Raw genomic sequence first — 1,153,433 nt, forward strand, 5'->3', positions numbered from 1 at the left:
CAGGGGTCACTCCTGGCTTGCTGGCAAGAAATTTACTTTGAAAGGGCCAGAGGTATGGTGCAGCAAGTAGGGTGCTTGCCTTGCATGCAGCTAACACAGATTTGATCAGCTGCATCCCAGCAAACCTCAGACATTCCAGGACAGATCCCTGAATGCAGAGCTAGGAGTACTCCTGACACTGTTGGTTCTGGCTCAGACACACACACACGGAATATCTGACAGCAGAGATAGAAGTGTGCTCCTGCAGCATAGGTTTTAAGGACCCACTGTTTGACTCTTGAACTATTTTATGCTACAATTTGTCAGGGTACGTGGATTTATTTCCCTCTATTTGGATAGAGTTTACTGTTTGTCATTGCTGTATTTTGGGGTCACACACTACAGTACTCAGGCCTTATTCCTGCTCTGACCTCAGGGATCACAGCTGTCGGGGTCCCTCGACAATCGGGTGCCTGGCTAGAGGACTTGGTCAGGCAATTGCAAGCTGCTCATACCTGCTGTGTCATCACACAGTCCTCCAAGATAGGATATTTATTATAGGTAAAAGGTAGGCACAGCCAGGAGTGTTTCCTCAGCCCAGAGGTAGTAAAAAGCCCTATAGGTTGCTGTGTGGGGACTATGTGGTGTCTGGCCCTTTAAAACCCTGACCGGAAGTGTAGGTGAGGTCACAGAGCCCCGCCTTTCCCTGGGGTCTTTGTGGGCGGAGCAATCTCCACCCTGTTTGTTGCCTGGTGAGGAGCGGGGGTGGGGCGGGAAGGGGGCGGCCAGGGCGTGGGGGCGTCCCATAGGGCCAGTTTCCTCGCTGGCCTGGCCGCTGAGTGGTCCATCTGGGAGCTCTGAGCCTCCGCCGCCTGCCCAGCCCGGGATGCCCCCAGCGCCCGCCTTTTCGAGAGGTTTGTCTCTCCCTTCCGTCTATCTTAGCGCATCGCATCCAGGGAGGTTTTTATTTAGGAGGCGCGTGCGGGGAGGGGGGGGGTGAGGGAATGGGGGGGTCGGTGGTGCCTGGCAGGTGGGCTGACAAGTGAAGTGGAAGGTTCGGGAGCAAAAGTCGTTCGGAAAGGGTCAGGAACAACGGAAATCAGGACGACCAGAAGAGAGAGAGTTTTCTTTTCAGGTTTGTTTTTCATTGTGCGTCCTGGTAGCCCTGGCCAGGGCGGCCCCATGGGGTCGGGGACACGAGACCATCGCCCTCCCCTCCAACCCATCGCTCCGGCCCCCAACCGGAGAGGAACGTGTCGGAGCCCGAGGGAGCCCAAGCTTGCCCGCAAGTCTGAACACACTGCCTCATTCCTTTCTTTCCACAAATTCGTAGTCATCTGTTGCGTTTCATTGCATAACTCAAACTGCAGATTCAGGTTTTGGCATTGCAGCCATTTGATTTGAGAGTGGAGTCACTGGGTGTGAGTCGGCTGGTAAAATTTGCACGTTGGGGACAGATATTCTGCTGGCAGGGGATCAAGGATGTGATTTTGATGGTGGATGACAGGGCACTGCAGAGAGGAAATCGAGAGCCTAATGCTTGGCGTAGAGGCCCTTCCTGAGCTTCACTGGGTGGTGAAATCCCTGCTCAAAACCGAAAGAAATTTCTATTTTTTCCTTTGAACAAAATGTTTATTTCTATTTCTTCCATTTGATCGAAAGTGGTAATTGTTTGAAAACAACTAGTTTGGGCTTTGGGGGGGGAGCGATAGATCAGTGGGTGTAGACTTGCTTTTTACGCGACCGGCCCGGGTTTTATTCCTGGCGTCCCTTTTGGTCCCCTGAGGATCACCATGAGGAATTCCTCAGTGCAGAGACAGCAGTAACCCCTGTGCTTCACCAGGTGTGACCCAAAAAGCCAAAACTGAAAAAGAAAACCAGTTTGAGGGCACTAGTGTCAGCGCAGTGAGGAGGAGAAAGGTTTGCATCCATTTGCTCCCCTACAGACCCTCCAGGAGTGATCCCTGAGCACTGCCTGGTGTGTCTCTAAAGAAGACAAACTTCAAAATAAAAGGACCAAAAAAAGGATCGATCCTGAGAGCCATCCATTTTGGTGAGATGTTTTCAATGGCCCCCGTGGCTCGTCGTGTCTGCAGGGATGCAGGGTTGCCTTCACTCCATGCATCAGGCGCTCCACACTGAGCTCCACACTGAGCTTGAACTGAACCCTGACTGGAATCTATTTTCTTTTCTCTTGGAATGGTGTGTCAGCTTTCTGCTATCACTGTCGCTGTCCTCCCATGGTTCATCGATTTGCTCGAGCTGGTCTAGTAAGGTCCCCCGTTGGAGACTTGGTTGTTATTGTGTGTGGCATGTCGAATACATCAAGGGGAGCTTGCCAGGCTTCGCCGTGCGGGCGAGATACTCTCCGTAGCTTGCCGGGCTCTCCGAGAGGGGTGGAGGAATCGAACTCAGGTCGGCCATGTTGGCTGCGTGCAAGGCAAACGCCCTACCGCGGTGCTCTCTCTCTAACGCTTTCTGCAAAGGGAGATATTTCCACTCGTGTCTGTTTATTGAGTTTACAAAAAAATAAAACACCGAACATATGGGGCTTTCCTAGTGCATTATTTATGAGGGACAAGATCAGTAAAAAGTGGCGGCCCCTGGTAGAAGGGGTACTCTGAAGGCCAGATTTGTGGCAGGACACAAGCATCCTCCCGTTAGCATCCCAGAACTCTCAGTCTCCACATTGTTAGTAGCGGGACCATTCGGACCTGGGAGGTGCTTTCGTGCTTTCTTTCTCACTGAATTCCTGACATCCAGGCAGTTCCTGGGGTGCAGTAGAGGCTTCAGAGTGATGCGGAGCTTAGGGCGGTGCAGTGGGGTCTGTACACAGTACAGGGGTTGTGGGATTGAGTGTGCCCTTGTTGCATTTTGGCATGGGGCTGAGCACTGGGGCTACAGGCCTTGGGGTTGCGGAACCCACCCAAGGGCTAGGGGCTTGAGTGGCCAACACTCCCAACATGGGACTTGTCGGTACAAATCCTGAAGCCTTTAGCCTTGACGTAGATGCTATAGAATCTGCAGATTCACGTTCAGGGTCGGGGCTGCAGCCCCCTAAAGGCAAGAGACTCTGTTGCAGACCGTCCTATTCATTGGCGGTTGGGATGGGGAGGGGCCTTTTTGGAAGCGTGGTTCACGCAGGTGGGAGGTTTAGGCCAATGAAATTTTAATTTGGGGGTTTGTTTTAGTTGTTTTTTTATGTTTTGTGGGGGGAGTGAGAGAGGACATACCCTAAGATGCTCACTCCTGGCTCAGTGCTCAGGAATCATTCCTGGCGGTGCTCTGGGATCTGGGATGCTGAAGCTTGATTGGGGCGAGGAGGGCAAGCATCTTGCCTGCTTTACTGTCTGTCTAATTCCAACGCTGATGTTTTTTTCCAGATGAGGAATTTAGACTCATCTTCAGTTATGAAAAATCCTCTATGCTTCATCTCTTCCTGACTGGGCGATCCCTGGATACTGGCTCTTGGGGTGAGTATAGCAGGTCAAGGATTTAATTTTTCTTGCTCTTGCAGGAAGATGTTCTTATTGTCGCATGGGGGGGGGGAACATTGCTCAGGGGTCACTCCTGGCTTGCTGGCAAGAAATTTACTTTGAAAGGGCCAGAGGTATGGTGCAGCAAGTAGGGTGCTTGCCTTGCATGCAGCTAACACAGATTTGATCAGCTGCATCCCAGCAAACCTCAGACATTCCAGGACAGATCCCTGAATGCAGAGCTAGGAGTACTCCTGACACTGTTGGTTCTGGCTCAGACACACACACACACGGAATATCTGACAGCAGAGATAGAAGTGTGCTCCTGCAGCATAGGTTTTAAGGACCCACTGTTTGACTCTTGAACTACTTTATGATACAATTTGTCAGGGTACGTGGATTTATTTCCCTCTATTTGGATAGAGTTTACTGTTTGTTATTGCTGTATTTTGGGGTCACACACTACAGTACTCAGGCCTTATTCCTGCTCTGACCTCAGGGATCACAGCTGTCGGGGTCCCTCGACAATCGGGTGCCTGGCTAGAGGACTTGGTCAGGCAATTGCAAGCTGCTCATACCTGCTGTGTCATCACACAGTCCTCTAAGATAGGATATTTATTATAGGTAAAAGGTAGGCACAGCAAGGAGTGTTTCCTCAGCCCAGAGGTAGTAAAAAGCCCTATAGGTTGCTGTGTGGGGACTATGTGGTGTCTGGCCCTTTAAAACCCTGACCGGAAGTGTAGGTGAGGTCACAGAGCCTCGCCTTTCCCTGGGGTCTTTGTGGGCGGAGCAATCTCCACTCTGTTTGTTGCCTGGTGAGGAGCGGGGGTGGGGCGGGAAGGGGGCGGCCAGGGCGTGGGGGCGTCCCATAGGGCCAGTTTCCTCGCTGGCCTGGCCGCTGAGTGGTCCATCTGGGAGCTCTGAGCCTCCGCCGCCTGCCCAGCCCGGGATGCCCCCAGCGCCCGCCTTTTCGAGAGGTTTGTCTCTCCCTTCCGTCTATCTTAGCGCATCGCATCCAGGGAGGTTTATTTAGGAGGCGCGTGCGGGGAGGGGGGGGGTGAGGGAATGGGGGGGGTCGGTGGTGCCTGGCAGGTGGGCTGACAAGTGAAGTGGAAGGTTCGGGAGCAAAAGTCGTTCGGAAAGGGTCAGGAACAACGGAAATCAGGACGACCAGAAGAGAGAGAGTTTTCTTTTCAGGTTTGTTTTTCATTGTGCGTCCTGGTAGCCCTGGCCGGGGCGGCCCCATGGGGTCGGGGGCACGAGACCCTCGCCCTCCCCTCCAACCCATCGCTCCGGCCCCCAACCGGAGAGGAACGTGTCGGAGCCCGAGGGAGCCCCAGCTTGCCCGCAAGTCTGAACACACTGCCTCATTCCTTCCTTTCCACAAATTCGTAGTCATCTGTTGCGTTTCATTGCATAACTCAAACTGCAGATTCAGGTTTTGGCATTGCAGCCATTTGATTTGAGAGTGGAGTCACTGGGTGTGAGTCGGCTGGTAAAATTTGCACGTTGGGGACAGATATTCTGCTGGCAGGGGATCAAGGATGTGATTTTGATGGTGGATGACAGGGCACTGCAGAGAGGAAATCTAGAGCCTAATGCTTGGCGTAGAGGCCCTTCCTGAGCTTCACTGGGTGGTGAAATCCCTGCTCAAAACCGAAAGAAATTTCTATTTTTTCCTTTGAACAAAATGTTTATTTCTATTTCTTCCATTTGATCGAAAGTGGTAATTGTTTGAAAACAACTAGTTTGGGCTTTGGGGGGGGAGCGATAGATCAGTGGGTGTAGACTTGGTTTTTTCGCGACCGGCCCGGGTTTTATTCCTGGCGTCCGTTTTGGTCCCCTGAGGATCACCATGAGGAATTCCTCAGTGCAGAGACAGCAGTAACCCCTGTGCTTCACCAGGTGTGACCCAAAAAGCCAAAACTGAAAAAGAAAACCAGTTTGAGGGCACTAGTGTCAGCGCAGTGAGGAGGAGAAAGGTTTGCATCCATTTGCTCCCCTACAGACCCTCCAGGAGTGATCCCTGAGCACTGCCTGGTGTGTCTCTAAAGAAGACAAACTTCAAAATAAAAGGACCAAAAAAAGGATCGATCCTGAGAGCCATCCATTTTGGTGAGATGTTTTCAATGGCCCCCGTGGCTCGTCGTGTCTGCAGGGATGCAGGGTTGCCTTCACTCCATGCATCAGGCGCTCCACACTGAGCTCCACACTGAGCTTGAACTGAACCCTGACTGGAATCTATTTTCTTTTCTCTTGGAATGGTGTGTCAGCTTTCTGCTATCACTGTCGCTGTCCTCCCATGGTTCATCGATTTGCTCGAGCTGGTCTAGTAAGGTCCCCCGTTGGAGACTTGGTTGTTATTGTGTGTGGCATGTCGAATACATCACGGGGAGCTTGCCAGGCTTCGCCGTGCGGGCGAGATACTCTCCGTAGCTTGCCGGGCTCTCCGAGAGGGGTGGAGGAATCGAACTCAGGTCGGCCATGTTGGCTGCGTGCAAGGCAAACGCCCTACCGCGGTGCTCTCTCTCTAACGCTTTCTGCAAAGGGAGATATTTCCACTCGTGTCTGTTTATTGAGTTTACAAAAAAATAAAACACCGAACATATGGGGCTTTCCTAGTACATTATTTATGAGGGACAAGATCAGTAAAAAGTGGCGGCCCCTGGTAGAAGGGGTACTCTGAAGGCTAGATTTGTGGCAGGACACAAGCATCCTCCCGTTAGCATCCCAGAACTCTGTCTCCACATTGTTAGTAGCGGGACCATTCGGACCTGGGAGGTGCTTTCGTGCTTTCTTTCTCACTGAATTCCTGACATCCAGGCAGTTCCTGGGGTGCAGTAGAGGCTTCAGAGTGATGCGGAGCTTAGGGCGGTGCAGTGGGGTCTGTACACAGTACAGGGGTTGTGGGATTGAGTGTGCCCTTGTTGCATTTTGGCATGGGGCTGAGCACTGGGGCTACAGGCCTTGGGGTTGCGGAACCCACCCAAGGGCTAGGGGCTTGAGTGGCCAACACTCCCAACATGGGACTTGTCGGTACAAATCCTGAAGCCTTTAGCCTTGACGTAGATGCTATAGAATCTGCAGATTCATGTTCAGGGTCGGGGCTGCAGCCCCCTAAAGGCAAGAGACTCTGTTGCAGACCGTCCTATTCATTGGCGGTTGGGATGGGGAGGGGCCTTTTTGGAAGCGTGGTTCACGCAGGTGGGAGGTTTAGGCCAATGAAATTTTAATTTGGGGGTTTGTTTTAGTTGTTTTTTTATGTTTTGTGGGGGGAGTGAGAGAGGACATACCCTAAGATGCTCACTCCTGGCTCAGTGCTCAGGAATCATTCCTGGCGGTGCTCTGGGATCTGGGATGCTGAAGCTTGATTGGGGCGAGGAGGGCAAGCATCTTGCCTGCTTTACTGTCTGTCTAATTCCAACGCTGATGTTTTTTTCCAGATGAGGAATTTAGACTCATCTTCAGTTATGAAAAATCCTCTATGCTTCATCTCTTCCTGACTGGGCGATCCCTGGATACTGGCTCTTGGGGTGAGTATAGCAGGTCAAGGATTTAATTTTCCTTGCTCTTGAAGGAAGATGTTCTTATTGTCGCATTTGTGGGGGGTGAACTTTGCTCAGGGGTCACTCCTGGCTTGCTGGCATGAAATTTACTTTGAAAGGGCCAGAGGTATGGTGCAGCAAGTAGGGTGCTTGCCTTGCATGCAGCTAACACAGATTTGATCAGCTGCATCCCAGCAAACCTCAGACATTCCAGGACAGATCCCTGAATGCAGAGCTAGGAGTACTCCTGACACTGTTGGTTCTGGCTCAGACACACACACACGGAATATCTGACAGCAGAGATAGAAGTGTGCTCCTGCAGCATAGGTTTTAAGGACCCACTGTTTGACTCTTGAACTATTTTATGCTACAATTTGTCAGGGTACGTGGATTTATTTCCCTCTATTTGGATAGAGTTTACTGTTTGTCATTGCTGTATTTTGGGGTCACACACTACAGTACTCAGGCCTTATTCCTGCTCTGACCTCAGGGATCACAGCTGTCGGGGTCCCTCGACAATCGGGTGCCTGGCTAGAGGACTTGGTCAGGCAATTGCAAGCTGCTCATACCTGCTGTGTCATCACACAGTCCTCTAAGATAGGATATTTATTATAGGTAAAAGGTAGGCACAGCCAGGAGTGTTTCCTCAGCCCAGAGGTAGTAAAAAGCCCTATAGGTTGCTGTGTGGGGACTATGTGGTGTCTGGCCCTTTAAAACCCTGACCGGAAGTGTAGGTGAGGTCACAGAGCCCCGCCTTTCCCTGGGGTCTTTGTGGGCGGAGCAATCTCCACTCTTTGTTGCCTGGTGAGGAGCGGGGGTGGGGCGGGAAGGGGGCGGCCAGGGCGTGGGGGCGTCCCATAGGGCCAGTTTCCTCGCTGGCCTGGCCGCTGAGTGGTCCATCTGGGAGCTCTGAGCCTCCGCCGCCTGCCCAGCCCGGGATGCCCCCAGCGCCCGCCTTTTCGAGAGGTTTGTCTCTCCCTTCCGTCTATCTTAGCGCATCGCATACAGGGAGGTTTTTATTTAGGAGGCGCGTGCGGGGAGGGGGGGGTGAGGGAATGGGGGGGTCGGTGGTGCCTGGCAGGTGGGCTGACAAGTGAAGTGGAAGGTTCGGGAGCAAAAGTCGTTCGGAAAGGGTCAGGAACAACGGAAATCAGGACGACCAGAAGAGAGAGAGTTTTCTTTTCAGGTTTGTTTTTCATTGTGCGTCCTGGTAGCCCTGGCCGGGGCGGCCCCATGGGGTCGGGGGCACGAGACCCTCGCCCTCCCCTCCAACCCATCGCTCCGGCCCCCAACCGGAGAGGAACGTGTCGGAGCCCGAGGGAGCCCCAGCTTGCCCGCAAGTCTGAACACACTGCCTCATTCCTTCCTTTCCACAAATTCGTAGTCATCTGTTGCGTTTCATTGCATAACTCAAACTGCAGATTCAGGTTTTGGCATTGCAGCCATTTGATTTGAGAGTGGAGTCACTGGGTGTGAGTCGGCTGGTAAAATTTGCACGTTGGGGACAGATATTCTGCTGGCAGGGGATCAAGGATGTGATTTTGATGGTGGATGACAGGGCACTGCAGAGAGGAAATCGAGAGCCTAATGCTTGGCGTAGAGGCCCTTCCTGAGCTTCACTGGGTGGTGAAATCCCTGCTCAAAACCGAAAGAAATTTCTATTTTTTCCTTTGAACAAAATGTTTATTTCTATTTCTTCCATTTGATCGAAAGTGGTAATTGTTTGAAAACAACTAGTTTGGGCTTTGGGGGGGGAGCGATAGATCAGTGGGTGTAGACTTGGTTTTTACGCGACCGGCCCGGGTTTTATTCCTGGCGTCCGTTTTGGTCCCCTGAGGACCACCATGAGGAATTCCTCAGTGCAGAGACAGCAGTAACCCCTGTGCTTCACCAGGTGTGACCCAAAAAGCCAAAACTGAAAAAGAAAACCAGTTTGAGGGCACTAGTGTCAGCGCAGTGAGAAGGAGAAAGGTTTGCATCCATTTGCTCCCCTACAGACCCTCCAGGAGTGATCCCTGAGCACTGCCTGGTGTGTCTCTAAAGAAGACAAACTTCAAAATAAAAGGACCAAAAAAAGGATCGATCCTGAGAGCCATCCATTTTGGTGAGATGTTTTCAATGGCCCCCGTGGCTCGTCGTGTCTGCAGGGATGCAGGGTTGCCTTCACTCCATGCATCAGGCGCTCCACACTGAGCTCCACACTGAGCTTGAACTGAACCCTGACTGGAATCTATTTTCTTTTCTCTTGGAATGGTGTGTCAGCTTTCTGCTATCACTGTCGCTGTCCTCCCATGGTTCATCGATTTGCTCGAGCTGGTCTAGTAAGGTCCCCCGTTGGAGACTTGGTTGTTATTGTGTGTGGCATGTCGAATACATCACGGGGAGCTTGCCAGGCTTCGCCGTGCGGGCGAGATACTCTCCGTAGCTGCCGGGCTCTCCGAGAGGGGTGGAGGAATCGAACTCAGGTCGGCCATGTTGGCTGCGTGCAAGGCAAACGCCCTACCGCGGTGCTCTCTCTCTAACGCTTTCTGCAAAGGGAGATATTTCCACTCGTGTCTGTTTATTGAGTTTACAAAAAAATAAAACACCGAACATATGGGGCTTTCCTAGTGCATTATTTATGAGGGACAAGATCAGTAAAAAGTGGCGGCCCCTGGTAGAAGGGGTACTCTGAAGGCCAGATTTGTGGCAGGACACAAGCATCCTCCCGTTAGCATCCCAGAACTCTCAGTCTCCACATTGTTAGTAGCGGGACCATTCGGACCTGGGAGGTGCTTTCGTGCTTTCTTTCTCACTGAATTCCTGACATCCAGGCAGTTCCTGGGGTGCAGTAGAGGCTTCAGAGTGATGCGGAGCTTAGGGCGGTGCAGTGGGGTCTGTACACAGTACAGGGGTTGTGGGATTGAGTGTGCCCTTGTTGCATTTTGGCATGGGGCTGAGCACTGGGGCTACAGGCCTTGGGGTTGCGGAACCCACCCAAGGGCTAGGGGCTTGAGTGGCCAACACTCCCAACATGGGACTTGTCGGTACAAATCCTGAAGCCTTTAGCCTTGACGTAGATGCTATAGAATCTGCAGATTCATGTTCAGGGTCGGGGCTGCAGCCCCCTATAGGCAAGAGACTCTGTTGCAGACCGTCCTATTCATTGGCGGTTGGGATGGGGAGGGGCCTTTTTGGAAGCGTGGTTCACGCAGGTGGGAGGTTTAGGCCAATGAAATTTTAATTTGGGGGTTTGTTTTAGTTGTTTTTTTATGTTTTGTGGGGGGAGTGAGAGAGGACATACCCTAAGATGCTCACTCCTGGCTCAGTGCTCAGGAATCATTCCTGGCGGTGCTCTGGGATCTGGGATGCTGAAGCTTGATTGGGGCGAGGAGGGCAAGCATCTTGCCTGCTTTACTGTCTGTCTAATTCCAACGCTGATGTTTTTTTCCAGATGAGGAATTTAGACTCATCTTCAGTTATGAAAAATCCTCTATGCTTCATCTCTTCCTGACTGGGCGATCCCTGGATACTGGCTCTTGGGGTGAGTATAGCAGGTCAAGGATTTAATTTTCCTTGCTCTTGAAGGAAGATGTTCTTATTGTCGCATTGGGGGGGGGGGGGGAACTTTGCTCAGGGGTCACTCCTGGCTTGCTGGCAAGAAATTTACTTTGAAAGGGCCAGAGGTATGGTGCAGCAAGTAGGGTGCTTGCCTTGCATGCAGCTAACACAGATTTGATCAGCTGCATCCCAGCAAACCTCAGACATTCCAGGACAGATCCCTGAATGCAGAGCTAGGAGTACTCCTGACACTGTTGGTTCTGGCTCAGACACACACACACGGAATATCTGACAGCAGAGATAGAAGTGTGCTCCTGCAGCATAGGTTTTAAGGACCCACTGTTTGACTCTTGAACTATTTTATGCTACAATTTGTCAGGGTACGTGGATTTATTTCCCTCTATTTGGATAGAGTTTACTGTTTGTCATTGCTGTATTTTGGGGTCACACACTACAGTACTCAGGCCTTACTCCTGCTCTGACCTCAGGGATCACAGCTGTCGGGGTCCCTCGACAATCGGGTGCCTGGCTAGAGGACTTGGTCAGGCAATTGCAAGCTGCTCATACCTGCTGTGTCATCACACAGTCCTCCAAGATAGGATATTTATTATAGGTAAAAGGTAGGCACAGCCAGGAGTGTTTCCTCAGCCCAGAGGTAGTAAAAAGCCCTATAGGTTGCTGTGTGGGGACTATGTGGTGTCTGGCCCTTTAAAACCCTGACCGGAAGTGTAGGTGAGGTCACAGAGCCCCGCCTTTCCCTGGGGTCTTTGTGGGCGGAGCAATCTCCACCCTGTTTGTTGCCTGGTGAGGAGCGGGGGTGGGGCGGGAAGGGGGAGTCCAGGGCGTGGGGGCCAGGGCGTGGGGGCGTCCCATAGGGCCAGATTCCTCGCTGGCCTGGCCGCTGAGTGGTCCATCTGGGAGCTCTGAGCCTCCGCCGCCTGCCCAGTCCGGGATGCCCCCAGCGCCCGCCTTATCGAGAGGTTTGTCTCTCCCTTCCGTCTATCTTAGCGCATCGCATCCAGGGAGGTTTTTATTTAGGGGGGGGTGAGGGAATGGGGGGGTCGGTGGTGCCTGGCAGGTGGGCTGACAAGTGAAGTGGAAGGTTCGGGAGCAAAAGTCGTTCGGAAAGGGTCAGGAACAACGGAAATCAGGACGACCAGAAGAGAGAGAGTTTTCTTTTCAGGTTTGTTTTTCATTGTGCGTCCTGGTAGCCCTGGCCGGGGCGGCCCCATGGGGTCGGGGGCACGAGACCCTCGCCCTCCCCTCCAACCCATCGCTCCGGCCCCCAACCGGAGAGGAACGTGTCGGAGCCCGAGGGAGCCCCAGCTTGCCCGCAAGTCTGAACACACTGCCTCATTCCTTCCTTTCCACAAATTCGTAGTCATCTGTTGCGTTTCATTGCATAACTCAAACTGCAGATTCAGGTTTTGGCATTGCAGCCATTTGATTTGAGAGTGGAGTCACTGGGTGTGAGTCGGCTGGTAAAATTTGCACGTTGGGGACAGATATTCTGCTGGCAGGGGATCAAGGATGTGATTTTGATGGTGGATGACAGGGCACTGCAGAGAGGAAATCGAGAGCCTAATGCTTGGCGTAGAGGCCCTTCCTGAGCTTCACTGGGTGGTGAAATCCCTGCTCAAAACCGAAAGAAATTTCTATTTTTTCCTTTGAACAAAATGTTTATTTCTATTTCTTCCATTTGATCGAAACTGGTAATTGTTTGAAAACAACTAGTTTGGGCTTTGGGGGGGGAGCGATAGATCAGTGGGTGTAGACTTGGTTTTTACGCGACCGGCCCGGGTTTTATTCCTGGCGTCCCTTTTGGTCCCCTGAGGACCACCATGAGGAATTCCTCAGTGCAGAGACAGCAGTAACCCCTGTGCTTCACCAGGTGTGACCCAAAAAGCCAAAACTGAAAAAGAAAACCAGTTTGAGGGCACTAGTGTCAGCGCAGTGAGAAGGAGAAAGGTTTGCATCCATTTGCTCCCCTACAGACCCTCCAGGAGTGATCCCTGAGCACTGCCTGGTGTGTCTCTAAAGAAGACAAACTTCAAAATAAAAGGACCAAAAAAAGGATCGATCCTGAGAGCCATCCATTTTGGTGAGATGTTTTCAATGGCCCCCGTGGCTCGTCGTGTCTGCAGGGATGCAGGGTTGCCTTCACTCCATGCATCGGGCGCTCCACACTGAGCTCCACACTGAGCTTGAACTGAACCCTGGCTGGAATCTATTTTCTTTTCTCTTGGAATGGTGTGTCAGCTTTCTGCTATCACTGTCGCTGTCCTCCCATGGTTCATCGATTTGCTCGAGCTGGCCTAGTAAGGTCCCCCGTTGGAGACTTGGTTGTTATTGTGTGTGGCATGCCGAATACATCACGGGGAGCTTGCCAGGCTTCGCCGTGCGGGCGAGATACTCTCCGTAGCTTGCCGGGCTCTCCGAGAGGGGTGGAGGAATCGAACTCAGGTCGGCCATGTTGGCTGCGTGCAAGGCAAACGCCCTACCGCGGTGCTCTCTCTCTAACGCTTTCTGCAAAGGGAGATATTTCCACTCGTGTCTGCTTATTGAGTTTACAAAAAAATAAAACATGCATCAGGCGCTCCACACTGAGCTCCACACTGAGCTTGAACTGAACCCTGACTGGAATCTTATTTTCTTTTCTCTTGGAATGGCGTGTCAGCTTTCTGCTATCACTGTCACTGTCCTCATCATTGTTCATGGATTTGCTCGAGCGGGCCCAGTAACGTCTGCGTTGGTGACTTTGTTGTTACTGTGTATGGCGTATAGAATACATCACGGGGAGTTTGCCAGGCTATGCCGTGCGGTCAAGATACTCTCGGGAGCTTGCTGGGCTCTCTGAGAGGGGCGGAAGAATCGAACTCTGAAATTGTGCTTCCGAAACTGCCTCCTGCAGTTTTCCTTGTAGTCAGTGGTCCACTGGTTTGGTGTTTTCAAGGGGCAGTGCATTGACTGGACAGTGCTCCCCGATGTTCTTACCAGCCTCTACTCCTATTCCAGTGTCTGTCCAGCTCTCTGGGATGCTGCTTGGCCAGTTCCTCAGCATCTCCTGGGCTGGCTTGGCCGTCACTGGTTTCACCCCATCTTGATTCGTTCCTCAGGAAACTCAACATCCGATGAGTTGTACCAACCTTCCTGTTTTACCTTGAATCTACCCAGCTGCATATTTCCTTGTTGGACTGTGTGTGAAAGCATTAGGTCATTGTTTGACTGGTCAGTAGAAGATCAAAGTTCTTCTCCTTATCTACAGCACCCCCACTGTGTGACCCCAGAATCTGCCTCTCGGCACTTTTTTCCAGTCTATCCGCCCTTCAGCCAGATTCACCTGGGTGGGCAAAAAGGGTCTCTACCTCTGGTTCATGACACTTTAAGGCTATAGATCCTGGCAGAAGTGGAAGTGATGTCACAGGCTGGCAACCTTCAGATGTCCTTTCTATTCCAGTTGTGGTTGCCTGCATTAGGCCACCATTGGTGTCGTGGGCAGGGAAGAAAATGGAGGCCCTGGGTGGAAGGCGGACTACGAAGGCCGATTTTTTTATCAGGATGGGAGTGGTGGTCCATGAGCTCCCTGTGCCTCCACACTGTGAGCGGTGTGGGCTGTTCCAGTTTGGGGGCCCTTTCATGCTTGTTTTACTCTTGTTTCTGATAGCAGCTGGTTCTTGAGGCAAGGTGAATACTTTAGGGGAACCCAGAGGCTTTAGGGGGTGCAGGGTTCGAGCATGAGTGGGTGATCGTGAGGCACCCCTTTGCCCACCATTGCCTCTTGCTCCACGATCTGTCAGCGGCGGGTGGGCTTGGGGCTGAGGGGTGGCCTGAGTGCGGGGCCTGCGGGACTTGCAGAGAGCAGGACCTGGCTGTCCCGACCCTCCCTGCACGGGACTTCTCTCTGCCCTGATCCGGAGCCTTTGGCGTTGGCATCACATGTGTAAAACCTTCAGATTCACATCAAGGGGCAGGGCCTAAGACCCCTGCCTAGCAGATCCAGTTGTAGTCTCTCTTTTGATTGATTGCCGTGATGTGGTGGGGCCACATGGTGGTTTGTTCCCTGCCGGAGGGTGGGGTTTTAAATGAAACTTTTTCATTATTATTGTTTTGGTTTTCCTTGTGTACCACATCCGGAGATGCTTAGGGTTTACTTTTGGCTCTGAACTCAGGAATTCCTGATGGTGGTACTCAGTGACCATATGGGATGTGAGGAATGATCTGGGTTGGCTGCATGCAAGACAAGTTCCCTGCCTGCTTCACTGTCTCTGATTGCAACTTTTTTGGTTTTTGTCTACATCAAGAATTTTTGCTTCCTAAGGTCCAGTTGCAAAGCACCCCGCACTTATGATTTCTCAAGTCTTTGTATTCATTGCAGAATTCATACAGGAAAGAAGCCTTATTATATAAGTAAATAATGTGGGGACATCTTTATTGAATCCTCAGGCCTTACTAGGCATATGAGAATGAATAGTGGAGAGAAAATTTTATGTATGTAATGAATGTGAACAGGGCTTCATGGACCTTCAAGCTTTAGTAAACTTTGAAAATTTGTATTGGATGAGTTGATCCCGTATTAACCATCTATAAGGTCAGAACAGGCCCTATCATTTTAGCCAGATTCCTTTGGACAGGGGGTGGTCATAGGTGGTACAAAACTACAGCCAAGAAGGAAATCATCCTCGTATCATATGAAGAGCTACCTATGATGTCACTTCTGTAAGGAAAGTTTCTTGCTGAGTATCTCCCACACCGCAGCCATGCCAGTGCCCTGGAATTTTTCCATCACATGTATGTTTAACTTGTACATAGTGGTTCTTTGTGATGGAGGCCATGAGGAAGGTGACTAAATAAAAACAGGTACAAAAATAGGCGCTCTGTGGAACTGTCACAGCTCATCACTGTGTCATTGTTTACTCTCACTGCAACTTGGCCCAGAGGCCCTGGTTTTAGAGAATTATGACAGAGATGAATCACAATGCTGCAGTGAAAACTGCAAAGTAGAAGACCAGGAAATCCTTTATTCTTCCAGTCTTTCTGTGCTAGATTTTGGGGTGCCACACCCCCTGGACTCAGGCTTTACTGTTGGTTCTTAGCTCAGGATTCCAGACTGGGGGTCACATATATCCTTATGGGGCTCAGAATCCAGGTCAGCCATGTGCAAGCAAGTACTTTGTCTTCCGTATCATTTCTACACTCCTTGTATTCATATTTTTTAAAATTTTACATTACATTAAAGATTCCCAGTTGGTGGTCGTTCTGGGAGTTCTCTTTTTGAACTTTGCAGCCCTTTCTCCCCGCTCTGTGAAGTAGAATTTTGCATGAAGGAGACGGTGGTCCGATCCCGTTCGAAATTTTGGGACAACAGCGACATCAGTCAGGCAAAACCGTCGATTGAATATGATGTGGTCTATTTCATTGTGGAATCGTCCACCGGGAGACTCCCATGTCCATCGTTTAGATTCTGCCTTCTGGAACTGTGAGTTACCATGAATGGTCTTGGTCGACATGATGAACTCAGACAGTCTCTCACCCTGTTCGTTCCATTCTAGGCCATGGGTTCCGATGTGAAGTTCTTCAGCTGATCTTCTCGGTCCTATCTTGGCATTAAAATCACCCACAATGATCTTGTAGAAGGTGTGGTCTTCTTTATAGAACTTCTCTAGCTCCATGTGATTTCTCTTTCATCATAATGAGATGTTGGTGCGTAGACAACGAAGATAGAAACTGCAGGCAGTGAGCCACATCTATTCAAATGTAAACGTCCGATTCGGGTTGTTAGGCATTCGAATGAATCAATGCTCTTGGCCAAGTTTGTGTTGATAAGGACACCGACGCCTCCAACACCTCTTTTATCGCATGTTCCGAGGAACAATTCTTCTCCAGTGTCGAAAACGGCATGGTGAGATTCGTGTCTTCTTGTCTCGGTCAGACCAATGATGTCGTACTTGATCATTCGCGCTTGTACCATCAGGTCCTCGATGGATGCATCTGATGCTAGCGTACGTGCATTGAAAGTACAGACGATCATTTTTGTCTTCCTTCGTTGTGGCAGCCTAGGTCGGCCTTGAGATTTTGTCGGCCTCTCCTTTCTCATCCTTCTCAGTGCTGCCATGTCGGTGAAGCCTTCAGGGTCAGGTGAATGAGACCAGTTGTAGTTACTGGTTTTGGCATATCGAATACACAGCGGATAGCTTGCCAGGCTCTTCCGTGTGGGCGGAATACTCTCGGTAGCTTGCCAGTCTTTCCGAGAGGTATAGAGGCTTTTGGGGTGACCTCTAATCACCCTTGTAGGTGTTACCATATTTGAACCCTATCAAATATGGTACGACAATTCCAGAAGACGGGTATTTAGTGTCTTATGATGTGTCGCGCGGCCGCAAGCGGCCGCGCGGTTCCGGAAAGCGTCCTGGAGTGTGGGGACGGCTGGGTAGTGGAAGTAGTGTCGAGAGTGGAAGTCTGCCAGTGGGGTATTTATCTGGGTAGGGTGGGTCTCCTGTGCACAATTCGATCCCTGGGTGGTTGATGGAAGCAGACAGGGCAGGGTAGGGTGGGGCTCCTGATTAGAATCCCTTTGTCACCTGTGGTGGTGGGAGCAAGCAGAGAAGCTCTGTCCCTGGGTCCGCCGAGCCTGGAGTCCAAGGTCTCAGAGAGTTCCGCTTACCTTGTTCTGTGGGTCTTCAGTTGTGCGTGGGTCTCGGCCGGAGCTGCCGCGCGGTTCCGGAAAGCGTCCTGGAGTGTGGCGACGGCTGGGTAGTGGAAGTAGTACTATTTGGTACTATTGCGGCAACATGGGAAGATGCCATTGTTGACAACATTGACGAGGAATACGATCGACTGGTTCAGCACCTCCATGAATGTGCGAGGAACGCCAAGAGAGAGATAGCCACAAAAAGTCGCCTATCTTCGAAAACTCTTGAGCTAATTCGCCAGCGTGGTTTGGTGCATGCCTCAGGCAACCGCAAGCTAACGTCCGAGCTTGCAAAGCAGTGCAGAGATGCGATCAAGGAAGACCTCAAAGAGAGAAGAGCAGAAGTACTGGTAGATGCGGCAGAAGCCGGGAAAAGTATTCGTAACGCCCGCCTGTCCTTCGCCAACTATAAGACCAAGATGACTGCCCTCCGACGTCCTGATGGATCCATCACATCCTCCAGAACGGCAATGGAGAAGATTATCCATGACTTCTACTCAAATCTCTTCGATAGCCATGTCCACTTGCCGACATACCAAATTCCACAGGATGGGTATGTCGTTCCCAACGTTCTCCCTTCCAAAATCCGACACGCCATTTCGTCAGTAAAGAAGCAAACAGCACCCGGCCCAGACAAGGTCAGACCTGAACACCTGAAGAACCTGCCGTCAGTACTCATCAATACACTGGCTCGGCTCTTCACTCGCTACCTGTCTGAATGCAAGGTTCCATCTCAGTGGAAAACCAGCAGGACCGTACTACTGTTCAAGAAGGGAGACATCCATGACATTGGCAACTATCGCCCGATCTGCCTATTGTCTGTCATCTACAAGTTGTTCACTCGAGTCATCCTGAATAGGATTGGCAGAACACTAGATGAAGGACAACCATGTGAGCAAGCAGGGTTCCGCAAAGGATTCAGCACCATCGACCATATCCACACGATAACCAAACTCATTGAGGTTTCTCGGGAGTTCAAGATGCCGCTCTGCTTAACGTTCATTGATTTAAAGAAGGCCTTTGATTCTGTTGAGACGGAAGCGGTCATTGAAGCCCTAGCCAATCAGGGCATACAAGCCCAATACATCAGGATCCTCCGTGAGCTGTATTGCGGATTCACTACCAGGATCTCACCATTCTACAAAGAAGTGATCGTTGATGTCAAGAGAGGGGTGCGGCAGGGTGATACCATTTCACCAAAACTCTTCAGTGCCACCCTCGAGAACATCATGCGACGACTGGAATGGGAAGGAATGGGAGTGAAGATAGATGGTCGGCAACTACACCACCTCCGCTTTGCTGATGACATTGTTTTAATAACACCAAACATCAGCCAAGCGGCACAAATGCTGGCCGACTTTGACCGTGAGTGTGGAAAGGTAGGACTACAGCTGAATCTTACGAAGACAATGTTTATGAGAAATAGCCTTGTTCCTGACGCCCCATTCGCTCTCAATGGAACGACCATCTCCGAATGCAACAGCTATGTGTACCTAGGTCGAGAGGTCAACATGACAAATGACCTGGCACCCGAGCTGCGCAGGAGGAAGAGAGCGGCTTGGAACGCCTTCAAGAACGTCGAAGAAATAGCTAAGAGGACGAAGAACCTCCGGCTCCGGGCACATCTCTTTGATTCCACTGTTCTTCCTGCATTAACATATGCCTCAGAGACCTGGGCCCTACGCAAACAAGATGAGAACGCCATTCAGGTCTCCCAAAGAAGAATAGAAAGAGCTATGCTTGGAATATCACGTTTCACTCAAATGAGAGAACGAATCCGGAGTTCTGACATCCATCGACAATCAAGGATCAGGGACGCTGTCTCATTTGCCAAGGTGTCGAAAATCAGATGGGCTGGTCACGTAATGAGATTTAAAGACGACCGTTGGACTAGAGCTGTTACTGATTGGATTCCACGGGATGTCAAGAGACCGCGTGGCCGCCCACCTACCAGATGGTCAGACTTCTTTGTCAAGGTCATGAACGATCGGTTTGAGGCCCTCCATGTTCCCGGAGCGAAGAGATGCCATTGGGCTACACTAGCACGCGACAGGGACAAATGGAGACGTTACTGGCGCCCGCTCGAGCAAATCGACGACTAACGGGAAGTTAAGTGATTAAGTGAAGTGAAAGATTAATATTCACAAAAAGTTTTAACTTGTGAAAATATCCTGACAAGGATCTTCATAGTGAGGTTTGGAGACCATTGAAATGGACTTTGAAATTGTGGAATGGGCCCCTTGAATCAAATGTTTTCCAGGTGGTAGGAACATGGGAGAGCCCCCTGCTTCCCCATCTCAACATGCATTCAGCTTTGATGACTAATAAAGGGGGTCACATTCCAGGATCCCACCCACCTCATTTCAGTAGTACAGGCACTTACGCCCTCACATAGCTCTGAGTCAGTCACTCGCTGACATTGTCAGTCTCCGTCTCATCCCTAGAACATAGAACAGGGAATGTGGGATATGGCATTGGCGGAGAGGGGCGTCTGGAGTTTTGTTCCAACCCAGTGTTGCTTTTTGTGGTCCTGTTGGGTTTCTGCTCAGGTGTAACCCTGTGCCGTGCTCATTGGATTTATCCCTGGAATGGCTGCATGCAAGTCAAGAACCTGTCTCGAACCCGACCAGAACCTGCAGGAACTTTCTAGAATAATGCTGTTGTAGCAGATCTGGCTCCCTGTGAGGGACTCCTGGGATCATTATCAGAAATGGGGAAACAATGAACTTTCCCGACCCTATGTGGTGTCTGGCCCTTTAAGACTCTGACCAGAAGTGTTGGTGAGGTCACAGAGCCCCGCCTTTCCCTGGGGTCTTTGTGGGCGGAGCAATCTCCACCCTGTTTGTTGCCTGGTGAGGAGCAGGGGTGGGGCGGGAAGGGGGCGGCCAGGGCGCAGGGGCGTCGGATAGGGCCAGTTTCCTCGCTGGCCTCGGACTGAGAGTGAGTGGTCGTTCTGGGAGCAGCCCTGAGCCTCTGCCCTTTCCCCACCGAGGGTCGCCCCCAGCGCCCGCCTTTTCGAAAGGTTTGTCTGTCTACTCATTTCTATTTTAGCGCATCGCATCGAGGGGGGGGAGTTTTTTTTATTTTGGAGGCGCGTGAGGAGGGGGCGTCGGTCCCGGGCAGGTGGGCTGCCAAGTAAGGTGGAAGGTTGGAGAGAGAAAGTCGTTCGTTCGGAAAGTGTCAGGAACAACGGAAATCAGGACCACCAGAAGAGCAAGAGTTTCCTTCTCAGGTTTGTTTCTCATTGTGCGTCCTGGTGGCCCTGGCCAGGGCGGCCCCATGGGGTCGGGGGCACGAGACCCTCGCCCTCCCCCCCAACCCATCGCTCTGGCTGCCAACCGGAGAGGAACGTGCTGGAGCCCGAGGGAGCCCCAGCTTGCCCGCAAGTCTCATGGCCCTTGCTGGACCACTACAGCTTTGGCTCTGCGCCAGGGACCCTGGGAGCCCGGGGGCCTCACCAGGGGTGGGGCGTGGGGACATCTCGAGAATGGCCCCCGGCTGCCTACCTACATCCCCCACGTTCCAGGCCGACTTTCGTGTCTAGTCGGATTGAAAAGGAGTCAAGGGGGGTCACTCCTGGCTTGCTGGGAAGAAATTTTCTTTGCAAGTGCCAGTGGTAAGGTACAACAAGTAGGGTGTTTGCCTTGCATGCAGCTGACACAGATTTGATCAGCTGCATCCCTGTAAGCCTCAGACATTCCAGGACAGATCCCTGAATGCAGAGCAAGAGTAGTCCTGACACTGTTGGTTCTGGCTGAGACACACACACACACTCATACACACAGACACGAAATATCTGGCTCAGAACTCAGGAATTATTCCTGGTAGTCTTTGTTCACGTGGGTAAATGATAAAGTAGGGACCTGTGTGGGGGCAGGACTGTGAAGGCAGATTTTGTCTTGTTACTGGAGGGCTGACCTCCCTTGAGTACCGGCTCCTCCCAGTCTCCGCACTGTGAGATGCAGTCCCTACCACCTCGGGTGGGGCGCTTTTGTTCTTGATTTTCCTGTATTCCCCAATATCCAGATCGTTCCTGGGTTATGATGGGGGCGCTTCGGCCACTGTCCCTTTAAGTCCATGTTGGGGCAGCCGCAAGTGGGTGTAGGGCTGAGTGCGGTGGCTGTGGGCTTTGAGGTCTGGGTTCTGCTGAGGGCTCGGCCTTGGCCCTCTGGACCCTCCCAGCTGACCCAGGTTGGGACCTGACACAGTTTCCCTGCTGTAGAATCTCCAGATTCACTTCGAGGGGCAGAGCCTCAAGCCCATTCATAGCCTAGAGACCCTGTTGCCGTCCGGCTTTTTCATTGGCTGCCTCCGTGGATCAGCCCAGGCTGGTAGATCTGCAGGTGGCTGGGGTTTGCCAATGATAGTTTTCTTCGGCCTTTCAGCTATTTCATTTCGAAACTCAGTCACCAAGTATGAATGAGCTGGTAATATTTGCAAATTTTGAGTCAATATTATTATGCCAATGAAGAAGGTCAGTGGACCAGCACGTTATTTTCAAGGTGCTGGGCATGGCCAGGAAAAATCCAGAGTCTAATGCTTGGGGTAGTCCTTACCTTCACTGAATGATGACAGCACTGCTCAAAACCTGAAGACATTTGTAATATGTTTCACGGGAATGCCATGATTTTTTCATTTGATCGAAAGTATCTGCAAATGGTAATAATTGAAAAGAGCTGATCTTTAAACTGCTCTATCCCCAGAGCTCCATATGGTTCCCAGAGACCCACCGGGAGTAATCCCTGGGTAGTGTATGGTGTGCCCATGCCCAGAAATGAAAACAAACTCAAAAACAGAAAAAGCCATTTATCCTGCACGGAATCCACCTGTGGTGAGATGTTTTCAATGGCCCCTGTGGTCAGTCTCAGCAGTGTGGGATGCATCGTTGCCTTCACAAATGCATCGCAGGCACCTCGCTGAGCTAGAACCGAACCCACGGTTTGGTGTCTTTTATTTTCTCTTGAAACTGGTGTATCAGTTTTCCGCAGAGGGAGTTATTTGTTCATTGAGTTGAAAAAAAAATTTAAACAAATTAATTCCCCCTCGTTCATCAATTTTGCATGTGCATCTTACAGAAACATTAGTTTATTCCCTGGTAATGCAATTCACATTTCGGGAATTGCGTTTGTGTGGTGCAAATGTTAGGAACCAACCTGCAGTTCTGAATGTCTTTTTCCATGGAGACTCTAAAGTCATAGGTTGATAATTGGAATCCTCTGCTCTTTGACAGGGAAGCAGCCAGCCTGAGTGGAATGTCTCTGATCCTGCGCAGTGAAAATGTCTCGAGTGAGCATTTGTGCCCTCAGCCCCATGGGGATGCCAAAACAGGTAGGATGGCCCCTGAGGGTGATCCAAATGGAGAGAGCGACCTCACTCTGAAGAAGCCCTCCCCTGGGAAAAGGTCCATACAGTCTGTTGTTCTCAGACCACAGACACAAACTCCAATACTGGAGCAGTTCCTAGAATGTGGGAGAGGAGCACTATTTGTAGTGAGTTCCTCACACCGGAAAGCCCATAAGCAAAGTCACCATGGACTGACCCTGTCTAAGAGTAAGCAATGTGGGGGAGCTTCCTCGTGTTCCCAGGACTGTGATGTTTGTTCCCTTAGAAATCCACAGTGGACAGAATCCCCAGGAGTGTCGGCAGCAAGGGCGTGGCTTGAGTCCAGCGTCATCCAAATGTGCTGACATGAACATCCACACAGGAAGGAAACCCCATACACATAAGGACTGTGCAAATGCCTTCACTCGACCCTCTAACCCATTAAAACTTTGGAGAATTCATACGGGAGAGAAACCATATGTGTGTGAGCAATGTGGGAAGGTCTCTGCTTACTCCTCACACGTTTTTAGACACAGGAAAATTCACAGTGGAGAGAAACCTCATAAATATAAGGCATGTGAAAAGGCCTTCACTCGATCCTCGACCCCCACTGGGCATATGCAAACTCAAACTGAAGAAAAGCCTTATATGTGTAAGGAATGTGGGAATGCCTTTGGTATTCCTCCAGCCTTACTCGTCATGTGAGAATTCACACTGGAGAGAAACCTTATGTTTGTAAGGAATTTGGGAAGGCTTGCACTGTGTCCTCATGCCTTACTGATCATACGAGAATTCACTTTGAACAGAATCCTTATGTAAGAAATGTGGGAAGGCCTTTGCTATTTCTTCAAACCTAACTGTTCATATGAGAATTCACACTGGAGAGAAACCTTATGTTTGTAAGGCATGTGGAAAGTCCTTCATTCTATCCTCAGCCCTTACTCGGAATATGAAATCTCACAATGGAGAGAAATCTTATGTATGTAAGGTATGTGGGAAGGCCTTTGGTTATTCCTCAAGCCTTCCTAGTCATATGAGAAATCACACTGGAGAGAAACCTTATGTTCGTAAGGAATGTGGGAAGGCCTATGTTTTTGCCTCAAACCTTACTGGTCATATTAGAATTCACACTGGTGAGAGACATGTTTGTAAGGACTGTGGGAAGTCCTTCCGTCTGCCCTCAGGCCTTACTACACATAGAGCAGTTCACACTGGAGTGAAATCTCATGTATGTCAAGAATGTGGGAAGGCCTTTGTGTTTCTTTGTAGTCTTAGGAAACATAAAATTCACATTTGATAATTCAGTCCCCTAATAACAGTTTTAAATATCAAAACCGGCCCCTTCGATAAAGCCTGTTTTGTTTGGACCATGATATAAGGTGCTACAAAAGTGCAGCCAGGAAAGAAATGATCCTGGTGGTGTGTAACAAACTTTCTGTGATGTCAGATTTTCGTATCTTGTGAAAGTCAGTAGGAATGTGAATAAAAAAGGCAAAAAAATCCCCTAGGCTCAGGGCTGTGAAGGCTCACCACTTTCTGAATCTTTGCTCTGGTTCTGACTTATTTTTTTGTTTTGGTTCACATACAGCGATGCTCAGGGGTTACTCCTGCTTCTCCAGTCAGGAATTACTCCTCTTGGTGCATATGGGTTGGCGGGGATTGAACCAGTGTCGGCCCAGTGCAAGGTAAATGCCCTCCCTCTGGACTATTGCTCCAACTGCTGTGGCTTAAATTGGAGGCTCTGGGTTTGGGGTATTAAGACAGAGAAACAGCCATACTGTGGTTCTTCAACTACTCCTGATTCATGTTCTTTGGAACTTCACCCAGCTGAGCCCTACTCCTGCCTCTCAGCTCAGGCATCCATACCTGGGGGACTCAGGATTCTTATGGGCTGCTGTGGTTGGACTCCAGGTCTACCATGTGTGACCAGCTCCTTCCTCCATGTCATCTCTGCCTCCCTTGTATTCAGGTACTGGTTAGCATTGTGTAAGAATAAAGAATTGATATTTTTGAAAGTGTCATCTTAGGCAAATGGCCCCAGCAAGGTTTTTTAATGGAGTGCAATGAAGACAGTTTGTTTTTAATGTTTCAAACTTTGTTTTTCCTATCTTTTTGGTTCTTACCCAGAAAATTTAGGGATTACTCGGGGTGGTGCTCTGGGACCCTATTAAATATGGTGCAAGACAAAAGTCCTACCTGCCATCCTATCTCATTGACCCCTATTGGAAACAGTTTAAATGAATGTTACTGAGTGTAGAAAGACGTTTGAAAGGGTAGAAGGGGCCCTTGAATCAAATGTCTTACAAATGCTGGGAATATGGACCAGCTCCCCATATTCCAGCAGGCCGTTCTGTTTACCTGTGATTACTCACAAGGATGGTCATGTTCCTGAATACCCCCCAATCAGTTCAATAATACTTCAGAAAAAAGTAATTGTTGAATTTGGAATTAGCAAAGTCCCATCAATCTAGTAGTCACCAGAATGATCAAAAGGATTCTGATCTGCTTATTGGTCATACGAGGCTCCAAAGTGACCAATATGGTTTACTGCCCATTAACCTCCATTCTCAGGGTAGGAATATATGATATTGGTGGTGGTGCACAACTGGCAGTGCTCAGGGCCTACTCCTGGCTTTACAATTTGATGGTGTTCAGGGAACCGTTTGGAATTCTGAGGGTTGAGCCCAGATTGACCACATTTAAGGCAAGCACCCAAGCCTCTTGCCCCCTACTCTGGTTTTGAAATTGTGCTTCTGAAACTGCTTCCTGCAGTTTTCCTTGTAGTCAAGGGTCCACTGGTTTGGTGTTTCCAAGGGGTAGTGCATTGACTGGACAGTGTTTCCCGATGTTCTTACCAGCCTCTACTCCTGTTCCAGTGTCTGTCCAGCTCTCTGGGCTGCTGCTTGGCCAGTTCCTCTGCATCTCCTGGACTGGCTTGGCCGTCACTGGTTTCACCCCATCTTGATTCGTTCCTCAAGAAACTCAACATCCGGTGACTTGTACCAACCTTCCTGTTTTACCTTGAATCAACCCAGCTGCGTTTTTCCTTGTTGGACTGTGTGTGAAAGCATTGGGTCATTGTTTGACTGACCAGTAGAAGATCAAGGTTCTTCTCCTTATCTACAGCCCCCCAATGTGTGACCCCAGAATCTGCCTCTCGACACTTTTTTCCAGTCTATCCGCCCTTCAGCCAGATTCACCTGGATGGGCAAAAAGGGTCTCTGCCTCTGGTTCATGACACGTTAAGGCTCCAGGTCCTGGCAGAAGTGGAAGTGACGTCACAGGCCGGCAACCTTCAGATGTCCTTTCTATTCCAGTTGTGGTTGCCTGCTTTAGGCCACCATTGGTGTCGTGGACAGGGAAGGAAATGGAGGCCCTGGGTGGAAGGCGGACTACGAAGGCCGATTTTTTAGTCAGGATGGGAGTGGTGGTCCATGAGCTCCCGGTGCCTCCACACTGTGAGCGGTGTGGGCTGTTCCAGTTTGGGGGCCCTTTCATGCTTGTTTTTCTCTTGTTTCTGATAGCAGCTGATTCTTGAGGCAAGGTGAATGCTTTAGGGGAACCCAGAGGCTTTAGGGGGTGCAGGGTTTGAGTGTGAGTGGGTGATCGTGAGGCTCCCCTTTGCCCAACATTGCCTCTTGCTCCACGATCTGTCAGCGGCGGGTGGGCTTGGGGCTGAGGGGTGGCCTGAGTGCAGGGCCTGCGGGACTTGCAGAGAGCAGGACCTGGCTGTCCCGACCCTCCCTGCATGGGACTTCGCTCTTCCCTGATCCGGTGCCTTTGGCTCAGGCATCACATGTGTAAAACCTTCAGATTCACTTCAAGGGGCAGGGCCTAAGACCCCTGCCCTAGCAGATCCAGTTGTAGTCTCTCTTTTGATTGATTGCCATGATGTGGTGGGGCCACATGGTGGTTTGTTCCCTGCCGGAGGGTGGGGTTTTAAATGAAACTTTTTCATCATTATTGTTTTGGTTTGCCTTGTGTACCACATCCGGAGATGCTTGGGGTTTACTTTTGGCTCTGAACTCAGGAATTCCTGATGGTGGTACTCAGTGACCTTATGGGATGTGAGGAATGATCTGGGTTGGCTGCATGCAAGACAAGTTCCCTGCCTGCTTCACTGTCACTGATTGCAACTTTTTTGGTTTTTTTCTACATCAAGAATTTTTGCTTCCTAATCTCCAGTAGCAAAGCATCCCGCACTTATGATTTCTCAAGTCTTTGTATTCATTGCAGAATTCATACAGGAAAGAAGCCTTATATAAGTAAATAATGTGGGAACGTCTTTATTGAATCCTCAGGCCTTACTAGGCATATGAGAATGAATAGTGGAGAGAAAATTTTATGTGTGTAATGAATGTGAACAGGGCTTCATGGACCTTCAAGCTTTAGGAAACTTTGTAAAATTTATACTGGATGAGTTGATCCGTTATTAACCATCTATAAGGTCAGAACAGGCCCTATCGGTTTAGCCAGATTCCTTTGGACAGGGGGTGGTCATAGGTGGTACAAAACTACAGCCAAGAAGGAAATCATCCTCGTATCATAGGATGAGCTACCTATGATGTCACTTCTGTAAGGATAGTTTCTTGCTGAGTATCTCCCACACCACAGCTATGCCAGTGCCCTGGAATTTTTCCATCACATGTATGTTTAGCTTGTACATAGTGGGTCTTTGTGATGGAGGCCATGAGGAAGGTGACTAAATAAAAACAGGTACAAAAATAGGCCCTCTGTGGAACTGTCACAGCTCATCACTGTGTCATTGTTTACTCTCACTCCAACTTGGCCCAGAGGCCCTGGTTTTAGAGAATTATGACAGAGATGAATCACAAAGCTGCAGTGAAAACTGCAAAGTGGAAGATCAGGAAATCCTTTATTCTTCCAGTCTTTCTGTGCTAGGTTTTGGGGTGCCACACCCCCTGGACTCAGGCTGTACTGTTGGTTCTTAGCTCAGGAATCCAGACTGGGGGTCACTTATATCCTTATGGGGCTCAGAATCCAGGTCAGCCATGTGCAAGCAAGTACTTTGTCTTCGGTATCATTTCTACACTCCTTGTATTTATATTTTTTTAAATTTTACATTACATTAAAGATTAATATTCACAAAAAGTTTTAACTTGTGAAAATATCCTGACAAGGATCTTTATAGTGAGGATTGGAGACCATTGAAATGGACTTTGAAATTGTGGAAGGGGCGCCTTGACTCAATTGTTTTCCAGGTGGTAGGAACATGGGAGAGCCCCCTGCTTCCCCATCTCAACATGCATTCAGCTTTGATGACTGACTAATAAAGGGGGTCACATTCCAGGATCCCACCCACCTCATTTCAGTAGTGTTAGGACAAAACAAAACTTGCCTTTGGAAGGAGTTAAATCCCAACCATCATGTTTTCACCTGGCTGATGATAATGATTTCGATTGTCGGAGAGCCCGGCGAGCTACTGAGAGTATCTCGCCCACAGGGCAAAACCTGGCAAGCTACCCATGATATAATCGATCTGCCACAACAAGTCTCACAATGGAGATATTACTGGGCCCATTCAGGAGATGAACAACGGGAGGCCGGTGCTAGAGATTGTCTGAAAAGCCTAGTAGGGCTACAAATTTACCAGTATGCTTTGGTTCCTTTGGTTAAATATATGCCTCTATTCTTAGGAATGTTGGATATCATGGGATTTGTTTATTGAACTATACTTCTGGGGGGAGGGACATACCTGTCAGTTACTCCTGTTGCTCCTTGGGCCATGATTTGGCGTACAGGGATGGACTCCAGATGACCAGTTTCAATGCAAGTGTCAAGCTTCTGCACTCTCCCTCCTGGTTCATGCTCTGGGTTGAAATTGCGTTTCTGAAACGGCCTCCTTGGTTTTCCTTGTAGATGAGTGTTCACTGCTCGCCTGTTGTCAAGCATAGAACATTGACTTGAAAGTGCTCTCTGATGTTCTTACCTGCCTTTGCTCCTGTTGCAGTGTCTCTTCAACTCTCTGGGCTTGCTGCTAGGCCAGTTCCTCTCTGCATCTCCAGGGCTGGCTTGGGAGTCACTGCTTTCACCCGGTCTTGATTAATGACTTCCCGAAGAAACTCATTGTTCCATGCCACACCTGCTCCCTACCGGCCTGTTTGACTTTGAATGAACCCGCTGTTCATTTATTCTGATGGACTGTGTGTGAGAGCATTGGCTCATTGTTTGCCCAGTACAAAACCAGGGGACTTCTCCGTACTGCCTTCTAGCCCTCCACTGTGTGACCGGCCACTCCGGCAGCTGCCTCTCCACCCCTCTATGCGAGCCCATCCCTGTTGCTCACAGATTCACCTGGGTGGGCATAGTGGTTCTCTGCACTTCTGGATCCGGGCTCTTAAAGGCTGCTTGTGGGGATGGAAGTGATATCACAATGGGGCCTTCCTGGTGCTTCTATTCCTGAAAATTGGGTCAATGTCATTGTTCACGTGAGTAAAGGACAGTTAGGGCCCCTGTGAGGAAGCGGGATTCGGAAGGCCAATTTTGTGGCAGAACGGGTCTGATCTCCTGTGAGTGCCTGGCGATTCCCATCTCCATACTGAGCTGCGGCTCTCCACCAGGTTGGGCGGGGGGTGGGGGGGGGGTGCGCTTTCATGCTTGTTTTTGACTTCTTTCCTCATATCCAGACAGTTACTGATGTGGGGCAGATATTTCAGGGGGTACATTGGGACTGTTCCAGGGTGCAGGGGAGGAGGGTGTGAATGACTGATCCTGGGAGGCTTCTGGTACCACTATGCCTCCAGGTCTGCGATAGGACAGCGGTCGTTAGGTGTGGGGCTGAACGCAGGGCTGTGGACCTTTGGGAAGAGGGAACTACTGAGGGCCGGTCTTCACAGTGCTGACCCCCAGCTGACGTATGTTGAAACCTTGGCCCTAGTCTTGCTGCTGTAAAGTCTCCAGATACACTTTGAGGGGCAGAGCCGCAGCTCGCCCAAAGCCAAGAGACGCTGTTCCTGCCCGTCTTTTCTCATTGGCTTCCCTGGTGGGTCGAGGCCTTCCCGAGCAGTAGATCCATTGGTGATTGTTGTTTTAGTTTCCTTTGGGGGCTATATTTGGTGTGGGGGATGGGGGGCTCTTCTTGCGCGAAGATACAATGACATCTTACTCTGACTCCTGGCTCAGGGCTCAGATATTTTTCCTGGAGTACTCTGGGGGCCATAGGGATGCATGGGGATGCAGAGGATTGACTGCTATCAGCAAACAACGCACCCTACTAGCTTTACTGTCTGTCAGAACAGGAACTTCTGCTTCTTCACATCACGTTGCAAATCCCTGTCCTTGACCCCTGTTTATAGAGGTGAGTACTGGGGGTAAAGGGTGTGTGAGTTTGTTGGTAAGTGCATGTGTGTGTGTGTGTGTGTAGAAAGTGTGTTTTTTTTAGAGGAAAGGGGCTGCCCCATTCTCGGCTATGGTTGTGGGGGGCAGCCCTTTTGCCAGCGCAGGGGGAGCTAATGCACGGGATCTGGCCTCTGATTCAGCCCCTGGCTGTGGCTGTGAGAACCTTCTGTGGGACGCAGGGACGAGGCCCCAGGTCAAGGTAGGGCTGAATTTTCTCCCTTGTAGCCAAGCCCAGAGCTTGTGTCATGAAAGACAGCACAGATATCAACCCATTTTGCTTCTCTTGGGGTGACAGAAGCATCTGGTGTAATCCCCAAGGAGGGTCTGTGAGCCATTGCCCAAGTCTGTGGCTTCTCAGAGCTGGGGATTGTGCTCCTCTCCAATGCTCACCACTCTGACTTCTCCTCCAGGTCTCTGATCCTCAGGAAAAACAGAGGTAGGAGAAGATAGTGACATGTGAATAGAAACACCATCCATAGGTAGGAGAAGAGTGACCAGATAAGGTGATGCAGTGACCTTCTCACTTATCAAGGAGCGCTTAGTCTTCTTGTGCCAAATGTCTCTGAGTTGTTTCAGGAAGGATCCTGCATTGTGCCTCCTTGTTGGAGGGCCTGACTCTGTATGATGCCATGTTTGTTTCAGTTTTGTTGTGTTTCTTTTTGAACCATGCCCAGCTTAAAGAGCACTCATACCTTAGTTCTCAAGGATCACTCCTGACAGATCTCAGGGAGCATATCGGGTGCTGGGGTCAAAGCTGGCATCTGGATACTTTGCTTTGTTTGGAGGACTACATCCAGTGATTCTTGGGATTACTCTTGGCCCTGCACTCTGGCATTGAAACTGGCAGTGGTTGGGGGACCATATGGGAAGTTTGGGTTCACCATCCCGCCATTATCTTCTGTTACTCCATCCTGCTGCTTTGTTTTCTTTCATGTTTATTTTTGTGCCACAGTGGAGGTGCCCAGGCCTTCTTGGCTCTTTGTTCTGGATTCCCAGCTGATTCACATCAGAGGTGCCCCGAGGGCGCTGGCCCCATTTTCGCCCTGACCGCTATAGTGACTCAGGTCCCAGGACATGTGTTTTCCCTACTTTCTCCTTTCTGCTCTGGAGAGCCTTGCCTGCTCTGTCACATGGTCCCACATTCACTTGCTGCTCTGTTTGAAGTTCTGGGCATCACCGTCTTTTTGGGTCACACCCAGAAATACTCAGCGATTACTCCTGGTGTTGCTCTGGGACCCTGTTAAAGGTAATGCAAGAGAAATTTCCTACCTGCTGTCCTGTCTGTTTGGTCCCTTCTGTACATAGTTTAAATGAACTTTACTGTTCATAGAAAGACGTTTGAAAGGTTGGAAGGGGCCCCTGGAATCAAATATCTAAGAAATGTTGGGAATATGGGTCAGTTCCCAAAGCTTCCCAGATCTCAGCACTCCCCAGGTTCCCCCATCCCATCAGGCTGTTCCGTTTACCTAGGATTACTCAGAAGGTTGTGCACGTTCCTGGATCCCACCTATCAGTTCAATAATATCAGAAAAATAAAGTATTTATTTGGAATTAGCAATATCCCATCAATGTAGTAGTCATCAGAATGATGAAAAGGATTCGGATTTGATTAAAGACCAAAAAAGGCTCCAAGGTTTACTGCCCATTATCCTCCATTCTTAGTGTTGGAATATACTCTAGGTTTTTATATGTACATCACTATCACTATCATTCCATTGTTCATGGGTTTGCTCGAGCGGACACCTGTAACATCTCCATTCGTCCCTGTCACGTGCTAGTGTAGGCTGGTGACATATTGGGGGATCTTTCACGGTCAGGGAAATGGCGATCGTCTTTGTTACTGTTTTTGGCATATTGAGTACGTGGTAGTTTGCCAGGCTCTCCCGTGAGGGCAGGATACTCTCGGTAGCTTCCCGGGCTCTCCAAGAGGGATAGAGGCTTTTGGGGAAACCTCTGATCACATCTATAGCTGTTCCCAGTCAGGTATATACGTGGACAGGATACTCTCGATCGCCTGCCACCGGGTTCTCTGAGAGCCAGAACTTGACAATAAGAGGTTGCGTGGCCCCATGCTTCCGGGAGCTTAGTTTTATAGTCTCTGGATTTTGGCCGGTGATGGGCTTACATGGCAGTTGGTGGGTGTAACTGTCTAGCCACTGGAAGATGGGGGATCTGGGTGGAAGAGGCCCAGTCCCTAATCGAGCAATAGAGGTAAGAGTGGTGCCGGCCTTTTGAAAACACACAGCTCACCACTGTCGCATTCTTTGCTCTGACTCTGGCCTGACTTATTTTTTCTTTTTGTTTCACACCCAGCAGTGCTCATGGCTTACTCCTGCTTCTACTGTAAGGAAATACTCCTGGTGGTGCTTGAGGAACATATGGGATGGCAGGGATTGAGCCGGGTTCGGCGCCGTGCAAGGAAATTACCCTCCCCTTTGGACTATCGCTTCAGCCCCTGTGGCTTGGCTTGGATAGCCCTGTGTTTTGGGGGATTAGAAAAGAGAAACAGCCACAAAGCTACACCCAGCTGATCCCTACTCAGGCATCCAAACCTGGGAGACTCAGGATCATTATGGGGTATTGTGGTTGGAATCCAGGTCTACCGTGTGTGACCAGCTCCTTACCCCATGTGATTTATGCCACCCTTGTATTCAAGGGACTCTGCCTTAACTCTCTGCCCTGAATTCAGTGTTCGACCCCTCAAGCATTCGCCTCTCCTCTCCGTTATCCGAGCCCATCCCATCAGCACCGATTCACCTGGGCTGGCATAATGGTCTGTCTACACTTGAGACCTGGCACTTTAAGTCTCCTTGATAATGTATGATGTCACAGAAGGGAATCTTCCATGTGCACTTTTACTTCTTCATGATGTCAAGTGGATCAGTCCTCCTACAGGCACATGTTTAAAAGACAAAAAGATACTTCACTGTGGAGGGGGGACACTGAAGGCCAATTAGTGGCAAGATGTGAGGACCTCTCATCTCCAATTCCTGTACTGTGACTGATGGGGCTGTTCCAGCTTTGGGGGCACTATTTTGGTTGTTTTTCACTTCCCCCATCCATATCCAGTCAGTTTCAGGGGCAGCTCCATGCCCCACAATGGCGAGAGACACTGTTGAAGTTCATTGTGTTCATTGGCAACCTTCAGAAGGAATCCTGGGGGTCTGGTCGTAGCATGTGGCTGGGAGTTGTAAATGAATATTCACTTTTCTGACTATTTTAATTTTTTTTTGGTGGGGTGGGCATACTTGTAGTTCCCCAGAGATTATTCCATGCTCTACCATCAGAAATTGTTTCCATCAATGATCACTGTTTCATATGGGGGGCCGAGGTTTGTTCAGTCTCACAGAGGGATTCACTATATTCTCTTAAGTGTCTCTCCAGCCGCATTTTGGTGCCTTTTTTTTTTATAAAGAATTTCTGCAGCAGGTAGGGCATTTTCTTACACACATCCGATCCTAGTTTGATTCCTTCACCCCTCTCAGAGAGCCCAGCAAGCTACCAAGAGAATCTAGCCCCCAAGGCACAGCCTAGCAGGCTTCCTGTGATGTATTTGATATACCAAAAACAGTAACAAGAAGTCTCACAATTTGTTGTGAGATGTTATTGGTGCCTGCTCGAGCAAATTGATGAACAACGGGAGTACAGTGTAAGTTAGGTTGGAAAACATCTTTCAATTCTTCATCACCTCCCTGACCCTGACCATGTGACCCTGGCTGTTGGAGTGAATGTTGTGTGTAAAGGTGTTTTCTTAAACAAGGATTTATGTTCTATTTTTTCTATTTTATAAGGTAGTTCACTATATTTGATTACATTTCATATTGAAGCACAAATCCCAGCTAATTGGGCTTTTTGAGGAGGAAGAGATATTTGTTTAGGGATCACTCCTGCTGCATTAGAAAGAAATTTATTTAGAAAGAGCCAGAGTGGTACTACAGCAGGTAGGGGGCTCTTACCATGCACAAGACTAACCCAGGTTCAGTTTCTGTAATTCCAACGGTCCCCTAAGCCACACCAAGCATGATCCTTGAGTGCCAAGTTAATATAAGCCCTGAGTACTGCCTGTTTTGACCCAAAAATCAAAGCGCGCACACACACAGATACACACTCGTAATTTTGTGAGCAGAAAGAGGCTAAAGGTTTGTTCATGCTTATTCCCTGTGGCTACTCCCTGACAGAGCCACTTTGGGGGCCGTGGCTGCTGTGGGCATCCCTGAAGCGCAGGGGTGCTTGATCAGAGGGGTTCCTGGCCTAGGAGGCAGCCCTTGGCTGGGCCCATAAGGACCTTCCTTGGGATCCAGGAAGGAGTCCCGAATCTCAGGGCTGCAATATCCTCCCCTGTACAGTGAGCCCATCACTCCTATCCTGACAGACAGCCCAAATCCCAGCCTGCTCTGCATCCTCTGGAGAGTACGGAGCATCTGACAGTGTCTCCCAGCTTTCCCTGGTACCCCAGAGTCCCTGTCAGCAGGACATTTCCCGGTCCAAGGCAGGAGCTTTCCAGGTCAGGGCTAGAGGTTCATCCTCTCTCTGCTCACAGCTATGACTACTATCCCAGGTCTTTGTTTTGGAGTCTACTGCTGATCCTTGGGAATAACAGGCAGGATAAGATCATGCTGAGGCTTGCTACTGGAGGTTGTTTGCATGGAATCTGAGTGAATTTTATTGTTTTCATGAAAACAAAGACTTTGTGCTGCATGTGCCATCTGTTCAGTCCCTCGCTCTCCATTTGTCCTGGGCCTGGTGAACCCCAGATGTCCTGGTCACCTGACTGAAGTAACAGAAAATAAATTACAGTCCTAGCTCAGCAAGCCACGGAGAGTACCTCTCCCGCGCAGCAAAGACTGGCAAGCTACCTGCGGCGTGTTCAATATGCCAAACACAGTAACAACAAGTCTCACAATGGAGATGTTACTGGGCCCGCTCGAGCAAATCGATGAAAAACAGGACAGTGTCTGTGACCAAAAAATATGTGGTCAGGAATGCTTGGAGCCTGGCTCTTTAAGGCTAGGACCAGAAATGCAGGTGGCTTCACAGAATGCAGGTCTTTCCATCCCTGCCCTCCACCCAAGGTGGCTTCACTCTCTGGGCAACAGTTACAATCAGCCACCATTGTTGCTGAGGATGAGGCGCGGGGAAGGAGCAGGTATTGGGGTGCCCAGGGAGACTGCGAGCGTCCCTAAGGTCCTTTTGTTTCACCAGCCACCCTGTGGTCTCTCTGAGTGCCCTAAACTGCTGTGGTCTCTGCATAGTGAGTGGTGGGGTCACTCGATGATAGTGTACAGGAATGGTGGCCCCTCACCCAGGACACACCGAGTGCTCCTGACGAAAGCTGTATCTTACTTATTAATTGAATTTTAGGAAACAGTCACTGTCACTGTCCTCCCATTGTTCATTGATTTGCTCGAGCGGGCCCAGTAACATCTCCATTGTGACACTTGTTACTGTGTTTGGCATATGAAATATGTCACTGGTAACTTGCCGGGCTTTGCTTTTCAGGTGAGATACTCTTAGTAGCTTACCGGGTTCTCTAAGAATGGTGGAGGAATCGAACCTGGGTCGGCTGCATGCAAGTCAAATGTCCTACCCGCTGTGCTATTGATCAGAGGAGATTTTTCTGAAGAAAGCTTTTTTTGTGTGTAAGGAGGACAGTGGCCTTGCATGTAGCTAACCTGGGTTCGAACCCCATGACCACATATGATAACCGGAGCACGGCCAGATGTGATCACCCCAGAACCTGAAAAGGAAACTCCGAGTGGTCAGAAAAGCATGGAGTTAGGGAAGAAAATGAGCTTGGAGAGGAAAGGTGTGCTGGGAAAGTTTCTGAAACAAAATAATGGAACAAATGAGAAAGTAATTTCTTTTAAAATTATTGTTATTTCTTAGAAGGAATTAAGGAAATAGTGGGCTCAAATTTGAATTCTTGAGCGTGTGTTAAATGAGAATTAGTGAATACGCACTGTAAATCATTCTTTTAATGATGAAAATACTGGGCTATTAATGTCAGTGACTTCAATGGGCATAAGAAAATTTTAGCTCGAAAGTTCCAACTTAGCTTCTTAAAGACCTGGTTTCTATTTATAGACATAGTATAAGATTGCCCCCCACCCCACCCCGGACCCCTGTTTTCAATCACAGTGCACACAGTGCAGGATTTTCCCATTTTGGCTGCTTGGAGGTGGAGGCAGGGGATTATTTGGAGATTATGTCCAGGACAGCTTGTTGCCGGCCACCTTTCATTCCTTAGACTGAACCATTGGCTCCCTCGACTTGATCAATTTATTTCAGTTAATTCTGTTTTATTTATTTATTTATTTTTTAGTGGGGTATACACCTTGGTATACTTGGTTACACTTGATGGTGCTCAGGGAACAATATGGGATTCCAGTATTCAAATCTGGTTTTTCTGCTTTCAAGAGAAGCACTTCTCCCGCTGTACTATGTCTCCAGCCCCTTTGCACAGAAAAATTTTGATTTATTATTGTCATTTTGAATTGTAAATTTTGACTCACAGCACTCAGTGCTCTGTGCTAAGTTTAGCATTTGATCTTAACATTGTTCCTGGCACTGCTTGGGGACCCTATCTGCTTTAGAGAACTGAATGTGATTTAGCAGCTAGAATGGAAAGCATCCTATGTACTGTCTCTGCTTACCCTATTTAATTTTTCTACAGAAAATAATATTTTTTTATCTGCCAAGTTTCTTAGCAGAGCCCTACCCATTGACCATCTCTCCCAGACCAGGTGCAGGTACACCTAGTAGGGCGCTTGCCTTGCATGTAGTTTGCCTGATTTCAATCCCCATCATTTCATAGGGTCCAATGAACACAGCCAGGTGTGGCGCAAAGCCCCCCGCAGAAAAAAGTCTCACTCCAGAATTTGTCATGACAATGAGCATTCTTTGAACATCTTTTTGTGCTTTGTGAATATCTTTCCTGTCTGTTTTTTTTTTTTTTGCTTTTTTTTTTTTTGATTAGACCCAGCGATGCACAGGGGTTACTCCTGGCTCTGTACTCACAAATTAGTCCTCTTGGTGCTCGATGACCATATGGGATACTGGGAATTGAACCCGGGTTGGCCACGTGCAAGGCAAACACTCCATCTGCTGTGCTATCACTCCAGCTCCTTGCCTATTTTCTTGTTTTTCTTTTTGCTACAAACTTGACGATGGTCAGGGACTCTGCCCCTCTGTCCAGGTGTCCTTGAGATTCCATGTACCCCACCTTAAACCACATGATCCGCCGTTTGAGCTCCTTTTCCCGGGTCTATCTCACTACGAGGGGAGCAGATGAGGTGGGATTTGGGGCTACATCTGCCAGTGCTGGAGGACTGCAGCCTGTTCTCTGCTCACAGTACTGGTGGACAGTGGGTACCAGGAAAGGCCCCCCCGGGCTTTCAGCTGACTGACATCCACCCCAGCCTGGTGTGCTGTCTCCTGCCCTCAGTTGATATGTTCATTGTAAGTTCTTGGATGTGAACATTCTGGAATATTTCAACTATTAAGCCCGAAACTATGGGTTTCCAAATAACGAGACAGAAAGAGACACTAACTTGATAATGCGAAAGCAGTAGGAGTTGTAATCCAGTATACTGGCGCCAACTATCTCACGCACAGAGTGGCCTCTTGATAGGGACACCGATGTCAGGTAGTAGTTTATATAGGGTTTGATTACCTAAGCAGTAAATTTTGTATAGTTTCAGAAAAAAAAACTTAGCTAGTTACCAAACAAAATTGTTTTGGCAAGTGTCTAGGCTAACAGTGGTGAGGCAGTAGTTAAAAATTTGTTTTCCATAATCATTCACGGTTACATAAGCTCATTCTTTTAGGGTTAACAAAAGACAATTTCTGGGACATTTTGACTAGGGGCATAATGATTGATTGAGCCCACTGGCAGGGCCCAGGAACTTTCCCAGGTGGGTTCAGGTTGGCTAGTTGCACACTGTTCCATTTCTGGGAAGCCGAGACTGTTTCAATTCCAGGAACTTGGGGCCTCACTGATTGTGCTGATTTCTGCCACCATAACAGGTGTCAATTTTCCCCTTCCACAGCAAAACACTGTCTGTAGGGAAGTAGTTGGAGGCTCTGAGAAAAATTACAGACTTTTCACCATTAAGATTTCTTTTGGGCCAAGTGTAATATTTGTTCTCCTTTTCCTTACACAAAATCACATACCAAGGGAGAAAAATCATATAGTCTGTTAAAGCCTTGCCTGTAAGCTCTGAGTCCTGCCTAGTGTGGCCCCCAAGCAAAGACAAAGTAAAGAACTGACTCTTGAGAATATAATGCTGGATTCCAAACCTTTGCTGTTGGCACATAACAGCCTCTTTGCTTTTATTTGTGTGTAGGAAGGGTAGGGGATTTGGGATTTCTGCCAGACCCAGCAGTACTCCAAGATCACACCTTGGGAATTCAGGTTGTGACGTTAAGTCAGCCACAGGCATGAGAAGTGTCATGCCCACTGGTTTCTCTTTCTGTCCCCTGCAAACCTTTAAAAATTCTTTGGAACTGCAGACTGTGGTGCTTACTGGCATCATACTGGGATCCACCAGGCACCATCACCCTGCCATGGCCTTTTCCGGCTGGACCTCATCTCTGCGTACTACCCCACCCACCCCCATCATGCCCATCTGTGTCCATTTCACAAGGCTGACAGGATTTATATAGAATTTGAATTGCTGGGGTCAGAGGTAGGCCAGGAGTGCATGTCCTCGCCTTGTAAGCAGCCTGCCATGGGGAAACCTCTGTCAAAATGCAGGGTCCCCCAAACACCCTCATGAATAATCCCAAAGTTCTGCCACTTGTGGCCCTAAAACCCAAATCTGTCCTACAAAACTGGCTGGAGGGGGCTTTGACAAAATACATTTTTTTTCACTTTTGTTTTGTATTTTTTGCGTATGACACCCAGTGGGGTGCCAGGGATTGAACCCAGGTCAGCTGTAGGCCAACACCCTAGCAGACTGTAGCTCTAGTCTATAAATTCATCTATTTTGGGTTGGAGGCTATGTCAGTCGTTGCTCAGCAATTACTCCTTACTCTGTGTTCACTGATCCCCTCGTGCATGGCTTGGGAACTTGTGTGTTGTGGGCAATGAAGCTGGGTCGGTTGAATGCCAGGCAAGCACCCCGTGCTCTGTGCTATTTTTTGGCCATCATAAAAATGCTTTTACTCTGGGTAAAGTCGAGAAAGTTGTGAAATTGGATGTCTCTTTTTCTCATTTGAACACAACTTTCTCTTACATTTGTGTGTTTTGGGACCAGTCAGCAGTTCTATGGGCTTAGTCCTGAATGTGAGCTCAAGAATCACTCCTGGTGGGCTCAGGGAGACCTATGAGATGTTGGGGATCAAAGCAGAGACAGCCACTTGCACAATAAATGCCCTAACTGATGTGCTGTCACTGCTCAGACCTAATTTTCATCTGTAGCACTAGATTCCTGTTTAGATATTAGAGTATTTTCAGAGAATGGACCGAAGTCACCTACTTGCCTTATCTTCATCATGAGTACCCTGGGTGCAAACCCTCTCCTGAAGTTGATGGACCATATGACAGTGTCTGCCCTGTGTGGGTCTGTGACCATGTTTCTAACGGCGAGGCCAGTGAGGACATTTTCGTCGCCAGGACAGGGACTTCCGGCCTGTTAAGGCCCTGGGCTGTTCTCTTCTCTGATGCTCACAGCTCTGATTTGTCCTCCAGGTCGTTGGACATAACTCCCTGCTATTCTAGGGAATTAGAAGCTTGGGACAATGGCAGTGACCCACCTGGCAGACCATCCCCAGGTAGGAGGAGAGTGACAAGATGACAGAAATCAGTGACAGGAGGACACAGACTTCAGGGTCATCCATCTCTGATTTGGTTCTGGAAGGAGCCCTGGGTTGTCACTACTGATTGGAGTGCCCAATGCTCTGCTGTTTGACAACATTTTTGACCCTGTGTTTTTTTGTTGAATTTGGGTTTTGGGGCTATACCCCAAGATGCTGAAGTTGTACTCGCAGCTCAGTGCTCAAGGATCCCTCCTGCCAAGTCTTGGGAGCCCTTTGATGTGCCAGAATAAGAGTCTGATTTGTTCAGGTTTGTTTCGTGAAGTGAAGTGAGGTGATGTGAGGGGAACACCCAGCGATTCTCCAGGGTCACTTATGGTTCTGTATTCGATATTGCGCCTGGCATGGCTTGTTTGAGCAGATGGTATGGTGGGGATCGCCTGCCCCACTCACTGTCCCTGAGTGGACGTACCTGAACGGCCGCCTCTCAGAGGAAGCTCTACAGGAACATGATGCTGGAGACCTGCCAGCACCTGCAGGCTGTTTCTGAGGGCCCTGTGGGTTTAACTTGCCAGGAATCCAGAGAGGCACCTGCGAGTTCAGAAGAGACTGGATTCTTTTGGCCAAAATGTATGAGAACAGTGGGAACTGCTGTTTCTCTTGGTCCTCTATTTTTACCCTATTTTTGTTATTTGTTATTGGGCCACACCTGGAGATACGCAGGACTTGTACTCCGGGCTCTGTACTCAGGGAACACTTTTGGTGGACTCTGGACTCCAAATGGAATTCAGCAGATAGACTCCAGTTGGACACATGCAAAGCAAGCGCCCTCCGTCCTCTGCCCCGTATGGTCGCTCAGATTCCTCTCAACAGTTTCCTTCTATTGCCGAATTACTATGGTACCCTTCACTGGAGTGTGTTCATTTTTGGGTTTGATTGGGGGGCTGCATCCACATTTCTCTTGGCTCTGTCCTGAAGGATCACACCTGCCAGTGCTCAGGGGCCCATGAGGTTGCTGTCTGAGTCTGGTGCCTTTCTCACTGTAGTACTGCACCAGCACTTCAACTTCATTTATTATTTCGTTGTTTTATTTCTATTTGATTTGGGAACTACACCTGGTAGTACTCAGAACATTCGTGAATATTTAGGAATTTCTCCCTACAGTGCTCCGGAACGATATAGGATACAGGGATGTAATCCATATTTGTGTATCAGGTGTGTTGTGTGCCTGCCATGCTGTACTGTCACAGTGGTCACAGGTTCATTTTCTTTTCTATTTTTCCTTTTGGGTATTTTGCGTTATTTCTGGCTATGCTCATTGATTGTTCCTGCCTCTGTCCTTAGGAATTACGTCTTGTGTTTCTCAGGGGACCATATGGCATACCTAGGAGTGAACCCGGGTCAGCAACGTGCAAGGAAAACACCCTCCCTGCTGTATTATCACTCTGCGTCCAAGAAGTTCGTCATTTTGGGCCTCACCCTGTCAGACGGTGCACTATTTCACTGTGTGGATTTTCTTCTAATGATCCTTGGGTGTCTTCAGCATGACTCAATATGTCTCTTAAACCTTGGTATTATAACTCTGGATAGGCACCAATCTGGATATAAGGAAAATGGATATTTTGTTCATTCCTTTTCCGTATTTTTGAGGTTTTTATTAGGATCACAAGGGTGTTGACCTGTGTCCTTTCCTTCTAACTAATCTGGGCATTCATTTCTGTGGGGTCAGGACGTTCTGGGATGAAGCCTTTGTTAGTTGCTCAAACCTTTTGAATCACAGGGAAATTCCTCCTGGAAAAAGGCCCTGTATATGTGAGAATTCTCTATTGTCAGCCTTACTGTGCACAGGAAAAATTTTTCTGGAGAGAAGCATTATATATGTCAGGAGTGTGGGAAGGGCTTCATTCACACCATCAACCTTTACCAGTATAGGATATTCCATACTGTAGAGAAATCTTTTGTATGTCAGGCATGTGGGAAAGTGTTTGCTCTTTCTTCAAGTCTTTGTAGTCATACGAAAATACATACTGGAAAGAAACCTCATTTTTTTTTGCGTTTTGGGTCACACCCGGCAATGCACAGGGGTTGCTCCTAGATCTGCACTCAGGAATTATCCCTGGCAGTGCTCAGGTGACCATATGACATGCTGGGAATCGAACCCGGGTTGCCCACATACAAGGCAAGCACCCTACCTGATTTGCTATTGCTACAGCCCCAGAGAAACCCTTTTTTTTGTATGGAATGTGGGAATGTCTTCTCTTAATCTGGGGGCCTTACTAAATAGTGGAGAAAAAGTTCATCAATGTCTGTCATTTGGGAAGGCCTTCACTCTACCCTTAGTCCTTAAGACTAGTATGAGATTTTGTACTCAGAGAAGCCTTATATATGTAGTGAATGTGGGAAGGTCTTATTCATTCCTCAGCCTTCACTAGGCATATGAAAATGCATACTGGAGAGATCACTTAATCACTTAATCATTTAACTTCCCGTTAGTCGTCGACTAACACAGACACATAGACACACACCGGATGTGAGAGCAGAGAAAAAGAATAAGTATTCAGGATAAGTCCAAAAATGTGATTTAGCACACAGTGTTCAATCCTTTAAGTGTTTCTCTGTAGAATTTGTCTTTGCAGATGAATTTATTTTTGGTTTTGTTTACTTTGTTAGTTACCTTTTGTTGTTGCAGTATTTGTGGTCCACAACCTAAAGCGTTTATGTCTAACTCTTGGCTCTTAGCTTAGGGATCATTTATTCCAAGGTCAGGAGCCCATCTGGGGTGCTCAGGTATCGAACCTGGGTCAGCCACGTGCAAGGCAATATCACCTATATCTTTTTTCCTATATCACCACCTTGGCCACAAGGTATCATATTCATCTTTAAAAAGTAGAATCACTCCTGCGGCTACAACTTTGAGACACAGCTCACATTCTGGTGTATAGTAAACATCCTGGATATTGGGTTAATTTTCCTGTACAGCAAACTTTTTGCACTGTTTCAGATAAATTACTGCACAACAGGAGTGAGTGCTAGATGCAGGCTCATGAAGATGTGTCGGTGGGGTTTAGGACTTTCTGGGGGAGAAACCGGTCATGATCTGGCTGGAAGGTGGAGCTCTGAGGCCAGGGAAGAGAAGTGTATGAGCAAGTGAGTTATTTATGTTATAAAATAAATGAGTGTGGTTGAGTAGATGCATGAAGGAGGGAACAGGCTTGCCAGGCTGGTTGGAGACCATTTGCCACTTATTCCATTCTGTACACTCAACTGTTTCAGCCTCACTACACTCCCCATTCCAATCTCACCCTGCCCCTCAATCTTGTCTTCTTCTGTCCCCTATGGTGGTCTCTCCTCCCTCCATCTTGCAGCCTAAGTCTCCTGCCCACCCTGCAAGCATTCCTGGTAGCAGCTTCACCCAGGTGAGGTAGCACAATGAACATAGGAAAGCCCTTCCTTCCCAGGGTACCCTTCTAAGATAAGACAAAGACCTCCTCCCGAATAGTCAGTCTGTGTCGTTATCACAAGGTACACAGGATTTATCTAGAATTTGAATTTCTAGGGTCAGAGATAGGCCAGGAGTGCAGGCCCTGGCCATTGGAAGCAGCCTGCCACAGTCCAATCCCGGGAAAGCAGAGTCCCCTAGCACTGCCAACAGTTCTTTCCCTGCTGTCCCCCAAACCAAACCCTGACCCGACAAAGTTGCCTGGTGGGCTTTGACTAATATACAAGTTCTTCTTTTTATCCTTTGGCTTCTGGGTCATACCCTGTGGTTGCTGCTTCAAATACCCAGTTGGTGCTGGGGACTGACCCAGGTCAGCCATGTGTGAGGCTTATTAGCTATGAGACTTAGCTCCAGCCTCTAAATTTATTACTTTATTTTTTGTTGTTGGCCACTCCTGGTAATGCTAATGGGTTACTTGTGACTCTGCTCATTGATCCCCCATGAAGATGTGGGGACCCTTTGGTCTGATGGGGATTGAAACTTGGTTGAAGTGTGTGCCAGGCAGCCACCAAATGATCTGTGCTATCTCTGTTGCCATCAAAAAAAAGCTTTTACTCTGATTAAATTCCAGAAAGTTGTGATGGTAGAGGTTCTTATTTCTACTAAGTACCCAACTCACATTTCTTGAGCGTGTTCTTGTTTTGTTCTGGGACCCCATCAAACAGTAGTAAGAGTCTGGGCTTCCTTCACAGTCTGCATTCGGGAATCTCTTGGTGGGCTGTGGGGGCCCTATGGATGCAGGAAATCAAACCAGGATAGCTGTGCGCAAGGCCAGTGCCCTCTTTCCCTCTTTCCCTGTGTTCTGTTTTCCGGCTCCCACACTTAGTTTTCATCAATTCGGCTAGATATGTCTGTTCAAATAGTATAAAATTTTCAGTTAAAGAAAAAGGACAGCAGGTCAGCTGCTTGCTTTTCCTTCCCTGAAAGTGATGGGCAGCTTAGATCACAACCCACTTTTATGTCCCCTGGAGAGGAAGGAGCATCTGGCAACTCTGAGACGTACCTCGGGGTGGTCAGGGCCTTTCCAGCTTCAGTGCGGGGACTTCCGGTGACGGCTTTGGGTTGTGCTCCTCTCTGGTGTTCACGGCTATGACTTCTTTTCCAGGGGTTTCTACGGAGCCTCCTGCTGATCCTTGGGCACTACAGAAGCTGCAAACAATGGTGATGTATCATGTGTCGCACTGTCCCCAGGTGGGAGCAGAGTGATATGGTGACATGACACAGTGACAAGCACGTACTCGCGCTCGCCTCCACTCGCACCCCCCTGCTACTGACCTCTCACCATTGCAAGGTCCAGGTGGCAACCCAGGGACAGACTTAAAGAAAAAGGCAGTCGGGGTCACTCCTTAGGGCGGGGGCGCTAAGGTTCCGCGGGAAGAAACAATCCCCCTCCCCCCGCCCCCCAACTCCCCACTGATTTCAATTTTTTTCCGCAGAAGCCAGGAGGGCATTGCTACAACACACAGCTCAAAAGGGTTTTTAATAAAAATTTTTTTAAAAAATGAATAAAAGAAAAGGACTATCTTTTCATCAAAAGGACTATCTTTTCATCAAAGGACTATCTATCTTTTCATCAAAGGGAAAAGTAAGGATATTCAGTACTACCTGTCTGTTCAAATGTCACTGAAGATATTGTTTGCTTGATCCTATCAGAGGATACAGCCAAGTTGGCTTAAATTTATACCTTTCATTTCTGAGTTTGAATGTTGTTGTATTATAATTCTGTTGTTGAACAGTTTCAGTTTTTATCAGGACTGAGACTTTTCTCTAGATAGAACGTTTGCCCTTTCTGGCCTCAAGAGGGGATTTGTCCCAAATGAAACGAGTGTAGACGTTGTGCCAGATATCTTTTTTCTCAGAGCTTCATGGTCATTCTCCATCTGCTAAGAAGCAGCTGAGGCTACTCAGCAGCATCTAACATATTCAGGTCTCTACACAAACATAGCATGTCTGAGGCTCCCTGGATAACAGCTTGTGTTTGCAGGGGCTTGTTGGAGATGAAATCCAATATTCTCAGACACAACTAGACAGGGAGAGATGAGTGAGGGCACTTCAAATGAGCTCTTTAGAAAACCAAGGCATTTCTTTATTGAAAACTGTATGTGATGTCGTGGGTTTTTTCGTCTGCTACTGGGAGTAGAGAGGTCCTGATGATATTGCAGGTCTTGCACCCCTAGTCATCACTAAGGGGAAAATGAAAATAGACCCTGGGTCCTATCAAAAGGACTGCAGAAAGGTTGTAGAAATCAGTGCTGTTGGCTTTACAAAGGCAAAAAATTTAACCCCCTACAATCCCCCTCAGGAACCTGATTGGCATTAATACCCTGTCCTCTGTGTGTGTGTGTGTTTGTGTGTGTGTAGGAAGCATAGAAATAGCTTTATTCATTTAGCAATAGGAGGGATTTCTATTTTGTCTCCAAGGGCACTGAAAGGGATTATCAATTGTGGATTCATACTGGAAAACTGGCAGCACCATATCTTCTAGTAGGTAAGTTTCTGAAAATTTGATAAGATGGATATGTTTTCCTAACTCCTGAGAGCCAGAATTGGCCAGAAAGTTTAACTACTAAATATGAAGCATAAATACTAAATATTAAGCATTTCCAGAGTGGCAGTCTCAAGTACCTAATGGTAGAGTTGGGAAGAATAGTGTGGATTTTTCTCTTCAATTCCCAAAAGCAGAACTAGTTTACCAAACTTTAAAAAAAATCTGTCAGCAGTATGTATTATTTACTTTCGCCTACACATTTGTCTTTCCTATACAGATCTTGAATTCTTTTTCCTTATAAGATTAGGCTACCCATTAAGGTTTGCTAGTTTGACCCCCACATTGTAAGTAGGTAAGGTCTACTAAATCATAGATTGGAGATCGAGAGATCCCAAGAATTTTCTGAAGAGTTGATATAGCTTAACATCAAAGGAGAAACAGGACTGCCTGGAAATACTGTATTTCTATGCCAACACAGGAAACGTGCATTCCAAGCAACATTGTCTTTCTCTTTGCCCTTCTTTCCCTTGCCCACTTAAAATGGCTTTGGCGGAGTCCCTCTGTGAGTAGACCTAGGGATGGGTAGACAGAGGGCTAGGAATAGATCCTATCCCGTTGCAGTGTGCAGCACCAGCGCCAGGACCACTCAGCCTTAAGTCTCCATTGTGGTTTTTCTCTGTGTAGGTCACGAGATACCATACAATATCCAAATGAGCCATGTCAGAAGCAACCTTGGCATCGTGGTACCGACGACTGAGGACATAGCTTTCATCCAGCCACCACTCTTAACAAGAGCACACCTTCATCCAAGGTCAAGATGCCAGTTTATTCTGAAACCCACCCCCAGGACTCCTGCATTGACCAAAAATGGTGAGTAGCTGCTCCTCTGCACAGTCCTGCTGCGTTTTGATGCCAAAGGTTTCGTTCCTGAAAACAGTACCGAGATCCACACTTGCAGTCGGATGAGGTGGTTTTTGAATTATCCTAAAGCAAAGACCATTTTAGGAGGTGGTCATTACGGAAATTCTTGTCTTTCTACATTATTCATTGCTCTTAAACTGTAGGCACATTACGGCGTTGGAGGCTCCATTGAGCGATGCAGGTGTGCAATGCCTTTCTACCATGGGACATTGTACTGTGTGTTTCTCAAAATAGTCCCATATTCAAAAGAGGTAGTTTGGAAGGGTCATCACCTACCTGCATCCTGGGTCAGATGATTTCCATAGAACTCTCTTTTGGGTCCATTCATCTAACATGCATTCCCTAGAAACATAGCCATCTCCTACCTATGCCATCAAGAAAAAGAACTCTAGATGATAAAGTGACATTAAATGGAGGGGGTCCCAAGTGTGAGCTTTGAAGTCTTTAGTCTGAAAAGGAGATTGATCTGGTTTAACTTTCCTGTTATGAATACAAACCAGGTGTCTGTATTTGCAATAAAAACAAAAGAATCATTGGGATAGTGAAAAGTCCATGCTGAATTTCCATGGTTGTCTTTTGTCAATGTGAACCGACTGAGGGACCCAGAAGTAACTCTCTTATATATCTACTGCACACACCCTCACCCTATTTTCCTGATTTCTTTTGGCCACTCCTGACTCTGCCCTCAGGTACTGAATGTGGGTTGGCCATGTGTGTGCAAGACAAAAGCCCTACCTGCTGTACGATCTCTCCAGCCTCTAAAAAATTTGAGGTAACAGTGCTTTTCAGGAAACTTGAACATCACATGCCAAATGATACATACAAATAGACAGATATGCATATTAGGAAATGTCTCAGGAACTCTGCTGAGACCATCCATATTTCATTTGCTTTTTTTCCAACTGAGATTTATTCTGAGAAATCTTGTCTCACAGGTGGTTCAATACATAAATTACCACAAACAATACTCTTTTCCCCACTTCAAGGAAGTAGTCAAGACTTTGTGAAAACTTTCAGTCACGTCAGTCACAGTTTTAAAAGCAAGACAGCTTTATTTAGTATCTAGCAGCAAGACAGATGTTATTTGAATATATAAAATGAACTAGACAGACTGACCAACAGTTGAATTGGCAAAAACAAAAGGCTGATTACTCAACATTTTTTTCTGTGACTTAAGAAGGGAGAGTTGTAGTGGACTTTTTTATGTTTTCAATTTACTTTTCAATAAAGTTGTTTGGGATAATTTGTTACATTACATATTCTAACAACGATCCCACTGCTATTGTACCTTCCCACCACCATTCTTTCCAATTCTTCCAACCACCCCTGAAGCCTGCCCCTAGATCAGAGCCTGAGTTATTGATTTTCTATGGCTTGTTATCAATAATTTGCTACAAACAGTCAAAAGATGTTCCTGTAGAAGAAAGTGTGTGAAGATTATCATAGCTCATCATGGAGCCCTTAGGCCCTTGTAGAAGAGATTATTAACATGCTGTTACAGGTTAAGTCTTAAGTCATGATATCTTGTTCATAAAGATTGGTTGCCTTGTACTTTCCATCCCATCCAATGTGGTGTGCTCCTCCTTATTTATCAGTGATGTGAGTTTGAGAGGTTGCTCTAAGAATTCTAAAATTTTGAATGGGCTGATCCACCAGAACATATTCTAATTGGACTGAAATCACTTTTATTTTAAAGTGACTCTTTTTGGATCAGAACCCTGAGTTTTTTTTTTTCTTCAAACAAATCTGGAATTGAGCTGAGAGCTACCTGGAATGATCTAACGTAGCTTTGATGGAAGACTCTTCCCAAATAGAAGGACAATAGATAACCACATGCCTGCCAATATCATCATCAGTAACTTAAAGGATACAAAACTCAATTGACCTCTAGCAGAATTCTAGAAAGGTTTTGGTCATCTAGTCTACTAGTGTTAGGAAACATCACATAAGCCTGCTCAGATCAATTAGAATTTGCTTTTAAATAGAGAGTCCACAACTTCTCCACACCCTGTTCCTTGAACTCAAAAAGTATTCTGAAAGTCAGTTTCACGTTAGAAGCAGAGACTAGTTTGGAGAAGACTCTTTCATGGGCTTTATAAGTATTTTGATTCTTGGCACAATTGGTTACCATTCATCAATAGAGTAGCTCAGAAGATAGGCTCCAGTACTTGAGTTTCCTCCTTAGATGAATATGGTATGTGCCATTGCAATGTATGAAACACTAGTCGAGCCACTTTTTAGCACAGATTTAGGGAGTAGTTCTCGTCCTACTTTAGATTACAATGCTGGGGTTCCAGTATCAGGTATTGCCATAACTAGGTTCCAGAGTCCCATGGGTGCTTGTCTCTTCCTTCAAGCAGAGGACAGAGCAGGAAAGAGAAATACAAACGGTATTCCGAGGGAATGAAGTAGAGAAAGCTTCCACCAGAGGAGAGTGTTGAGCTTTTTGCAGCAGGAAGTAAACACACACTGTCTGTGGCACTGTGGCACTGTCCTCCCATTGTTCATCGATTTGCTCGAGCAGGCACGGCACAAGTGGAATGAAATATGAAACAGAAAAAAGAAAAGCAAGTGGAGAAATTTGGCAGAAATATTTTTATATTTGGAATCAGGGAGGAGAATGGGGAAGTCTGTGTTAGAAAGGAACAGGAAAATACTGAGGAGGAGAAAAGTTAGCAGAGAAATTTGGCTTTTAAGTGACTATTGGTTCGCCGAACAAACAGATGACACTTAAAACAAGCGTCTGTAGTAAAATGTCTTGGTGGGATGTTGACTATAATAGCATGAATATATAGAATGATGAACTACCAGAAAACACATGGGCTTTCGTCCACCTGGCAGTTCCCTAGTGATGCCCCGATATGAAGCACCATTCTGCTTTTCCTCCCTACAGAACATACTACGGCTCCTTTATGAGAGGGGGCCCTTGACAGAAGGCATATTTCATCAATCCGCAAGTGTGAAGGCGTACAGGGAATTAAAAGAAAAATTAAATGCCGGCACTGATGTACAGATTTATGGCGAGCCACTTTTTGTGGTGGCCTCCGTTTTCCAGGTACGAAAGGTTCTCCCTTAATTCACTATGTTCTGTGTTGCTCAGGAGAAATACAATGGGATTCCCTCGCGTAACAATGTCAGAATAAACTGTAAGCCTGAAGGGTTCTAGAAAAACATCAGGAGCTAGAGAGATAATACAACTATTAGGGCACTTGCCTTACACTCAGCCTAGGAGGATTCAATCCCAATCACATTTAGATGGTCTCCCACGTCCTGTCAAGTGTAAGCCCTGGGCAAGGCTGCATGTGGCCCAAAACCAAAAAGAAAAAAGAAAAAAAGAAAGAAATCACACTTTATCAGGTCAGCATTGAGTTTTTTTAAAGCCACCAGGAAGTCTAAGAGAGAACACAGCAGGGAAAGCATTTGCCTTGCACACAGCCCAAAAGCCTATAACAGAAGTATGCATAGCATGATTCTCAAAGCAAACATCCTGATACAAAAACTTTCACGCAGTCTACCTACCTTCTTAACGCTGGCAAGATTTTCTAAAGGAAGCTCATTAAACTTGAAAACTAAAGTTTGCCACAAGAAGCATTTGCCTAAGGAAGAGATATTGCTTGGGTGAGTGGGGTGGGCTGGGGTTGGGGAGCCACTGAAAACTCCACTCTTTTGAACCTTTACGATTCTTGCTGCGCCCCATTAATGCCATCCCATGCAGGACAATCCTGTGGTGCCAGTGATTGAAACTGAGGCTCCTGCGTACACAGCATCCTCTCTAGCCTGCTAACATCCCTTCTAATAGAGGCAAAGGTTGGGAAGGAAGAACCACAGAATCTGGACTGCCTTTCTCAAAGAACTCCCAACGTCGGCCTTGTTGGCGTTCCTCGCACTTAGACTTAGGGTACCAGAGTTTGATCCACAGTTGAGCTAGAGATGAAAAATGCAGAATCAGAGGCATCTTTTAGCAGTTTTGAACTTTTAGATTTGAACTCAGCAGGAGCTTCTGTAGACCTGCTTTACGTTCCCACCTCCCAGCAGGGTTGGAATGCACCAGAGCCAGGAGAGAGAAAGGTCCTGGAATAAACATATCCAACTCAGGAAGTATGGTGAAATGGCACACTCTGCCCATCCCTAGTGAGTGCAATTTAGGAATAGGAAGTGAGCCGGCTCTGCTCCTTGACAACTCTGAAGTAGAGGTTTGCAATGAAGCACCTCTCAAAAGAACTGAAGATTGGTATTAGGTTTTCTCATCTGGTTTGGCCAGAGTATATGATGACTTGTCAATCCTAAATATAATCCAAGGTATACATGCTGTGCTTACCCAGCTGTGATACTGTAAGGTTTTTTTTCTGTTTTGAGATGTCAGATTTTCTCTCATCTTTAAGGAATTTAAACCACATGTCTTGAAAGTTAATTTTACTGTTCTTCACCAGGTTTAGAATGTGAATTCTTAAATTTTGTACAAAATCCTAAGGTTATACACAACAAAACTTAAGAAGAGTTTAACTGCAAGTGATTTGTGCAAAAATAAAATAAAAAACTATCAGTATAGTGCAAAGTCTGTTCAAGTGAGTCCCAGCTATCTGTTTGCATGCAGTTACCAGAAACATCTTGGTTTCTAACCAGATTCTAACTTGATTCTAACCAGAAGTTAGAATCGATCAGAAAAAGGACCGAGTCAGTCATGTTCCTACATGTGAAATCAATTTATTAATAGGTAACATGACATCAAGGGGTTTTTGTAACAGTCATAAAAACATTCTAGCTTCCAGTTTATTTTTTAAAATTTTTAAGTTTTTTCATTTTTGGAGCATTACAGAGCCGTTCATAATTGAATTCCAGTCATACAATATTCTAGCACCCATCCCTCCAGCAGTGTACATTTCCAGCACCAGAGTCCCCAGGTTCCTGCCCAACACCCCTTACCCCCTCCCCTTGCTGCCTCTTTGGTAGGTGCTTTTCTGAACACTCTCTCTCTCTCTCTCTCTCTCTCTCTCTCTCTCTCTCTCTCTCGCCCTCTCTGGCTCTCTAACCTTTTGGATATTTTATATTTTCTGCTAAGTATATTTTGTGCTAAGATTGTCATAAACCAACAAGTCAGGCACAAGATTCTTGCCAAGAGAATGACTGTTCCTCGTGAGCATATTGAGCACTCGAAGAGACTAGCCAACTGTCTCTAACGGGAAGGAAAATTGTCCCAAAAAGAAGGAAGCCAGAGAGAAAGGGACTTGGGCTCAGCTGAAGTACCAGCCTGCTCCGCCCAGAGAACCAAAAAGCAAAGATTTCCCATCACTAAAGCTCCTCAAATACACAACCAATCTGGACAGTGGTTTTTGCCAGTTCAGTTCTAAGTAGCAGGCTGAAGAGGATGCTTCAAGGCTCTGTGTTCCCGTGCTATTAGAGATGTTGCCTCCTTTAGGTTGCCCATATTTGGATAGATCAGCTTCAGAGAAGTGAAAAGTATCTGAGAGCTACTCACTTAGGGCAGCTAGGCTCAGGCTGAAGCAATCTGACGCTTTGCTCTGAAGTATAAGTTGGAAACTCTTTAAGATGGATGTGGGCCCAAGAGCTAGTACAGGGCAAGATGCTTTCCTTGCACGTGGAGGGTTCGTACTTGGACCCCCAGCACCTGTATTTGGTCCTCTGAGGATCACGAGGAGTGACCCCTGAACACTGAAAACCAACCAAAAGAATGGGGGTTGGGATAGAGGAAAGCTTTATAGCCACAGAAAGTCAGGGCGAAGGATTGTAAACATAGTGCCACCCCTTTTCCAAGGTAGCAACTGCCTTTGTATATGCTTTCTTCTGTCTCTGTGTCTACAGCAGCCCAAGGTAGAATACATCCCCAAGAGCTCCCTTTGTGTGTGGTGTGTGTCTGTTGCCCCGAGGGGAGGCGAGCCTGGCCTGCTGCTTCGACCCCTACGCCTGACTGCTAGGGGCGACGAGCCTCTGGCCTGGCCGAGATGTGCCTGCAGCAGGAGACCCTGGCGGGGCTGCCCGAGGCCCCCTGGGGGGGAGGGAGTGAGGAGGGGCTTGAGCTCTTGCTAACCAGCCCCTGAGAGCTTTAAATCCGCGGAGTTCTGCCTCTCCGCGACCCCCGAACATTCCCGAACGTTCCCTCCTTCCCCACCCTCACGCCCCGCCGCGCCGCCCTCTCCGGGTCGCTCGGTCCCCGCTGTCCTCGCTGCTGCCTGACGCAGCTGCTGCCGACCGCGTCTTCTCTGCTCTTTCTCCCAGCCCGCTCGGCTCCTCCATTAGTCCGCCCGGGCGCCGGGAGTTCGACCGGGGGTGTGGGGGGGGGGCGGGGGGGGGACTTCGGGACCCCCCCCCCCCCGGCGCCCCTGGGCGCGGGTCCCCGCGGTGGTGGCCCAGGCCAGCGACAGGGCCCACAGAGGACGGGAGGCGACCACCGGATCCCCCCGCCTATGCTGCAGAATCCTGGGGGAGGCAGCCAGGGTCTAGGTCTGGGGATGCGGGAGGCTGCAGGCAAGGACCCTTGGGGGCGGGGCGGGGCAGGGCTGTCGAGGTGGGCGTGTGTGGCCTGTCACAGCAGCCCGCCAGCAGCTTGTGGGCTGGCCATGTGGCGGCGCCATCGACCAGCGGCTCCAGTGGCGCTAGCAAGTGCTTGTGGTTGTGGGGGGGGGGGGATGTTGCTATCTCTGCCCTGCCCAGTCCACACCCACAAGACGTAGTCACAGTTGCTTCCTGCCCTTTTCTTTCATTTTCTTTCTTTTTTCAAAAACCTTTTATTAAAAAGCCTTTTTTTAGGGCTGGAGCGGTAGCACAGCGGGTAGGGCGTCTGCCTTGCACGCAGCCAACATGGCCGACCCGAGTTCGATTCCTCCGCCCCTCTCGGAGAGCCAGGCAAGCTACCGAGAGTATTCGATATGCCAGACACAGTAACAGCAAAGTCTCCAATGGAGACGTTACTGGGCCCACTCGAGCAAATCGATGATCAACGGGAGGGCCTCTACTTTACTCAGAGTCCTAAAGCTGATTTTGTTTCATTAGTTCATCTGTGTTTACTTGCAATATCTTACACACTTAAGAGTCATATGATGTTTATCCTTTTCTCTCCGGCTTATATCACTTAGCATAAGGAACGAGAAAAGAAATGGTCTCTTAAATAGCTCACCTTAACACTATCCTCTCAAGCAGCATTCTGACCTTTTACATATGGCCTGTAGGTGGCAGCAACAGCATGCTATGGAATCTGCATTCTGCCCTTTCAGGGCGCGCATTTCATAGGAGGGTCTGAGTGTTAGGTCCTTCCTTCCTTCCTTCATCCTTTTTTCTTCCTTCCTTACCTCCCTCCCTCCATCCTTCCCTCATTCCCTTTTTTCTTTCTTTCGTTCTTTTTTCTTTCTTCCGCGCATTACCTGCTCCGGGCGCCCGCCCACACGCTCAGCGTCCAGCTGGTTCCCACGTGCTGGCAGGGACCCCCCCACGCCCGCCCCTCACCTGCTCCGAGCGCCCCCACACACGCTCAGCGTCCAGCTGGGCCCCACGCGCGGGCCAAGGAGCAGCAGCCTGGCATGGCGGTCGCAGCCCAGGGCCTCGGAGGTGGCGCTCAGGCTCCGGGCGGTCTCCAAGGAGCCATCGCCAGCGGTCGGCGGTCAACGCCCGTGACGTAGGCCGCACAGGCGCGCGGGACACCGAGTGCGCCACCAGCGCGAGATGCGGGAGGTGGGGAGCGCCAGCCCAAGGTCCCAGCCAGGCCTGCCCCTCCCGCCTTCCTGCTGACCTTTAAAGGCCAGAGCATTGCCCCGACGGGAGGCGAGCCGCGGGCCCGCTGCTCCAACCCCTGCGCCCGGACGCCAGTGGATCAGAGCGCCTGGGCCGCTCGGAGGCCGCGCTGCGTCGCGAGCCTCTAGCCTGGCCGCATTGTGCCCGTGGCAGGAGAGCCTGGCGGGAACGCGGGGAGCATCTGGGCCCGCCCGAGGCCCCCAGGGCAGGAGGACGCGGAGCACGGGCCGCGGGGGGAGGGGGCGGCTCGTGCCCTGCGCGCGCCTGCGGCTGCGGGGTTTAAATCCCCGGAGTTCGGCCGGCCGCGGCGCGAGCCCCGAACGTTCCCTCATTTCCCACCCTCACGCCCCGCCGCGCCGCCCTCTCCGGGTCGCTCGGTCCCCGTTGTCCTCGCCGCCGCTCGACGCAGCTGCTGCTACCGACTGTGACCGGGTCTTTTCTGATCTTCCGCCCAGCCCGCTCGGCTCCTCCCTCCGTCCGCCCGGGCACCCGTGCTCGGCCGGGGGGCCCCCCATTGGGGACCCCCCGGCGCTCGGCGCCCTTGGGCGCGGGTCCCCGTGGTGGTGGCCCAGGCCATTGGCCAGCGACAGGGGCCGCAGAGGACGGTAGGAGACCACCGGGTCCCCTCGCCTATTGCAGAATCCTGGGGGAGGCGGTGGGGGTCGAAGGTCCGGGAGTATGGGGGCTGCGGGCAGGTCCAGTTGGGGCCGGGGCGGGGCTGTCGAGGTGGGCATGGGTGGCCTGTCACAGCAGGCGGCCAGCAGCTTGTGGCTGGGCCACTTCGCAGCGCCGCTGCCCACCAGCAGATCCTGTTGCCCGAACAAGTGCTCGGGGTTGTGGGCGGGCCCAGGGGATGTGGCTCTCTCTGCTCTGCCCCTCCTCACCCCCAAGATGTAGTCACAGTTGCTCCCCGCCCTTTTCTTTTATTCTATTTTTTTTAATTAAAAAGCCTTTTGATTTGTGTGTCCTGCCAATGCCCTCCTGGTTTCTGCAGAAACAAATTGAAATCAGTGTGGAACAGGGGGAGGAGGGGGTCTGTTTCTTCCCGCGGGACCTTAGCGCCCCAGCCCTAAGGAGTGACCCCCACTGCCTCTTTCTGTAAGTCTGTACCAGGTTGCCACCGGGAGTGTGCAAGGGTGAGAGGTCAGTTGTAGGGGAGTGCGAGTGGAGGCGAGTGGGAAGGTGTTCACTGACTCCTGACCTTGGACCTCGACCTTGCCCCAGAGCCCACTGTGAGCATAGGTGAAGTGGGTGAGGAATGGACTCCAGTATATATTGAAAGCACCTAGGGTCCTTCCTGGTCACTTGTCAGGGAGAAAGGGAGGGAGAGGGAGATGGGGTAGAGGGAGATCACTAAGAGAAAAAGAGAGAGAGAGAGAGAGAGAGAGAGAGAGAGAGAGAGAGAGAGAGAGAGAGAGAGAGAGAGAATTTGAATCCAAGATGTGTCTCCTTGTTTCACTGGGTAATTCAGCATTCTAGCAAAAGGAAAAGCATCTAAGAGCTTGATCATTTCTCAATTGGTACTTAAACAGTAAATCAAGGGTTACTCTTTGCCCTCCCCCCAGATTCTTTGTAGTCATCACAACCATTGTCCTGAGATTCCACCCTTTGCCCTACCCATCACCCTAATGGATTTTCACTTGACCATTTCAGTCTTTTCCTTTTGAAAAGAGGAAGTAGGTTCTGTGAACTGGTCTTCCTACACTTTATTACCCACTTGGGGTTTATGAGAGTGAGGTTCTAGAACTTTTGCTTTTCACAATGTTTTTCCAACGAAGGTATCTTGGTTTTTAGTATGAATGGGCATACCTGTTGAATCACACACCCCCCATAGTCCCATGTCTAGCTGTGGGATTATTTCCAAACAAATCACATGACTATGGTTCACAATCTCCCTGTATCCCAAATACTCAACAGACTTGGTCTCCTTTAATGTTTCGTCATACGTTTTTTAATTTTATTTTGGGTCCCATCTAGAGATACTCAGTGACTACTTCCTGTTTGGTACGCGTAGAGAGGGAGTGAGAAGGGAGTATTGGGGGTGGTGGCACTCTGGGACTCATGTGGTGTCAATACCTACTCAGGTCCCCAGCATGCAAAGCATGAAGAATAGGCCTTGGAGCCAGCTTTCCTGTAAGAGCTTTACTTTTGGGTATGGGGTTGTATTGAGTCATGACATATACTTGGAAAAAACTCTACAAGAGTTAGAATGGTAATTACTCAGCACTAAGCCTTGTGTCATCATTGTTTACATTGCCAGTTGCAGCCAAATAAACTATTAGTCCATTAGTAAGGGTAAATTGTGTTTTATAACTTCTTTGGGTTTCATATATCTACAAGTATTTTGGGAAATGATGTATGATGTCTTTGGGGGCCACACCTTGTAGCTCCCAGGGCATACTCCGGACTCTGTGCTCAGGGATAACTCCTGGCAGTGTTCTGGGCACCCTCTGTGGTGCCAGGGATCGAAGCGGGCCACATGTGAGGCAAGTACCTAACCTCTCTAGCCCCCAAAATGTATTTCTTAATGAATGATTTCCACCAGAGGTGTACTGGCCAGACCACTCTAATCGATTAGTTTATTTGGATTTCAATGTTAGCTCTGTTACTCTGTAATCCTGAAAAGAACCTTTGGTCACAGTGTCTTCTGTTGTCAAATACTAAACTAAAATACAGTGCAGAACAAAGTGCACTGAAAAGCTACATTGACCACAATCACATCTTTTCTTCTATGACAAGGTAATTCTATAGAACTTCAAGAATCATTCAGTCAAACACTAATTGTATGAAAACCATCCTGTCTACTTGTCCAGTGGCATTGCCCATGCCTCCAATGTAGTTCACATTCCTAGAAACTCCTCTGTTCACTGACTTCTGAACTTCTGATTGGTTCCCTCCCTGTAAAATGGGGTCATAATCCGTAGATGATACATATCAAAAGTGATAGGAAGGAATAAATTATAAGAAAACTTTGTATAAAGTAGATCTTGCTAAGTGTAAGTAGATATAAAACAGTACAAAGGAATTTCCATTTGTTGAGTATAAGAACATTTACCTGATTATCCGTTGAATACTGTTTAATTTAGCTTCCCTTACCATGACGAAAACACCAAAAGTTGAGTGACTTTAGCAACAATTTTTTCTCTTAGTTCTAGTGATGGTGAAAAAGTATGGTTGGAATTCCAGCTAATTTCTAGTTCGAGCCATCCTCTTGCTGTTCTCTTCCATAGAAGAGAGTATGGGTGAAAGCAGAGTGGAGAGGAAGATGGAGGTGGTGGTAAGAGAGATATCATTGGGCTCTTTTGATGAGGCCACTGGTCTCCTCAGAGGATCCAACTCTTCAGAGTGCCTTATGCCAAGCTAATGCTAACGCTTTCTCAAAGGGTCCATATCTTCATACTGCCATCCAATGGGAAATGAAAGCTCTGTGAGCATGAAATGAAAGCATGTGAATTTGAGGTATTCTGAACATCAGTAAGTCAAGGTAAAAAGGCCCTCCCGTTGATCATCGATTTGCTCGAGCGGGCCCAGTAACGTCTCCATTGGAGACTTTGTTGTTACTGTGTCTGACATATCGAATACGTCATGAGGAGCTTGCCAGGCTCTGCCGTACAAACAAGATACTCTGGGGAGCTTGCCGGGCTCTCCGAGAGGGGCGGAGGAATCAAACTCGGGTCGGCCATGTTGGCTGCGTGCAAGGCAAACGCCCTACCGCTGTGCTATCGCTCCAGCCCATGAACATCAGTCCATAAGACTATGAACATCAGTCCATAAGACTATGAATATCCAGCCTATGAACATCAGTCCATAAGACTACTAATTAAAGCAGTCATTCTTAAGAAATACCAAATGTTACAAGGTTACAAAATGGGTCAAATAAAGATGAGTTTATTCACCGTGATCTTGGTAAAGGAAATCCGAAAAGTTCTTGAAGTGAATGTGGACAATACAAACCTGTTCCATGTGGTATAGGCAAGAACGTGCTCTTACACCGGAAGGAAATGAGCCAGTGTGGGGTGAACAGCAGAGCCCGAGTCTGAACCCAGATTTCTCAACTTCATTTCTTTTCCTAACCTAACTAGAGCTGATTTTGCTATGAAACATAAGATATCAAGAGAGACGATTCTGAATTTTGGATGTAACCATCTGAGAAAAGCACATTGGAGAGGTTTGACTCCAGAGAGCTAGTTTCCTTCCTTGGATGCAGAGACTTGATCCTCCGCATGCCACACTGAATTGATGTTTATTCGGTAAACAGTGCCTATCTGGATTCTCCCACAAACCAGACCCATAGGAATGCCAATATCTCACCTCTGCTGAGGGAGAGGTGTAATTCGGTGAAAGTTGCTCAGGCCTAAGAACCATGAAGCCTGTGGGCAAACACAATCATTGTTCCATGGCCTTCCAACCTATCCCTGGGTATCAGTCAGTTTCAACATTTTTTCTAAGGCACATGCATTTGAGGACGTTTTCAGTCAGACCTGCTTTCTTATGCTTAATGCAGTGCTTGTTGCTGGAAGGCTTGCGCTAGTTTCCAGACTCATAGGACTAGTTTCCCAAATTCTGTGTGGGTGGTCCTACACCACAGGTGAGTTCCTCATAGAAAACCATCCTCTGAAACTCAGTGGAACCCACTGGAAACACTCTCAATTCAGTCAACATTTGATTACATGACTTCAGTGTAAGGGGGAAATTAACGTTTCATAGTTATTTTTTTACTTAAAATGTGAACGCAACATTTCATTGAAACATAGCAATTGAGGGGGGCTGGAGCGATAGCACAGCAGGCAGGATGTTTGCCCTACACGCAGCCAACATGGCCGACACGGGTTCGATTCCCAGCATCCCATATAGTCCCCTGAACACTGCCAGGAGTAATTTCTGAGTTCATGAGCCAGGAGTAATTCCTGAGTATCACCGGGTGTGACCCAAAAAGCAAAATAAATAAATAAATAAAAGAAACATAGCAATTGAACTATCAGTTGGTGGCTCTAAAATTCATATAAGAACAATAATTTTTTGATTAAATGTGATGGCTCTCATTCATATTCAGCACAGTTGTCTTTTAGAAATGCCAATTTAGAAACTTCCTTTCTCCGAGTTTTTGTGGGTTGCGGGGGGGACAATTATATGTCTCAGATTGTAAAGACTCAAGTCACAGCTACCTGTATAGCACAGTTGTGCTTTTGGTTCTGAAGTGAAGCCTGCTGAGATACAGTTTTATCACTGATTAACATCTGCTGTGTCTCCTGTGTTGTGACTTGAAGAAAAGTCTGCAAGACCAAAGGTGAGATTCAGGAGAAGGCACAGAAGGGGATACTTGCAGGAAAGAAAACCTTCCACTTGAGTCATTTCCTTTCTAGCTGTCATTCAGGATGTGGTGGTTGCTCTTTCCCAAGTTCAGACATCCTGTGCCACACAGACCCAGCTGCAACTTAACAAAATACAGAAGATAAAAACTTTATCTTCCTAGAAAGTATCAGCAATTGAAAACTCTCAGTTTCACCTTACTGCCTCTTAAACTTTAATAGACTACTGTCAGAAAAAGAAACAGAAATGTCATATATGTTTACATATACACAAATAAGTGTGTATTTATAGATTTATTTGAAATATAGAATATGTAATTATATGGTATAAATATTCTTATGTAAAATATAATATATTATTTATAGTTCAATGTATAAGTAAATATGAACATTTAGAATATTATGTCATTTAAATATATATAAAATATGTATGTTTATATATAATTAATATATAAATAAATAATAGAAATGTGTACATTATGTGTCTATATATTATATATATGCAAATATTACATTTCATAATAAAACATAATAAATTCTATGTGTATAATTTATTTGTTATAAAATATCTATCATCTGTAAAATATAATTACATATCTTTTTATATATACACTTTTATGTGTGTCATATCCGCATATCCATATATATATAGACAGACATGTGTTTAAGTCTGTAGACATATATGTATGTATTTGTCTAAAACAATGCATTCCATATGTTATACCTATATACACACTTCTGTGTACATACACTTGATGAGTATGCAGTGACTTGAGTGCACATTTTCTTACTGTGCATAGTTCTCTGAGGAGAACATTTGGCATAAACCTGGTTGTAGAGTGAAGCTCTGATTCCCATTGTAGTGGTATTTGCAGATGGAATGGTTTGGGGAGAGATTTTAGTGAGATGAGATGTGACAGTGGCATTCTTGTGATGGTATTGATGTTTCAGCAAAAGGCTGGCTTCGCACTCTGTCAGCTCTTGAAGGTACCCAGGATGACACCTTCCTGGGAACCAAGAAGAGCCCTCACCAAGAACTGCATCCTCCAGCACCTTGTCCTGGGATTTCCCTGCCTCTAGACCCTGACGAACAAATGTCTAACAGCCTTTCTCTGTTAGTTTGCTATTATACTCCACACTGAGACTGCCTGAAAAATTACGTGGAGGGTAAGTTTTGTCTGGTTGTTAGTTTGAGTGTCTCAGTGGAGTTGATCGCAGGGGAGCTGCATGTCCCACACAAACTAGAAGCCTGCAGGATGACAGCTCAGCTTGGTCATGGCACCTGAGGCTACCTAGGATAGGGCTGATGTCCAGCCTTGGTTTCTTACCTCAAGACTCAGCCTCAGTGTGGGAGACAGGAAAGGGGGTGAGGAAACTGCCTTTGTCAGCGGCCAGTGAAGGGGCCTGAAGGCAATATAACTCAGATCATTGGATCATTTTGTTGCGGTCTCATTTTCCGTATTCAGGAGAAGTTTAGACGAGAAACTTCCAATGGGCAGCAGAAACAGCCCCATCAGGGCTGGTATATCAGTGCTGCACTTAGCAGCCCTGACCTAATTTCAATAGACACTGGCATGTGGCATGACTGAAAAGTAAACCCTGTTGGTGAATGTCTGGTCACTTAGAAAAGTGGATTCTAAATATGGAATATGTGTATGCTCACATCTGCTTACGTTTCAGAAACCCAGAAGCTTACTCTTTGGCTTTCCCTGTTTCTTTGGGCCCTATTTGCACCTCAGAGAGTGTTTTTCTATTCTGTTCCTCCTTGTACACCAGGAGTATCAGCTTCTTTCTAGCCCCTAGGAGAAGTTGGATAAACCTAAGCTCTTTTGCATTCTCATTTCATACACTATTTGGGGAAAATTCTTTTACCATCACGATTTGAGGGTTGATCATCATCTGCCCACCGCCACCCCTTAACCCCCTCCCCCCCACACACACACATACTTGAGAAATGAGGTAGGACTCTTGAGTCTGAGCTACTGGACCATTAGGTGAGTCAGCACTTTGTCCAGCAGGCAGCTGGATACAACTGGGGAGCCAGAGAGTATATAGTGTGCAAATACCAACTATGTGGGCAGCAATGTGGAAAACATAGTAAAGTTCAAAAATGGTGTGAGGATTATGAAGGACGAATCTGTGGGGCCTCACCTTGCCTACTTCAAGTCAATGTCCAAAGAGAATCGTGACCAGACAAACTCACCAAAGTACAAGTTCAATCAACTGGATGGCTCCAACACTCTCCAGAGTCCAACACTCTCCGGAAGCATGTTTGGTAGGTGGAGGCAGAGGCACAAAGAATCTTAAGGCACATTCTTGCCTCCTTGATTCATACCCAGAGGTTATGTTCTTCTTTCTAAAGCATTACTCTGCTGTTACACTAGCAAGGTGCTTTCTGTATCCAAGGACTTGTGTCATGATGGCACTTTATTGGATTCCTTCTTATAGGTTGAACACTTTTCATTTTACTGAAATGAAAGGATTTGGAGGAGTCAAGCTGGAGAACCAGAGTTCCGAATTCGGGACATGAGTCATCTGGCCTGGTGCCCACACTTCTCTAATATTATATAGATTCCTGTGTTTATTGTTGTGATTCTAAGTTGTTGTCTCATGGGAAAAGGGAAGCTTGTCAAATGTAAATATATTTCTGAACCTCAGAAAATAACATATTCTTTAGTCATCTGAAGATATTTGCTTGAATCAATGGCCCAAACCACTTCTGAATGACATGATTCTGAGTGAGTAGATCCTCCTTACGATAGAACAACTGACTATAGCAGAAATATCTGCTCATCTAGCAACCAAAACCCTCCTTGTGATGATAGAACCATAAAGCATGACACAAAGTTGCAAAGAATTTTCTCATTCCCTTGCGAAGACAGTGTCTTTAAGATTCAGTGGCTTGAGTATGTGCCCACATAGATACGCTTCAGGAGTGTAGGGAGACAAGAAAGAGTTTCTTAGTCACAGTGGGTGGAGTCAGTTTGAAGAAGTGAATTTGTAAATTCAACAGTTTCCTTATCCTTGAAACTTCTTTCAAGACTTTTCTCCAAGTCTTCGTTTCAATTCTATGATCATTTTAAGCATCTGAAAGTAACTTTCAAAAGATTTTTTTTTCAAAGTGACTTTAGCACCTTGTGACTCAAATGGGACTGGAATAAAACACTGAACAATTTGTAGATCATATGACTTGCAACTTCCATACTCCACTTTTGATACAGGTTTCTTTCCCTTTCACCTCTATGAGAACCAGAATCACCACCATCAGAGCCACTGACAGGTTTTCCAATTAGTGTCTCGTGATTAACATGAAGTTAAAAAATTCCAATGAGAGACTCCTTCCAGGGATTTATGGCAAGCATGTTTTCAGAATGCTAGGAAATAAAAGAAAGAAACTTTTCTGCTTTGGTCACCTGTTTACAACTTCCTATTCCGATCCAAGTGTCCTGGTTACCACCTTCAACTCTCAGATGCAGGAAGTGGATACCCAAATCTTGAGGATCTGCTCTTGGAAATGCTGAGTTAGACAGGTAGGCATGTGCCTCCCATTTTTGAGGGTTTCAGACTGAGAGCTGCTGAACCATTTGGTACAGAAATATGTTAGAAAAAAATGCAAAGAAACCATTTCCATTATCAGTTGATTGTTAGAAGGAGAAAGAAAATGATCACTTCCAGCCATGAACCAGTTTGGTGAGACAGCCTGGTGGTTTAGTAATTTAGTTCTTTATTTCGTCTGAAGAGCTCGACTGAGATAAAGTTCCTAGGACATAATATTCGTGGGTATCAAATATACAGGCTGTTGGCTTTAGTCTCTACACATAAACATGCCTCCATGATAGCAATTTCAGAACATTGTCATTATCCCAGAAGGCAACACCGTACTCTCGACCATCATCTCGGTTCCCTTCCCTGCCCAACCCCAACTCTAGGCACATGCTACCCTGCTCTTGAGTTTCTGTCGGTTTATGTCTTCTGGAAGTTTTGTAGAAATAATCATGCACCCATGTTGTTGCATGTCTTAATACTTTTCTTGCCAAGTCATATTTTATATAAAGCCAGGCACCCACTTGTTGCATCTATCAATGCAGTCTTGACTCAAATGGTATTAGATTTTGCGGGCATTTGCCACATTTCGGTAGGCATTCATAAGTGACATTTAAAATCCACAGGAAACCTCCCTACATCGAATAGATAAGTCTGTGCCAGGCACTGGGGGTACAAGGCAATGATAGGGCTACTAACAAATGGTTTATTAAATGAACTGTTTCTAAGGAAGGGAGAAAAAGTCTCTAAAGGACTGATGTCTGCTCTCTAAGAAGAAGGCCTAAAAGCTACATAATAGAAAGCGCTATCACACAGGCATCATAAATCAAGTAAGCACTGGACACAGGGAGTGAGTCTCTTTTGAAAGATAGAGTTCAACTGGTTGGAATAGACTTTGTCGATTAGCTGGCTTTATTACCATCATATGGAATTGTTGCTGAAGTATAAAAGAAAACAGTTTGAGTTTCATCTTTCATGGGGAGCTCTGTTCATTTACTCTTTGGCAGAATAGATGTTTTGTCTCTGAAACGGAATTCTGTTGTTCAGGAGACATCTGGTAAAACAGCTATTAAAGTATTCTTTTCTGGTAGAAATGACTGCTTAGTAGAACAGCAGCAGTTTGTAAATGGAATCATGATTCTCTCTTACCGCTTCTTCCAGTTTCCTCCTCCTTGTTCCCATGTGGCAGCAAAGGAGTAAATAGATTATGCTTTGTATTTCATTAGTTTTTAGCTCACCTCAAATTTCTGTTTCTTTTCCTGAGGAGTAGTTAAATGATGTGTTATCAAGAATTTACCTAAACCCTAATGCAATGGATGGTTTTGCCTACTATGGAATCGTATCTTTTTTTTTAAGTTCGGTTACCTTTTCTCCCCACTGTAATTTTATTTTAAAAACTTGACTTTAGAAATATTCAATAGGAGAGATAGTACATGGAAGTCATTTGCCTTGCATGCAGCTGAGCGGGGTTCGATAATTTGCATCACATGGCCCCCAGAGTACAGAGCCAGGAGTAAGAAAAGGCAGTCCGTGGGTAACTTAGAGGCCATGGGAACATCAGCAGCGTTGAGGTGAGGTGTTTGCCTGTATGTAAACCACAGAGCCAATAGTTTGATTGGCTTGGAAACCAAATTGGGATCAAACTTAAACGTGTCTGTAATGGATGCATGCCTGAGGAAGGGGTTGTGGGAACCTGGAGAAGGGAAGATGACACTGGTGGTAGAATTGGTGTTGGGATATTGGATGCCCGACACCCTAATATAGAAAGCTTTGTAAATCATGGTGCCTCAATTAAAATTTTGATAATAGAAAAAGCCCTCAATTTACAGACTAATTCTTTGGATAACTTCATCGGAAGGAAATACATTTATCACTAATGTTAATATTCTGTACAGCACTATGAACAGTGATTCCATTAAAGCCAAAATAAAAAGGAAGGAAGAATAATGTCAGAGAAGGTGGGATTTCCCAATATAAACATATGTACACTTAAAGGTCCCTTAAATCCCTTAAGAATACAGTCTCCATCTTTTAACTCTCTTCCTCCTTGACTTGATTTCTTCAAATTCTGTCCTTCCTGGAAGCCGGGATTGCAGCCTCTCAAGCCTGTGAAGTAGTATAGAGCCTGCCCTGAGGAATCTATGACTCAGGGGGAATTGTTCCTGCCCCTGCTCCAACAGGGGTCCAAACAAGTTTTATATCAGCTGACAACTGTTATGATGATGTTTGGTTCATGGAATGTAGCACTGGAGCACTGTCCTCCAGTTGTTCACCGCTTTGCTCGAGCGGGCACCAGTAACATCTCCATCGTGAGACTGCTGTTACTATTTTTGGCATATTGAATACGCCACAGCGAGCTTGACAGGCTCTGCTGTTCGGGCAGGATACTCTGAGTAATTTGCTGGGCTATCCGAGAGGGACGAAGGAATCGAACCCGGGCCTACCGCTATGCTATTGGGCCCGTCCTAGTGTACTCCACATACAATTCCTTGCTCTCTGACCCTAAACAACTATTACCTCTTTATAGTGACACTGTTTCAGATGTCACTGTTTCATCTACATAATGGGATCATAAGCTCCTTCAAAGGTAACACAAAAGTTGTGGAGCTGGGGACCTGATGATGGTACAGCAACTAGCACATTAGCCTTGCACATGCCCACACTGGGTTCGATACCCAGCATTTCATAGGTTTCCTGGAGCACCTCCAGGACTAGTTCCTGAGTGCAGAGCCAGGTGTAACTCCTTAGCACCGCCAGGTATGACCTCCAAAGTCAAAACAGTTTGAAAACCTTTATTTTGATGGGTTTTTTCCCTCTCAACAGGACGGAAAAATGCCAGAGACACCTGATACTGCAGCATCTCTCAATATTGGTGGGACACCCGAGGAACAGCCTGGTGTTCAGGAACAACCTAATGTGGAGGAACATCCTGGTGTTCAGGAACAACCTAATGTGGAGGAACATCCTGGTGTTCAGGAACAACCTAATGTGGAGGAACATCCTGGTGTTCAGGAACAACCTAATGTGGAGGAACATCCTGGTGTTCAGGAACAACCTAATGTGGAGGAACATCCTGGTGTTCAGGAACAACCTAATGTGGAGGAACATCCTGGTGTTCAGGAACAACCTAATGTGGAGGAACAGCCTGGTGTTCAGGAACAACCTAATGTGGAGGAACATCCTGGTGTTCAGGAACAACCTAATGTGGAGGAACAGCCTGGTGTTCAGGAACAACCTAATGTGGAGGAACATCCTGATGTAGAGGAAAATCCTGGTGTCCAGTAAGTGGAAGCTTTGAATCAACACTGGTTACTAGCCATGTTATTTCATGTATGTTTCCTGAACATTTCAGCACCTGAACTCTTCACCTGCTATTAGAAAATAGGACTCATGAAGTTGTCTAATAAGGCCTCTTCTTTTTTTTTTCTTTTTAATTTTTATTAGTGAGACACCATGAGGTACAGTTGTAGACTTACAAATTTTTGTGCTTGGGTTTCAATTATAAAATGATCCATCCTTCCACCAGTGCCCATTTCCCACCACCACGGATCCCAGTATCCCTCCCACCCCCCACCAGGGCATTCATTCACTTTTGTTCTCTCTCTCCTATAGGGTGTTGTGGTTTGCAAAAGATAAGGCCTCTTCTTTAGATGAGTTGTAAGGCCTTCCAGGTGATATTTGTGATCAGTTACTTTGAAATTGATTCAGAAGTGAATGTTCTATCACATTGGATACAAACACATAGGTCCCACTTTTTGATAAAATTTCTTTAGAGAGGGGCTGGAGAGAGCTCAGTGGACTGAGCACATTTTTGCATACAGGAGGCTTGGGATCAAACTCCAGCACAGCACCCCATTGTCCCCAAGCACCAGGAAGAGCAGCCTCTAAGAGTAGTCCCTGGGAGGTGGGAGTTGTCCTTTAGCATCACCTATCAAGCGCTGAACAAAAAAGAAGTTTATTTGTAAAGAAATTAGATAGGATAGCCCAAAGGTCGAGTGTACCTGTGGCCCCCAAACCTAAAAAAGACCCATTCTGGAAAGAGCAATCAAAAGATAGGAGGAAAAGTCATTTTAATGCTGCTCTACAGATTGGTTTCACACAAATCTTTTCTTATAATGCATGTTAAGATCTGATAGTTATGCATGATCCTAAGGCACTTTTATAAATTTCAGGCAAGAAGAACAACATGACTCTAACATCACAGTGGATGGTAAAGTTGGATTATCAATGAATATCATAAATTGTTTCCTTTAACTATGGTTAAGTCTGTCAGTAAATTTGTAAAAATGTGAAGTGAATAAGCTAAATCAGTTAAATATATTCTGAAATGGTCATGTAATCTACTGGGGCTCCATCCTATTTCAGTACACATTTCATTTTTAATCTTTTGTAATGTATAGGAACTGACTGGCTATTCGTTCCATTTATTTCTAACTGTGAAATGACATTTTAACTTAGTAGTTTGTATCTCCAAAGGACTCAGGTGATTTTCTTCAAGCTATGTATCCCTTTTGTAAAAGGAAGTCCATGTCAATGTTATTTACCCTTATTTGAAGTGAGCATACATTTGATACATGGTGAATGCTGTGCTGACTTAATATAAAATCTGTGCAAAGGCATGGCATTCTTCTACTTTGGCACCATGACTCACAAAGCTGTTAAAAATTGATCCTCTATGCATATTTCCATGTCATCTGAAAAGAGTGATAATTAGACTTCCAGGTGGATCTCTTTGATTTTTTTTTGCTAGCTTAAATACTACTGGGGCTTTCAATACTATGTTGAATAACAGTGGAGAAAGTGGCATCCTTGCATTGTGTATGATGTCAGAGGGAAGCCTTTTAGGTTTTCACCATTGTGTGAAATACTGGCTGTAGTTTATTGTCAATGGTTGTTACTATCTTAAGGAAGTTTGCTTCTATGCCTGCTGTGTTGAGAATTTTTATCATGAGTGGGTGTTGGATTCATCAAAAGCTTTTTTATCCAGTAGTATAATCATACAGATGTCTCTGTATCAAACAATACAATCAATGTTATACACAATATCATATAATCAATGGAAATTGTTAAAAAATTTATTTTATTGCATATGACATTACTTTGCTTCCATTGAACACTCTTTTCATTCCTTACATGAGACCCAGTTAATTGTGGTGTATTGGTACTTACAACTGGTATGTTGTTGAATTCAGTTTGCTAAGATTTGTTATGGATTTTTAAATTGATGATCAATTGTGATATTCATCTGAAAATTTTTCAGGTCATATTTCTATCTGCTTTCAGTATCCATGTAATTTTGCTTTCCTAGAGATTTGCCTAGTCCTCTTTATTTCACATTTGAGAAGTTTGAGGAATATTAAGTATTCAATCTTTTTGAAAGGTATGCTAGAACTTACCCATGAACCTATCTAGACGAGTCTCCTCCTGGGGAGATTTGGAATGACCGTTTTAATTTCCTTGCTTGGAATTGGTCTGTTCTGTTTTTATATTTCTTCAGTATTGCCATTTGAGAGGTTTTATGATTCTAAAAAGCCACGCCTTTCTCCCTGGTTCTCCTGCGTGGCGGCATCTTCTGTAACCTGTATTTTTGTAGTTAGATGCTGCTTATATTGCCAGCTCTTGATTGTCTGAAAATGTATTTATCCCTCCCTCAAGTCTGACAGTTTTGCAAGATAGAAGGCTCTAGACTGGAGAGTCATTCAATGCTTTGAATATGTCACTCCCTTCTCCTATGGTTTCAGAGGAGAGATCTGTTGTGAATTTTCTTGCCTGTCTCTCAGTTGCCTTTGTGATGAGGATGGGTAAATCAAATGCAGGAAAGTCGGGTGGTAAGGCACTAAATGGGGCATGGTTCCTGAATGACATAGGGAAATAAGTCCCAGCTTCCCTCCAGTCACCTATGGAAAGCCAAGGCATGACAGGTTTTAGTGCCAAAACTATATTGTGTAAACAAATTCCAAGGAGTGAAACTTAGTTCACTCTCTTCCTAAAGTTAGCAATTTCCGGCCAGCCATCCCTGCTTTCCCCAAAAGGTCATGTTTTATGTCACTGAAATAATCCATAAATGTAAATATAGATGTCAAATCAAAATGATTCATAGTGATTTTCGAGTGTTTGACGCCTCCAGGCAGGTGAAAATAGAATTCCTTCATGACCACTAAGGCAAAAATAAAAACTCTTTTTTTATAGTACTATTCCCTGTAGTTGGCTGCGTGCAAGGCAAACACCCTACTGCTATGCTATCTCCCTCCCCTCTTCACACCACCACCCTTCGCAAAGTCCCCTCCCATCCTCCACCACCCTTCCCGTCCCCCCCCACGCCCCCCACTCCAGCAACTCTCACCATCCGTCCCATCCGCGCCCCCACCCGGGACTCCGGCCCCGCTGCGTCCCGAGGTCGACCAGTTGAGCCACCCGGATCTTTTTATTTTAAAATATCAATTTACTTCTTGAATCACCGTGAGAAACAGTTACAAAGCTTTCGGGTTGAAATCTCAGTCCTACAACCAGTGCACCAGTGCCCATTTTCCTCCACCACCACTACCACCACTGAACACCGAAATCCCGTCTCTCTCTCTCTCTCCTCCCCCTCTTTCCTCTCTCCCTCTCTCCCTCCCCCTCTCCCTCTTCCTCCCTGGATCCCATTCTATATCGGCATCACTTTCGCATGTGCTCTCCTCCCGCTCGAGGTCCATCCCTGCGCAGACCTCGCCTCGCCTCGCCTGGGTCCGGTCGGGTCTGTCAGTCCCTCTGGCACTCGGATCTCCAGGCCGGCCGGCCGGTGACCCTGTCTTTCGAGCGACTGCCAACAACTGGCGCTCCCCTTCCCCCTTTCCTTCCTGAGCCTTTTTTTTTCTAGTTCTTCCTGCAGCCCTTCCCCCTCCCCCTTCCTGCACCTTTTTGCCCCCTCCTGGCCGCTTTTATATTTCTTCCCCACCCCCATCGGTGGGGGAGGGGGCGGCAGGGAGGCCGCCTGCAGGCAGTATTCCAGGAGGGGGAGGAGCGGGGACAGACCTGTCCGGTACTGAAGCACAGCGGGAAGGCGTTGGCCTTGCATGCAGTGGGCTCCGTAGAGCCAGGTTCCATTCCTCTGCCCCTCTCAGAGAGCCAGGCAAGCTCCCCGTGAGGTATTCTATATGCCAAACCCAATAACAACAAGTCTCATGATGGAGACGTTACTGGGCCCGCTCGAGCAAATTGATGAACAACGGGAGGACCGTGACCGTGACTATTCCCTGTACTAGTTTTTACATCTAATATAAAATGAAAGCCAGGTGTTAAGCAGCAGTAACATTTTCATAGACCAGCACCAGCTTGTGGATTAATGGTTGAAAACCACTACTCTAGAAGAAATCGAATAGACTGAGACATTTGAATATCTCCACCCATTGTGGGAAAGAGGAAAAAGCAAACCGGGATGCTAGACAGCAAATAAGACACAGGAATCCCTTCTAATAAATCACGGTATGTCCTGCACGTGGGACATATATCAAAAGGGAATTTTCTTTCTTAGATTGCCCTATCTAGAGTTTATATACTTCTTATAGTTCGAAGAACACTAAACTTTTCATATATTTAAGCATTAATTTTCATATCAAGAAATAATTGAACTTTGTGTTTTTTTAAACCATTTCAGAAGGTTCTTCTTGCTGTTCCTCATTCTGTTGCTTGAAATGGTAAGATCATCTACCTTCTCTAAAAGTTCGATATATTAACTCTTAGTAGGTATATCATCTAACCACCTTATCCTTTAACATAGCCTGAGTGTATACATATGAAATGTGTAATTGACGATGTGGTAACATTTTTTTCCCTTTGATACTGGTCATTTAAAAAAAATTCGCTTCAAATTTGATCTCTAGACCATATACTCCATAGATACAACCATTGGCAGTGGTTCTCAAAGCTGGTTGTAGTTACATAGAATATGCAGACCAGGTAAGATCTGCTTGTTTGGGCAATTTTAAAAAATCTCTAAAGATTTGTGTTTGGCAGTAGAAGACTTTTGAGCCAATACATCTCCACCTGCATTGAAAAGAGAACCCAGAAAAAGAACTCAGGAGCAATCCGTCTTCAATGATTTAGGTAGAACTGAAGCACTTTTCTCCCGTTGTTCATGGATTTGCTCGAGTGGGCACCAGTAACGTCTCCATTGTGAGACTTGTTGTTACTGTGTTTGGCATATCAAATACCCCACAGGTAGCTTGCCAGGCTCTGCTGTGTGGGCAGGATACTCTCGGTCGCTTTCTGAGCTCTCTGAGATGGACAGAAGGATCGAACCCAGTTGGTTGTGTGCAAGGCAAACGCCCTAGCCGCTGCGCTATCGCACCAGCCCAAGAGAGTTTAGGTAACACCTGAGAACATGTTGGCAGTGACTATATGCCATTCTGTGTACTGACCGGGTTCTGACTTCAAAGGTGAATGCATATGTTGAAACTCATTGTACACCTAAGATAAAACATTGGAGTGGTTGAATTTAAATTGGACTATACATGTCTTATAAAATTTCAACTTTGCTCTGTTTGAATTTTTTTTCTAATGAACTATTCAAAACTTCTGTGTGGCAGTTGACTAGAAATATTTAGTGCACTGAACCATTGTACTGGAAAACATAAAGACCCTTGAATATAGCCACTAGAAACTGTGATTTTGTTGAAACCCATTTAATTGTTTGACTAAAGATTGTGGTGCTTGATAATTACAGGCAGGGTGCTACTTTCCATGATGAACCTTATGGTTGTTCACCCACCTTGACCACTCAGAGAGAATTACTGCTGAGTAGTCCTGTTGAATTGAAGAGAGGCATCCAGAAACAGGACCGCCATTTATTTCTCTATGAGGATATACTTATTATCGCCAAAATCAAGTAAGTAGAATGCACAATGTAGTTCATATTATAAAACAGCATTACCACTAAACTGTTGTTCATATTATAAAACAGCATTACCATTACACTGGTTCTGAGCGATAGGAAGTCACATTTCTCTGGGCATTCTCTCCTCCTGCCTGTTTAAGTTTCAATTACTTTAGGAGTGTTCCTGACATAGCGAATTTGGTGACCTGACAAGGAGGTTTGACGACCGTGGTCCTAAGGAGTTGGAGTTGGGGAAGATGACGTAGATATTGTTAGAAATCTCTTCCATTGCTGACCTAAAGTAGATCATTTTCTCAGCCCCCGGAGACGATTCCTTGTGGTGACTCTACTTCAATCTAATTCTTTCTGACTTCTTTTCTCTTTCACTTTCATCTTGGGCTCTGCTTTTATGCTCTGTGAGTTTTTGTTTTTCATTATAGCCAAAATAGAAGAGAACACCATGTGAACCAAATCTCCAAAAAGAAACATGATTTTTCAATTTTATTTATTTAATTTTTATAATGTAGGAGCACTGCTATTTATCCAGCCATTGGTTAAGGTCACTGAATTGGGCATGAATTCCACATTACTTCTTTATTAAAAAAATTTTTTAATTGTACAAGTTAGTTCACAATGTTTGATTACATTCAATTTTCAAGCACCAATCCCACCACCATTCCACCTTCCCTCCACCAAATTCGGGATGTTTCCGTCCCAAACCCCAATCCCTGTCACAAAACATAACTGAAGTAATATATTTTGTATTGTCTGTTATGAAGAACTGCTGAACATGCTTACAAAAAAGTGCTCATATAGGAAACAGTGTGAAGATTGTTTTATTTTGGCAGGAGCCATTAAGATATTCTTAGGATATTATTAACATTAATATATTGTAAAAGTTTGGGTGGTGTGAGCTTTGGTATACATCTCTGAAAATATGTATATATGCAGATTGTCTGATCTGTGGATATATTTTTTTCACTCTATTATTTGCTGCCAACTATCTGAATCCCATCGACTGTGGTGTGGTAATTATGGAAAATGGGTAGGGAGTGTTTTATAATTTGCTTTGTGGCCGCTTTCATGGTGGCACAGTCCAGGGATATATTTAGTCATATGTGAGGTTCGCCTGAGCATGTGGGGAGCAGCCTTGAGCATGGCGTCGGATAGGTTGTGGAAGTTTTTGGCTGCCAGAGCTGGGTCTCGTGGGGCAGGGAGGGCTTCCACCCGCGCCCCCTCTGGGGGACCCTGAATGGAAAACAGCCTGGTGCAGAGTCCTGTGGCATGGTTATCGGGGGCGCATGTCATGCTCCCTTTAGGGAGAAGCAGCCATGTGATCTGGACGGTGGCCGGTGATGAGATTATCTGGCACCGGCAGGAGGTGGCTTATGGTTGTGACTCCTTGGTGGCCTGAGACTGGGGCAACCGGGCAGAGGATCTCTGCTCCTGTTCCCTCTGAGCCCAGAGACCAAGGTCACAAAGTTCCCCATTACCTGGGTTCTGTAGGACTTCACTCATGCGTGAGGCTCGGCCTGAGCTCTTGGAGAGGGGCCTTGAGTGTGGCACAGGTTCCTGCCTACCTCTGCGCTACAGGCCCTAATTGCCTCTTTGGATCTCGTTTGAGATTTATGGGCCTCTAAAATAAGGCCAATAAATGAGGTGGTTTGTGGGTATGTCTCCCACATACCTAACTTTTGGCCGTTGAATTTCTTGGTAAACTTGGCCCCAGGTTGTTGGGGTCTGGCCAAAGGCACAACAGCAGTTTTGGGGTATCTGGAAGCCTAAAGGAAGGCACCATCAGGCACCATCATGCACTTGCCAGACATTTACAGGTTGACCTGCTGGCAGCACCGTACCCCCCAAAAAAGGGACTTTAAATATGTTTTTCACCTACTTAATCATCTTGAAATGTAAGAATGTTAAAAATAAACTGATTTCCTTTCAAATCATACTTTCAAAACTGTTTTTGATCCAAATATATTGTTCAATATCTAGAAAAATCAAATTGCCATGTTACATCATTTCTCTACCATAATGTGCAAGCATGTGGGCTGATGCATCAACTATTTCAAGGATTACATTTGGCCTATGTTAAAATTTACTGTGCTTACTTCATGCTGGAGCGGTAGCACAGCAGGTAGGGCGTTCGCCTTACAAGCAGCCAACATGGCCGACCCAAGTTCGATTCCTCCGCCCCTCTCGGAGAGCCCGGCAAGCTACCGAGAGTATTCGATATGCCAGACACAGTAACAACAAAGTCTCCAATGGAGACGTTACTGGGCCCGCTCGAGCAAATCGACGATCAACGGGAGGGCCTTTACCTTTACCTTTTACTTCATGCTAATGAAAATAAGGATAAGGTTTTGGTTTGCCCCTAACATCTGGAAACTACGCTCTTATCACAAGTACAGAAACTCTCATCACATTGAAGAAATCACATAACAGGAAGTCCTATTTGGTTTTATCTTTTCAGGTACAATAACACTTATCAAATTAAATACAAAGTAAGACTGTCTGATCTGTGGATATCAACATGTACCGAAGAAGTTGAGGAGAGAAACTGTCATTCTGATAAAACATTTGTGTTAGGATGGCCCATAGTAAACTTCGTGGCAACATTTAGGTAAGAACTGTAGTTTCCCCTGTGTTTCCGTTCTTAGCTCCTAGGAATGTCCATTTTTCAGACCATTTTGAGGATAGACTAGAAGCAAATTTATTTTTTCAAAGATATTTTAATTGAATCACTATGAGATAGACCCTTACAAAGTTGTTCATGATTGAGTTGTAGTCATACAGCAACCCTCCACAGTGGGTCTCCATACAGACCCATCCCTCCATAGTGTACACTGGTCCCAGCACCAGTGTCCCCAGTTTCCCTCCCAACACCTCCCACCCACCCCACCCCATAGAGGCAGGCCTCTCTCCATCCCTCTCTCTTTCCCTGTCCCCCTTTCTCTTTCCTTCTCTTTCCCTTCCTCCCTCTCTCCCTGTCTCTCCCTCCCTCTCTCCTTTGGACATTGTGGATTACAACACACATACTGACAGGTGTATCCTGTTATCAGGTATCAGGTATATCCTGTTACCTACTTTGAGCACTCAGTTCTTGTCCAGCCTGCTCATTTCCAGCTATTCTTGCCATACTGGTCCCTTTGAAAAGCCTCATTCTACAAAGCACTTCATTCTGATAGTGCATGTAACCTGGAACAACTCTTTTGACACACTCTCATAGAATACTTGTATTCCTTTGATTCTCCTAAAGAGTTCTTACAATGTGAATTCAGGGGAGAATACGGGGAACTCTTGGAGTCATTTGTCTTCACCAGTGACTTTATAAGAGGACACAAGTGGTCACAAACCTGGCACTTTCCCACCAGCATGTCCTTCCCTTGAGTTTTGGATGTGGAACTTTCAAGTTGATCTTTTCAATGAACTGAGATAGAACTTCACTGAAGCATCTTAAAAAATAATTAGACTGGACAAACTGTACTGCTCAATGGACTAGAAGTCAGCTTTCGTAACAGGAACAAAAGTAATGCTACAAAATAATGGGTTACCCAAACTGTCTATCATGTTCTTCTTTGGGAACTAGGAAGATGTGAATATCAAAAGCAAGGTTCTTTCAGGGAATCAAGGTTACATTTACAGGACTCATTCCAATGCTGGGATGGGCTTGGAGAATTGATGTATAGAAAGTCTTGCTGCTTTCATGTTGAATGTGCTGAATGAGGGTTGTGGTTCATAAGTCAATGCAAATTCAAGCCTGTGTTCTTGATCAGTTGCACACCCCAACTCATTCCAGCATTTGTTTTAGTGTTTGTTATATGCATACTACATTTTTCTTCAGGTACGGCATCTTGGGCCATACTGAAGGAGCTCAGGGGCTATTCTTTTTTTTTTTTTTCCCCCTTTATTTTATTTTATTTTTTTTAAAGTTGTAGATTTACAATTTTTTGTGCTTTGGTTTCAATTATACAATGATCAGATACCCATCCCTCCACCAGTGCCCATTTTCCACCACCATGGATAATATCCCTCCCACCCCCATCCCCCCATCCCCCCGTCTCTGTGGCAGGGCAATCCCCTGTGTTCTCTCTCTCCTTTTGGGTGTTGTGGTCTGCAAAAGAGGCATTGAGTGGCAAACATGTTCAGTCCATAGTCTACTTTCGACATGCATCTCCCCTCCTGGGAGGATCCTCCAAACATCCTTTATTTGGTGCTCCCTTCTCTATCTGAATAGCCCTTTCCTCTAGGATACCCGGCTGGCCTCTAAGTTATGGAGTAATCCTCCTGGTGCTGATCTCAGCTATTCTTGGGTATTAATCTCATACTTCGTTACTTTATATCCCCCAGATGAATGCAATCTTTCTATGTCTATCCCTCTCTTTCTGACTCATTTCGCTTAGCATGATACTTTCCATATTGTACCACTTGTATGTAAATTTCATGACTTCATCTTTTCTAAGAGCTACATAGTACTCCATTGTGTAGATGTACCAAAGTTTCTTTAACCAGTCATCTGTTCTTGGGCATTCAGGTTTCTTCCAGTTCCTGGCTATTGAAAGAGGGCTGCAATGAACAAACAAGTGCAGATGTCACTTCGACTATACATTTTTGCCTCTCTGGGATATATTCCCAGGAGTGGTATTGCTGGGTCAAATGGGAGCTCAATTTCTAATTTTTTGAGAATCGTCCATACTGTTTTCCAGAAGGGCTGAACCAGTGGACATTCCCACCAACAGTGAAGGAGTGTCCCCTTCTCGCCACATCCACGCCAGCATCGGTTGCTTTTGTTCTTTTGAATGTGGGCCAGTCTCTGAGGTGTGAGATGGTATCTCATTGTGGTTTTGATCTGCATCTCCCTGATGATTAATGATGTAGAGCATTTTCTCATGTGCTTTTTTGCCATTCGGATTTCTTCTTTGAGAAAGTTTCTGTTCATTTCATTGCTCAGGGGCTATTCTTGACAAAAACCCAGTCTCATCTGGACGGAAGAACCATAATGCAGAGAGGTTCACTGCCACCACTGGGATGTGAGGGGGGAATCTTTCAAGGGAGAGTAGGGAAAGGGTAGCTCCAAAAAATTATCTATATACTAGACATTGTCCTCACAAGGTACACTCACAGTCCTTGGAAACAAAAGTCAAAGAACTAGACTGCTGCCTGCCAAGGTGAGAAAGGTTGATAGCAGTTGTTATTGCTAGTAGCTCCGTTGGTGAAAGCCAAATGAAATGAATTTAAAGATTAGAAATCTCAGCAAAAGTAGAAAACATTTATTTCAAAGATCCAAATGAGATTTTCAGAGTTGAAACTACAATGTCTTAGTTTTTGGTGGTTGGACTCCTAATCCTTGGGTCCTTTACAATATGTTTTGAGTTCTGTGTATTTAAAACCTCTTTCATCTGATAATATAAATGAATAAATAAATAAATAATATGTACTCTATCATTTTAAAAAGGAAAAAGTCATCTGTGTAGGCTGAGTGTAGAATGAAAATAAAAGAGGAAATACCCACTGAATTTAAAGATAACATCAAAACAAAGTGCCTAATAATAGAAAGAAATTTAAGTAACAGATACTTGTTGGAAACTGCCAAAAGACATAATAGACTTCTGGTTCAAACTCCTGAAAGATGAGAGGAAGGATAGGAGGCAATAAACATTTGAAGAAATAATGGTTAAAACCCTCCCAATTTTGGTAGAACTTAACCAGGTTGTTTCAGTTAGCTCTGTGAACTCCTAAAAGGAGAGTAAACATTTGACACACTGCTTTAGATCAAATATGACCAAAAAAAACGTACTCCATGGAAAGGAACACTCATTCCCATCACAATGAACTTGTCATCAGAATCTGTGGCCATCAGAATACTGTGGAATGCCCTCTCTAGAGTACTGAAAGAAAAATCTTTCACCCTGTAATACCACAGCCAGGAAAAATAACCTTCAAAACCGGATAGTAGAATATTTTTCTAAAGCTGCAAGAACTTTTTATCATTAAACCTATTTGACAAAAAAAAAAATACTGATGAAACTTTTCTTCCGGAAGTGAAATCCCAGAGGGAAAACTTGAGTGCACACGAAAAGGTGAAGAACATCAGAAATGGGATGGGGGAATCTGGCTGACAGCTGAAGAAGCAGCCTCTCCAACTAGTGGCACTCTATTGTCCAAATATAAAGAAACAAATCAGAAAAGACTAATGATGACTAACAAAGTTGGAAAAAAACTGACATATGGATGAGGAATTTCCTCTCCGTTGAATCTAATTTGGCAAGGAGTAAACGATCAATATGGACTTAGACTTGGGATAGAGATAAAAGATATCTCCTCTTTAGAAAAGGCTTTCAAGGTAGTTCTGATGGCTCTCACCACTTGTCCTCTTGATTCACAAACCTGAGACCTGTGCCTACAAGGAAAAAGGCACTGCACTTGCTTCATAGAGAAGGATAGTAAAAACGGGAGCACTGTTTGAGAGATATAGGAAATACATGAAATGATATATCTACAAAACTCATCAGAAATATTTCAATACCTAATAAGACCTTTATTCCACACACTCAGTAACACAAGAAAAACCTGTTCTTGTAGATCAGATTAAAATTGACTTTGAGCCTTCAGTTTGCCAAACTGGTAAATTTCTAATTCTCTTTTTTACCGGGGCACTTGTTTTCCTTGGGGTAGAATGACAGAGAAGTTGGGGATTGGGGCTGTAGAACTAGTACAGGAATTAAGGTGCTTACCTTGGATATACCCCAGTAGATCAAAGTATTGCATATGGCCCCCTAACTACTCTCAGAAGAGAAGGAGGAGCATGAGGAGAAGGAGGAGGAGGAAGTACAGCAGGAGGAGGAGAGGGAGTAGGTGGTGGAGGAGGAGGGAGCGGAGGAGGACGAGGGGAAGATGAATAAGTTGGTAATGTCTTCAAAGTATATCAAAATTTTCTGACAACTAGTCTATCTAGTCTGTGGCTGACAATATCTCCTTCTGCGCCCAGTTGTTTCTTCCCAGTTACTCTGGACACTGGCCACACATGGGTGCAGGTATATGCTGATAAAAATATGCACATATACATCTTTGGTACCTAGGAAGCAGCCTCTCCTAATATCTGAGAGAACCTTTTCTTGGGGGGATCTTTGTTCCTTAGACACTTCAACATATGACTACGTTCAGACCCCAGCACTGCATGATCCACTGACACTGCTGGGTGTCCCATTCCCTCCACTTTGCACCAAGAAAAATCAAAGGAAGTAACAGTGACTTCAGGAAAAAAAAAACAATAGTGATTTTAGTTTTCATTGAACTTAACCAGATGATTCAGATGAAGATTGTCTCCTTTGAGTGTAATTAAATCACAGATTTTTTATATGAAAAATCAGTTTGTTTTTCTAACAATAGATTTCAGATCCAATTTACTTGCCCCTCAGTGGGCCAAGTTTCACACAGGTTTTATTTGGGGAGGTGAGCCAGGGGCTGCTCGCAGTGATACTCAGCCAGACGGCCAAGTGACTGGGTGCTCAGCCCCAGCAGTTCTGGGAGACACCAGGGCTGACCCACCAGGCCGTGGTCACAGATGACATGTGGTGCCAGGAAACTGAACCGAGGGCCTTGCTAAGGCAATCATGAACCTCTGAACTGTCTTTCCAACCTGCTTTCATCTTTCGAAGTTTCAGTGAAGCGTACCTTTTCTTTTTTTTTTTTTTTTTTTTTGCTTTTTGGGTCACACCCGGCGATACTCAGGGGTTACCCCAGCGATACTCAGGGGTTACTCCTGGCTCATGCACTCAGGAATGACTACTGGCGGTGCCCGGGGACCATATGGGATGCTGGAAATCGAACCTGGGTCGGCCATGTTGGCTGCATGCAAGGCATGCCCTACCTGCTGTGCTATCGCTCCAGCTCTGAAGCATACATTTTATTTGGCACTTGATGCTACCAAACACTGAACTAAGTGGCCAGTTTGACAGCTAGCGGCATGAGGCTTCACGTTATTATGCCATTCTCACCATGATCATAAAGTTTGCAAAATTTTTAAATGACAAATCAAATTCTTACTCCACTATTAGAGCTATTTCCCATTGGGACAATGCCACTTGTCAAAGAGCAGCTAAGTCAAAAAAGTGGGCCTGGGGGCTGGAGCAATAGCACAGCGGGTAGGGCGTTTGCCTTGCCACGCAACCAAACGGGTTCGATTCCCAGCATCCCATATGGTTCCCCAAGCACCTCCGGGAGTGACTCCTGAGTGCAGAGCCAGGAGTAACTCCTGTGCAGTGCCGGTTGTGATCGCCCCCGCCCCCCCCCACACACAAAGTGGGCCTGTCTTGAATCTTCCCAAGAGGGGTGGAAAAACAGGACTGAAAAATTTTTCCTGAGAGGAAACTTCTCCAGACTGAGACCAAGATGGCAATAGGACACAGTCCATAAGGAGCTTCAAACTGTTAATAGCACATCTCCATTGATAATCTTCAGTATAGGTTTGTAGAAGGAGTTTATCGTTTCATTTGAATTCTTTTTATTTTCAAATTCAATAGGGGATTAACTGTTCTATCCCATTTTCATTGATTACAGATCTGCAGATGAGAAGGAAATTTGGCTTATCATGTTGCAAAGGTATTTTACAGTAGACATTTTAATCTTTAAGTGATAGTTAAATCATTGAATTATTTTCTACAGAGATCCATCCAAAATGTTTCCCCTTTCCTTCCTAAAAATGTTTCATTTGTCCTCCAAATGAGCGGTGGAGTCTGTAGACTACTACTTAGTGTAAATAATGTTCTCATGTTCCATGGATGTCTTACTTTCTTATTTTTATTTATTTTTTATTTGTTTATTTTTTGCTTTTTGGGTCACACCCTGCGATGCTCAGGATTTCTCCTGGCTTTGCACTCCGGAATGACTCCTGGCGGTGCTTGGGGGACTATATGGGATGCGGAGAATCGAACCCGGGTCGGACGCATGCAAGGCAAACGCCCTACCCGCTGTGCTCTCTCCAGCTCCAATGTCTTACTTTCTAGGGATGAGAACACTGAAGTTTGCTTAGATCATTTTAGACATAAATAGTACTCTCTGCCATCCATTTCCATACTTCCAACCTCCTCTTGGAGCGAAACTTTTCTGCAAAAGCTTGTGTTAAAGTTTCTTTTCCAAATATGGAAAGTTTCCTGCTGAGTACCTCAAAAAGAAAGAATGCTCTGTACCTTGGAGCAGACAGACTCAAAGGATTCTTTTTATGTCTTCGGCCCATAGCTCCTTGCTCCTCCTCCCCTCTCTCCCTTTCCAGTTATCTTGGGAGAATTGAGATTTAGACTCCAGTCAAGAAGGAAAAGGCCATTGTTTTGGTTCTGTCTTGTCAAGTATTGTATGGCTCACCTGTCTTTATAAGCCAGATTCTGGGCTTCTGAAAAAGATAGGCAGACAGGAAGGAGAAACCATCACCTGGAGCTGCCTTCACATGATTATGCTTCTCAGATTTCACTTGAATGAACGGATCTCCTGCTCTTGTTTTGTTCCCATGTCCGATGCCCTAAGAATTATCAAAAATTCTCTCAGCCCGTAATGTCATCTGACTTTGCTGAACCTTACCGTGAGTTTTTAATAGTAAATACATATACTGAAAACATTAGTCAAATAGATAAACTGATAATAAATTATTAGAAGAAAACTGACTCCGTGTTGAATTTGATTAGATATATCGACATTGAAAAGGAAAAAGATTTTCCGAAGGTTCTTTCATTGAAGTTAATCACCAAGAATATTGATAACTGCGCAAAAGTAAGTGTTTTCTAAGCCAGGAAACGCAATTCCAAGGGCCATAACGATCTAAAGAGAGACAGGCAGTGTATGCACTATGGCAGGCTGGGCATCCAGAACTAGTATTGTGGGAAAATGAGCTTCCTGGGGAGAAGGGTGTCACTGTCTATAGGAAATGTACACTGTAGAGCAAATGAAGGAAGCAAAAGTCCTGGTAAGCACAGAATTTCATATTGCCATGAGGAAAGAATATTGCTTGTCAGATATCCTTTTCCCCCCTCTGGCACTCACATTTCCCTGGATCCTTGGGAAAGCAGTTGCAGCAGTTGGAATATGGCCATTTGCACAATTTTTTTCCAACTTGTCCAAGCTTAAGTTCGAGATTTTTTGAACTGGTTGGTTTTCCGGTTTGGGGTGTTTTTGTTTGTTAGTTTGTTTATTCGTTTTTAAAATCTTGGTTTATTCATTATTTAAAAATAGATGGAGTGGGACAGACGACATTTTTAAGGGATTAGCGTGCTGCTACGTCACAATGACCAAATATAATTTTAGACTTTCATCCTCAGATATTATGGGTGATTTAAGAACTGAAATATAGTACAAGTGCCCAGGGGTTATGAACAGGACGCGTAATGAAAGATTAGGAATATTTTCTTGATATAAAGGCTGTAATAACACATCTCCAAGTCATATAGAATAGTTTGGTGTGAAAATAGATTAAAACAGTTAAGTTTTAGCCCAAAGGAGTAGTTATGCCACTGTTCAGGCTTAAATACTTGGCAGCACTGCTTATGAGAAATACTCAAATGTTTATGGCAAGAGACTACAGAGGTCTGTCCTGTAGCAAGCAAAAACTCACACCAAGAAAGCACATTTTTCTGTAGATTTTCATTCCATTTCTGTGGCTGCTGTTACATTCAGTCATTGGAGACCAGTCAGAGTTCTTGCACTTTTTGAATACTTCCATTTTTTTCCTCTCAGGCACCGCAATTTAAGACATTGCTAATGTCAGAGTTTCATACAGAAAACATTCTAACACTGTAGCCTCCACCATGTGTCCGTGCCCACCCACCAAGCCTATCTACCTTTTGCAGTGTGTGGAAAATGGTTGCTTTGGGGGTGGGGGGAGGATGAATGTCCCACTCTTATTTTGGAAGACAAGAAATGTGGTCCGGTTGACTGTACCATTGGTACCTGGTGAATTGAACGCAAGAACTAACACACATCTGAGTTGATTCTTGGTGAGAGTTTTCATTCAAGGATTCGTGCTTCCAGAAGTCGTCATTCCCATAAAGCAGGAATGCATGCAAAAGGAGCTTTATTCCTCCTGGCCTGTAGGTTTTCAGTCTGACAACTGGCTTCTACTGGATGGAAAAGAATAGAGATTTTCTCCTTAGTTTAACTTACTGACCAAAGAGCTCTGTCCACTGCTAAAATTTCCTTTGTTTTATCTACAGGAAAGCCATGCTGGGAAAAATCCACAGCTTCTAGTTACTCATTTGAATCTATGTGCTCAGTGTTAAGAAAGACATTACTTTAGAAATTATGAGATTCCAGGGGGGCAGGGATATGGACCGGGAGTCAGAATGTGTAAGCCTCTGGGTTCCAGAGGCCCGCACTGCAAAAATAAAAAGAAAGAAACCAGGCACTTTGTCAGTGATAACTAGAATTAGGGGATAGAATTGAGAGAATATAGGAGGGTTTCCTTGACATGGTTTTCAGACTTTAAAAAGGTGGAAGCATCTCATGAAATGAAAGCTCAAGTTGAGTCCAACTTAGAACTCGACTTTGCCATTCTGGGAAAACAAGCACTGGTTAGTTAGGTAAGTTTAGTCCTCTGTTGGGTACTGAGAAAATAAGAGTCTGTCTTAAGGCTAAAAGCATTTGAATTCAGTCATCTCCAAAGACAATATATCATAGCACGTAATTGGCTTCTAGAGAAATATTTTTTTCTTTTTTTTTCCCTTTTTTTATTAGTGAAACACCATGAGGTACAGTTATAGACTTACAAATTTTGTGCTTGGGTTTCAGTTATACAATGATCAAGTACCCATCCCTCCACCAGTGCCCATCATCCACCACCACGGGTCCCAGAATCCCCCCACCCCTTAAACCCCGTTCCACCCTGCCTCTGTGGCAGGTCATTCCCCCTTGTTCTCTCTCTCTTCTTTTGGGTACTGTGTTTTGCAAGAGAGGCATTGAGTGGCAATCATGTTTGGTTTATAGACTACTTTTAGCATGCTTCTCCCACCCTGGGAGGGTCCTCACAACACCCTTTATTTGGTGCTCTCTTCTCTTAATCAGTGATGGGAAAGTGAAGAATCATGAGTAGATTTCACTTAGCCTAAAGGCTCTTTTATTCTTTTGGCTCTTATACTTTGTTTCCATTGATGCTGCCTGTTTGCTTCCTTTCTACCAGCAGGGACAAGGCCCTAATTGCTCATTTATCTTACAATTATCTTTAAACACTGAGCATTTAGAAAGCCCTGCATTTGATTCCTAGCACTTTATGGCCACACAAGCCTGCCAGCTTTGGCTGCGATTAAAAAAAATTGTTTCTCATAGACAAGAAAGCTACGGCATAGGATAGATTTTTATGATAAATTTTTTATGAGAAAAATGATAGATTTTTATGATAAAAACATTGTAAAAGTCAATGTTTTATAATTGAGTCATCTCTATAAATATCCTAATCTCCTAATTTCTCAATACAGTTTAGCATAGACTATTTGTCTGTGCTCGGTGACATCGTTTGGAATGATTCTTAAGTCTCTAAAAGTTTCTTCTCAATTGCTAGACCTGAGATTTTGAGATGCCCCCCTCCGTAAGAAATTCAAATATGAAATTTTCAGTAGCCAACAGTGCCAGATATGTAGAAAGTGCCTAAAAACAAAAACCAGTGAGACCTAAAAGTTCTAACCTGAAGGTCTTTGTAGCCAGTTGTTATTCTTATCTTACCTAAGCTGAATTTCTACCAGGTGTAGAACCAACACCCGGTGGGAATAGTACTGAGAATACAGGGTTTTTTTTTTTTTGTTTGTTTTGTTCTTAAATTACACACTGCACTATGTAAATACAAATACAGTAATGATGCAGAGTACCAATGTCCCTGTGGTGCCGGGAGAGTGTGTTCCAGACACTCCCTCTGAAAATAATAGTTTTCTGCTTCTTAGAGCCTTATTGGGTTAGCCATATTGATACTGTATTATAGTGTATCATAGTCAATGGGCAAAAAATAATTTGTAGAAAAATTTGTTTTCTGTTTACCTGTTTTACCAGCAACTGAAGTCAACATATGCCTTTGAATAATCACTTGGCAATGATTTGTTCATCTGTGACAACGTCTTTATAGTTCTTTTCCTGTTTTTTTTTTCTGTAGTTCAAAATTTTGAATGTTAAGAACTCTGAGAATGTCATCGACGTCATCAAGACCTCCCTCTCAGAATTAGGATTAATAGTAAGTTTCTCTGCTAGGTACTTTGAATTAAGAACAAACTTTGACACCGTAGATTCTTGTTAAGATCATCTCTTCAAGAAGACTTACTAGAGATGCAAGTAATATCCCTCAAGATAAAGAAAAAGGGACATGAAGCTTTTAATATTACCTTAAGATTGTTTAATATTCTCTCATTGGGATTATGTGCAAATCAAAAAGAGATTAAGCTATCTATTATTTGAGTGATAATATATTGATATTGTATATGCTATAAACATGCACGGTTAGGTGCATTGATACAGGTTAGGTTTTCAGTCTAGTTTCAACCTCCTGTCTCCCTTGCTACTTGTTCAATACTTGCCGAATTCTTTCCCAGTCTCCTCCTCTGGTTGTTCTCACTCACCTACTCAATCAAGGGGATGTTTCTGGATTTGCTGTGTAGTAGAGCTGTAAGGACCAGATAGCTACTGGAGTCACTCGCTGCAGCGGGTGAAATGGCTGATGCCTATCATGAATTACTAAATGCAAAAGAAAAGCTTCCTGTGGTGAATTTAAGGAGCATTAGTATACACACCACATATTCCCCTGTGGCGTTTTTTGTTTCTTGTTTCTTGGGGTTGTTTTGTTGATTACTGGAAAAGATTGGAATGTTTGAGGATGGGTGACAGGAAAGAGCTGGGAAAATAGTCATCTCCAACCTACAAGTATAGAAATGCCACCACAGAGTTGATCCTTATGTTAGAGGCAGTGACTTTCAGAAGGATGCAAATAAAAGACAGCACTGCTCCACCACTAGTTCTTGAGTGAGTATCTTTCTAAGTGCCTAGACAGTGTTGTTACATGTTTAATAGACCCTCACCTGAAGTTTTCTTGTAGAACAAATGAAGAAGGAGGGGACAAACAAAATTTGGAATGGGACATTTCATTTATTACATTGAATATGAATATGTTTCATGTGTACAAAATGTAGCAATATGACCTGAGCATCTGGGCAAGCATCTAAACCACTGTGCTATCTCTCTGGCCCCTCTGCTTTGATTATTAGACAGATCATAATTACAGGTTGGAAGCACGTGAATGATTTAAGAGGAAACAAGGGAGATTCAACTATTCTCATGTTCTTAATTTTGCTTTCATTTTCACAGTTATCAATCTTTGACGTTAGAAACATCCTACTACATGTAATTCAGAAGATTGATGAATATTGCTTTAAAATTCATTTGAAATTTAGGCTATTTGGTTTTACTGTTCTTAGGCATTCTTGTTTTCAAACACTACAAGATAACAAAGGGGTTGATTAGCTGTTCTTCTTATTTGCAGTAATAATTTGGGGGGGGATAGATAGAAGCAAAAATTATATATTGGGAGGTGGAAAGGATGGAATTCTCCATAACCAATATCTTCTATCTTTTCATCAAAGGGAAAGGTAAGGATATTCAGTACTACCTGTCTGTTCAAATGTCACTGAAGATACTGTTTGCTTGATCCTATCAGAGGATACAGCCAAGTTGGCTTAAATTTATACCTTTCATTTCTGAGTTTGAATATTGTTGTATTATAATTCTGTTAGTGAATAGTTTCAGTTTTTATCAGGACTGAGCCTTTTCTCTATATAGAAGGTTTGCCCTTTCTGCGCTCAAGAGGGGATTTGTCCCAAATGAAACGAGTGTAGACATTGTGCCAGATATCTTTTTTCTCAGAGCTTCATGGTCATTCTCCATCTGCTAAGAAGCAGCTGAGGCTACTCAGCAGCATCTAACATATTCAGGTCTCTACACAAACATAGCATGTCTGAGGCTCCATGGATAAGAGCTTGTGTTTGCAGGGGCTTGTTGGAGATGAAATCCAATATTCTCAGACACAACTAGACAGGGACAGACAAGTGAGGGCACTACAAATGACCTCTTTAGAAAACCAAGGCATTTCTTTATTGAAAAATGTATGTGATGTCGTGGGTTTTTTCGTCTGCCACTGGGAGTAGAGAGGTCCTGATGATATTGCAGGTCATGCACCCCTAGTCATCACTAAGGGGAAAATGAAAATAGACCCTGGGTCCTAACAAAAGCACTGCATAAAGGTTGTAGAAATCAGTGCTGTTCGCTTTACAAAGGCAAAATCTTTAACCCCCTTCAGTCCCCCTCAGGAACCTAACTGGCATTAATACACTGTCCTCTGTGTGTGTGTGTGTGTGTAGGAAGCATATAAATAGCTTTATTCATTTAGCAATAGGAGGGGTTTCTATTTTGTCTCCAAGGGCACTGAAAGGGATTATCAATTGTGGATTCAAACTGGAAAACTGGCAGCACCATATCTTCTAGTAGGTGAGTTTCTGAAAATTTGATAAGATGGATATGTTTTCCTAACTTCTGAGAGCCAGAATTGGCCAGAAAGTTTAACTACTAAATATTAAGCATTTCCAGAGTGGCAGTCACAAGTACCTAATAGTAGAGTTGGGAAGAATAGTGTGGATTTTTCTCTTCAATTCTCAAAAGCAGAACTAGTTTACCAAACTTTAAAAAAAAATCTGTCAGCAGTATGTATTATTTAATTTCGCCTACACATTTGTCTTTCCTATACAGTTCTTGAATTCTTTTTCCTTATAAGATTAGGCTACCTATTAAGGTTTGCTAGTTTGACCCCCACATGGTAAGTAGGTAAGGTCTACTAAATCATAGATTGGAGATCGAGAGATCCCAAGAATTTTCTGAAGAGTTGGTATAGCTTAACATCAAAGGAGAAACAGGACTGCCTGGAAATACTGTATTTCTATGCCAACACAGGAAACGTGCATTCCAAGCAACATTGTCTCTTTCTTTGCCCTTCTTTCCCTTGCCCACTTAAAACGGCTTTGGCGGAGTCCCTCTGTGGGTAGACCGAGGGCCAGGAATAGATCCTAGCCCGTTGCAGTGTGCAGCACCAGCGCCAGGACCACTCAGCCGTAAGTCTCCATTGTGGTTTTTCTCTGTGTAGGTCATGAGATACCGTACAATATCCAAATGAGCCATGTCAGAAGCAACCTTGGCATCGTGGTACCGACGACTGAGGACATAACTTTCATCCAGCCACCACTCTTCACAAGAGCACACCTTCGTCCAAGGTCAAGATGCCAGTTTATTTTGAAACCCACCCCCAGGACTCCTGCATTGACCAGAAATGGTGAGTAGCTGCTCCTCTGCACAGTCCTGCTGCGTTTTGATGCCAAAGGTTTCGTTCCTGAAAACAGTACCGAGATCCACACTTGCAGTCGGATGAGATGGTTGTTGAATTTTCCTAAAGCAAAGACAGTTTTAGGAGGTGGTCATTACGGAAATTCTTGTCTTTCTACATTATTCATTGCTCTTAAACTGTAGGCACATTACAGCGTTGGAGGCTCCATTGAGCGATACAGGTGTGCAGTGCCTTCTTTCTAGCATGGGACATTGCACTGTGTGTTTCTCAAAATAGTCCCATCTTCACAAAAGGTAGTTTGAGAGGGTCATCCCCTACCTGCATTCTGGGTCAGATGATTTCCATAGAACTCTCTTTTGGGTCCATTCATCTAACATGCATTCCCTAGAAACATAGCCATCTCCTACCTATGCCATCAAGAAAAAGAACTCTAGATGATAAAGTGACATTAAATGGAGGGGGTCCCAAGTGTGAGCTTTGAAGTCTTTAGTCTGAAAAGGAGATTGATCTGGTTTAATTTTCCTGTTATGAATACAAACCAGGTGTCTGTATTTGCAATACAAACAAAAGAATCATTGGGATAGTGAAAAGTCCATGCTGAATTTCCATGGTTGTCTTTTGTCAATGTGAACCGACTGAGGGACCCAGAAGTAACTCTCTTATATATCTACTGCACACACCCTCACCCTATTTTCCTGATTTCTTTTGGCCACTCCTGACTCTGCCCTCAGGTACTGAATGTGGGTTGGCCATGTGTGTGCAAGACAAATGCCCTACCTGCTGTACTATCTCTCGAGCCTCTAAAAAATTTGAGGTAACAGTGCTTTTCAGGAAACTTGAACATCACATGCCAAATGATACATACAAATAGACAGATATGCATATTAGGAAATGTCTCAGGAACTCTGCTGAGACCATCCATATTTCATTTGCTTTTTTTCCAACTGAGATTTATTCTGAGAAACCTTGTCTCACAGGTGGTTGAATACATAAATTACCACAAACAATACTCTTTTCCCCACTTCAAGGAAGTAGTCAAGACTTTGTGAAAACTTTCAGTCACATCAGTCACAGTTTTAAAAGCAAGACAGCTTTATTTAGTATCTGGCAGCAAGACAGATAGGAGAAGTTATTTGAATATATAAAATGAACTAGACAGACTGACCAACAGTTGAACTGGCAAAAACAAAAGACTGATTACTCAACATTTTTATCTGTGACTTAAGTAGGGAGAGTTGTATTGGACTTTATTTATGTCTTTAATTTACTTTTCAATAAAGTGGTTTGGGATAATTTGTTACATTACATATTCTAGCACCGATCCCACCACTATTGTACCTTCCCACCACCATTCTTTCCAATTGTCCCAACCACCCCTCAAGCCTGCCCCTAGATCAGAGCCTGAGTTATTGATTTTCTATGGCTTGTTATCAATAATTTGCTACAAACCGTCAAAAGATGTTCCTGTAGAAGAAAGTATGTGAAGATTATTGTAGCTCATCATGGAGCCCTTAGGCCCTTGTAGAAATGGTTACTAACATGCTCTTACAGGTTAAGCCTTGAGGAAGTCATGATATCTTGTTCATAAGCATAGGTTGCCTTGTACTTTCCATCCCATCCAATGTGGTGTGCTCCTCCTTATTTATCAGTGATGTGAGTTTGAGATGTTGTTCTAAGAATTCTAAAATTCTGAATGGGCTGAACCATCAGAACATATCTTTTAACTGGGCTGAAGTCACTTTTATTTTAAAGTGACTCTTTTTGGATCAGAACCCTGAGGTGTTTTTTTTTTTCCCAGACAAATCTGGAATTGAGCTGAGAGCTACCTGGAATGGAATGATCTAATGTAGCTCTTGAGATTCTAACCTAAATTGAATTCCCAGTTTGAGGTTCACATTGACTCCTCTGTGTGAGCCTCAGGGATCAACAGGAACTGACCTACTTCGTTAGGTCGTGACATTTGTGATGAAGTTCTTCCCCTGCATGTTTGCGCTGACCTTGGCATCTCTTTTTTGATGGATTCAACTGTTTCTGTTACCTAAGGAAGCCTGTCCTTTACTTTGAGAAATGCAGTGCCAAAACTCTACACTTGGTTGATTTCTCCAAAATAGGGAAATACCCAAACTTTAGTTTCAGTGATGAAAAGGCTAGCAAACAAAGACTTGTATAGAACATTTTTTCTCTTTGAACATCACCTGGAATTGAAAGTGTCAATGAAGTGAAGTCAATTCAACTAACTCGTACTGATCTTCTTCCCTAAACTCAGGCCACAGAAATGTTCTGCGACAAAGATCTGTTCTAAACTGGTCATTTTGGAGAAGGCCTAACACACAGTTGGATGATGGATCAGATTCTACGACAGGAAAACTGTTTGGTATCTCTTTGCCAAACATCTGCGAAAATGGCAACTTACCAACACCGATTCTTGTGAGTTCTGTTTTGTCCTGTAACACTAACTGCCCCAGGCGCCATGGAATCTCATCAATGGCCAAGACACAGTGGCCATAAACTAAAGCTCCCAGGAGCGAACAAGACAGATTTTCCTGGACATTATTTTCTATTCATAACAAGCAATACAAAACAAATTGTCTAGCATTGCCTTTTCGGCAGGTTTCAGTGGTGGTGGGACTGGTGTCAAAATATTGAATGTAACCAAATTAGAGAGAGAGAGAGAGAGTGGAGGAAATTGTCTGCCACATTGGCTGGGGAAGGGGGTAGGGGAATATAGGATATTTTGGTGGTGAAAAAATGTGCACTGGTGAAAGGATGGGTGTTTGATGATTGTATTACCAAAGTTCAAACATGAAAGTTTTGTAACTATCTCATGGTGAATCAATAAAAAGGGAGAAAAAAATAAAATAATAAAATAAAATAAACATTCTGAATGCAAAAAAAGTAATGTGGACTTCATGCCCAATTCAATCAGCTTAATCAATGGCTGAGTAAATAGTCCTACTCCGATATTTAAAAAAAAAAAAAAACAAGAAGGGGAAGTCTGTCAAAGGAGAGCTTTGATGGAAAACTCTTCCCAAATAGAAGGACGATAGATAACCACATGCCTGCCAGTATCATCATCAGTAACTTAAAGGATACAAAACCCAATTGAACTCTATCAGAATTCTAGAAAGGTTTTGATCATCTGGTCTACTAGTGTTAGTAAACATCACATAAGCCTGCTCAGATCAATTAGAATTTGCCTTTTAGATAGAGAATCCACAACATCTCCACACCCTGTTCCTTGAACTCAAAAAGTATTCTGAAAGCCAGTTTCACATTAGAAGCAGAGAATAGTTTGGAGAAGACTCTTTCATGGGTTTTATAAGTATTTCGATTCTTGGCACATTTGGTTACCATTCATCAATGGAGTGGCTCAGAAGATAGGCTCCAGTTCATGAGTTTCCTCCTTACATGAATATGGTATGTGCCATTGCAACGTAGGAAATACTAGTCGAGCCACTTTTTAGCACAAATTTAGGGAGTAGTTCTCTTCCTACTTTAGATTACAATGCTGGGGTTCTAGTATCAGGTATTGCTATAACTAGGTTCCAGAGTCCCATGGGTGCTTGTCTCTTCCTTCAAGCAGAGGACAGAGCAGGAAAGAGAAATTAAACGGTATTCCGAGGGAATGTAGTAGAGAAAGCTTCCACCAGAGGAGAGTGTTGAGTTTTTTGCAGCAGGAAGTAAACACACACTGTCTGTGGCACTGTGGCACTGTCCTCCCATTGTTCATCGATTTGCTCGAGCAGGCACGACACAAGTGGAATGACATATGAAACGGAAAAAAGAAAAGCAAGTGGAGAAATTTGGCAGAAATATTTTTATATTTGGAATCAGGGAGGAGAATGGGGAAGTCTGTGTTAGAAAGGAACAGGAAAATACTGAGGAGGAGAAAGGTTAGCAGAGAAATTTGACTATTGGTTCGCCGAACAAACAGATGGCATTTAAAACAAGCGTCTGTAGTAAAATGTCTTGGTGGGATGTTGACTATAATAGCATGAATATATAGAATGATGAACCACCAGAAAACACATGGGCTTTCGTCCTCCTGGCAGTTCCCTAGTTGTGTAAACACACAAAAAAGAAAAAGGCCGGCGGTCAGGCCGCTTCCCCACTCCAGGGAGGTCGAAGGCGATGGTCAGGCGAAGGAAGGAAACGAGGGCCAGGCTGGTTGGTCTTAGCAGCGATTTATTACATGGAAGAGATGTATGTCACGGAGGCCTCAGGAATCCTCAAGCATGTGCACACTTGTTCTCTCCGCTTCTTTCCTCAGCCCCATCTTCCCAGGTTCTCTGGTGCACGTGTCCCCCCCCCCCCCCCCCCGCAGAGAGCCCTGAAATCTCCCTTATATAGATCATAGTACCTCTAAAGGGTGCAATATAATGATGTCATCAAAAGGAGTTACAGAAAGAACACTGAGGCAAAACATACATTGTTTCTTTACATCTGCTGGCCAGTAATCCTGGCCTCACCTTTTTATAAGCTATAAGCACTTAGATTAGCACAACAAAGACCAGTCTGCTAGAGTTTGGAATCTACATCTCCAAAATCAACCAGCCTGGAGCCAGGCATCTACATCCCAAAGACCAGGCCTGGCTTAGCACCTGGGATCTGTATACCTAAGGCCAGCTAGGTTCCTGTGAGATAAGAGAAACTACCTCAATATACTGAAATCATTCACTGAAGGCAGTTTGAAGGGGAGAAAGCAGTCTCATCCAAGCTAGTCAGGACACACAGGAAAATTGCTTCTAGGACGTGTTTCTCCTCTCCTTGTCCAACCAACATATAAGCATACATAATATTAATCATTTTGTATGGACACAGTAAGAAATACTTTGAGCTTATAGAATTGCTCTCCTAGGGCCATCTCGATCTCAGACTGCAGTGCTCAGGCCAGATATCTTTCCTATTCCTAGCAGCAGGGCCCTAGTCTCGTCATTACTTTTGGATCATGACATCATTTGCCTATGATCAACCTCTTAACTTATAGTTAAGAATCGTGGCACCTTGGCCTGGCCCATCGTGATGCCAGGGTAGCACATAACTTACCGACTTGCCCTGGTTCCATCCAGTCCCACGTCGGGACCCTGCCCTTGGGGTGCTAGGAAGTGAGGGCAACTGAGGCTTAAGTTGAGAAGGCAGATGCCCAGGAGTGAATAATATTCAAAGCCAATCAATTCCTAAGTTCAGAGCATATTAATTAATTGTCTTCCTGAATCTATACAAAAGGACATTGCATTAAAGTAAACTGCTCAAAAGACATAAGGAGAGGAGAAAGGAAATATTAACTTACAGTACAGCTTCAGTGTCTAAGCAGGATGAGACCTTACAAATTGGTTGGGGAAGAGAGCATAGAAGAGGTTACAGACAGACAAAGTAATGGGAGTGACTCAGGAGCACTGTGATGGGTGCAACCTGATAAACCTAAGCTCCGTGTACTCCAACAGGCTTTCGTCTTCCTGGCAATTCCCTAGTGATGCCCCGATATGAAGCACCATTCTGCTTTTCCTCCCTACAGAACATACTATGGCTCCTTTATGAGAGGGGGCCCTTGACAGAAGGCATATTTCGTCAATCCGCAAGTGTGAAGGCATGCAGAGAATTAAAAGAAAAATTAAATGCCGGCACTGATGTACAGATTTATTGCGAGCCACTTTTTGTAGTGGCCTCCGTTTTCCAGGTACGAAAGGTTCTCCCTTAATCCACTCTGTCCTGTGTTGCTCAGGAGAAATACAATGGGATTCCCTCGCGTAACATGCTCAGAATAAACTGTAAGCCTGAATGGTTCTTAGATAAACATCAGGAGCTAGAGAGATAATACAACTGTTAGGGCACTTGTCGTACACACAGTGTAGCAGGATTCAATCCCAAGCACGTTTAGCTGGTCCCCCAAGTCCTGTCAAGTGTAAGCCCTGGGCAAGGCTGCATGTGGCCCAAAACCAAAAAGAAAAAAGAAAGAAAGAAATCATACTTTATCAGGTCAGCATTGAGTTTTTTTTAAAGCCACCAGGAAGTCTAAGAGCGAACACAGCAGGGAAAGCATTTGCCTTGCACACAGCCCAAAAGCCTATAACAGAAGTATTCATAGCATGATTCTCAAAACAAACATCCTAATACAATAACTTTCATACAGTCTTCCTACCTTCTTAACACTGGCAAGATTTTCTAAAGGAAGCTCACTAAACTTGAAAACTAAAGTTTGCCACAAGAAGCATTTGCCTAAGGAAGAGATATTGCTTGGGTGAGTGGGGTGGGCTGGGGTTGGGGAGCCACTGAAAACTCCACTCTTTTGAGCCTTTACTGTTCTTGCTGCGCCCCACTAATGCCATCCCATGCAGGACAATCCTGTGGTGCCAGTGATTGAAACTGAGGCTCCTGCATACACAGCATCCTCTCTAGCCTGCTAACATCCCTTCTAATAGAGGCAAAGGTTGAGAAGGAAGAACCACAGAATCTGGACTGCCTTTCTCAAAGAACTCCCAACGTCGGCCTTGTTGGCGTTCCTCGCACTTAGACTTAGGGTACCAGAGTTTGATCCACAGTTGAGCTAGAGATAAAAAATGCAGAGTCAGAGCCATCTTTTAGCAGTTTTGAACTTTTAGGTTTGAACTCAGCAGGAGCTTCTGTAGACCTGTTTTACCTTCCCACCTCCCAGCAGGGTTGGAATGCACCAGAGCCAGGAGAGAGAAAGGTCCTGGAACAAACATCCAACTCAGGAAGTATGGTGAAATGGCACATTCTGCCCACCCCTAGCGAGTGCAATTTAGGAATAGGAAGTGAGCCGGCTCTGCTCCTTGACAACTCTGAAGTAGAGGTTTGCAATGAAGCACCTCTCAAAAGAACTGAAGATTGGTATTAGGTTCTCTCATCTGGTTTGGCCAGAGTATATGATGACTTGTCAATCCTAAATATAATCCAAGGTATACATGCTGTGCTTACCCAGCTCTGATACTGTAAGGTTTTTTTTCTGTTTTGAGATGTCAGATTTTCTCTCATCTTTAAGGAATTTAAACCACATGTCTTGAAAATTAATTTTACTGTTCTTCACCAGGTTTAGAATGTGAATTCTTAAATTTTGTACAAAATCCTAAGGTTATACACAACAAAACTTAAGAAGAGTTTAACTGCAAGTGATTTGTGCAAAAATAAAATAAAAAACTATCAGTATAGTAGAAAGTCTGTTCAAGTGAGTCCCAGCTATCTGTTTGCATGCAGTTACCAGAAACATCTTGGTTTCTAACCAGATTCTAACTTGATTCTAACCAGAAGTTAGAATCGATCAGAAAAAGGACCGAGTCAGTCATGTTCCTACTTGTGAAATCAATTTATTAATAGGTAACATGACATCAAGGGGTTTTTGTAACAGTCATAAATACATTCTAGCTTCCAGTTTATTTTTTAAAGTTTTTAAGTTTTTTTCATTTTTGGAGCATTACAGAGCCGTTCATAATTGAATTCCAGTCATACAATATTCCAACACCCATCCCTCCAGCAGTGTACATTTCCAGCACCAGAGTCCCCAGGTTCCTGCCCAACACCCCTTACCCCCTCCCCTTGCTGCCTCTTTGGCAGGTGCTTTTCTGAACTCACTCTCTCTCTCTCTCTCTCTCTCACCCTCTATCCTTTTGGGCATTGTGGTTTGCAATATTCATACTGAAAAGTTATCAAGAATATTTCTTACCTACTTTTAATCCTCAGATCTTGTCCAGAGTGATCATTACATTACCGGTTATTATTGTCATAGCAGTCACTTCTCTCTCTTACCTACCCTCAGCCCCACACACACTTGTGGCAAGTTCGAACAACTGACCAGTCCTCCGAACCCAAAGAGGCTTTCTAATGACCATAAGATCTCAGCTACAATTAGCTAAACTTCCCATATGTCCTTCATATCTATTTGACTATATGACAAATTGCAGCAGACCCATAATGACCCCTACTCTATATGAGAGGAGTAAAGAAATAAATAAACCATTATTTACTTTCAAAATAGTCCATCATTGCTCTGGGATCTGCTCATTAAACTAACAGGCACCCCAGCTCAAACATTAGCCCTGCAAACATGGCATCTAAATAATAAATTTTGAGTTGCCTGTGCTCAGGTAAGTAAAATCAATAATTTGGTTTCTCAGCAAGAGTTGAAACTGCCACGTCTAGAGTCGCATCTATCTTTCTCTTGTATCAACTTACAAAAAGGCAGCCTACTTCTCAGGCAGTGTTGGAGACCAGGATTGGAGATCAAGCTTTGCAAGCTCAACTTGATGAAGACTGTTGATTGGGATAACCTTTTGCTGGTGTCATACTCTGCTTCCATCAACCGCATCTATTTAGAGCCTGGAATGATTTCTCCCCCAAATCTATGAGAGCACTTATGTGGAGAACACTGGGAGAAACTGGAGTGTCTCCCCCAAGAATAGGAAGTAGCAGGGAGTTAGTATTCTTCACTAGACTAGCCTTCGCACCACAGCTAGTGCCTGTCCCATCTGAGGAAATAGGAGTACAATAAGTAGCGGGCTGGTTACCACATGCCTAACCTCAGAAAGACCATGTTAGTGCATCTATTTCTCTGAGCTACTGGTCTAAAGTTGTGTGTGTGGGCGGGATGGGGGTGGGGGTAAGCCACAGGGCAAGGGAAGGTGCTGTCTGCTTACTTACGGCCAGACTAGCCCGTTGTATACATTGCTACATGCACACAAAAGGAGGTGGAAGTTTCAATAGACTTCAGTCTTCAGTGACTCCTCTAGTTTTGGGGTACAAGAGAGTCAAAGTTAAACTAAAGCATGTGTTCGTAAAAGTGAATGTTAGTGCAGAGTTGACCAAGAACTCTGTTTCCCGGAGAAGGGAGAAAGAAATTTAACGAATCTTCCCACCCAAAGCTTTTCTTCTTTGCCCCATACTTAGGAGCCTGAATAATGACTTAAATATTTCAATTTCTTCTATATAAGGATTTTTTGAGGAGTATTCCAGGTAGTCTATTGTCATCAAACATGTTTGAAATTTGGCTTTCGATAATGGATGAAGCGAATCCTGAAGAGCGTATCCGTACTATCCAGTTGTAAGTGCGCTAGTTTTGTCATGTCTCAAAATCTTTCTGAAATGTATAACTTGCCTAGGAAAGTAATGATGACTATTAAAAGCACATTTGAGGGGGCTGGAGCAATAGCACAGCAGGTAGGGCGTTTGCCTTGCACGCAGCTGACCTGAGTTCGATTCCCATCATCCCATATGGTCCCCTGAGCACCGCCAGGAGTAATTCCTGAGTGGAGAGTCAGGAATGACCCCTGTGCATTGCCGGGTGTGACACCCCCCCAAAGAAAAAGCAAAAATAAAAAAAACACATTTGAAATAGTAGGCGCAAGAAAGATAGTGGAACAGGAGGGAGCTTGCCTTGCACACAGCTGATCCAGGTTCCATCCCTGCCATTCCATTTGGCATCCTCAAACACCATTGGATGTGACCCAAAAAAAACAGAACAAACCAGGAGAGTAGATTAGCTGCCGTCATTGGTATTTCAGACGTAATTCTACCACATGGAATTCTTTACCTTTCTAAGAATCTGATAAGAACTGAAACCAATAACATCCAGAGCTAATGCTCTAGACCAAATCTTATCATTGGCGGTCTTAATTTTGTTAAGTATTTCACCAAACAACTCCTTAAATGTCTAACTCAACATCTGGATTCTTCTCTCAAGGAACTCTAAAGTCTGAGCAGATAAACTAGGAATTATAGTACTGTCTCATCAATGCCAGAAAAGACATAACTAGGGGTGGGATCTTCTTGGAGAGGCACTGCAGAAGGCTGCTCACTATTAAGAGTCAAGGGAGAGGGGAGTTGCAAAGTCTCTCCATCTTAATCACAGAGAACACATGGTTCTGCTGCAAAGGGAAGTTCCTAGCAGAACTCTGCACCCCTGACCCTAAACATTTTCTGTATTATGAGAGAATAAGAAAGATATGTCTAGGGACTGGAGCGATAGCACAGTGGGTAGGGCATTTGGCTTGCACATGGCTGACCTGGGTTCAACTCTTCACATCCCATATGGTCACCCAAGCACTGCTAGGAGTAATTCCTGAATGCAGAGCCAGGAGTAACCCCTAAGCATTGTTGGTCTGACCCAAAAATCAAAAGAAAAAAAAAGAAAGAAAGATATGTCTACCCTAATAAAAAGCAACACTTCCTTCACCTGTGAAAATGCAATCACTTATTTTTGCAAACGCTAGTTTAGTAGTCCTTTCTGGAATAACATTTAAAAAAGTTTGTTTCATTTGAATGAATCAAAGTGAGATACAATTACAGACTTACAAACTTGCATGATTACTTATTGGTTATACAATTCTTGAATACACATCCCTCCACCTGTGCCCATTCTCCATCACCAATGTTTCCAGGATCCCTCCGACCACACCTACCCTTTTGCTCCCCTCTCCCCAACTCTGAGGCAGGCATATTCTCTCTTTCTCTCTCTTTCTGGGTATTGTTCTTTGCAATACAAGTACCAGGTGACCATCATGTTTGGGCGATGGTCTACTTTCAGCACGCATCTACCATCCCAAGCAAGCCCTCCAACCATCATTGATTTAGTGGTCCCTTCTCTATCCAGCTGCCTTCCCTCAGCACATGAGAACAGCTTCAAAAGCCTTCCCCGCAGAGATCCCCTTGGCTCCTATCTCTACTCTCCTTAGGTGTTGGTCTCCGATTATTTTACTTTATATTCTACAACTCAGTGCAGTCATTCTATGTCTGTCACTCTCTTTCTGACTCATTTGATGTGATACTCTCCATGTCCATAAAATTGTTTGAAGAAAACCGCCCTAAAGCCCTTCTGGAGTAACCTTGAACTTGTGAATTATCTAGACTGCTGTTGATAAACTATGTTCTTCTATTAACAAAAGAGGTCTATCTCCTAAGAGGGTCAGAAATCAAGGCCATGGAACAAAGAGGTTATTACTTTCATTATGATTTTGTGGGATGTTCAGACAGAATGAACATCAGATTATATGCTTTGTTGCTTGTCTTAAAGATCTTATCCTACAACCTCAAATAGTTCAAAGACTGATGACCTGAAAGTCAGAGAACCAAAAGAGAGTACCCTAGACAATAGCTGCCTTCTTACTGAACTTCCTCAGCAATCTTTAGATTCCTCGTCCGTGTCCTTTATACCCTTTCCCTACAGACTCTACCCATTAGACCACTGCACTGAGCCTAAGTGCCTCTGCTTCATTTGGCGCAGCACCACCCACCTGATTTTCCCACTGGCTGCAGATTCTGGCTAAAAATAACAAACTTTCAAGATTATCAATAATGTCTCTGTTTCTCTGGGTAACAGTTAAAATCATTTTTAGTGACTAATTGTTTGAAATCCCTTATGAGCTGCAGTCCAGACAGTGGGAAACATAGTGTGAGAGTGAAGGAGAATGCTAAGCTCTGGATGGAGCAAGGATGTGTCCCAAGCACACAGCTGAGGCCAAGTGCTTGGGACACCAAAAGATACACTGGCATTTCTGCATTGCTGGAGCAACTTGATATTTCAAGGAGCATGTTGGGAGCTGGAGTATTAGTAAAGCCAGTAGGACACTTGCACGTGGCCAACCCGGGTTCAATCCCCGCCACCCCATTTGATCCCACAAGCCTGCCAGAGTGATTCCTGAATGAAGAGCTACGAGGAATCGCTGAGTAACATCAGGTGCACTACCCCACTCCCGCCAAAAAAAAAACACATTAGTTGTTTAATTTCCTCAGAAAGTGTGTGGGATAGTTAGCTTGAGAGTGTTCGGAAATGTCTCTGGGTTTCAGGCAAATATTTTAGGCAGCGCTGTTTTACAAACCATTCAGTACCACTTTTACATCTTTCTAGACCCAATGCCCTATTCATTTGACCTCTCTACAGGCAGTGCTCACTCTGCACACCATCACACTCACTAAAACTCTGCATATCTGACTGTGCTCTTACTTTCTTTGGTTCCCTATGGACAGAAAAAGTGCCTACTCTATACAAGCTTTCTATGAAATGTCTTCTCTAAAGTGCCTTATTCTTTCTTTAGACTCTTACAGCATCTTCCAAGAGACAACATCACTGTCCTGAGGTATCTTTTTGGAGTGCTACACTGCATTGAGCAAAATTCCTCTTTAAATAAGATGAACGCTCTCAACTTAGCTATATGCATAGCCCCTAGCATCTTGGGGCCACCAAGAGATACCCCGAAGGTGGAAACAGAGATTTACGAAAAGGTAATGGCATTTCTTTTTTCTTTTGATGCCCCAGGGAACTGAGTTTTATTTCCTATAGCATTTGGGGTAGTTCTGGTGTCTTCTTTAAGTAACATAACATACCTTACAGACTACATTGAACATGTTATCCTAGCCTGTTCATCTATTCACACATGGATGGCAGTACCGTAATTTGTGTTAAGCCACATTCAAGTGTGAAACACTGATAGTACACGCCAGCATCAACATATTCAACAGAGAAGTACTCCCAATTGGGTCACTTCTCATTTCCCTTGAAGAAGGCAAGTCCTTATGTCTTCAAGTGATGAGAAAGCAACTGACTTATATGAAGGGAAGAAGAACTTTGAAGTGGGACAGGTCACGGTTCAATTCTCAGCCCATTATGTACAGAAAATATATATATATATCTGTATATGCTCTTAGAAAAATGATTTGCAGTGTCCACCATTGCCAAATCTAAAAATCTGAAGTAATGGTAATCTCAAACTCATATTCTAGTGACTGGGAGCCACACTCATGTACAGTGTTCTTGCTTCCACCATTCTTCCTGTTCCACTGTCTCAGACACTGGGGCAACAAACCAAAGATTCCAGTATCCATCTCCATAGGGGCTGGTGCCCCAGGTGAAACTTTACCTCCTCCCACATCAGGGAATTCAAGGGAATGAACTTCACTGGCAGAGGCTGTGAGACAGAAGACAAACTCCCTCCTCCTTAAGAGGCCCCATGAGCACAGCCTCTGCCCACACTCACACACGTCATCAATACTTATCAAAGAATGCTTTACCAATTTTCATGATGTATGATTTTGTCGCTTCAAATACTCTACACAGAGGATACTGAAAACAGTCCTCATTTTAAAGTCAGAGCCATTGGCAGAAAAGTGTTAGCATGAAATCCAGGTCACAAATAGTGATTCTTTAATGTATACGCCAAATAACATACTCAGATGGAGAGTTAAGACACTTGACTTGCATGTGGCAAACCCCACACCTAGCACTTCCTATGGTTGCCCAGATACCGCCTGGTGTGGCCCAAGTCCTACACCCTCCATCCCCAAAAATGCCTTGTGTTTTGTGACTTTGAAAGCAGACATTTCTCTTAGGATTCACGTATTACAGGTGACTCGAAGAAAGGCTGTATAAAAACAGGTGCTTCCTTTTTTGTCCTTTTTGAACAGATGTCCAAACTCATTCAATTCATGATAGAGAATTGTTTCCAAATTTTTGGAGAGGTAATCATTTGCCTCTTTGGAGAAGTTTCGAAACCATATGATAGGAAAAAGAATATTCCAGGTATTGTAAAGAAACAAGATCTCTAGGGGGTTGGGGGGTGGGAGAACATGGACACTTGACTGGAACAGGGGGTATTTCTTAGAAGGCAGGTCTTTCTTGTCAGCAAAGGTCAGGGCATGGGGACGTCCACAGATTCACTTGGTGAGGTCCCAGAATCCAAGTAACTCATCAGCAACATGAGATACTAGAGTCATTTTAGCCTCTATTCAAATAAAGTTACACTAGGACCAAATGTGTTTACGTTGCTATGGTTGAAGTTGTAGTCAATGTCCCAGTGGCAAAGTAAGGCTTGTCTTTGGCTGTGTGATTCCTGGCATAGAGTCCTTGAAACTAAAAAAATAGTATCATGGCTGGTGTCCATGACTGAGTGGTGCTTGCATGTTGGAGGCCCTGAGTTGGATTCCTGGCAATGCCTTCCTCACCCCAGCACAGCTAAAAGGGGCTGAGCAGCAAGTTTTCTCTCACCCTGATCACCTTTTCTAGTCCTTCAAGTACCTCTCCAATAGAGACGACTTTTCAGGCTCAAAGGATACCTGGGATTGCTCTTTGGGCTCGCACGCTGATAACCCTGATTTTGAAATGTCTGGTTTCTCAGACGGCAGGCCAGCACTGCTTGGCTTCTACAAAAAAAAGGACACGGTGGGATGGTATTCATAAAATAGACAAAAATCATTGCTGTTGTGGGGAAGGAGGTTTGGAATATGAAGTCCTGTTCTATCAATGACTAGTTCTATGGTCTTCAAGCTGCCATAGCTGCACCAAGAAAATACAGAGAAATCTAACTAATGGGGACTGAAGCAGTAGTACAACAGGTAAGGCACTTGCCTTGCACGTGGACGACCTGGGTTCAATTCTTGGAACCCCTTTGGGTCCCTGAGCCTGCCAGGAGTGATCACTGAACACTGCTCGGTATGGCCCAAAAACCGAATGGGTGTGTATGGGTGTGTGTGTGTGTGTGTGTATACAAAAGACATACAAAAGAGAAATAGTAGTTGTTAGAAAACAGTTTTCTGAGCCTAGAGTTGTAAGTCCCCACCAGCGATCCATGTTAAAAATCTGAACCCAGTTCAAGACGTTGGTGTATACCAGACATCAAGTCCTTACTTATCTTTACCATTTCTTGTTATTTTGGTATGTCCTCATGACAAGGATGTATGTAGCATGTGCTTGAGAAGTTCTTTCCCTACACTAACATTTGGGAAGATTGTGACAGAACCTATCCTCCTTGAGAGTAGGAGGCAAATGACAAGAAAATTCCATGGAAGATGTCTGTTTTTAAGGCACATGCACTGTGTTTGTGGTAAGAAAATACTAACAATAACTTGGATATTTTTTCCCACAGCTTGTTTGCAAAAGTCCTATGATAGTGTGGAAAATGAACACCCATATCTTATGCCATGGTATCATGGAGAAGAGGACACCCCTGATGGTGATCCTGTCTTACTCTCAAACCCTCCCCTGGAGAGCCACTCTAAGCTCCCATCGGGAAAATTCAAAATGAAAAGTCCAAACGGTGCCAGATGTCAGGGGCAGTCCTCGGAGCCCACACTCTCCACAGAACTCTGTCTCAAGGAGAGCGTTCCCCAGGAATCGTGGGTGGCCTCCGCAGCGGCTCATGCCGTGCCCTTTGCCAACGCACATCATGGTGATCACGCCAGGGATTCCTCAGGGGAAACCCTAGTCAGATCTTTGTCAAGCAGACTGAGCCTGTGCTCGGAACCAGTCCCTGAAACACACCACAACCTCCCCGAAGGCATTCGGGGGGCCCAGCCTTCAGAGCCCACCACACCAGGGGCTCCAAGCCCTATGAGGCAGCAGCGGAGCTTCTCCGAGCCCACTCTAAACAGCCTGAGGATAAAGTGGCCCTCTTGGAAGGAACTGTATCAAAAAAAGTTCTGCTGCCATAGCTGTGACTCAGCCCTTTCACCACCACAGAGAGACTGTTTGAACCAAAAGTCACCCGGAAATGCAGAAAAGCAATGCTTAGAGAGAGATGTTACAGGCCTGGTGGGACTGCCTAAGAACAAACCCCTCCGCCAGTTGAGGCGATTTTCAAAATCCAACACAGGTCTGCCATGCGAGTCCATTTCTTTTTTTATTTTATTTTATTTTTTTTGGTTGGGCATTATATATATATATTTTTTGTAGATTTACAATTTTTTGTGCTTGGGTTTGAATTATAAAATGATCAAATACCCATTCCTCCACCAGTGCCCATTTTCCACCACCATGGATAATATCCCTCCCACCCCCATCCCCCCCATTCCCCCCTGCCTCTGTGGCAGGGCAATCCCTTGTGTTCTCTCTCTCTCCTTTTGCTTGTTGTGGTCTGCAAAAGAGGCATTGAGAGGCAAACATGTTCAGTGCATAGTCTACTTTCGACATGCATCTCCCCTCCTGGGAGGATCCTCCAAACACCCTTTATTTGGTGCTCCCTTCTCTATCTGAGCTGCCCTTTCCCCTAGAATGCCCGGCTGGCCTCTAAGCTATGGAGTAATTCTCCTGGTGCTGATCTCAGCTATTCTTGGGTATTAATCTCATATTTTGTTACTTTATATCCCCCAGATGAATGCAATCTTTCTATGTCTATCCCTCTCTTTCTGACTCATTTCGCTTAGCATGATACTTTCCATGTAGTACCACTTCTATGTAAATTTCATGACTTCATCTTTTCTAACAGCTACATAGGACTCCATTGTGTAGATGTACCAAAGTTTCTTTAACCAGTATCTCCTCTCGGGCACTCAGGTTTTTTCCAGGTTCTGGTATTGTAAAGAGTGCTGCAATGAACAAACAAGTGCAGATGTCACTTCGACTATACTTTTTTGCCTCTCTGGGATATATTCCCAGGAGTGATTTTGCTGGGTCAAATGGGAACTCAATTTCTAATTTTTGGAGAATCATCCATACTGTTTTCCAAAAGGACTGAACCAATCTACATTCCCACCAGCAGTGAAGGAGGGTCCCTTTCTTGCCACATCCGCGCCAGCACCTGTTGCTTTTGTTTTTTTGGATGTGGGCCTGTCTCTGTCGTGTGAGGTGATATTTCATTGTGGTTTTGATCTGCATCTCTCTGATGAATAGTGATGTAGAGCATTTTCTCATGTGCCTTTTAGCCATTCAGATTTCTACTTTGAGTATATTTCTTTTCATTTCATCACCTCATTTTTTGATGGGGTTAGAGGATTTTTTCTTGTGAAATTCAACCAGTGACTTGTAGATTCTTGATATCAACCCCTTATTGGATGGGTATTGCGGGAATATACTTTTCCATTATGTAGACTGTATTTGTATTTTGGTCACTTTTTCTTTGGGGTGCAGAAGTTTCTTAGTTTAAGATAGTTCCATCTGTTTATCTCTGTTTCCACCTGCTTGCCTAGCAGTGTGTCATCTTTGAAGATACCTTTAGCTTTAATGTCTTGGAGGGTTTTGCCGACCTTGTCTTCAATGTACCTTATGGATTCTGCTCTGATGTTGAGGTCTTTAATCCATTTGGATCTGACTTTTGTGCATGGTGATAGGTAGAGGTCTGAGCCAATTTTTTTGCATGGGGCCATCCAGTTTTGCCAGCACCATTTGTTAAAGAGGCTTTCCTTGCTCCAACTCCCATTTCTTGCTCCCTTATCAAAGATTAGATGATTATAAAAGGGTGTTGAGAGGATCCTCCCAGGATGAGAGAAGCATGCTGAAAGTAGACCATAGACCAAACATGATTGTCACCCATCGCCTTTTTTGCAAACCACAACACGCAATAAGAGAGAGAACAAAAGGGAATGCCCTGCCACAGAGGTAGGGTGGGATTGGGGGGTGGGGGGTGGGAGGGGTCCTGGGATCCGTGGTGGTGGGAAATGGGAACTGGTGGAGGGATGGGTATTTGATCATTGTATAATTGAAACCCAAGCACAAAAATTTGTAAGTCTACAACTGTACCTCGTGATGTCTCACTCATACAAATTTTTTTAAAAAATTAGATGATTATATATTTGGGGGGGTCAGGATATTAAACCTTGTTCCATTGGTCTGCGGTTCTGCCTTTGTTCCAGTACCATGCCATTTTAATTATAACCACTTTGTAGTAGAGTTTAAGATTGGGGAGTGTGATTCCTCCCATTATCTTTGTCTGAAGAAATGCTTTAGTTATTCGTGGAGACTTATTGTTCCATATGAACATCAGGAGTGTTTGCTCCATTTCTTTGAAGAATTCATGGGTATCTTTATTGGGATCACATTGAATTTGTACAATGCTTTGGGGACAATTGCAATTCTGACCATGTTAATCCTCATCCTCCTGATCCGTGAAAAGGTGATATCTTTCCATTTCCTCATGTCCTCTTTTATTTCATGTCACTGTCATTGTCCTCCCGTTGTTCATCGATTTGCTCGAGCAGGCCCAGTAATGTCTCCATCAAGAGACTTGTTGTTACTGTGTTTGGCATATCGAATACGTCACGGGTAGCTTGCCAGGCTTTGCCATGTGGGCTAGATACTGCCACGCTCTCCGAGAGGAGCGGAGGAATTGAACTCGTGTCGGCCATGTTGGTCCCTTGCGAGGCATATGCCCTACCCGCTGTGCTATCGCTCCAGCCCATTTTATCTTATGAAGCAGTATTTTATAGTTTTCTTTGTACAGGTCCTTTACCTCCCACGTTAATTTGATTCCGAGGCACTTGACTTTCTGGGGCATAATTGTGAATGGGATTGATTTTTTCATGTCATTTTCCTCTGTTTCATTATTTGCATATAGGAGAGCCATGGATTTTGGGGTATTGATTTTATAAGCTGCAACTTTATTGGACAAGTCTATTGTCTCTAGGAGTTTCTTGGTGGAGGCTTTGGGGATCTCTTAATATAGTATCAAATCATCTGTGAGAGCTTGATTTCTTCCTTTCCTATATGGATGCCCTTAATATCTTTTTCTTGCCTAACCACAATTGCAAATACTTCCAGCACTAAATTGAACAGGATTGGTGAGAGTGGCCATCCTTGTCTTGTCCCTGATCTTAGAGGAAAGGCTCTTAGTTTTCCCCATTGAGGATTATGCTTGCCATAGGTTTGTGGTAGATGGCTTTGACTCTATTGAGGAAAGTTCCTTCAAAACCCATTTTGGTGAGAGTTTTCATCCTTAATGGGGGTTGGATCTTGCCAAATGCTTTCTCCACATCTACTGATATGACCATATGGTTTTTATGTTTTCTTTTGTTGACATGGTGGATTCTGTTGATTAATTTTCGAATATTAAACCATTCTTGCATCCCCGGAATAAATCCCACTTGGTCGTTGTGTATGATCTTATTGATGAGATGTTGGATTCTATGTGCTAATATTTTGTTGAGGATCTTCGCACCCATGTTCATCAGGAAAATTGGCCTTTAGTTTTCTTTTTTACTGGTATCTTTGTTTGCTTTAGCTATTAGAGAGACATGTGCCTCATAGAAACTGTTTGGGAGATTTCCTGTTTCTTCCATTTCCAGGAAAAGCTTGAGAAGAACTGGTAACAGGTCCTCTGTAAAAGTTTGGAAGAATTCACTAGTGAATCCATCTGGACCTGGGCTTTTGTTTTTAGGAAGACTTTTTTGTTTTGCTTTGTTCTGTTTTATTTTTATTTATCTATTTATTTTTGCTTTTTGAGTCACACCTGGCGATGCACAGGGGTTACTCCTGGCTCTGCACTCAGGCGTTATTCCTGGCGGTGCTCAGGGGACCATATGGGATTCTGGGAATCGAACCCAGGCTGGCTGCATTCAAGGCAAATACCCTACCCGTTGTGCTAGCTCTCCAGCCCCGTTTTTTTTTTAAAGAAGATTTTTGATCACTGTTTCAATTCCCTTGATACTAATAGGTTTATTGAGGTATTCCAAGTCTCCCTTGTTTAATCCTGGGAGAATATTGGAATCCAGGAATTTATCCATTTCTTCTAGGTTCTCTTGCTTCGTGTCATACAGACTTTCAAAGTCATCTCTGATGATCTTTTGTTTTTGTTGTGTTATCTCCCTTTTCATTTCTGATTCGTTTTATTAGGGTTCTTGCTCTCTTTTTCTTTGTGAGTCTTGCTAGTGGTTTATCAATCTTGTTTATTTTCTCAGAGAACCAGCTCTTGGTTTCATTGATCTTACGGATTGTTTCTTGGGTTTCCATGTCATTGATTTGTGCTCCAAGTTTTGTTATTTCTTTCCTTCTGCCTGACTTGGCCTCTTTCTGTTGGTCCTTTTCTAAGATCTTGAGTTGTGAAGTCAAGCTATTTATATAAGCCCTTTCTTCCTTCCTGAGAAATACTTGCAGAGCTTTAAGTTTCCCCCTTAAAACGGCTTTAGCTGCATCCCACAGGTTCTGGTAACTCGTGTCTTCAACCTCCTTTGTTTCCAGGTATCTTTTGATTTCTTCCTTCATGTCCTTCTTAACCACTTCATGTCCACTCGTTGTTCAAGACTGAGCTGTTCAATTTCCAGGTGTTTGATCTGCTTTTCCACTTCTGTGCATGATTAACTTCTGTCTTCAGTGCACTATGGTCTGAAAAAGATAGTTGACACAATTTCTATCTTCCTGATTCTGTTGAGGTATGTTCTGTGACCCAGCACAAGGACTCTTGTGAAAACTGTTCCGTGTTCACTGGGAAAAAATGTGTATTCTCTCTTTTGGGAATGTAAGAGCCTACATAGTCTATGAGCCCTCTCTCTTCTGTTTCTTCCTTCAAAGACAGTGTTTCCTTGGTGAGTTTTATTCTTGTTGATCTATCAAGGGGTGATAAGGTGGTAATGAAGTCTCCAACTACTATTGTGTTGCTAGCAATGTCCTCCTTAAAACCTATTAGTAGGTTTTACATATTTAGTGGGTCCCTCACTAGGTACAAATACATTTGGGAGTGTGATTTCTTTCTGTTGTGCATATCCCTCGATTCATAAAAAAAATTGCCAGCATCATTCATTGAAGAGGCTTTCCTTGCTCCACTTCATATCTCATGCTCGCTTATCAAAGATTAGACGATTCTATATGTGAGGATGTGTGTAAGGATATTCAACCCTGATCCAATGATCTGCAGCTCTGCCTTGTTCCAGTAGCATACTGTTCTAACTGCTCAAACATGAATTATTGGGAGGAAAAGTCAAAGAAGTAAGAAACCACACTGGGCAATAACTGTGCCAGGAAAAGACCTGATGGGCGCATTCCTGAGATGGTAGCAAGTGACGTGAAGTGACTCTCACCTGCCAAACGAGGGGCTGTGCTGGACTGATTAACTAGATTTTTGGAAGCTCCTATCCTTAGAAAACAACAAGTTTTTACTTTACTGTTATTACTACCATTACTTAGTACACAAAATCACGGTAGTGGTGAGAAGCAGGCTTCACACCTCTTGGCTCGTTTGGTGGGATTTGAAAACTGCTTTATAGCCCATTCGGTTTATTTTATATTCCAGGACATATCTACAGTCTTATCTGCCTGGATAGCAGATAGCCTCGTTCATTTGGTGTGAGGGTATACAATGTGGAACCATTTTTCCCCGCCGGGAGAACACTTCTCCCGTCAAGTCAATATAACTAAGTGGATCGCTCTGTGTCCTGACAACTTCACGGACCAGACCATCCTGGTCAAGGATGATACATTGACCTTAGAATCAACTGACCATACTGTGACTCCTCACCCTGCTTAAAAAAGAGCAGAGAGTTCACTGACCTGTGTGACTTAGACTGAAAAGAACGGATGCATCCAGTTCTAACTATCTCTCTTTACACTCACAGCAAGCCTAAACTAGAGACTATAGTAAACTCCCAATATACTACCCAAGTGTCTTCTTTATGACTGTCTGAAGGAGAAAACTGATGGACACTTTGGGAAGAAAAAGAAATGCCTCCCACAAAACATGGAAAGAGTTGTCAAGCCTCATCTCACCACTGCCGTGGGTTTGTGTACCATCAACAACACGCACTTCAAAAAAACCTGGCTATGGGCTGGAGCGATAGCACAGCGGGTAGGGTGCTTGCCTTCCATGCAGCCGAAACAGGTTGGATTCCCAGCATCCCATATGATCTTCCGAGCGCCATCTGGAGTAATTTCTGAATTCATGAGCCAGTAATAACCTCTCTGCATCGCCAGGTGTGAACTAAAAAGAAAAATAAAACCCGGCTAAATCAGTCCAACACTGTCCATCCTTCGGCAGGTGAGAGGAACTTAACATGCTCCCACGTGCGCTACCACCCCAGCGTCATGCCCATCAGGTCTTCTCCTGGAACCGTTATTGGCCATTGTGCTTTCTTACTTCTTTTATGGATTTCTCCTAAATTAGTCCCATTTGAAGACTGGCTTTTATATCCCATTTGGATTCTTTTAGGGTCAGCAGCATTTCTACAGTCTATAGACTTGTGATTAGACTTGTTTCGTTGGTGTGAGATGATAAACTTGGCAACCTACTCGAAATTATTTTCTCAGCCATCAAGTTTTACCAAGTTGCTCAGAATTTATCTCTAGAACAATCCATCAGAATTAGTTGCTTACAGTCTATCAAAAAATAAAGAAAAATAATAATAAAAAGAGTTTGTCTCTATAATCATCTACTAAATTGAGTGGCTCAGAATTTATTTCTATAATCAACAAATTTAGTTGCTCAGAATTTATCTCTAAATTCATCCATCAAATTTATATGGACTTGTAGACACCTACTTCGACTATTATGTTTCTTGGTCACTTGAAGATTTCCAAGTGTCACATAATATCTGAAATGTAACATAGTTGCTTCTTGGAACTAACTTCCAGTCCGCACTGGTTTCCATGGAATTCACTGACTCTAAATTATTTCTCTTGTGCACCAGAATATGTTGACAGTGTCAAGTTGCTCAAACACATATCTCCAGTCACCTGTCAAATGGACCTTTCTATACCTACAAACAATCTGTTTAAACTGTCTGCAGAAGTCAAATGGACTTTTTTCCTAATGACTCCCAATAAGTTACTTTTCATTTCTATTGGACAATTCCTCTTGTCAAACAACATCTACGTGTAAGGCAGTTGATTGCTGCAACAAACTATAGGAAAAACCTTTCTAAGAAAACACTTTAAACAGTTTTTCTCGGCTACCAGAAAATGCTGACCATATCAGCATGCTCAGAACTACTGTCTGGAGTCATCAGCAGTGCACTTTTCTCATTTCACTCTCAAGAAGTTATGGCTTAGTCATCATAAAACTTAGAAATATTCTTTCTCTATTGTCTGAAAACTTGTATTTCTCAATAACTAGGAGAAAAAATGTTTTCTGTAAGATAACAGAATTACCACACAGCAACAAACAAGAAAACCAGCTGGAGGGCACCACAGCTCCCGGAGAATGCTCCAGGCCCAAACAGAACCGATATCAGCTGGAGGTCCCAGATAGGCTAGGTGCTGCCGTCCTGCCTTCTCCAGATGGAATCCCAGTGACCATGAGCTCCTAAAAGTATAGCTCTGGCATACGGGTACCAGGACATTTTTTCCGAACTGAATGGGTCAGCCCCGGCTCCCAGACAACCTCTCATTCTGAAATCATGCCCACAACTCGCCCTCCAGCACCATCTTACACCACACACCAAGAGAGAAGAAATCCCGGTATAGGGACCCACAGCTGCCGGAGAATTCTCCAGGCCAAAAACAGAGCCGATATCACCAGGAGGTCCCAGATGGGGTAGGTGCTGCCGTTCCACCTTATCCAGATGGCATCACGGTGACCATGAGTTCCAAAATGCATGGCTCTGGCATGAGGGTACCAGGACTTTTGTTCCGAACTGCAAAGGGGCAGGCACGGCTCCCAGGCAACCTCTGTTTCTAAAAGTCACGCCCACAACTTGCCCCAGCGCCATCATAGAACTCACATCAACAAAGAAGAAAACCGGCTGGAAGGCTCAACAGCTCCCGGGGAATGCTCCAGGCCCAAACAGAACCGATATCACCGGGAGGCCCCAGATGAGGTAGTTATTGCCATCCGGCCTTCTCCAAATGGAATCCCAGTGACCATGAACTCCTAAAAGCATGGCTGTGGCATGCTGATACAAGGAGGTTTTTTCCACACTCCAAAGGGGCCGCCCCGGCTCCCAAGCAACCTCTGATTTTGGAACTCATGTCAACGATGCGACCGCCAGCGCTATTTACAGCACACAGCAACAAAGAAGAAAACCGGCTGGAGAGTTCCACAGCTCCCTGAGTATGCTCCAGGCCCCAAACAGAGCCGATATCACCGGTAGGTCCCAGATGGACTAGATGCTCCCATCCCACCTTCTCCAGAGAGTATCCAGTGACCATGACTTCGTACAAGCATGGGTCTGGCATGCGGGTCCCAAGATTTTTCTTCAGAACTGCAATGGGGCCGACCTGGCTCTGAGGCAACCTCTGATCCCTGAGTCAAACCCAAAAGTCGCCCCCCAGCACCATCTTACAACACACAGCAACAAACTAGAAAACCGGCTGGAGGGCCCCACAGCTGCAGGAGAATGCTCCAAGCCCCAAACAGAGCCGATATCACCGGGAGGTCCCAGATGGGCTAGATGCTCCCGTTCCACCTTCTCCAGAGGGTATCCAGTGACCATAGCTCGTACAAACATGGATATGGCATGCGGGTACCAGGACTTTTTTTTCCAAAATACGAAGGGGCCACCACAGCTCCCAGGCAACCTATGATTTTGGAACTCACGCCAACAACTCGCACTGAGCACCATGTTATACCACACAGCAACAAAGAAGAAAACCGGGTGGAGGAGCCCACATCTCCCAGAGAATCCTCCGGGCCTCAAACAGATTTGATAATACCAGGAGCTCCCAGATGGGGTTGATGCTGCCTTCCCGCCTTCTCCAGAGGGATTTCCGGTGACCATGAACTCATACAAGCATGGCTCTGGCATTCGGTACCAGGAAATTTTTTCCAAACTCAATGGGTTCGCCCCGATTCCTAGAAAACCTTTGATCTCGAAAGTCAGTACCACGAGGCGCCCCCCAGCGCCATCTTACACCACACAGCAATGAAGAAGCAACTGGCTGGAGGGACCCACACCTTCCAGACAATGCTCCGGGGCTCAAACATTCAATATCACCTATTCAATATCACCTGGAGGTCCCAGATGGTGTAGGTGCCGCCTTCTCCAGAGGGAGTTTCGGTGACCATGAGCTCATACAAGCATGTGTCTGACATGTGGGTACCAGGACATTTTATCCTAACTACAATGGGGCCGACCCAGCTCCCAGGCAACCTTTGATTGCATAGGTCACGCACACGATGTGCCACCCAGCGCCATCTTACACCAAAAAGCAACAAAGAAGAAAACCGGTGGGAGAGCCACACAACTCTCGGAAAATGTTCCGGGCCCACCTAGAGGCAATATCACCTGGAGGTCCCAGATGGGCTAGGTAATGCCATCCTGCCTTCTCCAGAGGGTATCCCAGTGACCATAAGCTCCTACAAGTATGGATCTGGAATACTGGTACCAGAATATTTTTTCCAAACTCAATGGGTCCGTCCCGGCAACCAGGCAACCACTGAATCCTGAGTCAAACCCACAACTCGCCCCGCAGCGCCATCTTACACTACACAGCAACAAAGAAGAAAACTGGCTGGAGGGACCCACAGCTCCCGGAGAATGCTTCCGGCCGAAAATGGAGCCGATATCACTGGAAGGTACCAGCAGGGTTAGGTGCTGCTGTCCACCTTCTCAGAGAAAATTCCGGTGAGCACAAGCTCCAAAAAGCAAAATTATGTGGGCATGATTTCAGAATCAGCGGTTGCCTGGGAGCTGGGGCAGACCCATTGAGTTTGGAAAAAAAGTCCTGGTACCCTCATGCCAGAGCCATGTGGGTACCAGGACTTTTTATCCGAACTGCAAAGGGGGCAGCCCGGCTCCCAGGGAACATCTGATTCCAGAAGTCATGCCCACAACTCGCACACAGCGCAAACTTACAACACACAGCAACAAAGAAGAAAACCGGCTGGAGGGCCCCACAGCTGCAGGAGAATGCTTGAGGCCGAAAATGGAGCTGATATCACTGGGAAGTCCCCGAAGAAGTAGGTGCTGCCGTCCCGCCTTCTCCAGAGAAAATCCCGGTGATTATGACCTCCAAAAAGTATGGCTCTGGCATGTGGGTACCAGAACTTTTTCCCCGAACTGCAAAAGGGCCGCCCTGGCTCCCAGGCAACCTCTGATTCCGGAAGTCATGCCCACAACTCACACACAGCGCCAATTTACAACACACAGCAACAAAGAAGAAAACCGGCTGGAGGGCCACACAGCTGCAGGAGAATGCTTCAGGCCAAAAATTGAGCTGATATCACTGGGAGGTCCCCGAAGAAGTAGGTGCTGCCGTCCCGCCTTCTCCAGAGAAAATCCCGGTGATTATGACCTCCAAAAAGCATGGCTCTGGCATGTGGGTACCAGGACTTTTTCCCCGAACTGCAAAAGGGCCGCCCTGGCTCCCAGGCAATCACTGATTCCAGAAGTCATGCCCACAACTCGCCCCCATACCATCTTACAACACACAGTAACAAAGTAGAAAACCGGCAGGAGGGCCCCACAGCTGCAGGAGAATGCTCCAGGCCCCAAACAGAGCCGCTATCACCGGGAGGTCCCAGATGGGCTAGATGTTCCCGTCCCATATTCTGCAGAGGGTATCCAGTGACCATGAGCTCGTATAAACATGGATATGGCATGCGGGTACCAGGACTTTTTTTCCAAACTGCGAAGGGGCTACCCCGGTTCTTAGGCAACCTCTGATTTTGGAACTCACGCCAACGACTCGCACCCAGCTCCATATTACACCACACATCAACAAAAAAGAAAACCGGGTGGAGGAGCACACAGCTCCCAGACAATGCTCTGGGCCTCAAATATTCAACATCACCTGGAGGTCCCCGATGGTGTAGGTGCTGCCATCCCGCCTTCTCCAGAGGGAGTTTCAGTGACCATGAGCTCACACAAGGATGTGTCAGACATATGGGTACCAGGACATTTTATCTGAACTACAATGGAGCCGACCCAGCTCCCAGGCAACCTTTGATTCCACAAGTCACGCACACGACGCGCCACTCAGCGCCAACTTACACCAAAAAGCAACAAAGAAGAAAACCTGTGGGAGGGCCACACAGCTCCCGGAAAATGCTCCGGGCCCACCTAGAGGCAATATCACCTGAAGGTCCCAGATGGGCTACGTACTGCCATCCTGCCTTCTCCAGAGGGTATGCCAGTGACCATAAGCTCCTACAAGTATGGCTCTGGCATACTGGTACCAGGACATTTTTTCCAAACTCAATGGGTCCGCCCCGGCAACCAGACAACCTCTGAGTCCTGAGTCAAACCCACAACTCGCCCCCCAGCGCCATCTTACACTACACAGCAACAAAGAAGAAAACTGGCTGGAGGGACCCACAGCTCCCGGAGAATGCTTCCGGCCGAAAATGGAGCCGATATCACTGGAAGGTCCCAGCAGGGGTAGGTGCTGCTGTCCACCTTCTCAGAGAAAATCCCAGTGAGCACAAGCTCCAAAAAGCAAAATCATATGGGCATGATTTCAGAATCAGAGGTTGCCTGGGAGCCGGACCGGACCCATTGAGTTCGGAAAAAATGTCCTGGTACCATCATGCCAGAGCCATGTGGGTACCAGGACTTTTTATCCGTACTGCAAAGGGGGCAGCCCGGCTACCAGGCAACCTGTGATTCCAGAAGTCATGCCCACAACTCGCACACAGCACCAATTTACAACACAGCAACAAAGAAGAAAACTGGCTGGAGGGCCCCACAACTGCAGGAAAATTCTTCAGGCCGAAAATGGAGCCGATATCACTGGGAGGTCCCCGAAGAACTAGGTGCTGCCGTCCCACCTTCTCCAGAGAAAATCCCAGGGATTAAGAGCTCCAAAAAGCATGGCTCTTTCATGGGGGTACCAGGAATTTTTTCCCGAACTGCAAAAGGGCCGCCCTTGTTACCAGGCAACCTCTGATTCCGGAAGTCATGCCCACAACTCGCCCCCATGCCATCTTACAACACACAGCAACAAACTAGAAAACTGGCTGGAGGAGAATGCTCCAGGCCCCAAACAGAGCCAATATCACCGGGAGGTCCCAGATGGGCTAGATGTTCCCGTCCCACCTTCTTCAGAGGGTATCCAGTGACCATGAGCTCGTACAAACATGGATATGGCATGCGGGTACCAGGACTTTTTTTCCAAACTGCGAAGGGGCTACCCCGGTTCCTAGGCAATCTCTGATTTTGGAACTCACGCCAACGACTCGCACCCAGCGCCATATTACACCCCACATCAACAAAAAAGAAAACCGGGTGGAGGAGCACACAGCTCCCAGAGAATGCTCTGGGCCTCAAATATTCAACATCACCTGGAGGTCCCAGATGGTGTAGGTGCTGCCGTCCCGCCTTCTCCAGAGGGAGTTTCAGTGACCATGAGCTCATACAAGGATGTGTCTGACATATGGGTACCGGGACATTTTATCTGAACTACAATGGAGCCGACCCAGCTCCCAGGCAACCTTTGATTCCATAAGTCACGCACACGACCTGCCACTCAGCGCCATCTTACACCAAAAAGCAACAAAGAAGAAAACCTGTGGGAGGGCCACACAGCTCCCGGAAAATGCTCCGGGCTCAACTAGAGGCGATATCACCTGAAGGTCCCAGATGGGCTACGTACTGCCATCCTGCCTTCTCCAGAGGGTATGCCAGTGACCATAAGCTCCTACAAGTATGGCTCTGGCATACTGGTACCAGGACATTTTTTCCAAACTCAATGGGTCTGCCCCGGCAACCAGACAACCTCTGAGTCCTGAGTCAAACCCACAACTCGCCCCCCAGCGCCATCTTACACTACACAGCAACAAAGAAGAAAACTGGCTGGAGGGACCCACAGCTCCCGGAGAATGCTTCCGGCCGAAAATGGAGCCAATATCACTGGAAGGTCCCAGCAGGGGTAGGTGCTGCTGTCCACCTTCTCAGAGAAAATCCCAGTGAGCACAAGCTCCAAAAAGCAAAATCATATGGGCATGATTTCAGAATCAGAGGTTGCCTGGGAGCCTGACCGGACCCATTGAGTTCGGAAAAAATGTCCTGGTACCATCATGCCAGAGCCATGTGGGTACCAGGACTTTTTATCCGTACTGCAAAGGGGGCAGCCCGGCTCCCAGGCAACCTCTGATTCCAGAAGTCATGCCCACAACTCCCACACAGCACCAATTTACAACACACAGCAACAAAGAAGAAAACTGGCTGGAGGGCCCCACAACTGCAGGAAAATTCTTCAGGCCGAAAATGGAGCCGATATCACTGGGAGGTCCCCGAAGAACTAGGTGCTGCCGTCCCACCTTCTCCAGAGAAAATCCCAGTGATTATGAGCTCCAAAAAGCATGGCTCTTTCATGGGGGTACCAGGACTTTTTTCCCGAACTGCAAAAGGGCCGCCCTGGCTTCCAGGCAACCTCTCATTCCGGAAGTCATGCCCACAACTCGCACACAGCACCAATTTACAACACACAGCAACAAAGAAGAAAACTGGCTGGAGGGCCCCACAACTGCAGGAAAATTCTTCAGGCCGAAAATGGAGCTGATATCACTGGGAGGTCCCCGAAGAACTAGGTGCTGCCGTCCCGCCTTCTCCAGAGAAAATCCCGGTGATTATGACCCCCAAAAAGCATGGCTCTTTCATGGGGGTACCAGGACTTTTTTCCCGAACTGCAAAAGGGCCGCCCTGGCTCCCAGGCAATCACTGATTCCGGAAGTCATGCCCACAACCCGCCCCCATACCACCTTACAACACACAGTAACAAAGTAGAAAACCGGCTGGAGAGCCTCACAGCTGCAGTAGAATGTTCCAGGCCCCAAACAGAGCCGCTATCACCGGGAGGTCCCAGATGGGCTAGATGTTCCCATCCCACCTTCTTCAGAGGGTATCCAGTGACCATGAGCTCGTACAAACATGGATATGGCATGTGGGTACCAGGACTTTTTTTCCAAACTGCGAAGGGGCCACCCCGGTTCCTAGGCAACCTCTGATTTTGGAACTCACGCCAACGACTCGCACCCGGCGCCATATTACACCACACAGCAACAAAGAAAAAAACCGGCTGGAGGAGCACATAGCTCCCAGACAATGCTCTGGGCCTCAAATATTCAACATCATCTGGAGGTCCCAGATGGTGTACGTGCTGCCGTCCCGCCTTCTCCAGAGGGAGTTTCAGTGACCATGAGCTCATACAAGGATGTGTCTGACATATGGGTACCAGGACATTTTATCTGAACTACAATGGAGCGGACCCAGCTCCCAGGCAACCTTTGATTCCATAAGTCACGCACACGACCCGCCACTCAGCGCCATCTTACACCAAAAAGCAACAAAGAAGAAAACCGGTGGGAGGGCCACACAGCTCCCGGAAAATGCTCCGGGCCCAACTAGAGGCAATATCACCTGGAGGTCCCAGATAGGCTAGGTACTGCCATCCTGCCTTCTCCAGAGTGTATCCCAGTGACCATAAGCTCCTACAAGTATGGATCTGGCATACTGGTACCAGAATATTTTTTCCAAACTCAATGGGTCCATCCCTGCAAGCAGGCAACCACTGAGTCCTGAGTCAAACCCACAACTCGCCCCCCAGCGCCATCTTACACTACACAGCAACAAAGAAGAAAACTGGCTGGAGGGACCCACAGCTCCCGGAGAATGCTTCCGGCCGAAAATGGAGCCGATATCACTGGAAGGTCCCAGCAGGGGTAGGTGCTGCTGTCCACCTTCTCAGAGAAAATCCCAGTGAGCACAAGCTCCAAAAAGCAAAATCATATGGGCATGATTTCAGAATCAGAGGTTGCCTGGGAGCCGGACCGGACCCATTGAGTTCGGAAAAAATGTCCTGGTACCATCATGCCAGAGCCATGTGGGTACCAGGACTTTTTATCCGAACTGCAAAGGGAGCAGCCCGGCTCCCAGGCAACCTCTGATTCCAGAAGTCATGCCCACAACTCGCACACAGCGCCAATATACAACACACAGCAACAAAGAAGAAAACCGGCTGGAGGGCCCCTCAGCTGCAGGAGAATGCTTCAGGCCGAAAATGGAGCTGATATCACTGGGAGGTCCCCGAAGAAGTAGGTGCTGCCGTCCTGCCTTCTCCAGTGAAAATCCCGGTGATTATGACCTCCAAAAAGCATGGCTCTGGCATGTGGGTACCAGGACATTTTCCCCGAACTGCAAAAGGGCCGCCCTGGCTCCCAGGCAATCACTGATTCCAGAAGTCATGCCAACAACTCGCCCCCATGCCATCTTACAACACACAGCAACAAACTAGAAAACCAGCTGGAGGGCCCCACAGCTGCAGGAGAATGCTCCAGGCCCCAAACAGAGCCGATATCACCGTGAGGGCCCAGATGGGATAGATGTTCCCATCCCACCTTTTCCAGAGCGTATCCAGTGACCATGAGCTCGTACAAACTTGGATATGGCATGCGGGTACCAGGACTTTTTTTCCAAACTGCGAAGGGGCCACCCCGGTTCCTAGGCAACCTCTGATTTTGGAACTCACGCCAACGACTCACAACCAGCGCCATATTACAGCACACAGCAACAAAGAAGAAAACCAGCTGGAGGAGCACACAGCTCCCAGACAATGCTCCGGGCCTCAAATATTCAACATCACCTGGAGGCCCCAGATGGTGTAGGGGCTCCCGTCCCGCCTTCTCCAGAGAAAGTTTCGGTGACCATGAGCTCATACTAGCATGTGTCTGGCATGTGGGTACCAGGACATTTTATCCGAACTACAATGGGGCCGACCCAGCTCCCAGGCAACTTTTGATTCCATACGTCATTCACACGACTCGCCACCCAGCGCCAGCTTACACAGAAAAGCAACAAACGAGAAAACCGGCAGGAGGGCCACACAGCTCCCAGAAAATGCTCCGGGCCCAACCAGAGTCGATATCACCTGGAGGTCCCAGATGGGCTAGGTCCTGCTGTCCTGCCTTCTCCAGAGGGCATCCCAGTGACCATAAGCTCCTACAAGTATGGTTCTGGAAAACTGGTACCAGGACATTTTTTCCAAACTCAATGGGTCCGCCCCGGCAAACAGGCTTCCTCTGAGTCCTGAGTCAAACCCACAACTTGCCCCCCAGCGCCATCTTACACTACACAGCAACAAAGAAGAAACCTAGCTGGATGGCCCCACAGTTCCCTTAGAATACTTCCGGCCAAAAATGGAGCCGATATCACTGGAAGGTCTCAGCTGGGGTAGGTGATGCTGTCCCTCCTTCTCAGAGAAAATCCCGGTGACCACAGCTCCAAAAAGCAAAATTATGTGGGCATGATTTCAGAATCAGAGATTGCCTGGGAGCTGGGGCAGACCCACTGAGTTCGGAAAAAATGTCCTGGTACCCTCATGTCAGAGTCATGTGGGTACCAGGACTTTTTATCCGAACTGCAGAGGGGGCAGCCAGCTCCCAGGCAACCTCTGATTCCAGAAGTCATGCCCACAACTCGCACACAGCGCAAACTTACAACACACAGCAACAAAGAAGAAAACCGGCTGGAGGGCCCCACAGCTGCAGGAGAATGCTTCAGGCCGAAAATGGAGCCGATATCACTGGGAGGTCTCCAAAGAAGTAAGTGCTGCCATCCCGCCTTCTATAGAGGGAGTTTTGGTGACCATGAGCTCATACAAGCATGTGTCTGGCATGTGGGTACGAGGACAGTTTATCCGAACTACAATGGAGCCGACCCAGCTCCCAGGCAACCTTTGATTCCATAAGTCACGCACACGACCCGCCACCCAGCGCCATCTTACACCAAAAAGCAACAAAGAAGAAAACCGGTGGGAGGGCCACACAGCTCCCGGAAAATGCTCCGGGCCCAACTAGAGGCGATGTCACCTGAAGGTCCCAGATGGGCTACGTACTGCCATCCTGCCTTCTCCAGAGTGTATCCCAGTGACCATAAGCTCCTTCAAGTATGGCTCTGGCATACTGGTACCAGGACATTTTTTCCAAACTCAATGGGTCCGCCCCGGCAACCAGGCAACCTCTGAGTCCTGAGTCAAACCCACAACTCGCCCCCCAGCGCCATCTTACACTACACAGCAACAAAGAAGAAAACTGGCTGGAGGGACCCACAGCTCCCGGAGAATTCTTCTGGCCGAAAATGGAGCCGATATCACTGGAAGGTCCCAGCAGGGTTAGGTGCTGCTGTCCACCTTCTCAGAGAAAATCCCGGTGCGCGCAAGCTCCATAAAGCAAAATCATGTGGGCATGATTTCAGAATCAGAGGTTGCCTGGAAGCCGGACCGGACCCATTGAGTTCGGAAAAAATGTCCTGGTACCATCATGCCAGAGCCATGTGGGTACCAGGGCTTTTTATCCGAACTGCAAAGGGGGCAGCCCAGCTCCCAGGCAACCTCTGATTCCAGAAGTCATGCCCACAACTCGCACACAGCGCCAATTTACAACACACAGCAACAAAGAAGAAAACCGGCTGGAGGGCCCCACAGCTGCAGGAGAATGCTTCTGGCCGAAAATGGAGCGGATATCACTGGGAGGTCCCCGAAGAAGTAGGTGCTGCCGTCCCGCCTTCTCCAGAGAATATCCTAGTGATTATGAGCTCCAAAAAGCATGGCTCTGGCATGTGGGTACCAGGACTTTTTTCCCGAACTGCAAAAGGGCCACCCTTGTTCCCAGGCAACCTCTGATTCCGGAAGTCATGCCCACAACTCGCCCCCATGCCATCTTACAACACACAGCAACAAAGTAGAAAACTGGCTGGAGGAGAATGCTCCAGGCCCCAAACAGAGCCAATATCACCAGGAGGTCCCAGATGGGCTAGATGCTCCCGCCCCACCTTCTCCAGAGGGTATCCAGTGACCATGAGCTCATATAAACATGGATATGGCATGCGGGTACCAGGACTTTTTTTCCAAACTGCGAAGGGGCCACCCCGGCTCCCAGGCAACCTCTGATTCTGGAACTCACGCCAACGACTCGCACCCAGCGCCATATTACACCACACAGCAACAAAGAAGAAAACCGGCTGGAGGAGCCCACATCTCCCGGAGAATCCTCCGGGCCTCAAACAGATTTGATAACACCGGGAGATCCCAGATGTGGTTGATGCTGCCTTCCCACCTTTTCCAGAGGGATTTCCGGTGACCATGAGCTCATAGAAGCATGGCTCTGGCATTCAGTACCAGGATATTTTTTCCAAACTCAATGGGTTCGCTCCGACTCCTAGAAAACCTCTGATCCCGAAAGTCAGTACCACGAGGCGCCCCCCAGCACCATCTTACACCACACAGCAACAAAGAAGAAAACCGGCTGGAGGGACCCAGAGCTCCCAGACAATTCTCTGGGGCTCAAACATTCTATATCACCTGGAGGTCCCAGATGGTGTAGTGCTGCTGTCCCACCGTCTCCAGAGGGAGTTTCGGTGACCATGAGCTCATACAAGCATGTGTCTGGCATGTGGGTACCAGGACATTTTATCCGAACTACAATGGGGCCGACCCAGCTCCCAGGAAACCTTTGATTCCATAAGTCACGCACAGGACTCTCCACCCAGCGCCAGCTTACACCAAAAAGCAACAAAGGAGAAAACCGGTGGGAGGGACACACAGCTCCAGGAAAATGCTCCGGGCCCAACCAGAGGCGATATCAACTGAAGGTCCCAGTTGGGCTAGGTACTGCCATCCTGCCTTCTCCAGAGGGTATCCCAGTGACCATAAGCTCCTACAAGTATGGTTCTGGAAAACTGGTACCAGGACATTTTTTCCAAACTCAATGGTTCTGCCCCGGCAACCAGGCAACCACTGAGTCCTGAGTCAAACCCACAACTCGCCCCCCAGCACCATATTACACTACAAAGAAACAAAGAAGAAAACTGGCTGGAGGGCCCCACAGCTCCCGTAGAATGCTTCTGGCCAAAAATGGAGCCGATATCACTGGAAGTTCCCAGCAGGGGTAGGTGCTGCTGTCCCGCCTTCTCAGAGAAAATCCCGGTGACCACGAGCTCCAAAAAGCAAAATCATGTGGGCATGACTTCAGAATCAGAGGTTGCCTGTTAGCCGGACTGGACCCATGGAGTTCGGAAAAACTGTCCTGGTACCCTCATGCCAGAGCCATGTGGGTACCAGGACTTTTTTGTCCGAATCTCAAAGGGGGCAGTCCGGCTCCCAGACAACCTCTGATTCCAGAAGTCATGCCCACAACTCGCTCACAGCGCAATCTTACAACACACAGCAACAAAGAAGAAAACTGGCTGGAGGTCCCTACAGCTCCCGGAGAATGCTCTAGGCCACAAACAGAGCCAGTGTCACTGGTAGTTCCCAGATGGGCTGTGTGCTCCCATCCTGCCTTCTCCAGAGGGTATCCCAGTGACCATGAGCTCATACAAGCATGGGTCTGTTATATGGGTACCAGGACTTTTATTCCCAACTGCAAAGGGCCGCCTTGGCTCACAGGCAACCTGATTCTGAAGTCGCGCCGACACCTAGTCCCCCAGTGCCATCTTACACCACACAGCAACAAAGAAGAAAACCGGCTCGAGGGTTCCACAGATCCCGTGAATGGTCCCGACCCAAACAGAGCCGATATCCCTGGGCGGTCCCAGATGCGCTAGGTGCTGCCGTCCCGCCTTTTCCAGAGGGAATCTCGGTGACCATGAGCTCCTACAAGCATGGGTCTGGCATGCAGGTACCAGGACATTTTTTCCGAATGGCAATATGGCCGCCCCGGCGCCAAGGCAACCTGTGATTCAAAAGTCATGCCACAACTCGCCCTCCAGCACCATCTTATGCACACAACAACAAAGAAGGAAACCGGTGGAGGGCCCCACAGCTCCCGGAGAATGCTCCAGGCAAAAACAGAGCCAATATCACCCGGAGGTCCCAGATGGGCTAGGTGCTTCCGTCACGCCTTCTCCATACGGAATCTCGGTGACCATGAGCTTCTACAGGCATAGCCTGGGCATGCTGGTACCAGGACATTTTTTCTGAACTGCAATGGGGCCGCCTTGGCTGCAGGCAACCTCTGATTATGAAGTCACACCCACATCTCGCCCCCCAGTGTCATCTTACAGCACACAGCAACAAAGAAGAAAACTGGCTGGAGGTCCCCAGAGCTCCAAGACAATGCTCCAGGGCCCAAACAAAGCTGATATCACTGGGAGGTCCCAGACGAGCTAGGTCCTACAGTCCCGCCTTCTCAAGAGGGAATCCCGGTGACCATGAGCTCCTACAGATATGGCTCTGGCATGCAGGTACCAGGACAATTTTTCCGAACTGCAATGATGCACCCCGGCTCCAGGGCAAGCTCTGATTTTGGATGCCCTGCCCACAACTCGCCCCCAGGGCCATATTACAGCACACACCAAGAAAGAAGAAAACTGGCTGGAGGGACCCATAACTCCCGGAGCATGCTCCAGGCACAAACAGAGCCAATATCACTCGGAGGTCCCCAATGCGGTAGGTGCTGCCGTCCCACTTCTCCAGAGGGAACCCGGTGAGCATGAGCTCCTACAAGCATAGCTCTGGCAACCTGGTACCAGGATATTTTTTCAGAACTTCAATGGGGCCACCCCAGTCACAGGCAACCTCTGATTCTGGAAGTTGTGCCCACAACTCGCCCCCCCAGCGCCATCTTACAGCACACAGTAAGAAAGAAGAAAACGGCGGTGGGCCTACAGCTCCCAGACAAAGAACCAGGCCCCAAACAGAGCCAACATCACCCTGAGGTACCAGATGGGGTAGGTGCTGCCGTCCCACATTCTCCAGAGGGAATCCCGGTGGCCATGAGCTCCTACAAGCATGGCTCTGGCATGCGGGTACCAGGACATTTTTTCCGAACTGCAATGGGGCTGCCCCGGTCACAGGCAACCTCTGCTTCCAGAAGTCACGCCCACAACTCGCCCCCCAGAGCCATCTTACACCACACAGCAAAAAAGAAGAAAACCCGGCATAGGGACCCACAGCTCCCAGAGAATGCTTCAAGCCCCAAACGGAGCAGATATCACTGGGAGGTCCCAGATGGAGTAGGTGCTGCCGTCCTGCCTTCTCCATAGGGAATCCCGGTGACCATGAGCTCCTACAGGCATGGGTCTGGCATGCGGGTACCAGGACTTTTTTTCCGAACTGCAAAGGGGCCGCCTCGGCTCCCAGGCAATCTCTGATTCCGGAAGTCATGCCCACGACTAGCCCCCAACGCCATCTTACAACACACAGCAACAAAGAAGAAAACCAGCTGGAGGGCCCCATAGCTCCCGGAGAATGCTCCAGGCCCCAAACAGAGCCGATATCACCAGGAGGTCCCAGATGGGCTAGGTGCTCCCGTCCAGCCTTTTCCAGAGAGTATCCCAGTGACCATGAGCTCATACAAGCATGGCTCTGGCATCCGGGTACCAGGGCATTTTTTCCGATCAGCAACGATGCACTGGGTTCCAGGGCATTCTCTTACTTTGAATGTCCCGCCCACAACTTGCCGCATTTTTAATCTATTTTAATTTATCTTTAATCCCGCCCACAACTTGCCCACATTTTTAATCGATGTTAAAAATGCGCACTGCATCCTAAATTTACACCTGTCCTTTTGGTTTATACATACTTCACTCCATATACAATGTGAAGTAAAATGAGGATTATTTTATTCTCCAATGAAGTCTACTGGCAGAGAGAAACAGAAACAAAGAAACAGCTGGTCATCAATGGGATGAGAGAGGACCTGGATGTTTTAAACAAGAAAAAGGGGTAAGAAACCCTATTTTATACGAGGGCGTTGGGAAAAGTGCCATGTCAAAAGGAGCATGTAAATTGAGACTAGAAAGATGAAAAGCAACACTTGCAGGATTTTCAGGTCAGAGAGAGAAAATGACCCAGGCAGAAAGAAATGTCAAATTGATGGAAAGTCCCAAAGGTGGAAATGTGGGTTGAATTCAATGCAGTGCTTGAGAAAAAGCAGGTGGCCAACGCGTGAATAAAGAATGAAGAGAGAAAGAGAGAGGCTGAGAGTAGTACAGAGGTGCAAGCACTTGCTTTGCACACAGTACTGGATTCCCCACACACTGCAGGGCAGGATCCCTGAGCACAGATCCAGGAGTAATCCTTGAATACTGCCAGGTGTGACACAAACCCCACCCCCTCCGCAATGGGGGACAGGGGAAGAGAGAAAGGAGAAAAGGAGAAGGGAGGAAGAGCAAAGGGAACCAAATCATGTGTCTTTTATCCTCAGGGAAGTAGGAAGCTACTTAGGGGATCAGGGACAATTGTGACTGATGATAGGACCAATCACCCTAATCACTAGGCTCAAGAGCAGAAGTGAATTAGCACAGCTCGGCGGTCACAGAGACAGGCCACTTCCATGCATTCAGGGCCAAAGGAAAGAAGAGTGAAATGAAGAGGTTTAAAAAGAGACAACCAATATCGAATGTTTGGAAACGACTCCTTCCAATATTTTTTTCAAGTCATCGGAAAAGCTGAAAGCAACTAAAAACATGGAATTTAAGTCACCATCCCCACCACCACAAGGACAGCCTCTCTCGGGTCACAGGAACCTTCCTTCCTATGCCCTGCACCCTTGGTAATCTCAGTTCTGTCATCAGAGTCTATGGGTCTATTTTCAGTGAACACTGTCTATTCCTTACCTTGGATGATCTACCGATGAGATCATCCAGGAAGACTTAGCCTTCAAGTTCTTTTTCTTTTCTTTAAATACACTTGAAAATAGGTAGCCTACTTACACTTGGAGAAAAATGTTAAAAAGTTTTACAAGAAAATCTCCCTCGTGTTCCCAGCCTACCTATGGATAACCACTGATACTTCTACTAAATACTCCTTAGAACAATAGTATAATGCTGTACGACTGAACTACATCAGTTCTCCATTGATGGGCACGTACTTGTTTCAAGTCCTTTGCTGTTACAAAGAGCTGTGGTGTAAAAAACATTGTTGATGTGTTGTTTTCTAAATGTGAGATTAAGTAGATCTAACTTTCTACATTTAATTACAGTTCATTAAGCTTGTATTACTATCATTCTTTATCAATGGAAATGTACTTGCACATCTTGAATTTTAATACTTTGCTTAGCATGTTGTCAGTTAAAATTCTTGGAAAAAAATTTGAACCCACTGCAATAGCTCACTTATAAAAGTTCAGGAATCTTCCAGACTCACCCAAATCATCAATCTTTAAATGATCTTCAGCCACAACATCCAGAAAGGAGTCACCAACTTTTCCTTTGACATTCATGTTTCCCCATCATGCTTTATAACGTAGACAATGTTACTTTATCTTCTGAACTGGAAAAGGAAGCAGACCTTTTACTCATTTGAAAAGGTTCTTTCAAATAATTGTTTTTAGAACTTGGGGAGTCAAAGAAATAGTGTTGGGGTGTGTGTGTGCAAAAATATGTTCTTTTAGAGTCATTTTTTTTCTTTCCAAAACTGAACTCAGAAGGAGACACCACAAATCAAAGGCACGTCTCCACTCCTAGAGGAAGGGAAACTCCCACCATACAGGAAATAGCAAGGACATCATTGTAAGGCCTCAGTATAACACCTGCCACAACTCCCTGAAGTCATGGTCACAGCCATGTGGGGACATTTAGCAATCACTGCCATTTGTGAAGTCTGTTTTACTTTCACACAGCTTGCTGATGAAAGCTCTCTGCTCCTGTTCCTAAAGGACTATCCCAGCGCTGTGAGGCACTTCAGGCAACTCAAGTGCTTGTTGTGGAGGTCTCTGACAGGGAGCTGTCATTGAGACAGCAATGCGATGTTTTTCAGAGCATTTGAACATGGGTCCATACCGTGAACTCATCTAACACGGTCCTCCTCCACTGCTGAATTAACCGAATCACAGGCTAGAACTTCTCTGGGCTGTCATCGGAACCGAGGACATCTCCCTTGTCAAGTTAAACCCTCTGAGAGCTCAGACATTTTTCAGATGAGGAAAGTCATCATCCTTAGACAAACACTGAATTTCAGGCCACCCGAAGACATTCTTAAGGGTGACCAAAGACCCACAAAAATTTGCTGAATAATGTTACCGTTATAACGCAACCTACCAGACGCCTTTTTCTGACCTTTACCAATTAAGACACCTGTTTGCTGGTGAGGGTCAAGCTTCTCAAATGAATCACCCTAAAAAGGGATCTACAGAAGCACACCCTTAACGTGTGGTAGACTCAAGTAGGCAAGCTTTACCAAGCCTTTCTACAGCAGGGCCTTTCAGAAACTTAACTAGAATAAAACTCGAGTATATAAAAGCCTGATGAAAATATCCTTGACTACAATTGACATCAGATTATTATTACTGCTGTTGTGGGGTTTTTTTTTGAGGGGGGGAAGGGGCACACCCAGCATTGCTCAGGTCTTACGGAGGAGGCAACTCAGAAACTCTGCCTCCAGAAAAGCACACAGACTATCTAGGCACTATTATTAACTGGCGGTGTTGAGTTCTGCAGATTATTCCAATTCTAAGAACTAGCAAACAGCTTTTTGCTCTGATTCCCAGAAGGAAACTGGGAAATACATAGGATCCTTTCAAATCCTCACCTGCTCAGCGCGCCTGCCCACACCGCCTGCCCACACGCTCAGCGTCCAGCTGGGCCCCATGGGCTGGCAAGGACCCCCACCCCCATGCCCGCCCCTCACCTGCTCTGAGCGCCCGCCCACACGCTCAGCATCCAGCTGGGCCCCAAGCACAGGCCACCTAGCAGCAGCTTGGCATGGCGGGCGCAGCCCAGGGCCTCGGAGGTGGCGTGCAGGAGCCGGGCAGTCTCCAAGGAGCCACCACCAGCGGTCGGCGGTCAACGCCCGTGACGCAGTCCGCACAGGCACGCAGGACACGGAGCCCGCCTCAGCGTGAGACCTGGGAGGTGGGGAGCGTGAGCCCGCAGTCCCAGCCAGGCCTGCCCCACCCGCCTTCCCGCTGACCTTTAAAGGCCAGAGCAACAGCGCTTTCCCCCTCCCGCCCCCACCAACTGGCCCCTAGCCACGCCCCCTAAGCGGGGGCATTATGACATACATTGTTTGATTATGTTCACAAGCCAGTTAGTTTCAGCCCTCAGGAAAGAAACACAGCCAAATGTTCTGGCCTGTTATTTACAACCTCAAGCATCTGGTGTCAAGTGGGTCTGGTGTCATCTGGTCTATGAGAAAAGACTGACTCTTCTGCTATACTAAGATTTAGGTTTTTTACTTAAGGCAGCTTAAAGAAAGAGATGTTGAGCCTCATTGAAACCAATCTGGACACACACGTCTTGTCTCGCCCATTTTCATGGTTCCCTGTATACCTGACCGTTAGTGGGATAGTCTACATGGACTCGTCTGTTTTTTTTTTTTTTTAAACAAACCTGGCCCAGTAAAATGAGGCTAGAATACCTGCAATGAGATGCTTTTTTCATTTAAGATTTCTTTTCCGTGGTTGAATTTTCTTTTTAGAACAACTACTTCTGGTCATTAGATTGAATCTGACAGTGTTCTGGATCAACGGTAATTATAGCAAAGCTATTGCATTTGTAAAAATTATTTATTCTCCTACATGTACTTCTTACCCTCTAAATGCTGATGACAGATGTCAAAGAGGCAAAAACCAGCTCAAATGGAAAGACCGTCAAAAAGAGTATCACCTTGTGCTTTCAAATACATTGAAGCATTTCGGTGTACAATAGTCCTTTCATTTGACATTTTTAACAAGATGCTGATACAGTGCAGCAAATATGCAAAGTCTTCTTTCACACAGTCTGTGAAGAAGACAGCTAATTTTTTTCAGTTCTGAGATACAAATGATTTAAAAAGAAATCAGGATGAACAAGTTTCAAAATGCAGAGTGTTCTGTGCATGAGTCCATTTTCTTTAATCTCTGAAAGAATAAAGTGGTAAGAAAACAAGACAAGATCTCCTGCTGCACTCTGATCTTCTCCACTGTGCTGGCCCAGACTCTATTCTGGCTTGGAAGGATGCAGGTGTTTCTTTACGGTGCCAACCTCCCAGTGGGTGAGCTGTTCCTCTGGCAGGTAGAGGCAGATGCTGCATAACTTGAAGATATTACCTTTATTTTTTGGAGTCTGCAAATGCTGTTGGTCGATAAAGAGAAACACTGACTGGTTGGGATTGTTGACAACAATTCCAGTCTTGTCCTTGTGGCTCAGTACATGCAGAAAGTGTTTTTCATAGTCACAGTGATGAAACTCAAATTTGGCATGAATGAGACGAAAAGGCTCATCAGATTCCTTCCAACTAGAAAACAGTAGACAGATAATTTTTTTCAATAACATTCTAAGGCCACAGAATGAAATACATCTCCTGAGTACAGTCAATGACATCCCTTCTCACAGACTGGTATCGAGGAGCAGGAAGCTGGACCACATCCTCCTTTAAAAGCTCTATGGAACTTTCCAAGGAATAGCTGGAATCCCGCACACCTTTTAGGATATTTTCTTATAATTATTCGTCATGACTGGTTTGACCTCAGACACTTCAAAACCTGCTGATTTTTTTCTTCTTCTCCTTGAATGCAAAGGTAATATACATCTTGAAGTCAAACTGGTCAGCTAGAGCTTCTTTTTCTTTCTAAGCTGAGCATGTAGTCTGTACAGAGCTTGTTTCTTCTACACGGACTCATCTTCACCATCTAGTCCGGCCCCAACAGAAAGAGACAGTGAGAGAGAAAGACAGAGAGAGACAGAGAGAAAGATACCGCCACTCCTCCAATAAGAAACTAGGAATAGTTCTCAAAAGCCAGAGTTTGAAAACAGGATTTGAAAACGGAAGTCCCTGGTTAGATGCTCAGTACCCTGTGGTCCCATGAACACTGCCAGCAACAACCTTTCACACCAAACCTGAAGTAGCTCCTGAGAACTAATAGGTGTGACCTCAAATCAAAAGCCAACGTTTGAAGTCATGGTTCCCACCACCAATTGAATGAATGTTCACAGCGCATTATATACTTAGGACCAAATCTTTGCTGGAATAAAAAACTAGCCACGATAACCCTGTGTGCATATTTCTGAGAATAAGACCTTCCTTGGGTCTAGAGTGATAGTGCAGTGGATAGAGCATTTGGTCCCCAAGGAACTGCTCAGAGTTGTTCCTGAGTTACAGAGCCAGGAGTAACCTCTGAGCATTTCCAGTCTGCTTCCCCGACGAAAATAGAAATGAAGAAAGCCCCCCAAAACACGGCTATAGAACGAAGAGCTGGAGTGCAGGCTTTGTGTCTGGGTTTAGTCTTGCACTGCATGGTTCACTCAGCACTGCCGGGAGTAATCCCAGACCACAGAGCTAGATTAGTCCGTGAACAATATGAGGTTCAATCCCTGGGGCAACCCATATGGTCTCATGAGCAGTACCAGGAGTAAATCTTGAGTGCGTAGCCAGGAGTAAGCCCTGAACATTGCCAGATGTGACTAAAAAAACAAAATCATAAGTACTTAGACCACCTGAAATAGAGCTGCGGGCAGGTCCTACAAGACACATTCCAGAGGAAGCTATTGCTGTCCCAAGGGATGGCAGATGACAACTCCATGTGAGATTCTTCCTCTGCAGCCACGCCAGTGAGAAGAACAGCTGTGAAGGTGGAAAACAATGAGATTGCTGGTTCTGACCCTGTCTAGGACTATGCGGATGGATGTGCTTATGCCTTACTTGATGCTGTTAATGTTCATTCATTTTCCCTTTCTCTTCCCTTTTCACTGTTGTAATGACCAGGATTTGCAGTGCTCCCACAGTTGGTTATGGTATTCACTGGGGTTACACGCATTTTGTTGTGGCATCTGCACACACTTGGATGCAGTGCACCACAGGTCATGTGGACTTGCTGAATCAAGCATCTTTCTAGTGTGGGAAGAACTACATCAGAGGAAGTGGGTGGGGGCTGGGGAAGGGACAAGGGACAGTCTGGAGTGAAGTGAGCGTGGGCAAGGAGGATCAGGGCACTCCTATGCCACTGTTCAGCAGCATAAGGACTCCATAAATTTCAAAGTGGATCCAGTCAATGGGTTTGCTGTGGTGCTATATCCAGGCTGGGGTGCCCACCTAATATAAAGGATCTTGAGTCAGGGTGTTTAGTGTGAATTCCCGGAGGTGACTGAAATGACTGGCAAGTTGGCTTCAAAGGGTCATTGAGAATAGAGAGCCGCAGGCCTGAGTCTGTTCTCAGTCATCGGGGTTCTAAGACACACGCCAAGAGAGGTGAAAAGACACAAGAAAGTACTGGCCGCTGGCCTCTGGCACTGAGTAAATCCCATCTCCTTCAAAGCCCGTGAACCAGCTGCCAGCATGGCTGGTGCATTCTCACTCTCCAGGCTGTAGGCCTTCCCTGACATCCCAGGCTGACACAGGGCCCTCCTGGGCATCGCCTCTTGATTTCCTGTGTGAATTCATCAGCATCTCCTTCATCATTTTGATTCCATGCTAATGATAAGCTTTCTCACAGAAGGTAAGCTCTGGAAGAGCAGGAATCGCACCTGCCTGTTCACCACAGCAACCTCAGAACCTACACAACCCAACACTCCGTTAACATGGAGAGGAGGGGGTAGCGGTCCCTCCTGGTTCTGTACTCGGGGGTCACTCCTGGTGATGAAGATATGCTGTGCTAAGGACAAAACTGTGTGCGAAGCAAACCTCTTCACCTCTCTCGAGCCACTCGTTGAACATGTAATAAATACTGTTGAATTAATCAAATTGTTATTCTGGGTTGTTTTTCCAATGGACTCGTTTCCATTTTGTATAGCCCCCATCATCAATATGTTGGCCCCTTGGTCTTACCATTTATGTTATTTTCATCTGAGGTCGGACCCTGACTGAGAAATGTTTTACTAGGCTAAGGATGTTTTTATAACTTTTTCTCCCCTCTGCTGGCCAAGGAGTTTTGATCATCATCTTTAAAAACATTTTGTGATGGGGGAGAATTGGGCTATACCCGAAGCTGCTCAGGGCCTACTCCTTATTCCTTCGCTCAGGGCTTCCTTCTAGAGGTACTCATGGGACCACATGTGGTGCCAGAAACCGAAGTGAGATTAGAAGCAGGTATGGCAAGTGCCTTGCCCCCTCCACATCTCTAATCCTAGATACATCTTCTCCATGAACACTCTAAGATATCTACTCTGTCACTGTCATCCTGTTGTTCATTGATTTGCTCGAGCGGGCCCCAGTAACGTCTCCATTCGTCCCAGCCCTGAGAGTGTATCAGCCTCTCCTTACTCGTCCTTCCCAACGGTGCCTTATGGGAGGCTCTTTCAGGGTCAGGGCAATGAGACCCACTATTAGAACATTTACTCTAGGTAAGTTAAAGTTGAATTTGGGCCTAAGAGAAAGAACACAGTGGCTAAGGCACTTGTCTTGCACACAGCCAATCGACTTCAATCCCCAGCATCCCATATGGTTCCCTGAGCCCCCGCCAGGAGTGATTCCTGAGTGCAGAGACAGGAGTAATCCCTGAGCACCACCGGGGGTGGACTCAAAGCAAAAATCAAACCAAGAAAAACCTGAAGGGGGTTATGCGATTTATCAAAGTCTGTAGCAAAGCTGAGTAAACTGAATTTTGTTAACTGAGCAGCAGTGCTCATGCTGCTAAGGGTTTTACAGGAAAGAGGAGAAGGTGAAAAAAAGAACTTAGAAGAAGAGGGGCTGTAACTCCGACTCTTTCTGGTGGCACTAAGGAGACATGAGGTTCTGGAGATCAAGTCTGGGGTTGCTGCATGCTGAGCTGAGCATCCACCCTGGAGAGCTCTCTCTCTCTCTCTCTCTCTCTCTCTCTCTCTCTCTCTCAATCTCTCTCTGCCCCTGGCACTTTTTAATGCTCTGACATCTGCTCTCATGCCAGCTGTTTTAGCATATTCAAAATTAACTGTTGCTTTCTGAAATTCTGATTTTTAAAAAATTTCTATTAGTAAAACACCATGAGGTACAGTTGTAGACTTACAAATGTTTGTGATTGAGTTTCAATTATACAGTGATCAAGTACCCATCCCTCCACCAGTGCCCAATTTCCACCACCATGGATCCCAGTATCCCTTCCCCCCCCCCCATTGCCCCTCCCCCCCACCCTGCCTCTGTGGCAGGGCATTTCCTTTTGTTCTCTCTCTCCTTTTCAGTGCTGTGGTTTTCAAAAGACGCATTGAGTGACAATCATGTTCGATCTATAGTCTACTTTCAGCATGCTTCTCCCATCCTGGGAGGATTCTCCTATCACTAATCTAATCATCTAATCTTTGATAAAGGAGCAAGAAATGTGAAGTGGAATAAGGAAAGCCTCTTTAACAAATAGTGCTGGCAAAACTGGATGGCTACATGCAAAAAAAATGGACTTAGATCCTGCCTAACACCGTGTACAAAATTAAGATCAAAATGGATTGAAGACTTCAACATCAGACCTGAATCCATAAGGTACATTGAAGACAAAGTTGCAAAACCCTCCATGACATTGAAGCTAATGGTATCTTCAAAGATGTCACATCACTGGCCAAGCAAGTGAAAACAGAGATAGACAAATGGGACTATTTTAAACTAAGAAGCTTCTGCACTTCAAAAGAAACAGTGACCAAAGTACAAAGACAGTCTACAGAAAGGGAAAGGATATTTGCCCAATACACATCCAACAAGGGGTTGATATCAAGGATATATAAAGTACTAGTTGAAGTCCACAAGTAGAAAACATCCAACACCATCAAAAAATGGGGAGATGAAATAAACAGACACTTTCTCAAAGAAGACATCGAATGGCAAAAAAGGTACATGAGAAAATGCTCTACATCATTAATCATCAGAGAGATGCAGATCAAAACCACAATGAGATATCATTGCACACCACAGAGACTGGCCCACATCCAAAAGAACAAAAGCAATCAGTGCTGGCGCGGATGTGGCGAGAAAGGGACCCTCCTTCACTGCTGGTTCAGCTGACTGGTTCAGCCCTTTTGGAAAACAGTATGGACGATTCTCAAAAAATTAGAAACTGAGCTCCCATTTGACCCAGCAATACCACTCCTGGGACTATATCTCAGAGAGGCAAAAAAGTATAGTCGAAGTGACATCTGCACCTGTTTGTTCATTGCAGCACTCTTTACAATAGCCAGAATCTGGAAAAAACCTGAGTGCCCCAAAACAGATGACTGAAATTCTGGTTTTAAAGAAGAAACAGGAATTATGACTTCTTTCTTTTCCCACAGCTTTCTTCCCGCACAGCTCAGACTTCCCTTTCATCCCTTCTCCCTTCTATGCCCTTTGTGTAAATTTCAAGCAAAAATTAGAATGTTCTTACAGGATTCTGGATGAGAATATCTGGTGCTGGGTGAGTATCAGATCATCCAAGAAAAGTTACTTCCAATAGATGAAAAGTAATGAAAGAGAAGTCACAAAAATTTAAATCTGTCCCTTCCAAAGGGAGCGCTTGAATTCCAGAGATGCATATGATTATGTCAGCAGAAGGGAGGACATTCAGAAATGGAGTAGAAAGCATCCAAATGATAGCAACCCCTATATAAAAAGAAACAGTGTTGGGAAATTGACAACCTCCCATCTTGGTACTTGAGGGAAAACTGTGATTTATGTTCTTGAGTTTTCAGGACCTATGGGAGAGCAGGCCTGCATGCTGACTCAGGTCCCAATCCCAGCACCCCGTATGATCCCCCAAGCACTGCCAGGAGTGCACCCTGAGCTCAGAGTCAAGAGTAAGCCCGAAGCACAGCAGGTATGGCCCAATCTCCCCTCCATCAAATCCCCCCGTTCTTGTAATAATATGAAGGTCACACTTAAGTCTAAAACCGGTCAGGATGTAGGTCAGCAACAGAGCATTTGCCTTGCACGTGTGAGAGCCTGAGTTTGATTTCCAGGAATACAAAAGTAACAAACAAAAAACATAAGCAAGAGACTATAGATAAAAGACTCAGCTTAAAATCTCAAGTTTTCAGAACTCATATTCTTCCAAGTGCATCTCCGAACCCCACTGCAAGACGTGACTCATACATACAAAGTCCACAAAGAAATGGGAAATTACCCTGGTTTCAAGCACAAACAATTCTTCTGACATACTAAAGTGTTCCCTAAGTGAAAGTGAAAAGAAGACTCCAGGAGAAAGCCTTCTTCAAAACTAACTCAGAAATCACCACAAAGGCCTCCGACTGCCTGCTTTGGGTCTGACAGAAGTAGGGGCACCACTTTCTCCTTTTTCCAAAATCGGTTTCAGGCTGGTCCCTGGAATGTCTAGTGCAGGACTGCTTTGTTTGCCTTCTTTGCGACAATACTTCAGAGGCTGGAAGCCCAGTTAGAATGGAAGGGAATCATTCCTACACCACACATTTCTCCCACTGTTGTCTGGGGGAGTAAGGGTGATTTGTGCCTGTAATGCTCTGTCTGTGCTTGAAAACTAGGGTGCCCATTAGAGCAGGAGTGACAGAGGAGAAGGATTTCTGGTTTTTCACGCAATATTGAGTGTGTAACTCGTGTTGTACAGAATTCAGAAAGCAAAGGAAATTCCCCCAAATTATACCCGTTTTGTAAATCTTTTCGTAAAATTTAAAATTTTTAATGACTGATGTTTTAGAAGTTTCATTCTGAAACAAATTCCCACTATAACAAGCTTTAAAGGTGAAAAAATATAAAGGTGCTAGGGACTTAAAAACAATGGGGAAAAAACCAGAGAAAAGACCATTATTAAATGTTATTAAATGCTCACCCTCTGCTATTTAAAATTCTTAGAGAAATGGGCCCAGGGAGAGATGGAAACGCCCACATCGCCATCACGTGGGGATTAGGTGGAACTACTGCAGCCCGACTTGTCCCAGGCTTCAGATTTCCTAACCCTCAGCTCAGATAGAGAAGGGAGCACCAAATAAAGGGTGTTGGGAGGATCCACCCAGGATGGGAGAAGCATGCAGAAAGTAGACTATAGACCAAACATGATTTCCACTCAATGCCTCTTTTAAAAACCACAGCACCCGAAAGGAGAGAGAGAACAAAAGGGAATGCCCTGCCAAAGAGGTGTGTGTGTGGGGGGGATGGTGGGGAGGGATGCAGGGATCCGTAATGGTGGAAAATGGGCACTGGTGGAGGGATGGGTACTTGATCAGGGTATAATCAAAACACAAGCACAAAAATTTGTAAGTCTACAACTGTACCTCATGGTGTTTCACTAATAAAAATTAAAAAGAAAAATGTTCTCAGCACAAGAAAAGAATTTAACTATATGTAGTGACATACATTAACTAGACTTACTCTCTAAATTATTTTAAAATGTACACAAATACTGAATCATTGTGTTATATACAGAAATCAATAGAAAAGTGTATGTGAGCCTTAATTATATTTTATAATGATATTTCACATTATAGCACAGTGGTAGGGCGTTTGCCTTGCACGCAGCAAACATGGCCAACCCACGTTCGATTCCTCCGCCCCTCTTGGAGAGCCCGGCAAGCTACCGAGAGTATCTCACCCACACGGCAGAGCCTGGCAAGCTCCCTGTGACGTATTCGATATGCCAAACACAGTAACAACAAAGTCTCCAATGGAGACGTTACTGGGCCCGCTCGAGCAAATCGACGAACAACGGGAGGGCCTTTACCTTTAAATGATATTTCAGTATATCCTACAATAAATGATACCTTGTTTTAGTTTCTGTAAAAAAAGAGACGTCGTGCCCTTTTCTTTGCTTCAAAGCTAGGTAGCATTGTAGCACTGTCCTCCCTTCACAGATTTTCTCCAACAGGCACCGGTAACGTCTCCATTGTGAGACTTGTTGTTTCTGTTTTTTGGTATATCAAATATGCTACGGGTAGCTTGCCAGGCTCGGCCGTGAAGGCGGGATACTCTCAGTAGCTTGCGGGGCTCTCCAAGAGGGACAGAGGAATCAAACCCGGGTCAGCCACGCGCAAGGCAAACGCCCTACCTGCTGTGCTATAGCTCCAGCCCAGTGGATCACAGCCAGTTACAGATTTCAGTGTTAGGTATAGGGTCATTAGGAAACAAGTAAGCAGTTTGGCCGTTGCAGCGGGAGCAGAGCGGTTAAGGGCTCTTTGTTTGCATGCATGGGACCCAGATCCTTTCGTACATTCCCCATACAGTTCTACAGCCATTCCGAAGTGATTCTTGAGTGCAGAGTCAGGAGAACCCCCTGAACATATCCATGTGTGGCCCCAACCATAAACAAACAAACAAGAAAATGAAAACAAAGCAGTCTCAGATGCTTGATGGCGAACTCCCTCATTCTGAGCTGGATCTTCCTCCATCCCCCACATCTTTATAGAAGAGGGTTGGGGCACCCTCACAATGTGGGTGGAGTGTGGGTTGTCCCTTGTAGGAAACATTCAAAGGGCACAGCCGCAGACATCGAAGGTGGGTTCAGAATTTTATTGCTCAGAGCGAAGAGAACAAAAAAAGAAAAGAGCCTTGCTTTGCTTCTTCCAGACCAGGTTCCAACCCCTGCAACCCTTCTTGTCCAGAGACCAAGCTGGGGCAACCCACCCGGGCACCCCGAGGAGATTCAGATATGTACCCCACAAAAGTCTGAAGGCGGGAATCGGACCTTGGTCACCCGCGGGAAAGACAAGCACCCGCGACACTCTCCTATCGCTGCACCTGTGGAAGCTGTGTGCTTAATGACCCCATACTTAACACTGAAGGAAACCCAAGGGAGGAAAATTCTTAAGAGAAAGGGGTCTGTGGAGGGGCAAAAACGCGGCACACCGCCATCTCGTGGCAGTTAGGCTGAACTACCGCGGCCCGACTTCTTCCATGCTTGATTTCCAGCCCTTTGCTTCAATATGGGGTCATCAAGCAGGCAGCTTGGGCGGCTGCAGCAGGAGCAGAGCGGTTAGGGCTCTGCCTTGCAGACACAAGGCCCTGGTTCTTTCTTTGGCTCCCCATACAGTCCCACCGTCATGATGGAGCGATTCCTGAGTGCAGAACCAGGAGAAGCCCTGAGCGTTTCTGGGTTTGTGACCCCCAAACTATGAACAAGTCAAATAACATGACACAGCCTCAGTTCGTGATGGTGGATTCCCTCACCCCAACTTGGGGGACTCTGAGCTGTATCTTGCTGTATCCCTGACCCTTATTCCTTGTAGAGGAGGGTTGGGACACCCTCAGAACATGGGGTGGTGGTGTGTGGGGTTGACTATAATTGGAAACCTTTCCAAAGGGCTGGATCAAAGGCAGAGCAAAGTGGGTATAGACCATTTTTTGTTCACCTCAATGAGTAAAGCAAAACACATAAAAAATAAACTTAATTAAAATAAGCAGAAGTTCATGGCTAACTTTAATAGCAAGCACTTATAAGGGTCCCCAGAACCCCGCGAACCCACATCAAACCCCCAAATAAAATAATTCTTGGAAGAGTGAGTGGTGTATTTAGAATTTCCAGGGAAGGAGGTTGCCTGGTCTTTGGCTCATTATCACTGTTTTAATCAAAATTCTTTTTAACCTACTCCCATTTCTCTGATGGTAGGCAATCTCACCCCAAACTTTTGGAGATCCTGAAGTTGAATCTAACCTCTGTCACCATCCTTCACAGACTTGGGACTTCTCATGTATATAGGAAGCCCCAAATTCTCTGCGATAGGGAAAGATGGCACCCTTGGAAAAGTGGAGCGTAGGGGTGTGGGGGTGATAGACTGGAGACCTGTAAAAATGGTTGATTTGGAGAGATCATACTATGGTATGGCACAATCGTCTACTGTGCTCACCCTGGGTTCTGTCTCAGCACCATATCATACCCCTGAGCCCACCAAGAAGCTGTTGGGGCCACCCACAGCCCACAGTAAATAAAGCCAGAGACTAGCTTGGCCAGTCAGTGCGGGGGACTAAGGAGAGGGACAAGGGTGCAACTCCACTGTGCAGAAATTCTTTTTTGTTTTATTAATCAGAAATTCTGAGGATCCTGGGAGGTCTAGTTCTGGAGGAAAGTCGGGACTAGGGTTGGACATTTCTTAGAGGAATGTCCCTGGGGAGGGGAGGAAACGCCCCACAGCGCCCTCTCGTGGTGCATCGGCGGAAGAGCCGTGGCCAGGCTTTCCTGCCTGAAGATTTCCAGCCCTTGGGTTTGCTTCCATATTAACCTGCGGGTCACAAAGAATCAAGAAGGCGGCCTCAGGCCGTGCAGCGGTAGCCGAACATTGAGGGCGTTTGACTCGCATGGGGCGATCCCTGTGTCAGGATGAACCCAGCAGCCTGGCCAGTGCTTTGCCCGAAGTAGAATCTCTCCCTCTAAGCCCGTTCGCAAACAGTTCCTGTCGCGGTCATCCCCACACCTCGCGGTTTTCCGTAGAGGAAGGAGCTGGAAGCAAGACTCAGCTCGGCACCCCCAAGTTCGGCGTGAAGGAATGCGCCGCGAAAGTCGCATTCTGTTTGCTTGTGTTTTGCGGACCACACGGGCGGTATTCGAGGGTTATTCCTGCCCCTGCACTCAGGAATCACTCCTGACTGTGCTGGGGGAACCTATGGGTTGATCGCCCCATACAAGACCAGCGCCTTCGTGGCTCACTGTTAGATCCTTGACCTTTGATCCTTCATGACCCCGTATTAACACTGAAGCAAAGAAAATTTTTTCTGTTTTTCCCTTTTTGGGTCACACCCGCAATGCACAGGGGTTCCTCACGGCTTTGCACTCAGGAGTTAAGTCCTGGCAGTGCTCCGGGGACCATATGGGATGCTGGGAATCGAAGCCGGTGGACCCAGGTACCGGGCAAACGCCTTACCCGGGTACTAGAGCTCCAACGCAGGAGCTGGAAATCTTAAACTTGGGAATAGCCGCCCCGGTAGTTCCGCCTAGCCGCCACGTGATGGCGCTAGGCGAGGGCGTTTCCGTCCCTCCTCAGGACCGTGTCTCTAAGAATTTTCCACCCTTGGGTTTGCTTCAGTGTTAAGTATGGGGTAATTAAGGGTCAAACGCAGCTTTGACAGGCAGCAGTTGGATAGCCATGCGGATACTTGTGTTTCATGCGGGTGAACAGGGTTCGATTCCCACCTTCAGACTTTTGTGGGGTACATAGCTGAATCTCCTGGGGAGGTTCAGGTGGGTTCCCCAGCTTGTTCTCTAGACAAAGAGGGGTGCAGGGGGTTGATCCTTGTCTGGAACGAGCAAGGCAAAGTTTTATATATATATATATTTTTTTTTTTCTTCGCTCTGAGCAAGAACAGTTCTGAACCCACTTTGTGATGTCTGTGAACGAGCCCTCTGGATGTTTCCTGCTATGAGCAACACACACTCCATCACCCCACAATCTGAGGGTTCCCCAACCCTCTTCTACAAGGACGTGGGCGATGGACGAAGATACAACTCAGAATCCCTCAAGGGAGGGAATTCGCCATCAAGGACTGCTTTGTTTTAATTTTCCTGTTTGATTGTTTATGGTTGGGGACACACCAAAAGATGCTCAGGGCACTCTCAGGAATGCCGCCGGGCACGACTCGAGGGCCATATGGGAAGCCAAGTGACAGACAACGGTTCTGTGAATGCAAGGAAAGTGTCCTAACCGCTAACCTACTGCTGCACCGCCCGAAGCTGCCTGCTTGATCCTAATTACCCCAGGCCTAACACTGAAGCAAGCCCAAGGGTGGAAAATTCTTAGAGAAAAGGGCCTGGGAGGGATGAAAACGCCCCACAGCGCCATCTCGTGACCCGGAACGAACTCCCAGCCTCCATTTTTCTTGCTTGAAGTCAAAAATTGGTTTGGTTTTGTTTGGGTTTTGGGAGTCACACCTGGTTATGCTCAAGGGTTACTCCTGGCTCTGCGCTCAAGAATTACACGTGGCAGTGCCACGCCCCAAAGTCACAGCAGCTGCCCTGCAGCAGCCAACCTAGGTTCACCCTCAGCATCCCATAGCGTTCCCCAAGCACCGCAAGGAGTGATCCCTGAGCACAGAGCGAGGAGTACCCCTGAACACTTCCTGGTGTGGTCGCCAAACAAAAGAAAACAAAGCAAAAACAGCTTACCAAATCCATTGACTTAGGAGGAAAATGCTGCTCAGATGTGGAAAACCAAGCATTCTGGCCATGATTGGTGGTGATTAGAAATCATTATTGGTAGGATAAATAGTAAGTTGCAGACAGAGAAGGAATTCTGATAACACGCTATTTGGTTTCGTGGTGAGAGTACTTTAAATGCTTATAATATTTCTGTAATGATCCAAATTCATGTTTCATTTAACTAGACATGTTATGTTTCTTGGAAAAGAAAGGGTTAGAACTGGATAAAAATTCAAAGGTCTCAGCAATTCAATTTTCCCTCATGGATTGTAGTGTACATTTTTTGTTTTGGGATTTTTTTAGTTTTATTTATTTATTTTTTGCTTTTTGGGTCACACCCAGCGATGCTCAGGGGTGACTCCTGGTTCTGCACTCAGGAATTACTCCTGGCGGTGCAGGGGAGACCAAATGTGATGCTGGGGATCAAACCCAGGTTGGCCGCCTGCAAGGCCAACTCCCTACCTGTTGTGCTATTGCTATTGCTCCGGCCCCTGTAGTCTATATTATTTTCTGATACATGTTCAAAGATTTATGTACCAAAAAAGTCACTACATCATTGAACAAGAACTGACAAAGAAAGACAACATAAGTCACCATCAGTTGGAAAGTGCTTAAACAGCTGGTTAAGTGAAGCATTGCTAAAGCATCAACAGTCAATCCAGCCCCCCGTCCCTCCCCCGGTGCGTGGCCCTGCGGAGCCAGCCAACTGGCCAGGCTCCCCTTCCTGGCCATAACGGGCGGGCGAGCTGCCCTGAGGAGGCGGGGAGGGGACGGCTGGGCTGGCGGGTGGGCAGGCGGGCACACGATAATAAAGAACTTCTGAGTGCCCCCCAACTGCATGCGCTTGAGCACGCAGTCCGACCTGGCCTTCTTCAGGTTCCCGCGGGACCAGGCCAGGTGCCAGAAATGGGTGGAGAATTGTAGAACAGCAGACTTAGATGGTAAAACACCAGATCAACTAAATAAACATTATCGATTATGTGCCAAACACTTTGAGACCTCTACGACCTGTAGAACTCTAAGTAATAGATACATTTTGCAAAAGTAGAAAATGAACGCTATGAAAATGGACGGAAGTGTCTCAAAGCTTACCTGAGCAACACTTTGAGAGACCAGGGGTCGAATAACTGGGCTTTGCTTAATATAAATTTTGATATAAAACATGATTTGGATTTAATGGTGAACACATATATCAAACTCTACACAACTAAGTCAGAGCTTCCTGCAGATAATTCAGAAACCATTGGAAACACCGAAGAGATTTTAAAATAGGTTTTATCTTCCATTTGAAAGCATCTTACAGAAAAGCTATGTTGTATGTAGGCCACCCAGTCACTGACTGTCTTGACCAGTAGGTCTCCCATTGAGTATGTTCATTTGTACTCCTATTTAAGTGGCTCCAGTTTGAATTCCTGCTTTGGAGACCGAACTGTTCTAAAATATAGCATTGAAAGTGTCACATCACATTTCAGTGTGAAGTCTGCTAGTGGCTCTAGAGTTGTTTTTAGTTATTTTAGACATAACATTATCACTGTGGATGCGATATGTGGGTATGGAGTTACCAGTTCCTTGAAGAAATAAATTGGAGGTTGTGTGGGAGGAATTCATTTTTAAAATGTTACGTTAAAGCTCACAACTGACCTTTGACTGATAAGAGTTCTAAGTGTTACTGCTCAAAACCTGTACTGGACAATTAAGAGTATTACCAGAGAAACTTGAGCTTGCCAAAGTGTAGATTTTAAGTGAAGATTTTGTCTTTAGCAAGTGAACTTAAAGAAACAGACGAGTCTGCCATTGTTGTTCCATAACTGGTTGTTGCTGTTTGCATTCCTTTGTTGAGCCTACAGAAGCTTTTAGCAAGTGTATCTTGAACTTGTGTTTCATGGTCAAGATAGGATCAGAGGCCATGGATACTGACAACTGATTTGTTTTGCTTTCAAGTCTGTTCTCCATGACTATTATCTACTGCCTCCTCTTGATTTATAAGTAAAACTAGGAGAAGACACAAGAATTATTGTTTTGTGGGCTTCTGGGAATTAAATGAAAATATTGCAGTTAATTTTGGTGAAGGAAATCAATTTTGTATAGTTTATTTCAACCTAAATAAAATGTGAATTTTGTTTTTAAAAAGTCAATCTAATAGATTCTAACATGAAGTCTCTTCACTTAAGAAACTGAAACAAAAGATGAACAAATTGAAGACTAGCACTAAATTGGAAAGTAAAATCAATTCAAATATCACCCTACAAACAGGTGAAAACATCAAATCTTGTGCGGGGACACAGACTCGAGGGGTATACTCAACGAATGGAGTTTTTGGATAAGAATTGGGATCATCAGGCTAGGGATAAGTTAGAGACTAAATCTGTACTACATACCATTTTGTCACTTGAAATATCATTCTAGAAGTAATATAAGAACTGTGGTGGAGGGTCCTGGACACTTTGACAGTGGTGAAGGTGCAGTGACTTTGGACAACAGTGCCATACAGTTAAATGCTATTAAGGTATTGAAACTATTTAGGTTTAACAATACAGGTGAAACTAAACTATAAAATGAGATGAAATGTTATGCTCAGCAATAATTACAATTTAAATGAATAACTTGAACATCTCAAAGAAATGGAAACATAAATAATACAGCTGTGAACCATGAAAGATCAGCACTCGTGTCCTCACTCCTTAGCCTATAGATTGAAAGATAAGCATTTACGTACATCACATCCAGTGTCAGCACAAGCAAGGTTATAGCTGGAATCATTAAGCCTTAGGTAATCTCCCTTGACCATCCTCATTTGAGTTACCCAAGTCTGCAGGGTGCTTTAGTGAGAGAATACATTTCAGGAACAGTAAATACACCTGAATCCTATCACACTTGGTTTAGAAAGATGTTATGCCCTGTTCACTTTCCAAGTCCCCTCTCCCCCAGGTGCAAAGCAGCCAAGCAGTTTTACAGAAAGCAATGTTGCAAGTTAGCTGAAGCACGCAAAAATTTGATGCCCTAATATGGATTCTTTCATATCCTTTTCTCTCTGGCTTGTATCACTTAGCACAAGGAACGGAAAAACGAATTAGTCTCTTAAATAGCTCACCTTAACACTATCATCTTAAGCAGCATTCTGTCATTTTAGCATATGGCCTGTAGGTGGCAGCAACAGCATTCTATGGAATCTCCATACTGCCCTTTCAGGGAGCGCATTTCATAGGAGGGTCCGAGTGTTCCTTCCTTCCTTCCTTCCCTCCCTTCCTCCTTCCCTCCCTCCCTCCCTCCCTTCCTTCCTTCCTTCCTTCCTTCCTTCTTTCCTCCTTCCCTTTTCTTTCCTCCTTCCCTTCTTTTCTTTCTTAATTTCTTCTTTCTTTTCTTTCTTTCACTCTTCCTTCATTTTTTAAAATTTGTTTCTGTTTTTGTTTGAGGTCCACACATGGTGATGCTCAGGTGTTACTCCTGACTCTGCACTCGGGGATTACTCCTAGCAGTGCTTGGGTAACCATATGGGATTTAGGGAGTCCAGGGTAAGTCACATGGAAGGAAAGTGCTCTGCCCACTCTACTATCTTTCCAGCCCCATATATTTCTTTTCATAAGAATATTTTCTTGAAATATCTACTTATAAATTTATACAAATTTATACTTGAGTGGACTCTAAGTACTCTTGAATATAGTTATGAAAAAAGAAGCTACAAATCTCAGGATGGAAACACTGAAAAAATCTTCAGCAGAATGTGAATGATTGCCCCTCTGCTGTAGAACAATTGGTTTTCAGTTGGTTTTCCTCTCTGTGCCTTTCCAGGTTTTTCTACAAAAATCCTGGCATGCTGACCTCATTCCCTGCCTATCCTGACCAGAGGAGCCTCCTTCAGAGGTCTGGAGCATGGAAGTTGGTGTCCTATGTTACCCAGCATCCAAACACTGGCGATCTCACCAAACACTTCCTTTTCCAAAGTTGGAATGCAAATAATGAAAATGGCATTCGTTTCATAATAGCGTTGTTGAGGCAGATATGGGGAAGGGGGGCGCTACAGGATCTCTTTAGTACTCTTCCAATCCAGAAGCTGATTTTTCATGATGTTAATAAAGCTTATGCTTCAAGACCCCTCGCCTCACTTGAAGTAGTCCCTCTCCAAACATTCAATTTCTGAATACACAGTACTGTGATTTCCTTAGAAGACCCATCACTCCTCTGGTTACAGAATGTACCAGACACTGAGACCCAGTCTAGCCAAAGCTCTGGACAACTTTAATAGCCTTGTATGAGGGCTGCAGTTTTGTACAGTGGGCAGGGCATTTGCCTTGCACACAGCCAAGCTGGACTTGACCCCCAGCATCCCATATGGCTTCCTGAGCCCCACCAGGAGCAATCCCTGAACACAGTGCTAGGAGTAAGCCCTGAACTCAGAACTGACAGAGCCAGGTAAAAGCCCTGAGCACTACAGAGTGTAGCCCCTAAATAAAACAAAAAGAATCTAAAACAAAAACAAAATCCAAAATCATCTTCTCACAAGTTTCTTCAAAAGATGGACAAAGTGCATTAAGCATATTTGCTTTTTATTGGTTGTTCTCTATCTCTGTTTCTCTCTGTCTCTCTCTGTCTCTGTCTCTTTCTGTCTGTCTCTCTCACCTACATTCATCCACAAATAGGTTCTTCCCATCAAAGTAACAGACAAGTCCCTTTTGGCCAGAACATCTTCCAGTAAATCACAAAAAAGATTAACACAAAGAGGAAGAGGAGGGGCACCCGCTCTATGTTCTCTAGACCTTTAAGAAAACATGAGGTTAAAAAAAACCCCAAAAACTTGAGGTTGTTCCTTTGGCCACATACATGCAGATCCACAAGAAAGGTAAACTCGTAGACATAAGGGGAATGGGCATTGTCCCAAAAAAGAATTACTCCAGAAAAGTTTTTTTTTTTTTTGTAGGAGTACTGCTATTTATTCAGCCACTGATTAGCTGATTGAATTGTGCATGAACTCCACCTTACTTTTTTTTCCATTTTGTATAATTTTATTTATTGAATCACCGTGAGAGCAGTTACAAAGCTTTTGGGTCTAAGTCTCAGTCATACAATGAAACACCCGTACCTTCACCAGTGCCCATTCTCCACCCCCAACAACCCCAGTATACCCCCATACCACACCCTCCCCCTGCCTGTGGGGCAGATGATTTCCACATTACTCTCTATGATCACATTCACTATTTCGATACCAGACCCACCATTATTTGAAATTTTACCCCAACACTCAGATCTGCTGAAAAGGCAACAATAGATAATTTGTTCTATTGCTGGTTATGAATAATATATGATGTCATGTGGCTGCAGTAGGCCCATGTGGTTTTGAAATTCCGAAATTTTAACACTTAAATCTGGAGTGATTTCTGACAAAAGCCACTGGGTTTAGAGATCTGCTCCTGAGTCTCTGGGATCAGGACCGTTGAGCAGCTTGATGAGGAGCCAGAGAGGCCGTTCGTGGGCGATGACTTGGGGTCTCGTTAGGGTGGGGAGGACAGGCCCGGTTTCCCCCCCCCCCCATCCCGTGAGGCCCAACAAGTTTTCTGCAGGCCCAAGCCTGACTGTCCAATGGCCTCTGGAGGATGACAGCCACAAAAGTTTTTAACTGAGAGCACCTACAATGTTACCTAGCATGCTACTGGAATTGTCATAAACCAACAAGTCAAGGGCCAAACATGACGGAAAGTTAAGGAAATAGTTCACATCCAAGAGAAAGTGACGTTACCAGTCTCTCAATTTTCACTGGAGAATACGATGTGTTTTGCAAATCAAGTCATTTGCAGCACTTACGTTACATTCTCTGTACTCTTCTTTGCTGACTTCCTTATAGTAGTGATATCGCTTGGAATATGAGAACTTAGTCCACAGCTCCCTCATTGTCGTTAATCGTATTTCTTGCCTTTGTCTGATTTTGCTTGAGCTCGAGCGGGCCCAGTAACGTCTCTACTGGAGACTTTGTTGTTACTGTGTTTGGCATATCGCATACGTCCCGGGGAGCTTGCCAGGCTCTGCCATGCGGGCGAGATACTCTCGGTAGCTTGCTGGGCTCTCCGAGAGGGGCAGAGGAATCGAACTTGTGTCGGCCATGTTGGCTGTGTGCAAGGCAAACACCCTACTCGCTGTGCTTTGTTTTGTCCTTTTTTCCATGATCCATTACATAGCCTTCTTGAGTCGAGAAGTCTATTTTGTGCTAAGATTGTAATAAACCAACAAGTCAGGGACAAGATTCTTGCCGAGAGAATGACTGTTCATCGTGAGCATATTAAGCACTCTAAGAGATGAGTCAGCTGTCTGAAACAGGGGCAGGAAAATGGTGCGAAAAACAAGGAAGCCAGAAAGAAAGAGACTCTGGCTCAGCTGACGTGCCAGCCTGCTCCACCCAGAGAAACAAAGAGCCAAGATTTCCCATCACTAAAGCTCCTCAAATACACAACCAATCTGGAAAGTGGTTTCCACCAATGCAGTTCTAAGGAGCAGGCTGAAGAGGATGTTTCGAGGCTCTATGCTCCCATGTCATTAGAAATGTTGCCTCTTTTAGGTTGCCCACATTTGGACAGATCAGCTCCTGAGAAGTGAAAATTATCTGTGAGATACTCACTTAGGGGCAGCTAGGATCAGGCTGAAGAAATCTGACACTTGTCTCTAAAGCATGAATTGGAAACTCTTTAAGACGGATGGGGGCCCAAGAGCTAGTCCAGGGCAAGATGCTTTCCTTGTGTGTGGAGGGTTCCTACTTGGATATGGTCCTCTGAGGATCTCCAGGAGTGACCCCTGAACACTGCAAACCAACCTAAAGAACGGGGGTTGGGATAAGGAAGAAAGCTTCACAGCCACAGAAAGGCAGGGCAAAGAATTCTAAAACTAGTGCCACCCCTTTTCAAAGGTAGCAACTGCCTTTGTATATGCTTCCTTCTGTCTCTTGTCTAGAGCAGCCCAACGTAGAACACATCCCAAGAGCTGCTGTGTGTGTGTGTGTGTGTGTGTCTGTTGCCCTGACGGGAGGCGAGCTGTGGGCCCGCTGCTTCGATCCCTGTGCCTGGACGCCCATGGGCTAGAGCACCTGGGCCGCTCGGAGGCGGCGCTGGACCGCGAGCCTCTAGCCTGGACGCGTTGTGCCCGCGGCAGGAGACCCTGGCGGGACCATGGGGGCATCTGGGCTTGCCTGAGGCCCTTAGGAGAGGAGGACACTGAGCATGGGCCGCGGGGGGAGGGGGCGACTCGCGCCCGGCAAGCACATGCAGCCGTGCGAGGGGTTTAAATCCACAGAGTTCTGCTGCTTCGCGACCCCGCCTTTCCCACCCTCACGCCCCGCCCCGCTGCGCCAAGCCACGCTGCCCTCTCAGGGTCGCTCAGTCCCCGCTGTCCTCGCCACCACCCGACGCAGCCGCTGCTCCCGACCCTATCTTCTCTGGTCTTGCTCCCAGCCCTCTCGGCTCCTCTGTACATCCACCTGGGCGACCAGGCTCTGCTCGGGGGAGGAGAGGAGGGAGGGGGATCTTGGGGTCCCCCCGGCGCTCTGCGCCCCATGGCACGGGTTCCCGCGGTGGTGGCCCAGTCAGTCGGCCAGCGACAGGGGCCGCACAGGACGGTAGGCGACCACCGGGTCCCCTCGCCTATGCTGCAGAATCCTGGGGGAGGCGGCGGGAGGGGGGGTCGAAGGTCCAGGGGTGCGGGGGCTGCAGGCAGGTCCTGTTGGGGATGGGGCGGGGCTGTCGAGGTGGGCGTGTGTGGCCTGTCACAGCAGGCAGCCAGCAGCTTGTGGCCAGGCCACTTCAGGCGCCGTCCACCAGCAGATCCTGTTGCCGGAACAAGTGCTCGGGTTTGTGGGCGGGCCCAGGGATGTGGCTCGTTGTGCCCTGCCCGGTCCTCACCTGCAAGACTTAGTCACTGTTGCTCCCCATCCTTTTCTTTTATTCTTTTTTAAAAAAAAATTATTAAAAACCCTTTTGAGCTGCATGTTGTAGCAATGCCCTCCTGGTTTCTGCGGAAACAAATTGAAATCAGTGAGGAGCGGTGGGCGGGGGGGAGGGGGCATTGTTTCTTCCCCGGGACCTTAGCCGACTGCCTTTTTCTTTAAGTCTGTCCCTGGGTTGCCACCTGGACCTTGCAATGGTGAGAGGTCAGTAGCAGGGGGGTGCGAGTGCAGGCGAGCACGAGTACGTGCTTGTCACTGTGTCATGTCACCATATCACTCTCCTCCCACCTGGGGATAGTGCGTCACATGATGCATCACCATTGTCTGCAGTTTCTGTAGTGCCCAAGGATCAGCAGGAGGCTCCGTAGAAACCCCTGGAAAAGAAGTCATAGCCGTGAACACCAGAGAGGAGCACAACCCAAAGCCGTCACCGGAAGTCCCCGCACTGAAGCTGGAAAGGCCCTGACCACCCCGAGGTACGTCTCAGAGTTGCCAGATGCTCCTTCCTCTCCAGGGGACATAAAAGTGGGTTGTGATCTAAGCTGCCCATCACTTTCAGGGAAGGAAAAGCAAGCAGCTGACCTGCTGTCCTTTTTCTTTAACTGAAAATTTTATACTATTTGAACAGACATATCTAGCCGAATTGATGAAAACTAAGTGTGGGAGCCGGAAAACAGAACACAGGGAAAGAGGGAAAGAGGGCACTGGCCTTGCGCACAGCTATCCTGGTTTGATTTCCTGCATCTATAGGGCCCCCACAGCCCACCAAGAGATTCCCGAATGCAGAATGTGAAGGAAGCCCAGACTCTTACTACTGTTGGATGGGGTCCCAGAACAAAACAAGAACACGCTCAAGAAATGTGAGTTGGGTACTTAGTAGAAATAAGAACCTCTACCATCACAACTTTCTGGAATTTAATCAGAGTAAAAGCTTTTTTTTGATGGCAACAGAGATAGCACAGATCATTTGGTGGCTGCCTGGCACACACTTCAACCAAGTTTCAATCCCCATCAGACCAAAGGGTCCCCACATCTTCATGGGGGATCAATGAGCAGAGTCACAAGTAACCCATTAGCATTACCAGGAGTGGCCAACAACAAAAAATAAAGCAATAAATTTAGAGGCTGGAGCTATAGTAGCATAGCTAATAAGCCTCACACATGGCTGACCTGGGTCAGTCCCCAGCACCAACTGGGTATTTGAAGCAGCAACCACAGGCTATGACCCAGAAGCCAAAGGATAAAAAGAAGAACTTGTATATTAGTCAAAGCCCACCAGGCAACTTTGTCGGGTCAGGGTTTGGTTTGGGGGACAGCAGGGAAAGAACTTTTGGCAGTGCTAGGGGACTCTGCTTTCCCGGGATTGGACTGTGGCAGGCTGCTTCCATGGCCAGGGCCTGCACTCCTGGCCTATCTCTGACCCTAGAAATTCAAATTCTAGATAAATCCTGTGTACCTTGTGATAACAACACAGACTGACTATTGGGGAGGAGGTCTTTGTCTTATCTTAGAAGGGTACCCTGGGAAGGAAGGGCTTTCCTATGTTCATTGTGCTACCTCACCTGGGTGAAACTGCTACCAGGAATGCTTGCAGGGTGGGCAGGAGACTTAGGCTTCAAGATGGAGGGAGGAGAGACCACCATAGGGGACAGAAGGAGACAAGATTGAGCGGCAGGGTGAGACTGGAATGGGGAGTATAGTGAGGCTGAAACAGTTGTGCGTGCAGAATGGAATAAGTGGCAAATGGTCTCCAACCAGCCTGGCAAGCCTGTTCCCTCCTTCATGCGTCTACTCAACCACACTCATTTATTTTATAACATAAATATCTCACTCGCATATACATGTCTCTTCCCTGGCCTCAGAGCTCCACCTTCCAGCCAGATCATGACCGGTTTCTCCCCCAGAAAGTCCTAAACCCCACAGACACATCTTCATGAGCCTGCATCTAGCACTCACTCCTGTTGTGCAGTAATTTATCTTAAAACAGTGCAAAAAGTTTGCTGTATAGGAAAATTAACCCAATATCCAGGACGTTTACTATACACCAGAATGTGAGCTGTGTCTCAAAGTTGTAGCAGCTGGAGTGATTCTACTTTTTAAAGATGAATATGATACCTTGTGGCCAAGGTGGTGATATAGGAGAAAAGGTGCTTGCCTTGCACTTGGCTGACCCAGGTTCTATACCTCAGCACCCCAGATGGGCTCCTGACCTTGGCAGAAATGATCCCTGAGTTAATAGCCAAGAGTTAGACATGAACCCTTTAGGTTGTGGACCTCAAATACTGCAACAACAAAAGGTAACTAACAAAGAAAACAAAACCAAAAATAAATTCATCTGCAAAGACAAATTCTACAGAGAAACACTTAAAGGATTGAACACTGGGTGCTAAAATCACATTTTTGGGACTTATTTTATGCTATAGAAGTTTTACACTCCATGTTTTATCCCGAATACTTATTCTTTTTCTCTGCTCTCACATCCGGTGTGTGTATGTGTGTGTCTCTGTGTGTGTGTGTGTTTCCTTCTGCGTATGGTGTATGGGCTTAGTTTTTGGGCAACAGCCAACAGTGCTCAGGGATTATTACAAGCTCTGGGATAAGAGATAAGTCTTGGTGGGGTCCGGGGACCATACGAGGTACCAGACATACATAGAACCTGGGTTGGCTGCTTGCAAGGCAACTCCCAGAATTGCTGTACTCTGGCCCTTTCTAAATAAATTATTTCTAGCACACCAGGAATGAGCCCTAGGCAAAGCTCCTACTCATCCCCAAGCCCTCTCAAACATCAAATATCTTCCTTCAAATATCTTAATTTATAGTACATCTCAAAACAACAGCATGGCTAGCATGGAAAAGGGAAAAATGAAATGAGGGGGGTACTTTGCTCCTTGTATTTAAGAAGCACACATTCCTACATATTCTTTTTTTTTCTTTTTGGATCATAACTGGCAATGCTCAGGGTTTCCTCCTGGCTCTGCACTCAAAATTACTCCTGCAGTTGCTCAGGGGACTATATCGGATGCCAGGGATCAAACCTGGGTTGGCCACGTGCATGAAAAATGCCTTCCTTATTATAGTATCACTACAGACCCAGAAGGAGATATTCTTTACTGGGAAAAAGAAAAAAGGAAAGAAAGATAGAGCAAGAGACAGTAAAGTGGGTAGGAAGCTGCTTGCATACTGTTAACCCGGGTAAATTCCTGGCATCCCATAGGGTCCACTAAGTCGGCCCACAGAAATTCCTGAGCACAGTGCCAGGAGGAAGCTTTGAGCATTTTCAATGTAGTACAGAAATTTAAAAACATGATAATTAAAAAAAAAGCGAGTTTCATTTTGAAACCCCACCCACCTGCCAGATAGCCGCCCTCATCATGGCAACCAATGAAAGCACAGGAGATAACTAAGTCTCATGCTTTAGGGTTGGGGTCCTGCCAATCAGAGTTTTGAGGTTCTACCCTTGTGAGGACCAAGCCAAAGGCTCCAGGTCAGGGAGCAGCACATCCTGTGTTGGGAGGGCAGGAATTCCAAGCCACCTATCCTTGGTAGGACCCACAAACCCAGGGTCTTGCGTGCTTAAAAAAAATAAAAACACAACCTTTACCTGCAATTATCACCCCAACAGCCTGGGACACCTGATCAGGGAGAGAGGAGAGATGCGGGAGGCTTCGTAAGTTGATGTGAGAGAGCAGAAATTCCTGATGTACAAAACCACCAACACTGGAATCAGACAGACTGTAAAGTTGTAGGGTGCTCGCCTCGCTGACACCAGAGAATCCTCTGCATCCCGATGGCCCCCAGAGCACCCAGAAACAATGCCTGAGTCCGTAGCTAAGCACTCGGGCTATCACAGGGCATAACAGCCCCCATGCCCCACAACAAAAATAGCCCCCAAAGGAAACTAACATTAGCAAACCCCAGTCACATAAGGATCCACTGCTAGGGATGGCCCCGTCCCACCAGGGCAGCCAATGTGAAAGTAGGACAGGAACAGGGTCTCTTGCCATTGGGGGAGCGGCCGCTCTGCCCCTCAAAGTGAATCTGGAGACTTGAAGGCAGCGAGAGAGGGGCCAAGGTCCCAACAGGGGTCAATAGGGAGGGGAGGGTCGGCCAAGGTCCCATACCCCCATGGCCCGAAGCCCGCAGCACCCTGCACTAAGCCCCACGAAAACCCGATGCTGCCCCATTGCAGATCTGGGGGCAATCGGGACCACAGGAGCCTCTCAGGATTACACACTCACACCCTTGACACCTGGACCCCAGTATAGGCCCCACTACACGCCACAAAGCTCCGCCACACCTCAGGAACCATCTGGATATGAGGGAATACGTGAAAAACAAGCACAAAAGCGCCCCCCACGCAGCTCAGTGTGGAGATTGGTAGGTGCCAGGTGATCACGGGATTCTGTCCCCAGCCTCCCACAAAATTGGCTTCAAAGTCCCGCCGCTTCTCAGGGGCCCTACTCTGTCCTTTACCCACACCACATTTCCAGAAACAGAAGCACCAGGAAGAGCCCACTGTGATGTCACACAGCATTAAAGGGCCAGAGCCCAGATGTGCAGAAAAGCACTATGCCCACCCAGACAAATAGGTGGCTCAAGGGGGATGGCCTCGCATAAAGGGGTGGAGAGGCAGCTGCTGGAGTGGCTTGTCATACATTGGGGGCTAGCGGGGAGTAAGGAGAAGTACCCTGGTCTTGTACTGAGCAGACAATGAACCAATGCTCTCACACACAGTCCGTCAGGAAAAAAGCAAAGGGGGTTCACTCCAAGTAAAACAGGCAGATAGGGAGCGGGTGGGGCACTGGACAGTGAGTTTCTCCAGGAAGTCATCAATCAAGATGGGGTGAAAGCAGTGACTCGAAGCCAGCACTGGAGATGCAGAGAGGAACTGGCCTAGCACCAGCCCAGACAGCTGGAGAGATACTGGTACAGGAGCAAAGGCTTGTAAGAACATCAGAGAGCACTTTCAGTCACCGCTCTAGCCCTGATAACGCATGAGTAGTGGACTCTCGCCTAGAAGAAAAACCCAGGGGGCAGTTTAAGAAAAATTAAAACACAGAGAGATAGTACAGTGCACTGGCACCTGCCATGAACTTGTGTCGACCTGAGTTCCATCCCTGGCATCCCAAATGGGACCCAGCACCACCAGGAGAGACCGTTAAGAATTACCAGTTGTGCCCACAAACAAAAATATATAAATAAATAAATGAAACGCAGCATGTGGAGACCAACCCTAGAATGGAGATATACATGAAGCTAACAGGCAGTAAACTAGACTGGCCATTGTGTGGCCTTGCTTGGCATTTTGGAGAGATCTCAATGATGTTGAGCATTCTGGTCAATATAAATTGTTGGAATTTTACTGCTTCCAAGCAAAAGTTTGATCTTTCTTTTTCTAGCCCTTACTACTGCTGAATTGAGGTCAGTGGATCCCAGGTATGTGACTGCCCTTTATTACTAGTAATCACAGTTAAGTCGAATTGCCTATTGAGATGGGTGCAGATGTTGGTGAATCTCTCATGTGCCCACCATTTATTTCAGGGTCCTCTGTACATTTCAAAGAACCAGCAAATATCTTTCTATGCCCAGTAAAGTCTGTATAACGTCTATATCCAACCTATTAAGGAAACTTGCCTAGGATGGTCTGCTAACTTGATACTTCCTGAAATGTTTTTAATGGTTTTACAAAACTAATGGAAATCTGAATATCGAGTGTGCAGACATGCTGGAGCAGGTAAGGTACTTCCTTGCACACAGCTGACATGACACCAACCCCAGGACCCCATAAGTTTCCCTGAGTCCCCCCAATCATGGACTACTGACCTTAGAGGCAGAATAAAGGCCTGAGCAGAGCTCAGTGAGTCTCCCAAGAACACAACAGGAGGGGCTAAAGAATGAATGCTTGCCAGTTTTTCTAATTTCAAAGGACTTGCTGAGGCATCATGGTTAAACTATCATTAGCCCAAGCAAACCAAACCAGGGCCTGTGAACCATGCCAGAGTTGGAGCAAAGAATCAAACAGTCTTGAAACTTGAAAGCCTGAAGTGCGAGAGGTTTTCGTACCTGTATATTTAGTTCTTATTTGATCATCTGCTTCCTGGCTTCTATCACCAAGACCCATTATTTACAGATTAACAGACACATCAAGTCCAATTTCTGGAACAGTGATATAGCTGCACCTGAATGATAACAAGGAAGTATTTTTCCCTTATGTGCTGACATCATGGGAATGGTATCCCGCACTATCAGGATAATTTCCCTCTTATCTCCACATTGGGAACCCCCACATCCTTATACAAACAAACCATGTAATACTGAATGGGTTTGCTATTAGGGCATCACTCATCCAGTATGAAATTAACGTTGTCTCCTAGGGCTTTCCTTGTTCCTTAAACCAATAAGGCTTCTCTCCAGTGTGAATTCTCAGATGCAAAGCAAAGCCTGAGTACAGATTGAAGGCCTTCCCTCATGCCTGACGCTGATGAGGTTTCTCTCCACTCTGAATTTTCATTCGCTTTACCGGATAAAACTGCATGGGTGGTCATGCGAGAGCGCCAGCTATCCTGAGGGAAACTTCGGAGGGAACCACCTACTGGATGGTTCGATTAGTCTTTCGCCCCAATACCCAGGTCGGACGACCGATTTGCACGTCAGGACCGCTCCGGACCTCCACCAGAGTTTCCTCTGGCTTAGCCCTGCCCAGGCATAGTTCACCATCTGGGCTGGAGCGATAGCACAGCGGGTAGGGCGTTCGCCTTACAAGCGGCCAACATGGCTGACCCGAGTTCGATTCCTCCGCCCCTCTCGGAGAGCCCGGCAAGCTACCAAGAGGCGGCTGTTCAGGCACGTCCACTCTTAGACATGGGGCTTATGGCCGTGTCAGGGAAAGTTCTGAGTCAGGTATACAGGTGGGCAATACTAAGGCCCCGTTGCCACCTTGCTCTAAGTAGTGAGAACGGGCCGATCAGGACCATACAGGGGCTCAGGGCAAAGAGCCTCAGATGAAACCACGTTATATGTATAGCTCGGGCGGATGGGACCAGAGATCACTCTAAGGCAGTTTGATCAGGTAAAATAGGAGGATGCTATTCTAGAAGGTTCCTGGGAGCGCGAGTCTTGCATACGAACACCCCAGAGTCAGTCCCAGCACCACTGTTCCAGTGAGAATTGCAGAGAGGAGAACTTGTGCACAGACTCAGAAGGACCCAAAAAGTGATGCTGGGTGAGGCCAAAAATACTAAACACACAAGCCCTGGACGTCACAGCCCATGATCACTACGGAGGAGAACAGGTCACTCAACGTCCAGTGAGTGATTCAAAGCTGTGCAAGGGGATGTGTGCCACAGGAGTCTGAACTTAAGGTTCAGGGCTGCCCTAAATCCCTCTCAAAACAGGTAGGTGTCTCAATGTGGAAGACCTCTGCTGGCCCCAGAGATCCTTGGCTCTGGCTCCCTGGGAGTGGCACATGCCCAGAACTGTGCACACAGCAGCGAGAGAACATGAGACTGTGTGACTGAGCAGGCGAGTCTCTCCAGAACGGGAAGGATGAAAAAGGGGAAATGCTTGTCCTAGGTTGTGAGTCACTGTAGCTACGGGGCGATTATGGGGCCAGCACATCCCAGAGGCCCCTAAAGCTGGGGAGGGTTCATCTGGAACACTGACCCAAGAGGAAGTCATGAGCACTTCCACTGTTGGACAAAAACAAATATGAAAAGAAACACAGGAGCAAGATGGAATAAAGGACAGTGGGCCCAGGGACAGTGAGTAGGGCAGGCGATCCCCACCATACCATCTGGTCAAACAAGCCATGCCAGGTGCAATATCGTATACAGAACCAGAAGTAGCCCTTGAGAATCACTGGGTGTGCCCCTCCCATCACCTCACTTCACAAAACAAAACAAACCGGAACAAATCAGACTCTTATTCTGGCACATCAAAGGGTTCCCAAGACTTGGCAGGAGGGATCCTTGAGCACTGAGCGGCGAGTACTCCTTCAGCATCTCTGGGTATGGCCCCCAAATCCAAATTCAACAAAAAAACACAGGGTCAAAAATGTTGTCAAACAGCAGAGCATTGGGCACTCCAAACAGTAGTGACAACCCAGGGCTCCTTCCAGAACCAAATCAGAGATGGATGGCCCTGAAGTCTGTGTCCTCCTGTCACTGCTTTCTGTCATCTTGTCACTCCTCCTACCTGGGGATGGTCTGCCAGATGGGTCACTGCCATTGTCCCAAGCTTCTAATTCCCTAGGATAGCAGGAAGTTGTGTCCAACGACCTGGAGGACAAATCAGAGCTGTGAGCATCAGAGAGGAGAACAGCCCAGGGCCGTAACAGGCCGGAAGTCCCTGTCCTGGTGCCAAAAATGTCCTCACTGGCCTCACCTTTTGATACATGGTCACAGACCCACACAGGGCAGACACTGTCATATGCTCCTTACACTTCAGGAGAGGGTTTGCACCCGGGGTACTCATGGCGAAGGTAAGGCAAGTAGGTGACTTGGGTCCATTCTCTGAAAATACTCTAATATCTAAACAGGAATCTAGTGCTACAGATTAAAATTAGGTCTGAGCAGCGACAGCATATCAGGGAGAGCATGTATTGTGCAAGTGGCTGACTCTGCTTTGATCCCCCGCATCTCATACGGTCTCCCTGAGTCCACCAGGAGTGATTCTTGAGCTCACATTCAGAACTAAGCCCATAGAACTGCTGACTGGTCCCAAAACACACAAATGTAAGAGAAAGTTGTGTTCTAATGAGAAAAAAGACATCCAATTTCACAACTTTATTGACTTTACCCAGAGTAAAAGCATTTTTATGATGGTCAAAAGATAGCACAGAGCACGGAGTGCTTGCCTGGCATGCAGCTGACCCAGGGTCTTTGCCCACGACACACAAGTTCCCAAGCCATGCACGAGGGAATCAGTGAACACAGAGTCAGGAGTAATTGCTGAGCAACGACTGACATAGCTTCCAACCAAAAATAGATGAATTTATAGACTAGAGCTACAGTCTGCTAGGGTGTTGGCCTACAGCTGACCGGGGTTCAATCCCTGGTACCCCACTGGGTATCATATGCATAAAATAAAAAACGAAAATGAAAAAAATGTATTTTCTCAAAGCCCCCTCCAGCCAGTTTTGTAGGACAGATTTGGGTTTTAGGGCCACAAGTGGCAGAACTTTGGGATTATTCATGAGGGTGTTTGGGGGACCCTGCATTGTGCCAGAGGTTGCCCCATGTCAGGCTGCTTACAAGGCGAGGACATGCACTCCTGGCCTACCTCTGACCCCAGCAATTCAAATTCTATATAAATCCTGTCAGCCTTGTGAAATGGACACAGATGGGCATGATGGGGGTGGGTGGGGTAGTACACAGAGGTGAGGTCCAGCCAGAAAAGGACATGGCAGGGTGATGGTGCCTGGTGGATCCCAGTATGATGCCAGTAAGCAGCACAGTCTGCAGTTCCAAAGAATTTTTAAAGATTTGCAGGGGACAGAAAGAGAAACCAGTGGGCATGACACTTCTCATGCATGTGGCTGACTTAATGTCACAACCTGAACTCCCAAGGAGTGATCTTGGAGCACTGCTGGGTCTGGCAGAAATCCCAAATCCCCTACCCTTCCTACACACAAATAAAAGCAAAGAGGCAGTTATGTGCCAACAGCAAAGGTTTGGAAATCAGCAGTATATTCTCGAGAGTCAGTTCTTTACTTTGTCTTTGCTTGGGGGCCACACCAGGCAGGACTCAGAGCTTACAGGCAAGGCTTTAACAGACTATATGATTTTACTCCCTTGGTATGTGATTTTGTGTAAGGAAAAGGAGAAGAAATATTACACTTGGCCCAAGAGAAATCTTAATGGTGAAAAGTCTGTAATTTTTCTCAGAGCCTCCAACTACTTCCCTACAGACAGTGTTTTGCTGTGGAAGGGAAGAACTTACACCTGTTATGGTGGCAGAAATCAGCACAATCAGTCTGGCCCCAGGTTCCTGGAATTGAAACAGTCTCGGCTTCCCAGAAATGGAACAATATGCAACTAGCCAACCTGAACCCACCTGGGAAAGTTCCTGTGCCCTGCCAGTGGGCTCAATCAATCATTATGCCCCTAGTCAAAATGTCCCAGAAATTGTCTTTTATTAACCCTAAAAGAATGAGCTTATGTAACCGTGAATGATTATGGAAAACAATTTTTTAACTACTGCCTCACCACTGTTAGCCTAGACACTTGCCAAAACAACTTTGTTTGGTAACTAGCTAAGTTTTTTCTGAAACTATACAAAATGTACTGCTTAGGTAATCCAACCCGTACTACCTGATGTCAGTGTCCCTATCAAGAGGCCACTCCGTGAGTGAGATAGTTGGCCCCAGTATACTGGATTACAACTCCTACTGCTTTCGCATTATCAAGTTAGTGGCTCTTTCTGTCTTGCTGCTTGGAAACCCATAGTTTCGTGCTTAATAGTTAAAATGTTCCAGAATGTTGACATCCAAGAACTTACAAAGAACATATCAACTGAGGGCAGGAGACAGCACACCAGGCTGGGGTGGATGTCAGCCAGCTGAAAGCCCGGGGGGGCCTTTCCTGGTACCCACTGTCCACCAGTACTGTGAGCAGAGAGCAGGCTGCAGCCCTCCAGCACTGGCAGATGTGGCCCCAAATCCCACCTCATCTGCTCCCCTCGTAGTGAGATAGACCCGGGAAGAGGAGCCCAAATGGCGGATCATCTGGTTAAGGTGGGGTACATGGAATCTTAAGGACATCTGGACAGAGGCCCAGAGGCCCTGACCATCCTCAAGTTTGTAGCAAAAAGAAAAACAAGAAAAGAATAGGCAGGGAGCTGGAGTGATAGCACAGGAGGTAGCGAGTTTGCCTTGCACGTGGCCAACCCGGGTTCAATTCCCAGTATCCCATATGGTCACCGAGCACCAACAGGACTAATTTGTGAGTACAGAGCCAGGAGTAACCCCTGTGCATCGCTGGGTCTAATCCAAAAAAAAAAAAGCAAAAAAAAAAAAAAAAGGAACAGACAGGAGAGATATTCACAAAGCCCAAAAAGATGGTCAAAGAACGGTCACTGTCATGACAAATTTTGGAGTGACACTTTTTTTTGGGGGGGCTTTGTGCCACACCTGGCTGTGTTCATTGGACCCTATGAAATGATGGGGATTGAAATCAGGCAAACTACATGCAAGGCAAGCGCCCTACTAGGTGTACCCACACCTGGTCTGGGAGAGATGGTCAATGGGTAGGGCTCTGCTAAGAAACTTGGTAGATACAAAAAATATCTTTTTCTGTAGAAAAATTAAATAGGGTAAGCAGAGACAGTACATAGGATGCTTTTCTTTCTAGCTGCTAAACCACATTCAGTTCTCCAAAGCAGATAGGGTCCGCAAGCAGTGCCAGGAACAATGTTGAGCTCAAATGCTAATCTTAGCACAGAGCACTGAGTGCTGTGAGTCAAAATTTACAATTCAAAAAGACAATAATAAATCAAAATTTTTCTGTGTAAAGGGTCTGGAGATATAGTACAGTGGGAGAAGTGCTTGTCTTGCAAGCAGAAAAACCAGATTTGACTACTGGCATCCCATATGGTTCCCTGAGCACCATCAGGTGTAACCAAGTATAGCAAGGTGTATCCTTGCTAAAAAATAGCAATTTTTTTTAGCAAGGATACACTAAAAAATAAATAAATAAATAAAACAACTAAAATGGAATTAACTGAAATAAACTGATCAAGTCGAGGGAGCCAATGGTTCAGTGTAAGGAATGAAAGGTGGCCAGCAACAAGCTGTCCTGGAGATAATCCCCAAAAAATCCCCTGCCTCCACCTCCAAGAAGCAAAATGGGAAAATCCTGCACTGTGTGCACTGTGATTGAAAACAGGAGTCGGGGGTCGGGCGTTGGCATCTTGTACTATGTCTATAAATAGGAACCAGGTCTTTGAGAAGCTAAGCTGGAACTTTCTAGCTAAAATGTTCTTATGCCCATTGAAGTCACTGACATTAATAGCCCAGTGTTTTCATCATTAAAAGAATGATTTACAGTGCGTATTCACTAATTCTCATTTAACACACGTTCGAGAATTCAAATTTGAGCCCACTATTTCCTTAATTCCTTCTTGCTAAGAAATAACAATAATTTTAAAAGAAATTACTTTCTTGTTTGTTCCGTTATTTTGTTTCAGAAACTCTCCCAGCAGACCTTTCCTCTCCAAGCTCATTTTATTCCCTAACTCCATGCTTTTCTGACCACTTGGGGTTTCCTTTTCAGGTTCTGGGGTGATCACATCTGGCCATGCTCCGGGTACCCTATGTGGTCATGGGGTTCGAACCCAGGTTGGCTACATGCAAGGCCACTGTCCTCCTTACACAAAAAAAGCTTTCTTCAGAAAAATCTCCTCTGATCAATAGCACAGCGGGTAGGACATTTGACTTGTATGCAGCCGACCCAGGTTTGATTCCTCCGCCATTCTCAGAGAACCCTGCAAGCAACTAAGAGTATCTCACCTGCACAGCAAAGCCAGACAAGCTACCCGTGATATATCTGATATGCCAAACACAGTAACAAGTGTCACAAAGGAGATGTTACTGGGCCCGCTCGAGCAAATCGATGAACAATGGGAGTACAGTGACAGTGACTGTTTCCTAAAAATCAATTATTAAGTAAGATACAGCTTTCGTCAGGAGCACTCTGTGTGTCCCGGGTGAGGGGCCGCCATTCCTGTACACTATCATCGAGTGACCCCACCACTCAAAATGTAGAGACCTCAGCAGTTTAGGGCACTCAGAGCGACCACAGGGTGGCTGGCAAAACAAAACCACCTTGGGGACGCTCGCTGTCTCCCTGGGCACCCCAATACCTGCTCCTTCCCCGCGCCTCATACTCAGCAACAATGGTGGTTGATTGTAACTGTTGCCCAGAGAGTGAAGCCACCTTGGGTGGAGGGCAGGGATGGAAAGACCTGCATTCTGTGAAGCCACCTGCATTTCTGGTCCTAGCCTTAAAGAGCCAGCCTCCAAGTATTCCTGACCACATATATTTTGGTCACTGAAGAATATGAGTACTCTTTACGATGGGCATGGTTCAAAAGGAAACACAACAAAACTGAAACAAACATGGCATCATACAGAGTCCGGCCCTCCAACAAGGAGGCACAATGCAGGATCCTTCCTGAAACAACTCAGAGACATTTGGCACAAGAAGGCTGAGCGCTCCTTGATAAGTGAGAAGGTCACTGCATCACCTTATCTTGTCACTCTCCTCCTACCTAGGGATGGTGTTTCTATTCGCATGTCACTATCTTCTTCTGCCTCTGTTTTTCATGAGGATCAGAGACCTGGAGGAGAAGTCAGAGTGGTGAGCACTGGAGAGTAGCACAACCCCCAGGCCTGAGAAGCCACAGTCTCGGGCAATGGCTCACAGACCCTCCTTGGGGATTACACCAGATGCTTCTGTCTCCCCAAGAGAAGCAAAATGGGTTGGTATCTGTGCTGTCTTTCATGACACAGGCTCTGGGCTTGGCTACAAGGGAGAAAACTCAGCCCTACCTTGACCTGGGGCCTCCTCCCTGGGTCCCACAGAAGGTTCTCACAGCCACAGCCAGGGGCTGAATCAGAGGCCAGATCCCGTGCATTAGCGCCCCCTGTGCTGGCAAAAGGGCTTCCCCCGACAAACATAGCCGAGAATGGGGCAGCCCCTTTCCTCTAAAAAAAAAAACACACTTTCTACACACACACATGCACTTACCAACAAACTCACACACCCTTTACCCCCAGTATTCACCTCTATAAACAGGGGTCAAGGACAGGGATTTGCAATGTGATGTGAAGAAGCAAAAGTTCCTGTTCTGACAGACAGTAAAGCTAGTAGGATGCGTTGTTTGCTGATACCAGTCAACCCTCTGCATCCCCATGCATCCCTATGGCCCCCAGAGTACTCCAGGAAAAATATCTGAGCCCTGAGCCAGGAGCCAGAGTAAGCTCTCATTGTATCTTCGTGCAAGCAGAGCCCCCCATTCCCCACACCAAGTATAGCCCCCAAAGGAAACTAAAACACCAATCACCAATGGATCTACTGCTCGGGAAGGCCTCGTCCCATCAGGGAAGCCAATGAGAAAGACGGACAGGAACAGCGTCTCTTGGAATTGGGCGAGCTGCGGCTCTGCCCCTCAAAGTGTATCTGGAGACTTTACAGCAGCAAGCCTAGGGCCAAGGTTCCAACATAGGTCAGCTGGGGGTCAGCACAGTCAAGACCCGCCCTCGGAAGTTCCCTCTTCCCAAAGGCCCTCAGCCCCGCGTTCAGCCCCACACCCAAGGGCCGCTGCCCTATCGCAGAGCTAGAGGCATAGTGGCCGCAGAAGCCTCCCAGTATCAGTCATTCACACCCTCCTCCCCTGCACCCTGGAACAGTCCCAATGTACCCCCTGAAATATCTGCCCCACATCAGTAACTGTCTGGATATGAGGGAACAAGTGAAAAACAAGCATGAAAGCGCCCCCCTGCGCCCAAGCTTGTGGAGACCCACAGCTCAGTATTGAGATGGGAATCGCCAGGCACTCACAGGAGATCAGCCCCGTTCTACCACAAAATTGGCCTTCCGAATCCCGCTTCCTCACAGGGGCCCTAACTGTCCTTTATCCATGTGAACAATGACGCTGACCCAATTTTCAGGAATAGAAGCACCAGGAAGGCCCCATTGTGATGTCACTTCCATCCCCACAAGCAGCCATAAAGAGCCCGGATCCAGAAGTGCAGAGAACCACTATGCCCACCCAGGTGAATCTCTGGCGCAACAGGGATGGGCTCGCATAGAGGGGTGGAAAGGCAGCTGTCGGAGTGGCCGGTCACAAAGTGGAGGGCTAGAAGGCAGTATGGAGAAGTCCCCTGGTTTTGTACTGGGCAAAAAATGAGCCAATGCTCTCACACAGTCCATCATAATAAATGAACAGCGGGTTCATTCAAAGTCAAACAGGCAGATAGGGAGCAGGTGCGGCACGGGACAGTGAGTTTCTCAGGGAAGTCATCAAACAAGATCGGGTGAAAGCAGTGACTCCCAAGCCAGCCCTGGAGATGCAGAGAGAAACTGGCCTAGCAGCAAGCCCAGAGAGTTGAAGAGACACTGCAACAGCAGCAAAGGCAGGTAAGAACATCAGAGAGCACTTTCAAGTCAATGTTCTATGCTTGACAACAGGTGAGCAGTGAACACTCATCTACAAGGAAAACCAAGGAGGCCGTTTCAGAAATGCAATTTCAACCCAGAGCATGAACCAGGAGGGAGAGTGCAGAAGCTTGACACTTGCATTGAAACTGGTCATCTGGAGTCCATCCCTGTACGCCAAATCATGGCCCAAGGAGCAACAGGAGTAACTGACAGGTATGTCCCTCCCCCCAGAAGTATAGTTCAATAAACAAATCCCATGATATCCAACATTCCTAAGAACAGAGGCATATATTTAGCCAAAGGTAACCAAAGCATACTGGTAAATTTGTAGCCCTACTAGGCCTTTCAGACAATCTATAGCACTGTCCTCCCGTTGTTCATCTCCTGAATGGGCCCAGTAATGTCTCCATTGTGAGGCTTGTTACTGTGTTTAGCGGATCGATTATAGGATGTGTAGCTTGCCAGGTTTTGCCGTGTGGGCAAGATACTCTCAGTAGCTCACCGGGCTCTCTGACAATCGAAATCATTATTATCAGCCAGGTGAAAACATCATGGTTGGGATTTAACTCCTTCCAAAGGCAAGTTTTGTTTTGTCCTAACACTACTGAAGTGAGGTGGGTGGGATCCTGGAATGTGACCCCCTTTATTAGTTAGTCATCAAAGCTGAATGCATGTTGAGATGGGGAAGCAGGGGGCTCTCCCATGTTCCTACCACCTGGAAAACATTTGAGTCAAGGGGACCCTTCCACAATTTCAAAGTCCATTTCAATGGTCTCCAATCCTCACTATAAAGATCTTTGTCAGGATATTTTCACAAGATAAAACTTTTTGTGAATATTAATCTTTAGTGCAATGTAAAATTTTAAAAAATATGAATACAAGGAGTGTACAAATGATACCGAAGACAAAGTACTTGCTTGCACATGGCTGACCTGGATTCTGAGCCCCATAAGGATATATGTGACCCCCAGTCTGGATCCCTGAGCTAAGAACCAACAGTAAAGCCTGAGTCCAGGGGGTGTGGCACCCCAAAACCTAGCACAGAAAGACTGGAAGAATAAAGGATTTCCTGGTCTTCCACTTTGCAGTTTTCACTGCAGCTTTGTGATTCATCTCTGTCATAATTCTCTAAAACCAGGGCCTCTGGGCCAAGTTGGAGTGAGAGTAAACAATGACACAGTGATGAGCTGTGACCATTCCACAGAGGGCCTATTTTTGTACCTGTTTTTATTTAGTCACCTTCCTCATGGCCTCCATCACAAAGACCCACTATGTACAAGTTAAACATTCATGTGATGGAAACATTCCAGGGCACTGGCATGGCTGTGGTGCGGCGGATACTCAGCAAGAAACTTTCCTTACAGAAGTGACATCATAGGTAGCTCATCATATGATACGAGGATGATTTCCTTCTTGGCTGCAGTTTTGTACCACCTATGACCGCCCCTGTCCAAAGGAATCTGGCTAAACTGATAGGGCCTGTTCTGACCTTATAGATGGTTTATAGGGGATCAACTCATCCAGTATAAATTTTACAAAGTTTACTAAAGTTTGAAGGTCCATGAAGCCCTGTTCACATTCATTACATAAAATTTTCTCTCCACTATTCATTCTCATATGCCTAGTAAGGCCTGCGGATCCAATAAAGACGGTCCCACATTATTTAGTTATATAGGGCTTCTTTCCTGTATGAATTCTGCAATGAATACAAAGACTTGAGAAATCGTAAGTACGGGATGCTTTGCAACTGGAACTTAGGAAGCAAAAATTCTTGATGTAGAAACAAAACCAAAAAGGTTGGGATCAGAGACAGTGAAGCAGGCAGGGAACTTGCCTTGCATGCAGCCAACCCAGATCAATCCTCACATCCCATATGGTCACTGAGTACCACCATCAGGAATTCCTGAGTTCAGAGCCAAAACTAAACCCTAAGCATCTCCAGATGTGGTACACAGGGCAAACCAAAACAATATTACTGAAAAAGTTTCATTTAAAACCCCACCCTCCGGCAGGGAACAAACCACCATGTGGCCCCACCACATCACGGCAATCAATCAAAGGAGAGACGATAACTGGATCTGCTAGTGCAGGGGTCTGAGGCCCTGCCCCTTGAAGTGAATCTGAAGGTTTTACACATGTGATGCCAGCGCCAAAGGCTCCGGATCAGGGCAGAGCGAAGTCCCGTGCAGGGAGGGTCGGGAAAGCCAGGCCGTGCTCTCTGCAAGTCCCGCAGGCCCCGCACTCAGGCCACCCCTCAGCCCCACGACCACCCGCCACTGACAGATCGTGGAGCAAGAGCCGATGGTGGGCAAAGGGGAGCCTCACGATCACCCACTCACACTCGAACCCTGCATCCCCTAAAGCCTCTGGGTTCCCCTAAAGCATTCACCTTGCCTCAAGAGCCACCTGGTATCAGAAACAAGAGAAAAACAAGCATGAAAGGGCCCCCAAACTGGAACAGCCCACACCGCTCACAGTGTGGAGGCACCGGGAGCTCATGGACCACCACTCCCATCCTGACAGAAAAATCGGCCTTCGTAGTCCCCCTTCCACGCAGGGCCTCCATTTCCTTCCCTGCCCACGACACCAATGGTGGCCTAACGCAGGCAACCACAACTGGAATAGAAAGGACATCTGAAGGTTGCTGGCCTGTGACGTCATTCCACTTCTGCCAGGATCCGGAGCCTTAACGTGTCATGAACCAGAGGCAGAGACCCTTTTTGCCCACCCAGGTGAATAGGGCTGAAGGGGGGATAGACTGGATAAAAGTGTCGAGAGGCAGATGATGGGGTCACACAGTGGGGAGCTGGAAATAAGGAGAAGAACCTTGATCTTCTACTGGTCAGTCACACAATGACCCAATGCTTTCACAAGCAGTTCAACAAGGAAAAACACAGCTGGGTTCATTCAAGGTAAAACAGGAAGGTTGGTACAAGTCACCAGATGTTGAGTTTTTTGAGGAACGAATCAAGATGGGGTGAAACCAGTGACTGCCAAGCCAACCCAGGAGATGCAGAGGAACTGGTCATGCAGCAGCCCAGAGAGCTGGACAGACACTGGAACAGGAGTAGAGGCTGGTAAGAACATCGGAGAGCACTGTCCAGTCAATGCACTACCCCTTGAAAACACCAAATCAGTGGACCCTTGACTACAAGGCAAACTGCAGGAGGCAGTTTCAGAAGCACAATTTCAAAACCAGAGTAGGGGGAAAGAGGCTTGGGTGCTTGCCTTAAATGTGGTCAATCTGGGTTCAACCCTCAGAATTCCAAACAGTCCCCTGAGCACCATCAAAGTGTAAAGCCAGGAGTAGGCCCTAAGCACTGCCAGGTGAGCACCACCACCAACATCATATATTCCTACCCTGAGAATGGAGGTTAATGGGCAGTAAACCATATTGGTCAGTTTGGAGCCTTTTATGACCTATAAGCAGATCAGAATCCTTTTGATCGTTCTGGTGACTACTAGATTGATGGGACTTTGCTAATTCCAAATTCAACACTTACTTTTTTCTGAAATATTATTGAACTGATTGGGGGGGATCCAGGAACATGACCATCCTTGTAAGTAATCACAGGTAAACAGAACGGCCTGCTGGAATGTGGGGAGCTGATCCATATTCCCAGCATTTGTCAGACATTTGATTCAAGGGCCCCTTCTACCCTTTCAAATGTCTTTCTACACTCAGTAACGTTCATTTAAACTGTTTCCAATAGGGGTCAATGAGATAGGATAGCAGGTAGGAATTTTGTCTTGCACCATATTTAACAGGGTCCTAGAGCACCACCCGGAGTAATCCCTAAGTTTTCTGGGTAAGAACCAAAAATATGGGAAAAACAAAGTTTTAAACATTAAAAATAAACTGTCTTCATTGCACTCCATTAAAGAACATTGCTGGGGCCATTTGCCTAAGATGACACTTTCAAAAATATCAATCCTTTATTCTTACACAATGCTAACCAGTACCTGAATACAAGGGAGGCAGAGATGACATGGAGGAAGGAGCTGGTCACACATGGCAGACCTGGATTCCAACCACAGCAGCCCATACGAATCCTGAGTTCCCCAGGTATGGATGCCTGAGCTGAGAGGCAGGAGTAGGGCTCAGCTGGGTGAAGTTCCAAAGAACATGAATCAGGAGTAGCTGAAGAACGAAGGTATGGCTGTTTCTCTGTGTTAATACCCCAAACCCAGAGCCTCCAAGTTAAGCCACAGGGGTTGGAGCAATAGTCCAGAGGGGAGGGCATTTTCCTTGCATGGGGCCGACCCTGGTTCAATCCCCGCCAACACATATGCACCACCAGGAGTAATTCCTGACTGGAGTAGCAGGAGTAACCCCTGAGCATCGCTGTGTGTGAACCAAAAAGAAAAATAAGTTAAGTCAGAATCAGAGCAAAGATTCAGAAAGTGGTGAGCCTTCACAGCCCTGAGCCTAGGGGATTTTTTTGCCTTTTTTATTCACATTCCTACTGACTTTCACAAGATACGAAAATCTGACATCACAGAAGGTTTGTTACACACCACCAAGATCATTTCTTTCCTGGCTGCACTTTTGTAGCACCTTATATCATGGTCCAAACAAAACAGACTTTATTGAAGGAGCCTGTTTTGATGTTAAAAATTGTTATTAGGGGACTGAATTATCTAATGTGAATTTTATGATGTTTCCTAAGACTACAAAGAAACACAAAGGCCTTCCCACATTCTTGACGCACATGAGATTTCACTCCAATATGAACTGCTCTATGTGTAGTAAGGCCTGAGGGCAGACGGAAGACCTTCCCACATTCCTTACAAATATAAGGTTTCTGTCCAGTGTGATTTCTCAAATGACTAGTAAGGCTTGAGGAATAACCAAAGGCCTTCCCACATACCTTACATACATAAGATTTCTCTCCATTATGAGATTTCATATTCCGAGTAAGGGCTGAGGATAGAATGAAGGACTTTCCACATGCCTTACAAACATGAGGTTTCTCTCCAGTGTGAATTCTCACATGACGAGTAAGGCTGGAGGAATACCAAAGGCATTCCCACATTCCTTACACATATAAGGCTTCTCTTCAGTTTGAGTTTGCATATGCCCAGTGGGGGTCGAGGATCGAGTGAAGGCCTTTTCACATGCCTTATATTTATGAGGTTTCTCTCCACTGTGAATTTTCCTGTGTCTAGAAAGGTGTGAGGAGTAAGCAGAGACCGTCCGACATTGCTCAGACACATATGGTTTCTCTCCCGTATGAATTCTCCAAAAGTTTTAAGGGGTCAGAGGGTCGCGTGAAGGCCTTTGCACAGTCCTTACATGTATTAGTTTTCCTTCCTGTGCGGATGTTCATGTCAGCACATTGGGATGACACTGGACTCAAGCCACGCCCTTGCTGCTGACACTCCTGGGGATTCTGTCCACTGTGGGTTTCTAAAGGAACATCACAGTCCTGGGAACACGAGGAAGCTCCCCCACATTGCTTACTCTTAGACAGGGTCAGTCCATGGTGACTTTGCTTATGGGCTTTCCGGTGTGAGGGACTCACTACAAACAGTGCTCCTCTCCCACATTCTAGGGTCTGCTACAGTATTGGAGTTTGTGTCTGTGGACTGAGAACAACAGACTGTATGGACCTTTTCCCAGGGGAGGGCTTCTTCAGAGTGAGGTTGCTCTCTCCATTTGGATCACCCTCAGGGGCCATCCTGTGTGTTTTGGCATCCCCATGGGGCTGAGGGCACAAATGCCCACTCGAGACATTTTCACAGTGTGCAGGATCAGAGACATTCCACTCAGGCTGGCTGCTTCCCTGTCGAACAGCAGAGGATTCCAATCATCGCCCTATGACTTTAGAGTCTCCATGGAAAAAGACATTCAGAACTGCAGGTTGGTTCCTAACATTTGCACCACACCAACGCAATGTGAATGGCATTACCAGGGAATAAACTAATGTTTCTGTAAGACACACATGCAAAATTGATGAACGAGGGGTCATTAAGTTGTTAAGAACGACAGGATGGTCGTGATCTTGATCTCATAGGGTTCCCTGAACAGCACCCACAGTGATCAGAGTGCAGAGCCAGAAATAACCCCAAGAGCATCACAGGGCGTGGACCTAAAAGCAAACAGAAACCAAAGGGGAAAAAAGAAAGGAAAAGGAAAAGGAAAAGCCTTCCGAGCCTGATGGCTGAACCAGGAACAAGTGAAAATCGAACGCTGGGCCCAATGTTCTTGAGCCCCAAGCACAGGAGAAACGCACCCAGCGCCCTCCTCCCCCCACCAGGTAGTGGGGCGCTGATGCGCCTTCACGCTGCTCACCAGGGTACGGGGTTACACCGAACACTGCCTGGGTCGTTTCCTGAGGGAAGGTTCAGGAGAGAGCCCTGAACAAGCCAGGAGAGGCCCCAGCCCTCTCCCACAAAAGGCCAAAGAATGGGCCCCCAGGTCCCCTTGCCGAGGGAAACCCCTGATCTCTGACTCCTTTTCAACCCGCCTAGATACGAAAGTCGGCCTGGAAAGAGGGGGATATAGGTAGGCAACCGGGGCGTAGCCATTCTCGAGATGTCCCCACGCCCCAATCCTGCTGAGGCCCCCGGGCTCCGAGGGTCCCTGCTGCAGAGCCAAAGCTGTGGTGGTCCCACAAGGGCCATGAGACTTGCGGGCAAGCTGGGGCTCCCTCGGGCTCTGGCACATTCCTCTCCGGTTGGGGGCCAGAGCGATGGGTTGGGGGGGAGGGCGAGGGTCTCGTGCCCGCGACCCCATGGGGTCGCCCGGGCCATAGCGACTAGGACACACAATGAAAAACAAACTTGAAAAGAAAACTCTTTCTCTTCTGGTCGTCCTCATTTCTGTTGTTCCTGACACTTTCCGAACGGACTTTGGCTCTCGAACCTTCCACCTCACTTGTCAGCCCACCTGCCCGGGACCGACGCCCCCTCCTCACTCGCCTCCGAAATAAAAAACTCCTGCCATGCGATGCGCTAAAATAGAAATGAGTAGACAGACAAAGCTCTCGAAAAGGCGGGCGCTGGGGGCGCCCCGCTGTGGGGAGACCGGCGGAGGCTCAGGGCTGCTCCCAGATACACCACTCACTCCATGGCCAGAGAGGAAACTGGCCCTATGGGACGTCCCCGCTCCCTGGCCGCCCCCTTCCCGCCCCCCACCTCCTCACAAGCCAACAAACAGGGTGGATATTGCTCCGCCCACAAAGACCCCAGGGAAAGGCGGGGCTCTGTGACCTCACCTACACTTCTGGTCGGAGTTTTAAAGGGCCAGACACCACACAGGGTTGGGAAAGTTAATTGTTTCCCCATTTCTGCTAGTGATCCCAGGAATCCCTCACACGGAGCCAGATCTGCTACAACAACATTATTCTAGAAAGTTCCTGCAGGTTCTGGACAGGTTCGCGACAGGTTCTGGACTTGCATGGAGCCATTCCAGGGATAAATCCAATGAGCACGGCACAGGGTAACACCTGAGCAGAAACCCAACAGGACCACAAAAAGCAACACTGGGTTGGAACAAAACACTAGCTGCCCCCTCTCCCCCAATGCCATATCCCACATTCCCCGTTCCATGTATTAGGGATGAGACGGAGACAGACAATGTCAGCGAGTGACTCAGAGCTATGTGAGGGCATAAGTGCCTGTAATTCCTGTATTGAAGCCGTCCCAAATTATCTCTGGGCAGGAAAAGTGACCCCAATGACATTGACGGCCCCAGGCATCCTTTTCTCCCAGGGACAGACACATGCTCAGAACTACACACACTGCAGTAAGTGAACATGAAACTCTGTTACTGAGCAGGCAACACTCTTCAGAGCGGGAAGGACAAAATAGGAGAAACACATGTCCTGGGGACAGAGTCACTGTAGTTGCCAAGGCCCATACAGAGCCTGCACACCCTGGGTCCTGATGTCCGTCAGGGGTGAATCCAGAGAACAGAGCCAAGAGGAAGCCATGAGCATCTACACTGTAGCACAGAAACAAATATGAAAAAAACAAAGCAGCAAGATGGAGTAACAGTACCGTGGGTCCAGGAAACCCGAGTAGGGCTGGCGATCTCTGCTGTTCATATGTTGCACCAAGAACTCTGAGGTGCAATGTTGGAGTGCAGAGCCAGGAATAATCCCAAGAATCATGGGGTGTGGCTACCTATCAGCTCCCAAAACAAAACAAAACAAAATCCAGGAGGTTATTCTTGAATCACCAGCATCGTATGCAATCTCAGAGCTCCCCAAGCCGATCCCCAAGGTCAAACTGGTGTGACCCCTGAGCACTGAGTTGGGAGTACTTCTTGAGCACCATTCAATGTAAATAGAACAAAACAAACAGGGACGGAAGTGGCCTGAAACAGCAGTCAGTCACCCCTGCCAGGAACCCTATCCCAGGGCTCCCTCCTAACATAGCTTGAAACAGATGGGCCTGGAAGCCTGTCTGTTCCTGTCACTGCATCATGCCATCCAGTCACTCTCCTCTGACATGGGGACAGTGAGTCAGACAGCGTGTCACTATCTTCCCCTGTCTCTAATTCCTGAGCATCTGAAATAAGCTCCATGCAAATCCTAAAGAAGTCAGAGCCGTGACCACCAGTGTGGAGCACAATCTCCCAACCTTGACCAGAAGTACCAACACTGGAGCAGGAAATGCTCTGATCGGTGGAAATTATCCAGCACCAGAACCCTGACCCATCTGGGAAAGACACTGTCAGAAGATCCTTCCTCTCCTGCAGATGCAAAGTGCGTTGGGATCCGGGCTGTCTGACCAGATTGGAGTACTGGGCTTAGGCTACAGGAGAGGAAACTGAGCCCTGGGAGTCTTCCCTACAGGAAGGTTCCTACAAGGCTGGCCAGGGACTGACTCTGAGCCCATGCGTGTAAGAGTATTAGTGGCCCCTGCAGGCCTCAACCAGGGCTGCCCCCACCACACCCAGTGAACAAAGCCCTGTAAGTGGCTATGCCATGGGGGCAGACAAAGGAATTCATCATGGACAAACCTTCAGCCACCCTCTCGCAGGGTAGATAGGGACACGAGCATGAGAGATCTCTCCTGGAGACCAGGGTCACTTCTGGGTCAAGGGAAGCACAAGGTAGAGCCTCAGGTCTGTCGACCTAGCCCCCGACTCTTCTGCGTGCTCTTTTACTCTAATCCCCAGTCAGCACATTTGCATGAGCTTCATCCAGCACTTGCTCTTGTCTTGCGTGTTGTATAGTATAATAATCCTATATTCACGCTCTTTACAGGACCACGATATGAACTGTTTCTATTTTTCAACTATTAATATTCTATTTGGGGGGACAGAGTGATAGTACAGCATATGTTATCAGCTTACCCAAGGCATATCTTAATGTCCTCTGACCTTGGCAGCAGTGATTCCTGAATTCAGAGTCTGGAGTAAGGCCCGAGCACTGTAGGGTGTAGCCCAGAAGTACAGCAACAACAAAATGGAAACAATCCAAGCAGGGAAAAAAATAAAGAAAAATTCTGAGAACAGAAAGGCAGAAGCAGATGCTGGGTGGCTGGTCAGGCACGGTAGTGCTGGAGGTAAGGACAAGTCCTCTGATGCTGTACCGGTCACTCAAACATTCAACCAAAGCTCTCACACACAAGCCATTAGGAAAAATTCAAGCAAGTTGATACAAGGTAAAACACGAAGGTAGGGAACAGGTGGGACATGGACAATGAGAGTCTCAGGAAAGTGATAAATCACGATGGGGTGAAAGCAGTGATTCCAAAGCCAGCCCTCCAGAGAACTGGGACAAATCAGAAAACAGCCACCAGAGAGGCAGAGAAAAACGCAAAAAGGAGTAAAAGGCTTCTACGAATACCTGAAAGTAATTTGGATCAACCCACTACCCCTGATAACACACAAGCATTGGGATTTCACCTACTTCAGAAACAAGTTTTCAAACCCAGAATGTTGGAGTATACGAAGCTTAGGTTTATCAGATTGTACCCATCACAGTGCTCCCGAGTCACTCCCATTACTTTATCAGTCTGTAACCACTTCTATGCTCTCTTCCCCAACCAATTCGTAAGGTCTCATCCTTCTTAGACACTGAAGCTGTACTGTAAGTTAATATTGCCTTTCTCCTCTCCTTATGTCCTTTGAGCAGTTTACCTTACTGCAATGTCCTTTTGTATGGATACAGGAAGACAATTAATTAATATTATGCTTTATAACTTAGAATTTAATTGGCTTCGAATATTATTTACTCAAACCAGTACAGTGGCTTAGCGCTTGCACTGAATTAGGTCAGCTTGAATTCCAGCTATGACATTCCAAATGATGACCCAAGCACCACCGGGAGTAACACTCAAGAAGTGCCAGATGTACCCCCAAATCAAAAATATTTTATGCAGGGACTGGAGAGAGAACACACTGTGTAGGGCATCTGTCTTGCACGCAGCTGACCCAAGTTCGATTCTCAGCACCCCATGTGATCCCCCAAGAACCGCCAGGAGTAATTCCGGAGGGCATGAGCCAGGGTTAACCCCTGTACAACACCAGGTGTGACCCAAAAATCAAAAAAACATATGTATATATACAAAAAATATATTTTAAAGAAGTAGAACCCAGCATAAGGATCAATTTTTAAATGGAGGGATAAACTGAATCAAAGTCAGCAGACCATACTGGTTTTTCGAAAGACTTGCTTAGCCTTTTCGACCTATCTAAATGATATTTAGCATTCTGATGACCACTGAGCAATTGTAGTATTCTGATTGGGATATTAATGTTTCCAAAAGCAAATGTTTCAGGTTTCCTTACCTCTAATACTGCTGAAATGAGAAAGAGGTGGGATCCAGGTGTGTGACCACCCTTACTGTTCAACAATCACAGCTGAATCTAATTGCCTGCTGACATGGGTGGGTTTGTGCTCTCCCCACCATTTGTAAAAGATTTGACTCAAGGAGACCCTCCAATTCTTTCAAAACACTGGTCCACGTTTCTCTACTCACAGTAAAGACAACTAACTGTCTCCCATCCACTCTACTGAAGAATATTTCCAGGGCCATTTTCCAAAGATGAACATTTTCAAAATATATATCTTTAACCCTTCTGAAAGTCTAATAAAAGATCCTGAATACTATGTATGCAGAGAGATGATAAAGAGGATAAAGTGCTTGTAAATACGGGCGACCTCGATTCCAACCACAGCATCTATAACGTGCCAGAATTCTCCAAGTCATGGAGCTCTGAGCTGAAAGTCAGGAGTATGGACTGACCACAGCTCCCTCAGGCAAACACAGGAAGGCCTGAAGAAACTTTTGCCTGATTTTAGAATTAAAATGATTCTCGACAACTTTATGGTTTGTCTCTGCCATAAACCCCTTCAAAACAGGGCCACTGGGCCAAGCCAGAATCAGAGCAATGACTGTAACAATGGCGAACTGTGGCTGTCCAGAGGTATGGGTGGTTTTGTATGTATGCATTTAATTTACCAAAGAGAAAAATCCCCAAACGCTAATAAAATTCTAGGATTAAAATTGATGAGACAACAAACTTGCAATACCAATAGATGTAGAAAATTTGAGTGAACATTGTTATATTTGATGGCAGGATTTTTAAGACTCTAAGAAATTTTGAAGCTTTTTGTTGCTTCAAGAACTTTTAACCTATTTATGTTTATTTATTTATTTATTTATTTTTTAATCACCTTCTTCCTGACTTCCATCACCAAGACCCATTATTTACAAGTTAACGTACAGGTGAAGTTCAAATGCTAAGACACTGCTAAAGCCGAAGCCCAGGTTATAAACAGGAAGTACTTTCCCTTATAGTACTGATGTCACTGGAAGCTTGTCTCATGCTACGTGGATTGCTTCCTTCTTGGCTGCACTTCTGCGGCCCCCAAAACTCCTGGTGCAAAAAAAAACACCTTGTTTTCCCGAGGGGCACTGCTCTGAACCTGGGGATACTTTGTAGGGATCAACTCATCTAGTGTGCATTTTAGGATGTCTAAAAGGCTTGAGAGGTATGCAAAGGCCTTGCCACATTTACAAACATAAGATTCTCTCAAGTATGCATTTTCATATGGCTAATAAGGGTTATGGATTGAGTGAATGTCTTGCACACTATTTACATATATAAGATTTTTCTCCACTTTGACTTCTCAAATGCATAATAAGGCTACAGGGTAGAGTGAAGACCTTCCCGCATGTCAGACATCTATGTGGTATCTTTATGGTATGATTTTTTTCTGTGCTTCGTAAAACACCAAGTTTGAGTGAAGGCCTTCCCACAGACCTTATATATGTAGTCTGTCTCCAAGATCAATGTTCCTGGGATTCTAAGGCTTGAGGCCATAATGTAGGGCTTCCTTCATTGCACACATATATGTTTTCCTTCCATTATGAATATTACTATGTGTAATAAGGAGGAGTAAGTGAACGCATACCCACAGTCCTTACATTTATAAGGGAGACCCCAAATTCATCTCAAGGATGGTAAAAGTGATTCAATCCTAAGGTTCTCTGCTCCAACTCCCTGGAACAGGCGCATGCCCAGAACTGGACATACAACATCATGTGAACATGGGACTATGTGACTGAGAAGGTGAGGCTCTCAGAGTGGGAAAGACAAAAAAGGAGAAACACAGGTCCTGGGCCCTGAGACATTTGTAGCCATCAGGGTACATACATAACCAGCACACCTGGGTTCCCCTGAAGCCTATCAGGGGTGAATCTGGAGCACAGAGCCAAGAGGAAGCCCAAGGCAACTCCGCTGTGGCACAAAAATAAACATGAAAGAAAACAAAGCAGCAGTTTGGAGTAACAGGACAGCGGGTCCGTACACAGCAGGTAGGGCTGGCGATCCCGTCATCCATTATGGTTCCTCAAGCACTGCCAGATGCGTACAGAGCCAGAAATAACCTGAGAATCACTGGTATGGGCCCTCCCCTTCAACACCTTCAAAAAAATTCTAATCAGCATTGGACCCCTGGCACCTCATATGGTCCCCCATTCCCGAAAACAGTGATATTTCAGCACCACTAATATGGCCCATTCAAATCAATAAAATAAACAAAACAGTGACCTCAAACAGAGAGCCATTTAATCAGGCCAGGAGTCACATCCCCTTCTCCTTACTGAAACAATCAGAAACTATCTGCCTGGGAAGCTTGTGCTTCCTGTCACTGTACTTGCGTCATTTTCACTCTCCTGCCTGAGGATGGTGTGTGGCAGAGGTCATGTCCCTATCTTCTGCTTTTGTTTTTCTTGAAGATCTGCAGGTGGCTCCATGCAAAGGCCTGAGCCATGAGCACTAGAGAGGAGCACAACCAGCCCTAACCCCACCTGACCAGAAGTCCCTGCATTAGAGCCAGAACTGTAGTGACCAGTCAGATGTTTGGACACAGTTTCATAGTACCATCCGCCGTGAGAAACTGCCAGATGTTCCTGCCTCTAAGGGGACAGAGTAGTGGGTTGTGACCCGGCTGCTTGCCAGGTCAGGAGCGCTTGAGGCCTACAGGGGAGGAAACCACAGCCCTGCCTGAGCCCCGGAACTCCACCCTGGACCTCACAGAAAGGTCGCTAAGGTCAGAGACTAACTCTGAGCACAGGAGCTCCCACGTAGAGGGGGCTCCTGCAGGCCCCAGTGACCACAGTCCCATTACTGGCTATGCCATGTGAACAGCCACAGGGGCTCAGGATGGAAAAAACTTCAGCTTCCCACTTGCTTACTGGACAGGGACATGGACCTGGGCACTCTCTTCCAGGGACCATGGTTAATTATGGGATCAGATGAGCCCCAGGCTGTCCCAGCTCTGACCCACTGGACCTGGACACATCCTGGTCATGATTTACTGTAATCCCAAATCAGCACATGAGTCTCATCCAGCACTCTTTCCTGTTGTGCAGGAATAGCTCTGAAAACCATGGAAAGGGCTGGAGCAATAGCACAGCGGCTAAGGCATGTGCCTTGCATATGGCTGACCAGGTTTGATCCTCCGGCATCCCATATGGTACCCTGAGCAATGCCAACAGTAGTTCCTGCCTGCAACGCCATGAGTAACTCCTGTGCATTGCGAGGTGTGACCCGAAAAGCCAAAAACCAAGAACAACAACACATCTAAACAGTGCTGTATCACAAAATTATCCAAATATCCAGGGTGTTTACTATGAACCATATTATGTGTGTCTGACATCCGGCATTTCTAGAGTGAGTCTACTTTTAAACCATGGATAATGAATAATATTGAGTTGGTAGGTCCCATGGTACATTGTGTTTGGTGCTCTGTCTCTCCAGAGAAACAAAGACATAGAGAACACAACAATTAATGGCCAATGGACAGTGAAAAGTGGACCTTTAATTCTGAACTGATTAGCAAAATTATAGAACATCTGAGGGGATTCGAGGTCCAGGACTGAATGTATTCTGATTTATCACTGACAGAGGTCAAGCATTTCAACAGAGGCATTTCTTTTGGGGGAATTATCTCAAGGAGACGTACTGCCTGAGACTACACTGAGAAATTCTCTCAGGGCGAATTCGCACAAGCATCCGTGTGGTTTGCTCATTCCCTGCTTGCACATATAAACAAGAAAATTTACTTTTTATTAATATTTGCAGTTATTTCGACATACACAGTAAGAAATAAACATTCCAAAACTTACTTCTCTGGGGTTCAGGAGCTACGGTTAAAAGCTGACTGGGATTTTATCATAAATTCCACATGGAGTGCTCAGGCCAGTTTCGCTTCCCACACCCCACTGCGTCAGGTCATTTTGGTTCTGATGGCTTGGAAACAAGCTGGTGCTTTATGACTTCTAGACCGTCCCATCTTGAAGCCAGGGTACCTTTGCTGCTTGCCCCAGGTCCATCCAGAGATTCTCGATGGGATCCAGCTTTCTGGAGTTAGAAACTATGGCAACTGAAGCCTGAGTCAAGTAATTATGATGAATGCCCAGCAGTAAATATATTTCAGAGTTAAATAACTCACAAAAATTAAGAGTTTACCATTAACTTTTTTTTGTTGTTTTGAACCAAAGAATATTGCTCTATAATGATAGATTATAGATTATATAGGTTATAGGGGGAATAGAAATGCAAATAAATGACTACATAGATAAAGTTTTGAATCACTGGAAGACTTGACCTTTTGAGTTAAATATAAACTCGGGGGATCGGAAGTGCTCATAAAACCACTTCTCAGGGCGGGGGGGGGGGGGAACACTTAAGGTAAATATCCAACACTCATGTAAAGACATATTTTAGAGCGAAATATTTAACAAGGATCCTTAAGTCCCCTTTTTCTTTTTTTTTCTTGTTTGTATGCTGCAGAAATCCATGTTTTTCTCCTGAATACAATGACTCTTTCATTGCCCTCACATCCTCTATGTGTGTTTATGTCTGTGTGTGTGTGTGTCTGTGTGTGTCTGTGTGCATGTGTTTCAATTTTGGACAACAACTGTCAGTGCTCAGTGAATATTGCAGCTCTGGTATCAGGGTTCAGTCCTAGGGGTCTCAGAGACAATATGGAATAGCAGACGTAGATCGAACCTGGGTTGTCCACTTGCAAGGCAAGCACCTGACTTGCTCTAGTATTGATCTGACCCTTTCTAAGTCAATTATTTCCTCCACATAAGCAAAGCTTCCCCAACACCATCACCCATCCCGGAAACCAACTATTTTCTTCAAAATAAAAACCCCAAAACTTTAGCCCCAGTACTCACCACAACAGCTGACGTTCGGCAAGTGAGGGTGGGATTCCATGTGTGGGGTGCTTTGCAGCTAGTCCTTAGGAAGCAGAAATACTTGATCTAGGAAAAAAACACAAAATTTGTGGCTAGAGACAGCAAAACAGGTAGGGAACTTTCCTTGCATGCAGCCAACCCATATCAATCCCTGGCATCCCATTTGGTCCCCGAGTACCACCAGCAGGAATCCCTGAGTACAGAGCCAAAAGTAAACCCTGCGTATCTCCATACATGGTACACAGCCCAACCAAAACAATAATAATGAAAAAGTTTCATTTGTAAACCCCACGGCAAGCTACCGAGAGTATTCGATATGCCAGACACAGTAACAACAAAGTCTCCAATGGAGACGTTACTGGGCCCGCTCGAGCAAATCGGGGGCTGGAGCGATAGCACAGCGGGTAGGGCGTTTGCCTTGCACGCAGCCAACATGGCCGACCCGAGTTCGATTCCTCCGCCCCTCTCGGAGAGCCCGGCAAGCTACCGAGAGTATTCAATATGCCAGACACAGTAACAACAAAGTCTCCAATGGAGACGTTACTGGGCCCGCTCGAGCAAATCGATGATCAACGGGAGGGCCTTTACTTTACTTTACTTTACCTACCCGCAGGTCCCAAGCCACTGGGTGGACCCGTGCCATCAAAGGACAGAGGACAACTTGGTCTCCTCTGTAGGGAGGCTGGGAACTGCCCTTCGAAGTGAATCTGAAGGTCTACATTAGTGATGCCAGGGCCAAAGGCTCCCGGGTAGGGCGTAGTGAAGTCTTTGATGACAAGTTCTGGGGGGCTGAGCCCCACCCTCGGCAGCTCCTGCAGTGCTTCACAAACCAGTCTCTGACCCTTTCCGCCTCTGAACCTTTCCCAAGTTGGACGCGATCTTGGCCAAGGTAACTCACTCACACCTGTGACCCCAGCACCACCGCACAGGCCCTACTGCAAGGCCCAACATCTCTGGGTCTCCCGAAAGCCTTTGTTGCACCTCAGAAACAGCCGGGTATGGGGAATGAGGAAAAAACAAGCGTGAAACCGACCAGAAAGATGGTGTGGCCCTACTGCTCACAGTGTGAATATACAGTGGTGCAAGGAGCTTCAGGGACGCAGCTCTTGTCATGTCATAAAATCAGCCACGGTCTAGATGCAGAGAGACAGTCTTTGCTCATCCAGGCGAATCCACGCTGCAAGGGGGATGGACTGATCAAGGACTGGAGAGGCAGCTGCTGGAGTGGTTGCTCAACAGTGGGGGGCTGGGGATAAAGAGAAGACCCCTGATCCTGTACTGGTCAGTCAAACATTGAACCGATCCCCTCACACAGTTCATCAGGCAAAGCACATGTGGGTAAATTCAAGGTAAATCAGGCAGGTTGGTTCAAAGCACCTGACCTTGTGCTTCCCGGGGAATTAATCAAGATGGGGCAAAAGCAGTGACTCCAAAGCCAGCCCTGGAAATGCAGAGTGGAAATGTCCTAGCAGAAGCTCAGAGAGCTGGACAGACACTGGAAAAGAGAAAAGTCTGGTTAGAACATCAGAGAGCACTGTCCAATAATACTGTCCAACCAGCCGACACACTACCTCTTGAAAACGCACGACCAGTGTAAACTTGCCTACTAGGAAAACCACAGAAGGCAGTTTCAGAAACACAATTCCAAAGCCAAAGTATGGAACAAGAGCAGGTGGACGCTTGTCTTGCATATGGTATATCTGGGTTCAATCCTCAGAATTCCAAATATACCCCTGAGCACCAAAGAAGTGAAAATCCATGAGTAAGCCCTCAGAAGTGCAGGTGTGCACCAACAACAAAGATATATAGAGTATTTGTGTGTTATACATCATAATATAATATATCATATAAATTACACATATATAAAATTTACTTATATTTATGTACATTTACTTATATTTATTATCTCATTCTTACTTTGGACAAACTGGCAGGGTACCAAATGTAACCTGCCCACAAGGCAGAGTATAGCAAACTCCCCGTGGTGTACCCAATATGCCAAATACCAGTAACAATGATGGGTCTCATTCTCCTAATCCTGAAAGGGCCTTGAATATGGCACTTTTTAAAAAATTATCTGGGCTAAGACGAAGGAGACGTTACTGGGGCCTGCTCGAGGCAATTGACGAACAACTGGATGGTTGTGATCATGATGTACACGGATGTACATATAAAAATCTAGAGTATATTCCAACACTAAGCATGGAGATTAATGGACAACAAAGCATTCCGGTCACCATGAAGCATTTTTTGGCCGTCAAAATTCTTTTCATCACTCTAGTGAAAACTAGATTAATTGGACTTTGCTAATTCCAATTTTAATACTTATTTTTTTCCTCTGATATTATTGAACTGATGGGTGGGATGCATGACTGTGATCAACCTTGCAAGTAATCACAGGTAAACGGAGCAGCCTGCTGGAATGTGGGGGGCTTGGGGAGTGCTGGGATGTGGGGAGCTTGGGGAACTAACCCATATTCCCAACACTGTCAGACCTTTGATACAAGGGGTCCCTTCCATCCTTTCAAATGTCTTTCTACGCACAATAAAGTTCATTTAAACTGTTTCCAATAGGTGCCAAAGAGATAGGACAGCAGGTAGGGTATTTGTCTTCCACAAGGTGTAACGGCGCCGGAGCACCACCAGGAGTGATCTCTTAGCATGTCTCAGTGTGACCCAAAATGACGAAAAGAAGTTTAAAAATTAAAATAACTCTTCATTTCACGCCAATAAAGAACCTTACCAGTACCAATTTGCTAAGATGAGTCTAAAAAATACTTATCCGTTATACTTCCACAACGCTAATCAGTACCTGAAACAAGGGAGGCAGAGATGACACAGGAGGGAGGGAGCTGGTCACACACGACAGACCTGGATTCTATAAGGTACCCCATAAGGATCCTGAGGTACAGATACCTAAACTCCTTAGAGCTAGGAATGGGCCCAGCTGGTTGTGGCTCCCCAGACAGAACATTATTCAGGAGGAATTGAAAAAAGATGGTATGTCTGTTTCTCTGCCATAATCCCCCAAAGCCCAGGGCCTCTAAGCCAAGCCACAGGGGCTGGAGAGATAGTCCAGTAGGGACAGTTTTTGCCTTGTACGAGGCCTGGCCTGGGTTCAATGCCACCTTCTCCTATGGTCCCCAAGGTAGGAGTAATTCCTCAGGAGGCGGGAGTAACACCTAAGCATGTCTGGGTGTGACCGAAAAGGAAAAAAAATAGTCAAGTCCGAGTCAGAGCAAACAATGGGACAGTGGAGAGCCTTCACAGCCCTAAGCGAGGAGCATCTCTTTTGCCTTTTTATTTATCCACATTCTTCCTGGCTTTCACCAGAAGATCCAGAAACTACACGTTAACATACGCGTGAAATCCAAATATCTGGACACTCACACAGACTTTCCCTTATTGACTGACATCACAGGAACTTGTCACACACTACCCGGATCATTTCCTTCCTGGCTGTACTTCTGAAGCACACCTAACACTCTGGTACAAACAAAACAGGCTTTACCAAGGGGGCCTGTTTTGACACTGTAAACTCTTATTAGGGAATCGAGTTATGTAGTATGAATTTTATGATGTTTCCAAGGCTTATGACTTGGGATATAACTAAAGCTGCAACAGTGGGCAGGAGGCAGGTTGGAGGAGGGATCAGGGAGGAATCCGAGCCAAGAACAGGGGAGAATACAGGAGGAAGAATCAAGAGGAGGAGGCTGGAAGAGCGGGCGAGGGGAAAGAACCAAGGATAATGTTCGAAGGAGAATACAAGGGGAGAGTAAGAGAGAATGGAGAAGAGTATCATGGAAAGTAGGGAAGAAAGAATCCAGGAGGAATCCAGGAGAATCAGGAGAGGAGGATAAAGGAGAAAAGAGAGAGAATAGTGGAAAATCAAAAGTGAATGGAGATGGGATTGGGATAAACTGTAACTGATACCAACCAGCCAGGCCCTTGTTTTCTCCTTTGTGAACCCATGGCCAGTGGCCATTCAGGGTGGGGAAAGCAGTGTGCGACCACTGAACACAGGTGGCGAGAGGTGCCGTGGTATTAGTATTTCTTTTTTGAATACACATTAAAGGTCCTCTACCTCCAAGAATTGGATTCTGGATTTCTTTCTGGCCATGGCCAGGCCTGCACCTTAAAACTAACATGCTGTTCCACTGAACTTCTTCATTGGAATAATAATATTGATTTCAGGGGGCTGGAGAGATAGCACAGCGGATAGGGCGTTTACCTTGCACGCGGCCAACCCGGGTTCGAGTTCCAGCATCCCATATGGTCCCCTGAGCACAGCCAGGAGTAACTCCCGAGTGCAGAGCCAGGAGAAACCCCTGTGCATTGCCAAGCGTGAAGCAAAAAGCAAAATAATAATAATAATAATAATAATAATAATAATATTGATTTCAAATTTGCAAACACAGGATCATTCCAAGATGGAGAGTCCAGAGGAGTGAACGGCAGTGTAAGTGCTGCACAGACACCTAGATCCAGGAGCCCGAGGCCCCCACAGTCAGCAGCGTGTTTCATATGTATCAGGAATCGCCACCCCCACCACCACCACAGGGCAGGAGGCTAGTACATGGAGGGGACATTTGCCTTGTATGCTGCTGACCAGGATTGGAGCCAGCATCCCCTCGGATCCCCCGAGCACCATCAGGAGCAATCCCTGAGTGCAGAGCCAGGAGTTAGCCCTGAACAAAAATTGTTTTGAAAACAAGAAAGAAACAAACGCCTCCCACAGGCGTGGGAGGCCAGTGACCCCCTGCAAGACTAGTGCTCCCAGGCGGCTTCCTAAATCACTTTTCTTCGGGAAACCTCCCTCGTTTCCTAAAAACCAACTGACTTGGCAGACAAACCTCTCGGCAGGGGTCCGAGGCGACCCAGGGACTGACCACCACCCCCGACTGGCACAAAGCGACCCCTCCGCTCAGAAGGCCGCTCACAAGGCGGAGGCCGCGGGGGGCTCAGGGCGCCCAGAGCCACCACTCAGCCCGGCCTGCCGGGACGCCCCCCCACCCCCCCTTTCCGTGGGTACCCCAATGCCTGCCCCTTCCCCACCCCTCACCTTTGCCAACAATGGCGGCTGAGCGGAATTTCCGCCCGGAAAGCTGGTCCACTGGGGGTGGAGGGCGGGAGGGAAAGACCCGGGTTCCATGACCTCACAGGCATGGCCAGTCACAGCCTTAAAGGGCCAGGCGCCGAGTTTTCCGGGCCAGGTACTTTCTGGTAAGGAACGTATTTTTTATTTTTGCTTGTTTCTTTCCTCAATCAGGTGACCAGGGCATCTGGGGGCAGCCAGATCCAGGATAGATGGACAGTGAGGGACTGAACAGATGGCATATGCAGCAGAAAGTCTTTATTAAAGTTTTAATTCACAGTGCCAGTCATGGTCCTCCCATTATTCATTGATTTGCAAGAGCGGACCCAGGAAAGTCTCCACCGTGAGATTTGTTGTTACTATATTTGGCATATTGAATAGTCACGGGTAGCTTGCCAGGCTTTTCCGTGCGGGTGAGACACTCTCGGTATTCCTAGAGGGGTGGAGGAATCGAAGCCGGCTGTGCCAGGCCGACTGCATGCAAGGCAAATGCCCTACAGATGTGCGATCACTCTGGCTGCGACATCTGTCACCCCATTGATCACCAGGGTTGATTCGGCTAGGCGGGTGTCCCCTTCCTCTTTCATCGCTCCATGGGCGCCCCTCCTAAAGCTGCGCGCTCGAAGAGGATGGCCTTCTCCGAAGAGAGACAGGCCTGTCTTTGGTCGAGGCTATACGAGTAGCTGCACTCCCCCGCTAGAATCTCCAAAGTTTTTATTAAAGGACTAAAATTCACAAAGACTTTTTTTGCCAGCAATCTCCGGGACCAAGACTCAGGACCACTTTGTCCTGCCCATTATTTCATGGCTCAGCATTAGAATCCAAACCAAGAGCTGGAGTAGTCAGAGCTGTGAGACGAGAAAGTACAGACCTCTAGCCCTGAACCCGAATGTTCCTGTCTTAGACCTGGAAAGGTCCTGATGGTAGGCTCCCTTGGGCACCAAATCACCGCCCCGCCCCTCACGGAGACACTAGCAGATGCTCTTTCCTCTCCTGGGAATGCACAAAGGTCTGGAATTGGGGCTGTCTGTCAGGACAACTGCTGCCTCCATCTACAGAGCAGGAAACTGCAGCCCTGAGACCCGAACCAGGATTCCACCCTTGGCACCACAGAAAGTGTCTTATGGGCCCAGCCAGGGACTGACTCCTAGACCAGGAGCCCCTTTGATTAAGCACCCTCTGAGCTTTAAGGCCGCCCACAGCGACCACAGCTCCCAAAGTGGTTCTACCATGGGGGCAGTCACAGGGCCTTAGAAGGACAAACTTTAAGGCACTTTTTCCTCACACAATTATTGTGTCTGTGTGTGTGGTGTTTCAATTGGGAGCCACAACAGGCAGTGCTCAGGGCTGATTTCAACTTCCGTACGGAGGGATCACCCCTAGTGTGGCTTCGGGGACTGCTGGAATGTCTGGGAATTCAACCTGTGCATGGGAAGTGCCACCCCCACAGTAATACCACCCCAGTCCTTTCTAAATAAATTTCATTCCAACACATTAGGATTGATCCCTGAATAAATATCTCCTCATACCCCCCCAAAAAAACAAATATCTTGCTTAAAAAAGAACTCCATTACAAGCACATATAGGTATGCCCCCCAAAAAAAACCCAAAATTGTCTGAAAAGTAAATAATCATTTACAAACCCTAGCCATGGGAAAGGACCACATCCCCAGAAAGGCCTGCCTCATTCAAACCTTTAGCCTCGTTCTGCTCACAAGAGTGTGTGTATCGTTGTGAGAGTTGGAATGGCAGGAATTGAACCTGGGTTGGCCTTGTGTAAGGTCAGAGCCCTCCCCACTGTACTACCACTCTGGCTCTTTCTAAATAAATTTCTTTTTAATGCAGCAGGAGTGATCCCTAAACAAATATCTCCATCCCTTCAAAAAACCCAACTAGCTAAGATTGGTGTTTGAATATGAAATGTAATCAAATGTAGTATACTACCTTATAAAATAGAAAAAATAAAATAACCCCTTGTTAAAAAACCTTTACATGCAGTATTCACCCCAACAGCCAGGGTACCCTGGTCAGGGTCAGGGAGCTGATGAAGAATTGAGAAATGCTTATCAACCTAACTTGTGGGTGCCGGAATTCTTTAGCAGAAAAAAGACACCAAAGTGAGGTTGGAGAGACAATTAAGAGAATACGTGCTTCCCTTAGTGAAAACAATCAACCCTCAGCATCCCATATGAAGTCATGATCACTGATGGAAACAATTTCTGAGGGTAGAGCCTAAAAGCACCTCTGGGGAAATACAAGTGTGCTCAGCCCCCCCCCCAAAAAAAAAAACCAACCAAAATAGTCAGAAAAAAAATCCATTTACAACCCGCCGCCACATGCTAGGCCCAGGCCCCCAGGATTCCTCCTGGTGGCTGCCAATGAAAACGATGGGCTTCAACAGGGTCTCGCACCATTGGGGGCTGAGGAGCTGCCCTTCAAAGTGCTCTGACAGTTTTACATATGCATGTCTACACCAAAAGTTTCAGAATAGGGCCCAAAACAACCCAAGGATGAGAGGGTTGGGATGGTCTAGACCTCTGACCTCAAGAGGTCCGTATCCCCACCCAAACTGGCAGACCCCATTCTCAGGTCCACAACCAGGCAACGCTGCCCCGTCGCAGAGCTGGAGGTGAAAATACACCCAAGGATCACACACTCACACTCGAGATCCGTGTGCTACGTAACAATCCCCCCCATTGCAACCACCAAAGCCCCGCCTCCTGCTAAAGTCTCCGAAGCAAGTAAAAACCCAGGAACCGACGAGATATGTACGGAGTGAGTAAAAAACAACCACAAAAGCACCCCAAAAGCTGGCACGGCCCATTGGTCACAGTACAAGGACTGTAGGTGAAAGGCCCTCACGTCCTGTCACTAATTGGTGTTCGGTGTCCTCTTGGACAGTTAAGTATCACTTTGTCCTTTAAATGTGTGCCCATAAGAGGTCTGATCCTCTTGACATCATTAGGAAGTAAACATGCACATGGAAGACTCCGATCTGTGACATCATCCATCACCAAGGAGCTTTAAAGTGCAACGTTCCACGTGTAGACAGACCATTATATCAGCCCAGGTGAATCAGTGCAAGGAGGATAAAGGAGAAGAGAGGCAAGAGCTGGTGGGGCCGGTCACACAATTCAGGGCAGCAAGTTAAAGCAGAGTCCCTTGATGCTGTACACGTCAAACATAGAACCAATGTTCTAACACACAATTTCATTACAAAAAAAACAGAAGCAAGTGGATTCAAGGTAAAACAGTAAAATGAGTTTCCCTGGGAAGTCATCAATCAAGGTGTTGATGAAAGCAGTGACTCTGAAGCCAGCCCTGAAGATGCAGAGGAACGGGCCTAGCAGCAACCTAGAGAGCTGGAGAGACAGTGGACAGGACCAAAGGCTGCTAAGAACATCAGAGAGCACTGTACAGTGACCACGGTATCCCTTGAAAACATGCGAGTAGAGAACTCTCACCTAAAAGGAAACACCAGGATGCAGCTAGAGAAACACGTTTTCAACCAAGAGTATGGGGCCAGACGTTTGTACTGTGGCTTATTGCTTGTGTTGAACACGCTTTCTCTGAGTTCCATTTCTGACATCCAGAACAACACCAGGACAAACTCCTAAGAGCTGCCAAGTGTGCAATAAATTACGTAAAACATACTTCAATAAATTAATCCCAGTATGTAACACTTCTAAGAATGGAGACACACTGGAGCTCATGAGCACCAAACTACAACAGATCATTTCTCTCAAGTGTGAATTTCCCTATGAATAGGAAGTACTGAGGATTTGCTAAAGGCTTCCCCACACTTCTGACATACAGAAGGTTTCTCTCCGAATGAATTCTCCTGTGTAAAATGAGCACTGACATTGTGTTAAAGGACTCCCCACACTCTTGACACACAGAAGAATTCTCTCCCAAGTGATTTCTCCTATATACAGTGAGCACTGAGAGTGAGCTAAAGGCCTTCCCACATTTCTGACACAGATAATGCTTCTCGTCACTATGAGTTCTCATATGCTCAGTCAGGGCTGACTGTGTAGTGAAGGACTTTCCACAAACCTTACATTTATGAGGTTTCTCTCCAGTGTGAATTCTCCTATGTACAGCAAGCACTGAGAATCTGCTAAAGTTCTTCCCACGCTCCTGACATACATAAGCCTTCTCTCCAGTATGAGTATTCATATGGTTTTTTTGGGATTCAGAAATGAGTGAAGGCCTTTCCACATGTCTTACAGATATACAGTTTCTCTCAGGACCACCTAGGGTCCCCACACCAGTATTGCAGGAACCAGCCTGCGCTAAGATCCAAGTGTGAGCCCAAAGCACCTGCCAGCTCTGGCCCATAAATAAAAGTGATAGAGTTGAGGTTCTTGTCTTGCACGTGGCTAACCCAGGTTTGATTGCTGGCATCCTATATGTTTTCCTGAGCACCACTAGGAGTGATCCCTGAGTGCAGAGGTAGGAATAACAGCTGAACATGGGCAAGTATTCTCTCCACACACACAAAAAAAAAAAACCCTAAAAATTATTTTAAAAAAAAGCAATGAAGGTGTTGTGGCCAATGGTGATTCTAGACTATGGTAGTGCTTGGGGCACATCCTAGAAGTGACCAGCCTGCTTCCTGCTAAGTTTGCACACTTGGTTGCACCAACCCCTCTGTTCCAACACAGCCCAGATGCTATACCTGCTTCGCCAGGGTCTCTTACAGCTCCACTTCTCCCAGGATCCCAAAATTCTACTGCAGGCGCATGGAACCGGGGAAAATCAAACTCGCAGCCCAACACTTCTGAGTCCCAAGCCAGTGAAGAGGGTAGTCCACTGAGAGAGCATATGCCTCGCATGAGGCTGTCCAGGACTGAGCGTTGTCATTCCCACGGGATCCCGAGTATGCCAGGAGGGATCCCCGGGGACAGAGCCAGGAGTGACCCGAACACTGCCGGATGTTGATCAAAAAATAAACAATGTAATTAAATGTAATTAAAACAATGTAATTATCAAAAAAGAATCCCCTCCACTCCCAACTTTGGAGGGAAACCGACCCTTTACCCTGACCCCATAATGAATGAAAGTGGTGACGCAAAATGCCGGCCTGGAACTTTCCTCGCCAAATCCCCAGCGCCAGCCTGTAACCCACCCTACCTCCCCCCTTCCCGGGGGCTCCGGTGTCTCTGAGGGAAGTAACGGAGAGGTGCCCAGCGCACGCCCCATCGACCTGGGGAAACTGAGGCACCATTACTCTTTCTCTTCCATTGGGGGCCAGAGCCACAGGGCAGCAGGGAGGGCGCGGGCCTCGCGAACGACCCCCCAGCCCCCAGGAGGGACCCCTGAGCGAGAGCCTGGAGTCAGCCCCAAGCCCCGCCAGGCGGGCAGCGCCTCCCCGGGACCCGCGCCCCTTCACAGCTTCCAAATGAGATCCCTCCAGCCGAGCCCCTAAAATACAAGAATAAAAGGGACAAACCTCTGGGCGGGGGCGGGGCGTCCGGGGGAGGGGCCGCCGCCCGCTCGGCACGGAGCGACCCCCGCTCACAAGGCGGAGACCGCGGAGGCTCAGGGCGCCCAGAGCAGCCCTTGGCGGCTGCGGAGGAAACGGGCAGGACCCTCAAGTCCGCCCGGTCGCCCCTTCCCGCCCCTCCCCGACTCCTCACGCTCCGAGGACCCCGGCTGACCGTGAGATTCCGCCGCCCCAAAGACCCCAGGGAAAGGCGCGGCTCTGTGACGTCACCGACACTTCCGGTCAGAGTCTTAAAGGGCCAGGCTCCAAATAGTCCTGACACCTACTTTCAGGTGGGCAAAGTTCAATTTTTTTTCCATTTCTGGTCTTGGATCTCTAGCAGAACATCTGCTTGGTTTCTAGCAGGACATCGGGGGCTCACCATGTACCGGATAGATTGAGAGGGAGGGGCTGAACACATAGCCTATGGAGACAAAATGTTTACCTTTTCACTAAGGGAATAAAATTCACAAGGATTTCCATGTAAACACCCACCAGTACAGTACTCCAACCTGACCCCCAACCAAACCACCAAAAAATAATGCTCAGAAATCACTGCGCATTATTATTCAGATATCATGTTTTGTGTTGATTTATTTAATTTTGGGGGGGCATATTCTGTAATGTTGATGACTTTTTGCCTGACTGCTCAGGGATCACTCCACACTGGGATCGGGGAACCCTCTGGGGTTCTAACCATGGATCCTGGGGCAGCTACTCCCAGTTGGAGTGATTTTTTTTATTTTTTATTTTTTATGTTAAATATTTTTATTTTTTTAATTAATTTATTTATTTTGAATACCCATCTCTCCACCAGTGACCGGTTCCCACCACCACGGATCCCTGTATCCCTCCCACCCCCCACCCCCCACCCCAAACTGATTTTTTTTATTGCACAAAACTTCCAATTCTGGAGTAGCTCCAACAGTTCATGTATTCTGTTACAACAGTTGAGCATGAAACTAAGTCAATCACAAGCCCAGAATGGGCCTTGGGGTAACCCAGAATGACGCTCAGGAATTGAGGAATGGAAAGCATTCTATGTGTAGTCAATATTCCTGTATATGTGTGTGTATATCTTCATATCCAGTGCTGTTCTCAAGCTACTCTTAGCTCTGTGCTCAGCAACTCTTCAAATAGTGCTCAAGTCGACAATGCACTGAATTCAACTGGAATCTAAAATAGATCAGCCACATGAATTGAAAGTCCCTTCTTTGCTCTGTAGCTGAGTAGTCATTGATTAGTTTAGTAGTGGATGAATTATGCAGCAAAAATTAAATTCTTTCAAAATTTGAACCAGTGCTCAAGAAGAATTATAGAGTGGGTGTGCAGGAGAAAGTCACTTTTTCAGTCGTGTTGACCTATTGTTCAGCTAGGATTTTTAGTTTATTAGAGGAAAATATGAATAAAATGTATAGTAAAATGGAGGGCTGGAGCGATAGCACAGTGGATAAGGCATTTGCCTTGCACGCAGCCCACCCGGGTTTGATTCCTCCATCCCTCTCAGAGAGACTAGCAAGCTACAAAGAGTATCCCGCCCACATGGCAGAGCCTGGCAAGCTCCCTGGGGCGCATTCGATATGCCAAACACAGCAACAACAAGTCTCACAATGGAGACGTTACTGGTGCCTGCTGGAGCAAATCAATGAACAATGGGACAATGGGACGACAGTGCTAAATTAGTACAGTGTTTAATAGTAAAACACAAAACTTAGTTAATTTAGAAGTTTACTTTTTAGTTTAAAGAGTTGATATCTGTATTTATAGACTTAATGGCTTGCAATGCCTCACAAGGGCACCTGCCGATCATGGAGTGAAATAGGAACAATGGCTTAGGGTCCACACGAGTGACGTGGTTTATGATCAATACTTGATTGCTTTGTATAATCAGTTTTATTATTTTCTATGTCACGGCTTGCTTCACTTTATGTCTACGTAAATTTACTGGGTGTTTAAAGATAGCCTCATGACAAGTGGGCCCTAGCAAAGCAAGTGCCAGCCCATATCCCGCCCTGCAGCTGCGGCAGGCTGACAACACCAGGTACCCCCACCTCCTCCTTGCCCCTGGAATCGCCAGATCAGGTCATAAGGCTGGAGAAGACCTAATGAGGCATCTCCTTGCCATGGAATCCGCCTAATAAGGCCACAAGGTCAGAGAAGGCCTAATGAGGTATTTTCTTGCCCTGGAATACACCTAATAGGGCCATAAAACCCGAAAAGGCCTAATTGACTGCCTGGTGTGATGGCCTGGTAACAGGTACAGAAGAGAGTGGCTGGTGCTGATGGCTTGTTGCAAAATGACTGGCTGCCTGAGTGCAGCATCTAATGTGATAATTCAAATGTATTGGGTGATTTGTGCGCGGGCTTTTCTGAAATGCACGGGACGATGGCCTATAAAAAGCCCCCTTTGAAGAGGCTCGGGGCTCTCTGTCACTGATGGTTTGCGGTCATGCTGTGAGCCCGAGCATGCTCGAATAAACCTCTTGCTTTTGCATGGACTTGGTCTCTCAAAGTTTTCCTTGACAGGTAAGGCTGTCCTGAGCTCAGACCCTAACAGGTGTCAGGATATGGGACATATGAGTTAACTAATTTTGTGGGTGCTTATGAAAATAACACGTGTGTAGGATCTGTTTTTTCCTCACCTGTGCTTGTGCTGGGAGGCTGATGCTCTTGCCTAGCAGGACTACCTTCCAGATGCTGTGAATACACTCCTCCAAAATTTATTTGTTGACGTCTCCTTGTCTCCTTTGGTCATGACCTCAAAATCTTTGAGGCTCATGTGGTATTTGATGTGGACTGAAGCACAACAGTACCTGTGGACAGTTGCAGATATTTTTTTTGGAAGTAAAACAGATTATACTTGGAGGGCTTTTTGAAGGTGTGGAGAGGAAGTGAGTGCGGGAGAGAAGAAAATCAGAGACAGGGAGTAATGCGCTCAAGAAAGAACACAGGCCTCTCCGCCTTGGAAAGACCCCTACACACATCCCAGTATTAGACATGGAAGCATTAAAGTTCACATCTCAAGAGGGCGACACATGTGCTGGGGCACTCCATGTGCTTGGCCCGCTGGGCATAAGGAGCACGTGGGATCAGGCAGCATATATGCGGTTGCAGAGATTTTTTTCAAAGAACCACTTTATATATTCTTTGTTCAAACCTTTACTCAGTTGCCTAAGGTGTCTGCAAAACCGATGTCCCCAAATCTCTCAGATTTGAGTATCAGGAATCCTTTGTTCCTCCCAGGAAGTCGCTAAGGATCTTCTCTCTGTGCCTGTAAATCACTGTCACGGACTCTGTGGAAGAACGGTTGCAGTGCATGTGACCCGAGCAGGCCCGGACACGACATGCCAAGATGGACCACAAGGGCCATGTGAAACATCTCAGAACAAGCACATTATTTTCAGGATCAGTGAGTTTTTTATTATTTTTGTTTTCTTGTTTGTATCAATTTGGGAAGGGGCACACAAAGAAGTGCTCTGCGATGAGTCGTAGTGGGGCGCCAGAGACCATATGGGTGATGGGGATGGAGTCCAGGTGAACACGTCATACAAAACAAGTGCCCTTCCCACTGCACTATCACTAGGGCCCAAAAACCAGTACTTTGACACCATGAAGACTTGTACTATCTTTCTAGAGAAGGCAAACTCACAGTATTCCACTACTATGAACAATACTAGATTTTTTTTTAACTTTCAAATGGACTCATTTCAGTGCCCAGGGAGACTAATTCCCTCCACTTCCAGCATCAGGCTCTGTATTTCCTCCTGAGTTGTCGAGAGACATAGATGTGGTGGTTGGGATGGAGCCTGGATCTCCACCTTTCAAGTCATATGCTTGCTCCACTGAGCTACCCCAAGAGCCTAAAAATATGCCTATTCTATCCTGAATCTTGCCAGCTAACTCATATTTCATGACCTCATTCTCAAATGAAATTGCAGCAATGACAAATCCTGAAGCTGTGGTTTGAGTTCTGAAATTGAACACAGCAAGCCAGATAAGAATTAATCCTATAGACCCTGGATGAATAGGCCAGCAGGCGGATCTCTGTGGTTCTCTCAGTAAAAACAGGCCCACAGAAAAGGGAAGATCCTCTGGGAGGAACACCGTGAGGAATCTGACAGTCCTCAAAGTAATGTTTGGGCTTTTGTATTTGTCTAGAACCAGTGTTATCTGGGGGAGCATGGAGTGCTAGGGATCAAACCATGGTCGGTCATGGATAAGATCAACACCATCCCCGCTGTACTGTTGGTCCACCCAAACCAGCTTTGTCAATAGCTCACTCATTCATGTTTAAAGATTAAGGCTGAAGTAAATCTCTTAGTGAGTCAGAGTGAGAACAGCAGGTAGGCACACAGGGTGAGAGGGAGTGATCACTGAGGACCGCCCAAAGGAACCCCTGTGGACCGTCAGGACAAAACCTCAGCAACACCAGGCCCCACAACAAAATCAAAGCACTTTTTTCAGTTTGCTCAAAAACCAAGCTAATGATCCGAGGGCAAAGACAAGCGTAGGGACAGAGATGGTGGGGTGGGAGGGGGTTCTGCTGCTCCTGAAAAGGGCACCCTGACGTTGCGGGCGGTGCAGCCAGGCTGGTAAGGGACAGAGGGAGATGGGACATGGAGGGTTCCGAGTCTCATGGACACATGACAGATGAAGAAGAATGGAGCAAAGTGAAGAAACAAAGCAAGTTTTCAAGATGGACAGTTTAGGAGAAGGAAGGTCAGCGTGAGCCCGACACACTCACTTGGATCCAGGAGCCCAAGGCAGCCGGGGTCGGCAGCACAATTCACACAAGTTCAGGGCACCACACACTGCGCAGTATCCATGCCAGGGAGGGACTGCAGACACTCACCTGTGTTGGGATCGGAGATCACCCCTGAGGATTCAGACAGACAAAGAGTCCTGCAGTAATGAAAACCACACATGGAGATTTTATTATCCAGCTAGCTGAGGCTGAAGCATCCTAACACATAGGTCAGAGCTCAACCCTGAGTGCTTATAGTCAAGGGTTTATATAGCCATCCTGGGCTCGCAGGCCCCAGAAGCAAGCTCAGAGAAAAGAAAAAAAAACTTTCAAAAGTAGATATAACTTCAAGCATTCCAAATGCAAACATGGGCAAAAAATAAAAAATAAAAAAAATCAATGTCTTACTTCAAGAAAACATATTGTCAGTCAGATCCAGGATACTTGCGACTTGGATATCAAGAAAATATTCCCATAATAAAAAAATCAATCTCGGGCTGGAGCGACAGCACAGTGTGTAGGGCGTTTGCTTTCCACGCAGCCAACATGGCCGACACAGGTTCGATTCCCAGCATCCCATATGGTCCTCCGAGCACCACCAGGAGCAATTCCTGAGTGTATGAGACAGGAGTAACCTCTGAGCAACGCCAGGTGTAACCCAAAAAGGAAAAAAAAATCAATGTCATACTTCAAGAAAACATATTGTCAGTCAGATCCAGAATACATGAGACTTAGATATCAAGAAAATATCCCCATACATCAAGACAGAAAGGAATTCCTATACATCCAGCCATCTTATCAGTCAGACATAGGATACAAAATACAGGTGTGTTGACACCTAACTCTCCAGTCCTGTGTCTGTGTAAACATCAGAGGCTACTTCCCGCCAATTTGCTCGGTTAAGTCATATGTCCTCAGGGCCAGAGTTGCTTCCCAATAAATGGTACTTTCACCCAATTAACTCAGTTAAGTCATATACCCTTTATGGCCGAGCTTAATGATGATTGGTGGGACTTTTACCCACAGGTAGTGTGAACTTAAACTTAATAAGGAGGTCAATAAGCTCTCCTACTAAACATGTCAAAAATTTTAAAAAACATGACAGCATAGCTGGAGCGATAGCATAGCGGGTAGGGCGTTCACCTTACAAGCGGCCAACATGGCCGACCCGAGTTCTATTTCTCCGCCCCTCTCTGAGAGCCCGGCAAGCTACCGAGAGTATTTGATATGCCAGACACAGTAACAACAAAGTCTCCAATGGAGACGTTACTAGGCCCGCTCGAGCAAATCGACGATCAACGGGAGGGCCTTTATCTCTTTATCTCTATGACAGCATAGCTGATGAGAAGCTATGGTGAAAGAAGCACTGACCGTGGGTTTATATTTCTTTTATCTTGTAGTGACAACAATGCTGTCATTATAGAGTCTATAAATTAAGCTTGCAACTTAGTTCTTCCAGATAAGTTTATTATGGACCAGTTTCTCTGGGAACTGCAACTATCACGAACCAATTCTCTACAAACCTCCTGCGTGCCTAGGTCTCAGCCAACCCTGTGCATTCCTGTAATGCTTAGATGAGGCCAGAACAAGGTTATAGAAACTTCAGAAAATTAAAAACAACCAAGAGTTAAAAAATTAAATTTTACTCTTAAAAGACCTAATGTTGTACTTTCTAGTATATGAAAGTAGTGAAGTAAACAATATTCATGTTAATTGCATATATTTTAGTAACTGCATAAGACATACAGGTACATATTTTAGTATAAAAGACCCAAGATCAGAACTCTATTCTGCTACCTGGTGACAAGTAATGTCAATTATAAAAATCTAAACTACCATCAGAACTGTCAAGGTGATAGCTAGAAATAGTTTATTTAACCTTTTCCAACTTTAGTGAGTTACTTAGTTTTAGATTCAAAAGTAGTTCTAGGTTTAAAACATTGGACTACAAGATTGGCAAAACCTGTAAATCTTGCAAATGGTACTTGCATGTTAATAAAGGCTCAAATGATTGAAAGATTGGAACACTTGGTATTTGATCTTTTTGGCCTTTTTATTTGAGGATTTATGAAATCAGGATATCTTTCCATAGTTAGGTAATAGGAATTATTTGAATGAATTTAAGAAATGATCTTAAAAAAATAGTGGCCCCTACTCTATTCCATCTGTTAGTCTCCCAACTGTTACATTATATTCCACAAATAAGTGCAGTCATCCTATGTCTGTCCGTCTCTCTCTCTCTGATTTCTCTTAGCATGACACTCTCTATATTGATGCACATATATGTAAATTTCATCATTTCATCGTTTCACCATTCTACAAAGAAGTAATCACTGATTTCAAGAGAAGGGTTCAGAAGGGTGATACCATTTCACCGAAACTCTTCAGTGCCACCCTCGAGAACATCATGCGACGACTGGAATGGGAAGGAATGGGAGTGAAGATAGAGGGTCGACAACTACAACACCACCGCTTTGTTGATGAAATTGTTTTAATAACACCAAACATCAGCCAAGCAGCACAAATGCTGGCCGACTTTGACCGTGAGTGTGGAAAGGTAGGACTACAGCTGAATCTTACGAAGACAATGTTTATGAGAAACAACCTTGTTCCATATTGTTTTCCCAAAAGGCTGTGCCATTCAGCATTCCCATCAGAAGAGAAAGAGAGTGCCCTTTGATCCACATTCATGCCAGCACTGGTTGCTTTTGTTCTTTTGGACATGTGCCAGTTTCTGTGGTGTGACATGGTATCTTTTTGTTTTCATCTGCATCTTCCTGATGATTTCTGATGAAGAGCATTTTTTCATGTGCCTTTTGGTCATTCAGATTTCTCCTCTGAGAAAGTTTCTTTTTATTTCATCGCCCCACTTTCTGAGGGGATGGAAGTTTTCTTACTGGAGAGTTCAACCAGTGCCTTGTATAGCCTTGATATTCACCCCTTATCAGATGGGTATTGGGTGAATATCCTTTCCCATTCTGTAAACTGTCTTTGTATTCTGCTCACCGATTCTTTTGAGGCACAGAGGCTACGTAGTTTAAGAAAGTCCCATTAGTGTATCCCTGTTTCCACTTGCTTGTTCAGTGGCATGTCACCTCTGACAATCATTTTATTTTCAACAACGTGGAGGATTTTGCTGACCTTCTCTTTAATGGAACTTATGGATTTAGATCTGTTGCTGAGGTTCTTTAATCTATTTTGATCTAACTTTTGTCACGGTCTTAGGTAGATGTCTGAGCCCCCCCTCCTTTTTTTGCATGTAGCTGACCAGTTTTGCCGGGTTCCAAACCGTGGTACAGACCTCCTGGTAATTATCTCGCTATTCTTGGGTGTTTTGTCCCATTCTGTTATTTAATATTCCCCAGATGAGTGGAGTCTTTCTATGTCTGTCCCTCTCTTTCTGACTCCTTTCACCTAGCATGATACTGACTATGTTGAACTACTTCTATGTAACTTTCATGAATTCATCCTTTCTAACAGCTGCAGTGTATTTCATTGAAGGATAGAGTATTCTTGTTGAAGCAATCGTTTCATTGATTTTTTTTTACTATAACCCCCCATTTTCTTTGGGCTAGGATGGTTTCCTTTAATAAGTCTGCTGCAAATCTAAGGGATGCTCCTTTGTATGTGATTTCCTTCTTTGGCCTTTCTGCTTGCAGTATTATGTCCTATATGTGGTATCCGTCATTCTGAATATGATATATTGGAGTCTCTTTATTGGGGTTTCTTTTAGCAGGTACACTTCAAGCTCCATGGATCTGGATGTCTGCATTCTCCAGCTTTGGGAAATTCTCAGCAATGATGTCCTTAACAGTTGCTACTTCATTGGGGTTGCCTCCACATTCTTCTGAATCTTTGATGATTCTTATGTCGTTTTTCTGAAGTTCATCCCCTAGGTCTCTGATTCACATGAGCTATTTTGAGGCCCTTTCCCATTATATGCTGTTGCCTGTATGGGTTATGCAGCTCATCTTGAAGCTCAGTGATTCTGTTTTCAGTGGTGGTTATTCTACTGTTGAGTGTGTGCACTCTGTTTTTAATTTCATCTCCTGACTCCTTTATTAATTACACATGTTTGTCGCTTTCTTATTTCTGCTTTCATTGCTTCCTGATTTTATTGGCTGTCCATTCCACTATTTCTTTCATAGCTTCCTTTAAATTACTGGCTGCCTGTTCCATCGTTTCTTTGAGTTCAATAAACATCCTCAACATTTCATCTCTGAATTCTTTATTGGAGAGATTGTATTTGCTGGTATTCCGTATTGAGGCTTCTGAGCTGTTTTCTTCATTCACTCCTCGTGGTGGGAATTTGCAACTTTTCTTCGTGCTCCTTAGGTATTTTCGAGTTGGGACCCTCCGGTTCACTCTCAATGTTCCGCTCCTCCAGTGAGAAAGGATTCTGGAAGAGCTCTTCGATGGTGGTCACCTTTACCCCCTTCTAGAATTCTAGCTTTGTCTTTGGTGCTACTCCTTTGTGACCTCTGTGAGTCCTCTAGTGAAGTTTCAGATATGCGTTCTTTAATGTAGACTTGTCAGTTTCTTGTATTCACATATACTTTGCTGAGAGCAAAATAGGCTAGTGGACTATTGGCATAACGTGTTTGTGACAGCCAGGCTGTTCTCCTCAAAATAAGGTAATGCAGATTGAAAATTGAGTCCAAAGTGTAGAGAAAGAGGAAAATTAGAGCAGCCACATGAGGCGCTGCTGCCTTGAAGGCCATCCCCACCGCCGCTGCTCTACTTTTGGGGGACTAGGCAACAATGGTACCTGATCTGGAATTATTTCCCACTTCTGATGCAGTCCTAAAATTTGCTGGGGAAGGCCTTTGTCCTGAGTGCCTCTGGGGGAAGGGGGGATGGCCAACAGTGAGGAGTCTTGCAGTTCCCTGAGCTGGATATCTGGGCACACTGCCCTGGAGTGCACACCCACCCACCACTTGCCTTCTATTTTAAACCTCAACAAATGTGGTGTGCTACTCTTGATCTATCAGTGGTGTAAAGTATAAGAGGTTGGAAGAGATTCATTCATGGGTGAGGCTAGTCTGAGCATATGTATAGTGGCTGTGAGAATAGAGGTGATTGAGTTATGGACAATATGGCTAAAAAGTGGATAGGAAACATTCAATATCTGATCTATTTATTTATTTATTTATTTCAGTTTGGGGGCCACACTTGGTTATGCTCAGGTATTACTCTTGGCTCTGCACTCAGGAATCATTCCTGGAGACTTTACTACAATAAAAAGTCAAAATAGTTTGAAAATTAATATGGAGCAGGGAAAAACACCGATAATTTTAATTTAAGTCCCAGGTTCATGATATTGCTACTTGTGTAATAGTTACACATGTTCCTTAACAAGTGCTGTTTCTATTTAAGAGTGAAATAGAAAAAGATATTTAAGTTTTATATGTACTGGGTTCAGATATTTTTTGCTGGAGCACTGTATTGTTTTATAGGCTACTGTGTTATTGATGTACTGTTTTGTTTAGGGTTCTGTGATTGCTGTAACCAATTACCTGTTAGCTTAAACATCAGAAGAAAAAAATACGCACTCCTACAAGCCAGAAATTTCATATACAGATCACTGGGGAAAAGATGTCAGCCCGGATATATGCCTTCTTTAGAAGGTCTTTAGCCTCTATTTTCTGTTAACTTCTGATAACTTCCCCGAGGCTTGTCTGGTAGTTCATATACTCACATCCTGGCCTCGAAGGTCACATGACTTTCTCCTCTATCTTCATTATCTACTTCCTCCATTGTGTCACAACATATGTTATTTCATTGATTCACCTGAAAATACAACAGATCTTTGCATTGCCAGCCATAGAATCCATTCAATCAAGGTTTTAAAAACAGAGGAATATTTGCAGGGTTTATGGTTTCTTTGAATGGCCATTACCTATTCTACACCATGATGTTGTTAGCATCTAAAATTACACGAATGGGACTAGATCTTTGTGTGTGTGTGTGAGTACTCTTATTCTTTTGTGTGTTGTATCTACACCTGATGGTGCTCAGAGGTTCCTCTTGGCTCTGTGCTCAGGAGTCACTCATGGCAGGGCTCTGGGGACATATGGAGTGCCAGGGAGCCAAGCAGGCCTCCTGTGTTAAGGACAAGCACCCTACCCTCTGTACTATGTGTACAACACCTATCAACATTTCTTTTAGCCAATTTATGAGACCTCCAAGCTTTGAGAATTTATAACGTGTGGAAGCCTCTCTAATATTATAGATCCATACAACAGAATATCAGTCAGAGGAAGTAATGACATACTGTAGCAGAGATGAACTTTGAAAGCATCAGGGTTTAAAAACGGCTGCCAAAAAGGTCACATATGTTAAGATCCATGTATGTGAAGGGTTTAGCGAAAGAAAATTCAAATAGAAAAAAGAGGAGTGTTGCCAGGAACCAGAGCAGGGAGAGAATGGAGAGGTCAGTGGGTAGTGAAGAGACTGTTTTTGGAAATGACGGAACTGTTATGGATAAAATAAAGGTCACTCTTACTGTCAATGTCGTTTCGTTGTTCACTGATTTGCTCAAGCGGGCCCTGTAATGTCTCCATTGTGGCAATTGTTACTGTGTTTGGCATATCGATTACGTCAGAATACGTGCCAAGCTTGCCATGCAGGGGAGATACTCTCGGTAGCTTGCCAGGTTCTCTACAAGGGGTGGAGGAATCGAACTTGGGTTGCCCATGCTGGCCACTTGCAAGGCAAATGCCCTTCCCGCTGTGCTATACCAGCCCATGGATAAAACAATGGCAATAGCTTCAAAACTAGCAAGTATAGCAAATGGCACTGAAATTTGTCTTAAATGAATGATCCCATTAAAAAATTGCTTAAGCAGGTGTGTATTTTAAAAGGGGTACAAGTGCTCTCTCCTTTACTCATTGCCTAGAATCACCTAGGAAAATTGGGAATGACTGTTGAGCTGCGTTAGATTTTTCTTCTTTGCAAACTCTAAATTATGTAAATGCAGTACTCCTTACCTTTTTTCACATTAGCAATTGAAGGCCTTCAGACTCTCCCCTCTGGGCTTCTAATCCCTGTGCTGGCCAAGGTGTTCTTACTCTTTTCCCCTTAGGAAATACTTACAACTCTTCACTTCAAAGTCTCTTCCACTGCCCCCAAAAGAAAAACCATTCACCACTCTCAATGTTTGCAGCTTGATTTTTGTTTCTTTTTTCTTTGCATGTTTAACACATGGTGGTTGTTTTGTGTCACAGCACGTGATGTTGGGAGAACCAGGCTGTCTGCCCAAGTGCCAGCAGTAGCTCCAGAACGAACTTCCGCTCTTTGAGCTCTCTCTGACTTTGCATGTGACCTGTTATTTTTCACATATTTTATTTTCCTACTTTGATGAATGTAATACAGTTATTCATTAAAAAACATTTTAATGTTACCCACCAACTTTACCTTCATGCCCATCTGGTGTCCTGGTCCCAGTCCTTCCCCATTTTCTTCCCTTTCATTCATCAACCAATATCTCTCCTAGGACCATCTCTTTCCACCACCGCCTTCCCAGCCTCAAGAAGAGCCAGTTCCAACCACTCTGGGAGTGGTAACCTAGTGTGCATGTCCCAGTCCGGATTCTCCCACGACCCAAACTCCAATGCCAGATATAGCATTGTTTTTTGTGTGAGCTTCCGACAACATCGATATTTGGAGCAGGCTGCAGTCACCCGGCACCGCGGAAAACCCCCGAGAGGCCCCCTGAAGCTAATACATTTTGAGCACCCAAGTCAATAATGCCAGGATGCTGTAGTCTGAAAGACACATTGGCCACATTGGGGAGTTTGCAAATCCAAAGCACTTAGTCATATACACCTCATTGTTGAACCGCGCTGGCCTAGTGCCCCGGTAATACTGGCTCTGAGAATTGTTGGGAAAATGAAGTGAAATGGTACATTTAGGGTGGCTGAACCATGGGCCTGAATACATGGCGATTGATCGTTACATGTTCCAAGAGCTGATATTCAGGCTCCTTGCTACAACTGTTCTCTTTGCTTGTTCCCTATTTACAGTCACTCCTATATAACTCTGAGGGCCATTTACTGTTCATCTGTAGGTTCTTTCCCTTGGCTATGTGTTAGCATCGCACAGCCTGATCATTTCTGGATAGACCACCCACACCTTTTGGAGATATGCCTCAAATCTCTTTATTTAAAAACGAAGGTCATGAAACATAAAGACAGCCTCTGTGAAAATATTTTTACTTTTCAATGGGTTATCTTATTATACTAATCCTCCTTCTTCAACCTATTCCATTTTTTTATATTAAACCAAACCCTCTAACTGTACAATTTCTCCCATTCTTTTTTAGAGGAGACTGGTGATGGAAACATACTTGCCTGTACTCAGGGCTGACTCCTGGCTCTGTGCTCAAAGGTAACATCTAGAGAAACTCGTTCTACCACATAGGATTCCAGGGATGAATCGTGGGTCAGCCTCCTGCAATGCCCCATCAGGTATACTATTTCTCTGCCCCAACCCCCCCAACTCTTCTTCAGGCCCATAAAATTTCTCCTCTTAAGGGCTTTACAACCCTGAGCCAAGTTTCTCTTTTATAGATTCTTGTCTGTTTCCCTTTTATCACTCCTCAAACTTCTATTTATCTCTCATGAATCCTTCAGTCCTCACTCGCTCCTAATGATGACCACAATGGAAAGCCTCTCAACATTCAGAAATTTTATTACTAATCTATTAACTTATATGCATCTATTTATCTTTTGAAAATGTATCAGAATATATGAAATGTGTAAGGCATTTCAGGTGTTTGCTAAGGCAAACATCTGGTACTTAAAATGTCTCCAACGATTCCAGCTACTTATAGCCATAGAGTTAAGAGATGTCCATATCTTTTTCTCTCTCTATAAAAAACTGCACTTTTCCCAAAGAGAAGCATTTGTCAGCATTCTCACGCTCCTGCTGAGCCTTCCTCTTCATAGCCTCACGCTCTGGTCTCTGCTTTTTTGTGATGGGCTTAGACATGACTGGCTCCGGAACATTGGGCTTTCTCCATGGAATTGGTTGGAAACAGAAGTCTTGGAGTCGAAACTCACTTTGACGTTTGGGTGGAGTCTGGCGCTCGGTGCCAGAGACAGGAAGAGGGCCCTGCTGGAGAGAATTGCTAGATTTTGTTTTGCAGTTAGCAGGTCTAGAAGTTGCAGGCTGAGAAATAGGCCGGCTAGTAGACCTCAGCAAAGCTGGTCGAGATGGGTTGGTCGAAATGGGCTGAGTTGGTCTGGCAGGGTGTGACAAATATGCAGTCGCTGGCTGGGATGAACTGATGGCAGTTGGCCAAGCTGAGTTGGTCGAGCCAGGCCTAGCAGGGTAAGGTGCAGCAGGACGATGTGAAGCCAGGGATTGTGGTTTATGAGGAACACATTGAGCTTGCGGCTTCTCCATGGTAAGAAAAGGCAAAGGTACAAATTTGACTTTCCCAGGAGGTGGCAGCTCAGAATGGGATTGAGACGAGCATTCTTTAGCACTGCTCCTTGGTTTCTGAGCTTTGACCTGAGTTTTCTCAAGACTTTTTCCATCCCTTATAGCACCTGCCAATGGTTTCACAACTGAGGAGGGCTGGAAATCTTTGGGCTTCTTTGAACTACCAAGGACCTCGGAGGAAGAGATTTGAGGCTTTGGATCCCTCTTCTTCCCCAGTGCATCAAACTCTTGCACAGACTTCAGCATGTGCATGCCCTGGCTGCTGCCTGGCTTTTTAAGTGCCTCTTGGCCAAGCTCAGGATGACTTAACTTGCATTTCATCCTGGCAATGGTGGGCTTCACATCTGCCTTCACCTTGTTCCCTGTCTGATCATTATCATTAGGTTTCTTGGAGTTTTCTCTGGCCTTTTTTTTTGTCTTCTCCTGCCCATGACTCTTGGTCTTGCTGATCCTGCTGTACGCAGCTTTCTGAGGTTTGCTGTTAGTTATGCCCATGGTCACAGGACACCTGTTACTGGCTGCAGCATTACAAACAATCCCTTCTCCACCTAGCAAGTGTTCTGAGTCTTTGGAATGTATTTTGGCCTTGGGTTCTCCCTCCAGAGGCTCAAAGGCCTGGATTTTGTTCTTCCGTGTTGTGTGGGAGGTCCCCTTAGTGCCACCTGAGTTTTCTCGGCCCAGATTCAGAGTGATGGTAACTGTGGTGTTCATTTCCTGCGGATCTATACATTGATCTAGGGCTTCCAAGCAATCAAAGAGCTGGGGAAGTCTATCTTCCACCAATATCGTGATGTCCTCTCCAGAAAAGAGAGGTCCTGGACTGCCCTGATGGTATTAAACCACCTGGCTTCCTTCCTGATAGGGAAGCGACAGGCTATAACTCTGATTTGGAACCTGAGATGGTGTCCTTTGAACTATACTGGCAGAAAGTGATGGGTACAAAGACACCATGTGGTTGGTATTAAGGTTTTCTCATAACGAGCTGCCATAGACATAGAAGAGACATTCCAGGCAGCATTGTTGCGCTAGAATGTTGGTCAAGATCGGCACTACCCATGAGTGGTTGGAAAGCGATGCCAGAATCTGAGGGCAGGAGCCAAGCAGATCTACCAGCTGGAGTAGGTATGCTGGAGTAGTTGCAGACACTTCCTGTTATTGAAGCTACATTGTTCACCATGGGAAGGGGAAGCTGCAGAGTATGTGCAGTTCCCAATACCGACGAATTTTGGTTATTTTCTGTAAGGAACAAGAGGGTGATGAAAAATATCTGTGAGACTGATAATCTCTGACAACTTTTTTTTTTTTGGGTCACACCCAGCGATGCACAGGGGTTACTCCTAGTTCATGCACTCAAGAACTCCTGGAAGTGCTAAAGGGACCATATGGGTTGCTGAGAATGGAACCCGGGTTGGCCGTGTGCAAGGCAAATGCCGTAACTGCTGTGCGATCACTCCAGCCCCCTCTGACAACGATTGAGAGGAGTAAAATTCACTTAAAGTTTCAAGTATAGACTAGTTTCTAAAACCAAGAGTCAAGTTACCAAAAGTCCGAACAACTTTGGGTGGTTGAATGACTGGCACATTTTGGCACTTTGTGTATTGGGCACAATGCTCCCAAACTGAATACAGAGCTATAGAATACTCTGGTGATGTTGGTGCATGGATTTGTTGCTTACAGCTAGTTACTCCATGTCCTAGCTCTACCTGTAGCTTGCTCTCCTATTGAACTTTACGTTATTGCCTAGAATGAAAGCATTTTACAATTAGGAAGTTCTGTGAAAATAACTAACAATTTATTGGAGAAGAAAGAAACCCGAGGCCCAGAGATGGCCTAGAGACTTGTTCAATCTTTTCCAATATTTTTATTGGAATTGGGGTGGGTCGGAATTTGGACCAATGTTCGGCAGTGATCTTGGGCTAGTCCTGGCTCTGAACTCTGGAGTGACCCCTTGTAGTGCTCAGGAGACTGGATGCAGTGACAGAGATCCAACTTGATTGGCTGCCTAAAGACAAATGCCTTATCCCCTCCTGTACTATCTCGCTGTCCCTTATGCATTACCAGGTTACGGAACCTAAGCATGTTGACTTTCTTGCTAGGACTCTGCCTTGATCACTGCAATGTCAGAAAGTAGGAGGAAGATATTTTCCATTCATATAGGCATGTGGGGTCGCTACAGCTACTAGCAGTGTAATCTTCAGGTTTGTCTTTTTCTTGTGCAGTTCCTATCTATTATCTACGGCTCACATATAACTCAATCTACTTCATGATTTGAAGGGTACCAACCGTACCCTGGTTTTTGATCACCCCTCAAAAATGAGTACTTTAGTTTTTCTCAAGATGTGCTTTTGGAGCCCAGGTCCAGATGTATTCACTAGCGAATTTTTCCAAACATTTAAAGAGGACCTACTACCAGTCCTTCTCATGCTTTTCCTGATTCTGAGTAATGTGCACACATAAATAGAATTTGTCTATTTCACGTGATTTAAATGGGAGAAGTATAGAGATCAAGAAATAAATCATTAAAAATATGGATCACAGAACTGAAAAAGAAGTATGTAGGTATGAATGACATCTGGGCTATGTGGCAAGCAGCATAGTACAGTAACTGATTGAAAGCAGCCCCAAGAGTAAGACCTGACCAACAGTGAATGCCGTCCCCAAACACAACAAAGAAAACAGTACAGTAAGTTTATTAAGAAATTGTGTCATGTATGATATGAAGATGAAATTCTATGTTAACAGAAACTGCTAGCCATAAAAGGCAATAGAAGGTGATTTTTGAGTGTATAGCTTACCGGTCCATAAAACAAAAGATTTACCAGTAACTTACATAACAAGTAGAAAATATAATAAATGTGATTTCATTTAGCAAGTATATGTTCTAAAGGAATATGAAGCAAAAATAAATATAATAATTATAAGGAAATGACATGAATATTCTCATTCATATCTCTGAATATTAACCATCAAGCAACAGGTATTAAACAGAGCATACCATTTAGTAAATCACACAAGAAGCAGAAAAGTTTTGAAAAATGGTCACAAAAATTTCAAATTTATTTTTAAAACCTAGATGACAAGTATTTTTATCCACCAGGAACATGTCATTGCCAAAGTTTCAGAAACAGTCACCAAAATTCAACTTAACTATTTTAATGTAGAAAAACTCAAATTCCACAAAACTGAAATCAATGTGTATTTAGACATCTGAGACTTGACTTTTCTATTTCTTTGTAGGATCTAAAAGCAGATGTCGACTGCTATCAAAATATGGTCATGTTAGAAAGGAACTAGTTTTTTTTCTTTTTTGGTCACACCCGGCACTGCACAGGAGTTCCTCCTGGAACATGCACTCAGGAATTACTCCTGGTGGTATTCATGGAACCATATAGGATGCTGAGTATCGAACCCGGGTCGGCGACATGCAAGGCAAATGACCTGTCCGCGTGCAAGGCAAATGCCCTACCTATTGCTCCAGCCCAGAAAGAAACTCTTTGTGAAGATGACAAGTTGCCTTTAACCTGGACCCTACTTACCACACAAAAGAATTAATTCTCCTGATTCAACCTAGAAGATATCACTTCTTTATTATAACAGGCAGACTATACATGTACCTTACAAACTAGAATGTAATAAACACATTGACGATGATGCATCTTCCATCCCCCTAGGTAACCAGTATTAGTTATTTATAGGAAGTATCATTTTTAAAACGTGTTTCTATTCAAAACTGCCAAGGGCCAACTGTGTTCTAGAGATAATAAGAAAAGAAACCACAACCATGGTTTTCTATAGGTCTTTTTTCCTACTGGTACTCTACTTGAGACATAGTATGTTTTCTAGTCCTAGAATTGATTAAAGTCAACTGCTTTGACAGGCTCTTAGCATATTTAACTATATCCCTTCTCTTTTGATTTGAACTATCTTGTTCTCTCCAACATTCTATCTCAAGCTGTTTCTTCTTCCTTGATAATTTCCCTCCATAATCTTTCTTTCCTATTTTATTCTCCCTCATATCATCTTCTACTTCTTGGCCTCTGCACATTAAAGCTTGTTGAAAATGACCCCAAACTTCCTTACATTTGAGGACTTGCCTCTCTACCACTCAGCACTCCACACCTTCCACATAATCCAGTTTTTCACCTAGTTTAGTTAGAAAACTTAAAAGACACATGATAATGTCTTTTGAATAGCACTAAATTTAAATTACTAAATTATAAATAAATGTGGAGAGACTGCTACAGATAAAACATCCTGGTAGATATTAGGTTTTCTACCAAAACTGCCTTTTCTGTTTCTGTCAAAATATGGTCTCTGATTTACTTTTTTTGATGGATATAATGTCAAAATCACTATTTTAAAATAAAAGGAAGTGCAGAGAGTGAACAGCCATATATAAACATATATTTGCGGTTGTGAGTATGTATCAAATTTAATGTAAAAAATGAAGTAAAACACTTTGTATGTGACCGAAAGGAAGTCAATGTTAAAATCACACAGCAAATGTGAACATTAAGCTAAAATAAGGCTTACCATATTCTAATCGAATATTTTCCTCTATTATTACATGCTGCTTTTCCTTAACTGCTAAGTTTAGGGATAAGAAATCTCGTGAAATGCTTTGGAAAATATTGTTCCTTACCTGACTTGATCAGAAACGAGGAAATATCAAAGGAAGGTAAATGAGAAGAGGAGACAATGTAAGAGTATGTCGGAACACTGAAGCGATAGTCCACAAGTGTCCAGTACAGATGACTGATCACTGGTGATTGATCATTGGTCACTGGTCACTCGCGATGATCCAAACTTGTTTAGAAACAACTGCACGGGAGCCCCAAGATTCTACAACGTGCTGGTAGGTTTGGTGGGAGAATGATGTCATAAAGCAGGCAATTGAAAGTTAGAGGCTAGCCAATCGGGAGGTCCGATTCCCCAGAAGAAGACTGGATTGGATAGATTAAGAGGTAGACTTAAGCAGGCTAGAGAGATGGAATCTTACAAGACAGTTACAACAGTTTCACTTTCTTCAGACTCTTGGGTTAGGGAAATACTCCCATTCTACTGATGACTTACATATTTCATTAATAAATGAACAGTTACTAGGTAGTAATTTTTATTGTCTAGTTACCCAACAACACTAAGTTACTACTAGTGTTTAATAATATTAAGTGATATGTTAATGCTTTATAATATACATTATTATTTACTTTAGAGTTAGGAAATGATGAATTACTATGAGCAATGTTCCCGAAACAAAAAACCCTAAGTTTAGGGTGTTCCGCTAGCAAACATGCACCCAGAAAAAAGAGAAGGCAAGGATAGATTAGATAACACAGTATCTGCCAGCTGTAAACTTGTGCCAGGCAAAAATAGACTAATACTTTGTAAGGTCTTTTAGATTTAGGGGACAATATAGACAAAACTAGAATAAACAACTTTCACAATCTTTGATTTATTTATTTTGATTTTGGGTCCTCACCTAGCCATGCTCAGGGCTTGCTCCTGGCTCCACACACAGGATTGACTCCTGGAGGAGTTTGGTAGACTGGGTGCAAGAGAGGTACCCTACCCTATGAATTCTCTCTCCTGCACAAACAACTTTATAGTTTACAGATTCCTACTGAATCTCTCTGATCTACACTAGCCTCTTCTCTCCAGCTCCCTGTGGCACGTTTATATACTTCCTAACTGTCCTGATGTCTCCGTCCACTCCAACAATGGCTCACCTGTAGGGATCTGCTTCGGTTGGGGTGCAATATTGCATTTTATTTACCTGCCATGAGACCACTGAATGCTGCACAGGTGACCCTAAAGCTTGGCCAACCCACATGTTTGTCTACTTCTGTGTTTCTCTCATTCTCTGTGAGTGACAGCTGCTGAATAGAGGTTCAAAGTGACCACTGGATTTGGCAGATGAGAAACAATTTAGACAGATTGTAACCAATTCTTGTGATCAACAAATTATGCCATCTGTTAGAAAATCCCAAGTACGGTGGGGTAATTGGGGACATCTAAAAAGAATCAGAAAGAACACAAGAAATACTTGAAATAAGTTGTCATTTAAAATTGTGTCATCCGGATCAAAGTGATAATCCAGTGGGAAACACCCTTGCCTTGCACATGGTCAACCTCCATTCAATCCCTGCCATCCCAATACTTGTGGTCCCTTGAACCCTTGAGGATTGCCTTCATACATGGCAAGCACTCTACTCACTTTACTATCAACCGGGATAGCCGAGAAAGTGTGTGTGTTTGTGTGTGTTTTATGTATGTGTGTTTGTGTTTGTGTGTGTAGAGAGGATTTGGAGTAGCCCCAGTGATACTCAGGTATTCCTGTCTCTGTGCTCTGGAGTGACTCCTGGTGGTGCTCATGGGACTATGTGTTGCTGGTGATAGAACCAGGGTCAGTCACATGGAATATTAATATATTAAGCCCTACATTATTCCTCAGTGCTGGAGCAGAAATATATTTTAGAAGTGAAAAAAAGATGAGCCAGTAGGATTCAGTGCAAAGACAGAATCAGGACCTTTGCTGGGGAAGAATCACCCACGTGGCCAGGGACGGATTTCATATTACAACTGCAGAGATGAGAAGAGATACAGATCCTCAAAGCATAACTAATTGACTAGGTGTAGTTTTTTCAATAGAAAATTTTTGCTGATCCCTAATTAGCAAAAGGAAGAAAGAAAGTAGACTGAGAAGAAGAAAGAGAGAAAGAGAAAGAAAGACAAAGAGAAGAAAGAAAGAAGTAAAGGAAGGAAGGAAAAGAAAGAACGAAAGAAAGAAAAAAAGAAAGAAAGAAGGCATATGTAAGGAAGGAAACAGGGATGGAAGGAAGGAATGATGGAAAGTAGAAAGGAAGAAGGGAATAAAGAAAGGAAGGAAAAAAGGAAGGAAGGAAGGAAGGAAGGAAGGAAGGAAGGAAGGAAGGAAGGAAGGAAGTTTTTGACTGGTGGGGGCTGGCTCCATTGGACCACCCCACCCCCCTCTGGGATGCCCTGAATAAAACAGGCTGGCATGGGTTCTGGGGGCATTTCTATGGTGTATTGTTCTGTGCTCTCTTCTGAGAGATTCCTTGTTGAGTCTCTGGATCAAGGCCATTGATGAGATTATATGGCGCCAGAGGTGGTTTGAGGTTGTGACTGCCAAGCTGCTGAGAACAGGGGTAGTTGGGGAGAGGTCATCCATTCTCTGATTTCATTGAGCCTGGAGTTTTCAGTCAGAAGTCCCGCATACCTGAGTTTTTCTGCAGATCACTCATAGATGAGGTTAGTCCACAATGGCAGATAGTGGCCATGATCATGGCTTTCAAGTTCTGGAGGTTTTTGTCTGCTGGGGCTAGCTCCATTGGGGCAGGGAAGGGATGGGACTCTAAATTATTTTGAATCACTTTTTCTTTATTCTCTTGTCTTCTCTTTTTTTTGAGAGTTCTCTTGACTGAATCTTTATATTTTGTAAATTTTATTTTACTGTATCACCGTGAGATACAGTTATAAGCTTTCATGTTTGAGTTACAAACATACAATGTTCAAACACCCATCCCTCCACCAGTGCACATTCCCCACCACCAATCTCCCCATTATACCGCCCCTTTCTGGCCCTCCCCTTGCCTTCATGGGAGACAATTACCCACATACTATCTCTTTGATCTTATATCTTTGATGCTAGAGCATTTCTAACAAAATATTATTAACTAATGCCTCTTAATATGCTTAAAACTGTGGCTTGCTTACAGTGGGTACTTCATAAGATCTTATTGTTTGTGGAGGCACCCCAAAATTCTCAGAGTTGACTCCTGGCTCGACACTCAGTAATTATGCATGGCAGTGCTTGTTGAAACATATGGGAGAAAAATATGAGAGCAGCTGCAAGAGAAAACCCTGACCAACAGTGAATGTCGTCCCCAAACACAACAAAGAAAACAGTACAATAGTTTATTAATAATTTGTGTCATATGTACAATATGAAAATGAAATTCTATTTTAGCAAAAACTACTAACCAAAAAATGCAACAGAAGGTGATTTTTGAGTGTATAATTTACCAGTCCATAAAACAGAAGATTTACCAGTAACTGACATAACAAGCAGAAAATTTAATAAATGTGATTGCATTTGGTAGCCAGTATATGTTCTAAAGAACAATCACAAGGAAATGACATCATTATTCTCATTCATACCTCTGAATATTAGTCATCAAACAGCAGTTATTAAATAGAGTATACAATTTCAGAAAATCACACAAGAATCAGAAAATATCATTTAAAATATCGTCACAAAAATTTCCAATTTGTTTTTAAAACCTAGATGACAATTATCTTTATCCACCAGGAAAATGTCCCTCCCAAAGTTTTTTCCAAAACTACTGGCCTACTGACTCTAGGATACAATGTATGTTTTGCTGCCTCAGTTTTCTTTCTGTAACTCCTTTTGAGGACATCAATGTATTGCACCCTTTAGATGTACCATGATTAATAAAGGAGATTTTGGGGCTCTCTTCCTTTGTCACAGGGTCCTCCATGACATAAATTTCTTTTGTGTTCCTTGTCTTGATATCGGTGGGCCCGACGGGTGATTTATTTGAAGCAGGGAGGAGAAAAACAGTCACTTTCTCTCCTACTGCCTCTGCCACCTGGGAACGAGGGTTACTGGGTTCTTGACTCGCCTTGCAGAAAGGAATTTCAGGAGTAGACAAGCAGTGAAATAAATAGATTGTATTTGGAGGATTTTTAGGGTGTGGAGGGGGAGAGATTGAGAGAGTATCATACTCAAGAGAGAGCATGGCCACATGGGCACAAGCAGCACATGAGCTCAGGCAGCATATGGGGGCGCTTCCTTTGTTCAAGGTGGCCTGTATAGGGTTTCTCCAAACACCTCCTCCCCAGCCCCCGCCCCCTGGGCCCGTTGCTAAGGATATTACTAGGGAGTTTGGGAGTGGTGATGGTCTTCTTTGGACTGGATCACATTTTAATCAGATTAAGGGAGAGGTCTGAGGGTTTGAGGAACTTCATGGGGAGGGGCCCTATATCCTCAGTGTCTGCAATTGTCTTACCAGGTCTTTGTTTTCTGTATCCACAAGGTGGATGCATCCTAGAATTCTTTCATGAAACTTTGTTAATCCAGGTTTCATTGCCAAGGGCCTTTTCCTATCTACCTGCCTATATCAGTCTCAGCATCTCCGACTGAACAAACAGTTCATGCAACACCAAACATTTGCTTCTCACAGTTCTACAAGTCCAAGTTCTTGGTGAGGTTTTAGTGGAAGTGCTCTACTGCCTTGTGTCCTGCTGCCTTGACTTCTTGTTAGGTTCAGTCATGGAACGGCACAGAGAAGCAAGTTCTCTCCTGCAATTATGAGGACTTCAGTTCCACCAAGAAAATTCCACTCTCCTGCCCTAATCACTTTCCAAATTCTTACTAAAGATTTCTATGTGAATTTTATAAGCGCACAAGTACACAGTCCCTAATGATGGGAAACTCTCTGCACCTGGAAAAAAATGTGTGAAATTGTAGTTGTCACATACAACAAGGAAAGAATACATATATGTGTACATATGTGTACGCATATATGTGTGTATATACATATACGGAGAGACACTGATATGTACCAAACTATTCATAATAGAATTGCTTCTGACATACAATGTCACAACAGCAATCCTACCATCAGTGTCTGCCATCCCTCAGTCAGGCCCCTTGCAAGTACATAACAAGTTTATTTCATATTCTTGCTCCAACAAAACTTAAAGAAAGGCAAATGAAATTATCAGAAGATATATCAACAAATTTCTAATAATTTCTATATGATTTTAACCTATATGAATAAGAAAATTCAAATCATTTAATATAATAGAATGTACTGCCTATATCATTTATCACTGTCACTGTCACTGTCCTCCCATTGTTCATCAATTTGCTCAAGCAGGTCTAGTAACATCTCCATTGTGACAATTGTTACTGTGTTTGGCATGTTGAATATGTCACGGGTAGCTTGCCAGGCTTTGCCGTGCTGGTTAAGATACTCTCAGTAGCTTGCCGGGCTCTCTGAGAGGGGCAGAGGAATCGAACTCGGGTCGGCCAGATTGGCCGCTTGCAAAGCAAATGCCCTACAGGCTGTGCTATAAGTTTCTAGCTCTGGCATCTAAAACATAGTAGTCAGCAAAGCGAAAGAAAGTATGAGAGTCAAAATGAAAAGCTATCACAGAAATAACAGAAATGAAAAACATGATAAGTAAAATAAAAAAAAGGTAATAGATGCTCTGAACAGTCAAATAAAAGAAGCTGAACAAAAGATTGAGGAGCTCCAAGATGAGAAGAAGGAAACTAGGAGAAAATTATGTTTTGTGAGCTATGAGAGGGGAATTAATATTTAGTGTTTGAACTCTATAAGTTGTTAGGGTGTGAATCAAAATCTCCCTTTATTGACAAAGAGACTCCGGAGACTGCGAACAGCAAGCAGGTTTTATTGTAAGACTGGCTAGCCAGGGTCGAGCCACCTATGCAGACGCGCAGGTCCAGCAGGGGGCAAGACCCCGAGCTTCTCCAATGGAGATCTTATATAAGCCTCCAATGGCCATTACAGCAGAGCCCACGGAATTCATAGTCAGTATATTTGTAACAACACATACTTTCCTAATCAATCCATTTAAAATACATCACTCCTTAGCCTATAGTTTAAAGATCAGCATTTGCGTCAGTACTTAGGAACGCCCTGATTTTTAGGGCAGTCCTGGGTCTTGTGAAATGAGTCTTATGAAAGAGATCTGGTTATCTGGTCTGATTTCCCCCCGCCCCCCGCTTCTCATGACTTGCAACTCGGGGCACCTGTTTCAGAGTTCCTTGCTCAGGGGCAGAAAAACAAGTTATTTTGCATTGCAGGTTCCTGTAAAGAGGATCTGAAAAAGCTATCTAGACTTGTTCCTCACATTCCTCCCTTTCTCTGCTCCATACTGAGGAATCTTCCTCCATGATTACTATACCGAAGAGTAACTCTCCTCAGTAGGTGGCAACGCCTGGTATTGTTGCCTCAGGACTAGGAGTTGGACAGAATGTATGCACTTTTTACCAGAGGTCACCAGCCGGTTTAGGATACAGGGTCCTGTGGTCACCATGATCAGGAGGATTGACAGAGGGCATGCCAGGGTGGAGAGGAGGGTGGTTAGTCAGGGAGACTGAATGAACCATGACTCCACCAACCCTCCCTGGCCTCCCTTTCTCTTCAGCACTGTTCAAGGCCTTCCCGTAGCTTGGCCATGGAGTCACGAACCACCCCTGTGTGATCAGCATAGAAGCAGCATTCTTTGCTGCACATAAACCCCCATTAAGCGATACCTGTTCCAGTCCCAGCCAGGCCCAAGCTGCTGCAGGGCTGGCTTTTGCCATTTCCTTGGGAGGAGGCCTTCCCTGTCTACCTGCCTACATCATCACCACCTTAAATCATTAAGGGAAAGTGGTAGATGGTCCATCTTCTGAAGCTGCTTCATGCTGACAGAGGGGCGCAGACCCTGCCTGTGCAAGGGGGAAATCTCATGCTACCGTAGTTTATAATGGGCCTCAGGCAATGAATTGGTTGGGTTCCTGAAGTTATCTGAAAGAAAAGATCAGTTCACTTAGACTGAGGTATATCACTTTGTAATGGTTAGACCCTGGAGGAGTGGAAAGTCCTTTTTGACCCAGTAAGAACAGAGTTGTTTGCTTTCTTAAAAAAAAAAAAACTTAAAAGACACATGATAATGACTTTTAAATAGCACTAAATTTAAACTACTAAATTATAAATACAAGTGGAGAGACCGCTACAGATAAAACATCCTGGTAGATATTAGGTTTTCTACCAAAACTACCTTTTCTGTTTCTGTCAAAATATGGTCTCTGATTTACTTTTTTTCATGGATATCATGTAGAAATCACTATTAAAAGGAAAAAGAAACACAGAGAGTGAACACTCATATATAAACATATATTTGCAGTTGTTTATCATGTACAAAATATAATGTAATCAATGAGGAAAAGCACTTTGTCTGTGAGCAAAAGAAAGTCACTGTCTAAAATCACACAGCAAATGTGAACCTCAAGCTAAAATAAGGCTTACCATATTCTAGTTGAATATTTTCCTCTATTAGTACATGCTGCTTTTCCTTAACTCCTAAGTTTAGGGATAAGAAATCTCATGAAAAGCTTTGAAAAATATTATTCCCTAGCTGACATGATCAATCAGGAAAGAGGAAATATCAAGGAAAGGTAATTGAGAAGAGGAGCCGCTGTGAGAGTACGTCTGAACACTGAAGCGGGAGTCCACAAGTGTCCAGTGCCCACGAATGGCCTCTCTGGCTCCTGATTAAGCTATTTAACGGCCATGATCCCAGAGACTCAGAAACAAATCTCAAAACCAGCAGCTTTTGGCAGAAATGTGTCCGGACCGCGCAGTAGGTTACTGTTGCCGGGCCATCCTGGGGGGAAAGGGTATTGTCTCTCCGCCTGCTCCCCCTAGGCGGCTCAGTGGCCACATCTTCCAGAGGCCAATGGACAGTCAGGTTTGGGCCCACAGTGACGAGACACGTGGGGCCTCACGGGATGGGGGTAGAGCCAGCCCTTTCCTCACTGTCCCAATGAGACCCCAAGCCACCGTCTCTGGCTCCTGATCAAGCTACTTAACAGCCACGATCCCAGAGACTCAGAAACAAATCTCGAAACCCAAAGGCTTTTGTCAGAAATGCGTCCAGTCCCTGCAGTACATTACCAGTGCTGGGCCACCCCAGGTGGAAATAGGTTTCGTGCCTTGGCCTGTTCCCCCTGGTGGCCCGGTGGCCGCCATCCTCCAGAGGCCAGTCAGGTTTGGGCCCTCAGTGATGAGACACATGGGACCTCATGGGATGGTGGTAGAGCTGGCCCTTTCCTCCCCATCCCAACGAGACCCCAAGTTGCCACCCACGAACGGACTCTCTGGCTCCTGAACAAGACGCTTAATGGCCATGATCCCAGAGACTCAGGAACAAATCTTGGAACCCAGCAGCTTTTGGTAAGAAATCCCTCTGGATTTAATTGTTAAAATTTTGAAATTTCAAAATCACGCAGCCACTACTGCAGCCATGCTACATCATATGATATTCATAACCAGCAATAGAAAACAAATTGTCTACTGTTGCCTTTTCGGCAGATCTGAGTGTTGGGGTAGAATCCCAAATAATAATGGTGAATGTGGTGTCGAAATGTTGAATGTAATCAAAGTATAGAGAGAGTAATTTGGAGGTTATCTGCCCCATAGGTAGGGTGAGGGTGAGGGATGGGTATACACTGGGGATTTTGGTGGTGGATAATGGGCACTGGTGAAGGGATGGGTGTTTCATTGTATGACCGAAACTTAAAGCTGGAAACTTTGTAACTGCTCTCAAGGTGATTCAATAAATACAATTATAAAAAATGGGGAAAAAAAGTAAGGTGGAGTTTATGCACAACTCAATCAGCCTAATCAGTGGCTGAATAAATAGCAGTACCTCTACATTAAAAAAAAAGACATATCTTTCTCAAATGGAAAATAAAATAAACATCAAACTTCTGGAAAGAAAGTGACAGCAATGAATATAAAACAAACAAGTCTATAGGAAATGCTGCAATAATACTCTAAGAAAACCCACGGGTATATTTAACATTTATATAAGTTGAATGAAAATAATTATATTAGAAAATTTGAATATATCATAGAAAGTATTGTAAAATTAATAACAACAGGGGATGGAGAGAAAATATCGAGTAAGTAGGCCACTTGCTTTGCATGCAACCTACTTGGGTAAATTCCTGTCGCCCCAAATTGCACCCTGAGCCCTGCAAGGCGTGATCCCTGAGTATAAATCGAAGAGTAAATTCAGAGCACAGTCAGGTGAGGTTCCAATACAAAAACAAATGGATAATAGCAGAAGATGATGTCTTACTTGTTTTTATTGAGTCACAGTGAGATACAGATGACATCTTATTTTTTGCTACAGCATGGATAAAACTGAATTTGTTATTTTAAGTGGAGTTAGTCAGAAAGGAAGAGACAAATACCAGATGGTCTCATTAATAGCTTGTATGCAAAGAAGCAAATCAAGTAAAAAAAACGACAGAACACTGTCCAATGAAAATACATTCTTAGACCCTGTGGATAGAGTTATGGTTACCTAAGTGTGATGGAAGCGGGAGGGCTGAAATTCTCTTCCTCTGAACAGTGGTAAAGGATACTGACTATACACATGTGTTAATATTGTACACCTAAATATATAACCATATAAACATTTATTCTATTATAAACCAATGTAACCTAGATAAGTCTATGGAGGTGTACAAGACTATACTATATTGGAAAATAAATTGGAAAAAACATTTTAATGGATTTCACATGCAGAAACATATCATGTCCTTGAGTAAGGACATTTCACATCTTGTGAAAGTTAACTCTATGTTAACTGTATAAATTTCTTATTAGAATAAAAACACAACTTACTTTTTCAGGATTACAGAATCCAATTCTCAGTGTCATGTGCAAAATAAAGAGTCACAAAAATGAGAGAATATCTGGAAGTGGAGAGCGATTGGGAGAGTACATCACAGCCACTCATGGACACACTTTTTCACAGCTTGAGATTAAATGGAGTGGCATCAACAGAGCATCAGAATACAAGAAACAGACACCTGTTCTATTTCTAGAGAACACCTTTCAAAATCAAAAGCAAATACGTCAAAATCTAAAATTATAAAAATACAAATGCTCCTAAGAATTGGAAGACCTTTACAGTTTTGATTCAACACTCAGAAGTTGCAAAAGGAAATGCTGAGACTAAGCAGTTTTTATGCTGTTTTGAATTTTTCCAGACAAATGTATTACTTTATAAGTGGACTATTTAAATAAGATTATGTTTAATAGTCATTATACTATAGTTTTCTTTTTCTTTTCTTGCTTCTGGGCCACACGCAGCAATGTTCAGGGCTTACTCTAGTCTCTATGCCCAGGAATCACACTTGATGGTTCTTGGGAGTCCGTACGAGGTGCTAGAAATTGAACCAGGTTAGCCACATGCAAGGTGAGCACCCTACTGTTGTACTGTTCTACACATAGCAGCTATACTGTTGTTCCAGCCCATTCTTTTCTGTCTGTTCTTTTCAGACCCATTTACAAATGGCCCAAAAATTAAATGAGCCATTTTGTGACCATATCGACACTTCAAAAATAACTCCAAAATATTGCAATCACAAAACAATCTCCTCACTGTTCAACACTGCTCTGCAGAACTGTGAACTCAGAACTATGGAACTGTAGATCTGAACTAGTACTGAGTTTACCAAGGTGGAGCGATGGCTGATGGGTGGGGGGATGAGAAGAGGAAACCAGAGACAAGGGGAAGGGTGGAAACACTCCTATGGAGGGTGTAGTTGGAACATTGTATGCATGAAGCCATTACAGTATTTAAAATCACAGTGACTAGAAAACAAAAACACAATAAACATACTTCTGAATTTAGCCCTGAAACCTTAAAAATAACGAAGAAATTAAAAATTAGGATTTAGCAGGATTGATTATACTTTCCCTTGTTTGTTTGTTTGTTTTGGGAAGGAGGTACATAAAACAGTATTCAGGGTTAACTTTTGGCTCAGCACTCAGGGATCACTCTTGGCAGTTCTCAGTGAACCATATGTGGTGCCAGGGAACCCAGACTGACTCTGCAAAGCAATCGGCCTACCTTCCCTACTCACTCTGGACCATTTTATTGGTTTCACTAGACTTTTACTACTTGTCCACAAATCTTTTTTTTTTCCTTCCCACTTGCTTTACACAATCATCTTATTATTAATAAAGGCTCAGAATGTAGCATTCGTGACATTTCCAGAATGCTTTTACAGACAGGAGACAGATTTCTCTTTTCTGCCTCTCTCTGCTATACACTTCAGTTCCTTTGGCTGCTTTCACAAAGTTTTTTATTTGAAACCCATGCTTTTTTCTGAAGTCAGTGGGCAGAAAGCTAACAATGACCAATGCTAGGCTAAAACTTCCTGGATATGTGAAATTCTAGGGTCAATTTGTCTGTTACCATATGAACTAGTCAGTGTTTGGGGATCAGTGTCACTGTCAGATTACCTTTTACTGATACATCTAACGCAGACACTTCTCAATAAGTGTCACCTTGATATGTGAAACTAAGGTTAATTAAGGCCAGAGGGACACAGGAAACTCCTTAACCATTGGTTGAAGAGTGGACATCATTTTGAGTTAAGATTAATTAGGACCCAGAGAATGAAAAGTAGCTCTTGTCCTTCCGTTAGATTTTTCTCTAATTAGAGATTGTCTCTTTCTAAATTGTCCTCTTATGCTCATAGGCAAGTACTTGCTTGTAGCAGGCTGATAGTGCCTAAAGGCTTGTGACTTAGAAAGGACTCTAAGAAGAAATTAAAGTTACAAAGAAGGAAGCCAGAGGAAGTTTACAGATTAGAGTAGCCAGTGGAGGAACAGGAGATTGAGTGTCAAAGAACCCTGGAGCAAAGGTGAGAGAAATAATCAAATGATAAACTGCTAAAACACACTCCAGAAAAGGGTGAGTAGATAGAGAAGCAATTCAGTGATGTGACATATGACTAGCAGCATAACAACTTTAATAAGAACTAAAACATACGGTGGCTCTTTTCATGAAAATCAGAGTGTCAAATAGCTTAAATAGAAATTAAGAATGATTAGACAAATTTCCATCTTAGTGCAATTAAAGCCCAAAGAAAGGCCCAATTTATCGAAAAATAGTATTAAAAGTGTATATTGCAACAGCTCATTCATGAAGTCTCTTTCCTCATGGCACTAGAGTCAAAAAACGTTAGATTCCAATATTTGACTGTGTGACCTTGGATAAAAGTAATGTGAGAACTTCTTGGGGATGGAAAGATAGTACAGAGGGTAGAGCACTTTTCTTTGAATGCAGCTGACCCCAGTTTGATCTTTGTCACTGCATGTGCTCTCCTGAATGTCGCCAGGAATGATCCCTGAGTAGAGTCAGGAGTAAACCCTGAGGGCTTGGCCAACCAATTTTTTTAGGAAAAAAAAATAAACAAAAACCCTAAATGTAATTGTTTGCTCCAAGTGAATTGGAAATCTGATGTCTACTATATAAGCATATTTCTTTAGAAATAATTTTCATAATGGCTCTAAGAGAACTATTTAATAAATGTTAAATCTTTTCTCTTTCATATCTGAACCTGACAGAATAATAATTTATATTGTTTTGTCTCAGTTTATTTCATTTCTATTTCTGAGTTATATTTTCAGTAAAATTTACTTAAGCTGTTGTCAAGTGTATAAAATATGAACATGATTACAAATAAATTCAAAGAAAATAGCATTGAAAGTGCCTGAAAAGAAGTCTTCCTAGAAGCCATAAAAATAGGGTAGCAAGGAAGGAGTTTACTTTGTACACAGCTGAGCCAGTTCCACTACTACTGGAGGGCCTGGTGAGGAGAGAGCTTTATTGGCAATAGGCTCACAGTTCAGAAGAGGGCAGAAAAGTGCCCTAAAAGTAGCCACATTGTCTTGCCTCATTGGTAGACAGAGAATTGCACAACAATTAGCAGAAATTATACATCCATTGAGAGCGTCCATACTTTGTAATGGTAAAGATTTAAGATCTCCAATATCCTTCAATCTCAGGTGCCCTTCTAGATAGTTGAGCGTTTTTTCTCTTCATATTTTATGTCATTTGTATTTTGGTGAGTATTGCACCAAAATGGATTACACTGAAATCCATTTTGCCACACTGTCACTGTCACTGTCCTCCCACTGTTCATAGATCTTCTCGAGCGGGCCCAGTAATGTCCGCATTGTGAGACTTTGTTGTTACTGTGTTTGGCATATCGAATACATCATGGGTAGCTTGCCAGGATTTGCCGTGAGGGCGAGACACTCTTGGGAGCTTGCCGGGCTCTCCAAGAGGGGCGGAGGAATCGAACTTGGGTCAGCCTGTTGGCTGTGTGCAAGGCAAATGCCCTACCTGCTGTGCTATCGCTCCAGCCCCATTTTGCCACACACATGAGAATTTTTCAACAATGAGAGTGCATAAGAGATCACTTACTACTCATTTGATTAAATGCATTGAAAAACCTAATTAGATCATCTATGTGCTAACACTCAAAAGATAGCACAGCAGTTAGAATCCATGCCTCCAACCTAGGTTCAAAGCCCAGCTTCACATGGCTCCCAGAGCTTTTCGGGTGCAGTCCTAAAGGTCTCCAAATATAAAATATAAACTATAGAAATTGCCAGGTTGGTCTGAGTAAAACCCCTGCAATGCCCACCAGAGCAGCACTGCATTCTTGGGACCTTGCATTGAATTGCCAATTTGGTTGACTAAGAATTACTAGGAAGGTCCCTGGGTCTCCTGAGCACTATTTGTAGAGTCCCTCACATCCTCCATAAAAATACAGATTTAGAATTTTAAAGACAAATTTTAGGTTTGCAACAAAATTGAGAGGAAGGTACAGAAATTCTTGAATAATCTCTGCTCCTACTAAATAACTACTACATTGTCAACTTCCTCTGCCACAGGAGGCCAATTTGTCAAACTTGATGAACCTACTTTGAAATATTATAATCCCCAAAGGTCCCGCTTTATATTAGTGTAATGTCTAAAGGCTTGTGATTTAGAAAGGACTCTATGAAGGAATTAAAGTTTTAATATGGTACTGCTTATTTCAGTTTTCTTCAAGCACACTGAAAAATTGCTACAGTTTATTTATATATTTGTCCCTCTAACCCCCTTGCTAACACATTTTTTAAAGTGATGCATGTTTTAGTCTTTTCATTCACCGTGATTTTTGTTTTGTGTAAAACTCATTACTTAATGGTCACAAATTCTGTTTCTATAGCTATAAAAGTTTCAGAGTTCTAGATTTTGCATTTATATTTGGGAACCAATTTGAGAAGCTTTTTCTGGATAGAATCTGAGGTTAGATGAAGATTTATTATTTTTTGCATTTGGGTTCCCAGTTGTTCTAGAACTATTAACAATTGAGAAGACTGTACTTACTCAACTAAATTGCCTTTTAATCTTTGCTACAGTAAGATTATGTCTGAATCATTTATTAAATTTCCACTTGTCTACTTAAAGCTTTTTATTGAGGAAACGGTATTTACAATGTTTGATGCAAATATCTGACCTGTGAAAAAATAAGCAAAGAATGTACATTTAAAAAAGGAAATCATAAAACAATAAATGATATTAGAAATCACCAGAGAGCACATTTTTCAAACTTGGTCACTGTCTAATACCATGCAAAAATCTTTTAATTCAAAGCAATATAATGACTTACATATTAGATTTGAAGCCACAAAATACTCCAGAATCTCACAATCAGAGGGGTCTTTGTATATTTAGCTTCAATGACAAGACTAAAGAAACAAAAGCAAGAATAAAGAAATAGGAGATGTAAAGCTCTCCTACACGGTGAAACTACTATCTTCAAAACAAGAAGGCAGCTCCAGATATTGAACGAAAATGTGTACACACACACACAAATATACACACAGATTGAGAGTGAGAGTGAGAGTGAGAGAGAGAGAGAGAGAGAGAGAGAGAGATCTTGCAAGGCCTGATACTCAAACTACATAAATAATTCACAAGTTCCTAGTAATAACATTGACTAATTAGAAAAATAAGCAAAGACATTACTAGATATTCTACATAAAATCATCAGTTAGCCTACTTACACATTTATAAAACGTTCAATATGACTTGCAAGTAACAACCAGTGAGATATCACCTCACTTGTCATTACGTGAGATGATATCAATCCTATGTCAAGAGGATTGAAAACAAGTGATATTTGATGATATATAAGGACCATATCATGTATTTTTTGCACATGCTCACACTCTCTTAGTTTCTAGGAATACTGCAGTTTCTCAAAGCCTCCTATGAGTCTCTCATACACCATGTTTTCCTTCTGTTTTTTTTTTTCTTTTTCCTGGTCAGTTTCCTAATAGTTTTAAGCCTGATGTTGAACTAGGATGTTGAACAATTATCATATTCTGAGTATAATAAGGAATATACTCAAAAAGCATAGAGTCTGTTGAGTAAAGACTCTGCAAATGGCCAGATTTGTCCAAGAGTAACCACTCCCTATGACACTGAACCAGGATATACAGTCTTGAAGGTCCTGTGTTCTGGATAATGATGCATTATTGCTGAGGTCCAGCAAAAGTCAGGAGTTATCAGGACTACCCCAATGGACCACAGAGGGGTCTTGTTATACCAAGGACCAAACTTGGAATCTCATGCATATAAGATCTATATTCCACCTTTTTTGAGCTTCCTTTTCAACCCCTAATAAAGTGTTTAAATGAAAGTGGAGTCACAGGGTATTTGGGAAACATCTTCGCCTTGAAAAACAAAAAGAAAGGAAGAAACAAAACAATGACTTATGTTCTATGGCCTGAACATTAAAAAAGTATTTTAGTTTCAGAATTATGTCTCTACCAGACCGACACTAATATCCAATTCCCTGTCTTATAGACAGCTCTATAAAATTGAATTACTGAACTTTAGTTAAGCTATATTAATGTTAATCAGGACTGGAGGAAAAGCACAGCGGGTAGGGCATTTGCCTTGCACGCCGACGACCCAAGTTCGTTTCCTCCGCCCCTCTCGGAGAGTCTGGCAAGCTACCGAGAGTATCTCGCCTGCACAGCAAAGCCTGGCAAGCTACCCATGACGTATATGCCAAGAACTGTAACAAGTCTCACAATTTGTTGTGAGATGTTACTGGTGCCTGCTCCAGCAAATCGATGAGCAACAGGAGGACAGTGCAGTGCAGTGTTAATCAGTTTAACACTATACGTGCTGGAGCGATAGCACAGCGTGTAGGGCGTTTGCCTTGCACGTGGCTGACCAGGTTCAATTCCTCCATCTCTCTCAGAGAGCCCAGCAAGCTATTGAGAGTATCCTACCCTCACAGCAGAGCCTGGCAAGCTCCCCGTGGCGTATTTGATATGCCAAAAACAGTAACAAGTCTCACAGTGGAGACGTTACTGCTGTCCACTGGAGCAAATTGATGAACAACGTGAAGACAGTGCTACAAGACAGTGCTACAGATATGATGATTGCAATAGTATTAAGGTAGATAGTATGGGTGTACAGAGTTACTGTGCCTCATTAGTTCCATCCTTGCTATAATAAGCTGAAAGTTTAATCATAGAAGAATAGTAACCGTGTGTGCACGCGCAGGCATATATATGTGTGTGTGTGTGTGTGTGTGTGTGTGTGTGTGTGTGTGTGTAACTTTTCCAGTTAATGTTTTGGTTTGGTTTGGTTTGGTTTGAACAAGGACCATCAGTGCTCAGTGCTTACTCCTGGCTTTGCACTCAGGGAGCACTGTAGCAGAGTTCAGGAAACAATATGGGTGCCAGATACTAAACCAACGTTGGTGATTACACTTTATTGCTTGATAGTTTCTGACTTAAAACAATAGTTTTGAGATCAAGGATGTGGCTAAGGTGGTAAAGTATATGTTTGCATGGACAAGATCTGGGCTCAATCTCTAACAATACCCTGCCCAAAAGAGAATAGTTCAAAATTATAATAGTTTTTCACTTTGATGACCTGTTTATCAGTATTTTTATTTTGTTTGCTGCACTCTTGATGTCAAATCCAAATAATAATATCTAAATCCAATTTCATAAATATTTCCCTTTTGTATTCTTCTAAACAGTTTTAGACAAAAGCATTTAGATCTTTGATCCATTTTAAGTTGACTTGTGTTAATTTAAAGGAAAGGGCATGGGTTCATTCTTTTCTATGTGGATACTCAGTTTTCAACATTATTAATTAAAAAAAAACACTTTGTCCACTAAATGGTACATTCTTTCACCCTTTTTGAAAGTCAATTGACTTTACAAGAGTTTAGTCCTCGGTTTCTCTATTCTATTTTGTTGTCCTCTATCTGTTTTTGTGGTAGTATCCTTGAAATAAATTGTTGAATAGGGTGAAATCATTGAAACAAAATAGAATATGAATCATGTAAATATAATATATTGAAATGTCATAGAAATAAATTGTTAAATAAAATAAAACATTCTACTGGTTTCTTGCTATATTTGTGGCCTAGAAATACAGCTTGAAATCCAGAAGCATGTTTCTTCTTACTTTGTTCTTGTATTTTTTTAAAGATTAAAAACTAATTTGATTTCAAAGTCTTCTTCTTGGCGGAGTAGTGCTAAGGACTGGAGCCATGCTTTAAGCATGAAAGGCACCACTGAGCCTCACATTTGACCCTTGTGTTCTTTAGATTCCATGTGAATATTATGTTGGGTTTTGTTCTGTTGAACAATAATTGATACTCTGCTAGGGAATGCATTTAATATATAGATGAATTTGTGTGGGGCTACCACCCTAAAGTTATTGTTAAGCTTAATGTGAATCTTAATAAGTCTTCAGCCCATTATGCCTGATAATTTTATTTATGTATGTCTTTTTAAATTAAATTCAACAATACCATATTACAGCTTTCAGTGTACAAATCATCTGTCTCTTTATTTTTCAGATTACTTATTCTTGGTGTTTAGAAAGGCCATTGAATTCTGTGTTGATTTTGTTGTCTCTAATCATTTTATTCTAAGGGCATAAGTGGGGTTTATGTACCTATCAAATCAAATCATGACGAGTACAGAACATGTCCTTACTCATATAAAATTATTTATAAGAATGAGTCTGAGAAATTGCTAAAATATATGAGTATGTAGTACTATTGTGTTTAATTAATATTTTGGTGCCAAGCATATACAAACAATAAAATATCACATTTAAAATATAGTTTCTAATTTGGTACCTAATAGTGTACAAGAATGTTACTGAATTTTATTCCATTATCTTGCACATCTTTATTAAACTTGTTATAGGTTTTGGGGCCTCCCAAGTTTGGGGGTGAGTTGTCAGGGAGCAAGTCCCAATGATACTCAGCCAACCTGGACTATCATTCAATGGTAGGGTCTGAGGATATGGTACTCGCTCATTTCCTGCAATGTTGGAAATTACCAGTCATCCTTGGGTGTCTCCTGGGCTACACTTGCTCTGGTTAAGACTCTATGTAGTGTCAGAGATAGATTCTGGATCTGGTATATGCAAAGACATGAACCCTAACTCTATCTATATGGCCATAAATTATTTCACAACACAATTAAAACATGACAATTTTATGTTTATTTCTTTCTTTGGCAATGTTTGCTTTGTTATTTTTTTCATAACCCTAATAAATTAGCAAAATTATAAAAGGTAGCAAATAATAGTACTACTGGTAATTCTACTTTATTAGGATTTTTTGTTTGTTTGTTTTGTGGTAACACTTGACTGTAGTTGGGGCTTACTCCTGGCTCTGTGCTCAAGGAACACTCCTAGAAGTGCTTATTTGGCGGGAAGGGATGTCTTGCCCTACAAAGACTATCAAAATTTCTAAAAAGTATTGATCTCTTGAACATTATTTACTATTCTTAGAATTTTTCTGAGGATAAAAACTCAGAGCTATCCAAAATACAATAAAGTAAATTAAAAAAAACCATCGTTTTATTAACATAGAAAATTAACAGCAACAGATTTCTAATACTGGAGGATTCTGGTTAATAGAATAAGTTATACTAGGAAAATATTAAAGTTAAAACCTAACAAATAACAAAATTTCATGGTCAGAGAAATAGTACAGATGTTAAGTCACTTTGCATGCAGCCAACCCTGTTTTGATTCCTAGCATCATCTATGGTTCCCTGTAGAAGCTATGAAAAGGTAACTTTTAGCCCAATATGCCATTTCTCACTGTCTAATAATAAAGATTTTGGTTGCAATGAATATGGTGAAGAGTCTTGCCTTATTGTCTATAATAATTTAATCTATAGTACTAAAAGATTCTCTATTATCTGTATATAATCATCACTTATAGTGGAAAACTTTCTGAATATATATGTAAAATATTCATATCAATAGCTGGTGCTTAATAATTGTCTGCCATCCAGAAAAAAAATCTATATGTACTCTTTGACAGTTCCCCTCAAACAGGGGCCATATGAATCCTTATAGGTCCCCTGGATATTCCAAAATAGTCACACATGAAAATTTATGAAAATGGGGTGACTGCATAAAAGTAGGGAGTCAACTGGTAGGACATGGAAAAGGAAATGTTAGGAAGTAATGTGAGAAACACTGCATCAACTCACAGCTTTCTGCAAGACAAAAGTAAGTCTAAGATTTTCACAAAATAACTGATGAAGTCACAAGTCTATACAAAGGTGTCATATGGAGTTCTCTTAATCTTTACGATCCGTAATATTCTATATACTTAGCTAATTTTGGTACCTCAAATGCTGCTTTCATATTTTTGTATAATGTGAAGATTGATTTTTACAAAATTTCAATACATTATTTTGTAACACAATAATGAGAACATGACAGAATCGGGGAGGGGGAATGAGAATATACATAGGAATAGCCTCAGAGCAAGCCTGAAAGTTCAGAACAAATTATTTGAATTACAGTGAGATTATCAGAGGGCTATGAAGAAAATAATTTTGCTTCCTTTGAGGGTTAATGAACTTGCACATCACCTCTCCTGAATATTTGAGGTCCCTGAGCACCTCTGGATGTGGCTCTGGTTCTTGCAAAGCCCGGAGTAGCGACAGAGGGACTCGGGGAACAGAGCTAGCAGCCAAGCAGCATGGAACGGAGTGAACCCCAAGAGGAGCCAGGGTAGGGGGGACAGCAGGGCTGGCAGTAGGCCACAGGGCAGGCTCCTGTAGACCCGGATGTGGCTGTCCAGCCCTCATGTGACAGGGTGGGGAGAAATGGGGCCCCGAACACTTCGGAGATGCAGCAGAAGAAGAGACATGGGAAGGGAGAGGGCTCAAGGGAGCCGAAGACCCGCACCCCATCGCTGCAGTGTGCGGTCCTGGAATCCCAGGATCCCAGAAGCCGCCAGACAAGCTGGAGAGTCTCAGGATGCACCCCCAAGTCCTGTCCCCAGATGATCTGTGACCACCAGCTGGAAGGTCTGGGGACCCAGGCCCCGTGGGAGTGCTGTGGGGTGATTCCCCGGACAGAACCCCTTTCTCCAGCCTCAGCAGGCTATTCCCAACTGGTCTGGACAAGCAGGGAGCCAGGGAGCAAATCGTTTCCCTTCCCAAGGGACATCACCTTCCTTGCTAGGAACTCCCCGCCCCTCATCCCCCCAGTCTCTCTCTCTCTCTCTCTCTCTCTCTCTCTCTCTCTCTCTCACACACACAGCCTGTGCCTCCGAAGGTAGAATCTGTCCCTGGCACCCGGCGACAGACTTGGCACTTGGAGGTCTGGGGACAGACAGGAGGAGATGGAGCCCCGGGCTGCTCCTGTCCCACATAGCCTTGGCCATGCCCTGCCTGTGAGGCATCTGCCTTGCCATTACATATGCGCCACGACACGGCCATGCTCTTATGATCTCAGGCATCTCATGGTCCTCCAGCACTGCCAGGAATGACCAGAAGTACTGAGGTGGGTGCGACCCCAAAACACTGACAGAGAGAACAGGAAGAGAGAACAGTGGGGACTGCAGGACAGCACAGGAGGCACCAGAGTTCACCTGTGTCACCAAAAGGCTTTTCTGCCCACTGCTCTGGCCACAGGCAAGGACCACAGAGGTGTGAAGAAAAAAGTGGCGTGAGCTTCAAAACACAGACAAAACCACAACTGCAGAAGATTCCAATCTGCCTGACCTGCTCTTACAACAGTTGAGACAAGTGCCCACGCAGGAGGAAATGGGAAGGCTAGAGCAGCCGTCAACCACACTCCCCGATGCACATTTCTAGAACATGCCACACTCGCAGCAGAGCAGGTGGTACTCCCCGTGCACCCCCCTTTCCCCCAGAGAGGATACTCCCGGCCACAGTTGAGGGGCTCTTGATTTGTGCATCTGCTGTGCATGAGTCACAAAGAACCCTGAGAGGCCGTGATCCACAGGCTCCTGTGAATAACTGGCCTGTGTTCTCCTGAACAGTCTGTGAAATGCCTGTGAGGACACTGAGAAAGGATTCTGCCTTTTACCAACTGAAAGTTTGCAAGAGAAATGCCCATTTGTCAGGAAAGATCCTTTAACAGGACTAAACACAGTTACTCCCAGAGAGCCGAGAGGGTAGAATGCAATCGAGGACGGAAGGCCCCGGAACTGCTGGACCAAGGAGAACCATGCCACCCACCTGAGCATCAAAGCGTCAGAGCCCTAGGCACTAACTAAAGCACCACAAGAGGAAGGCACGAGGCCAGCGGTACAACACTTGCCTTGCACGTGCTGACCCCAATTCAACCCCTGGCACCCCATTGAATTCCCCCCAAGCCATGGTCGGGCCTAAAAAGGAAAAATACGAACCAAAAGCAACAGCAAAAACACTGCAAGGGAAGGGAGGCCCCCTAGACGTACTTTTTTATTCTGAGGCCAGAGACAGCACTCACGGCCAGAGAAAAGATGTTAATGGGGTCAAAGAGTCTGCCTTGCTTATGGTCAACTCAGCTCAATCCCTGCAACTTCATGACCCCCACACAACAGGGGCAGCCAAAAAGGCCCCTTCGACCCCACTCTCAGGGTACCCCAGGGAATGCCCAGCACTGCAGGACTCAAGAAGCACTGTATGCATCCTTACCCCAAACCCACAAGAGGAACAGAAAGAGAATTACCAAGACTGCAAGCACCCTTGAAGATGAATTGCAGATTCAACTACTGCAACAACGTAAGAAGCTGTACCATGAATACGAACCGGAATCCTTACCCTCAGGAAACGCAATCTGATCTGAAACACTCCAGTCTAAAAGGACCTAACTTAACACATCGGCCCTGAAATAACTGAAGGAGACAGAAAAAAATACTCACAGACTGACCATGATCAAGCAAGTGTGGGATGAGAAAAAGCAAAGGGGACTGGAGAGGCAGTGCAGGAGTTAACTTGCATCCATCCCAGCCCAACTGAAATCACCTGACCGCAGGGGCTGGGGTGATAGCACAGCGGGTAGGGCGTTTGCCTTGCACGTGGCCCACCCGAGTTCGATACCCAGCATCCCAGGTGGTCCCCTGAGCACCGCCAGGAGCCATTTCTGAGTGCAGAGCGAGCAGTAACCCCTGTGCATCATCAGGTGTGACTCAAAGAGCAAAATCAATCAATCACCTGACTGAACATGGTCCTCCGAGGCCGCGCAGGGAGCCACAGGCCCTGACTGCATTTCCAGGCAGGCAACGGGCCGCCACGCCCGGGAAAGCCTGACCCAGGGGGCCGAGCCCGAGCATCGAGGGGAAGGCACTGGCCTTTGGCACAGGTTCCATCCCCGGCACCCCACAAGGTCCCCTGAGCGCCACAGGAGCGATCCTTGCTTGCAGAGCCAAGGGTTGCAAGCCCTGAACACCAAACAAGAATGGACGGGCGAAAAAAGCCACCTAACATGTGAAGGAGAAATGAGAGCCTGGCAGCCAGCTGTCCCAATCCTGCAGGGTAGGGCAGAGAGGGGTGTAGGATGCACATGAAGAACTCAGTACACTAGTACACACGTACACACACAGATTCATTGCACGAGTGTTTTGGTGGGAGCTGCAGTACAAGGGCTGTGGGTTCTAGTCCAGAACACAATTGGGCAGAATCCTAGTCTGCATTTCAAAACCGGACATACACACACCAGGCCCACTGCAGAAATGCCACCTAGAGTGGACGTCTCTTATCTGTGTCACACACACATACACGGAGGCAGTGTCCCATCTCCTCGCCCCCAATCACAAGCATAGGGCAGATTTGAGAATCGTGGAGAACTAATCGTGAAATTCTGCCAATTCTCATGAGTCGGCAGCTGTCTCTGGAATCGTCTGCAGCACCATCCCAGCACCCACCGGAGGAGGCCCAGTCCGTACACAGCCCTTTGCTCTTTGTTTGTATTTGTTTTTATTCAGTTTTGTTGCTGTTGTTTGTTTCTTTGGGGACCATACCCAGCAATGCTATTCCTGGCTCTTCATTTAGAAATTATACCTGGTGGTGTTCTGGGGGGCATACAGGATGCCAGGGATCAAACTGGGATTGGCCACCAGTATGGCAGGAACCTTACCCACTGCACTACCTCTCCATCCCCAGAAACTTATCATTTGAAGAGTCAGATAAATAGTACAATAGTGGGTAGGATACCTTCCTTGCACAAACCTGACCCAGGTTGGATCCCTAGAACCCTAAATCCCATATGGTACCCCAAGTCCTGCCAGGAGCATCCCTGTGTGCAGTCAGGAATAAGTCCTGAGCACCACTAAGTGTGACAAAAACGAAAAAAATTTCAAAATCCTTGTTGTAGAGGTGTATAAAATTAAAAAATTAGTGTTATAAGTAATGGTGCTAGTACACTGCCAAGTTCTTTAGCGCGTGTGAAACTCCTGGGTTTGATCCCCAGCATGGGCAAAAGACGAGAAACAAGGATCATACCCAGCGTTTTTCAGGGTGTACTTCTGGTTCTCTACTTAGGAATCACTTCTGGCAGTGCTCAGAGGACTTATGGGGTGCCAGTGATCAAACCCTGATTGTGTGCAAGGCAAACACCCTATGAGCGGTATCACAGCTCCAGCTCCAAGACAAACATTTCTTTGGGAGTAAAATACGGTCTTCTGTATGAGATGGTATCATGAGAGGGGGACTGGACAGACCCCAGACCCGAGACAGGCATAAACACACAAACACACACACACACACACACACACACACACACATGTATTTCTGGGTTTGCACTCAGGAATTAGTCCTAGGGGTACTAAATGGGATACTGGGGATCAAGCCGGATCAGCCTATGGCTCAAACCCAGCAGCACGCACCTTTAAAAGCACCAACAGGGCCAAGCCTGTCTTCCCCGGGTGGGTTCTTGGGGGTTTCTGTCGTTCAACTGATTCCAAACTCCTATAACCTCCTCCCAGGCCCCTCTGCTCAATGTCCCCAGGGGAGAAGTGTGGCACACAGTGTGGAAAACAGGGATGTAATCCTGCAGACTGGTTTGGGGTCTGGCCCGGGGCCAGGGCCACCTATGTACTGCCCCCTGACTTCTGGAGAAGCCCCCTGGCAGTTGAGGGTTTTCTTTCAAACTCGTTGCTGGTGGGGGTGCAGGGGTGTTCTGATGACATCAGAACTTCCGGCTGTGCTGATTGGAAGATCCCAGACCTCCAGAACCTGAAGCTCAAGTAAGCAACAGTAGCCTTTGGCTGAGAGCCCAAAGCCTCGTCTGCTCAGCTCCTCGACGGCAGGCACTGCTGTTACTGAGGGAGAACCTGAGCTATCGGGGGAGAGAGTGGACCTGGGAAGGCCAGCCGTAGGCAGAGTCCTGGGTCTGAGCCCCAGAGCCCTGAGTCCAGCACCTCGGGATACCCCCTGGAGGTGGCGCCGGAGGAAATAATGCCAGGACCTTCAGGTAGGTGTTGGGGCCGGTGGGACTGGGAGCTGCGCAGACAGGAGTGTTGGGGAGACACTGAGAGGTCGGAAGGAGCGGCACAGAATAGGCTCTTGGGGTATGGACTGACAGCCAGGACAAGGAAGGGGAGCCGGGATGGGGGAAATAGGGAAATGGAGGTGCCCCTCTGTGTCCCCAGGGAGAAATTCTCCCCTGAGGAAGAGACTGAACGTCACAGGGGTGTGAACAATGATAAGATGTGTGCGAGGAGATGGAGAAAGAGAAGCTTGGGGGCCTAGGAGTCCATGGGCAGCTGAGGAATTGCTGGGACTCAGTCTAGCCTCTCCGTCAGAGTCGGAGCAGGAGCCGGAGGATCCAGAGGCGCTGGAGAAGGGGGAGGAGGAAGAGGAAGAAAAGGGGGAGGCAGCCTCCCAGGCTCAGCACAGTGGGCTTCAGGCCAGCCCCTGGCCTCAGGGTGCTGTTTGGAGGAAGAGGGATGAGTCGGAGGACGAGGAACAGCAGGAGGACGAGGAGCAGCCATGTGGGCTGCGCAGGAAGCGGCAGCGACGGGAGAGCCCCGTGCTCCCCGAGCACCACCAAGTCTTCCGCAAGCTGCTGGGTAGGAGCCCCGGGCCCGAGTCTCCCACCTGGACACAGGCGGTCCTTAGGGATGCAGTGTCCTATGGTGGGGAAGAGGTGGCCCCGGCCCGGACAGGGGCTGCAGTGCCGGGCTGCCTGGGCTGGGCCACCCAAGGAAGGGGCTCCCGCACCCCTACTCCCACCTGGGGCTGTGAGGGGCCCAGTGTTGCCGTCCCGACGGTGGGCAATATTGGGGGCGGGCTGTGACTTTGAGGTTCACAACCTCGCCTTCCCACAGAGGACCCTCTGAACAAAAGATTCCTGGCCTGGGACAGGCACCTGTTGGTCTCTGATAAGGTACCTGCTGGGGGTCACTAAGCGACTGTCCCGGGGACCCACCAAGCTCCCCCTGCACGGGTACCTTTGCTCATTTTGCTCCTTGGGGGGGGTGAGTGTAAAACTTGGGGGCCACTGGATAGGGGAGGTGCGGTCACTGATGCAGCTCTTCGCTGCCCACTCCTGGGGCACAGGCACCCCAGTCTCTCTGGGTCGTGTCTGTGGGGTCCCTCACCTCTTGATTCAGGAAACACCCACAAAGTCCTCCCCTTCGTCCTGCTTCCCGAGTTCTTGGATCTCCTTCCCCTCCGCCCAGCCCTGGTGACCTGTCCCCGTGTCTCCCCAGTACATGCTGGCCATGGTCATCGCCTACTTCAGCCGCTCTTGCCTCTTCAGCTGGCAGATCCGACGCATTCACTTCTTTCTGGCACTGTGAGTACTGATCCCAGGGAGCCCCGACACAGCCATGCTGTGACGCCATCAGCCTCCATCAATCCCTGGGGGCCCTCCGCCGCAGCTCCCTGAAGGAAGGAGGTAAGTGTGAAGACAGGCGGTGTGCTGTCCACAGCTACCTGGCCAACGATATGGAGGAGGACTACCAGGCACCCAAGCAGAACATCTTCGCCTTCCTGTATGGCCACAGCCGCCTGCAGCGGCCCCTGTTCTACCGGCTCCGTCTCCAACTGCTGCGCTCCATGGGCTGGAGAGCCTGGGTGACCCGGGAGGAGTGCGAACAGGTAGGGCTGCTGGCGGGCATGGTGGGGGGCTGTCCGCAGGCTGGAGAGGCCGAGCGAGTTAGCAACATGGGCCCCATCTGTCTTCGCAGATCCAGGCCTACGACCCTGAGCTGTGGGTGTGGGGCCGAGACCGCGCCAATCTGCTGTAGATCCGGGCCAGGAGGCGGGGCACGGAATGAGGGGGTAACTGGGGCCCTGGGGTGCAGACCACAGGCAATCTGTCAGGGAAGCCCAAGGAAGTGCTCTGCCTAGACCTCATCTCCTGCCTTAGCCACCAGAGCCCAGTGCTGGCCCCCAGCATACTCACGTCTGCTTCCCTGGGGTGATGGAGAGTTGGAGGGGGGTTCCAGCCGGACCCCCAGAGGTCCTGTTCCTGGCACTGGGATCACCCTCGGGTCAAGGCCAAGAGGCTTTAGGAGCAGAGATGGGAGCTGGGTTCAGGGTGAGGGAAGTTCCACATGCCCTCAGACTGTCAATGATCATTTCCATCCGTCCAGGGCCTGCCCGTGCCCAGAGCATCGCCACCAGGACTGTCATCGGATGCCCAAGACACCAGAAAACTGGCCCAAGGGAGAGAGGAATTCACCTAGAAGCAGCCTACAGGCACTTGGGTTACAGGTGAAGACCCACACACCTGTCCCCCAACCCTTTCAGACCACCTGCTACAAGGTACCAAGGAGGAAAAAGTCCGGACTCTGCCCAGTTTCAGCCTCCTATGTGGACAATCTAGAAAAATCCAGAATATCCTAGAATATTATGTTAAGACTTGGGCGCACTTCAGGAGTCTGGCAAAAGGCAACAAAAAAATCCACTTTCTTTTATGTTCCATGATCTGGAAAGTTTCCCCAATTTCAGATCAAATGCCTGAATCCACTGTCCTCGAAGGTGAGAACCTTAGCCCCAGCTTGAAGAAAAGGGGCTGCGAGGGGCAGGAACAGTTGGGTCTGGCTAGACCTGCTGGGGGACACTGAGCCCTGTGTGCTGACCGCTGGTTAATGGCGGTCTCACAATGTTTGCCACAGAAATAGTTCTCATAGTTTAAATTTAAGGCATCCTAAATTCACATCGCCAGCTCACATGCTGTTGCTTTAGATTTCTGATGCTTATTCTTGTTTATGTCTCGTTTCTTCGATAAAGATAATTTTGGCATTATGTTCAAGTCTTTTGAGATTTAACTGGGATATTTAAAATAAATCTTTTCCTTAACGTTTGAGGCTCTTCCTAGGGGAAAAGTGGTCAGGGGCAGACATGGGCAGAATCAGAGCTCCATCCCACCTTGACAGCTGATGACCCCATCTCCACGCTTTTGGGGTCACCTGGGAGCAGAGGGGAGGCCAGGGAGCCTCCTGGGAACTGTGGGAAAGCCGTGCTTCTGACACAGACCCCGTGACCAGGGGGTGTGGCTGCCTGTGCGCAGCGATCCCGGCACTTCATGGGGTGTTGAGGAGTCACAGAAGCAGCCCCAAGTGGGCTGAGCCTGGACGTAACACGTGAGAGGCCCCGAGTTTGGTCCCTGCCACCTGGTCCCTGAGCACCTCTGGATGTGGCTCTGGTTCTTGCAAAGCCTGGAGTAGCGACAGAGGGACTCGGGGAACAGAGCTAGCAGCCAAGCAGCATGGGCACGGAGTGAATCCCAAGAGGAGCCAGGGTAGGGGGGACAGCAGGGCTGGCAGTAGGCCACAGGGCAGGCTCCTGTAGACCCAGATGTGGCTGTCCAGCCCTCATGTGACAGGGTGGGGAGAAATGGGGCCCCGAACACTTCGGAGATGCAGCAGAAGAAGAGACATGGGAAGGGAGAGGGCTCAAGGGAGCCGAAGACCCGCACCCCATCGCTGCAGTGTGCGGTCCTGGAATCCCAGGATCCCAGAAGCCGCCAGACAAGCTGGAGAGTCTCAGGATGCACCCCCAAGTCCTGTCCCCAGATGATCTGTGACCACCAGCTGGAAGGTCTGGGGACCCAGGCCCCGTGGGAGTGCTGTGGGGTGATTGCCCGGACAGAACCCCTTTCTCCAGCCTCAGCAGGCTATTCCCAACTGGTCTGGACAGGCAGGGAGCCAGGGAGCAAATACTTTCCCTTCCCAAGGGACATCACCTTCCTTATTAGGAACCCCCGCCCCCATCCCCAGTCTCTCTCTCTCTCTCTCTCTCTCTCTCTCACTCTCACACACACACACACACAGTCTGTGCCTCCGAAGGCAGAATCTGTCCCTGCCTCCCGGCGACAGACTTGGGCACTTGGAGGTCTGGGGACATACAGGAGGAGATGGAGCCCCGGGCTGCTCCTGTCCCACATAGCCTTGGCCATGCCCTGCCTGTGAGGCATCTGCCTTGCCATTACATATGCTCCACGACACGCCCATGCTCTCATGATCTCAGGCATCTCATGGTCCTCCAGCACTGCCAGGAATGACCAGAAGTACTGAGGTGGGTGTGACCCCAAAACACTGACAGAGAGAACAGGAAGAGAGAACAGTGGGGACTGCAGGACAGCACAGGAGGCACCAGAGTTCACCTGTGTCACCAAAAGGCTTTTCTGCCCACTGCTCTGGCCACAGGCAAGGACCACAGAGGTGTGAAGAAAAAAGTGGCGTGAGCTTCAAAACACAGACAAAACCACAACTGCAGAAGATTCCAATCTGCCTGACCTGCTCTTACAACAGTTGAGACAAGTGCCCACGCAGGAGGAAATGGGAAGGCTAGAGCAGCCCTCAACCACACTCCCCGATGCACATTTCTAGAACACGCCAGCAGAGCAGGTGGTACTCCCCGTGCACCCCTCTTTCCCCCAGAGAGGATACTCCCGGCCACGGTTGAGGGGCTCTTTATTTGTGCATCTGCTGTGCACGAGTCACAAAGAACCCTGAGAGGCCGTGATCCACAGGCTCCTGTGAATAACTGGCCTGTGTTCTCCTGAACAGTCTGTGAAATGCCTGTGAGGACACTGAGAAAGGATTCTGCCTTTTACCAACTGAAAGTTTGCAAGAGAAATGCCCATTTGTCAGGAAAGATCCTTTAACAGGACTAAACACAGTTACTCCCAGAGAGAGCCGAGAGGGTAGAATGCAATCGAGGACGGAAGGCCCCGGAACTGCTGGACCAAGGAGAACCATGCCACCCACCTGAGCATCAAACCGTCAGAGCCCTAGGCACTAACTAAAGCACCACAAGAGGAAGGCACGAGGCCAGCGGTACAACACTTGCCTTGCACGTGCTGACCCCAATTCAACCCCTGGCACCCCATTGGATTCCCCCCAAGCCATGGTTGGGCCTAAAAAGGAAAAATACGAACCAAAAGCAACAGCAAAAACACTGCAAGGGAAGGGAGGCCCCCTAGACGTACTTTTTTATTCTGAGGCCAGAGACAGCACTCACGGCCAGAGAAAAGATGTTAATGGGGTCAAAGAGTCTGCCTTGCTTATGGTCAACTCAGCTCAATCCCTGCAACTTCATGACCCCCACACAACAGGGGCAGCCAAAAAGGCCCCTTCGACCCCACTCTCAGGGTACCCCAGGGAATGCCCAGCACTGCAGGACTCAAGAAGCACTGTATGCATCCTTACCCCAAACCCACAAGAGAAACAGAAAGAGAATTACCAAGACTGCAAGCACCCTTGAAGATGAATTGCAGATTCAACTACTGCAACAACGTAAGAAGCTGTACCATGAATACGAACCGGAATCCTTACTCTCAGGAAACGCAATCTGATCTGAAACACTCCAGTCTAAAAGGACCTGACTTACCACATCGGCTCTGAAATAACTGAAGGAGAAAGCAAAAAATACTCACAGACTGACCATGATCAAGCAAGTGTGGGATGAGAAAAAGCAAAGGGGACTGGAGAGGCAGTGCAGGAGTTAACTTGCATCCATCCCAGCCCGACTGAAATCACCTGACCTCAGGGGCTGGGGTGACAGCACAGCGGGTAGGGCGTTTGCCTTGCACGTGGCCCACCCGAGTTCGATACCCAGCATTCCAGGTGGTCCCCTGAGCACCGCCAGGAGCCATTTCTGAGTGCAGAGCGAGCAGTAACCCCTGCGCATCAACAGGTGTAACCCACAGAGGAAAATCAATCAATCACCTGACTGAACATTGTCCTCCGAGGACCACCAGGGGTCACTCTTGAGCCCAGAGCAAGGACTCTGAGCACTATCCGGTGTGGCCCCAAAGCCAAAAGGAGGGGGGATAAAAGAGAATATTTCCCCCTCAAATCCTTGCAACTTTCCTGAAAATCTGTCGTGTTTTCAAAATAATATGTTGAAAAAGATGCTAACAGGGGCCGGCGAGGTACCTTAAGTGATAGAGCAGTTGCTGAACACACGGAAGGCCTGAGTATGACCCTCAACACCATCACTGCACGGATTCCTGAGCACCGCAGGGGGAACCACGGTAGCCCCTGGCACATCTGGGGCCAGTTTCAAGCTGCAAGGCTTGGGCACTGGGAATAGCCACCTCCCACCTCCTGCAGAGAACCACTTGATGTGCTGGGGGATCTGTGAAAAAATGCTACAAAATGGGGACAAATGTAATGCAAATTATCACAGGGCCTCCAAACATCCTGTCCTCTTGTATATAGGCCTGGATTTTCATTACCAGAGTGAATCTGGAAACGTGTCCATCTGTCTAAATGATTGTCTGGGTACCAGGAAAACACACTTTAGTTCTAGGAACACCACAGGCCTGGGCTGCTCTGTGTACTGACCAGACGGTCCAACAGTTCTCAGAGAAGTCAGCCCAGGTCTAGCAATTTTTAAGGTTCTGAGCCCCAAGAAATCTCCCAAATCCAAAGATGCCAAAACCCACAGGTAGCTCTTATTGACAACAGGCATTTTTTCCAGGGGGCAGTTCCCATTTCTTCTTACTGCAATAACAAACCAGCCTCCAAGTCACTCCCCGGATGCCAGCATGAGCCCTGAATGTGGAAACACCCGTGACGGAGACACTTGGGCTGAGCTGCCCTCACACTGGCTTTCCCATGCCCACTCCCTCCTTCACCAACAGCACCCCCACTACACGGGCAGGACAGGGCAGCGGGGAAAGTGCTGCTTGCACCCACCCAGCTGACCTGAACTTGACTCCCAACACTACCCTTGGTTCCCAAAGGAGAGACTCTGAGCACAGACAGAGTCAGGATGTCAGCCCTAAGCACAAACAGAGGTGGCGCCCGAAAAACAAAACACAAAGGAAAAAAAGAACCACCTAAAAGGAGGCCAGAGCAACAGTACAAGTAAGGCCAGGCAGAGACCCAAAACCAAAAAAAAAAAAAAAAACAAAATATAAATGCAGCACAATCCACATAACCTATTCTGCATCACGGAACCAAGGGGCAGGTACAACGCTGGGTCTGGCAGAAATCCCAAATCCCCTACCCTTCCTACACACAAATAAAAGCAAAGAGGCAGTTATGTGCCAACAGCAAAGTTTGGAATCCAGCAGTATATTCTCGAGAGTCAGTTCTTTACTTTGTCTTTGCTTGGGGGCCACACAAGGCAGGACTCAGAGCTTACAGGCAAGGCTTTAACAGACTATATGATTTTACGCCCTTGGTATGTGATTTTGTGTAAGGAAAGGGAGAAGAAATATTACACTTGGCCCAAAAGAAATCTCAATGGTGAAAAGTTTGTAATTTTTCTCAGAACCTCCAACTACTTCCCTACAGTCAGTGTTTTGCTGTGGAAGGGGAAAACTGACACCTGTTATGGCGGCAGAAATCAGCACAATCAGTGAGGCCCCAAGTTCCTGGAATTGAAACAGTCTCGGCTTCCCAGAAATGGAACAGTGTGCAACTAGCCAACCTGAACCCACCTGGGAAAGTTCCTGGGCCCTGCCAGTGGGCTCAATCAATCATTATGCCCCTAGTCAAAATGTCCCAGAAATTTTCTTTTGTTAACCCTAAAAGAAAGAGCTTATGTAACCGTGAATGATTATGGAAAACAAATTTTTAACTACTGCCTCACCACTGTTAGCCTAGACACATCCCAAAACAACTTTGTTTGGTAACTAGCTAAGTTTTTTTCTGAAACTATACAAAATGTACTGCTTAGTAATCAAACCCTATATAAACTACTACCTGACGTCGGTGTCCCTATCAAGAGGCCACTCCGTGGGTGAGATAGTTGGCTCCAGTATATTGGATTACAACTCCTACTGCCTTCGCATTATCAAGTTCATGTCTCTTTCTATCTTGCTGCTTGGAAACCGATAGTTTCGGACTTAATAGTTAAAATATTCCAGAATGCTCACAACCAAGAACTTACAATGAACATATCAACTGAGGGCAGGAGAAAGCACACCAGGCTGGGGTGGATTGTCAGCCAGCTGAAAGCCCAGGAGGGCCTTTCCTGGTACCCAATGTCCACCAGTACTATGAACAGAGAGCAGGCTGCGGCCCTCTTGGCACTGTCAGATGTGGCCCCAAATCCCACCTCATCTGCTCCCCTTGTAGTGAGATAGACCCGGAAAGAGGAGCTCAAATGGTGTATCATGTGGTTTAAGGTGGGGTACATGGAATCTCAAGGACATCTGGACAGAGGGGCAGAGTCCCTGACCATCGTCAAGTTTGTAGCAAAAAGGGAGCTGGAGTGATAGCACAGCAGGTAGTGTTTGCCTTACAAGTGGCCAATCCGGGTTCAATTCCCAGTATCCCATATGGTCACCGAGCACCAACAGGACTAATTTGTGAATACAGAGTCAGGAGTAACCCCTATGCATCGCTGGGTCTAATCAAAAAATCAAAAAGAAGCAAAAAAAAAAAAAGAGAACAGACAGGAGTGATATTCACAAAGCCCAAAAAGATGTTCAAAGAATGCTCCATTGTCATGACAAATTCTGGAGTGAGACTTTTTTCTGCGGGGGCCTTTGCGCCACACCTGGCTGTGTTCATTGGACCCTATGAAATGATGGGGATTGAAATCAGACAAACTACGTGCAAGGCAAGCACCCTACTAGGTGTACCCGCACCTTGTCTGGGAGAGATGGTCAATGGGTAGGGCTCTGCTAAGAAACTTGGCAGATAAAAAAATATTTTTTCTGTAGAAAAATTAAATAGGGTAAGCAGAGACAGTACATAGGATGCTTTTCTTTCTAGCTGCTAAAACACATTCAGTTCTCCAAAGCAGTTAGGGTCCCAAAGCAGTGCCAGAAACAATGTTGAGCTCAGATGCTAAACTTAGCACAGAGCACTGAGTGCTGTGAGTCAAAATTTACAATTCAAAAAGACAATAATAAATCAAAATTTTTCTGTGCAATGGGCTGGAGACATAGTACAGCGGGAGAAGTGCTTGTCTTGCAAGCAGAAAAACCAGATTTGACTACTGGCATCCCATATGGTTCCCTGAGCACCATCAGGTGTAACCAAGTATAGTAAGGTGTATCCCCCACTAAAAAAATAAATAAAACAACTAAAACGGAATTAACTGAAATAAATCGATCAAGTTGAGGGAGCCAATGGTTCAGTCTAAGGAATGAAAGTTGGCCAGCAACAAGCTATTCTGGAGATAATCCCCAAAAAATCCCCTGCCTCCACCTCTAAGCAGCCAAAATGGGAAAATCCTGCACTGTGACTGAAAACTGGGGTCAGGGGTGGGGGGGGGCATCTTATACTATGTCTATAAATAGGAACCAGGTCTTTGAGAAGCTAAGTTGGAACTTTCTAGCTAAAATTTTCTTATGCCCATTGAAGTCACTGACATTAATAGCCCAGTGTTTTCATCATTAAAAGAATGATTTACAGTGCATAGTCACTAATTCTCATTTAACACACGCTCGAGAATTCAAATTTGAGCCCACTATTTCCTTAATTCCTTCTTGCTAAGAAATAATAATTTTAAAAGAAATTACTTTCTCGTTTGATACGTTATTTTGTTTCAGAAACTTTCCCAGCACACCTTTCCTCTCCAAGCTCATTTTCTTCCCTAACTCCATGTTTTTCTGACCACTCGGAGTTTCCTTTTCAGGTTCTGGGGTGATCACATCTGGCCGTGCTCCGGGTACCATATGTGGTCATGAGGTTCAAACCCAGGTTAGCTACATGCAAGGCTACTGTCCTTACACACAAAAAAAGCTATCTTCAGAAAAATCTCCTCTGATCAATAGCACAGTGGGTAGGGCATTTGACTTGCACGCAGCCAACCCAGGTTAGATTCCTCCGCCATTCTCAGAGAACCCTGCAAGTAACTAAGAGTATCTCACCTGCAAAGCAAAGCCCAACAAGCTACCCGTGACATACTTGATATGCCAAACACAGTAACAAGTGTCACAAAGGAGATGTTACTGGGCCCGCTCAAGCAAATCGATGAACAATGGGAGGATAGTGACAGACTGTTCCTAAAAATCAATTAATAAGTAAGATACAGCTTTCGTCAGGAGCACTCAGTGTGTCCTGGGTGAGGGGCCGACATTCCTGTACACTATCATCGAGTGACCCCACCACTCACAATGCAGAGACCACAGCGGTTTAGGGCACTCAGAGCGACCACAGGGTGGCTGGCGAAACAAAAGGACCTTAGGGACGCTCGCAGTCTCCCTGGCCACTCCAATACCTGCTCCTTCCCCGCGCCTCATCCTCAGCAACAATGGTGGCTGATTGTAACTGTTGCCCAGAGAGTGAAGCCACCTTGGGTGGAGGGCAGGGATGGAAAGACCTGCATTCTGTGAAGCCACCTGCATTTCTGGTCCTAGCTTTAAAGAGCCAGGCTCCAAGCATTCCTGACCACATATTTTTTGGTCACTGACACTGTCCTGTTTTTCATCCTTTTGCTCGAGCGGGTCCAGTAACATCTCCATTGTGAGACTTGTTGTTACTGTGTTTGGCATATTGAACACGCCGCAGGTAGCTTGCCAGGCTTTGCTGCGCGGGAGAGATACTCTCGGTGGCTTGCTGAGCTACGACTGTAATTTATTTTCTGTTTCTTGCCTTCAGTCAGGTGATCAGGACATCTGGAGTTCACCAGGCCCAGGACAAATGGAGAGCGAGGGACTGAACAGATGGCACATGCAGCACAAAGTCTTTGTTTTCATGAAAACAATAAAATTCACTCAGATTCCATGCAAACAACCTCCAGTAGCAAGCCTCAGCCTGATCTTATCCTGCCTGTTATTCCCAAGGATCAGCAGTAGACTCCAAAACAAAGACCTGGGATAGTAGTCATAGCTGTGAGCAGAGAGAGGATGAACCTCTAGCCCTGACCTGGAAAGCTCCTGCCTTGGACCGGGAAATGTCCTGCTGACAGGGACTCTGGGGTACCAGGGCAAGCTGGGAGACACTGTCAGATGCTACTTACTCTCCAGGGGATACAGAGCAGGTTGGGATTTGGGCTGTCTGTCAGGATAGGAGTGATGGGCTCACTGTACAGGGGAGGATATTGCAGCCTTGAGATTCGGGACTCCTTCCTGGATCCCAAGGAAGGTCCTTATGGGTCCAGCGAAGGGCTGTCTCCTAGGCCAGGAACCCCTCTGATCAAGCACCCCTGCGCTTCAGGGATGCCCACAGCAGTCACAGCCCCCAAAGTGGCTCTGCCAGGGAGTAGCCACAGGGAATAAGCATGAACAAACCTTTAGCCTCTTTCTGCTCACAAAATTATGAGTGTGTATCTGTGTTTGCTTTGATTTTTGGGTCAAAACAGGCAGTACTCAGGGCTTATATTAACTTGGCACTCAAGGATTATGCTTGGTGTGGCTTAGGGGATCGCTGGAATTCCAGAAACTGAACCTGGGTTAGCCTTGTGCATGGTAAGAGCCCCCTACCTGCTGTACTACCACTCTGGCTCTTTCTAAATGAATTTCTTTCTAATGCAGCAGGAGTGATCCTTAAACAAATATCTCTTCCTCCTCAAAAAATCAATTAGCTGGGATTTGTGCTTCAATATGAAATGTAATCAAATATAGTGAACTACCTTATAAAATAGAAAAAATAAAAGATAAATCCTTAATTAAAAAAAAAAAACCTTTACACACAATATTCACTCCAACAGCCAGGGTTGCATGGTCAGTGTCAGGGAGCTGATGAAGAATTGAAAGATGTTTTTCAACCTAACTTACACTGTACTCCCGTTGTTCATCGATTTGCTCGAACAGGCACCAGTAACGTCTCACAACAAATTGTGAGACTTCTTGTTACTGTTTTTGGCATATCAAATACATCACAGGAAGCCTGTTAGGCTGTGCCTTGAGGGCTAGATTATCTTGGTAGCTTGCTAGGTTCTCCGAGAGGGGTAAAGGAATCAAACTAGGATCAGCTGTGTGTAAGACAAATGCCCTACCTGCTGCAGAAATTCTTTATCAAAAAAAAAAACAACAAAATGCGGTTGGAGAGACACTAAAGAGAACATGGTGCTTCCCTCAGTGAAAGCGATCAAACCTCGGCCTCCCATATGAAACAGTGATCATTGATGGAAACAATGTCTGATGGTAGAGCCTGGAATAACCTCTGGGGAACTACAAGTATGCCCACCCCACCAAAAAAAAAAAAAACTAAAATAGTCAGAAAAGTAAATATTCATTTACAACTCCCAGCCACGCGCTACGACCAGGCCCCCAGGATTCCTTCTGAAGGCTGCCAATAAACACAATGAACTTCAACAGTATCTCTCGCGATTGCGGGCCATGGAGCTGCCCCTGAAACTGACTGGATATGGATGGGGGAAGTGAAAAACAACCACAATAGTGCCCCCAAACCTGGCGCAGCCCCATCGGTCACAGTACAGGAATTGGAGATGAGAGGTCCTCACATCCTGCCACTAATTGGCCTTCAGTGTCCCCCTTCCACAGTGAAGTATCTTTTTGTCTTTTAAACATGTGCCTGTAGGAGGACTGACCCACTTGACATCATGAAGAAGTAAAAGTGCACATGGAAGATTCCCGTCTGTGACATCACACATTATCAAGGAGACTTAAAGTGCCAGGTCTCAAGTGTAGACAGACCACTATGCCAGCCCAGGTGAATCGGTGCAGGGGGGATGGGCTCGGATAACGGAGAGGAGAGGGGAGTGCTTGAGGGGTCAAACACTGAACTCAGGGCAGACAGTTAAGGCAGAGTCCCTTGAATACAAGGGTGGCATAAATCACATGGGGTAGGAGTTGGTCACACACGGTAGACCTGGATTCCAAACACAATACCCCATAATGATCCTGAGTCTCCCAGGTTTGGATGCCTAAGCTGAGAGCCAGGAGTAGGGCTCAACTGGTTGTAGCTTTGTGGCTGTTTCTCTTTTATAATCCCCTAAAACACAGGGCTATCCAAGCCAAGCCACAGGGGCTGGAGCAATAGTCCAAAGGGGAGGGTAATTTCCTTGCACGGCGCTGAACCTGGCTCAATCCCTGCCATCCCATATGTTCCTCAAGCACCCCCAGGAATATTTCCTTACAGTAGAAGCAGGAGTAAGCCATGAGCACTGCTGGGTGTGAAACAAAAAGAAAAAATAAGTCAGGCCAGAGTCAGAGCAAAGAATGGGACTGTGGTGAGCTGTGTGTTTTCAAAAGGCCGGCACCACTCTTACCTCTATTGCTCGGTTAGGGACTGGGCCTCTTCTATCCAGATCCCCCATCTTCCAGTGGTTAGACAGTTACACCCACCAACTGCCATGTAAGCCCATCAACGGCCAAAATCCAGAGACTATAAAACTAAGCTCCCGGAAGCATGGGGCCACGCAACCTCTTATTGTCTAGTTCTGGCTCTCAGAGAAGCTGGTGGCAGGCTATCGAGAGTATCCTGTCCACATATATACCTGACTGGGAACAGCTATAAATGTGATTAGAGGTTTCCCCAAAAGCTTCTATCCCTCTTGGAGAGCCCGGGAAGCTACCGAGAGTATCCTGCCCGTACGGGAGAGCCTGGCAAACTACCATGTACTCAATATGCCAAAAACAGTAACAAAGATGATCGTCAATTCCCTGACCGTGAAAGATCCCCCAATGTGTCACCAGCCTACACTAGCACGTGACAGGGAGGAATGGAGATGTTACTGGTGTCCACTCGAGTAAACCCATGAACAATGGAATGATAGTGATAGTGATGTACATATAAAAACCTAGAGTATATTCCAACACTAAGAGTGGAGGATAATGGGCAGTAAACCTTGGAGGCTTTTTTGGTCTTTAATCAAATCCGAATACTTTTTATCATTCTGATGACTACTAGGTTGATGGGATATTGCTAATTCCAAATACAATACTTACTTTTTTTCTGATATTATTGAACTGATGGGTGGGATCCAGGAACGTGCATAACCTTCTGAGTAATCCTAGGTAAACGGAACAGCCTGATGGGATGTGGGGATCCTGGGGAGTGCTGGGATGTGGGAAGATTTGGGAACTGACCCATATTCCCAACGTTTGTTAGATATTAGATTCAAGGGGCCTATTCCAACCTTTCAAACGTCTTTCTATGAACAGTAAAGTTCATTTAAACTGTGTACAGAAGGTACCAAACAGACAGGACAGCAGGTAGGAAATTTCTCTTGCATTACCTTTAACAGGGTCCCAGAACAACACCAGGAGTAATCGCTGAGTATTTCTGGGTGTGACCCAAAAAAGACGGTGATGCCCAGAACTTCAAACAGAGCAGCAAGTGAATGTGGAACTGTGTGACAGAGCAGACAAGTCTCTCCAGAGCAGAAAGGGCAAAGTAGGGAAAACACATGTCCTGGGACCTTAGTCACTATAGCTTCCAGGGCAAAAATGGGGCCAGCGCCCTCGGGGCACCTGTGTTGTGAATCAGCTGGGAATCCAGAACAAAGAGCCAAGAAGGCCTGGGCACCTCCACTGTGGCACAAAAATAAACATGAAAGAAAACAAAGCAGCAGGATGGAGTAACAGAAGAGAATAGTGGGATGGTGAACCCAAACTTCCCATATGGTCCCCCAACCACTGCCAGTTGCAATGCCAGAGTGCAGGGCCAATAGTAATCCCAAGAATCACTGGATGTAGTCCTCCAAACAAAGCAAAGTATCGAGATGCCAGCTTTGACCCCAGCACCCTAAATGCTCCCTGAGATCGGTCAGGAGTGATCCTTGAGAAGTAAGGTATGAGTGCTCTTTAAGCTGGGTATGGTTCGAAAGGAAACACAACTAAACTGAAACAAACATGGCATCATATAGAAAGTGTCAGGCCCTCCAACAAGGAGGCACAAGGCAGGATCCTTCCTGAAACAACTCAGAGACATTTGGCACAAGAAGACTGAGAGCTCCTTGGTGAGTAGGTCACTGCATCTCCTTATCTTGTCACTCTCCTCCTACCTAGGGATGGTGTTTCTACTGGCATGTCACTATCTTCTCCTGCCTGTTTTTCCTGAGGATCAGAGACCTGGAGGAGAAGTCAGAGTGGTGAGCACTGGAGAGCACAACCCCCATCCCTAAGAAGCCAGAGTCTCGGGCAACGGCTCACAGACCCTCTTGGGGATTACACCAGATACTTCTGTCTCCCCGAGAGAAGCAAAATGGGTTGGCATCTGTGCTGTCTTTCATGACATAAGCTCTGGGCGTGGCTACAAGGGAGAAAATTTTGCCCTACCGTGACCTGGGGCCTCCTTCCTGGGTCCACAGAAGGTTCTCACAGCCACAGCCAGCGACTGACTCAGAGGCCAGATCCCGTGCTTTAGCACCCCCTGCGCTGGCAAAATCACTGCCCCCCACAACCACAGCCGAGAATGGGGCAGCCCCTTTCCTCTAAAAAAAAAAAACACTTTCTACACACACAAACACACACACACACACACACGCACACACGAACGCACTTACCAACAAACTCACACACCCTTTACCCCCCAGTACTCACCTCTATAAACAGGGGTCTAGACAGGTATTTGCAGCGTGATGTGAAGAAGCAGAAGTTCCTGTTCCGACAGACAGTAAAGCTAGTAGGATGCGTTGTTTGCTGATACCAGTCAATCCTCTGCATCCCCATGCATCCCTATGGCCCCCAGAGTACTCCAGGAAAAATATCTGAGCCCTGAGCCAGGAGTCAGAGTAAGCTGTCATTGTATCTTCGCTCTAGCAGAGCCCCCCATTCCCCACACCAAATATAGCCCCCGAAGGAAACTAAAACACCAATCACCAATGGATCCACTGCTCGGTAAGGCCTCGTCCCACCAGGGAAGCCAATGAGAAAGATGGACAGGAACAGTGTCTCTTGGCATTGGGCGAGCTGCGGCTCTGCCCCTCAAAGTGTAGCTGGAGACTTTACAGCAGCAAGACTAGGGCCAAGGTTTCAACATAGGTCAGCTGGGGGTCAGCACAGTCAAGACCCGCACTTGGCAGTTCCCTCTTCCAAAAGGCCCACAGCCCCGCGTTCAGCCCCACAACTATCGACCGCTGTCCTATCGCAGAGCTGGAGGCATAGTGGCACCAGAAGCCTCCCAGGATCAGTCATTCACACCCTCCTCCCCTGCACTCTGGAACAGTCCCAATGTACCCCCTCAAATATCTGCCCCACATCAGTAACTGTCTGGATATCAGGGAACAAGTGAAAAACAAGCATGAAAGCACCCACCCCCCAAGCTGGTGGAGACCCGCAGCTCAGTATGGAGATTGGAATCGCCAGGCACTCACAGGAGATCAGCCCCGTTCTGCCACAAAATTGGCCTTCCGAGACCCGCTTCCTCACAGGGGCCCTAACTGTCCTTTACCCACATGAACAATGACTCTGACACAATGTACAGGAATAGAAGCACCAGGAAGGCCCCACTGTGATGTCACTTCCATCCCCACAAGCATACTTAAAGAGCCCGGATCCAGAAGTGCAGAGAACCACTATGCCCACCCAGGTGAATCTCTGGTGCAACGGGGATGGGCTTGCATAGAGGGGTGGAGAGGCAGCTTTCGGAGTGGCTGGTCACACAGTGGAGGACTAGAAGGCAGTACGGAGAAGTCCCCTGGTTTTGTACTGGGCAAACAATGAGCCAATGCTCTCACACACAGTCCATCAGAATAAATGAACAGCGGGTTCATTCAATGTAAAACAGGCGGATATGGAGCAGGTGTGGCACGGAACAATGAGTTTCTCCGGGAACTCATCAATCAAGGTCGGGTGAAAGCAGTGACTCCCAAACCAGCCCTGGAGATGCAGAGAGAAACTGGCCTAGCAGCAAGCCCAGGGAGTTGAAGAGACGCTGGAACAGGAGCAACGGCCGGTAAGAACATCAGAGAGCACTTTCAGTCAATGCTCTATGCTTGACAACAGGCAAGCAGTGAACACTCATCTGCAAGGAAAACCAAGGAGGCCATTTGAGAAACGCAATTTCAACCCAGAGCATGAAGCAGGAGGGAGTGTGCCGAAGCTTGATACTTGCATTGAAATTGATCATCTCGATTCCATCCCTGTACACCAAATGGTGGCCCAAGGAGCAACAGGAGTAACTGATAGGTACGTCCCTACCCCAAGAAGTATAGTTCAATAAACAAATCTCATGATATCCAACATTGCTAAGAATAGAGGCATATATTTAGGCAAAGGTAACCAAAGCATACTGCTAAATTTGTAGCCTTACTAGGCCTTTCAGAAAATCTATAGCACTGTCCTCCTGTTGTTCATCTCCTGAATGGGCCCAGTAACGTTTCCATCGTGAGACTTGTTATTGTGTTTGGCAGATCGATTATATCATAGGTAGCTTGCCAGGTTTTGCCGTGTGCGCAAGATACTCTCAGTAGCTCGCCGGGCTCTCCGACAATCGAAATCATTATTATCAGCCAGGTGAAAACGTGATGGTTGGGATTTAACTGCTTCCAAAGCCAAGTTTTGTTTTGTCCTAATACTACTGAAGTGAGGTGGGTGGGATCCTGGAATATGACCCCCTTTATTAGTCATCAAAGCTGAATATATGTTGAGATGGGGAAGCAGGGGGTTCTCCCTTGTTCCTACCACCTGGAAAACATTTGAGTCAAGGGGCCCCTTCCACAATTTCAAAGTCCATTTCAATGCTCTCCAATCCTCACTTTAAAGATCCTTGTCAGGATATTTTCACAAGATAAAACTTTTTGTGAACATTAATCTTTAGTGCAATGTAAAATTAAAAAAATATATGAATACAAGGAGTGTAGAAATGATACCGAAGACAAAGTACTTGCTTGCACATGGCTGACCTGGATTCTGAGCCCCATAAGGATATATGTGACCCCCAGTCTGGAATCCTGAGCTAGGAACCATCAGTAAAGCCTGAACCGAGGGGGTGTGGCACCCCAAAACCTAACACAGAAAGACTGGAAAAATAAAGGATTTCCTCGTCTTCCACTTTGCAATTTTCACTGCAACTTTGTGATTCATCTCTGTCATAATTCTCTAAAACCAGGGCCTCTGGGCCAAGTTGGAATGAGAGTAGACAATGACATAGAGATGAGCTGTGACATTTCCACAGAGGGCCTATTTTTGTACCTGTTTTTATTTAGTCACCTTCCTCATGGCCTCCATCACAAAGACCCACTATGTACAAGTTAAACATATATGTGATGGAAAAATTCCAGGGCACTGGCATGGCTGTGGTGCGGGAGATATTCAGCAAGAAACTTTCCTTGCAGAAGTGACATCATAAGTAGCTCATCATATAATACGAGGATGATTTCCTTCTTGGCTGCAGTTTTGTACCACCTGTGACCCCCCCGTCCAACGGAATCTGGCTAAACTGAAAGGGCCTGTTCTGACCTTACAGATCGTTAATAGGGGATCAACTCATCCAGTATAAATTTTACAAAGTTTACTAAAGCTTGAAGGTCCATGAAGCCCTGTTCACATTCAGTACATACATAAAATTTTCTCTCCACTATTCATTCTCATATGCCTAGTAAGGCCTGAGGATTCAATAAAGACGTTCCCACATTATTTACTTATATAAGGCTTCTTTCCTGTATGAATTCTGCAATAAATACAAAGACTTGAGAAATCGTAAGTGTGGCATGCTTTGCAACTGGACCTTAGGAAGCAAAAATTCTTGATGTAGAAAAAACCCAAAAAAGTTGCGATCAGAGACAGTGCAGCAGGCAGGGAACTTGCCTTGCATGCAGCCAAGCCAGATAATTCCTCACATCCCATATGGTCACTGAGTACCACCATCAGGAATTCCTGGGTTCAGAGCCAAAAGTAAACCCTAAGCATATCCGAATGTGGTACACAAGGCAAAACAAAGCAATAATAATGAAAAAGTTTCATTTAAAACCCCACCCTCCGGCAGGGAACAAACCACCATGTGGCCCCACCACATCAAGGCAATCAATCAAAAGAGAGACTACAACTGGATGTGCTAGTGCAGGGGTCTTAGGCCCTGCCCCTTGAAGTGAATCTGAAGGTTTTACACATGTGATGCCTGCGCCAAAGGCTCCGGATCAGGGCAAAGCGAAGTCCTGTGCAGGGAGGGTCGGGATAGCCAGGCCGTGCTCTATGCAAGTCCCGTAGGCCCCGCACTCAGGCCACCCCTCAGCCCCACGCCCACCCGCCACTGACAGATCGTGGAGCAAGAGGCGATGGTGGGCAAAGGGGAGCCACAGGATCACCCACTCACACTCGAACCCTGCACCCCCTAAAGCCTCTGGGTTCCACTAAAGCATTCACCTTGCCTCAAGAACCAGCTGATATCAGAAAAAAGAGAAAAACAAGCATGTAAGGGCCCCCAAACTGGAACAGCCCACACCGCTCACAGTGTGGAGGCACCGGGAACTCTCATATGAATTCTCATATGAACAGTTAGGTTTGAAGAAATAGCAAAGGCCTTCCCACATTTCTTACATACATAAGGATTCTTTCCAAAGTGAATTCTCATATGATCAGTAAGGCATGAGGACACAGTGCAAGCCTTCCCACATTCCTTACAAACGTAAGGTTTCTCTCCAGTGTGAATTCTCACATGACGAGTAAGGCTGGAGGAATACCAAAGACATTCCCACATTCCTTACACATATACGGCTCCTCTTCAGTTTGAGTTTGCATATGCCCAGTGGGGGTCGAGGATCGAGTGAAGGCCTTTTCACATGCCTTATATTTATGAGGTTTCTCTCCACTGTGAATTTTCCTGTGTCTTGAAAGGTGTGAGGAGTAAGCAGAGACCTTCCCACATTGCGCACACACATATGGTTTCTCTCCCGTATGAATTCTCCAAAGTTTTAATGGGTCAGAGGGTCGAGTGAAGGCCTTTGCACAGTCCTTATGTGTATGTGGTTTCCTTCCTGTGTGGATGTTCATGTCAGCATATTAGGAGGACGCTGGACTCGAGCCACGCCCTTGCTGCTGACACTCCTGGGGATTCTGTCCACTGTGGATTTCTAAGGGAACATCACAGTCCTGGGAACACGAGGAAGCTCCCCCACATGCTTTCTCTTAGACAGGGTCAGTCCATGGTGACTTTGCTTATGGGCTTTCCGGTGTGAGGGACTCACTACAAACAGTGCTCCTCTCCCACATTCTAGGGTCTGCTACAGTATTGGAGTTTGTGTCTCTGGACTGAGAACAACAGACTGTATGGACCTTTTCCCAGGGAAGGGCTTCTTCAAAGTGAGGTCACTCTCTCCATTAGGATCACCCTGTCATCCACCATTAAAATCACATCCTTGATCCCCTGCAAGCAGAATATCTGTCCCCAACGTGCAAATTTTACCAGCTGACTCACACCCAGTGACTCCACTCTCAAATCAAATGGCTGCAATGCCAAAACCTGAATCTGCAGTTTGAGTTATGCAATGAAACGCAACAGATGACTAAGAATTTGTGGAAAGAAATGAATGAGGCAGTGTGTTCAGACTTGCGGGCAAGCTGGGGCTCCCTCGGGCTCCGACACGTTCCTCTCCGGTTGGGGGCCAGAGCGATGGGTTGGAGGGGAGGGCGAGGGTCTCGTGCCCCCGACCCCATGGGGCCGCCCCGGCCAGGGCTACCAGGACGCACAATGAAAAACAAACCTGAAAAGAAAACTCTCTCTCTTCTGGTCGTCCTGATTTCCGTTGTTCCCGACCCTTTCCGAACGACTTTTGCTCCCGAACCTTCCACTTCACTTGTCAGCCCACCTGCCAGGCACCACCGACCCCCCCATTCCCTCACCCCCGCCCCCGCACGCGCCTCCTAAATAAAAACCTCCCTGGATGCGATGCGCTAAGATAGACGGAAGGGAGAGACAAACCTCTCGAAAAGGCGGGCGCTGGGGGCATCCCGGGCTGGGCAGGCGGCGGAGGCTCAGAGCTCCCAGATGGACCACTCAGCGGCCAGGCCAGCGAGGAAACTGGCCCTATGGGACGCCCCCACGCCCTGGCCGCCCCCTTCCCGCCCCACCCCCGCTCCTCACCAGGCAACAAACAGGGTGGAGATTGCTCCGCCCACAAAGACCCCAGGGAAAGGCGGGGCTCTGTGACCTCACCTACACTTCCGGTCAGGGTTTTAAAGGGCCAGACACCACATAGTCCCCACACAGCAACCTATAGGGCTTTTTACTACCTCTGGGCTGAGGAAACACTCCTGGCTGTGCCTACCTTTTACCTATAATAAATATCCTATCTTGGAGGACTGTGTGATGACACAGCAGGTATGAGCAGCTTGCAATTGGCTGACCAAGTGCTCTAGCCAGGCACCCGATTGTCGAGGGACCCCGACAGCTGTGATCCCTGAGGTCAGAGCAGGAGTAAGGCCTGAGTACTGTAGTGTGTGACCCCAAAATACAGCAGTGACAAACAGTAAACTCTATCCAAATAGAGGGAAATAAATCCACGTACCCTGACAAATTGTAGCATAAAATAGTTCAAGAGTCAAACAGTGGGTCCTTAAAACCCTGTTTCCCAGCTTTGTATGCTGCAGGAGCACACTTCTATCTCTGCTCTCAGATATTCCGTGTGTGTGTGTCTGAGCCAGAACCAACAGTGTCAGGAGTACTCCTAGCTCTGCATTCAGGGATCTGTCCTGGAATGTCTGAGGTTTGCTGGGATGCAGCTGATCAAATCTGTGTTAGCTGCATGCAAGGCAAGCACCCTACTTGCTGCACCATACCTCTGGCCCTTTCAAAGTAAATTTCTTGCCAGCAAGCCAGGAGTGACCCCTGAGCAAAGTTCCCCCCCCCCCCAATGCGACAATAAGAACATCTTCCTGCAAGAGCAAGAAAAATTAAATCCTTGACCTGCTATACTCACCCCAAGAGCCAGTATCCAGGGATCGCCCAGTCAGGAAGAGATGAAGCATAGAGGATTTTTCATAACTGAAGATGAGTCTAAATTCCTCATCTGGAAAAAACATCAGCGTTGGAATTAGACAGACAGTAAAGCAGGCAAGATGCTTGCCCTCCTCGCCCCAATCAAGCTTCAGCATCCCAGATCCCAGAGCACCGCCAGGAATGATTCCTGAGCACTGAGCCAGGAGTGAGCATCTTAGGGTATGTCCTCTCTCACTCCCCCCACAAAACATAAAAAAACAACTAAAACAAACCCCCAAATTAAAATTTCATTGGCCTAAACCTCCCACCTGCGTGAACCACGCTTCCAAAAAGGCCCCTCCCCATCACAATCGCCAATGAATAGGACGGTCTGCAACAGAGTCTCTTGCCTTAGGGGGCTGCAGCCCCGACCCTGAACATGAATCTGCAGATTCTATAGCATCTACGTCAAGGCTAAAGGCTTCAGGATTTGTACCGACAAGTCCCATGTTGGGAGTGTTGGCCACTCAAGCCCCTAGCCCTTGGGTGGGTTCCGCAACCCCAAGGCCTGTAGCCCCAGTGCTCAGCCCCATGCCAAAATGCAACAAGGGCACACTCAATCCCACAACCCCTGTACTGTGTACAGACCCCACTGCACCGCCCTAAGCTCCGCATCACTCTGAAGCCACTACTGCACCCCAGGAACTGCCTGGATGTCAGGAATTCAGTGAGAAAGAAAGCACGAAAGCACCTCCCAGGTCCGAATGGTCCCGCTACTAACAATGTGGAGACTGAGAGTTCTGGGATGCTAACGGGAGGATGCTTGTGTCCTGCCACAAAACTGGCCTTCAGAGTACCCCTTCTACCAGGGGCCGCCACTTTTTACTGATCTTGTCCGACATAAATAATGCACTAGTAAAGCCCCATATGTTCGGCGTTTTATTTTTTTGTAAACTCAATAAACAGACACGAGTGGAAATATCTCCCTTTGCAGAAAGCGTTAGAGAGAGAGCACCGAGGTAGGGCGTTTGCCTTGCACGCAGCCAACATGGCCGACCTGAGTTCGATTCCTCCACCCCTCTCGGAGAGCCCGGCAAGCTACGGAGAGTATCTCGCCCGCACGGCAAAGCCTGGCAAGCTCCCCGTGATGTATTCGACATGCCACACACAATAACAATCAAGTCTCCAACGGGGGACCTTACTAGGCCTGCTCGAGCAAATTGATGAACCATGGGAGGACAGCGACAGTGATAGCAGAAAGCTGGCACACCATTCCAAGAGAAAAGAAAATAGATTCCAGTCAGGGTTCAGTTCAAGCTCAGTGTGGAGCTCAGTGTGGAGCGCCTGATGCATGGAGTGAAGGCAACCCTGCATCCCTGCAGACACGACGAGCCACGGGGGCCATTGAAAACATCTCACCAAAATGGATTTCTCTCAGGATCGATCCTTTTTTTGGTCCTTTTATTTTGAAGTTTGTCTTCTTTAGAGACACACCAGGCAGTGCTCAGGGATCACTCCTGGAGGGTCTGTAGGGGAGCAAATGGATGCAAACCTTTCTCCTTCTCACTGCGCTGACACTAGTGCCCTCAAACTGGTTTTCTTTTTCAGTTTTCGCTTTTTGGGTCACACCTGGTGAAGCACAGGGGTTACTGCTGTCTCTGCACTGAGGAATTCCTCATGGTGGTCCTCAGGGGACCAAAACGGACGCCAAGAATAAAACCCGGGCCGGTCGCGTAAAAACCAAGTCTACACCCACTGATCTATTGCTCCCCCCCAAAAGCCCAAACTAGTTGTTTTCAAATATTTACCAGCTTCGATCAAGTGGAAGATATAGAAATAAACATTTTATTCAAAGGAAAAAGTAGAAATTTCTTTCGGTTTTGAGCAGTGATTTCACCACCCAGGGAAGCTCAGGAAGGGCCTCTACGCCAAGCATTAGGCTCTAGATTTCCTCTCTGCAGTGCCCTGTCATCCACCATTAAAATCACATCCTTGATCCCCTGCCAGCAGAATATCTGTCCCCAACGTGCAAATTTTACCAGCTGACTCACACCCAGTGACTCCACTCTCAAATCAAATGGCTGCAATGCCAAAACCTGAATCTGCAGTTTGAGTTATGCAATGAAACGCAACAGATGACTAAGAATTTGTGGAAAGAAATGAATGAGGCAGTGTGTTCAGACTTGCGGGCAAGCTGGGGCTCCCTCGGGCTCCGACACGTTCCTCTCCGGTTGGGGGCCAGAGCGATGGGTTGGAGGGGAGGGCGAGGGTCTCGTGCCCCCCACCCCATGGGGCCACCCGGGCCAGGGCTACCAGGACGCACAATGAAAAACAAACCTGAAAAGAAAACTCTCTCTCTTCTGGTCGTCCTGATTTCCGTTGTTCCCGACCCTTTCCGAACGACTTTTGCTCCCGAACCTTCCACTTCACTTGTCAGCCCACCTGCCAGGCACCACCGACCCCCCCATTCCCTCACCCCCGCCCCCGCACGCGCCTCCTAAATAAAAACCTCCAAAATGCGATGCGCTAAGATAGACGGAAGGGAGAGACAAACCTCTCGAAAAGGCGGGCGCTGGGGGCATCCCGGGCTGGGCAGGCGGCGGAGGCTCAGAGCTCCCAGATGGACCACTCAGCGGCCAGGCCAGCGAGGAAACTGGCCCTATGGGACGCCCCCACGCCCTGGCCGCCCCCTTCCCGCCCCACCCCCGCTCCTCACCAGGCAACAAACAGGGTGGAGATTGCTCCGCCCACAAAGACCCCAGGGAAAGGCGGGGCTCTGTGACCTCACCTACACTTCCGGTCAGGGTTTTAAAGGGCCAGACACCACATAGTCCCCACACAGCAACCTATAGGGCTTTTTACTACCTCTGGGCTGAGGAAACACTCCTGGCTGTGCCTACCTTTTACCTATAATAAATATCCTATCTTGGAGGACTGTGTGATGACACAGCAGGTATGAGCAGCTTGCAATTGCCTGACCAAGTCCTCTAGCCAGGCACCCAATTGTCGAGGGACCCCGACAGCTGTGATCCCTGAGGTCAGAGCAGGAGTAAGGCCTGAGTACTGTAGTGTGTGACCCCAAAATACAGCAGTGACAAACAGTAAACTCTATCCAAATAGAGGGAAATAAATCCACGTACCCTGACAAATTGTAGCATAAAATAGTTCAAGAGTCAAACAGTGGGTCCTTAAAACCCTGTTTCCCAGCTTTGTATGCTGCAGGAGCACACTTCTATCTCTGCTCTCAGATATTCCGTGTGTGTGTGTCTGAGCCAGAAACAACAGTCTCAGGAGTACTCCTAGTTCTGCATTCAGGGATCTGTCCTGGAATGTCTGAGGTTTGCTGGGATGCAGCTGATCAAATCTGTGTTAGCTGCATGCAAGGCAAGCACCCTATTTGCTGCACCATACCTCTGGCCCTTTGAAAGTAAATTTCTTGCCAGCAAGCCAGGAGTGACCCCTGAGCAAAGTTCCCCCCCCCCAATGCGACAATAAGAACATCTTCCTGCAAGAGCAAGAAAAATTAAATCCTTGACCTGCTATACTCACCCCAAGAGCCAGTATCCAGGGATCGCCCAGTCAGGAAGAGATGAAGCATAGAGGATTTTTCATAACTGAAGATGAGTCTAAATTCCTCATCTGGAAAAAACATCAGCGTTGGAATTAGACAGACAGTAAAGCAGGCAAGATGCTTGCCCTCCTCGCCCCAATCAAGCTTCAGCATCCCAGATCCCAGAGCACCGCCAGGAATGATTCCTGAGCACTGAGCCAGGAGTGAGCATCTTAGGGTATGTCCTCTCTCACTCCCCCCACAAAACATAAAAAAACAACTAAAACAAACCCCCAAATTAAAATTTCATTGGCCTAAACCTCCCACCTGCGTGAACCACGCTTCCAAAAAGGCCCCTCCCCATCACAACCGCCAATGAATAGGACGGTCTGCAACAGAGTCTCTTGCCTTTAGGGGGCTGCAGCCCCGACCCTGAACATGAATCTGCAGATTCTATAGCATCTACGTCAATGCTAAAGGCTTCAGGATTTGTACCGACAAGTCCCATGTTGGGAGTGTTGGCCACTCAAGCCCCTAGCCCTTGGGTGGGTTCCGCAACCCCAAGGCCTGTAGCCCCAGTGCTCAGCCCCATGCCAAAATGCAACAAGGGCACACTCAATCCCACAACCCCTGTACTGTGTACAGACCCCACTGCACCGCCCTAAGCTCCGCATCACTCTGAAGCCACTACTGCACCCCAGGAACTGCCTGGATGTCAGGAATTCAGTGAGAAAGAAAGCACGAAAGCACCTCCCAGGTCCGAATGGTCCCGCTACTAACAATGTGGAGACTGAGAGTTCTGGGATGCTAACGGGAGGATGCTTGTGTCCTGCCACAAAACTGGCCTTCAGAGTACCCCTTCTACCAGGGGCCGCCACTTTTTACTGATCTTATCCCTCATAAATAATGCACTAGGAAAGCCCCATATGTTCGGTGTTTTATTTTTTTGTAAACTCAATAAACAGACACGAGTGGAAATATCTCCCTTTGCAGAAAGCGTTAGAGAGAGAGCACCGAGGTAGGGCGTTTGCCTTGCACGCAGCCAACATGGCCGACCTGAGTTCGATTCCTCCACCCCTCTCGGAGAGCCCGGCAAGCTACGGAGAGTATCTCGCCCGCACGGCAAAGCCTGGCAAGCTCCCCGTGATGTATTCGACATGCCACACACAATAACAATCAAGTCTCCAACGGGGGACCTTACTAGGCCTGCTCGAGCAAATTGATGAACCATGGGAGGACAGCGACAGTGATAGCAGAAAGCTGGCACACCATTCCAAGAGAAAAGAAAATAGATTCCAGTCAGGGTTCAGTTCAAGCTCAGTGTGGAGCTCAGTGTGGAGCGCCTGATGCATGGAGTGAAGGCAACCCTGCATCCCTGCAGACACGACGAGCCACGGGGGCCATTGAAAACATCTCACCAAAATGGATTTCTCTCAGGATCGATCCTTTTTTTGGTCCTTTTATTTTGAAGTTTGTCTTCTTTAGAGACACACCAGGCAGTGCTCAGGGATCACTCCTGGAGGGTCTGTAGGGGAGCAAATGGATGCAAACCTTTCTCCTTCTCACTGCGCTGACACTAGTGCCCTCAAACTGGTTTTCTTTTTCAGTTTTGGCTTTTTGGGTCACACCTGGTGAAGCACAGGGGTTACTGCTGTCTCTGCATTGAGGAATTCCTCATGGTGGTCCTCAGGGGACCAAAAGGGACGCCAGGAATAAAACCCGGGCCGGTCGCATAAAAACCAAGTATACACCCACTGATCTATCGCTCCCCCCCCAAAGCCCAAACTAGTTGTTTTCAAACAATTACCAGTTTCGATCAAATGGAAGAAATAGAAATAAACATTTTGTTCAAAGGAAAAAGTAGAAATTTCTTTCGGTTTTGAGCAGTGATTTCACCACCCAGGGAAGCTCAGGAAGGGCCTCTACGCCAAGCATTAGGCTCTAGATTTCCTCTCTGCAGTGCCCTGTCATCCACCATTAAAATCACATCCTTGATCCCCTGCCAGCAGAATATCTGTCCCCAACGTGCAAATTTTACCAGCTGACTCACACCCAGTGACTCCACTCTCAAATCAAATGGCTGCAATGCCAAAACCTGAATCTGCAGTTTGAGTTATGCAATGAAACGCAACAGATGACTAAGAATTTGTGGAAAGAAATGAATGAGGCAGTGTGTTCAGACTTGCGGGCAAGCTGGGGCTCCCTCGGGGTCCGACACGTTCCTCTCCGGTTGGGGGCCAGAGCGATGGGTTGGAGGGGAGGGCGAGGGTCTCGTGCCCCCCACCCCATGGGGCCGCCCGGGCCAGGGCTACCAGGACGCACAATGAAAAACAAACCTGAAAAGAAAACTCTCTCTCTTCTGGTCGTCCTGATTTCCGTTGTTCCCGACCCTTTCCGAACGACTTTTGCTCCCGAACCTTCCACTTCACTTGTCAGCCCACCTGCCAGGCACCACCGACCCCCCCATTCCCTCACCCCCCCCACGCGCCTCCTAAATAAAAACCTCCCTCAATGCGATGCGCTAAGATAGACGGAAGGGAGAGACAAACCTCTCGAAAAGGCGGGCGCTGGGGGCATCCCGGGCTGGGCAGGCGGCGGAGGCTCAGAGCTCCCAGATGGACCACTCAGCGGCCAGGCCAGCGAGGAAACTGGCCCTATGGGACGCCCCCACGCCCTGGCCGCCCCCTTCCCGCCCCACCCCCGCTCCTCACCAGGCAACAAACAGGGTGGAGATTGCTCCGCCCACAAAGACCCCAGGGAAAGGCGGGGCTCTGTGACCTCACCTACACTTCCGGTCAGGGTTTTAAAGGGCCAGACACCACATAGTCCCCACACAGCAACCTATAGGGCTTTTTACTACCTCTGGGCTGAGGAAACACTCCTGGCTGTGCCTACCTTTTACCTATAATAAATATCCTATCTTGGAGGACTGTGTGATGACACAGCAGGTATGAGCAGCTTGCAATTGCCTGACCAAGTCCTCTAGCCAGGCACCCAATTGTCGAGGGACCCCGACAGCTGTGATCCCTGAGGTCAGAGCAGGAGTAAGGCCTGAGTACTGTAGTGTGTGACCCCAAAATACAGCAGTGACAAACAGTAAACTCTATCCAAATAGAGGGAAATAAATCCACGTACCCTGACAAATTGTAGCATAAAATAGTTCAAGAGTCAAACAGTGGGTCCTTAAAACCCTGTTTCCCAGCTTTGTATGCTGCAGGAGCACACTTCTATCTCTGCTCTCAGATATTCCGTGTGTGTGTGTCTGAGCCAGAAACAACAGTCTCAGGAGTACTCCTAGTTCTGCATTCAGGGATCTGTCCTGGAATGTCTGAGGTTTGCTGGGATGCAGCTGATCAAATCTGTGTTAGCTGCATGCAAGGCAAGCACCCTATTTGCTGCACCATACCTCTGGCCCTTTGAAAGTAAATTTCTTGCCAGCAAGCCAGGAGTGACCCCTGAGCAAAGTTCCCCCCCCCCAATGCGACAATAAGAACATCTTCCTGCAAGAGCAAGAAAAATTAAATCCTTGACCTGCTATACTCACCCCAAGAGCCAGTATCCAGGGATCGCCCAGTCAGGAAGAGATGAAGCATAGAGGATTTTTCATAACTGAAGATGAGTCTAAATTCCTCATCTGGAAAAAACATCAGCGTTGGAATTAGACAGACAGTAAAGCAGGCAAGATGCTTGCCCTCCTCGCCCCAATCAAGCTTCAGCATCCCAGATCCCAGAGCACCGCCAGGAATGATTCCTGAGCACTGAGCCAGGAGTGAGCATCTTAGGGTATGTCCTCTCTCACTCCCCCCACAAAACATAAAAAAACAACTAAAACAAACCCCCAAATTAAAATTTCATTGGCCTAAACCTCCCACCTGCGTGAACCACGCTTCCAAAAAGGCCCCTCCCCATCACAACCGCCAATGAATAGGACGGTCTGCAACAGAGTCTCTTGCCTTTAGGGGGCTGCAGCCCCGACCCTGAACATGAATCTGCAGATTCTATAGCATCTACGTCAATGCTAAAGGCTTCAGGATTTGTACCGACAAGTCCCATGTTGGGAGTGTTGGCCACTCAAGCCCCTAGCCCTTGGGTGGGTTCCGCAACCCCAAGGCCTGTAGCCCCAGTGCTCAGCCCCATGCCAAAATGCAACAAGGGCACACTCAATCCCACAACCCCTGTACTGTGTACAGACCCCACTGCACCGCCCTAAGCTCCGCATCACTCTGAAGCCACTACTGCACCCCAGGAACTGCCTGGATGTCAGGAATTCAGTGAGAAAGAAAGCACGAAAGCACCTCCCAGGTCCGAATGGTCCCGCTACTAACAATGTGGAGACTGAGAGTTCTGGGATGCTAACGGGAGGATGCTTGTGTCCTGCCACAAAACTGGCCTTCAGAGTACCCCTTCTACCAGGGGCCGCCACTTTTTACTGATCTTATCCCTCATAAATAATGCACTAGGAAAGCCCCATATGTTCGGTGTTTTATTTTTTTGTAAACTCAATAAACAGACACGAGTGGAAATATCTCCCTTTGCAGAAAGCGTTAGAGAGAGAGCACCGAGGTAGGGCGTTTGCCTTGCACGCAGCCAACATGGCCGACCTGAGTTCGATTCCTCCACCCCTCTCGGAGAGCCCGGCAAGCTACGGAGAGTATCTCGCCCGCACGGCAAAGCCTGGCAAGCTCCCCGTGATGTATTCGACATGCCACACACAATAACAATCAAGTCTCCAACGGGGGACCTTACTAGGCCTGCTCGAGCAAATTGATGAACCATGGGAGGACAGCGACAGTGATAGCAGAAAGCTGGCACACCATTCCAAGAGAAAAGAAAATAGATTCCAGTCAGGGTTCAGTTCAAGCTCAGTGTGGAGCTCAGTGTGGAGCGCCTGATGCATGGAGTGAAGGCAACCCTGCATCCCTGCAGACACGACGAGCCACGGGGGCCATTGAAAACATCTCACCAAAATGGATTTCTCTCAGGATCGATCCTTTTTTTGGTCCTTTTATTTTGAAGTTTGTCTTCTTTAGAGACACACCAGGCAGTGCTCAGGGATCACTCCTGGAGGGTCTATAGGGGAGCAAATGGATGCAAACCTTTCTCCTTCTCACTGCGCTGACACTAGTGCCCTCAAACTGGTTTTCTTTTTCAGTTTTGGCTTTTTGGGTCACACCTGGTGAAGCACAGGGGTTACTGCTGTCTCTGCATTGAGGAATTCCTCATGGTGGTCCTCAGGGGACCAAAAGGGACGCCAGGAATAAAACCCGGGCCGGTCGCATAAAAACCAAGTATACACCCACTGATCTATCGCTCCCCCCCCAAAGCCCAAACTAGTTGTTTTCAAACAATTACCAGTTTCGATCAAATGGAAGAAATAGAAATAAACATTTTGTTCAAAGGAAAAAATAGAAATTTCTTTCGGTTTTGAGCAGTGATTTCACCACCCAGTGAAGCTCAGGAAGGGCCTCTACACCAAGCATTAGGCTCTAGATTTCCTCTCTGCAGTGCCCTGTCATCCACCATCAAAATCACATCCTTGATCGCCTGCCAGCAGAATATCTGTCCCCAACGTGTAAATTTTACCAGCTGACTCACACCCAGTGACTCCACTCTCAAATCAAATGGCTGCAATGCCAAAACCTGAATCTGCAGTTTGAGTTATGCAATGAAACGCAACAGATGACTAAGAATTTGTGGAAAGAAATGAATGAGGCAGTGTGTTCAGACTTGCGGGGAAGCTGGGGCTCCCTCGGGCTCCGACACGTTCCTCTCCGGTTGGGGGCCAGAGCGATGGCTTGTGGGGGAGGGCGAGGTTCTCGTGCCCCCAACCCATGGGGCCTCCCGGGCCAGGGCGACCAGGACACACAATCAAAAGCAAACCTGAGAAGGAAACTCTTGCTCTTCTGTTCGTCCTTATTTCCTTTCTTCCTGACCCTTTCCGAAAGACTTTCGCACTCAAACCTTCCACGACACTTATCAGCCCACCTGCCCGGGACCACCGCCCCCCCCCACGCGCCTCCAAAATAAAAAACCCCACTCCCCTCATGCACTAAAATAGAAATGTGTAGACAGACAAACCTCTCGAAAATGCGGGCGCTGGCGGCATCCCGGGCTGGGGAGCCGGCGGAGGCTCAGAGCTCCCAGATGGACCACTCTAGGCCGGCCCGGGAGAAAACTGTCCCTATGGAATGCCCCCGCGCCCTGGGCGGGGCGGCCCCTTCCAGCCCCACCCCTGTTCCTCACAAGCCAACAAACAGTGTTGAGATTCCTCTGCCCACAAAGACCCCATGGAAAGGCGGGGCTCTGTGACCTCACCTACACTTCCGGTCAGAGTTTTAAAGGGCCAGACACCACAGAGTCCTGACCAGGTGCTCTCAACTAGGGAAGGCTAATTGTTTCCCTATTTCAGGTCTTGGATCAGATAGTAGGACGTGGAGGGGGGTGGTGTCACCAGGTACCAGATGGATGGAGTGAACACATGGTCTATGGAGCCAAAGATTTTCTGTTTTCACTAGGGCAATGAAAGTCACAAAGATTTCCTGGCAAACACCCACCAGTAAGCGCCCCGCACCTGATCCCTAAACTTCACCACCAAAATAAAAACAATGCTGAGAAATCACTGGACGTTACTATTCAGATCTCATAATTTTTGGTGTTGATTTATCCATTGTTCGGGGGCACATTCTGTAGTGCTCAGCACTTTTGCCTGACTGCTCAGGGATCATCCACAGTGGGCAAGGGGAACCCTCCAGGGATCTAATCAAGGAACCTGGCTCAGGTACTTCCGAGCTGGACTATCCGAACATCCTCAGCAGAACCCACAAACCCAAGGCCTTAAATACTTCAAAAAAAAATAAATAAAAACACCTTTACCAACAGAACGCACCGTAAAATCCTGGGACACCTACTCAGGGAGAGATGAGAAGTCTGGGGGACTTTGCAACTTGATGTGAGAACAGAATTTCATGATGTACAAAAATCCCAACACTGGAATCTGACAGACAGTAAAGGGGTAGGGTGTTGCCTTGCTTCCACGATCAACCCTTGATATCCAGAATGGAGCCAAGAGCACCGCCAGGAATAATACCTGAGCCAGAGCCATGAGTAAACCCTGATGACCCAGATGCACGGATGGGCTACTCGCCCCCCCCAAATAAAAAACAACAAAAACTAGCCCAGAAAGTAAATTTTCATTTGTAAACCCAAACCACCTCTCATGACCACACTCTCAGGATGTCCCTGGACATCATGGTAACTGAGAAATACAGGACCGAAAGCAACAAGATCCCTTGTCCTTGGGGAGCTGCCCCCCTGCCTCTCAAAATAAATCTGCCTTCTATTTTTTGGTTGGAGGCCACACAGCTTAGGCGAATCGGTTATTCCTGCCACTGCACTTAGGAATCAGTCTTCGTGGTGCTCACAGGATGGAATCTGGGTTGCAACGTCGATAGACAAGGCTCAAAGTGCTTTGATATATATGTCCCTCACCCCAAGGCCAGCAGCCCCCTCGATCAGCTCTGCTCCCACCGGCTGGGGCCCATTTCGGACCTGGCGGTGAATGTGGCTGCAGAGTCCCCCACCAGGATCACACGGACCCCCAGGACCCATGCACCCCAGAACAACACCCACCATACTCCACAAAGTCCGGGTCCTCCTAAAGCCTCCGCTGCTCCTCAGGAACTGCCTGGATATTGGGGAACAAGTGAAAAACAAGCAGAAAAGTGGCCCTCAAGCTGGCGCGGCCCTACCACTTACAGTACTGAGATGGGGACGCGTGGGGCGCTCACGGGAGGCCTCATGTCCTCACAAAATTGGCCTTCACAGTGACCTTTCCACAAGAGAGCCTACTTTGTCCTTTACCCATGTGATCAATGACTGCTGGAACCCTTGTCGAGGATACCAGCAACTAGAGATCCTGAGTTCACTCTGAGTGCAGAGTTTGGAGTAAACCCAAGCTCTCAACCAAGGGCAAGGATGTCAAGCCCCACAAGTTTACATTGAGGTAAAAACAAAAGGGAAGATGGAGGGTTGCAGGCCGTACACAGGGTGGGGCTCTCTTCCTGCCCATGGTCAATCCAGGTTCGATCTCTGACAACCCCATATGCCCCCCATCAGCCAGGCATGATTCCGGAGTGCAGAGCCCAGGAAGAAACCCTGAGTACTGCTGGTTTGGCCCAAGACAAATTAAAAAAATAACTTTATAGAATCCAATGCAGGCTGGGCAATAATGCACAGGATTGGGGAACATGCGTAGCACGCAGAACCTCTGACCTGATGCTGGACACCACCTGGCCTCCCAAGATCACTTGCAGTGACCCAAGCACTGAGCACAACAGCGGCTGAGCTGTAAAACTCTAAGAAAGAAATGATCTTAGAGACTTGAATGACAGCACAGTGGACACGGCATTTGCCTTGCAGGCAAACCAATGGGGTCTGAATCCCAGCATTCAATATGGTCCTCGAGCACTGCCAGAAGTAATTCCTACGTGCAGAGCCAGGAGTAACCCCTGAACACCACTGAGTGTGACCCAAAAGCCAAAAACCTGAAGGAACACAATTTAAAAGCACTGTAGCACTGTCCTCCCATTGTTCATTGATTTTCTCGACCGGGCACTAGTAACATCTCCATTGTAAGATTTCTTATTACTGTTTTTGGCATACTGACTACATCACTGGTAGATTGCCAGGGGTTTACATGCGGGTGGTATACTCTTGGTGGCTTGCCGGGCTTTCCCAGATGGGCAGAGGAATCGAACCCAGGTCGGCTGCATGCAAGGCAAACGCCCTAAACTCTATGCTATCACTCTGGCCCAAAATTTAAAAATTACAAATAAAAGGTAATGAAAATGCCGAGTGTAACCTTGAAACAATACCAAGAGAAGAAGCAAAACACTCAAGTGTACAAAGAGAAGTAAATTTATTTGATTTGTTTTGGGTCACACACAGCAATGTATAGGATTTTTTATTAGCTCTGAGCTGAGGAAACACTCCTGGCTGTGCCTGAGGACCATACTGTAAGCCAGGGACTGAATCAGAAGTGATTCCTGAGTCACCCATGACCATCACAAGCTGGGCCACAAAATGAAACAATCAGAGCAAAAAAAAAATGAGTTGAACTCATAAGAAATAAAGCCAGGGACTCCAGAGATACTCGAACAGGTTGGGACTTGCCTGTACACGGCACGCACTTAGCAGTATGACCTCTATCCATTCCTCCGGGTGAAGCTCAAAGCCACCTCAAGGAAGGTCACTGTGTCCTGAGCCAACATACACAAGGGACAGGAGCGAGGCCATCGTACAGCATACTATGGGGTGTTAGGATGAGATACTCGTCACCCTCGAGGAGCTCAGAGCCTCTCGTCCTCCCCATTCCAGTCTGGAGGAACCAGCTTCCAACCATCTTGTGGCCTAACGATCCCAGGAATCCCTCACAGGGAGCCAGATCTGCTACAACAACATTATTCTAGAAAGTCCCAGCAGGTTCTGGACAGGTTCGAGGCAGGTTCTGGACTTGCATGTAGCCATTCCAGGGATAAATCCAATGAGCACTACAGAGGGGAAAACCTGAGCAGAAACACAACAGAACCACACAAAGCAACACTGGGTTGGTAAAAAACACCAGACGCCCCCTCTCCCCCAATGCCATATCCCACATTCCCTGTTCCATGTTCTAGGAATGAGACGGAGACAGACAATGTCAGCAAGTGACTGACTCAGAGCTATGTGAGGGCATAAGTGCCTGTTGTTCCTGTATTGAAGCCGCACCCAATTATCTCTTGGCAGGAAAAGTGACCCCAATGACACTGACGGCCCCAGGCATCCTTGAGCAGTGAGCTGGGGGTACTCATGGAGCACCATCTGGGCATGGCGCCAAAGACAGAACAGAACAAATAGACACAAACGTGGCCTCAAACAGGAGAGTGTTGGGCACCCCTGTCAGCAGCCACATTGAGGGCTCCCTTCTGAAAATGTGCTCCTGTCACTACAGTATGTCATCGTGTCCTTCTCCCACACCTGCAGACGGTGCGTCACCATGTCTCCAGCATCTGTTAGCAGGAGGCTCATTACAAAGACTTGGGGGAAAAGTCAAAGCCGTCAGCACCAAAGAGGGTCCCAGCCCCCAGGGTTCTGACTGCAAATCCCTGCACTGGACCTGGATACACAACTACCAGCCCCCACCTGGGGAAAACACTGCCCGATGCTCCTTCCTCTCCTACTTAGGAAAAGCAGTTCGGGATCCGGGATGCCTGTGGAGAGAGGAGCCCTGGGCTCAGTGTCTGACTCAGCCCTAGGACTCCTCACTAGACCCCATAGGAAGGTCGCCACAGCCTCATCCAGGAGCTGACTCTGAGCCCAGTTCTGCAGGGCATCAGCACCCCGTGTAGGCCGATATCAAGGTGACCAAACGCCTGAAAGTGGCCTTGCCATGGGAGTAGCCACAGGCTCTCAGCATGGACAAAACTTCATTCTCTCTCCCGCAGGGCAGGACAGGGACATGCGACTGGGTGCTCTCTCCTGAGGACCAGGGTCATTCCTGGACCCTGCGCAGCTAAAATCAAGGCTCCGGCACATCCCGCAGGACCCTTGTTCATCTGGTGCTCAAATACAGCTACCCTGAATCAGCACACTGGCATGAACCTCATCAAGCACTCGCTCCTGATGTGCAGGAATATATTTGAAAACCACACACTCAGCATGTTTTACAGCAAAATCATCTTACTATGCAGGCCGTTGACTAAAGTACATGATGTGTGTCTACCGTTGAACTGTAATAAATATCCTATCTTGGAGGACTGGGTGATGACACAGCAGGTATGATCAGCTTGCAATGGGCTGACCAAGTCCAGATGCGTCCAGAGCCAGAAATAACCTGAGAATCACTGGGTATGGGCCCTCCCCTTCAACACCTTCAAAAAAATTCTAATCAGCATTGGACCCCTGGCACCTCATATGGTCCCCCAGTCCCGAGAGCAGTGATACTTCAACACCACTAATATGGCCCATTCAAATCAACAAAATAAACAAAACAGTGGCCTCAAACAGAGAGTCATTTAATCAGGCCAGGAGTCACATTCCCTTCTCCTTCCTGAAACAATCAGAAACTATCTGCCTGGGAAGCTTGTGCTTCCTGTCACTGCACTTGAGTCATTTTTCACTCTCCTACCTGAGGATGGTGTGTGGCAGAGGTCATGTCACTATCTCCTGCTTTTGTTTTTCTTGAAGATCTGCAGGCGGCTCCATGCAAAGGCCTGAGCCATGAGCACTGGAGAGGAGTACAACCAGCCCTCACCCCACCTCGTCAGAAGTCCCTGTATTAGAGGGACTTCTAATACAATCCCAGCTGTGACCCACTGGACCTGGATACATCCTGGTCATGATTTACTGTAACCCCAAATCAGCACATGAGTCTCATCCAGCACTCTTTCCTGTTGTGCAGGAATAGCTCTGTAAACCATGGAAAGGGCTGGAGCAATAGCACAGTGGCTAAGGCATGTGCCTTGCATGTGGCTGACCAGGTTCGATCCTCCGGCATCCCATATGGTACCCTGAGCAATGCCAACAGTAGTTCCTGACTGCAAAGCCACGAGTAACTCCTGTGCATTGTGAGGTGTGACCCAAAAAGCCAAAAAACAAGAACAACAACACATGTAAACAATGTTGTATCACAAAATTATCCAAATATCCAGGGTGTTTACTATGAACCATATAATGTGTGTCTGACATCTGGAATTTCTAGAGTGAGTCTCCTTTTAAACCATGGATAATGAATAATATTGAGTTGGTAGGTCCCATGGTACATTGCGTCTGGTACACTGTCTCTCCAGAGAAACAAAGACATAGCGAACACAACAATTAATGGCCAATGGACAGTGAACTGTGGACCTTTAATTCAGAACTGATTAGCAAAATTATAGAACATCTGAGGGGGTTTGAGGTCCAGGACTGAATGTATTCTGATTTATCATTTACAGAGGTCAAGCATTTCAACAGAGGCATTTCTTTTGGGGAAATAATCTCAAGGAGACCGACTACCCAAGACTATACTGAGAAATTCTCTCAAGGTGAATTCGCACAAGCATCCGTGTGCTTTGCTATTTCCCTGCTTGCACATATAAAGAATAAAATTTACTTTTTAGTAATATTTGCAGTTATTTCGACATACACAGTAAGAAATAAACATTCCAAAACTTACTTCTCTCAGGTTCAGGAGCTAAGGTTAAAAGCTGGCTGGGATTTTATCAAAAATTCCACATGGAGTGCTCAGGCCAGTTTCGCTTCCCTCACCCCACAGCGTCAGGTCATTTGGTCCTGATGGCTTGGAAAAAAGATGGTGCTTTATGACTTCTAGGCCGTCCCATCTTGAAACCAGGGTAGCTTTGCTTCTTGCCCCAGGTCCATCCAGAGATTCTCGATAGGATCCAGCTTTCTGGAGTTAGAAACTATGGCAACTGAAGCCTGAGTCAAGTAATTATGATGAATGCCCAGCAGTAAATATATTTCAGAGTCAAATAACTCACAAAAATTAAGAGTTTACCATTAACTTTTTTGTTATTTTGAACTAAAGAACATTGCTCTATAATGATAGATTATAGATTATATAGGTTATAGGGGAAATAGAAATGCAAATAAATGACTATATAAAGTCCTGAATCACCAGAAGACTTGACTTTTTGAGTTAAATATAAACTCAGGGGATCGGAAGTGCTCATAAAACCACTTCTTGGGGCGGGGGGGGGGAAATTCGCAATTCATTGATCAAGCCTAAAACACTTAAGGTAAATATCCAACACTCATGTAAAGACATATTCTAGAGCGAAATATTTAACGAGGATCCTTAAGTCCCCTTTTCCTGTTTTTTTCTTGTTTGTATGCTGCAGAAATCCGTGTTTTCTCCTGAATAAAATGACTCTTTCATTGCCCTCACATCCTATATGTGTGTTTATGTCCATGTGTGTGTGTCTGTGTGCATGTGTTTCACTTTTGGACCACAACTGTCAGTGCTCAGGGAATATTGCAGCTCTCGTATCAGGGTTCAGTCCTAGGGGGTCTCAGAGACAATATGGAATAGCAGACGTAGATCAAACCTGGGTTGTCCGCTTGCAAGGCAAGCACCCGACTTGATCTAGTATTGATCTGACCCTTTCTAAGTCAATTATTTCCTCCACATCAGCAAAGCTTCCCCAACACCATCACCCATCCTGGAAACCAATTATTCTCTTCAAAATAAAAACCCCAAAACTTTAGCCCCAGTACTCACCACAACAGCTGACGGTCGTCTAGTGAGGGTGGGATTTCATGTGTGGGGTGCTTTGCAGCTAGTCCTTAGGAAGCAGAAATACTTGATCTAGGAAAAAACAGAAAATTTGGGGCTAGAGACAGCAAAACAGGTACGGAACTTTCCTTGCATGCAGCCAACCCATATCAATCCCCGGCATGCCATTTGGCCCTCAATTACCACCAGCAGGAATCCCTGAGTGCAGGGCCAAAAGTAAACCCTGAGCATCTCCATACATGGTACACAGCCCAACCAAAACAATAATAATGAAAAAGTTTCATTTGTAAACCCCACCTACCCGCAGGTCCCAAGCCAATGGTGGACCCGCTCCATCAAAGGACAGAGGACAACTTGGTCTCCTCTGTAGGGAGGCTGGGAACTACCCTTCGAAGTGAATCTGAAGGTCTACATAAGTGATGCCAGGGCCAAAGGCTCCCGGGTAGTGTGTAGTGACGTCTTTGCTGACAAGTTCTGGAGGGCTAAGCCCCACCCTCGACAGGTCCTGCAGTGCTTCAGAAACCAGCCTCTGACCCTTTCCGCCTCTGACCCTTTCCAGAGTTGGACGCGATCTTGGCCAAGGTAACTCACTCACACCTGTGACCCCAGCACCACCGCACAGCCCCCACTGCACCGCCCAAAGTCTCTGGGTCCCCCGATGGTCTTTGCTGCACCTCAGAAACGGCCTGGGTATGGGGAATGAGGAAAAAACTAGTGTGAAACCGACCGGAAAGATGGTGTGCCCCACTGCTCACAATGTGAATATATGGAGGTGCGAGGAGCTCCAGGGACGCAGCGCTTGTCATGTCACAAAATCAGCCTTCACAGCCCCTCTGTCATGCCGTCATGGAGGGGCTCCAATTCCTCCTCTAGCCACGAGACCAATGGCAACGGGCAACCACAACTAGAATAGAAAGGGTTTCTGAAGGGCCCATCTATGACATAACTTGTGCTTATGCCCGGAGACTTAAAGGGCCACGGTCTAGATGCAGAGAGACGCTTTTTGCCCACCCACGTGAATCCATGCTGCAAGGGGGATGGACTGATCAAGGACTGGAGAGGTAGCTGCTGGAGTGGTTGCTCACCATTGGGAGGCTGGGGATAAAGAGAAGACCCCTGATCCTGTACTGGTCAGTCAAACATTGAACCGATGCCCTCACACAGTTCATCAGGAAAAGCACATGTGGGTAAATTCAAGGTAAATCAGGCAGGTTGGTTCAGAGCACCTGACCTTACGATTCCCAGCGAATTAATCAAGATGGGGCAAAAGCAGTGACTCCAAAGCCAGCCCTGGAAATGCAGAATGGAAATGCCCTAGCAGAAGCTCAGAGAGCTGGACAGACACTGGAAAAGAGAAAAGACTGGTTAGAACATCAGAGCGCACGGTCCAATAATACTGTCCAACCAGCCAACACACTACCTCTTGAAAACGCACGACCAGTGTAAACTTGCCTACTAGGAAAACCACAGAAGGCAGTTTCAGAAACACAATTCCAAAGCCAGAGTATGGAACAAGAGCAGGTGGACGCTTGCCTTGCATATGGTATATCTGGGTTCAATCCTCAGAATTCCAAATATACACCTGAGCACCAAAGACGTGATAATCCATGAGTAAGCCCTCAGCAGAGCGGGTGTGCACCAACAACAAAGATATATAGAGTATTTGTGTGTTATACATAATATATAATATATCATATAAATTACACATATATAAAATTTACTTATATTTATGTACATTTACTTATATTTATTATCTCATTCTTACTTTGGACAAACTGGCAGGCTACCAAATGTAACCTGCCCACAAGGCAGAGTATAGCAAACTCCCCGTGGTGTACCCAATACGCCAAATACCAGTAACAATGATGGGTCTCATTCTCCTAACCCTGAAAGAGCCTTGAATGTGGCACTTTTTAAAAAAATTTTCTGGGTTAAGACGAAGGAGACGTTCCTCGGGCTAGCTCGAGGCAATCGATGAACAACAGGATGGTTGTGATCATGATGTACACGGACATACATATAAAAATCTAGAGTATATTCCAACACTAAGCATGGAGATTAATGGGCAACAAAGCATTCCGGTCACCATGAAGCATTTTTTGGCCTTCAAAAGACCTGAATCCTATTCATCATTCTAGTGAAAACTAGATTAATTGGACTTGGCTAACTCCAATTATAATACTTATTTTTTTTCTCTGATATTATTGAACTGATGGGTGGGATGCATGACTGTGACCAAACATGCAAGTAATCACAGGTAAACAGAGCAGCCTTCTGGAATGTGGGGTGCTTGGGAAGTGCTGGGATGTGGGGAGCTTGGAGAACTAACCTATATTCACAACACTGTCAGACCTTTGATACAAGGGGTCCCTTCCATCCTTTCAAATGTCTATCTACGCACAATAAATTTCATTTAAACTGTTTCCAATAGGTGCCAAAGAGATAGGACAGCAGGTAGGATATTTGTCTTCCACAAGGTTTAACAGGGCCTCAGAGCACCACTAGGAGTTATCTCTTAGCATGTCTTGGTGTGACCCAAAATGATGAAAAAAAGTTTAAAAATTAAAATAACTCTTCATTTCACGCCAATAAAGAACCTTGCCAGTGCCATTTTGCTAAGATGAGTCAAAAAATTACTTATCCTTTATACTTCCACAACGCTAATCAGTACGTGAAACATGGGAGGGAGAGATGACACAGGAGGGAAGGAGCTGGTCACACACGACAGACCTGGATTCTATAAGGTACCCCATAAGGATCCTGAGGTACAGATATCAAAACTCCTTAGAGCTAGGAGTGGGCTCAGCTGGTTGTGGTTCCCCAGACAGAACATGATTCAGGATGAATTAAAAAAGATGGTATGTCTGTTTCTGTGCCATAATCAACCAAAGCCCAGGGCCGCTAAGCCAAGCCACAGAGATAGTCCAGCAGGGATGGTTTTTGCCTTGTACGAGGTCTGGCCTGGGTTCAAACCCACCTTCTCCTATGGTCCCCAAGGTAGGAGTAATTCCTGGGGAGGTGGGAGTAACACCTAAGCATGTCTGGGTGTGACCGAAAAGAAAAAAAATGCTTGTTTCATATGTATTAGGACACCCACACACTGCCCAGGTAGACAGGTATGATCCTAAGTCAAGTCCGAGTCAGCAAACAATGGGGCAGTGGACAGCCTTGACAGCTCTGAGCGAGCAGCATCTCTTTTGCCTTTTTATTTATACACATTATTCCTGGCTTTCACCAGAAGATCCAGAAACTACAAGTTAACATACGCGTAAAATTCAAATATCTGGACACTCACATAGACTTTCCCTTACTGACTGACATCACATGAACTTGTCACACACTACCAGGATCATTTCCTTCCTGACTGTACTTCTGAAGCACACCTAAAACTCTGGTACAAACAAAACAGGCTTTAAGGGTGGCCTGTTTTGACATTGTAAAGTCTTATTAGGGAATCGAGTTATGTAGTATGAATGTTATGATGTTTCCAAGGCTTAAGACTTGGGATATAACTAAGGTTGCAACAGTGGACAGGGGGCAGGTTGGAGGAGGGATCAGGGAGGAATCCGAGCGAAGAACAGGGGAGAATACGGGAGGAAGAATCAAGAGGAGGAGGCTGGAAGAGTGGGCGAGGGGAAAGAACCAAGGATAATGTTAGAAGGAGAATACAAGGGGAGAATAAGAGAGAATGGAGAAGAGTATCATGGAAAGTAGGGAACAAAGAATCCAGGAGGAATCCAGGAGAATCAGGAGAGGAGTATAAAGGAGAAAAGAGAGAGAAGAGTGGAAAATCAAAAGTGAATGGAGAGGGATTGGGATAAACTGTAACTGATACCAACCAGCCAGGCCCTTGTTTTCTCCTTTGTGAACCCATGGCCAGTGGCCATTCAGGGTGGAGAAAGCAGTGTGTGACCAGTGAACACAGGTGGCGAGAGGTGCCGTGGAATTCGTATTTATTTTTTGAATACATACTAAAGGTCCTCTAGCCCAAAGAATTGGAATCTGGATTTCTTACTGGCCATGGCCAGCCTGCACCTTAAAAATAATATGCTGTTCCACTGAACTTCTTCATTGGAACAATACTATTGATTTCAGGGGGCTGGAGAGATAGCACAGCGGATAGGGCATTTGCCTTGCACGCGGCCAACCCGGGTTCGATTCCCAGCATCCCATATTGTCCCCTGAGCACCGCCAGGAGTAACCCCCGAGTGCAGATCCAGGAGAAACCCCTGTGCATTGCCAGGCGTGAACCAAAAAGGAAAAAAAATAATAATATTGATTTCAAATTTGCAAATCTTACCAGCTCACTCATACTCAGTAACTGTGTCCCTAAAACAAATTGCTGAAAGGTCAAATCTTGAAGCCCTGTTGTGAGTTCTGAAACCAAACACAATACGTCCAATTGAACATCCTTGAATGAGGCAGTGTAGGTGGAGGACAACTCTACAGTTGTCATACCCCAAAGCATCCCAGAACAAAAGGAAATCCCTTGGGGGGATCACTGTGAGAAGCTTGGAAATTCTACAAAAGCTTTTTGGGTTTTGTTTTTTGAACAATCTCAGTGATGCTCGGGGACCAAGGAGCGTGAATGTCATGGACTGGCAAATGCAGAAAAATAATGTCAAACCAAGAAAGTAAAACACAGGATCATTCCAAGATGGAGAGTCCAGAGGTGTGAAGGGCAGTGTGAGTGCTGCAAAGACACCTAGATCCAGGAGCCCGAGGCCCCCACAGTCACCAGCGTGTTTCATATGTATTAGGACACCCACACACTACCCAGGTAGACAGGTAGGGTCCTCAGACACTCACCTGCTTCCACGCCTTTAATCACTGGCCTCAGGGCTCCTCCTTCAAGCCAGGAGATGACTGGAGGCTTCAACTCAGAATGCCTTGAACCCTACAGAGACGGAGCATGGATTGGTCAGAAGGAAAAGGTGCCAAGTAAGCCCCGCGTGTCTCTACAAAAAAACAGAGTAAATTAGTGGGAAGGCATGAACAGAATCTGCACTTCTGAAATGCCACATATTTGTGGTTATCGAAGAGCTAAGATCTAGCTTTTAGTTTAAGAGTGTAATATGGGGCCTCAGAAAATACCAGCAATAGTATATTTCTGATCTTGCACACAGCCAAGAGGAGTTTGATCGTATCACAATTTGTACTTTTGTTTTTGTCTGGTTTGGGATGCTCACCTGGGGATGTTCAAGGCTTCTTCCTGACTGTGTACTCAGGATTCACCTCTGCTGGTGCTCAAGGACCACATAGAATGCCAAGAATAGAACCCATGTCCACTGTTTGCAAGACAATCACCATACCCACTGAACTGGCACTCTAGTCCCAGCACCACCTGGTATGTTATCAGCACACTTGAAGTGATGCCTGAGTGCAGTAAACCCAAAAGCTTAACAAATCCAAAAATGGACAAAGTTGGCCAAAGCCTCTAATTGTTTATAAAAGTAAACAGAAAAGGATCCAGACAGACAGCACAGCATGTGGGGCACTGGCCTTGCTCACACCCAACAGAGGTTTGATTCCAATATTCCATTGGGTCCCTCAGCAGTCAGCTGTGATCCATCACTGCATAGTCCAGAGGAAAACCCTGACATTTGATGAACCAAGAAACATTGATCCCGTGCACTCAAATAGAGCGGTGTCTGATGAGGTGAGACCCTAAGAAATAAATGAACAGTGGTAGGAGAGACATCACAGCGTTAGGACACAAACGGTGCACACACATACAGGTTCGATCCCCAGCAGCACACATGGTCCCAGATTACAGCATGAGTAACTTAATACACAGCCAGGAATAATCTGAGAACCGGAAGGTGAAACCCCAAAGCCAAATCAATGCAAAACAAAGAATTTGAACTTGACGGACAAATGCAACATTAGGAGGGGTAAGGCGGCAACCTTTTAAGCTGGCAAATGGGTCCAATACTCAGCACACCATAGGCCCCGAGCAATCCCAGGAGTGATCCATCAGCACAATTAGGAGCATTGCCGTTGTGCCCCCAAATAAACCCAAAATCAAAACCAAAACAAATACACAGAAGTAATATGTAGCATAAGAATTAAACTGAGAAGCGAACTCAGGAATGACACAAACTAATTAGAGGGACCTGAACGACAGTACAGCACAAAGGGAGCTTGCCATGCCTGGGGCCAACCTGGGTAGACCCCTAACGCTCCAGAGACTCCTGCAATCCCACAGAGAGTGATTCCTATGCACAAAACTGAGAGTAATCCCCAAACGTCAAAGGTGAGCACCAAAAACAAAACCAGGGAAGGAACTAGAGGAACAGCTACTGCACAATTGTCCAACATCCTGGCCCATCACAGTCCCAGCTACTGTTGGATACACAGCCATAGCCTGGGACAGGGAGCCCACGTGGTTCTCTCCAGACACGGTCGGCCCCACACTGCTCTCACCAACGGTTGACAGGTCCTGGTAGGTCTACAGAATCATGTGCCTGTAGCCCTTCCATTGAGAGGCACATCCACTCCTGTGGGGTGATGCTCACGGTCACATCCGGGAAGGTCACCAAGTCCTGAGCCAACACACTGGGCAGCAAGAGTCAGGGTCTATTTCTACTCTGTTCCCTGGGCTGCAAGGATAGAACACAGAGCCCTAGAGGGGCTCAGATTCTGTTCCCTTGGGAGCAGTCTCCATGTACACTCCTGGTTGACAGAACCCAACATCTCTCTAAGACAGCTGCATCTGATAAAATCTGAGTATGATCTACTACAAGGTTTCTAAAGGTGGTGGTCTTGCTCCTGACCCCAGGGCATCCCAATCACTGCTCCTACAAGCACTGCAGAGTAACAACTGCATGGAACAAGTGGGACCCAAATGAGTGACTCTGCTTTCAGCCCAATACACTAAACATACACCCCCTGCACCTCACAGCCCATGTTCAAAAGAGAAGGGGACACACAATGTCTAGTCACTGACTATGCATGCAGATATGTGCCTGTAGGACTCTCGTCATGGTTCAGGGCCATCCCAATTGGCTTTCGAAGTGGAAAAAGTGTCTAGAGACCAAGAGCTCTGCTGCCTTAGGGCACCCACACCCTGCCCATGGCCTGAGACAGGTAGGGTCCTTAGACACTCCCCTGCATGCATGCCTTTGCTCACGGGTCTCAGGGCTCCTCCTTCCAGCTAGGCGATCACAGTAGGCTTTAACTCAGAATGCCCTGAACCCTAGAGAGACGGAGCATGGATTGGTCAGAAGGAAAAGGTGACAAGAAAACCTCGTGTGTCTATATAAAAGGTAAAGGCCCTCCCGTTGTTCATCGATTTGCGCGAGCAGGCCCAGTAACATCTCCATTAGAGTCTTTGTTGTTACTGTGTCTGGCATATCGAATATGTCACGGGGAGCTTGCCAGGCTCTGCCGTGCTGGCGAGATACTCTCGGTAGCTTGCCGGGCTTTCCGAGAGGGGTGGAGAAATAGAACTCGGGTCGGCCATGTTGGCCACTTTTAAGGCAAATGCCCTACCGCACAGAGTAAATTAGAGGGAAGGCATAAACAGAATCTGAACTTCTGAAATGCCACAGATCTGTGGTTATCCAAGAGCTAAGATCTAGCTTTTGGTTTAAGAGTGTAATATGGGTCCCAAGAAAATACAAGAGACAGTATAGCCTCGATCATGCACACAGCCTAGAGGAGTTTGATGGTGTCACATTTTGTACTTTTGTTTTTGTCTGTTTTGGGATCCTCATTTGGGGATGCTCACAGGCTTACTCCTGACTCTCTACTCAGGAATCACCTCTGCTGGTGCTCAGGGACCACACAGGATGCCAGGAATAGAACCCATGTCCACTGCTTCCAAGACAATCACCCTACCCACTCTACTGGCACACTAGACCCAGCAGCACATGGTATATCATCAGCACACTTGAAGTGATGCCTGACTGCAGTAAATGCAAAAATGAACAAAAATGCCAAAGCCCACAATTGTTTTTAAAAGTAAACAAAAAAGGATCCAGACAGACAGCATAGCATGTGGGGCACTTGGCTTGCTCACAACCAATAAAGGTTTGATTCTGACATTCCATAGGGTCCCTCAAGCCGTCAGCTGTGATCCCTCACAGTCCACAGGCAATCTCTGAGATCTGATAAACCAAGAACCATTGGAAGTGATCCCATGGACTAAAACAGAGCAGTGCCGGATGGGGTGAGACCCAAAGAAATAAATGAACTGTGGTGGGAGAGACATTACAGCAAAAGGACACTGACTCTGCACACACATCCGGGTTTGATCCCCAGTAGCACACATGGTCCCAGACTATAGCATGAATAACTGAATACACAGCCAGGGATAATCTGAGTATTTGCAAGGGTTATTTCCAAAGCCAAATCTATGTAAAACAAAGAATTTGAACTTGAGGCCAGATGCAGCAGTCGGAGGAATAAAGCATCCCAATCACTGCTCCTATGAGCACTGCAGAGTAACAACTGTGAACGGAGCCACTGGAACCCAAATGGGTGACCCTGCTTTCAGCCTAAAACACTAAACGTACGCCCCCTGCACCCCATATCCCACGTTCTAGGGAGAAAGGGTCACTCAATGTCCAGACATCTACATATGCACATATACGCCTGAAGGACTCTCATCACAGTTCAGGGCCATTCCAAGTGGCTCTCGAAGCGGCAAAAGTGTCTTGAACCCAACAGCTGTGCCCGACCCAGAGATCCATTTCTCTGGCTCTCCTAGACCAGCATATGCCCACAACTGCCAACAGAGTGGCGACTGAAAGCAGAATGTGTGACAGAGCAGGCGACTCTCTTCTGAGCGTGAAGGACAAAATAAGGAGTAATAAGCATGTCCTTGGACTTGAGTCACTGTAGCTGCCAGGGAGCAAATTACTCCAGCAGACCCCAGGGGGCCCGTGATACACACCATGTAGGAATCCAGAGAACAGAGTCAAGAGGAAGTCCTATGCATCTCCCCTGTGAGACAAAAGTAACTCTAAAAAGAAATAAAGCAGCAGGATTGTGTAACAGGACAGCAGGTTGCAGACAGCGAGTAGGGGTGGTGATCCTCGCCAACCCATAGGGTTCCCTAAGCACTACCAGGTACAATGCCGGAGTGCAGAGCCGAGAGTATAATCCCCAGAATCACAGAAAACAAAATACCCAGATACAAACCCACGACTCCCAGCAACCCAGGTGGTCCCTGAGATCTCTCAGGAGGGATCCTTGAGCACTGAGGTACAAGTACTCTTTGAGATGGGTGTGGTCCAAAAGCCAAATTCAACAAAACTGACACAAACATCACCTCCAACAGCAGAGATGGGCACTCCCACCAGGAGGCACATCACAGGATCCTTCCTGAAATAACTCAGACATATTTGGCCCAGGAAGCCTGAGCACTCCTGTCACTGCATCACCTTATATTGTTACTCCCCTCCTACCTGGGGTTGGTGTGACAGATGGCATGTCACCATCTTCTGCCGCCTTTTCGAGAGGTTTCTGTCTACTCATTTCTATTTTAGCGGATCGCATGGAGGGGAGGGAGTTTTTTATTTGGGAGGCGCGTGAGGAGGGGGCGTCGGTCCCGGGCAGGTGGGCTGACAAGTGAGGTGGAAGGTTTGAGAGCGAAGGTCGTTCGGAAAGTGTCAGGAACAACGGAAATCAGGACGACCAGAAGAGCAAGAGTTTCCTTCTCAGGTTTGTTTTTCATTGTGTGTCCTGCCCCAGTGATAGAGCCACATTCTGGGCTATGGTTGCCGAGGGCAGCCCTCCTGCCAGCCTGCAGGTGGTGCTGATGCCTGTGAGCTCCTGGCCTTGGAGTCACCCCATGGCTGGGCCTATGTGAACCTTCTCAGGGACCCAGGGAGGAGTCCCCAGTCCAAGGCTGGGCTGACTTCTCTCTTCTAGCCAAGCCCATACCTTCTGTTTGGAACGGCAGCACAGATGCCAACCCATTTTGCTTCTCTTGGGGAGACGGAAGCATCAGGCATTGTCCCCAGGGCGGGTCTATCAGCCAGTGCCCAAGAGTGTGACTGGTCAGAGCTGGGGGCTTTTGTTCCTCTCCAGTGCTCATAGCTCTGACTTGTCCTTCAGGTATCTGGACCTCGGGAAAAACAGAGGCGGGAGAAGATGGTGACATGCCAAATGTCACACCATCCCCAGGTAGGAGGAGAGTAACAATATGAGGTGATGTAGTGACAGGAATGCTCACGCATCCTGGGCCAAAAGTCTCTGAGTCGTTTCAGGAAGGATCCTGTGATGTGCGTCCAGGTCGTAGTATCAGGCTCTCTGCTGTTTGAGATGATGTGTCAGTTTTGTTGTATTTGGTTTTTGGACCACACTCAGCTCAAAGAACACTTGTACCTCAGTGCTCAAGGAATCACTCCTGACAGATCTCAGGGACCATATGGGTTGCTGGGGTTCGTGGGCCTGTATCTGGGTATTTTGTTTCCTTTGGAGTGCTAAACCCAGTGATTCTGGTGATTATACTCTTAACTCTGCACTCCAGCATTGTACCACGCAGTGCTTAGGGGACCCTAGGGTTGGCGGGTATCACCAGCCCTACTCGCTATCTCCAACCTGTTGTCCTGTTACACAATTCTGCTCCTTTGTTTCTTTTCATATTTATTTCTGTGCCACAAGGGAGATGCACAGGTCTTCCTCTTGGCTCTGTGCAAGATCAGGGCTATACTATCCCTGGTAATTTCTGGGGCCGCATATTACACTCTTAAACTAAAAGCTAGATCATAACTCTTGGATAACCACAGATCTGTGGCATTTCAGAAGTTCAGATTCTGCTGATGCCTTCCCACTAATTCACTCTGTGAGTGGTCGTCACAGGCTGTTTGGTTTGCAAATGAAAATTTTCTTTGGGGGCTATTTTTTTGTGTTTTCGTGGTGGGGGAGGGGATTAGGAGGGCATCTGTGCCTTTAGATAATCAGGGCTTATTCCTGGCTCTGGCTCTGGTGTTATTCCTGGTGTTGCTCTGAGGGCGCCATAAGGGATGCCAAGGATCTGTGGAAGCAAGGCAAGCACCCTACCCATTTAGTGTCTGTCCAATTCCAGTGTTGGTGTTTTTGTACATCAGGAAATTCTGCTCTCTCACATCAAGTTGCAAAGTCCCCCAGACTTCTCTTTCTCATCTCTCCCTGATTAGGTGTCCTAGGCTATTAGGGTGAGTGCTGTGAGTAAATGTAGTTTTCTTTCTTTCTTTCTTTCTTTTTGAAGTATTTAAGTCCTTGGGTTTGTAGGTCCTGCCGAGTATGGAAGGTTTGGAGATCCTGACCCTCCCAACAAGGACATGCTGGTCCCTGTTCCTTTGACCTGGACATCACAAGGTTAGGGCTCCAAGCTCTGATGGGCAGGGCCCCACCGCTAAAACATGAGATTTAGTTGTCGCCTGTCCTTTCATTGGTTGTCATTTTGGGTTTGGCCACCTGGCAGGTTGGTGGGGTTTCAAAGCGAAACTCAATTTTATTATCTTATTTTCATTTCTGCACCACATTGAAAATGTTCAGCGTTCCTCCTAGCTGTGCACTCAGGAATTTCTGCGGGCTGACTTAGTGGACCCTAAGGGATGCCAGGGTTTGATCCGGGTTCACAGTGTGTAAGTAACTTCCTACCCGCTTTACTATCTCTTGCTCTATTTTTTTCCTTTTTCCAAGTCAAAAGACTCTCCTTCAGGGACCATAGTGATAGTACAGCAGGTAAGGCATTTTTCTTGCACATGGCCAACCCAGGCTCAATTGTTGGCACCCCATATGGTCACCTGAGCAACCTTAGGAGTAATTTCTGAGTGGAGAGCCAGGAGGAAACCCAGAGCATTGCCAGGTGTGGCTCAAAAAGGAAAAAAATAACATGTAGGAATACGTGTTTTTTAAAATCAAGGAGTAAAGCACCCTCCTCATTTAATCTCTCCCTTAGCAGGCTAGCCCCACTGTTGTTTTGAGTTGTGCTAGTAAAGTAAGATGCTTGAAGGAATATACTTGATTTGTAAGGGTGATTGGGGGTAAATAGGAGCTAGGGCTCACTCCTGGTGTGCTGGAACTGATTTATTTAGAAAGGGCCAGAGAACAGCAAGTAGGGTACTTGCCTTGCAAGCAGACAACCCAGGTTTTATGTGTGTCTGGCATCTCATATGCTCCCAAAACCCCACCAGAACTAATCTCTCATCCCAGAGCTAGGAATAATCCCTGAACACTGTTGATTATTGTCCCAAAACCAAACACACATATATAAACAAATACACATAAACAAACCGTATGTGAAAGCAGAGAAAAAATAAGTATTCAGGATAAATCATGGACTTCTTTAAAAAAAAACAAACTTAGAGGGTGGCCAGGGGATGACCCTAACAACTCTTCCCCTGGCCACCCAGGTTCTGGGTCTCGGGCCGCCCCACCCCAGTTGGGGTGGCCTGGGCCCTTGGACAGATGGCGGAGGAATCGGAGTTCCAAGCCAGTTTACTGATTAGATGCCGTTTATTCCATTCTCATCCCTGTTCACTTCTCTCTCTCTCTCTCGCTCTATTGCTCTCTCTCTATCGCTCTCTCTCTCTCTCTTTCTCCCCCTCTCTCTTCTCCCTCCTTCTCTCCCGAGTCGATCTGGAACCTCTTTCTCCTTCTGGCTCTGACTTGGATTTTGATCCTGATCATTTCCAACCCCCACCCCCACCCATTTTTACAGTCTAGTTAAATCCCCAAACCATGAGGGGCTGGGCTTACACATAGGTGGTCCCAATCAATAGGGTTAAAGTTCCTCCCCTCAGGGGATGCTGCTTCTAGGACAGATTCTATTTCAGGAGGACCACCCACCCAAGGGTGGAATCCCATGGGTGTGTTTCTGCTCTCCTTGACCAACAAACATATAAGCATTCATAATATTAATCATTTTGTATGGACCCAGTAAGAGATGCATTAAACTTATAGAATTGCTCTCCTGGGGTCATCTCGATCTCAGACTACAGTGCTCAGGCCAGATTGCTCTTTCCTATCACTAGCAGGGTCCTAGTCTCGTCCTTACTTTTGGATCATGACAACATTTGTGGCATTTTGGCCAGGCCCATCTCAATGCCAGGGTGGCAAACAGCTTACCACTTGCCCTGGTTCCATCCCGTCCCTCGTTGAGACTGTACTTTTGGGGGCACTAGGAACTGAGGGCAACTGAGGCATAAGTTGAGAAAGCAGATGCCCGGGAATGAATACTATTTGAAGCCAATTAAATCCCAAGTTAAAAAAGCATAATATCGTCTTCTTGTGTCAATACAAAAGGGCATTGTTTTAAAGTAATAAAGAGTTTCGTGTCCCAGAAAGATCTGTTCTTACAAATTAATAGAAACTGATATTAGGGAATAAACTGATTAACTGTTTGGGGAAGAGAGCATAGAGTAGTAGTTACAAATAAACAAAAGTATGGGGGTGACTCAGGAGCACTGGGATGGGTGTGACCCTATAAACCTAAGCTACCTGAGGAAGGACTAAACAGTGTTATCCTACAGACTTCTACAGCATAAAGTAAGTCCCAAAATGTGATTCAAGGGCCTTAAAAAAGGATTTCAATCCTTTAATTCTTTCACTGTAAAATATGTCTTTGCACATGAATTTAGTTTTGGTTTTGTTTTCTTCCTTAGTTGTCTTTTGTTGTTGCTGTATTTGGGGGACACGCCCTCCTATGTTTATGGCTGACTCCTGGCCTAGAGCTCAGGGATCATTTCTCGCAAGGGTCAGGATCCGATTTGGGGTGCTAAGATATTGAACCCGGGACAGCCAAGTTCAAGGATAGCACCTTTTCTACTAAATCAACACCTGGACCCCAAGGCATAATATTCATCTTTAAAAAGTAGAATCACTCCAGATGCTACAACTCTGAGACACAGTTCATATCCTGATGTATAGTAAACACACTGTACATTAGGATAATTTTTCTATACAGCAAAATTTTTGGACTGTTTTCAAATAGCACAGCGGTAGGGCGTTTGCCTTACACGCAGCCAACATGGCCACCCGAGTTCGATTCCTCCGCCCCTCTCAGAGAGCCCGGAAAGCTACCAAGAGTATCTCGCCAGCACGGCAGAGCCTGGCAATCTCCCCGTGACGTATTTGATATGCCAGACACAGTAAGAACAAAGTCTCCAATGGAGACGTTACTGGGCCCGCTCGAGCAAATCGATGATCAACGGGAAGGCCTTATAAATCTAAATAAATATAAATATATTTATAAATGACTTGGCTTAAGGCACCCGGCTGGGTCCACTGAACAAACGTCCTGGCTCAGCAACCAGCGATACAGCGAAGGGACCTCAGGGGGGCCCAGACGCGGACCAGCGGGTGCACCCACTGCCCCTCCGTTCCCGACACGGAGCCCGGACACTCCGTGCCACGGGGTCCCGGGGCACGGAACAAAGGTGCTGCTGGACACGCCTCTGCGGAGACACGGAGCCGGAGGGACGGTGAAACCAGCCCACGGGGAGGCCTCGCTGCACTGCCCCATGCCGGGCGCGACCTCGGGGTTGCAAACCGTGACCTACCCCACAGGCATCGGGCTAGCTCGGGCGGGTGATGGTGTCTGGGCCTCCGCGCCTGCTCCAGCTCGCACGCGATGGCCGCGCTAGTGTCTTGGTCGGGCGCACGAGAAGCCAGAGGCCGCAGCGCGGGCCAACGGCAACCGGGCGCTGAACAGAAGCGGGTCGCGCGGCAGCAGTGCTCTTGCGTGAGCCCATGCCTCGGAAACTGCCCACGGGGCCGTGCAGGGAGCCGCATGCCCGGACTGCATTTCCCAGCAGGCACCGGGAAAGCCTGACCCAGGGGGCTGAGCACGACCACCGAGGGGAAGGCGCTGGCCTTCGGCACAGGTTCCATCCCCGGCACCCCACAACGTCCCCTGAGTGCCACAGGAGTGATCCTTGCTTGCAGAGCCAAGGGTTGCAAGCCCTGAACACCAAACAAGAATGGACGGGCGAAAAAAGCCACCTAACATGTGAAGGAGAAATGAGAGCCTGGCAGGCAGCTGTCCCAATCCTGCAGGGCAGGGCGGAGAGGGGTCTAGGATGCACATGAAGAACTCAGTACACTGGTACACACGTACACACACACACATTCATTGCACCAGTGTTTTGGTGGGAGCTGCAGTACAAGGGCTGTGGGTTCTAGTCCAGAACACAATTGGGCAGAATCCTAGTCTACATTTCAAAACCGGACATACACACACCAGGCCCACTGCAGAAATGCCACCTAGAGTGGACGTCTCTTATCTGTGTCACACACACATACACGGAGGCAGTGTCCCATCTCCTCGCCCCCAATCACAAGCATAGGGCCGATTTGAGAATCGTGGAGAACTAATCGTGAAATTCTGCCAATTCTCATGAGTCGGCAGCTGTCTTTGGAATCGTGTGCAGCACCATCCCAGCACCCACAGGCGGAGGCCCAGTCAGTACACAGCCCTTTGCTCTTTGTTTGTATTTGTTTTTATTCAGTTTTGTTGTTGTTTGTTTCTTTGGGGGCCATACTAGCAATGCTATTCCTGGCTCTTCATTTAGAAATTATACCTGGTGGTGTTCTGGGGAGCATACAGGATGCCAGGGATCAAACTCGGATTGGCCACCAGTATGGCAGGAACCTTACCCACTGCACTACCTCTCCAGCCCCAGAAACTATCATTTGAAGAGTCAGATAAATAGTACAGTAGTGGGTAGGATACCTTCCTTGCACAAAACTGACCCAGGTTGGATCCCTAGAACCCTGCATCCCATATGGTACCCCAAGCCCTGCCAGGAGCATCCCTGAGTGCAGTCAGGAATAAGTCCTGAGCACCACTAAGTGTGACAAAAACGAAAAAAAATTTCAAAATCCTTTTTGTAGAGGTGTATAAAATTAAAAAATTAGTATTATAAGTAACTGTGCTAGTACACTGCCAAGTTATTTAGCGCGTGTGAAACTCCTGGGTTTGATCCCCAGCACGGCCAAAAGACGAGAAACAAGGATCACACCCAGCGTTTTTCAGGGTGTACTTCTGGTTCTCTACTTAGGAATCACTTCTGGCAGTGCTCAGAGGACTTATGGGGTGCCAGTGATCAAACCCTGATTGTGTGCAAGGCAAACACCCTATGAGCGGTATCACAGCTCCAGCTCCAAGACAAACATTTCTTTGGGAGTAAAATACGGTCTTCTGTATGAGATGGTATCATGAGACGGGGACTGGACAGACCCCAGACCTGAGACAGGCATAAAGACACACACACACACACACACACACATACACACACATGTATTTCTGGCTCTGCACTCAGGAATTAGTCCTAGGGGTACTAAATGGGATACTGGGGCTCAAGCCGGGTCAGCCTATGGCTCAACCCCAGCAGCACGCACCTTTAAAAGCACCAACAGGGCCAAGCCTGTCTTCCCCGGGTGGGTTCTTGGGGGTTTCTGTCGTTCAACTGACTCCAAACTCCTATAACCTCCTCCCAGGCCCCTCTCATCAATGTCCCCAGGAGAGAAGTGTGGCACACAGTGTGGAAAACAGGGATGTAATCCTGCAGACTGGTTTGGGGACTGGCCCGGGGCCAGGGCCACCTATGTACTGCCCCCTGACTTCTGGAGAAGCCCCCTGGCAGTTGAGGGTTTTCTTTCAAACTCGTTGCTGGTGGGGGTGCAGGGGGGTTCTGATGACATCAGAGCTTCCGGCTGTGCTGATTGGAAGATCCCAGACCTCCAGAACCTGAAGCTCAAGTAGGCAACAGTAGCCTTTGGCTTGAGAGCCCAAAGCCTCGTCTGCTCAGCTCCTCGACGGCAGGCACTGCTGTTATTGAGGGAGAACCTGAGCTATCGGGGGAGACAGTGGACCTGGGATGGCCAGCCGTAGGCAGAGTCCTGGTTCTGAGCCCCAGAGCCCTGAGTCCAGCACCTCGGGATACCCCCTGGAGGTGGCGCCGGAGGAAATGATGCCGGGACCTTCAGGTAGGTGTTGGGGCCAGCGGGACTGGGAGCTGCGCAGACAGGAGTGTTGGGGAGACACTGAGAGGTCGGAAGGAGCGGCACAGAACAGGCTATTGGGGTATGGACTGACAGCCAGGACAAGGAAGGGGAGCCGGGATGGGGGAAATAGGGAAATGGAGGTGCCCCTCTGTGTCCCCAGGGAGAAATTCTACCCTGAGGAAGAGACTGAAGGTCACAGGGGTGTGAACCATGATAAGATGTGTGGGAGGAGATGGAGAAAGAGAAGCTTGGGGGCCTGGGAGTCCATGGGCAGGTGAGGAATTGCTGGGACTCACTCTGGCCTCTCCGTCAGAGTCGGAGCAGGAGCCGGAGGATCCAGAGTCGCTGGAGAAGGTGGAGGAGGAAGAGGAAGAAAAGGGGGACGCAGCCTCCCAGGCTCAGCACAATGGGCTTCAGGCCAGCCCGCGGCCTCAGAGTGCTGTTCTGAGGAAGAGGGATGAGTCGGAGGACGAGGAACAGCAGGAGGACGAGGAGCAGCCATGTGGGCTGCACAGGAAGCGGCAGCGACAGGAGAGCCCCGTGCTCCCCGAGCACCACCAAGTCTTCCGCAAGCTGCTGGGTAGGAGCCCCGGGCCCGAGTCTCCCACCTGGACACAGGAGGTCGTTAGGGATGCAGTGTCCCGTGGTGGGGAAGAGGTGGCCCCTGCCCAGACAGGGGCTGCACTGCCGGGCTGCCTTGGCTGAGCCACCCAAGGAAGGGGCTCCTGCACCCCTACTCCCACCTGGGGCTGTGAGGGGCCCAGTGTTGCCATCCCGACGGTGGGGAATATTGGGGGCGGGCTGTGATTTTGAGGTTCACAACCCCGTCTTCCCACAGAGGACTTGCTGGGACTGGGTCTGGCCTCTCCGTCAGAGTCCTACGGAGGCCCCTGGGCCATTGTTGGTTGCCGCAAGAGGAAGAGGGAGCAACTGCTCTATGAAGAGGAGTTGGAAGAGGAGGAGGAGGAGGAAGAGGAGGAGGAGGAGGAGGAAGAGGAGACCCCTGGAGTACTGGAGATGATGAGCCATGCTGCAGGTGTGCCTTCCCGAGGCCGGAAAAGGAGGATGTGGTCATCGCCAGAGGTAGAGGAGGAGCAGGAGTCGGAGGATCCAGAGGCGCTGGAGAAGGTGGAGGAGGAAGAGGAAGAAAAGGGGGACGCAGCCTCCCAGGCTCAGCACAGTGGGCTTCACGTCAGCCCCCGGCCTCAGGGTGCTGTTCGGAGGAAGAGGGATGAGTCGGAGGACGAGGAACAGCAGGAGGACGAGGAGCAGCCATGTGGGCTGCACAGGAAGCGGCAGCGACAGGAGAGCCCCGTGCTCCCCGAGCACCACCAAGTCTTCCGCAAGCTGCTGGGTAGGAGCCTCGGGCCCGAGTCTCCCACCCGGACACAGGCGGTCGTTAGGGATGCAGTGTCCCATGGTGGGGAAGAGGTGGCCCCTGCCCGAACAGGGGCTGCAGTGCCGGGCTGCCTGGGCTGAGTCACCCAAGGAAGGGGCTCCCGCACCCCTATTCCCACCTGGGGCTGTGCGGGGCCCAGTGTGGCCGGCCCAACGGTGGGGAATATTGGGGGCGGGCTGTGACTTTGAGGTTCACAACCCCGCCTTCCCACAGAGGACCCTGTGATCAAAAGATTCCTGGCCTGGGACCGGCACCTGTTGGTCTCTGATAAGGTACCTGCTGGGGGTCACTAAGCGACTGTCCCGGGGACCCACCAAGCTCAACCTGCCTGGGTACCTTTGCTCTTTTTGCTCTTTCGGGGGGGGTGAGTGTAAAACTTGGGGGCCACTGGATAGGGGCGGTGCGGTCACTGATGCAGCTCTTCGCTGCCCACTCCTGGGGCACAGGCACCCCAGTCTCTCTGGGTCGTGTCTGTGGGGTCCCTCTCCTCTTGATTCAGCAAACACCCACAAAGTCCTCCCCTTCGTCCTGCTTCCCGAGTTCTTGGATCTCCTTCCCCTCCGCCCAGCCCTGGTGACCTATCCCCGTGTCTCCCCAGTACCTGCTGGCCATGGTCATCGCCTACTTCAGCCGCTCTGGCCTCTTCAGCTGGCAGATCCGACGCATTCACTTCTTTCTGGCACTGTGAGTACTGATCCCAGAGAGCCCCAACACAGCCTCCATCAATCCCTGGGGGCCCTCCGCCGCAGTTCCCTGAAGGAAGGAGGTAGGTGTGAACACAGGCGGTGTGCTGTCCACAGCTACCTGGCCAACGATATGGAGGAGGACTACCAGGCACCCAAGCAGAACATCTTCGCCTTCCTGTATGGCCACAGCCGCCTGCAGCGGCCCCTGTTCTACCGGCTCCGTCTCCAACTGCTGCGCTCCATGAGCTGGAGAGCCTGGGTGACCCGGGAGGAGTGCGAACAGGTAGGGCTGCTGGGGGGCATGGAGGGGGCTGTCCGCAGGCTGGAGAGGCCGAGCGAGTCAGCAACATGGGCCCCATCTGTCTTCGCAGATCCAGGCCTACGACCCTGAGCTGTGGGTGTGGGGCCGAGACCGCGCCAATCTGCTGTAGATCCGGGCCAGGAGGCGGGGCACGGAATGAGGGGGTAAGTGGGGCCCTGGGGTGCAGACCACAGCCAATCTGTCAGGGAAGCCCAAGGGAGTGCTCTGCCTAGACCTCATCTCCTGCCTTAGCCACCAGAGCCCAGTGCTGGCCCCCAGCACACTCACGTCTGCTTCCCTGGGGTGATGGAGAGTTGGAGGGGGGTTCCAGCCGGACCCCCAGAGGTCCTGTTCCTGGCACTGGGATCACCCTCGGGTCAAGGCCAAGACGCTTTAGGAGCAGAGATGGGAGCTGGGTTCAGGGTGAGGGAAGTTCCACATGCCCTCAGACTGTCAATGATCCTTTCCATCCGTCCAGGGCCTGCCCGTGCCCAGAGCATCGCCACCAGGACTGTCATCGGATGCCCAACACACCAGAAAACTGGCCCAAGGGAGAGAGGAATTCACCTAGAAGCAGCCTACAGGCACTTGGGTTACAGGTGAAGACCCACACACCTGTCCCCCAACCCCTTCAGACCACCTGCTACAAGGTACCAAGGAGGAAAAAGTCCGGACTCTGCCCAATTTCAGCCTCCTATGTGGACAATCTAGAAAAATCCAGAATATCCTAGAATATTATGTTAAGACTTGGGCGCACTTCAGGAGTCTGGCAAAAGGCAACAAAAAAATCCACTTTCTTTTATGTTCCATGATCTGGAAAGTTTCCCCAATTTCAGATCAAATGCTTGAGTCCACTGTCCTGGAAGGTGAGAACCTTAGCCCCAGCTTGAAGAAAAGGGGCTGCGAGGGGCAGGAACAGTTGGGTCTGGCTAGACCTGCTGGGGGACACTGAGCCCTGTGTGCTGACCGCTGGTTAATGGCGGTCTCACAATCTTTGCCATAGAAATAGTTCTCATAGTTTATATTTAAGGCATCCTAAATTGACATCGCCAGCTCACATGCTGTTGCTTTCGTTTTGTGATGCTTATTCTTGTTTATGTCTCGTTTCTTCAATAAAGATAATTTTGGTTTTATGTTCAAGTCTTTTGAGTTTTAACTGGGATATTTAAAATAAATCTTTTCCTTAACGTCTGAGGCTCTTCCTAGGGGAAAAGTGGTCAGGGGCAGACATGGGCAGAATCAGAGCTCCATCCCACCTTGACAGCTGATGACCCCATCCCCAAGCGTTTTGGGTCACCTGGGAGGAGAGCGGAGGCCAGGGAGCCTCCTGTGAACTGTGGGAAAGTCGTGCTTCTGACACAGACCCCGGGACCAGGTGGTGTGGCTGCCTGTGCACAGCAATCCCGGCACTTAATGGGGTGTTGAGGAGTCACAGAAGCAGCCCCAAGTGGGCTGAGCCTGGACGTAACACGTGAGAGGCCCCGAGTTTGGTCCCTGCCACCTGGGTCCCTGAGCACCTCTGGATGTGGCTCTGGTTCTTGCAAAGCCCGGAGTAGCGACAGAGGGACTGGGGGAACAGAGCTAGCAGCCAAGCAGCATGGACACGGACTGAACCCCAAGAGGAGCCAGGGTAGGGGGGACAGCAGGGCTGGCAGTAGGCCACAGGGCAGGCTCCTGTAGACCCAGATGTGGCTGTCCAGCCCTCATGTGACAGGGTGGGGAGAAATGGGGCCCCGAACACTTCGGAGATGCAGCAGAAGAAGAGAGATGGGAAGGGAGAGGGCTCAAGGGAGCTGAAGACCCGCACCCCATCGCTGCAGTGTGTGGTCATGGAATCCCAGGATCCCAGAAGCTCCGAGACAAGCGGGAGAGTCTCAGGATACACCCCCAAGTCCTGTCCCCAGATGATCTGTGACCACCAGTTGGAAGGTCTGGGCACGCAGGCCCCGTGGGAGTGCTGTGGGGTGATTCCCCGGACAGAACCCCTTTCTCCAGCCTCAGCAGGCTATTCCCAACTGGTCTGGACAGGCAGGGAGCCAGGGAGCAAATCGTTTCCCTTCCCAAGGGACTTCACCTTCCTTGCTAGGAACGCCCCGCCCCTCATCCCCCCAGTCTCTCTCTCTCTCTCTCTCTCTCTCTCTCTCTCTCTCTCTCTCTCTCTCACACACACACACACACACAGCCTGTGCCTCCGAAGGCAGAATCTGTCCCTGCCTCCCGGCGACAGACTTGGGCACTTGGAGGTCTGGGGACAGACAGGAGGAGATGGAGCCCCGGGCTGCTCCTGTCCCACATAGCCTTGGCCATGCCCTGCCTGTGAGGCATCTGCCTTGCCATTACATATTCGCCACGACACGCCCATGCTCTCATGATCTCAGGCATCTCATGGTCCTCCAGCACTGCCAGGAATGACCAGAAGCACTGAGGTGGGTGTGACCCCAAAACACTGACAGAGAGAACAGGAAGAGAGAACAGTGGGGACTGCAGGAGAGCACAGGAGGCACCAGAGTTCACCTCTGTCACCAAAAGGCTTTTCTGCCCACTGCTCTGGCCACAGGCAAGGACCACAGAGGTGTGAAGAAAAAAGTGGCGTGAGCTTCAAAACACAGACAAAACCACAACTGCAGAAGATTCCAATCTGCCTGACCTGCTCTTACAACAGTTGAGACAAGTGCCCACGCAGGAGCAAATGGGAAGGCTAGAGCAGCCCTCAACCACACTCCCCGATGCACATTTCTAGAACACGCCACACCCGCAGCAGAGCAGGTGGTACTCCCCGTGCACCCCCCTTTCCCCCAGAGAGGATACTCCCAGCCACAGTTGAGGGGCTCTTGATTTGTCCATCTGCTGTGCACGAGTCACAAAGAACCCCGAGAGGCCGTGATCCACAGGCTCCTGTGAATAACTGGCCTGTGTTCTCCTGAACAGTCTGTGAAATGCCTGTGAGGACACTGAGAAAGGATTCTGCCTTTTACCAACTGAAAGTTTGCAAGAGAATTGCCCATTTGTCAGGAAAGATCCTTCAACAGGACTAAACACAGTTAGTCCCAGAGAGAGCCGAGAGGGTAGAATGCAATCGAGGACGGAAGGCCCCGGAACTGCTGGACCAAGGAGAACCATCCCACCAACCTGAGCATCAAACCGTCAGAGCCCTAGGCACTAACTAAAGCCCCACAAGAGGAAGGCACCAGGCCAGCGGTACAACACTTGCCTTGCACGTGCTGACCCCAATTCAACCCCTGGCACCCCATTGGATTCCCCCCCCAAGCCATGGTGGGGCCTAAAAAGGAAAAATACGAACCAAAACCAACAGCAAAAACACTGCAAGGGAGGCCCCCTAGACGTACTTTTTTATTCTGAGGCCAGAGACAGCACTCATGGCCAGAGAAAAGATGTTAATGGGGTCAAAGAGTCTGCCTTGCTTATGGTCAACTCAGCTCAATCCCTGCAACTGCATGACCCCCACACAACAGGGGCAGCCAAAAAGGCCCCTTCGACCCCACTATCAGGGTACCCCAGGGAATGCCCAGCACTGCAGGACTCAAGAAGCACTGTATGCATCCTTACTCCAAACCCACAAGAGAAACAGAAAGAGAATTACCAAGACCGCAAGCAATCTTGAAGATGAATTGCAGATTCAACTACTGCAACAACGTAAGAAGCTGTACCATGAATACGAACCGGAATCCTTACTCTCAGGAAACACTCTGATCTGATCTGATCTGAAACACTCCGGTCTAAAAGGACCTGACTCACCACATCGGCTCTGAAATAACTGAAGGAGAAAGCAAAAAATACTCACAGACTGACCATGATCAAGCAAGTGTGGGATGAGAGAAAGCAAAGGGGACTGGAGAGGCAGTGGAGGAGTTAACCTGCATCCATCCCAGCCCGACTGAAATCACCTGACCGCAGGGGCTGGGGCGACAGCAAAGCGGGTAGGGCGTTTGCCTTGCACGTGGCCCACCCGAGTTCGATACCCAGCATCCCAGGTGGTCCCCTGAGCACCGCCAGGAGTCATTTCTGAGTGCAGAGCGAGGAGTACCCCCTGTGCATCATCAGGTGTGACCCAAAGAGCAAAATCAATCAATCACCTGACTGAATATGGTCCTCCGAGGACCACCAGGGGTCACTCTTGAGCCCAGAGTGAGGACTCTGAGCACTATCCGGTGTGGCCCCAAGACCAAAAGGAGGGGGGGGGGGAAGAGAATATTTCCCCCTCAAATCCTTGCAACTTTCCTGAAAATCTGTCGTGTTTTCAAAATAATATGTTGAAAAAGATGCTAACAGGGGCCGACGAGGTACCTTAAGTGATAGAGCAGTTGCTGAACACGCGGAAGGCCTGAGTATGACCCTCAACACCATCACTGCACGGATGCCTGAGCACCGAAGGGGGAACCACGGTAGCCCCTGGCACATCTGGGGCCAGTTTCAAGCTGCAAGGCTTGGGCACTGGGAATAGCCACCTCCCACCTCCTGCAGAGAACCACTTGATGTGTTGGGGGATCTGTGAAAAAAATGCTAAAAAATGGGGACAAATGTAATGCAAATTATCACAGGGCCTCCAAACATCCTGTACTCTTGTACATAGGACTGGATTTTCATTACCAGAGTGAATCTGGAAACGTGTCCATCTGTCTAAATGATTGTCTGGGTACCAGGAAAACACACCTTAGTTCTAGTAACACCACAGGCCTGGGCTGCTCTGTGTACCGACCAGACGGTCCAACAATTCTCAGAGAAGTCAGCCCAGGTCTATCAATTTTTAAGGTTCTGAGCCCCAAGAAATCTCCCAAATCCAAAGATGCCAAAACCCACAGGTAGCTCTTATTGACAACAGGCATTTTTTTCCAGGGGGCAGTTCCCATTTCTTCTTACTGCAATAAAAAACCAGCCTCCAAGTGACACCCGGATGCCAGCATGAGCCCTGAATGTGGAAACACCCGTGACGGAGACACTTGGGCTGAGCTGCCCTCACAATGGCTTTCCCATGCCCACTCCCTCCTTCACCAACAGCACCCCCACTCCACGGGCAGGACTGGGCAGTGGGGAAAGTGCTGCTTGCACCCACCCAGCTGACCTGAACTTGACTCCCAACACTACCCTTGGTTCCCAAAGGAGAGACTCTGAGCACAGACAGAGTCAGGATGTCAGCCCTAAGCACCACCAGAGGTGGCGCCCGAAAAACAAAACACAAAGGAAAAAAAGAACCACCTAAAAGGAGGCCAGAGCAACAGTACAAGTAAGGCCAGGCAGAGACCCAAAACCAAGAAAAAATAAAAACAAAATATAAATGCAGCACAATCCACATAACCTATTCTGCATCACAGAACCAAGGGGCAGGTACACCGCTGGGTCTGGCAGAAATCCCAAATCCCCTACCCTTCCTACACACAAATAAAAGCAAAGAGGCAGTTACGTGGCTACAGCAAAGGTTAGGAATCCAGCAGTATATTCTCGAGAGTCAGTTCTTTACTTTGTCTTTGCTTGGGGGCCACACCAGGCAGGACTCAGAGCTCACAAGCAAGGCTTTAACAGACTATATGATTTTACGCCCTTGGTATGTGATTTTGTGTAAAGAAAAGGAGAAGAAATATTACACTTGGCCTAAAAGAAATCTCAATGGTGAAAAGTCTGTAATTTTTCTCAGAACCTCCAACTACTTCCCTGCAGTCAGTGTTTTGCTGTGGAAGGGGAAAACTGACACCTGTTATGGCGGCAGAACTCAGCAAAATCAGTGAGGCCCCAAGTTCCTGGAATTGAAACAGTCTCGGCTTCCCAGAAATGGAACAGTGTGCAACTAGCCAACCTGAACCCACCTGGGAAAGTTCCTGGGCCCTGCCAGTGGGCACAATCAATCATTATGCTCCTAGTCAAAATGTCCCAGAAATTTTCTTTTGTTAACCCTAAAAGAAAGAGCTTATGTACCCGTGAATGATCATGGAAAACAAATTTTTAACTACTGCCTCACCACTGTTAGCCTAGACACATCCCAATACAACTGACTAGCTAAGTTTTTTCTGAAACTATACAAAATGCACTGCTTATGTAATCAAACCCTATATAAACTGCTACCTGACGTCGGTGTCCCTATCAAGAGGCCAAGATAGTTGGCTCCAGTATACTGGATTACAACTCCTACTGCCTTCGCATTATCAAGTTCATGTCTCTTTCTATCTTGCTGCTTGGAAACCGATAGCTTCGGGCTTAATAGTTAAAATATTCCAGAATGTTCACAACCAAGAACTTACAATGAACATATCAACTGAGGGCAGGAGAAAGCACACCAGGCTGGGGTGGATTGTCAGCCAGCTGAAAGCCCAGGGGGGCCTTTCCTGGTACCCAATGTCCACCAGTACTATGAACAGAGAGCAGGCTGCAGCCCTCTTGGCACTGTCAGATGTGGCCCCAAATCCCACCTCATCTGCTCCACTTATGGTGAGATAGACCCAGAAAGAGGAGCTCAAATGGTGTATCATGTGGTTTAAGGTGGGGTACATGGAATCTCAAGGACATCTGGACAGAGGGGCAGAGTCCCTGACCATCGTCAAGTTTGTAGCCAAAAGGGAGCTGGAGTGATAGCACAGCAGGTAGTGTTTGCCTTACAAGTGGACAATCCGGGTTCAATTCCCAGTATCCCATATGGTCACCGAGCACCAACAGGACTAATTTGTGAGTACAGAGTCAGGAGTAACCCCTGTGCATCGCTGGGTCTAATCAAAAAAATCAAAAAGAAGCAAAAAACAAAAAGAGAACAGACAGGAGTGATATTCACAAAGCCCAAAAAGATGTTCAAAGAATGCTCCACTGTCATGACAAATTCTGGAGTGAGACTTTTTTCTGTGGGGGGCTTTGCGCCACACCTGGCTGTGTTCATTGGACCCTATGAAATGATGGGGATTGAAATCAGGCAAACTACGTGCAAGGCAAGCGCCCTACTAGGTGTACCCGCACCTTGTCTGGGAGAGATGGTCAATGGGTAGGGCTCTGCTAAGAAACTTGGCAGATAAAAAAATATTTTTTTCTGTAGAAAAATTAAATAGGGTAAGCAGAGACAGTACATAAGATGCTTTTCTTTCTAGCTGCTAAAACACATTCAGTTCTCCAAAGCAGTTAGGGTACCCAAGCAGTGCCAGCAACAATGTTGAGCTCAGATGCTAAACTTAGCACAGAGCACTGAGTGCTGTGAGTCAAAATTGACAATATAAAAAGACAATAATAAATCAAAATTTTTCTGTGCAATGGGGATGGAGACATAGTACAGCGGGAGAAGTGCTTGTCTTGCAAGCAGAAAAAACAGATTTGACTACTGGCATCCCATATGGTTCCCTGAGCACCATCACGTGTAACCAAGTATAGCAAGGTGTATCCCCCACTAAAAAAATAAATAAAACAACTAAAACGGAATTAACTGAAATAAATCGATCAAGTTGAGGGAGCCAATGGTTCAGTCTAAGGAATGAAAGGTGGCCAGCAACAAGCTATTCTGGAGATAATCCCCAAAAGATCCCCTGCCTCCACCTCTAAGCAGCCAAAATGGGAAAATCCTGCACTGTGTGCACTGTGACTGAAAACAGGGGTCGGGGTGGGGGGGGGGCATCTTATACTATGTCTATAAATAGTAACCAGGTCTTTGAGAAGCTAAGTTGGAACATTCTAGCTAAAATTTTCTTATGCCCATTGAAGTCACTGACATTAATAGCCCAGTATTTTCATCATTAAAAGAATAATTTACAGAGCGTATTCACTAACTCTCATTTAACACACGGTCGAGAATTCAAATTTGAGCTCACTATTTCCTTAATTCCTTCTTGCTAAGAAATAACAATAATTTTAAAAGAAATTACTTTCTCGTTTGTTCCATTGTTTCAGAAACTTTCTCAGCACACCTTTCCTCTTCAAGCTCATTTTCTTCCCTAACTCCATGCTTTTCTGACCACTTGGGGTTTCCTTTTCAAGTTCTGCGGTGATCACATCTGGCCGTGCTCCCAGTATCCTATGTGGTCATGACGTTCGAACCAAGGTTGGCTACATGCAAGGCCACTGTCCTCCTTACACAAAAAAAAAGCTATCTTCAGAAAAATCTCCTCTGATCAATAGCACAGCGGGTAGGACATTTGACTTGTATGCAGCCAACCCAGGTTCAATTCCTACACGATGCTTAGAGAACCCAGTAAGCTACTAAGAGTATCTCACCTGAAAATCAAAGCCCGGCAAGTTACCAGTGACATATTTCATATGCCAAACACAGTAACAAGTGTCACAATGGAGATGTTACTGGGCCCGCTCAAGCAAATCAATAACAATGGGAGGACAGTGACAGTGACTGTTTCCTAAAAATCAATTAATAAGTAAGACACAGCTTTCGTCAGGAGCACTCGGTGTGTCCCGGGTGAGGGGCCGCCATTCCTGTACACTATCATCGAGTGACCCCACCACTCACAATGCAGAGACCACAGCGGTTTAGGGCAGTCAGAGCGACCACAGGGTGGCTGGTGAAACAAAAGAGACGTTTCCCATGCATGCAACAGACTCAGCATACTTCTTTCTCTGCTGTCAGATATTTCGTGTGTGTGTTTGTGTGTGTGTGTCTGAGCCAAAACCAACAGTGTCAGGAGAACTCCTAGTTCTGCATTCAGGGATCTATCCTGGAATATTTAAGGTTTACTGGGATGCTGCTGGTCAAATCTCTGTTAGCTGCATGCAAGGCAATCAACCTACTTGCTGTATGATACCTCTGGACCTTTCAACGTAAATTTCTTCCCAGCAAGCCAGGAGTGACCCCTGAGCAAAGCTCCTCCGCCCCCCCCCCCCCCGCCGTCACAATAAGAACATATTCCTTCAAAAAAAAAAAGAAAAATTAAACCCTTGACCTGCTGTACTCACCCCAAGAGCCAGTATCCTGAAATCGCCCAGTCAGGGAGAGATGAAGCATAGAGGATTTTTCGTAACTGAACATGAGTCTAAATTCCTCATCTGGAAAAAAACATCAATGTTGGGATAAGACCGACAGTAAAGCAGATAAGATGCTTACCCTCCTCACCCAAATCAAACCTAAGCATCCCAGATCCCAGAGCACCACCAGGAATGATTCCTGAGCACTGAGCCAGGCGTGAACATCGTAGGGTGGGTCCTCTCTAACATTCCCCCAAAAAACATAAAAAACTAAAACAAACCCCCAAATTAAAATTCCATTGGCCGAAACTGCCCACCTGCGTGAACCACACTTCCAAAAAGGCCCCGCCCCATCACAACCGCCAATGAATAGGACGGTCTGCAACAGAGTCTCTTGCCTTTAGGGGGCTGCAGCCCCGACCCTGAACATGAATCTGCAGATTCTATAGCATCTACGTCAAGGCTAAAGGCTTCAGGATTTGTACCGGCAAGTCCCATGTTGAGAGTGTTGGCCACTCAAGCCCCTAGCCCTTGGTGGGTTCCGCAACCCCAAGGCCTGTAGCCCCAGTGCTCAGCCCCATGCCAAAATGCAACAAGGACACACTCAATCCCACAACCCCTGTACTGTGTACAGACCCCACTGCACCGCCCTAAGCTCCGCATCACTCTGAAGCCTCTACTGCACCCCAGGAACTGCCTGGATGTCAGGAACCCAGTGAGAGAGCAAGCACGAAAGCACCTCCCAGGTACGAATGGTCCCGTTACTAACAACGTGGAGACTGAGAGTTCTGGGATGCTAACGGGAGGATGCTTGTGTCCTGCCACAAAATTGGCCCTCAGAGTACCCCTTCTACGAGGGGCCGCCACTTTTTACTTTATCCACGAGACTAACGGAGGCCTGAGCCACTGACCTTGTCCCTCGTTAATAATGCACTACAAAAGCCCCATATGTTCAGTGTTTTTTTTAACTCAAACAGACACACGTGGAAATAACTCCCTTTGCAGAAGGCGGTAGAGAGAGAGAGAGCACAGCGGTAGGGCGTTTGCCTTGCACGCAGCCAACATGGCCGACCTGAGTTCGATTCTTCCGCCCCTCTCGGAGAGCCCGGCAAGCTCCCGAGAGTATCTCGCCCGCACGGCAAAGCCTGGCAAGCTCCCCGTGATGTATTCGACATGCCACACACAATAACAACCAAGTCTCCAACGGGGGACCTTACTGGGCCCGCTCGAGCAAATCGATGAACCATGGGAGGACAGCGACAGTGACAGCAGAAAGCTGACACACCATTCCAAGAGAAAATAAAATAGATTCCAGTCAGGGTTCAGTTCAAGCTCAGCGTGGAGCTCAGTGTGGAGCGCCTGATGCATGGAGTGAAGGCAACCCTGCATCCCTGCAGACACGACGAGCCACGGGGGCCATTGAAAACATCTCACCAAAATGGATGGCTCTCAGGATCGATCCTTTTTTTGGTCCTTTTATTTTGAAGTTTGTCTTCTTTAGAGACACACCAAGCAGTGCTCAGGGATCACTCCTGGAGGGTCTGTAGGGGAGCAAATGGATGCAAACCTTTCTCCTTCTCACTGCGCTGACACTAGTGCCCTCAAACTGGTTTTCTTTTTCAGTTTTGGCTTTTTGGGTCACACCTTGTGAAGCACAGGGGTTACTCCTGTCTCTGCACTTAGGAATTACTCATGGTGGTCCTCAGGGGACCAAAAGGGACGCCAGGAATAAAACCCGGGCCGGTCGCGTAAAAACCAAGTCTACACCAAGTGAACTATCGCTCCACCCCCCCCAAACCCCAAACTAGTTGTTTTGAAGCGATTACCAGTTTCGATCAAATGGAAGAAATAGAAATAAACATTTTGTTCAAAGGAAAAAGTAGAAATTTCTTTCTGTTTTGAGCAGTGATTTCACCACCCAGGGAAGCGAAGCAAGGGCCTCTACGCCAAGCATTAGGCTCTAGATTTCTTCTCTGCAGTGCCCTGTCATCCACCATCAAAATCACATCCTTGATCCCCTCCAGCATAATATCTGTCCCCAATGTGTAAATTTTACCAGCTGACTCATACCCAGTGACTCCACTCTCAAATCAAATTGCTGCAATGTCAAAACCTGAATCTGCAGTTTCAGTTATGCAATGAAACGCAACAGAAGACTAAGAATTTGTGGAAAGAAATGAATGAGGCAGTGTGTTCTCAGGGCAGGACAACATCGCGATGGTTCTCACAATCCAAACAGGCCCAGAGCAAACAGAAGATCTGATTTGACCATGGGTGTGAGTTCCATGGCAATGCACACAAGATGGTCAGGTTTTGCTTTCTGACCAGACTCGGTGACGTTTGGGACACGTGACTGAACCAGGTCGGCCGAGTGCACATTAAGAAAGTCCCCACCGTACTAGCAGTCAGGCCCCAACTAGCTTTGTTGTAGGTTCACTCATTCACTACTTACTGTAAAAGGCAAAAGCTATTTTGCAGGCACCGCCATACCACAGGTTGTGCAGCCAGGCTGGAAACACAGGCGTCAGGGCCAGGAGTTTTCCTGGGGGCCTGAGTGAAGAGGCAGGAGGAGTAACTCATCAACACTGCCAGCTGTACCCACAAACTACATAATTCAATAAAACAAATAAAGGTGCGGTGGCCAGTGGTGATCCTAGAATGCAGCATGAGGCCTTGGGACACAGCCTCGAAGTGCCTCGGCTACTTCCTGCTAAGACTGCACTTTTGTTTGAAGGACGCTCTCTGGCCCAGCCCTGATGCTCCCCCATCCCCCCTCCTGCCAGCCCTCAGCCCTGACTCCTCTTCAAACTCAGCACACTGGGGTAGGAGAAATGGCGCCAGATGCGTCCGACTTGCAGGCGGACAACCTGGATTTATTCCCCAGCATCTCATAAGATGGGTCTCATTCTCCTAACCCTGAAAGATCCTTTAATCAATTTTTAAGAACATCTCAGGGCTAGGACGAAGGGGCCTGCTCGAGGCAATCGACGAACTACAGGATGGTCGTGATCGTGATCCTGATCTCATAGGGTCCCCTGGACAGCACCCAGAGCGGTCAGAGTGCAGAGCCAGAAATAACCCCATGAGCATCACAGGGCGTGGACCTAAAAGCAAACAAAATACAAAGGGGAAAAAAGAAATGAAAAGAAAAAGCCCTCCGAGCCTCATGGCTGAACCAGCAACAAGTGACAAGCAAACGCTGGGCCCAATGTTCTTGAGCCCCAAGCACAGGAGAAATGCACCCAGCGCCTTCCTCCCCCCACCAGGCAGCGGGGTGCTGCTGCTGCGCCTTCACGCTGCTCACCAGGGTACGAGGTACACCGAACACTGCCAGGGCCGATTCCTGAGGGAAGGTTCAGGAGACCCCCCTGAACACGCCAGGTGAGGCCCCAGCCCTCTCGCACCAAAGGCCAAAGAATGAGCCCCCCGGGTTCCCTTGCCGAGGGAAACCCCTTATCTCTGACTCCTTTTCAACCCGCCTAGACACGAAAGTCGGCCTGGAACGTGGGGGATGTGGGTAGGCAGCTGGGGGCCATTCTCGAGATGTCCCCACGCCCCACCCCTGGTGAGGCCCCCGGGCTTCGAGGGTCCCTGGCGCAGAGCCAAAGCTGTGGTGGTCCCGCAAGGGCCATGAGACTTGCGGGCAAGCTGGGGCTCCCTCGGGCTCCAGCACGTTCCTCTCCGGTTGGGGGCCAGAGCGATGGGTTGGGGGGAGGGCGAGGGTCTCGTGCCCCCGACCCCATGGGGCCGCCCTGGCCAGGGCCACCAGGACGCACAATGTGAAACAAACCTGAGAAGGAAACTCTTGCTCTTCTGGTGGTCCTGATTTCCGTTGTTCCTGACACTTTCCGACCGAACGACTTTCTCTCTCCAACCTTCCACCTTACTTGGCAGCCCACCTGCCTGGGACCTACGCCCCCTCCTCACGCGCCTCCGAAATAAAAAACTCCCTCCCCTCTATGCGATGCGCTACAATAGAAATGAGTAGACAGACAAACCTCTCCAAAAGGCGGGCGCTGGGGGCGTCCCGCGGTGGGGAGACGGCGGAGGCTCAGGGCTGCTCCCAGATCGACCACTCACTCTCAGTCCAAGGCCAGCGAGGAAACTGGCCCTATCCGAAGCCCCTGCGCCCTGGCCGCCCCCTTCCCGCCCCACCCCCGCTCCTCACGAGGCAACAAACAGGGTGGAGATTGCTCCGCCCACAAAGACCCCAGGGAAAGGCGGGGCTCTGTGACCTCACCAACACTTCTGGTCAGAGTCTTAAAGGGCCAGACACCACATAGGGTCGGGAAAGTTCATTGTTTCCCCATTTCTGATAATGATCCCAGGAGTCCCTCACAGGGAGCCAGATCTGCTACAACAGCATTATTCTAGAAAGTTCCTGCAGGTTCTGGTCGGGTTCGAGACAGGTTCTCGACTTGCATGCAGCCATTCCAGGGATAAATCCAATGAGCACGGCACAGGGTAACACCTGAGCAGGAACCCAACAGGACCACAAAAAGCAACACTGGGTTGGAACAAAACTCCAGACGCCCCCTCTCCCCCAATGCCATATCCCACATTCCCCGTTCCATGTTCTACGGATGAGACGGAGACAGACAATGTCAGCAAGTGACTGACTCAGAGCTATGTGAGGGCATAAAGTGCCTGTAGTTCCTGTATTGAAGCCGCCCCCAATTATCTCTGGGCAGGAAAAGTGACCCCAATGACACTGACGGCCCCAGGCATCCTTGAGCAGTGAGCTGGGGGTACTCATGGAGCACCCTCTGGGCATGGCGCCAAAGACAGAACAGAACAAACAGACACAAACGTGGCCTCAAACAGGAGAGTGTTGGGCACCCCTGTCAGCAGCCACATTGAGGGCTCCCTTCTGAAAATGTGCTCCTGTCACTACAGTAGGTCATCGTGTCATTCTCCCATACCTGCAGACGGTGCGTCACCATGTCTCCAGCATCTGTTAGCAGGAGGCTCAGGACAAAGACCTGGGGGAAAGGTCAAAGCCGTCAGCACCAAAGCGGGTCCCAGCCCCCAGGGTTCTGACTGCAAATCCCTGCACTGGAGCTGGATACACACCTACCAGCCCCCACCTGGGGAAAACACTGCCCGATGCTCCTTCCTCTACTACTTAGGAAAAGCAGCTCGGGATCCGGGATGCCTGTGGAGAGAGGAGCCCTGGGCTCAGTGTCTGACTCAGCCCTGGGACTCTTTGCTAGACCCCATAGGAAGGTCGCCACAGCCTCATCCAGGAGCTGACTCTGAGCCCAGTTGCGCAGGGCATCAGCACCACCTGTAGGCCGACATCAAGCTGACCAAACGCCTGAAAGTGGCTTTGCCATGGGAGTAGCCACAGGCTCTCTGCATGGACAAAACTTCATTCTCTCCCCCGCAGGGCAGGACAGGGCCATGCGACTGGGTGCTCTCTCCTGAGGACCAGGGTCATTCCTGGACCCTGGGCAGCTAAATTCAAGGCTCCAGCACATCCCGCAGGACCCTTGTTCGTCTGGTGCTGAAATACAGCTACCCTGAATCAGCACACTGGCATGAACCTCATCCAGCACTCGCTCCTGCTGTGCAGCAATATACTTGAAAACCACACACACAGCATGTTTTACAGCAAAATCATCTTACTATGCAGGCCGTTGACTAAAGACCGTGATGTGTGTCTACCTTTGAACTATAATAAATATCCTACCTTGGAGGACTGGGTGATGACACAGCAGGTATGGATGATCAGCTTGCAATGGGCTGACCAAGTCCTCTACTCAGGCACCCGACTGTCGAGGGACCCCAACAGCTGTGATCCCTGAGGTCAGAGCAGAAGAAAGGCCTGAGTGCTGTAGGGTGTGCCCCCAAAGTACAGCAACGACAAACAGTAAACTCTATCCAAACAGAGGGAAAAAATCCACGTATGATGACAAATTGTAGCACAAAATATTTCAAGAGTCAAACAGTGGGTCCTTAAAACCTTGGTTCCCAGCTTTGTGTGCTGCAGGAGCACACTTCTTTCTCTGCTTTCAGATATTTCCTGTGTGTGTGTGTGTGTGTGTGTGTGTGTGTGTGTCTGTGTGTGTGTGTCTGTCTGAGCCAGAACCAACAGTGTCAGGAGTACTCCTAGCTCTGCATCCAGGGATCTGTCCTGGAATGTTTGTGGTTTATTGGGATGCTGCTGATCAAATCTGTGTTAGCTGCATGCAAGGCAAGCACCCTACTTCTGTACCATACCTCTGGCCCTCTCGAAGTAAATTTCTTCCCAGCAAGCCAGGAGTGACCCCTGAGCAAAGCTCCCTCTCCCCACAAAAAGAGCATCTTCCTTCAAGAAAGAGAAAAATTAAACCCTTGACCTGCTGTACTCACCCCAAGAGCCAGTATCCAGGGATCGCCCAGTCAGGGAGAGATGAAGCATAGAGGATTTTTCGTAACTGAAGATGAGTCTAAATTCCTCATCTGGAAAAAAACATCAATGTTGGGATCAGACAGACAGTAAAGCAGGTAAGATGCTTGCCATCCTCACCCCAATCAAGCCTCAGCATCCCAAATCCCAGAGCACCACCAGGAATGATTTGTGAGCACAGAGCCAGGAGTGAGCATCTTAGGGTGTGTCCTCTCTCACATTCCCCCGCAAAACATAAAAACAACTAAAACAAACCCCAAAATTAAAATTTCATGGGCCTAAACCGCCCACCTGCGTGAACCATGCTTCCAAAAAGGCCCCGTCCCATCACAACCGCCAATGAATAGGATGGTCTGGAACAGAGTCTCTTGCCCTTAGGGTGCTGCAGCCCTGACCCTGATCATGAATCTGCAGATTCTACAGCATCTGTGTCAAGGCTAAAGGCTTCAGGATTTGTACCAGCAAGTCCCCAGGGAAAGGCAGGGCTCTGTGACCTCACCTACACTTCAGGTCAGAGTTTTAAAGGGCCAGACACCACATAGTTCTCACCAGGTACTTTCAGGTCGGGAAAGTTAATTGTTTCCCCATTTCTGCTAATGATCCCAGGAATCCCTCCCAGGGAGCCAGATCTGCTACAACAACATTATTCTAGAAAGTTCCTGCAGGTTCTGGACAGGTTCGAGACAGGTTCTGGACTTGCATGTAGACCTTCCAGGGATAAATACAATGAACACTGCACAGGGTAACACCTGAGCAGAAACCCGACAGGACCACACAAAGCAACACTGGGTTGGAACCAAACACTAGACGCCCCCTCTCCCACAAGGCCGTATCCCACATTCCCTGTTTCATGTTCCAGGGATGAGACAGAGACAAACAATGTCAGTGAGTGACTCCAAGCTATGTGAGGGCATAAGTGCCTGTAGTTCCAGTATTGAAGCCTCCCCAAATTACCTCTGGGCAGGAAAAGTGACCCCAATGGCACTGACGGCCCCAGGCATCCTTTTCTCCCACAGACAGACACATGCTCTGAACCACACACACTGCAGTAACTGAACATGAAACTGTGTTACTGAGCAGGCAACACTCTTCAGAGCGGGAAGGACAAAACAGGAGAAACACATGTCCTGGGGACAGAGTCACAGAGACATATGCCAGGGCCCATACAGAGCCTACATACCCTGGGTCCTGATGACCGTCAGGGGTGAATCTAGAGAACAGAGCCAAGAGGAAGCCATGAGCATCTACACTGTGGCAGAGAAACAAAAATGAAAAATAACAAAGTAGCAGGATGGAGTAACAGTACCGTGGGTCCAGGAAACCGGGTAGGGCTGGCGATCCCTGCTGTCCATATGGTGCACCAAGAACTCTGAGGTGCAATGTTGGAGTGCAGAGCCAGGAATAATCCCAAGAATCATGGGGTGTGGCTACCTATCAGCTCCTAAAACAAAACAAAACAAAACCCAAGAGGTTATTCTTGAATCACCAGCATCGCATGCAATCTCCGAGATCCCCAAGTCGATCCCCAAGGTCAAACCGGTGTGACCCTGAGCACTGAGTTGGGAGTACTTCTTGAGCACCATCCAACGTAAATAGAACAAAAGAAACAGGGACGGAAGTGGCCTGAAACAGGATTCAGTTACCCCTGCCAGGAACCCTATCGCAGGACTCCCTCCTAACATAGCTGGGAACAGATGGACCTGGAAGCCTGTCTGTTCCTGTCACTGCATCATGCCATCCTGTCACTCTCCTCTGACATGGGGACAGTGAGTCAGACAGCGTGTCACTATCTTCCCCTGTCTCTAATTCCTGAGCATCTGAAATAAGCTCCATGCAAAACCTAAAGAAGTCAGAGCCGTGACCACCAGTGAGGAGCACAATCTCCCAACCTTGACCAGAAGTTTCAACACTGGAGCAGAAAATGCTCTGATCGGTGGAAATTATCCAGCACCAGAACCCTGACCCATCTGGGAAAGACACTGCCAGAAGATCCTTCCTCTCCTGCAGACGCAAAATGAGTTGGGATCTGGGCTGTCTGACCAGACTGGAGTAATGGGCTCGGGCTACAGGAGAGGAAACTGAGCCCTGGAACACTTCCCAACAGGAAGTTTCCTACAAGGCTGGCCAGGGACTGACCCTGAGCCCATGCGTGTAGGAGTATTAGTGCCCCCTGCAGGCCTCAACCAGGGCTGCCCCCACCACACCCAGTGAACAAACCCCTGTAAGTGGCTATGCCATGGGGGCAGAAAAAGGAACTCATCATGGACAAACCTTCAGCCACCCTCTCGCAGGGTGGATAGGGACACGAGCATGAGAGATATCTCCTGGAGACCAGGGTCACTTCTGGGTCAAGGGAAGCACAAGGCAGAGCCTCAGGTCTGTCGACCTAGCCCCCGACTCTTCTGCGTGCTCTTTTACTCAAATCCCCAGTCAGCACATCTGTATGAGCTTCATCCAGCACTCGATCTTGTCTTGCGTGTTGTATAGTATAATAATCCTATACCCACGCTGTTTACAGGACCACGATATGAACTGTTTCTATTTTTCAACTATAAATATTCTATTTGGGGGGGACAGAGTGATAGTACAGGATGTTATCAGCTTACCCGAGGCATATCTTAATGTCCTCTGACCTTGGCAGCAGTGATTCCTGAATTCAGAGTCTGGAGTAAGGCCAGAGCACTGTAGGTTGTAGCCCAGGCAATCACAGGAAGTCCTGAAGAAACGTTTGCCTGATTTTGAATTTAAAATGATTCTCGGCAACTTTATGGTTTGTCTCTGCCATAAACCCCTTCAAAACAGGGCCACTGGACCAAGACAGAATCAGAGCAATGACTGTAACAATGGCGAAACTTGGCTGTCCAGAGGAATGGGTGGTTTTGTATGTATGCATTTAATTTAACGAAGAGAAAAATCCCCAACTGCTAATAAAATTCTAGGATTAAAATTGATGAGACGACAAACTTGCAATATCAATAGATGTAGATAATTTGAGGGAACATTGTTATATTTGATTGTAGGATTTTTAAAACTCTAAGAAATTTTGAAGCTTTTTGTTGCTTCAAGAACTTTTAACCTATTTATGTTTATTTATTTATTTATTTTTTAGTCACCTACCTCCTGACTTCCATCACCAAGACCCATTATTTACAAGTTAACGTACAGGTGAAGTTCAAATGCTGAGACACTGCTAAAGCCTAAGCCCAGGTTATAAACAGGAAGTACTTTCCCTTATAGTACTGATGTCACTGGAAGCTTGTCCCATGCTACGTGGATTGCTTCCTTCTTGGCTGCACTTCTGCGGCCCCCAAAACTACTGGTGCAAAAAAAAAACACCTTGTTTTCCCGAGGGGCACTCCTCTGAACGTGGGGATACTTTGTAGGGATCAACTCATCTAGTGTGCATTTTAGGATGTCTAAAAGTCTTGACAGGTATGCAAAGGCCCTGCCACATTTACAAACATAAGATTCTCTCAAGTATGCATTTTCATATGGCTAATAAGGGTTATGGATTGAGTGAATGTCTTGCACACTATTTACATATATAAGATTTTTCTCCACTTTGACTTTTCAAATGCATAATAAGGCTACAGGGTAGAGTGAAGACCTTCCCGCATGTCAGACATCTACGTGGTATCTTTAGGGTATGATTTTTTTCTGTGGTTTGTAAAACACCAAGCTTGAGTGAAGGCCTTCCTACAGACCTTATATATGTAGTCTGTCTCTAAGATCAATGTTCCTGGGATTCTAAGGCTTGAGGCCATAATGTAGGGCTTCCTTCATTGCACACATATATGTTTTCCTTCCATTATGAATATTACTATGTGTAATAAGGAGGAGTAAGTGAACGCGTCCCCGCAGTCCTTACATTTATAAGGGACAGCCCAAATTCATCTCAAGGATGGTAAAAGTGATTCGATCCTAAGGTTCTCTTCTCCAACTCCCTGGAACAGGCTCATGCCCACAACTGGTCACACATCTTGTGAACATGTGACTATGTGACTGAGAAGGTGAGGCTCTCAGAGTGGGAAGGACAAAAAAAAGAAACACAGGTCCTGGGGCCTGAGATATTTGTAGCCATCAGGGTACATACATAACCAGCACACCTGGGTTCCCCTGAAGTCTATCAGGGGTGAATCTGGAGCACAGAGCCAAGAGGAAGCCCAAGGCAACTCTGCTGTGGCACAAAAATAAACGTGAAAGAAAACAAAGCAGCAGGGTGGAGTAAGAGGACAGCGGGTCCGTACACAGCAGGTAGGTCTGGTGATCCCGCCGTCCATTATGGTTCCCCAAGCACCGCCAGATGCGTCCAGAGCCAGAAATAACCTGAGAATCACTGGGTATGTGCCCTCCCCTTCCACACCTTCAAAAAATTCTAATCAGCATTGGACCCCTGGCACCCCATATGGTCCCCCAGTCCCGAGAGCAGTGATACTTCAATACCACTAATATGGCCCATTCAAATCAACAAAATAAACAAAACAGTGGCCTCAAACATAGAGTCATTTAATCAGGCCAGGAGTCACATCCCCTTCTCCTTCCTGAAACAATCAGAAACTATCTGCCTGGGAAGCTTGTGCTTCCTGTCACTGCACTTGCGTCATTTTTCACTCTCCTGCCTGAGGATGGTGTGTGGCAGAGGTCATATCACTATCTCCTGCTTTTTTTTTCTTGAAGATCTGCAGGCGGCTCCATGCAAAGGCCTGAGCCATGAGCACTGGAGAGGAGTACAACCAGCCCTAACCCCACCTCGCCAGAAGTCCCTGTATTAGAGGGACTTCTAATACAATCCCAGCTGTGACCCACTGGACCTGGACACATCCTGGTCATGATTTACTGTAACCCCAAATCAGCACATGAGTCTCATCCAGCACTCTTTCCTGTTGTGCAGGAATAGCTCTGAAAACCATCGAAAGGGCTGGAGCAATAGCACAGCGGCTAAGGCATGTGCCTTGCATGTGGCTGACCAGGTTCGATCCTCCGGCATCCCATATGGTACCCTGAGCAATGCCAACAGTAGTTCCTGACTGCAAAACCACGAGTAACTCCCGTGCATTGTGAGGTGTGACCCGAAAAGCCAAAAAACAAGAACAACAACACATGTAAACAATGTTGTAGCACAAAATTATCCAAATATCCAGGGTGTTTACTATGAACCATATAATGTGTGTCTGACATCTGGAATTTCTAGAGTGAGTCTCCTTTTAAACCATGGATAATGAATAATATTGAGTTGGTAGGTCCCATGGTACATTGTGTTTGGTGCTCTGTCTCTCCAGAGAAACAAAGACATAGCGAACACAACAATTAATGGCCAATGGACAGTGAACTGTGGACCTTTAATTCAGAACTGATTAGCAAAATTATAGAACATCTGAGGGGATTCGAGGTCCAGGACTGAATGTATTCTGATTTATCATTTACAGAGGTCAAGCATTTCAACAGAGGCATTTCTTTGGGGGGAATTATCTCAAGGAGACGTACTGCCTGAGACTATACTGAGAAATTCTCTCAGGGCGAATTCGCACAAGCATCCTTGTGGTTTGCTCTTTCCCTGCTTGCACATATAAACAAGAAAATTTACTTTTTATTAATATTTGCAGTTATTTCGACATACACAGTAAGAAATAAACATTCCAAAACTTACTTCTTTGGGGTTCAGGAGCTAAGGTTAAAAGCTGGCTGGGATTTTATCAAAAATTCCACATGGAGTGCTCAGGCCAGTTTCGCTTCCCACACCCCACAGCGTCAGGTCATTTCGGTCCTGGTGGCTTGGAAAAAAGATGGTGCTTTATGACTTTTAGGCCGTCCCATCTTGAAACCAGGGTAGCTTTGCTCCTTGCCCCAGGTCCATCCAGAGATTCTCAATAGGATCCAGCTTTCTGGAGTTAGAAACTATGGCAACTGAAGCCTGAGTCAAGTAATTATGATGAATGCCCAGCAGTAAATATATTTCAGAGTCAAATAACTCACAAAAATTAAGAGTTTACCATTAACTTTTTTGTTGTTTTGAACCAAAGAACATTGCTCTATAATGATAGATTATAGATTATATAGTTTATAGGGGAAATAGAAATGCAAATAAATGACTACATAAAGTCCTGAATCACCAGAAGACTTGACTTTTTGAGTTAAATATAAACTCAAGGGATCGGAAGTGCTCATAAAACCACTTCTTGGGGCGGGAGGGGGGGAGGAAAATTCGCAATTCATTGATCAAGCCTAAAACACTTAAGGTAAATATCCAACACTCATGTAAAGACATATTCTAGAGCCAAATATTTAACGAGGATCCTTAAGTCCCCTTTTCCTGTTTTTTTCTTGTTTGTATGCTGCAGAAATCCGTGTTTTCTCCTGAATACAATGACTCTTTCATTGCCCTCACATCCGCTATGTGTGTTTATGTCCATGTGTGTGTGTCTGTGTGTATGTGTTTCAATTTTGGACCACAACTGTCAGTGCTCAGTGAATATTGCAGCTCTGGTATCAGGGTTCAGTCCTAGGTGGGCTCAGAGACAATATGGAATAGCAGACGTAGATCGAACCTGGGTTGTCCGCTTGCAAGGCAAGCACCCGACTTGCTCTAGTATTGATCTGACCCTTTCTAAGTCAATTATTTCCTCCACATCAGCAAAGCTTGCCCAACACCATCACCCATCCCGGAAACCAACTATTCTCTTCAAAATAAAAACCCCAAAACTTTAACCCCAGTACTCACCACAACAGCTGACGTTCGGCAAGTGAGGGTGGGATTCCATGTGTGGGGTGCTTTGCAGCTAGTCCTTAGGAAGCAGAAATACTTGATCTGGGAAAAAAACACAAAATTTGGGGCTAGAGACAGCAAAACAGGTAGGGAACTTTCCTTGCATGCAGCCAACCTATATCAATCCCCGGCATCCCATTTGGCCCCCGAGTACCACCAGCAGGAATCCCTGAGTGCAGGGCCAAAAGTAAACCCTGAGCATCTCCATACATGGTACACAGCCCAACCAAAACAATAATAATGAAAAAGTTTCATTTGTAAACCCCACCTACCCGCAGGTCCCAAGCCAATGGTGGACCCGCTCCATCAAAGGACAGAGGACAACTTGGTCTCCTCTGTAGGGAGTCTGGGAACTACCCTTCGAAGTGAATCTGAAGGTCTACATAAGTGATGCCAGGGCCAAAGGCTCCCGGGTAGGGTGTAGTGAAGTCTTTGCTGACAAGTTCTGGAGGGCTAAGCCCCACCCTCGGCAGGTCCTGCAGTGCTTCAGAAACCAGCCTCTGACCCTTTCCGCCTCTGACCCTTTCCAGAGTTGGACGCGATCTTGGCCAAGGTAACTCACTCACACCTGTGACCCCAGCACCACCGCACAGCCCCCACTGCACCGCCCAAAGTCTCTGGGTCCCCCGAAGGTCTTTGCTGCACCTCAGAAACGGCCTGGGTATGGGGAATGAGGAAAAAACTAGTGTGAAACCGACCAGAAAGAGGGTGTGGCCCCACTGCTCACAATGTGAATATACGGAGGTGCGAGGAGCTCCAGGGACGCAGCTCTTGTCATGTCACAAAATCAGCCTTCACAGCCCCTCTGTCATGCCGTCATGGAGGGGCTCCAATTCCTCCTCTAGGCACAAGACCAATGGCAACGGGCAACCACAACTAGAATAGAAAGGGTTTCTGAAGGGCCCATCTATGACATAACTTGTGCTTATGCCTGGAGCCTTAAAGGGCCACGGTCTAGATGCGGAGAGACGCTTTTTGCCCACCCACGTGAATCCATGCTGCAAGGGGGATGGACTGATCAAGGACTGGAGAGGAAGCTGCTGGAGTGGTTGCTCAACAGTGGGGGGCTGGGGATAAAGAGAAGACCCCTGATCCTGTACTGGTCAGTCAAACATTGAACCGATGCACTCACACACTTCATCAGGCAAAGCACATGTGGGTATATTCAAGGTAAATCAGGCAGGTTGGTTCAGAGCACCTGACCTTACGATTCCCGGCAAATTAATCAAGATGGGGCAAAAGCAGTGACTCCAAAGCCAGCCCTGGAAATGCAGAGTGGAAATGTCCTAGCCGAAGCTCAGAGAGCTGGACAGACACTGGAAAAGAGAAAAGACTGGTTAGAACATCAGAGAGCACGGTCCAATAATACTGTCCAACCAGCCAACACACTACTTCCTGAAAACGCACGACCAGTGTAAAGTTGCCTACTAGGAAAACCACAGAAGGCAGTTTCAGAAACACAATTCCAAAGCCAGAGTATGGAACAAGAGCAGGTGGACGCTTGCCTTGCATATGGTATATCTGGGTTCAATCCTCAGAATTCCAAATATACCCCTGAGCACCAAAGACGTGAAAATCCATGAGTAAGCCCACAGCAGTGCGGGTGTGCACCAACAACAAAGATATATAGAGTATTTGTGTGTTATACATAATATATAATATATCATATAAATTACACATATATAAAATTTACTTATATTTATGTACATTTACTTATATTTATTATCTTATTCTTACTTTGGACAAACTGGAAGGTTACCTGGAAGGTAACCTGCCCACACGGAAGAGTACGGCAAACTCCCCGTGGTGTACCCAATATGCCAAATACCAGTAACAATGATGGGTCTCATTCTCCTAACCCTGAAAGAGCCTTGAATATGGCACTTTTTAAAAAAAATTATCTGGGCTAAGACGAAGGAGACGTTACTGGGGTTAGCTCGAGGCAATCGATGAACAACAGGATGATTTTGATCATGATGTACACGGACATACATATAAAAATCTAGAGTATATTCCAATACTAAGCATGGAGATTAATGGGCAACAAAGCATTCCGGTCACCATGAAGCATTTTTTGGCCTTCAAAAGACCTGAATCCTATTCATCATTCTAGTGAAAACTAGATTAATTGGACTTGGCTAATTCCAATTATAATACTTATTTTTTTCCTCTGATATTATTGAACTGATGGGTGGGATGCATGACTGTGACCAAACTTGCAAGTAATCACAGGTAAACAGAGCAGCCTGCTGGAATGTGGGGAGCTTGAGGAACTAACCTATATTTCCAACACTGTCAGACCTTTGATACAAGGGGTCCATTCCATCCATTCAAATGTCTTTCTACACACAATAAATTTCATTTAAACTGTTTCCACTAGGTGCCAAAGAGATAGGACAGCAGGTAGGATATTTGTCTTCCACAAGGTTTAACAGGGCCTCAGAGCACCACCAGGAGTAATCTCTTAGCATGTCTTAGTGTGACCCAAAATGATGAAAAAAAGTTTAAAAATTAAAATAACTCTTCATTTCACACCAATAAAGAACCTTGCCAGTGCCATTTTGCTAAGATGAGTCAAAAAATTACTTATCCTTTATACTTCCACAACACTAATCAGTACGGAAACAAGGGAGGCAGAGATGACACAGGAGGGAAGGAGCTGGCCACACACAACAGACCTGGATTCTATAAGGTACCCCATAAGGATCCTGAGGTACAGATATCTAAACTCCTTAGAGCTAGGAATGGGCTCAGCTGGTTGTGGTTCCCCAGACAGAACATGGTTCAGGATGAATTAAAAAAGATGGTATGTCTGTTTCTGTGCCATAATCCCCCAAAGCCCAGGGCCTCTAAGCCAAGCCACAGGGGCTGGAGAGATAGTCCAGCAGGGACGGTTTTTGCCTTGTACGAGGTCTGGTCTGGGTTCAATCCCACCTTCTCCTATGGTCCCCAAGGTAGGAGTAATTCCTGAGGAGGTGAGAGTAACACCTAAGCATGTCTGGGTGTGACCGAAAAAAAAATGATTGTTTCATATGTATTAGGACACCCACACACTGCCCAGGTAGACAGGTAGGATCCTCAGTCAAGTCCGAGTCAGAGCAAACAATGGGACAGTGGAGAGCCTTGACAGCCCTGAGCGAGCAGCATCTCTTTTGCCTTTTTATTTATACACATTCTTCCTGGCTTTCACCAGAAGATCCAGAAACTACAAGTTAACATACGCGTAAAATCCAAATATCTGGACACTCACATAGACTTTCCCTTACTGACTGACATCACATGAACTTGTCACACACTACCAGGATCATTTCCTTCCTGACTGTACTTCTGAAGCACACCTAACACTCTGGTACAAACAAAACAGGCTTTAAGGGGGGCCTGTTTTGACACTGTAAAGTCTTATTAGGGAATCGAGTTATGTAGTATGAAAGTTATGATGTCTCCAAGGTTTATGACTTGGGATATAACTAAGGCTGCAACAGTGGGCAGGGGGCAGGTTGGAGGAGGGATCAGGGAGGAATCCGAGCAAAGAACAGGGGAGAATACAGGAGGAAGAATCAAGAGGAGGAGGCTGGAAGAGTGGGCGAGGGGAAAGAACCAAGGAGAATGTTAGAAGGAGAATACAAGGGGAGAATAAGAGAGAATGGAGAAGAGTATCATGGAAAGTAGGGAAGAAAGAATCCAGGAGGAATCCAGGAGAATCAGGAGAGGAGTAAAAAGGAGAAAAGAGAGAGAAGAGTGGAAAATCAAAAGTGAATGGAGAGGGATTGGGATAAACTGTAACTGATACCAACCAGCCAGGCCCTTGTTTTCTCCTTTATGAACCCATGGCCAGTGGCCATTCAGGGTGGAAAAAGCAGTGTGTGACCAGTGAACACAGGTGGCGAGAGGTTCCGTGGTATTCGTATTTATTTTTTGAATACATAATAAAGGTCCTCTACCCCCAAGAATTGGATTCTGGATTTCTTACTGGCCATGGCCAGCCTGCACCTTAAAAATAACATGCTGTTCCACTGAACTTCTTCATTGGAACAATACTATTGATTTCACTGGCAGGTGTGGCCCCAAATCCCATCTCACCTGCTCCCCTAGTAGTGAATAGACCCCGGGAGAGTAGCTCAAAGGGCTGAGCACATGCTTTAAGGTGGGGGACATGGACTCTCAGAGACACATAGACAGAGGGGCAGAGTCCCTGACCATCTCCAAGTTTGTAGCAAAAAGAAGCCAGAAAATAAAAGGCAGACTTCCTCCTGCTCTTGGACTGCACCAGCCTCCAGAGTGAGGCATGTACGACCTAGTGTACCTGGTCCCTGGAAACCCCCTTTCCGAATGAAGTTCATTCCAACAGCAGGGCACACACCTGGTCTGGGAGAGAGGGTCAGTGGGTAGAGCGAGGCTGAAAACTTGACAGGTGAACCAAAAAATCTTTTTCTGTGGAAAACAATTACATAGGATTAGCAGAGATAGTACAGTCGATAGGGTGTGTTTCTTTCCAGCAGCTAAGCCAGATTCAATTCTCCACAGCAGATAGGGCCCCCCTGAGCACTGCCAATCACGATACTGAGCTCAGATCCTCGACTAAGTCCTGAGCTCTGAATGCTTTGAACCAAAATCTACAATTCAAAAATAACAAATCAAAATTTTTCTGTGCAAAGAGGCTGCAGACATAGTACAGCTGCAGAGGTGCTCGTCTTACTGGAGAAAAACGATATTTCACTACTGCCATCCCATGTGGTTCCTTGAGCACCACTTGGAGCAACCCGAGTATAGTCAGGTCTGCCCCCCAAAAACCTTAAAAAAAATCACTTAACTTCCCGTTAGTCGTCGATTTGCTCGAGCGGGCGCCAGTAACGTCTCCATTTGTCCCTGTCGCGTGCTAGTGTAGCCCAATGGCATCTGTTTGCTCCGGGAACATGAAGGGCCTCAAACCGATCGTTCATGATCTTCACCAAGAAGTCTGACCATCTGGTAGGTGGGTGGCCACGTGGTCTTTTGACATCCCGTGGAATCCAATCAGTAACAGCTCTAGTCCAACGGTCGTCTTTAAATCTCATTACGTGACCAGCCCATCTGATTTTCGACACCTTGGCAAACGAGACAGCTTCCCTGATCCTTGATTGTCGACGGATGTCAGAACTCCGGATTCGTTCTCTCATTTGAGTGAAACGTGATATTCCAAGCATAGCTCTTTCTATTCTTCTTTGGGAGACCTGAATGGCGTTCTCATCTTGTTTGCGTAGGGCCCAGTCTCTGAGGCATATGTTAATGCAGGAAGAACAGTAGAATCAAAGAGATGTGCCCGGAGCCGGAGGTTCTTCGTCCTCTTAGCTATTTCTTCGACGTTCTTGAAGGCGTTCCAAGCCGCTCTCTTCCTCCTGCGCAGCTCGGGTGCCAGGTCATTTGTCATGTTGACCTCTCGACCTAGGTACACATAGCTGTTGCATTCGGAGATGGTCGTTCCATTGAGAGCGAATGGGGCGTCAGGAACAAGGCTGTTTCTCATAAACATTGTCTTCGTAAGATTCAGCTGTAGTCCTACCTTTCCACACTCACGGTCAAAGTCGGCCAGCATTTGTGCCGCTTGGCTGATGTTTGGTGTTATTAAAACAATATCATCAGCAAAGCGGAGGTGGTGTAGTTGCCGACCATCTATCTTCACTCCCATTCCTTCCCATTCCAGTCGTCGCATGACGTTCTCGAGGGTGGCACTGAAGAGTTTTGGTGAAATGGTATCACCCTGCCGCACCCCTCTCTTGACATCAACGATCACTTCTTTGTAGAATGGTGAGATCCTGGTAGTGAATCCGCAATACAGCTCACGGAGGATCCTGATGTATTGGGCGTGAATGCCCTGATTGGCTAGTGCTTCAATGACCGCTTCCATCTCAACAGAATCAAAGGCCTTCTTTAAATCAATGAACGTTAAGCAGAGCGGCATCTTGAACTCCCGAGAAACCTCAATGAGCTTGGTTATCGTGTGGATATGGTCGATGGTGCTGAATCCTTTGCGGGACCCTGCTTGCTCACATGGTTGTCCTTCATCTAGTGTTCTGCCAATCCTATTCAGGATGACTCGAGTGAACAACTTGTAGATGACAGACAATAGGCAGATCGGGCGATAGTTGCCAATGTCATGGATGTCTCCCTTCTTGAACAGTAGTATGGTCCTGCTGGTTTTCCATTGAGATGGAACCTTGCATTCAGACAGGTAGCGAGTGAAGAGCCAAGCCAATGTATTGATGAGTACTGACGGCAGGTTCTTCAGGTGTTCAGGTCTGACCTTGTCTGGGCCGGGTGCTGTTTGCTTCTTTACTGACGAAATGGCGTGTCGGATTTCGGAAGGGAGAACGTTGGGAACGACATACCCATCCTGTGGAATTTGGTATGTCGGCAAGTGGACATGGCTATCGAAGAGATTTGAGTAGAAGTCATGGATAATCTTCTCCATTGCCGTTCTGGAGGATGTGATGGATCCATCAGGACGTCGGAGGGCAGTCATCTTGGTCTTATAGTTGGCGAAGGACAGGCGGGCCTTACGAATACTTTTCCCGGCTTCTGCCGCATCTACCAGTACTTCTGCTCTTCTCTCTTTGGGGTCTTCCTTGATCGCATCTCTGCACTGCTTTGGGAGCTCGGACGTTAGCTTGCGGTTGCCTGAGGCATGCGCCAAACCACGCTGGCGAATTAGCTCTACGCACCAACATCTCATTATGATGAAAGAGAAATCGAGAAGTTCTACATGGAGCTAGAGAAGTTCTATAAAGAAGACCACACCTTCTACAAGATCATTGTGGGTGATTTTAATGCCAAGATAGGACCGAGAAGATCAGCTGAAGAACTTCACATCGGAACCCATGGCCTAGAATGGAACGAACAGGGTGAGAGACTGTCTGAGTTCATCATGTCGACCAAGACCATTCATGGTAACTCACAGTTCCAGAAGGCAGAATCTAAACGATGGACATGGGAGTCTCCCGGTGGACGATTGCACAACGAAATAGACCACATCATATTCAATCGACGGTTTTGCCTGACTGATGTCGCTGTTGTCCCAAAATTTCGAACGGGATCAGACCACCGTCTCCTTCGTGCAAAATTCTACTTCACAGAGCGGGGAGAAAGGGCTGCAAAGTTCAAAAAGAGAACTCCCAGAACGACCACCAACTGGGAACTCTTTGGTACTATTGCAGCAACATGGGAAGATGCCATTGTTGACAACATTGACGAGGAATACGATCGACTGGTTCAGCACCTCCATGAATGTGCGAGGAACGCCAAGAGAGAGATAGCCACAAAAAGTCGCCTATCTTCGAAAACTCTTGAGCTAATTCGCCCAAAAACCTACTAAAAGTTAATTAAAACAAACCGATAAAGGCAAGGGAGCCATGGTGATCATTTATCCTTCCTGAGAGCGCTCAGGGCATGCACTGAAAGAGCAGAGGTGACTTCATGCTAACACTGCACACTCCATTGCAGGACCCCTGTGGCCCCAAACATCCCTTATGCACCACCTCCTCTGTCACCAGGCTCTGCATTCTCTCACAGCTTCCTGTGGGACCCCAGAACCGACTGGAGTTGGGGGGATGTGAAAGTCAAAAGCTCTACCGCATACTACTGGACCCAAGCGAGTGAGGAATCGCCCCCCCCACCCCCACCCCACCGGGCAGGAGGCACGTACATGGAGGGGACACTTGCCTTGTATGCTGCTGACCAGGATCGAGCCAGCATCCCCGTGGGTCCCCCAGCACCGCCAGGAGAGATCCCTGAGGGCAGAGCCAGGAGTCAGCCCTGAACGAAAATTGTTTCGAAAACAAGAACGAAACAAACGCCTCCCACGGCTTACCTGGGGGAGGAGGCTGCGTGGGAGGCCAGTGACCCCTGCAAGACTAGCCCACAGGCGTCTTCCTCAACCACTTTTCCTCAGCGCCTCCCGGACCGCCCCTTCACAGCTGCCCAGGGAGACGCCTCCAGCCGAGCCCCCTGTTCCATAAAATCCAGAATAAACGGGACAAACCTCTGGGCGGGGGCTGGGCGTCCAGGGGAGTGGCCACCGCCCGCTCGGCACAGAGCGACCCCCGCTCACAAGGCGGAGACCGCGGAGGCTCAGGGTGCCCAGAGCGAGCCTGCGGAGGAGGAGGCTCTGAGGAGCGGCTCTCTCAGGCGGCTGAGGAGGAACTGGGCGGGACCCCCTAGTCCGCCTGGTCGCCCCTTCCCGCCCCTCCCCGACTGCTCACGCTCCGACGACTCCGGTGCCTGGCGGGAGATCCTGCCGCCCCAAAGACCCCAGGGAAAGGCGGGGCTCCGTGACGTCACCGACACTTCCGGTCAGAGTCTTAAAGGTCCAGGCTCCAAATACTCCTGACTCGTCCTTTCTTTTTTTTTTTATGTTAAATGTTCAGTTTATATTGACCATTTGATGCATTAAAGGAAAAATCTGAATAGAAAAGCTTGGAATAGTTAATATATTAATCATTAATTTAGCACTCTGAAAATTCTTTCACTATCAAACCTGTTACCAAGAAACCATTATATCTTCCGACAGATCATTTGAGCTTCTCTGTAAATGAGAGCATGGGTTTAAATTTCATAAATGCATTGTACAAAAGAGTTATATATCAACTTAATACTGTAAAATAAAGATAAAGGATATCAAGCTAACAATTTGTTTATTTTATTTTTTAATCACTGAGTTGCCTAAACATAGCTTTCATTGAAAAATATCATTACTGCTCTTCTCAGTTCGTAAAATTAAGAATTTATATAGTGTCTCATAACAAGTCTCAAAATGGAGACGTTACTGGGCCCACTGGAGCAAATTGATGAACAATGGCAGGACAGTGTTACGGTGTTACAATAATATCTCGTAGACACAGGCACACACATTAATGGCATTATGTCATTGTCTAAGATACAGAATAATTTAGCATGCTTCAAACCAAAGCAGGTTACCCACACTACTGAAGTATTTGCTATGTATTATGGAAAAGCCTCTCCATTGACCAGAAAGAGTAGAGTTCTTTTTGCTGTCATTGAATGGAATATGTCACTCGTAATAACCAGGAGACAGAAGGCAAAGGAAAGGAAAGGGAGAGGAAAAGAGGCTGGGGGTGGGTAGAGAGATAGAGAGAGAGAGAAAGAGAGAGAGAGAGAGAGAGAGAGAGAGAGAGACTGAAGGAGAAGACAGAGAAAGGGAAAAGGAAAGAAAGATTGATTCCTAATGAATGCATAAATGTGCTCTGTCATTTATTTTTTCCTCCAGCAATATTTTCCCTTTGAGAAACATACTTCCAGTTGAATTTTACTGATAATACCTTTATAAAAATGATTTTACAAATACGACTTCTGTGTTTTATTTCTCCTACTTTCTTCATTTGATAAACTCCCTTTCATCCCCAAAGAATCATCTTTTTATTGAAGCCTACCTTTTCTAGTATTTTCGGGCACATGAGGGCTCCTTTTCTTTATTGTTGAGGCTCTTTGCATCTCTCTCATCTCTTTGCATCTCCCCCACTTAAATAAATGGTACTAAGACAATATCAACATCTATATCAATCTATGTATACGTATATATGTATATGTACACATATAATCAGTTCCAGATAGAGGAAGAAATTAAAAATGAAAGATATAAACATAATTTTTTTAAAAAATGAGAAGCATTAACATTTTACATATACATAGTCATCACTTCATAAAATGAATTGGGAGTGGCTCTTTCTTAATATTCAATGAATAATTCATGTAAGATTGGAATCATCTGTTTTTGAACATTTGGTAAAACTCACCTGAAAATCCTCTAGAGCTTATTATTATTTTTTGTATGAAAAATGTATGGGCACTAATTCAATTTTATATAGGATCATTTGGATATCCTCTTTCTCTTTTAAAAAATTACAATAAATGCATTCTCTAAGAATTTACATGTTTTACCTAAATTTTCAAATATATTTACATTTGTGCATTATATCCCTTAGTAGATTTTAATCTCTGTTGACCATTGACCATTCCAACATGTCTCATTTATATTCTTGTTTTATTTGTACCTTTGGGGGGACCGGTGGAGCTTTCTTTGTTCAAATTTTTTTAGTAGTTGAAAATGTATTACTCATGTTAAACAATTTTTTATTTGGTTTATCCCAATTATTTATTTGTTTTCTATATCATGAATTTATGCTTTTGCATTTATTATCACCTTTTGAAAAATTTTACTTTACTTTATTTTACTTCTTTTCCTGATCACTTTCTTTAATTACATAAATTTACTTGCTGAATTTTCAGACATTAGAAAAACAAATGTATGTACTCAAAATTATAGATTTCCCTCAAGTAGCTTATAAACTTTATCTTACTAATGTTGAAATGCAGTATTTTAAAAAACTAACTTTCAGAGTCAGAGAGGTGTTTTAGGAAGTTAGGCCTTGCATGTGTTTCTAGTTTTCCCCCGGCATCAGATAAGCCCAATAACCTTCTTCCCAAATCCTAGCACACTAGAAGTGATTTCTGAGCATAAAGCCAGGAATAAGATCTGAGCATAGCTGTGTGTGGCCCAAACCACAATTCCTGGTAAAAGTGAATAAATAGAAACTAAGTACTCTCAAATTTCCATTTTAGTTTCTTTTACTCATGAGTAAATAGAAATTTATTATTTAACTTTCAGGAATTTGTGTTGTCTCTATAACAATTACGTTCTATGTTTAATCAGGCTATATGATACCAGCTTTTATTGTAATTTGTTGGTATTAATATTAGTTCTGGCCAGTCATTGTAAGTATTCTCTGTGAGCTTGAGAGAATGTGCATTCTACACTGTTGGAGGACAGTGTATTGTATGTACAACTGAATTTATTTTACGAATCAAGGATATGTATTGTATGTACAACTGAATTTATTTTACGAATCAAGGATATGCCCCCTTTGAAGAGGCTCGGGGCTCTCTGTCACTGATGGTTTGCGGTCATGCTGTGAGCCCAAGCATGCTCAAATAAACCTCTTGCTTTTGCATGGACTTGGTCTCTCAGAATTTTCCTTGACAGGTGAAACTGTCCTGATCTCGGACCCTAACAGGTGTCAGGATATGGGACATATGAGTTAACTAATTTTGTGGGTGCTTATGAAAATGACATGTGTGTAGGATGTGTTTTCTCCTCACCTGTGCTTGTGGTGGGAGGCTGATGCTCTTGCCTAGCAGGACTGCCTTCCAGATGCTGTGAATACACTCCTCCAAAATTTATTTGTTGACGTCTCCTTGTCTCCTTTGGTCATGACCTCAAAACCTTTGAGGCTCATGTGGTATTTGATGTGGACTGAAGCACAACAGTACCTGTGGAGAGCTGCAGATATTTTTTTTGGAAGTAAAACAGATTATACTTGGAGAGCTTTTTGAAGGTGTGGAGGGGAAGTGAGTGAGGAAGAGAAGAAAATCAGAGAGAGGGAGTAACGCGTTCAAGAAAGAACACAGGCCTCTCCGCCCTTGGGGAGAGCCCCTACACACATCCCAGTATTAGACATGGAAGTATGAAAGTACACATCTCAAGAGGGCGACACATGTGCTGGGGCACTCCATGTGCTTGGCCCCCTGGGGATAAGGAGCAAGTGGGATCAGGCAGCATATACATCGCTGCAGAGATTTTTTTCAAAGAACCACTTTGCATATTCTTTGTTCAAACCTTTACTCAGTTGCCCAGGGTGTCTGCAAAACCGATGTCCCCAAATCTCTCAGATTTGAGTATCAGGAATCCTTTGTTCCTCTCAGGAAGTTGCTAACAATCTTCTCTCTGTGCCTGTAAATCACTGTCCGGGACTCTGTGGAAGAAAGGATGCAGTGCATGTGTCCTGAGCAGGCCCGGACACGACATGCCGAGATGGACCACAAGGACAATGTGAAACGTTTCAGAACAAGCACATTATTTTCAGGATCAGTGAGTTTTTTCTTCTTTTTGTTTTCTTGTGTGTATCAATTTGGGAAGGGGCACACGAAGAAGTGTTCTGCGATGAGTCGTAGTGGGGCACCAGGGACCATATGGGTGATGGGGATGGAGTTCAGGTGAACACTTCATACAAAACAAATGTACTTTCCACTGCACTATCACTAGGGCCCAAAAACCAGTACTTTGACACCATGAAGGCTTGTACTATCATTCTAGAGAGGGCAAACTCACAGTATTCCACTAGTATCAACAATACTAGAATTTTTTTAAGTTTCAAATGGACTCATTTCAGTGCCCAGGGAGACTAATTTCCTCCACTTCCAGCATCAGGCTCTGGATTTCCTCCTGAGTTGTCGAGAGACATAGATGTGGTGATTGGGATGGAGCCTGGATCTCCACCGTTGAAGTCATATGCTTGCTACACTGAGCCTAAAAATATGCCTTTTCTATTCTGAATCTTGCCAGCTAACACATATTTCATGACTTCATTCTCAAATGAAATTGCAGCAATGACAACTCCTGAAGCTGTGGTTTGAGTTCTGAAATTGAACACAGCAAGCCAGATAAGAATTAATCCTATAGACCCTGGATGAATAGGCCAGCAGGTGGATCTCTGTGGTTCTCACAGTAAAAACAGGCCCACAGAAAGGGGAAGATCCTCTTGAAGGAACACCATGAGGAACCTGAGAGTCCTCAAAGTAATTTTTGGGCCTTTGTATTTGTCTAGAACCAGTGATATCTGGGGGAGCATGGAGTGCTGGGGATCAAACCATGGTCGGTCATGGGTAAGATCAACACCATCGCCGCTGTACTGTTGGTCCACCCAAACCAGCTTTGACAATGGCTCACTCATTCATGTTTAAGTATGAAGGCTGAAGTAAATCTCTTAGTGAGTCAGGGTGAGAACAGCAGGTAGGTACACAGGGTGACAGGGAGTGATCACTGAGCACCGCACAAAGGAACCCCTGATGACCGTCAGGAAAAAACCTCAGCAACACCAGGCCCCACAACAAAATAAAAGTACTTTTTTTCAGTTTGCTCAAAAACCAAGCTAATGATCCGAGGCAAAGACAAGTGTAGGACAGAGATGGTGGGGTGGGAGGTGGTTCTGCTGCTCCTGAAAAGGGCACCCTGACGTTGCCGGCTGTGCAGCCAGCGACAGAGGGAGATGGAACATGGAGGGTTCTGAGTCTCATGGACACATGACAGATGAAGAAGAATGGAGCAAAATGAAGAAACAAAGCAAGTTTTCACGATGGACAGTTTAGGACAATGACAGTCAGCGTGAGCCTGACACACTGAACTGGATCCAGGAGCCCAAGGCAGACGGTGTCGGCAGCACAATTCACACAAGTTCAGGGCACCACACACTGCGCAGTATCCCTGCCAGTGAGGGACTGCAGACACTCACCTTTGTTGGGATCCGGGATCACCCCTGAAGATTCAGAGAGACAATGAGTCCAGCGGAAATGCAAACCACAGATCGAGATTTTATTATCCACCTAGCTGGGGCTAAAGCATCATAACACATAGGTCAGAGCTCAACACTGAGTGCTTATAGTCAAGGGTTTATATAGCCATCCTGGGCTCTCAGGCCCCAGAAGCAAGCTCAGAGAAAAGAAAAAAAAACTTCCAAAAGTAGATATAACTTCAAGCATTCAAAATGCAAACATGGGAGAAAAAAAAATAATCAACGTCATACTTCAAGAAAATATATTGTCCGTCAGATCCAGGATACATGAGACTTGTATATCAAGAAATTATTCCCATAATAAAAAAAATCAATCTCGGGGCTGGAGAGATAGCTCAGTGTGTAGGGCGTTTGCTTTGCATGCAGCAAACATGGCCAACACAGGTTCGATTCCCAGCATCCCATATGGCCCCCCGAGCACTGCCAGGACCAATTCCTGATTGTATGAGCCAGGAGTAACCCCTGAGCATCGCCGGGTGTGACCTTCTCCTCTTCAGTCAGGTGCCCTGATCCCAGCCTCAGCCCCATCTCAGATCTCGTTCCCACATCAGAAGGCCCAGTGTCAAACCTTGAACGATGTAACAACACAAAGTTGAGCTCTCTAGACAGATGGGAAAATGAGTCATCGGATCTTTCTTACCCACAACTCAGAATGAATGTCCTCATGGGAAATAACCCACTTCAGTGACCACTGCAGGATCATGGGGGAAAGTTCACTGGGACAAGGATCACGATTTTTTCTGTTTAGTTCTGTGGTTTTTCAAGGTTTGGTTTCTGCACTATACAGCCAGTGATGCTCAAGGCTGACTTGGGTCTGCACTTAGGGATCACTCCTGGCTGGCTCAGGGTCCTCTATGGGTGCTGGGGATGGAACCCGGGTCAGCAATGTTCCAGGCAAGTGCCTTAGCATCTCTCTGTGGCTTCATGAAATCCTTGGAGTGGGGAAGAACTGCACTGGATTCAGGATGTGAAAAGGGGCCTTGTTCAAGGAAGGGAGTATTGACAACCAAGCTGTGGGCCTGAGGGGATGGATCTAGAAAATATTTGAAACATGTGAGGAGCTCTAGACCTCACGAACAAGAAGTTGAAGGAATGGGAGATGAGGTTTTAAAGATGGTTACTTCTGTTTTATCTCTCTGACAAGAACACTGGCTACTTTGTTTCTAACCTTTTCAAAAGGAGTGACAGTATTCCTGCATGAGTGCAAAGGTGGTCCTTTGGGTCTCGGTTCTAACAGAAAAAGTGGTTGATGTGGGTTTTGCTGTTTTCATGAATGTCTTAGATTCTTACCTTTCCGTTAACTGAGGAATACATAAGATAGTAACTTATGGCTTTGCTTTTTCAAAGAAAACCCTGAATATTGCCTACGTCTATACACAGGAAACTTTAATCCTGAATGTTGCCTACATCTATACACAGGAAACTTTAATATGGGTCTCTGCCCTAGGAGATAGAGTGCTTACTTTTCTGATCCAGTGCTAACGGTTTTTTTTTTTTCTCTTAAGAAAAGCACGAAGTGTCAGATCTGTGCCTGAACAAAAAGCATTGGCTTTTTGGGTTCTTCTCTAATAAGATGTAAGTTTTAAATGTCCAGTGCTTCCCTTAGTCTCTTAGTGCTCGAGTGGAATCCAACTCAGGTTGGCTGTGTGCCAGGCAACTGCCTTATCCACTGTACTGTCACTGTGGCCCCAGGAACTAAGGTTGGGGGTGCATGTCAGAGTTGAGAAACCTGTGCTCTCGAAAAAACCCCAGGACACCCCGGCTCCTGGCTCATTAGAGGTCCAGAAACACTTGCTCCAGACCCCTGGAACTTGGCTACGTTCCCCCACACACTAGTTTCCGGTTTCCCAGTGTGCTCCTGCCAGTCATAAATTATGGAGCGATAGCACAGCGGTAGGGCATTTGCCTTACAAATGGCTAACAATGGCCGACCAGAGTTCGATTCCTCCGCCCCTCTCGGAGAGCCCGGCAAGCTACCGAGAGTATCTCACCCGCACGGCAGAGCCTGACAAGCTACCCATGACGTATTCGATATGTCAAACACAGTAACGAGTCTCATGATGGAGACGTTACTGGGCCCGCTCGAGCAAATCGATGAACAACGGGAGGATCGTGACCGTGACCGTGACCTCAGATTTCCTCTTCATGCCTGTCGCCCTGAGTTCTGCAACTCCAGAGAGCATCTGATTGGCTGCCAGATAAACTTGCTCAGCTTCTGAGGGTCAACTTCTTAGTCCTGCCCTAGTCAGAGAACGCAGGGGCCCCAGGAAAACTCAGCAGCCCCCTTTTTCAGCAGGAAGTCCATACAGAAGATAGAACTTTGCTCTTGATCCTGAAGGGAATTGTGGGTACCAGCTGACAGGGGTGGGGAGTGTGTGTGTGTGCGTGTGTGTGTGTGTGTGGAAGGAATGCTGCCGTGGGAGAAGTTTGAAGAGACCAGGACAACTGATTGCTTTAATGGGTTGTTCTCAGTCTTGCTTCCTGTCACAACAGGTCATGGAGAGCTGGGAGGGGAGGGGGCAAAGCAGCAAATAACAGGAACACCCCCGATCTCTCGAGCTGGGCAACACTCTATTTGCTCCTCACCCCTGGCCACAGAGAGAACAGGGTAGCAAAGTTCCATGCCCATGTGCACGCGACTGTTAATAAAGATGAGGAAAGCTCAGGAGCTTGTCGGGGACAGTCCCAGACAAGCCCAATAAGATAAGCAGCAGGGTCCAACAGGGAGGAAATAGGTGACAGCTTCCAGGCCAGCACAGGTTCCAGACCCAGGAGAGTGAACGGTGCAGAGACAAGACAAGGTCATCATGCACTGGAGGCGAGGAGACGGCGAGGGACAGGACCAGACCATCGTACACTGGAGGTGAGCAGACGGCGAGGGACAGGACCAGGCCATCGTACTCAGGACTCGCCATCGTGGGACAGGACGAGTGACGTCATAAATGGGCAGGAGGAGATGCTTGGACTTTGGGGTGGGCGATGTACAGTTTTGTTTTCCTTGACTGACTTGAATGTACAGTAAACTCACTTCTTAAGCCTTAGAATTTTGTGTGGAAGTGGTTCATTCATTTGTCAAAATCCTACAGAATCAGGAACGCGTCCACTGTGGAGGTAACGGGACTCCCTAAGGTACAGACCTCACCAGAAAGTTCCTCCTCTGTAGAAGTGGGACAACACAGACTGGGGTAGTCTCCTGTCCTTTGTTCTCCCTTGTTCTGTGCTTCTGCTAGTGTTCATCACGTTGGGTCTCTTTCCTAGATTCCTCCATGCAAATGTGAACGTGCATTTGCCACTCTTTGTTTCTGAGAGATTGTTTACTCTCTATGGGAAGCGGCTGCGGGGCTCCACCACCCCAATCCTGGAGATATTCCAGCAGCCGGAAGAGTCCTCCAGCACCCACATGCTCCCGTGCTTCCCTCTGAGCAGGCCCACCAGTTTGCATGTTAAGAAATTAGATAAGAGCCGAGTGAGTGCTCTGCATGCCAGAGACCCAGGTTGGATCCCTGCAATGCCTGGTCCCCCACTAACTGTCAGGAGTGACTCTCCTAGAGCACAGGGCTGGAAGTAGCCTCTGAGTGCAACCAGAGAACAAGAAAGGGTTAAAAAATTGGACCAACCCCTTTTATGGTTATTATTTTTAAAAATTTGTTTTAATTGAATCCCAGTGAAATACAGTGACAAAGTTGTTTATGATTGGATTTCGGTCATAAAATGTCCCAACACCTGCCCCTTCACCAGTGTACATTTTCTTTTTTTTTTATAATTTCTTTCTTTATTGAATCACTGTGGGAAAAGTTACAGAGCTTTCGGGTTTAGGTCTCAGTCATGTAAATATCAAACACATTTCCCTTTACCAATACTTATTTTTAACCGCGAACCCCAATAGAACCCCACCTCCCACCCCTCCCAATTCCTGTGAGGCAGATGAGTTCTAGTTAATACTCTATCTACTTTGACTAGATACATTGCTTTGATAGAAGATGCACAGTTATTGTATAGAGTTTACGACCCCTCCCCCAATCAGACATCCTGAATCAGCGTTGTGAAATGATTTGCTTTCTACAACTTGGTTTAAGAATAAAATGATGTCGCGCGGCTGCTATTGATTTCTGCTATTTTACTTATTAACCCTGGAAGAATTTCTATTAAAAGTTAGATAGTTAAGAGATTGGTTTCTGTGCTCTGGAGTCGTGGCCGTGCCGGAGAGCCGCTCGTGGGGGGCAGCTGGCGACCTCGGTCAGGCGTGAAGGACGGCCCATTACGCCCCCCTTCCCATGAGGTCCCTGCCGCTCCCACCCCCGGCTCAAAACTGCTGTCCACAAGGCTCCCGTGCAGCCGCCATCTTTCTTTCCCCAGTGTACATTTTCGACCACCGGTTCCCTAGTTTCCCATTGCCCACCCCCATCTATGGCAGGCACTTTTCTTCTCTGTTTCTGTCGATTTCTGTTTCTCTGTCTCTGTCTCTCTCTCTCTCTCTCTCTCTCTCACCTTTTGGGCAAAGCTGATTTGAGCCCAGTCCATGTTTCAGGAATTCTTGTGATTTTATTATTTTTTCAATATTTTTGATTTGCTTTTAGACCGCGCGCAAAGATACTCAGGGGTAACTCCAGCCTCTGCATTCAGAAATGCTTGGGAGACCATCTGGGATGCTGGGGTTCCAATCCAGGACAGCCACACGCAAGGCCAATCGCCAACTCACTGCACTATCACTCCGGCCCAATTCCTGTGACTTTAATCCTCCCATCTCCTCTTCATCCTCAACTCCCACCACTTTATACCTTTACACCTGTTACCAGCTAATCCTGAATTTTCTTTTTTTAAAATTTTTATTAGTTTAACACCATGAGGTACAGTTGTAGACATACAAAATTTTTGTGCTTGGGTTTCAGTTATACAATGATCAAGTACCCATCCCTCCACCAGTGCCCATTTTGCACCACTACGGGTCCCAGTATCCCTCCCACCCCCTATCCCCCCCATCCCACCCTGCCTCTGTGGCAGGGCATTCCATTTTGTTTTCTCTCTCTCCTTTTGGGTGTTGTGGTTTGCAAAAGAGGCATTGAGTAGCAATCATATTTGGTCTATAGTCTATTTTCAGCATGCTTCTCCCATTCTGAGAGGATCTGTAAGGGCCACCCAGGCTAATAGTCATGAAAGAGTTAAGTGGTAGGAAAGAGTTAACCAGAAAACACTAAAAGCTGTAAAAGCTAGAGTTGCAAAAGCTGGCTCAGAATAGATAATGTAACTCCCACCTGCACCCTGTTATGACCTTGTGGTTAGGCCAGATATGGGGACATGTACTCAGATGTTCCGAAGGGACATCAAAACCCCCATAAAATCCAAGTGAACTACTTACATTTCAGAACAGAAATGCCTCAATGTGGTCAGTGAGCACTGTTGGACAGAGAAGTAAAAAGATGGACTGGGTGTGTGGTCAGTGTGCAGGACACACAGGCGAGGGTTCTGATGCCCTGAGCACCAGTGGATGTGTCTCCTCAAAACTTCAAGAAATCTGCTGACTGTGGGGAGGAAAGAAGGGAGGGAGAGGGAAGAAAAGTGTCTTCTGTAGAGGCAGGCTGGGTGGGGGATGACGGGAGGTAACCTGGCACACTGGTGCTGGGAAATGTACACTGGTGGAGGGATGGGCGTTGGAACACTGTATGACTGAAAATCTTAACGTGGACATCTTTGTAAGGGTCTATCTCACAGGGTTTCAATAATAAAATCTTTAAATAAATAAATAAATAAAATAAATATCCAGCCTATTACCTATAGCTCCAACATCCGTTTTCACCTACAGATTACTGGGGTCTTGTCTCGACTCTCAAAAAAGAATTTCAGGAGTCGTATTCATTGTTTAATGAAGACAAGCAGTGAAGTTGAACAGATTTTAATTGGAGGTTTTGAAGGGAAGGAGGGAGAGAAAGTTGGAGAGTGGAGAGTAACACAATCAGGAGGCATCCTGGGCTTCTCCAAGGGCAGAGAGAGCACTACAGACACCCCAGTATCAGACAGGAAAGCATGAATGTCCACATCTCTAGAGGGGATATGTGGGCGACACATGTGCTCACCCATGTGGGTACAAGCAGCACATGGGCTCAGGCAGCATTTGCGCGCCATTCCTTTGTTCAAGGTGGCCTTTATAGGGTTTCTCCAGCCTGCACTCATGTGGGGTTTTAAGCTAGGTAAAAGTCCGTTGTTGGTAAGGAGGTTGCCTAGGGACGTTGGGAGAGGTGATGGTCTTCTTTGAAATTTTTTCCCTGGCCTTTTATTTCTGCAGGAGCTTCTCTGGCCATAAGTGAGGGTCTGATCAGGCCTTAGTTTCCGTTTTCTGCAGGGTTGGCCTTCACAAACTTACAGCTATTCCCGGGAAATTTACTGGCATTACCTTGGTAGAGAACCTTCCCTATCTGTCTGCCTGCCTACATAAATTCCTTCCAAACCATTAGGAGGTCCTGGATGTTAGGACTTCAACATAGGAAGTGTTGAAGGGGAGAAGGGCAGATAATTCAGCCCCGGGAGTACTGTTACACAGCTTCTTTGCAATCACATTTTTAAATGAAGAGCTAGTATGGATATTGCCTGGCATATGGTGGGCACTGGTTCATATCCCCATAACTACATACAGTGCTCTGAGCACCTTCTGTAGCAATTCCTGAGCACCGCTGGATGTGGCCCAGCCACTCTCCAAAACCACAGAAATAACATTGTATTTAGTAAGCATGGGATTTTTTTCTGGACATTGGAAAAAGATGACACAATTACTTTGAGAAAAGTCTTTTAAATCAGGGTAGTAGAGATAGTACAGCAGATAAGCACTTGCTTTGCACCCAGTCAATCCTGGGTTCGAACCTCAGCATCCCATGATCTCCCACGCATCGCCAGGAGTGATTCCTGAATGCAGAGGCAGAAATAACTCCTGAGCATCGCTGGATGCGACCCAAAAAGCTAAAAAAATGGTGGGGGCCAGAGAGATGGTAGCATAAGTAAGGCATTTGCTTTGACACAGCTGACATGGGTTGGAGACCCAGAACCCCATATGGTCCCCAAAGCACTGCCGTGTATGCCCTCTGAGCCTGGCCCCAGCAGGATTGATTCCGGAGTGCAAAGGCAGGAATAAGCCCTGAGTACTGCTGGCTTTGGCACCCACTCCAAAGATGGAAATACTAAGCACCCAGTGCTGCCCAGGTAGCTGATTACTGCCGGTGGTAGCAAGGAACCATGTGATACTGGAGGTGAGCTCAGAAAATCATCTACAGGCATAGAAAGCCTTGATCACAGAGATTGAATTGACACATCTGTCATTCATAAACCTGCTCACCCTGACATCGACCTTTCTGTTCAATTCACAAAACAGACTTGTTTTTTGGGGAGTTGAGGGTAAGGGTACAGCCAGAAATGCCCAGTGGCTCTGAAGGCAGGATCACTCCGGGTGGACTTGGGAGGGGAAGCTGGGATCGTATCCCAGTCATCCTGTGCAAGGCAAATGCCCTCCAGTCCCTAAAATCGGAATTTCAATTTACCTTGAATGATTCATTCAATCTCCGGCAGCCTTTGGGATGAACAATGCCTCCATCATCTCTGAGATCCTCACAGCTTGCCCTTTGGCCATTTTTTTCCATTTCTGGATCCCACCCCTTTGAGGCTGAGGGGTTATTCTGGTCTACTCACTCAAGAATTATTCCAAGTGGTGGTTGGGGAACCCTATTGTAAATACTGCAGATCTAACACTTTAATCTCTTAATAATGAACACTCCTAGTCATTCTTTATGTTACAATTCTCAAGTACAAATGAACTGACTTTTTCCTGCTTTGCACACCCCCAACTGATTTGGTAAACAAAGCCTTTAACTTGTTTGAATTCAAACTGTTATTTATTTCTAGAAAAGTGAGAAATAAGGAGCTTAAGAAAGAGTCCAGTGACTAGATCAATGATGGTTGGAGGGATTGCTAGGGATGGTATCCCTGAGCACTGAGCACTGAGCACTGCCCAAGAGTTGGGAGATGTGTGCTGAAAGTAGACAAAGAACCAAACATGATAACCTCTTCGTATTTGTATTGAAAACCATAATGCCCCAAAGTAGAGAAAGAATGAAAAAGAAAGTGCCTTCCATACAGGCAGCATGTGGGGTTGGGTGGGGGTGCGAGAGGGATACTGGGGACTTCGGTGGTGGAAAAATACACTGGTGGAGGGCTGGATGTTCAATCATTGAATGACTGAAACTTAGCCATGAAAGCTTTGTAAATAGCTCATGGTGATTCAGTAAAGGAAAATCCTCACAATAAAGAGAAAAGTAAAAAACGATAATCCAATGGGTATTAGTCCAGTGCCTTGCATGTGGCTTGAACCCGTAAAATGTATCAAAGAGGGACTGGAGCCATAACACAGAGGGGGCCATTTGGCTTGCATGAGACCCACAAGGCCGATCTAAGTTTGATTCCTCAGCCCCTCTCAGAGAGCCCCACAAGCTGCCGAGTGTATCTCGCCCACACGGCAATGCCTGGCAAGCTACCCGTGATGTATTTGATATGCCAAACACAGTAACAAGTCTCACGATTGAGACATTACTCGGCCTGCTTGAGCAAATCAATGAACAATGGGAGGACAGTCCTCGTAGGTACAATGAATTGTGAGAAGCAGCTTGCCCACCATTTCTCATTTGTCACCCTGGTTGTAAAGAGCACCTAGCCAAACATTTCTCACCCTGGTCGATCGGCCATGAAGGGTATATGACATAAACGAGTTAATTGGATGAAAGTACAATTTGGTGGGAAGCAACTCTGGCCCTGAGGATATGACTTAACGGAGCAAATTGGCGTGAAATAGCCCCTGATGTTTACACAGACACAGGACTGGAGAGTTAGGAGTCAACACACCTGTATCTTGTGTCCTATGTCTGACTGATAACATGCCTTGACCTATAGGAATTCTTGCTGTCTTGATGTATGAGAATATTTCCTTGATATTTAAGTCTCATGTATTCTGGATCTGACTGAAAATATGTTTTCTTGAAGTATGACATTGATAGTCTTTTTACATTTTGGGTCACACCTGGCGATGCTCAGAGGTTACTCCTGGCTCATACACTCAGTAATTGCTCCTGGCGGTGCTTGGAAGACCATATGGGATGCTGGGAATCGAACCTGTGTCGGCCATGTTGGCTGAGTGCAAAGTAAACGCCCTACCCACTGTGCCATCGCTCCAGCCCCAAGATTTATTTTTTTTATTATGGGAATATTTTCTTGATATACAAGTCTCATGTATCCTGGATCTGACTGACAATATGTTTTCTTGAAGTATGACATTGATTTTTTTTTTCTCCCATGTTTGTATTTGGAATGCTTGAAGTTATATCTACTTTTGGAAGTTTTTTTTTCTTTTCTTTGAGCTTGCTTCTGGGGCCTGAGAGCCCAGGATGGCTATATAAACCCTTGACTATAAGCACTCAGGGTTGAGCTCTGACCTATGTGTTAGGATGCTTCAGCCCCGAGTTCGATTCCTCCGCCCCTCTCGGAGAGCCCGGCAAGCTACCGAGAGTATTCGATATGCCAGACACAGTAACAACAAAGTCTCCAATGGAGACGTTACTGGGCCCGCTCGAGCAAATCGACGACCAACGGGAGGGCCCAGCTAGCTGGATAATAAAATCTCGATGTGTGGTTTGCATTCCCGCCGGACTCTTTGTCTGAATCCTCAGGGGTGATCTCCGATCCCAACACAGGTGAGTGTCTCCGGTCCCTCCCTGGCATGGATACTGCGCAGTGTGTGGTGCCCTGAACTTGTGTGAATTGTGCTGCCGACCCCGGCTGCCTTGGGCTCCTGGATCCAGGTGAGTGTGTCGGGCTTACGCTGACCTTCCTTCTCCGAAACTGTGCATCTTGAAAACTTGCTTTGTTTCTTCACTTTGCTCCATTCTTCTTCATCTGTCATGTGCCCATGAGACTCGGAACCCTCCATGTCCCATCTCCCTCTGTCACTTACCAGCCTGGCTGCACAGCCCGCAACGTCGGGGTGCCCTTTTCAGGAGCAGCAGAACCACCTCCCCCCCCCCAATCTCTGTCCCTACACTTGTCTTTGCCTCGGATCATTAGCTTGGTTTTTGAGCAAACTGGAAAAAGTACTTTTATTTTGTTGTGGGGCCTGGTGTTGCAGAGGGTTTTTTCCTGATGGTCATCAGGGGTTCCTTTGGGTGGTGCTCAGCGATCTCTCCCTGTCACCCTGTGTGCCTACCTGCTGTTCTCACTCTGACTCACTAAGAGATTTTCTTCAGCCTTAATCCTTAAACGTGAATTATTGAGCCATTGACAAAGCTGGTTTTGGTGGAGCAACAGTACAGAGGGGATGGTGTTGTTCTTACCCATGACTGATCATGGTTTGATCCCCAGCACTCCATGCTCCCCCAGATATCACTGGTTCTAGACAAATACAAAAGCCCACAAATTACTATGAGGGCTGTCAGGCTCCTCACGGTGTTCCTCCCAGAGGATCTTCTCTTTTCTGTGGGCCTGTTTTTACTGAGAGAACCACAGAGATCCGCCTGCTGGCCTATTCATCCAGGGTCTATAGGATTAATTATTATCTGGCTTGCTGTGATCAATTTCAGAACTCAAACCACAGCTTCAGGATTTGGCATTGCTGCAGTTTCATTGAGAATGAGGTCATCAATATGAGGTAGCTGGCAAGATTCATAATAGAATAGACATATTTTTAGGCTGTTGGGATAGCTCAGTGGAGCAAGCATATGACTTCAACGGTGGAGGTCCAGGCTCCATCCCAACCACCACATCTATGGTCTCTCGACAACTTAGGAGGAAGTCCAGAGCCTGATGCTGGGAATGCAGGAACTTAATCTCCCTAGACACTGAAATGAGTCAAATGAAAACTTAAAAAATTCTAGTATTTTTCATAATAGTGGAATACTGTGAGTGTGCCTTCTCTAGAAAGTTAGCACAAGTCTTAATGGTGTCAGAGAACTGGTTTGTGGGCCCTAGTGATAGTGCAGTGGAAGGGCACTTGCTTTGTATGAAGTGGAAATCTGGGTTCCATCCCCATCACCCATGTGGTTCCTGGCGCCCCACTACGAATCATCGCAGAGCACTTCTTCGTGTGCCCCTTCCCAAATTGATACAAAGAAGAAAACAAAAACAATAAAAAACTCACTGATCCTGAAAATGATGTGCTTGTTCTGAGATCTTTCACATGACCCTTGTGGTCCATCTCGGCATGTCGTGTGCAGGCCTGCTCGGGTCACTAGCACTGCGTCCATTCTTCCACAAAGTCCCGAACAGTGATTTAAAGGCCCAGAGAGAAGATCGTTAGTGACTTCCTGGGAGGAACAAAGGACTCCTAATACCCAAATCTGAGAGATTTGGGGACATCAGTTCTTCAGACACCCTGGGCAACTGAGTAAAGGTTTGAACAAAGCATATACAAAGTGGTTCTTTGAAAAAAATCTCTGTAGCGACTTATATGCTGCCCGGTCTTATGTGCTCCTTATGCCCAGGGGCACAAGCACGTGGAGTGCCCCAGCACATGTGTCGCCCTCTTGAGATGTGTACTTTCATACTTCCATGTCTAATACTGGGATGTGTGTAGGGGTTCTCCCCAAGGGCGGAGAGGCCTGTGTTCTTTCTTGAACGCGTTACTCCCTCTCTCTGATTTTCTTCTCTTCCTCACTCACTTCCCCTCAACACCTTCAAAAGCCCCTCCAAATATAATCTGTTTTACTTGCCAAAAAATCTCTGCAGCTGTCCACAGGTACTGTTGTGCTTCAGTCCACATCAAATATCACATGAGCCTCAAAGTTTTTGAGGTCATGAACCAAGGAGACAAGGAGACGTCAACAAATAAATTTTGGAGGAGTGTATTCACAGCATCTGGAGGGCAGTCCTGCTAGGCAAGAGCATCAGCCTCCCACCACAAGCACAGGCGAGGAAAAAACACATCCTACACACGTGTCATTTTCATAAGCACCCACAAAATTAGTTAACTCATATGTCCCATATCCTGACACCTGTTAGGGTCCGAGATCATGACAGCCTCACCTGTCAAGGAGAACTCTGAGAGACCAAGTCCATGCAAAAGCAAGAGGTTTATTTGAGCATGCTTGGGCTCACAGCATGACCGCAAACCATCAGTGACAGAGAGCCCCGAGCCTCTTCAAAGGGGGCTTTTTATAGGCCATCTTCCCGCGCATTTCAGAAATGCCCACGCACAAATCACCCAATACATTTGAATTATCACATTAGATACTGCACGCAGGCAGCCAGTCATTTTGCAACAAGCCATCAGCACCAGCCACTCTCTTCTGTACCTGTCACCAGGCCATCCCACCGGGCAGTCAATTACGCCTTTTCGGGTTTTATGGCCCTATTAGGTGAATTCCAGGGCAAGAAAATACCTCATTAGGCCTTCTCTGAACTTGTGGCCTTATTAGGCGGATTCCATGGCAAGGAGATGCCTCATTAGGCCTTTTCCAGCCTTGTGGCCTTACCTGGCGAATTCCAGGGGCAAGGAGGAGATGGGGGTACCTGGTGTTGTCAACCTGCCGCAGCTGCAGGGGGGATATGGGCTGGGACTTGCTTTGCTAGGGCCCACTTGTCATGGGGCTATCTTTCAACACCCAGTAAATTTACGTCGACATAAAGTGAAGCAAGCCTTGACATAGAAAATAATAAAACTGATTATACAAAGCAATCAAGTATTGATCATAAACCACACCATTCTTGTGCACCCTAAGCCATTGTTCCTATTTCACTCCATGATTGGCAGGTGCCCTTGTGAGGGATTGCAAGAAATTAAGTCTATAAATACAGATATCAACTCTTCAAACTAAAAAGTAAACTTCTAAAATAACTAAGTTTTGTGTTTTACTATTAAACACTGTACTACTTTAGCACTGTCGTCCCATTGTCCCACTGTTCATTGATTTGCTCCAGCAGGCACCAGTAACGTCTCCATTGTGAGACTTGTTGTTGCTGTGTTTGGCATATCGAATGCGCCCCAGGGAGCTTGCCAGGCTCTGCCATGTGGGTGGGATACTCTTGGTAGCTTGCTAGTCTCTCTGAGAGGGATGGAGGAATCACACCCGGGTGGGCTGCGTGCAAGGCAAATGCCCTACCCACTGTGCTATTGCTCCAGCCCTCCATTTTACTATACATTTTATTCATATTTTCCTCTAATAAACTAAAACTCATAGCTGAACAATAGGTCAACACAACTGAAAAAGTGACTTTCTCCTGCACACCCACTCTATAATTCTTCTTGAGCACTGGTTCAAATTTTGAAAGAATTTAATTTTTGCTGCATAATTCATCCACTACTAAACTAATCAATGACCACTCAGCTACAGAGCGAAGAAGGGACTTTCAATTCATGTGGCTGATCTATTTTAGATCCCAGTTGAATTCAGTGCATTGTCGACTTGAGCACTGTTTGAAGAGTTGATGAGCACAGAGCTAAGAGTAGCTTGAGAACACCACTGGATATGAAGATATACAAACACATAGACAGGAATATTGACTACACATAGAATGCTTTCCATTCCTCAATTCCTGAGCATCATTCTGGGTTACCCCAAGGCCCATTCTGGGCTTTTGATTGACTTAGTTTCATGCTCAACTGTTGTAACAGAATACATGAACAGTTGGAGCTACTCCAGCAATTGGAAGTTTTGTGCAATTAAAAAATATCAGTCTGGGGTGGGGGGTGGGGGGTGGGAGGCATACTGGGATCCACGGTGGTGGGAACCGGTCACTGGTGGAGAGATGGGTATTCAAAATAAATAAATAAATAAATTTAAAAAATAAAAATACTTAACATAAAAAATAAAAAATATAAAATAAAAAAAATTAGTCGAACTGGGAGTAGCTGCCCCAGGATCCATGGTTAGAACCCCAGAGGGTTCCCCGAGCCCTGTTCCCCTGAGCAGTCAGGCAAAAGTCTAGAACATTACAGAATATGTCCCCCCAAAAATAAATAAACACAAAACATGATATCTGAATATTAACGCGCAGTAATTTCTGAGCGTTATTTTTTGGTGGTCTTGGTTGGGGGTCAGGGTTGGAGTACTGTACTGGTGGGTGTTTACATGGAAATCCTTGTGAATTTTATTCCCTTAGTGAAAATGTAAACATTTTGCCTCCATAGGCTATGTGTTCAGCCCCTCCCTCTCAATCTATCTGGTACGTGGTGAGCCCCCAATGTCCTGCTAGCAACCAAGCAGATGTCCTGCTAGAAATCCAAGACCAGAAACGGAAACAAAAATTGAACTTTCTCTACCAAAAAAAAAAAAAAAAGAAAGTCTGGATAGCAAAGAGGATATGTGGAGAGAGATTGACACTGGTGGTTGGATGCATGCTGCAAAATTGTATGTCTAAGACTCAACTAAGAATAACTTTGTAGGGGCTGGAGCGATAGCACAGTGGGTAGGGCATTTGCCTTGCACTCTCCAACTGAGGTTCAATTCCTAGTATCCCATATGGTCCCCTGAACACGGCCAGGAGTGATTCCTGAGTGCAGAGCTAGGAGTAACCTGAGAGCATCGCCAGGCATGACCCAAAAAGAAAAAAACAACCTTGTAATTCATGGTGTTTTAATAAAATTTTTAAAAAAGAAGAGATTGTGCGAACATTTAATAGGTTAACAATACATATAAAAAGCTATAATAATTTCTAAGAGATTAAAGAAGCAAAAATCAATGATAAACAATATTTGAGTCAACATTAGTGTATTGATGGGGGATGGAATTGACTGAAAATTAAAAAATCCTAAATTTTATATTTATTTGGGACAAATACCAAACTACTGATCCGAATTATAATTCGTAAGGTATTTAAGCTCTAGGAAACTTTTAGGTAATGACTAAAAGTTTAAAAATGTCTTATAGTCTCTAAATCAATGGAGAAAAAATGTATATGAGGGAGGAAAATCTCTGTCTAAAAGAATAGGAGTGGGGAAGATGCCAGAATTTATTTTAAAATTAGAGAGGACCTGAGAGATAGTACAGTGGGTAAGGTGCTTGCCTTGCACACAGCCAACCAGAGTTCAATCCCAGGCATCCCGTGTGGTCCCCCAAGTATCACCAGGAGTACTTCCTAAGTGAAAAGCCAGGAGTAACCCCTGAACATTGCTAGGTGTGGCCCCAAAACCAAACAAAGAAATTAGAGTAAGAAAAAACAAATAGCAAAATTGGGTGGCAAAATAAATTCAAATATATGAGGAATCATGATAGATATGTCTTGAATTTAATGTGAAATTGTCAGAGCAGATAAAAACATACAAATTTAAGCTGCATGTGTTTTTTAAGTACAAAAACACATAAAACAATAAGGGGGAAATGTTAGCAATAAATCTAAAGATATATAGTAATATCCACAAGAACGGTCACTGTCACTGTCACTGTCCTCCCGTTGTTCATCGATTTGCTCAAGAGGGCCCAGTAACACTGTGAGACTTGTCACTGTGTTTGGCATATTGAATACGTCACGGGTAGCTTACCAGGCTTTACCATGTGGGAGAGATACTCTCGGTAGTTTGCCGGGCTCTCTGAGAGGGGCGGAGGAATCCAACTCGGGTCCATGTTGGCTGTGTGCAAGGCAAACGCCCTACACACTGTGGTATCGCTCCAGCCCACAAGAACGTCAATGAAAGTTTATTAATACAACACAAAACAGAATTTAAGATAATAAATAGCTCTGTAGCACTGTCCTCCGCTGTTCAACAAATAGTTCGAGCAGTCACCAGTAACAGCTCCATTGTGAGACTTGTTGTTACTGTTTTTTGCATATTGAATACCTCACTGGTGGCTTGCCAGGCTTTGCCCTGTGAAGATAATAAATACAAAATGAAATTAGTATGATTGCTATATATTATTTAAAATTCAGACTTACCAGAAAGATTTAACAATTCCAACTTAAATGCACCTAATAAAGTAGTTTCAAAATATTTCAAGTATTTAAAATTCTTTTATTAAATCACCGTGAGAAAAACAAAGTTGTCCATGATTGAGTTTCAGTATTACAATGCTCAAACACCTGTCCTTTGACCCGTGTACACTTCTCAACACCAATGTCCTCAATTTTCCTCTTTCCAACCCCACCCCAAGTCTGCCTCTGCCACAGACAGACACTTTTTTTATGTGAAGAACTTAACACCATCGTCTTTGTGGGCAATTCTATCATCACTAATAGGTAAATCAAGAAATTAGTTAAAAGTGTTACAGCTCTTTTAGAATTTGTCTAGCAGTTTTTCTGGTTGCTACTGGAAAGCCCACACTCACCCCCCAAACGAAATGAGTTGTGATACAAAATATTTTAAAAAGCAATAAACTTGTTCGTTTATTTATTTTATTTTTAGAAGCGCCAGGAATCAAATCTGAGTCCTTACACATGCTTTATCACTGAGACATATCCTTGATTCGTAAAATAAGTTCAGTTGTACATACAATACACTGTCCGCCAACAGTGTAGAATGCACATTCTCTCAAGCTCACAGAGAATACTTACAATGACTGGCCAGAACTAATATTAGTACCAACAAATTAAAATAAAAGCTGGTATCATATAGCCTGATTAAACATAGAACATAATTGTTATAGAGATAACACAAATTCCTGAAAGTAAAAAATAAATTTCTATTTACTCATGAGTAAAAGAAACTAAAATGGAAATTTGAGAGTACTTAGTTTCTATTTATTCACTTTTACCAGGAATTGTGGTTTGGGCCACACCCAGCTATGCTCAGATCTTATTCCTGGCTTTATGCTCAGAAATCACTTCTAGTGTGCTAGGATTTGGGAAGAAGGTTATTGGGCCTATCTGATGCCGGGGGAAAACTAGAAACACATGCAAGGCCTAACTTCCTAAAACACCTCTCTGACTCTGAAAGTTAGTTTTTAAAATACTGAATTTCAACATTGGTAAGATAAAGTTTATAAGCTGCTTGAGGGAAATCTATAATTTTGAGTACATACATTTGTTTTTCTAATGTCTGAAAATTCAGCAAGTAATTTATGTAATTAAAGAAAGTAATCAGGAAAAGAAGTAAAATAAACTAAAGTAAAATTTTTCAAAAGGTGATAATAAATGCAAAAGCATAAATTAATGATATAGAAAACAAATAAATAATTGGGATAAACCAAATAAAAAAATTGTTTAACATGAGTAATACATTTCCGACTACTAAAAAATCACTTAATCACTTAACTTCCCGTTAGTCGTCGATTTGCTCGAGCGGGCGCCAGTAACGTCTCCATTTGTCCCTGTTGCGTGCTAGTGTAGCCCAATGGCATCTGTTCGCTCTGGGAACATGAAGGGCCTCAAACCGATCGTTCATGATCTTCAGGAAGAAGTCTGACCATCTGGTAGGTGGGCGGCCACGCGGTCTCTTGACATCCCGTGGAATCCAATCAGTAACAGCTCTAGTCCAACGGTCGTCTTTAAATCTCATTACGTGACCAGCCCATCTGATTTTCGACACCTTGGCAAATGAGACAGCGTCCCTGATCCTTGATCGTCGACGGATGTCAGAACTCCGGATTCGTTCTCTCATTTGAGTGGAACGTGATATTCCAAGCATAGCTCTTTCTATTCTTTCTATTATTCTTTGGGAGACCTGAATGGCGTTCTCATCTTGTTTGCGTAGGGCCCAGGTCTCTGAGGCATATGTTAATGCAGGAAGAACAGTGGAATCAAAGAGATGTGCCCGGAGCCGGAGGTTCTTCGTCCTCTTAGCTATTTCTTCCAACTACTAAAAAAAAATTTGAAAAAAGAAAGCTCCACCGGTTCCCCCAAAGGTACAAATAAAACAAGAATATAAATGAGACATATTGAAATGGTCAATGGTCAACAGAGATTAAAATCTACTAAGGGATATAATGCACAAATGTAAATATTTTTGAAAATTTACGTAAAACATGAAAATTTTTAGAGAATGCATTTATTGTAATTTTTTAAAAGAGAAAGAGGATATCCAAATGATCCTATATAAAGTTGAATTAGTGCCCATACATTTTTCATACAAAAAATAATAATAGGCTCTAGAGGATTTTCAGGTGAGTTTTACCAAATGTTCAAAAACAGATGATTCCAATCTTACATGAATTATTCATTGAATATAAAAAAAGAGCCACTCCCAATTCATTTTATGAAGTGATGACTATGTATATGTAAAATGTTAATGCTTCTCATTTTTTAAAAAAATTGTATGTTTATATGTTTCATTTTTAATTTCTTCCTCTATCTGGAACTGATTATATGTGTATATATACATATATATATATATATATATATATACGTATACATAGATTGATATAGATGTTGATATTGTCTTAGTACCATTTATTTAAGTGGGGGAGATGCAAAGAGATGAGAGAGATGCAAAGAGCCTCAACAATAAAGAAAAGGAGCCCTCATGTGACCGAAAAGACTAGAAAAGGTAGGCGTCAATAAAAAGATGATTCTTTGGGGATGAAAGGGAGTTTATCAAATGAAGAAAATAGGCGAAATAAAACACAGAAGTCTTATTAGTAAAATCATGTTTATAAAGGTACTATCAGTAACATTCAACTGGAAGTATGTTTCTCAAAGGGAAAATATTTCTGGAGGAAAAAATAAATTACAGAGCACACTTATACATTCATTAGGAATCAATCTTTCTTTCCCTTTCCCTTTTTCTGACTTCTCCTTCAGTCTCTCTCTCTCTCTCTCTATCTCTCTCTCTCTCTCTCTCCCCACCCCCAGCCTCTTTTCCTCTCCCTTTCCTTTCCTTTGCCTTCTGTCTCCTGGTTATTACGAGTGACATATTCCATTCAATGACAGCAAAAAGAATTCTACTCTTTCTGGTCAATGGAGAGGCTTTTCCATAAAACATAGCAAACACTTCAGCAGTGTGGGTAACTTGCTTTGGTTTGAAGCATGCTAAATTATTCTGTATCTTGGACAATGACATAATGCCATTAATGTGTGTGCCTGTGTCTATGAGATACTATTGTAACACTGTAACACTGTCCTGCCATTGTTCATCAATTTGCTCCAGTGGGCCCAGTAACGTCTCCATTTTGAGACTTGTTATGAGACACTACATAAATTCTTAATTTTACGAACTGAGAAGAGCAGTAATGATATTTTTCAATGAAAGCTATGTTTAGGCAACTCAGTGATTAAAAAATAAAATAAACAAATTGTTAGCTTGATATCCTTTATCTTTATTTTACAGTATTAAGTTGATATATAACTCTTTTGTACAATGCATTTATGAAATTTAAACCCATGCTCTCATTTACAGAGAAGCTCAAATGATCTGTCGGAAGATATAATGGTTTCTTGGTAACAGGTTTGATAGTGAAAGAATTTTCAGAGTGCTAAATTAATGATTAATATATTAACTATTCCATGCTTTTCTATTCAGATTTTTCCTTTAATGCATCAAATGGTCAATATAAACTGAACATTTAACATAAAAAAAAAAGAAAGGACGAGTCAGGAGTATTTGGAGCCTGGCCCTTTAAGACTCTGACCGGAAGTGTCGGTGACGTCACGGAGCCCCGCCTTTCCCTGGGGTCTTTGGGGCGGCAGGATCTCCCGCCAGGCACCGGAGTCGTCGGAGCGTGAGCAGTCGGGGAGGGGCGGGAAGGGGCGACCAGGCGGACTAGGGGGTCCCGCCCAGTTCCTCCTCAGCTGCCTGAGAGAGCCGCTCCTCAGAGCCTCCTCCTCCGCAGGCTCGCTCTGGGCACCCTGAGCCTCCGCGGTCTCCGCCTTGTGAGCGGGGGTCGCTCTGTGCCGAGCGGGCGGTGGCCCCTCCCCTGGACGCCCAGCCCCCGCCCAGAGGTTTGTCCCGTTTATTCTGCATTTTATGGAACAGGGGGCTGGGCTGGAGGCGTCTCCCTGGGCAGCTGTGAAGGGGCGGTCCGGGAGGCGCTGAAGAAAAGTGGTTGAGGAAGACGCCTGGGGGCTAGTCTTGCAGGGGTCCCTGGCCTCCCACGCAGCCTCCTCCCCCAGGTAAGCCGTGGGAGGCGTTTGTTTCGTTCTTGTTTTCGAAACAATTTTCGTTCAGGGCTGACTCCTGGCTCTGCCCTCAGGGATCTCTCCTGGCGGTGCTGGGGGACCCACGGGGATGCTGGCTCGATCCTGGTCAGCAGCATACAAGGCAAGTGTCCCCTCCATGTACGTGCCTCCTGCCCGGTGGGGTGGGGTTGGGGGGCGATTCCTCACTCGCTTGGGTCCAATAGTATGCGGTAGAGCTTTTGACTTTCACATCCCCCCAACTCCAGTCGGTTCTGGGGGTCCCATAGGAAGCTTTGAGAGAATGCAGAGCCTGGTGACAGAGGAGGTGGTGCCTAAGGGCTGTTTGGGGCCACAGGGGTCCTGCAATGGAGTGTGCAGTGTTAGCAGGAAGTCACCTCTGCTCTTTCAGTGCATGCCCTGAGCGCTCTCACGAAGGATAAATGATCACCATGGCTCCCTTGCCTTTATCGGTTTGTTTTAATTAACTTTTAGTAGGTTTTTGGGGGGCAGACCTGACTATACTCGGGTTGCTCCAAGTGGTGCTCAAGGAACCATATGGGATGGCAGTAGAGAAATATCGTTTTTCTCCAGTAAGACGAGCACCTCTGCAGCTGTACTATGTCTGCAGCCTCTTTGCACAGAAAAATTTTGATTTGTTATTTTTGAATTGTAGATTTTGGTTCAAAGCATTCAGAGCTCAGGACTTAGTCGAGGATCTGAGCTCAGTATCGTGATTGGCAGTGCTCAGGGGGGCCCTAACTGCTGTGGAGAATTGAATCTGGCTTAGCTGCTGGAAAGAAACACACCCTATCGACTGTACTATCTCTGCTAATCCTATGTAATTGTTTTCCACAGAAAAAGATTTTTTGGTTCACCTGTCAAGTTTTCAGCCTCGCTCTACCCACTGACCCTCTCTCCCAGACCAGGTGTGTGCCCTGCTGTTGGAATGAACTTCATTCGGAAAGGGGGTTTCCAGGGACCAGGTACACTAAGTCGTACATGCCTCACTCTGGAGGCTGGTGCAGTCCTAGAGCAGGAGGAAGTCTGTCTTTTATTTTCTGGCTTCTTTTTGCTACAAACTTGGAGATGGTCAGGGACTCTGCCCCTCTGTCTATGTGTCTCTGAGAGTCCATGTCCCCCACCTTAAAGCACGTGCTCAACCCTTTGAGCTACTCTCCCGGGGTCTATTCACTACTAGGGGAGCAGGTGAGATGGGATTTGGGGCCACACCTGCCAGTGCTTGAGGACTGCATCCTGCTGGAGTTTGTTCATGTTAGTTTTCTTTTGCGGATAGTTTTTGGTGTGGAGAATGGGGGCTCTAAATCCCTGGAGATACCCCGAGTGTTTAATCTGGCTCTAGATTTAGGTATTATTCCTGGAGTGCTGTGGCGGCGACCGGAATGTAGAGAAGTGATTGGTGTCAGCAAGACAAGCATCGTAGCAGTTTACAGTCTGTCCGTACAGCAATTTCTGCTTTCATATCAAGTTGCAGAGCTCTGTCTAGACCCCTGTCTATCAAGGTAAGCACACTGAGAAAAGGTTCTGTGCATGTGTGTGTGTGTATGTGTGTTCAAAGTTTGGTTTTCTTTATAGAGGAGAGGGTCGGCCCCAGTTATAGAGCCACATTCTGCGCTATGGTTGCGGGGGGCAGTCCTCCTGCCGGCCTGCAGGTGGCGCTGATGCGTGTGAGCTGGCCTTGGAGTCAGCTCCTGGCTGGGCCTGTGAGCACCTTCTATGGGACCCATGGGGGAGACCCCAGGCCAAGGCAGCGCTGAGTTTTCTCTGTCATAGCCAAGCCCAGACCTTCTGTTGGGAACGTCAGCACTCATTTTCTTCTCCTGGGGAAACAGAAGCATCTGGCATTGTTCCCAAGGTGGTTCCATGAGCCAGTGCCCAAGGGTGTGGCTGGTCAGAGATGGGGAGTTGTGCTGCTCTCCAATGTTCTCAGCTCTGACTTCTCCAGGTTTCTGGTCCTCGGAAGAAACAGAGGCGGCAGAAGATGGTGACATGCCATCTGTCACACCAACCCCAGGTAGGAGGGGAGTAACAATATGAGGTGCTGCAGTGACAGGAGTGCTCAGGCTTCCTGGGACAAATATGTCTGAGTTATTTCAGGAAGGATCCTGTGATGTGCCTCCTGGTGGGAGTGCCAGTCGCTGCTGTTGGAGGTGATGTTTGTGTCAGTTTTGTTGTATTTGGCTTTTGGATCACACCCAGCTCAAAGAGTACTTGTACCTCAGTGCTCAAGGATCACTCCTGACAGATCTCAGGGACCACGTGGGTTGCTGGGAGTCCTGGGTTTGTATCTGGGTATTTTGTTTTCTGTGATTCTGGGGATTATACTCTCGGCTCTGCACTCCGGCATTGTAACTGGCAGTGCTTAGGGAACCCTATGGGTTGGCGAGGATCACCAGCCCTACTCGCTGTCTGCAACCTGCTGTCCTGTTACACAATCCTGCTGCTTTATTTCTTTTTAGAGTTACTTTTGTCTCACAGGGGAGATGCATAGGACTTCCTCTTGACTCTGTTCTCTGGATTCCTACCTGGTGTGTATCACGGGCCCCCTGGGGTCTGCTGGAGTCATTTGCTCCCTGGCAGCTACAGTGACTCAAGTCCAAGGACATGCTTATTACTCCTTATTTTGTCCTTCACGCTCAGGAGAGAGTCGCTGCTCTGGAACACATTCTGCTTTTACTCGCTGCTCTGTTTGCAGTTCTGGGCATGTGCTGGTCTAGGAGAGCCAGAGAAATGGATCTCTGGGTCGGGCACAGCTGTTGGGCTCAAGACACTTTTGCCGCTTCGAGAGCCACTTGGAATGGCCCTGAACTGTGATGAGAGTCCTGCAGGCGTATATGTGCATATGTAGATGTCTGGACATTGATTGACCCTTTCTCCCTAGAACGGGGGATATGGGGTGCAGGGGGTGTACGTATAGTGTTTTAGGCTGAAAGTAGGGTCACCCATTTGGGTTCCAGTGGCTCCGTTCACAGTTGTTACTCTGCAGTGCTCATAGGAGCAGTGATTGGGATGCTTTATTCCTCCGACTGCTGCATCTGGCCTCAAGTTCAAATTCTTTGTTTTACATAGATTTGGCTTTGGAAATAACCCTTGCAAATACTCAGATTATCCCTGGCTGTGTATTCAGTTATTCATGCTATATTCTGGGACCATGTGTGCTACTGGGGATCAAACCCGGATGTGTGTGCAGAGTCAGTGTCCTTTTGCTGTAATGTCTCTCCCACCAGAGTTGATTTATTTCTTCGGGTCTCACACCATCCGGCACTGCTCTGTTTTAGTCCACGGGATCACTTTCAATGGTTCTTGGTTTATCAAGTCTCAGAGATTGCCTGTGGACTGTGAGGGATCACAGCTGACGGCTTGAGGGACCCTATGGAATGTCAGAGTCAAACCTTTATTGGTTGTGAGCAAGCCCAGTGCCCCACATGCTATGCTGTCTGTCTGGATCCTTTTTTGTTTACTTTTAAAAACAATTGTGGGCTTTGGCCATTTTTGTTCATTTTTGCATTTACTGCAGTCAGGTATCACTTCAAGTGTGCTGATGATATACCATGTGCTGCTGGGTCTAGTGTGCCAGTAGAGTGGGTAGGGTGATTGTCTTGGAAGCAGTGGACATGGGTTCTATTCCTGGCATCCTGTGTGGTCCCTGAGCACCAGCAGAGGTGATTCCTGAGTAGAGAGTCAGGAGTAAGCCTGTGAGCATCCCAAATGAGGATCCCAAAACAGACAAAAACAAAAGTACAAAATGTGATGCCATCAAACTCCTCTAGGCTGTGTGCATGATCGAGGCTATACTGTCTCTTGTATTTTCTTGGGACCCATATTACACTCTTAAACCAAAAGCTAGATCTTAGCTCTTGTATAACCACAGATCTGTGGCTTTTCAGAAGTACAGATTCTGTTTATGCCTTCCCTCTAATTTACTCTGTGCGGTAGGGCATTTGCCTTAGAAGTGGCCCACATGGCCACTATTTCTCCATCCCTCTCGGAAAGACCGGCAAGCTACCGAGAGTATCTCACCAGCACGGCAGAGCCTGGCAAGCTCCCCGTGACGTATTCAGTATGCCAGACACAGTAACAACAACGTCTCCAATGGAGACGTTACTGGGCCTGCTCGAGCAAATCGATGAACAACGGGAGGGCCTTTACCTTTTATATAGACACACGAGGTTTTCTTGTCACCTTTTCCTTCTGACCAATCCATGCCCCATCTCTCTAGGGTTCAGGGCATTCTGAGTTAAAGCCTACTGTGATCTCCTAGCTGAAAGGAGGAGCCCTGAGACCCGTGAGCAAAGACATGCATGCAGGGGAGTGTCTAATGACCCTACCTGTCTCAGGCCATGGGCAGGGTGTGGGTGCCCTAAGGCAGCAGAGCTCTTGGTCTCTAGACACTTTTTCCACTTCGAAAGCCAATTGGGATGGCCCTGAACCATGACGAGAGTCCTACAGGCACATATCTGCATGCATAGTCGGTGACTAGACATTGCGTGTCCCCTTCTCTTTCGAACATGGGCTGTGAGGTGCAGGGGGTGTATGTTTAGTGTATTGGGCTGAAAGCAGAGTCACTCATTTGGTTCCCACTGGTTCCATGCAGTTGTTAATCTGCAGTGCTTGTAGGAGCCCTCGGTCAGGAGCAAGACCGCCACCTTTAGAAACCTTGTAGTAGAGCATACTCAGATTTTATCAGATGCAGCTGTCTTAGAGAGATGTTGGGTTCTGTCAACCAGGAGTGTACATGGAGACTGTTCCAAGGGAACAGAATCTGAGCCCCTCAAGGGCTCTGTGTTCTAGCCTTGCAGCCCAGGGAACAGAGTAGAAATAGACCCTGACTCTTGCCGCCCTGTGTGTTGGCTCAGGACTTGGTGACCTTCCCCGATGTGACCGTGAGCTTCACCCCACAGGAGTGGATGTGCCTCTCAATGGAAGGACTACAGGCACATGATTCTGTAGACCTACGAGGACCTGTCAACCGTTGGTGAGAGCAGTGTGGGGCCGACCGTGTCTGGAGAGAACCACGTGGGCTCCCTGTCCCAGGCTATGGCTGTGTATCCAAGAGTAGCGGGGACTGTGATGGGCCAGGATGTCGGACAGTTGTGCAGTAGCTGTTCCTCTAGTTCCTTCCCTGGTTTTGTTTTTGGTGCTCACCTTTGATGTTTGGGGATTACTCTCAGTTTTGTGCATAGGAATCACTCTCTGTGGGATTGCAGGAGTCTCTGGAGCGTTAGGGGTCTACCCAGGATGGCCCCAGGCATGGCAAGCTCCCTTTGTGCTGTACTGTCGTTCAGGTCCCTCTAATTAGTTTGTGTCATTCCTGAGTTCGCTTCTCAGTTTAATTCTTATGGTACATATTACTTTTGTGTATTTGTTTTGGTTTTGATTTTGGTTTTATTTGGGGGCACAACGGCAATGCACTAATTGTGCTGAAGGATCACTCCTGGGATTGCCTGAGGCCTATGGTGTGCTGAGTATTGGACCCATTTGCCAGCTTAAAAGGTTGCCGCCTTACCCCTCCTACTGTTGCATTTGTCCGTCAAGTTCAAATTCTTTCTTTGGCATTGATTTCGCTTTGGGGCTTCACCTGCCGGTTCTCAGATTATTCCTGGTTGTGTATTAAGTTACTCATGCTGTAGTCTGGGACCATGTGTGCTGCTGGGGATCGAACCTGTATGTGTGTGCACCGTCTGTGTCCTAACGCTGTGATGTCTCTCCTACCACTGTTCATTTATTTCTTAGGGTCTCACTTCATCAGACACCGTTCTGTTTGAGTGCACGGGATCAATGGTTCTTGGTTCATCAAGTCTCAGGGTTTTCCTCTGGTCTGTGTAGTGAGGGATCACAGCTGACTGCTGAGAGACCGATGGAATGTTGGAATCAAACCTCTGTTGGGTGTGAGCAAGGCCAGTGCCCCACATGCTGTGCTGTCTGCCTGGATCCTTTTCTGTTTACTTTTATAAACAAATTGCAGACATTGGCCAACTTTGTCCATTTTTGGATTTGTGATGCTTTTGGGTTTACTGCACTCAGGCATCACTTCAAGTGTGCTGATAACATACCAGGTGGTGCTGGGACTAGAGTGCCAGTTCAGTGGGTACGGTGATTGTCTTGCAAACAGTGGACATGGGTTCTATTCTTGGCATTCTATGTGGTCCCTGAGCACCAGCAGAGGTGAATCCTGAGTACAAATTCAGGAGGAAGCCTTGACCATCCCCAGGTGAGGATCCCAAACCAGACAGAAACAAAAGTACAAATTGTGATACGATCAAACTCCTCTTGGCTGTGTGCAAGATCAGAACTATACTATCGCTGGTATTTTCTGAGGCCCCATATTACACTCTTAAACTAAAAGCTAGATCTTAGCTCTTCGATAACCACAAATATGTGGCATTTCAGAAGTGCAGATTCTGTTCATGCCTTCCCACTAATTTACTCTGTTTTTGGAGGGACACGTGGGGCTTACTTGGCACCTTTTCCTTCTGACCAATCCATGCTCCGTCTCTGTAGGGTTCAAGGCATTCTGAGTTGAAGCCTCCAGTGATCTCCTGGCTTGAAGGAGGAGCCCTGAGGCCAGTGATTAAAGGCGTGGAAGCAGGTGAATGTCTGAGGACCCTACCTGTCTACCTGGATAGTGTGTGGGTGTCCTAATACATATGAAACATGCTGGTGACTGTAGGGGCCTCGGGCTCCTGGATCTAGGTGTCTGTGCAACTCTCACATTGCCCTTCACTCCTCTGGACTCTCCATCTTGGAATGATCCTGTGTTTTACTTTCTTGGTTTGACATTTTTCTGCATTTGCCAGTCCATGACATTCACCCTCCTTGGTCCCTGAGCATCACTGAGATTGTTCAAAAAACAAAACCCAAAAAGCTTTTGTAGGATTTCCAAGCTTCTCACAGTGATCCCCCCAAGGGATTTCCTTTTGTTTTGGGATGCTTTGGGGTATGACAACTGTAGAGTTGTCCTCCACCTGCACTGCCTCATTCAAGGATGTTCAATTGGACGTATTGTGTTTGGTTTCAGAACTCACAACAGGGCTTCAAGGTTTGACCTTTCAACAATTTGTTTTAGGGACACAGTTACTGAGTATGAGTGAGCTGGTAAGTTTTGCAAATTTGATATCAATATTATTATTTTTTTTTTCCTTTTTGGTTTACGCCTGGCAATGCACAGAGTTTTCTCCTGGCTTTGCACTCAGGAGTTACTCCTGTTGGTGCTCAGGGGACCATATGGGATGCTGGGAAACGAACCCGGGTTGGCCGCGTGCAAGGCAAATGCCCTATCCGCTGTGCTATCTCTCCAGCCCCCTGAAATCAATAGTATTGTTCCAATGAAGAAGTTCAGTGGAACAGCATGTTATTTTTAAGGTGCAGGCTAGCCATGGCCAGTAAGAAATCCAGAATCCAATTCTTGGGGGTAGAGGACCTTTATTATGTATTCAAAAAATAAATACGAATACCACGGAACCTCTCGCCACCTGTGTTCACTGGTCACACACTGCTTTTTCCACCCTGAATGGCCACTGGCCATGGGTTCACAAAGGAGAAAACAAGGGCCTGGCTGGTTGGTATCAGTTACAGTTTATCCCAATCTCTCTCCATTCACTTTTGATTTTCCACTCTTCTCTCTCTTTTCTCCTTTTTACTCCTCTCCTGATTCTCCTGGATTCCTCCTGGATTCTTTCTTCCCTACTTTCCATGATACTCTTCTCCATTCTCTCTTATTCTCCCCTTGTATTCTCCTTCTAACATTATCCTTGGTTCTTTCCCCTCGCCCACTCTTCCAGCCTCCTCCTCTTGATTCTTCCTCCTGTATTCTCCCCTGTTCTTCACTCGGATTCCTCCCTGATCCCTCCTCCAACCTGCCCCCTGCCCACTGTTGCAGCCTTAGTTATATCCCAAGTCATAAACCTTGGAAACATCATAACTTTCATACTACATAACTCGATTCCCTAATAAGACTTTACAGTGTCAAAACAGGCCCCCCTTAAAGCCTGTTTTGTTTGTACCAGAGTGTTAGGTGTGCTTCAGATGTACTGTCAGGAAGGAAATGATCCTGGTAGTGTGTGACAAGTTCATGTGATGTCAGTCAGTAAGGGAAAGTCTATGTGAGTGTCCAGATATTTGGATTTTACGCGTATGTTAACTTGTAGTTTCTGGATCTTCTGGTGAAAGCCAGGAAGAATGTGTATAAATAAAAAGGCAAAAGAGATGCTGCTCGCTCAAGGCTGTCAAGGCTCTCCACTGTCCCATTGTTTGCTCTGACTCGGACTTGACTGAGGATCCTACCTGTCTACCTGGGCAGTGTGTGGGTGTCCTAATACATATGCAACAAGCATTTTTTTTTCTTTTCGGTCACACCCAGACATGCTTAGGTGTTACTCTCACCTCCTCAGGAATTACTCCTACCTTGGGGACCATAGGAGAAGGTGGGATTGAACCCAGACCAGACCTCGTACAAGGCAAAAACCGTCCTTGCTGGACTATCTCTCCAGCCCCTGTGGCTTGGCTTAGAGGCCCTGGGCTTTGGGGGATTATGGCACAGAAACAGACATACCATCTTTTTTAATTCACCCTGAATCATGTTCTGTCTGGGGAACCACAACCTGCTGAGCCCACTCCTAGCTCTAAGAAGTTTAGATATCTATACCTCAGGATCCTTATGGGGTACCTTATAGAATCCAGGTCTGTCGTGTGTGACCAGCTCCTTCCCTCCTGTGTCATCTCTGCCTCCCTTGTTTCAGTACTGATTAGCGTTGTGGAAGTATAAAGAATAAGTAATTTTTTGACTCATCTTAGCAAAATCGCACTGGCAAGGTTCTTTATTGGCGTGAAATGAAGAGTTATTTTAATTTTTAAACTTTTTTTCATCATTTTGGGTCACACTAAGACATGCTAAGAGATTACTCCTGGTGGTGCTCTGAGGCCCTGTTAAACCTTGTGGAAAACAAATATCCTACCTGCTGTCCTATCTCTTTGACACCTATTGGAAACAGTTTAAATGAAATTTATTGTGCGTAGAAAGACATTTGAAAGGATGGAATGGACCCCTTGTATCAAAGGTCTGACAGTGTTGGGAATATAGGTTAGTTCCTCAAGCTCCCCACATTCCAGCAGGCTGCTCTGTTTACCTGTGATTACTTGCAAGTTTGGTCACAGTCATGCATCCCACCCATCAGTTCAATAATATCAGAGGAAAAAATAAGTATTATAATTGGAATTAGCCAAGTCCAATTAATCTAGTTTTCACTAGAATGATGAATAGGATTCAGGTCTTTTGAAGGCCAAAAAATGCTTCATGGTGACCGGAATGCTTTGTTGCCCATTAATCTCCATGCTTAGTGTTGGAATATACTCTAGATTTTTATATGTATGTCCGTGTACATCATGATCACAACCATCCTGTTGTTCATCGATTGCCTCGAGCTAGCCCCAGTAACGTCTCCTTCGTCTTAGCCCAGATAATTTTTTTAAAAAGTGCCACATTCAAGGCTCTTTCAGTGTTAGGAGAATGAGACCCATCATTGTTACTGGTATTTGGCATATTGGGTACACCACGGGGAGTTTGCCGTACTCTTCCGTGTGGGCAGGTTACATATGGTAGCCTTCCAGTTTGTCCAAAGTAAGAATAAGATAATAAATATAAGTAAATGTACATAAATGTAAGTAAATTTTATATATGTGTAATTTATATGATATATTATATATTATGTATAACACACAAATACTCTATATATCTTTGTTGTTGGTGCACACCTGCACTTCTGAGGGCTTACTCATGGATTTTCACTTCTTTGGTGCTCAGGGGTATATTTGGAATTCTGAGGATTGAACCCAGATATACCATATGCAAGGCAAGCATCCACCTGCTCTTGTTCCATACTCTGGCTTTGGAATTGTGTTTCTGAAACTGCCTTCTGTGGTTTTCCTAGTAGGCAAGTTTACACTGGTCGTGCGTTTTCAAGAGGTAGTGTGTCGGCTGGTTGGACAGTATTATTGGACAGTGCTCTCTGATGTTCTAACCAGACTTTTCTCTTTTCCAGTGTCTGTCCAGCTCTCTGAGCTTCTGCTAGGACATTTCCACTCTGCATTTCCAGGGCTGGCTTTGGAGTCACTGCTTTTGCCCCATCTTGATTAATTCGCTGGGAATCGTAAGGTCAGGTGCTCTGAACCAACCTGCCTGATTTACCTTGAATTTACCCACATGTGCTTTGCCTGATGAACTGTGTGAGGGCATCGGTTCAATGTTTGACTGACCAGTACAGGATCAGGGGTCTTCTCTTTATCCCCAGCCCCCCACTGTTGAGCAACCACTCAAGCAGCTGCCTCTCTAGTCCTTGATCAGTCCATCCCCCTTGCAGCATGGATTCACGTGGGTGGGCAAAAAGCGTCTCTCCGCATCTAGACCGTGGCCCTTTAAGTCTCCGGGCATAAGCACAAGTTATGTCATAGATGGGCCCTTCAGAAACCCTTTCTATTCTAGTTGTGGTTGCCCGTTGCCATTGGTCTTGTGCCTAGAGGAGGAATTGGAGCCCCTCCATGACGGCATGACAGAGGGGCTGTGAAGGCTGATTTTGTGACATGACAAGCGCTGCGTCCCTGGAGCTCCTCGCACCTCCATATATTCACATTGTGAGCAGTGGGGCACACCATCTTTCCGGTCGGTTTCACACTAGTTTTTTCCTCATTCCCCATACCCAGGCCGTTTCTGAGGTGCAGCAAAGACCATCGGGGGACCCAGAGACTTTGGGCGGTGCAGTGGGGGCTGTGCGGTGGTGCTGGGGTCACAGGTGTGAGTGAGTTACCTTGGCCAAGATCGCGTCCAACTCTGGAAAGGGTCAGAGGCGGAAAGGGTCAGAGGCTGGTTTCTGAAGCACTGCAGGACCTGTCGAGGGTGGGGCTTAGCCCTCCAGAACTTGTCAGCAAAGACGTCACTACACACTACCCGGGAGCCTTTGGCCCTGGCATCACTTATGTAGACCTTCAGATTCACTTCGAAGGGTAGTTCCCAGACTCCCTACAGAGGAGACCAAGTTGTCCTCTGTCCTTTGATGGAGCGGGTCCACCATTGGCTTGGGACCTGCGGGTAGGTGGGGTTTACAAATGAAACTTTTTCATTATTATTGTTTTGGTTGGGCTGTGTACCATGTATGGAGATGCTCAGGGTTTACTTTTGGCCCTGCACTCAGGGATTCCTGCTGGTGGTACTCGGGGGCCAAATGGGATGCCGGGGATTGATATAGGTTGGCTGCATGCAAGGAAATTTCCCTACCTGTTTTGCTGTCTCTAGCCCCAAATTTTGTGTTTTTTTCCCAGATCAAGTATTTCTGCTTCCTAAGGACTAGCTGCAAAGCACCCCACACATGGAATCCCACCCTCACTTGGCGAACGTCAGCTGTTGTGGTGAGTACTGGGGCTAAAGTTTTGGGGTTTTTATTTTGAAGAGAATAGTTGGTTTCCGGGATGGGTGATGGTGTTGGGGAAGCTTTGCTGATGTGGAGGAAATAATTGACTTAGAAAGGGTCAGATCAATACTAGAGCAAGTCGGGTGCTTGCCTTGCAAGCGGACAACCCAGGTTCGATCTACGTCTGCTATTCCATATTGTCTCTGAGCCCCCCTAGGACTGAACCCTGATACCAGAGCTGCAATATTCACTGAGCACTGACAGTTGTGGTCCAAAATTGAAACACATGCACACAGACACACACACATGGACATAAACACACATAGACGATGTGAGGGCAATGAAAGAGTCATTGTATTCAGGAGAAAACACGGATTTCTGCTGCATACAAACAAGAAAAAAAAAAACAGGAAAAGGGGACTTAAGGATCCTCGTTAAATATTTCGCTCTAGAATATGTCTTTACATGAGTGTTGGATATTTACCTTAAGTGTTTTAGGCTTGATCAATGAATTGCGAATTTTCCTCTCCCTACCCCCGCCCCAAGAAGTGGTTTTATGAGCACTTCCGATCCCCTGAGTTTATATTTAACTCAAAAAGTCAAGTCTTCTGGTGATTCAGGACTTTATGTAGTCATTTATTTGCATTTCTATTTCCCCTATAACCTATATAATCTATAATCTATCATTATAGAGCAATGTTATTTGGTTCAAAACAACAAAAAAGTTAATGGTAAACTCTTAATTTTTGTGAGTTATTTGACTCTGAGATATATTTACTGCTGGGCATTCATCATAATTATTTGACTCAGGCTTCAGTTGCCATAGTTTCTAACTCCAGAAAGCTGGATCCTATTGAGAATCTCTGGATGGACCTGGGGCAAGAAGCAAAGCTACCCTGGTTTCAAGATGGGACGGCCTAGAAGTCATAAAGCACCATCTTTTTTCCAAGCCACCAGGACCGAAATGACCTGACGCTGTGGGGTGTGGGAAGCGAAACTGGCCTGAGCACTCCATGTGGAATTTTTGATAAAATCCCAGCCAGCTTTTAACCTTAGCTCCTGAACCCCAGAGAACTAAGTTTTGGAATGATTATTTCTTACTGTGTATGTCGAAATAACTGCAAATATTAATAAAAAGTAAATTTTCTTGTTTATATGTGCAAGCAGGGAAAGAGCAAACCACATGGATGCTTGTGCGAATTCGCCCTGAGAGAATTTCTCAGTATAGTCTCAGGCAGTACGTCTCCTTGAGATAATTCCCCCAAAAGAAATGCCTCTGTTGAAATGCTTGACCTCTGTAAATGATAAATCAGAATACATTCAGCCCTGGACCTCGAACCCCATCAGATGTTCTATAATTTTGCTAATCAGTTCTGAATTAAAGGTCCACAGTTCACTGTCCATTGGCCATTAATTGTTGTGTTCGCTATGTCTTTGTTTCTCTGGAGAGACAGAGCACCAAACGCAATGTACCATGGGACCTACCAACTCAATATTATTCATTATCCATGGTTTAAAAGGAGACTCACTCTAGAAATTCCAGATGTCAGACACACATTATATGGTTCATAGTAAACACCCTGGATATTTGGATAATTTTGTGATACAACATTGTTTACATGTGTTGTTGTTCTTGTTTTTTGGCTTTTCGGGTCACACCTCACAATGCACAGGAGTTACTCGTGGCTTTGCAGTCAGGAACTACTGTTCTGACTGTACTGTACTGTACTGTACTGTAGTGTACTGTACTGGATGAGACTCATGTGCTGATTTTGGGTTACAGTAAATCATGACCAGGATGTGTCCAGGTCCAGTGGGTCACAGCTGGGATTGTATTAGAAGTCCCTCTAATACAGGGACTTCTGGCGAGGTGGGGTTAGGGCTGGTTGTACTCCTCTCCAGTGCTCATGGCTCAGGCCTTTGCATGGAGCCGCCTGCAGATCTTCAAGAAAAACAAAAGCAGGAGATAGTGACATGACCTCTGCCACACACCATCCTCAGGCAGGAGAGTGAAAAATGACTCAAGTGCAGTGACAGGAAGCACAAGCTTCCCAGGCAGATAGTTTCTGATTGTTTCAGGAAGGAGAAGGGGATGTGACTCCTGGGCTGATTAAATGACTCTATGTTTGAGGCCACTGTTTTGTTTATTTTGTTGATTTGAATGGGCCATATTAGTGGTATTGAAGTATCACTGCTCTCGGGACTGGGGGACCATATGGGGTGCCAGGGGTCCAATGCTGATTAGAATTTTTTGAAGGTGTGAAAGGGGAGGGCACATACCCAGTGATTCTCAGGTTATTTCTGGCTCTGGACGCATCTGGCGGTGCTTGGGGAACCATAATGGACGGCGGGATCACCAGACCTACCTGCTGTGTACGGACCCGCTGTCCTCTTACTCCACCCTGCTGCTTTGTTTTCTTTCACGTTTATTTTTGTGCCACAGCAGAGTTGCCTTGGGCTTCCTCTTGGCTCTGTGCTCCAGATTCACCCCTGATAGACTTCAGGGGAACCCAGGTGTGCTGGTTATGTATGTACCCTGATGGCTACAAATATCTCAGGCCCCAGGACCTGTGTTTCTCCTTTTTTGTCCTTCCCACTCTGAGAGCCTCACCTTCTCAGTCACATAGTCACATGTTCACAAGATGTGTGACCAGTTGTGGGCATGAGCCTGTTCCAGGGAGTTGGAGAAGAGAACCTTAGGATCGAATCACTTTTACCATCCTTGAGATGAATTTGGGCTGTCCCTTATAAATGTAAGGACTGCGGGGACGCGTTCACTTACTCCTCCTTATTACACATAGTAATATTCATAATGGAAGGAAAACATATATGTGTGCAATGAAGGAAGCCCTACATTATGGCCTCAAGCCTTAGAATCCCAGGAACATTGATCTTAGAGACAGACTACATATATAAGTTCTGTAGGAAGGCCTTCACTCAAGCTTGGTGTTTTACAAACCACAGAAAAAAATCATACCCTAAAGATACCACGTAGATGTCTGACATGCGGGAAGGTCTTCACTCTACCCTGTAGCCTTATTATGCATTTGAAAAGTCAAAGTGGAGAAAAATCTTATATATGTAAATAGTGTGCAAGACATTCACTCAATCCATAACCCTTATTAGCCATATGAAAATGCATACTTGAGAGAATCTTATGTTTGTAAATGTGGCAAGGCCTTTGCATACCTCTCAAGCCTTTTAGACATCCTAAAATGCACACTAGATGAGTTGATCCCTACAAAGTATCCCCACGTTCAGAGGAGTGCCCCTCGGGAAAACAAGGTGTTTTTTTTTTTTTGCACCAGTAGTTTTGGGGGCCGCAGAAGTGCAGACAAGAAGGAAGCAATCCACGTAGCATGGGACAAGCTTCCAGTGACATCAGTACTATAAGGGAAAGTACTTCCTGTTTATAACCTGGGCTTAGGCTTTAGCAGTATCTCAGCATTTGAACTTCACCTGTACGTTAACTTGTAAATAATGGGTCTTGGTGATGGAAGTCAGGAGGAAGGTGACTTAAAAAAATAAATAAATAAATAAACATAAATAGGTTAAAAGTTCTTGAAGCAACAAAAAGCTTCAAAATTTCTTAGAGTTTTAAAAATCCTGCAATCAAATATAACAATGATCACTCAAATTATCTACATCTATTGATATTGCAAGTTTGTCGTCTCATCAATTTTAATCCTAGAATTTTATTAGCAGTTGGGGATTTTTCTCTTTGTTAAAATAAATGCATACATACAAAACCACCCATTCCTCTGGACAGCCAAGTTTCGCCATTGTTACAGTCATTGCTCTGATTCTGTCCTGGCCCAGTGGTCCTGTTTTGAAGGGGATTATGGCAGAGACAAACCATAAAGTTGCCGAGAATCATTTTAAATCCAAAATCAGGCAAACGTTTCTTCAGGACTTCCTGTGATTGCCTGGGCTACAACCTACAGTGCTCTGGCCTTACTCCAGACTCTGAATTCAGGAATCACTGCTGCCAAGGTCAGAAGACATTAAGATATGCCTTGGGTAAGCTGATAACATGCTGTACTATCACTCTGTCCCCCCAAATAGAATATTTATAGTTGAAAAATAGAAACAGTTCATATCGTGGTCCTGTAAACAGCGTGGGTATAGGATTATTATACTATACAACACGCAAGACAAGATCGAGTGCTGGATGAAGCTCATACAGATGTGCTGACTGGGGATTTGAGTAAAAGAGCACGCAGAAGAGTCGGGGGCTAGGTCGACAGACCTGAGGCTCTGCCTTGTGCTTCCCTTGACCCAGAAGTGACCCTGGTCTCCAGGAGATATCTCTCATGCTCGTGTCCCTATCCACCCTGCGAGAGGGTGGCTGAAGGTTTGTCCATGATGAGTTCCTTTTTCTGCCCCCATGGCATAGCCACTTACAGGGGTTTGTTCACTGGGTGTGGTGGGGGCAGCCCTGGTTGAGGCCTGCAGGGGGCACTAATACTCCTACACGCATGGGCTCAGGGTCAGTCCCTGGCCAGCCTTGTAGGAAACTTCCTGTTGGGAAGTGTTCCAGGGCTCAGTTTCCTCTCCTGTAGCCCGAGCCCATTACTCCAGTCTGGTCAGACAGCCCAGATCCCAACTCATTTTGCATCTGCAGGAGAGGAAGGATCTTCTGGCAGTGTCTTTCCCAGATGGGTCAGGGTTCTGGTGCTGGATAATTTCCACTGATCAGAGCATTTTCTGCTCCAGTGTTGAAACTTCTGGTCAAGGTTGGGAGATTGTGCTCCTCACTGGTGGTCACGGCTCTGACTTCTTTAGGTTTTGCATGGAGCTTATTTCAGATGCTCAGGAATTAGAGACAGGGGAAGATAGTGACACGCTGTCTGACTCACTGTCCCCATGTCAGAGGAGAGTGACAGGATGGCATGATGCAGTGACAGGAACAGACAGGCTTCCAGGTCCATCTGTTCCCAGCTATGTTAGGAGGGAGTCCTGCGATAGGGTTCCTGGCAGGGGTAACTGAATCCTGTTTCAGGCCACTTCCGTCCCTGTTTCTTTTGTTCTATTTACGTTGGATGGTGCTCAAGAAGTACTCCCAACTCAGTGCTCAGGGTCACACCGGTTTGACCTTGGGGATCGACTTGGGGATCTCGGAGATTGCATGCGATGCTGGTGATTCAAGAATAACCTCTTGGGTTTTGTTTTGTTTTGTTTTAGGAGCTGATAGGTAGCCACACCCCATGATTCTTGGGATTATTCCTGGCTCTGCACTCCAACATTGCACCTCAGAGTTCTTGGTGCACCATATGGACAGCAGGGATCGCCAGCCCTACCCGGTTTCCTGGACCCACGGTACTGTTACTCCATCCTGCTACTTTGTTATTTTTCATTTTTGTTTCTCTGCCACAGTGTAGATGCTCATGGCTTCCTCTTGGCTCTGTTCTCTAGATTCACCCCTGACGGTCATCAGGACCCAGGGTATGTAGGCTCTGTATGGGCCCTGGCATATGTCTCTGTGACTCTGTCCCCAGGACATGTGTTTCTCCTGTTTTGTCCTTCCCGCTCTGAAGAGTGTTGCCTGCTCAGTAACACAGTTTCATGTTCAGTTACTGCAGTGTGTGTGGTTCAGAGCATGTGTCTGTCCGTGGGAGAAAAGGATGCCTGGGGCCGTCAGTGCCATTGGGGTCACTTTTCCTGCCCAGAGGTAATTTGGGGAGGCTTCAATACTGGAACTACAGGCACTTATGCCCTCACATAGCTTGGAGTCACTCGCTGACATTGTTTGTCTCCATCTCATCCGTAGAACATGGAACAGGGAATGTGGGATATGGCATTGGGGGAGAGGGGGCGTCTGGTGTTTTGTTCCAACCCAGTGTTGCTTTTTGTGGTCCTGATGGGTTCCTGCTCAGGTGTTACCCTGTGCCGTGCTCATTGGATTTATCCCTGGAATGGCTGCATGCAAGTCCAGAACCTGTCTCGAACCCGACCAGAACCTGCAGGAACTTTCTAAAATAATGCTGTTGTAGCAGATCTGGCTCCCTGTGAGGGATTCCTGGCAACATTATCAGAAATGGGGAAACAATGAACTTTCCCGACCCTATGTGGTGTCTGGCCCTTTAAGACTCTGACCTGAAGTGTAGGTGAGGTCACAGAGCCCCGCCTTTCCCGGGGGTCTTTGTGGGCGGAGCAACCTCCACCCTGTTTGTTGCCTGGTGAGGAGCGGGGGTGGGGCGGGAAGGGGGCGGCCAGGGCACAGGGGCGTCGGATAGGGCCACTTTCCTCCCTGGCCTCAGACTGAGAGAGAGTGGTCGATCTGGGAGCAGCCCGGAGCCTCCACCATCTCCCCACCGCTGGACGCCCCCAGCGCCCGCCCTTTCGAAAGGTTTGTCTGTCTACTCATTTCTATTTTAGCGCATCGCATCGAGGGGAGGGAGGAGGGGGCGTCGGTCCCGGGCAGGTGGGCTGCCAAGTAAGGTGGAAGGTTCGAGAGCGAAAGTCATTCGGAAAGTGTCAGGAACAACGGAAATCAGGACGACCAGAAGAGCAAGAGTTTCCTTCTCAGGTTTGTTTTTCATTGTGCGTCCTGGTCGCCCTGGCCTGGGCGGCCCCATGGGGTCGGGGGCACGAGACCCTCGCCCTCCCCCCCAACCCATCGCTCCGGCCCCCAACCGGAGAGGAACGTGCCAGAGCCCCAGGGAGCCCCAGCTTGCCCGCAAGTCTCATGGCCCTTGCGGGACCACCACAGCTTTGGCTCTGCGACAGGGACCCTCAAAGCCTGGGGGCTTCACCAGGGGTGGGGCGTGGGGACTTCTCGAGAATGGCCCCCGGCTGCCTACCCACATCCCCCACCTTCCAGGCCGACTTTCGTGTCTAGGCGGGTTGAAAAGGAGTCAGAGATAAGGGGTTTCCCTCGGCAAGGGGACCCGGGGGCTCATTCTTTGGCCTTTTGTGGGAGAGGGCTGGGGCCTCACCTGGCGTGTTCAGGGGGGTCTCCTGAACCTTCCCTCAGGAATCGGCCCTGGCAGTGTTCGGTGTACCCCGTACCCTGGTGAGCAGCGTGAAGGCGCAGCAGCAGCACCCCGCTGCCTGGTGGGGGGACGAAGGCGCTGGGTGCATTTCTCCTGGGCTTGGGGCTCAAGAACATTGGGCCCAGCGTTTGCTTGTCACTTGTTGCTGGTTCAGTCATGAGGCTCGAAGGGCTTTTTCTTTTCATTTCTTTTTTCCCCTTTGTATTTTGTTTGCTTTTAGGTCCACGCCCTGTGATGCTCATGGGGTTATTTCTGGCTCTGCACTCTGACCACTCTGGGTGCTGTCCAGGGGACCCTATGAGATCAGGATCACGATCACGACCATCCTGTGGTTCGTCGATTGCCTCGAGCAGGCCCCTTCGTCCTAGCCCTGAGATGTTTTTAAAAATTGATTAAAGGATCTTTCAGGGTTAGGAGAATGAGACCCATCTTATGAGATGCTGGGCAATAAATCCAGGTTGTGTGCCCGCATGTCGGACGCTTCTGGTGCCATTTCTCCTACCCCAGTGTGTAGAGTTTGCAGAGGAGTCAGGGCTGAGGGCTGGCAGGAGGCGGGGTGGGGGAGCATCAGGGCTGGGCCAGAGAGGGTCCTTCAAACAAAAGTGCAGCCTTAGCAGGAAGTAGCCGAGGTACTTGGAGGCTGTGTCCCAAGGCCTCATACTGCTTTCTAGGATCCCCATCGGCCACCGCACCTTTATTTATTTTATTGAATTCTGCAGTTTGGAGGTACAGCTGGCAGAGTTCATGGGTTACTCCTCCTGCCTCTTCACTCAGGCCCCCAGGAATACCCTTGGCCCTGACGCCTGTGTTACCAGCCTGGCTGCACTGCCTGTGGTATGGCGGTGCCTGCAAAATTGCTTTTGCCTTTTTCAGTAAGTAGTGAATGAGTGAACCTACAACAAAGCTAGTTGGGGCCTGACTACTAGTATGGTGGGGACTTTCTTAATGTGCACTCGGCCGACCTGGTTCAGTCACGTGTCCCAAACGTCACCGAGTCTGGTCAGAAAGCAAAACCTGTCCATCTTGTGTGCATTGCCATGGTACTCACACCCATGGTCCAATCAGATCTTCTGTTTGCTCTGGGCCTGTTTGGATTGTGAGAACCATCGCGATGTTGTCCTGCCCTGAGAACACACTGCCTCATTCATTTCTTTCCACAAATTCTTAGTCTTCTGTTGCGTTTCATTGCATAACTGAAACTGCAGATTCAGGTTTTGGCATTGCAGCAATTTGATTTGAGAGTGGAGTCACTGGATGTGAGTCAGCTGGTAAAATTTACACATTGGGGACAGATATTATGCTGGAGGGGATCAAGGATGTGATTTTGATGGTGGATGACAGGGCACTGCAGAGAGGAAATCTAGAGCCTAATGCTTGGCGTAGAGGCCCTTGCTTCGCTTCCCTGGGTGGTGAAATCACTGCTCAAAACCGAAAGAAATTTCTATTTTTTCCTTTGAACAAAATGTTTATTTCTATTTCTTCCATTTGATCGAAACTGGTAATTGCTTCAAAACAACTAGTTTGGGGTTTGGGGGGGGAGCCATAGATCAGTTGGTGTAGACTTGGTTTTTACGCGACCGGCCCGGGTTTTATTCCTGGCGTCCGTTTTGGTCCCCTGGGGACCACCATGAGTAATTCCTCAGTGCAGAGACAGCAGTAACCCCTGTGCTTCACCAGGTGTGACCCAAAAAGCCAAAACTGAAAAAGAAAACCAGTTTGAGGGCACTAGTGTCAGCGCAGTGAGAAGGAGAAAGGTTTGCATCCATTTGCTCCCCTACAGACCCTCCAGGAGTGATCCCTGAGGATTGCTTGGTGTGTCTCTAAAGAAGACGAACTTCAAAATAAAAGGACCAAAAAACGGATTGATCCTGAGAGCCATCCATTTTGGTGAGATGTTTTCAATGGCCCCTGTGGCTCGTCGTGTCTCCAGGGATGCAGGGTTGCCTTCACTCCGTGCATCAGGCGCTCAACACTGAGCTCCACGCTGAGTTTGAACTGAACCCTGACTGGAATCTATTTTATTTTTTCTTGGTATGGTGTGTCAGCTTTCTGCTGTCACTGTCGCTGTCCTCCCATGGTTCATCGATTTGCTCGAGCGGGCCCAGTAAGGTCCCCCATTGGAGACTTGGTTGTTATTGTGTGTGGCATGTCGAATACATCATGGGGAGCTTGCCAGACTTTGCCGTGCGGGCGAGATACTCTCGGGATCTTGCCGGGCTCTCCGAGAGGGGCGGAAGAATCGAACTCAGGTCGGCCATGTTGGCTGCGTGCAAGGCAAACGCCCTACCGCTGTGCTCTCTCTCTCTCTACCGCCTTCTGCAAAGGGAGTTATTTCCACATGTGTCTGTTTGAGTTAAAAAAAAACACTGAACATATGGGGCTTTTGTAGTGCATTATTTACGAGGGACAAGGTCAGTGGCTCAGGCCTCCTTTAGTCTCGTTGATAAAGTAAAAAGTGGCTGCCCCTCGTAGAAGGGGTACTCTGAGGACCAATTTTGTGGCAGGACACAAGCATCCTCCCGTTAGCATCCCAGAACTCTCAGTCTCCACGTTGTTAGTAGCGGGACCATTCGGACCTGGGAAGCGCTTTCGTGCTTGCTCTCTCACTGGGTTCCTGACATCCAGGCAGTTCCTGGGGTGCAGTAGAGGCTTCAGAGTGATGCGGAGCTTAGGGCGGTGCAGTGGGGTCTGTACACAGTGCAGGGCTTGTGGGAATGAGTGTGTCCTTGTGGCATTTTGGCATGGGGCTGAGCACTGGGGCTACAGGCCTTGGGGTTGCGGAACCCACCCAAGGGCTAGGGGCTTGAGTGGCCAACACTCCCAACATGGGACTTGCCGGTACAAATCCTGAAGCCTTTAGCCTTGACGTAGATGCTATAGAATCTGCAGATTCATGTTCAGGGTCGGGGCTGCAGCCCCCTAAAGGCAAGAGACTCTGTTGCAGACCGTCCTATTCATTGGCGGTTGTGATGGGGCGGGGCCTTTTTGGAAGTGTGGTTCACGCAGGTGGGCAGTTTCGGCCAATGGAATTTTAATTTGGGGGTTTGTTTTAGTTTTTTATGTTTTTGGGGGGAATGTTAGAGAGGACCCACCCTACGATGTTCACGCCTGGCTCAGTGCTCAGGAATCATTCCTGGTGGTGCTCTGGGATCTGGGATGCTTAGGCTTGATTTGGGTGAGGAGGGTAAGCATCTTATCTGCTTTACTGTCGGTCTTATCCCAACATTGATGTTTTTTCCAGATGAGGAATTTAGACTCATGTTCAGTTACGTAAATTCCTCTATGCTTCATCTCTCCCTGACTGGGCGATTTCTGGATACTGGCTCTTGGGGTGAGTACAGCAGGTCAAGGGTTTAATTTTTCTTTTTTTTTTTTTGAAGGAATATGTTCTTATTGTGACGGCGGGGGGGGGGGAGGAGCTTTGCTCAGGGGTCACTCCTGGCTTGCTGGGAAGAAATTTACGTTGAAAGGGCCAGAGGTATCATACAGCAAGTAGGGTGATTGCCTTGCATTCAGCTAACAGAGATTTGACCAGCAGCATCCCAGTAAACCTTAAATATTCCAGGACAGATCCCTGAATGCAGAGCTAGGAGTTCTCCTGACACTGTTGGTTTTGGCTCAGACACACACACACACAAACACACACACACGAAATATCTGACAGCAGAGAAAGAAGTATGCTGAGTCTGTTGCATGCATGGGAAACGTCCCTTTTGTTTCACCAGCCACCCTGTGGTCGCTCTGACTGCCCTAAACCGCTGTGGTCTCTGCATTGTGAGTGGTGGGGTCACTCGATGATAATGTACAGGAATGGCGGCCCCTCACCCGGGACACACCGAGTGCTCCTGACGAAAGCTGTATCTTACTTATTAATTGATTTTTAGGAAACTGTCACTGTCACTGTCCTCCCATTGTTATTGATTTGCTTGAGCGGGCCCAGTAACATCTCCATTGTGACACTTGTTACTGTGTTTGGCATATGAAATATGTCACTGGTAAATTGCCGGGCTTTGATTTTCAGGTGAGATACTCTTAGTAGCTTACTGGGTTCACTAAGCATGGTGTAGGAATCGAACCTGGGTTGGCTGCATACAAGTCAAATGTCCTACCTGCTGTGCTATTGATCAGAGGAGATTTTTCTGAAGTTAGCTTTTTTTTTTGTGTAAGGTGGACAGTGGCCTTGCATGTAGCCAACCTTGGTTCGAACGTCATGACCACATAGGATACCGGGAGCACGGCCAGATGTGATCACCGCAGAACCTGAAAAGGAAACCCCGAGTGGTCAGAAAAGCATGGAGTTTGGGAAGAAAATGAGCTTGAAGAGGAAAGGTGTGCTGGGAAAGTTCCTGAAACAATGGAACAAACGAGAAAGTAATTTCTTTTAAAATCATTGTTATTTCTTAGCAAGAAGGAATTAAGGAAATAGTGGGCTCAAATTTGAATTCTCGACCGTGTGTTAAATGAGAGTTAGTGAATACGCACTGTAAATCATTCTTTTAATGATGAAAATACTGGGCTATTAATGTCAATGACTTCAATGGGCATAAGAAAATTTTAGCTAGAATGTTCCAACTTAGCTTCTCAAAGACCTGGTTACTATTTATAGACATAGTATAAGATGCCCCCCCACCCCCGACCCCTGTTTTCAGTCACAGTGCACACAGTGCAGGATTTTCCCATTTTGGCTGCTTAGAGGTGGAGGCAGGGGATTTTTGGGGGATTATCTCCAGAATAGCTTGTTGCTGGCCACCTTTCATTCCTTAGACTGAACCATTGGCTCCCTCAACTTGATCGATTTATTTCAGTTAATTCCGTTTTAGTTGTTTTATTTATTTTTTTAGTGGGGGATACACCTTGCTATACTTGGTTACACGTGATGGTGCTCAGGGATATGGGATGCCAGTAGTCAAATCTGTTTTTTCTGCTTGCAAGACAAGCACTTCTCCCGCTGTACTATGTCTCCAGCCCCATTGCACAGAAAAAATTTGATTTATTATTGTCTTTTTGAATTGTCAATTTTGACTCACAACACTCAGTGCTCTGTGCTAAGTTTAGCATCTGAGCTCAACATTGTTGCTGGCACTGCTTGGGTACCCTAACTGCTTTGGAGAACTGAATGTGTTTTAGCAGCTAGAAAGAAAAGCATCCTATGTACTGTCTCTGCTTACCCTATTTAATTTTTCTACAGAAAAAAATATTTTTTTATCTGCCAAGTTTCTTAGCAGAGCCCTACCCATTGACCATCTCTCCCAGACAAGGTGCGGGTAGGGCGCTTGCCTTGCACGTAGTTTGCCTGATTTCAATCCCCATCATTTCATAGGGTCCAATGAACACAGCCAGGTGTGGCGCAAAGCCCCCCGCAGAAAAAAGTCTCACTCCAGAATTTGTCATGACAATGGAGCATTCTTTGAACATCTTTTTGGGCTTTGTGAATATCACTCCTGTCTGTTCTCTTTTTGTTTTTTGCTTCTTTTTGATTTTTTGATTAGACCCAGCGATGCACAGGGGTTACTCCTGACTCTGTACTCACAAATTAGTCCTGTTGGTGCTCGGTGACCATATGGGATACTGGGAATTGAACCCGGATTGTCCACTTGTAAGGCAAACACTACCTGCTGTGCTATCACTCCAGCTCCCTTTTGGCTACAAACTTGACGATGGTCAGGGACTCTGCCCCTCTGTCCAGATGTCCTTGAGATTCCATGTACCCCACCTTAAACCACATGATACACCATTTGAGCTCCTCTTTCTGGGTCTATCTCACCATAAGTGGAGCAGATGAGGTGGGATTTGGGGCCACATCTGACAGTGCCAAGAGGGCTGCAGCCTGCTCTCTGTTCATAGTACTGGTGGACATTGGGTACCAGGAAAGGCCCCCCTGGGCTTTTAGCTGGCTGACAATCCACCCCAGCCTGGTGTGCTTTCTCCTGCCCTCAGTTGATATGTTCATTGTAAGTTCTTGGTTGTGAACATTCTGGAATATTTTAACTATTAAGCCCGAAGCTATCGGTTTCCAAGCAGCAAGATAGAAAGAGACATGAACTTGATAATGCGAAGGCAGTAGGAGTTGTAATCCAGTATACTGGAGCCAACTATCTTGGCCTCTTGATAGGGACACCGACGTCAGGTAGCAGTTTATATAGGGTTTGATTACATAAGCAGTGCATTTTGTATAGTTTCAGAAAAAACTTAGCTAGTCAGTTGTATTGGGATGTGTCTAGGCTAACAGTGGTGAGGCAGTAGTTAAAAATTTGTTTTCCATAATCATTCATGGTTACATAAGCTCTTTCTTTTAGGGTTAACAAAAGACAATTTCTGGGACATTTTGACTAGGGGCATAATGATTGATTGAGCCCACTGGCAGGGCACAGGAACTTTCCCAGGTGGGTTCAGGTTAGCTAGTTGCACATTGTTCCATTTCTAGGAAGCCGAGACTGTTTCAATTCCAGGAACTTGGGGCCTCACTGATTGTGCTGAGTTCTGCCGCCATAACAGGTGTCAGTTTTCCCCTTCCACAGCAAAACACTGACTGTAGGGAAGTAGTTGGAGGTTCTGAGAAAAATTACAGACTTTTCACCATTGAGATTTCTTTTGGGCCAAGTGTAATATTTCTTCTCCTTTTCTTTACACAAAATCACATACCAAGGGCGTAAAATCATATAGTCTGTTAAAGCCTTGCCTGTAAGCTCTGAGTCCTGCCTGGTGTGGCCCCCAAGCAAAGACAAAGTAAAGAACTGACTCTCGAGAATATACTGCTGGATTCCTAACCTTTGCTGTTGCCACGTAACTGCCTCTTTGCTTTTATTTGTGTGTAGGAAGGGTAGGGGATTTGGGATTTCTGCCAGACCCAGCGGTGTACCTGCCCCTTGGTTCCGTGATGCAGAATAGGTTATGTGGATTGTGCTGCATTTATATTTTGTTTTTATTTTTTCTTGGTTTTGGGTCTCTGCCTGGCCTTACTTGTACTGTTGCTCTGGCCTCCTATTAGGTGGTTCTTTTTTTCCTTTGTGTTTTGTTTTTCGGGCGCCACCTCTGGTGGTGCTTAGGGCTGACATCCTGACTCTGTCTGTGCTCAGAGTCTCTCCTTTGGGAACCAAGGGTAGTGTTGGGAGTCAAGTTCAGGTCAGCTGGGTGGGTGCAAGCAGCACTTTCCCCGCTGCCCAGTCCTGCCCGGTCAGCACACAGGGCTCAGTGTCCCCCAGCAGGTCTAGCCAGACCTAACTGTTCCTGCCCCTCGCAGCCCCTTTTCTTCAAGCTGGGGCTAAGGTTCTCACCTTCCAGGACAGTGGACTCAGGCATTTGATCTGAAATTGGGGAAACTTTCCAGATCATGGAACATAAAAGAAAGTGGATTTTTTTGTTGCCTTTTGCCAGACTCCTGAAGTGCGCCCAAGTCTTAACGTAATATTCCAGGATATTCTGGATTTTTCTAGATTGTCCACATAGGAGGCTGAAATTGGGCAGAGTCCGGACTTTTTCCTCCTTGGTACCTTGTAGCAGGTGGTCTGAAGGGGTTGGGGGACAGGTGTGTGGGTCTTCACCTGTAACCCAAGTGCCTGTAGGCTGCTTCTAGGTGAATTCCTCTCTCCCTTGGGCCAGTTTCTGGTGTCTTGGGCATCCGATGACAGTCCTGGTGGCGATGCTCTGGGCACGGGCAGGCCCTGGACGGATGGAAAGGATCATTGACAGTCTGAGGGCATGTGGAACTTCCCTCACCCTGAACCCAGCTCCCATCTCTGCTCCTAAAGCCTCTTGGCCTTGACCCGAGGGTGATCCCAGTGCCAGGAACAGGACCTCTGGGGGTCCGGCTGGAACCCCCCTCCAACTCTCCATCACCCCAGGGAAGCAGACGTGAGTGTGCTGGGGGCCAGCACTGGGCTCTGGTGGCTAAGGCAGGAGATGAGGTCTAGGCAGAGCACTCCCTTGGGCTTCCCTGACAGATTGGCTGTGGTCTGCACCCCAGAGCGCCACTTACCCCCTCATTCCGTGCCCCGCCTCCTGGCCTGGATCTACAGCAGATTGGCACGGTCTCGGCCCCACACCCACAGCTCAGGGTCATAGGCCTGGATCTGCGAAGACAGATGGGGCCCATGTTGCTGACTCGCTCGGCCTCTCCAGCCTGCGGACAGCCCCCTCCATGCCCCCCAGCAGCCCTACCTGTTCGCACTCCTCCCGGGTCACCCAGGCTCTCCAGCCCATGGAGCGCAGCAGTTGGAGACGGAGCCGGTAGAACAGGGGCCGCTGCAGGCGGCTGTGGCCATACAGGAAGGCGAAGATGTTCTGCTTGGGTGCCTGGTAGTCCTCCTCCATATCGTTGGCCAGGTAGCTGTGGACAGCACACCGCCTGTGTTCACACCTACCTCCTTCCTTCAGGGAACTGCGGCGGAGGGCCCCCAGGGATTGATGGAGGCTGATGGCATCACAGCGTGGCTGTGTTGGGGCTCCCTGGGATCAGTACTCACAGTGCCAGAAAGAAGTGAATGCGTCGGATCTGCCAGCTGAAGAGGCCAGAGCGGCTGAAGTAGGCGATGACCATGGCCAGCAGGTACTGGGGAGACACGGGGACAGGTCACCAGGGCTGGGCGGAGGGGAAGGAGATCCAAGAACTCGGGAAGCAGGACGAAGGGGAGGACTTTGTGGGTGTTTGCTGAATCAAGAGGAGAGGGACCCCACAGACACGACCCAGAGAGACTGGGGTGCCTGTGCCCCAGGAGTGGGCAGCGAAGAGCTGCATCAGTGACCGCACCGCCCCTATCCAGTGGCCCCCAAGTTTTACACTCACCCACCCCCGAAAGAGCAAAAAGAGCAAAGGTACCCAGGCAGGTTGAGCTTGGTGGGTCCCCGGGACAGTCGCTTAGTGACCCCCAGCAGGTACCTTATCAGAGACCAACAGGTGCCGGTCCCAGGCGAGGAATCTTTTGATCACAGGGTCCTCTGTGGGAAGGCGGGGTTGTGAACCTCAAAGTCACAGCCCGCCCCCAATATTCCCCACCGTCGGGCCGGCCACACTGGGCCCCGCACAGCCCCAGGTGGGAGTAGGGTTGCGGGAGCCCCTTCCTTGGGTGACTCAGCCCAGGCAGCCCGGCACTGCAGCCCCTGTTCGGGCAGGGGCCACCTCTTCCCCACCATGGGACACTACATCCCTAACGACCGCCTGTGTCCGGGTGGGAGACTCGGGCCCGAGGCTCCTACCCAGCAGCTTGCGGAAGACTTGGTGGTGCTCGGGGAGCACGGGGCTCTCCTGTCGCTGCCGCTTCCTCCTCAGCCCACATGGCTGCTCCTCGTCCTCCTGCTGTTCCTCGTCCGCCGACTCATCCCTCTTCCTCCGAACAGCACCCTGAGGCCGGGGGCTGACCTGAAGCCCACTGTGCTGAGCCTGGGAGGCTGCGTCCCCCTTTTCTTCCTCTTCCTCCTCCACCTTCTCCAGCGCCTCTGGATCCTCCGACTCCTGCTCCTCCTCTACCTCTGGCGATGACCACATCCTCCTTTTCCGGCCTCGGGAAGGCACACCTGCAGCATGGCTCATCATCTCCAGTACTCCAGGGGTCTCCTCTTCCTCCTCCTCCTCCTCCTCTTCCTCCTCCTCCTCCTCTTCCTCCTCCTCCTCCTCTTCCAACTCCTCTTCATAGAGCAGTTGCTCCCTCTTCCTCTTGCGGCAACCAACAATGGCCCAGGGGCCTCCGTAGGACTCTGACGGAGAGGCCAGACTCAGTCCCAGCAAGTCCTCTGTGGGAAGACGGGGTTGTGAACCTCAAAGTCACAGCCCGCCCCCAATATTCCCCACCGTCGGGCCGGCAACACTGGGCCCCTCACAGCCCCAGGTGGGAGTAGGGGTGCGGGAGCCCCTTCCTTGGGTGGCTCAGCCAAGGCAGCCCGGCAGTGCAGCCCCTGTCTGGGCAGGGGCCACCTCTTCCCCACCACGGGACACTGCATCCCTAACGACCTCCTGTGTCCAGGTGGGAGACTTGGGCCCGGGGCTCCTACCCAGCAGCTTGTGGAAGACTTGGTGGTGCTCGGGGAGCACGGGGCTCTCCTGTCGCTGCCGCTTCCTGCGCAGCCCACATGGCTGCTCCTCGTCCTCCTGCTGTTCCTCGTCCTCCGACTCATCCCTCTTCCTCAGAACAGCACTCTGAGGCCGCGGGCTGGCCTGAAGCCCATTGTGCTGAGCCTGGGAGGCTGCGTCCCCGTTTTCTTCCTCTTCCTCCTCCACCTTCTCCAGCGCCTCTGGATCCTCTGGCTCCTCCACCTTCTCCCGTGCCTCCTCCTGTTCCTCCACCGGCTCCCCTTGCTCCTCTGGCTCCTGCTCCTCCTCCACCTCCAGCGATGACCACATCCTCCTCTTCCGGCCTCGGGAAGGCACACCTGCAGCATGGCTCATCATCTCCAGTACTCCAGGGGTCTCCTCTTCTTCCTCCTCCTCCTCCTCCTCCTCTTCCTCCTCCTCCTCCTCTTCCAACTCCTCTTCATAGAGCAGTTGCTCCCTCTTCCTCTTGCGGCAACCAACAATGGCCCAGGGGCCTCCGAAGGACTCTGACGGAGAGGCCAGACTCAGTCCCAGCAAGTCCTCTGTGGCAAGACGGGGTTGTGAACCTCAAATTCACAGTCCGCCCCCAATATTCCCTACCGACGGGACGGCAACACTGGGCCCCTCACAGCCCCAGGTGGGAGTAGGGGTGCGGGAGCCCCTTCCTTGGGTGGCTCAGCCCAGGCAGCCCGGCACTGCAGCCCCTGTCCGGGCAGGGGCCACCACCTTCCCCACCATGGGACACTGAATCCCTAACGACCGCCTGTGTCCAGGTGGGAGACTTGGGCCCGGGGCTCCTACCCAGCAGCTTGCGGAAGACTTGGTGGTGCTCGGGGAGCACGGGGCTCTCCTGTCGCTGCCGCTTCCTGCGCAGCCCACATGGCTGCTCCTCGTCCTCCTGCTGTTCCTCGTCCTCCGACTCATCCCTCTTCCTCAGAACAGCACTCTGAGGCCGCGGGCTGGCCTGAAGCCCATTGTGCTGAGCCTGGGAGGCTGCGTCCCCCTTTTCTTCCTCTTCCTCCTCCACCTTCTCCAGCGCCTCTGGATCCTCCGGCTCCTGCTCCGACTCTGACGGAGAGGCCAGACTGAGTCCCAGCAATTCCTCACCTGCCCATGGACTCCCAGGCCCCCAAGCTTCTCTTTATCCATCTCCTCCCACACATCTTATCATGGTTCACACCCCTGTGACCTTCATTCTCTTCCTCAGGGTAGAATTTCTCCCTGGGGACACAGAGGGGCACCTCCATTTCCCTATTTCCCCCATCCCGGCTCCCCTTCCTTGTCCTGGCTGTCAGTCCATACCCCAAGAGCCTGTTCTGTGCCGCTCCTTCCGACCTCTCAGTGTCTCTCCAACACTCCTGTCTGCGCAGCTCCCAGTCCCGCTGGCCCCAACACCTACCTGAAGGTCCCGGCATCATTTCCTCCGGCGCCACCTCCAGGGGGTATCCCGAGGTGCTGGACTCAGGGCTCTGGGGCTCAGACCCAGGACTCTGCCTACGGCTGGCCATCCCAGGTCCACTGTCTCCCCCGATAGCTCAGGTTCTCCCTCAATAACAGCAGTGCCTGCCGTCGAGGAGCTGAGCAGACGAGGCTTTGGGCTCTCAAGCCAAAGGCTACTGTTGCCTACTTGAGCTTCAGGTTCTGGAGGTCTGGGATCTTCCAATCAGCACAGCCGGAAGCTCTGATGTCATCAGAACCCCCCTGCACCCCCACCAGCAACGAGTTTGAAAGAAAACCCTCAACTGCCAGGGGGCTTCTCCAGAAGTCAGGGGGCAGTACATAGGTGGCCCTGGCCCCGGGCCAGTCCCCAAACCAGTCTGCAGGATTACATCCCTGTTTTCCACACTGTGTGCCACACTTCTCTCCTGGGGACATTGATGAGAGGGGCCTGGGAGGAGGTTATAGGAGTTTGGAGTCAGTTGAACGACAGAAACCCCCAAGAACCCACCCGGGGAAGACAGGCTTGGCCCTGTTGGTGCTTTTAAAGGTGCGTGCTGCTGGGGTTGAGCCATAGGCTGACCCGGCTTGAGCCCCAGTATCCCATTTGGTACCCCTAGGACTAATTCCTGAGTGCAGAGCCAGAAATACATGTGTGTGTATGTGTGTGTGTGTGTGTGTGTGTGTGTGTCTTTATGCCTGTCTCAGGTCTGGGGTCTGTCCAGTCCCCGTCTCATGATACCATCTCATACAGAAGACCGTATTTTACTCCCAAAGAAATGTTTGTCTTGGAGCTGGAGCTGTGATACCGCTCATAGGGTGTTTGCCTTGCACACAATCAGGGTTTGATCACTGGCACCCCATAAGTCCTCTGAGCACTGCCAGAAGTGATTCCTAAGTAGAGAACCAGAAGTACACCCTGAAAAACGCTGGGTGTGATCCTTGTTTCTCGTCTTTTGGCCGTGCTGGGGATCAAACCCAGGAGTTTCACACGCGCTAAATAACTTGGCAGTGTACTAGCACAGTTACTTATAATACTAATTTTTTAATTTTATACACCTCTACAAAAAGGATTTTGAAATTTTTTTTCGTTTTTGTCACACTTAGTGGTGCTCAGGACTTATTCCTGACTGCACTCAGGGATGCTCCTGGCAGGGCTTGGGGTACCATATGGGATGCAGGGTTCTAGGGATCCAACCTGGGTCAGTTTTGTGCAAGGAAGGTATCCTACCCACTACTGTACTATTTATCTGACTCTTCAAATGATAGTTTCTGGGGCTGGAGAGGTAGTGCAGTGGGTAAGGTTCCTGCCATACTGGTGGCCAATCCGAGTTTGATCCCTGGCATCCTGTATGCTCCCCAGAACACCACCAGGTATAATTTCTAAATGAAGAGCCAGGAATAGCATTGCTAGTATGGCCCCCAAAGAAACAAACAACAACAAAACTGAATAAAAACAAATACAAACAAAGAGCAAAGGGCTGTGTACTGACTGGGCCTCCGCCTGTGGGTGCTGGGATGGTGCTGCACACGATTCCAAAGACAGCTGCCGACTCATGAGAATTGGCAGAATTTCACGATTAGTTCTCCACGATTCTCAAATCGGCCCTATGCTTGTGATTGGGGGCGAGGAGATGGGACACTGCCTCCGTGTATGTGTGTGTGACACAGATAAGAGACGTCCACTCTAGGTGGCATTTCTGCAGTGGGCCTGGTGTGTGTATGTCCGGTTTTGAAATGTAGACTAGGATTCTGCCCAATTGTGTTCTGGACTAGAACCCACAGCCCTTGTACTGCAGCTCCCACCAAAACACTGGTGCAATGAATGTGTGTGTGTGTACGTGTGTACCAGTGTACTGAGTTCTTCATGTGCATCCTAGACCCCTCTCCGCCCTGCCCTGCAGGATTGGGACAGCTGCCTGCCAGGCTCTCATTTCTCCTTCACATGTTAGGTGGCTTTTTTCGCCCGTCCATTCTTGTTTGGTGTTCAGGGCTTGCAACCCTTGGCTCTGCAAGCAAGGATCACTCCTGTGGCACTCAGGGGACGTTGTGGGGTGCCGGGGATGGAACCTGTGCCGAAGGCCAGCGCCTTCCCCTCGGTGGTCGTGCTCAGCCCCCTGGGTCAGGCTTTCCCGGTGCCTGCTGGGAAATGCAGTCCAGGCATGCGGCTCCCTGCACGGCCCCGTGGGCAGTTTCCGAGGCATGGGCTCACGCAAGAGCACTGCTGCCGCGCGACCCGCTTCTGTTCAGCGCCCGGTTGCCGTTGGCCCGCGCTGCGGCCTCTGGCTTCTCGTGCGCCCGACCAAGACACTAGCGCGGCCATCGCGTGCGAGCTGGAGCAGGCGCGGAGGCCCAGACACCATCACCCGCCCGAGCTAGCCCGATGCCTGTGGGGTAGGTCACGGTTTGCAACCCCGAGGTCGCGCCCGGCATGGGGCAGTGCAGCGAGGCCTCCCCGTGGGCTGGTTTCACCGTCCCTCCGGCTCCGTGTCTCCGCAGAGGCGTGTCCAGCAGCACCTTTGTTCCGTGCCCCGGGACCCCGTGGCACGGAGTGTCCGGGCTCCGTGTCGGGAACGGAGGGGCAGTGGGTGCACCCGCTGGTCCGCGTCTGGGCCCCCCTGAGGTCCCTTCGCTGTATCGCTGGTTGCTGAGCCAGGACGTTTGTTCAGTGGACCCAGCCGGGTGCCTTAAGCCAAGTCATTTATAAATATATTTATATTTATTTAGATTTATAAGGCCTTCCCGTTGATCATCGATTTGCTCGAGCGGGCCCAGTAACGTCTCCATTGGAGACTTTGTTCTTACTGTGTCTGGCATATCAAATACGTCACGGGGAGATTGCCAGGCTCTGCCGTGCTGGCGAGATACTCTTGGTAGCTTTCCGGGCTCTCTGAGAGGGGCGGAGGAATCGAACTCGGGTGGCCATGTTGGCTGCGTGTAAGGCAAACGCCCTACCGCTGTGCTATTTGAAAACAGTCCAAAAATTTTGCTGTATAGAAAAATTATCCTAATGTACAGTGTGTTTACTATACATCAGGATATGAACTGTGTCTCAGAGTTGTAGCATCTGGAGTGATTCTACTTTTTAAAGATGAATATTATGCCTTGGGGTCCAGGTGTTGATTTAGTAGAAAAGGTGCTATCCTTGAACTTGGCTGTCCCGGGTTCAATATCTTAGCACCCCAAATCGGATCCTGACCCTTGCGAGAAATGATCCCTGAGCTCTAGGCCAGGAGTCAGCCATAAACATAGGAGGGCGTGTCCCCCAAATACAGCAACAACAAAAGACAACTAAGGAAGAAAACAAAACCAAAACTAAATTCATGTGCAAAGACATATTTTACAGTGAAAGAATTAAAGGATTGAAATCCTTTTTTAAGGCCCTTGAATCACATTTTGGGACTTACTTTATGCTGTAGAAGTCTGTAGGATAACACTGTTTAGTCCTTCCTCAGGTAGCTTAGGTTTATAGGGTCACACCCATCCCAGTGCTCCTGAGTCACCCCCATACTTTTGTTTATTTGTAACTACTACTCTATGCTCTCTTCCCCAAACAGTTAATCAGTTTATTCCCTAATATCAGTTTCTATTAATTTGTAAGAACAGATCTTTCTGGGACACGAAACTCTTTATTACTTTAAAACAATGCCCTTTTGTATTGACACAAGAAGACGATATTATGCTTTTTTAACTTGGGATTTAATTGGCTTCAAATAGTATTCATTCCCGGGCATCTGCTTTCTCAACTTATGCCTCAGTTGCCCTCAGTTCCTAGTGCCCCCAAAAGTACAGTCTCAACGAGGGACGGGATGGAACCAGGGCAAGTGGTAAGCTGTTTGCCACCCTGGCATTGAGATGGGCCTGGCCAAAATGCCACAAATGTTGTCATGATCCAAAAGTAAGGACGAGACTAGGACCCTGCTAGTGATAGGAAAGAGCAATCTGGCCTGAGCACTGTAGTCTGAGATCGAGATGACCCCAGGAGAGCAATTCTATAAGTTTAATGCATCTCTTACTGGGTCCATACAAAATGATTAATATTATGAATGCTTATATGTTTGTTGGTCAAGGAGAGCAGAAACACACCCATGGGATTCCACCCTTGGGTGGGTGGTCCTCCTGAAATAGAATCTGTCCTAGAAGCAGCATCCCCTGAGGGGAGGAACTTTAACCCTATTGATTGGGACCACCTATGTGTAAGCCCAGCCCCTCATGGTTTGGGGATTTAACTAGACTGTAAAAATGGGTGGGGGTGGGGGTTGGAAATGATCAGGATCAAAATCCAAGTCAGAGCCAGAAGGAGAAAGAGGTTCCAGATCGACTCGGGAGAGAAGGAGGGAGAAGAGAGAGGGGGAGAAAGAGAGAGAGAGAGAGCGATAGAGAGAGAGCAATAGAGCGAGAGAGAGAGAGAGAAGTGAACAGGGATGAGAATGGAATAAACGGCATCTAATCAGTAAACTGGCTTGGAACTCCGATTCCTCCGCCATCTGTCCAAGGGCCCAGGCCACCCCAACTGGGGTGGGGCGGCCCGAGACCCAGAACCTGGGTGGCCAGGGGAAGAGTTGTTAGGGTCATCCCCTGGCCACCCTCTAAGTTTGTTTTTTTTTAAAGAAGTCCATGATTTATCCTGAATACTTATTTTTTCTCTGCTTTCACATACGGTTTGTTTATGTGTATTTGTTTATATATGTGTGTTTGGTTTTGGGACAATAATCAACAGTGTTCAGGGATTATTCCTAGCTCTGGGATGAGAGATTAGTTCTGGTGGGGTTTTGGGAGCATATGAGATGCCAGACACACATAAAACCTGGGTTGTCTGCTTGCAAGGCAAGTACCCTACTTGCTGTTCTCTGGCCCTTTCTAAATAAATCAGTTCCAGCACACCAGGAGTGAGCCCTAGCTCCTATTTACCCCCAATCACCCTTACAAATCAAGTATATTCCTTCAAGCATCTTACTTTACTAGCACAACTCAAAACAACAGTGGGGCTAGCCTGCTAAGGGAGAGATTAAATGAGGAGGGTGCTTTACTCCTTGATTTTAAAAAACACGTATTCCTACATGTTATTTTTTTCCTTTTTGAGCCACACCTGGCAATGCTCTGGGTTTCCTCCTGGCTCTCCACTCAGAAATTACTCCTAAGGTTGCTCAGGTGACCATATGGGGTGCCAACAATTGAGCCTGGGTTGGCCATGTGCAAGAAAAATGCCTTACCTGCTGTACTATCACTATGGTCCCTGAAGGAGAGTCTTTTGACTTGGAAAAAGGAAAAAAATAGAGCAAGAGATAGTAAAGCGGGTAGGAAGTTACTTACACACTGTGAACCCGGATCAAACCCTGGCATCCCTTAGGGTCCACTAAGTCAGCCCGCAGAAATTCCTGAGTGCACAGCTAGGAGGAACGCTGAACATTTTCAATGTGGTGCAGAAATGAAAATAAGATAATAATATTGAGTTTCGCTTTGAAACCCCACCAACCTGCCAGGTGGCCAAACCCAAAATGACAACCAATGAAAGGACAGGCGACAACTAAATCTCATGTTTTAGCGGTGGGGCCCTGCCCATCAGAGCTTGGAGCCCTAACCTTGTGATGTCCAGGTCAAAGGAACAGGGACCAGCATGTCCTTGTTGGGAGGGTCAGGATCTCCAAACCTTCCATACTCGGCAGGACCTACAAACCCAAGGACTTAAATACTTCAAAAAGAAAGAAAGAAAGAAAGAAAACTACATTTACTCACAGCACTCACCCTAATAGCCTAGGACACCTAATCAGGGAGAGATGAGAAAGAGAAGTCTGGGGGACTTTGCAACTTGATGTGAGAGAGCAGAATTTCCTGATGTACAAAAACACCAACACTGGAATTGGACAGACACTAAATGGGTAGGGTGCTTGCCTTGCTTCCACAGATCCTTGGCATCCCTTATGGCGCCCTCAGAGCAACACCAGGAATAACACCAGAGCCAGGAGTAAGCCCTGATTATCTAAAGGCACAGATGCCCTCCTAATCCCCTCCCCCACCACGAAAACACAAAAAAAAATAGCCCCCACAGAAAATTTTCATTTGCAAACCAAACAGCCTGTGACGACCACTCACAGAGTGAATTAGTCGGAAGGCATCAACAGAATCTGAACTTCTGAAATGCCACAGATCTGTGGTTATCCAAGAGTTATGATCTAGCTTTTAGTTTAAGAGTGTAATATGCGGCCCCAGAAATTACCAGGGATATTATAGCCCTGATCTTGCACAGAGCCAAGAGGAAGACCTGTGCATCTCCCTTGTGGCACAGAAATAAATATGAAAAGAAACAAAGCAGCAGAATTGTGTAACAGGACAACAGGTTGGAGATAGCGAGTAGGGCTGGTGATACCCGCCAACCCTAGGGTCCCCTAAGCACTGCGTGGTACAATGCTGGAGTGCAGAGTTAAGAGTATAATCACCAGAATCACTGGGTTTAGCACTCCAAAGGAAACAAAATACCCAGATACAGTCCCACGAACCCCAGCAACCCATATGGTCCCTGAGATCTGTCAGGAGTGATTCCTTGAGCACTGAGGTACAAGTGTTCTTTGAGCTGGGTGTGGTCCAAAAACCAAATACAACAAAACTGACACATCATCTCAAACAGCAGAGAGCCTGATACTACGACCTGGACGCACATCACAGGATCCTTCCTGAAACGACTCAGAGACTTTTGGCCCAGGATGCGTGAGCATTCCTGTCACTACATCACCTCATATTGTTACTCTCCTCCTACCTGGGGATGGTGTGTCATTTGGCATGTCACCATCTTCTCCCACCTCTGTTTTTCCCGAGGTCCAGATACCTGAAGGACAAGTCAGAGCTATGAGCACTGGAAGGAACAAAAGCCCCCAGCTCTGACCAGTCACACTCTTGGGCACTAGCTGATAGACCCGCCCTGGGGACAATGCCTGATGCTTCCGTCTCCCCAAGAGAAGCAAAATGGGTTGGCATCTGTGCTGCCTTTCCAAACAGAAGGTATGGGCTTGGCTAGAAGAGAGAAGTCAGCCCAGCCTTGGACTGGGGACTCCTCCCTGGGTCCCTGAGAAGGTTCACATAGGCCCAGCCATGGGGTGACTCCAAGGCCAGGAGCTCACAGGCATCAGCACCACCTGCAGGCTGGCAGGAGGGCTGCCCTCGGCAACCATAGCCCAGAATGTGGCTCTATCACTGGGGCAGGACACACAATGAAAAACAAACCTGAGAAGGAAACTCTTGCTCTTCTGGTCGTCCTGATTTCCGTTGTTCCTGACACTTTCCAAACGACCTTCGCTCTCAAACCTTCCACCTCACTTGTCAGCCCACCTGCCCGGGACCGACGCCCCCTCCTCACGCGCCTCCCAAATAAAAAACTCCCTCCCCTCCATGCGATCCGCTAAAATAGAAATGAGTAGACAGAAACCTCTCGAAAAGGCGGCAGAAGATGGTGACATGCCATCTGTCACACCAACCCCAGGTAGGAGGGGAGTAACAATATAAGGTGATGCAGTGACAGGAGTGCTCAGGCTTCCTGGGCCAAATATGTCTGAGTTATTTCAGGAAGGATCCTGTGATGTGCCTCCTGGTGGGAGTGCCCATCTCTGCTGTTGGAGGTGATGTTTGTGTCAGTTTTGTTGAATTTGGCTTTTGGACCACACCCATCTCAAAGAGTACTTGTACCTCAGTGCTCAAGGATCCCTCCTGAGAGATCTCAGGGACCACCTGGGTTGCTGGGAGTCGTGGGTTTGTATCTGGGTATTTTGTTTTCTGTGATTCTGGGGATTATACTCTCGGCTCTGCACTCCGGCATTGTACCTGGTAGTGCTTAGGGAACCCTATGGGTTGGCGAGGATCACCACCCCTACTCGCTGTCTGCAACCTGCTGTCCTGTTACACAATCCTGCTGCTTTATTTCTTTTTAGAGTTACTTTTGTCTTACAGGGGAGATGCATAGGACTTCCTCTTGACTCTGTTCTCTGGATTCCTACCTGGTGTGTATCACGGGCCCCCTGGGCTCTGCTGGAGTCATTTGCTCCCTGGCAGCTACAGTGACTCAAGTCCAAGGACATGCTTATTACTCCTTATTTTGTCCTTCACGCTCAGAAGAGAGTCGCCTGCTCTGTCACACATTCTGCTTTCAGTCGCCACTCTGTTGGCAGTTGTGGGCATATGCTGGTCTAGGAGAGCCAGAGAAATGGATCTCTGGGTCGGGCACAGCTGTTGGGTTCAAGACACTTTTGCCGCTTCGAGAGCCACTTGGAATGGCCCTGAACTGTGATGAGAGTCCTTCAGGCGTATATGTGCATATGTAGATGTCTGGACATTGAGTGACCCTTTCTCCCTAGAACGTGGGATATGGGGTGCAGGGGGCGTACGTTTAGTGTTTTAGGCTGAAAGCAGGGTCACCCATTTGGGTTCCAGTGGCTCCGTTCACAGTTGTTACTCTGCAGTGCTCATAGGAGCAGTGATTGGGATGCTTTATTCCTCCGACTGCTGCATCTGGCCTCAAGTTCAAATTCTTTGTTTTACATAGATTTGGCTTTGGAAATAACCCTTGCAAATACTCAGATTATCCCTGGCTGTGTATTCAGTTATTCATGCTATAGTCTGGGACCATGTGTTCTACTGGGGATCAAACCCGGATGTGTGTGCAGAGTCAGTGTCCTTTTGCTGTAATGTCTCTCCCACCACAGTTCATTTATTTCTTAGGGTCTCACCCCATCCGGCACTGCTCTGTTTTAGTCCACGGGATCACTTCCAATGGTTCTTGGTTTATCAAGTCTCAGAGATTGCCTGTGGACTGTGAGGGATCACAGCTGACGGCTTGAGGGACCCTATGGAATGTCAGAGTCAAACCTTTATTGGTTGTGAGCAAGCCCAGTGCCCCACATGCTATGCTGTCTGTCTGGATCCTTTTTTGTTTACTTTTAAAAACAATTGTGGGCTTTGGCCATTTTTGTTCATTTTTGCATTTACTGCAGTCAGGTATCACTTCAAGTGTGCTGATGATATACCATGTGCTGCTGGGTCTAGTGTGCCAGTAGAGTGGGTAGGGTGATTGTCTTGGAAGCAGTGGACATGGGTTCTATTCCTGGCATCCTGTGTGGTCCCTGAGCACCAGCAGAGGTGATTCCTGAGTAGAGAGTCAGGAGTAAGCCTGTGAGCATCCCAAATGAGGATCCCAAAACAGACAAAAACAAAAGTACAAAATGTGATGCCATCAAACTCCTCTAGGCTGTGTGCATGATCGAGGCTATACTGTCTCTTGTATTTTCATGGGACCCATGTTACACTCTTAAACCAAAAGCTAGATCTTAGCTCTTGTATAACCACAGATCTGTGGCTTTTCAGAAGTACAGATTCTGTTTATGCCTTCCCTCTAATTTACTCTGTGCGGTAGGGCATTTGCCTTAGAAGTGGCCCACATGGCCACTATTTCTCCATCCCTCTCGGAAAGACCGGCAAGCTACCGAGAGTATCTCGCCAGCACGGCAGAGCCTGGAAAGCTCCCCGTGACGTATTCGATATGCCAGACACAGTAACAACAAAGTCTCTAATGGAGATGTTACTGGGCCTGCTCGCGCAAATCGATGAACAACGGGAGGGCCTTTACCTTTTATGTAGACACACGAGGTTTTCTTGTCACCTTTTCCTTCTGACCAATCCATGCTCCATCTCTCTAGGGTTCAGGGCATTCTGAGTTAAAGCCTACTGTGATCGCCAAGCTGGAAGGAGGAGCCCTGAGACCCGTGAGCAAAGGCATGCATGCAGGGGAGTGTCTAAGGACCCTACCTGTTTCAGGCCATGGGAAGGGTGTGGGTGCCCTAAGGCAGCAGAGCTCTTGGTCTCTAGACACTTTTTCCACTTCGAAAGCCAATTGGGATGGCCCTGAACCATGACGAGAGTCCTACAGGCACATATCTGCATGCATAATCAGTGACTAGACATTGCGTGTCCCCTTCTCTTTCGAACATGGGCTGTGAGGTGCAGGGGGTGTATGTTTAGTGTATTGGGCTGAAAGCAGAGTCACTCATTTGGGTCCCACTGGTTCCATGCAGTTGTTACTCTGCAGTGCTTGTAGGAGCAGTGATTGTGATGCCCTGGGGTCAGGAGCAAGACCACCACCTTTAGAAACCTTGTAGTAGATCATACTCAGATTTTATCAGATGCAGCTGTCTTAGAGAGATGTTGGGTTCTGTCAACCAGGAGTGTACATGGAGACTGCTCCCAAGGGAACAGAATCTGAGCCCCTCTAGGGCTCTGTGTTCTATCCTTGCAGCCCAGGGAACAGAGTAGAAATAGACCCTGACTCTTGCTGCCCAGTGTGTTGGCTCAGGACTTGGTGACCTTCCCGGATGTGACCGTGAGCATCACCCCACAGGAGTGGATGTGCCTCTCAATGGAAGGGCTACAGGCACATGATTCTGTAGACCTACCAGGACCTGTCAACCGTTGGTGAGAGCAGTGTGGGGCCGACCGTGTCTGGAGAGAACCACGTGGGCTCCCTGTCCCAGGCTATGGCTGTGTATCCAACAGTAGCTGGGACTGTGATGGGCCAGGATGTTGGACAATTGTGCAGTAGCTGTTCCTCTAGTTCCTTCCCTGGTTTTGTTTTTGGTGCTCACCTTTGACGTTTGGGGATTACTCTCAGTTTTGTGCATAGGAATCACTCTCTGTGGGATTGCAGGAGTCTCTGGAGCGTTAGGGGTCTACCCAGGTTGGCCCCAGGCATGGCAAGCTCCCTTTGTGCTGTACTGTCGTTCAGGTCCCTCTAATTAGTTTGTGTCATTCCTGAGTTCGCTTCTCAGTTTAATTCTTATGCTACATATTACTTCTGTGTATTTGTTTTGGTTTTGATTTTGGTTTTATTTGGAGGCACAATGGCAATGCTCCTAATTGTGCTGATGGATCACTCCTGGGATTGCTCGGGGCCTATGGTGTGCTGAGTATTGGACCCATTTGCCAGCTTAAAAGGTTGCCGCCTTACCCCTCCTAATGTTGCATTTGTCCGTCAAGTTCAAATTCTTTGTTTTGCATTGATTTGGCTTTGGGGTTTCACCTTCCGGTTCTCAGATTATTCCTGGCTGTGTATTAAGTTACTCATGCTGTAATCTGGGACCATGTGTGCTGCTGGGGATCGAACCTGTATGTGTGTGCACCGTTTGTGTCCTAACGCTGTGATGTCTCTCCTACCACTGTTCATTTATTTCTTAGGGTCTCACCTCATCAGACACCGCTCTATTTGAGTGCACGGGATCAATGTTTCTTGGTTCATCAAATCTCAGGGTTTTCCTCTGGACTATGCAGTGATGGATCACAGCTGACTGCTGAGGGACCCAATGGAATATTGGAATCAAACCTCTGTTGGGTGTGAGCAAGGCCAGTGCCCCACATGCTGTGCTGTCTGTCTGGATCCTTTTCTGTTTACTTTTATAAACAATTGGAGGCTTTGGCCAACTTTGTCCATTTTTGGATTTGTTAAGCTTTTGGGTTTACTGCACTCAGGCATCACTTCAAGTGTGCTGATAACATACCAGGTGGTGCTGGGACTAGAGTGCCAGTTCAGTGGGTACGGTGATTGTCTTGCAAACAGTGGACATGGGTTCTATTCTTGGCATTCTATGTGGTCCTTGAGCACCAGCAGAGGTGAATCCTGAGTACACAGTCAGGAGGAAGCCTTGAACATCCCCAGGTGAGCATCCCAAACCAGACAAAAACAAAAGTACAAATTGTGATACGATCAAACTCCTCTTGGCTGTGTGCAAGATCAGAAATATACTATCGCTGGTATTTTCTGAGGCCCCATATTACACTCTTAAACTAAAAGCTAGATCTTAGCTCTTCGATAACCACAAATATGTGGCATTTCAGAAGTGCAGATTCTGTTCATGCCTTCCCACTAATTTACTCTGTTTTTTTGTAGAGACACGCGGGGCTTACTTGGCACCTTTTCCTTCTGACCAATCCATGCTCCGTCTCTGTAGGGTTCAAGGCATTCTGAGTTGAAGCCTCCAGTCATCTCCTGGCTTGAAGGAGGAGCCCTGAGGCCAGTGATTAAAGGGGTGGAAGCAGGTGAGTGTCTGAGGACAGTACCTGTCTACCTGGGTAGTGTGTGGGTGTCCTAATACATATGAAACACGCTGGTGACTGTGGGGGCCTCGGGCTCCTGGATCTAGGTGTCTTTGCAGCACTCACACTGCCCTTCACACCTCTGGACTCTCCATCTTGGAATGATCCTGTGTTTTACTTTCTTGGTTTGACATTATTTTTCTGCATTTGCCTGTCCATGACATTCACGCTCCTTGGTCCCCGAGCATCACTGAGATTGTTCAAAAAACAAAACCCAAAAAGCTTTTGTAGAATTTCCAAGCTTCTCACAGTGATCCCCCCAAGGGATTTCCTTTTGTTCTGGGATGCTTTGGGGTATGACAACTGTAGAGTTGTCCTCCACCTACACTGCCTCATTCAAGGATGTTCAATTGGATGTATTGTGTTTGGTTTCAGAACTCACAACAGGGCTTCAAGATTTGACCTTTCAGCAATTTGTTTTAGGGACACAGTTACTGAGTATGAGTGAGCTGGTAAGATTTGCAAATTTGAAATCAATATTATTATTTTTTTTCCTTTTTGGTTCACGCCTGGCAATGCACAGGGGTTTCTCCTGGATCTGCACTCGGGGGTTACTCCTGGCGGTGCTCAGGGGACAATATGGGATGCTGGGAATCGAACCCGGGTTGGCCGCGTGCAAGGCAAATGCCCTATCCGCTGTGCTATCTCTCCAGCCCCCTGAAATCAATAGTATTGTTCCAATGAAGAAGTTCAGTGGAACAGCATATTATTTTTAAGGTGCAGGCTGGCCATGGCCAGTAAGAAATCCAGATTCCAATTCTTTGGGCTAGAGGACCTTTAGTATGTATTCAAAAAATAAATACGAATTCCACGGCACCTCTCGCCACCTGTGTTCACTGGTCACACACTGCTTTCTCCACCCTGAATGGCCACTGGCCATGGGTTCACAAAGGAGAAAACAAGGGCCTGGCTGGTTGGTATCAGTTACAGTTTATCCCAATCCCTCTCCATTCACTTTTGATTTTCCACTCTTCTCTCTCTTTTCTCCTTTATACTCCTCTCCTGATTCTCCTGGATTCCTCCTGGATTCTTTGTTCCCTACTTTCCATGATACTCTTCTCCATTCTCTCTTATTCTCCCCTTGTATTCTCCTTCTAACATTATCCTTGGTTCTTTCCCCTCGCCCACTCTTCCAGCCTCCTCCTCTTGATTCTTCCTCCCGTATTCTCCCCTGTTCTTCGCTCGGATTCCTCCCTGATCCCTCCTCCAACCTGCCCCCTGTCCACTGTTGCAACCTTAGTTATATCCCAAGTCTTAAGCCTTGGAAACATCATAACATTCATACTACATAACTCGATTCCCTAATAAGACTTTACAATGTCAAAACAGGCCACCCTTAAAGCCTGTTTTGTTTGTACCAGAGTTTTAGGTGTGCTTCAGAAGTACAGTCAGGAAGGAAATGATCCTGGTAGTGTGTGACAAGTTCATGTGATGTCAGTCAGTAAGGGAAAGTCTATGTGAGTATCCAGATATTTGAATTTTACGCGTATGTTAACTTGTAGTTTCTGGATCTTCTGGTGAAAGCCAGGAATAATGTGTATAAATAAAAAGGCAAAAGAGATGCTGCTCGCTCAGAGCTGTCAAGGCTGTCCACTGCCCCATTGTTTGCTGACTCGGACTTGACTTAGGATCATACCTGTCTACCTGGGCAGTGTGTGGGTGTCCTAATACATATGAAACAAGCATTTTTTTTCTTTTCGGTCACACCCAGACATGCTTAGGTGTTACTCCCACCTCCCCAGGAATTACTCCTACCTTGGGGACCATAGGAGAAGGTGGGTTTGAACCCAGGCCAGACCTCGTACAAGGCAAAAACCATCCCTGCTGGACTATCTCTGTGGCTTGGCTTAGCGGCCCTGGGCTTTGGTTGATTATGGCACAGAAACAGACATACCATCTTTTTTAATTCATCCTGAATCATGTTCTGTCTGGGGAACCACAACCAGCTGAGCCCACTCCTAGCTCTAAGGATTTTAGATATCTGTACCTCAGGATCCTTATGGGGTACCTTATAGAATCCAGGTCTGTCGTGTGTGAGCAGCTCCTTCCCTCCTGTGTCATCTCTCCCTCCCATGTTCCACGTACTGATTAGCGTTGTGGAAGTATAAAGGATAAGTAATTTTTTGACTCATCTTAGCAAAATGGCACTGGCAAGGTTCTTTATTGGCATGAAATGAAGAGTTATTTTAATTTTTAAACTTTTTTTCATCATTTTGGGTCACACCAAGACATGCTAAGAGATTACTCCTGGTGGTGCTCTGAGGCCCTGTTAAACCTTGTGGAAGACAAATATCCTACCTGCTGTCCTATCTCTTTGGCACCTATTGGAAACAGTTTAAATGAAATTTATTGTGCGTAGAAAGACATTTGAAAGGATGGAAGGGACCCCTTGTATCAAAGGTCTGACAGTGTTGTGAATATAGGTTAGTTCTCCAAGCTCCCCACATCCCAGCACTTCCCAAGCACCCCACATTCCAGAAGGCTGCTCTGTTTACCTGTGATTACTTGCAAGTTTGGTCACAGTCATGCATCCCACCCATCAGTTCAATAATATCAGAGAAAAAAATAAGTATTATAATTGGAATTAGCGAAGTCCAATTAATCTAGTTTTCACTAGAATGATGAATAGGATTCAGGTCTTTTGAAGGCCAAAAAATGCTTCATGGTGACCGGAATGCTTTGTTGCCCATTAATCTCCATGCTTAGTGTTGGAATATACTCTAGATGTTTATATGTATGTCCGTGTACATCATGATCACAACCATCCTGTTGTTCATCGATTGCCTCGAGCTAGCCCCAGGAACGTCTCCTTCGTCTTAGCCCAGATAATTTTTTTAAAAAGTGCCATATTCAAGGCTCTTTCAGGGTTAGGAGAATGAGATCCATCATTGTTACTGGTATTTGGCGTATTGGGTACACCACGGGGAGTTTGCCGTACTCTTCCGTGTGGGCAGGTTACATATGGTAGCCTGCCAGTTTGTCCAAAGTAAGAATGAGATAATAAATATAAGTAAATGTACATAATTATAAGTAAATTTTATATATGTGTAATTTATATGATATATTATATATTATGTATAACACACAAATACTCTATATATCTTTGTTGTTGGTGCACACCCGCTCTGCTGAGGGCTTACTCATGGATTTTCACGTCTTTGGTGCTCAGGGGTATATTTGGAATTCTGAGGATTGAACCCAGATATACCATATGCAAGGCAAGCGTCCACCTGCTCTTGTTCCATACTCTGGCTTTGGAATTGTGTTTCTGAAACTGCCTTCTGTGGTTTTCCTAGTAGGCAAGTTTATACTGGTCGTGCGTTTTCAAGAGGTAGTGTGTTGGCTGGTTGGACAGTATTATTGGACCGTGCGCTCTGATGTTCTAACCAGTCTTTTCTCTTTTCCAGTGTCTGTCCAGCTCTCTGAGCTTCTGCTAGGGCATTTCCATTCTGCATTTCCAGGGCTGGCTTTGGAGTCACTGCTTTTGCCCCATCTTGAATAATTCGCCGGGAATCGTAAGGTCAGGTGCTATGAACCAACCTGCCTGATTTACCTTGAATTTACCCACATGTGCTTTGCCTGATGAACTGTGTGAAGGCATCGGTTCAATGTTTGACTGACCAGTACAGGATCAGGGGTCTTCTCTTTATCCCCAGCCTCCCAATGGTGAGCAACCACTCCAGCAGCTACCTCTCCAGTCCTTGATCAGTCCATCCCCCTTGCAGCATGGATTCACGTGGGTGGGCAAAAAGCGTCTCTCTGCATCTAGACCGTGGCCCTTTAAGTCTCCGGGCATAAGCACAAGTTATGCCATAGATGGGCCCTTCAGAAACCCTTTCTATTCTAGTTGTGGTTGCCCGTTGCCATTGGTCTCGTGGCTAGAGGAGGAATTGGAGCCCCTCCATGACGGCATGACAGAGGGACTGTGAAGGCTGATTTTGTGACATGACAAGAGCTGCGTCTCTGGAGCTCCTCGCACCTCCGTATATTCACACTGTGAGCAGTGGGGCCACACCATCTTTCCGGTCGGTTTCACACTAGTTTTTTCCTCATTCCCCATACCCAGGCCGTTTCTGAGGTGCAGCAAAGACCATCGGGGGACCCAGAGACTTTGGGCGGTGCAGTGGGGGCTGTGCGGTGGTGCTGGGGTCACAGGTGTGAGTGAGTTACCTTGGCCAAGATCGCGTCCAACTCTGGAAAGGGTCAGAGGTGGAAAGGGTCAGAGGCTGGTTTGTGAAGCACTGCAGGACCTGCCGAAGGTGGGGCTTAGCCCTCCAGAACTTGTCAGCAAAGACGTCACTACACCCTACCCGGGAGCCTTTGGCCCTGGCATCACTTATGTAGACCTTCAGATTCACTTCGAAGGGTAGTTCCCAGCCTCCCTACAGAGGAGACCTAGTTGTCCTCTGTCCTTTGATGGAGCGGGTCCACCGTTGGCTTGGGATCTGCGGGTAGGTGGGGTTTACAAATGAAACTTTTTCATTATTATTGTTTTGGTTGGGCTGTGTACCATGTATGGAGATGCTCAGGGTTTACTTTTGGCCCTGCACTCAGGAATTCCTGCTGGTGGTAGTTGAGGGCCAAATGGGATGCCGGGGATTGATATGGGTTGGCTGCATGCATGGAAAGTTCCGTACCTGTTTTGCTGTCTCTAGCCCCAAATTTTCTGTTTTTTCCTAGATCAAGTATTTCTGCTTCCTAAGGACTAGCTGCAAAGCACCCCACACATGAAATCCCACCCTCACTAGACGACCGTCAGCTGTTGTGGTGAGTACTGGGGCTAAAGTTTTGGGGTTTTTATTTTGAAGAGAATAATTGGTTTCCAGGATGGGTGATGGTGTTGGGGAAGCTTTGCTGATGTGGAGGAAATAATTGACTTAGAAAGGGTCAGATCAATACTAGATCAAGTCGAGTGCTTGCCTTGCAAGCGGACAACCCAGGTTTGATCTACGTCTGCTATTCCATATTGTCTCTTAGCCCCCCTAGGACTGAACCCTGATACCAGAGCTGCAATATTCACTGAGCACTGACAGTTGTGGTCCAAAACTGAAACACATGCACACAGACACACACACATGGACATAAACACACATAGAGGATGTGAGGGCAATGAGAGAGTCATTGTATTCAGGAGAAAACACGGATTTCTGCAGCATACAAACAAGAAAAAAACAGGAAAAGGGGACTTAAGGATCCTCGTTAAATATTTGGCTCTAGAATATGTCTTTACATGAGTGTTGGATATTTACCTTAAGTGTTTTAGGCTTGATCAATGAATTGCGAATTTTCGTCCCCCCCTCCCGCCCCAAGAAGTGGTTTTATGAGCACTTCCGATCCCTTGAGTTTATATTTAACTCAAAAAGTCAAGTCTTCTGGTGATTCAGGACTTTATGTAGTCATTTATTTCCATTTCTATTTCCCCTATAACCTATATAATCTATAATCTATCATTATAGAGCAATGTTCTTTGGTTCAAAACAACAAAAAAGTTAATGGTAAACTCTTAATTTTTGTGAGTTATTTGACTCTGAAATATATTTACTGCTGGGCATTCATCATAATTACTTGACTCAGGCTTCAGTTGCCATAGTTTCTAACTCCAGAAAGCTGGATCCTATCGAGAATCTCTGGATGGACCTGGGGCAAGAAGCAAAGCTACCCTGGTTTCAAGATGGGACGGCCTAGAAGTCATAAAGCACTATCTTTTTTCCAAGCCATCAGGACCAAATGACCTGACGCTGTGGGGTGTGGGAAGCGAAACTGGCCTGAGCACTCCATGTGGAATTTTTGATAAAATCCCAGCCAGCTTTTAACCTTAGCTCCTGAACCTGAGAGAAGTAAGTTTTGGAATGTTTATTTCTTACTGTGTATGTCGAAATAACTGCAAATATTACTAAAAAGTAAATTTTATTCTTTATATGTGCAAGCAGGGAAATAGCAAAGCACACGGATGCTTGTGCGAATTCACCTTGAGAGAATTTCTCAGTATAGTCTTGGGTAGTCGGTCTCCTTGAGATTATTTCCCCAAAAGAAATGCCTCTGTTGAAATGCTTGACCTCTGTAAATGATAAATCAGAATACATTCAGCCCTGGACCTCAAACCCCCTCAGATGTTCTATAATTTTGCTAATCAGTTCTGAATTAAAGGTCCACAGTTCACTGTCCATTGGCCATTAATTGTTGTGTTCGCTATGTCTTTGTTTCTCTGGAGAGACAGAGCACCAAACGCAATGTACCATGGGACCTACCAACTCAATATTATTCATTATCCATGGTTTAAAAGTAGACTCACTCTAGAAATTCCAGATGTCAGACACACATTATATGGTTCATAGTAAACACCCTGGATATTTGGATAATTTTGTGATACAACATTGTTTACATGTGTTGTTGTTCTTGTTTTTTGGCTTTTCGGGTCACACCTCGCAATGCACAGGAGTTACTCGTGGCTTTGCAGTCAGGAACTACTGTTGGCATTGCTCAGGGTACCATATGGGATGCCGGAGGATCGAACCTGGTCAGCCACATGCAAGGCACATGCCTTAGCCACTGTGCTATTGCTCCAGCCCTTTCCATGGTTTACAGAGCTATTCCTGCACAACAGGAAAGAGTGCTGGATGAGACTCATGTGCTGATTTGGGGTTACAGTAAATCATGACCAGGATGTATCCAGGTCCAGTGGGTCACAGCTGGGATTGTATTAGAAGTCCCTCTAATACAGGGACTTCTGGCGAGGTGGGGTGAGGGCTGGTTGTACTCCTCTCCAGTGCTCATGGCTCAGGCCTTTGCATGGAGCCGCCTGCAGATCTTCAAGAAAAACAAAAGCAGGAGATAGTGACATGACCTCTGCCACACACCATCCTCAGGCAGGAGAGTGAAAAATGACTCAAGTGCAGTGACAGGAAGCACAAGCTTCCCAGGCAGATAGTTTCTGATTGTTTCAGGAAGGAGAAGGGAATATGACTCCTGGCCTGATTAAATGACTCTCTGTTTGAGGCCACTGTTTTGTTTATTTTGTTGATTTGAATGGGCCATATTAGTGGTATTGAAGTATCACTGCTCTCGGGACTGGGGGACCATATGAGGTGCCAGGGGTCCAATGCTGATTAGAATTTTTTTGAAGGTGTTGAAGGGGAGGGCCCATACCCAGTGATTCTCAGGTTATTTCTGGCTCTGGACGCATCTGGACTTGGTCAGCCCATTGCAAGCTGATCATACCTGCTGTGTCATCACCCAGTCCTCCAAGATAGGATATTTATTACAGTTCCACGGTAGACACACATCATGTACTTTAGTCAACGGCCTGCATAGTAAGATGATTTTGCTGTAAAACATGCTGAGTGTGTGGTTTTCAAATATATTCCTGCACATCAGGAGCGAGTGCTTGATGAGGTTCATGCCAGTGTGCTGATTCAGGGTAGCTGGATTTGAGCACCAGATGAACAAGGGTCCTGCGGGATGTGCCGGAGCCTTGATTTTAGCTGCGCAGGGTCCAGGAATGACCCTGGTCCTCAGGAGAGAGCACCCAGTCGCATGTCCCTGTCCTGCCCTGCCGGAGAGAGAATGAAGTTTTGTCCATGCTGAGAGCCTGTGGCTACTCCCATGGCAAGGCCACTTTCAGGCGTTTGGTCACCTTGATATCGGCCTACACGGGGTGCTGATGCCCTGCAGAACTGGGCTCAGAGTCAGCTCCTGGATGAGGCTGTGGCGACCTTCCTATGGGGTCTAGTGAGGAGTCCTAGGGCTGAGTCAGACACTGAGCCCAGGGCTCCTCTCTCCACAGGCATCCCGGATCCCGAACTGCTTTTCCTAAGTAGGAGAGGAAGGAGCATCGGGCAGTGTTTTCCCCAGGTGGGGGCTGGTAGTTGTGTATCCAGGTCCAGTGCAGGGATTTGCAGTCAGAACCCTGGGGGCTGGGACCCTCTTTGGTGCTGACGGCTTTGACTTTTCCCCCAGGTCTTTGTAATGAGCCTCCTGCTAACAGATGCTGGAGACATGGTGACGCACCGTCTGCAGGTGTGGGAGAAGGACACAATGACATACTGTAGTGACAGGAGCACATTTTCAGAAGGGAGCCCTCAATGTGGCTGCTGACAGGGGTGCCCAACACTCTCCTGTTTGAGGCCACGTTTGTGTCTATTTGTTCTGTTCTGTCTTTGGCGCCATGCCCAGATGGTGCTCCATGAGTACCCCCAGCTCACTGCTCAAGGATGCCTGGGGCCGTCAGTGTCATTGGGGTCACTTTTCCTGCCAAGAGATAATTGGGGGCGGCTTCAATACAGGAACAACAGACACTTATGCCCTCACATAGCTCTGAGTCAGTCACTTGCTGACATTGTCTGTCTCCGTCTCATTCCTAGAACATGGAACAGGGAATGTGGGATATGGCATTGGGGGAGAGGGGGCGTCTGGTGTTTTGTTCCAACCCAGTGTTGCTTTTTGTGGTCCTGTTGTGTTTCTGCTCAGGTTTTCCCCTCTGTAGTGCTCATTGGATTTATCCCTGGAATGGCTACATGCAAGTCCAGAACCTGCCTCGAACCTGTCCAGAACCTGCAGGGACTTTCTAGAATAATGTTGTTGTAGCAGATCTGGCTCCCTGTGAGGGATTCCTGGGATCGTTAGGCCAGAAGGTGGTTGGAAGCTGGTTCCTCCAGACTGGAATGGGGAGAACGAGAGGCTCTGAGCTCCTCGAGGGCGACGAGTGTCTCATCCTAACACCCCATAGTATGCTGTACGATGGCCTCGCTCCTGTCCCTTGTGTATGTTGGCTCAGGACACAGTGACCTTCCTTGAGGTGGCTTTGAGCTTCACCCGGAGGAATGGATAGAGGTCATACTGCTAAGTGTGTGCCGTGTACAGGCAAGTCCCAACCTGTTCGAGTATCTCTGGAGTCCCTGGCTTTATTTCTTATGAGTTCAACTCAATTTTTTTTGCTCTGATTGTTTCATTTTGTGGCCCAGCTTGTGATGGTCATGGGTGACTCAGGAATCACTTCTGATTCAGTCCCTGGCTTACAGTATGGTCCTCAGGCACAGCCAGGAGTGTTTCCTCAGCTCAGAGCTAATAAAACATCCTATACATTGCTGTGTGTGACCCAAAACAAATCAAATAAATTTACTTCTCTTTGTACACTTGAGTGTTTTGCTTCTTCTCTTGGTATTGTTTCAAGGTTACACTCGGCATTTTCATTACCTTTTATTTGTAATTTTTAAATTTTGGGCCAGAGTGATAGCATAGAGTTTAGGGCGTTTGCCTTGCACGCAGCCGACCTGGGTTCGATTCCTCTGCCCATCTGGGAAAGCCCGGCAAGCCACCAAGAGTATACCACCTGCATGTAAACCCCTGGCAATCTACCAGTGATGTAGTCAGTATGCCAAAAACAGTAATAAGAAGTCTTACAGTGGAGATGTTACTAGTGCCCGGTCGAGAAAATCGATGAACAATGGGAGGACAGTGCTACAGTGCTTTTAAATTGTGTTCCTTTAGGTTTTTGGCTTTTGGGTCACACTCAGTGGTGTTCAGGGGTTACTCCTGGCTCTGCACGTAGGAATTACTTCTGGCAGTGCTCGAGGACCATATTGAATGCTGGGATTCAGACCCCATTGGTTTGCCTGCAAGGCAAATGCCGTGTCCACTGTGCTGTCATTCAAGTCTCTAAGATCATTTCTTTCTTAGAGTTTTACAGCTCAGCCGCTGTTGTGCTCAGTGCTTGGGTCACTGCAAGTGATCTTGGGAGGCCAGGTGGTGTCCAGCATCAGGTCAGAGGTTCTGCGTGCTACGCATGTTCCCCAATCCTGTGCATTATTGCCCAGCCTGCATTGGATTCTATAAAGTTATTTTTTTAATTTGTTTTGGGCCAAACCAGCAGTACTCAGGGTTTCTTCCTGGGCTCTGCACTCCGGAATCATGCCTGGCTGATGGGGGGCATATGGGGTTGTCAGAGATCGAACCTGGATTGACCATGGGCAGGAAGAGAGCCCCACCCTGTGTACGGCCTGCAACCCTCCATCTTCCCTTTTGTTTTTACCTCAATGTAAACTTGTGGGGCTTGACATCCTTGCCCTTGGTTGAGAGCTTGGGTTTACTCCAAACTCTGCACTCAGAGTGAACTCAGGATCTCTAGTTGCTGGTATCCTCGACAAGGGTTCCAGCAGTCATTGATCACATGGGTAAAGGACAAAGTAGGCTTTCTTGAGGAAAGCTGACTGTGAAGGCCAATTTTGTGAGGACATGAGGCCTCCCGTGAGCGCCCCACGCGTCCCCATCTCAGTACTGTGAGTGGTAGGGCCGCGCCAGCTTGAGGGCCACTTTTCTGCTTGTTTTTCACTTGTTCCCCAATATCCAGGCAGTTCCTGAGGAGCAGCGGAGGCTTTAGGAGGACCCGGACTTTGTGGAGTATGGTGGGTGTTGTTCTGAGGTGCATGGGTCCTGGGGGTCCGTGTGATCCTGGTGGGGGGCTCTGCAGCCACAATCACCGCCAGGTCCGAAATGGGCCCCAGCCGGTGGGAGCAGAGCTGATCGAGGGGGCTGCTGGCCTTGGGGTGAGGGACATATATATCAAAGCACTTTGAGCCTTGTCTATCCACGTTGCAACCCAGATTCCATCCTGTGAGCACCACGAAGACTGATTCCTAAGTGCAGTGGCAGGAATAACCGATTCGCCTAAGCTGTGTGGCCTCCAACCAAAAAATAGAAGGCAGATTTATTTTGAGAGGCAGGGAGGCAGCTCCCCAAGGACAAGGGATCTTGTTGCTTTCGGTCCTGTATTTCTCAGTTACCATGATGTCCAGGGACATCCTGAGAGTGTGGTCATGAGAGGTGGTTTGGGTTTACAAATGAAAATTTACTTTCTGGGCTAGTTTTTGTTGTTTTTTATTTGGGGGGGGGGGCGAGTAGCCCATCCGTGCATCTGGGTCATCAGGGTTTACTCATGGCTCTGGCTCAGGAATTATTCCTGGCGGTGCTCTTGGCTCCATTCCGGATATCAAGGGTTGATCCGTGGAAGCAAGGCAACACCCTACCCCTTTACTGTCTGTCAGATTCCAGTGTTGGGATTTTTGTACATCATGAAATTCTGTTCTCACATCAAGTTGCAAAGTCCCCCAGACTTCTCATCTCTCCCTGAGTAGGTGTCCCAGGATTTTACGGTGCGTTCTGTTGGTAAAGGTGTTTTTATTTATTTTTTTTGAAGTATTTAAGGCCTTGGGTTTGTGGGTTCTGCTGAGGATGTTCGGATAGTCCAGCTCGGAAGTACCTGAGCCAGGTTCCTTGATTAGATCCCTGGAGGGTTCCCCTTGCCCACTGTGGATGATCCCTGAGCAGTCAGGCAAAAGTGCTGAGCACTACAGAATGTGCCCCCCAACAATGGATAAATCAACACCAAAAATTATGAGATCTGAATAGTAACGTCCAGTGATTTCTCAGCATTGTTTTTATTTTGGTGGTGAAGTTTAGGGATCAGGTGCGGGGCGCTTACTGGTGGGTGTTTGCCAGGAAATCTTTGTGACTTTCATTGCCCTAGTGAAAACAGAAAATCTTTGGCTCCATAGACCATGTGTTCACTCCATCCATCTGGTACCTGGTGACACCACCCCCCTCCACGTCCTACTATCTGATCCAAGACCTGAAATAGGGAAACAATTAGCCTTCCCTAGTTGAGAGCACCTGGTCAGGACTCTGTGGTGTCTGGCCCTTTAAAACTCTGACCTGAAGTGTAGGTGAGGTCACAGAGCCCCGCCTTTCCATGGGGTCTTTGTGGGCAGAGGAATCTCAACACTGTTTGTTGGCTTGTGAGGAACAGGGGTGGGGCGGGAAGGGGACGCCCCGCCCAGGGCGTGGGGGCATTCCATAGGGACAGTTTTCTCCCTGGCCAGCCTCGGAGTGGTCCATCTGGGAGCCCTGAGCCTCCGCCGGCTCCCCAGCCGGGAATGCCGCCAGCGCCCGCATTTTCGAGAGGTTTGTCTGTCTACACATTTCTATTTTAGTGCATGAGGGGAGTGGAGTTTTTTAATTTGGAGGCGCGTGGTCGGGGGCGGTGGTCCCGGGCAGGTGGGCTGATAAGTGTCGTGGAAGGTTCGAGTGCGAAAGTCTTTCGGAAAGGGTCAGGAAGAAAGGAAATAAGGACGACCAGAAGAGCAAGAGTTTCCTTCTCAGGTTTGTTTTTCATTGTGTGTCCTGGTAGCCCTGGCCCGGGAGGCCCCATGGGGTCGGGGGCACGAGAACCTCGCCCTCCCCCACAACCCATCGCTCCGGCCCCCAACCGGAGAGGAACGTGTCGGAGCCCGAGGGAGCCCCAGCTTGCCCGCAAGTCTGAACACACTGCCTCATTCCTTTCTTTCCACAAATTCGTAGTCATCTGTTGCGTTTCATTGCATAACTCAAACTGCAGATTCAGGTTTTGGCATTGCAGCCATTTGATTTGAGAGTGGAGTCACTGGGTGTGAGTCAGCTGGTAAAATTTACACATTGGGGACAGATATTCTGCTGGCAGGCGATCAAGGATGTGATTTTGATGGTGGATGACAGGGCACTGCAGAGAGGAAATCGAGAGCCTAATGCTTGGCGTAGAGGCCCTTCCTGAGCTTCACTGGGTGGTGAAATCCCTGCTCAAAACCGAAAGAAATTTCTATTTTTCCTTTGAACAAAATGTTTATTTCTATTTCTTCCATTTGATCGAAACTGGTAATTGTTTGAAAACAACTAGTTTGGGCTTTGGGGGGGGGGAGCGATAGATCAGTGGGTGTAGACTGGGTTTTTACGCGACCGGCCCGGGTTTTATTCCTGGCGTCCCTTTTGGTCCCCTGAGGACCACCATGAGGAATTCCTCAGTGCAGAGACAGCAGTAACCCCTGTGCTTCACCAGGTGTGACCCAAAAAGCCAAAACTGAAAAAGAAAACCAGTTTGAGGGCACTAGTGTCAGCGCAGTGAGGAGGAGAAAGGTTTGCATCCATTTGCTCCCCTACAGACCCTCCAGGAGTGATCCCTGAGCACTGCCTGGTGTGTCTCTAAAGAAGACAAACTTCAAAATAAAAGGACCAAAAAAAGGATCGATCCTGAGAGCCATCCATTTTGGTGAGATGTTTTCAATGGCCCCCGTGGCTCGTCGTGTCTGCAGGGATGCAGGGTTGCCTTCACTCCATGCATCGGGCGCTCCACACTGAGCTCCACACTGAGCTTGAACTGAACCCTGACTGGAATCTATTTTCTTTTCTCTTGGAATGGTGTGTCAGCTTTCTGCTATCACTGTCGCTGTCCTCCCATGGTTCATCGATTTGCTCGAGCTGGCCTAGTAAGGTCCCCCGTTGGAGACTTGGTTGTTATTGTGTGTGGCATGTCGAATACATCACGGGGAGCTTGCCAGGCTTCGCCGTGCGGGCGAGATACTCTCCGTAGCTTGCCGGGCTCTCCGAGAGGGGTGGAGGAATCGAACTCAGGTCGGCCATGTTGGCTGCGTGCAAGGCAAACGCCCTACCGCGGTGCTCTCTCTCTAACGCTTTCTGCAAAGGGAGATATTTCCACTCGTGTCTGTTTATTGAGTTTACAAAAAAATAAAACACCGAACATATGGGGCTTTCCTAGTGCATTATTTATGAGGGACAAGATCAGTAAAAAGTGGCGGCCCCTGGTAGAAGGGGTACTCTGAAGGCCAGTTTTGTGGCAGGACACAAGCATCCTCCCGTTAGCATCCCAGAACTCTCAGTCTCCACATTGTTAGTAGCGGGACCATTCGGACCTGGGAGGTGCTTTCGTGCTTTCTTTCTCACTGAATTCCTGACATCCAGGCAGTTCCTGGGGTGCAGTAGAGGCTTCAGAGTGATGCGGAGCTTAGGGCGGTGCAGTGGGGTCTGTACACAGTACAGGGGTTGTGGGATTGAGTGTGCCCTTGTTGCATTTTGGCATGGGGCTGAGCACTGGGGCTACAGGCCTTGGGGTTGCGGAACCCACCCAAGGGCTAGGGGCTTGAGTGGCCAACACTCCCAACATGGGACTTGTCGGTACAAATCCTGAAGCCTTTAGCCTTGACGTAGATGCTATAGAATCTGCAGATTCATGTTCAGGGTCGGGGCTGCAGCCCCCTAAAGGCAAGAGACTCTGTTGCAGACCGTCCTATTCATTGGCGGTTGTGATGGGGAGGGGCCTTTTTGGAAGCGTGGTTCACGCAGGTGGGAGGTTTAGGCCAATGAAATTTTAATTTGGGGGTTTGTTTTAGTTGTTTTTTTATGTTTTGTGGGGGGAGTGAGAGAGGACATACCCTAAGATGCTCACTCCTGGCTCAGTGCTCAGGAATCATTCCTGGCGGTGCTCTGGGATCTGGGATGCTGAAGCTTGATTGGGGCGAGGAGCGCAAGCATCTTGCCTGCTTTACTGTCTGTCTAATTCCAACGCTGATGTTTTTTTCCAGATGAGGAATTTAGACTCATCTTCAGTTATGAAAAATCCTCTATGCTTCATCTCTTCCTGACTGGGCGATCCCTGGATACTGGCTCTTGGGGTGAGTATAGCAGGTCAAGGATTTAATTTTCCTTGCTCTTGAAGGAAGATGTTCTTATTGTCGCATTGGGGGGAGGGGAACTTTGCTCAGGGGTCACTCCTGGCTTGCTGGCAAGAAATTTACTTTGAAAGGGCCAGAGGTATGGTGCAGCAAGTAGGGTGCTTGCCTTGCATGCAGCTAACAGAGATTTGATCAGCTGCATCCCAGCAAACCTCAGACATTCCAGGACAGATCCCTGAATGCAGAGCTAGGAGTACTCCTGACACTGTTGGTTCTGGCTCAGACACACACACACGGAATATCTGACAGCAGAGATAGAAGTGTGCTCCTGCAGCATAGGTTTTAAGGACCCACTGTTTGACTCTTGAACTATTTTATGCTACAATTTGTCAGGGTACGTGGATTTATTTCCCTCTATTTGGATAGAGTTTACTGTTTGTCATTGCTGTATTTTGGGGTCACACACTACAGTACTCAGGCCTTACTCCTGCTCTGACCTCAGGGATCACAGCTGTCGGGGTCCCTCGACAATCGGGTGCCTGGCTAGAGGACTTGGTCAGGCAATTGCAAGCTGCTCATACCTGCTGTGTCATCACACAGTCCTCCAAGATAGGATATTTATTATAGGTAAAAGGTAGGCACAGCCAGGAGTGTTTCCTCAGCCCAGAGGTAGTAAAAAGCCCTATAGGTTGCTGTGTGGGGACTATGTGGTGTCTGGCCCTTTAAAACCCTGACCGGAATTGTAGGTGAGGTCACAGAGCCCCGCCTTTCCCTGGGGTCTTTGTGGGCGGAGCAATCTCCACCCTGTTTGTTGCCTGGTGAGGAGCGGGGGTGGGGCGGGAAGGGGGCGGCCAGGGCGTGGGGGCGTCCCATAGGGCCAGTTTCCTCGCTGGCCTGGCCGCTGAGTGGTCCATCTGGGAGCTCTGAGCCTCCGCCGCCTGCCCAGCCCGGGATGCCCCCAGCGCCCGCCTTTTCGAGAGGTTTGTCTCTCCCTTCCGTCTATCTTAGCGCATCGCATCCAGGGAGGTTTTTATTTAGGAGGCGCGTGCGGGGAGGGGGGGGGTGAGGGAATGGGGGGGTCGGTGGTGCCTGGCAGGTGGGCTGACAAGTGAAGTGGAAGGTTCGGGAGCAAAAGTCGTTCGGAAAGGGTCAGGAACAACGGAAATCAGGACGACCAGAAGAGAGAGAGTTTTCTTTTCAGGTTTGTTTTTCATTGTGCGTCCTGGTAGCCCTGGCCGGGGCGGCCCCATGGGGTCGGGGGCACGAGACCCTCGCCCTCCCCTCCAAGCCATCGCTCCGGCCCCCAACCGGAGAGGAACGTGTCGGAGCCCGAGGGAGCCCCAGCTTGCCCGCAAGTCTGAACACACTGCCTCATTCCTTTCTTTCCACAAATTCGTAGTCATCTGTTGCGTTTCATTGCATAACTCAAACTGCAGATTCAGGTTTTGGCATTGCAGCCATTTGATTTGAGAGTGGAGTCACTGGGTGTGAGTCGGCTGGTAAAATTTGCACGTTGGGGACAGATATTCTGCTGGCAGGGGATCAAGGATGTGATTTTGATGGTGGATGACAGGGCACTGCAGAGAGGAAATCTAGAGCCTAATGCTTGGCGTAGAGGCCCTTCCTGAGCTTCACTGGGTGGTGAAATCCCTGCTCAAAACCGAAAGAAATTTCTATTTTTTCCTTTGAACAAAATGTTTATTTCTATTTCTTCCATTTGATCGAAACTGGTAATTGTTTGAAAACAACTAGTTTGGGCTTTGGGGGGGGAGCGATAGATCAGTGGGTGTAGACTGGGTTTTTACGCGACCGGCCCGGGTTTTATTCCTAGCGTCCGTTTTGGTCCCCTGAGGACCACCATGAGGAATTCCTCAGTGCAGAGACAGCAGTAACCCCTGTGCTTCACCAGGTGTGACCCAAAAAGCCAAAACTGAAAAAGAAAACCAGTTTGAGGGCACTAGTGTCAGCGCAGTGAGAAGGAGAAAGGTTTGCATCCATTTGCTCCCCTACAGACCCTCCAGGAGTGATCCCTGAGCACTGCCTGGTGTGTCTCTAAAGAAGACAAACTTCAAAATAAAAGGACCAAAAAAAGGATCGATCCTGAGAGCCATCCATTTTGGTGAGATGTTTTCAATGGCCCCCGTGGCTCGTCGTGTCTGCAGGGATGCAGGGTTGCCTTCACTCCATGCATCGGGCGCTCCACACTGAGCTCCACACTGAGCTTGAACTGAACCCTGACTGGAATCTATTTTCTTTTCTCTTGGAATGGTGTGTCAGCTTTCTGCTATCACTGTCGCTGTCCTCCCATGGTTCATCGATTTGCTCGAGCTGGCCTAGTAAGGTCCCCCGTTGGAGACTTGGTTGTTATTGTGTGTGGCATGTCGAATACATCACGGGGAGCTTGCCAGGCTTCGCCGTGCGGGCGAGATACTCTCCGTAGCTTGCCGGGCTCTCCGAGAGGGGTGGAGGAATCGAACTCAGGTCGGCCATGTTGGCTGCGTGCAAGGCAAACGCCCTACCGCGGTGCTCTCTCTCTAACGCTTTCTGCAAAGGGAGATATTTCCACTCGTGTCTGTTTATTGAGTTTACAAAAAAATAAAACACCGAACATATGGGGCTTTCCTAGTGCATTATTTATGAGGGACAAGATCAGTAAAAAGTGGCGGCCCCTGGTAGAAGGGGTACTCTGAAGGCCAGTTTTGTGGCAGGACACAAGCATCCTCCCGTTAGCATCCCAGAACTCTCAGTCTCCACATTGTTAGTAGCGGGACCATTCGGACCTGGGAGGTGCTTTCGTGCTTTCTTTCTCACTGAATTCCTGACATCCAGGCAGTTCCTGGGGTGCAGTAGAGGCTTCAGAGTGATGCGGAGCTTAGGGCGGTGCAGTGGGGTCTGTACACAGTACAGGGGTTGTGGGATTGAGTGTGCCCTTGTTGCATTTTGGCATGGGGCTGAGCACTGGGGCTACAGGCCTTGGGGTTGCGGAACCCACCCAAGGGCTAGGGGCTTGAGTGGCCAACACTCCCAACATGGGACTTGTCGGTACAAATCCTGAAGCCTTTAGCCTTGACGTAGATGCTATAGAATCTGCAGATTCATGTTCAGGGTCGGGGCTGCAGCCCCCTAAAGGCAAGAGACTCTGTTGCAGACCGTCCTATTCATTGGCGGTTGTGATGGGGAGGGGCCTTTTTGGAAGCGTGGTTCACGCAGGTGGGAGGTTTAGGCCAATGAAATTTTAATTTGGGGGTTTGTTTTAGTTGGTTTTTTTATATTTTGTGGGGGGAGTGAGAGAGGACATACCCTAAGATGCTCACTCCTGGCTCAGTGCTCAGGAATCATTCCTGGCGGTGCTCTGGGATCTGGGATGCTGAAGCTTGATTGGGGCGAGGAGGGCAAGCATCTTGCCTGCTTTACTGTCTGTCTAATTCCAACGCTGATGTTTTTTTCCAGATGAGGAATTTAGACTCATCTTCAGTTATGAAAAATCCTCTATGCTTCATCTCTTCCTGACTGGGCGATCCCTGGATACTGGCTCTTGGGGTGAGTATAGCAGGTCAAGGATTTAATTTTCCTTGCTCAGGAAGGAAGATGTTCTTATTGTCGCATTGGGGGGGGGAACTTTGCTCAGGGGTCACTCCTGGCTTGCTGGCAAGAAATTTACTTTGAAAGGGCCAGAGGTATGGTGCAGCAAGTAGGGTGCTTGCCTTGCATGCAGCTAACACAGATTTGATCAGCTGCATCCCAGCAAACCTCAGACATTCCAGGACAGATCCCTGAATGCAGAGCTAGGAGTACTCCTGACACTGTTGGTTCTGGCTCAGACACACACACACGGAATATCTGACAGCAGAGATAGAAGTGTGCTCCTGCAGCATAGGTTTTAAGGACCCACTGTTTGACTCTTGAACTATTTTATGCTACAGTTTGTCAGGGTACGTGGATTTATTTCCCTCTATTTGGATAGAGTTTACTGTTTGTCATTGCTGTATTTTGGGGTCACACACTACAGTACTCAGGCCTTACTCCTGCTCTGACCTCAGGGATCACAGCTGTCGGGGTCCCTCGACAATCGGGTGCCTGGCTAGAGGACTTGGTCAGGCAATTGCAAGCTGCTCATACCTGCTGTGTCATCACACAGTCCTCCAAGATAGGATATTTATTATAGGTAAAAGGTAGGCACAGCCAGGAGTGTTTCCTCAGCCCAGAGGTAGTAAAAAGCCCTATAGGTTGCTGTGTGGGGACTATGTGGTGTCTGGCCCTTTAAAACCCTGACCGGAAGTGTAGGTGAGGTCACAGAGCCCCGCCTTTCCCTGGGGTCTTTGTGGGCGGAGCAATCTCCACCCTGTTTGTTGCCTGGTGAGGAGCGGGGGTGGGGCGGGAAGGGGGCGGCCAGGGCGTGGGGGCGTCCCATAGGGCCAGTTTCCTCGCTGGCCTGGCCGCTGAGTGGTCCATCTGGGAGCTCTGAGCCTCCGCCGCCTGCCCAGCCCGGGATGCCCCCAGCGCCCGCCTTTTCGAGAGGTTTGTCTCTCCCTTCCGTCTATCTTAGCGCATCGCATCCAGGGAGGTTTTTATTTAGGAGGCGCGTGCGGGGAGGGGGGGGGGTGAGGGAATGGGGGGGGTCGGTGGTGCCTGGCAGGTGGGCTGACAAGTGAAGTGGAAGCTTCGGGAGCAAAAGTCGTTCGGAAAGGGTCAGGAACAACGGAAATCAGGACGACCAGAAGAGAGAGAGTTTTCTTTTCAGGTTTGTTTTTCATTGTGCGTCCTGGTAGCCCTGGCCGGGGCGGCCCCATGGGGTCGGGGGCACGAGACCCTCGCCCTCCCCTCCAAGCCATCGCTCTGGCCCCCAACCGGAGAGGAACGTGTCGGAGCCCGAGGGAGCCCCAGCTTGCCCGCAAGTCTGAACACACTGCCTCATTCCTTTCTTTCCACAAATTCGTAGTCATCTGTTGCGTTTCATTGCATAACTCAAACTGCAGATTCAGGTTTTGGCATTGCAGCCATTTGATTTGAGAGTGGAGTCACTGGGTGTGAGTCGGCTGGTAAAATTTGCACGTTGGGGACAGATATTCTGCTGGCAGGGGATCAAGGATGTGATTTTGATGGTGGATGACAGGGCACTGCAGAGAGGAAATCGAGAGCCTAATGCTTGGCGTAGAGGCCCTTCCTGAGCTTCACTGAGTGGTGAAATCACTGCTCAAAACCGAAAGAAATTTCTATTTTTTCCTTTGAACAAAATGTTTATTTCTATTTCTTCCATTTGATCGAAACTGGTAATTGTTTGAAAACAACTAGTTTGGGCTTTGGGGGGGGGAGCGATAGATCAGTGGGTGTAGACTTGGTTTTTACGCGACCGGCCCGGGTTTTATTCCTGGCGTCCCTTTTGGTCCCCTGAGGACCACCATGAGGAATTCCTCAGTGCAGAGACAGCAGTAACCCCTGTGCTTCACCAGGTGTGACCCAAAAAGCCAAAACTGAAAAAGAAAACCAGTTTGAGGGCACTAGTGTCAGCGCAGTGAGAAGGAGAAAGGTTTGCATCCATTTGCTCCCCTACAGACCCTCCAGGAGTGATCCCTGAGCACTGCCTGGTGTGTCTCTAAAGAAGACAAACTTCAAAATAAAAGGACCAAAAAAAGGATCGATCCTGAGAGCCATCCATTTTGGTGAGATGTTTTCAATGGCCCCCGTGGCTCGTCGTGTCTGCAGGGATGCAGGGTTGCCTTCACTCCATGCATCGGGCGCTCCACACTGAGCTCCACACTGAGCTTGAACTGAACCCTGACTGGAATCTATTTTCTTTTCTCTTGGAATGGTGTGTCAGCTTTCTGCTATCACTGTCGCTGTCCTCCCATGGTTCATCGATTTGCTCGAGCTGGCCTAGTAAGGTCCCCCGTTGGAGACTTGGTTGTTATTGTGTGTGGCATGTCGAATACATCACGGGGAGCTTGCCAGGCTTCGCCGTGCGGGCGAGATACTCTCCGTAGCTTGCCGGGCTCTCCGAGAGGGGTGGAGGAATCGAACTCAGGTCGGCCATGTTGGCTGCGTGCAAGGCAAACGCCCTACCGCGGTGCTCTCTCTCTAACGCTTTCTGCAAAGGGAGATATTTCCACTCGTGTCTGTTTATTGAGTTTACAAAAAAATAAAACACCGAACATATGGGGCTTTCCTAGTGCATTATTTATGAGGGACAAGATCAGTAAAAAGTGGCGGCCCCTGGTAGAAGGGGTACTCTGAAGGCCAGTTTTGTGGCAGGACACAAGCATCCTCCCGTTAGCATCCCAGAACTCTCAGTCTCCACATTGTTAGTAGCAGGACCATTCGGACCTGGGAGGTGCTTTCGTGCTTTCTTTCTCACTGAATTCCTGACATCCAGGCAGTTCCTGGGGTGCAGTAGAGGCTTCAGAGTGATGCGGAGCTTAGGGCGGTGCAGTGGGGTCTGTACACAGTACAGGGGTTGTGGGATTGAGTGTGCCTTTGTTGCATTTTGGCATGGGGCTGAGCACTGGGGCTACAGGCCTTGGGGTTGCGGAACCCACCCAAGGGCTAGGGGCTTGAGTGGCCAACACTCCCAACATGGGACTTGTCGGTACAAATCCTGAAGCCTTTAGCCTTGACGTAGATGCTATAGAATCTGCAGATTCATGTTCAGGGTCGGGGCTGCAGCCCCCTAAAGGCAAGAGACTCTGTTGCAGACCGTCCTATTCATTGGCGGTTGTGATGGGGAGGGGCCTTTTTGGAAGCGTGGTTCACGCAGGTGGGAGGTTTAGGCCAATGAAATTTTAATTTGGGGGTTTGTTTTAGTTGGTTTTTTTATATTTTGTGGGGGGAGTGAGAGAGGACATACCCTAAGATGCTCACTCCTGGCTCAGTGCTCAGGAATCATTCCTGGCGGTGCTCTGGGATCTGGGATGCTGAAGCTTGATTGGGGCGAGGAGGGCAAGCATCTTGCCTGCTTTACTGTCTGTCTAATTCCAACGTTGATGTTTTTTTCCAGATGAGGAATTTAGACTCATCTTCAGTTATGAAAAATCCTCTATGCTTCATCTCTTCCTGACTGGGCGATCCCTGGATACTGGCTCTTGGGGTGAGTATAGCAGGTCAAGGATTTAATTTTCCTTGCTCAGGAAGGAAGATGTTCTTATTGTCGCATTGGGGGGGGGGGAACTTTGCTCAGGGGTCACTCCTGGCTTGCTGGCAAGAAATTTACTTTGAAAGGGCCAGAGGTATGGTGCAGCAAGTAGGGTGCTTGCCTTGCATGCAGCTAACACAGATTTGATCAGCTGCATCCCAGCAAACCTCAGACATTCCAGGACAGATCCCTGAATGCAGAGCTAGGAGTACTCCTGACACTGTTGGTTCTGGCTCAGACACACACACACGGAATATCTGACAGCAGAGATAGAAGTGTGCTCCTGCAGCATAGGTTTTAAGGACCCACTGTTTGACTCTTGAACTATTTTATGCTACAATTTGTCAGGGTACGTGGATTTATTTCCCTCTATTTGGATAGAGTTTACTGTTTGTCATTGCTGTATTTTGGGGTCACACACTACAGTACTCAGGCCTTACTCCTGCTCTGACCTCAGGGATCACAGCTGTCGGGGTCCCTCGACAATCGGGTGCCTGGCTAGAGGACTTGGTCAGGCAATTGCAAGCTGCTCATACCTGCTGTGTCATCACACAGTCCTCCAAGATAGGATATTTATTATAGGTAAAAGGTAGGCACAGCCAGGAGTGTTTCCTCAGCCCAGAGGTAGTAAAAAGCCCTATAGGTTGCTGTGTGGGGACTATGTGGTGTCTGGCCCTTTAAAACCCTGACCGGAAGTGTAGGTGAGGTCACAGAGCCCCGCCTTTCCCTGGGGTCTTTGTGGGCGGAGCAATCTCCACCCTGTTTGTTGCCTGGTGAGGAGCGGGGGTGGGGCGGGAAGGGGGCGGCCAGGGCGTGGGGGCGTCCCATAGGGCCAGTTTCCTCGCTGGCCTGGCCGCTGAGTGGTCCATCTGGGAGCTCTGAGCCTCCGCCGCCTGCCCAGCCCGGGATGCCCCCAGCGCCCGCCTTTTCGAGAGGTTTGTCTCTCCCTTCCGTCTATCTTAGCGCATCGCATCCAGGGAGGTTTTTATTTAGGAGGCGCGTGCGGGGAGGGGGGGGGTGAGGGAATGGGGGGGGTCGGTGGTGCCTGGCAGGTGGGCTGACAAGTGAAGTGGAAGCTTCGGGAGCAAAAGTCGTTCGGAAAGGGTCAGGAACAACGGAAATCAGGACGACCAGAAGAGAGAGAGTTTTCTTTTCAGGTTTGTTTTTCATTGTGCGTCCTGGTAGCCCTGGCCGGGGCGGCCCCATGGGGTCGGGGGCACGAGACCCTCGCCCTCCCCTCCAAGCCATCGCTCTGGCCCCCAACCGGAGAGGAACGTGTCGGAGCCCGAGGGAGCCCCAGCTTGCCCGCAAGTCTGAACACACTGCCTCATTCCTTTCTTTCCACAAATTCGTAGTCATCTGTTGCGTTTCATTGCATAACTCAAACTGCAGATTCAGGTTTTGGCATTGCAGCCATTTGATTTGAGAGTGGAGTCACTGGGTGTGAGTCGGCTGGTAAAATTTGCACGTTGGGGACAGATATTCTGCTGGCAGGGGATCAAGGATGTGATTTTGATGGTGGATGACAGGGCACTGCAGAGAGGAAATCGAGAGCCTAATGCTTGGCGTAGAGGCCCTTCCTGAGCTTCACTGGGTGGTGAAATCACTGCTCAAAACCGAAAGAAATTTCTATTTTTTCCTTTGAACAAAATGTTTATTTCTATTTCTTCCATTTGATCGAAACTGGTAATTGTTTGAAAACAACTAGTTTGGGCTTTGGGGGGGGGAGCGATAGATCAGTGGGTGTAGACTTGGTTTTTACGCGACCGGCCCGGGTTTTATTCCTGGCGTCCCTTTTGGTCCCCTGAGGACCACCATGAGGAATTCCTCAGTGCAGAGACAGCAGTAACCCCTGTGCTTCACCAGGTGTGACCCAAAAAGCCAAAACTGAAAAAGAAAACCAGTTTGAGGGCACTAGTGTCAGCGCAGTGAGAAGGAGAAAGGTTTGCATCCATTTGCTCCCCTACAGACCCTCCAGGAGTGATCCCTGAGCACTGCCTGGTGTGTCTCTAAAGAAGACAAACTTCAAAATAAAAGGACCAAAAAAAGGATCGATCCTGAGAGCCATCCATTTTGGTGAGATGTTTTCAATGGCCCCCGTGGCTCGTCGTGTCTGCAGGGATGCAGGGTTGCCTTCACTCCATGCATCGGGCGCTCCACACTGAACTCCACACTGAGCTTGAACTGAACCCTGACTGGAATCTATTTTCTTTTCTCTTGGAATGGTGTGTCAGCTTTCTGCTATCACTGTCGCTGTCCTCCCATGGTTCATCGATTTGCTCGAGCTGGCCTAGTAAGGTCCCCCGTTGGAGACTTGGTTGTTATTGTGTGTGGCATGTCGAATACATCACGGGGAGCTTGCCAGGCTTCGCCGTGCGGGCGAGATACTCTCCGTAGCTTGCCGGGCTCTCCGAGAGGGGTGGAGGAATCGAACTCAGGTCGGCCATGTTGGCTGCGTGCAAGGCAAACGCCCTACCGCGGTGCTCTCTCTCTAACGCTTTCTGCAAAGGGAGATATTTCCACTCGTGTCTGTTTATTGAGTTTACAAAAAAATAAAACACCGAACATATGGGGCTTTCCTAGTGCATTATTTATGAGGGACAAGATCAGTAAAAAGTGGCGGCCCCTGGTAGAAGGGGTACTCTGAAGGCCAGTTTTGTGGCAGGACACAAGCATCCTCCCGTTAGCATCCCAGAACTCTCAGTCTCCACATTGTTAGTAGCGGGACCATTCGGACCTGGGAGGTGCTTTCGTGCTTTCTTTCTCACTGAATTCCTGACATCCAGGCAGTTGCTGGGGTGCAGTAGAGGCTTCAGAGTGATGCGGAGCTTAGGGCGGTGCAGTGGGGTCTGTACACAGTACAGGGGTTGTGGGATTGAGTGTGCCTTTGTTGCATTTTGGCATGGGGCTGAGCACTGGGGCTACAGGCCTTGGGGTTGCGGAACCCACCCAAGGGCTAGGGGCTTGAGTGGCCAACACTCCCAACATGGGACTTGTCGGTACAAATCCTGAAGCCTTTAGCCTTGACGTAGATGCTATAGAATCTGCAGATTCATGTTCAGGGTCGGGGCTGCAGCCCCCTAAAGGCAAGAGACTCTGTTGCAGACCGTCCTATTCATTGGCGGTTGTGATGGGGAGGGGCCTTTTTGGAAGCGTGGTTCACGCAGGTGGGAGGTTTAGGCCAATGAAATTTTAATTTGGGGGTTTGTTTTAGTTGTTTTTTTTATGTTTTGTGGGGGGAGTGAGAGAGGACATACCCTAAGATGCTCACTCCTGGCTCAGTGCTCAGGAATCATTCCTGGCGGTGCTCTGGGATCTGGGATGCTGAAGCTTGATTGGGGCGAGGAGGGCAAGCATCTTGCCTGCTTTACTGTCTGTCTAATTCCAACGCTGATGTTTTTTTCCAGATGAGGAATTTAGACTCATCTTCAGTTATGAAAAATCCTCTATGCTTCATCTCTTCCTGACTGGGCGATCCCTGGATACTGGCTCTTGGGGTGAGTATAGCAGGTCAAGGATTTAATTTTCCTTGCTCAGGAAGGAAGATGTTCTTATTGTCGCATTGGGGGGGGGAACTTTGCTCAGGGGTCACTCCTGGCTTGCTGGCAAGAAATTTACTTTGAAAGGGCCAGAGGTATGGTGCAGCAAGTAGGGTGCTTGCCTTGCATGCAGCTAACACAGATTTGATCAGCTGCATCCCAGCAAACCTCAGACATTCCAGGACAGATCCCTGAATGCAGAGCTAGGAGTACTCCTGACACTGTTGGTTCTGGCTCAGACACACACACACGGAATATCTGACAGCAGAGATAGAAGTGTGCTCCTGCAGCATAGGTTTTAAGGACCCACTGTTTGACTCTTGAACTATTTTATGCTACAATTTGTCAGGGTACGTGGATTTATTTCCCTCTATTTGGATAGAGTTTACTGTTTGTCATTGCTGTATTTTGGGGTCACACACTACAGTACTCAGGCCTTACTCCTGCTCTGACCTCAGGGATCACAGCTGTCGGGGTCCCTCGACAATCGGGTGCCTGGCTAGAGGACTTGGTCAGGCAATTGCAAGCTGCTCATACCTGCTGTGTCATCACACAGTCCTCCAAGATAGGATATTTATTATAGGTAAAAGGTAGGCACAGCCAGGAGTGTTTCCTCAGCCCAGAGGTAGTAAAAAGCCCTATAGGTTGCTGTGTGGGGACTATGTGGTGTCTGGCCCTTTAAAACCCTGACCGGAAGTGTAGGTGAGGTCACAGAGCCCCGCCTTTCCCTGGGGTCTTTGTGGGCGGAGCAATCTCCACCCTGTTTGTTGCCTGGTGAGGAGCGGGGGTGGGGCGGGAAGGGGGCGGCCAGGGCGTGGGGGCGTCCCATAGGGCCAGTTTCCTCGCTGGCCTGGCCGCTGAGTGGTCCATCTGGGAGCTCTGAGCCTCCGCCGCCTGCCCAGCCCGGGATGCCCCCAGCGCCCGCCTTTTCGAGAGGTTTGTCTCTCCCTTCCGTCTATCTTAGCGCATCGCATCCAGGGAGGTTTTTATTTAGGAGGCGCGTGCGGGGAGGGGGGCGGTGAGGGAATGGGGGGGGTCGGTGGTGCCTGGCAGGTGGGCTGACAAGTGAAGTGGAAGCTTCGGGAGCAAAAGTCGTTCGGAAAGGGTCAGGAACAACGGAAATCAGGACGACCAGAAGAGAGAGAGTTTTCTTTTCAGGTTTGTTTTTCATTGTGCGTCCTGGTAGCCCTGGCCGGGGCGGCCCCATGGGGTCGGGGGCACGAGACCCTCGCCCTCCCCTCCAAGCCATCGCTCCGGCCCCCAACCGGAGAGGAACGTGTCGGAGCCCGAGGGAGCCCCAGCTTGCCCGCAAGTCTGAACACACTGCCTCATTCCTTTCTTTCCACAAATTCGTAGTCATCTGTTGCGTTTCATTGCATAACTCAAACTGCAGATTCAGGTTTTGGCATTGCAGCCATTTGATTTGAGAGTGGAGTCACTGGGTGTGAGTCGGCTGGTAAAATTTGCACGTTGGGGACAGATATTCTGCTGGCAGGGGATCAAGGATGTGATTTTGATGGTGGATGACAGGGCACTGCAGAGAGGAAATCGAGAGCCTAATGCTTGGCGTAGAGGCCCTTCCTGAGCTTCACTGGGTGGTGAAATCACTGCTCAAAACCGAAAGAAATTTCTATTTTTTCCTTTGAACAAAATGTTTATTTCTATTTCTTCCATTTGATCGAAACTGGTAATTGTTTGAAAACAACTAGTTTGGGCTTTGGGGGGGGGAGCGATAGATCAGTGGGTGTAGACTTGGTTTTTACGCGACCGGCCCGGGTTTTATTCCTGGCGTCCCTTTTGGTCCCCTGAGGACCACCATGAGGAATTCCTCAGTGCAGAGACAGCAGTAACCCCTGTGCTTCACCAGGTGTGACCCAAAAAGCCAAAACTGAAAAAGAAAACCAGTTTGAGGGCACTAGTGTCAGCGCAGTGAGAAGGAGAAAGGTTTGCATCCATTTGCTCCCCTACAGACCCTCCAGGAGTGATCCCTGAGCACTGCCTGGTGTGTCTCTAAAGAAGACAAACTTCAAAATAAAAGGACCAAAAAAAGGATCGATCCTGAGAGCCATCCATTTTGGTGAGATGTTTTCAATGGCCCCCGTGGCTCGTCGTGTCTGCAGGGATGCAGGGTTGCCTTCACTCCATGCATCGGGCGCTCCACACTGAGCTCCACACTGAGCTTGAACTGAACCCTGGCTGGAATCTATTTTCTTTTCTCTTGGAATGGTGTGTCAGCTTTCTGCTATCACTGTCGCTGTCCTCCCATGGTTCATCGATTTGCTCGAGCTGGCCTAGTAAGGTCCCCCGTTGGAGACTTGGTTGTTATTGTGTGTGGCATGTCGAATACATCACGGGGAGCTTGCCAGGCTTCGCCGTGCGGGCGAGATACTCTCCGTAGCTTGCCGGGCTCTCCGAGAGGGGTGGAGGAATCGAACTCAGGTCGGCCATGTTGGCTGCGTGCAAGGCAAACGCCCTACCGCGGTGCTCTCTCTCTAACGCTTTCTGCAAAGGGAGATATTTCCACTCGTGTCTGTTTATTGAGTTTACAAAAAAATAAAACACCGAACATATGGGGCTTTCCTAGTGCATTATTTATGAGGGACAAGATCAGTAAAAAGTGGCGGCCCCTGGTAGAAGGGGTACTCTGAAGGCCAGTTTTGTGGCAGGACACAAGCATCCTCCCGTTAGCATCCCAGAACTCTCAGTCTCCACATTGTTAGTAGCGGGACCATTCGGACCTGGGAGGTGCTTTCGTGCTTTCTTTCTCACTGAATTCCTGACATCCAGGCAGTTCCTGGGGTGCAGTAGAGGCTTCAGAGTGATGCGGAGCTTAGGGCGGTGCAGTGGGGTCTGTACACAGTACAGGGGTTGTGGGATTGAGTGTGCCCTTGTTGCATTTTGGCATGGGGCTGAGCACTGGGGCTACAGGCCTTGGGGTTGCGGAACCCACCCAAGGGCTAGGGGCTTGAGTGGCCAACACTCCCAACATGGGACTTGTCGGTACAAATCCTGAAGCCTTTAGCCTTGACGTAGATGCTATAGAATCTGCAGATTCATGTTCAGGGTCGGGGCTGCAGCCCCCTAAAGGCAAGAGACTCTGTTGCAGACCGTCCTATTCATTGGCGGTTGTGATGGGGAGGGGCCTTTTTGGAAGCGTGGTTCACGCAGGTGGGAGGTTTAGGCCAATGAAATTTTAATTTGGGGGTTTGTTTTAGTTGTTTTTTTTATGTTTTGTGGGGGGAGTGAGAGAGGACATACCCTAAGATGCTCACTCCTGGCTCAGTGCTCAGGAATCATTCCTGGCGGTGCTCTGGGATCTGGGATGCTGAAGCTTGATTGGGGCGAGGAGGGCAAGCATCTTGCCTGCTTTACTGTCTGTCTAATTCCAACGCTGATGTTTTTTTCCAGATGAGGAATTTAGACTCATCTTCAGTTATGAAAAATCCTCTATGCTTCATCTCTTCCTGACTGGGCGATCCCTGGATACTGGCTCTTGGGGTGAGTATAGCAGGTCAAGGATTTAATTTTCCTTGCTCTTGAAGGAAGATGTTCTTATTGTCGCATGGGGGGGGGGAAACTTTGCTCAGGGGTCACTCCTGGCTTGCTGGCAAGAAATTTACTTTGAAAGGGCCAGAGGTATGGTGCAGCAAGTAGGGTGCTTGCCTTGCATGCAGCTAACACAGATTTGATCAGCTGCATCCCAGCAAACCTCAGACATTCCAGGACAGATCCCTGAATGCAGAGCTAGGAGTACTCCTGACACTGTTGGTTCTGGCTCAGACACACACACACGGAATATCTGACAGCAGAGATAGAAGTGTGCTCCTGCAGCATAGGTTTTAAGGACCCACTGTTTGACTCTTGAACTATTTTATGCTACAATTTGTCAGGGTACGTGGATTTATTTCCCTCTATTTGGATAGAGTTTACTGTTTGTCATTGCTGTATTTTGGGGTCACACACTACAGTACTCAGGCCTTACTCCTGCTCTGACCTCAGGGATCACAGCTGTCGGGGTCCCTCGACAATCGGGTGCCTGGCTAGAGGACTTGGTCAGGCAATTGCAAGCTGCTCATACCTGCTGTGTCATCACACAGTCCTCCAAGATAGGATATTTATTATAGGTAAAAGGTAGGCACAGCCAGGAGTGTTTCCTCAGCCCAGAGGTAGTAAAAAGCCCTATAGGTTGCTGTGTGGGGACTATGTGGTGTCTGGCCCTTTAAAACCCTGACCGGAAGTGTAGGTGAGGTCACAGAGCCCCGCCTTTCCCTGGGGTCTTTGTGGGCGGAGCAATCTCCACCCTGTTTGTTGCCTGGTGAGGAGCGGGGGTGGGGCGGGAAGGGGGCAGCCAGGGCGTGGGGGCGTCCCATAGGGCCAGTTTCCTCGCTGGCCTGGCCGCTGAGTGGTCCATCTGGGAGCTCTGAGCCTCCGCCGCCTGCCAAGCCCGGGATGCCCCCAGCGCCCGCCTTTTCGAGAGGTTTGTCTCTCCCTTCCGTCTATCTTAGCGCATCGCATCCAGGGAGGTTTTTATTTAGGGGGGGGGGTGAGGGAATGGGGGGGTCGGTGGTGCCTGGCAGGTGGGCTGACAAGTGAAGTGGAAGGTTCGGGAGCAAAAGTCGTTCGGAAAGGGTCAGGAACAACGGAAATCAGGACGACCAGAAGAGAGAGAGTTTTCTTTTCAGGTTTGTTTTTCATTGTGCGTCCTGGTAGCCCTGGCCGGGGCGGCCCCATGGGGTCGGGGGCACGAGACCCTCGCCCTCCCCTCCAACCCATCGCTCCGGCCCCCAACCGGAGAGGAACGTGTCGGAGCCCGAGGGAGCCCCAGCTTGCCCGCAAGTCTGAACACACTGCCTCATTCCTTCCTTTCCACAAATTCGTAGTCATCTGTTGCGTTTCATTGCATAACTCAAACTGCAGATTCAGGTTTTGGCATTGCAGCCATTTGATTTGAGAGTGGAGTCACTGGGTGTGAGTCGGCTGGTAAAATTTGCACGTTGGGGACAGATATTCTGCTGGCAGGGGATCAAGGATGTGATTTTGATGGTTGATGACAGGGCACTGCAGAGAGGAAATCGAGAGCCTAATGCTTGGCGTAGAGGCCCTTCCTGAGCTTCACTGGGTGGTGAAATCACTGCTCAAAACCGAAAGAAATTTCTATTTTTTCCTTTGAACAAAATGTTTATTTCTATTTCTTCCATTTGATCGAAACTGGTAATTGTTTGAAAACAACTAGTTTGGGCTTTGGGGGGGGAGCGATAGATCAGTGGGTGTAGACTTGGTTTTTACGCGACCGGCCCGGGTTTTATTCCTGGCGTCCCTTTTGGTCCCCTGAGGACCACCATGAGGAATTCCTCAGTGCAGAGACAGCAGTAACCCCTGTGCTTCACCAGGTGTGACCCAAAAAGCCAAAACTGGAAAAGAAAACCAGTTTGAGGGCACTAGTGTCAGCGCAGTGAGAAGGAGAAAGGTTTGCATCCATTTGCTCCCCTACAGACCCTCCAGGAGTGATCCCTGAGCACTGCCTGGTGTGTCTCTAAAGAAGACAAACTTCAAAATAAAAGGACCAAAAAAAGGATCGATCCTGAGAGCCATCCATTTTGGTGAGATGTTTTCAATGGCCCCCGTGGCTCGTCGTGTCTGCAGGGATGCAGGGTTGCCTTCACTCCATGCATCAGGCGCTCCACACTGAGCTCCACACTGAGCTTGAACTGAACCCTGGCTGGAATCTATTTTCTTTTCTCTTGGAATGGTGTGTCAGCTTTCTGCTATCACTGTCGCTGTCCTCCCATGGTTCATCGATTTGCTCGAGCTGGCCTAGTAAGGTCCCCCGTTGGAGACTTGGTTGTTATTGTGTGTGGCATGTCGAATACATCACGGGGAGCTTGCCAGGCTTCGCCGTGCGGGCGAGATACTCTCCGTAGCTTGCCGGGCTCTCCGAGAGGGGTGGAGGAATCGAACTCAGGTCGGCCATGTTGGCTGCGTGCAAGGCAAACGCCCTACCGCGGTGCTCTCTCTCTAACGCTTTCTGCAAAGGGAGATATTTCCACTCGTGTCTGTTTATTGAGTTTACAAAAAAATAAAACATGCATCAGGCGCTCCACACTGAGCTCCACACTGAGCTTGAACTGAACCCTGACTGGAATCTTATTTTCTTTTCTCTTGGAATGGCGTGTCAGCTTTCTGCTATCACTGTCACTGTCCTCATCATTGTTCATGGATTTGCTCGAGCGGGCCCAGTAACGTCTGCGTTGGTGACTTTGTTGTTACTGTGTATGGCGTATAGAATACATCACGGGGAGTTTGCCCGGCTATGCCGTGCGGTCAAGATACTCTCGGGAGCTTGCCGGGCTCTCTGAGAGGGGCGGAAGAATCGAACTCTGAAATTGTGCTTCTGAAACTGCCTCCTGCAGTTTTCCTTGTAGTCAGTGGTCCACTGGTTTGGTGTTTTCAAGGGGTAGTGCATTGACTGGACAGTGCTCCCCGATGTTCTTACCAGCCTCTACTCCTATTCCAGTGTCTGTCCAGCTCTCTGGGATGCTGCTTGGCCAGTTCCTCAGCATCTCCTGGGCTGGCTTGGCCGTCACTGGTTTCACCCCATCTTGATTCGTTCCTCAGGAAACTCAACATCCGATGAGTTGTACCAACTTTCCTGTTTTACCTTGAATCTACCCAGCTGCATATTTCCTTGTTGGACTGTGTGTGAAAGCATTAGGTCATTGTTTGACTGGTCAGTAGAAGATCAAAGTTCTTCTCCTTATCTACAGCACCCCCACTGTGTGACCCCAGAATCTGCCTCTCGGCACTTTTTTCCAGTCTATCCGCCCTTCAGCCAGATTCACCTGGGTGGGCAAAAAGGGTCTCTACCTCTGGTTCATGACACTTTAAGGCTATAGATCCTGGCAGAAGTGGAAGTGATGTCACAGGCTGGCAACCTTCAGATGTCCTTTCTATTCCAGTTGTGGTTGCCTGCATTAGGCCACCATTGGTGTCGTGGGCAGGGAAGAAAATGGAGGCCCTGGGTGGAAGGCGGACTACGAAGGCCGATTTTTTTATCAGGATGGGAGTGGTGGTCCATGAGCTCCCTGTGCCTCCACACTGTGAGCGGTGTGGGCTGTTCCAGTTTGGGGGCCCTTTCATGCTTGTTTTACTCTTGTTTCTGATAGCAGCTGGTTCTTGAGGCAAGGTGAATACTTTAGGGGAACCCAGAGGCTTTAGGGGGTGCAGGGTTCGAGCATGAGTGGGTGATCGTGAGGCACCCCTTTGCCCACCATTGCCTCTTGCTCCACGATCTGTCAGCGGCGGGTGGGCTTGGGGCTGAGGGGTGGCCTGAGTGCGGGGCCTGCGGGACTTGCAGAGAGCAGGACCTGGCTGTCCCGACCCTCCCTGCACGGGACTTCTCTCTGCCCTGATCCGGAGCCTTTGGCGTTGGCATCACATGTGTAAAACCTTCAGATTCACATCAAGGGGCAGGGCCTAAGACCCCTGCCTAGCAGATCCAGTTGTAGTCTCTCTTTTGATTGATTGCCGTGATGTGGTGGGGCCACATGGTGGTTTGTTCCCTGCCGGAGGGTGGGGTTTTAAATGAAACTTTTTCATTATTATTGTTTTGGTTTTCCTTGTGTACCACATCCGGAGATGCTTAGGGTTTACTTTTGGCTCTGAACTCAGGAATTCCTGATGGTGGTACTCAGTGACCATATGGGATGTGAGGAATGATCTGGGTTGGCTGCATGCAAGACAAGTTCCCTGCCTGCTTCACTGTCTCTGATTGCAACTTTTTTGGTTTTTGTCTACATCAAGAATTTTTGCTTCCTAAGGTCCAGTTGCAAAGCACCCCACACTTATGATTTCTCAAGTCTTTGTATTCATTGCAGAATTCATACAGGAAAGAAGCCTTATTATATAAGTAAATAATGTGGGGACATCTTTATTGAATCCTCAGGCCTTACTAGGCATATGAGAATGAATAGTGGAGAGAAAATTTTATGTATGTAATGAATGTGAACAGGGCTTCATGGACCTTCAAGCTTTAGTAAACTTTGAATATTTGTATTGGATGAGTTGATCCCGTATTAACCATCTATAAGGTCAGAACAGGCCCTATCATTTTAGCCAGATTCCTTTGGACAGGGGGTGGTCATAGGTGGTACAAAACTACAGCCAAGAAGGAAATCATCCTCGTATCATATGAAGAGCTACCTATGATGTCACTTCTGTAATGAAAGTTTCTTGCTGAGTATCTCCCACACCGCAGCCATGCCAGTGCCCTGGAATTTTTCCATCACATGTATGTTTAACTTGTACATAGTGGTTCTTTGTGATGGAGGCCATGAGGAAGGTGACTAAATAAAAACAGGTACAAAAATAGGCGCTCTGTGGAACTGTCACAGCTCATCACTGTGTCATTGTTTACTCTCACTGCAACTTGGCCCAGAGGCCCTGGTTTTAGAGAATTATGACAGAGATGAATCACAATGCTGCAGTGAAAACTGCAAAGTAGAAGACCAGGAAATCCTTTATTCTTCCAGTCTTTCTGTGCTAGATTTTGGGGTGCCACACCCCCTGGACTCAGGCTTTACTGTTGGTTCTTAGCTCAGGATTCCAGACTGGGGGTCACATATATCCTTATGGGGCTCAGAATCCAGGTCAGCCATGTGCAAGCAAGTACTTTGTCTTCCGTATCATTTCTACACTCCTTGTATTCATATTTTTTAAAATTTTACATTACATTAAAGATTCCCAGTTGGTGGTTGTTCTGGGAGTTCTCTTTTTGAACTTTGCAGCCCTTTCTCCCCGCTCTGTGAAGTAGAATTTTGCATGAAGGAGACGGTGGTCCGATCCCGTTCGAAATTTTGGGACAACAGCGACATCAGTCAGGCAAAACCGTCGATTGAATATGATGTGGTCTATTTCATTGTGGAATCGTCCACCGGGAGACTCCCATGTCCATCGTTTAGATTCTGCCTTCTGGAACTGTGAGTTACCATGAATGGTCTTGGTCGACATGATGAACTCAGACAGTCTCTCACCCTGTTCGTTCCATTCTAGGCCATGGGTTCCGATGTGAAGTTCTTCAGCTGATCTTCTCGGTCCTATCTTGGCATTAAAATCACCCACAATGATCTTGTAGAAGGTGTGGTCTTCTTTATAGAACTTCTCTAGCTCCATGTAGAACTTCTCGATTTCTCTTTCATCATAATGAGATGTTGGTGCGTAGACAACGAAGATAGAAACTGCAGGCAGTGAGCCACATCTATTCAAATGTAAACGTCCGATTCGGGTTGTTAGGCATTCGAATGAATCAATGCTCTTGGCCAAGTTTGTGTTGATAAGGACACCGACGCCTCCAACACCTCTTTTATCGCATGTTCCGAGGAACAATTCTTCTCCAGTGTCGAAAACGGCATGGTGAGATTCGTGTCTTCTTGTCTCGGTCAGACCAATGATGTCGTACTTGATCATTCGCGCTTGTACCATCAGGTCCTCGATGGATGCATCTGATGCTAGCGTACGTGCATTGAAAGTACAGACGATCATTTTTGTCTTCCTTCGTTGTGGCAGCCTAGGTCGGCCTTGAGATTTTGTCGGCCTCTCCTTTCTCATCCTTCTCAGTGCTGCCATGTCGGTGAAGCCTTCAGGGTCAGGTGAATGAGACCAGTTGTAGTTACTGGTTTTGGCATATCGAATACACAGCGGATAGCTTGCCAGGCTCTTCCGTGTGGGCGGAATACTCTCGGTAGCTTGCCAGTCTTTCCGAGAGGTATAGAGGCTTTTGGGGTGACCTCTAATCACCCTTGTAGGTGTTACCATATTTGAACCCTATCAAATATGGTACGACAATTCCAGAAGACGGGTATTTAGTGTCTTATGATGTGTCGCGCGGCCGCAAGCGGCCGCGCGGTTCCGGAAAGCGTCCTGGAGTGTGGGGACGGCTGGGTAGTGGAAGTAGTGTCGAGAGTGGAAGTCTGCCAGTGGGGTATTTATCTGGGTAGGGTGGGTCTCCTGTGCACAATTCGATCCCTGGGTGGTTGATGGAAGCAGACAGGGCAGGGTAGGGTGGGGCTCCTGATTAGAATCCCTTTGTCACCTGTGGTGGTGGGAGCAAGCAGAGAAGCTCTGTCCCTGGGTCCGCCGAGCCTGGAGTCCAAGGTCTCAGAGAGTTCCGCTTACCTTGTTCTGTGGGTCTTCAGTTGTGCGTGGGTCTCGGCCGGAGCTGCCGCGCGGTTCCGGAAAGCGTCCTGGAGTGTGGCGACGGCTGGGTAGTGGAAGTAGTACTATTTGGTACTATTGCGGCAACATGGGAAGATGCCATTGTTGACAACATTGACGAGGAATACGATCGACTGGTTCAGCACCTCCATGAATGTGCGAGGAACGCCAAGAGAGAGATAGCCACAAAAAGTCGCCTATCTTCGAAAACTCTTGAGCTAATTCGCCAGCGTGGTTTGGCGCATGCCTCAGGCAACCGCAAGCTAACGTCCGAGCTTGCAAAGCAGTGCAGAGATGCGATCAAGGAAGACCTCAAAGAGAGAAGAGCAGAAGTACTGGTAGATGCGGCAGAAGCCGGGAAAAGTATTCGTAACGCCCGCCTGTCCTTCGCCAACTATAAGACCAAGATGACTGCCCTCCGACGTCCTGATGGATCCATCACATCCTCCAGAACGGCAATGGAGAAGATTATCCATGACTTCTACTCAAATCTCTTCGATAGCCATGTCCACTTGCCGACATACCAAATTCCACAGGATGGGTATGTCGTTCCCAACGTTCTCCCTTCCGAAATCCGACACGCCATTTCGTCAGTAAAGAAGCAAACAGCACCCGGCCCAGACAAGGTCAGACCTGAACACCTGAAGAACCTGCCGTCAGTACTCATCAATACACTGGCTCGGCTCTTCACTCGCTACCTGTCTGAATGCAAGGTTCCATCTCAGTGGAAAACCAGCAGGACCGTACTACTGTTCAAGAAGGGAGACATCCATGACATTGGCAACTATCGCCCGATCTGCCTATTGTCTGTCATCTACAAGTTGTTCACTCGAGTCATCCTGAATAGGATTGGCAGAACACTAGATGAAGGACAACCATGTGAGCAAGCAGGGTTCCGCAAAGGATTCAGCACCATCGACCATATCCACACGATAACCAAACTCATTGAGGTTTCTCGGGAGTTCAAGATGCCGCTCTGCTTAACGTTCATTGATTTAAAGAAGGCCTTTGATTCTGTTGAGACGGAAGCGGTCATTGAAGCCCTAGCCAATCAGGGCATACAAGCCCAATACATCAGGATCCTCCGTGAGCTGTATTGCGGATTCACTACCAGGATCTCACCATTCTACAAAGAAGTGATCGTTGATGTCAAGAGAGGGGTGCGGCAGGGTGATACCATTTCACCAAAACTCTTCAGTGCCACCCTCGAGAACATCATGCGACGACTGGAATGGGAAGGAATGGGAGTGAAGATAGATGGTCGGCAACTACACCACCTCCGCTTTGCTGATGACATTGTTTTAATAACACCAAACATCAGCCAAGCGGCACAAATGCTGGCCGACTTTGACCGTGAGTGTGGAAAGGTAGGACTACAGCTGAATCTTACGAAGACAATGTTTATGAGAAATAGCCTTGTTCCTGACGCCCCATTCGCTCTCAATGGAACGACCATCTCCGAATGCAACAGCTATGTGTACCTAGGTCGAGAGGTCAACATGACAAATGACCTGGCACCCGAGCTGCGCAGGAGGAAGAGAGCGGCTTGGAACGCCTTCAAGAACGTCGAAGAAATAGCTAAGAGGACGAAGAACCTCCGGCTCCGGGCACATCTCTTTGATTCCACTGTTCTTCCTGCATTAACATATGCCTCAGAGACCTGGGCCCTACGCAAACAAGATGAGAACGCCATTCAGGTCTCCCAAAGAAGAATAGAAAGAGCTATGCTTGGAATATCACGTTTCACTCAAATGAGAGAACGAATCCGGAGTTCTGACATCCATCGACAATCAAGGATCAGGGACGCTGTCTCATTTGCCAAGGTGTCGAAAATCAGATGGGCTGGTCACGTAATGAGATTTAAAGACGACCGTTGGACTAGAGCTGTTACTGATTGGATTCCACGGGATGTCAAGAGACCGCGTGGCCGCCCACCTACCAGATGGTCAGACTTCTTTGTCAAGGTCATGAACGATCGGTTTGAGGCCCTCCATGTTCCCGGAGCGAAGAGATGCCATTGGGCTACACTAGCACGCGACAGGGACAAATGGAGACGTTACTGGCGCCCGCTCGAGCAAATCGACGACTAACGGGAAGTTAAGTGATTAAGTGAAGTGAAAGATTAATATTCACAAAAAGTTTTAACTTGTGAAAATATCCTGACAAGGATCTTCATAGTGAGGTTTGGAGACCATTGAAATGGACTTTGAAATTGTGGAATGGGCCCCTTGAATCAAATGTTTTCCAGGTGGTAGGAACATGGGAGAGCCCCCTGCTTCCCCATCTCAACATGCATTCAGCTTTGATGACTAATAAAGGGGGTCACATTCCAGGATCCCACCCACCTCATTTCAGTAGTACAGGCACTTACGCCCTCACATAGCTCTGAGTCAGTCACTCGCTGACATTGTCAGTCTCCGTCTCATCCCTAGAACATAGAACAGGGAATGTGGGATATGGCATTGGCGGAGAGGGGCGTCTGGAGTTTTGTTCCAACCCAGTGTTGCTTTTTGTGGTCCTGTTGGGTTTCTGCTCAGGTGTAACCCTGTGCCGTGCTCATTGGATTTATCCCTGGAATGGCTGCATGCAAGTCAAGAACCTGTCTCGAACCCGACCAGAACCTGCAGGAACTTTCTAGAATAATGCTGTTGTAGCAGATCTGGCTCCCTGTGAGGGACTCCTGGGATCATTATCAGAAATGGGGAAACAATGAACTTTCCCGACCCTATGTGGTGTCTGGCCCTTTAAGACTCTGACCAGAAGTGTTGGTGAGGTCACAGAGCCCCGCCTTTCCCTGGGGTCTTTGTGGGCGGAGCAATCTCCACCCTGTTTGTTGCCTGGTGAGGAGCAGGGGTGGGGCGGGAAGGGGGCGGCCAGGGCGCAGGGGCGTCGGATAGGGCCAGTTTCCTCGCTGGCCTCGGACTGAGAGTGAGTGGTCGTTCTGGGAGCAGCCCTGAGCCTCTGCCCTTTCCCCACCGAGGGTCGCCCCCAGCGCCCGCCTTTTCGAAAGGTTTGTCTGTCTACTCATTTCTATTTTAGCGCATCGCATCGAGGGGGGGGAGTTTTTTTTATTTTGGAGGCGCGTGAGGAGGGGGCGTCGGTCCCGGGCAGGTGGGCTGCCAAGTAAGGTGGAAGGTTGGAGAGAGAAAGTCGTTCGTTCGGAAAGTGTCAGGAACAACGGAAATCAGGACCACCAGAAGAGCAAGAGTTTCCTTCTCAGGTTTGTTTCTCATTGTGCGTCCTGGTGGCCCTGGCCAGGGCGGCCCCATGGGGTCGGGGGCACGAGACCCTCGCCCTCCCCCCCAACCCATCGCTCTGGCTGCCAACCGGAGAGGAACGTGCCGGAGCCCGAGGGAGCCCCAGCTTGCCCGCAAGTCTCATGGCCCTTGCTGGACCACTACAGCTTTGGCTCTGCGCCAGGGACCCTGGGAGCCCGGGGGCCTCACCAGGGGTGGGGCGTGGGGACATCTCGAGAATGGCCCCCGGCTGCCTACCTACATCCCCCACGTTCCAGGCCGACTTTCGTGTCTAGTCGGATTGAAAAGGAGTCAAGGGGGGTCACTCCTGGCTTGCTGGGAAGAAATTTTCTTTGCAAGTGCCAGTGGTAAGGTACAACAAGTAGGGTGTTTGCCTTGCATGCAGCTGACACAGATTTGATCAGCTGCATCCCTGTAAGCCTCAGACATTCCAGGACAGATCCCTGAATGCAGAGCAAGAGTAGTCCTGACACTGTTGGTTCTGGCTGAGACACACACACACACTCATACACACAGACACGAAATATCTGGCTCAGAACTCAGGAATTATTCCTGGTAGTCTTTGTTCACGTGGGTAAATGATAAAGTAGGGACCTGTGTGGGGGCAGGACTGTGAAGGCAGGTTTTGTCTTGTTACTGGAGGGCTGACCTCCCTTGAGTACCGGCTCCTCCCAGTCTCCGCACTGTGAGATGCAGTCCCTACCACCTCGGGTGGGGCGCTTTTGTTCTTGATTTTCCTGTATTCCCCAATATCCAGATCGTTCCTGGGTTATGATGGGGGCGCTTCGGCCACTGTCCCTTTAAGTCCATGTTGGGGCAGCCGCAAGTGGGTGTAGGGCTGAGTGCGGTGGCTGTGGGCTTTGAGGTCTGGGTTCTGCTGAGGGCTCGGCCTTGGCCCTCTGGACCCTCCCAGCTGACCCAGGTTGGGACCTGACACAGTTTCCCTGCTGTAGAATCTCCAGATTCACTTCGAGGGGCAGAGCCTCAAGCCCATTCATAGCCTAGAGACCCTGTTGCCGTCCGGCTTTTTCATTGGCTGCCTCCGTGGATCAGCCCAGGCTGGTAGATCTGCAGGTGGCTGGGGTTTGCCAATGATAGTTTTCTTCGGCCTTTCAGCTATTTCATTTCGAAACTCAGTCACCAAGTATGAATGAGCTGGTAATATTTGCAAATTTTGAGTCAATATTATTATGCCAATGAAGAAGGTCAGTGGACCAGCACGTTATTTTCAAGGTGCTGGGCATGGCCAGGAAAAATCCAGAGTCTAATGCTTGGGGTAGTCCTTACCTTCACTGAATGATGACAGCACTGCTCAAAACCTGAAGACATTTGTAATATGTTTCACGGGAATGCCATGATTTTTTCATTTGATCGAAAGTATCTGCAAATGGTAATAATTGAAAAGAGCTGATCTTTAAACTGCTCTATCCCCAGAGCTCCATATGGTTCCCAGAGACCCACCGGGAGTAATCCCTGGGTAGTGTATGGTGTGCCCATGCCCAGAAATGAAAACAAACTCAAAAACAGAAAAAGCCATTTATCCTGCACGGAATCCACCTGTGGTGAGATGTTTTCAATGGCCCCTGTGGTCAGTCTCAGCAGTGTGGGATGCATCGTTGCCTTCACAAATGCATCGCAGGCACCTCGCTGAGCTAGAACCGAACCCACGGTTTGGTGTCTTTTATTTTCTCTTGAAACTGGTGTATCAGTTTTCCGCAGAGGGAGTTATTTGTTCATTGAGTTGAAAAAAAAATTTAAACAAATTAATTCCCCCTCGTTCATCAATTTTGCATGTGCATCTTACAGAAACATTAGTTTATTCCCTGGTAATGCAATTCACATTTCGGGAATTGCGTTTGTGTGGTGCAAATGTTAGGAACCAACCTGCAGTTCTGAATGTCTTTTTCCATGGAGACTCTAAAGTCATAGGGTGATAATTGGAATCCTCTGCTCTTTGACAGGGAAGCAGCCAGCCTGAGTGGAATGTCTCTGATCCTGCGCAGTGAAAATGTCTCGAGTGAGCATTTGTGCCCTCAGCCCCATGGGGATGCCAAAACAGGTAGGATGGCCCCTGAGGGTGATCCAAATGGAGAGAGCGACCTCACTCTGAAGAAGCCCTCCCCTGGGAAAAGGTCCATACAGTCTGTTGTTCTCAGACCACAGACACAAACTCCAATACTGGAGCAGTTCCTAGAATGTGGGAGAGGAGCACTATTTGTAGTGAGTTCCTCACACCGGAAAGCCCATAAGCAAAGTCACCATGGACTGACCCTGTCTAAGAGTAAGCAATGTGGGGGAGCTTCCTCGTGTTCCCAGGACTGTGATGTTTGTTCCCTTAGAAATCCACAGTGGACAGAATCCCCAGGAGTGTCGGCAGCAAGGGCGTGGCTTGAGTCCAGCGTCATCCAAATGTGCTGACATGAACATCCACACAGGAAGGAAACCCCATACACATAAGGACTGTGCAAATGCCTTCACTCGACCCTCTAACCCATTAAAACTTTGGAGAATTCATACGGGAGAGGAACCATATGTGTGTGAGCAATGTGGGAAGGTCTCTGCTTACTCCTCACACGTTTTTAGACACAGGAAAATTCACAGTGGAGAGAAACCTCATAAATATAAGGCATGTGAAAAGGCCTTCACTCGATCCTCGACCCCCACTGGGCATATGCAAACTCAAACTGAAGAAAAGCCTTATATGTGTAAGGAATGTGGGAATGCCTTTGGTATTCCTCCAGCCTTACTCGTCATGTGAGAATTCACACTGGAGAGAAACCTTATGTTTGTAAGGAATTTGGGAAGGCTTGCACTGTGTCCTCATGCCTTACTGATCATACGAGAATTCACTTTGAACAGAATCCTTATGTAAGAAATGTGGGAAGGCCTTTGCTATTTCTTCAAACCTAACTGTTCATATGAGAATTCACACTGGAGAGAAACCTTATGTTTGTAAGGCATGTGGAAAGTCCTTCATTCTATCCTCAGCCCTTACTCGGAATATGAAATCTCACAATGGAGAGAAATCTTATGTATGTAAGGTATGTGGGAAGGCCTTTGGTTATTCCTCAAGCCTTCCTAGTCATATGAGAAATCACACTGGAGAGAAACCTTATGTTCGTAAGGAATGTGGGAAGGCCTATGTTTTTGCCTCAAACCTTACTGGTCATATTAGAATTCACACTGGTGAGAGACATGTTTGTAAGGACTGTGGGAAGTCCTTCCGTCTGCCCTCAGGCCTTACTACACATAGAGCAGTTCACACTGGAGTGAAATCTCATGTATGTCAAGAATGTGGGAAGGCCTTTGTGTTTCTTTGTAGTCTTAGGAAACATAAAATTCACATTTGATAATTCAGTCCCCTAATAACAGTTTTAAATATCAAAACCGGCCCCTTCGATAAAGCCTGTTTTGTTTGGACCATGATATAAGGTGCTACAAAAGTGCAGCCAGGAAAGAAATGATCCTGGTGGTGTGTAACAAACTTTCTGTGATGTCAGATTTTCGTATCTTGTGAAAGTCAGTAGGAATGTGAATAAAAAAGGCAAAAAAATCCCCTAGGCTCAGGGCTGTGAAGGCTCACCACTTTCTGAATCTTTGCTCTGGTTCTGACTTATTTTTTTGTTTTGGTTCACATACAGCGATGCTCAGGGGTTACTCCTGCTTCTCCAGTCAGGAATTACTCCTCTTGGTGCATATGGGTTGGCGGGGATTGAACCAGTGTCGGCCCAGTGCAAGGTAAATGCCCTCCCTCTGGACTATTGCTCCAACTGCTGTGGCTTAAATTGGAGGCTCTGGGTTTGGGGTATTAAGACAGAGAAACAGCCATACTGTGGTTCTTCAACTACTCCTGATTCATGTTCTTTGGAACTTCACCCAGCTGAGCCCTACTCCTGCCTCTCAGCTCAGGCATCCATACCTGGGGGACTCAGGATTCTTATGGGCTGCTGTGGTTGGACTCCAGGTCTACCATGTGTGACCAGCTCCTTCCTCCATGTCATCTCTGCCTCCCTTGTATTCAGGTACTGGTTAGCATTGTGTAAGAATAAAGAATTGATATTTTTGAAAGTGTCATCTTAGGCAAATGGCCCCAGCAAGGTTTTTTAATGGAGTGCAATGAAGACAGTTTGTTTTTAATGTTTCAAACTTTGTTTTTCCTATCTTTTTGGTTCTTACCCAGAAAATTTAGGGATTACTCGGGGTGGTGCTCTGGGACCCTATTAAATATGGTGCAAGACAAAAGTCCTACCTGCCATCCTATCTCATTGACCCCTATTGGAAACAGTTTAAATGAATGTTACTGAGTGTAGAAAGACGTTTGAAAGGGTAGAAGGGGCCCTTGAATCAAATGTCTTACAAATGCTGGGAATATGGACCAGCTCCCCATATTCCAGCAGGCCGTTCTGTTTACCTGTGATTACTCACAAGGATGGTCATGTTCCTGAATACCCCCCAATCAGTTCAATAATACTTCAGAAAAAAGTAATTGTTGAATTTGGAATTAGCAAAGTCCCATCAATCTAGTAGTCACCAGAATGATCAAAAGGATTCTGATCTGCTTATTGGTCATACGAGGCTCCAAAGTGACCAATATGGTTTACTGCCCATTAACCTCCATTCTCAGGGTAGGAATATATGATATTGGTGGTGGTGCACAACTGGCAGTGCTCAGGGCCTACTCCTGGCTTTACAATTTGATGGTGTTCAGGGAACCGTTTGGAATTCTGAGGGTTGAGCCCAGATTGACCACATTTAAGGCAAGCACCCAAGCCTCTTGCCCCCTACTCTGGTTTTGAAATTGTGCTTCTGAAACTGCTTCCTGCAGTTTTCCTTGTAGTCAAGGGTCCACTGGTTTGGTGTTTCCAAGGGGTAGTGCATTGACTGGACAGTGTTTCCCGATGTTCTTACCAGCCTCTACTCCTGTTCCAGTGTCTGTCCAGCTCTCTGGGCTGCTGCTTGTCCAGTTCCTCTGCATCTCCTGGGCTGGCTTGGCCGTCACTGGTTTCACCCCATCTTGATTCGTTCCTCAAGAAACTCAACATCCGGTGACTTGTACCAACCTTCCTGTTTTACCTTGAATCAACCCAGCTGCGTTTTTCCTTGTTGGACTGTGTGTGAAAGCATTGGGTCATTGTTTGACTGACCAGTAGAAGATCAAGGTTCTTCTCCTTATCTACAGCCCCCCAATGTGTGACCCCAGAATCTGCCTCTCGACACTTTTTTCCAGTCTATCCGCCCTTCAGCCAGATTCACCTGGATGGGCAAAAAGGGTCTCTGCCTCTGGTTCATGACACGTTAAGGCTCCAGGTCCTGGCAGAAGTGGAAGTGACGTCACAGGCCGGCAACCTTCAGATGTCCTTTCTATTCCAGTTGTGGTTGCCTGCTTTAGGCCACCATTGGTGTCGTGGACAGGGAAGGAAATGGAGGCCCTGGGTGGAAGGCGGACTACGAAGGCCGATTTTTTAGTCAGGATGGGAGTGGTGGTCCATGAGCTCCCGGTGCCTCCACACTGTGAGCGGTGTGGGCTGTTCCAGTTTGGGGGCCCTTTCATGCTTGTTTTTCTCTTGTTTCTGATAGCAGCTGATTCTTGAGGCAAGGTGAATGCTTTAGGGGAACCCAGAGGCTTTAGGGGGTGCAGGGTTTGAGTGTGAGTGGGTGATCGTGAGGCTCCCCTTTGCCCAACATTGCCTCTTGCTCCACGATCTGTCAGCGGCGGGTGGGCTTGGGGCTGAGGGGTGGCCTGAGTGCAGGGCCTGCGGGACTTGCAGAGAGCAGGACCTGGCTGTCCCGACCCTCCCTGCATGGGACTTCGCTCTTCCCTGATCCGGTGCCTTTGGCTCAGGCATCACATGTGTAAAACCTTCAGATTCACTTCAAGGGGCAGGGCCTAAGACCCCTGCCCTAGCAGATCCAGTTGTAGTCTCTCTTTTGATTGATTGCCATGATGTGGTGGGGCCACATGGTGGTTTGTTCCCTGCCGGAGGGTGGGGTTTTAAATGAAACTTTTTCATCATTATTGTTTTGGTTTGCCTTGTGTACCACATCCGGAGATGCTTGGGGTTTACTTTTGCCTCTGAACTCAGGAATTCCTGATGGTGGTACTCAGTGACCTTATGGGATGTGAGGAATGATCTGGGTTGGCTGCATGCAAGACAAGTTCCCTGCCTGCTTCACTGTCACTGATTGCAACTTTTTTGGTTTTTTTCTACATCAAGAATTTTTGCTTCCTAATCTCCAGTAGCAAAGCATCCCGCACTTATGATTTCTCAAGTCTTTGTATTCATTGCAGAATTCATACAGGAAAGAAGCCTTATATAAGTAAATAATGTGGGAACGTCTTTATTGAATCCTCAGGCCTTACTAGGCATATGAGAATGAATAGTGGAGAGAAAATTTTATGTGTGTAATGAATGTGAACAGGGCTTCATGGACCTTCAAGCTTTAGGAAACTTTGTAAAATTTATACTGGATGAGTTGATCCGTTATTAACCATCTATAAGGTCAGAACAGGCCCTATCGGTTTAGCCAGATTCCTTTGGACAGGGGGTGGTCATAGGTGGTACAAAACTACAGCCAAGAAGGAAATAATCCTCGTATCATAGGATGAGCTACCTATGATGTCACTTCTGTAAGGATAGTTTCTTGCTGAGTATCTCCCACACCACAGCTATGCCAGTGCCCTGGAATTTTTCCATCACATGTATGTTTAGCTTGTACATAGTGGGTCTTTGTGATGGAGGCCATGAGGAAGGTGACTAAATAAAAACAGGTACAAAAATAGGCCCTCTGTGGAACTGTCACAGCTCATCACTGTGTCATTGTTTACTCTCACTCCAACTTGGCCCAGAGGCCCTGGTTTTAGAGAATTATGACAGAGATGAATCACAAAGCTGCAGTGAAAACTGCAAAGTGGAAGATCAGGAAATCCTTTATTCTTCCAGTCTTTCTGTGCTAGGTTTTGGGGTGCCACACCCCCTGGACTCAGGCTGTACTGTTGGTTCTTAGCTCAGGAATCCAGACTGGGGGTCACTTATATACTTATGGGGCTCAGAATCCAGGTCAGCCATGTGCAAGCAAGTACTTTGTCTTCGGTATCATTTCTACACTCCTTGTATTTATATTTTTTTAAATTTTACATTACATTAAAGATTAATATTCACAAAAAGTTTTAACTTGTGAAAATATCCTGACAAGGATCTTTATAGTGAGGATTGGAGACCATTGAAATGGACTTTGAAATTGTGGAAGGGGCGCCTTGACTCAATTGTTTTCCAGGTGGTAGGAACATGGGAGAGCCCCCTGCTTCCCCATCTCAACATGCATTCAGCTTTGATGACTGACTAATAAAGGGGGTCACATTCCAGGATCCCACCCACCTCATTTCAGTAGTGTTAGGACAAAACAAAACTTGCCTTTGGAAGGAGTTAAATCCCAACCATCATGTTTTCACCTGGCTGATGATAATGATTTCGATTGTCGGAGAGCCCGGCGAGCTACTGAGAGTATCTCGCCCACAGGGCAAAACCTGGCAAGCTACCCATGATATAATCGATCTGCCACAACAAGTCTCACAATGGAGATATTACTGGGCCCATTCAGGAGATGAACAACGGGAGGCCGGTGCTAGAGATTGTCTGAAAAGCCTAGTAGGGCTACAAATTTACCAGTATGCTTTGGTTCCTTTGGTTAAATATATGCCTCTATTCTTAGGAATGTTGGATATCATGGGATTTGTTTATTGAACTATACTTCTGGGGGGAGGGACATACCTGTCAGTTACTCCTGTTGCTCCTTGGGCCATGATTTGGCGTACAGGGATGGACTCCAGATGACCAGTTTCAATGCAAGTGTCAAGCTTCTGCACTCTCCCTCCTGGTTCATGCTCTGGGTTGAAATTGCGTTTCTGAAACGGCCTCCTTGGTTTTCCTTGTAGATGAGTGTTCACTGCTCGCCTGTTGTCAAGCATAGAACATTGACTTGAAAGTGCTCTCTGATGTTCTTACCTGCCTTTGCTCCTGTTGCAGTGTCTCTTCAACTCTCTGGGCTTGCTGCTAGGCCAGTTCCTCTCTGCATCTCCAGGGCTGGCTTGGGAGTCACTGCTTTCACCCGGTCTTGATTAATGACTTCCCGAAGAAACTCATTGTTCCATGCCACACCTGCTCCCTATCTGCCTGTTTGACTTTGAATGAACCCGCTGTTCATTTATTCTGATGGACTGTGTGTGAGAGCATTGGCTCATTGTTTGCCCAGTACAAAACCAGGGGACTTCTCCGTACTGCCTTCTAGCCCTCCACTGTGTGACCGGCCACTCCGGCAGCTGCCTCTCCACCCCTCTATGCGAGCCCATCCCTGTTGCTCACAGATTCACCTGGGTGGGCATAGTGGTTCTCTGCACTTCTGGATCCGGGCTCTTAAAGGCTGCTTGTGGGGATGGAAGTGATATCACAATGGGGCCTTCCTGGTGCTTCTATTCCTGAAAATTGGGTCAATGTCATTGTTCACGTGAGTAAAGGACAGTTAGGGCCCCTGTGAGGAAGCGGGATTCGGAAGGCCAATTTTGTGGCAGAACGGGTCTGATCTCCTGTGAGTGCCTGGCGATTCCCATCTCCATACTGAGCTGCGGCTCTCCACCAGGTTGGGCGGGGGGTGGGGGGGGGTGCGCTTTCATGCTTGTTTTTGACTTCTTTCCTCATATCCAGACAGTTACTGATGTGGGGCAGATATTTCAGGGGGTACATTGGGACTGTTCCAGGGTGCAGGGGAGGAGGGTGTGAATGACTGATCCTGGGAGGCTTCTGGTACCACTATGCCTCCAGGTCTGCGATAGGACAGCGGTCGTTAGGTGTGGGGCTGAACGCAGGGCTGTGGACCTTTGGGAAGAGGGAACTACTGAGGGCCGGTCTTCACAGTGCTGACCCCCAGCTGACGTATGTTGAAACCTTGGCCCTAGTCTTGCTGCTGTAAAGTCTCCAGATACACTTTGAGGGGCAGAGCCGCAGCTCGCCCAAAGCCAAGAGACGCTGTTCCTGCCCGTCTTTTCTCATTGGCTTCCCTGGTGGGACGAGGCCTTCCCGAGCAGTAGATCCATTGGTGATTGTTGTTTTAGTTTCCTTTGGGGGCTATATTTGGTGTGGGGGATGGGGGGCTCTTCTTGCGCGAAGATACAATGACATCTTACTCTGACTCCTGGCTCAGGGCTCAGATATTTTTCCTGGAGTACTCTGGGGGCCATAGGGATGCATGGGGATGCAGAGGATTGACTGCTATCAGCAAACAACGCACCCTACTAGCTTTACTGTCTGTCAGAACAGGAACTTCTGCTTCTTCACATCACGCTGCAAATCCCTGTCCTTGACCCCTGTTTATAGAGGTGAGTACTGGGGGTAAAGGGTGTGTGAGTTTGTTGGTAAGTGCATGTGTGTGTGTGTGTGTGTAGAAAGTGTGTTTTTTTTAGAGGAAAGGGGCTGCCCCATTCTCGGCTATGGTTGTGGGGGGCAGCCCTTTTGCCAGCGCAGGGGGAGCTAATGCACGGGATCTGGCCTCTGATTCAGCCCCTGGCTGTGGCTGTGAGAACCTTCTGTGGGACGCAGGGACGAGGCCCCAGGTCAAGGTAGGGCTGAATTTTCTCCCTTGTAGCCAAGCCCAGAGCTTGTGTCATGAAAGACAGCACAGATATCAACCCATTTTGCTTCTCTTGGGGAGACAGAAGCATCTGGTGTAATCCCCAAGGAGGGTCTGTGAGCCATTGCCCAAGTCTGTGGCTTCTCAGAGCTGGGGATTGTGCTCCTCTCCAATGCTCACCACTCTGACTTCTCCTCCAGGTCTCTGATCCTCAGGAAAAACAGAGGTAGGAGAAGATAGTGACATGTGAATAGAAACACCATCCATAGGTAGGAGAAGAGTGACCAGATAAGGTGATGCAGTGACCTTCTCACTTATCAAGGAGCGCTTAGTCTTCTTGTGCCAAATGTCTCTGAGTTGTTTCAGGAAGGATCCTGCATTGTGCCTCCTTGTTGGAGGGCCTGACTCTGTATGATGCCATGTTTGTTTCAGTTTTGTTGTGTTTCTTTTTGAACCATGCCCAGCTTAAAGAGCACTCATACCTTAGTTCTCAAGGATCACTCCTGACAGATCTCAGGGAGCATATCGGGTGCTGGGGTCAAAGCTGGCATCTGGATACTTTGCTTTGTTTGGAGGACTACATCCAGTGATTCTTGGGATTACTCTTGGCCCTGCACTCTGGCATTGAAACTGGCAGTGGTTGGGGGACCATATGGGAAGTTTGGGTTCACCATCCCGCCATTATCTTCTGTTACTCCATCCTGCTGCTTTGTTTTCTTTCATGTTTATTTTTGTACCACAGTGGAGGTGCCCAGGCCTTCTTGGCTCTTTGTTCTGGATTCCCAGCTGATTCACATCACAGGTGCCCCGAGGGCGCTGGCCCCATTTTCGCCCTGACCGCTATAGTGACTCAGGTCCCAGGACATGTGTTTTCCCTACTTTCTCCTTTCTGCTCTGGAGAGCCTTGCCTGCTCTGTCACATGGTCCCACATTCACTTGCTGTTCTGTTTGAAGTTCTGGGCATCACCGTCTTTTTGGGTCACACCCAGAAATACTCAGCGATTACTCCTGGTGTTGCTCTGGGACCCTGTTAAAGGTAATGCAAGAGAAATTTCCTACCTGCTGTCCTGTCTGTTTGGTCCCTTCTGTACATAGTTTAAATGAACTTTACTGTTCATAGAAAGACGTTTGAAAGGTTGGAAGGGGCCCCTGGAATCAAATATCTAAGAAATGTTGGGAATATGGGTCAGTTCCCAAAGCTTCCCAGATCTCAGCACTCCCCAGGTTCCCCCATCCCATCAGGCTGTTCCGTTTACCTAGGATTACTCAGAAGGTTGTGCACGTTCCTGGATCCCACCTATCAGTTCAATAATATCAGAAAAATAAAGTATTTATTTGGAATTAGCAATATCCCATCAATGTAGTAGTCATCAGAATGATGAAAAGGATTCGGATTTGATTAAAGACCAAAAAAGGCTCCAAGGTTTACTGCCCATTATCCTCCATTCTTAGTGTTGGAATATACTCTAGGTTTTTATATGTACATCACTATCACTATCATTCCATTGTTCATGGGTTTGCTCGAGCGGACACCTGTAACATCTCCATTCGTCCCTGTCACGTGCTAGTGTAGGCTGGTGACATATTGGGGGATCTTTCACGGTCAGGGAAATGGCGATCGTCTTTGTTACTGTTTTTGGCATATTGAGTACGTGGTAGTTTGCCAGGCTCTCCCGTGAGGGCAGGATACTCTCGGTAGCTTCCCGGGCTCTCCAAGAGGGATAGAGGCTTTTGGGGAAACCTCTGATCACATCTATAGCTGTTCCCAGTCAGGTATATACGTGGACAGGATACTCTCGATCGCCTGCCACCGGGTTCTCTGAGAGCCAGAACTTGACAATAAGAGGTTGCGTGGCCCCATGCTTCCGGGAGCTTAGTTTTATAGTCTCTGGATTTTGGCCGGTGATGGGCTTACATGGCAGTTGGTGGGTGTAACTGTCTAGCCACTGGAAGATGGGGGATCTGGGTGGAAGAGGCCCAGTCCCTAACCGAGCAATAGAGGTAAGAGTGGTGCCGGCCTTTTGAAAACACACAGCTCACCACTGTCGCATTCTTTGCTCTGACTCTGGCCTGACTTATTTTTTCTTTTTGTTTCACACCCAGCAGTGCTCATGGCTTACTCCTGCTTCTACTGTAAGGAAATACTCCTGGTGGTGCTTGAGGAACATATGGGATGGCAGGGATTGAGCCGGGTTCGGCGCCGTGCAAGGAAATTACCCTCCCCTTTGGACTATCGCTCCAGCCCCTGTGGCTTGGCTTGGATAGCCCTGTGTTTTGGGGGATTAGAAAAGAGAAACAGCCACAAAGCTACACCCAGCTGATCCCTACTCAGGCATCCAAACCTGGGAGACTCAGGATCATTATGGGGTATTGTGGTTGGAATCCAGGTCTACCGTGTGTGACCAGCTCCTTACCCCATGTGATTTATGCCACCCTTGTATTCAAGGGACTCTGCCTTAACTCTCTGCCCTGAATTCAGTGTTCGACCCCTCAAGCATTCGCCTCTCCTCTCCGTTATCCGAGCCCATCCCATCAGCACCGATTCACCTGGGCTGGCATAATGATCTGTCTACACTTGAGACCTGGCACTTTAAGTCTCCTTGATAATGTATGATGTCACAGAAGGGAATCTTCCATGTGCACTTTTACTTCTTCATGATGTCAAGTGGATCAGTCCTCCTACAGGCACATGTTTAAAAGACAAAAAGATACTTCACTGTGGAGGGGGGACACTGAAGGCCAATTAGTGGCAAGATGTGAGGACCTCTCATCTCCAATTCCTGTACTGTGACTGATGGGGCTGTTCCAGCTTTGGGGGCACTATTTTGGTTGTTTTTCACTTCCCCCATCCATATCCAGTCAGTTTCAGGGGCAGCTCCATGCCCCACAATGGCGAGAGACACTGTTGAAGTTCATTGTGTTCATTGGCAACCTTCAGAAGGAATCCTGGGGGTCTGGTCGTAGCATGTGGCTGGGAGTTGTAAATGAATATTCACTTTTCTGACTATTTTAATTTTTTTTTGGTGGGGTGGGCATACTTGTAGTTCCCCAGAGATTATTCCATGCTCTACCATCAGAAATTGTTTCCATCAATGATCACTGTTTCATATGGGGGGCCGAGGTTTGTTCAGTCTCACAGAGGGATTCACTATATTCTCTTAAGTGTCTCTCCAGCCGCATTTTGGTGCCTTTTTTTTTTATAAAGAATTTCTGCAGCAGGTAGGGCATTTTCTTACACACATCCGATCCTAGTTTGATTCCTTCACCCCTCTCAGAGAGCCCAGCAAGCTACCAAGAGAATCTAGCCCCCAAGGCACAGCCTAGCAGGCTTCCTGTGATGTATTTGATATACCAAAAACAGTAACAAGAAGTCTCACAATTTGTTGTGAGATGTTATTGGTGCCTGCTCGAGCAAATTGATGAACAACGGGAGTACAGTGTAAGTTAGGTTGGAAAACATCTTTCAATTCTTCATCACCTCCCTGACCCTGACCATGTGACCCTGGCTGTTGGAGTGAATGTTGTGTGTAAAGGTGTTTTCTTAAACAAGGATTTATGTTCTATTTTTTCTATTTTATAAGGTAGTTCACTATATTTGATTACATTTCATATTGAAGCACAAATCCCAGCTAATTGGGCTTTTTGAGGAGGAAGAGATATTTGTTTAGGGATCACTCCTGCTGCATTAGAAAGAAATTTATTTAGAAAGAGCCAGAGTGGTACTACAGCAGGTAGGGGGCTCTTACCATGCACAAGACTAACCCAGGTTCAGTTTCTGTAATTCCAACGGTCCCCTAAGCCACACCAAGCATGATCCTTGAGTGCCAAGTTAATATAAGCCCTGAGTACTGCCTGTTTTGACCCAAAAATCAAAGCGCGCACACACACAGATACACACTCGTAATTTTGTGAGCAGAAAGAGGCTAAAGGTTTGTTCATGCTTATTCCCTGTGGCTACTCCCTGACAGAGCCACTTTGGGGGCCGTGGCTGCTGTGGGCATCCCTGAAGCGCAGGGGTGCTTGATCAGAGGGGTTCCTGGCCTAGGAGGCAGCCCTTGGCTGGGCCCATAAGGACCTTCCTTGGGATCCAGGAAGGAGTCCCGAATCTCAGGGCTGCAATATCCTCCCCTGTACAGTGAGCCCATCACTCCTATCCTGACAGACAGCCCAAATCCCAGCCTGCTCTGCATCCTCTGGAGAGTACGGAGCATCTGACAGTGTCTCCCAGCTTTCCCTGGTACCCCAGAGTCCCTGTCAGCAGGACATTTCCCGGTCCAAGGCAGGAGCTTTCCAGGTCAGGGCTAGAGGTTCATCCTCTCTCTGCTCACAGCTATGACTACTATCCCAGGTCTTTGTTTTGGAGTCTACTGCTGATCCTTGGGAATAACAGGCAGGATAAGATCATGCTGAGGCTTGCTACTGGAGGTTGTTTGCATGGAATCTGAGTGAATTTTATTGTTTTCATGAAAACAAAGACTTTGTGCTGCATGTGCCATCTGTTCAGTCCCTCGCTCTCCATTTGTCCTGGGCCTGGTGAACCCCAGATGTCCTGGTCACCTGACTGAAGTAACAGAAAATAAATTACAGTCCTAGCTCAGCAAGCCACGGAGAGTACCTCTCCCGCGCAGCAAAGACTGGCAAGCTACCTGCGGCGTGTTCAATATGCCAAACACAGTAACAACAAGTCTCACAATGGAGATGTTACTGGGCCCGCTCGAGCAAATCGATGAAAAACAGGACAGTGTCTGTGACCAAAAAATATGTGGTCAGGAATGCTTGGAGCCTGGCTCTTTAAGGCTAGGACCAGAAATGCAGGTGGCTTCACAGAATGCAGGTCTTTCCATCCCTGCCCTCCACCCAAGGTGGCTTCACTCTCTGGGCAACAGTTACAATCAGCCACCATTGTTGCTGAGGATGAGGCGCGGGGAAGGAGCAGGTATTGGGGTGCCCAGGGAGACTGCGAGCGTCCCTAAGGTCCTTTTGTTTCACCAGCCACCCTGTGGTCTCTCTGAGTGCCCTAAACTGCTGTGGTCTCTGCATAGTGAGTGGTGGGGTCACTCGATGATAGTGTACAGGAATGGTGGCCCCTCACCCAGGACACACCGAGTGCTCCTGACGAAAGCTGTATCTTACTTATTAATTGAATTTTAGGAAACAGTCACTGTCACTGTCCTCCCATTGTTCATTGATTTGCTCGAGCGGGCCCAGTAACATCTCCATTGTGACACTTGTTACTGTGTTTGGCATATGAAATATGTCACTGGTAACTTGCCGGGCTTTGCTTTTCAGGTGAGATACTCTTAGTAGCTTACCGGGTTCTCTAAGAATGGTGGAGGAATCGAACCTGGGTCGGCTGCATGCAAGTCAAATGTCCTACCCGCTGTGCTATTGATCAGAGGAGATTTTTCTGAAGAAAGCTTTTTTTTTTGTGTAAGGAGGACAGTGGCCTTGCATGTAGCTAACCTGGGTTCGAACCCCATGACCACATATGATAACCGGAGCACGGCCAGATGTGATCACCCCAGAACCTGAAAAGGAAACTCCGAGTGGTCAGAAAAGCATGGAGTTAGGGAAGAAAATGAGCTTGGAGAGGAAAGGTGTGCTGGGAAAGTTTCTGAAACAAAATAATGGAACAAATGAGAAAGTAATTTCTTTTAAAATTATTGTTATTTCTTAGAAGGAATTAAGGAAATAGTGGGCTCAAATTTGAATTCTTGAGCGTGTGTTAAATGAGAATTAGTGAATACGCACTTTAAATCATTCTTTTAATGATGAAAATACTGGGCTATTAATGTCAGTGACTTCAATGGGCATAAGAAAATTTTAGCTCGAAAGTTCCAACTTAGCTTCTTAAAGACCTGGTTTCTATTTATAGACATAGTATAAGATTGCCCCCCACCCCACCCCGGACCCCTGTTTTCAATCACAGTGCACACAGTGCAGGATTTTCCCATTTTGGCTGCTTGGAGGTGGAGGCAGGGGATTATTTGGAGATTATGTCCAGGACAGCTTGTTGCCGGCCACCTTTCATTCCTTAGACTGAACCATTGGCTCCCTCGACTTGATCAATTTATTTCAGTTAATTCTGTTTTATTTATTTATTTATTTTTTAGTGGGGTATACACCTTGGTATACTTGGTTACACTTGATGGTGCTCAGGGAACAATATGGGATTCCAGTATTCAAATCTGGTTTTTCTGCTTTCAAGAGAAGCACTTCTCCCGCTGTACTATGTCTCCAGCCCCTTTGCACAGAAAAATTTTGATTTATTATTGTCATTTTGAATTGTAAATTTTGACTCACAGCACTCAGTGCTCTGTGCTAAGTTTAGCATTTGATCTTAACATTGTTCCTGGCACTGCTTGGGGACCCTATCTGCTTTAGAGAACTGAATGTGATTTAGCAGCTAGAATGGAAAGCATCCTATGTACTGTCTCTGCTTACCCTATTTAATTTTTCTACAGAAAATAATATTTTTTTATCTGCCAAGTTTCTTAGCAGAGCCCTACCCATTGACCATCTCTCCCAGACCAGGTGCAGGTACACCTAGTAGGGCGCTTGCCTTGCATGTAGTTTGCCTGATTTCAATCCCCATCATTTCATAGGGTCCAATGAACACAGCCAGGTGTGGCGCAAAGCCCCCCGCAGAAAAAAGTCTCACTCCAGAATTTGTCATGACAATGAGCATTCTTTGAACATCTTTTTGTGCTTTGTGAATATCTTTCCTGTCTGTTTTTTTTTTTTTGCTTTTTTTTTTTTTATTAGACCCAGCGATGCACAGGGGTTACTCCTGGCTCTGTACTCACAAATTAGTCCTCTTGGTGCTCGATGACCATATGGGATACTGGGAATTGAACCCGGGTTGGCCACGTGCAAGGCAAACACTCCATCTGCTGTGCTATCACTCCAGCTCCTTGCCTATTTTCTTGTTTTTCTTTTTGCTACAAACTTGACGATGGTCAGGGACTCTGCCCCTCTGTCCAGATGTCCTTGAGATTCCATGTACCCCACCTTAAACCACATGATCCGCCGTTTGAGCTCTTTTTCCCGGGTCTATCTCACTACGAGGGGAGCAGATGAGGTGGGATTTGGGGCTACATCTGCCAGTGCTGGAGGACTGCAGCCTGTTCTCTGCTCACAGTACTGGTGGACAGTGGGTACCAGGAAAGGCCCCCCCGGGCTTTCAGCTGACTGACATCCACCCCAGCCTGGTGTGCTTTCTCCTGCCCTCAGTTGATATGTTCATTGTAAGTTCTTGGATGTGAACATTCTGGAATATTTCAACTATTAAGCCCGAAACTATGGGTTTCCAAATAACGAGACAGAAAGAGACACTAACTTGATAATGCGAAAGCAGTAGGAGTTGTAATCCAGTATACTGGCGCCAACTATCTCACGCACAGAGTGGCCTCTTGATAGGGACACCGATGTCAGGTAGTAGTTTATATAGGGTTTGATTACCTAAGCAGTAAATTTTGTATAGTTTCAGAAAAAAAAACTTAGCTAGTTACCAAACAAAATTGTTTTGGCAAGTGTCTAGGCTAACAGTGGTGAGGCAGTAGTTAAAAATTTGTTTTCCATAATCATTCACGGTTACATAAGCTCATTCTTTTAGGGTTAACAAAAGACAATTTCTGGGACATTTTGACTAGGGGCATAATGATTGATTGAGCCCCCTGGCAGGGCCCAGGAACTTTCCCAGGTGGGTTCAGTTTGGCTAGTTGCACATTGTTCCATTTCTGGGAAGCTGAGACTGTTTCAATTCCAGGAACCTGGGGCCTCACTGATTGTTCTGATTTCTGCCACCATAACAGGTGTCAGTTTTCCCCTTCCACAGCAAAACACTGTCTGTAGGGAAGTAGTTGGAGGCTCTGAGAAAAATTACAGACTTTTCACCATTAAGATTTCTTTTGGGCCAAGTGTAATATTTGTTCTCCTTTTCCTTACACAAAATCACATACCAAGGGAGAAAAATCATATAGTCTGTTAAAGCCTTGCCTGTAAGCTCTGAGTCCTGCCTAGTGTGGCCCCCAAGCAAAGACAAAGTAAAGAACTGACTCTTGAGAATATAATGCTGGATTCCAAACCTTTGCTGTTGGCACATAACAGCCTCTTTGCTTTTATTTGTGTGTAGGAAGGGTAGGGGATTTGGGATTTCTGCCAGACCCAGCAGTACTCCAAGATCACACCTTGGGAATTCAGGTTGTGACGTTAAGTCAGCCACAGGCATGAGAAGTGTCATGCCCACTGGTTTCTCTTTCTGTCCCCTGCAAACCTTTAAAAATTCTTTGGAACTGCAGACTGTGCTGCTTACTGGCATCATACTGGGATCCACCAGGCACCATCACCCTGCCATGGCCTTTTCCGGCTGGACCTCATCTCTGCGTACTACCCCACCCACCCCCATCATGCCCATCTGTGTCCATTTCACAAGGCTGACAGGATTTATATAGAATTTGAATTGCTGGGGTCAGAGGTAGGCCAGGAGTGCATGTCCTCGCCTTGTAAGCAGCCTGCCATGGGGCAACCTCTGTCAAAATGCAGGGTCCCCCAAACACCCTCATGAATAATCCCAAAGTTCTGCCACTTGTGGCCCTAAAACCCAAATCTGTCCTACAAAACTGGCTGGAGGGGGCTTTGACAAAATACATTTTTTTTCACTTTTGTTTTGTATTTTTTGCGTATGACACCCAGTGGGGTGCCAGGGATTGAACCCAGGTCAGCTGTAGGCCAACACCCTAGCAGACTGTAGCTCTAGTCTATAAATTCATCTATTTTGGGTTGGAGGCTATGTCAGTCGTTGCTCAGCAATTACTCCTTACTCTGTGTTCACTGATCCCCTCGTGCATGGCTTGGGAACTTGTGTGTTGTGGGCAATGAAGCTGGGTCGGTTGAATGCCAGGCAAGCACCCCGTGCTCTGTGCTATTTTTTGGCCATCATAAAAATGCTTTTACTCTGGGTAAAGTCGAGAAAGTTGTGAAATTGGATGTCTCTTTTTCTCATTTGAACACAACTTTCTCTTACATTTGTGTGTTTTGGGACCAGTCAGCAGTTCTATGGGCTTAGTCCTGAATGTGAGCTCAAGAATCACTCCTGGTGGGCTCAGGGAGACCTATGAGATGTTGGGGATCAAAGCAGAGACAGCCACTTGCACAATAAATGCCCTAACTGATGTGCTGTCACTGCTCAGACCTAATTTTCATCTGTAGCACTAGATTCCTGTTTAGATATTAGAGTATTTTCAGAGAATGGACCGAAGTCACCTACTTGCCTTATCTTCATCATGAGTACCCTGGGTGCAAACCCTCTCCTGAAGTTGATGGACCATATGACAGTGTCTGCCCTGTGTGGGTCTGTGACCATGTTTCTAACGGCGAGGCCAGTGAGGACATTTTCGTCGCCAGGACAGGGACTTCCGGCCTGTTAAGGCCCTGGGCTGTTCTCTTCTCTGATGCTCACAGCTCTGATTTGTCCTCCAGGTCGTTGGACATAACTCCCTGCTATTCTAGGGAATTAGAAGCTTGGGACAATGGCAGTGACCCACCTGGCAGACCATCCCCAGGTAGGAGGAGAGTGACAAGATGACAGAAATCAGTGACAGGAGGACACAGACTTCAGGGTCATCCATCTCTGATTTGGTTCTGGAAGGAGCCCTGGGTTGTCACTACTGATTGGAGTGCCCAATGCTCTGCTGTTTGACAACATTTTTGACCCTGTGTTTTTTTGTTGAATTTGGGTTTTGGGGCTATACCCCAAGATGCTGAAGTTGTACTCGCAGCTCAGTGCTCAAGGATCCCTCCTGCCAAGTCTTGGGAGCCCTTTGATGTGCCAGAATAAGAGTCTGATTTGTTCAGGTTTGTTTTGTGAAGTGAAGTGAGGTGATGTGAGGGGAACACCCAGCGATTCTCCAGGGTCACTTATGGTTCTGTATTCGATATTGCGCCTGGCATGGCTTGTTTGAGCAGATGGTATGGTGGGGATCGCCTGCCCCACTCACTGTCCCTGAGTGGACGTACCTGAACGGCCGCCTCTCAGAGGAAGCTCTACAGGAACATGATGCTGGAGACCTGCCAGCACCTGCAGGCTGTTTCTGAGGGCCCTGTGGGTTTAACTTGCCAGGAATCCAGAGAGGCACCTGCGAGTTCAGAAGAGACTGGATTCTTTTGGCCAAAATGTATGACAACAGTGGGAACTGCTGTTTCTCTTGGTCCTCTATTTTTACCCTATTTTTGTTATTTGTTATTGGGCCACACCTGGAGATACGCAGGACTTGTACTCCGGGTTCTGTACTCAGGGAACACTTTTGGTGGACTCTGGACTCCAAATGGAATTCAGCAGATAGACTCCAGTTGGACACATGCAAAGCAAGCGCCCTCCGTCCTCTGCCCCGTATGGTCGCTCAGATTCCTCTCAACAGTTTCCTTCTATTGCCGAATTACTATGGTACCCTTCACTGGAGTGTGTTCATTTTTGGGTTTGATTGGGGGGCTGCATCCACATTTCTCTTGGCTCTGTCCTGAAGGATCACACCTGCCAGTGTTCAGGGGCCCATGAGGTTGCTGTCTGAGTCTGGTGCCTTTCTCACTGTAGTACTGCACCAGCACTTCAACTTCATTTATTATTTCGTTGTTTTATTTCTATTTGATTTGGGAACTACACCTGGTAGTACTCAGAACATTCGTGAATATTTAGGAATTTCTCCCTACAGTGCTCCGGAACGATATAGGATACAGGGATGTAATCCATATTTGTGTATCAGGTGTGTTGTGTGCCTGCCATGCTGTACTGTCACAGTGGTCACAGGTTCATTTTCTTTTCTATTTTTCCTTTTGGGTATTTTGCGTTATTTCTGGCTATGCTCATTGATTGTTCCTGCCTCTGTCCTTAGGAATTACGTCTTGTGTTTCTCAGGGGACCATATGGCATACCTAGGAGTGAACCCGGGTCAGCAACGTGCAAGGAAAACACCCTCCCTGCTGTATTATCACTCTGCGTCCAAGAAGTTCGTCATTTTGGGCCTCACCCTGTCAGACGGTGCACTATTTCACTGTGTGGATTTTCTTCTAATGATCCTTGGGTGTCTTCAGCATGACTCAATATGTCTCTTAAACCTTGGTATTATAACTCTGGATAGGCACCAATCTGGATATAAGGAAAATGGATATTTTGTTCATTCCTTTTCCGTATTTTTGAGGTTTTTATTAGGATCACAAGGGTGTTGACCTGTGTCCTTTCCTTCTAACTAATCTGGGCATTCATTTCTGTGGGGTCAGGACGTTCTGGGATGAAGCCTTTGTTAGTTGCTCAAACCTTTTGAATCACAGGGAAATTCCTCCTGGAAAAAGGCCCTGTATATGTGAGAATTCTCTATTGTCAGCCTTACTGTGCACAGGAAAAATTTTTCTGGAGAGAAGCATTATATATGTCAGGAGTGTGGGAAGGGCTTCATTCACACCATCAACCTTTACCAGTATAGGATATTCCATACTGTAGAGAAATCTTTTGTATGTCAGGCATGTGGGAAAGTGTTTGCTCTTTCTTCAAGTCTTTGTAGTCATACGAAAATACATACTGGAAAGAAACCTCATTTTTTTTTTTGCGTTTTGGGTCACACCCGGCAATGCACAGGGGTTGCTCCTAGATCTGCACTCAGGAATTATCCCTGGCAGTGCTCAGGTGACCATATGACATGCTGGGAATCGAACCCGGGTTGCCCACATACAAGGCAAGCACCCTACCTGATTTGCTATTGCTGCAGCCCCAGAGAAACCCTTTTTTTTGTATGGAATGTGGGAATGTCTTCTCTTAATCTGGGGGCCTTACTAAATAGTGGAGAAAAAGTTCATCAATGTCTGTCATTTGGGAAGGCCTTCACTCTACCCTTAGTCCTTAAGACTAGTATGAGATTTTGTACTCAGAGAAGCCTTATATATGTAGTGAATGTGGGAAGGTCTTATTCATTCCTCAGCCTTCACTAGGCATATGAAAATGCATACTGGAGAGATCACTTAATCACTTAATCATTTAACTTCCCGTTAGTCGTCGACTAACACAGACACATAGACACACACCGGATGTGAGAGCAGAGAAAAAGAATAAGTATTCAGGATAAGTCCAAAAATGTGATTTAGCACACAGTGTTCAATCCTTTAAGTGTTTCTCTGTAGAATTTGTCTTTGCAGATGAATTTATTTTTGGTTTTGTTTACTTTGTTAGTTACCTTTTGTTGTTGCAGTATTTGTGGTCCACAACCTAAAGCGTTTATGTCTAACTCTTGGCTCTTAGCTTAGGGATCATTTATTCCAAGGTCAGGAGCCCATCTGGGGTGCTCAGGTATCGAACCTGGGTCAGCCACGTGCAAGGCAATATCACCTATATCTTTTTTCCTATATCACCACCTTGGCCACAAGGTATCATATTCATCTTTAAAAAGTAGAATCACTCCTGCTGCTACAACTTTGAGACACAGCTCACATTCTGGTGTATAGTAAACATCCTGGATATTGGGTTAATTTTCCTGTACAGCAAACTTTTTGCACTGTTTCAGATAAATTACTGCACAACAGGAGTGAGTGCTAGATGCAGGCTCATGAAGATGTGTCGGTGGGGTTTAGGACTTTCTGGGGGAGAAACCGGTCATGATCTGGCTGGAAGGTGGAGCTCTGAGGCCAGGGAAGAGAAGTGTATGAGCAAGTGAGTTATTTATGTTATAAAATAAATGAGTGTGGTTGAGTAGATGCATGAAGGAGGGAACAGGCTTGCCAGGCTGGTTGGAGACCATTTGCCACTTATTCCATTCTGCACACTCAACTGTTTCAGCCTCACTACACTCCCCATTCCAATCTCACCCTGCCCCTCAATCTTGTCTTCTTCTGTCCCCTATGGTGGTCTCTCCTCCCTCCATCTTGCAGCCTAAGTCTCCTGCCCACCCTGCAAGCATTCCTGGTAGCAGCTTCACCCAGGTGAGGTAGCACAATGAACATAGGAAAGCCCTTCCTTCCCAGGGTACCCTTCTAAGATAAGACAAAGACCTCCTCCCGAATAGTCAGTCTGTGTCGTTATCACAAGGTACACAGGATTTATCTAGAATTTGAATTTCTAGGGTCAGAGATAGGCCAGGAGTGCAGGCCCTGGCCATTGGAAGCAGCCTGCCACAGTCCAATCCCGGGAAAGCAGAGTCCCCTAGCACTGCCAACAGTTCTTTCCCTGCTGTCCCCCAAACCAAACCCTGACCCGACAAAGTTGCCTGGTGGGCTTTGACTAATATACAAGTTCTTCTTTTTATCCTTTGGCTTCTGGGTCATACCCTGTGGTTGCTGCTTCAAATACCCAGTTGGTGCTGGGGACTGACCCAGGTCAGCCATGTGTGAGGCTTATTAGCTATGAGACTTAGCTCCAGCCTCTAAATTTATTACTTTATTTTTTGTTGTTGGCCACTCCTGGTAATGCTAATGGGTTACTTGTGACTCTGCTCATTGATCCCCCATGAAGATGTGGGGACCCTTTGGTCTGATGGGGATTGAAACTTGGTTGAAGTGTGTGCCAGGCAGCCACCAAATGATCTGTGCTATCTCTGTTGCCATCAAAAAAAAGCTTTTACTCTGATTAAATTCCAGAAAGTTGTGATGGTAGAGGTTCTTATTTCTACTAAGTACCCAACTCACATTTCTTGAGCGTGTTCTTGTTTTGTTCTGGGACCCCATCAAACAGTAGTAAGAGTCTGGGCTTCCTTCACAGTCTGCATTCGGGAATCTCTTGGTGGGCTGTGGGGGCCCTATGGATGCAGGAAATCAAACCAGGATAGCTGTGCGCAAGGCCAGTGCCCTCTTTCCCTCTTTCCCTGTGTTCTGTTTTCCGGCTCCCACACTTAGTTTTCATCAATTCGGCTAGATATGTCTGTTCAAATAGTATAAAATTTTCAGTTAAAGAAAAAGGACAGCAGGTCAGCTGCTTGCTTTTCCTTCCCTGAAAGTGATGGGCAGCTTAGATCACAACCCACTTTTATGTCCCCTGGAGAGGAAGGAGCATCTGGCAACTCTGAGACGTACCTCGGGGTGGTCAGGGCCTTTCCAGCTTCAGTGCGGGGACTTCCGGTGACGGCTTTGGGTTGTGCTCCTCTCTGGTGTTCACGGCTATGACTTCTTTTCCAGGGGTTTCTACGGAGCCTCCTGCTGATCCTTGGGCACTACAGAAGCTGCAAACAATGGTGATGTATCATGTGTCGCACTGTCCCCAGGTGGGAGCAGAGTGATATGGTGACATGACACAGTGACAAGCACGTACTCGCGCTCGCCTCCACTCGCACTCCCCTGCTACTGACCTCTCACCATTGCAAGGTCCAGGTGGCAACCCAGGGACAGACTTAAAGAAAAAGGCAGTCGGGGTCACTCCTTAGGGCGGGGGCGCTAAGGTTCCGCGGGAAGAAACAATCCCCCTCCCCCCGCCCCCCAACTCCCCACTGATTTCAATTTTTTTCCGCAGAAGCCAGGAGGGCATTGCTACAACACACAGCTCAAAAGGGTTTTTAATAAAAATTTTTTTAAAAAATGAATAAAAGAAAAGGACTATCTTTTCATCAAAAGGACTATCTTTTCATCAAAGGACTATCTATCTTTTCATCAAAGGGAAAAGTAAGGATATTCAGTACTACCTGTCTGTTCAAATGTCACTGAAGATATTGTTTGCTTGATCCTATCAGAGGATACAGCCAAGTTGGCTTAAATTTATACCTTTCATTTCTGAGTTTGAATGTTGTTGTATTATAATTCTGTTGGTGAACAGTTTCAGTTTTTATCAGGACTGAGACTTTTCTCTAGATAGAACGTTTCCCCTTTCTGGCCTCAAGAGGGGATTTGTCCCAAATGAAACGAGTGTAGACGTTGTGCCAGATATCTTTTTTCTCAGAGCTTCATGGTCATTCTCCATCTGCTAAGAAGCAGCTGAGGCTACTCAGCAGCATCTAACATATTCAGGTCTCTACACAAACATAGCATGTCTGAGGCTCCCTGGATAACAGCTTGTGTTTGCAGGGGCTTGTTGGAGATGAAATCCAATATTCTCAGACACAACTAGACAGGGAGAGATGAGTGAGGGCACTTCAAATGAGCTCTTTAGAAAACCAAGGCATTTCTTTATTGAAAACTGTATGTGATGTCGTGGGTTTTTTCGTCTGCTACTGGGAGTAGAGAGGTCCTGATGATATTGCAGGTCTTGCACCCCTAGTCATCACTAAGGGGAAAATGAAAATAGACCCTGGGTCCTATCAAAAGGACTGCAGAAAGGTTGTAGAAATCAGTGCTGTTGGCTTTACAAAGGCAAAAAATTTAACCCCCTACAATCCCCCTCAGGAACCTGATTGGCATTAATACCCTGTCCTCTGTGTGTGTGTGTGTTTGTGTGTGTGTAGGAAGCATAGAAATAGCTTTATTCATTTAGCAATAGGAGGGATTTCTATTTTGTCTCCAAGGGCACTGAAAGGGATTATCAATTGTGGATTCATACTGGAAAACTGGCAGCACCATATCTTCTAGTAGGTAAGTTTCTGAAAATTTGATAAGATGGATATGTTTTCCTAACTCCTGAGAGCCAGAATTGGCCAGAAAGTTTAACTACTAAATATGAAGCATAAATACTAAATATTAAGCATTTCCAGAGTGGCAGTCTCAAGTACCTAATGGTAGAGTTGGGAAGAATAGTGTGGATTTTTCTCTTCAATTCCCAAAAGCAGAACTAGTTTACCAAACTTTAAAAAAAAATCTGTCAGCAGTATGTATTATTTACTTTCGCCTACACATTTGTCTTTCCTATACAGATCTTGAATTCTTTTTCCTTATAAGATTAGGCTACCCATTAAGGTTTGCTAGTTTGACCCCCACATTGTAAGTAGGTAAGGTCTACTAAATCATAGATTGGAGATCGAGAGATCCCAAGAATTTTCTGAAGAGTTGATATAGCTTAACATCAAAGGAGAAACAGGACTGCCTGGAAATACTGTATTTCTATGCCAACACAGGAAACGTGCATTCCAAGCAACATTGTCTTTCTCTTTGCCCTTCTTTCCCTTGCCCACTTAAAATGGCTTTGGCGGAGTCCCTCTGTGAGTAGACCTAGGGATGGGTAGACAGAGGGCTAGGAATAGATCCTATCCCGTTGCAGTGTGCAGCACCAGCGCCAGGACCACTCAGCCTTAAGTCTCCATTGTGGTTTTTCTCTGTGTAGGTCACGAGATACCATACAATATCCAAATGAGCCATGTCAGAAGCAACCTTGGCATCGTGGTACCGACGACTGAGGACATAGCTTTCATCCAGCCACCACTCTTAACAAGAGCACACCTTCATCCAAGGTCAAGATGCCAGTTTATTCTGAAACCCACCCCCAGGACTCCTGCATTGACCAAAAATGGTGAGTAGCTGCTCCTCTGCACAGTCCTGCTGCGTTTTGATGCCAAAGGTTTCGTTCCTGAAAACAGTACCGAGATCCACACTTGCAGTCGGATGAGGTGGTTTTTGAATTATCCTAAAGCAAAGACCATTTTAGGAGGTGGTCATTACGGAAATTCTTGTCTTTCTACATTATTCATTGCTCTTAAACTGTAGGCACATTACGGCGTTGGAGGCTCCATTGAGCGATGCAGGTGTGCAATGCCTTTCTACCATGGGACATTGTACTGTGTGTTTCTCAAAATAGTCCCATATTCAAAAGAGGTAGTTTGGAAGGGTCATCCCCTACCTGCATCCTGGGTCAGATGATTTCCATAGAACTCTCTTTTGGGTCCATTCATCTAACATGCATTCCCTAGAAACATAGCCATCTCCTACCTATGCCATCAAGAAAAAGAACTCTAGATGATAAAGTGACATTAAATGGAGGGGGTCCCAAGTGTGAGCTTTGAAGTCTTTAGTCTGAAAAGGAGATTGATCTGGTTTAATTTTCCTGTTATGAATACAAACCAGGTGTCTGTATTTGCAATAAAAACAAAAGAATCATTGGGATAGTGAAAAGTCCATGCTGAATTTCCATGGTTGTCTTTTGTCAATGTGAACCGACTGAGGGACCCAGAAGTAACTCTCTTATATATCTACTGCACACACCCTCACCCTATTTTCCTGATTTCTTTTGGCCACTCCTGACTCTGCCCTCAGGTACTGAATGTGGGTTGGCCATGTGTGTGCAAGACAAAAGCCCTACCTGCTGTACGATCTCTCCAGCCTCTAAAAAATTTGAGGTAACAGTGCTTTTCAGGAAACTTGAACATCACATGCCAAATGATACATACAAATAGACAGATATGCATATTAGGAAATGTCTCAGGAACTCTGCTGAGACCATCCATATTTCATTTGCTTTTTTTCCAACTGAGATTTATTCTGAGAAATCTTGTCTCACAGGTGGTTGAATACATAAATTACCACAAACAATACTCTTTTCCCCACTTCAAGGAAGTAGTCAAGACTTTGTGAAAACTTTCAGTCACGTCAGTCACAGTTTTAAAAGCAAGACAGCTTTATTTAGTATCTAGCAGCAAGACAGATGTTATTTGAATATATAAAATGAACTAGACAGACTGACCAACAGTTGAATTGGCAAAAACAAAAGGCTGATTACTCAACATTTTTTTCTGTGACTTAAGAAGGGAGAGTTGTAGTGGACTTTTTTATGTTTTCAATTTACTTTTCAATAAAGTTGTTTGGGATAATTTGTTACATTACATATTCTAACAACGATCCCACTGCTATTGTACCTTCCCACCACCATTCTTTCCAATTCTTCCAACCACCCCTGAAGCCTGCCCCTAGATCAGAGCCTGAGTTATTGATTTTCTATGGCTTGTTATCAATAATTTGCTACAAACAGTCAAAAGATGTTCCTGTAGAAGAAAGTGTGTGAAGATTATCATAGCTCATCATGGAGCCCTTAGGCCCTTGTAGAAGAGATTATTAACATGCTGTTACAGGTTAAGTCTTAAGTCATGATATCTTGTTCATAAAGATTGGTTGCCTTGTACTTTCCATCCCATCCAATGTGGTGTGCTCCTCCTTATTTATCAGTGATGTGAGTTTGAGAGGTTGCTCTAAGAATTCTAAAATTTTGAATGGGCTGATCCACCAGAACATATTCTAATTGGACTGAAATCACTTTTATTTTAAAGTGACTCTTTTTGGATCAGAACCCTGAGTTTTTTTTTTTTCTTCAAACAAATCTGGAATTGAGCTGAGAGCTACCTGGAATGATCTAACGTAGCTTTGATGGAAGACTCTTCCCAAATAGAAGGACAATAGATAACCACATGCCTGCCAATATCATCATCAGTAACTTAAAGGATACAAAACTCAATTGACCTCTAGCAGAATTCTAGAAAGGTTTTGGTCATCTAGTCTACTAGTGTTAGGAAACATCACATAAGCCTGCTCAGATCAATTAGAATTTGCTTTTAAATAGAGAGTCCACAACTTCTCCACACCCTGTTCCTTGAACTCAAAAAGTATTCTGAAAGTCAGTTTCACGTTAGAAGCAGAGACTAGTTTGGAGAAGACTCTTTCATGGGCTTTATAAGTATTTTGATTCTTGGCACAATTGGTTACCATTCATCAATAGAGTAGCTCAGAAGATAGGCTCCAGTACTTGAGTTTCCTCCTTAGATGAATATGGTATGTGCCATTGCAATGTATGAAACACTAGTCGAGCCACTTTTTAGCACAGATTTAGGGAGTAGTTCTCGTCCTACTTTAGATTACAATGCTGGGGTTCCAGTATCAGGTATTGCCATAACTAGGTTCCAGAGTCCCATGGGTGCTTGTCTCTTCCTTCAAGCAGAGGACAGAGCAGGAAAGAGAAATACAAACGGTATTCCGAGGGAATGAAGTAGAGAAAGCTTCCACCAGAGGAGAGTGTTGAGCTTTTTGCAGCAGGAAGTAAACACACACTGTCTGTGGCACTGTGGCACTGTCCTCCCATTGTTCATCGATTTGCTCGAGCAGGCACGGCACAAGTGGAATGAAATATGAAACAGAAAAAAGAAAAGCAAGTGGAGAAATTTGGCAGAAATATTTTTATATTTGGAATCAGGGAGGAGAATGGGGAAGTCTGTGTTAGAAAGGAACAGGAAAATACTGAGGAGGAGAAAAGTTAGCAGAGAAATTTGGCTTTTAAGTGACTATTGGTTCGCCGAACAAACAGATGACACTTAAAACAAGCGTCTGTAGTAAAATGTCTTGGTGGGATGTTGACTATAATAGCATGAATATATAGAATGATGAACTACCAGAAAACACATGGGCTTTCGTCCACCTGGCAGTTCCCTAGTGATGCCCCGATATGAAGCACCATTCTGCTTTTCCTCCCTACAGAACATACTACGGCTCCTTTATGAGAGGGGGCCCTTGACAGAAGGCATATTTCATCAATCCGCAAGTGTGAAGGCGTACAGGGAATTAAAAGAAAAATTAAATGCCGGCACTGATGTACAGATTTATGGCGAGCCACTTTTTGTGGTGGCCTCCGTTTTCCAGGTACGAAAGGTTCTCCCTTAATTCACTATGTTCTGTGTTGCTCAGGAGAAATACAATGGGATTCCCTCGCGTAACAATGTCAGAATAAACTGTAAGCCTGAAGGGTTCTAGAAAAACATCAGGAGCTAGAGAGATAATACAACTATTAGGGCACTTGCCTTACACTCAGCCTAGGAGGATTCAATCCCAATCACATTTAGATGGTCTCCCACGTCCTGTCAAGTGTAAGCCCTGGGCAAGGCTGCATGTGGCCCAAAACCAAAAAGAAAAAAGAAAAAAAGAAAGAAATCACACTTTATCAGGTCAGCATTGAGTTTTTTTAAAGCCACCAGGAAGTCTAAGAGAGAACACAGCAGGGAAAGCATTTGCCTTGCACACAGCCCAAAAGCCTATAACAGAAGTATGCATAGCATGATTCTCAAAGCAAACATCCTGATACAAAAACTTTCACGCAGTCTACCTACCTTCTTAACGCTGGCAAGATTTTCTAAAGGAAGCTCATTAAACTTGAAAACTAAAGTTTGCCACAAGAAGCATTTGCCTAAGGAAGAGATATTGCTTGGGTGAGTGGGGTGGGCTGGGGTTGGGGAGCCACTGAAAACTCCACTCTTTTGAACCTTTACGATTCTTGCTGCGCCCCATTAATGCCATCCCATGCAGGACAATCCTGTGGTGCCAGTGATTGAAACTGAGGCTCCTGCGTACACAGCATCCTCTCTAGCCTGCTAACATCCCTTCTAATAGAGGCAAAGGTTGGGAAGGAAGAACCACAGAATCTGGACTGCCTTTCTCAAAGAACTCCCAACGTCGGCCTTGTTGGCGTTCCTCGCACTTAGACTTAGGGTACCAGAGTTTGATCCACAGTTGAGCTAGAGATGAAAAATGCAGAATCAGAGGCATCTTTTAGCAGTTTTGAACTTTTAGATTTGAACTCAGCAGGAGCTTCTGTAGACCTGCTTTACGTTCCCACCTCCCAGCAGGGTTGGAATGCACCAGAGCCAGGAGAGAGAAAGGTCCTGGAATAAACATATCCAACTCAGGAAGTATGGTGAAATGGCACACTCTGCCCATCCCTAGTGAGTGCAATTTAGGAATAGGAAGTGAGCCGGCTCTGCTCCTTGACAACTCTGAAGTAGAGGTTTGCAATGAAGCACCTCTCAAAAGAACTGAAGATTGGTATTAGGTTTTCTCATCTGGTTTGGCCAGAGTATATGATGACTTGTCAATCCTAAATATAATCCAAGGTATACATGCTGTGCTTACCCAGCTGTGATACTGTAAGGTTTTTTTTCTGTTTTGAGATGTCAGATTTTCTCTCATCTTTAAGGAATTTAAACCACATGTCTTGAAAGTTAATTTTACTGTTCTTCACCAGGTTTAGAATGTGAATTCTTAAATTTTGTACAAAATCCTAAGGTTATACACAACAAAACTTAAGAAGAGTTTAACTGCAAGTGATTTGTGCAAAAATAAAATAAAAAACTATCAGTATAGTGCAAAGTCTGTTCAAGTGAGTCCCAGCTATCTGTTTGCATGCAGTTACCAGAAACATCTTGGTTTCTAACCAGATTCTAACTTGATTCTAACCAGAAGTTAGAATCGATCAGAAAAAGGACCGAGTCAGTCATGTTCCTACATGTGAAATCAATTTATTAATAGGTAACATGACATCAAGGGGTTTTTGTAACAGTCATAAAAACATTCTAGCTTCCAGTTTATTTTTTAAAATTTTTAAGTTTTTTCATTTTTGGAGCATTACAGAGCCGTTCATAATTGAATTCCAGTCATACAATATTCTAGCACCCATCCCTCCAGCAGTGTACATTTCCAGCACCAGAGTCCCCAGGTTCCTGCCCAACACCCCTTACCCCCTCCCCTTGCTGCCTCTTTGGTAGGTGCTTTTCTGAACTCTCTCTCTCTCTCTCTCTCTCTCTCTCTCTCTCTCTCTCTCTCTCTCTCTCTCTCTCGCCCTCTCTGGCTCTCTAACCTTTTGGATATTTTATATTTTCTGCTAAGTATATTTTGTGCTAAGATTGTCATAAACCAACAAGTCAGGCACAAGATTCTTGCCAAGAGAATGACTGTTCCTCGTGAGCATATTGAGCACTCGAAGAGACTAGCCAACTGTCTCTAACGGGAAGGAAAATTGTCCCAAAAAGAAGGAAGCCAGAGAGAAAGGGACTTGGGCTCAGCTGAAGTGCCAGCCTGCTCCGCCCAGAGAACCAAAAAGCAAAGATTTCCCATCACTAAAGCTCCTCAAATACACAACCAATCTGGACAGTGGTTTTTGCCAGTTCAGTTCTAAGTAGCAGGCTGAAGAGGATGCTTCAAGGCTCTGTGTTCCCGTGCTATTAGAGATGTTGCCTCCTTTAGGTTGCCCATATTTGGATAGATCAGCTTCAGAGAAGTGAAAAGTATCTGAGAGCTACTCACTTAGGGCAGCTAGGCTCAGGCTGAAGCAATCTGACGCTTTGCTCTGAAGTATAAGTTGGAAACTCTTTAAGATGGATGTGGGCCCAAGAGCTAGTACAGGGCAAGATGCTTTCCTTGCACGTGGAAGGTTCGTACTTGGACCCCCAGCACCTGTATTTGGTCCTCTGAGGATCACGAGGAGTGACCCCTGAACACTGAAAACCAACCAAAAGAATGGGGGTTGGGATAGAGGAAAGCTTTATAGCCACAGAAAGTCAGGGCGAAGGATTGTAAACATAGTGCCACCCCTTTTCCAAGGTAGCAACTGCCTTTGTATATGCTTTCTTCTGTCTCTGTGTCTACAGCAGCCCAAGGTAGAATACATCCCCAAGAGCTCCCTTTGTGTGTGGTGTGTGTCTGTTGCCCCGAGGGGAGGCGAGCCTGGCCTGCTGCTTCGACCCCTACGCCTGACTGCTAGGGGCGACGAGCCTCTGGCCTGGCCGAGATGTGCCTGCAGCAGGAGACCCTGGCGGGGCTGCCCGAGGCCCCCTGGGGGGGAGGGAGTGAGGAGGGGCTTGAGCTCTTGCTAACCAGCCCCTGAGAGCTTTAAATCCGCGGAGTTCTGCCTCTCCGCGACCCCCGAACATTCCCGAACGTTCCCTCCTTCCCCACCCTCACGCCCCGCCGCGCCGCCCTCTCCGGGTCGCTCGGTCCCCGCTGTCCTCGCTGCTGCCTGACGCAGCTGCTGCCGACCGCGTCTTCTCTGCTCTTTCTCCCAGCCCGCTCGGCTCCTCCATTAGTCCGCCCGGGCGCCGGGAGTTCGACCGGGGGTGTGGGGGGGGGGCGGGGGGGGACTTCGGGACCCCCCCCCCCGGCGCCCCTGGGCGCGGGTCCCCGCGGTGGTGGCCCAGGCCAGCGACAGGGCCCACAGAGGACGGGAGGCGACCACCGGATCCCCCCGCCTATGCTGCAGAATCCTGGGGGAGGCAGCCAGGGTCTAGGTCTGGGGATGCGGGAGGCTGCAGGCAAGGACCCTTGGGGGCGGGGCGGGGCAGGGCTGTCGAGGTGGGCGTGTGTGGCCTGTCACAGCAGCCCGCCAGCAGCTTGTGGGCTGGCCATGTGGCGGCGCCATCGACCAGCGGCTCCAGTGGCGCTAGCAAGTGCTTGTGGTTGTGGGGGGGGGGATGTTGCTATCTCTGCCCTGCCCAGTCCACACCCACAAGACGTAGTCACAGTTGCTTCCTGCCCTTTTCTTTCATTTTCTTTCTTTTTTCAAAAACCTTTTATTAAAAAGCCTTTTTTTAGGGCTGGAGCGGTAGCACAGCGGGTAGGGCGTCTGCCTTGCACGCAGCCAACATGGCCGACCCGAGTTCGATTCCTCCGCCCCTCTCGGAGAGCCAGGCAAGCTACCGAGAGTATTCGATATGCCAGACACAGTAACAGCAAAGTCTCCAATGGAGACGTTACTGGGCCCACTCGAGCAAATCGATGATCAACGGGAGGGCCTCTACTTTACTCAGAGTCCTAAAGCTGATTTTGTTTCATTAGTTCATCTGTGTTTACTTGCAATATCTTACACACTTAAGAGTCATATGATGTTTATCCTTTTCTCTCCGGCTTATATCACTTAGCATAAGGAACGAGAAAAGAAATGGTCTCTTAAATAGCTCACCTTAACACTATCCTCTCAAGCAGCATTCTGACCTTTTACATATGGCCTGTAGGTGGCAGCAACAGCATGCTATGGAATCTGCATTCTGCCCTTTCAGGGCGCGCATTTCATAGGAGGGTCTGAGTGTTAGGTCCTTCCTTCCTTCCTTCATCCTTTTTTCTTCCTTCCTTACCTCCCTCCCTCCATCCTTCCCTCATTCCCTTTTTTCTTTCTTTCGTTCTTTTTTCTTTCTTCCGCGCCTTACCTGCTCCGGGCGCCCGCCCACACGCTCAGCGTCCAGCTGGTTCCCACGTGCTGGCAGGGACCCCCCCACGCCCGCCCCTCACCTGCTCCGAGCGCCCCCACACACGCTCAGCGTCCAGCTGGGCCCCACGCGCGGGCCAAGGAGCAGCAGCCTGGCATGGCGGTCGCAGCCCAGGGCCTCGGAGGTGGCGCTCAGGCTCCGGGCGGTCTCCAAGGAGCCATCGCCAGCGGTCGGCGGTCAACGCCCGTGACGTAGGCCGCACAGGCGCGCGGGACACCGATTGCGCCACCAGCGCGAGATGCGGGAGGTGGGGAGCGCCAGCCCAAGGTCCCAGCCAGGCCTGCCCCTCCCGCCTTCCTGCTGACCTTTAAAGGCCAGAGCATTGCCCCGACGGGAGGCGAGCCGCGGGCCCGCTGCTCCAACCCCTGCGCCCGGACGCCAGTGGATCAGAGCGCCTGGGCCGCTCGGAGGCCGCGCTGCGTCGCGAGCCTCTAGCCTGGCCGCATTGTGCCCGTGGCAGGAGAGCCTGGCGGGAACGCGGGGAGCATCTGGGCCCGCCCGAGGCCCCCAGGGCAGGAGGACGCGGAGCACGGTCCGCGGGGGGAGGGGGCGGCTCCTGCCCTGCGCGCGCCTGCGGCTGCGGGGTTTAAATCCCCGGAGTTCGGCCGGCCGCGGCGCGAGCCCCGAACGTTCCCTCATTTCCCACCCTCACGCCCCGCCGCGCCGCCCTCTCCGGGTCGCTCGGTCCCCATTGTCCTCGCCGCCGCTCGACGCAGCTGCTGCTACCGACTGTGACCGGGTCTTTTCTGATCTTCCGCCCAGCCCGCTCGGCTCCTCCCTCCGTCCGCCCGGGCACCCGTGCTCGGCCGGGGGGCCCCCCATTGGGGACCCCCCGGCGCTCGGCGCCCTTGGGCGCGGGTCCCCGTGGTGGTGGCCCAGGCCATTGGCCAGCGACAGGGGCCGCAGAGGACGGTAGGAGACCACCGGGTCCCCTCGCCTATTGCAGAATCCTGGGGGAGGCGGTGGGGGTCGAAGGTCCGGGAGTATGGGGGCTGCGGGCAGGTCCAGTTGGGGCCGGGGCGGGGCTGTCGAGGTGGGCATGGGTGGCCTGTCACAGCAGGCGGCCAGCAGCTTGTGGCTGGGCCACTTCGCAGCGCCGCTGCCCACCAGCAGATCCTGTTGCCCGAACAAGTGCTCGGGGTTGTGGGCGGGCCCAGGGGATGTGGCTCTCTCTGCTCTGCCCCTCCTCACCCCCAAGATGTAGTCACAGTTGCTCCCCGCCCTTTTCTTTTATTCTATTTTTTTTTAATTAAAAAGCCTTTTGATTTGTGTGTCCTGCCAATGCCCTCCTGGTTTCTGCAGAAACAAATTGAAATCAGTGTGGAACAGGGGGAGGAGGGGGTCTGTTTCTTCCCGCGGGACCTTAGCGCCCCAGCCCTAAGGAGTGACCCCCACTGCCTCTTTCTGTAAGTCTGTACCAGGTTGCCACCGGGAGTGTGCAAGGGTGAGAGGTCAGTTGTAGGGGAGTGCGAGTGGAGGCGAGTGGGAAGGTGTTCACTGACTCCTGACCTTGGACCTCGACCTTGCCCCAGAGCCCACTGTGAGCATAGGTGAAGTGGGTGAGGAATGGACTCCAGTATATATTGAAAGCACCTAGGGTCCTTCCTGGTCACTTGTCAGGGAGAAAGGGAGGGAGAGGGAGATGGGGTAGAGGGAGATCACTAAGAGAAAAAGAGAGAGAGAGAGAGAGAGAGAGAGAGAGAGAGAGAGAGAGAGAGAGAGAGAGAGAGAGAATTTGAATCCAAGATGTGTCTCCTTGTTTCACTGGGTAATTCAGCATTCTAGCAAAAGGAAAAGCATCTAAGAGCTTGATCATTTCTCAATTGGTACTTAAACAGTAAATCAAGGGTTACTCTTTGCCCTCCCCCCAGATTCTTTGTAGTCATCACAACCATTGTCCTGAGATTCCACCCTTTGCCCTACCCATCACCCTAATGGATTTTCACTTGACCATTTCAGTCTTTTCCTTTTGAAAAGAGGAAGTAGGTTCTGTGAACTGGTCTTCCTACACTTTATTACCCACTTGGGGTTTATGAGAGTGAGGTTCTAGAACTTTTGCTTTTCACAATGTTTTTCCAACGAAGGTATCTTGGTTTTTAGTATGAATGGGCATACCTGTTGAATCACACACCCCCCATAGTCCCATGTCTAGCTGTGGGATTATTTCCAAACAAATCACATGACTATGGTTCACAATCTCCCTGTATCCCAAATACTCAACAGACTTGGTCTCCTTTAATGTTTCGTCATACGTTTTTTAATTTTATTTTGGGTCCCATCTAGAGATACTCAGTGAGTACTTCCTGTTTGGTACGCGTAGAGAGGGAGTGAGAAGGGAGTATTGGGGGTGGTGGCACTCTGGGACTCATGTGGTGTCAATACCTACTCAGGTCCCCAGCATGCAAAGCATGAAGAATAGGCCTTGGAGCCAGCTTTCCTGTAAGAGCTTTACTTTTGGGTATGGGGTTGTATTGAGTCATGACATATACTTGGAAAAAACTCTACAAGAGTTAGAATGGTAATTACTCAGCACTAAGCCTTGTGTCATCATTGTTTACATTGCCAGTTGCAGCCAAATAAACTATTAGTCCATTAGTAAGGGTAAATTGTGTTTTATAACTTCTTTGGGTTTCATATATCTACAAGTATTTTGGGAAATGATGTATGATGTCTTTGGGGGCCACACCTTGTAGCTCCCAGGGCATACTCCGGACTCTGTGCTCAGGGATAACTCCTGGCAGTGTTCTGGGCACCCTCTGTGGTGCCAGGGATCGAAGAGGGCCACATGTGAGGCAAGTACCTAACCTCTCTAGCCCCCAAAATGTATTTCTTAATGAATGATTTCCACCAGAGGTGTACTGGCCAGACCACTCTAATCGATTAGTTTATTTGGATTTCAATGTTAGCTCTGTTACTCTGTAATCCTGAAAAGAACCTTTGGTCACAGTGTCTTCTGTTGTCAAATACTAAACTAAAATACAGTGCAGAACAAAGTGCACTGAAAAGCTACATTGACCACAATCACATCTTTTCTTCTATGACAAGGTAATTCTATAGAACTTCAAGAATCATTCAGTCAAACACTAATTGTATGAAAACCATCCTGTCTACTTGTCCAGTGGCATTGCCCATGCCTCCAATGTAGTTCACATTCCTAGAAACTCCTCCGTTCACTGACTTCTGAACTTCTGATTGGTTCCCTCCCTGTAAAATGGGGTCATAATCCGTAGATGATACATATCAAAAGTGATAGGAAGGAATAAATTATAAGAAAACTTTGTATAAAGTAGATCTTGCTAAGTGTAAGTAGATATAAAACAGTACAAAGGAATTTCCATTTGTTGAGTATAAGAACATTTACCTGATTATCCGTTGAATACTGTTTAATTTAGCTTCCCTTACCATGACGAAAACACCAAAAGTTGAGTGACTTTAGCAACAATTTTTTCTCTTAGTTCTAGTGATGGTGAAAAAGTATGGTTGGAATTCCAGCTAATTTCTAGTTCGAGCCATCCTCTTGCTGTTCTCTTCCATAGAAGAGAGTATGGGTGAAAGCAGAGTGGAGAGGAAGATGGAGGTGGTGGTAAGAGAGATATCATTGGGCTCTTTTGATGAGGCCACTGGTCTCCTCAGAGGATCCAACTCTTCAGAGTGCCTTATGCCAAGCTAATGCTAACGCTTTCTCAAAGGGTCCATATCTTCATACTGCCATCCAATGGGAAATGAAAGCTCTGTGAGCATGAAATGAAAGCATGTGAATTTGAGGTATTCTGAACATCAGTAAGTCAAGGTAAAAAGGCCCTCCCGTTGATCATCGATTTGCTCGAGCGGGCCCAGTAACGTCTCCATTGGAGACTTTGTTGTTACTGTGTCTGACATATCGAATACGTCATGAGGAGCTTGCCAGGCTCTGCCGTACAAACAAGATACTCTGGGGAGCTTGCCGGGCTCTCCGAGAGGGGCGGAGGAATCAAACTCGGGTCGGCCATGTTGGCTGCGTGCAAGGCAAACGCCCTACCGCTGTGCTATCGCTCCAGCCCATGAACATCAGTCCATAAGACTATGAACATCAGTCCATAAGACTATGAATATCCAGCCTATGAACATCAGTCCATAAGACTACTAATTAAAGCAGTCATTCTTAAGAAATACCAAATGTTACAAGGTTACAAAATGGGTCAAATAAAGATGAGTTTATTCACCATGATCTTGGTAAAGGAAATCCGAAAAGTTCTTGAAGTGAATGTGGACAATACAAACCTGTTCCATGTGGTATAGGCAAGAACGTGCTCTTACACCGGAAGGAAATGAGCCAGTGTGGGGTGAACAGCAGAGCCCGAGTCTGAACCCAGATTTCTCAACTTCATTTCTTTTCCTAACCTAACTAGAGCTGATTTTGCTATGAAACATAAGATATCAAGAGAGACGATTCTGAATTTTGGATGTAACCATCTGAGAAAAGCACATTGGAGAGGTTTGACTCCAGAGAGCTAGTTTCCTTCCTTGGATGCAGAGACTTGATCCTCCGCATGCCACACTGAATTGATGTTTATTCGGTAAACAGTGCCTATCTGGATTCTCCCACAAACCAGACCCATAGGAATGCCAAGATCTCACCTCTGCTGAGGGAGAGGTGTAATTCGGTTAAAGTTGCTCAGGCCTAAGAACCATGAAGCCTGTGGGCAAACACAATCATTGTTCCATGGCCTTCCAACCTATCCCTGGGTATCAGTCAGTTTCAACATTTTTTCTAAGGCACATGCATTTGAGGACGTTTTCAGTCAGACCTGCTTTCTTATGCTTAATGCAGTGCTTGTTGCTGGAAGGCTTGCGCTAGTTTCCAGACTCATAGGACTAGTTTCCCAAATTCTGTGTGGGTGGTCCTACACCACAGGTGAGTTCCTCATAGAAAACCATCCTCTGAAACTCAGTGGAACCCACTGGAAACACTCTCAATTCAGTCAACATTTGATTACATGACTTCAGTGTAAGGGGGAAATTAACGTTTCATAGTTATTTTTTTACTTAAAATGTGAACGCAACATTTCATTGAAACATAGCAATTGAGGGGGGCTGGAGCGATAGCACAGCAGGCAGGATGTTTGCCCTACACGCAGCCAACATGGCCGACACGGGTTCGATTCCCAGCATCCCATATAGTCCCCTGAACACTGCCAGGAGTAATTTCTGAGTTCATGAGCCAGGAGTAATTCCTGAGTATCACCGGGTGTGACCCAAAAAGCAAAATAAATAAATAAATAAAAGAAACATAGCAATTGAACTATCAGTTGGTGGCTCTAAAATTCATATAAGAACAATAATTTTTTGATTAAATGTGATGGCTCTCATTCATATTCAGCACAGTTGTCTTTTAGAAATGCCAATTTAGAAACTTCCTTTCTCCGAGTTTTTGTGGGTTGCGGGGGGGACAATTATATGTCTCAGATTGTAAAGACTCAAGTCACAGCTACCTGTATAGCACAGTTGTGCTTTTGGTTCTGAAGTGAAGCCTGCTGAGATACAGTTTTATCACTGATTAACATCTGCTGTGTCTCCTGTGTTGTGACTTGAAGAAAAGTCTGCAAGACCAAAGGTGAGATTCAGGAGAAGGCACAGAAGGGGATACTTGCAGGAAAGAAAACCTTCCACTTGAGTCATTTCCTTTCTAGCTGTCATTCAGGATGTGGTGGTTGCTCTTTCCCAAGTTCAGACATCCTGTGCCACACAGACCCAGCTGCAACTTAACAAAATACAGAAGATAAAAACTTTATCTTCCTAGAAAGTATCAGCAATTGAAAACTCTCAGTTTCACCTTACTGCCTCTTAAACTTTAATAGACTACTGTCAGAAAAAGAAACAGAAATGTCATATATGTTTACATATACACAAATAAGTGTGTATTTATAGATTTATTTGAAATATAGAATATGTAATTATTATATGGTATAAATATTCTTATGTAAAATATAATATATTATTTATAGTTCAATGTATAAGTAAATATGAACATTTAGAATATTATGTCATTTAAATATATATAAAATATGTATGTTTATATATAATTAATATATAAATAAATAATAGAAATGTGTACATTATGTGTCTATATATTATATATATGCAAATATTACATTTCATAATAAAACATAATAAATTCTATGTGTATAATTTATTTGTTATAAAATATCTATCATCTGTAAAATATAATTACATATCTTTTTATATATACACTTTTATGTGTGTCATATCCGCATATCCATATATATATAGACAGACATGTGTTTAAGTCTGTAGACATATATGTATGTATTTGTCTAAAACAATGCATTCCATATGTTATACCTATATACACACTTCTGTGTACATACACTTGATGAGTATGCAGTGACTTGAGTGCACATTTTCTTACTGTGCATAGTTCTCTGAGGAGAACATTTGGCATAAACCTGGTTGTAGAGTGAAGCTCTGATTCCCATTGTAGTGGTATTTGCAGATGGAATGGTTTGGGGAGAGATTTTAGTGAGATGAGATGTGACAGTGGCATTCTTGTGATGGTATTGATGTTTCAGCAAAAGGCTGGCTTCGCACTCTGTCAGCTCTTGAAGGTACCCAGGATGACACCTTCCTGGGAACCAAGAAGAGCCCTCACCAAGAACTGCATCCTCCAGCACCTTGTCCTGGGATTTCCCTGCCTCTAGACCCTGACGAACAAATGTCTAACAGCCTTTCTCTGTTAGTTTGCTATTATACTCCACACTGAGACTGCCTGAAAAATTACGTGGAGGGTAAGTTTTGTCTGGTTGTTAGTTTGAGTGTCTCAGTGGAGTTGATCGCAGGGGAGCTGCATGTCCCACACAAACTAGAAGCCTGCAGGATGACAGCTCAGCTTGGTCATGGCACCTGAGGCTACCTAGGATAGGGCTGATGTCCAGCCTTGGTTTCTTACCTCAAGACTCAGCCTCAGTGTGGGAGACAGGAAAGGGGGTGAGGAAACTGCCTTTGTCAGCGGCCAGTGAAGGGGCCTGAAGGCAATATAACTCAGATCATTGGATCATTTTGTTGCGGTCTCATTTTCCGTATTCAGGAGAAGTTTAGACGAGAAACTTCCAATGGGCAGCAGAAACAGCCCCATCAGGGCTGGTATATCAGTGCTGCACTTAGCAGCCCTGACCTAATTTCAATAGACACTGGCATGTGGCATGACTGAAAAGTAAACCCTGTTGGTGAATGTCTGGTCACTTAGAAAAGTGGATTCTAAATATGGAATATGTGTATGCTCACATCTGCTTACGTTTCAGAAACCCAGAAGCTTACTCTTTGGCTTTCCCTGTTTCTTTGGGCCCTATTTGCACCTCAGAGAGTGTTTTTCTATTCTGTTCCTCCTTGTACACCAGGAGTATCAGCTTCTTTCTAGCCCCTAGGAGAAGTTGGATAAACCTAAGCTCTTTTGCATTCTCATTTCATACACTATTTGGGGAAAATTCTTTTACCATCACGATTTGAGGGTTGATCATCATCTGCCCACCGCCACCCCTTAACCCCCTCCCCCCCACACACACACATACTTGAGAAATGAGGTAGGACTCTTGAGTCTGAGCTACTGGACCATTAGGTGAGTCAGCACTTTGTCCAGCAGGCAGCTGGATACAACTGGGGAGCCAGAGAGTATATAGTGTGCAAATACCAACTATGTGGGCAGCAATGTGGAAAACATAGTAAAGTTCAAAAATGGTGTGAGGATTATGAAGGACGAATCTGTGGGGCCTCACCTTGCCTACTTCAAGTCAATGTCCAAAGAGAATCGTGACCAGACAAACTCACCAAAGTACAAGTTCAATCAACTGGATGGCTCCAACACTCTCCAGAGTCCAACACTCTCCGGAAGCATGTTTGGTAGGTGGAGGCAGAGGCACAAAGAATCTTAAGGCACATTCTTGCCTCCTTGATTCATACCCAGAGGTTATGTTCTTCTTTCTAAAGCATTACTCTGCTGTTACACTAGCAAGGTGCTTTCTGTATCCAAGGACTTGTGTCATGATGGCACTTTATTGGATTCCTTCTTATAGGTTGAACACTTTTCATTTTACTGAAATGAAAGGATTTGGAGGAGTCAAGCTGGAGAACCAGAGTTCCGAATTCGGGACATGAGTCATCTGGCCTGGTGCCCACACTTCTCTAATATTATATAGATTCCTGTGTTTATTGTTGTGATTCTAAGTTGTTGTCTCATGGGAAAAGGGAAGCTTGTCAAATGTAAATATATTTCTGAACCTCAGAAAATAACATATTCTTTAGTCATCTGAAGATATTTGCTTGAATCAATGGCCCAAACCACTTCTGAATGACATGATTCTGAGTGAGTAGATCCTCCTTACGATAGAACAACTGACTATAGCAGAAATATCTGCTCATCTAGCAACCAAAACCCTCCTTGTGATGATAGAACCATAAAGCATGACACAAAGTTGCAAAGAATTTTCTCATTCCCTTGCGAAGACAGTGTCTTTAAGATTCAGTGGCTTGAGTATGTGCCCACATAGATACGCTTCAGGAGTGTAGGGAGACAAGAAAGAGTTTCTTAGTCACAGTGGGTGGAGTCAGTTTGAAGAAGTGAATTTGTAAATTCAACAGTTTCCTTATCCTTGAAACTTCTTTCAAGACTTTTCTCCAAGTCTTCGTTTCAATTCTATGATCATTTTAAGCATCTGAAAGTAACTTTCAAAAGATTTTTTTTTCAAAGTGACTTTAGCACCTTGTGACTCAAATGGGACTGGAATAAAACACTGAACAATTTGTAGATCATATGACTTGCAACTTCCATACTCCACTTTTGATACAGGTTTCTTTCCCTTTCACCTCTATGAGAACCAGAATCACCACCATCAGAGCCACTGACAGGTTTTCCAATTAGTGTCTCGTGATTAACATGAAGTTAAAAAATTCCAATGAGAGACTCCTTCCAGGGATTTATGGCAAGCATGTTTTCAGAATGCTAGGAAATAAAAGAAAGAAACTTTTCTGCTTTGGTCACCTGTTTACAACTTCCTATTCCGATCCAAGTGTCCTGGTTACCACCTTCAACTCTCAGATGCAGGAAGTGGATACCCAAATCTTGAGGATCTGCTCTTGGAAATGCTGAATTAGACAGGTAGGCATGTGCCTCCCATTTTTGAGGGTTTCAGACTGAGAGCTGCTGAACCATTTGGTACAGAAATATGTTAGAAAAAAATGCAAAGAAACCATTTCCATTATCAGTTGATTGTTAGAAGGAGAAAGAAAATGATCACTTCCAGCCATGAACCAGTTTGGTGAGACAGCCTGGTGGTTTAGTAATTTAGTTCTTTATTTCGTCTGAAGAGCTCGACTGAGATAAAGTTCCTAGGACATAATATTCGTGGGTATCAAATATACAGGCTGTTGGCTTTAGTCTCTACACATAAACATGCCTCCATGATAGCAATTTCAGAACATTGTCATTATCCCAGAAGGCAACACCGTACTCTCGACCATCATCTCGGTTCCCTTCCCTGCCCAACCCCAACTCTAGGCACATGCTACCCTGCTCTTGAGTTTCTGTCGGTTTATGTCTTCTGGAAGTTTTGTAGAAATAATCATGCACCCATGTTGTTGCATGTCTTAATACTTTTCTTGCCAAGTCATATTTTATATAAAGCCAGGCACCCACTTGTTGCATCTATCAATGCAGTCTTGACTCAAATGGTATTAGATTTTGCGGGCATTTGCCACATTTCGGTAGGCATTCATAAGTGACATTTAAAATCCACAGGAAACCTCCCTACATCGAATAGATAAGTCTGTGCCAGGCACTGGGGGTACAAGGCAATGATAGGGCTACTAACAAATGGTTTATTAAATGAACTGTTTCTAAGGAAGGGAGAAAAAGTCTCTAAAGGACTGATGTCTGCTCTCTAAGAAGAAGGCCTAAAAGCTACATAATAGAAAGCGCTATCACACAGGCATCATAAATCAAGTAAGCACTGGACACAGGGAGTGAGTCTCTTTTGAAAGATAGAGTTCAACTGGTTGGAATAGACTTTGTCGATTAGCTGGCTTTATTACCATCATATGGAGTTGTTGCTGAAGTATAAAAGAAAACAGTTTGAGTTTCATCTTTCATGGGGAGCTCTGTTCATTTACTCTTTGGCAGAATAGATGTTTTGTCTCTGAAACGGAATTCTGTTGTTCAGGAGACATCTGGTAAAACAGCTATTAAAGTATTCTTTTCTGGTAGAAATGACTGCTTAGTAGAACAGCAGCAGTTTGTAAATGGAATCATGATTCTCTCTTACCGCTTCTTCCAGTTTCCTCCTCCTTGTTCCCATGTGGCAGCAAAGGAGTAAATAGATTATGCTTTGTATTTCATTAGTTTTTAGCTCACCTCAAATTTCTGTTTCTTTTCCTGAGGAGTAGTTAAATGATGTGTTATCAAGAATTTACCTAAACCCTAATGCAATGGATGGTTTTGCCTACTATGGGATCGTATCTTTTTTTTTAAGTTCGGTTACCTTTTCTCCCCACTGTAATTTTATTTTAAAAACTTGACTTTAGAAATATTCAATAGGAGAGATAGTACATGGAAGTCATTTGCCTTGCATGCAGCTGAGCGGGGTTCGATAATTTGCGTCACATGGCCCCCAGAGTACAGAGCCAGGAGTAAGAAAAGGCAGTCCGTGGGTAACTTAGAGGCCATGGGAACATCAGCAGCGTTGAGGTGAGGTGTTTGCCTGTATGTAAACCACAGAGCCAATAGTTTGATTGGCTTGGAAACCAAATTGGGATCAAACTTAAACGTGTCTGTAATGGATGCATGCCTGAGGAAGGGGTTGTGGGAACCTGGAGAAGGGAAGATGACACTGGTGGTAGAATTGGTGTTGGGATATTGGATGCCCGACACCCTAATATAGAAAGCTTTGTAAATCATGGTGCCTCAATTAAAATTTTGATAATAGAAAAAGCCCTCAATTTACAGACTAATTCTTTGGATAACTTCATCGGAAGGAAATACATTTATCACTAATGTTAATATTCTGTACAGCACTATGAACAGTGATTCCATTAAAGCCAAAATAAAAAGGAAGGAAGAATAATGTCAGAGAAGGTGGGATTTCCCAATATAAACATATGTACACTTAAAGGTCCCTTAAATCCCTTAAGAATACAGTCTCCATCTTTTAACTCTCTTCCTCCTTGACTTGATTTCTTCAAATTCTGTCCTTCCTGGAAGCCGGGATTGCAGCCTCTCAAGCCTGTGAAGTAGTATAGAGCCTGCCCTGAGGAATCTATGACTCAGAGGGAATTGTTCCTGCCCCTGCTCCAACAGGGGTCCAAACAAGTTTTATATCAGCTGACAACTGTTATGATGATGTTTGGTTCATGGAATGTAGCACTGGAGCACTGTCCTCCAGTTGTTCACCGCTTTGCTCGAGCGGGCACCAGTAACATCTCCATCGTGAGACTGCTGTTACTATTTTTGGCATATTGAATACGCCACAGCGAGCTTGACAGGCTCTGCTGTTCGGGCAGGATACTCTGAGTAATTTGCTGGGCTATCCGAGAGGGACGAAGGAATCGAACCCGGGCCTACCGCTATGCTATTGGGCCCGTCCTAGTGTACTCCACATACAATTCCTTGCTCTCTGACCCTAAACAACTATTACCTCTTTATAGTGACACTGTTTCAGATGTCACTGTTTCATCTACATAATGGGATCATAAGCTCCTTCAAAGGTAACACAAAAGTTGTGGAGCTGGGGACCTGATGATGGTACAGCAACTAGCACATTAGCCTTGCACATGCCCACACTGGGTTCGATACCCAGCATTTCATAGGTTTCCTGGAGCACCTCCAGGACTAGTTCCTGAGTGCAGAGCCAGGTGTAACTCCTTAGCACCGCCAGGTATGACCTCCAAAGTCAAAACAGTTTGAAAACCTTTATTTTGATGGGTTTTTTCCCTCTCAACAGGACGGAAAAATGCCAGAGACACCTGATACTGCAGCATCTCTCAATATTGGTGGGACACCCGAGGAACAGCCTGGTGTTCAGGAACAACCTAATGTGGAGGAACATCCTGGTGTTCAGGAACAACCTAATGTGGAGGAACATCCTGGTGTTCAGGAACAACCTAATGTGGAGGAACATCCTGGTGTTCAGGAACAACCTAATGTGGAGGAACATCCTGGTGTTCAGGAACAACCTAATGTGGAGGAACAGCCTGGTGTTCAGGAACAACCTAATGTGGAGGAACAGCCTGGTGTTCAGGAACAACCTAATGTGGAGGAACATCCTGGTGTTCAGGAACAACCTAATGTGGAGGAACATCCTGGTGTTCAGGAACAACCTAATGTGGAGGAACAGCCTGGTGTTCAGGAACAACCTAATGTGGAGGAACATCCTGGTGTTCAGGAACAACCTAATGTGGAGGAACAGCCTGGTGTTCAGGAACAACCTAATGTGGAGGAACATCCTGATGTAGAGGAAAATCCTGGTGTCGAGTAAGTGGAAGCTTTGAATCAACACTGGTTACTAGCCATGTTATTTCATGTATGTTTCCTGAACATTTCAGCACCTGAACTCTTCACCTGCTATTAGAAAATAGGACTCATGAAGTTGTCTAATAAGGCCTCTTCTTTTTTTTTTCTTTTTAATTTTTATTAGTGAGACACCATGAGGTACAGTTGTAGACTTACAAATTTTTGTGCTTGGGTTTCAATTATAAAATGATCCATCCTTCCACCAGTGCCCATTTCCCACCACCACGGATCCCAGTATCCCTCCCACCCCCCACCAGGGCATTCATTCACTTTTGTTCTCTCTCTCCTATAGGGTGTTGTGGTTTGCAAAAGATAAGGCCTCTTCTTTAGATGAGTTGTAAGGCCTTCCAGGTGATATTTGTGATCAGTTACTTTGAAATTGATTCAGAAGTGAATGTTCTATCACATTGGATACAAACACATAGGTCCCACTTTTTGATAAAATTTCTTTAGAGAGGGGCTGGAGAGAGCTCAGTGGACTGAGCACATTTTTGCATACAGGAGGCTCGGGATCAAACTCCAGCACAGCACCCCATTGTCCCCAAGCACCAGGAAGAGCAGCCTCTAAGAGTAGTCCCTGGGAGGTGGGAGTTGTCCTTTAGCATCACCTATCAAGCGCTGAACAAAAAAGAAGTTTATTTGTAAAGAAATTAGATAGGATAGCCCAAAGGTCGAGTGTACCTGTGGCCCCCAAACCTAAAAAAGACCCATTCTGGAAAGAGCAATCAAAAGATAGGAGGAAAAGTCATTTTAATGCTGCTCTACAGATTGGTTTCACACAAATCTTTTCTTATAATGCATGTTAAGATCTGATAGTTATGCATGATCCTAAGGCACTTTTATAAATTTCAGGCAAGAAGAACAACATGACTCTAACATCACAGTGGATGGTAAAGTTGGATTATCAATGAATATCATAAATTGTTTCCTTTAACTATGGTTAAGTCTGTCAGTAAATTTGTAAAAATGTGAAGTGAATAAGCTAAATCAGTTAAATATATTCTGAAATGGTCATGTAATCTACTGGGGCTCCATCCTATTTCAGTACACATTTCATTTTTAATCTTTTGTAATGTATAGGAACTGACTGGCTATTCGTTCCATTTATTTCTAACTGTGAAATGACATTTTAACTTAGTAGTTTGTATCTCCAAAGGACTCAGGTGATTTTCTTCAAGCTATGTATCCCTTTTGTAAAAGGAAGTCCATGTCAATGTTATTTACCCTTATTTGAAGTGAGCATACATTTGATACATGGTGAATGCTGTGCTGACTTAATATAAAATCTGTGCAAAGGCATGGCATTCTTCTACTTTGGCACCATGACTCACAAAGCTGTTAAAAATTGATCCTCTATGCATATTTCCATGTCATCTGAAAAGAGTGATAATTAGACTTCCAGGTGGATCTCTTTGATTTTTTTTTGCTAGCTTAAATACTACTGGGGCTTTCAATACTATGTTGAATAACAGTGGAGAAAGTGGCATCCTTGCATTGTGTATGATGTCAGAGGGAAGCCTTTTAGGTTTTCACCATTGTGTGAAATACTGGCTGTAGTTTATTGTCAATGGTTGTTACTATCTTAAGGAAGTTTGCTTCTATGCCTGCTGTGTTGAGGATTTTTATCATGAGTGGGTGTTGGATTCATCAAAAGCTTTTTTATCCAGTAGTATAATCATACAGATGTCTCTGTATCAAACAATACAATCAATGTTATACACAATATCATATAATCAATGGAAATTGTTAAAAAATTTATTTTATTGCATATGACATTACTTTGCTTCCATTGAACACTCTTTTCATTCCTTACATGAGACCCAGTTAATTGTGGTGTATTGGTACTTACAACTGGTATGTTGTTGAATTCAGTTTGCTAAGATTTGTTATGGATTTTTAAATTGATGATCAATTGTGATATTCATCTGAAAATTTTTCAGGTCATATTTCTATCTGCTTTCAGTATCCATGTAATTTTGCTTTCCTAGAGATTTGCCTAGTCCTCTTTATTTCACATTTGAGAAGTTTGAGGAATATTAAGTATTCAATCTTTTTGAAAGGTATGCTAGAACTTACCCATGAACCTATCTAGACGAGTCTCCTCCTGGGGAGATTTGGAATGACCGTTTTAATTTCCTTGCTTGGAATTGGTCTGTTCTGTTTTTATATTTCTTCAGTATTGCCATTTGAGAGGTTTTATGATTCTAAAAAGCCACGCCTTTCTCCCTGGTTCTCCTGCGTGGCGGCATCTTCTGTAACCTGTATTTTTGTAGTTAGATGCTGCTTATATTGCCAGCTCTTGATTGTCTGAAAATGTATTTATCCCTCCCTCAAGTCTGACAGTTTTGCAAGATAGAAGGCTCTAGACTGGAGAGTCATTCAATGCTTTGAATATGTCACTCCCTTCTCCTATGGTTTCAGAGGAGAGATCTGTTGTGAATTTTCTTGCCTGTCTCTCAGTTGCCTTTGTGATGAGGATGGGTAAATCAAATGCAGGAAAGTCGGGTGGTAAGGCACTAAATGGGGCATGGTTCCTGAATGACATAGGGAAATAAGTCCCAGCTTCCCTCCAGTCACCTATGGAAAGCCAAGGCATGACAGGTTTTAGTGCCAAAACTATATTGTGTAAACAAATTCCAAGGAGTGAAACTTAGTTCACTCTCTTCCTAAAGTTAGCAATTTCCGGCCAGCCATCCCTGCTTTCCCCAAAAGGTCATGTTTTATGTCACTGAAATAATCCATAAATGTAAATATAGATGTCAAATCAAAATGATTCATAGTGATTTTCGAGTGTTTGACGCCTCCAGGCAGGTGAAAATAGAATTCCTTCATGACCACTAAGGCAAAAATAAAAACTCTTTTTTTATAGTACTATTCCCTGTAGTTGGCTGCGTGCAAGGCAAACACCCTACTGCTATGCTATCTCCCTCCCCTCTTCACACCACCACCCTTCGCAAAGTCCCCTCCCATCCTCCACCACCCTTCCCGTCCCCCCCCACGCCCCCCACTCCAGCAACTCTCACCATCCGTCCCATCCGCGCCCCCACCCGGGACTCCGGCCCCGCTGCGTCCCGAGGTCGACCAGTTGAGCCACCCGGATCTTTTTATTTTAAAATATCAATTTACTTCTTGAATCACCGTGAGAAACAGTTACAAAGCTTTCGGGTTGAAATCTCAGTCCTACAACCAGTGCACCAGTGCCCATTTTCCTCCACCACCACTACCACCACTGAACACCGAAATCCCGTCTCTCTCTCTCTCTCCTCCCCCTCTTTCCTCTCTCCCTCTCTCCCTCCCCCTCTCCCTCTTCCTCCCTGGATCCCATTCTATATCGGCATCACTTTCGCATGTGCTCTCCTCCCGCTCGAGGTCCATCCCTGCGCAGACCTCGCCTCGCCTCGCCTGGGTCCGGTCGGGTCTGTCAGTCCCTCTGGCACTCGGATCTCCAGGCCGGCCGGCCGGTGACCCTGTCTTTCGAGCGACTGCCAACAACTGGCGCTCCCCTTCCCCCTTTCCTTCCTGAGCCTTTTTTTTTCTAGTTCTTCCTGCAGCCCTTCCCCCTCCCCCTTCCTGCACCTTTTTGCCCCCTCCTGGCCGCTTTTATATTTCTTCCCCACCCCCATCGGTGGGGGAGGGGGCGGCAGGGAGGCCGCCTGCAGGCAGTATTCCAGGAGGGGGAGGAGCGGGGACAGACCTGTCCAGTACTGAAGCACAGCGGGAAGGCGTTGGCCTTGCATGCAGCGGGCTCCGTAGAGCCAGGTTCCATTCCTCTGCCCCTCTCAGAGAGCCAGGCAAGCTCCCCGTGAGGTATTCTATATGCCAAACCCAATAACAACAAGTCTCATGATGGAGACGTTACTGGGCCCGCTCGAGCAAATTGATGAACAACGGGAGGACCGTGACCGTGACTATTCCCTGTACTAGTTTTTACATCTAATATAAAATGAAAGCCAGGTGTTAAGCAGCAGTAACATTTTCATAGACCAGCACCAGCTTGTGGATTAATGGTTGAAAACCACTACTCTAGAAGAAATCGAATAGACTGAGACATTTGAATATCTCCACCCATTGTGGGAAAGAGGAAAAAGCAAACCGGGATGCTAGACAGCAAATAAGACACAGGAATCCCTTCTAATAAATCACGGTATGTCCTGCACGTGGGACATATATCAAAAGGGAATTTTCTTTCTTAGATTGCCCTATCTAGAGTTTATATACTTCTTATAGTTCGAAGAACACTAAACTTTTCATATATTTAAGCATTAATTTTCATATCAAGAAATAATTGAACTTTGTGTTTTTTTAAACCATTTCAGAAGGTTCTTCTTGCTGTTCCTCATTCTGTTGCTTGAAATGGTAAGATCATCTACCTTCTCTAAAAGTTCGATATATTAACTCTTAGTAGGTATATCATCTAACCACCTTATCCTTTAACATAGCCTGAGTGTATACATATGAAATGTGTAATTGACGATGTGGTAACATTTTTTTCCCTTTGATACTGGTCATTTAAAAAAAATTCGCTTCAAATTTGATCTCTAGACCATATACTCCATAGATACAACCATTGGCAGTGGTTCTCAAAGCTGGTTGTAGTTACATAGAATATGCAGACCAGGTAAGATCTGCTTGTTTGGGCAATTTTAAAAAATCTCTAAAGATTTGTGTTTGGCAGTAGAAGACTTTTGAGCCAATACATCTCCACCTGCATTGAAAAGAGAACCCAGAAAAAGAACTCAGGAGCAATCCGTCTTCAATGATTTAGGTAGAACTGAAGCACTTTTCTCCCGTTGTTCATGGATTTGCTCGAGTGGGCACCAGTAACGTCTCCATTGTGAGACTTGTTGTTACTGTGTTTGGCATATCAAATACCCCACAGGTAGCTTGCCAGGCTCTGCTGTGTGGGCAGGATACTCTCGGTCGCTTTCTGAGCTCTCTGAGATGGACAGAAGGATCGAACCCAGTTGGTTGTGTGCAAGGCAAACGCCCTAGCCGCTGCGCTATCGCACCAGCCCAAGAGAGTTTAGGTAACACCTGAGAACATGTTGGCAGTGACTATATGCCATTCTGTGTACTGACCGGGTTCTGACTTCAAAGGTGAATGCATATGTTGAAACTCATTGTACACCTAAGATAAAACATTGGAGTGGTTGAATTTAAATTGGACTATACATGTCTTATAAAATTTCAACTTTGCTCTGTTTGAATTTTTTTTCTAATGAACTATTCAAAACTTCTGTGTGGCAGTTGACTAGAAATATTTAGTGCACTGAACCATTGTACTGGAAAACATAAAGACCCTTGAATATAGCCACTAGAAACTGTGATTTTGTTGAAACCCATTTAATTGATTGACTAAAGATTGTGGTGCTTGATAATTACAGGCAGGGTGCTACTTTCCATGATGAACCTTATGGTTGTTCACCCACCTTGACCACTCAGAGAGAATTACTGCTGAGTAGTCCTGTTGAATTGAAGAGAGGCATCCAGAAACAGGACCGCCATTTATTTCTCTATGAGGATATACTTATTATCGCCAAAATCAAGTAAGTAGAATGCACAATGTAGTTCATATTATAAAACAGCATTACCACTAAACTGTTGTTCATATTATAAAACAGCATTACCATTACACTGGTTCTGAGCGATAGGAAGTCACATTTCTCTGGGCATTCTCTCCTCCTGCCTGTTTAAGTTTCAATTACTTTAGGAGTGTTCCTGACATAGTGAATTTGGTGACCTGACAAGGAGGTTTGACGACCGTGGTCCTAAGGAGTTGGAGTTGGGGAAGATGACGTAGATATTGTTAGAAATCTCTTCCATTGCTGACCTAAAGTAGATCATTTTCTCAGCCCCCGGAGACGATTCCTTGTGGTGACTCTACTTCAATCTAATTCTTTCTGACTTCTTTTCTCTTTCACTTTCATCTTGGGCTCTGCTTTTATGCTCTGTGAGTTTTTGTTTTTCATTATAGCCAAAATAGAAGAGAACACCATGTGAACCAAATCTCCAAAAAGAAACATGATTTTTCAATTTTATTTATTTAATTTTTATAATGTAGGAGCACTGCTATTTATCCAGCCATTGGTTAAGGTCACTGAATTGGGCATGAATTCCACATTACTTCTTTATTAAAAAAATTTTTTTAATTGTACAAGTTAGTTCACAATGTTTGATTACATTCAATTTTCAAGCACCAATCCCACCACCATTCCACCTTCCCTCCACCAAATTCGGGATGTTTCCGTCCCAAACCCCAATCCCTGTCACAAAACATAACTGAAGTAATATATTTTGTATTGTCTGTTATGAAGAACTGCTGAACATGCTTACAAAAAAGTGCTCATATAGGAAACAGTGTGAAGATTGTTTTATTTTGGCAGGAGCCATTAAGATATTCTTAGGATATTATTAACATTAATATATTGTAAAAGTTTGGGTGGTGTGAGCTTTGGTATACATCTCTGAAAATATGTATATATGCAGATTGTCTGATCTGTGGATATATTTTTTTCACTCTATTATTTGCTGCCAACTATCTGAATCCCATCGACTGTGGTGTGGTAATTATGGAAAATGGGTAGGGAGTGTTTTATAATTTGCTTTGTGGCCGCTTTCATGGTGGCACAGTCCAGGGATATATTTAGTCATATGTGAGGTTCGCCTGAGCATGTGGGGAGCAGCCTTGAGCATGGCGTCGGATAGGTTGTGGAAGTTTTTGGCTGCCAGAGCTGGGTCTCGTGGGGCAGGGAGGGCTTCCACCCGCGCCCCCTCTGGGGGACCCTGAATGGAAAACAGCCTGGTGCAGAGTCCTGTGGCATGGTTATCGGGGGCGCATGTCATGCTCCCTTTAGGGAGAAGCAGCCATGTGATCTGGACGGTGGCCGGTGATGAGATTATCTGGCACCGGCAGGAGGTGGCTTATGGTTGTGACTCCTTGGTGGCCTGAGACTGGGGCAACCGGGCAGAGGATCTCTGCTCCTGTTCCCTCTGAGCCCAGAGACCAAGGTCACAAAGTTCCCCATTACCTGGGTTCTGTAGGACTTCACTCATGCGTGAGGCTCGGCCTGAGCTCTTGGAGAGGGGCCTTGAGTGTGGCACAGGTTCCTGCCTACCTCTGCGCTACAGGCCCTAATTGCCTCTTTGGATCTCGTTTGAGATTTATGGGCCTCTAAAATAAGGCCAATAAATGAGGTGGTTTGTGGGTATGTCTCCCACATACCTAACTTTTGGCCGTTGAATTTCTTGGTAAACTTGGCCCCAGGTTGTTGGGGTCTGGCCAAAGGCACAACAGCAGTTTTGGGGTATCTGGAAGCCTAAAGGAAGGCACCATCAGGCACCATCATGCACTTGCCAGACATTTACAGGTTGACCTGCTGGCAGCACCGTACCCCCCAAAAAAGGGACTTTAAATATGTTTTTCACCTACTTAATCATCTTGAAATGTAAGAATGTTAAAAATAAACTGATTTCCTTTCAAATCATACTTTCAAAACTGTTTTTGATCCAAATATATTGTTCAATATCTAGAAAAATCAAATTGCCATGTTACATCATTTCTCTACCATAATGTGCAAGCATGTGGGCTGATGCATCAACTATTTCAAGGATTACATTTGGCCTATGTTAAAATTTACTGTGCTTACTTCATGCTGGAGCGGTAGCACAGCAGGTAGGGCGTTCGCCTTACAAGCAGCCAACATGGCCGACCCAAGTTCGATTCCTCCGCCCCTCTCGGAGAGCCCGGCAAGCTACCGAGAGTATTCGATATGCCAGACACAGTAACAACAAAGTCTCCAATGGAGACGTTACTGGGCCCGCTCGAGCAAATCGACGATCAACGGGAGGGCCTTTACCTTTACCTTTTACTTCATGCTAATGAAAATAAGGATAAGGTTTTGGTTTGCCCCTAACATCTGGAAACTACGCTCTTATCACAAGTACAGAAACTCTCATCACATTGAAGAAATCACATAACAGGAAGTCCTATTTGGTTTTATCTTTTCAGGTACAATAACACTTATCAAATTAAATACAAAGTAAGACTGTCTGATCTGTGGATATCAACATGTACCGAAGAAGTTGAGGAGAGAAACTGTCATTCTGATAAAACATTTGTGTTAGGATGGCCCATAGTAAACTTCGTGGCAACATTTAGGTAAGAACTGTAGTTTCCCCTGTGTTTCCGTTCTTAGCTCCTAGGAATGTCCATTTTTCAGACCATTTTGAGGATAGACTAGAAGCAAATTTATTTTTTCAAAGATATTTTAATTGAATCACTATGAGATAGACCCTTACAAAGTTGTTCATGATTGAGTTGTAGTCATACAGCAACCCTCCACAGTGGGTCTCCATACAGACCCATCCCTCCATAGTGTACACTGGTCCCAGCACCAGTGTCCCCAGTTTCCCTCCCAACACCTCCCACCCACCCCACCCCATAGAGGCAGGCCTCTCTCCATCCCTCTCTCTTTCCCTGTCCCCCTTTCTCTTTCCTTCTCTTTCCCTTCCTCCCTCTCTCCCTGTCTCTCCCTCCCTCTCTCCTTTGGACATTGTGGATTACAACACACATACTGACAGGTGTATCCTGTTATCAGGTATCAGGTATATCCTGTTACCTACTTTGAGCACTCAGTTCTTGTCCAGCCTGCTCATTTCCAGCTATTCTTGCCATACTGGTCCCTTTGAAAAGCCTCATTCTACAAAGCACTTCATTCTGATAGTGCATGTAACCTGGAACAACTCTTTTGACACACTCTCATAGAATACTTGTATTCCTTTGATTCTCCTAAAGAGTTCTTACAATGTGAATTCAGGGGAGAATACGGGGAACTCTTGGAGTCATTTGTCTTCACCAGTGACTTTATAAGAGGACACAAGTGGTCACAAACCTGGCACTTTCCCACCAGCATGTCCTTCCCTTGAGTTTTGGATGTGGAACTTTCAAGTTGATCTTTTCAATGAACTGAGATAGAACTTCACTGAAGCATCTTAAAAAATAATTAGACTGGACAAACTGTACTGCTCAATGGACTAGAAGTCAGCTTTCGTAACAGGAACAAAAGTAATGCTACAAAATAATGGGTTACCCAAACTGTCTATCATGTTCTTCTTTGGGAACTAGGAAGATGTGAATATCAAAAGCAAGGTTCTTTCAGGGAATCAAGGTTACATTTACAGGACTCATTCCAATGCTGGGATGGGCTTGGAGAATTGATGTATAGAAAGTCTTGCTGCTTTCATGTTGAATGTGCTGAATGAGGGTTGTGGTTCATAAGTCAGTGCAAATTCAAGCCTGTGTTCTTGATCAGTTGCACACCCCAACTCATTCCAGCATTTGTTTTAGTGTTTGTTATATGCATACTACATTTTTCTTCAGGTACGGCATCTTGGGCCATACTGAAGGAGCTCAGGGGCTATTCTTTTTTTTTTTTTCCCCCTTTATTTTATTTTATTTTTTTTAAAGTTGTAGATTTACAATTTTTTGTGCTTTGGTTTCAATTATACAATGATCAGATACCCATCCCTCCACCAGTGCCCATTTTCCACCACCATGGATAATATCCCTCCCACCCCCATCCCCCCATCCCCCCGTCTCTGTGGCAGGGCAATCCCCTGTGTTCTCTCTCTCCTTTTGGGTGTTGTGGTCTGCAAAAGAGGCATTGAGTGGCAAACATGTTCAGTCCATAGTCTACTTTCGACATGCATCTCCCCTCCTGGGAGGATCCTCCAAACATCCTTTATTTGGTGCTCCCTTCTCTATCTGAATAGCCCTTTCCTCTAGGATACCCGGCTGGCCTCTAAGTTATGGAGTAATCCTCCTGGTGCTGATCTCAGCTATTCTTGGGTATTAATCTCATACTTCGTTACTTTATATCCCCCAGATGAATGCAATCTTTCTATGTCTATCCCTCTCTTTCTGACTCATTTCGCTTAGCATGATACTTTCCATATTGTACCACTTGTATGTAAATTTCATGACTTCATCTTTTCTAAGAGCTACATAGTACTCCATTGTGTAGATGTACCAAAGTTTCTTTAACCAGTCATCTGTTCTTGGGCATTCAGGTTTCTTCCAGTTCCTGGCTATTGTAAAGAGGGCTGCAATGAACAAACAAGTGCAGATGTCACTTCGACTATACATTTTTGCCTCTCTGGGATATATTCCCAGGAGTGGTATTGCTGGGTCAAATGGGAGCTCAATTTCTAATTTTTTGAGAATCGTCCATACTGTTTTCCAGAAGGGCTGAACCAGTGGACATTCCCACCAACAGTGAAGGAGTGTCCCCTTCTCGCCACATCCACGCCAGCATCGGTTGCTTTTGTTCTTTTGAATGTGGGCCAGTCTCTGAGGTGTGAGATGGTATCTCATTGTGGTTTTGATCTGCATCTCCCTGATGATTAATGATGTAGAGCATTTTCTCATGTGCTTTTTTGCCATTCGGATTTCTTCTTTGAGAAAGTTTCTGTTCATTTCATTGCTCAGGGGCTATTCTTGACAAAAACCCAGTCTCATCTGGACGGAAGAACCATAATGCAGAGAGGTTCACTGCCACCACTGGGATGTGAGGGGGGAATCTTTCAAGGGAGAGTAGGGAAAGGGTAGCTCCAAAAAATTATCTATATACTAGACATTGTCCTCACAAGGTACACTCACAGTCCTTGGAAACAAAAGTCAAAGAACTAGACTGCTGCCTGCCAAGGTGAGAAAGGTTGATAGCAGTTGTTATTGCTAGTAGCTCCGTTGGTGAAAGCCAAATGAAATGAATTTAAAGATTAGAAATCTCAGCAAAAGTAGAAAACATTTATTTCAAAGATCCAAATGAGATTTTCAGAGTTGAAACTACAATGTCTTAGTTTTTGGTGGTTGGACTCCTAATCCTTGGGTCCTTTACAATATGTTTTGAGTTCTGTGTATTTAAAACCTCTTTCATCTGATAATATAAATGAATAAATAAATAAATAATATGTACTCTATCATTTTAAAAAGGAAAAAGTCATCTGTGTAGGCTGAGTGTAGAATGAAAATAAAAGAGGAAATACCCACTGAATTTAAAGATAACATCAAAACAAAGTGCCTAATAATAGAAAGAAATTTAAGTAACAGATACTTGTTGGAAACTGCCAAAAGACATAATAGACTTCTGGTTCAAACTCCTGAAAGATGAGAGGAAGGATAGGAGGCAATAAACATTTGAAGAAATAATGGTTAAAACCCTCCCAATTTTGGTAGAACTTAACCAGGTTGTTTCAGTTAGCTCTGTGAACTCCTAAAAGGAGAGTAAACATTTGACACACTGCTTTAGATCAAATATGACCAAAAAAAACGTACTCCATGGAAAGGAACACTCATTCCCATCACAATGAACTTGTCATCAGAATCTGTGGCCATCAGAATACTGTGGAATGCCCTCTCTAGAGTACTGAAAGAAAAATCTTTCACCCTGTAATACCACAGCCAGGAAAAATAACCTTCAAAACCGGATAGTAGAATATTTTTCTAAAGCTGCAAGAACTTTTTATCATTAAACCTATTTGACAAAAAAAAAAAATACTGATGAAACTTTTCTTCCGGAAGTGAAATCCCAGAGGGAAAACTTGAGTGCACACGAAAAGGTGAAGAACATCAGAAATGGGATGGGGGAATCTGGCTGACAGCTGAAGAAGCAGCCTCTCCAACTAGTGGCACTCTATTGTCCAAATATAAAGAAACAAATAAGAAAAGACTAATGATGACTAACAAAGTTGGAAAAAAACTGACATATGGATGAGGAATTTCCTCTCCGTTGAATCTAATTTGGCAAGGAGTAAACGATCAATATGGACTTAGACTTGGGATAGAGATAAAAGATATCTCCTCTTTAGAAAAGGCTTTCAAGGTAGTTCTGATGGCTCTCACCACTTGTCCTCTTGATTCACAAACCTGAGACCTGTGCCTACAAGGAAAAAGGCACTGCACTTGCTTCATAGAGAAGGATAGTAAAAACGGGAGCACTGTTTGAGAGATATAGGAAATACATGAAATGATATATCTACAAAACTCATCAGAAATATTTCAATACCTAATAAGACCTTTATTCCACACACTCAGTAACACAAGAAAAACCTGTTCTTGTAGATCAGATTAAAATTGACTTTGAGCCTTCAGTTTGCCAAACTGGTAAATTTCTAATTCTCTTTTTTACCGGGGCACTTGTTTTCCTTGGGGTAGAATGACAGAGAAGTTGGGGATTGGGGCTGTAGAACTAGTACAGGAATTAAGGTGCTTACCTTGGATATACCCCAGTAGATCAAAGTATTGCATATGGCCCCCTAACTACTCTCAGAAGAGAAGGAGGAGCATGAGGAGAAGGAGGAGGAGGAAGTACAGCAGGAGGAGGAGAGGGAGTAGGTGGTGGAGGAGGAGGGAGCGGAGGAGGACGAGGGGAAGATGAATAAGTTGGTAATGTCTTCAAAGTATATCAAAATTTTCTGACAACTAGTCTATCTAGTCTGTGGCTGACAATATCTCCTTCTGCGCCCAGTTGTTTCTTCCCAGTTACTCTGGACACTGGCCACACATGGGTGCAGGTATATGCTGATAAAAATATGCACATATACATCTTTGGTACCTAGGAAGCAGCCTCTCCTAATATCTGAGAGAACCTTTTCTTGGGGGGATCTTTGTTCCTTAGACACTTCAACATATGACTACGTTCAGACCCCAGCACTGCATGATCCACTGACACTGCTGGGTGTCCCATTCCCTCCACTTTGCACCAAGAAAAATCAAAGGAAGTAACAGTGACTTCAGGAAAAAAAAAACAATAGTGATTTTAGTTTTCATTGAACTTAACCAGATGATTCAGATGAAGATTGTCTCCTTTGAGTGTAATTAAATCACAGATTTTTTATATGAAAAATCAGTTTGTTTTTCTAACAATAGATTTCAGATCCAATTTACTTGCCCCTCAGTGGGCCAAGTTTCACACGGGTTTTATTTGGGGAGGTGAGCCAGGGGCTGCTCGCAGTGATACTCAGCCAGACGGCCAAGTGACTGGGTGCTCAGCCCCAGCAGTTCTGGGAGACACCAGGGCTGACCCACCAGGCCGTGGTCACAGATGACATGTGGTGCCAGGAAACTGAACCGAGGGCCTTGCTAAGGCAATCATGAACCTCTGAACTGTCTTTCCAACCTGCTTTCATCTTTCGAAGTTTCAGTGAAGCGTACCTTTTCTTTTTTTTTTTTTTTTTTTGCTTTTTGGGTCACACCCGGCGATACTCAGGGGTTACCCCAGCGATACTCAGGGGTTACTCCTGGCTCATGCACTCAGGAATGACTACTGGCGGTGCCCGGGGACCATATGGGATGCTGGGAATCGAACCTGGGTCGGCCATGTTGGCTGCATGCAAGGCATGCCCTACCTGCTGTGCTATCGCTCCAGCTCTGAAGCATACATTTTATTTGGCACTTGATGCTACCAAACACTGAACTAAGTGGCCAGTTTGACAGCTAGCGGCATGAGGCTTCACGTTATTATGCCATTCTCACCATGATCATAAAGTTTGCAAAATTTTTAAATGACAAATCAAATTCTTACTCCACTATTAGAGCTATTTCCCATTGGGACAATGCCACTTGTCAAAGAGCAGCTAAGTCAAAAAAGTGGGCCTGGGGGCTGGAGCAATAGCACAGCGGGTAGGGCGTTTGCCTTGCCACGCAACCAAACGGGTTCGATTCCCAGCATCCCATATGGTTCCCCAAGCACCTCCGGGAGTGACTCCTGAGTGCAGAGCCAGGAGTAACTCCTGTGCAGTGCCGGTTGTGATCGCCCCCGCCCCCCCACACACACAAAGTGGGCCTGTCTTGAATCTTCCCAAGAGGGGTGGAAAAACAGGACTGAAAAATTTTTCCTGAGAGGAAACTTCTCCAGACTGAGACCAAGATGGCAATAGGACACAGTCCATAAGGAGCTTCAAACTGTTAATAGCACATCTCCATTGATAATCTTCAGTATAGGTTTGTAGAAGGAGTTTATCGTTTCATTTGAATTCTTTTTATTTTCAAATTCAATAGGGGATTAACTGTTCTATCCCATTTTCATTGATTACAGATCTGCAGATGAGAAGGAAATTTGGCTTATCATGTTGCAAAGGTATTTTACAGTAGACATTTTAATCTTTAAGTGATAGTTAAATCATTGAATTATTTTCTACAGAGATCCATCCAAAATGTTTCCCCTTTCCTTCCTAAAAATGTTTCATTTGTCCTCCAAATGAGCGGTGGAGTCTGTAGACTACTACTTAGTGTAAATAATGTTCTCATGTTCCATGGATGTCTTACTTTCTTATTTTTATTTATTTTTTATTTGTTTATTTTTTGCTTTTTGGGTCACACCCTGCGATGCTCAGGATTTCTCCTGGCTTTGCACTCCGGAATGACTCCTGGCGGTGCTTGGGGGACTATATGGGATGCGGAGAATCGAACCCGGGTCGGACGCATGCAAGGCAAACGCCCTACCCGCTGTGCTCTCTCCAGCTCCAATGTCTTACTTTCTAGGGATGAGAACACTGAAGTTTGCTTAGATCATTTTAGACATAAATAGTACTCTCTGCCATCCATTTCCATACTTCCAACCTCCTCTTGGAGCGAAACTTTTCTGCAAAAGCTTGTGTTAAAGTTTCTTTTCCAAATATGGAAAGTTTCCTGCTGAGTACCTCAAAAAGAAAGAATGCTCTGTACCTTGGAGCAGACAGACTCAAAGGATTCTTTTTATGTCTTCGGCCCATAGCTCCTTGCTCCTCCTCCCCTCTCTCCCTTTCCAGTTATCTTGGGAGAATTGAGATTTAGACTCCAGTCAAGAAGGAAAAGGCCATTGTTTTGGTTCTGTCTTGTCAAGTATTGTATGGCTCACCTGTCTTTATAAGCCAGATTCTGGGCTTCTGAAAAAGATAGGCAGACAGGAAGGAGAAACCATCACCTGGAGCTGCCTTCACATGATTATGCTTCTCAGATTTCACTTGAATGAACGGATCTCCTGCTCTTGTTTTGTTCCCATGTCCGATGCCCTAAGAATTATCAAAAATTCTCTCAGCCCGTAATGTCATCTGACTTTGCTGAACCTTACCGTGAGTTTTTAATAGTAAATACATATACTGAAAACATTAGTCAAATAGATAAACTGATAATAAATTATTAGAAGAAAACTGACTCCGTGTTGAATTTGATTAGATATATCGACATTGAAAAGGAAAAAGATTTTCCGAAGGTTCTTTCATTGAAGTTAATCACCAAGAATATTGATAACTGCGCAAAAGTAAGTGTTTTCTAAGCCAGGAAACGCAATTCCAAGGGCCATAACGATCTAAAGAGAGACAGGCAGTGTATGCACTATGGCAGGCTGGGCATCCAGAACTAGTATTGTGGGAAAATGAGCTTCCTGGGGAGAAGGGTGTCACTGTCTATAGGAAATGTACACTGTAGAGCAAATGAAGGAAGCAAAAGTCCTGGTAAGCACAGAATTTCATATTGCCATGAGGAAAGAATATTGCTTGTCAGATATCCTTTTCCCCCCTCTGGCACTCACATTTCCCTGGATCCTTGGGAAAGCAGTTGCAGCAGTTGGAATATGGCCATTTGCACAATTTTTTTCCAACTTGTCCAAGCTTAAGTTCGAGATTTTTTGAACTGGTTGGTTTTCCGGTTTGGGGTGTTTTTGTTTGTTAGTTTGTTTATTCGTTTTTAAAATCTTGGTTTATTCATTATTTAAAAATAGATGGAGTGGGACAGACGACATTTTTAAGGGATTAGCGTGCTGCTACGTCACAATGACCAAATATAATTTTAGACTTTAATCCTCAGATATTATGGGTGATTTAAGAACTGAAATATAGTACAAGTGCCCAGGGGTTATGAACAGGACGCGTAATGAAAGATTAGGAATATTTTCTTGATATAAAGGCTGTAATAACACATCTCCAAGTCATATAGAATAGTTTGGTGTGAAAATAGATTAAAACAGTTAAGTTTTAGCCCAAAGGAGTAGTTATGCCACTGTTCAGGCTTAAATACTTGGCAGCACTGCTTATGAGAAATACTCAAATGTTTATGGCAAGAGACTACAGAGGTCTGTCCTGTAGCAAGCAAAAACTCACACCAAGAAAGCACATTTTTCTGTAGATTTTCATTCCATTTCTGTGGCTGCTGTTACATTCAGTCATTGGAGACCAGTCAGAGTTCTTGCACTTTTTGAATACTTCCATTTTTTTCCTCTCAGGCACCGCAATTTAAGACATTGCTAATGTCAGAGTTTCATACAGAAAACATTCTAACACTGTAGCCTCCACCATGTGTCCGTGCCCACCCACCAAGCCTATCTACCTTTTGCAGTGTGTGGAAAATGGTTGCTTTGGGGGTGGGGGGAGGATGAATGTCCCACTCTTATTTTGGAAGACAAGAAATGTGGTCCGGTTGACTGTACCATTGGTACCTGGTGAATTGAACGCAAGAACTAACACACATCTGAGTTGATTCTTGGTGAGAGTTTTCATTCAAGGATTCGTGCTTCCAGAAGTCGTCATTCCCATAAAGCAGGAATGCATGCAAAAGGAGCTTTATTCCTCCTGGCCTGTAGGTTTTCAGTCTGACAACTGGCTTCTACTGGATGGAAAAGAATAGAGATTTTCTCCTTAGTTTAACTTACTGACCAAAGAGCTCTGTCCACTGCTAAAATTTCCTTTGTTTTATCTACAGGAAAGCCATGCTGGGAAAAATCCACAGCTTCTAGTTACTCATTTGAATCTATGTGCTCAGTGTTAAGAAAGACATTACTTTAGAAATTATGAGATTCCAGGGGGGCAGGGATATGGACCGGGAGTCAGAATGTGTAAGCCTCTGGGTTCCAGAGGCCCGCACTGCAAAAATAAAAAGAAAGAAACCAGGCACTTTGTCAGTGATAACTAGAATTAGGGGATAGAATTGAGAGAATATAGGAGGGTTTCCTTGACATGGTTTTCAGACTTTAAAAAGGTGGAAGCATCTCATGAAATGAAAGCTCAAGTTGAGTCCAACTTAGAACTCGACTTTGCCATTCTGGGAAAACAAGCACTGGTTAGTTAGGTAAGTTTAGTCCTCTGTTGGGTACTGAGAAAATAAGAGTCTGTCTTAAGGCTAAAAGCATTTGAATTCAGTCATCTCCAAAGACAATATATCATAGCACGTAATTGGCTTCTAGAGAAATATTTTTTTCTTTTTTTTTCCCTTTTTTTATTAGTGAAACACCATGAGGTACAGTTATAGACTTACAAATTTTGTGCTTGGGTTTCAGTTATACAATGATCAAGTACCCATCCCTCCACCAGTGCCCATCATCCACCACCACGGGTCCCAGAATCCCCCCACCCCTTAAACCCCGTTCCACCCTGCCTCTGTGGCAGGTCATTCCCCCTTGTTCTCTCTCTCTTCTTTTGGGTACTGTGTTTTGCAAGAGAGGCATTGAGTGGCAATCATGTTTGGTTTATAGACTACTTTTAGCATGCTTCTCCCACCCTGGGAGGGTCCTCACAACACCCTTTATTTGGTGCTCTCTTCTCTTAATCAGTGATGGGAAAGTGAAGAATCATGAGTAGATTTCACTTAGCCTAAAGGCTCTTTTATTCTTTTGGCTCTTATACTTTGTTTCCATTGATGCTGCCTGTTTGCTTCCTTTCTACCAGCAGGGACAAGGCCCTAATTGCTCATTTATCTTACAATTATCTTTAAACACTGAGCATTTAGAAAGCCCTGCATTTGATTCCTAGCACTTTATGGCCACACAAGCCTGCCAGCTTTGGCTGCGATTAAAAAAAATTGTTTCTCATAGACAAGAAAGCTACGGCATAGGATAGATTTTTATGATAAATTTTTTATGAGAAAAATGATAGATTTTTATGATAAAAACATTGTAAAAGTCAATGTTTTATAATTGAGTCATCTCTATAAATATCCTAATCTCCTAATTTCTCAATACAGTTTAGCATAGACTATTTGTCTGTGCTCGGTGACATCGTTTGGAATGATTCTTAAGTCTCTAAAAGTTTCTTCTCAATTGCTAGACCTGAGATTTTGAGATGCCCCCCTCCGTAAGAAATTCAAATATGAAATTTTCAGTAGCCAACAGTGCCAGATATGTAGAAAGTGCCTAAAAACAAAAACCAGTGAGACCTAAAAGTTCTAACCTGAAGGTCTTTGTAGCCAGTTGTTATTCTTATCTTACCTAAGCTGAATTTCTACCAGGTGTAGAACCAACACCCGGTGGGAATAGTACTGAGAATACAGGGTTTTTTTTTTTTTGTTTGTTTTGTTCTTAAATTACACACTGCACTATGTAAATACAAATACAGTAATGATGCAGAGTACCAATGTCCCTGTGGTGCCGGGAGAGTGTGTTCCAGACACTCCCTCTGAAAATAATAGTTTTCTGCTTCTTAGAGCCTTATTGGGTTAGCCATATTGATACTGTATTATAGTGTATCATAGTCAATGGGCAAAAAATAATTTGTAGAAAAATTTGTTTTCTGTTTACCTGTTTTACCAGCAACTGAAGTCAACATATGCCTTTGAATAATCACTTGGCAATGATTTGTTCATCTGTGACAACGTCTTTATAGTTCTTTTCCTGTTTTTTTTTTCTGTAGTTCAAAATTTTGAATGTTAAGAACTCTGAGAATGTCATCGACGTCATCAAGACCTCCCTCTCAGAATTAGGATTAATAGTAAGTTTCTCTGCTAGGTACTTTGAATTAAGAACAAACTTTGACACCGTAGATTCTTGTTAAGATCATCTCTTCAAGAAGACTTACTAGAGATGCAAGTAATATCCCTCAAGATAAAGAAAAAGGGACATGAAGCTTTTAATATTACCTTAAGATTGTTTAATATTCTCTCATTGGGATTATGTGCAAATCAAAAAGAGATTAAGCTATCTATTATTTGAGTGATAATATATTGATATTGTATATGCTATAAACATGCACGGTTAGGTGCATTGATACAGGTTAGGTTTTCAGTCTAGTTTCAACCTCCTGTCTCCCTTGCTACTTGTTCAATACTTGCCGAATTCTTTCCCAGTCTCCTCCTCTGGTTGTTCTCACTCACCTACTCAATCAAGGGGATGTTTCTGGATTTGCTGTGTAGTAGAGCTGTAAGGACCAGATAGCTACTGGAGTCACTCGCTGCAGCGGGTGAAATGGCTGATGCCTATCATGAATTACTAAATGCAAAAGAAAAGCTTCCTGTGGTGAATTTAAGGAGCATTAGTATACACACCACATATTCCCCTGTGGCGTTTTTTGTTTCTTGTTTCTTGGGGTTGTTTTGTTGATTACTGGAAAAGATTGGAATGTTTGAGGATGGGTGACAGGAAAGAGCTGGGAAAATAGTCATCTCCAACCTACAAGTATAGAAATGCCACCACAGAGTTGATCCTTATGTTAGAGGCAGTGACTTTCAGAAGGATGCAAATAAAAGACAGCACTGCTCCACCACTAGTTCTTGAGTGAGTATCTTTCTAAGTGCCTAGACAGTGTTGTTACATGTTTAATAGACCCTCACCTGAAGTTTTCTTGTAGAACAAATGAAGAAGGAGGGGACAAACAAAATTTGGAATGGGACATTTCATTTATTACATTGAATATGAATATGTTTCATGTGTACAAAATGTAGCAATATGACCTGAGCATCTGGGCAAGCATCTAAACCACTGTGCTATCTCTCTGGCCCCTCTGCTTTGATTATTAGACAGATCATAATTACAGGTTGGAAGCACGTGAATGATTTAAGAGGAAACAAGGGAGATTCAACTATTCTCATGTTCTTAATTTTGCTTTCATTTTCACAGTTATCAATCTTTGACGTTAGAAACATCCTACTACATGTAATTCAGAAGATTGATGAATATTACTTTAAAATTCATTTGAAATTTAGGCTATTTGGTTTTACTGTTCTTAGGCATTCTTGTTTTCAAACACTACAAGATAACAAAGGGGTTGATTAGCTGTTCTTCTTATTTGCAGTAATAATTTGGGGGGGGGATAGATAGAAGCAAAAATTATATATTGGGAGGTGGAAAGGATGGAATTCTCCATAACCAATATCTTCTATCTTTTCATCAAAGGGAAAGGTAAGGATATTCAGTACTACCTGTCTGTTCAAATGTCACTGAAGATACTGTTTGCTTGATCCTATCAGAGGATACAGCCAAGTTGGCTTAAATTTATACCTTTCATTTCTGAGTTTGAATATTGTTGTATTATAATTCTGTTAGTGAATAGTTTCAGTTTTTATCAGGACTGAGCCTTTTCTCTATATAGAAGGTTTGCCCTTTCTGCGCTCAAGAGGGGATTTGTCCCAAATGAAACGAGTGTAGACATTGTGCCAGATATCTTTTTTCTCAGAGCTTCATGGTCATTCTCCATCTGCTAAGAAGCAGCTGAGGCTACTCAGCAGCATCTAACATATTCAGGTCTCTACACAAACATAGCATGTCTGAGGCTCCATGGATAAGAGCTTGTGTTTGCAGGGGCTTGTTGGAGATGAAATCCAATATTCTCAGACACAACTAGACAGGGACAGACAAGTGAGGGCACTACAAATGACCTCTTTAGAAAACCAAGGCATTTCTTTATTGAAAAATGTATGTGATGTCGTGGGTTTTTTCGTCTGCCACTGGGAGTAGAGAGGTCCTGATGATATTGCAGGTCATGCACCCCTAGTCATCACTAAGGGGAAAATGAAAATAGACCCTGGGTCCTAACAAAAGCACTGCATAAAGGTTGTAGAAATCAGTGCTGTTCGCTTTACAAAGGCAAAATCTTTAACCCCCTTCAGTCCCCCTCAGGAACCTAACTGGCATTAATACACTGTCCTCTGTGTGTGTGTGTGTGTGTAGGAAGCATATAAATAGCTTTATTCATTTAGCAATAGGAGGGGTTTCTATTTTGTCTCCAAGGGCACTGAAAGGGATTATCAATTGTGGATTCAAACTGGAAAACTGGCAGCACCATATCTTCTAGTAGGTGAGTTTCTGAAAATTTGATAAGATGGATATGTTTTCCTAACTTCTGAGAGCCAGAATTGGCCAGAAAGTTTAACTACTAAATATTAAGCATTTCCAGAGTGGCAGTCACAAGTACCTAATAGTAGAGTTGGGAAGAATAGTGTGGATTTTTCTCTTCAATTCTCAAAAGCAGAACTAGTTTACCAAACTTTAAAAAAAAATCTGTCAGCAGTATGTATTATTTAATTTCGCCTACACATTTGTCTTTCCTATACAGTTCTTGAATTCTTTTTCCTTATAAGATTAGGCTACCTATTAAGGTTTGCTAGTTTGACCCCCACATGGTAAGTAGGTAAGGTCTACTAAATCATAGATTGGAGATCGAGAGATCCCAAGAATTTTCTGAAGAGTTGGTATAGCTTAACATCAAAGGAGAAACAGGACTGCCTGGAAATACTGTATTTCTATGCCAACACAGGAAACGTGCATTCCAAGCAACATTGTCTCTTTCTTTGCCCTTCTTTCCCTTGCCCACTTAAAACGGCTTTGGCGGAGTCCCTCTGTGGGTAGACCGAGGGCCAGGAATAGATCCTAGCCCGTTGCAGTGTGCAGCACCAGCGCCAGGACCACTCAGCCGTAAGTCTCCATTGTGGTTTTTCTCTGTGTAGGTCATGAGATACCGTACAATATCCAAATGAGCCATGTCAGAAGCAACCTTGGCATCGTGGTACCGACGACTGAGGACATAACTTTCATCCAGCCACCACTCTTCACAAGAGCACACCTTCGTCCAAGGTCAAGATGCCAGTTTATTTTGAAACCCACCCCCAGGACTCCTGCATTGACCAGAAATGGTGAGTAGCTGCTCCTCTGCACAGTCCTGCTGCGTTTTGATGCCAAAGGTTTCGTTCCTGAAAACAGTACCGAGATCCACACTTGCAGTCGGATGAGATGGTTGTTGAATTTTCCGAAAGCAAAGACAGTTTTAGGAGGTGGTCATTACGGAAATTCTTGTCTTTCTACATTATTCATTGCTCTTAAACTGTAGGCACATTACAGCGTTGGAGGCTCCATTGAGCGATACAGGTGTGCAGTGCCTTCTTTCTAGCATGGGACATTGCACTGTGTGTTTCTCAAAATAGTCCCATCTTCACAAAAGGTAGTTTGAGAGGGTCATCCCCTACCTGCATTCTGGGTCAGATGATTTCCATAGAACTCTCTTTTGGGTCCATTCATCTAACATGCATTCCCTAGAAACATAGCCATCTCCTACCTATGCCATCAAGAAAAAGAACTCTAGATGATAAAGTGACATTAAATGGAGGGGGTCCCAAGTGTGAGCTTTGAAGTCTTTAGTCTGAAAAGGAGATTGATCTGGTTTAATTTTCCTGTTATGAATACAAACCAGGTGTCTGTATTTGCAATACAAACAAAAGAATCATTGGGATAGTGAAAAGTCCATGCTGAATTTCCATGGTTGTCTTTTGTCAATGTGAACCGACTGAGGGACCCAGAAGTAACTCTCTTATATATCTACTGCACACACCCTCACCCTATTTTCCTGATTTCTTTTGGCCACTCCTGACTCTGCCCTCAGGTACTGAATGTGGGTTGGCCATGTGTGTGCAAGACAAATGCCCTACCTGCTGTACTATCTCTCGAGCCTCTAAAAAATTTGAGGTAACAGTGCTTTTCAGGAAACTTGAACATCACATGCCAAATGATACATACAAATAGACAGATATGCATATTAGGAAATGTCTCAGGAACTCTGCTGAGACCATCCATATTTCATTTGCTTTTTTTCCAACTGAGATTTATTCTGAGAAACCTTGTCTCACAGGTGGTTGAATACATAAATTACCACAAACAATACTCTTTTCCCCACTTCAAGGAAGTAGTCAAGACTTTGTGAAAACTTTCAGTCACATCAGTCACAGTTTTAAAAGCAAGACAGCTTTATTTAGTATCTGGCAGCAAGACAGATAGGAGAAGTTATTTGAATATATAAAATGAACTAGACAGACTGACCAACAGTTGAACTGGCAAAAACAAAAGACTGATTACTCAACATTTTTATCTGTGACTTAAGTAGGGAGAGTTGTATTGGACTTTATTTATGTCTTTAATTTACTTTTCAATAAAGTGGTTTGGGATAATTTGTTACATTACATATTCTAGCACCGATCCCACCACTATTGTACCTTCCCACCACCATTCTTTCCAATTGTCCCAACCACCCCTCAAGCCTGCCCCTAGATCAGAGCCTGAGTTATTGATTTTCTATGGCTTGTTATCAATAATTTGCTACAAACCGTCAAAAGATGTTCCTGTAGAAGAAAGTATGTGAAGATTATTGTAGCTCATCATGGAGCCCTTAGGCCCTTGTAGAAATGGTTACTAACATGCTCTTACAGGTTAAGCCTTGAGGAAGTCATGATATCTTGTTCATAAGCATAGGTTGCCTTGTACTTTCCATCCCATCCAATGTGGTGTGCTCCTCCTTATTTATCAGTGATGTGAGTTTGAGATGTTGTTCTAAGAATTCTAAAATTCTGAATGGGCTGAACCATCAGAACATATCTTTTAACTGGGCTGAAGTCACTTTTATTTTAAAGTGACTCTTTTTGGATCAGAACCCTGAGGTGTTTTTTTTTTTCCCAGACAAATCTGGAATTGAGCTGAGAGCTACCTGGAATGGAATGATCTAATGTAGCTCTTGAGATTCTAACCTAAATTGAATTCCCAGTTTGAGGTTCACATTGACTCCTCTGTGTGAGCCTCAGGGATCAACAGGAACTGACCTACTTCGTTAGGTCGTGACATTTGTGATGAAGTTCTTCCCCTGCATGTTTGCGCTGACCTTGGCATCTCTTTTTTGATGGATTCAACTGTTTCTGTTACCTAAGGAAGCCTGTCCTTTACTTTGAGAAATGCAGTGCCAAAACTCTACACTTGGTTGATTTCTCCAAAATAGGGAAATACCCAAACTTTAGTTTCAGTGATGAAAAGGCTAGCAAACAAAGACTTGTATAGAACATTTTTTCTCTTTGAACATCACCTGGAATTGAAAGTGTCAATGAAGTGAAGTCAATTCAACTAACTCGTACTGATCTTCTTCCCTAAACTCAGGCCACAGAAATGTTCTGCGACAAAGATCTGTTCTAAACTGGTCATTTTGGAGAAGGCCTAACACACAGTTGGATGATGGATCAGATTCTACGACAGGAAAACTGTTTGGTATCTCTTTGCCAAACATCTGCGAAAATGGCAACTTACCAACACCGATTCTTGTGAGTTCTGTTTTGTCCTGTAACACTAACTGCCCCAGGCGCCATGGAATCTCATCAATGGCCAAGACACAGTGGCCATAAACTAAAGCTCCCAGGAGCGAACAAGACAGATTTTCCTGGACATTATTTTCTATTCATAACAAGCAATACAAAACAAATTGTCTAGCATTGCCTTTTCGGCAGGTTTCAGTGGTGGTGGGACTGGTGTCAAAATATTGAATGTAACCAAATTAGAGAGAGAGAGAGAGTGGAGGAAATTGTCTGCCACATTGGCTGGGGAAGGGGGTAGGGGAATATAGGATATTTTGGTGGTGAAAAAATGTGCACTGGTGAAAGGATGGGTGTTTGATGATTGTATTACCAAAGTTCAAACATGAAAGTTTTGTAACTATCTCATGGTGAATCAATAAAAAGGGAGAAAAAAATAAAATAATAAAATAAAATAAACATTCTGAATGCAAAAAAAGTAATGTGGACTTCATGCCCAATTCAATCAGCTTAATCAATGGCTGAGTAAATAGTCCTACTCCGATATTTAAAAAAAAAAAAAAACAAGAAGGGGAAGTCTGTCAAAGGAGAGCTTTGATGGAAAACTCTTCCCAAATAGAAGGACGATAGATAACCACATGCCTGCCAGTATCATCATCAGTAACTTAAAGGATACAAAACCCAATTGAACTCTATCAGAATTCTAGAAAGGTTTTGATCATCTGGTCTACTAGTGTTAGTAAACATCACATAAGCCTGCTCAGATCAATTAGAATTTGCCTTTTAGATAGAGAATCCACAACATCTCCACACCCTGTTCCTTGAACTCAAAAAGTATTCTGAAAGCCAGTTTCACATTAGAAGCAGAGAATAGTTTGGAGAAGACTCTTTCATGGGTTTTATAAGTATTTCGATTCTTGGCACATTTGGTTACCATTCATCAATGGAGTGGCTCAGAAGATAGGCTCCAGTTCATGAGTTTCCTCCTTACATGAATATGGTATGTGCCATTGCAACGTAGGAAATACTAGTCGAGCCACTTTTTAGCACAAATTTAGGGAGTAGTTCTCTTCCTACTTTAGATTACAATGCTGGGGTTCTAGTATCAGGTATTGCTATAACTAGGTTCCAGAGTCCCATGGGTGCTTGTCTCTTCCTTCAAGCAGAGGACAGAGCAGGAAAGAGAAATTCAAACGGTATTCCGAGGGAATGTAGTAGAGAAAGCTTCCACCAGAGGAGAGTGTTGAGTTTTTTGCAGCAGGAAGTAAACACACACTGTCTGTGGCACTGTGGCACTGTCCTCCCATTGTTCATCGATTTGCTCGAGCAGGCACGACACAAGTGGAATGACATATGAAACGGAAAAAAGAAAAGCAAGTGGAGAAATTTGGCAGAAATATTTTTATATTTGGAATCAGGGAGGAGAATGGGGAAGTCTGTGTTAGAAAGGAACAGGAAAATACTGAGGAGGAGAAAGGTTAGCAGAGAAATTTGACTATTGGTTCGCCGAACAAACAGATGACATTTAAAACAAGCGTCTGTAGTAAAATGTCTTGGTGGGATGTTGACTATAATAGCATGAATATATAGAATGATGAACCACCAGAAAACACATGGGCTTTCGTCCTCCTGGCAGTTCCCTAGTTGTGTAAACACACAAAAAAGAAAAAGGCCGGCGGTCAGGCCGCTTCCCCACTCCAGGGAGGTCGAAGGCGATGGTCAGGCGAAGGAAGGAAACGAGGGCCAGGCTGGTTGGTCTTAGCAGCGATTTATTACATGGAAGAGATGTATGTCACGGAGGCCTCAGGAATCCTCAAGCATGTGCACACTTGTTCTCTCCGCTTCTTTCCTCAGCCCCATCTTCCCAGGTTCTCTGGTGCACGTGTCCCCCCCCCCCCCCCGCAGAGAGCCCTGAAATCTCCCTTATATAGATCATAGTACCTCTAAAGGGTGCAATATAATGATGTCATCAAAAGGAGTTACAGAAAGAACACTGAGGCAAAACATACATTGTTTCTTTACATCTGCTGGCCAGTAATCCTGGCCTCACCTTTTTATAAGCTATAAGCACTTAGATTAGCACAACAAAGACCAGTCTGCTAGAGTTTGGAATCTACATCTCCAAAATCAACCAGCCTGGAGCCAGGCATCTACATCCCAAAGACCAGGCCTGGCTTAGCACCTGGGATCTGTATACCTAAGGCCAGCTAGGTTCCTGTGAGATAAGAGAAACTACCTCAATATACTGAAATCATTCACTGAAGGCAGTTTGAAGGGGAGAAAGCAGTCTCATCCAAGCTAGTCAGGACACACAGGAAAATTGCTTCTAGGACGTGTTTCTCCTCTCCTTGTCCAACCAACATATAAGCATACATAATATTAATCATTTTGTATGGACACAGTAAGAAATACTTTGAGCTTATAGAATTGCTCTCCTAGGGCCATCTCGATCTCAGACTGCAGTGCTCAGGCCAGATATCTTTCCTATTCCTAGCAGCAGGGCCCTAGTCTCGTCATTACTTTTGGATCATGACATCATTTGCCTATGATCAACCTCTTAACTTATAGTTAAGAATCGTGGCACCTTGGCCTGGCCCATCGTGATGCCAGGGTAGCACATAACTTACCGACTTGCCCTGGTTCCATCCAGTCCCACGTCGGGACCCTGCCCTTGGGGTGCTAGGAAGTGAGGGCAACTGAGGCTTAAGTTGAGAAGGCAGATGCCCAGGAGTGAATAATATTCAAAGCCAATCAATTCCTAAGTTCAGAGCATATTAATTAATTGTCTTCCTGAATCTATACAAAAGGACATTGCATTAAAGTAAACTGCTCAAAAGACATAAGGAGAGGAGAAAGGAAATATTAACTTACAGTACAGCTTCAGTGTCTAAGCAGGATGAGACCTTACAAATTGGTTGGGGAAGAGAGCATAGAAGAGGTTACAGACAGACAAAGTAATGGGAGTGACTCAGGAGCACTGTGATGGGTGCAACCTGATAAACCTAAGCTCCGTGTACTCCAACAGGCTTTCGTCTTCCTGGCAATTCCCTAGTGATGCCCCGATATGAAGCACCATTCTGCTTTTCCTCCCTACAGAACATACTATGGCTCCTTTATGAGAGGGGGCCCTTGACAGAAGGCATATTTCGTCAATCCGCAAGTGTGAAGGCATGCAGAGAATTAAAAGAAAAATTAAATGCCGGCACTGATGTACAGATTTATTGCGAGCCACTTTTTGTAGTGGCCTCCGTTTTCCAGGTACGAAAGGTTCTCCCTTAATCCACTCTGTCCTGTGTTGCTCAGGAGAAATACAATGGGATTCCCTCGCGTAACATGCTCAGAATAAACTGTAAGCCTGAATGGTTCTTAGATAAACATCAGGAGCTAGAGAGATAATACAACTGTTAGGGCACTTGTCGTACACACAGCGTAGCAGGATTCAATCCCAAGCACGTTTAGCTGGTCCCCCAAGTCCTGTCAAGTGTAAGCCCTGGGCAAGGCTGCATGTGGCCCAAAACCAAAAAGAAAAAAGAAAGAAAGAAATCATACTTTATCAGGTCAGCATTGAGTTTTTTTTAAAGCCACCAGGAAGTCTAAGAGCGAACACAGCAGGGAAAGCATTTGCCTTGCACACAGCCCAAAAGCCTATAACAGAAGTATTCATAGCATGATTCTCAAAACAAACATCCTAATACAATAACTTTCATACAGTCTTCCTACCTTCTTAACACTGGCAAGATTTTCTAAAGGAAGCTCACTAAACTTGAAAACTAAAGTTTGCCACAAGAAGCATTTGCCTAAGGAAGAGATATTGCTTGGGTGAGTGGGGTGGGCTGGGGTTGGGGAGCCACTGAAAACTCCACTCTTTTGAGCCTTTACTGTTCTTGCTGCGCCCCACTAATGCCATCCCATGCAGGACAATCCTGTGGTGCCAGTGATTGAAACTGAGGCTCCTGCATACACAGCATCCTCTCTAGCCTGCTAACATCCCTTCTAATAGAGGCAAAGGTTGAGAAGGAAGAACCACAGAATCTGGACTGCCTTTCTCAAAGAACTCCCAACGTCGGCCTTGTTGGCGTTCCTCGCACTTAGACTTAGGGTACCAGAGTTTGATCCACAGTTGAGCTAGAGATAAAAAATGCAGAGTCAGAGCCATCTTTTAGCAGTTTTGAACTTTTAGGTTTGAACTCAGCAGGAGCTTCTGTAGACCTGTTTTACCTTCCCACCTCCCAGCAGGGTTGGAATGCACCAGAGCCAGGAGAGAGAAAGGTCCTGGAACAAACATCCAACTCAGGAAGTATGGTGAAATGGCACACTCTGCCCACCCCTAGCGAGTGCAATTTAGGAATAGGAAGTGAGCCGGCTCTGCTCCTTGACAACTCTGAAGTAGAGGTTTGCAATGAAGCACCTCTCAAAAGAACTGAAGATTGGTATTAGGTTCTCTCATCTGGTTTGGCCAGAGTATATGATGACTTGTCAATCCTAAATATAATCCAAGGTATACATGCTGTGCTTACCCAGCTGTGATACTGTAAGGTTTTTTTTCTGTTTTGAGATGTCAGATTTTCTCTCATCTTTAAGGAATTTAAACCACATGTCTTGAAAATTAATTTTACTGTTCTTCACCAGGTTTAGAATGTGAATTCTTAAATTTTGTACAAAATCCTAAGGTTATACACAACAAAACTTAAGAAGAGTTTAACTGCAAGTGATTTGTGCAAAAATAAAATAAAAAACTATCAGTATAGTAGAAAGTCTGTTCAAGTGAGTCCCAGCTATCTGTTTGCATGCAGTTACCAGAAACATCTTGGTTTCTAACCAGATTCTAACTTGATTCTAACCAGAAGTTAGAATCGATCAGAAAAAGGACCGAGTCAGTCATGTTCCTACTTGTGAAATCAATTTATTAATAGGTAACATGACATCAAGGGGTTTTTGTAACAGTCATAAATACATTCTAGCTTCCAGTTTATTTTTTAAAGTTTTTAAGTTTTTTTCATTTTTGGAGCATTACAGAGCCGTTCATAATTGAATTCCAGTCATACAATATTCCAACACCCATCCCTCCAGCAGTGTACATTTCCAGCACCAGAGTCCCCAGGTTCCTGCCCAACACCCCTTACCCCCTCCCCTTGCTGCCTCTTTGGCAGGTGCTTTTCTGAACTCACTCTCTCTCTCTCTCTCTCACCCTCTATCCTTTTGGGCATTGTGGTTTGCAATATTCATACTGAAAAGTTATCAAGAATATTTCTTACCTACTTTTAATCCTCAGATCTTGTCCAGAGTGATCATTACATTACCGGTTATTATTGTCATAGCAGTCACTTCTCTCTCTTACCTACCCTCAGCCCCACACACACTTGTGGCAAGTTCGAACAACTGACCAGTCCTCCGAACCCAAAGAGGCTTTCTAATGACCATAAGATCTCAGCTACAATTAGCTAAACTTCCCATATGTCCTTCATATCTATTTGACTATATGACAAATTGCAGCAGACCCATAATGACCCCTACTCTATATGAGAGGAGTAAAGAAATAAATAAACCATTATTTACTTTCAAAATAGTCCATCATTGCTCTGGGATCTGCTCATTAAACTAACAGGCACCCCAGCTCAAACATTAGCCCTGCAAACATGGCATCTAAATAATAAATTTTGAGTTGCCTGTGCTCAGGTAAGTAAAATCAATAATTTGGTTTCTCAGCAAGAGTTGAAACTGCCACGTCTAGAGTCGCATCTATCTTTCTCTTGTATCAACTTACAAAAAGGCAGCCTACTTCTCAGGCAGTGTTGGAGACCAGGATTGGAGATCAAGCTTTGCAAGCTCAACTTGATGAAGACTGTTGATTGGGATAACCTTTTGCTGGTGTCATACTCTGCTTCCATCAACCGCATCTATTTAGAGCCTGGAATGATTTCTCCCCCAAATCTATGAGAGCACTTATGTGGAGAACACTGGGAGAAACTGGAGTGTCTCCCCCAAGAATAGGAAGTAGCAGGGAGTTAGTATTCTTCACTAGACTAGCCTTCGCACCACAGCTAGTGCCCGTCCCATCTGAGGAAATAGGAGTACAATAAGTAGCGGGCTGGTTACCACATGCCTAACCTCAGAAAGACCATGTTAGTGCATCTATTTCTCTGAGCTACTGGTCTAAAGTTGTGTGTGTGGGCGGGATGGGGATGGGGGTAAGCCACAGGGCAAGGGAAGGTGCTGTCTGCTTACTTACGGCCAGACTAGCCCGTTGTATACATTGCTACATGCACACAAAAGGAGGTGGAAGTTTCAATAGACTTCAGTCTTCAGTGACTCCTCTAGTTTTGGGGTACAAGAGAGTCAAAGTTAAACTAAAGCATGTGTTCGTAAAAGTGAATGTTAGTGCAGAGTTGACCAAGAACTCTGTTTCCCGGAGAAGGGAGAAAGAAATTTAACGAATCTTCCCACCCAAAGCTTTTCTTCTTTGCCCCATACTTAGGAGCCTGAATAATGACTTAAATATTTCAATTTCTTCTATATAAGGATTTTTTGAGGAGTATTCCAGGTAGTCTATTGTCATCAAACATGTTTGAAATTTGGCTTTCGATAATGGATGAAGCGAATCCTGAAGAGCGTATCCGTACTATCCAGTTGTAAGTGCGCTAGTTTTGTCATGTCTCAAAATCTTTCTGAAATGTATAACTTGCCTAGGAAAGTAATGATGACTATTAAAAGCACATTTGAGGGGGCTGGAGCAATAGCACAGCAGGTAGGGCGTTTGCCTTGCACGCAGCTGACCTGAGTTCGATTCCCATCATCCCATATGGTCCCCTGAGCACCGCCAGGAGTAATTCCTGAGTGGAGAGTCAGGAATGACCCCTGTGCATTGCCGGGTGTGACACCCCCCCAAAGAAAAAGCAAAAATAAAAAAAACACATTTGAAATAGTAGGCGCAAGAAAGATAGTGGAACAGGAGGGAGCTTGCCTTGCACACAGCTGATCCAGGTTCCATCCCTGCCATTCCATTTGGCATCCTCAAACACCATTGGATGTGACCCAAAAAAAACAGAACAAACCAGGAGAGTAGATTAGCTGCCGTCATTGGTATTTCAGACGTAATTCTACCACATGGAATTCTTTACCTTTCTAAGAATCTGATAAGAACTGAAACCAATAACATCCAGAGCTAATGCTCTAGACCAAATCTTATCATTGGCGGTCTTAATTTTGTTAAGTATTTCACCAAACAACTCCTTAAATGTCTAACTCAACATCTGGATTCTTCTCTCAAGGAACTCTAAAGTCTGAGCAGATAAACTAGGAATTATAGTACTGTCTCATCAATGCCAGAAAAGACATAACTAGGGGTGGGATCTTCTTGGAGAGGCACTGCAGAAGGCTGCTCACTATTAAGAGTCAAGGGAGAGGGAAGTTGCAAAGTCTCTCCATCTTAATCACAGAGAACACATGGTTCTGCTGCAAAGGGAAGTTCCTAGCAGAACTCTGCACCCCTGACCCTAAACATTTTCTGTATTATGAGAGAATAAGAAAGATATGTCTAGGGACTGGAGCGATAGCACAGTGGGTAGGGCATTTGGCTTGCACATGGCTGACCTGGGTTCAACTCTTCACATCCCATATGGTCACCCAAGCACTGCTAGGAGTAATTCCTGAATGCAGAGCCAGGAGTAACCCCTAAGCATTGTTGGTCTGACCCAAAAATCAAAAGAAAAAAAAAGAAAGAAAGATATGTCTACCCTAATAAAAAGCAACACTTCCTTCACCTGTGAAAATGCAATCACTTATTTTTGCAAACGCTAGTTTAGTAGTCCTTTCTGGAATAACATTTAAAAAAGTTTGTTTCATTTGAATGAATCAAAGTGAGATACAATTACAGACTTACAAACTTGCATGATTACTTATTGGTTATACAATTCTTGAATACACATCCCTCCACCTGTGCCCATTCTCCATCACCAATGTTTCCAGGATCCCTCCGACCACACCTACCCTTTTGCTCCCCTCTCCCCAACTCTGAGGCAGGCATATTCTCTCTTTCTCTCTCTTTCTGGGTATTGTTCTTTGCAATACAAGTACCAGGTGACCATCATGTTTGGGCGATGGTCTACTTTCAGCACGCATCTACCATCCCAAGCAAGCCCTCCAACCATCATTGATTTAGTGGTCCCTTCTCTATCCAGCTGCCTTCCCTCAGCACATGAGAACAGCTTCAAAAGCCTTCCCCGCAGAGATCCCCTTGGCTCCTATCTCTACTCTCCTTAGGTGTTGGTCTCCGATTATTTTACTTTATATTCTACAACTCAGTGCAGTCATTCTATGTCTGTCACTCTCTTTCTGACTCATTTGATGTGATACTCTCCATGTCCATAAAATTGTTTGAAGAAAACCGCCCTAAAGCCCTTCTGGAGTAACCTTGAACTTGTGAATTATCTAGACTGCTGTTGATAAACTATGTTCTTCTATTAACAAAAGAGGTCTAGCTCCTAAGAGGGTCAGAAATCAAGGCCATGGAACAAAGAGGTTATTACTTTCATTATGATTTTGTGGGATGTTCAGACAGAATGAACATCAGATTATATGCTTTGTTGCTTGTCTTAAAGATCTTATCCTACAACCTCAAATAGTTCAAAGACTGATGACCTGAAAGAGAACCAAAAGAGAGTACCCTAGACAATAGCTGCATTCTTACTGAACTTCCTCAGCAATCTTTAGATTCCTCGTCCGTGTCCTTTATACCCTTTCCCTACAAACTCTACCCATTAGACCACTGCACTGAGCCTAAGTGCCTCTGCTTCATTTGGCGCAGCACCACCCACCTGATTTTCCCACTGGCTGCAGATTCTGGCTAAAAATAACAAACTTTCAAGATTATCAATAATGTCTCTGTTTCTCTGGGTAACAGTTAAAATCATTTTTAGTGACTAATTGTTTGAAATCCCTTATGAGCTGCAGTCCAGACAGTGGGAAACATAGTGTGAGAGTGAAGGAGAATGCTAAGCTCTGGATGGAGCAAGGATGTGTCCCAAGCACACAGCTGAGGCCAAGTGCTTGGGACACCAAAAGATACACTGGCATTTCTGCATTGCTGGAGCAACTTGATATTTCAAGGAGCATGTTGGGAGCTGGAGTATTAGTAAAGCCAGTAGGACACTTGCACGTGGCCAACCCGGGTTCAATCCCCGCCACCCCATTTGATCCCACAAGCCTGCCAGAGTGATTCCTGAATGAAGAGCTACGAGGAATCGCTGAGTAACATCAGGTGCACTACCCCACTCCCGCCAAAAAAAAAACACATTAGTTGTTTAATTTCCTCAGAAAGTGTGTGGGATAGTTAGCTTGAGAGTGTTCGGAAATGTCTCTGGGTTTCAGGCAAATATTTTAGGCAGCGCTGTTTTACAAACCATTCAGTACCACTTTTACATCTTTCTAGACCCAATGCCCTATTCATTTGACCTCTCTACAGGCAGTGCTCACTCTGCACACCATCACACTCACTAAAACTCTGCATATCTGACTGTGCTCTTACTTTCTTTGGTTCCCTATGGACAGAAAAAGTGCCTACTCTATACAAGCTTTCTATGAAATGTCTTCTCTAAAGTGCCTTATTCTTTCTTTAGACTCTTACAGCATCTTCCAAGAGACAACATCACTGTCCTGAGGTATCTTTTTGGAGTGCTACACTGCATTGAGCAAAATTCCTCTTTAAATAAGATGAACGCTCTCAGCTTAGCTATATGCATAGCCCCTAGCATCTTGGGGCCACCAAGAGATACCCCGAAGGTGGAAACAGAGATTTACGAAAAGGTAATGGCATTTCTTTTTTCTTTTGATGCCCCAGGGAACTGAGTTTTATTTCCTATAGCATTTGGGGTAGTTCTGGTGTCTTCTTTAAGTAACATAACATACCTTACAGACTACATTGAACATGTTATCCTAGCCTGTTCATCTATTCACACATGGATGGCAGTACCGTAATTTGTGTTAAGCCACATTCAAGTGTGAAACACTGATAGCACACGCCAGCATCAACATATTCAACAGAGAAGTACTCCCAATTGGGTCACTTCTCATTTCCCTTGAAGAAGGCAAGTCCTTATGTCTTCAAGTGATGAGAAAGCAACTGACTTATATGAAGGGAAGAAGAACTTTGAAGTGGGACAGGTCACGGTTCAATTCTCAGCCCATTATGTACAGAAAATATATATATATATCTGTATATGCTCTTAGAAAAATGATTTGCAGTGTCCACCATTGCCAAATCTAAAAATCTGAAGTAATGGTAATCTCAAACTCATATTCTAGTGACTGGGAGCCACACTCATGTACAGTGTTCTTGCTTCCACCATTCTTCCTGTTCCACTGTCTCAGACACTGGGGCAACAAACCAAAGATTCCAGTATCCATCTCCATAGGGGCTGGTGCCCCAGGTGAAACTTTACCTCCTCCCACATCAGGGAATTCAAGGGAATGAACTTCACTGGCAGAGGCTGTGAGACAGAAGACAAACTCCCTCCTCCTTAAGAGGCCCCATGAGCACAGCCTCTGCCCACACTCACACACGTCATCAATACTTATCAAAGAATGCTTTACCAATTTTCATGATGTATGATTTTGTCGCTTCAAATACTCTACACAGAGGATACTGAAAACAGTCCTCATTTTAAAGTCAGAGCCATTGGCAGAAAAGTGTTAGCATGAAATCCAGGTCACAAATAGTGATTCTTTAATGTATACGCCAAATAACATACTCAGATGGAGAGTTAAGACACTTGACTTGCATGTGGCAAACCCCACACCTAGCACTTCCTATGGTTGCCCAGATACCGCCTGGTGTGGCCCAAGTCCTACACCCTCCATCCCCAAAAATGCCTTGTGTTTTGTGACTTTGAAAGCAGACATTTCTCTTAGGATTCACGTATTACAGGTGACTCGAAGAAAGGCTGTATAAAAACAGGTGCTTCCTTTTTTGTCCTTTTTGAACAGATGTCCAAACTCATTCAATTCATGATAGAGAATTGTTTCCAAATTTTTGGAGAGGTAATCATTTGCCTCTTTGGAGAAGTTTCGAAACCATATGATAGGAAAAAGAATATTCCAGGTATTGTAAAGAAACAAGATCTCTAGGGGGTTGGGGGGTGGGAGAACATGGACACTTGACTGGAACAGGGGGTATTTCTTAGAAGGCAGGTCTTTCTTGTCAGCAAAGGTCAGGGCATGGGGACGTCCACAGATTCACTTGGTGAGGTCCCAGAATCCAAGTAACTCATCAGCAACATGAGATACTAGAGTCATTTTAGCCTCTATTCAAATAAAGTTACACTAGGACCAAATGTGTTTACGTTGCTATGGTTGAAGTTGTAGTCAATGTCCCAGTGGCAAAGTAAGGCTTGTCTTTGGCTGTGTGATTCCTGGCATAGAGTCCTTGAAACTAAAAAAATAGTATCATGGCTGGTGTCCATGACTGAGTGGTGCTTGCATGTTGGAGGCCCTGAGTTGGATTCCTGGCAATGCCTTCCTCACCCCAGCACAGCTAAAAGGGGCTGAGCAGCAAGTTTTCTCTCACCCTGATCACCTTTTCTAGTCCTTCAAGTACCTCTCCAATAGAGACGACTTTTCAGGCTCAAAGGATACCTGGGATTGCTCTTTGGGCTCGCACGCTGATAACCCTGATTTTGAAATGTCTGGTTTCTCAGACGGCAGGCCAGCACTGCTTGGCTTCTACAAAAAAAAGGACACGGTGGGATGGTATTCATAAAATAGACAAAAATCATTGCTGTTGTGGGGAAGGAGGTTTGGAATATGAAGTCCTGTTCTATCAATGACTAGTTCTATGGTCTTCAAGCTGCCATAGCTGCACCAAGAAAATACAGAGAAATCTAACTAATGGGGACTGAAGCAGTAGTACAACAGGTAAGGCACTTGCCTTGCACGTGGACGACCTGGGTTCAATTCTTGGAACCCCTTTGGGTCCCTGAGCCTGCCAGGAGTGATCACTGAACACTGCTCGGTATGGCCCAAAAACCGAATGGGTGTGTATGGGTGTGTGTGTGTGTGTGTGTATACAAAAGACATACAAAAGAGAAATAGTAGTTGTTAGAAAACAGTTTTCTGAGCCTAGAGTTGTAAGTCCCCACCAGCGATCCATGTTAAAAATCTGAACCCAGTTCAAGACGTTGGTGTATACCAGACATCAAGTCCTTACTTATCTTTACCATTTCTTGTTATTTTGGTATGTCCTCATGACAAGGATGTATGTAGCATGTGCTTGAGAAGTTCTTTTCCTACACTAACATTTGGGAAGATTGTGACAGAACCTATCCTCCTTGAGAGTAGGAGGCAAATGACAAGAAAATTCCATGGAAGATGTCTGTTTTTAAGGCACATGCACTGTGTTTGTGGTAAGAAAATACTAACAATAACTTGGATATTTTTTCCCACAGCTTGTTTGCAAAAGTCCTATGATAGTGTGGAAAATGAACACCCATATCTTATGCCATGGTATCATGGAGAAGAGGACACCCCTGATGGTGATCCTGTCTTACTCTCAAACCCTCCCCTGGAGAGCCACTCTAAGCTCCCATCGGGAAAATTCAAAATGAAAAGTCCAAACGGTGCCAGATGTCAGGGGCAGTCCTCGGAGCCCACACTCTCCACAGAACTCTGTCTCAAGGAGAGCGTTCCCCAGGAATCGTGGGTGGCCTCCGCAGCGGCTCATGCCGTGCCCTTTGCCAACGCACATCATGGTGATCACGCCAGGGATTCCTCAGGGGAAACCCTAGTCAGATCTTTGTCAAGCAGACTGAGCCTGTGCTCGGAACCAGTCCCTGAAACACACCACAACCTCCCCGAAGGCATTCGGGGGGCCCAGCCTTCAGAGCCCACCACACCAGGGGCTCCAAGCCCTATGAGGCAGCAGCGGAGCTTCTCCGAGCCCACTCTAAACAGCCTGAGGATAAAGTGGCCCTCTTGGAAGGAACTGTATCAAAAAAAGTTCTGCTGCCATAGCTGTGACTCAGCCCTTTCACCACCACAGAGAGACTGTTTGAACCAAAAGTCACCCGGAAATGCAGAAAAGCAATGCTTAGAGAGAGATGTTACAGGCCTGGTGGGACTGCCTAAGAACAAACCCCTCCGCCAGTTGAGGCGATTTTCAAAATCCAACACAGGTCTGCCATGCGAGTCCATTTCTTTTTTTATTTTATTTTATTTTTTTTGGTTGGGCATTATATATATATATTTTTTGTAGATTTACAATTTTTTGTGCTTGGGTTTGAATTATAAAATGATCAAATACCCATTCCTCCACCAGTGCCCATTTTCCACCACCATGGATAATATCCCTCCCACCCCCATCCCCCCCATTCCCCCCTGCCTCTGTGGCAGGGCAATCCCTTGTGTTCTCTCTCTCTCCTTTTGCTTGTTGTGGTCTGCAAAAGAGGCATTGAGAGGCAAACATGTTCAGTGCATAGTCTACTTTCGACATGCATCTCCCCTCCTGGGAGGATCCTCCAAACACCCTTTATTTGGTGCTCCCTTCTCTATCTGAGCTGCCCTTTCCCCTAGAATGCCCGGCTGGCCTCTAAGCTATGGAGTAATTCTCCTGGTGCTGATCTCAGCTATTCTTGGGTATTAATCTCATATTTTGTTACTTTATATCCCCCAGATGAATGCAATCTTTCTATGTCTATCCCTCTCTTTCTGACTCATTTCGCTTAGCATGATACTTTCCATGTAGTACCACTTCTATGTAAATTTCATGACTTCATCTTTTCTAACAGCTACATAGGACTCCATTGTGTAGATGTACCAAAGTTTCTTTAACCAGTATCTCCTCTCGGGCACTCAGGTTTTTTCCAGGTTCTGGTATTGTAAAGAGTGCTGCAATGAACAAACAAGTGCAGATGTCACTTCGACTATACTTTTTTGCCTCTCTGGGATATATTCCCAGGAGTGATTTTGCTGGGTCAAATGGGAACTCAATTTCTAATTTTTGGAGAATCATCCATACTGTTTTCCAAAAGGACTGAACCAATCTACATTCCCACCAGCAGTGAAGGAGGGTCCCTTTCTTGCCACATCCGCGCCAGCACCTGTTGCTTTTGTTTTTTTGGATGTGGGCCTGTCTCTGTCGTGTGAGGTGATATTTCATTGTGGTTTTGATCTGCATCTCTCTGATGAATAGTGATGTAGAGCATTTTCTCATGTGCCTTTTAGCCATTCAGATTTCTACTTTGAGTATATTTCTTTTCATTTCATCACCTCATTTTTTGATGGGGTTAGAGGATTTTTTCTTGTGAAATTCAACCAGTGACTTGTAGATTCTTGATATCAACCCCTTATTGAATGGGTATTGCGGGAATATACTTTTCCATTATGTAGACTGTATTTGTATTTTGGTCACTTTTTCTTTGGGGTGCAGAAGTTTCTTAGTTTAAGATAGTTCCATCTGTTTATCTCTGTTTCCACCTGCTTGCCTAGCAGTGTGTCATCTTTGAAGATACCTTTAGCTTTAATGTCTTGGAGGGTTTTGCCGACCTTGTCTTCAATGTACCTTATGGATTCTGGTCTGATGTTGAGGTCTTTAATCCATTTGGATCTGACTTTTGTGCATGGTGATAGGTAGAGGTCTGAGCCAATTTTTTTGCATGGGGCCATCCAGTTTTGCCAGCACCATTTGTTAAAGAGGCTTTCCTTGCTCCAACTCCCATTTCTTGCTCCCTTATCAAAGATTAGATGATTATAAAAGGGTGTTGAGAGGATCCTCCCAGGATGAGAGAAGCATGCTGAAAGTAGACCATAGACCAAACATGATTGTCACCCATCGCCTTTTTTGCAAACCACAACACGCAATAAGAGAGAGAACAAAAGGGAATGCCCTGCCACAGAGGTAGGGTGGGATTGGGGGGTGGGGGGTGGGAGGGGTCCTGGGATCCGTGGTGGTGGGAAATGGGAACTGGTGGAGGGATGGGTATTTGATCATTGTATAATTGAAACCCAAGCACAAAAATTTGTAAGTCTACAACTGTACCTCGTGATGTCTCACTCATACAAATTTTTTTAAAAAATTAGATGATTATATATTTGGGGGGGTCAGGATATTAAACCTTGTTCCATTGGTCTGCGGTTCTGCCTTTGTTCCAGTACCATGCCATTTTAATTATAACCACTTTGTAGTAGAGTTTAAGATTGGGGAGTGTGATTCCTCCCATTATCTTTGTCTGAAGAAATGCTTTAGTTATTCGTGGAGACTTATTGTTCCATATGAACATCAGGAGTGTTTGCTCCATTTCTTTGAAGAATTCATGGGTATCTTTATTGGGATCACATTGAATTTGTACAATGCTTTGGGGACAATTGCAATTCTGACCATGTTAATCCTCATCCTCCTGATCCGTGAAAAGGTGATATCTTTCCATTTCCTCATGTCCTCTTTTATTTCATGTCACTGTCATTGTCCTCCCGTTGTTCATCGATTTGCTCGAGCAGGCCCAGTAATGTCTCCATCAAGAGACTTGTTGTTACTGTGTTTGGCATATCGAATACGTCACGGGTAGCTTGCCAGGCTTTGCCATGTGGGCTAGATACTGCCACGCTCTCCGAGAGGAGCGGAGGAATTGAACTCGTGTCGGCCATGTTGGTCCCTTGCGAGGCATATGCCCTACCCGCTGTGCTATCGCTCCAGCCCATTTTATCTTATGAAGCAGTATTTTATAGTTTTCTTTGTACAGGTCCTTTACCTCCCACGTTAATTTGATTCCGAGGCACTTGACTTTCTGGGGCATAATTGTGAATGGGATTGATTTTTTCATGTCATTTTCCTCTGTTTCATTATTTGCATATAGGAGAGCCATGGATTTTGGGGTATTGATTTTATAAGCTGCAACTTTATTGGACAAGTCTATTGTCTCTAGGAGTTTCTTGGTGGAGGCTTTGGGGATCTCTTAATATAGTATCAAATCATCTGTGAGAGCTTGATTTCTTCCTTTCCTATATGGATGCCCTTAATATCTTTTTCTTGCCTAACCACAATTGCAAATACTTCCAGCACTAAATTGAACAGGATTGGTGAGAGTGGCCATCCTTGTCTTGTCCCTGATCTTAGAGGAAAGGCTCTTAGTTTTCCCCATTGAGGATTATGCTTGCCATAGGTTTGTGGTAGATGGCTTTGACTCTATTGAGGAAAGTTCCTTCAAAACCCATTTTGGTGAGAGTTTTCATCCTTAATGGGGGTTGGATCTTGCCAAATGCTTTCTCCACATCTACTGATATGACCATATGGTTTTTATGTTTTCTTTTGTTGACATGGTGGATTCTGTTGATTAATTTTCGAATATTAAACCATTCTTGCATCCCCGGAATAAATCCCACTTGGTCGTTGTGTATGATCTTATTGATGAGATGTTGGATTCTATGTGCTAATATTTTGTTGAGGATCTTCGCACCCATGTTCATCAGGAAAATTGGCCTTTAGTTTTCTTTTTTACTGGTATCTTTGTTTGCTTTAGCTATTAGAGAGACATGTGCCTCATAGAAACTGTTTGGGAGATTTCCTGTTTCTTCCATTTCCAGGAAAAGCTTGAGAAGAACTGGTAACAGGTCCTCTGTAAAAGTTTGGAAGAATTCACTAGTGAATCCATCTGGACCTGGGCTTTTGTTTTTAGGAAGACTTTTTTGTTTTGCTTTGTTCTGTTTTATTTTTATTTATCTATTTATTTTTGCTTTTTGAGTCACACCTGGCGATGCACAGGGGTTACTCCTGGCTCTGCACTCAGGCGTTATTCCTGGCGGTGCTCAGGGGACCATATGGGATTCTGGGAATCGAACCCAGGCTGGCTGCATTCAAGGCAAATACCCTACCCGTTGTGCTAGCTCTCCAGCCCCGTTTTTTTTTTAAAGAAGATTTTTGATCACTGTTTCAATTCCCTTGATACTAATAGGTTTATTGAGGTATTCCAAGTCTCCCTTGTTTAATCCTGGGAGAATATTGGAATCCAGGAATTTATCCATTTCTTCTAGGTTCTCTTGCTTCGTGTCATACAGACTTTCAAAGTCATCTCTGATGATCTTTTGTTTTTGTTGTGTTATCTCCCTTTTCATTTCTGATTCGTTTTATTAGGGTTCTTGCTCTCTTTTTCTTTGTGAGTCTTGCTAGTGGTTTATCAATCTTGTTTATTTTCTCAGAGAACCAGCTCTTGGTTTCATTGATCTTACGGATTGTTTCTTGGGTTTCCATGTCATTGATTTGTGCTCCAAGTTTTGTTATTTCTTTCCTTCTGCCTGGCTTGGCCTCTTTCTGTTGGTCCTTTTCTAAGATCTTGAGTTGTGAAGTCAAGCTATTTATATAAGCCCTTTCTTCCTTCCTGAGAAATACTTGCAGAGCTTTAAGTTTCCCCCTTAAAATGGCTTTAGCTGCATCCCACAGGTTCTGGTAACTCGTGTCTTCAACCTCCTTTGTTTCCAGGTATCTTTTGATTTCTTCCTTCATGTCCTTCTTAACCACTTCATGTCCACTCGTTGTTCAAGACTGAGCTGTTCAATTTCCAGGTGTTTGATCTGCTTTTCCACTTCTGTGCATGATTAACTTCTGTCTTCAGTGCACTATGGTCTGAAAAAGATAGTTGACACAATTTCTATCTTCCTGATTCTGTTGAGGTATGTTCTGTGACCCAGCACAAGGGCTCTTGTGAAAACTGTTCCGTGTTCACTGGGAAAAAATGTGTATTCTCTCTTTTGGGAATGTAAGAGCCTACATAGTCTATGAGCCCTCTCTCTTCTGTTTCTTCCTTCAAAGACAGTGTTTCCTTGGTGAGTTTTATTCTTGTTGATCTATCAAGGGGTGATAAGGTGGTAATGAAGTCTCCAACTACTATTGTGTTGCTAGCAATGTCCTCCTTAAAACCTATTAGTAGGTTTTACATATTTAGTGGGTCCCTCACTAGGTACAAATACATTTGGGAGTGTGATTTCTTTCTGTTGTGCATATCCCTCGATTCATAAAAAAAATTGCCAGCATCATTCATTGAAGAGGCTTTCCTTGCTCCACTTCATATCTCATGCTCGCTTATCAAAGATTAGACGATTCTATATGTGAGGATGTGTGTAAGGATATTCAACCCTGATCCAATGATCTGCAGCTCTGCCTTGTTCCAGTAGCATACTGTTCTAACTGCTCAAACATGAATTATTGGGAGGAAAAGTCAAAGAAGTAAGAAACCACACTGGGCAATAACTGTGCCAGGAAAAGACCTGATGGGCGCATTCCTGAGATGGTAGCAAGTGACGTGAAGTGACTCTCACCTGCCAAACGAGGGGCTGTGCTGGACTGATTAACTAGATTTTTGGAAGCTCCTATCCTTAGAAAACAACAAGTTTTTACTTTACTGTTATTACTACCATTACTTAGTACACAAAATCACGGTAGTGGTGAGAAGCAGGCTTCACACCTCTTGGCTCGTTTGGTGGGATTTGAAAACTGCTTTATAGCCCATTCGGTTTATTTTATATTCCAGGACATATCTACAGTCTTATCTGCCTGGATAGCAGATAGCCTCGTTCATTTGGTGTGAGGGTATACAATGTGGAACCATTTTTCCCCGCCGGGAGAACACTTCTCCCGTCAAGTCAATATAACTAAGTGGATCGCTCTGTGTCCTGACAACTTCACGGACCAGACCATCCTGGTCAAGGATGATACATTGACCTTAGAATCAACTGACCATACTGTGACTCCTCACCCTGCTTAAAAAAGAGCAGAGAGTTCACTGACCTGTGTGACTTAGACTGAAAAGAACGGATGCATCCAGTTCTAACTATCTCTCTTTACACTCACAGCAAGCCTAAACTAGAGACTATAGTAAACTCCCAATATACTACCCAAGTGTCTTCTTTATGACTGTCTGAAGGAGAAAACTGATGGACACTTTGGGAAGAAAAAGAAATGCCTCCCACAAAACATGGAAAGAGTTGTCAAGCCTCATCTCACCACTGCCGTGGGTTTGTGTACCATCAACAACACGCACTTCAAAAAAACCTGGCTATGGGCTGGAGCGATAGCACAGCGGGTAGGGTGCTTGCCTTCCATGCAGCCGAAACAGGTTGGATTCCCAGCATCCCATATGATCTTCCGAGCGCCATCTGGAGTAATTTCTGAATTCATGAGCCAGTAATAACCTCTCTGCATCGCCAGGTGTGACCTAAAAAGAAAAATAAAACCCGGCTAAATCAGTCCAACACTGTCCATCCTTCGGCAGGTGAGAGGAACTTAACATGCTCCCACGTGCGCTACCACCCCAGCGTCATGCCCATCAGGTCTTCTCCTGGAACCGTTATTGGCCATTGTGCTTTCTTACTTCTTTTATGGATTTCTCCTAAATTAGTCCCATTTGAAGACTGGCTTTTATATCCCATTTGGATTCTTTTAGGGTCAGCAGCATTTCTACAGTCTATAGACTTGTGATTAGACTTGTTTCGTTGGTGTGAGATGATAAACTTGGCAACCTACTCGAAATTATTTTCTCAGCCATCAAGTTTTACCAAGTTGCTCAGAATTTATCTCTAGAACAATCCATCAGAATTAGTTGCTTACAGTCTATCAAAAAATAAAGAAAAATAATAATAAAAAGAGTTTGTCTCTATAATCATCTACTAAATTGAGTGGCTCAGAATTTATTTCTATAATCAACAAATTTAGTTGCTCAGAATTTATCTCTAAATTCATCCATCAAATTTATATGGACTTGTAGACACCTACTTCGACTATTATGTTTCTTGGTCACTTGAAGATTTCCAAGTGTCACATAATATCTGAAATGTAACATAGTTGCTTCTTGGAACTAACTTCCAGTCCGCACTGGTTTCCATGGAATTCACTGACTCTAAATTATTTCTCTTGTGCACCAGAATATGTTGACAGTGTCAAGTTGCTCAAACACATATCTCCAGTCACCTGTCAAATGGACCTTTCTATACCTACAAACAATCTGTTTAAACTGTCTGCAGAAGTCAAATGGACTTTTTTCCTAATGACTCCCAATAAGTTACTTTTCATTTCTATTGGACAATTCCTCTTGTCAAACAACATCTACGTGTAAGGCAGTTGATTGCTGCAACAAACTATAGGAAAAACCTTTCTAAGAAAACACTTTAAACAGTTTTTCTCGGCTACCAGAAAATGCTGACCATATCAGCATGCTCAGAACTACTGTCTGGAGTCATCAGCAGTGCACTTTTCTCATTTCACTCTCAAGAAGTTATGGCTTAGTCATCATAAAACTTAGAAATATTCTTTCTCTATTGTCTGAAAACTTGTATTTCTCAATAACTAGGAGAAAAAATGTTTTCTGTAAGATAACAGAATTACCACACAGCAACAAACAAGAAAACCAGCTGGAGGGCACCACAGCTCCCGGAGAATGCTCCAGGCCCAAACAGAACCGATATCAGCTGGAGGTCCCAGATAGGCTAGGTGCTGCCGTCCTGCCTTCTCCAGATGGAATCCCAGTGACCATGAGCTCCTAAAAGTATAGCTCTGGCATACGGGTACCAGGACATTTTTTCCGAACTGAATGGGTCAGCCCCGGCTCCCAGACAACCTCTCATTCTGAAATCATGCCCACAACTCGCCCTCCAGCACCATCTTACACCACACACCAAGAGAGAAGAAATCCCGGTATAGGGACCCACAGCTGCCGGAGAATTCTCCAGGCCAAAAACAGAGCCGATATCACCAGGAGGTCCCAGATGGGGTAGGTGCTGCCGTTCCACCTTATCCAGATGGCATCACGGTGACCATGAGTTCCAAAATGCATGGCTCTGGCATGAGGGTACCAGGACTTTTGTTCCGAACTGCAAAGGGGCAGGCACGGCTCCCAGGCAACCTCTGTTTCTAAAAGTCACGCCCACAACTTGCCCCAGCGCCATCATAGAACTCACATCAACAAAGAAGAAAACCGGCTGGAAGGCTCAACAGCTCCCGGGGAATGCTCCAGGCCCAAACAGAACCGATATCACCGGGAGGCCCCAGATGAGGTAGTTATTGCCATCCGGCCTTCTCCAAATGGAATCCCAGTGACCATGAACTCCTAAAAGCATGGCTGTGGCATGCTGATACAAGGAGGTTTTTTCCACACTCCAAAGGGGCCGCCCCGGCTCCCAAGCAACCTCTGATTTTGGAACTCATGTCAACGATGCGACCGCCAGCGCTATTTACAGCACACAGCAACAAAGAAGAAAACCGGCTGGAGAGTTCCACAGCTCCCTGAGTATGCTCCAGGCCCCAAACAGAGCCGATATCACCGGTAGGTCCCAGATGGACTAGATGCTCCCATCCCACCTTCTCCAGAGAGTATCCAGTGACCATGACTTCGTACAAGCATGGGTCTGGCATGCGGGTCCCAAGATTTTTCTTCAGAACTGCAATGGGGCCGACCTGGCTCTGAGGCAACCTCTGATCCCTGAGTCAAACCCAAAAGTCGCCCCCCAGCACCATCTTACAACACACAGCAACAAACTAGAAAACCGGCTGGAGGGCCCCACAGCTGCAGGAGAATGCTCCAAGCCCCAAACAGAGCCGATATCACCGGGAGGTCCCAGATGGGCTAGATGCTCCCGTTCCACCTTCTCCAGAGGGTATCCAGTGACCATAGCTCGTACAAACATGGATATGGCATGCGGGTACCAGGACTTTTTTTTCCAAAATACGAAGGGGCCACCACAGCTCCCAGGCAACCTATGATTTTGGAACTCACGCCAACAACTCGCACTGAGCACCATGTTATACCACACAGCAACAAAGAAGAAAACCGGGTGGAGGAGCCCACATCTCCCAGAGAATCCTCCGGGCCTCAAACAGATTTGATAATACCAGGAGCTCCCAGATGGGGTTGATGCTGCCTTCCCGCCTTCTCCAGAGGGATTTCCGGTGACCATGAACTCATACAAGCATGGCTCTGGCATTCGGTACCAGGAAATTTTTTCCAAACTCAATGGGTTCGCCCCGATTCCTAGAAAACCTTTGATCTCGAAAGTCAGTACCACGAGGCGCCCCCCAGCGCCATCTTACACCACACAGCAATGAAGAAGCAACTGGCTGGAGGGACCCACACCTTCCAGACAATGCTCCGGGGCTCAAACATTCAATATCACCTATTCAATATCACCTGGAGGTCCCAGATGGTGTAGGTGCCGCCTTCTCCAGAGGGAGTTTCGGTGACCATGAGCTCATACAAGCATGTGTCTGACATGTGGGTACCAGGACATTTTATCCTAACTACAATGGGGCCGACCCAGCTCCCAGGCAACCTTTGATTGCATAGGTCACGCACACGATGTGCCACCCAGCGCCATCTTACACCAAAAAGCAACAAAGAAGAAAACCGGTGGGAGAGCCACACAACTCTCGGAAAATGTTCCGGGCCCACCTAGAGGCAATATCACCTGGAGGTCCCAGATGGGCTAGGTAATGCCATCCTGCCTTCTCCAGAGGGTATCCCAGTGACCATAAGCTCCTACAAGTATGGATCTGGAATACTGGTACCAGAATATTTTTTCCAAACTCAATGGGTCCGTCCCGGCAACCAGGCAACCACTGAATCCTGAGTCAAACCCACAACTCGCCCCGCAGCGCCATCTTACACTACACAGCAACAAAGAAGAAAACTGGCTGGAGGGACCCACAGCTCCCGGAGAATGCTTCCGGCCGAAAATGGAGCCGATATCACTGGAAGGTACCAGCAGGGTTAGGTGCTGCTGTCCACCTTCTCAGAGAAAATTCCGGTGAGCACAAGCTCCAAAAAGCAAAATTATGTGGGCATGATTTCAGAATCAGAGGTTGCCTGGGAGCTGGGGCAGACCCATTGAGTTTGGAAAAAAAGTCCTGGTACCCTCATGCCAGAGCCATGTGGGTACCAGGACTTTTTATCCGAACTGCAAAGGGGGCAGCCCGGCTCCCAGGGAACATCTGATTCCAGAAGTCATGCCCACAACTCGCACACAGCGCAAACTTACAACACACAGCAACAAAGAAGAAAACCGGCTGGAGGGCCCCACAGCTGCAGGAGAATGCTTGAGGCCGAAAATGGAGCTGATATCACTGGGAAGTCCCCGAAGAAGTAGGTGCTGCCGTCCCGCCTTCTCCAGAGAAAATCCCGGTGATTATGACCTCCAAAAAGTATGGCTCTGGCATGTGGGTACCAGAACTTTTTCCCCGAACTGCAAAAGGGCCGCCCTGGCTCCCAGGCAACCTCTGATTCCGGAAGTCATGCCCACAACTCACACACAGCGCCAATTTACAACACACAGCAACAAAGAAGAAAACCGGCTGGAGGGCCACACAGCTGCAGGAGAATGCTTCAGGCCAAAAATTGAGCTGATATCACTGGAAGGTCCCCGAAGAAGTAGGTGCTGCCGTCCCGCCTTCTCCAGAGAAAATCCCGGTGATTATGACCTCCAAAAAGCATGGCTCTGGCATGTGGGTACCAGGACTTTTTCCCCGAACTGCAAAAGGGCCGCCCTGGCTCCCAGGCAATCACTGATTCCAGAAGTCATGCCCACAACTCGCCCCCATACCATCTTACAACACACAGTAACAAAGTAGAAAACCGGCAGGAGGGCCCCACAGCTGCAGGAGAATGCTCCAGGCCCCAAACAGAGCCGCTATCACCGGGAGGTCCCAGATGGGCTAGATGTTCCCGTCCCATATTCTGCAGAGGGTATCCAGTGACCATGAGCTCGTATAAACATGGATATGGCATGCGGGTACCAGGACTTTTTTTCCAAACTGCGAAGGGGCTACCCCGGTTCTTAGGCAACCTCTGATTTTGGAACTCACGCCAACGACTCGCACCCAGCTCCATATTACACCACACATCAACAAAAAAGAAAACCGGGTGGAGGAGCACACAGCTCCCAGACAATGCTCTGGGCCTCAAATATTCAACATCACCTGGAGGTCCCCGATGGTGTAGGTGCTGCCATCCCGCCTTCTCCAGAGGGAGTTTCAGTGACCATGAGCTCACACAAGGATGTGTCAGACATATGGGTACCAGGACATTTTATCTGAACTACAATGGAGCCGACCCAGCTCCCAGGCAACCTTTGATTCCACAAGTCACGCACACGACGCGCCACTCAGCGCCAACTTACACCAAAAAGCAACAAAGAAGAAAACCTGTGGGAGGGCCACACAGCTCCCGGAAAATGCTCCGGGCCCACCTAGAGGCAATATCACCTGAAGGTCCCAGATGGGCTACGTACTGCCATCCTGCCTTCTCCAGAGGGTATGCCAGTGACCATAAGCTCCTACAAGTATGGCTCTGGCATACTGGTACCAGGACATTTTTTCCAAACTCAATGGGTCCGCCCCGGCAACCAGACAACCTCTGAGTCCTGAGTCAAACCCACAACTCGCCCCCCAGCGCCATCTTACACTACACAGCAACAAAGAAGAAAACTGGCTGGAGGGACCCACAGCTCCCGGAGAATGCTTCCGGCCGAAAATGGAGCCGATATCACTGGAAGGTCCCAGCAGGGGTAGGTGCTGCTGTCCACCTTCTCAGAGAAAATCCCAGTGAGCACAAGCTCCAAAAAGCAAAATCATATGGGCATGATTTCAGAATCAGAGGTTGCCTGGGAGCCGGACCGGACCCATTGAGTTCGGAAAAAATGTCCTGGTACCATCATGCCAGAGCCATGTGGGTACCAGGACTTTTTATCCGTACTGCAAAGGGGGCAGCCCGGCTACCAGGCAACCTGTGATTCCAGAAGTCATGCCCACAACTCGCACACAGCACCAATTTACAACACAGCAACAAAGAAGAAAACTGGCTGGAGGGCCCCACAACTGCAGGAAAATTCTTCAGGCCGAAAATGGAGCCGATATCACTGGGAGGTCCCCGAAGAACTAGGTGCTGCCGTCCCACCTTCTCCAGAGAAAATCCCAGTGATTAAGAGCTCCAAAAAGCATGGCTCTTTCATGGGGGTACCAGGACTTTTTTCCCGAACTGCAAAAGGGCCGCCCTTGTTACCAGGCAACCTCTGATTCCGGAAGTCATGCCCACAACTCGCCCCCATGCCATCTTACAACACACAGCAACAAACTAGAAAACTGGCTGGAGGAGAATGCTCCAGGCCCCAAACAGAGCCAATATCACCGGGAGGTCCCAGATGGGCTAGATGTTCCCGTCCCACCTTCTTCAGAGGGTATCCAGTGACCATGAGCTCGTACAAACATGGATATGGCATGCGGGTACCAGGACTTTTTTTCGAAACTGCGAAGGGGCTACCCCGGTTCCTAGGCAATCTCTGATTTTGGAACTCACGCCAACGACTCGCACCCAGCGCCATATTACACCCCACATCAACAAAAAAGAAAACCGGGTGGAGGAGCACACAGCTCCCAGAGAATGCTCTGGGCCTCAAATATTCAACATCACCTGGAGGTCCCAGATGGTGTAGGTGCTGCCGTCCCGCCTTCTCCAGAGGGAGTTTCAGTGACCATGAGCTCATACAAGGATGTGTCTGACATATGGGTACCGGGACATTTTATCTGAACTACAATGGAGCCGACCCAGCCCCCAGGCAACCTTTGATTCCATAAGTCACGCACACGACCTGCCACTCAGCGCCATCTTACACCAAAAAGCAACAAAGAAGAAAACCTGTGGGAGGGCCACACAGCTCCCGGAAAATGCTCCGGGCTCAACTAGAGGCGATATCACCTGAAGGTCCCAGATGGGCTACGTACTGCCATCCTGCCTTCTCCAGAGGGTATGCCAGTGACCATAAGCTCCTACAAGTATGGCTCTGGCATACTGGTACCAGGACATTTTTTCCAAACTCAATGGGTCTGCCCCGGCAACCAGACAACCTCTGAGTCCTGAGTCAAACCCACAACTCGCCCCCCAGCGCCATCTTACACTACACAGCAACAAAGAAGAAAACTGGCTGGAGGGACCCACAGCTCCCGGAGAATGCTTCCGGCCGAAAATGGAGCCAATATCACTGGAAGGTCCCAGCAGGGGTAGGTGCTGCTGTCCACCTTCTCAGAGAAAATCCCAGTGAGCACAAGCTCCAAAAAGCAAAATCATATGGGCATGATTTCAGAATCAGAGGTTGCCTGGGAGCCTGACCGGACCCATTGAGTTCGGAAAAAATGTCCTGGTACCATCATGCCAGAGCCATGTGGGTACCAGGACTTTTTATCCGTACTGCAAAGGGGGCAGCCCGGCTCCCAGGCAACCTCTGATTCCAGAAGTCATGCCCACAACTCCCACACAGCACCAATTTACAACACACAGCAACAAAGAAGAAAACTGGCTGGAGGGCCCCACAACTGCAGGAAAATTCTTCAGGCCGAAAATGGAGCCGATATCACTGGGAGGTCCCCGAAGAACTAGGTGCTGCCGTCCCACCTTCTCCAGAGAAAATCCCAGTGATTATGAGCTCCAAAAAGCATGGCTCTTTCATGGGGGTACCAGGACTTTTTTCCCGAACTGCAAAAGGGCCGCCCTGGCTTCCAGGCAACCTCTCATTCCGGAAGTCATGCCCACAACTCGCACACAGCACCAATTTACAACACACAGCAACAAAGAAGAAAACTGGCTGGAGGGCCCCACAACTGCAGGAAAATTCTTCAGGCCGAAAATGGAGCTGATATCACTGGGAGGTCCCCGAAGAACTAGGTGCTGCCGTCCCGCCTTCTCCAGAGAAAATCCCGGTGATTATGACCCCCAAAAAGCATGGCTCTTTCATGGGGGTACCAGGACTTTTTTCCCGAACTGCAAAAGGGCCGCCCTGGCTCCCAGGCAATCACTGATTCCGGAAGTCATGCCCACAACCCGCCCCCATACCACCTTACAACACACAGTAACAAAGTAGAAAACCGGCTGGAGAGCCTCACAGCTGCAGTAGAATGTTCCAGGCCCCAAACAGAGCCGCTATCACCGGGAGGTCCCAGATGGGCTAGATGTTCCCATCCCACCTTCTTCAGAGGGTATCCAGTGACCATGAGCTCGTACAAACATGGATATGGCATGTGGGTACCAGGACTTTTTTTCCAAACTGCGAAGGGGCCACCCCGGTTCCTAGGCAACCTCTGATTTTGGAACTCACGCCAACGACTCGCACCCGGCGCCATATTACACCACACAGCAACAAAGAAAAAAACCGGCTGGAGGAGCACATAGCTCCCAGACAATGCTCTGGGCCTCAAATATTCAACATCATCTGGAGGTCCCAGATGGTGTACGTGCTGCCGTCCCGCCTTCTCCAGAGGGAGTTTCAGTGACCATGAGCTCATACAAGGATGTGTCTGACATATGGGTACCAGGACATTTTATCTGAACTACAATGGAGCGGACCCAGCTCCCAGGCAACCTTTGATTCCATAAGTCACGCACACGACCCGCCACTCAGCGCCATCTTACACCAAAAAGCAACAAAGAAGAAAACCGGTGGGAGGGCCACACAGCTCCCGGAAAATGCTCCGGGCCCAACTAGAGGCAATATCACCTGGAGGTCCCAGATAGGCTAGGTACTGCCATCCTGCCTTCTCCAGAGTGTATCCCAGTGACCATAAGCTCCTACAAGTATGGATCTGGCATACTGGTACCAGAATATTTTTTCCAAACTCAATGGGTCCATCCCTGCAAGCAGGCAACCACTGAGTCCTGAGTCAAACCCACAACTCGCCCCCCAGCGCCATCTTACACTACACAGCAACAAAGAAGAAAACTGGCTGGAGGGACCCACAGCTCCCTGAGAATGCTTCCGGCCGAAAATGGAGCCGATATCACTGGAAGGTCCCAGCAGGGGTAGGTGCTGCTGTCCACCTTCTCAGAGAAAATCCCAGTGAGCACAAGCTCCAAAAAGCAAAATCATATGGGCATGATTTCAGAATCAGAGGTTGCCTGGGAGCCGGACCGGACCCATTGAGTTCGGAAAAAATGTCCTGGTACCATCATGCCAGAGCCATGTGGGTACCAGGACTTTTTATCCGAACTGCAAAGGGAGCAGCCCGGCTCCCAGGCAACCTCTGATTCCAGAAGTCATGCCCACAACTCGCACACAGCGCCAATATACAACACACAGCAACAAAGAAGAAAACCGGCTGGAGGGCCCCTCAGCTGCAGGAGAATGCTTCAGGCCGAAAATGGAGCTGATATCACTGGGAGGTCCCCGAAGAAGTAGGTGCTGCCGTCCTGCCTTCTCCAGTGAAAATCCCGGTGATTATGACCTCCAAAAAGCATGGCTCTGGCATGTGGGTACCAGGACATTTTCCCCGAACTGCAAAAGGGCCGCCCTGGCTCCCAGGCAATCACTGATTCCAGAAGTCATGCCAACAACTCGCCCCCATGCCATCTTACAACACACAGCAACAAACTAGAAAACCAGCTGGAGGGCCCCACAGCTGCAGGAGAATGCTCCAGGCCCCAAACAGAGCCGATATCACCGTGAGGGCCCAGATGGGATAGATGTTCCCATCCCACCTTTTCCAGAGCGTATCCAGTGACCATGAGCTCGTACAAACTTGGATATGGCATGCGGGTACCAGGACTTTTTTTCCAAACTGCGAAGGGGCCACCCCGGTTCCTAGGCAACCTCTGATTTTGGAACTCACGCCAACGACTCACAACCAGCGCCATATTACAGCACACAGCAACAAAGAAGAAAACCAGCTGGAGGAGCACACAGCTCCCAGACAATGCTCCGGGCCTCAAATATTCAACATCACCTGGAGGCCCCAGATGGTGTAGGGGCTCCCGTCCCGCCTTCTCCAGATAAAGTTTCGGTGACCATGAGCTCATACTAGCATGTGTCTGGCATGTGGGTACCAGGACATTTTATCCGAACTACAATGGGGCCGACCCAGCTCCCAGGCAACTTTTGATTCCATACGTCATTCACACGACTCGCCACCCAGCGCCAGCTTACACAGAAAAGCAACAAACGAGAAAACCGGCAGGAGGGCCACACAGCTCCCAGAAAATGCTCCGGGCCCAACCAGAGTCGATATCACCTGGAGGTCCCAGATGGGCTAGGTCCTGCTGTCCTGCCTTCTCCAGAGGGCATCCCAGTGACCATAAGCTCCTACAAGTATGGTTCTGGAAAACTGGTACCAGGACATTTTTTCCAAACTCAATGGGTCCGCCCCGGCAAACAGGCTTCCTCTGAGTCCTGAGTCAAACCCACAACTTGCCCCCCAGCGCCATCTTACACTACACAGCAACAAAGAAGAAACCTAGCTGGATGGCCCCACAGTTCCCTTAGAATACTTCCGGCCAAAAATGGAGCCGATATCACTGGAAGGTCTCAGCTGGGGTAGGTGATGCTGTCCCTCCTTCTCAGAGAAAATCCCGGTGACCACAGCTCCAAAAAGCAAAATTATGTGGGCATGATTTCAGAATCAGAGATTGCCTGGGAGCTGGGGCAGACCCACTGAGTTCGGAAAAAATGTCCTGGTACCCTCATGTCAGAGTCATGTGGGTACCAGGACTTTTTATCCGAACTGCAGAGGGGGCAGCCAGCTCCCAGGCAACCTCTGATTCCAGAAGTCATGCCCACAACTCGCACACAGCGCAAACTTACAACACACAGCAACAAAGAAGAAAACCGGCTGGAGGGCCCCACAGCTGCAGGAGAATGCTTCAGGCCGAAAATGGAGCCGATATCACTGGGAGGTCTCCAAAGAAGTAAGTGCTGCCATCCCGCCTTCTATAGAGGGAGTTTTGGTGACCATGAGCTCATACAAGCATGTGTCTGGCATGTGGGTACGAGGACAGTTTATCCGAACTACAATGGAGCCGACCCAGCTCCCAGGCAACCTTTGATTCCATAAGTCACGCACACGACCCGCCACCCAGCGCCATCTTACACCAAAAAGCAACAAAGAAGAAAACCGGTGGGAGGGCCACACAGCTCCCGGAAAATGCTCCGGGCCCAACTAGAGGCGATGTCACCTGAAGGTCCCAGATGGGCTACGTACTGCCATCCTGCCTTCTCCAGAGTGTATCCCAGTGACCATAAGCTCCTTCAAGTATGGCTCTGGCATACTGGTACCAGGACATTTTTTCCAAACTCAATGGGTCCGCCCCGGCAACCAGGCAACCTCTGAGTCCTGAGTCAAACCCATAACTCGCCCCCCAGCGCCATCTTACACTACACAGCAACAAAGAAGAAAACTGGCTGGAGGGACCCACAGCTCCCGGAGAATTCTTCTGGCCGAAAATGGAGCCGATATCACTGGAAGGTCCCAGCAGGGTTAGGTGCTGCTGTCCACCTTCTCAGAGAAAATCCCGGTGCGCGCAAGCTCCATAAAGCAAAATCATGTGGGCATGATTTCAGAATCAGAGGTTGCCTGGAAGCCGGACCGGACCCATTGAGTTCGGAAAAAATGTCCTGGTACCATCATGCCAGAGCCATGTGGGTACCAGGGCTTTTTATCCGAACTGCAAAGGGGGCAGCCCAGCTCCCAGGCAACCTCTGATTCCAGAAGTCATGCCCACAACTCGCACACAGCGCCAATTTACAACACACAGCAACAAAGAAGAAAACCGGCTGGAGGGCCCCACATCTGCAGGAGAATGCTTCTGGCCGAAAATGGAGCGGATATCACTGGGAGGTCCCCGAAGAAGTAGGTGCTGCCGTCCCGCCTTCTCCAGAGAATATCCCAGTGATTATGAGCTCCAAAAAGCATGGCTCTGGCATGTGGGTACCAGGACTTTTTTCCCGAACTGCAAAAGGGCCACCCTTGTTCCCAGGCAACCTCTGATTCCGGAAGTCATGCCCACAACTCGCCCCCATGCCATCTTACAACACACAGCAACAAACTAGAAAACTGGCTGGAGGAGAATGCTCCAGGCCCCAAACAGAGCCAATATCACCAGGAGGTCCCAGATGGGCTAGATGCTCCCGCCCCACCTTCTCCAGAGGGTATCCAGTGACCATGAGCTCATATAAACATGGATATGGCATGCGGGTACCAGGACTTTTTTTCCAAACTGCGAAGGGGCCACCCCGGCTCCCAGGCAACCTCTGATTCTGGAACTCACGCCAACGACTCGCACCCAGCGCCATATTACACCACACAGCAACAAAGAAGAAAACCGGCTGGAGGAGCCCACATCTCCCGGAGAATCCTCCGGGCCTCAAACAGATTTGATAACACCGGGAGATCCCAGATGTGGTTGATGCTGCCTTCCCACCTTTTCCAGAGGGATTTCCGGTGACCATGAGCTCATAGAAGCATGGCTCTGGCATTCAGTACCAGGATATTTTTTCCAAACTCAATGGGTTCGCTCCGACTCCTAGAAAACCTCTGATCCCGAAAGTCAGTACCACGAGGCGCCCCCCAGCACCATCTTACACCACACAGCAACAAAGAAGAAAACCGGCTGGAGGGACCCAGAGCTCCCAGACAATTCTCTGGGGCTCAAACATTCTATATCACCTGGAGGTCCCAGATGGTGTAGTGCTGCTGTCCCACCGTCTCCAGAGGGAGTTTCGGTGACCATGAGCTCATACAAGCATGTGTCTGGCATGTGGGTACCAGGACATTTTATCCGAACTACAATGGGGCCGACCCAGCTCCCAGGAAACCTTTGATTCCATAAGTCACGCACAGGACTCTCCACCCAGCGCCAGCTTACACCAAAAAGCAACAAAGGAGAAAACCGGTGGGAGGGACACACAGCTCCAGGAAAATGCTCCGGGCCCAACCAGAGGCGATATCAACTGAAGGTCCCAGTTGGGCTAGGTACTGCCATCCTGCCTTCTCCAGAGGGTATCCCAGTGACCATAAGCTCCTACAAGTATGGTTCTGGAAAACTGGTACCAGGACATTTTTTCCAAACTCAATGGTTCTGCCCCGGCAACCAGGCAACCACTGAGTCCTGAGTCAAACCCACAACTCGCCCCCCAGCACCATATTACACTACAAAGAAACAAAGAAGAAAACTGGCTGGAGGGCCCCACAGCTCCCGTAGAATGCTTCTGGCCAAAAATGGAGCCGATATCACTGGAAGTTCCCAGCAGGGGTAGGTGCTGCTGTCCCGCCTTCTCAGAGAAAATCCCGGTGACCACGAGCTCCAAAAAGCAAAATCATGTGGGCATGACTTCAGAATCAGAGGTTGCCTGTTAGCCGGACTGGACCCATGGAGTTCGGAAAAACTGTCCTGGTACCCTCATGCCAGAGCCATGTGGGTACCAGGACTTTTTTGTCCGAATCTCAAAGGGGGCAGTCCAGCTCCCAGACAACCTCTGATTCCAGAAGTCATGCCCACAACTCGCTCACAGCGCAATCTTACAACACACAGCAACAAAGAAGAAAACTGGCTGGAGGTCCCTACAGCTCCCGGAGAATGCTCTAGGCCACAAACAGAGCCAGTGTCACTGGTAGTTCCCAGATGGGCTGTGTGCTCCCATCCTGCCTTCTCCAGAGGGTATCCCAGTGACCATGAGCTCATACAAGCATGGGTCTGTTATATGGGTACCAGGACTTTTATTCCCAACTGCAAAGGGCCGCCTTGGCTCACAGGCAACCTGATTCTGAAGTCGCGCCGACACCTAGTCCCCCAGTGCCATCTTACACCACACAGCAACAAAGAAGAAAACCGGCTCGAGGGTTCCACAGATCCCGTGAATGGTCCCGACCCAAACAGAGCCGATATCCCTGGGCGGTCCCAGATGCGCTAGGTGCTGCCGTCCCGCCTTTTCCAGAGGGAATCTCGGTGACCATGAGCTCCTACAAGCATGGGTCTGGCATGCAGGTACCAGGACATTTTTTAAGAACGGCAATATGGCCGCCCCGGCGCCAAGGCAACCTGTGATTCAAAAGTCATGCCACAACTCGCCCTCCAGCACCATCTTATGCACACAACAACAAAGAAGGAAACCGGTGGAGGGCCCCACAGCTCCCGGAGAATGCTCCAGGCAAAAACAGAGCCAATATCACCCGGAGGTCCCAGATGGGCTAGGTGCTTCCGTCACGCCTTCTCCATACGGAATCTCGGTGACCATGAGCTTCTACAGGCATAGCCTGGGCATGCTGGTACCAGGACATTTTTTCTGAACTGCAATGGGGCCGTCTTGGCTGCAGGCAACCTCTGATTATGAAGTCACACCCACATCTCGCCCCCCAGTGTCATCTTACAGCACACAGCAACAAAGAAGAAAACTGGCTGGAGGTCCCCAGAGCTCCAAGACAATGCTCCAGGGCCCAAACAAAGCTGATATCACTGGGAGGTCCCAGATGAGCTAGGTCCTACAGTCCCGCCTTCTCAAGAGGGAATCCCGGTGACCATGAGCTCCTACAGATATGGCTCTGGCATGCAGGTACCAGGACAATTTTTCCGAACTGCAATGATGCACCCCGGCTCCAGGGCAAGCTCTGATTTTGGATGCCCTGCCCACAACTCGCCCCCAGGGCCATATTACAGCACACACCAAGAAAGAAGAAAACTGGCTGGAGGGACCCATAACTCCCGGAGCATGCTCCAGGCACAAACAGAGCCAATATCACTCGGAGGTCCCCAATGCGGTAGGTGCTGCCGTCCCACTTCTCCAGAGGGAACCCGGTGAGCATGAGCTCCTACAAGCATAGCTCTGGCAACCTGGTACCAGGATATTTTTTCAGAACTTCAATGGGGCCACCCCAGTCACAGGCAACCTCTGATTCTGGAAGTTGTGCCCACAACTCGCCCCCCCAGCGCCATCTTACAGCACACAGTAAGAAAGAAGAAAACGGCGGTGGGCCTACAGCTCCCAGACAAAGAACCAGGCCCCAAACAGAGCCAACATCACCCTGAGGTACCAGATGGGGTAGGTGCTGCCGTCCCGCATTCTCCAGAGGGAATCCCGGTGGCCATGAGCTCCTACAAGCATGGCTCTGGCATGCGGGTACCAGGACATTTTTTCCGAACTGCAATGGGGCTGCCCCGGTCACAGGCAACCTCTGCTTCCAGAAGTCACGCCCACAACTCGCCCCCCAGAGCCATCTTACACCACACAGCAAAAAAGAAGAAAACCCGGCATAGGGACCCACAGCTCCCAGAGAATGCTTCAAGCCCCAAACGGAGCAGATATCACTGGGAGGTCCCAGATGGAGTAGGTGCTGCCGTCCTGCCTTCTCCATAGGGAATCCCGGTGACCATGAGCTCCTACAGGCATGGGTCTGGCATGCGGGTACCAGGACTTTTTTTCCGAACTGCAAAGGGGCCGCCTCGGCTCCCAGGCAATCTCTGATTCCGGAAGTCATGCCCACGACTAGCCCCCAACGCCATCTTACAACACACAGCAACAAAGAAGAAAACCAGCTGGAGGGCCCCATAGCTCCCGGAGAATGCTCCAGGCCCCAAACAGAGCCGATATCACCAGGAGGTCCCAGATGGGCTAGGTGCTCCCGTCCAGCCTTTTCCAGAGAGTATCCCAGTGACCATGAGCTCATACAAGCATGGCTCTGGCATCCGGGTACCAGGGCATTTTTTCCGATCAGCAACGATGCACTGGGTTCCAGGGCATTCTCTTACTTTGAATGTCCCGCCCACAACTTGCCGCATTTTTAATCTATTTTAATTTATCTTTAATCCCGCCCACAACTTGCCCACATTTTTAATCGATGTTAAAAATGCGCACTGCATCCTAAATTTACACCTGTCCTTTTGGTTTATACATACTTCACTCCATATACAATGTGAAGTAAAATGAGGATTATTTTATTCTCCAATGAAGTCTACTGGCAGAGAGAAACAGAAACAAAGAAACAGCTGGTCATCAATGGGATGAGAGAGGACCTGGATGTTTTAAACAAGAAAAAGGGGTAAGAAACCCTATTTTATACGAGGGCGTTGGGAAAAGTGCCATGTCAAAAGGAGCATGTAAATTGAGACTAGAAAGATGAAAAGCAACACTTGCAGGATTTTCAGGTCAGAGAGAGAAAATGACCCAGGCAGAAAGAAATGTCAAATTGATGGAAAGTCCCAAAGGTGGAAATGTGGGTTGAATTCAATGCAGTGCTTGAGAAAAAGCAGGTGGCCAACGCGTGAATAAAGAATTAAGAGAGAAAGAGAGAGGCTGAGAGTAGTACAGAGGTGCAAGCACTTGCTTTGCACACAGTACTGGATTCCCCACACACTGCAGGGCAGGATCCCTGAGCACAGATCCAGGAGTAATCCTTGAATACTGCCAGGTGTGACACAAACCCCACCCCCTCCGCAATGGGGGACAGGGGAAGAGAGAAAGGAGAAAAGGAGAAGGGAGGAAGAGCAAAGGGAACCAAATCATGTGTCTTTTATCCTCAGGGAAGTAGGAAGCTACTTAGGGGATCAGGGACAATTGTGACTGATGATAGGACCAATCACCCTAATCACTAGGCTCAAGAGCAGAAGTGAATTAGCACAGCTCGGCGGTCACAGAGACAGGCCACTTCCATGCATTCAGGGCCAAAGGAAAGAAGAGTGAAATGAAGAGGTTTAAAAAGAGACAACCAATATCGAATGTTTGGAAACGACTCCTTCCAATATTTTTTTCAAGTCATCGGAAAAGCTGAAAGCAACTAAAAACATGGAATTTAAGTCACCATCCCCACCACCACAAGGACAGCCTCTCTCGGGTCACAGGAACCTTCCTTCCTATGCCCTGCACCCTTGGTAATCTCAGTTCTGTCATCAGAGTCTATGGGTCTATTTTCAGTGAACACTGTCTATTCCTTACCTTGGATGATCTACCGATGAGATCATCCAGGAAGACTTAGCCTTCAAGTTCTTTTTCTTTTCTTTAAATACACTTGAAAATAGGTAGCCTACTTACACTTGGAGAAAAATGTTAAAAAGTTTTACAAGAAAATCTCCCTCGTGTTCCCAGCCTACCTATGGATAACCACTGATACTTCTACTAAATACTCCTTAGAACAATAGTATAATGCTGTACGACTGAACTACATCAGTTCTCCATTGATGGGCACGTACTTGTTTCAAGTCCTTTGCTGTTACAAAGAGCTGTGGTGTAAAAAACATTGTTGATGTGTTGTTTTCTAAATGTGAGATTAAGTAGATCTAACTTTCTACATTTAATTACAGTTCATTAAGCTTGTATTACTATCATTCTTTATCAATGGAAATGTACTTGCACATCTTGAATTTTAATACTTTGCTTAGCATGTTGTCAGTTAAAATTCTTGGAAAAAAATTTGAACCCACTGCAATAGCTCACTTATAAAAGTTCAGGAATCTTCCAGACTCACCCAAATCATCAATCTTTAAATGATCTTCAGCCACAACATCCAGAAAGGAGTCACCAACTTTTCCTTTGACATTCATGTTTCCCCATCATGCTTTATAACGTAGACAATGTTACTTTATCTTCTGAACTGGAAAAGGAAGCAGACCTTTTACTCATTTGAAAAGGTTCTTTCAAATAATTGTTTTTAGAACTTGGGGAGTCAAAGAAATAGTGTTGGGGTGTGTGTGTGCAAAAATATGTTCTTTTAGAGTCATTTTTTTTCTTTCCAAAACTGAACTCAGAAGGAGACACCACAAATCAAAGGCACGTCTCCACTCCTAGAGGAAGGGAAACTCCCACCATACAGGAAATAGCAAGGACATCATTGTAAGGCCTCAGTATAACACCTGCCACAACTCCCTGAAGTCATGGTCACAGCCATGTGGGGACATTTAGCAATCACTGCCATTTGTGAAGTCTGTTTTACTTTCACACAGCTTGCTGATGAAAGCTCTCTGCTCCTGTTCCTAAAGGACTATCCCAGCGCTGTGAGGCACTTCAGGCAACTCAAGTGCTTGTTGTGGAGGTCTCTGACAGGGAGCTGTCATTGAGACAGCAATGCGATGTTTTTCAGAGCATTTGAACATGGGTCCATACCGTGAACTCATCTAACACGGTCCTCCTCCACTGCTGAATTAACCGAATCACAGGCTAGAACTTCTCTGGGCTGTCATCGGAACCGAGGACATCTCCCTTGTCAAGTTAAACCCTCTGAGAGCTCAGACATTTTTCAGATGAGGAAAGTCATCATCCTTAGACAAACACTGAATTTCAGGCCACCCGAAGACATTCTTAAGGGTGACCAAAGACCCACAAAAATTTGCTGAAAAATGTTACCGTTATAACGCAACCTACCAGACGCCTTTTTCTGACCTTTACCAATTAAGACACCTGTTTGCTGGTGAGGGTCAAGCTTCTCAAATGAATCACCCTAAAAAGGGATCTACAGAAGCACACCCTTAACGTGTGGTAGACTCAAGTAGGCAAGCTTTACCAAGCCTTTCTACAGCAGGGCCTTTCAGAAACTTAACTAGAATAAAACTCGAGTATATAAAAGCCTGATGAAAATATCCTTGACTACAATTGACATCAGATTATTATTACTGCTGTTGTGGGTTTTTTTTTTTTTGAGGGGGGGAAGGGGCACACCCAGCATTGTTCAGGTCTTACGGAGGAGGCAACTCAGAAACACTGCCTCCAGAAAAGCACACAGACTATCTAGGCACTATTATTAACTGGCGGTGTTGAGTTCTGCAGATTATTCCAATTCTAAGAACTAGCAAACAGCTTTTTGCTCTGATTCCCAGAAGGAAACTGGGAAATACATAGGATCCTTTCAAATCCTCACCTGCTCAGCGCACCTGCCCACACCGCCTGCCCACACGCTCAGCGTCCAGCTGGGCCCCACGGGCTGGCAAGGACCCCCACCCCCATGCCCGCCCCTCACCTGCTCTGAGCGCCCGCCCACACGCTCAGCATCCAGCTGGGCCCCAAGCACAGGCCACCTAGCAGCAGCTTGGCATGGCGGGCGCAGCCCAGGGCCTCGGAGGTGGCGTGCAGGAGCCGGGCAGTCTCCAAGGAGCCACCACCAGCGGTCGGCGGTCAACGCCCGTGACGCAGTCCGCACAGGCACGCAGGACACGGAGCCCGCCTCAGCGTGAGACCTGGCAGGTGGGGAGCGTGAGCCCGCAGTCCCAGCCAGGCCTGCCCCACCCGCCTTCCCGCTGACCTTTAAAGGCCAGAGCAACAGCGCTTTCCCCCTCCCGCCCCCACCAACTGGCCCCTAGCCACGCCCCCTAAGTGGGGGCATTATGACATACATTGTTTGATTATGTTCACAAGCCAGTTAGTTTCAGCCCTCAGGAAAGAAACACAGCCAAATGTTCTGGCCTGTTATTTACAACCTCAAGCATCTGGTGTCAAGTGGGTCTGGTGTCATCTGGTCTATGAGAAAAGACTGACTCTTCTGCTATACTAAGATTTAGGTTTTTTACTTAAGGCAGCTTAAAGAAAGAGATGTTGAGCCTCATTGAAACCAATCTGGACACACACGTCTTGTCTCGCCCATTTTCATGGTTCCCTGTATTCCTGACCGTTAGTGGGATAGTCTACATGGACTCGTCTGGTTTTTTTTTTTTTTAAACAAACCTGGCCCAGTAAAATGAGGCTAGAATACCTGCAATGAGATGCTTTTTTCATTTAAGATTTCTTTTCCGTGGTTGAATTTTCTTTTTAGAACAACTACTTCTGGTCATTAGATTGAATCTGACAGTGTTCTGGATCAACGGTAATTATAGCAAAGCTATTGCATTTGTAAAAATTATTTATTCTCCTACATGTACTTCTTACCCTCTAAATGCTGATGACAGATGTCAAAGAGGCAAAAACCAGCTCAAATGGAAAGACCGTCAAAAAGAGTATCACCTTGTGCTTTCAAATACATTGAAGCATTTCGGTGTACAATAGTCCTTTCATTTGACATTTTTAACAAGATGCTGATACAGTGCAGCAAATATGCAAAGTCTTCTTTCACACAGTCTGTGAAGAAGACAGCTAATTTTTTTTCAGTTCTGAGATACAAATGATTTAAAAAGAAATCAGGATGAACAAGTTTCAAAATGCAGAGTGTTCTGTGCATGAGTCCATTTTCTTTAATCTCTGAAAGAATAAAGTGGTAAGAAAACAAGACAAGATCTCCTGCTGCACTCTGATCTTCTCCACTGTGCTGGCCCAGACTCTATTCTGGCTTGGAAGGATGCAGGTGTTTCTTTACGGTGCCAACCTCCCAGTGGGTGAGCTGTTCCTCTGGCAGGTAGAGGCAGATGCTGCATAACTTGAAGATATTACCTTTATTTTTTGGAGTCTGCAAATGCTGTTGGTCGATAAAGAGAAACACTGACTGGTTGGGATTGTTGACAACAATTCCAGTCTTGTCCTTGTGGCTCAGTACATGCAGAAAGTGTTTTTCATAGTCACAGTGATGAAACTCAAATTTGGCATGAATGAGACGAAAAGGCTCATCAGATTCCTTCCAACTAGAAAACAGTAGACAGACAATTTTTTTCAATAACATTCTAAGGCCACAGAATGAAATACATCTCCTGAGTACAGTCAATGACATCCCTTCTCACAGACTGGTATCGAGGAGCAGGAAGCTGGACCACATCCTCCTTTAAAAGCTCTATGGAACTTTCCAAGGAATAGCTGGAATCCCGCACACCTTTTAGGATATTTTCTTATAATTATTCGTCATGACTGGTTTGACCTCAGACACTTCAAAACCTGCTGATTTTTTTCTTCTTCTCCTTGAATGCAAAGGTAATATACATCTTGAAGTCAAACTGGTCAGCTAGAGCTTCTTTTTCTTTCTAAGCTGAGCATGTAGTCTGTACAGAGCTTGTTTCTTCTACACGGACTCATCTTCACCATCTAGTCCGGCCCCAACAGAAAGAGACAGTGAGAGAGAAAGACAGAGAGAGACAGAGAGAAAGATACCGCCACTCCTCCAATAAGAAACTAGGAATAGTTCTCAAAAGCCAGAGTTTGAAAACAGGATTTGAAAACGGAAGTCCCTGGTTAGATGCTCAGTACCCTGTGGTCCCATGAACACTGCCAGCAACAACCTTTCACACCAAACCTGAAGTAGCTCCTGAGAACTAATAGGTGTGACCTCAAATCAAAAGCCAACGTTTGAAGTCATGGTTCCCACCACCAATTGAATGAATGTTCACAGCGCATTATATACTTAGGACCAAATCTTTGCTGGAATAAAAAACTAGCCACGATAACCCTGTGTGCATATTTCTGAGAATAAGACCTTCCTTGGGTCTAGAGTGATAGTGCAGTGGATAGAGCATTTGGTCCCCAAGGAACTGCTCAGAGTTGTTCCTGAGTTACAGAGCCAGGAGTAACCTCTGAGCATTTCCAGTCTGCTTCCCCGACGAAAATAGAAATGAAGAAAGCCCCCCAAAACACGGCTATAGAACGAAGAGCTGGAGTGCAGGCTTTGTGTCTGGGTTTAGTCTTGCACTGCATGGTTCACTCAGCACTGCCGGGAGTAATCCCAGACCACAGAGCTAGATTAGTCCGTGAACAATATGAGGTTCAATCCCTGGGGCAACCCATATGGTCTCATGAGCAGTACCAGGAGTAAATCTTGAGTGCGTAGCCAGGAGTAAGCCCTGAACATTGCCAGATGTGACTAAAAAAACAAAATCATAAGTACTTAGACCACCTGAAATAGAGCTGCGGGCAGGTCCTACAAGACACATTCCAGAGGAAGCTATTGCTGTCCCAAGGGATGGCAGATGACAACTCCATGTGAGATTCTTCCTCTGCAGCCACGCCAGTGAGAAGAACAGCTGTGAAGGTGGAAAACAATGAGATTGCTGGTTCTGACCCTGTCTAGGACTATGCGGATGGATGTGCTTATGCCTTACTTGATGCTGTTAATGTTCATTCATTTTCCCTTTCTCTTCCCTTTTCACTGTTGTAATGACCAGGATTTGCAGTGCTCCCACAGTTGGTTATGGTATTCACTGGGGTTACTCGCATTTTGTTGTGGCATCTGCACACACTTGGATGCAGTGCACCACAGGTCATGTGGACTTGCTGAATCAAGCATCTTTCTAGTGTGGGAAGAACTACATCAGAGGAAGTGGGTGGGGGCTGGGGAAGGGACAAGGGACAGTCTGGAGTGAAGTGAGCGTGGGCAAGGAGGATCAGGGCACTCCTATGCCACTGTTCAGCAGCATAAGGACTCCATAAATTTCAAAGTGGATCCAGTCAATGGGTTTGCTGTGGTGCTATATCCAGGCTGGGGTGCCCACCTAATATAAAGGATCTTGAGTCAGGGTGTTTAGTGTGAATTCCCGGAGGTGACTGAAATGGCTGGCAAGTTGGCTTCAAAGGGTCATTGAGAATAGAGAGCCGCAGGCCTGAGTCTGTTCTCAGTCATCGGGGTTCTAAGACACACGCCAAGAGAGGTGAAAAGACACAAGAAAGTACTGGCCGCTGGCCTCTGGCACTGAGTAAATCCCATCTCCTTCAAAGCCCGTGAACCAGCTGCCAGCATGGCTGGTGCATTCTCACTCTCCAGGCTGTAGGCCTTCCCTGACATCCCAGGCTGACACAGGGCCCTCCTGGGCATCGCCTCTTGATTTCCTGTGTGAATTCATCAGCATCTCCTTCATCATTTTGATTCCATGCTAATGATAAGCTTTCTCACAGAAGGTAAGCTCTGGAAGAGCAGGAATCGCACCTGCCTGTTCACCACAGCAACCTCAGAACCTACACAACCCAACACTCCGTTAACATGGAGAGGAGGGGGTAGCGGTCCCTCCTGGTTCTGTACTCGGGGGTCACTCCTGGTGATGAAGATATGCTGTGCTAAGGACAAAACTGTGTGCGAAGCAAACCTCTTCACCTCTCTCGAGCCACTCGTTGAACATGTAATAAATACTGTTGAATTAATCAAATTGTTATTCTGGGTTGCTTTTCCAATGGACTCGTTTCCATTTTGTATAGCCCCCATCATCAATATGTTGGCCCCTTGGTCTTACCATTTATGTTATTTTCATCTGAGGTCGGACCCTGACTGAGAAATGTTTTACTAGGCTAAGGATGTTTTTATAACTTTTTCTCCCCTCTGCTGGCCAAGGAGTTTTGATCATCATCTTTAAAAACATTTTGTGATGGGGGAGAATTGGGCTATACCCGAAGCTGCTCAGGGCCTACTCCTTATTCCTTCGCTCAGGGCTTCCTTCTAGAGGTACTCATGGGACCACATGTGGTGCCAGAAACCGAAGTGAGATTAGAAGCAGGTATGGCAAGTGCCTTGCCCCCTCCACATCTCTAATCCTAGATACATCTTCTCCATGAACACTCTAAGATATCTACTCTGTCACTGTCATCCTGTTGTTCATTGATTTGCTCGAGCGGGCCCCAGTAACGTCTCCATTCGTCCCAGCCCTGAGAGTGTATCAGCCTCTCCTTACTCGTCCTTCCCAACGGTGCCTTATGGGAGGCTCTTTCAGGGTCAGGGCAATGAGACCCACTATTAGAACATTTACTCTAGGTAAGTTAAAGTTGAATTTGGGCCTAAGAGAAAGAACACAGTGGCTAAGGCACTTGTCTTGCACACAGCCAATCGGCTTCAATCCCCAGCATCCCATATGGTTCCCTGAGCCCCCGCCAGGAGTGATTCCTGAGTGCAGAGACAGGAGTAATCCCTGAGCACCACCGGGGGTGGCCCCAAAGCAAAAATCAAACCAAGAAAAACCTGAAGGGGGTTATGCGATTTATCAAAGTCTGTAGCAAAGCTGAGTAAACTGAATTTTGTTAACTGAGCAGCAGTGCTCATGCTGCTAAGGGTTTTACAGGAAAGAGGAGAAGGTGAAAAAAAGAACTTAGAAGAAGAGGGGCTGTAACTCCGACTCTTTCTGGTGGCACTAAGGAGACATGAGGTTCTGGAGATCAAGTCTGGGGTTGCTGCATGCTGAGCTGAGCATCCACCCTGGAGAGCTCTCTCTCTCTCTCTCTCTCTCTCTCTCTCTCTCTCTCTCTCTCTCAATCTCTCTCTGCCCCTGGCACTTTTTAATGCTCTGACATCTGCTCTCATGCCAGCTGTTTTAGCATATTCAAAATTAACTGTTGCTTTCTGAAATTCTGATTTTTAAAAAATTTCTATTAGTAAAACACCATGAGGTACAGTTGTAGACTTACAAATGTTTGTGATTGAGTTTCAATTATACAGTGATCAAGTACCCATCCCTCCACCAGTGCCCAATTTCCACCACCATGGATCCCAGTATCCCTTCCCCCCCCCATTGCCCCTCCCCCCCACCCTGCCTCTGTGGCAGGGCATTTCCTTTTGTTCTCTCTCTCCTTTTCAGTGCTGTGGTTTTCAAAAGACGCATTGAGTGACAATCATGTTCGATCTATAGTCTACTTTCAGCATGCTTCTCCCATCCTGGGAGGATTCTCCTATCACTAATCTAATCATCTAATCTTTGATAAAGGAGCAAGAAATGTGAAGTGGAATAAGGAAAGCCTCTTTAACAAATAGTGCTGGCAAAACTGGATGGCTACATGCAAAAAAAATGGACTTAGATCTCTGCCTAACACCGTGTACAAAATTAAGATCAAAATGGATTGAAGACTTCAACATCAGACCTGAATCCATAAGGTACATTGAAGACAAAGTTGCAAAACCCTCCATGACATTGAAGCTAATGGTATCTTCAAAGATGTCACATCACTGGCCAAGCAAGTGAAAACAGAGATAGACAAATGGGACTATTTTAAACTAAGAAGCTTCTGCACTTCAAAAGAAACAGTGACCAAAGTACAAAGACAGTCTACAGAAAGGGAAAGGATATTTGCCCAATACACATCCAACAAGGGGTTGATATCAAGGATATATAAAGTACTAGTTGAAGTCCACAAGTAGAAAACATCCAACACCATCAAAAAATGGGGAGATGAAATAAACAGACACTTTCTCAAAGAAGACATCGAATGGCAAAAAAGGTACATGAGAAAATGCTCTACATCATTAATCATCAGAGAGATGCAGATCAAAACCACAATGAGATATCATTGCACACCACAGAGACTGGCCCACATCCAAAAGAACAAAAGCAATCAGTGCTGGCGCGGATGTGGCGAGAAAGGGACCCTCCTTCACTGCTGGTTCAGCTGACTGGTTCAGCCCTTTTGGAAAACAGTATGGACGATTCTCAAAAAATTAGAAACTGAGCTCCCATTTGACCCAGCAATACCACTCCTGGGACTATATCTCAGAGAGGCAAAAAAGTATAGTCGAAGTGACATCTGCACCTGTTTGTTCATTGCAGCACTCTTTACAATAGCCAGAATCTGGAAAAAACCTGAGTGCCCCAAAACAGATGACTGAAATTCTGGTTTTAAAGAAGAAACAGGAATTATGACTTCTTTCTTTTCCCACAGCTTTCTTCCCGCACAGCTCAGACTTCCCTTTCATCCCTTCTCCCTTCTATGCCCTTTGTGTAAATTTCAAGCAAAAATTAGAATGTTCTTACAGGATTCTGGATGAGAATATCTGGTGCTGGGTGAGTATCAGATCATCCAAGAAAAGTTACTTCCAATAGATGAAAAGTAATGAAAGAGAAGTCACAAAAATTTAAATCTGTCCCTTCCAAAGGGAGCGCTTGAATTCCAGAGATGCATATGATTATGTCAGCAGAAGGGAGGACATTCAGAAATGGAGTAGAAAGCATCCAAATGATAGCAACCCCTATATAAAAAGAAACAGTGTTGGGAAATTGACAACCTCCCATCTTGGTACTTGAGGGAAAACTGTGATTTATGTTCTTGAGTTTTCAGGACCTATGGGAGAGCAGGCCTGCATGCTGACTCAGGTCCCAATCCCAGCACCCCGTATGATCCCCCAAGCACTGCCAGGAGTGCACCCTGAGCTCAGAGTCAAGAGTAAGCCCGAAGCACAGCAGGTATGGCCCAATCTCCCCTCCATCAAATCCCCCCGTTCTTGTAATAATATGAAGGTCACACTTAAGTCTAAAACCGGTCAGGATGTAGGTCAGCAACAGAGCATTTGCCTTGCACGTGTGAGAGCCTGAGTTTGATTTCCAGGAATACAAAAGTAACAAACAAAAAACATAAGCAAGAGACTATAGATAAAAGACTCAGCTTAAAATCTCAAGTTTTCAGAACTCATATTCTTCCAAGTGCATCTCCGAACCCCACTGCAAGACGTGACTCATACATACAAAGTCCACAAAGAAATGGGAAATTACCCTGGTTTCAAGCACAAACAATTCTTCTGACATACTAAAGTGTTCCCTAAGTGAAAGTGAAAAGAAGACTCCAGGAGAAAGCCTTCTTCAAAACTAACTCAGAAATCACCACAAAGGCCTCCGACTGCCTGCTTTGGGTCTGACAGAAGTAGGGGCACCACTTTCTCCTTTTTCCAAAATCGGTTTCAGGCTGGTCCCTGGAATGTCTAGTGCAGGACTGCTTTGTTTGCCTTCTTTGCGACAATACTTCAGAGGCTGGAAGCCCAGTTAGAATGGAAGGGAATCATTCCTACACCACACATTTCTCCCACTGTTGTCTGGGGGAGTAAGGGTGATTTGTGCCTGTAATGCTCTGTCTGTGCTTGAAAACTAGGGTGCCCATTAGAGCAGGAGTGACAGAGGAGAAGGATTTCTGGTTTTTCACGCAATATTGAGTGTGTAACTCGTGTTGTACAGAATTCAGAAAGCAAAGGAAATTCCCCCAAATTATACCCGTTTTGTAAATCTTTTCGTAAAATTTAAAATTTTTAATGACTGATGTTTTAGAAGTTTCATTCTGAAACAAATTCCCACTATAACAAGCTTTAAAGGTGAAAAAATATAAAGGTGCTAGGGACTTAAAAACAATGGGGAAAAAACCAGAGAAAAGACCATTATTAAATGTTATTAAATGCTCACCCTCTGCTATTTAAAATTCTTAGAGAAATGGGCCCAGGGAGAGATGGAAACGCCCACATCGCCATCACGTGGGGATTAGGTGGAACTACTGCAGCCCGACTTGTCCCAGGCTTCAGATTTCCTAACCCTCAGCTCAGATAGAGAAGGGAGCACCAAATAAAGGGTGTTGGGAGGATCCACCCAGGATGGGAGAAGCATGCAGAAAGTAGACTATAGACCAAACATGATTTCCACTCAATGCCTCTTTTAAAAACCACAGCACCCGAAAGGAGAGAGAGAACAAAAGGGAATGCCCTGCCAAAGAGGTGTGTGTGTGGGGGGGATGGTGGGGAGGGATGCAGGGATCCGTAATGGTGGAAAATGGGCACTGGTGGAGGGATGGGTACTTGATCAGGGTATAATCAAAACACAAGCACAAAAATTTGTAAGTCTACAACTGTACCTCATGGTGTTTCACTAATAAAAATTAAAAAGAAAAATGTTCTCAGCACAAGAAAAGAATTTAACTATATGTAGTGACATACATTAACTAGACTTACTCTCTAAATTATTTTAAAATGTACACAAATACTGAATCATTGTGTTATATACAGAAATCAATAGAAAAGTGTATGTGAGCCTTAATTATATTTTATAATGATATTTCACATTATAGCACAGTGGTAGGGCGTTTGCCTTGCACGCAGCAAACATGGCCAACCCACGTTCGATTCCTCCGCCCCTCTTGGAGAGCCCGGCAAGCTACCGAGAGTATCTCACCCACACGGCAGAGCCTGGCAAGCTCCCTGTGACGTATTCGATATGCCAAACACAGTAACAACAAAGTCTCCAATGGAGACGTTACTGGGCCCGCTCGAGCAAATCGACGAACAACGGGAGGGCCTTTACCTTTAAATGATATTTCAGTATATCCTACAATAAATGATACCTTGTTTTAGTTTCTGTAAAAAAAGAGACGTCGTGCCCTTTTCTTTGCTTCAAAGCTAGGTAGCATTGTAGCACTGTCCTCCCTTCACAGATTTTCTCCAACAGGCACCGGTAACGTCTCCATTGTGAGACTTGTTGTTTCTGTTTTTTGGTATATCAAATATGCTACGGGTAGCTTGCCAGGCTCGGCCGTGAAGGCGGGATACTCTCAGTAGCTTGCGGGGCTCTCCAAGAGGGACAGAGGAATCAAACCCGGGTCAGCCACGCGCAAGGCAAATGCCCTACCTGCTGTGCTATAGCTCCAGCCCAGTGGATCACAGCCAGTTACAGATTTCAGTGTTAGGTATAGGGTCATTAGGAAACAAGTAAGCAGTTTGGCCGTTGCAGCGGGAGCAGAGCGGTTAAGGGCTCTTTGTTTGCATGCATGGGACCCAGATCCTTTCGTACATTCCCCATACAGTTCTACAGCCATTCCGAAGTGATTCTTGAGTGCAGAGTCAGGAGAACCCCCTGAACATATCCATGTGTGGCCCCAACCATAAACAAACAAACAAGAAAATGAAAACAAAGCAGTCTCAGATGCTTGATGGCGAACTCCCTCATTCTGAGCTGGATCTTCCTCCATCCCCCACATCTTTATAGAAGAGGGTTGGGGCACCCTCACAATGTGGGTGGAGTGTGGGTTGTCCCTTGTAGGAAACATTCAAAGGGCACAGCCGCAGACATCGAAGGTGGGTTCAGAATTTTATTGCTCAGAGCGAAGAGAACAAAAAAAGAAAAGAGCCTTGCTTTGCTTCTTCCAGACCAGGTTCCAACCCCTGCAACCCTTCTTGTCCAGAGACCAAGCTGGGGCAACCCACCCGGGCACCCCGAGGAGATTCAGATATGTACCCCACAAAAGTCTGAAGGCGGGAATCGGACCTTGGTCACCCGCGGGAAAGACAAGCACCCGCGACACTCTCCTATCGCTGCACCTGTGGAAGCTGTGTGCTTAATGACCCCATACTTAACACTGAAGGAAACCCAAGGGAGGAAAATTCTTAAGAGAAAGGGGTCTGTGGAGGGGCAAAAACGCGGCACACCGCCATCTCGTGGCAGTTAGGCTGAACTACCGCGGCCCGACTTCTTCCATGCTTGATTTCCAGCCCTTTGCTTCAATATGGGGTCATCAAGCAGGCAGCTTGGGCGGCTGCAGCAGGAGCAGAGCGGTTAGGGCTCTGCCTTGCAGACACAAGGCCCTGGTTCTTTCTTTGGCTCCCCATACAGTCCCACCGTCATGATGGAGCGATTCCTGAGTGCAGAACCAGGAGAAGCCCTGAGCGTTTCTGGGTTTGTGACCTCCAAACTATGAACAAGTCAAATAACATGGACACAGCCTCAGTTCGTGATGGTGGATTCCCTCACCCCAACTTGGGGGACTCTGAGCTGTATCTTGCTGTATCCCTGACCCTTATTCCTTGTAGAGGAGGGTTGGGACACCCTCAGAACATGGGGTGGTGGTGTGTGGGGTTGACTATAATTGGAAACCTTTCCAAAGGGCTGGATCAAAGGCAGAGCAAAGTGGGTATAGACCATTTTTTGTTCACCTCAATGAGTAAAGCAAAACACATAAAAAATAAACTTAATTAAAATAAGCAGAAGTTCATGGCTAACTTTAATAGCAAGCACTTATAAGGGTCCCCAGAACCCCGCGAACCCACATCAAACCCCCAAATAAAATAATTCTTGGAAGAGTGAGTGGTGTATTTAGAATTTCCAGGGAAGGAGGTTGCCTGGTCTTTGGCTCATTATCACTGTTTTAATCAAAATTCTTTTTAACCTACTCCCATTTCTCTGATGGTAGGCAATCTCACCCCAAACTTTTGGAGATCCTGAAGTTGAATCTAACCTCTGTCACCATCCTTCACAGACTTGGGACTTCTCATGTATATAGGAAGCCCCAAATTCTCTGCGATAGGGAAAGATGGCACCCTTGGAAAAGTGGAGCGTAGGGGTGTGGGGGTGATAGACTGGAGACCTGTAAAAATGGTTGATTTGGAGAGATCATACTATGGTATGGCACAATCGTCTACTGTGCTCACCCTGGGTTCTGTCTCAGCACCATATCATACCCCTGAGCCCACCAAGAAGCTGTTGGGGCCACCCACAGCCCACAGTAAATAAAGCCAGAGACTAGCTTGGCCAGTCAGTGCGGGGGACTAAGGAGAGGGACAAGGGTGCAACTCCACTGTGCAGAAATTCTTTTTTGTTTTATTAATCAGAAATTCTGAGGATCCTGGGAGGTCTAGTTCTGGAGGAAAGTCGGGACTAGGGTTGGACATTTCTTAGAGGAATGTCCCTGGGGAGGGGAGGAAACGCCCCACAGCGCCCTCTCGTGGTGCATCGGCGGAAGAGCCGTGGCCAGGCTTTCCTGCCTGAAGATTTCCAGCCCTTGGGTTTGCTTCCATATTAACCTGCGGGTCACAAAGAATCAAGAAGGCGGCCTCAGGCCGTGCAGCGGTAGCCGAACATTGAGGGCGTTTGACTCGCATGGGGCGATCCCTGTGTCAGGATGAACCCAGCAGCCTGGCCAGTGCTTTGCCCGAAGTAGAATCTCTCCCTCTAAGCCCGTTCGCAAACAGTTCCTGTCGCGGTCATCCCCACACCTCGCGGTTTTCCGTAGAGGAAGGAGCTGGAAGCAAGACTCAGCTCGGCACCCCCAAGTTCGGCGTGAAGGAATGCGCCGCGAAAGTCGCATTCTGTTTGCTTGTGTTTTGCGGACCACACGGGCGGTATTCGAGGGTTATTCCTGCCCCTGCACTCAGGAATCACTCCTGACTGTGCTGGGGGAACCTATGGGTTGATCGCCCCATACAAGACCAGCGCCTTCGTGGCTCACTGTTAGATCCTTGACCTTTGATCCTTCATGACCCCGTATTAACACTGAAGCAAAGAAAATTTTTTCTGTTTTTCCCTTTTTGGGTCACACCCGCAATGCACAGGGGTTCCTCACGGCTTTGCACTCAGGAGTTAAGTCCTGGCAGTGCTCCGGGGACCATATGGGATGCTGGGAATCGAAGCCGGTGGACCCAGGTACCGGGCAAACGCCTTACCCGGGTACTAGAGCTCCAACGCAGGAGCTGGAAATCTTAAACTTGGGAATAGCCGCCCCGGTAGTTCCGCCTAGCCGCCACGTGATGGCGCTAGGCGAGGGCGTTTCCGTCCCTCCTCAGGACCGTGTCTCTAAGAATTTTCCACCCTTGGGTTTGCTTCAGTGTTAAGTATGGGGTAATTAAGGGTCAAACGCAGCTTTGACAGGCAGCAGTTGGATAGCCATGCGGATACTTGTGTTTCATGCGGGTGAACAGGGTTCGATTCCCACCTTCAGACTTTTGTGGGGTACATAGCTGAATCTCCTGGGGAGGTTCAGGTGGGTTCCCCAGCTTGTTCTCTAGACAAAGAGGGGTGCAGGGGGTTGATCCTTGTCTGGAACGAGCAAGGCAAAGTTTTATATATATATATATTTTTTTTTTCTTCGCTCTGAGCAAGAACAGTTCTGAACCCACTTTGTGATGTCTGTGAACGAGCCCTCTGGATGTTTCCTGCTATGAGCAACACACACTCCATCACCCCACAATCTGAGGGTTCCCCAACCCTCTTCTACAAGGACGTGGGCGATGGACGAAGATACAACTCAGAATCCCTCAAGGGAGGGAATTCGCCATCAAGGACTGCTTTGTTTTAATTTTCCTGTTTGATTGTTTATGGTTGGGGACACACCAAAAGATGCTCAGGGCACTCTCAGGAATGCCGCCGGGCACGACTCGAGGGCCATATGGGAAGCCAAGTGACAGACAACGGTTCTGTGAATGCAAGGAAAGTGTCCTAACCGCTAACCTACTGCTGCACCGCCCGAAGCTGCCTGCTTGATCCTAATTACCCCAGGCCTAACACTGAAGCAAGCCCAAGGGTGGAAAATTCTTAGAGAAAAGGGCCTGGGAGGGATGAAAACGCCCCACAGCGCCATCTCGTGACCCGGAACGAACTCCCAGCCTCCATTTTTCTTGCTTGAAGTCAAAAATTGGTTTGGTTTTGTTTGGGTTTTGGGAGTCACACCTGGTTATGCTCAAGGGTTACTCCTGGCTCTGCGCTCAAGAATTACACGTGGCAGTGCCACGCCCCAAAGTCACAGCAGCTGCCCTGCAGCAGCCAACCTAGGTTCACCCTCAGCATCCCATAGCGTTCCCCAAGCACCGCAAGGAGTGATCCCTGAGCACAGAGCGAGGAGTACCCCTGAACACTTCCTGGTGTGGTCGCCAAACAAAAGAAAACAAAGCAAAAACAGCTTACCAAATCCATTGACTTAGGAGGAAAATGCTGCTCAGATGTGGAAAACCAAGCATTCTGGCCATGATTGGTGGTGATTAGAAATCATTATTGGTAGGATAAATAGTAAGTTGCAGACAGAGAAGGAATTCTGATAACACGCTATTTGGTTTCGTGGTGAGAGTACTTTAAATGCTTATAATATTTCTGTAATGATCCAAATTCATGTTTCATTTAACTAGACATGTTATGTTTCTTGGAAAAGAAAGGGTTAGAACTGGATAAAAATTCAAAGGTCTCAGCAATTCAATTTTCCCTCATGGATTGTAGTGTACATTTTTTGTTTTGGGATTTTTTTAGTTTTATTTATTTATTTTTTGCTTTTTGGGTCACACCCAGCGATGCTCAGGGGTGACTCCTGGTTCTGCACTCAGGAATTACTCCTGGCGGTGCAGGGGAGACCAAATGTGATGCTGGGGATCAAACCCAGGTTGGCCGCCTGCAAGGCCAACTCCCTACCTGTTGTGCTATTGCTATTGCTCCGGCCCCTGTAGTCTATATTATTTTCTGATACATGTTCAAAGATTTATGTACCAAAAAAGTCACTACATCATTGAACAAGAACTGACAAAGAAAGACAACATAAGTCACCATCAGTTGGAAAGTGCTTAAACAGCTGGTTAAGTGAAGCATTGCTAAAGCATCAACAGTCAATCCAGCCCCCCGTCCCTCCCCCGGTGCGTGGCCCTGCGGAGCCAGCCAACTGGCCAGGCTCCCCTTCCTGGCCATAACGGGCGGGCGAGCTGCCCTGAGGAGGCGGGGAGGGGACGGCTGGGCTGGCGGGTGGGCAGGCGGGCACACGATAATAAAGAACTTCTGAGTGCCCCCCAACTGCATGCGCTTGAGCACGCAGTCCGACCTGGCCTTCTTCAGGTTCCCGCGGGACCAGGCCAGGTGCCAGAAATGGGTGGAGAATTGTAGAACAGCAGACTTAGATGGTAAAACACCAGATCAACTAAATAAACATTATCGATTATGTGCCAAACACTTTGAGACCTCTACGACCTGTAGAACTCTAAGTAATAGATACATTTTGCAAAAGTAGAAAATGAACGCTATGAAAATGGACGGAAGTGTCTCAAAGCTTACCTGAGCAACACTTTGAGAGACCAGGGGTCGAATAACTGGGCTTTGCTTAATATAAATTTTGATATAAAACATGATTTGGATTTAATGGTGAACACATATATCAAACTCTACACAACTAAGTCAGAGCTTCCTGCAGATAATTCAGAAACCATTGGAAACACCGAAGAGATTTTAAAATAGGGTTTATCTTCCATTTGAAAGCATCTTACAGAAAAGCTATGTTGTATGTAGGCCACCCAGTCACTGACTGTCTTGACCAGTAGGTCTCCCATTGAGTATGTTCATTTGTACTCCTATTTAAGTGGCTCCAGTTTGAATTCCTGCTTTGGAGACCGAACTGTTCTAAAATATAGCATTGAAAGTGTCACATCACATTTCAGTGTGAAGTCTGCTAGTGGCTCTAGAGTTGTTTTTAGTTATTTTAGACATAACATTATCACTGTGGATGCGATATGTGGGTATGGAGTTACCAGTTCCTTGAAGAAATAAATTGGAGGTTGTGTGGGAGGAATTCATTTTTAAAATGTTACGTTAAAGCTCACAACTGACCTTTGACTGATAAGAGTTCTAAGTGTTACTGCTCAAAACCTGTACTGGACAATTAAGAGTATTACCAGAGAAACTTGAGCTTGCCAAAGTGTAGATTTTAAGTGAAGATTTTGTCTTTAGCAAGTGAACTTAAAGAAACAGACGAGTCTGCCATTGTTGTTCCATAACTGGTTGTTGCTGTTTGCATTCCTTTGTTGAGCCTACAGAAGCTTTTAGCAAGTGTATCTTGAACTTGTGTTTCATGGTCAAGATAGGATCAGAGGCCATGGATACTGACAACTGATTTGTTTTGCTTTCAAGTCTGTTCTCCATGACTATTATCTACTGCCTCCTCTTGATTTATAAGTAAAACTAGGAGAAGACACAAGAATTATTGTTTTGTGGGCTTCTGGGAATTAAATGAAAATATTGCAGTTAATTTTGGTGAAGGAAATCAATTTTGTATAGTTTATTTCAACGTAAATAAAATGTGAATTTTGTTTTTAAAAAGTCAATCTAATAGATTCTAACATGAAGTCTCTTCACTTAAGAAACTGAAACAAAAGATGAACAAATTGAAGACTAGCACTAAATTGGAAAGTAAAATCAATTCAAATATCACCCTACAAACAGTTGAAAACATCAAATCTTGTGCGGGGACACAGACTCGAGGGGTATACTCAACGAATGGAGTTTTTGGATAAGAATTGGGATCATCAGGCTAGGGATAAGTTAGAGACTAAATCTGTACTACATACCATTTTGTCACTTGAAATATCATTCTAGAAGTAATATAAGAACTGTGGTGGAGGGTCCTGGACACTTTGACAGTGGTGAAGGTGCAGTGACTTTGGACAACAGTGCCATACAGTTAAATGCTATTAAGGTATTGAAACTATTTAGGTTTAACAATACAGGTGAAACTAAACTATAAAATGAGATGAAATGTTATGCTCAGCAATAATTACAATTTAAATGAATAACTTGAACATCTCAAAGAAATGGAAACATAAATAATACAGCTGTGAACCATGAAAGATCAGCACTCGTGTCCTCACTCCTTAGCCTATAGATTGAAAGATAAGCATTTACGTACATCACATCCAGTGTCAGCACAAGCAAGGTTATAGCTGGAATCATTAAGCCTTAGGTAATCTCCCTTGACCATCCTCATTTGAGTTACCCAAGTCTGCAGGGTGCTTTAGTGAGAGAATACATTTCAGGAACAGTAAATACACCTGAATCCTATCACACTTGGTTTAGAAAGATGTTATGCCCTGTTCACTTTCCAAGTCCCCTCTCCCCCAGGTGCAAAGCAGCCAAGCAGTTTTACAGAAAGCAATGTTGCAAGTTAGCTGAAGCACGCAAAAATTTGATGCCCTAATATGGATTCTTTCATATCCTTTTCTCTCTGGCTTGTATCACTTAGCACAAGGAACGGAAAAACGAATTAGTCTCTTAAATAGCTCACCTTAACACTATCATCTTAAGCAGCATTCTGTCATTTTAGCATATGGCCTGTAGGTGGCAGCAACAGCATTCTATGGAATCTCCATACTGCCCTTTCAGGGAGCGCATTTCATAGGAGGGTCCGAGTGTTCCTTCCTTCCTTCCTTCCCTCCCTTCCTCCTTCCCTCCCTCCCTCCCTCCCTTCCTTCCTTCCTTCCTTCCTTCCTTCTTTCCTCCTTCCCTTTTCTTTCCTCCTTCCCTTCTTTTCTTTCTTAATTTCTTCTTTCTTTTCTTTCTTTCACTCTTCCTTCATTTTTTAAAATTTGTTTCTGTTTTTGTTTGAGGTCCACACATGGTGATGCTCAGGTGTTACTCCTGACTCTGCACTCGGGGATTACTCCTAGCAGTGCTTGGGTAACCATATGGGATTTAGGGAGTCCAGTGTAAGTCACATGGAAGGAAAGTGCTCTGCCCACTCTACTATCTTTCCAGCCCCATATATTTCTTTTCATAAGAATATTTTCTTGAAATATCTACTTATAAATTTATACAAATTTATACTTGAGTGGACTCTAAGTACTCTTGAATATAGTTATGAAAAAAGAAGCTACAAATCTCAGGATGGAAACACTGAAAAAATCTTCAGCAGAATGTGAATGATTGCCCCTCTGCTGTAGAACAATTGGTTTTCAGTTGGTTTTCCTCTCTGTGCCTTTGCAGGTTTTTCTACAAAAATCCTGGCATGCTGACCTCATTCCCTGCCTATCCTGACCAGAGGAGCCTCCTTCAGAGGTCTGGAGCATGGAAGTTGGTGTCCTATGTTACCCAGCATCCAAACACTGGCGATCTCACCAAACACTTCCTTTTCCAAAGTTGGAATGCAAATAATGAAAATGGCATTCGTTTCATAATAGCGTTGTTGAGGCAGATATGGGGAAGGGGGGCGCTACAGGATCTCTTTAGTACTCTTCCAATCCAGAAGCTGATTTTTCATGATGTTAATAAAGCTTATGCTTCAAGACCCCTCGCCTCACTTGAAGTAGTCCCTCTCCAAACATTCAATTTCTGAATACACAGTACTGTGATTTCCTTAGAAGACCCATCACTCCTCTGGTTACAGAATGTACCAGACACTGAGACCCAGTCTAGCCAAAGCTCTGGACAACTTTAATAGCCTTGTATGAGGGCTGCAGTTTTGTACAGTGGGCAGGGCATTTGCCTTGCACACAGCCAAGCTGGACTTGACCCCCAGCATCCCATATGGCTTCCTGAGCCCCACCAGGAGCAATCCCTGAACACAGTGCTAGGAGTAAGCCCTGAACTCAGAACTGACAGAGCCAGGTAAAAGCCCTGAGCACTACAGAGTGTAGCCCCTAAATAAAACAAAAAGAATCTAAAACAAAAACAAAATCCAAAATCATCTTCTCACAAGTTTCTTCAAAAGATGGACAAAGTGCATTAAGCATATTTGCTTTTTATTGGTTGTTCTCTATCTCTGTTTCTCTCTGTCTCTCTCTGTCTCTGTCTCTTTCTGTCTGTCTCTCTCACCTACATTCATCCACAAATAGGTTCTTCCCATCAAAGTAACAGACAAGTCCCTTTTGGCCAGAACATCTTCCAGTAAATCACAAAAAAGATTAACACAAAGAGGAAGAGGAGGGGCACCCGCTCTATGTTCTCTAGACCTTTAAGAAAACATGAGGTTAAAAAAACCCCCAAAAACTTGAGGTTGTTCCTTTGGCCACATACATGCAGATCCACAAGAAAGGTAAACTCGTAGACATAAGGGGAATGGGCATTGTCCCAAAAAAGAATTACTCCAGAAAAGTTTTTTTTTTTTTGTAGGAGTACTGCTATTTATTCAGCCACTGATTAGCTGATTGAATTGTGCATGAACTCCACCTTACTTTTTTTTCCATTTTGTATAATTTTATTTATTGAATCACCGTGAGAGCAGTTACAAAGCTTTTGGGTCTAAGTCTCAGTCATACAATGAAACACCCGTACCTTCACCAGTGCCCATTCTCCACCCCCAACAACCCCAGTATACCCCCATACCACACCCTCCCCCTGCCTGTGGGGCAGATGATTTCCACATTACTCTCTATGATCACATTCACTATTTCGATACCAGACCCACCATTATTTGAAATTTTACCCCAACACTCAGATCTGCTGAAAAGGCAACAATAGATAATTTGTTCTATTGCTGGTTATGAATAATATATGATGTCATGTGGCTGCAGTAGGCCCATGTGGTTTTGAAATTCCGAAATTTTAACACTTAAATCTGGAGTGATTTCTGACAAAAGCCACTGGGTTTAGAGATCTGCTCCTGAGTCTCTGGGATCAGGACCGTTGAGCAGCTTGATGAGGAGCCAGAGAGGCCGTTCGTGGGCGATGACTTGGGGTCTCGTTAGGGTGGGGAGGACAGGCCCGGTTTCCCCCCCCCCCATCCCGTGAGGCCCAACAAGTTTTCTGCAGGCCCAAGCCTGACTGTCCAATGGCCTCTGGAGGATGACAGCCACAAAAGTTTTTAACTGAGAGCACCTACAATGTTACCTAGCATGCTACTGGAATTGTCATAAACCAACAAGTCAAGGGCCAAACATGACGGAAAGTTAAGGAAATAGTTCACATCCAAGAGAAAGTGACGTTACCAGTCTCTCAATTTTCACTGGAGAATACGATGTGTTTTGCAAATCAAGTCATTTGCAGCACTTACGTTACATTCTCTGTACTCTTCTTTGCTGACTTCCTTATAGTAGTGATATCGCTTGGAATATGAGAACTTAGTCCACAGCTCCCTCATTGTCGTTAATCGTATTTCTTGCCTTTGTCTGATTTTGCTTGAGCTCGAGCGGGCCCAGTAACGTCTCTACTGGAGACTTTGTTGTTACTGTGTTTGGCATATCGCATACGTCCCGGGGAGCTTGCCAGGCTCTGCCATGCGGGCGAGATACTCTCGGTAGCTTGCTGGGCTCTCCGAGAGGGGCAGAGGAATCGAACTTGTGTCGGCCATGTTGGCTGTGTGCAAGGCAAACACCCTACTCGCTGTGCTTTGTTTTGTCCTTTTTTCCATGATCCATTACATAGCCTTCTTGAGTCGAGAAGTCTATTTTGTGCTAAGATTGTAATAAACCAACAAGTCAGGGACAAGATTCTTGCCGAGAGAATGACTGTTCATCGTGAGCATATTAAGCACTCTAAGAGATGAGTCAGCTGTCTGAAACAGGGGCAGGAAAATGGTGCGAAAAACAAGGAAGCCAGAAAGAAAGAGACTCTGGCTCAGCTGACGTGCCAGCCTGCTCCACCCAGAGAAACAAAGAGCCAAGATTTCCCATCACTAAAGCTCCTCAAATACACAACCAATCTGGAAAGTGGTTTCCACCAATGCAGTTCTAAGGAGCAGGCTGAAGAGGATGTTTCGAGGCTCTATGCTCCCATGTCATTAGAAATGTTGCCTCTTTTAGGTTGCCCACATTTGGACAGATCAGCTCCTGAGAAGTGAAAATTATCTGTGAGATACTCACTTAGGGGCAGCTAGGATCAGGCTGAAGAAATCTGACACTTGTCTCTAAAGCATGAATTGGAAACTCTTTAAGACGGATGGGGGCCCAAGAGCTAGTCCAGGGCAAGATGCTTTCCTTGTGTGTGGAGGGTTCCTACTTGGATATGGTCCTCTGAGGATCTCCAGGAGTGACCCCTGAACACTGCAAACCAACCTAAAGAACGGGGGTTGGGATAAGGAAGAAAGCTTCACAGCCACAGAAAGGCAGGGCAAAGAATTCTAAAACTAGTGCCACCCCTTTTCAAAGGTAGCAACTGCCTTTGTATATGCTTCCTTCTGTCTCTTGTCTAGAGCAGCCCAACGTAGAACACATCCCAAGAGCTGCTGTGTGTGTGTGTGTGTGTGTGTGTGTTGCCCTGACGGGAGGCGAGCTGTGGGCCCGCTGCTTCGATCCCTGTGCCTGGACGCCCATGGGCTAGAGCACCTGGGCCGCTCGGAGGCGGCGCTGGACCGCGAGCCTCTAGCCTGGACGCGTTGTGCCCGCGGCAGGAGATCCTGGCGGGACCATGGGGGCATCTGGGCTTGCCTGAGGCCCTTAGGAGAGGAGGACACTGAGCATGGGCCGCGGGGGGAGGGGGCGACTCGCGCCCGGCAAGCACATGCAGCCGTGCGAGGGGTTTAAATCCACAGAGTTCTGCTGCTTCGCGACCCCGCCTTTCCCACCCTCACGCCCCGCCCCACTGCGCCAAGCCACGCTGCCCTCTCAGGGTCGCTCAGTCCCCGCTGTCCTCGCCACCACCCGACGCACCCGCTGCTCCCGACCCTATCTTCTCTGGTCTTGCTCCCAGCCCTCTCGGCTCCTCTGTACATCCACCTGGGCGACCAGGCTCTGCTCGGGGGAGGAGAGGAGGGAGGGGGATCTTGGGGTCCCCCCGGCGTTCTGCGCCCCATGGCACGGGTTCCCGCGGTGGTGGCCCAGTCAGTCGGCCAGCGACAGGGGCCGCACAGGACGGTAGGCGACCACCGGGTCCCCTCGCCTATGCTGCAGAATCCTGGGGGAGGCGGCGGGAGGGGGGGTCGAAGGTCCAGGGGTGCGGGGGCTGCAGGCAGGTCCTGTTGGGGATGGGGCGGGGCTGTCGAGGTGGGCGTGTGTGGCCTGTCACAGCAGGCAGCCAGCAGCTTGTGGCCAGGCCACTTCAGGCGCCGTCCACCAGCAGATCCTGTTGCCGGAACAAGTGCTCGGGTTTGTGGGCGGGCCCAGGGATGTGGCTCGTTGTGCCCTGCCCGGTCCTCACCTGCAAGACTTAGTCACTGTTGCTCCCCATCCTTTTCTTTTATTCTTTTTTAAAAAAAAATTATTAAAAACCCTTTTGAGCTGCATGTTGTAGCAATGCCCTCCTGGTTTCTGCGGAAACAAATTGAAATCAGTGAGGAGCGGTGGGCGGGGGGGAGGGGGCATTGTTTCTTCCCCGGGACCTTAGCCGACTGCCTTTTTCTTTAAGTCTGTCCCTGGGTTGCCACCTGGACCTTGCAATGGTGAGAGGTCAGTAGCAGGGGGGTGCGAGTGCAGGCGAGCACGAGTACGTGCTTGTCACTGTGTCATGTCACCATATCACTCTCCTCCCACCTGGGGATAGTGCGTCACATGATGCATCACCATTGTCTGCAGTTTCTGTAGTGCCCAAGGATCAGCAGGAGGCTCCGTAGAAACCCCTGGAAAAGAAGTCATAGCCGTGAACACCAGAGAGGAGCACAACCCAAAGCCGTCACCGGAAGTCCCCGCACTGAAGCTGGAAAGGCCCTGACCACCCCGAGGTACGTCTCAGAGTTGCCAGATGCTCCTTCCTCTCCAGGGGACATAAAAGTGGGTTGTGATCTAAGCTGCCCATCACTTTCAGGGAAGGAAAAGCAAGCAGCTGACCTGCTGTCCTTTTTCTTTAACTGAAAATTTTATACTATTTGAGCAGACATATCTAGCCGAATTGATGAAAACTAAGTGTGGGAGCTGGCAAACAGAACACAGGGAAAGAGGGAAAGAGGGCACTGGCCTTGCGCACAGCTATCCTGGTTTGATTTCCTGCATCTATAGGGCCCCCACAGCCCACCAAGAGATTCCCGAATGCAGAATGTGAAGGAAGCCCAGACTCTTACTACTGTTGGATGGGGTCCCAGAACAAAACAAGAACACGCTCAAGAAATGTGAGTTGGGTACTTAGTAGAAATAAGAACCTCTACCATCACAACTTTCTGGAATTTAATCAGAGTAAAAGCTTTTTTTTGATGGCAACAGAGATAGCACAGATCATTTGGTGGCTGCCTGGCACACACTTCAACCAAGTTTCAATCCCCATCAGACCAAAGGGTCCCCACATCTTCATGGGGGATCAATGAGCAGAGTCACAAGTAACCCATTAGCATTACCAGGAGTGGCCAACAACAAAAAATAAAGCAATAAATTTAGAGGCTGGAGCTATAGTAGCATAGCTAATAAGCCTCACACATGGCTGACCTGGGTCAGTCCCCAGCACCAACTGGGTATTTGAAGCAGCAACCACAGGCTATGACCCAGAAGCCAAAGGATAAAAAGAAGAACTTGTATATTAGTCAAAGCCCACCAGGCAACTTTGTCGGGTCAGGGTTTGGTTTGGGGGACAGCAGGGAAAGAACTTTTGGCAGTGCTAGGGGACTCTGCTTTCCCGGGATTGGACTGTGGCAGGCTGCTTCCATGGCCAGGGCCTGCACTCCTGGCCTATCTCTGACCCTAGAAATTCAAATTCTAGATAAATCCTGTGTACCTTGTGATAACAACACAGACTGACTATTGGGGAGGAGGTCTTTGTCTTATCTTAGAAGGGTACCCTGGGAAGGAAGGGCTTTCCTATGTTCATTGTGCTACCTCACCTGGGTGAAACTGCTACCAGGAATGCTTGCAGGGTGGGCAGGAGACTTAGGCTTCAAGATGGAGGGAGGAGAGACCACCATAGGGGACAGAAGGAGACAAGATTGAGCGGCAGGGTGAGACTGGAATGGGGAGTATAGTGAGGCTGAAACAGTTGTGCGTGCAGAATGGAATAAGTGGCAAATGGTCTCCAACCAGCCTGGCAAGCCTGTTCCCTCCTTCATGCGTCTACTCAACCACACTCATTTATTTTATAACATAAATATCTCACTCGCATATACATGTCTCTTCCCTGGCCTCAGAGCTCCACCTTCCAGCCAGATCATGACCGGTTTCTCCCCCAGAAAGTCCTAAACCCCACAGACACATCTTCATGAGCCTGCATCTAGCACTCACTCCTGTTGTGCAGTAATTTCTCTTAAAACAGTGCAAAAAGTTTGCTGTATAGGAAAATTAACCCAATATCCAGGACGTTTACTATACACCAGAATGTGAGCTGTGTCTCAAAGTTGTAGCAGCTGGAGTGATTCTACTTTTTAAAGATGAATATGATACCTTGTGGCCAAGGTGGTGATATAGGAGAAAAGGTGCTTGCCTTGCACTTGGCTGACCCAGGTTCTATACCTCAGCACCCCAGATGGGCTCCTGACCTTGGCAGAAATGATCCCTGAGTTAATAGCCAAGAGTTAGACATGAACCCTTTAGGTTGTGGACCTCAAATACTGCAACAACAAAAGGTAACTAACAAAGAAAACAAAACCAAAAATAAATTCATCTGCAAAGACAAATTCTACAGAGAAACACTTAAAGGATTGAACACTGGGTGCTAAAATCACATTTTTGGGACTTATTTTATGCTATAGAAGTTTTACACTCCATGTTTTATCCCGAATACTTATTCTTTTTCTCTGCTCTCACATCCGGTGTGTGTATGTGTGTGTCTCTGTGTGTGTGTGTGTTTCCTTCTGCGTATGGTGTATGGGCTTAGTTTTTGGGCAACAGCCAACAGTGCTCAGGGATTATTACAAGCTCTGGGATAAGAGATAAGTCTTGGTGGGGTCCGGGGACCATACGAGGTACCAGACATACATAGAACCTGGGTTGGCTGCTTGCAAGGCAACTCCCAGAATTGCTGTACTCTGGCCCTTTCTAAATAAATTATTTCTAGCACACCAGGAATGAGCCCTAGGCAAAGCTCCTACTCATCCCCAAGCCCTCTCAAACATCAAATATCTTCCTTCAAATATCTTAATTTATAGTACATCTCAAAACAACAGCATGGCTAGCATGGAAAAGGGAAAAATGAAATGAGGGGGGTACTTTGCTCCTTGTATTTAAGAAGCACACATTCCTACATATTCTTTTTTTTTCTTTTTGGATCATAACTGGCAATGCTCAGGGTTTCCTCCTGGCTCTGCACTCAAAATTACTCCTGCAGTTGCTCAGGGGACTATATCGGATGCCAGGGATCAAACCTGGGTTGGCCACGTGCATGAAAAATGCCTTCCTTATTATAGTATCACTACAGACCCAGAAGGAGATATTCTTTACTGGGAAAAAGAAAAAAGGAAAGAAAGATAGAGCAAGAGACAGTAAAGTGGGTAGGAAGCTGCTTGCATACTGTTAACCCGGGTAAATTCCTGGCATCCCATAGGGTCCACTAAGTCGGCCCACAGAAATTCCTGAGCACAGTGCCAGGAGGAAGCTTTGAGCATTTTCAATGTAGTACAGAAATTTAAAAACATGATAATTAAAAAAAAAGCGAGTTTCATTTTGAAACCCCACCCACCTGCCGGATAGCCGCCCTCATCATGGCAACCAATGAAAGCACAGGAGATAACTAAGTCTCATGCTTTAGGGTTGGGGTCCTGCCAATCAGAGTTTTGAGGTTCTACCCTTGTGAGGACCAAGCCAAAGGCTCCAGGTCAGGGAGCAGCACATCCTGTGTTGGGAGGGCAGGAATTCCAAGCCACCTATCCTTGGTAGGACCCACAAACCCAGGGTCTTGCGTGCTTAAAAAAAATAAAAACACAACCTTTACCTGCAATTATCACCCCAACAGCCTGGGACACCTGATCAGGGAGAGAGGAGAGATGCGGGAGGCTTCGTAAGTTGATGTGAGAGAGCAGAAATTCCTGATGTACAAAACCACCAACACTGGAATCAGACAGACTGTAAAGTTGTAGGGTGCTCGCCTCGCTGACACCAGAGAATCCTCTGCATCCCGATGGCCCCCAGAGCACCCAGAAACAATGCCTGAGTCCGTAGCTAAGCACTCGGGCTATCACAGGGCATAACAGCCCCCATGCCCCACAACAAAAATAGCCCCCAAAGGAAACTAACATTAGCAAACCCCAGTCACATAAGGATCCACTGCTAGGGATGGCCCCGTCCCACCAGGGCAGCCAATGTGAAAGTAGGACAGGAACAGGGTCTCTTGCCATTGGGGGAGCGGCCGCTCTGCCCCTCAAAGTGAATCTGGAGACTTGAAGGCAGCGAGAGAGGGGCCAAGGTCCCAACAGGGGTCAATAGGGAGGGGAGGGTCGGCCAAGGTCCCGTACCCCCATGGCCCGAAGCCCGCAGCACCCTGCACTAAGCCCCACGAAAACCCGATGCTGCCCCATTGCAGATCTGGGGGCAATCGGGACCACAGGAGCCTCTCAGGATTACACACTCACACCCTTGACACCTGGACCCCAGTATAGGCCCCACTACACGCCACAAAGCTCCGCCACACCTCAGGAACCATCTGGATATGAGGGAATACGTGAAAAACAAGCACAAAAGCGCCCCCCACGCAGCTCAGTGTGGAGATTGGTAGGTGCCAGGTGATCACGGGATTCTGTCCCCAGCCTCCCACAAAATTGGCTTCAAAGTCCCGCCGCTTCTCAGGGGCCCTACTCTGTCCTTTACCCACACCACATTTCCAGAAACAGAAGCACCAGGAAGAGCCCACTGTGATGTCACGCAGCATTAAAGGGCCAGAGCCCAGATGTGCAGAAAAGCACTATGCCCACCCAGACAAATAGGTGGCTCAAGGGGGATGGCCTCGCATAAAGGGGTGGAGAGGCAGCTGCTGGAGTGGCTTGTCATACATTGGGGGCTAGCGGGGAGTAAGGAGAAGTACCCTGGTCTTGTACTGAGCAGACAATGAACCAATGCTCTCACACACAGTCCGTCAGGAAAAAAGCAAAGGGGGTTCACTCCAAGTAAAACAGGCAGATAGGGAGCGGGTGGGGCACTGGACAGTGAGTTTCTCCAGGAAGTCATCAATCAAGATGGGGTGAAAGCAGTGACTCGAAGCCAGCACTGGAGATGCAGAGAGGAACTGGCCTAGCACCAGCCCAGACAGCTGGAGAGATACTGGTACAGGAGCAAAGGCTTGTAAGAACATCAGAGAGCACTTTCAGTCACCGCTCTAGCCCTGATAACGCATGAGTAGTGGACTCTCGCCTAGAAGAAAAACCCAGGGGGCAGTTTAAGAAAAATTAAAACACAGAGAGATAGTACAGTGCACTGGCACCTGCCATGAACTTGTGTCGACCTGAGTTCCATCCCTGGCATCCCAAATGGGACCCAGCACCACCAGGAGAGACCGTTAAGAATTACCAGTTGTGCCCACAAACAAAAATATATAAATAAATAAATGAAACGCAGCATGTGGAGACCAACCCTAGAATGGAGATATACATGAAGCTAACAGGCAGTAAACTAGACTGGCCATTGTGTGGCCTTGCTTGGCATTTTGGAGAGATCTCAATGATGTTGAGCATTCTGGTCAATATAAATTGTTGGAATTTTACTGCTTCCAAGCAAAAGTTTGATCTTTCTTTTTCTAGCCCTTACTACTGCTGAATTGAGGTCAGTGGATCCCAGGTATGTGACTGCCCTTTATTACTAGTAATCACAGTTAAGTCGAATTGCCTATTGAGATGGGTGCAGATGTTGGTGAATCTCTCATGTGCCCACCATTTATTTCAGGGTCCTCTGTACATTTCAAAGAACCAGCAAATATCTTTCTATGCCCAGTAAAGTCTGTATAACGTCTATATCCAACCTATTAAGGAAACTTGCCTAGGATGGTCTGCTAACTTGATACTTCCTGAAATGTTTTTAATGGTTTTACAAAACTAATGGAAATCTGAATATCGAGTGTGCAGACATGCTGGAGCAGGTAAGGTACTTCCTTGCACACAGCTGACATGACACCAACCCCAGGACCCCATAAGTTTCCCTGAGTCCCCCCAATCATGGACTACTGACCTTAGAGGCAGAATAAAGGCCTGAGCAGAGCTCAGTGAGTCTCCCAAGAACACAACAGGAGGGGCTAAAGAATGAATGCTTGCCAGTTTTTCTAATTTCAAAGGACTTGCTGAGGCATCATGGTTAAACTATCATTAGCCCAAGCAAACCAAACCAGGGCCTGTGAACCATGCCAGAGTTGGAGCAAAGAATCAAACAGTCTTGAAACTTGAAAGCCTGAAGTGCGAGAGGTTTTCGTACCTGTATATTTAGTTCTTATTTGATCATCTGCTTCCTGGCTTCTATCACCAAGACCCATTATTTACAGATTAACAGACACATCAAGTCCAATTTCTGGAACAGTGATATAGCTGCACCTGAATGATAACAAGGAAGTATTTTTCCCTTATGTGCTGACATCATGGGAATGGTATCCCGCACTATCAGGATAATTTCCCTCTTATCTCCACATTGGGAACCCCCACATCCTTATACAAACAAACCATGTAATACTGAATGGGTTTGCTATTAGGGCATCACTCATCCAGTATGAAATTAACGTTGTCTCCTAGGGCTTTCCTTGTTCCTTAAACCAATAAGGCTTCTCTCCAGTGTGAATTCTCAGATGCAAAGCAAAGCCTGAGTACAGATTGAAGGCCTTCCCTCATGCCTGACGCTGATGAGGTTTCTCTCCACTCTGAATTTTCATTCGCTTTACCGGATAAAACTGCATGGGTGGTCATGCGAGAGCGCCAGCTATCCTGAGGGAAACTTCGGAGGGAACCACCTACTGGATGGTTCGATTAGTCTTTCGCCCCAATACCCAGGTCGGACGACCGATTTGCACGTCAGGACCGCTCCGGACCTCCACCAGAGTTTCCTCTGGCTTAGCCCTGCCCAGGCATAGTTCACCATCTGGGCTGGAGCGATAGCACAGCGGGTAGGGCGTTCGCCTTACAAGCGGCCAACATGGCTGACCCGAGTTCGATTCCTCCGCCCCTCTCGGAGAGCCCGGCAAGCTACCAAGAGGCGGCTGTTCAGGCACGTCCACTCTTAGACATGGGGCTTATGGCCGTGTCAGGGAAAATTCTGAGTCAGGTATACAGGTGGGCAATACTAAGGCCCCGTTGCCACCTTGCTCTAAGTAGTGAGAACGGGCCGATCAGGACCATACAGGGGCTCAGGGCAAAGAGCCTCAGATGAAACCACGTTATATGTATAGCTCGGGCGGATGGGACCAGAGATCACTCTAAGGCAGTTTGATCAGGTAAAATAGGAGGATGCTATTCTAGAAGGTTCCTGGGAGCGCGAGTCTTGCATACGAACACCCCAGAGTCAGTCCCAGCACCACTGTTCCAGTGAGAATTGCAGAGAGGAGAACTTGTGCACAGACTCAGAAGGACCCAAAAAGTGATGCTGGGTGAGGCCAAAAATACTAAACACACAAGCCCTGGACGTCACAGCCCATGATCACTACGGAGGAGAACAGGTCACTCAACGTCCAGTGAGTGATTCAAAGCTGTGCAAGGGGATGTGTGCCACAGGAGTCTGAACTTAAGGTTCAGGGCTGCCCTAAATCCCTCTCAAAACAGGTAGGTGTCTCAATGTGGAAGACCTCTGCTGGCCCCAGAGATCCTTGGCTCTGGCTCCCTGGGAGTGGCACATGCCCAGAACTGTGCACACAGCAGCGAGAGAACATGAGACTGTGTGACTGAGCAGGCGAGTCTCTCCAGAACGGGAAGGATGAAAAAGGGGAAATGCTTGTCCTAGGTTGTGAGTCACTGTAGCTACGGGGCGATTATGGGGCCAGCACATCCCAGAGGCCCCTAAAGCTGGGGAGGGTTCATCTGGAACACTGACCCAAGAGGAAGTCATGAGCACTTCCACTGTTGGACAAAAACAAATATGAAAAGAAACACAGGAGCAAGATGGAATAAAGGACAGTGGGCCCAGGGACAGTGAGTAGGGCAGGCGATCCCCACCATACCATCTGGTCAAACAAGCCATGCCAGGTGCAATATCGTATACAGAACCAGAAGTAGCCCTTGAGAATCACTGGGTGTGCCCCTCCCATCACCTCACTTCACAAAACAAAACAAACCGGAACAAATCAGACTCTTATTCTGGCACATCAAAGGGTTCCCAAGACTTGGCAGGAGGGATCCTTGAGCACTGAGCGGCGAGTACTCCTTCAGCATCTCTGGGTATGGCCCCCAAATCCAAATTCAACAAAAAAACACAGGGTCAAAAATGTTGTCAAACAGCAGAGCATTGGGCACTCCAAACAGTAGTGACAACCCAGGGCTCCTTCCAGAACCAAATCAGAGATGGATGGCCCTGAAGTCTGTGTCCTCCTGTCACTGCTTTCTGTCATCTTGTCACTCCTCCTACCTGGGGATGGTCTGCCAGATGGGTCACTGCCATTGTCCCAAGCTTCTAATTCCCTAGGATAGCAGGAAGTTGTGTCCAACGACCTGGAGGACAAATCAGAGCTGTGAGCATCAGAGAGGAGAACAGCCCAGGGCCGTAACAGGCCGGAAGTCCCTGTCCTGGTGCCAAAAATGTCCTCACTGGCCTCACCTTTTGATACATGGTCACAGACCCACACAGGGCAGACACTGTCATATGCTCCTTACACTTCAGGAGAGGGTTTGCACCCGGGGTACTCATGGCGAAGGTAAGGCAAGTAGGTGACTTGGGTCCATTCTCTGAAAATACTCTAATATCTAAACAGGAATCTAGTGCTACAGATTAAAATTAGGTCTGAGCAGCGACAGCATATCAGGGAGAGCATGTATTGTGCAAGTGGCTGACTCTGCTTTGATCCCCCGCATCTCATACGGTCTCCCTGAGTCCACCAGGAGTGATTCTTGAGCTCACATTCAGAACTAAGCCCATAGAACTGCTGACTGGTCCCAAAACACACAAATGTAAGAGAAAGTTGTGTTCTAATGAGAAAAAAGACATCCAATTTCACAACTTTATTGACTTTACCCAGAGTAAAAGCATTTTTATGATGGTCAAAAGATAGCACAGAGCACGGAGTGCTTGCCTGGCATGCAGCTGACCCAGGGTCTTTGCCCACGACACACAAGTTCCCAAGCCATGCACGAGGGAATCAGTGAACACAGAGTCAGGAGTAATTGCTGAGCAACGACTGACATAGCTTCCAACCAAAAATAGATGAATTTATAGACTAGAGCTACAGTCTGCTAGGGTGTTGGCCTACAGCTGACCGGGGTTCAATCCCTGGTACCCCACTGGGTATCATATGCATAAAATAAAAAACGAAAATGAAAAAAATGTATTTTCTCAAAGCCCCCTCCAGCCAGTTTTGTAGGACAGATTTGGGTTTTAGGGCCACAAGTGGCAGAACTTTGGGATTATTCATGAGGGTGTTTGGGGGACCCTGCATTGTGCCAGAGGTTGCCCCATGTCAGGCTGCTTACAAGGCGAGGACATGCACTCCTGGCCTACCTCTGACCCCAGCAATTCAAATTCTATATAAATCCTGTCAGCCTTGTGAAATGGACACAGATGGGCATGATGGGGGTGGGTGGGGTAGTACACAGAGGTGAGGTCCAGCCAGAAAAGGACATGGCAGGGTGATGGTGCCTGGTGGATCCCAGTATGATGCCAGTAAGCAGCACAGTCTGCAGTTCCAAAGAATTTTTAAAGATTTGCAGGGGACAGAAAGAGAAACCAGTGGGCATGACACTTCTCATGCATGTGGCTGACTTAATGTCACAACCTGAACTCCCAAGGAGTGATCTTGGAGCACTGCTGGGTCTGGCAGAAATCCCAAATCCCCTACCCTTCCTACACACAAATAAAAGCAAAGAGGCAGTTATGTGCCAACAGCAAAGGTTTGGAAATCAGCAGTATATTCTCGAGAGTCAGTTCTTTACTTTGTCTTTGCTTGGGGGCCACACCAGGCAGGACTCAGAGCTTACAGGCAAGGCTTTAACAGACTATATGATTTTACTCCCTTGGTATGTGATTTTGTGTAAGGAAAAGGAGAAGAAATATTACACTTGGCCCAAGAGAAATCTTAATGGTGAAAAGTCTGTAATTTTTCTCAGAGCCTCCAACTACTTCCCTACAGACAGTGTTTTGCTGTGGAAGGGAAGAACTTACACCTGTTATGGTGGCAGAAATCAGCACAATCAGTCTGGCCCCAGGTTCCTGGAATTGAAACAGTCTCGGCTTCCCAGAAATGGAACAATATGCAACTAGCCAACCTGAACCCACCTGGGAAAGTTCCTGTGCCCTGCCAGTGGGCTCAATCAATCATTATGCCCCTAGTCAAAATGTCCCAGAAATTGTCTTTTATTAACCCTAAAAGAATGAGCTTATGTAACCGTGAATGATTATGGAAAACAATTTTTTAACTACTGCCTCACCACTGTTAGCCTAGACACTTGCCAAAACAACTTTGTTTGGTAACTAGCTAAGTTTTTTCTGAAACTATACAAAATGTACTGCTTAGGTAATCCAACCCGTACTACCTGATGTCAGTGTCCCTATCAAGAGGCCACTCCGTGAGTGAGATAGTTGGCCCCAGTATACTGGATTACAACTCCTACTGCTTTCGCATTATCAAGTTAGTGTCTCTTTCTGTCTTGCTGCTTGGAAACCCATAGTTTCGTGCTTAATAGTTAAAATGTTCCAGAATGTTGACATCCAAGAACTTACAAAGAACATATCAACTGAGGGCAGGAGACAGCACACCAGGCTGGGGTGGATGTCAGCCAGCTGAAAGCCCGGGGGGGCCTTTCCTGGTACCCACTGTCCACCAGTACTGTGAGCAGAGAGCAGGCTGCAGCCCTCCAGCACTGGCAGATGTGGCCCCAAATCCCACCTCATCTGCTCCCCTCGTAGTGAGATAGACCCGGGAAGAGGAGCCCAAATGGCGGATCATCTGGTTAAGGTGGGGTACATGGAATCTTAAGGACATCTGGACAGAGGCCCAGAGGCCCTGACCATCCTCAAGTTTGTAGCAAAAAGAAAAACAAGAAAAGAATAGGCAGGGAGCTGGAGTGATAGCACAGGAGGTAGCGAGTTTGCCTTGCACGTGGCCAACCCGGGTTCAATTCCCAGTATCCCATATGGTCACCGAGCACCAACAGGACTAATTTGTGAGTACAGAGCCAGGAGTAACCCCTGTGCATCGCTGGGTCTAATCCAAAAAAAAAAAAGCAAAAAAAAAAAAAAAGGAACAGACAGGAGAGATATTCACAAAGCCCAAAAAGATGGTCAAAGAACGGTCACTGTCATGACAAATTTTGGAGTGACACTTTTTTTTGGGGGGGCTTTGTGCCACACCTGGCTGTGTTCATTGGACCCTATGAAATGATGGGGATTGAAATCAGGCAAACTACATGCAAGGCAAGCGCCCTACTAGGTGTACCCACACCTGGTCTGGGAGAGATGGTCAATGGGTAGGGCTCTGCTAAGAAACTTGGTAGATACAAAAAATATCTTTTTCTGTAGAAAAATTAAATAGGGTAAGCAGAGACAGTACATAGGATGCTTTTCTTTCTAGCTGCTAAACCACATTCAGTTCTCCAAAGCAGATAGGGTCCGCAAGCAGTGCCAGGAACAATGTTGAGCTCAAATGCTAATCTTAGCACAGAGCACTGAGTGCTGTGAGTCAAAATTTACAATTCAAAAAGACAATAATAAATCAAAATTTTTCTGTGTAAAGGGTCTGGAGATATAGTACAGTGGGAGAAGTGCTTGTCTTGCAAGCAGAAAAACCAGATTTGACTACTGGCATCCCATATGGTTCCCTGAGCACCATCAGGTGTAACCAAGTATAGCAAGGTGTATCCTTGCTAAAAAATAGCAATTTTTTTTTAGCAAGGATACACTAAAAAATAAATAAATAAATAAAACAACTAAAATGGAATTAACTGAAATAAACTGATCAAGTCGAGGGAGCCAATGGTTCAGTGTAAGGAATGAAAGGTGGCCAGCAACAAGCTGTCCTGGAGATAATCCCCAAAAAATCCCCTGCCTCCACCTCCAAGAAGCAAAATGGGAAAATCCTGCACTGTGTGCACTGTGATTGAAAACAGGAGTCGGGGGTCGGGCGTTGGCATCTTGTACTATGTCTATAAATAGGAACCAGGTCTTTGAGAAGCTAAGCTGGAACTTTCTAGCTAAAATGTTCTTATGCCCATTGAAGTCACTGACATTAATAGCCCAGTGTTTTCATCATTAAAAGAATGATTTACAGTGCGTATTCACTAATTCTCATTTAACACACGTTCGAGAATTCAAATTTGAGCCCACTATTTCCTTAATTCCTTCTTGCTAAGAAATAACAATAATTTTAAAAGAAATTACTTTCTTGTTTGTTCCGTTATTTTGTTTCAGAAACTCTCCCAGCAGACCTTTCCTCTCCAAGCTCATTTTATTCCCTAACTCCATGCTTTTCTGACCACTTGGGGTTTCCTTTTCAGGTTCTGGGGTGATCACATCTGGCCATGCTCCGGGTACCCTATGTGGTCATGGGGTTCGAACCCAGGTTGGCTACATGCAAGGCCACTGTCCTCCTTACACAAAAAAAGCTTTCTTCAGAAAAATCTCCTCTGATCAATAGCACAGCGGGTAGGACATTTGACTTGTATGCAGCCGACCCAGGTTTGATTCCTCCGCCATTCTCAGAGAACCCTGCAAGCAACTAAGAGTATCTCACCTGCACAGCAAAGCCAGACAAGCTACCCGTGATATATCTGATATGCCAAACACAGTAACAAGTGTCACAAAGGAGATGTTACTGGGCCCGCTCGAGCAAATCGATGAACAATGGGAGTACAGTGACAGTGACTGTTTCCTAAAAATCAATTATTAAGTAAGATACAGCTTTCGTCAGGAGCACTCTGTGTGTCCCGGGTGAGGGGCCGCCATTCCTGTACACTATCATCGAGTGACCCCACCACTCAAAATGTAGAGACCTCAGCAGTTTAGGGCACTCAGAGCGACCACAGGGTGGCTGGCAAAACAAAAGGACCTTGGGGACGCTCGCTGTCTCCCTGGGCACCCCAATACCTGCTCCTTCCCCGCGCCTCATACTCAGCAACAATGGTGGTTGATTGTAACTGTTGCCCAGAGAGTGAAGCCACCTTGGGTGGAGGGCAGGGATGGAAAGACCTGCATTCTGTGAAGCCACCTGCATTTCTGGTCCTAGCCTTAAAGAGCCAGCCTCCAAGTATTCCTGACCACATATATTTTGGTCACTGAAGAGTATGAGTACTCTTTACGATGGGCATGGTTCAAAAGGAAACACAACAAAACTGAAACAAACATGGCATCATACAGAGTCCGGCCCTCCAACAAGGAGGCACAATGCAGGATCCTTCCTGAAACAACTCAGAGACATTTGGCACAAGAAGGCTGAGCGCTCCTTGATAAGTGAGAAGGTCACTGCATCACCTTATCTTGTCACTCTCCTCCTACCTAGGGATGGTGTTTCTATTCGCATGTCACTATCTTCTTCTGCCTCTGTTTTTCATGAGGATCAGAGACCTGGAGGAGAAGTCAGAGTGGTGAGCACTGGAGAGTAGCACAACCCCCAGGCCTGAGAAGCCACAGTCTCGGGCAATGGCTCACAGACCCTCCTTGGGGATTACACCAGATGCTTCTGTCTCCCCAAGAGAAGCAAAATGGGTTGGTATCTGTGCTGTCTTTCATGACACAGGCTCTGGGCTTGGCTACAAGGGAGAAAACTCAGCCCTACCTTGACCTGGGGCCTCCTCCCTGGGTCCCACAGAAGGTTCTCACAGCCACAGCCAGGGGCTGAATCAGAGGCCAGATCCCGTGCATTAGCGCCCCCTGTGCTGGCAAAAGGGCTTCCCCCGACAAACATAGCCGAGAATGGGGCAGCCCCTTTCCTCTAAAAAAAAAAACACACTTTCTACACACACACATGCACTTACCAACAAACTCACACACCCTTTACCCCCAGTATTCACCTCTATAAACAGGGGTCAAGGACAGGGATTTGCAATGTGATGTGAAGAAGCAAAAGTTCCTGTTCTGACAGACAGTAAAGCTAGTAGGATGCGTTGTTTGCTGATACCAGTCAACCCTCTGCATCCCCATGCATCCCTATGGCCCCCAGAGTACTCCAGGAAAAATATCTGAGCCCTGAGCCAGGAGCCAGAGTAAGCTCTCATTGTATCTTCGTGCAAGCAGAGCCCCCCATTCCCCACACCAAGTATAGCCCCCAAAGGAAACTAAAACACCAATCACCAATGGATCTACTGCTCGGGAAGGCCTCGTCCCATCAGGGAAGCCAATGAGAAAGACGGACAGGAACAGCGTCTCTTGGAATTGGGCGAGCTGCGGCTCTGCCCCTCAAAGTGTATCTGGAGACTTTACAGCAGCAAGCCTAGGGCCAAGGTTCCAACATAGGTCAGCTGGGGGTCAGCACAGTCAAGACCCGCCCTCGGAAGTTCCCTCTTCCCAAAGGCCCTCAGCCCCGCGTTCAGCCCCACACCCAAGGGCCGCTGCCCTATCGCAGAGCTAGAGGCATAGTGGCCGCAGAAGCCTCCCAGTATCAGTCATTCACACCCTCCTCCCCTGCACCCTGGAACAGTCCCAATGTACCCCCTGAAATATCTGCCCCACATCAGTAACTGTCTGGATATGAGGGAACAAGTGAAAAACAAGCATGAAAGCGCCCCCCTGCGCCCAAGCTTGTGGAGACCCACAGCTCAGTATTGAGATGGGAATCGCCAGGCACTCACAGGAGATCAGCCCCGTTCTACCACAAAATTGGCCTTCCGAATCCCGCTTCCTCACAGGGGCCCTAACTGTCCTTTATCCATGTGAACAATGACGCTGACCCAATTTTCAGGAATAGAAGCACCAGGAAGGCCCCATTGTGATGTCACTTCCATCCCCACAAGCAGCCATAAAGAGCCCGGATCCAGAAGTGCAGAGAACCACTATGCCCACCCAGGTGAATCTCTGGCGCAACAGGGATGGGCTCGCATAGAGGGGTGGAAAGGCAGCTGTCGGAGTGGCCGGTCACAAAGTGGAGGGCTAGAAGGCAGTATGGAGAAGTCCCCTGGTTTTGTACTGGGCAAAAAATGAGCCAATGCTCTCACACAGTCCATCATAATAAATGAACAGCGGGTTCATTCAAAGTCAAACAGGCAGATAGGGAGCAGGTGCGGCACGGGACAGTGAGTTTCTCAGGGAAGTCATCAAACAAGATCGGGTGAAAGCAGTGACTCCCAAGCCAGCCCTGGAGATGCAGAGAGAAACTGGCCTAGCAGCAAGCCCAGAGAGTTGAAGAGACACTGCAACAGCAGCAAAGGCAGGTAAGAACATCAGAGAGCACTTTCAAGTCAATGTTCTATGCTTGACAACAGGTGAGCAGTGAACACTCATCTACAAGGAAAACCAAGGAGGCCGTTTCAGAAATGCAATTTCAACCCAGAGCATGAACCAGGAGGGAGAGTGCAGAAGCTTGACACTTGCATTGAAACTGGTCATCTGGAGTCCATCCCTGTACGCCAAATCATGGCCCAAGGAGCAACAGGAGTAACTGACAGGTATGTCCCTCCCCCCAGAAGTATAGTTCAATAAACAAATCCCATGATATCCAACATTCCTAAGAACAGAGGCATATATTTAGCCAAAGGTAACCAAAGCATACTGGTAAATTTGTAGCCCTACTAGGCCTTTCAGACAATCTATAGCACTGTCCTCCCGTTGTTCATCTCCTGAATGGGCCCAGTAATGTCTCCATTGTGAGGCTTGTTACTGTGTTTAGCGGATCGATTATAGGATGTGTAGCTTGCCAGGTTTTGCCGTGTGGGCAAGATACTCTCAGTAGCTCACCGGGCTCTCTGACAATCGAAATCATTATTATCAGCCAGGTGAAAACATCATGGTTGGGATTTAACTCCTTCCAAAGGCAAGTTTTGTTTTGTCCTAACACTACTGAAGTGAGGTGGGTGGGATCCTGGAATGTGACCCCCTTTATTAGTTAGTCATCAAAGCTGAATGCATGTTGAGATGGGGAAGCAGGGGGCTCTCCCATGTTCCTACCACCTGGAAAACATTTGAGTCAAGGGGCCCCTTCCACAATTTCAAAGTCCATTTCAATGGTCTCCAATCCTCACTATAAAGATCTTTGTCAGGATATTTTCACAAGATAAAACTTTTTGTGAATATTAATCTTTAGTGCAATGTAAAATTTTAAAAAATATGAATACAAGGAGTGTACAAATGATACCGAAGACAAAGTACTTGCTTGCACATGGCTGACCTGGATTCTGAGCCCCATAAGGATATATGTGACCCCCAGTCTGGATCCCTGAGCTAAGAACCAACAGTAAAGCCTGAGTCCAGGGGGTGTGGCACCCCAAAACCTAGCACAGAAAGACTGGAAGAATAAAGGATTTCCTGGTCTTCCACTTTGCAGTTTTCACTGCAGCTTTGTGATTCATCTCTGTCATAATTCTCTAAAACCAGGGCCTCTGGGCCAAGTTGGAGTGAGAGTAAACAATGACACAGTGATGAGCTGTGACCATTCCACAGAGGGCCTATTTTTGTACCTGTTTTTATTTAGTCACCTTCCTCATGGCCTCCATCACAAAGACCCACTATGTACAAGTTAAACATTCATGTGATGGAAACATTCCAGGGCACTGGCATGGCTGTGGTGCGGCGGATACTCAGCAAGAAACTTTCCTTACAGAAGTGACATCATAGGTAGCTCATCATATGATACGAGGATGATTTCCTTCTTGGCTGCAGTTTTGTACCACCTATGACCGCCCCTGTCCAAAGGAATCTGGCTAAACTGATAGGGCCTGTTCTGACCTTATAGATGGTTTATAGGGGATCAACTCATCCAGTATAAATTTTACAAAGTTTACTAAAGTTTGAAGGTCCATGAAGCCCTGTTCACATTCATTACATAAAATTTTCTCTCCACTATTCATTCTCATATGCCTAGTAAGGCCTGCGGATCCAATAAAGACGGTCCCACATTATTTAGTTATATAGGGCTTCTTTCCTGTATGAATTCTGCAATGAATACAAAGACTTGAGAAATCGTAAGTACGGGATGCTTTGCAACTGGAACTTAGGAAGCAAAAATTCTTGATGTAGAAACAAAACCAAAAAGGTTGGGATCAGAGACAGTGAAGCAGGCAGGGAACTTGCCTTGCATGCAGCCAACCCAGATCAATCCTCACATCCCATATGGTCACTGAGTACCACCATCAGGAATTCCTGAGTTCAGAGCCAAAACTAAACCCTAAGCATCTCCAGATGTGGTACACAGGGCAAACCAAAACAATATTACTGAAAAAGTTTCATTTAAAACCCCACCCTCCGGCAGGGAACAAACCACCATGTGGCCCCACCACATCACGGCAATCAATCAAAGGAGAGACGATAACTGGATCTGCTAGTGCAGGGGTCTGAGGCCCTGCCCCTTGAAGTGAATCTGAAGGTTTTACACATGTGATGCCAGCGCCAAAGGCTCCGGATCAGGGCAGAGCGAAGTCCCGTGCAGGGAGGGTCGGGAAAGCCAGGCCGTGCTCTCTGCAAGTCCCGCAGGCCCCGCACTCAGGCCACCCCTCAGCCCCACGACCACCCGCCACTGACAGATCGTGGAGCAAGAGCCGATGGTGGGCAAAGGGGAGCCTCACGATCACCCACTCACACTCGAACCCTGCATCCCCTAAAGCCTCTGGGTTCCCCTAAAGCATTCACCTTGCCTCAAGAGCCACCTGGTATCAGAAACAAGAGAAAAACAAGCATGAAAGGGCCCCCAAACTGGAACAGCCCACACCGCTCACAGTGTGGAGGCACCGGGAGCTCATGGACCACCACTCCCATCCTGACAGAAAAATCGGCCTTCGTAGTCCCCCTTCCACGCAGGGCCTCCATTTCCTTCCCTGCCCACGACACCAATGGTGGCCTAACGCAGGCAACCACAACTGGAATAGAAAGGACATCTGAAGGTTGCTGGCCTGTGACGTCATTCCACTTCTGCCAGGATCCGGAGCCTTAACGTGTCATGAACCAGAGGCAGAGACCCTTTTTGCCCACCCAGGTGAATAGGGCTGAAGGGGGGATAGACTGGATAAAAGTGTCGAGAGGCAGATGATGGGGTCACACAGTGGGGAGCTGGAAATAAGGAGAAGAACCTTGATCTTCTACTGGTCAGTCACACAATGACCCAATGCTTTCACAAGCAGTTCAACAAGGAAAAACACAGCTGGGTTCATTCAAGGTAAAACAGGAAGGTTGGTACAAGTCACCAGATGTTGAGTTTTTTGAGGAACGAATCAAGATGGGGTGAAACCAGTGACTGCCAAGCCAACCCAGGAGATGCAGAGGAACTGGTCATGCAGCAGCCCAGAGAGCTGGACAGACACTGGAACAGGAGTAGAGGCTGGTAAGAACATCGGAGAGCACTGTCCAGTCAATGCACTACCCCTTGAAAACACCAAATCAGTGGACCCTTGACTACAAGGCAAACTGCAGGAGGCAGTTTCAGAAGCACAATTTCAAAACCAGAGTAGGGGGAAAGAGGCTTGGGTGCTTGCCTTAAATGTGGTCAATCTGGGTTCAACCCTCAGAATTCCAAACAGTCCCCTGAGCACCATCAAAGTGTAAAGCCAGGAGTAGGCCCTAAGCACTGCCAGGTGAGCACCACCACCAACATCATATATTCCTACCCTGAGAATGGAGGTTAATGGGCAGTAAACCATATTGGTCAGTTTGGAGCCTTTTATGACCTATAAGCAGATCAGAATCCTTTTGATCGTTCTGGTGACTACTAGATTGATGGGACTTTGCTAATTCCAAATTCAACACTTACTTTTTTCTGAAATATTATTGAACTGATTGGGGGGGATCCAGGAACATGACCATCCTTGTAAGTAATCACAGGTAAACAGAACGGCCTGCTGGAATGTGGGGAGCTGATCCATATTCCCAGCATTTGTCAGACATTTGATTCAAGGGCCCCTTCTACCCTTTCAAATGTCTTTCTACACTCAGTAACGTTCATTTAAACTGTTTCCAAATAGGGGTCAATGAGATAGGATAGCAGGTAGGAATTTTGTCTTGCACCATATTTAACAGGGTCCTAGAGCACCACCCGGAGTAATCCCTAAGTTTTCTGGGTAAGAACCAAAAATATGGGAAAAACAAAGTTTTAAACATTAAAAATAAACTGTCTTCATTGCACTCCATTAAAGAACATTGCTGGGGCCATTTGCCTAAGATGACACTTTCAAAAATATCAATCCTTTATTCTTACACAATGCTAACCAGTACCTGAATACAAGGGAGGCAGAGATGACATGGAGGAAGGAGCTGGTCACACATGGCAGACCTGGATTCCAACCACAGCAGCCCATACGAATCCTGAGTTCCCCAGGTATGGATGCCTGAGCTGAGAGGCAGGAGTAGGGCTCAGCTGGGTGAAGTTCCAAAGAACATGAATCAGGAGTAGCTGAAGAACGAAGGTATGGCTGTTTCTCTGTGTTAATACCCCAAACCCAGAGCCTCCAAGTTAAGCCACAGGGGTTGGAGCAATAGTCCAGAGGGGAGGGCATTTTCCTTGCATGGGGCCGACCCTGGTTCAATCCCCGCCAACACATATGCACCACCAGGAGTAATTCCTGACTGGAGTAGCAGGAGTAACCCCTGAGCATCGCTGTGTGTGAACCAAAAAGAAAAATAAGTTAAGTCAGAATCAGAGCAAAGATTCAGAAAGTGGTGAGCCTTCACAGCCCTGAGCCTAGGGGATTTTTTTGCCTTTTTTATTCACATTCCTACTGACTTTCACAAGATACGAAAATCTGACATCACAGAAGGTTTGTTACACACCACCAAGATCATTTCTTTCCTGGCTGCACTTTTGTAGCACCTTATATCATGGTCCAAACAAAACAGACTTTATTGAAGGAGCCTGTTTTGATGTTAAAAATTGTTATTAGGGGACTGAATTATCTAATGTGAATTTTATGATGTTTCCTAAGACTACAAAGAAACACAAAGGCCTTCCCACATTCTTGACGCACATGAGATTTCACTCCAATATGAACTGCTCTATGTGTAGTAAGGCCTGAGGGCAGACGGAAGACCTTCCCACATTCCTTACAAATATAAGGTTTCTGTCCAGTGTGATTTCTCAAATGACTAGTAAGGCTTGAGGAATAACCAAAGGCCTTCCCACATACCTTACATACATAAGATTTCTCTCCATTATGAGATTTCATATTCCGAGTAAGGGCTGAGGATAGAATGAAGGACTTTCCACATGCCTTACAAACATGAGGTTTCTCTCCAGTGTGAATTCTCACATGACGAGTAAGGCTGGAGGAATACCAAAGGCATTCCCACATTCCTTACACATATAAGGCTCCTCTTCAGTTTGCGTTTGCATATGCCCAGTGGGGGTCGAGGATCGAGTGAAGGCCTTTTCACATGCCTTATATTTATGAGGTTTCTCTCCACTGTGAATTTTCCTGTGTCTAGAAAGGTGTGAGGAGTAAGCAGAGACCGTCCGACATTGCTCAGACACATATGGTTTCTCTCCCGTATGAATTCTCCAAAAGTTTTAAGGGGTCAGAGGGTCGCGTGAAGGCCTTTGCACAGTCCTTACATGTATTAGTTTTCCTTCCTGTGTGGATGTTCATGTCAGCACATTGGGATGACACTGGACTCAAGCCACGCCCTTGCTGCTGACACTCCTGGGGATTCTGTCCACTGTGGGTTTCTAAAGGAACATCACAGTCCTGGGAACACGAGGAAGCTCCCCCACATTGCTTACTCTTAGACAGGGTCAGTCCATGGTGACTTTGCTTATGGGCTTTCCGGTGTGAGGGACTCACTACAAACAGTGCTCCTCTCCCACATTCTAGGGTCTGCTACAGTATTGGAGTTTGTGTCTGTGGACTGAGAACAACAGACTGTATGGACCTTTTCCCAGGGGAGGGCTTCTTCAGAGTGAGGTTGCTCTCTCCATTTGGATCACCCTCAGGGGCCATCCTGTGTGTTTTGGCATCCCCATGGGGCTGAGGGCACAAATGCCCACTCGAGACATTTTCACAGTGTGCAGGATCAGAGACATTCCACTCAGGCTGGCTGCTTCCCTGTCGAACAGCAGAGGATTCCAATCATCGCCCTATGACTTTAGAGTCTCCATGGAAAAAGACATTCAGAACTGCAGGTTGGTTCCTAACATTTGCACCACACCAACGCAATGTGAATGGCATTACCAGGGAATAAACTAATGTTTCTGTAAGACACACATGCAAAATTGATGAACGAGGGGTCATTAAGTTGTTAAGAACGACAGGATGGTCGTGATCTTGATCTCATAGGGTTCCCTGAACAGCACCCACAGTGATCAGAGTGCAGAGCCAGAAATAACCCCAAGAGCATCACAGGGCGTGGACCTAAAAGCAAACAGAAACCAAAGGGGAAAAAAGAAAGGAAAAGGAAAAGGAAAAGCCTTCCGAGCCTGATGGCTGAACCAGGAACAAGTGAAAATCGAACGCTGGGCCCAATGTTCTTGAGCCCCAAGCACAGGAGAAACGCACCCAGCGCCCTCCTCCCCCCACCAGGTAGTGGGGCGCTGATGCGCCTTCACGCTGCTCACCAGGGTACGGGGTTACACCGAACACTGCCTGGGTCGTTTCCTGAGGGAAGGTTCAGGAGAGAGCCCTGAACAAGCCAGGAGAGGCCCCAGCCCTCTCCCACAAAAGGCCAAAGAATGGGCCCCCAGGTCCCCTTGCCGAGGGAAACCCCTGATCTCTGACTCCTTTTCAACCCGCCTAGATACGAAAGTCGGCCTGGAAAGAGGGGGATATAGGTAGGCAACCGGGGCGTAGCCATTCTCGAGATGTCCCCACGCCCCAATCCTGCTGAGGCCCCCGGGCTCCGAGGGTCCCTGCTGCAGAGCCAAAGCTGTGGTGGTCCCACAAGGGCCATGAGACTTGCGGGCAAGCTGGGGCTCCCTCGGGCTCTGGCACATTCCTCTCCGGTTGGGGGCCAGAGCGATGGGTTGGGGGGGAGGGCGAGGGTCTCGTGCCCGCGACCCCATGGGGTCGCCCGGGCCATAGCGACTAGGACACACAATGAAAAACAAACTTGAAAAGAAAACTCTTTCTCTTCTGGTCGTCCTCATTTCTGTTGTTCCTGACACTTTCCGAACGGACTTTGGCTCTCGAACCTTCCACCTCACTTGTCAGCCCACCTGCCCGGGACCGACGCCCCCTCCTCACTCGCCTCCGAAATAAAAAACTCCTGCCATGCGATGCGCTAAAATAGAAATGAGTAGACAGACAAAGCTCTCGAAAAGGCGGGCGCTGGGGGCGCCCCGCTGTGGGGAGACCGGCGGAGGCTCAGGGCTGCTCCCAGATACACCACTCACTCCATGGCCAGAGAGGAAACTGGCCCTATGGGACGTCCCCGCTCCCTGGCCGCCCCCTTCCCGCCCCCCACCTCCTCACAAGCCAACAAACAGGGTGGATATTGCTCCGCCCACAAAGACCCCAGGGAAAGGCGGGGCTCTGTGACCTCACCTACACTTCTGGTCGGAGTTTTAAAGGGCCAGACACCACACAGGGTTGGGAAAGTTAATTGTTTCCCCATTTCTGCTAGTGATCCCAGGAATCCCTCACACGGAGCCAGATCTGCTACAACAACATTATTCTAGAAAGTTCCTGCAGGTTCTGGACAGGTTCGCGACAGGTTCTGGACTTGCATGGAGCCATTCCAGGGATAAATCCAATGAGCACGGCACAGGGTAACACCTGAGCAGAAACCCAACAGGACCACAAAAAGCAACACTCGGTTGGAACAAAACACTAGCTGCCCCCTCTCCCCCAATGCCATATCCCACATTCCCCGTTCCATGTATTAGGGATGAGACGGAGACAGACAATGTCAGCGAGTGACTCAGAGCTATGTGAGGGCATAAGTGCCTGTAATTCCTGTATTGAAGCCGTCCCAAATTATCTCTGGGCAGGAAAAGTGACCCCAATGACATTGACGGCCCCAGGCATCCTTTTCTCCCAGGGACAGACACATGCTCAGAACTACACACACTGCAGTAAGTGAACATGAAACTCTGTTACTGAGCAGGCAACACTCTTCAGAGCGGGAAGGACAAAATAGGAGAAACACATGTCCTGGGGACAGAGTCACTGTAGTTGCCAAGGCCCATACAGAGCCTGCACACCCTGGGTCCTGATGTCCGTCAGGGGTGAATCCAGAGAACAGAGCCAAGAGGAAGCCATGAGCATCTACACTGTAGCACAGAAACAAATATGAAAAAAACAAAGCAGCAAGATGGAGTAACAGTACCGTGGGTCCAGGAAACCCGAGTAGGGCTGGCGATCTCTGCTGTTCATATGTTGCACCAAGAACTCTGAGGTGCAATGTTGGAGTGCAGAGCCAGGAATAATCCCAAGAATCATGGGGTGTGGCTACCTATCAGCTCCCAAAACAAAACAAAACAAAATCCAGGAGGTTATTCTTGAATCACCAGCATCGTATGCAATCTCAGAGCTCCCCAAGCCGATCCCCAAGGTCAAACTGGTGTGACCCCTGAGCACTGAGTTGGGAGTACTTCTTGAGCACCATTCAATGTAAATAGAACAAAACAAACAGGGACGGAAGTGGCCTGAAACAGCAGTCAGTCACCCCTGCCAGGAACCCTATCCCAGGGCTCCCTCCTAACATAGCTTGAAACAGATGGGCCTGGAAGCCTGTCTGTTCCTGTCACTGCATCATGCCATCCAGTCACTCTCCTCTGACATGGGGACAGTGAGTCAGACAGCGTGTCACTATCTTCCCCTGTCTCTAATTCCTGAGCATCTGAAATAAGCTCCATGCAAATCCTAAAGAAGTCAGAGCCGTGACCACCAGTGTGGAGCACAATCTCCCAACCTTGACCAGAAGTACCAACACTGGAGCAGGAAATGCTCTGATCGGTGGAAATTATCCAGCACCAGAACCCTGACCCATCTGGGAAAGACACTGTCAGAAGATCCTTCCTCTCCTGCAGATGCAAAGTGCGTTGGGATCCGGGCTGTCTGACCAGATTGGAGTACTGGGCTTAGGCTACAGGAGAGGAAACTGAGCCCTGGGAGTCTTCCCTACAGGAAGGTTCCTACAAGGCTGGCCAGGGACTGACTCTGAGCCCATGCGTGTAAGAGTATTAGTGGCCCCTGCAGGCCTCAACCAGGGCTGCCCCCACCACACCCAGTGAACAAAGCCCTGTAAGTGGCTATGCCATGGGGGCAGACAAAGGAATTCATCATGGACAAACCTTCAGCCACCCTCTCGCAGGGTAGATAGGGACACGAGCATGAGAGATCTCTCCTGGAGACCAGGGTCACTTCTGGGTCAAGGGAAGCACAAGGTAGAGCCTCAGGTCTGTCGACCTAGCCCCCGACTCTTCTGCGTGCTCTTTTACTCTAATCCCCAGTCAGCACATTTGCATGAGCTTCATCCAGCACTTGCTCTTGTCTTGCGTGTTGTATAGTATAATAATCCTATATTCACGCTCTTTACAGGACCACGATATGAACTGTTTCTATTTTTCAACTATTAATATTCTATTTGGGGGGACAGAGTGATAGTACAGCATATGTTATCAGCTTACCCAAGGCATATCTTAATGTCCTCTGACCTTGGCAGCAGTGATTCCTGAATTCAGAGTCTGGAGTAAGGCCCGAGCACTGTAGGGTGTAGCCCAGAAGTACAGCAACAACAAAATGGAAACAATCCAAGCAGGGAAAAAAATAAAGAAAAATTCTGAGAACAGAAAGGCAGAAGCAGATGCTGGGTGGCTGGTCAGGCACGGTAGTGCTGGAGGTAAGGACAAGTCCTCTGATGCTGTACCGGTCACTCAAACATTCAACCAAAGCTCTCACACACAAGCCATTAGGAAAAATTCAAGCAAGTTGATACAAGGTAAAACACGAAGGTAGGGAACAGGTGGGACATGGACAATGAGAGTCTCAGGAAAGTGATAAATCACGATGGGGTGAAAGCAGTGATTCCAAAGCCAGCCCTCCAGAGAACTGGGACAAATCAGAAAACAGCCACCAGAGAGGCAGAGAAAAACGCAAAAAGGAGTAAAAGGCTTCTACGAATACCTGAAAGTAATTTGGATCAACCCACTACCCCTGATAACACACAAGCATTGGGATTTCACCTACTTCAGAAACAAGTTTTCAAACCCAGAATGTTGGAGTATACGAAGCTTAGGTTTATCAGATTGTACCCATCACAGTGCTCCCGAGTCACTCCCATTACTTTATCAGTCTGTAACCACTTCTATGCTCTCTTCCCCAACCAATTCGTAAGGTCTCATCCTTCTTAGACACTGAAGCTGTACTGTAAGTTAATATTGCCTTTCTCCTCTCCTTATGTCCTTTGAGCAGTTTACCTTAATGCAATGTCCTTTTGTATGGATACAGGAAGACAATTAATTAATATTATGCTTTATAACTTAGAATTTAATTGGCTTCGAATATTATTTACTCAAACCAGTACAGTGGCTTAGCGCTTGCACTGAATTAGGTCAGCTTGAATTCCAGCTATGACATTCCAAATGATGACCCAAGCACCACCGGGAGTAACACTCAAGAAGTGCCAGATGTACCCCCAAATCAAAAATATTTTATGCAGGGACTGGAGAGAGAGCACACTGTGTAGGGCATCTGCCTTGCACGCAGCTGACCCAAGTTCGATTCTCAGCGCCCCATGTGATCCCCCAAGAACCGCCAGGAGTAATTCTGGAGGGCATGAGCCAGGGTTAACCCCTGTACAACACCAGGTGTGACCCAAAAATCAAAAAAACATATGTATATATACAAAAAATATATTTTAAAGAAGTAGAACCCAGCATAAGGATCAATTTTTAAATGGAGGGATAAACTGAATCAAAGTCAGCAGACCATACTGGTTTTTCGAAAGACTTGCTTAGCCTTTTCGACCTATCTAAATGATATTTAGCATTCTGATGACCACTGAGCAATTGTAGTATTCTGATTGGGATATTAATGTTTCCAAAAGCAAATGTTTCAGGTTTCCTTACCTCTAATACTGCTGAAATGAGAAAGAGGTGGGATCCAGGTGTGTGACCACCCTTACTGTTCAACAATCACAGCTGAATCTAATTGCCTGCTGACATGGGTGGGTTTGTGCTCTCCCCACCATTTGTAAAAGATTTGACTCAAGGAGACCCTCCAATTCTTTCAAAACACTGGTCCACGTTTCTCTACTCACAGTAAAGACAACTAACTGTCTCCCATCCACTCTACTGAAGAATATTTCCAGGGCCATTTTCCAAAGATGAACATTTTCAAAATATATATCTTTAACCCTTCTGAAAGTCTAATAAAAGATCCTGAATACTATGTATGCAGAGAGATGATAAAGAGGATAAAGTGCTTGTAAATACGGGCGACCTCGATTCCAACCACAGCATCTATAACGTGCCAGAATTCTCCAAGTCATGGAGCTCTGAGCTGAAAGTCAGGAGTATGGACTGACCACAGCTCCCTCAGGCAAACACAGGAAGGCCTGAAGAAACTTTTGCCTGATTTTAGAATTAAAATGATTCTCGACAACTTTATGGTTTGTCTCTGCCATAAACCCCTTCAAAACAGGGCCACTGGGCCAAGCCAGAATCAGAGCAATGACTGTAACAATGGCGAACTGTGGCTGTCCAGAGGTATGGGTGGTTTTGTATGTATGCATTTAATTTACCAAAGAGAAAAATCCCCAAACGCTAATAAAATTCTAGGATTAAAATTGATGAGACAACAAACTTGCAATACCAATAGATGTAGAAAATTTGAGTGAACATTGTTATATTTGATGGCAGGATTTTTAAGACTCTAAGAAATTTTGAAGCTTTTTGTTGCTTCAAGAACTTTTAACCTATTTATGTTTATTTATTTATTTATTTATTTTTTAATCACCTTCTTCCTGACTTCCATCACCAAGACCCATTATTTACAAGTTAACGTACAGGTGAAGTTCAAATGCTAAGACACTGCTAAAGCCGAAGCCCAGGTTATAAACAGGAAGTACTTTCCCTTATAGTACTGATGTCACTGGAAGCTTGTCTCATGCTACGTGGATTGCTTCCTTCTTGGCTGCACTTCTGCGGCCCCCAAAACTCCTGGTGCAAAAAAAAACACCTTGTTTTCCCGAGGGGCACTGCTCTGAACCTGGGGATACTTTGTAGGGATCAACTCATCTAGTGTGCATTTTAGGATGTCTAAAAGGCTTGAGAGGTATGCAAAGGCCTTGCCACATTTACAAACATAAGATTCTCTCAAGTATGCATTTTCATATGGCTAATAAGGGTTATGGATTGAGTGAATGTCTTGCACACTATTTACATATATAAGATTTTTCTCCACTTTGACTTCTCAAATGCATAATAAGGCTACAGGGTAGAGTGAAGACCTTCCCGCATGTCAGACATCTATGTGGTATCTTTATGGTATGATTTTTTTCTGTGCTTCGTAAAACACCAAGTTTGAGTGAAGGCCTTCCCACAGACCTTATATATGTAGTCTGTCTCCAAGATCAATGTTCCTGGGATTCTAAGGCTTGAGGCCATAATGTAGGGCTTCCTTCATTGCACACATATGTAAATTTTCCTTCCGTTATGAATATTACTATGTGTAATAAGGAGGAGTAAGTGAACGCATACCCACAGTCCTTACATTTATAAGGGAGACCCCAAATTCATCTCAAGGATGGTAAAAGTGATTCAATCCTAAGGTTCTCTGCTCCAACTCCCTGGAACAGGCGCATGCCCAGAACTGGACATACAACATCATGTGAACATGGGACTATGTGACTGAGAAGGTGAGGCTCTCAGAGTGGGAAAGACAAAAAAGGAGAAACACAGGTCCTGGGCCCTGAGACATTTGTAGCCATCAGGGTACATACATAACCAGCACACCTGGGTTCCCCTGAAGCCTATCAGGGGTGAATCTGGAGCACAGAGCCAAGAGGAAGCCCAAGGCAACTCCGCTGTGGCACAAAAATAAACATGAAAGAAAACAAAGCAGCAGGTTGGAGTAACAGGACAGCGGGTCCGTACACAGCAGGTAGGGCTGGCGATCCCGTCATCCATTATGGTTCCTCAAGCACTGCCAGATGCGTACAGAGCCAGAAATAACCTGAGAATCACTGGTATGGGCCCTCCCCTTCAACACCTTCAAAAAAATTCTAATCAGCATTGGACCCCTGGCACCTCATATGGTCCCCCATTCCCGAAAACAGTGATATTTCAGCACCACTAATATGGCCCATTCAAATCAATAAAATAAACAAAACAGTGACCTCAAACAGAGAGCCATTTAATCAGGCCAGGAGTCACATCCCCTTCTCCTTACTGAAACAATCAGAAACTATCTGCCTGGGAAGCTTGTGCTTCCTGTCACTGTACTTGCGTCATTTTCACTCTCCTGCCTGAGGATGGTGTGTGGCAGAGGTCATGTCCCTATCTTCTGCTTTTGTTTTTCTTGAAGATCTGCAGGTGGCTCCATGCAAAGGCCTGAGCCATGAGCACTAGAGAGGAGCACAACCAGCCCTAACCCCACCTGACCAGAAGTCCCTGCATTAGAGCCAGAACTGTAGTGACCAGTCAGATGTTTGGACACAGTTTCATAGTACCATCCGCCGTGAGAAACTGCCAGATGTTCCTGCCTCTAAGGGGACAGAGTAGTGGGTTGTGACCCGGCTGCTTGCCAGGTCAGGAGCGCTTGAGGCCTACAGGGGAGGAAACCACAGCCCTGCCTGAGCCCCGGAACTCCACCCTGGACCTCACAGAAAGGTCGCTAAGGTCAGAGACTAACTCTGAGCACAGGAGCTCCCACGTAGAGGGGGCTCCTGCAGGCCCCAGTGACCACAGTCCCATTACTGGCTATGCCATGTGAACAGCCACAGGGGCTCAGGATGGAAAAAACTTCAGCTTCCCACTTGCTTACTGGACAGGGACATGGACCTGGGCACTCTCTTCCAGGGACCATGGTTAATTATGGGATCAGATGAGCCCCAGGCTGTCCCAGCTCTGACCCACTGGACCTGGACACATCCTGGTCATGATTTACTGTAATCCCAAATCAGCACATGAGTCTCATCCAGCACTCTTTCCTGTTGTGCAGGAATAGCTCTGAAAACCATGGAAAGGGCTGGAGCAATAGCACAGCGGCTAAGGCATGTGCCTTGCATATGGCTGACCAGGTTTGATCCTCCGGCATCCCATATGGTACCCTGAGCAATGCCAACAGTAGTTCCTGCCTGCAACGCCATGAGTAACTCCTGTGCATTGCGAGGTGTGACCCGAAAAGCCAAAAACCAAGAACAACAACACATCTAAACAGTGCTGTATCACAAAATTATCCAAATATCCAGGGTGTTTACTATGAACCATATTATGTGTGTCTGACATCCGGCATTTCTAGAGTGAGTCTACTTTTAAACCATGGATAATGAATAATATTGAGTTGGTAGGTCCCATGGTACATTGTGTTTGGTGCTCTGTCTCTCCAGAGAAACAAAGACATAGAGAACACAACAATTAATGGCCAATGGACAGTGAAAAGTGGACCTTTAATTCTGAACTGATTAGCAAAATTATAGAACATCTGAGGGGATTCGAGGTCCAGGACTGAATGTATTCTGATTTATCACTGACAGAGGTCAAGCATTTCAACAGAGGCATTTCTTTTGGGGGAATTATCTCAAGGAGACGTACTGCCTGAGACTACACTGAGAAATTCTCTCAGGGCGAATTCGCACAAGCATCCGTGTGGTTTGCTCATTCCCTGCTTGCACATATAAACAAGAAAATTTACTTTTTATTAATATTTGCAGTTATTTCGACATACACAGTAAGAAATAAACATTCCAAAACTTACTTCTCTGGGGTTCAGGAGCTACGGTTAAAAGCTGACTGGGATTTTATCATAAATTCCACATGGAGTGCTCAGGCCAGTTTCGCTTCCCACACCCCACTGCGTCAGGTCATTTTGGTTCTGATGGCTTGGAAACAAGCTGGTGCTTTATGACTTCTAGACCGTCCCATCTTGAAGCCAGGGTACCTTTGCTGCTTGCCCCAGGTCCATCCAGAGATTCTCGATGGGATCCAGCTTTCTGGAGTTAGAAACTATGGCAACTGAAGCCTGAGTCAAGTAATTATGATGAATGCCCAGCAGTAAATATATTTCAGAGTTAAATAACTCACAAAAATTAAGAGTTTACCATTAACTTTTTTTTGTTGTTTTGAACCAAAGAATATTGCTCTATAATGATAGATTATAGATTATATAGGTTATAGGGGGAATAGAAATGCAAATAAATGACTACATAGATAAAGTTTTGAATCACTGGAAGACTTGACCTTTTGAGTTAAATATAAACTCGGGGGATCGGAAGTGCTCATAAAACCACTTCTCAGGGCGGGGGGGGGGGGGAACACTTAAGGTAAATATCCAACACTCATGTAAAGACATATTTTAGAGCGAAATATTTAACAAGGATCCTTAAGTCCCCTTTTTCTTTTTTTTTCTTGTTTGTATGCTGCAGAAATCCATGTTTTTCTCCTGAATACAATGACTCTTTCATTGCCCTCACATCCTCTATGTGTGTTTATGTCTGTGTGTGTGTGTCTGTGTGTGTCTGTGTGCATGTGTTTCAATTTTGGACAACAACTGTCAGTGCTCAGTGAATATTGCAGCTCTGGTATCAGGGTTCAGTCCTAGGGGTCTCAGAGACAATATGGAATAGCAGACGTAGATCGAACCTGGGTTGTCCACTTGCAAGGCAAGCACCTGACTTGCTCTAGTATTGATCTGACCCTTTCTAAGTCAATTATTTCCTCCACATAAGCAAAGCTTCCCCAACACCATCACCCATCCCGGAAACCAACTATTTTCTTCAAAATAAAAACCCCAAAACTTTAGCCCCAGTACTCACCACAACAGCTGACGTTCGGCAAGTGAGGGTGGGATTCCATGTGTGGGGTGCTTTGCAGCTAGTCCTTAGGAAGCAGAAATACTTGATCTAGGAAAAAAACACAAAATTTGTGGCTAGAGACAGCAAAACAGGTAGGGAACTTTCCTTGCATGCAGCCAACCCATATCAATCCCTGGCATCCCATTTGGTCCCCGAGTACCACCAGCAGGAATCCCTGAGTACAGAGCCAAAAGTAAACCCTGCGTATCTCCATACATGGTACACAGCCCAACCAAAACAATAATAATGAAAAAGTTTCATTTGTAAACCCCACGGCAAGCTACCGAGAGTATTTGATATGCCAGACACAGTAACAACAAAGTCTCCAATGGAGACGTTACTGGGCCCGCTCGAGCAAATCGGGGGCTGGAGCGATAGCACAGCGGGTAGGGCGTTTGCCTTGCACGCAGCCAACATGGCCGACCCGAGTTCGATTCCTCCGCCCCTCTCGGAGAGCCCGGCAAGCTACCGAGAGTATTCAATATGCCAGACACAGTAACAACAAAGTCTCCAATGGAGACGTTACTGGGCCCGCTCGAGCAAATCGATGATCAACGGGAGGGCCTTTACTTTACTTTACTTTACCTACCCGCAGGTCCCAAGCCACTGGGTGGACCCGTGCCATCAAAGGACAGAGGACAACTTGGTCTCCTCTGTAGGGAGGCTGGGAACTGCCCTTCGAAGTGAATCTGAAGGTCTACATTAGTGATGCCAGGGCCAAAGGCTCCCGGGTAGGGCGTAGTGAAGTCTTTGATGACAAGTTCTGGGGGGCTGAGCCCCACCCTCGGCAGCTCCTGCAGTGCTTCACAAACCAGTCTCTGACCCTTTCCGCCTCTGAACCTTTCCCAAGTTGGACGCGATCTTGGCCAAGGTAACTCACTCACACCTGTGACCCCAGCACCACCGCACAGGCCCTACTGCAAGGCCCAACATCTCTGGGTCTCCCGAAAGCCTTTGTTGCACCTCAGAAACAGCCGGGTATGGGGAATGAGGAAAAAACAAGCGTGAAACCGACCGGAAAGATGGTGTGGCCCTACTGCTCACAGTGTGAATATACAGTGGTGCAAGGAGCTTCAGGGACGCAGCTCTTGTCATGTCATAAAATCAGCCACGGTCTAGATGCAGAGAGACAGTCTTTGCTCATCCAGGCGAATCCACGCTGCAAGGGGGATGGACTGATCAAGGACTGGAGAGGCAGCTGCTGGAGTGGTTGCTCAACAGTGGGGGGCTGGGGATAAAGAGAAGACCCCTGATCCTGTACTGGTCAGTCAAACATTGAACCGATCCCCTCACACAGTTCATCAGGCAAAGCACATGTGGGTAAATTCAAGGTAAATCAGGCAGGTTGGTTCAAAGCACCTGACCTTGTGCTTCCCGGGGAATTAATCAAGATGGGGCAAAAGCAGTGACTCCAAAGCCAGCCCTGGAAATGCAGAGTGGAAATGTCCTAGCAGAAGCTCAGAGAGCTGGACAGACACTGGAAAAGAGAAAAGTCTGGTTAGAACATCAGAGAGCACTGTCCAATAATACTGTCCAACCAGCCGACACACTACCTCTTGAAAACGCACGACCAGTGTAAACTTGCCTACTAGGAAAACCACAGAAGGCAGTTTCAGAAACACAATTCCAAAGCCAAAGTATGGAACAAGAGCAGGTGGACGCTTGTCTTGCATATGGTATATCTGGGTTCAATCCTCAGAATTCCAAATATACCCCTGAGCACCAAAGACGTGAAAATCCATGAGTAAGCCCTCAGCAGAGCGGGTGTGCACCAACAACAAAGATATATAGAGTATTTGTGTGTTATACATCATAATATAATATATCATATAAATTACACATATATAAAATTTACTTATATTTATGTACATTTACTTATATTATCTCATTCTTACTTTGGACAAACTGGCAGGGTACCAAATGTAACCTGCCCACAAGGCAGAGTATAGCAAACTCCCCGTGGTGTACCCAATATGCCAAATACCAGTAACAATGATGGGTCTCATTCTCCTAATCCTGAAAGGGCCTTGAATATGGCACTTTTTAAAAAATTATCTGGGCTAAGACGAAGGAGACGTTACTGGGGCCTGCTCGAGGCAATTGACGAACAACTGGATGGTTGTGATCATGATGTACACGGATGTACATATAAAAATCTAGAGTATATTCCAACACTAAGCATGGAGATTAATGGACAACAAAGCATTCCGGTCACCATGAAGCATTTTTTGGCCGTCAAAATTCTTTTCATCACTCTAGTGAAAACTAGATTAATTGGACTTTGCTAATTCCAATTTTAATACTTATTTTTTTCCTCTGATATTATTGAACTGATGGGTGGGATGCATGACTGTGATCAACCTTGCAAGTAATCACAGGTAAACGGAGCAGCCTGCTGGAATGTGGGGGGCTTGGGGAGTGCTGGGATGTGGGGAGCTTGGGGAACTAACCCATATTCCCAACACTGTCAGACCTTTGATACAAGGGGTCCCTTCCATCCTTTCAAATGTCTTTCTACGCACAATAAAGTTCATTTAAACTGTTTCCAATAGGTGCCAAAGAGATAGGACAGCAGGTAGGGTATTTGTCTTCCACAAGGTGTAACGGCGCCGGAGCACCACCAGGAGTGATCTCTTAGCATGTCTCAGTGTGACCCAAAATGACGAAAAGAAGTTTAAAAATTAAAATAACTCTTCATTTCACGCCAATAAAGAACCTTACCAGTACCAATTTGCTAAGATGAGTCTAAAAAATACTTATCCGTTATACTTCCACAACGCTAATCAGTACCTGAAACAAGGGAGGCAGAGATGACACAGGAGGGAGGGAGCTGGTCACACACGACAGACCTGGATTCTATAAGGTACCCCATAAGGATCCTGAGGTACAGATACCTAAATTCCTTAGAGCTAGGAATGGGCCCAGCTGGTTGTGGCTCCCCAGACAGAACATTATTCAGGAGGAATTGAAAAAAGATGGTATGTCTGTTTCTCTGCCATAATCCCCCAAAGCCCAGGGCCTCTAAGCCAAGCCACAGGGGCTGGAGAGATAGTCCAGTAGGGACAGTTTTTGCCTTGTACGAGGCCTGGCCTGGGTTCAATGCCACCTTCTCCTATGGTCCCCAAGGTAGGAGTAATTCCTCAGGAGGCGGGAGTAACACCTAAGCATGTCTGGGTGTGACCGAAAAGGAAAAAAAATAGTCAAGTCCGAGTCAGAGCAAACAATGGGACAGTGGAGAGCCTTCACAGCCCTAAGCGAGGAGCATCTCTTTTGCCTTTTTATTTATCCACATTCTTCCTGGCTTTCACCAGAAGATCCAGAAACTACACGTTAACATACGCGTGAAATCCAAATATCTGGACACTCACACAGACTTTCCCTTATTGACTGACATCACAGGAACTTGTCACACACTACCCGGATCATTTCCTTCCTGGCTGTACTTCTGAAGCACACCTAACACTCTGGTACAAACAAAACAGGCTTTACCAAGGGGGCCTGTTTTGACACTGTAAACTCTTATTAGGGAATCGAGTTATGTAGTATGAATTTTATGATGTTTCCAAGGCTTATGACTTGGGATATAACTAAAGCTGCAACAGTGGGCAGGAGGCAGGTTGGAGGAGGGATCAGGGAGGAATCCGAGCCAAGAACAGGGGAGAATACAGGAGGAAGAATCAAGAGGAGGAGGCTGGAAGAGCGGGCGAGGGGAAAGAACCAAGGATAATGTTCGAAGGAGAATACAAGGGGAGAGTAAGAGAGAATGGAGAAGAGTATCATGGAAAGTAGGGAAGAAAGAATCCAGGAGGAATCCAGGAGAATCAGGAGAGGAGGATAAAGGAGAAAAGAGAGAGAATAGTGGAAAATCAAAAGTGAATGGAGATGGGATTGGGATAAACTGTAACTGATACCAACCAGCCAGGCCCTTGTTTTCTCCTTTGTGAACCCATGGCCAGTGGCCATTCAGGGTGGGGAAAGCAGTGTGCGACCACTGAACACAGGTGGCGAGAGGTGCCGTGGTATTAGTATTTCTTTTTTGAATACACATTAAAGGTCCTCTACCTCCAAGAATTGGATTCTGGATTTCTTTCTGGCCATGGCCAGGCCTGCACCTTAAAACTAACATGCTGTTCCACTGAACTTCTTCATTGGAATAATAATATTGATTTCAGGGGGCTGGAGAGATAGCACAGCGGATAGGGCGTTTACCTTGCACGCGGCCAACCCGGGTTCGAGTTCCAGCATCCCATATGGTCCCCTGAGCACAGCCAGGAGTAACTCCCGAGTGCAGAGCCAGGAGAAACCCCTGTGCATTGCCAAGCGTGAAGCAAAAAGCAAAATAATAATAATAATAATAATAATAATAATAATATTGATTTCAAATTTGCAAACACAGGATCATTCCAAGATGGAGAGTCCAGAGGAGTGAACGGCAGTGTAAGTGCTGCACAGACACCTAGATCCAGGAGCCCGAGGCCCCCACAGTCAGCAGCGTGTTTCATATGTATCAGGAATCGCCACCCCCACCACCACCACAGGGCAGGAGGCTAGTACATGGAGGGGACATTTGCCTTGTATGCTGCTGACCAGGATTGGAGCCAGCATCCCCTCGGATCCCCCGAGCACCATCAGGAGCAATCCCTGAGTGCAGAGCCAGGAGTTAGCCCTGAACAAAAATTGTTTTGAAAACAAGAAAGAAACAAACGCCTCCCACAGGCGTGGGAGGCCAGTGACCCCCTGCAAGACTAGTGCTCCCAGGCGGCTTCCTAAATCACTTTTCTTCGGGAAACCTCCCTCGTTTCCTAAAAACCAACTGACTTGGCAGACAAACCTCTCGGCAGGGGTCCGAGGCGACCCAGGGACTGACCACCACCCCCGACTGGCACAAAGCGACCCCTCCGCTCAGAAGGCCGCTCACAAGGCGGAGGCCGCGGGGGGCTCAGGGCGCCCAGAGCCACCACTCAGCCCGGCCTGCCGGGACGCCCCCCCACCCCCCCTTTCCGTGGGTACCCCAATGCCTGCCCCTTCCCCACCCCTCACCTTTGCCAACAATGGCGGCTGAGCGGAATTTCCGCCCGGAAAGCTGGTCCACTGGGGGTGGAGGGCGGGAGGGAAAGACCCGGGTTCCATGACCTCACAGGCATGGCCAGTCACAGCCTTAAAGGGCCAGGCGCCGAGTTTTCCGGGCCAGGCACTTTCTGGTAAGGAACGTATTTTTTATTTTTGCTTGTTTCTTTCCTCAATCAGGTGACCAGGGCATCTGGGGGCAGCCAGATCCAGGATAGATGGACAGTGAGGGACTGAACAGATGGCATATGCAGCAGAAAGTCTTTATTAAAGTTTTAATTCACAGTGCCAGTCATGGTCCTCCCATTATTCATTGATTTGCAAGAGCGGACCCAGGAAAGTCTCCACCGTGAGATTTGTTGTTACTATATTTGGCATATTGAATAGTCACGGGTAGCTTGCCAGGCTTTTCCGTGCGGGTGAGACACTCTCGGTATTCCTAGAGGGGTGGAGGAATCGAAGCCGGCTGTGCCAGGCCGACTGCATGCAAGGCAAATGCCCTACAGATGTGCGATCACTCTGGCTGCGACATCTGTCACCCCATTGATCACCAGGGTTGATTCGGCTAGGCGGGTGTCCCCTTCCTCTTTCATCGCTCCATGGGCGCCCCTCCTAAAGCTGCGCGCTCGAAGAGGATGGCCTTCTCCGAAGAGAGACAGGCCTGTCTTTGGTCGAGGCTATACGAGTAGCTGCACTCCCCCGCTAGAATCTCCAAAGTTTTTATTAAAGGACTAAAATTCACAAAGACTTTTTTTGCCAGCAATCTCCGGGACCAAGACTCAGGACCACTTTGTCCTGCCCATTATTTCATGGCTCAGCATTAGAATCCAAACCAAGAGCTGGAGTAGTCAGAGCTGTGAGACGAGAAAGTACAGACCTCTAGCCCTGAACCCGAATGTTCCTGTCTTAGACCTGGAAAGGTCCTGATGGTAGGCTCCCTTGGGCACCAAATCACCGCCCCGCCCCTCACGGAGACACTAGCAGATGCTCTTTCCTCTCCTGGGAATGCACAAAGGTCTGGAATTGGGGCTGTCTGTCAGGACAACTGCTGCCTCCATCTACAGAGCAGGAAACTGCAGCCCTGAGACCCGAACCAGGATTCCACCCTTGGCACCACAGAAAGTGTCTTATGGGCCCAGCCAGGGACTGACTCCTAGACCAGGAGCCCCTTTGATTAAGCACCCTCTGAGCTTTAAGGCCGCCCACAGCGACCACAGCTCCCAAAGTGGTTCTACCATGGGGGCAGTCACAGGGCCTTAGAAGGACAAACTTTAAGGCACTTTTTCCTCACACAATTATTGTGTCTGTGTGTGTGGTGTTTCAATTGGGAGCCACAACAGGCAGTGCTCAGGGCTGATTTCAACTTCCGTACGGAGGGATCACCCCTAGTGTGGCTTCGGGGACTGCTGGAATGTCTGGGAATTCAACCTGTGCATGGGAAGTGCCACCCCCACAGTAATACCACCCCAGTCCTTTCTAAATAAATTTCATTCCAACACATTAGGATTGATCCCTGAATAAATATCTCCTCATACCCCCCCAAAAAAACAAATATCTTGCTTAAAAAAGAACTCCATTACAAGCACATATAGGTATGCCCCCCAAAAAAAACCCAAAATTGTCTGAAAAGTAAATAATCATTTACAAACCCTAGCCATGGGAAAGGACCACATCCCCAGAAAGGCCTGCCTCATTCAAACCTTTAGCCTCGTTCTGCTCACAAGAGTGTGTGTATCGTTGTGAGAGTTGGAATGGCAGGAATTGAACCTGGGTTGGCCTTGTGTAAGGTCAGAGCCCTCCCCACTGTACTACCACTCTGGCTCTTTCTAAATAAATTTCTTTTTAATGCAGCAGGAGTGATCCCTAAACAAATATCTCCATCCCTTCAAAAAACCCAACTAGCTAAGATTGGTGTTTGAATATGAAATGTAATCAAATGTAGTATACTACCTTATAAAATAGAAAAAATAAAATAACCCCTTGTTAAAAAACCTTTACATGCAGTATTCACCCCAACAGCCAGGGTACCCTGGTCAGGGTCAGGGAGCTGATGAAGAATTGAGAAATGCTTATCAACCTAACTTGTGGGTGCCGGAATTCTTTAGCAGAAAAAAGACACCAAAGTGAGGTTGGAGAGACAATTAAGAGAATACGTGCTTCCCTTAGTGAAAACAATCAACCCTCAGCATCCCATATGAAGTCATGATCACTGATGGAAACAATTTCTGAGGGTAGAGCCTAAAAGCACCTCTGGGGAAATACAAGTGTGCTCAGCCCCCCCCCCCAAAAAAAAAACCAACCAAAATAGTCAGAAAAAAAATCCATTTACAACCCGCCGCCACATGCTAGGCCCAGGCCCCCAGGATTCCTCCTGGTGGCTGCCAATGAAAACGATGGGCTTCAACAGGGTCTCGCACCATTGGGGGCTGAGGAGCTGCCCTTCAAAGTGCTCTGACAGTTTTACATATGCATGTCTACACCAAAAGTTTCAGAATAGGGCCCAAAACAACCCAAGGATGAGAGGGTTGGGATGGTCTAGACCTCTGACCTCAAGAGGTCCGTATCCCCACCCAAACTGGCAGACCCCATTCTCAGGTCCACAACCAGGCAACGCTGCCCCGTCGCAGAGCTGGAGGTGAAAATACACCCAAGGATCACACACTCACACTCGAGATCCGTGTGCTACGTAACAATCCCCCCCATTGCAACCACCAAAGCCCCGCCTCCTGCTAAAGTCTCCGAAGCAAGTAAAAACCCAGGAACCGACGAGATATGTACGGAGTGAGTAAAAAACAACCACAAAAGCACCCCAAAAGCTGGCACGGCCCATTGGTCACAGTACAAGGACTGTAGGTGAAAGGCCCTCACGTCCTGTCACTAATTGGTGTTCGGTGTCCTCTTGGACAGTTAAGTATCACTTTGTCCTTTAAATGTGTGCCCATAAGAGGTCTGATCCTCTTGACATCATTAGGAAGTAAACATGCACATGGAAGACTCCGATCTGTGACATCATCCATCACCAAGGAGCTTTAAAGTGCAACGTTCCACGTGTAGACAGACCATTATATCAGCCCAGGTGAATCAGTGCAAGGAGGATAAAGGAGAAGAGAGGCAAGAGCTGGTGGGGCCGGTCACACAATTCAGGGCAGCAAGTTAAAGCAGAGTCCCTTGATGCTGTACACGTCAAACATAGAACCAATGTTCTAACACACAATTTCATTACAAAAAAAACAGAAGCAAGTGGATTCAAGGTAAAACAGGAAAATGAGTTTCCCTGGGAAGTCATCAATCAAGGTGTTGATGAAAGCAGTGACTCTGAAGCCAGCCCTGAAGATGCAGAGGAACGGGCCTAGCAGCAACCTAGAGAGCTGGAGAGACAGTGGACAGGACCAAAGGCTGCTAAGAACATCAGAGAGCACTGTACAGTGACCACGGTATCCCTTGAAAACATGCGAGTAGAGAACTCTCACCTAAAAGGAAACACCAGGATGCAGCTAGAGAAACACGTTTTCAACCAAGAGTATGGGGCCAGACGTTTGTACTGTGGCTTATTGCTTGTGTTGAACACGCTTTCTCTGAGTTCCATTTCTGACATCCAGAACAACACCAGGACAAACTCCTAAGAGCTGCCAAGTGTGCAATAAATTACGTAAAACATACTTCAATAAATTAATCCCAGTATGTAACACTTCTAAGAATGGAGACACACTGGAGCTCATGAGCACCAAACTACAACAGATCATTTCTCTCAAGTGTGAATTTCCCTATGAATAGGAAGTACTGAGGATTTGCTAAAGGCTTCCCCACACTTCTGACATACAGAAGGTTTCTCTCCGAATGAATTCTCCTGTGTAAAATGAGCACTGACATTGTGTTAAAGGACTCCCCACACTCTTGACACACAGAAGAATTCTCTCCCAAGTGATTTCTCCTATATACAGTGAGCACTGAGAGTGAGCTAAAGGCCTTCCCACATTTCTGACACAGATAATGCTTCTCGTCACTATGAGTTCTCATATGCTCAGTCAGGGCTGACTGTGTAGTGAAGGACTTTCCACAAACCTTACATTTATGAGGTTTCTCTCCAGTGTGAATTCTCCTATGTACAGCAAGCACTGAGAATCTGCTAAAGTTCTTCCCACGCTCCTGACATACATAAGCCTTCTCTCCAGTATGAGTATTCATATGGTTTTTTTGGGATTCAGAAATGAGTGAAGGCCTTTCCACATGTCTTACAGATATACAGTTTCTCTCAGGACCACCTAGGGTCCCCACACCAGTATTGCAGGAACCAGCCTGCGCTAAGATCCAAGTGTGAGCCCAAAGCACCTGCCAGCTGTGGCCCATAAATAAAAGTGATAGAGTTGAGGTTCTTGTCTTGCACGTGGCTAACCCAGGTTTGATTGCTGGCATCCTATATGTTTTCCTGAGCACCACTAGGAGTGATCCCTGAGTGCAGAGGTAGGAATAACAGCTGAACATGGGCAAGTATTCTCTCCACACACACAAAAAAAAAAAACCCTAAAAATTATTTTAAAAAAAAGCAATGAAGGTGTTGTGGCCAATGGTGATTCTAGACTATGGTAGTGCTTGGGGCACATCCTAGAAGTGACCAGCCTGCTTCCTGCTAAGTTTGCACACTTGGTTGCACCAACCCCTCTGTTCCAACACAGCCCAGATGCTATACCTGCTTCGCCAGGGTCTCTTACAGCTCCACTTCTCCCAGGATCCCAAAATTCTACTGCAGGCGCATGGAACCGGGGAAAATCAAACTCGCAGCCCAACACTTCTGAGTCCCAAGCCAGTGAAGAGGGTAGTCCACTGAGAGAGCATATGCCTCGCATGAGGCTGTCCAGGACTGAGCGTTGTCATTCCCACGGGATCCCGAGTATGCCAGGAGGGATCCCCGGGGACAGAGCCAGGAGTGACCCGAACACTGCCGGATGTTGATCAAAAAATAAACAATGTAATTAAATGTAATTAAAACAATGTAATTATCAAAAAAGAATCCCCTCCACTCCCAACTTTGGAGGGAAACCGACCCTTTACCCTGACCCCATAATGAATGAAAGTGGTGACGCAAAATGCCGGCCTGGAACTTTCCTCGCCAAATCCCCAGCGCCAGCCTGTAACCCACCCTACCTCCCCCCTTCCCGGGGGCTCCGGTGTCTCTGAGGGAAGTAACGGAGAGGTGCCCAGCGCACGCCCCATCGACCTGGGGAAACTGAGGCACCATTACTCTTTCTCTTCCATTGGGGGCCAGAGCCACAGGGCAGCAGGGAGGGCGCGGGCCTCGCGAACGACCCCCCAGCCCCCAGGAGGGACCCCTGAGCGAGAGCCTGGAGTCAGCCCCAAGCCCCGCCAGGCGGGCAGCGCCTCCCCGGGACCCGCGCCCCTTCACAGCTTCCAAATGAGATCCCTCCAGCCGAGCCCCTAAAATACAAGAATAAAAGGGACAAACCTCTGGGCGGGGGCGGGGCGTCCGGGGGAGGGGCCGCCACCCGCTCGGCACGGAGCGACCCCCGCTCACAAGGCGGAGACCGCGGAGGCTCAGGGCGCCCAGAGCAGCCCTTGGCGGCTGCGGAGGAAACGGGCAGGACCCTCAAGTCCGCCCGGTCGCCCCTTCCCGCCCCTCCCCGACTCCTCACGCTCCGAGGACCCCGGCTGACCGTGAGATTCCGCCGCCCCAAAGACCCCAGGGAAAGGCGCGGCTCTGTGACGTCACCGACACTTCCGGTCAGAGTCTTAAAGGGCCAGGCTCCAAATAGTCCTGACACCTACTTTCAGGTGGGCAAAGTTCAATTTTTTTTCCATTTCTGGTCTTGGATCTCTAGCAGAACATCTGCTTGGTTTCTAGCAGGACATCGGGGGCTCACCATGTACCGGATAGATTGAGAGGGAGGGGCTGAACACATAGCCTATGGAGACAAAATGTTTACCTTTTCACTAAGGGAATAAAATTCACAAGGATTTCCATGTAAACACCCACCAGTACAGTACTCCAACCTGACCCCCAACCAAACCACCAAAAAATAATGCTCAGAAATCACTGCGCATTATTATTCAGATATCATGTTTTGTGTTGATTTATTTAATTTTGGGGGGGCATATTCTGTAATGTTGATGACTTTTTGCCTGACTGCTCAGGGATCACTCCACACTGGGATCGGGGAACCCTCTGGGGTTCTAACCATGGATCCTGGGGCAGCTACTCCCAGTTGGAGTGATTTTTTTTATTTTTTATTTTTTATGTTAAATATTTTTATTTTTTTAATTAATTTATTTATTTTGAATACCCATCTCTCCACCAGTGACCGGTTCCCACCACCACGGATCCCTGTATCCCTCCCACCCCCCACCCCCCACCCCAGACTGATTTTTTTTATTGCACAAAACTTCCAATTCTGGAGTAGCTCCAACAGTTCATGTATTCTGTTACAACAGTTGAGCATGAAACTAAGTCAATCACAAGCCCAGAATGGGCCTTGGGGTAACCCAGAATGACGCTCAGGAATTGAGGAATGGAAAGCATTCTATGTGTAGTCAATATTCCTGTATATGTGTGTGTATATCTTCATATCCAGTGCTGTTCTCAAGCTACTCTTAGCTCTGTGCTCAGCAACTCTTCAAATAGTGCTCAAGTCGACAATGCACTGAATTCAACTGGAATCTAAAATAGATCAGCCACATGAATTGAAAGTCCCTTCTTTGCTCTGTAGCTGAGTAGTCATTGATTAGTTTAGTAGTGGATGAATTATGCAGCAAAAATTAAATTCTTTCAAAATTTGAACCAGTGCTCAAGAAGAATTATAGAGTGGGTGTGCAGGAGAAAGTCACTTTTTCAGTCGTGTTGACCTATTGTTCAGCTAGGATTTTTAGTTTATTAGAGGAAAATATGAATAAAATGTATAGTAAAATGGAGGGCTGGAGCGATAGCACAGTGGATAAGGCATTTGCCTTGCACGCAGCCCACCCGGGTTTGATTCCTCCATCCCTCTCAGAGAGACTAGCAAGCTACAAAGAGTATCCCGCCCACATGGCAGAGCCTGGCAAGCTCCCTGGGGCGCATTCGATATGCCAAACACAGCAACAACAAGTCTCACAATGGAGACGTTACTGGTGCCTGCTGGAGCAAATCAATGAACAATGGGACAATGGGACGACAGTGCTAAATTAGTACAGTGTTTAATAGTAAAACACAAAACTTAGTTAATTTAGAAGTTTACTTTTTAGTTTAAAGAGTTGATATCTGTATTTATAGACTTAATGGCTTGCAATGCCTCACAAGGGCACCTGCCGATCATGGAGTGAAATAGGAACAATGGCTTAGGGTCCACACGAGTGACGTGGTTTATGATCAATACTTGATTGCTTTGTATAATCAGTTTTATTATTTTCTATGTCACGGCTTGCTTCACTTTATGTCTACGTAAATTTACTGGGTGTTTAAAGATAGCCTCATGACAAGTGGGCCCTAGCAAAGCAAGTGCCAGCCCATATCCCGCCCTGCAGCTGCGGCAGGCTGACAACACCAGGTACCCCCACCTCCTCCTTGCCCCTGGAATCGCCAGATCAGGTCATAAGGCTGGAGAAGACCTAATGAGGCATCTCCTTGCCATGGAATCCGCCTAATAAGGCCACAAGGTCAGAGAAGGCCTAATGAGGTATTTTCTTGCCCTGGAATACACCTAATAGGGCCATAAAACCCGAAAAGGCCTAATTGACTGCCTGGTGTGATGGCCTGGTAACAGGTACAGAAGAGAGTGGCTGGTGCTGATGGCTTGTTGCAAAATGACTGGCTGCCTGAGTGCAGCATCTAATGTGATAATTCAAATGTATTGGGTGATTTGTGCGCGGGCTTTTCTGAAATGCACGGGACGATGGCCTATAAAAAGCCCCCTTTGAAGAGGCTCGGGGCTCTCTGTCACTGATGGTTTGCGGTCATGCTGTGAGCCCGAGCATGCTCGAATAAACCTCTTGCTTTTGCATGGACTTGGTCTCTCAAAGTTTTCCTTGACAGGTAAGGCTGTCCTGAGCTCAGACCCTAACAGGTGTCAGGATATGGGACATATGAGTTAACTAATTTTGTGGGTGCTTATGAAAATAACACGTGTGTAGGATCTGTTTTTTCCTCACCTGTGCTTGTGCTGGGAGGCTGATGCTCTTGCCTAGCAGGACTACCTTCCAGATGCTGTGAATACACTCCTCCAAAATTTATTTGTTGACGTCTCCTTGTCTCCTTTGGTCATGACCTCAAAATCTTTGAGGCTCATGTGGTATTTGATGTGGACTGAAGCACAACAGTACCTGTGGACAGTTGCAGATATTTTTTTTGGAAGTAAAACAGATTATACTTGGAGGGCTTTTTGAAGGTGTGGAGAGGAAGTGAGTGCGGGAGAGAAGAAAATCAGAGACAGGGAGTAATGCGCTCAAGAAAGAACACAGGCCTCTCCGCCTTGGAAAGACCCCTACACACATCCCAGTATTAGACATGGAAGCATTAAAGTTCACATCTCAAGAGGGCGACACATGTGCTGGGGCACTCCATGTGCTTGGCCCGCTGGGCATAAGGAGCACGTGGGATCAGGCAGCATATATGCGGTTGCAGAGATTTTTTTCAAAGAACCACTTTATATATTCTTTGTTCAAACCTTTACTCAGTTGCCTAAGGTGTCTGCAAAACCGATGTCCCCAAATCTCTCAGATTTGAGTATCAGGAATCCTTTGTTCCTCCCAGGAAGTCGCTAAGGATCTTCTCTCTGTGCCTGTAAATCACTGTCACGGACTCTGTGGAAGAACGGTTGCAGTGCATGTGACCCGAGCAGGCCCGGACACGACATGCCAAGATGGACCACAAGGGCCATGTGAAACATCTCAGAACAAGCACATTATTTTCAGGATCAGTGAGTTTTTTATTATTTTTGTTTTCTTGTTTGTATCAATTTGGGAAGGGGCACACAAAGAAGTGCTCTGCGATGAGTCGTAGTGGGGCGCCAGAGACCATATGGGTGATGGGGATGGAGTCCAGGTGAACACGTCATACAAAACAAGTGCCCTTCCCACTGCACTATCACTAGGGCCCAAAAACCAGTACTTTGACACCATGAAGACTTGTACTATCTTTCTAGAGAAGGCAAACTCACAGTATTCCACTACTATGAACAATACTAGATTTTTTTTTAACTTTCAAATGGACTCATTTCAGTGCCCAGGGAGACTAATTCCCTCCACTTCCAGCATCAGGCTCTGTATTTCCTCCTGAGTTGTCGAGAGACATAGATGTGGTGGTTGGGATGGAGCCTGGATCTCCACCTTTCAAGTCATATGCTTGCTCCACTGAGCTACCCCAAGAGCCTAAAAATATGCCTATTCTATCCTGAATCTTGCCAGCTAACTCATATTTCATGACCTCATTCTCAAATGAAATTGCAGCAATGACAAATCCTGAAGCTGTGGTTTGAGTTCTGAAATTGAACACAGCAAGCCAGATAAGAATTAATCCTATAGACCCTGGATGAATAGGCCAGCAGGCGGATCTCTGTGGTTCTCTCAGTAAAAACAGGCCCACAGAAAAGGGAAGATCCTCTGGGAGGAACACCGTGAGGAATCTGACAGTCCTCAAAGTAATGTTTGGGCTTTTGTATTTGTCTAGAACCAGTGTTATCTGGGGGAGCATGGAGTGCTAGGGATCAAACCATGGTCGGTCATGGATAAGATCAACACCATCCCCGCTGTACTGTTGGTCCACCCAAACCAGCTTTGTCAATAGCTCACTCATTCATGTTTAAAGATTAAGGCTGAAGTAAATCTCTTAGTGAGTCAGAGTGAGAACAGCAGGTAGGCACACAGGGTGAGAGGGAGTGATCACTGAGGACCGCCCAAAGGAACCCCTGTGGACCGTCAGGACAAAACCTCAGCAACACCAGGCCCCACAACAAAATCAAAGCACTTTTTTCAGTTTGCTCAAAAACCAAGCTAATGATCCGAGGGCAAAGACAAGCGTAGGGACAGAGATGGTGGGGTGGGAGGGGGTTCTGCTGCTCCTGAAAAGGGCACCCTGACGTTGCGGGCGGTGCAGCCAGGCTGGTAAGGGACAGAGGGAGATGGGACATGGAGGGTTCCGAGTCTCATGGACACATGACAGATGAAGAAGAATGGAGCAAAGTGAAGAAACAAAGCAAGTTTTCAAGATGGACAGTTTAGGAGAAGGAAGGTCAGCGTGAGCCCGACACACTCACTTGGATCCAGGAGCCCAAGGCAGCCGGGGTCGGCAGCACAATTCACACAAGTTCAGGGCACCACACACTGCGCAGTATCCATGCCAGGGAGGGACTGCAGACACTCACCTGTGTTGGGATCGGAGATCACCCCTGAGGATTCAGACAGACAAAGAGTCCTGCAGTAATGAAAACCACACATGGAGATTTTATTATCCAGCTAGCTGAGGCTGAAGCATCCTAACACATAGGTCAGAGCTCAACCCTGAGTGCTTATAGTCAAGGGTTTATATAGCCATCCTGGGCTCGCAGGCCCCAGAAGCAAGCTCAGAGAAAAGAAAAAAAAACTTTCAAAAGTAGATATAACTTCAAGCATTCCAAATGCAAACATGGGCAAAAAATAAAAAATAAAAAAAATCAATGTCTTACTTCAAGAAAACATATTGTCAGTCAGATCCAGGATACTTGAGACTTGGATATCAAGAAAATATTCCCATAATAAAAAAATCAATCTCGGGCTGGAGCGACAGCACAGTGTGTAGGGCGTTTGCTTTCCACGCAGCCAACATGGCCGACACAGGTTCGATTCCCAGCATCCCATATGGTCCTCCGAGCACCACCAGGAGCAATTCCTGAGTGTATGAGACAGGAGTAACCTCTGAGCAACGCCAGGTGTAACCCAAAAAGGAAAAAAAAATCAATGTCATACTTCAAGAAAACATATTGTCAGTCAGATCCAGAATACATGAGACTTAGATATCAAGAAAATATCCCCATACATCAAGACAGAAAGGAATTCCTATACATCCAGCCATCTTATCAGTCAGACATAGGATACAAAATACAGGTGTGTTGACACCTAACTCTCCAGTCCTGTGTCTGTGTAAACATCAGAGGCTACTTCCCGCCAATTTGCTCGGTTAAGTCATATGTCCTCAGGGCCAGAGTTGCTTCCCAATAAATGGTACTTTCACCCAATTAACTCAGTTAAGTCATATACCCTTTATGGCCGAGCTTAATGATGATTGGTGGGACTTTTACCCACAGGTAGTGTGAACTTAAACTTAATAAGGAGGTCAATAAGCTCTCCTACTAAACATGTCAAAAATTTTAAAAAACATGACAGCATAGCTGGAGCGATAGCATAGCGGGTAGGGCGTTCACCTTACAAGCGGCCAACATGGCCGACCCGAGTTCTATTTCTCCGCCCCTCTCTGAGAGCCCGGCAAGCTACCGAGAGTATTTGATATGCCAGACACAGTAACAACAAAGTCTCCAATGGAGACGTTACTAGGCCCGCTCGAGCAAATCGACGATCAACGGGAGGGCCTTTATCTCTTTATCTCTATGACAGCATAGCTGATGAGAAGCTATGGTGAAAGAAGCACTGACCGTGGGTTTATATTTCTTTTATCTTGTAGTGACAACAATGCTGTCATTATAGAGTCTATAAATTAAGCTTGCAACTTAGTTCTTCCAGATAAGTTTATTATGGACCAGTTTCTCTGGGAACTGCAACTATCACGAACCAATTCTCTACAAACCTCCTGCGTGCCTAGGTCTCAGCCAACCCTGTGCATTCCTGTAATGCTTAGATGAGGCCAGAACAAGGTTATAGAAACTTCAGAAAATTAAAAACAACCAAGAGTTAAAAAATTAAATTTTACTCTTAAAAGACCTAATGTTGTACTTTCTAGTATATGAAAGTAGTGAAGTAAACAATATTCATGTTAATTGCATATATTTTAGTAACTGCATAAGACATACAGGTACATATTTTAGTATAAAAGACCCAAGATCAGAACTCTATTCTGCTACCTGGTGACAAGTAATGTCAATTATAAAAATCTAAACTACCATCAGAACTGTCAAGGTGATAGCTAGAAATAGTTTATTTAACCTTTTCCAACTTTAGTGAGTTACTTAGTTTTAGATTCAAAAGTAGTTCTAGGTTTAAAACATTGGACTACAAGATTGGCAAAACCTGTAAATCTTGCAAATGGTACTTGCATGTTAATAAAGGCTCAAATGATTGAAAGATTGGAACACTTGGTATTTGATCTTTTTGGCCTTTTTATTTGAGGATTTATGAAATCAGGATATCTTTCCATAGTTAGGTAATAGGAATTATTTGAATGAATTTAAGAAATGATCTTAAAAAAATAGTGGCCCCTACTCTATTCCATCTGTTAGTCTCCCAACTGTTACATTATATTCCACAAATAAGTGCAGTCATCCTATATCTGTCCGTCTCTCTCTCTCTGATTTCTCTTAGCATGACACTCTCTATATTGATGCACATATATGTAAATTTCATCATTTCATCGTTTCACCATTCTACAAAGAAGTAATCACTGATTTCAAGAGAAGGGTTCAGAAGGGTGATACCATTTCACCGAAACTCTTCAGTGCCACCCTCGAGAACATCATGCGACGACTGGAATGGGAAGGAATGGGAGTGAAGATAGAGGGTCGACAACTACAACACCACCGCTTTGTTGATGAAATTGTTTTAATAACACCAAACATCAGCCAAGCAGCACAAATGCTGGCCGACTTTGACCGTGAGTGTGGAAAGGTAGGACTACAGCTGAATCTTACGAAGACAATGTTTATGAGAAACAACCTTGTTCCATATTGTTTTCCCAAAAGGCTGTGCCATTCAGCATTCCCATCAGAAGAGAAAGAGAGTGCCCTTTGATCCACATTCATGCCAGCACTGGTTGCTTTTGTTCTTTTGGACATGTGCCAGTTTCTGTGGTGTGACATGGTATCTTTTTGTTTTCATCTGCATCTTCCTGATGATTTCTGATGAAGAGCATTTTTTCATGTGCCTTTTGGTCATTCAGATTTCTCCTCTGAGAAAGTTTCTTTTTATTTCATCGCCCCACTTTCTGAGGGGATGGAAGTTTTCTTACTGGAGAGTTCAACCAGTGCCTTGTATAGCCTTGATATTCACCCCTTATCAGATGGGTATTGGGTGAATATCCTTTCCCATTCTGTAAACTGTCTTTGTATTCTGCTCACCGATTCATTTGAGGCACAGAGGCTACGTAGTTTAAGAAAGTCCCATTAGTGTATCCCTGTTTCCACTTGCTTGTTCAGTGGCATGTCACCTCTGACAATCATTTTATTTTCAACAACGTGGAGGATTTTGCTGACCTTCTCTTTAATGGAACTTATGGATTTAGATCTGTTGCTGAGGTTCTTTAATCTATTTTGATCTAACTTTTGTCACGGTCTTAGGTAGATGTCTGAGCCCCCCCTCCTTTTTTTGCATGTAGCTGACCAGTTTTGCCGGGTTCCAAACCGTGGTACAGACCTCCTGGTAATTATCTCGCTATTCTTGGGTGTTTTGTCCCATTCTGTTATTTAATATTCCCCAGATGAGTGGAGTCTTTCTATGTCTGTCCCTCTCTTTCTGACTCCTTTCACCTAGCATGATACTGACTATGTTGAACTACTTCTATGTAACTTTCATGAATTCATCCTTTCTAACAGCTGCAGTGTATTTCATTGAAGGATAGAGTATTCTTGTTGAAGCAATCGTTTCATTGATTTTTTTTTACTATAACCCCCCATTTTCTTTGGGCTAGGATGGTTTCCTTTAATAAGTCTGCTGCAAATCTAAGGGATGCTCCTTTGTATGTGATTTCCTTCTTTGGCCTTTCTGCTTGCAGTATTATGTCCTATATGTGGTATCCGTCATTCTGAATATGATATATTGGAGTCTCTTTATTGGGGTTTCTTTTAGCAGGTACACTTCAAGCTCCATGGATCTGGATGTCTGCATTCTCCAGCTTTGGGAAATTCTCAGCAATGATGTCCTTAACAGTTGCTACTTCATTGGGGTTGCCTCCACATTCTTCTGAATCTTTGATGATTCTTATGTCGTTTTTCTGAAGTTCATCCCCTAGGTCTCTGATTCACATGAGCTATTTTGAGGTCCTTTCCCATTATATGCTGTTGCCTGTATGTGTTATGCAGCTCATCTTGAAGCTCAGTGATTCTGTTTTCAGTGGTGGTTATTCTACTGTTGAGTGTGTGCACTCTGTTTTTAATTTCATCTCCTGACTCCTTTATTAATTACACATGTTTGTCGCTTTCTTATTTCTGCTTTCATTGCTTCCTGATTTTATTGGCTGTCCATTCCACTATTTCTTTCATAGCTTCCTTTAAATTACTGGCTGCCTGTTCCATCATTTCTTTGAGTTCAATAAACATCCTCAACATTTCATCTCTGAATTCTTTATTGGAGAGATTGTATTTGCTGGTATTCCGTATTGAGGCTTCTGAGCTGTTTTCTTCATTCACTCCTCGTGGTGGGAATTTGCAACTTTTCTTCGTGCTCCTTAGGTATTTTCGAGTTGGGACCCTCCGGTTCACTCTCAATGTTCCGCTCCTCCAGTGAGAAAGGATTCTGGAAGAGCTCTTCGATGGTGGTCACCTTTACCCCCTTCTAGAATTCTAGCTTTGTCTTTGGTGCTACTCCTTTGTGACCTCTGTGAGTCCTCTAGTGAAGTTTCAGATATGCGTTCTTTAATGTAGACTTGTCAGTTTCTTGTATTCACATATACTTTGCTGAGAGCAAAATAGGCTAGTGGACTATTGGCATAACGTGTTTGTGACAGCCAGGCTGTTCTCCTCAAAATAAGGTAATGCAGATTGAAAATTGAGTCCAAAGTGTAGAGAAAGAGGAAAATTAGAGCAGCCACATGAGGCGCTGCTGCCTTGAAGGCCATCCCCACCGCCGCTGCTCTACTTTTGGGGGACTAGGCAACAATGGTACCTGATCTGGAATTATTTCCCACTTCTGATGCAGTCCTAAAATTTGCTGGGGAAGGCCTTTGTCCTGAGTGCCTCTGGGGGAAGGGGGGATGGCCAACAGTGAGGAGTCTTGCAGTTCCCTGAGCTGGATATCTGGGCACACTGCCCTGGAGTGCACACCCACCCACCACTTGCCTTCTATTTTAAACCTCAACAAATGTGGTGTGCTACTCTTGATCTATCAGTGGTGTAAAGTATAAGAGGTTGGAAGAGATTCATTCATGGGTGAGGCTAGTCTGAGCATATGTATAGTGGCTGTGAGAATAGAGGTGATTGAGTTATGGACAATATGGCTAAAAAGTGGATAGGAAACATTCAATATCTGATCTATTTATTTATTTATTTATTTCAGTTTGGGGGCCACACTTGGTTATGCTCAGGTATTACTCTTGGCTCTGCACTCAGGAATCATTCCTGGAGACTTTACTACAATAAAAAGTCAAAATAGTTTGAAAATTAATATGGAGCAGGGAAAAACACCGATAATTTTAATTTAAGTCCCAGGTTCATGATATTGCTACTTGTGTAATAGTTACACATGTTCCTTAACAAGTGCTGTTTCTATTTAAGAGTGAAATAGAAAAAGATATTTAAGTTTTATATGTACTGGGTTCAGATATTTTTTGCTGGAGCACTGTATTGTTTTATAGGCTACTGTGTTATTGATGTACTGTTTTGTTTAGGGTTCTGTGATTGCTGTAACCAATTACCTGTTAGCTTAAACATCAGAAGAAAAAAATACGCACTCCTACAAGCCAGAAATTTCATATACAGATCACTGGGGAAAAGATGTCAGCCCGGATATATGCCTTCTTTAGAAGGTCTTTAGCCTCTATTTTCTGTTAACTTCTGATAACTTCCCCGAGGCTTGTCTGGTAGTTCATATACTCACATCCTGGCCTCGAAGGTCACATGACTTTCTCCTCTATCTTCATTATCTACTTCCTCCATTGTGTCACAACATATGTTATTTCATTGATTCACCTGAAAATACAACAGATCTTTGCATTGCCAGCCATAGAATCCATTCAATCAAGGTTTTAAAAACAGAGGAATATTTGCAGGGTTTATGGTTTCTTTGAATGGCCATTACCTATTCTACACCATGATGTTGTTAGCATCTAAAATTACACGAATGGGACTAGATCTTTGTGTGTGTGTGTGAGTACTCTTATTCTTTTGTGTGTTGTATCTACACCTGATGGTGCTCAGAGGTTCCTCTTGGCTCTGTGCTCAGGAGTCACTCATGGCAGGGCTCTGGGGACATATGGAGTGCCAGGGAGCCAAGCAGGCCTCCTGTGTTAAGGACAAGCACCCTACCCTCTGTACTATGTGTACAACACCTATCAACATTTCTTTTAGCCAATTTATGAGACCTCCAGGCTTTGAGAATTTATAACGTGTGGAAGCCTCTCTAATATTATAGATCCATACAACAGAATATCAGTCAGAGGAAGTAATGACATACTGTAGCAGAGATGAACTTTGAAAGCATCAGGGTTTAAAAACGGCTGCCAAAAAGGTCACATATGTTAAGATCCATGTATGTGAAGGGTTTAGCGAAAGAAAATTCAAATAGAAAAAAGAGGAGTGTTGCCAGGAACCAGAGCAGGGAGAGAATGGAGAGGTCAGTGGGTAGTGAAGAGACTGTTTTTGGAAATGACGGAACTGTTATGGATAAAATAAAGGTCACTCTTACTGTCAATGTCGTTTCGTTGTTCACTGATTTGCTCAAGCGGGCCCTGTAATGTCTCCATTGTGGCAATTGTTACTGTGTTTGGCATATCGATTACGTCAGAATACGTGCCAAGCTTGCCATGCAGGGGAGATACTCTCGGTAGCTTGCCAGGTTCTCTACAAGGGGTGGAGGAATCGAACTTGGGTTGCCCATGCTGGCCACTTGCAAGGCAAATGCCCTTCCCGCTGTGCTATACCAGCCCATGGATAAAACAATGGCAATAGCTTCAAAACTAGCAAGTATAGCAAATGGCACTGAAATTTGTCTTAAATGAATGATCCCATTAAAAAATTGCTTAAGCAGGTGTGTATTTTAAAAGGGGTACAAGTGCTCTCTCCTTTACTCATTGCCTAGAATCACCTAGGAAAATTGGGAATGACTGTTGAGCTGCGTTAGATTTTTCTTCTTTGCAAACTCTAAATTATGTAAATGCAGTACTCCTTACCTTTTTTCACATTAGCAATTGAAGGCCTTCAGACTCTCCCCTCTGGGCTTCTAATCCCTGTGCTGGCCAAGGTGTTCTTACTCTTTTCCCCTTAGGAAATACTTACAACTCTTCACTTCAAAGTCTCTTCCACTGCCCCCAAAAGAAAAACCATTCACCACTCTCAATGTTTGCAGCTTGATTTTTGTTTCTTTTTTCTTTGCATGTTTAACACATGGTGGTTGTTTTGTGTCACAGCACGTGATGTTGGGAGAACCAGGCTGTCTGCCCAAGTGCCAGCAGTAGCTCCAGAACGAACTTCCGCTCTTTGAGCTCTCTCTGACTTTGCATGTGACCTGTTATTTTTCACATATTTTATTTTCCTACTTTGATGAATGTAATACAGTTATTCATTAAAAAACATTTTAATGTTACCCACCAACTTTACCTTCATGCCCATCTGGTGTCCTGGTCCCAGTCCTTCCCCATTTTCTTCCCTTTCATTCATCAACCAATATCTCTCCTAGGACCATCTCTTTCCACCACCGCCTTCCCAGCCTCAAGAAGAGCCAGTTCCAACCACTCTGGGAGTGGTAACCTAGTGTGCATGTCCCAGTCCGGATTCTCCCACGACCCAAACTCCAACGCCAGATATAGCATTGTTTTTTGTGTGAGCTTCCGACAACATCGATATTTGGAGCAGGCTGCAGTCACCCGGCACCGCGGAAAACCCCCGAGAGGCCCCCTGAAGCTAATACATTTTGAGCACCCAAGTCAATAATGCCAGGATGCTGTAGTCTGAAAGACACATTGGCCACATTGGGGAGTTTGCAAATCCAAAGCACTTAGTCATATACACCTCATTGTTGAACCGCGCTGGCCTAGTGCCCCGGTAATACTGGCTCTGAGAATTGTTGGGAAAATGAAGTGAAATGGTACATTTAGGGTGGCTGAACCATGGGCCTGAATACATGGCGATTGATCGTTACATGTTCCAAGAGCTGATATTCAGGCTCCTTGCTACAACTGTTCTCTTTGCTTGTTCCCTATTTACAGTCACTCCTATATAACTCTGAGGGCCATTTACTGTTCATCTGTAGGTTCTTTCCCTTGGCTATGTGTTAGCATCGCACAGCCTGATCATTTCTGGATAGACCACCCACACCTTTTGGAGATATGCCTCAAATCTCTTTATTTAAAAACGAAGGTCATGAAACATAAAGACAGCCTCTGTGAAAATATTTTTACTTTTCAATGGGTTATCTTATTATACTAATCCTCCTTCTTCAACCTATTCCATTTTTTTATATTAAACCAAACCCTCTAACTGTACAATTTCTCCCATTCTTTTTTAGAGGAGACTGGTGATGGAAACATACTTGCCTGTACTCAGGGCTGACTCCTGGCTCTGTGCTCAAAGGTAACATCTAGAGAAACTCGTTCTACCACATAGGATTCCAGGGATGAATCGTGGGTCAGCCTCCTGCAATGCCCCATCAGGTATACTATTTCTCTGCCCCAACCCCCCCAACTCTTCTTCAGGCCCATAAAATTTCTCCTCTTAAGGGCTTTACAACCCTGAGCCAAGTTTCTCTTTTATAGATTCTTGTCTGTTTCCCTTTTATCACTCCTCAAACTTCTATTTATCTCTCATGAATCCTTCAGTCCTCACTCGCTCCTAATGATGACCACAATGGAAAGCCTCTCAACATTCAGAAATTTTATTACTAATCTATTAACTTATATGCATCTATTTATCTTTTGAAAATGTATCAGAATATATGAAATGTGTAAGGCATTTCAGGTGTTTGCTAAGGCAAACATCTGGTACTTAAAATGTCTCCAACGATTCCAGCTACTTATAGCCATAGAGTTAAGAGATGTCCATATCTTTTTCTCTCTCTATAAAAAACTGCACTTTTCCCAAAGAGAAGCATTTGTCAGCATTCTCACGCTCCTGCTGAGCCTTCCTCTTCATAGCCTCACGCTCTGGTCTCTGCTTTTTTGTGATGGGCTTAGACATGACTGGCTCCGGAACATTGGGCTTTCTCCATGGAATTGGTTGGAAACAGAAGTCTTGGAGTCGAAACTCACTTTGACGTTTGGGTGGAGTCTGGCGCTCGGTGCCAGAGACAGGAAGAGGGCCCTGCTGGAGAGAATTGCTAGATTTTGTTTTGCAGTTAGCAGGTCTAGAAGTTGCAGGCTGAGAAATAGGCCGGCTAGTAGACCTCAGCAAAGCTGGTCGAGATGGGTTGGTCGAAATGGGCTGAGTTGGTCTGGCAGGGTGTGACAAATATGCAGTCGCTGGCTGGGATGAACTGATGGCAGTTGGCCAAGCTGAGTTGGTCGAGCCAGGCCTAGCAGGGTAAGGTGCAGCAGGACGATGTGAAGCCAGGGATTGTGGTTTATGAGGAACACATTGAGCTTGGGGCTTCTCCATGGTAAGAAAAGGCAAAGGTACAAATTTGACTTTCCCAGGAGGTGGCAGCTCAGAATGGGATTGAGACGAGCATTCTTTAGCACTGCTCCTTGGTTTCTGAGCTTTGACCTGAGTTTTCTCAAGACTTTTTCCATCCCTTATAGCACCTGCCAATGGTTTCACAACTGAGGAGGGCTGGAAATCTTTGGGCTTCTTTGAACTACCAAGGACCTCGGAGGAAGAGGTTTGAGGCTTTGGATCCCTCTTCTTCCCCAGTGCATCAAACTCTTGCACAGACTTCAGCATGTGCATGCCCTGGCTGCTGCCTGGCTTTTTAAGTGCCTCTTGGCCAAGCTCAGGATGACTTAACTTGCATTTCATCCTGGCAATGGTGGGCTTCACATCTGCCTTCACCTTGTTCCCTGTCTGATCATTATCATTAGGTTTCTTGGAGTTTTCTCTGGCCTTTTTTTTTGTCTTCTCCTGCCCATGACTCTTGGTCTTGCTGATCCTGCTGTACGCAGCTTTCTGAGGTTTGCTGTTAGTTATGCCCATGGTCACAGGACACCTGTTACTGGCTGCAGCATTACAAACAATCCCTTCTCCACCTAGCAAGTGTTCTGAGTCTTTGGAATGTATTTTGGCCTTGGGTTCTCCCTCCAGAGGCTCAAAGGCCTGGATTTTGTTCTTCCGTGTTGTGTGGGAGGTCCCCTTAGTGCCACCTGAGTTTTCTCGGCCCAGATTCAGAGTGATGGTATCTGTGGTGTTCATTTCCTGCGGATCTATACATTGATCTAGGGCTTCCAAGCAATCAAAGAGCTGGGGAAGTCTATCTTCCACCAATATCGTGATGTCCTCTCCAGAAAAGAGAGGTCCTGGACTGCCCTGATGGTATTAAACCACCTGGCTTCCTTCCTGATAGGGAAGCGACAGGCTATAACTCTGATTTGGAACCTGAGATGGTGTCCTTTGAACTATACTGGCAGAAAGTGATGGGTACAAAGACACCATGTGGTTGGTATTAAGGTTTTCTCATAACGAGCTGCCATAGACATAGAAGAGACATTCCAGGCAGCATTGTTGCGCTAGAATGTTGGTCAAGATCGGCACTACCCATGAGTGGTTGGAAAGCGATGCCAGAATCTGAGGGCAGGAGCCAAGCAGATCTACCAGCTGGAGTAGGTATGCTGGAGTAGTTGCAGACACTTCCTGTTATTGAAGCTACATTGTTCACCATGGGAAGGGGAAGCTGCAGAGTATGTGCAGTTCCCAATACCGACGAATTTTGGTTATTTTCTGTAAGGAACAAGAGGGTGATGAAAAATATCTGTGAGACTGATAATCTCTGACAACTTTTTTTTTTTTGGGTCACACCCAGCGATGCACAGGGGTTACTCCTAGTTCATGCACTCAAGAACTCCTGGAAGTGCTAAAGGGACCATATGGGTTGCTGAGAATGGAACCCGGGTTGGCCGTGTGCAAGGCAAATGCCGTAACTGCTGTGCGATCACTCCAGCCCCCTCTGACAACGATTGAGAGGAGTAAAATTCACTTAAAGTTTCAAGTATAGACTAGTTTCTAAAACCAAGAGTCAAGTTACCAAAAGTCCGAACAACTTTGGGTGGTTGAATGACTGGCACATTTTGGCACTTTGTGTATTGGGCACAATGCTCCCAAACTGAATACAGAGCTATAGAATACTCTGGTGATGTTGGTGCATGGATTTGTTGCTTACAGCTAGTTACTCCATGTCCTAGCTCTACCTGTAGCTTGCTCTCCTATTGAACTTTACGTTATTGCCTAGAATGAAAGCATTTTACAATTAGGAAGTTCTGTGAAAATAACTAACAATTTATTGGAGAAGAAAGAAACCCGAGGCCCAGAGATGGCCTAGAGACTTGTTCAATCTTTTCCAATATTTTTATTGGAATTGGGGTGGGTCGGAATTTGGACCAATGTTCGGCAGTGATCTTGGGCTAGTCCTGGCTCTGAACTCTGGAGTGACCCCTTGTAGTGCTCAGGAGACTGGATGCAGTGACAGAGATCCAACTTGATTGGCTGCCTAAAGACAAATGCCTTATCCCCTCCTGTACTATCTCGCTGTCCCTTATGCATTACCAGGTTACGGAACCTAAGCATGTTGACTTTCTTGCTAGGACTCTGCCTTGATCACTGCAATGTCAGAAAGTAGGAGGAAGATATTTTCCATTCATATAGGCATGTGGGGTCGCTACAGCTACTAGCAGTGTAATCTTCAGGTTTGTCTTTTTCTTGTGCAGTTCCTATCTATTATCTACGGCTCACATATAACTCAATCTACTTCATGATTTGAAGGGTACCAACCGTACCCTGGTTTTTGATCACCCCTCAAAAATGAGTACTTTAGTTTTTCTCAAGATGTGCTTTTGGAGCCCAGGTCCAGATGTATTCACTAGCGAATTTTTCCAAACATTTAAAGAGGACCTACTACCAGTCCTTCTCATGCTTTTCCTGATTCTGAGTAATGTGCACACATAAATAGAATTTGTCTATTTCACGTGATTTAAATGGGAGAAGTATAGAGATCAAGAAATAAATCATTAAAAATATGGATCACAGAACTGAAAAAGAAGTATGTAGGTATGAATGACATCTGGGCTATGTGGCAAGCAGCATAGTACAGTAACTGATTGAAAGCAGCCCCAAGAGTAAGACCTGACCAACAGTGAATGCCGTCCCCAAACACAACAAAGAAAACAGTACAGTAAGTTTATTAAGAAATTGTGTCATGTATGATATGAAGATGAAATTCTATGTTAACAGAAACTGCTAGCCATAAAAGGCAATAGAAGGTGATTTTTGAGTGTATAGCTTACCGGTCCATAAAACAAAAGATTTACCAGTAACTTACATAACAAGTAGAAAATATAATAAATGTGATTTCATTTAGCAAGTATATGTTCTAAAGGAATATGAAGCAAAAATAAATATAATAATTATAAGGAAATGACATGAATATTCTCATTCATATCTCTGAATATTAACCATCAAGCAACAGGTATTAAACAGAGCATACCATTTAGTAAATCACACAAGAAGCAGAAAAGTTTTGAAAAATGGTCACAAAAATTTCAAATTTATTTTTAAAACCTAGATGACAAGTATTTTTATCCACCAGGAACATGTCATTGCCAAAGTTTCAGAAACAGTCACCAAAATTCAACTTAACTATTTTAATGTAGAAAAACTCAAATTCCACAAAACTGAAATCAATGTGTATTTAGACATCTGAGACTTGACTTTTCTATTTCTTTGTAGGATCTAAAAGCAGATGTCGACTGCTATCAAAATATGGTCATGTTAGAAAGGAACTAGTTTTTTTTCTTTTTTGGTCACACCCGGCACTGCACAGGAGTTCCTCCTGGAACATGCACTCAGGAATTACTCCTGGTGGTATTCATGGAACCATATAGGATGCTGAGTATCGAACCCGGGTCGGCGACATGCAAGGCAAATGACCTGTCCGCGTGCAAGGCAAATGCCCTACCTATTGCTCCAGCCCAGAAAGAAACTCTTTGTGAAGATGACAAGTTGCCTTTAACCTGGACCCTACTTACCACACAAAAGAATTAATTCTCCTGATTCAACCTAGAAGATATCACTTCTTTATTATAACAGGCAGACTATACATGTACCTTACAAACTAGAATGTAATAAACACATTGACGATGATGCATCTTCCATCCCCCTAGGTAACCAGTATTAGTTATTTATAGGAAGTATCATTTTTAAAACGTGTTTCTATTCAAAACTGCCAAGGGCCAACTGTGTTCTAGAGATAATAAGAAAAGAAACCACAACCATGGTTTTCTATAGGTCTTTTTTCCTACTGGTACTCTACTTGAGACATAGTATGTTTTCTAGTCCTAGAATTGATTAAAGTCAACTGCTTTGACAGGCTCTTAGCATATTTAACTATATCCCTTCTCTTTTGATTTGAACTATCTTGTTCTCTCCAACATTCTATCTCAAGCTGTTTCTTCTTCCTTGATAATTTCCCTCCATAATCTTTCTTTCCTATTTTATTCTCCCTCATATCATCTTCTACTTCTTGGCCTCTGCACATTAAAGCTTGTTGAAAATGACCCTAAACTTCCTTACATTTGAGGACTTGCCTCTCTACCACTCAGCACTCCACACCTTCCACATAATCCAGTTTTTCACCTAGTTTAGTTAGAAAACTTAAAAGACACATGATAATGTCTTTTGAATAGCACTAAATTTAAATTACTAAATTATAAATAAATGTGGAGAGACTGCTACAGATAAAACATCCTGGTAGATATTAGGTTTTCTACCAAAACTGCCTTTTCTGTTTCTGTCAAAATATGGTCTCTGATTTACTTTTTTTGATGGATATAATGTCAAAATCACTATTTTAAAATAAAAGGAAGTGCAGAGAGTGAACAGCCATATATAAACATATATTTGCGGTTGTGAGTATGTATCAAATTTAATGTAAAAAATGAAGTAAAACACTTTGTATGTGACCGAAAGGAAGTCAATGTTAAAATCACACAGCAAATGTGAACATTAAGCTAAAATAAGGCTTACCATATTCTAATCGAATATTTTCCTCTATTATTACATGCTGCTTTTCCTTAACTGCTAAGTTTAGGGATAAGAAATCTCGTGAAATGCTTTGGAAAATATTGTTCCTTACCTGACTTGATCAGAAACGAGGAAATATCAAAGGAAGGTAAATGAGAAGAGGAGACAATGTAAGAGTATGTCTGAACACTGAAGCGATAGTCCACAAGTGTCCAGTACAGATGACTGATCACTGGTGATTGATCATTGGTCACTGGTCACTCGCGATGATCCAAACTTGTTTAGAAACAACTGCACGGGAGCCCCAAGATTCTACAACGTGCTGGTAGGTTTGGTGGGAGAATGATGTCATAAAGCAGGCAATTGAAAGTTAGAGGCTAGCCAATCGGGAGGTCCGATTCCCCAGAAGAAGACTGGATTGGATAGATTAAGAGGTAGACTTAAGCAGGCTAGAGAGATGGAATCTTACAAGACAGTTACAACAGTTTCACTTTCTTCAGACTCTTGGGTTAGGGAAATACTCCCATTCTACTGATGACTTACATATTTCATTAATAAATGAACAGTTACTAGGTAGTAATTTTTATTGTCTAGTTACCCAACAACACTAAGTTACTACTAGTGTTTAATAATATTAAGTGATATGTTAATGCTTTATAATGTACATTATTATTTACTTTAGAGTTAGGAAATGATGAATTACTATGAGCAATGTTCCCGAAACAAAAAACCCTAAGTTTAGGGTGTTCCGCTAGCAAACATGCACCCAGAAAAAAGAGAAGGCAAGGATAGATTAGATAACACAGTATCTGCCAGCTGTAAACTTGTGCCAGGCAAAAATAGACTAATACTTTGTAAGGTCTTTTAGATTTAGGGGACAATATAGACAAAACTAGAATAAACAACTTTCACAATCTTTGATTTATTTATTTTGATTTTGGGTCCTCACCTAGCCATGCTCAGGGCTTGCTCCTGGCTCCACACACAGGATTGACTCCTGGAGGAGTTTGGTAGACTGGGTGCAAGAGAGGTACCCTACCCTATGAATTCTCTCTCCTGCACAAACAACTTTATAGTTTACAGATTCCTACTGAATCTCTCTGATCTACACTAGCCTCTTCTCTCCAGCTCCCTGTGGCACGTTTATATACTTCCTAACTGTCCTGATGTCTCCGTCCACTCCAACAATGGCTCACCTGTAGGGATCTGCTTCGGTTGGGGTGCAATATTGCATTTTATTTACCTGCCATGAGACCACTGAATGCTGCACAGGTGACCCTAAAGCTTGGCCAACCCACATGTTTGTCTACTTCTGTGTTTCTCTCATTCTCTGTGAGTGACAGCTGCTGAATAGAGGTTCAAAGTGACCACTGGATTTGGCAGATGAGAAACAATTTAGACAGATTGTAACCAATTCTTGTGATCAACAAATTATGCCATCTGTTAGAAAATCCCAAGTACGGTGGGGTAATTGGGGACATCTAAAAAGAATCAGAAAGAACACAAGAAATACTTGAAATAAGTTGTCATTTAAAATTGTGTCATCCGGATCAAAGTGATAATCCAGTGGGAAACACCCTTGCCTTGCACATGGTCAACCTCCATTCAATCCCTGCCATCCCAATACTTGTGGTCCCTTGAACCCTTGAGGATTGCCTTCATACATGGCAAGCACTCTACTCACTTTACTATCAACCGGGATAGCCGAGAAAGTGTGTGTGTTTGTGTGTGTTTTATGTATGTGTGTTTGTGTTTGTGTGTGTAGAGAGGATTTGGAGTAGCCCCAGTGATACTCAGGTATTCCTGTCTCTGTGCTCTGGAGTGACTCCTGGTGGTGCTCATGGGACTATGTGTTGCTGGTGATAGAACCAGGGTCAGTCACATGGAATATTAATATATTAAGCCCTACATTATTCCTCAGTGCTGGAGCAGAAATATATTTTAGAAGTGAAAAAAAGATGAGCCAGTAGGATTCAGTGCAAAGACAGAATCAGGACCTTTGCTGGGGAAGAATCACCCACGTGGCCAGGGACGGATTTCATATTACAACTGCAGAGATGAGAAGAGATACAGATCCTCAAAGCATAACTAATTGACTAGGTGTAGTTTTTTCAATAGAAAATTTTTGCTGATCCCTAATTAGCAAAAGGAAGAAAGAAAGTAGACTGAGAAGAAGAAAGAGAGAAAGAGAAAGAAAGACAAAGAGAAGAAAGAAAGAAGTAAAGGAAGGAAGGAAAAGAAAGAACGAAAGAAAGAAAAAAAGAAAGAAAGAAGGCATATGTAAGGAAGGAAACAGGGATGGAAGGAAGGAATGATGGAAAGTAGAAAGGAAGAAGGGAATAAAGAAAGGAAGGAAAAAAGGAAGGAAGGAAGGAAGGAAGGAAGGAAGGAAGGAAGGAAGGAAGGAAGGAAGGAAGGAAGGAAGTTTTTGACTGGTGGGGGCTGGCTCCATTGGACCACCCCACCCCCCTCTGGGATGCCCTGAATAAAACAGGCTGGCATGGGTTCTGGGGGCATTTCTATGGTGTATTGTTCTGTGCTCTCTTCTGAGAGATTCCTTGTTGAGTCTCTGGATCAAGGCCATTGATGAGATTATATGGCGCCAGAGGTGGTTTGAGGTTGTGACTGCCAAGCTGCTGAGAACAGGGGTAGTTGGGGAGAGGTCATCCATTCTCTGATTTCATTGAGCCTGGAGTTTTCAGTCAGAAGTCCCGCATACCTGAGTTTTTCTGCAGATCACTCATAGATGAGGTTAGTCCACAATGGCAGATAGTGGCCATGATCATGGCTTTCAAGTTCTGGAGGTTTTTGTCTGCTGGGGCTAGCTCCATTGGGGCAGGGAAGGGATGGGACTCTAAATTATTTTGAATCACTTTTTCTTTATTCTCTTGTCTTCTCTTTTTTTTGAGAGTTCTCTTGACTGAATCTTTATATTTTGTAAATTTTATTTTACTGTATCACCGTGAGATACAGTTATAAGCTTTCATGTTTGAGTTACAAACATACAATGTTCAAACACCCATCCCTCCACCAGTGCACATTCCCCACCACCAATCTCCCCATTATACCGCCCCTTTCTGGCCCTCCCCTTGCCTTCATGGGAGACAATTACCCACATACTATCTCTTTGATCTTATATCTTTGATGCTAGAGCATTTCTAACAAAATATTATTAACTAATGCCTCTTAATATGCTTAAAACTGTGTCTTGCTTACAGTGGGTACTTCATAAGATCTTATTGTTTGTGGAGGCACCCCAAAATTCTCAGAGTTGACTCCTGGCTCGACACTCAGTAATTATGCATGGCAGTGCTTGTTGAAACATATGGGAGAAAAATATGAGAGCAGCTGCAAGAGAAAACCCTGACCAACAGTGAATGTCGTCCCCAAACACAACAAAGAAAACAGTACAATAGTTTATTAATAATTTGTGTCATATGTACAATATGAAAATGAAATTCTATTTTAGCAAAAACTACTAACCAAAAAATGCAACAGAAGGTGATTTTTGAGTGTATAATTTACCAGTCCATAAAACAGAAGATTTACCAGTAACTGACATAACAAGCAGAAAATTTAATAAATGTGATTGCATTTGGTAGCCAGTATATGTTCTAAAGAACAATCACAAGGAAATGACATCATTATTCTCATTCATACCTCTGAATATTAGTCATCAAACAGCAGTTATTAAATAGAGTATACAATTTCAGAAAATCACACAAGAATCAGAAAATATCATTTAAAATATCGTCACAAAAATTTCCAATTTGTTTTTAAAACCTAGATGACAATTATCTTTATCCACCAGGAAAATGTCCCTCCCAAAGTTTTTTCCAAAACTACTGGCCTACTGACTCTAGGATACAATGTATGTTTTGCTGCCTCAGTTTTCTTTCTGTAACTCCTTTTGAGGACATCAATGTATTGCACCCTTTAGATGTACCATGATTAATAAAGGAGATTTTGGGGCTCTCTTCCTTTGTCACAGGGTCCTCCATGACATAAATTTCTTTTGTGTTCCTTGTCTTGATATCGGTGGGCCCGACGGGTGATTTATTTGAAGCAGGGAGGAGAAAAACAGTCACTTTCTCTCCTACTGCCTCTGCCACCTGGGAACGAGGGTTACTGGGTTCTTGACTCGCCTTGCAGAAAGGAATTTCAGGAGTAGACAAGCAGTGAAATAAATAGATTGTATTTGGAGGATTTTTAGGGTGTGGAGGGGGAGAGATTGAGAGAGTATCATACTCAAGAGAGAGCATGGCCACATGGGCACAAGCAGCACATGAGCTCAGGCAGCATATGGGGGCGCTTCCTTTGTTCAAGGTGGCCTGTATAGGGTTTCTCCAAACACCTCCTCCCCAGCCCCCGCCCCCTGGGCCCGTTGCTAAGGATATTACTAGGGAGTTTGGGAGTGGTGATGGTCTTCTTTGGACTGGATCACATTTTAATCAGATTAAGGGAGAGGTCTGAGGGTTTGAGGAACTTCATGGGGAGGGGCCCTATATCCTCAGTGTCTGCAATTGTCTTACCAGGTCTTTGTTTTCTGTATCCACAAGGTGGATGCATCCTAGAATTCTTTCATGAAACTTTGTTAATCCAGGTTTCATTGCCAAGGGCCTTTTCCTATCTACCTGCCTATATCAGTCTCAGCATCTCCGACTGAACAAACAGTTCATGCAACACCAAACATTTGCTTCTCACAGTTCTACAAGTCCAAGTTCTTGGTGAGGTTTTAGTGGAAGTGCTCTACTGCCTTGTGTCCTGCTGCCTTGACTTCTTGTTAGGTTCAGTCATGGAACGGCACAGAGAAGCAAGTTCTCTCCTGCAATTATGAGGACTTCAGTTCCACCAAGAAAATTCCACTCTCCTGCCCTAATCACTTTCCAAATTCTTACTAAAGATTTCTATGTGAATTTTATAAGCGCACAAGTACACAGTCCCTAATGATGGGAAACTCTCTGCACCTGGAAAAAAATGTGTGAAATTGTAGTTGTCACATACAACAAGGAAAGAATACATATATGTGTACATATGTGTACGCATATATGTGTGTATATACATATACGGAGAGACACTGATATGTACCAAACTATTCATAATAGAATTGCTTCTGACATACAATGTCACAACAGCAATCCTACCATCAGTGTCTGCCATCCCTCAGTCAGGCCCCTTGCAAGTACATAACAAGTTTATTTCATATTCTTGCTCCAACAAAACTTAAAGAAAGGCAAATGAAATTATCAGAAGATATATCAACAAATTTCTAATAATTTCTATATGATTTTAACCTATATGAATAAGAAAATTCAAATCATTTAATATAATAGAATGTACTGCCTATATCATTTATCACTGTCACTGTCACTGTCCTCCCATTGTTCATCAATTTGCTCAAGCAGGTCTAGTAACATCTCCATTGTGACAATTGTTACTGTGTTTGGCATGTTGAATATGTCACGGGTAGCTTGCCAGGCTTTGCCGTGCTGGTTAAGATACTCTCAGTAGCTTGCCGGGCTCTCTGAGAGGGGCAGAGGAATCGAACTCGGGTCGGCCAGATTGGCCGCTTGCAAAGCAAATGCCCTACAGGCTGTGCTATAAGTTTCTAGCTCTGGCATCTAAAACATAGTAGTCAGCAAAGCGAAAGAAAGTATGAGAGTCAAAATGAAAAGCTATCACAGAAATAACAGAAATGAAAAACATGATAAGTAAAATTAAAAAAAGGTAATAGATGCTCTGAACAGTCAAATAAAAGAAGCTGAACAAAAGATTGAGGAGCTCCAAGATGAGAAGAAGGAAACTAGGAGAAAATTATGTTTTGTGAGCTATGAGAGGGGAATTAATATTTAGTGTTTGAACTCTATAAGTTGTTAGGGTGTGAATCAAAATCTCCCTTTATTGACAAAGAGACTCCGGAGACTGCGAACAGCAAGCAGGTTTTATTGTAAGACTGGCTAGCCAGGGTCGAGCCACCTATGCAGACGCGCAGGTCCAGCAGGGGGCAAGACCCCGAGCTTCTCCAATGGAGATCTTATATAAGCCTCCAATGGCCATTACAGCAGAGCCCACGGAATTCATAGTCAGTATATTTGTAACAACACATACTTTCCTAATCAATCCATTTAAAATACATCACTCCTTAGCCTATAGTTTAAAGATCAGCATTTGCGTCAGTACTTAGGAACGCCCTGATTTTTAGGGCAGTCCTGGGTCTTGTGAAATGAGTCTTATGAAAGAGATCTGGTTATCTGGTCTGATTTCCCCCCGCCCCCCGCTTCTCATGACTTGCAACTCGGGGCACCTGTTTCAGAGTTCCTTGCTCAGGGGCAGAAAAACAAGTTATTTTGCATTGCAGGTTCCTGTAAAGAGGATCTGAAAAAGCTATCTAGACTTGTTCCTCACATTCCTCCCTTTCTCTGCTCCATACTGAGGAATCTTCCTCCATGATTACTATACCGAAGAGTAACTCTCCTCAGTAGGTGGCAACGCCTGGTATTGTTGCCTCAGGACTAGGAGTTGGACAGAATGTATGCACTTTTTACCAGAGGTCACCAGCCGGTTTAGGATACAGGGTCCTGTGGTCACCATGATCAGGAGGATTGACAGAGGGCATGCCAGGGTGGAGAGGAGGGTGGTTAGTCAGGGAGACTGAATGAACCATGACTCCACCAACCCTCCCTGGCCTCCCTTTCTCTTCAGCACTGTTCAAGGCCTTCCCGTAGCTTGGCCATGGAGTCACGAACCACCCCTGTGTGATCAGCATAGAAGCAGCATTCTTTGCTGCACATAAACCCCCATTAAGCGATACCTGTTCCAGTCCCAGCCAGGCCCAAGCTGCTGCAGGGCTGGCTTTTGCCATTTCCTTGGGAGGAGGCCTTCCCTGTCTACCTGCCTACATCATCACCACCTTAAATCATTAAGGGAAAGTGGTAGATGGTCCATCTTCTGAAGCTGCTTCATGCTGACAGAGGGGCGCAGACCCTGCCTGTGCAAGGGGGAAATCTCATGCTACCGTAGTTTATAATGGGCCTCAGGCAATGAATTGGTTGGGTTCCTGAAGTTATCTGAAAGAAAAGATCAGTTCACTTAGACTGAGGTATATCACTTTGTAATGGTTAGACCCTGGAGGAGTGGAAAGTCCTTTTTGACCCAGTAAGAACAGAGTTGTTTGCTTTCTTAAAAAAAAAAAAACTTAAAAGACACATGATAATGACTTTTAAATAGCACTAAATTTAAACTACTAAATTATAAATACAAGTGGAGAGACCGCTACAGATAAAACATCCTGGTAGATATTAGGTTTTCTACCAAAACTACCTTTTCTGTTTCTGTCAAAATATGGTCTCTGATTTACTTTTTTTCATGGATATCATGTAGAAATCACTATTAAAAGGAAAAAGAAACACAGAGAGTGAACACTCATATATAAACATATATTTGCAGTTGTTTATCATGTACAAAATATAATGTAATCAATGAGGAAAAGCACTTTGTCTGTGAGCAAAAGAAAGTCACTGTCTAAAATCACACAGCAAATGTGAACCTCAAGCTAAAATAAGGCTTACCATATTCTAGTTGAATATTTTCCTCTATTAGTACATGCTGCTTTTCCTTAACTCCTAAGTTTAGGGATAAGTAATCTCATGAAAAGCTTTGAAAAATATTATTCCCTAGCTGACATGATCAATCAGGAAAGAGGAAATATCAAGGAAAGGTAATTGAGAAGAGGAGCCGCTGTGAGAGTACGTCTGAACACTGAAGCGGGAGTCCACAAGTGTCCAGTGCCCACGAATGGCCTCTCTGGCTCCTGATTAAGCTATTTAACGGCCATGATCCCAGAGACTCAGAAACAAATCTCAAAACCAGCAGCTTTTGGCAGAAATGTGTCCGGACCGCGCAGTAGGTTACTGTTGCCGGGCCATCCTGGGGGGAAAGGGTATTGTCTCTCCGCCTGCTCCCCCTAGGCGGCTCAGTGGCCACATCTTCCAGAGGCCAATGGACAGTCAGGTTTGGGCCCACAGTGACGAGACACGTGGGGCCTCACGGGATGGGGGTAGAGCCAGCCCTTTCCTCACTGTCCCAATGAGACCCCAAGCCACCGTCTCTGGCTCCTGATCAAGCTACTTAACAGCCACGATCCCAGAGACTCAGAAACAAATCTCGAAACCCAAAGGCTTTTGTCAGAAATGCGTCCAGTCCCTGCAGTACATTACCAGTGCTGGGCCACCCCAGGTGGAAATAGGTTTCGTGCCTTGGCCTGTTCCCCCTGGTGGCCCGGTGGCCGCCATCCTCCAGAGGCCAGTCAGGTTTGGGCCCTCAGTGATGAGACACATGGGACCTCATGGGATGGTGGTAGAGCTGGCCCTTTCCTCCCCATCCCAACGAGACCCCAAGTTGCCACCCACGAACGGACTCTCTGGCTCCTGAACAAGACGCTTAATGGCCATGATCCCAGAGACTCAGGAACAAATCTTGGAACCCAGCAGCTTTTGGTAAGAAATCCCTCTGGATTTAATTGTTAAAATTTTGAAATTTCAAAATCACGCAGCCACTACTGCAGCCATGCTACATCATATGCTATTCATAACCAGCAATAGAAAACAAATTGTCTACTGTTGCCTTTTCGGCAGATCTGAGTGTTGGGGTAGAATCCCAAATAATAATGGTGAATGTGGTGTCGAAATGTTGAATGTAATCAAAGTATAGAGAGAGTAATTTGGAGGTTATCTGCCCCATAGGTAGGGTGAGGGTGAGGGATGGGTATACACTGGGGATTTTGGTGGTGGATAATGGGCACTGGTGAAGGGATGGGTGTTTCATTGTATGACCGAAACTTAAAGCTGGAAACTTTGTAACTGCTCTCAAGGTGATTCAATAAATACAATTATAAAAAATGGGGAAAAAAAGTAAGGTGGAGTTTATGCACAACTCAATCAGCCTAATCAGTGGCTGAATAAATAGCAGTACCTCTACATTAAAAAAAAAGACATATCTTTCTCAAATGGAAAATAAAATAAACATCAAACTTCTGGAAAGAAAGTGACAGCAATGAATATAAAACAAACAAGTCTATAGGAAATGCTGCAATAATACTCTAAGAAAACCCACGGGTATATTTAACATTTATATAAGTTGAATGAAAATAATTATATTAGAAAATTTGAATATATCATAGAAAGTATTGTAAAATTAATAACAACAGGGGATGGAGAGAAAATATCGAGTAAGTAGGCCACTTGCTTTGCATGCAACCTACTTGGGTACAATTCCTGTCGCCCCAAATTGCACCCTGAGCCCTGCAAGGCGTGATCCCTGAGTATAAATCGAAGAGTAAATTCAGAGCACAGTCAGGTGAGGTTCCAATACAAAAACAAATGGATAATAGCAGAAGATGATGTCTTACTTGTTTTTATTGAGTCACAGTGAGATACAGATGACATCTTATTTTTTGCTACAGCATGGATAAAACTGAATTTGTTATTTTAAGTGGAGTTAGTCAGAAAGGAAGAGACAAATACCAGATGGTCTCATTAATAGCTTGTATGCAAAGAAGCAAATCAAGTAAAAAAACGACAGAACACTGTCCAATGAAAATACATTCTTAGACCCTGTGGATAGAGTTATGGTTACCTAAGTGTGATGGAAGCGGGAGGGCTGAAATTCTCTTCCTCTGAACAGTGGTAAAGGATACTGACTATACACATGTGTTAATATTGTACACCTAAATATATAACCATATAAACATTTATTCTATTATAAACCAATGTAACCTAGATAAGTCTATGGAGGTGTACAAGACTATACTATATTGGAAAATAAATTGGAAAAAACATTTTAATGGATTTCACATGCAGAAACATATCATGTCCTTGAGTAAGGACATTTCACATCTTGTGAAAGTTAACTCTATGTTAACTGTATAAATTTCTTATTAGAATAAAAACACAACTTACTTTTTCAGGATTACAGAATCCAATTCTCAGTGTCATGTGCAAAATAAAGAGTCACAAAAATGAGAGAATATCTGGAAGTGGAGAGCGATTGGGAGAGTACATCACAGCCACTCATGGACACACTTTTTCACAGCTTGAGATTAAATGGAGTGGCATCAACAGAGCATCAGAATACAAGAAACAGACACCTGTTCTATTTCTAGAGAACACCTTTCAAAATCAAAAGCAAATACGTCAAAATCTAAAATTATAAAAATACAAATGCTCCTAAGAATTGGAAGACCTTTACAGTTTTGATTCAACACTCAGAAGTTGCAAAAGGAAATGCTGAGACTAAGCAGTTTTTATGCTGTTTTGAATTTTTCCAGACAAATGTATTACTTTATAAGTGGACTATTTAAATAAGATTATGTTTAATAGTCATTATACTATAGTTTTCTTTTTCTTTTCTTGCTTCTGGGCCACACGCAGCAATGTTCAGGGCTTACTCTAGTCTCTATGCCCAGGAATCACACTTGATGGTTCTTGGGAGTCCGTACGAGGTGCTAGAAATTGAACCAGGTTAGCCACATGCAAGGTGAGCACCCTACTGTTGTACTGTTCTACACATAGCAGCTATACTGTTGTTCCAGCCCATTCTTTTCTGTCTGTTCTTTTCAGACCCATTTACAAATGGCCCAAAAATTAAATGAGCCATTTTGTGACCATATCGACACTTCAAAAATAACTCCAAAATATTGCAATCACAAAACAATCTCCTCACTGTTCAACACTGCTCTGCAGAACTGTAAACTCAGAACTATGGAACTGTAGATCTGAACTAGTACTGAGTTTACCAAGGTGGAGCGATGGCTGATGGGTGGGGGGATGAGAAGAGGAAACCAGAGACAAGGGGAAGGGTGGAAACACTCCTATGGAGGGTGTAGTTGGAACATTGTATGCATGAAGCCATTACAGTATTTAAAATCACAGTGACTAGAAAACAAAAACACAATAAACATACTTCTGAATTTAGCCCTGAAACCTTAAAAATAACGAAGAAATTAAAAATTAGGATTTAGCAGGATTGATTATACTTTCCCTTGTTTGTTTGTTTGTTTTGGGAAGGAGGTACATAAAACAGTATTCAGGGTTAACTTTTGGCTCAGCACTCAGGGATCACTCTTGGCAGTTCTCAGTGAACCATATGTGGTGCCAGGGAACCCAGACTGACTCTGCAAAGCAATCGGCCTACCTTCCCTACTCACTCTGGACCATTTTATTGGTTTCACTAGACTTTTACTACTTGTCCACAAATCTTTTTTTTTTCCTTCCCACTTGCTTTACACAATCATCTTATTATTAATAAAGGCTCAGAATGTAGCATTCGTGACATTTCCAGAATGCTTTTACAGACAGGAGACAGATTTCTCTTTTCTGCCTCTCTCTGCTATACACTTCAGTTCCTTTGGCTGCTTTCACAAAGTTTTTTATTTGAAACCCATGCTTTTTTCTGAAGTCAGTGGGCAGAAAGCTAACAATGACCAATGCTAGGCTAAAACTTCCTGGATATGTGAAATTCTAGGGTCAATTTGTCTGTTACCATATGAACTAGTCAGTGTTTGGGGATCAGTGTCACTGTCAGATTACCTTTTACTGATACATCTAATGCAGACACTTCTCAATAAGTGTCACCTTGATATGTGAAACTAAGGTTAATTAAGGCCAGAGGGACACAGGAAACTCCTTAACCATTGGTTGAAGAGTGGACATCATTTTGAGTTAAGATTAATTAGGACCCAGAGAATGAAAAGTAGCTCTTGTCCTTCCGTTAGATTTTTCTCTAATTAGAGATTGTCTCTTTCTAAATTGTCCTCTTATGCTCATAGGCAAGTACTTGCTTGTAGCAGGCTGATAGTGCCTAAAGGCTTGTGACTTAGAAAGGACTCTAAGAAGAAATTAAAGTTACAAAGAAGGAAGCCAGAGGAAGTTTACAGATTAGAGTAGCCAGTGGAGGAACAGGAGATTGAGTGTCAAAGAACCCTGGAGCAAAGGTGAGAGAAATAATCAAATGATAAACTGCTAAAACACACTCCAGAAAAGGGTGAGTAGATAGAGAAGCAATTCAGTGATGTGACATATGACTAGCAGCATAACAACTTTAATAAGAACTAAAACATACGGTGGCTCTTTTCATGAAAATCAGAGTGTCAAATAGCTTAAATAGAAATTAAGAATGATTAGACAAATTTCCATCTTAGTGCAATTAAAGCCCAAAGAAAGGCCCAATTTATCGAAAAATAGTATTAAAAGTGTATATTGCAACAGCTCATTCATGAAGTCTCTTTCCTCATGGCACTAGAGTCAAAAAACGTTAGATTCCAATATTTGACTGTGTGACCTTGGATAAAAGTAATGTGAGAACTTCTTGGGGATGGAAAGATAGTACAGAGGGTAGAGCACTTTTCTTTGAATGCAGCTGACCCCAGTTTGATCTTTGTCACTGCATGTGCTCTCCTGAATGTCGCCAGGAATGATCCCTGAGTAGAGTCAGGAGTAAACCCTGAGGGCTTGGCCAACCAATTTTTTTAGGAAAAAAAAATAAACAAAAACCCTAAATGTAATTGTTTGCTCCAAGTGAATTGGAAATCTGATGTCTACTATATAAGCATATTTCTTTAGAAATAATTTTCATAATGGCTCTAAGAGAACTATTTAATAAATGTTAAATCTTTTCTCTTTCATATCTGAACCTGACAGAATAATAATTTATATTGTTTTGTCTCAGTTTATTTCATTTCTATTTCTGAGTTATATTTTCAGTAAAATTTACTTAAGCTGTTGTCAAGTGTATAAAATATGAACATGATTACAAATAAATTCAAAGAAAATAGCATTGAAAGTGCCTGAAAAGAAGTCTTCCTAGAAGCCATAAAAATAGGGTAGCAAGGAAGGAGTTTACTTTGTACACAGCTGAGCCAGTTCCACTACTACTGGAGGGCCTGGTGAGGAGAGAGCTTTATTGGCAATAGGCTCACAGTTCAGAAGAGGGCAGAAAAGTGCCCTAAAAGTAGCCACATTGTCTTGCCTCATTGGTAGACAGAGAATTGCACAACAATTAGCAGAAATTATACATCCATTGAGAGCGTCCATACTTTGTAATGGTAAAGATTTAAGATCTCCAATATCCTTCAATCTCAGGTGCCCTTCTAGATAGTTGAGCGTTTTTTCTCTTCATATTTTATGTCATTTGTATTTTGGTGAGTATTGCACCAAAATGGATTACACTGAAATCCATTTTGCCACACTGTCACTGTCACTGTCCTCCCACTGTTCATAGATCTTCTCGAGCGGGCCCAGTAATGTCCGCATTGTGAGACTTTGTTGTTACTGTGTTTGGCATATCGAATACATCATGGGTAGCTTGCCAGGATTTGCCGTGAGGGCGAGACACTCTTGGGAGCTTGCCGGGCTCTCCAAGAGGGGCGGAGGAATCGAACTTGGGTCAGCCTGTTGGCTGTGTGCAAGGCAAATGCCCTACCTGCTGTGCTATCGCTCCAGCCCCATTTTGCCACACACATGAGAATTTTTCAACAATGAGAGTGCATAAGAGATCACTTACTACTCATTTGATTAAATGCATTGAAAAACCTAATTAGATCATCTATGTGCTAACACTCAAAAGATAGCACAGCAGTTAGAATCCATGCCTCCAACCTAGGTTCAAAGCCCAGCTTCACATGGCTCCCAGAGCTTTTCGGGTGCAGTCCTAAAGGTCTCCAAATATAAAATATAAACTATAGAAATTGCCAGGTTGGTCTGAGTAAAACCCCTGCAATGCCCACCAGAGCAGCACTGCATTCTTGGGACCTTGCATTGAATTGCCAATTTGGTTGACTAAGAATTACTAGGAAGGTCCCTGGGTCTCCTGAGCACTATTTGTAGAGTCCCTCACATCCTCCATAAAAATACAGATTTAGAATTTTAAAGACAAATTTTAGGTTTGCAACAAAATTGAGAGGAAGGTACAGAAATTCTTGAATAATCTCTGCTCCTACTAAATAACTACTACATTGTCAACTTCCTCTGCCACAGGAGGCCAATTTGTCAAACTTGATGAACCTACTTTGAAATATTATAATCCCCAAAGGTCCCGCTTTATATTAGTGTAATGTCTAAAGGCTTGTGATTTAGAAAGGACTCTATGAAGGAATTAAAGTTTTAATATGGTACTGCTTATTTCAGTTTTCTTCAAGCACACTGAAAAATTGCTACAGTTTATTTATATATTTGTCCCTCTAACCCCCTTGCTAACACATTTTTTAAAGTGATGCATGTTTTAGTCTTTTCATTCACCGTGATTTTTGTTTTGTGTAAAACTCATTACTTAATGGTCACAAATTCTGTTTCTATAGCTATAAAAGTTTCAGAGTTCTAGATTTTGCATTTATATTTGGGAACCAATTTGAGAAGCTTTTTCTGGATAGAATCTGAGGTTAGATGAAGATTTATTATTTTTTGCATTTGGGTTCCCAGTTGTTCTAGAACTATTAACAATTGAGAAGACTGTACTTACTCAACTAAATTGCCTTTTAATCTTTGCTACAGTAAGATTATGTCTGAATCATTTATTAAATTTCCACTTGTCTACTTAAAGCTTTTTATTGAGGAAACGGTATTTACAATGTTTGATGCAAATATCTGACCTGTGAAAAAATAAGCAAAGAATGTACATTTAAAAAAGGAAATCATAAAACAATAAATGATATTAGAAATCACCAGAGAGCACATTTTTCAAACTTGGTCACTGTCTAATACCATGCAAAAATCTTTTAATTCAAAGCAATATAATGACTTACATATTAGATTTGAAGCCACAAAATACTCCAGAATCTCACAATCAGAGGGGTCTTTGTATATTTAGCTTCAATGACAAGACTAAAGAAACAAAAGCAAGAATAAAGAAATAGGAGATGTAAAGCTCTCCTACACGGTGAAACTACTATCTTCAAAACAAGAAGGCAGCTCCAGATATTGAACGAAAATGTGTACACACACACACAAATATACACACAGATTGAGAGTGAGAGTGAGAGTGAGAGAGAGAGAGAGAGAGAGAGAGAGAGAGATCTTGCAAGGCCTGATACTCAAACTACATAAATAATTCACAAGTTCCTAGTAATAACATTGACTAATTAGAAAAATAAGCAAAGACATTACTAGATATTCTACATAAAATCATCAGTTAGCCTACTTACACATTTATAAAACGTTCAATATGACTTGCAAGTAACAACCAGTGAGATATCACCTCACTTGTCATTACGTGAGATGATATCAATCCTATGTCAAGAGGATTGAAAACAAGTGATATTTGATGATATATAAGGACCATATCATGTATTTTTTGCACATGCTCACACTCTCTTAGTTTCTAGGAATACTGCAGTTTCTCAAAGCCTCCTATGAGTCTCTCATACACCATGTTTTCCTTCTGTTTTTTTTTTCTTTTTCCTGGTCAGTTTCCTAATAGTTTTAAGCCTGATGTTGAACTAGGATGTTGAACAATTATCATATTCTGAGTATAATAAGGAATATACTCAAAAAGCATAGAGTCTGTTGAGTAAAGACTCTGCAAATGGCCAGATTTGTCCAAGAGTAACCACTCCCTATGACACTGAACCAGGATATACAGTCTTGAAGGTCCTGTGTTCTGGATAATGATGCATTATTGCTGAGGTCCAGCAAAAGTCAGGAGTTATCAGGACTACCCCAATGGACCACAGAGGGGTCTTGTTATACCAAGGACCAAACTTGGAATCTCATGCATATAAGATCTATATTCCACCTTTTTTGAGCTTCCTTTTCAACCCCTAATAAAGTGTTTAAATGAAAGTGGAGTCACAGGGTATTTGGGAAACATCTTCGCCTTGAAAAACAAAAAGAAAGGAAGAAACAAAACAATGACTTATGTTCTATGGCCTGAACATTAAAAAAGTATTTTAGTTTCAGAATTATGTCTCTACCAGACCGACACTAATATCCAATTCCCTGTCTTATAGACAGCTCTATAAAATTGAATTACTGAACTTTAGTTAAGCTATATTAATGTTAATCAGGACTGGAGGAAAAGCACAGCGGGTAGGGCATTTGCCTTGCACGCCGACGACCCAAGTTCGTTTCCTCCGCCCCTCTCGGAGAGTCTGGCAAGCTACCGAGAGTATCTCGCCTGCACAGCAAAGCCTGGCAAGCTACCCATGACGTATATGCCAAGAACTGTAACAAGTCTCACAATTTGTTGTGAGATGTTACTGGTGCCTGCTCCAGCAAATCGATGAGCAACAGGAGGACAGTGCAGTGCAGTGTTAATCAGTTTAACACTATACGTGCTGGAGCGATAGCACAGCGTGTAGGGCGTTTGCCTTGCACGTGGCTGACCAGGTTCAATTCCTCCATCTCTCTCAGAGAGCCCAGCAAGCTATTGAGAGTATCCTACCCTCACAGCAGAGCCTGGCAAGCTCCCCGTGGCGTATTTGATATGCCAAAAACAGTAACAAGTCTCACAGTGGAGACGTTACTGCTGTCCACTGGAGCAAATTGATGAACAACGTGAAGACAGTGCTACAAGACAGTGCTACAGATATGATGATTGCAATAGTATTAAGGTAGATAGTATGGGTGTACAGAGTTACTGTGCCTCATTAGTTCCATCCTTGCTATAATAAGCTGAAAGTTTAATCATAGAAGAATAGTAACCGTGTGTGCACGCGCAGGCATATATATGTGTGTGTGTGTGTGTGTGTGTGTGTGTGTGTGTGTGTGTAACTTTTCCAGTTAATGTTTTGGTTTGGTTTGGTTTGGTTTGAACAAGGACCATCAGTGCTCAGTGCTTACTCCTGGCTTTGCACTCAGGGAGCACTGTAGCAGAGTTCAGGAAACAATATGGGTGCCAGATACTAAACCAACGTTGGTGATTACACTTTATTGCTTGATAGTTTCTGACTTAAAACAATAGTTTTGAGATCAAGGATGTGGCTAAGGTGGTAAAGTATATGTTTGCATGGACAAGATCTGGGCTCAATCTCTAACAATACCCTGCCCAAAAGAGAATAGTTCAAAATTATAATAGTTTTTCACTTTGATGACCTGTTTATCAGTATTTTTATTTTGTTTGCTGCACTCTTGATGTCAAATCCAAATAATAATATCTAAATCCAATTTCATAAATATTTCCCTTTTGTATTCTTCTAAACAGTTTTAGACAAAAGCATTTAGATCTTTGATCCATTTTAAGTTGACTTGTGTTAATTTAAAGGAAAGGGCATGGGTTCATTCTTTTCTATGTGGATACTCAGTTTTCAACATTATTAATTAAAAAAAAAACACTTTGTCCACTAAATGGTACATTCTTTCACCCTTTTTGAAAGTCAATTGACTTTACAAGAGTTTAGTCCTCGGTTTCTCTATTCTATTTTGTTGTCCTCTATCTGTTTTTGTGGTAGTATCCTTGAAATAAATTGTTGAATAGGGTGAAATCATTGAAACAAAATAGAATATGAATCATGTAAATATAATATATTGAAATGTCATAGAAATAAATTGTTAAATAAAATAAAACATTCTACTGGTTTCTTGCTATATTTGTGGCCTAGAAATACAGCTTGAAATCCAGAAGCATGTTTCTTCTTACTTTGTTCTTGTATTTTTTTAAAGATTAAAAACTAATTTGATTTCAAAGTCTTCTTCTTGGCGGAGTAGTGCTAAGGACTGGAGCCATGCTTTAAGCATGAAAGGCACCACTGAGCCTCACATTTGACCCTTGTGTTCTTTAGATTCCATGTGAATATTATGTTGGGTTTTGTTCTGTTGAACAATAATTGATACTCTGCTAGGGAATGCATTTAATATATAGATGAATTTGTGTGGGGCTACCACCCTAAAGTTATTGTTAAGCTTAATGTGAATCTTAATAAGTCTTCAGCCCATTATGCCTGATAATTTTATTTATGTATGTCTTTTTAAATTAAATTCAACAATACCATATTACAGCTTTCAGTGTACAAATCATCTGTCTCTTTATTTTTCAGATTACTTATTCTTGGTGTTTAGAAAGGCCATTGAATTCTGTGTTGATTTTGTTGTCTCTAATCATTTTATTCTAAGGGCATAAGTGGGGTTTATGTACCTATCAAATCAAATCATGACGAGTACAGAACATGTCCTTACTCATATAAAATTATTTATAAGAATGAGTCTGAGAAATTGCTAAAATATATGAGTATGTAGTACTATTGTGTTTAATTAATATTTTGGTGCCAAGCATATACAAACAATAAAATATCACATTTAAAATATAGTTTCTAATTTGGTACCTAATAGTGTACAAGAATGTTACTGAATTTTATTCCATTATCTTGCACATCTTTATTAAACTTGTTATAGGTTTTGGGGCCTCCCAAGTTTGGGGGTGAGTTGTCAGGGAGCAAGTCCCAATGATACTCAGCCAACCTGGACTATCATTCAATGGTAGGGTCTGAGGATATGGTACTTGCTCATTTCCTGCAATGTTGGAAATTACCAGTCATCCTTGGGTGTCTCCTGGGCTACACTTGCTCTGGTTAAGACTCTATGTAGTGTCAGAGATAGATTCTGGATCTGGTATATGCAAAGACATGAACCCTAACTCTATCTATATGGCCATAAATTATTTCACAACACAATTAAAACATGACAATTTTATGTTTATTTCTTTCTTTGGCAATGTTTGCTTTGTTATTTTTTTCATAACCCTAATAAATTAGCAAAATTATAAAAGGTAGCAAATAATAGTACTACTGGTAATTCTACTTTATTAGGATTTTTTGTTTGTTTGTTTTGTGGTAACACTTGACTGTAGTTGGGGCTTACTCCTGGCTCTGTGCTCAAGGAACACTCCTAGAAGTGCTTATTTGGCGGGAAGGGATGTCTTGCCCTACAAAGACTATCAAAATTTCTAAAAAGTATTGATCTCTTGAACATTATTTACTATTCTTAGAATTTTTCTGAGGATAAAAACTCAGAGCTATCCAAAATACAATAAAGTAAATTAAAAAAAACCATCGTTTTATTAACATAGAAAATTAACAGCAACAGATTTCTAATACTGGAGGATTCTGGTTAATAGAATAAGTTATACTATGAAAATATTAAAGTTAAAACCTAACAAATAACAAAATTTCATGGTCAGAGAAATAGTACAGATGTTAAGTCACTTTGCATGCAGCCAACCCTGTTTTGATTCCTAGCATCATCTATGGTTCCCTGTAGAAGCTATGAAAAGGTAACTTTTAGCCCAATATGCCATTTCTCACTGTCTAATAATAAAGATTTTGGTTGCAATGAATATGGTGAAGAGTCTTGCCTTATTGTCTATAATAATTTAATCTATAGTACTAAAAGATTCTCTATTATCTGTATATAATCATCACTTATAGTGGAAAACTTTCTGAATATATATGTAAAATATTCATATCAATAGCTGGTGCTTAATAATTGTCTGCCATCCAGAAAAAAAATCTATATGTACTCTTTGACAGTTCCCCTCAAACAGGGGCCATATGAATCCTTATAGGTCCCCTGGATATTCCAAAATAGTCACACATGAAAATTTATGAAAATGGGGTGACTGCATAAAAGTAGGGAGTCAACTGGTAGGACATGGAAAAGGAAATGTTAGGAAGTAATGTGAGAAACACTGCATCAACTCACAGCTTTCAGCAAGACAAAAGTAAGTCTAAGATTTTCACAAAATAACTGATGAAGTCACAAGTCTATACAAAGGTGTCATATGGAGTTCTCTTAATCTTTACGATCCGTAATATTCTATATACTTAGCTAATTTTGGTACCTCAAATGCTGCTTTCATATTTTTGTATAATGTGAAGATTGATTTTTACAAAATTTCAATACATTATTTTGTAACACAATAATGAGAACATGACAGAATCGGGGAGGGGGAATGAGAATATACATAGGAATAGCCTCAGAGCAAGCCTGAAAGTTCAGAACAAATTATTTGAATTACAGTGAGATTATCAGAGGGCTATGAAGAAAATAATTTTGCTTCCTTTGAGGGTTAATGAACTTGCACATCACCTCTCCTGAATATTTGAGGTTCCTGAGCACCTCTGGATGTGGCTCTGGTTCTTGCAAAGCCCGGAGTAGCGACAGAGGGACTCGGGGAACAGAGCTAGCAGCCAAGCAGCATGGAACGGAGTGAACCCCAAGAGGAGCCAGGGTAGGGGGGACAGCAGGGCTGGCAGTAGGCCACAGGGCAGGCTCCTGTAGACCCGGATGTGGCTGTCCAGCCCTCATGTGACAGGGTGGGGAGAAATGGGGCCCCGAACACTTCGGAGATGCAGCAGAAGAAGAGACATGGGAAGGGAGAGGGCTCAAGGGAGCCGAAGACCCGCACCCCATCGCTGCAGTGTGCGGTCCTGGAATCCCAGGATCCCAGAAGCCGCCAGACAAGCTGGAGAGTCTCAGGATGCACCCCCAAGTCCTGTCCCCAGATGATCTGTGACCACCAGCTGGAAGGTCTGGGGACCCAGGCCCCGTGGGAGTGCTGTGGGGTGATTCCCCGGACAGAACCCCTTTCTCCAGCCTCAGCAGGCTATTCCCAACTGGTCTGGACAAGCAGGGAGCCAGGGAGCAAATCGTTTCCCTTCCCAAGGGACATCACCTTCCTTGCTAGGAACTCCCCGCCCCTCATCCCCCCAGTCTCTCTCTCTCTCTCTCTCTCTCTCTCTCTCTCTCTCTCACACACACACACACAGCCTGTGCCTCCGAAGGTAGAATCTGTCCCTGGCACCCGGCGACAGACTTGGCACTTGGAGGTCTGGGGACAGACAGGAGGAGATGGAGCCCCGGGCTGCTCCTGTCCCACATAGCCTTGGCCATGCCCTGCCTGTGAGGCATCTGCCTTGCCATTACATATGCGCCACGACACGGCCATGCTCTTATGATCTCAGGCATCTCATGGTCCTCCAGCACTGCCAGGAATGACCAGAAGTACTGAGGTGGGTGCGACCCCAAAACACTGACAGAGAGAACAGGAAGAGAGAACAGTGGGGACTGCAGGACAGCACAGGAGGCACCAGAGTTCACCTGTGTCACCAAAAGGCTTTTCTGCCCACTGCTCTGGCCACAGGCAAGGACCACAGAGGTGTGAAGAAAAAAGTGGCGTGAGCTTCAAAACACAGACAAAACCACAACTGCAGAAGATTCCAATCTGCCTGACCTGCTCTTACAACAGTTGAGACAAGTGCCCACGCAGGAGGAAATGGGAAGGCTAGAGCAGCCGTCAACCACACTCCCCGATGCACATTTCTAGAACATGCCACACTCGCAGCAGAGCAGGTGGTACTCCCCGTGCACCCCCCTTTCCCCCAGAGAGGATACTCCCGGCCACAGTTGAGGGGCTCTTGATTTGTGCATCTGCTGTGCATGAGTCACAAAGAACCCTGAGAGGCCGTGATCCACAGGCTCCTGTGAATAACTGGCCTGTGTTCTCCTGAACAGTCTGTGAAATGCCTGTGAGGACACTGAGAAAGGATTCTGCCTTTTACCAACTGAAAGTTTGCAAGAGAAATGCCCATTTGTCAGGAAAGATCCTTTAACAGGACTAAACACAGTTACTCCCAGAGAGCCGAGAGGGTAGAATGCAATCGAGGACGGAAGGCCCCGGAACTGCTGGACCAAGGAGAACCATGCCACCCACCTGAGCATCAAAGCGTCAGAGCCCTAGGCACTAACTAAAGCACCACAAGAGGAAGGCACGAGGCCAGCGGTACAACACTTGCCTTGCACGTGCTGACCCCAATTCAACCCCTGGCACCCCATTGGATTCCCCCCAAGCCATGGTCGGGCCTAAAAAGGAAAAATACGAACCAAAAGCAACAGCAAAAACACTGCAAGGGAAGGGAGGCCCCCTAGACGTACTTTTTTATTCTGAGGCCAGAGACAGCACTCACGGCCAGAGAAAAGATGTTAATGGGGTCAAAGAGTCTGCCTTGCTTATGGTCAACTCAGCTCAATCCCTGCAACTTCATGACCCCCACACAACAGGGGCAGCCATAAAGGCCCCTTCGACCCCACTCTCAGGGTACCCCAGGGAATGCCCAGCACTGCAGGACTCAAGAAGCACTGTATGCATCCTTACCCCAAACCCACAAGAGGAACAGAAAGAGAATTACCAAGACTGCAAGCACCCTTGAAGATGAATTGCAGATTCAACTACTGCAACAACGTAAGAAGCTGTACCATGAATACGAACCGGAATCCTTACCCTCAGGAAACGCAATCTGATCTGAAACACTCCAGTCTAAAAGGACCTAACTTAACACATCGGCCCTGAAATAACTGAAGGAGACAGAAAAAAATACTCACAGACTGACCATGATCAAGCAAGTGTGGGATGAGAAAAAGCAAAGGGGACTGGAGAGGCAGTGCAGGAGTTAACTTGCATCCATCCCAGCCCAACTGAAATCACCTGACCGCAGGGGCTGGGGTGATAGCACAGCGGGTAGGGCGTTTGCCTTGCACGTGGCCCACCCGAGTTCGATACCCAGCATCCCAGGTGGTCCCCTGAGCACTGCCAGGAGCCATTTCTGAGTGCAGAGCGAGCAGTAACCCCTGTGCATCATCAGGTGTGACTCAAAGAGCAAAATCAATCAATCACCTGACTGAACATGGTCCTCCGAGGCCGCGCAGGGAGCCACAGGCCCTGACTGCATTTCCAGGCAGGCAACGGGCCGCCACGCCCGGGAAAGCCTGACCCAGGGGGCCGAGCCCGAGCATCGAGGGGAAGGCACTGGCCTTTGGCACAGGTTCCATCCCCGGCACCCCACAAGGTCCCCTGAGCGCCACAGGAGCGATCCTTGCTTGCAGAGCCAAGGGTTGCAAGCCCTGAACACCAAACAAGAATGGACGGGCGAAAAAAGCCACCTAACATGTGAAGGAGAAATGAGAGCCTGGCAGCCAGCTGTCCCAATCCTGCAGGGTAGGGCAGAGAGGGGTGTAGGATGCACATGAAGAACTCAGTACACTAGTACACACGTACACACACAGATTCATTGCACGAGTGTTTTGGTGGGAGCTGCAGTACAAGGGCTGTGGGTTCTAGTCCAGAACACAATTGGGCAGAATCCTAGTCTGCATTTCAAAACCGGACATACACACACCAGGCCCACTGCAGAAATGCCACCTAGAGTGGACGTCTCTTATCTGTGTCACACACACATACACGGAGGCAGTGTCCCATCTCCTCGCCCCCAATCACAAGCATAGGGCCGATTTGAGAATCGTGGAGAACTAATCGTGAAATTCTGCCAATTCTCATGAGTCGGCAGCTGTCTCTGGAATCGTCTGCAGCACCATCCCAGCACCCACCGGAGGAGGCCCAGTCCGTACACAGCCCTTTGCTCTTTGTTTGTATTTGTTTTTATTCAGTTTTGTTGCTGTTGTTTGTTTCTTTGGGGACCATACCCAGCAATGCTATTCCTGGCTCTTCATTTAGAAATTATACCTGGTGGTGTTCTGGGGGGCATACAGGATGCCAGGGATCAAACTGGGATTGGCCACCAGTATGGCAGGAACCTTACCCACTGCACTACCTCTCCATCCCCAGAAACTTATCATTTGAAGAGTCAGATAAATAGTACAATAGTGGGTAGGATACCTTCCTTGCACAAACCTGACCCAGGTTGGATCCCTAGAACCCTAAATCCCATATGGTACCCCAAGTCCTGCCAGGAGCATCCCTGTGTGCAGTCAGGAATAAGTCCTGAGCACCACTAAGTGTGACAAAAACGAAAAAAATTTCAAAATCCTTGTTGTAGAGGTGTATAAAATTAAAAAATTAGTATTATAAGTAATGGTGCTAGTACACTGCCAAGTTCTTTAGCGCGTGTGAAACTCCTGGGTTTGATCCCCAGCATGGGCAAAAGACGAGAAACAAGGATCATACCCAGCGTTTTTCAGGGTGTACTTCTGGTTCTCTACTTAGGAATCACTTCTGGCAGTGCTCAGAGGACTTATGGGGTGCCAGTGATCAAACCCTGATTGTGTGCAAGGCAAACACCCTATGAGCGGTATCACAGCTCCAGCTCCAAGACAAACATTTCTTTGGGAGTAAAATACGGTCTTCTGTATGAGATGGTATCATGAGAGGGGGACTGGACAGACCCCAGACCCGAGACAGGCATAAACACACAAACACACACACACACACACACACACACACACACACACACACATGTATTTCTGGGTTTGCACTCAGGAATTAGTCCTAGGGGTACTAAAGGGGATACTGGGGATCAAGCCGGATCAGCCTATGGCTCAAACCCAGCAGCACGCACCTTTAAAAGCACCAACAGGGCCAAGCCTGTCTTCCCCGGGTGGGTTCTTGGGGGTTTCTGTCGTTCAACTGATTCCAAACTCCTATAACCTCCTCCCAGGCCCCTCTGCTCAATGTCCCCAGGGGAGAAGTGTGGCACACAGTGTGGAAAACAGGGATGTAATCCTGCAGACTGGTTTGGGGTCTGGCCCGGGGCCAGGGCCACCTATGTACTGCCCCCTGACTTCTGGAGAAGCCCCCTGGCAGTTGAGGGTTTTCTTTCAAACTCGTTGCTGGTGGGGGTGCAGGGGTGTTCTGATGACATCAGAACTTCCGGCTGTGCTGATTGGAAGATCCCAGACCTCCAGAACCTGAAGCTCAAGTAAGCAACAGTAGCCTTTGGCTGAGAGCCCAAAGCCTCGTCTGCTCAGCTCCTCGACGGCAGGCACTGCTGTTACTGAGGGAGAACCTGAGCTATCGGGGGAGAGAGTGGACCTGGGAAGGCCAGCCGTAGGCAGAGTCCTGGGTCTGAGCCCCAGAGCCCTGAGTCCAGCACCTCGGGATACCCCCTGGAGGTGGCGCCGGAGGAAATAATGCCAGGACCTTCAGGTAGGTGTTGGGGCCGGTGCGACTGGGAGCTGCGCAGACAGGAGTGTTGGGGAGACACTGAGAGGTCGGAAGGAGCGGCACAGAATAGGCTCTTGGGGTATGGACTGACAGCCAGGACAAGGAAGGGGAGCCGGGATGGGGGAAATAGGGAAATGGAGGTGCCCCTCTGTGTCCCCAGGGAGAAATTCTCCCCTGAGGAAGAGACTGAACGTCACAGGGGTGTGAACAATGATAAGATGTGTGCGAGGAGATGGAGAAAGAGAAGCTTGGGGGCCTAGGAGTCCATGGGCAGCTGAGGAATTGCTGGGACTCAGTCTAGCCTCTCCGTCAGAGTCGGAGCAGGAGCCGGAGGATCCAGAGGCGCTGGAGAAGGGGGAGGAGGAAGAGGAAGAAAAGGGGGAGGCAGCCTCCCAGGCTCAGCACAGTGGGCTTCAGGCCAGCCCCTGGCCTCAGGGTGCTGTTTGGAGGAAGAGGGATGAGTCGGAGGACGAGGAACAGCAGGAGGACGAGGAGCAGCCATGTGGGCTGCGCAGGAAGCGGCAGCGACGGGAGAGCCCCGTGCTCCCCGAGCACCACCAAGTCTTCCGCAAGCTGCTGGGTAGGAGCCCCGGGCCCGAGTCTCCCACCTGGACACAGGCGGTCCTTAGGGATGCAGTGTCCTATGGTGGGGAAGAGGTGGCCCCGGCCCGGACAGGGGCTGCAGTGCCGGGCTGCCTGGGCTGGGCCACCCAAGGAAGGGGCTCCCGCACCCCTACTCCCACCTGGGGCTGTGAGGGGCCCAGTGTTGCCGTCCCGACGGTGGGCAATATTGGGGGCGGGCTGTGACTTTGAGGTTCACAACCTCGCCTTCCCACAGAGGACCCTCTGAACAAAAGATTCCTGGCCTGGGACAGGCACCTGTTGGTCTCTGATAAGGTACCTGCTGGGGGTCACTAAGCGACTGTCCCGGGGACCCACCAAGCTCCCCCTGCACGGGTACCTTTGCTCATTTTGCTCCTTGGGGGGGGTGAGTGTAAAACTTGGGGGCCACTGGATAGGGGAGGTGCGGTCACTGATGCAGCTCTTCGCTGCCCACTCCTGGGGCACAGGCACCCCAGTCTCTCTGGGTCGTGTCTGTGGGGTCCCTCACCTCTTGATTCAGGAAACACCCACAAAGTCCTCCCCTTCGTCCTGCTTCCCGAGTTCTTGGATCTCCTTCCCCTCCGCCCAGCCCTGGTGACCTGTCCCCGTGTCTCCCCAGTACATGCTGGCCATGGTCATCGCCTACTTCAGCCGCTCTTGCCTCTTCAGCTGGCAGATCCGACGCATTCACTTCTTTCTGGCACTGTGAGTACTGATCCCAGGGAGCCCCGACACAGCCATGCTGTGACGCCATCAGCCTCCATCAATCCCTGGGGGCCCTCCGCCGCAGCTCCCTGAAGGAAGGAGGTAAGTGTGAAGACAGGCGGTGTGCTGTCCACAGCTACCTGGCCAACGATATGGAGGAGGACTACCAGGCACCCAAGCAGAACATCTTCGCCTTCCTGTATGGCCACAGCCGCCTGCAGCGGCCCCTGTTCTACCGGCTCCGTCTCCAACTGCTGCGCTCCATGGGCTGGAGAGCCTGGGTGACCCGGGAGGAGTGCGAACAGGTAGGGCTGCTGGCGGGCATGGAGGGGGGCTGTCCGCAGGCTGGAGAGGCCGAGCGAGTTAGCAACATGGGCCCCATCTGTCTTCGCAGATCCAGGCCTACGACCCTGAGCTGTGGGTGTGGGGCCGAGACCGCGCCAATCTGCTGTAGATCCGGGCCAGGAGGCGGGGCACGGAATGAGGGGGTAACTGGGGCCCTGGGGTGCAGACCACAGCCAATCTGTCAGGGAAGCCCAAGGAAGTGCTCTGCCTAGACCTCATCTCCTGCCTTAGCCACCAGAGCCCAGTGCTGGCCCCCAGCATACTCACGTCTGCTTCCCTGGGGTGATGGAGAGTTGGAGGGGGGTTCCAGCCGGACCCCCAGAGGTCCTGTTCCTGGCACTGGGATCACCCTCGGGTCAAGGCCAAGAGGCTTTAGGAGCAGAGATGGGAGCTGGGTTCAGGGTGAGGGAAGTTCCACATGCCCTCAGACTGTCAATGATCATTTCCATCCGTCCAGGGCCTGCCCGTGCCCAGAGCATCGCCACCAGGACTGTCATCGGATGCCCAAGACACCAGAAAACTGGCCCAAGGGAGAGAGGAATTCACCTAGAAGCAGCCTACAGGCACTTGGGTTACAGGTGAAGACCCACACACCTGTCCCCCAACCCTTTCAGACCACCTGCTACAAGGTACCAAGGAGGAAAAAGTCCGGACTCTGCCCAGTTTCAGCCTCCTATGTGGACAATCTAGAAAAATCCAGAATATCCTAGAATATTATGTTAAGACTTGGGCGCACTTCAGGAGTCTGGCAAAAGGCAACAAAAAAATCCACTTTCTTTTATGTTCCATGATCTGGAAAGTTTCCCCAATTTCAGATCAAATGCCTGAATCCACTGTCCTCGAAGGTGAGAACCTTAGCCCCAGCTTGAAGAAAAGGGGCTGCGAGGGGCAGGAACAGTTCGGTCTGGCTAGACCTGCTGGGGGACACTGAGCCCTGTGTGCTGACCGCTGGTTAATGGCGGTCTCACAATGTTTGCCACAGAAATAGTTCTCATAGTTTAAATTTAAGGCATCCTAAATTCACATCGCCAGCTCACATGCTGTTGCTTTAGATTTCTGATGCTTATTCTTGTTTATGTCTCGTTTCTTCGATAAAGATAATTTTGGCATTATGTTCAAGTCTTTTGAGATTTAACTGGGATATTTAAAATAAATCTTTTCCTTAACGTTTGAGGCTCTTCCTAGGGGAAAAGTGGTCAGGGGCAGACATGGGCAGAATCAGAGCTCCATCCCACCTTGACAGCTGATGACCCCATCTCCATGCTTTTGGGGTCACCTGGGAGCAGAGGGGAGGCCAGGGAGCCTCCTGGGAACTGTGGGAAAGCCGTGCTTCTGACACAGACCCCGTGACCAGGGGGTGTGGCTGCCTGTGCGCAGCGATCCCGGCACTTCATGGGGTGTTGAGGAGTCACAGAAGCAGCCCCAAGTGGGCTGAGCCTGGACGTAACACGTGAGAGGCCCCGAGTTTGGTCCCTGCCACCTGGTCCCTGAGCACCTCTGGATGTGGCTCTGGTTCTTGCAAAGCCTGGAGTAGCGACAGAGGGACTCGGGGAACAGAGCTAGCAGCCAAGCAGCATGGGCACGGAGTGAACCCCAAGAGGAGCCAGGGTAGGGGGGACAGCAGGGCTGGCAGTAGGCCACAGGGCAGGCTCCTGTAGACCCAGATGTGGCTGTCCAGCCCTCATGTGACAGGGTGGGGAGAAATGGGGCCCCGAACACTTCGGAGATGCAGCAGAAGAAGAGACATGGGAAGGGAGAGGGCTCAAGGGAGCCGAAAACCCGCACCCCATCGCTGCAGTGTGCGGTCCTGGAATCCCAGGATCCCAGAAGCCGCCAGACAAGCTGGAGAGTCTCAGGATGCACCCCCAAGTCCTGTCCCCAGATGATCTGTGACCACCAGCTGGAAGGTCTGGGGACCCAGGCCCCGTGGGAGTGCTGTGGGGTGATTGCCCGGACAGAACCCCTTTCTCCAGCCTCAGCAGGCTATTCCCAACTGGTCTGGACAGGCAGGGAGCCAGGGAGCAAATACTTTCCCTTCCCAAGGGACATCACCTTCCTTATTAGGAACCCCCGCCCCCATCCCCAGTCTCTCTCTCTCTCTCTCTCTCTCTCTCTCTCTCACTCTCACACACACACACACAGTCTGTGCCTCCGAAGGCAGAATCTGTCCCTGCCTCCCGGCGACAGACTTGGGCACTTGGAGGTCTGGGGACATACAGGAGGAGATGGAGCCCCGGGCTGCTCCTGTCCCACATAGCCTTGGCCATGCCCTGCCTGTGAGGCATCTGCCTTGCCATTACATATGCTCCACGACACGCCCATGCTCTCATGATCTCAGGCATCTCATGGTCCTCCAGCACTGCCAGGAATGACCAGAAGTACTGAGGTGGGTGTGACCCCAAAACACTGACAGAGAGAACAGGAAGAGAGAACAGTGGGGACTGCAGGACAGCACAGGAGGCACCAGAGTTCACCTGTGTCACCAAAAGGCTTTTCTGCCCACTGCTCTGGCCACAGGCAAGGACCACAGAGGTGTGAAGAAAAAAGTGGCGTGAGCTTCAAAACACAGACAAAACCACAACTGCAGAAGATTCCAATCTGCCTGACCTGCTCTTACAACAGTTGAGACAAGTGCCCACGCAGGAGGAAATGGGAAGGCTAGAGCAGCCCTCAACCACACTCCCCGATGCACATTTCTAGAACACGCCAGCAGAGCAGGTGGTACTCCCCGTGCACCCCTCTTTCCCCCAGAGAGGATACTCCCGGCCACGGTTGAGGGGCTCTTTATTTGTGCATCTGCTGTGCACGAGTCACAAAGAACCCTGAGAGGCCGTGATCCACAGGCTCCTGTGAATAACTGGCCTGTGTTCTCCTGAACAGTCTGTGAAATGCCTGTGAGGACACTGAGAAAGGATTCTGCCTTTTACCAACTGAAAGTTTGCAAGAGAAATGCCCATTTGTCAGGAAAGATCCTTTAACAGGACTAAACACAGTTACTCCCAGAGAGAGCCGAGAGGGTAGAATGCAATCGAGGACGGAAGGCCCCGGAACTGCTGGACCAAGGAGAACCATGCCACCCACCTGAGCATCAAAGCGTCAGAGCCCTAGGCACTAACTAAAGCACCACAAGAGGAAGGCACGAGGCCAGCGGTACAACACTTGCCTTGCACGTGCTGACCCCAATTCAACCCCTGGCACCCCATTGGATTCCCCCCAAGCCATGGTCGGGCCTAAAAAGGAAAAATACGAACCAAAAGCAACAGCAAAAACACTGCAAGGGAAGGGAGGCCCCCTAGACGTACTTTTTTATTCTGAGGCCAGAGACAGCACTCACGGCCAGAGAAAAGATGTTAATGGGGTCAAAGAGTCTGCCTTGCTTATGGTCAACTCAGCTCAATCCCTGCAACTTCATGACCCCCACACAACAGGGGCAGCCAAAAAGGCCCCTTCGACCCCACTCTCAGGGTACCCCAGGGAATGCCCAGCACTGCAGGACTCAAGAAGCACTGTATGCATCCTTACCCCAAACCCACAAGAGAAACAGAAAGAGAATTACCAAGACTGCAAGCACCCTTGAAGATGAATTGCAGATTCAACTACTGCAACAACGTAAGAAGCTGTACCATGAATACGAACCGGAATCCTTACTCTCAGGAAACGCAATCTGATCTGAAACACTCCAGTCTAAAAGGACCTGACTTACCACATCGGCTCTGAAATAACTGAAGGAGAAAGCAAAAAATACTCACAGACTGACCATGATCAAGCAAGTGTGGGATGAGAAAAAGCAAAGGGGACTGGAGAGGCAGTGCAGGAGTTAACTTGCATCCATCCCAGCCCGACTGAAATCACCTGACCGCAGGGGCTGGGGTGACAGCACAGCGGGTAGGGCGTTTGCCTTGCACGTGGCCCACCCGAGTTCGATACCCAGCATTCCAGGTGGTCCCCTGAGCACCGCCAGGAGCCATTTCTGAGTGCAGAGCGAGCAGTAACCCCTGCGCATCAACAGGTGTAACCCACAGAGGAAAATCAATCAATCACCTGACTGAACATTGTCCTCCGAGGACCACCAGGGGTCACTCTTGAGCCCAGAGCAAGGACTCTGAGCACTATCCGGTGTGGCCCCAAAGCCAAAAGGAGGGGGGATAAAAGAGAATATTTCCCCCTCAAATCCTTGCAACTTTCCTGAAAATCTGTCGTGTTTTCAAAATAATATGTTGAAAAAGATGCTAACAGGGGCCGGCGAGGTACCTTAAGTGATAGAGCAGTTGCTGAACACACGGAAGGCCTGAGTATGACCCTCAACACCATCACTGCACGGATTCCTGAGCACCGAAGGGGGAACCACGGTAGCCCCTGGCACATCTGGGGCCAGTTTCAAGCTGCAAGGCTTGGGCACTGGGAATAGCCACCTCCCACCTCCTGCAGAGAACCACTTGATGTGCTGGGGGATCTGTGAAAAAATGCTACAAAATGGGGACAAATGTAATGCAAATTATCACAGGGCCTCCAAACATCCTGTCCTCTTGTATATAGGCCTGGATTTTCATTACCAGAGTGAATCTGGAAACGTGTCCATCTGTCTAAATGATTGTCTGGGTACCAGGAAAACACACTTTAGTTCTAGGAACACCACAGGCCTGGGCTGCTCTGTGTACTGACCAGACGGTCCAACAGTTCTCAGAGAAGTCAGCCCAGGTCTAGCAATTTTTAAGGTTCTGAGCCCCAAGAAATCTCCCAAATCCAAAGATGCCAAAACCCACAGGTAGCTCTTATTGACAACAGGCATTTTTTCCAGGGGGCAGTTCCCATTTCTTCTTACTGCAATAACAAACCAGCCTCCAAGTCACTCCCCGGATGCCAGCATGAGCCCTGAATGTGGAAACACCCGTGACGGAGACACTTGGGCTGAGCTGCCCTCACACTGGCTTTCCCATGCCCACTCCCTCCTTCACCAACAGCACCCCCACTACACGGGCAGGACAGGGCAGCGGGGAAAGTGCTGCTTGCACCCACCCAGCTGACCTGAACTTGACTCCCAACACTACCCTTGGTTCCCAAAGGAGAGACTCTGAGCACAGACAGAGTCAGGATGTCAGCCCTAAGCACAAACAGAGGTGGCGCCCGAAAAACAAAACACAAAGGAAAAAAAGAACCACCTAAAAGGAGGCCAGAGCAACAGTACAAGTAAGGCCAGGCAGAGACCCAAAACCAAAAAAAAAAAAAAAAACAAAATATAAATGCAGCACAATCCACATAACCTATTCTGCATCACGGAACCAAGGGGCAGGTACAACGCTGGGTCTGGCAGAAATCCCAAATCCCCTACCCTTCCTACACACAAATAAAAGCAAAGAGGCAGTTATGTGCCAACAGCAAAGTTTGGAATCCTGCAGTATATTCTCGAGAGTCAGTTCTTTACTTTGTCTTTGCTTGGGGGCCACACAAGGCAGGACTCAGAGCTTACAGGCAAGGCTTTAACAGACTATATGATTTTACGCCCTTGGTATGTGATTTTGTGTAAGGAAAGGGAGAAGAAATATTACACTTGGCCCAAAAGAAATCTCAATGGTGAAAAGTTTGTAATTTTTCTCAGAACCTCCAACTACTTCCCTACAGTCAGTGTTTTGCTGTGGAAGGGGAAAACTGACACCTGTTATGGCGGCAGAAATCAGCACAATCAGTGAGGCCCCAAGTTCCTGGAATTGAAACAGTCTCGGCTTCCCAGAAATGGAACAGTGTGCAACTAGCCAACCTGAACCCACCTGGGAAAGTTCCTGGGCCCTGCCAGTGGGCTCAATCAATCATTATGCCCCTAGTCAAAATGTCCCAGAAATTTTCTTTTGTTAACCCTAAAAGAAAGAGCTTATGTAACCGTGAATGATTATGGAAAACAAATTTTTAACTACTGCCTCACCACTGTTAGCCTAGACACATCCCAAAACAACTTTGTTTGGTAACTAGCTAAGTTTTTTTCTGAAACTATACAAAATGTACTGCTTAGTAATCAAACCCTATATAAACTACTACCTGACGTCGGTGTCCCTATCAAGAGGCCACTCCGTGGGTGAGATAGTTGGCTCCAGTATACTGGATTACAACTCCTACTGCCTTCGCATTACCAAGTTCGTGTCTCTTTCTATCTTGCTGCTTGGAAACCGATAGTTTCGGGCTTAATAGTTAAAATATTCCAGAATGCTCACAACCAAGAACTTACAATGAACATATCAACTGAGGGCAGGAGAAAGCACACCAGGCTGGGGTGGATTGTCAGCCAGCTGAAAGCCCAGGAGGGCCTTTCCTGGTACCCAATGTCCACCAGTACTATGAACAGAGAGCAGGCTGCGGCCCTCTTGGCACTGTCAGATGTGGCCCCAAATCCCACCTCATCTGCTCCCCTTGTAGTGAGATAGACCCGGAAAGAGGAGCTCAAACGGTGTATCATGTGGTTTAAGGTGGGGTACATGGAATCTCAAGGACATCTGGACAGAGGGGCAGAGTCCCTGACCATCGTCAAGTTTGTAGCAAAAAGGGAGCTGGAGTGATAGCACAGCAGGTAGTGTTTGCCTTACAAGTGGCCAATCCGGGTTCAATTCCCAGTATCCCATATGGTCACCGAGCACCAACAGGACTAATTTGTGAATACAGAGTCAGGAGTAACCCCTATGCATCGCTGGGTCTAATCAAAAAATCAAAAAGAAGCAAAAAAAAAAAAAGAGAACAGACAGGAGTGATATTCACAAAGCCCAAAAAGATGTTCAAAGAATGCTCCATTGTCATGACAAATTCTGGAGTGAGACTTTTTTCTGCGGGGGCCTTTGCGCCACACCTGGCTGTGTTCATTGGACCCTATGAAATGATGGGGATTGAAATCAGACAAACTACGTGCAAGGCAAGCGCCCTACTAGGTGTACCCGCACCTTGTCTGGGAGAGATGGTCAATGGGTAGGGCTCTGCTAAGAAACTTGGCAGATAAAAAAATATTTTTTCTGTAGAAAAATTAAATAGGGTAAGCAGAGACAGTACATAGGATGCTTTTCTTTCTAGCTGCTAAAACACATTCAGTTCTCCAAAGCAGTTAGGGTCCCAAAGCAGTGCCAGAAACAATGTTGAGCTCAGATGCTAAACTTAGCACAGAGCACTGAGTGCTGTGAGTCAAAATTTACAATTCAAAAAGACAATAATAAATCAAAATTTTTCTGTGCAATGGGCTGGAGACATAGTACAGCGGGAGAAGTGCTTGTCTTGCAAGCAGAAAAACCAGATTTGACTACTGGCATCCCATATGGTTCCCTGAGCACCATCAGGTGTAACCAAGTATAGTAAGGTGTATCCCCCACTAAAAAAATAAATAAAACAACTAAAACGGAATTAACTGAAATAAATCGATCAAGTTGAGGGAGCCAATGGTTCAGTCTAAGGAATGAAAGTTGGCCAGCAACAAGCTATTCTGGAGATAATCCCAAAAAAATCCCCTGCCTCCACCTCTAAGCAGCCAAAATGGGAAAATCCTGCACTGTGACTGAAAACTGGGGTCAGGGGTGGGGGGGGGCATCTTATACTATGTCTATAAATAGGAACCAGGTCTTTGAGAAGCTAAGTTGGAACTTTCTAGCTAAAATTTTCTTATGCCCATTGAAGTCACTGACATTAATAGCCCAGTGTTTTCATCATTAAAAGAATGATTTACAGTGCATAGTCACTAATTCTCATTTAACACACGCTCGAGAATTCAAATTTGAGCCCACTATTTCCTTAATTCCTTCTTGCTAAGAAATAATAATTTTAAAAGAAATTACTTTCTCGTTTGATACGTTATTTTGTTTCAGAAACTTTCCCAGCACACCTTTCCTCTCCAAGCTCATTTTCTTCCCTAACTCCATGTTTTTCTGACCACTCGGAGTTTCCTTTTCAGGTTCTGGGGTGATCACATCTGGCCGTGCTCCGGGTACCATATGTGGTCATGAGGTTCAAACCCAGGTTAGCTACATGCAAGGCTACTGTCCTTACACACAAAAAAAGCTATCTTCAGAAAAATCTCCTCTGATCAATAGCACAGTGGGTAGGGCATTTGACTTGCACGCAGCCAACCCAGGTTAGATTCCTCCGCCATTCTCAGAGAACCCTGCAAGTAACTAAGAGTATCTCACCTGCAAAGCAAAGCCCAACAAGCTACCCGTGACATACTTGATATGCCAAACACAGTAACAAGTGTCACAAAGGAGATGTTACTGGGCCCGCTCAAGCAAATCGATGAACAATGGGAGGATAGTGACAGACTGTTCCTAAAAATCAATTAATAAGTAAGATACAGCTTTCGTCAGGAGCACTCAGTGTGTCCTGGGTGAGGGGCCGACATTCCTGTACACTATCATCGAGTGACCCCACCACTCACAATGCAGAGACCACAGCGGTTTAGGGCACTCAGAGCGACCACAGGGTGGCTGGCGAAACAAAAGGACCTTAGGGACGCTCGCAGTCTCCCTGGCCACTCCAATACCTGCTCCTTCCCCGCGCCTCATCCTCAGCAACAATGGTGGCTGATTGTAACTGTTGCCCAGAGAGTGAAGCCACCTTGGGTGGAGGGCAGGGATGGAAAGACCTGCATTCTGTGAAGCCACCTGCATTTCTGGTCCTAGCTTTAAAGAGCCAGGCTCCAAGCATTCCTGACCACATATTTTTTGGTCACTGACACTGTCCTGTTTTTCATCCTTTTGCTCGAGCGGGTCCAGTAACATCTCCATTGTGAGACTTGTTGTTACTGTGTTTGGCATATTGAACACGCCGCAGGTAGCTTGCCAGGCTTTGCTGCGCGGGAGAGATACTCTCGGTGGCTTGCTGAGCTACGACTGTAATTTATTTTCTGTTTCTTGCCTTCAGTCAGGTGATCAGGACATCTGGAGTTCACCAGGCCCAGGACAAATGGAGAGCGAGGGACTGAACAGATGGCACATGCAGCACAAAGTCTTTGTTTTCATGAAAACAATAAAATTCACTCAGATTCCATGCAAACAACCTCCAGTAGCAAGCCTCAGCATGATCTTATCCTGCCTGTTATTCCCAAAGATCAGCAGTAGACTCCAAAACAAAGACCTGGGATAGTAGTCATAGCTGTGAGCAGAGAGAGGATGAACCTCTAGCCCTGACCTGGAAAGCTCCTGCCTTGGACCGGGAAATGTCCTGCTGACAGGGACTCTGGGGTACCAGGGCAAGCTGGGAGACACTGTCAGATGCTACTTACTCTCCAGGGGATACAGAGCAGGTTGGGATTTGGGCTGTCTGTCAGGATAGGAGTGATGGGCTCACTGTACAGGGGAGGATATTGCAGCCTTGAGATTCGGGACTCCTTCCTGGATCCCAAGGAAGGTCCTTATGGGTCCAGCGAAGGGCTGTCTCCTAGGCCAGGAACCCCTCTGATCAAGCACCCCTGCGCTTCAGGGATGCCCACAGCAGTCACAGCCCCCAAAGTGGCTCTGCCAGGGAGTAGCCACAGGGAATAAGCATGAACAAACCTTTAGCCTCTTTCTGCTCACAAAATTATGAGTGTGTATCTGTGTTTGCTTTGATTTTTGGGTCAAAACAGGCAGTACTCAGGGCTTATATTAACTTGGCACTCAAGGATTATGCTTGGTGTGGCTTAGGGGATCGCTGGAATTCCAGAAACTGAACCTGGGTTAGCCTTGTGCATGGTAAGAGCCCCCTACCTGCTGTACTACCACTCTGGCTCTTTCTAAATGAATTTCTTTCTAATGCAGCAGGAGTGATCCTTAAACAAATATCTCTTCCTCCTCAAAAAATCAATTAGCTGGGATTTGTGCTTCAATATGAAATGTAATCAAATATAGTGAACTACCTTATAAAATAGAAAAAATAAAACATAAATCCTTAATTAAAAAAAAAACCTTTACACACAATATTCACTCCAACAGCCAGGGTTGCATGGTCAGTGTCAGGGAGCTGATGAAGAATTGAAAGATGTTTTTCAACCTAACTTACACTGTACTCCCGTTGTTCATCGATTTGCTCGAACAGGCACCAGTAACGTCTCACAACAAATTGTGAGACTTCTTGTTACTGTTTTTGGCATATCAAATACATCACAGGAAGCCTGTTAGGCTGTGCCTTGAGGGCTAGATTATCTTGGTAGCTTGCTAGGTTCTCCGAGAGGGGTAAAGGAATCAAACTAGGATCAGCTGTGTGTAAGACAAATGCCCTACCTGCTGCAGAAATTCTTTATCAAAAAAAAAAACAACAAAATGCGGTTGGAGAGACACTAAAGAGAACATGGTGCTTCCCTCAGTGAAAGCGATCAAACCTCGGCCTCCCATATGAAACAGTGATCATTGATGGAAACAATGTCTGATGGTAGAGCCTGGAATAACCTCTGGGGAACTACAAGTATGCCCACCCCACCAAAAAAAAAAAAAACTAAAATAGTCAGAAAAGTAAATATTCATTTACAACTCCCAGCCACGCGCTACGACCAGGCCCCCAGGATTCCTTCTGAAGGCTGCCAATAAACACAATGAACTTCAACAGTATCTCTCGCGATTGCGGGCCATGGAGCTGCCCCTGAAACTGACTGGATATGGATGGGGGAAGTGAAAAACAACCACAATAGTGCCCCCAAACCTGGCGCAGCCCCATCGGTCACAGTACAGGAATTGGAGATGAGAGGTCCTCACATCCTGCCACTAATTGGCCTTCAGTGTCCCCCTTCCACAGTGAAGTATCTTTTTGTCTTTTAAACATGTGCCTGTAGGAGGACTGACCCACTTGACATCATGAAGAAGTAAAAGTGCACATGGAAGATTCCCGTCTGTGACATCACACATTATCAAGGAGACTTAAAGTGCCAGGTCTCAAGTGTAGACAGACCACTATGCCAGCCCAGGTGAATCGGTGCAGGGGGGATGGGCTCGGATAACGGAGAGGAGAGGGGAGTGCTTGAGGGGTCAAACACTGAACTCAGGGCAGACAGTTAAGGCAGAGTCCCTTGAATACAAGGGTGGCATAAATCACATGGGGTAGGAGTTGGTCACACACGGTAGACCTGGATTCCAAACACAATACCCCATAATGATCCTGAGTCTCCCAGGTTTGGATGCCTAAGCTGAGAGCCAGGAGTAGGGCTCAACTGGTTGTAGCTTTGTGGCTGTTTCTCTTTTATAATCCCCTAAAACACAGGGCTATCCAAGCCAAGCCACAGGGGCTGGAGCAATAGTCCAAAGGGGAGGGTAATTTCCTTGCACGGCGCTGAACCTGGCTCAATCCCTGCCATCCCATATGTTCCTCAAGCACCCCCAGGAATATTTCCTTACAGTAGAAGCAGGAGTAAGCCATGAGCACTGCTGGGTGTGAAACAAAAAGAAAAAATAAGTCAGGCCAGAGTCAGAGCAAAGAATGGGACTGTGGTGAGCTGTGTGTTTTCAAAAGGCCGGCACCACTCTTACCTCTATTGCTCGGTTAGGGACTGGGCCTCTTCTATCCAGATCCCCCATCTTCCAGTGGTTAGACAGTTACACCCACCAACTGCCATGTAAGCCCATCAACGGCCAAAATCCAGAGACTATAAAACTAAGCTCCCGGAAGCATGGGGCCACGCAACCTCTTATTGTCTAGTTCTGGCTCTCAGAGAAGCTGGTGGCAGGCTATCGAGAGTATCCTGTCCACATATATACCTGACTGGGAACAGCTATAAATGTGATTAGAGGTTTCCCCAAAAGCTTCTATCCCTCTTGGAGAGCCCGGGAAGCTACCGAGAGTATCCTGCCCGTACGGGAGAGCCTGGCAAACTACCATGTACTCAATATGCCAAAAACAGTAACAAAGATGATCGTCAATTCCCTGACCGTGAAAGATCCCCCAATGTGTCACCAGCCTACACTAGCACGTGACAGGGAGGAATGGAGATGTTACTGGTGTCCACTCGAGTAAACCCATGAACAATGGAATGATAGTGATAGTGATGTACATATAAAAACCTAGAGTATATTCCAACACTAAGAGTGGAGGATAATGGGCAGTAAACCTTGGAGGCTTTTTTGGTCTTTAATCAAATCCGAATACTTTTTATCATTCTGATGACTACTAGGTTGATGGGATATTGCTAATTCCAAATACAATACTTACTTTTTTTCTGATATTATTGAACTGATGGGTGGGATCCAGGAACGTGCATAACCTTCTGAGTAATCCTAGGTAAACGGAACAGCCTGATGGGATGTGGGGATCCTGGGGAGTGCTGGGATGTGGGAAGATTTGGGAACTGACCCATATTCCCAACGTTTGTTAGATATTAGATTCAAGGGGCCTATTCCAACCTTTCAAACGTCTTTCTATGAACAGTAAAGTTCATTTAAACTGTGTACAGAAGGTACCAAACAGACAGGACAGCAGGTAGGAAATTTCTCTTGCATTACCTTTAACAGGGTCCCAGAACAACACCAGGAGTAATCGCTGAGTATTTCTGGGTGTGACCCAAAAAAGACGGTGATGCCCAGAACTTCAAACAGAGCAGCAAGTGAATGTGGAACTGTGTGACAGAGCAGACAAGTCTCTCCAGAGCAGAAAGGGCAAAGTAGGGAAAACACATGTCCTGGGACCTTAGTCACTATAGCTTCCAGGGCAAAAATGGGGCCAGCGCCCTCGGGGCACCTGTGTTGTGAATCAGCTGGGAATCCAGAACAAAGAGCCAAGAAGGCCTGGGCACCTCCACTGTGGCACAAAAATAAACATGAAAGAAAACAAAGCAGCAGGATGGAGTAACAGAAGAGAATAGTGGGATGGTGAACCCAAACTTCCCATATGGTCCCCCAACCACTGCCAGTTGCAATGCCAGAGTGCAGGGCCAATAGTAATCCCAAGAATCACTGGATGTAGTCCTCCAAACAAAGCAAAGTATCGAGATGCCAGCTTTGACCCCAGCACCCTAAATGCTCCCTGAGATCGGTCAGGAGTGATCCTTGAGAAGTAAGGTATGAGTGCTCTTTAAGCTGGGTATGGTTCGAAAGGAAACACAACTAAACTGAAACAAACATGGCATCATATAGAAAGTGTCAGGCCCTCCAACAAGGAGGCACAAGGCAGGATCCTTCCTGAAACAACTCAGAGACATTTGGCACAAGAAGACTGAGAGCTCCTTGGTGAGTAGGTCACTGCATCTCCTTATCTTGTCACTCTCCTCCTACCTAGGGATGGTGTTTCTACTGGCATGTCACTATCTTCTCCTGCCTGTTTTTCCTGAGGATCAGAGACCTGGAGGAGAAGTCAGAGTGGTGAGCACTGGAGAGCACAACCCCCATCCCTAAGAAGCCAGAGTCTCGGGCAACGGCTCACAGACCCTCTTGGGGATTACACCAGATACTTCTGTCTCCCCGAGAGAAGCAAAATGGGTTGGCATCTGTGCTGTCTTTCATGACATAAGCTCTGGGCGTGGCTACAAGGGAGAAAATTTTGCCCTACCGTGACCTGGGGCCTCCTTCCTGGGTCCACAGAAGGTTCTCACAGCCACAGCCAGCGACTGAATCAGAGGCCAGATCCCGTGCTTTAGCACCCACTGCGCTGGCAAAATCACTGCCCCCCACAACCACAGCCGAGAATGGGGCAGCCCCTTTCCTCTAAAAAAAAAAACACTTTCTACACACACAAACACACACACACACACACGCACACACGAACGCACTTACCAACAAACTCACACACCCTTTACCCCCCAGTACTCACCTCTATAAACAGGGGTCTAGACAGGTATTTGCAGCGTGATGTGAAGAAGCAGAAGTTCCTGTTCCGACAGACAGTAAAGCTAGTAGGATGCGTTGTTTGCTGATACCAGTCAATCCTCTGCATCCCCATGCATCCCTATGGCCCCCAGAGTACTCCAGGAAAAATATCTGAGCCCTGAGCCAGGAGTCAGAGTAAGCTGTCATTGTATCTTCGCTCTAGCAGAGCCCCCCATTCCCCACACCAAATATAGCCCCCGAAGGAAACTAAAACACCAATCACCAATGGATCCACTGCTCGGTAAGGCCTCGTCCCACCAGGGAAGCCAATGAGAAAGATGGACAGGAACAGTGTCTCTTGGCATTGGGCGAGCTGCGGCTCTGCCCCTCAAAGTGTAGCTGGAGACTTTACAGCAGCAAGACTAGGGCCAAGGTTTCAACATAGGTCAGCTGGGGGTCAGCACAGTCAAGACCCGCACTTGGCAGTTCCCTCTTCCAAAAGGCCCACAGCCCCGCGTTCAGCCCCACAACTATCGACCGCTGTCCTATCGCAGAGCTGGAGGCATAGTGGCACCAGAATCCTCCCAGGATCAGTCATTCACACCCTCCTCCCCTGCACTCTGGAACAGTCCCAATGTACCCCCTCAAATATCTGCCCCACATCAGTAACTGTCTGGATATCAGGGAACAAGTGAAAAACAAGCATGAAAGCACCCACCCCCCAAGCTGGTGGAGACCCGCAGCTCAGTATGGAGATTGGAATCGCCAGGCACTCACAGGAGATCAGCCCCGTTCTGCCACAAAATTGGCCTTCCGAGACCCGCTTCCTCACAGGGGCCCTAACTGTCCTTTACCCACATGAACAATGACTCTGACACAATGTACAGGAATAGAAGCACCAGGAAGGCCCCACTGTGATGTCACTTCCATCCCCACAAGCATACTTAAAGAGCCCGGATCCAGAAGTGCAGAGAACCACTATGCCCACCCAGGTGAATCTCTGGTGCAACGGGGATGTGCTTGCATAGAGGGGTGGAGAGGCAGCTTTCGGAGTGGCTGGTCACACAGTGGAGGACTAGAAGGCAGTACGGAGAAGTCCCCTGGTTTTGTACTGGGCAAACAATGAGCCAATGCTCTCACACACAGTCCATCAGAATAAATGAACAGCGGGTTCATTCAATGTAAAACAGGCGGATATGGAGCAGGTGTGGCACGGAACAATGAGTTTCTCCGGGAACTCATCAATCAAGGTCGGGTGAAAGCAGTGACTCCCAAACCAGCCCTGGAGATGCAGAGAGAAACTGGCCTAGCAGCAAGCCCAGGGAGTTGAAGAGACGCTGGAACAGGAGCAACGGCCGGTAAGAACATCAGAGAGCACTTTCAGTCAATGCTCTATGCTTGACAACAGGCAAGCAGTGAACACTCATCTGCAAGGAAAACCAAGGAGGCCATTTGAGAAACGCAATTTCAACCCAGAGCATGAAGCAGGAGGGAGTGTGCCGAAGCTTGATACTTGCATTGAAATTGATCATCTCGATTCCATCCCTGTACACCAAATGGTGGCCCAAGGAGCAACAGGAGTAACTGATAGGTACGTCCCTACCCCAAGAAGTATAGTTCAATAAACAAATCTCATGATATCCAACATTGCTAAGAATAGAGGCATATATTTAGGCAAAGGTAACCAAAGCATACTGCTAAATTTGTAGCCTTACTAGGCCTTTCAGAAAATCTATAGCACTGTCCTCCTGTTGTTCATCTCCTGAATGGGCCCAGTAACGTTTCCATCGTGAGACTTGTTATTGTGTTTGGCAGATCGATTATATCATAGGTAGCTTGCCAGGTTTTGCCGTGTGCGCAAGATACTCTCAGTAGCTCGCCGGGCTCTCCGACAATCGAAATCATTATTATCAGCCAGGTGAAAACGTGATGGTTGGGATTTAACTGCTTCCAAAGCCAAGTTTTGTTTTGTCCTAATACTACTGAAGTGAGGTGGGTGGGATCCTGGAATATGACCCCCTTTATTAGTCATCAAAGCTGAATATATGTTGAGATGGGGAAGCAGGGGGTTCTCCCTTGTTCCTACCACCTGGAAAACATTTGAGTCAAGGGGCCCCTTCCACAATTTCAAAGTCCATTTCAATGCTCTCCAATCCTCACTTTAAAGATCCTTGTCAGGATATTTTCACAAGATAAAACTTTTTGTGAACATTAATCTTTAGTGCAATGTAAAATTAAAAAAATATATGAATACAAGGAGTGTAGAAATGATACCGAAGACAAAGTACTTGCTTGCACATGGCTGACCTGGATTCTGAGCCCCATAAGGATATATGTGACCCCCAGTCTGGAATCCTGAGCTAGGAACCATCAGTAAAGCCTGAACCGAGGGGGTGTGGCACCCCAAAACCTAACACAGAAAGACTGGAAAAATAAAGGATTTCCTCGTCTTCCACTTTGCAATTTTCACTGCAACTTTGTGATTCATCTCTGTCATAATTCTCTAAAACCAGAGCCTCTGGGCCAAGTTCGAATGAGAGTAGACAATGACATAGAGATGAGCTGTGACATTTCCACAGAGGGCCTATTTTTGTACCTGTTTTTATTTAGTCACCTTCCTCATGGCCTCCATCACAAAGACCCACTATGTACAAGTTAAACATATATGTGATGGAAAAATTCCAGGGCACTGGCATGGCTGTGGTGCGGGAGATATTCAGCAAGAAACTTTCCTTACAGAAGTGACATCATAAGTAGCTCATCATATAATACGAGGATGATTTCCTTCTTGGCTGCAGTTTTGTACCACCTGTGACCCCCCCGTCCAACGGAATCTGGCTAAACTGAAAGGGCCTGTTCTGACCTTACAGATCGTTAATAGGGGATCAACTCATCCAGTATAAATTTTACAAAGTTTACTAAAGCTTGAAGGTCCATGAAGCCCTGTTCACATTCAGTACATACATAAAATTTTCTCTCCACTATTCATTCTCATATGCCTAGTAAGGCCTGAGGATTCAATAAAGACGTTCCCACATTATTTACTTATATAAGGCTTCTTTCCTGTATGAATTCTGCAATAAATACAAAGACTTGAGAAATCGTAAGTGTGGCATGCTTTGCAACTGGACCTTAGGAAGCAAAAATTCTTGATGTAGAAAAAACCCAAAAAAGTTGCGATCAGAGACAGTGCAGCAGGCAGGGAACTTGCCTTGCATGCAGCCAAGCCAGATAATTCCTCACATCCCATATGTTCACTGAGTACCACCATCAGGAATTCCTGGGTTAAGAGCCAAAAGTAAACCCTAAGCATATCCGAATGTGGTACACAAGGCAAAACAAAGCAATAATAATGAAAAAGTTTCATTTAAAACCCCACCCTCCGGCAGGGAACAAACCACCATGTGGCCCCACCACATCAAGGCAATCAATCAAAAGAGAGACTACAACTGGATGTGCTAGTGCAGGGGTCTTAGGCCCTGCCCCTTGAAGTGAATCTGAAGGTTTTACACATGTGATGCCTGCGCCAAAGGCTCCGGATCAGGGCAAAGCGAAGAACAGCCCACACCGCTCACAGTGTGGAGGCACCGGGAACTCTCATATGAATTCTCATATGAACAGTTAGGTTTGAAGAAATAGCAAAGGCCTTCCCACATTTCTTACATACATAAGGATTCTTTCCAAAGTGAATTCTCATATGATCAGTAAGGCATGAGGACACAGTGCAAGCCTTCCCACATTCCTTACAAACGTAAGGTTTCTCTCCAGTGTGAATTCTCACATGACGAGTAAGGCTGGAGGAATACCAAAGACATTCCCACATTCCTTACACATATACGGCTCCTCTTCAGTTTGAGTTTGCATATGCCCAGTGGGGGTCGAGGATCGAGTGAAGGCCTTTTCACATGCCTTATATTTATGAGGTTTCTCTCCACTGTGAATTTTCCTGTGTCTTGAAAGGTGTGAGGAGTAAGCAGAGACCTTCCCACATTGCGCACACACATATGGTTTCTCTCCCGTATGAATTCTCCAAAGTTTTAATGGGTCAGAGGGTCGAGTGAAGGCCTTTGCACAGTCCTTATGTGTATGTGGTTTCCTTCCTGTGTGGATGTTCATGTCAGCATATTAGGAGGACGCTGGACTCGAGCCACGCCCTTGCTGCTGACACTCCTGGGGATTCTGTCCACTGTGGATTTCTAAGGGAACATCACAGTCCTGGGAACACGAGGAAGCTCCCCCACATGCTTTCTCTTAGACAGGGTCAGTCCATGGTGACTTTGCTTATGGGCTTTCCGGTGTGAGGGACTCACTACAAACAGTGCTCCTCTCCCACATTCTAGGGTCTGCTACAGTATTGGAGTTTGTGTCTCTGGACTGAGAACAACAGACTGTATGGACCTTTTCCCAGGGAAGGGCTTCTTCAAAGTGAGGTCACTCTCTCCATTAGGATCACCCTGTCATCCACCATTAAAATCACATCCTTGATCCCCTGCAAGCAGAATATCTGTCCCCAACGTGCAAATTTTACCAGCCGACTCACACCCAGTGACTCCACTCTCAAATCAAATGGCTGCAATGCCAAAACCTGAATCTGCAGTTTGAGTTATGCAATGAAACGCAACAGATGACTACGAATTTGTGGAAAGAAATGAATGAGGCAGTGTGTTCAGACTTGCGGGCAAGCTGGGGCTCCCTCGGGCTCCGACACGTTCCTCTCCGGTTGGGGGCCAGAGCGATGGGTTGGAGGGGAGGGCGAGGGTCTCGTGCCCCCGACCCCATGGGGTCGCCCCGGCCAGGGCTACCAGGACGCACAATGAAAAACAAACCTGAAAAGAAAACTCTCTCTCTTCTGGTCGTCCTGATTTCCGTTGTTCCCGACCCTTTCCGAACGACTTTTGCTCCCGAACCTTCCACTTCACTTGTCAGCCCACCTGCCAGGCACCACCGACCCCCCCATTCCCTCACCCCCCCCACGCGCCTCCTAAATAAAAACCTCCCTCAATGCGATGCGCTAAGATAGACGGAAGGGAGAGACAAACCTCTCGAAAAGGCGGGCGCTGGGGGCATCCCGGGCTGGGCAGGCGGCGGAGGCTCAGAGCTCCCAGATGGACCACTCAGCGGCCAGGCCAGCGAGGAAACTGGCCCTATGGGACGCCCCCACGCCCTGGCCGCCCCCTTCCCGCCCCACCCCCGCTCCTCACCAGGCAACAAACAGGGTGGAGATTGCTCCGCCCACAAAGACCCCAGGGAAAGGCGGGGCTCTGTGACCTCACCTACACTTCCGGTCAGGGTTTTAAAGGGCCAGACACCACATAGTCCCCACACAGCAACCTATAGGGCTTTTTACTACCTCTGGGCTGAGGAAACACTCCTGGCTGTGCCTACCTTTTACCTATAATAAATATCCTATCTTGGAGGACTGTGTGATGACACAGCAGGTATGAGCAGCTTGCAATTGGCTGACCAAGTGCTCTAGCCAGGCACCCGATTGTCGAGGGACCCCGACAGCTGTGATCCATGAGGTCAGAGCAGGAGTAAGGCCTGAGTACTGTAGTGTGTGACCCCAAAATACAGCAGTGACAAACAGTAAACTCTATCCAAATAGAGGGAAATAAATCCACGTACCCTGACAAATTGTAGCATAAAATAGTTCAAGAGTCAAACAGTGGGTCCTTAAAACCCTGTTTCCCAGCTTTGTATGCTGCAGGAGCACACTTCTATCTCTGCTCTCAGATATTCCGTGTGTGTGTGTCTGAGCCAGAACCAACAGTGTCAGGAGTACTCCTAGCTCTGCATTTAGGGATCTGTCCTGGAATGTCTGAGGTTTGCTGGGATGCAGCTGATCAAATCTGTGTTAGCTGCATGCAAGGCAAGCACCCTACTTGCTGCACCATACCTCTGGCCCTTTCAAAGTAAATTTCTTGCCAGCAAGCCAGGAGTGACCCCTGAGCAAAGTTCCCCCCCCCCCCAATGCGACAATAAGAACATCTTCCTGCAAGAGCAAGAAAAATTAAATCCTTGACCTGCTATACTCACCCCAAGAGCCAGTATCCAGGGATCGCCCAGTCAGGAAGAGATGAAGCATAGAGGATTTTTCATAACTGAAGATGAGTCTAAATTCCTCATCTGGAAAAAACATCAGCGTTGGAATTAGACAGACAGTAAAGCAGGCAAGATGCTTGCCCTCCTCGCCCCAATCAAGCTTCAGCATCCCAGATCCCAGAGCACCGCCAGGAATGATTCCTGAGCACTGAGCCAGGAGTGAGCATCTTAGGGTATGTCCTCTCTCACTCCCCCCACAAAACATAAAAAAACAACTAAAACAAACCCCCAAATTAAAATTTCATTGGCCTAAACCTCCCACCTGCGTGAACCACGCTTCCAAAAAGGCCCCTCCCCATCACAACCGCCAATGAATAGGACGGTCTGCAACAGAGTCTCTTGCCTTTAGGGGGCTGCAGCCCCGACCCTGAACATGAATCTGCAGATTCTATAGCATCTACGTCAAGGCTAAAGGCTTCAGGATTTGTACCGACAAGTCCCATGTTGGGAGTGTTGGCCACTCAAGCCCCTAGCCCTTGGGTGGGTTCCGCAACCCCAAGGCCTGTAGCCCCAGTGCTCAGCCCCATGCCAAAATGCAACAAGGGCACACTCAATCCCACAACCCCTGTACTGTGTACAGACCCCACTGCACCGCCCTAAGCCCCGCATCACTCTGAAGCCACTACTGCACCCCAGGAACTGCCTGGATGTCAGGAATTCAGTGAGAAAGAAAGCACGAAAGCACCTCCCAGGTCCGAATGGTCCCGCTACTAACAATGTGGAGACTGAGAGTTCTGGGATGCTAACGGGAGGATGCTTGTGTCCTGCCACAAAACTGGCCTTCAGAGTACCCCTTCTACCAGGGGCCGCCACTTTTTACTGATCTTGTCCCTCATAAATAATGCACTAGGAAAGCCCCATATGTTCGGTGTTTTATTTTTTTGTAAACTCAATAAACAGACACGAGTGGAAATATCTCCCTTTGCAGAAAGCGTTAGAGAGAGAGCACCGAGGTAGGGCGTTTGCCTTGCACGCAGCCAACATGGCGGATCTGAGTTCGATTCCTCCACCCCTCTCGGAGAGCCCGGCAAGCTACGGAGAGTATCTCGCCCGCACGGCAAAGCCTGGCAAGCTCCCCGTGATGTATTCGACATGCCACACACAATAACAACCAAGTCTCCAACGGGGGACCTTACTAGGCCAGCTCGAGCAAATCGATGAACCATGGGAGGACAGCGACAGTGATAGCAGAAAGCTGACACACCATTCCAAGAGAAAAGAAAATAGATTCCAGTCAGGGTTCAGTTCAAGCTCAGTGTGGAGCTCAGTGTGGAGCGCCTGATGCATGGAGTGAAGGCAACCCTGCATCCCTGCAGACACGACGAGCCACGGGGGCCATTGAAAACATCTCACCAATAATGGATGGCCCTCAGGATCGATCCTTTTTTTGGTCCTTTTATTTTGAAGTTTGTCTTCTTTAGAGACACACCAGGCAGTGCTCAGGGATCACTCCTGGAGGGTCTGTAAGGGAGCAAATGGATGCAAACCTTTCTCCTTCTCCCTGCGCTGACACTAGTGCCCTCAAACTGGTTTTCTTTTTCAGTTTTGGCTTTTTGGGTCACACCTGGTGAAGCACAGGGGTTACTGCTGTCTCTGCACTGAGGAATTCCTCATGGTGGTCCTCAGGGGACCAAAAGGGACGCCAGGAATAAAACCCGGGCCGGTCGCATAAAAACCAAGTATACACCCACTGATCTATCGCTCCCCCCACAAAGCCCAAACTAGTTGTTTTCAAACAATTACCAGTTTCGATCAAATGGAAGAAATAGAAATAAACATTTTATTCAAAGGAAAAAATAGAAATTTCTTTCGGTTATGAGCAGTGATTTCACCACCCAGGGAAGCTCAGGAAGGGCCTCTACGCCAAGCATTAGGCTCTAGATTTCCTCTCTGCAGTGCCCTGTCATCCACCATTAAAATCACATCCTTGATCCCCTGCAAGCAGAATATCTGTCCCCAACGTGCAAATTTTACCAGCCGACTCACACCCAGTGACTCCACTCTCAAATCAAATGGCTGCAATGCCAAAACCTGAATCTGCAGTTTGAGTTATGCAATGAAACGCAACAGATGACTACGAATTTGTGGAAAGAAATGAATGAGGCAGTGTGTTCAGACTTGCGGGCAAGCTGGGGCTCCCTCGGGCTCCGACACGTTCCTCTCCGGTTGGGGGCCAGAGCGATGGGTTGGAGGGGAGGGCGAGGGTCTCGTGCCCCCGACCCCATGGGGCCGCCCCGGCCAGGGCTACCAGGACGCACAATGAAAAACAAACCTGAAAAGAAAACTCTCTCTCTTCTGGTCGTCCTGATTTCCGTTGTTCCCGACCCTTTCCGAACGACTTTTGCTCCCGAACCTTCCACTTCACTTGTCAGCCCACCTGCCAGGCACCACCGACCCCCCCATTCCCTCACCCCCCCCACGCGCCTCCTAAATGAAAACCTCCCTGGATGCGATGCGCTAAGATAGACGGAAGGGAGAGACAAACCTCTCGAAAAGGCGGGCGCTGGGGGCATCCCGGGCTGGGCAGGCGGCGGAGGCTCAGAGCTCCCAGATGGACCACTCAGCGGCCAGGCCAGCGAGGAAACTGGCCCTATGGGACGCCCCCACGCCCTGGCCGCCCCCTTCCCGCCCCACCCCCGCTCCTCACCAGGCAACAAACAGGGTGGAGATTGCTCCGCCCACAAAGACCCCAGGGAAAGGCGGGGCTCTGTGACCTCACCTACACTTCCGGTCAGGGTTTTAAAGGGCCAGACACCACATAGTCCCCACACAGCAACCTATAGGGCTTTTTACTACCTCTGGGCTGAGGAAACACTCCTGGCTGTGCCTACCTTTTACCTATAATAAATATCCTATCTTGGAGGACTGTGTGATGACACAGCAGGTATGAGCAGCTTGCAATTGGCTGACCAAGTGCTCTAGCCAGGCACCCGATTGTCGAGGGACCCCGACAGCTGTGATCCCTGAGGTCAGAGCAGGAGTAAGGCCTGAGTACTGTAGTGTGTGACCCCAAAATACAGCAGTGACAAACAGTAAACTCTATCCAAATAGAGGGAAATAAATCCACGTACCCTGACAAATTGTAGCATAAAATAGTTTAAGAGTCAAACAGTGGGTCCTTAAAACCCTGTTTCCCAGCTTTGTATGCTGCAGGAGCACACTTCTATCTCTGCTCTCAGATATTCCGTGTGTGTGTGTCTGAGCCAGAACCAACAGTGTCAGGAGTACTCCTAGCTCTGCATTCAGGGATCTGTCCTGGAATGTCTGAGGTTTGCTGGGATGCAGCTGATCAAATCTGTGTTAGCTGCATGCAAGGCAAGCACCCTACTTGCTGCACCATACCTCTGGCCCTTTCAAAGTAAATTTCTTGCCAGCAAGCCAGGAGTGACCCCTGAGCAAAGTTCCCCCCCCCCCCCCAATGCGACAATAAGAACATCTTCCTGCAAGAGCAAGAAAAATTAAATCCTTGACCTGCTATACTCACCCCAAGAGCCAGTATCCAGGGATCGCCCAGTCAGGAAGAGATGAAGCATAGAGGATTTTTCATAACTGAAGATGAGTCTAAATTCCTCATCTGGAAAAAACATCAGCGTTGGAATTAGACAGACAGTAAAGCAGGCAAGATGCTTGCCCTCCTCGCCCCAATCAAGCTTCAGCATCCCAGATCCCAGAGCACCGCCAGGAATGATTCCTGAGCACTGAGCCAGGAGTGAGCATCTTAGGGTATGTCCTCTCTCACTCCCCCCACAAAACATAAAAAAAAACTAAAACAAACCCCCAAATTAAAATTTCATTGGCCTAAACCTCCCACCTGCGTGAACCACGCTTCCAAAAAGGCCCCTCCCCATCACAACCGCCAATGAATAGGACGGTCTGCAACAGAGTCTCTTGCCTTTAGGGGGCTGCAGCCCCGACCCTGAACATGAATCTGCAGATTCTATAGCATCTACGTCAAGGCTAAAGGCTTCAGGATTTGTACCGACAAGTCCCATGTTGGGAGTGTTGGCCACTCAAGCCCCTAGCCCTTGGGTGGGTTCCGCAACCCCAAGGCCTGTAGCCCCAGTGCTCAGCCCCATGCCAAAATGCAACAAGGGCACACTCAATCCCACAACCCCTGTACTGTGTACAGACCCCACTGCACCGCCCTAAGCCCCGCATCACTCTGAAGCCACTACTGCACCCCAGGAACTGCCTGGATGTCAGGAATTCAGTGAGAAAGAAAGCACGAAAGCACCTCCCAGGTCCGAATGGTCCCGCTACTAACAATGTGGAGACTGAGAGTTCTGGGATGCTAACGGGAGGATGCTTGTGTCCTGCCACAAAACTGGCCTTCAGAGTACCCCTTCTACCAGGGGCCGCCACTTTTTACTGATCTTGTCCCTCATAAATAATGCACTAGGAAAGCCCCATATGTTCGGTGTTTTATTTTTTTGTAAACTCAATAAACAGACACGAGTGGAAATATCTCCCTTTGCAGAAAGCGTTAGAGAGAAAGCACCGAGGTAGGGCGTTTGCCTTGCACGCAGCCAACATGGCGGATCTGAGTTCGATTCCTCCACCCCTCTCGGAGAGCCCGGCAAGCTACGGAGAGTATCTCGCCCGCACGGCAAAGCCTGGCAAGCTCCCCGTGATGTATTCGACATGCCACACACAATAACAACCAAGTCTCCAACGGGGGACCTTACTAGGCCAGCTCGAGCAAATCGATGAACCATGGGAGGACAGCGACAGTGATAGCAGAAAGCTGACACACCATTCCAAGAGAAAAGAAAATAGATTCCAGTCAGGGTTCAGTTCAAGCTCAGTGTGGAGCTCAGTGTGGAGCGCCTGATGCATGGAGTGAAGGCAACCCTGCATCCCTGCAGACACGACGAGCCACGGGGGCCATTGAAAACATCTCACCAAAAATGGATGGCTCTCAGGATCGATCCTTTTTTTGGTCCTTTTATTTTGAAGTTTGTCTTCTTTAGAGACACACCAGGCAGTGCTCAGGGATCACTCCTGGAGTGTCTGTAAGGGAGCAAATGGATGCAAACCTTTCTCCTTCTCACTGCGCTGACACTAGTGCCCTCAAACTGGTTTTCTTTTTCAGTTTTGGCTTTTTGGGTCACACCTGGTGAAGCACAGGGGTTACTGCTGTCTCTGCACTGAGGAATTCCTCATGGTGGTCCTCAGGGGACCAAAACGGACGCCAGGAATAAAACCCGGGCCGGTCGCATAAAAACCAAGTATACACCCACTGATCTATCGCTCCCCCCACAAAGCCCAAACTAGTTGTTTTCAAACAATTACCAGTTTCGATCAAATGGAAGAAATAGAAATAAACATTTTATTCAAAGGAAAAAATAGAAATTTCTTTCGGTTTTGAGCAGTGATTTCACCACCCAGGGAAGCTCAGGAAGGGCCTCTACGCCAAGCATTAGGCTCTAGATTTCCTCTCTGCAGTGCCCTGTCATCCACCATTAAAATCACATCCTTGATCCCCTGCAAGCAGAATATCTGTCCCCAACGTGCAAATTTTACCAGCTGACTCACACCCAGTGACTCCACTCTCAAATCAAATGGCTGCAATGCCAAAACCTGAATCTGCAGTTTGAGTTATGCAATGAAACGCAACAGATGACTAAGAATTTGTGGAAAGAAATGAATGAGGCTGTGTGTTCTGACTTGCGGGCAAGCTGGGGCTCCCTCGGGCTCCGACACGTTCCTCTCCGGTTGGGGGCCAGAGCGATGGGTTGGAGGGGAGGGCGAGGGTCTCGTGCCCCCGACCCCATGGGGCCGCCCCGGCCAGGGCTACCAGGACGCACAATGAAAAACAAACCTGAAAAGAAAACTCTCTCTCTTCTGGTCATCCTGATTTCCGTTGTTCCCGACCCTTTCCGAACGACTTTTGCTCCCGAACCTTCCACTTCACTTGTCAGCCCACCTGCCAGGCACCACCGACCCCCCCATTCCCTCACCCCCGCCCCCGCACGCGCCTCCTAAATAAAAACCTCCAAAATGCGATGCGCTAAGATAGACGGAAGGGAGAGACAAACCTCTCGAAAAGGCGGGCGCTGGGGGCATCCCGGGCTGGGCAGGCGGCGGAGGCTCAGAGCTCCCAGATGGACCACTCAGCGGCCAGGCCAGCGAGGAAACTGGCCCTATGGGACGCCCCCACGCCCTGGCCGCCCCCTTCCCGCCCCACCCCCGCTCCTCACCAGGCAACAAACAGGGTGGAGATTGCTCCGCCCACAAAGACCCCAGGGAAAGGCGGGGCTCTGTGACCTCACCTACACTTCCGGTCAGGGTTTTAAAGGGCCAGACACCACATAGTCCCCACACAGCAACCTATAGGTCTTTTTACTACCTCTGGGCTGAGGAAACACTCCTGGCTGTGCCTACCTTTTACCTATAATAAATATCCTATCTTGGAGGACTGTGTGATGACACAGCAGGTATGAGCAGCTTGCAATTGGCTGACCAAGTGCTCTAGCCAGGCACCCGATTGTCGAGGGACCCCGACAGCTGTGATCCCTGAGGTCAGAGCAGGAGTAAGGCCTGAGTACTGTAGTGTGTGACCCCAAAATACAGCAGTGACAAACAGTAAACTCTATCCAAATAGAGGGAAATAAATCCACGTACCCTGACAAATTGTAGCATAAAATAGTTCAAGAGTCAAACAGTGGGTCCTTAAAACCCTGTTTCCCAGCTTTGTATGCTGCAGGAGCACACTTCTATCTCTGCTCTCAGATATTCCGTGTGTGTGTGTCTGAGCCAGAACCAACAGTGTCAGGAGTACTCCTAGCTCTGCATTCAGGGATCTGTCCTGGAATGTCTGAGGTTTGCTGGGATGCAGCTGATCAAATCTGTGTTAGCTGCATGCAAGGCAAGCACCCTACTTGCTGCACCATACCTCTGGCCCTTTCAAAGTAAATTTCTTGCCAGCAAGCCAGGAGTGACCCCTGAGCAAAGTTCCCCCCCCCCATGCGACAATAAGAACATCTTCCTGCAAGAGCAAGAAAAATTAAATCCTTGACCTGCTATACTCACCCCAAGAGCCAGTATCCAGGGATCGCCCAGTCAGGAAGAGATGAAGCATAGAGGATTTTTCATAACTGAAGATGAGTCTAAATTCCTCATCTGGAAAAAACATCAGCGTTGGAATTAGACAGACAGTAAAGCAGGCAAGATGCTTGCCCTCCTCGCCCCAATCAAGCTTCAGCATCCCAGATCCCAGAGCACCGCCAGGAATGATTCCTGAGCACTGAGCCAGGAGTGAGCATCTTAGGGTATGTCCTCTCTCACTCCCCCCACAAAACATAAAAAAACAACTAAAACAAACCCCCAAATTAAAATTTCATTGGCCTAAACCTCCCACCTGCGTGAACCACGCTTCCAAAAAGGCCCCTCCCCATCACAATCGCCAATGAATAGGACGGTCTGCAACAGAGTCTCTTGCCTTAGGGGGCTGCAGCCCCGACCCTGAACATGAATCTGCAGATTCTATAGCATCTACGTCAAGGCTAAAGGCTTCAGGATTTGTACCGACAAGTCCCATGTTGGGAGTGTTGGCCACTCAAGCCCCTAGCCCTTGGGTGGGTTCCGCAACCCCAAGGCCTGTAGCCCCAGTGCTCAGCCCCATGCCAAAATGCAACAAGGGCACACTCAATCCCACAACCCCTGTACTGTGTACAGACCCCACTGCACCGCCCTAAGCTCCGCATCACTCTGAAGCCACTACTGCACCCCAGGAACTGCCTGGATGTCAGGAATTCAGTGAGAAAGAAAGCACGAAAGCACCTCCCAGGTCCGAATGGTCCCGCTACTAACAATGTGGAGACTGAGAGTTCTGGGATGCTAACGGGAGGATGCTTGTGTCCTGCCACAAAACTGGCCTTCAGAGTACCCCTTCTACCAGGGGCCGCCACTTTTTACTGATCTTGTCCGACATAAATAATGCACTAGTAAAGCCCCATATGTTCGGTGTTTTATTTTTTTGTAAACTCAATAAACAGACACGAGTGGAAATATCTCCCTTTGCAGAAAGCGTTAGAGAGAGAGCACCGCGGTAGGGCGTTTGCCTTGCACGCAGCCAACATGGCCGACCTGAGTTCGATTCCTCCACCCCTCTCGGAGAGCCCGGCAAGCTACGGAGAGTATCTCGCCCGCACGGCAAAGCCTGGCAAGCTCCCCGTGATGTATTCGACATGCCACACACAATAACAATCAAGTCTCCAACGGGGGACCTTACTAGGCCTGCTCGAGCAAATTGATGAACCATGGGAGGACAGCGACAGTGATAGCAGAAAGCTGACACACCATTCCAAGAGAAAAGAAAATAGATTCCAGTCAGGGTTCAGTTCAAGCTCAGTGTGGAGCTCAGTGTGGAGCGCCTGATGCATGGAGTGAAGGCAACCCTGCATCCCTGCAGACACGACGAGCCACGGGGGCCATTGAAAACATCTCACCAAAATGGATTTCTCTCAGGATCGATCCTTTTTTTGGTCCTTTTATTTTGAAGTTTGTCTTCTTTAGAGACACACCAGGCAGTGCTCAGGGATCACTCCTGGAGGGTCTGTAGGGGAGCAAATGGATGCAAACCTTTCTCCTTCTCACTGCGCTGACACTAGTGCCCTCAAACTGGTTTTCTTTTTCAGTTTTCGCTTTTTGGGTCACACCTGGTGAAGCACAGGGGTTACTGCTGTCTCTGCACTGAGGAATTCCTCATGGTGGTCCTCAGGGGACCAAAACGGACGCCAGGAATAAAACCCGGGCCGGTCGCGTAAAAACCAAGTCTACACCCACTGATCTATTGCTCCCCCCCAAAAGCCCAAACTAGTTGTTTTCAAATATTTACCAGCTTCGATCAAATGGAAGATATAGAAATAAACATTTTATTCAAAGGAAAAAGTAGAAATTTCTTTCGGTTTTGAGCAGTGATTTCACCACCCAGGGAAGCTCAGGAAGGGCCTCTACGCCAAGCATTAGGCTCTAGATTTCCTCTCTGCAGTGCCCTGTCATCCACCATTAAAATCACATCCTTGATCCCCTGCCAGCAGAATATCTGTCCCCAACGTGCAAATTTTACCAGCTGACTCACACCCAGTGACTCCACTCTCAAATCAAATGGCTGCAATGCCAAAACCTGAATCTGCAGTTTGAGTTATGCAATGAAACGCAACAGATGACTAAGAATTTGTGGAAAGAAATGAATGAGGCAGTGTGTTCAGACTTGCGGGGAAGCTGGGGCTCCCTCGGGCTCCGACACGTTCCTCTCCGGTTGGGGGCCAGAGCGATGGGTTGGAGGGGAGGGCGAGGGTCTCGTGCCCCCCACCCCATGGGGCCGCCCGGGCCAGGGCTACCAGGACGCACAATGAAAAACAAACCTGAAAAGAAAACTCTCTCTCTTCTGGTCGTCCTGATTTCCGTTGTTCCCGACCCTTTCCGAACGACTTTTGCTCCCGAACCTTCCACTTCACTTGTCAGCCCACCTGCCAGGCACCACCGACCCCCCCATTCCCTCACCCCCCCCACGCGCCTCCTAAATAAAAACCTCCCTCAATGCGATGCGCTAAGATAGACGGAAGGGAGAGACAAACCTCTCGAAAAGGCGGGCGCTGGGGGCATCCCGGGCTGGGCAGGCGGCGGAGGCTCAGAGCTCCCAGATGGACCACTCAGCGGCCAGGCCAGCGAGGAAACTGGCCCTATGGGACGCCCCCACGCCCTGGCCGCCCCCTTCCCGCCCCACCCCCGCTCCTCACCAGGCAACAAACAGGGTGGAGATTGCTCCGCCCACAAAGACCCCAGGGAAAGGCGGGGCTCTGTGACCTCACCTACACTTCCGGTCAGGGTTTTAAAGGGCCAGACACCACATAGTCCCCACACAGCAACCTATAGGGCTTTTTACTACCTCTGGGCTGAGGAAACACTCCTGGCTGTGCCTACCTTTTAACTATAATAAATATCCTATCTTGGAGGACTGTGTGATGACACAGCAGGTATGAGCAGCTTGCAATTGCCTGACCAAGTCCTCTAGCCAGGCACCCGATTGTCGAGGGACCCCGACAGCTGTGATCCCTGAGGTCAGAGCAGGAGTAAGGCCTGAGTACTGTAGTGTGTGACCCCAAAATACAGCAGTGACAAACAGTAAACTCTATCCAAATAGAGGGAAATAAATCCACGTACCCTGACAAATTGTAGCATAAAATAGTTCAAGAGTCAAACAGTGGGTCCTTAAAACCCTGTTTCCCAGCTTTGTATGCTGCAGGAGCACACTTCTATCTCTGCTCTCAGATATTCCGTGTGTGTGTGTCTGAGCCAGAACCAACAGTGTCAGGAGTACTCCTAGTTCTGCATTCAGGGATCTGTCCTGGAATGTCTGAGGTTTGCTGGGATGCAGCTGATCAAATCTGTGTTAGCTGCATGCAAGGCAAGCACCCTATTTGCTGCACCATACCTCTGGCCCTTTGAAAGTAAATTTCTTGCCAGCAAGCCAGGAGTGACCCCTGAGCAAAGTTCCCCCCCCCAATGCGACAATAAGAACATCTTCCTGCAAGAGCAAGAAAAATTAAATCCTTGACCTGCTATACTCACCCCAAGAGCCAGTATCCAGGGATCGCCCAGTCAGGAAGAGATGAAGCATAGAGGATTTTTCATAACTGAAGATGAGTCTAAATTCCTCATCTGGAAAAAACATCAGCGTTGGAATTAGACAGACAGTAAAGCAGGCAAGATGCTTGCCCTCCTCGCCCCAATCAAGCTTCAGCATCCCAGATCCCAGAGCACCGCCAGGAATGATTCCTGAGCACTGAGCCAGGAGTGAGCATCTTAGGGTATGTCCTCTCTCACTCCCCCCACAAAACATAAAAAAACAACTAAAACAAACCCCCAAATTAAAATTTCATTGGCCTAAACCTCCCACCTGCGTGAACCACGCTTCCAAAAAGGCCCCTCCCCATCACAACCGCCAATGAATAGGACGGTCTGCAACAGAGTCTCTTGCCTTTAGGGGGCTGCAGCCCCGACCCTCAACATGAATCTGCAGATTCTATAGCATCTACGTCAATGCTAAAGGCTTCAGGATTTGTACCGACAAGTCCCATGTTGGGAGTGTTGGCCACTCAAGCCCCTAGCCCTTGGGTGGGTTCCGCAACCCCAAGGCCTGTAGCCCCAGTGCTCAGCCCCATGCCAAAATGCAACAAGGGCACACTCAATCCCACAACCCCTGTACTGTGTACAGACCCCACTGCACCGCCCTAAGCTCCGCATCACTCTGAAGCCACTACTGCACCCCAGGAACTGCCTGGATGTCAGGAATTCAGTGAGAAAGAAAGCACGAAAGCACCTCCCAGGTCCGAATGGTCCCGCTACTAACAATGTGGAGACTGAGAGTTCTGGGATGCTAACGGGAGGATGCTTGTGTCCTGCCACAAAACTGGCCTTCAGAGTACCCCTTCTACCAGGGGCCGCCACTTTTTACTGATCTTATCCCTCATAAATAATGCACTAGGAAAGCCCCATATGTTCGGTGTTTTATTTTTTCGTAAACTCAATAAACAGACACTAGTGGAAATATCTCCCTTTGCAGAAAGCGTTAGAGAGAGAGCACCGAGGTAGGGCGTTTGCCTTGCACGCAGCCAACATGGCCGACCTGAGTTCGATTCCTCCACCCCTCTCGGAGAGCCCGGCAAGCTACGGAGAGTATCTCGCCCGCACGGCAAAGCCTGGCAAGCTCCCCGTGATGTATTCGACATGCCACACACAATAACAATCAAGTCTCCAACGGGGGACCTTACTAGGCCTGCTCGAGCAAATTGATGAACCATGGGAGGACAGCGACAGTGATAGCAGAAAGCTGGCACACCATTCCAAGAGAAAAGAAAATAGATTCCAGTCAGGGTTCAGTTCAAGCTCAGTGTGGAGCTCAGTGTGGAGCGCCTGATGCATGGAGTGAAGGCAACCCTGCATCCCTGCAGACACGACGAGCCACGGGGGCCATTGAAAACATCTCACCAAAATGGATTTCTCTCAGGATCGATCCTTTTTTTGGTCCTTTTATTTTGAAGTTTGTCTTCTTTAGAGACACACCAGGCAGTGCTCAGGGATCACTCCTGGAGGGTCTGTAGGGGAGCAAATGGATGCAAACCTTTCTCCTTCTCACTGCGCTGACACTAGTGCCCTCAAACTGGTTTTCTTTTTCAGTTTTGGCTTTTTGGGTCACACCTGGTGAAGCACAGGGGTTACTGCTGTCTCTGCATTGAGGAATTCCTCATGGTGGTCCTCAGGGGACCAAAAGGGACGCCAGGAATAAAACCCGGGCCGGTCGCATAAAAACCAAGTATACACCCACTGATCTATCGCTCCCCCCCCAAAGCCCAAACTAGTTGTTTTCAAACAATTACCAGTTTCGATCAAATGGAAGAAATAGAAATAAACATTTTGTTCAAAGGAAAAAATAGAAATTTCTTTCGGTTTTGAGCAGTGATTTCACCACCCAGTGAAGCTCAGGAAGGGCCTCTACACCAAGCATTAGGCTCTAGATTTCCTCTCTGCAGTGCCCTGTCATCCACCATCAAAATCACATCCTTGATCGCCTGCCAGCAGAATATCTGTCCCCAACGTGTAAATTTTACCAGCTGACTCACACCCAGTGACTCCACTCTCAAATCAAATGGCTGCAATGCCAAAACCTGAATCTGCAGTTTGAGTTATGCAATGAAACGCAACAGATGACTAAGAATTTGTGGAAAGAAATGAATGAGGCAGTGTGTTCAGACTTGCGGGGAAGCTGGGGCTCCCTCGGGCTCCGACACGTTCCTCTCCGGTTGGGGGCCAGAGCGATGGGTTGTGGGGGAGGGCGAGGTTCTCGTGCCCCCAACCCATGGGGCCTCCCGGGCCAGGGCGACCAGGACACACAATCAAAAGCAAACCTGAGAAGGAAACTCTTGCTCTTCTGTTCGTCCTTATTTCCTTTCTTCCTGACCCTTTCCGAAAGACTTTCGCACTCAAACCTTCCACGACACTTATCAGCCCACCTGCCCGGGACCACCGCCCCCCCCCCACGCGCCTCCAAAATAAAAAACCCCACTCCCCTCATGCACTAAAATAGAAATGTGTAGACAGACAAACCTCTCGAAAATGCGGGCGCTGGCGGCATCCCGGGCTGGGGAGCCGGCGGAGGCTCAGAGCTCCCAGATGGACCACTCTAGGCCGGCCCGGGAGAAAACTGTCCCTATGGAATGCCCCCGCGCCGTGGGCGGGGCGGCCCCTTCCAGCCCCACCCCTGTTCCTCACAAGCCAACAAACAGTGTTGAGATTCCTCTGCCCACAAAGACCCCATGGAAAGGCGGGGCTCTGTGACCTCACCTACACTTCCGGTCAGAGTTTTAAAGGGCCAGACACCACAGAGTCCTGACCAGGTGCTCTCAACTAGGGAAGGCTAATTGTTTCCCTATTTCAGGTCTTGGATCAGATAGTAGGACGTGGAGGGGGGTGGTGTCACCAGGTACCAGATGGATGGAGTGAACACATGGTCTATGGAGCCAAAGATTTTCTGTTTTCACTAGGGCAATGAAAGTCACAAAGATTTCCTGGCAAACACCCACCAGTAAGCGCCCCGCACCTGATCCCTAAACTTCACCACCAAAATAAAAACAATGCTGAGAAATCACTGGACGTTACTATTCAGATCTCATAATTTTTGGTGTTGATTTATCCATTGTTCGGGGGCACATTCTGTAGTGCTCAGCACTTTTGCCTGACTGCTCAGGGATCATCCACAGTGGGCAAGGGGAACCCTCCAGGGATCTAATCAAGGAACCTGGCTCAGGTACTTCCGAGCTGGACTATCCGAACATCCTCAGCAGAACCCACAAACCCAAGGCCTTAAATACTTCAAAAAAAAATAAATAAAAACACCTTTACCAACAGAACGCACCGTAAAATCCTGGGACACCTACTCAGGGAGAGATGAGAAGTCTGGGGGACTTTGCAACTTGATGTGAGAACAGAATTTCATGATGTACAAAAATCCCAACACTGGAATCTGACAGACAGTAAAGGGGTAGGGTGTTGCCTTGCTTCCACGATCAACCCTTGATATCCAGAATGGAGCCAAGAGCACCGCCAGGAATAATACCTGAGCCAGAGCCATGAGTAAACCCTGATGACCCAGATGCACGGATGGGCTACTCGCCCCCCCCCAAATAAAAAACAACAAAAACTAGCCCAGAAAGTAAATTTTCATTTGTAAACCCAAACCACCTCTCATGACCACACTCTCAGGATGTCCCTGGACATCATGGTAACTGAGAAATACAGGACCGAAAGCAACAAGATCCCTTGTCCTTGGGGAGCTGCCCCCCTGCCTCTCAAAATAAATCTGCCTTCTATTTTTTGGTTGGAGGCCACACAGCTTAGGCGAATCGGTTATTCCTGCCACTGCACTTAGGAATCAGTCTTCGTGGTGCTCACAGGATGGAATCTGGGTTGCAACGTCGATAGACAAGGCTCAAAGTGCTTTGATATATATGTCCCTCACCCCAAGGCCAGCAGCCCCCTCGATCAGCTCTGCTCCCACCGGCTGGGGCCCATTTCGGACCTGGCGGTGAATGTGGCTGCAGAGTCCCCCACCAGGATCACACGGACCCCCAGGACCCATGCACCCCAGAACAACACCCACCATACTCCACAAAGTCCGGGTCCTCCTAAAGCCTCCGCTGCTCCTCAGGAACTGCCTGGATATTGGGGAACAAGTGAAAAACAAGCAGAAAAGTGGCCCTCAAGCTGGCGCGGCCCTACCACTTACAGTACTGAGATGGGGACGCGTGGGGCGCTCACGGGAGGCCTCATGTCCTCACAAAATTGGCCTTCACAGTGAGCTTTCCACAAGAGAGCCTACTTTGTCCTTTACCCATGTGATCAATGACTGCTGGAACCCTTGTCGAGGATACCAGCAACTAGAGATCCTGAGTTCACTCTGAGTGCAGAGTTTGGAGTAAACCCAAGCTCTCAACCAAGGGCAAGGATGTCAAGCCCCACAAGTTTACATTGAGGTAAAAACAAAAGGGAAGATGGAGGGTTGCAGGCCGTACACAGGGTGGGGCTCTCTTCCTGCCCATGGTCAATCCAGGTTCGATCTCTGACAACCCCATATGCCCCCCATCAGCCAGGCATGATTCCGGAGTGCAGAGCCCAGGAAGAAACCCTGAGTACTGCTGGTTTGGCCCAAGACAAATTAAAAAAATAACTTTATAGAATCCAATGCAGGCTGGGCAATAATGCACAGGATTGGGGAACATGCGTAGCACGCAGAACCTCTGACCTGATGCTGGACACCACCTGGCCTCCCAAGATCACTTGCAGTGACCCAAGCACTGAGCACAACAGCGGCTGAGCTGTAAAACTCTAAGAAAGAAATGATCTTAGAGACTTGAATGACAGCACAGTGGACACGGCATTTGCCTTGCAGGCAAACCAATGGGGTCTGAATCCCAGCATTCAATATGGTCCTCGAGCACTGCCAGAAGTAATTCCTACGTGCAGAGCCAGGAGTAACCCCTGAACACCACTGAGTGTGACCCAAAAGCCAAAAACCTGAAGGAACACAATTTAAAAGCACTGTAGCACTGTCCTCCCATTGTTCATTGATTTTCTCGACCGGGCACTAGTAACATCTCCATTGTAAGATTTCTTATTACTGTTTTTGGCATACTGACTACATCACTGGTAGATTGCCAGGGGTTTACATGCGGGTGGTATACTCTTGGTGGCTTGCCGGGCTTTCCCAGATGGGCAGAGGAATCGAACCCAGGTCGGCTGCATGCAAGGCAAACGCCCTAAACTCTATGCTATCACTCTGGCCCAAAATTTAAAAATTACAAATAAAAGGTAATGAAAATGCCGAGTGTAACCTTGAAACAATACCAAGAGAAGAAGCAAAACACTCAAGTGTACAAAGAGAAGTAAATTTATTTGATTTGTTTTGGGTCACACACAGCAATGTATAGGATTTTTTATTAGCTCTGAGCTGAGGAAACACTCCTGGCTGTGCCTGAGGACCATACTGTAAGCCAGGGACTGAATCAGAAGTGATTCCTGAGTCACCCATGACCATCACAAGCTGGGCCACAAAATGAAACAATCAGAGCAAAAAAAAAAATGAGTTGAACTCATAAGAAATAAAGCCAGGGACTCCAGAGATACTCGAACAGGTTGGGACTTGCCTGTACACGGCACGCACTTAGCAGTATGACCTCTATCCATTCCTCCAGGTGAAGCTCAAAGCCACCTCAAGGAAGGTCACTGTGTCCTGAGCCAACATACACAAGGGACAGGAGCGAGGCCATCGTACAGCATACTATGGGGTGTTAGGATGAGATACTCGTCACCCTCGAGGAGCTCAGAGCCTCTCGTCCTCCCCATTCCAGTCTGGAGGAACCAGCTTCCAACCATCTTGTGGCCTAACGATCCCAGGAATCCCTCACAGGGAGCCAGATCTGCTACAACAACATTATTCTAGAAAGTCCCAGCAGGTTCTGGACAGGTTCGAGGCAGGTTCTGGACTTGCATGTAGCCATTCCAGGGATAAATCCAATGAGCACTACAGAGGGGAAAACCTGAGCAGAAACACAACAGAACCACACAAAGCAACACTGGGTTGGTAAAAAACACCAGACGCCCCCTCTCCCCCAATGCCATATCCCACATTCCCTGTTCCATGTTCTAGGAATGAGACGGAGACAGACAATGTCAGCAAGTGACTGACTCAGAGCTATGTGAGGGCATAAGTGCCTGTTGTTCCTGTATTGAAGCCGCCCCCAATTATCTCTTGGCAGGAAAAGTGACCCCAATGACACTGACGGCCCCAGGCATCCTTGAGCAGTGAGCTGGGGGTACTCATGGAGCACCATCTGGGCATGGCGCCAAAGACAGAACAGAACAAATAGACACAAACGTGGCCTCAAACAGGAGAGTGTTGGGCACCCCTGTCAGCAGCCACATTGAGGGCTCCCTTCTGAAAATGTGCTCCTGTCACTACAGTATGTCATCGTGTCCTTCTCCCACACCTGCAGACGGTGCGTCACCATGTCTCCAGCATCTGTTAGCAGGAGGCTCATTACAAAGACCTGGGGGAAAAGTCAAAGCCGTCAGCACCAAAGAGGGTCCCAGCCCCCAGGGTTCTGACTGCAAATCCCTGCACTGGACCTGGATACACAACTACCAGCCCCCACCTGGGGAAAACACTGCCCGATGCTCCTTCCTCTCCTACTTAGGAAAAGCAGTTCGGGATCCGGGATGCCTGTGGAGAGAGGAGCCCTGGGCTCAGTGTCTGACTCAGCCCTAGGACTCCTCACTAGACCCCATAGGAAGGTCGCCACAGCCTCATCCAGGAGCTGACTCTGAGCCCAGTTCTGCAGGGCATCAGCACCCCGTGTAGGCCGATATCAAGGTGACCAAACGCCTGAAAGTGGCCTTGCCATGGGAGTAGCCACAGGCTCTCAGCATGGACAAAACTTCATTCTCTCTCCCGCAGGGCAGGACAGGGACATGCGACTGGGTGCTCTCTCCTGAGGACCAGGGTCATTCCTGGACCCTGCGCAGCTAAAATCAAGGCTCCGGCACATCCCGCAGGACCCTTGTTCATCTGGTGCTCAAATACAGCTACCCTGAATCAGCACACTGGCATGAACCTCATCAAGCACTCGCTCCTGATGTGCAGGAATATATTTGAAAACCACACACTCAGCATGTTTTACAGCAAAATCATCTTACTATGCAGGCCGTTGACTAAAGTACATGATGTGTGTCTACCGTTGAACTGTAATAAATATCCTATCTTGGAGGACTGGGTGATGACACAGCAGGTATGATCAGCTTGCAATGGGCTGACCAAGTCCAGATGCGTCCAGAGCCAGAAATAACCTGAGAATCACTGGGTATGGGCCCTCCCCTTCAACACCTTCAAAAAAATTCTAATCAGCATTGGACCCCTGGCACCTCATATGGTCCCCCAGTCCCGAGAGCAGTGATACTTCAACACCACTAATATGGCCCATTCAAATCAACAAAATAAACAAAACAGTGGCCTCAAACAGAGAGTCATTTAATCAGGCCAGGAGTCACATTCCCTTCTCCTTCCTGAAACAATCAGAAACTATCTGCCTGGGAAGCTTGTGCTTCCTGTCACTGCACTTGAGTCATTTTTCACTCTCCTACCTGAGGATGGTGTGTGGCAGAGGTCATGTCACTATCTCCTGCTTTTGTTTTTCTTGAAGATCTGCAGGCGGCTCCATGCAAAGGCCTGAGCCATGAGCACTGGAGAGGAGTACAACCAGCCCTCACCCCACCTCGTCAGAAGTCCCTGTATTAGAGGGACTTCTAATACAATCCCAGCTGTGACCCACTGGACCTGGATACATCCTGGTCATGATTTACTGTAACCCCAAATCAGCACATGAGTCTCATCCAGCACTCTTTCCTGTTGTGCAGGAATAGCTCTGTAAACCATGGAAAGGGCTGGAGCAATAGCACAGTGGCTAAGGCATGTGCCTTGCATGTGGCTGACCAGGTTCGATCCTCCGGCATCCCATATGGTACCCTGAGCAATGCCAACAGTAGTTCCTGACTGCAAAGCCACGAGTAACTCCTGTGCATTGTGAGGTGTGACCCAAAAAGCCAAAAAACAAGAACAACAACACATGTAAACAATGTTGTATCACAAAATTATCCAAATATCCAGGGTGTTTACTATGAACCATATAATGTGTGTCTGACATCTGGAATTTCTAGAGTGAGTCTCCTTTTAAACCATGGATAATGAATAATATTGAGTTGGTAGGTCCCATGGTACATTGCGTCTGGTACACTGTCTCTCCAGAGAAACAAAGACATAGCGAACACAACAATTAATGGCCAATGGACAGTGAACTGTGGACCTTTAATTCAGAACTGATTAGCAAAATTATAGAACATCTGAGGGGGTTTGAGGTCCAGGACTGAATGTATTCTGATTTATCATTTACAGAGGTCAAGCATTTCAACAGAGGCATTTCTTTTGGGGAAATAATCTCAAGGAGACCGACTACCCAAGACTATACTGAGAAATTCTCTCAAGGTGAATTCGCACAAGCATCCGTGTGCTTTGCTATTTCCCTGCTTGCACATATAAAGAATAAAATTTACTTTTTAGTAATATTTGCAGTTATTTCGACATACACAGTAAGAAATAAACATTCCAAAACTTACTTCTCTCAGGTTCAGGAGCTAAGGTTAAAAGCTGGCTGGGATTTTATCAAAAATTCCACATGGAGTGCTCAGGCCAGTTTCGCTTCCCTCACCCCACAGCGTCAGGTCATTTGGTCCTGATGGCTTGGAAAAAAGATGGTGCTTTATGACTTCTAGGCCGTCCCATCTTGAAACCAGGGTAGCTTTGCTTCTTGCCCCAGGTCCATCCAGAGATTCTCGATAGGATCCAGCTTTCTGGAGTTAGAAACTATGGCAACTGAAGCCTGAGTCAAGTAATTATGATGAATGCCCAGCAGTAAATATATTTCAGAGTCAAATAACTCACAAAAATTAAGAGTTTACCATTAACTTTTTTGTTATTTTGAACTAAAGAACATTGCTCTATAATGATAGATTATAGATTATATAGGTTATAGGGGAAATAGAAATGCAAATAAATGACTATATAAAGTCCTGAATCACCAGAAGACTTGACTTTTTGAGTTAAATATAAACTCAGGGGATCGGAAGTGCTCATAAAACCACTTCTTGGGGCGGGGGGGGGGGGGAAATTCGCAATTCATTGATCAAGCCTAAAACACTTAAGGTAAATATCCAACACTCATGTAAAGACATATTCTGGAGCGAAATATTTAACGAGGATCCTTAAGTCCCCTTTTCCTGTTTTTTTCTTGTTTGTATGCTGCAGAAATCCGTGTTTTCTCCTGAATAAAATGACTCTTTCATTGCCCTCACATCCTATATGTGTGTTTATGTCCATGTGTGTGTGTCTGTGTGCATGTGTTTCACTTTTGGACCACAACTGTCAGTGCTCAGGGAATATTGCAGCTCTGGTATCAGGGTTCAGTCCTAGGGGGTCTCAGAGACAATATGGAATAGCAGACGTAGATCAAACCTGGGTTGTCCGCTTGCAAGGCAAGCACCCGACTTGATCTAGTATTGATCTGACCCTTTCTAAGTCAATTATTTCCTCCACATCAGCAAAGCTTCCCCAACACCATCACCCATCCTGGAAACCAATTATTCTCTTCAAAATAAAAACCCCAAAACTTTAGCCCCAGTACTCACCACAACAGCTGACGGTCGTCTAGTGAGGGTGGGATTTCATGTGTGGGGTGCTTTGCAGCTAGTCCTTAGGAAGCAGAAATACTTGATCTAGGAAAAAACAGAAAATTTGGGGCTAGAGACAGCAAAACAGGTACGGAACTTTCCTTGCATGCAGCCAACCCATATCAATCCCCGGCATGCCATTTGGCCCTCAATTACCACCAGCAGGAATCCCTGAGTGCAGGGCCAAAAGTAAACCCTGAGCATCTCCATACATGGTACACAGCCCAACCAAAACAATAATAATGAAAAAGTTTCATTTGTAAACCCCACCTACCCGCAGGTCCCAAGCCAATGGTGGACCCGCTCCATCAAAGGACAGAGGACAACTTGGTCTCCTCTGTAGGGAGGCTGGGAACTACCCTTCGAAGTGAATCTGAAGGTCTACATAAGTGATGCCAGGGCCAAAGGCTCCCGGGTAGTGTGTAGTGACGTCTTTGCTGACAAGTTCTGGAGGGCTAAGCCCCACCCTCGACAGGTCCTGCAGTGCTTCAGAAACCAGCCTCTGACCCTTTCCGCCTCTGACCCTTTCCAGAGTTGGACGCGATCTTGGCCAAGGTAACTCACTCACACCTGTGACCCCAGCACCACCGCACAGCCCCCACTGCACCGCCCAAAGTCTCTGGGTCCCCCGATGGTCTTTGCTGCACCTCAGAAACGGCCTGGGTATGGGGAATGAGGAAAAAACTAGTGTGAAACCGACCGGAAAGATGGTGTGCCCCACTGCTCACAATGTGAATATATGGAGGTGCGAGGAGCTCCAGGGACGCAGCGCTTGTCATGTCACAAAATCAGCCTTCACAGCCCCTCTGTCATGCCGTCATGGAGGGGCTCCAATTCCTCCTCTAGCCACGAGACCAATGGCAACGGGCAACCACAACTAGAATAGAAAGGGTTTCTGAAGGGCCCATCTATGAAATAACTTGTGCTTATGCCCGGAGACTTAAAGGGCCACGGTCTAGATGCAGAGAGACGCTTTTTGCCCACCCACGTGAATCCATGCTGCAAGGGGGATGGACTGATCAAGGACTGGAGAGGTAGCTGCTGGAGTGGTTGCTCACCATTGGGAGGCTGGGGATAAAGAGAAGACCCCTGATCCTGTACTGGTCAGTCAAACATTGAACCGATGCCCTCACACAGTTCATCAGGAAAAGCACATGTGGGTAAATTCAAGGTAAATCAGGCAGGTTGGTTCAGAGCACCTGACCTTACGATTCCCAGCGAATTAATCAAGATGGGGCAAAAGCAGTGACTCCAAAGCCAGCCCTGGAAATGCAGAATGGAAATGCCCTAGCAGAAGCTCAGAGAGCTGGACAGACACTGGAAAAGAGAAAAGACTGGTTAGAACATCAGAGCGCACGGTCCAATAATACTGTCCAACCAGCCAACACACTACCTCTTGAAAACGCACGACCAGTGTAAACTTGCCTACTAGGAAAACCACAGAAGGCAGTTTCAGAAACACAATTCCAAAGCCAGAGTATGGAACAAGAGCAGGTGGACGCTTGCCTTGCATATGGTATATCTGGGTTCAATCCTCAGAATTCCAAATATACACCTGAGCACCAAAGACGTGATAATCCATGAGTAAGCCCTCAGCAGAGCGGGTGTGCACCAACAACAAAGATATATAGAGTATTTGTGTGTTATACATAATATATAATATATCATATAAATTACACATATATAAAATTTACTTATATTTATGTACATTTACTTATATTTATTATCTCATTCTTACTTTGGACAAACTGGCAGGCTACCAAATGTAACCTGCCCACAAGGCAGAGTATAGCAAACTCCCCGTGGTGTACCCAATACGCCAAATACCAGTAACAATGATGGGTCTCATTCTCCTAACCCTGAAAGAGCCTTGAATGTGGCACTTTTTAAAAAAATTTTCTGGGTTAAGACGAAGGAGACGTTCCTCGGGCTAGCTCGAGGCAATCGATGAACAACAGGATGGTTGTGATCATGATGTACACGGACATACATATAAAAATCTAGAGTATATTCCAACACTAAGCATGGAGATTAATGGGCAACAAAGCATTCCGGTCACCATGAAGCATTTTTTGGCCTTCAAAAGACCTGAATCCTATTCATCATTCTAGTGAAAACTAGATTAATTGGACTTGGCTAACTCCAATTATAATACTTATTTTTTTTCTCTGATATTATTGAACTGATGGGTGGGATGCATGACTGTGACCAAACATGCAAGTAATCACAGGTAAACAGAGCAGCCTTCTGGAATGTGGGGTGCTTGGGAAGTGCTGGGATGTGGGGAGCTTGGAGAACTAACCTATATTCACAACACTGTCAGACCTTTGATACAAGGGGTCCCTTCCATCCTTTCAAATGTCTATCTACGCACAATAAATTTCATTTAAACTGTTTCCAATAGGTGCCAAAGAGATAGGACAGCAGGTAGGATATTTGTCTTCCACAAGGTTTAACAGGGCCTCAGAGCACCACTAGGAGTTATCTCTTAGCATGTCTTGGTGTGACCCAAAATGATGAAAAAAAGTTTAAAAATTAAAATAACTCTTCATTTCACGCCAATAAAGAACCTTGCCAGTGCCATTTTGCTAAGATGAGTCAAAAAATTACTTATCCTTTATACTTCCACAACGCTAATCAGTACGTGAAACATGGGAGGGAGAGATGACACAGGAGGGAAGGAGCTGGTCACACACGACAGACCTGGATTCTATAAGGTACCCCATAAGGATCCTGAGGTACAGATATCAAAACTCCTTAGAGCTAGGAGTGGGCTCAGCTGGTTGTGGTTCCCCAGACAGAACATGATTCAGGATGAATTAAAAAAGATGGTATGTCTGTTTCTGTGCCATAATCAACCAAAGCCCAGGGCCGCTAAGCCAAGCCACAGAGATAGTCCAGCAGGGATGGTTTTTGCCTTGTACGAGGTCTGGCCTGGGTTCAAACCCACCTTCTCCTATGGTCCCCAAGGTAGGAGTAATTCCTGGGGAGGTGGGAGTAACACCTAAGCATGTCTGGGTGTGACCGAAAAGAAAAAAAATGCTTGTTTCATATGTATTAGGACACCCACACACTGCCCAGGTAGACAGGTATGATCCTAAGTCAAGTCCGAGTCAGCAAACAATGGGGCAGTGGACAGCCTTGACAGCTCTGAGCGAGCAGCATCTCTTTTGCCTTTTTATTTATACACATTCTTCCTGGCTTTCACCAGAAGATCCAGAAACTACAAGTTAACATACGCGTAAAATTCAAATATCTGGACACTCACATAGACTTTCCCTTACTGACTGACATCACATGAACTTGTCACACACTACCAGGATCATTTCCTTCCTGACTGTACTTCTGAAGCACACCTAAAACTCTGGTACAAACAAAACAGGCTTTAAGGGTGGCCTGTTTTGACATTGTAAAGTCTTATTAGGGAATCGAGTTATGTAGTATGAATGTTATGATGTTTCCAAGGCTTAAGACTTGGGATATAACTAAGGTTGCAACAGTGGACAGGGGGCAGGTTGGAGGAGGGATCAGGGAGGAATCCGAGCGAAGAACAGGGGAGAATACGGGAGGAAGAATCAAGAGGAGGAGGCTGGAAGAGTGGGCGAGGGGAAAGAACCAAGGAGAATGTTAGAAGGAGAATACAAGGGGAGAATAAGAGAGAATGGAGAAGAGTATCATGGAAAGTAGGGAACAAAGAATCCAGGAGGAATCCAGGAGAATCAGGAGAGGAGTATAAAGGAGAAAAGAGAGAGAAGAGTGGAAAATCAAAAGTGAATGGAGAGGGATTGGGATAAACTGTAACTGATACCAACCAGCCAGGCCCTTGTTTTCTCCTTTGTGAACCCATGGCCAGTGGCCATTCAGGGTGGAGAAAGCAGTGTGTGACCAGTGAACACAGGTGGCGAGAGGTGCCGTGGAATTCGTATTTATTTTTTGAATACATACTAAAGGTCCTCTAGCCCAAAGAATTGGAATCTGGATTTCTTACTGGCCATGGCCAGCCTGCACCTTAAAAATAATATGCTGTTCCACTGAACTTCTTCATTGGAACAATACTATTGATTTCAGGGGGCTGGAGAGATAGCACAGTGGATAGGGCATTTGCCTTGCACGCGGCCAACCCGGGTTCGATTCCCAGCATCCCATATTGTCCCCTGAGCACCGCCAGGAGTAACCCCCGAGTGCAGATCCAGGAGAAACCCCTGTGCATTGCCAGGCGTGAACCAAAAAGGAAAAAAAATAATAATATTGATTTCAAATTTGCAAATCTTACCAGCTCACTCATACTCAGTAACTGTGTCCCTAAAACAAATTGCTGAAAGGTCAAATCTTGAAGCCCTGTTGTGAGTTCTGAAACCAAACACAATACGTCCAATTGAACATCCTTGAATGAGGCAGTGTAGGTGGAGGACAACTCTACAGTTGTCATACCCCAAAGCATCCCAGAACAAAAGGAAATCCCTTGGGGGGATCACTGTGAGAAGCTTGGAAATTCTACAAAAGCTTTTTGGGTTTTGTTTTTTGAACAATCTCAGTGATGCTCGGGGACCAAGGAGCGTGAATGTCATGGACTGGCAAATGCAGAAAAATAATGTCAAACCAAGAAAGTAAAACACAGGATCATTCCAAGATGGAGAGTCCAGAGGTGTGAAGGGCAGTGTGAGTGCTGCAAAGACACCTAGATCCAGGAGCCCGAGGCCCCCACAGTCACCAGCGTGTTTCATATGTATTAGGACACCCACACACTACCCAGGTAGACAGGTAGGGTCCTCAGACACTCACCTGCTTCCACGCCTTTAATCACTGGCCTCAGGGCTCCTCCTTCAAGCCAGGAGATGACTGGAGGCTTCAACTCAGAATGCCTTGAACCCTACAGAGACGGAGCATGGATTGGTCAGAAGGAAAAGGTGCCAAGTAAGCCCCGCGTGTCTCTACAAAAAAACAGAGTAAATTAGTGGGAAGGCATGAACAGAATCTGCACTTCTGAAATGCCACATATTTGTGGTTATCGAAGAGCTAAGATCTAGCTTTTAGTTTAAGAGTGTAATATGGGGCCTCAGAAAATACCAGCAATAGTATATTTCTGATCTTGCACACAGCCAAGAGGAGTTTGATCGTATCACAATTTGTACTTTTGTTTTTGTCTGGTTTGGGATGCTCACCTGGGGATGTTCAAGGCTTCTTCCTGACTGTGTACTCAGGATTCACCTCTGCTGGTGCTCAAGGACCACATAGAATGCCAAGAATAGAACCCATGTCCACTGTTTGCAAGACAATCACCATACCCACTGAACTGGCACTCTAGTCCCAGCACCACCTGGTATGTTATCAGCACACTTGAAGTGATGCCTGAGTGCAGTAAACCCAAAAGCTTAACAAATCCAAAAATGGACAAAGTTGGCCAAAGCCTCTAATTGTTTATAAAAGTAAACAGAAAAGGATCCAGACAGACAGCACAGCATGTGGGGCACTGGCCTTGCTCACACCCAACAGAGGTTTGATTCCAATATTCCATTGGGTCCCTCAGCAGTCAGCTGTGATCCATCACTGCATAGTCCAGAGGAAAACCCTGACATTTGATGAACCAAGAAACATTGATCCCGTGCACTCAAATAGAGCGGTGTCTGATGAGGTGAGACCCTAAGAAATAAATGAACAGTGGTAGGAGAGACATCACAGCGTTAGGACACAAACGGTGCACACACATACAGGTTCGATCCCCAGCAGCACACATGGTCCCAGACTACAGCATGAGTAACTTAATACACAGCCAGGAATAATCTGAGAACCGGAAGGTGAAACCCCAAAGCCAAATCAATGCAAAACAAAGAATTTGAACTTGACGGACAAATGCAACATTAGGAGGGGTAAGGCGGCAACCTTTTAAGCTGGCAAATGGGTCCAATACTCAGCACACCATAGGCCCCGAGCAATCCCAGGAGTGATCCATCAGCACAATTAGGAGCATTGCCGTTGTGCCCCCAAATAAACCCAAAATCAAAACCAAAACAAATACACAGAAGTAATATGTAGCATAAGAATTAAACTGAGAAGCGAACTCAGGAATGACACAAACTAATTAGAGGGACCTGAACGACAGTACAGCACAAAGGGAGCTTGCCATGCCTGGGGCCAACCTGGGTAGACCCCTAACGCTCCAGAGACTCCTGCAATCCCACAGAGAGTGATTCCTATGCACAAAACTGAGAGTAATCCCCAAACGTCAAAGGTGAGCACCAAAAACAAAACCAGGGAAGGAACTAGAGGAACAGCTACTGCACAATTGTCCAACATCCTGGCCCATCACAGTCCCAGCTACTGTTGGATACACAGCCATAGCCTGGGACAGGGAGCCCACGTGGTTCTCTCCAGACACGGTCGGCCCCACACTGCTCTCACCAACGGTTGACAGGTCCTTGAAGGTCTACAGAATCATGTGCCTGTAGCCCTTCCATTGAGAGGCACATCCACTCCTGTGGGGTGATGCTCACGGTCACATCCGGGAAGGTCACCAAGTCCTGAGCCAACACACTGGGCAGCAAGAGTCAGGGTCTATTTCTACTCTGTTCCCTGGGCTGCAAGGATAGAACACAGAGCCCTAGAGGGGCTCAGATTCTGTTCCCTTGGGAGCAGTCTCCATGTACACTCCTGGTTGACAGAACCCAACATCTCTCTAAGACAGCTGCATCTGATAAAATCTGAGTATGATCTACTACAAGGTTTCTAAAGGTGGTGGTCTTGCTCCTGACCCCAGGGCATCCCAATCACTGCTCCTACAAGCACTGCAGAGTAACAACTGCATGGAACAAGTGGGACCCAAATGAGTGACTCTGCTTTCAGCCCAATACACTAAACATACACCCCCTGCACCTCACAGCCCATGTTCAAAAGAGAAGGGGACACACAATGTCTAGTCACTGACTATGCATGCAGATATGTGCCTGTAGGACTCTCGTCATGGTTCAGGGCCATCCCAATTGGCTTTCGAAGTGGAAAAAGTGTCTAGAGACCAAGAGCTCTGCTGCCTTAGGGCACCCACACCCTGCCCATGGCCTGAGACAGGTAGGGTCCTTAGACACTCCCCTGCATGCATGCCTTTGCTCACGGGTCTCAGGGCTCCTCCTTCCAGCTAGGCGATCACAGTAGGCTTTAACTCAGAATGCCCTGAACCCTAGAGAGACGGAGCATGGATTGGTCAGAAGGAAAAGGTGACAAGAAAACCTCGTGTGTCTATATAAAAGGTAAAGGCCCTCCCGTTGTTCATCGATTTGCGCGAGCAGGCCCAGTAACATCTCCATTAGAGTCTTTGTTGTTACTGTGTCTGGCATATCGAATATGTCACGGGGAGCTTGCCAGGCTCTGCCGTGCTGGCGAGATACTCTCGGTAGCTTGCCGGGCTTTCCGAGAGGGGTGGAGAAATAGAACTCGGGTCGGCCATGTTGGCCACTTTTAAGGCAAATGCCCTACCGCACAGAGTAAATTAGAGGGAAGGCATAAACAGAATCTGAACTTCTGAAATGCCACAGATCTGTGGTTATCCAAGAGCTAAGATCTAGCTTTTGGTTTAAGAGTGTAATATGGGTCCCAAGAAAATACAAGAGACAGTATAGCCTCGATCATGCACACAGCCTAGAGGAGTTTGATGGTGTCACATTTTGTACTTTTGTTTTTGTCTGTTTTGGGATCCTCATTTGGGGATGCTCACAGGCTTACTCCTGACTCTCTACTCAGGAATCACCTCTGCTGGTGCTCAGGGACCACACAGGATGCCAGGAATAGAACCCATGTCCACTGCTTCCAAGACAATCACCCTACCCACTCTACTGGCACACTAGACCCAGCAGCACATGGTATATCATCAGCACACTTGAAGTGATGCCTGACTGCAGTAAATGCAAAAATGAACAAAAATGCCAAAGCCCACAATTGTTTTTAAAAGTAAACAAAAAAGGATCCAGACAGACATCATAGCATGTGGGGCACTTGGCTTGCTCACAACCAATAAAGGTTTGATTCTGACATTCCATAGGGTCCCTCAAGCCGTCAGCTGTGATCCCTCACAGTCCACAGGCAATCTCTGAGATCTGATAAACCAAGAACCATTGGAAGTGATCCCATGGACTAAAACAGAGCAGTGCCGGATGGGGTGAGACCCAAAGAAATAAATGAACTGTGGTGGGAGAGACATTACAGCAAAAGGACACTGACTCTGCACACACATCCGGGTTTGATCCCCAGTAGCACACATGGTCCCAGACTATAGCATGAATAACTGAATACACAGCCAGGGATAATCTGAGTATTTGCAAGGGTTATTTCCAAAGCCAAATCTATGTAAAACAAAGAATTTGAACTTGAGGCCAGATGCAGCAGTCGGAGGAATAAAGCATCCCAATCACTGCTCCTATGAGCACTGCAGAGTAACAACTGTGAACGGAGCCACTGGAACCCAAATGGGTGACCCTGCTTTCAGCCTAAAACACTAAACGTACGCCCCCTGCACCCCATATCCCACGTTCTAGGGAGAAAGGGTCACTCAATGTCCAGACATCTACATATGCACATATACGCCTGAAGGACTCTCATCACAGTTCAGGGCCATTCCAAGTGGCTCTCGAAGCGGCAAAAGTGTCTTGAACCCAACAGCTGTGCCCGACCCAGAGATCCATTTCTCTGGCTCTCCTAGACCAGCATATGCCCACAACTGCCAACAGAGTGGCGACTGAAAGCAGAATGTGTGACAGAGCAGGCGACTCTCTTCTGAGCGTGAAGGACAAAATAAGGAGTAATAAGCATGTCCTTGGACTTGAGTCACTGTAGCTGCCAGGGAGCAAATTACTCCAGCAGACCCCAGGGGGCCCGTGATACACACCATGTAGGAATCCAGAGAACAGAGTCAAGAGGAAGTCCTATGCATCTCCCCTGTGAGACAAAAGTAACTCTAAAAAGAAATAAAGCAGCAGGATTGTGTAACAGGACAGCAGGTTGCAGACAGCGAGTAGGGGTGGTGATCCTCGCCAACCCATAGGGTTCCCTAAGCACTACCAGGTACAATGCCGGAGTGCAGAGCCGAGAGTATAATCCCCAGAATCACAGAAAACAAAATACCCAGATACAAACCCACGACTCCCAGCAACCCAGGTGGTCCCTGAGATCTCTCAGGAGGGATCCTTGAGCACTGAGGTACAAGTACTCTTTGAGATGGGTGTGGTCCAAAAGCCAAATTCAACAAAACTGACACAAACATCACCTCCAACAGCAGAGATGGGCACTCCCACCAGGAGGCACATCACAGGATCCTTCCTGAAATAACTCAGACATATTTGGCCCAGGAAGCCTGAGCACTCCTGTCACTGCATCACCTTATATTGTTACTCCCCTCCTACCTGGGGTTGGTGTGACAGATGGCATGTCACCATCTTCTGCCGCCTTTTCGAGAGGTTTCTGTCTACTCATTTCTATTTTAGCGGATCGCATGGAGGGGAGGGAGTTTTTTATTTGGGAGGCGCGTGAGGAGGGGGCGTCGGTCCCGGGCAGGTGGGCTGACAAGTGAGGTGGAAGGTTTGAGAGCGAAGGTCGTTCGGAAAGTGTCAGGAACAACGGAAATCAGGACGACCAGAAGAGCAAGAGTTTCCTTCTCAGGTTTGTTTTTCATTGTGTGTCCTGCCCCAGTGATAGAGCCACATTCTGGGCTATGGTTGCCGAGGGCAGCCCTCCTGCCAGCCTGCAGGTGGTGCTGATGCCTGTGAGCTCCTGGCCTTGGAGTCACCCCATGGCTGGGCCTATGTGAACCTTCTCAGGGACCCAGGGAGGAGTCCCCAGTCCAAGGCTGGGCTGACTTCTCTCTTCTAGCCAAGCCCATACCTTCTGTTTGGAACGGCAGCACAGATGCCAACCCATTTTGCTTCTCTTGGGGAGACGGAAGCATCAGGCATTGTCCCCAGGGCGGGTCTATCAGCCAGTTCCCAAGAGTGTGACTGGTCAGAGCTGGGGGCTTTTGTTCCTCTCCAGTGCTCATAGCTCTGACTTGTCCTTCAGGTATCTGGACCTCGGGAAAAACAGAGGCGGGAGAAGATGGTGACATGCCAAATGTCACACCATCCCCAGGTAGGAGGAGAGTAACAATATGAGGTGATGTAGTGACAGGAATGCTCACGCATCCTGGGCCAAAAGTCTCTGAGTCGTTTCAGGAAGGATCCTGTGATGTGCGTCCAGGTCGTAGTATCAGGCTCTCTGCTGTTTGAGATGATGTGTCAGTTTTGTTGTATTTGGTTTTTGGACCACACTCAGCTCAAAGAACACTTGTACCTCAGTGCTCAAGGAATCACTCCTGACAGATCTCAGGGACCATATGGGTTGCTGGGGTTCGTGGGACTGTATCTGGGTATTTTGTTTCCTTTGGAGTGCTAAACCCAGTGATTCTGGTGATTATACTCTTAACTCTGCACTCCAGCATTGTACCACGCAGTGCTTAGGGGACCCTAGGGTTGGCGGGTATCACCAGCCCTACTCGCTATCTCCAACCTGTTGTCCTGTTACACAATTCTGCTCCTTTGTTTCTTTTCATATTTATTTCTGTGCCACAAGGGAGATGCACAGGTCTTCCTCTTGGCTCTGTGCAAGATCAGGGCTATACTATCCCTGGTAATTTCTGGGGCCGCATATTACACTCTTAAACTAAAAGCTAGATCATAACTCTTGGATAACCACAGATCTGTGGCATTTCAGAAGTTCAGATTCTGCTGATGCCTTCCCACTAATTCACTCTGTGAGTGGTTGTCACAGGCTGTTTGGTTTGCAAATGAAAATTTTCTTTGGGGGCTATTTTTTTGTGTTTTCGTGGTGGGGGAGGGGATTAGGAGGGCATCTGTGCCTTTAGATAATCAGGGCTTATTCCTGGCTCTGGCTCTGGTGTTATTCCTGGTGTTGCTCTGAGGGCGCCATAAGGGATGCCAAGGATCTGTGGAAGCAAGGCAAGCACCCTACCCATTTAGTGTCTGTCCAATTCCAGTGTTGGTGTTTTTGTACATCAGGAAATTCTGCTCTCTCACATCAAGTTGCAAAGTCCCCCAGACTTCTCTTTCTCATCTCTCCCTGATTAGGTGTCCTAGGCTATTAGGGTGAGTGCTGTGAGTAAATGTAGTTTTCTTTCTTTCTTTCTTTCTTTTTGAAGTATTTAAGTCCTTGGGTTTGTAGGTCCTGCCGAGTATGGAAGGTTTGGAGATCCTGACCCTCCCAACAAGGACATGCTGGTCCCTGTTCCTTTGACCTGGACATCACAAGGTTAGGGCTCCAAGCTCTGATGGGCAGGGCCCCACCGCTAAAACATGAGATTTAGTTGTCGCCTGTCCTTTCATTGGTTGTCATTTTGGGTTTGGCCACCTGGCAGGTTGGTGGGGTTTCAAAGCGAAACTCAATTTTATTATCTTATTTTCATTTCTGCACCACATTGAAAATGTTCAGCGTTCCTCCTAGCTGTGCACTCAGGAATTTCTGCGGGCTGACTTAGTGGACCCTAAGGGATGCCAGGGTTTGATCCGGGTTCACAGTGTGTAAGTAACTTCCTACCCGCTTTACTATCTCTTGCTCTATTTTTTTCCTTTTTCCAAGTCAAAAGACTCTCCTTCAGGGACCATAGTGATAGTACAGCAGGTAAGGCATTTTTCTTGCACATGGCCAACCCAGGCTCAATTGTTGGCACCCCATATGGTCACCTGAGCAACCTTAGGAGTAATTTCTGAGTGGAGAGCCAGGAGGAAACCCAGAGCATTGCCAGGTGTGGCTCAAAAAGGAAAAAAATAACATGTAGGAATACGTGTTTTTTAAAATCAAGGAGTAAAGCACCCTCCTCATTTAATCTCTCCCTTAGCAGGCTAGCCCCACTGTTGTTTTGAGTTGTGCTAGTAAAGTAAGATGCTTGAAGGAATATACTTGATTTGTAAGGGTGATTGGGGGTAAATAGGAGCTAGGGCTCACTCCTGGTGTGCTGGAACTGATTTATTTAGAAAGGGCCAGAGAACAGCAAGTAGGGTACTTGCCTTGCAAGCAGACAACCCAGGTTTTATGTGTGTCTGGCATCTCATATGCTCCCAAAACCCCACCAGAACTAATCTCTCATCCCAGAGCTAGGAATAATCCCTGAACACTGTTGATTATTGTCCCAAAACCAAACACACATATATAAACAAATACACATAAACAAACCGTATGTGAAAGCAGAGAAAAAATAAGTATTCAGGATAAATCATGGACTTCTTTAAAAAAAAAAAACAAACTTAGAGGGTGGCCAGGGGATGACCCTAACAACTCTTCCCCTGGCCACCCAGGTTCTGGGTCTCGGGCCGCCCCACCCCAGTTGGGGTGGCCTGGGCCCTTGGACAGATGGCGGAGGAATCGGAGTTCCAAGCCAGTTTACTGATTAGATGCCGTTTATTCCATTCTCATCCCTGTTCACTTCTCTCTCTCTCTCTCGCTCTATTGCTCTCTCTCTATCGCTCTCTCTCTCTCTCTTTATCCCCCTCTCTCTTCTCCCTCCTTCTCTCCCGAGTCGATCTGGAACCTCTTTCTCCTTCTGGCTCTGACTTGGATTTTGATCCTGATCATTTCCAACCCCCACCCCCACCCATTTTTACAGTCTAGTTAAATCCCCAAACCATGAGGGGCTGGGCTTACACATAGGTGGTCCCAATCAATAGGGTTAAAGTTCCTCCCCTCAGGGGATGCTGCTTCTAGGACAGATTCTATTTCAGGAGGACCACCCACCCAAGGGTGGAATCCCATGGGTGTGTTTCTGCTCTCCTTGACCAACAAACATATAAGCATTCATAATATTAATCATTTTGTATGGACCCAGTAAGAGATGCATTAAACTTATAGAATTGCTCTCCTGGGGTCATCTCGATCTCAGACTACAGTGCTCAGGCCAGATTGCTCTTTCCTATCACTAGCAGGGTCCTAGTCTCGTCCTTACTTTTGGATCATGACAACATTTGTGGCATTTTGGCCAGGCCCATCTCAATGCCAGGGTGGCAAACAGCTTACCACTTGCCCTGGTTCCATCCCGTCCCTCGTTGAGACTGTACTTTTGGGGGCACTAGGAACTGAGGGCAACTGAGGCATAAGTTGAGAAAGCAGATGCCCGGGAATGAATACTATTTGAAGCCAATTAAATCCCAAGTTAAAAAAGCATAATATCGTCTTCTTGTGTCAATACAAAAGGGCATTGTTTTAAAGTAATAAAGAGTTTCGTGTCCCAGAAAGATCTGTTCTTACAAATTAATAGAAACTGATATTAGGGAATAAACTGATTAACTGTTTGGGGAAGAGAGCATAGAGTAGTAGTTACAAATAAACAAAAGTATGGGGGTGACTCAGGAGCACTGGGATGGGTGTGACCCTATAAACCTAAGCTACCTGAGGAAGGACTAAACAGTGTTATCCTACAGACTTCTACAGCATAAAGTAAGTCCCAAAATGTGATTCAAGGGCCTTAAAAAAGGATTTCAATCCTTTAATTCTTTCACTGTAAAATATGTCTTTGCACATGAATTTAGTTTTGGTTTTGTTTTCTTCCTTAGTTGTCTTTTGTTGTTGCTGTATTTGGGGGACACGCCCTCCTATGTTTATGGCTGACTCCTGGCCTAGAGCTCAGGGATCATTTCTCGCAAGGGTCAGGATCCGATTTGGGGTGCTAAGATATTGAACCCGGGACAGCCAAGTTCAAGGATAGCACCTTTTCTACTAAATCAACACCTGGACCCCAAGGCATAATATTCATCTTTAAAAAGTAGAATCACTCCAGATGCTACAACTCTGAGACACAGTTCATATCCTGATGTATAGTAAACACACTGTACATTAGGATAATTTTTCTATACAGCAAAATTTTTGGACTGTTTTCAAATAGCACAGCGGTAGGGCGTTTGCCTTACACGCAGCCAACATGGCCACCCGAGTTCGATTCCTCCGCCCCTCTCAGAGAGCCCGGAAAGCTACCAAGAGTATCTCGCCAGCACGGCAGAGCCTGGCAATCTCCCCGTGACGTATTTGATATGCCAGACACAGTAAGAACAAAGTCTCCAATGGAGACGTTACTGGGCCCGCTCGAGCAAATCGATGATCAACGGGAAGGCCGTATAAATCTAAATAAATATAAATATATTTATAAATGACTTGGCTTAAGGCACCCGGCTGGGTCCACTGAACAAACGTCCTGGCTCAGCAACCAGCGATACAGCGAAGGGACCTCAGGGGGGCCCAGACGCGGACCAGCGGGTGCACCCACTGCCCCTCCGTTCCCGACACGGAGCCCGGACACTCCGTGCCACGGGGTCCCGGGGCACGGAACAAAGGTGCTGCTGGACACGCCTCTGCGGAGACACGGAGCCGGAGGGACGGTGAAACCAGCCCACGGGGAGGCCTCGCTGCACTGCCCCATGCCGGGCGCGACCTCGGGGTTGCAAACCGTGACCTACCCCACAGGCATCGGGCTAGCTCGGGCGGGTGATGGTGTCTGGGCCTCCGCGCCTGCTCCAGCTCGCACCCGATGGCCGCGCTAGTGTCTTGGTCGGGCGCACGAGAAGCCAGAGGCCGCAGCGCGGGCCAACGGCAACCGGGCGCTGAACAGAAGCGGGTCGCGCGGCAGCAGTGCTCTTGCGTGAGCCCATGCCTCGGAAACTGCCCACGGGGCCGTGCAGGGAGCCGCATGCCCGGACTGCATTTCCCAGCAGGCACCGGGAAAGCCTGACCCAGGGGGCTGAGCACGACCACCGAGGGGAAGGCGCTGGCCTTCGGCACAGGTTCCATCCCCGGCACCCCACAACGTCCCCTGAGTGCCACAGGAGTGATCCTTGCTTGCAGAGCCAAGGGTTGCAAGCCCTGAACACCAAACAAGAATGGACGGGCGAAAAAAGCCACCTAACATGTGAAGGAGAAATGAGAGCCTGGCAGGCAGCTGTCCCAATCCTGCAGGGCAGGGCGGAGAGGGGTCTAGGATGCACATGAAGAACTCAGTACACTGGTACACACGTACACACACACACATTCATTGCACCAGTGTTTTGGTGGGAGCTGCAGTACAAGGGCTGTGGGTTCTAGTCCAGAACACAATTGGGCAGAATCCTAGTCTACATTTCAAAACCGGACATACACACACCAGGCCCACTGCAGAAATGCCACCTAGAGTGGACGTCTCTTATCTGTGTCACACACACATACACGGAGGCAGTGTCCCATCTCCTCGCCCCCAATCACAAGCATAGGGCCGATTTGAGAATCGTGGAGAACTAATCGTGAAATTCTGCCAATTCTCATGAGTCGGCAGCTGTCTTTGGAATCGTGTGCAGCACCATCCCAGCACCCACAGGCGGAGGCCCAGTCAGTACACAGCCCTTTGCTCTTTGTTTGTATTTGTTTTTATTCAGTTTTGTTGTTGTTTGTTTCTTTGGGGGCCATACTAGCAATGCTATTCCTGGCTCTTCATTTAGAAATTATACCTGGTGGTGTTCTGGGGAGCATACAGGATGCCAGGGATCAAACTCGGATTGGCCACCAGTATGGCAGGAACCTTACCCACTGCACTACCTCTCCAGCCCCAGAAACTATCATTTGAAGAGTCAGATAAATAGTACAGTAGTGGGTAGGATACCTTCCTTGCACAAAACTGACCCAGGTTGGATCCCTAGAACCCTGCATCCCATATGGTACCCCAAGCCCTGCCAGGAGCATCCCTGAGTGCAGTCAGGAATAAGTCCTGAGCACCACTAAGTGTGACAAAAACGAAAAAAAATTTCAAAATCCTTTTTGTAGAGGTGTATAAAATTAAAAAATTAGTATTATAAGTAACTGTGCTAGTACACTGCCAAGTTATTTAGCGCGTGTGAAACTCCTGGGTTTGATCCCCAGCACGGCCAAAAGACGAGAAACAAGGATCACACCCAGCGTTTTTCAGGGTGTACTTCTGGTTCTCTACTTAGGAATCACTTCTGGCAGTGCTCAGAGGACTTATGGGGTGCCAGTGATCAAACCCTGATTGTGTGCAAGGCAAACACCCTATGAGCGGTATCACAGCTCCAGCTCCAAGACAAACATTTCTTTGGGAGTAAAATACGGTCTTCTGTATGAGATGGTATCATGAGACGGGGACTGGACAGACCCCAGACCTGAGACAGGCATAAAGACACACACACACACACACACACACACACACATACACACACATGTATTTCTGGCTCTGCACTCAGGAATTAGTCCTAGGGGTACTAAATGGGATACTGGGGCTCAAGCCGGGTCAGCCTATGGCTCAACCCCAGCAGCACGCACCTTTAAAAGCACCAACAGGGCCAAGCCTGTCTTCCCCGGGTGGGTTCTTGGGGGTTTCTGTCGTTCAACTGACTCCAAACTCCTATAACCTCCTCCCAGGCCCCTCTCATCAATGTCCCCAGGAGAGAAGTGTGGCACACAGTGTGGAAAACAGGGATGTAATCCTGCAGACTGGTTTGGGGACTGGCCCGGGGCCAGGGCCACCTATGTACTGCCCCCTGACTTCTGGAGAAGCCCCCTGGCAGTTGAGGGTTTTCTTTCAAACTCGTTGCTGGTGGGGGTGCAGGGGGTTCTGATGACATCAGAGCTTCCGGCTGTGCTGATTGGAAGATCCCAGACCTCCAGAACCTGAAGCTCAAGTAGGCAACAGTAGCCTTTGGCTTGAGAGCCCAAAGCCTCGTCTGCTCAGCTCCTCGACGGCAGGCACTGCTGTTATTGAGGGAGAACCTGAGCTATCGGGGGAGACAGTGGACCTGGGATGGCCAGCCGTAGGCAGAGTCCTGGTTCTGAGCCCCAGAGCCCTGAGTCCAGCACCTCGGGATACCCCCTGGAGGTGGCGCCGGAGGAAATGATGCCGGGACCTTCAGGTAGGTGTTGGGGCCAGCGGGACTGGGAGCTGCGCAGACAGGAGTGTTGGGGAGACACTGAGAGGTCGGAAGGAGCGGCACAGAACAGGCTCTTGGGGTATGGACTGACAGCCAGGACAAGGAAGGGGAGCCGGGATGGGGGAAATAGGGAAATGGAGGTGCCCCTCTGTGTCCCCAGGGAGAAATTCTACCCTGAGGAAGAGACTGAAGGTCACAGGGGTGTGAACCATGATAAGATGTGTGGGAGGAGATGGAGAAAGAGAAGCTTGGGGGCCTGGGAGTCCATGGGCAGGTGAGGAATTGCTGGGACTCACTCTGGCCTCTCCGTCAGAGTCGGAGCAGGAGCCGGAGGATCCAGAGTCGCTGGAGAAGGTGGAGGAGGAAGAGGAAGAAAAGGGGGACGCAGCCTCCCAGGCTCAGCACAATGGGCTTCAGGCCAGCCCGCGGCCTCAGAGTGCTGTTCTGAGGAAGAGGGATGAGTCGGAGGACGAGGAACAGCAGGAGGACGAGGAGCAGCCATGTGGGCTGCACAGGAAGCGGCAGCGACAGGAGAGCCCCGTGCTCCCCGAGCACCACCAAGTCTTCCGCAAGCTGCTGGGTAGGAGCCCCGGGCCCGAGTCTCCCACCTGGACACAGGAGGTCGTTAGGGATGCAGTGTCCCGTGGTGGGGAAGAGGTGGCCCCTGCCCAGACAGGGGCTGCACTGCCGGGCTGCCTTGGCTGAGCCACCCAAGGAAGGGGCTCCTGCACCCCTACTCCCACCTGGGGCTGTGAGGGGCCCAGTGTTGCCATCCCGACGGTGGGGAATATTGGGGGCGGGCTGTGATTTTGAGGTTCACAACCCCGTCTTCCCACAGAGGACTTGCTGGGACTGGGTCTGGCCTCTCCGTCAGAGTCCTACGGAGGCCCCTGGGCCATTGTTGGTTGCCGCAAGAGGAAGAGGGAGCAACTGCTCTATGAAGAGGAGTTGGAAGAGGAGGAGGAGGAGGAAGAGGAGGAGGAGGAGGAGGAAGAGGAGACCCCTGGAGTACTGGAGATGATGAGCCATGCTGCAGGTGTGCCTTCCCGAGGCCGGAAAAGGAGGATGTGGTCATCGCCAGAGGTAGAGGAGGAGCAGGAGTCGGAGGATCCAGAGGCGCTGGAGAAGGTGGAGGAGGAAGAGGAAGAAAAGGGGGACGCAGCCTCCCAGGCTCAGCACAGTGGGCTTCACGTCAGCCCCCGGCCTCAGGGTGCTGTTCGGAGGAAGAGGGATGAGTCGGAGGACGAGGAACAGCAGGAGGACGAGGAGCAGCCATGTGGGCTGCACAGGAAGCGGCAGCGACAGGAGAGCCCCGTGCTCCCCGAGCACCACCAAGTCTTCCGCAAGCTGTTGGGTAGGAGCCTCGGGCCCGAGTCTCCCACCCGGACACAGGCGGTCGTTAGGGATGCAGTGTCCCATGGTGGGGAAGAGGTGGCCCCTGCCCGAACAGGGGCTGCAGTGCCGGGCTGCCTGGGCTGAGTCACCCAAGGAAGGGGCTCCCGCACCCCTATTCCCACCTGGGGCTGTGCGGGGCCCAGTGTGGCCGGCCCAACGGTGGGGAATATTGGGGGCGGGCTGTGACTTTGAGGTTCACAACCCCGCCTTCCCACAGAGGACCCTGTGATCAAAAGATTCCTGGCCTGGGACCGGCACCTGTTGGTCTCTGATAAGGTACCTGCTGGGGGTCACTAAGCGACTGTCCCGGGGACCCACCAAGCTCAACCTGCCTGGGTACCTTTGCTCTTTTTGCTCTTTCGGGGGGGGGTGAGTGTAAAACTTGGGGGCCACTGGATAGGGGCGGTGCGGTCACTGATGCAGCTCTTCGCTGCCCACTCCTGGGGCACAGGCACCCCAGTCTCTCTGGGTCGTGTCTGTGGGGTCCCTCTCCTCTTGATTCAGCAAACACCCACAAAGTCCTCCCCTTCGTCCTGCTTCCCGAGTTCTTGGATCTCCTTCCCCTCCGCCCAGCCCTGGTGACCTATCCCCGTGTCTCCCCAGTACCTGCTGGCCATGGTCATCGCCTACTTCAGCCGCTCTGGCCTCTTCAGCTGGCAGATCCGACGCATTCACTTCTTTCTGGCACTGTGAGTACTGATCCCAGAGAGCCCCAACACAGCCTCCATCAATCCCTGGGGGCCCTCCGCCGCAGTTCCCTGAAGGAAGGAGGTAGGTGTGAACACAGGCGGTGTGCTGTCCACAGCTACCTGGCCAACGATATGGAGGAGGACTACCAGGCACCCAAGCAGAACATCTTCGCCTTCCTGTATGGCCACAGCCGCCTGCAGCGGCCCCTGTTCTACCGGCTCCGTCTCCAACTGCTGCGCTCCATGAGCTGGAGAGCCTGGGTGACCCGGGAGGAGTGCGAACAGGTAGGGCTGCTGGGGGGCATGGAGTGGGCTGTCCGCAGGCTGGAGAGGCCGAGCGAGTCAGCAACATGGGCCCCATCTGTCTTCGCAGATCCAGGCCTACGACCCTGAGCTGTGGGTGTGGGGCCGAGACCGCGCCAATCTGCTGTAGATCCGGGCCAGGAGGCGGGGCACGGAATGAGGGGGTAAGTGGGGCCCTGGGGTGCAGACCACAGCCAATCTGTCAGGGAAGCCCAAGGGAGTGCTCTGCCTAGACCTCATCTCCTGCCTTAGCCACCAGAGCCCAGTGCTGGCCCCCAGCACACTCACGTCTGCTTCCCTGGGGTGATGGAGAGTTGGAGGGGGGTTCCAGCCGGACCCCCAGAGGTCCTGTTCCTGGCACTGGGATCACCCTCGGGTCAAGGCCAAGACGCTTTAGGAGCAGAGATGGGAGCTGGGTTCAGGGTGAGGGAAGTTCCACATGCCCTCAGACTGTCAATGATCCTTTCCATCCGTCCAGGGCCTGCCCGTGCCCAGAGCATCGCCACCAGGACTGTCATCGGATGCCCAACACACCAGAAAACTGGCCCAAGGGAGAGAGGAATTCACCTAGAAGCAGCCTACAGGCACTTGGGTTACAGGTGAAGACCCACACACCTGTCCCCCAACCCCTTCAGACCACCTGCTACAAGGTACCAAGGAGGAAAAAGTCCGGACTCTGCCCAATTTCAGCCTCCTATGTGGACAATCTAGAAAAATCCAGAATATCCTAGAATATTATGTTAAGACTTGGGCGCACTTCAGGAGTCTGGCAAAAGGCAACAAAAAAATCCACTTTCTTTTATGTTCCATGATCTGGAAAGTTTCCCCAATTTCAGATCAAATGCTTGAGTCCACTGTCCTGGAAGGTGAGAACCTTAGCCCCAGCTTGAAGAAAAGGGGCTGCGAGGGGCAGGAACAGTTGGGTCTGGCTAGACCTGCTGGGGGACACTGAGCCCTGTGTGCTGACCGCTGGTTAATGGCGGTCTCACAATCTTTGCCATAGAAATAGTTCTCATAGTTTATATTTAAGGCATCCTAAATTGACATCGCCAGCTCACATGCTGTTGCTTTCGTTTTGTGATGCTTATTCTTGTTTATGTCTCGTTTCTTCAATAAAGATAATTTTGGTTTTATGTTCAAGTCTTTTGAGTTTTAACTGGGATATTTAAAATAAATCTTTTCCTTAACGTCTGAGGCTCTTCCTAGGGGAAAAGTGGTCAGGGGCAGACATGGGCAGAATCAGAGCTCCATCCCACCTTGACAGCTGATGACCCCATCCCCAAGCGTTTTGGGTCACCTGGGAGGAGAGCGGAGGCCAGGGAGCCTCCTGTGAACTGTGGGAAAGTCGTGCTTCTGACACAGACCCCGTGACCAGGTGGTGTGGCTGCCTGTGCACAGCAATCCCGGCACTTAATGGGGTGTTGAGGAGTCACAGAAGCAGCCCCAAGTGGGCTGAGCCTGGACGTAACACGTGAGAGGCCCCGAGTTTGGTCCCTGCCACCTGGGTCCCTGAGCACCTCTGGATGTGGCTCTGGTTCTTGCAAAGCCCGGAGTAGCGACAGAGGGACTCGGGGAACAGAGCTAGCAGCCAAGCAGCATGGACACGGACTGAACCCCAAGAGGAGCCAGGGTAGGGGGGACAGCAGGGCTGGCAGTAGGCCACAGGGCAGGCTCCTGTAGACCCAGATGTGGCTGTCCAGCCCTCATGTGACAGGGTGGGGAGAAATGGGGCCCCGAACACTTCGGAGATGCAGCAGAAGAAGAGAGATGGGAAGGGAGAGGGCTCAAGGGAGCTGAAGACCCGCACCCCATCGCTGCAGTGTGTGGTCATGGAATCCCAGGATCCCAGAAGCTCCGAGACAAGCGGGAGAGTCTCAGGATACACCCCCAAGTCCTGTCCCCAGATGATCTGTGACCACCAGTTGGAAGGTCTGGGCACGCAGGCCCCGTGGGAGTGCTGTGGGGTGATTCCCCGGACAGAACCCCTTTCTCCAGCCTCAGCAGGCTATTCCCAACTGGTCTGGACAGGCAGGGAGCCAGGGAGCAAATCGTTTCCCTTCCCAAGGGACTTCACCTTCCTTGCTAGGAACGCCCCGCCCCTCATCCCCCCAGTCTCTCTCTCTCTCTCTCTCTCTCTCTCTCTCTCTCTCTCTCTCTCTCTCTCTCTCTCTCACACACACACACACACACACACACACAGCCTGTGCCTCCGAAGGCAGAATCTGTCCCTGCCTCCCGGCGACAGACTTGGGCACTTGGAGGTCTGGGGACAGACAGGAGGAGATGGAGCCCCGGGCTGCTCCTGTCCCACATAGCCTTGGCCATGCCCTGCCTGTGAGGCATCTGCCTTGCCATTACATATTCGCCACGACACGCCCATGCTCTCATGATCTCAGGCATCTCATGGTCCTCCAGCACTGCCAGGAATGACCAGAAGCACTGAGGTGGGTGTGACCCCAAAACACTGACAGAGAGAACAGGAAGAGAGAACAGTGGGGACTGCAGGAGAGCACAGGAGGCACCAGAGTTCACCTCTGTCACCAAAAGGCTTTTCTGCCCACTGCTCTGGCCACAGGCAAGGACCACAGAGGTGTGAAGAAAAAAGTGGCGTGAGCTTCAAAACACAGACAAAACCACAACTGCAGAAGATTCCAATCTGCCTGACCTGCTCTTACAACAGTTGAGACAAGTGCCCACGCAGGAGCAAATGGGAAGGCTAGAGCAGCCCTCAACCACACTCCCCGATGCACATTTCTAGAACACGCCACACCCGCAGCAGAGCAGGTGGTACTCCCCGTGCACCCCCCTTTCCCCCAGAGAGGATACTCCCAGCCACAGTTGAGGGGCTCTTGATTTGTCCATCTGCTGTGCACGAGTCACAAAGAACCCCGAGAGGCCGTGATCCACAGGCTCCTGTGAATAACTGGCCTGTGTTCTCCTGAACAGTCTGTGAAATGCCTGTGAGGACACTGAGAAAGGATTCTGCCTTTTACCAACTGAAAGTTTGCAAGAGAATTGCCCATTTGTCAGGAAAGATCCTTCAACAGGACTAAACACAGTTAGTCCCAGAGAGAGCCGAGAGGGTAGAATGCAATCGAGGACGGAAGGCCCCGGAACTGCTGGACCAAGGAGAACCATCCCACCAACCTGAGCATCAAACCGTCAGAGCCCTAGGCACTAACTAAAGCCCCACAAGAGGAAGGCACCAGGCCAGCGGTACAACACTTGCCTTGCACGTGCTGACCCCAATTCAACCCCTGGCACCCCATTGGATTCCCCCCCCAAGCCATGGTGGGGCCTAAAAAGGAAAAATACGAACCAAAACCAACAGCAAAAACACTGCAAGGGAGGCCCCCTAGACGTACTTTTTTATTCTGAGGCCAGAGACAGCACTCATGGCCAGAGAAAAGATGTTAATGGGGTCAAAGAGTCTGCCTTGCTTATGGTCAACTCAGCTCAATCCCTGCAACTGCATGACCCCCACACAACAGGGGCAGCCAAAAAGGCCCCTTCGACCCCACTATCAGGGTACCCCAGGGAATGCCCAGCACTGCAGGACTCAAGAAGCACTGTATGCATCCTTACTCCAAACCCACAAGAGAAACAGAAAGAGAATTACCAAGACCGCAAGCAACCTTGAAGATGAATTGCAGATTCAACTACTGCAACAACGTAAGAAGCTGTACCATGAATACGAACCGGAATCCTTACTCTCAGGAAACACTCTGATCTGATCTGATCTGAAACACTCCGGTCTAAAAGGACCTGACTCACCACATCGGCTCTGAAATAACTGAAGGAGAAAGCAAAAAATACTCACAGACTGACCATGATCAAGCAAGTGTGGGATGAGAGAAAGCAAAGGGGACTGGAGAGGCAGTGGAGGAGTTAACCTGCATCCATCCCAGCCCGACTGAAATCACCTGACCGCAGGGGCTGGGGCGACAGCAAAGCGGGTAGGGCGTTTGCCTTGCACGTGGCCCACCCGAGTTCGATACCCAGCATCCCAGGTGGTCCCCTGAGCACCGCCAGGAGTCATTTCTGAGTGCAGAGCGAGGAGTACCCCCTGTGCATCATCAGGTGTGACCCAAAGAGCAAAATCAATCAATCACCTGACTGAATATGGTCCTCCGAGGACCACCAGGGGTCACTCTTGAGCCCAGAGTGAGGACTCTGAGCACTATCCGGTGTGGCCCCAAGACCAAAAGGAGGGGGGGGGGGGAAGAGAATATTTCCCCCTCAAATCCTTGCAACTTTCCTGAAAATCTGTCGTGTTTTCAAAATAATATGTTGAAAAAGATGCTAACAGGGGCCGACGAGGTACCTTAAGTGATAGAGCAGTTGCTGAACACGCGGAAGGCCTGAGTATGACCCTCAACACCATCACTGCACGGATGCCTGAGCACCGAAGGGGGAACCACGGTAGCCCCTGGCACATCTGGGGCCAGTTTCAAGCTGCAAGGCTTGGGCACTGGGAATAGCCACCTCCCACCTCCTGCAGAGAACCACTTGATGTGTTGGGGGATCTGTGAAAAAAATGCTAAAAAATGGGGACAAATGTAATGCAAATTATCACAGGGCCTCCAAACATCCTGTACTCTTGTACATAGGACTGGATTTTCATTACCAGAGTGAATCTGGAAACGTGTCCATCTGTCTAAATGATTGTCTGGGTACCAGGAAAACACACCTTAGTTCTAGTAACACCACAGGCCTGGGCTGCTCTGTGTACCGACCAGACGGTCCAACAATTCTCAGAGAAGTCAGCCCAGGTCTATCAATTTTTAAGGTTCTGAGCCCCAAGAAATCTCCCAAATCCAAAGATGCCAAAACCCACAGGTAGCTCTTATTGACAACAGGCATTTTTTTCCAGGGGGCAGTTCCCATTTCTTCTTACTGCAATAAAAAACCAGCCTCCAAGTGACACCCGGATGCCAGCATGAGCCCTGAATGTGGAAACACCCGTGACGGAGACACTTGGGCTGAGCTGCCCTCACAATGGCTTTCCCATGCCCACTCCCTCCTTCACCAACAGCACCCCCACTCCACGGGCAGGACTGGGCAGTGGGGAAAGTGCTGCTTGCACCCACCCAGCTGACCTGAACTTGACTCCCAACACTACCCTTGGTTCCCAAAGGAGAGACTCTGAGCACAGACAGAGTCAGGATGTCAGCCCTAAGCACCACCAGAGGTGGCGCCCGAAAAACAAAACACAAAGGAAAAAAAGAACCACCTAAAAGGAGGCCAGAGCAACAGTACAAGTAAGGCCAGGCAGAGACCCAAAACCAAGAAAAAATAAAAACAAAATATAAATGCAGCACAATCCACATAACCTATTCTGCATCACAGAACCAAGGGGCAGGTACACCGCTGGGTCTGGCAGAAATCCCAAATCCCCTACCCTTCCTACACACAAATAAAAGCAAAGAGGCAGTTACGTGGCTACAGCAAAGGTTAGGAATCCAGCAGTATATTCTCGAGAGTCAGTTCTTTACTTTGTCTTTGCTTGGGGGCCACACCAGGCAGGACTCAGAGCTCACAAGCAAGGCTTTAACAGACTATATGATTTTACGCCCTTGGTATGTGATTTTGTGTAAAGAAAAGGAGAAGAAATATTACACTTGGCCTAAAAGAAATCTCAATGGTGAAAAGTCTGTAATTTTTCTCAGAACCTCCAACTACTTCCCTGCAGTCAGTGTTTTGCTGTGGAAGGGGAAAACTGACACCTGTTATGGCGGCAGAACTCAGCAAAATCAGTGAGGCCCCAAGTTCCTGGAATTGAAACAGTCTCGGCTTCCCAGAAATGGAACAATGTGCAACTAGCCAACGTGAACCCACCTGGGAAAGTTCCTGTGCGCTGCCAGTGGGCTCAATCAATCATTATGGCCCTAGTCAAAATGTCCCAGAAATTGTCTTTTATTAACCCTAAAAGAAAGAGCTTATGTATCCATGAATGATTATGGAAAACAAATTTTTAACTACTGCCTCACCACTGTTAGCCTAGACACATCCCAATACAACTGACTAGCTAAGTTTTTTCTGAAACTATACAAAATGCACTGCTTATGTAATCAAACCCTATATAAACTGCTACCTGACGTCGGTGTCCCTATCAAGAGGCCAAGATAGTTGGCTCCAGTATACTGGATTACAACTCCTACTGCCTTCGCATTATCAAGTTCATGTCTCTTTCTATCTTGCTGCTTGGAAACCGATAGCTTCGGGCTTAATAGTTAAAATATTCCAGAATGTTCACAACCAAGAACTTACAATGAACATATCAACTGAGGGCAGGAGAAAGCACACCAGGCTGGGGTGGATTGTCAGCCAGCTGAAAGCCCAGGGGGGCCTTTCCTGGTACCCAATGTCCACCAGTACTATGAACAGAGAGCAGGCTGCAGCCCTCTTGGCACTGTCAGATGTGGCCCCAAATCCCACCTCATCTGCTCCACTTATGGTGAGATAGACCCAGAAAGAGGAGCTCAAATGGTGTATCATGTGGTTTAAGGTGGGGTACATGGAATCTCAAGGACATCTGGACAGAGGGGCAGAGTCCCTGACCATCGTCAAGTTTGTAGCCAAAAGGGAGCTGGAGTGATAGCACAGCAGGTAGTGTTTGCCTTACAAGTGGACAATCCGGGTTCAATTCCCAGTATCCCATATGGTCACCGAGCACCAACAGGACTAATTTGTGAGTACAGAGTCAGGAGTAACCCCTGTGCATCGCTGGGTCTAATCAAAAAAATCAAAAAGAAGCAAAAAACAAAAAGAGAACAGACAGGAGTGATATTCACAAAGCCCAAAAAGATGTTCAAAGAATGCTCCACTGTCATGACAAATTCTGGAGTGAGACTTTTTTCTGTGGGGGGCTTTGCGCCACACCTGGCTGTGTTCATTGGACCCTATGAAATGATGGGGATTGAAATCAGGCAAACTACGTGCAAGGCAAGCGCCCTACTAGGTGTACCCGCACCTTGTCTGGGAGAGATGGTCAATGGGTAGGGCTCTGCTAAGAAACTTGGCAGATAAAAAAATATTTTTTTCTGTAGAAAAATTAAATAGGGTAAGCAGAGACAGTACATAAGATGCTTTTCTTTCTAGCTGCTAAAACACATTCAGTTCTCCAAAGCAGTTAGGGTACCCAAGCAGTGCCAGCAACAATGTTGAGCTCAGATGCTAAACTTAGCACAGAGCACTGAGTGCTGTGAGTCAAAATTGACAATATAAAAAGACAATAATAAATCAAAATTTTTCTGTGCAATGGGGATGGAGACATAGTACAGCGGGAGAAGTGCTTGTCTTGCAAGCAGAAAAAACAGATTTGACTACTGGCATCCCATATGGTTCCCTGAGCACCATCACGTGTAACCAAGTATAGCAAGGTGTATCCCCCACTAAAAAAATAAATAAAACAACTAAAACGGAATTAACTGAAATAAATCGATCAAGTTGAGGGAGCCAATGGTTCAGTCTAAGGAATGAAAGGTGGCCAGCAACAAGCTATTCTGGAGATAATCCCCAAAAGATCCCCTGCCTCCACCTCTAAGCAGCCAAAATGGGAAAATCCTGCACTGTGTGCACTGTGACTGAAAACAGGGGTCGGGGTGGGGGGGGGGGGGCATCTTATACTATGTCTATAAATAGTAACCAGGTCTTTGAGAAGCTAAGTTGGAACATTCTAGCTAAAATTTTCTTATGCCCATTGAAGTCACTGACATTAATAGCCCAGTATTTTCATCATTAAAAGAATAATTTACAGAGCGTATTCACTAACTCTCATTTAACACACGGTCGAGAATTCAAATTTGAGCTCACTATTTCCTTAATTCCTTCTTGCTAAGAAATAACAATAATTTTAAAAGAAATTACTTTCTCGTTTGTTCCATTGTTTCAGAAACTTTCTCAGCACACCTTTCCTCTTCAAGCTCATTTTCTTCCCTAACTCCATGCTTTTCTGACCACTTGGGGTTTCCTTTTCAAGTTCTGCGGTGATCACATCTGGCCGTGCTCCCAGTATCCTATGTGGTCATGACGTTCGAACCAAGGTTGGCTACATGCAAGGCCACTGTCCTCCTTACACAAAAAAAAAGCTATCTTCAGAAAAATCTCCTCTGATTTGGGTAGGACATTTGACTTGTATGCAGCCAACCCAGGTTCGATTCCTACACGATGCTTAGAGAACCCAGTAAGCTACTAAGAGTATCTCACCTGAAAATCAAAGCCCGGCAAGTTACCAGTGACATATTTCATATGCCAAACACAGTAACAAGTGTCACAATGGAGATGTTACTGGGCCCGCTCAAGCAAATCAATAACAATGGGAGGACAGTGACAGTGACTGTTTCCTAAAAATCAATTAATAAGTAAGACACAGCTTTCGTCAGGAGCACTCGGTGTGTCCCGGGTGAGGGGCCGCCATTCCTGTACACTATCATCGAGTGACCCCACCACTCACAATGCAGAGACCACAGCGGTTTAGGGCAGTCAGAGCGACCACAGGGTGGCTGGTGAAACAAAAGAGACGTTTCCCATGCATGCAACAGACTCAGCATACTTCTTTCTCTGCTGTCAGATATTTCGTGTGTGTGTTTGTGTGTGTGTGTCTGAGCCAAAACCAACAGTGTCAGGAGAACTCCTAGTTCTGCATTCAGGGATCTATCCTGGAATATTTAAGGTTTACTGGGATGCTGCTGGTCAAATCTCTGTTAGCTGCATGCAAGGCAATCAACCTACTTGCTGTATGATACCTCTGGACCTTTCAACGTAAATTTCTTCCCAGCAAGCCAGGAGTGACCCCTGAGCAAAGCTCCTCCGCCCCCCCCCCCCCCCGCCGTCACAATAAGAACATATTCCTTCAAAAAAAAAAAAGAAAAATTAAACCCTTGACCTGCTGTACTCACCCCAAGAGCCAGTATCCTGAAATCGCCCAGTCAGGGAGAGATGAAGCATAGAGGATTTTTCGTAACTGAACATGAGTCTAAATTCCTCATCTGGAAAAAAACATCAATGTTGGGATAAGACCGACAGTAAAGCAGATAAGATGCTTACCCTCCTCACCCAAATCAAGCCTAAGCATCCCAGATCCCAGAGCACCACCAGGAATGATTCCTGAGCACTGAGCCAGGCGTGAACATCGTAGGGTGGGTCCTCTCTAACATTCCCCCAAAAAACATAAAAAACTAAAACAAACCCCCAAATTAAAATTCCATTGGCCGAAACTGCCCACCTGCGTGAACCACACTTCCAAAAAGGCCCCGCCCCATCACAACCGCCAATGAATAGGACGGTCTGCAACAGAGTCTCTTGCCTTTAGGGGGCTGCAGCCCCGACCCTGAACATGAATCTGCAGATTCTATAGCATCTACGTCAAGGCTAAAGGCTTCAGGATTTGTACCGGCAAGTCCCATGTTGAGAGTGTTGGCCACTCAAGCCCCTAGCCCTTGGTGGGTTCCGCAACCCCAAGGCCTGTAGCCCCAGTGCTCAGCCCCATGCCAAAATGCAACAAGGACACACTCAATCCCACAACCCCTGTACTGTGTACAGACCCCACTGCACCGCCCTAAGCTCCGCATCACTCTGAAGCCTCTACTGCACCCCAGGAACTGCCTGGATGTCAGGAACCCAGTGAGAGAGCAAGCACGAAAGCACCTCCCAGGTACGAATGGTCCCGTTACTAACAACGTGGAGACTGAGAGTTCTGGGATGCTAACGGGAGGATGCTTGTGTCCTGCCACAAAATTGGCCCTCAGAGTACCCCTTCTACGAGGGGCCGCCACTTTTTACTTTATCCACGAGACTAACGGAGGCCTGAGCCACTGACCTTGTCCCTCGTTAATAATGCACTACAAAAGCCCCATATGTTCAGTGTTTTTTTTAACTCAAACAGACACACGTGGAAATAACTCCCTTTGCAGAAGGCGGTAGAGAGAGAGAGAGCACAGCGGTAGGGCGTTTGCCTTGCACGCAGCCAACATGGCCGACCTGAGTTCGATTCTTCCGCCCCTCTCGGAGAGCCCGGCAAGCTCCCGAGAGTATCTCGCCCGCACGGCAAAGCCTGGCAAGCTCCCCGTGATGTATTCGACATGCCACACACAATAACAACCAAGTCTCCAACGGGGGACCTTACTGGGCCCGCTCGAGCAAATCGATGAACCATGGGAGGACAGCGACAGTGACAGCAGAAAGCTGACACACCATTCCAAGAGAAAATAAAATAGATTCCAGTCAGGGTTCAGTTCAAGCTCAGCGTGGAGCTCAGTGTGGAGCGCCTGATGCATGGAGTGAAGGCAACCCTGCATCCCTGCAGACACGACGAGCCACGGGGGCCATTGAAAACATCTCACCAAAATGGATGGCTCTCAGGATCGATCCTTTTTTTGGTCCTTTTATTTTGAAGTTTGTCTTCTTTAGAGACACACCAAGCAGTGCTCAGGGATCACTCCTGGAGGGTCTGTAGGGGAGCAAATGGATGCAAACCTTTCTCCTTCTCAGTGCGCTGACACTAGTGCCCTCAAACTGGTTTTCTTTTTCAGTTTTGGCTTTTTGGGTCACACCTTGTGAAGCACAGGGGTTACTCCTGTCTCTGCACTTAGGAATTACTCATGGTGGTCCTCAGGGGACCAAAAGGGACGCCAGGAATAAAACCCGGGCCGGTCGCGTAAAAACCAAGTCTACACCAAGTGAACTATCGCTCCACCCCCCCCAAACCCCAAACTAGTTGTTTTGAAGCGATTACCAGTTTCGATCAAATGGAAGAAATAGAAATAAACATTTTGTTCAAAGGAAAAAGTAGAAATTTCTTTCGGTTTTGAGCAGTGATTTCACCACCCAGGGAAGCGAAGCAAGGGCCTCTACGCCAAGCATTAGGCTCTAGATTTCTTCTCTGCAGTGCCCTGTCATCCACCATCAAAATCACATCCTTGATCCCCTCCAGCATAATATCTGTCCCCAATGTGTAAATTTTACCAGCTGACTCATACCCAGTGACTCCACTCTCAAATCAAATTGCTGCAATGTCAAAACCTGAATCTGCAGTTTCAGTTATGCAATGAAACGCAACAGAAGACTAAGAATTTGTGGAAAGAAATGAATGAGGCAGTGTGTTCTCAGGGCAGGACAACATCGCGATGGTTCTCACAATCCAAACAGGCCCAGAGCAAACAGAAGATCTGATTTGACCATGGGTGTGAGTTCCATGGCAATGCACACAAGATGGTCAGGTTTTGCTTTCTGACCAGACTCGGTGACGTTTGGGACACGTGACTGAACCAGGTCGGCCGAGTGCACATTAAGAAAGTCCCCACCGTACTAGCAGTCAGGCCCCAACTAGCTTTGTTGTAGGTTCACTCATTCACTACTTACTGTAAAAGGCAAAAGCTATTTTGCAGGCACCGCCATACCACAGGTTGTGCAGCCAGGCTGGAAACACAGGCGTCAGGGCCAGGAGTTTTCCTGGGGGCCTGAGTGAAGAGGCAGGAGGAGTAACTCATCAACACTGCCAGCTGTACCCACAAACTACATAATTCAATAAAACAAATAAAGGTGCGGTGGCCAGTGGTGATCCTAGAATGCAGCATGAGGCCTTGGGACACAGCCTCGAAGTGCCTCGGCTACTTCCTGCTAAGACTGCACTTTTGTTTGAAGGACGCTCTCTGGCCCAGCCCTGATGCTCCCCCATCCCCCCTCCTGCCAGCCCTCAGCCCTGACTCCTCTTCAAACTCAGCACACTGGGGTAGGAGAAATGGCGCCAGATGCGTCCGACTTGCAGGCGGACAACCTGGATTTATTCCCCAGCATCTCATAAGATGGGTCTCATTCTCCTAACCCTGAAAGATCCTTTAATCAATTTTTAAGAACATCTCAGGGCTAGGACGAAGGGGCCTGCTCGAGGCAATCAACGAACTACAGGATGGTCGTGATCGTGATCCTGATCTCATAGGGTCCCCTGGACAGCACCCAGAGCGGTCAGAGTGCAGAGCCAGAAATAACCCCATGAGCATCACAGGGCGTGGACCTAAAAGCAAACAAAATACAAAGGGGAAAAAAGAAATGAAAAGAAAAAGCCCTCCGAGCCTCATGGCTGAACCAGCAACAAGTGACAAGCAAACGCTGGGCCCAATGTTCTTGAGCCCCAAGCACAGGAGAAATGCACCCAGCGCCTTCCTCCCCCCACCAGGCAGCGGGGTGCTGCTGCTGCGCCTTCACGCTGCTCACCAGGGTACGAGGTACACCGAACACTGCCAGGGCCGATTCCTGAGGGAAGGTTCAGGAGACCCCCCTGAACACGCCAGGTGAGGCCCCAGCCCTCTCGCACCAAAGGCCAAAGAATGAGCCCCCCGGGTTCCCTTGCCGAGGGAAACCCCTTATCTCTGACTCCTTTTCAACCCGCCTAGACACGAAAGTCGGCCTGGAACGTGGGGGATGTGGGTAGGCAGCTGGGGGCCATTCTCGAGATGTCCCCACGCCCCACCCCTGGTGAGGCCCCCGGGCTTCGAGGGTCCCTGGCGCAGAGCCAAAGCTGTGGTGGTCCCGCAAGGGCCATGAGACTTGCGGGCAAGCTGGGGCTCCCTCGGGCTCCAGCACGTTCCTCTCCGGTTGGGGGCCAGAGCGATGGCTTGGGGGGGAGGGCGAGGGTCTCGTGCCCCCGACCCCATGGGGCCGCCCTGGCCAGGGCCACCAGGACGCACAATGTGAAACAAACCTGAGAAGGAAACTCTTGCTCTTCTGGTGGTCCTGATTTCCGTTGTTCCTGACACTTTCCGACCGAACGACTTTCTCTCTCCAACCTTCCACCTTACTTGGCAGCCCACCTGCCTGGGACCTACGCCCCCTCCTCACGCGCCTCCGAAATAAAAAACTCCCTCCCCTCTATGCGATGCGCTACAATAGAAATGAGTAGACAGACAAACCTCTCCAAAAGGCGGGCGCTGGGGGCATCCCGCGGTGGGGAGACGGCGGAGGCTCAGGGCTGCTCCCAGATCGACCACTCACTCTCAGTCCAAGGCCAGCGAGGAAACTGGCCCTATCCGAAGCCCCTGCGCCCTGGCCGCCCCCTTCCCGCCCCACCCCCGCTCCTCACGAGGCAACAAACAGGGTGGAGATTGCTCCGCCCACAAAGACCCCAGGGAAAGGCGGGGCTCTGTGACCTCACCAACACTTCTGGTCAGAGTCTTAAAGGGCCAGACACCACATAGGGTCGGGAAAGTTCATTGTTTCCCCATTTCTGATAATGATCCCAGGAGTCCCTCACAGGGAGCCAGATCTGCTACAACAGCATTATTCTAGAAAGTTCCTGCAGGTTCTGGTCGGGTTCGAGACAGGTTCTCGACTTGCATGCAGCCATTCCAGGGATAAATCCAATGAGCACGGCACAGGGTAACACCTGAGCAGGAACCCAACAGGACCACAAAAAGCAACACTGGGTTGGAACAAAACTCCAGACGCCCCCTCTCCCCCAATGCCATATCCCACATTCCCCGTTCCATGTTCTACGGATGAGACGGAGACAGACAATGTCAGCAAGTGACTGACTCAGAGCTATGTGAGGGCATAAAGTGCCTGTAGTTCCTGTATTGAAGCCGCCCCCAATTATCTCTGGGCAGGAAAAGTGACCCCAATGACACTGACGGCCCCAGGCATCCTTGAGCAGTGAGCTGGGGGTACTCATGGAGCACCCTCTGGGCATGGCGCCAAAGACAGAACAGAACAAACAGACACAAACGTGGCCTCAAACAGGAGAGTGTTGGGCACCCCTGTCAGCAGCCACATTGAGGGCTCCCTTCTGAAAATGTGCTCCTGTCACTACAGTATGTCATCGTGTCATTCTCCCATACCTGCAGACGGTGCGTCACCATGTCTCCAGCATCTGTTAGCAGGAGGCTCAGGACAAAGACCTGGGGGAAAGGTCAAAGCCGTCAGCACCAAAGCGGGTCCCAGCCCCCAGGGTTCTGACTGCAAATCCCTGCACTGGAGCTGGATACACACCTACCAGCCCCCACCTGGGGAAAACACTGCCCGATGCTCCTTCCTCTACTACTTAGGAAAAGCAGCTCGGGATCCGGGATGCCTGTGGAGAGAGGAGCCCTGGGCTCAGTGTCTGACTCAGCCCTGGGACTCTTTGCTAGACCCCATAGGAAGGTCGCCACAGCCTCATCCAGGAGCTGACTCTGAGCCCAGTTGCGCAGGGCATCAGCACCACCTGTAGGCCGACATCAAGCTGACCAAACGCCTGAAAGTGGCTTTGCCATGGGAGTAGCCACAGGCTCTCTGCATGGACAAAACTTCATTCTCTCCCCCGCAGGGCAGGACAGGGCCATGCGACTGGGTGCTCTCTCCTGAGGACCAGGGTCATTCCTGGACCCTGGGCAGCTAAATTCAAGGCTCCAGCACATCCCGCAGGACCCTTGTTCGTCTGGTGCTGAAATACAGCTACCCTGAATCAGCACACTGGCATGAACCTCATCCAGCACTCGCTCCTGCTGTGCAGCAATATACTTGAAAACCACACACACAGCATGTTTTACAGCAAAATCATCTTACTATGCAGGCCGTTGACTAAAGACCGTGATGTGTGTCTACCTTTGAACTATAATAAATATCCTACCTTGGAGGACTGGGTGATGACACAGCAGGTATGGATGATCAGCTTGCAATGGGCTGACCAAGTCCTCTACTCAGGCACCCGACTGTCGAGGGACCCCAACAGCTGTGATCCCTGAGGTCAGAGCAGAAGAAAGGCCTGAGTGCTGTAGGGTGTGCCCCCAAAGTACAGCAACGACAAACAGTAAACTCTATCCAAACAGAGGGAAAAAATCCACGTATGATGACAAATTGTAGCACAAAATATTTCAAGAGTCAAACAGTGGGTCCTTAAAACCTTGGTTCCCAGCTTTGTGTGCTGCAGGAGCACACTTCTTTCTCTGCTTTCAGATATTTCCTGTGTGTGTGTGTGTGTGTGTGTGTGTCTGTGTGTGTGTGTCTGTCTGAGCCAGAACCAACAGTGTCAGGAGTACTCCTAGCTCTGCATCCAGGGATCTGTCCTGGAATGTTTGTGGTTTATTGGGATGCTGCTGATCAAATCTGTGTTAGCTGCATGCAAGGCAAGCACCCTACTTCTGTACCATACCTCTGGCCCTCTCGAAGTAAATTTCTTCCCAGCAAGCCAGGAGTGACCCCTGAGCAAAGCTCCCTCTCCCCACAAAAAGAGCATCTTCCTTCAAGAAAGAGAAAAATTAAACCCTTGACCTGCTGTACTCACCCCAAGAGCCAGTATCCAGGGATCGCCCAGTCAGGGAGAGATGAAGCATAGAGGATTTTTCGTAACTGAAGATGAGTCTAAATTCCTCATCTGGAAAAAAACATCAATGTTGGGATCAGACAGACAGTAAAGCAGGTAAGATGCTTGCCATCCTCACCCCAATCAAGCCTCAGCATCCCAAATCCCAGAGCACCACCAGGAATGATTTGTGAGCACAGAGCCAGGAGTGAGCATCTTAGGGTGTGTCCTCTCTCACATTCCCCCGCAAAACATAAAAACAACTAAAACAAACCCCAAAATTAAAATTTCATGGGCCTAAACCGCCCACCTGCGTGAACCATGCTTCCAAAAAGGCCCCGTCCCATCACAACCGCCAATGAATAGGATGGTCTGGAACAGAGTCTCTTGCCCTTAGGGTGCTGCAGCCCTGAGCCTGATCATGAATCTGCAGATTCGACAGCATCTGTGTCAAGGCTAAAGGCTTCAGGATTTGTACCAGCAAGTCCCCAGGGAAAGGCAGGGCTCTGTGACCTCACCTACACTTCAGGTCAGAGTTTTAAAGGGCAAGACACCACATAGTTCTCACCAGGTACTTTCAGGTCGGGAAAGTTAATTGTTTCCCCATTTCTGCTAATGATCCCAGGAATCCCTCCCAGGGAGCCAGATCTGCTACAACAACATTATTCTAGAAAGTTCCTGCAGGTTCTGGACAGGTTCGAGACAGGTTCTGGACTTGCATGTAGACCTTCCAGGGATAAATACAATGAACACTGCACAGGGTAACACCTGAGCAGAAACCCGACAGGACCACACAAAGCAACACTGGGTTGGAACCAAACACTAGACGCCCCCTCTCCCACAAGGCCGTATCCCACATTCCCTGTTTCATGTTCCAGGGATGAGACAGAGACAAACAATGTCAGTGAGTGACTCCAAGCTATGTGAGGGCATAAGTGCCTGTAGTTCCAGTATTGAAGCCTCCCCAAATTACCTCTGGGCAGGAAAAGTGACCCCAATGGCACTGACGGCCCCAGGCATCCTTTTCTCCCACGGACAGACACATGCTCTGAACCACACACACTGCAGTAACTGAACATGAAACTGTGTTACTGAGCAGGCAACACTCTTCAGAGCGGGAAGGACAAAACAGGAGAAACACATGTCCTGGGGACAGAGTCACAGAGACATATGCCAGGGCCCATACAGAGCCTACATACCCTGGGTCCTGATGACCGTCAGGGGTGAATCTAGAGAACAGAGCCAAGAGGAAGCCATGAGCATCTACACTGTGGCAGAGAAACAAAAATGAAAAATAACAAAGTAGCAGGATGGAGTAACAGTACCGTGGGTCCAGGAAACCGGGTAGGGCTGGCGATCCCTGCTGTCCATATGGTGCACCAAGAACTCTGAGGTGCAATGTTGGAGTGCAGAGCCAGGAATAATCCCAAGAATCATGGGGTGTGGCTACCTATCAGCTCCTAAAACAAAACAAAACAAAACCCAAGAGGTTATTCTTGAATCACCAGCATCGCATGCAATCTCCGAGATCCCCAAGTCGATCCCCAAGGTCAAACCGGTGTGACCCTGAGCACTGAGTTGGGAGTACTTCTTGAGCACCATCCAACGTAAATAGAACAAAAGAAACAGGGACGGAAGTGGCCTGAAACAGGATTCAGTTACCCCTGCCAGGAACCCTATCGCAGGACTCCCTCCTAACATAGCTGGGAACAGATGGACCTGGAAGCCTGTCTGTTCCTGTCACTGCATCATGCCATCCTGTCACTCTCCTCTGACATGGGGACAGTGAGTCAGACAGCGTGTCACTATCTTCCCCTGTCTCTAATTCCTGAGCATCTGAAATAAGCTCCATGCAAAACCTAAAGAAGTCAGAGCCGTGACCACCAGTGAGGAGCACAATCTCCCAACCTTGACCAGAAGTTTCAACACTGGAGCAGAAAATGCTCTGATCGGTGGAAATTATCCAGCACCAGAACCCTGACCCATCTGGGAAAGACACTGCCAGAAGATCCTTCCTCTCCTGCAGACGCAAAATGAGTTGGGATCTGGGCTGTCTGACCAGACTGGAGTAATGGGCTCGGGCTACAGGAGAGGAAACTGAGCCCTGGAACACTTCCCAACAGGAAGTTTCCTACAAGGCTGGCCAGGGACTGACCCTGAGCCCATGCGTGTAGGAGTATTAGTGCCCCCTGCAGGCCTCAACCAGGGCTGCCCCCACCACACCCAGTGAACAAACCCCTGTAAGTGGCTATGCCATGGGGGCAGAAAAAGGAACTCATCATGGACAAACCTTCAGCCACCCTCTCGCAGGGTGGATAGGGACACGAGCATGAGAGATATCTCCTGGAGACCAGGGTCACTTCTGGGTCAAGGGAAGCACAAGGCAGAGCCTCAGGTCTGTCGACCTAGCCCCCGACTCTTCTGCGTGCTCTTTTACTCAAATCCCCAGTCAGCACATCTGTATGAGCTTCATCCAGCACTCGATCTTGTCTTGCGTGTTGTATAGTATAATAATCCTATACCCACGCTGTTTACAGGACCACGATATGAACTGTTTCTATTTTTCAACTATAAATATTCTATTTGGGGGGACAGAGTGATAGTACAGGATGTTATCAGCTTACCCGAGGCATATCTTAATGTCCTCTGACCTTGGCAGCAGTGATTCCTGAATTCAGAGTCTGGAGTAAGGCCAGAGCACTGTAGGTTGTAGCCCAGGCAATCACAGGAAGTCCTGAAGAAACGTTTGCCTGATTTTGAATTTAAAATGATTCTCGGCAACTTTATGGTTTGTCTCTGCCATAAACCCCTTCAAAACAGGGCCACTGGACCAAGACAGAATCAGAGCAATGACTGTAACAATGGCGAAACTTGGCTGTCCAGAGGAATGGGTGGTTTTGTATGTATGCATTTAATTTAACGAAGAGAAAAATCCCCAACTGCTAATAAAATTCTAGGATTAAAATTGATGAGACGACAAACTTGCAATATCAATAGATGTAGATAATTTGAGGGAACATTGTTATATTTGATTGTAGGATTTTTAAAACTCTAAGAAATTTTGAAGCTTTTTGTTGCTTCAAGAACTTTTAACCTATTTATGTTTATTTATTTATTTATTTTTTAGTCACCTACCTCCTGACTTCCATCACCAAGACCCATTATTTACAAGTTAACGTACAGGTGAAGTTCAAATGCTGAGACACTGCTAAAGCCTAAGCCCAGGTTATAAACAGGAAGTACTTTCCCTTATAGTACTGATGTCACTGGAAGCTTGTCCCATGCTACGTGGATTGCTTCCTTCTTGGCTGCACTTCTGCGGCCCCCAAAACTACTGGTGCAAAAAAAAAACACCTTGTTTTCCCGAGGGGCACTCCTCTGAACGTGGGGATACTTTGTAGGGATCAACTCATCTAGTGTGCATTTTAGGATGTCTAAAAGTCTTGAGAGGTATGCAAAGGCCCTGCCACATTTACAAACATAAGATTCTCTCAAGTATGCATTTTCATATGGCTAATAAGGGTTATGGATTGAGTGAATGTCTTGCACACTATTTACATATATAAGATTTTTCTCCACTTTGACTTTTCAAATGCATAATAAGGCTACAGGGTAGAGTGAAGACCTTCCCGCATGTCAGACATCTACGTGGTATCTTTAGGGTATGATTTTTTTCTGTGGTTTGTAAAACACCAAGCTTGAGTGAAGGCCTTCCTACAGACCTTATATATGTAGTCTGTCTCTAAGATCAATGTTCCTGGGATTCTAAGGCTTGAGGCCATAATGTAGGGCTTCCTTCATTGCACACATATATGTTTTCCTTCCATTATGAATATTACTATGTGTAATAAGGAGGAGTAAGTGAACGCGTCCCCGCAGTCCTTACATTTATAAGGGACAGCCCAAATTCATCTCAAGGATGGTAAAAGTGATTCGATCCTAAGGTTCTCTTCTCCAACTCCCTGGAACAGGCTCATGCCCACAACTGGTCACACATCTTGTGAACATGTGACTATGTGACTGAGAAGGTGAGGCTCTCAGAGTGGGAAGGACAAAAAAAAGAAACACAGGTCCTGGGGCCTGAGATATTTGTAGCCATCAGGGTACATACATAACCAGCACACCTGGGTTCCCCTGAAGTCTATCAGGGGTGAATCTGGAGCACAGAGCCAAGAGGAAGCCCAAGGCAACTCTGCTGTGGCACAAAAATAAACGTGAAAGAAAACAAAGCAGCAGGGTGGAGTAAGAGGACAGCGGGTCCGTACACAGCAGGTAGGTCTGGTGATCCCGCCGTCCATTATGGTTCCCCAAGCACCGCCAGATGCGTCCAGAGCCAGAAATAACCTGAGAATCACTGGGTATGTGCCCTCCCCTTCCACACCTTCAAAAAATTCTAATCAGCATTGGACCCCTGGCACCCCATATGGTCCCCCAGTCCCGAGAGCAGTGATACTTCAATACCACTAATATGGCCCATTCAAATCAACAAAATAAACAAAACAGTGGCCTCAAACATAGAGTCATTTAATCAGGCCAGGAGTCACATCCCCTTCTCCTTCCTGAAACAATCAGAAACTATCTGCCTGGGAAGCTTGTGCTTCCTGTCACTGCACTTGCGTCATTTTTCACTCTCCTGCCTGAGGATGGTGTGTGGCAGAGGTCATATCACTATCTCCTGCTTTTTTTTTCTTGAAGATCTGCAGGCGGCTCCATGCAAAGGCCTGAGCCATGAGCACTGGAGAGGAGTACAACCAGCCCTAACCCCACCTCGCCAGAAGTCCCTGTATTAGAGGGACTTCTAATACAATCCCAGCTGTGACCCACTGGACCTGGACACATCCTGGTCATGATTTACTGTAACCCCAAATCAGCACATGAGTCTCATCCAGCACTCTTTCCTGTTGTGCAGGAATAGCTCTGAAAACCATCGAAAGGGCTGGAGCAATAGCACAGCGGCTAAGGCATGTGCCTTGCATGTGGCTGACCAGGTTCGATCCTCCGGCATCCCATATGGTACCCTGAGCAATGCCAACAGTAGTTCCTGACTGCAAAACCACGAGTAACTCCCGTGCATTGTGAGGTGTGACCCGAAAAGCCAAAAAACAAGAACAACAACACATGTAAACAATGTTGTAGCACAAAATTATCCAAATATCCAGGGTGTTTACTATGAACCATATAATGTGTGTCTGACATCTGGAATTTCTAGAGTGAGTCTCCTTTTAAACCATGGATAATGAATAATATTGAGTTGGTAGGTCCCATGGTACATTGTGTTTGGTGCTCTGTCTCTCCAGAGAAACAAAGACATAGCGAACACAACAATTAATGGCCAATGGACAGTGAACTGTGGACCTTTAATTCAGAACTGATTAGCAAAATTATAGAACATCTGAGGGGATTCGAGGTCCAGGACTGAATGTATTCTGATTTATCATTTACAGAGGTCAAGCATTTCAACAGAGGCATTTCTTTTGGGGGAATTATCTCAAGGAGACGTACTGCCTGAGACTATACTGAGAAATTCTCTCAGGGCGAATTCGCACAAGCATCCTTGTGGTTTGCTCTTTCCCTGCTTGCACATATAAACAAGAAAATTTACTTTTTATTAATATTTGCAGTTATTTCGACATACACAGTAAGAAATAAACATTCCAAAACTTACTTCTTTGGGGTTCAGGAGCTAAGGTTAAAAGCTGGCTGGGATTTTATCAAAAATTCCACATGGAGTGCTCAGGCCAGTTTCGCTTCCCACACCCCACAGCGTCAGGTCATTTCGGTCCTGGTGGCTTGGAAAAAAGATGGTGCTTTATGACTTTTAGGCCGTCCCATCTTGAAACCAGGGTAGCTTTGCTCCTTGCCCCAGGTCCATCCAGAGATTCTCAATAGGATCCAGCTTTCTGGAGTTAGAAACTATGGCAACTGAAGCCTGAGTCAAGTAATTATGATGAATGCCCAGCAGTAAATATATTTCAGAGTCAAATAACTCACAAAAATTAAGAGTTTACCATTAACTTTTTTGTTGTTTTGAACCAAAGAACATTGCTCTATAATGATAGATTATAGATTATATAGTTTATAGGGGAAATAGAAATGCAAATAAATGACTACATAAAGTCCTGAATCACCAGAAGACTTGACTTTTTGAGTTAAATATAAACTCAAGGGATCGGAAGTGCTCATAAAACCACTTCTTGGGGCGGGAGGGGGGGAGGAAAATTCGCAATTCATTGATCAAGCCTAAAACACTTAAGGTAAATATCCAACACTCATGTAAAGACATATTCTAGAGCCAAATATTTAACGAGGATCCTTAAGTCCCCTTTTCCTGTTTTTTTCTTGTTTGTATGCTGCAGAAATCCGTGTTTTCTCCTGAATACAATGACTCTTTCATTGCCCTCACATCCTCTATGTGTGTTTATGTCCATGTGTGTGTGTCTGTGTGTATGTGTTTCAATTTTGGACCACAACTGTCAGTGCTCAGTGAATATTGCAGCTCTGGTATCAGGGTTCAGTCCTAGGTGGGCTCAGAGACAATATGGAATAGCAGACGTAGATCGAACCTGGGTTGTCCGCTTGCAAGGCAAGCACCCGACTTGCTCTAGTATTGATCTGACCCTTTCTAAGTCAATTATTTCCTCCACATCAGCAAAGCTTGCCCAACACCATCACCCATCCCGGAAACCAACTATTCTCTTCAAAATAAAAACCCCAAAACTTTAACCCCAGTACTCACCACAACAGCTGACGTTCGGCAAGTGAGGGTGGGATTCCATGTGTGGGGTGCTTTGCAGCTAGTCCTTAGGAAGCAGAAATACTTGATCTGGGAAAAAAACACAAAATTTGGGGCTAGAGACAGCAAAACAGGTAGGGAACTTTCCTTGCATGCAGCCAACCTATATCAATCCCCGGCATCCCATTTGGCCCCCGAGTACCACCAGCAGGAATCCCTGAGTGCAGGGCCAAAAGTAAACCCTGAGCATCTCCATACATGGTACACAGCCCAACCAAAACAATAATAATGAAAAAGTTTCATTTGTAAACCCCACCTACCCGCAGGTCCCAAGCCAATGGTGGACCCGCTCCATCAAAGGACAGAGGACAACTTGGTCTCCTCTGTAGGGAGTCTGGGAACTACCCTTCGAAGTGAATCTGAAGGTCTACATAAGTGATGCCAGGGCCAAAGGCTCCCGGGTAGGGTGTAGTGAAGTCTTTGCTGACAAGTTCTGGAGGGCTAAGCCCCACCCTCGGCAGGTCCTGCAGTGCTTCAGAAACCAGCCTCTGACCCTTTCCGCCTCTGACCCTTTCCAGAGTTGGACGCGATCTTGGCCAAGGTAACTCACTCACACCTGTGACCCCAGCACCACCGCACAGCCCCCACTGCACCGCCCAAAGTCTCTGGGTCCCCCGAAGGTCTTTGCTGCACCTCAGAAACGGCCTGGGTATGGGGAATGAGGAAAAAACTAGTGTGAAACCGACCAGAAAGATGGTGTGGCCCCACTGCTCACAATGTGAATATACGGAGGTGCGAGGAGCTCCAGGGACGCAGCTCTTGTCATGTCACAAAATCAGCCTTCACAGCCCCTCTGTCATGCCGTCATGGAGGGGCTCCAATTCCTCCTCTAGGCACAAGACCAATGGCAACGGGCAACCACAACTAGAATAGAAAGGGTTTCTGAAGGGCCCATCTATGACATAACTTGTGCTTATGCCTGGAGCCTTAAAGGGCCACGGTCTAGATGCGGAGAGACGCTTTTTGCCCACCCACGTGAATCCATGCTGCAAGGGGGATGGACTGATCAAGGACTGGAGAGGCAGCTGCTGGAGTGGTTGCTCAACAGTGGGGGGCTGGGGATAAAGAGAAGACCCCTGATCCTGTACTGGTAAGTCAAACATTGAACCGATGCACTCACACACTTCATCAGGCAAAGCACATGTGGGTATATTCAAGGTAAATCAGGCAGGTTGGTTCAGAGCACCTGACCTTACGATTCCCGGCAAATTAATCAAGATGGGGCAAAAGCAGTGACTCCAAAGCCAGCCCTGGAAATGCAGAGTGGAAATGTCCTAGCCGAAGCTCAGAGAGCTGGACAGACACTGGAAAAGAGAAAAGACTGGTTAGAACATCAGAGAGCACGGTCCAATAATACTGTCCAACCAGCCAACACACTACCTCCTGAAAACGCACGACCAGTGTAAACTTGCCTACTAGGAAAACCACAGAAGGCAGTTTCAGAAACACAATTCCAAAGCCAGAGTATGGAACAAGAGCAGGTGGACGCTTGCCTTGCATATGGTATATCTGGGTTCAATCCTCAGAATTCCAAATATACCCCTGAGCACCAAAGACGTGAAAATCCATGAGTAAGCCCACAGCAGTGCGGGTGTGCACCAACAACAAAGATATATAGAGTATTTGTGTGTTATACATAATATATAATATATCATATAAATTACACATATATAAAATTTACTTATATTTATGTACATTTACTTATATTTATTATCTTATTCTTACTTTGGACAAACTGGAAGGTTACCTGGAAGGTAACCTGCCCACACGGAAGAGTACGGCAAACTCCCCGTGGTGTACCCAATATGCCAAATACCAGTAACAATGATGGGTCTCATTCTCCTAACCCTGAAAGAGCCTTGAATATGGCACTTTTTAAAAAAAATTATCTGGGCTAAGACGAAGGAGACGTTACTGGGGTTAGCTCGAGGCAATCGATGAACAACAGGATGATTTTGATCATGATGTACACGGACATACATATAAAAATCTAGAGTATATTCCAATACTAAGCATGGAGATTAATGGGCAACAAAGCATTCCGGTCACCATGAAGCATTTTTTGGCCTTCAAAAGACCTGAATCCTATTCATCATTCTAGTGAAAACTAGATTAATTGGACTTGGCTAATTCCAATTATAATACTTATTTTTTTCCTCTGATATTATTGAACTGATGGGTGGGATGCATGACTGTGACCAAACTTGCAAGTAATCACAGGTAAACAGAGCAGCCTGCTGGAATGTGGGGAGCTTGAGGAACTAACCTATATTCCCAACACTGTCAGACCTTTGATACAAGGGGTCCATTCCATCCATTCAAATGTCTTTCTACACACAATAAATTTCATTTAAACTGTTTCCAATAGGTGCCAAAGAGATAGGACAGCAGGTACGATATTTGTCTTCCACAAGGTTTAACAGGGCCTCAGAGCACCACCAGGAGTAATCTCTTAGCATGTCTTAGTGTGACCCAAAATGATGAAAAAAAGTTTAAAAATTAAAATAACTCTTCATTTCACACCAATAAAGAACCTTGCCAGTGCCATTTTGCTAAGATGAGTCAAAAAATTACTTATCCTTTATACTTCCACAACACTAATCAGTACGGAAACAAGGGAGGCAGAGATGACACAGGAGGGAAGGAGCTGGCCACACACAACAGACCTGGATTCTATAAGGTACCCCATAAGGATCCTGAGGTACAGATATCTAAACTCCTTAGAGCTAGGAATGGGCTCAGCTGGTTGTGGTTCCCCAGACAGAACATGGTTCAGGATGAATTAAAAAAGATGGTATGTCTGTTTCTGTGCCATAATCCCCCAAAGCCCAGGGCCTCTAAGCCAAGCCACAGGGGCTGGAGAGATAGTCCAGCAGGGACGGTTTTTGCCTTGTACGAGGTCTGGTCTGGGTTCAATCCCACCTTCTCCTATGGTCCCCAAGGTAGGAGTAATTCCTGAGGAGGTGAGAGTAACACCTAAGCATGTCTGGGTGTGACCGAAAAAAAAATGATTGTTTCATATGTATTAGGACACCCACACACTGCCCAGGTAGACAGGTAGGATCCTCAGTCAAGTCCGAGTCAGAGCAAACAATGGGACAGTGGAGAGCCTTGACAGCCCTGAGCGAGCAGCATCTCTTTTGCCTTTTTATTTATACACATTCTTCCTGGCTTTCACCAGAAGATCCAGAAACTACAAGTTAACATACGCGTAAAATCCAAATATCTGGACACTCACATAGACTTTCCCTTACTGACTGACATCACATGAACTTGTCACACACTACCAGGATCATTTCCTTCCTGACTGTACTTCTGAAGCACACCTAACACTCTGGTACAAACAAAACAGGCTTTAAGGGGGGCCTGTTTTGACACTGTAAAGTCTTATTAGGGAATCGAGTTACGTAGTATGAATGTTATGATGTCTCCAAGGTTTATGACTTGGGATATAACTAAGGCTGCAACAGTGGGCAGGGGGCAGGTTGGAGGAGGGATCAGGGAGGAATCCGAGCAAAGAACAGGGGAGAATACAGGAGGAAGAATCAAGAGGAGGAGGCTGGAAGAGTGGGCGAGGGGAAAGAACCAAGGAGAATGTTAGAAGGAGAATACAAGGGGAGAATAAGAGAGAATGGAGAAGAGTATCATGGAAAGTAGGGAAGAAAGAATCCAGGAGGAATCCAGGAGAATCAGGAGAGGAGTAAAAAGGAGAAAAGAGAGAGAAGAGTGGAAAATCAAAAGTGAATGGAGAGGGATTGGGATAAACTGTAACTGATACCAACCAGCCAGGCCCTTGTTTTCTCCTTTATGAACCCATGGCCAGTGGCCATTCAGGGTGGAAAAAGCAGTGTGTGACCAGTGAACACAGGTGGCGAGAGGTTCCGTGGTATTCGTATTTATTTTTTGAATACATAATAAAGGTCCTCTACCCCCAAGAATTGGATTCTGGATTTCTTACTGGCCATGGCCAGCCTGCACCTTAAAAATAACATGCTGTTCCACTGAACTTCTTCATTGGAACAATACTATTGATTTCACTGGCAGGTGTGGCCCCAAATCCCATCTCACCTGCTCCCCTAGTAGTGAATAGACCCCGGGAGAGTAGCTCAAAGGGCTGAGCACATGCTTTAAGGTGGGGGACATGGACTCTCAGAGACACATAGACAGAGGGGCAGAGTCCCTGACCATCTCCAAGTTTGTAGCAAAAAGAAGCCAGAAAATAAAAGGCAGACTTCCTCCTGCTCTTGGACTGCACCAGCCTCCAGAGTGAGGCATGTATGACCTAGTGTACCTGGTCCCTGGAAACCCCCTTTCCGAATGAAGTTCATTCCAACAGCAGGGCACACACCTGGTCTGGGAGAGAGGGTCAGTGGGTAGAGCGAGGCTGAAAACTTGACAGGTGAACCAAAAAATCTTTTTCTGTGGAAAACAATTACATAGGATTAGCAGAGATAGTACAGTCGATAGGGTGTGTTTCTTTCCAGCAGCTAAGCCAGATTCAATTCTCCACAGCAGATAGGGCCCCCCTGAGCACTGCCAATCACGATACTGAGCTCAGATCCTCGACTAAGTCCTGAGCTCTGAATGCTTTGAACCAAAATCTACAATTCAAAAATAACAAATCAAAATTTTTCTGTGCAAAGAGGCTGCAGACATAGTACAGCTGCAGAGGTGCTCGTCTTACTGGAGAAAAACGATATTTCACTACTGCCATCCCATGTGGTTCCTTGAGCACCACTTGGAGCAACCCGAGTATAGTCAGGTCTGCCCCCCAAAAACCTTAAAAAAAATCACTTAACTTCCCGTTAGTCGTCGATTTGCTCGAGCGGGCGCCAGTAACGTCTCCATTTGTCCCTGTCGCGTGCTAGTGTAGCCCAATGGCATCTGTTTGCTCCGGGAACATGAAGGGCCTCAAACCGATCGTTCATGATCTTCACCAAGAAGTCTGACCATCTGGTAGGTGGGTGGCCACGTGGTCTTTTGACATCCCGTGGAATCCAATCAGTAACAGCTCTAGTCCAACGGTCGTCTTTAAATCTCATTACGTGACCAGCCCATCTGATTTTCGACACCTTGGCAAACGAGACAGCTTCCCTGATCCTTGATTGTCGACAGATGTCAGAACTCCGGATTCGTTCTCTCATTTGAGTGAAACGTGATATTCCAAGCATAGCTCTTTCTATTCTTCTTTGGGAGACCTGAATGGCGTTCTCATCTTGTTTGCGTAGGGCCCAGTCTCTGAGGCATATGTTAATGCAGGAAGAACAGTAGAATCAAAGAGATGTGCCCGGAGCCGGAGGTTCTTCGTCCTCTTAGCTATTTCTTCGACGTTCTTGAAGGCGTTCCAAGCCGCTCTCTTCCTCCTGCGCAGCTCGGGTGCCAGGTCATTTGTCATGTTGACCTCTCGACCTAGGTACACATAGCTGTTGCATTCGGAGATGGTCGTTCCATTGAGAGCGAATGGGGCGTCAGGAACAAGGCTGTTTCTCATAAACATTGTCTTCGTAAGATTCAGCTGTAGTCCTACCTTTCCACACTCACGGTCAAAGTCGGCCAGCATTTGTGCCGCTTGGCTGATGTTTTGTGTTATTAAAACAATGTCATCAGCAAAGCGGAGGTGGTGTAGTTGCCGACCATCTATCTTCACTCCCATTCCTTCCCATTCCAGTCGTCGCATGACGTTCTCGAGGGTGGCACTGAAGAGTTTTGGTGAAATGGTATCACCCTGCCGCACCCCTCTCTTGACATCAACGATCACTTCTTTGTAGAATGGTGAGATCCTGGTAGTGAATCCGCAATACAGCTCACGGAGGATCCTGATGTATTGGGCGTGAATGCCCTGATTGGCTAGGGCTTCAATGACCGCTTCCATCTCAACAGAATCAAAGGCCTTCTTTAAATCAATGAACGTTAAGCAGAGCGGCATCTTGAACTCCCGAGAAACCTCAATGAGCTTGGTTATCGTGTGGATATGGTCGATGGTGCTGAATCCTTTGCGGGACCCTGCTTGCTCACATGGTTGTCCTTCATCTAGTGTTCTGCCAATCCTATTCAGGATGACTCGAGTGAACAACTTGTAGATGACAGACAATAGGCAGATCGGGCGATAGTTGCCAATGTCATGGATGTCTCCCTTCTTGAACAGTAGTATGGTCCTGCTGGTTTTCCATTGAGATGGAACCTTGCATTCAGACAGGTAGCGAGTGAAGAGCCAAGCCAATGTATTGATGAGTACTGACGGCAGGTTCTTCAGGTGTTCAGGTCTGACCTTGTCTGGGCCGGGTGCTGTTTGCTTCTTTACTGACGAAATGGCGTGTCGGATTTCGGAAGGGAGAACGTTGGGAACGACATACCCATCCTGTGGAATTTGGTATGTCGGCAAGTGGACATGGCTATTGAAGAGATTTGAGTAGAAGTCATGGATAATCTTCTCCATTGCCGTTCTGGAGGATGTGATGGATCCATCAGGACGTCGGAGGGCAGTCATCTTGGTCTTATAGTTGGCGAAGGACAGGCGGGCCTTACGAATACTTTTCCCGGCTTCTGCCGCATCTACCAGTACTTCTGCTCTTCTCTCTTTGAGGTCTTCCTTGATCGCATCTCTGCACTGCTTTGCGAGCTCAGACGTTAGCTTGCAGTTGCCTGAGGCATGTGCCAAACCACGCTGGCGAATTAGCTCTACGCACCAACATCTCATTATGATGAAAGAGAAATCGAGAAGTTCTACATGGAGCTAGAGAAGTTCTATAAAGAAGACCACACCTTCTACAAGATCATTGTGGGTGATTTTAATGCCAAGATAGGACCGAGAAGATCAGCTGAAGAACTTCACATCGGAACCCATGGCCTAGAATGGAACGAACAGGGTGAGAGACTGTCTGAGTTCATCATGTCGACCAAGACCATTCATGGTAACTCACAGTTCCAGAAGGCAGAATCTAAACGATGGACATGGGAGTCTCCCGGTGGACGATTGCACAACGAAATAGACCACATCATATTCAATCGACGGTTTTGCCTGACTGATGTCGCTGTTGTCCCAAAATTTCGAACGGGATCAGACCACCGTCTCCTTCGTGCAAAATTCTACTTCACAGAGCGGGGAGAAAGGGCTGCAAAGTTCAAAAAGAGAACTCCCAGAACGACCACCAACTGGGAACTCTTTGGTACTATTGCAGCAACATGGGAAGATGCCATTGTTGACAACATTGACGAGGAATACGATCGACTGGTTCAGCACCTCCATGAATGTGCGAGGAACGCCAAGAGAGAGATAGCCACAAAAAGTCGCCTATCTTCGAAAACTCTTGAGCTAATTCGCCCAAAAACCTACTAAAAGTTAATTAAAACAAACCGATAAAGGCAAGGGAGCCATGGTGATCATTTATCCTTCCTGAGAGCGCTCAGGGCATGCACTGAAAGAGCAGAGGTGACTTCATGCTAACACTGCACACTCCATTGCAGGACCCCTGTGGCCCCAAACATCCCTTATGCACCACCTCCTCTGTCACCAGGCTCTGCATTCTCTCACAGCTTCCTGTGGGACCCCAGAACCGACTGGAGTTGGGGGGATGTGAAAGTCAAAAGCTCTACCGCATACTACTGGACCCAAGCGAGTGAGGAATCGCCCCCCCCACCCCCACCCCACCGGGCAGGAGGCACGTACATGGAGGGGACACTTGCCTTGTATGCTGCTGACCAGGATCGAGCCAGCATCCCTGTGGGTCCCCCAGCACCGCCAGGAGAGATCCCTGAGGGCAGAGCCAGGAGTCAGCCCTGAACGAAAATTGTTTCGAAAACAAGAACGAAACAAACGCCTCCCACGGCTTACCTGGGGGAGGAGGCTGCGTGGGAGGCCAGGGACCCCTGCAAGACTAGCCCACAGGCGTCTTCCTCAACCACTTTTCCTCAGCGCCTCCCGGACCGCCCCTTCACAGCTGCCCAGGGAGACGCCTCCAGCCGAGCCCCCTGTTCCATAAAATCCAGAATAAACGGGACAAACCTCTGGGCGGGGGCTGGGCGTCCAGGGGAGGGGCCACCGCCCGCTCGGCACAGAGCGACCCCCGCTCACAAGGCGGAGACCGCGGAGGCTCAGGGTGCCCAGAGCGAGCCTGCGGAGGAGGAGGCTCTGAGGAGCGGCTCTCTCAGGCGGCTGAGGAGGAACTGGGCGGGACCCCCTAGTCCGCCTGGTCGCCCCTTCCCGCCCCTCCCCGACTGCTCACGCTCCGACGACTCCGGTGCCTGGCGGGAGATCCTGCCGCCCCAAAGACCCCAGGGAAAGGCGGGGCTCCGTGACGTCACCGACACTTCCGGTCAGAGTCTTAAAGGTCCAGGCTCCAAATACTCCTGACTCGTCCTTTCTTTTTTTTTTTATGTTAAATGTTCAGTTTATATTGACCATTTGATGCATTAAAGGAAAAATCTGAATAGAAAAGCTTGGAATAGTTAATATATTAATCATTAATTTAGCACTCTGAAAATTCTTTCACTATCAAACCTGTTACCAAGAAACCATTATATCTTCCGACAGATCATTTGAGCTTCTCTGTAAATGAGAGCATGGGTTTAAATTTCATAAATGCATTGTACAAAAGAGTTATATATCAACTTAATACTGTAAAATAAAGATAAAGGATATCAAGCTAACAATTTGTTTATTTTATTTTTTAATCACTGAGTTGCCTAAACATAGCTTTCATTGAAAAATATCATTACTGCTCTTCTCAGTTCGTAAAATTAAGAATTTATATAGTGTCTCATAACAAGTCTCAAAATGGAGACGTTACTGGGCCCACTGGAGCAAATTGATGAACAATGGCAGGACAGTGTTACGGTGTTACAATAATATCTCGTAGACACAGGCACACACATTAATGGCATTATGTCATTGTCTAAGATACAGAATAATTTAGCATGCTTCAAACCAAAGCAGGTTACCCACACTGCTGAAGTGTTTGCTATGTTTTATGGAAAAGCCTCTCCATTGACCAGAAAGAGTAGAGTTCTTTTTGCTGTCATTGAATGGAATATGTCACTCGTAATAACCAGGAGACAGAAGGCAAAGGAAAGGAAAGGGAGAGGAAAAGAGGCTGGGGGTGGGTAGAGAGATAGAGAGAGAGAGAAAGAGAGAGAGAGAGAGAGAGAGAGAGAGAGAGACTGAAGGAGAAGACAGAGAAAGGGAAAAGGAAAGAAAGATTGATTCCTAATGAATGCATAAATGTGCTCTGTCATTTATTTTTTCCTCCAGCAATATTTTCCCTTTGAGAAACATACTTCCAGTTGAATTTTACTGATAATACCTTTATAAAAATGATTTTACAAATACGACTTCTGTGTTTTATTTCTCCTACTTTCTTCATTTGATAAACTCCCTTTCATCCCCAAAGAATCATCTTTTTATTGAAGCCTACCTTTTCTAGTATTTTCGGGCACATGAGGGCTCCTTTTCTTTATTGTTGAGGCTCTTTGCATCTCTCTCATCTCTTTGCATCTCCCCCACTTAAATAAATGGTACTAAGACAATATCAACATCTATATCAATCTATGTATACGTATATATGTATATGTACACATATAATCAGTTCCAGATAGAGGAAGAAATTAAAAATGAAAGATATAAACATAATTTTTTTAAAAAATGAGAAGCATTAACATTTTACATATACATAGTCATCACTTCATAAAATGAATTGGGAGTGGCTCTTTCTTAATATTCAATGAATAATTCATGTAAGATTGGAATCATCTGTTTTTGAACATTTGGTAAAACTCACCTGAAAATCCTCTAGAGCTTATTATTATTTTTTGTATGAAAAATGTATGGGCACTAATTCAATTTTATATAGGATCATTTGGATATCCTCTTTCTCTTTTAAAAAATTACAATAAATGCATTCTCTAAGAATTTACATGTTTTACCTAAATTTTCAAATATATTTACATTTGTGCATTATATCCCTTAGTAGATTTTAATCTCTGTTGACCATTGACCATTCCAACATGTCTCATTTATATTCTTGTTTTATTTGTACCTTTGGGGGGACCGGTGGAGCTTTCTTTGTTCAAATTTTTTTAGTAGTTGAAAATGTATTACTCATGTTAAACAATATTTTATTTGGTTTATCCCAATTATTTATTTGTTTTCTATATCATGAATTTATGCTTTTGCATTTATTATCACCTTTTGAAAAATTTTACTTTACTTTATTTTACTTCTTTTCCTGATCACTTTCTTTAATTACATAAATTTACTTGCTGAATTTTCAGACATTAGAAAAACAAATGTATGTACTCAAAATTATAGATTTCCCTCAAGTAGCTTATAAACTTTATCTTACTAATGTTGAAATGCAGTATTTTAAAAAACTAACTTTCAGAGTCAGAGAGGTGTTTTAGGAAGTTAGGCCTTGCATGTGTTTCTAGTTTTCCCCCGGCATCAGATAAGCCCAATAACCTTCTTCCCAAATCCTAGCACACTAGAAGTGATTTCTGAGCATAAAGCCAGGAATAAGATCTGAGCATAGCTGTGTGTGGCCCAAACCACAATTCCTGGTAAAAGTGAATAAATAGAAACTAAGTACTCTCAAATTTCCATTTTAGTTTCTTTTACTCATGAGTAAATAGAAATTTATTATTTAACTTTCAGGAATTTGTGTTGTCTCTATAACAATTACGTTCTATGTTTAATCAGGCTATATGATACCAGCTTTTATTGTAATTTGTTGGTATTAATATTAGTTCTGGCCAGTCATTGTAAGTATTCTCTGTGAGCTTGAGAGAATGTGCATTCTACACTGTTGGAGGACAGTGTATTGTATGTACAACTGAATTTATTTTACGAATCAAGGATATGTATTGTATGTACAACTGAATTTATTTTACGAATCAAGGATATGCCCCCTTTGAAGAGGCTCGGGGCTCTCTGTCACTGATGGTTTGCGGTCATGCTGTGAGCCCAAGCATGCTCAAATAAACCTCTTGCTTTTGCATGGACTTGGTCTCTCAGAATTTTCCTTGACAGGTGAAGCTGTCCTGATCTCGGACCCTAACAGGTGTCAGGATATGGGACATATGAGTTAACTAATTTTGTGGGTGCTTATGAAAATGACATGTGTGTAGGATGTGTTTTCTCCTCACCTGTGCTTGTGGTGGGAGGCTGATGCTCTTGCCTAGCAGGACTGCCTTCCAGATGCTGTGAATACACTCCTCCAAAATTTATTTGTTGACGTCTCCTTGTCTCCTTTGGTCATGACCTCAAAACCTTTGAGGCTCATGTGGTATTTGATGTGGACTGAAGCACAACAGTACCTGTGGAGAGCTGCAGATATTTTTTTTGGAAGTAAAACAGATTATACTTGGAGAGCTTTTTGAAGGTGTGGAGGGGAAGTGAGTGAGGAAGAGAAGAAAATCAGAGAGAGGGAGTAACGCGTTCAAGAAAGAACACAGGCCTCTCCGCCCTTGGGGAGAGCCCCTACACACATCCCAGTATTAGACATGGAAGTATGAAAGTACACATCTCAAGAGGGCGACACATGTGCTGGGGCACTCCATGTGCTTGGCCCCCTGGGGATAAGGAGCAAGTGGGATCAGGCAGCATATACATCGCTGCAGAGATTTTTTTCAAAGAACCACTTTGCATATTCTTTGTTCAAACCTTTACTCAGTTGCCCAGGGTGTCTGCAAAACCGATGTCCCCAAATCTCTCAGATTTGAGTATCAGGAATCCTTTGTTCCTCTCAGGAAGTTGCTAACAATCTTCTCTCTGTGCCTGTAAATCACTGTCCGGGACTCTGTGGAAGAAAGGATGCAGTGCATGTGTCCTGAGCAGGCCCGGACACGACATGCCGAGATGGACCACAAGGACAATGTGAAACGTTTCAGAACAAGCACATTATTTTCAGGATCAGTGAGTTTTTTCTTCTTTTTGTTTTCTTGTGTGTATCAATTTGGGAAGGGGCACACGAAGAAGTGTTCTGCGATGAGTCGTAGTGGGGCACCAGGGACCATATGGGTGATGGGGATGGAGTTCAGGTGAACACTTCATACAAAACAAATGTACTTTCCACTGCACTATCACTAGGGCCCAAAAACCAGTACTTTGACACCATGAAGGCTTGTACTATCATTCTAGAGAGGGCAAACTCACAGTATTCCACTAGTATCAACAATACTAGAATTTTTTTAAGTTTCAAATGGACTCATTTCAGTGCCCAGGGAGACTAATTTCCTCCACTTCCAGCATCAGGCTCTGGATTTCCTCCTGAGTTGTCGAGAGACATAGATGTGGTGATTGGGATGGAGCCTGGATCTCCACCGTTGAAGTCATATGCTTGCTACACTGAGCCTAAAAATATGCCTTTTCTATTCTGAATCTTGCCAGCTAACACATATTTCATGACTTCATTCTCAAATGAAATTGCAGCAATGACAACTCCTGAAGCTGTGGTTTGAGTTCTGAAATTGAACACAGCAAGCCAGATAAGAATTAATCCTATAGACCCTGGATGAATAGGCCAGCAGGTGGATCTCTGTGGTTCTCACAGTAAAAACAGGCCCACAGAAAGGGGAAGATCCTCTTGAAGGAACACCATGAGGAACCTGAGAGTCCTCAAAGTAATTTTTGGGCCTTTGTATTTGTCTAGAACCAGTGATATCTGGGGGAGCATGGAGTGCTGGGGATCAAACCATGGTCGGTCATGGGTAAGATCAACACCATCGCCGCTGTACTGTTGGTCCACCCAAACCAGCTTTGACAATGGCTCACTCATTCATGTTTAAGTATGAAGGCTGAAGTAAATCTCTTAGTGAGTCAGGGTGAGAACAGCAGGTAGGTACACAGGGTGACAGGGAGTGATCACTGAGCACCGCACAAAGGAACCCCTGATGACCGTCAGGAAAAAACCTCAGCAACACCAGGCCCCACAACAAAATAAAAGTACTTTTTTTCAGTTTGCTCAAAAACCAAGCTAATGATCCGAGGCAAAGACAAGTGTAGGACAGAGATGGTGGGGTGGGAGGTGGTTCTGCTGCTCCTGAAAAGGGCACCCTGACGTTGCCGGCTGTGCAGCCAGCGACAGAGGGAGATGGAACATGGAGGGTTCTGAGTCTCATGGACACATGACAGATGAAGAAGAATGGAGCAAAATGAAGAAACAAAGCAAGTTTTCACGATGGACAGTTTAGGACAATGACAGTCAGCGTGAGCCTGACACACTGAACTGGATCCAGGAGCCCAAGGCAGACGGTGTCGGCAGCACAATTCACACAAGTTCAGGGCACCACACACTGCGCAGTATCCCTGCCAGTGAGGGACTGCAGACACTCACCTTTGTTGGGATCCGGGATCACCCCTGAAGATTCAGAGAGACAATGAGTCCAGCGGAAATGCAAACCACAGATCGAGATTTTATTATCCACCTAGCTGGGGCTAAAGCATCATAACACATAGGTCAGAGCTCAACACTGAGTGCTTATAGTCAAGGGTTTATATAGCCATCCTGGGCTCTCAGGCCCCAGAAGCAAGCTCAGAGAAAAGAAAAAAAAACTTCCAAAAGTAGATATAACTTCAAGCATTCAAAATGCAAACATGGGAGAAAAAAAAATAATCAACGTCATACTTCAAGAAAATATATTGTCCGTCAGATCCAGGATACATGAGACTTGTATATCAAGAAATTATTCCCATAATAAAAAAAATCAATCTCGGGGCTGGAGAGATAGCTCAGTGTGTAGGGCGTTTGCTTTGCATGCAGCAAACATGGCCAACACAGGTTCGATTCCCAGCATCCCATATGGCCCCCCGAGCACTGCCAGGACCAATTCCTGATTGTATGAGCCAGGAGTAACCCCTGAGCATCGCCGGGTGTGACCTTCTCCTCTTCAGTCAGGTGCCCTGATCCCAGCCTCAGCCCCATCTCAGATCTCGTTCCCACATCAGAAGGCCCAGTGTCAAACCTTGAACGATGTAACAACACAAAGTTGAGCTCTCTAGACAGATGGGAAAATGAGTCATCGGATCTTTCTTACCCACAACTCAGAATGAATGTCCTCATGGGAAATAACCCACTTCAGTGACCACTGCAGGATCATGGGGGAAAGTTCACTGGGACAAGGATCACGATTTTTTCTGTTTAGTTCTGTGGTTTTTCAAGGTTTGGTTTCTGCACTATACAGCCAGTGATGCTCAAGGCTGACTTGGGTCTGCACTTAGGGATCACTCCTGGCTGGCTCAGGGTCCTCTATGGGTGCTGGGGATGGAACCCGGGTCAGCAATGTTCCAGGCAAGTGCCTTAGCATCTCTCTGTGGCTTCATGAAATCCTTGGAGTGGGGAAGAACTGCACTGGATTCAGGATGTGAAAAGGGGCCTTGTTCAAGGAAGGGAGTATTGACAACCAAGCTGTGGGCCTGAGGGGATGGATCTAGAAAATATTTGAAACATGTGAGGAGCTCTAGACCTCACGAACAAGAAGTTGAAGGAATGGGAGATGAGGTTTTAAAGATGGTTACTTCTGTTTTATCTCTCTGACAAGAACACTGGCTACTTTGTTTCTAACCTTTTCAAAAGGAGTGACAGTATTCCTGCATGAGTGCAAAGGTGGTCCTTTGGGTCTCGGTTCTAACAGAAAAAGTGGTTGATGTGGGTTTTGCTGTTTTCATGAATGTCTTAGATTCTTACCTTTCCGTTAACTGAGGAATACATAAGATAGTAACTTATGGCTTTGCTTTTTCAAAGAAAACCCTGAATATTGCCTACGTCTATACACAGGAAACTTTAATCCTGAATGTTGCCTACATCTATACACAGGAAACTTTAATATGGGTCTCTGCCCTAGGAGATAGAGTGCTTACTTTTCTGATCCAGTGCTAACGGTTTTTTTTTTTTCTCTTAAGAAAAGCACGAAGTGTCAGATCTGTGCCTGAACAAAAAGCATTGGCTTTTTGGGTTCTTCTCTAATAAGATGTAAGTTTTAAATGTCCAGTGCTTCCCTTAGTCTCTTAGTGCTCGAGTGGAATCCAACTCAGGTTGGCTGTGTGCCAGGCAACTGCCTTATCCACTGTACTGTCACTGTGGCCCCAGGAACTAAGGTTGGGGGTGCATGTCAGAGTTGAGAAACCTGTGCTCTCGAAAAAACCCCAGGACACCCCGGCTCCTGGCTCATTAGAGGTCCAGAAACACTTGCTCCAGACCCCTGGAACTTGGCTACGTTCCCCCACACACTAGTTTCCGGTTTCCCAGTGTGCTCCTGCCAGTCATAAATTATGGAGCGATAGCACAGCGGTAGGGCATTTGCCTTACAAATGGCTAACAATGGCCGACCAGAGTTCGATTCCTCCGCCCCTCTCGGAGAGCCCGGCAAGCTACCGAGAGTATCTCACCCGCACGGCAGAGCCTGACAAGCTACCCATGACGTATTCGATATGTCAAACACAGTAACGAGTCTCATGATGGAGACGTTACTGGGCCCGCTCGAGCAAATCGATGAACAACGGGAGGATCGTGACCGTGACCGTGACCTCAGATTTCCTCTTCATGCCTGTCGCCCTGAGTTCTGCAACTCCAGAGAGCATCTGATTGGCTGCCAGATAAACTTGCTCAGCTTCTGAGGGTCAACTTCTTAGTCCTGCCCTAGTCAGAGAACGCAGGGGCCCCAGGAAAACTCAGCAGCCCCCTTTTTCAGCAGGAAGTCCATACAGAAGATAGAACTTTGCTCTTGATCCTGAAGGGAATTGTGGGTACCAGCTGACAGGGGTGGGGAGTGTGTGTGTGTGCGTGTGTGTGTGTGTGTGGAAGGAATGCTGCCGTGGGAGAAGTTTGAAGAGACCAGGACAACTGATTGCTTTAATGGGTTGTTCTCAGTCTTGCTTCCTGTCACAACAGGTCATGGAGAGCTGGGAGGGGAGGGGGCAAAGCAGCAAATAACAGGAACACCCCCGATCTCTCGAGCTGGGCAACACTCTATTTGCTCCTCACCCCTGGCCACAGAGAGAACAGGGTAGCAAAGTTCCATGCCCATGTGCACGCGACTGTTAATAAAGATGAGGAAAGCTCAGGAGCTTGTCGGGGACAGTCCCAGACAAGCCCAATAAGATAAGCAGCAGGGTCCAACAGGGAGGAAATAGGTGACAGCTTCCAGGCCAGCACAGGTTCCAGACCCAGGAGAGTGAACGGTGCAGAGACAAGACAAGGTCATCATGCACTGGAGGCGAGGAGACGGCGAGGGACAGGACCAGACCATCGTACACTGGAGGTGAGCAGACGGCGAGGGACAGGACCAGGCCATCGTACTCAGGACTCGCCATCGTGGGACAGGACGAGTGACGTCATAAATGGGCAGGAGGAGATGCTTGGACTTTGGGGTGGGCGATGTACAGTTTTGTTTTCCTTGACTGACTTGAATGTACAGTAAACTCACTTCTTAAGCCTTAGAATTTTGTGTGGAAGTGGTTCATTCATTTGTCAAAATCCTACAGAATCAGGAACGCGTCCACTGTGGAGGTAACGGGACTCCCTAAGGTACAGACCTCACCAGAAAGTTCCTCCTCTGTAGAAGTGGGACAACACAGACTGGGGTAGTCTCCTGTCCTTTGTTCTCCCTTGTTCTGTGCTTCTGCTAGTGTTCATCACGTTGGGTCTCTTTCCTAGATTCCTCCATGCAAATGTGAACGTGCATTTGCCACTCTTTGTTTCTGAGAGATTGTTTACTCTCTATGGGAAGCGGCTGCGGGGCTCCACCACCCCAATCCTGGAGATATTCCAGCAGCCGGAAGAGTCCTCCAGCACCCACATGCTCCCGTGCTTCCCTCTGAGCAGGCCCACCAGTTTGCATGTTAAGAAATTAGATAAGAGCCGAGTGAGTGCTCTGCATGCCAGAGACCCAGGTTGGATCCCTGCAATGCCTGGTCCCCCACTAACTGTCAGGAGTGACTCTCCTAGAGCACAGGGCTGGAAGTAGCCTCTGAGTGCAACCAGAGAACAAGAAAGGGTTAAAAAATTGGACCAACCCCTTTTATGGTTATTATTTTTAAAAATTTGTTTTAATTGAATCCCAGTGAAATACAGTGACAAAGTTGTTTATGATTGGATTTCGGTCATAAAATGTCCCAACACCTGCCCCTTCACCAGTGTACATTTTCTTTTTTTTTATAATTTCTTTCTTTATTGAATCACTGTGGGAAAAGTTACAGAGCTTTCGGGTTTAGGTCTCAGTCATGTAAATATCAAACACATTTCCCTTTACCAATACTTATTTTTAACCGCGAACCCCAATAGAACCCCACCTCCCACCCCTCCCAATTCCTGTGAGGCAGATGAGTTCTAGTTAATACTCTATCTACTTTGACTAGATACATTGCTTTGATAGAAGATGCACAGTTATTGTATAGAGTTTACGACCCCTCCCCCAATCAGACATCCTGAATCAGCGTTGTGAAATGATTTGCTTTCTACAACTTGGTTTAAGAATAAAATGATGTCGCGCGGCTGCTATTGATTTCTGCTATTTTACTTATTAACCCTGGAAGAATTTCTATTAAAAGTTAGATAGTTAAGAGATTGGTTTCTGTGCTCTGGAGTCGTGGCCGTGCCGGAGAGCCGCTCGTGGGGGGCAGCTGGCGACCTCGGTCAGGCGTGAAGGACGGCCCATTACGCCCCCCTTCCCATGAGGTCCCTGCCGCTCCCACCCCCGGCTCAAAACTGCTGTCCACAAGGCTCCCGTGCAGCCGCCATCTTTCTTTCCCCAGTGTACATTTTCGACCACCGGTTCCCTAGTTTCCCATTGCCCACCCCCATCTATGGCAGGCACTTTTCTTCTCTGTTTCTGTCGATTTCTGTTTCTCTGTCTCTGTCTCTCTCTCTCTCTCTCTCTCACCTTTTGGGCAAAGCTGATTTGAGCCCAGTCCATGTTTCAGGAATTCTTGTGATTTTATTATTTTTTCAATATTTTTGATTTGCTTTTAGACCGCACGCAAAGATACTCAGGGGTAACTCCAGCCTCTGCATTCAGAAATGCTTGGGAGACCATCTGGGATGCTGGGGTTCCAATCCAGGACAGCCACACGCAAGGCCAATCGCCAACTCACTGCACTATCACTCCGGCCCAATTCCTGTGACTTTAATCCTCCCATCTCCTCTTCATCCTCAACTCCCACCACTTTATACCTTTACACCTGTTACCAGCTAATCCTGAATTTTCTTTTTTTAAAATTTTTATTAGTTTAACACCATGAGGTACAGTTGTAGACATACAAAATTTTTGTGCTTGGGTTTCAGTTATACAATGATCAAGTACCCATCCCTCCACCAGTGCCCATTTTGCACCACTACGGGTCCCAGTATCCCTCCCACCCCCTATCCCCCCCATCCCACCCTGCCTCTGTGGCAGGGCATTCCATTTTGTTTTCTCTCTCTCCTTTTGGGTGTTGTGGTTTGCAAAAGAGGCATTGAGTAGCAATCATATTTGGTCTATAGTCTATTTTCAGCATGCTTCTCCCATTCTGAGAGGATCTGTAAGGGCCACCCAGGCTAATAGTCATGAAAGAGTTAAGTGGTAGGAAAGAGTTAACCAGAAAACACTAAAAGCTGTAAAAGCTAGAGTTGCAAAAGCTGGCTCAGAATAGATAATGTAACTCCCACCTGCACCCTGTTATGACCTTGTGGTTAGGCCAGATATGGGGACATGTACTCAGATGTTCCGAAGGGACATCAAAACCCCCATAAAATCCAAGTGAACTACTTACATTTCAGAACAGAAATGCCTCAATGTGGTCAGTGAGCACTGTTGGACAGAGAAGTAAAAAGATGGACTGGGTGTGTGGTCAGTGTGCAGGACACACAGGCGAGGGTTCTGATGCCCTGAGCACCAGTGGATGTGTCTCCTCAAAACTTCAAGAAATCTGCTGACTGTGGGGAGGAAAGAAGGGAGGGAGAGGGAAGAAAAGTGTCTTCTGTAGAGGCAGGCTGGGTGGGGGATGACGGGAGGTAACCTGGCACACTGGTGCTGGGAAATGTACACTGGTGGAGGGATGGGCGTTGGAACACTGTATGACTGAAAATCTTAACGTGGACATCTTTGTAAGGGTCTATCTCACAGGGTTTCAATAATAAAATCTTTAAATAAATAAATAAATAAAATAAATATCCAGCCTATTACCTATAGCTCCAACATCCGTTTTCACCTACAGATTACTGGGGTCTTGTCTCGACTCTCAAAAAAGAATTTCAGGAGTCGTATTCATTGTTTAATGAAGACAAGCAGTGAAGTTGAACAGATTTTAATTGGAGGTTTTGAAGGGAAGGAGGGAGAGAAAGTTGGAGAGTGGAGAGTAACACAATCAGGAGGCATCCTGGGCTTCTCCAAGGGCAGAGAGAGCACTACAGACACCCCAGTATCAGACAGGAAAGCATGAATGTCCACATCTCTAGAGGGGATATGTGGGCGACACATGTGCTCACCCATGTGGGTACAAGCAGCACATGGGCTCAGGCAGCATTTGCGCGCCATTCCTTTGTTCAAGGTGGCCTTTATAGGGTTTCTCCAGCCTGCACTCATGTGGGGTTTTAAGCTAGGTAAAAGTCCGTTGTTGGTAAGGAGGTTGCCTAGGGACGTTGGGAGAGGTGATGGTCTTCTTTGAAATTTTTTCCCTGGCCTTTTATTTCTGCAGGAGCTTCTCTGGCCATAAGTGAGGGTCTGATCAGGCCTTAGTTTCCGTTTTCTGCAGGGTTGGCCTTCACAAACTTACAGCTATTCCCGGGAAATTTACTGGCATTACCTTGGTAGAGAACCTTCCCTATCTGTCTGCCTGCCTACATAAATTCCTTCCAAACCATTAGGAGGTCCTGGATGTTAGGACTTCAACATAGGAAGTGTTGAAGGGGAGAAGGGCAGATAATTCAGCCCCGGGAGTACTGTTACACAGCTTCTTTGCAATCACATTTTTAAATGAAGAGCTAGTATGGATATTGCCTGGCATATGGTGGGCACTGGTTCATATCCCCATAACTACATACAGTGCTCTGAGCACCTTCTGTAGCAATTCCTGAGCACCGCTGGATGTGGCCCAGCCACTCTCCAAAACCACAGAAATAACATTGTATTTAGTAAGCATGGGATTTTTTTCTGGACATTGGAAAAAGATGACACAATTACTTTGAGAAAAGTCTTTTAAATCAGGGTAGTAGAGATAGTACAGCAGATAAGCACTTGCTTTGCACCCAGTCAATCCTGGGTTCGAACCTCAGCATCCCATGATCTCCCACGCATCGCCAGGAGTGATTCCTGAATGCAGAGGCAGAAATAACTCCTGAGCATCGCTGGATGCGACCCAAAAAGCTAAAAAAATGGTGGGGGCCAGAGAGATGGTAGCATAAGTAAGGCATTTGCTTTGACACAGCTGACATGGGTTGGAGACCCAGAACCCCATATGGTCCCCAAAGCACTGCCGTGTATGCCCTCTGAGCCTGGCCCCAGCAGGATTGATTCCGGAGTGCAAAGGCAGGAATAAGCCCTGAGTACTGCTGGCTTTGGCACCCACTCCAAAGATGGAAATACTAAGCACCCAGTGCTGCCCAGGTAGCTGATTACTGCCGGTGGTAGCAAGGAACCATGTGATACTGGAGGTGAGCTCAGAAAATCATCTACAGGCATAGAAAGCCTTGATCACAGAGATTGAATTGACACATCTGTCATTCATAAACCTGCTCACCCTGACATCGACCTTTCTGTTCAATTCACAAAACAGACTTGTTTTTTGGGGAGTTGAGGGTAAGGGTACAGCCAGAAATGCCCAGTGGCTCTGAAGGCAGGATCACTCCGGGTGGACTTGGGAGGGGAAGCTGGGATCGTATCCCAGTCATCCTGTGCAAGGCAAATGCCCTCCAGTCCCTAAAATCGGAATTTCAATTTACCTTGAATGATTCATTCAATCTCCGGCAGCCTTTGGGATGAACAATGCCTCCATCATCTCTGAGATCCTCACAGCTTGCCCTTTGGCCATTTTTTTCCATTTCTGGATCCCACCCCTTTGAGGCTGAGGGGTTATTCTGGTCTACTCACTCAAGAATTATTCCAAGTGGTGGTTGGGGAACCCTATTGTAAATACTGCAGATCTAACACTTTAATCTCTTAATAATGAACACTCCTAGTCATTCTTTATGTTACAATTCTCAAGTACAAATGAACTGACTTTTTCCTGCTTTGCACACCCCCAACTGATTTGGTAAACAAAGCCTTTAACTTGTTTGAATTCAAACTGTTATTTATTTCTAGAAAAGTGAGAAATAAGGAGCTTAAGAAAGAGTCCAGTGACTAGATCAATGATGGTTGGAGGGATTGCTAGGGATGGTATCCCTGAGCACTGAGCACTGAGCACTGCCCAAGAGTTGGGAGATGTGTGCTGAAAGTAGACAAAGAACCAAACATGATAACCTCTTCGTATTTGTATTGAAAACCATAATGCCCCAAAGTAGAGAAAGAATGAAAAAGAAAGTGCCTTCCATACAGGCAGCATGTGGGGTTGGGTGGGGGTGCAAGAGGGATACTGGGGACTTCGGTGGTGGAAAAATACACTGGTGGAGGGCTGGATGTTCAATCATTGAATGACTGAAACTTAGCCATGAAAGCTTTGTAAATAGCTCATGGTGAATCAGTAAAGGAAAATCCTCACAATAAAGAGAAAAATAAAAAACGATAATCCAATGGGTATTAGTCCAGTGCCTTGCATGTGGCTTGAACCCGTAAAATGTATCAAAGAGGGACTGGAGCCATAACACAGAGGGGGCCATTTGGCTTGCATGAGACCCACAAGGCCGATCTAAGTTTGATTCCTCAGCCCCTCTCAGAGAGCCCCACAAGCTGCCGAGTGTATCTCGCCCACACGGCAATGCCTGGCAAGCTACCCGTGATGTATTTGATATGCCAAACACAGTAACAAGTCTCACGATTGAGACATTACTCGGCCTGCTTGAGCAAATCAATGAACAATGGGAGGACAGTCCTCGTAGGTACAATGAATTGTGAGAAGCAGCTTGCCCACCATTTCTCATTTGTCACCCTGGTTGTAAAGAGCACCTAGCCAAACATTTCTCACCCTGGTCGATCGGCCATGAAGGGTATATGACATAAACGAGTTAATTGGATGAAAGTACAATTTGGTGGGAAGCAACTCTGGCCCTGAGGATATGACTTAACGGAGCAAATTGGCGTGAAATAGCCCCTGATGTTTACACAGACACAGGACTGGAGAGTTAGGAGTCAACACACCTGTATCTTGTGTCCTATGTCTGACTGATAACATGCCTTGACCTATAGGAATTCTTGCTGTCTTGATGTATGAGAATATTTCCTTGATATTTAAGTCTCATGTATTCTGGATCTGACTGAAAATATGTTTTCTTGAAGTATGACATTGATAGTCTTTTTACATTTTGGGTCACACCTGGCGATGCTCAGAGGTTACTCCTGGCTCATACACTCAGTAATTGCTCCTGGCGGTGCTTGGAAGACCATATGGGATGCTGGGAATCGAACCTGTGTCGGCCATGTTGGCTGAGTGCAAAGTAAACGCCCTACCCACTGTGCCATCGCTCCAGCCCCAAGATTTATTTTTTTTATTATGGGAATATTTTCTTGATATACAAGTCTCATGTATCCTGGATCTGACTGACAATATGTTTTCTTGAAGTATGACATTGATTTTTTTTTTCTCCCATGTTTGTATTTGGAATGCTTGAAGTTATATCTACTTTTGGAAGTTTTTTTTTCTTTTCTTTGAGCTTGCTTCTGGGGCCTGAGAGCCCAGGATGGCTATATAAACCCTTGACTATAAGCACTCAGGGTTGAGCTCTGACCTATGTGTTAGGATGCTTCAGCCCCGAGTTCGATTCCTCCGCCCCTCTCGGAGAGCCCGGCAAGCTACCGAGAGTATTCGATATGCCAGACACAGTAACAACAAAGTCTCCAATGGAGACGTTACTGGGCCCGCTCGAGCAAATCGACGACCAACGGGAGGGCCCAGCTAGCTGGATAATAAAATCTCGATGTGTGGTTTGCATTCCCGCCGGACTCTTTGTCTGAATCCTCAGGGGTGATCTCCGATCCCAACACAGGTGAGTGTCTCCGGTCCCTCCCTGGCATGGATACTGCGCAGTGTGTGGTGCCCTGAACTTGTGTGAATTGTGCTGCCGACCCCGGCTGCCTTGGGCTCCTGGATCCAGGTGAGTGTGTCGGGCTTACGCTGACCTTCCTTCTCCGAAACTGTGCATCTTGAAAACTTGCTTTGTTTCTTCACTTTGCTCCATTCTTCTTCATCTGTCATGTGCCCATGAGACTCGGAACCCTCCATGTCCCATCTCCCTCTGTCACTTACCAGCCTGGCTGCACAGCCCGCAACGTCGGGGTGCCCTTTTCAGGAGCAGCAGAACCACCTCCCCCCCCCCCCAATCTCTGTCCCTACACTTGTCTTTGCCTCGGATCATTAGCTTGGTTTTTGAGCAAACTGGAAAAAGTACTTTTATTTTGTTGTGGGGCCTGGTGTTGCAGAGGGTTTTTTCCTGATGGTCATCAGGGGTTCCTTTGGGTGGTGCTCAGCGATCTCTCCCTGTCACCCTGTGTGCCTACCTGCTGTTCTCACTCTGACTCACTAAGAGATTTTCTTCAGCCTTAATCCTTAAACGTGAATTATTGAGCCATTGACAAAGCTGGTTTTGGTGGAGCAACAGTACAGAGGGGATGGTGTTGTTCTTACCCATGACTGATCATGGTTTGATCCCCAGCACTCCATGCTCCCCCAGATATCACTGGTTCTAGACAAATACAAAAGCCCACAAATTACTATGAGGGCTGTCAGGCTCCTCACGGTGTTCCTCCCAGAGGATCTTCTCTTTTCTGTGGGCCTGTTTTTACTGAGAGAACCACAGAGATCCGCCTGCTGGCCTATTCATCCAGGGTCTATAGGATTAATTATTATCTGGCTTGCTGTGATCAATTTCAGAACTCAAACCACAGCTTCAGGATTTGGCATTGCTGCAGTTTCATTGAGAATGAGGTCATCAATATGAGGTAGCTGGCAAGATTCATAATAGAATAGACATATTTTTAGGCTGTTGGGATAGCTCAGTGGAGCAAGCATATGACTTCAACGGTGGAGGTCCAGGCTCCATCCCAACCACCACATCTATGGTCTCTCGACAACTTAGGAGGAAGTCCAGAGCCTGATGCTGGGAATGCAGGAACTTAATCTCCCTAGACACTGAAATGAGTCAAATGAAAACTTAAAAAATTCTAGTATTTTTCATAATAGTGGAATACTGTGAGTGTGCCTTCTCTAGAAAGTTAGCACAAGTCTTAATGGTGTCAGAGAACTGGTTTGTGGGCCCTAGTGATAGTGCAGTGGAAGGGCACTTGCTTTGTATGAAGTGGAAATCTGGGTTCCATCCCCATCACCCATGTGGTTCCTGGCGCCCCACTACGAATCATCGCAGAGCACTTCTTCGTGTGCCCCTTCCCAAATTGATACAAAGAAGAAAACAAAAACAATAAAAAACTCACTGATCCTGAAAATGATGTGCTTGTTCTGAGATCTTTCACATGACCCTTGTGGTCCATCTCGGCATGTCGTGTGCAGGCCTGCTCGGGTCACTAGCACTGCGTCCATTCTTCCACAAAGTCCCGAACAGTGATTTAAAGGCCCAGAGAGAAGATCGTTAGTGACTTCCTGGGAGGAACAAAGGACTCCTAATACCCAAATCTGAGAGATTTGGGGACATCAGTTCTTCAGACACCCTGGGCAACTGAGTAAAGGTTTGAACAAAGCATATACAAAGTGGTTCTTTGAAAAAAATCTCTGTAGCGACTTATATGCTGCCCGGTCTTATGTGCTCCTTATGCCCAGGGGCACAAGCACGTGGAGTGCCCCAGCACATGTGTCGCCCTCTTGAGATGTGTACTTTCATACTTCCATGTCTAATACTGGGATGTGTGTAGGGGTTCTCCCCAAGGGCGGAGAGGCCTGTGTTCTTTCTTGAACGCGTTACTCCCTCTCTCTGATTTTCTTCTCTTCCTCACTCACTTCCCCTCAACACCTTCAAAAGCCCCTCCAAATATAATCTGTTTTACTTGCCAAAAAATCTCTGCAGCTGTCCACAGGTACTGTTGTGCTTCAGTCCACATCAAATATCACATGAGCCTCAAAGTTTTTGAGGTCATGAACCAAGGAGACAAGGAGACGTCAACAAATAAATTTTGGAGGAGTGTATTCACAGCATCTGGAGGGCAGTCCTGCTAGGCAAGAGCATCAGCCTCCCACCACAAGCACAGGCGAGGAAAAAACACATCCTACACACGTGTCATTTTCATAAGCACCCACAAAATTAGTTAACTCATATGTCCCATATCCTGACACCTGTTAGGGTCCGAGATCATGACAGCCTCACCTGTCAAGGAGAACTCTGAGAGACCAAGTCCATGCAAAAGCAAGAGGTTTATTTGAGCATGCTTGGGCTCACAGCATGACCGCAAACCATCAGTGACAGAGAGCCCCGAGCCTCTTCAAAGGGGGCTTTTTATAGGCCATCTTCCCGCGCATTTCAGAAATGCCCACGCACAAATCACCCAATACATTTGAATTATCACATTAGATACTGCACGCAGGCAGCCAGTCATTTTGCAACAAGCCATCAGCACCAGCCACTCTCTTCTGTACCTGTCACCAGGCCATCCCACCGGGCAGTCAATTACGCCTTTTCGGGTTTTATGGCCCTATTAGGTGAATTCCAGGGCAAGAAAATACCTCATTAGGCCTTCTCTGAACTTGTGGCCTTATTAGGCGGATTCCATGGCAAGGAGATGCCTCATTAGGCCTTTTCCAGCCTTGTGGCCTTACCTGGCGAATTCCAGGGGCAAGGAGGAGATGGGGGTACCTGGTGTTGTCAACCTGCCGCAGCTGCAGGGGGGATATGGGCTGGGACTTGCTTTGCTAGGGCCCACTTGTCATGGGGCTATCTTTCAACACCCAGTAAATTTACGTCGACATAAAGTGAAGCAAGCCTTGACATAGAAAATAATAAAACTGATTATACAAAGCAATCAAGTATTGATCATAAACCACACCATTCTTGTGCACCCTAAGCCATTGTTCCTATTTCACTCCATGATTGGCAGGTGCCCTTGTGAGGGATTGCAAGAAATTAAGTCTATAAATACAGATATCAACTCTTCAAACTAAAAAGTAAACTTCTAAAATAACTAAGTTTTGTGTTTTACTATTAAACACTGTACTACTTTAGCACTGTCGTCCCATTGTCCCACTGTTCATTGATTTGCTCCAGCAGGCACCAGTAACGTCTCCATTGTGAGACTTGTTGTTGCTGTGTTTGGCATATCGAATGCGCCCCAGGGAGCTTGCCAGGCTCTGCCATGTGGGTGGGATACTCTTGGTAGCTTGCTAGTCTCTCTGAGAGGGATGGAGGAATCACACCCGGGTGGGCTGCGTGCAAGGCAAATGCCCTACCCACTGTGCTATTGCTCCAGCCCTCCATTTTACTATACATTTTATTCATATTTTCCTCTAATAAACTAAAACTCATAGCTGAACAATAGGTCAACACAACTGAAAAAGTGACTTTCTCCTGCACACCCACTCTATAATTCTTCTTGAGCACTGGTTCAAATTTTGAAAGAATTTAATTTTTGCTGCATAATTCATCCACTACTAAACTAATCAATGACCACTCAGCTACAGAGCGAAGAAGGGACTTTCAATTCATGTGGCTGATCTATTTTAGATCCCAGTTGAATTCAGTGCATTGTCGACTTGAGCACTGTTTGAAGAGTTGATGAGCACAGAGCTAAGAGTAGCTTGAGAACACCACTGGATATGAAGATATACAAACACATAGACAGGAATATTGACTACACATAGAATGCTTTCCATTCCTCAATTCCTGAGCATCATTCTGGGTTACCCCAAGGCCCATTCTGGGCTTTTGATTGACTTAGTTTCATGCTCAACTGTTGTAACAGAATACATGAACAGTTGGAGCTACTCCAGCAATTGGAAGTTTTGTGCAATTAAAAAATATCAGTCTGGGGTGGGGGGTGGGGGGTGGGAGGCATACTGGGATCCACGGTGGTGGGAACCGGTCACTGGTGGAGAGATGGGTATTCAAAATAAATAAATAAATAAATTTAAAAAATAAAAATACTTAACATAAAAAATAAAAAATATAAAATAAAAAAAATTAGTCAAACTGGGAGTAGCTGCCCCAGGATCCATGGTTAGAACCCCAGAGGGTTCCCCGAGCCCTGTTCCCCTGAGCAGTCAGGCAAAAGTCTAGAACATTACAGAATATGTCCCCCCAAAAATAAATAAACACAAAACATGATATCTGAATATTAACGCGCAGTAATTTCTGAGCGTTATTTTTTGGTGGTCTTGGTTGGGGGTCAGGGTTGGAGTACTGTACTGGTGGGTGTTTACATGGAAATCCTTGTGAATTTTATTCCCTTAGTGAAAATGTAAACATTTTGCCTCCATAGGCTATGTGTTCAGCCCCTCCCTCTCAATCTATCTGGTACGTGGTGAGCCCCCAATGTCCTGCTAGCAACCAAGCAGATGTCCTGCTAGAAATCCAAGACCAGAAACGGAAACAAAAATTGAACTTTCTCTACCAAAAAAAAAAAAAAAGAAAGTCTGGATAGCAAAGAGGATATGTGGAGAGAGATTGACACTGGTGGTTGGATGCATGCTGCAAAATTGTATGTCTAAGACTCAACTAAGAATAACTTTGTAGGGGCTGGAGCGATAGCACAGTGGGTAGGGCATTTGCCTTGCACTCTCCAACTGAGGTTCAATTCCTAGTATCCCATATGGTCCCCTGAACACGGCCAGGAGTGATTCCTGAGTGCAGAGCTAGGAGTAACCTGAGAGCATCGCCAGGCATGACCCAAAAAGAAAAAAACAACCTTGTAATTCATGGTGTTTTAATAAAATTTTTAAAAAAGAAGAGATTGTGCGAACATTTAATAGGTTAACAATACATATAAAAAGCTATAATAATTTCTAAGAGATTAAAGAAGCAAAAATCAATGATAAACAATATTTGAGTCAACATTAGTGTATTGATGGGGGATGGAATTGACTGAAAATTAAAAAATCCTAAATTTTATATTTATTTGGGACAAATACCAAACTACTGATCCGAATTATAATTCGTAAGGTATTTAAGCTCTAGGAAACTTTTAGGTAATGACTAAAAGTTTAAAAATGTCTTATAGTCTCTAAATCAATGGAGAAAAAATGTATATGAGGGAGGAAAATCTCTGTCTAAAAGAATAGGAGTGGGGAAGATGCCAGAATTTATTTTAAAATTAGAGAGGACCTGAGAGATAGTACAGTGGGTAAGGTGCTTGCCTTGCACACAGCCAACCAGAGTTCAATCCCAGGCATCCCGTGTGGTCCCCCAAGTATCACCAGGAGTACTTCCTAAGTGAAAAGCCAGGAGTAACCCCTGAACATTGCTAGGTGTGGCCCCAAAACCAAACAAAGAAATTAGAGTAAGAAAAAACAAATAGCAAAATTGGGTGGCAAAATAAATTCAAATATATGAGGAATCATGATAGATATGTCTTGAATTTAATGTGAAATTGTCAGAGCAGATAAAAACATACAAATTTAAGCTGCATGTGTTTTTTAAGTACAAAAACACATAAAACAATAAGGGGGAAATGTTAGCAATAAATCTAAAGATATATAGTAATATCCACAAGAACGGTCACTGTCACTGTCACTGTCCTCCCGTTGTTCATCGATTTGCTCAAGAGGGCCCAGTAACACTGTGAGACTTGTCACTGTGTTTGGCATATTGAATACGTCACGGGTAGCTTACCAGGCTTTACCATGTGGGAGAGATACTCTGGTAGTTTGCCGGGCTCTCTGAGAGGGGCGGAGGAATCCAACTCGGGTCCATGTTGGCTGTGTGCAAGGCAAACGCCCTACACACTGTGGTATCGCTCCAGCCCACAAGAACGTCAATGAAAGTTTATTAATACAACACAAAACAGAATTTAAGATAATAAATAGCTCTGTAGCACTGTCCTCCGCTGTTCAACAAATAGTTCGAGCAGTCACCAGTAACAGCTCCATTGTGAGACTTGTTGTTACTGTTTTTTGCATATTGAATACCTCACTGGTGGCTTGCCAGGCTTTGCCCTGTGAAGATAATAAATACAAAATGAAATTAGTATGATTGCTATATATTATTTAAAATTCAGACTTACCAGAAAGATTTAACAATTCCAACTTAAATGCACCTAATAAAGTAGTTTCAAAATATTTCAAGTATTTAAAATTCTTTTATTAAATCACCGTGAGAAAAACAAAGTTGTCCATGATTGAGTTTCAGTATTACAATGCTCAAACACCTGTCCTTTGACCCGTGTACACTTCTCAACACCAATGTCCTCAATTTTCCTCTTTCCAACCCCACCCCAAGTCTGCCTCTGCCACAGACAGACACTTTTTTTATGTGAAGAACTTAACACCATCGTCTTTGTGGGCAATTCTATCATCACTAATAGGTAAATCAAGAAATTAGTTAAAAGTGTTACAGCTCTTTTAGAATTTGTCTAGCAGTTTTTCTGGTTGCTACTGGAAAGCCCACACTCACCCCCCAAACGAAACGAGTTGTGATACAAAATATTTTAAAAAGCAATAAACTTGTTCGTTTATTTATTTTATTTTTAGAAGCGCCAGGAATCAAATCTGAGTCCTTACACATGCTTTATCACTGAGACATATCCTTGATTCGTAAAATAAGTTCAGTTGTACATACAATACACTGTCCGCCAACAGTGTAGAATGCACATTCTCTCAAGCTCACAGAGAATACTTACAATGACTGGCCAGAACTAATATTAGTACCAACAAATTAAAATAAAAGCTGGTATCATATAGCCTGATTAAACATAGAACATAATTGTTATAGAGATAACACAAATTCCTGAAAGTAAAAAATAAATTTCTATTTACTCATGAGTAAAAGAAACTAAAATGGAAATTTGAGAGTACTTAGTTTCTATTTATTCACTTTTACCAGGAATTGTGGTTTGGGCCACACCCAGCTATGCTCAGATCTTATTCCTGGCTTTATGCTCAGAAATCACTTCTAGTGTGCTAGGATTTGGGAAGAAGGTTATTGGGCCTATCTGATGCCGGGGGAAAACTAGAAACACATGCAAGGCCTAACTTCCTAAAACACCTCTCTGACTCTGAAAGTTAGTTTTTAAAATACTGAATTTCAACATTGGTAAGATAAAGTTTATAAGCTGCTTGAGGGAAATCTATAATTTTGAGTACATACATTTGTTTTTCTAATGTCTGAAAATTCAGCAAGTAATTTATGTAATTAAAGAAAGTAATCAGGAAAAGAAGTAAAATAAACTAAAGTAAAATTTTTCAAAAGGTGATAATAAATGCAAAAGCATAAATTAATGATATAGAAAACAAATAAATAATTGGGATAAACCAAATAAAAAAATTGTTTAACATGAGTAATACATTTCCGACTACTAAAAAATCACTTAATCACTTAACTTCCCGTTAGTCGTCGATTTGCTCGAGCGGGCGCCAGTAACGTCTCCATTTGTCCCTGTTGCGTGCTAGTGTAGCCCAATGGCATCTGTTCGCTCTGGGAACATGAAGGGCCTCAAACCGATCGTTCATGATCTTCAGGAAGAAGTCTGACCATCTGGTAGGTGGGCGGCCACGCGGTCTCTTGACATCCCGTGGAATCCAATCAGTAACAGCTCTAGTCCAACGGTCGTCTTTAAATCTCATTACGTGACCAGCCCATCTGATTTTCGACACCTTGGCAAATGAGACAGCGTCCCTGATCCTTGATCGTCGACGGATGTCAGAACTCCGGATTCGTTCTCTCATTTGAGTGGAACGTGATATTCCAAGCATAGCTCTTTCTATTCTTTCTATTATTCTTTGGGAGACCTGAATGGCGTTCTCATCTTGTTTGCGTAGGGCCCAGGTCTCTGAGGCATATGTTAATGCAGGAAGAACAGTGGAATCAAAGAGATGTGCCCGGAGCCGGAGGTTCTTCGTCCTCTTAGCTATTTCTTCCAACTACTAAAAAAAAATTTGAAAAAAGAAAGCTCCACCGGTTCCCCCAAAGGTACAAATAAAACAAGAATATAAATGAGACATATTGAAATGGTCAATGGTCAACAGAGATTAAAATCTACTAAGGGATATAATGCACAAATGTAAATATTTTTGAAAATTTACGTAAAACATGAAAATTTTTAGAGAATGCATTTATTGTAATTTTTTAAAAGAGAAAGAGGATATCCAAATGATCCTATATAAAGTTGAATTAGTGCCCATACATTTTTCATACAAAAAATAATAATAGGCTCTAGAGGATTTTCAGGTGAGTTTTACCAAATGTTCAAAAACAGATGATTCCAATCTTACATGAATTATTCATTGAATATAAAAAAAGAGCCACTCCCAATTCATTTTATGAAGTGATGACTATGTATATGTAAAATGTTAATGCTTCTCATTTTTTAAAAAAATTGTATGTTTATATGTTTCATTTTTAATTTCTTCCTCTATCTGGAACTGATTATATGTGTATATATACATATATATATATATATATACGTATACATAGATTGATATAGATGTTGATATTGTCTTAGTACCATTTATTTAAGTGGGGGAGATGCAAAGAGATGAGAGAGATGCAAAGAGCCTCAACAATAAAGAAAAGGAGCCCTCATGTGACCGAAAAGACTAGAAAAGGTAGGCGTCAATAAAAAGATGATTCTTTGGGGATGAAAGGGAGTTTATCAAATGAAGAAAATAGGCGAAATAAAACACAGAAGTCTTATTAGTAAAATCATGTTTATAAAGGTACTATCAGTAACATTCAACTGGAAGTATGTTTCTCAAAGGGAAAATATTTCTGGAGGAAAAAATAAATTACAGAGCACACTTATACATTCATTAGGAATCAATCTTTCTTTCCCTTTCCCTTTTTCTGACTTCTCCTTCAGTCTCTCTCTCTCTCTCTCTATCTCTCTCTCTCTCTCTCCCCACCCCCAGCCTCTTTTCCTCTCCCTTTCCTTTCCTTTGCCTTCTGTCTCCTGGTTATTACGAGTGACATATTCCATTCAATGACAGCAAAAAGAATTCTACTCTTTCTGGTCAATGGAGAGGCTTTTCCATAAAACATAGCAAACACTTCAGCAGTGTGGGTAACTTGCTTTGGTTTGAAGCATGCTAAATTATTCTGTATCTTGGACAATGACATAATGCCATTAATGTGTGTGCCTGTGTCTATGAGATACTATTGTAACACTGTAACACTGTCCTGCCATTGTTCATCAATTTGCTCCAGTGGGCCCAGTAACGTCTCCATTTTGAGACTTGTTATGAGACACTATATAAATTCTTAATTTTACGAACTGAGAAGAGCAGTAATGATATTTTTCAATGAAAGCTATGTTTAGGCAACTCAGTGATTAAAAAATAAAATAAACAAATTGTTAGCTTGATATCCTTTATCTTTATTTTACAGTATTAAGTTGATATATAACTCTTTTGTACAATGCATTTATGAAATTTAAACCCATGCTCTCATTTACAGAGAAGCTCAAATGATCTGTCGGAAGATATAATGGTTTCTTGGTAACAGGTTTGATAGTGAAAGAATTTTCAGAGTGCTAAATTAATGATTAATATATTAACTATTCCATGCTTTTCTATTCAGATTTTTCCTTTAATGCATCAAATGGTCAATATAAACTGAACATTTAACATAAAAAAAAAAGAAAGGACGAGTCAGGAGTATTTGGAGCCTGGCCCTTTAAGACTCTGACCGGAAGTGTCGGTGACGTCACGGAGCCCCGCCTTTCCCTGGGGTCTTTGGGGCGGCGGAATCTCCCGCCAGGCACCGGAGTCGTCGGAGCGTGAGCAGTCGGGGAGGGGCGGGAAGGGGCGACCAGGCGGACTAGGGGGTCCCGCCCAGTTCCTCCTCAGCTGCCTGAGAGAGCCGCTCCTCAGAGCCTCCTCCTCCGCAGGCTCGCTCTGGGCACCCTGAGCCTCCGCGGTCTCCGCCTTGTGAGCGGGGGTCGCTCTGTGCTGAGCGGGCGGTGGCCCCTCCCCTGGACGCCCAGCCCCCGCCCAGAGGTTTGTCCCGTTTATTCTGCATTTTATGGAACAGGGGGCTGGGCTGGAGGCGTCTCCCTGGGCAGCTGTGAAGGGGCGGTCCGGGAGGCGCTGAAGAAAAGTGGTTGAGGAAGACGCCTGGGGGCTAGTCTTGCAGGGGTCCCTGGCCTCCCACGCAGCCTCCTCCCCCAGGTAAGCCGTGGGAGGCGTTTGTTTCGTTCTTGTTTTCGAAACAATTTTCGTTCAGGGCTGACTCCTAGCTCTGCCCTCAGGGATCTCTCCTGGCGGTGCTGGGGGACCCACGGGGATGCTGGCTCGATCCTGGTCAGCAGCATACAAGGCAAGTGTCTCCTCCATGTACGTGCCTCCTGCCCGGTGGGGTGGGGTTGGGGGGCGATTCCTCACTCGCTTGGGTCCAATAGTATGCGGTAGAGCTTTTGACTTTCACATCCCCCCAACTCCAGTCGGTTCTGGGGGTCCCATAGGAAGCTTTGAGAGAATGCAGAGCCTGGTGACAGAGGAGGTGGTGCCTAAGGGCTGTTTGGGGCCACAGGGGTCCTGCAATGGAGTGTGCAGTGTTAGCAGGAAGTCACCTCTGCTCTTTCAGTGCATGCCCTGAGCGCTCTCACGAAGGATAAATGATCACCATGGCTCCCTTGCCTTTATCGGTTTGTTTTAATTAACTTTTAGTAGGTTTTTGGGGGGCAGACCTGACTATACTCGGGTTGCTCCAAGTGGTGCTCAAGGAACCATATGGGATGGCAGTAGAGAAATATCGTTTTTCTCCAGTAAGACGAGCACCTCTGCAGCTGTACTATGTCTGCAGCCTCTTTGCACAGAAAAATTTTGATTTGTTATTTTTGAATTGTAGATTTTGGTTCAAAGCATTCAGAGCTCAGGACTTAGTCGAGGATCTGAGCTCAGTATCGTGATTGGCAGTGCTCAGGGGGGCCCTAACTGCTGTGGAGAATTGAATCTGGCTTAGCTGCTGGAAAGAAACACACCCTATCGACTGTACTATCTCTGCTAATCCTATGTAATTGTTTTCCACAGAAAAAGATTTTTTGGTTCACCTGTCAAGTTTTCAGCCTCGCTCTACCCACTGACCCTCTCTCCCAGACCAGGTGTGTGCCCTGCTGTTGGAATGAACTTCATTCGGAAAGGGGGTTTCCAGGGACCAGGTACACTAAGTCGTACATGCCTCACTCTGGAGGCTGGTGCAGTCCTAGAGCAGGAGGAAGTCTGTCTTTTATTTTCTGGCTTCTTTTTGCTACAAACTTGGAGATGGTCAGGGACTCTGCCCCTCTGTCTATGTGTCTCTGAGAGTCCATGTCCCCCACCTTAAAGCACGTGCTCAACCCTTTGAGCTACTCTCCCGGGGTCTATTCACTACTAGGGGAGCAGGTGAGATGGGATTTGGGGCCACACCTGCCAGTGCTTGAGGACTGCATCCTGCTGGAGTTTGTTCATGTTAGTTTTCTTTTGCGGATAGTTTTTGGTGTGGAGAATGGGGGCTCTAAATCCCTGGAGATACCCCGAGTGTTTAATCTGGCTCTAGATTTAGGTATTATTCCTGGAGTGTTGTGGCGGCGACCGGAATGTAGAGAAGTGATTGGTGTCAGCAAGACAAGCATCGTAGCAGTTTACAGTCTGTCCGTACAGCAATTTCTGCTTTCATATCAAGTTGCAGAGCTCTGTCTAGACCCCTGTCTATCAAGGTAAGCACACTGAGAAAAGGTTCTGTGCATGTGTGTGTGTGTATGTGTGTTCAAAGTTTGGTTTTCTTTATAGAGGAGAGGGTCGGCCCCAGTTATAGAGCCACATTCTGCGCTATGGTTGCGGGGGGCAGTCCTCCTGCCGGCCTGCAGGTGGCGCTGATGCGTGTGAGCTGGCCTTGGAGTCAGCTCCTGGCTGGGCCTGTGAGCACCTTCTATGGGACCCATGGGGGAGACCCCAGGCCAAGGCAGCGCTGAGTTTTCTCTCTCATAGCCAAGCCCAGACCTTCTGTTGGGAACGTCAGCACTCATTTTCTTCTCCTGGGGAAACAGAAGCATCTGGCATTGTTCCCAAGGTGGTTCCATGAGCCAGTGCCCAAGGGTGTGGCTGGTCAGAGATGGGGAGTTGTGCTGCTCTCCAATGTTCTCAGCTCTGACTTCTCCAGGTTTCTGGTCCTCGGAAGAAACAGAGGCGGCAGAAGATGGTGACATGCCATCTGTCACACCAACCCCAGGTAGGAGGGGAGTAACAATATGAGGTGCTGCAGTGACAGGAGTGCTCAGGCTTCCTGGGACAAATATGTCTGAGTTATTTCAGGAAGGATCCTGTGATGTGCCTCCTGGTGGGAGTGCCAGTCGCTGCTGTTGGAGGTGATGTTTGTGTCAGTTTTGTTGTATTTGGCTTTTGGATCACACCCAGCTCAAAGAGTACTTGTACCTCAGTGCTCAAGGATCACTCCTGACAGATCTCAGGGACCACGTGGGTTGCTGGGAGTCCTGGGTTTGTATCTGGGTATTTTGTTTTCTGTGATTCTGGGGATTATACTCTCGGCTCTGCACTCCGGCATTGTAACTGGCAGTGCTTAGGGAACCCTATGGGTTGGCGAGGATCACCAGCCCTACTCGCTGTCTGCAACCTGCTGTCCTGTTACACAATCCTGCTCCTTTATTTCTTTTTAGAGTTACTTTTGTCTCACAGGGGAGATGCATAGGACTTCCTCTTGACTCTGTTCTCTGGATTCCTACATGGTGTGTATCACGGGCCCCCTGGGGTCTGCTGGAGTCATTTGCTCCCTGGCAGCTACAGTGACTCAAGTCCAAGGACATGCTTATTACTCCTTATTTTGTCCTTCACGCTCAGGAGAGAGTCGCTGCTCTGGAACACATTCTGCTTTTACTCGCTGCTCTGTTTGCAGTTCTGGGCATGTGCTGGTCTAGGAGAGCCAGAGAAATGGATCTCTGGGTCGGGCACAGCTGTTGGGCTCAAGACACTTTTGCCGCTTCGAGAGCCACTTGGAATGGCCCTGAACTGTGATGAGAGTCCTGCAGGCGTATATGTGCATATGTAGATGTCTGGACATTGATTGACCCTTTCTCCCTAGAACGGGGGATATGGGGTGCAGGGGGTGTACGTATAGTGTTTTAGGCTGAAAGTAGGGTCACCCATTTGGGTTCCAGTGGCTCCGTTCACAGTTGTTACTCTGCAGTGCTCATAGGAGCAGTGATTGGGATGCTTTATTCCTCCGACTGCTGCATCTGGCCTCAAGTTCAAATTCTTTGTTTTACATAGATTTGGCTTTGGAAATAACCCTTGCAAATACTCAGATTATCCCTGGCTGTGTATTCAGTTATTCATGCTATATTCTGGGACCATGTGTGCTACTGGGGATCAAACCCGGATGTGTGTGCAGAGTCAGTGTCCTTTTGCTGTAATGTCTCTCCCACCAGAGTTGATTTATTTCTTCGGGTCTCACACCATCCGGCACTGCTCTGTTTTAGTCCACGGGATCACTTTCAATGGTTCTTGGTTTATCAAGTCTCAGAGATTGCCTGTGGACTGTGAGGGATCACAGCTGACGGCTTGAGGGACCCTATGGAATGTCAGAGTCAAACCTTTATTGGTTGTGAGCAAGCCCAGTGCCCCACATGCTATGCTGTCTGTCTGGATCCTTTTTTGTTTACTTTTAAAAACAATTGTGGGCTTTGGCCATTTTTGTTCATTTTTGCATTTACTGCAGTCAGGTATCACTTCAAGTGTGCTGATGATATACCATGTGCTGCTGGGTCTAGTGTGCCAGTAGAGTGGGTAGGGTGATTGTCTTGGAAGCAGTGGACATGGGTTCTATTCCTGGCATCCTGTGTGGTCCCTGAGCACCAGCAGAGGTGATTCCTGAGTAGAGAGTCAGGAGTAAGCCTGTGAGCATCCCAAATGAGGATCCCAAAACAGACAAAAACAAAAGTACAAAATGTGATGCCATCAAACTCCTCTAGGCTGTGTGCATGATCGAGGCTATACTGTCTCTTGTATTTTCTTGGGACCCATATTACACTCTTAAACCAAAAGCTAGATCTTAGCTCTTGTATAACCACAGATCTGTGGCTTTTCAGAAGTACAGATTCTGTTTATGCCTTCCCTCTAATTTACTCTGTGCGGTAGGGCATTTGCCTTAGAAGTGGCCCACATGGCCACTATTTCTCCATCCCTCTCGGAAAGACCGGCAAGCTACCGAGAGTATCTCACCAGCACGGCAGAGCCTGGCAAGCTCCCCGTGACGTATTCAGTATGCCAGACACAGTAACAACAACGTCTCCAATGGAGACGTTACTGGGCCTGCTCGAGCAAATCGATGAACAACGGGAGGGCCTTTACCTTTTATATAGACACACGAGGTTTTCTTGTCACCTTTTCCTTCTGACCAATCCATGCCCCATCTCTCTAGGGTTCAGGGCATTCTGAGTTAAAGCCTACTGTGATCTCCTAGCTGAAAGGAGGAGCCCTGAGACCCGTGAGCAAAGACATGCATGCAGGGGAGTGTCTAATGACCCTACCTGTCTCAGGCCATGGGCAGGGTGTGGGTGCCCTAAGGCAGCAGAGCTCTTGGTCTCTAGACACTTTTTCCACTTCGAAAGCCAATTGGGATGGCCCTGAACCATGACGAGAGTCCTACAGGCACATATCTGCATGCATAGTCGGTGACTAGACATTGCGTGTCCCCTTCTCTTTCGAACATGGGCTGTGAGGTGCAGGGGGTGTATGTTTAGTGTATTGGGCTGAAAGCAGAGTCACTCATTTGGTTCCCACTGGTTCCATGCAGTTGTTAATCTGCAGTGCTTGTAGGAGCCCTCGGTCAGGAGCAAGACCGCCACCTTTAGAAACCTTGTAGTAGAGCATACTCAGATTTTATCAGATGCAGCTGTCTTAGAGAGATGTTGGGTTCTGTCAACCAGGAGTGTACATGGAGACTGTTCCAAGGGAACAGAATCTGAGCCCCTCAAGGGCTCTGTGTTCTAGCCTTGCAGCCCAGGGAACAGAGTAGAAATAGACCCTGACTCTTGCCGCCCTGTGTGTTGGCTCAGGACTTGGTGACCTTCCCCGATGTGACCGTGAGCTTCACCCCACAGGAGTGGATGTGCCTCTCAATGGAAGGACTACAGGCACATGATTCTGTAGACCTACGAGGACCTGTCAACCGTTGGTGAGAGCAGTGTGGGGCCGACCGTGTCTGGAGAGAACCACGTGGGCTCCCTGTCCCAGGCTATGGCTGTGTATCCAAGAGTAGCGGGGACTGTGATGGGCCAGGATGTCGGACAGTTGTGCAGTAGCTGTTCCTCTAGTTCCTTCCCTGGTTTTGTTTTTGGTGCTCACCTTGGATGTTTGGGGATTACTCTCAGTTTTGTGCATAGGAATCACTCTCTGTGGGATTGCAGGAGTCTCTGGAGCGTTAGGGGTCTACCCAGGATGGCCCCAGGCATGGCAAGCTCCCTTTGTGCTGTACTGTCGTTCAGGTCCCGCTAATTAGTTTGTGTCATTCCTGAGTTCGCTTCTCAGTTTAATTCTTATGGTACATATTACTTTTGTGTATTTGTTTTGGTTTTGATTTTGGTTTTATTTGGGGGCACAACGGCAATGCACTAATTGTGCTGAAGGATCACTCCTGGGATTGCCTGAGGCCTATGGTGTGCTGAGTATTGGACCCATTTGCCAGCTTAAAAGGTTGCCGCCTTACCCCTCCTACTGTTGCATTTGTCCGTCAAGTTCAAATTCTTTCTTTGGCATTGATTTCGCTTTGGGGCTTCACCTGCCGGTTCGCAGATTATTCCTGGTTGTGTATTAAGTTACTCATGCTGTAGTCTGGGACCATGTGTGCTGCTGGGGATCGAACCTGTATGTGTGTGCACCGTCTGTGTCCTAACGCTGTGATGTCTCTCCTACCACTGTTCATTTATTTCTTAGGGTCTCACTTCATCAGACACCGTTCTGTTTGAGTGCACGGGATCAATGGTTCTTGGTTCATCAAGTCTCAGGGTTTTCCTCTGGTCTGTGTAGTGAGGGATCACAGCTGACTGTTGAGAGACCGATGGAATGTTGGAATCAAACCTCTGTTGGGTGTGAGCAAGGCCAGTGCCCCACATGCTGTGCTGTCTGCCTGGATCCTTTTCTGTTTACTTTTATAAACAAATTGCAGACATTGGCCAACTTTGTCCATTTTTGGATTTGTGATGCTTTTGGGTTTACTGCACTCAGGCATCACTTCAAGTGTGCTGATAACATACCAGGTGGTGCTGGGACTAGAGTGCCAGTTCAGTGGGTACGGTGATTGTCTTGCAAACAGTGGACATGGGTTCTATTCTTGGCATTCTATGTGGTCCCTGAGCACCAGCAGAGGTGAATCCTGAGTACAAATTCAGGAGGAAGCCTTGACCATCCCCAGGTGAGGATCCCAAACCAGACAGAAACAAAAGTACAAATTGTGATACGATCAAACTCCTCTTGGCTGTGTGCAAGATCAGAACTATACTATCGCTGGTATTTTCTGAGGCCCCATATTACACTCTTAAACTAAAAGCTAGATCTTAGCTCTTCGATAACCACAAATATGTGGCATTTCAGAAGTGCAGATTCTGTTCATGCCTTCCCACTAATTTACTCTGTTTTTGTAGGGACACGTGGGGCTTACTTGGCACCTTTTCCTTCTGACCAATCCATGCTCCGTCTCTGTAGGGTTCAAGGCATTCTGAGTTGAAGCCTCCAGTGATCTCCTGGCTTGAAGGAGGAGCCCTGAGGCCAGTGATTAAATGCGTGGAAGCAGGTGAATGTCTGAGGACCCTACCTGTCTACCTGGATAGTGTGTGGGTGTCCTAATACATATGAAACACGCTGGTGACTGTAGGGGCCTCGGGCTCCTGGATCTAGGTGTCTGTGCAACTCTCACATTGCCCTTCACTCCTCTGGACTCTCCATCTTGGAATGATCCTGTGTTTTACTTTCTTGGTTTGACATTTTTCTGCATTTGCCAGTCCATGACATTCACCCTCCTTGGTCCCTGAGCATCACTGAGATTGTTCAAAAAACAAAACCCAAAAAGCTTTTGTAGGATTTCCAAGCTTCTCACAGTGATCCCCCCAAGGGATTTCCTTTTGTTCTGGGATGCTTTGGGGTATGACAACTGTAGAGTTGTCCTCCACCTGCACTGCCTCATTCAAGGATGTTCAATTGGACGTATTGTGTTTGGTTTCAGAACTCACAACAGGGCTTCAAGGTTTGACCTTTCAACAATTTGTTTTAGGGACACAGTTACTGAGTATGAGTGAGCTGGTAAGATTTGCAAATTTGATATCAATATTATTATTTTTTTTTTCCTTTTTGGTTTACGCCTGGCAATGCACAGAGTTTTCTCCTGGCTTTGCACTCAGGAGTTACTCCTGTTGGTGCTCAGGGGACCATATGGGATGCTGGGAAACGAACCCGGGTTGGCCGCGTGCAAGGCAAATGCCCTATCCGCTGTGCTATCTCTCCAGCCCCCTGAAATCAATAGTATTGTTCCAATGAAGAAGTTCAGTGGAACAGCATGTTATTTTTAAGGTGCAGGCTAGCCATGGCCAGTAAGAAATCCAGAATCCAATTCTTGGGGGTAGAGGACCTTTATTATGTATTCAAAAAATAAATACGAATACCACGGAACCTCTCGCCACCTGTGTTCACTGGTCACACACTGCTTTTTCCACCCTGAATGGCCACTGGCCATGGGTTCACAAAGGAGAAAACAAGGGCCTGGCTGGTTGGTATCAGTTACAGTTTATCCCAATCTCTCTCCATTCACTTTTGATTTTCCACTCTTCTCTCTCTTTTCTCCTTTTTACTCCTCTCCTGATTCTCCTGGATTCCTCCTGGATTCTTTCTTCCCTACTTTCTATGATACTCTTCTCCATTCTCTCTTATTCTCCCCTTGTATTCTCCTTCTAACATTATCCTTGGTTCTTTCCCCTCGCCCACTCTTCCAGCCTCCTCCTCTTGATTCTTCCTCCTGTATTCTCCCCTGTTCTTCACTCGGATTCCTCCCTGATCCCTCCTCCAACCTGCCCCCTGCCCACTGTTGCAGCCTTAGTTATATCCCAAGTCATAAACCTTGGAAACATCATAACTTTCATACTACATAACTCGATTCCCTAATAAGACTTTACAGTGTCAAAACAGGCCCCCCTTAAAGCCTGTTTTGTTTGTACCAGAGTGTTAGGTGTGCTTCAGATGTACTGTCAGGAAGGAAATGATCCTGGTAGTGTGTGACAAGTTCATGTGATGTCAGTCAGTAAGGGAAAGTCTATGTGAGTGTCCAGATATTTGGATTTTACGCGTATGTTAACTTGTAGTTTCTGGATCTTCTGGTGAAAGCCAGGAAGAATGTGTATAAATAAAAAGGCAAAAGAGATGCTGCTCGCTCAAGGCTGTCAAGGCTCTCCACTGTCCCATTGTTTGCTCTGACTCGGACTTGACTGAGGATCCTACCTGTCTACCTGGGCAGTGTGTGGGTGTCCTAATACATATGCAACAAGCATTTTTTTTTTCTTTTCGGTCACACCCAGACATGCTTAGGTGTTACTCTCACCTCCTCAGGAATTACTCCTACCTTGGGGACCATAGGAGAAGGTGGGATTGAACCCAGACCAGACCTCGTACAAGGCAAAAACCGTCCTTGCTGGACTATCTCTCCAGCCCCTGTGGCTTGGCTTAGAGGCCCTGGGCTTTGGGGGATTATGGCACAGAAACAGACATACCATCTTTTTTAATTCACCCTGAATCATGTTCTGTCTGGGGAACCACAACCTGCTGAGCCCACTCCTAGCTCTAAGAAGTTTAGATATCTATACCTCAGGATCCTTATGGGGTACCTTATAGAATCCAGGTCTGTCGTGTGTGACCAGCTCCTTCCCTCCTGTGTCATCTCTGCCTCCCTTGTTTCAGTACTGATTAGCGTTGTGGAAGTATAAAGAATAAGTAATTTTTTGACTCATCTTAGCAAAATCGCACTGGCAAGGTTCTTTATTGGCGTGAAATGAAGAGTTATTTTAATTTTTAAACTTTTTTTCATCATTTTGGGTCACACTAAGACATGCTAAGAGATTACTCCTGGTGGTGCTCTGAGGCCCTGTTAAACCTTGTGGAAAACAAATATCCTACCTGCTGTCCTATCTCTTTGACACCTATTGGAAACAGTTTAAATGAAATTTATTGTGCGTAGAAAGACATTTGAAAGGATGGAATGGACCCCTTGTATCAAAGGTCTGACAGTGTTGGGAATATAGGTTAGTTCCTCAAGCTCCCCACATTCCAGCAGGCTGCTCTGTTTACCTGTGATTACTTGCAAGTTTGGTCACAGTCATGCATCCCACCCATCAGTTCAATAATATCAGAGGAAAAAATAAGTATTATAATTGGAATTAGCCAAGTCCAATTAATCTAGTTTTCACTAGAATGATGAATAGGATTCAGGTCTTTTGAAGGCCAAAAAATGCTTCATGGTGACCGGAATGCTTTGTTGCCCATTAATCTCCATGCTTAGTGTTGGAATATACTCTAGATTTTTATATGTATGTCCGTGTACATCATGATCACAACCATCCTGTTGTTCATCGATTGCCTCGAGCTAGCCCCAGTAACGTCTCCTTCGTCTTAGCCCAGATAATTTTTTTAAAAAGTGCCACATTCAAGGCTCTTTCAGTGTTAGGAGAATGAGACCCATCATTGTTACTGGTATTTGGCATATTGGGTACACCACGGGGAGTTTGCCGTACTCTTCCGTGTGGGCAGGTTACATATGGTAGCCTTCCAGTTTGTCCAAAGTAAGAATAAGATAATAAATATAAGTAAATGTACATAAATGTAAGTAAATTTTATATATGTGTAATTTATATGATATATTATATATTATGTATAACACACAAATACTCTATATATCTTTGTTGTTGGTGCACACCTGCACTTCTGAGGGCTTACTCATGGATTTTCACTTCTTTGGTGCTCAGGGGTATATTTGGAATTCTGAGGATTGAACCCAGATATACCATATGCAAGGCAAGCATCCACCTGCTCTTGTTCCATACTCTGGCTTTGGAATTGTGTTTCTGAAACTGCCTTCTGTGGTTTTCCTAGTAGGCAAGTTTACACTGGTCGTGCGTTTTCAAGAGGTAGTGTGTCGGCTGGTTGGACAGTATTATTGGACAGTGCTCTCTGATGTTCTAACCAGACTTTTCTCTTTTCCAGTGTCTGTCCAGCTCTCTGAGCTTCTGCTAGGACATTTCCACTCTGCATTTCCAGGGCTGGCTTTGGAGTCACTGCTTTTGCCCCATCTTGATTAATTCGCTGGGAATCGTAAGGTCAGGTGCTCTGAACCAACCTGCCTGATTTACCTTGAATTTACCCACATGTGCTTTGCCTGATGAACTGTGTGAGGGCATCGGTTCAATGTTTGACTGACCAGTACAGGATCAGGGGTCTTCTCTTTATCCCCAGCCCCCCACTGTTGAGCAACCACTCAAGCAGCTGCCTCTCTAGTCCTTGATCAGTCCATCCCCCTTGCAGCATGGATTCACGTGGGTGGGCAAAAAGCGTCTCTCCGCATCTAGACCGTGGCCCTTTAAGTCTCCGGGCATAAGCACAAGTTATGTCATAGATGGGCCCTTCAGAAACCCTTTCTATTCTAGTTGTGGTTGCCCGTTGCCATTGGTCTTGTGCCTAGAGGAGGAATTGGAGCCCCTCCATGACGGCATGACAGAGGGGCTGTGAAGGCTGATTTTGTGACATGACAAGCGCTGCGTCCCTGGAGCTCCTCGCACCTCCATATATTCACATTGTGAGCAGTGGGGCACACCATCTTTCCGGTCGGTTTCACACTAGTTTTTTCCTCATTCCCCATACCCAGGCCGTTTCTGAGGTGCAGCAAAGACCATCGGGGGACCCAGAGACTTTGGGCGGTGCAGTGGGGGCTGTGCGGTGGTGCTGGGGTCACAGGTGTGAGTGAGTTACCTTGGCCAAGATCGCGTCCAACTCTGGAAAGGGTCAGAGGCGGAAAGGGTCAGAGGCTGGTTTCTGAAGCACTGCAGGACCTGTCGAGGGTGGGGCTTAGCCCTCCAGAACTTGTCAGCAAAGACGTCACTACACACTACCCGGGAGCCTTTGGCCCTGGCATCACTTATGTAGACCTTCAGATTCACTTCGAAGGGTAGTTCCCAGCCTCCCTACAGAGGAGACCAAGTTGTCCTCTGTCCTTTGATGGAGCGGGTCCACCATTGGCTTGGGACCTGCGGGTAGGTGGGGTTTACAAATGAAACTTTTTCATTATTATTGTTTTGGTTGGGCTGTGTACCATGTATGGAGATGCTCAGGGTTTACTTTTGGCCCTGCACTCAGGGATTCCTGCTGGTGGTACTCGGGGGCCAAATGGGATGCCGGGGATTGATATAGGTTGGCTGCATGCAAGGAAATTTCCCTACCTGTTTTGCTGTCTCTAGCCCCAAATTTTGTGTTTTTTTCCCAGATCAAGTATTTCTGCTTCCTAAGGACTAGCTGCAAAGCACCCCACACATGGAATCCCACCCTCACTTGGCGAACGTCAGCTGTTGTGGTGAGTACTGGGGCTAAAGTTTTGGGGTTTTTATTTTGAAGAGAATAGTTGGTTTCCGGGATGGGTGATGGTGTTGGGGAAGCTTTGCTGATGTGGAGGAAATAATTGACTTAGAAAGGGTCAGATCAATACTAGAGCAAGTCGGGTGCTTGCCTTGCAAGCGGACAACCCAGGTTCGATCTACGTCTGCTATTCCATATTGTCTCTGAGCCCCCCTAGGACTGAACCCTGATACCAGAGCTGCAATATTCACTGAGCACTGACAGTTGTGGTCCAAAATTGAAACACATGCACACAGACACACACACATGGACATAAACACACATAGAGGATGTGAGGGCAATGAAAGAGTCATTGTATTCAGGAGAAAACACGGATTTCTGCTGCATACAAACAAGAAAAAAAAAAACAGGAAAAGGGGACTTAAGGATCCTCGTTAAATATTTCGCTCTAGAATATGTCTTTACATGAGTGTTGGATATTTACCTTAAGTGTTTTAGGCTTGATCAATGAATTGCGAATTTTCCTCTCCCTACCCCCGCCCCAAGAAGTGGTTTTATGAGCACTTCCGATCCCCTGAGTTTATATTTAACTCAAAAAGTCAAGTCTTCTGGTGATTCAGGACTTTATGTAGTCATTTATTTGCATTTCTATTTCCCCTATAACCTATATAATCTATAATCTATCATTATAGAGCAATGTTATTTGGTTCAAAACAACAAAAAAGTTAATGGTAAACTCTTAATTTTTGTGAGTTATTTGACTCTGAGATATATTTACTGCTGGGCATTCATCATAATTATTTGACTCAGGCTTCAGTTGCCATAGTTTCTAACTCCAGAAAGCTGGATCCTATTGAGAATCTCTGGATGGACCTGGGGCAAGAAGCAAAGCTACCCTGGTTTCAAGATGGGACGGCCTAGAAGTCATAAAACACCATCTTTTTTCCAAGCCACCAGGACCGAAATGACCTGACGCTGTGGGGTGTGGGAAGCGAAACTGGCCTGAGCACTCCATGTGGAATTTTTGATAAAATCCCAGCCAGCTTTTAACCTTAGCTCCTGAACCCCAGAGAACTAAGTTTTGGAATGATTATTTCTTACTGTGTATGTCGAAATAACTGCAAATATTAATAAAAAGTAAATTTTCTTGTTTATATGTGCAAGCAGGGAAAGAGCAAACCACATGGATGCTTGTGCGAATTCGCCCTGAGAGAATTTCTCAGTATAGTCTCAGGCAGTACGTCTCCTTGAGATAATTCCCCCAAAAGAAATGCCTCTGTTGAAATGCTTGACCTCTGTAAATGATAAATCAGAATACATTCAGCCCTGGACCTCGAACCCCCTCAGATGTTCTATAATTTTGCTAATCAGTTCTGAATTAAAGGTCCACAGTTCACTGTCCATTGGCCATTAATTGTTGTGTTCGCTATGTCTTTGTTTCTCTGGAGAGACAGAGCACCAAACGCAATGTACCATGGGACCTACCAACTCAATATTATTCATTATCCATGGTTTAAAAGGAGACTCACTCTAGAAATTCCAGATGTCAGACACACATTATATGGTTCATAGTAAACACCCTGGATATTTGGATAATTTTGTGATACAACATTGTTTACATGTGTTGTTGTTCTTGTTTTTTGGCTTTTCGGGTCACACCTCACAATGCACAGGAGTTACTCGTGGCTTTGCAGTCAGGAACTACTGTTCTGACTGTACTGTACTGTACTGTACTGTAGTGTACTGTACTGGATGAGACTCATGTGCTGATTTTGGGTTACAGTAAATCATGACCAGGATGTGTCCAGGTCCAGTGGGTCACAGCTGGGATTGTATTAGAAGTCCCTCTAATACAGGGACTTCTGGCGAGGTGGGGTTAGGGCTGGTTGTACTCCTCTCCAGTGCTCATGGCTCAGGCCTTTGCATGGAGCCGCCTGCAGATCTTCAAGAAAAACAAAAGCAGGAGATAGTGACATGACCTCTGCCACACACCATCCTCAGGCAGGAGAGTGAAAAATGACTCAAGTGCAGTGACAGGAAGCACAAGCTTCCCAGGCAGATAGTTTCTGATTGTTTCAGGAAGGAGAAGGGGATGTGACTCCTGGGCTGATTAAATGACTCTATGTTTGAGGCCACTGTTTTGTTTATTTTGTTGATTTGAATGGGCCATATTAGTGGTATTGAAGTATCACTGCTCTCGGGACTGGGGGACCATATGGGGTGCCAGGGGTCCAATGCTGATTAGAATTTTTTGAAGGTGTGGAAGGGGAGGGCACATACCCAGTGATTCTCAGGTTATTTCTGGCTCTGGACGCATCTGGCGGTGCTTGGGGAACCATAATGGACGGCGGGATCACCAGACCTACCTGCTGTGTACGGACCCGCTGTCCTCTTACTCCACCCTGCTGCTTTGTTTTCTTTCACGTTTATTTTTGTGCCACAGCAGAGTTGCCTTGGGCTTCCTCTTGGCTCTGTGCTCCAGATTCACCCCTGATAGACTTCAGGGGAACCCAGGTGTGCTGGTTATGTATGTACCCTGATGGCTACAAATATCTCAGGCCCCAGGACCTGTGTTTCTCCTTTTTTGTCCTTCCCACTCTGAGAGCCTCACCTTCTCAGTCACATAGTCACATGTTCACAAGATGTGTGACCAGTTGTGGGCATGAGCCTGTTCCAGGGAGTTGGAGAAGAGAACCTTAGGATCGAATCACTTTTACCATCCTTGAGATGAATTTGGGCTGTCCCTTATAAATGTAAGGACTGCGGGGACGCGTTCACTTACTCCTCCTTATTACACATAGTAATATTCATAATGGAAGGAAAACATATATGTGTGCAATGAAGGAAGCCCTACATTATGGCCTCAAGCCTTAGAATCCCAGGAACATTGATCTTAGAGACAGACTACATATATAAGGTCTGTAGGAAGGCCTTCACTCAAGCTTGGTGTTTTACAAACCACAGAAAAAAATCATACCCTAAAGATACCACGTAGATGTCTGACATGCGGGAAGGTCTTCACTCTACCCTGTAGCCTTATTATGCATTTGAAAAGTCAAAGTGGAGAAAAATCTTATATATGTAAATAGTGTGCAAGACATTCACTCAATCCATAACCCTTATTAGCCATATGAAAATGCATACTTGAGAGAATCTTATGTTTGTAAATGTGGCAAGGCCTTTGCATACCTCTCAAGCCTTTTAGACATCCTAAAATGCACACTAGATGAGTTGATCCCTACAAAGTATCCCCACGTTCAGAGGAGTGCCCCTCGGGAAAACAAGGTGTTTTTTTTTTTTTGCACCAGTAGTTTTGGGGGCCGCAGAAGTGCAGACAAGAAGGAAGCAATCCACGTAGCATGGGACAAGCTTCCAGTGACATCAGTACTATAAGGGAAAGTACTTCCTGTTTATAACCTGGGCTTAGGCTTTAGCAGTATCTCAGCATTTGAACTTCACCTGTACGTTAACTTGTAAATAATGGGTCTTGGTGATGGAAGTCAGGAGGAAGGTGACTTAAAAAAATAAATAAATAAATAAACATAAATAGGTTAAAAGTTCTTGAAGCAACAAAAAGCTTCAAAATTTCTTAGAGTTTTAAAAATCCTGCAATCAAATATAACAATGATCACTCAAATTATCTACATCTATTGATATTGCAAGTTTGTCGTCTCATCAATTTTAATCCTAGAATTTTATTAGCAGTTGGGGATTTTTCTCTTTGTTAAAATAAATGCATACATACAAAACCACCCATTCCTCTGGACAGCCAAGTTTCGCCATTGTTACAGTCATTGCTCTGATTCTGTCCTGGCCCAGTGGTCCTGTTTTGAAGGGGATTATGGCAGAGACAAACCATAAAGTTGCCGAGAATCATTTTAAATCCAAAATCAGGCAAACGTTTCTTCAGGACTTCCTGTGATTGCCTGGGCTACAACCTACAGTGCTCTGGCCTTACTCCAGACTCTGAATTCAGGAATCACTGCTGCCAAGGTCAGAAGACATTAAGATATGCCTTGGGTAAGCTGATAACATGCTGTACTATCACTCTGTCCCCCCAAATAGAATATTTATAGTTGAAAAATAGAAACAGTTCATATCGTGGTCCTGTAAACAGCGTGGGTATAGGATTATTATACTATACAACACGCAAGACAAGATCGAGTGCTGGATGAAGCTCATACAGATGTGCTGACTGGGGATTTGAGTAAAAGAGCACGCAGAAGAGTCGGGGGCTAGGTCGACAGACCTGAGGCTCTGCCTTGTGCTTCCCTTGACCCAGAAGTGACCCTGGTCTCCAGGAGATATCTCTCATGCTCGTGTCCCTATCCACCCTGCGAGAGGGTGGCTGAAGGTTTGTCCATGATGAGTTCCTTTTTCTGCCCCCATGGCATAGCCACTTACAGGGGTTTGTTCACTGGGTGTGGTGGGGGCAGCCCTGGTTGAGGCCTGCAGGGGGCACTAATACTCCTACACGCATGGGCTCAGGGTCAGTCCCTGGCCAGCCTTGTAGGAAACTTCCTGTTGGGAAGTGTTCCAGGGCTCAGTTTCCTCTCCTGTAGCCCGAGCCCATTACTCCAGTCTGGTCAGACAGCCCAGATCCCAACTCATTTTGCATCTGCAGGAGAGGAAGGATCTTCTGGCAGTGTCTTTCCCAGATGGGTCAGGGTTCTGGTGCTGGATAATTTCCACCGATCAGAGCATTTTCTGCTCCAGTGTTGAAACTTCTGGTCAAGGTTGGGAGATTGTGCTCCTCACTGGTGGTCACGGCTCTGACTTCTTTAGGTTTTGCATGGAGCTTATTTCAGATGCTCAGGAATTAGAGACAGGGGAAGATAGTGACACGCTGTCTGACTCACTGTCCCCATGTCAGAGGAGAGTGACAGGATGGCATGATGCAGTGACAGGAACAGACAGGCTTCCAGGTCCATCTGTTCCCAGCTATGTTAGGAGGGAGTCCTGCGATAGGGTTCCTGGCAGGGGTAACTGAATCCTGTTTCAGGCCACTTCCGTCCCTGTTTCTTTTGTTCTATTTACGTTGGATGGTGCTCAAGAAGTACTCCCAACTCAGTGCTCAGGGTCACACCGGTTTGACCTTGGGGATCGACTTGGGGATCTCGGAGATTGCATGCGATGCTGGTGATTCAAGAATAACCTCTTGGGTTTTGTTTTGTTTTGTTTTAGGAGCTGATAGGTAGCCACACCCCATGATTCTTGGGATTATTCCTGGCTCTGCACTCCAACATTGCACCTCAGAGTTCTTGGTGCACCATATGGACAGCAGGGATCGCCAGCCCTACCCGGTTTCCTGGACCCACGGTACTGTTACTCCATCCTGCTACTTTGTTATTTTTCATTTTTGTTTCTCTGCCACAGTGTAGATGCTCATGGCTTCCTCTTGGCTCTGTTCTCTAGATTCACCCCTGACGGTCATCAGGACCCAGGGTATGTAGGCTCTGTATGGGCCCTGGCATATGTCTCTGTGACTCTGTCCCCAGGACATGTGTTTCTCCTGTTTTGTCCTTCCCGCTCTGAAGAGTGTTGCCTGCTCAGTAACACAGTTTCATGTTCAGTTACTGCAGTGTGTGTGGTTCAGAGCATGTGTCTGTCCGTGGGAGAAAAGGATGCCTGGGGCCGTCAGTGCCATTGGGGTCACTTTTCCTGCCCAGAGGTAATTTGGGGAGGCTTCAATACTGGAACTACAGGCACTTATGCCCTCACATAGCTTGGAGTCACTCGCTGACATTGTTTGTCTCCATCTCATCCGTAGAACATGAAACAGGGAATGTGGGATATGGCATTGGGGGAGAGGGGGCGTCTGGTGTTTTGTTCCAACCCAGTGTTGCTTTTTGTGGTCCTGATGGGTTCCTGCTCAGGTGTTACCCTGTGCCGTGCTCATTGGATTTATCCCTGGAATGGCTGCATGCAAGTCCAGAACCTGTCTCGAACCCGACCAGAACCTGCAGGAACTTTCTAAAATAATGCTGTTGTAGCAGATCTGGCTCCCTGTGAGGGATTCCTGGCAACATTATCAGAAATGGGGAAACAATGAACTTTCCCGACCCTATGTGGTGTCTGGCCCTTTAAAACTCTGACCTGAAGTGTAGGTGAGGTCACAGAGCCCCGCCTTTCCCGGGGGTCTTTGTGGGCGGAGCAATCTCCACCCTGTTTGTTGCCTGGTGAGGAGCGGGGGTGGGGCGGGAAGGGGGCGGCCAGGGCACAGGGGCGTCGGATAGGGCCACTTTCCTCCCTGGCCTCAGACTGAGAGAGAGTGGTCGATCTGGGAGCAGCCCGGAGCCTCCACCATCTCCCCACCGCTGGACGCCCCCAGCGCCCGCCCTTTCGAAAGGTTTGTCTGTCTACTCATTTCTATTTTAGCGCATCGCATCGAGGGGAGGGAGGAGGGGGCGTCGGTCCCGGGCAGGTGGGCTGCCAAGTAAGGTGGAAGGTTCGAGAGCGAAAGTCATTCGGAAAGTGTCAGGAACAACGGAAATCAGGACGACCAGAAGAGCAAGAGTTTCCTTCTCAGGTTTGTTTTTCATTGTGCGTCCTGGTCGCCCTGGCCTGGGCGGCCCCATGGGGTCGGGGGCACGAGACCCTCGCCCTCCCCCCCAACCCATCCCTCCGGTCCCCAACCGGAGAGGAATGTGCCAGAGCCCCAGGGAGCCCCAGCTTGCCCGCAAGTCTCATGGCCCTTGCGGGACCACCACAGCTTTGGCTCTGCGACAGGGACCCTCAAAGCCTGGGGGCTTCACCAGGGGTGGGGCGTGGGGACTTCTCGAGAATGGCCCCCGGCTGCCTACCCACATCCCCCACCTTCCAGGCCGACTTTCGTGTCTAGGCGGGTTGAAAAGGAGTCAGAGATAAGGGGTTTCCCTCGGCAAGGGGACCCGGGGGCTCATTCTTTGGCCTTTTGTGGGAGAGGGCTGGGGCCTCACCTGGCGTGTTCAGGGGGGTCTCCTGAACCTTCCCTCAGGAATCGGCCCTGGCAGTGTTCGGTGTACCCCGTACCCTGGTGAGCAGCGTGAAGGCGCAGCAGCAGCACCCCGCTGCCTGGTGGGGGGACGAAGGCGCTGGGTGCATTTCTCCTGGGCTTGGGGCTCAAGAACATTGGGCCCAGCGTTTGCTTGTCACTTGTTGCTGGTTCAGTCATGAGGCTCGAAGGGCTTTTTCTTTTCATTTCTTTTTTCCCCTTTGTATTTTGTTTGCTTTTAGGTCCACGCCCTGTGATGCTCATGGGGTTATTTCTGGCTCTGCACTCTGACCACTCTGGGTGCTGTCCAGGGGACCCTATGAGATCAGGATCACGATCACGACCATCCTGTGGTTCGTCGATTGCCTCGAGCAGGCCCCTTCGTCCTAGCCCTGAGATGTTTTTAAAAATTGATTAAAGGATCTTTCAGGGTTAGGAGAATGAGACCCATCTTATGAGATGCTGGGCAATAAATCCAGGTTGTGTGCCCGCATGTCGGACGCTTCTGGTGCCATTTCTCCTACCCCAGTGTGTAGAGTTTGCAGAGGAGTCAGGGCTGAGGGCTGGCAGGAGGCGGGGTGGGGGAGCATCAGGGCTGGGCCAGAGAGGGTCCTTCAAACAAAAGTGCAGCCTTAGCAGGAAGTAGCCGAGGTACTTGGAGGCTGTGTCCCAAGGCCTCATACTGCATTCTAGGATCCCCATCGGCCACCGCACCTTTATTTATTTTATTGAATTCTGCAGTTTGGAGGTACAGCTGGCAGAGTTCATGGGTTACACCTCCTGCCTCTTCACTCAGGCCCCCAGGAATACCCTTGGCCCTGACGCCTGTGTTACCAGCCTGGCTGCACTGCCTGTGGTATGGCGGTGCCTGCAAAATTGCTTTTGCCTTTTTCAGTAAGTAGTGAATGAGTGAACCTACAACAAAGCTAGTTGGGGCCTGACTACTAGTATGGTGGGGACTTTCTTAATGTGCACTCGGCCGACCTGGTTCAGTCACGTGTCCCAAACGTCACCGAGTCTGGTCAGAAAGCAAAACCTGACCATCTTGTGTGCATTGCCATGGTACTCACACCCATGGTCCAATCAGATCTTCTGTTTGCTCTGGGCCTGTTTGGATTGTGAGAACCATCGCGATGTTGTCCTGCCCTGAGAACACACTGCCTCATTCATTTCTTTCCACAAATTCTTAGTCTTCTGTTGCGTTTCATTGCATAACTGAAACTGCAGATTCAGGTTTTGGCATTGCAGCAATTTGATTTGAGAGTGGAGTCACTGGATGTGAGTCAGCTGGTAAAATTTACACATTGGGGACAGATATTATGCTGGAGGGGATCAAGGATGTGATTTTGATGGTGGATGACAGGGCACTGCAGAGAGGAAATCTAGAGCCTAATGCTTGGCGTAGAGGCCCTTGCTTCGCTTCCCTGGGTGGTGAAATCACTGCTCAAAACCGAAAGAAATTTCTATTTTTTCCTTTGAACAAAATGTTTATTTCTATTTCTTCCATTTGATCGAAACTGGTAATTGCTTCAAAACAACTAGTTTGAGGTTTGGGGGGGGAGCCATAGATCAGTTGGTGTAGACTTGGTTTTTACGCGACCGGCCCGGGTTTTATTCCTGGCGTCCGTTTTGGTCCCCTGGGGACCACCATGAGTAATTCCTCAGTGCAGAGACAGCAGTAACCCCTGTGCTTCACCAGGTGTGACCCAAAAAGCCAAAACTGAAAAAGAAAACCAGTTTGAGGGCACTAGTGTCAGCGCAGTGAGAAGGAGAAAGGTTTGCATCCATTTGCTCCCCTACAGACCCTCCAGGAGTGATCCCTGAGGATTGCTTGGTGTGTCTCTAAAGAAGACGAACTTCAAAATAAAAGGACCAAAAAACGGATTGATCCTGAGAGCCATCCATTTTGGTGAGATGTTTTCAATGGCCCCTGTGGCTCGTCGTGTCTCCAGGGATGCAGGGTTGCCTTCACTCCGTGCATCAGGCGCTCAACACTGAGCTCCACGCTGAGTTTGAACTGAACCCTGACTGGAATCTATTTTATTTTTTCTTGGTATGGTGTGTCAGCTTTCTGCTGTCACTGTCGCTGTCCTCCCATGGTTCATCGATTTGCTCGAGCGGGCCCAGTAAGGTCCCCCATTGGAGACTTGGTTGTTATTGTGTGTGGCATGTCGAATACATCATGGGGAGCTTGCCAGACTTTGCCGTGCGGGCGAGATACTCTCGGGATCTTGCCGGGCTCTCCGAGAGGGGCGGAAGAATCGAACTCAGGTCGGCCATGTTGGCTGCGTGCAAGGCAAACGCCCTACCGCTGTGCTCTCTCTCTCTCTACCGCCTTCTGCAAAGGGAGTTATTTCCACATGTGTCTGTTTGAGTTAAAAAAAAACGCTGAACATATGGGGCTTTTGTAGTGCATTATTTACGAGGGACAAGGTCAGTGGCTCAGGCCTCCTTTAGTCTCGTTGATAAAGTAAAAAGTGGCTGCCCCTCGTAGAAGGGGTACTCTGAGGACCAATTTTGTGGCAGGACACAAGCATCCTCCCGTTAGCATCCCAGAACTCTCAGTCTCCACGTTGTTCGTAGCGGGACCATTCGGACCTGGGAAGCGCTTTCGTGCTTGCTCTCTCACTGGGTTCCTGACATCCAGGCAGTTCCTGGGGTGCAATAGAGGCTTCAGAGTGATGCGGAGCTTAGGGCGGTGCAGTGGGGTCTGTACACAGTGCAGGGCTTGTGGGAATGAGTGTGTCCTTGTGGCATTTTGGCATGGGGCTGAGCACTGGGGCTACAGGCCTTGGGGTTGCGGAACCCACCAAGGGCTAGGGGCTTGAGTGGCCAACACTCCCAACATGGGACTTGCCGGTACAAATCCTGAAGCCTTTAGCCTTGACGTAGATGCTATAGAATCTGCAGATTCATGTTCAGGGTCGGGGCTGCAGCCCCCTAAAGGCAAGAGACTCTGTTGCAGACCGTCCTATTCATTGGCGGTTGTGATGGGGCGGGGCCTTTTTGGAAGTGTGGTTCACGCAGGTGGGCAGTTTCGGCCAATGGAATTTTAATTTGGGGGTTTGTTTTAGTTTTTTATGTTTTTGGGGGGAATGTTAGAGAGGACCCACCCTACGATGTTCACGCCTGGCTCAGTGCTCAGGAATCATTCCTGGTGGTGCTCTGGGATCTGGGATGCTTAGGCTTGATTTGGGTGAGGAGGGTAAGCATCTTATCTGCTTTACTGTCGGTCTTATCCCAACATTGATGTTTTTTCCAGATGAGGAATTTAGACTCATGTTCAGTTACGTAAATTCCTCTATGCTTCATCTCTCCCTGACTGGGCGATTTCTGGATACTGGCTCTTGGGGTGAGTACAGCAGGTCAAGGGTTTAATTTTTCTTTTTTTTTTTTTTTGAAGGAATATGTTCTTATTGTGACGGCGGGGGGGGGGGAGGAGCTTTGCTCAGGGGTCACTCCTGGCTTGCTGGGAAGAAATTTACGTTGAAAGGGCCAGAGGTATCATACAGCAAGTAGGGTGATTGCCTTGCATTCAGCTAACAGAGATTTGACCAGCAGCATCCCAGTAAACCTTAAATATTCCAGGACAGATCCCTGAATGCAGAGCTAGGAGTTCTCCTGACACTGTTGGTTTTGGCTCAGACACACACACACACAAACACACACACACGAAATATCTGACAGCAGAGAAAGAAGTATGCTGAGTCTGTTGCATGCATGGGAAACGTCCCTTTTGTTTCACCAGCCACCCTGTGGTCGCTCTGACTGCCCTAAACCGCTGTGGTCTCTGCATTGTGAGTGGTGGGGTCACTCGATGATAATGTACAGGAATGGCGGCCCCTCACCCGGGACACACCGAGTGCTCCTGACGAAAGCTGTATCTTACTTATTAATTGATTTTTAGGAAACTGTCACTGTCACTGTCCTCCCATTGTTATTGATTTGCTTGAGCGGGCCCAGTAACATCTCCATTGTGACACTTGTTACTGTGTTTGGCATATGAAATATGTCACTGGTAAATTGCCGGGCTTTGATTTTCAGGTGAGATACTCTTAGTAGCTTACTGGGTTCACTAAGCATGGTGTAGGAATCGAACCTGGGTTGGCTGCATACAAGTCAAATGTCCTACCTGCTGTGCTATTGATCAGAGGAGATTTTTCTGAAGTTAGCTTTTTTTTTTGTGTAAGGAGGACAGTGGCCTTGCATGTAGCCAACCTTGGTTCGAACGTCATGACCACATAGGATACCGGGAGCACGGCCAGATGTGATCACCGCAGAACCTGAAAAGGAAACCCCGAGTGGTCAGAAAAGCATGGAGTTTGGGAAGAAAATGAGCTTGAAGAGGAAAGGTGTGCTGGGAAAGTTCCTGAAACAATGGAACAAACGAGAAAGTAATTTCTTTTAAAATCATTGTTATTTCTTAGCAAGAAGGAATTAAGGAAATAGTGGGCTCAAATTTGAATTCTCGACCGTGTGTTAAATGAGAGTTAGTGAATACGCACTGTAAATCATTCTTTTAATGATGAAAATACTGGGCTATTAATGTCAATGACTTCAATGGGCATAAGAAAATTTTAGCTAGAATGTTCCAACTTAGCTTCTCAAAGACCTGGTTACTATTTATAGACATAGTATAAGATGCCCCCCCACCCCCGACCCCTGTTTTCAGTCACAGTGCACACAGTGCAGGATTTTCCCATTTTGGCTGCTTAGAGGTGGAGGCAGGGGATTTTTGGGGGATTATCTCCAGAATAGCTTGTTGCTGGCCACCTTTCATTCCTTAGACTGAACCATTGGCTCCCTCAACTTGATCGATTTATTTCAGTTAATTCCGTTTTAGTTGTTTTATTTATTTTTTTAGTGGGGGATACACCTTGCTATACTTGGTTACACGTGATGGTGCTCAGGGATATGGGATGCCAGTAGTCAAATCTGTTTTTTCTGCTTGCAAGACAAGCACTTCTCCCGCTGTACTATGTCTCCAGCCCCATTGCACAGAAAAAATTTGATTTATTATTGTCTTTTTGAATTGTCAATTTTGACTCACAACACTCAGTGCTCTGTGCTAAGTTTAGCATCTGAGCTCAACATTGTTGCTGGCACTGCTTGGGTACCCTAACTGCTTTGGAGAACTGAATGTGTTTTAGCAGCTAGAAAGAAAAGCATCCTATGTACTGTCTCTGCTTACCCTATTTAATTTTTCTACAGAAAAAAATATTTTTTTATCTGCCAAGTTTCTTAGCAGAGCCCTACCCATTGACCATCTCTCCCAGACAAGGTGCGGGTAGGGCGCTTGCCTTGCACGTAGTTTGCCTGATTTCAATCCCCATCATTTCATAGGGTCCAATGAACACAGCCAGGTGTGGCGCAAAGCCCCCCGCAGAAAAAAGTCTCACTCCAGAATTTGTCATGACAATGGAGCATTCTTTGAACATCTTTTTGGGCTTTGTGAATATCACTCCTGTCTGTTCTCTTTTTGTTTTTTGCTTCTTTTTGATTTTTTGATTAGACCCAGCGATGCACAGGGGTTACTCCTGACTCTGTACTCACAAATTAGTCCTGTTGGTGCTCGGTGACCATATGGGATACTGGGAATTGAACCCGGATTGTCCACTTGTAAGGCAAACACTACCTGCTGTGCTATCACTCCAGCTCCCTTTTGGCTACAAACTTGACGATGGTCAGGGACTCTGCCCCTCTGTCCAGATGTCCTTGAGATTCCATGTACCCCACCTTAAACCACATGATACACCATTTGAGCTCCTCTTTCTGGGTCTATCTCACCATAAGTGGAGCAGATGAGGTGGGATTTGGGGCCACATCTGACAGTGCCAAGAGGGCTGCAGCCTGCTCTCTGTTCATAGTACTGGTGGACATTGGGTACCAGGAAAGGCCCCCCTGGGCTTTCAGCTGGCTGACAATCCACCCCAGCCTGGTGTGCTTTCTCCTGCCCTCAGTTGATATGTTCATTGTAAGTTCTTGGTTGTGAACATTCTGGAATATTTTAACTATTAAGCCCGAAGCTATCGGTTTCCAAGCAGCAAGATAGAAAGAGACATGAACTTGATAATGCGAAGGCAGTAGGAGTTGTAATCCAGTATACTGGAGCCAACTATCTTGGCCTCTTGATAGGGACACCGACGTCAGGTAGCAGTTTATATAGGGTTTGATTACATAAGCAGTGCATTTTGTATAGTTTCAGAAAAAACTTAGCTAGTTACCAAACAAAGTTGTATTGGGATGTGTCTAGGCTAACAGTGGTGAGGCAGTAGTTAAAAATTTGTTTTCCATAATCATTCATGGTTACATAAGCTCTTTCTTTTAGGGTTAACAAAAGACAATTTCTGGGACATTTTGACTAGGGGCATAATGATTGATTGAGCCCACTGGCAGGGCACAGGAACTTTCCCAGGTGGGTTCAGGTTAGCTAGTTGCACATTGTTCCATTTCTAGGAAGCCGAGACTGTTTCAATTCCAGGAACTTGGGGCCTCACTGATTGTGCTGAGTTCTGCCGCCATAACAGGTGTCAGTTTTCCCCTTCCACAGCAAAACACTGACTGTAGGGAAGTAGTTGGAGGTTCTGAGAAAAATTACAGACTTTTCACCATTGAGATTTCTTTTGGGCCAAGTGTAATATTTCTTCTCCTTTTCTTTACACAAAATCACATACCAAGGGCGTAAAATCATATAGTCTGTTAAAGCCTTGCCTGTAAGCTCTGAGTCCTGCCTGGTGTGGCCCCCAAGCAAAGACAAAGTAAAGAACTGACTCTCGAGAATATACTGCTGGATTCCTAACCTTTGCTGTTGCCACGTAACTGCCTCTTTGCTTTTATTTGTGTGTAGGAAGGGTAGGGGATTTGGGATTTCTGCCAGACCCAGCGGTGTACCTGCCCCTTGGTTCCGTGATGCAGAATAGGTTATGTGGATTGTGCTGCATTTATATTTTGTTTTTATTTTTTCTTGGTTTTGGGTCTCTGCCTGGCCTTACTTGTACTGTTGCTCTGGCCTCCTATTAGGTGGTTCTTTTTTTCCTTTGTGTTTTGTTTTTCGGGCGCCACCTCTGGTGGTGCTTAGGGCTGACATCCTGACTCTGTCTGTGCTCAGAGTCTCTCCTTTGGGAACCAAGGGTAGTGTTGGGAGTCAAGTTCAGGTCAGCTGGGTGGGTGCAAGCAGCACTTTCCCCGCTGCCCAGTCCTGCCCGGTCAGCACACAGGGCTCAGTGTCCCCCAGCAGGTCTAGCCAGACCTAACTGTTCCTGCCCCTCGCAGCCCCTTTTCTTCAAGCTGGGGCTAAGGTTCTCACCTTCCAGGACAGTGGACTCAGGCATTTGATCTGAAATTGGGGAAACTTTCCAGATCATGGAACATAAAAGAAAGTGGATTTTTTTGTTGCCTTTTGCCAGACTCCTGAAGTGCGCCCAAGTCTTAACGTAATATTCCAGGATATTCTGGATTTTTCTAGATTGTCCACATAGGAGGCTGAAATTGGGCAGAGTCCGGACTTTTTCCTCCTTGGTACCTTGTAGCAGGTGGTCTGAAGGGGTTGGGGGACAGGTGTGTGGGTCTTCACCTGTAACCCAAGTGCCTGTAGGCTGCTTCTAGGTGAATTCCTCTCTCCCTTGGGCCAGTTTCTGGTGTCTTGGGCATCCGATGACAGTCCTGGTGGCGATGCTCTGGGCACGGGCAGGCCCTGGACGGATGGAAAGGATCATTGACAGTCTGAGGGCATGTGGAACTTCCCTCACCCTGAACCCAGCTCCCATCTCTGCTCCTAAAGCCTCTTGGCCTTGACCCGAGGGTGATCCCAGTGCCAGGAACAGGACCTCTGGGGGTCCGGCTGGAACCCCCCTCCAACTCTCCATCACCCCAGGGAAGCAGACGTGAGTGTGCTGGGGGCCAGCACTGGGCTCTGGTGGCTAAGGCAGGAGATGAGGTCTAGGCAGAGCACTCCCTTGGGCTTCCCTGACAGATTGGCTGTGGTCTGCACCCCAGAGCGCCACTTACCCCCTCATTCCGTGCCCCGCCTCCTGGCCTGGATCTACAGCAGATTGGCACGGTCTCGGCCCCACACCCACAGCTCAGGGTCATAGGCCTGGATCTGCGAAGACAGATGGGGCCCATGTTGCTGACTCGCTCGGCCTCTCCAGCCTGCGGACAGCCCCCTCCATGCCCCCCAGCAGCCCTACCTGTTCGCACTCCTCCCGGGTCACCCAGGCTCTCCAGCCCATGGAGCGCAGCAGTTGGAGACGGAGCCGGTAGAACAGGGGCCGCTGCAGGCGGCTGTGGCCATACAGGAAGGCGAAGATGTTCTGCTTGGGTGCCTGGTAGTCCTCCTCCATATCGTTGGCCAGGTAGCTGTGGACAGCACACCGCCTGTGTTCACACCTACCTCCTTCCTTCAGGGAACTGCGGCGGAGGGCCCCCAGGGATTGATGGAGGCTGATGGCATCACAGCGTGGCTGTGTTGGGGCTCCCTGGGATCAGTACTCACAGTGCCAGAAAGAAGTGAATGCGTCGGATCTGCCAGCTGAAGAGGCCAGAGCGGCTGAAGTAGGCGATGACCATGGCCAGCAGGTACTGGGGAGACACGGGGACAGGTCACCAGGGCTGGGCGGAGGGGAAGGAGATCCAAGAACTCGGGAAGCAGGACGAAGGGGAGGACTTTGTGGGTGTTTGCTGAATCAAGAGGAGAGGGACCCCACAGACACGACCCAGAGAGACTGGGGTGCCTGTGCCCCAGGAGTGGGCAGCGAAGAGCTGCATCAGTGACCGCACCGCCCCTATCCAGTGGCCCCCAAGTTTTACACTCACCCACCCCCGAAAGAGCAAAAAGAGCAAAGGTACCCAGGCAGGTTGAGCTTGGTGGGTCCCCGGGACAGTCGCTTAGTGACCCCCAGCAGGTACCTTATCAGAGACCAACAGGTGCCGGTCCCAGGCGAGGAATCTTTTGATCACAGGGTCCTCTGTGGGAAGGCGGGGTTGTGAACCTCAAAGTCACAGCCCGCCCCCAATATTCCCCACCGTCGGGCCGGCCACACTGGGCCCCGCACAGCCCCAGGTGGGAGTAGGGTTGCGGGAGCCCCTTCCTTGGGTGACTCAGCCCAGGCAGCCCGGCACTGCAGCCCCTGTTCGGGCAGGGGCCACCTCTTCCCCACCATGGGACACTACATCCCTAACGACCGCCTGTGTCCGGGTGGGAGACTCGGGCCCGAGGCTCCTACCCAGCAGCTTGCGGAAGACTTGGTGGTGCTCGGGGAGCACGGGGCTCTCCTGTCGCTGCCGCTTCCTCCTCAGCCCACATGGCTGCTCCTCGTCCTCCTGCTGTTCCTCGTCCGCCGACTCATCCCTCTTCCTCCGAACAGCACCCTGAGGCCGGGGGCTGACCAGAAGCCCACTGTGCTGAGCCTGGGAGGCTGCGTCCCCCTTTTCTTCCTCTTCCTCCTCCACCTTCTCCAGCGCCTCTGGATCCTCCGACTCCTGCTCCTCCTCTACCTCTGGCGATGACCACATCCTCCTTTTCCGGCCTCGGGAAGGCACACCTGCAGCATGGCTCATCATCTCCAGTACTCCAGGGGTCTCCTCTTCCTCCTCCTCCTCCTCCTCTTCCTCCTCCTCCTCCTCTTCCTCCTCCTCCTCCTCTTCCAACTCCTCTTCATAGAGCAGTTGCTCCCTCTTCCTCTTGCGGCAACCAACAATGGCCCAGGGGCCTCCGTAGGACTCTGACGGAGAGGCCAGACTCAGTCCCAGCAAGTCCTCTGTGGGAAGACGGGGTTGTGAACCTCAAAGTCACAGCCCGCCCCCAATATTCCCCACCGTCGGGCCGGCAACACTGGGCCCCTCACAGCCCCAGGTGGGAGTAGGGGTGCGGGAGCCCCTTCCTTGGGTGGCTTAGCCAAGGCAGCCCGGCAGTGCAGCCCCTGTCTGGGCAGGGGCCACCTCTTCCCCACCACGGGACACTGCATCCCTAACGACCTCCTGTGTCCAGGTGGGAGACTTGGGCCCGGGGCTCCTACCCAGCAGCTTGTGGAAGACTTGGTGGTGCTCGGGGAGCACGGGGCTCTCCTGTCGCTGCCGCTTCCTGCGCAGCCCACATGGCTGCTCCTCGTCCTCCTGCTGTTCCTCGTCCTCCGACTCATCCCTCTTCCTCAGAACAGCACTCTGAGGCCGCGGGCTGGCCTGAAGCCCATTGTGCTGAGCCTGGGAGGCTGCGTCCCCGTTTTCTTCCTCTTCCTCCTCCACCTTCTCCAGCGCCTCTGGATCCTCTGGCTCCTCCACCTTCTCCCGTGCCTCCTCCTGTTCCTCCACCGGCTCCCCTTGCTCCTCTGGCTCCTGGTCCTCCTCCACCTCCAGCGATGACCACATCCTCCTCTTCCGGCCTCGGGAAGGCACACCTGCAGCATGGCTCATCATCTCCAGTACTCCAGGGGTCTCCTCTTCTTCTTCCTCCTCCTCCTCCTCCTCTTCCTCCTCCTCCTCCTCTTCCAACTCCTCTTCATAGAGCAGTTGCTCCCTCTTCCTCTTGCGGCAACCAACAATGGCCCAGGGGCCTCCGAAGGACTCTGACGGAGAGGCCAGACTCAGTCCCAGCAAGTCCTCTGTGGGAAGACGGGGTTGTGAACCTCAAATTCACAGTCCGCCCCCAATATTCCCTACCGACGGGACGGCAACACTGGGCCCCTCACAGCCCCAGGTGGGAGTAGGGGTGCGGGAGCCCCTTCCTTGGGTGGCTCAGCCCAGGCAGCCCGGCACTGCAGCCCCTGTCCGGGCAGGGGCCACCACCTTCCCCACCATGGGACACTGAATCCCTAACGACCGCCTGTGTCCAGGTGGGAGACTTGGGCCCGGGGCTCCTACCCAGCAGCTTGCGGAAGACTTGGTGGTGCTCGGGGAGCACGGGGCTCTCCTGTCGCTGCCGCTTCCTGCGCAGCCCACATGGCTGCTCCTCGTCCTCCTGCTGTTCCTCGTCCTCCGACTCATCCCTCTTCCTCAGAACAGCACTCTGAGGCCGCGGGCTGGCCTGAAGCCCATTGTGCTGAGCCTGGGAGGCTGCGTCCCCCTTTTCTTCCTCTTCCTCCTCCACCTTCTCCAGCGCCTCTGGATCCTCCGGCTCCTGCTCCGACTCTGACGGAGAGGCCAGACTGAGTCCCAGCAATTCCTCACCTGCCCATGGACTCCCAGGCCCCCAAGCTTCTCTTTATCCATCTCCTCCCACACATCTTATCATGGTTCACACCCCTGTGACCTTCATTCTCTTCCTCAGGGTAGAATTTCTCCCTGGGGACACAGAGGGGCACCTCCATTTCCCTATTTCCCCCATCCCGGCTCCCCTTCCTTGTCCTGGCTGTCAGTCCATACCCCAAGAGCCTGTTCTGTGCCGCTCCTTCCGACCTCTCAGTGTCTCTCCAACACTCCTGTCTGCGCAGCTCCCAGTCCCGCTGGCCCCAACACCTACCTGAAGGTCCCGGCATCATTTCCTCCGGCGCCACCTCCAGGGGGTATCCCGAGGTGCTGGACTCAGGGCTCTGGGGCTCAGACCCAGGACTCTGCCTACGGCTGGCCATCCCAGGTCCACTGTCTCCCCCGATAGCTCAGGTTCTCCCTCAATAACAGCAGTGCCTGCCGTCGAGGAGCTGAGCAGACGAGGCTTTGGGCTCTCAAGCCAAAGGCTACTGTTGCCTACTTGAGCTTCAGGTTCTGGAGGTCTGGGATCTTCCAATCAGCACAGCCGGAAGCTCTGATGTCATCAGAACCCCCCTGCACCCCCACCAGCAACGAGTTTGAAAGAAAACCCTCAACTGCCAGGGGGCTTCTCCAGAAGTCAGGGGGCAGTACATAGGTGGCCCTGGCCCCGGGCCAGTCCCCAAACCAGTCTGCAGGATTACATCCCTGTTTTCCACACTGTGTGCCACACTTCTCTCCTGGGGACATTGATGAGAGGGGCCTGGGAGGAGGTTATAGGAGTTTGGAGTCAGTTGAACGACAGAAACCCCCAAGAACCCACCCGGGGAAGACAGGCTTGGCCCTGTTGGTGCTTTTAAAGGTGCGTGCTGCTGGGGTTGAGCCATAGGCTGACCCGGCTTGAGCCCCAGTATCCCATTTGGTACCCCTAGGACTAATTCCTGAGTGCAGAGCCAGAAATACATGTGTGTGTATGTGTGTGTGTGTGTGTGTGTGTGTGTCTTTATGCCTGTCTCAGGTCTGGGGTCTGTCCAGTCCCCGTCTCATGATACCATCTCATACAGAAGACCGTATTTTACTCCCAAAGAAATGTTTGTCTTGGAGCTGGAGCTGTGATACCGCTCATAGGGTGTTTGCCTTGCACACAATCAGGGTTTGATCACTGGCACCCCATAAGTCCTCTGAGCACTGCCAGAAGTGATTCCTAAGTAGAGAACCAGAAGTACACCCTGAAAAACGCTGGGTGTGATCCTTGTTTCTCGTCTTTTGGCCGTGCTGGGGATCAAACCCAGGAGTTTCACATGCGCTAAAGAACTTGGCAGTGTACTAGCACAGTTACTTATAATACTAATTTTTTAATTTTATACACCTCTACAAAAAGGATTTTGAAATTTTTTTTCGTTTTTGTCACACTTAGTGGTGCTCAGGACTTATTCCTGACTGCACTCAGGGATGCTCCTGGCAGGGCTTGGGGTACCATATGGGATGCAGGGTTCTAGGGATCCAACCTGGGTCAGTTTTGTGCAAGGAAGGTATCCTACCCACTACTGTACTATTTATCTGACTCTTCAAATGATAGTTTCTGGGGCTGGAGAGGTAGTGCAGTGGGTAAGGTTCCTGCCATACTGGTGGCCAATCCCAGTTTGATCCCTGGCATCCTGTATGCTCCCCAGAACACCACCAGGTATAATTTCTAAATGAAGAGCCAGGAATAGCATTGCTAGTATGGCCCCCAAAGAAACAAACAACAACAAAACTGAATAAAAACAAATACAAACAAAGAGCAAAGGGCTGTGTACTGACTGGGCCTCCGCCTGTGGGTGCTGGGATGGTGCTGCACACGATTCCAAAGACAGCTGCCGACTCATGAGAATTGGCAGAATTTCACGATTAGTTCTCCACGATTCTCAAATCGGCCCTATGCTTGTGATTGGGGGCGAGGAGATGGGACACTGCCTCCGTGTATGTGTGTGTGACACAGATAAGAGACGTCCACTCTAGGTGGCATTTCTGCAGTGGGCCTGGTGTGTGTATGTCCGGTTTTGAAATGTAGACTAGGATTCTGCCCAATTGTGTTCTGGACTAGAACCCACAGCCCTTGTACTGCAGCTCCCACCAAAACACTGGTGCAATGAATGTGTGTGTGTGTACGTGTGTACCAGTGTACTGAGTTCTTCATGTGCATCCTAGACCCCTCTCCGCCCTGCCCTGCAGGATTGGGACAGCTGCCTGCCAGGCTCTCATTTCTCCTTCACATGTTAGGTGGCTTTTTTCGCCCGTCCATTCTTGTTTGGTGTTCAGGGCTTGCAACCCTTGGCTCTGCAAGCAAGGATCACTCCTGTGGCACTCAGGGGACGTTGTGGGGTGCCGGGGATGGAACTTGTGCCGAAGGCCAGCGCCTTCCCCTCGGTGCTCGTGCTCAGCCCCCTGGGTCAGGCTTTCCCGGTGCCTGCTGGGAAATGCAGTCCGGGCATGCGGCTCCCTGCACGGCCCCGTGGGCAGTTTCCGAGGCATGGGCTCACGCAAGAGCACTGCTGCCGCGCGACCCGCTTCTGTTCAGCGCCCGGTTGCCGTTGGCCCGCGCTGCGGCCTCTGGCTTCTCGTGCGCCCGACCAAGGCACGAGCGCGGCCATCGGGTGCGAGCTGGAGCAGGCGCGGAAGCCCAGACACCATCACCCGCCCGAGCTAGCCCGATGCCTGCGGGGTAGGTCACGGTTTGCAACCCCGAGTTCGTGCCCGGCTTGGGGCAGTGCAGCGAGGCCTCCCCGTGGGCTGGTTTCACCGTCCCTCCGGCTCTGTGTCTCCGCAGAGGCGTGTCCGGCAGCACCTTTGTTCCGTGCCCCGGGACCCTGTGGCGCGGAGTGTCCGGGCTGCGTGTCGGGAACGGAGGGGCAGTGGGTGCACCCGCTGGTCCGCGTCTGGGCCCCCCTGAGGTCCCTTCGCTGTATCGCTGGTTGCTGAGCCAGGACGTTTGTTCAGTGGACCCAGCCGGGTGCCTTAAGCCAAGTCATTTATAAATATATTAGATTTATAAGGCCTTCCCGTTGATCATCGATTTGCTCGAGCGGGCCCAGTAACGTCTCCATTAGAGACTTTGTTGTTACTGTGTCTGGCATATCAAATACGTCACGGGGAGATTGCCAGGCTCTGCCGTGCTGGCGAGATACTCTTGGTAGCTTTCCGGGCTCTCTGAGAGGGGTGGAGGAATCGAACTCGGGTGGCCATGTTGGCTGCGTGTAAGGCAAACGCCCTACCGCTGTGCTATTTGAAAACAGTCCAAAAATTTTGCTGTATAGAAAAATTATCCTAATGTACAGTGTGTTTACTATACATCAGGATATGAACTGTGTCTCAGAGTTGTAGCATCTGGAGTGATTCTACTTTTTAAAGATGAATATTATGCCTTGGGGTCCAGGTGTTGATTTAGTAGAAAAGGTGCTATCCTTGAACTTGGCTGTCCCGGGTTCAATATCTTAGCACCGCAAATCGGATCCTGACCCTTGCGAGAAATGATCCCTGAGCTCTAGGCCAGGAGTCAGCCATAAACATAGGAGGGCGTGTCCCCCAAATACAGCAACAACAAAAGACAACTAAGGAAGAAAACAAAACCAAAACTAAATTCATGTGCAAAGACATATTTTACAGTGAAAGAATTAAAGGATTGAAATCCTTTTTTAAGGCCCTTGAATCACATTTTGGGACTTACTTTATGCTGTAGAAGTCTGTAGGATAACACTGTTTAGTCCTTCCTCAGGTAGCTTAGGTTTATAGGGTCACACCCATCCCAGTGCTCCTGAGTCACCCCCATACTTTTGTTTATTTGTAACTACTACTCTATGCTCTCTTCCCCAAACAGTTAATCAGTTTATTCCCTAATATCAGTTTCTATTAATTTGTAAGAACAGATCTTTCTGTTACTGTGTTTGGCATATCGAATACTCTCGGTAGCTTGCCAGGCTCTCCGAGATCTTTCTGGGACACGAAACTCTTTATTACTTTAAAACAATGCCCTTTTGTATTGACACAAGAAGACGATATTATGCTTTTTTAACTTGGGATTTAATTGGCTTCAAATAGTATTCATTCCCGGGCATCTGCTTTCTCAACTTATGCCTCAGTTGCCCTCAGTTCCTAGTGCCCCCAAAAGTACAGTCTCAACGAGGGACGGGATGGAACCAGGGCAAGTGGTAAGCTGTGTGCCACCCTGGCATTGAGATGGGCCTGGTCAAAATGCCACAAATGTTGTCATGATCCAAAAGTAAGGACGACACTAGGACCCTGCTAGGGATAGGAAAGAGCAATCTGGCCTGAGCACTGTAGTCTGAGATCGAGATGACCCCAGGAGAGCAATTCTATAAGTTTAATGCATCTCTTACTGGGTCCATACAAAATGATTAATATTATGAATGCTTATATGTTTGTTGGTCAAGGAGAGCAGAAACACACCCATGGGATTCCACCCTTGGGTGGGTGGTCCTCCTGAAATAGAATCTGTCCTAGAAGCAGCATCCCCTGAGGGGAGGAACTTTAACCCTATTGATTGGGACCACCTATGTGTAAGCCCAGCCCCTCATGGTTTGGGGATTTAACTAGACTGTAAAAATGGGTGGGGGTGGGGGTTGGAAATGATCAGGATCAAAATCCATGTCAGAGCCAGAAGGAGAAAGAGGTTCCAGATCGACTCGGGAGAGAAGGAGGGAGAAGAGAGAGGGGGAGAAAGAGAGAGAGAGAGAGAGAGCGATAGAGAGAGAGAGCAATAGACCGAGAGAGAGAGAGAAGTGAACAGGGATGAGAATGGAATAAACGGCATCTAATCAGTAAACTGGCTTGGAACTCCGATTCCTCCGCCATCTGTCCAAGGGCCCAGGCCACCCCAACTGGGGTGGGGCGGCCCGAGACCCAGAACCTGGGTGGCCAGGGGAAGAGTTGTTAGGGTCATCCCCTGGCCACCCTCTAAGTTTGTTTTTTTTTTAAAGAAGTCCATGATTTATCCTGAATACTTATTTTTTCTCTGCTTTCACATACGGTTTGTTTATGTGTATTTGTTTATATATGTGTGTTTGGTTTTGGGACAATAATCAACAGTGTTCAGGGATTATTCCTAGCTCTGGGATGAGAGATTAGTCCTGGTGGGGTTTTGGGAGCATATGAGATGCCAGACACACATAAAACCTGGGTTGTCTGCTTGCAAGGCAAGTACCCTACTTGCTGTTCTCTGGCCCTTTCTAAATAAATCAGTTCCAGCACACCAGGAGTGAGCCCTAGCTCCTATTTACCCCCAATCACCCTTACAAATCAAGTATATTCCTTCAAGCATCTTACTTTACTAGCACAACTCAAAACAACAGTGGGGCTAGCCTGCTAAGGGAGAGATTAAATGAGGAGGGTGCTTTACTCCTTGATTTTAAAAAACACGTATTCCTACATGTTATTTTTTTCCTTTTTGAGCCACACCTGGCAATGCTCTGGGTTTCCTCCTGGCTCTCCACTCAGAAATTACTCCTAAGGTTGCTCAGGTGACCATATGGGGTGCCAACAATTGAGCCTGGGTTGGCCATGTGCAAGAAAAATGCCTTACCTGCTGTACTATCACTATGGTCCCTGAAGGAGAGTCTTTTGACTTGGAAAAAGGAAAAAAATAGAGCAAGAGATAGTAAAGCGGGTAGGAAGTTACTTACACACTGTGAACCCGGATCAAACCCTGGCATCCCTTAGGGTCCACTAAGTCAGCCCGCAGAAATTCCTGAGTGCACAGCTAGGAGGAACGCTGAACATTTTCAATGTGGTGCAGAAATGAAAATAAGATAATAAAATTGAGTTTCGCTTTGAAACCCCACCAACCTGCCAGGTGGCCAAACCCAAAATGACAACCAATGAAAGGACAGGCGACAACTAAATCTCATGTTTTAGCGGTGGGGCCCTGCCCATCAGAGCTTGGAGCCCTAACCTTGTGATGTCCAGGTCAAAGGAACAGGGACCAGCATGTCCTTGTTGGGAGGGTCAGGATCTCCAAACCTTCCATACTCGGCAGGACCTACAAACCCAAGGACTTAAATACTTCAAAAAGAAAGAAAGAAAGAAAGAAAACTACATTTACTCACAGCACTCACCCTAATAGCCTAGGACACCTAATCAGGGAGAGATGAGAAAGAGAAGTCTGGGGGACTTTGCAACTTGATGTGAGAGAGCAGAATTTCCTGATGTACAAAAACACCAACACTGGAATTGGACAGACACTAAATGGGTAGGGTGCTTGCCTTGCTTCCACAGATCCTTGGCATCCCTTATGGCGCCCTCAGAGCAACACCAGGAATAACACCAGAGCCAGGAGTAAGCCCTGATTATCTAAAGGCACAGATGCCCTCCTAATCCCCTCCCCCACCACGAAAACACAAAAAAAAATAGCCCCCACAGAAAATTTTCATTTGCAAACCAAACAGCCTGTGACGACCACTCACAGAGTGAATTAGTCGGAAGGCATCAACAGAATCTGAACTTCTGAAATGCCACAGATCTGTGGTTATCCAAGAGTTATGATCTAGCTTTTAGTTTAAGAGTGTAATATGCGGCCCCAGAAATTACCAGGGATAGTATAGCCCTGATCTTGCACAGAGCCAAGAGGAAGACCTGTGCATCTCCCTTGTGGCACAGAAATAAATATGAAAAGAAACAAAGCAGCAGAATTGTGTAACAGGACAACAGGTTGGAGATAGCGAGTAGGGCTGGTGATACCCGCCAACCCTAGGGTCCCCTAAGCACTGCGTGGTACAATGCTGGAGTGCAGAGTTAAGAGTATAATCACCAGAATCACTGGGTTTAGCACTCCAAAGGAAACAAAATACCCAGATACAGTCCCACGAACCCCAGCAACCCATATGGTCCCTGAGATCTGTCAGGAGTGATTCCTTGAGCACTGAGGTACAAGTGTTCTTTGAGCTGGGTGTGGTCCAAAAACCAAATACAACAAAACTGACACATCATCTCAAACAGCAGAGAGCCTGATACTACGACCTGGACGCACATCACAGGATCCTTCCTGAAACGACTCAGAGACTTTTGGCCCAGGATGCGTGAGCATTCCTGTCACTACATCACCTCATATTGTTACTCTCCTCCTACCTGGGGATGGTGTGTCATTTGGCATGTCACCATCTTCTCCCACCTCTGTTTTTCCCGAGGTCCAGATACCTGAAGGACAAGTCAGAGCTATGAGCACTGGAAGGAACAAAAGCCCCCAGCTCTGACCAGTCACACTCTTGGGCACTAGCTGATAGACCCGCCCTGGGGACAATGCCTGATGCTTCCGTCTCCCCAAGAGAAGCAAAATGGGTTGGCATCTGTGCTGCCTTTCCAAACAGAAGGTATGGGCTTGGCTAGAAGAGAGAAGTCAGCCCAGCCTTGGACTGGGGACTCCTCCCTGGGTCCCTGAGAAGGTTCACATAGGCCCAGCCATGGGGTGACTCCAAGGCCAGGAGCTCACAGGCATCAGCACCACCTGCAGGCTGGCAGGAGGGCTGCCCTCGGCAACCATAGCCCAGAATGTGGCTCTATCACTGGGGCAGGACACACAATGAAAAACAAACCTGAGAAGGAAACTCTTGCTCTTCTGGTCGTCCTGATTTCCGTTGTTCCTGACACTTTCCGAACGACCTTCGCTCTCAAACCTTCCACCTCACTTGTCAGCCCACCTGCCCGGGACCGACGCCCCCTCCTCACGCGCCTCCCAAATAAAAAACTCCCTCCCCTCCATGCGATCCGCTAAAATAGAAATGAGTAGACAGAAACCTCTCGAAAAGGCGGCAGAAGATGGTGACATGCCATCTGTCACACCAACCCCAGGTAGGAGGGGAGTAACAATATAAGGTGATGCAGTGACAGGAGTGCTCAGGCTTCCTGGGCCAAATATGTCTGAGTTATTTCAGGAAGGATCCTGTGATGTGCCTCCTGGTGGGAGTGCCCATCTCTGCTGTTGGAGGTGATGTTTGTGTCAGTTTTGTTGAATTTGGCTTTTGGACCACACCCATCTCAAAGAGTACTTGTACCTCAGTGCTCAAGGATCCCTCCTGAGAGATCTCAGGGACCACCTGGGTTGCTGGGAGTCGTGGGTTTGTATCTGGGTATTTTGTTTTCTGTGATTCTGGGGATTATACTCTCGGCTCTGCACTCCGGCATTGTACCTGGTAGTGCTTAGGGAACCCTATGGGTTGGCGAGGATCACCACCCCTACTCGCTGTCTGCAACCTGCTGTCCTGTTACACAATCCTGCTGCTTTATTTCTTTTTAGAGTTACTTTTGTCTTACAGGGGAGATGCATAGGACTTCCTCTTGACTCTGTTCTCTGGATTCCTACCTGGTGTGTATCACGGGCCCCCTGGGCTCTGCTGGAGTCATTTGCTCCCTGGCAGCTACAGTGACTCAAGTCCAAGGACATGCTTATTACTCCTTATTTTGTCCTTCACGCTCAGAAGAGAGTCGCCTGCTCTGTCACACATTCTGCTTTCAGTCGCCACTCTGTTGGCAGTTGTGGGCATATGCTGGTCTAGGAGAGCCAGAGAAATGGATCTCTGGGTCGGGCACAGCTGTTGGGTTCAAGACACTTTTGCCGCTTCGAGAGCCACTTGGAATGGCCCTGAACTGTGATGAGAGTCCTTCAGGCGTATATGTGCATATGTAGATGTCTGGACATTGAGTGACCCTTTCTCCCTAGAACGTGGGATATGGGGTGCAGGGGGCGTACGTTTAGTGTTTTAGGCTGAAAGCAGGGTCACCCATTTGGGTTCCAGTGGCTCCGTTCACAGTTGTTACTCTGCAGTGCTCATAGGAGCAGTGATTGGGATGCTTTATTCCTCCGACTGCTGCATCTGGCCTCAAGTTCAAATTCTTTGTTTTACATAGATTTGGCTTTGGAAATAACCCTTGCAAATACTCAGATTATCCCTGGCTGTGTATTCAGTTATTCATGCTATAGTCTGGGACCATGTGTGCTACTGGGGATCAAACCCGGATGTGTGTGCAGAGTCAGTGTCCTTTTGCTGTAATGTCTCTCCCACCACAGTTCATTTATTTCTTAGGGTCTCACCCCATCCGGCACTGCTCTGTTTTAGTCCACGGGATCACTTCCAATGGTTCTTGGTTTATCAAGTCTCAGAGATTGCCTGTGGACTGTGAGGGATCACAGCTGACGGCTTGAGGGACCCTATGGAATGTCAGAGTCAAACCTTTATTGGTTGTGAGCAAGCCCAGTGCCCCACATGCTATGCTGTCTGTCTGGATCCTTTTTTGTTTACAATTGTGGGCTTTGGCCATTTTTGTTCATTTTTGCATTTACTGCAGTCAGGTATCACTTCAAGTGTGCTGATGATATACCATGTGCTGCTGGGTCTAGTGTGCCAGTAGAGTGGGTAGGGTGATTGTCTTGGAAGCAGTGGACATGGGTTCTATTCCTGGCATCCTGTGTGGTCCCTGAGCACCAGCAGAGGTGATTCCTGAGTAGAGAGTCAGGAGTAAGCCTGTGAGCATCCCAAATGAGGATCCCAAAACAGACAAAAACAAAAGTACAAAATGTGATGCCATCAAACTCCTCTAGGCTGTGTGCATGATCGAGGCTATACTGTCTCTTGTATTTTCATGGGACCCATGTTACACTCTTAAACCAAAAGCTAGATCTTAGCTCTTGTATAACCACAGATCTGTGGCTTTTCAGAAGTACAGATTCTGTTTATGCCTTCCCTCTAATTTACTCTGTGCGGTAGGGCATTTGCCTTAGAAGTGGCCCACATGGCCACTATTTCTCCATCCCTCTCGGAAAGACCGGCAAGCTACCGAGAGTATCTCGCCAGCACGGCGGAGCCTGGAAAGCTCCCCGTGACGTATTCGATATGCCAGACACAGTAACAACAAAGTCTCTAATGGAGATGTTACTGGGCCTGCTCGCGCAAATCGATGAACAACGGGAGGGCCTTTACCTTTTATGTAGACACACGAGGTTTTCTTGTCACCTTTTCCTTCTGACCAATCCATGCTCCATCTCTCTAGGGTTCAGGGCATTCTGAGTTAAAGCCTACTGTGATCGCCAAGCTGGAAGGAGGAGCCCTGAGACCCGTGAGCAAAGGCATGCATGCAGGGGAGTGTCTAAGGACCCTACCTGTTTCAGGCCATGGGAAGGGTGTGGGTGCCCTAAGGCAGCAGAGCTCTTGGTCTCTAGACACTTTTTCCACTTCGAAAGCCAATTGGGATGGCCCTGAACCATGACGAGAGTCCTACAGGCACATATCTGCATGCATAGTCAGTGACTAGACATTGCGTGTCCCCTTCTCTTTCGAACATGGGCTGTGAGGTGCAGGGGGTGTATGTTTAGTGTATTGGGCTGAAAGCAGAGTCACTCATTTGGGTCCCACTGGTTCCATGCAGTTGTTACTCTGCAGTGCTTGTAGGAGCAGTGATTGTGATGCCCTGGGGTCAGGAGCAAGACCACCACCTTTAGAAACCTTGTAGTAGATCATACTCAGATTTTATCAGATGCAGCTGTCTTAGAGAGATGTTGGGTTCTGTCAACCAGGAGTGTACATGGAGACTGCTCCCAAGGGAACAGAATCTGAGCCCCTCTAGGGCTCTGTGTTCTATCCTTGCAGCCCAGGGAACAGAGTAGAAATAGACCCTGACTCTTGCTGCCCAGTGTGTTGGCTCAGGACTTGGTGACCTTCCCGGATGTGACCGTGAGCATCACCCCACAGGAGTGGATGTGCCTCTCAATGGAAGGGCTACAGGCACATGATTCTGTAGACCTACCAGGACCTGTCAACCGTTGGTGAGAGCAGTGTGGGGCCGACCGTGTCTGGAGAGAACCACGTGGGCTCCCTGTCCCAGGCTATGGCTGTGTATCCAACAGTAGCTGGGACTGTGATGGGCCAGGATGTTGGACAATTGTGCAGTAGCTGTTCCTCTAGTTCCTTCCCTGGTTTTGTTTTTGGTGCTCACCTTTGACGTTTGGGGATTACTCTCAGTTTTGTGCATAGGAATCACTCTCTGTGGGATTGCAGGAGTCTCTGGAGCGTTAGGGGTCTACCCAGGTTGGCCCCAGGCATGGCAAGCTCCCTTTGTGCTGTACTGTCGTTCAGGTCCCTCTAATTAGTTTGTGTCATTCCTGAGTTCGCTTCTCAGTTTAATTCTTATGCTACATATTACTTCTGTGTATTTGTTTTGGTTTTGATTTTGGTTTTATTTGGAGGCACAACGGCAATGCTCCTAATTGTGCTGATGGATCACTCCTGGGATTGCTCGGGGCCTATGGTGTGCTGAGTATTGGACCCATTTGCCAGCTTAAAAGGTTGCCGCCTTACCCCTCCTAATGTTGCATTTGTCCGTCAAGTTCAAATTCTTTGTTTTGCATTGATTTGGCTTTGGGGTTTCACCTTCCGGTTCTCAGATTATTCCTGGCTGTGTATTAAGTTACTCATGCTGTAATCTGGGACCATGTGTGCTGCTGGGGATCGAACCTGTATGTGTGTGCACCGTTTGTGTCCTAACGCTGTGATGTCTCTCCTACCACTGTTCATTTATTTCTTAGGGTCTCACCTCATCAGACACCGCTCTATTTGAGTGCACGGGATCAATGTTTCTTGGTTCATCAAATCTCAGGGTTTTCCTCTGGACTATGCAGTGATGGATCACAGCTGACTGCTGAGGGACCCAATGGAATATTGGAATCAAACCTCTGTTGGGTGTGAGCAAGGCCAGTGCCCCACATGCTGTGCTGTCTGTCTGGATCCTTTTCTGTTTACTTTTATAAACAATTGGAGGCTTTGGCCAACTTTGTCCATTTTTGGATTTGTTAAGCTTTTGGGTTTACTGCACTCAGGCATCACTTCAAGTGTGCTGATAACATACCAGGTGGTGCTGGGACTAGAGTGCCAGTTCAGTGGGTACGGTGATTGTCTTGCAAACAGTGGACATGGGTTCTATTCTTGGCATTCTATGTGGTCCTTGAGCACCAGCAGAGGTGAATCCTGAGTACACAGTCAGGAGGAAGCCTTGAACATCCCCAGGTGAGCATCCCAAACCAGACAAAAACAAAAGTACAAATTGTGATACGATCAAACTCCTCTTGGCTGTGTGCAAGATCAGAAATATACTATCGCTGGTATTTTCTGAGGCCCCATATTACACTCTTAAACTAAAAGCTAGATCTTAGCTCTTCGATAACCACAAATATGTGGCATTTCAGAAGTGCAGATTCTGTTCATGCCTTCCCACTAATTTACTCTGTTTTTTTGTAGAGACACGCGGGGCTTACTTGGCACCTTTTCCTTCTGACCAATCCATGCTCCGTCTCTGTAGGGTTCAAGGCATTCTGAGTTGAAGCCTCCAGTCATCTCCTGGCTTGAAGGAGGAGCCCTGAGGCCAGTGATTAAAGGGGTGGAAGCAGGTGAGTGTCTGAGGACAGTACCTGTCTACCTGGGTAGTGTGTGGGTGTCCTAATACATATGAAACACGCTGGTGACTGTGGGGGCCTCGGGCTCCTGGATCTAGGTGTCTTTGCAGCACTCACACTGCCCTTCACACCTCTGGACTCTCCATCTTGGAATGATCCTGTGTTTTACTTTCTTGGTTTGACATTATTTTTCTGCATTTGCCTGTCCATGACATTCACGCTCCTTGGTCCCCGAGCATCACTGAGATTGTTCAAAAAACAAAACCCAAAAAGCTTTTGTAGAATTTCCAAGCTTCTCACAGTGATCCCCCCAAGGGATTTCCTTTTGTTCTGGGATGCTTTGGGGTATGACAACTGTAGAGTTGTCCTCCACCTACACTGCCTCATTCAAGGATGTTCAATTGGATGTATTGTGTTTGGTTTCAGAACTCACAACAGGGCTTCAAGATTTGACCTTTCAGCAATTTGTTTTAGGGACACAGTTACTGAGTATGAGTGAGCTGGTAAGATTTGCAAATTTGAAATCAATATTATTATTTTTTTTCCTTTTTGGTTCACGCCTGGCAATGCACAGGGGTTTCTCCTGGATCTGCACTCGGGGGTTACTCCTGGCGGTGCTCAGGGGACAATATGGGATGCTGGGAATCGAACCCGGGTTGGCCGCGTGCAAGGCAAATGCCCTATCCGCTGTGCTATCTCTCCAGCCCCCTGAAATCAATAGTATTGTTCCAATGAAGAAGTTCAGTGGAACAGCATATTATTTTTAAGGTGCAGGCTGGCCATGGCCAGTAAGAAATCCAGATTCCAATTCTTTGGGCTAGAGGACCTTTAGTATGTATTCAAAAAATAAATACGAATTCCACGGCACCTCTCGCCACCTGTGTTCACTGGTCACACACTGCTTTCTCCACCCTGAATGGCCACTGGCCATGGGTTCACAAAGGAGAAAACAAGGGCCTGGCTGGTTGGTATCAGTTACAGTTTATCCCAATCCCTCTCCATTCACTTTTGATTTTCCACTCTTCTCTCTCTTTTCTCCTTTATACTCCTCTCCTGATTCTCCTGGATTCCTCCTGGATTCTTTGTTCCCTACTTTCCATGATACTCTTCTCCATTCTCTCTTATTCTCCCCTTGTATTCTCCTTCTAACATTCTCCTTGGTTCTTTCCCCTCGCCCACTCTTCCAGCCTCCTCCTCTTGATTCTTCCTCCCGTATTCTCCCCTGTTCTTCGCTCGGATTCCTCCCTGATCCCTCCTCCAACCTGCCCCCTGTCCACTGTTGCAACCTTAGTTATATCCCAAGTCTTAAGCCTTGGAAACATCATAACATTCATACTACATAACTCGATTCCCTAATAAGACTTTACAATGTCAAAACAGGCCACCCTTAAAGCCTGTTTTGTTTGTACCAGAGTTTTAGGTGTGCTTCAGAAGTACAGTCAGGAAGGAAATGATCCTGGTAGTGTGTGACAAGTTCATGTGATGTCAGTCAGTAAGGGAAAGTCTATGTGAGTATCCAGATATTTGAATTTTACGCGTATGTTAACTTGTAGTTTCTGGATCTTCTGGTGAAAGCCAGGAATAATGTGTATAAATAAAAAGGCAAAAGAGATGCTGCTCGCTCAGAGCTGTCAAGGCTGTCCACTGCCCCATTGTTTGCTGACTCGGACTTGACTTAGGATCATACCTGTCTACCTGGGCAGTGTGTGGGTGTCCTAATACATATGAAACAAGCATTTTTTTTCTTTTCGGTCACACCCAGACATGCTTAGGTGTTACTCCCACCTCCCCAGGAATTACTCCTACCTTGGGGACCATAGGAGAAGGTGGGTTTGAACCCAGGCCAGACCTCGTACAAGGCAAAAACCATCCCTGCTGGACTATCTCTGTGGCTTGGCTTAGCGGCCCTGGGCTTTGGTTGATTATGGCACAGAAACAGACATACCATCTTTTTTAATTCATCCTGAATCATGTTCTGTCTGGGGAACCACAACCAGCTGAGCCCACTCCTAGCTCTAAGGAGTTTAGATATCTGTACCTCAGGATCCTTATGGGGTACCTTATAGAATCCAGGTCTGTCGTGTGTGAGCAGCTCCTTCCCTCCTGTGTCATCTCTCCCTCCCATGTTCCACGTACTGATTAGCGTTGTGGAAGTATAAAGGATAAGTAATTTTTTGACTCATCTTAGCAAAATGGCACTGGCAAGGTTCTTTATTGGCATGAAATGAAGAGTTATTTTAATTTTTAAACTTTTTTTCATCATTTTGGGTCACACCAAGACATGCTAAGAGATTACTCCTGGTGGTGCTCTGAGGCCCTGTTAAACCTTGTGGAAGACAAATATCCTACCTGCTGTCCTATCTCTTTGGCACCTATTGGAAACAGTTTAAATGAAATTTATTGTGCGTAGATAGACATTTGAAAGGATGGAAGGGACCCCTTGTATCAAAGGTCTGACAGTGTTGTGAATATAGGTTAGTTCTCCAAGCTCCCCACATCCCAGCACTTCCCAAGCACCCCACATTCCAGAAGGCTGCTCTGTTTACCTGTGATTACTTGCAAGTTTGGTCACAGTCATGCATCCCACCCATCAGTTCAATAATATCAGAGAAAAAAATAAGTATTATAATTGGAATTAGCCAAGTCCAATTAATCTAGTTTTCACTAGAATGATGAATAGGATTCAGGTCTTTTGAAGGCCAAAAAATGCTTCATGGTGACCGGAATGCTTTGTTGCCCATTAATCTCCATGCTTAGTGTTGGAATATACTCTAGATGTTTATATGTATGTCCGTGTACATCATGATCACAACCATCCTGTTGTTCATCGATTGCCTCGAGCTAGCCCCAGGAACGTCTCCTTCGTCTTAGCCCAGATAATTTTTTTAAAAAGTGCCATATTCAAGGCTCTTTCAGGGTTAGGAGAATGAGATCCATCATTGTTACTGGTATTTGGCGTATTGGGTACACCACGGGGAGTTTGCCGTACTCTTCCGTGTGGGCAGGTTACATATGGTAGCCTGCCAGTTTGTCCAAAGTAAGAATGAGATAATAAATATAAGTAAATGTACATAAATATAAGTAAATTTTACATATGTGTAATTTATATGATATATTATATATTATGTATAACACACAAATACTCTATATATCTTTGTTGTTGGTGCACACCCGCTCTGCTGAGGGCTTACTCATGGATTTTCACGTCTTTGGTGCTCAGGGGTATATTTGGAATTCTGAGGATTGAACCCAGATATACCATATGCAAGGCAAGCGTCCACCTGCTCTTGTTCCATACTCTGGCTTTGGAATTGTGTTTCTGAAACTGCCTTCTGTGGTTTTCCTAGTAGGCAAGTTTATACTGGTCGTGCGTTTTCAAGAGGTAGTGTGTTGGCTGGTTGGACAGTATTATTGGACCGTGCGCTCTGATGTTCTAACCAGTCTTTTCTCTTTTCCAGTGTCTGTCCAGCTCTCTGAGCTTCTGCTAGGGCATTTCCATTCTGCATTTCCAGGGCTGGCTTTGGAGTCACTGCTTTTGCCCCATCTTGAATAATTCGCCGGGAATCGTAAGGTCAGGTGCTATGAACCAACCTGCCTGATTTACCTTGAATTTACCCACATGTGCTTTGCCTGATGAACTGTGTGAAGGCATCGGTTCAATGTTTGACTGACCAGTACAGGATCAGGGGTCTTCTCTTTATCCCCAGCCTCCCAATGGTGAGCAACCACTCCAGCAGCTACCTCTCCAGTCCTTGATCAGTCCATCCCCCTTGCAGCATGGATTCACGTGGGTGGGCAAAAAGCGTCTCTCTGCATCTAGACCGTGGCCCTTTAAGTCTCCGGGCATAAGCACAAGTTATGCCATAGATGGGCCCTTCAGAAACCCTTTCTATTCTAGTTGTGGTTGCCCGTTGCCATTGGTCTCGTGGCTAGAGGAGGAATTGGAGCCCCTCCATGACGGCATGACAGAGGGACTGTGAAGGCTGATTTTGTGACATGACAAGAGCTGCGTCTCTGGAGCTCCTCGCACCTCCGTATATTCACACTGTGAGCAGTGGGGCCACACCATCTTTCCGGTCGGTTTCACACTAGTTTTTTCCTCATTCCCCATACCCAGGCCGTTTCTGAGGTGCAGCAAAGACCATCGGGGGACCCAGAGACTTTGGGCGGTGCAGTGGGGGCTGTGCGGTGGTGCTGGGGTCACAGGTGTGAGTGAGTTACCTTGGCCAAGATCGCGTCCAACTCTGGAAAGGGTCAGAGGTGGAAAGGGTCAGAGGCTGGTTTGTGAAGCACTGCAGGACCTGCCGAAGGTGGGGCTTAGCCCTCCAGAACTTGTCAGCAAAGACGTCACTACACCCTACCCGGGAGCCTTTGGCCCTGGCATCACTTATGTAGACCTTCAGATTCACTTCGAAGGGTAGTTCCCAGCCTCCCTACAGAGGAGACCTAGTTGTCCTCTGTCCTTTGATGGAGCGGGTCCACCGTTGGCTTGGGATCTGCGGGTAGGTGGGGTTTACAAATGAAACTTTTTCATTATTATTGTTTTGGTTGGGCTGTGTACCATGTATGGAGATGCTCAGGGTTTACTTTTGGCCCTGCACTCAGGAATTCCTGCTGGTGGTAGTTGAGGGCCAAATGGGATGCCGGGGATTGATATGGGTTGGCTGCATGCATGGAAAGTTCCGTACCTGTTTTGCTGTCTCTAGCCCCAAATTTTCTGTTTTTTCCTAGATCAAGTATTTCTGCTTCCTAAGGACTAGCTGCAAAGCACCCCACACATGAAATCCCACCCTCACTAGACGACCGTCAGCTGTTGTGGTGAGTACTGGCGCTAAAGTTTTGGGGTTTTTATTTTGAAGAGAATAATTGGTTTCCAGGATGGGTGATGGTGTTGGGGAAGCTTTGCTGATGTGGAGGAAATAATTGACTTAGAAAGGGTCAGATCAATACTAGATCAAGTCGAGTGCTTGCCTTGCAAGCGGACAACCCAGGTTTGATCTACGTCTGCTATTCCATATTGTCTCTTAGCCCCCCTAGGACTGAACCCTGATACCAGAGCTGCAATATTCACTGAGCACTGACAGTTGTGGTCCAAAACTGAAACACATGCACACAGACACACACACATGGACATAAACACACATAGAGGATGTGAGGGCAATGAGAGAGTCATTGTATTCAGGAGAAAACACGGATTTCTGCAGCATACAAACAAGAAAAAAACAGGAAAAGGGGACTTAAGGATCCTCGTTAAATATTTCGCTCTAGAATATGTCTTTACATGAGTGTTGGATATTTACCTTAAGTGTTTTAGGCTTGATCAATGAATTGCGAATTTTCCTCCCCCCCTCCCGCCCCAAGAAGTGGTTTTATGAGCACTTCCGATCCCTTGAGTTTATATTTAACTCAAAAAGTCAAGTCTTCTGGTGATTCAGGACTTTATGTAGTCATTTATTTCCATTTCTATTTCCCCTATAACCTATATAATCTATAATCTATCATTATAGAGCAATGTTCTTTGGTTCAAAACAACAAAAAAGTTAATGGTAAACTCTTAATTTTTGTGAGTTATTTGACTCTGAAATATATTTACTGCTGGGCATTCATCATAATTACTTGACTCAGGCTTCAGTTGCCATAGTTTCTAACTCCAGAAAGCTGGATCCTATCGAGAATCTCTGGATGGACCTGGGGCAAGAAGCAAAGCTACCCTGGTTTCAAGATGGGACGGCCTAGAAGTCATAAAGCACTATCTTTTTTCCAAGCCATCAGGACCAAATGACCTGACGCTGTGGGGTGTGGGAAGCGAAACTGGCCTGAGCACTCCATGTGGAATTTTTGATAAAATCCCAGCCAGCTTTTAACCTTAGCTCCTGAACCTGAGAGAAGTAAGTTTTGGAATGTTTATTTCTTACTGTGTATGTCGAAATAACTGCAAATATTACTAAAAAGTAAATTTTATTCTTTATATGTGCAAGCAGGGAAATAGCAAAGCACACGGATGCTTGTGCGAATTCACCTTGAGAGAATTTCTCAGTATAGTCTTGGGTAGTCGGTCTCCTTGAGATTATTTCCCCAAAAGAAATGCCTCTGTTGAAATGCTTGACCTCTGTAAATGATAAATCAGAATACATTCAGCCCTGGACCTCAAACCCCCTCAGATGTTCTATAATTTTGCTAATCAGTTCTGAATTAAAGGTCCACAGTTCACTGTCCATTGGCCATTAATTGTTGTGTTCGCTATGTCTTTGTTTCTCTGGAGAGACAGAGCACCAAACGCAATGTACCATGGGACCTACCAACTCAATATTATTCATTATCCATGGTTTAAAAGTAGACTCACTCTAGAAATTCCAGATGTCAGACACACATTATATGGTTCATAGTAAACACCCTGGATATTTGGATAATTTTGTGATACAACATTGTTTACATGTGTTGTTGTTCTTGGTTTTTGGCTTTTCGGGTCACACCTCGCAATGCACAGGAGTTACTCGTGGCTTTGCAGTCAGGAACTACTGTTGGCATTGCTCAGGGTACCATATGGGATGCCGGAGGATCGAACCTGGTCAGCCACATGCAAGGCACATGCCTTAGCCACTGTGCTATTGCTCCAGCCCTTTCCATGGTTTACAGAGCTATTCCTGCACAACAGGAAAGAGTGCTGGATGAGACTCATGTGCTGATTTGGGGTTACAGTAAATCATGACCGGGATGTATCCAGGTCCAGTGGGTCACAGCTGGGATTGTATTAGAAGTCCCTCTAATACAGGGACTTCTGGCGAGGTGGGGTGAGGGCTGGTTGTACTCCTCTCCAGTGCTCATGGCTCAGGCCTTTGCATGGAGCCGCCTGCAGATCTTCAAGAAAAACAAAAGCAGGAGATAGTGACATGACCTCTGCCACACACCATCCTCAGGCAGGAGAGTGAAAAATGACTCAAGTGCAGTGACAGGAAGCACAAGCTTCCCAGGCAGATAGTTTCTGATTGTTTCAGGAAGGAGAAGGGAATATGACTCCTGGCCTGATTAAATGACTCTCTGTTTGAGGCCACTGTTTTGTTTATTTTGTTGATTTGAATGGGCCATATTAGTGGTGTTGAAGTATCACTGCTCTCGGGACTGGGGGACCATATGAGGTGCCAGGGGTCCAATGCTGATTAGAATTTTTTTGAAGGTGTTGAAGGGGAGGGCCCATACCCAGTGATTCTCAGGTTATTTCTGGCTCTGGACGCATCTGGACTTGGTCAGCCCATTGCAAGCTGATCATACCTGCTGTGTCATCACCCAGTCCTCCAAGATAGGATATTTATTACAGTTCCACGGTAGACACACATCATGTACTTTAGTCAACGGCCTGCATAGTAAGATGATTTTGCTGTAAAACATGCTGAGTGTGTGGTTTTCAAATATATTCCTGCACATCAGGAGCGAGTGCTTGATGAGGTTCATGCCAGTGTGCTGATTCAGGGTAGCTGTATTTGAGCACCAGATGAACAAGGGTCCTGCGGGATGTGCCGGAGCCTTGATTTTAGCTGCGCAGGGTCCAGGAATGACCCTGGTCCTCAGGAGAGAGCACCCAGTCGCATGTCCCTGTCCTGCCCTGCCGGAGAGAGAATGAAGTTTTGTCCATGCTGAGAGCCTGTGGCTACTCCCATGGCAAGGCCACTTTCAGGCGTTTGGTCACCTTGATATCGGCCTACACGGGGTGCTGATGCCCTGCAGAACTGGGCTCAGAGTCAGCTCCTGGATGAGGCTGTGGCGACCTTCCTATGGGGTCTAGTGAGGAGTCCTAGGGCTGAGTCAGACACTGAGCCCAGGGCTCCTCTCTCCACAGGCATCCCGGATCCCGAACTGCTTTTCCTAAGTAGGAGAGGAAGGAGCATCGGGCAGTGTTTTCCCCAGGTGGGGGCTGGTAGTTGTGTATCCAGGTCCAGTGCAGGGATTTGCAGTCAGAACCCTGGGGGCTGGGACCCTCTTTGGTGCTGACGGCTTTGACTTTTCCCCCAGGTCTTTGTAATGAGCCTCCTGCTAACAGATGCTGGAGACATGGTGACGCACCGTCTGCAGGTGTGGGAGAAGGACACAATGACATACTGTAGTGACAGGAGCACATTTTCAGAAGGGAGCCCTCAATGTGGCTGCTGACAGGGGTGCCCAACACTCTCCTGTTTGAGGCCACGTTTGTGTCTATTTGTTCTGTTCTGTCTTTGGCGCCATGCCCAGATGGTGCTCCATGAGTACCCCCAGCTCACTGCTCAAGGATGCCTGGGGCCGTCAGTGTCATTGGGGTCACTTTTCTTGCCAAGAGATAATTGGGGGCGGCTTCAATACAGGAACAACAGACACTTATGCCCTCACATAGCTCTGAGTCAGTCACTTGCTGACATTGTCTGTCTCCGTCTCATTCCTAGAACATGGAACAGGGAATGTGGGATATGGCATTGGGGGAGAGGGGGCGTCTGGTGTTTTGTTCCAACCCAGTGTTGCTTTTTGTGGTCCTGTTGTGTTTCTGCTCAGGTTTTCCCCTCTGTAGTGCTCATTGGATTTATCCCTGGAATGGCTACATGCAAGTCCAGAACCTGCCTCGAACCTGTCCAGAACCTGCAGGGACTTTCTAGAATAATGTTGTTGTAGCAGATCTGGCTCCCTGTGAGGGATTCCTGGGATCGTTAGGCCACAAGGTGGTTGGAAGCTGGTTCCTCCAGACTGGAATGGGGAGAACGAGAGGCTCTGAGCTCCTCGAGGGCGACGAGTGTCTCATCCTAACACCCCATAGTATGCTGTACGATGGCCTCGCTCCTGTCCCTTGTGTATGTTGGCTCAGGACACAGTGACCTTCCTTGAGGTGGCTTTGAGCTTCACCCGGAGGAATGGATAGAGGTCATACTGCTAAGTGTGTGCCGTGTACAGGCAAGTCCCAACCTGTTCGAGTATCTCTGGAGTCCCTGGCTTTATTTCTTATGAGTTCAACTCAATTTTTTTTGCTCTGATTGTTTCATTTTGTGGCCCAGCTTGTGATGGTCATGGGTGACTCAGGAATCACTTCTGATTCAGTCCCTGGCTTACAGTATGGTCCTCAGGCACAGCCAGGAGTGTTTCCTCAGCTCAGAGCTAATAAAACATCCTATACATTGCTGTGTGTGACCCAAAACAAATCAAATAAATTTACTTCTCTTTGTACACTTGAGTGTTTTGCTTCTTCTCTTGGTATTGTTTCAAGGTTACACTCGGCATTTTCATTACCTTTTATTTGTAATTTTTAAATTTTGGGCCAGAGTGATAGCATAGAGTTTAGGGCGTTTGCCTTGCACGCAGCCGACCTGGGTTCGATTCCTCTGCCCATCTGGGAAAGCCCGGCAAGCCACCAAGAGTATACCACCCACATGTAAACCCCTGGCAATCTACCAGTGATGTAGTCAGTATGCCAAAAACAGTAATAAGAAGTCTTACAGTGGAGATGTTACTAGTGCCCGGTCGAGAAAATCGATGAACAATGGGAGGACAGTGCTACAGTGCTTTTAAATTGTGTTCCTTTAGGTTTTTGGCTTTTGGGTCACACTCAGTGGTGTTCAGGGGTTACTCCTGGCTCTGCACGTAGGAATTACTTCTGGCAGTGCTCGAGGACCATATTGAATGCTGGGATTCAGACCCCATTGGTTTGCCTGCAAGGCAAATGCCGTGTCCACTGTGCTGTCATTCAAGTCTCTAAGATCATTTCTTTCTTAGAGTTTTACAGCTCAGCCGCTGTTGTGCTCAGTGCTTGGGTCACTGCAAGTGATCTTGGGAGGCCAGGTGGTGTCCAGCATCAGGTCAGAGGTTCTGCGTGCTACGCATGTTCCCCAATCCTGTGCATTATTGCCCAGCCTGCATTGGATTCTATAAAGTTATTTTTTTAATTTGTTTTGGGCCAAACCAGCAGTACTCAGGGTTTCTTCCTGGGCTCTGCACTCCGGAATCATGCCTGGCTGATGGGGGGCATATGGGGTTGTCAGAGATCGAACCTGGATTGACCATGGGCAGGAAGAGAGCCCCACCCTGTGTACGGCCTGCAACCCTCCATCTTCCCTTTTGTTTTTACCTCAATGTAAACTTGTGGGGCTTGACATCCTTGCCCTTGGTTGAGAGCTTGGGTTTACTCCAAACTCTGCACTCAGAGTGAACTCAGGATCTCTAGTTGCTGGTATCCTCGACAAGGGTTCCAGCAGTCATTGATCACATGGGTAAAGGACAAAGTAGGCTTTCTTGAGGAAAGCTGACTGTGAAGGCCAATTTTGTGAGGACATGAGGCCTCCCGTGAGCGCCCCACGCGTCCCCATCTCAGTACTGTGAGTGGTAGGGCCGCGCCAGCTTGAGGGCCACTTTTCTGCTTGTTTTTCACTTGTTCCCCAATATCCAGGCAGTTACTGAGGAGCAGCGGAGGCTTTAGGAGGACCCGGACTTTGTGGAGTATGGTGGGTGTTGTTCTGAGGTGCATGGGTCCTGGGGGTCCGTGTGATCCTGGTGGGGGGCTCTGCAGCCACAATCACCGCCAGGTCCGAAATGGGCCCCAGCCGGTGGGAGCAGAGCTGATCGAGGGGGCTGCTGGCCTTGGGGTGAGGGACATATATATCAAAGCACTTTGAGCCTTGTCTATCCACGTTGCAACCCAGATTCCATCCTGTGAGCACCACGAAGACTGATTCCTAAGTGCAGTGGCAGGAATAACCGATTCGCCTAAGCTGTGTGGCCTCCAACCAAAAAATAGAAGGCAGATTTATTTTGAGAGGCAGGGAGGCAGCTCCCCAAGGACAAGGGATCTTGTTGCTTTCGGTCCTGTATTTCTCAGTTACCATGATGTCCAGGGACATCCTGAGAGTGTGGTCATGAGAGGTGGTTTGGGTTTACAAATGAAAATTTACTTTCTGGGCTAGTTTTTGTTGTTTTTTATTTGGGGGGGGGGGCGAGTAGCCCATCCGTGCATCTGGGTCATCAGGGTTTACTCATGGCTCTGGCTCAGGAATTATTCCTGGCGGTGCTCTTTGGCTCCATTCCGGATATCAAGGGTTGATCCGTGGAAGCAAGGCAACACCCTACCCCTTTACTGTCTGTCAGATTCCAGTGTTGGGATTTTTGTACATCATGAAATTCTGTTCTCACATCAAGTTGCAAAGTCCCCCAGACTTCTCATCTCTCCCTGAGTAGGTGTCCCAGGATTTTACGGTGCGTTCTGTTGGTAAAGGTGTTTTTATTTATTTTTTTTGAAGTATTTAAGGCCTTGGGTTTGTGGGTTCTGCTGAGGATGTTCGGATAGTCCAGCTCGGAAGTACCTGAGCCAGGTTCCTTGATTAGATCCCTGGAGGGTTCCCCTTGCCCACTGTGGATGATCCCTGAGCAGTCACGCAAAAGTGCTGAGCACTACAGAATGTGCCCCCCAACAATGGATAAATCAACACCAAAAATTATGAGATCTGAATAGTAACGTCCAGTGATTTCTCAGCATTGTTTTTATTTTGGTGGTGAAGTTTAGGGATCAGGTGCGGGGCGCTTACTGGTGGGTGTTTGCCAGGAAATCTTTGTGACTTTCATTGCCCTAGTGAAAACAGAAAATCTTTGGCTCCATAGACCATGTGTTCACTCCATCCATCTGGTACCTGGTGACACCACCCCCCTCCACGTCCTACTATCTGATCCAAGACCTGAAATAGGGAAACAATTAGCCTTCCCTAGTTGAGAGCACCTGGTCAGGACTCTGTGGTGTCTGGCCCTTTAAAACTCTGACCTGAAGTGTAGGTGAGGTCACAGAGCCCCGCCTTTCCATGGGGTCTTTGTGGGCAGAGGAATCTCAACACTGTTTGTTGGCTTGTGAGGAACAGGGGTGGGGCGGGAAGGGGACGCCCCGCCCAGGGCGTGGGGGCATTCCATAGGGACAGTTTTCTCCCTGGCCAGCCTCGGAGTGGTCCATCTGGGAGCCCTGAGCCTCCGCCGGCTCCCCAGCCGGGAATGCCGCCAGCGCCCGCATTTTCGAGAGGTTTGTCTGTCTACACATTTCTATTTTAGTGCATGAGGGGAGTGGAGTTTTTTAATTTGGAGGCGCGTGGTCGGGGGCGGTGGTCCCGGGCAGGTGGGCTGATAAGTGTCGTGGAAGGTTCGAGTGCGAAAGTCTTTCGGAAAGGGTCAGGAAGAAAGGAAATAAGGACGACCAGAAGAGCAAGAGTTTCCTTCTCAGGTTTGTTTTTCATTGTGTGTCCTGGTAGCCCTGGCCCGGGAGGCCCCATGGGGTCGGGGGCACGAGAACCTCGCCCTCCCCCACAACCCATCGCTCCGGCCCCCAACCGGAGAGGAACGTGTCGGAGCCCGAGGGAGCCCCAGCTTGCCCGCAAGTCTGAACACACTGCCTCATTCCTTTCTTTCCACAAATTCGTAGTCATCTGTTGCGTTTCATTGCATAACTCAAACTGCAGATTCAGGTTTTGGCATTGCAGCCATTTGATTTGAGAGTGGAGTCACTGGGTGTGAGTCGGCTGGTAAAATTTGCACGTTGGGGACAGATATTCTGCTGGCAGGGGATCAAGGATGTGATTTTGATGGTGGATGACAGGGCACTGCAGAGAGGAAATCTAGAGCCTAATGCTTGGCGTAGAGGCCCTTCCTGAGCTTCACTGGGTGGTGAAATCCCTGCTCAAAACCGAAAGAAATTTCTATTTTTTCCTTTGAACAAAATGTTTATTTCTATTTCTTCCATTTGATCGAAACTGGTAATTGTTTGAAAACAACTAGTTTGGGCTTTGGGGGGGGAGCGATAGATCAGTGGGTGTAGACTTGGTTTTTACGCGACCGGCCTGGGTTTTATTCCTGGCGTCCCTTTTGGTCCCCTGAGGACCACCATGAGGAATTCCTCAGTGCAGAGACAGCAGTAACCCCTGTGCTTCACCAGGTGTGACCCAAAAAGCGAAAACTGAAAAAGAAAACCAGTTTGAGGGCACTAGTGTCAGCGCAGTGAGAAGGAGAAAGGTTTGCATCCATTTGCTCCCCTACAGACCCTCCAGGAGTGATCCCTGAGCACTGCCTGGTGTGTCTCTAAAGAAGACAAACTTCAAAATAAAAGGACCAAAAAAAGGATCGATCCTGAGAGCCATCCATTTTGGTGAGATGTTTTCAATGGCCCCCGTGGCTCGTCGTGTCTGCAGGGATGCAGGGTTGCCTTCACTCCATGCATCGGGCGCTCCACACTGAGCTCCACACTGAGCTTGAACTGAACCCTGACTGGAATCTATTTTCTTTTCTCTTGGAATGGTGTGTCAGCTTTCTGCTATCACTGTCGCTGTCCTCCCATGGTTCATCGATTTGCTCGAGCTGGCCTAGTAAGGTCCCCCGTTGGAGACTTGGTTGTTATTGTGTGTGGCATGTCGAATACATCACGGGGAGCTTGCCAGGCTTCGCCGTGCGGGCGAGATACTCTCCGTAGCTTGCCGGGCTCTCCGAGAGGGGTGGAGGAATCGAACTCAGGTCGGCCATGTTGGCTGTGTGCAAGGTAAACGCCCTACCGCGGTGCTCTCTCTCTAACGCTTTCTGCAAAGGGAGATATTTCCACTCGTGTCTGTTTATTGAGTTTACAAAAAAATAAAACACCAAACATATGGGGCTTTCCTAGTGCATTATTTATGAGGGACAAGATCAGTAAAAAGTGGCGGCCCCTGGTAGAAGGGGTACTCTGAAGGCCAGTTTTGTGGCAGGACACAAGCATCCTCCCGTTAGCATCCCAGAACTCTCAGTCTCCACATTGTTAGTAGCGGGACCATTCGGACCTGGGAGGTGCTTTCGTGCTTTCTTTCTCACTGAATTCCTGACATCTAGGCAGTTCCTGGGGTGCAGTAGAGGCTTCAGAGTGATGCGGAGCTTAGGGCGGTGCAGTGGGGTCTGTACACAGTACAGGGGTTGTGGGATTGAGTGTGCCCTTGTTGCATTTTGGCATGGGGCTGAGCACTGGGGCTACAGGCCTTGGGGTTGCGGAACCCACCCAAGGGCTAGGGGCTTGAGTGGCCAACACTCCCAACATGGGACTTGTCGGTACAAATCCTGAAGCCTTTAGCCTTGACGTAGATGCTATAGAATCTGCAGATTCATGTTCAGGGTCGGGGCTGCAGCCCCCTAAAGGCAAGAGACTCTGTTGCAGACCGTCCTATTCATTGGCGGTTGTGATGGGGAGGGGCCTTTTTGGAAGCGTGGTTCACGCAGGTGGGAGGTTTAGGCCAATGAAATTTTAATTTGGGGGTTTGTTTTAGTTGTTTTTTTATGTTTTGTGGGGGGAGTGAGAGAGGACATACCCTAAGATGCTCACTCCTGGCTCAGTGCTCAGGAATCATTCCTGGCGGTGCTCTGGGATCTGGGATGCTGAAGCTTGATTGGGGCGAGGAGCGCAAGCATCTTGCCTGCTTTACTGTCTGTCTAATTCCAACGCTGATGTTTTTTTCCAGATGAGGAATTTAGACTCATCTTCAGTTATGAAAAATCCTCTATGCTTCATCTCTTCCTGACTGGGCGATCCCTGGATACTGGCTCTTGGGGTGAGTATAGCAGGTCAAGGATTTAATTTTCCTTGCTCTTGAAGGAAGATGTTCTTATTGTCGCATTGGGGGGAGGGGAACTTTGCTCAGGGGTCACTCCTGGCTTGCTGGCAAGAAATTTACTTTGAAAGGGCCAGAGGTATGGTGCAGCAAGTAGGGTGCTTGCCTTGCATGCAGCTAACAGAGATTTGATCAGCTGCATCCCAGCAAACCTCAGACATTCCAGGACAGATCCCTGAATGCAGAGCTAGGAGTACTCCTGACACTGTTGGTTCTGGCTCAGACACACACACACGGAATATCTGACAGCAGAGATAGAAGTGTGCTCCTGCAGCATAGGTTTTAAGGACCCACTGTTTGACTCTTGAACTATTTTATGCTACAATTTGTCAGGGTACGTGGATTTATTTCCCTCTATTTGGATAGAGTTTACTGTTTGTCATTGCTGTATTTTGGGGTCACACACTACAGTACTCAGGCCTTACTCCTGCTCTGACCTCAGGGATCACAGCTGTCGGGGTCCCTCGACAATCGGGTGCCTGGCTAGAGGACTTGGTCAGGCAATTGCAAGCTGCTCATACCTGCTGTGTCATCACACAGTCCTCCAAGATAGGATATTTATTATAGGTAAAAGGTAGGCACAGCCAGGAGTGTTTCCTCAGCCCAGAGGTAGTAAAAAGCCCTATAGGTTGCTGTGTGGGGACTATGTGGTGTCTGGCCCTTTAAAACCCTGACCGGAAGTGTAGGTGAGGTCACAGAGCCCCGCCTTTCCCTGGGGTCTTTGTGGGCGGAGCAATCTCCACCCTGTTTGTTGCCTGGTGAGGAGCGGGGGTGGGGCGGGAAGGGGGCGGCCAGGGCGTGGGGGCGTCCCATAGGGCCAGTTTCCTCGCTGGCCTGGCCGCTGAATGGTCCATCTGGGAGCTCTGAGCCTCCGCCGCCTGCCCAGCCCGGGATGCCCCCAGCGCCCGCCTTTTCGAGAGGTTTGTCTCTCCCTTCCGTCTATCTTAGCGCATCGCATCCAGGGAGGTTTTTATTTAGGAGGCGCGTGCGGGGAGGGGGGGGGTGAGGGAATGGGGGGGTCGGTGGTGCCTGGCAGGTGGGCTGACAAGTGAAGTGGAAGGTTCGGGAGCAAAAGTCGTTCGGAAAGGGTCAGAAACAACGGAAATCAGGACGACCAGAAGAGAGAGAGTTTTCTTTTCAGGTTTGTTTTTCATTGTGCGTCCTGGTAGCCCTGGCCGGGGCGCCCCCATGGGGTCGGGGGCACGAGACCCTCGCCCTCCCCTCCAAGCCATCGCTCCGGCCCCCAACCGGAGAGGAACTTGTCGGAGCCCGAGGGAGCCCCAGCTTGCCCGCAAGTCTGAACACACTGCCTCATTCCTTTCTTTCCACAAATTCGTAGTCATCTGTTGCGTTTCATTGCATAACTCAAACTGCAGATTCAGGTTTTGGCATTGCAGCCATTTGATTTGAGAGTGGAGTCACTGGGTGTGAGTCGGCTGGTAAAATTTGCACGTTGGGGACAGATATTCTGCTGGCAGGGGATCAAGGATGTGATTTTGATGGTGGATGACAGGGCACTGCAGAGAGGAAATCTAGAGCCTAATGCTTGGCGTAGAGGCCCTTCCTGAGCTTCACTGGGTGGTGAAATCCCTGCTCAAAACCGAAAGAAATTTCTATTTTTTCCTTTGAACAAAATGTTTATTTCTATTTCTTCCATTTGATCGAAACTGGTAATTGTTTGAAAACAACTAGTTTGGGCTTTGGGGGGGGAGCGATAGATCAGTGGGTGTAGACTTGGTTTTTACGCGACCGGCCCGGGTTTTATTCCTGGCGTCCCTTTTGGTCCCCTGAGGACCACCATGAGGAATTCCTCAGTGCAGAGACAGCAGTAACCCCTGTGCTTCACCAGGTGTGACCCAAAAAGCGAAAACTGAAAAAGAAAACCAGTTTGAGGGCACTAGTGTCAGCGCAGTGAGAAGGAGAAAGGTTTGCATCCATTTGCTCCCCTACAGACCCTCCAGGAGTGATCCCTGAGCACTGCCTGGTGTGTCTCTAAAGAAGACAAACTTCAAAATAAAAGGACCAAAAAAAGGATCGATCCTGAGAGCCATCCATTTTGGTGAGATGTTTTCAATGGCCCCCGTGGCTCGTCGTGTCTGCAGGGATGCAGGGTTGCCTTCACTCCATGCATCGGGCGCTCCACACTGAGCTCCACACTGAGCTTGAACTGAACCCTGACTGGAATCTATTTTCTTTTCTCTTGGAATGGTGTGTCAGCTTTCTGCTATCACTGTCGCTGTCCTCCCATGGTTCATCGATTTGCTCGAGCTGGCCTAGTAAGGTCCCCCGTTGGAGACTTGGTTGTTATTGTGTGTGGCATGTCGAATACATCACGGGGAGCTTGCCAGGCTTCGCCGTGCGGGCGAGATACTCTCCGTAGCTTGCCGGGCTCTCCGAGAGGGGTGGAGGAATCGAACTCAGGTCGGCCATGTTGGCTGTGTGCAAGGTAAACGCCCTACCGTGGTGCTCTCTCTCTAACGCTTTCTGCAAAGGGAGATATTTCCACTCGTGTCTGTTTATTGAGTTTACAAAAAAATAAAACACCGAACATATGGGGCTTTCCTAGTGCATTATTTATGAGGGACAAGATCAGTAAAAAGTGGCGGCCCCTGGTAGAAGGGGTACTCTGAAGGCCAGTTTTGTGGCAGGACACAAGCATCCTCCCGTTAGCATCCCAGAACTCTCAGTCTCCACATTGTTAGTAGCGGGACCATTCGGACCTGGGAGGTGCTTTCGTGCTTTCTTTCTCACTGAATTCCTGACATCTAGGCAGTTCCTGGGGTGCAGTAGAGGCTTCAGAGTGATGCGGAGCTTAGGGCGGTGCAGTGGGGTCTGTACACAGTACAGGGGTTGTGGGATTGAGTGTGCCCTTGTTGCATTTTGGCATGGGGCTGAGCACTGGGGCTACAGGCCTTGGGGTTGCGGAACCCACCCAAGGGCTAGGGGCTTGAGTGGCCAACACTCCCAACATGGGACTTGTCGGTACAAATCCTGAAGCCTTTAGCCTTGACGTAGATGCTATAGAATCTGCAGATTCATGTTCAGGGTCGGGGCTGCAGCCCCCTAAAGGCAAGAGACTCTGTTGCAGACCGTCCTATTCATTGGCGGTTGTGATGGGGAGGGGCCTTTTTGGAAGCGTGGTTCACGCAGGTGGGAGGTTTAGGCCAATGAAATTTTAATTTGGGGGTTTGTTTTAGTTGTTTTTTTATGTTTTGTGGGGGGAGTGAGAGAGGACATACCCTAAGATGCTCACTCCTGGCTCAGTGCTCAGGAATCATTCCTGGCGGTGCTCTGGGATCTGGGATGCTGAAGCTTGATTGGGGCGAGGAGCGCAAGCATCTTGCCTGCTTTACTGTCTGTCTAATTCCAACGCTGATGTTTTTTTCCAGATGAGGAATTTAGACTCATCTTCAGTTATGAAAAATCCTCTATGCTTCATCTCTTCCTGACTGGGCGATCCCTGGATACTGGCTCTTGGGGTGAGTATAGCAGGTCAAGGATTTAATTTTCCTTGCTCTTGAAGGAAGATGTTCTTATTGTCGCATTGGGGGGAGGGGAACTTTGCTCAGGGGTCACTCCTGGCTTGCTGGCAAGAAATTTACTTTGAAAGGGCCAGAGGTATGGTGCAGCAAGTAGGGTGCTTGCCTTGCATGCAGCTAACAGAGATTTGATCAGCTGCATCCCAGCAAACCTCAGACATTCCAGGACAGATCCCTGAATGCAGAGCTAGGAGTACTCCTGACACTGTTGGTTCTGGCTCAGACACACACACACGGAATATCTGACAGCAGAGATAGAAGTGTGCTCCTGCAGCATAGGTTTTAAGGACCCACTGTTTGACTCTTGAACTATTTTATGCTACAATTTGTCAGGGTACGTGGATTTATTTCCCTCTATTTGGATAGAGTTTACTGTTTGTCATTGCTGTATTTTGGGGTCACACACTACAGTACTCAGGCCTTACTCCTGCTCTGACCTCAGGGATCACAGCTGTCGGGGTCCCTCGACAATCGGGTGCCTGGCTAGAGGACTTGGTCAGGCAATTGCAAGCTGCTCATACCTGCTGTGTCATCACACAGTCCTCCAAGATAGGATATTTATTATAGGTAAAAGGTAGGCACAGCCAGGAGTGTTTCCTCAGCCCAGAGGTAGTAAAAAGCCCTATAGGTTGCTGTGTGGGGACTATGTGGTGTCTGGCCCTTTAAAACCCTGACCGGAAGTGTAGGTGAGGTCACAGAGCCCCGCCTTTCCCTGGGGTCTTTGTGGGCGGAGCAATCTCCACCCTGTTTGTTGCCTGGTGAGGAGCGGGGGTGGGGCGGGAAGGGGGCGGCCAGGGCGTGGGGGCGTCCCATAGGGCCAGTTTCCTCGCTGGCCTGGCCGCTGAATGGTCCATCTGGGAGCTCTGAGCCTCCGCCGCCTGCCCAGCCCGGGATGCCCCCAGCGCCCGCCTTTTCGAGAGGTTTGTCTCTCCCTTCCGTCTATCTTAGCGCATCGCATCCAGGGAGGTTTTTATTTAGGAGGCGCGTGCGGGGAGGGGGGGGGTGAGGGAATGGGGGGGTCGGTGGTGCCTGGCAGGTGGGCTGACAAGTGAAGTGGAAGGTTCGGGAGCAAAAGTCGTTCGGAAAGGGTCAGAAACAACGGAAATCAGGACGACCAGAAGAGAGAGAGTTTTCTTTTCAGGTTTGTTTTTCATTGTGCGTCCTGGTAGCCCTGGCCGGGGCGCCCCCATGGGGTCGGGGGCACGAGACCCTCGCCCTCCCCTCCAAGCCATCGCTCCGGCCCCCAACCGGAGAGGAACTTGTCGGAGCCCGAGGGAGCCCCAGCTTGCCCGCAAGTCTGAACACACTGCCTCATTCCTTTCTTTCCACAAATTCGTAGTCATCTGTTGCGTTTCATTGCATAACTCAAACTGCAGATTCAGGTTTTGGCATTGCAGCCATTTGATTTGAGAGTGGAGTCACTGGGTGTGAGTCGGCTGGTAAAATTTGCACGTTGGGGACAGATATTCTGCTGGCAGGGGATCAAGGATGTGATTTTGATGGTGGATGACAGGGCACTGCAGAGAGGAAATCTAGAGCCTAATGCTTGGCGTAGAGGCCCTTCCTGAGCTTCACTGGGTGGTGAAATCCCTGCTCAAAACCGAAAGAAATTTCTATTTTTTCCTTTGAACAAAATGTTTATTTCTATTTCTTCCATTTGATCGAAACTGGTAATTGTTTGAAAACAACTAGTTTGGGCTTTGGGGGGGGAGCGATAGATCAGTGGGTGTAGACTTGGTTTTTACGCGACCGGCCCGGGTTTTATTCCTAGCGTCCGTTTTGGTCCCCTGAGGACCACCATGAGGAATTCCTCAGTGCAGAGACAGCAGTAACCCCTGTGCTTCACCAGGTGTGACCCAAAAAGCCAAAACTGAAAAAGAAAACCAGTTTGAGGGCACTAGTGTCAGCGCAGTGAGAAGGAGAAAGGTTTGCATCCATTTGCTCCCCTACAGACCCTCCAGGAGTGATCCCTGAGCACTGCCTGGTGTGTCTCTAAAGAAGACAAACTTCAAAATAAAAGGACCAAAAAAAGGATCGATCCTGAGAGCCATCCATTTTGGTGAGATGTTTTCAATGGCCCCAGTGGCTCGTCGTGTCTGCAGGGATGCAGGGTTGCCTTCACTCCATGCATCGGGCGCTCCACACTGAGCTCCACACTGAGCTTGAACTGAACCCTGACTGGAATCTATTTTCTTTTCTCTTGGAATGGTGTGTCAGCTTTCAGCTATCACTGTCGCTGTCCTCCCATGGTTCATCGATTTGCTCGAGCTGGCCTAGTAAGGTCCCCCGTTGGAGACTTGGTTGTTATTGTGTGTGGCATGTCGAATACATCACGGGGAGCTTGCCAGGCTTCGCCGTGCGGGCGAGATACTCTCCGTAGCTTGCCGGGCTCTCCGAGAGGGGTGGAGGAATCGAACTCAGGTCGGCCATGTTGGCTGCGTGCAAGGCAAACGCCCTACCGCGGTGCTCTCTCTCTAACGCTTTCTGCAACGGGAGATATTTCCACTCGTGTCTGTTTATTGAGTTTACAAAAAAATAAAACACCGAACATATGGGGCTTTCCTAGTGCATTATTTATGAGGGACAAGATCAGTAAAAAGTGGCGGCCCCTGGTAGAAGGGGTACTCTGAAGGCCAGTTTTGTGGCAGGACACAAGCATCCTCCCATTAGCATCCCAGAACTCTCAGTCTCCACATTGTTAGTAGCGGGACCATTCGGATCTGGGAGGTGCTTTCGTGCTTTCTTTCTCAGTGAATTCCTGACATCCAGGCAGTTCCTGGGGTGCAGTAGAGGCTTCAGAGTGATGCGGAGCTTAGGGCGGTGCAGTGGGGTCTGTACACAGTACAGGGGTTGTGGGATTGAGTGTGCCCTTGTTGCATTTTGGCATGGGGCTGAGCACTGGGGCTACAGGCCTTGGGGTTGCGGAACCCACCCAAGGGCTAGGGGCTTGAGTGGCCAACACTCCCAACATGGGACTTGTCGGTACAAATCCTGAAGCCTTTAGCCTTGACTTAGATGCTATAGAATCTGCAGATTCATGTTCAGGGTCGGGGCTGCAGCCCCCTAAAGGCAAGAGACTCTGTTGCAGACCGTCCTATTCATTGGCGGTTGTGATGGGGAGGGGCCTTTTTGGAAGCGTGGTTCACGCAGGTGGGAGGTTTAGGCCAATGAAATTTTAATTTGGGGGTTTGTTTTAGTTGTTTTTTTATGTTTTGTGGGGGGAGTGAGAGAGGACATACCCTAAGATGCTCACTCCTGGCTCAGTGCTCAGGAATCATTCCTGGCGGTGCTCTGGGATCTGGGATGCTGAAGCTTGATTGGGGCGAGGAGCGCAAGCATCTTGCCTGCTTTACTGTCTGTCTAATTCCAACGCTGATGTTTTTTTCCAGATGAGGAATTTAGACTCATCTTCAGTTACGAAAAATCCTCTATGCTTCATCTCTTCCTGACTGGGCGATCCCTGGATACTGGCTCTTGGGGTGAGTATAGCAGGTCAAGGATTTAATTTTCCTTGCTCTTGAAGGAAGATGTTCTTATTGTCGCATTGGGGGGAGGGGAACTTTGCTCAGGGGTCACTCCTGGCTTGCTGGCAAGAAATTTACTTTGAAAGGGCCAGAGGTATGGTGCAGCAAGTAGGGTGCTTGCCTTGCATGCAGCTAACAGAGATTTGATCAGCTGCATCCCAGCAAACCTCAGACATTCCAGGACAGATCCCTGAATGCAGAGCTAGGAGTACTCCTGACACTCTTGGTTCTGGCTCAGACACACACACACGGAATATCTGACAGCAGAGATAGAAGTGTGCTCCTGCAGCATAGGTTTTAAGGACCCACTGTTTGACTCTTGAACTATTTTATGCTACAATTTGTCAGGGTACGTGGATTTATTTCCCTCTATTTGGATAGAGTTTACTGTTTGTCATTGCTGTATTTTGGGGTCACACACTACAGTACTCAGGCCTTACTCCTGCTCTGACCTCAGGGATCACAGCTGTCGGGGTCCCTCGACAATCGGGTGCCTGGCTAGAGGACTTGGTCAGGCAATTGCAAGCTGCTCATACCTGCTGTGTCATCACACAGTCCTCCAAGATAGGATATTTATTATAGGTAAAAGGTAGGCACAGCCAGGAGTGTTTCCTCAGCCCAGAGGTAGTAAAAAGCCCTATAGGTTGCTGTGTGGGGACTATGTGGTGTCTGGCCCTTTAAAACCCTGACCGGAAGTGTAGGTGAGGTCACAGAGCCCCGCCTTTCCCTGGGGTCTTTGTGGGCGGAGCAATCTCCACCCTGTTTGTTGCCTGGTGAGGAGCGGGGGTGGGGCGGGAAGGGGGCGGCCAGGGCGTGGGGGCGTCCCATAGGGCCAGTTTCCTCGCTGGCCTGGCCGCTGAATGGTCCATCTGGGAGCTCTGAGCCTCCGCCGCCTGCCCAGCCCGGGATGCCCCCAGCGCCCGCCTTTTCGAGAGGTTTGTCTCTCCCTTCCGTCTATCTTAGCGCATCGCATCCAGGGAGGTTTTTATTTAGGAGGCGCGTGCGGGGAGGGGGGGGTGAGGGAATGGGGGGGTCGGTGGTGCCTGGCAGGTGGGCTGACAAGTGAAGTGGAAGGTTCGGGAGCAAAAGTCGTTCGGAAAGGGTCAGAAACAACGGAAATCAGGACGACCAGAAGAGAGAGAGTTTTCTTTTCAGGTTTGTTTTTCATTGTGCGTCCTGGTAGCCCTGGCCGGGGCGGCCCCATGGGGTCGGGGGCACGAGACCCTCGCCCTCCCCTCCAAGCCATCGCTCCGGCCCCCAACCGGAGAGGAACGTGTCGGAGCCCGAGGGAGCCCCAGCTTGCCCGCAAGTCTGAACACACTGCCTCATTCCTTTCTTTCCACAAATTCGTAGTCATCTGTTGCGTTTCATTGCATAACTCAAACTGCAGATTCAGGTTTTGGCATTGCAGCCATTTGATTTGAGAGTGGAGTCACTGGGTGTGAGTCGGCTGGTAAAATTTGCACGTTGGGGACAGATATTCTGCTGGCAGGGGATCAAGGATGTGATTTTGATGGTGGATGACAGGGCACTGCAGAGAGGAAATCTAGAGCCTAATGCTTGGCGTAGAGGCCCTTCCTGAGCTTCACTGGGTGGTGAAATCCCTGCTCAAAACCGAAAGAAATTTCTATTTTTTCCTTTGAACAAAATGTTTATTTCTATTTCTTCCATTTGATCGAAACTGGTAATTGTTTGAAAACAACTAGTTTGGGCTTTGGGGGGGGAGCGATAGATCAGTGGGTGTAGACTTGGTTTTTACGCGACCGGCCCGGGTTTTATTCCTGGCGTCCCTTTTGGTCCCCTGAGGACCACCATGAGGAATTCCTCAGTGCAGAGACAGCAGTAACCCCTGTGCTTCACCAGGTGTGACCCAAAAAGCGAAAACTGAAAAAGAAAACCAGTTTGAGGGCACTAGTGTCAGCGCAGTGAGAAGGAGAAAGGTTTGCATCCATTTGCTCCCCTACAGACCCTCCAGGAGTGATCCCTGAGCACTGCCTGGTGTGTCTCTAAAGAAGACAAACTTCAAAATAAAAGGACCAAAAAAAGGATCGATCCTGAGAGCCATCCATTTTGGTGAGATGTTTTCAATGGCCCCCGTGGCTCGTCGTGTCTGCAGGGATGCAGGGTTGCCTTCACTCCATGCATCGGGCGCTCCACACTGAGCTCCACACTGAGCTTGAACTGAACCCTGACTGGAATCTATTTTCTTTTCTCTTGGAATGGTGTGTCAGCTTTCTGCTATCACTGTCGCTGTCCTCCCATGGTTCATCGATTTGCTCGAGCTGGCCTAGTAAGGTCCCCCGTTGGAGACTTGGTTGTTATTGTGTGTGGCATGTCGAATACATCACGGGGAGCTTGCCAGGCTTCGCCGTGCGGGCGAGATACTCTCCGTAGCTTGCCGGGCTCTCCGAGAGGGGTGGAGGAATCGAACTCAGGTCGGCCATGTTGGCTGCGTGCAAGGCAAACGCCCTACCGCGGTGCTCTCTCTCTAACGCTTTCTGCAAAGGGAGATATTTCCACTCGTGTCTGTTTATTGAGTTTACAAAAAAATAAAACACCGAACATATGGGGCTTTCCTAGTGCATTATTTATGAGGGACAAGATCAGTAAAAAGTGGCGGCCCCTGGTAGAAGGGGTACTCTGAAGGCCAGTTTTGTGGCAGGACACAAGCATCCTCCCATTAGCATCCCAGAACTCTCAGTCTCCACATTGTTAGTAGCGGGACCATTCGGATCTGGGAGGTGCTTTCGTGCTTTCTTTCTCAGTGAATTCCTGACATCCAGGCAGTTCCTGGGGTGCAGTAGAGGCTTCAGAGTGATGCGGAGCTTAGGGCGGTGCAGTGGGGTCTGTACACAGTACAGGGGTTGTGGGATTGAGTGTGCCCTTGTTGCATTTTGGCATGGGGCTGAGCACTGGGGCTACAGGCCTTGGGGTTGCGGAACCCACCCAAGGGCTAGGGGCTTGAGTGGCCAACACTCCCAACATGGGACTTGTCGGTACAAATCCTGAAGCCTTTAGCCTTGACGTAGATGCTATAGAATCTGCAGATTCATGTTCAGGGTCGGGGCTGCAGCCCCCTAAAGGCAAGAGACTCTGTTGCAGACCGTCCTATTCATGGGCGGTTGTGATGGGGAGGGGCCTTTTTGGAAGCGTGGTTCATGCAGGTGGGAGGTTTAGGCCAATGAAATTTTAATTTGGGGGTTTGTTTTAGTTGGTTTTTTTATGTTTTGTGGGGGGAGTGAGAGAGGACATACCCTAAGATGCTCACTCCTGGCTCAGTGCTCAGGAATCATTCCTGGCGGTGCTCTGGGATCTGGGATGCTGAAGCTTGATTGGGGCGAGGAGGGCAAGCATCTTGCCTGCTTTACTGTCTGTCTAATTCCAACGCTGATGTTTTTTTCCAGATGAGGAATTTAGACTCATCTTCAGTTATGAAAAATCCTCTATGCTTCATCTCTTCCTGACTGGGCGATCCCTGGATACTGGCTCTTGGGGTGAGTATAGCAGGTCAAGGATTTAATTTTCCTTGCTCTTGAAGGAAGATGTTCTTATTGTCGCATTGGGGGGAGGGGAACTTTGCTCAGGGGTCACTCCTGGCTTGCTGGCAAGAAATTTACTTTGAAAGGGCCAGAGGTATGGTGCAGCAAGTAGGGTGCTTGCCTTGCATGCAGCTAACAGAGATTTGATCAGCTGCATCCCAGCAAACCTCAGACATTCCAGGACAGATCCCTGAATGCAGAGCTAGGAGTACTCCTGACACTGTTGGTTCTGGCTCAGACACACACACACGGAATATCTGACAGCAGAGATAGAAGTGTGCTCCTGCAGCATAGGTTTTAAGGACCCACTGTTTGACTCTTGAACTATTTTATGCTACAATTTGTCAGGGTACGTGGATTTATTTCCCTCTATTTGGATAGAGTTTACTGTTTGTCATTGCTGTATTTTGGGGTCACACACTACAGTACTCAGGCCTTACTCCTGCTCTGACCTCAGGGATCACAGCTGTCGGGGTCCCTCGACAATCGGGTGCCTGGCTAGAGGACTTGGTCAGGCAATTGCAAGCTGCTCATACCTGCTGTGTCATCGCACAGTCCTCCAAGATAGGATATTTATTATAGGTAAAAGGTAGGCACAGCCAGGAGTGTTTCCTCAGCCCAGAGGTAGTAAAAAGCCCTATAGGTTGCTGTGTGGGGACTATGTGGTGTCTGGCCCTTTAAAACCCTGACCGGAAGTGTAGGTGAGGTCACAGAGCCCCGCCTTTCCCTGGGGTCTTTGTGGGCGGAGCAATCTCCACCCTGTTTGTTGCCTGGTGAGGAGCGGGGGTGGGGCGGGAAGGGGGCGGCCAGGGCGTGGGGGCGTCCCATAGGGCCAGTTTCCTCGCTGGCCTGGCCGCTGAGTGGTCCATCTGGGAGCTCTGAGCCTCCGCCGCCTGCCCAGCCCGGGATGCCCCCAGCGCCCGCCTTTTCGAGAGGTTTGTCTCTCCCTTCCGTCTATCTTAGCGCATCGCATCCAGGGAGGTTTTTATTTAGGAGGCGCGTGCGGGGAGGGGGGGGTGAGGGAATGGGGGGGTCGGTGGTGCCTGGCAGGTGGGCTGACAAGTGAAGTGGAAGGTTCGGGAGCAAAAGTCGTTCGGAAAGGGTCAGAAACAACGGAAATCAGGACGACCAGAAGAGAGAGAGTTTTCTTTTCAGGTTTGTTTTTCATTGTGCGTCCTGGTAGCCCTGGCCGGGGCGGCCCCATGGGGTCGGGGGCACGAGACCCTCGCCCTCCCCTCCAAGCCATCGCTCCGGCCCCCAACCGGAGAGGAACGTGTCGGAGCCCGAGGGAGCCCCAGCTTGCCCGCAAGTCTGAACACACTGCCTCATTCCTTTCTTTCCACAAATTCGTAGTCATCTGTTGCGTTTCATTGCATAACTCAAACTGCAGATTCAGGTTTTGGCATTGCAGCCATTTGATTTGAGAGTGGAGTCACTGGGTGTGAGTCGGCTGGTAAAATTTGCATGTTGGGGACAGATATTCTGCTGGCAGGGGATCAAGGATGTGATTTTGATGGTGGATGACAGGGCACTGCAGAGAGGAAATCTAGAGCCTAATGCTTGGCGTAGAGGCCCTTCCTGAGCTTCACTGGGTGGTGAAATCCCTGCTCAAAACCGAAAGAAATTTCTATTTTTTCCTTTGAACAAAATGTTTATTTCTATTTCTTCTATTTGATCGAAACTGGTAATTGTTTGAAAACAACTAGTTTGGGCTTTGGGGGGGGAGCGATAGATCAGTGGGTGTAGACTGGGTTTTTAGGCGACCGGCCTGGGTTTTATTCCTGGCGTCCGTTTTGGTCCCCTGAGGACCACCATGAGGAATTCCTCAGTGCAGAGACAGCAGTAACCCCTGTGCTTCACCAGGTGTGACCCAAAAAGCGAAAACTGAAAAAGAAAACCAGTTTGAGGGCACTAGTGTCAGCGCAGTGAGAAGGAGAAAGGTTTGCATCCATTTGCTCCCCTACAGACCCTCCAGGAGTGATCCCTGAGCACTGCCTGGTGTGTCTCTAAAGAAGACAAACTTCAAAATAAAAGGACCAAAAAAAGGATCGATCCTGAGAGCCATCCATTTTGGTGAGATGTTTTCAATGGCCCCCGTGGCTCGTCGTGTCTGCAGGGATGCAGGGTTGCCTTCACTCCATGCATCGGGCGCTCCACACTGAGCTCCACACTGAGCTTGAACTGAACCCTGACTGGAATCTATTTTCTTTTCTCTTGGAATGGTGTGTCAGCTTTCTGCTATCACTGTCGCTGTCCTCCCATGGTTCATCGATTTGCTCGAGCTGGCCTAGTAAGGTCCCCCGTTGGAGACTTGGTTGTTATTGTGTGTGGCATGTCGAATACATCACGGGGAGCTTGCCAGGCTTCGCCGTGCGGGCGAGATACTCTCCGTAGCTTGCCGGGCTCTCCGAGAGGGGTGGAGGAATCGAACTCAGGTCGGCCATGTTGGCTGTGTGCAAGGTAAACGCCCTACCGCGGTGCTCTCTCTCTAACGCTTTCTGCAAAGGGAGATATTTCCACTCGTGTCTGTTTATTGAGTTTACAAAAAAATAAAACACCGAACATATGGGGCTTTCCTAGTGCATTATTTATGAGGGACAAGATCAGTAAAAAGTGGCGGCCCCTGGTAGAAGGGGTACTCTGAAGGCCAGTTTTGTGGCAGGACACAAGCATCCTCCCGTTAGCATCCCAGAACTCTCAGTCTCCACATTGTTAGTAGCGGGACCATTCGGACCTGGGAGGTGCTTTCGTGCTTTCTTTCTCACTGAATTCCTGACATCTAGGCAGTTCCTGGGGTGCAGTAGAGGCTTCAGAGTGATGCGGAGCTTAGGGCGGTGCAGTGGGGTCTGTACACAGTACAGGGGTTGTGGGATTGAGTGTGCCCTTGTTGCATTTTGGCATGGGGCTGAGCACTGGGGCTACAGGCCTTGGGGTTGCGGAACCCACCCAAGGGCTAGGGGCTTGAGTGGCCAACACTCCCAACATGGGACTTGTCGGTACAAATCCTGAAGCCTTTAGCCTTGACGTAGATGCTATAGAATCTGCAGATTCATGTTCAGGGTCGGGGCTGCAGCCCCCTAAAGGCAAGAGACTCTGTTGCAGACCGTCCTATTCATTGGCGGTTGTGATGGGGAGGGGCCTTTTTGGAAGCGTGGTTCACGCAGGTGGGAGGTTTAGGCCAATGAAATTTTAATTTGGGGGTTTGTTTTAGTTGTTATTTTATGTTTTGTGGGGGGAGTGAGAGAGGACATACCCTAAGATGCTCACTCCTGGCTCAGTGCTATGGAATCATTCCTGGCGGTGCTCTGGGATCTGGGATGCTGAAGCTTGATTGGGGCGAGGAGGGCAAGCATCTTGCCTGCTTTACTGTCTGTCTAATTCCAACGCTGATGTTTTTTTCCAGATGAGGAATTTAGACTCATCTTCAGTTATGAAAAATCCTCTATGCTTCATCTCTTCCTGACTGGGCGATCCCTGGATACTGGCTCTTGGGGTGAGTATAGCAGGTCAAGGATTTAATTTTCCTTGCTCTTGAAGGAAGATGTTCTTATTGTCGCATTGGGGGGGGGGGAACTTTGCTCAGGGGTCACTCCTGGCTTGCTGGCAAGAAATTTACTTTGAAAGGGCCAGAGGTATGGTGCAGCAAGTAGGGTGCTTGCCTTGCATGCAGCTAACAGAGATTTGATCAGCTGCATCCCAGCAAACCTCAGACATTCCAGGACAGATCCCTGAATGCAGAGCTAGGAGTACTCCTGACACTGTTGGTTCTGGCTCAGACACACACACACGGAATATCTGACAGCAGAGATAGAAGTGTGCTCCTGCAGCATAGGTTTTAAGGACCCACTGTTTGACTCTTGAACTATTTTATGCTACAATTTGTCAGGGTACGTGGATTTATTTCCCTCTATTTGGATAGAGTTTACTGTTTGTCATTGCTGTATTTTGGGGTCACACACTACAGTACTCAGGCCTTACTCCTGCTCTGACCTCAGGGATCACAGCTGTCGGGGTCCCTCGACAATCGGGTGCCTGGCTAGAGGACTTGGTCAGGCAATTGCAAGCTGCTCATACCTGCTGTGTCATCACACAGTCCTCCAAGATAGGATATTTATTATAGGTAAAAGGTAGGCACAGCCAGGAGTGTTTCCTCAGCCCAGAGGTAGTAAAAAGCCCTATAGGTTGCTGTGTGGGGACTATGTGGTGTCTGGCCCTTTAAAACCCTGACCGGAAGTGTAGGTGAGGTCACAGAGCCCCGCCTTTCCCTGGGGTCTTTGTGGGCGGAGCAATCTCCACCCTGTTTGTTGCCTGGTGAGGAGCGGGGGTGGGGCAGGAAAGGGGCGGCCAGGGCGTGGGGGCGTCCCATAGGGCCAGTTTCCTCGCTGGCCTGGCCGCTGAGTGGTCCATCTGGGAGCTCTGAGCCTCCGCCGCCTGCCCAGCCCGGGATGCCCCCAGCGCCCGCCTTTTCGAGAGGTTTGTCTCTCCCTTCCGTCTATCTTAGCGCATCGCATCCAGGGAGGTTTTTATTTAGGAGGCGCGTGCGGGGAGGGGGGGGTGAGGGAATGGGGGGGTCGGTGGTGCCTGGCAGGTGGGCTGACAAGTGAAGTGGAAGGTTCGGGAGCAAAAGTCGTTCGGAAAGGGTCAGAAACAACGGAAATCAGGACGACCAGAAGAGAGAGAGTTTTCTTTTCAGGTTTGTTTTTCATTGTGCGTCCTGGTAGCCCTGGCCGGGGCGGCCCCATGGGGTCGGGGGCACGAGACCCTCGCCCTCCCCTCCAAGCCATCGCTCCGGCCCCCAACCGGAGAGGAACGTGTCGGAGCCCGAGGGAGCCCCAGCTTGCCCGCAAGTCTGAACACACTGCCTCATTCCTTTCTTTCCACAAATTCGTAGTCATCTGTTGCGTTTCATTGCATAACTCAAACTGCAGATTCAGGTTTTGGCATTGCAGCCATTTGATTTGAGAGTGGAGTCACTGGGTGTGAGTCGGCTGGTAAAATTTGCACGTTGGGGACAGATATTCTGCTGGCAGGGGATCAAGGATGTGATTTTGATGGTGGATGACAGGGCACTGCAGAGAGGAAATCTAGAGCCTAATGCTTGGCGTAGAGGCCCTTCCTGAGCTTCACTGGGTGGTGAAATCCCTGCTCAAAACCGAAAGAAATTTCTATTTTTTCCTTTGAACAAAATGTTTATTTCTATTTCTTCCATTTGATCGAAACTGGTAATTGTTTGAAAACAACTAGTTTGGGCTTTGGGGGGGGAGCGATAGATCAGTGGGTGTAGACTGGGTTTTTACGCGACCGGCCCGGGTTTTATTCCTGGCGTCCGTTTTGGTCCCCTGAGGACCACCATGAGGAATTCCTCAGTGCAGAGACAGCAGTAACCCCTGTGCTTCACCAGGTGTGACCCAAAAAGCCAAAACTGAAAAAGAAAACCAGTTTGAGGGCACTAGTGTCAGCGCAGTGAGAAGGAGAAAGGTTTGCATCCATTTGCTCCCCTACAGACCCTCCAGGAGTGATCCCTGAGCACTGCCTGGTGTGTCTCTAAAGAAGACAAACTTCAAAATAAAAGGACCAAAAAAAGGATCGATCCTGAGAGCCATCCATTTTGGTGAGATGTTTTCAATGGCCCCCGTGGCTCGTCGTGTCTGCAGGGATGCAGGGTTGCCTTCACTCCATGCATCGGGCGCTCCACACTGAGCTCCACACTGAGCTTGAACTGAACCCTGACTGGAATCTATTTTCTTTTCTCTTGGAATGGTGTGTCAGCTTTCTGCTATCACTGTCGCTGTCCTCCCATGGTTCATCGATTTGCTCGAGCTGGCCTAGTAAGGTCCCCCGTTGGAGACTTGGTTGTTATTGTGTGTGGCATGTCGAATACATCACGGGGAGCTTGCCAGGCTTCGCCGTGCGGGCGAGATACTCTCCGTAGCTTGCCGGGCTCTCCGAGAGGGGTGGAGGAATCGAACTCAGGTCGGCCATGTTGGCTGTGTGCAAGGTAAACGCCCTACCGCGGTGCTCTCTCTCTAACGCTTTCTGCAAAGGGAGATATTTCCACTCGTGTCTGTTTATTGAGTTTACAAAAAAATAAAACACCGAACATATGGGGCTTTCCTAGTGCATTATTTATGAGGGACAAGATCAGTAAAAAGTGGCGGCCCCTGGTAGAAGGGGTACTCTGAAGGCCAGTTTTGTGGCAGGACACAAGCATCCTCCCGTTAGCATCCCAGAACTCTCAGTCTCCACATTGTTAGTAGCGGGACCATTCGGACCTGGGAGGTGCTTTCGTGCTTTCTTTCTCACTGAATTCCTGACATCTAGGCAGTTCCTGGGGTGCAGTAGAGGCTTCAGAGTGATGCGGAGCTTAGGGCGGTGCAGTGGGGTCTGTACACAGTACAGGGGTTGTGGGATTGAGTGTGCCCTTGTTGCATTTTGGCATGGGGCTGAGCACTGGGGCTACAGGCCTTGGGGTTGCGGAACCCACCCAAGGGCTAGGGGCTTGAGTGGCCAACACTCCCAACATGGGACTTGTCGGTACAAATCCTGAAGCCTTTAGCCTTGACGTAGATGCTATAGAATCTGCAGATTCATGTTCAGGGTCGGGGCTGCAGCCCCCTAAAGGCAAGAGACTCTGTTGCAGACCGTCCTATTCATTGGCGGTTGTGATGGGGAGGGGCCTTTTTGGAAGCGTGGTTCACGCAGGTGGGAGGTTTAGGCCAATGAAATTTTAATTTGGGGGTTTGTTTTAGTTGGTTTTTTTATGTTTTGTGGGGGGAGTGAGAGAGGACATACCCTAAGATGCTCACTCCTGGCTCAGTGCTCAGGAATCATTCCTGGCGGTGCTCTGGGATCTGGGATGCTGAAGCTTGATTGGGGCGAGGAGGGCAAGCATCTTGCCTGCTTTACTGTCTGTCTAATTCCAACGCTGATGTTTTTTTCCAGATGAGGAATTTAGACTCATCTTCAGTTATGAAAAATCCTCTATGCTTCATCTCTTCCTGACTGGGCGATCCCTGGATACTGGCTCTTGGGGTGAGTATAGCAGGTCAAGGATTTAATTTTCCTTGCTCAGGAAGGAAGATGTTCTTATTGTCGCATTGGGGGGGGGGAACTTTGCTCAGGGGTCACTCCTGGCTTGCTGGCAAGAAATTTACTTTGAAAGGGCCAGAGGTATGGTGCAGCAAGTAGGGTGCTTGCCTTGCATGCAGCTAACAGAGATTTGATCAGCTGCATCCCAGCAAACCTCAGACATTCCAGGACAGATCCCTGAATGCAGAGCTAGGAGTACTCCTGACACTGTTGGTTCTGGCTCAGACACACACACACGGAATATCTGACAGCAGAGATAGAAGTGTGCTCCTGCAGCATAGGTTTTAAGGACCCACTGTTTGACTCTTGAACTATTTTATGCTACAATTTGTCAGGGTACGTGGATTTATTTCCCTCTATTTGGATAGAGTTTACTGTTTGTCATTGCTGTATTTTGGGGTCACACACTACAGTACTCAGGCCTTACTCCTGCTCTGACCTCAGGGATCACAGCTGTCGGGGTCCCTCGACAATCGGGTGCCTGGCTAGAGGATTTGGTCAGGCAATTGCAAGCTGCTCATACCTGCTGTGTCATCACACAGTCCTCCAAGATAGGATATTTATTATAGGTAAAAGGTAGGCACAGCCAGGAGTGTTTCCTCAGCCCAGAGGTAGTAAAAAGCCCTATAGGTTGCTGTGTGGGGACTATGTGGTGTCTGGCCCTTTAAAACCCTGACCGGAAGTGTAGGTGAGGTCACAGAGCCCCGCCTTTCCCTGGGGTCTTTGTGGGCGGAGCAATCTCCACCCTGTTTGTTGCCTGGTGAGGAGCGGGGGTGGGGCGGGAAGGGGGCGGCCAGGGCGTGGGGGCGTCCCATAGGGCCAGTTTCCTCGCTGGCCTGGCCGCTGAGTGGTCCATCTGGGAGCTCTGAGCCTCCGCCGCCTGCCCAGCCCGGGATGCCCCCAGCGCCCGCCTTTTCGAGAGGTTTGTCTCTCCCTTCCGTCTATCTTAGCGCATCGCATCCAGGGAGGTTTTTATTTAGGAGGCGCGTGCGGGGAGAGGGGGGGTGAGGGAATGGGGGGGGGGGGTCGGTGGTGCCTGGCAGGTGGGCTGACAAGTGAAGTGGAAGGTTCGGGAGCAAAAGTCGTTCGGAAAGGGTCAGGAACAACGGAAATCAGGACGACCAGAAGAGAGAGAGTTTTCTTTTCAGGTTTGTTTTTCATTGTGCGTCCTGGTAGCCCTGGCCGGGGCGGCCCCATGGGGTCGGGGGCACGAGACCCTCGCCCTCCCCTCCAAGCCATCGCTCCGGCCCCCAACCGGAGAGGAACGTGTCGGAGCCCGAGGGAGCCCCAGCTTGCCCGCAAGTCTGAACACACTGCCTCATTCCTTTCTTTCCACAAATTCGTAGTCATCTGTTGCGTTTCATTGCATAACTCAAACTGCAGATTCAGGTTTTGGCATTGCAGCCATTTGATTTGAGAGTGGAGTCACTGGGTGTGAGTCGGCTGGTAAAATTTGCACGTTGGGGACAGATATTCTGCTGGCAGGGGATCAAGGATGTGATTTTGATGGTGGATGACAGGGCACTGCAGAGAGGAAATCTAGAGCCTAATGCTTGGCGTAGAGGCCCTTCCTGAGCTTCACTGGGTGGTGAAATCACTGCTCAAAACCGAAAGAAATTTCTATTTTTTCCTTTGAACAAAATGTTTATTTCTATTTCTTCCATTTGATCGAAACTGGTAATTGTTTGAAAACAACTAGTTTGGGCTTTGGGGGGGGAGCGATAGATCAGTGGGTGTAGACTGGGTTTTTACGCGACCGGCCCGGGTTTTATTCCTGGCGTCCCTTTTGGTCCCCTGAGGACCACCATGAGGAATTCCTCAGTGCAGAGACAGCAGTAACCCCTGTGCTTCACCAGGTGTGACCCAAAAAGCCAAAACTGAAAAAGAAAACCAGTTTGAGGGCACTAGTGTCAGCGCAGTGAGAAGGAGAAAGGTTTGCATCCATTTGCTCCCCTACAGACCCTCCAGGAGTGATCCCTGAGCACTGCCTGGTGTGTCTCTAAAGAAGACAAACTTCAAAATAAAAGGACCAAAAAAAGGATCGATCCTGAGAGCCATCCATTTTGGTGAGATGTTTTCAATGGCCCCCGTGGCTCGTCGTGTCTGCAGGGATGCAGGGTTGCCTTCACTCCATGCATCGGGCGCTCCACACTGAGCTCCACACTGAGCTTGAACTGAACCCTGACTGGAATCTATTTTCTTTTCTCTTGGAATGGTGTGTCAGCTTTCTGCTATCACTGTCGCTGTCCTCCCATGGTTCATCGATTTGCTCGAGCTGGCCTAGTAAGGTCCCCCGTTGGAGACTTGGTTGTTATTGTGTGTGGCATGTCGAATACATCACGGGGAGCTTGCCAGGCTTCGCCGTGCGGGCGAGATACTCTCCGTAGCTTGCCGGGCTCTCCGAGAGGGGTGGAGGAATCGAACTCAGGTCGGCCATGTTGGCTGTGTGCAAGGTAAACGCCCTACCGCGGTGCTCTCTCTCTAACGCTTTCTGCAAAGGGAGATATTTCCACTCGTGTCTGTTTATTGAGTTTACAAAAAAATAAAACACCGAACATATGGGGCTTTCCTAGTGCATTATTTATGAGGGACAAGATCAGTAAAAAGTGGCGGCCCCTGGTAGAAGGGGTACTCTGAAGGCCAGTTTTGTGGCAGGACACAAGCATCCTCCCGTTAGCATCCCAGAACTCTCAGTCTCCACATTGTTAGTAGCGGGACCATTCGGACCTGGGAGGTGCTTTCGTGCTTTCTTTCTCACTGAATTCCTGACATCTAGGCAGTTCCTGGGGTGCAGTAGAGGCTTCAGAGTGATGCGGAGCTTAGGGCGGTGCAATGGGGTCTGTACACAGTACAGGGGTTGTGGGATTGAGTGTGCCCTTGTTGCATTTTGGCATGGGGCTGAGCACTGGGGCTACAGGCCTTGGGGTTGCGGAACCCACCCAAGGGCTAGGGGCTTGAGTGGCCAACACTCCCAACATGGGACTTGTCGGTACAAATCCTGAAGCCTTTAGCCTTGACGTAGATGCTATAGAATCTGCAGATTCATGTTCAGGGTCGGGGCTGCAGCCCCCTAAAGGCAAGAGACTCTGTTGCAGACCGTCCTATTCATTGGCGGTTGTGATGGGGAGGGGCCTTTTTGGAAGCGTGGTTCACGCAGGTGGGAGGTTTAGGCCAATGAAATTTTAATTTGGGGGTTTGTTTTAGTTGTTATTTTATGTTTTGTGGGGGGAGTGAGAGAGGACATACCCTAAGATGCTCACTCCTGGCTCAGTGCTATGGAATCATTCCTGGCGGTGCTCTGGGATCTGGGATGCTGAAGCTTGATTGGGGCGAGGAGGGCAAGCATCTTGCCTGCTTTACTGTCTGTCTAATTCCAACGCTGATGTTTTTTTCCAGATGAGGAATTTAGACTCATCTTCAGTTATGAAAAATCCTCTATGCTTCATCTCTTCCTGACTGGGCGATCCCTGGATACTGGCTCTTGGGGTGAGTATAGCAGGTCAAGGATTTAATTTTCCTTGCTCTTGAAGGAAGATGTTCTTATTGTCGCATTGGGGGGGGGGGGAACTTTGCTCAGGGGTCACTCCTGGCTTGCTGGCAAGAAATTTACTTTGAAAGGGCCAGAGGTATGGTGCAGCAAGTAGGGTGCTTGCCTTGCATGCAGCTAACAGAGATTTGATCAGCTGCATCCCAGCAAACCTCAGACATTCCAGGACAGATCCCTGAATGCAGAGCTAGGAGTACTCCTGACACTGTTGGTTCTGGCTCAGACACACACACACGGAATATCTGACAGCAGAGATAGAAGTGTGCTCCTGCAGCATAGGTTTTAAGGACCCACTGTTTGACTCTTGAACTATTTTATGCTACAATTTGTCAGGGTACGTGGATTTATTTCCCTCTATTTGGATAGAGTTTACTGTTTGTCATTGCTGTATTTTGGGGTCACACACTACAGTACTCAGGCCTTACTCCTGCTCTGACCTCAGGGATCACAGCTGTCGGGGTCCCTCGACAATCGGGTGCCTGGCTAGAGGACTTGGTCAGGCAATTGCAAGCTGCTCATACCTGCTGTGTCATCACACAGTCCTCCAAGATAGGATATTTATTATAGGTAAAAGGTAGGCACAGCCAGGAGTGTTTCCTCAGCCCAGAGGTAGTAAAAAGCCCTATAGGTTGCTGTGTGGGGACTATGTGGTGTCTGGCCCTTTAAAACCCTGACCGGAAGTGTAGGTGAGGTCACAGAGCCCCGCCTTTCCCTGGGGTCTTTGTGGGCGGAGCAATCTCCACCCTGTTTGTTGCCTGGTGAGGAGCGGGGGTGGGGCAGGAAAGGGGCGGCCAGGGCGTGGGGGCGTCCCATAGGGCCAGTTTCCTCGCTGGCCTGGCCGCTGAGTGGTCCATCTGGGAGCTCTGAGCCTCCGCCGCCTGCCCAGCCCGGGATGCCCCCAGCGCCCGCCTTTTCGAGAGGTTTGTCTCTCCCTTCCGTCTATCTTAGCCCATCGCATCCAGGGAGGTTTTTATTTAGGAGGCGCGTGCGGGGAGGGGGGGGGTGAGGGAATGGGGGGGTCGGTGGTGCCTGGCAGGTGGGCTGACAAGTGAAGTGGAAGGTTCGGGAGCAAAAGTCGTTCGGAAAGGGTCAGAAACAACGGAAATCAGGACGACCAGAAGAGAGAGAGTTTTCTTTTCAGGTTTGTTTTTCATTGTGCGTCCTGGTAGCCCTGGCCGGGGCGGCCCCATGGGGTCGGGGGAACGAGACCCTCGCCCTCCCATCCAAGCCATCGCTCCGGCCCCCAACCGGAGAGGAACGTGTCGGAGCCCGAGGGAGCCCCAGCTTGCCCGCAAGTCTGAACACACTGCCTCATTCCTTTCTTTCCACAAATTCGTAGTCATCTGTTGCGTTTCATTGCATAACTCAAACTGCAGATTCAGGTTTTGGCATTGCAGCCATTTGATTTGAGAGTGGAGTCACTGGGTGTGAGTCGGCTGGTAAAATTTGCACGTTGGGGACAGATATTCTGCTGGCAGGGGATCAAGGATGTGATTTTGATGGTGGATGACAGGGCACTGCAGAGAGGAAATCTAGAGCCTAATGCTTGGCGTGGAGGCCCTTCCTGAGCTTCACTGGGTGGTGAAATCCCTGCTCAAAACCGAAAGAAATTTCTATTTTTTCCTTTGAACAAAATGTTTATTTCTATTTCTTCCATTTGATCGAAACTGGTAATTGTTTGAAAACAACTAGTTTGGGCTTTGGGGGGGGAGCGATAGATCAGTGGGTGTAGACTGGGTTTTTACGCGACCGGCCCGGGTTTTATTCCTGGCGTCCGTTTTGGTCCCCTGAGGACCACCATGAGGAATTCCTCAGTGCAGAGACAGCAGTAACCCCTGTGCTTCACCAGGTGTGACCCAAAAAGCCAAAACTGAAAAAGAAAACCAGTTTGAGGGCACTAGTGTCAGCGCAGTGAGAAGGAGAAAGGTTTGCATCCATTTGCTCCCCTACAGACCCTCCAGGAGTGATCCCTGAGCACTGCCTGGTGTGTCTCTAAAGAAGACAAACTTCAAAATAAAAGGACCAAAAAAAGGATCGATCCTGAGAGCCATCCATTTTGGTGAGATGTTTTCAATGGCCCCCGTGGCTCGTCGTGTCTGCAGGGATGCAGGGTTGCCTTCACTCCATGCATCGGGCGCTCCACACTGAGCTCCACACTGAGCTTGAACTGAACCCTGACTGGAATCTATTTTCTTTTCTCTTGGAATGGTGTGTCAGCTTTCTGCTATCACTGTCGCTGTCCTCCCATGGTTCATCGATTTGCTCGAGCTGGCCTAGTAAGGTCCCCCGTTGGAGACTTGGTTGTTATTGTGTGTGGCATGTCGAATACATCACGGGGAGCTTGCCAGGCTTCGCCGTGCGGGCGAGATACTCTCCGTAGCTTGCCGGGCTCTCCGAGAGGGGTGGAGGAATCGAACTCAGGTCGGCCATGTTGGCTGTGTGCAAGGCAAACGCCCTACCGCGGTGCTCTCTCTCTAACGCTTTCTGCAAAGGGAGATATTTCCACTCGTGTCTGTTTATTGAGTTTACAAAAAAATAAAACACCGAACATATGGGGCTTTCCTAGTGCATTATTTATGAGGGACAAGATCAGTAAAAAGTGGCGGCCCCTGGTAGAAGGGGTACTCTGAAGGCCAGTTTTGTGGCAGGACACATGCATCCTCCCGTTAGCATCCCAGAACTCTCAGTCTCCACATTGTTAGTAGCGGGACCATTCGGACCTGGGAGGTGCTTTCGTGCTTTCTTTCTCACTGAATTCCTGACATCCAGGCAGTTCCTGGGGTGCAGTAGAGGCTTCAGAGTGATGCGGAGCTTAGGGCGGTGCAGTGGGGTCTGTACACAGTACAGGGGTTGTGGGATTGAGTGTGCCCTTGTTGCATTTTGGCATGGGGCTGAGCACTGGGGCTACAGGCCTTGGGGTTGCGGAACCCACCCAAGGGCTAGGGGCTTGAGTGGCCAACACTCCCAACATGGGACTTGTCGGTACAAATCCTGAAGCCTTTAGCCTTGACGTAGATGCTATAGAATCTGCAGATTCATGTTCAGGGTCGGGGCTGCAGCCCCCTAAAGGCAAGAGACTCTGCTGCAGACCGTCCTATTCATTGGCGGTTGTGATGGGGAGGGGCCTTTTTGGAAGCGTGGTTCACGCAGGTGGGAGGTTTAGGCCAATGAAATTTTAATTTGGGGGTTTGTTTTAGTTGGTTTTTTTTATGTTTTGTGGGGGGAGTGAGAGAGGACATACCCTAAGATGCTCACTCCTGGCTCAGTGCTCAGGAATCATTCCTGGCGGTGCTCTGGGATCTGGGATGCTGAAGCTTGATTGGGGCGAGGAGGGCAAGCATCTTGCCTGCTTTACTGTCTGTCTAATTCCAACGCTGATGTTTTTTTCCAGATGAGGAATTTAGACTCATCTTCAGTTATGAAAAATCCTCTATGCTTCATCTCTTCCTGACTGGGCGATCCCTGGATACTGGCTCTTGGGGTGAGTATAGCAGGTCAAGGATTTAATTTTCCTTGCTCAGGAAGGAAGATGTTCTTATTGTCGCATTGGGGGGGGGGAACTTTGCTCAGGGGTCACTCCTGGCTTGCTGGCAAGAAATTTACTTTGAAAGGGCCAGAGGTATGGTGCAGCAAGTAGGGTGCTTGCCTTGCATGCAGCTAACAGAGATTTGATCAGCTGCATCCCAGCAAACCTCAGACATTCCAGGACAGATCCCTGAATGCAGAGCTAGGAGTACTCCTGACACTGTTGGTTCTGGCTCAGACACACACACACGGAATATCTGACAGCAGAGATAGAAGTGTGCTCCTGCAGCATAGGTTTTAAGGACCCACTGTTTGACTCTTGAACTATTTTATGCTACAATTTGTCAGGGTACGTGGATTTATTTCCCTCTATTTGGATAGAGTTTACTGTTTGTCATTGCTGTATTTTGGGGTCACACACTACAGTACTCAGGCCTTACTCCTGCTCTGACCTCAGGGATCACAGCTGTCGGGGTCCCTCGACAATCGGGTGCCTGGCTAGAGGACTTGGTCAGGCAATTGCAAGCTGCTCATACCTGCTGTGTCATCACACAGTCCTCCAAGATAGGATATTTATTATAGGTAAAAGGTAGGCACAGCCAGGAGTGTTTCCTCAGCCCAGAGGTAGTAAAAAGCCCTATAGGTTGCTGTGTGGGGACTATGTGGTGTCTGGCCCTTTAAAACCCTGACCGGAAGTGTAGGTGAGGTCACAGAGCCCCGCCTTTCCCTGGGGTCTTTGTGGGCGGAGCAATCTCCACCCTGTTTGTTGCCTGGTGAGGAGCGGGGGTGGGGCGGGAAGGGGGCGGCCAGGGCGTGGGGGCGTCCCATAGGGCCAGTTTCCTCGCTGGCCTGGCCGCTGAGTGGTCCATCTGGGAGCTCTGAGCCTCCGCCGCCTGCCCAGCCCGGGATGCCCCCAGCGCCCGCCTTTTCGAGAGGTTTGTCTCTCCCTTCCGTCTATCTTAGCGCATCGCATCCAGGGAGGTTTTTATTTAGGAGGCGCGTGCGGGGAGAGGGGGGGTGAGGGAATGGGGGGGGGGTCGGTGGTGCCTGGCAGGTGGGCTGACAAGTGAAGTGGAAGGTTCGGGAGCAAAAGTCGTTCGGAAAGGGTCAGGAACAACGGAAATCAGGACGACCAGAAGAGAGAGAGTTTTCTTTTCAGGTTTGTTTTTCATTGTGCGTCCTGGTAGCCCTGGCCGGGGCGGCCCCATGGGGTCGGGGGCACGAGACCCTCGCCCTCCCCTCCAAGCCATCGCTCCGGCCCCCAACCGGAGAGGAACGTGTCGGAGCCCGAGGGAGCCCCAGCTTGCCCGCAAGTCTGAACACACTGCCTCATTCCTTTCTTTCCACAAATTCGTAGTCATCTGTTGCGTTTCATTGCATAACTCAAACTGCAGATTCAGGTTTTGGCATTGCAGCCATTTGATTTGAGAGTGGAGTCACTGGGTGTGAGTCGGCTGGTAAAATTTGCACGTTGGGGACAGATATTCTGCTGGCAGGGGATCAAGGATGTGATTTTGATGGTGGATGACAGGGCACTGCAGAGAGGAAATCGAGAGCCTAATGCTTGGCGTAGAGGCCCTTCCTGAGCTTCACTGGGTGGTGAAATCCCTGCTCAAAACCGAAAGAAATTTCTATTTTTTCCTTTGAACAAAATGTTTATTTCTATTTCTTCCATTTGATCGAAACTGGTAATTGTTTGAAAACAACTAGTTTGGGCTTTGGGGGGGGAGCGATAGATCAGTGGGTGTAGACTGGGTTTTTACGCGACCGGCCCGGGTTTTATTCCTGGCGTCCCTTTTGGTCCCCTGAGGACCACCATGAGGAATTCCTCAGTGCAGAGACAGCAGTAACCCCTGTGCTTCACCAGGTGTGACCCAAAAAGCGAAAACTGAAAAAGAAAACCAGTTTGAGGGCACTAGTGTCAGCGCAGTGAGAAGGAGAAAGGTTTGCATCCATTTGCTCCCCTACAGACCCTCCAGGAGTGATCCCTGAGCACTGCCTGGTGTGTCTCTAAAGAAGACAAACTTCAAAATAAAAGGACCAAAAAAAGGATCGATCCTGAGAGCCATCCATTTTGGTGAGATGTTTTCAATGGCCCCCGTGGCTCGTCGTGTCTGCAGGGATGCAGGGTTGCCTTCACTCCATGCATCGGGCGCTCCACACTGAGCTCCACACTGAGCTTGAACTGAACCCTGACTGGAATCTATTTTCTTTTCTCTTGGAATGGTGTGTCAGCTTTCTGCTATCACTGTCGCTGTCCTCCCATGGTTCATCGATTTGCTCGAGCTGGCCTAGTAAGGTCCCCCGTTGGAGACTTGGTTGTTATTGTGTGTGGCATGTCGAATACATCACGGGGAGCTTGCCAGGCTTCGCCGTGCGGGCGAGATACTCTCCGTAGCTTGCCGGGCTCTCCGAGAGGGGTGGAGGAATCGAACTCAGGTCGGCCATGTTGGCTGCGTGCAAGGCAAACGCCCTACCGCGGTGCTCTCTCTCTAACGCTTTCTGCAAAGGGAGATATTTCCACTCGTGTCTGTTTATTGAGTTTACAAAAAAATAAAACACCGAACATATGGGGCTTTCCTAGTGCATTATTTATGAGGGACAAGATCAGTAAAAAGTGGCGGCCCCTGGTAGAAGGGGTACTCTGAAGGCCAGTTTTGTGGCAGGACACAAGCATCCTCCCGTTAGCATCCCAGAACTCTCAGTCTCCACATTGTTAGTAGCGGGACCATTCGGACCTGGGAGGTGCTTTCGTGCTTTCTTTCTCACTGAATTCCTGACATCCAGGCAGTTCCTGGGGTGCAGTAGAGGCTTCAGAGTGATGCGGAGCTTAGGGCGGTGCAGTGGGGTCTGTACACAGTACAGGGGTTGTGGGATTGAGTGTGCCCTTGTTGCATTTTGGCATGGGGCTGAGCACTGGGGCTACAGGCCTTGGGGTTGCGGAACCCACCCAAGGGCTAGGGGCTTGAGTGGCCAACACTCCCAACATGGGACTTGTCGGTACAAATCCTGAAGCCTTTAGCCTTGACGTAGATGCTATAGAATCTGCAGATTCATGTTCAGGGTCGGGGCTGCAGCCCCCTAAGGGCAAGAGACTCTGTTGCAGACCGTCCTATTCATTGGCGGTTGTGATGGGGAGGGGCCTTTTTGGAAGCGTGGTTCACGCAGGTGGGAGGTTTAGGCCAATGAAATTTTAATTTGGGGGTTTGTTTTAGTTGGTTTTTTTATGTTTTGTGGGGGGAGTGAGAGAGGACATACCCTAAGATGCTCACTCCTGGCTCAGTGCTCAGGAATCATTCCTGGCGGTGCTCTGGGATCTGGGATGCTGAAGCTTGATTGGGGCGAGGAGGGCAAGCATCTTGCCTGCTTTACTGTCTGTCTAATTCCAACGCTGATGTTTTTTTCCAGATGAGGAATTTAGACTCATCTTCAGTTATGAAAAATCCTCTATGCTTCATCTCTTCCTGACTGGGCGATCCCTGGATACTGGCTCTTGGGGTGAGTATAGCAGGTCAAGGATTTAATTTTCCTTGCTCAGGAAGGAAGATGTTCTTATTGTCGCATTGGGGGGGGGGACTTTGCTCAGGGGTCACTCCTGGCTTGCTGGCAAGAAATTTATTTTGAAAGGGCCAGAGGTATGGTGCAGCAAGTAGGGTGCTTGCCTTGCATGCAGCTAACAGAGATTTGATCAGCTGCATCCCAGCAAACCTCAGACATTCCAGGACAGATCCCTGAATGCAGAGCTAGGAGTACTCCTGACACTGTTGGTTCTGGCTCAGACACACACACACGGAATATCTGACAGCAGAGATAGAAGTGTGCTCCTGCAGCATAGGTTTTAAGGACCCACTGTTTGACTCTTGAACTATTTTATGCTACAATTTGTCAGGGTACGTGGATTTATTTCCCTCTATTTGGATAGAGTTTACTGTTTGTCATTGCTGTATTTTGGGGTCACACACTACAGTACTCAGGCCTTACTCCTGCTCTGACCTCAGGGATCACAGCTGTCGGGGTCCCTCGACAATCGGGTGCCTGGCTAGAGGACTTGGTCAGGCAATTGCAAGCTGCTCATACCTGCTGTGTCATCACACAGTCCTCCAAGATAGGATATTTATTATAGGTAAAAGGTAGGCACAGCCAGGAGTGTTTCCTCAGCCCAGAGGTAGTAAAAAGCCCTATAGGTTGCTGTGTGGGGACTATGTGGTGTCTGGCCCTTTAAAACCCTGACCGGAAGTGTAGGTGAGGTCACAGAGCCCCGCCTTTCCCTGGGGTCTTTGTGGGCGGAGCAATCTCCACCCTGTTTGTTGCCTGGTGAGGAGCGGGGGTGGGGCGGGAAGGGGGCGGCCAGGGCGTGGGGGCGTCCCATAGGGCCAGTTTCCTCGCTGGCCTGGCCGCTGAGTGGTCCATCTGGGAGCTCTGAGCCTCCGCCGCCTGCCCAGCCCGGGATGCCCCCAGCGCCCGCCTTTTCGAGAGGTTTGTCTCTCCCTTCCGTCTATCTTAGCGCATCGCATCCAGGGAGGTTTTTATTTAGGAGGCGCGTGCGGGGAGGGGGGCGGTGAGGGAATGGGGGGGGTCGGTGGTGCCTGGCAGGTGGGCTGACAAGTGAAGTGGAAGGTTCGGGAGCAAAAGTCGTTCGGAAAGGGTCAGGAACAACGGAAATCAGGACGACCAGAAGAGAGAGAGTTTTCTTTTCAGGTTTGTTTTTCATTGTGCGTCCTGGTAGCCCTGGCCGGGGCGGCCCCATGGGGTCGGGGGCACGAGACCCTCGCCCTCCCCTCCAAGCCATCGCTCCGGCCCCCAACCGGAGAGGAACGTGTCGGAGCCCGAGGGAGCCCCAGCTTGCCCGCAAGTCTGAACACACTGCCTCATTCCTTCCTTTCCACAAATTCGTAGTCATCTGTTGCGTTTCATTGCATAACTCAAACTGCAGATTCAGGTTTTGGCATTGCAGCCATTTGATTTGAGAGTGGAGTCACTGGGTGTGAGTCGGCTGGTAAAATTTGCACGTTGGGGACAGATATTCTGCTGGCAGGGGATCAAGGATGTGATTTTGATGGTGGATGACAGGGCACTGCAGAGAGGAAATCGAGAGCCTAATGCTTGGCGTAGAGGCCCTTCCTGAGCTTCACTGGGTGGTGAAATCCCTGCTCAAAACCGAAAGAAATTTCTATTTTTTCCTTTGAACAAAATGTTTATTTCTATTTCTTCCATTTGATCGAAACTGGTAATTGTTTGAAAACAACTAGTTTGGGCTTTGGGGGGGGGAGCGATAGATCAGTGGGTGTAGACTTGGTTTTTACGCGACCGGCCCGGGTTTTATTCCTGGCGTCCCTTTTGGTCCCCTGAGGACCACCATGAGGAATTCCTCAGTGCAGAGACAGCAGTAACCCCTGTGCTTCACCAGGTGTGACCCAAAAAGCCAAAACTGAAAAAGAAAACCAGTTTGAGGGCACTAGTGTCAGCGCAGTGAGAAGGAGAAAGGTTTGCATCCATTTGCTCCCCTACAGACCCTCCAGGAGTGATCCCTGAGCACTGCCTGGTGTGTCTCTAAAGAAGACAAACTTCAAAATAAAAGGACCAAAAAAAGGATCGATCCTGAGAGCCATCCATTTTGGTGAGATGTTTTCAATGGCCCCCGTGGCTCGTCGTGTCTGCAGGGATGCAGGGTTGCCTTCACTCCATGCATCGGGCGCTCCACACTGAGCTCCACACTGAGCTTGAACTGAACCCTGACTGGAATCTATTTTCTTTTCTCTTGGAATGGTGTGTCAGCTTTCTGCTATCACTGTCGCTGTCCTCCCATGGTTCATCGATTTGCTCGAGCTGGCCTAGTAAGGTCCCCCGTTGGAGACTTGGTTGTTATTGTGTGTGGCATGTCGAATACATCACGGGGAGCTTGCCAGGCTTCGCCGTGCGGGCGAGATACTCTCCGTAGCTTGCCGGGCTCTCCGAGAGGGGTGGAGGAATCGAACTCAGGTCGGCCATGTTGGCTGCGTGCAAGGCAAACGCCCTACCGCGGTGCTCTCTCTCTAACGCTTTCTGCAAAGGGAGATATTTCCACTCGTGTCTGTTTATTGAGTTTACAAAAAAATAAAACACCGAACATATGGGGCTTTCCTAGTGCATTATTTATGAGGGACAAGATCAGTAAAAAGTGGCGGCCCCTGGTAGAAGGGGTACTCTGAAGGCCAGTTTTGTGGCAGGACACAAGCATCCTCCCGTTAGCATCCCAGAACTCTCAGTCTCCACATTGTTAGTAGCGGGACCATTCGGACCTGGGAGGTGCTTTCGTGCTTTCTTTCTCACTGAATTCCTGACATCCAGGCAGTTCCTGGGGTGCAGTAGAGGCTTCAGAGTGATGCGGAGCTTAGGGCGGTGCAGTGGGGTCTGTACACAGTACAGGGGTTGTGGGATTGAGTGTGCCCTTGTTGCATTTTGGCATGGGGCTGAGCACTGGGGCTACAGGCCTTGGGGTTGCGGAACCCACCCAAGGGCTAGGGGCTTGAGTGGCCAACACTCCCAACATGGGACTTGTCGGTACAAATCCTGAAGCCTTTAGCCTTGACGTAGATGCTATAGAATCTGCAGATTCATGTTCAGGGTCGGGGCTGCAGCCCCCTAAAGGCAAGAGACTCTGTTGCAGACCGTCCTATTCATTGGCGGTTGTGATGGGGAGGGGCCTTTTTGGAAGCGTGGTTCACGCAGGTGGGAGGTTTAGGCCAATGAAATTTTAATTTGGGGGTTTGTTTTAGTTGGTTTTTTTATGTTTTGTGGGGGGAGTGAGAGAGGACATACCCTAAGATGCTCACTCCTGGCTCAGTGCTCAGGAATCATTCCTGGCGGTGCTCTGGGATCTGGGATGCTGAAGCTTGATTGGGGCGAGGAGGGCAAGCATCTTGCCTGCTTTACTGTCTGTCTAATTCCAACGCTGATGTTTTTTTCCAGATGAGGAATTTAGACTCATCTTCAGTTATGAAAAATCCTCTATGCTTCATCTCTTCCTGACTGGGCGATCCCTGGATACTGGCTCTTGGGGTGAGTATAGCAGGTCAAGGATTTAATTTTCCTTGCTCAGGAAGGAAGATGTTCTTATTGTCGCATTGGGGGGGGGGACTTTGCTCAGGGGTCACTCCTGGCTTGCTGGCAAGAAATTTATTTTGAAAGGGCCAGAGGTATGGTGCAGCAAGTAGGGTGCTTGCCTTGCATGCAGCTAACAGAGATTTGATCAGCTGCATCCCAGCAAACCTCAGACATTCCAGGACAGATCCCTGAATGCAGAGCTAGGAGTACTCCTGACACTGTTGGTTCTGGCTCAGACACACACACACGGAATATCTGACAGCAGAGATAGAAGTGTGCTCCTGCAGCATAGGTTTTAAGGACCCACTGTTTGACTCTTGAACTATTTTATGCTACAATTTGTCAGGGTACGTGGATTTATTTCCCTCTATTTGGATAGAGTTTACTGTTTGTCATTGCTGTATTTTGGGGTCACACACTACAGTACTCAGGCCTTACTCCTGCTCTGACCTCAGGGATCACAGCTGTCGGGGTCCCTCGACAATCGGGTGCCTGGCTAGAGGACTTGGTCAGGCAATTGCAAGCTGCTCATACCTGCTGTGTCATCACACAGTCCTCCAAGATAGGATATTTATTATAGGTAAAAGGTAGGCACAGCCAGGAGTGTTTCCTCAGCCCAGAGGTAGTAAAAAGCCCTATAGGTTGCTGTGTGGGGACTATGTGGTGTCTGGCCCTTTAAAACCCTGACCGGAAGTGTAGGTGAGGTCACAGAGCCCCGCCTTTCCCTGGGGTCTTTGTGGGCGGAGCAATCTCCACCCTGTTTGTTGCCTGGTGAGGAGCGGGGGTGGGGCGGGAAGGGGGCGGCCAGGGCGTGGGGGCGTCCCATAGGGCCAGTTTCCTCGCTGGCCTGGCCGCTGAGTGGTCCATCTGGGAGCTCTGAGCCTCCGCCGCCTGCCCAGCCCGGGATGCCCCCAGCGCCCGACTTTTCGAGAGGTTTGTCTCTCCCTTCCGTCTATCTTAGCGCATCGCATCCAGGGAGGTTTTTATTTAGGAGGCGCGTGCGGGGAGGGGGGCGGTGAGGGAATGGGGGGGGTCGGTGGTGCCTGGCAGGTGGGCTGACAAGTGAAGTGGAAGCTTCGGGAGCAAAAGTCGTTCGGAAAGGGTCAGGAACAACGGAAATCAGGACGACCAGAAGAGAGAGAGTTTTCTTTTCAGGTTTGTTTTTCATTGTGCGTCCTGGTAGCCCTGGCCGGGGCGGCCCCATGGGGTCGGGGGCACGAGACCCTCGCCCTCCCCTCCAAGCCATCGCTCCGGCCCCCAACCGGAGAGGAACGTGTCGGAGCCCGAGGGAGCCCCAGCTTGCCCGCAAGTCTGAACACACTGCCTCATTCCTTTCTTTCCACAAATTCGTAGTCATCTGTTGCGTTTCATTGCATAACTCAAACTGCAGATTCAGGTTTTGGCATTGCAGCCATTTGATTTGAGAGTGGAGTCACTGGGTGTGAGTCGGCTGGTAAAATTTGCACGTTGGGGACAGATATTCTGCTGGCAGGGGATCAAGGATGTGATTTTGATGGTGGATGACAGGGCACTGCAGAGAGGAAATCTAGAGCCTAATGCTTGGCGTAGAGGCCCTTCCTGAGCTTCACTGGGTGGTGAAATCCCTGCTCAAAACCGAAAGAAATTTCTATTTTTTCCTTTGAACAAAATGTTTATTTCTATTTCTTCCATTTGATCGAAACTGGTAATTGTTTGAAAACAACTAGTTTGGGCTTTGGGGGGGGGAGCGATAGATCAGTGGGTGTAGACTTGGTTTTTACGCGACCGGCCCGGGTTTTATTCCTGGCGTCCGTTTTGGTCCCCTGAGGACCACCATGAGGAATTCCTCAGTGCAGAGACAGCAGTAACCCCTGTGCTTCACCAGGTGTGACCCAAAAAGCCAAAACTGAAAAAGAAAACCAGTTTGAGGGCACTAGTGTCAGCGCAGTGAGAAGGAGAAAGGTTTGCATCCATTTGCTCCCCTACAGACCCTCCAGGAGTGATCCCTGAGCACTGCCTGGTGTGTCTCTAAAGAAGACAAACGTCAAAATAAAAGGACCAAAAAAAGGATCGATCCTGAGAGCCATCCATTTTGGTGAGATGTTTTCAATGGCCCCCGTGGCTCGTCGTGTCTGCAGGGATGCAGGGTTGCCTTCACTCCATGCATCGGGCGCTCCACACTGAGCTCCACACTGAGCTTGAACTGAACCCTGACTGGAATCTATTTTCTTTTCTCTTGGAATGGTGTGTCAGCTTTCTGCTATCACTGTCGCTGTCCTCCCATGGTTCATCGATTTGCTCGAGCTGGCCTAGTAAGGTCCCCCGTTGGAGACTTGGTTGTTATTGTGTGTGGCATGTCGAATACATCACGGGGAGCTTGCCAGGCTTCGCCGTGCGGGCGAGATACTCTCCGTAGCTTGCCGGGCTCTCCGAGAGGGGTGGAGGAATCGAACTCAGGTCGGCCATGTTGGCTGCGTGCAAGGCAAACGCCCTACCGCGGTGCTCTCTCTCTAACGCTTTCTGCAAAGGGAGATATTTCCACTCGTGTCTGTTTATTGAGTTTACAAAAAAATAAAACACCGAACATATGGGGCTTTCCTAGTGCATTATTTATGAGGGACAAGATCAGTAAAAAGTGGCGGCCCCTGGTAGAAGGGGTACTCTGAAGGCCAGTTTTGTGGCAGGACACAAGCATCCTCCCGTTAGCATCCCAGAACTCTCAGTCTCCACATTGTTAGTAGCGGGACCATTCGGACCTGGGAGGTGCTTTCGTGCTTTCTTTCTCACTGAATTCCTGACATCCAGGCAGTTCCTGGGGTGCAGTAGAGGCTTCAGAGTGATGCGGAGCTTAGGGCGGTGCAGTGGGGTCTGTACACAGTACAGGGGTTGTGGGATTGAGTGTGCCCTTGTTGCATTTTGGCATGGGGCTGAGCACTGGGGCTACAGGCCTTGGGGTTGCGGAACCCACCCAAGGGCTAGGGGCTTGAGTGGCCAACACTCCCAACATGGGACTTGTCGGTACAAATCCTGAAGCCTTTAGCCTTGACGTAGATGCTATAGAATCTGCAGATTCATGTTCAGGGTCGGGGCTGCAGCCCCCTAAAGGCAAGAGACTCTGTTGCAGACCGTCCTATTCATTGGCGGTTGTGATGGGGAGGGGCCTTTTTGGAAGCGTGGTTCACGCAGGTGGGAGGTTTAGGCCAATGAAATTTTAATTTGGGGGTTTGTTTTAGTTGGTTTTTTTATGTTTTGTGGGGGGAGTGAGAGAGGACATACCCTAAGATGCTCACTCCTGGCTCAGTGCTCAGGAATCATTCCTGGCGGTGCTCTGGGATCTGGGATGCTGAAGCTTGATTGGGGCGAGGAGGGCAAGCATCTTGCCTGCTTTACTGTCTGTCTAATTCCAACGCTGATGTTTTTTTCCAGATGAGGAATTTAGACTCATCTTCAGTTATGAAAAATCCTCTATGCTTCATCTCTTCCTGACTGGGCGATCCCTGGATACTGGCTCTTGGGGTGAGTATAGCAGGTCAAGGATTTAATTTTCCTTGCTCAGGAAGGAAGATGTTCTTATTGTCGCATTGGGGGGGGGGGACTTTGCTCAGGGGTCACTCCTGGCTTGCTGGCAAGAAATTTATTTTGAAAGGGCCAGAGGTATGGTGCAGCAAGTAGGGTGCTTGCCTTGCATGCAGCTAACAGAGATTTGATCAGCTGCATCCCAGCAAACCTCAGACATTCCAGGACAGATCCCTGAATGCAGAGCTAGGAGTACTCCTGACACTGTTGGTTCTGGCTCAGACACACACACACGGAATATCTGACAGCAGAGATAGAAGTGTGCTCCTGCAGCATAGGTTTTAAGGACCCACTGTTTGACTCTTGAACTATTTTATGCTACAATTTGTCAGGGTACGTGGATTTATTTCCCTCTATTTGGATAGAGTTTACTGTTTGTCATTGCTGTATTTTGGGGTCACACACTACAGTACTCAGGCCTTACTCCTGCTCTGACCTCAGGGATCACAGCTGTCGGGGTCCCTCGACAATCGGGTGCCTGGCTAGAGGACTTGGTCAGGCAATTGCAAGCTGCTCATACCTGCTGTGTCATCACACAGTCCTCCAAGATAGGATATTTATTATAGGTAAAAGGTAGGCACAGCCAGGAGTGTTTCCTCAGCCCAGAGGTAGTAAAAAGCCCTATAGGTTGCTGTGTGGGGACTATGTGGTGTCTGGCCCTTTAAAACCCTGACCGGAAGTGTAGGTGAGGTCACAGAGCCCCGCCTTTCCCTGGGGTCTTTGTGGGCGGAGCAATCTCCACCCTGTTTGTTGCCTGGTGAGGAGCGGGGGTGGGGCGGGAAGGGGGCGGCCAGGGCGTGGGGGCGTCCCATAGGGCCAGTTTCCTCGCTGGCCTGGCCGCTGAGTGGTCCATCTGGGAGCTCTGAGCCTCCGCCTCCTGCCCAGCCCGGGATGCCCCCAGCGCCCGCCTTTTCGAGAGGTTTGTCTCTCCCTTCCGTCTATCTTAGCGCATCGCATCCAGGGAGGTTTTTATTTAGGAGGCGCGTGCGGGGAGGGGGGCGGTGAGGGAATGGGGGGGGTCGGTGGTGCCTGGCAGGTGGGCTGACAAGTGAAGTGGAAGGTTCGGGAGCAAAAGTCGTTCGGAAAGGGTCAGGAACAACGGAAATCAGGACGACCAGAAGAGAGAGAGTTTTCTTTTCAGGTTTGTTTTTCATTGTGCGTCCTGGTAGCCCTGGCCGGGGCGGCCCCATGGGGTCGGGGGCACGAGACCCTCGCCCTCCCCTCCAAGCCATCGCTCCGGCCCCCAACCGGAGAGGAACGTGTCGGAGCCCGAGGGAGCCCCAGCTTGCCCGCAAGTCTGAACACACTGCCTCATTCCTTCCTTTCCACAAATTCGTAGTCATCTGTTGCGTTTCATTGCATAACTCAAACTGCAGATTCAGGTTTTGGCATTGCAGCCATTTGATTTGAGAGTGGAGTCACTGGGTGTGAGTCGGCTGGTAAAATTTGCACGTTGGGGACAGATATTCTGCTGGCAGGGGATCAAGGATGTGATTTTGATGGTGGATGACAGGGCACTGCAGAGAGGAAATCGAGAGCCTAATGCTTGGCGTAGAGGCCCTTCCTGAGCTTCACTGGGTGGTGAAATCCCTGCTCAAAACCGAAAGAAATTTCTATTTTTTCCTTTGAACAAAATGTTTATTTCTATTTCTTCCATTTGATCGAAACTGGTAATTGTTTGAAAACAACTAGTTTGGGCTTTGGGGGGGGGAGCGATAGATCAGTGGGTGTAGACTTGGTTTTTACGCGACCGGCCCGGGTTTTATTCCTGGCGTCCCTTTTGGTCCCCTGAGGACCACCATGAGGAATTCCTCAGTGCAGAGACAGCAGTAACCCCTGTGCTTCACCAGGTGTGACCCAAAAAGCCAAAACTGAAAAAGAAAACCAGTTTGAGGGCACTAGTGTCAGCGCAGTGAGAAGGAGAAAGGTTTGCATCCATTTGCTCCCCTACAGACCCTCCAGGAGTGATCCCTGAGCACTGCCTGGTGTGTCTCTAAAGAAGACAAACTTCAAAATAAAAGGACCAAAAAAAGGATCGATCCTGAGAGCCATCCATTTTGGTGAGATGTTTTCAATGGCCCCCGTGGCTCGTCGTGTCTGCAGGGATGCAGGGTTGCCTTCACTCCATGCATCGGGCGCTCCACACTGAGCTCCACACTGAGCTTGAACTGAACCCTGACTGGAATCTATTTTCTTTTCTCTTGGAATGGTGTGTCAGCTTTCTGCTATCACTGTCGCTGTCCTCCCATGGTTCATCGATTTGCTCGAGCTGGCCTAGTAAGGTCCCCCGTTGGAGACTTGGTTGTTATTGTGTGTGGCATGTCGAATACATCACGGGGAGCTTGCCAGGCTTCGCCGTGCGGGCGAGATACTCTCCGTAGCTTGCCGGGCTCTCCGAGAGGGGTGGAGGAATCGAACTCAGGTCGGCCATGTTGGCTGCGTGCAAGGCAAACGCCCTACCGCGGTGCTCTCTCTCTAACGCTTTCTGCAAAGGGAGATATTTCCACTCGTGTCTGTTTATTGAGTTTACAAAAAAATAAAACACCGAACATATGGGGCTTTCCTAGTGCATTATTTATGAGGGACAAGATCAGTAAAAAGTGGCGGCCCCTGGTAGAAGGGGTACTCTGAAGGCCAGTTTTGTGGCAGGACACAAGCATCCTCCCGTTAGCATCCCAGAACTCTCAGTCTCCACATTGTTAGTAGCGGGACCATTCGGACCTGGGAGGTGCTTTCGTGCTTTCTTTCTCACTGAATTCCTGACATCCAGGCAGTTCCTGGGGTGCAGTAGAGGCTTCAGAGTGATGCGGAGCTTAGGGCGGTGCAGTGGGGTCTGTACACAGTACAGGGGTTGTGGGATTGAGTGTGCCCTTGTTGCATTTTGGCATGGGGCTGAGCACTGGGGCTACAGGCCTTGGGGTTGCGGAACCCACCCAAGGGCTAGGGGCTTGAGTGGCCAACACTCCCAACATGGGACTTGTCGGTACAAATCCTGAAGCCTTTAGCCTTGACGTAGATGCTATAGAATCTGCAGATTCATGTTCAGGGTCGGGGCTGCAGCCCCCTAAAGGCAAGAGACTCTGTTGCAGACCGTCCTATTCATTGGCGGTTGTGATGGGGAGGGGCCTTTTTGGAAGCGTGGTTCACGCAGGTGGGAGGTTTAGGCCAATGAAATTTTAATTTGGGGGTTTGTTTTAGTTGGTTTTTTTATGTTTTGTGGGGGGAGTGAGAGAGGACATACCCTAAGATGCTCACTCCTGGCTCAGTGCTCAGGAATCATTCCTGGCGGTGCTCTGGGATCTGGGATGCTGAAGCTTGATTGGGGCGAGGAGGGCAAGCATCTTGCCTGCTTTACTGTCTGTCTAATTCCAACGCTGATGTTTTTTTCCAGATGAGGAATTTAGACTCATCTTCAGTTATGAAAAATCCTCTATGCTTCATCTCTTCCTGACTGGGCGATCCCTGGATACTGGCTCTTGGGGTGAGTATAGCAGGTCAAGGATTTAATTTTCCTTGCTCAGGAAGGAAGATGTTCTTATTGTCGCATTGGGGGGGGGGGACTTTGCTCAGGGGTCACTCCTGGCTTGCTGGCAAGAAATTTATTTTGAAAGGGCCAGAGGTATGGTGCAGCAAGTAGGGTGCTTGCCTTGCATGCAGCTAACAGAGATTTGATCAGCTGCATCCCAGCAAACCTCAGACATTCCAGGACAGATCCCTGAATGCAGAGCTAGGAGTACTCCTGACACTGTTGGTTCTGGCTCAGACACACACACACGGAATATCTGACAGCAGAGATAGAAGTGTGCTCCTGCAGCATAGGTTTTAAGGACCCACTGTTTGACTCTTGAACTATTTTATGCTACAATTTGTCAGGGTACGTGGATTTATTTCCCTCTATTTGGATAGAGTTTACTGTTTGTCATTGCTGTATTTTGGGGTCACACACTACAGTACTCAGGCCTTACTCCTGCTCTGACCTCAGGGATCACAGCTGTCGGGGTCCCTCGACAATCGGGTGCCTGGCTAGAGGACTTGGTCAGGCAATTGCAAGCTGCTCATACCTGCTGTGTCATCACACAGTCCTCCAAGATAGGATATTTATTATAGGTAAAAGGTAGGCACAGCCAGGAGTGTTTCCTCAGCCCAGAGGTAGTAAAAAGCCCTATAGGTTGCTGTGTGGGGACTATGTGGTGTCTGGCCCTTTAAAACCCTGACCGGAAGTGTAGGTGAGGTCACAGAGCCCCGCCTTTCCCTGGGGTCTTTGTGGGCGGAGCAATCTCCACCCTGTTTGTTGCCTGGTGAGGAGCGGGGGTGGGGCGGGAAGGGGGCGGCCAGGGCGTGGGGGCGTCCCATAGGGCCAGTTTCCTCGCTGGCCTGGCCGCTGAGTGGTCCATCTGGGAGCTCTGAGCCTCCGCCGCCTGCCCAGCCCGGGATGCCCCCAGCGCCCGCCTTTTCGAGAGGTTTGTCTCTCCCTTCCGTCTATCTTAGCGCATCGCATCCAGGGAGGTTTTTATTTAGGAGGCGCGTGCGGGGAGGGGGGCGGTGAGGGAATGGGGGGGGTCGGTGGTGCCTGGCAGGTGGGCTGACAAGTGAAGTGGAAGGTTCGGGAGCAAAAGTCGTTCGGAAAGGGTCAGGAACAACGGAAATCAGGACGACCAGAAGAGAGAGAGTTTTCTTTTCAGGTTTGTTTTTCATTGTGCGTCCTGGTAGCCCTGGCCGGGGCGGCCCCATGGGGTCGGGGGCACGAGACCCTCGCCCTCCCCTCCAAGCCATCGCTCCGGCCCCCAACCGGAGAGGAACGTGTCGGAGCCCGAGGGAGCCCCAGCTTGCCCGCAAGTCTGAACACACTGCCTCATTCCTTCCTTTCCACAAATTCGTAGTCATCTGTTGCGTTTCATTGCATAACTCAAACTGCAGATTCAGGTTTTGGCTTTGCAGCCATTTGATTTGAGAGTGGAGTCACTGGGTGTGAGTCGGCTGGTAAAATTTGCACGTTGGGGACAGATATTCTGCTGGCAGGGGATCAAGGATGTGATTTTGATGGTGGATGACAGGGCACTGCAGAGAGGAAATCGAGAGCCTAATGCTTGGCGTAGAGGCCCTTCCTGAGCTTCACTGGGTGGTGAAATCCCTGCTCAAAACCGAAAGAAATTTCTATTTTTTCCTTTGAACAAAATGTTTATTTCTATTTCTTCCATTTGATCGAAACTGGTAATTGTTTGAAAACAACTAGTTTGGGCTTTGGGGGGGGGAGCGATAGATCAGTGGGTGTAGACTTGGTTTTTACGCGACCGGCCCGGGTTTTATTCCTGGCGTCCCTTTTGGTCCCCTGAGGACCACCATGAGGAATTCCTCAGTGCAGAGACAGCAGTAACCCCTGTGCTTCACCAGGTGTGACCCAAAAAGCCAAAACTGAAAAAGAAAACCAGTTTGAGGGCACTAGTGTCAGCGCAGTGAGAAGGAGAAAGGTTTGCATCCATTTGCTCCCCTACAGACCCTCCAGGAGTGATCCCTGAGCACTGCCTGGTGTGTCTCTAAAGAAGACAAACTTCAAAATAAAAGGACCAAAAAAAGGATCGATCCTGAGAGCCATCCATTTTGGTGAGATGTTTTCAATGGCCCCCGTGGCTCGTCGTGTCTGCAGGGATGCAGGGTTGCCTTCACTCCATGCATCGGGCGCTCCACACTGAGCTCCACACTGAGCTTGAACTGAACCCTGACTGGAATCTATTTTCTTTTCTCTTGGAATGATGTGTCAGCTTTCTGCTATCACTGTCGCTGTCCTCCCATGGTTCATCGATTTGCTCGAGCTGGCCTAGTAAGGTCCCCCGTTGGAGACTTGGTTGTTATTGTGTGTGGCATGTCGAATACATCACGGGGAGCTTGCCAGGCTTCGCCGTGCGGGCGAGATACTCTCCGTAGCTTGCCGGGCTCTCCGAGAGGGGTGGAGGAATCGAACTCAGGTCGGCCATGTTGGCTGCGTGCAAGGCAAACGCCCTACCGCGGTGCTCTCTCTCTAACGCTTTCTGCAAAGGGAGATATTTCCACTCGTGTCTGTTTATTGAGTTTACAAAAAAATAAAACACCGAACATATGGGGCTTTCCTAGTGCATTATTTATGAGGGACAAGATCAGTAAAAAGTGGCGGCCCCTGGTAGAAGGGGTACTCTGAAGGCCAGTTTTGTGGCAGGACACAAGCATCCTCCCGTTAGCATCCCAGAACTCTCAGTCTCCACATTGTTAGTAGCGGGACCATTCGGACCTGGGAGGTGCTTTCGTGCTTTCTTTCTCACTGAATTCCTGACATCCAGGCAGTTCCTGGGGTGCAGTAGAGGCTTCAGAGTGATGCGGAGCTTAGGGCGGTGCAGTGGGGTCTGTACACAGTACAGGGGTTGTGGGATTGAGTGTGCCCTTGTTGCATTTTGGCATGGGGCTGAGCACTGGGGCTACAGGCCTTGGGGTTGCGGAACCTACCCAAGGGCTAGGGGCTTGAGTGGCCAACACTCCCAACATGGGACTTGTCGGTACAAATCCTGAAGCCTTTAGCCTTGACGTAGATGCTATAGAATCTGCAGATTCATGTTCAGGGTCGGGGCTGCAGCCCCCTAAAGGCAAGAGACTCTGTTGCAGACCGTCCTATTCATTGGCGGTTGTGATGGGGAGGGGCCTTTTTGGAAGCGTGGTTCACGCAGGTGGGAGGTTTAGGCCAATGAAATTTTAATTTGGGGGTTTGTTTTAGTTGGTTTTTTTATGTTTTGTGGGGGGAGTGAGAGAGGACATACCCTAAGATGCTCACTCCTGGCTCAGTGCTCAGGAATCATTCCTGGCGGTGCTCTGGGATCTGGGATGCTGAAGCTTGATTGGGGCGAGGAGGGCAAGCATCTTGCCTGCTTTACTGTCTGTCTAATTCCAACGCTGATGTTTTTTTCCAGATGAGGAATTTAGACTCATCTTCAGTTATGAAAAATCCTCTATGCTTCATCTCTTCCTGACTGGGCGATCCCTGGATACTGGCTCTTGGGGTGAGTATAGCAGGTCAAGGATTTAATTTTCCTTGCTCTTGAAGGAAGGTGTTCTTATTGTCGCATTGGGGGGGGGGGAAACTTTGCTCAGGGGTCACTCCTGGCTTGCTGGCAAGAAATTTACTTTGAAAGGGCCAGAGGTATGGTGCAGCAAGTAGGGTGCTTGCCTTGCATGCAGCTAACAGAGATTTGATCAGCTGCATCCCAGCAAACCTCAGACATTCCAGGACAGATCCCTGAATGCAGAGCTAGGAGTACTCCTGACACTGTTGGTTCTGGCTCAGACACACACACACGGAATATCTGACAGCAGAGATAGAAGTGTGCTCCTGCAGCATAGGTTTTAAGGACCCACTGTTTGACTCTTGAACTATTTTATGCTACAATTTGTCAGGGTACGTGGATTTATTTCCCTCTATTTGGATAGAGTTTACTGTTTGTCATTGCTGTATTTTGGGGTCACACACTACAGTACTCAGGCCTTACTCCTGCTCTGACCTCAGGGATCACAGCTGTCGGGGTCCCTCGACAATCGGGTGCCTGGCTAGAGGACTTGGTCAGGCAATTGCAAGCTGCTCATACCTGCTGTGTCATCACACAGTCCTCCAAGATAGGATATTTATTATAGGTAAAAGGTAGGCACAGCCAGGAGTGTTTCCTCAGCCCAGAGGTAGTAAAAAGCCCTATAGGTTGCTGTGTGGGGACTATGTGGTGTCTGGCCCTTTAAAACCCTGACCGGAAGTGTAGGTGAGGTCACAGAGCCCCGCCTTTCCCTGGGGTCTTTGTGGGCGGAGCAATCTCCACCCTGTTTGTTGCCTGGTGAGGAGCGGGGGTGGGGCGGGAAGGGGGCGGCCAGGGCGTGGGGGCGTCCCATAGGGCCAGTTTCCTCGCTGGCCTGGCCGCTGAGTGGTCCATCTGGGAGCTCTGAGCCTCCGCCGCCTGCCCAGCCCGGGATGCCCCCAGCGCCCGCCTTTTCGAGAGGTTTGTCTCTCCCTTCCTTCTATCTTAGCGCATCGCATCCAGGGAGGTTTTTATTTAGGAGGCGCGTGCGGGGAGAGGGGGGGTGAGGGAATGGGGGGGGGTCGGTGGTGCCTGGCAGGTGGGCTGACAAGTGAAGTGGAAGGTTCGGGAGCAAAAGTCGTTCGGAAAGGGTCAGGAACAACGGAAATCAGGACGACCAGAAGAGAGAGAGTTTTCTTTTCAGGTTTGTTTTTCATTGTGCGTCCTGGTAGCCCTGGCCGGGGCGGCCCCATGGGGTCGGGGGCACGAGACCCTCGCCATCCCCTCCAAGCCATCGCTCCGGCCCCCAACCGGAGAGGAACGTGTCGGAGCCCGAGGGAGCCCCAGCTTGCCCGCAAGTCTGAACACACTGCCTCATTCCTTTCTTTCCACAAATTCGTAGTCATCTGTTGCGTTTCATTGCATAACTCAAACTGCAGATTCAGGTTTTGGCATTGCAGCCATTTGATTTGAGAGTGGAGTCACTGGGTGTGAGTCGGCTGGTAAAATTTGCACGTTGGGGACAGATATTCTGCTGGCAGGGGATCAAGGATGTGATTTTGATGGTGGATGACAGGGCACTGCAGAGAGGAAATCGAGAGCCTAATGCTTGGCGTAGAGGCCCTTCCTGAGCTTCACTGGGTGGTGAAATCCCTGCTCAAAACCGAAAGAAATTTCTATTTTTTCCTTTGAACAAAATGTTTATTTCTATTTCTTCCATTTGATCGAAACTGGTAATTGTTTGAAAACAACTAGTTTGGGCTTTGGGGGGGGGAGCGATAGATCAGTGGGTGTAGACTTGGTTTTTACGCGACCGGCCCAGGTTTTATTCCTGGCGTCCCTTTTGGTCCCCTGAGGACCACCATGAGGAATTCCTCAGTGCAGAGACAGCAGTAACCCCTGTGCTTCACCAGGTGTGACCCAAAAAGCCAAAACTGAAAAAGAAAACCAGTTTGAGGGCACTAGTGTCAGCGCAGTGAGAAGGAGAAAGGTTTGCATCCATTTGCTCCCCTACAGACCCTCCAGGAGTGATCCCTGAGCACTGCCTGGTGTGTCTCTAAAGAAGACAAACTTCAAAATAAAAGGACCAAAAAAAGGATCGATCCTGAGAGCCATCCATTTTGGTGAGATGTTTTCAATGGCCCCCGTGGCTCGTCGTGTCTGCAGGGATGCAGGGTTGCCTTCACTCCATGCATCGGGCGCTCCACACTGAGCTCCACACTGAGCTTGAACTGAACCCTGACTGGAATCTATTTTCTTTTCTCTTGGAATGGTGTGTCAGCTTTCTGCTATCACTGTCGCTGTCCTCCCATGGTTCATCGATTTGCTCGAGCTGGCCTAGTAAGGTCCCCCGTTGGAGACTTGGTTGTTATTGTGTGTGGCATGTCGAATACATCACGGGGAGCTTGCCAGGCTTCGCCGTGCGGGCGAGATACTCTCCGTAGCTTGCCGGGCTCTCCGAGAGGGGTGGAGGAATCGAACTCAGGTCGGCCATGTTGGCTGCGTGCAAGGCAAACGCCCTACCGCGGTGCTCTCTCTCTAACGCTTTCTGCAAAGGGAGATATTTCCACTCGTGTCTGTTTATTGAGTTTACAAAAAAATAAAACACCGAACATATGGGGCTTTCCTAGTGCATTATTTATGAGGGACAAGATCAGTAAAAAGTGGCGGCCCCTGGTAGAAGGGGTACTCTGAAGGCCAGTTTTGTGGCAGGACACAAGCATCCTCCGGTTAGCATCCCAGAACTCTCAGTCTCCACATTGTTAGTAGCGGGACCATTCGGACCTGGGAGGTGCTTTCGTGCTTTCTTTCTCACTGAATTCCTGACATCCAGGCAGTTCCTGGGGTGCAGTAGAGGCTTCAGAGTGATGCGGAGCTTAGGGCGGTGCAGTGGGGTCTGTACACAGTACAGGGGTTGTGGGATTGAGTGTGCCCTTGTTGCATTTTGGCATGGGGCTGAGCACTGGGGCTACAGGCCTTGGGGTTGCGGAACCCACCCAAGGGCTAGGGGCTTGAGTGGCCAACACTCCCAACATGGGACTTGTCGGTACAAATCCTGAAGCCTTTAGCCTTGACGTAGATGCTATAGAATCTGCAGATTCATGTTCAGGGTCGGGGCTGCAGCCCCCTAAAGGCAAGAGACTCTGTTGCAGACCGTCCTATTCATTGGCGGTTGTGATGGGGAGGGGCCTTTTTGGAAGCGTGGTTCACGCAGGTGGGAGGTTTAGGCCAATGAAATTTTAATTTGGGGGTTTGTTTTAGTTGGTTTTTTTATGTTTTGTGGGGGGAGTGAGAGAGGACATACCCTAAGATGCTCACTCCTGGCTCAGTGCTCAGGAATCATTCCTGGCGGTGCTCTGGGATCTGGGATGCTGAAGCTTGATTGGGGCGAGGAGGGCAAGCATCTTGCCTGCTTTACTGTCTGTCTAATTCCAACGCTGATGTTTTTTTCCAGATGAGGAATTTAGACTCATCTTCAGTTATGAAAAATCCTCTATGCTTCATCTCTTCCTGACTGGGCGATCCCTGGATACTGGCTCTTGGGGTGAGTATAGCAGGTCAAGGATTTAATTTTCCTTGCTCAGGAAGGAAGATGTTCTTATTGTCGCATTGGGGGGGGGGACTTTGCTCAGGGGTCACTCCTGGCTTGCTGGCAAGAAATTTATTTTGAAAGGGCCAGAGGTATGGTGCAGCAAGTAGGGTGCTTGCCTTGCATGCAGCTAACACAGATTTGATCAGCTGCATCCCAGCAAACCTCAGACATTCCAGGACAGATCCCTGAATGCAGAGCTAGGAGTACTCCTGACACTGTTGGTTCTGGCTCAGACACACACACACGGAATATCTGACAGCAGAGATAGAAGTGTGCTCCTGCAGCATAGGTTTTAAGGACCCACTGTTTTTCTCTTGAACTATTTTATGCTACAATTTGTCAGGGTACGTGGATTTATTTCCCTCTATTTGGATAGAGTTTACTGTTTGTCATTGCTGTATTTTGGGGTCACACACTACAGTACTCAGGCCTTACTCCTGCTCTGACCTCAGGGATCACAGCTGTCGGGGTCCCTCGACAATCGGGTGCCTGGCTAGAGGACTTGGTCAGGCAATTGCAAGCTGCTCATACCTGCTGTGTCATCACACAGTCCTCCAAGATAGGATATTTATTATAGGTAAAAGGTAGGCACAGCCAGGAGTGTTTCCTCAGCCCAGAGGTAGTAAAAAGCCCTATAGGTTGCTGTGTGGGGACTATGTGGTGTCTGGCCCTTTAAAACCCTGACCGGAAGTGTAGGTGAGGTCACAGAGCCCCGCCTTTCCCTGGGGTCTTTGTGGGCGGAGCAATCTCCACCCTGTTTGTTGCCTGGTGAGGAGCGGGGGTGGGGCGGGAAGGGGGCGGCCAGGGCGTGGGGGCGTCCCATAGGGCCAGTTTCCTCGCTGGCCTGGCCGCTGAGTGGTCCATCTGGGAGCTCTGAGCCTCCGCCGCCTGCCCAGCCCGGGATGCCCCCAGCGCCCGCCTTTTCGAGAGGTTTGTCTCTCCCTTCCGTCTATCTTAGCGCATCGCATCCAGGGAGGTTTTTATTTAGGAGGCGCGTGCGGGGAGGGGGGCGGTGAGGGAATGGGGGGGGTCGGTGGTGCCTGGCAGGTGGGCTGACAAGTGAAGTGGAAGGTTCGGGAGCAAAAGTCGTTCGGAAAGGGTCAGGAACAACGGAAATCAGGACGACCAGAAGAGAGAGAGTTTTCTTTTCAGGTTTGTTTTTCATTGTGTGTCCTGGTAGCCCTGGCCGGGGCGGCCCCATGGGGTCGGGGGCACGAGACCCTCGCCCTCCCCTCCAAGCCATCGCTCCGGCCCCCAACCGGAGAGGAACGTGTCGGAGCCCGAGGGAGCCCCAGCTTGCCCGCAAGTCTGAACACACTGCCTCATTCCTTTCTTTCCACAAATTCGTAGTCATCTGTTGCGTTTCATTGCATAACTCAAACTGCAGATTCAGGTTTTGGCATTGCAGCCATTTGATTTGAGAGTGGAGTCACTGGGTGTGAGTCGGCTGGTAAAATTTGCACGTTGGGGACAGATATTCTGCTGGCAGGGGATCAAGGATGTGATTTTGATGGTGGATGACAGGGCACTGCAGAGAGGAAATCTAGAGCCTAATGCTTGGCGTAGAGGCCCTTCCTGAGCTTCACTGGGTGGTGAAATCCCTGCTCAAAACCGAAAGAAATTTCTATTTTTTCCTTTGAACAAAATGTTTATTTCTATTTCTTCCATTTGATCGAAACTGGTAATTGTTTGAAAACAACTAGTTTGGGCTTTGGGGGGGGGAGCGATAGATCAGTGGGTGTAGACTTGGTTTTTACGCGACCGGCCCGGGTTTTATTCCTGGCGTCCCTTTTGGTCCCCTGAGGACCACCATGAGGAATTCCTCAGTGCAGAGACAGCAGTAACCCCTGTGCTTCACCAGGTGTGACCCAAAAAGCCAAAACTGAAAAAGAAAACCAGTTTGAGGGCACTAGTGTCAGCGCAGTGAGAAGGAGAAAGGTTTGCATCCATTTGCTCCCCTACAGACCCTCCAGGAGTGATCCCTGAGCACTGCCTGGTGTGTCTCTAAAGAAGACAAACTTCAAAATAAAAGGACCAAAAAAAGGATCGATCCTGAGAGCCATCCATTTTGGTGAGATGTTTTCAATGGCCCCCGTGGCTCGTCGTGTCTGCAGGGATGCAGGGTTGCCTTCACTCCATGCATCGGGCGCTCCACACTGAGCTCCACACTGAGCTTGAACTGAACCCTGACTGGAATCTATTTTCTTTTCTCTTGGAATGGTGTGTCAGCTTTCTGCTATCACTGTCGCTGTCCTCCCATGGTTCATCGATTTGCTCGAGCTGGCCTAGTAAGGTCCCCCGTTGGAGACTTGGTTGTTATTGTGTGTGGCATGTCGAATACATCACGGGGAGCTTGCCAGGCTTCGCCGTGCGGGCGAGATACTCTCCGTAGCTTGCCGGGCTCTCCGAGAGGGGTGGAGGAATCGAACTCAGGTCGGCCATGTTGGCTGCGTGCAAGGCAAACGCCCTACCGCGGTGCTCTCTCTCTAACGCTTTCTGCAAAGGGAGATATTTCCACTCGTGTCTGTTTATTGAGTTTACAAAAAAATAAAACACCGAACATATGGGGCTTTCCTAGTGCATTATTTATGAGGGACAAGATCAGTAAAAAGTGGCGGCCCCTGGTAGAAGGGGTACTCTGAAGGCCAGTTTTGTGGCAGGACACAAGCATCCTCCCGTTAGCATCCCAGAACTCTCAGTCTCCACATTGTTAGTAGCGGGACCATTCGGACCTGGGAGGTGCTTTCGTGCTTTCTTTCTCACTGAATTCCTGACATCCAGGCAGTTCCTGGGGTGCAGTAGAGGCTTCAGAGTGATGCGGAGCTTAGGGCGGTGCAGTGGGGTCTGTACACAGTACAGGGGTTGTGGGATTGAGTGTGCCCTTGTTGCATTTTGGCATGGGGCTGAGCACTGGGGCTACAGGCCTTGGGGTTGCGGAACCCACCCAAGGGCTAGGGGCTTGAGTGGCCAACACTCCCAACATGGGACTTGTCGGTACAAATCCTGAAGCCTTTAGCCTTGACGTAGATGCTATAGAATCTGCAGATTCATGTTCAGGGTCGGGGCTGCAGCCCCCTAAAGGCAAGAGACTCTGTTGCAGACCGTCCTATTCATTGGCGGTTGTGATGGGGAGGGGCCTTTTTGGAAGCGTGGTTCACGCAGGTGGGAGGTTTAGGCCAATGAAATTTTAATTTGGGGGTTTGTTTTAGTTGGTTTTTTTATGTTTTGTGGGGGGAGTGAGAGAGGACATACCCTAAGATGCTCACTCCTGGCTCAGTGCTCAGGAATCATTCCTGGCGGTGCTCTGGGATCTGGGATGCTGAAGCTTGATTGGGGCGAGGAGGGCAAGCATCTTGCCTGCTTTACTGTCTGTCTAATTCCAACGCTGATGTTTTTTTCCAGATGAGGAATTTAGACTCATCTTCAGTTATGAAAAATCCTCTATGCTTCATCTCTTCCTGACTGGGCGATCCCTGGATACTGGCTCTTGGGGTGAGTATAGCAGGTCAAGGATTTAATTTTCCTTGCTCAGGAAGGAAGATGTTCTTATTGTCGCATTGGGGGGGGGGGGGCTTTGCTCAGGGGTCACTCCTGGCTTGCTGGCAAGAAATTTATTTTGAAAGGGCCAGAGGTATGGTGCAGCAAGTAGGGTGCTTGCCTTGCATGCAGCTAACAGAGATTTGATCAGCTGCATCCCAGCAAACCTCAGACATTCCAGGACAGATCCCTGAATGCAGAGCTAGGAGTACTCCTGACACTGTTGGTTCTGGCTCAGACACACACACACGGAATATCTGACAGCAGAGATAGAAGTGTGCTCCTGCAGCATAGGTTTTAAGGACCCACTGTTTGACTCTTGAACTATTTTATGCTACAATTTGTCAGGGTACGTGGATTTATTTCCCTCTATTTGGATAGAGTTTACTGTTTGTCATTGCTGTATTTTGGGGTCACACACTACAGTACTCAGGCCTTACTCCTGCTCTGACCTCAGGGATCACAGCTGTCGGGGTCCCTCGACAATCGGGTGCCTGGCTAGAGGACTTGGTCAGGCAATTGCAAGCTGCTCATACCTGCTGTGTCATCACACAGTCCTCCAAGATAGGATATTTATTATAGGTAAAAGGTAGGCACAGCCAGGAGTGTTTCCTCAGCCCAGAGGTAGTAAAAAGCCCTATAGGTTGCTGTGTGGGGACTATGTGGTGTCTGGCCCTTTAAAACCCTGACCGGAAGTGTAGGTGAGGTCACAGAGCCCCGCCTTTCCCTGGGGTCTTTGTGGGCGGAGCAATCTCCACCCTGTTTGTTGCCTGGTGAGGAGCGGGGGTGGGGCGGGAAGGGGGCGGCCAGGGCGTGGGGGCGTCCCATAGGGCCAGTTTCCTCGCTGGCCTGGCCGCTGAGTGGTCCATCTGGGAGCTCTGAGCCTCCGCCGCCTGCCCAGCCCGGGATGCCCCCAGCGCCCGCCTTTTCGAGAGGTTTGTCTCTCCCTTCCGTCTATCTTAGCGCATCGCATCCAGGGAGGTTTTTATTTAGGAGGCGCGTGCGGGGAGGGGGGGGGTGAGGGAATGGGGGGGGTCGGTGGTGCCTGGCAGGTGGGCTGACAAGTGAAGTGGAAGGTTCGGGAGCAAAAGTCGTTCGGAAAGGGTCAGGAACAACGGAAATCAGGACGACCAGAAGAGAGAGAGTTTTCTTTTCAGGTTTGTTTTTCATTGTGCGTCCTGGTAGCCCTGGCCGGGGCGGCCCCATGGGGTCGGGGGCACGAGACCCTCGCCCTCCCCTCCAAGCCATCGCTCCGGCCCCCAACCGGAGAGGAACGTGTCGGAGCCCGAGGGAGCCCCAGCTTGCCCGCAAGTCTGAACACACTGCCTCATTCCTTTCTTTCCACAAATTCGTAGTCATCTGTTGCGTTTCATTGCATAACTCAAACTGCAGATTCAGGTTTTGGCATTGCAGCCATTTGATTTGAGAGTGGAGTCACTGGGTGTGAGTCGGCTGGTAAAATTTGCACGTTGGGGACAGATATTCTGCTGGCAGGGGATCAAGGATGTGATTTTGATGGTGGATGACAGGGCACTGCAGAGAGGAAATCGAGAGCCTAATGCTTGGCGTAGAGGCCCTTCCTGAGCTTCACTGGGTGGTGAAATCACTGTTCAAAACCGAAAGAAATTTCTATTTTTTCCTTTGAACAAAATGTTTATTTCTATTTCTTCCATTTGATCGAAACTGGTAATTGTTTGAAAACAACTAGTTTGGGCTTTGGGGGGGGAGCGATAGATCAGTGGGTGTAGACTTGGTTTTTACGCGACCGGCCCGGGTTTTATTCCTGGCGTCCCTTTTGGTCCCCTGAGGACCACCATGAGGAATTCCTCAGTGCAGAGACAGCAGTAACCCCTGTGCTTCACCAGGTGTGACCCAAAAAGCCAAAACTGAAAAAGAAAACCAGTTTGAGGGCACTAGTGTCAGCGCAGTGAGAAGGAGAAAGGTTTGCATCCATTTGCTCCCCTACAGACCCTCCAGGAGTGATCCCTGAGCACTGCCTGGTGTGTCTCTAAAGAAGACAAACTTCAAAATAAAAGGACCAAAAAAAGGATCGATCCTGAGAGCCATCCATTTTGGTGAGATGTTTTCAATGGCCCCCGTGGCTCGTCGTGTCTGCAGGGATGCAGGGTTGCCTTCACTCCATGCATCAGGCGCTACACACTGAGCTCCACACTGAGCTTGAACTGAACCCTGACTGGAATCTATTTTCTTTTCTCTTGGAATGGTGTGTCAGCTTTCTGCTATCACTGTCGCTGTCCTCCCATGGTTCATCGATTTGCTCGAGCTGGCCTAGTAAGGTCCCCCGTTGGAGACTTGGTTGTTATTGTGTGTGGCATGTCGAATACATCACGGGGAGCTTGCCAGGCTTCGCCGTGCGGGCGAGATACTCTCCGTAGCTTGCCGGGCTCTCCGAGAGGGGTGGAGGAATCGAACTCAGGTCGGCCATGTTGGCTGCGTGCAAGGCAAACGCCCTACCGCGGTGCTCTCTCTCTAACGCTTTCTGCAAAGGGAGATATTTCCACTCGTGTCTGTTTATTGAGTTTACAAAAAAATAAAACACCGAACATATGGGGCTTTCCTAGTGCATTATTTATGAGGGACAAGATCAGTAAAAAGTGGCGGCCCCTGGTAGAAGGGGTACTCTGAAGGCCAGTTTTGTGGCAGGACACAAGCATCCTCCCGTTAGCATCCCAGAACTCTCAGTCTCCACATTGTTAGTAGCGGGACCATTCGGACCTGGGAGGTGCTTTCGTGCTTTCTTTCTCACTGAATTCCTGACATCCAGGCAGTTCCTGGGGTGCAGTAGAGGCTTCAGAGTGATGCGGAGCTTAGGGCGGTGCAGTGGGGTCTGTACACAGTACAGGGGTTGTGGGATTGAGTGTGCCTTTGTTGCATTTTGGCATGGGGCTGAGCACTGGGGCTACAGGCCTTGGGGTTGCGGAACCCACCCAAGGGCTAGGGGCTTGAGTGGCCAACACTCCCAACATGGGACTTGTCGGTACAAATCCTGAAGCCTTTAGCCTTGACGTAGATGCTATAGAATCTGCAGATTCATGTTCAGGGTCGGGGCTGCAGCCCCCTAAAGGCAAGAGACTCTGTTGCAGACCGTCCTATTCATTGGCGGTTGTGATGGGGAGGGGCCTTTTTGGAAGCGTGGTTCACGCAGGTGGGAGGTTTAGGCCAATGAAATTTTAATTTGGGGGTTTGTTTTAGTTGTTTTTTTTATGTTTTGTGGGGGGAGTGAGAGAGGACATACCCTAAGATGCTCACTCCTGGCTCAGTGCTCAGGAATCATTCCTGGCGGTGCTCTGGGATCTGGGATGCTGAAGCTTGATTGGGGCGAGGAGGGCAAGCATCTTGCCTGCTTTACTGTCTGTCTAATTCCAACGCTGATGTTTTTTTCCAGATGAGGAATTTAGACTCATCTTCAGTTATGAAAAATCCTCTATGCTTCATCTCTTCCTGACTGGGCGATCCCTGGATACTGGCTCTTGGGGTGAGTATAGCAGGTCAAGGATTTAATTTTCCTTGCTCAGGAAGGAAGATGTTCTTATTGTCGCATTGGGGGGGGGGGAACTTTGCTCAGGGGTCACTCCTGGCTTGCTGGCAAGAAATTTACTTTGAAAGGGCCAGAGGTATGGTGCAGCAAGTAGGGTGCTTGCCTTGCATGCAGCTAACAGAGATTTGATCAGCTGCATCCCAGCAAACCTCAGACATTCCAGGACAGATCCCTGAATGCAGAGCTAGGAGTACTCCTGACACTGTTGGTTCTGGCTCAGACACACACACACGGAATATCTGACAGCAGAGATAGAAGTGTGCTCCTGCAGCATAGGTTTTAAGGACCCACTGTTTGACTCTTGAACTATTTTATGCTACAATTTGTCAGGGTACGTGGATTTATTTCCCTCTATTTGGATAGAGTTTACTGTTTGTCATTGCTGTATTTTGGGGTCACACACTACAGTACTCAGGCCTTACTCCTGCTCTGACCTCAGGGATCACAGCTGTCGGGGTCCCTCGACAATCGGGTGACTGGCTAGAGGACTTGGTCAGGCAATTGCAAGCTGCTCATACCTGCTGTGTCATCACACAGTCCTCCAAGATAGGATATTTATTATAGGTAAAAGGTAGGCACAGCCAGGAGTGTTTCCTCAGCCCAGAGGTAGTAAAAAGCCCTATAGGTTGCTGTGTGGGGACTATGTGGTGTCTGGCCCTTTAAAACCCTGACCGGAAGTGTAGGTGAGGTCACAGAGCCCCGCCTTTCCCTGGGGTCTTTGTGGGCGGAGCAATCTCCACCCTGTTTGTTGCCTGGTGAGGAGCGGGGGTGGGGCGGGAAGGGGGCGGCCAGGGCGTGGGGGCGTCCCATAGGGCCAGTTTCCTCGCTGGCCTGGCCGCTGAGTGGTCCATCTGGGAGCTCTGAGCCTCCGCCGCCTGCCCAGCCCGGGATGCCCCCAGCGCCCGCCTTTTCGAGAGGTTTGTCTCTCCCTTCCGTCTATCTTAGCGCATCGCATCCAGGGAGGTTTTTATTTAGGAGGCGCGTGCGGGGAGGGGGGCGGTGAGGGAATGGGGGGGGTCGGTGGTGCCTGGCAGGTGGGCTGACAAGTGAAGTGGAAGCTTCGGGAGCAAAAGTCGTTCGGAAAGGGTCAGGAACAACGGAAATCAGGACGACCAGAAGAGAGAGAGTTTTCTTTTCAGGTTTGTTTTTCATTGTGCGTCCTGGTAGCCCTGGCCGGGGCGGCCCCATGGGGTCGGGGGCACGAGACCCTCGCCCTCCCCTCCAAGCCATCGCTCCGGCCCCCAACCGGAGAGGAACGTGTCGGAGCCCGAGGGAGCCCCAGCTTGCCCGCAAGTCTGAACACACTGCCTCATTCCTTTCTTTCCACAAATTCGTAGTCATCTGTTGCGTTTCATTGCATAACTCAAACTGCAGATTCAGGTTTTGGCATTGCAGCCATTTGATTTGAGAGTGGAGTCACTGGGTGTGAGTCGGCTGGTAAAATTTGCACGTTGGGGACAGATATTCTGCTGGCAGGGGATCAAGGATGTGATTTTGATGGTGGATGACAGGGCACTGCAGAGAGGAAATCGAGAGCCTAATGCTTGGCGTAGAGGCCCTTCCTGAGCTTCACTGGGTGGTGAAATCCCTGCTCAAAACCGAAAGAAATTTCTATTTTTTCCTTTGAACAAAATGTTTATTTCTATTTCTTCCATTTGATCGAAACTGGTAATTGTTTGAAAACAACTAGTTTGGGCTTTGGGGGGGGGAGCGATAGATCAGTGGGTGTAGACTTGGTTTTTACGCGACCGGCCCGGGTTTTATTCCTGGCGTCCCTTTTGGTCCCCTGAGGACCACCATGAGGAATTCCTCAGTGCAGAGACAGCAGTAACCCCTGTGCTTCACCAGGTGTGACCCAAAAAGCCAAAACTGAAAAAGAAAACCAGTTTGAGGGCACTAGTGTCAGCGCAGTGAGAAGGAGAAAGGTTTGCATCCATTTGCTCCCCTACAGACCCTCCAGGAGTGATCCCTGAGCACTGCCTGGTGTGTCTCTAAAGAAGACAAACTTCAAAATAAAAGGACCAAAAAAAGGATCGATCCTGAGAGCCATCCATTTTGGTGAGATGTTTTCAATGGCCCCCGTGGCTCGTCGTGTCTGCAGGGATGCAGGGTTGCCTTCACTCCATGCATCGGGCGCTCCACACTGAGCTCCACACTGAGCTTGAACTGAACCCTGGCTGGAATCTATTTTCTTTTCTCTTGGAATGGTGTGTCAGCTTTCTGCTATCACTGTCGCTGTCCTCCCATGGTTCATCGATTTGCTCGAGCTGGCCTAGAAAGGTCCCCCGTTGGAGATTTGGTTGTTATTGTGTGTGGCATGTCGAATACATCACGGGGAGCTTGCCAGGCTTCGCCGTGCGGGCGAGATACTCTCCGTAGCTTGCCGGGCTCTCCGAGAGGGGTGGAGGAATCGAACTCAGGTCGGCCATGTTGGCTGCGTGCAAGGCAAACGCCCTACCGCGGTGCTCTCTCTCTAACGCTTTCTGCAAAGGGAGATATTTCCACTCGTGTCTGTTTATTGAGTTTACAAAAAAATAAAACACCGAACATATGGGGCTTTCCTAGTGCATTATTTATGAGGGACAAGATCAGTAAAAAGTGGCGGCCCCTGGTAGAAGGGGTACTCTGAAGGCCAGTTTTGTGGCAGGACACAAGCATCCTCCCGTTAGCATCCCAGAACTCTCAGTCTCCACATTGTTAGTAGCGGGACCATTCGGACCTGGGAGGTGCTTTCGTGCTTTCTTTCTCACTGAATTCCTGACATCCAGGCAGTTCCTGGGGTGCAGTAGAGGCTTCAGAGTGATGCGGAGCTTAGGGCGGTGCAGTGGGGTCTGTACACAGTACAGGGGTTGTGGGATTGAGTGTGCCTTTGTTGCATTTTGGCATGGGGCTGAGCACTGGGGCTACAGGCCTTGGGGTTGCGGAACCCACCCAAGGGCTAGGGGCTTGAGTGGCCAACACTCCCAACATGGGACTTGTCGGTACAAATCCTGAAGCCTTTAGCCTTGACGTAGATGCTATAGAATCTGCAGATTCATGTTCAGGGTCGGGGCTGCAGCCCCCTAAAGGCAAGAGACTCTGTTGCAGACCGTCCTATTCATTGGCGGTTGTGATGGGGAGGGGCCTTTTTGGAAGCGTGGTTCACGCAGGTGGGAGGTTTAGGCCAATGAAATTTTAATTTGGGGGTTTGTTTTAGTTGTTTTTTTTATGTTTTGTGGGGGGAGTGAGAGAGGACATACCCTAAGATGCTCACTCCTGGCTCAGTGCTCAGGAATCATTCCTGGCGGTGCTCTGGGATCTGGGATGCTGAAGCTTGATTGGGGCGAGGAGGGCAAGCATCTTGCCTGCTTTACTGTCTGTCTAATTCCAACGCTGATGTTTTTTTCCAGATGAGGAATTTAGACTCATCTTCAGTTATGAAAAATCCTCTATGCTTCATCTCTTCCTGACTGGGCGATCCCTGGATACTGGCTCTTGGGGTGAGTATAGCAGGTCAAGGATTTAATTTTCCTTGCTCAGGAAGGAAGATGTTCTTATTGTCGCATTGGGGGGGGGGAACTTTGCTCAGGGGTCACTCCTGGCTTGCTGGCAAGAAATTTACTTTGAAAGGGCCAGAGGTATGGTGCAGCAAGTAGGGTGCTTGCCTTGCATGCAGCTAACACAGATTTGATCAGCTGCATCCCAGCAAACCTCAGACATTCCAGGACAGATCCCTGAATGCAGAGCTAGGAGTACTCCTGACACTGTTGGTTCTGGCTCAGACACACACACACGGAATATCTGACAGCAGACATAGAAGTGTGCTCCTGCAGCATAGGTTTTAAGGACCCACTGTTTGACTCTTGAACTATTTTATGCTACAATTTGTCAGGGTACGTGGATTTATTTCCCTCTATTTGGATAGAGTTTACTGTTTGTCATTGCTGTATTTTGGGGTCACACACTACAGTACTCAGGCCTTACTCCTGCTCTGACCTCAGGGATCACAGCTGTCGGGGTCCCTCGACAATCGGGTGCCTGGCTAGAGGACTTGGTCAGGCAATTGCAAGCTGCTCATACCTGCTGTGTCATCACACAGTCCTCCAAGATAGGATATTTATTATAGGTAAAAGGTAGGCACAGCCAGGAGTGTTTCCTCAGCCCAGAGGTAGTAAAAAGCCCTATAGGTTGCTGTGTGGGGACTATGTGGTGTCTGGCCCTTTAAAACCCTGACCGGAAGTGTAGGTGAGGTCACAGAGCCCCGCCTTTCCCTGGGGTCTTTGTGGGCGGAGCAATCTCCACCCTGTTTGTTGCCTGGTGAGGAGCGGGGGTGGGGCGGGAAGGGGGCGGCCAGGGCGTGGGGGCGTCCCATAGGGCCAGTTTCCTCGCTGGCCTGGCCGCTGAGTGGTCCATCTGGGAGCTCTGAGCCTCCGCCGCCTGCCCAGCCCGGGATGCCCCCAGCGCCCGCCTTTTCGAGAGGTTTGTCTCTCCCTTCCGTCTATCTTAGCGCATCGCATCCAGGGAGGTTTTTATTTAGGAGGCGCGTGCGGGGAGGGGGGCGGTGAGGGAATGGGGGGGGTCGGTGGTGCCTGGCAGGTGGGCTGACAAGTGAAGTGGAAGGTTCGGGAGCAAAAGTCGTTCGGAAAGGGTCAGGAACAACGGAAATCAGGACGACCAGAAGAGAGAGAGTTTTCTTTTCAGGTTTGTTTTTCATTGTGCGTCCTGGTAGCCCTGGCCGGGGCGGCCCCATGGGGTCGGGGGCACGAGACCCTCGCCCTCCCCTCCAAGCCATCGCTCCGGCCCCCAACCGGAGAGGAACGTGTCGGAGCCCGAGGGAGCCCCAGCTTGCCCGCAAGTCTGAACACACTGCCTCATTCCTTTCTTTCCACAAATTCGTAGTCATCTGTTGCGTTTCATTGCATAACTCAAACTGCAGATTCAGGTTTTGGCATTGCAGCCATTTGATTTGAGAGTGGAGTCACTGGGTGTGAGTCGGCTGGTAAAATTTGCACGTTGGGGACAGATATTCTGCTGGCAGGGGATCAAGGATGTGATTTTGATGGTGGATGACAGGGCACTGCAGAGAGGAAATCTAGAGCCTAATGCTTGGCGTAGAGGCCCTTCCTGAGCTTCACTGGGTGGTGAAATCCCTGCTCAAAACCGAAAGAAATTTCTATTTTTTCCTTTGAACAAAATGTTTATTTCTATTTCTTCCATTTGATCGAAACTGGTAATTGTTTGAAAACAACTAGTTTGGGCTTTGGGGGGGGGAGCGATAGATCAGTGGGTGTAGACTTGGTTTTTACGCGACCGGCCCGGGTTTTATTCCTGGCGTCCCTTTTGGTCCCCTGAGGACCACCATGAGGAATTCCTCAGTGCAGAGACAGCAGTAACCCCTGTGCTTCACCAGGTGTGACCCAAAAAGCCAAAACTGAAAAAGAAAACCAGTTTGAGGGCACTAGTGTCAGCGCAGTGAGAAGGAGAAAGGTTTGCATCCATTTGCTCCCCTACAGACCCTCCAGGAGTGATCCCTGAGCACTGCCTGGTGTGTCTCTAAAGAAGACAAACTTCAAAATAAAAGGACCAAAAAAAGGATCGATCCTGAGAGCCATCCATTTTGGTGAGATGTTTTCAATGGCCCCCGTGGCTCGTCGTGTCTGCAGGGATGCAGGGTTGCCTTCACTCCATGCATCGGGCGCTCCACACTGAGCTCCACACTGAGCTTGAACTGAACCCTGGCTGGAATCTATTTTCTTTTCTCTTGGAATGGTGTGTCAGCTTTCTGCTATCACTGTCGCTGTCCTCCCATGGTTCATCGATTTGCTCGAGCTGGCCTAGTAAGGTCCCCCGTTGGAGACTTGGTTGTTATTGTGTGTGGCATGTCGAATACATCACGGGGAGCTTGCCAGGCTTCGCCGTGCGGGCGAGATACTCTCCGTAGCTTGCCGGGCTCTCCGAGAGGGGTGGAGGAATCGAACTCAGGTCGGCCATGTTGGCTGCGTGCAAGGCAAACGCCCTACCGCGGTGCTCTCTCTCTAACGCTTTCTGCAAAGGGAGATATTTCCACTCGTGTCTGTTTATTGAGTTTACAAAAAAATAAAACACCGAACATATGGGGCTTTCCTAGTGCATTATTTATGAGGGACAAGATCAGTAAAAAGTGGCGGCCCCTGGTAGAAGGGGTACTCTGAAGGCCAGTTTTGTGGCAGGACACAAGCATCCTCCCGTTAGCATCCCAGAACTCTCAGTCTCCACATTGTTAGTAGCGGGACCATTCGGACCTGGGAGGTGCTTTCGTGCTTTCTTTCTCACTGAATTCCTGACATCCAGGCAGTTCCTGGGGTGCAGTAGAGGCTTCAGAGTGATGCGGAGCTTAGGGCGGTGCAGTGGGGTCTGTACACAGTACAGGGGTTGTGGGATTGAGTGTGCCTTTGTTGCATTTTGGCATGGGGCTGAGCACTGGGGCTACAGGCCTTGGGGTTGCGGAACCCACCCAAGGGCTAGGGGCTTGAGTGGCCAACACTCCCAACATGGGACTTGTCGGTACAAATCCTGAAGCCTTTAGCCTTGACGTAGATGCTATAGAATCTGCAGATTCATGTTCAGGGTCGGGGCTGCAGCCCCCTAAAGGCAAGAGACTCTGTTGCAGACCGTCCTATTCATTGGCGGTTGTGATGGGGAGGGGCCTTTTTGGAAGCGTGGTTCACGCAGGTGGGAGGTTTAGGCCAATGAAATTTTAATTTGGGGGTTTGTTTTAGTTGTTTTTTTTATGTTTTGTGGGGGGAGTGAGAGAGGACATACCCTAAGATGCTCACTCCTGGCTCAGTGCTCAGGAATCATTCCTGGCGGTGCTCTGGGATCTGGGATGCTGAAGCTTGATTGGGGCGAGGAGGGCAAGCATCTTGCCTGCTTTACTGTCTGTCTAATTCCAACGCTGATGTTTTTTTCCAGATGAGGAATTTAGACTCATCTTCAGTTATGAAAAATCCTCTATGCTTCATCTCTTCCTGACTGGGCGATCCCTGGATACTGGCTCTTGGGGTGAGTATAGCAGGTCAAGGATTTAATTTTCCTTGCTCAGGAAGGAAGATGTTCTTATTGTCGCATTGGGGGGGGGGGAACTTTGCTCAGGGGTCACTCCTGGCTTGCTGGCAAGAAATTTACTTTGAAAGGGCCAGAGGTATGGTGCAGCAAGTAGGGTGCTTGCCTTGCATGCAGCTAACAGAGATTTGATCAGCTGCATCCCAGCAAACCTCAGACATTCCAGGACAGATCCCTGAATGCAGAGCTAGGAGTACTCCTGACACTGTTGGTTCTGGCTCAGACACACACACACGGAATATCTGACAGCAGAGATAGAAGTGTGCTCCTGCAGCATAGGTTTTAAGGACCCACTGTTTGACTCTTGAACTATTTTATGCTACAATTTGTCAGGGTACGTGGATTTATTTCCCTCTATTTGGATAGAGTTTACTGTTTGTCATTGCTGTATTTTGGGGTCACACACTACAGTACTCAGGCCTTACTCCTGCTCTGACCTCAGGGATCACAGCTGTCGGGGTCCCTCGACAATCGGGTGCCTGGCTAGAGGACTTGGTCAGGCAATTGCAAGCTGCTCATACCTGCTGTGTCATCACACAGTCCTCCAAGATAGGATATTTATTATAGGTAAAAGGTAGGCACAGCCAGGAGTGTTTCCTCAGCCCAGAGGTAGTAAAAAGCCCTATAGGTTGCTGTGTGGGGACTATGTGGTGTCTGGCCCTTTAAAACCCTGACCGGAAGTGTAGGTGAGGTCACAGAGCCCCGCCTTTCCCTGGGGTCTTTGTGGGCGGAGCAATCTCCACCCTGTTTGTTGCCTGGTGAGGAGCGGGGGTGGGGCGGGAAGGGGGCGGCCAGGGCGTGGGGGCGTCCCATAGGGCCAGTTTCCTCGCTGGCCTGGCCGCTGAGTGGTCCATCTGGGAGCTCTGAGCCTCCGCCGCCTGCCCAGCCCGGGATGCCCCCAGCGCCCGCCTTTTCGAGAGGTTTGTCTCTCCCTTCCGTCTATCTTAGCGCATCGCATCCAGGGAGGTTTTTATTTAGGAGGCGCGTGCGGGGAGGGGGGCGGTGAGGGAATGGGGGGGGGTCGGTGGTGCCTGGCAGGTGGGCTGACAAGTGAAGTGGAAGCTTCGGGAGCAAAAGTCGTTCGGAAAGGGTCAGGAACAACGGAAATCAGGACGACCAGAAGAGAGAGAGTTTTCTTTTCAGGTTTGTTTTTCATTGTGCGTCCTGGTAGCCCTGGCCGGGGCGGCCCCATGGGGTCGGGGGCACGAGACCCTCGCCCTCCCCTCCAAGCCATCGCTCCGGCCCCCAACCGGAGAGGAACGTGTCGGAGCCCGAGGGAGCCCCAGCTTGCCCGCAAGTCTGAACACACTGCCTCATTCCTTTCTTTCCACAAATTCGTAGTCATCTGTTGCGTTTCATTGCATAACTCAAACTGCAGATTCAGGTTTTGGCATTGCAGCCATTTGATTTGAGAGTGGAGTCACTGGGTGTGAGTCGGCTGGTAAAATTTGCACGTTGGGGACAGATATTCTGCTGGCAGGGGATCAAGGATGTGATTTTGATGGTGGATGACAGGGCACTGCAGAGAGGAAATCGAGAGCCTAATGCTTGGCGTAGAGGCCCTTCCTGAGCTTCACTGGGTGGTGAAATCCCTGCTCAAAACCGAAAGAAATTTCTATTTTTTCCTTTGAACAAAATGTTTATTTCTATTTCTTCCATTTGATCGAAACTGGTAATTGTTTGAAAACAACTAGTTTGGGCTTTGGGGGGGGGAGCGATAGATCAGTGGGTGTAGACTTGGTTTTTACGCGACCGGCCCGGGTTTTATTCCTGGCGTCCCTTTTGGTCCCCTGAGGACCACCATGAGGAATTCCTCAGTGCAGAGACAGCAGTAACCCCTGTGCTTCACCAGGTGTGACCCAAAAAGCCAAAACTGAAAAAGAAAACCAGTTTGAGGGCACTAGTGTCAGCGCAGTGAGAAGGAGAAAGGTTTGCATCCATTTGCTCCCCTACAGACCCTCCAGGAGTGATCCCTGAGCACTGCCTGGTGTGTCTCTAAAGAAGACAAACTTCAAAATAAAAGGACCAAAAAAAGGATCGATCCTGAGAGCCATCCATTTTGGTGAGATGTTTTCAATGGCCCCCGTGGCTCGTCGTGTCTGCAGGGATGCAGGGTTGCCTTCACTCCATGCATCGGGCGCTCCACACTGAGCTCCACACTGAGCTTGAACTGAACCCTGGCTGGAATCTATTTTCTTTTCTCTTGGAATGGTGTGTCAGCTTTCTGCTATCACTGTCGCTGTCCTCCCATGGTTCATCGATTTGCTCGAGCTGGCCTAGAAAGGTCCCCCGTTGGAGATTTGGTTGTTATTGTGTGTGGCATGTCGAATACATCACGGGGAGCTTGCCAGGCTTCGCCGTGCGGGCGAGATACTCTCCGTAGCTTGCCGGGCTCTCCGAGAGGGGTGGAGGAATCGAACTCAGGTCGGCCATGTTGGCTGCGTGCAAGGCAAACGCCCTACCGCGGTGCTCTCTCTCTAACGCTTTCTGCAAAGGGAGATATTTCCACTCGTGTCTGTTTATTGAGTTTACAAAAAAATAAAACACCGAACATATGGGGCTTTCCTAGTGCATTATTTATGAGGGACAAGATCAGTAAAAAGTGGCGGCCCCTGGTAGAAGGGGTACTCTGAAGGCCAGTTTTGTGGCAGGACACAAGCATCCTCCCGTTAGCATCCCAGAACTCTCAGTCTCCACATTGTTAGTAGCGGGACCATTCGGACCTGGGAGGTGCTTTCGTGCTTTCTTTCTCACTGAATTCCTGACATCCAGGCAGTTCCTGGGGTGCAGTAGAGGCTTCAGAGTGATGCGGAGCTTAGGGCGGTGCAGTGGGGTCTGTACACAGTACAGGGGTTGTGGGATTGAGTGTGCCCTTGTTGCATTTTGGCATGGGGCTGAGCACTGGGGCTACAGGCCTTGGGGTTGCGGAACCCACCCAAGGGCTAGGGGCTTGAGTGGCCAACACTCCCAACATGGGACTTGTCGGTACAAATCCTGAAGCCTTTAGCCTTGACGTAGATGCTATAGAATCTGCAGATTCATGTTCAGGGTCGGGGCTGCAGCCCCCTAAAGGCAAGAGACTCTGTTGCAGACCGTCCTATTCATTGGCGGTTGTGATGGGGAGGGGCCTTTTTGGAAGCGTGGTTCACGCAGGTGGGAGGTTTAGGCCAATGAAATTTTAATTTGGGGGTTTGTTTTAGTTGTTTTTTTTATGTTTTGTGGGGGGAGTGAGAGAGGACATACCCTAAGATGCTCACTCCTGGCTCAGTGCTCAGGAATCATTCCTGGCGGTGCTCTGGGATCTGGGATGCTGAAGCTTGATTGGGGCGAGGAGGGCAAGCATCTTGCCTGCTTTACTGTCTGTCTAATTCCAACGCTGATGTTTTTTTCCAGATGAGGAATTTAGACTCATCTTCAGTTATGAAAAATCCTCTATGCTTCATCTCTTCCTGACTGGGCGATCCCTGGATACTGGCTCTTGGGGTGAGTATAGCAGGTCAAGGATTTAATTTTCCTTGCTCAGGAAGGAAGATGTTCTTATTGTCGCATTGGGGGGGGGGAACTTTGCTCAGGGGTCACTCCTGGCTTGCTGGCAAGAAATTTACTTTGAAAGGGCCAGAGGTATGGTGCAGCAAGTAGGGTGCTTGCCTTGCATGCAGCTAACACAGATTTGATCAGCTGCATCCCAGCAAACCTCAGACATTCCAGGACAGATCCCTGAATGCAGAGCTAGGAGTACTCCTGACACTGTTGGTTCTGGCTCAGACACACACACACGGAATATCTGACAGCAGACATAGAAGTGTGCTCCTGCAGCATAGGTTTTAAGGACCCACTGTTTGACTCTTGAACTATTTTATGCTACAATTTGTCAGGGTACGTGGATTTATTTCCCTCTATTTGGATAGAGTTTACTGTTTGTCATTGCTGTATTTTGGGGTCACACACTACAGTACTCAGGCCTTACTCCTGCTCTGACCTCAGGGATCACAGCTGTCGGGGTCCCTCGACAATCGGGTGCCTGGCTAGAGGACTTGGTCAGGCAATTGCAAGCTGCTCATACCTGCTGTGTCATCACACAGTCCTCCAAGATAGGATATTTATTATAGGTAAAAGGTAGGCACAGCCAGGAGTGTTTCCTCAGCCCAGAGGTAGTAAAAAGCCCTATAGGTTGCTGTGTGGGGACTATGTGGTGTCTGGCCCTTTAAAACCCTGACCGGAAGTGTAGGTGAGGTCACAGAGCCCCGCCTTTCCCTGGGGTCTTTGTGGGCGGAGCAATCTCCACCCTGTTTGTTGCCTGGTGAGGAGCGGGGGTGGGGCGGGAAGGGGGCGGCCAGGGCGTGGGGGCGTCCCATAGGGCCAGTTTCCTCGCTGGCCTGGCCGCTGAGTGGTCCATCTGGGAGCTCTGAGCCTCCGCCGCCTGCCCAGCCCGGGATGCCCCCAGCGCCCGCCTTTTCGAGAGGTTTGTCTCTCCCTTCCGTCTATCTTAGCGCATCGCATCCAGGGAGGTTTTTATTTAGGAGGCGCGTGCGGGGAGGGGGGCGGTGAGGGAATGGGGGGGGTCGGTGGTGCCTGGCAGGTGGGCTGACAAGTGAAGTGGAAGGTTCGGGAGCAAAAGTCGTTCGGAAAGGGTCAGGAACAACGGAAATCAGGACGACCAGAAGAGAGAGAGTTTTCTTTTCAGGTTTGTTTTTCATTGTGCGTCCTGGTAGCCCTGGCCGGGGCGGCCCCATGGGGTCGGGGGCACGAGACCCTCGCCCTCCCCTCCAAGCCATCGCTCCGGCCCCCAACCGGAGAGGAACGTGTCGGAGCCCGAGGGAGCCCCAGCTTGCCCGCAAGTCTGAACACACTGCCTCATTCCTTTCTTTCCACAAATTCGTAGTCATCTGTTGCGTTTCATTGCATAACTCAAACTGCAGATTCAGGTTTTGGCATTGCAGCCATTTGATTTGAGAGTGGAGTCACTGGGTGTGAGTCGGCTGGTAAAATTTGCACGTTGGGGACAGATATTCTGCTGGCAGGGGATCAAGGATGTGATTTTGATGGTGGATGACAGGGCACTGCAGAGAGGAAATCTAGAGCCTAATGCTTGGCGTAGAGGCCCTTCCTGAGCTTCACTGGGTGGTGAAATCCCTGCTCAAAACCGAAAGAAATTTCTATTTTTTCCTTTGAACAAAATGTTTATTTCTATTTCTTCCATTTGATCGAAACTGGTAATTGTTTGAAAACAACTAGTTTGGGCTTTGGGGGGGGGAGCGATAGATCAGTGGGTGTAGACTTGGTTTTTACGCGACCGGCCCGGGTTTTATTCCTGGCGTCCCTTTTGGTCCCCTGAGGACCACCATGAGGAATTCCTCAGTGCAGAGACAGCAGTAACCCCTGTGCTTCACCAGGTGTGACCCAAAAAGCCAAAACTGAAAAAGAAAACCAGTTTGAGGGCACTAGTGTCAGCGCAGTGAGAAGGAGAAAGGTTTGCATCCATTTGCTCCCCTACAGACCCTCCAGGAGTGATCCCTGAGCACTGCCTGGTGTGTCTCTAAAGAAGACAAACTTCAAAATAAAAGGACCAAAAAAAGGATCGATCCTGAGAGCCATCCATTTTGGTGAGATGTTTTCAATGGCCCCCGTGGCTCGTCGTGTCTGCAGGGATGCAGGGTTGCCTTCACTCCATGCATCGGGCGCTCCACACTGAGCTCCACACTGAGCTTGAACTGAACCCTGGCTGGAATCTATTTTCTTTTCTCTTGGAATGGTGTGTCAGCTTTCTGCTATCACTGTCGCTGTCCTCCCATGGTTCATCGATTTGCTCGAGCTGGCCTAGAAAGGTCCCCCGTTGGAGACTTGGTTGTTATTGTGTGTGGCATGTCGAATACATCACGGGGAGCTTGCCAGGCTTCGCCGTGCGGGCGAGATACTCTCCGTAGCTTGCCGGGCTCTCCGAGAGGGGTGGAGGAATCGAACTCAGGTCGGCCATGTTGGCTGCGTGCAAGGCAAACGCCCTACCGCGGTGCTCTCTCTCTAACGCTTTCTGCAAAGGGAGATATTTCCACTCGTGTCTGTTTATTGAGTTTACAAAAAAATAAAACACCGAACATATGGGGCTTTCCTAGTGCATTATTTATGAGGGACAAGATCAGTAAAAAGTGGCGGCCCCTGGTAGAAGGGGTACTCTGAAGGCCAGTTTTGTGGCAGGACACAAGCATCCTCCCGTTAGCATCCCAGAACTCTCAGTCTCCACATTGTTAGTAGCGGGACCATTCGGACCTGGGAGGTGCTTTCGTGCTTTCTTTCTCACTGAATTCCTGACATCCAGGCAGTTCCTGGGGTGCAGTAGAGGCTTCAGAGTGATGCGGAGCTTAGGGCGGTGCAGTGGGGTCTGTACACAGTACAGGGGTTGTGGGATTGAGTGTGCCTTTGTTGCATTTTGGCATGGGGCTGAGCACTGGGGCTACAGGCCTTGGGGTTGCGGAACCCACCCAAGGGCTAGGGGCTTGAGTGGCCAACACTCCCAACATGGGACTTGTCGGTACAAATCCTGAAGCCTTTAGCCTTGACGTAGATGCTATAGAATCTGCAGATTCATGTTCAGGGTCGGGGCTGCAGCCCCCTAAAGGCAAGAGACTCTGTTGCAGACCGTCCTATTCATTGGCGGTTGTGATGGGGAGGGGCCTTTTTGGAAGCGTGGTTCACGCAGGTGGGAGGTTTAGGCCAATGAAATTTTAATTTGGGGGTTTGTTTTAGTTGTTTTTTTTATGTTTTGTGGGGGGAGTGAGAGAGGACATACCCTAAGATGCTCACTCCTGGCTCAGTGCTCAGGAATCATTCCTGGCGGTGCTCTGGGATCTGGGATGCTGAAGCTTGATTGGGGCGAGGAGGGCAAGCATCTTGCCTGCTTTACTGTCTGTCTAATTCCAACGCTGATGTTTTTTTCCAGATGAGGAATTTAGACTCATCTTCAGTTATGAAAAATCCTCTATGCTTCATCTCTTCCTGACTGGGCGATCCCTGGATACTGGCTCTTGGGGTGAGTATAGCAGGTCAAGGATTTAATTTTCCTTGCTCAGGAAGGAAGATGTTCTTATTGTCGCATTGGGGGGGGGGGAACTTTGCTCAGGGGTCACTCCTGGCTTGCTGGCAAGAAATTTACTTTGAAAGGGCCAGAGGTATGGTGCAGCAAGTAGGGTGCTTGCCTTGCATGCAGCTAACACAGATTTGATCAGCTGCATCCCAGCAAACCTCAGACATTCCAGGACAGATCCCTGAATGCAGAGCTAGGAGTACTCCTGACACTGTTGGTTCTGGCTCAGACACACACACACGGAATATCTGACAGCAGAGATAGAAGTGTGCTCCTGCAGCATAGGTTTTAAGGACCCACTGTTTGACTCTTGAACTATTTTATGCTACAATTTGTCAGGGTACGTGGATTTATTTCCCTCTATTTGGATAGAGTTTACTGTTTGTCATTGCTGTATTTTGGGGTCACACACTACAGTACTCAGGCCTTACTCCTGCTCTGACCTCAGGGATCACAGCTGTCGGGGTCCCTCGACAATCGGGTGCCTGGCTAGAGGACTTGGTCAGGCAATTGCAAGCTGCTCATACCTGCTGTGTCATCACACAGTCCTCCAAGATAGGATATTTATTATAGGTAAAAGGTAGGCACAGCCAGGAGTGTTTCCTCAGCCCAGAGGTAGTAAAAAGCCCTATAGGTTGCTGTGTGGGGACTATGTGGTGTCTGGCCCTTTAAAACCCTGACCGGAAGTGTAGGTGAGGTCACAGAGCCCCGCCTTTCCCTGGGGTCTTTGTGGGCAGAGCAATCTCCACCCTGTTTGTTGCCTGGTGAGGAGCGGGGGTGGGGCGGGAAGGGGGCGGCCAGGGCGTGGGGGCGTCCCATAGGGCCAGTTTCCTCGCTGGCCTGGCCGCTGAGTGGTCCATCTGGGAGCTCTGAGCCTCCGCCGCCTGCCCAGCCCGGGATGCCCCCAGCGCCCGCCTTTTCGAGAGGTTTGTCTCTCCCTTCCGTCTATCTTAGCGCATCGCATCCAGGGAGGTTTTTATTTAGGAGGCGCGTGCGGGGAGGGGGGCGGTGAGGGAATGGGGGGGGTCGGTGGTGCCTGGCAGGTGGGCTGACAAGTGAAGTGGAAGCTTCGGGAGCAAAAGTCGTTCGGAAAGGGTCAGGAACAACGGAAATCAGGACGACCAGAAGAGAGAGAGTTTTCTTTTCAGGTTTGTTTTTCATTGTGCGTCCTGGTAGCCCTGGCCGGGGCGGCCCCATGGGGTCGGGGGCACGAGACCCTCGCCCTCCCCTCCAAGCCATCGCTCCGGCCCCCAACCGGAGAGGAACGTGTCGGAGCCCGAGGGAGCCCCAGCTTGCCCGCAAGTCTGAACACACTGCCTCATTCCTTTCTTTCCACAAATTCGTAGTCATCTGTTGCGTTTCATTGCATAACTCAAACTGCAGATTCAGGTTTTGGCATTGCAGCCATTTGATTTGAGAGTGGAGTCACTGGGTGTGAGTCGGCTGGTAAAATTTGCACGTTGGGGACAGATATTCTGCTGGCAGGGGATCAAGGATGTGATTTTGATGGTGGATGACAGGGCACTGCAGAGAGGAAATCGAGAGCCTAATGCTTGGCGTAGAGGCCCTTCCTGAGCTTCACTGGGTGGTGAAATCCCTGCTCAAAACCGAAAGAAATTTCTATTTTTTCCTTTGAACAAAATGTTTATTTCTATTTCTTCCATTTGATCGAAACTGGTAATTGTTTGAAAACAACTAGTTTGGGCTTTGGGGGGGGGAGCGATAGATCAGTGGGTGTAGACTTGGTTTTTACGCGACCGGCCCGGGTTTTATTCCTGGCGTCCCTTTTGGTCCCCTGAGGACCACCATGAGGAATTCCTCAGTGCAGAGACAGCAGTAACCCCTGTGCTTCACCAGGTGTGACCCAAAAAGCCAAAACTGAAAAAGAAAACCAGTTTGAGGGCACTAGTGTCAGCGCAGTGAGAAGGAGAAAGGTTTGCATCCATTTGCTCCCCTACAGACCCTCCAGGAGTGATCCCTGAGCACTGCCTGGTGTGTCTCTAAAGAAGACAAACTTCAAAATAAAAGGACCAAAAAAAGGATCGATCCTGAGAGCCATCCATTTTGGTGAGATGTTTTCAATGGCCCCCGTGGCTCGTCGTGTCTGCAGGGATGCAGGGTTGCCTTCACTCCATGCATCGGGCGCTCCACACTGAGCTCCACACTGAGCTTGAACTGAACCCTGGCTGGAATCTATTTTCTTTTCTCTTGGAATGGTGTGTCAGCTTTCTGCTATCACTGTCGCTGTCCTCCCATGGTTCATCGATTTGCTCGAGCTGGCCTAGAAAGGTCCCCCGTTGGAGACTTGGTTGTTATTGTGTGTGGCATGTCGAATACATCACGGGGAGCTTGCCAGGCTTCGCCGTGCGGGCGAGATACTCTCCGTAGCTTGCCGGGCTCTCCGAGAGGGGTGGAGGAATCGAACTCAGGTCGGCCATGTTGGCTGCGTGCAAGGCAAACGCCCTACCGCGGTGCTCTCTCTCTAACGCTTTCTGCAAAGGGAGATATTTCCACTCGTGTCTGTTTATTGAGTTTACAAAAAAATAAAACACCGAACATATGGGGCTTTCCTAGTGCATTATTTATGAGGGACAAGATCAGTAAAAAGTGGCGGCCCCTGGTAGAAGGGGTACTCTGAAGGCCAGTTTTGTGGCAGGACACAAGCATCCTCCCGTTAGCATCCCAGAACTCTCAGTCTCCACATTGTTAGTAGCGGGACCATTCGGACCTGGGAGGTGCTTTCGTGCTTTCTTTCTCACTGAATTCCTGACATCCAGGCAGTTCCTGGGGTGCAGTAGAGGCTTCAGAGTGATGCGGAGCTTAGGGCGGTGCAGTGGGGTCTGTACACAGTACAGGGGTTGTGGGATTGAGTGTGCCTTTGTTGCATTTTGGCATGGGGCTGAGCACTGGGGCTACAGGCCTTGGGGTTGCGGAACCCACCCAAGGGCTAGGGGCTTGAGTGGCCAACACTCCCAACATGGGACTTGTCGGTACAAATCCTGAAGCCTTTAGCCTTGACGTAGATGCTATAGAATCTGCAGATTCATGTTCAGGGTCGGGGCTGCAGCCCCCTAAAGGCAAGAGACTCTGTTGCAGACCGTCCTATTCATTGGCGGTTGTGATGGGGAGGGGCCTTTTTGGAAGCGTGGTTCACGCAGGTGGGAGGTTTAGGCCAATGAAATTTTAATTTGGGGGTTTGTTTTAGTTGTTTTTTTTATGTTTTGTGGGGGGAGTGAGAGAGGACATACCCTAAGATGCTCACTCCTGGCTCAGTGCTCAGGAATCATTCCTGGCGGTGCTCTGGGATCTGGGATGCTGAAGCTTGATTGGGGCGAGGAGGGCAAGCATCTTGCCTGCTTTACTGTCTGTCTAATTCCAACGCTGATGTTTTTTTCCAGATGAGGAATTTAGACTCATCTTCAGTTATGAAAAATCCTCTATGCTTCATCTCTTCCTGACTGGGCGATCCCTGGATACTGGCTCTTGGGGTGAGTATAGCAGGTCAAGGATTTAATTTTCCTTGCTCAGGAAGGAAGATGTTCTTATTGTCGCATTGGGGGGGGGGAACTTTGCTCAGGGGTCACTCCTGGCTTGCTGGCAAGAAATTTACTTTGAAAGGGCCAGAGGTATGGTGCAGCAAGTAGGGTGCTTGCCTTGCATGCAGCTAACACAGATTTGATCAGCTGCATCCCAGCAAACCTCAGACATTCCAGGACAGATCCCTGAATGCAGAGCTAGGAGTACTCCTGACACTGTTGGTTCTGGCTCAGACACACACACACGGAATATCTGACAGCAGAGATAGAAGTGTGCTCCTGCAGCATAGGTTTTAAGGACCCACTGTTTGACTCTTGAACTATTTTATGCTACAATTTGTCAGGGTACGTGGATTTATTTCCCTCTATTTGGATAGAGTTTACTGTTTGTCATTGCTGTATTTTGGGGTCACACACTACAGTACTCAGGCCTTACTCCTGCTCTGACCTCAGGGATCACAGCTGTCGGGGTCCCTCGACAATCGGGTGCCTGGCTAGAGGACTTGGTCAGGCAATTGCAAGCTGCTCATACCTGCTGTGTCATCACACAGTCCTCCAAGATAGGATATTTATTATAGGTAAAAGGTAGGCACAGCCAGGAGTGTTTCCTCAGCCCAGAGGTAGTAAAAAGCCCTATAGGTTGCTGTGTGGGGACTATGTGGTGTCTGGCCCTTTAAAACCCTGACCGGAAGTGTAGGTGAGGTCACAGAGCCCCGCCTTTCCCTGGGGTCTTTGTGGGCGGAGCAATCTCCACCCTGTTTGTTGCCTGGTGAGGAGCGGGGGTGGGGCGGGAAGGGGGCGGCCAGGGCGTGGGGGCGTCCCATAGGGCCAGTTTCCTCGCTGGCCTGGCCGCTGAGTGGTCCATCTGGGAGCTCTGAGCCTCCGCCGCCTGCCCAGCCCGGGATGCCCCCAGCGCCCGCCTTTTCGAGAGGTTTGTCTCTCCCTTCCGTCTATCTTAGCGCATCGCATCCAGGGAGGTTTTTATTTAGGAGGCGCGTGCGGGGAGGGGGGCGGTGAGGGAATGGGGGGGGTCGGTGGTGCCTGGCAGGTGGGCTGACAAGTGAAGTGGAAGCTTCGGGAGCAAAAGTCGTTCGGAAAGGGTCAGGAACAACGGAAATCAGGACGACCAGAAGAGAGAGAGTTTTCTTTTCAGGTTTGTTTTTCATTGTGCGTCCTGGTAGCCCTGGCCGGGGCGGCCCCATGGGGTCGGGGGCACGAGACCCTCGCCCTCCCCTCCAAGCCATCGCTCCGGCCCCCAACCGGAGAGGAACGTGTCGGAGCCCGAGGGAGCCCCAGCTTGCCCGCAAGTCTGAACACACTGCCTCATTCCTTTCTTTCCACAAATTCGTAGTCATCTGTTGCGTTTCATTGCATAACTCAAACTGCAGATTCAGGTTTTGGCATTGCAGCCATTTGATTTGAGAGTGGAGTCACTGGGTGTGAGTCGGCTGGTAAAATTTGCACGTTGGGGACAGATATTCTGCTGGCAGGGGATCAAGGATGTGATTTTGATGGTGGATGACAGGGCACTGCAGAGAGGAAATCGAGAGCCTAATGCTTGGCGTAGAGGCCCTTCCTGAGCTTCACTGGGTGGTGAAATCCCTGCTCAAAACCGAAAGAAATTTCTATTTTTTCCTTTGAACAAAATGTTTATTTCTATTTCTTCCATTTGATCGAAACTGGTAATTGTTTGAAAACAACTAGTTTGGGCTTTGGGGGGGGGAGCGATAGATCAGTGGGTGTAGACTTGGTTTTTACGCGACCGGCCCGGGTTTTATTCCTGGCGTCCCTTTTGGTCCCCTGAGGACCACCATGAGGAATTCCTCAGTGCAGAGACAGCAGTAACCCCTGTGCTTCACCAGGTGTGACCCAAAAAGCCAAAACTGAAAAAGAAAACCAGTTTGAGGGCACTAGTGTCAGCGCAGTGAGAAGGAGAAAGGTTTGCATCCATTTGCTCCCCTACAGACCCTCCAGGAGTGATCCCTGAGCACTGCCTGGTGTGTCTCTAAAGAAGACAAACTTCAAAATAAAAGGACCAAAAAAAGGATCGATCCTGAGAGCCATCCATTTTGGTGAGATGTTTTCAATGGCCCCCGTGGCTCGTCGTGTCTGCAGGGATGCAGGGTTGCCTTCACTCCATGCATCGGGCGCTCCACACTGAGCTCCACACTGAGCTTGAACTGAACCCTGACTGGAATCTATTTTCTTTTCTCTTGGAATGGTGTGTCAGCTTTCTGCTATCACTGTCGCTGTCCTCCCATGGTTCATCGATTTGCTCGAGCTGGCCTAGTAAGGTCCCCCGTTGGAGACTTGGTTGTTATTGTGTGTGGCATGTCGAATACATCACGGGGAGCTTGCCAGGCTTCGCCGTGCGGGCGAGATACTCTCCGTAGCTTGCCGGGCTCTCCGAGAGGGGTGGAGGAATCGAACTCAGGTCGGCCATGTTGGCTGCGTGCAAGGCAAACGCCCTACCGCGGTGCTCTCTCTCTAACGCTTTCTGCAAAGGGAGATATTTCCACTCGTGTCTGTTTATTGAGTTTACAAAAAAATAAAACACCGAACATATGGGGCTTTCCTAGTGCATTATTTATGAGGGACAAGATCAGTAAAAAGTGGCGGCCCCTGGTAGAAGGGGTACTCTGAAGGCCAGTTTTGTGGCAGGACACAAGCATCCTCCCGTTAGCATCCCAGAACTCTCAGTCTCCACATTGTTAGTAGCGGGACCATTCGGACCTGGGAGGTGCTTTCGTGCTTTCTTTCTCACTGAATTCCTGACATCCAGGCAGTTCCTGGGGTGCAGTAGAGGCTTCAGAGTGATGCGGAGCTTAGGGCGGTGCAGTGGGGTCTGTACACAGTACAGGGGTTGTGGGATTGAGTGTGCCCTTGTTGCATTTTGGCATGGGGCTGAGCACTGGGGCTACAGGCCTTGGGGTTGCGGAACCCACCCAAGGGCTAGGGGCTTGAGTGGCCAACACTCCCAACATGGGACTTGTCGGTACAAATCCTGAAGCCTTTAGCCTTGACGTAGATGCTATAGAATCTGCAGATTCATGTTCAGGGTCGGGGCTGCAGCCCCCTAAAGGCAAGAGACTCTGTTGCAGACCGTCCTATTCATTGGCGGTTGTGATGGGGAGGGGCCTTTTTGGAAGCGTGGTTCACGCAGGTGGGAGGTTTAGGCCAATGAAATTTTAATTTGGGGGTTTGTTTTAGTTGGTTTTTTTATGTTTTGTGGGGGGAGTGAGAGAGGACATACCCTAAGATGCTCACTCCTGGCTCAGTGCTCAGGAATCATTCCTGGCGGTGCTCTGGGATCTGGGATGCTGAAGCTTGATTGGGGCGAGGAGGGCAAGCATCTTGCCTGCTTTACTGTCTAATTCCAACGCTGATGTTTTTTTCCAGATGAGGAATTTAGACTCATCTTCAGTTATGAAAAATCCTCTATGCTTCATCTCTTCCTGACTGGGCGATCCCTGGATACTGGCTCTTGGGGTGAGTATAGCAGGTCAAGGATTTAATTTTCCTTGCTCAGGAAGGAAGATGTTCTTATTGTCGCATTGGGGGGGGGGGGAACTTTGCTCATGGGTCACTCCTGGCTTGCTGGCAAGAAATTTACTTTGAAAGGGCCAGAGGTATGGTGCAGCAAGTAGGGTGCTTGCCTTGCATGCAGCTAACAGAGATTTGATCAGCTGCATCCCAGCAAACCTCAGACATTCCAGGACAGATCCCTGAATGCAGAGCTAGGAGTACTCCTGACACTGTTGGTTCTGGCTCAGACACACACACACGGAATATCTGACAGCAGAGATAGAAGTGTGCTCCTGCAGCATAGGTTTTAAGGACCCACTGTTTGACTCTTGAACTATTTTATGCTACAATTTGTCAGGGTACGTGGATTTATTTCCCTCTATTTGGATAGAGTTTACTGTTTGTCATTGCTGTATTTTGGGGTCACACACTACAGTACTCAGGCCTTACTCCTGCTCTGACCTCAGGGATCACAGCTGTCGGGGTCCCTCGACAATCGGGTGCCTGGCTAGAGGACTTGGTCAGGCAATTGCAAGCTGCTCATACCTGCTGTGTCATCACACAGTCCTCCAAGATAGGATATTTATTATAGGTAAAAGGTAGGCACAGCCAGGAGTGTTTCCTCAGCCCAGAGGTAGTAAAAAGCCCTATAGGTTGCTGTGTGGGGACTATGTGGTGTCTGGCCCTTTAAAACCCTGACCGGAAGTGTAGGTGAGGTCACAGAGCCCCGCCTTTCCCTGGGGTCTTTGTGGGCGGAGCAATCTCCACCCTGTTTGTTGCCTGGTGAGGAGCGGGGGTGGGGCGGGAAGGGGGCGGCCAGGGCGTGGGGGCGTCCCATAGGGCCAGTTTCCTCGCTGGCCTGGCCGCTGAGTGGTCCATCTGGGAGCTCTGAGCCTCCGCCGCCTGCCCAGCCCGGGATGCCCCCAGCGCCCGCCTTTTCGAGAGGTTTGTCTCTCCCTTCCGTCTATCTTAGCGCATCGCATCCAGGGAGGTTTTTATTTAGGAGGCGCGTGCGGGGAGAGGGGGGGTGAGGGAATGTGGGGGGGTCGGTGGTGCCTGGCAGGTGGGCTGACAAGTGAAGTGGAAGGTTCGGGAGCAAAAGTCGTTCGGAAAGGGTCAGGAACAACGGAAATCAGGACGACCAGAAGAGAGAGAGTTTTCTTTTCAGGTTTTTCATTGTGCGTCCTGGTAGCCCTGGCCGGGGCGGCCCCATGGGGTCGGGGGCACGAGACCCTCACCCTCCCCTCCAAGCCATCGCTCCGGCCCCCAACCGGAGAGGAACGTGTCGGAGCCCGAGGGAGCCCCAGCTTGCCCGCAAGTCTGAACACACTGCCTCATTCCTTTCTTTCCACAAATTCGTAGTCATCTGTTGCGTTTCATTGCATAACTCAAACTGCAGATTCAGGTTTTGGCATTGCAGCCATTTGATTTGAGAGTGGAGTCACTGGGTGTGAGTCGGCTGGTAAAATTTGCACGTTGGGGACAGATATTCTGCTGGCAGGGGATCAAGGATGTGATTTTGATGGTGGATGACAGGGCACTGCAGAGAGGAAATCTAGAGCCTAATGCTTGGCGTAGAGGCCCTTCCTGAGCTTCACTGGGTGGTGAAATCACTGCTCAAAACCGAAAGAAATTTCTATTTTTTCCTTTGAACAAAATGTTTATTTCTATTTCTTCCATTTGATCGAAACTGGTAATTGTTTGAAAACAACTAGTTTGGGCTTTGGGGGGGGAGCGATAGATCAGTGGGTGTAGACTGGGTTTTTACGCGACCGGCCCGGGTTTTATTCCTGGCGTCCCTTTTGGTCCCCTGAGGACCACCATGAGGAATTCCTCAGTGCAGAGACAGCAGTAACCCCTGTGCTTCACCAGGTGTGACCCAAAAAGCCAAAACTGAAAAAGAAAACCAGTTTGAGGGCACTAGTGTCAGCGCAGTGAGAAGGAGAAAGGTTTGCATCCATTTGCTCCCCTACAGACCCTCCAGGAGTGATCCCTGAGCACTGCCTGGTGTGTCTCTAAAGAAGACAAACTTCAAAATAAAAGGACCAAAAAAAGGATCGATCCTGAGAGCCATCCATTTTGGTGAGATGTTTTCAATGGCCCCCGTGGCTCGTCGTGTCTGCAGGGATGCAGGGTTGCCTTCACTCCATGCATCGGGCGCTCCACACTGAGCTCCACACTGAGCTTGAACTGAACCCTGGCTGGAATCTATTTTCTTTTCTCTTGGAATGGTGTGTCAGCTTTCTGCTATCACTGTCGCTGTCCTCCCATGGTTCATCGATTTGCTCGAGCTGGCCTAGTAAGGTCCCCCGTTGGAGACTTGGTTGTTATTGTGTGTGGCATGTCGAATACATCACGGGGAGCTTGCCAGGCTTCGCCGTGCGGGCGAGATACTCTCCGTAGCTTGCCGGGCTCTCCGAGAGGGGTGGAGGAATCGAACTCAGGTCGGCCATGTTGGCTGCGTGCAAGGCAAACGCCCTACCGCGGTGCTCTCTCTCTAACGCTTTCTGCAAAGGGAGATATTTCCACTCGTGTCTGTTTATTGAGTTTACAAAAAAATAAAACACCGAACATATGGGGCTTTCCTAGTGCATTATTTATGAGGGACAAGATCAGTAAAAAGTGGCGGCCCCTGGTAGAAGGGGTACTCTGAAGGCCAGTTTTGTGGCAGGACACAAGCATCCTCCCGTTAGCATCCCAGAACTCTCAGTCTCCACATTGTTAGTAGCGGGACCATTCGGACCTGGGAGGTGCTTTCGTGCTTTCTTTCTCACTGAATTCCTGACATCCAGGCAGTTCCTGGGGTGCAGTAGAGGCTTCAGAGTGATGCGGAGCTTAGGGCGGTGCAGTGGGGTCTGTACACAGTACAGGGGTTGTGGGATTGAGTGTGCCCTTGTTGCATTTTGGCATGGGGCTGAGCACTGGGGCTACAGGCCTTGGGGTTGCGGAACCCACCCAAGGGCTAGGGGCTTGAGTGGCCAACACTCCCAACATGGGACTTGTCGGTACAAATCCTGAAGCCTTTAGCCTTGACGTAGATGCTATAGAATCTGCAGATTCATGTTCAGGGTCGGGGCTGCAGCCCCCTAAAGGCAAGAGACTCTGTTGCAGACCGTCCTATTCATTGGCGGTTGTGATGGGGAGGGGCCTTTTTGGAAGCGTGGTTCACGCAGGTGGGAGGTTTAGGCCAATGAAATTTTAATTTGGGGGTTTGTTTTAGTTGGTTTTTTTATGTTTTGTGGGGGGAGTGAGAGAGGACATACCCTAAGATGCTCACTCCTGGCTCAGTGCTCAGGAATCATTCCTGGCGGTGCTCTGGGATCTGGGATGCTGAAGCTTGATTGGGGCGAGGAGGGCAAGCATCTTGCCTGCTTTACTGTCTGTCTAATTCCAACGCTGATGTTTTTTTCCAGATGAGGAATTTAGACTCATCTTCAGTTATGAAAAATCCTCTATGCTTCATCTCTTCCTGACTGGGCGATCCCTGGATACTGGCTCTTGGGGTGAGTATAGCAGGTCAAGGATTTAATTTTCCTTGCTCAGGAAGGAAGATGTTCTTATTGTCGCATTGGGGGGGGGGGACTTTGCTCAGGGGTCACTCCTGGCTTGCTGGCAAGAAATTTATTTTGAAAGGGCCAGAGGTATGGTGCAGCAAGTAGGGTGCTTGCCTTGCATGCAGCTAACAGAGATTTGATCAGCTGCATCCCAGCAAACCTCAGACATTCCAGGACAGATCCCTGAATGCAGAGCTAGGAGTACTCCTGACACTGTTGGTTCTGGCTCAGACACACACACACGGAATATCTGACAGCAGAGATAGAAGTGTGCTCCTGCAGCATAGGTTTTAAGGACCCACTGTTTGACTCTTGAACTATTTTATGCTACAATTTGTCAGGGTACGTGGATTTATTTCCCTCTATTTGGATAGAGTTTACTGTTTGTCATTGCTGTATTTTGGGGTCACACACTACAGTACTCAGGCCTTACTCCTGCTCTGACCTCAGGGATCACAGCTGTCGGGGTCCCTCGACAATCGGGTGCCTGGCTAGAGGACTTGGTCAGGCAATTGCAAGCTGCTCATACCTGCTGTGTCATCACACAGTCCTCCAAGATAGGATATTTATTATAGGTAAAAGGTAGGCACAGCCAGGAGTGTTTCCTCAGCCCAGAGGTAGTAAAAAGCCCTATAGGTTGCTGTGTGGGGACTATGTGGTGTCTGGCCCTTTAAAACCCTGACCGGAAGTGTAGGTGAGGTCACAGAGCCCCGCCTTTCCCTGGGGTCTTTGTGGGCGGAGCAATCTCCACCCTGTTTGTTGCCTGGTGAGGAGCGGGGGTGGGGCGGGAAGGGGGCGGCCAGGGCGTGGGGGCGTCCCATAGGGCCAGTTTCCTCGCTGGCCTGGCCGCTGAGTGGTCCATCTGGGAGCTCTGAGCCTCCGCCGCCTGCCCAGCCCGGGATGCCCCCAGCGCCCGCCTTTTCGAGAGGTTTGTCTCTCCCTTCCGTCTATCTTAGCGCATCGCATCCAGGGAGGTTTTTATTTAGGGGGGGGGTGCGGGGAGGGGGGGGGTGAGGGAATGGGGGGGGTCGGTGGTGCCTGGCAGGTGGGCTGACAAGTGAAGTGGAAGCTTCGGGAGCAAAAGTCGTTCGGAAAGGGTCAGGAACAACGGAAATCAGGACGACCAGAAGAGAGAGAGTTTTCTTTTCAGGTTTGTTTTTCATTGTGCGTCCTGGTAGCCCTGGCCGGGGCGGCCCCATGGGGTCGGGGGCACGAGACCCTCGCCCTCCCCTCCAAGCCATCGCTCCGGCCCCCAACCGGAGAGGAACGTGTCGGAGCCCGAGGGAGCCCCAGCTTGCCCGCAAGTCTGAACACACTGCCTCATTCCTTTCTTTCCACAAATTCGTAGTCATCTGTTGCGTTTCATTGCATAACTCAAACTGCAGATTCAGGTTTTGGCATTGCAGCCATTTGATTTGAGAGTGGAGTCACTGGGTGTGAGTCGGCTGGTAAAATTTGCACGTTGGGGACAGATATTCTGCTGGCAGGGGATCAAGGATGTGATTTTGATGGTGGATGACAGGGCACTGCAGAGAGGAAATCGAGAGCCTAATGCTTGGCGTAGAGGACCTTCCTGAGCTTCACTGGGTGGTGAAATCACTGCTCAAAACCGAAAGAAATTTCTATTTTTTCCTTTGAACAAAATGTGTATTTCTATTTCTTCCATTTGATCGAAACTGGTAATTGTTTGAAAACAACTAGTTTGGGCTTTTGCGGGGGGAGCGATAGATCAGTGGGTGTAGACTTGGTTTTTACGCGACCGGCCCGGGTTTTATTCCTGGCGTCCCTTTTGGTCCCCTGAGGACCACCATGAGGAATTCCTCAGTGCAGAGACAGCAGTAACCCCTGTGCTTCACCAGGTGTGACCCAAAAAGCCAAAACTGAAAAAGAAAACCAGTTTGAGGGCACTAGTGTCAGCGCAGTGAGAAGGAGAAAGGTTTGCATCCATTTGCTCCCCTACAGACCCTCCAGGAGTGATCCCTGAGCACTGCCTGGTGTGTCTCTAAAGAAGACAAACTTCAAAATAAAAGGACCAAAAAAAGGATCGATCCTGAGAGCCATCCATTTTGGTGAGATGTTTTCAATGGCCCCCGTGGCTCGTCGTGTCTGCAGGGATGCAGGGTTGCCTTCACTCCATGCATCGGGCGCTCCACACTGAGCTCCACACTGAGCTTGAACTGAACCCTGGCTGGAATCTATTTTCTTTTCTCTTGGAATGGTGTGTCAGCTTTCTGCTATCACTGTCGCTGTCCTCCCATGGTTCATCGATTTGCTCGAGCTGGCCTAGAAAGGTCCCCCGTTGGAGACTTGGTTGTTATTGTGTGTGGCATGTCGAATACATCACGGGGAGCTTGCCAGGCTTCGCCGTGCGGGCGAGATACTCTCCGTAGCTTGCCGGGCTCTCCGAGAGGGGTGGAGGAATCGAACTCAGGTCGGCCATGTTGGCTGCGTGCAAGGCAAACGCCCTACCGCGGTGCTCTCTCTCTAACGCTTTCTGCAAAGGGAGATATTTCCACTCGTGTCTGTTTATTGAGTTTACAAAAAAATAAAACACCGAACATATGGGGCTTTCCTAGTGCATTATTTATGAGGGACAAGATCAGTAAAAAGTGGCGGCCCCTGGTAGAAGGGGTACTCTGAAGGCCAGTTTTGTGGCAGGACACAAGCATCCTCCCGTTAGCATCCCAGAACTCTCAGTCTCCACATTGTTAGTAGCGGGACCATTCGGACCTGGGAGGTGCTTTCGTGCTTTCTTTCTCACTGAATTCCTGACATCCAGGCAGTTCCTGGGGTGCAGTAGAGGCTTCAGAGTGATGCGGAGCTTAGGGCGGTGCAGTGGGGTCTGTACACAGTACAGGGGTTGTGGGATTGAGTGTGCCCTTGTTGCATTTTGGCATGGGGCTGAGCACTGGGGCTACAGGCCTTGGGGTTGCGGAACCCACCCAAGGGCTAGGGGCTTGAGTGGCCAACACTCCCAACATGGGACTTGTCGGTACAAATCCTGAAGCCTTTAGCCTTGACGTAGATGCTATAGAATCTGAAGATTCATGTTCAGGGTGGGGGCTGCAGCCCCCTAAAGGCAAGAGACTCTGTTGCAGACCGTCCTATTCATTGGCGGTTGTGATGGGGAGGGGCCTTTTTGGAAGCGTGGTTCACGCAGGTGGGAGGTTTAGGCCAATGAAATTTTAATTTGGGGGTTTGTTTTAGTTGTTTTTTTATGTTTTGTGGGGGGAGTGAGAGAGGACATACCCTAAGATGCTCACTCCTGGCTCAGTGCTCAGGAATCATTCCTGGCGGTGCTCTGGGATCTGGGATGCTGAAGCTTGATTGGGGCGAGGAGGGCAAGCATCTTGCCTGCTTTACTGTCTGTCTAATTCCAACGCTGATGTTTTTTTCCAGATGAGGAATTTAGACTCATCTTCAGTTATGAAAAATCCTCTATGCTTCATCTCTTCCTGACTGGGCGATCCCTGGATACTGGCTCTTGGGGTGAGTATAGCAGGTCAAGGATTTAATTTTCCTTGCTCTTGAAGGAAGATGTTCTTATTGTCGCATGGGGGGGGGGGGAAACTTTCCTCAGGGGTCACTCCTGGCTTGCTGGCAAGAAATTTACTTTGAAAGGGCCAGAGGTATGGTGCAGCAAGTAGGGTGCTTGCCTTGCATGCAGCTAACACAGATTTGATCAGCTGCATCCCAGCAAACCTCAGACATTCCAGGACAGATCCCTGAATGCAGAGCTAGGAGTACTCCTGACACTGTTGGTTCTGGCTCAGACACACACACACGGAATATCTGACAGCAGAGATAGAAGTGTGCTCCTGCAGCATAGGTTTTAAGGACCCACTGTTTGACTCTTGAACTATTTTATGCTACAATTTGTCAGGGTACGTGGATTTATTTCCCTCTATTTGGATAGAGTTTACTGTTTGTCATTGCTGTATTTTGGGGTCACACACTACAGTACTCAGGCCTTACTCCTGCTCTGACCTCAGGGATCACAGCTGTCGGGGTCCCTCGACAATCGGGTGCCTGGCTAGAGGACTTGGTCAGGCAATTGCAAGCTGCTCATACCTGCTGTGTCATCACACAGTCCTCCAAGATAGGATATTTATTATAGGTAAAAGGTAGGCACAGCCAGGAGTGTTTCCTCAGCCCAGAGGTAGTAAAAAGCCCTATAGGTTGCTGTGTGGGGACTATGTGGTGTCTGGCCCTTTAAAACCCTGACCGGAAGTGTAGGTGAGGTCACAGAGCCCCGCCTTTCCCTGGGGTCTTTGTGGGCGGAGCAATCTCCACCCTGTTTGTTGCCTGGTGAGGAGCGGGGGTGGGGCGGGAAGGGGGCGGCCAGGGCGTGGGGGCGTCCCATAGGGCCAGTTTCCTCGCTGGCCTGGCCGCTGAGTGGTCCATCTGGGAGCTCTGAGCCTCCGCCGCCTGCCCAGCCCGGGATGCCCCCAGCGCCCGCCTTTTCGAGAGGTTTGTCTCTCCCTTCCGTCTATCTTAGCGCATCGCATCCAGGGAGGTTTTTATTTAGGAGGCGCGTGCGGGGAGGGGGGGGGTGAGGGAATGGGGGGGTCGGTGGTGCCTGGCAGGTGGGCTGACAAGTGCAGTGGAAGGTTCGGGAGCAAAAGTCGTTCGGAAAGGGTCAGGAACAACGGAAATCAGGACGACCAGAAGAGAGAGAGTTTTCTTTTCAGGTTTGTTTTTCATTGTGCGTCCTGGTAGCCCTGGCCGGGGCGGCCCCATGGGGTCGGGGGCACGAGACCCTCGCCCTCCCCTCCAACCCATCGCTCCGGCCCCCAACCGGAGAGGAACGTGTCGGAGCCCGAGGGAGCCCCAGCTTGCCCGCAAGTCTGAACACACTGCCTCATTCCTTTCTTTCCACAAATTCGTAGTCATCTGTTGCGTTTCATTGCATAACTCAAACTGCAGATTCAGGTTTTGGCATTGCAGCCATTTGATTTGAGAGTGGAGTCACTGGGTGTGAGTCGGCTGGTAAAATTTGCACGTTGGGGACAGATATTCTGCTGGCAGGGGATCAAGGATGTGATTTTGATGGTGGATGACAGGGCACTGCAGAGAGGAAATCGAGAGCCTAATGCTTGGCGTAGAGGCCCTTCCTGAGCTTCACTGGGTGGTGAAATCACTGCTCAAAACCGAAAGAAATTTCTATTTTTTCCTTTGAACAAAATGTTTATTTCTATTTCTTCCATTTGATCGAAACTGGTAATTGTTTGAAAACAACTAGTTTGGGCTTTGGGGGGGGGAGCGATAGATCAGTGGGTGTAGACTTGGTTTTTACGCGACCGGCCCGGGTTTTATTCCTGGCGTCCCTTTTGGTCCCCTGAGGACCACCATGAGGAATTCCTCAGTGCAGAGACAGCAGTAACCCCTGTGCTTCACCAGGTGTGACCCAAAAAGCCAAAACTGAAAAAGAAAACCAGTTTGAGGGCACTAGTGTCAGCGCAGTGAGAAGGAGAAAGGTTTGCATCCATTTGCTCCCCTACAGACCCTCCAGGAGTGATCCCTGAGCACTGCCTGGTGTGTCTCTAAAGAAGACAAACTTCAAAATAAAAGGACCAAAAAAAGGATCGATCCTGAGAGCCATCCATTTTGGTGAGATGTTTTCAATGGCCCCCGTGGCTCGTCGTGTCTGCAGGGATGCAGGGTTGCCTTCACTCCATGCATCGGGCGCTCCACACTGAGCTCCACACTGAGCTTGAACTGAACCCTGGCTGGAATCTATTTTCTTTTCTCTTGGAATGGTGTGTCAGCTTTCTGCTATCACTGTCGCTGTCCTCCCATGGTTCATCGATTTGCTCGAGCTGGCCTAGAAAGGTCCCCCGTTGGAGACTTGGTTGTTATTGTGTGTGGCATGTCGAATACATCACGGGGAGCTTGCCAGGCTTCGCCGTGCGGGCGAGATACTCTCCGTAGCTTGCCGGGCTCTCCGAGAGGGGTGGAGGAATCGAACTCAGGTCGGCCATGTTGGCTGCGTGCAAGGCAAACGCCCTACCGCGGTGCTCTCTCTCTAACGCTTTCTGCAAAGGGAGATATTTCCACTCGTGTCTGTTTATTGAGTTTACAAAAAAATAAAACACCGAACATATGGGGCTTTCCTAGTGCATTATTTATGAGGGACAAGATCAGTAAAAAGTGGCGGCCCCTGGTAGAAGGGGTACTCTGAAGGCCAGTTTTGTGGCAGGACACAAGCATCCTCCCGTTAGCATCCCAGAACTCTCAGTCTCCACATTGTTAGTAGCGGGACCATTCGGACCTGGGAGGTGCTTTCGTGCTTTCTTTCTCACTGAATTCCTGACATCCAGGCAGTTCCTGGGGTGCAGTAGAGGCTTCAGAGTGATGCGGAGCTTAGGGCGGTGCAGTGGGGTCTGTACACAGTACAGGGGTTGTGGGATTGAGTGTGCCCTTGTTGCATTTTGGCATGGGGCTGAGCACTGGGGCTACAGGCCTTGGGGTTGCGGAACCCACCCAAGGGCTAGGGGCTTGAGTGGCCAACACTCCCAACATGGGACTTGTCGGTACAAATCCTGAAGCCTTTAGCCTTGACGTAGATGCTATAGAATCTGAAGATTCATGTTCAGGGTGGGGGCTGCAGCCCCCTAAAGGCAAGAGACTCTGTTGCAGACCGTCCTATTCATTGGCGGTTGTGATGGGGAGGGGCCTTTTTGGAAGCGTGGTTCACGCAGGTGGGAGGTTTAGGCCAATGAAATTTTAATTTGGGGGTTTGTTTTAGTTGTTTTTTTATGTTTTGTGGGGGGAGTGAGAGAGGACATACCCTAAGATGCTCACTCCTGGCTCAGTGCTCAGGAATCATTCCTGGCGGTGCTCTGGGATCTGGGATGCTGAAGCTTGATTGGGGCGAGGAGGGCAAGCATCTTGCCTGCTTTACTGTCTGTCTAATTCCAACGCTGATGTTTTTTTCCAGATGAGGAATTTAGACTCATCTTCAGTTATGAAAAATCCTCTATGCTTCATCTCTTCCTGACTGGGCGATCCCTGGATACTGGCTCTTGGGGTGAGTATAGCAGGTCAAGGATTTAATTTTCCTTGCTCTTGAAGGAAGATGTTCTTATTGTCGCATGGGGGGGGGGGGGAAACTTTGCTCAGGGGTCACTCCTGGCTTGCTGGCAAGAAATTTACTTTGAAAGGGCCAGAGGTATGGTGCAGCAAGTAGGGTGCTTGCCTTGCATGCAGCTAACACAGATTTGATCAGCTGCATCCCAGCAAACCTCAGACATTCCAGGACAGATCCCTGAATGCAGAGCTAGGAGTACTCCTGACACTGTTGGTTCTGGCTCAGACACACACACACGGAATATCTGACAGCAGAGATAGAAGTGTGCTCCTGCAGCATAGGTTTTAAGGACCCACTGTTTGACTCTTGAACTATTTTATGCTACAATTTGTCAGGGTACGTGGATTTATTTCCCTCTATTTGGATAGAGTTTACTGTTTGTCATTGCTGTATTTTGGGGTCACACACTACAGTACTCAGGCCTTACTCCTGCTCTGACCTCAGGGATCACAGCTGTCGGGGTCCCTCGACAATCGGGTGCCTGGCTAGAGGACTTGGTCAGGCAATTGCAAGCTGCTCATACCTGCTGTGTCATCACACAGTCCTCCAAGATAGGATATTTATTATAGGTAAAAGGTAGGCACAGCCAGGAGTGTTTCCTCAGCCCAGAGGTAGTAAAAAGCCCTATAGGTTGCTGTGTGGGGACTATGTGGTGTCTGGCCCTTTAAAACCCTGACCGGAAGTGTAGGTGAGGTCACAGAGCCCCGCCTTTCCCTGGGGTCTTTGTGGGCGGAGCAATCTCCACCCTGTTTGTTGCCTGGTGAGGAGCGGGGGTGGGGCGGGAAGGGGGCGGCCAGGGCGTGGGGGCGTCCCATAGGGCCAGTTTCCTCGCTGGCCTGGCCGCTGAGTGGTCCATCTGGGAGCTCTGAGCCTCCGCCGCCTGCCCAGCCCGGGATGCCCCCAGCGCCCGCCTTTTCGAGAGGTTTGTCTCTCCCTTCCGTCTATCTTAGCGCATCGCATCCAGGGAGGTTTTTATTTAGGAGGCGCGTGCGGGGAGGGGGGGGTGAGGGAATGGGGGGGTCGGTGGTGCCTGGCAGGTGGGCTGACAAGTGCAGTGGAAGGTTCGGGAGCAAAAGTCGTTCGGAAAGGGTCAGGAACAACGGAAATCAGGACGACCAGAAGAGAGAGAGTTTTCTTTTCAGGTTTGTTTTTCATTGTGCGTCCTGGTAGCCCTGGCCGGGGCGGCCCCATGGGGTCGGGGGCACGAGACCCTCGCCCTCCCCTCCAACCCATCGCTCCGGCCCCCAACCGGAGAGGAACGTGTCGGAGCCCGAGGGAGCCCCAGCTTGCCCGCAAGTCTGAACACACTGCCTCATTCCTTCCTTTCCACAAATTCGTAGTCATCTGTTGCGTTTCATTGCATAACTCAAACTGCAGATTCAGGTTTTGGCATTGCAGCCATTTGATTTGAGAGTGGAGTCACTGGGTGTGAGTCGGCTGGTAAAATTTGCACGTTGGGGACAGATATTCTGCTGGCAGGGGATCAAGGATGTGATTTTGATGGTGGATGACAGGGCACTGCAGAGAGGAAATCGAGAGCCTAATGCTTGGCGTAGAGGCCCTTCCTGAGCTTCACTGGGTGGTGAAATCACTGCTCAAAACCGAAAGAAATTTCTATTTTTTCCTTTGAACAAAATGTTTATTTCTATTTCTTCCATTTGATTGAAACTGGTAATTGTTTGAAAACAACTAGTTTGGGCTTTGGGGGGGGAGCGATAGATCAGTGGGTGTAGACTTGGTTTTTACGCGACCGGCCCGGGTTTCATTCCTGGCGTCCCTTTTGGTCCCCTGAGGACCACCATGAGGAATTCCTCAGTGCAGAGACAGCAGTAACCCCTGTGCTTCACCAGGTGTGACCCAAAAAGCCAAAACTGAAAAAGAAAACCAGTTTGAGGGCACTAGTGTCAGCGCAGTGAGAAGGAGAAAGGTTTGCATCCATTTGCTCCCCTACAGACCCTCCAGGAGTGATCCCTGAGCACTGCCTGGTGTGTCTCTAAAGAAGACAAACTTCAAAATAAAAGGACCAAAAAAAGGATCGATCCTGAGAGCCATCCATTTTGGTGAGATATTTTCAATGGCCCCCGTGGCTCGTCGTGTCTGCAGGGATGCAGGGTTGCCTTCACTCCATGCATCAGGCGCTCCACACTTAGCTCCACACTGAGCTTGAACTGAACCCTGGCTGGAATCTATTTTCTTTTCTCTTGGAATGGTGTGTCAGCTTTCTGCTATCACTGTCGCTGTCCTCCCATGGTTCATCGATTTGCTCGAGCTGGCCTAGTAAGGTCCCCCGTTGGAGACTTGGTTGTTATTGTGTGTGGCATGTCGAATACATCACGGGGAGCTTGCCAGGCTTCGCCGTGCGGGCGAGATACTCTCCGTACCTTGCCGGGCTCTCCGAGAGGGGTGGAGGAATCGAACTCAGGTCGGCCATGTTGGCTGCGTGCAAGGCAAACGCCCTACCGCGGTGCTCTCTCTCTAACGCTTTCTGCAAAGGGAGATATTTCCACTCGTGTCTGTTTATTGAGTTTACAAAAAAATAAAACATGCATCAGGCGCTCCACACTGAGCTCCACACTGAGCTTGAACTGAACCCTGACTGGAATCTTATTTTCTTTTCTCTTGGAATGGCGTGTCAGCTTTCTGCTATCACTGTCACTGTCCTCATCATTGTTCATGGATTTGCTCGAGCGGGCCCAGTAACGTCTGCGTTGGTGACTTTGTTGTTACTGTGTATGGCGTATAGAATACATCACGGGGAGTTTGCCAGGCTATGCCGTGCGGTCAAGATACTCTCGGGAGCTTGCCGGGCTCTCTGAGAGGGGCGGAAGAATCGAACTCTGAAATTGTGCTTCCGAAACTGCCTCCTGCAGTTTTCCTTGTAGTCAGTGGTCCACTGGTTTGGTGTTTTCAAGGGGTAGTGCATTGACTGGACAGTGCTCCCCGATGTTCTTACCAGCCTCTACTCCTATTCCAGTGTCTGTCCAGCTCTCTGGGATGCTGCTTGGCCAGTTCCTCAGCATCTCCTGGGCTGGCTTGGCCGTCACTGGTTTCACCCCATCTTGATTCGTTCCTCAGGAAACTCAACATCCGATGAGTTGTACCAACCTTCCTATTTTACCTTGAATCTACCCAGCTGCATATTTCCTTGTTGGACTGTGTGTGAAAGCATTAGGTCATTGTTTGACTGGTCAGTAGAAGATCAAAGTTCTTCTCCTTATCTACAGCACCCCCACTGTGTGACCCCAGAATCTGCCTCTCGGCACTTTTTTCCAGTCTATCCGCCCTTCAGCCAGATTCACCTGGGTGGGCAAAAAGGGTCTCTACCTCTGGTTCATGACACTTTAAGGCTATAGATCCTGGCAGAAGTGGAAGTGATGTCACAGGCTGGCAACCTTCAGATGTCCTTTCTATTCCAGTTGTGGTTGCCTGCATTAGGCCACCATTGGTGTCGTGGGCAGGGAAGAAAATGGAGGCCCTGGGTGGAAGGCGGACTACGAAGGCCGATTTTTTTATCAGGATGGGAGTGGTGGTCCATGAGCTCCATGTGCCTCCACACTGTGAGCGGTGTGGGCTGTTCCAGTTTGGGGGCCCTTTCATGCTTGTTTTACTCTTGTTTCTGATAGCAGCTGGTTCTTGAGGCAAGGTGAATACTTTAGGGGAACCCAGAGGCTTTAGGGGGTGCAGGGTTCGAGCATGAGTGGGTGATCGTGAGGCACCCCTTTGCCCACCATTGCCTCTTGCTCCACGATCTGTCAGCGGCGGGTGGGCTTGGGGCTGAGGGGTGGCCTGAGTGCGGGGCCTGCGGGACTTGCAGAGAGCAGGACCTGGCTGTCCCGACCCTCCCTGCACGGGACTTCTCTCTGCCCTGATCCGGAGCCTTTGGCGTTGGCATCACATGTGTAAAACCTTCAGATTCACATCAAGGGGCAGGGCCTAAGACCCCTGCCTAGCAGATCCAGTTGTAGTCTCTCTTTTGATTGATTGCCGTGATGTGGTGGGGCCACATGGTGGTTTGTTCCCTGCCGGAGGGTGGGGTTTTAAATGAAACTTTTTCATTATTATTGTTTTGGTTTTCCTTGTGTACCACATCCGGAGATGCTTAGGGTTTACTTTTGGCTCTGAACTCAGGAATTCCTGATGGTGGTACTCAGTGACCATATGGGATGTGAGGAATGATCTGGGTTGGCTGCATGCAAGACAAGTTCCCTGCCTGCTTCACTGTCTCTGATTGCAACTTTTTTGGTTTTTGTCTACATCAAGAATTTTTGCTTCCTAAGGTCCAGTTGCAAAGCACCCCGCACTTATGATTTCTCAAGTCTTTGTATTCATTGCAGAATTCATACAGGAAAGAAGCCTTATTATATAAGTAAATAATGTGGGGACATCTTTATTGAATCCTCAGGCCTTACTAGGCATATGAGAATGAATAGTGGAGAGAAAATTTTATGTATGTAATGAATGTGAACAGGGCTTCATGGACCTTCAAGCTTTAGTAAACTTTGAAAATTTGTATTGGATGAGTTGATCCCGTATTAACCATCTATAAGGTCAGAACAGGCCCTATCATTTTAGCCAGATTCCTTTGGACAGGGGGTGGTCATAGGTGGTACAAAACTACAGCCAAGAAGGAAATCATCCTCGTATCATATGAAGAGCTACCTATGATGTCACTTCTGTAAGGAAAGTTTCTTGCTGAGTATCTCCCACACCGCAGCCATGCCAGTGCCCTGGAATTTTTCCATCACATGTATGTTTAACTTGTACATAGTGGTTCTTTGTGATGGAGGCCATGAGGAAGGTGACTAAATAAAAACAGGTACAAAAATAGGCGCTCTGTGGAACTGTCACAGCTCATCACTGTGTCATTGTTTACTCTCACTGCAACTTGGCCCAGAGGCCCTGGTTTTAGAGAATTATGACAGAGATGAATCACAATGCTGCAGTGAAAACTGCAAAGTAGAAGACCAGGAAATCCTTTATTCTTCCAGTCTTTCTGTGCTAGATTTTGGGGTGCCACACCCCCTGGACTCAGGCTTTACTGTTGGTTCTTAGCTCAGGATTCCAGACTGGGGGTCACATATATCCTTATGGGGCTCAGAATCCAGGTCAGCCATGTGCAAGCAAGTACTTTGTCTTCCGTATCATTTCTACACTCCTTGTATTCATATTTTTTAAAATTTTACATTACATTAAAGATTCCCAGTTGGTGGTCGTTCTGGGAGTTCTCTTTTTGAACTTTGCAGCCCTTTCTCCCCGCTCTGTGAAGTAGAATTTTGCATGAAGGAGACGGTGGTCCGATCCCGTTCGAAATTTTGGGACAACAGCGACATCAGTCAGGCAAAACCGTCGATTGAATATGATGTGGTCTATTTCATTGTGGAATCGTCCACCGGGAGACTCCCATGTCCATCGTTTAGATTCTGCCTTCTGGAACTGTGAGTTACCATGAATGGTCTTGGTCGACATGATGAACTCAGACAGTCTCTCACCCTGTTCGTTCCATTCTAGGCCATGGGTTCCGATGTGAAGTTCTTCAGCTGATCTTCTCGGTCCTATCTTGGCATTAAAATCACCCACAATGATCTTGTAGAAGGTGTGGTCTTCTTTATAGAACTTCTCTAGCTCCATGTAGAACTTCTCGATTTCTCTTTCATCATAATGAGATGTTGGTGCGTAGACAACGAAGATAGAAACTGCAGGCAGTGAGCCACATCTATTCAAATGTAAACGTCCGATTCGGGTTGTTAGGCATTCGAATGAATCAATGCTCTTGGCCAAGTTTGTGTTGATAAGGACACCGACGCCTCCAACACCTCTTTTATCGCATGTTCCGAGGAACAATTCTTCTCCAGTGTCGAAAACGGCATGGTGAGATTCGTGTCTTCTTGTCTCGGTCAGACCAATGATGTCGTACTTGATCATTCGCGCTTGTACCATCAGGTCCTCGATGGATGCATCTGATGCTAGCGTACGTGCATTGAAAGTACAGACGATCATTTTTGTCTTCCTTCGTTGTGGCAGCCTAGGTCGGCCTTGAGATTTTGTCGGCCTCTCCTTTCTCATCCTTCTCAGTGCTGCCATGTCGGTGAAGCCTTCAGGGTCAGGTGAATGAGACCAGTTGTAGTTACTGGTTTTGGCATATCGAATACACAGCGGATAGCTTGCCAGGCTCTTCCGTGTGGGCGGAATACTCTCGGTAGCTTGCCAGTCTTTCCGAGAGGTATAGAGGCTTTTGGGGTGACCTCTAATCACCCTTGTAGGTGTTACCATATTTGAACCCTATCAAATATGGTACGACAATTCCAGAAGACGGGTATTTAGTGTCTTATGATGTGTCGCGCGGCCGCAAGCGGCCGCGCCGTTCCGGAAAGCATCCTGGAGTGTGGGGACGGCTGGGTAGTGGAAGTAGTGTCGAGAGTGGAAGTCTGCCAGTGGGGTATTTATCTGGGTAGGGTGGGTCTCCTGTGCACAATTCGATCCCTGGGTGGTTGATGGAAGCAGACAGGGCAGGGTAGGGTGGGGCTCCTGATTAGAATCCCTTTGTCACCTGTGGTGGTGGGAGCAAGCAGAGAAGCTCTGTCCCTGGGTCCGCCGAGCCTGGAGTCCAAGGTCTCAGAGAGTTCCGCTTACCTTGTTCTGTGGGTCTTCAGTTGTGCGTGGGTCTCGGCCGGAGCTGCCGCGCGGTTCCGGAAAGCGTCCTGGAGTGTGGCGACGGCTGGGTAGTGGAAGTAGTACTATTTGGTACTATTGCGGCAACATGGGAAGATGCCATTGTTGACAACATTGACGAGGAATACGATCGACTGGTTCAGCACCTCCATGAATGTGCGAGGAACGCCAAGAGAGAGATAGCCACAAAAAGTCGCCTATCTTCGAAAACTCTTGAGCTAATTCGCCAGCGTGGTTTGGTGCATGCCTCAGGCAACCGCAAGCTAACGTCCGAGCTTGCAAAGCAGTGCAGAGATGCGATCAAGGAAGACCTCAAAGAGAGAAGAGCAGAAGTACTGGTAGATGCGGCAGAAGCCGGGAAAAGTATTCGTAACGCCCGCCTGTCCTTCGCCAACTATAAGACCAAGATGACTGCCCTCCGACGTCCTGATGGATCCATCACATCCTCCAGAACGGCAATGGAGAAGATTATCCATGACTTCTACTCAAATCTCTTCGATAGCCATGTCCACTTGCCGACATACCAAATTCCACAGGATGGGTATGTCGTTCCCAACGTTCTCCCTTCCGAAATCCGACACGCCATTTCGTCAGTAAAGAAGCAAACAGCACCCGGCCCAGACAAGGTCAGACCTGAACACCTGAAGAACCTGCCGTCAGTACTCATCAATACACTGGCTCGGCTCTTCACTCGCTACCTGTCTGAATGCAAGGTTCCATCTCAGTGGAAAACCAGCAGGACCGTACTACTGTTCAAGAAGGGAGACATCCATGACATTGGCAACTATCGCCCGATCTGCCTATTGTCTGTCATCTACAAGTTGTTCACTCGAGTCATCCTGAATAGGATTGGCAGAACACTAGATGAAGGACAACCATGTGAGCAAGCAGGGTTCCGCAAAGGATTCAGCACCATCGACCATATCCACACGATAACCAAACTCATTGAGGTTTCTCGGGAGTTCAAGATGCCGCTCTGCTTAACGTTCATTGATTTAAAGAAGGCCTTTGATTCTGTTGAGACGGAAGCGGTCATTGAAGCCCTAGCCAATCAGGGCATACAAGCCCAATACATCAGGATCCTCCGTGAGCTGTATTGCGGATTCACTACCAGGATCTCACCATTCTACAAAGAAGTGATCGTTGATGTCAAGAGAGGGGTGCGGCAGGGTGATACCATTTCACCAAAACTCTTCAGTGCCACCCTCGAGAACATCATGCGACGACTGGAATGGGAAGGAATGGGAGTGAAGATAGATGGTCGGCAACTACACCACCTCCGCTTTGCTGATGACATTGTTTTAATAACACCAAACATCAGCCAAGCGGCACAAATGCTGGCCGACTTTGACCGTGAGTGTGGAAAGGTAGGACTACAGCTGAATCTTACGAAGACAATGTTTATGAGAAATAGCCTTGTTCCTGACGCCCCATTCGCTCTCAATGGAACGACCATCTCCGAATGCAACAGCTATGTGTACCTAGGTCGAGAGGTCAACATGACAAATGACCTGGCACCCGAGCTGCGCAGGAGGAAGAGAGCGGCTTGGAACGCCTTCAAGAACGTCGAAGAAATAGCTAAGAGGACGAAGAACCTCCGGCTCCGGGCACATCTCTCTGATTCCACTGTTCTTCCTGCATTAACATATGCCTCAGAGACCTGGGCCCTACGCAAACAAGATGAGAACGCCATTCAGGTCTCCCAAAGAAGAATAGAAAGAGCTATGCTTGGAATATCACGTTTCACTCAAATGAGAGAACGAATCCGGAGTTCTGACATCCGTCGACAATCAAGGATCAGGGACGCTGTCTCATTTGCCAAGGTGTCGAAAATCAGATGGGCTGGTCACGTAATGAGATTTAAAGACGACCGTTGGACTAGAGCTGTTACTGATTGGATTCCACGGGATGTCAAGAGACCGCGTGGCCGCCCACCTACCAGATGGTCAGACTTCTTTGTCAAGGTCATGAACGATCGGTTTGAGGCCCTCCATGTTCCCGGAGCGAAGAGATGCCATTGGGCTACACTAGCACGCGACAGGGACAAATGGAGACGTTACTGGCGCCCGCTCGAGCAAATCGACGACTAACGGGAAGTTAAGTGATTAAGTGAAGTGAAAGATTAATATTCACAAAAAGTTTTAACTTGTGAAAATATCCTGACAAGGATCTTCATAGTGAGGTTTGGAGACCATTGAAATGGACTTTGAAATTGTGGAATGGGCCCCTTGAATCAAATGTTTTCCAGGTGGTAGGAACATGGGAGAGCCCCCTGCTTCCCCATCTCAACATGCATTCAGCTTTGATGACTAATAAAGGGGGTCACATTCCAGGATCCCACCCACCTCATTTCAGTAGTACAGGCACTTACGCCCTCACATAGCTCTGAGTCAGTCACTCGCTGACATTGTCAGTCTCCGTCTCATCCCTAGAACATAGAACAGGGAATGTGGGATATGGCATTGGCGGAGAGGGGCGTCTGGAGTTTTGTTCCAACCCAGTGTTGCTTTTTGTGGTCCTGTTGGGTTTCTGCTCAGGTGTAACCCTGTGCCGTGCTCATTGGATTTATCCCTGGAATGGCTGCATGCAAGTCAAGAACCTGTCTCGAACCCGACCAGAACCTGCAGGAACTTTCTAGAATAATGCTGTTGTAGCAGATCTGGCTCCCTGTGAGGGACTCCTGGGATCATTATCAGAAATGGGGAAACAATGAACTTTCCCGACCCTATGTGGTGTCTGGCCCTTTAAGACTCTGACCAGAAGTGTTGGTGAGGTCACAGAGCCCCGCCTTTCCCTGGGGTCTTTGTGGGCGGAGCAATCTCCACCCTGTTTGTTGCCTGGTGAGGAGCAGGGGTGGGGCGGGAAGGGGGCGGCCAGGGCGCAGGGGCGTCGGATAGGGCCAGTTTCCTCGCTGGCCTCGGACTGAGAGTGAGTGGTCGTTCTGGGAGCAGCCCTGAGCCTCTGCCCTTTCCCCACCGAGGGTCGCCCCCAGCGCCCGCCTTTTCGAAAGGTTTGTCTGTCTACTCATTTCTATTTTAGCGCATCGCATCGAGGGGGGGGAGTTTTTTTTATTTTGGAGGCGCGTGAGGAGGGGGCGTCGGTCCCGGGCAGGTGGGCTGCCAAGTAAGGTGGAAGGTTGGAGAGAGAAAGTCGTTCGTTCGGAAAGTGTCAGGAACAACGGAAATCAGGACCACCAGAAGAGCAAGAGTTTCCTTCTCAGGTTTGTTTCTCATTGTGCGTCCTGGTGGCCCTGGCCAGGGCGGCCCCATGGGGTCGGGGGCACGAGACCCTCGCCCTCCCCCCCAACCCATCGCTCTGGCTGCCAACCGGAGAGGAACGTGCCGGAGCCCGAGGGAGCCCCAGCTTGCCCGCAAGTCTCATGGCCCTTGCTGGACCACTACAGCTTTGGCTCTGCGCCAGGGACCCTGGGAGCCCGGGGGCCTCACCAGGGGTGGGGCGTGGGGACATCTCGAGAATGGCCCCCGGCTGCCTACCTACATCCCCCACGTTCCAGGCCGACTTTCGTGTCTAGTCGGATTGAAAAGGAGTCAAGGGGGGTCACTCCTGGCTTGCTGGGAAGAAATTTTCTTTGCAAGTGCCAGTGGTAAGGTACAACAAGTAGGGTGTTTGCCTTGCATGCAGCTGACACAGATTTGATCAGCTGCATCCCTGTAAGCCTCAGACATTCCAGGACAGATCCCTGAATGCAGAGCAAGAGTAGTCCTGACACTGTTGGTTCTGGCTGAGACACACACACACACTCATACACACAGACACGAAATATCTGGCTCAGAACTCAGGAATTATTCCTGGTAGTCTTTGTTCACGTGGGTAAATGATAAAGTAGGGACCTGTGTGGGGACAGGACTGTGAAGGCAGATTTTGTCTTGTTACTGGAGGGCTGACCTCCCTTGAGTACCGGCTCCTCCCAGTCTCCGCACTGTGAGATGCAGTCCCTACCACCTCGGGTGGGGCGCTTTTGTTCTTGATTTTCCTGTATTCCCCAATATCCAGATCGTTCCTGGGTTATGATGGGGGCGCTTCGGCCACTGTCCCTTTAAGTCCATGTTGGGGCAGCCGCAAGTGGGTGTAGGGCTGAGTGCGGTGGCTGTGGGCTTTGAGGTCTGGGTTCTGCTGAGGGCTCGGCCTTGGCCCTCTGGACCCTCCCAGCTGACCCAGGTTGGGACCTGACACAGTTTCCCTGCTGTAGAATCTCCAGATTCACTTCGAGGGGCAGAGCCTCAAGCCCATTCATAGCCTAGAGACCCTGTTGCCGTCCGGCTTTTTCATTGGCTGCCTCCGTGGATCAGCCCAGGCTGGTAGATCTGCAGGTGGCTGGGGTTTGCCAATGATAGTTTTCTTCGGCCTTTCAGCTATTTCATTTCGAAACTCAGTCACCAAGTATGAATGAGCTGGTAATATTTGCAAATTTTGAGTCAATATTATTATGCCAATGAAGAAGGTCAGTGGACCAGCACGTTATTTTCAAGGTGCTGGGCATGGCCAGGAAAAATCCAGAGTCTAATGCTTGGGGTAGTCCTTACCTTCACTGAATGATGACAGCACTGCTCAAAACCTGAAGACATTTGTAATATGTTTCACGGGAATGCCATGATTTTTTCATTTGATCGAAAGTATCTGCAAATGGTAATAATTGAAAAGAGCTGATCTTTAAACTGCTCTATCCCCAGAGCTCCATATGGTTCCCAGAGACCCACCGGGAGTAATCCCTGGGTAGTGTATGGTGTGCCCATGCCCAGAAATGAAAACAAACTCAAAAACAGAAAAAGCCATTTATCCTGCACGGAATCCACCTGTGGTGAGATGTTTTCAATGGCCCCTGTGGTCAGTCTCAGCAGTGTGGGATGCATCGTTGCCTTCACAAATGCATCGCAGGCACCTCGCTGAGCTAGAACCGAACCCACGGTTTGGTGTCTTTTATTTTCTCTTGAAACTGGTGTATCAGTTTTCCGCAGAGGGAGTTATTTGTTCATTGAGTTGAAAAAAAAATTTAAACAAATTAATTCCCCCTCGTTCATCAATTTTGCATGTGCATCTTACAGAAACATTAGTTTATTCCCTGGTAATGCAATTCACATTTCGGGAATTGCGTTTGTGTGGTGCAAATGTTAGGAACCAACCTGCAGTTCTGAATGTCTTTTTCCATGGAGACTCTAAAGTCATAGGGTGATAATTGGAATCCTCTGCTCTTTGACAGGGAAGCAGCCAGCCTGAGTGGAATGTCTCTGATCCTGCGCAGTGAAAATGTCTCGAGTGAGCATTTGTGCCCTCAGCCCCATGGGGATGCCAAAACAGGTAGGATGGCCCCTGAGGGTGATCCAAATGGAGAGAGCGACCTCACTCTGAAGAAGCCCTCCCCTGGGAAAAGGTCCATACAGTCTGTTGTTCTCAGACCACAGACACAAACTCCAATACTGGAGCAGTTCCTAGAATGTGGGAGAGGAGCACTATTTGTAGTGAGTTCCTCACACCGGAAAGCCCATAAGCAAAGTCACCATGGACTGACCCTGTCTAAGAGTAAGCAATGTGGGGGAGCTTCCTCGTGTTCCCAGGACTGTGATGTTTGTTCCCTTAGAAATCCACAGTGGACAGAATCCCCAGGAGTGTCGGCAGCAAGGGCGTGGCTTGAGTCCAGCGTCATCCAAATGTGCTGACATGAACATCCACACAGGAAGGAAACCCCATACACATAAGGACTGTGCAAATGCCTTCACTCGACCCTCTAACCCATTAAAACTTTGGAGAATTCATACGGGAGAGGAACCATATGTGTGTGAGCAATGTGGGAAGGTCTCTGCTTACTCCTCACACGTTTTTAGACACAGGAAAATTCACAGTGGAGAGAAACCTCATAAATATAAGGCATGTGAAAAGGCCTTCACTCGATCCTCGACCCCCACTGGGCATATGCAAACTCAAACTGAAGAAAAGCCTTATATGTGTAAGGAATGTGGGAATGCCTTTGGTATTCCTCCAGCCTTACTCGTCATGTGAGAATTCACACTGGAGAGAAACCTTACGTTTGTAAGGAATGTGGGAAGGCTTGCACTGTGTCCTCATGCCTTACTGATCATACGAGAATTCACTTTGAACAGAATCCTTATGTAAGAAATGTGGGAAGGCCTTTGCTATTTCTTCAAACCTAACTGTTCATATGAGAATTCACACTGGAGAGAAACCTTATGTTTGTAAGGCATGTGGAAAGTCCTTCATTCTATCCTCAGCCCTTACTCGGAATATGAAATCTCACAATGGAGAGAAATCTTATGTATGTAAGGTATGTGGGAAGGCCTTTGGTTATTCCTCAAGCCTTCCTAGTCATATGAGAAATCACACTGGAGAGAAACCTTATGTTCGTAAGGAATGTGGGAAGGCCTATGTTTTTGCCTCAAACCTTACTGGTCATATTAGAATTCACACTGGTGAGAGACATGTTTGTAAGGACTGTGGGAAGTCCTTCCGTCTGCCCTCAGGCCTTACTACACATAGAGCAGTTCACACTGGAGTGAAATCTCATGTATGTCAAGAATGTGGGAAGGCCTTTGTGTTTCTTTGTAGTCTTAGGAAACATAAAATTCACATTTGATAATTCAGTCCCCTAATAACAGTTTTAAATATCAAAACCGGCCCCTTCGATAAAGCCTGTGTTGTTTGGACCATGATATAAGGTGCTACAAAAGTGCAGCCAGGAAAGAAATGATCCTGGTGGTGTGTAACAAACTTTCTGTGATGTCAGATTTTCGTATCTTGTGAAAGTCAGTAGGAATGTGAATAAAAAAGGCAAAAAAATCCCCTAGGCTCAGGGCTGTGAAGGCTCACCACTTTCTGAATCTTTGCTCTGGTTCTGACTTATTTTTTTGTTTTGGTTCACATACAGCGATGCTCAGGGGTTACTCCTGCTTCTCCAGTCAGGAATTACTCCTCTTGGTGCATATGGGTTGGCGGGGATTGAACCAGTGTCGGCCCAGTGCAAGGTAAATGCCCTCCCTCTGGACTATTGCTCCAACTGCTGTGGCTTAAATTGGAGGCTCTGGGTTTGGGGTATTAAGACAGAGAAACAGCCATACTGTGGTTCTTCAACTACTCCTGATTCATGTTCTTTGGAACTTCACCCAGCTGAGCCCTACTCCTGCCTCTCAGCTCAGGCATCCATACCTGGGGGACTCAGGATTCTTATGGGCTGCTGTGGTTGGACTCCAGGTCTACCATGTGTGACCAGCTCCTTCCTCCATGTCATCTCTGCCTCCCTTGTATTCAGGTACTGGTTAGCATTGTGTAAGAATAAAGAATTGATATTTTTGAAAGTGTCATCTTAGGCAAATGGCCCCAGCAAGGTTTTTTAATGGAGTGCAATGAAGACAGTTTGTTTTTAATGTTTCAAACTTTGTTTTTCCTATCTTTTTGGTTCTTACCCAGAAAATTTAGGGATTACTCGGGGTGGTGCTCTGGGACCCTATTAAATATGGTGCAAGACAAAAGTCCTACCTGCCATCCTATCTCATTGACCCCTATTGGAAACAGTTTAAATGAATGTTACTGAGTGTAGAAAGACGTTTGAAAGGGTAGAAGGGGCCCTTGAATCAAATGTCTTACAAATGCTGGGAATATGGACCAGCTCCCCATATTCCAGCAGGCCGTTCTGTTTACCTGTGATTACTCACAAGGATGGTCATGTTCCTGAATACCCCCCAATCAGTTCAATAATACTTCAGAAAAAAGTAATTGTTGAATTTGGAATTAGCAAAGTCCCATCAATCTAGTAGTCACCAGAATGATCAAAAGGATTCTGATCTGCTTATTGGTCATACGAGGCTCCAAAGTGACCAATATGGTTTACTGCCCATTAACCTCCATTCTCAGGGTAGGAATATATGATATTGGTGGTGGTGCACAACTGGCAGTGCTCAGGGCCTACTCCTGGCTTTACAATTTGATGGTGTTCAGGGAACCGTTTGGAATTCTGAGGGTTGAGCCCAGATTGACCACATTTAAGGCAAGCACCCAAGCCTCTTGCCCCCTACTCTGGTTTTGAAATTGTGCTTCTGAAACTGCTTCCTGCAGTTTTCCTTGTAGTCAAGGGTCCACTGGTTTGGTGTTTCCAAGGGGTAGTGCATTGACTGGACAGTGTTTCCCGATGTTCTTACCAGCCTCTACTCCTGTTCCAGTGTCTGTCCAGCTCTCTGGGCTGCTGCTTGGCCAGTTCCTCTGCATCTCCTGGGCTGGCTTGGCCGTCACTGGTTTCACCCCATCTTGATTCGTTCCTCAAGAAACTCAACATCCGGTGACTTGTACCAACCTTCCTGTTTTACCTTGAATCAACCCAGCTGCGTTTTTCCTTGTTGGACTGTGTGTGAAAGCATTGGGTCATTGTTTGACTGACCAGTAGAAGATCAAGGTTCTTCTCCTTATCTACAGCCCCCCAATGTGTGACCCCAGAATCTGCCTCTCGACACTTTTTTCCAGTCTATCCGCCCTTCAGCCAGATTCACCTGGATGGGCAAAAAGGGTCTCTGCCTCTGGTTCATGACACGTTAAGGCTCCAGGTCCTGGCAGAAGTGGAAGTGACGTCACAGGCCGGCAACCTTCAGATGTCCTTTCTATTCCAGTTGTGGTTGCCTGCTTTAGGCCACCATTGGTGTCGTGGACAGGGAAGGAAATGGAGGCCCTGGGTGGAAGGCGGACTACGAAGGCCGATTTTTTAGTCAGGATGGGAGTGGTGGTCCATGAGCTCCCGGTGCCTCCACACTGTGAGCGGTGTGGGCTGTTCCAGTTTGGGGGCCCTTTCATGCTTGTTTTTCTCTTGTTTCTGATAGCAGCTGATTCTTGAGGCAAGGTGAATGCTTTAGGGGAACCCAGAGGCTTTAGGGGGTGCAGGGTTTGAGTGTGAGTGGGTGATCGTGAGGCTCCCCTTTGCCCAACATTGCCTCTTGCTCCACGATCTGTCAGCGGCGGGTGGGCTTGGGGCTGAGGGGTGGCCTGAGTGCAGGGCCTGCGGGACTTGCAGAGAGCAGGACCTGGCTGTCCCGACCCTCCCTGCATGGGACTTCGCTCTTCCCTGATCCGGTGCCTTTGGCTCAGGCATCACATGTGTAAAACCTTCAGATTCACTTCAAGGGGCAGGGCCTAAGACCCCTGCCCTAGCAGATCCAGTTGTAGTCTCTCTTTTGATTGATTGCCATGATGTGGTGGGGCCACATGGTGGTTTGTTCCCTGCCGGAGGGTGGGGTTTTAAATGAAACTTTTTCATCATTATTGTTTTGGTTTGCCTTGTGTACCACATCCGGAGATGCTTGGGGTTTACTTTTGGCTCTGAACTCAGGAATTCCTGATGGTGGTACTCAGTGACCTTATGGGATGTGAGGAATGATCTGGGTTGGCTGCATGCAAGACAAGTTCCCTGCCTGCTTCACTGTCACTGATTGCAACTTTTTTGGTTTTTTTCTACATCAAGAATTTTTGCTTCCTAATCTCCAGTAGCAAAGCATCCCGCACTTATGATTTCTCAAGTCTTTGTATTCATTGCAGAATTCATACAGGAAAGAAGCCTTATATAAGTAAATAATGTGGGAACGTCTTTATTGAATCCTCAGGCCTTACTAGGCATATGAGAATGAATAGTGGAGAGAAAATTTTATGTGTGTAATGAATGTGAACAGGGCTTCATGGACCTTCAAGCTTTAGGAAACTTTGTAAAATTTATACTGGATGAGTTGATCCGTTATTAACCATCTATAAGGTCAGAACAGGCCCTATCGGTTTAGCCAGATTCCTTTGGACAGGGGGTGGTCATAGGTGGTACAAAACTACAGCCAAGAAGGAAATCATCCTCGTATCATAGGATGAGCTACCTATGATGTCACTTCTGTAAGGATAGTTTCTTGCTGAGTATCTCCCACACCACAGCTATGCCAGTGCCCTGGAATTTTTCCATCACATGTATGTTTAGCTTGTACATAGTGGGTCTTTGTGATGGAGGCCATGAGGAAGGTGACTAAATAAAAACAGGTACAAAAATAGGCCCTCTGTGGAACTGTCACAGCTCATCACTGTGTCATTGTTTACTCTCACTCCAACTTGGCCCAGAGGCCCTGGTTTTAGAGAATTATGACAGAGATGAATCACAAAGCTGCAGTGAAAACTGCAAAGTGGAAGATCAGGAAATCCTTTATTCTTCCAGTCTTTCTGTGCTAGGTTTTGGGGTGCCACACCCCCTGGACTCAGGCTGTACTGTTGGTTCTTAGCTCAGGAATCCAGACTGGGGGTCACTTATATCCTTATGGGGCTCAGAATCCAGGTCAGCCATGTGCAAGCAAGTACTTTGTCTTCGGTATCATTTCTACACTCCTTGTATTTATATTTTTTTAAATTTTACATTACATTAAAGATTAATATTCACAAAAAGTTTTAACTTGTGAAAATATCCTGACAAGGATCTTTATAGTGAGGATTGGAGACCATTGAAATGGACTTTGAAATTGTGGAAGGGGCGCCTTGACTCAATTGTTTTCCAGGTGGTAGGAACATGGGAGAGCCCCCTGCTTCCCCATCTCAACATGCATTCAGCTTTGATGACTGACTAATAAAGGGGGTCACATTCCAGGATCCCACCCACCTCATTTCAGTAGTGTTAGGACAAAACAAAACTTGCCTTTGGAAGGAGTTAAATCCCAACCATCATGTTTTCACCTGGCTGATGATAATGATTTCGATTGTCGGAGAGCCCGGCGAGCTACTGAGAGTATCTCGCCCACAGGGCAAAACCTGGCAAGCTACCCATGATATAATCGATCTGCCACAACAAGTCTCACAATGGAGATATTACTGGGCCCATTCAGGAGATGAACAACGGGAGGCCGGTGCTAGAGATTGTCTGAAAAGCCTAGTAGGGCTACAAATTTACCAGTATGCTTTGGTTCCTTTGGTTAAATATATGCCTCTATTCTTAGGAATGTTGGATATCATGGGATTTGTTTATTGAACTATACTTCTGGGGGGAGGGACATACCTGTCAGTTACTCCTGTTGCTCCTTGGGCCATGATTTGGCGTACAGGGATGGACTCCAGATGACCAGTTTCAATGCAAGTGTCAAGCTTCTGCACTCTCCCTCCTGGTTCATGCTCTGGGTTGAAATTGCGTTTCTGAAACGGCCTCCTTGGTTTTCCTTGTAGATGAGTGTTCACTGCTCGCCTGTTGTCAAGCATAGAACATTGACTTGAAAGTGCTCTCTGATGTTCTTACCTGCCTTTGCTCCTGTTGCAGTGTCTCTTCAACTCTCTGGGCTTGCTGCTAGGCCAGTTCCTCTCTGCATCTCCAGGGCTGGCTTGGGAGTCACTGCTTTCACCCGGTCTTGATTAATGACTTCCCGAAGAAACTCATTGTTCCATGCCACACCTGCTCCCTATCTGCCTGTTTGACTTTGAATGAACCCGCTGTTCATTTATTCTGATGGACTGTGTGTGAGAGCATTGGCTCATTGTTTGCCCAGTACAAAACCAGGGGACTTCTCCGTACTGCCTTCTAGCCCTCCACTGTGTGACCGGCCACTCCGGCAGCTGCCTCTCCACCCCTCTATGCGAGCCCATCCCTGTTGCTCACAGATTCACCTGGGTGGGCATAGTGGTTCTCTGCACTTCTGGATCCGGGCTCTTAAAGGCTGCTTGTGGGGATGGAAGTGATATCACAATGGGGCCTTCCTGGTGCTTCTATTCCTGAAAATTGGGTCAATGTCATTGTTCACGTGAGTAAAGGACAGTTAGGGCCCCTGTGAGGAAGCGGGATTCGGAAGGCCAATTTTGTGGCAGAACGGGTCTGATCTCCTGTGAGTGCCTGGCGATTCCCATCTCCATACTGAGCTGCGGCTCTCCACCAGGTTGGGCGGGGGGTGGGGGGGGTTGCGCTTTCATGCTTGTTTTTGACTTCTTTCCTCATATCCAGACAGTTACTGATGTGGGGCAGATATTTCAGGGGGTACATTGGGACTGTTCCAGGGTGCAGGGGAGGAGGGTGTGAATGACTGATCCTGGGAGGCTTCTGGTACCACTATGCCTCCAGGTCTGCGATAGGACAGCGGTCGTTAGGTGTGGGGCTGAACGCAGGGCTGTGGACCTTTGGGAAGAGGGAACTACTGAGGGCCGGTCTTCACAGTGCTGACCCCCAGCTGACGTATGTTGAAACCTTGGCCCTAGTCTTGCTGCTGTAAAGTCTCCAGATACACTTTGAGGGGCAGAGCCGCAGCTCGCCCAAAGCCAAGAGACGCTGTTCCTGCCCGTCTTTTCTCATTGGCTTCCCTGGTGGGACGAGGCCTTCCCGAGCAGTAGATCCATTGGTGATTGTTGTTTTAGTTTCCTTTGGGGGCTATATTTGGTGTGGGGGATGGGGGGCTCTTCTTGCGCGAAGATACAATGACATCTTACTCTGACTCCTGGCTCAGGGCTCAGATATTTTTCCTGGAGTACTCTGGGGGCCATAGGGATGCATGGGGATGCAGAGGATTGACTGCTATCAGCAAACAACGCACCCTACTAGCTTTACTGTCTGTCAGAACAGGAACTTCTGCTTCTTCACATCACGTTGCAAATCCCTGTCCTTGACCCCTGTTTATAGAGGTGAGTACTGGGGGTAAAGGGTGTGTGAGTTTGTTGGTAAGTGCATGTGTGTGTGTGTGTGTGTAGAAAGTGTGTTTTTTTTTAGAGGAAAGGGGCTGCCCCATTCTCGGCTATGGTTGTGGGGGGCAGCCCTTTTGCCAGCGCAGGGGGAGCTAATGCACGGGATCTGGCCTCTGATTCAGCCCCTGGCTGTGGCTGTGAGAACCTTCTGTGGGACGCAGGGACGAGGCCCCAGGTCAAGGTAGGGCTGAATTTTCTCCCTTGTAGCCAAGCCCAGAGCTTGTGTCATGAAAGACAGCACAGATATCAACCCATTTTGCTTCTCTTGGGGAGACAGAAGCATCTGGTGTAATCCCCAAGGAGGGTCTGTGAGCCATTGCCCAAGTCTGTGGCTTCTCAGAGCTGGGGATTGTGCTCCTCTCCAATGCTCACCACTCTGACTTCTCCTCCAGGTCTCTGATCCTCAGGAAAAACAGAGGTAGGAGAAGATAGTGACATGTGAATAGAAACACCATCCATAGGTAGGAGAAGAGTGACCAGATAAGGTGATGCAGTGACCTTCTCACTTATCAAGGAGCGCTTAGTCTTCTTGTGCCAAATGTCTCTGAGTTGTTTCAGGAAGGATCCTGCATTGTGCCTCCTTGTTGGAGGGCCTGACTCTGTATGATGCCATGTTTGTTTCAGTTTTGTTGTGTTTCTTTTTGAACCATGCCCAGCTTAAAGAGCACTCATACCTTAGTTCTCAAGGATCACTCCTGACAGATCTCAGGGAGCATATCGGGTGCTGGGGTCAAAGCTGGCATCTGGATACTTTGCTTTGTTTGGAGGACTACATCCAGTGATTCTTGGGATTACTCTTGGCCCTGCACTCTGGCATTGAAACTGGCAGTGGTTGGGGGACCATATGGGAAGTTTGGGTTCACCATCCCGCCATTATCTTCTGTTACTCCATCCTGCTGCTTTGTTTTCTTTCATGTTTATTTTTGTACCACAGTGGAGGTGCCCAGGCCTTCTTGGCTCTTTGTTCTGGATTCCCAGCTGATTCACATCACAGGTGCCCCGAGGGCGCTGGCCCCATTTTTGCCCTGGAAGCTATAGTGACTAAGGTCCCAGGACATGTGTTTTCCCTACTTTCTCCTTTCTGCTCTGGAGAGCCTTGCCTGCTCTGTCACATGGTCCCACATTCACTTGCTGCTCTGTTTGAAGTTCTGGGCATCACCGTCTTTTTGGGTCACACCCAGAAATACTCAGCGATTACTCCTGGTGTTGCTCTGGGACCCTGTTAAAGGTAATGCAAGAGAAATTTCCTACCTGCTGTCCTGTCTGTTTGGTCCCTTCTGTACATAGTTTAAATGAACTTTACTGTTCATAGAAAGACGTTTGAAAGGTTGGAAGGGGCCCCTGGAATCAAATATCTAAGAAATGTTGGGAATATGGGTCAGTTCCCAAAGCTTCCCAGATCTCAGCACTCCCCAGGTTCCCCCATCCCATCAGGCTGTTCCGTTTACCTAGGATTACTCAGAAGGTTGTGCACGTTCCTGGATCCCACCTATCAGTTCAATAATATCAGAAAAATAAAGTATTTATTTGGAATTAGCAATATCCCATCAATGTAGTAGTCATCAGAATGATGAAAAGGATTCGGATTTGATTAAAGACCAAAAAAGGCTCCAAGGTTTACTGCCCATTATCCTCCATTCTTAGTGTTGGAATATACTCTAGGTTTTTATATGTACATCACTATCACTATCATTCCATTGTTCATGGGTTTGCTCGAGCGGACACCTGTAACATCTCCATTCGTCCCTGTCACGTGCTAGTGTAGGCTGGTGACATATTGGGGGATCTTTCACGGTCAGGGAAATGGCGATCGTCTTTGTTACTGTTTTTGGCATATTGAGTACGTGGTAGTTTGCCAGGCTCTCCCGTGAGGGCAGGATACTCTCGGTAGCTTCCCGGGCTCTCCAAGAGGGATAGAGGCTTTTGGGGAAACCTCTGATCACATCTATAGCTGTTCCCAGTCAGGTATATACGTGGACAGGATACTCTCGATCGCCTGCCACCGGGTTCTCTGAGAGCCAGAACTTGACAATAAGAGGTTGCGTGGCCCCATGCTTCCGGGAGCTTAGTTTTATAGTCTCTGGATTTTGGCCGGTGATGGGCTTACATGGCAGTTGGTGGGTGTAACTGTCTAGCCACTGGAAGATGGGGGATCTGGGTGGAAGAGGCCCAGTCCCTAATCGAGCAATAGAGGTAAGAGTGGTGCCGGCCTTTTGAAAACACACAGCTCACCACTGTCGCATTCTTTGCTCTGACTCTGGCCTGACTTATTTTTTCTTTTTGTTTCACACCCAGCAGTGCTCATGGCTTACTCCTGCTTCTACTGTAAGGAAATACTCCTGGTGGTGCTTGAGGAACATATGGGATGGCAGGGATTGAGCCGGGTTCGGCGCCGTGCAAGGAAATTACCCTCCCCTTTGGACTATCGCTCCAGCCCCTGTGGCTTGGCTTGGATAGCCCTGTGTTTTGGGGGATTAGAAAAGAGAAACAGCCACAAAGCTACACCCAGCTGATCCCTACTCAGGCATCCAAACCTGGGAGACTCAGGATCATTATGGGGTATTGTGGTTGGAATCCAGGTCTACCGTGTGTGACCAGCTCCTTACCCCATGTGATTTATGCCACCCTTGTATTCAAGGGACTCTGCCTTAACTCTCTGCCCTGAATTCAGTGTTCGACCCCTCAAGCATTCGCCTCTCCTCTCCGTTATCCGAGCCCATCCCATCAGCACCGATTCACCTGGGCTGGCATAATGGTCTGTCTACACTTGAGACCTGGCACTTTAAGTCTCCTTGATAATGTATGATGTCACAGAAGGGAATCTTCCATGTGCACTTTTACTTCTTCATGATGTCAAGTGGATCAGTCCTCCTACAGGCACATGTTTAAAAGACAAAAAGATACTTCACTGTGGAGGGGGGACACTGAAGGCCAATTAGTGGCAAGATGTGAGGACCTCTCATCTCCAATTCCTGTACTGTGACTGATGGGGCTGTTCCAGCTTTGGGGGCACTATTTTGGTTGTTTTTCACTTCCCCCATCCATATCCAGTCAGTTTCAGGGGCAGCTCCATGCCCCACAATGGCGAGAGACACTGTTGAAGTTCATTGTGTTCATTGGCAACCTTCAGAAGGAATCCTGGGGGTCTGGTCGTAGCATGTGGCTGGGAGTTGTAAATGAATATTCACTTTTCTGACTATTTTAATTTTTTTTGGTGGGGTGGGCATACTTGTAGTTCCCCAGAGATTATTCCATGCTCTACCATCAGAAATTGTTTCCATCAATGATCACTGTTTCATATGGGGGGCCGAGGTTTGTTCAGTCTCACAGAGGGATTCACTATATTCTCTTAAGTGTCTCTCCAGCCGCATTTTGGTGCCTTTTTTTTTTATAAAGAATTTCTGCAGCAGGTAGGGCATTTTCTTACACACATCCGATCCTAGTTTGATTCCTTCACCCCTCTCAGAGAGCCCAGCAAGCTACCAAGAGAATCTAGCCCCCAAGGCACAGCCTAGCAGGCTTCCTGTGATGTATTTGATATACCAAAAACAGTAACAAGAAGTCTCACAATTTGTTGTGAGATGTTATTGGTGCCTGCTCGAGCAAATTGATGAACAACGGGAGTACAGTGTAAGTTAGGTTGGAAAACATCTTTCAATTCTTCATCACCTCCCTGACCCTGACCATGTGACCCTGGCTGTTGGAGTGAATGTTGTGTGTAAAGGTGTTTTCTTAAACAAGGATTTATGTTCTATTTTTTCTATTTTATAAGGTAGTTCACTATATTTGATTACATTTCATATTGAAGCACAAATCCCAGCTAATTGGGCTTTTTGAGGAGGAAGAGATATTTGTTTAGGGATCACTCCTGCTGCATTAGAAAGAAATTTATTTAGAAAGAGCCAGAGTGGTACTACAGCAGGTAGGGGGCTCTTACCATGCACAAGACTAACCCAGGTTCAGTTTCTGTAATTCCAACGGTCCCCTAAGCCACACCAAGCATGATCCTTGAGTGCCAAGTTAATATAAGCCCTGAGTACTGCCTGTTTTGACCCAAAAATCAAAGCGCGCACACACACAGATACACACTCGTAATTTTGTGAGCAGAAAGAGGCTAAAGGTTTGTTCATGCTTATTCCCTGTGGCTACTCCCTGACAGAGCCACTTTGGGGGCCGTGGCTGCTGTGGGCATCCCTGAAGCGCAGGGGTGCTTGATCAGAGGGGTTCCTGGCCTAGGAGGCAGCCCTTGGCTGGGCCCATAAGGACCTTCCTTGGGATCCAGGAAGGAGTCCCGAATCTCAGGGCTGCAATATCCTCCCCTGTACAGTGAGCCCATCACTCCTATCCTGACAGACAGCCCAAATCCCAGCCTGCTCTGCATCCTCTGGAGAGTATGGAGCATCTGACAGTGTCTCCCAGCTTTCCCTGGTACCCCAGAGTCCCTGTCAGCAGGACATTTCCCGGTCCAAGGCAGGAGCTTTCCAGGTCAGGGCTAGAGGTTCATCCTCTCTCTGCTCACAGCTATGACTACTATCCCAGGTCTTTGTTTTGGAGTCTACTGCTGATCCTTGGGAATAACAGGCAGGATAAGATCATGCTGAGGCTTGCTACTGGAGGTTGTTTGCATGGAATCTGAGTGAATTTTATTGTTTTCATGAAAACAAAGACTTTGTGCTGCATGTGCCATCTGTTCAGTCCCTCGCTCTCCATTTGTCCTGGGCCTGGTGAACCCCAGATGTCCTGGTCACCTGACTGAAGTAACAGAAAATAAATTACAGTCCTAGCTCAGCAAGCCACGGAGAGTACCTCTCCCGCGCAGCAAAGACTGGCAAGCTACCTGCGGCGTGTTCAATATGCCAAACACAGTAACAACAAGTCTCACAATGGAGATGTTACTGGGCCCGCTCGAGCAAATCGATGAAAAACAGGACAGTGTCTGTGACCAAAAAATATGTGGTCAGGAATGCTTGGAGCCTGGCTCTTTAAGGCTAGGACCAGAAATGCAGATGGCTTCACAGAATGCAGGTCTTTCCATCCCTGCCCTCCACCCAAGGTGGCTTCACTCTCTGGGCAACAGTTACAATCAGCCACCATTGTTGCTGAGGATGAGGCGCGGGGAAGGAGCAGGTATTGGGGTGCCCAGGGAGACTGCGAGCGTCCCTAAGGTCCTTTTGTTTCACCAGCCACCCTGTGGTCTCTCTGAGTGCCCTAAACTGCTGTGGTCTCTGCATAGTGAGTGGTGGGGTCACTCGATGATAGTGTACAGGAATGGTGGCCCCTCACCCAGGACACACCGAGTGCTCCTGACGAAAGCTGTATCTTACTTATTAATTGAATTTTAGGAAACAGTCACTGTCACTGTCCTCCCATTGTTCATTGATTTGCTCGAGCGGGCCCAGTAACATCTCCATTGTGACACTTGTTACTGTGTTTGGCATATGAAATATGTCACTGGTAACTTGCCGGGCTTTGCTTTTCAGGTGAGATACTCTTAGTAGCTTACCGGGTTCTCTAAGAATGGTGGAGGAATCGAACCTGGGTCGGCTGCATGCAAGTCAAATGTCCTACCCGCTGTGCTATTGATCAGAGGAGATTTTTCTGAAGAAAGCTTTTTTTTTGTGTAAGGAGGACAGTGGCCTTGCATGTAGCTAACCTGGGTTCGAACCCCATGACCACATATGATAACCGGAGCACGGCCAGATGTGATCACCCCAGAACCTGAAAAGGAAACTCCGAGTGGTCAGAAAAGCATGGAGTTAGGGAAGAAAATGAGCTTGGAGAGGAAAGGTGTGCTGGGAAAGTTTCTGAAACAAAATAATGGAACAAATGAGAAAGTAATTTCTTTTAAAATTATTGTTATTTCTTAGAAGGAATTAAGGAAATAGTGGGCTCAAATTTGAATTCTTGAGCGTGTGTTAAATGAGAATTAGTGAATACGCACTTTAAATCATTCTTTTAATGATGAAAATACTGGGCTATTAATGTCAGTGACTTCAATGGGCATAAGAAAATTTTAGCTCGAAAGTTCCAACTTAGCTTCTTAAAGACCTGGTTTCTATTTATAGACATAGTATAAGATTGCCCCCCACCCCACCCCGGACCCCTGTTTTCAATCACAGTGCACACAGTGCAGGATTTTCCCATTTTGGCTGCTTGGAGGTGGAGGCAGGGGATTATTTGGAGATTATGTCCAGGACAGCTTGTTGCCGGCCACCTTTCATTCCTTAGACTGAACCATTGGCTCCCTCGACTTGATCAATTTATTTCAGTTAATTCTGTTTTATTTATTTATTTATTTTTTAGTGGGGTATACACCTTGGTATACTTGGTTACACTTGATGGTGCTCAGGGAACAATATGGGATTCCAGTATTCAAATCTGGTTTTTCTGCTTTCAAGAGAAGCACTTCTCCCGCTGTACTATGTCTCCAGCCCCTTTGCACAGAAAAATTTTGATTTATTATTGTCATTTTGAATTGTAAATTTTGACTCACAGCACTCAGTGCTCTGTGCTAAGTTTAGCATTTGATCTTAACATTGTTCCTGGCACTGCTTGGGGACCCTATCTGCTTTAGAGAACTGAATGTGATTTAGCAGCTAGAATGGAAAGCATCCTATGTACTGTCTCTGCTTACCCTATTTAATTTTTCTACAGAAAATAATATTTTTTTATCTGCCAAGTTTCTTAGCAGAGCCCTACCCATTGACCATCTCTCCCAGACCAGGTGCAGGTACACCTAGTAGGGCGCTTGCCTTGCATGTAGTTTGCCTGATTTCAATCCCCATCATTTCATAGGGTCCAATGAACACAGCCAGGTGTGGCGCAAAGCCCCCCGCAGAAAAAAGTCTCACTCCAGAATTTGTCATGACAATGAGCATTCTTTGAACATCTTTTTGTGCTTTGTGAATATCTTTCCTGTCTGTTTTTTTTTTTTTGCTTTTTTTTTTTTTATTAGACCCAGCGATGCACAGGGGTTACTCCTGGCTCTGTACTCACAAATTAGTCCTCTTGGTGCTCGATGACCATATGGGATACTGGGAATTGAACCCGGGTTGGCCACGTGCAAGGCAAACACTCCATCTGCTGTGCTATCACTCCAGCTCCTTGCCTATTTTCTTGTTTTTCTTTTTGCTACAAACTTGACGATGGTCAGGGACTCTGCCCCTCTGTCCAGATGTCCTTGAGATTCCATGTACCCCACCTTAAACCACATGATCCGCCGTTTGAGCTCCTTTTCCCGGGTCTATCTCACTACGAGGGGAGCAGATGAGGTGGGATTTGGGGCTACATCTGCCAGTGCTGGAGGACTGCAGCCTGTTCTCTGCTCACAGTACTGGTGGACAGTGGGTACCAGGAAAGGCCCCCCCGGGCTTTCAGCTGACTGACATCCACCCCAGCCTGGTGTGCTGTCTCCTGCCCTCAGTTGATATGTTCATTGTAAGTTCTTGGATGTGAACATTCTGGAATATTTCAACTATTAAGCCCGAAACTATGGGTTTCCAAATAACGAGACAGAAAGAGACACTAACTTGATAATGCGAAAGCAGTAGGAGTTGTAATCCAGTATACTGGCGCCAACTATCTCACGCACAGAGTGGCCTCTTGATAGGGACACCGATGTCAGGTAGTAGTTTATATAGGGTTTGATTACCTAAGCAGTAAATTTTGTATAGTTTCAGAAAAAAAAACTTAGCTAGTTACCAAACAAAATTGTTTTGGCAAGTGTCTAGGCTAACAGTGGTGAGGCAGTAGTTAAAAATTTGTTTTCCATAATCATTCACGGTTACATAAGCTCTTTCTTTTAGGGTTAACAAAAGAAAATTTCTGGGACATTTTGACTAGGGGCATAATGATTGATTGAGCCCCCTGGCAGGGCCCAGGAACTTTCCCAGGTGGGTTCAGTTTGGCTAGTTGCACATTGTTCCATTTCTGGGAAGCTGAGACTGTTTCAATTCCAGGAACCTGGGGCCTCACTGATTGTGCTGATTTCTGCCACCATAACAGGTGTCAGTTTTCCCCTTCCACAGCAAAACACTGTCTGTAGGGAAGTAGTTGGAGGCTCTGAGAAAAATTACAGACTTTTCACCATTAAGATTTCTTTTGGGCCAAGTGTAATATTTGTTCTCCTTTTCCTTACACAAAATCACATACCAAGGGAGAAAAATCATATAGTCTGTTAAAGCCTTGCCTGTAAGCTCTGAGTCCTGCCTAGTGTGGCCCCCAAGCAAAGACAAAGTAAAGAACTGACTCTTGAGAATATAATGCTGGATTCCAAACCTTTGCTGTTGGCACATAACAGCCTCTTTGCTTTTATTTGTGTGTAGGAAGGGTAGGGGATTTGGGATTTCTGCCAGACCCAGCAGTACTCCAAGATCACACCTTGGGAATTCAGGTTGTGACGTTAAGTCAGCCACAGGCATGAGAAGTGTCATGCCCACTGGTTTCTCTTTCTGTCCCCTGCAAACCTTTAAAAATTCTTTGGAACTGCAGACTGTGCTGCTTACTGGCATCATACTGGGATCCACCAGGCACCATCACCCTGCCATGGCCTTTTCCGGCTGGACCTCATCTCTGCGTACTACCCCACCCACCCCCATCATGCCCATCTGTGTCCATTTCACAAGGCTGACAGGATTTATATAGAATTTGAATTGCTGGGGTCAGAGGTAGGCCAGGAGTGCATGTCCTCGCCTTGTAAGCAGCCTGCCATGGGGCAACCTCTGTCAAAATGCAGGGTCCCCCAAACACCCTCATGAATAATCCCAAAGTTCTGCCACTTGTGGCCCTAAAACCCAAATCTGTCCTACAAAACTGGCTGGAGGGGGCTTTGACAAAATACATTTTTTTTCACTTTTGTTTTGTATTTTTTGCGTATGACACCCAGTGGGGTGCCAGGGATTGAACCCAGGTCAGCTGTAGGCCAACACCCTAGCAGACTGTAGCTCTAGTCTATAAATTCATCTATTTTGGGTTGGAGGCTATGTCAGTCGTTGCTCAGCAATTACTCCTTACTCTGTGTTCACTGATCCCCTCGTGCATGGCTTGGGAACTTGTGTGTTGTGGGCAATGAAGCTGGGTCGGTTGAATGCCAGGCAAGCACCCCGTGCTCTGTGCTATTTTTTGGCCATCATAAAAATGCTTTTACTCTGGGTAAAGTCGAGAAAGTTGTGAAATTGGATGTCTCTTTTTCTCATTTGAACACAACTTTCTCTTACATTTGTGTGTTTTGGGACCAGTCAGCAGTTCTATGGGCTTAGTCCTGAATGTGAGCTCAAGAATCACTCCTGGTGGGCTCAGGGAGACCTATGAGATGTTGGGGATCAAAGCAGAGACAGCCACTTGCACAATAAATGCCCTAACTGATGTGCTGTCACTGCTCAGACCTAATTTTCATCTGTAGCACTAGATTCCTGTTTAGATATTAGAGTATTTTCAGAGAATGGACCGAAGTCACCTACTTGCCTTATCTTCATCATGAGTACCCTGGGTGCAAACCCTCTCCTGAAGTTGATGGACCATATGACAGTGTCTGCCCTGTGTGGGTCTGTGACCATGTTTCTAACGGCGAGGCCAGTGAGGACATTTTCGTCGCCAGGACAGGGACTTCCGGCCTGTTAAGGCCCTGGGCTGTTCTCTTCTCTGATGCTCACAGCTCTGATTTGTCCTCCAGGTCGTTGGACATAACTCCCTGCTATTCTAGGGAATTAGAAGCTTGGGACAATGGCAGTGACCCACCTGGCAGACCATCCCCAGGTAGGAGGAGAGTGACAAGATGACAGAAATCAGTGACAGGAGGACACAGACTTCAGGGTCATCCATCTCTGATTTGGTTCTGGAAGGAGCCCTGGGTTGTCACTACTGATTGGAGTGCCCAATGCTCTGCTGTTTGACAACATTTTTGACCCTGTGTTTTTTTGTTGAATTTGGGTTTTGGGGCTATACCCCAAGATGCTGAAGTTGTACTCGCAGCTCAGTGCTCAAGGATCCCTCCTGCCAAGTCTTGGGAGCCCTTTGATGTGCCAGAATAAGAGTCTGATTTGTTCAGGTTTGTTTTGTGAAGTGAAGTGAGGTGATGTGAGGGGAACACCCAGCGATTCTCCAGGGTCACTTATGGTTCTGTATTCGATATTGCGCCTGGCATGGCTTGTTTGAGCAGATGGTATGGTGGGGATCGCCTGCCCCACTCACTGTCCCTGAGTGGACGTACCTGAACGGCCGCCTCTCAGAGGAAGCTCTACAGGAACATGATGCTGGAGACCTGCCAGCACCTGCAGGCTGTTTCTGAGGGCCCTGTGGGTTTAACTTGCCAGGAATCCAGAGAGGCACCTGCGAGTTCAGAAGAGACTGGATTCTTTTGGCCAAAATGTATGACAACAGTGGGAACTGCTGTTTCTCTTGGTCCTCTATTTTTACCCTATTTTTGTTATTTGTTATTGGGCCACACCTGGAGATACGCAGGACTTGTACTCCGGGTTCTGTACTCAGGGAACACTTTTGGTGGACTCTGGACTCCAAATGGAATTCAGCAGATAGACTCCAGTTGGACACATGCAAAGCAAGCGCCCTCCGTCCTCTGCCCCGTATGGTCGCTCAGATTCCTCTCAACAGTTTCCTTCTATTGCCGAATTACTATGGTACCCTTCACTGGAGTGTGTTCATTTTTGGGTTTGATTGGGGGGCTGCATCCACATTTCTCTTGGCTCTGTCCTGAAGGATCACACCTGCCAGTGCTCAGGGGCCCATGAGGTTGCTGTCTGAGTCTGGTGCCTTTCTCACTGTAGTACTGCACCAGCACTTCAACTTCATTTATTATTTCGTTGTTTTATTTCTATTTGATTTGGGAACTACACCTGGTAGTACTCAGAACATTCGTGAATATTTAGGAATTTCTCCCTACAGTGCTCCGGAACGATATAGGATACAGGGATGTAATCCATATTTGTGTATCAGGTGTGTTGTGTGCCTGCCATGCTGTACTGTCACAGTGGTCACAGGTTCATTTTCTTTTCTATTTTTCCTTTTGGGTATTTTGCGTTATTTCTGGCTATGCTCATTGATTGTTCCTGCCTCTGTCCTTAGGAATTACGTCTTGTGTTTCTCAGGGGACCATATGGCATACCTAGGAGTGAACCCGGGTCAGCAACGTGCAAGGAAAACACCCTCCCTGCTGTATTATCACTCTGCGTCCAAGAAGTTCGTCATTTTGGGCCTCACCCTGTCAGACGGTGCACTATTTCACTGTGTGGATTTTCTTCTAATGATCCTTGGGTGTCTTCAGCATGACTCAATATGTCTCTTAAACCTTGGTATTATAACTCTGGATAGGCACCAATCTGGATATAAGGAAAATGGATATTTTGTTCATTCCTTTTCCGTATTTTTGAGGTTTTTATTAGGATCACAAGGGTGTTGACCTGTGTCCTTTCCTTCTAACTAATCTGGGCATTCATTTCTGTGGGGTCAGGACGTTCTGGGATGAAGCCTTTGTTAGTTGCTCAAACCTTTTGAATCACAGGGAAATTCCTCCTGGAAAAAGGCCCTGTATATGTGAGAATTCTCTATTGTCAGCCTTACTGTGCACAGGAAAAATTTTTCTGGAGAGAAGCATTATATATGTCAGGAGTGTGGGAAGGGCTTCATTCACACCATCAACCTTTACCAGTATAGGATATTCCATACTGTAGAGAAATCTTTTGTATGTCAGGCATGTGGGAAAGTGTTTGCTCTTTCTTCAAGTCTTTGTAGTCATACGAAAATACATACTGGAAAGAAACCTCATTTTTTTTTTGCGTTTTGGGTCACACCCGGCAATGCACAGGGGTTGCTCCTAGATCTGCACTCAGGAATTATCCCTGGCAGTGCTCAGGTGACCATATGACATGCTGGGAATCGAACCCGGGTTGCCCACATACAAGGCAAGCACCCTACCTGATTTGCTATTGCTACAGCCCCAGAGAAACCCTTTTTTTTGTATGGAATGTGGGAATGTCTTCTCTTAATCTGGGGGCCTTACTAAATAGTGGAGAAAAAGTTCATCAATGTCTGTCATTTGGGAAGGCCTTCACTCTACCCTTAGTCCTTAAGACTAGTATGAGATTTTGTACTCAGAGAAGCCTTATATATGTAGTGAATGTGGGAAGGTCTTATTCATTCCTCAGCCTTCACTAGGCATATGAAAATGCATACTGGAGAGATCACTTAATCACTTAATCATTTAACTTCCCGTTAGTCGTCGACTAACACAGACACATAGACACACACCGGATGTGAGAGCAGAGAAAAAGAATAAGTATTCAGGATAAGTCCAAAAATGTGATTTAGCACACAGTGTTCAATCCTTTAAGTGTTTCTCTGTAGAATTTGTCTTTGCAGATGAATTTATTTTTGGTTTTGTTTACTTTGTTAGTTACCTTTTGTTGTTGCAGTATTTGTGGTCCACAACCTAAAGCGTTTATGTCTAACTCTTGGCTCTTAGCTTAGGGATCATTTATTCCAAGGTCAGGAGCCCATCTGGGGTGCTCAGGTATCGAACCTGGGTCAGCCACGTGCAAGGCAATATCACCTATATCTTTTTTCCTATATCACCACCTTGGCCACAAGGTATCATATTCATCTTTAAAAAGTAGAATCACTCCTGCTGCTACAACTTTGAGACACAGCTCACATTCTGGTGTATAGTAAACATCCTGGATATTGGGTTAATTTTCCTGTACAGCAAACTTTTTGCACTGTTTCAGATAAATTACTGCACAACAGGAGTGAGTGCTAGATGCAGGCTCATGAAGATGTGTCGGTGGGGTTTAGGACTTTCTGGGGGAGAAACCGGTCATGATCTGGCTGGAAGGTGGAGCTCTGAGGCCAGGGAAGAGAAGTGTATGAGCAAGTGAGTTATTTATGTTATAAAATAAATGAGTGTGGTTGAGTAGATGCATGAAGGAGGGAACAGGCTTGCCAGGCTGGTTGGAGACCATTTGCCACTTATTCCATTCTGCACACTCAACTGTTTCAGCCTCACTACACTCCCCATTCCAATCTCACCCTGCCCCTCAATCTTGTCTTCTTCTGTCCCCTATGGTGGTCTCTCCTCCCTCCATCTTGCAGCCTAAGTCTCCTGCCCACCCTGCAAGCATTCCTGGTAGCAGCTTCACCCAGGTGAGGTAGCACAATGAACATAGGAAAGCCCTTCCTTCCCAGGGTACCCTTCTAAGATAAGACAAAGACCTCCTCCCGAATAGTCAGTCTGTGTCGTTATCACAAGGTACACAGGATTTATCTAGAATTTGAATTTCTAGGGTCAGAGATAGGCCAGGAGTGCAGGCCCTGGCCATTGGAAGCAGCCTGCCACAGTCCAATCCCGGGAAAGCAGAGTCCCCTAGCACTGCCAACAGTTCTTTCCCTGCTGTCCCCCAAACCAAACCCTGACCCGACAAAGTTGCCTGGTGGGCTTTGACTAATATACAAGTTCTTCTTTTTATCCTTTGGCTTCTGGGTCATACCCTGTGGTTGCTGCTTCAAATACCCAGTTGGTGCTGGGAACTGACCCAGGTCAGCCATGTGTGAGGCTTATTAGCTATGAGACTTAGCTCCAGCCTCTAAATTTATTACTTTATTTTTTGTTGTTGGCCACTCCTGGTAATGCTAATGGGTTACTTGTGACTCTGCTCATTGATCCCCCATGAAGATGTGGGGACCCTTTGGTCTGATGGGGATTGAAACTTGGTTGAAGTGTGTGCCAGGCAGCCACCAAATGATCTGTGCTATCTCTGTTGCCATCAAAAAAAAGCTTTTACTCTGATTAAATTCCAGAAAGTTGTGATGGTAGAGGTTCTTATTTCTACTAAGTACCCAACTCACATTTCTTGAGCGTGTTCTTGTTTTGTTCTGGGACCCCATCAAACAGTAGTAAGAGTCTGGGCTTCCTTCACAGTCTGCATTCGGGAATCTCTTGGTGGGCTGTGGGGGCCCTATGGATGCAGGAAATCAAACCAGGATAGCTGTGCGCAAGGCCAGTGCCCTCTTTCCCTCTTTCCCTGTGTTCTGTTTTCCGGCTCCCACACTTAGTTTTCATCAATTCGGCTAGATATGTCTGTTCAAATAGTATAAAATTTTCAGTTAAAGAAAAAGGACAGCAGGTCAGCTGCTTGCTTTTCCTTCCCTGAAAGTGATGGGCAGCTTAGATCACAACCCACTTTTATGTCCCCTGGAGAGGAAGGAGCATCTGGCAACTCTGAGACGTACCTCGGGGTGGTCAGGGCCTTTCCAGCTTCAGTGCGGGGACTTCCGGTGACGGCTTTGGGTTGTGCTCCTCTCTGGTGTTCACGGCTATGACTTCTTTTCCAGGGGTTTCTACGGAGCCTCCTGCTGATCCTTGGGCACTACAGAAGCTGCAAACAATGGTGATGTATCATGTGTCGCACTGTCCCCAGGTGGGAGCAGAGTGATATGGTGACATGACACAGTGACAAGCACGTACTCGCGCTCGCCTCCACTCGCACTCCCCTGCTACTGACCTCTCACCATTGCAAGGTCCAGGTGGCAACCCAGGGACAGACTTAAAGAAAAAGGCAGTCGGGGTCACTCCTTAGGGCGGGGGCGCTAAGGTTCCGCGGGAAGAAACAATCCCCCTCCCCCCGCCCCCCAACTCCCCACTGATTTCAATTTTTTTCCGCAGAAGCCAGGAGGGCATTGCTACAACACACAGCTCAAAAGGGTTTTTAATAAAAAATTTTTTTAAAAAATGAATAAAAGAAAAGGACTATCTTTTCATCAAAAGGACTATCTTTTCATCAAAGGACTATCTATCTTTTCATCAAAGGGAAAAGTAAGGATATTCAGTACTACCTGTCTGTTCAAATGTCACTGAAGATATTGTTTGCTTGATCCTATCAGAGTATACAGCCAAGTTGGCTTAAATTTATACCTTTCATTTCTGAGTTTGAATGTTGTTGTATTATAATTCTGTTGGTGAACAGTTTCAGTTTTTATCAGGACTGAGACTTTTCTCTAGATAGAACGTTTCCCCTTTCTGGCCTCAAGAGGGGATTTGTCCCAAATGAAACGAGTGTAGACGTTGTGCCAGATATCTTTTTTCTCAGAGCTTCATGGTCATTCTCCATCTGCTAAGAAGCAGCTGAGGCTACTCAGCAGCATCTAACATATTCAGGTCTCTACACAAACATAGCATGTCTGAGGCTCCCTGGATAACAGCTTGTGTTTGCAGGGGCTTGTTGGAGATGAAATCCAATATTCTCAGACACAACTAGACAGGGAGAGATGAGTGAGGGCACTTCAAATGAGCTCTTTAGAAAACCAAGGCATTTCTTTATTGAAAACTGTATGTGATGTCGTGGGTTTTTTCGTCTGCTACTGGGAGTAGAGAGGTCCTGATGATATTGCAGGTCTTGCACCCCTAGTCATCACTAAGGGGAAAATGAAAATAGACCCTGGGTCCTATCAAAAGGACTGCAGAAAGGTTGTAGAAATCAGTGCTGTTGGCTTTACAAAGGCAAAAAATTTAACCCCCTACAATCCCCCTCAGGAACCTGATTGGCATTAATACCCTGTCCTCTGTGTGTGTGTGTGTTTGTGTGTGTGTAGGAAGCATAGAAATAGCTTTATTCATTTAGCAATAGGAGGGATTTCTATTTTGTCTCCAAGGGCACTGAAAGGGATTATCAATTGTGGATTCATACTGGAAAACTGGCAGCACCATATCTTCTAGTAGGTAAGTTTCTGAAAATTTGATAAGATGGATATGTTTTCCTAACTCCTGAGAGCCAGAATTGGCCAGAAAGTTTAACTACTAAATATGAAGCATAAATACTAAGTATTAAGCATTTCCATAGTGGCAGTCTCAAGTACCTAATAGTAGAGTTGGGAAGAATAGTGTGGATTTTTCTCTTCAATTCCCAAAAGCAGAACTAGTTTACCAAACTTTTAAAAAAAAATCTGTCAGCAGTATGTATTATTTACTTTCGCCTACACATTTGTCTTTCCTATACAGATCTTGAATTCTTTTTCCTTATAAGATTAGGCTACCCATTAAGGTTTGCTAGTTTGACCCCCACATTGTAAGTAGGTAAGGTCTACTAAATCATAGATTGGAGATCGAGAGATCCCAAGAATTTTCTGAAGAGTTGATATAGCTTAACATCAAAGGAGAAACAGGACTGCCTGGAAATACTGTATTTCTATGCCAACACAGGAAACGTGCATTCCAAGCAACATTGTCTTTCTCTTTGCCCTTCTTTCCCTTGCCCACTTAAAATGGCTTTGGCGGAGTCCCTCTGTGAGTAGACCTAGGGATGGGTAGACAGAGGGCTAGGAATAGATCCTATCCCGTTGCAGTGTGCAGCACCAGCGCCAGGACCACTCAGCCTTAAGTCTCCATTGTGGTTTTTCTCTGTGTAGGTCACGAGATACCATACAATATCCAAATGAGCCATGTCAGAAGCAACCTTGGCATCGTGGTACCGACGACTGAGGACATAGCTTTCATCCAGCCACCACTCTTAACAAGAGCACACCTTCATCCAAGGTCAAGATGCCAGTTTATTCTGAAACCCACCCCCAGGACTCCTGCATTGACCAAAAATGGTGAGTAGCTGCTCCTCTGCACAGTCCTGCTGTGTTTTGATGCCAAAGGTTTCGTTCCTGAAAACAGTACCGAGATCCACACTTGCAGTCGGATGAGGTGGTTTTTGAATTATCCTAAAGCAAAGACCATTTTAGGAGGTGGTCATTACGGAAATTCTTGTCTTTCTACATTATTCATTGCTCTTAAACTGTAGGCACATTACGGCGTTGGAGGCTCCATTGAGCGATGCAGGTGTGCAATGCCTTTCTACCATGGGACATTGTACTGTGTGTTTCTCAAAATAGTCCCATATTCAAAAGAGGTAGTTTGGAAGGGTCATCCCCTACCTGCATCCTGGGTCAGATGATTTCCATAGAACTCTCTTTTGGGTCCATTCATCTAACATGCATTCCCTAGAAACATAGCCATCTCCTACCTATGCCATCAAGAAAAAGAACTCTAGATGATAAAGTGACATTAAATGGAGGGGGTCCCAAGTGTGAGCTTTGAAGTCTTTAGTCTGAAAAGGAGATTGATCTGGTTTAATTTTCCTGTTATGAATACAAACCAGGTGTCTGTATTTGCAATAAAAACAAAAGAATCATTGGGATAGTGAAAAGTCCATGCTGAATTTCCATGGTTGTCTTTTGTCAATGTGAACCGACTGAGGGACCCAGAAGTAACTCTCTTATATATCTACTGCACACACCCTCACCCTATTTTCCTGATTTCTTTTGGCCACTCCTGACTCTGCCCTCAGGTACTGAATGTGGGTTGGCCATGTGTGTGCAAGACAAAAGCCCTACCTGCTGTACGATCTCTCCAGCCTCTAAAAAATTTGAGGTAACAGTGCTTTTCAGGAAACTTGAACATCACATGCCAAATGATACATACAAATAGACAGATATGCATATTAGGAAATGTCTCAGGAACTCTGCTGAGACCATCCATATTTCATTTGCTTTTTTTCCAACTGAGATTTATTCTGAGAAATCTTGTCTCACAGGTGGTTGAATACATAAATTACCACAAACAATACTCTTTTCCCCACTTCAAGGAAGTAGTCAAGACTTTGTGAAAACTTTCAGTCACGTCAGTCACAGTTTTAAAAGCAAGACAGCTTTATTTAGTATCTAGCAGCAAGACAGATGTTATTTGAATATATAAAATGAACTAGACAGACTGACCAACAGTTGAATTGGCAAAAACAAAAGGCTGATTACTCAACATTTTTTTCTGTGACTTAAGAAGGGAGAGTTGTAGTGGACTTTTTTATGTTTTCAATTTACTTTTCAATAAAGTTGTTTGGGATAATTTGTTACATTACATATTCTAACAACGATCCCACTGCTATTGTACCTTCCCACCACCATTCTTTCCAATTCTTCCAACCACCCCTGAAGCCTGCCCCTAGATCAGAGCCTGAGTTATTGATTTTCTATGGCTTGTTATCAATAATTTGCTACAAACAGTCAAAAGATGTTCCTGTAGAAGAAAGTGTGTGAAGATTATCATAGCTCATCATGGAGCCCTTAGGCCCTTGTAGAAGAGATTATTAACATGCTGTTACAGGTTAAGTCTTAAGTCATGATATCTTGTTCATAAAGATTGGTTGCCTTGTACTTTCCATCCCATCCAATGTGGTGTGCTCCTCCTTATTTATCAGTGATGTGAGTTTGAGAGGTTGCTCTAAGAATTCTAAAATTTTGAATGGGCTGATCCACCAGAACATATTCTAATTGGACTGAAATCACTTTTATTTTAAAGTGACTCTTTTTGGATCAGAACCCTGAGTTTTTTTTTTTTCTTCAAACAAATCTGGAATTGAGCTGAGAGCTACCTGGAATGATCTAACGTAGCTTTGATGGAAGACTCTTCCCAAATAGAAGGACAATAGATAACCACATGCCTGCCAATATCATCATCAGTAACTTAAAGGATACAAAACTCAATTGACCTCTAGCAGAATTCTAGAAAGGTTTTGGTCATCTAGTCTACTAGTGTTAGGAAACATCACATAAGCCTGCTCAGATCAATTAGAATTTGCTTTTAAATAGAGAGTCCACAACTTCTCCACACCCTGTTCCTTGAACTCAAAAAGTATTCTGAAAGTCAGTTTCACGTTAGAAGCAGAGACTAGTTTGGAGAAGACTCTTTCATGGGCTTTATAAGTATTTTGATTCTTGGCACAATTGGTTACCATTCATCAATAGAGTAGCTCAGAAGATAGGCTCCAGTACTTGAGTTTCCTCCTTAGATGAATATGGTATGTGCCATTGCAATGTATGAAACACTAGTCGAGCCACTTTTTAGCACAGATTTAGGGAGTAGTTCTCGTCCTACTTTAGATTACAATGCTGGGGTTCCAGTATCAGGTATTGCCATAACTAGGTTCCAGAGTCCCATGGGTGCTTGTCTCTTCCTTCAAGCAGAGGACAGAGCAGGAAAGAGAAATACAAACGGTATTCCGAGGGAATGAAGTAGAGAAAGCTTCCACCAGAGGAGAGTGTTGAGCTTTTTGCAGCAGGAAGTAAACACACACTGTCTGTGGCACTGTGGCACTGTCCTCCCATTGTTCATCGATTTGCTCGAGCAGGCACGGCACAAGTGGAATGAAATATGAAACAGAAAAAAGAAAAGCAAGTGGAGAAATTTGGCAGAAATATTTTTATATTTGGAATCAGGGAGGAGAATGGGGAAGTCTGTGTTAGAAAGGAACAGGAAAATACTGAGGAGGAGAAAAGTTAGCAGAGAAATTTGGCTTTTAAGTGACTATTGGTTCGCCGAACAAACAGATGACACTTAAAACAAGCGTCTGTAGTAAAATGTCTTGGTGGGATGTTGACTATAATAGCATGAATATATAGAATGATGAACTACCAGAAAACACATGGGCTTTCGTCCACCTGGCAGTTCCCTAGTGATGCCCCGATATGAAGCACCATTCTGCTTTTCCTCCCTACAGAACATACTACGGCTCCTTTATGAGAGGGGGCCCTTGACAGAAGGCATATTTCATCAATCCGCAAGTGTGAAGGCGTACAGGGAATTAAAAGAAAAATTAAATGCCGGCACTGATGTACAGATTTATGGCGAGCCACTTTTTGTGGTGGCCTCCGTTTTCCAGGTACGAAAGGTTCTCCCTTAATTCACTATGTTCTGTGTTGCTCAGGAGAAATACAATGGGATTCCCTCGCGTAACAATGTCAGAATAAACTGTAAGCCTGAAGGGTTCTAGAAAAACATCAGGAGCTAGAGAGATAATACAACTATTAGGGCACTTGCCTTACACTCAGCCTAGGAGGATTCAATCCCAATCACATTTAGATGGTCTCCCACGTCCTGTCAAGTGTAAGCCCTGGGCAAGGCTGCATGTGGCCCAAAACCAAAAAGAAAAAAGAAAAAAAGAAAGAAATCACACTTTATCAGGTCAGCATTGAGTTTTTTTAAAGCCACCAGGAAGTCTAAGAGAGAACACAGCAGGGAAAGCATTTGCCTTGCACACAGCCCAAAAGCCTATAACAGAAGTATGCATAGCATGATTCTCAAAGCAAACATCCTGATACAAAAACTTTCACGCAGTCTACCTACCTTCTTAACGCTGGCAAGATTTTCTAAAGGAAGCTCATTAAACTTGAAAACTAAAGTTTGCCACAAGAAGCATTTGCCTAAGGAAGAGATATTGCTTGGGTGAGTGGGGTGGGCTGGGGTTGGGGAGCCACTGAAAACTCCACTCTTTTGAACCTTTACGATTCTTGCTGCGCCCCATTAATGCCATCCCATGCAGGACAATCCTGTGGTGCCAGTGATTGAAACTGAGGCTCCTGCGTACACAGCATCCTCTCTAGCCTGCTAACATCCCTTCTAATAGAGGCAAAGGTTGGGAAGGAAGAACCACAGAATCTGGACTGCCTTTCTCAAAGAACTCCCAACGTCGGCCTTGTTGGCGTTCCTCGCACTTAGACTTAGGGTACCAGAGTTTGATCCACAGTTGAGCTAGAGATGAAAAATGCAGAATCAGAGGCATCTTTTAGCAGTTTTGAACTTTTAGATTTGAACTCAGCAGGAGCTTCTGTAGACCTGCTTTACGTTCCCACCTCCCAGCAGGGTTGGAATGCACCAGAGCCAGGAGAGAGAAAGGTCCTGGAATAAACATATCCAACTCAGGAAGTATGGTGAAATGGCACACTCTGCCCATCCCTAGTGAGTGCAATTTAGGAATAGGAAGTGAGCCGGCTCTGCTCCTTGACAACTCTGAAGTAGAGGTTTGCAATGAAGCACCTCTCAAAAGAACTGAAGATTGGTATTAGGTTTTCTCATCTGGTTTGGCCAGAGTATATGATGACTTGTCAATCCTAAATATAATCCAAGGTATACATGCTGTGCTTACCCAGCTGTGATACTGTAAGGTTTTTTTTCTGTTTTGAGATGTCAGATTTTCTCTCATCTTTAAGGAATTTAAACCACATGTCTTGAAAATTAATTTTACTGTTCTTCACCAGGTTTAGAATGTGAATTCTTAAATTTTGTACAAAATCCTAAGGTTATACACAACAAAACTTAAGAAGAGTTTAACTGCAAGTGATTTGTGCAAAAATAAAATAAAAAACTATCAGTATAGTGCAAAGTCTGTTCAAGTGAGTCCCAGCTATCTGTTTGCATGCAGTTACCAGAAACATCTTGGTTTCTAACCAGATTCTAACTTGATTCTAACCAGAAGTTAGAATCGATCAGAAAAAGGACCGAGTCAGTCATGTTCCTACATGTGAAATCAATTTATTAATAGGTAACATGACATCAAGGGGTTTTTGTAACAGTCATAAAAACATTCTAGCTTCCAGTTTATTTTTTAAAATTTTTAAGTTTTTTCATTTTTGGAGCATTACAGAGCCGTTCATAATTGAATTCCAGTCATACAATATTCTAGCACCCACCCCTCCAGCAGTGTACATTTCCAGCACCAGAGTCCCCAGGTTCCTGCCCAACACCCCTTACCCCCTCCCCTTGCTGCCTCTTTGGTAGGTGCTTTTCTGAACTCTCTCTCTCTCTCTCTCTCTCTCTCTCTCTCTCTCTCTCTCTCTCTCTCTCTCGCCCTCTCTGGCTCTCTAACCTTTTGGATATTTTATATTTTCTGCTAAGTATATTTTGTGCTAAGATTGTCATAAACCAACAAGTCAGGCACAAGATTCTTGCCAAGAGAATGACTGTTCCTCGTGAGCATATTGAGCACTCGAAGAGACTAGCCAACTGTCTCTAACGGGAAGGAAAATTGTCCCAAAAAGAAGGAAGCCAGAGAGAAAGGGACTTGGGCTCAGCTGAAGTGCCAGCCTGCTCCGCCCAGAGAACCAAAAAGCAAAGATTTCCCATCACTAAAGCTCCTCAAATACACAACCAATCTGGACAGTGGTTTTTGCCACTTCAGTTCTAAGTAGCAGGCTGAAGAGGATGCTTCAAGGCTCTGTGTTCCCGTGCTATTAGAGATGTTGCCTCCTTTAGGTTGCCCATATTTGGATAGATCAGCTTCAGAGAAGTGAAAAGTATCTGAGAGCTACTCACTTAGGGCAGCTAGGCTCAGGCTGAAGCAATCTGACGCTTTGCTCTGAAGTATAAGTTGGAAACTCTTTAAGATGGATGTGGGCCCAAGAGCTAGTACAGGGCAAGATGCTTTCCTTGCACGTGGAAGGTTCGTACTTGGACCCCCAGCACCTGTATTTGGTCCTCTGAGGATCACGAGGAGTGACCCCTGAACACTGAAAACCAACCAAAAGAATGGGGGTTGGGATAGAGGAAAGCTTTATAGCCACAGAAAGTCAGGGCGAAGGATTGTAAACATAGTGCCACCCCTTTTCCAAGGTAGCAACTGCCTTTGTATATGCTTTCTTCTGTCTCTGTGTCTACAGCAGCCCAAGGTAGAATACATCCCCAAGAGCTCCCTTTGTGTGTGGTGTGTGTCTGTTGCCCCGAGGGGAGGCGAGCCTGGCCTGCTGCTTCGACCCCTACGCCTGACTGCTCGGGGCGACGAGCCTCTGGCCTGGCCGAGATGTGCCTGCAGCAGGAGACCCTGGCGGGGCTGCCCGAGGCCCCCTGGGGGGGAGGGAGTGAGGAGGGGCTTGAGCTCTTGCTAACCAGCCCCTGAGAGCTTTAAATCCGCGGAGTTCTGCCTCTCCGCGACCCCCGAACATTCCCGAACGTTCCCTCCTTCCCCACCCTCACGCCCCGCCGCGCCGCCCTCTCCGGGTCGCTCGGTCCCCGCTGTCCTCGCTGCTGCCTGACGCAGCTGCTGCCGACCGCGTCTTCTCTGCTCTTTCTCCCAGCCCGCTCGGCTCCTCCATTAGTCCGCCCGGGCGCCGGGAGTTCGACCGGGGGTGTGGGGGGGGGGCGGGGGGGGACTTCGGGACCCCCCCCCCCCCGGCGCCCCTGGGCGCGGGTCCCCGCGGTGGTGGCCCAGGCCAGCGACAGGGCCCACAGAGGACGGGAGGCGACCACCGGATCCCCCCGCCTATGCTGCAGAATCCTGGGGGAGGCAGCCAGGGTCTAGGTCTGGGGATGCGGGAGGCTGCAGGCAAGGACCCTTGGGGGCGGGGCGGGGCAGGGCTGTCGAGGTGGGCGTGTGTGGCCTGTCACAGCAGCCCGCCAGCAGCTTGTGGGCTGGCCATGTGGCGGCGCCATCGACCAGCGGCTCCAGTGGCGCTAGCAAGTGCTTGTGGTTGTGGGGGGGGGGATGTTGCTATCTCTGCCCTGCCCAGTCCACACCCACAAGACGTAGTCACAGTTGCTTCCTGCCCTTTTCTTTCATTTTCTTTCTTTTTTCAAAAACCTTTTATTAAAAAGCCTTTTTTTAGGGCTGGAGCGGTAGCACAGCGGGTAGGGCGTCTGCCTTGCACGCAGCCAACATGGCCGACCCGAGTTCGATTCCTCCGCCCCTCTCGGAGAGCCAGGCAAGCTACCGAGAGTATTCGATATGCCAGACACAGTAACAGCAAAGTCTCCAATGGAGACGTTACTGGGCCCACTCGAGCAAATCGATGATCAACGGGAGGGCCTCTACTTTACTCAGAGTCCTAAAGCTGATTTTGTTTCATTAGTTCATCTGTGTTTACTTGCAATATCTTACACACTTAAGAGTCATATGATGTTTATCCTTTTCTCTCCGGCTTATATCACTTAGCATAAGGAACGAGAAAAGAAATGGTCTCTTAAATAGCTCACCTTAACACTATCCTCTCAAGCAGCATTCTGACCTTTTACATATGGCCTGTAGGTGGCAGCAACAGCATGCTATGGAATCTGCATTCTGCCCTTTCAGGGCGCGCATTTCATAGGAGGGTCTGAGTGTTAGGTCCTTCCTTCCTTCCTTCATCCTTTTTTCTTCCTTCCTTACCTCCCTCCCTCCATCCTTCCCTCATTCCCTTTCGTTCTTTTTTCTTTCTTCCGCGCCTTACCTGCTCCGGGCGCCCGCCCACACGCTCAGCGTCCAGCTGGTTCCCACGTGCTGGCAGGGACCCCCCCACGCCCGCCCCTCACCTGCTCCGAGCGCCCCCACACACGCTCAGCGTCCAGCTGGGCCCCACGCGCGGGCCAAGGAGCAGCAGCCTGGCATGGCGGTCGCAGCCCAGGGCCTCGGAGGTGGCGCTCAGGCTCCGGGCGGTCTCCAAGGAGCCATCGCCAGCGGTCGGCGGTCAACGCCCGTGACGTAGGCCGCACAGGCGCGCGGGACACCGATTGCGCCACCAGCGCGAGATGCGGGAGGTGGGGAGCGCCAGCCCAAGGTCCCAGCCAGGCCTGCCCCTCCCGCCTTCCTGCTGACCTTTAAAGGCCAGAGCATTGCCCCGACGGGAGGCGAGCCGCGGGCCCGCTGCTCCAACCCCTGCGCCCGGACGCCAGTGGATCAGAGCGCCTGGGCCGCTCGGAGGCCGCGCTGCCTGGCCGCATTGTGCCCGTGGCAGGAGAGCCTGGCGGGAACGCGGGGAGCATCTGGGCCCGCCCGAGGCCCCCAGGGCAGGAGGACGCGGAGCACGGGCCGCGGGGTGAGGGGGCGGCTCGTGCCCTGCGCGCGCCTGCGGCTGCGGGGTTTAAATCCCCGGAGTTCGGCCGGCCGCGGCGCGAGCCCCGAACGTTCCCTCATTTCCCACCCTCACGCCCCGCCGCGCCGCCCTCTCCGGGTCGCTCGGTCCCCATTGTCCTCGCCGCCGCTCGACGCAGCTGCTGCTACCGACTGTGACCGGGTCTTTTCTGATCTTCCGCCCAGCCCGCTCGGCTCCTCCCTCCGTCCGCCCGGGCACCCGTGCTCGGCCGGGGGGCCCCCCATTGGGGACCCCCCGGCGCTCGGCGCCCTTGGGCGCGGGTCCCCGTGGTGGTGGCCCAGGCCATTGGCCAGCGACAGGGGCCGCAGAGGACGGTAGGAGACCACCGGGTCCCCTCGCCTATTGCAGAATCCTGGGGGAGGCGGTGGGGGTCGAAGGTCCGGGAGTATGGGGGCTGCGGGCAGGTCCAGTTGGGGCCGGGGCGGGGCTGTCGAGGTGGGCATGGGTGGCCTGTCACAGCAGGCGGCCAGCAGCTTGTGGCTGGGCCACTTCGCAGCGCCGCTGCCCACCAGCAGATCCTGTTGCCCGAACAAGTGCTCGGGGTTGTGGGCGGGCCCAGGGGATGTGGCTCTCTCTGCTCTGCCCCTCCTCACCCCCAAGATGTAGTCACAGTTGCTCCCCGCCCTTTTCTTTTATTCTATTTTTTTTTTAATTAAAAAGCCTTTTGATTTGTGTGTCCTGCCAATGCCCTCCTGGTTTCTGCAGAAACAAATTGAAATCAGTGTGGAACAGGGGGAGGAGGGGGTCTGTTTCTTCCCGCGGGACCTTAGCGCCCCAGCCCTAAGGAGTGACCCCCACTGCCTCTTTCTGTAAGTCTGTACCAGGTTGCCACCGGGAGTGTGCAAGGGTGAGAGGTCAGTTGTAGGGGAGTGCGAGTGGAGGCGAGTGGGAAGGTGTTCACTGACTCCTGACCTTGGACCTCGACCTTGCCCCAGAGCCCACTGTGAGCATAGGTGAAGTGGGTGAGGAATGGACTCCAGTATATATTGAAAGCACCTAGGGTCCTTCCTGGTCACTTGTCAGGGAGAAAGGGAGGGAGAGGGAGATGGGGTAGAGGGAGATCACTAAGAGAAAAAAAGAGAGAGAAAGAGAGAGAGAGAGAGAGAGAGAGAGAGAGAGAGAGAGAGAGAGAGAATTTGAATCCAAGATGTGTCTCCTTGTTTCACTGGGTAATTCAGCATTCTAGCAAAAGGAAAAGCATCTAAGAGCTTGATCATTTCTCAATTGGTACTTAAACAGTAAATCAAGGGTTACTCTTTGCCCTCCCCCCAGATTCTTTGTAGTCATCACAACCATTGTCCTGAGATTCCACCCTTTGCCCTACCCATCACCCTAATGGATTTTCACTTGACCATTTCAGTCTTTTCCTTTTGAAAAGAGGAAGTAGGTTCTGTGAACTGGTCTTCCTACACTTTATTACCCACTTGGGGTTTATGAGAGTGAGGTTCTAGAACTTTTGCTTTTCACAATGTTTTTCCAACGAAGGTATCTTGGTTTTTAGTATGAATGGGCATACCTGTTGAATCACACACCCCCCATAGTCCCATGTCTAGCTGTGGGATTATTTCCAAACAAATCACATGACTATGGTTCACAATCTCCCTGTATCCCAAATACTCAACAGACTTGGTCTCCTTTAATGTTTCGTCATACGTTTTTTAATTTTATTTTGGGTCCCATCTAGAGATACTCAGTGAGTACTTCCTGTTTGGTACGCGTAGAGAGGGAGTGAGAAGGGAGTATTGGGGGTGGTGGCACTCTGGGACTCATGTGGTGTCAATACCTACTCAGGTCCCCAGCATGCAAAGCATGAAGAATAGGCCTTGGAGCCAGCTTTCCTGTAAGAGCTTTACTTTTGGGTATGGGGTTGTATTGAGTCATGACATATACTTGGAAAAAACTCTACAAGAGTTAGAATGGTAATTACTCAGCACTAAGCCTTGTGTCATCATTGTTTACATTGCCAGTTGCAGCCAAATAAACTATTAGTCCATTAGTAAGGGTAAATTGTGTTTTATAACTTCTTTGGGTTTCATATATCTACAAGTATTTTGGGAAATGATGTATGATGTCTTTGGGGGCCACACCTTGTAGCTCCCAGGGCATACTCCGGACTCTGTGCTCAGGGATAACTCCTGGCAGTGTTCTGGGCACCCTCTGTGGTGCCAGGGATCGAAGAGGGCCACATGTGAGGCAAGTACCTAACCTCTCTAGCCCCCAAAATGTATTTCTTAATGAATGATTTCCACCAGAGGTGTACTGGCCAGACCACTCTAATCGATTAGTTTATTTGGATTTCAATGTTAGCTCTGTTACTCTGTAATCCTGAAAAGAACCTTTGGTCACAGTGTCTTCTGTTGTCAAATACTAAACTAAAATACAGTGCAGAACAAAGTGCACTGAAAAGCTACATTGACCACAATCACATCTTTTCTTCTATGACAAGGTAATTCTATAGAACTTCAAGAATCATTCAGTCAAACACTAATTGTATGAAAACCATCCTGTCTACTTGTCCAGTGGCATTGCCCATGCCTCCAATGTAGTTCACATTCCTAGAAACTCCTCCGTTCACTGACTTCTGAACTTCTGATTGGTTCCCTCCCTGTAAAATGGGGTCATAATCCGTAGATGATACATATCAAAAGTGATAGGAAGGAATAAATTATAAGAAAACTTTGTATAAAGTAGATCTTGCTAAGTGTAAGTAGATATAAAACAGTACAAAGGAATTTCCATTTGTTGAGTATAAGAACATTTACCTGATTATCCGTTGAATACTGTTTAATTTAGCTTCCCTTACCATGACGAAAACACCAAAAGTTGAGTGACTTTAGCAACAATTTTTTCTCTTAGTTCTAGTGATGGTGAAAAAGTATGGTTGGAATTCCAGCTAATTTCTAGTTCGAGCCATCCTCTTGCTGTTCTCTTCCATAGAAGAGAGTATGGGTGAAAGCAGAGTGGAGAGGAAGATGGAGGTGGTGGTAAGAGAGATATCATTGGGCTCTTTTGATGAGGCCACTGGTCTCCTCAGAGGATCCAACTCTTCAGAGTGCCTTATGCCAAGCTAATGCTAACGCTTTCTCAAAGGGTCCATATCTTCATACTGCCATCCAATGGGAAATGAAAGCTCTGTGAGCATGAAATGAAAGCATGTGAATTTGAGGTATTCTGAACATCAGTAAGTCAAGGTAAAAAGGCCCTCCCGTTGATCATCGATTTGCTCGAGCGGGCCCAGTAACGTCTCCATTGGAGACTTTGTTGTTACTGTGTCTGACATATCGAATACGTCATGAGGAGCTTGCCAGGCTCTGCCGTACAAACAAGATACTCTGGGGAGCTTGCCGGGCTCTCCGAGAGGGGCGGAGGAATCAAACTCGGGTCGGCCATGTTGGCTGCGTGCAAGGCAAACGCCCTACCGCTGTGCTATCGCTCCAGCCCATGAACATCAGTCCATAAGACTATGAATATCCAGCCTATGAACATCAGTCCATAAGACTACTAATTAAAGCAGTCATTCTTAAGAAATACCAAATGTTACAAGGTTACAAAATGGGTCAAATAAAGATGAGTTTATTCACCATGATCTTGGTAAAGGAAATCCGAAAAGTTCTTGAAGTGAATGTGGACAATACAAACCTGTTCCATGTGGTATAGGCAAGAACGTGCTCTTACACCGGAAGGAAATGAGCCAGTGTGGGGTGAACAGCAGAGCCCGAGTCTGAACCCAGATTTCTCAACTTCATTTCTTTTCCTAACCTAACTAGAGCTGATTTTGCTATGAAACATAAGATATCAAGAGAGACGATTCTGAATTTTGGATGTAACCATCTGAGAAAAGCACATTGGAGAGGTTTGACTCCAGAGAGCTAGTTTCCTTCCTTGGATGCAGAGACTTGATCCTCCGCATGCCACACTGAATTGATGTTTATTCGGTAAACAGTGCCTATCTGGATTCTCCCACAAACCAGACCCATAGGAATGCCAAGATCTCACCTCTGCTGAGGGAGAGGTGTAATTCGGTTAAAGTTGCTCAGGCCTAAGAACCATGAAGCCTGTGGGCAAACACAATCATTGTTCCATGGCCTTCCAACCTATCCCTGGGTATCAGTCAGTTTCAACATTTTTTCTAAGGCACATGCATTTGAGGACGTTTTCAGTCAGACCTGCTTTCTTATGCTTAATGCAGTGCTTGTTGCTGGAAGGCTTGCGCTAGTTTCCAGACTCATAGGACTAGTTTCCCAAATTCTGTGTGGGTGGTCCTACACCACAGGTGAGTTCCTCATAGAAAACCATCCTCTGAAACTCAGTGGAACCCACTGGAAACACTCTCAATTCAGTCAACATTTGATTACATGACTTCAGTGTAAGGGGGAAATTAACGTTTCATAGTTATTTTTTTACTTAAAATGTGAACGCAACATTTCATTGAAACATAGCAATTGAGGGGGGCTGGAGCGATAGCACAGCAGGCAGGATGTTTGCCCTACACGCAGCCAACATGGCCGACACGGGTTCGATTCCCAGCATCCCATATAGTCCCCTGAACACTGCCAGGAGTAATTTCTGAGTTCATGAGCCAGGAGTAATTCCTGAGTATCACCGGGTGTGACCCAAAAAGCAAAATAAATAAATAAATAAAAGAAACATAGCAATTGAACTATCAGTTGGTGGCTCTAAAATTCATATAAGAACAATAATTTTTTGATTAAATGTGATGGCTCTCATTCATATTCAGCACAGTTGTCTTTTAGAAATGCCAATTTAGAAACTTCCTTTCTCCGAGTTTTTGTGGGTTGCGGGGGGGACAATTATATGTCTCAGATTGTAAAGACTCAAGTCACAGCTACCTGTATAGCACAGTTGTGCTTTTGGTTCTGAAGTGAAGCCTGCTGAGATACAGTTTTATCACTGATTAACATCTGCTGTGTCTCCTGTGTTGTGACTTGAAGAAAAGTCTGCAAGACCAAAGGTGAGATTCAGGAGAAGGCACAGAAGGGGATACTTGCAGGAAAGAAAACCTTCCACTTGAGTCATTTCCTTTCTAGCTGTCATTCAGGATGTGGTGGTTGCTCTTTCCCAAGTTCAGACATCCTGTGCCACACAGACCCAGCTGCAACTTAACAAAATACAGAAGATAAAAACTTTATCTTCCTAGAAAGTATCAGCAATTGAAAACTCTCAGTTTCACCTTACTGCCTCTTAAACTTTAATAGACTACTGTCAGAAAAAGAAACAGAAATGTCATATATGTTTACATATACACAAATAAGTGTGTATTTATAGATTTATTTGAAATATAGAATATGTAATTATATGGTATAAATATTCTTATGTAAAATATAATATATTATTTATAGTTCAATGTATAAGTAAATATGAACATTTAGAATATTATGTCATTTAAATATATATAAAATATGTATGTTTATATATAATTAATATATAAATAAATAATAGAAATGTGTACATTATGTGTCTATATATTATATATATGCAAATATTACATTTCATAATAAAACATAATAAATTCTATGTGTATAATTTATTTGTTATAAAATATCTATCATCTGTAAAATATAATTACATATCTTTTTATATATACACTTTTATGTGTGTCATATCCGCATATCCATATATATATAGACAGACATGTGTTTAAGTCTGTAGACATATATGTATGTATTTGTCTAAAACAATGCATTCCATATGTTATACCTATATACACACTTCTGTGTACATACACTTGATGAGTATGCAGTGACTTGAGTGCACATTTTCTTACTGTGCATAGTTCTCTGAGGAGAACATTTGGCATAAACCTGGTTGTAGAGTGAAGCTCTGATTCCCATTGTAGTGGTATTTGCAGATGGAATGGTTTGGGGAGAGATTTTAGTGAGATGAGATGTGACAGTGGCATTCTTGTGATGGTATTGATGTTTCAGCAAAAGGCTGGCTTCGCACTCTGTCAGCTCTTGAAGGTACCCAGGATGACACCTTCCTGGGAACCAAGAAGAGCCCTCACCAAGAACTGCATCCTCCAGCACCTTGTCCTGGGATTTCCCTGCCTCTAGACCCTGACGAACAAATGTCTAACAGCCTTTCTCTGTTAGTTTGCTATTATACTCCACACTGAGACTGCCTGAAAAATTACGTGGAGGGTAAGTTTTGTCTGGTTGTTAGTTTGAGTGTCTCAGTGGAGTTGATCGCAGGGGAGCTGCATGTCCCACACAAACTAGAAGCCTGCAGGATGACAGCTCAGCTTGGTCATGGCACCTGAGGCTACCTAGGATAGGGCTGATGTCCAGCCTTGGTTTCTTACCTCAAGACTCAGCCTCAGTGTGGGAGACAGGAAAGGGGGTGAGGAAACTGCCTTTGTCAGCGGCCAGTGAAGGGGCCTGAAGGCAATATAACTCAGATCATTGGATCATTTTGTTGCGGTCTCATTTTCCGTATTCAGAAGTTTAGACGAGAAACTTCCAATGGGCAGCAGAAACAGCCCCATCAGGGCTGGTATATCAGTGCTGCACTTAGCAGCCCTGACCTAATTTCAATAGACACTGGCATGTGGCATGACTGAAAAGTAAACCCTGTTGGTGAATGTCTGGTCACTTAGAAAAGTGGATTCTAAATATGGAATATGTGTATGCTCACATCTGCTTACGTTTCAGAAACCCAGAAGCTTACTCTTTGGCTTTCCCTGTTTCTTTGGGCCCTATTTGCACCTCAGAGAGTGTTTTTCTATTCTGTTCCTCCTTGTACACCAGGAGTATCAGCTTCTTTCTAGCCCCTAGGAGAAGTTGGATAAACCTAAGCTCTTTTGCATTCTCATTTCATACACTATTTGGGGAAAATTCTTTTACCATCACGATTTGAGGGTTGATCATCATCTGCCCACCGCCACCCCTTAACCCCCTCCCCCCCACACACACACATACTTGAGAAATGAGGTAGGACTCTTGAGTCTGAGCTACTGGACCATTAGGTGAGTCAGCACTTTGTCCAGCAGGCAGCTGGATACAACTGGGGAGCCAGAGAGTATATAGTGTGCAAATACCAACTATGTGGGCAGCAATGTGGAAAACATAGTAAAGTTCAAAAATGGTGTGAGGATTATGAAGGACGAATCTGTGGGGCCTCACCTTGCCTACTTCAAGTCAATGTCCAAAGAGAATCGTGACCAGACAAACTCACCAAAGTACAAGTTCAATCAACTGGATGGCTCCAACACTCTCCAGAGTCCAACACTCTCCGGAAGCATGTTTGGTAGGTGGAGGCAGAGGCACAAAGAATCTTAAGGCACATTCTTGCCTCCTTGATTCATACCCAGAGGTTATGTTCTTCTTTCTAAAGCATTACTCTGCTGTTACACTAGCAAGGTGCTTTCTGTATCCAAGGACTTGTGTCATGATGGCACTTTATTGGATTCCTTCTTATAGGTTGAACACTTTTCATTTTACTGAAATGAAAGGATTTGGAGGAGTCAAGCTGGAGAACCAGAGTTCCGAATTCGGGACATGAGTCATCTGGCCTGGTGCCCACACTTCTCTAATATTATATAGATTCCTGTGTTTATTGTTGTGATTCTAAGTTGTTGTCTCATGGGAAAAGGGAAGCTTGTCAAATGTAAATATATTTCTGAACCTCAGAAAATAACATATTCTTTAGTCATCTGAAGATATTTGCTTGAATCAATGGCCCAAACCACTTCTGAATGACATGATTCTGAGTGAGTAGATCCTCCTTACGATAGAACAACTGACTATAGCAGAAATATCTGCTCATCTAGCAACCAAAACCCTCCTTGTGATGATAGAACCATAAAGCATGACACAAAGTTGCAAAGAATTTTCTCATTCCCTTGCGAAGACAGTGTCTTTAAGATTCAGTGGCTTGAGTATGTGCCCACATAGATACGCTTCAGGAGTGTAGGGAGACAAGAAAGAGTTTCTTAGTCACAGTGGGTGGAGTCAGTTTGAAGAAGTGAATTTGTAAATTCAACAGTTTCCTTATCCTTGAAACTTCTTTCAAGACTTTTCTCCAAGTCTTCGTTTCAATTCTATGATCATTTTAAGCATCTGAAAGTAACTTTCAAAAGATTTTTTTTTCAAAGTGACTTTAGCACCTTGTGACTCAAATGGGACTGGAATAAAACACTGAACAATTTGTAGATCATATGACTTGCAACTTCCATACTCCACTTTTGATACAGGTTTCTTTCCCTTTCACCTCTATGAGAACCAGAATCACCACCATCAGAGCCACTGACAGGTTTTCCAATTAGTGTCTCGTGATTAACATGAAGTTAAAAAATTCCAATGAGAGACTCCTTCCAGGGATTTATGGCAAGCATGTTTTCAGAATGCTAGGAAATAAAAGAAAGAAACTTTTCTGCTTTGGTCACCTGTTTACAACTTCCTATTCCGATCCAAGTGTCCTGGTTACCACCTTCAACTCTCAGATGCAGGAAGTGGATACCCAAATCTTGAGGATCTGCTCTTGGAAATGCTGAATTAGACAGGTAGGCATGTGCCTCCCATTTTTGAGGGTTTCAGACTGAGAGCTGCTGAACCATTTGGTACAGAAATATGTTAGAAAAAAATGCAAAGAAACCATTTCCATTATCAGTTGATTGTTAGAAGGAGAAAGAAAATGATCACTTCCAGCCATGAACCAGTTTGGTGAGACAGCCTGGTGGTTTAGTAATTTAGTTCTTTATTTCGTCTGAAGAGCTCGACTGAGATAAAGTTCCTAGGACATAATATTCGTGGGTATCAAATATACAGGCTGTTGGCTTTAGTCTCTACACATAAACATGCCTCCATGATAGCAATTTCAGAACATTGTCATTATCCCAGAAGGCAACACCGTACTCTCGACCATCATCTCGGTTCCCTTCCCTGCCCAACCCCAACTCTAGGCACATGCTACCCTGCTCTTGAGTTTCTGTCGGTTTATGTCTTCTGGAAGTTTTGTAGAAATAATCATGCACCCATGTTGTTGCATGTCTTAATACTTTTCTTGCCAAGTCATATTTTATATAAAGCCAGGCACCCACTTGTTGCATCTATCAATGCAGTCTTGACTCAAATGGTATTAGATTTTGCGGGCATTTGCCACATTTCGGTAGGCATTCATAAGTGACATTTAAAATCCACAGGAAACCTCCCTACATCGAATAGATAAGTCTGTGCCAGGCACTGGGGGTACAAGGCAATGATAGGGCTACTAACAAATGGTTTATTAAATGAACTGTTTCTAAGGAAGGGAGAAAAAGTCTCTAAAGGACTGATGTCTGCTCTCTAAGAAGAAGGCCTAAAAGCTACATAATAGAAAGCGCTATCACACAGGCATCATAAATCAAGTAAGCACTGGACACAGGGAGTGAGTCTCTTTTGAAAGATAGAGTTCAACTGGTTGGAATAGACTTTGTCGATTAGCTGGCTTTATTACCATCATATGGAGTTGTTGCTGAAGTATAAAAGAAAACAGTTTGAGTTTCATCTTTCATGGGGAGCTCTGTTCATTTACTCTTTGGCAGAATAGATGTTTTGTCTCTGAAACGGAATTCTGTTGTTCAGGAGACATCTGGTAAAACAGCTATTAAAGTATTCTTTTCTGGTAGAAATGACTGCTTAGTAGAACAGCAGCAGTTTGTAAATGGAATCATGATTCTCTCTTACCGCTTCTTCCAGTTTCCTCCTCCTTGTTCCCATGTGGCAGCAAAGGAGTAAATAGATTATGCTTTGTATTTCATTAGTTTTTAGCTCACCTCAAATTTCTGTTTCTTTTCCTGAGGAGTAGTTAAATGATGTGTTATCAAGAATTTACCTAAACCCTAATGCAATGGATGGTTTTGCCTACTATGGGATCGTATCTTTTTTTTTAAGTTCGGTTACCTTTTCTCCCCACTGTAATTTTATTTTAAAAACTTGACTTTAGAAATATTCAATAGGAGAGATAGTACATGGAAGTCATTTGCCTTGCATGCAGCTGAGCGGGGTTCGATAATTTGCATCACATGGCCCCCAGAGTACAGAGCCAGGAGTAAGAAAAGGCAGTCCGTGGGTAACTTAGAGGCCATGGGAACATCAGCAGCGTTGAGGTGAGGTGTTTGCCTGTATGTAAACCACAGAGCCAATAGTTTGATTGGCTTGGAAACCAAATTGGGATCAAACTTAAACGTGTCTGTAATGGATGCATGCCTGAGGAAGGGGTTGTGGGAACCTGGAGAAGGGAAGATGACATTGGTGGTAGAATTGGTGTTGGGATATTGGATGCCCGACACCCTAATATAGAAAGCTTTGTAAATCATGGTGCCTCAATTAAAATTTTGATAATAGAAAAAGCCCTCAATTTACAGACTAATTCTTTGGATAACTTCATCGGAAGGAAATACATTTATCACTAATGTTAATATTCTGTACAGCACTATGAACAGTGATTCCATTAAAGCCAAAATAAAAAGGAAGGAAGAATAATGTCAGAGAAGGTGGGATTTCCCAATATAAACATATGTACACTTAAAGGTCCCTTAAATCCCTTAAGAATACAGTCTCCATCTTTTAACTCTCTTCCTCCTTGACTTGATTTCTTCAAATTCTGTCCTTCCTGGAAGCCGGGATTGCAGCCTCTCAAGCCTGTGAAGTAGTATAGAGCCTGCCCTGAGGAATCTATGACTCAGAGGGAATTGTTCCTGCCCCTGCTCCAACAGGGGTCCAAACAAGTTTTATATCAGCTGACAACTGTTATGATGATGTTTGGTTCATGGAATGTAGCACTGGAGCACTGTCCTCCAGTTGTTCACCGCTTTGCTCGAGCGGGCACCAGTAACATCTCCATCGTGAGACTGCTGTTACTATTTTTGGCATATTGAATACGCCACAGCGAGCTTGACAGGCTCTGCTGTTCGGGCAGGATACTCTGAGTAATTTGCTGGGCTATCCGAGAGGGACGAAGGAATCGAACCCGGGCCTACCGCTATGCTATTGGGCCCGTCCTAGTGTACTCCACATACAATTCCTTGCTCTCTGACCCTAAACAACTATTACCTCTTTATAGTGACACTGTTTCAGATGTCACTGTTTCATCTACATAATGGGATCATAAGCTCCTTCAAAGGTAACACAAAAGTTGTGGAGCTGGGGACCTGATGATGGTACAGCAACTAGCACATTAGCCTTGCACATGCCCACACTGGGTTCGATACCCAGCATTTCATAGGTTTCCTGGAGCACCTCCAGGACTAGTTCCTGAGTGCAGAGCCAGGTGTAACTCCTTAGCACCGCCAGGTATGACCTCCAAAGTCAAAACAGTTTGAAAACCTTTATTTTGATGGGTTTTTTCCCTCTCAACAGGACGGAAAAATGCCAGAGACACCTGATACTGCAGCATCTCTCAATATTGGTGGGACACCCGAGGAACAGCCTGGTGTTCAGGAACAACCTAATGTGGAGGAACATCCTGGTGTTCAGGAACAACCTAATGTGGAGGAACATCCTGGTGTTCAGGAACAACCTAATGTGGAGGAACATCCTGGTGTTCAGGAACAACCTAATGTGGAGGAACATCCTGGTGTTCAGGAACAACCTAATGTGGAGGAACAGCCTGGTGTTCAGGAACAACCTAATGTGGAGGAACATCCTGGTGTTCAGGAACAACCTAATGTGGAGGAACAGCCTGGTGTTCAGGAACAACCTAATGTGGAGGAACATCCTGATGTAGAGGAAAATCCTGGTGTCCAGTAAGTGGAAGCTTTGAATCAACACTGGTTACTAGCCATGTTATTTCATGTATGTTTCCTGAACATTTCAGCACCTGAACTCTTCACCTGCTATTAGAAAATAGGACTCATGAAGTTGTCTAATAAGGCCTCTTCTTTTTTTTTTCTTTTTAATTTTTATTAGTGAGACACCATGAGGTACAGTTGTAGACTTACAAATTTTTGTGCTTGGGTTTCAATTATAAAATGATCCATCCTTCCACCAGTGCCCATTTCCCACCACCACGGATCCCAGTATCCCTCCCACCCCCCACCAGGGCATTCATTCACTTTTGTTCTCTCTCTCCTATAGGGTGTTGTGGTTTGCAAAAGATAAGGCCTCTTCTTTAGATGAGTTGTAAGGCCTTCCAGGTGATATTTGTGATCAGTTACTTTGAAATTGATTCAGAAGTGAATGTTCTATCACATTGGATACAAACACATAGGTCCCACTTTTTGATAAAATTTCTTTAGAGAGGGGCTGGAGAGAGCTCAGTGGACTGAGCACATTTTTGCATACAGGAGGCTCGGGATCAAACTCCAGCACAGCACCCCATTGTCCCCAAGCACCAGGAAGAGCAGCCTCTAAGAGTAGTCCCTGGGAGGTGGGAGTTGTCCTTTAGCATCACCTATCAAGCGCTGAACAAAAAAGAAGTTTATTTGTAAAGAAATTAGATAGGATAGCCCAAAGGTCGAGTGTACCTGTGGCCCCCAAACCTAAAAAAGACCCATTCTGGAAAGAGCAATCAAAAGATAGGAGGAAAAGTCATTTTAATGCTGCTCTACAGATTGGTTTCACACAAATCTTTTCTTATAATGCATGTTAAGATCTGATAGTTATGCATGATCCTAAGGCACTTTTATAAATTTCAGGCAAGAAGAACAACATGACTCTAACATCACAGTGGATGGTAAAGTTGGATTATCAATGAATATCATAAATTGTTTCCTTTAACTATGGTTAAGTCTGTCAGTAAATTTGTAAAAATGTGAAGTGAATAAGCTAAATCAGTTAAATATATTCTGAAATGGTCATGTAATCTACTGGGGCTCCATCCTATTTCAGTACACATTTCATTTTTAATCTTTTGTAATGTATAGGAACTGACTGGCTATTCGTTCCATTTATTTCTAACTGTGAAATGACATTTTAACTTAGTAGTTTGTATCTCCAAAGGACTCAGGTGATTTTCTTCAAGCTATGTATCCCTTTTGTAAAAGGAAGTCCATGTCAATGTTATTTACCCTTATTTGAAGTGAGCATACATTTGATACATGGTGAATGCTGTGCTGACTTAATATAAAATCTGTGCAAAGGCATGGCATTCTTCTACTTTGGCACCATGACTCACAAAGCTGTTAAAAATTGATCCTCTATGCATATTTCCATGTCATCTGAAAAGAGTGATAATTAGACTTCCAGGTGGATCTCTTTGATTTTTTTTTTGCTAGCTTAAATACTACTGGGGCTTTCAATACTATGTTGAATAACAGTGGAGAAAGTGGCATCCTTGCATTGTGTATGATGTCAGAGGGAAGCCTTTTAGGTTTTCACCATTGTGTGAAATACTGGCTGTAGTTTATTGTCAATGGTAGTTACTATCTTAAGGAAGTTTGCTTCTATGCCTGCTGTGTTGAGGATTTTTATCATGAGTGGGTGTTGGATTCATCAAAAGCTTTTTTATCCAGTAGTATAATCATACAGATGTCTCTGTATCAAACAATACAATCAATGTTATACACAATATCATATAATCAATGGAAATTGTTAAAAAATTTATTTTATTGCATATGACATTACTTTGCTTCCATTGAACACTCTTTTCATTCCTTACATGAGACCCAGTTAATTGTGGTGTATTGGTACTTACAACTGGTATGTTGTTGAATTCAGTTTGCTAAGATTTGTTATGGATTTTTAAATTGATGATCAATTGTGATATTCATCTGAAAATTTTTCAGGTCATATTTCTATCTGCTTTCAGTATCCATGTAATTTTGCTTTCCTAGAGATTTGCCTAGTCCTCTTTATTTCACATTTGAGAAGTTTGAGGAATATTAAGTATTCAATCTTTTTGAAAGGTATGCTAGAACTTACCCATGAACCTATCTAGACGAGTCTCCTCCTGGGGAGATTTGGAATGACCGTTTTAATTTCCTTGCTTGGAATTGGTCTGTTCTGTTTTTATATTTCTTCAGTATTGCCATTTGAGAGGTTTTATGATTCTAAAAAGCCACGCCTTTCTCCCTGGTTCTCCTGCGTGGCGGCATCTTCTGTAACCTGTATTTTTGTAGTTAGATGCTGCTTATATTGCCAGCTCTTGATTGTCTGAAAATGTATTTATCCCTCCCTCAAGTCTGACAGTTTTGCAAGATAGAAGGCTCTAGACTGGAGAGTCATTCAATGCTTTGAATATGTCACTCCCTTCTCCTATGGTTTCAGAGGAGAGATCTGTTGTGAATTTTCTTGCCTGTCTCTCAGTTGCCTTTGTGATGAGGATGGGTAAATCAAATGCAGGAAAGTCGGGTGGTAAGGCACTAAATGGGGCATGGTTCCTGAATGACATAGGGAAATAAGTCCCAGCTTCCCTCCAGTCACCTATGGAAAGCCAAGGCATGACAGGTTTTAGTGCCAAAACTATATTGTGTAAACAAATTCCAAGGAGTGAAACTTAGTTCACTCTCTTCCTAAAGTTAGCAATTTCCGGCCAGCCATCCCTGCTTTCCCCAAAAGGTCATGTTTTATGTCACTGAAATAATCCATAAATGTAAATATAGATGTCAAATCAAAATGATTCATAGTGATTTTCGAGTGTTTGACGCCTCCAGGCAGGTGAAAATAGAATTCCTTCATGACCACTAAGGCAAAAATAAAAACTCTTTTTTTATAGTACTATTCCCTGTAGTTGGCTGCGTGCAAGGCAAACACCCTACTGCTATGCTATCTCCCTCCCCTCTTCACACCACCACCCTTCGCAAAGTCCCCTCCCATCCTCCACCACCCTTCCCGTCCCCCCCCACGCCCCCCACTCCAGCAACTCTCACCATCCGTCCCATCCGCGCCCCCACCCGGGACTCCGGCCCCGCTGCGTCCCGAGGTCGACCAGTTGAGCCACCCGGATCTTTTTATTTTAAAATATCAATTTACTTCTTGAATCACCGTGAGAAACAGTTACAAAGCTTTCGGGTTGAAATCTCAGTCCTACAACCAGTGCACCAGTGCCCATTTTCCTCCACCACCACTACCACCACTGAACACCGAAATCCCGTCTCTCTCTCTCTCTCCTCCCCCTCTTTCCTCTCTCCCTCTCTCCCTCCCCCTCTCCCTCTTCCTCCCTGGATCCCATTCTATATCGGCATCACTTTCGCATGTGCTCTCCTCCCGCTCGAGGTCCATCCCTGCGCAGACCTCGCCTCGCCTCGCCTGGGTCCGGTCGGGTCTGTCAGTCCCTCTGGCACTCGGATCTCCAGGCCGGCCGGCCGGTGACCCTGTCTTTCGAGCGACTGCCAACAACTGGCGCTCCCCTTCCCCCTTTCCTTCCTGAGCCTTTTTTTTTCTAGTTCTTCCTGCAGCCCTTCCCCCTCCCCCTTCCTGCACCTTTTTGCCCCCTCCTGGCCGCTTTTATATTTCTTCCCCACCCCCATCGGTGGGGGAGGGGGCGGCAGGGAGGCCGCCTGCAGGCAGTATTCCAGGAGGGGGAGGAGCGGGGACAGACCTGTCCAGTACTGAAGCACAGCGGGAAGGCGTTGGCCTTGCATGCAGCGGGCTCCGTAGAGCCAGGTTCCATTCCTCTGCCCCTCTCAGAGAGCCAGGCAAGCTCCCCGTGAGGTATTCTATATGCCAAACCCAATAACAACAAGTCTCATGATGGAGACGTTACTGGGCCCGCTCGAGCAAATTGATGAACAACGGGAGGACCGTGACCGTGACTATTCCCTGTACTAGTTTTTACATCTAATATAAAATGAAAGCCAGGTGTTAAGCAGCAGTAACATTTTCATAGACCAGCACCAGCTTGTGGATTAATGGTTGAAAACCACTACTCTAGAAGAAATCGAATAGACTGAGACATTTGAATATCTCCACCCATTGTGGGAAAGAGGAAAAAGCAAACCGGGATGCTAGACAGCAAATAAGACACAGGAATCCCTTCTAATAAATCACGGTATGTCCTGCACGTGGGACATATATCAAAAGGGAATTTTCTTTCTTAGATTGCCCTATCTAGAGTTTATATACTTCTTATAGTTCGAAGAACACTAAACTTTTCATATATTTAAGCATTAATTTTCATATCAAGAAATAATTGAACTTTGTGTTTTTTTAAACCATTTCAGAAGGTTCTTCTTGCTGTTCCTCATTCTGTTGCTTGAAATGGTAAGATCATCTACCTTCTCTAAAAGTTCGATATATTAACTCTTAGTAGGTATATCATCTAACCACCTTATCCTTTAACATAGCCTGAGTGTATACATATGAAATGTGTAATTGACGATGTGGTAACATTTTTTTCCCTTTGATACTGGTCATTTAAAAAAAATTCGCTTCAAATTTGATCTCTAGACCATATACTCCATAGATACAACCATTGGCAGTGGTTCTCAAAGCTGGTTGTAGTTACATAGAATATGCAGACCAGGTAAGATCTGCTTGTTTGGGCAATTTTAAAAAATCTCTAAAGATTTGTGTTTGGCAGTAGAAGACTTTTGAGCCAATACATCTCCACCTGCATTGAAAAGAGAACCCAGAAAAAGAACTCAGGAGCAATCCGTCTTCAATGATTTAGGTAGAACTGAAGCACTTTTCTCCCGTTGTTCATGGATTTGCTCGAGTGGGCACCAGTAACGTCTCCATTGTGAGACTTGTTGTTACTGTGTTTGGCATATCAAATACCCCACAGGTAGCTTGCCAGGCTCTGCTGTGTGGGCAGGATACTCTCGGTCGCTTTCTGAGCTCTCTGAGATGGACAGAAGGATCGAACCCAGTTGGTTGTGTGCAAGGCAAACGCCCTAGCCGCTGCGCTATCGCACCAGCCCAAGAGAGTTTAGGTAACACCTGAGAACATGTTGGCAGTGACTATATGCCATTCTGTGTACTGACCGGGTTCTGACTTCAAAGGTGAATGCATATGTTGAAACTCATTGTACACCTAAGATAAAACATTGGAGTGGTTGAATTTAAATTGGACTATACATGTCTTATAAAATTTCAACTTTGCTCTGTTTGAATTTTTTTTCTAATGAACTATTCAAAACTTCTGTGTGGCAGTTGACTAGAAATATTTAGTGCACTGAACCATTGTACTGGAAAACATAAAGACCCTTGAATATAGCCACTAGAAACTGTGATTTTGTTGAAACCCATTTAATTGATTGACTAAAGATTGTGGTGCTTGATAATTACAGGCAGGGTGCTACTTTCCATGATGAACCTTATGGTTGTTCACCCACCTTGACCACTCAGAGAGAATTACTGCTGAGTAGTCCTGTTGAATTGAAGAGAGGCATCCAGAAACAGGACCGCCATTTATTTCTCTATGAGGATATACTTATTATCGCCAAAATCAAGTAAGTAGAATGCACAATGTAGTTCATATTATAAAACAGCATTACCACTAAACTGTTGTTCATATTATAAAACAGCATTACCATTACACTGGTTCTGAGCGATAGGAAGTCACATTTCTCTGGGCATTCTCTCCTCCTGCCTGTTTAAGTTTCAATTACTTTAGGAGTGTTCCTGACATAGTGAATTTGGTGACCTGACAAGGAGGTTTGACGACCGTGGTCCTAAGGAGTTGGAGTTGGGGAAGATGACGTAGATATTGTTAGAAATCTCTTCCATTGCTGACCTAAAGTAGATCATTTTCTCAGCCCCCGGAGACGATTCCTTGTGGTGACTCTACTTCAATCTAATTCTTTCTGACTTCTTTTCTCTTTCACTTTCATCTTGGGCTCTGCTTTTATGCTCTGTGAGTTTTTGTTTTTCATTATAGCCAAAATAGAAGAGAACACCATGTGAACCAAATCTCCAAAAAGAAACATGATTTTTCAATTTTATTTATTTAATTTTTATAATGTAGGAGCACTGCTATTTATCCAGCCATTGGTTAAGGTCACTGAATTGGGCATGAATTCCACATTACTTCTTTATTAAAAAAAATTTTTTAATTGTACAAGTTAGTTCACAATGTTTGATTACATTCAATTTTCAAGCACCAATCCCACCACCATTCCACCTTCCCTCCACCAAATTCGGGATGTTTCCGTCCCAAACCCCAATCCCTGTCACAAAACATAACTGAAGTAATATATTTTGTATTGTCTGTTATGAAGAACTGCTGAACATGCTTACAAAAAAGTGCTCATATAGGAAACAGTGTGAAGATTGTTTTATTTTGGCAGGAGCCATTAAGATATTCTTAGGATATTATTAACATTAATATATTGTAAAAGTTTGGGTGGTGTGAGCTTTGGTATACATCTCTGAAAATATGTATATATGCAGATTGTCTGATCTGTGGATATATTTTTTTCACTCTATTATTTGCTGCCAACTATCTGAATCCCATCGACTGTGGTGTGGTAATTATGGAAAATGGGTAGGGAGTGTTTTATAATTTGCTTTGTGGCCGCTTTCATGGTGGCACAGTCCAGGGATATATTTAGTCATATGTGAGGTTCGCCTGAGCATGTGGGGAGCAGCCTTGAGCATGGCGTCGGATAGGTTGTGGAAGTTTTTGGCTGCCAGAGCTGGGTCTCGTGGGGCAGGGAGGGCTTCCACCCGCGCCCCCTCTGGGGGACCCTGAATGGAAAACAGCCTGGTGCAGAGTCCTGTGGCATGGTTATCGGGGGCGCATGTCATGCTCCCTTTAGGGAGAAGCAGCCATGTGATCTGGACGGTGGCCGGTGATGAGATTATCTGGCACCGGCAGGAGGTGGCTTATGGTTGTGACTCCTTGGTGGCCTGAGACTGGGGCAACCGGGCAGAGGATCTCTGCTCCTGTTCCCTCTGAGCCCAGAGACCAAGGTCACAAAGTTCCCCATTACCTGGGTTCTGTAGGACTTCACTCATGCGTGAGGCTCGGCCTGAGCTCTTGGAGAGGGGCCTTGAGTGTGGCACAGGTTCCTGCCTACCTCTGCGCTACAGGCCCTAATTGCCTCTTTGGATCTCGTTTGAGATTTATGGGCCTCTAAAATAAGGCCAATGAATGAGGTGGTTTGTGGGTATGTCTCCCACATACCTAACTTTTGGCCGTTGAATTTCTTGGTAAACTTGGCCCCAGGTTGTTGGGGTCTGGCCAAAGGCACAACAGCAGTTTTGGGGTATCTGGAAGCCTAAAGGAAGGCACCATCAGGCACCATCATGCACTTGCCAGACATTTACAGGTTGACCTGCTGGCGGCACCGTACCCCCCAAAAAAGGGACTTTAAATATGTTTTTCACCTACTTAATCATCTTGAAATGTAAGAATGTTAAAAATAAACTGATTTCCTTTCAAATCATACTTTCAAAACTGTTTTTGATCCAAATATATTGTTCAATATCTAGAAAAATCAAATTGCCATGTTACATCATTTCTCTACCATAATGTGCAAGCATGTGGGCTGATGCATCAACTATTTCAAGGATTACATTTGGCCTATGTTAAAATTTACTGTGCTTACTTCATGCTGGAGCGGTAGCACAGCAGGTAGGGCGTTCGCCTTACAAGCAGCCAACATGGCCGACCCAAGTTCGATTCCTCCGCCCCTCTCGGAGAGCCCGGCAAGCTACCGAGAGTATTCGATATGCCAGACACAGTAACAACAAAGTCTCCAATGGAGACGTTACTGGGCCCGCTCGAGCAAATCGACGATCAACGGGAGGGCCTTTACCTTTACCTTTTACTTCATGCTAATGAAAATAAGGATAAGGTTTTGGTTTGCCCCTAACATCTGGAAACTACGCTCTTATCACAAGTACAGAAACTCTCATCACATTGAAGAAATCACATAACAGGAAGTCCTATTTGGTTTTATCTTTTCAGGTACAATAACACTTATCAAATTAAATACAAAGTAAGACTGTCTGATCTGTGGATATCAACATGTACCGAAGAAGTTGAGGAGAGAAACTGTCATTCTGATAAAACATTTGTGTTAGGATGGCCCATAGTAAACTTCGTGGCAACATTTAGGTAAGAACTGTAGTTTCCCCTGTGTTTCCGTTCTTAGCTCCTAGGAATGTCCATTTTTCAGACCATTTTGAGGATAGACTAGAAGCAAATTTATTTTTTCAAAGATATTTTAATTGAATCACTATGAGATAGACCCTTACAAAGTTGTTCATGATTGAGTTGTAGTCATACAGCAACCCTCCACAGTGGGTCTCCATACAGACCCATCCCTCCATAGTGTACACTGGTCCCAGCACCAGTGTCCCCAGTTTCCCTCCCAACACCTCCCACCCACCCCACCCCATAGAGGCAGGCCTCTCTCCATCCCTCTCTCTTTCCCTGTCCCCCTTTCTCTTTCCTTCTCTTTCCCTTCCTCCCTCTCTCCCTGTCTCTCCCTCCCTCTCTCCTTTGGACATTGTGGATTACAACACACATACTGACAGGTGTATCCTGTTATCAGGTATCAGGTATATCCTGTTACCTACTTTGAGCACTCAGTTCTTGTCCAGCCTGCTCATTTCCAGCTATTCTTGCCATACTGGTCCCTTTGAAAAGCCTCATTCTATAAAGCACTTCATTCTGATAGTGCATGTAACCTGGAACAACTCTTTTGACACACTCTCATAGAATACTTGTATTCCTTTGATTCTCCTAAAGAGTTCTTACAATGTGAATTCAGGGGAGAATACGGGGAACTCTTGGAGTCATTTGTCTTCACCAGTGACTTTATAAGAGGACACAAGTGGTCACAAACCTGGCACTTTCCCACCAGCATGTCCTTCCCTTGAGTTTTGGATGTGGAACTTTCAAGTTGATCTTTTCAATGAACTGAGATAGAACTTCACTGAAGCATCTTAAAAAATAATTAGACTGGACAAACTGTACTGCTCAATGGACTAGAAGTCAGCTTTCGTAACAGGAACAAAAGTAATGCTACAAAATAATGGGTTACCCAAACTGTCTATCATGTTCTTCTTTGGGAACTAGGAAGATGTGAATATCAAAAGCAAGGTTCTTTCAGGGAATCAAGGTTACATTTACAGGACTCATTCCAATGCTGGGATGGGCTTGGAGAATTGATGTATAGAAAGTCTTGCTGCTTTCATGTTGAATGTGCTGAATGAGGGTTGTGGTTCATAAGTCAATGCAAATTCAAGCCTGTGTTCTTGATCAGTTGCACACCCCAACTCATTCCAGCATTTGTTTTAGTGTTTGTTATATGCATACTACATTTTTCTTCAGGTACGGCATCTTGGGCCATACTGAAGGAGCTCAGGGGCTATTCTTGACAAAAACCCAGTCTCATCTGGACGGAAGAACCATAATGCAGAGAGATTCACTGCCACCACTGGGATGTGAGGGGGGAATCTTTCAAGGGAGAGTAGGGAAAGGGTAGCTCCAAAAAATTATCTATATACTAGACATTGTCCTCACAAGGTACACTCACAGTCCTTGGAAACAAAAGTCAAAGAACTAGACTGCTGCCTGCCAAGGTGAGAAAGGTTGATAGCAGTTGTTATTGCTAGTAGCTCCGTTGGTGAAAGCCAAATGAAATGAATTTAAAGATTAGAAATCTCAGCAAAAGTAGAAAACATTTATTTCAAAGATCCAAATGAGATTTTCAGAGTTGAAACTACAATGTCTTAGTTTTTGGTGGTTGGACTCCTAATCCTTGGGTCCTTTACAATATGTTTTGAGTTCTGTGTATTTAAAACCTCTTTCATCTGATAATATAAATGAATAAATAAATAAATAATATGTACTCTATCATTTTAAAAAGGAAAAAGTCATCTGTGTAGGCTGAGTGTAGAATGAAAATAAAAGAGGAAATACCCACTGAATTTAAAGATAACATCAAAACAAAGTGCCTAATAATAGAAAGAAATTTAAGTAACAGATACTTGTTGGAAACTGCCAAAAGACATAATAGACTTCTGGTTCAAACTCCTGAAAGATGAGAGGAAGGATAGGAGGCAATACACATTTGAAGAAATAATGGTTAAAATCCTCCCAATTTTGGTAGAACTTAACCAGGTTGTTTCAGTTAGCTCTGTGAACTCCTAAAAGGAGAGTAAACATTTGACACACTGCTTTAGATCAAATATGACCAAAAAAAACGTACTCCATGGAAAGGAACACTCATTCCCATCACAATGAACTTGTCATCAGAATCTGTGGCCATCAGAATACTGTGGAATGCCCTCTCTAGAGTACTGAAAGAAAAATCTTTCACCCTGTAATACCACAGCCAGGAAAAATAACCTTCAAAACCGGATAGTAGAATATTTTTCTAAAGCTGCAAGAACTTTTTATCATTAAACCTATTTGACAAAAAAAAATACTGATGAAACTTTTCTTCCGGAAGTGAAATCCCAGAGGGAAAACTTGAGTGCACACGAAAAGGTGAAGAACATCAGAAATGGGATGGGGGAATCTGGCTGACAGCTGAAGAAGCAGCCTCTCCAACTAGTGGCACTCTATTGTCCAAATATAAAGAAACAAATCAGAAAAGACTAATGATGACTAACAAAGTTGGAAAAAAACTGACATATGGATGAGGAATTTCCTCTCCGTTGAATCTAATTTGGCAAGGAGTAAACGATCAATATGGACTTAGACTTGGGATAGAGATAAAAGATATCTCCTCTTTAGAAAAGGCTTTCAAGGTAGTTCTGATGGCTCTCACCACTTGTCCTCTTGATTCACAAACCTGAGACCTGTGCCTACAAGGAAAAAGGCACTGCACTTGCTTCATAGAGAAGGATAGTAAAAACGGGAGCACTGTTTGAGAGATATAGGAAATACATGAAATGATATATCTACAAAACTCATCAGAAATATTTCAATACCTAATAAGACCTTTATTCCACACACTCAGTAACACAAGAAAAACCTGTTCTTGTAGATCAGATTAAAATTGACTTTGAGCCTTCAGTTTGCCAAACTGGTAAATTTCTAATTCTCTTTTTTACCGGGGCACTTGTTTCCCTTGGGGTAGAATGACAGAGAAGTTGGGGATTGGGGCTGTAGAACTAGTACAGGAATTAAGGTGCTTACCTTGGATATACCCCAGTAGATCAAAGTATTGCATATGGCCCCCTAACTACTCTCAGAAGAGAAGGAGGAGCATGAGGAGAAGGAGGAGGAGGAAGTACAGCAGGAGGAGGAGAGGGAGTAGGTGGTGGAGGAGGAGGGAGCGGAGGAGGATGAGGGGAAGATGAATAAGTTGGTAATGTCTTCAAAGTATATCAAAATTTTCTGACAACTAGTCTATCTAGTCTGTGGCTGACAATATCTCCTTCTGCGCCCAGTTGTTTCTTCCCAGTTACTCTGGACACTGGCCACACATGGGTGCAGGTATATGCTGATAAAAATATGCACATATACATCTTTGGTACCTAGGAAGCAGCCTCTCCTAATATCTGAGAGAACCTTTTCTTGGGGGGATCTTTGTTCCTTAGACACTTCAACATATGACTACGTTCAGACCCCAGCACTGCATGATCCACTGACACTGCTGGGTGTCCCATTCCCTCCACTTTGCACCAAGAAAAATCAAAGGAAGTAACAGTGACTTCAGGAAAAAAAAAACAATAGTGATTTTAGTTTTCATTGAACTTAACCAGATGATTCAGATGAAGATTGTCTCCTTTGAGTGTAATTAAATCACAGATTTTTTATATGAAAAATCAGTTTGTTTTTCTAACAATAGATTTCAGATCCAATTTACTTGCCCCTCAGTGGGCCAAGTTTCACACAGGTTTTATTTGGGGAGGTGAGCCAGGGGCTGCTCGCAGTGATACTCAGCCAGACGGCCAAGTGACTGGGTGCTCAGCCCCAGCAGTTCTGGGAGACACCAGGGCTGACCCACCAGGCCGTGGTCACAGATGACATGTGGTGCCAGGAAACTGAACCGAGGGCCTTGCTAAGGCAATCATGAACCTCTGAACTGTCTTTCCAACCTGCTTTCATCTTTCGAAGTTTCAGTGAAGCGTACCTTTTCTTTTTTTTTTTTTTTTTTTGCTTTTTGGGTCACACCCGGCGATACTCAGGGGTTACCCCAGCGATACTCAGGGGTTACTCCTGGCTCATGCACTCAGGAATGACTACTGGCGGTGCCCGGGGACCATATGGGATGCTGGGAATCGAACCTGGGTCGGCCATGTTGGCTGCATGCAAGGCATGCCCTACCTGCTGTGCTATCGCTCCAGCTCTGAAGCATACATTTTATTTGGCACTTGATGCTACCAAACACTGAACTAAGTGGCCAGTTTGACAGCTAGCGGCATGAGGCTTCACGTTATTATGCCATTCTCACCATGATCATAAAGTTTGCAAAATTTTTAAATGACAAATCAAATTCTTACTCCACTATTAGAGCTATTTCCCATTGGGACAATGCCACTTGTCAAAGAGCAGCTAAGTCAAAAAAGTGGGCCTGGGGGCTGGAGCAATAGCACAGCGGGTAGGGCGTTTGCCTTGCCACGCAACCAAACGGGTTCGATTCCCAGCATCCCATATGGTTCCCCAAGCACCTCCGGGAGTGACTCCTGAGTGCAGAGCCAGGAGTAACTCCTGTGCAGTGCCGGTTGTGATCGCCCCCGCCCCCCCCCACACACAAAGTGGGCCTGTCTTGAATCTTCCCAAGAGGGGTGGAAAAACAGGACTGAAAAATTTTTCCTGAGAGGAAACTTCTCCAGACTGAGACCAAGATGGCAATAGGACACAGTCCATAAGGAGCTTCAAACTGTTAATAGCACATCTCCATTGATAATCTTCAGTATAGGTTTGTAGAAGGAGTTTATCGTTTCATTTGAATTCTTTTTATTTTCAAATTCAATAGGGGATTAACTGTTCTATCCCATTTTCATTGATTACAGATCTGCAGATGAGAAGGAAATTTGGCTTATCATGTTGCAAAGGTATTTTACAGTAGACATTTTAATCTTTAAGTGATAGTTAAATCATTGAATTATTTTCTACAGAGATCCATCCAAAATGTTTCCCCTTTCCTTCCTAAAAATGTTTCATTTGTCCTCCAAATGAGCGGTGGAGTCTGTAGACTACTACTTAGTGTAAATAATGTTCTCATGTTCCATGGATGTCTTACTTTCTTATTTTTATTTATTTTTTATTTGTTTATTTTTTGCTTTTTGGGTCACACCCTGCGATGCTCAGGATTTCTCCTGGCTTTGCACTCCGGAATGACTCCTGGCGGTGCTTGGGGGACTATATGGGATGCGGAGAATCGAACCCGGGTCGGACGCATGCAAGGCAAACGCCCTACCCGCTGTGCTCTCTCCAGCTCCAATGTCTTACTTTCTAGGGATGAGAACACTGAAGTTTGCTTAGATCATTTTAGACATAAATAGTACTCTCTGCCATCCATTTCCATACTTCCAACCTCCTCTTGGAGCGAAACTTTTCTGCAAAAGCTTGTGTTAAAGTTTCTTTTCCAAATATGGAAAGTTTCCTGCTGAGTACCTCAAAAAGAAAGAATGCTCTGTACCTTGGAGCAGACAGACTCAAAGGATTCTTTTTATGTCTTCGGCCCATAGCTCCTTGCTCCTCCTCCCCTCTCTCCCTTTCCAGTTATCTTGGGAGAATTGAGATTTAGACTCCAGTCAAGAAGGAAAAGGCCATTGTTTTGGTTCTGTCTTGTCAAGTATTGTATGGCTCACCTGTCTTTATAAGCCAGATTCTGGGCTTCTGAAAAAGATAGGCAGACAGGAAGGAGAAACCATCACCTGGAGCTGCCTTCACATGATTATGCTTCTCAGATTTCACTTGAATGAACGGATCTCCTGCTCTTGTTTTGTTCCCATGTCCGATGCCCTAAGAATTATCAAAAATTCTCTCAGCCCGTAATGTCATCTGACTTTGCTGAACCTTACCGTGAGTTTTTAATAGTAAATACATATACTGAAAACAGTAGTCAAATAGATAAACTGATAATAAATTATTAGAAGAAAACTGACTCCGTGTTGAATTTGATTAGATATATCGACATTGAAAAGGAAAAAGATTTTCCGAAGGTTCTTTCATTGAAGTTAATCACCAAGAATATTGATAACTGCGCAAAAGTAAGTGTTTTCTAAGCCAGGAAACGCAATTCCAAGGGCCATAACGATCTAAAGAGAGACAGGCAGTGTATGCACTATGGCAGGCTGGGCATCCAGAACTAGTATTGTGGGAAAATGAGCTTCCTGAGGAGAAGGGTGTCACTGTCTATAGGAAATGTACACTGTAGAGCAAATGAAGGAAGCAAAAGTCCTGGTAAGCACAGAATTTCATATTGCCATGAGGAAAGAATATTGCTTGTCAGATATCCTTTTCCCCCCTCTGGCACTCACATTTCCCTGGATCCTTGGGAAAGCAGTTGCAGCAGTTGGAATATGGCCATTTGCACAATTTTTTTCCAACTTGTCCAAGCTTAAGTTCGAGATTTTTTGAACTGGTTGGTTTTCCGGTTTGGGGTGTTTTTGTTTGTTAGTTTGTTTATTCGTTTTTAAAATCTTGGTTTATTCATTATTTAAAAATAGATGGAGTGGGACAGACGACATTTTTAAGGGATTAGCGTGCTGCTACGTCACAATGACCAAATATAATTTTAGACTTTCATCCTCAGATATTATGGGTGATTTAAGAACTGAAATATAGTACAAGTGCCCAGGGGTTATGAACAGGACGCGTAATGAAAGATTAGGAATATTTTCTTGATATAAAGGCTGTAATAACACATCTCCAAGTCATATAGAATAGTTTGGTGTGAAAATAGATTAAAACAGTTAAGTTTTAGCCCAAAGGAGTAGTTATGCCACTTTCAGGCTTAAATACTTGGCAGCACTGCTTATGAGAAATACTCAAATGTTTATGGCAAGAGACAACAGAGGTCTGTCCTGTAGCAAGCAAAAACTCACACCAAGAAAGCACATTTTTCTGTAGATTTTCATTCCATTTCTGTGACTGCTGTTACATTCAGTCATTGGAGACCAGTCAGAGTTCTTGCACTTTTTGAATACTTCCATTTTTTTCCTCTCAGGCACCGCAATTTAAGACATTGCTAATGTCAGAGTTTCATACAGAAAACATTCTAACACTGTAGCCTCCACCATGTGTCCGTGCCCACCCACCAAGCCTATCTACCTTTTGCAGTGTGTGGAAAATGGTTGCTTTGGGGGTGGGGGGAGGATGAATGTCCCACTCTTATTTTGGAAGACAAGAAATGTGGTCTGGTTGACTGTACCATTGGTACCTGGTGAATTGAATGCAAGAACTAACACACATCTGAGTTGATTCTTGGTGAGAGTTTTCATTCAAGGATTCGTGCTTCCAGAAGTCGTCATTCCCATAAAGCAGGAATGCATGCAAAAGGAGCTTTATTCCTCCTGGCCTGTAGGTTTTCAGTCTGACAACTGGCTTCTACTGGATGGAAAAGAATAGAGATTTTCTCCTTAGTTTAACTTACTGACCAAAGAGCTCTGTCCACTGCTAAAATTTCCTTTGTTTTATCTACAGGAAAGCCATGCTGGGAAAAATCCACAGCTTCTAGTTACTCATTTGAATCTATGTGCTCAGTGTTAAGAAAGACATTACTTTAGAAATCATGAGATTCCAGGGGGGCAGGGATATGGACCGGGAGTCAGAATGTGTAAGCCTCTGGGTTCCAGAGGCCCGCACTGCAAAAATAAAAAGAAAGAAACCAGGCACTTTGTCAGTGATAACTAGAATTAGGGGATAGAATTGAGAGAATATAGGAGGGTTTCCTTGACATGGTTTTCAGACTTTAAAAAGGTGGAAGCATCTCATGAAATGAAAGCTCAAGTTGAGTCCAACTTAGAACTCGACTTTGCCATTCTGGGAAAACAAGCACTGGTTAGTTAGGTAAGTTTAGTCCTCTGTTGGGTACTGAGAAAATAAGAGTCTGTCTTAAGGCTAAAAGCATTTGAATTCAGTCATCTCCAAAGACAATATATCATAGCACGTAATTGGCTTCTAGAGAAATATTTTTTTCTTTTTTTTTCCCTTTTTTTATTAGTGAAACACCATGAGGTACAGTTATAGACTTACAAATTTTGTGCTTGGGTTTCAGTTATACAATGATCAAGTACCCATCCCTCCACCAGTGCCCATCATCCACCACCACGGGTCCCAGAATCCCCCCACCCCTTAAACCCCGTTCCACCCTGCCTCTGTGGCAGGTCATTCCCCCTTGTTCTCTCTCTCTTCTTTTGGGTACTGTGTTTTGCAAGAGAGGCATTGAGTGGCAATCATGTTTGGTTTATAGACTACTTTTAGCATGCTTCTCCCACCCTGGGAGGGTCCTCACAACATCCTTTATTTGGTGCTCTCTTCTCTTAATCAGTGATGGGAAAGTGAAGAATCATGAGTAGATTTCACTTAGCCTAAAGGCTCTTTTATTCTTTTGGCTCTTATACTTTGTTTCCATTGATGCTGCCTGTTTGCTTCCTTTCTACCAGCAGGGACAAGGCCCTAATTGCTCATTTATCTTACAATTATCTTTAAACACTGAGCATTTAGAAAGCCCTGCATTTGATTCCTAGCACTTTATGGCCACACAAGCCTGCCAGCTTTGGCTGCGATTAAAAAAAAATTGTTTCTCATAGACAAGAAAGCTACGGCATAGGATAGATTTTTATGATAAAATTTTTATGAGAAAAATGATAGATTTTTATGATAAAAACATTGTAAAAGTCAATGTTTTATAATTGAGTCATCTCTATAAATATCCTAATCTCCTAATTTCTCAATACAGTTTAGCATAGACTATTTGTCTGTGCTCGGTGACATCGTTTGGAATGATTCTTAAGTCTCTAAAAGTTTCTTCTCAATTGCTAGACCTGAGATTTTGAGATGCCCCCCTCCGTAAGAAATTCAAATATGAAATTTTCAGTAGCCAACAGTGCCAGATATGTAGAAAGTGCCTAAAAACAAAAACCAGTGAGACCTAAAAGTTCTAACCTGAAGGTCTTTGTAGCCAGTTGTTATTCTTATCTTACCTAAGCTGAATTTCTACCAGGTGTAGAACCAACACCCGGTGGGAATAGTACTGAGAATACAGGGTTTTTTTTTTTGTTTGTTTTGTTCTTAAATTACACACTGCACTATGTAAATACAAATACAGTAATGATGCAGAGTACCAATGTCCCTGTGGTGCCGGGAGAGTGTGTTCCAGACACTCCCTCTGAAAATAATAGTTTTCTGCTTCTTAGAGCCTTATTGGGTTAGCCATATTGATACTGTATTATAGTGTATCATAGTCAATGGGCAAAAAATAATTTGTAGAAAAATTTGTTTTCTGTTTACCTGTTTTACCAGCAACTGAAGTCAACATATGCCTTTGAATAATCACTTGGCAATGATTTGTTCATCTGTGACAACGTCTTTATAGTTCTTTTCCTGTTTTTTTTTTCTGTAGTTCAAAATTTTGAATGTTAAGAACTCTGAGAATGTCATCGACGTCATCAAGACCTCCCTCTCAGAATTAGGATTAATAGTAAGTTTCTCTGCTAGGTACTTTGAATTAAGAACAAACTTTGACACCGTAGATTCTTGTTAAGATCATCTCTTCAAGAAGACTTACTAGAGATGCAAGTAATATCCCTCAAGATAAAGAAAAAGGGACATGAAGCTTTTAATATTACCTTAAGATTGTTTAATATTCTCTCATTGGGATTATGTGCAAATCAAAAAGAGATTAAGCTATCTATTATTTGAGTGATAATATATTGATATTGTATATGCTATAAACATGCACGGTTAGGTGCATTGATACAGGTTAGGTTTTCAGTCTAGTTTCAACCTCCTGTCTCCCTTGCTACTTGTTCAATACTTGCCGAATTCTTTCCCAGTCTCCTCCTCTGGTTGTTCTCACTCACCTACTCAATCAAGGGGATGTTTCTGGATTTGCTGTGTAGTAGAGCTGTAAGGACCAGATAGCTACTGGAGTCACTCGCTGCAGCGGGTGAAATGGCTGATGCCTATCATGAATTACTAAATGCAAAAGAAAAGCTTCCTGTGGTGAATTTAAGGAGCATTAGTATACACACCACATATTCCCCTGTGGCGTTTTTTGTTTCTTGTTTCTTGGGGTTGTTTTGTTGATTACTGGAAAAGATTGGAATGTTTGAGGATGGGTGACAGGAAAGAGCTGGGAAAATAGTCATCTCCAACCTACAAGTATAGAAATGCCACCACAGAGTTGATCCTTATGTTAGAGGCAGTGACTTTCAGAAGGATGCAAATAAAAGACAGCACTGCTCCACCACTAGTTCTTGAGTGAGTATCTTTCTAAGTGCCTAGACAGTGTTGTTACATGTTTAATAGACCCTCACCTGAAGTTTTCTTGTATAACAAATGAAGAAGGAGGGGACAAACAAAATTTGGAATGGGACATTTCATTTATTACATTGAATATGAATATGTTTCATGTGTACAAAATGTAGCAATATGACCTGAGCATCTGGGCAAGCATCTAAACCACTGTGCTATCTCTCTGGCCCCTCTGCTTTGATTATTAGACAGATCATAATTACAGGTTGGAAGCACGTGAATGATTTAAGAGGAAACAAGGGAGATTCAACTATTCTCATGTTCTTAATTTTGCTTTCATTTTCACAGTTATCAATCTTTGACGTTAGAAACATCCTACTACATGTAATTCAGAAGATTGATGAATATTGCTTTAAAATTCATTTGAAATTTAGGCTATTTGGTTCTACTGTTCTTAGGCATTCTTGTTTTCAAACACTACAAGATAACAAAGGGGTTGATTAGCTGTTCTTCTTATTTGCAGTAATAATTTGGGGGGGGGGATAGATAGAAGCAAAAATTATATATTGGGAGGTGGAAAGGATGGAATTCTCCATAACCAATATCTTCTATCTTTTCATCAAAGGGAAAGGTAAGGATATTCAGTACTACCTGTCTGTTCAAATGTCACTGAAGATACTGTTTGCTTGATCCTATCAGAGGATACAGCCAAGTTGGCTTAAATTTATACCTTTCATTTCTGAGTTTGAATATTGTTGTATTATAATTCTGTTAGTGAATAGTTTCAGTTATTATCAGGACTGAGCCTTTTCTCTATATAGAAGGTTTGCCCTTTCTGCGCTCAAGAGGGGATTTGTCCCAAATGAAACGAGTGTAGACATTGTGCCAGATATCTTTTTTCTCAGAGCTTCATGGTCATTCTCCATCTGCTAAGAAGCAGCTGAGGCTACTCAGCAGCATCTAACATATTCAGGTCTCTACACAAACATAGCATGTCTGAGGCTCCATGGATAAGAGCTTGTGTTTGCAGGGGCTTGTTGGAGATGAAATCCAATATTCTCAGACACAACTAGACAGGGACAGACAAGTGAGGGCACTACAAATGACCTCTTTAGAAAACCAAGGCATTTCTTTATTGAAAAATGTATGTGATGTCGTGGGTTTTTTCGTCTGCTACTGGGAGTAGAGAGGTCCTGATGATATTGCAGGTCATGCACCCCTAGTCATCACTAAGGGGAAAATGAAAATAGACCCTGGGTCCTAACAAAAGCACTGCATAAAGGTTGTAGAAATCAGTGCTGTTCGCTTTACAAAGGCAAAATCTTTAACCCCCTTCAGTCCCCCTCAGGAACCTAACTGGCATTAATACACTGTCCTCTGTGTGTGTGTGTGTGTGTGTGTGTGTGTGTGTGTGTGTGTAGGAAGCATATAAATAGCTTTATTCATTTAGCAATAGGAGGGGTTTCTATTTTGTCTCCAAGGGCACTGAAAGGGATTATCAATTGTGGATTCAAACTGGAAAACTGGCAGCACCATATCTTCTAGTAGGTGAGTTTCTGAAAATTTGATAAGATGGATATGTTTTCCTAACTTCTGAGAGCCAGAATTGGCCAGAAAGTTTAACTACTAAATATTAAGCATTTCCAGAGTGGCAGTCACAAGTACCTAATAGTAGAGTTGGGAAGAATAGTGTGGATTTTTCTCTTCAATTCTCAAAAGCAGAACTAGTTTACCAAACTTTAAAAAAAAATCTGTCAGCAGTATGTATTATTTAATTTCGCCTACACATTTGTCTTTCCTATACAGTTCTTGAATTCTTTTTCCTTATAAGATTAGGCTACCTATTAAGGTTTGCTAGTTTGACCCCCACATGGTAAGTAGGTAAGGTCTACTAAATCATAGATTGGAGATCGAGAGATCCCAAGAATTTTCTGAAGAGTTGGTATAGCTTAACATCAAAGGAGAAACAGGACTGCCTGGAAATACTGTATTTCTATGCCAACACAGGAAACGTGCATTCCAAGCAACATTGTCTCTTTCTTTGCCCTTCTTTCCCTTGCCCACTTAAAACGGCTTTGGCGGAGTCCCTCTGTGGGTAGACCGAGGGCCAGGAATAGATCCTAGCCCGTTGCAGTGTGCAGCACCAGCGCCAGGACCACTCAGCCGTAAGTCTCCATTGTGGTTTTTCTCTGTGTAGGTCATGAGATACCGTACAATATCCAAATGAGCCATGTCAGAAGCAACCTTGGCATCGTGGTACCGACGACTGAGGACATAACTTTCATCCAGCCACCACTCTTCACAAGAGCACACCTTCGTCCAAGGTCAAGATGCCAGTTTATTTTGAAACCCACCCCCAGGACTCCTGCATTGACCAGAAATGGTGAGTAGCTGCTCCTCTGCACAGTCCTGCTGCGTTTTGATGCCAAAGGTTTCGTTCCTGAAAACAGTACCGAGATCCACACTTGCAGTCGGATGAGATGGTTGTTGAATTTTCCGAAAGCAAAGACAGTTTTAGGAGGTGGTCATTACGGAAATTCTTGTCTTTCTACATTATTCATTGCTCTTAAACTGTAGGCACATTACAGCGTTGGAGGCTCCATTGAGCGATACAGGTGTGCAGTGCCTTCTTTCTAGCATGAGACATTGCACTGTGTGTTTCTCAAAATAGTCCCATCTTCACAAAAGGTAGTTTGAGAGGGTCATCCCCTACCTGCATTCTGGGTCAGATGATTTCCATAGAACTCTCTTTTGGGTCCATTCATCTAACATGCATTCCCTAGAAACATAGCCATCTCCTACCTATGCCATCAAGAAAAAGAACTCTAGATGATAAAGTGACATTAAATGGAGGGGGTCCCAAGTGTGAGCTTTGAAGTCTTTAGTCTGAAAAGGAGATTGATCTGGTTTAATTTTCCTGTTATGAATACAAACCAGGTGTCTGTATTTGCAATAAAAACAAAAGAATCATTGGGATAGTGAAAAGTCCATGCTGAATTTCCATGGTTGTCTTTTGTCAATGTGAACCGACTGAGGGACCCAGAAGTAACTCTCTTATATATCTACTGCACACACCCTCACCCTATTTTCCTGATTTCTTTTGGCCACTCCTGACTCTGCCCTCAGGTACTGAATGTGGGTTGGCCATGTGTGTGCAAGACAAAAGCCCTACCTGCTGTACGATCTCTCCAGCCTCTAAAAAATTTGAGGTAACAGTGCTTTTCAGGAAACTTGAACATCACATGCCAAATGATACATACAAATAGACAGATATGCATATTAGGAAATGTCTCAGGAACTCTGCTGAGACCATCCATATTTCATTTGCTTTTTTTCCAACTGAGATTTATTCTGAGAAACCTTGTCTCACAGGTGGTTGAATACATAAATTACCACAAACAATACTCTTTTCCCCACTTCAAGGAAGTAGTCAAGACTTTGTGAAAACTTTCAGTCACATCAGTCACAGTTTTAAAAGCAAGACAGCTTTATTTAGTATCTGGCAGCAAGACAGATAGGAGAAGTTATTTGAATATATAAAATGAACTAGACAGACTGACCAACAGTTGAACTGGCAAAAACAAAAGACTGAATACTCAACATTTTTATCTGTGACTTAAGTAGGGAGAGTTGTATTGGACTTTATTTATGTCTTTAATTTACTTTTCAATAAAGTGTTTTGGGATAATTTGTTACATTACATATTCTAACACCGATCCCACCACTATTGTACCTTCCCACCACCATTCTTTCCAATTGTCCCAACCACCCCTCAAGCCTGCCCCTAGATCAGAGCCTGAGTTATTGATTTTCTATGGCTTGTTATCAATAATTTGCTACAAACGGTCAAAAGATGTTCCTGTAGAAGAAAGTATGTGAAGATTATTGTAGCTCATCATGGAGCCCTTAGGCCCTTGTAGAAATGGTTACTAACATGCTCTTACAGGTTAAGCCTTAAGTCATGATATCTTGTTCATAAGCATAGGTTGCCTTGTACTTTCCATCCCATCCAATGTGGTGTGCTCCTCCTTATTTATCAGTGATGTGAGTTTGAGATGTTGTTCTAAGAATTCTAAAATTCTGAATGGGCTGAACCATCAGAACATATCTTTTAACTGGGCTGAAGTCACTTTTATTTTAAAGTGACTCTTTTTGGATCAGAACCCTGAGGTGTTTTTTTTTTTTTCCCAGACAAATCTGGAATTGAGCTGAGAGCTACCTGGAATGGAATGATCTAATGTAGCTCTTGAGATTCTAACCTAAATTGAATTCCCAGTTTGAGGTTCACATTGACTCCTCTGTGTGAGCCTCAGGGATCAACAGGAACTGACCTACTTCGTTAGGTCGTGACATTTGTGATGAAGTTCTTCCCCTGCATGTTTGCGCTGACCTTGGCATCTCTTTTTTGATGGATTCAACTGTTTCTGTTACCTAAGGAAGCCTGTCCTTTACTTTGAGAAATGCAGTGCCAAAACTCTACACTTGGTTGATTTCTCCAAAATAGGGAAATACCCAAACTTTAGTTTCAGTGATGAAAAGGCTAGCAAACAAAGACTTGTATAGAACATTTTTTCTCTTTGAACATCACCTGGAATTGAAAGTGTCAATGAAGTGAAGTCAATTCAACTAACTCGTACTGATCTTCTTCCCTAAACTCAGGCCACAGAAATGTTCTGCGACAAAGATCTGTTCTAAACTGGTCATTTTGGAGAAGGCCTAACACACAGTTGGATGATGGATCAGATTCTACGACAGGAAAACTGTTTGGTATCTCTTTGCCAAACATCTGCGAAAATGGCAACTTACCAACACCGATTCTTGTGAGTTCTGTTTTGTCCTGTAACACTAACTGCCCCAGGCGCCATGGAATCTCATCAATGGCCAAGACACAGTGGCCATAAACTAAAGCTCCCAGGAGCGAACAAGACAGATTTTCCTGGACATTATTTTCTATTCATAACAAGCAATACAAAACAAATTGTCTAGCATTGCCTTTTCGGCAGGTTTCAGTGGTGGTGGGACTGGTGTCAAAATATTGAATGTAACCAAATTAGAGAGAGAGAGAGTGGAGGAAATTGTCTGCCACATTGGCTGGGGAAGGGGGTAGGGGAATATAGGATATTTTGGTGGTGAAAAAATGTGCACTGGTGAAAGGATGGGTGTTTGATGATTGTATTACCAAAGTTCAAACATGAAAGTTTTGTAACTATCTCATGGTGAATCAATAAAAAGGGAGAAAAAAATAAAATAATAAAATAAAATAAACATTCTGAATGCAAAAAAAGTAATGTGGACTTCATGCCCAATTCAATCAGCTTAATCAATGGCTGAGTAAATAGTCCTACTCCGATATTTAAAAAAAAAAAAAAAACAAGAAGGGGAAGTCTGTCAAAGGAGAGCTTTGATGGAAAACTCTTCCCAAATAGAAGGACGATAGATAACCACATGCCTGCCAGTATCATCATCAGTAACTTAAAGGATACAAAACCCAATTGAACTCTATCAGAATTCTAGAAAGGTTTTGATCATCTGGTCTACTAGTGTTAGTAAACATCACATAAGCCTGCTCAGATCAATTAGAATTTGCCTTTTAGATAGAGAATCCACAACATCTCCACACCCTGTTCCTTGAACTCAAAAAGTATTCTGAAAGCCAGTTTCACATTAGAAGCAGAGAATAGTTTGGAGAAGACTCTTTCATGGGTTTTATAAGTATTTCGATTCTTGGCACATTTGGTTACCATTCATCAATGGAGTGGCTCAGAAGATAGGCTCCAGTTCATGAGTTTCCTCCTTACATGAATATGGTATGTGCCATTGCAACGTAGGAAATACTAGTCGAGCCACTTTTTAGCACAAATTTAGGGAGTAGTTCTCTTCCTACTTTAGATTACAATGCTGGGGTTCTAGTATCAGGTATTGCTATAACTAGGTTCCAGAGTCCCATGGGTGCTTGTCTCTTCCTTCAAGCAGAGGACAGAGCAGGAAAGAGAAATTCAAACGGTATTCCGAGGGAATGTAGTAGAGAAAGCTTCCACCAGAGGAGAGTGTTGAGTTTTTTGCAGCAGGAAGTAAACACACACTGTCTGTGGCACTGTGGCACTGTCCTCCCATTGTTCATCGATTTGCTCGAGCAGGCACGACACAACTGGAATGACATATGAAACGGAAAAAAGAAAAGCAAGTGGAGAAATTTGGCAGAAATATTTTTATATTTGGAATCAGGGAGGAGAATGGGGAAGTCTGTGTTAGAAAGGAACAGGAAAATACTGAGGAGGAGAAAGGTTAGCAGAGAAATTTGACTATTGGTTCGCCGAACAAACAGATGACATTTAAAACAAGCGTCTGTAGTAAAATGTCTTGGTGGGATGTTGACTATAATAGCATGAATATATAGAATGATGAACTACCAGAAAACACATGGGCTTTCGTCCTCCTGGCAGTTCCCTAGTTGTGTAAACACACAAAAAAGAAAAAGGCCGGCGGTCAGGCCGCTTCCCCACTCCAGGGAGGTCGAAGGCGATGGTCAGGCGAAGGAAGGAAACGAGGGCCAGGCTGGTTGGTCTTAGCAGCGATTTATTACATGGAAGAGATGTATGTCACGGAGGCCTCAGGAATCCTCAAGCATGTGCACACTTGTTCTCTCCGCTTCTTTCCTCAGCCCCATCTTCCCAGGTTCTCTGGTGCACGTGTCCCCCCCCCCCCCCCCGCAGAGAGCCCTGAAATCTCCCTTATATAGATCATAGTACCTCTAAAGGGTGCAATATAATGATGTCATCAAAAGGAGTTACAGAAAGAACACTGAGGCAAAACATACATTGTTTCTTTACATCTGCTGGCCAGTAATCCTGGCCTCACCTTTTTATAAGCTATAAGCACTTAGATTAGCACAACAAAGACCAGTCTGCTAGAGTTTGGAATCTACATCTCCAAAATCAACCAGCCTGGAGCCAGGCATCTACATCCCAAAGACCAGGCCTGGCTTAGCACCTGGGATCTGTATACCTAAGGCCAGCTAGGTTCCTGTGAGATAAGAGAAACTACCTCAATATACTGAAATCATTCACTGAAGGCAGTTTGAAGGGGAGAAAGCAGTCTCATCCAAGCTAGTCAGGACACACAGGAAAATTGCTTCTAGGACGTGTTTCTCCTCTCCTTGTCCAACCAACATATAAGCATACATAATATTAATCATTTTGTATGGACACAGTAAGAAATACTTTGAGCTTATAGAATTGCTCTCCTAGGGCCATCTCGATCTCAGACTGCAGTGCTCAGGCCAGATATCTTTCCTATTCCTAGCAGCAGGGCCCTAGTCTCGTCATTACTTTTGGATCATGACATCATTTGCCTATGATCAACCTCTTAACTTATAGTTAAGAATCGTGGCACCTTGGCCTGGCCCATCGTGATGCCAGGGTAGCACATAACTTACCGACTTGCCCTGGTTCCATCCAGTCCCACGTCGGGACCCTGCCCTTGGGGTGCTAGGAAGTGAGGGCAACTGAGGCTTAAGTTGAGAAGGCAGATGCCCAGGAGTGAATAATATTCAAAGCCAATCAATTCCTAAGTTCAGAGCATATTAATTAATTGTCTTCCTGAATCTATACAAAAGGACATTGCATTAAAGTAAACTGCTCAAAAGACATAAGGAGAGGAGAAAGGAAATATTAACTTACAGTACAGCTTCAGTGTCTAAGCAGGATGAGACCTTACAAATTGGTTGGGGAAGAGAGCATAGAAGAGGTTACAGACAGACAAAGTAATGGGAGTGACTCAGGAGCACTGTGATGGGTGCAACCTGATAAACCTAAGCTCCGTGTACTCCAACAGGCTTTCGTCTTCCTGGCAATTCCCTAGTGATGCCCCGATATGAAGCACCATTCTGCTTTTCCTCCCTACAGAACATACTATGGCTCCTTTATGAGAGGGGGCCCTTGACAGAAGGCATATTTCGTCAATCCGCAAGTGTGAAGGCATGCAGAGAATTAAAAGAAAAATTAAATGCCGGCACTGATGTACAGATTTATTGCGAGCCACTTTTTGTAGTGGCCTCCGTTTTCCAGGTACGAAAGGTTCTCCCTTAATCCACTCTGTCCTGTGTTGCTCAGGAGAAATACAATGGGATTCCCTCGCGTAACATGCTCAGAATAAACTGTAAGCCTGAATGGTTCTTAGATAAACATCAGGAGCTAGAGAGATAATACAACTGTTAGGGCACTTGTCGTACACACAGCGTAGCAGGATTCAATCCCAAGCACGTTTAGCTGGTCCCCCAAGTCCTGTCAAGTGTAAGCCCTGGGCAAGGCTGCATGTGGCCCAAAACCAAAAAGAAAAAAGAAAGAAAGAAATCATACTTTATCAGGTCAGCATTGAGTTTTTTTTAAAGCCACCAGGAAGTCTAAGAGCGAACACAGCAGGGAAAGCATTTGCCTTGCACACAGCCCAAAAGCCTATAACAGAAGTATTCATAGCATGATTCTCAAAACAAACATCCTAATACAATAACTTTCATACAGTCTTCCTACCTTCTTAACACTGGCAAGATTTTCTAAAGGAAGCTCACTAAACTTGAAAACTAAAGTTTGCCACAAGAAGCATTTGCCTAAGGAAGAGATATTGCTTGGGTGAGTGGGGTGGGCTGGGGTTGGGGAGCCACTGAAAACTCCACTCTTTTGAGCCTTTACTGTTCTTGCTGCGCCCCACTAATGCCATCCCATGCAGGACAATCCTGTGGTGCCAGTGATTGAAACTGAGGCTCCTGCATACACAGCATCCTCTCTAGCCTGCTAACATCCCTTCTAATAGAGGCAAAGGTTGAGAAGGAAGAACCACAGAATCTGGACTGCCTTTCTCAAAGAACTCCCAACGTCGGCCTTGTTGGCGTTCCTCGCACTTAGACTTAGGGTACCAGAGTTTGATCCACAGTTGAGCTAGAGATAAAAAATGCAGAGTCAGAGCCATCTTTTAGCAGTTTTGAACTTTTAGGTTTGAACTCAGCAGGAGCTTCTGTAGACCTGTTTTACCTTCCCACCTCCCAGCAGGGTTGGAATGCACCAGAGCCAGGAGAGAGAAAGGTCCTGGAACAAACATCCAACTCAGGAAGTATGGTGAAATGGCACACTCTGCCCACCCCTAGCGAGTGCAATTTAGGAATAGGAAGTGAGCCGGCTCTGCTCCTTGACAACTCTGAAGTAGAGGTTTGCAATGAAGCACCTCTCAAAAGAACTGAAGATTGGTATTAGGTTCTCTCATCTGGTTTGGCCAGAGTATATGATGACTTGTCAATCCTAAATATAATCCAAGGTATACATGCTGTGCTTACCCAGCTCTGATACTGTAAGGTTTTTTTTCTGTTTTGAGATGTCAGATTTTCTCTCATCTTTAAGGAATTTAAACCACATGTCTTGAAAATTAATTTTACTGTTCTTCACCAGGTTTAGAATGTGAATTCTTAAATTTTGTACAAAATCCTAAGGTTATACACAACAAAACTTAAGAAGAGTTTAACTGCAAGTGATTTGTGCAAAAATAAAATAAAAGACTATCAGTATAGTAGAAAGTCTGTTCAAGTGAGTCCCAGCTATCTGTTTGCATGCAGTTACCAGAAACATCTTGGTTTCTAACCAGATTCTAACTTGATTCTAACCAGAAGTTAGAATCGATCAGAAAAAGGACCGAGTCAGTCATGTTCCTACTTGTGAAATCAATTTATTAATAGGTAACATGACATCAAGGGGTTTTTGTAACAGTCATAAATACATTCTAGCTTCCAGTTTATTTTTTAAAGTTTTTAAGTTTTTTTCATTTTTGGAGCATTACAGAGCCGTTCATAATTGAATTCCAGTCATACAATATTCCAACACCCATCCCTCCAGCAGTGTACATTTCCAGCACCAGAGTCCCCAGGTTCCTGCCCAACACCCCTTACCCCCTCCCCTTGCTGCCTCTTTGGCAGGTGCTTTTCTGAACTCACTCTCTCTCTCTCTCTCTCTCACCCTCTATCCTTTTGGGCATTGTGGTTTGCAATATTCATACTGAAAAGTTATCAAGAATATTTCTTACCTACTTTTAATCCTCAGATCTTGTCCAGAGTGATCATTACATTACCGGTTATTATTGTCATAGCAGTCACTTCTCTCTCTTACCTACCCTCAGCCCCACACACACTTGTGGCAAGTTCGAACAACTGACCAGTCCTCCGAACCCAAAGAGGCTTTCTAATGACCATAAGATCTCAGCTACAATTAGCTAAACTTCCCATATCTCCTTCATATCTATTTGACTATATGACAAATTGCAGCAGACCCATAATGACCCCTACTCTATATGAGAGGAGTAAAGAAATAAATAAACCATTATTTACTTTCAAAATAGTCCATCATTGCTCTGGGATCTGCTCATTAAACTAACAGGCACCCCAGCTCAAACATTAGCCCTGCAAACATGGCATCTAAATAATAAATTTTGAGTTGCCTGTGCTCAGGTAAGTAAAATCAATAATTTGGTTTCTCAGCAAGAGTTGAAACTGCCACGTCTAGAGTCGCATCTATCTTTCTCTTGTATCAACTTACAAAAAGGCAGCCTACTTCTCAGGCAGTGTTGGAGACCAGGATTGGAGATCAAGCTTTGCAAGCTCAACTTGATGAAGACTGTTGATTGGGATAACCTTTTGCTGGTGTCATACTCTGCTTCCATCAACCGCATCTATTTAGAGCCTGGAATGATTTCTCCCCCAAATCTATGAGAGCACTTATGTGGAGAACACTGGGAGAAACTGGAGTGTCTCCCCCAAGAATAGGAAGTAGCAGGGAGTTAGTATTCTTCACTAGACTAGCCTTCGCACCACAGCTAGTGCCTGTCCCATCTGAGGAAATAGGAGTACAATAAGTAGCGGGCTGGTTACCACATGCCTAACCTCAGAAAGACCATGTTAGTGCATCTATTTCTCTGAGCTACTGGTCTAAAGTTGTGTGTGTGGGCGGGATGGGGGTGGGGGTAAGCCACAGGGCAAGGGAAGGTGCTGTCTGCTTACTTACGGCCAGACTAGCCCGTTGTATACATTGCTACATGCACACAAAAGGAGGTGGAAGTTTCAATAGACTTCAGTCTTCAGTGACTCCTCTAGTTTTGGGGTACAAGAGAGTCAAAGTTAAACTAAAGCATGTGTTCGTAAAAGTGAATGTTAGTGCAGAGTTGACCAAGAACTCTGTTTCCCGGAGAAGGGAGAAAGAAATTTAACGAATCTTCCCACCCAAAGCTTTTCTTCTTTGCCCCATACTTAGGAGCCTGAATAATGACTTAAATATTTCAATTTCTTCTATATAAGGATTTTTTGAGGAGTATTCCAGGTAGTCTATTGTCATCAAACATGCTTGAAATTTGGCTTTCGATAATGGATGAAGCGAATCCTGAAGAGCGTATCCGTACTATCCAGTTGTAAGTGCGCTAGTTTTGTCATGTCTCAAAATCTTTCTGAAATGTATAACTTGCCTAGGAAAGTAATGATGACTATTAAAAGCACATTTGAGGGGGCTGGAGCAATAGCACAGCAGGTAGGGCGTTTGCCTTGCACGCAGCTGACCTGAGTTCGATTCCCATCATCCCATATGGTCCCCTGAGCACCGCCAGGAGTAATTCCTGAGTGGAGAGTCAGGAATGACCCCTGTGCATTGCCGGGTGTGACACCCCCCCAAAGAAAAAGCAAAAATAAAAAAAAACACATTTGAAATAGTAGGCGCAAGAAAGATAGTGGAACAGGAGGGAGCTTGCCTTGCACACAGCTGATCCAGGTTCCATCCCTGCCATTCCATTTGGCATCCTCAAACACCATTGGATGTGACCCAAAAAAAACAGAACAAACCAGGAGAGTAGATTAGCTGCCGTCATTGGTATTTCAGACGTAATTCTACCACATGGAATTCTTTACCTTTCTAAGAATCTGATAAGAACTGAAACCAATAACATCCAGAGCTAATGCTCTAGACCAAATCTTATCATTGGCGGTCTTAATTTTGTTAAGTATTTCACCAAACAACTCCTTAAATGTCTAACTCAACATCTGGATTCTTCTCTCAAGGAACTCTAAAGTCTGAGCAGATAAACTAGGAATTATAGTACTGTCTCATCAATGCCAGAAAAGACATAACTAGGGGTGGGATCTTCTTGGAGAGGCACTGCAGAAGGCTGCTCACTATTAAGAGTCAAGGGAGAGGGGAGTTGCAAAGTCTCTCCATCTTAATCACAGAGAACACATGGTTCTGCTGCAAAGGGAAGTTCCTAGCAGAACTCTGCACCCCTGACCCTAAACATTTTCTGTATTATGAGAGAATAAGAAAGATATGTCTAGGGACTGGAGCGATAGCACAGTGGGTAGGGCATTTGGCTTGCACATGGCTGACCTGGGTTCAACTCTTCACATCCCATATGGTCACCCAAGCACTGCTAGGAGTAATTCCTGAATGCAGAGCCAGGAGTAACCCCTAAGCATTGTTGGTCTGACCCAAAAATCAAAAGAAAAAAAAGAAAGAAAGATATGTCTACCCTAATAAAAAGCAACACTTCCTTCACCTGTGAAAATGCAATCACTTATTTTTGCAAACGCTAGTTTAGTAGTCCTTTCTGGAATAACATTTAAAAAAGTTTGTTTCATTTGAATGAATCAAAGTGAGATACAATTACAGACTTACAAACTTGCATGATTACTTATTGGTTATACAATTCTTGAATACACATCCCTCCACCTGTGCCCATTCTCCATCACCAATGTTTCCAGGATCCCTCCGACCACACCTACCCTTTTGCTCCCCTCTCCCCAACTCTGAGGCAGGCATATTCTCTCTTTCTCTCTCTTTCTGGGTATTGTTCTTTGCAATACAAGTACCAGGTGACCATCATGTTTGGGCGATGGTCTACTTTCAGCACGCATCTACCATCCCAAGCAAGCCCTCCAACCATCATTGATTTAGTGGTCCCTTCTCTATCCAGCTGCCTTCCCTCAGCACATGAGAACAGCTTCAAAAGCCTTCCCCGCAGAGATCCCCTTGGCTCCTATCTCTACTCTCCTTAGGTGTTGGTCTCCGATTATTTTACTTTATATTCTACAACTGAGTGCAGTCATTCTATGTCTGTCACTCTCTTTCTGACTCATTTGATGTGATACTCTCCATGTCCATAAAATTGTTTGAAGAAAACCGCCCTAAAGCCCTTCTGGAGTAACCTTGAACTTGTGAATTATCTAGACTGCTGTTGATAAACTATGTTCTTCTATTAACAAAAGAGGTCTAGCTCCTAAGAGGGTCAGAAATCAAGGCCATGGAACAAAGAGGTTATTACTTTCATTATGATTTTGTGGGATGTTCAGACAGAATGAACATCAGATTATATGCTTTGTTGCTTGTCTTAAAGATCTTATCCTACAACCTCAAATAGTTCAAAGACTGATGACCTGAAAGTCAGAGAACCAAAAGAGAGTACCCTAGACAATAGCTGCCTTCTTACTGAACTTCCTCAGCAATCTTTAGATTCCTCGTCCGTGTCCTTTATACCCTTTCCCTACAGACTCTACCCATTAGACCACTGCACTGAGCCTAAGTGCCTCTGCTTCATTTGGCGCAGCACCACCCACCTGATTTTCCCACTGGCTGCAGATTCTGGCTAAAAATAACAAACTTTCAAGATTATCAATAATGTCTCTGTTTCTCTGGGTAACAGTTAAAATCATTTTTAGTGACTAATTGTTTGAAATCCCTTATGAGCTGCAGTCCAGACAGTGGGAAACATAGTGTGAGAGTGAAGGAGAATGCTAAGCTCTGGATGGAGCAAGGATGTGTCCCAAGCACACAGCTGAGGCCAAGTGCTTGGGACACCAAAAGATACACTGGCATTTCTGCATTGCTGGAGCAACTTGATATTTCAAGGAGCATGTTGGGAGCTGGAGTATTAGTAAAGCCAGTAGGACACTTGCACGTGGCCAACCCGGGTTCAATCCCCGCCACCCCATTTGATCCCACAAGCCTGCCAGAGTGATTCCTGAATGAAGAGCTACGAGGAATCGCTGAGTAACATCAGGTGCACTACCCCACTCCCGCCAAAAAAAAAAACACATTAGTTGTTTAATTTCCTCAGAAAGTGTGTGGGATAGTTAGCTTGAGAGTGTTCGGAAATGTCTCTGGGTTTCAGGCAAATATTTTAGGCAGCGCTGTTTTACAAACCATTCAGTACCACTTTTACATCTTTCTAGACCCAATGCCCTATTCATTTGACCTCTCTACAGGCAGTGCTCACTCTGCACACCATCACACTCACTAAAACTCTGCATATCTGACTGTGCTCTTACTTTCTTTGGTTCCCTATGGACAGAAAAAGTGCCTACTCTATACAAGCTTTCTATGAAATGTCTTCTCTAAAGTGCCTTATTCTTTCTTTAGACTCTTACAGCATCTTCCAAGAGACAACATCACTGTCCTGAGGTATCTTTTTGGAGTGCTACACTGCATTGAGCAAAATTCCTCTTTAAATAAGATGAACGCTCTCAACTTAGCTATATGCATAGCCCCTAGCATCTTGGGGCCACCAAGAGATACCCCGAAGGTGGAAACAGAGATTTACGAAAAGGTAATGGCATTTCTTTTTTCTTTTGATGCCCCAGGGAACTGAGTTTTATTTCCTATAGCATTTGGGGTAGTTCTGGTGTCTTCTTTAAGTAACATAACATACCTTACAGACTACATTGAACATGTTATCCTAGCCTGTTCATCTATTCACACATGGATGGCAGTACCGTAATTTGTGTTAAGCCACATTCAAGTGTGAAACACTGATAGTACACGCCAGCATCAACATATTCAACAGAGAAGTACTCCCAATTGGGTCACTTCTCATTTCCCTTGAAGAAGGCAAGTCCTTATGTCTTCAAGTGATGAGAAAGCAACTGACTTATATGAAGGGAAGAAGAACTTTGAAGTGGGACAGGTCACGGTTCAATTCTCAGCCCATTATGTACAGAAAATATATATATATCTGTATATGCTCTTAGAAAAATGATTTGCAGTGTCCACCATTGCCAAATCTAAAAATCTGAAGTAATGGTAATCTCAAACTCATATTCTAGTGACTGGGAGCCACACTCATGTACAGTGTTCTTGCTTCCACCATTCTTCCTGTTCCACTGTCTCAGACACTGGGGCAACAAACCAAAGATTCCAGTATCCATCTCCATAGGGGCTGCTGCCCCAGGTGAAACTTTACCTCCTCCCACATCAGGGAATTCAAGGGAATGAACTTCACTGGCAGAGGCTGTGAGACAGAAGACAAACTCCCTCCTCCTTAAGAGGCCCCATGAGCACAGCCTCTGCCCACACTCACACACGTCATCAATACTTATCAAAGAATGCTTTACCAATTTTCATGATGTATGATTTTGTCGCTTCAAATACTCTACACAGAGGATACTGAAAACAGTCCTCATTTTAAAGTCAGAGCCATTGGCAGAAAAGTGTTAGCATGAAATCCAGGTCACAAATAGTGATTCTTTAATGTATACGCCAAATAACATACTCAGATGGAGAGTTAAGACACTTGACTTGCATGTGGCAAACCCCACACCTAGCACTTCCTATGGTTGCCCAGATACCGCCTGGTGTGGCCCAAGTCCTACACCCTCCATCCCCAAAAATGCCTTGTGTTTTGTGACTTTGAAAGCAGACATTTCTCTTAGGATTCACGTATTACAGGTGACTCGAAGAAAGGCTGTATAAAAACAGGTGCTTCCTTTTTTGTCCTTTTTGAACAGATGTCCAAACTCATTCAATTCATGATAGAGAATTGTTTCCAAATTTTTGGAGAGGTAATCATTTGCCTCTTTGGAGAAGTTTCGAAACCATATGATAGGAAAAAGAATATTCCAGGTATTGTAAAGAAACAAGATCTCTAGGGGGTTGGGGGGTGGGAGAACATGGACACTTGACTGGAACAGGGGGTATTTCTTAGAAGGCAGGTCTTTCTTGTCAGCAAAGGTCAGGGCATGGGGACGTCCACAGATTCACTTGGTGAGGTCCCAGAATCCAAGTAACTCATCAGCAACATGAGATACTAGAGTCATTTTAGCCTCTATTCAAATAAAGTTACACTAGGACCAAATGTGTTTACGTTGCTATGGTTGAAGTTGTAGTCAATGTCCCAGTGGCAAAGTAAGGCTTGTCTTTGGCTGTGTGATTCCTGGCATAGAGTCCTTGAAACTAAAAAAATAGTATCATGGCTGGTGTCCATGACTGAGTGGTGCTTGCATGTTGGAGGCCCTGAGTTGGATTCCTGGCAATGCCTTCCTCACCCCAGCACAGCTAAAAGGGGCTGAGCAGCAAGTTTTCTCTCACCCTGATCACCTTTTCTAGTCCTTCAAGTACCTCTCCAATAGAGACGACTTTTCAGGCTCAAAGGATACCTGGGATTGCTCTTTGGGCTCGCACGCTGATAACCCTGATTTTGAAATGTCTGGTTTCTCAGACGGCAGGCCAGCACTGCTTGGCTTCTACAAAAAAAGGACACGGTGGGATGGTATTCATAAAATAGACAAAAATCATTGCTGTTGTGGGGAAGGAGGTTTGGAATATGAAGTCCTGTTCTATCAATGACTAGTTCTATGGTCTTCAAGCTGCCATAGCTGCACCAAGAAAATACAGAGAAATCTAACTAATGGGGACTGAAGCAGTAGTACAACAGGTAAGGCACTTGCCTTGCACGTGGACGACCTGGGTTCAATTCTTGGAACCCCTTTGGGTCCCTGAGCCTGCCAGGAGTGATCACTGAACACTGCTCGGTATGGCCCAAAAACCGAATGGGTGTGTATGGGTGTGTGTGTGTGTGTGTGTGTGTGTGTATACAAAAGACATACAAAAGAGAAATAGTAGTTGTTAGAAAACAGTTTTCTGAGCCTAGAGTTGTAAGTCCCCACCAGCGATCCATGTTAAAAATCTGAACCCAGTTCAAGACGTTGGTGTATACCAGACATCAAGTCCTTACTTATCTTTACCATTTCTTGTTATTTTGGTATGTCCTCATGACAAGGATGTATGTAGCATGTGCTTGAGAAGTTCTTTTCCTACACTAACATTTGGGAAGATTGTGACAGAACCTATCCTCCTTGAGAGTAGGAGGCAAATGACAAGAAAATTCCATGGAAGATGTCTGTTTTTAAGGCACATGCACTGTGTTTGTGGTAAGAAAATACTAACAATAACTTGGATATTTTTTTCCCACAGCTTGTTTGCAAAAGTCCTATGATAGTGTGGAAAATGAACACCCATATCTTATGCCATGGTATCATGGAGAAGAGGACACCCCTGATGGTGATCCTGTCTTACTCTCAAACCCTCCCCTGGAGAGCCACTCTAAGCTCCCATCGGGAAAATTCAAAATGAAAAGTCCAAACGGTGCCAGATGTCAGGGGCAGTCCTCGGAGCCCACACTCTCCACAGAACTCTGTCTCAAGGAGAGCGTTCCCCAGGAATCGCGGGTGGCCTCCGCAGCGGCTCATGCCGTGCCCTTTGCCAACGCACATCATGGTGATCACGCCAGGGATTCCTCAGGGGAAACCCTAGTCAGATCTTTGTCAAGCAGACTGAGCCTGTGCTCGGAACCAGTCCCTGAAACACACCACAACCTCCCCGAAGGCATTCGGGGGGCCCAGCCTTCAGAGCCCACCACACCAGGGGCTCCAAGCCCTATGAGGCAGCAGCGGAGCTTCTCCGAGCCCACTCTAAACAGCCTGAGGATAAAGTGGCCCTCTTGGAAGGAACTGTATCAAAAAAAGTTCTGCTGCCATAGCTGTGACTCAGCCCTTTCACCACCACAGAGAGACTGTTTGAACCAAAAGTCACCCGGAAATGCAGAAAAGCAATGCTTAGAGAGAGATGTTACAGGCCTGGTGGGACTGCCTAAGAACAAACCCCTCCGCCAGTTGAGGCGATTTTCAAAATCCAACACAGGTCTGCCATGCGAGTCCATTTCTTTTTTTATTTTATTTTATTTATTTTGGTTGGGCATTATATATATATATATATTGTAGATTTACAATTTTTTGTGCTTGGGTTTGAATTATAAAATGATCAAATACCCATTCCTCCACCAGTGCCCATTTTCCACCACCATGGATAATATCCCTCCCACCCCCATCCCCCCCATTCCCCCCTGCCTCTGTGGCAGGGCAATCCCTTGTGTTCTCTCTCTCTCCTTTTGCTTGTTGTGGTCTGCAAAAGAGGCATTGAGAGGCAAACATGTTCAGTGCATAGTCTACTTTCGACATGCATCTCCCCTCCTGGGAGGATCCTCCAAACACCCTTTATTTGGTGCTCCCTTCTCTATCTGAGCTGCCCTTTCCCCTAGAATGCCCGGCTGGCCTCTAAGCTATGGAGTAATTCTCCTGGTGCTGATCTCAGCTATTCTTGGGTATTAATCTCATATTTTGTTACTTTATATCCCCCAGATGAATGCAATCTTTCTATGTCTATCCCTCTCTTTCTGACTCATTTCGCTTAGCATGATACTTTCCATGTAGTACCACTTCTATGTAAATTTCATGACTTCATCTTTTCTAACAGCTACATAGGACTCCATTGTGTAGATGTACCAAAGTTTCTTTAACCAGTATCTCCTCTCGGGCACTCAGGTTTTTCCCAGGTTCTGGTATTGTAAAGAATGCTGCAATGAACAAACAAGTGCAGATGTCACTTCGACTATACTTTTTTGCCTCTCTGGGATATATTCCCAGGAGTGATTTTGCTGGGTCAAATGGGAACTCAATTTCTAATTTTTGGAGAATCATCCATACTGTTTTCCAAAAGGACTGAACCAATCTACATTCCCACCAGCAGTGAAGGAGGGTCCCTTTCTTGCCACATCGCGCCAGCACCTGTTGCTTTTGTTTTTTTGGATGTGGGCCTGTCTCTGTCGTGTGAGGTGATATTTCATTGTGGTTTTGATCTGCATCTCTCTGATGAATAGTGATGTAGAGCATTTTCTCATGTGCCTTTTAGCCATTCAGATTTCTACTTTGAGTATATTTCTTTTCATTTCATCACCTCATTTTTTGATGGGGTTAGAGGATTTTTTCTTGTGAAATTCAACCAGTGACTTGTAGATTCTTGATATCAACCCCTTATTGGATGGGTATTGCGGGAATATACTTTTCCATTATGTAGACTGTATTTGTATTTTGGTCACTTTTTCTTTGGGGTGCAGAAGTTTCTTAGTTTAAGATAGTTCCATCTGTTTATCTCTGTTTCCACCTGCTTGCCTAGCAGTGTGTCATCTTTGAAGATACCTTTAGCTTTAATGTCTTGGAGGGTTTTGCCGACCTTGTCTTCAATGTACCTTATGGATTCTGGTCTGATGTTGAGGTCTTTAATCCATTTGGATCTGACTTTTGTGCATGGTGATAGGTAGAGGTCTGAGCCAATTTTTTTGCATGGGGCCATCCAGTTTTGCCAGCACCATTTGTTAAAGAGGCTTTCCTTGCTCCAACTCCCATTTCTTGCTCCCTTATCAAAGATTAGATGATTATAAAAGGGTGTTGAGAGGATCCTCCCAGGATGAGAGAAGCATGCTGAAAGTAGACCATAGACCAAACATGATTGTCACCCATCGCCTTTTTTGCAAACCACAACACGCAATAAGAGAGAGAACAAAAGGGAATGCCCTGCCACAGAGGTAGGGTGGGATTGGGGGGTGGGGGGTGGGAGGGGTCCTGGGATCCGTGGTGGTGGGAAATGGGAACTGGTGGAGGGATGGGTATTTGATCATTGTATAATTGAAACCCAAGCACAAAAATTTGTAAGTCTACAACTGTACCTCGTGATGTCTCACTCATAAAATTTTTTTTAAAAAATTAGATGATTATATATTTGGGGGGGTCAGGATATTAAACCTTGTTCCATTGGTCTGCGGTTCTGCCTTTGTTCCAGTACCATGCCATTTTAATTATAACCACTTTGTAGTAGAGTTTAAGATTGGGGAGTGTGATTCCTCCCATTATCTTTGTCTGAAGAAATGCTTTAGTTATTCGTGGAGACTTATTGTTCCATATGAACATCAGGAGTGTTTGCTCCATTTCTTTGAAGAATTCATGGGTATCTTTATTGGGATCACATTGAATTTGTACAATGCTTTGGGGACAATTGCAATTCTGACCATGTTAATCCTCATCCTCCTGATCCGTGAAAAGGTGATATCTTTCCATTTCCTCATGTCCTCTTTTATTTCATGTCACTGTCATTGTCCTCCCGTTGTTCATCGATTTGCTCGAGCAGGCCCAGTAATGTCTCCATCAAGAGACTTGTTGTTACTGTGTTTGGCATATCGAATACGTCACGGGTAGCTTGCCAGGCTTTGCCATGTGGGCTAGATACTGCCACGCTCTCCGAGAGGAGCGGAGGAATTGAACTCGTGTCGGCCATGTTGGTCCCTTGCGAGGCATATGCCCTACCCACTGTGCTATCGCTCCAGCCCATTTTATCTTATGAAGCAGTATTTTATAGTTTTCTTTGTACAGGTCCTTTACCTCCCAAGTTAATTTGATTCCGAGGCACTTGACTTTCTGGGGCATAATTGTGAATGGGATTGATTTTTTCATGTCATTTTCCTCTGTTTCATTATTTGCATATAGGAGAGCCATGGATTTTGGGGTATTGATTTTATAAGCTGCAACTTTATTGGACAAGTCTATTGTCTCTAGGAGTTTCTTGGTGGAGGCTTTGGGGATCTCTTAATATAGTATCAAATCATCTGTGAGAGCTTGATTTCTTCCTTTCCTATATGGATGCCCTTAATGTCTTTTTCTTGCCTAACCACAATTGCAAATACTTCCAGCACTAAATTGAACAGGATTGGTGAGAGTGGCCATCCTTGTCTTGTCCCTGATCTTAGAGGAAAGGCTCTTAGTTTTCCCCATTGAGGATTATGCTTGCCATAGGTTTGTGGTAGATGGCTTTGACTCTATTGAGGAAAGTTCCTTCAAAACCCATTTTGGTGAGAGTTTTCATCCTTAATGGGGGTTGGATCTTGCCAAATGCTTTCTCCACATCTACTGATATGACCATATGGTTTTTATGTTTTCTTTTGTTGACATGGTGGATTCTGTTGATTAATTTTCGAATATTAAACCATTCTTGCATCCCCGGAATAAATCCCACTTGGTCGTTGTGTATGATCTTATTGATGAGATGTTGGATTCTATGTGCTAATATTTTGTTGAGGATCTTCGCACCCATGTTCATCAGGAAAATTGGCCTTTAGTTTTCTTTTTTACTGGTATCTTTGTTTGCTTTAGCTATTAGAGAGACATGTGCCTCATAGAAACTGTTTGGGAGATTTCCTGTTTCTTCCATTTCCAGGAAAAGCTTGAGAAGAACTGGTAACAGGTCCTCTGTAAAAGTTTGGAAGAATTCACTAGTGAATCCATCTGGACCTGGGCTTTTGTTTTTAGGAAGACTTTTTTGTTTTGCTTTGTTCTGTTTTATTTTTATTTATCTATTTATTTTTGCTTTTTGAGTCACACCTGGCGATGCACAGGGGTTACTCCTGGCTCTGCACTCAGGCGTTATTCCTGGCGGTGCTCAGGGGACCATATGGGATTCTGGGAATCGAACCCAGGCTGGCTGCATTCAAGGCAAATGCCCTACCCGTTGTGCTAGCTCTCCAGCCCCGTTTTTTTTTTAAAGAAGATTTTTGATCACTGTTTCAATTCCCTTGATACTAATAGGTTTCTTGAGGTATTCCAAGTCTCCCTTGTTTAATCCTGGGAGAATATTGGAATCCAGGAATTTATCCATTTCTTCTAGGTTCTCTTGCTTCGTGCCATACAGACTTTCAAAGTCATCTCTGATGATCTTTTGTTTTTGTTGTGTTATCTCCCTTTTCATTTCTGATTCGTTTTATTAGGGTTCTTGCTCTCTTTTTCTTTGTGAGTCTTGCTAGTGGTTTATCAATCTTGTTTATTTTCTCAGAGAACCAGCTCTTGGTTTCATTGATCTTACGGATTGTTTCTTGGGTTTCCATGTCATTGATTTGTGCTCCAAGTTTTGTTATTTCTTTCCTTCTGCCTGGCTTGGCCTCTTTCTGTTGGTCCTTTTCTAAGATCTTGAGTTGTGAAGTCAAGCTATTTATATAAGCCCTTTCTTCCTTCCTGAGAAATACTTGCAGAGCTTTAAGTTTCCCCCTTAAAACGGCTTTAGCTGCATCCCACAGGTTCTGGTAACTCGTGTCTTCAACCTCCTTTGTTTCCAGGTATCTTTTGATTTCTTCCTTCATGTCCTTCTTAACCACTTCATGTCCACTCGTTGTTCAAGACTGAGCTGTTCAATTTCCAGGTGTTTGATCTGCTTTTCCACTTCTGTGCATGATTAACTTCTGTCTTCAGTGCACTATGGTCTGAAAAAGATAGTTGACACAATTTCTATCTTCCTGATTCTGTTGAGGTATGTTCTGTGACCCAGCACAAGGGCTCTTGTGAAAACTGTTCCGTGTTCACTGGGAAAAAATGTGTATTCTCTCTTTTGGGAATGTAAGAGCCTACATAGTCTATGAGCCCTCTCTCTTCTGTTTCTTCCTTCAAAGACAGTGTTTCCTTGGTGAGTTTTATTCTTGTTGATCTATCGAGGGGTGATAAGGTGGTAATGAAGTCTCCAACTACTATTGTGTTGCTAGCAATGTCCTCCTTAAAACCTATTAGTAGGTTTTACATATTTAGTGGGTCCCTCACTAGGTACAAATACATTTGGGAGTGTGATTTCTTTCTGTTATGCATATCCCTCGATTCATAAAAAAATTGCCAGCATCATTCATTGAAGAGGCTTTCCTTGCTCCACTTCATATCTCATGCTCGCTTATCAAAGATTAGACGATTCTATATGTGAGGATGTGTGTAAGGATATTCAACCCTGATCCAATGATCTGCAGCTCTGCCTTGTTCCAGTAGCATACTGTTCTAACTGCTCAAACATGAATTATTGGGAGGAAAAGTCAAAGAAGTAAGAAACCACACTGGGCAATAACTGTGCCAGGAAAAGACCTGATGGGCGCATTCCTGAGATGGTAGCAAGTGACGTGAAGTGACTCTCACCTGCCAAACGAGGGGCTGTGCTGGACTGATTAACTAGATTTTTGGAAGCTCCTATCCTTAGAAAACAACAAGTTTTTACTTTACTGTTATTACTACCATTACTTAGTACACAAAATCACGGTAGTGGTGAGAAGCAGGCTTCACACCTCTTGGCTCGTTTGGTGGGATTTGAAAACTGCTTTATAGCCCATTCGGTTTATTTTATATTCCAGGACATATCTACAGTCTTATCTGCCTGGATAGCAGATAGCCTCGTTCATTTGGTGTGAGGGTATACAATGTGGAACCATTTTTCCCCGCCGGGAGAACACTTCTCCCGTCAAGTCAATATAACTAAGTGGATCGCTCTGTGTCCTGACAACTTCACGGACCAGACCATCCTGGTCAAGGATGATACATTGACCTTAGAATCAACTGACCATACTGTGACTCCTCACCCTGCTTAAAAAAGAGCAGAGAGTTCACTGACCTGTGTGACTTAGACTGAAAAGAACGGATGCATCCAGTTCTAACTATCTCTCTTTACACTCACAGCAAGCCTAAACTAGAGACTATAGTAAACTCCCAATATACTACCCAAGTGTCTTCTTTATGACTGTCTGAAGGAGAAAACTGATGGACACTTTGGGAAGAAAAAGAAATGCCTCCCACAAAACATGGAAAGAGTTGTCAAGCCTCATCTCACCACTGCCGTGGGTTTGTGTACCATCAACAACACGCACTTCAAAAAAACCTGGCTATGGGCTGGAGCGATAGCACAGCGGGTAGGGTGCTTGCCTTCCATGCAGCCGAAACAGGTTGGATTCCCAGCATCCCATATGATCTTCCGAGCGCCATCTGGAGTAATTTCTGAATTCATGAGCCAGTAATAACCTCTCTGCATCGCCAGGTGTGACCTAAAAAGAAAAATAAAACCCGGCTAAATCAGTCCAACACTGTCCATCCTTCGGCAGGTGAGAGGAACTTAACATGCTCCCACGTGCGCTACCACCCCAGCGTCATGCCCATCAGGTCTTCTCCTGGAACCGTTATTGGCCATTGTGCTTTCTTACTTCTTTTATGGATTTCTCCTAAATTAGTCCCATTTGAAGACTGGCTTTTATATCCCATTTGGATTCTTTTAGGGTCAGCAGCATTTCTACAGTCTATAGACTTGTGATTAGACTTGTTTCGTTGGTGTGAGATGATAAACTTGGCAACCTACTCGAAATTATTTTCTCAGCCATCAAGTTTTACCAAGTTGCTCAGAATTTATCTCTAGAACAATCCATCAGAATTAGTTGCTTACAGTCTATCAAAAAATAAAGAAAAATAATAATAAAAAGAGTTTGTCTCTATAATCATCTACTAAATTGAGTGGCTCAGAATTTATTTCTATAATCAACAAATTTAGTTGCTCAGAATTTATCTCTAAATTCATCCATCAAATTTATATGGACTTGTAGACACCTACTTCGACTATTATGTTTCTTGGTCACTTGAAGATTTCCAAGTGTCACATAATATCTGAAATGTAACATAGTTGCTTCTTGGAACTAACTTCCAGTCCGCACTGGTTTCCATGGAATTCACTGACTCTAAATTATTTCTCTTGTGCACCAGAATATGTTGACAGTGTCAAGTTGCTCAAACACATATCTCCAGTCACCTATCAAATGGACCTTTCTATACCTACAAACAATCTGTTTAAACTGTCTGCAGAAGTCAAATGGACTTTTTTCCTAATGACTCCCAATAAGTTACTTTTCATTTCTATTGGACAATTCCTCTTGTCAAACAACATCTACGTGTAAGGCAGTTGATTGCTGCAACAAACTATAGGAAAAACCTTTCTAAGAAAACACTTTAAACAGTTTTTCTCGGCTACCAGAAAATGCTGACCATATCAGCATGCTCAGAACTACTGTCTGGAGTCATCAGCAGTGCACTTTTCTCATTTCACTCTCAAGAAGTTATGGCTTAGTCATCATAAAACTTAGAAATATTCTTTCTCTATTGTCTGAAAACTTGTATTTCTCAATAACTAGGAGAAAAAATGTTTTCTGTAAGATAACAGAATTACCACACAGCAACAAACAAGAAAACCAGCTGGAGGGCACCACAGCTCCCGGAGAATGCTCCAGGCCCAAACAGAACCGATATCAGCTGGAGGTCCCAGATAGGCTAGGTGCTGCCGTCCTGCCTTCTCCAGATGGAATCCCAGTGACCATGAGCTCCTAAAAGTATAGCTCTGGCATACGGGTACCAGGACATTTTTTCCGAACTGAATGGGTCAGCCCCGGCTCCCAGACAACCTCTCATTCTGAAATCATGCCCACAACTCGCCCTCCAGCACCATCTTACACCACACACCAAGAGAGAAGAAATCCCGGTATAGGGACCCACAGCTGCCGGAGAATTCTCCAGGCCAAAAACAGAGCCGATATCACCAGGAGGTCCCAGATGGGGTAGGTGCTGCCGTTCCACCTTATCCAGATGGCATCACGGTGACCATGAGTTCCAAAATGCATGGCTCTGGCATGAGGGTACCAGGACTTTTGTTCCGAACTGCAAAGGGGCAGGCACGGCTCCCAGGCAACCTCTGTTTCTAAAAGTCACGCCCACAACTTGCCCCAGCGCCATCATAGAACTCACATCAACAAAGAAGAAAACCGGCTGGAAGGCTCAACAGCTCCCGGGGAATGCTCCAGGCCCAAACAGAACCGATATCACCGGGAGGCCCCAGATGAGGTAGTTATTGCCATCCGGCCTTCTCCAAATGGAATCCCAGTGACCATGAACTCCTAAAAGCATGGCTGTGGCATGCTGATACAAGGAGGTTTTTTCCACACTCCAAAGGGGCCGCCCCGGCTCCCAAGCAACCTCTGATTTTGGAACTCATGTCAACGATGCGACCGCCAGCGCTATTTACAGCACACAGCAACAAAGAAGAAAACCGGCTGGAGAGTTCCACAGCTCCCTGAGTATGCTCCAGGCCCCAAACAGAGCCGATATCACCGGTAGGTCCCAGATGGACTAGATGCTCCCATCCCACCTTCTCCAGAGAGTATCCAGTGACCATGACTTCGTACAAGCATGGGTCTGGCATGCGGCTCCCAAGATTTTTCTTCAGAACTGCAATGGGGCCGACCTGGCTCTGAGGCAACCTCTGATCCCTGAGTCAAACCCAAAAGTCGCCCCCCAGCACCATCTTACAACACACAGCAACAAACTAGAAAACCGGCTGGAGGGCCCCACAGCTGCAGGAGAATGCTCCAAGCCCCAAACAGAGCCGATGTCACCGGGAGGTCCCAGATGGGCTAGATGCTCCCGTTCCACCTTCTCCAGAGGGTATCCAGTGACCATAAGCTCGTACAAACATGGATATGGCATGCGGGTACCAGGACTTTTTTTTCCAAAATACGAAGGGGCCACCACAGCTCCCAGGCAACCTATGATTTTGGAACTCACGCCAACAACTCGCACTGAGCACCATGTTATACCACACAGCAACAAAGAAGAAAACCGGGTGGAGGAGCCCACATCTCCCGGAGAATCCTCCGGGCCTCAAACAGATTTGATAATACCAGGAGCTCCCAGATGGGGTTGATGCTGCCTTCCCGCCTTCTCCAGAGGGATTTCCGGTGACCATGAACTCATACAAGCATGGCTCTGGCATTCGGTACCAGGAAATTTTTTCCAAACTCAATGGGTTCGCCCCGATTCCTAGAAAACCTTTGATCTCGAAAGTCAGTACCACGAGGCGCCCCCCAGCGCCATCTTACACCACACAGCAATGAAGAAGCAACTGGCTGGAGGGACCCACACCTTCCAGACAATGCTCCGGGCCTCAAACATTCAATATCACCTATTCAATATCACCTGGAGGTCCCAGATGGTGTAGGTGCCGCCTTCTCCAGAGGGAGTTTCGGTGACCATGAGCTCATACAAGCATGTGTCTGACATGTGGGTACCAGGACATTTTATCCTAACTACAATGGGGCCGACCCAGCTCCCAGGCAACCTTTGATTCCATAGGTCACGCACACGACGTGCCACCCAGCGCCATCTTACACCAAAAAGCAACAAAGAAGAAAACCGGTGGGAGAGCCACACAACTCTCGGAAAATGTTCCGGGCCCACCTAGAGGCAATATCACCTGGAGGTCCCAGATGGGCTAGGTAATGCCATCCTGCCTTCTCCAGAGGGTATGCCAGTGACCATGAGCTCCTACAAGTATGGATCTGGAATACTGGTACCAGAATATTTTTTCCAAACTCAATGGGTCCGTCCCGGCAACCAGGCAACCACTGAATCCTGAGTCAAACCCACAACTCGCCCCGCAGCGCCATCTTACACTACACAGCAACAAAGAAGAAAACTGGTTGGAGGGACCCACAGCTCCCGGAGAATGCTTCCGGCCGAAAATGGAGCCGATATCACTGGAAGGTCCCAGCAGGGTTAGGTGCTGCTGTCCACCTTCTCAGAGAAAATTCCGGTGAGCACAAGCTCCAAAAAGCAAAATTATGTGGGCATGATTTCAGAATCAGAGGTTGCCTGGGAGCTGGGGCAGACCCATTGAGTTTGGAAAAAAAGTCCTGGTACCCTCATGCCAGAGCCATGTGGGTACCAGGACTTTTTATCCGAACTGCAAAGGGGGCAGCCCGGCTCCCAGGGAACATCTGATTCCAGAAGTCATGCCCACAACTCGCACACAGCGCAAACTTACAACACACAGCAACAAAGAAGAAAACCGGTTGGAGGGCCCCACAGCTGCAGGAGAATGCTTGAGGCCGAAAATGGAGCTGATATCACTGGGAAGTCCCCGAAGAAGTAGGTGCTGCCGTCCCGCCTTCTCCAGAGAAAATCCCGGTGATTATGACCTCCAAAAAGTATGGCTCTGGCATGTGGGTACCAGATCTTTTTCCCCGAACTGCAAAAGGGCCGCCCTGGCTCCCAGGCAACCTCTGATTCCGGAAGTCATGCCCACAACTCGCACACAGCGCCAATTTACAACACACAGCAACAAAGAAGAAAACCGGCTGGAGGGCCACACAGCTGCAGGAGAATGCTTCAGGCCGAAAATGGAGCTGATATCACTGGGAGGTCCCCGAAGAAGTAGGTGCTGCCGTCCCGCCTTCTCCAGAGAAAATCCCGGTGATTATGACCTCCAAAAAGCATGGCTCTGGCATGTGGGTACCAGGACTTTTTCCCCGAACTGCAAAAGGGCCGCCCTGGCTCCCAGGCAATCACTGATTCCAGAAGTCATGCCCACAACTCGCCCCCATACCATCTTACAACACACAGTAACAAAGTAGAAAACCGGCAGGAGGGCCCCACAGCTGCAGGAGAATGCTCCAGGCCCCAAACAGAGCCGCTATCACCGGGAGGTCCCAGATGGGCTAGATGTTCCCGTCCCATATTCTGCAGAGGGTATCCAGTGACCATGAGCTCGTATAAACATGGATATGGCATGCGAGTACCAGGACTTTTTTTCCAAACTGCGAAGGGGCTACCCCGGTTCTTAGGCAACCTCTGATTTTGGAACTCACGCCAACGACTCGCACCCAGCTCCATATTACACCACACATCAACAAAAAAGAAAACCGGGTGGAGGAGCACACAGCTCCCAGACAATGCTCTGGGCCTCAAATATTCAACATCACCTGGAGGTCCCCGATGGTGTAGGTGCTGCCATCCCGCCTTCTCCAGAGGGAGTTTCAGTGACCATGAGCTCACACAAGGATGTGTCAGACATATGGGTACCAGGACATTTTATCTGAACTACAATGGAGCCGACCCAGCTCCCAGGAAACCTTTGATTCCATAAGTCACGCACACGACGCGCCACTCAGCGCCAACTTACACCAAAAAGCAACAAAGAAGAAAACCTGTGGGAGGGCCACACAGCTCCCGGAAAATGCTCCGGGCCCAACTAGAGGCAATATCACCTGAAGGTCCCAGATGGGCTACGTACTGCCATCCTGCCTTCTCCAGAGGGTATGCCAGTGACCATAAGCTCCTACAAGTATGGCTCTGGCATACTGGTACCAGGACATTTTTTCCAAACTCAATGGGTCCGCCCCGGCAACCAGACAACCTCTGAGTCCTGAGTCAAACCCACAACTCGCCCCCCAGCGCCATCTTACACTACACAGCAACAAAGAAGAAAACTGGCTGGAGGGACCCACAGCTCCCGGAGAATGCTTCCGGCCGAAAATGGAGCCGATATCACTGGAAGTTCCCAGCAGGGGTAGGTGCTGCTGTCCACCTTCTCAGAGAAAATCCCAGTGAGCACAAGCTCCAAAAAGCAAAATCATATGGGCATGATTTCAGAATCAGAGGTTGCCTGGGAGCCGGACCGGACCCATTGAGTTCGGAAAAAATGTCCTGGTACCATCATGCCAGAGCCATGTGGATACCAGGACTTTTTATCCGTACTGCAAAGGGGGCAGCCCGGCTCCCAGGCAACCTCTGATTCCAGAAGTCATGCCCACAACTCGCACACAGCACCAATTTACAACACACAGCAACAAAGAAGAAAACTGGCTGGAGGGCCCCACAACTGCAGGAAAATTCTTCAGGCCGAAAATGGAGCCGATATCACTGGGAGGTCCCCGAAGAACTAGGTGCTGCCGTCCCACCTTCTCCAGAGAAAATCCCAGTGATTAAGAGCTCCAAAAAGCATGGCTCTTTCATGGGGGTACCAGGACTTTTTTCCCGAACTGCAAAAGGGCCGCCCTTGTTCCCAGGCAACCTCTGATTCCGGAAGTCATGCCCACAACTCGCCCCCATGCCATCTTACAACACACAGCAACAAACTAGAAAACTGGCTGGAGGAGAATGCTCCAGGCCCCAAACAGAGCCAATATCACCGGGAGGTCCCAGATGGGCTAGATGTTCCCGTCCCACCTTCTTCAGAGGGTATCCAGTGACCATGAGCTCGTACAAACATGGATATGGCATGCGGGTACCAGGACTTTTTTTCCAAACTGCGAAGGGGCTACCCCGGTTCCTAGGCAATCTCTGATTTTGGAACTCACGCCAACGACTCGCACCCAGCGCCATATTACACCCCACATCAACAAAAAAGAAAACCGGGTGGAGGAGCACACAGCTCCCAGAGAATGCTCTGGGCCTCAAATATTCAACATCACCTGGAGGTCCCAGATGGTGTAGGTGCTGCCGTCCCGCCTTCTCCAGAGGGAGTTTCAGTGACCATGAGCTCATACAAGGATGTGTCTGACATATGGGTACCGGGACATTTTATCTGAACTACAATGGAGCCGACCCAGCTCCCAGGCAACCTTTGATTCCATAAGTCACGCACACGACCTGCCACTCAGCGCCATCTTACACCAAAAAGCAACAAAGAAGAAAACCTGTGGGAGGGCCACACAGCTCCCAGAAAATGCTCCGGGCTCAACTAGAGGCGATATCACCTGAAGGTCCCAGATGGGCTACGTACTGCCATCCTGCCTTCTCCAGAGGGTATGCCAGTGACCATAAGCTCCTACAAGTATGGCTCTGGCATACTGGTACCAGGACATTTTTTCCAAACTCAATGGGTCTGCCCCGGCAACCAGACAACCTCTGAGTCCTGAGTCAAACCCACAACTCGCCCCCCAGCGCCATCTTACACTACACAGCAACAAAGAAGAAAACTGGCTGGAGGGACCCACAGCTCCCGGAGAATGCTTCCGGCCGAAAATGGAGCCAATATCACTGGAAGGTCCCAGCAGGGGTAGGTGCTGCTGTCCACCTTCTCAGAGAAAATCCCAGTGAGCACAAGCTCCAAAAAGCAAAATCATATGGGCATGATTTCAGAATCAGAGGTTGCCTGGGAGCCGGACCGGACCCATTGAGTTCGGAAAAAATGTCCTGGTACCATCATGCCAGAGCCATGTGGGTACCAGGACTTTTTATCCGTACTGCAAAGGGGGCAGCCCGGCTCCCAGGCAACCTCTAATTCCAGAAGTCATGCCCACAACTCCCACACAGCACCAATTTACAACACACAGCAACAAAGAAGAAAACTGGCTGGAGGGCCCCACAACTGCAGGAAAATTCTTCAGGCCGAAAATGGAGCCGATATCACTGGGAGGTCCCCGAAGAACTAGGTGCTGCCGTCCCACCTTCTCCAGAGAAAATCCCAGTGATTATGAGCTCCAAAAAGCATGGCTCTTTCATGGGGGTACCAGGACTTTTTTCCCGAACTGCAAAAGGGCCGCCCTGGCTTCCAGGCAACCTCTCATTCCGGAAGTCATGCCCACAACTCGCACACAGCGCCAATTTACAACACACAGCAACAAAGAAGAAAACCGGCTGGAGGGCCCCACAGCTGCAGGAGAATGCTTCAGGCCGAAAATGGAGCTGATATCACTGGGAGGTCCCCGAAGAACTAGGTGCTGCCGTCCCGCCTTCTCCAGAGAAAATCCCGGTGATTATGACCCCCAAAAAGCATGGCTCTTTCATGGGGGTACCAGGACTTTTTTCCCGAACTGCAAAAGGGCCGCCCTGGCTCCCAGGCAATCACTGATTCCGGAAGTCATGCCCACAACCCGCCCCCATACCATCTTACAACACACAGTAACAAAGTAGAAAACCGGCTGGAGAGCCTCACAGCTGCAGTAGAATGTTCCAGGCCCCAAACAGAGCCGCTATCACCGGGAGGTCCCAGATGGGCTAGATGTTCCCATCCCACCTTCTTCAGAGGGTATCCAGTGACCATGAGCTCGTACAAACATGGATATGGCATGCGGGTACCAGGACTTTTTTTACAAACTGCGAAGGGGCCACCCCGGTTCCTAGGCAACCTCTGATTTTGGAACTCACGCCAACGACTCGCACCCGGCGCCATATTACACCACACAGCAACAAAGAAAAAAACCGGCTGGAGGAGCACATAGCTCCCAGACAATGCTCTGGGCCTCAAATATTCAACATCATCTGGAGGTCCCAGAGGGTGTACGTGCTGCCGTCCCGCCTTCTCCAGAGGGAGTTTCAGTGACCATGAATTCATACAAGGATGTGTCTGACATATGGGTACCAGGACATTTTATCTGAACGACAATGGAGCGGACCCAGCTCCCAGGCAACCTTTGATTCCATAAGTCACGCACACGACCCGCCACTCAGCGCCATCTTACACCAAAAAGCAACAAAGAAGAAAACCGGTGGGAGGGCCACACAGCTCCCGGAAAATGCTCCGGGCCCAACTAGAGGCAATATCACCTGGAGGTCCCAGATAGGCTAGGTACTGCCATCCTGCCTTCTCCAGAGTGTATCCCAGTGACCATAAGCTCCTACAAGTATGGATCTGGCATACTGGTACCAGAATATTTTTTCCAAACTCAATGGGTCCATCCCTGCAAGCAGGCAACCACTGAGTCCTGAGTCAAACCCACAACTCGCCCCCCAGCGCCATCTTACACTACACAGCAACAAAGAAGAAAACTGGCTGGAGGGACCCACAGCTCCCGGAGAATGCTTCCGGCCGAAAATGGAGCCGATATCACTGGAAGGTCCCAGCAGGGGTAGGTGCTGCTGTCCACCTTCTCAGAGAAAATCCCAGTGAGCACAAGCTCCAAAAAGCAAAATCATATGGGCATGATTTCAGAATCAGAGGTTGCCTGGGAGCCGGACCGGACCCATTGAGTTCGGAAAAAATGTCCTGGTACCATCATGCCAGAGCCATGTGGGTACCAGGACTTTTTATCCGAATTGCAAAGGGAGCAGCCCGGCTCCCAGGCAACCTCTGATTCCAGAAGTCATGCCCACAACTCGCACACAGCGCCAATATACAACACACAGCAACAAAGAAGAAAACCGGCTGGAGGGCCCCTCAGCTGCAGGAGAATGCTTCAGGCCGAAAATGGAGCTGATATCACTGGGAGGTCCCCGAAGAAGTAGGTGCTGCCGTCCTGCCTTCTCCAGTGAAAATCCCGGTGATTATGACCTCCAAAAAGCATGGCTCTGGCATGTGGGTACCAGGACATTTTCCCCGAACTGCAAAAGGGCCGCCCTGGCTCCCAGGCAATCACTGATTCCAGAAGTCATGCCAACAACTCGCCCCCATGCCATCTTACAACACACAGCAACAAACTAGAAAACCAGCTGGAGGGCCCCACAGCTGCAGGAGAATGCTCCAGGCCCCAAACAGAGCCGATATCACCGTGAGGGCCCAGATGGGATAGATGTTCCCATCCCACCTTTTCCAGAGCGTATCCAGTGACCATGAGCTCGTACAAACTTGGATATGGCATGCGGGTACCAGGACTTTTTTTCCAAACTGCGAAGGGGCCACCCCGGTTCCTAGGCAACCTCTGATTTTGGAACTCACGCCAACGACTCACAACCAGCGCCATATTACAGCACACAGCAACAAAGAAGAAAACCAGCTGGAGGAGCACACAGCTCCCAGACAATGCTCCGGGCCTCAAATATTCAACATCACCTGGAGGCCCCAGATGGTGTAGGGGCTCCCGTCCCGCCTTCTCCAGAGAAAGTTTCGGTGACCATGAGCTCATACTAGCATGTGTCTGGCATGTGGGTACCAGGACATTTTATCCGAACTACAATGGGGCCGACCCAGCTCCCAGGCAACTTTTGATTCCATACGTCATTCACACGACTCGCCACCCAGCGCCAGCTTACACAGAAAAGCAACAAACGAGAAAACCGGCAGGAGGGCCACACAGCTCCCAGAAAATGGTCCGGGCCCAAGCAGAGTCGATATCACCTGGAGGTCCCAGATGGGCTAGGTCCTGCTGTCCTGCCTTCTCCAGAGGGCATCCCAGTGACCATAAGCTCCTACAAGTATGGTTCTGGAAAACTGGTACCAGGACATTTTTTCCAAACTCAATGGGTCCGCCCCGGCAAACAGGCTTCCTCTGAGTCCTGAGTCAAACCCACAACTTGCCCCCCAGCGCCATCTTACACTACACAGCAACAAAGAAGAAACCTAGCTGGATGGCCCCACAGTTCCCTTAGAATACTTCCGGCCAAAAATGGAGCCGATATCACTGGAAGGTCTCAGCTGGGGTAGGTGATGCTGTCCCTCCTTCTCAGAGAAAATCCCGGTGACCACAGCTCCAAAAAGCAAAATTATGTGGGCATGCTTTCAGAATCAGAGATTGCCTGGGAGCTGGGGCAGACCCACTGAGTTCGGAAAAAATGTCCTGGTACACTCATGTCAGAGTCATGTGGGTACCAGGACTTTTTATCCGAATTGCAGAGGGGGCAGCCAGCTCCCAGGCAACCTCTGATTCCAGAAGTCATGCCCACAACTCGCACACAGCGCAAACTTACAACACACAGCAACAAAGAAGAAAACCGGCTGGAGGGCCCCACAGCTGCAGGAGAATGCTTCAGGCCGAAAATGGAGCCGATATCACTGGGAGGTCTCCAAAGAAGTAAGTGCTGCCATCCCGCCTTCTATAGAGGGAGTTTTGGTGACCAGGAGCTCATACAAGCATGTGTCTGGCATGTGGGTACGAGGACAGTTTATCCGAACTACAATGGAGCCGACCCAGCTCCCAGGCAACCTTTGATTCCATAAGTCACGCACACGACCCGCCACCCAGCGCCATCTTACACCAAAAAGCAACAAAGAAGAAAACCGGTGGGAGGGCCACACAGCTCCCGGAAAATGCTCCGGGCCCAACTAGAGGCGATGTCACCTGAAGGTCCCAGATGGGCTACGTACTGCCATCCTGCCTTCTCCAGAGTGTATCCCAGTGACCATAAGCTCCTTCAAGTATGGCTCTGGCATACTGGTACCAGGACATTTTTTCCAAACTTAATGGTTCCGCCCCGGCAACCAGGCAACCTCTGAGTCCTGAGTCAAACCCACAACTCGCCCCCCAGCGCCATCTTACACTACACAGCAACAAAGAAGAAAACTGGCTGGAGGGACCCACAGCTCCCGGAGAATGCTTCCGGCCGAAAATGGAGCCGATATCACTGGAAGGTCCCAGCAGGGTTAGGTGCTGCTGTCCACCTTCTCAGAGAAAATCCCGGTGCGCGCAAGCTCCATAAAGCAAAATCATGTGGGCATGATTTCAGAATCAGAGGTTGCCTGGAAGCCGGACCGGACCCATTGAGTTCGGAAAAAAATGTCCTGGTACCATCATGCCAGAGCCATGTGGGTACCATGGCTTTTTATCCGAACTGCAAAGGGGGCAGCCCAGCTCCCAGGCAACCTCTGATTCCAGAAGTCATGCCCACAACTCACACACAGCGCCAATTTACAACACACAGCAACAAAGAAGAAAACCGGCTGGAGGGCCCCACAGCTGCAGGAGAATGCTTCTGGCCGAAAATGGAGCGGATATCACTGGGAGGTCCCCGAAGAAGTAGGTACTGCCGTCCCGCCTTCTCCAGAGAATATCCCAGTGATTATGAGCTCCAAAAAGCATGGCTCTGGCATGTGGGTACCAGGACTTTTTTCCCGAACTGCAAAAGGGCCACCCTTGTTCCCAGGCAACCTCTGATTCCGGAAGTCATGCCCACAACTCGCCCCCATGCCATCTTACAACACACAGCAACAAACTAGAAAACTGGCTGGAGGAGAATGCTCCAGGCCCCAAACAGAGCCAATATCACCAGGAGGTCCCAGATGGGCTAGATGCTCCCGCCCCACCTTCTCCAGAGGGTATCCAGTGACCATGAGCTCATATAAACATGGATATGGCATGCGGGTACCAGGACTTTTTTTCCAAACTGCGAAGGGGCCACCCCGGCTCCCAGGCAACCTCTGATTCTGGAACTCACGCCAACGACTCGCACCCAGCGCCATATTACACCACACAGCAACAAAGAAGAAAACCGGCTGGAGGAGCCCACATCTCCCGGAGAATCCTCCGGGCCTCAAACAGATTTGATAACACCGGGAGATCCCAGATGTGGTTGATGCTGCCTTCCCACCTTTTCCAGAGGGATTTCCGGTGACCATGAGCTCATAGAAGCATGGCTCTGGCATTCAGTACCAGGATATTTTTTCCAAACTCAATGGGTTCGCTCCGACTCCTAGAAAACCTCTGATCCCGAAAGTCAGTACCACGAGGCGCCCCCCAGCACCATCTTACACCACACAGCAACAAAGAAGAAAACCGGCTGGAGGGACCCAGAGCTCCCAGACAATTCTCTGGGGCTCAAACATTCTATATCACCTGGAGGTCCCAGATGGTGTAGTGCTGCTGTCCCACCTTCTCCAGAGGGAGTTTCGGTGACCATGAGCTCATACAAGCATGTGTCTGGCATGTGGGTACCAGGACATTTTATCCGAACTACAATGGGGCCGACCCAGCTCCCAGGAAACCTTTGATTCCATAAGTCACGCACAGGACTCTCCACCCAGCGCCAGCTTACACCAAAAAGCAACAAAGTAGAAAACCGGTGGGAGGGACACACAGCTCCAGGAAAATGCTCCGGGCCCAACCAGAGGCGATATCAACTGAAGGTCCCAGTTGGGCTAGGTACTGCCATCCTGCCTTCTCCAGAGGGTATCCCAGTGACCATAAGCTCCTACAAGTATGGTTCTGGAAAACTGGTACCAGGACATTTTTTCCAAACTCAATGGTTCTGCCCCGGCAACCAGGCAACCACTGAGTCCTGAGTCAAACCCACAACTCGCCCCCCAGCACCATATTACACTACAAAGAAACAAAGAAGAAAACTGGCTGGAGGGCCCCACAGCTCCCGTAGAATGCTTCTGGCCAAAAATGGAGCCGATATCACTGGAAGTTCCCAGCAGGGGTAGGTGCTGCTGTCCCGCCTTCTCAGAGAAAATCCCGGTGACCACGAGCTCCAAAAAGCAAAATCATGTGGGCATGACTTCAGAATCAGAGGTTGCCTGTTAGCCGGACTGGACCCATGGAGTTCGGAAAAACTGTCCTGGTACCCTCATGCCAGAGCCATGTGGGTACCAGGACTTTTTTGTCCCAATCTCAAAGGGGGCAGTCCGGCTCCCAGACAACCTCTGATTCCAGAAGTCATGCCCACAACTCGCTCACAGCGCAATCTTACAACACACAGCAACAAAGAAGAAAACTGGCTGGAGGTCCCTACAGCTCCCGGAGAATGCTCTAGGCCACAAACAGAGCCAGTGTCACTGGAAGTTCCCAGATGGGCTGTGTGCTCCCATCCTGCCTTCTCCAGAGGGTATCCCAGTGACCATGAGCTCATACAAGCATGGGTCTGTTATATGGGTACCAGGACTTTTATTCCCAACTGCAAAGGGCCGCCTTGGCTCACAGGCAACCTGATTCTGAAGTCGCGCCGACACCTAGTCCCCCAGTGCCATCTTACACCACACAGCAACAAAGAAGAAAACCGGCTCGAGGGTTCCACAGATCCCGTGAATGGTCCCGACCCAAACAGAGCCGATATCCCTGGGCGGTCCCAGATGCGCTAGGTGCTGCCGTCCCGCCTTTTCCAGAGGGAATCTCGGTGACCATGAGCTCCTACAAGCATGGGTCTGGCATGCAGGTACCAGGACATTTTTTAAGAACGGCAATATGGCCGCCCCGGCGCCAAGGCAACCTGTGATTCAAAAGTCATGCCACAACTCGCCCTCCAGCACCATCTTATGCACACAACAACAAAGAAGGAAACCGGTGGAGGGCCCCACAGCTCCCGGAGAATGCTCCAGGCAAAAACAGAGCCAATATGACCCGGAGGTCCCAGATCGGCTAGGTGCTTCCGTCACGCCTTCTCCATACGGAATCTCGGTGACCATGAGCTTCTACAGGCATAGCCTGGGCATGCTGGTACCAGGACATTTTTTCTGAACTGCAATGGGGCCGTCTTGGCTGCAGGCAACCTCTGATTATGAAGTCACACCCACATCTCGCCCCCCAGTGTCATCTTACAGCACACAGCAACAAAGAAGAAAACTGGCTGGAGGTCCCCAGAGCTCCAAGACAATGCTCCAGGGCCCAAACAAAGCTGATATCACTGGGAGGTCCCAGATGAGCTAGGTCCTACAGTCCCGCCTTCTCAAGAGGGAATCCCGGTGACCATGAGCTCCTACAGATATGGCTCTGGCATGCAGGTACCAGGACAATTTTTCCGAACTGCAATGATGCACCCCGGCTCCAGGGCAAGCTCTGATTTTGGATGCCCTGCCCACAACTCGCCCCCAGGGCCATATTACAGCACACACCAAGAAAGAAGAAAACTGGCTGGAGGGACCCATAACTCCCGGAGCATGCTCCAGGCACAAACAGAGCCAATATCACTCGGAGGTCCCCAATGCGGTAGGTGCTGCCGTCCCACTTCTCCAGAGGGAACCCGGTGAGCATGAGCTCCTACAAGCATAGCTCTGGCAACCTGGTACCAGGATATTTTTTCAGAACTTCAATGGGGCCACCCCAGTCACAGGCAACCTCTGATTCTGGAAGTTGTGCCCACAACTCGCCCCCCCAGCGCCATCTTACAGCACACAGTAAGAAAGAAGAAAACGGCGGTGGGCCTACAGCTCCCAGACAAAGAACCAGGCCCCAAACAGAGCCAACATCACCCTGAGGTACCAGATGGGGTAGGTGCTGCCGTCCCGCATTCTCCAGAGGGAATCCCGGTGGCCATGAGCTCCTACAAGCATGGCTCTGGCATGCGGGTACCAGGACATTTTTTCCGAACTGCAATGGGGCTGCCCCGGTCACAGGCAACCTCTGCTTCCAGAAGTCACGCCCACAACTCGCCCCCCAGAGCCATCTTACACCACACAGCAAAAAAGAAGAAAACCCGGCATAGGGACCCACAGCTCCCAGAGAATGCTTCAAGCCCCAAACGGAGCAGATATCACTGGGAGGTCCCAGATGGAGTAGGTGCTGCCGTCCTGCCTTCTCCATAGGGAATCCCGGTGACCATGAGCTCCTACAGGCATGGGTCTGGCATGCGGGTACCAGGACTTTTTTTCCGAACTGCAAAGGGGCCGCCTCGGCTCCCAGGCAATCTCTGATTCCGGAAGTCATGCCCACGACTAGCCCCCAACGCCATCTTACAACACACAGCAACAAAGAAGAAAACCAGCTGGAGGGCCCCATAGCTCCCGGAGAATGCTCCAGGCCCCAAACAGAGCCGATATCACCAGGAGGTCCCAGATGGGCTAGGTGCTCCCGTCCAGCCTTTTCCAGAGAGTATCCCAGTGACCATGAGCTCATACAAGCATGGCTCTGGCATCCGGGTACCAGGGCATTTTTTCCGATCAGCAACGATGCACTGGGTTCCAGGGCATTCTCTTACTTTGAATGTCCCGCCCACAACTTGCCGCATTTTTAATCTATTTTAATTTATCTTTAATCCCGCCCACAACTTGCCCACATTTTTAATCGATGTTAAAAATGCGCACTGCATCCTAAATTTACACCTGTCCTTTTGGTTTATACATACTTCACTCCATATACAATGTGAAGTAAAATGAGGATTATTTTATTCTCCAATGAAGTCTACTGGCAGAGAGAAACAGAAACAAAGAAACAGCTGGTCATCAATGGGATGAGAGAGGACCTGGATGTTTTAAACAAGAAAAAGGGGTAAGAAACCCTATTTTATACGAGGGCGTTGGGAAAAGTGCCATGTCAAAAGGAGCATGTAAATTGAGACTAGAAAGATGAAAAGCAACACTTGCAGGATTTTCAGGTCAGAGAGAGAAAATGACCCAGGCAGAAAGAAATGTCAAATTGATGGAAAGTCCCAAAGGTGGAAATGTGGGTTGAATTCAATGCAGTGCTTGAGAAAAAGCAGGTGGCCAACGCGTGAATAAAGAATGAAGAGAGAAAGAGAGAGGCTGAGAGTAGTACAGAGGTGCAAGCACTTGCTTTGCACACAGTACTGGATTCCCCACACACTGCAGGGCAGGATCCCTGAGCACAGATCCAGGAGTAATCCTTGAATACTGCCAGGTGTGACACAAACCCCACCCCCTCCGCAATGGGGGACAGGGGAAGAGAGAAAGGAGAAAAGGAGAAGGGAGGAAGAGCAAAGGGAACCAAATCATGTGTCTTTTATCCTCAGGGAAGTAGGAAGCTACTTAGGGGATCAGGGACAATTGTGACTGATGATAGGACCAATCACCCTAATCACTAGGCTCAAGAGCAGAAGTGAATTAGCACAGCTCGGCGGTCACAGAGACAGGCCACTTCCATGCATTCAGGGCCAAAGGAAAGAAGAGTGAAATGAAGAGGTTTAAAAAGAGACAACCAATATCGAATGTTTGGAAACGACTCCTTCCAATATTTTTTTCAAGTCATCGGAAAAGCTGAAAGCAACTAAAAACATGGAATTTAAGTCACCATCCCCACCACCACAAGGACAGCCTCTCTCGGGTCACAGGAACCTTCCTTCCTATGCCCTGCACCCTTGGTAATCTCAGTTCTGTCATCAGAGTCTATGGGTCTATTTTCAGTGAACACTGTCTATTCCTTACCTTGGATGATCTACCGATGAGATCATCCAGGAAGACTTAGCCTTCAAGTTCTTTTTCTTTTCTTTAAATACACTTGAAAATAGGTAGCCTACTTACACTTGGAGAAAAATGTTAAAAAGTTTTACAAGAAAATCTCCCTCGTGTTCCCAGCCTACCTATGGATAACCACTGATACTTCTACTAAATACTCCTTAGAACAATAGTATAATGCTGTACGACTGAACTACATCAGTTCTCCATTGATGGGCACGTACTTGTTTCAAGTCCTTTGCTGTTACAAAGAGCTGTGGTGTAAAAAACATTGTTGATGTGTTGTTTTCTAAATGTGAGATTAAGTAGATCTAACTTTCTACATTTAATTACAGTTCATTAAGCTTGTATTACTATCATTCTTTATCAATGGAAATGTACTTGCACATCTTGAATTTTAATACTTTGCTTAGCATGTTGTCAGTTAAAATTCTTGGAAAAAAATTTGAACCCACTGCAATAGCTCACTTATAAAAGTTCAGGAATCTTCCAGACTCACCCAAATCATCAATCTTTAAATGATCTTCAGCCACAACATCCAGAAAGGAGTCACCAACTTTTCCTTTGACATTCATGTTTCCCCATCATGCTTTATAACGTAGACAATGTTACTTTATCTTCTGAACTGGAAAAGGAAGCAGACCTTTTACTCATTTGAAAAGGTTCTTTCAAATAATTGTTTTTAGAACTTGGGGAGTCAAAGAAATAGTGTTGGGGTGTGTGTGTGCAAAAATATGTTCTTTTAGAGTCATTTTTTTTCTTTCCAAAACTGAACTCAGAAGGAGACACCACAAATCAAAGGCACGTCTCCACTCCTAGAGGAAGGGAAACTCCCACCATACAGGAAATAGCAAGGACATCATTGTAAGGCCTCAGTATAACACCTGCCACAACTCCCTGAAGTCATGGTCACAGCCATGTGGGGACATTTAGCAATCACTGCCATTTGTGAAGTCTGTTTTACTTTCACACAGCTTGCTGATGAAAGCTCTCTGCTCCTGTTCCTAAAGGACTATCCCAGCGCTGTGAGGCACTTCAGGCAACTCAAGTGCTTGTTGTGGAGGTCTCTGACAGGGAGCTGTCATTGAGACAGCAATGCGATGTTTTTCAGAGCATTTGAACATGGGTCCATACCGTGAACTCATCTAACACGGTCCTCCTCCACTGCTGAATTAACCGAATCACAGGCTAGAACTTCTCTGGGCTGTCATCGGAACCGAGGACATCTCCCTTGTCAAGTTAAACCCTCTGAGAGCTCAGACATTTTTCAGATGAGGAAAGTCATCATCCTTAGACAAACACTGAATTTCAGGCCACCCGAAGACATTCTTAAGGGTGACCAAAGACCCACAAAAATTTGCTGAAAAATGTTACCGTTATAACGCAACCTACCAGACGCCTTTTTCTGACCTTTACCAATTAAGACACCTGTTTGCTGGTGAGGGTCAAGCTTCTCAAATGAATCACCCTAAAAAGGGATCTACAGAAGCACACCCTTAACGTGTGGTAGACTCAAGTAGGCAAGCTTTACCAAGCCTTTCTACAGCAGGGCCTTTCAGAAACTTAACTAGAATAAAACTCGAGTATATAAAAGCCTGATGAAAATATCCTTGACTACAATTGACATCAGATTATTATTACTGCTGTTGTGGGTTTTTTTTTTTTTTGAGGGGGGGAAGGGGCACACCCAGCATTGTTCAGGTCTTACGGAGGAGGCAACTCAGAAACACTGCCTCCAGAAAAGCACACAGACTATCTAGGCACTATTATTAACTGGCGGTGTTGAGTTCTGCAGATTATTCCAATTCTAAGAACTAGCAAACAGCTTTTTGCTCTGATTCCCAGAAGGAAACTGGGAAATACATAGGATCCTTTCAAATCCTCACCTGCTCAGCGCACCTGCCCACACCGCCTGCCCACACGCTCAGCGTCCAGCTGGGCCCCACGGGCTGGCAAGGACCCCCACCCCCATGCCCGCCCCTCACCTGCTCTGAGCGCCCGCCCACACGCTCAGCATCCAGCTGGGCCCCAAGCACAGGCCACCTAGCAGCAGCTTGGCATGGCGGGCGCAGCCCAGGGCCTCGGAGGTGGCGTGCAGGAGCCGGGCAGTCTCCAAGGAGCCACCACCAGCGGTCGGCGGTCAACGCCCGTGACGCAGTCCGCACAGGCACGCAGGACACGGAGCCCGCCTCAGCGTGAGACCTGGCAGGTGGGGAGCGTGAGCCCGCAGTCCCAGCCAGGCCTGCCCCACCCGCCTTCCCGCTGACCTTTAAAGGCCAGAGCAACAGCGCTTTCCCCCTCCCGCCCCCACCAACTGGCCCCTAGCCACGCCCCCTAAGTGGGGGCATTATGACATACATTGTTTGATTATGTTCACAAGCCAGTTAGTTTCAGCCCTCAGGAAAGAAACACAGCCAAATGTTCTGGCCTGTTATTTACAACCTCAAGCATCTGGTGTCAAGTGGGTCTGGTGTCATCTGGTCTATGAGAAAAGACTGACTCTTCTGCTATACTAAGATTTAGGTTTTTTACTTAAGGCAGCTTAAAGAAAGAGATGTTGAGCCTCATTGAAACCAATCTGGACACACACGTCTTGTCTCGCCCATTTTCATGGTTCCCTGTATTCCTGACCGTTAGTGGGATAGTCTACATGGACTCGTCTGGTTTTTTTTTTTTTTAAACAAACCTGGCCCAGTAAAATGAGGCTAGAATACCTGCAATGAGATGCTTTTTTCATTTAAGATTTCTTTTCCGTGGTTGAATTTTCTTTTTAGAACAACTACTTCTGGTCATTAGATTGAATCTGACAGTGTTCTGGATCAACGGTAATTATAGCAAAGCTATTGCATTTGTAAAAATTATTTATTCTCCTACATGTACTTCTTACCCTCTAAATGCTGATGACAGATGTCAAAGAGGCAAAAACCAGCTCAAATGGAAAGACCGTCAAAAAGAGTATCACCTTGTGCTTTCAAATACATTGAAGCATTTCGGTGTACAATAGTCCTTTCATTTGACATTTTTAACAAGATGCTGATACAGTGCAGCAAATATGCAAAGTCTTCTTTCACACAGTCTGTGAAGAAGACAGCTAATTTTTTTTCAGTTCTGAGATACAAATGATTTAAAAAGAAATCAGGATGAACAAGTTTCAAAATGCAGAGTGTTCTGTGCATGAGTCCATTTTCTTTAATCTCTGAAAGAATAAAGTGGTAAGAAAACAAGACAAGATCTCCTGCTGCACTCTGATCTTCTCCACTGTGCTGGCCCAGACTCTATTCTGGCTTGGAAGGATGCAGGTGTTTCTTTACGGTGCCAACCTCCCAGTGGGTGAGCTGTTCCTCTGGCAGGTAGAGGCAGATGCTGCATAACTTGAAGATATTACCTTTATTTTTTGGAGTCTGCAAATGCTGTTGGTCGATAAAGAGAAACACTGACTGGTTGGGATTGTTGACAACAATTCCAGTCTTGTCCTTGTGGCTCAGTACATGCAGAAAGTGTTTTTCATAGTCACAGTGATGAAACTCAAATTTGGCATGAATGAGACGAAAAGGCTCATCAGATTCCTTCCAACTAGAAAACAGTAGACAGACAATTTTTTTCAATAACATTCTAAGGCCACAGAATGAAATACATCTCCTGAGTACAGTCAATGACATCCCTTCTCACAGACTGGTATCGAGGAGCAGGAAGCTGGACCACATCCTCCTTTAAAAGCTCTATGGAACTTTCCAAGGAATAGCTGGAATCCCGCACACCTTTTAGGATATTTTCTTATAATTATTCGTCATGACTGGTTTGACCTCAGACACTTCAAAACCTGCTGATTTTTTTCTTCTTCTCCTTGAATGCAAAGGTAATATACATCTTGAAGTCAAACTGGTCAGCTAGAGCTTCTTTTTCTTTCTAAGCTGAGCATGTAGTCTGTACAGAGCTTGTTTCTTCTACACGGACTCATCTTCACCATCTAGTCCGGCCCCAACAGAAAGAGACAGTGAGAGAGAAAGACAGAGAGAGACAGAGAGAAAGATACCGCCACTCCTCCAATAAGAAACTAGGAATAGTTCTCAAAAGCCAGAGTTTGAAAACAGGATTTGAAAACGGAAGTCCCTGGTTAGATGCTCAGTACCCTGTGGTCCCATGAACACTGCCAGCAACAACCTTTCACACCAAACCTGAAGTAGCTCCTGAGAACTAATAGGTGTGACCTCAAATCAAAAGCCAACGTTTGAAGTCATGGTTCCCACCACCAATTGAATGAATGTTCACAGCGCATTATATACTTAGGACCAAATCTTTGCTGGAATAAAAAACTAGCCACGATAACCCTGTGTGCATATTTCTGAGAATAAGACCTTCCTTGGGTCTAGAGTGATAGTGCAGTGGATAGAGCATTTGGTCCCCAAGGAACTGCTCAGAGTTGTTCCTGAGTTACAGAGCCAGGAGTAACCTCTGAGCATTTCCAGTCTGCTTCCCCGACGAAAATAGAAATGAAGAAAGCCCCCCAAAACACGGCTATAGAACGAAGAGCTGGAGTGCAGGCTTTGTGTCTGGGTTTAGTCTTGCACTGCATGGTTCACTCAGCACTGCCGGGAGTAATCCCAGACCACAGAGCTAGATTAGTCCGTGAACAATATGAGGTTCAATCCCTGGGGCAACCCATATGGTCTCATGAGCAGTACCAGGAGTAAATCTTGAGTGCGTAGCCAGGAGTAAGCCCTGAACATTGCCAGATGTGACTAAAAAAACAAAATCATAAGTACTTAGACCACCTGAAATAGAGCTGCGGGCAGGTCCTACAAGACACATTCCAGAGGAAGCTATTGCTGTCCCAAGGGATGGCAGATGACAACTCCATGTGAGATTCTTCCTCTGCAGCCACGCCAGTGAGAAGAACAGCTGTGAAGGTGGAAAACAATGAGATTGCTGGTTCTGACCCTGTCTAGGACTATGCGGATGGATGCGCTTATGCCTTACTTGATGCTGTTAATGTTCATTCATTTTCCCTTTCTCTTCCCTTTTCACTGTTGTAATGACCAGGATTTGCAGTGCTCCCACAGTTGGTTATGGTATTCACTGGGGTTACTCGCATTTTGTTGTGGCATCTGCACACACTTGGATGCAGTGCACCACAGGTCATGTGGACTTGCTGAATCAAGCATCTTTCTAGTGTGGGAAGAACTACATCAGAGGAAGTGGGTGGGGGCTGGGGAAGGGACAAGGGACAGTCTGGAGTGAAGTGAGCGTGGGCAAGGAGGATCAGGGCACTCCTATGCCACTGTTCAGCAGCATAAGGACTCCATAAATTTCAAAGTGGATCCAGTCAATGGGTTTGCTGTGGTGCTATATCCAGGCTGGGGTGCCCACCTAATATAAAGGATCTTGAGTCAGGGTGTTTAGTGTGAATTCCCGGAGGTGACTGAAATGGCTGGCAAGTTGGCTTCAAAGGGTCATTGAGAATAGAGAGCCGCAGGCCTGAGTCTGTTCTCAGTCATCGGGGTTCTAAGACACACGCCAAGAGAGGTGAAAAGACACAAGAAAGTACTGGCCGCTGGCCTCTGGCACTGAGTAAATCCCATCTCCTTCAAAGCCCGTGAACCAGCTGCCAGCATGGCTGGTGCATTCTCACTCTCCAGGCTGTAGGCCTTCCCTGACATCCCAGGCTGACACAGGGCCCTCCTGGGCATCGCCTCTTGATTTCCTGTGTGAATTCATCAGCATCTCCTTCATCATTTTGATTCCATGCTAATGATAAGCTTTCTCACAGAAGGTAAGCTCTGGAAGAGCAGGAATCGCACCTGCCTGTTCACCACAGCAACCTCAGAACCTACACAACCCAACACTCCGTTAACATGGAGAGGAGGGGGTAGCGGTCCCTCCTGGTTCTGTACTCGGGGGTCACTCCTGGTGATGAAGATATGCTGTGCTAAGGACAAAACTGTGTGCGAAGCAAACCTCTTCACCTCTCTCGAGCCACTCGTTGAACATGTAATAAATACTGTTGAATTAATCAAATTGTTATTCTGGGTTGCTTTTCCAATGGACTCGTTTCCATTTTGTATAGCCCCCATCATCAATATGTTGGCCCCTTGGTCTTACCATTTATGTTATTTTCATCTGAGGTCGGACCCTGACTGAGAAATGTTTTACTAGGCTAAGGATGTTTTTATAACTTTTTCTCCCCTCTGCTGGCCAAGGAGTTTTGATCATCATCTTTAAAAACATTTTGTGATGGGGGAGAATTGGGCTATACCCGAAGCTGCTCAGGGCCTACTCCTTATTCCTTCGCTCAGGGCTTCCTTCTAGAGGTACTCATGGGACCACATGTGGTGCCAGAAACCGAAGTGAGATTAGAAGCAGGTATGGCAAGTGCCTTGCCCCCTCCACATCTCTAATCCTAGATACATCTTCTCCATGAACACTCTAAGATATCTACTCTGTCACTGTCATCCTGTTGTTCATTGATTTGCTCGAGCGGGCCCCAGTAACGTCTCCATTCGTCCCAGCCCTGAGAGTGTATCAGCCTCTCCTTACTCGTCCTTCCCAACGGTGCCTTATGGGAGGCTCTTTCAGGGTCAGGGCAATGAGACCCACTATTAGAACATTTACTCTAGGTAAGTTAAAGTTGAATTTGGGCCTAAGAGAAAGAACACAGTGGCTAAGGCACTTGTCTTGCACACAGCCAATCGGCTTCAATCCCCAGCATCCCATATGGTTCCCTGAGCCCCCGCCAGGAGTGATTCCTGAGTGCAGAGACAGGAGTAATCCCTGAGCACCACCGGGGGTGGCCCCAAAGCAAAAATCAAACCAAGAAAAACCTGAAGGGGGTTATGCGATTTATCAAAGTCTGTAGCAAAGCTGAGTAAACTGAATTTTGTTAACTGAGCAGCAGTGCTCATGCTGCTAAGGGTTTTACAGGAAAGAGGAGAAGGTGAAAAAAAGAACTTAGAAGAAGAGGGGCTGTAACTCCGACTCTTTCTGGTGGCACTAAGGAGACATGAGGTTCTGGAGATCAAGTCTGGGGTTGCTGCATGCTGAGCTGAGCATCCACCCTGGAGAGCTCTCTCTCTCTCTCTCTCTCTCTCTCTCTCTCAATCTCTCTCTGCCCCTGGCACTTTTTAATGCTCTGACATCTGCTCTCATGCCAGCTGTTTTAGCATATTCAAAATTAACTGTTGCTTTCTGAAATTCTGATTTTTAAAAAATTTCTATTAGTAAAACACCATGAGGTACAGTTGTAGACTTACAAATGTTTGTGATTGAGTTTCAATTATACAGTGATCAAGTACCCATCCCTCCACCAGTGCCCAATTTCCACCACCATGGATCCCAGTATCCCTTCCCCCCCCCATTGCCCCTCCCCCCCACCCTGCCTCTGTGGCAGGGCATTTCCTTTTGTTCTCTCTCTCCTTTTCAGTGCTGTGGTTTTCAAAAGACGCATTGAGTGACAATCATGTTCGATCTATAGTCTACTTTCAGCATGCTTCTCCCATCCTGGGAGGATTCTCCTATCACTAATCTAATCATCTAATCTTTGATAAAGGAGCAAGAAATGTGAAGTGGAATAAGGAAAGCCTCTTTAACAAATAGTGCTGGCAAAACTGGATGGCTACATGCAAAAAAAATGGACTTAGATCTCTGCCTAACACCGTGTACAAAATTAAGATAAAAATGGATTGAAGACTTCAACATCAGACCTGAATCCATAAGGTACATTGAAGACAAAGTTGCAAAACCCTCCATGACATTGAAGCTAATGGTATCTTCAAAGATGTCACATCACTGGCCAAGCAAGTGAAAACAGAGATAGACAAATGGGACTATTTTAAACTAAGAAGCTTCTGCACTTCAAAAGAAACAGTGACCAAAGTACAAAGACAGTCTACAGAAAGGGAAAGGATATTTGCCCAATACACATCCAACAAGGGGTTGATATCAAGGATATATAAAGTACTAGTTGAAGTCCACAAGTAGAAAACATCCAACACCATCAAAAAATGGGGAGATGAAATAAACAGACACTTTCTCAAAGAAGACATCGAATGGCAAAAAAGGTACATGAGAAAATGCTCTACATCATTAATCATCAGAGAGATGCAGATCAAAACCACAATGAGATATCATTGCACACCACAGAGACTGGCCCACATCCAAAAGAACAAAAGCAATCAGTGCTGGCGCGGATGTGGCGAGAAAGGGACCCTCCTTCACTGCTGGTTCAGCTGACTGGTTCAGCCCTTTTGGAAAACAGTATGGACGATTCTCAAAAAATTAGAAACTGAGCTCCCATTTGACCCAGCAATACCACTCCTGGGACTATATCTCAGAGAGGCAAAAAAGTATAGTCGAAGTGACATCTGCACCTGTTTGTTCATTGCAGCACTCTTTACAATAGCCAGAATCTGGAAAAAACCTGAGTGCCCCAAAACAGATGACTGAAATTCTGGTTTTAAAGAAGAAACAGGAATTATGACTTCTTTCTTTTCCCACAGCTTTCTTCCCGCACAGCTCAGACTTCCCTTTCATCCCTTCTCCCTTCTATGCCCTTTGTGTAAATTTCAAGCAAAAATTAGAATGTTCTTACAGGATTCTGGATGAGAATATCTGGTGCTGGGTGAGTATCAGATCATCCAAGAAAAGTTACTTCCAATAGATGAAAAGTAATGAAAGAGAAGTCACAAAAATTTAAATCTGTCCCTTCCAAAGGGAGCGCTTGAATTCCAGAGATGCATATGATTATGTCAGCAGAAGGGAGGACATTCAGAAATGGAGTAGAAAGCATCCAAATGATAGCAACCCCTATATAAAAAGAAACAGTGTTGGGAAATTGACAACCTCCCATCTTGGTACTTGAGGGAAAACTGTGATTTATGTTCTTGAGTTTTCAGGACCTATGGGAGAGCAGGCCTGCATGCTGACTCAGGTCCCAATCCCAACACCCCATATGATCCCCCAAGCACTGCCAGGAGTGCACCCTGAGCTCAGAGTCAAGAGTAAGCCCGAAGCACAGCAGGTATGGCCCAATCTCCCCTCCATCAAATCCCCCCGTTCTTGTAATAATATGAAGGTCACACTTAAGTCTAAAACCGGTCAGGATGTAGGTCAGCAACAGAGCATTTGCCTTGCACGTGTGAGAGCCTGAGTTTGATTTCCAGGAATACAAAAGTAACAAACAAAAAACATAAGCAAGAGACTATAGATAAAAGACTCAGCTTAAAATCTCAAGTTTTCAGAACTCATATTCTTCCAAGTGCATCTCCGAACCCCACTGCAAGACGTGACTCATACATACAAAGTCCACAAAGAAATGGGAAATTACCCTGGTTTCAAGCACAAACAATTCTTCTGACATACTAAAGTGTTCCCTAAGTGAAAGTGAAAAGAAGACTCCAGGAGAAAGCCTTCTTCAAAACTAACTCAGAAATCACCACAAAGGCCTCCGACTGCCTGCTTTGGGTCTGACAGAAGTAGGGGCACCACTTTCTCCTTTTTCCAAAATCGGTTTCAGGCTGGTCCCTGGAATGTCTAGTGCAGGACTGCTTTGTTTGCCTTCTTTGCGACAATACTTCAGAGGCTGGAAGCCCAGTTAGAATGGAAGGGAATCATTCCTACACCACACATTTCTCCCACTGTTGTCTGGGGGAGTAAGGGTGATTTGTGCCTGTAATGCTCTGTCTGTGCTTGAAAACTAGGGTGCCCATTAGAGCAGGAGTGACAGAGGAGAAGGATTTCTGGTTTTTCACGCAATATTGAGTGTGTAACTCGTGTTGTACAGAATTCAGAAAGCAAAGGAAATTCCCCCAAATTATACCCGTTTTGTAAATCTTTTCGTAAAATTTAAAATTTTTAATGACTGATGTTTTAGAAGTTTCATTCTGAAACAAATTCCCACTATAACAAGCTTTAAAGGTGAAAAAAAATAAAGGTGCTAGGGACTTAAAAACAATGGGGAAAAAAACCAGAGAAAAGACCATTATTAAATGTTATTAAATGCTCACCCTCTGCTATTTAAAATTCTTAGAGAAATGGGCCCAGGGAGAGATGGAAACGCCCACATCGCCATCACGTGGGGATTAGGTGGAACTACTGCAGCCCGACTTGTCCCAGGCTTCAGATTTCCTAACCCTCAGCTCAGATAGAGAAGGGAGCACCAAATAAAGGGTGTTGGGAGGATCCACCCAGGATGGGAGAAGCATGCAGAAAGTAGACTATAGACCAAACATGATTTCCACTCAATGCCTCTTTTAAAAACCACAGCACCCGAAAGGAGAGAGAGAACAAAAGGGAATGCCCTGCCAAAGAGGTGTGTGTGGGGGGGGGATGGTGGGGAGGGATGCAGGGATCCGTAATGGTGGAAAATGGGCACTGGTGGAGGGATGGGTACTTGATCAGGGTATAATCAAAACACAAGCACAAAAATTTGTAAGTCTACAACTGTACCTCATGGTGTTTCACTAATAAAAATTAAAAAGAAAAATGTTCTCAGCACAAGAAAAGAATTTAACTATATGTAGTGACATACATTAACTAGACTTACTCTCTAAATTATTTTAAAATGTACACAAATACTGAATCATTGTGTTATATACAGAAATCAATAGAAAAGTGTATGTGAGCCTTAATTATATTTTATAATGATATTTCACATTATAGCACAGTGGTAGGGCGTTTGCCTTGCACGCAGCAAACATGGCCAACCCACGTTCGATTCCTCCGCCCCTCTTGGAGAGCCCGGCAAGCTACCGAGAGTATCTCACCCACACGGCAGAGCCTGGCAAGCTCCCTGTGACGTATTCGATATGCCAAACACAGTAACAACAAAGTCTCCAATGGAGACGTTACTGGGCCCGCTCGAGCAAATCGACGAACAACGGGAGGGCCTTTACCTTTAAATGATATTTCAGTATATCCTACAATAAATGATACCTTGTTTTAGTTTCTGTAAAAAAAGAGACGTCGTGCCCTTTTCTTTGCTTCAAAGCTAGGTAGCATTGTAGCACTGTCCTCCCTTCACAGATTTTCTCCAACAGGCACCGGTAACGTCTCCATTGTGAGACTTGTTGTTTCTGTTTTTTGGTATATCAAATATGCTACGGGTAGCTTGCCAGGCTCGGCCGTGAAGGCGGGATACTCTCAGTAGCTTGCGGGGCTCTCCAAGAGGGACAGAGGAATCAAACCCGGGTCAGCCACGCGCAAGGCAAACGCCCTACCTGCTGTGCTATAGCTCCAGCCCAGTGGATCACAGCCAGTTACAGATTTCAGTGTTAGGTATAGGGTCATTAGGAAACAAGTAAGCAGTTTGGCCGTTGCAGCGGGAGCAGAGCGGTTAAGGGCTCTTTGTTTGCATGCATGGGACCCAGATCCTTTCGTACATTCCCCATACAGTTCTACAGCCATTCCGAAGTGATTCTTGAGTGCAGAGTCAGGAGAACCCCCTGAACATATCCATGTGTGGCCCCAACCATAAACAAACAAACAAGAAAATGAAAACAAAGCAGTCTCAGATGCTTGATGGCGAACTCCCTCATTCTGAGCTGGATCTTCCTCCATCCCCCACATCTTTATAGAAGAGGGTTGGGGCACCCTCACAATGTGGGTGGAGTGTGGGTTGTCCCTTGTAGGAAACATTCAAAGGGCACAGCCGCAGACATCGAAGGTGGGTTCAGAATTTTATTGCTCAGAGCGAAGAGAACAAAAAAAGAAAAGAGCCTTGCTTTGCTTCTTCCAGACCAGGTTCCAACCCCTGCAACCCTTCTTGTCCAGAGACCAAGCTGGGGCAACCCACCCGGGCACCCCGAGGAGATTCAGATATGTACCCCACAAAAGTCTGAAGGCGGGAATCGGACCTTGGTCACCCGCGGGAAAGACAAGCACCCGCGACACTCTCCTATCGCTGCACCTGTGGAAGCTGTGTGCTTAATGACCCCATACTTAACACTGAAGGAAACCCAAGGGAGGAAAATTCTTAAGAGAAAGGGGTCTGTGGAGGGGCAAAAACGCGGCACACCGCCATCTCGTGGCAGTTAGGCTGAACTACCGCGGCCCGACTTCTTCCATGCTTGATTTCCAGCCCTTTGCTTCAATATGGGGTCATCAAGCAGGCAGCTTGGGCGGCTGCAGCAGGAGCAGAGCGGTTAGGGCTCTGCCTTGCAGACACAAGGCCCTGGTTCTTTCTTTGGCTCCCCATACAGTCCCACCGTCATGATGGAGCGATTCCTGAGTGCAGAACCAGGAGAAGCCCTGAGCGTTTCTGGGTTTGTGACCCCCAAACTATGAACAAGTCAAATAACATGGACACAGCCTCAGTTCGTGATGGTGGATTCCCTCACCCCAACTTGGGGGACTCTGAGCTGTATCTTGCTGTATCCCTGACCCTTATTCCTTGTAGAGGAGGGTTGGGACACCCTCAGAACATGGGGTGGTGGTGTGTGGGGTTGACTATAATTGGAAACCTTTCCAAAGGGCTGGATCAAAGGCAGAGCAAAGTGGGTATAGACCATTTTTTGTTCACCTCAATGAGTAAAGCAAAACACATAAAAAATAAACTTAATTAAAATAAGCAGAAGTTCATGGCTAACTTTAATAGCAAGCACTTATAAGGGTCCCCAGAACCCCGCGAACCCACATCAAACCCCCAAATAAAATAATTCTTGGAAGAGTGAGTGGTGTATTTAGAATTTCCAGGGAAGGAGGTTGCCTGGTCTTTGGCTCATTATCACTGTTTTAATCAAAATTCTTTTTAACCTACTCCCATTTCTCTGATGGTAGGCAATCTCACCCCAAACTTTTGGAGATCCTGAAGTTGAATCTAACCTCTGTCACCATCCTTCACAGACTTGGGACTTCTCATGTATATAGGAAGCCCCAAATTCTCTGCGATAGGGAAAGATGGCACCCTTGGAAAAGTGGAGCGTAGGGGTGTGGGGGTGATAGACTGGAGACCTGTAAAAATGGTTGATTTGGAGAGATCATACTATGGTATGGCACAATCGTCTACTGTGCTCACCCTGGGTTCTGTCTCAGCACCATATCATACCCCTGAGCCCACCAAGAAGCTGTTGGGGCCACCCACAGCCCACAGTAAATAAAGCCAGAGACTAGCTTGGCCAGTCAGTGCGGGGGACTAAGGAGAGGGACAAGGGTGCAACTCCACTGTGCAGAAATTCTTTTTTGTTTTATTAATCAGAAATTCTGAGGATCCTGGGAGGTCTAGTTCTGGAGGAAAGTCGGGACTAGGGTTGGACATTTCTTAGAGGAATGTCCCTGGGGAGGGGAGGAAACGCCCCACAGCGCCCTCTCGTGGTGCATCGGCGGAAGAGCCGTGGCCAGGCTTTCCTGCCTGAAGATTTCCAGCCCTTGGGTTTGCTTCCATATTAACCTGCGGGTCACAAAGAATCAAGAAGGCGGCCTCAGGCCGTGCAGCGGTAGCCGAACATTGAGGGCGTTTGACTCGCATGGGGCGATCCCTGTGTCAGGATGAACCCAGCAGCCTGGCCAGTGCTTTGCCCGAAGTAGAATCTCTCCCTCTAAGCCCGTTCGCAAACAGTTCCTGTCGCGGTCATCCCCACACCTCGCGGTTTTCCGTAGAGGAAGGAGCTGGAAGCAAGACTCAGCTCGGCACCCCCAAGTTCGGCGTGAAGGAATGCGCCGCGAAAGTCGCATTCTGTTTGCTTGTGTTTTGCGGACCACACGGGCGGTATTCGAGGGTTATTCCTGCCCCTGCACTCAGGAATCACTCCTGACTGTGCTGGGGGAACCTATGGGTTGATCGCCCCATACAAGACCAGCGCCTTCGTGGCTCACTGTTAGATCCTTGACCTTTGATCCTTCATGACCCCGTATTAACACTGAAGCAAAGAAAATTTTTTCTGTTTTTCCCTTTTTGGGTCACACCCGCAATGCACAGGGGTTCCTCACGGCTTTGCACTCAGGAGTTAAGTCCTGGCAGTGCTCCGGGGACCATATGGGATGCTGGGAATCGAAGCCGGTGGACCCAGGTACCGGGCAAACGCCTTACCCGGGTACTAGAGCTCCAACGCAGGAGCTGGAAATCTTAAACTTGGGAATAGCCGCCCCGGTAGTTCCGCCTAGCCGCCACGTGATGGCGCTAGGCGAGGGCGTTTCCGTCCCTCCTCAGGACCGTGTCTCTAAGAATTTTCCACCCTTGGGTTTGCTTCAGTGTTAAGTATGGGGTAATTAAGGGTCAAACGCAGCTTTGACAGGCAGCAGTTGGATAGCCATGCGGATACTTGTGTTTCATGCGGGTGAACAGGGTTCGATTCCCACCTTCAGACTTTTGTGGGGTACATAGCTGAATCTCCTGGGGAGGTTCAGGTGGGTTCCCCAGCTTGTTCTCTAGACAAAGAGGGGTGCAGGGGGTTGATCCTTGTCTGGAACGAGCAAGGCAAAGTTTTATATATATATATATATTTTTTTTCTTCGCTCTGAGCAAGAACAGTTCTGAACCCACTTTGTGATGTCTGTGAACGAGCCCTCTGGATGTTTCCTGCTATGAGCAACACACACTCCATCACCCCACAATCTGAGGGTTCCCCAACCCTCTTCTACAAGGACGTGGGCGATGGACGAAGATACAACTCAGAATCCCTCAAGGGAGGGAATTCGCCATCAAGGACTGCTTTGTTTTAATTTTCCTGTTTGATTGTTTATGGTTGGGGACACACCAAAAGATGCTCAGGGCACTCTCAGGAATGCCGCCGGGCACGACTCGAGGGCCATATGGGAAGCCAAGTGACAGACAACGGTTCTGTGAATGCAAGGAAAGTGTCCTAACCGCTAACCTACTGCTGCACCGCCCGAAGCTGCCTGCTTGATCCTAATTACCCCAGGCCTAACACTGAAGCAAGCCCAAGGGTGGAAAATTCTTAGAGAAAAGGGCCTGGGAGGGATGAAAACGCCCCACAGCGCCATCTCGTGACCCGGAACGAACTCCCAGCCTCCATTTTTCTTGCTTGAAGTCAAAAATTGGTTTGGTTTTGTTTGGGTTTTGGGAGTCACACCTGGTTATGCTCAAGGGTTACTCCTGGCTCTGCGCTCAAGAATTACACGTGGCAGTGCCACGCCCCAAAGTCACAGCAGCTGCCCTGCAGCAGCCAACCTAGGTTCACCCTCAGCATCCCATAGCGTTCCCCAAGCACCGCAAGGAGTGATCCCTGAGCACAGAGCGAGGAGTACCCCTGAACACTTCCTGGTGTGGTCGCCAAACAAAAGAAAACAAAGCAAAAACAGCTTACCAAATCCATTGACTTAGGAGGAAAATGCTGCTCAGATGTGGAAAACCAAGCATTCTGGCCATGATTGGTGGTGATTAGAAATCATTATTGGTAGGATAAATAGTAAGTTGCAGACAGAGAAGGAATTCTGATAACACGCTATTTGGTTTCGTGGTGAGAGTACTTTAAATGCTTATAATATTTCTGTAATGATCCAAATTCATGTTTCATTTAACTAGACATGTTATGTTTCTTGGAAAAGAAAGGGTTAGAACTGGATAAAAATTCAAAGGTCTCAGCAATTCAATTTTCCCTCATGGATTGTAGTGTACATTTTTTGTTTTGGGATTTTTTTAGTTTTATTTATTTATTTTTTGCTTTTTGGGTCACACCCAGCGATGCTCAGGGGTGACTCCTGGTTCTGCACTCAGGAATTACTCCTGGCGGTGCAGGGGAGACCAAATGTGATGCTGGGGATCAAACCCAGGTTGGCCGCCTGCAAGGCCAACTCCCTACCTGTTGTGCTATTGCTATTGCTCCGGCCCCTGTAGTCTATATTATTTTCTGATACATGTTCAAAGATTTATGTACCAAAAAAGTCACTACATCATTGAACAAGAACTGACAAAGAAAGACAACATAAGTCACCATCAGTTGGAAAGTGCTTAAACAGCTGGTTAAGTGAAGCATTGCTAAAGCATCAACAGTCAATCCAGCCCCCCGTCCCTCCCCCGGTGCGCGGCCCTGCGGAGCCAGCCAACTGGCCAGGCTCCCCTTCCTGGCCATAACGGGCGGGCGAGCTGCCCTGAGGAGGCGGGGAGGGGACGGCTGGGCTGGCGGGTGGGCGGGCGGGCACACGATAATAAAGAACTTCTGAGTGCCCCCCAACTGCATGCGCTTGAGCACGCAGTCCGACCTGGCCTTCTTCAGGTTCCCGCGGGACCAGGCCAGGTGCCAGAAATGGGTGGAGAATTGTAGAACAGCAGACTTAGATGGTAAAACACCAGATCAACTAAATAAACATTATCGATTATGTGCCAAACACTTTGAGACCTCTACGACCTGTAGAACTCTAAGTAATAGATACATTTTGCAAAAGTAGAAAATGAACGCTATGAAAATGGACGGAAGTGTCTCAAAGCTTACCTGAGCAACACTTTGAGAGACCAGGGGTCGAATAACTGGGCTTTGCTTAATATAAATTTTGATATAAAACATGATTTGGATTTAATGGTGAACACATATATCAAACTCTACACAACTAAGTCAGAGCTTCCTGCAGATAATTCAGAAACCATTGGAAACACCGAAGAGATTTTAAAATAGGGTTTATCTTCCATTTGAAAGCATCTTACAGAAAAGCTATGTTGTATGTAGGCCACCCAGTCACTGACTGTCTTGACCAGTAGGTCTCCCATTGAGTATGTTCATTTGTACTCCTATTTAAGTGGCTCCAGTTTGAATTCCTGCTTTGGAGACCGAACTGTTCTAAAATATAGCATTGAAAGTGTCACATCACATTTCAGTGTGAAGTCTGCTAGTGGCTCTAGAGTTGTTTTTAGTTATTTTAGACATAACATTATCACTGTGGATGCGATATGTGGGTATGGAGTTACCAGTTCCTTGAAGAAATAAATTGGAGGTTGTGTGGGAGGAATTCATTTTTAAAATGTTACGTTAAAGCTCACAACTGACCTTTGACTGATAAGAGTTCTAAGTGTTACTGCTCAAAACCTGTACTGGACAATTAAGAGTATTACCAGAGAAACTTGAGCTTGCCAAAGTGTAGATTTTAAGTGAAGATTTTGTCTTTAGCAAGTGAACTTAAAGAAACAGACGAGTCTGCCATTGTTGTTCCATAACTGGTTGTTGCTGTTTGCATTCCTTTGTTGAGCCTACAGAAGCTTTTAGCAAGTGTATCTTGAACTTGTGTTTCATGGTCAAGATAGGATCAGAGGCCATGGATACTGACAACTGATTTGTTTTGCTTTCAAGTCTGTTCTCCATGACTATTATCTACTGCCTCCTCTTGATTTATAAGTAAAACTAGGAGAAGACACAAGAATTATTGTTTTGTGGGCTTCTGGGAATTAAATGAAAATATTGCAGTTAATTTTGGTGAAGGAAATCAATTTTGTATAGTTTATTTCAACGTAAATAAAATGTGAATTTTGTTTTTAAAAAGTCAATCTAATAGATTCTAACATGAAGTCTCTTCACTTAAGAAACTGAAACAAAAGATGAACAAATTGAAGACTAGCACTAAATTGGAAAGTAAAATCAATTCAAATATCACCCTACAAACAGGTGAAAACATCAAATCTTGTGCGGGGACACAGACTCGAGGGGTATACTCAACGAATGGAGTTTTTGGATAAGAATTGGGATCATCAGGCTAGGGATAAGTTAGAGACTAAATCTGTACTACATACCATTTTGTCACTTGAAATATCATTCTAGAAGTAATATAAGAACTGTGGTGGAGGGTCCTGGACACTTTGACAGTGGTGAAGGTGCAGTGACTTTGGACAACAGTGCCATACAGTTAAATGCTATTAAGGTATTGAAACTATTTAGGTTTAACAATACAGGTGAAACTAAACTATAAAATGAGATGAAATGTTATGCTCAGCAATAATTACAATTTAAATGAATAACTTGAACATCTCAAAGAAATGGAAACATAAATAATACAGCTGTGAACCATGAAAGATCAGCACTCGTGTCCTCACTCCTTAGCCTATAGATTGAAAGATAAGCATTTACGTACATCACATCCAGTGTCAGCACAAGCAAGGTTATAGCTGGAATCATTAAGCCTTAGGTAATCTCCCTTGACCATCCTCATTTGAGTTACCCAAGTCTGCAGGGTGCTTTAGTGAGAGAATACATTTCAGGAACAGTAAATACACCTGAATCCTATCACACTTGGTTTAGAAAGATGTTATGCCCTGTTCACTTTCCAAGTCCCCTCTCCCCCAGGTGCAAAGCAGCCAAGCAGTTTTACAGAAAGCAATGTTGCAAGTTAGCTGAAGCACGCAAAAATTTGATGCCCTAATATGGATTCTTTCATATCCTTTTCTCTCTGGCTTGTATCACTTAGCACAAGGAACGGAAAAACGAATTAGTCTCTTAAATAGCTCACCTTAACACTATCATCTTAAGCAGCATTCTGTCATTTTAGCATATGGCCTGTAGGTGGCAGCAACAGCATTCTATGGAATCTCCATACTGCCCTTTCAGGGAGCGCATTTCATAGGAGGGTCCGAGTGTTCCTTCCTTCCTTCCTTCCCTCCCTTCCTCCTTCCCTCCCTCCCTCCCTCCCTCCCTTCCTTCCTTCCTTCCTTCCTTCCTTCTTTCCTCCTTCCCTTTTCTTTCCTCCTTCCCTTCTTTTCTTTCTTAATTTCTTCTTTCTTTTCTTTCTTTCACTCTTCCTTCATTTTTTAAAATTTGTTTCTGTTTTTGTTTGAGGTCCACACATGGTGATGCTCAGGTGTTACTCCTGACTCTGCACTCGGGGATTACTCCTAGCAGTGCTTGGGTAACCATATGGGATTTAGGGAGTCCAGGGTAAGTCACATGGAAGGAAAGTGCTCTGCCCACTCTACTATCTTTCCAGCCCCATATATTTCTTTTCATAAGAATATTTTCTTGAAATATCTACTTATAAATTTATACAAATTTATACTTGAGTGGACTCTAAGTACTCTTGAATATAGTTATGAAAAAAGAAGCTACAAATCTCAGGATGGAAACACTGAAAAAATCTTCAGCAGAATGTGAATGATTGCCCCTCTGCTGTAGAACAATTGGTTTTCAGTTGGTTTTCCTCTCTGTGCCTTTCCAGGTTTTTCTACAAAAATCCTGGCATGCTGACCTCATTCCCTGCCTATCCTGACCAGAGGAGCCTCCTTCAGAGGTCTGGAGCATGGAAGTTGGTGTCCTATGTTACCCAGCATCCAAACACTGGCGATCTCACCAAACACTTCCTTTTCCAAAGTTGGAATGCAAATAATGAAAATGGCATTCGTTTCATAATAGCGTTGTTGAGGCAGATATGGGGAAGGGGGGCGCTACAGGATCTCTTTAGTACTCTTCCAATCCAGAAGCTGATTTTTCATGATGTTAATAAAGCTTATGCTTCAAGACCCCTCGCCTCACTTGAAGTAGTCCCTCTCCAAACATTCAATTTCTGAATACACAGTACTGTGATTTCCTTAGAAGACCCATCACTCCTCTGGTTACAGAATGTACCAGACACTGAGACCCAGTCTAGCCAAAGCTCTGGACAACTTTAATAGCCTTGTATGAGGGCTGCAGTTTTGTACAGTGGGCAGGGCATTTGCCTTGCACACAGCCAAGCTGGACTTGACCCCCAGCATCCCATATGGCTTCCTGAGCCCCACCAGGAGCAATCCCTGAACACAGTGCTAGGAGTAAGCCCTGAACTCAGAACTGACAGAGCCAGGTAAAAGCCCTGAGCACTACAGAGTGTAGCCCCTAAATAAAACAAAAAGAATCTAAAACAAAAACAAAATCCAAAATCATCTTCTCACAAGTTTCTTCAAAAGATGGACAAAGTGCATTAAGCATATTTGCTTTTTATTGGTTGTTCTCTATCTCTGTTTCTCTCTGTCTCTCTCTGTCTCTGTCTCTTTCTGTCTGTCTCTCTCACCTACATTCATCCACAAATAGGTTCTTCCCATCAAAGTAACAGACAAGTCCCTTTTGGCCAGAACATCTTCCAGTAAATCACAAAAAAGATTAACACAAAGAGGAAGAGGAGGGGCACCCGCTCTATGTTCTCTAGACCTTTAAGAAAACATGAGGTTAAAAAAAACCCCAAAAACTTGAGGTTGTTCCTTTGGCCACATACATGCAGATCCACAAGAAAGGTAAACTCGTAGACATAAGGGGAATGGGCATTGTCCCAAAAAAGAATTACTCCAGAAAAGTTTTTTTTTTTTTTTGTAGGAGTACTGCTATTTATTCAGCCACTGATTAGCTGATTGAATTGTGCATGAACTCCACCTTACTTTTTTTTCCATTTTGTATAATTTTATTTATTGAATCACCGTGAGAGCAGTTACAAAGCTTTTGGGTCTAAGTCTCAGTCATACAATGAAACACCCGTACCTTCACCAGTGCCCATTCTCCACCCCCAACAACCCCAGTATACCCCCATACCACACCCTCCCCCTGCCTGTGGGGCAGATGATTTCCACATTACTCTCTATGATCACATTCACTATTTCGATACCAGACCCACCATTATTTGAAATTTTACCCCAACACTCAGATCTGCTGAAAAGGCAACAATAGATAATTTGTTCTATTGCTGGTTATGAATAATATATGATGTCATGTGGCTGCAGTAGGCCCATGTGGTTTTGAAATTCCGAAATTTTAACACTTAAATCTGGAGTGATTTCTGACAAAAGCCACTGGGTTTAGAGATCTGCTCCTGAGTCTCTGGGATCAGGACCGTTGAGCAGCTTGATGAGGAGCCAGAGAGGCCGTTCGTGGGCGATGACTTGGGGTCTCGTTAGGGTGGGGAGGACAGGCCCGGTTTCCCCCCCCCCCCCCCCATCCCGTGAGGCCCAACAAGTTTTCTGCAGGCCCAAGCCTGACTGTCCAATGGCCTCTGGAGGATGACAGCCACAAAAGTTTTTAACTGAGAGCACCTACAATGTTACCTAGCATGCTACTGGAATTGTCATAAACCAACAAGTCAAGGGCCAAACATGACGGAAAGTTAAGGAAATAGTTCACATCCAAGAGAAAGTGACGTTACCAGTCTCTCAATTTTCACTGGAGAATACGATGTGTTTTGCAAATCAAGTCATTTGCAGCACTTACGTTACATTCTCTGTACTCTTCTTTGCTGACTTCCTTATAGTAGTGATATCGCTTGGAATATGAGAACTTAGTCCACAGCTCCCTCATTGTCGTTAATCGTATTTCTTGCCTTTGTCTGATTTTGCTTGAGCTCGAGCGGGCCCAGTAACGTCTCTACTGGAGACTTTGTTGTTACTGTGTTTGGCATATCGCATACGTCCCGGGGAGCTTGCCAGGCTCTGCCATGCGGGCGAGATACTCTCGGTAGCTTGCCGGGCTCTCCGAGAGGGGCAGAGGAATCGAACTTGTGTCGGCCATGTTGGCTGTGTGCAAGGCAAACACCCTACTCGCTGTGCTTTGTTTTGTCCTTTTTTCCATGATCCATTACATAGCCTTCTTGAGTCGAGAAGTCTATTTTGTGCTAAGATTGTAATAAACCAACAAGTCAGGGACAAGATTCTTGCCGAGAGAATGACTGTTCATCGTGAGCATATTAAGCACTCTAAGAGATGAGTCAGCTGTCTGAAACAGGGGCAGGAAAATGGTGCGAAAAACAAGGAAGCCAGAAAGAAAGAGACTCTGGCTCAGCTGACGTGCCAGCCTGCTCCACCCAGAGAAACAAAGAGCCAAGATTTCCCATCACTAAAGCTCCTCAAATACACAACCAATCTGGAAAGTGGTTTCCACCAATGCAGTTCTAAGGAGCAGGCTGAAGAGGATGTTTCGAGGCTCTATGCTCCCATGTCATTAGAAATGTTGCCTCTTTTAGGTTGCCCACATTTGGACAGATCAGCTCCTGAGAAGTGAAAATTATCTGTGAGATACTCACTTAGGGGCAGCTAGGATCAGGCTGAAGAAATCTGACACTTGTCTCTAAAGCATGAATTGGAAACTCTTTAAGACGGATGGGGGCCCAAGAGCTAGTCCAGGGCAAGATGCTTTCCTTGTGTGTGGAGGGTTCCTACTTGGATATGGTCCTCTGAGGATCTCCAGGAGTGACCCCTGAACACTGCAAACCAACCTAAAGAACGGGGGTTGGGATAAGGAAGAAAGCTTCACAGCCACAGAAAGGCAGGGCAAAGAATTCTAAAACTAGTGCCACCCCTTTTCAAAGGTAGCAACTGCCTTTGTATATGCTTCCTTCTGTCTCTTGTCTAGAGCAGCCCAACGTAGAACACATCCCAAGAGCTGCTGTGTGTGTGTGTGTGTGTGTGTGTGTGTGTGTCTGTTGCCCTGACGGGAGGCGAGCTGCGGGCCCGCTGCTTCGATCCCTGTGCCTGGACGCCCATGGGCTAGAGCACCTGGGCCGCTCGGAGGCGGCGCTGGACCGCGAGCCTCTAGCCTGGACGCGTTGTGCCCGTGGCAGGAGACCCTGGCGGGACCATGGGGGCATCTGGGCTTGCCTGAGGCCCTTAGGAGAGGAGGACACTGAGCATGGGCCGCGGGGGGAGGGGGCGACTCACGCCCGGCAAGCACATGCAGCCGTGCGAGGGGTTTAAATCCACAGAGTTCTGCTGCTTCGCGACCCCGCCTTTCCCACCCTCACGCCCCGCCCCGCTGCGCCAAGCCACGCTGCCCTCTCAGGGTCGCTCAGTCCCCGCTGTCCTCGCCACCACCCGACGCAGCCGCTGCTCCCGACCCTATCTTCTCTGGTCTTGCTCCCAGCCCTCTCGGCTCCTCTGTACATCCACCTGGGCGACCAGGCTCTGCTCGGGGGAGGAGAGGAGGGAGGGGGATCTTGGGGTCCCCCCGGCGCTCTGCGCCCCATGGCACGGGTTCCCGCGGTGGTGGCCCAGTCAGTCGGCCAGCGACAGGGGCCGCACAGGACGGTAGGCGACCACCGGGTCCCCTCGCCTATGCTGCAGAATCCTGGGGGAGGCGGCGGGAGGGGGGGTCGAAGGTCCAGGGGTGCGGGGGCTGCAGGCAGGTCCTGTTGGGGATGGGGCGGGGCTGTCGAGGTGGGCGTGTGTGGCCTGTCACAGCAGGCAGCCAGCAGCTTGTGGCCAGGCCACTTCAGGCGCCGTCCACCAGCAGATCCTGTTGCCGGAACAAGTGCTCGGGTTTGTGGGCGGGCCCAGGGATGTGGCTCGTTGTGCCCTGCCCGGTCCTCACCTGCAAGACTTAGTCACTGTTGCTCCCCATCCTTTTCTTTTATTCTTTTTTAAAAAAAAATATTAAAAACCCTTTTGAGCTGCATGTTGTAGCAATGCCCTCCTGGTTTCTGCGGAAACAAATTGAAATCAGTGAGGAGCGGTGGGCGGGGGGGAGGGGGCATTGTTTCTTCCCCGGGACCTTAGCCGACTGCCTTTTTCTTTAAGTCTGTCCCTGGGTTGCCACCTGGACCTTGCAATGGTGAGAGGTCAGTAGCAGGGGGGTGCGAGTGCAGGCGAGCACGAGTACGTGCTTGTCACTGTGTCATGTCACCATATCACTCTCCTCCCACCTGGGGATAGTGCGTCACATGATGCATCACCATTGTCTGCAGTTTCTGTAGTGCCCAAGGATCAGCAGGAGGCTCCGTAGAAACCCCTGGAAAAGAAGTCATAGCCGTGAACACCAGAGAGGAGCACAACCCAAAGCCGTCACCGGAAGTCCCCGCACTGAAGCTGGAAAGGCCCTGACCACCCCGAGGTACGTCTCAGAGTTGCCAGATGCTCCTTCCTCTCCAGGGGACATAAAAGTGGGTTGTGATCTAAGCTGCCCATCACTTTCAGGGAAGGAAAAGCAAGCAGCTGACCTGCTGTCCTTTTTCTTTAACTGAAAATTTTATACTATTTGAGCAGACATATCTAGCCGAATTGATGAAAACTAAGTGTGGGAGCTGGCAAACAGAACACAGGGAAAGAGGGAAAGAGGGCACTGGCCTTGCGCACAGCTATCCTGGTTTGATTTCCTGCATCTATAGGGCCCCCACAGCCCACCAAGAGATTCCCGAATGCAGAATGTGAAGGAAGCCCAGACTCTTACTACTGTTGGATGGGGTCCCAGAACAAAACAAGAACACGCTCAAGAAATGTGAGTTGGGTACTTAGTAGAAATAAGAACCTCTACCATCACAACTTTCTGGAATTTAATCAGAGTAAAAGCTTTTTTTTGATGGCAACAGAGATAGCACAGATCATTTGGTGGCTGCCTGGCACACACTTCAACCAAGTTTCAATCCCCATCAGACCAAAGGGTCCCCACATCTTCATGGGGGATCAATGAGCAGAGTCACAAGTAACCCATTAGCATTACCAGGAGTGGCCAACAACAAAAAATAAAGCAATAAATTTAGAGGCTGGAGCTATAGTAGCATAGCTAATAAGCCTCACACATGGCTGACCTGGGTCAGTCCCCAGCACCAACTGGGTATTTGAAGCAGCAACCACAGGCTATGACCCAGAAGCCAAAGGATAAAAAGAAGAACTTGTATATTAGTCAAAGCCCACCAGGCAACTTTGTCGGGTCAGGGTTTGGTTTGGGGGACAGCAGGGAAAGAACTTTTGGCAGTGCTAGGGGACTCTGCTTTCCCGGGATTGGACTGTGGCAGGCTGCTTCCATGGCCAGGGCCTGCACTCCTGGCCTATCTCTGACCCTAGAAATTCAAATTCTAGATAAATCCTGTGTACCTTGTGATAACAACACAGACTGACTATTGGGGAGGAGGTCTTTGTCTTATCTTAGAAGGGTACCCTGGGAAGGAAGGGCTTTCCTATGTTCATTGTGCTACCTCACCTGGGTGAAACTGCTACCAGGAACGCTTGCAGGGAGGGCAGGAGACTTAGGCTGCAAGATGGAGGGAGGAGAGACCACCATAGGGGACAGAAGGAGACAAGATTGAGCGGCAGGGTGAGACTGGAATGGGGAGTATAGTGAGGCTGAAACAGTTGTGCGTGCAGAATGGAATAAGTGGCAAATGGTCTCCAACCAGCCTGGCAAGCCTGTTCCCTCCTTCATGCGTCTACTCAACCACACTCATTTATTTTATAACATAAATATCTCACTCGCATATACATGTCTCTTCCCTGGCCTCAGAGCTCCACCTTCCAGCCAGATCATGACCGGTTTCTCCCCCAGAAAGTCCTAAACCCCACAGACACATCTTCATGAGCCTGCATCTAGCACTCACTCCTGTTGTGCAGTAATTTATCTTAAAACAGTGCAAAAAGTTTGCTGTATAGGAAAATTAACCCAATATCCAGGACGTTTACTATACACCAGAATGTGAGCTGTGTCTCAAAGTTGTAGCAGCTGGAGTGATTCTACTTTTTAAAGATGAATATGATACCTTGTGGCCAAGGTGGTGATATAGGAGAAAAGGTGCTTGCCTTGCACTTGGCTGACCCAGGTTCTATACCTCAGCACCCCAGATGGGCTCCTGACCTTGGCAGAAATGATCCCTGAGTTAATAGCCAAGAGTTAGACATGAACCCTTTAGGTTGTGGACCTCAAATACTGCAACAACAAAAGGTAACTAACAAAGAAAACAAAACCAAAAATAAATTCATCTGCAAAGACAAATTCTACAGAGAAACACTTAAAGGATTGAACACTGGGTGCTAAAATCACATTTTTGGGACTTATTTTATGCTATAGAAGTTTTACACTCCATGTTTTATCCCGAATACTTATTCTTTTTCTCTGCTCTCACATCCGGTGTGTGTATGTGTGTGTCTCTGTGTGTGTGTGTGTTTCCTTCTGCGTATGGTGTATGGGCTTAGTTTTTGGGCAACAGCCAACAGTGCTCAGGGATTATTACAAGCTCTGGGATAAGAGATAAGTCTTGGTGGGGTCCGGGGACCATACGAGGTACCAGACATACATAGAACCTGGGTTGGCTGCTTGCAAGGCAACTCCCAGAATTGCTGTACTCTGGCCCTTTCTAAATAAATTATTTCTAGCACACCAGGAATGAGCCCTAGGCAAAGCTCCTACTCATCCCCAAGCCCTCTCAAACATCAAATATCTTCCTTCAAATATCTTAATTTATAGTACATCTCAAAACAACAGCATGGCTAGCATGGAAAAGGGAAAAATGAAATGAGGGGGGTACTTTGCTCCTTGTATTTAAGAAGCACACATTCCTACATATTCTTTTTTTTTCTTTTTGGATCATAACTGGCAATGCTCAGGGTTTCCTCCTGGCTCTGCACTCAAAATTACTCCTGCAGTTGCTCAGGGGACTATATCGGATGCCAGGGATCAAACCTGGGTTGGCCACGTGCATGAAAAATGCCTTCCTTATTATAGTATCACTACAGACCCAGAAGGAGATATTCTTTACTGGGAAAAAGAAAAAAGGAAAGAAAGTTAGAGCAAGAGACAGTAAAGTGGGTAGGAAGCTGCTTGCATACTGTTAACCCGGGTAAATTCCTGGCATCCCATAGGGTCCACTAAGTCGGCCCACAGAAATTCCTGAGCACAGTGCCAGGAGGAAGCTTTGAGCATTTTCAATGTAGTACAGAAATTTAAAAACATGATAATTAAAAAAAAAGCGAGTTTCATTTTGAAACCCCACCCACCTGCCGGATAGCCGCCCTCATCATGGCAACCAATGAAAGCACAGGAGATAACTAAGTCTCATGCTTTAGGGTTGGGGTCCTGCCAATCAGAGTTTTGAGGTTCTACCCTTGTGAGGACCAAGCCAAAGGCTCCAGGTCAGGGAGCAGCACATCCTGTGTTGGGAGGGCAGGAATTCCAAGCCACCTATCCTTGGTAGGACCCACAAACCCAGGGTCTTGCGTGCTTAAAAAAAATAAAAACACAACCTTTACCTGCAATTATCACCCCAACAGCCTGGGACACCTGATCAGGGAGAGAGGAGAGATGCGGGAGGCTTCGTAAGTTGATGTGAGAGAGCAGAAATTCCTGATGTACAAAACCACCAACACTGGAATCAGACAGACTGTAAAGTTGTAGGGTGCTCGCCTCGCTGACACCAGAGAATCCTCTGCATCCCGATGGCCCCCAGAGCACCCAGAAACAATGCCTGAGTCCGTAGCTAAGCACTCGGGCTATCACAGGGCATAACAGCCCCCATGCCCCACAACAAAAATAGCCCCCAAAGGAAACTAACATTAGCAAACCCCAGTCACATAAGGATCCACTGCTAGGGATGGCCCCGTCCCACGAGGGCAGCCAATGTGAAAGTAGGACAGGAACAGGGTCTCTTGCCATTGGGGGAGCGGCCGCTCTGCCCCTCAAAGTGAATCTGGAGACTTGAAGGCAGCGAGAGAGGGGCCAAGGTCCCAACAGGGGTCAATAGGGAGGGGAGGGTCGGCCAAGGTCCCGTACCCCCATGGCCCGAAGCCCGCAGCACCCTGCACTAAGCCCCACGAAAACCCGATGCTGCCCCATTGCAGATCTGGGGGCAATCGGGACCACAGGAGCCTCTCAGGATTACACACTCACACCCTTGACACCTGGACCCCAGTATAGGCCCCACTACACGCCACAAAGCTCCGCCACACCTCAGGAACCATCTGGATATGAGGGAATACGTGAAAAACAAGCACAAAAGCGCCCCCCACGCAGCTCAGTGTGGAGATTGGTAGGTGCCAGGTGATCACGGGATTCTGTCCCCAGCCTCCCACAAAATTGGCTTCAAAGTCCCGCCGCTTCTCAGGGGCCCTACTCTGTCCTTTACCCACACCACATTTCCAGAAACAGAAGCACCAGGAAGAGCCCACTGTGATGTCACTTCCGGTTCAGAACGCAGCATTAAAGGGCCAGAGCCCAGATGTGCAGAAAAGCACTATGCCCACCCAGACAAATAGGTGGCTCAAGGGGGATGGCCTCGCATAAAGGGGTGGAGAGGCAGCTGCTGGAGTGGCTTGTCATACATTGGGGGCTAGCGGGGAGTAAGGAGAAGTACCCTGGTCTTGTACTGAGCAGACAATGAACCAATGCTCTCACACACAGTCCGTCAGGAAAAAAGCAAAGGGGGTTCACTCCAAGTAAAACAGGCAGATAGGGAGTGGGTGGGGCACTGGACAGTGAGTTTCTCCAGGAAGTCATCAATCAAGATGGGGTGAAAGCAGTGACTCGAAGCCAGCACTGGAGATGCAGAGAGGAACTGGCCTAGCACCAGCCCAGACAGCTGGAGAGATACTGGTACAGGAGCAAAGGCTTGTAAGAACATCAGAGAGCACTTTCAGTCACCGCTCTAGCCCTGATAACGCATGAGTAGTGGACTCTCGCCTTGAAGAAAAACCCAGGGGGCAGTTTAAGAAAAATTAAAACACAGAGAGATAGTACAGTGCACTGGCACCTGCCATGAACTTGTGTCGACCTGAGTTCCATCCCTGGCATCCCAAATGGGACCCAGCACCACCAGGAGAGACCGTTAAGAATTACCAGTTGTGCCCACAAACAAAAATATATAAATAAATAAATGAAACGCAGCATGTGGAGACCAACCCTAGAATGGAGATATACATGAAGCTAACAGGCAGTAAACTAGACTGGCCATTGTGTGGCCTTGCTTGGCATTTTGGAGAGATCTCAATGATGTTGAGCATTCTGGTCAATATAAATTGTTGGAATTTTACTGCTTCCAAGCAAAAGTTTGATCTTTCTTTTTCTAGCCCTTACTACTGCTGAATTGAGGTCAGTGGATCCCAGGTATGTGACTGCCCTTTATTACTAGTAATCACAGTTAAGTCGAATTGCCTATTGAGATGGGTGCAGATGTTGGTGAATCTCTCATGTGCCCACCATTTATTTCAGGGTCCTCTGTACATTTCAAAGAACCAGCAAATATCTTTCTATGCCCAGTAAAGTCTGTATAACGTCTATATCCAACCTATTAAGGAAACTTGCCTAGGATGGTCTGCTAACTTGATACTTCCTGAAATGTTTTTAATGGTTTTACAAAACTAATGGAAATCTGAATATCGAGTGTGCAGACATGCTGGAGCAGGTAAGGTACTTCCTTGCACACAGCTGACATGACACCAACCCCAGGACCCCATAAGTTTCCCTGAGTCCCCCCAATCATGGACTACTGACCTTAGAGGCAGAATAAAGGCCTGAGCAGAGCTCAGTGAGTCTCCCAAGAACACAACAGGAGGGGCTAAAGAATGAATGCTTGCCAGTTTTTCTAATTTCAAAGGACTTGCTGAGGCATCATGGTTAAACTATCATTAGCCCAAGCAAACCAAACCAGGGCCTGTGAACCATGCCAGAGTTGGAGCAAAGAATCAAACAGTCTTGAAACTTGAAAGCCTGAAGTGCGAGAGGTTTTCGTACCTGTATATTTAGTTCTTATTTGATCATCTGCTTCCTGGCTTCTATCACCAAGACCCATTATTTACAGATTAACAGACACATCAAGTCCAATTTCTGGAACAGTGATATAGCTGCACCTGAATGATAACAAGGAAGTATTTTTCCCTTATGTGCTGACATCATGGGAATGGTATCCCGCACTATCAGGATAATTTCCCTCTTATCTCCACATTGGGAACCCCCACATCCTTATACAAACAAACCATGTAATACTGAATGGGTTTGCTATTAGGGCATCACTCATCCAGTATGAAATTAACGTTGTCTCCTAGGGCTTTCCTTGTTCCTTAAACCAATAAGGCTTCTCTCCAGTGTGAATTCTCAGATGCAAAGCAAAGCCTGAGTACAGATTGAAGGCCTTCCCTCATGCCTGACGCTGATGAGGTTTCTCTCCACTCTGAATTTTCATTCGCTTTACCGGATAAAACTGCATGGGTGGTCATGCGAGAGCGCCAGCTATCCTGAGGGAAACTTCGGAGGGAACCACCTACTGGATGGTTCGATTAGTCTTTCGCCCCAATACCCAGGTCGGACGACCGATTTGCACGTCAGGACCGCTCCGGACCTCCACCAGAGTTTCCTCTGGCTTAGCCCTGCCCAGGCATAGTTCACCATCTGGGCTGGAGCGATAGCACAGCGGGTAGGGCGTTCGCCTTACAAGCGGCCAACATGGCTGACCCGAGTTCGATTCCTCCGCCCCTCTCGGAGAGCCCGGCAAGCTACCAAGAGGCGGCTGTTCAGGCACGTCCACTCTTAGACATGGGGCTTATGGCCGTGTCAGGGAAAGTTCTGAGTCAGGTATACAGGTGGGCAATACTAAGGCCCCGTTGCCACCTTGCTCTAAGTAGTGAGAACGGGCCGATCAGGACCATACAGGGGCTCAGGGCAAAGAGCCTCAGATGAAACCACGTTATATGTATAGCTCGGGCGGATGGGACCAGAGATCACTCTAAGGCAGTTTGATCAGGTAAAATAGGAGGATGCTATTCTAGAAGGTTCCTGGGAGCGCGAGTCTTGCATACGAACACCCCAGAGTCAGTCCCAGCACCACTGTTCCAGTGAGAATTGCAGAGAGGAGAACTTGTGCACAGACTCAGAAGGACCCAAAAAGTGATGCTGGGTGAGGCCAAAAATACTAAACACACAAGCCCTGGACGTCACAGCCCATGATCACTACGGAGGAGAACAGGTCACTCAACGTCCAGTGAGTGATTCAAAGCTGTGCAAGGGGATGTGTGCCACAGGAGTCTGAACTTAAGGTTCAGGGCTGCCCTAAATCCCTCTCAAAACAGGTAGGTGTCTCAATGTGGAAGACCTCTGCTGGCCCCAGAGATCCTTGGCTCTGGCTCCCTGGGAGTGGCACATGCCCAGAACTGTGCACACAGCAGCGAGAGAACATGAGACTGTGTGACTGAGCAGGCGAGTCTCTCCAGAACGGGAAGGATGAAAAAGGGGAAATGCTTGTCCTAGGTTGTGAGTCACTGTAGCTACGGGGCGATTATGGGGCCAGCACATCCCAGAGGCCCCTAAAGCTGGGGAGGGTTCATCTGGAACACTGACCCAAGAGGAAGTCATGAGCACTTCCACTGTTGGACAAAAACAAATATAAAAAGAAACACAGGAGCAAGATGGAATAAAGGACAGTGGGCCCAGGGACAGTGAGTAGGGCAGGCGATCCCCACCATACCATCTGGTCAAACAAGCCATGCCAGGTGCAATATCGTATACAGAACCAGAAGTAGCCCTTGAGAATCACTGGGTGTGCCCCTCCCATCACCTCACTTCACAAAACAAAACAAACCGGAACAAATCAGACTCTTATTCTGGCACATCAAAGGGTTCCCAAGACTTGGCAGGAGGGATCCTTGAGCACTGAGCGGCGAGTACTCCTTCAGCATCTCTGGGTATGGCCCCCAAATCCAAATTCAACAAAAAAACACAGGGTCAAAAATGTTGTCAAACAGCAGAGCATTGGGCACTCCAAACAGTAGTGACAACCCAGGGCTCCTTCCAGAACCAAATCAGAGATGGATGGCCCTGAAGTCTGTGTCCTCCTGTCACTGCTTTCTGTCATCTTGTCACTCCTCCTACCTGGGGATGGTCTGCCAGATGGGTCACTGCCATTGTCCCAAGCTTCTAATTCCCTAGGATAGCAGGAAGTTGTGTCCAACGACCTGGAGGACAAATCAGAGCTGTGAGCATCAGAGAGGAGAACAGCCCAGGGCCGTAACAGGCCGGAAGTCCCTGTCCTGGTGCCAAAAATGTCCTCACTGGCCTCACCTTTTGATACATGGTCACAGACCCACACAGGGCAGACACTGTCATATGCTCCTTACACTTCAGGAGAGGGTTTGCACCCGGGGTACTCATGGCGAAGGTAAGGCAAGTAGGTGACTTGGGTCCATTCTCTGAAAATACTCTAATATCTAAACAGGAATCTAGTGCTACAGATTAAAATTAGGTCTGAGCAGCGACAGCATATCAGGGAGAGCATGTATTGTGCAAGTGGCTGACTCTGCTTTGATCCCCCGCATCTCATACGGTCTCCCTGAGTCCACCAGGAGTGATTCTTGAGCTCACATTCAGAACTAAGCCCATAGAACTGCTGACTGGTCCCAAAACACACAAATGTAAGAGAAAGTTGTGTTCTAATGAGAAAAAAGACATCCAATTTCACAACTTTATTGACTTTACCCAGAGTAAAAGCATTTTTATGATGGTCAAAAGATAGCACAGAGCACGGAGTGCTTGCCTGGCATGCAGCTGACCCAGGGTCTTTGCCCACGACACACAAGTTCCCAAGCCATGCACGAGGGAATCAGTGAACACAGAGTCAGGAGTAATTGCTGAGCAACGACTGACATAGCTTCCAACCAAAAATAGATGAATTTATAGACTAGAGCTACAGTCTGCTAGGGTGTTGGCCTAGAGCTGACCGGGGTTCAATCCCTGGTACCCCACTGGGTATCATATGCATAAAATAAAAAACGAAAATGAAAAAAATGTATTTTCTCAAAGCCCCCTCCAACCAGTTTTGTAGGACAGATTTGGGTTTTAGGGCCACAAGTGGCAGAACTTTGGGATTATTCATGAGGGTGTTTGGGGGACCCTGCATTGTGCCAGAGGTTGCCCCATGTCAGGCTGCTTACAAGGCGAGGACATGCACTCCTGGCCTACCTCTGACCCCAGCAATTCAAATTCTATATAAATCCTGTCAGCCTTGTGAAATGGACACAGATGGGCATGATGGGGGTGGGTGGGGTAGTACACAGAGGTGAGGTCCAGCCAGAAAAGGACATGGCAGGGTGATGGTGCCTGGTGGATCCCAGTATGATGCCAGTAAGCAGCACAGTCTGCAGTTCCAAAGAATTTTTAAAGATTTGCAGGGGACAGAAAGAGAAACCAGTGGGCATGACACTTCTCATGCATGTGGCTGACTTAATGTCACAACCTGAACTCCCAAGGAGTGATCTTGGAGCACTGCTGGGTCTGGCAGAAATCCCAAATCCCCTACCCTTCCTACACACAAATAAAAGCAAAGAGGCAGTTATGTGCCAACAGCAAAGGTTTGGAAATCAGCAGTATATTCTCGAGAGTCAGTTCTTTACTTTGTCTTTGCTTGGGGGCCACACCAGGCAGGACTCAGAGCTTACAGGCAAGGCTTTAACAGACTATATGATTTTACTCCCTTGGTATGTGATTTTGTGTAAGGAAAAGGAGAAGAAATATTACACTTGGCCCAAGAGAAATCTTAATGGTGAAAAGTCTGTAATTTTTCTCAGAGCCTCCAACTACTTCCCTACAGACAGTGTTTTGCTGTGGAAGGGAAGAACTTATACCTGTTATGGTGGCAGAAATCAGCACAATCAGTCTGGCCCCAGGTTCCTGGAATTGAAACAGTCTCGGCTTCCCAGAAATGGAACAATATGCAACTAGCCAACCTGAACCCACCTGGGAAAGTTCCTGTGCCCTGCCAGTGGGCTCAATCAATCATTATGCCCCTAGTCAAAATGTCCCAGAAATTGTCTTTTATTAACCCTAAAAGAATGAGCTTATGTAACCGTGAATGATTATGGAAAACAATTTTTTAACTACTGCCTCACCACTGTTAGCCTAGACACTTGCCAAAACAACTTTGTTTGGTAACTAGCTAAGTTTTTTCTGAAACTATACAAAATGTACTGCTTAGGTAATCCAACCCGTACTACCTGATGTCAGTGTCCCTATCAAGAGGCCACTCCGTGAGTGAGATAGTTGGCCCCAGTATACTGGATTACAACTCCTACTGCTTTCGCATTATCAAGTTAGTGTCTCTTTCTGTCTTGCTGCTTGGAAACCCATAGTTTCGTGCTTAATAGTTAAAATGTTCCAGAATGTTGACATCCAAGAACTTACAAAGAACATATCAACTGAGGGCAGGAGACAGCACACCAGGCTGGGGTGGATGTCAGCCAGCTGAAAGCCCGGGGGGGCCTTTCCTGGTACCCACTGTCCACCAGTACTGTGAGCAGAGAGCAGGCTGCAGCCCTCCAGCACTGGCAGATGTGGCCCCAAATCCCACCTCATCTGCTCCCCTCGTAGTGAGATAGACCCGGGAAGAGGAGCCCAAATGGCGGATCATCTGGTTAAGGTGGGGTACATGGAATCTTAAGGACATCTGGACAGAGGCCCAGAGGCCCTGACCATCCTCAAGTTTGTAGCAAAAAGAAAAACAAGAAAAGAATAGGCAGGGAGCTGGAGTGATAGCACAGGAGGTAGCGAGTTTGCCTTGCACGTGGCCAACCCGGGTTCAATTCCCAGTATCCCATATGGTCACCGAGCACCAACAGGACTAATTTGTGAGTACAGAGCCAGGAGTAACCCCTGTGCATCGCTGGGTCTAATCCAAAAAAAAAAAAAGCAAAAAAAAAAAAAAGGAACAGACAGGAGAGATATTCACAAAGCCCAAAAAGATGGTCAAAGAACGGTCACTGTCATGACAAATTTTGGAGTGACACTTTTTTTGGGGGGGGCTTTGTGCCACACCTGGCTGTGTTCATTGGACCCTATGAAATGATGGGGATTGAAATCAGGCAAACTACATGCAAGGCAAGCGCCCTACTAGGTGTACCCACACCTGGTCTGGGAGAGATGGTCAATGGGTAGGGCTCTGCTAAGAAACTTGGTAGATACAAAAAATATCTTTTTCTGTAGAAAAATTAAATAGGGTAAGCAGAGACAGTACATAGGATGCTTTTCTTTCTAGCTGCTAAACCACATTCAGTTCTCCAAAGCAGATAGGGTCCGCAAGCAGTGCCAGGAACAATGTTGAGCTCAAATGCTAATCTTAGCACAGAGCACTGAGTGCTGTGAGTCAAAATTTACAATTCAAAAAGACAATAATAAATCAAAATTTTTCTGTGTAAAGGGTCTGGAGATATAGTACAGTGGGAGAAGTGCTTGTCTTGCAAGCAGAAAAACCAGATTTGACTACTGGCATCCCATATGGTTCCCTGAGCACCATCAGGTGTAACCAAGTATAGCAAGGTGTATCCTTGCTAAAAAATAGCAATTTTTTTTTTAGCAAGGATACACTAAAAAATAAATAAATAAATAAAACAACTAAAATGGAATTAACTGAAATAAACTGATCAAGTCGAGGGAGCCAATGGTTCAGTGTAAGGAATGAAAGGTGGCCAGCAACAAGCTGTCCTGGAGATAATCCCCAAAAAATCCCCTGCCTCCACCTCCAAGAAGCAAAATGGGAAAATCCTGCACTGTGTGCACTGTGATTGAAAACAGGAGTCGGGGGTCGGGCGTTGGCATCTTGTACTATGTCTATAAATAGGAACCAGGTCTTTGAGAAGCTAAGCTGGAACTTTCTAGCTAAAATGTTCTTATGCCCATTGAAGTCACTGACATTAATAGCCCAGTGTTTTCATCATTAAAAGAATGATTTACAGTGCGTATTCACTAATTCTCATTTAACACACGTTCGAGAATTCAAATTTGAGCCCACTATTTCCTTAATTCCTTCTTGCTAAGAAATAACAATAATTTTAAAAGAAATTACTTTCTCGTTTGTTCCGTTATTTTGTTTCAGAAACTCTCCCAGCAGACCTTTCCTCTCCAAGCTCATTTTATTCCCTAACTCCATGCTTTTCTGACCACTTGGGGTTTCCTTTTCAGGTTCTGGGGTGATCACATCTGGCCATGCTCCGGGTACCCTATGTGGTCATGGGGTTCGAACCCAGGTTGGCTACATGCAAGGCCACTGTCCTCCTTACACAAAAAAAGCTTTCTTCAGAAAAATCTCCTCTGATCAATAGCACAGCGGGTAGGACATTTGACTTGTATGCAGCCGACCCAGGTTTGATTCCTCCGCCATTCTCAGAGAACCCTGCAAGCAACTAAGAGTATCTCACCTGCACAGCAAAGCCAGACAAGCTACCCGTGATATATCTGATATGCCAAACACAGTAACAAGTGTCACAAAGGAGATGTTACTGGGCCCGCTCGAGCAAATCGATGAACAATGGGAGTACAGTGACAGTGACTGTTTCCTAAAAATCAATTATTAAGTAAGATACAGCTTTCGTCAGGAGCACTCTGTGTGTCCCGGGTGAGGGGCCGCCATTCCTGTACACTATCATCGAGTGACCCCACCACTCAAAATGTAGAGACCTCAGCAGTTTAGGGCACTCAGAGCGACCACAGGGTGGCTGGCAAAACAAAACGACCTTGGGGACGCTCGCTGTCTCCCTGGGCACCCCAATACCTGCTCCTTCCCCGCGCCTCATACTCAGCAACAATGGTGGTTGATTGTAACTGTTGCCCAGAGAGTGAAGCCACCTTGGGTGGAGGGCAGGGATGGAAAGACCTGCATTCTGTGAAGCCACCTGCATTTCTGGTCCTAGCCTTAAAGAGCCAGCCTCCAAGTATTCCTGACCACATATATTTTGGTCACTGAAGAGTATGAGTACTCTTTACGATGGGCATGGTTCAAAAGGAAACACAACAAAACTGAAACAAACATGGCATCATACAGAGTCCGGCCCTCCAACAAGGAGGCACAATGCAGGATCCTTCCTGAAACAACTCAGAGACATTTGGCACAAGAAGGCTGAGCGCTCCTTGATAAGTGAGAAGGTCACTGCATCACCTTATCTTGTCACTCTCCTCCTACCTAGGGATGGTGTTTCTATTCGCATGTCACTATCTTCTTCTGCCTCTGTTTTTCATGAGGATCAGAGACCTGGAGGAGAAGTCAGAGTGGTGAGCACTGGAGAGTAGCACAACCCCCAGGCCTGAGAAGCCACAGTCTCGGGCAATGGCTCACAGACCCTCCTTGGGGATTACACCAGATGCTTCTGTCTCCCCAAGAGAAGCAAAATGGGTTGGTATCTGTGCTGTCTTTCATGACACAGGCTCTGGGCTTGGCTACAAGGGAGAAAACTCAGCCCTACCTTGACCTGGGGCCTCCTCCCTGGGTCCCACAGAAGGTTCTCACAGCCACAGCCAGGGGCTGAATCAGAGGCCAGATCCCGTGCATTAGCGCCCCCTGTGCTGGCAAAAGGGCTTCCCCCGACAAACATAGCCGAGAATGGGGCAGCCCCTTTCCTCTAAAAAAAAAAACACACTTTCTACACACACACATGCACTTACCAACAAACTCACACACCCTTTACCCCCAGTATTCACCTCTATAAACAGGGGTCAAGGACAGGGATTTGCAATGTGATGTGAAGAAGCAAAAGTTCCTGTTCTGACAGACAGTAAAGCTAGTAGGATGCGTTGTTTGCTGATACCAGTCAACCCTCTGCATCCCCATGCATCCCTATGGCCCCCAGAGTACTCCAGGAAAAATATCTGAGCCCTGAGCCAGGAGCCAGAGTAAGCTCTCATTGTATCTTCGTGCAAGCAGAGCCCCCCATTCCCCACACCAAGTATAGCCCCCAAAGGAAACTAAAACACCAATCACCAATGGATCTACTGCTCGGGAAGGCCTCGTCCCATCAGGGAAGCCAATGAGAAAGACGGACAGGAACAGCGTCTCTTGGAATTGGGCGAGCTGCGGCTCTGCCCCTCAAAGTGTATCTGGAGACTTTACAGCAGCAAGCCTAGGGCCAAGGTTCCAACATAGGTCAGCTGGGGGTCAGCACAGTCAAGACCCGCCCTCGGAAGTTCCCTCTTCCCAAAGGCCCTCAGCCCCGCGTTCAGCCCCACACCCAAGGGCCGCTGCCCTATCGCAGAGCTAGAGGCATAGTGGCCGCAGAAGCCTCCCAGTATCAGTCATTCACACCCTCCTCCCCTGCACCCTGGAACAGTCCCAATGTACCCCCTGAAATATCTGCCCCACATCAGTAACTGTCTGGATATGAGGGAACAAGTGAAAAACAAGCATGAAAGCGCCCCCCTGCGCCCAAGCTTGTGGAGACCCACAGCTCAGTATTGAGATGGGAATCGCCAGGCACTCACAGGAGATCAGCCCCGTTCTACCACAAAATTGGCCTTCCGAATCCCGCTTCCTCACAGGGGCCCTAACTGTCCTTTATCCATGTGAACAATGACGCTGACCCAATTTTCAGGAATAGAAGCACCAGGAAGGCCCCATTGTGATGTCACTTCCATCCCCACAAGCAGCCATAAAGAGCCCGGATCCAGAAGTGCAGAGAACCACTATGCCCACCCAGGTGAATCTCTGGCGCAACAGGGATGGGCTCGCATAGAGGGGTGGAAAGGCAGCTGTCGGAGTGGCCGGTCACAAAGTGGAGGGCTAGAAGGCAGTATGGAGAAGTCCCCTGGTTTTGTACTGGGCAAAAAATGAGCCAATGCTCTCACACAGTCCATCATAATAAATGAACAGCGGGTTCATTCAAAGTCAAACAGGCAGATAGGGAGCAGGTGCGGCACGGGACAGTGAGTTTCTCAGGGAAGTCATCAAACAAGATCGGGTGAAAGCAGTGACTCCCAAGCCAGCCCTGGAGATGCAGAGAGAAACTGGCCTAGCAGCAAGCCCAGAGAGTTGAAGAGACACTGCAACAGCAGCAAAGGCAGGTAAGAACATCAGAGAGCACTTTCAAGTCAATGTTCTATGCTTGACAACAGGCGAGCAGTGAACACTCATCTACAAGGAAAACCAAGGAGGCCGTTTCAGAAATGCAATTTCAACCCAGAGCATGAACCAGGAGGGAGAGTGCAGAAGCTTGACACTTGCATTGAAACTGGTCATCTGGAGTCCATCCCTGTACGCCAAATCATGGCCCAAGGAGCAACAGGAGTAACTGACAGGTATGTCCCTCCCCCCAGAAGTATAGTTCAATAAACAAATCCCATGATATCCAACATTCCTAAGAACAGAGGCATATATTTAGCCAAAGGTAACCAAAGCATACTGGTAAATTTGTAGCCCTACTAGGCCTTTCAGACAATCTATAGCACCGGCCTCCCGTTGTTCATCTCCTGAATGGGCCCAGTAATATCTCCATTGTGAGACTTGTTGTGGCAGATCGATTATATCATGGGTAGCTTGCCAGGTTTTGCCCTGTGGGCGAGATACTCTCAGTAGCTCGCCGGGCTCTCCGACAATCGAAATCATTATCATCAGCCAGGTGAAAACATGATGGTTGGGATTTAACTCCTTCCAAAGGCAAGTTTTGTTTTGTCCTAACACTACTGAAATGAGGTGGGTGGGATCCTGGAATGTGACCCCCTTTATTAGTCAGTCATCAAAGCTGAATGCATGTTGAGATGGGGAAGCAGGGGGCTCTCCCATGTTCCTACCACCTGGAAAACAATTGAGTCAAGGCGCCCCTTCCACAATTTCAAAGTCCATTTCAATGGTCTCCAATCCTCACTATAAAGATCCTTGTCAGGATATTTTCACAAGTTAAAACTTTTTGTGAATATTAATCTTTAATGTAATGTAAAATTTAAAAAAATATAAATACAAGGAGTGTAGAAATGATACCGAAGACAAAGTACTTGCTTGCACATGGCTGACCTGGATTCTGAGCCCCATAAGGATATAAGTGACCCCCAGTCTGGATTCCTGAGCTAAGAACCAACAGTACAGCCTGAGTCCAGGGGGTGTGGCACCCCAAAACCTAGCACAGAAAGACTGGAAGAATAAAGGATTTCCTGATCTTCCACTTTGCAGTTTTCACTGCAGCTTTGTGATTCATCTCTGTCATAATTCTCTAAAACCAGGGCCTCTGGGCCAAGTTGGAGTGAGAGTAAACAATGACACAGTGATGAGCTGTGACCATTCCACAGAGGGCCTATTTTTGTACCTGTTTTTATTTAGTCACCTTCCTCATGGCCTCCATCACAAAGACCCACTATGTACAAGTTAAACATTCATGTGATGGAAACATTCCAGGGCACTGGCATGGCTGTGGTGCGGCGGATACTCAGCAAGAAACTTTCCTTACAGAAGTGACATCATAGGTAGCTCATCATATGATACGAGGATGATTTCCTTCTTGGCTGCAGTTTTGTACCACCTATGACCGCCCCTGTCCAAAGGAATCTGGCTAAACTGATAGGGCCTGTTCTGACCTTATAGATGGTTTATAGGGGATCAACTCATCCAGTATAAATTTTACAAAGTTTACTAAAGTTTGAAGGTCCATGAAGCCCTGTTCACATTCATTACATAAAATTTTCTCTCCACTATTCATTCTCATATGCCTAGTAAGGCCTGCGGATCCAATAAAGACGGTCCCACATTATTTAGTTATATAGGGCTTCTTTCCTGTATGAATTCTGCAATGAATACAAAGACTTGAGAAATCGTAAGTACGGGATGCTTTGCAACTGGAACTTAGGAAGCAAAAATTCTTGATGTAGAAACAAAACCAAAAAGGTTGGGATCAGAGACAGTGAAGCAGGCAGGGAACTTGCCTTGCATGCAGCCAACCCAGATCAATCCTCACATCCCATATGGTCACTGAGTACCACCATCAGGAATTCCTGAGTTCAGAGCCAAAACTAAACCCTAAGCATCTCCAGATGTGGTACACAGGGCAAACCAAAACAATATTACTGAAAAAGTTTCATTTAAAACCCCACCCTCCGGCAGGGAACAAACCACCATGTGGCCCCACCACATCACGGCAATCAATCAAAGGAGAGACGATAACTGGATCTGCTAGTGCAGGGGTCTGAGGCCCTGCCCCTTGAAGTGAATCTGAAGGTTTTACACATGTGATGCCAGCGCCAAAGGCTCCGGATCAGGGCAGAGCGAAGTCCCGTGCAGGGAGGGTCGGGAAAGCCAGGCCGTGCTCTCTGCAAGTCCCGCAGGCCCCGCACTCAGGCCACCCCTCAGCCCCACGACCAACCGCCACTGACAGATCGTGGAGCAAGAGCCGATGGTGGGCAAAGGGGAGCCTCACGATCACCCACTCACACTCGAACCCTGCATCCCCTAAAGCCTCTGGGTTCCCCTAAAGCATTCACCTTGCCTCAAGAGCCACCTGGTATCAGAAACAAGAGAAAAACAAGCATGAAAGGGCCCCCAAACTGGAACAGCCCACACCGCTCACAGTGTGGAGGCACCGGGAGCTCATGGACCACCACTCCCATCCTGACAGAAAAATCGGCCTTCGTAGTCCCCCTTCCACGCAGGGCCTCCATTTCCTTCCCTGCCCACGACACCAATGGTGGCCTAACGCAGGCAACCACAACTGGAATAGAAAGGACATCTGAAGGTTGCTGGCCTGTGACGTCATTCCACTTCTGCCAGGATCCGGAGCCTTAACGTGTCATGAACCAGAGGCAGAGACCCTTTTTGCCCACCCAGGTGAATAGGGCTGAAGGGGGGATAGACTGGATAAAAGTGTCGAGAGGCAGATGATGGGGTCACACAGTGGGGAGCTGGAAATAAGGAGAAGAACCTTGATCTTCTACTGGTCAGTCACACAATGACCCAATGCTTTCACAAGCAGTTCAACAAGGAAAAACACAGCTGGGTTCATTCAAGGTAAAACAGGAAGGTTGGTACAAGTCACCAGATGTTGAGTTTTTTGAGGAACGAATCAAGATGGGGTGAAACCAGTGACTGCCAAGCCAACCCAGGAGATGCAGAGGAACTGGTCATGCAGCAGCCCAGAGAGCTGGACAGACACTGGAACAGGAGTAGAGGCTGGTAAGAACATCGGAGAGCACTGTCCAGTCAATGCACTACCCCTTGAAAACACCAAATCAGTGGACCCTTGACTACAAGGCAAACTGCAGGAGGCAGTTTCAGAAGCACAATTTCAAAACCAGAGTAGGGGGAAAGAGGCTTGGGTGCTTGCCTTAAATGTGGTCAATTTGGGTTCAACCCTCAGAATTCCAAACAGTCCCCTGAGCACCATCAAAGTGTAAAGCCAGGAGTAGGCCCTAAGCACTGCCAGGTGAGCACCACCACCAACATCATATATTCCTACCCTGAGAATGGAGGTTAATGGGCAGTAAACCATATTGGTCAGTTTGGAACCTTTTATGACCTATAAGCAGATCAGAATCCTTTTGATCGTTCTGGTGACTACTAGATTGATGGGACTTTGCTAATTCCAAATTCAACACTTACTTTTTTCTGAAATATTATTGAACTGATTGGGGGGGATCCAGGAACATGACCATCCTTGTAAGTAATCACAGGTAAACAGAACGGCCTGCTGGAATGTGGGGAGCTGATCCATATTCCCAGCATTTGTCAGACATTTGATTCAAGGGCCCCTTCTACCCTTTCAAATGTCTTTCTACACTCAGTAATGTTCATTTAAACTGTTTCCAATAGGGGTCAATGAGATAGGATAGCAGGTAGGAATTTTGTCTTGCACCATATTTAACAGGGTCCTAGAGCACCACCCGGAGTAATCCCTAAGTTTTCTGGGTAAGAACCAAAAATATGGGAAAAACAAAGTTTTAAACATTAAAAATAAACTGTCTTCATTGCACTCCATTAAAGAACATTGCTGGGGCCATTTGCCTAAGATGACACTTTCAAAAATATCAATCCTTTATTCTTACACAATGCTAACCAGTACCTGAATACAAGGGAGGCAGAGATGACATGGAGGAAGGAGCTGGTCACACATGGCAGACCTGGATTCCAACCACAGCAGCCCATACGAATCCTGAGTTCCCCAGGTATGGATGCCTGAGCTGAGAGGCAGGAGTAGGGCTCAGCTGGGTGAAGTTCCAAAGAACATGAATCAGGAGTAGCTGAAGAACGAAGGTATGGCTGTTTCTCTGTGTTAATACCCCAAACCCAGAGCCTCCAAGTTAAGCCACAGGGGTTGGAGCAATAGTCCAGAGGGGAGGGCATTTTCCTTGCATGGGGCCGACCCTGGTTCAATCCCCGCCAACACATATGCACCACCAGGAGTAATTCCTGACTGGAGTAGCAGGAGTAACCCCTGAGCATCGCTGTGTGTGAACCAAAAAGAAAAATAAGTTAAGTCAGAATCAGAGCAAAGATTCAGAAAGTGGTGAGCCTTCACAGCCCTGAGCCTAGGGGATTTTTTTGCCTTTTTTATTCACATTCCTACTGACTTTCACAAGATACGAAAATCTGACATCACAGAAGGTTTGTTACACACCACCAAGATCATTTCTTTCCTGGCTGCACTTTTGTAGCACCTTATATCATGGTCCAAACAAAACAGACTTTATTGAAGGAGCCTGTTTTGATGTTAAAAATTGTTATTAGGGGACTGAATTATCTAATGTGAATTTTATGATGTTTCCTAAGACTACAAAGAAACACAAAGGCCTTCCCACATTCTTGACGCACATGAGATTTCACTCCAATATGAACTGCTCTATGTGTAGTAAGGCCTGAGGGCAGACGGAAGACCTTCCCACATTCCTTACAAATATAAGGTTTCTGTCCAGTGTGATTTCTCAAATGACTAGTAAGGCTTGAGGAATAACCAAAGGCCTTCCCACATACCTTACATACATAAGATTTCTCTCCATTATGAGATTTCATATTCCGAGTAAGGGCTGAGGATAGAATGAAGGACTTTCCACATGCCTTACAAACATGAGGTTTCTCTCCAGTGTGAATTCTCACATGACGAGTAAGGCTGGAGGAATACCAAAGGCATTCCCACATTCCTTACACATATAAGGCTTCTCTTCAGTTTGAGTTTGCATATGCCCAGTGGGGGTCGAGGATCGAGTGAAGGCCTTTTCACATGCCTTATATTTATGAGGTTTCTCTCCACTGTGAATTTTCCTGTGTCTAGAAAGGTGTGAGGAGTAAGCAGAGACCGTCCGACATTGCTCAGACACATATGGTTTCTCTCCCGTATGAATTCTCCAAAAGTTTTAAGGGGTCAGAGGGTCGCGTGAAGGCCTTTGCACAGTCCTTACATGTATTAGTTTTCCTTCCTGTGCGGATGTTCATGTCAGCACATTGGGATGACACTGGACTCAAGCCACGCCCTTGCTGCTGACACTCCTGGGGATTCTGTCCACTGTGGGTTTCTAAAGGAACATCACAGTCCTGGGAACACGAGGAAGCTCCCCCACATTGCTTACTCTTAGACAGGGTCAGTCCATGGTGACTTTGCTTATGGGCTTTCCGGTGTGAGGGACTCACTACAAACAGTGCTCCTCTCCCACATTCTAGGGTCTGCTACAGTATTGGAGTTTGTGTCTGTGGACTGAGAACAACAGACTGTATGGACCTTTTCCCAGGGGAGGGCTTCTTCAGAGTGAGGTTGCTCTCTCCATTTGGATCACCCTCAGGGGCCATCCTGTGTGTTTTGGCATCCCCATGGGGCTGAGGGCACAAATGCCCACTCGAGACATTTTCACAGTGTGCAGGATCAGAGACATTCCACTCAGGCTGGCTGCTTCCCTGTCGAACAGCAGAGGATTCCAATCATCGCCCTATGACTTTAGAGTCTCCATGGAAAAAGACATTCAGAACTGCAGGTTGGTTCCTAACATTTGCACCACACCAACGCAATGTGAATGGCATTACCAGGGAATAAACTAATGTTTCTGTAAGACACACATGCAAAATTGATGAACGAGGGGTCATTAAGTTGTTAAGAACGACAGGATGGTCGTGATCTTGATCTCATAGGGTTCCCTGAACAGCACCCACAGTGATCAGAGTGCAGAGCCAGAAATAACCCCAAGAGCATCACAGGGCGTGGACCTAAAAGCAAACAGAAACCAAAGGGGAAAAAAGAAAGGAAAAGGAAAAGGAAAAGCCCTCCGAGCCTGATGGCTGAACCAGGAACAAGTGAAAATCGAACGCTGGGCCCAATGTTCTTGAGCCCCAAGCACAGGAGAAACGCACCCAGCGCCCTCCTCCCCCCACCAGGTAGTGGGGCGCTGATGCGCCTTCACGCTGCTCACCAGGGTACGGGGTTACACCGAACACTGCCTGGGTCGTTTCCTGAGGGAAGGTTCAGGAGAGAGCCCTGAACAAGCCAGGAGAGGCCCCAGCCCTCTCCCACAAAAGGCCAAAGAATGGGCCCCCAGGTCCCCTTGCCGAGGGAAACCCCTGATCTCTGACTCCTTTTCAACCCGCCTAGATACGAAAGTCGGCCTGGAAAGAGGGGGATATAGGTAGGCAACCGGGGCGTAGCCATTCTCGAGATGTCCCCACGCCCCAATCCTGCTGAGGCCCCCGGGCTCCGAGGGTCCCTGCTGCAGAGCCAAAGCTGTGGTGGTCCCACAAGGGCCATGAGACTTGCGGGCAAGCTGGGGCTCCCTCGGGCTCTGGCACATTCCTCTCCGGTTGGGGGCCAGAGCGATGGGTTGGGGGGGAGGGCGAGGGTCTCGTGCCCGCGACCCCATGGGGTCGCCCGGGCCATAGCGACTAGGACACACAATGAAAAACAAACTTGAAAAGAAAACTCTTTCTCTTCTGGTCGTCCTCATTTCTGTTGTTCCTGACACTTTCCGAACGGACTTTGGCTCTCGAACCTTCCACCTCACTTGTCAGCCCACCTGCCCGGGACCGACGCCCCCTCCTCACTCGCCTCCGAAATAAAAAACTCCTGCCATGCGATGCGCTAAAATAGAAATGAGTAGACAGACAAAGCTCTCGAAAAGGCGGGCGCTGGGGGCGTCCCGCGGTGGGGAGACCGGCGGAGGCTCAGGGCTGCTCCCAGATACACCACTCACTCCATGGCCAGAGAGGAAACTGGCCCTATGGGACGTCCCCGCTCCCTGGCCGCCCCCTTCCCGCCCCCCACCTCCTCACAAGCCAACAAACAGGGTGGATATTGCTCCGCCCACAAAGACCCCAGGGAAAGGCGGGGCTCTGTGACCTCACCTACACTTCTGGTCGGAGTTTTAAAGGGCCAGACACCACACAGGGTTGGGAAAGTTAATTGTTTCCCCATTTCTGCTAGTGATCCCAGGAATCCCTCACACGGAGCCAGATCTGCTACAACATTATTCTAGAAAGTTCCTGCAGGTTCTGGACAGGTTCGCGACAGGTTCTGGACTTGCATGGAGCCATTCCAGGGATAAATCCAATGAGCACGGCACAGGGTAACACCTGAGCAGAAACCCAACAGGACCACAAAAAGCAACACTGGGTTGGAACAAAACACTAGCTGCCCCCTCTCCCCCAATGCCATATCCCACATTCCCCGTTCCATGTATTAGGGATGAGACGGAGACAGACAATGTCAGCGAGTGACTCAGAGCTATGTGAGGGCATAAGTGCCTGTAATTCCTGTATTGAAGCCGCCCCAAATTATCTCTGGGCAGGAAAAGTGACCCCAATGACATTGACGGCCCCAGGCATCCTTTTCTCCCAGGGACAGACACATGCTCAGAACTACACACACTGCAGTAAGTGAACATGAAACTCTGTTACTGAGCAGGCAACACTCTTCAGAGCGGGAAGGACAAAACAGGAGAAACACATGTCCTGGGGACAGAGTCACTGTAGTTGCCAAGGCCCATACAGAGCCTGCACACCCTGGGTCCTGATGTCCGTCAGGGGTGAATCCAGAGAACAGAGCCAAGAGGAAGCCATGAGCATCTACACTGTAGCACAGAAACAAATATGAAAAAAACAAAGCAGCAAGATGGAGTAACAGTACCGTGGGTCCAGGAAACCCGAGTAGGGCTGGCGATCTCTGCTGTTCATATGTTGCACCAAGAACTCTGAGGTGCAATGTTGGAGTGCAGAGCCAGGAATAATCCCAAGAATCATGGGGTGTGGCTACCTATCAGCTCCCAAAACAAAACAAAACAAAATCCAGGAGGTTATTCTTGAATCACCAGCATCGTATGCAATCTCAGAGCTCCCCAAGCCGATCCCCAAGGTCAAACTGGTGTGACCCCTGAGCACTGAGTTGGGAGTACTTCTTGAGCACCATTCAATGTAAATAGAACAAAACAAACAGGGACGGAAGTGGCCTGAAACAGCAGTCAGTCACCCCTGCCAGGAACCCTATCCCAGGGCTCCCTCCTAACATAGCTTGAAACAGATGGGCCTGGAAGCCTGTCTGTTCCTGTCACTGCATCATGCCATCCAGTCACTCTCCTCTGACATGGGGACAGTGAGTCAGACAGCGTGTCACTATCTTCCCCTGTCTCTAATTCCTGAGCATCTGAAATAAGCTCCATGCAAATCCTAAAGAAGTCAGAGCCGTGACCACCAGTGTGGAGCACAATCTCCCAACCTTGACCAGAAGTACCAACACTGGAGCAGGAAATGCTCTGATCGGTGGAAATTATCCAGCACCAGAACCCTGACCCATCTGGGAAAGACACTGTCAGAAGATCCTTCCTCTCCTGCAGATGCAAAGTGCGTTGGGATCCGGGCTGTCTGACCAGATTGGAGTACTGGGCTTAGGCTACAGGAGAGGAAACTGAGCCCTGGGAGTCTTCCCTACAGGAAGGTTCCTACAAGGCTGGCCAGGGACTGACTCTGAGCCCATGCGTGTAAGAGTATTAGTGGCCCCTGCAGGCCTCAACCAGGGCTGCCCCCACCACACCCAGTGAACAAAGCCCTGTAAGTGGCTATGCCATGGGGGCAGACAAAGGAATTCATCATGGACAAACCTTCAGCCACCCTCTCGCAGGGTAGATAGGGACACGAGCATGAGAGATCTCTCCTGGAGACCAGGGTCACTTCTGGGTCAAGGGAAGCACAAGGTAGAGCCTCAGGTCTGTCGACCTAGCCCCCGACTCTTCTGCGTGCTCTTTTACTCTAATCCCCAGTCAGCACATTTGCATGAGCTTCATCCAGCACTTGCTCTTGTCTTGCGTGTTGTATAGTATAATAATCCTATATTCACGCTCTTTACAGGACCACGATATGAACTGTTTCTATTTTTCAACTATTAATATTCTATTTGGGGGGACAGAGTGATAGTACAGCATATGTTATCAGCTTACCCAAGGCATATCTTAATGTCCTCTGACCTTGGCAGCAGTGATTCCTGAATTCAGAGTCTGGAGTAAGGCCCGAGCACTGTAGGGTGTAGCCCAGAAGTACAGCAACAACAAAATGGAAACAATCCAAGCAGGGAAAAAAATAAAGAAAAATTCTGAGAACAGAAAGGCAGAAGCAGATGCTGGGTGGCTGGTCAGGCACGGTAGTGCTGGAGGTAAGGACAAGTCCTCTGATGCTGTACCGGTCACTCAAACATTCAACCAAAGCTCTCACACACAAGCCATTAGGAAAAATTCAAGCAAGTTGATACAAGGTAAAACACGAAGGTAGGGAACAGGTGGGACATGGACAATGAGAGTCTCAGGAAAGTGATAAATCACGATGGGGTGAAAGCAGTGATTCCAAAGCCAGCCCTCCAGAGAACTGGGACAAATCAGAAAACAGCCACCAGAGAGGCAGAGAAAAACGCAAAAAGGAGTAAAAGGCTTCTACGAATACCTGAAAGTAATTTGGATCAACCCACTACCCCTGATAACACACAAGCATTGGGATTTCACCTACTTCAGAAACAAGTTTTCAAACCCAGAATGTTGGAGTATACGAAGCTTAGGTTTATCAGATTGTACCCATCACAGTGCTCCCGAGTCACTCCCATTACTTTATCAGTCTGTAACCACTTCTATGCTCTCTTCCCCAACCAATTCATAAGGTCTCATCCTTCTTAGACACTGAAGCTGTACTGTAAGTTAATATTGCCTTTCTCCTCTCCTTATGTCCTTTGAGCAGTTTACCTTACTGCAATGTCCTTTTGTATGGATACAGGAAGACAATTAATTAATATTATGCTTTATAACTTAGAATTTAATTGGCTTCGAATATTATTTACTCAAACCAGTACAGTGGCTTAGCACTTGCACTGAATTAGGTCAGCTTGAATTCCAGCTATGACATTCCAAATGATGACCCAAGCACCACCGGGAGTAACACTCAAGAAGTGCCAGATGTACCCCCAAATCAAAAATATTTTATGCAGGGACTGGAGAGAGAACACACTGTGTAGGGCATCTGTCTTGCACGCAGCTGACCCAAGTTCGATTCTCAGCGCCCCATGTGATCCCCCAAGAACCGCCAGGAGTAATTCCGGAGGGCATGAGCCAGGGTTAACCCCTGTACAACACCAGGTGTGACCCAAAAATCAAAAAAACATATGTATATATACAAAAAATATATTTTAAAGAAGTAGAACCCAGCATAAGGATCAATTTTTAAATGGAGGGATAAACTGAATCAAAGTCAGCAGACCATACTGGTTTTTCGAAAGACTTGCTTAGCCTTTTCGACCTATCTAAATGATATTTAGCATTCTGATGACCACTGAGCAATTGTAGTATTCTGATTGGGATATTAATGTTTCCAAAAGCAAATGTTTCAGGTTTCCTTATCTCTAATACTGCTGAAATGAGAAAGAGGTGGGATCCAGGTGTGTGACCACCCTTACTGTTCAACAATCACAGCTGAATCTAATTGCCTGCTGACATGGGTGGGTTTGTGCTCTCCCCACCATTTGTAAAAGATTTGACTCAAGGAGACCCTCCAATTCTTTCAAAACACTGGTCCACGTTTCTCTACTCACAGTAAAGACAACTAACTGTCTCCCATCCACTCTACTGAAGAATATTTCCAGGGCCATTTTCCAAAGATGAACATTTTCAAAATATATATCTTTAACCCTTCTGAAAGTCTAATAAAAGATCCTGAATACTATGTATGCAGAGAGATGATAAAGAGGATAAAGTGCTTGTAAATACGGGCGACCTCGATTCCAACCACAGCATCTATAACGTGCCAGAATTCTCCAAGTCATGGAGCTCTGAGCTGAAAGTCAGGAGTATGGACTGACCACAGCTACCTCAGGCAAACACAGGAAGGCCTGAAGAAACTTTTGCCTGATTTTAGAATTAAAATGATTCTCGACAACTTTATGGTTTGTCTCTGCCATAAACCCCTTCAAAACAGGGCCACTGGGCCAAGCCAGAATCAGAGCAATGACTGTAACGTGGCGAACTGTGGCTGTCCAGAGGTATGGGTGGTTTTGTATGTATGCATTTAATTTACCAAAGAGAAAAATCCCCAAACGCTAATAAAATTCTAGGATTAAAATTGATGAGACAACAAACTTGCAATACCAATAGATGTAGAAAATTTGAGTGAACATTGTTATATTTGATGGCAGGATTTTTAAGACTCTAAGAAATTTTGAAGCTTTTTGTTGCTTCAAGAACTTTTAACCTATTTATGTTTATTTATTTATTTATTTATTTTTTAATCACCTTCTTCCTGACTTCCATCACCAAGACCCATTATTTACAAGTTAACGTACAGGTGAAGTTCAAATGCTAAGACACTGCTAAAGCCGAAGCCCAGGTTATAAACAGGAAGTACTTTCCCTTATAGTACTGATGTCACTGGAAGCTTGTCTCATGCTACGTGGATTGCTTCCTTCTTGGCTGCACTTCTGCGGCCCCCAAAACTCCTGGTGCAAAAAAAAACACCTTGTTTTCCCGAGGGGCACTGCTCTGAACCTGGGGATACTTTGTAGGGATCAACTCATCTAGTGTGCATTTTAGGATGTCTAAAAGGCTTGAGAGGTATGCAAAGGCCTTGCCACATTTACAAACATAAGATTCTCTCAAGTATGCATTTTCATATGGCTAATAAGGGTTATGGATTGAGTGAATGTCTTGCACACTATTTACATATATAAGATTTTTCTCCACTTTGACTTCTCAAATGCATAATAAGGCTACAGGGTAGAGTGAAGACCTTCCCGCATGTCAGACATCTATGTGGTATCTTTATGGTATGATTTTTTTCTGTGCTTCGTAAAACACCAAGTTTGAGTGAAGGCCTTCCCACAGACCTTATATATGTAGTCTGTCTCCAAGATCAATGTTCCTGGGATTCTAAGGCTTGAGGCCATAATGTAGGGCTTCCTTCATTGCACACATATGTAAATTTTCCTTCCGTTATGAATATTACTATGTGTAATAAGGAGGAGTAAGTGAACGCATACCCACAGTCCTTACATTTATAAGGGAGACCCCAAATTCATCTCAAGGATGGTAAAAGTGATTCAATCCTAAGGTTCTCTGCTCCAACTCCCTGGAACAGGCGCATGCCCAGAACTGGACATACAACATCATGTGAACATGGGACTATGTGACTGAGAAGGTGAGGCTCTCAGAGTGGGAAAGACAAAAAAGGAGAAACACAGGTCCTGGGCCCTGAGACATTTGTAGCCATCAGGGTACATACATAACCAGCACACCTGGGTTCCCCTGAAGCCTATCAGGGGTGAATCTGGAGCACAGAGCCAAGAGGAAGCCCAAGGCAACTCCGCTGTGGCACAAAAATAAACATGAAAGAAAACAAAGCAGCAGGTTGGAGTAACAGGACAGCGGGTCCGTACACAGCAGGTAGGGCTGGCGATCCCGTCATCCATTATGGTTCCTCAAGCACTGCCAGATGCGTACAGAGCCAGAAATAACCTGAGAATCACTGGTATGGGCCCTCCCCTTCAACACCTTCAAAAAAATTCTAATCAGCATTGGACCCCTGGCACCTCATATGGTCCCCCATTCCCGAAAACAGTGATATTTCAGCACCACTAATATGGCCCATTCAAATCAATAAAATAAACAAAACAGTGACCTCAAACAGAGAGCCATTTAATCAGGCCAGGAGTCACATCCCCTTCTCCTTACTGAAACAATCAGAAACTATCTGCCTGGGAAGCTTGTGCTTCCTGTCACTGTACTTGCGTCATTTTCACTCTCCTGCCTGAGGATGGTGTGTGGCAGAGGTCATGTCCCTATCTTCTGCTTTTGTTTTTCTTGAAGATCTGCAGGTGGCTCCATGCAAAGGCCTGAGCCATGAGCACTAGAGAGGAGCACAACCAGCCCTAACCCCACCTGACCAGAAGTCCCTGCATTAGAGCCAGAACTGTAGTGACCAGTCAGATGTTTGGACACAGTTTCATAGTACCATCCGCCGTGAGAAACTGCCAGATGTTCCTGCCTCTAAGGGGACAGAGTAGTGGGTTGTGACCCGGCTGCTTGCCAGGTCAGGAGCGCTTGAGGCCTACAGGGGAGGAAACCACAGCCCTGCCTGAGCCCCGGAACTCCACCCTGGACCTCACAGAAAGGTCGCTAAGGTCAGAGACTAACTCTGAGCACAGGAGCTCCCACGTAGAGGGGGCTCCTGCAGGCCCCAGTGACCACAGTCCCATTACTGGCTATACCATGTGAACAGCCACAGGGGCTCAGGATGGAAAAAACTTCAGCTTCCCACTTGCTTACTGGACAGGGACATGGACCTGGGCACTCTCTTCCAGGGACCATGGTTAATTATGGGATCAGATGAGCCCCAGGCTGTCCCAGCTCTGACCCACTGGACCTGGACACATCCTGGTCATGATTTACTGTAATCCCAAATCAGCACATGAGTCTCATCCAGCACTCTTTCCTGTTGTGCAGGAATAGCTCTGAAAACCATGGAAAGGGCTGGAGCAATAGCACAGCGGCTAAGGCATGTGCCTTGCATATGGCTGACCAGGTTTGATCCTCCGGCATCCCATATGGTACCCTGAGCAATGCCAACAGTAGTTCCTGCCTGCAAGGCCACGAGTAACTCCTGTGCATTGCGAGGTGTGACCCGAAAAGCCAAAAACCAAGAACAACAACACATCTAAACAGTGCTGTATCACAAAATTATCCAAATATCCAGGGTGTTTACTATGAACCATATTATGTGTGTCTGACATCCGGAATTTCTAGAGTGAGTCTACTTTTAAACCATGGATAATGAATAATATTGAGTTGGTAGGTCCCATGGTACATTGTGTTTGGTGCTCTGTCTCTCCAGAGAAACAAAGACATAGAGAACACAACAATTAATGGCCAATGGACAGTGAAAAGTGGACCTTTAATTCTGAACTGATTAGCAAAATTATAGAACATCTGAGGGGATTCGAGGTCCAGGACTGAATGTATTCTGATTTATCACTGACAGAGGTCAAGCATTTCAACAGAGGCATTTCTTTTGGGGGAATTATCTCAAGGAGACGTACTGCCTGAGACTACACTGAGAAATTCTCTCAGGGCGAATTCGCACAAGCATCCGTGTGGTTTGCTCATTCCCTGCTTGCACATATAAACAAGAAAATTTACTTTTTATTAATATTTGCAGTTATTTCGACATACACAGTAAGAAATAAACATTCCAAAACTTACTTCTCTGGGGTTCAGGAGCTACGGTTAAAAGCTGACTGGGATTTTATCATAAATTCCACATGGAGTGCTCAGGCCAGTTTCGCTTCCCACACCCCACTGCGTCAGGTCATTTTGGTTCTGATGGCTTGGAAACAAGCTGGTGCTTTATGACTTCTAGACCGTCCCATCTTGAAGCCAGGGTACCTTTGCTGCTTGCCCCAGGTCCATCCAGAGATTCTCGATGGGATCCAGCTTTCTGGAGTTAGAAACTATGGCAACTGAAGCCTGAGTCAAGTAATTATGATGAATGCCCAGCAGTAAATATATTTCAGAGTTAAATAACTCACAAAAATTAAGAGTTTACCATTAACTTTTTTTTGTTGTTTTGAACCAAAGAATATTGCTCTATAATGATAGATTATAGATTATATAGGTTATAGGGGGAATAGAAATGCAAATAAATGACTACATAGATAAAGTTTTGAATCACTGGAAGACTTGACCTTTTGAGTTAAATATAAACTCGGGGGATCGGAAGTGCTCATAAAACCACTTCTCAGGGCGGGGGGGGGGGGAACACTTAAGGTAAATATCCAACACTCATGTAAAGACATATTTTAGAGCGAAATATTTAACAAGGATCCTTAAGTCCCCTTTTTCTTTTTTTTTCTTGTTTGTATGCTGCAGAAATCCATGTTTTTCTCCTGAATACAATGACTCTTTCATTGCCCTCACATCCTCTATGTGTGTTTATGTCTGTGTGTGTGTGTGTCTGTGTGTGTCTGTGTGCATGTGTTTCAATTTTGGACAACAACTGTCAGTGCTCAGTGAATATTGCAGCTCTGGTATCAGGGTTCAGTCCTAGGGGTCTCAGAGACAATATGGAATAGCAGACGTAGATCGAACCTGGGTTGTCCACTTGCAAGGCAAGCACCTGACTTGCTCTAGTATTGATCTGACCCTTTCTAAGTCAATTATTTCCTCCACATAAGCAAAGCTTCCCCAACACCATCACCCATCCCGGAAACCAACTATTTTCTTCAAAATAAAAACCCCAAAACTTTAGCCCCAGTACTCACCACAACAGCTGACGTTCGGCAAGTGAGGGTGGGATTCCATGTGTGGGGTGCTTTGCAGCTAGTCCTTAGGAAGCAGAAATACTTGATCTAGGAAAAAAACACAAAATTTGTGGCTAGAGACAGCAAAACAGGTAGGGAACTTTCCTTGCATGCAGCCAACCCATATCAATCCCTGGCATCCCATTTGGTCCCCGAGTACCACCAGCAGGAATCCCTGAGTACAGAGCCAAAAGTAAACCCTGCATATCTCCATACATGGTACACAGCCCAACCAAAACAATAATAATGAAAAAGTTTCATTTGTAAACCCCACGGCAAGCTACCGAGAGTATTCGATATGCCAGACACAGTAACAACAAAGTCTCCAATGGAGACGTTACTGGGCCCGCTCGAGCAAATCGGGGGCTGGAGCGATAGCACAGCGGGTAGGGCGTTTGCCTTGCACGCAGCCAACATGGCCGACCCGAGTTCGATTCCTCCGCCCCTCTCGGAGAGCCCGGCAAGCTACCGAGAGTATTCAATATGCCAGACACAGTAACAACAAAGTCTCCAATGGAGACGTTACTGGGCCCGCTCGAGCAAATCGATGATCAACGGGAGGGCCTTTACTTTACTTTACTTTACCTACCCGCAGGTCCCAAGCCACTGGGTGGACCCGTGCCATCAAAGGACAGAGGACAACTTGGTCTCCTCTGTAGGGAGGCTGGGAACTGCCCTTCGAAGTGAATCTGAAGGTCTACATTAGTGATGCCAGGGCCAAAGGCTCCCGGGTAGGGCGTAGTGAAGTCTTTGATGACAAGTTCTGGGGGGCTGAGCCCCACCCTCGGCAGCTCCTGCAGTGCTTCACAAACCAGTCTCTGACCCTTTCCGCCTCTGAACCTTTCCCGAGTTGGACGCGATCTTGGCCAAGGTAACTCACTCACACCTGTGACCCCAGCACCACCGCACAGCCCCTACTGCAAGGCCCAACATCTCTGGGTCTCCCGAAAGCCTTTGTTGCACCTCAGAAACAGCCGGGTATGGGGAATGAGGAAAAAACAAGCGTGAAACCGACCGGAAAGATGGTGTGGCCCTACTGCTCACAGTGTGAATATACAGTGGTGCAAGGAGCTTCAGGGACGCAGCTCTTGTCATGTCATAAAATCAGCCACGGTCTAGATGCAGAGAGACACTCTTTGCTCATCCAGGCGAATCCACGCTGCAAGGGGGATGGACTGATCAAGGACTGGAGAGGCAGCTGCTGGAGTGGTTGCTCAACAGTGGGGGGCTGGGGATAAAGAGAAGACCCCTGATCCTGTACTGGCCAGTCAAACATTGAACCGATCCCCTCACACAGTTCATCAGGCAAAGCACATGTGGGTAAATTCAAGGTAAATCAGGCAGGTTGGTTCAAAGCACCTGACCTTGTGCTTCCCGGGGAATTAATCAAGATGGGGCAAAAGCAGTGACTCCAAAGCCAGCCCTGGAAATGCAGAGTGGAAATGTCCTAGCAGAAGCTCAGAGAGCTGGACAGACACTGGAAAAGAGAAAAGTCTGGTTAGAACATCAGAGAGCACTGTCCAATAATACTGTCCAACCAGCCGACACACTACCTCTTGAAAACGCACGACCAGTGTAAACTTGCCTACTAGGAAAACCACAGAAGGCAGTTTCAGAAACACAATTCCAAAGCCAAAGTATGGAACAAGAGCAGGTGGACGCTTGTCTTGCATATGGTATATCTGGGTTCAATCCTCAGAATTCCAAATATACCCCTGAGCACCAAAGAAGTGAAAATCCATGAGTAAGCCCTCAGAAGTGCAGGTGTGCACCAACAACAAAGATATATAGAGTATTTGTGTGTTATACATCATAATATAATATATCATATAAATTACACATATATAAAATTTACTTATATTTATGTACATTTACTTATATTATCTCATTCTTACTTTGGACAAACTGGCAGGGTACCAAATGTAACCTGCCCACAAGGCAGAGTATAGCAAACTCCCCGTGGTGTACCCAATATCCCAAATACCAGTAACAATGATGGGTCTCATTCTCCTAATCCTGAAAGGGCCTTGAATATGGCACTTTTTAAAAAATTATCTGGGCTAAGACGAAGGAGACGTTACTGGGGCCTGCTCGAGGCAATTGACGAACAACTGGATGGTTGTGATCATGATGTACACGGATGTACATATAAAAATCTAGAGTATATTCCAACACTAAGCATGGAGATTAATGGACAACAAAGCATTCCGGTCACCATGAAGCATTTTTTGGCCGTCAAAATTCTTTTCATCACTCTAGTGAAAACTAGATTAATTGGACTTTGCTAATTCCAATTTTAATACTTATTTTTTTCCTCTGATACTATTGAACTGATGGGTGGGATGCATGACTGTGATCAACCTTGCAAGTAATCACAGGTAAACGGAGCAGCCTGCTGGAATGTGGGGGGCTTGGGGAGTGCTGGGATGTGGGGAGCTTGGGGAACTAACCCATATTCCCAACACTGTCAGACCTTTGATACAAGGGGTCCCTTCCATCCTTTCAAATGTCTTTCTACGCACAATAAAGTTCATTTAAACTGTTTCCAATAGGTGCCAAAGAGATAGGACAGCAGGTAGGGTATTTGTCTTCCACAAGGTGTAACTGCGCCGGAGCACCACCAGGAGTGATCTCTTAGCATGTCTCAGTGTGACCCAAAATGACGAAAAGAAGTTTAAAAATTAAAATAACTCTTCATTTCACGCCAATAAAGAACCTTGCCAGTACCAATTTGCTAAGATGAGTCTAAAAAATACTTATCCGTTATACTTCCACAACGCTAATCAGTACCTGAAACAAGGGAGGCAGAGATGACACAGGAGGGAGGGAGCTGGTCACACACGACAGACCTGGATTCTATAAGGTACCCCATAAGGATCCTGAGGTACAGATACCTAAACTCCTTAGAGCTAGGAATGGGCCCAGCTGGTTGTGGCTCCCCAGACAGAACATTATTCAGGAGGAATTGAAAAGAGATGGTATGTCTGTTTCTCTGCCATAATCCCCCAAAGCCCAGGGCCTCTAAGCCAAGCCACAGGGGCTGGAGAGATAGTCCAGTAGGGACAGTTTTTGCCTTGTACGAGGCCTGGCCTGGGTTCAATGCCACCTTCTCCTATGGTCCCCAAGGTAGGAGTAATTCCTCAGGAGGCGGGAGTAACACCTAAGCATGTCTGGGTGTGACCGAAAAGGAAAAAAAAATAGTCAAGTCCGAGTCAGAGCAAACAATGGGACAGTGGAGAGCCTTGACAGCCCTAAGCGAGGAGCATCTCTTTTGCCTTTTTATTTATCCACATTCTTCCTGGCTTTCACCAGAAGATCCAGAAACTACACGTTAACATACGCGTGAAATCCAAATATCTGGACACTCACACAGACTTTCCCTTATTGACTGACATCACAGGAACTTGTCACACACTACCCGGATCATTTCCTTCCTGGCTGTACTTCTGAAGCACACCTAACACTCTGGTACAAACAAAACAGGCTTTACCAAGGGGGCCTGTTTTGACACTGTAAACTCTTATTAGGGAATCGAGTTATGTAGTATGAATTTTATGATGTTTCCAAGGCTTATGACTTGGGATATAACTAAAGCTGCAACAGTGGGCAGGAGGCAGGTTGGAGGAGGGATCAGGGAGGAATCCGAGCCAAGAACAGGGGAGAATACAGGAGGAAGAATCAAGAGGAGGAGGCTGGAAGAGCGGGCGAGGGGAAAGAACCAAGGATAATGTTCGAAGGAGAATACAAGGGGAGAGTAAGAGAGAATGGAGAAGAGTATCATGGAAAGTAGGGAAGAAAGAATCCAGGAGGAATCCAGGAGAATCAGGAGAGGAGGATAAAGGAGAAAAGAGAGAGAATAGTGGAAAATCAAAAGTGAATGGAGATGGGATTGGGATAAACTGTAACTGATACCAACCAGCCAGGCCCTTGTTTTCTCCTTTGTGAACCCATGGCCAGTGGCCATTCAGGGTGGGGAAAGCAGTGTGCGACCACTGAACACAGGTGGCGAGAGGTGCCGTGGTATTAGTATTTCTTTTTTGAATACACATTAAAGGTCCTCTACCTCCAAGAATTGGATTCTGGATTTCTTTCTGGCCATGGCCAGGCCTGCACCTTAAAACTAACATGCTGTTCCACTGAACTTCTTCATTGGAATAATAATATTGATTTCAGGGGGCTGGAGAGATAGCACAGCGGATAGGGCGTTTACCTTGCACGCGGCCAACCCGGGTTCGAGTTCCAGCATCCCATATGGTCCCCTGAGCACAGCCAGGAGTAACTCCCGAGTGCAGAGCCAGGAGAAACCCCTGTGCATTGCCAAGCGTGAAGCAAAAAGCAAAATAATAATAATAAATAATAATAATAATAATATTGATTTCAAATTTGCAAACACAGGATCATTCCAAGATGGAGAGTCCAGAGGAGTGAACGGCAGTGTAAGTGCTGCACAGACACCTAGATCCAGGAGCCCGAGGCCCCCACAGTCAGCAGCGTGTTTCATATGTATCAGGAATCGCCACCCCCACCACCACCACAGGGCAGGAGGCTAGTACATGGAGGGGACATTTGCCTTGTATGCTGCTGACCAGGATTGGAGCCAGCATCCCCTCGGATCCCCCGAGCACCATCAGGAGCAATCCCTGAGTGCAGAGCCAGGAGTTAGCCCTGAACAAAAATTGTTTTGAAAACAAGAAAGAAACAAACGCCTCCCACAGGCGTGGGAGGCCAGTGACCCCCTGCAAGACTAGTGCTCCCAGGCGGCTTCCTAAATCACTTTTCTTCGGGAAACCTCCCTCGTTTCCTAAAAACCAACTGACTTGGCAGACAAACCTCTCGGCAGGGGTCCGAGGCGACCCAGGGACTGACCACCACCCCCGACTGGCACAAAGCGACCCCTCCGCTCAGAAGGCCGCTCACAAGGCGGAGGCCGCGGGGGGCTCAGGGCGCCCAGAGCCACCACTCAGCCCGGCCTGCCGGGACGCCCCCCCACCCCCCCTTTCCGTGGGTACCCCAATGCCTGCCCCTTCCCCACCCCTCACCTTTGCCAACAATGGCGGCTGAGCGGAATTTCCGCCCGGAAAGCTGGTCCACTGGGGGTGGAGGGCGGGAGGGAAAGACCCGGGTTCCATGACCTCACAGGCATGGCCAGTCACAGCCTTAAAGGGCCAGGCGCCGAGTTTTCCGGGCCAGGTACTTTCTGGTAAGGAACGTATTTTTTATTTTTGCTTGTTTCTTTCCTCAATCAGGTGACCAGGGCATCTGGGGGCAGCCAGATCCAGGATAGATGGACAGTGAGGGACTGAACAGATGGCATATGCAGCAGAAAGTCTTTATTAAAGTTTTAATTCACAGTGCCAGTCATGGTCCTCCCATTATTCATTGATTTGCAAGAGCGGACCCAGGAAAGTCTCCACCGTGAGATTTGTTGTTACTATATTTGGCATATTGAATAGTCACGGGTAGCTTGCCAGGCTTTTCCGTGCGGGTGAGACACTCTCGGTATTCCTAGAGGGGTGGAGGAATCGAAGCCGGCTGTGCCAGGCCGACTGCATGCAAGGCAAATGCCCTACAGATGTGCGATCACTCTGGCTGCGACATCTGTCACCCCATTGATCACCAGGGTTGATTCGGCTAGGCGGGTGTCCCCTTCCTCTTTCATCGCTCCATGGGCGCCCCTCCTAAAGCTGCGCGCTCGAAGAGGATGGCCTTCTCCGAAGAGAGACAGGCCTGTCTTTGGTCGAGGCTATACGAGTAGCTGCACTCCCCCGCTAGAATCTCCAAAGTTTTTATTAAAGGACTAAAATTCACAAAGACTTTTTTTGCCAGCAATCTCCGGGACCAAGACTCAGGACCACTTTGTCCTGCCCATTATTTCATGGCTCAGCATTAGAATCCAAACCAAGAGCTGGAGTAGTCAGAGCTGTGAGACGAGAAAGTACAGACCTCTAGCCCTGAACCCGAATGTTCCTGTCTTAGACCTGGAAAGGTCCTGATGGTAGGCTCCCTTGGGCACCAAATCACCGCCCCGCCCCTCACGGAGACACTAGCAGATGCTCTTTCCTCTCCTGGGAATGCACAAAGGTCTGGAATTGGGGCTGTCTGTCAGGACAACTGCTGCCTCCATCTACAGAGCAGGAAACTGCAGCCCTGAGACCCGAACCAGGATTCCACCCTTGGCACCACAGAAAGTGTCTTATGGGCCCAGCCAGGGACTGACTCCTAGACCAGGAGCCCCTTTGATTAAGCACCCTCTGAGCTTTAAGGCCGCCCACAGCGACCACAGCTCCCAAAGTGGTTCTACCATGGGGGCAGTCACAGGGCCTTAGAAGGACAAACTTTAAGGCACTTTTTCCTCACACAATTATTGTGTCTGTGTGTGTGGTGTTTCAATTGGGAGCCACAACAGGCAGTGCTCAGGGCTGATTTCAACTTCCGTACGGAGGGATCACCCCTAGTGTGGCTTCGGGGACTGCTGGAATGTCTGGGAATTCAACCTGTGCATGGGAAGTGCCACCCCCACAGTAATACCACCCCAGTCCTTTCTAAATAAATTTCATTCCAACACATTAGGATTGATCCCTGAATAAATATCTCCTCATACCCCCCCCAAAAAACAAATATCTTGCTTAAAAAAGAACTCCATTACAAGCACATATAGGTATGCCCCCCAAAAAAAACCCAAAATTGTCTGAAAAGTAAATAATCATTTACAAACCCTAGCCATGGGAAAGGACCACATCCCCAGAAAGGCCTGCCTCATTCAAACCTTTAGCCTCGTTCTGCTCACAAGAGTGTGTGTATCGTTGTGAGAGTTGGAATGGCAGGAATTGAACCTGGGTTGGCCTTGTGTAAGGTCAGAGCCCTCCCCACTGTACTACCACTCTGGCTCTTTCTAAATAAATTTCTTTTTAATGCAGCAGGAGTGATCCCTAAATAAATATCTCCATCCCTTCAAAAAACCCAACTAGCTAAGATTGGTGTTTGAATATGAAATGTAATCAAATGTAGTATACTACCTTATAAAATAGAAAAAATAAAATAACCCCTTGTTAAAAAACCTTTACATGCAGTATTCACCCCAACAGCCAGGGTACCCTGGTCAGGGTCAGGGAGCTGATGAAGAATTGAGAAATGCTTATCAACCTAACTTGTGGGTGCCGGAATTCTTTAGCAGAAAAAAGACACCAAAGTGAGGTTGGAGAGACAATTAAGAGAATACGTGCTTCCCTTAGTGAAAACAATCAACCCTCAGCATCCCATATGAAGTCATGATCACTGATGGAAACAATTTCTGAGGGTAGAGCCTAAAAGCACCTCTGGGGAAATACAAGTGTGCTCAGCCCCCCCCCCAAAAAAAAAACCAACCAAAATAGTCAGAAAAAAAATCCATTTACAACCCGCCGCCACATGCTAGGCCCAGGCCCCCAGGATTCCTCCTGGTGGCTGCCAATGAAAACGATGGGCTTCAACAGGGTCTCGCACCATTGGGGGCTGAGGAGCTGCCCTTCAAAGTGCTCTGACAGTTTTACATATGCATGTCTACACCAAAAGTTTCAGAATAGGGCCCAAAACAACCCAAGGATGAGAGGGTTGGGATGGTCTAGACCTCTGACCTCAAGAGGTCCGTATCCCCACCCAAACTGGCAGACCCCATTCTCAGGTCCACAACCAGGCAACGCTGCCCCGTCGCAGAGCTGGAGGTGAAAATACACCCAAGGATCACACACTCACACTCGAGATCCGTGTGCTACGTAACAATCCCCCCCATTGCAACCACCAAAGCCCCGCCTCCTGCTAAAGTCTCCGAAGCAAGTAAAAACCCAGGAACCGACGAGATATGTACGGAGTGAGTAAAAAACAACCACAAAAGCACCCCAAAAGCTGGCACGGCCCATTGGTCACAGTACAAGGACTGTAGGTGAAAGGCCCTCACGTCCTGTCACTAATTGGTGTTCGGTGTCCTCTTGGACAGTTAAGTATCACTTTGTCCTTTAAATGTGTGCCCATAAGAGGTCTGATCCTCTTGACATCATTAGGAAGTAAACATGCACATGGAAGACTCCGATCTGTGACATCATCCATCACCAAGGAGCTTTAAAGTGCAACGTTCCACGTGTAGACAGACCATTATATCAGCCCAGGTGAATCAGTGCAAGGAGGATAAAGGAGAAGAGAGGCAAGAGCTGGTGGGGCCGGTCACACAATTCAGGGCAGCAAGTTAAAGCAGAGTCCCTTGATGCTGTACACGTCAAACATAGAACCAATGTTCTAACACACAATTTCATTACAAAAAAAACAGAAGCAAGTGGATTCAAGGTAAAACAGGAAAATGAGTTTCCCTGGGAAGTCATCAATCAAGGTGTTGATGAAAGCAGTGACTCTGAAGCCAGCCCTGAAGATGCAGAGGAACGGGCCTAGCAGCAACCTAGAGAGCTGGAGAGACAGTGGACAGGACCAAAGGCTGCTAAGAACATCAGAGAGCACTGTACAGTGACCACGGTATCCCTTGAAAACATGCGAGTAGAGAACTCTCACCTAAAAGGAAACACCAGGATGCAGCTAGAGAAACACGTTTTCAACCAAGAGTATGGGGCCAGACGTTTGTACTGTGGCTTATTGCTTGTGTTGAACACGCTTTCTCTGAGTTCCATTTCTGACATCCAGAACAACACCAGGACAAACTCCTAAGAGCTGCCAAGTGTGCAATAAATTACGTAAAACATACTTCAATAAATTAATCCCAGTATGTAACACTTCTAAGAATGGAGACACACTGGAGCTCATGAGCACCAAACTACAACAGATCATTTCTCTCAAGTGTGAATTTCCCTATGAATAGGAAGTACTGAGGATTTGCTAAAGGCTTCCCCACACTTCTGACATACAGAAGGTTTCTCTCCGAATGAATTCTCCTGTGTAAAATGAGCACTGACATTGTGTTAAAGGACTCCCCACACTCTTGACACACAGAAGAATTCTCTCCCAAGTGATTTCTCCTATATACAGTGAGCACTGAGAGTGAGCTAAAGGCCTTCCCACATTTCTGACACAGATAATGCTTCTCGTCACTATGAGTTCTCATATGCTCAGTCAGGGCTGACTGTGTAGTGAAGGACTTTCCACAAACCTTACATTTATGAGGTTTCTCTCCAGTGTGAATTCTCCTATGTACAGCAAGCACTGAGAATCTGCTAAAGTTCTTCCCACGCTCCTGACATACATAAGCCTTCTCTCCAGTATGAGTATTCATATGGTTTTTTTGGGATTCAGAAATGAGTGAAGGCCTTTCCACATGTCTTACAGATATACAGTTTCTCTCAGGACCACCTAGGGTCCCCACACCAGTATTGCAGGAACCAGCCTGCGCTAAGATCCAAGTGTGAGCCCAAAGCACCTGCCAGCTGTGGCCCATAAATAAAAGTGATAGAGTTGAGGTTCTTGTCTTGCACGTGGCTAACCCAGGTTTGATTGCTGGCATCCTATATGTTTTCCTGAGCACCACTAGGAGTGATCCCTGAGTGCAGAGGTAGGAATAACAGCTGAACATGGGCAAGTATTCTCTCCACACACACAAAAAAAAAAACCCTAAAAATTATTTTAAAAAAAAGCAATGAAGGTGTTGTGGCCAATGGTGATTCTAGACTATGGTAGTGCTTGGGGCACATCCTAGAAGTGACCAGCCTGCTTCCTGCTAAGTTTGCACACTTGGTTGCACCAACCCCTCTGTTCCAACACAGCCCAGATGCTATACCTGCTTCGCCAGGGTCTCTTACAGCTCCACTTCTCCCAGGATCCCAAAATTCTACTGCAGGCGCATGGAACCGGGGAAAATCAAACTCGCAGCCCAACACTTCTGAGTCCCAAGCCAGTGAAGAGGGTAGTCCACTGAGAGAGCATATGCCTCGCATGAGGCTGTCCAGGACTGAGCGTTGTCATTCCCACGGGATCCCGAGTATGCCAGGAGGGATCCCCGGGGACAGAGCCAGGAGTGACCCGAACACTGCCGGATGTTGATCAAAAAATAAACAATGTAATTAAATGTAATTAAAACAATGTAATTATCAAAAAAGAATCCCCTCCACTCCCAACTTTGGAGGGAAACCGACCCTTTACCCTGACCCCATAATGAATGAAAGTGGTGACGCAAAATGCCGGCCTGGAACTTTCCTCGCCAAATCCCCAGCGCCAGCCTGTAACCCACCCTACCTCCCCCCTTCCCGGGGGCTCCGGTGTCTCTGAGGGAAGTAACGGAGAGGTGCCCAGCGCACGCCCCATCGACCTGGGGAAACTGAGGCACCATTACTCTTTCTCTTCCATTGGGGGCCAGAGCCACAGGGCAGCAGGGAGGGCGCGGGCCTCGCGAACGACCCCCCAGCCCCCAGGAGGGACCCCTGAGCGAGAGCCTGGAGTCAGCCCCAAGCCCCGCCAGGCGGGCAGCGCCTCCCCGGGACCCGCGCCCCTTCACAGCTTCCAAATGAGATCCCTCCAGCCGAGCCCCTAAAATACAAGAATAAAAGGGACAAACCTCTGGGCGGGGGCGGGGCGTCCGGGGGAGGGGCCGCCGCCCGCTCGGCACGGAGCGACCCCCGCTCACAAGGCGGAGACCGCGGAGGCTCAGGGCGCCCAGAGCAGCCCTTGGCGGCTGCGGAGGAAACGGGCAGGACCCTCAAGTCCGCCCGGTCGCCCCTTCCCGCCCCTCCCCGACTCCTCACGCTCCGAGGACCCCGGCTGACCGTGAGATTCCGCCGCCCCAAAGACCCCAGGGAAAGGCGCGGCTCTGTGACGTCACCGACACTTCCGGTCAGAGTCTTAAAGGGCCAGGCTCCAAATAGTCCTGACACCTACTTTCAGGTGGGCAAAGTTCAATTTTTTTTCCATTTCTGGTCTTGGATCTCTAGCAGAACATCTGCTTGGTTTCTAGCAGGACATCGGGGGCTCACCATGTACCGGATAGATTGAGAGGGAGGGGCTGAACACATAGCCTATGGAGACAAAATGTTTACCTTTTCACTAAGGGAATAAAATTCACAAGGATTTCCATGTAAACACCCACCAGTACAGTACTCCAACCTGACCCCCAACCAAACCACCAAAAAATAATGCTCAGAAATCACTGCGCATTATTATTCAGATATCATGTTTTGTGTTGATTTATTTAATTTTGGGGGGCATATTCTGTAATGTTGATGACTTTTTGCCTGACTGCTCAGGGATCACTCCACACTGGGATCGGGGAACCCTCTGGGGTTCTAACCATGGATCCTGGGGCAGCTACTCCCAGTTGGAGTGATTTTTTTTATTTTTTATTTTTTATGTTAAATATTTTTATTTTTTTAATTAATTTATTTATTTTGAATACCCATCTCTCCACCAGTGACCGGTTCCCACCACCACGGATCCCTGTATCCCTCCCACCCCCCACCCCCCACCCCAGACTGATTTTTTTTATTGCACAAAACTTCCAATTCTGGAGTAGCTCCAACAGTTCATGTATTCTGTTACAACAGTTGAGCATGAAACTAAGTCAATCACAAGCCCAGAATGGGCCTTGGGGTAACCCAGAATGACGCTCAGGAATTGAGGAATGGAAAGCATTCTATGTGTAGTCAATATTCCTGTATATGTGTGTGTATATCTTCATATCCAGTGCTGTTCTCAAGCTACTCTTAGCTCTGTGCTCAGCAACTCTTCAAATAGTGCTCAAGTCGACAATGCACTGAATTCAACTGGAATCTAAAATAGATCAGCCACATGAATTGAAAGTCCCTTCTTTGCTCTGTAGCTGAGTAGTCATTGATTAGTTTAGTAGTGGATGAATTATGCAGCAAAAATTAAATTCTTTCAAAATTTGAACCAGTGCTCAAGAAGAATTATAGAGTGGGTGTGCAGGAGAAAGTCACTTTTTCAGTCGTGTTGACCTATTGTTCAGCTAGGATATTTAGTTTATTAGAGGAAAATATGAATAAAATGTATAGTAAAATGGAGGGCTGGAGCGATAGCACAGTGGATAAGGCATTTGCCTTGCACGCAGCCCACCCGGGTTTGATTCCTCCATCCCTCTCAGAGAGACTAGCAAGCTACAAAGAGTATCCCGCCCACATGGCAGAGCCTGGCAAGCTCCCTGGGGCGCATTCGATATGCCAAACACAGCAACAACAAGTCTCACAATGGAGACGTTACTGGTGCCTGCTGGAGCAAATCAATGAACAATGGGACAATGGGACGACAGTGCTAAATTAGTACAGTGTTTAATAGTAAAACACAAAACTTAGTTAATTTAGAAGTTTACTTTTTAGTTTAAAGAGTTGATATCTGTATTTATAGACTTAATGGCTTGCAATGCCTCACAAGGGCACCTGCCGATCATGGAGTGAAATAGGAACAATGGCTTAGGGTCCACACGAGTGACGTGGTTTATGATCAATACTTGATTGCTTTGTATAATCAGTTTTATTATTTTCTATGTCACGGCTTGCTTCACTTTATGTCTACGTAAATTTACTGGGTGTTTAAAGATAGCCTCATGACAAGTGGGCCCTAGCAAAGCAAGTGCCAGCCCATATCCCGCCCTGCAGCTGCGGCAGGCTGACAACACCAGGTACCCCCACCTCCTCCTTGCCCCTGGAATCGCCAGATCAGGTCATAAGGCTGGAGAAGACCTAATGAGGCATCTCCTTGCCATGGAATCCGCCTAATAAGGCCACAAGGTCAGAGAAGGCCTAATGAGGTATTTTCTTGCCCTGGAATACACCTAATAGGGCCATAAAACCCGAAAAGGCCTAATTGACTGCCTGGTGTGATGGCCTGGTAACAGGTACAGAAGAGAGTGGCTGGTGCTGATGGCTTGTTGCAAAATGACTGGCTGCCTGAGTGCAGCATCTAATGTGATAATTCAAATGTATTGGGTGATTTGTGCGCGGGCTTTTCTGAAATGCACGGGACGATGGCCTATAAAAAGCCCCCTTTGAAGAGGCTCGGGGCTCTCTGTCACTGATGGTTTGCGGTCATGCTGTGAGCCCGAGCATGCTCGAATAAACCTCTTGCTTTTGCATGGACTTGGTCTCTCAAAGTTTTCCTTGACAGGTAAGGCTGTCCTGAGCTCAGACCCTAACAGGTGTCAGGATATGGGACATATGAGTTAACTAATTTTGTGGGTGCTTATGAAAATAACACGTGTGTAGGATCTGTTTTTTCCTCACCTGTGCTTGTGCTGGGAGGCTGATGCTCTTGCCTAGCAGGACTACCTTCCAGATGCTGTGAATACACTCCTCCAAAATTTATTTGTTGACGTCTCCTTGTCTCCTTTGGTCATGACCTCAAAATCTTTGAGGCTCATGTGGTATTTGATGTGGACTGAAGCACAACAGTACCTGTGGACAGTTGCAGATATTTTTTTTGGAAGTAAAACAGATTATACTTGGAGGGCTTTTTGAAGGTGTGGAGAGGAAGTGAGTGCGGGAGAGAAGAAAATCAGAGACAGGGAGTAATGCGCTCAAGAAAGAACACAGGCCTCTCCGCCTTGGAAAGACCCCTACACACATCCCAGTATTAGACATGGAAGCATTAAAGTTCACATCTCAAGAGGGCGACACATGTGCTGGGGCACTCCATGTGCTTGGCCCGCTGGGCATAAGGAGCACGTGGGATCAGGCAGCATATATGCGGTTGCAGAGATTTTTTTCAAAGAACCACTTTATATATTCTTTGTTCAAACCTTTACTCAGTTGCCTAAGGTGTCTGCAAAACCGATGTCCCCAAATCTCTCAGATTTGAGTATCAGGAATCCTTTGTTCCTCCCAGGAAGTCGCTAAGGATCTTCTCTCTGTGCCTGTAAATCACTGTCACGGACTCTGTGGAAGAACGGTTGCAGTGCATGTGACCCGAGCAGGCCCGGACACGACATGCCAAGATGGACCACAAGGGCCATGTGAAACATCTCAGAACAAGCACATTATTTTCAGGATCAGTGAGTTTTTTATTATTTTTGTTTTCTTGTTTGTATCAATTTGGGAAGGGGCACACAAAGAAGTGCTCTGCGATGAGTCGTAGTGGGGCGCCAGAGACCATATGGGTGATGGGGATGGAGTCCAGGTGAACACGTCATACAAAACAAGTGCCCTTCCCACTGCACTATCACTAGGGCCCAAAAACCAGTACTTTGACACCATGAAGACTTGTACTATCTTTCTAGAGAAGGCAAACTCACAGTATTCCACTACTATGAACAATACTAGATTTTTTTTTAACTTTCAAATGGACTCATTTCAGTGCCCAGGGAGACTAATTCCCTCCACTTCCAGCATCAGGCTCTGTATTTCCTCCTGAGTTGTCGAGAGACATAGATGTGGTGGTTGGGATGGAGCCTGGATCTCCACCTTTCAAGTCATATGCTTGCTCCACTGAGCTACCCCAAGAGCCTAAAAATATGCCTATTCTATCCTGAATCTTGCCAGCTAACTCATATTTCATGACCTCATTCTCAAATGAAATTGCAGCAATGACAAATCCTGAAGCTGTGGTTTGAGTTCTGAAATTGAACACAGCAAGCCAGATAAGAATTAATCCTATAGACCCTGGATGAATAGGCCAGCAGGCGGATCTCTGTGGTTCTCTCAGTAAAAACAGGCCCACAGAAAAGGGAAGATCCTCTGGGAGGAACACCGTGAGGAATCTGACAGTCCTCAAAGTAATGTTTGGGCTTTTGTATTTGTCTAGAACCAGTGTTATCTGGGGGAGCATGGAGTGCTAGGGATCAAACCATGGTCGGTCATGGATAAGATCAACACCATCCCCGCTGTACTGTTGGTCCACCCAAACCAGCTTTGTCAATAGCTCACTCATTCATGTTTAAAGATTAAGGCTGAAGTAAATCTCTTAGTGAGTCAGAGTGAGAACAGCAGGTAGGCACACAGGGTGAGAGGGAGTGATCACTGAGGACCGCCCAAAGGAACCCCTGTGGACCGTCAGGACAAAACCTCAGCAACACCAGGCCCCACAACAAAATCAAAGCACTTTTTTCAGTTTGCTCAAAAACCAAGCTAATGATCCGAGGGCAAAGACAAGCGTAGGGACAGAGATGGTGGGGTGGGAGGGGGTTCTGCTGCTCCTGAAAAGGGCACCCTGACATTGCGGGCGGTGCAGCCAGGCTGGTAAGGGACAGAGGGAGATGGGACATGGAGGGTTCCGAGTCTCATGGACACATGACAGATGAAGAAGAATGGAGCAAAGTGAAGAAACAAAGCAAGTTTTCAAGATGGACAGTTTAGGAGAAGGAAGGTCAGCGTGAGCCCGACACACTCACTTGGATCCAGGAGCCCAAGGCAGCCGGGGTCGGCAGCACAATTCACACAAGTTCAGGGCACCACACACTGCGCAGTATCCATGCCAGGGAGGGACTGCAGACACTCACCTGTGTTGGGATCGGAGATCACCCCTGAGGATTCAGACAGACAAAGAGTCCTGCAGTAATGAAAACCACACATGGAGATTTTATTATCCAGCTAGCTGAGGCTGAAGCATCCTAACACATAGGTCAGAGCTCAACCCTGAGTGCTTATAGTCAAGGGTTTATATAGCCATCCTGGGCTCGCAGGCCCCAGAAGCAAGCTCAGAGAAAAGAAAAAAAAACTTTCAAAAGTAGATATAACTTCAAGCATTCCAAATGCAAACATGGGCAAAAAATAAAAAATAAAAAAAAATCAATGTCTTACTTCAAGAAAACATATTGTCAGTCAGATCCAGGATACTTGAGACTTGGATATCAAGAAAATATTCCCATAATAAAAAAATCAATCTCGGGCTGGAGCGACAGCACAGTGTGTAGGGCGTTTGCTTTCCACGCAGCCAACATGGCCGACACAGGTTCGATTCCCAGCATCCCATATGGTCCTCCGAGCACCACCAGGAGCAATTCCTGAGTGTATGAGACAGGAGTAACCTCTGAGCAACGCCAGGTGTAACCCAAAAAGGAAAAAAAAATCAATGTCATACTTCAAGAAAACATATTGTCAGTCAGATCCAGAATACATGAGACTTAGATATCAAGAAAATATCCCCATACATCAAGACAGAAAGGAATTCCTATACATCCAGCCATCTTATCAGTCAGACATAGGATACAAAATACAGGTGTGTTGACACCTAACTCTCCAGTCCTGTGTCTGTGTAAACATCAGAGGCTACTTCCCGCCAATTTGCTCGGTTAAGTCATATGTCCTCAGGGCCAGAGTTGCTTCCCAATAAATGGTACTTTCACCCAATTAACTCAGTTAAGTCATATACCCTTTATGGCCGAGCTTAATGATGATTGGTGGGACTTTTACCCACAGGTAGTGTGAACTTAAACTTAATAAGGAGGTCAATAAGCTCTCCTACTAAACATGTCAAAAATTTTAAAAAACATGACAGCATAGCTGGAGCGATAGCATAGCGGGTAGGGCGTTCACCTTACAAGCGGCCAACATGGCCAACCCGAGTTCTATTTCTCCGCCCCTCTCTGAGAGCCCGGCAAGCTACCGAGAGTATTTGATATGCCAGACACAGTAACAACAAAGTCTCCAATGGAGACGTTACTAGGCCCGCTCGAGCAAATCGACGATCAACGGGAGGGCCTTTATCTCTTTATCTCTATGACAGCATAGCTGATGAGAAGCTATGGTGAAAGAAGCACTGACCGTGGGTTTATATTTCTTTTATCTTGTAGTGACAACAATGCTGTCATTATAGAGTCTATAAATTAAGCTTGCAACTTAGTTCTTCCAGATAAGTTTATTATGGACCAGTTTCTCTGGGAACTGCAACTATCACGAACCAATTCTCTACAAACCTCCTGCGTGCCTAGGTCTCAGCCAACCCTGTGCATTCCTGTAATGCTTAGATGAGGCCAGAACAAGGTTATAGAAACTTCAGAAAATTAAAAACAACCAAGAGTTAAAAAATTAAATTTTACTCTTAAAAGACCTAATGTTGTACTTTCTAGTATATGAAAGTAGTGAAGTAAACAATATTCATGTTAATTGCATATATTTTAGTAACTGCATAAGACATACAGGTACATATTTTAGTATAAAAGACCCAAGATCAGAACTCTATTCTGCTACCTGGTGACAAGTAATGTCAATTATAAAAATCTAAACTACCATCAGAACTGTCAAGGTGATAGCTAGAAATAGTTTATTTAACCTTTTCCAACTTTAGTGAGTTACTTAGTTTTAGATTCAAAAGTAGTTCTAGGTTTAAAACATTGGACTACAAGATTGGCAAAACCTGTAAATCTTGCAAATGGTACTTGCATGTTAATAAAGGCTCAAATGATTGAAAGATTGGAACACTTGGTATTTGATCTTTCTGGCCTTTTTATTTGAGGATTTATGAAATCAGGATATCTTTCCATAGTTAGGTAATAGGAATTATTTGAATGAATTTAAGAAATGATCTTAAAAAAATAGTGGCCCCTACTCTATTCCATCTGTTAGTCTCCCAACTGTTACATTATATTCCACAAATAAGTGCAGTCATCCTATGTCTGTCCGTCTCTCTCTCTCTGATTTCTCTTAGCATGACACTCTCTATATTGATGCACATATATGTAAATTTCATCATTTCATCGTTTCACCATTCTACAAAGAAGTAATCACTGATTTCAAGAGAAGGGTTCAGAAGGGTGATACCATTTCACCGAAACTCTTCAGTGCCACCCTCGAGAACATCATGCGACGACTGGAATGGGAAGGAATGGGAGTGAAGATAGAGGGTCGACAACTACAACACCACCGCTTTGTTGATGAAATTGTTTTAATAACACCAAACATCAGCCAAGCAGCACAAATGCTGGCCGACTTTGACCGTGAGTGTGGAAAGGTAGGACTACAGCTGAATCTTACGAAGACAATGTTTATGAGAAACAACCTTGTTCCATATTGTTTTCCCAAAAGGCTGTGCCATTCAGCATTCCCATCAGAAGAGAAAGAGAGTGCCCTTTGATCCACATTCATGCCAGCACTGGTTGCTTTTGTTCTTTTGGACATGTGCCAGTTTCTGTGGTGTGACATGGTATCTTTTTGTTTTCATCTGCATCTTCCTGATGATTTCTGATGAAGAGCATTTTTTCATGTGCCTTTTGGTCATTCAGATTTCTCCTCTGAGAAAGTTTCTTTTTATTTCATCGCCCCACTTTCTGAGGGGATGGAAGTTTTCTTACTGGAGAGTTCAACCAGTGCCTTGTATAGCCTTGATATTCACCCCTTATCAGATGGGTATTGGGTGAATATCCTTTCCCATTCTGTAAACTGTCTTTGTATTCTGCTCACCGATTCTTTTGAGGCACAGAGGCTACGTAGTTTAAGAAAGTCCCATTAGTGTATCCCTGTTTCCACTTGCTTGTTCAGTGGCATGTCACCTCTGACAATCATTTTATTTTCAACAACGTGGAGGATTTTGCTGACCGTCTCTTTAATGGAACTTATGGATTTAGATCTGTTGCTGAGGTTCTTTAATCTATTTTGATCTAACTTTTGTCACGGTCTTAGGTAGATGTCTGAGCCCCCCCTCCTTTTTTTGCATGTAGCTGACCAGTTTTGCCGGGTTCCAAACCGTGGTACAGACCTCCTGGTAATTATCTCGCTATTCTTGGGTGTTTTGTCCCATTCTGTTATTTAATATTCCCCAGATGAGTGGAGTCTTTCTATGTCTGTCCCTCTCTTTCTGACTCCTTTCACCTAGCATGATACTGACTATGTTGAACTACTTCTATGTAACTTTCATGAATTCATCCTTTCTAACAGCTGCAGTGTATTTCATTGAAGGATAGAGTATTCTTGTTGAAGCAATCGTTTCATTGATTTTTTTTACTATAACCCCCCATTTTCTTTGGGCTAGGATGGTTTCCTTTAATAAGTCTGCTGCAAATCTAAGGGATGCTCCTTTGTATGTGATTTCCTTCTTTGGCCTTTCTGCTTGCAGTATTATGTCCTATATGTGGTATCCGTCATTCTGAATATGATATATTGGAGTCTCTTTATTGGGGTTTCTTTTAGCAGGTACACTTCAAGCTCCATGGATCTGGATGTCTGCATTCTCCAGCTTTGGGAAATTCTCAGCAATGATGTCCTTAACAGTTGCTACTTCATTGGGGTTGCCTCCACATTCTTCTGAATCTTTGATGATTCTTATGTCGTTTTTCTGAAGTTCATCCCCTAGGTCTCTGATTCACATGAGCTATTTTGAGGTCCTTTCCCATTATATGCTGTTGCCTGTATGTGTTATGCAGCTCATCTTGAAGCTCAGTGATTCTGTTTTCAGTGGTGGTTATTCTACTGTTGAGTGTGTGCACTCTGTTTTTAATTTCATCTCCTGACTCCTTTATTAATTACACATGTTTGTCGCTTTCTTATTTCTGCTTTCATTGCTTCCTGATTTTATTGGCTGTCCATTCCACTATTTCTTTCATAGCTTCCTTTAAATTACTGGCTGCCTGTTCCATCGTTTCTTTGAGTTCAATAAACATCCTCAACATTTCATCTCTGAATTCTTTATTGGAGAGATTGTATTTGCTGGTATTCCGTATTGAGGCTTCTGAGCTGTTTTCTTCATTCACTCCTCGTGGTGGGAATTTGCAACTTTTCTTCGTGCTCCTTAGGTATTTTCGAGTTGGGACCCTCCGGTTCACTCTCAATGTTCCGCTCCTCCAGTGAGAAAGGATTCTGGAAGAGCTCTTCGATGGTGGTCACCTTTACCCCCTTCTAGAATTCTAGCTTTGTCTTTGGTGCTACTCCTTTGTGACCTCTGTGAGTCCTCTAGTGAAGTTTCAGATATGCGTTCTTTAATGTAGACTTGTCAGTTTCTTGTATTCACATATACTTTGCTGAGAGCAAAATAGGCTAGTGGACTATTGGCATAACGTGTTTGTGACAGCCAGGCTGTTCTCCTCAAAATAAGGTAATGCAGATTGAAAATTGAGTCCAAAGTGTAGAGAAAGAGGAAAATTAGAGCAGCCACATGAGGCGCTGCTGCCTTGAAGGCCATCCCCACCGCCGCTGCTCTACTTTTGGGGGACTAGGCAACAATGGTACCTGATCTGGAATTATTTCCCACTTCTGATGCAGTCCTAAAATTTGCTGGGGAAGGCCTTTGTCCTGAGTGCCTCTGGGGGAAGGGGGGATGGCCAACAGTGAGGAGTCTTGCAGTTCCCTGAGCTGGATATCTGGGCACACTGCCCTGGAGTGCACACCCACCCACCACTTGCCTTCTATTTTAAACCTCAACAAATGTGGTGTGCTACTCTTGATCTATCAGTGGTGTAAAGTATAAGAGGTTGGAAGAGATTCATTCATGGGTGAGGCTAGTCTGAGCATATGTATAGTGGCTGTGAGAATAGAGGTGATTGAGTTATGGACAATATGGCTAAAAAGTGGATAGGAAACATTCAATATCTGATCTATTTATTTATTTATTTATTTCAGTTTGGGGGCCACACTTGGTTATGCTCAGGTATTACTCTTGGCTCTGCACTCAGGAATCATTCCTGGAGACTTTACTACAATAAAAAGTCAAAATAGTTTGAAAATTAATATGGAGCAGGGAAAAACACCGATAATTTTAATTTAAGTCCCAGGTTCATGATATTGCTACTTGTGTAATAGTTACACATGTTCCTTAACAAGTGCTGTTTCTATTTAAGAGTGAAATAGAAAAAGATATTTAAGTTTTATATGTACTGGGTTCAGATATTTTTTGCTGGAGCACTGTATTGTTTTATAGGCTACTGTGTTATTGATGTACTGTTTTGTTTAGGGTTCTGTGATTGCTGTAACCAATTACCTGTTAGCTTAAACATCAGAAGAAAAAAATACGCACTCCTACAAGCCAGAAATTTCATATACAGATCACTGGGGAAAAGATGTCAGCCCGGATATATGCCTTCTTTAGAAGGTCTTTAGCCTCTATTTTCTGTTAACTTCTGATAACTTCCCCGAGGCTTGTCTGGTAGTTCATATACTCACATCCTGGCCTCGAAGGTCACATGACTTTCTCCTCTATCTTCATTATCTACTTCCTCCATTGTGTCACAACATATGTTATTTCATTGATTCACCTGAAAATACAACAGATCTTTGCATTGCCAGCCATAGAATCCATTCAATCAAGGTTTTAAAAACAGAGGAATATTTGCAGGGTTTATGGTTTCTTTGAATGGCCATTACCTATTCTACACCATGATGTTGTTAGCATCTAAAATTACACGAATGGGACTAGATCTTTGTGTGTGTGTGTGAGTACTCTTATTCTTTTGTGTGTTGTATCTACACCTGATGGTGCTCAGAGGTTCCTCTTGGCTCTGTGCTCAGGAGTCACTCATGGCAGGGCTCTGGGGACATATGGAGTGCCAGGGAGCCAAGCAGGCCTCCTGTGTTAAGGACAAGCACCCTACCCTCTGTACTATGTGTACAACACCTATCAACATTTCTTTTAGCCAATTTATGAGACCTCCAAGCTTTGAGAATTTATAACGTGTGGAAGCCTCTCTAATATTATAGATCCATACAACAGAATATCAGTCAGAGGAAGTAATGACATACTGTAGCAGAGATGAACTTTGAAAGCATCAGGGTTTAAAAACGGCTGCCAAAAAGGTCACATATGTTAAGATCCATGTATGTGAAGGGTTTAGCGAAAGAAAATTCAAATAGAAAAAAGAGGAGTGTTGCCAGGAACCAGAGCAGGGAGAGAATGGAGAGGTCAGTGGGTAGTGAAGAGACTGTTTTTGGAAATGACGGAACTGTTATGGATAAAATAAAGGTCACTCTTACTGTCAATGTCGTTTCGTTGTTCACTGATTTGCTCAAGCGGGCCCTGTAATGTCTCCATTGTGGCAATTGTTACTGTGTTTGGCATATCGATTACGTCAGAATACGTGCCAAGCTTGCCATGCAGGGGAGATACTCTCGGTAGCTTGCCAGGTTCTCTACAAGGGGTGGAGGAATCGAACTTGGGTTGCCCATGCTGGCCACTTGCAAGGCAAATGCCCTTCCCGCTGTGCTATACCAGCCCATGGATAAAACAATGGCAATAGCTTCAAAACTAGCAAGTATAGCAAATGGCACTGAAATTTGTCTTAAATGAATGATCCCATTAAAAAATTGCTTAAGCAGGTGTGTATTTTAAAAGGGGTACAAGTGCTCTCTCCTTTACTCATTGCCTAGAATCACCTAGGAAAATTGGGAATGACTGTTGAGCTGCGTTAGATTTTTCTTCTTTGCAAACTCTAAATTATGTAAATGCAGTACTCCTTACCTTTTTTCACATTAGCAATTGAAGGCCTTCAGACTCTCCCCTCTGGGCTTCTAATCCCTGTGCTGGCCAAGGTGTTCTTACTCTTTTCCCCTTAGGAAATACTTACAACTCTTCACTTCAAAGTCTCTTCCACTGCCCCCAAAAGAAAAACCATTCACCACTCTCAATGTTTGCAGCTTGATTTTTGTTTCTTTTTTCTTTGCATGTTTAACACATGGTGGTTGTTTTGTGTCACAGCACGTGATGTTGGGAGAACCAGGCTGTCTGCCCAAGTGCCAGCAGTAGCTCCAGAACGAACTTCCGCTCTTTGAGCTCTCTCTGACTTTGCATGTGACCTGTTATTTTTCACATATTTTATTTTCCTACTTTGATGAATGTAATACAGTTATTCATTAAAAAACATTTTAATGTTACCCACCAACTTTACCTTCATGCCCATCTGGTGTCCTGGTCCCAGTCCTTCCCCATTTTCTTCCCTTTCATTCATCAACCAATATCTCTCCTAGGACCATCTCTTTCCACCACCGCCTTCCCAGCCTCAAGAAGAGCCAGTTCCAACCACTCTGGGAGTGGTAACCTAGTGTGCATGTCCCAGTCCGGATTCTCCCACGACCCAAACTCCAACGCCAGATATAGCATTGTTTTTTGTGTGAGCTTCCGACAACATCGATATTTGGAGCAGGCTGCAGTCACCCGGCACCGCGGAAAACCCCCGAGAGGCCCCCTGAAGCTAATACATTTTGAGCACCCAAGTCAATAATGCCAGGATGCTGTAGTCTGAAAGACACATTGGCCACATTGGGGAGTTTGCAAATCCAAAGCACTTAGTCATATACACCTCATTGTTGAACCGCGCTGGCCTAGTGCCCCGGTAATACTGGCTCTGAGAATTGTTGGGAAAATGAAGTGAAATGGTACATTTAGGGTGGCTGAACCATGGGCCTGAATACATGGCGATTGATCGTTACATGTTCCAAGAGCTGATATTCAGGCTCCTTGCTACAACTGTTCTCTTTGCTTGTTCCCTATTTACAGTCACTCCTATATAACTCTGAGGGCCATTTACTGTTCATCTGTAGGTTCTTTCCCTTGGCTATGTGTTAGCATCGCACAGCCTGATCATTTCTGGATAGACCACCCACACCTTTTGGAGATATGCCTCAAATCTCTTTATTTAAAAACGAAGGTCATGAAACATAAAGACAGCCTCTGTGAAAATATTTTTACTTTTCAATGGGTTATCTTATTATACTAATCCTCCTTCTTCAACCTATTCCATTTTTTATATTAAACCAAACCCTCTAACTGTACAATTTCTCCCATTCTTTTTTAGAGGAGACTGGTGATGGAAACATACTTGCCTGTACTCAGGGCTGACTCCTGGCTCTGTGCTCAAAGGTAACATCTAGAGAAACTCGTTCTACCACATAGGATTCCAGGGATGAATCGTGGGTCAGCCTCCTGCAATGCCCCATCAGGTATACTATTTCTCTGCCCCAACCCCCCCAACTCTTCTTCAGGCCCATAAAATTTCTCCTCTTAAGGGCTTTACAACCCTGAGCCAAGTTTCTCTTTTATAGATTCTTGTCTGTTTCCCTTTTATCACTCCTCAAACTTCTATTTATCTCTCATGAATCCTTCAGTCCTCACTCGCTCCTAATGATGACCACAATGGAAAGCCTCTCAACATTCAGAAATTTTATTACTAATCTATTAACTTATATGCATCTATTTATCTTTTGAAAATGTATCAGAATATATGAAATGTGTAAGGCATTTCAGGTGTTTGCTAAGGCAAACATCTGGTACTTAAAATGTCTCCAACGATTCCAGCTACTTATAGCCATAGAGTTAAGAGATGTCCATATCTTTTTCTCTCTCTATAAAAAACTGCACTTTTCCCAAAGAGAAGCATTTGTCAGCATTCTCACGCTCCTGCTGAGCCTTCCTCTTCATAGCCTCACGCTCTGGTCTCTGCTTTTTTGTGATGGGCTTAGACATGACTGGCTCCGGAACATTGGGCTTTCTCCATGGAATTGGTTGGAAACAGAAGTCTTGGAGTCGAAACTCACTTTGACGTTTGGGTGGAGTCTGGCGCTCGGTGCCAGAGACAGGAAGAGGGCCCTGCTGGAGAGAATTGCTAGATTTTGTTTTGCAGTTAGCAGGTCTAGAAGTTGCAGGCTGAGAAATAGGCCGGCTAGTAGACCTCAGCAAAGCTGGTCGAGATGGGTTGGTCGAAATGGGCTGAGTTGGTCTGGCAGGGTGTGACAAATATGCAGTCGCTGGCTGGGATGAACTGATGGCAGTTGGCCAAGCTGAGTTGGTCGAGCCAGGCCTAGCAGGGTAAGGTGCAGCAGGACGATGTGAAGCCAGGGATTGTGGTTTATGAGGAACACATTGAGCTTGGGGCTTCTCCATGGTAAGAAAAGGCAAAGGTACAAATTTGACTTTCCCAGGAGGTGGCAGCTCAGAATGGGATTGAGACGAGCATTCTTTAGCACTGCTCCTTGGTTTCTGAGCTTTGACCTGAGTTTTCTCAAGACTTTTTCCATCCCTTATAGCACCTGCCAATGGTTTCACAACTGAGGAGGGCTGGAAATCTTTGGGCTTCTTTGAACTACCAAGGACCTCGGAGGAAGAGGTTTGAGGCTTTGGATCCCTCTTCTTCCCCAGTGCATCAAACTCTTGCACAGACTTCAGCATGTGCATGCCCTGGCTGCTGCCTGGCTTTTTAAGTGCCTCTTGGCCAAGCTCAGGATGACTTAACTTGCATTTCATCCTGGCAATGGTGGGCTTCACATCTGCCTTCACCTTGTTCCCTGTCTGATCATTATCATTAGGTTTCTTGGAGTTTTCTCTGGCCTTTTTTTTTGTCTTCTCCTGCCCATGACTCTTGGTCTTGCTGATCCTGCTGTACGCAGCTTTCTGAGGTTTGCTGTTAGTTATGCCCATGGTCACAGGACACCTGTTACTGGCTGCAGCATTACAAACAATCCCTTCTCCACCTAGCAAGTGTTCTGAGTCTTTGGAATGTATTTTGGCCTTGGGTTCTCCCTCCAGAGGCTCAAAGGCCTGGATTTTGTTCTTCCGTGTTGTGTGGGAGGTCCCCTTAGTGCCACCTGAGTTTTCTCGGCCCAGATTCAGAGTGATGGTATCTGTGGTGTTCATTTCCTGCGGATCTATACATTGATCTAGGGCTTCCAAGCAATCAAAGAGCTGGGGAAGTCTATCTTCCACCAATATCGTGATGTCCTCTCCAGAAAAGAGAGGTCCTGGACTGCCCTGATGGTATTAAACCACCTGGCTTCCTTCCTGATAGGGAAGCGACAGGCTATAACTCTGATTTGGAACCTGAGATGGTGTCCTTTGAACTATACTGGCAGAAAGTGATGGGTACAAAGACACCATGTGGTTGGTATTAAGGTTTTCTCATAACGAGCTGCCATAGACATAGAAGAGACATTCCAGGCAGCATTGTTGCGCTAGAATGTTGGTCAAGATCGGCACTACCCATGAGTGGTTGGAAAGCGATGCCAGAATCTGAGGGCAGGAGCCAAGCAGATCTACCAGCTGGAGTAGGTATGCTGGAGTAGTTGCAGACACTTCCTGTTATTGAAGCTACATTGTTCACCATGGGAAGGGGAAGCTGCAGAGTATGTGCAGTTCCCAATACCGACGAATTTTGGTTATTTTCTGTAAGGAACAAGAGGGTGATGAAAAATATCTGTGAGACTGATAATCTCTGACAACTTTTTTTTTTTTTGGGTCACACCCAGCGATGCACAGGGGTTACTCCTAGTTCATGCACTCAAGAACTCCTGGAAGTGCTAAAGGGACCATATGGGTTGCTGAGAATGGAACCCGGGTTGGCCGTGTGCAAGGCAAATGCCGTAACTGCTGTGCGATCACTCCAGCCCCCTCTGACAACGATTGAGAGGAGTAAAATTCACTTAAAGTTTCAAGTATAGACTAGTTTCTAAAACCAAGAGTCAAGTTACCAAAAGTCCGAACAACTTTGGGTGGTTGAATGACTGGCACATTTTGGCACTTTGTGTATTGGGCACAATGCTCCCAAACTGAATACAGAGCTATAGAATACTCTGGTGATGTTGGTGCATGGATTTGTTGCTTACAGCTAGTTACTCCATGTCCTAGCTCTACCTGTAGCTTGCTCTCCTATTGAACTTTACGTTATTGCCTAGAATGAAAGCATTTTACAATTAGGAAGTTCTGTGAAAATAACTAACAATTTATTGGAGAAGAAAGAAACCCGAGGCCCAGAGATGGCCTAGAGACTTGTTCAATCTTTTCCAATATTTTTATTGGAATTGGGGTGGGTCGGAATTTGGACCAATGTTCGGCAGTGATCTTGGGCTAGTCCTGGCTCTGAACTCTGGAGTGACCCCTTGTAGTGCTCAGGAGACTGGATGCAGTGACAGAGATCCAACTTGATTGGCTGCCTAAAGACAAATGCCTTATCCCCTCCTGTACTATCTCGCTGTCCCTTATGCATTACCAGGTTACGGAACCTAAGCATGTTGACTTTCTTGCTAGGACTCTGCCTTGATCACTGCAATGTCAGAAAGTAGGAGGAAGATATTTTCCATTCATATAGGCATGTGGGGTCGCTACAGCTACTAGCAGTGTAATCTTCAGGTTTGTCTTTTTCTTGTGCAGTTCCTATCTATTATCTACGGCTCACATATAACTCAATCTACTTCATGATTTGAAGGGTACCAACCGTACCCTGGTTTTTGATCACCCCTCAAAAATGAGTACTTTAGTTTTTCTCAAGATGTGCTTTTGGAGCCCAGGTCCAGATGTATTCACTAGCGAATTTTTCCAAACATTTAAAGAGGACCTACTACCAGTCCTTCTCATGCTTTTCCTGATTCTGAGTAATGTGCACACATAAATAGAATTTGTCTATTTCACGTGATTTAAATGGGAGAAGTATAGAGATCAAGAAATAAATCATTAAAAATATGGATCACAGAACTGAAAAAGAAGTATGTAGGTATGAATGACATCTGGGCTATGTGGCAAGCAGCATAGTACAGTAACTGATTGAAAGCAGCCCCAAGAGTAAGACCTGACCAACAGTGAATGCCGTCCCCAAACACAACAAAGAAAACAGTACAGTAAGTTTATTAAGAAATTGTGTCATGTATGATATGAAGATGAAATTCTATGTTAACAGAAACTGCTAGCCATAAAAGGCAATAGAAGGTGATTTTTGAGTGTATAGCTTACCGGTCCATAAAACAAAAGATTTACCAGTAACTTACATAACAAGTAGAAAATATAATAAATGTGATTTCATTTAGCAAGTATATGTTCTAAAGGAATATGAAGCAAAAATAAATATAATAATTATAAGGAAATGACATGAATATTCTCATTCATATCTCTGAATATTAACCATCAAGCAACAGGTATTAAACAGAGCATACCATTTAGTAAATCACACAAGAAGCAGAAAAGTTTTGAAAAATGGTCACAAAAATTTCAAATTTATTTTTAAAACCTAGATGACAAGTATTTTTATCCACCAGGAACATGTCATTGCCAAAGTTTCAGAAACAGTCACCAAAATTCAACTTAACTATTTTAATGTAGAAAAACTCAAATTCCACAAAACTGAAATCAATGTGTATTTAGACATCTGAGACTTGACTTTTCTATTTCTTTGTAGGATCTAAAAGCAGATGTCGACTGCTATCAAAATATGGTCATGTTAGAAAGGAACTAGTTTTTTTTCTTTTTTGGTCACACCCGGCACTGCACAGGAGTTCCTCCTGGAACATGCACTCAGGAATTACTCCTGGTGGTATTCATGGAACCATATAGGATGCTGAGTATCGAACCCGGGTCGGCGACATGCAAGGCAAATGACCTGTCCGCGTGCAAGGCAAATGCCCTACCTATTGCTCCAGCCCAGAAAGAAACTCTTTGTGAAGATGACAAGTTGCCTTTAACCTGGACCCTACTTACCACACAAAAGAATTAATTCTCCTGATTCAACCTAGAAGATATCACTTCTTTATTATAACAGGCAGACTATACATGTACCTTACAAACTAGAATGTAATAAACACATTGACGATGATGCATCTTCCATCCCCCTAGGTAACCAGTATTAGTTATTTATAGGAAGTATCATTTTTAAAACGTGTTTCTATTCAAAACTGCCAAGGGCCAACTGTGTTCTAGAGATAATAAGAAAAGAAACCACAACCATGGTTTTCTATAGGTCTTTTTTCCTACTGGTACTCTACTTGAGACATAGTATGTTTTCTAGTCCTAGAATTGATTAAAGTCAACTGCTTTGACAGGCTCTTAGCATATTTAACTATATCCCTTCTCTTTTGATTTGAACTATCTTGTTCTCTCCAACATTCTATCTCAAGCTGTTTCTTCTTCCTTGATAATTTCCCTCCATAATCTTTCTTTCCTATTTTATTCTCCCTCATATCATCTTCTACTTCTTGGCCTCTGCACATTAAAGCTTGTTGAAAATGACCCTAAACTTCCTTACATTTGAGGACTTGCCTCTCTACCACTCAGCACTCCACACCTTCCACATAATCCAGTTTTTCACCTAGTTTAGTTAGAAAACTTAAAAGACACATGATAATGTCTTTTGAATAGCACTAAATTTAAATTACTAAATTATAAATAAATGTGGAGAGACTGCTACAGATAAAACATCCTGGTAGATATTAGGTTTTCTACCAAAACTGCCTTTTCTGTTTCTGTCAAAATATGGTCTCTGATTTACTTTTTTTGATGGATATAATGTCAAAATCACTATTTTAAAATAAAAGGAAGTGCAGAGAGTGAACAGCCATATATAAACATATATTTGCGGTTGTGAGTATGTATCAAATTTAATGTAAAAAATGAAGTAAAACACTTTGTATGTGACCGAAAGGAAGTCAATGTTAAAATCACACAGCAAATGTGAACATTAAGCTAAAATAAGGCTTACCATATTCTAATCGAATATTTTCCTCTATTATTACATGCTGCTTTTCCTTAACTGCTAAGTTTAGGGATAAGAAATCTCGTGAAATGCTTTGGAAAATATTGTTCCTTACCTGACTTGATCAGAAACGAGGAAATATCAAAGGAAGGTAAATGAGAAGAGGAGACAATGTAAGAGTATGTCGGAACACTGAAGCGATAGTCCACAAGTGTCCAGTACAGATGACTGATCACTGGTGATTGATCATTGGTCACTGGTCACTCGCGATGATCCAAACTTGTTTAGAAACAACTGCACGGGAGCCCCAAGATTCTACAACGTGCTGGTAGGTTTGGTGGGAGAATGATGTCATAAAGCAGGCAATTGAAAGTTAGAGGCTAGCCAATCGGGAGGTCCGATTCCCCAGAAGAAGACTGGATTGGATAGATTAAGAGGTAGACTTAAGCAGGCTAGAGAGATGGAATCTTACAAGACAGTTACAACAGTTTCACTTTCTTCAGACTCTTGGGTTAGGGAAATACTCCCATTCTACTGATGACTTACATATTTCATTAATAAATGAACAGTTACTAGGTAGTAATTTTTATTGTCTAGTTACCCAACAACACTAAGTTACTACTAGTGTTTAATAATATTAAGTGATATGTTAATGCTTTATAATGTACATTATTATTTACTTTAGAGTTAGGAAATGATGAATTACTATGAGCAATGTTCCCGAAACAAAAAACCCTAAGTTTAGGGTGTTCCGCTAGCAAACATGCACCCAGAAAAAAGAGAAGGCAAGGATAGATTAGATAACACAGTATCTGCCAGCTGTAAACTTGTGCCAGGCAAAAATAGACTAATACTTTGTAAGGTCTTTTAGATTTAGGGGACAATATAGACAAAACTAGAATAAACAACTTTCACAATCTTTGATTTATTTATTTTGATTTTGGGTCCTCACCTAGCCATGCTCAGGGCTTGCTCCTGGCTCCACACACAGGATTGACTCCTGGAGGAGTTTGGTAGACTGGGTGCAAGAGAGGTACCCTACCCTATGAATTCTCTCTCCTGCACAAACAACTTTATAGTTTACAGATTCCTACTGAATCTCTCTGATCTACACTAGCCTCTTCTCTCCAGCTCCCTGTGGCACGTTTATATACTTCCTAACTGTCCTGATGTCTCCGTCCACTCCAACAATGGCTCACCTGTAGGGATCTGCTTCGGTTGGGGTGCAATATTGCATTTTATTTACCTGCCATGAGACCACTGAATGCTGCACAGGTGACCCTAAAGCTTGGCCAACCCACATGTTTGTCTACTTCTGTGTTTCTCTCATTCTCTGTGAGTGACAGCTGCTGAATAGAGGTTCAAAGTGACCACTGGATTTGGCAGATGAGAAACAATTTAGACAGATTGTAACCAATTCTTGTGATCAACAAATTATGCCATCTGTTAGAAAATCCCAAGTACGGTGGGGTAATTGGGGACATCTAAAAAGAATCAGAAAGAACACAAGAAATACTTGAAATAAGTTGTCATTTAAAATTGTGTCATCCGGATCAAAGTGATAATCCAGTGGGAAACACCCTTGCCTTGCACATGGTCAACCTCCATTCAATCCCTGCCATCCCAATACTTGTGGTCCCTTGAACCCTTGAGGATTGCCTTCATACATGGCAAGCACTCTACTCACTTTACTATCAACCGGGATAGCCGAGAAAGTGTGTGTGTTTGTGTGTGTTTTATGTATGTGTGTTTGTGTTTGTGTGTGTAGAGAGGATTTGGAGTAGCCCCAGTGATACTCAGGTATTCCTGTCTCTGTGCTCTGGAGTGACTCCTGGTGGTGCTCATGGGACTATGTGTTGCTGGTGATAGAACCAGGGTCAGTCACATGGAATATTAATATATTAAGCCCTACATTATTCCTCAGTGCTGGAGCAGAAATATATTTTAGAAGTGAAAAAAAGATGAGCCAGTAGGATTCAGTGCAAAGACAGAATCAGGACCTTTGCTGGGGAAGAATCACCCACGTGGCCAGGGACGGATTTCATATTACAACTGCAGAGATGAGAAGAGATACAGATCCTCAAAGCATAACTAATTGACTAGGTGTAGTTTTTTCAATAGAAAATTTTTGCTGATCCCTAATTAGCAAAAGGAAGAAAGAAAGTAGACTGAGAAGAAGAAAGAGAGAAAGAGAAAGAAAGACAAAGAGAAGAAAGAAAGAAGTAAAGGAAGGAAGGAAAAGAAAGAACGAAAGAAAGAAAAAAAGAAAGAAAGAAGGCATATGTAAGGAAGGAAACAGGGATGGAAGGAAGGAATGATGGAAAGTAGAAAGGAAGAAGGGAATAAAGGAAGGAAAAAAGGAAGGAAGGAAGGAAGGAAGGAAGGAAGGAAGGAAGGAAGGAAGTTTTTGACTGGTGGGGGCTGGCTCCATTGGACCACCCCACCCCCCTCTGGGATGCCCTGAATAAAACAGGCTGGCATGGGTTCTGGGGGCATTTCTATGGTGTATTGTTCTGTGCTCTCTTCTGAGAGATTCCTTGTTGAGTCTCTGGATCAAGGCCATTGATGAGATTATATGGCGCCAGAGGTGGTTTGAGGTTGTGACTGCCAAGCTGCTGAGAACAGGGGTAGTTGGGGAGAGGTCATCCATTCTCTGATTTCATTGAGCCTGGAGTTTTCAGTCAGAAGTCCCGCATACCTGAGTTTTTCTGCAGATCACTCATAGATGAGGTTAGTCCACAATGGCAGATAGTGGCCATGATCATGGCTTTCAAGTTCTGGAGGTTTTTGTCTGCTGGGGCTAGCTCCATTGGGGCAGGGAAGGGATGGGACTCTAAATTATTTTGAATCACTTTTTCTTTATTCTCTTGTCTTCTCTTTTTTTTGAGAGTTCTCTTGACTGAATCTTTATATTTTGTAAATTTTATTTTACTGTATCACCGTGAGATACAGTTATAAGCTTTCATGTTTGAGTTACAAACATACAATGTTCAAACACCCATCCCTCCACCAGTGCACATTCCCCACCACCAATCTCCCCATTATACCGCCCCTTTCTGGCCCTCCCCTTGCCTTCATGGGAGACAATTACCCACATACTATCTCTTTGATCTTATATCTTTGATGCTAGAGCATTTCTAACAAAATATTATTAACTAATGCCTCTTAATATGCTTAAAACTGTGGCTTGCTTACAGTGGGTACTTCATAAGATCTTATTGTTTGTGGAGGCACCCCAAAATTCTCAGAGTTGACTCCTGGCTCGACACTCAGTAATTATGCATGGCAGTGCTTGTTGAAACATATGGGAGAAAAATATGAGAGCAGCTGCAAGAGAAAACCCTGACCAACAGTGAATGTCGTCCCCAAACACAACAAAGAAAACAGTACAATAGTTTATTAATAATTTGTGTCATATGTACAATATGAAAATGAAATTCTATTTTAGCAAAAACTACTAACCAAAAAATGCAACAGAAGGTGATTTTTGAGTGTATAATTTACCAGTCCATAAAACAGAAGATTTACCAGTAACTGACATAACAAGCAGAAAATTTAATAAATGTGATTGCATTTGGTAGCCAGTATATGTTCTAAAGAACAATCACAAGGAAATGACATCATTATTCTCATTCATACCTCTGAATATTAGTCATCAAACAGCAGTTATTAAATAGAGTATACAATTTCAGAAAATCACACAAGAATCAGAAAATATCATTTAAAATATCGTCACAAAAATTTCCAATTTGTTTTTAAAACCTAGATGACAATTATCTTTATCCACCAGGAAAATGTCCCTCCCAAAGTTTTTTCCAAAACTACTGGCCTACTGACTCTAGGATACAATGTATGTTTTGCTGCCTCAGTTTTCTTTCTGTAACTCCTTTTGAGGACATCAATGTATTGCACCCTTTAGATGTACCATGATTAATAAAGGAGATTTTGGGGCTCTCTTCCTTTGTCACAGGGTCCTCCATGACATAAATTTCTTTTGTGTTCCTTGTCTTGATATCGGTGGGCCCGACGGGTGATTTATTTGAAGCAGGGAGGAGAAAAACAGTCACTTTCTCTCCTACTGCCTCTGCCACCTGGGAACGAGGGTTACTGGGTTCTTGACTCGCCTTGCAGAAAGGAATTTCAGGAGTAGACAAGCAGTGAAATAAATAGATTGTATTTGGAGGATTTTTAGGGTGTGGAGGGGGAGAGATTGAGAGAGTATCATACTCAAGAGAGAGCATGGCCACATGGGCGCAAGCAGCACATGAGCTCAGGCAGCATATGGGGGCGCTTCCTTTGTTCAAGGTGGCCTGTATAGGGTTTCTCCAAACACCTCCTCCCCAGCCCCCGCCCCCTGGGCCCGTTGCTAAGGATATTACTAGGGAGTTTGGGAGTGGTGATGGTCTTCTTTGGACTGGATCACATTTTAATCAGATTAAGGGAGAGGTCTGAGGGTTTGAGGAACTTCATGGGGAGGGGCCCTATATCCTCAGTGTCTGCAATTGTCTTACCAGGTCTTTGTTTTCTGTATCCACAAGGTGGATGCATCCTAGAATTCTTTCATGAAACTTTGTTAATCCAGGTTTCATTGCCAAGGGCCTTTTCCTATCTACCTGCCTATATCAGTCTCAGCATCTCCGACTGAACAAACAGTTCATGCAACACCAAACATTTGCTTCTCACAGTTCTACAAGTCCAAGTTCTTGGTGAGGTTTTAGTGGAAGTGCTCTACTGCCTTGTGTCCTGCTGCCTTGACTTCTTGTTAGGTTCAGTCATGGAACGGCACAGAGAAGCAAGTTCTCTCCTGCAATTATGAGGACTTCAGTTCCACCAAGAAAATTCCACTCTCCTGCCCTAATCACTTTCCAAATTCTTACTAAAGATTTCTATGTGAATTTTATAAGCGCACAAGTACACAGTCCCTAATGATGGGAAACTCTCTGCACCTGGAAAAAAATGTGTGAAATTGTAGTTGTCACATACAACAAGGAAAGAATACATATATGTGTACATATGTGTACGCATATATGTGTGTATATACATATACGGAGAGACACTGATATGTACCAAACTATTCATAATAGAATTGCTTCTGACATACAATGTCACAACAGCAATCCTACCATCAGTGTCTGCCATCCCTCAGTCAGGCCCCTTGCAAGTACATAACAAGTTTATTTCATATTCTTGCTCCAACAAAACTTAAAGAAAGGCAAATGAAATTATCAGAAGATATATCAACAAATTTCTAATAATTTCTATATGATTTTAACCTATATGAATAAGAAAATTCAAATCATTTAATATAATAGAATGTACTGCCTATATCATTTATCACTGTCACTGTCACTGTCCTCCCATTGTTCATCAATTTGCTCAAGCAGGTCTAGTAACATCTCCATTGTGACAACTGTTACTGTGTTTGGCATGTTGAATATGTCACGGGTAGCTTGCCAGGCTTTGCCGTGCTGGTTAAGATACTCTCAGTAGCTTGCCGGGCTCTCTGAGAGGGGCAGAGGAATCGAACTCGGGTCGGCCAGATTGGCCGCTTGCAAAGCAAATGCCCTACAGGCTGTGCTATAAGTTTCTAGCTCTGGCATCTAAAACATAGTAGTCAGCAAAGCGAAAGAAAGTATGAGAGTCAAAATGAAAAGCTATCACAGAAATAACAGAAATGAAAAACATGATAAGTAAAATAAAAAAAAAGGTAATAGATGCTCTGAACAGTCAAATAAAAGAAGCTGAACAAAAGATTGAGGAGCTCCAAGATGAGAAGAAGGAAACTAGGAGAAAATTATGTTTTGTGAGCTATGAGAGGGGAATTAATATTTAGTGTTTGAACTCTATAAGTTGTTAGGGTGTGAATCAAAATCTCCCTTTATTGACAAAGAGACTCCGGAGACTGCGAACAGCAAGCAGGTTTTATTGTAAGACTGGCTAGCCAGGGTCGAGCCACCTATGCAGACGCGCAGGTCCAGCAGGGGGCAAGACCCCGAGCTTCTCCAATGGAGATCTTATATAAGCCTCCAATGGCCATTACAGCAGAGCCCACGGAATTCATAGTCAGTATATTTGTAACAACACATACTTTCCTAATCAATCCATTTAAAATACATCACTCCTTAGCCTATAGTTTAAAGATCAGCATTTGCGTCAGTACTTAGGAACGCCCTGATTTTTAGGGCAGTCCTGGGTCTTGTGAAATGAGTCTTATGAAAGAGATCTGGTTATCTGGTCTGATTTCCCCCCGCCCCCCGCTTCTCATGACTTGCAACTCGGGGCACCTGTTTCAGAGTTCCTTGCTCAGGGGCAGAAAAACAAGTTATTTTGCATTGCAGGTTCCTGTAAAGAGGATCTGAAAAAGCTATCTAGACTTGTTCCTCACATTCCTCCCTTTCTCTGCTCCATACTGAGGAATCTTCCTCCATGATTACTATACCGAAGAGTAACTCTCCTCAGTAGGTGGCAACGCCTGGTATTGTTGCCTCAGGACTAGGAGTTGGACAGAATGTATGCACTTTTTACCAGAGGTCACCAGCCGGTTTAGGATACAGGGTCCTGTGGTCACCATGATCAGGAGGATTGACAGAGGGCATGCCAGGGTGGAGAGGAGGGTGGTTAGTCAGGGAGACTGAATGAACCATGACTCCACCAACCCTCCCTGGCCTCCCTTTCTCTTCAGCACTGTTCAAGGCCTTCCCGTAGCTTGGCCATGGAGTCACGAACCACCCCTGTGTGATCAGCATAGAAGCAGCATTCTTTGCTGCACATAAACCCCCATTAAGCGATACCTGTTCCAGTCCCAGCCAGGCCCAAGCTGCTGCAGGGCTGGCTTTTGCCATTTCCTTGGGAGGAGGCCTTCCCTGTCTACCTGCCTACATCATCACCACCTTAAATCATTAAGGGAAAGTGGTAGATGGTCCATCTTCTGAAGCTGCTTCATGCTGACAGAGGGGCGCAGACCCTGCCTGTGCAAGGGGGAAATCTCATGCTACCGTAGTTTATAATGGGCCTCAGGCAATGAATTGGTTGGGTTCCTGAAGTTATCTGAAAGAAAAGATCAGTTCACTTAGACTGAGGTATATCACTTTGTAATGGTTAGACCCTGGAGGAGTGGAAAGTCCTTTTTGACCCAGTAAGAACAGAGTTGTTTGCTTTCTTAAAAAAAAAAAAAACTTAAAAGACACATGATAATGACTTTTAAATAGCACTAAATTTAAACTACTAAATTATAAATACAAGTGGAGAGACCGCTACAGATAAAACATCCTGGTAGATATTAGGTTTTCTACCAAAACTACCTTTTCTGTTTCTGTCAAAATATGGTCTCTGATTTACTTTTTTTCATGGATATCATGTAGAAATCACTATTAAAAGGAAAAAGAAACACAGAGAGTGAACACTCATATATAAACATATATTTGCAGTTGTTTATCATGTACAAAATATAATGTAATCAATGAGGAAAAGCACTTTGTCTGTGAGCAAAAGAAAGTCACTGTCTAAAATCACACAGCAAATGTGAACCTCAAGCTAAAATAAGGCTTACCATATTCTAGTTGAATATTTTCCTCTATTAGTACATGCTGCTTTTCCTTAACTCCTAAGTTTAGGGATAAGAAATCTCATGATCATTGTATAACTGAAACCCAAGCACAAAATTTGTAAGCCTATAACTGTACCTCATGGTTTTTCACTAATAAAAAAAAAAAAAAAGAAATCTCATGAAAAGCTTTGAAAAATATTATTCCCTAGCTGACATGATCAATCAGGAAAGAGGAAATATCAAGGAAAGGTAATTGAGAAGAGGAGCCGCTGTGAGAGTACGTCTGAACACTGAAGCGGGAGTCCACAAGTGTCCAGTGCCCACGAATGGCCTCTCTGGCTCCTGATTAAGCTATTTAACGGCCATGATCCCAGAGACTCAGAAACAAATCTCAAAACCAGCAGCTTTTGGCAGAAATGTGTCCGGACCGCGCAGTAGGTTACTGTTGCCGGGCCATCCTGGGGGGAAAGGGTGTTGTCTCTCCGCCTGCTCCCCCTAGGCGGCTCAGTGGCCACATCTTCCAGAGGCCAATGGACAGTCAGGTTTGGGCCCACAGTGACGAGACACGTGGGGCCTCACGGGATGGGGGTAGAGCCAGCCCTTTCCTCACTGTCCCAATGAGACCCCAAGCCACCGTCTCTGGCTCCTGATCAAGCTACTTAACAGCCACGATCCCAGAGACTCAGAAACAAATCTCGAAACCCAAAGGCTTTTGTCAGAAATGCGTCCAGTCCCTGCAGTACATTACCAGTGCTGGGCCACCCCAGGTGGAAATAGGTTTCGTGCCTTGGCCTGTTCCCCCTGGTGGCCCGGTGGCCGCCATCCTCCAGAGGCCAGTCAGGTTTGGGCCCTCAGTGATGAGACACATGGGACCTCATGGGATGGTGGTAGAGCTGGCCCTTTCCTCCCCATCCCAACGAGACCCCAAGTTGCCACCCACGAACGGACTCTCTGGCTCCTGAACAAGACGCTTAATGGCCATGATCCCAGAGACTCAGGAACAAATCTTGGAACCCAGCAGCTTTTGGTAAGAAATCCCTCTGGATTTAATTGTTAAAATTTTGAAATTTCAAAATCACGCAGCCACTACTGCAGCCATGCTACATCATATGCTCTTCATAACCAGCAATAGAAAACAAATTGTCTACTGTTGCCTTTTCGGCAGATCTGAGTGTTGGGGTAGAATCCCAAATAATAATGGTGAATGTGGTGTCGAAATGTTGAATGTAATCAAAGTATAGAGAGAGTAATTTGGAGGTTATCTGCCCCATAGGTAGGGTGAGGGTGAGGGATGGGTATACACTGGGGATTTTGGTGGTGGATAATGGGCACTGGTGAAGGGATGGGTGTTTCATTGTATGACCGAAACTTAAAGCTGGAAACTTTGTAACTGCTCTCAAGGTGATTCAATAAATACAATTATAAAAAATGGGGAAAAAAAGTAAGGTGGAGTTTATGCACAACTCAATCAGCCTAATCAGTGGCTGAATAAATAGCAGTACCTCTACATTAAAAAAAAAGACATATCTTTCTCAAATGGAAAATAAAATAAACATCAAACTTCTGGAAAGAAAGTGACAGCAATGAATATAAAACAAACAAGTCTATAGGAAATGCTGCAATAATACTCTAAGAAAACCCACGGGTATATTTAACATTTATATAAGTTGAATGAAAATAATTATATTAGAAAATTTGAATATATCATAGAAAGTATTGTAAAATTAATAACAACAGGGGATGGAGAGAAAATATCGAGTAAGTAGGCCACTTGCTTTGCATGCAACCTACTTGGGTACAATTCCTGTCGCCCCAAATTGCACCCTGAGCCCTGCAAGGCGTGATCCCTGAGTATAAATCGAAGAGTAAATTCAGAGCACAGTCAGGTGAGGTTCCAATACAAAAACAAATGGATAATAGCAGAAGATGATGTCTTACTTGTTTTTATTGAGTCACAGTGAGATACAGATGACATCTTATTTTTTTGCTACAGCATGGATAAAACTGAATTTGTTATTTTAAGTGGAGTTAGTCAGAAAGGAAGAGACAAATACCAGATGGTCTCATTAATAGCTTGTATGCAAAGAAGCAAATCAAGTAAAAAAACGACAGAACACTGTCCAATGAAAATACATTCTTAGACCCTGTGGATAGAGTTATGGTTACCTAAGTGTGATGGAAGCGGGAGGGCTGAAATTCTCTTCCTCTGAACAGTGGTAAAGGATACTGACTATACACATGTGTTAATATTGTACACCTAAATATATAACCATATAAACATTTATTCTATTATAAACCAATGTAACCTAGATAAGTCTATGGAGGTGTACAAGACTATACTATATTGGAAAATAAATTGGAAAAAAACATTTTAATGGATTTCACATGCAGAAACATATCATGTCCTTGAGTAAGGACATTTCACATCTTGTGAAAGTTAACTCTATGTTAACTGTATAAATTTCTTATTAGAATAAAAACACAACTTACTTTTTCAGGATTACAGAATCCAATTCTCAGTGTCATGTGCAAAATAAAGAGTCACAAAAATGAGAGAATATCTGGAAGTGGAGAGCGATTGGGAGAGTACATCACAGGCACTCATGGACACACTTTTTCACAGCTTGAGATTAAATGGAGTGGCATCAACAGAGCATCAGAATACAAGAAACAGACACCTGTTCTATTTCTAGAGAACACCTTTCAAAATCAAAAGCAAATACGTCAAAATCTAAAATTATAAAAATACAAATGCTCCTAAGAATTGGAAGACCTTTACAGTTTTGATTCAACACTCAGAAGTTGCAAAAGGAAATGCTGAGACTAAGCAGTTTTTATGCTGTTTTGAATTTTTCCAGACAAATGTATTACTTTATAAGTGGACTATTTAAATAAGATTATGTTTAATAGTCATTATACTATAGTTTTCTTTTTCTTTTCTTGCTTCTGGGCCACACGCAGCAATGTTCAGGGCTTACTCTAGTCTCTATGCCCAGGAATCACACTTGATGGTTCTTGGGAGTCCGTACGAGGTGCTAGAAATTGAACCAGGTTAGCCACATGCAAGGTGAGCACCCTACTGTTGTACTGTTCTACACATAGCAGCTATACTGTTGTTCCAGCCCATTCTTTTCTGTCTGTTCTTTTCAGACCCATTTACAAATGGCCCAAAAATTAAATGAGCCATTTTGTGACCATATCGACACTTCAAAAATAACTCCAAAATATTGCAATCACAAAACAATCTCCTCACTGTTCAACACTGCTCTGCAGAACTGTAAACTCAGAACTATGGAACTGTAGATCTGAACTAGTACTGAGTTTACCAAGGTGGAGCGATGGCTGATGGGTGGGGGGATGAGAAGAGGAAACCAGAGACAAGGGGAAGGGTGGAAACACTCCTATGGAGGGTGTAGTTGGAACATTGTATGCATGAAGCCATTACAGTATTTAAAATCACAGTGACTAGAAAACAAAAACACAATAAACATACTTCTGAATTTAGCCCTGAAACCTTAAAAATAACGAAGAAATTAAAAATTAGGATTTAGCAGGATTGATTATACTTTCCCTTGTTTGTTTGTTTGTTTTGGGAAGGAGGTACATAAAACAGTATTCAGGGTTAACTTTTGGCTCAGCACTCAGGGATCACTCTTGGCAGTTCTCAGTGAACCATATGTGGTGCCAGGGAACCCAGACTGACTCTGCAAAGCAATCGGCCTACCTTCCCTACTCACTCTGGACCATTTTATTGGTTTCACTAGACTTTTACTACTTGTCCACAAATCTTTTTTTTTTCCTTCCCACTTGCTTTACACAATCATCTTATTATTAATAAAGGCTCAGAATGTAGCATTCGTGACATTTCCAGAATGCTTTTACAGACAGGAGACAGATTTCTCTTTTCTGCCTCTCTCTGCTATACACTTCAGTTCCTTTGGCTGCTTTCACAAAGTTTTTTATTTGAAACCCATGCTTTTTTCTGAAGTCAGTGGGCAGAAAGCTAACAATGACCAATGCTAGGCTAAAACTTCCTGGATATGTGAAATTCTAGGGTCAATTTGTCTGTTACCATATGAACTAGTCAGTGTTTGGGGATCAGTGTCACTGTCAGATTACCTTTTACTGATACATCTAACGCAGACACTTCTCAATAAGTGTCACCTTGATATGTGAAACTAAGGTTAATTAAGGCCAGAGGGACACAGGAAACTCCTTAACCATTGGTTGAAGAGTGGACATCATTTTGAGTTAAGATTAATTAGGACCCAGAGAATGAAAAGTAGCTCTTGTCCTTCCGTTAGATTTTTCTCTAATTAGAGATTGTCTCTTTCTAAATTGTCCTCTTATGCTCATAGGCAAGTACTTGCTTGTAGCAGGCTGATAGTGCCTAAAGGCTTGTGACTTAGAAAGGACTCTAAGAAGAAATTAAAGTTACAAAGAAGGAAGCCAGAGGAAGTTTACAGATTAGAGTAGCCAGTGGAGGAACAGGAGATTGAGTGTCAAAGAACCCTGGAGCAAAGGTGAGAGAAATAATCAAATGATAAACTGCCAAAACACACTCCAGAAAAGGGTGAGTAGATAGAGAAGCAATTCAGTGATGTGACATATGACTAGCAGCATAACAACTTTAATAAGAACTAAAACATACGGTGGCTCTTTTCATGAAAATCAGAGTGTCAAATAGCTTAAATAGAAATTAAGAATGATTAGACAAATTTCCATCTTAGTGCAATTAAAGCCCAAAGAAAGGCCCAATTTATCGAAAAATAGTATTAAAAGTGTATATTGCAACAGCTCATTCATGAAGTCTCTTTCCTCATGGCACTAGAGTCAAAAAACGTTAGATTCCAATATTTGACTGTGTGACCTTGGATAAAAGTAATGTGAGAACTTCTTGGGGATGGAAAGATAGTACAGAGGGTAGAGCACTTTTCTTTGAATGCAGCTGACCCCAGTTTGATCTTTGTCACTGCATGTGCTCTCCTGAATGTCGCCAGGAATGATCCCTGAGTAGAGTCAGGAGTAAACCCTGAGGGCTTGGCCAACCAATTTTTTTTAGGAAAAAAAAATAAACAAAAACCCTAAATGTAATTGTTTGCTCCAAGTGAATTGGAAATCTGATGTCTACTATATAAGCATATTTCTTTAGAAATAATTTTCATAATGGCTCTAAGAGAACTATTTAATAAATGTTAAATCTTTTCTCTTTCATATCTGAACCTGACAGAATAATAATTTATATTGTTTTGTCTCAGTTTATTTCATTTCTATTTCTGAGTTATATTTTCAGTAAAATTTACTTAAGCTGTTGTCAAGTGTATAAAATATGAACATGATTACAAATAAATTCAAAGAAAATAGCATTGAAAGTGCCTGAAAAGAAGTCTTCCTAGAAGCCATAAAAATAGGGTAGCAAGGAAGGAGTTTACTTTGTACACAGCTGAGCCAGTTCCACTACTACTGGAGGGCCTGGTGAGGAGAGAGCTTTATTGGCAATAGGCTCACAGTTCAGAAGAGGGCAGAAAAGTGCCCTAAAAGTAGCCACATTGTCTTGCCTCATTGGTAGACAGAGAATTGCACAACAATTAGCAGAAATTATACATCCATTGAGAGCGTCCATACTTTGTAATGGTAAAGATTTAAGATCTCCAATATCCTTCAATCTCAGGTGCCCTTCTAGATAGTTGAGCGTTTTTTCTCTTCATATTTTATGTCATTTGTATTTTGGTGAGTATTGCACCAAAATGGATTACACTGAAATCCATTTTGCCACACTGTCACTGTCACTGTCCTCCCACTGTTCATAGATCTTCTCGAGCGGGCCCAGTAATGTCCGCATTGTGAGACTTTGTTGTTACTGTGTTTGGCATATCGAATACATCATGGGTAGCTTGCCAGGATTTGCCGTGAGGGCGAGACACTCTTGGGAGCTTGCCGGGCTCTCCAAGAGGGGCGGAGGAATCGAACTTGGGTCAGCCTGTTGGCTGTGTGCAAGGCAAATGCCCTACCTGCTGTGCTATCGCTCCAGCCCCATTTTGCCACACACATGAGAATTTTTCAACAATGAGAGTGCATAAGAGATCACTTACTACTCATTTGATTAAATGCATTGAAAAACCTAATTAGATCATCTATGTGCTAACACTCAAAAGATAGCACAGCAGTTAGAATCCATGCCTCCAACCTAGGTTCAAAGCCCAGCTTCACATGGCTCCCAGAGCTTTTCGGGTGCAGTCCTAAAGGTCTCCAAATATAAAATATAAACTATAGAAATTGCCAGGTTGGTCTGAGTAAAACCCCTGCAATGCCCACCAGAGCAGCACTGCATTCTTGGGACCTTGCATTGAATTGCCAATTTGGTTGACTAAGAATTACTAGGAAGGTCCCTGGGTCTCCTGAGCACTATTTGTAGAGTCCCTCACATCCTCCATAAAAATACAGATTTAGAATTTTAAAGACAAATTTTAGGTTTGCAACAAAATTGAGAGGAAGGTACAGAAATTCTTGAATAATCTCTGCTCCTACTAAATAACTACTACATTGTCAACTTCCTCTGCCACAGGAGGCCAATTTGTCAAACTTGATGAACCTACTTTGAAATATTATAATCCCCAAAGGTCCCGCTTTATATTAGTGTAATGTCTAAAGGCTTGTGATTTAGAAAGGACTCTATGAAGGAATTAAAGTTTTAATATGGTACTGCTTATTTCAGTTTTCTTCAAGCACACTGAAAAATTGCTACAGTTTATTTATATATTTGTCCCTCTAACCCCCTTGCTAACACATTTTTTAAAGTGATGCATGTTTTAGTCTTTTCATTCACCGTGATTTTTGTTTTGTGTAAAACTCATTACTTAATGGTCACAAATTCTGTTTCTATAGCTATAAAAGTTTCAGAGTTCTAGATTTTGCATTTATATTTGGGAACCAATTTGAGAAGCTTTTTCTGGATAGAATCTGAGGTTAGATGAAGATTTATTATTTTTTGCATTTGGGTTCCCAGTTGTTCTAGAACTATTAACAATTGAGAAGACTGTACTTACTCAACTAAATTGCCTTTTAATCTTTGCTACAGTAAGATTATGTCTGAATCATTTATTAAATTTCCACTTGTCTACTTAAAGCTTTTTATTGAGGAAACGGTATTTACAATGTTTGATGCAAATATCTGACCTGTGAAAAAATAAGCAAAGAATGTACATTTAAAAAAGGAAATCATAAAACAATAAATGATATTAGAAATCACCAGAGAGCACATTTTTCAAACTTGGTCACTGTCTAATACCATGCAAAAATCTTTTAATTCAAAGCAATATAATGACTTACATATTAGATTTGAAGCCACAAAATACTCCAGAATCTCACAATCAGAGGGGTCTTTGTATATTTAGCTTCAATGACAAGACTAAAGAAACAAAAGCAAGAATAAAGAAATAGGAGATGTAAAGCTCTCCTACACGGTGAAACTACTATCTTCAAAACAAGAAGGCAGCTCCAGATATTGAACGAAAATGTGTACACACACACACAAATATACACACAGATTGAGAGTGAGAGTGAGAGTGAGAGAGAGAGAGAGAGAGAGAGAGAGAGAGATCTTGCAAGGCCTGATACTCAAACTACATAAATAATTCACAAGTTCCTAGTAATAACATTGACTAATTAGAAAAATAAGCAAAGACATTACTAGATATTCTACATAAAATCATCAGTTAGCCTACTTACACATTTATAAAACGTTCAATATGACTTGCAAGTAACAACCAGTGAGATATCACCTCACTTGTCATTACGTGAGATGATATCAATCCTATGTCAAGAGGATTGAAAACAAGTGATATTTGATGATATATAAGGACCATATCATGTATTTTTTGCACATGCTCACACTCTCTTAGTTTCTAGGAATACTGCAGTTTCTCAAAGCCTCCTATGAGTCTCTCATACACCATGTTTTCCTTCTGTTTTTTTTTTTCTTTTTCCTGGTCAGTTTCCTAATAGTTTTAAGCCTGATGTTGAACTAGGATGTTGAACAATTATCATATTCTGAGTATAATAAGGAATATACTCAAAAAGCATAGAGTCTGTTGAGTAAAGACTCTGCAAATGGCCAGATTTGTCCAAGAGTAACCACTCCCTATGACACTGAACCAGGATATACAGTCTTGAAGGTCCTGTGTTCTGGATAATGATGCATTATTGCTGAGGTCCAGCAAAAGTCAGGAGTTATCAGGACTACCCCAATGGACCACAGAGGGGTCTTGTTATACCAAGGACCAAACTTGGAATCTCATGCATATAAGATCTATATTCCACCTTTTTTGAGCTTCCTTTTCAACCCCTAATAAAGTGTTTAAATGAAAGTGGAGTCACAGGGTATTTGGGAAACATCTTCGCCTTGAAAAACAAAAAGAAAGGAAGAAACAAAACAATGACTTATGTTCTATGGCCTGAACATTAAAAAAGTATTTTAGTTTCAGAATTATGTCTCTACCAGACCGACACTAATATCCAATTCCCTGTCTTATAGACAGCTCTATAAAATTGAATTACTGAACTTTAGTTAAGCTATATTAATGTTAATCAGGACTGGAGGAAAAGCACAGCGGATAGGGCATTTGCCTTGCACGCCGACGACCCAAGTTCGTTTCCTCCGCCCCTCTCGGAGAGTCTGGCAAGCTACCGAGAGTATCTCGCCTGCACAGCAAAGCCTGGCAAGCTACCCATGACATATATGCCAAGAACTGTAACAAGTCTCACAATTTGTTGTGAGATGTTACTGGTGCCTGCTCCAGCAAATCGATGAGCAACAGGAGGACAGTGCAGTGCAGTGTTAATCAGTTTAACACTATACGTGCTGGAGCGATAGCACAGCGTGTAGGGCGTTTGCCTTGCACGTGGCTGACCAGGTTCAATTCCTCCATCTCTCTCAGAGAGCCCAGCAAGCTATTGAGAGTATCCTACCCTCACAGCAGAGCCTGGCAAGCTCCCCGTGGCGTATTTGATATGCCAAAAACAGTAACAAGTCTCACAGTGGAGACGTTACTGCTGTCCACTGGAGCAAATTGATGAACAACGTGAAGACAGTGCTACAAGACAGTGCTACAGATATGATGATTGCAATAGTATTAAGGTAGATAGTATGGGTGTACAGAGTTACTGTGCCTCATTAGTTCCATCCTTGCTATAATAAGCTGAAAGTTTAATCATAGAAGAATAGTAACCGTGTGTGCACGCGCAGGCATATATATGTGTGTGTGTGTGTGTGTGTGTGTGTGTGTGTGTGTGTGTGTGTGTAACTTTTCCAGTTAATGTTTTGGTTTGGTTTGGTTTGGTTTGAACAAGGACCATCAGTGCTCAGTGCTTACTCCTGGCTTTGCACTCAGGGAGCACTGTAGCAGAGTTCAGGAAACAATATGGGTGCCAGATACTAAACCAACGTTGGTGATTACACTTTATTGCTTGATAGTTTCTGACTTAAAACAATAGTTTTGAGATCAAGGATGTGGCTAAGGTGGTAAAGTATATGTTTGCATGGACAAGATCTGGGCTCAATCTCTAACAATACCCTGCCCAAAAGAGAATAGTTCAAAATTATAATAGTTTTTCACTTTGATGACCTGTTTATCAGTATTTTTATTTTGTTTGCTGCACTCTTGATGTCAAATCCAAATAATAATATCTAAATCCAATTTCATAAATATTTCCCTTTTGTATTCTTCTAAACAGTTTTAGACAAAAGCATTTAGATCTTTGATCCATTTTAAGTTGACTTGTGTTAATTTAAAGGAAAGGGCATGGGTTCATTCTTTTCTATGTGGATACTCAGTTTTCAACATTATTAATTAAAAAAAAAACACTTTGTCCACTAAATGGTACATTCTTTCACCCTTTTTGAAAGTCAATTGACTTTACAAGAGTTTAGTCCTCGGTTTCTCTATTCTATTTTGTTGTCCTCTATCTGTTTTTGTGGTAGTATCCTTGAAATAAATTGTTGAATAGGGTGAAATCATTGAAACAAAATAGAATATGAATCATGTAAATATAATATATTGAAATGTCATAGAAATAAATTGTTAAATAAAATAAAACATTCTACTGGTTTCTTGCTATATTTGTGGCCTAGAAATACAGCTTGAAATCCAGAAGCATGTTTCTTCTTACTTTGTTCTTGTATTTTTTTAAAGATTAAAAACTAATTTGATTTCAAAGTCTTCTTCTTGGCGGAGTAGTGCTAAGGACTGGAGCCATGCTTTAAGCATGAAAGGCACCACTGAGCCTCACATTTGACCCTTGTGTTCTTTAGATTCCATGTGAATATTATGTTGGGTTTTGTTCTGTTGAACAATAATTGATACTCTGCTAGGGAATGCATTTAATATATAGATGAATTTGTGTGGGGCTACCACCCTAAAGTTATTGTTAAGCTTAATGTGAATCTTAATAAGTCTTCAGCCCATTATGCCTGATAATTTTATTTATGTATGTCTTTTTAAATTAAATTCAACAATACCATATTACAGCTTTCAGTGTACAAATCATCTGTCTCTTTATTTTTCAGATTACTTATTCTTGGTGTTTAGAAAGGCCATTGAATTCTGTGTTGATTTTGTTGTCTCTAATCATTTTATTCTAAGGGCATAAGTGGGGTTTATGTACCTATCAAATCAAATCATGACGAGTACAGAACATGTCCTTACTCATATAAAATTATTTATAAGAATGAGTCTGAGAAATTGCTAAAATATATGAGTATGTAGTACTATTGTGTTTAATTAATATTTTGGTGCCAAGCATATACAAACAATAAAATATCACATTTAAAATATAGTTTCTAATTTGGTACCTAATAGTGTACAAGAATGTTACTGAATTTTATTCCATTATCTTGCACATCTTTATTAAACTTGTTATAGGTTTTGGGGCCTCCCAAGTTTGGGGGTGAGTTGTCAGGGAGCAAGTCCCAATGATACTCAGCCAACCTGGACTATCATTCAATGGTAGGGTCTGAGGATATGGTACTCGCTCATTTCCTGCAATGTTGGAAATTACCAGTCATCCTTGGGTGTCTCCTGGGCTACACTTGCTCTGGTTAAGACTCTATGTAGTGTCAGAGATAGATTCTGGATCTGGTATATGCAAAGACATGAACCCTAACTCTATCTATATGGCCATAAATTATTTCACAACACAATTAAAACATGACAATTTTATGTTTATTTCTTTCTTTGGCAATGTTTGCTTTGTTATTTTTTTCATAACCCTAATAAATTAGCAAAATTATAAAAGGTAGCAAATAATAGTACTACTGGTAATTCTACTTTATTAGGATTTTTTGTTTGTTTGTTTTGTGGTAACACTTGACTGTAGTTGGGGCTTACTCCTGGCTCTGTGCTCAAGGAACACTCCTAGAAGTGCTTATTTGGCGGGAAGGGATGTCTTGCCCTACAAAGACTATCAAAATTTCTAAAAAGTATTGATCTCTTGAACATTATTTACTATTCTTAGAATTTTTCTGAGGATAAAAACTCAGAGCTATCCAAAATACAATAAAGTAAATTAAAAAAAAAACCATCGTTTTATTAACATAGAAAATTAACAGCAACAGATTTCTAATACTGGAGGATTCTGGTTAATAGAATAAGTTATACTATGAAAATATTAAAGTTAAAACCTAACAAATAACAAAATTTCATGGTCAGAGAAATAGTACAGATGTTAAGTCACTTTGCATGCAGCCAACCCTGTTTTGATTCCTAGCATCATCTATGGTTCCCTGTAGAAGCTATGAAAAGGTAACTTTTAGCCCAATATGCCATTTCTCACTGTCTAATAATAAAGATTTTGGTTGCAATGAATATGGTGAAGAGTCTTGCCTTATTGTCTATAATAATTTAATCTATAGTACTAAAAGATTCTCTATTATCTGTATATAATCATCACTTATAGTGGAAAACTTTCTGAATATATATGTAAAATATTCATATCAATAGCTGGTGCTTAATAATTGTCTGCCATCCAGAAAAAAAATCTATATGTACTCTTTGACAGTTCCCCTCAAACAGGGGCCATATGAATCCTTATAGGTCCCCTGGATATTCCAAAATAGTCACACATGAAAATTTATGAAAATGGGGTGACTGCATAAAAGTAGGGAGTCAACTGGTAGGACATGGAAAAGGAAATGTTAGGAAGTAATGTGAGAAACACTGCATCAACTCACAGCTTTCTGCAAGACAAAAGTAAGTCTAAGATTTTCACAAAATAACTGATGAAGTCACAAGTCTATACAAAGGTGTCATATGGAGTTCTCTTAATCTTTACGATCCGTAATATTCTATATACTTAGCTAATTTTGGTACCTCAAATGCTGCTTTCATATTTTTGTATAATGTGAAGATTGATTTTTACAAAATTTCAATACATTATTTTGTAACACAATAATGAGAACATGACAGAATCGGGGAGGGGGAATGAGAATATACATAGGAATAGCCTCAGAGCAAGCCTGAAAGTTCAGAACAAATTATTTGAATTACAGTGAGATTATCAGAGGGCTATGAAGAAAATAATTTTGCTTCCTTTGAGGGTTAATGAACTTGCACATCACCTCTCCTGAATATTTGAGGTCCCTGAGCACCTCTGGATGTGGCTCTGGTTCTTGCAAAGCCCGGAGTAGCGACAGAGGGACTCGGGGAACAGAGCTAGCAGCCAAGCAGCATGGAACGGAGTGAACCCCAAGAGGAGCCAGGGTAGGGGGGACAGCAGGGCTGGCAGTAGGCCACAGGGCAGGCTCCTGTAGACCCGGATGTGGCTGTCCAGCCCTCATGTGACAGGGTGGGGAGAAATGGGGCCCCGAACACTTCGGAGATGCAGCAGAAGAAGAGACATGGGAAGGGAGAGGGCTCAAGGGAGCCGAAGACCCGCACCCCATCGCTGCAGTGGGTGGTCCTGGAATCCCAGGATCCCAGAAGCTCCGAGACAAGCTGGAGAGTCTCAGGATGCACCCCCAAGTCCTGTCCCCAGATGATCTGTGACCACCAGCTGGAAGGTCTGGGGACCCAGGCCCCGTGGGAGTGCTGTGGGGTGATTCCCCGGACAGAACCCCTTTCTCCAGCCTCAGCAGGCTATTCCCAACTGGTCTGGACAAGCAGGGAGCCAGGGAGCAAATCGTTTCCCTTCCCAAGGGACATCACCTTCCTTGCTAGGAACTCCCCGCCCCTCATCCCCCCAGTCTCTCTCTCTCTCTCTCTCTCTCTCTCTCTCTCTCTCTCTCTCACACACACACACACACAGCCTGTGCCTCCGAAGGTAGAATCTGTCCCTGGCACCCGGCGACAGACTTGGCACTTGGAGGTCTGGGGACAGACAGGAGGAGATGGAGCCCCGGGCTGCTCCTGTCCCACATAGCCTTGGCCATGCCCTGCCTGTGAGGCATCTGCCTTGCCATTACATATGCGCCACGACACGGCCATGCTCTTATGATCTCAGGCATCTCATGGTCCTCCAGCACTGCCAGGAATGACCAGAAGTACTGAGGTGGGTGTGACCCCAAAACACTGACAGAGAGAACAGGAAGAGAGAACAGTGGGGACTGCAGGACAGCACAGGAGGCACCAGAGTTCACCTGTGTCACCAAAAGGCTTTTCTGCCCACTGCTCTGGCCACAGGCAAGGACCACAGAGGTGTGAAGAAAAAAGTGGCGTGAGCTTCAAAACACAGACAAAACCACAACTGCAGAAGATTCCAATCTGCCTGACCTGCTCTTACAACAGTTGAGACAAGTGCCCACGCAGGAGGAAATGGGAAGGCTAGAGCAGCCCTCAACCACACTCCCCGATGCACATTTCTAGAACACGCCAGCAGAGCAGGTGGTACTCCCCGTGCACCCCTCTTTCCCCCAGAGAGGATACTCCCGGCCACGGTTGAGGGGCTCTTTATTTGTGCATCTGCTGTGCACGAGTCACAAAGAACCCTGAGAGGCCGTGATCCACAGGCTCCTGTGAATAACTGGCCTGTGTTCTCCTGAACAGTCTGTGAAATGCCTGTGAGGACACTGAGAAAGGATTCTGCCTTTTACCAACTGAAAGTTTGCAAGAGAAATGCCCATTTGTCAGGAAAGATCCTTTAACAGGACTAAACACAGTTACTCCCAGAGAGAGCCGAGAGGGTAGAATGCAATCGAGGACGGAAGGCCCCGGAACTGCTGGACCAAGGAGAACCATGCCACCCACCTGAGCATCAAACCGTCAGAGCCCTAGGCACTAACTAAAGCACCACAAGAGGAAGGCACCAGGCCAGCGGTACAACACTTGCCTTGCACGTGCTGACCCCAATTCAACCCCTGGCACCCCATTGGATTCCCCCCAAGCCATGGTCGGGCCTAAAAAGGAAAAATACGAACCAAAAGCAACAGCAAAAACACTGCAAGGGAAGGGAGGCCCCCTAGACGTACTTTTTTATTCTGAGGCCAGAGACAGCACTCACGGCCAGAGAAAAGATGTTAATGGGGTCAAAGAGTCTGCCTTGCTTATGGTCAACTCAGCTCAATCCCTGCAACTTCATGACCCCCACACAACAGGGGCAGCCAAAAAGGCCCCTTCGACCCCACTCTCAGGGTACCCCAGGGAATGCCCAGCACTGCAGGACTCAAGAAGCACTGTATGCATCCTTACCCCAAACCCACAAGAGGAACAGAAAGAGAATTACCAAGACTGCAAGCACCCTTGAAGATGAATTGCAGATTCAACTACTGCAACAACGTAAGAAGCTGTACCATGAATACGAACCGGAATCCTTACCCTCAGGAAACGCAATCTGATCTGAAACACTCCAGTCTAAAAGGACCTAACTTAACACATCGGCCCTGAAATAACTGAAGGAGACAGAAAAAAATACTCACAGACTGACCATGATCAAGCAAGTGTGGGATGAGAAAAAGCAAAGGGGACTGGAGAGGCAGTGCAGGAGTTAACTTGCATCCATCCCAGCCCAACTGAAATCACCTGACCGCAGGGGCTGGGGTGATAGCACAGCGGGTAGGGCGTTTGCCTTGCACGTGGCCCACCCGAGTTCGATACCCAGCATCCCAGGTGGTCCTCTGAGCACCGCCAGGAGCCATTTCTGAGTGCAGAGCGAGCAGTAACCCCTGTGCATCATCAGGTGTGACTCAAAGAGCAAAATCAATCAATCACCTGACTGAACATGGTCCTCCGAGGCCGCGCAGGGAGCCACAGGCCCGGACTGCATTTCCAGGCAGGCAACGGGCCGCCACGCCCGGGAAAGCCTGACCCAGGGGGCCGAGCCCGAGCATCGAGGGGAAGGCACTGGCCTTTGGCACAGGTTCCATCCCCGGCACCCCACAAGGTCCCCTGAGCGCCACAGGAGCGATCCTTGCTTGCAGAGCCAAGGGTTGCAAGCCCTGAACACCAAACAAGAATGGACGGGCGAAAAAAGCCACCTAACATGTGAAGGAGAAATGAGAGCCTGGCAGCCAGCTGTCCCAATCCTGCAGGGTAGGGCGGAGAGGGGTGTAGGATGCACATGAAGAACTCAGTACACTAGTACACACGTACACACACAGATTCATTGCACGAGTGTTTTGGTGGGAGCTGCAGTACAAGGGCTGTGGGTTCTAGTCCAGAACACAATTGGGCAGAATCCTAGTCTGCATTTCAAAACCGGACATACACACACCAGGCCCACTGCAGAAATGCCACCTAGAGTGGACGTCTCTTATCTGTGTCACACACACATACACGGAGGCAGTGTCCCATCTCCTCGCCCCCAATCACAAGCATAGGGCAGATTTGAGAATCGTGGAGAACTAATCGTGAAATTCTGCCAATTCTCATGAGTCGGCAGCTGTCTCTGGAATCGTCTGCAGCACCATCCCAGCACCCACCGGAGGAGGCCCAGTCCGTACACAGCCCTTTGCTCTTTGTTTGTATTTGTTTTTATTCAGTTTTGTTGCTGTTGTTTGTTTCTTTGGGGACCATACCCAGCAATGCTATTCCTGGCTCTTCATTTAGAAATTATACCTGGTGGTGTTCTGGGGGGCATACAGGATGCCAGGGATCAAACTGGGATTGGCCACCAGTATGGCAGGAACCTTACCCACTGCACTACCTCTCCATCCCCAGAAACTTATCATTTGAAGAGTCAGATAAATAGTACAATAGTGGGTAGGATACCTTCCTTGCACAAACCTGACCCAGGTTGGATCCCTAGAACCCTAAATCCCATATGGTACCCCAAGTCCTGCCAGGAGCATCCCTGTGTGCAGTCAGGAATAAGTCCTGAGCACCACTAAGTGTGACAAAAACGAAAAAAATTTCAAAATCCTTGTTGTAGAGGTGTATAAAATTAAAAAATTAGTGTTATAAGTAATGGTGCTAGTACACTGCCAAGTTCTTTAGCGCGTGTGAAACTCCTGGGTTTGATCCCCAGCATGGGCAAAAGACGAGAAACAAGGATCATACCCAGCGTTTTTCAGGGTGTACTTCTGGTTCTCTACTTAGGAATCACTTCTGGCTGTGCTCAGAGGACTTATGGGGTGCCAGTGATCAAACCCTGATTGTGTGCAAGGCAAACACCCTATGAGCGGTATCACAGCTCCAGCTCCAAGACAAACATTTCTTTGGGAGTAAAATACGGTCTTCTGTATGAGATGGTATCATGAGAGGGGGACTGGACAGACCCCAGACCCGAGACAGGCATAAACACACAAACACACACACACACACACACACACACACACACATGTATTTCTGGGTTTGCACTCAGGAATTAGTCCTAGGGGTACTAAAGGGGATACTGGGGATCAAGCCGGATCAGCCTATGGCTCAAACCCAGCAGCACGCACCTTTAAAAGCACCAACAGGGCCAAGCCTGTCTTCCCCGGGTGGGTTCTTGGGGGTTTCTGTCGTTCAATTGATTCCAAACTCCTATAACCTCCTCCCAGGCCCCTCTGCTCAATGTCCCCAGGGGAGAAGTGTGGCACACAGTGTGGAAAACAGGGATGTAATCGTGCAGACTGGTTTGGGGTCTGGCCCGGGGCCAGGGCCACCTATGTACTGCCCCCTGACTTCTGGATAAGCCCCCTGGCAGTTGAGGGTTTTCTTTCAAACTCGTTGCTGGTGGGGGTGCAGGGGTGTTCTGATGACATCAGAACTTCCGGCTGTGCTGATTGGAAGATCCCAGACCTCCAGAACCTGAAGCTCAAGTAAGCAACAGTAGCCTTTGGCTGAGAGCCCAAAGCCTCGTCTGCTCAGCTCCTCGACGGCAGGCGCTGATGTTACTGAGGGAGAACCTGAGCTATCGGGGGAGAGAGTGGACCTGGGAAGGCCAGCCGTAGGCAGAGTCCTGGGTCTGAGCCCCAGAGCCCTGAGTCCAGCACCTCGGGATACCCCCTGGAGGTGGCGCCGGAGGAAATAATGCCAGGACCTTCAGGTAGGTGTTGGGGCCGGTGCGACTGGGAGCTGCGCAGACAGGAGTGTTGGGGAGACACTGAGAGGTCGGAAGGAGCGGCACAGAATAGGCTCTTGGGGTATGGACTGACAGCCAGGACAAGGAAGGGGAGCCGGGATGGGGGAAATAGGGAAATGGAGGTGCCCCTCTGTGTCCCCAGGGAGAAATTCTCCCCTGAGGAAGAGACTGAAGGTCACAGGGGTGTGAACAATGATAAGATGTGTGCGAGGAGATGGAGAAAGAGAAGCTTGGGGGCCTAGGAGTCCATGGGCAGCTGAGGAATTGCTGGGACTCAGTCTAGCCTCTCCGTCAGAGTCGGAGCAGGAGCCGGAGGATCCAGAGGCGCTGGAGAAGGGGGAGGAGGAAGAGGAAGAAAAGGGGGACGCAGCCTCCCAGGCTCAGCACAGTGGGCTTCAGGCCAGCCCCTGGCCTCAGGGTGCTGTTTGGAGGAAGAGGGATGAGTCGGAGGACGAGGAACAGCAGGAGGACGAGGAGCAGCCATGTGGGCTGCGCAGGAAGCGGCAGCGACGGGAGAGCCCCGTGCTCCCCGAGCACCACCAAGTCTTCCGCAAGCTGCTGGGTAGGAGCCCCGGGCCCGAGTCTCCCACCTGTACACAGGCGGTCCTTAGGGATGCAGTGTCCTATGGTGGGGAAGAGGTGGCCCCGGCCCGGACAGGGGCTGCAGTGCCGGGCTGCCTGGGCTGGGCCACCCAAGGAAGGGGCTCCCGCACCCCTACTCCCACCTGGGGCTGTGAGGGGCCCAGTGTTGCCGTCCCGACGGTGGGCAATATTGGGGGCGGGCTGTGACTTTGAGGTTCACAACCTCGCCTTCCCACAGAGGACCCTATGAACAAAAGATTCCTGGCCTGGGACAGGCACCTGTTGGTCTCTGATAAGGTACCTGCTGGGGGTCACTAAGCGACTGTCCCGGGGACCCACCAAGCTCCCCCTGCACGGGTACCTTTGCTCATTTTGCTCCTTGGGGGGGGTGAGTGTAAAACTTGGGGGCCACTGGATAGGGGAGGTGCGGTCACTGATGCAGCTCTTCGCTGGCCACTCCTGGGGCACAGGCACCCCAGTCTCTCTGGGTCGTGTCTGTGGGGTCCCTCACCTCTTGATTCAGGAAACACCCACAAAGTCCTCCCCTTCGTCCTGCTTCCCGAGTTCGTGGATCTCCTTCCCCTCCGCCCAGCCCTGGTGACCTGTCCCCGTGTCTCCCCAGTACATGCTGGCCATGGTCATCGCCTACTTCAGCCGCTCTTGCCTCTTCAGCTGGCAGATCCGACGCATTCACTTCTTTCTGGCACTGTGAGTACTGATCCCAGGGAGCCCCGACACAGCCATGCTGTGACGCCATCAGCCTCCATCAATCCCTGGGGGCCCTCCGCCGCAGCTCCCTGAAGGAAGGAGGTAAGTGTGAAGACAGGCGGTGTGCTGTCCACAGCTACCTGGCCAACGATATGGAGGAGGACTACCAGGCACCCAAGCAGAACATCTTCGCCTTCCTGTATAGCCACAGCCGCCTGCAGCGGCCCCTGTTCTACCGGCTCCGTCTCCAACTGCTGTGCTCCATGGGCTGGAGAGCCTGGGTGACCCGGGAGGAGTGCGAACAGGTAGGGCTGCTGGCGGGCATGGAGGGGGGCTGTCCGCAGGCTGGAGAGGCCGAGCGAGTTAGCAACATGGGCCCCATCTGTCTTCGCAGATCCAGGCCTACGACCCTGAGCTGTGGGTGTGGGGCCGAGACCGCGCCAATCTGCTGTAGATCCGGGCCAGGAGGCGGGGCACGGAATGAGGGGGTAACTGGGGCCCTGGGGTGCAGACCACAGCCAATCTGTCAGGGAAGCCCAAGGAAGTGCTCTGCCTAGACCTCATCTCCTGCCTTAGCCACCAGAGCCCAGTGCTGGCCCCCAGCATACTCACGTCTGCTTCCCTGGGGTGATGGAGAGTTGGAGGGGGGTTCCAGCCGGACCCCCAGAGGTCCTGTTCCTGGCACTGGGATCACCCTCGGGTCAAGGCCAAGAGGCTTTAGGAGCAGAGATGGGAGCTGGGTTCAGGGTGAGGGAAGTTCCACATGCCCTCAGACTGTCAATGATCATTTCCATCCGTCCAGGGCCTGCCCGTGCCCAGAGCATCGCCACCAGGACTGTCATCGGATGCCCAAGACACCAGAAAACTGGCCCAAGGGAGAGAGGAATTCACCTAGAAGCAGCCTACAGGCACTTGGGTTACAGGTGAAGACCCACACACCTGTCCCCCAACCCTTTCAGACCACCTGCTACAAGGTACCAAGGAGGAAAAAGTCCGGACTCTGCCCAGTTTCAGCCTCCTATGTGGACAATCTAGAAAAATCCAGAATATCCTAGAATATTATGTTAAGACTTGGGCGCACTTCAGGAGTCTGGCAAAAGGCAACAAAAAAATCCACTTTCTTTTATGTTCCATGATCTGGAAAGTTTCCCCAATTTCAGATCAAATGCCTGAATCCACTGTCCTCGAAGGTGAGAACCTTAGCCCCAGCTTGAAGAAAAGGGGCTGCGAGGGGCAGAAACAGTTGGGTCTGGCTACACCTGCTGGGGGACACTGAGCCTTGTGTGCTGACCGCTGGTTAATGGCGGTCTCACAATGTTTGCCACAGAAATAGTTCTCATAGTTTAAATTTAAGGCATCCTAAATTCACATCGCCAGCTCACATGCTGTTGCTTTAGATTTGTGATGCTTATTCTTGTTTATGTCTCGTTTCTTCGATAAAGATAATTTTGGCATTATGTTCAAGTCTTTTGAGATTTAACTGGGATATTTAAAATAAATCTTTTCCTTAACGTTTGAGGCTCTTCCTAGGGGAAAAGTGGTCAGGGGCAGACATGGGCAGAATCAGAGCTCCATCCCACCTTGACAGCTGATGACCCCATCTCCACGCTTTTGGGGTCACCTGGGAGCAGAGGGGAGGCCAGGGAGCCTCCTGGGAACTGTGGGAAAGCCGTGCTTCTGACACAGACCCCATGACCAGGGGGTGTGGCTGCCTGTGCGCAGCGATCCCGGCACTTCATGGGGTGTTGAGGAGTCACAGAAGCAGCCCCAAGTGGGCTGAGCCTGGACGTAACACGTGAGAGGCCCCGAGTTTGGTCCCTGCCACCTGGGTCCCTGAGCACCTCTGGATGTGGCTCTGGTTCTTGCAAAGCCTGGAGTAGCGACAGAGGGACTCGGGGAACAGAGCTAGCAGCCAAGCAGCATGGGCACGGAGTGAACCCCAAGAGGAGCCAGGGTAGGGGGGACAGCAGGGCTGGCAGTAGGCCACAGGGCAGGCTCCTGTAGACCCAGATGTGGCTGTCCAGCCCTCATGTGACAGGGTGGGGAGAAATGGGGCCCCGAACACTTCGGAGATGCAGCAGAAGAAGAGACATGGGAAGGGAGAGGGCTCAAGGGAGCCGAAGACCCGCACCCCATCGCTGCAGTGTGCGGTCCTGGAATCCCAGGATCCCAGAAGCCGCCAGACAAGCTGGAGAGTCTCAGGATACACCCCCAAGTCCTGTCCCCAGATGATCTGTGACCACCAGCTGGAAGGTCTGGGGACCCAGGCCCCGTGGGAGTGCTGTGGGGTGATTGCCCGGACAGAACCCCTTTCTCCAGCCTCAGCAGGCTATTCCCAACTGGTCTGGACAAGCAGGGAGCCAGGGAGCAAATCGTTTCCCTTCCCAAGGGACATCACCTTCCTTGCTAGGAACTCCCCGCCCCTCATCCCCCCAGTCTCTCTCTCTCTCTCTCTCTCTCTCTCTCTCTCTCTCTCTCTCTCTCTCTCTCTCTCTCACACACACACACACACACACAGCCTGTTCCTCCGAAGGTAGAATCTGTCCCTGGCACCCGGCGACAGACTTGGCACTTGGAGGTCTGGGGACAGACAGGAGGAGATGGAGCCCCGGGCTGCTCCTGTCCCACATAGCCTTGGCCATGCCCTGCCTGTGAGGCATCTGCCTTGCCATTACATATGCTCCACGACACGCCCATGCTCTCATGATCTCAGGCATCTCATGGTCCTCCAGCACTGCCAGGAATGACCAGAAGTACTGAGGTGGGTGTGACCCCAAAACACTGACAGAGAGAACAGGAAGAGAGAACAGTGGGGACTGCAGGACAGCACAGGAGGCACCAGAGTTCACCTGTGTCACCAAAAGGCTTTTCTGCCCACTGCTCTGGCCACAGGCAAGGACCACAGAGGTGTGAAGAAAAAAGTGGCGTGAGCTTCAAAACACAGACAAAACCACAACTGCAGAAGATTCCAATCTGCCTGACCTGCTCTTACAACAGTTGAGACAAGTGCCCACGCAGGAGAAAATGGGAAGGCTAGAGCAGCCCTCAACCACACTCCCCGATGCACATTTTTAGAACACGCCAGCAGAGCAGGTGGTACTCCCCGTGCACCCCTCTTTCCCCCAGAGAGGATACTCCCGGCCACGGTTGAGGGGCTCTTTATTTGTGCATCTGCTGTGCACGAGTCACAAAGAACCCTGAGAGGCCGTGATCCACAGGCTCCTGTGAATAACTGGCCTGTGTTCTCCTGAACAGTCTGTGAAATGCCTGTGAGGACACTGAGAAAGGATTCTGCCTTTTACCAACTGAAAGTTTGCAAGAGAAATGCCCATTTGTCAGGAAAGATCCTTTAACAGGACTAAACACAGTTACTCCCAGAGAGAGCCGAGAGGGTAGAATGCAATCGAGGACGGAAGGCCCCGGAACTGCTGGACCAAGGAGAACCATGCCACCCACCTGAGCATCAAACCGTCAGAGCCCTAGGCACTAACTAAAGCACCACAAGAGGAAGGCACCAGGCCAGCGGTACAACACTTGCCTTGCACGTGCTGACCCCAATTCAACCCCTGGCACCCCATTGGATTCCCCCCAAGCCATGGTCGGGCCTAAAAAGGAAAAATACGAACCAAAAGCAACAGCAAAAACACTGCAAGGGAAGGGAGGCCCCCTAGACGTACTTTTTTATTCTGAGGCCAGAGACAGCACTCACGGCCAGAGAAAAGATGTTAATGGGGTCAAAGAGTCTGCCTTGCTTATGGTCAACTCAGCTCAATCCCTGCAACTTCATGACCCCCACACAACAGGGGCAGCCAAAAAGGCCCCTTCGACCCCACTCTCAGGGTACCCCAGGGAATGCCCAGCACTGCAGGACTCAAGAAGCACTGTATGCATCCTTACCCCAAACCCACAAGAGAAACAGAAAGAGAATTACCAAGACTGCAAGCACCCTTGAAGATGAATTGCAGATTCAACTACTGCAACAACGTAAGAAGCTGTAGCATGAATACGAACCGGAATCCTTACTCTCAGGAAACGCAATCTGATCTGAAACACTCCAGTCTAAAAGGACCTGACTTACCACATCGGCTCTGAAATAACTGAAGAAGAAAGCAAAAAATACTCACAGACTGACCATGATCAAGCAAGTGTGGGATGAGAAAAAGCAAAGGGGACTGGAGAGGCAGTGCAGGAGTTAACTTGCATCCATCCCAGCCCGACTGAAATCACCTGACCGCAGGGGCTGGGGTGACAGTACAGCGGGTAGGGCGTTTGCCTTGCACGTGGCCCACCCGAGTTCGATACCCAGCATTCCAGGTGGTCCCCTGAGCACCGCCAGGAGCCATTTCTGAGTGCAGAGCGAGCAGTAACCCCTGCGCATCAACAGGTGTAACCCACAGAGGAAAATCAATCAATCACCTGACTGAACATTGTCCTCCGAGGACCACCAGGGGTCACTCTTGAGCCCAGAGCAAGGACTCTGAGCACTATCCGGTGTGGCCCCAAAGCCAAAAGGAGGGGGGGATAAAAGAGAATATTTCCCCCTCAAATCCTTGCAACTTTCCTGAAAATCTGTCGTGTTTTCAAAATAATATGTTGAAAAAGATGCTAACAGGGGCCGGCGAGGTACCTTAAGTGATAGAGCAGTTGCTGAACACACGGAAGGCCTGAGTATGACCCTCAACACCATCACTGCACGGATTCCTGAGCACCGAAGGGGGAAGCACGGTAGCCCCTGGCACATCTGGGGCCAGTTTCAAGCTGCAAGGCTTGGGCACTGGGAATAGCCACCTCCCACCTCCTGCAGAGAACCACTCGATGTGCTGGGGGATCTGTGAAAAAATGCTACAAAATGGGGACAAATGTAATGCAAATTATCACAGGGCCTCCAAACATCCTGTCCTCTTGTATATAGGCCTGGATTTTCATTACCAGAGTGAATCTGGAAACGTGTCCATCTGTCTAAATGATTGTCTGGGTACCAGGAAAACACACTTTAGTTCTAGGAACACCACAGGCCTGGGCTGCTCTGTGTACTGACCAGACGGTCCAACAGTTCTCAGAGAAGTCAGCCCAGGTCTAGCAATTTTTAAGGTTCTGAGCCCCAAGAAATCTCCCAAATCCAAAGATGCCAAAACCCACAGGTAGCTCTTATTGACAACAGGCATTTTTTCCAGGGGGCAGTTCCCATTTCTTCTTACTGCAATAACAAACCAGCCTCCAAGTCACTCCCCGGATGCCAGCATGAGCCCTGAATGTGGAAACACCCGTGACGGAGACACTTGGGCTGAGCTGCCCTCACACTGGCTTTCCCATGCCCACTCCCTCCTTCACCAACAGCACCCCCACTACACGGGCAGGACAGGGCAGCGGGGAAAGTGCTGCTTGCACCCACCCAGCTGACCTGAACTTGACTCCCAACACTACCCTTGGTTCCCAAAGGAGAGACTCTGAGCACAGACAGAGTCAGGATGTCAGCCCTAAGCACAAACAGAGGTGGCGCCCGAAAAACAAAACACAAAGGAAAAAAAGAACCACCTAAAAGGAGGCCAGAGCAACAGTACAAGTAAGGCCAGGCACAGACCCAAAACCAAAAAAAAAAACAACAAAATATAAATGCAGCACAATCCACATAACCTATTCTGCATCACGGAACCAAGGGGCAGGTACAACGCTGGGTCTGGCAGAAATCCCAAATCCCCTACCCTTCCTACACACAAATAAAAGCAAAGAGGCAGTTATGTGCCAACAGCAAAGTTTGGAATCCAGCAGTATATTCTCGAGAGTCAGTTCTTTACTTTGTCTTTGTTTGGGGGCCACACAAGGCAGGACTCAGAGCTTACAGGCAAGGCTTTAACAGACTATATGATTTTACGCCCTTGGTATGTGATTTTGTGTAAGGAAAGGGAGAAGAAATATTACACTTGGCCCAAAAGAAATCTCAATGGTGAAAAGTTTGTAATTTTTCTCAGAACCTCCAACTACTTCCCTACAGTCAGTGTTTTGCTGTGGAAGGGGAAAACTGACACCTGTTATGGCGGCAGAAATCAGCACAATCAGTGAGGCCCCAAGTTCCTGGAATTGAAACAGTCTCGGCTTCCCAGAAATGGAACAGTGTGCAACTAGCCAACCTGAACCCACCTGGGAAAGTTCCTGGGCCCTGCCAGTGGGCTCAATCAATCATTATGCCCCTAGTCAAAATGTCCCAGAAATTTTCTTTTGTTAACCCTAAAAGAAAGAGCTTATGTAACCGTGAATGATTATGGAAAACAAATTTTTAACTACTGCCTCACCACTGTTAGCCTAGACACATCCCAAAACAACTTTGTTTGGTAACTAGCTAAGTTTTTTTCTGAAACTATACAAAATGTACTGCTTAGTAATCAAACCCTATATAAACTACTACCTGACGTCGGTGTCCCTATCAAGAGGCCACTCCGTGGGTGAGATAGTTGGCTCCAGTATACTGGATTACAACTCCTACTGCCTTCGCATTATCAAGTTCATGTCTCTTTCTATCTTGCTGCTTGGAAACCGATAGTTTCGGGCTTAATAGTTAAAATATTCCAGAATGCTCACAACCAAGAACTTACAATGAACATATCAACTGAGGGCAGGAGAAAGCACACCAGGCTGGGGTGGATTGTCAGCCAGCTAAAAGCCCAGGGGGGCCTTTCCTGGTACCCAATGTCCACCAGTACTATGAACAGAGAGCAGGCTGCAGCCCTCTTGGCACTGTCAGATGTGGCCCCAAATCCCACCTCATCTGCTCCGCTTGTAGTGAGATAGACCCGGAAAGAGGAGCTCAAATGGTGTATCATGTGGTTTAAGGTGGGGTACATGGAATCTCAAGGACATCTGGACAGAGGGGCAGAGTCCCTGACCATCGTCAAGTTTGTAGCAAAAAGGGAGCTGGAGTGATAGCACAGCAGGTAGTGTTTGCCTTACAAGTGGCCAATCCGGGTTCAATTCCCAGTATCCCATATGGTCACCGAGCACCAACAGGACTAATTTGTGAATACAGAGTCAGGAGTAACCCCTGTGCATCGCTGGGTCTAATCAAAAAATCAAAAAGAAGCAAAAAAAAAAAAAAAGAGAACAGACAGGAGTGATATTCACAAAGCCCAAAAAGATGTTCAAAGAATGCTCCATTGTCATGACAAATTCTGGAGTGAGACTTTTTTCTGCGGGGGCCTTTGCGCCACACCTGGCTGTGTTCATTGGACCCTATGAAATGATGGGGATTGAAATCAGACAAACTACGTGCAAGGCAAGCGCCCTACTAGGTGTACCCGCACCTTGTCTGGGAGAGATGGTCAATGGGTAGGGCTCTGCTAAGAAACTTGGCAGATAAAAATATATTTTTTCTGTAGAAAAATTAAATAGGGTAAGCAGAGACAGTACATAGGATGCTTTTCTTTCTAGCTGCTAAAACACATTCAGTTCTCCAAAGCAGTTAGGGTCCCAAAGCAGTGCCAGAAACAATGTTGAGCTCAGATGCTAAACTTAGCACAGAGCACTGAGTGCTGTGAGTCAAAATTTACAATTCAAAAAGACAATAATAAATCAAAATTTTTCTGTGCAATGGGCTGGAGACATAGTACAGCGGGAGAAGTGCTTGTCTTGCAAGCAGAAAAACCAGATTTGACTACTGGCATCCCATATGGTTCCCTGAGCACCATCAGGTGTAACCAAGTATAGTAAGGTGTATCCCCCACTAAAAAATAAATAAAACAACTAAAACGGAATTAACTGAAATAAATCGATCAAGTTGAGGGAGCCAATGGTTCAGTCTAAGGAATGAAAGTTGGCCAGCAACAAGCTATTCTGGAGATAATCCCAAAAAAATCCCCTGCCTCCACCTCTAAGCAGCCAAAATGGGAAAATCCTGCACTGTGACTGAAAACTGGGGTCAGGGGTTGGGGGGGGGCATCTTATACTATGTCTATAAATAGGAACCAGGTCTTTGAGAAGCTAAGTTGGAACTTTCTAGCTAAAATTTTCTTATGCCCATTGAAGTCACTGACATTAATAGCCCAGTGTTTTCATCATTAAAAGAATGATTTACAGTGCATAGTCACTAATTCTCATTTAACACATGCTCGAGAATTCAAATTTGAGCCCACTATTTCCTTAATTCCTTCTTGCTAAGAAATAATAATTTTAAAAGAAATTACTTTCTCGTTTGATACGTTATTTTGTTTCAGAAACTTTCCCAGCACACCTTTCCTCTCCAAGCTCATTTTCTTCCCTAACTCCATGTTTTTCTGACCACTCGGAGTTTCCTTTTCAGGTTCTGGGGTGATCACATCTGGCCGTGCTCCGGGTACCATATGTGGTCATGAGGTTCAAACCCAGGTTAGCTACATGCAAGGCCACTGTCCTTACACACAAAAAAAGCTATCTTCAGAAAAATCTCCTCTGATCAATAGCACAGTGGGTAGGGCATTTGACTTGCACGCAGCCAACCCAGGTTAGATTCCTCCGCCATTCTCAGAGAACCCTGCAAGTAACTAAGAGTATCTCACCTGCAAAGCAAAGCCCAACAAGCTACCCGTGACATACTTGATATGCCAAACACAGTAACAAGTGTCACAAAGGAGATGTTACTGGGCCCGCTCAAGCAAATCGATGAACAATGGGAGGATAGTGACAGACTGTTCCTAAAAATCAATTAATAAGTAAGATACAGCTTTCGTCAGGAGCACTCAGTGTGTCCTGGGTGAGGGGCCGACATTCCTGTACACTATCATCGAGTGACCCCACCACTCACAATGCAGAGACCACAGCGGTTTAGGGCACTCAGAGCGACCACAGGGTGGCTGGCGAAACAAAAGGACCTTAGGGACGCTCGCAGTCTCCCTGGCCACTCCAATACCTGCTCCTTCCCCGCGCCTCATCCTCAGCAACAATGGTGGCTGATTGTAACTGTTGCCCAGAGAGTGAAGCCACCTTGGGTGGAGGGCAGGGATGGAAAGACCTGCATTCTGTGAAGCCACCTGCATTTCTGGTCCTAGCTTTAAAGAGCCAGGCTCCAAGCATTCCTGACCACATATTTTTTGGTCACTGACACTGTCCTGTTTTTCATCCTTTTGCTCGAGCGGGTCCAGTAACATCTCCATTGTGAGACTTGTTGTTACTGTGTTTGGCATATTGAACACGCCGCAGGTAGCTTGCCAGGCTTTGCTGCGCGGGAGAGATACTCTCGGTGGCTTGCTGAGCTACGACTGTAATTTATTTTCTGTTTCTTGCCTTCAGTCAGGTGATCAGGACATCTGGAGTTCACCAGGCCCAGGACAAATGGAGAGCGAGGGACTGAACAGATGGCACATGCAGCACAAAGTCTTTGTTTTCATGAAAACAATAAAATTCACTCAGATTCCATGCAAACAACCTCCAGTAGCAAGCCTCAGCCTGATCTTATCCTGCCTGTTATTCCCAAGGATCAGCAGTAGACTCCAAAACAAAGACCTGGGATAGTAGTCATAGCTGTGAGCAGAGAGAGGATGAACCTCTAGCCCTGACCTGGAAAGCTCCTGCCTTGGACCGGGAAATGTCCTGCTGACAGGGACTCTGGGGTACCAGGGCAAGCTGGGAGACACTGTCAGATGCTACTTACTCTCCAGGGGATACAGAGCAGGTTGGGATTTGGGCTGTCTGTCAGGATAGGAGTGATGGGCTCACTGTACAGGGGAGGATATTGCAGCCTTGAGATTCGGGACTCCTTCCTGGATCCCAAGGAAGGTCCTTATGGGTCCAGCGAAGGGCTGTCTCCTAGGCCAGGAACCCCTCTGATCAAGCACCCCTGCGCTTCAGGGATGCCCACAGCAGTCACAGCCCCCAAAGTGGCTCTGCCAGGGAGTAGCCACAGGGAATAAGCATGAACAAACCTTTAGCCTCTTTCTGCTCACAAAATTATGAGTGTGTATCTGTGTTTGCTTTGATTTTTGGGTCAAAACAGGCAGTACTCAGGGCTTATATTAACTTGGCACTCAAGGATTATGCTTGGTGTGGCTTAGGGGATCGCTGGAATTCCAGAAACTGAACCTGGGTTAGCCTTGTGCATGGTAAGAGCCCCCTACCTGCTGTACTACCACTCTGGCTCTTTCTAAATGAATTTCTTTCTAATGCAGCAGGAGTGATCCTTAAACAAATATCTCTTCCTCCTCAAAAAATCAATTAGCTGGGATTTGTGCTTCAATATGAAATGTAATCAAATATAGTGAACTACCTTATAAAATAGAAAAAATAAAACATAAATCCTTAATTAAAAAAAAAAAACCTTTACACACAATATTCACTCCAACAGCCAGGGTTGCATGGTCAGTGTCAGGGAGCTGATGAAGAATTGAAAGATGTTTTTCAACCTAACTTACACTGTACTCCCGTTGTTCATCGATTTGCTCGAACAGGCACCAGTAACGTCTCACAACAAATTGTGAGACTTCTTGTTACTGTTTTTGGCATATCAAATACATCACAGGAAGCCTGTTAGGCTGTGCCTTGAGGGCTAGATTATCTTGGTAGCTTGCTAGGTTCTCCGAGAGGGGTAAAGGAATCAAACTAGGATCAGCTGTGTGTAAGACAAATGCCCTACCTGCTGCAGAAATTCTTTATCAAAAAAAAAAAACAACAAAATGCGGTTGGAGAGACACTAAAGAGAACATGGTGCTTCCCTCAGTGAAAGCGATCAAACCTCGGCCTCCCATATGAAACAGTGATCATTGATGGAAACAATGTCTGATGGTAGAGCCTGGAATAACCTCTGGGGAACTACAAGTATGCCCACCCCACCAAAAAAAAAAAAAACTAAAATAGTCAGAAAAGTAAATATTCATTTACAACTCCCAGCCACGCGCTACGACCAGGCCCCCAGGATTCCTTCTGAAGGCTGCCAATAAACACAATGAACTTCAACAGTATCTCTCGCGATTGCGGGCCATGGAGCTGCCCCTGAAACTGACTGGATATGGATGGGGGAAGTGAAAAACAACCACAATAGTGCCCCCAAAGCTGGCGCAGCCCCATCGGTCACAGTACAGGAATTGGAGATGAGAGGTCCTCACATACTGCCACTAATTGGCCTTCAGTGTCCCCCTTCCACAGTGAAGTATCTTTTTGTCTTTTAAACATGTGCCTGTAGGAGGACTGACCCACTTGACATCATGAAGAAGTAAAAGTGCACATGGAAGATTCCCGTCTGTGACATCACACATTATCAAGGAGACTTAAAGTGCCAGGTCTCAAGTGTAGACAGACCACTATGCCAGCCCAGGTGAATCGGTGCAGGGGGGATGGGCTCGGATAACGGAGAGGAGAGGGGAGTGCTTGAGGGGTCAAACACTGAACTCAGGGCAGACAGTTAAGGCAGAGTCCCTTGAATACAAGGGTGGCATAAATCACATGGGGTAGGAGTTGGTCACACACGGTAGACCTGGATTCCAAACACAATACCCCATAATGATCCTGAGTCTCCCAGGTTTGGATGCCTAAGCTGAGAGCCAGGAGTAGGGCTCAACTGGTTGTAGCTTTGTGGCTGTTTCTCTTTTATAATCCCCTAAAACACAGGGCTATCCAAGCCAAGCCACAGGGGCTGGAGCAATAGTCCAAAGGGGAGGGTAATTTCCTTGCACGGCGCTGAACCTGGCTCAATCCCTGCCATCCCATATGTTCCTCAAGCACCCCCAGGAATATTTCCTTACAGTAGAAGCAGGAGTAAGCCATGAGCACTGCTGGGTGGGAAACAAAAAGAAAAAATAAGTCAGGCCAGAGTCAGAGCAAAGAATGGGACTGTGGTGAGCTGTGTGTTTTCAAAAGGCCGGCACCACTCTTACCTCTATTGCTCGGTTAGGGACTGGGCCTCTTCTATCCAGATCCCCCATCTTCCAGTGGTTAGACAGTTACACCCACCAACTGCCATGTAAGCCCATCAACGGCCAAAATCCAGAGACTATAAAACTAAGCTCCCGGAAGCATGGGGCCACGCAACCTCTTATTGTCTAGTTCTGGCTCTCAGAGAAGCTGGTGGCAGGCTATCGAGAGTATCCTGTCCACATATATACCTGTCTGGGAACAGCTATAAATGTGATTAGAGGTTTCCCCAAAAGCTTCTATCCCTCTTGGAGAGCCCGGGAAGCTACCGAGAGTATCCTGCCCGTACGGGAGAGCCTGGCAAACTACCATGTACTCAATATGCCAAAAACAGTAACAAAGATGATCGTCAATTCCCTGACCATGAAAGATCCCCCAATGTGTCACCAGCCTACACTAGCACGTGACAGGGAGGAATGGAGATGTTACTGGTGTCCACTCGAGTAAACCCATGAACAATGGAATGATAGTGATAGTGATGTACATATAAAAACCTAGAGTATATTCCAACACTAAGAGTGGAGGATAATGGGCAGTAAACCTTGGAGGCTTTTTTGGTCTTTAATCAAATCCGAATACTTTTTATCATTCTGATGACTACTAGGTTGATGGGATATTGCTAATTCCAAATACAATACTTACTTTTTTTCTGATATTATTGAACTGATGGGTGGGATCCAGGAACGTGCATAACCTTCTGAGTAATCCTAGGTAAACGGAACAGCCTGATGGGATGTGGGGATCCTGGGGAGTGCTGGGATGTGGGAAGATTTGGGAACTGACCCATATTCCCAACGTTTGTTAGATATTAGATTCAAGGGGCCTATTCCAACCTTTCAAACGTCTTTCTATGAACAGTAAAGTTCATTTAAACTGTGTACAGAAGGTACCAAACAGACAGGACAGCAGGTAGGAAATTTCTCTTGCATTACCTTTAACAGGGTCCCAGAACAACACCAGGAGTAATCGCTGAGTATTTCTGGGTGTGACCCAAAAAAGACGGTGATGCCCAGAACTTCAAACAGAGCAGCAAGTGAATGTGGAACTGTGTGACAGAGCAGACAAGTCTCTCCAGAGCAGAAAGGGCAAAGTAGGGAAAACACATGTCCTGGGACCTTAGTCACTATAGCTTCCAGGGCAAAAATGGGGCCAGCGCCCTCGGGTCACCTGTGTTGTGAATCAGCTGGGAATCCAGAACAAAGAGCCAAGAAGGCCTGGGCACCTCCACTGTGGCACAAAAATAAACATGAAAGAAAACAAAGCAGCAGGATGGAGTAACAGAAGAGAATAGTGGGATGGTGAACCCAAACTTCCCATATGGTCCCCCAACCACTGCCAGTTGCAATGCCAGAGTGCAGGGCCAATAGTAATCCCAAGAATCACTGGATGTAGTCCTCCAAACAAAGCAAAGTATCGAGATGCCAGCTTTGACCCCAGCACCCTAAATGCTCCCTGAGATCGGTCAGGAGTGATCCTTGAGAAGTAAGGTATGAGTGCTCTTTAAGCTGGGTATGGTTCGAAAGGAAACACAACTAAACTGAAACAAACATGGCATCATATAGAAAGTGTCAGGCCCTCCAACAAGGAGGCACAAGGCAGGATCCTTCCTGAAACAACTCAGAGACATTTGGCACAAGAAGACTGAGAGCTCCTTGGTGAGTAGGTCACTGCATCTCCTTATCTTGTCACTCTCCTCCTACCTAGGGATGGTGTTTCTACTGGCATGTCACTATCTTCTCCTGCCTGTTTTTCCTGAGGATCAGAGACCTGGAGGAGAAGTCAGAGTGGTGAGCACTGGAGAGCACAACCCCCATCCCTAAGAAGCCAGAGTCTCGGGCAACGGCTCACAGACCCTCTTGGGGATTACACCAGATACTTCTGTCTCCCCGAGAGAAGCAAAATGGGTTGGCATCTGTGCTGTCTTTCATGACATAAGCTCTGGGCGTGGCTACAAGGGAGAAAATTTTGCCCTACCGTGACCTGGGGCCTCCTTCCTGGGTCCACAGAAGGTTCTCACAGCCACAGCCAGCGACTGACTCAGAGGCCAGATCCCGTGCTTTAGCACCCCCTGCGCTGGCAAAATCACTGCCCCCCACAACCACAGCCGAGAATGGGGCAGCCCCTTTCCTCTAAAAAAAAAAAACACTTTCTACACACACAAACACACACACACACACACACACGCACACACGAACGCACTTACCAACAAACTCACACACCCTTTACCCCCCAGTACTCACCTCTATAAACAGGGGTCTAGACAGGTATTTGCAGCGTGATGTGAAGAAGCAGAAGTTCCTGTTCCGACAGACAGTAAAGCTAGTAGGATGCGTTGTTTGCTGATACCAGTCAATCCTCTGCATCCCCATGCATCCCTATGGCCCCCAGAGTACTCCAGGAAAAATATCTGAGCCCTGAGCCAGGAGCCAGAGTAAGCTGTCATTGTATCTTCGCTCTAGCAGAGCCCCCCATTCCCCACACCAAATATAGCCCCCGAAGGAAACTAAAACACCAATCACCAATGGATCCACTGCTCGGTAAGGCCTCGTCCCACCAGGGAAGCCAATGAGAAAGATGGACAGGAACAGTGTCTCTTGGCATTGGGCGAGCTGCGGCTCTGCCCCTCAAAGTGTAGCTGGAGACTTTACAGCAGCAAGACTAGGGCCAAGGTTTCAACATAGGTCAGCTGGGGGTCAGCACAGTCAAGACCCGCACTTGGCAGTTCCCTCTTCCAAAAGGCCCACAGCCCCGCGTTCAGCCCCACAACTATCGACCGCTGTCCTATCGCAGAGCTGGAGGCATAGTGGCACCAGAAGCCTCCCAGGATCAGTCATTCACACCCTCCTCCCCTGCACTCTGGAACAGTCCCAATGTACCCCCTCAAATATCTGCCCCACATCAGTAACTGTCTGGATATCAGGGAACAAGTGAAAAACAAGCATGAAAGCACCCACCCCCCAAGCTGGTGGAGACCCGCAGCTCAGTATGGAGATTGGAATCGCCAGGCACTCACAGGAGATCAGCCCCGTTCTGCCACAAAATTGGCCTTCCGAGACCCGCTTCCTCACAGGGGCCCTAACTGTCCTTTACCCACATGAACAATGACTCTGACACAATGTACAGGAATAGAAGCACCAGGAAGGCCCCACTGTGATGTCACTTCCATCCCCACAAGCATACTTAAAGAGCCCGGATCCAGAAGTGCAGAGAACCACTATGCCCACCCAGGTGAATCTCTGGTGCAACGGGGATGGGCTTGCATAGAGGGGTGGAGAGGCAGCTTTCGGAGTGGCTGGTCACACAGTGCAGGACTAGAAGGCAGTACGGAGAAGTCCCCTGGTTTTGTACTGGGCAAACAATGAGCCAATGCTCTCACACACAGTCCATCAGAATAAATGAACAGCGGGTTCATTCAATGTAAAACAGGCGGATATGGAGCAGGTGTGGCACGGAACAATGAGTTTCTCCGGGAACTCATCAATCAAGGTCGGGTGAAAGCAGTGACTCCCAAACCAGCCCTGGAGATGCAGAGAGAAACTGGCCTAGCAGCAAGCCCAGGGAGTTGAAGAGACGCTGGAACAGGAGCAACGGCCGGTAAGAACATCAGATAGCACTTTCAGTCAATGCTCTATGCTTGACAACAGGCAAGCAGTGAACACTCATCTGCAAGGAAAACCAAGGAGGCCATTTGAGAAACGCAATTTCAACCCAGAGCATGAAGCAGGAGGGAGTGTGCCGAAGCTTGATACTTGCATTGAAATTGATCATCTCGAGTCCATCCCTGTACACCAAATGGTGGCCCAAGGAGCAACAGGAGTAACTGATAGGTACGTCCCTACCCCAAGAAGTATAGTTCAATAAACAAATCTCATGATATCCAACATTGCTAAGAATAGAGGCATATATTTAGGCAAAGGTAACCAAAGCATACTGCTAAATTTGTAGCCTTACTAGGCCTTTCAGAAAATCTATAGCACTGTCCTCCTGTTGTTCATCTCCTGAATGGGCCCAGTAACGTTTCCATCGTGAGACTTGTTATTGTGTTTGGCAGATCGATTATATCATAGGTAGCTTGCCAGGTTTTGCCGTGTGCGCAAGATACTCTCAGTAGCTCGCCGGGCTCTCCGACAATCGAAATCATTATTATCAGCCAGGTGAAAACGTGATGGTTGGGATTTAACTGCTTCCAAAGCCAAGTTTTGTTTTGTCCTAATACTACTGAAGTGAGGTGGGTGGGATCCTGGAATATGACCCCCTTTATTAGTCATCAAAGCTGAATATATGTTGAGATGGGGAAGCAGGGGGTTCTCCCTTGTTCCTACCACCTGGAAAACATTTGAGTCAAGGGGCCCCTTCCACAATTTCAAAGTCCATTTCAATGGTCTCCAATCCTCACTTTAAAGATCCTTGTCAGGATATTTTCACAAGATAAAACTTTTTGTGAACATTAATCTTTAGTGCAATGTAAAATTAAAAAAATATATGAATACAAGGAGTGTAGAAATGATACCGAAGACAAAGTACTTGCTTGCACATGGCTGACCTGGATTCTGAGCCCCATAAGGATATATGTGACCCCCAGTCTGGAATCCTGAGCTAGGAACCATCAGTAAAGCCTGAACCGAGGGGGTGTGGCACCCCAAAACCTAACACAGAAAGACTGGAAAAATAAAGGATTTCCTCGTCTTCCACTTTGCAATTTTCACTGCAACTTTGTGATTCATCTCTGTCATAATTCTCTAAAACCAGGGCCTCTGGGCCAAGTTGGAATGAGAGTAGACAATGACATAGAGATGAGCTGTGACATTTCCACAGAGGGCCTATTTTTGTACCTGTTTTTATTTAGTCACCTTCCTCATGGCCTCCATCACAAAGACCCACTATGTACAAGTTAAACATATATGTGATGGAAAAATTCCAGGGCACTGGCATGGCTGTGGTGCGGGAGATATTCAGCAAGAAACTTTCCTTACAGAAGTGACATCATAAGTAGCTCATCATATAATACGAGGATGATTTCCTTCTTGGCTGCAGTTTTGTACCACCTGTGACCCCCCCGTCCAACGGAATCTGGCTAAACTGAAAGGGCCTGTTCTGACCTTACAGATCGTTAATAGGGGATCAACTCATCCAGTATAAATTTTACAAAGTTTACTAAAGCTTGAAGGTCCATGAAGCCCTGTTCACATTCAGTACATACATAAAATTTTCTCTCCACTATTCATTCTCATATGCCTAGTAAGGCCTGAGGATTCAATAAAGACGTTCCCACATTATTTACTTATATAAGGCTTCTTTCCTGTATGAATTCTGCAATAAATACAAAGACTTGAGAAATCGTAAGTGTGGCATGCTTTGCAACTGGACCTTAGGAAGCAAAAATTCTTGATGTAGAAAAAACCCAAAAAAGTTGCGATCAGAGACAGTGCAGCAGGCAGGGAACTTGCCTTGCATGCAGCCAAGCCAGATAATTCCTCACATCCCATATGGTCACTGAGTACCACCATCAGGAATTCCTGGGTTCAGAGCCAAAAGTAAACCCTAAGCATATCCGAATGTGGTACACAAGGCAAAACAAAACAATAATAATGAAAAAGTTTCATTTAAAACCCCACCCTCCGGCAGGGAACAAACCACCATGTGGCCCCACCACATCAAGGCAATCAATCAAAAGAGAGACTACAACTGGATGTGCTAGTGCAGGGGTCTTAGGCCCTGCCCCTTGAAGTGAATCTGAAGGTTTTACACATGTGATGCCTGCGCCAAAGGCTCCGGATCAGGGCAAAGCGAAGTCCTGTGCAGGGAGGGTCGGGATAGCCAGGCCGTGCTCTATGCAAGTCCCGTAGGCCCCGCACTCAGGCCACCCCTCAGCCCCACGCCCACCCGCCACTGACAGATCGTGGAGCAAGAGGCGATGGTGGGCAAAGGGGAGCCACAGGATCACCCACTCACACTCGAACCCTGCACCCCCTAAAGCCTCTGGGTTCCACTAAAGCATTCACCTTGCCTCAAGAACCAGCTGATATCAGAAAAAAGAGAAAAACAAGCATGTAAGGGCCCCCAAACTGGAACAGCCCACACCGCTCACAGTGTGGAGGCACCGGGAACTCTCATATGAATTCTCATATGAACAGTTAGGTTTGAAGAAATAGCAAAGGCCTTCCCACATTTCTTACATACATAAGGATTCTTTCCAAAGTGAATTCTCATATGATCAGTAAGGCATGAGGACACAGTGCAAGCCTTCCCACATTCCTTACAAACGTAAGGTTTCTCTCCAGTGTGAATTCTCACATGACGAGTAAGGCTGGAGGAATACCAAAGGCATTCCCACATTCCTTACACATATAAGGCTCCTCTTCAGTTTGAGTTTGCATATGCCCAGTGGGGGTCGAGGATCGAGTGAAGGCCTTTTCACATGCCTTATATTTATGAGGTTTCTCTCCACTGTGAATTTTCCTGTGTCTTGAAAGGTGTGAGGAGTAAGCAGAGACCTTCCCACATTGCGCACACACATATGGTTTCTCTCCCGTATGAATTCTCCAAAGTTTTAATGGGTCAGAGGGTCGAGTGAAGGCCTTTGCACAGTCCTTATGTGTATGTGGTTTCCTTCCTGTGTGGATGTTCATGTCAGCATATTAGGAGGACGCTGGACTCGAGCCACGCCCTTGCTGCTGACACTCCTGGGGATTCTGTCCACTGTGGATTTCTAAGGGAACATCACAGTCCTGGGAACACGAGGAAGCTCCCCCACATGCTTTCTCTTAGACAGGGTCAGTCCATGGTGACTTTGCTTATGGGCTTTCCGGTGTGAGGGACTCACTACAAACAGTGCTCCTCTCCCACATTCTAGGGTCTGCTACAGTATTGGAGTTTGTGTCTCTGGACTGAGAACAACAGACTGTATGGACCTTTTCCCAGGGAAGGGCTTCTTCAAAGTGAGGTCACTCTCTCCATTAGGATCACCCTCAGGGGCCATCCTGCGGGTTTTGGCATCCCCATGGGGCTGAGGGCACAAATGCTCACTCAAGACATTTTCACAGTGCACAGGATCAGAGACATTCCACTCAGGCTGGCTGCTTCCCTGTCGAAGAGCAGAGGATTCCAATTATCGCCCTGTGACTTTAGAGTCTCCATGAAAAAGACATTCAGAACTGCAGGTTGGTTCCTAACATTTGCACCACACCAACGCAATTCTCGAAATGTGAATGGCATTACCAGGGAATAAACTAATGTTTCTGTAAGACACACATGCAAAATTGATGAATGAGGGGTCATTAATTTAAAATTTTTTTTTCAACTCAATGAACAAATAACTCCCTCTGTGGAAAACTGATGCACCATTTACAAGAGAAAATAAAAGACACCAAACCATGGTTTCGGTTCTAGCTCAGCGAGGTGCCTGCGATGCATTTGTGAAGGCAACGATGCATTCCACACTGCTGAGACTGACCACAGGGGCCATTGAAAACATCTCACCACAGGTGGATTCCGTGCAGGATAAATGGCTTTTTCTGTTTTTTGAGTTTGTTTTCATTTCTGGGCAGGGGCACACCATGCAATACCCAGGGATTACTCCCGGTGGGTCTCTGGGAACAATATGGAGCTCTGGGGATAGAACAGTTTAAAGATCAGCTCTTTTCAATTATTACCATTTGTAGATACTTTCAATCAAATGAAAAAATCATGGCATTCATGTGAAACATATTACAAATTTCTTCAGGTTTTGAGCAGTGATGTCATCATTCAGTGAAGGTAAGGACTACTCCAAATATTAGACTCTGGATTTCCTCCTGGCCATGCCCAGCCCTCTATCTTAAAAATAACGTGCTGGTCCACTGACCTTATTCATTGGCATAACAATATTGATTCAAAACTTGCAAATATTACCAGCTCACTCATACTTGGTGACTGAGTTCCAAAATGAAAGAGCTAAAATGGTGAAGGAAACTATTATTGGCAAACCCCAGCCACCTGCAGATCCACCACCCTGGGCTGAACCATGAGGGCAGCCAATGAAAAAGCCAGACGGCAACAGGGTCTCTAGGCTATCAGGGGGCCTGAGGCTCTGCCCCTCGAAGTGAGTATGGGGATTCTACAGCAGGGAAACTGTGGCAGGTCCCAACCAGGGTCAGATGGGAGGGTCCAGAGGGCCAAGGCTGAGCCCTCAGCAGGACCCCGCACCTCAAAGCCCGCAGCCCCCGCAATCAGCCCTGCACCCAATCGCGGCTGCCCCAACATGCAGTTAAAGGGACAGCGGCCAAAGCGCCCTCCAGGATCACACACACACACCTGCGACCCCTGCATACCACCACAGCCCCCTATGCCCCCCAAAGCTCCAAAGCCCCAAAAGACTCCATCATAACCCAGGAATCAACTGGATATTGGGGAACACAAGAAAATCAAGCGCAAAAGGACCCCACCCCAGCTGGTGGGGACCGTATCTCACAGGGCAGAGACTGGGAGGCGCCGGTGCTCAAGGGAGGCCAGCCGTCCAGCAACAAGACAAAATCTGCCTTCACAGTCTTCCCCCACACGGGTCCCTACTTTATTATTTACACACGTGAACAATGACTACCAGGAATAATTTCTGAGTGCCAAGCCAGAAGTAACTTATCAGCATGACTGTGTGTGAATGATAAAGCAAGAAATAATAAACATAATAGTAATAGTTATATTCTTTGATTTGAAAATGACTGATTATAGCACCTTGTGAGACTGCAGACCCTCTACTCCCAGCATAGGCTCCAAAGTCCCTCCCTGCACTGGCCAGAATGCCATTTTTCAAATCGCATTCTTGTTCCTTTGAAATATCCTGCCAATATTAGATTTATATTCAACATGCGTATTTTAAAAACTCACTTGTATTCAGTGTCTCAATTCCCAAATCAAAAAGCTGGACCGAAAACCTCTGAAGCTGCAATTTATCTTCTGGAATCAGAAACAAAACAAAATGAAAAAAATTGGTAATGAAACATAGCTGAATGAGGTCCATTGTGCGGAATGCTGGGAGCAGACTGGGAATACACAAAATAGCTTCTGAGTTGTTTCTTAACCGATCATAGTGAAACGTGACCATAAGGAATGCCAGGGATTCAACCTGGGTTTGCCACACGCAAGGCAACTATCCTTTCTGCTGTACTATCTTTCTGTCTCAAATCAGCATTGTTACAGACTCATGCAATCACTATTGAAACAGAAAACCAAAAGATATTTCTTAGTGTATTACAGAGAACAGCAGATAGGGCATTTTCCTTGCATGAAATTGACAGTATCTTATACAAGTGAGTACCAACAAAAGTAACCTTTGAAAGCTGCCAGGAAAAAAAAATCATGGGCCCATGATCAGCAGTGCATTTCACTCACACTCAGGGCAACCACACACTGCCCAGGGCCCAAGGTAGGGAGGGTCCTCCGACACTCACCTGCATGCACGTCTCTCCTCCTCGGCCTCAGGGCTCCTCCTTCCAACCATGAGATCACAGCAGGTTTCACTCAGAAAAGCCCTGTCCACACAAAAACAGGGTATTCATTAGTGCCAAGAAAAATGTCACGGGCCAACCCCATGTTGTTCGGCGATTGCCTCAACCAGGCCACAGTAACATCTCCTTCGTCCTAGCCCTGAGATTTTTTAAAAAGTGCCATATCCAAGGCTCCTTCAGGTTTAGGAAGATGTGACCCATCTTTGTTACTGGTATTTGGCATATTGGTACGCCATGGGGAGTTTGCCAGACTCTGCTGTGTGGGCAGATAACATTCGGTAGCCTGCCAGTTTGTCCAAAGTAGGAATGAGAGATTAAGATGTGGGGCGGCCGCAACTGCGGCTGCGAGCTTCTGGGAGCTGGGTTTTATAGTCTCTGAGTCTTGGCCGTTGATGGGATTACATGGCGCCAGGGGGCCAGTTGGTGGGTGTGACCCCTGCCTACTGGAATTTGGAGGATCTGCGTGGAGGATGCTCAGCCCCGATCTGAGCAGACTTGGAGATCTCAGCCCCAGGACCCGCATGCCTTTGTTCCTTCTGGTACCTTCAAGCGTGTGGAGAGTGGTCTCAGCATGTGGTGGCTGGTTCTGGAGGTCTTCGGCTGCCAGAGTCCTGGTCGGGGCGGGAAGGGAAACTCAACCTGCTCCCTTCCAAGGGGTCCCGGCGAGCCCAGCCAGGCACGGGGTCAGGAGACGCTGCCCCATGTATCTCCAAAAAAATCAGGCAAATTCCTGAAAAGTCTTGAACAGAAACACCACTTCTCATATGCCCCAAATTGGTAGTTATTAGTGACACACAAGTCCCTGGTATTCATTTCATCTGAAATTGAGTCATTCTAAAGTCCCCCAAAAAAGCACTAGAAGTGACTTCAAGCACCGAAATACAACAACACTTGATGGGAAATACAACAGCACCTGATGGGGTGAGGACCTAAAAAAAGAAATGAACACGTGTTTAGAGTGATAGTCCAGCAGGGCAGGCACCTGGTGACTCAGAGAGATGGGATTGACCCCTGGTAACCATATAAGCCAGGAGCACTGCCATGAGAAGTTCCTGAATGCACAGCCATGAGTAATCCATGAACACTGATTGGTGTAGGCTCTGAATCAAGTCAAAATTGAACAACAACAAAAAGAACCATAATGATGAATGAAGTTGCAGGCCAGGTACACTAAAGCAGCAGGAAAAGCATCTGCCATGTAGGTGCTGATCCAGGTTAACCACATTACCCTCATGGGCTCCTACACCCCATCCCCTGTTCTAAGGGTGAGAAAAGGAGCCTTGATATACAGCAAGTGATGCAAAACCATGTGAGGACATGTATCCCTGTAGAACTCAGAAAACATGTTTAAAGACTGCCCCCAAAACCTGCAGAATCAGGTAAAATTATACTATTTGGTTAGCTTTTTTTGATAATCACATCTAACTTCTGGCTACGCATTCCCAGGAAATCTAAGTCTTCATCAATTCTTTGAACCTTGTGAGGACACAGACAGGAATGAAGGGGGCAGGGATGAGGTTCAGCTGGTAGAAGCCATGACAGGGCTGCTGACAACTAGGTACTCCGATATGGCCCTGAGCTGGACGCACAGGCTGCAAATTAGAAGGTTTGAACTGGCAGCAGGGGACAGACAGAGAGACCAGTGGGCAGGGCGTTTCCCATGCATGCAACAGACTCAGCACACTTCTTTCTCTGTTGTCATATATTTCGTGTGTGTGTGTGTTTGTGTGTGTGTGTCTGAGCCAAAACCAACAGTGTCAGGAGAACTCCTAGCTCTGCATTCAGGGATCTGTCCTGGAATATTTAAGGTTTACTGGCATGCTGCTGGTCAAATCTCTGTTAGCTGCATGCAAGGCAAGCACCCTACTTGCTGTACTACACCTCTGGCCCTTTCAACGTAAACTTCTTCCCAGCAAGCCAGGAGTGACCCCTGAGCAAAGCTCCTCCCCGCCCCCCACGCGCCGTCACAATAAGAACATCCTCCTTCAAAAAAAAAAAGAAAAATTAAACCCTTGACCTGCTGTACTCACCCCAAGAGCCAGTATCCAGGGATCGCCCAGTCAGGGAGAGATGAAGCATAGAGGATTTTTCGTAACTGAACATGAGTCTAAATTCCTCATCTGGAAAAAACATCAATGTTGGGATAAGACCGACAATAAAGCAGATAAGATGCTTACCCTCCTCACCCAAATCAAGCCTCAGCATCCCAGATCCCAGAGGACCACCAGGAAGGATTCCTGAGCACTGGGACAGAAGTGAGCATCATAGGGTGGGTCCTCTTTAACATTCCCCCCAAAAACATAGAAAACTAAAACAAACACCCAAATTAAAATTCCATTGGCCTAAACCGCCCACATGCGTGAACCACGCTTCCAAAAAGGCCCCGCCCCATCACAACCGCCAATGAATAGGACGGTCTGCAACAGAGTCTCTTGCCTTTAGGGGGCTGCAGCCCCGACCCTGAACATGAATCTGCAGATTCTATAGCATCTACATCAAGGCTAAAGGCTTCAGGATTTGTACCGGCAAGTCCCATGTTGGGAGTGTTGGCCACTCAAGCCCCTAGCCCTTGGTGGGTTCCGCAACCCCAAGGCCTGTAGCCCCAGTGCTCAGCCCCATGCCAAAATGCCACAAGGACACACTCAATCCCACAAGCCCTGCACTGTGTAGAGACCCCACTGCACCGCCCTAAGCTCCGCATCACTCTGAAGCCTCTACTGCACCCCAGGAACTGCCTGGATGTCAGGAACCCAGTGAGAGAGCAAGCACGAAAGCGGCTCCCAGGTCCGAATGGTCCCGCTACGAACAACGTGGAGACTGAGAGTTCCGGGATGCTAACGGGAGGGTGCTTGTGTCCTGCCACAAAATTGGCCCTCAGAGTACCCCTTCTACTAGGGGCCGCCACTTTTTACTTTATCCACGAGACTAATGGAGGCCTGAGTCACTGACCTTGTCCCTCGTAAATAATGCACTACAAAAGCCCCATATGTTCAGTGTTTTTTTTTTTAACTCAATAAACAGACACACGTGGAAATAACTCCCTTTGCAGAAGGCGGTAGAGAGAGAGAGCACAGCGGTAGGGCATTTGCCTTGCACACAGCCAACATGGCCGACCTGAGTTCGATTCGTCCACCCCGCTCGGAGAGCTCGGCAAGCTCCCGAGAGTATTTCGCCCGCACGGCAAAGCCTGGCAAGCTCCCCGTGATGTATTCGATATGCCACACAATAACAACCAAGTCTCCAATATGGAGACATTACTGGGCCCGCTCGAGCAAATCGATGAACCATGGGAGGACAGCGACCGTGACAGCAGAAAGCTGACACACCATTCCAGGAGAAAATAAAATAGATTCCAGTCAGGGTTCAGTTCAAGCTCAGTGTGGAGCTCAGGGTTGAGCGCCTGATGCATGGAGTGAAGGAAACCCTGCATCCCTACAGACACGACGAGCCACGGGGGCCATTGAAAACATCTCACCAAAATGGATGGCTCTCAGGGTCAATCCTTTTTTTGGTCCTTTTATTTTGAAGTTTGTATTCTTTAGAGACACACCAAGCAGTGCTCAGGGATCACTCCTGGAGGGCCTGTAGGGGAGCAAATGGATGCAAACCTTTCTCCTTCTCACTGCGCTGACACTAGTGCCCTCAAACTGGTTTTCTTTTTCAGTTTTGTCTTTTTGGGTCACACGTGGTGAAGCACAGGGGTTACTCCTGTCTCTGCACTGAGGAATTACTCATGGTGGTTCTCAGGGAACCAAAAGGGACGCCAGGAATAAAACCCGGGCCAGTCGCGTAAAAACCAAGTCTACACCCACTGATCTATCGCCCCCCCCCCCCAAACCCCAAACTAGTTGTTTTGAAGCAATTACCAGTTTCGATCAAGTGGAAGAAATAGAAATAAACATTTTGTTCAAAGGAAAAATTAGAAATTTCTTTAGGTTTGGAGCAGTGATTTCACAACCCAGGGAAGCGAAGGAAGGGCCTCTACGCCAAGCATTAGGCTCTAGATTTCCTCTCTGCAGTGCCCTGTCATCCACCATCAAAATCACATCCTTGATCCCCTGCCAGCAGAACATCTGTCCCCAATGTGTAAATTTTACCAGCTGACTCACACCCAGTGACTCCACTCTGAAATCAAATGGCTGCAATGCCAAAACCTGAATATGCAGTTTGAGTTATGCAATGAAGCGCAACAGATGACTAAGAATTTGTGGAAAGAAATGAATGAGGCAGTGTGTTCTCAGGGCAGGAGAACATCGCGATGGTTCTCACAATCCAAACAGGCCCAGAGCAAACAGAAGATCTGATTGGACCATGGGTGTGAGTACCATGGCAATCCACACAAGATTGTCAGGTTTTGCTTTCTGACCAGACTCGGTGACGTTTGGGACACGTGACTGAACCAGGTCGGCTGAGTGCACATTAGGAAAGTCCCCACCGTACTAGTAGTCAGGCCCCAACTAGCTTTGTTGTGGGTTCACTCATTCACTACTTACTGAAAAAAGGCAAAAGCTATTTTGCAGGCACCGCCATACCACAGGCTGTGCAGCCAGGCTGGAAACACAGGCGTCAGGGCCAGGAGTTTTCCTGGGGGCCTGAGTGAAGAGGCAGGAGGAGGAACCCATCAACACTGCCAGCTGTACCCACAAACTACATAATTCAATAAAACAAATAAAGGTGCGGTGGCCGATGGTGATCCTAGAATGCAGTATGAGGCCTTGGGACACAGCCTCGAAGTGCCTGGGCTACTTCCTGCTAAGACTGCACTTTTGTTTGAAGGACGCTCTCTGGCCCAGCACTGATGCTCCCCCACCCCCCCTCCTGCCAGCCCTCAGCCCTGACTCCTCTCCAAACTCTGCACACTGGGGTAGGAGAAATGGCGCCAGAAGCGTCCGACTTGCAGGCGGACAACCTGGATTTATTCCCCAGCATCTCATAAGATGGGTCTCATTCTCCTAACCCTGAAAGATCCTTTCATCAATTTTTAAAAACATCTTAGGGCTAGGACGAAGGAGACATTAACTGGGGCCTGCTCGAGGCAATCGACGAACAACAGGATGGTCGTGAGCGTGATCAGGATCTCATAGGGTCCCCTGAACAGCACCCAGAGTGATCAGAGTGCAGAGCCAGGAATAACCCCATGAGCATCACAGGCCGTGGACCTAAAAGCAAACAGAAAACAAAGGGGGAAAAAGAAAGGAAAAGAAAAAGCCCTCGGAGCCTGATGGCTGAACCAGCAACAATTGACAAGCAAACGCTGGGCCCAATGTTCTTGAGCCCCAAGCACAGGAGAAACGCACCCAGCGCCCTCCTGCCCCCACCAGACAGCGGGGTGCTGATGCGCCTTCACGCTGCTCACCAGGGTACGGGGTACACCCAACACTGTCAGGGCCGATTCCTGAGGGAAGGTTCAGGAGAGAGCCCTGAACACGCCAGGTGAGGCCCCCAGCCCTTTCCACAAAAGGCCAAAGAATGAGCCTCCGGGTCCCCTTGCCGAGGGAAACCCCTTCTCTGACTCCTTTTCAACCCGCCTAGACACGACAGTCGGCCTGGAAAGTGGGGCATGTAGGTAGGCAGCCGGGGGCCATTCTCGAGATGTCCCCACGCCCCACCCCTGGTGAGGCCCCGGGGTCCGAGGGTCCCTGGCGCAGAGCCAAAGCTGTGGTGGTCCCGCAAGGGCCATGAGACTTGCGGGCAAGCTGGGGCTCCCTCGGGCTCCGACACGTTCCTCTCCGGTTGGGGGCCAGAATGATGGGTTGGGGGGGAGGGCGAGGGTCTCGTGTCCCCGACCCCATGGGGTCGCCCGGGCCAGGGCGACCAGGACGCACACTAAAAAACTAACCTGAAAAGAAAACTCTCTCTCTTCTGGTCGTCCTGATTTCCGTTGTTCCTGACCCTTTCCGAACGACTTTTGCTCTCGAACCTTCCACTTCACTTGTCAGCCCACCTGCCCGGGACCACCGCCACCCCCCCCCCCCATGCGCCTCCTAAATAAAAACCTCCCTGGATGCGATGCGCTAAAGTAGACGGAATGGACAGACAAACCTCTCGAAAAGGCGGGTGCTGGGGGCATCCCGGGGTGGGGAGACGGCGGAGGCTCAGGGCTGCTCCCAGATCGACCACTCACTCTCACTCCGCGGCCAGCGAGGAAACTGGCCCTATCCGACGCCCCCGCGCCCTGGCCGCCCATTTCCCGCCCCACCCCCGCTCCTCACCAGGCAAGAAACAGGTTGGAGATTGCTCCGCCCACAAAGACCCCAGGGAAAGGCAGGGCTCTGTGACCTCACCTACACTTCCGGTCAGAGTTTTAAAGGGCCAGACACCACATAGTCCCGACACAGCAACCTATAGGGCTTTTTACTACCTCTGGGCTGAGGAAACACT

At 47.1% G+C, this 1,153,433-nt stretch overlaps 2 non-coding genes and 2 pseudogenes across 2 annotated transcripts; 2 read left to right on the top strand and 2 right to left on the bottom strand.

The window, feature by feature from the left end:
• Positions 1–344,289: 344,289 nt before the first annotated feature.
• On the top strand, positions 344,290–344,351 carry LOC130042566 (U7 small nuclear RNA). The gene has a single exon (XR_008795255.1). It is a non-coding gene; the product is annotated as a U7 small nuclear RNA (small nuclear RNA).
• A 193,725-nt stretch (positions 344,352–538,076) lies between these two features.
• Positions 538,077–539,039, bottom strand: LOC130042560 (uncharacterized protein C6orf62 homolog; annotated as a pseudogene).
• Positions 539,040–755,874: 216,835 nt separating this feature from the next.
• LOC130042567 (U7 small nuclear RNA) lies at positions 755,875–755,936 on the top strand. The gene has a single exon (XR_008795256.1). It is a non-coding gene; the product is annotated as a U7 small nuclear RNA (small nuclear RNA).
• A 263,358-nt stretch (positions 755,937–1,019,294) lies between these two features.
• LOC130042561 (uncharacterized protein C6orf62 homolog) lies at positions 1,019,295–1,020,257 on the bottom strand (annotated as a pseudogene).
• Positions 1,020,258–1,153,433: the final 133,176 nt, after the last annotated feature.

This window comes from Sorex fumeus, unplaced genomic scaffold, assembly GCF_029834395.1.
Source record: "Sorex fumeus unplaced genomic scaffold, SorFum_2.1 ptg000103l, whole genome shotgun sequence".
In the NCBI taxonomy this organism is placed as follows: Eukaryota; Metazoa; Chordata; class Mammalia; order Eulipotyphla; family Soricidae; genus Sorex; species Sorex fumeus.